At 35.0% G+C, this 1,021,919-nt stretch overlaps 4 protein-coding genes, 1 long non-coding RNA gene and 3 other non-coding genes across 14 annotated transcripts; 5 read left to right on the top strand and 3 right to left on the bottom strand.

Annotated features, from left to right (window-relative positions):
* The first annotated feature begins 358,721 nt into the window (after positions 1 to 358,721).
* On the top strand, positions 358,722 to 938,386 carry mgl (low-density lipoprotein receptor-related protein megalin). 6 transcript variants are annotated; one of them, XM_073975917.1, is made up of 18 exons: positions 359,141 to 364,122; positions 464,449 to 464,485; positions 484,439 to 484,478; positions 523,616 to 523,791; positions 524,032 to 525,005; positions 860,517 to 860,723; positions 860,824 to 860,955; positions 903,535 to 903,810; positions 915,282 to 915,536; positions 915,608 to 917,884; positions 921,618 to 927,269; positions 927,343 to 927,554; positions 927,632 to 928,038; positions 929,740 to 931,238; positions 931,302 to 931,614; positions 933,527 to 935,713; positions 935,786 to 936,039; positions 937,836 to 938,386. In XM_073975917.1, the coding sequence occupies exons 5-18, from the start codon at positions 524,528 to 524,530 to the stop codon at positions 938,036 to 938,038; spliced, it is 14,352 nt and encodes a 4,783-aa protein (XP_073832018.1). In that variant the 5' UTR covers positions 359,141 to 364,122; positions 464,449 to 464,485; positions 484,439 to 484,478; positions 523,616 to 523,791; positions 524,032 to 524,527; the 3' UTR covers positions 938,039 to 938,386. The 6 variants fall into 6 exon arrangements, with proteins under 6 accessions (XP_073832014.1, XP_073832019.1, XP_073832018.1 ...); XM_073975914.1 differs by lacking the exon at positions 359,141 to 364,122 and adding an exon at positions 419,567 to 419,617; XM_073975915.1 differs by lacking the exons at positions 359,141 to 364,122; positions 464,449 to 464,485; positions 484,439 to 484,478 and adding an exon at positions 397,839 to 403,329.
* LOC141396715 (uncharacterized) lies at positions 528,263 to 533,096 on the top strand. Its single transcript, XR_012411231.1, has 2 exons — positions 528,263 to 531,191; positions 531,238 to 533,096. It is a non-coding gene; the product is annotated as an uncharacterized lncRNA (long non-coding RNA).
* On the bottom strand, positions 853,069 to 853,321 carry LOC141400231 (small nucleolar RNA snR11). The gene has a single exon (XR_012412122.1). It is a non-coding gene; the product is annotated as a small nucleolar RNA snR11 (small nucleolar RNA).
* LOC141400234 (small nucleolar RNA snR11) lies at positions 854,711 to 854,939 on the bottom strand. Its single transcript, XR_012412125.1, has one exon. It is a non-coding gene; the product is annotated as a small nucleolar RNA snR11 (small nucleolar RNA).
* Positions 857,108 to 857,336, bottom strand: LOC141400232 (small nucleolar RNA snR11). The gene has a single exon (XR_012412123.1). It is a non-coding gene; the product is annotated as a small nucleolar RNA snR11 (small nucleolar RNA).
* Positions 938,387 to 952,968: 14,582 nt separating the features above from the next.
* On the top strand, positions 952,969 to 953,798 carry LOC141396709 (uncharacterized). Its single transcript, XM_073972337.1, has 3 exons — positions 952,969 to 953,115; positions 953,188 to 953,346; positions 953,410 to 953,798. Exons 1-3 carry the CDS (start codon positions 953,014 to 953,016, stop codon positions 953,740 to 953,742), a joined length of 594 nt encoding a protein of 197 aa, XP_073828438.1. The 5' UTR covers positions 952,969 to 953,013; the 3' UTR covers positions 953,743 to 953,798.
* A 7,558-nt stretch (positions 953,799 to 961,356) lies between these two features.
* LOC141396708 (uncharacterized) lies at positions 961,357 to 962,257 on the top strand. Its single transcript, XM_073972336.1, has 3 exons — positions 961,357 to 961,541; positions 961,618 to 961,776; positions 961,841 to 962,257. The coding sequence occupies exons 1-3, from the start codon at positions 961,434 to 961,436 to the stop codon at positions 962,171 to 962,173; spliced, it is 600 nt and encodes a 199-aa protein (XP_073828437.1). The 5' UTR covers positions 961,357 to 961,433; the 3' UTR covers positions 962,174 to 962,257.
* Positions 962,258 to 969,002: 6,745 nt separating this feature from the next.
* Positions 969,003 to 1,019,708, top strand: LOC141398544 (alanine aminotransferase 1). 2 transcript variants are annotated; one of them, XM_073975908.1, is made up of 7 exons: positions 969,003 to 969,246; positions 988,177 to 988,753; positions 1,010,863 to 1,010,952; positions 1,017,754 to 1,018,013; positions 1,018,088 to 1,018,652; positions 1,018,880 to 1,019,138; positions 1,019,212 to 1,019,708. In XM_073975908.1, exons 2-7 carry the CDS (start codon positions 988,313 to 988,315, stop codon positions 1,019,358 to 1,019,360), a joined length of 1,764 nt encoding a protein of 587 aa, XP_073832009.1. In that variant the 5' UTR covers positions 969,003 to 969,246; positions 988,177 to 988,312; the 3' UTR covers positions 1,019,361 to 1,019,708. The 2 variants fall into 2 exon arrangements, with proteins under 2 accessions (XP_073832009.1, XP_073832008.1); XM_073975907.1 differs by having other exon boundaries at positions 969,003 to 969,278.
* Positions 1,019,709 to 1,021,919: the final 2,211 nt, after the last annotated feature.

Genomic DNA, 1,021,919 nt, shown 5'->3' with positions numbered 1-1,021,919 from the left:
TTCTTTTTTAAAATAATAATTTTCAGTTCTTGTATTTCATTCGAACCAAATATATGTTTTGTTACTTTTTTATAAATGTGCCTTTGTTTCAATTAAAAAACATAAACTTCGCACATTAATTGGTGACCTCGCGTTTTAAATCGTTGAATACAAAAACCAAATACAAAACTAGTGTAACAATGCCCTCGGAAAATTCGGATCAATTAGCAGATGGTCGGAATGAAAATTCTCAAGCCCGTAATGTTGCTGCTTCTAGTGTCCACAAGCTGCCTCCATTCTGGAAAGAAAATCCAAAACTATGGTTTATGCAGGTTGAAGCTATTTTTGCAATTTCTGGTATCACTCGCGATGAGACCAAATTCCAATATGTTGTAGCAAATATCGATTCAAATTTTCTTCCTCACATTTGTGATATTTTGGAATCCCCTCCTGCTGATGGTAGATTTGTTGCCGTTAAAAATCGCCTTATGGAAACATTTTCCGAATCTCAGGAATCAAAACTCCGCAGACTGCTGAAAAATCAAGAATTAGGAGACCAAAAACCATCGCATTTGTTGCAAATTATGAAAAATCTTGCTTCTGGTCAATTAAATGACGCTGTTCTCAAGACACTCTTTTTGGAACAACTTCCAGAAGATGTTCGGTCTATTTTAACAATAAGTCAAGTAAGTGATTTGCCTTCGTTAGCTCTGCAAGCAGATAAGATCATGAGCCTACGTTCGCCACAACTTTATGAAGTAACTGCTGCAGCTGGCAATATTGATCTGACCAAAATATCCCGTCAAATTGAAGCTTTAGAAAAGAAATTCAACAACTTTTCTAGAAACCGCTCTCAGACTCGTTCAGACACAGGTAATAACAGCAAGTCGCGTAACAGAAGTAAGTCACGACGCAGAGACTGGTGTTGGTACCATAATCGGTTTGCTGAAAAGGCAACAAAATGCGTGTCCCCATGCTCTTTCTCAAAAAACTAGAGGACCACTCGGAAGTTGCGACAATTCCAGATTACAGTGGTATCTCGTGTCGCCTTTTTGTTAAAGACAAGCTTTCCAACAGAGATTTTTTAATTGACACCGGAGCCGATGTATCTGTAATTCCTCCGAGCTTCAAGACTTCAAAAACGTCAGACTGTGGTATTAAAATTTTTGCTGCAAATGGTTCTTCAATTCGTACTTTCGGTCAGAAAATTATGCATTTAGATTTCGGATTACGCAGAAATTTTTCTTGGACCTTTATTATTGCAGATGTTACAAAACCCATTATTGGTTTTGCTTTTTTAAAACATTTTCATCTTCTTCCTGATCTTAAGCGTAAAGCATTGATTGATGGCAAAACTGATCTGCAAGTTTCAGCGAAAATTTCTAAATCTCCGTCACTAGGCATAACAACATTGGTGAAAAATGAATCTGTGTACAACAAATTGTTAATGAAGTATCCAGATGTCTATCAAGCCTCCACTCTTCCTGGAATTAAAACGGAACATGGAATATATCATCATATTGAAACGACTGGACCACCCGTATATGCAAAACCACGGCGCTTAGATCAAAATCGTTTTAAAATTGCCAAAAAAGATTTTGAGTATATGCTCGAACATGGGATTATTAGATCATCAAGTAGTAATTGGTCGAACCCTCTTCATATGGTTCCCAAGAAAAATGGTGAGTGGAGATGTGTTGGAGATTACCGATTTTTAAATAAAATTTCGGTACCTGATTGTTATCCAATACCTTTTATCACTGATGCCAACATTAACTTAGCCGGTAGCTGCATATTTTCAAAGTTGGATTTGGCGCGCGCGTTCTATCAAATCCCTGTATTTCCTGACGACGTACCAAAAACTGCTATCGCTACTCCATTTGGTTTATACGAATTTGTCAAAATGCCGTTTGGATTGCGAAATGCCGCCCAAAGTTTCCAACGTTTAATGGATGAAGTACTACGTGGTTTACCTTTTGTCTTTGTCTACATTGATGATGTCCTTATATTTTCAAAATCGCCTGCTGAACATTTGGAGCATCTGAAGATTGTTTTTGAGAGGTTTCAGAAATATGGCATTGTCGTCAATCAAGGTAAATGTTCTTTCGGTAATAGTGATATCGATTTCCTTGGTTTCCGAATATCATCAACTGGAATGCATCCCATTCGAAGCAAAGTTGATGAAATTGTAAGTATCCCTAAGCCTTCGACTATAAAGGACTTACGACGCTTTCTCGGAATGGTAAACTTTTATAGAAGATTTTTACCTAATGCAGCGACAGAGCAAGCCCCACTAAACCAACTTCTGAAGAATGTGGTGAAAAATGATAAACGACCTGTCATTTGGACTAAAGAAGCGGAAAAATCATTTTTGCAATGTAAGTCAAGCTTATCAAATGCAGTGTTGTTATTTCATCCCGTTAGTGATGCAGAATTATCCATTAAAGTAGATGCATCAGATTTTGCTTTAGGTGCTGTTTTGGAACAACGAATAAATGGTGAGTTACAACCATTATCTTTCTTTACCAAGAAGCTAAGCAAAACTCAGCAACGCTATAGTACTTACGACCGAGAACTATTAGCGATTTATGAAGCTGTTGAATATTTTCGGGACTACGTAGAAGGGCGTTCGTTTTCAATCTATACTGATCACAAGCCATTAATTTACGCTTTTTCTCAAAAGCCAGAAAAAGCAAGCCCTCGTCAACTACGACAATTAAACTTTATTGGCCAATTTTCAACGGATTTGAGGTACATTAAGGGTAATGAAAACATCGTTGCAGATACACTCTCCCGTGTAGAATCATTATCATTATTGGATTTTGAAGAACTTTCAAAACTTCAACAAAGCGATCAAGAACTTCAAGATTTGTTAAAATCCGAAACATCAATGAATTTACAACTCATTACAATTCCTGCCTCAAATACGAAGATATTTTGTGACGTCTCTCAAGCTAATAATCCAAGACCATATGTTCCAGTTCAATTGCGAAAATCAATATTCTATGGTTTGCACAATTTATCTCATCCTGGTTCAAGATCTTCCGTAAAACTTGTCACTGAACGTTATTGCTGGCCTTTCATGAAAAGAGATTGTGTACAGTGGACGAAATCTTGTCAGTATTGTCAACGATCAAAAATAACTCGCCATTCAAAAAGTCCTATCGGGACATTTCCATTATCATCGCGACGTTTTGCTGATGTGCACTTAGATATAGTTGGCCCATTTCCACTATCAGATGGTCATCGCTATATTCTTACCTGCATTGATCGATTTACCCGATGGATGGAAGCAATACCAATGCCGAATATTACAGCGGAAACTGTGTCCCAAAGTTTCTTAAATGGCTGGGTATCTCGTTTTGGTCCACCAGATATTGTTCACACAGACAGAGGACGTCAGTTCACATCGAATACTTTTCGGAATCTATTAAAGTTGTTAGGAACTCGATTAAAACATTCGACTTCTTATCATCCACAATCGAACGGATTAGTTGAACGTCTTCACAGAACTCTTAAATCCGCATTGATATGCCACAACAAAACTCAATGGACAAGGTCTTTGCCTTTAGTATTGCTAGGGTTAAGAACTTCGGTAAAAGATGCAATTAATTGCTCTCCAGCTGAAATGGTATATGGCGAAACACTTCATGTTCCTGGTCAAATGTTCACCGAAAGTAATGTCGTTCTAGATTCAGATGATTTTCTGTTACATCTTCAAACATTAATGTCTGGAATTAAACCCGCAACAACTTCAAATAAGAACAGTTCAAATATATTTATCAACAAGGAATTGAATGTATGTTCCCATGTGTGGATAAGAAGTGATCATGTACTTAAACCTCTTGAGCAAAAATTTCATGGACCTTACAGAGTGATCAAAAGATATCCAAAATATTTTACCCTTCAAATCGGAAGCAAGGCAGATAACATCACAATTGATCGACTTAAACCAGCATTTACAGAAATTGAACATTTAGAAATTGATTTAAGTCAACAGATGACCCCTATTAAATCGAAAGAGAAATCTGTATCGTTTTCACTAGGAACGGGGGTAATGTAGGTGCATACTTTACAATGTTTGTACTTGTAAACTTACATCACATTTTCTTTGAATTTTAAATTGACAGAAAAATACTTTTTTCTTTTTGAAATTATAATTTTCAGTTCTTGTATTTCATTCGAACCAAATATATGTTTTGTTACTTTTTTATAAATGTGCCTTTGTTTCAATTAAAAAACATAAACTTCGCACAGGCCCAAAAGTTCCACAAAACCTGCCGGCACCAACTAAACTGAGTGGTAGGTAAGACTGCCCCAAAAGCTGTAAGTAACTCTTACGACCAGCAAGTTTGTGGCTTGTGCGCACGACAACTCTCGAACCGAATACTCCGTTGGTACACACTTTGCATATCGTAATATTTCTTCGAATATTAGACAAAATTTGAAGGTGGTGCTTATAGGTCCACTTCCGGTGTCTTCCATACAAAAGTTTGAAAATATACCCAAAAACGGTACGCGCGATATCTCATAAACGGAGCAACCTATTTGGTCCTAACTTTGGATCTCGAAATATTGTGTCCAAACTTAGTTTATATTTAAAAGTCCACTCCTTGGGCACAAATGTTCAACATTTTCGTTAAAGTGCGGTTAAAGGTTTCTTGGAGGATCCTTGGGAATTTTTAACGAAGATACTTCCAGTGTCCCTGTTTACAGCGATAATATGTTTTTCGTGGGCAAGTCCATGTTTCCTTATATAATTGTCCAAACACCTAAATTATGTGGTGACCAACTGAAATGACTGGTGGGCGTGATATCTATCGAGAGGAATGATTCCCAAAATAAGACAAAGTCTAAAAATCTGAAAATACCCTAAATACATAATTTTTTGAAAAAAAAGACTGAGTGTATTTCTCTGTAGACAAAGCCGAGTAATACTTTTTTACTTGTTTTTGCAAAATTTAAAATTCTACTTTGATAGTGGCTTGCTCTGATCCTATGAAGGATACCGTCTCGAGTTATACATGCAAAAAATGCGTAATCGCAAGTACTAGGATAGCATATTAAGCTTCTAGATAAATCCAGCTACATTTATTTTCGCTTAATTTCACTGTTGAAGACGATAACAATGGTAATAGCTTAACATTGTCCAATGAATACTGTCATCCTGATATACAAATAGTGATAATACAATATTTTGATGTTGAGATAGATTTGGAAATACAATTGAATACTCGTATCATCGTCGAAAAACAGTTGATCCACATTTCGATGTGTTTCTTTTTCTGCAATCAGTTGTTGTCATTTTTGCTATTATAACTGTCTATGACATGACATTTCAAAGAACTTTCATATTACATAGAAAATTCTACAATTTGGTATTCACTATCAGTCATGCTGTCGCACACTGGTCGAAACTACTGATCTAGCGAAGCTAAAGTAAAAAAATCAAAGTATAAAATTGCGAAATGTTTTCCATTGTACCGATTACAGACATCTGCTGGCTAAAATTTTGTTTTGATTTTTGTTGTTGTTGTAAATATTCACTCAGTTCTTCACTGTCAAGTGCAAGAAATTTTGATGCATCAGATTTTAACAAAATTGTTGCTAAAAACCTGATTTCATATTTGTTTAATTGTTAAATAAATTCGTAATAACACTAAACAAAGTTTATTTTTTATTGATAGGGGAGGGTGTAAGTTAATTTAAGAAAAAAAAATGTTTGGGCCTGAAGTTACTTAGTTATATAGCAATAAATTTTCAAAAATTATTATTTTTTATGTTTTTAGTGCAATATACTTTTGTTGAATGGAGCGTTACTACAAAGGTTCTCTAAGGTCCCGTCCATTTTTTTACTATTTAATTTGAACTTCCTAGATTTCGAATAACCGCAATTTAGCTGCAAATCTTCCTTGAAAAATTGCTTAAATCCTCAAAATACCCAAAATCTGTCGGTACAGTTATATGGGGGCTATATCAAAATGTAGACCTATGTTCAGAATTTTTGGTGGAGAAGATGTATAACCAAAGAGAACTTCCTATGCCAAAATTCAAATTGAAAATGTGGACAAAATCATATCAGTACCGAATTTTGGGAGGTACCGTTATATGGGGACATTATCAAAACGTAGACATATGTCCACAATTTTTGGTGGAGAATGTTGGTGTCCACTGGGAACCCCAAATACCAAATTGCACCTAATTTAGCCGGAAAATGTAGCATTAAACCCCCAAAGTACTGAAAATCTGGAGGTACCTTAAAAGGGGCCTATACCCAAACGTGGACCTATGTCCAATTTTTGGTAGAAAGGTTTAGTGATCACTAGAAATCCTAAGTACCAAATTACAACTAATTTGGAAGGGAAGTGTGGCTTAAATCCTCAAAATACCGAATATCAGGAGGTACCGTTATATGGGGGCTATACCGAAATATTAGCCGATGTTATTCATATGTTTGTGCAAAATTTCGGAAAGATAACTCCATTCGTTTCCAAGTTATTAATTTCGCGCCGCTAAATCAGTGATTTCGATCACTGTGTGTCGGGCCTATTTACCCATTTGTGTATGGGTGTGCATGACAAGCGTGTAGCAAAGCCTTCGGTCAATACTCGAAATCTTGAATTTTTCCTCTAAAAATTAATGAGTTTTATATTTTTTCCTTCACAAACATTATTTTTTTTGTTTTTAAAAACTGTTTTTTGACAAATAAATGCGATTCGTCAGAAGGACAGGGTTTCATCAAAACAGTTTTGATTTTTATAATTCATGAAAAATTGCACGTACATCTCCACTTTCAAAAATTAAAAAATTAAAAGCCAATTGAATTCTTGAATCACATTGATTATTTGTTTGTCTCTTTTTTAATTTCATAAAAATATGTCGAGACATTCTTTTTAATTTACAAATTATTGATACTTCACGGTGCGCCTTAACTAATTTTAAATGGAAAGTGCTTACACCTGGGAAGTGTTTGCAGATTCTGAAACTGCAATGCTGATAGATGAGAAATGGAGAAATAGATTCTCCACAAGATGGACCTTTTTGATATTTTCGTAGGTTTTACAATTTTTGAGATATAGAATTTCAAATTGAGACAATGCACTGACTGTATCGCCTCCTTATAAATCAATGTCATTACTGCAATTTCCCAAATTAAACTTATATATCTGGAAAATGGTACAACATAGGAAAAAACAAATCATCCATTCTTGAAGAGAATTTTCACAGCTTCAATTTTGCTTTAATTTGCTTTAATACCATTTTGATATGACTTGCGGTTTCCAAGCAAAATCGTGAAGACTTAAGATAAAAACCTAAAAATTTTAACTGAACCTCTATATCTCAAAAATGGTAAAACCTACGAAAAAACCTAAAGGTCAGTGAAAGCCAAAAAAAAAACCCTAAAATTGTGAATTTTGATCGCGATTTATTTAAAAATCCCTCCACGATTTTTTCTGTTTTATTTTATTTTTCTTATCTGTGAACATTGCTGTTTCAGAATCCGCGAAATCTTCCCATATGTAAGCGGTTTTCATCAAAAGTTAGTTAAGGCGCACTGAGCATGATATTGTTTTATAAGGAGGCGATACAGTCCGTGCATTGTCTCAATTTGAACTTCTATATCTCAAAAACGGTAAAACCTACGAAAATATCATAAAGGTCAATCTTGTGAAGAATTTTCACGGCTACAACATTTTCTACAGGCCCATTTACATAGGACTCGCGGTTTCCAAGCAAAATCGTGAAAACCAAATGAACCACTAAAAATGTGAACTTACATCGCGATTTATTTGAAAATCCCTCCGGCGATTTTTTTGTTTCTTGATATTTCTCATCTATGAGCATTGTAGTTTCAGAATCTGCAAAAACTTTCCAGGTGTAAGCACCTTCCATTTAAATTTGGTTAAGGCACAACGTGACTTTAATTCATTTTAATCTCAATTTTGTCTGGATTTCATTATTTTCTTTACAAACAAACCTTGACCTTTCTAAAATATTTTTTGCTCGTGAATAAATAAAGACACAGACAAGTTCGCCTATTCCTTCAATAACTATTGGCATTAAATATTTTCTTAGTAATCTGAAGAACAAATAGCACCGTGATAACCCTATCATGCTTGCTTGCAGATGGACATTTGTCATTGTAATATGACAATTAAAACAATTACAATTAATCATGATTACAAGACAATTTTGGCAAATTATAAAATTAGTGCAAAAAGGATTAAGCATGGATGGATATCGCCATCTTAAGCGCTATTTTCGTGGAAAATTTTAACGAAGGGATCTTTTTAGTGAATTTTAAAAACACGAAAACTGAATTTTAAAAACACGAAAACTTCTTTATATTTATGTTGCATCAGGTTCATATATTCGACAAAAAAATTCGCCACAAATATTTTCTGTGGAGGTCCGAATATCTCGTAACGTACACAGCATAAACTGCAAGAATACGTAGTTTTTCTAATTCAGTATATATCTTTAGATTCTGTATTATATGGGGTGTACGGTGATTTTAAATGGAATAACTTCTAAACAAAGCGAAAAACGAAATATATAATTTTCGCCTTTCTATTATAACCTTTTGTAATCGGAATTTATCTTTTAAGTATCAAAATCTGCACTGTTTTTAGCTTTAACGAGGAGAGTTGTGTATTCATTTTATGTATACATTGTGGATTCAGTTTATATAGAATATTTTAGGGCTATTTTAACCTAACCCATTTAAGATGATTTAAAAAATATTTCGTCTACTCAATATTTTGTTGATCCTTGTGTACCTCCTCCTCATTTTATGCTATTCAGTATTTCCTTACCATACTGTGGCATTCAAGGTTGTATGACATGCAGAACCTGAGCATTATTTGTTTTAATGGAACCATGCATGTTTGCAGCTGTAAAGTGTAATGCGACACAAGCCCGTAGTTAAGGACGCGTATCATGTACGTGAGTTGGTGAGTTGTTATGAACAAAATATAATAATGTGTAGTTGTAAATGTATTTTATTCGTTAATATGTAATTACAACAAATGCTATTGACAACATAAGCGCCGACGACAGTGTCATAGTGGTGGCAATGTGTTACTGTGAAAGTAGACTGAGAAAGCCTGAAAAACGAAAAAACCGTATCAGCCACATCTGTAACAATGACAGCAAACGAGTGATAGATCATAGCTCACAAGTTTAACAGAACATACACACCAAGGCGTAGTTTTCTGTATAACATACGTGGAAGTATGTCTGTCTGTTTTTATGTGACTCTAGGATATACAGTTAGGCAAGAAATGTATTGCAAAAAAACAAAATTTTATAAAATTTCATATTTATTGTTCGTTTATGGCAACAATTTTTGTAAACTATACGGTTCTTCATTTAAATCGTTTGCTATTGGTCCACAAAACAATATACCGTCATAATATGCAATGTTTATTTGCGATTTATAATAAATACGTTCTAAAATAAGAATTGCCTACTACATGGGGGTGACAATAAAAGAATTACCAAAGTTGTGTTCCTTTATGAGTTGATTGTTTAATGAGCTTAGTTAATCAAAAACAAGTAAGAAAAGTCTATAGTCGGACGGAGCCGACAATGGGATACCCTATACCACTATCCCTGGAAAATCGCTATCCACGGAACTTCTTTTCAATAATTTTGAAAATTTAATTATCAAATATCAGAGATGTAATGTATAATACTTATGACCAAAACCAAAAAGTTATCTAGCATGACAAAGACATTTTTGTAGCAGGAGAGGAAAATTTAGTTCACACCAACTAAAATGTAATGAAACCCACTTATGTAGTACTACTACTTCCGTTGTTTAACCGCTACGTTATTGAAATTTTTACTAATTTCACACAAAAGTTTCAATCCATTTAACCCGCTAAGTATTATCTGATCTTTACGTTGGTTTGTACGCTTCTTCTTCATCATAAACTCAAACTTTGTTTAAAATTTTGCGGGTTATTTTTTGACCTACAGAGCCGCTACAAAATTGGTTAAAATTTTGTTTTTGGTCCATTTCATCCCCTGAACATTTCACGATAATCACCAAAAACTAATCATTTTTATTCTGGCCCGAACCCAACCTCTTTAAAAAATTCGTTACAATCGGCCCATAATTGCGGCCTTAAGCTTGTTTACAATTTTTAATGGACGGATACACATCGCTAAATCGCTTTATCTCGTCGAGATATGAATTTTGGCATACCAAATAAGGAGTCTAGGACGAATATTTCGTGGTGTTACATAAACTTTTGGAGAGACAATATGTAGCATTGGATAAAAATGTGGTTCTCTACACAGAACCCAATATATGTATATTAGGCAGTAGGCCCGTTATCTAGCAAACACTTTATTGCAAGTTACATCAGCGGAAAGGTCAGTAGTGTTTTTCCATATGTAGGCTACTTTGCGAAATATATATGTCCTCAAAGAATTAAAATATCGACCAAAAATAAAATTTTTATATTTTTCATACAAAAGTAATGGTCCATTTCACCCGCTAAAGAATATCAGATCATCATTCAAAGTTGTAGGCATCTTTTTCGACCTATACTCTTACCCGGTGCAAAATTTCGTGACTATTGATGTATAATTGCGACCTCTAGCGAGTTTATTATTACACTACAAACAAATAACGGAATATATTAGGGTGTAACTCTGTTATCTGATCATGCACACCAACATAATTGGCATCAATGGAAAGGCCAAGCGTTCCACTTTCAAGTACATCTCACTTGTCCGGAATGTCACTTCCAAGAATTAAGATATAAGCTGTATATTAAAATTTTCACAATTTTCACACAAAAGTTTTGGTCCATTTAACCCTCTAAATATTATCCGATCGCCAATTAAAATTGCGAGCTTCTCCTTTGTGATATAATCTTGCCTTATTTAAAATTACGCGTAGATCGGACTATTATTGAGACCTACAGAGCCGCTAGAAAATTGGATAAATATTATGTTTTTGGTCCATTTTACCCGCTAAATATTTCAGGATCATCACCAATAAGAATAGGGATCTATTCTGATCTGAACCCGACCTCCATACAAAATTTCGTGACGATCGGTCCATAATTGCGGCCTGGAGCGTGTTTACAATTTATAATGGACAGACGGACGGACGGACAGACACACATCTCAAAATCGCTTTATCTCGTCGAGATATGAAGATTGGTATACCACATTGGGGGTCTCCGACGAATATTTCGCGGTGTTACATGAATTTTTACCAAAACAAACTTATAATACCCTTTTCCACATTGTGGTATAGGGTATAATTATCAGTCGGCTTTGCCGACGGAGATATACCCTCAGCCTATGTGAATTGAAATTTTCATCTACGGATATATCGAATGTATTTAGGGTGTTTTCAGAATTTTGTGGCTCTTTTTGGACATTTGAACTTGCCGACAAAAATGTGGATTAGGATTAACGTTCAAAAGTATTGCGGAGGAGGCACTTGAAAGAATGGACCGACATTATCCATTATGGAAGTGGATCTTATTTTGGGAGACGTATCTTTTCGATAAATATCGCGCACACTAGTCATATCAGTGGGTCATCGTATAACTTTGGGAGCAGTATACCAGGAAGCATGGACTTGTCCACGGAAACATAATATCGCTGTAGACAGGACCACAACGAACAGCATCGGTATGCATTTTCAAAGGATCTTCGAACAAACCCTAAACTGCACTTCGACACTAATGTTGATATATTGTGGGGGAGATACCCTAAGGAGATGGCCGATGTGGGGCATTTTAGAAGTTAGATTAAACTTGGACAAACTATTAGGAGACCCGGGGTTTGGACCAAATTGGTTTCCCCGATCAGGAGATATCATACATACCATTTTAGTGATTTTGTGTAACTATAGGGGGAAAGTACCTGAAGTTGTCGAACGGTATTACCCATCTTCGAACTGGAACTAAGTTTGGACAAAATATGACGAAGGTCAAATTTTGGACCAAATCGGTCGATTAGTTTGAGAGTTATCGTGCTCTCCAGCCACTACATATGGTGCCGTAGGCGTGTTTTACATTTTTCTGGCGGTTTTCTCTAGAAGTATGGACTCGCCCCTGAAAAGGTTTTTAACGTCGTAATTCAGGCATCGAATGCAAGTTGCCTAACAAAAATCAAAATGATTCGAGAGTAGGTCTTAAATTGAATTTATCCGAAATTTTGTGTGTTAGGTAGACAGCGGAATCCTATGCAAATGCATATATGGTTAGGGTGGTCGTAGAGAAAATCTGATTAGACAGAAACTCGTTTTTTACAAAATAAAACGAATTAGGCCCAGAAATTTTTGCATATTTACTCATATTTACTTATATTCTTTGATGTTTAATTTTATTATCTTACTCTTTTATTTTAGTATCTTACTCAGTTGAATTATACTTTGTAATGTTTTTGGCCTTGGTGGCTTGTATTACAAAATGAATTAAATAAATAAATAAATGAGCATATGCAAAACCATATGCAAAAATATATTCAAGGATTTGTGGTCTAAATATCCTACCGAAATGGCTGACATTTGGTATTAAGTCTTCGTTAGGGGTATGCAACTTTACAACTGAAATCTGTCCGCATAGGTCCTCGTCTTTATATAGCCCCCATAGAACGGTACCTTCCGATATTCGGTATTTTAAAAGTTGTAGCATCAATATCCCATCGAAATGACTGAAATTTCACATTTTGTCTTCGTTGGGGGTATAAAACTTTCCACCTGAAATTTATCGGTATAGGTCCACGTCTTCATATAGCCTCCATAGAATGGTACCTCCCGATTTTCGGTATTTTGAAGGTTGTGGCCTCAATATCCCACCATTTGTCATTTTGTCTTCGTTGTGGGTATAAAACTTTCCACCTGAAATTTGTCGGTATAGGTCTACGTCTTCATATAGCCCCCATAGAACGGTACCTCCGGATTTCTGGTATTTGCAAGGTTGTGCCCTCAATATCCCTCCGAAATGGCTGAAATTTGCTATTAAGTCTTCCTTGGGGGTAAAAAACTTTCCAGCTAAAATTTTTCGGTTTATGTTCAGGCCTTCATATAGCCCCCATAGAACGATAGCTCCCGATTTTCGGTATTTTGAAGGTGGTTGTGGCTGTGGTTATACATTTCCAATTTTAGACACAAACATTTTTGTACCTATTATTGAAATATTTATTGGATAAGAAAGTATGTAAAATGCATAAATTGTGCATATACAAAAATGTATGAATTTTGCATAATTTTACATATGTATGTCATATGTTTCGATTGCAATGTAATCAGAAGCCAAAAATATGTCCAGTCCCAAAATTTGACATGAATCCGGCCAAAAATAGGGGTTGCATAAAATTCCGCTGTCTAGTGGTAGGTAACCGAATGAGTGGACAAACATAGTCCATATTCGAACCTGATCTATATCAGGTAGATATATTAGGATGTGTAAAGTATTGATTAATTCGGTCACTCCCTTTAAGAGTTATAATGCCCACAATTTTCCGAACATTTTTGGACTTTTGTGGTGGAGGTACCTGAAGGTGTGGAACGATATGGCTTATCTCCGAACTTAAACTATGTTTGGACAAAATATTACGAAGGCCAAATTTTGGACCGAATCGGCAGATCTGTTCGAGAGTTATCCACTACACACCGTGTCATAGGGGTTTTTTGCTACTTTCAGGAAGTATGGACCTGCCCCTGATGAAGTTGTTACAACAAAAATCAAAGCGGTTCGAGAGCAGGTCCTAAACAGAACTTTTCCGAAGTTCCGAAGAGCGTCCATATTGTAACCTCACATAAGTCTGGTAGAAATTTCACGATTTGCAAAGTATGGAAGGAGTGGGGCGATATAACCCATCTTCAAACTTAAACTAAGTTTGGACAAAATATTTCGAAGGCCAATGTTTTGACCAAATAGGTTCATCCGTTTGATAGGCATAAGTTCATATCTATATTATGCAATTTTCCTTGTGGAAATTGTCAGTTTGTCTCCCACAAACTGACTATTGCGGCAAGGAAAATTGCCTAATATAGATATGGACATATGACATATCAAACGGATGAACCGATTTCGCCTCGCCAATTTTATACCTCAGGTTTTAGCGTAAAGGGGAACAACAAAATACGACCAAAGAAGTGTCTCATCGAAATATTGGTTTTAGACCCCAAGTATGTTTGGGCGAAATTCGTTTCAGACAATTTGGAGTCCATTTAGCCCTGTCCGTTCATCTGTCTCTCTTAATGTGTAGCTGGCTGGTGTGCACGATAACTCTCGAACGGATCTACCGATTAGAACCAAATTTTATGCTTCGTAATACTTTGCCCACACTTTGTTTAAGTTCGAATGTAGGCTTTGTCGGTCCACTCCTCCCCCAAAAAAGTTCAAAATTGTTTTCGAAAAATTGTGTGAACGATAACTGTCGAAGTGAGCAACCGACTTGCTCCAAACATTCCATATTATAAGACTAGATCGGTCCACATCTTAGGGTACCTCCCACACAAAATTCGGAAAACAGAAATTTAAGAGTCCTCTCGAATCGTTTTGAATTTTCTTCAGCAGACTGTACTTGCGCCGCAAATCCGCAAGATAACTCTCAAAGCGATTTTCTGATTGGTCGAAACATTATACATCGTATTACTTCATCCAGTCATGTATCAGGTTGGAATATGGGCTATATCGGTCCGTCCTTGTAGTACCTCCCACACAAAATTTGGGAAAAGTGCAGTTTGGGGATCGGATCTATTTGATTATTATTATTTTTATTTATTTATATATTTTTTTTTTAAGAAGGTTCTTTTCACAGTCCCTATTCTGGTCCCTTTTCTGGGGTAAGTCATACTTTCTGAGATAATAGTCCAGAAGTTCCAAAAACCTCTGCCGGCTCCAACAAATATTATAAATCTGAAAAAATAATTCTCAAACTTTTCCAAAACTCAGAAGTTAACTTACTAAAATTGATTTGGTATAGCCCCATATTACGATACCTACAGATTCCACGTATTTTGCAGCAAACTCGTGTTACAAAATAAATATATTTTTATACGGCAGAGGCTGAGGGTATATCACCGTTAGCGCAGCTGACTTATAATACTATCTTCTTTGGTGTGTAGTTGAATGTGAAAAATTTTGGGATTGATAAATTTGCTTGCATGCAAAATGTTTGAATTTATATTCATTGTTAGTTATTTCTGCCGGTATAAAATATATTTTTGATATCACAATATATGCCCACAATGAACTATTTTCGAAGCATATGTGAGGTACAAGGTTCAATAAACTCGCAAATTTCCGAATTATCAAATATGCCAAATTTATTTATTTTAGGTGTATTCCAAAAAGGAGCCTGATATTCAAAGACAATTTGAAGATGTAGCAGGAGGGGCTAATCAAAGTGAATTTTCCGATTTTCGAATATTTTTTAGAAATGTATAATTTATATATTTTTCCACAAACATCCCAATAAAGACAAGGGAGGCTTATCTTATATCAATGGATTCATATTAAGTTATTGATATATGACCTAGTTTTTATCGCCGAGTCCGAACGGAGTGTCTGAATACACCACTTTTGTAGACACGTCTTTCATGGCTGAAATACTCAGGAAATATCGCCAACATTACTAAAGGGTATTTTACCACCATAGACAATTAGATGGGAATCGAACCCGGTTGTGGGGTAGGGTATCACATGGTCGGCCCCGTCCGACTATAGCCTTTGCTTACTTGTTTTTCATACAAATATATTGGCCCATCTTCTTCTACCTAAACTCTTACCTCGTGCAAAATTTCGTGATTATTGAGCTATAATTGAGACCTCTAGCCGGTGTATGATTACATTAGAAACAAATAACGGGGTATATTAGTATGTACATAAACACAATTAACATCAATAGAAAGGTCAATCGTTCCTCTTCCAAGTGTAGCTTACTTGCCCGGAATGTCTGTTACAGCAATAAAGATATAATCTGTATATTAAACAATTTCCCAATTTTCACATAAAAGTTGTGGCCCATTGAACGCGCTAAATTTTATCTGATCTCCTTCCCAATTGTAAGCTTCTTCTCTGTCGTATACCCTTACCTTATTTAAAATTTCGCGTTGATCGGACTATTATTGCCGCTACAAAATTGGATAAAAAATTAGGTTTTTGGTCCATTTCATCCGCTAAATTTTTCACGATTATCACCCACAAAAATAGGGATCTACTCTGCTCTGAACCCGACTTCCATACAAAATTTCGTGACGATCGGTCCATAATTGCGGCCTGAAGTTTGATTACAATTTATAATGGACAGACGGACGGACGGACACACATCTCAAAATCCCTTTATCTCGTCGAGATATGAAGATTGGTAAACCACATTGGGGGTCTTCGACGAATATTTCGCGGTGTTACATGAATTTTTACCAAAACAAACTTATAATACCCTTTCCACATACATATTATTTGTACAATTTTTCACGAACCCACTCTTCTACAGTTGATGCTTGTCTAAAACATTATTTTCGTGATAAATTTGTGTAACAAGTATTAAATTTATGGGTTTTAGCACAAATTGTACATGTAATTGTGTATAAAGTCTTTATTACATTTGAGTTTGTGTTGCAATGTGCAGTTCTTAAATGGCGCTCTGCAATGGAAATGTAATAGATGTAATCAAGTACTATTTTGGCGAAGTACTTAAATTGTTACAACGAAAGATCTGTGATTTGTTGGTAGATTTAAGAGCAGCGATTACTGTTCGTCCTATTCGCATTGCTGTCTTGCCATTCAAAATGTTGCACTATTATTCTGTCAGTGGTATCGTTAAAATGAATGCTTTAGAATGAAAAAATATATAAAATGCAAATGATTTCTTTAACACCTATTGAGTGTTATTTGAGAAAATAGCTTTTTCATGTTACGCATAGGTCCGTTTTTAAAAATGCAAGCAAAATAAACTGAAGATTAAGAACCAAATTTGAAATTGAAAGAAATAAGGGATAAAAAATTAAAAAAGTGTTTTATGTGTTCTACAATCAAATTGTAAATTTTTGTTCGGAAGGTAAGATGCTCTTCTTCTAATCTCCCAACATTTTCCTTTTAACTTAATTTTTCTTAAGGACCAATTATTTTTTATTTCAAAATATACAAAATATGTTAATGATATTTAAAATGTTTATATTTGCCTGTCTATCGCATTCGTGTAAAAATACATTTTTCCCAAAAAAGAGATACAAAAATGTACGTGAGAATTCAGTGGCAATACAATGGCATTATGAACAACAACACCATTAGAAGACCATTAAAAATCCACCCGCATTGCCAAAAGCTACCATAGAGTTGAACAGATAAAGAGATCATGACAGGTTTTGCACACAACATTAACAGTCGCCGTAATCATTCGCTTCAGCGGAAACCAAAATAGCGGTCACTACGAAGAGAAAATAAGAGGAGAAATAAAAACGATACTTAACAATATGTTTTTTACCGAAGGACTTGAATAGAAATGTATTTATGTATAATTTTTAAATAAGATGCTGAGTATTACCAAATACTTTGGAGCAATTTGTCATTCTTGTAGTTCTTAAGCGAAACTCATCGGTTTTATTAAATGTACAAACATAAGTTTAAAAGAAAGTGTGAGAGTACGCCGGATTATACTTTACAAACCCCACAGACGGCATATGTCCGGACTGCTATTATCATTATAATATTTTTAATAAGTGGGCAATAGCTGTAGTCGGAATGGAGCCAAGTAAGAAAAGGCTACAGTCCGACGGGGCCGACCATGTGATACCCTACACCTTTACCCCTGGGAATTAGCTTTCCACATATCAAAATTTCTTTATGGAACAAATAAAATTATTGTAAGAAGTAACTTTGTGCATTCTGGTACTGTATCACACCAAGCTTAAATAACACTGTGTGTAATTTTTTGTGCCATGGAAAATTAACCACATTCTGACACCGCAGCGTGATAGAAGATGAAAAATATGAAGACACGTGTCTCGGCGTTTTTCCCTGTTACTTCGAATTTCGCGGTTATGAGCCCCCAAAGACCTGAGGCCTTGATGTCAAAAAGGACCATTTTGTCAGGCTCATATCTTCAAAACCGTTAAGAATTTTAGTTTACTCGAGGAGGCAAAGTTGTAGCTCTACCTTATCTTCAAGGTCAAAATCGTTAAGGTCAAGTTTCTGTTATAATTTTTTTCTCAGATTTTGGCCTACAGATATCAAACCGATCAAAATTTAATCAAACAACCAACTACAAAAATGTACCCTAGATCTCAATAAACAACTTTCTAGAATATACGAACCCTGTAGAAATGGTTCTTAAAGGTCAAAATAGCAAAACAAATGCAATTTTTATTTTCTTCTTTCGGTTTCTGCTCCATAGAAATTAAACCATTCAAAATTCAAGAAAACATTCAACCACAATAATGTAGCGAATATATCAGTATACAACTTTGTGGAACATCAGAGCCCACTACGAACTACTCTTAAAGGTCAAAATAGCAAAAAACTTTAGAAAATATTCGATTTTTATACTTTTTTCTCCGACTTTTATACTTTTTTCTTTTTTTATACTTTTTTTCGTGTCGCACGGTGTAATAATATAATAATTGTTTCACAAACATCCTAGAAGAGAGAAGGGAGACTTCTCTTATATCAATGAGTGAGTGTACCCCGATTCATATTTGCTCAATAATATGGGACCCACAGCTTATCTCCGAGTCCGAACGGCGTGTCCTAGGACACCACTTGTAGAGAAGTTTTACATGGCTGTAATAGTCAGAAAATGTAGCTAACCTTACTGAAGTATATTTTGCCACCGTTGAAAACTTGATTTTGCCTGGCTGGGGAATAGTTTTGAAAAAAGTGGCAATTTATGTATAAAAATCCAATTGGACAATTAAAACATTAGGGCACTTTTTAATTTGCGATAATGCAAAAACTGGGAATGGGCAAATGTTGTTCTCTACACAAAACCCATTATATATTAAACAGTAGGCCCGTTATCTAGCAGACACGTTATTGCAATTTTCATCAGTGGGAAGATCAGTTGATCTATTTCCATATGTAGTCTACTTTGCCTGTATATGTCCTCGAGGAAATAAAATATAGACCAAAAAATTTTTTGTATTTTTAATACAAAAGTAATGGTCCATTTTATCCGCTAAATGTTATCAGATCATCATCCAAAATTTTAGGCATCTACTTTGACCTAAAGCCTTACCTCGTACCAAATTTCGTGATTATTGAGCTTTAGTTGCGACCTCTATGATTATGATTATACTACAAAGAAATTACAGGGTATATTAGGCTGTAACTCTGTTATCTTATCATGTACACCAACGTAATTGACATCAATAGAAAGGTCAAGCGTTGCTCTTCCAAGTATAGCTTACTTGCCCGGAATGTCTCTTCCAGAAATAAAGATAAAATCTGTATATTAAAAATTTTCACACAAAAGTTGTGGTCCATTTAACCATCTAAATATTATCTGATCTCCATCTCAAATTGCAAGCTTCTTCTTTGTCATATTCTCTTACGAGGGTTGGCGTTTTTTATTTGGGATGACGACTTCTATTTTGTTTTTCAAAATAGTCAGGCTTAATCCCATAGTCGTTGCTTTAATATTTTTATTAAAAAAACTTTAATTTATTAGTGGGAAAAAATTGGCGATGTTTACCAAGGGGTAAGGCAGGGAAGACTATAGTTTCAGATCTCGCCACAGATCTTCATCAGTTCCCTTGTGTCTTGTTTTTCAACAAGAAACTTTTTATACCCAAGTGTCAATTGCTCGCTCAAATACATAGATACGTGTGCCCCTTGGTAAACATCGCCAATTTTTTCCCACTAATAAATTAAAGTTGTTTTAATAAAATATTAAAACAAGATAGAAGTCGTCATCCCAAATAAAAAACGCCAACCCTCCTAATTGTGAGACCGGGCACCGTCGAAATGTTGTTTATTGCTGTAGTATGCAATACCAACAAGTTAGTTATGTGTTTTTTCGTCGAGAATCGAATGTGAAGTTGCTCGAGTTTAGGTAGTGCCAAAGAAATTCTCGATCAGAGTGTTTCTTTGCACACGTATCTATTTGAGCGAGCAATTGACACTTGGGTTGAAAAACAAGAAACAAGGGAACTGATGAAGATCTGTGGCGAGATCTGAAACTATAGTCTTCCCTGCCTTCTTCTTCTTCTTCTTTATTTGCCAATCCGTGTTCGGATGTTAGCGATCATACAATTATAATTTAATGTTATATAATTTAACTTAACTAATTCTTAATATTATAGTACAATTAAATGATATGTTCTATTCAATTATCGAAAGGCTTCGGTTTCTGGCGGCATTTAAAAGAATTCGTTCGTTTTGCACACCCTTCCATTCTTTAATGTTACTTATCCATGTTGTTTCTTTTCTTCCTCTGGGTCTTTTTCTTTCGATATTGGTCTGTATAATGGCTTGGAGCAGCTTATATTTTTCATTCCTCATTAAATGGCCCAAATAGGCAGTTTTTCTAGTTTTTATCATACGCGTAACTTGAAGTTCGGTATTCATGCGTATAAGCACTTCTTCATTTGAGATACGTTCAGTCCAACGAATTTTTAAAATGCGGCGATATATCCACATTTCAAACGAATTTAATCTTTTCTGATTTGTTACTTTTACCGTCCAGGTTTCGGCTGAGTATAGTAGTACTGGCCATATGTAACATTTAACAAAGCGCATTTTTATTGTTAGGCTTATAGCGTGACTGGTAAGCGTTTTTTTTATACCCTCCACCATAGTATGGAGGGTATATTAAGTTTGTTTTTCCGATTGTAACGCATTGAAATACTCATTTGCGACCCTATAAAGTATATATATTCTTGATCAGGGTAAAATTCTGAGTCGATCTGTGCACGTCCGTCCGTCTGTCCGTCTGTTGTAATCACTCTAGCGTCCACAAAAATGGAGATAGGACGCTGAAATTTTGGGAAAATGCGTCTTTTGTTTGCAGGCAGGTCAAGTTCGATGATGGGCTATATCGGCCCACGTTTTGGTATAGCCCCCATATAAAGGTACCCCCCGATTTACGGTATTTTGACGTTTTTAGCTACATTTTCAGACCGATTTAGGTATAATTTAACATTTAGGGTTCTTAAGTGTCAATAAACTTATATAACAAAATTTGTGGACATAGGTCCACGTTTTGGTATAGCCCCCATATAAAGGTACCCCCGATTTACGGTATTTTGACGTTTTTAGCTACATTTTCAAACCGATTTAGCTAAAATTTGACATTTAGGGTTCTTAAGTGTTAATAAACTTATATAACAAAACTTGTGGGCATAGCTCCACGTTTTGTTATAGCCCCCATATAACGGAACCCCCGATTTACGGTATTTTCACGATTTTAGCTACATTTTCAGACCGATGTAGCTATAATTTGACATTTAGGGTTCTTAAGTGTCAATAAACTTATATAACAAAAGTTGTGGACATAGGTCCACGTTTTGGTATAGCCCCCATATAACGGTACCCCCCGATTTACGGTATTTTGACGTTTTTAGCAACATTTTCAGACCGATTTAGCTCTAATTTGACATTTAGGGGGCTTAAGTGCCAGTAAACTTATATAACAAAAGTTGTGGACATAGATCCACCTTTTGCTATAGCCCCCATATAACGGTACCCCCATTTACGGTATTTTGACGTTTTTAGCTACATTTTCAGACCGATATAGCTATAAATTGACATTTAGGGTTCTTAAGTGTCAATAAACTTATATACCAAAACTAGTGGACATAGATCAATGTGTAACGTTACCGCCCGATTTCAGGTATTTTGACGATTTAAGTCGCATTTCTAGACTGAATTAGCTATAATTTGATATTGAAGGTTTTAGTGACCAAAAAACTTATATTCGAAAAAATTATGAACATAGGTACATGTTTTGGTAGAGCCCCATATAACGGTACCTCCTGATTTTCGGAATTTTGAGATTTTTACCTACAAGTTTTTACCGAATTAGCTGTAATTTGAACATTTAACATTTGAAGTTCTTAGTGGTCACCACACCTCTCCCCCAAAATTGTCTGAAATTTTGGGAAAATGCGTCTTTTGTTTGCAGGCAGGTCAAGTTCGATGATGGGCTATATCGGTCCACGTTTTGTTATAGCCCACATATAACGGAACCCCCGATTTACGGCATTTTGACATTTTTAGCAACATTTTCAGACCGATTTAGCTCTAATTTGACATTTAGGGTTGTTAAGTGTCAATAAACTTATATAAGAAAACTTGTGGACATAGGTCCACGTTTTGGTATAGCCCCCATATAACGGAACCCCCGATTTACGGTATTTTGATGTTTTTAGCTACATTTTCAGACCATCTGCATTTTCACCACACATCTGCATCAACAATTTTCAACATAGCCCCAATGTAACGATACTTCCCGATTTTCGGTACTTTGAGGATTTTACTTAAAATGTTTAACCGAACGTAGGTACATGTTTTGGTATAGCCCCAAAACAAACCTCCCGATTTTCCGTACCTTAGCTTTATTTTTTTGGATGAACTTTCTGTAATTTGAAATTTAAAAGCCAACAAAAATTGTTCATTTAATTTCATATTTTCGTATAGCCCACATACCTCCGAACTAGCTGTTTACTTGTTATATTTTTTACTTGTTATATTTAAAAAATTAATTTCGTGCCATTTCAATTCTGCACTTGATTTCTTTCGACATATCCCACTGATCGTTAATCTGGACACCCAGGTATTTAAACGTTTTAACTCTTTCTCTTTCGGTATTGCTTATTAATATAGGTGCAGTTGTTTCCACAGACTTTCTGCTCACAATCATATATTTGGTCTTTTTTATGTTAATACGTAATCCATATATTTCGCTTGTTTTCACAAGTACATCTAATAATCGTTGTAGCCCCGCAAATCTGCTTGCTAATAACGTAGTATCGTCGGCGTAACGGATATTTTTAATTAGCGTATTGTTTATAGCAATACCAATGTTCTTTCTAGCAATGGATTCTACGAATATTTGTTCTGAATATACGTTGAATAAAAGGGGAGACAAAACACATCCTTGTCTTACACCCTTTGAAATTTAAACATTGTCTGTTAATTCACCGTCTACATTAATATTTGCTACCTGATTCCAGTATAAATTTTAATGCATCTTATATCCCATTCGTCTAGCCCAATAGAAGTCAAGATATTCATCAGTTTATCATGTTTCACCGTATCAAATGCTTTCTCATAATCCACGAAGCAAATAAATACGTCTTTTTGAACTTCTCGACATTTTTGTATTAATACGTTAAGTCCAAGTAGTGCTTCTCGCGTTCCCATACCTTCATTGAATCCAAATTGCGTCTGCCCCATGTGTGCCTCACATAGTGGGTATATTCTTCTGTGTATTATTTTTAGAAATATTTTCAGTGCATGGCTCATTAAACTAATTAACCTGAAGTCACCACACGTATTCGCATTATTTTTCTTGGGTATAGGTATAAATGTTGATTGGAGCCAATCTTGCGGATATTCGCCTGTAATATAAATTTGGTTAAACAACCCCAATAATAGTTGTTTATTGTTACCTCCTATTTATTTGAGTACTTCGACAGGTATATCATCTGACCCCGGTGCCTTGGTAAACATCGCCAATTTTTTCCCAATAATAAATTAAAGTTGTTTTAATAAAAACAGAGCAGCTACAAAATCGGATACAAATTATATTTTTGGTCCATTTCACCCGTTAAATATTAAATTAAAATAGCGATCTATTCTGATGTGAAACCGACCTCCACACCAAATTTCGTGACGATCGGTCCATAATTGCGGCCTGGAGTTTGATTGCAATCTATAATGGACAGACGGACACACGGACGGACGGATGGACACACATCTCAAAACCGCTTTATCTTGTCGAGATATGAAGATTGGTATACCACATTGGGGGTCCCCGACGAGTATTTCGCGGTGTTACATAAATTTTTACCAAAACAAACTTATAATACCCTTTCCACATAGTGGTGTAGGGTATAATAAAAACAAAATTTTTATAGAAAAAATAAAAGGAAAAATAATAAAAAATATAAATAAAATAAATACAGATATAGCTGTAATGTGGCATTTGTGGTTATCTGTGGTCACGAAACTTCTGCACTAAAAATCTTCAACATAGGTCCATGTTTTGGTATCGCCTCCGTGTAACGGTACCTCCCGATTTTCGATATTTTGAGGATTTTAGCTAAATTTTTGAACCGAACTAGCGGTAATTTGACATTTTAGTATTCAGTGGTTACGAAACTTCTCCACTAAAAATCGTCAACATAGGTCCATGTATTGATATAGCTCCCATATAACGGTACCTCCCGATTTTGTGTATTTTGTATGTGGTCAACAAGGTTTCTTTATCTGCACCCCAAGTGCTGGTTTGATACACTACCTTATAAATTTGCATTGTAATGAACATTTTGCAGCTTTAAACATAAATTATAGAAAATATACGCGTGTGTACATAAAAACACAAACTTCAACTCTATTGGATTGATGGTATGGGTTTAAATGCTGATGAAAAGATCAGATCTTGCACGACTTCCTCTGAATGAATTCAAATGTTGATGGAAAATAGAATCCTTCACGACTTCATTTGAACCAATGCAATCGATCCAATGAAATTATGGCATCTGACGGAATCACTTCCATAAACTTTGCTGGGATTTAGTACCTCTTCGAACGCTTTCAGTGCGAACTTCCTAAAACCCATCCTTGTCGTACCCCTTACCATCCACTGACATAGGTAACGTTATCCAGAAAAATTAGTTTCGGAATGTTTTCAATAATATTGCCAATACCCCTATATAGCATTCTATACACCCTACACGGAAGCTTGCTCCTAATATTTAGAAGAAGAACAAATGGGATTTTTTGTTCCCCTAACTCACGATGTAAATTGCCTAAACACAGACCCACCTGTCATTTATTTTCGATTTTCCTTTATAATCTGTCCGAATTTGTTTGTAATTTGGAAAAAATGAATTTTGTTGCACAGTGCAGTGTATTATACAACTATAATTTTTGACCGGGCAAACGTATCCCATGTTATGGGAAATGTGACTTTTTATTTTTAACATTTCTCAGGCCCTATTGGGCTATGTGGAATTGTATTAATATCAGCAAATATTGAATAATTTAAATAATTGAGCCTTCACCTCAGTAAAGCAAACCAACTTCAAGTGATTATAACACCATAACCCACGTTCAAGTTTTACAGATAAAGTTCAATAATTATTTTTAATGGAAAAACATTTCAGTACGATTTAATATTTTCCGCATAACCACATCAGCATATTTTTAATTATTTTTGTCGAGTTCAATTAAAAAGTTCTCCGGTTATGTATGATGATAAAGCATTTTCATCACTCATCTTTACTTATACTTATGGCATAAATTAATTCACGCTGGTTAATGTGCACAATGGACTAAATTATATGAGATGCAAAGAGTTCATAATTTAAATAAGTTTAACCAATACATTATACAGAACCATTGCAAATTTTTGGTTAAAATAGTAAACATTTAAAGCCTTAGAATTTATGATGATTTGAAAACTAACATATAATATGTTCTCTTCGATTTATCGCAGAACTTGTCATTGTTTTGCATAGCACAAAACACGAATAATTATCTAAATGTTTTTTCCTTTATCATCTGAGTCATATATATCCCATTGTGTATGAATAAATAATAACTCAAATGAAAAGTTTTACCTTAAATGATTATTAATATTTTTAAAGTACATTATAACTTATATGGTCATGGGAAATGTTTTACCGTGTGTTGAAACCACTCAAAGACAATACAATGGTGGTTGTGGTTTGCGAAGGTTTTCAGCAGTATTTTAATTTTTGTTTAAAGATAGGCTGTGGTTGTTGACGTGGCGAGTGTACGCGTATGTTCAAATATATTTACAAACAAATTTAAATCAGTGTACAAATTATTTAAGAGAATATTTTGAAGTTTTGGTTAATTAAATCCAAATTTAATTAAGTGTTAAGGGCATTTCAGGGGTCGGAATGGCAACAAACTTATATGGAGATAAATTGTAAACGTTTTCTCTAAGACGATTCGAAATGAAATTCGTTCGAATTACTACCAAACTCCTGTTGATGTAGGAAATGTTTGTTTGATTGAAATAAAAACCATTCAAATATTTTTCAAAAAAATAAAAGTTTGGTAGCTCGAATATGTATTCGAATCGTCTTAGTGAAGCAGGCCATTATTGTCCGACCGCTATTGCTTTAGATAAACCTCCCATATACATATATATTTTCGGTCGATTTAATATCTTTCATGCTCCAAACACGTTATATAGGTCAGATTTCAATTAAATTAGATTTTTTTCTAAAAATACATGTGCAATCGGCTCCCATATATATATCGGACCAGTTCATGTATTCGATGCACCATAGACGCTATATATGTTCGATTTCAATGAAATTTGGAATGTGTGTCGTAATTTGGTCTAGAAATACGTGTGCCAAATTACATCGATATCGGTTCTGATTCGAATACAGCGTACATATACATATATTTTCGGACGATTCTTTATATTTGATGTACAAAAATATACTATATAAGTATGTCAGATTTTAATGAAATTTGGAATGTGTGGCGGAATTTGGTGTAGAAATACATGTGCCAAATTATATCGAGATCGGTACAGATTTGGATATAGCTCCAATTAATATTTTTGACCAATTTCATGTATATATCCTCTAAGAACGAATTTTCATTATTTTTTCAACGAAACTACCAATATTTTTAAGTAGATTTTTTCATCTGAAAGAGCATATCTTAAACTGATTTCGGAATTTTTTGTTGTTGGAAAATATTGCATTGTTTTGTGGTAAATGGCTACCTCCGAAAACCTTTTTTTGTAAAAGCGTTTGCGGCGCAACGAGAACTCGAAAACGAATTGTCCGAAAAAAATTAAAAAAATGTGACTTTCAAATTCAAAATTACGACTTTAACTAAAGAAAGTAAGAAATGCGTTAAGCTAGGCCGGGCCGAACTTTTTATACCATCCACCACGAACTGTATTGAAGTGTAGGAACATTTATGAAAGTATTAAACTCTTCCTCTTATTGCAGGATTAGTACATATATCCCAACTGATAATACATACTCCCTTCAAAATAGCTCATATGGGGCGTTATCGTTGTTCTTTTTAAAACATGGACCAATATTTACAATTTTCCGAATTGAGCAAAGTACATCAAATTTCGCAATACCGGCTAGACTAAAACCTGGATATTCTGGAGGCTGTATACAATTTTGACATGTTCCGATAAATTTCTGGAGGAAAGTTTTGTAACTCCAGCGAAGACCAAATACCAAATCAGTTATTCCGGTTGAATAATGTGGCTGAAACTTTCAAAATACCGAAAATTGGGAGGGACAATACCGGAAATTTTCAGGTGGAAAATTTTATACCACCAACGGATATAAAATATTAAATTTTAGCCATTTCGATGGGATATGGATGGCACAACCTTCAAAATACCGAAAATCGGGCAGTACGCTTCTATGGTGGCTATATGAAGACATGTACTTATACTGATAATTCTTTTCTGCAATATTTTATACCCCCATGGTAGTCTAAATACCAAGTTTCAGTCATATCGGTGGTATATTGAGGCCACATCTTTAAAAATATCGAAAACCGATAGGTACGGTTCTATGGGGGCTGGCTATATGAGGACGTCGACCTCTACCGGCAAATTTCAGGTGGAAAGTTGCAAACCCCCAGCTTTAATCTTCCACCAAATTTCAGACATTTTGGTTGGAAAATCGGGAGCTACATACCGCCCGTGGGGCATATATGAAAACATCCGACAAATTTCAGGTTGAAAGTAGTCTAAATTGCCAAATTTCAGCCATTTCGTTCGGATATTCAGGCAACAAACTTCAAAATACCGAAAGTCGGGAGGTACCGTTCATGGAGGCTATATGAATGTATCCCAGCTAACACTAAATAACAAGCTTCAGCCATTTCGGTGGTTTATTGAGGACACAACCTTCACAATAATATGAAGGCGTTGCACAGTGCGAAATTTGGGAAGTTTAGTGGAACTTTAAGGGATTTTCAAAGTACATGAAATTAATTAAACTTTTATTGAATGCGTTAGCTAAGTACTCTACTGCAAATGGTCCATACTCAGTTTGCCGATTTACTCCACGAAACGACTAAAAAATGCACTTAAAGTTGCACTTTTGTTTAATAATTTTTTTTTTTTTTTGTAAGAAATTTATTTTTGATTCATTAAAAATGGAGTGGCGCGGACAAATGGTAAGTCAGTATGCCATGTTTTATTATTCTTATTATTTTACAAAACAATTATGATATTTTACACTTTAAAACAATGCAAAAAACCCTTATTGATGCAAAAAAAGAATTGATTTTTTGAAGTTTTCAAAATTATAATTTTTTATTTTCCCTGGACATTTCAAAAGTGAGTTCCGTACATTCACGTGTTAAGATATTTATAATCTGAAAGATTGGATCCTCCTCTGTTCGCAAAGCTATAAAACTGCTGCGGTATCGCGCGGTTTTTGGAGATATTCAAGATTTTCTAAAAAGACTTCGGGAATTTAATTCAGTTGCATTTTCCAAAAGTGGAAGGTAAACGCGACAATGAACGCCATTGTTGACTGTGTTTTGAAGATATGGACTCACTAATTCTAACAATGATAATTTCTGTAAAATTAAGAAACCTCTCGCAATTTTTCATAGTTTTGACCTCTAAATGTTGGTGATTTACATATAGTGCAACATTTTTAGATGCTGCGGTGCAAATACCAAAATACGTTAAAAATTGTAATGCAGTGCAGACCTGAACTTGATCTGAAAGACATTATTAACAAAATTAATGGTACAGATCTGCTGAATGGACCAATAAATATTATAGATACAAATGAAAACAAAAAATATTGACATTTTACTCCTTAATAGATGTGTAGGGTTGTGGGGCTTCACCCAGAAGTGGACCTATGTTGACAGCTTTTGTGTGAGGAGGTTTTTTATTCACTAACATCTTGAAATTTACATTTGCATCAAGATCGGCTGCAATTTTTGTCTTTAATCTTTAAAATACCCAATATGAGGGAACCCGGCATGTGGAGGCTATTTCAAAACGCGAACCTATATTGAAAATATTTTGTACATAAGTTTTCTATCCGCTGAAAACTCAATATACCAATTTGCATCAAAATCGATTGAAAAATGAATGTAAAACGTAAACACGGCAGCCACCGTTACATGAGCGCTACAGGAAACCGCGGGTCTATGTGGCCCAATTTGAGCCCCACACTTTCCACTTATATAAGAAACATTTGTGCAAAATTTTAGAATCTACACCTTTTCCTTTAAAAGTTATTAGCAAAGTTCCGCTAAAGTGCTCATATTTTGCACTGTGTGTTGATCTATACCTAAAAATTTCAGGTGGAAAGTTTTATACCTTCAACGAAGACTATGCACTCAGCCATTTCGGTGGGATATTGAGGCCATAACCTTCAAAATACAGAAAATCTTGAGATACTGTTCTATTGTGGCTATATAAAGACGTAGACCTATATCGACAAATTTCAGGTTGAAAGTTTTGCAACCCCAGTTAATACTAAATAACAAATATAAGCCATTTCGGTGGGATATTTAGGACAACCTCCTCTGGACCTCCGACCAACCTCCTTCGAACTTCAGAACAACCTTCTCTGGACCTCCGACCACCCTCCTCCGAACAAATAAAACAAAATAGTGGAGACTAAACTTCTTGTAAAGCTCGTACTCTTTGAGTACTTCCACTCGCAGGTATTTTTCACTCGCGAGTAAAAACGAGCAAATCTGACTTTTTACTCGTACTCTTCGAGTACTCCCAGTCGCGAGTACTTTTCACTCGCGAGTAAAAACGAGCAAATCGGAGCTCTGTATTTGGTACATCAAATATAAAAATATATTCGGTGGAAAATATATATGGGAGCTATATCCAAAGCAACTGTCACATTACAGATAGTTCGGTGAAAAATTTATCTAAAATTCTCAAAATACCAAAAGTCAGGAGGTACCGTTATATGGGGGCTATACCAAAACGTGGACCTATGATGATAGTTTTAAGTGGAAATGTTTTGTGATTACTAGGAAACTCAACTGTCAAATGACAGATAGTTTGGTCAAAAATGGCAGCTAAAATCCTCAAAATAGCGAAAATCGGGAGGTACCGTTATATGGGGGGCTTACCAAAAAGTGGTCCGATATAGCCCATCTTCGAGCTTTGGAAAAAAGATACTCGGGTGCAAAAATATAGCGATCTAGCTCAATTATTGCGAACGCTAGAGTGATTACAACAGCCGCACAGACGGGCATGGCTAGATCGTCTTAGAATTTTATACTGATCAAGAATATATATACTTTATATGGTCGCAAATGATTAGTTCGATGTGTTACAAACAGAAAAACAAACTTAATATACCCTCCATACTATGAGGGTATAAAAATATGTTGGCACCCAAACAAATAAAATTGAGATATGTTACATAATGTTGCAAACATATATTTGTTTGGACTCAAACATATTATCTTTGGATCCAAACACATATTTGTTTGCAACCAGTCACAAACATAAATTTTTTTTGGATTCAAACATATTTCTAACATAAATTTTTTCTGTGTGTACCCTCCATATTATGGTGGAGGGTATAATTAGTACATTCTTGCAGTTCTGGGGCATACCCCTTCCAATATTTTTTTTTTTTAAGTTGTGGAGTAGGATGCATATATTGCTGTAATTTTTTTCGATATATTTAACAATCAGTTTAAATTTGTTTATCTCGATTTTTTCAGTTATTTTGGTCCTCAAAAAACAATTTACACTATTCCCATGGATAAATTTTGTTATGTGGTTTTGAAACCACAGTTGAAAAAAAAATTTTTCTCTATTTCCTTTTTATCAGAACGCATAAAAGTTTTTCTCTGATCCACTTTAATGGTTTATGCGTTTCAAAAAATTTGTCAGTTTTGTGCGGCTTTGGTTAAAAAACAAACAAGTGTAAACCCACCACGTTGATGTGCTTGTTATAAGTTTGTTTTGTCCATTTATTTTAATAGGTTTTTTTTAAATCCATATGATTTTACAAGGCGCTGTTAACTTAACCGCGGATAGTACTATGACGTTTTTTAAATTTTCATCTTATTTATGTTGCAAACGTGCGAATGTAGATATATGTCAACAACTTTTGGAATATGTATATCCACAATAGATTCATTCAACAAAATGTGGTTTACATCCGCATGTAAGTTATATTGCCCCATATTAACTGCCATCAATTTCACTGCGTGATATTTATCTTAACGGTAGTGAGTTGCCATTGGTTACAGTTGTCCGAATTTACATTAACGAACGAAGTATTCACATTTGCGGTCACGGTCGCCATGCATTAAATGAATATGAGTATACGATAGCACTTTTCAAACCTCAATTTTATGTCCGGTTGGTAGTTTCACGATAACCATACCTATAATTAAAAGACCAGCAATTGACGTTTCTTCATAATATTTGTCGGAGTAACTGACACACAAAGTTACAAACAGAAACGGATAATTTATATGTTATAAGTACATAACTTCGGTTAGAATTAGCAGGCTCCGGGTCATAGTTAATTTTGTAAACAAAAAAATTTTATTATAAAGGAACAATTGAAGGTGAGATATTCTGCGTTCACGTAGTAATGTTGACTATTTGCCCAACAGATTTTTTTGCCCATTCCTATACCTGAATATTATCTGACTATTACCACTCCGATCCAAATTTCGAAATGTAGCGTGAGGACGGATACATGTAGTCCGATCTAATCAGCTAATACTGTAGGGTATACACGTTAAAATGTCAACTACAAAACCCCACGTTTTCATACACTACACTGTAATGTGGAATATGTATTATAAGTTTTCTTTACCCAAACTTAAGGTAACACCACGAAATATTCGTCCTGTATTTTAAATGAAGTTGACATATGTGGTAAGCTCTTGATGCCGATAATAAAAGCCTTTTCAGCAGGCGATAGTGGCATTGCAAGACAAACAGTTGTATACAATTACTATCACAGAAAATAATTGAAATAATTAAACTTTCGCCTTTCTGAAAAACAAAACATTTTCAAGCGACCATAACATGAAAACTCACGAGTTTGCATATGCAAATTAATGTTATGGCTACCTTGTGAACACAAATATGTTCATGTATATTATTAATTGGTTTTTGTGTAATTAAAAACTTCTTTTGTTATTGGTTATGATGCAGAGCTTTCATCGCTCATCTTCAGTTATGGCAAAAATTAATTAACGTTGGTTAAAGCACTATGGGTTAAACAAATAATGTGTGAACTATTGTATTTACAGTTGAAAAGAGACCAGCACAAATTTGCGTTATTATAACAGATGGTTCAATTTCTATTTTTTAAACAATTAATATATAAAATTCAGACTTAAAAAATCCCATTGTGTTTGAATAAATAAAAACTGAAACGAAAACTTTTACCATACATTATAATTAATATTTTTTAAGGGCGTTATAACTTAAGTGGTTATCGGCAATGCTTTATCTGATGTATAAGCCTAAGAGCCACCCACATAAATTCAACATAATGGTTGTTGTGTAAAGGTTTATAGCTGTAATTTTTTTGTATATCAAGAGTAAATATGTTGACGAGTTGAGTGTCTTTAAATTAATATAATAATAGGATGCATTTTTTATATCCTACAAGGGTGGAAAGAATAAGTTTGTTCTGCCCTAAAATTCATGTACTTACTTAGCTGGTCCATTACAGAACATTTGTTCCATAAGGCGAACTAAGAAAAGATTTTCAATTCTCTCTGTTTGTTGCTTCGCATTTTCTTCTCTTCATCCACTTGTTTGCTCCATCTAAGCTTAGGCCTGCCAGTTCTGCGTGCTCCGCCATGTAGCGTGTATTTATACGCCTTTATAGCGGGTTCATCATCGCTCATTCTTATGATATGGTCTAGCCAACGCAATCGTTGCATTTGGATACGTTTATCTATGCGGATGTCGTTGTATAACAGATACAGATCGTGTTTCATACGACGTCGATATTCACCATCAAAGAAGATTGGTTCATAAATCTTTTGAAGTACCCAGGCTTCGGAACCATACATCAGCACGGGTAGTACCAGTGTTTTGTAAATCGTTGTTTTTGCTCGACGCGGTGTGGCTTTGTTCTTAAACTCCTTACTTAAGCCAAAGTAGCATATGTTAGCCAATATGATTCTTCTCTTTATTTCACAACTGATGTTGTAGGTTGTGTTTACGGCGGTGCCGAGATAGACGAAGTCTTTTAATACCTCAACATTATAGGAACCAACGTCAACGAACCAAGGTCCGATCTCTATGGACGCATTGCTCGTCGACACCATCAACTTGGTCTTCTCGTCGTTTACCGCCAGACCCACTTTGGCAGATTCCCTTTCGACTTTTGCACAGGTATCAGTTACTTCCTTTACCGATCGACCTATGATGTCAATGTCATCGGCATAAGCAAGTAACATATGATTGTTTGTATATATTGTGCTTTTGACCTTCGCATCTCGTATCACCTTTTCCAGCAGAAAGCTGAATAAGTCACACGATAGGCCTTCTCCCTGTCTGAAACCTCTATTGGTACTAAACTCTTCGGAGAGGTTCTTTTCTATTTTAACTGAGGACCGAGTATCAGTTAATGCCATTCTACAAAGCTGAATGAGCTTTTCATGGATACCAAATTCAGACATGGCTTGGAATACCTTTGAACGTAGGGGTCTGTTGAAGGCTGCTTTGTAATCGGCAAAAAGGTGGTAGGTCTCGAACTGCATCTCTTCTCCAGGATTCGCTGCAGGGTAGGTTAGGTTAGGTTTAAGGATGCGCTGCCATCTAGTAGTATAGGTGACTGTTTCACTCGGAGACCGTTGGTGCATTGTGTTCATCCTGTGTAGGTTATAGATTTAATGATGTGAGGATGATGATGTTGTACAAGAAGATGAGGACTATAGTTTAGAGATCTCACTCTGCAGTGACCTGTTATAAGTCCCACCACGATTTTTATCCTTAATTTATCAAGTGAGAGGAGCGACGCCGTTCTTCGACGATAGATCACAGGACAGATCGCCTTGGGTACCCTGCAGCCAGGTTCCAATAGCCATCTTTGATGTGTCCTCTCATTGAAGATCTCCCGAAGTTTGCCGTTGTAGTATCACATCGGTGACCGGACGGTTTAATCAACTGATAAGTCGATCGATTTAGAGCCACCTCGAGCTAGTTCATCTGCTACCTCGTTTCCCTTAATGTTACTGTGACCCGGAAACCAACAAAGCTTTACGACATCGTGTATATCCTGTGGAGATTTCCTGCAATCAAGAATAGCTCTTGAATTCATATATAGTCACCGGTCCTGCAAGACTGCCTTCAAGCCCTTTCACCAGTTCCTGCAGGGTAAATATTTGGTCAATGGTAGATTTGCCAGGTCTAAATCCGCATTGTTATGGTTCAGTTATTACATTGACCACAGGCTTTAGTTGTTCGCATATTATCCCTGACAATATCTTGTAGGCAATAGGTAGAAGACTTATGCCCCTCAAGTTAGAGCATACAGTCTTACCTCCATTCTTTTGGACAGGACACAGGATGCTCAGGTTCCAATCGTTGGGTACTCGTTCTTCCTGCCAGATGGCGCTAACTAGCTGGTGAATCCAGCTTCTCAGCGTGTCGCCTCCGGGTTTGAACAGGCTGGTAAGCCATCGGCTTCTGCTGCCTCATCTTGTAGAGCAGCCTAATATCCCGCATTTTTCTCTTTGGTAGCAGCACGACACTCCTGGTTATACCATGGATTCCTTGGAGGAGGTCTCTGGTATCCAAGTATGGAATTTGCGGCTGTTTGCATGGAGTGGGCAATATTTTGCCATTGTGCTGATATGTTATCGGGACGAGGAGTGCTTTTATTAAGCAATTGGGCTAGTTGAGTGGAATATGCTGTGGCTATCTGTTGTGTTTGCAGCCTACCGATGTCCAACTTCCGCGTTGTATCTGTTCGTGCTTCATTTGGAACGTTTACACGGATACGTACCTTTGCTGCAACAAGGTAGTGGTCCGAATCTATGTTTGTTCCACGGAACAATCGTACATCCAACATGCCCGATCAATGTCTTCCATCTATCACAACATGATCAATTTTATTACTTGTTCTTTGATCTGGAGACAGTCAAACGCCTTTATGAATATCGATATGCTTTAATCTGTTACTGCTAACTACCATGTTTTTTGCAGCTGCAAAATCTATCAGCCTCATACCATTGTCAGATAATTTACTGTGGAGATTGAATTTCCCAACTGTTAGGCCAAAGATATCATACTTTCCAAATTTGGCATTAAAATCGCCTAGAATAATTTTAATTTCTTGGGCAGGGCAACGGTCTTACGTTTCTTCTAAGCGCTCGTAGAATATATATTTGTTCTGTTCGTCCTTGTCTTCAGTGGGAGCATGAGCGCAAATAAAGCTGATGTTGAAGAATTTTGCTTTTAATCGAAGCTCCGCAGGTGACACTACTGTGAGGTCAGTGTCCACTTTTCTACATGGTACCGGTTATAGTTATTGGGGATGATCGTAAAATATTCATCCACTTTATCTACATACGATTTTTAATATTATACGATTTTTATAGACATTTTAAATAAGGTTTTAGTTAATGACAGAGAAGAAACCTACAATTTTAAATCAGATAACAAAAGGACCAAAACTTTAGTGTTTATATTTACATTTTATATACATATTCCTTGAAAACCCATTCCGTCCACTTAAGTTATATTTGCAAATTATGGACAAAGGTACTTTCATAACAGAAAGAAAACTAACTAACTAAACTTTTGAATCATAGATAATTACAAAACTTCAACAAATTATGCAGGATTTCTGAAGTACCAACTCGGTTTTCCTGGAGTCCATAGAAGACGAAAGTAACTTTGGTTTCTTTGGGTCGCTTCATTTTTGGAGTTTACAATGGTAAATGTAAAGATTTTCAACTTTAAACGGGCATAACTTCTTCACAACGGATTTCTTTTCTTAGAATAGTTTTCTTCAGAATAGTTCGACCGGGCGGAAGTAAAATTGAACAATTAGTTTCCTTTCTTCCACCCTGCTAACTGAATAATATCGTTTTTTAAGATTTAACACCAATAAGACATCCATGTTTTCTACCCAATCAGAATCCGAAATACCATCTTACGGTCATTCCATTCGTACGATGTATGTGCAACCCTCAAAATACGTAAAATCTGATATACCTTCATATTGGGAATATACCAAAATATGAAACATTATTGATAATTTTCTTCGTGGAGCTTTTCTATCCATTGAGAATCCGAAATGCCAAGTTACTGTCACTACAGTAGACTAATCCTTTAAAAGACTTCATATCGAGCGGTATTGTAGTACCTTCCAAATTGGCAACCCGTAATACCTCTTCTATGGGGTCTATATAAAAGCGTGCATCTATACCCACAATTATTTGTAGGCATGTTTTGTACCTTCACCTAATACTAAATACTACATTACAGTAATTTGTGGTTAAAACCTTCAAAATACCGAAAATTGTGAGTTATGTATATCAAAACGAGGAACTACACCGACAATTTTCTGTGGGAAAATAAGACTGACATTTTGAAAATATCGAAAATTGTAATGCCCGTTCTATGGATGTTATATAAATCTTCAATGAAGATTTCTCAACAAAGACTAAATAATACATTTCGGATATGTCGGTAAGATAATGTGGCTTAAACCTTCAAAATACCAAAAATTCGGGAGGTATCGAGGGCTATATGAAAGGGTAGACCTATACTGACAAATTTCTGAGGGAAAGAAGACTAAACGTAAAATTTGTGGCTAATACCTTCAAAATACAGAAAATCGAGGGATATCGTTCTATAAGGTCTATATCAAAACATGAATGTGAGCTTTTTCAGTACCAAACATCCTACACGGAGGAAAAAGGTCTCTCTAACAAATGTCCCATACATATTTTGCAGCAAACATATATTTGTTTGCAATCCCAAACATAACATATGTTTGGGTCCTGCAGACAAATATATGTTTGGGTGCAAACAAATTATATGTTTGGGTGCAAACAAATTATATGTTTGGGTGCAAACAAATTATATGTTTGAGTGCAAACAAATATTTGTTTCGTTGCAAACAAATACAAACCCAAAAGCCACAAAACAACAAACACATACACCAATGGGCGCTTTCTGAGAGCAAGGGAGCGTAAACTTCAATGTGAAATACATTGAAATGTATGCTCACTTGTAAGCGCTCACTGGCTATCTCAAACATATAACTAGGGTTATAACTTTTTTGCAAATATCAAAAATACCACAGCATAGCCGTGTTGAACATGAAAAACTACTATGAAATACAGTGTCATTTTTTCTCTATCGCGAAAAAAGTTTCCGCACGAAATACATTGAAGTTCAGTAATGCATTATTTAATTTTATTTGTCAGAATGACATATACGCTTTTTGTAATAACTTATTTATAGTTTTAATCTAATTAAAAATCAATATCAAACCATTCTGGACCAATTTGTTATGAAATCGCGAAATTTTATAGCATTTAATGCACCTTTGACAATATTGAAATTTTTTGTTTTTCTTTATAAACTCGCGAATTTTATGTTTGTATTTATTGTACCTATCGGCCAAGAGAATATGTGGTCATTTGCAACGAATTCGCGAAAGTTACAGACTGTTTTTAATGACCTTGCCTTTGAGAATACTATTTGTTTTCTATAATATCTAAAAAAATTTATTCAAACAAAGCTAATTCAATTTTTTAATAGAAAAAATATCAAAAGGGCTTTAGTAATCGCAGTCGGTGCGGAAACTTTTTTTCACCGAATCGAATTAAAACACGCGTCTTCATTATCAGGACAATATTGCGCACATGGTACTGGCGTGGTCTTTTTTGGTTATATTCCTAATATACACATTTATAATGGGGGTGGTTTATTGAAAGGCATAGAAAAAACCAAAGCAACAACAGACACATAGGCAACAAAAATTTCAACAAAATACATAACTGACTTTAATAAAAGAATAACTGAATGAAATAATTTATAAAAAGTCGCACTTTTAAAAAGAAAAAATTATATAGAAACATCGTTGAACGCTTCTCCCTAGTTGTGAAATAAAACACATTTTCCTAAAAGTTAAAATCATCAGCGGAAAATCCTCATCTGGAATAAAATGATTATCTAATGTAACAAATACATAGTATGTATGTATATATGTATATATATAAATGAAAAATGTATTGATGTAATTACCAATATTAAATGTGATTTCTGTCCAATACAATATTCCCATTCACCTTTTTGATTCAATTATAAAATTGCAATTATAAAATGTATTGGGCATTTATTTTACTAAAAAGCACCATTTCTTTAAGAAAACACAAAACACTGATTTATTCACTCACTTTATCGTCTTTACTCAACGATTGTATTTAGACACTGAAGAAAAAAGAACAACATAATTAATACCATTGGTTCTTTCCCTCTTCGCTTGTTACGTTGGTTAGCAACAACAAAGTACGAAACACACATGCTTTTACGCATACTGTTGAGTATTTGTTCCCTTTGTTTACTCAAGTATAGTTAAAAAGAAAACAAAGTGATTTTCTTTCCATATAAACGAAAGGGTTGTAAAGAAGTTTATTTATTTTAGCAAAGAATTTATTTGTAAAGGTTACAAGTGTTTAGCTGCAAAAGTTACTTAGCTGTTGATCGCTCGAATGTCCAATTAGAAGAGAACGAGTCAACATTAATAACTTTCCTGGTAGCCAAAAAACACTCCTATTAAAATGCATATAATATGCAAACAGCTGATCGCATCTTATATGCACTCATTTTTCTATTTCATATTGTTAGGTGTCAACGACTACCTAAGCCAATCATGCAAAAATTCTTTTAGTTATTATGTATGATTTCTTACATACAAAAAAAGGCTTAGGCATACACTGATCACACATAAATATGCATGTGCGGTTGGGTGTGCACTCACTCATTTGCCTACTTCTACTCTGTACTCCCATTTGTTTATTTCAGCAATAAGAAAATCATTGCTTATAAGGGACCAAACAAGTGTCAAACGACGTATGTGTTGTTGTTGTAAACAGGTAGAAAAGGCAAATGTGTGGTCACCAAACAGAAAGCTATTTTTGGCTACACTAATGGTAATTAGTATACGTACAATGTATTTTTTTTTATAATAAAATAGAAAAATATTGCAAAATACTAATTATTTGAAATTAAGGGCAAATCAATAAAAAATGAATTTACATTATGAAATAATAAGCAAAAGTGATTAAAATAATAATTAATAAAAGATAATAAAAAATATATAAATAATAAATATAATAATTTATTAACAATTATTAATGATGAGCAGCAGATGATTATGTTGTTGATGATGTTTTAGCTGAAGATGATGGTTGGTTTTTGATGAGATTTGTTATTGTTGTTGCCAAGATGTTGATTTTAGTCGAGATTATGAAGTTTTAGAGATGGCGATGGATGACAATTGATTTTGGTTGATTAAAAGTGATATTTTCATCAACATTCTCCCCCCTGAAGAACGAATGTTCTTGAATCCGGGCTACTGTTCTATGATGGACCACCGTTGGGAGAATTTTAGTCGAGGTAGTAACCTCCGCTATGCTCCGACTCACAGCGAATAAATGTAGCCATCACAGACAGCAGCCAAACATCCATATATGGTTTTGTTGTGAATCGTTCACTTCAGGGTCAGAATGAGGAGAATTATAATACGGCCAGGTTTCCATTGTCCACGCCACATCATTAGTTTGTAAAAGAAGCGTTTAATGATCCTTGAAGCTCTGAGCCATTTAAGTCTAGGCGGTTGAGGCTTTGCCACAATATCTAGAAATATGATGATTATTGATGGTTATTAATTTTAGTAATAATTTTAGTTTAAGAATTTGAATGAACAGGACAGAACAGTTTGAATATTGACGGCGTTCGCCTACACGCAAGATTCCATTTCCATCTAGAAATGGCATAATTTTTAGTTAAGGGTTATTTTTAGCGATTTCTGCTAGCAGAGATATTTCCTCAGAAAGAGATATGATTAAATTTCATTGTAGGTCATTGACGAGATCGTGTTTTAAGAAATTTTCAAACATAAAATTCAATATGTGATTTGACGGACGCGGGGTTTGAACCACCGCCCTTTGGAGTGCAAGTCTGACACATATCCTCTGCACCACAGCCTCTATGTTAAGTTAGCAGCTCAATTATTAGATGAGTATGTTTGTTTGGTTTTTTCTTTCTAACATGACTTACGTCAGTTCAGTATTTCTTTTTGCATTCTTTTATTGAGAAAAAGAAAAAAAAATAGAAATGTATGAAGAAAAACGAAAAAAAAGAAAAAAAATTGAAAATAAAAAAAATCGATCCGGCCGGGATTTGAACCTCGGTCCTTATGATTGGAAATTTTAGTAAAGCTCGTTTAAAGCCACCGTATAGGTGTTAGATTAACACGATTGAGCTTGTAATTTCAAAAGATATTTTTGTTGATTTTGGATAAAGTTTAAACTTGCGTTCGACTAAGCAATTTTTTTTTGAAAAAGAAAAGAAAAAAATATTTTTGGAAAAAAAAAAAAGAAAAAAAAAAAACTTTGATGGAGACGGGAGTCGAACCGCGGTCCTTCTGACCGGGAATCTTCGACGTTCGCGCTGTGCCAACTTTTTTTAAAAAAAAACATGTGTGGAAAAAACTTTAATGGAAACGGGAGACGAACCGCGGTCCTTCTGACCGGGAATCTTCGTCGTTTGCATTGTGCCAACGATTTTTTATGTGTTGGCACAGAATTTTTGGAAATTGGTTTAAGTTATTTTTTTTTATATGCACAGAAATTCTTAATGAAGAAGAAAATTGTTTTAAGAGAATTGATTGGATGTTTTGCATCACTTGATTCAATTTACTTCTATTTTAGTAAGAAGCCATAATGAATTGTATTCAGTCAAGGTTAAGGATATTTTAGGTTTGGAGTTTTTGCAATTATTGGCAAAATTTAATTAATGATTTAATACTCGTATTAGTGTTTTTGTTTTTTAATTTTTAGTGAAGATTTTGAAAAGAATTTTTGGAAGACAAGTTTGTATGTATGTATATACTTTAGCTTTTCGTTTTTCTTCAGAGTAAAATGAACTTGGCAGAAGTTCTGGCCAATAATGATTTGATTATAATTCTGGTATGAAATCTTTGTATATGTCACGAAATTTGCGTCTTTTTGTAAAAGGAATATTGATTTGTTTTAGACGCTGAGAGTCTTAGTGACATTATTTTTAAGAATTTGTTCAGAATTGGATTTTAGTAAAGATTTATATGGAAAATCAACCACGTATCGACCATTTTTGGTTCGATCTGGTTTAGATTTGAAGTAGTTTTTGCATTCCAGGTTTTTACTGGCAAGTTTGCATTTAGAGATTGCTTTCTCTTGTTTAGAAAAGGGTTTTGGAATGTTTTCCAAGTTCACATTGTGAATATGGATTTTATTTGTTGAGATTGATTTTGTGGGTCCAGAAAATACCCATCCAAAAGTAGTATTTTGGAAGAAAAGATTATTGTGAATGAATGATTCCGTGGGAATCTTGATCTTAGAGCAAATGTCTGAACCCAAAATTAAGTCAATTGGGTCCGATTTGTAGTAATAAGGATCAGCTAAGTTGTAAGGATCAATATTAGGCAATGAAATATGTTTAGACGAAGTATTTGGTGTGTAAGAGGAAAGAGAAGAGAGTACAAGAGCAGTACATGAAAGTACTAACTCTTCTTTTCGAGTGAATAAATCGAGATTCACCGAAAATTTAGAAATGTTTTCAGCACCATTTCCTATACCGACCACTTTACAGTGTGATCTAGTTTTTTCAAGGCCTAATAGTTGAACTGTGGATTCAGAAATTAGACTTCCCTGAGATCCAGGGTCAAGCAAAGCTCGTAAATTGAATTTACCACGACTTGTGATAACGCAGAGTCTAATTGTGTAGAGAAGAACAGAATTAAATGCTTGTGCACTGTGAGAAGTGACTTTATTGGACATGTTAAGATTATGGGTTTTAGGTTGAGAGATTTTAGTTTGAGATTGAATTACAGGCTCATCTGCGTGAAGCACTGTATGATGAGGTTTTTTGCAAGTAATGCATCGGAAGAAGGATTTGCAATTGTTCGCATCATGCCCGATGACAAAGCAATTGCGACAGATATTTTTATCTGCCAGAAATTTGTTTTTAGCGATCAACGTAAGGGCTAGAAATTTGAAGCATTTTGAGAGAGAATGATTTCTCTCACAAAATGAACAAGAAATGGAATAGGGTTTTGAAAACTTTCCCGAATGAGTAAAAGTTTTCTTGGTTTTAGGGGAAGATGTGTAACTTTTGCTAGTTTTAGGCAAGTTGTTTTTAGAATAAGAAGATGGGAATTCATCAGTAATGGACTCAAGAGTCCGAAATGTTCTTTCTAGGAACTTGAATAGTTCAGATAGAGAAGGTAATTCGGTGGAAGATTTTAAAGATTGTTCCCAATCTCTGCGAGATTGAAGATCCAATTTTTGCACAAGCATATGAATTAGTAGTGGGTCCCATGAGTTAGTATTTACATCCAAATTATTCAAAGATGCAATACACTCTTGTGAAGAATCTAGTAAAAGTTTGATTGATTGAAACCCACCATCAGATTTAGGAATATTAAAAAGTTTGGAAATCAGATTACCAACAAGCATTCGCTTGTTATGGTATCTAGATTCCAAAATATTCCAAGCAGAGTCGTAATTAGCCTCTGTGGCTGAAATATTTTTTATTAAGTTGGCAGCTTCGGCAGTTAATGTACCACGAAGGTAGTAGAATTTTTGAATTTTAGTCAAAGAATTATTTTTATGAACAAGAGAAAGGTAAATATCTCGGAATGGAATCCATTCCGTATAATTCCCTGAGAATTTTGGCAATGAAATTTTCGGAAGTTTGGAGTCTGAAGCATGTGTGTCAGTGCGATTATGGTTTGTAGCAAATGTGCTTGCCATTGGTGATTGTGAAATGGAAAAGTCTGATAATGAGTCTAATATTTTTCCTTTGAAAGTGAGATAAAGTTCGGAAAAATCAAAGTAGACATCATTATTTAAGTAAGGCAAATCACTGGCAATAATAGAAGAGTCACGTACAAGTTGCATAATTGTGTCGTGTTGCGATTCAAAGCGAGAAAAAATGTCATCAACTCTTTGAGCTAATGCAGTTCCATAACCATGAGTCTTTTCAGCAGGATTTTTTGCCTCAAACCGGCTTTGATATTTTGTTAGTAACTCTAACAAATCCTTTTGTTCGCTGATTAAATTGGAAAGGTCACTCATGGTTATGGTATTCGCACACACGTTGACACAGAAGACACTTTTAGTATAGGTTATGGATTTTTCACTGCACAAAATTCACTTTCGAAATATTCCAATAATTGAATTGCTTGAAAATTGTTAAGGAATTTTTAAAAATCACAATAAATTGATTTAAATTTATTGAAAGCAAAAATAATGTTAAAGCACAGATAATTTGTTGTTGTGTCTTAAAAGGGATCAAAAGCCAAACAAAATAAATTAATTTCACTTTAATTTAAAAATTTAATTATTTTAATTTCACTTTAAAACATGTGTACAATTGTTTGTGGAGATACTTGTAAAAATTGGCTTGGAAGCTTCTATAGAAATAATTGTTTGGTTATTTCTGTTATTCGTTTATTAATTTTAGAGCAAGATTTAATTTTTATTTCCCACAAAGGCAAGAGAAAAATCAAAAGGTTTGTTTTAAAGTTTGCACAAAATTATTTTGGAATAAAAGAAACAAAAAAATTAAAATTTTGTTCACAGCAACAAGTTATTGAAGAAATGAATATTAATTTTTTCACATTAAAACACAACAACTTTTTATTTGCACTTCACTTTCAATTATTGGAATTATTTAGTTGTAAAATGCACGAATATTTTTTTGTTTAGAAAAACACTGAAAACTGATCCGATGAATATTCCCGGGTTTCGGCACCAATAAAATGTTGAGTATTTGTTCCCTTTGTTTACTCAAGTATAGTTAAAAAGAAAACAAAGTGATTTTCTTTCCATATAAACGAAAGGGTTGTAAAGAAGTTTATTTATTTTAGCAAAGAATTTATTTGTAAAGGTTACAAGTGTTTAGCTGCAAAAGTTACTTAGCTGTTGATCGCTCGAATGTCCAATTAGAAGAGAACGAGTCAACATTAATAACTTTCCTGGTAGCCAAAAAACACTCCTATTAAAATGCATATAATATGCAAACAGCTGATCGCATCTTATATGCACTCATTTTTCTACTTCATATTGTTAGGTGTCAACGACTACCTAAGCCAATCATGCAAAAATTCTTTTAGTTATTATGTATGATTTCTTACATACAAAAAAAGGCTTAGGCATACACTGATCACACATAAATATGCATGTGCGGTTGGGTGTGCACTCACTCATTTGCCTACTTCTACTCTGTACTCCCATTTGTTTATTTCAGCAATAAGAAAATCATTGCTTATAAGGGACCAAACAAGTGTCAAACGACGTATGTGTTGTTGTTGTAAACAGGTAGAAAAGGCAAATGTGTGGTCACCAAACAGAAAGCTATTTTTGGCTACACTAATGGTAATTAGTATACGTACAATGTATTTTTTTTTATAATAAAATAGAAAAATATTGCAAAATACTAATTATTTGAAATTAAGGGCAAATCAATAAAAAATGAATTTACATTATGAAATAATAAGCAAAAGTGATTAAAATAATAATTAATAAAAGATAATAAAAAATATATAAATAATAAATATAATAATTTATTAACAATTATTAATGATGAGCAGCAGATGATTATGTTGTTGATGATGTTTTAGCTGAAGATGATGGTTGGTTTTTGATGAGATTTGTTATTGTTGTTGCCAAGATGTTGATTTTAGTCGAGATTATGAAGTTTTAGAGATGGCGATGGATGACAATTGATTTTGGTTGATTAAAAGTGATATTTTCATCAACACATACACACCACCAAAAACCAAACTTTTTTACCCTCCTGTCTTCGCTTCTGCGACTTCTATCACACTATACAAACAGCTCTTTATTATAATAGTACGTTTATATATAACAGGATTTAACAAACCCACTGGGTTTTAAATGTCAATTCCATTACATATACGTCAAACAAATCCTCATAAAGAAGGTTAACCCTGCAAAAGGCTATAATATAAACATGGCCTAAAACAGCATTCCGAAGTCGCGAGAGCCCTGTTGTTACTCTCTTTGACAAAAATCCTCTCTCCACCCATAAAAAATATGTTCGGACATAAAAAATATGTTGGTACCCAAACAAAAAAAGTTGAGATATATTACAAAATATTGCACACATATATTTGTTTGGACACAAATAAATTATGTTTGGATCCAAACATATATTTGTTTGCAATCAGTCTCAAACAAATATACAAATTTACATATATTTTTCTGCATGTAGAAGTAGTAAAAACTTCTGCACCAAATTCTTAACCTCTTTCTTAAATATGGCGAGCTGTAACTTGATTTCAACAGACAGACGGACGGAAGACCGGCATGGATGGTACTCCGACTTAAAATTTGAGATGATCAAACGGAAGAAGATTCCGAACAATATAAATATTTACTGCTACACGCAGAAAAATATTTGTTTGGCTCCCAACATATTTTTTATGTTAGAACATATTTTTTATGTGTTGAGAGAGGATTTTTGTCGAAGAGAGTAACTACAGAGCTCTCGCGGCTGCGGAATGCTTGTTTTTTAATAAAGAGCTGTGTGTATGGTGTAATAGAAGACGCAGAAGCGAAGGCGAGAGGGTAAAAAAGTTGTTTTTTTTTTGCTTTGGTGGTGTGTATGCCAAACACGTGTATTTCGTGCGTTTTTATTGTTGTGATTTTTTTCCACAAGCAGTAATTTTTTTCTGTTTCATTCAGTTAAGTTTTCTAAATACAATCGTTGAGTAAATACAGCAAAGTGAGTGAAAAAATCAGTGTTTTGTGTTTTCGTAAAAAATTGCGCTTTTTTAGTAAATTAAATGCCCAATACATTTTATAATTGAATCAAAAAGGCGAATAGAAATATTTTATTGGACAAGGAAGAAATTGCATTTAATATTGAAAATTACATCAATACATATTTCACATACATATGTGTATTTGAAATATGGATGAACCTATTTATTACATTATATAATCATTTGATTCCACATACCAATTTCCTGCTGATGATTTGAGGAGAATGTGTTTTATTTCACAACTAAAGAGAAGCATTCAACGATGTTTCTATATATTTTTTTCGTTTTTAAAAATGTGAATTTTTTTATAAATTATTCCATTCCGTTTTATTTAAGTCTGTTACGTATTTCTTTGGAATTTTTTATGTCTATGCGTCTGTTGTTGCTTTTGTATTTGGTATTTCTATGCATTTCAATAAACCACCACTATTTATAAATGTGTAGGAGCAAGTGAGCATACATTTCAATGTGTTTTACATTGAAATTTACGCTCACTTGGTCTCAGTAAATGTCCACTGGTGCATTTAGTTTTTCTGTGGCTTTTGGGTTTTGTATTTATATTATATCTAAACAAATATTTGTTTGCACCCAAACAAACTTTGTTTGCAGAACCCAAACATATGTTATGTTTGGAACTGGTTGCAAACAAATATATGGTTCCTGCAAAATATGTTTGGAACATATGTAAGAGAGGCCTTTTTTACTCCGTGTACAAAAAGGAGATTAGGTTAGCTTCGAAAATGGGAAAACAAATTAAATCAGTCACAAAGTAGGTGAGTTAGGCAATGTTTTGGAATTTGGGGTTTTTCCAATTTTCGAAAGCTTTCTTGAAAAATATAAAAAGCCCGGCCGAACTTAACGCGTCCTTATTTTACTCTCAAACTACATTTGACTTTTGAAAATAAAATAACTTAAAATATTGAAACTACTCGTTTTATTGTTTACCAAGTCCATACGAGTATATTGCTATATGATTACCTCATTTTAGGATTTATATTTATCGCACTTATATATTATATCTAACGTATAGTCAGATATCCTACACATATTGGGATTCCTGAGTGAAATCGTACACTTTTTAAAAAGTAGTTTTTATTTCCTTTATTTTTTGTCGTGGTGATGCTGCTCATCAGAAAAAAATTTGACTAACAGTTCTCGAGATATTTCGCCTTAGATGCCTTAAGCTAATAATGATCCAAATATGTATATTGTATTTGATATTAGCAGCTTTTTTTTAGTTAATCTTTATTTACAATCTGTTAAAAGCAACAATGAGTAAATTGGCGTTACCCGTATTGACCGTCTGCCCTTTTAGATTGATGATCATTTTAAGCACTTTTCCGAAGCTATTCTTTACGGTCCTGATTATAACGTTATTATCTATTAAGAAGAAGTTGATTATAACTTTTATTGTCGCCTAGGAAAATACAAACAAACAATGACTACTCCAGTACATTTCATACATAAAGTTACAGATGGTACCATAAGGCACTGCATATCTTCGTGATATTAAACATGGGGGTTGACGAAGTTATATCGTAACCACTTAAACCATATTCACAATACGTTCCTTTAATAACCTGTGGTTAATGCCGCATGTTGGTATATTTATGTACGTTCCACCATTAACATTTACAGCAAATTTCTCTGTGAGTTATTGCTCATAATGGTGACCATCGTTGGTTATAGTTGTCCAAATTAACATGGTTGTAGGAAATACTCATACATGCGGCTATTGCCGTCATGGTGATCATATGCATTAATTAGACATGTGCAGTGCACATGATAGAAATATTCGAACGGAAATCCTGTATTCTGCTAATATTTCCATGACGACCAGACCAATAATTACTTGCCTAGCAATTGAAGTCTCTAAGATAATAGTTAATGTTATTCGCAAACGAATTACGAGAAATTAATTATCTTCTTATGTGGTATATTCGATAAACGTTCACAGAATATTGAAACAACAAAAAAACATTATTCCACAACATCCCATACGGGACAAGGGAGACTTCTCTCATATCAATGAGAGCACCCCGATTCATATTTAGCTCAATGATATGGGACCTACTGTTTATCGCGAGTCCTAACGGCGTGTCTTAAGACACCACTTGTGGAGAAGTTTTTCAAGACTGAAATACTCAGAAAATGTCGCCAACATTACTGAGGGGTATTTTGCACCGTTGAAAAATGTTTGAGGTTGCCTGGCCGGGAAATCTATCCACGACCTTGTGCGTGCAAGGCGGGCGTGCATACCATTGCACCACGTTGGCACCCACAGAATATTGAGTGAAACAAAAATCGTTCTTTATTCTTCTCCCTCTATACGGAGGCATAAATAGAAAAAGAAAAGAATTGTGAAAGAAAAAAAACTTGTGGCACTATCTGGTGTTCAATTTAAAACCCCTCAAGTATATAATTTATATGTGTATTGATAAATGCTCACGGTTTTATTTTTTCGACAATGACTAGTGAAGGTTATCATAGCGTATGAACAATATTAATAAAAATAACCTTAGTCATTCGCCCCCATATACCTAATGCGTTGTTATTTTATGAACAGTGTAATCGAAAAAGTTTCGATTAATTTTAGGGAACATATCTAATAATAAAATACAAATATCCTAATAAGCAACAACAGAATACAATTGTTGTTCTGTTAGAAATATGTGAGCAGCTTATGCATTGTATGTCAATAAATTGGTTGTAAATCACGCCTGTGCCCACAAATACATACATATTTTGAGATTGTGTTTGTCCATATTTATATCAGGTACATTTCCTTGCGGCAATTGTCGGTTTGAATGAGAGTGAGGTGAGGCATATGGTAACCCTTTGCCCCTCAAGACCCTCTATAGAGTTATAGAACAAACACATTTTATTGCACAAAGAAGAAATCACATTTATTATTGGTAATAACATTAATAAAATTTTCATTTACATGCATATATTTGAAATATGGATGTACTTATTTATTACATTACTACCAGACCCGGGTCCGCGTTGCCGACCCGTCGTATAGCGTTTTAACGACAACTTTTATGGAGTTTGTGCTTTACAATTCAAAACAAGTAAGCCAAGGCTATAGTCGGACGGGGCCGACCATGTGATACCCTACACCTATACCGCTGGGAATTAGCTTTTCACAAATCAAAATTTCTTTATGGAACAAATAAACTTATTGTAAGAAATAACTTTGTGGATTCTGGTACCGTATCACACCAAGCTTAAATAATATAATAATTGTTTCACAAATATCTCAGATGGGACAAAGGAGACTTCTCTCATATCAATGAGTGAGTGTACCCCGATTCATATTCGCTCAATGATATGGGACCCACAGCTTATCTCCCAGTCCGAACGACGTGCCCTAAGACACCACTTGTAGGGAAGTTTTATATGGCTGAAATACTTAGAAAATGTCGAAAACCTTACTGAAGGATATTTTGCCACCGTTGAAAATTTGATTTTGCCTGGCTGGGGAATCGTTTTACAAAAAGGTGGCAAAGCGACCCATGCTGCAATGTATGTATAAAAATCCGTCCAATTGGACAATTAAAACGTTAGGGCACCATGTAATTTGCAATAATGCAAAACTGGGAATAGGAAAATGTGGTTCTCTACACAAAACACATTATATATTAAGCAGTAGGCCCTTTATCTAGCAGATACGTGATTGCAACTAGCATCAGGGGGAAGATCAGTAGTTCTATTTTCATAGAAATAAAATATAGACCAAAAATATTTTTTTGTATTTTTCATACAAAAGTAATGGACCATTTCACCCGCTAAATGGTATCAGATCATCATCCAAAATTGTATGCATCTTCTTCTACCTAAACTTTTACCTCGTGCAAAATTTCGTGATTATTGAGCAATAATTGAGAACTGTAGCGTGTTTATGATAACACTACAAAGAAATAACTTGGTATAATAGGCTGTAACTCAGTTATCTTATCATGTACACCAACACAATTGAAATCAATAGAAAGGTCAAGCGTTCCTCTTCCAAGTATATCTTACTTGCCCGGAATGTCTCTTCCAGGAAAAAATATGTAAGCTGTATATTGAAAATGTTCACAATTTTCACACAAAAGTTGTGGTCCATTTAACCCTATAAATATATCTAATCGCCATCTCAAATTGCATACTTCTTCTTTGTCTATACTCTTACCACATTTAAAATTTCGAGGCGATCGGGCTATTATTGCAACCTACAGAGCATCTACAAAAATCGTATAAAAATGATGTTTTTGTTCCATTTCACCCGCTAAATATTTAATGATCATCACCAATTAAAATAGCGATCTATTCTGATGTGAAACCAATCTCCATACCAAATTTCGTGACGATCGGTCCATAATTGCGGCCTGGAGTTTGATTACAATTTATAATGGACAGACATACACACGGACGGACGGACGGACGGACGGACGGACACACATCTCAAAATCGCTTTATCTCGCCGAGATATGAAGATTGGTATACCACATTGGGGGTCTCCGACGAATATTTCGCGGTGTTACATGATTTTTTTCCAAAACAAACTTATAATACCCTTTGCACATAGTGGTGTAGGGTATAAATAGGTATTTTCTACCTCATTTCTTCGGGTCCATTGTCAAACCGATTTATAAAAAGATTTTGTCTGCATCCTTTCTTTTCTCTTGCGAACTTTTTCGCATTTTTTCGCCCATTGGTGCTGTTTAGGATTTATTATAAAACGATCTAATAATAAAAGTTAAAAAATGGCTAAGAAAAATTCTCCCGCTTATTGAGACATATATGTATGTTTTTAGTTTTTCATGGTGATGGACCATTGAACTTCACCATTTAAGGAAATTTGTCAATATGTCGTATTTTATAGGGGATGTACCGTGCCACTTTCGAAATTCATGCCTACATGTACTACAGTAGATTACACAAAATTTCGTGAAAATCGGTTCTCTAGTTTTCAAGATATAACATACGTAAAAACTGGCCGTAGTCGGGCTTCGGGCACCAAGAAAGAACATTTGATCGGGGGCGCAAGCACCGTTATCTCGAAAACCGATGCATTCATAAGTTTAGCAAATATAGCGATTATAAAACAATAAGTCACCAAAATTCATCAAAAAATATATATCATTTTTAACCACGGGTCATTCCTGAACATTTTCTGAAAATTTCGTGAAATTATGTTCAATAGTTTTGAAAAAAAATTATTGAAAGGAGTGGGTGTGGTCATCAGTTTCCAAGAAATAACATATTTAAAAAAGTAAGCGCGGTGCGGTATTTTGGCTCCAAATATGTACCTAAGGTCGGAAACACAACCCCATTGTCTGCCAAAATTAATGCTGAAACCGATATAATCATAACTTTGGCATATACATATAGCGTTTGAAAAAATACGTGGGAAGGTTCCCCACCTCCTCTGAAATTTATAAAGTACACATTCCACGGCAGACCTTGAGCATTTGGTGCAAATTTCACGGAAATCGGTTCAGGATTTTGGAGATATAAGATATTTGAAAAAGCAGACGTGGTCGGGTCTTTAAGCCCAAAATAAGTACCTAGATTTTAGATTAATTCGTACATTTTCAAATCGATCCATTCGTTGTTATTGAAAATGTAGCGTTTTTTTAATATCAAACAAACTATGCAGCCTATTTTCACCGGGAGCCATCCCTGTACATCCCAATTTCAGTAAAATCGGTTCCGTAGTTTTGTAGATGCAACATATTTTGAAAAGTGGGCGTTGCAAAGACTTTAGGTGCCAAATAAGGTTGGAGACACAGCCACAGTTGTCTCGCAAATATATTTCTGAACCGACACATTCGCAATTATTGTAAATATAGCATTTTATAAAAATAGGATATAGGGTAAGTATCCCCCCTCCAAAATTCAACCAAATTTTTAGCCCATTTTAACCAGAGCCATTCCTGTACATTCAACGACAATTTCAGGAAAATCGTTTCAGTAGTTGTTTTAGAAAAGATAACAATTGAAAATTGAAAATAGTGTGCCCAAAAGTGGGCGTGTTCAAATTTTCTTTACATAAAAACCTAAGTCGGCCATTACCAACGAACGACATTTGATTTTCATTTATAAAGATATAGCATTTTTATATATCCGTCCCTTCCGGAATTCAACTAAATTTGTGCCTATCTTAACCGCGGGACATCCCTGTACATTTTCTGGCAATTTCAGGAAAATAGGTTTGGTAATTTTTGTAGAAAAGATTAATATTGACAAGTAAAAAATTATCAGTTGGCTTTGACGACAGAGATATACCCTCAGCATATGCGGAAATAAATATCTTTTCCCCAAAAAAAAAAAAAAAAAAATGTACGAGTATTTAGAGGGGTTTTCACAATTTTGGGCGTATGCACCGAAAAAAGTATGGATAGGATTAAAGATCACAAATTTGCGGGGATAACGATAGATAAGACTTTTTTATCTCAGTAGCCAAAGAAACACACACAGAAAACCTTCGGTAAAAATGTCCAAAGGATCCTCGAACAGACCCTTAACCACACAAAAATGTTGAACATTTGTGTGGGTGTACCAAAAGGATTGGGCAGATAGGGACCAAATTTGAAAATAAACTAAGGTTCGACAATATTTAATTTATCCAAAATTTTGTGTGGGAGGTACCCGAATGAGTGGGCAAATATAGTCCATATTAGAATCTGATCAATATCTGGTAGACATATTTGGATGTGTAAAGTATGAACCAAATCGGTCACTCCCATCAAGAGTTATCGTGCGCACAATTTTTCCGAACATTTTTGAGCTTTTGTGGGGGAGGTACCTGAAGGCGTGGACCGATATGGCTTATCTTCGAACTTAAACTAAGTCTGCACAAAATATTACGAAGGCCACATTTTGCACCGAATCGGCAGATCCGTTCGAGAGTTATCTTGCGCTCCAAACACTACACACGGTGTCATAGGTTTTTTTGTATCTTTCAGGCTATTTTCTCAGGAAGTATGGACGTGCCCCTGATGAAATTTATAGCGTAGTAAACTCAACTTTTCCGAAATTTTGTTTGGGAGGTCCCCGAAGGAGTGGACCGATAGAGTCCATATTGGAACAGCATCTAATTCTGGTAGAAATTTCCCGATGTGCAAAGTATGGACCAAACCGTTTACTTCCTTTAAGAGTTATCGTGCGCACAAATTTTCCGAACATTTCCAAGCTTTTGTGGGGGAGGTACAGGATGGAGTGGACCGATATAACCCATCTTCGAACTTAAACTAAGTTTGGACAAAATATTGCAAATGCAAAACTTTGGACTGAATCGGTTGATCCGTTCAAGAGTTATCGTGCGCTCCAGCCAGTCAGACAGACAGACGGACATGGCTAAATCAACTCCAAATTGAATGAAACACATTTCGTCCAAACATACTTGGGGTCTAAAACCATTATTTCGATGAGGCACATTTTAGTGTATATACCCTCGTTAGCATAAATGCTGAGGGTATAAAAATTTAAAAAAGTGGGCGTAAAAGAAGGCTATGCCAAATTTTCTTTGCATAAAAACCTAAGTCGGGTTACGCAAACATTTCACAGAAAGAATAATTCAAATCGGTCCAGCCGTTCTCAACTGATGCCATTACCAACTAACGACATTTGATTTTTATACCCATAGTGGTGTATGTGGGGAGGGTATTATAAGTTGGTTTTGGCCAAAAAGTTCGTAACGCATCGAAATAATGGTCGTAGACCCATACATATCCATACCAAAATTAATGTCTTGACGAGGTGAGTCGATCTGGCTACGTGTGTCCGTCCGTCTGTCTGTCCATCTAAACCTTGTAATCACGCTACAGGTCGCAATCTTAATCCGATCGTCACAAAATTTTGTATGTTGATGAAGATCCCCGAGGGGAAGTAGCCTATTGATTTTGGTGATGGTCGGATAATATTCAGGAGTCGGAAGGGGCAAAAAACTTATTTATAGAAAAGGTCAACATTTTATTTCAAAGCGAATATCTCCGCTTTTATAAGGGGTATATCAAAAGCAAAACTAATGAAAGAAGAAGATATGAAAGAGCCGGGAGCAAGCTCGGTATACAATTACAGTTTCTATTTAACATATTTCCCCAGTTTATAAAAAAAGCTAGTTGCTGCAATGATTATTTTACATTCACATAATGCAATTAAAACAACACGTAATAGTTTTAAGTTATTATTTTTAATGCAATTGTGAATTTCTTTCTATTTTTCGAAAAGACTCAATAAAAAAAATTTTTAAAAAAAGAAGATATCACCTTTGCAAAGATGTAACGAAGGTTGTCGTAGGTGGCCAAACAACGAAGATATCACAATAGCCGCTAATAGAACCCAACTTTTCATTTTTGCGATTTAAATAATAATGACGAATATCACAGCTTTGGTTGGGGACCTTCCACAAATAAAGTCTGAGTATGAAAGTAGAAAATCCCATCTTTAAGATGATGCAAAGTAGGTTGGCGTAGGTGGCCAAATGACGGAGATATCGCAATAGTCGATAATACATACCATTTTTTAATTTTTTTTTTTCGAAATCGCGCTGCAAATCGCAATTTTGATCGGATCGTCACGAAATTTTGGAAGTTAAAGGGGGTCCCACAGAGGAAGAAGCCTATTGATTTTTATGATGGTCGGATAATATTCAGGGGTCGGAATAGGCAAAAAACTTATTTGAGGAAAAAGTCAACGTTTTATTTCAAAGCGAATATCTCTGCTTCTATAGGGGGTATATCAAAAGAAAAACCTGACAATGAAAGTAGAAAATATAACCTTTCTAACGATGTAAAGTTGGTGCTCGTAGGTGATCAAACAACGAAGATATCACAATACTAGCAAATAAAACTCCAATTTTCATTTTTGCGATTTTAATTATATTGACGAATATCACAGCTTTGGTTGGAAACTTTCCAAAAGCAAAAAACTTATTTGGAGAAAAGTCAACATTTTATTTCAAAGCCAATATCTCTGTTTCTTTAAGAGGTAATCAAAAGCAAAACCTGGCAAGGAAAGTAGAAAATATCACCTTTACAACGATGTAAAGTATGTTGTCGTAGGTGGTCAAATAACAGAAATATGGCAATAGTCGATAATGCATCCCATTTTCCGATTTTTTTTAATCACGCTATAGGTCGCAATTTTGATCGGATCGTCACGAAATTTTGGGGGTTAATGGGGGTCCCAAAGAGAAAGAAGCCTATTGATTTTGATGATGGTCGGATAATGTTCAGGGGTCGGAATGGGCAAACATTTATTTGGAGAAAGGTCAACGTTTTATTTCAAAGCCAACATCTCTGTTTCTTTAAGAGGTATATCAAAAGCAAAACCTGGCGAGGAAAGTAGAAAATATCACCTTTACAACGCACAGAGGGGAAACATAGGCCTAAAGTTGCTCAAAACTCAAAATATGCAAATCGTTTTTTTATGAAAAAAATGTTGATAAACGGCAACCAGACTCTTTTTTACATTTGCTATAACCATCCTCGACTTTGTAAGATTAAACAGTCCAATGCAGCAGTCGATTGAACTCAGCCATACTGAAAACAAAAAGTAAATTTTCGAAAACTAAGCAATTAGGTGAACATTAAAATGACAATATTTTCGCGAAAATTTATATTTTTCAAGATTTATTGTTTTTGTACAGTCTCCGAACAAGATTAGCATTTAAAATTTTCAGATTGATTTTACATCTTTGCTCTTTAATAATGGTGATACATATCCTCTTTTTCATGATAATTTTTAAGATTACTACAATTTCAATAGTGAAAAAGTCTATTTCCCCGTCGTTTCCCGACCATAGTTTCTTCTAATGTTTTATGCGCTTGAGTCTCAAATATCAGATTCAATTGCGCCATTCCGAAAAAATCTAATTTTTCTCAGCTAAAATATGAAATATTTTTATATGGAATTGCAAGGTTTACTCACACTAAATTTTGTTCCGCCTTATAACCGGGAGTCTTATTTATCAGACTAAACCAACACCTATCAAATATGTTTGCATTATTCAGAAACATTCACGGCTTTTCTCAATTTAATTTAAGTAAGTTTCAAAAAATAAAATTAGAGTGAAATATATGCATATGGGACTATATATACATCTGTACCGATTTGTTTGAAAATTGGCTCAATGTTTTTTAGGCTAGTTCAGGTTGCATGTCGCAAATTTCAGTGATTTTGGTGCATTTTTATCTCATATCAGATACGAATATATATGGAAGCTGCATCCAAATCTGGACCGATTTTCATTATTTTCTATAGGATTAATCCTTGTACAGAAGATATGCTTTGTGCAAAATTTTATATCAATCCGACTATAAATGAGCTTTCTAGGGCTTTTGATCAAATTTTAACACAAATTTCCCCTCTGTGCAACGATGTAAAGTAGATTGTCGTAGGTGGTAAAATAGCAATAGTCGAAATGCATTCCATTTTCCGATTTTTTTGTAATCACGCTACAGGTTGCAATTTTGATCGGATCGTCACGAAGTTTTTAGAATTTTATGCGGGCCCCACAGAGGAAAAAGCCCATTTATTTTCGTGATGGTCGGATAATATTCAGGAGTCGAAAAGCTTATGTGGAGAAAAGTCAACGTGTTTTTTCTTATGCGAATATTTCCGCTTCTAGTAGGAATATCCCAAAAGGAAAGCCCGCCAATGGAAGAAGAAAAGATGTTCTTTATATTGACGCAAAGTATGTTGGCGTAAGTGGGCAAACAACCGAGATATCGCAAAATATATTATAATATAAAATATACCCAATTTTTCCATTTGTTGTAATCACGCTACAGGTTGGAATTTTGATCGGATAGTCACGAATTTTTGGGGGTTGATGGGGGCCCCACAGAGGAAGATGCCTATTGATTTTATTCTTTGTGGATATATCGATTTCTAGTAGGGTTATTTCAACGGCAAAGCCTGTCAATGGAAGAAGAAAATATTACATGTATATTGTTGTACGAGTAAAGTAGGTTGGCGAAGGTGGTCAAATAAGGGATATACCACAATAGTCGGTAATGTATCCAATTCTTCCATTCTACAGGTCGAAATTTTGATCGGATGGTCACAAAATTTTGGTTGCTTATGATGGTCCCAGAGAGAAAGAGGCATATTTTTTGATTAAAAACCAAAATATATTTGGTGGTAGTCGGATTATGTTCCCTAAAATAAATGTTTACCAGTGAAAAGCTTATGCACAGGGGTAGTGGTGTAGGGTATCACATGGTCGACCCCGTCCCGACTATAGCCTTTGCTCACTTGTTTTTGAAATTAGAATTTTCAATTTACATACTCATTCTTTGACAAAAGATAACACAACATACCAAATTTACATGAGATAATACTATAAAAAGCTTTTCAATGGTTGCAAAACAAACGTAGAACTATGGAAACGCGACTATTTATACCCTATACCACAATGTGGAAAAGGGTATTATAAGTTTGTTTTGGTAAAAATTCATGTGGTATACCAATCTTCATATCTCGACGAGATAAAGCGATTTTGAGATGTGTGTCTGTCCGTCCGTCCGTCCGTCCGTCTGTCCATTATAAATTGTAAACACGCTCCAGGTCGCAATTATGGACCGATCGTCACGAAATTTTGTATGGAGGTTGGATTCAGATCAGAATAGATCCCTATTCTTATTGGTGATGATCGTGAAATATTTAGCGGGTGAAATGGACCAAAAACATAATATTTATCCAATTTTCTAGCGGCTCTGTAGGTCTCAATAATAGTCCGATCAACGCGTAATTTTAAATAAGGTAAGAGTATATCACGAAGGAGAAGCTTGCAATTTGAGATGGCGATCGGATAATATTTAGAGGGTTAAATGGACCAAAACTTTTGTGTGAAAATTGTGAAAATTTTTAATATATCTTAATTCCTGGAAGTGACATTCCGGACAAGTGAGATATACTTGAAAGTGGAACGCTTGACCTTTCAATTGATGCCAATTATGTTGGTGTGCATGACCAGATAACAGAGTTACAGCCTAATATATTCCGTTATTTGTTTGTAGTGTAATAATAAACTCGCTAGAGGTCGCAATTATACATCAATAGTCACGAAATTTTGCACCGGGTAAGAGTATAGGTCGAAAAAGATGCATACAATTTTGAATGATGATCTGATATTCTTTAGCGGGTGAAATGGACCATTACTTTTGTATGAAAAATATAAAAATTGTATTTTTGGTCGATATTTTAATTCCTTGAGGACATATAAATTTCGCAAAGTAGCCTACATATGAGAAAAAACTACTGACCTTTCCTCTGATGTAAATTGCAATAAAGTGTTTGCTAGAACCACATTTTAATCTCATGCTACATATTGTCTCTCCAAAAGTTTATGTAACACCACGAAATATTCGTCCTAGACCCCTTATTTGGTATGCCAAAATTCATATCTCGACGGAATAAACCGATTTAGCGATGTGTGTCCGTCCATTAAAAATTGTAAACAAGCTTAAGGCCGCAATTATGGACCGATTGTAACGAATTTTTTAAGGAGGTTGGGTTCGGCCAGAATAGAAATGATTAGTTTTTGCTGATGATCGTCAGTTAAAAATAATAAACAAATTTTAAACAAAGTTTGAGTTTATGATGAAGAAGAAGCGTACAAACCAACGTGAAGATCAGATAATACTTAGCGGGTTAAATGGACTGAAATTTTTGTGTGAAATTGGTAAAAATTTCAATAACGTAGCGGTTAAACAACGGAAGTAGTAGTACTACATAAGTGGGTTTCATTACATTTTAGTTTGTGTGAACTAAATTTTCCTTTCTTGCTACAAAAATGTCTTTGTCATGCTAGATAACTTTTAATATTTGATAATTAAATTTTCACAATCATTGAAAAGAAGTTCCGTGGAGAGCGATTGTGCAGGGATAGTGGTATAGGGTGTCCCATGGTCGGCTCCGTCCGACTATAGACTTTTCTTACTTGTTTTAAAATAATAAATGTGTACTCTTATTCGAAGCGATTCTTGTATTTTTTGAAGAAGCTTATAAATATTTTTTTTTAATTTTCATTATTTGAACATAATTAGTGCGTTGGGAAAATAGAAATATTTTTGTTTTTCAAAACACAATCACCAAAAATGTATGTATTGGTGTGACGAGGGCTGTTGTAAATATAAGTCCGTGCTTGAGATATAAAGATTCACTGAAGGAAGATGGAGTTAAAATGGATATTTAGAGGCTTAATTTATTGTAGCGATCATTACTTTGTTACACTGATATAAAGTAAAATATAATTAATCATAGGTTACATTTGGCGAAGCCGCCCATGCAATACAATATGTATCCAAGTTATTATCAAGAGAAAAAACTATTTTTGCAACATTTTGGTGTCCTCTTGAATCTTTTTGTTTCAGCTTCCATGTTATTACAGTTTGTTGACCAATATTGTTTTTGTTGTTAATAACTTATTTTGGCAACTATTAACATATACATATATGTATGTGCATAGAAGGCAACAATGCTTTGGAATTACTGTTTTAGAATAACTTTTGCACATTTATCATTTAGATGCTTGTTATCTCTTCGCCGTTTTCCACAATAAAGTTTAAAGTTTTGGTTTTACTGCCATTGTTGTACTATTTTTGGAATAATAATTTTGTATTGTTTGTGGCCATATTTCACATGCCAGTGTAAAGGATTTCTATTATTTATTGCTAATGTATTTGTTATGCTAACTTTTAACTTTATATCACTGTCAGGGAGTTTTTGTGTTTAGGGGGAGAGATTTTTATGCATTAAACTAGCATTACATATTACGTGAATGGAATATTTCAGTATACAAAAATAAAATTAGAAGCAAATATTACAATTAACTAAATTGTATATTTTGCTTCAATTAAAAGAAAATACAGCTTTATTCCACCATACTAAACAGTGGGGCCATGTAGCAGATTTTTAAAATGTAAAAATACTCGAACAAGAAGAAAAATTAATGTAAGAGATACACTCTGGAGCTTTAAAGCATTAAGAAAGAAAGTAACAATATTTGAATACAAGAGAGAACACGGGTATATTACTATTGATATATTCCGTTGAAATAATTTGAAAAGTCAGGTTCTGTGATTTATTTTAAGTTTTTGCTGCAATATTTATACCCTACACCACTATGCAGAAAGGGTATTATAAGTTTGTTTTTGGAAAAATTAATGTAAGACCGCGAAATATTCGTCGTAGACCCCCGATGTGGTATACCAATCTTTATATTTCGGCGAGATAATGCGATTTTGAGATGTGTCAGTCTGTCCATTATAAATTGTAATCAAACTCCAGGCCGCAATTATTGACCGATCGTCACTAAATTTTGCATGGAGGTCGGGTTCAAACCAGAATAGACACCTATTGTTATTGGTGATGATCGTGAAATATTTTGCGGGTGCAATGAACCAAAAACAAACTTTTTAACCGATTTTGTAGCTCCTCTGTTGGTCGCAATAACAGTCCGATTGCCTTGAAATTTTACATAAGGTAAGAGTAAATTACAAAGAAGAAGTTTGCAATTTGAGATGGTGATCAAATAAGATTTGGACCAAAACTTTTGTGCGAAAATTATAAAAACATTTATATACAGTTTATATCTTTAATCCTGGAAGACACATTCCGGGCAACGTTTGGAATAGGATCTCTTAACCTTTCTATTAATGGCAATTCTGTTGGTGTAAATGATAAGATAACAGAGTTACAGGCTAATACACATATCCAATTATTTGTTTGTAGTATAATCATAAACACGCTAAAGGTTGCAATTATAGCACAATAGCCACGAAATTTTGAACGAGGTAAGATTTTTGGTAGGAGAAGATGCCTGCAATTTTGGGTTATGATCTGATATTATTTGCCGGGTGAAATGGACCATTACTTTGGTAAGACAAAAATCAAAATTTTATTTTTTGTCCATATTTTAATTCCTGTGGGGCATATGCTTACATATGACAAAAAGTACTAATGACCTATCCAATGATGCAAATTGCAAATACGAAGGGCACTAAAAACGTTGGTGGTATACAACTTTCCCCCAGAACTTTGTCGGTATCGGTCCATCCCTTTATATAGCCCTCATAGAACGGTACCTCCCGATTTTCCGTATGTTTAAGGTTGTGGCTTCAATATTCCACCAAAATGGCTGAAATTTGGTATTTAGTCTTCAATGTGATATAAAACTGTTCGCCAGAAATATGTCTGTACGGGTCCACGCTTTCATATTGCCCAATTTCCGAGTGAAATTCGTAGGTATAGGTCCACGTTTCGATATAGCCCCCTTAGAACGGTACCTCCCGATTTTCATAATACTGAAGATTGTGACGTCAATATCCCACCGAAATGGCTGAAATTCGTTATTAAGTCTTCCAAGAGTTATAAAATATTCCAGGAGAGTAATATCAGTATAGGTCCACGTCTTCCTTTATCCCCATAGAAGCGTACTTCTTGATTTTCGGTATTTTTTTATGTTTTAGCCACATTCTCTTGCCGAAATATAGGAAATTTGGTATTTAGTTTTCTTTGAGTCTAAAATTGTTCCATCAGAAATTTGTCGGTATAGATCGACGTTTTGAAATAGCCCCCATAGAATGGTGCCTCACATTGTTTTACCGAAATTGCTGAAATTTAGTATTATGTCTTCTTCATACACGAAAGGAAACTAATTATTCCATTTTACTTCAATACAACCTGTGGTGGAGGGTATAACAACTTCGGCCCGGCCGAACTTAACGCCGTTCTTACTTGTTTTGTAATCTTTTTGAATACAGAATGAGTTTAAAGCTTCAAGACCTTTATATTCATTACAGAATTCCAAAACACTGGCACGACATAAAGTAATTGAGTTTTACTGGAAGTTTCTCTCAAACAAAAATGTTTTAAATATTTCTTAGACAACTTGTTAATAAAGTACATTTTCATTACACAACCTTCAGGACAATATAAGTTTTCATTTGAAATTTCAAAAAAAAATGTTTGTAGAGAAAAAAACGTAATAATTTGTTAAATTAGCTCAAACATTTTTGTCGGACCAAACAATTGCGGGGGGATCCTGGCCCACTCCTGCGTACGACCCGGCTTTGTAATGTAAGTGAAACCCCAATTTTCATACTACTTAAGGCTAGGTGCTTAAAACACGTCCACAATATCTTTCGGATTTCAGCCAGTTGAAGTAACTGTATGACTTTTGAATTTCAACACAATTACACACAAACTTTACACTTAAATCTTAAAATCGCTATTGAAATTCATTTTAGGTGAAATCGTAAATTCAAACAGAATACATAGTTCATTTCACAGTGGGTACAATACCGAGAAATGCTTTTACAGAAAATTTGCAAACTTATGCTACCATTACACCTCCAGGAGGTTCAAGCCTTTTATATATCGTTCCCCTTTTAAATTTGTGATCTGTGAAACAACGTTTGCATTAACGTACTAAATTCAAACCCATTGTAACCCTTTTTGTGACCATAGTCATCAATGATTGTTTGCAACGTAGATGCACGTCCAATGTTTGCATACCGCAAATTACGTGTTATTATGATTCATTGCGCCGGCAAATGCATCGGATTTAATGGTGCACGTATGATGATTGGTGAAGCACGTAAGGTGAACTATTTCTACAACGATTTGCACAACCATTACAAGTTCGGTATGTTGAGGATATTGGTATGTACGTATGATGCTAGATTTTTACTAAAAATGCAAAATCTATTGCCTACTAACGACAATGTGCATATAAGAAGTTTATGTGAACTGATGAAACAACAAATATTTAATTTATTTTTACCTGCTAAGGCGATGTACATACGGGAAACATAGGCCAAAATTTGATCAATACTCAAAATATTGAAATCGCAGTTTTAAAATCATTCTGTTAGTAAACCGTAACCTTACTCTTTTTCCCATTCGCTATGACCATCCGCAATTTTCTGCTTTTAACGAATCCTACGCAGCAGCCGATTGAACTCAGCCATAATGAAAGCAAAAAAGTATATGTTCGCATACTATAACATTAGATGACATATTTTCGCGAACATTTATATTTTTCAAGGTTTTGTGGCTTTTGTATAGACCCGGTACAAGATAAGCATATAAAAATTCCAAATTGTTTTTGCATCTTCACTCTTTAAGAGTGGTGGTACGCCTCTTCTTGCATGCATATTTCTACCCATAGCATTTATGCCATATTTGTTTTCTAGGAGACATATTTCGACATTCTACGAAAATAAACTTGAAAACCAACATGAATATAGCGGTTAGATAACTGAACTACTGCCTAATATATAAGCGGCTTTTCTTATTATTGTGATTTTCTTGCATAGAACTACATCTACATTCCATGTTACAAAATGTCGCAATCATGATAGAACAATTTTCAAATCATGAAAGAAGGATTCATAGGATTTTAAATTGTTACAAATTACAATGCTGTACGGAGTCTTGAAGTTTTTGTGAAACCCTTGGTAAATAGTAATGTAATAGTACCTCGAAATATTGGCCTTTTTATACCCTACACCACAATGTGGAAAAGGGTATTATAAGTTTGTTTTGGTAAAAATTCATGTAACACCGCGAAATATTCGTCGGAGACCCCCAATGTGGTATACCAATCTTCATATCTCGACGAGATAAGGCGATTTTATGATGTGTGTCTGTCCGTCCGTCCGTCCATCCGTCTGTCCATTATAAATTGTAAACACGCTTCAGGCCGCAATTATGGACCGATCGTCACGAAATTTGGTATGGAGGTCGGGTTCAGATCAGAATAGATCCCTATTCTTATTGGTGATGATCGTGAAATATTTAGCGGGTGAAATGGACCAAAAACATAATATTTATCCAATTTTCTGGCGGCTCTGTAGGTCTCAATAATAGTCCGATCAATTTTTAATAATTTTAAATAAGGTAAGAGTATATCACAAAGGAGAAGCTTGCAATTTGAGATGGGGATCGGATAATATTTAGAGGGTTAAATGGACCAAAACTTTTGTGTGAAAATTGTGAAAATTTTTAATATACAGCTTATATCTTAATTCCTGGAAGTGACATATGGGAAAAACTCTTGACCTTTCCTCTGATGTAAATTGCAATAAAGTGTTTGCTAGATAACGGGCCTACTATCTAATATATAATGGGTTCTGTGTAGAGAACCACATTTTTATCCCATGCTACATATTGTCTCTCCAAAAGTTTATGTAACACCACGAAATATTCGTCCTAGACCCCTTGTTTAGGATGCCAAAATTCATATCTCGACGAGATAAAGCGATTAAGCGATGTGTGTCCGTCCATTAAAAATTGTAAACAAGCTTAAGGCCGCAATTATGGACCGATTGTAACGAATTTTTTAAGTATGTTGGGTTCGGGCCAGAATGGAAATGATTAGTTTTTGCTGATGATCGTGAAATGTTCAGGGAATGAAATGGACCAAAAACAAAATGTTAACCAATTTTGTAGCGGCTCTGTAGGTCAAAATAATAACCCGCAAAATTTTAAACAAAGTTTGAGTTTATGATGAAGAAGAAGCTTACAAACCAACGTGAAGATCAAATAATACTTAGCGGGTTAAATGGACTGAAACTTTTGTGTGGAATTGGTAAAAATTTCAATAACGTAGCGGTTAAACAACGGAAGTAGTAGTACTACATAAGTGGGTTTTATTACATTTTAGTTTGTGTGAACTAAATTTTAATTTCCTGCTACAAAAATGTCTTTGTCATGCTAGATAACTTTTTGGTTTTGGTCATAAGTATTATAAATTACATCTCTGATATTTGATAATTAAATTTTCACAATCATTGAAAGGAAGTTCCGTGGAGAGCGATTGTCCAGGGATAGTGGTATAGGGTATACCATGGTCGGCTCCGCCCGACTATAAACTTTTCTTACTTGTTTATTGATCGATTCGATAAAAATCCCCGAAAACTATTTTCACATTTCCTTTTTTTATATTTGTTTATACCCTGAACATTTAGGCCAACGAGATTATCGAAATACTGATGTTAGACCCCAAGTATGTTTGGACAAAGTCCGTTTCAGACAATTTAGCCATAACTTTCGAACGGATCAACCGATTCGCTCCAAATTTGGCTTTCGTTATATTTTGTCCAAACTTAGTTTAAGTTCGAAGATGGGTTATATCGGTTTACTCCTTCCGGTACCTCCCCCACAAAAATTCAAAAATATTCAGGAAATTTGTGCGCACGATAACTCTTGAAAGGAGTAACCGATTGGGTACATAATTTGCTAATCGTGAACGTTTTACCAGACTTAGATGAGGTTCCAATATGAACTCAATCGGTGTACTCCTTCGGGTACATCATACACAAAAAAAGTTTGGTTTAGGAACTGTCCTCGTTTCGCTTTGATTTTTTTGTAACAACTTGTAATCACTGCCCCCCATACGACGGTACAAGTTTATGAGGAGCAAGTCCATAATTCCTGAGAAAATAGCATGGAAGCTGAAAATAATGTGTACTGGTTGAAGCAGATATGCCGATTCGGTTAGTAATATTTGGCATTTGTAATATTTTGTCCAAACTTAGTTTATGCTCGAAAAATCCATATTGGTCTACATCTTCAGGTACCTCCCCCACAAAAGTTCAAAATTGTTCGGAAAAATAGTGCCCACGAGTAGAATTTTTTACAATTTGTTAGGATTTTCAGACCCGCTTTAAAGCAAAGGCGGATAGCGACGAATTTAAGCACTGTTTGAAATATTTTAACATATGATAATTAAAAGTAGGCTTTAATAAGAATTTTACAGACGAACACGTTTATAACGAACGCCGGATATAACGAACAACTTTTCTTTTTCTACCCCCTATTCTCATTTTACCTATTTTATTTGTTTCAACCCAATAAACGCTGTTAAAACAAAGGAAAAACAGTTACAATGAACTAAAGTACTGATCCGCCAAAAGATTTTTATAAACATTGATGTGTTTAAAATATTTATTCGCGAAAAGATCTTTATAAATATTATTTTTTTTAAAGACCAAATAAATCACGAAATCATGATCCCTAGTTAGAACATATTACGGCTATAATTAACAAAAATGTTGACCATAACACGCATGTACATTTTTAGAACACATGGTGAATATTTCTTGTAAGAAAATGTCTTTTTAGTTCAAATCGGATGCTTTTTGTGTTTAATATTTCCTTCACCAAACAGAAAATTAAATGAAAATCTATTTTTCTGCAAGGCGAGCACCTTCAAGAAAGTGATATAACTCAAAAAACGCAAAAAATCGCACCTTGGTAATTATGTTGTTGATTCAGAACCGTTTGCTGAAGACATCCATAGAATTTGACATGCTCTTTCGAAGAAAGAGCAGTCCAAATTACCTACAGTGCTATTCAGCAAATTTTTAGATAGGGGCAAGAATAAAATATTTGGAGAAATAATGAAGTCGAAAAACTACATTTGTTGCCTCATATTTTATAAAATATCGAAAATTTACATAATTTGTATATATCGCACATATCTCCAAAACTTTTTCTTAATGTTATCTTCTGAAAAAATATTCGTTAAATACACAGCACTTCAGAACTTTGTTAACTAAAAATTAAAATTATGCAAAATACCGCTGAAGCAACATGAAGTAAGCATTTTAGAGTTTCAGACTGAGAATTTTATTTTGAAAATTTTTGCAAAAGGTTACGTGGTTCATATGGTCTGTTCAGAAAATATGTTCTACTAGTTTAGGGCTACAATTTTGCTTAAAACAGCAAGGCCAATCGTTTCTGAGATAAAGGCGCGATAAATGCAAAAAAGTAGATTTAGTCCCGTTTCGATGCGGCCATAAAATCCGAACTGGATCTGACAGTACAAAACCCTACTACAGATTTTATAGTCTCAATATATGCTTTCAAAAAATGCATACTAGAGGTAGTTTGCTTTTGCAGTGTTGCATAGTGTAATACACTATCACACAGTGGATGCGTCCAACGACAAAAAATCCACAATTTCCAAAATGTAAAGATGCAAATCGCTTCTAGACATTGCAAATTTTTCGAAATTGGGTTTATTTGCTGCTTTTCGCCCTTTTTTAAGAGAAAACGGTTTACAAACATGACTAAATTTCCAGTAAAAAATTTATTTTAAAATGATAAAAAATGTTAATATTATTAGCGAATTTCTGAAACAAAAGACTATTATTCACGCTTTAACTTAAAATGATTGATTTAGTAAGTTTATTAAGCTTCGTTTTCCTACTTAGAATAATTCCTCTAGTTTGCAAGGGTTACCAAATATTTTAACAAAAATAGCCACTAGTACCAAAATGAAGCCACTAGTACCAAAATGGGCCTGTTGATTTTCAAACTCTTCAGACTTCTTGCGAACATTTGCGATTTTGGCAATTATGACCAAAAGCTTAGGTAGGTTTTTAGTTGTTGAATTTATATTTTTATACCCTCAGCCTTTAGGCTAAAAAGGGTATTTACACTTTGATACGACCGAAAATGTGCCTCATCGAAATAATGGTTTTAGACCCCAAGTATGTTTGTACGATATCCGTTTCAGACAATTTTGAGTAGATCTAGCAATGCCCGTCCGTTTGTCTGTCTGTCTGTCTGTCCGTCTGTCTGGCTGGCTGGTGCGCACGATAACTCTCGAACGGATCAATGGATTCGGTTCAAATTTTGGGCATCGGAATATTTTGTCCAGATTCGATTTAAGTTTGAAGATGGGCCATATAGGTCCACTCCTTCAGGTACCTCCCCCACAAATGTTCAAAAATTGTCGCAAAACTTGTGCGCACGATAACTCTTGTAGGGAATAACCGATTTGGTCCATACTTTGCACATCGTGTAATTTCTACCAAACTTAGATGAGGTTCCAATATGGACTCAATCGGTCCACTCCTTCGGGTACCTCCCACACAAAATTTCGGAAAAGTTCGGTTTAGGACCTAGTCTCGAATCTCTTTGATTTTTGTTTACGCAAGTTGTATTCGCTGTCCTCTATACGACGCTGTAAGTTTCATTAGGGGCAAGTCCATACTTCCTGAGAAAATTAGCTGAAAGTTACAAAAAACCCTATGACACCGTGTGTAGTGGTTGGAGCGCAAGATAACTCTCGAACGGATCTGCCGATTCGGTCCAAAAATTGGCTTTCGTAATATTTTGTCCAAACTTAGTTCAAGTTCAAAGATGGATTATATCGGTCCACTCCTTCCGTTACCTTCACTACAAAAGTTCGGAAATGTTCGGAAAATTTGTGCGCTCGATAACTCTTGAAGGAAGTAACCGATTTGGTCCATACTTTGCACATTATGAAATTTCTACAAGACTTAGATGAGGTTCCAATATGGACTCAATCTGTAAACTCCTTCGAGTACCTCCCACACAAAATTTCAGAAGAGTTCAGTTTAGGACCTGCTCTCGAATCGCATTGGTTTTTGTTGTAACATCTTGTATTCACTGTCCCCTATACGAAGGTACAAGTTGCTCAGGGGCAAGTCCATACTTCCTGAAAAAAATAGCTTGAAAGTTGAAAAACAAACCCTATGACACCATGTTTATGGGTGGAAACGCAAGATAATTCTCGAACGGAAATTCCGATTTCGGCCAAAATTTGGCCTTCGTAATATTGTTTCCAAACTTAGTTTAAGTTCGTAGATAAGCCATATCGGTCCACTCCTTCAGGTACCTACCCCACAAAAGTTCAAAAATTGTGCTCACGATAACTCTTGATGGGAATGACCGATTTGGTCCATACTTTACACATGCTCATAATATCTACCAGATATAGATAAGGTTCGAATATGGACTATATTTGTCCACTCCATCCCGTACATCCCACACAAAATTTTGGATATGTTCACTTTAAGACCTGCTATTGAATAACTTTGATTTTTGTTGAAGCAACTTACATTCGCTGCCTCAATTACGATGATAAAAGTTGTTTCAGGGGCAAGTCCATACTTCTTGAGAAAGCATAATAGATACAACTCTATGCGCAACATGAAGTGTCGGGAGCAAACACTGTTTTAACTTAATTAGTTATGGGATAATTATTTAATTTTTAATACACTTAAAATTGTATAAGCATGTCGTATTTCAAATCCACTTAATAGCTATTAAAACAATACACTCTAGTTTTAAGTTTTACGAAATGTTATTGTTATTAGTAATGCTATGATGGAAAAAAAGGAAGTCTCAATAAAATAATATAATCTAATCTTCTTGAGAAAACAGCCCGAAGGGTGTAAAAACCCCCTATGGCACCCCCATGGTCTATGTCGGTCCATTCCTTTTCAGCAAAATTTTTTAACTTTAATCCTAATCAACATTTTTGTCGGTTCATACGAGAGTTTTTTGTAAAAAAAAAGTGTTTCAATTTGCACAGGCTGAGGGTATATCTCTGTCGGCAAAGCCGACTGATACTTTTTTACTTGTTTTGAATACTTTTAAGTAATTTTACCTTCAGCATTTATGCTAACGAGGGTCTATACACTTTCATACGAGCAAAATGTGCATCATCGAAATAATGGTGTTTCAGACAATTTGGAGTTGATTTAGCCATGTCCATCTGGCTGGCTGGAGCGCACGATAACTCTCGAACGGATCAACCGATTTGGTCCAAATTTTCGCTTTCGTAATATTTTTTCCAAACTTAGTTTAAGTTCGAAGATGGGTTATATCGGTCCACTCCTTCCGGTATCACCCCCACAAAGATTCGCAAATGTTCCGAAAATTTGTGCGCACAATAACTCTTGAAGGAATTAAACGATTTGGTCCATACTTTGCACATCGTGAAATTTCTACCAGACTTAGACGATGTTCAAAAATGGACTCAATCGGTCCACTGCTTCGGGTACCTCCCACACAAGATTATCACCGCAAATTTTTGAGCTTTAATCCTATCCATATTTTTGTCGGTTCATACGCCCAAAATTTTGAAAACCCCCCTAAATACATAAGTTTTTTTTGGGAAAAAGTATTTCAATCCACACAGGCTGAGGGTATATCTTTGTCGGCAAAGCCGACTGATACTTTTTTACTTGTTTTTTTTTTAATATTTTTAAGTAATTTTATTATCCTTTCTTATGTATATGTTTAAAGTAATGTTTTTGTGCTATTAGCGTTTTTTATTTCTATTCTACCTGGAGCCGAACTGAAAACTCGTGAAAGAAAACAGTTGTGGAAAATTCACTTAAATAAATACTGCACAAAATGTGGAGATATTCAATGGCAAGCATACATATCAACATCGCTTTTCTGAATTTTTCGTTTTATGGAGTTAATCGATGTGTGCACTGGGCGGCTCATATATTATCTAGCAGTATTTTTGTCACACTTTCCCATGTGAGTGCCACCACTGTGCATCATAGGTTTTCATAACTCCCACGGACATAAAGCCCAAAATCCGTAAAGCAAAGAGGACATTACTCCCAAAATAAAACGGAAATAACTCACAACAATTCTTTTCTTAATTTCAAAATTATTTCTTTGCTTATTTTTGAACTTTATAACTATAAAAATTGTTTTAAACTTTACAGTAGAAGATAGAATGTAAGTGGAATTGTACATTTAAGAAGACCTTAATGCCAACCAATACCAAAGTATACAAAAAAACCTCCTGATTTGATAAAATAATTTAAAAACGAAATTATGACCCAAATTGTGTCAGTAGCAATTCGGAGAAGTTTTACGATACTACGGTATTCGACGAAGACATTTTATATATATGACAATTATTTAAGTTTTTCAATATAGACATAACATTTTTTTCTTAATTTGGAGTAGTAAGAAAAAATATTTTTTAAGAAAGCTACTTTCAAAGCGTTTGCGTATTTTTACATAATTTTCTTCAATTGTGAAAATATTTGTTAAGAAAATCGAGCGATTTTTTTCGCTTTTCAGAAAGTATTGGCTTGTTTTTACCAAAGCTTTTTATTTTCTTAAATAATAAAAATATTTTTGTAAAAAATCGAGAGATATTTTTATTTTTTTTTAAATTGTGAAAATATTTTTGTAAAAAATCGCGCGTGTTTCGAAAGTATTTAAATATTTTCATAAAAAATTTTTTATCTTTTTAAATTGTGAAAATATTTTTGTACAAAATCGCGCGATTCGATATTTTCGACTGCGGTGATCTTTGTTTTTCAGAAAGTGTTTGCAAATTTTAACAAAAACTTTTTGTTTTCGCTTGCTGCGCGTTTTTTAGAAAGTATTTGCAAATTTTACCAAAAACTTTTTATTTTCCTACAGCCAGAATTTTCCATTTAAAATAGGTTTGAAGGGAAATTTTGAATATAGTTTTATAAGTATTGGCTACTACTTCTTTGTACTACTACTATTTTGTAATTAAGTTTTTTATACCCTCAGCCTTTAGGCTAGAAAGGGTATATACACTTTCATACGGGCAAAATGTGCCTCATCGAAATAATGGTTTTAGACCCCAAGTATGTTTGGACGAAATGTATTTCAGACAATTTGGAGTTGATTTAGCAATGTCCGTCCGTCTGTCTCTCTGTCCGTCTGTCTGTCTGGCTGGTTGGTGCGCACGATAACTCTCGAACGGATGAACCGATTAGGTTCAAATTTTGGCTTTCGTAATGTTTTGTCCAAACTTAGTTTAAGTTCGAAGATGAGCTATAACGGTCCACTCCTTCCGGTACCTCCCCCACAAAAGTTCGAAAATGTTCGGAAAATTTGTGGGCATGGTAACTCTTGAAGGCAGTAACCGATTTGGTCCATGCTTTGCACATCGTGAAATTTATACCAGACTTAGATGAGGTTCCAATATGGACTCAATCGGTTCACTCCTTCGGGTACCTCCCACACAAAATTTCGGATAAGTTCGGTTTAGGACCTGCTCTCGAATCGCTTTGATTTTTGTTGCAACAACTTGTATTCACTTCCCCCCATACGACGGTACAAGTTTCATCAGGGGAAAGTCCATACTTCCTGAGAAAATGGCCGGAAAGGTGCAAAAATCCCCTATGACACCTTGTGTAGTGGTTGGAGCGCATAATAACTCTCGAACGGATCTGTCGATTCGGTCCAAAATTTGGCCTTCGTAATATTTTATCAAAACATAGTTTAAATTCGAAGATGGGCTATATCGGTCCACTCCTTCAAGCACCTCCCCCACAAAAGTTGAAAAATGTTCGGAAAAATTTTGCGTACGATAACTCCTGAAGGGAGTGACCGATGTAATCTATACTTTGCACATCCTAATATATCTACCAGATATAGATCAGGTTCGAATATGGACTATATTTTTCTACTCCTTTTGGTACCTCTCACACAAAATTTCGGATAAGTTCACTTTAAGACCTGCTCTCGAATCACTTTGATTTTTGTTGAAGCGATTTGCATTTGTTACCTCCATTACGACGGTAAAAGTTTTTTCAGGGGCAAGTCCATATTTCTTAGGAAAACAACCCGAAAGTTGTAAAAAACCCCTATGTCACCATATGTGGCGGTCGGAGAGCACGATAACTCTCGAACTGTTCAACCGATTTGGTCCAGAATTTGGTCTTCGTCAAATTATATCCAAACTTTGTTTCATGGTCAATACCGGTCACTAAAATGCTAGGACGATATCACTTGAATGGGGCAACGAATTTGGTCCAAACTTTGGATCTCCTAATATTTTATCAAAATTTAGTTTAACTTCTAAAATGGTCCATATCGGTCCTCCCCTACAAATGTTCAACATATGTGTCTTACTGCAGTTAATTCCCATTCCACATTTTTGTCGGCAAGTTCAAATGTCCAAAAAGGGCCACAAAATTCTGAAGACACCTTAAATACGTTCGATCTGTCCGTATGTGAAAGTTTCGCTTCACATTGGCTGAGGGTATATATCTGTCGGCAAAGCCGACTGACACTTTTTTACTTGTTTTTTTAAATTTAAATCAATCATAAATTATATTATGAAATGAAAAATGTATATGCACTTAAAGTTTTTTTTTTTTGTAATTGTCTTATACATTTAAAATAAAAATTGTATTTAAATAAAAACCACATAAATTTTAACAAGCAAGAATGGCTTTAAGTTCGGCCGGGCCGAACGTGTTATACCCTCCACCATGAGTGGTATTTAAGTAAAATGGAACAATTAGTTTCCTTTCATTTATGAAGAAGACTCAACAGCAAATTTCAGCAATTTCGGTTAAACAATGTCGCTAACCTTCAACATACCGAAATTCGGGAGGTACCGTTCTATGGGGGCTATAAGGCGTAAAGTTTTTAGACTCAAAGAAGACTAAATACCAAATTTCGATATTTTGGTAAGATAAAACCTAAAAAATACCGTAAATCAAGAGGTACGTTTCTATACTGATAATTCTTTTCTGGAACATTTTATAACCCAATAAAAGACTAAATAACAAATTTCAGTCATTTCGGTGGGATATTGACGTCACATATTTCACAGTTACGAATATCGGTAGGTACCGTTCTGTGGGGGCTATTTCAAAACGTGAACCTGTACCGACGAAATCCAGTCGGAAAGGGTTTTACTTCCAACGTGGACTAAATACCAAATAGCAGCCATTTCGGTGGGTTGTTGCGGCCACAACCTTCAAAATTCCAAAAATCGGGAGGTATCGTTCTATGGGGGCTATATGAAGGCGTGGACCTATACCGATTAATTTCGTATGGAAAGTTTAATACCTCAAATGACGACTAAATATCAATTTTCAGCAATTTCGGAGAATATTGAGGACACAACCTTCAAAATAACGGAAATCGGGAGGTACCCAACAATATATTTTGTGTCATTATGGTTCCTGACACAAAATACATGGTTGAAGAAACAATATATATTTTCAGATTTTTAAAATAAACTATTTTGTTCTTAAAATATGATTGCTCTCTTCTCTGCGTGTACCAAATTTCAGCCATTTCGTAGTGATAATGAAGCTAAAACCATCAAAATAAATTCAAAGAGAGATGAACAATGATAAATCATGGACTTCAACATGTTAAACCCACACACACAGTTCTTCATTATCTATTGTCCATAATGTCAGCCTGATTCATTTTTCATAAAAAAAAACTGATTCGATGAATATATTTAATACTCAGAGAAAGAGAATATAGCAAAGAAACTGCATACACAAATAATAGAAAATATAATCTACAGTTTTTATTCAAGTGTTATGCAAATGCCTTTAACCGTTGGCGTATTTCATTGTCGTTATCTCTGTGAACATCGCGTAAAGTACGTGTTGCATAAAATATAGCATGACTATAAATAGATTCATGAATAAAATGTTTAAATTTACACTTTTGTAAAAGTGCACAACTCGACAAAGAAATAGGAACATTTCTTTGTCGTTTCACTTTAACTTCTTACCACGAAGATAAACGAAGGGCTATGCAATGAATATTAAAATAGTATAATTAAGAAGTTCGAATTAAACTTAATATTGAGATTTAATACATTTTCTGGTGTGAAGTAGTTTAGTTGGTCGAGAGTTAAATTTCCATAGCAATTCTGATTGGCTTTAACATTTCCTTGAACCTGTTGTCACAAGGGTAACAAGTGTGTAAGTGTTAGTCCAATAAAATATACACATAATAAGAACATGGGTTGAATTGTGGGATTTGAAACCTATCCTAAAAAATAACATTATACGGGTTTGAATCTGTCAAAGGTCCACATAATATTTATACCCTACACCACAATCTGGTGCTCAAAATGCATGTATCACCGCCCAATTTAGTATAAATCTCGACAAAATAAAATGAAATTCCAATTGTGGTCAATTTTTGAACATATGTAGATCGGTTTCTGACCAAAGGCATCTATAGTTACTGGCGATGATCATACAATATTTAGGGATATGAAGACCCACACGGCCGATTCCTGCTTTGTTTCGGGCTCCTAAACATAGATCCTAGATTCGTCGTCTGTGATGATCTTAAAAACGTCATTTAAAGCACCGCGATCGATTTTATGCACAATTTCTTTGAACCAATTTACAAGATTTTTTTGAGCGATTGTCCAATTTTGCGAGAAAAATCCATTTTTGCGGCCAGGTGTTTATGCAATATCAAATGTTAGTTGGTGGAAGAAATGCCCAAGTACATATGCCTCTATCTCACGCTATATAACATGACGATCTCGCATTATCCGTTCAAGCACGGCATATTATTTTACTGGAATAACGGCCGATTTTGGGCGACCTTCACGAACTTCGTTTTTTGGCGAGTGTCGGCCACCATGCACTCTTGCCGTGATTATCCACGTCGAATATTGTGAAAAATTCTTGGACGAAATTGTTCACAAGTAAATACCATTTTTTACAAAGTGATTTTTTCGAGTCACTGTCCTGAGTACGACTAGGCTAAAAACAGTCAAACACAAAAGAAAAAAATTCAAATGGCGCCTCGCAACTCTCCGTGTTACCTGGGCCAGATAGTTTTCATGCAGCCATCGTAAAGTCGTAATAGGGCAGGAAATACAAGTGGGTGCGACAAAAGGCAAAGCTATTCGAGAGTAGGTCTTAAACTGAAGGTGTGGACCGATAGAGTCGATATTGGAACCTTATCTATGTCTGGTAGAATTCTCACGATGTGCAAAGATGGACCGATTAATGTGGCTTCGAATATAAACTTAGTTTGGACAAAATATTGCGAAGACCAAATTGTGGACCAAATCGGTTCACCCGTTCGAGTCAGACGGACGGACATTGCGGACATTGCTAAATCGACTCCAAATTGATCCGCTCCAGACATACATGCCAAGTGCTAAAACCATTTTTTGATGAGGCACATTTTTCCTTATGAAAGTGTATAATGGAATTATTTCCTAAGATATGGGTGGGTTCCATTATTTGTTCGTCTTTGTGTAAAGAAATATATTTCTTTTCCATGCGACAAAATTTCGCTATCATGGCAAATAAATTTCCGGAATCATGACAGAGAGACCTATGTTTATAGATTGATGGAAATTATTCCAGCAAAATGTTTGCCTCCAAAGATGCAGTTAAATCATATGTACAAGTGATCTGGAAGTGCATCAAATTATGCATATTCACTCATGATTTTTACAAGAGCGTGACTACTGAAAGATGCACTCCATTAGCACTGCATTTTAACTAACCCTTCGGCAGTGTATTTTAACTATCCCTTTGGAATCGCATTTTAACTAATCCTTTAGGGTTGAATAGGATGCAGTCCAATTTGCATCCAAAGCACGTGTTTTGATGCAGTGCTTTGGATTGTATTTAAAGGCACTCTTCGGAATGTGTTTTTATGCAGTTCAAAATAATAAAAAGAATTTACTGTTTGTGTAAAACAAGAATAATAAGAACTTTATTACATTAATACAGATTATTAAATTTCTTCACTGAGTTTCTTTCGTCCGCTCTCCATTTAATTCAAGCTGAAATGTTTTTGCTTCATCTGCTTGTATTGTCTTGCCATCACCATTTGAGATTTCGACAAGTACTCCAACAGCACTTCATTAGGAAAGTTTCTTCTCGTGAGTTTTGGTTGTATTTTTTTTATTTTATATAAGAATTTTAGAAATTGATGCACACTTGTTCTGTCTTTGAAAAAAATCGTAGTTGTAGGTATCTACAAATTGGCTTGTTTGCTAGGGATCCCTAAGCAACTGTTTGCAAAATTTATCGAACGGAGAGCCTTTTTCACGACTCCCTTGAACTGCATCCGGATGCAATTTGATTGTGAGACATCGATGTCAATCGTTAAAATGCTGTTAAAATGTAAGGAATCGGAGTGCCTTTTTCACGACTCCAATTGAACTGCATCCATATGCTGTTAAAATGTGAGGAAAGGATGTCATTCAATGGATCGCACGCGAATGCGGTTAAAATGTAAGGAATGGAGTGCCTCTTTCACGACAACTAGTCTACATTGCACTACTTCCAATTTATTTTACTGGGATAATAATGTACGTAGAGTTCATTATTTTGAAGTTTTTTACAACCCTTGGTTTTGGTCAAAAGCTAGTTTTGTAAATCCGTCGGTCCAACTGTGGGGCCAATGGCAGGGTTGTGAGGCAACAAATCACAGGTGCAAGCTAGACCTTCGAAATTTCGTACATATGTTTATAATGGGCTTTAAACCAAATACAAAAATACATTTATGACACGTATCATTTTTATTATTTGTTAACGCTATCTTATCTTACATACCCATAGAAGAGCTCTACATTTTTAAAAAATATAAAAATGTTGAATTGTTCTGTTTGACGCCTAAAATGCTTTCACTATTTATTTATGATGACTGTCAGAAAATGATGCATAAGTAAATATGCCACCATTGCCAGACCGGTATATCGTTATGTGATTTTACCAGGTTGATTTATTTTTTTATTTTTAGTGATTCGGAGTGTTGGCAATAGAAATCCTTTATAAAATTTTTCAAATTGTACACATCAAAAATTGACTTTTTGCCTCGAAAACCTGTCATTGGCCCCATCGTGGGTCCGTATGAGATAATTAGATTAACTACAATTGTTTCAAATGAAAAAAAACACACACATCGTAAGTTTCCGTCCCTGAAATTGACAGAAAAAAATTATGTCAATAACACTGTGAACACAAATGTTGGGGCAGAGATAATTCCTTTTGGAGATGAAAGCCCTTGGTGAGTATATTAAGAACACCGAAGGACAGATCCGCCGTGAGTCGAACTTCCGCGTTATGGCGTGATGAAGTTTTTGCTAGAGACCCTGTAAGCCATCAGGAATTAGCGTTATATCTTTGTTCACTGTTGATTTAGCTTATTTTTGATATGACATGTCTTCAGTCAAATCGAATGAAGATTATTTTCGTAGAGCACGTCGACCTTATAACTCTTTCAATGTCCTTTTCGTCCTTTATTTTAAGATCCGCTATAATAGTACCACAATATGGCGATTTTCAGCAACGAAATGTCCTGCAAAAATGTCGCTCAGAAAATTTTAGGTAAGGCTCTCATTGACAACTGATCGATTTTGTCGTGTGAGGTGGTTGGAGCCCAAGATAACTCTCGAACGGATCTGCCGATTCGGTACAAAATATGGCCTCAGTAATATTCTGTCCAAACATAGTTTAAGTTTGAAGATAAGCCAATTGGTCCACTCCTTCAGGTACATCCCCCACAAAAGTTCAAAAATGTTCGGAAAAATTGTTCGTACGGTAACTCTTGAAGGGAGTGGCCGAATTGGTCTATACTTTACACATCCTAATATATCTACCAGATATAGATCAGGTTCAAATATGGACTATATTTGTCCACTCCATCTGGTACCTCCCACACAAAATTTCGGATAAGTTCACTTTATGACCTAATATCGAATCACTTTGATTTTTGTTGAAGCAATTTGCATTCGTTGCCTCTATTACGATGGTAAACGTTTTTTTCAGGGGCAAGTCCATACTTCTTGAGCAAACAGCCCGAAGGGTGTAACAACCACCTATGGCACCATATGTAGTGGCTGGAGATCCACTTCCATAATGGTCAATGTCGATCCATTCCTTTTAGTATCTCCTCCGCAAAACTTTTGATCTTTTATCCTAATCAACATTTTTGTCGGTTCAAATGCCCAAAATTTTTACAACCCCCTAAATACATACGTATTTTGGGAAAAATTGTTTCAATATACACAGGCTGAGGGTATATCTCTGTCGGCAAAGCCGACTGATTCTTTTTTACTTGTTACATATTCAAAATAATCATTTACGACCTTACAAAGTATGTAATATATCCCTGATCAGGAAAAATTCGGAATCAGTCTAGCAAAGTCTGTATGTTGTAATTCCACTAACTTCCACAAGAACGCTCTATTCTTGCACCCGAGTGTATTTTTTCCATAGACAGGTCAAGTTTGAAGATTGGCTATATTGTCTCCCATTTAACGGTACCCCAAGTTTCGGTACTTTCAGAGTTGTCCATACATTTTTTGACCGAACTACCTGTAACTTGACATTTAAGTGGTCACAAAACTTCATCACGAACAATTGTCAACTGGGTCCATGTTTTGGTATAGCCCCCATATAAAAGTACCTCCCAATTTTTGGTATATCTAAAATCGTTTGGCTGAACTAACCGTAATTGGCATTTGAGGTTCCACGTTTTGGTATGGTATTTGACATTTAAAATTCTCAGTGGTCACAGAATTTCTTCACAATATTTTTACCAACTTTCGGCGTTTGAAAGTTTTTAACTAAATTTTTTACTGTACTTCCCGTAATTTGGCAATTTTGGTTTTGGTATAGCAATACCTCCCGATTGTAGGTGTTATGAGGAATTTAGCTACATTTGTTGACTGAGCTGTCTGCAATTTGACATTTAAGGTTCCCAGTGTACACAACATAGAGGTCCACCTTTCGCTATATCCCCCATATAGAGATACCGCCCGACCGATGACACTTTTAAATACATTTGCTGACATAATTTAGGCATTTGGGGTATCCGTGGTCGAAAAACTTCTCCACCTACAACTGTGGCAGGAAAGGAAACTAATTATTCTGTCTAAGTTTATTATATTTTATGATGTAGGGTATAAAAACGATTTTACTTCTTTTTGTATCCGGCTGTCATCGCCGGCCATATTACACATTAGGGGACAAGTTTATACTTCCTAACATAATGGCCCAAAAGCTCTAAAAACCTGCAGAAACCAACTAAAACCACTGATGAGGACGAATACTTTCGAATTAAGTATCGGATATGGCTGAAACTTTGTCGGACAACACCTTCGGGTGCATCATTCAGAAAATTCTGGATTTTTACATAATTGAAGTTTAATGGCTGTTCGAGGATTTTGAAATTTTTACTGAAATTACTCCTTGTGGTTCCGTATACAGTAACATAATGTGTTTTGTGGGTTAGTCAGTGATTCCAAAGATAACAGAACAAAAACTCTGCAAAATTCTACGATGACCAATGTAAATGGTAATAGAAATGAGTGACTGACATTAGGCCAACCTTAAAATATCATTTTCATTTTGAAGTTTTGGGAGTATTGTTTACAAAACGCACTGACAGCCTGCAAAATTTACTGATCGCTACCAATATCATGATTTCATCCCGGGGAAGGGCTTTTCAGTTTTTGAAATGATGATTTTTCTAGTGAAACCCTCTTTAAGCATCGAGTATTCTCATGTTAATGAGAATCAATGAACGGAAACAAACAAAACGATTCCCGTACCAATCACACAAAGCCACAAACTTTTCAGCTTCTCTGAATCGTTTCGTTCTCACAACCAAAACAAAAGCACAAACTTTTCAATGTAAAAATATGAAAACTGTACGATTGCTGAAATGTACTTCGGCTAGGCTTTGCCGAGTTGTTTGATTCACCACCACCACCACAACAAAATTAATTTTTAGCAAAAGTTTGCTGTACTTTTTTACTTGTTTTTTCATGTCACTGTAAACAACACAACACATGGTCGTATGTCAAACTTCACTACTTTTCTATAAATTTTCAATATTACATCATATTACAATCGACAGTTTCTAAAATCGTAGTTTGTTGTATGTCTTTCATATTGAAAGATTTGTTAAGAGATTTGTGGCTGGGAACGCTAAGATGTCGTCAACATTTTCTGTTGGCTGGCGACGAACTAGGTTTAAATTCCAGCCGCTGAGCCAGGCTGTTCTAATAATATTTCAATCAAACGTACGTTATGTTCCAAAAAGCTTCACCTTCAGGTATTGCCCTCAAACATGTTTCAAACTTTGCTTAGGTGCAGTTTAACAACTGTTCAATCATAGTTAAAAGTTATAGAAAGAAAACGCAAATTTGGTATTAAAAATAATATGGATGATGCAATATCGTAAACGAGAACCAGAAACTGTAAATTCACGAAACTACTTCATATGATTTTCTTGTTATTTTCATGGTTTAAATTATTACCTTACATCTCATAAATTATTACTTTACAACTTATTACAACTTACCTTGTTATGCTTGAAATGCTTGCAAGAAAAAAACTGTAAATAAAAGAAACTAATTTACATAAGCCAATTTAAACATTTTGCAAAGTGTAAAAGTTTTGGAGATCATTGTATAACTTTAACTTACATTATATTGTACTAAATGGGACTACAAATGGTTGAAAGAACTTTTATCCTATTGAATTGATGATCTTAAAACAGTATAGTTGTTGTATTTCAGTTACAAAAAAGAAATAAATTATATACGACACTTCCAAACGAAAATGCGTACTCATCCAGAAAGTTACTTGTAGCAGTACCAATCAAATGTTTCATTATCCAACCGTGAATCTACAACAATAACAATTCACGACAAAACATTTAAAATCCAACTGCGAAATGAATGTTCACACCAATCTTTATATATAAAACTCAATTGTCGTTTGTTGGTAATTGAATCAGTTGAAAACGGCTAGAGCGATTTGGATAATTTTTTGTGGAAATGTTAGCCATAGTCCAGTTTAGGTTTTTATGCAAAGAAAAATTGGCCACGCCCACTTTTCCGTCCACTTTTATAAATATGTTATATCTACGGAACTACTCAATAGATTTTCCTGAAATTTGCAGGGAAAGTAGAGTGATGGCCCCCGGTTGAAATAGGCTACATATTTGGTTGAATTTCCGATCGGGCGGGGTACCTCCCCTATGCCCTATTTTTGTAAAAATGCAATATTTGCAACAATTACAAATGTATCGCCTTGAAAATTAATTTCCGAGTCAATGGCGATTGTGTCTCCGACCTTACGTGCATATTTGGGGCATTAAGACTGGACAACGCCCACTTTTTTAAATATGTTATATCTACGAAACTACTAAATCGATTTTCCTGAAACTTTCAGCGAATGTACAGGGTTGGTCCCAGATAAAAATAGGCTACATATTTTTTGACTTTCGGATCGGGCGGGTACCTCCCCTATACCCTATTTTTGTAAAAATGCAATATTTGCAACAAATACGAATGCATCGGTTTGGGAATTTATTTGCGAGTCAATGGCGATTGTGTTTCCAACCTTACGTACTTATTTTGTGACTTAAGATCCGACCACGCTCACTTTCTAATTAGGTTAGGGGATTTTCAAGAAAATCGCGATTTGTCTAAACTTTTAAATCTTTATAAATAAAAATCAAATATCGTTCGTTGGTGATTCAGTTGAGAACGGCTGGACCGATTTTCGACTTGGGTTTTTATGCAAAGAAAATTTGACCATGCCCACTTTTTCAATTTTCTATTTTTATCATTTCTACAAAAACTACTGAACCGATTTTCCTGAAATTGCCGGGGAATGTACAGAGATGGTCCCCGCTTAAAATAGGCTACAAATTCAGTTGAATTTCGGAAAGTGCGAGGAACTTCCCCTATACCCTACTTTTTTTAAAAATTTTATATTTACAATAACTACAAATGTATCTATTTGGAAGTTAATTTGCGAGACAATTGTGGGTGTGTCTCCGAGATTACCTACTTTTTTACCCACTTTTTAAAAAATGTTTTTTACATCTACAAAACTACTGAACCGATATTCGTGAAAATGTCAAATCAAATGCTGTCATAACCCAACTTAGGTTTTTTGGAAAGAAAAGTTTACCACGCCCCCGAAAACAGGTTACATATTTTATTGAATTCCAGAGGGGGCGGGGTACATCCCCTATGCGATATTTAAAAAAAGAACGTTATATTTGCAAAAATTATGTATGTATCGGATTAATCTACAATCTAGGTACTTCTTTGGGGCCTATAGGCCCGACCAAGCCTGTTTTTTTAGTATGTCATAACTCCAATACTACTGAAGGGATTTCCATAAAATTTGCAGCAAAAGCTCAATGTTTGCCGTTGTTATGTGGGGTACCTTCCCCATGCCTTTCTGTTAAACGCTATATGTATAAGCCAAACCTATGATTATATGGGTTTCAGCATACATTTTGGTAGGCAATGAAGTTGTTTGCACCCTAGGACCGGACCAGACCCACTTTTATTAATATGTTATATCTTGAAAACTGATGACCACGCCCACTCTTTTCAAAACATTATTTTTCCAAAACTACTGAACCTAATTTTCAGAAAATATTCAGGAATGTCCCGTGGTCCAAAATGCTATATATTTGTAGACGAATTTCGGGGCCTATTATTTTATAATCGGTGTATTTGTTAAACCTATGAGTGCATCAGGTTGCAAATTAGTTTTCGAGACAACGGTGGTTGTCCCCCGATCAAGAAAAACTATATATTTACAAATGTACTTAAATGGTGAGGTTCAACGGTCCATCAGCCATGAAAAGCTAAAACATATAGGTCTAAATAAGCGGGAGAATTCGATTTAATCATTTTTGTTACTTTTATTATTAGATCGCTTTAGGATAAAGGCAGTGACATGGACGATAATAAATCCTAAAAGGCACAAATTGGCGAAAAATCCGACAAAGTCCGTAAGAGAAAAGAAAAGTTACAGACAAAATCTGTTGGACCGAAGAAGTGAGGTAGAAAATACCTACTTTTGAATTAAAACTCATTACGACGGGCTAGCAACGCGGACCGGGGTCTGCTAGTATTTTATATAAAATAATGCTTAATTCTCACAACGGTTCAATTTACAATGTACAACGTAATAGGTCATGGGTAAATTGATTTGACAAATTTTGCATTGCAAATACATCATAGATAGATTTATTTGGACTGGACAGCTAGCAATAACCTCTTAAATGGTGGGCCTATACTAAAAATTTCTAAGTACCAAATGTAAGCCATGCTGGCGCCATAATGTAGTAAAATCCTTCAAAATACTTAAAATAAAACTGAGGAACTACACCGACAATTATCTAATGACATGTTTTATACCTCTACCAAATTTCAGCTACTAGCCCAGTTAAAATAGATATGCGTATAAGGGGGAAATAGCAAAAATTACCACAAAGCTGCATTTTGGTGGAAAGCTAGAGTTCGCCATTAGAAGTGACGTCATAAGTCCCCATCGATCAATCCGCTGAGGGAAACATCAAAATATGCGTTGATATTGAAAAAGATTGATCCGCTGTATCTAAAAGCGGATGCGCATCAACTGATTTTAACTAATTCGCGGATAACAGGCTTTTTAATTTTCATATTTTTTTAGTGATTGTTATTTCAATATTACTCTTATTTTCCTAACCTTATTAGGGTTTTCGTGACGATGAAGCATATTTCTTGATAAAGTTTTAGCAGAATACATTAATTATTGTATGGAATTTTAGCGAAATAATTGGAGGACTCCCAAATGTTTTTTTTAATTTGTCAAATCAAAGCGAAAAATATATTTAAGATTTTCGATTTTGTTATTGCTATTATATGTCATTTATATACCCAATCTCTATAAATTTAGTTTCAGATATTTTTTATTTATGTTTTAAACTTTGTACGGAATCTGTGGCAGGATAATATGGATTTACTTTAAGATTTTTTTTATTATTTGTCGATTTTCCACGAAAATAACCAAAACTCAAAAATTTTTTACAATCGATGAATCCGAGTTTCACCCTTTCAGAACTCGCGAACTGTTAACATAATCTATATAGTATGACTGAAATTTTTTAAAATGAAGTGTTTTAGGAGGGATCCCATAAAGACGAACTTAAAAATTAATTTTCGTGGAAGCTGTGTTGGCATCAATGTAGAAAAATGGGTCAAAATGGGTTGAAGCCGAGAAGTTTTTATACCCTCAGCATTTATGCTAACGAGGGTATATACACTTTCATACGGGCAAAATGTGCCTCATCGAAATAATGGTTTTAGACCCCAAGTATGTTTGGACGAAATGTGTTTCAGACAATTTGGAGTCGATATAGCAATGTCCGTCCGTCTGTCTGGCTGGTGCGTTCGATAAATCTCGAACGGATGAACCGATTTGGTCCAAAGTTCGCAATAGTTTGTCCAAACTTAGTTTAAGTTCGAAGATGTGTTATATCGGTCCACTCCTTCCGGTACCTCCCCCACAAAAGTTCGAAAAAGTTCGGAAATTTTTTGTGCACTATAACTCATGAAGGGAGTAATCAATTTGGTCCAAAGTTTGCACATCGTGAAATTTCTACCAAATTTCTACTTCGGGTACCTCCCACACAATATTTCGGATAAGTTCAGTTTAGGACCTGCTCTCGAATCGTTTTTATTTTCGTTGTAGCTGCTTATATTCACGGCCCCCCATATGGCGGTACAAGTTTTATTAGGGGCAAAACCCTACTTCCTGAGAAAATAGCTTGAAAGTTTCAGAAAACCCCTATGACATTGTGTGTAGTGGTTGGAACGCAAGATAACTCTCGAACGGAACTGCCGATTCGATCCAAAATTCGGCCTTCATAATATTTTGTCCAAACTTATTTTAAGTTCGAAGATAAGCTATATCGGTTCACTCATTCAGGTACCTCCCCCACAAAAGTTAAAAAAACTTTGGAAAATTTGTGCGCATAATAACACTTGAAGGGAGTGACCAATTTGGTCCATACTTTACGCATCCTTATATATCTACCAAATATAGATCATGTTAGATATGGACTATATTTGCTCATTTCTTCGGGTACCTCCCACACAAAATTTCGGATAAGTTCACTTTAAGACCTGCTCTTGACTAACTTTGATTTCTGTTGAAGCAACTTGCAATCGCTGTCTCAATTACAACGGTAAAAGTTTTTTTAGTGGCAAGTCCATACTTCTTGAGAAAACAGCCCGAAAGTTGTAAAAAAACCCTATGGCACCATATGTAGTAGTTGGAGAGCACAATAACTCTCGAACTGTTTAACTTCTAAAATGGCCCATATCGGTCCTCTCCTTAGGATACCTCCCCCACAAAAGTTCAACATTTGTGTCCAAGTGCAGTTTAGGGTCTGTTCGGAGATCCTTTGGAAATTTATACCGATGATGTTCAGCCATATTATGTTTTCCGTGGACAAGTCCATGCCTCCTGGCATATTGGTCCAACAGGTGTACGATAACCCACTGAAATGACTAGTGGGCGCGATATCTATCGAAAAGATATGACTCTCAAAATAAGATCCACTTCCGTAATGCACTATGTCGGTCCATTCCCTCCTCCGCAAAACTTTTAAACTTTAATCCTAAACCACATTATGGTCGGCAAGTTCAAATGTCCAAAAAGTGCCACAAAATTCTGAAAAGACCCTAAATACATTCGATCTGTCCGTAGATGGAAGTTCCAATTCACATAGCCTGAGGGTATATCTCTGTAGGCAAAGCCAACTGATACTTTTTTACTTATTGGCTTTTTGGGTCACTCTAATGAGCAATGATATCATTGTGCCAAACCTATCGCGTTGTAATATATGAAAGGTTCTTAGGAGTGTCTTAGAGCAACGACACTGATCGGAAGCCTTCAAGTGCTGCAATCACAGTTGTTGAGGTTAACGTAATTATACGCTCAGCATTTATGCTAATGAGGGTATACACATTTGCCTTATCGAAAAAATAGCTTTAGACCCAAGATATTTTTGGATAAATCCGTTTCGGACAATGAAGCGTCGATTTAACAATGCCCGTCTGTTTGTCAGTCTGGCTGGCTGGAGCGCACGATAACTATAGAACGGATGAGCCGATTTGGTCCAAAATTTATCGTTCGTAAAATGTTGTCCAAACTTAGTTAAAGTTCGAAGATGGGTTATATCGGTCAACTCCTTCCGGTACCTCTACCACAAAAGCCCGAAAATGTTCCGAAAATTTGTGCGCACGACAACTCGTGAAGGGATTAACCGATTTGGTCCATACTTTGCAAATCGTGATATTTTTACCAGACTTAGATGAGGTTCCAATATAACAACTTGTATTCGCTGTCCCCATTACGACGGTACAAGTTGGCAAGTCCATACTTCCTGAGAAAATAGTCCGAAAGTTGTAAAAATCATCTATTGCACCATATGTATTGATTGGAGCGCACGATTTGCTCCAAAATTTAGCCTTCGTAATATTTTGTCCAAATTTAGTTTATGTTCGAAGATGAGACATATCGGTCCACTCCTTCAGGTACCTCCCCCACAAAAGATCGAAAGATGTGCACACGATAATTCTTTAAGGTAGTAAACGATTTGATCCATACTTGGAACATCGTGAATATTCTACCAGACATAGATGAGGTTCCAATATGGACCCTATCGGTCTTCTTCTTCTGGTAATTCTCACACAAAATGTCGAAAAAGTTCAGTTTAGGACCTGCTCTCGAATCGCTTTGATTTTTTGTAACAACTTGTATTCGATGCCCCCATAACAACGGTAGAGGTTTTATCAGAGGCAAGCCCATACTTGCTGAGAAAATATCCTGAAAGGTGTTAAAATCATCTATGGCACCATGTGTAGTGGTTGGAGCGCACTTTTCGTTCCAAAATTTGGTCATCGTTATATTTTGTCCCAACTTAGTTTAAGTCCGAAGATGAATAATATCGGTTCATTGCTTTAGGTACCTCCCCCACAAAAGTTCAAACTATAATAAAGGAATTTTTCATAATTTTCAAAATAAATATTGAACAAAACAAAAAAACATTATATTTTTGAAAATTCTGAGAAATTCCTTTATAGGGTTTTTGTGGGGTTTTTCAGACATAAACCACTATAACATAGCCATTTGTTTACCGATTTAAAACAATAATAGCTTATTCAAAAGACATTATTCACCCCTTTAAAAGGAAGAGGGATCAAAAGAAATCCGTTGTGGAAAAAATAAGATATGCCCGTTTAAATTTGAAAATGTAAGAAACCCAGATTTTCAATACTTTTACCGTTATAAAAAAATAAAACGAAGTGACCCAAACGAAATAAAGGCATTGTCGTTGTCCATGGATCCCAAACACAATATAATTTTGCATCAGAACACTTAAATATTTTTCGGGTAAAATTTTGTAGCACAATGTCATTTATCGACATTTTCCGAAAAGTTTGCACATTCTTAAGGCCAAAACTGCCTGAAGGAGCGTTCCAATGCTTTTGCGATGTATTAGAGAGTTTTCAATTACTGTCTTGGCTACAATGTTTGTCTTTGTGTTGGATCGAAAATCCCAATGGTTTGGCTGTTATATGCCAAAATATCCAAAAAAACGTCAATAAAAAACTTAAAGTCAAAATCGGGAGGCTCGATTTTCACGGTAGATATATGGTCCAGTGGACTTTTTTGCTCAGTTCAATCCCAGGAATCAGAAACGCGAAGGGCTCATTAAGGTTTTTTTGCTTCCACACAAATCGCCCCACCCTAATGTCAACTCCTTCTGGTTCCTCCTACACAAAATTTGGGAAAAATGAAGTTTAAGGTCTGCTTTCGAATCGCTTTGATCTTTGTTGTTGTAACTTCTATTCGTCGCCCCATTACGACGATACAAGTTTTTTCAGTGGCAAGTCCATACTTCCTGAGAAAATAGCCCGAAATCTGTAAAAACAATTATGGCACCATGTCTTGTGGCTGGAGCACACGATAACTCTCGAACGGATCAGCCAATTCCGTCCAAAATTCGACCTTGGTCACTTTAGGTGTGCACCTTCCCGTACATCCGCCACAAAAGTTAACCGTATCCAAATGTAGTTTTACTTCAGAAATGGTCCATATCGGTCTTCTCCACAAAAGATCAAAATTTTTGTTAAAGTGCAGTTTAGGATCTGTTTGAAGATCCTTTGGAAAGGTATACCGATGCTTATCTTTGTGGTCTATGTTTTTCGTGGGCAAGTCCTTGCTTCCTGACATATTGGTCCAAAACATCTAAGTTATACGGTGACCAACTGAAATGACTGGTGGGCACAATATCTGTCGAAAGGTGTTACTCCCAAAATAACACCCACTTCCAAAATGGACATCCTCAGCAACACTTTTGAGCTTCAAACCATATCTCTTTCGGCAAAACCGACTGATAGTTTTGCTCGTTTTTTATTCTTTTCAATGTTTAACGTTTTTATCAATGCAACATTTTCATTTACAAAATTCAAAGAACCTTTTCGATTATATTTGGGTGTATTTCCTCAAGTGAATTCACGCATAATCTTCTTCAAAGAGTTTCCCCCTTTTCAGGCATCATTTGCATTGCAGAAATCTTTGATAACATCCTGAAAGCCAAGCAAAGCAACATTCATTTATACAATTTTTCGCATCATTTATAAAATATTTGCATTCAACTGTAAATTTTTTCTACTATTGCCGGAAATATGAGAGTTATTTTTGCTTCTCAAACTGGTATCGATTTTTGAATAATACCGTATTTCCTTAGAATATAAAAATGTGACTTAATGTTACTTTTGCCAAGTAGATAACTTTACATCTTGATATTGTCAATTGAAGTGTACTTTTGAAGTTTACGTTTGAATAGATTTATTAAGAAGAGTGCAATTGTATACATTTTTTATTTGCTATGGACAACACTTTTAACTTCCAAGAAGAAGAAAACTTTCTTCCAAAGGGGAATGTGTTTGATATTTTTTATTGCAATTGGTATACTCATCATCAAGATGTATATTGTAAAAAAAATATTTTGCAATTCTATTTGAAAAAAATCAAAAAGAAAATTTTGCGAGCACATCTACAATTTTTGGTATAGATGTTAAGGAACAAAAATTGACTTTAAATACGTTTACGTTCATAAAATTGGCCCATGCGTGCAAAAGTTATAACGGATTTTATTCTCAGTCGGTCTTTTTATACCCTCAGCCTTTAGGCTAGAAAGGGTATATACACTTTCATACGGGCAAAATGTGCCCCATCAAAATAATGGTTTTAGACCCCAAGTATGTTTAGACGACATGTGTTGCAGACAATTTGGAATTGATTTAGCAATGTCCGTCCGTCTGTCTGTCAGGCTGGCTGGTGCGCACGCACGATAACTCTCGAACGGATGAACCGATTCCGTTCAAATTTTGGTTTTCGTAATATTTTGTCCAAACTTAGTTTAAGTTCGAAGATGAGCTATATCGGTCCACTACTTCCGGTACCTCCCCCACAAAAGTTCCAAAATGTTCGGAAAATTTGTGGGCACTATAACTCTTGAAGGGAGTAACCGATTTGGTCCATACTTTGCACGTCGTAAAATTTCTACCAGACTTAGATAAGGTTCCAATGTGGACTCAATCGGCCCACTCCTTCGGGTACCTCCCACACAAAGTTTCGGATAAGTTCAGTTAAGGACCTGCTCTCGAATCGCTTTGATTTTTGTTGCAGCAACTTGTATTCACTTCCCCCATACGACGGTACAAGTTTCATCAGGGGCAAGTCCATACTTCCTGAGAAAATGGCCGGAAAGATGCAAAAAGCCCCAGTGTCACCAGATATGGCGGTCGGAGTACACGATAACTCTCGAACTGTTCAACCGATTTGGTCCAACATTTGATCTTCGTCTTACTACATATATCCAAACTTAGTTTCATGGGCAATACCGGTCCACAACTTTCGGTACTTCTCCCCAATATTTAAAAAATGTCACTAAAATGCTAGGACGATATCACTTGAATGGGGCAACCAATTTGGTCCAAACTTTGGATCACCTAATATTTTATCAAAATTTAGTTTAACTTCTAAAATGGCCAATATCGGTCCTTCCTAAGGGTACCTGCCCCACAAAAGTTCAACATTTGTGTCTTAGTGCAGTTATTTGCTAATCCACATATTTGTCGGCAAGTTCAAATGCCGAAAAAGGGCCACAATATTCTGAAGAAACCTTAAATACATTCGATCTGTCCGGAGGTAAAATTTTTGCTTCACATTGGCTGAGGGTATATCTCTGTCGCCAAAGCCGACTGATCCTTTTTTACTTGTTTCATATGTAGACTACTTTGGCGGTATATGTCCTCCAGAAATTTAAATATGGACCAAATATAAAATGTTTATATTTTTCGTACAAAAGTAATGGTCCATTTCACCCGCTAAATAATATCGGATCATCATTTAAAATTGTAGGCACCTTCTTCGAGCTAAAGTCTTACCTCGTGCAAAATTTCGTGACTATTGAGTTATAATTGCGACCTCTAGCGTGTTTATGATTACACTACAAACAAATAATTGGATATATAAGGCTTTAACTCTGTTATCTTATCATGTGCACCAACACACTTCGCATCATCAGAAAGGTCAAAAGTTTATTTTCCAAGTATATCTTACTTACCCGGAATATGTCCTCCAAGAATAAAGATATAAGCTGTATATTAATAATTTTCACAATTTTCACACAAAAGTTGTGGTCCAGTTAACCCTCTAAATATTATCTAATCATCATCTCAAATTGCAAGCTTCTTCTTCGTCATATACCCTTACCTTATTTAAAATTTCGCGTTTATCGGAATATTATTGCGGCCTACAGAGCCGCAACAAAATTGGATAAATATTATGTTTTTGGTCCATTTCACCCGGTAAATATTTCACGATCATCACCAATAAAAATAGGGATCTATTTTGATCTGAACCCGACCTCCATACAACATTTCGTGATAATCGGTCCATAAGTGCGGCCTGGAGTTTGATTACAATTTATAATGGGCAGATGGACGGACGGAAGGACGGACGGATACACATCTCAAAATCGCTTTATTTCGTCGAGATATGAAGATTGGTATACCACATTGGGGGTCTCCGACGAATATTTCGCGGTGTTACATGAATTTTTACCAAAACAAACTTATAATACCCTTTCCACATAGTGTGTAGGGTATAAATAGCATTAGACGACTTTTACCGCTGACGAAGATAAAACCTCAGCCTCTGACCAAAAAAAAAAAAAATAGATCCGAGACGAGTCCTCGCACTGCACTTTTCCCAAATTTTGTGTGTGAGGTACCCGCAGGTCGGGACCGATATAGTCCATATTCGAACCCTGCATATGTCTAGAAGAAATAATATGATGTGCAATGTTGGGACCAAATCGATTGCTCCCTTCAAGAGTTATCGTTCGCACCATTTTACAGAAAATTTGTGAACTTTTGCGTGGGAAGAAGGAGTGGGTCCATATGGCCCATTTTCTAACTTAAACTAATATCGAGAGAAATATTACGCACTTCAAAATTTGATTGCACCAGCCAGACATACAGACAGGCAGTGCCAAATCGACTCCAAATTGTCTTAAACAAATTTCCGTCAAACATACTTGCAGTTTTAAACCATTATTTCGATTAGACACATATTTGGCAGTATCAAATTGTATAAACCATCGTTAGCCTAAAGGCTGAGGTATAAAACGACTCATATTTTGAGGTATTGCATTGCTTTTTACTAAAGGTGTACACAAACTTCAGACCCAGTACAGAATTGTAATTTGCATCAATTAAAAAAAACTGGGCATTTCTTTATCATGATTTGAAAACTTTTCCATAATGATTGCGACATTTTCTGGCAATGCGTAAATGTAGTTATTTGCAAACAAACCAAAACGATAAAGTAACCCACTTATATGTTCGACAATAGTAGTTTTGTTATTTAACCGACATATTGCTACAATATGCATCAACGAATAGGTCAAGAGTTAGTTTTCAAGTTTCGCGTTCCTAATTTGTCGGAACATGCCCTCAAAAATATGAAACAAGAACAAAATTTGAATATATTTCCCATAAAAATTAGGATCAATTTCACCCGCTAACTACTATCCTATTATTATCCAAGACTATCGGCATTCTCCTTGACCAAAACTCTTACCTCGTGCAAAAGTGTTTCAGTATTGAGCCATAACTGCGATATCTAGCATGATTATTGTTACACTACACAATTAAAACTGTGGGATCCCTGTATAAAATAGGCTGTAACTCTGTTATCTGACCACGTACATCAACATAATTTGAATCAATGGAAAGGTCAATAGTTACACTTTCAAATATAACTTACGTGGTCATTATACTAAAAATTTTACCGATTTTCACACAAAAGTTTTGGTCCATTTGAACCTCTAAATATTATCTGACCATTCTCTACAATTGCAGGCATATTCTTTATCGTAAACCTAAACCGTACTTACAATTTCCCGCCGATCAAACTACCATTGCGACCTATAAGCCGCTACAAAATTCAATTTTACCCCCTAAATATGCCACGATCATCGCCAAAAACTATTGGGGTCTATTCTGGTATATATATTTGGTGGGGAAATGTCTGTAACATTGGGAATCCCAAATGACAGCTAATTGGGGCTAAAAATGAAGACAAAATCCTCAAAATACCTGACATCGGGTGGTAGCGTTATATGGGGCTATAGGAAAAAATAGACCCATATTCACATATTGTCATCCAAATCTGAAAAGTGTGCAAAGTTTCAGTTCGATTGGTCAACTGCAACTGCGTTAAAAATGAGTTACTAGATTTGGACTAAATCGGCTGGTACCGCTATATGGGGGCTATAGGAAAAAAATTTACCCATATTGGTTTTGGTTTCATATTCATGTATTGTCATCTAAATGTGAAAAGTGTGCAAAGTTTTAGTTCGATTGGTCAACTGGAACTGTGTCAAAAACGAGATACCAAATTTGAAAAGCAAGATAAATGAAACCATTTAAAAACACTGTAAAAATGGACCAATATTGGTTTTAATTTCAAATTCATGTATTGTCATCAAAATCTGAGAAGTGTGCAAAGTTTTAGTTCGATTGGTCAACTGTGACTGTGTTAAAAATGAGTTACCAGATTTGAACTAAACGGACACAAAAGCAGGTTAAATAAAACACTGTAAAAATTTGAAATGTGCTATTGAAATGAAACGGAGTGTATATCTACAATTAACTATCTGATATTGATACTACTAGATTTTCGATCCGAATTAATAAGTCGATGTTTTGGTATAACCCTCATGAAATGAGTTACCAGATTTGAACTAAACGGACACAAAAGCAGGTTAAATAAAACACTGTAAAATTTGAATTATGCTATTGAAATGAAACGGAGTGTATATCTACAATTAACTATCTGATATTGATACTACTAGATTTTCGAACCGAATTAATAAGTCGATGTTTTGGTATAACCCTCATGAAATGGTATCTCCAAATGTAAAATAGAAAATTCCTTTAATTACGTCCTCCTCCATAAGATGTGTAAGGGTATAATAAACTTTGTGATTCTGTTAGCAATACATCGGAATATTCGTCGGAGAACCTACAAAGTATGTATATATTCGTGATCAACATAAAAAATAAGTAGTTATAACGATGTCCATCTATCTGTTGAAATCAAGAATATGTCACATAGGTATTTTCAATTTGGTACAGAAGTTTATATTTGGGCAAAACTGCCAATTATTTCATATTCCATTTCCAAAAAATTGAATTTTTTCTTTTCGCGCTACATCAACGATTTTTGGTGCATAGGTTAAGAAAAAATTCCCCTGTACAAATCCGCTCGCGAGCAAATTTTTGGTTGTTGCGGACAAATGTTATCGCGGTTTTACTTCTGCTTTTAAGAAAAAATTATTATAAAAACGCTAATTATTTTATTGAGCACAATTGTCACTAAAAAGTTATCACGAAGTGACATCATTAATTAGATTGCATAATATTTCTAAAATGTTACTCAGCATTCGCGGAATTTACAAAAAATTGACAAAATTTTAAATGTAATCCGACTTTTTTGAAACTATAAGTCCATTTACCCGTCAAAAATTACAAAAAAGTAACAGTTTTAAATAAAGACATCACGGGGAATCAAATGATACCAAACTTATAATCATCGGGATAGTAGTTAGGATATTATAGCCAAAATAAGCACATATTTGTGTTACAAAAAACAAATTTTGGTTTGGAATAATAGTTTTCACATGCATTCTAGAGTTGAAAATATTGGAAAAATTCTATAGGAGTACTTCTTTTATTTTTCTTCAAACTCCCAAAGAAAATTGGCGGATTTTGCTTTATCTACATTCACATAGAAGGTTTCCCATTGAGGAAAGTTATCGGGTTGATGAAATAAATCATTAGTCATTTTAAACGGAAATAGAGTTCAAATAAACCGCTTTTACATATACGCATTATTGAAATATGTGTAAATCGCGTAATTATCAAAATCGTTTTGTCCGCATGTGATTTTCATGTACAGCAAGACCATATCTTTTAATTTGTATATATTTTTCGATATATAATTTTGACGCTAAGATGTAGCATCGGCTGCATCTTAGCATTAAAAACCTATAAAACATCACTAATTTGCGCAAAGTTCATACAATTTCGTTCCGCATCAGGTTTTAGTGTCACCATGAAAATCTGCATCGATATATACCTATTTCAAGGCAATCTGTCAAGAACCGTGGATGTAGCATCACACACTATTTTTGGGATAAAATGAATGTAGTTCCCTTATCAGTGAAGTTTTTAAATCTCTGTTTCCACAAAAAGGAAGATGCTGCACTAGTTTTTTCATAGCAGTGCAAGCGGCCCCCAGAATACGCGATAAAATGCGCGATATTTTCAAAAACAATATTAGGTGATTTTGCTTCCTTGGAATTTCTCCTATCTCGCGTTTTAGTAGATGGATTTTAACGAGTATTAATTTGTTAGATCCGCAACGTAAAAATCCAAAATTTGCAATCATGCACAAGTAAATCGAATGCCAATTGTACAAATTAGACCCGAAATATTTGATTTTTAGAAATTTGTTCGCACAAAATTTTCGTATTTGGATACAGATTTCTCTGAAGCTGTGTAGGCTACATTCACGACACATATATCAAATAAATCAGAATCGTGAGTTCTTCATTCCTATATATGATTTTATGAAAAACCTGTTTGCGGAACGAAATTATAAGAAAATTTCAAAAAAACACTTAAAATCTGGCTTCAAAATGTCAGCATCATTTAATGGTAGACGCAGATCAAATTTTGAAAAGTTATACATTGGTGGTATGATCCTTATTTAGTTGGCTTCTACTTTCACTTTGACAGGAAAATCGGGAAAAATGTGGTTTAATCACAAATCGAGAGAAAACAAAAAAAGTCACGTTGGCTTCAACCCATTTTTACCCATTTTTTAACATAAATATAGCCACAGCTTCCGCGCAAATCAACTTTGAAGGACAATATTTTTTGCCAAGTCTAAAAACATTTCATTTTATCCAAATGAATTTATATTGTACAATATACAACCACTATTCGCGAGTTATAAAGGGGTAAACCTTGGCTTCAACGATGTTAAATTTTCAATAATTTTGCCCATTTATTACTCGTAGGATGTTTATGAAAATTGATATTTTCATTTGAATATTTTGGGTATTTTCAAGGTTTTAGCCGTATTATACAACCGAAATGACAAAAAATTGGTATTTAGTCTGTCTTGGAGGCATAAAACAATTCTGTAAAGAATTATCGGCATAGGTCCTCGCTTTGATAGAGCTACTCTAGAACGGTACCTCCCGACTTTCGATTTTTTGGAGGTTTTAATCTCATTATACCAACAAAATGGCTACAATTTGGTATCTAGTCTTCAGTGTGTGTATAAAACATAGAATATTCGGTACAGGTCCAGGTCTTGTAAATAGTCTTCATAGAACGGTAGCTCTCGATCTTCGGTATTTATTCATACGAAATGGCTATAATTGGTACTTAGCCTCCCTTGGGGGTATAAAACATTTCTGTAGAGAATTATCGGCATAAGTCGACGTTCTAATACAGCTACCACAAGACGGTACGACCGTAGTTTCGCTATTTTGGAGGTTTTAGTGTCATTATACCACCGAAATGGCAACAATTTTGTGCTTAGTCTTCATTGTGGGTATAAAACATTGTCGCATAGAATTTTCGGTAGAAGTTTTTTTTCATTGAACTATACCTTCCGATTTTCGGTATTTTCAAGGTTTTAGAGGCATATTTCAACAGAAATGGCTATATTTGGTATTTAGTCACCTTGAAAGTATCACGGTTTCATATAACCCCCACAAAATGATACCTACCGATTTTTTGGGGATTTTGAATGTTTTAGCCACATTATTCGACAGAAATGGTTGAAACCTGATTTCAATATAATTTATACTGGTGGGTATAAAATTTCGGGCCGGTCGAACCTAAGGTCGTTTTAAATTTTTGTTAACAAAGTTCTGTTTCATTGAACACGTTATTATTTTACACTCCCAAACATGAAAACATCAGTGATTCATAAAAATGACTTCAAAATGCTAGTTGGATTTATCTAGAATTTGCTGCATTAAACCAGTAAGGAAAGGATAAAAGTCGGGCGGAGCCGACTATATAATACCCTACACCACTTATATATGGGAGATAAATCCAAATCAGAACATATTTCGATATAATTTTTCACATTTATTTGTAGACCAAATTCCGTCACATAGTCCAAATTTCATCAAAATTGGACAAATATAGGTCGAAAATATATGTGGGAGCTATATCCAAATCTGAACCGATTTTTACCAAAATAAATAGGTTTCTTTCTTTGGCCAAAAAAAACTATCTTCCCCAATTTTCCTGCGAATCGGAAAATAAATGCGACCCGTACTTTGTTTACAAAAATACATGGACAGACGGACATGCGTAAATCGACTCAGAAAGTGATTGTATGTATATCCCTAAAAGGAACTATGGGTCTATCTCCTTTCCTTTTGCATGTTACAAACTAATGCACAAAGACATAATACCCCTTACCACAAGGTGGTGTATTGTATAAAAACGTGGTTTTGATCGAGTTATTCCATGCATTTAATCCAATGTTCATTGCGTGTTTGCTGTCCCACTTACTAAATTTGTAAATCTAATCAGTACGAATAATGTTTTCCCCCACCCCCTCCATTTTCGTTATTCACCCATCTTATTAACATACATACAAAATTTCATCAAATTTGGTCCAGCCGATTCGAAAGTTTAATTTAGAACATCATGTCAGTCTTAAAGAACTTTATATACATTTAGTTAGATTATAGATACACCGCATTGTTCGCCCGTCGTTTTAGTGACCAATGGTCAGTTTTTATACTTTCTAGTTATTCAACCATCTTTGAAATTAGCTTTTGCCTGATTTTTCAACCGATTTTTTGGAATTTCGGTCAAGTGGCATTTAACATTATCGGTGTTGTTCTGGATTCCAAAATGTGGGATTGACACGCTTACTAAAATTAAAAATATTATCTGTAATTATCCATTTTTGAAAAATTGTACTGACAGCGATATTCTCCGAAGTGGAATTACCTTTCAGGATCAAGAAAGTTATTGCCATAGTATTGCAAGCAATTTTTAAGCAATACGTTCAAAAATATCTTTGATTTCACTTTTTTTTATATTTTGTGTGGGAGGTACACTGGTCACTCCACTGACCAGTATAGAAAATAGCTAAAAACCTATTCTCAGACCTAAAAACTCCACATACAAAATTTCATCGAATGCGATCCAGCCGTCTGAAGAATTTTAATTTCGTACATTATGGTAGTCTCGAAGAATTGTATATATATAGATAGTTTTATTTTCTCTTATGAAACGAAATCCATCCTGTTCGTGATATTCAAATTTATAACCTGTGATTCAATGGACTGGTGACAAGAGGTATGTTTTCATTCAAAAGGAAGATAATTAGGTGCACCGTTGTCAAATTTATAAGCTCAGACCGCCTTTTAGTACTCTCCAACGTATTTAAGAACTTAAGACAACGTTAAAAGTATATAATACATTTTTTATTACGTATGCTTAACATAAAATATTCACATAAAAAATATAAATCAATTTATCTTTTCGTTGCAGGCAAACAAAGTAAATGGATATATGCACATATACACCATTTTGTATGTTAATCCTTGTGAAAGAACATTAAAATATTAAGTAAAAACTATAAAAAGCATCATACTTTTTAACGAGTGTAAAATAAAAATTGCAACCTGAAGAGCAGCACCTGTTTTAAAAGTAATTTTATTAACATAAAGAAACCATAAACCACACACAATATTGTAGATTAAACGCAGCAATGTTAACGCAGAGTACGCAGTTTAAAAGAGCCATTAAACTGTTCAACCATTGGAAACTACATTGATAACACCTTTTTAATGCCCATTTTAAGGACGATGAAACGGAGGATATGTTATTAAACACCAAGCATTGTTTTCGTCACAAAACTTTAAATTTGTGGTAAGAATCACAAAGCCTTTAACACCGATATTGGCATTAACCTTATGCTTAGAATATTGCAACACACTTGTCTCTTAGTTTCACAGTTTTTTAATTTCAAAGCTCTTGTAAACCAAGTTTATAACAGTACAAGTTATATATTTTTATTTATTTTTTTTTCTTCTTACTTGACTGCGATAAATTAAGTAATTTGTTAGAATTTGAAGAAAAGTGTTATTTATTTGAAGCTGATGAACCTTATATTAATGGGATAATAATGTGTACGATGACAGGAAAACTTTTATTTCCACAATTATTTGATTGATGTGTGTTTGTCTAGAAATAAATTTGCTTAACGTTAAACAAAAACTGGGGTTTTTATAAAAGTTCAAATATTAAGTGGATCGTAATTGTGGTAAGAAGCGGTGTTGTGGTTAATGAATAACCTCAACTTTGACATTAATATAAGTGTAATTTAATGTACTTTACTCAGAACCTAATATGAGACGTTTGGACATATGACGGTAGTGGAATTGACAACTACCACTTTGAAATAGGGTTAACATGCGATTTTTCTAAGATATAACACATCGATTTCATTCATATGCGGGAGGACATGTCTAAGAATGCCCACTAGAAAGGAATTACGGTTAGACAAGCAGTCAGTTATGACGTAATGTCGCCACCAGAATTTATGTTATTATGAATGAATGAAGAACACTATGAAAAACAGGTTTAATGAATTTAATAGTGGCCGACACCCACCAAAAAACGAAGGTCGTGGGGATCGTCTAAAAACGACAGTAGTGCCAGAAAAAAAATTAAGCCGTACGTGAACGTCATGTTATATAACGTGACATAGAGGCATCCGTTGGCAACTTTTCCAACAACTAACATTTGATATTGCATGAACACGTGGCAGCAAAAATGAATTTTTCTCGTTAGATCCAGCAAAATAGGACAATCGCTCAAAGAAAGCTATTGTGGGTTGGTGCAAAGAAATCTTTATAAACAAAAATCAAATGTCGTTCGTTGGTAATGGTTATCAGTTGGGAACGGCTGGACCGATTTGTATAATTCTTTTTTAGAAATGTTCGTCACAACCCAGCTTAGGTTTTATGCAAAGAAAATTTGACCTCGCCCACTTTTTTTAATTTTAATCTTTTCTACAAAAACTACTGAACTGATTTTCCTGAAATTGTCATGGAATGTACAGGGATGGCCCCCGGTTAAAAAAAGCTAAAAATGTTGATGAATTTCGGAGGGGGCGGGGTACTTCACCTATATCCTATTTCTTTGAAAACGCTATATCATCAATGGAGAACGGCTGGACCGCCCACTTTTTAAAATATGCTACATCTACAAAACTACTGAACCAATTTTCCTGAAATTTTTAGGGAATGTACAGGAATGGCTCCCGATGAAAATAGGATGCATGTTTTCTTGAATTTCGAATGGGCGGGTTCTTTCCTTTGCCATATTTGAAAAAACCCCATATATTTATAAATAAAAATAAAATGATGTCATAAGTTTTTAGGAAAGAAAATTTTACTTTTTCAGTTTTCTATTTTTTTCTGCAAAAACCGATTTCCATCAAATTTGCAGCAGAAGCTCAAAGTTTGCCGTTGTTATGTATATTTTATGAATTTGCTAAACATATGAGTGCATTGGCTTGCAAATTAATTTTCGAGACAACATCTTACAACTTTTAACACATTTGGTGGTTAATAGAGTTGAGTTTGGTGATGGTCGGACAATACTCAAACCTCGGAATGAAGTTGAGTTTGGTGAACGAAAATTTTAACTCTTATTCTTATGCGAATATAGTCGTAGTCGTATTCCAAAAGGAAAGCCAGTCAAAGGAAGAGGAAAAATTACCATTATTATGATGCAATGTCAGATATTTCTGCTCTTGTTGAACATATTCCAAGGAGAGAGCTTGATAATGAAAATAAACCATCTGAGTTTTAAATTAATATAAAATGTGACATTTATGGTAAAATATCAGAGTTATTGCAAAAGACGTTAAGCTATCAGAAATTTGATGTTTTGAAGTTTTTACTTTAATGACAAATACCTCTTCTTCTATTTGGTGTATTAAAGACATGTAAAATGCTAATCAACAAGTGAAAAAGTATCAGTCGGCTTGGCCGACAGAGATATACCCTCAGCCTGTTTAACTTGAAACACTTTATTCCCACAAAAACTTATGTATTTAGGGGACTTGTAAAATTTTGGGCATATGAGCCGACAAAAATGTGGATTTGGATTGAAGTTCAAAAGTACTGCGGAGGAGGTACTTAAATAGTCATATTCATAGTCCATTATGGAACACGGTGCTCTTGAATCAAATTTAAATGGAAGGTGCTTACACCTGGGAAGTTTTTGCGGATTCTAAAACTACAATGTTCATAGATGAGAAAAATCAAAAAACAAAAAAAATCGCCGGAGCGCTTTTTAAATAAATCGCGATTTAAATTGAAATTTTTAGGGGTTGTTTAAGTTTTTGCTATTTTGCTTGGAAACCGCAAGTCCTATCACAATGGGAATAAAGAAAATGTTGTAGCTATCAAAATTCTCTACAAGATTGTCCTTAATGATATTTTCATAGGTTTTACAACTTTTGAGATATAGAAGTTGAAATTGGGACAATTCAAATTCAATTCAATTCTGTATCGTCTCCTTATAAAACAATGTCATGACAGCAATTTCCCAACTTAAACTTATATATCTAAAAAAATAGTACAACCTAGGAAAAATGACATGACCCAGTCTTGTAGAGAATTTTCACCGCTATAAGATTTTCTCAGGTCCCATGCCGATAAGACTTGCCGTATTCAACCAAAATCGCGAAACCCTAACAAAAAAACCTAAAAATGTAAACTGAACTTCTTTATCTCAAAAATGGTACAGCCTGAAAACAAATGATAAAAAGAGAAGAGTAGAGAATTTTCACAGCTACAACATTTTCTTAAGCTCCATTTCGATTGGACTTGCGGTTTCCAAGCAAAATCGTGAAAACCTAAAAAACACCTAAAATGTGAATTTTGACCGCGATTTATTTAAAAATCCCTACAGCGATTTTTTCTTGTTTTTGGATTTTTCTCATCTATGAACATTGCTGTTTCAGAATTCACAAAAACTTCGCCTGTATAAGCGGTTTTCATTAAAAGTTAGTTAAGGCGCACCCTTCATGACATTGTTTTATAAGGGGACGATACAGTCATTGCATTGTCCCAATTTGAACTTCAATATCTCAAAAATGGTAAAACCTACGAAAATACCGTGAAGGTCAATCTTGTAGGGAATTTTCATAGCTACAACATGTTCTTCAGTCTTATTTTAATAGAACTTGCGGTTTCCAAGCAAATTCGTGAAAACCCAAGCAACCCCTAAAAATGTCAACTTGAATCGCGATTTATTTAAAAAGCGCTCCGGCGATTTTTTTTGTTTTTTGATTTTTCTCATCTATGAACGTTGCAGTTTCAGAATCCGCAAAAACTTCCCAGGTGTAAGCACCTTCCATTTAAGTTTGACTCAAGAGCACCGTGGGAAGGGGATCTTATTTGCCCCTGAAAAAAACTTTTACCATCGTAATTGAGGCAGCGAAAGCAAGTTGCTTCAACAGCAATCAAAGTTATTCGAGCGCAGGTATTAAAGTGAACTTATCCGAAATTTTGTGGGGGAGGTACCCGAAGGAAAGGACAAATATAGTTCATATTCGAACCTGATCTATATCTGTTAGATATATTAGGATGTGTAAAGTATTGACCAAATCGGTCACACCCACCAAGAGTTATCGTGCGCACAATTTGTCCTAACATTTTTGAATGGCTTATCTTCGAACTTAAACTTTGTTTGGACAATATATTACGAGGGCCAAATCGGTTGATACGTTCGAGAGTTATCGTGCGCTCCAGCCAGCCAGACAGACAGACATACGGGCGGACATGGCTAAATCGACTTCAAATTGTCTGAAACAGAGTTTAAACATACCGTGCTCTAGGCTGATTTGAAGATACCAAATAGTATAATTACCTACTTCTGCCAAAAAGGAAATTGGCTTAGCAAAAACCAAAGAAATTGGTTGGAAAATAGATAAATTATGAATTTTTTGCGTTTTAACTTTTTGGTTTTTTATTAATTCCGTTATTGGTACCCTTGTTTGGAGGGATCTAATAAAAATTGTTGGTTGGTCGATCACTGCGAACATCAAACGCCAAATTATTGCTAATTCGGTCTGAAACTGTATCTAAAATCTTCAAATATCTTAAATCGGGCGGTACCGTGGATGAATGCCCATTATTTTTAGTGGAGACAAATTATAAATAATTCGTTCTAAAAATTTAGCTAATAACATCAAAATGCCTGAAATCGTGCGGTACCGTTATATATTCGGATCGGGAGACCAGACCTGTTGCTATTGGCGATGATCGTGAAATATTTAGCGGGTGAAATAGACAAAAAATAAATTGTTAATCCAATTTTGTAGCTGCTCTGTAGGTCACAATAATAGTCCGGTCGCCTCGAAATTTTAAATAAGGTAAGATTATACGACAAAGGTGAAGCTTGCAATTTGAGTTGGTGATTAGATAACATTTAAAGGGTTAAATGGACCAAACGTTTCTGTAATCGTTTTATTTAAGATGTGCGGCTGATTGGGCCACAGCATCCGATCCTAGTGTTGGGGCTGCCAACAAACCCCCTAGGCCGGGTAGCCTTCTCACTTTAGCTATCGACAGACGGTTGTCTGTGCGATATTACCAGGGAATACTTGATTTAAAAAAAATCGGAAGTAGTGAGCTGCTTGAAAAGTTCAACAAATGAGTCACCTCTGGCCACTCCCAAGTGAGTGGCGATCAGAGGCTTTCCGTACCGAAGTACACATCTGAGAAAATCCCCATTCCCTCTTTCCGTACCGAAGTACACATCTGAGAAAATCCCCATTCCCTACCGCCCTATGTTCAACATGAACTTTATTTGTTTTGAGATGTTTTCATATCATTTTGTATCACATTTCTTTATCAAAAAAAAAAAGGACATATAAAAAAAAAAAAATGGACCAAAACTTTTGTGTGAATATTGTGAAAATTTTTAATATACAGCTTATATTTATTGATGCTAATTGTGTAGATGTACATGATCAGATAACAGAGTTACAGTCTAATGTAGATGGTTATTTGTTTGTAGTGTAATCATAAACATGCTAGAGGTCGCAATTATAGCTCAATATTAAAATTTTGCACGAGGAAAGAGTTTAGATCAAAGAAGATGCCTCCAAGGTTGGATGGTGATCTGATATTATTTATCGGGTGAAATGGACCATTACTTTTGTATGAAAAATATAAACATGTTATTTTTAGTCCATATTTTAACTTTTGGAGCGCATATACCGTCAAAGAAGCCTACATTTGGCAAAAGAACTACCTACCATTCCCTTGATGCAAATTGCAATAAAGAGTCTGCTATATAACTGGCCTACTGCCTAATATATAATAGGTTTTGAGTAAAGAACCACATTTCCCTCTCATGCCTCAAATTGTCTGTACAGCAAAAGAGAGACCCCCAATTTTTGCATTATTGCAAATAACTTGAAGCCATAGCGTATTAATTGTCTAATTGAATTTTTTTCAAAATGTACTCGGTGTCGCTACCGTATTTTTTTTATACCCTCAGCATTTATGCTAACGAGGGTATATACACTTTCATACGGGCAAAATGTGCCTCATTGAAATAATGGTTTTAGACCCCAAGTATGTTTAGACGAAATGTGTTTCAGACAATTTACGACGGTATAAGTTTCATCAGGGGCAAGTCCATACTTCCTGAGAAGACAGCCTGAAAGTTGCAAAAAACCCGTATGACACCGTGTGTAGTGGTTGGAGCGCAAGATAATTCTCGAACGGATCTACCGATTCGATCCAAAATTTGGCCTTAGTAATATTTTGTCCAAACATTGTTTAAGTTCGAAGATAAGCCATATCGGTCCACTCCTTCAGGTACCTCCCCCACAAAAGTTCAAAAATGTTCGGACAAATTTTTCGTACGGTAACTCTTGAAGAGGGTGGCCGAATTGGTCCATATTTACACATCCTAATATATCTACCAGATATAGATCAGTTTCCAATATGGACTATATTTGTCCACTCCATCCGGTACCTCCCACACAAAATTTCGGATAAGTTCACTTTAAGACCTGATATGGAATCACTGTGATTTTTGTTGAAACAACTTGCATTCGCTGCCCCAATTACGATGGTAAAAGTTTTTTTCAGAGGCAAGTCCATACTTCTTGTGCAAACAGCCCCCAGGGTGCAAAAATCCCCTATGGCATCATATGTAGTGGCTGGAGATCCATTCTTCTTAGTATCTCCTCCGCAAAACTTTTGATCTTTAATCCTAATCAACATTTTTGTCTGTTTAAACGCTCACAATTTTTTTAAACCCCCTAAATACATACGTTTTTTGGGAAAAAAATGTTTCAATATACACAGGCTGAGGGTATATCTCTGTCGGAAAAGCCGACTGATACTTTTTATTTTGGCGCATAATTGAATATGGATTATTTGGTATTTATAAATTGTACGGTGGCAAAATACACTTTATTAATGTTGGTGACATTTACTGAGTATTTCTGCCATGTAAAAGGTCTCTGCAAGTGATGTCTTAGGACACGTGGTTTGCACTTGACGATAAACTGTAGGTCCCATGTCATTGGGGTGCACTCACTGCCCCTTCTGCACAGTGGATCCACCCATTTGCCAAAAATAAAAAATGAATGTTAAAATTTTGGTACAACATCTGGCAACTCTGACAGACATGGACCTTTTTAAAAAAAATAAGTTTTGTTTCATTCGAACGCGATTTTCTTAAGAATAGCTTCAAAATTGTGAATACAACCTATATTTTAAGTGCAAGTAAATATATTCAAAATATCGGGAAATTAATACGTATAGCTAAATATTATAGTGGACTTTGAAGGAGGAGGTAATTGCTTAATTTTCATTAAAAATAGTGTTTTAGCGTGTTGTGGAATTCTAGTTAGCTGCATATTTTCTTAGTGTATTTCGTAATGCCAATTCGATCTTATTCCTAGATTTGACCTAAGGTTTTAGTAACGATGCTCACCAGTGCCCACTTCGGGAATAATTTTCCAAAGTAGGTCATGGGTTTAAGATTATTCAATATTAAAATCAGCTGCCAGCTAGTGCTAGACTATAAATGGTGGGTCGCTGACTAAAGCTGTCCTAGAATAAGGTTTCTATGGATATATTAGCGTACAACCCTGTTATCTGACCACGTACATTAACATAATTGGGATCAGTGGCAAGATGAAGAAATCTTCTTCCAAATTTGTCTTACGTTGGCTGTACGTGCCTCCAGGAAGAAGGCTATAAGATCTATATTAAAAATTTTACCAATTTTCTGACAAAAATTTTAATTTTATTAATCCGCTAAATTGGTTGGATTTTATGTTGTTTTGGAGATTGTTTTGTTTCCCTATTTTTTGCATCATAAGATAATCGGGACCTTTGTTCATGTCATTTTGTATTTACAGCATAAAACAATTCTTAACGTATACCCCTTCCAGAGGGGAGAGGGGGGAGAATGTTACGCTCGTGGTTTCTTAAAACACTCTTCGTAGCAGCACAAAGCTGTAACAGGAGCATTGGCTTGATTTTTACACTCTAAATATTTTTGGCCACTTTTTCCATACAAGTGGATCCACTGTGTTCTGGGATGTTTGAGGAACAATTATAATATTATTATTTAAGCATGATGTGATAAGGTAGAGAATCCACAATTTTCTTCTTACAAGAAGTTTATTTGTTCCATAGAAGAATTTTGGTTTGCTGAAAGCCAATATCACATGATCGGACTCGTCCGACTATAGCCTTGGCTTACCTGTTTTTCCAGAATTTGCAGTATTAATACATGCTTTGCCAAGTCACAACATGCACAAACATTTAATAACAAATGACTTTAAGATATGGAGTGGGATACGTAACAATGTGCACAAATATTATGTATACGCATATTATACCTCTTTTCATGAAGTCCGTTATATGGACATATTCATACACATGCTTTATGTAGATGTATTCGTACTTTTTATGTCTTTTTATTCAAATACACGAGGACCTCGCATTGTGTCGGTGTACTTTGCGTTGTTTTCGTAGTTGCGTCGTTGTTTGGTTAATAGCAATTTTTCACTATGCGTCGTTCGATTTTCGATGTTGCGTTGTTTTATGTTTGAGTGTATTTTTTTATACCCTCAGCCTTTAGGCTAGAAAGGGTATATACACTTTCATACGGGCAAAATGTGCCTCATCGAAATAATGGTTTTAGACCCGAAGTATGTTTGGACGAAATGTGTTTTAGACAATTTGGAGTCGATTGAGCAATGTCCATCCGTCTGTCTGTCTGTCTCTCTGTAATATTTTGTCCAAACTTAGTTTAAGTTCGAAGATGGGTTATATCGGTCCACCCCTTCCGGTACCTCCCCCTCAAAAGTTCGAAAATGTTCGGAAAATTTGTACTTACGATAACTCCTGAAGGAAGTTACCGATTCGGTCCATAATTTGCATATCGTGAAATGTCTACCAGACTTAGATGAGGTTCCAATATGGACTCAATCGGCCCACTCCTTCGGGCCCACACAAAATTTCGGATAAGTTCAGTTTAGGACCTGCTCTCGAATCGCTCTGATTTTTGTTTTAGCAACTTGTATTCACTGCCCCCCATACGACGATACAAGTTTCATCAGAGGCAAGTCCATACTTCCTGAGAAAATAGCCTGAAAGTTGCACAAAAACCCTATGACACCGTGTGAATTGGTTGGAGCGCAAGATAACTCTTGAACGGATCTGCCGATTGGGTCCAAAATGTGGCCTTAGTAATATTTTGTCCAAACATAGTTTAAGTTCGAAGATAAGCCATATCGGTTCTCTCCTTCAGGTACCTTCCCCACAAAATTTCAAAAATGTTCGGAAAAATTGTTCGTACGGTAACATTTGAAGGGAGTGGCCGAAGTGGTCCATACTTTACACATCCTAATATATCTACCAGATATAGATCAGGTTCAAATATGTACTATATTTGTCTACTTCATCCAGTACCTCCCAAACAAAATTTCGGATAAGTTCACTTTAAGACCTGCTATCGATCTTTGTTGAAGCAACTTGCATTCGCTGCCTCAATTACGATGGTAAAAGTTTTTTTCAGGGGAAAATCCACACTTCTTGAGCAAACAGCCCGAAGGGTGTAAAAAACCCCTATGGCACCATATGTAGTGGCTGGAGATCCACAGGCTGAGGGTATATCTCTGTCGGCCAAGCCGACTGATACTTTTTTACTTGTTTATTATACCCTCCACCATAGTATGGAGGGTATATGAGTTTGTTTTTCATCTATATATATAAAAGAGTAGTGAGGTGAGTGACTGACTGACTGACTGACTGACTGACTGATTCATCAGCGCCCAGACGAAACCGTTGAAGCTAGAAAGTTGAAATTTTGGGTGTAGGTTGCAGTTGGTGTGTAGGGGTGAGATAAGGCTGCGTTTTTGGAAATTCGACCTAGAAGTGTACGAAAAGTACTAAAAGTTACTAAATATGGTACCCTTTGTATTAGGCAAACGGTAAGAGATAGAATTCTGAAATTTGGAATGAGGGTAACTGATGGAGAGCTAGAAGATGTACCAAAGGGTTTTTGGAAATTCGAACTATAAGTGTACGAAAAGCACAAAAGGGTACTAAATTTAGTACAATTGAGATTTGGGTGAACAGATAGAGCTGGAGTCCTGAAATTTGGAATGAGGGTCACTGATGAAGAGTAACGATGAAAGGTTTTTAGAAATTCGAACTATAAGGGTACGAAAAGTACTAAATGGTACTAAATTTAGTACAATTTGGATTTGGGTGAACGGATAGAGCTGAAATCCTGAAATTTGAAATTAGGGTCACTGGTGGAGAGTAACGAAGAAAGGTTTTTCTAAATTCGAACTATAAGTGCACGAAAAGTACTAAATGGTACTAAATTTAGTACAATTTGGATTTGGGAGAACGGATAGAGCTGGAATCCTGAAATTTGGAATGAGGGTCACTGATGAAGAGTAACGATGAAAGGTTTTTGTAAATTCGAACTATAAGGGTACGAAAAGTACTAAATGGTACTAAATTTAGTACAATTTGAATTTGGGTGAACGGATAGAGCTGGAAATCTGAAATTTTAAATTAGGGTCACTGGTGGAGAGTAACAAAGAAAGGTTTTTGGAAATTCGAACTATAAGTGCACGAAAAGTTCTAAATGGTACTAAATTTAGTACAATTTGGATTTGGGCGAACGGATTGAGCTTGAATCCTGAAATTTGTAATGAGGGTCACTGATGGAGAGTAACAAAGAAAGGTTTTTAGAAATTCGAATTAAAAGTATACGAAAAGTACTAAATATAGTACAATTTGGATATAGGTTAACGAATAGGGCCGGAACCCTGAAATTTGGAATGGGGGTCACTGATGAAGAGTAAGAAAGATGTACCAAAGGTCGAAAAGTCCTAAATGGTAGTCAGTTTAGTATGATTTGGTTTTGAAGAGCTGGAATCCTGAAATTTGGAATTAAGATTACTGTTGGAATATAGAATTGAGATATGGAGGTAGCTTTGGAAAATCGTACTAATGTGCACGAAGCAGTACTAAATGGTACGGAACTCGCTACAATTTGTATTTGCGTGACAGATTATTGTTGGAGTGTAGGATTGAGGTAATTTTGGAAATGCGTACTTATGGAAAAGTGCTAAATGGAACTACATTGGCTATAAATTGGGTTTAGGTGAACGGATAGAGCTGAGATATGAAAGTACATTTTGGAAAATCGTGTACAAAAAGAGTAAATGGTACAAAATTTGGTACCTTTTGGTATTTGCTATGTGGTATAGAATTTTGTACAATTTGTGATTTTGTAAAGGGTTGAACTGGAATTTTGAAATTCGGTATTAGATTAGCAATTGGTGTTTCCAGTAGAGGTAGGGAGGAGCTTTTGAAAATTCGTACTTATTTATACAAAAAGTACTAAATAGTACTATAATGGGTTTCAGGGAACAGATAAAGCTGGAAAAGTAAATTGGGGTTAGGATATGGTAATATTCAAAAATGTTTTACAATCGTTGAAGTTGAGGTTCACCATTGAATAAGTCGCGAACTGTCAATATATTTTATACAATATGAATATATTTATATTAATTGAAGTGTTTTAGCCGGGTTCGCATAAAATGAACCATAACAAATAATTTATGTGGAAGCTGTGTTGGTGGTAATATTAAAAAATGGGTAAAAATGTGTTGAAGTTTACAAGTTTTTTTGTTCTTTCTTGATTTCTGGTCAAACCACGGAAAATTCAGACCTGAGCTCAAAGAAAGAATTAAAGAATACCCCTTGTGCAACATAGTTCTAATGTATGACTTTTCGATATATACACTGCATCCCCCTAAAATCGATGCTGACATTTTCAAGTTTTGAAATCTGGGTTTTTTGAATTTCTCTTATAATTGGAGGACGCAACCAGATAATTACACAAACTATTTATTGGATTGTAGAACTCGTGATTCCACGTCGTTTGATGTATATCTCATGAGTGTGCTTCATACAGCTCCCTAGTAATAGGAGTCCGAAGTCGAAATTTTGGTGCGAAAATTTTCTTTAAAAACATATTTTATGGCTTCAGAATTTACAACTGTGACTCAGGTACCCTTGAACCCCGCGTGATTTTAGTTTTTTTACGCGCCGGATTTAATGAACCCTTCTGCTTTCAAATCCATCCACTAAAACGGCGGTTATAGATACGTTGAAAGTAGTAAATTCTGCAAAATTATATTTTGATTATTCCGCACATTAACCCGCGATTTTCTTTGGTTATTTTTACATAAATGGAATCCTTTATACGCGATTATATTATTTTCCAAAACCGTGTGGCAAAAATTACCGAGATTCTGGAGTAATATTCGTATTTCGTATAAAATAGAATTTGGTAGCACATCCGCGGTTCTTGACGAATTTTTTTAAAATTTGTTATAATGACGTATTTTTTATAGGCGGTCACTGAAATCGGATGCGCCTTATAACACTGTGCAACAAATTTCAATTTTTTTCAAAATGATGGAAAAAACTGAATAGATTATGAAAGTAGACCTAAAAATATGAGACACGTGTATCGGCGTTTTTAACGTTTACATCGAAAAGTAACCAAAGTAGGTGGGGCAAGTTCCGCCCATTTCTAGCTTTTTCGAAATATTCGAGTTGAAATATCATGGAATCTATGCATTTTAGGTGTATAGTGTCTTTGGCAATATTACAGAGGAGGATATGGGAAATATATCTGTTAAAAAACTTAACCCTCATACGGTTCATGAAAGGGGTCTTGGTCCTTTTTTCAAAAATTGTTCAAAAACTCCCTTAAAATGTGGTCATATCAAATCCAAATGTTCTACAAAATTCTTTGCCATAAAGTTTTACTATAGGTAGTAGAATAAGTCAAAACCGTAAAACTTACCTAAATGCCAGGAATAAGCAAAAAATAAAAACACGTTTTAGGGTTAAACTCGTACTTCATCTGAGTTTTTGCATAATTCTCCCACATGACATAATTTTAGAGCAAAATCGTCAAAGGCAAAAATATTCTCCATAAAATTTTACTGTAAGTCTCCAAAGAAATGAAACTTATATTTACATTATTTATCATTAAAATATATGCATCAATTTTGACGAAAAAACACGAAAATATCTCATAATTTTTTTGATGAATTTTGTCTTGGACTTTTTTCGAGTTAATGCATGAAAGTACCATGAAACTTAGTTTTAGACAAAAATTGTCAAAAGAAGAAATATTTTACACAAAATTTCACTATGAGTCTCAGAATAAACTAGGTATCTATGTATAATACTTTTTAAAAGAATTGCATTACAAAATTATGTATTATAGGTGTAAATTTTTTGTTTAAATTCCAATCTGTTAATGTCGTATATTTCCAAACTGACGCAAAATCTTCCAAAATACTTCACTTTACGCAGATAGTGTCAAAAGAAAAAATGTTTATCATCGAATTTTATTATGAGATTGTGAACAAAAGACATCTGTAACAATAACATAGAACCATAAAAATTAGGCAGCAATTTGGTATATAAAACTGTTTTTTATTTTCGTCGAAATTGGCATTTTCTCCCTATTTCGCTGCATTCTGTTTTAAAATTATGCACTTTAGAAGCATGTTATCAATGAAAGAAATGTTCTACATAAAATTTCACCATAATTTTTTTAATAAAATATACCTCAAAATATTACATATAAGGATAAAAGACGCTAAAATGTTTAAATATTTTAAAATAACATTGATTTTACTGATGTTTTTTTGTGGATCTTGGCAATTCTACACCATTGTCAAACAGTGTCCAACATAGATCAGCCATGAGGGAGTGTAGACTTTTACCGCAGTATCGTTCTTCTATAGGCGCACATATTTGATGAAACTGTTCGCCCTGTTCATCGGATTCTGTGGATAATTGTTGTTGGAAATAGTCCATATGAGAATTCAAAAAATGAATTTTTGTTGACATGTGAACACCAAGCTTTTCAAAATTGTTGAGCATAGTATCTACATATATTTGAGCTGTTGGAGATCGGTGCTTGCCCAGGAAATTGTAAATGACGTCTTTTATGCTTTTCCATGTTCCCAGCTTTTCTTGGGTAAGGATTTGCTCGAATTCGGCATTTTGCATCAGCTTTCGTATATCTGGTCCTACAAGAACGCCTATTAGGTGTAAGATAAACAGAAATTGTTATACAATAAGTTCTAAAATATCTTAGTTGTTTTTACCTTCTCTTATCTTTGCTTCGCTTAGTTTTGGAAACAATGACTTTAGAAATACTTTTGCATCTTCATGCAAGCATTTTATAAAATTTTTCACTTCTCCTAGTTTTATATGTAGTGGTGGCAAGAGAATTTTCCCAGCTGGTACCAAATGTTGATGGAAGATATTAAACTCGCCTAGAGATTCTTCATCTCTAAACTCCCAGATTTTTTTTGAGTATTGGTTCCCTTTCCATCTGCTGTCCCATTTGCATAAGAAGCATCCATACTTTACATTTCCAGCTTGCATGCCCGATAGGAAGCCAACTACTTTTAAGTCACAACAGACCCTCCATTTGTGAATATCGTAATTCACTGCATCCAGAATAAATTTTATTGTATCATACGATTCTTTCATATTTATTCCATAAGCAATTCTATGTTGGACACTGTTTGACAATGGTGTAGAATTGCCAAGATCCACAAAAAAACATCAGTAAAATCAATGTTATTTTAAAATATTTAAACATTTTAGCGTCTTTTAACCTTATATGTAATATTTTGAGGTATATTTTATTAAAAAAATTATGGTGAAATTTTATGTAGAACATTTCTTTCATTGATAACATGCTTCTAAAGTGCATAATTTTAAAACAGAATGCAGCGAAATAGGGAGAAAATGCCAATTTCGACGAAAATAAAAAACAGTTTTGTATACCAAATTGCTGCCTAATTTTTATGGTTCTATGTTATTGTTACAGATGTCTTTTGTTCACAATCTCATAATAAAATTCGATGATAAACATTTTTTCTTTTGACACTATCTGCGTAAAGTGAAGTATTTTGGAAGATTTTGCGTCAGTTTGGAAATATACGACATTAACAGATTGGAATTTAAACAAAAAATTTACACCTATAATACATAATTTTGTAATGCAATTCTTTTAAAAAGTATTATACATAGATACCTAGTTTATTCTGAGACTCATAGTGAAATTTTGTGTAAAATATTTCTTCTTTTGACAATTTTTGTCTAAAACTAAGTTTCATGGTACTTTCATGCATTAACTCGAAAAAAGTCCAAGACAAAATTCATCAAAAAAATTATGAGATATTTTCGTGTTTTTTCGTCAAAATTGATGCATATATTTTAATGATAAATAATGTAAATATATAGGTTTCATTTCTTTGGAGACTTACAGTAAAATTTTATGGAGAATATTTTTGCCTTTGACGATTTTGCTCTAAAATTATGTCATGTGGGAGAATTATGCAAAAACTCAGATGAAGTACGAGTTTAACCCTAAAACGTGTTTTTATTTTTTGCTTATTCCTGGCATTTAGGTAAGTTTTACGGTTTTGACGTATTCTACTACCTATAGTAAAACTTTATGGCAAAGAATTTTGTAGAACATTTGGATTTGATATGACCACATTTTAAGGGAGTTTTTGAACAATTTTTGAAAAAAGGACCAAAAAGACCCCTTTCATGAACCGTATGAGGGTTAAGTTTTTTAACAGATATATTTCCCATATCCTCCTCTGTAATATTGCCAAAGACACTATACACCTAAAATGCATAGATTCCATGATATTTCAACTCGAATATTTCGAAAAAGCTAGAAATGGGCGGAACTTGCCCCACCTACTTTGGTTACTTTTCGATGTAAACGTTAAAAACGCCGATACACGTGTCTCATATTTTTAGGTCTACTTTCATAATCTGCTTAGTTTTCATTGTCATTTTTTTGTTGTTGTCGCACAGTGTAATCGTATGTACATCGCGCAATTTTTACCCACATAAAGGTTTTTTTAACAGTAAGATGCAGCTGACGGCACACTTTGGCCGCTGAATGAAAAGTGGAAAAATCGCTACATATTGATAGATAAGCACTCGCTGTATCTGAAAAGCGCATGCGCCTTAACTGATTTTAACGAATTCGCGAATTTTACGTTTTTTAACTTTTATGTTTTTTCTTTGGTTGTAATTTCAATAACACTTTCTATTTCATAATCCTATTGTTTATCAAAGTAAGCAAATACACTTTCGGGTTTGTCATCGCATTTTCCCTGAAGAAGTCCGTCAGTCCTTGCATCGAAATTTAGCGAAATAGTAGAATAACTCCCAAAAATTTTTTTTCTATTTTTCGTATTAAACAAAAAAATATATTTTTGAAATAATATTCCAACAATAAGTTTTCCTCTTTTGTTGTTGCTGCAATATGGCAGTTATAAATCCTATGGTTAAAATTTTGTCTAGAATCTGTACGTATTTTTAATTTATTTTTTTCGAGTTTTATTTGGACTCTAAATTAGAACAAATTAAATTTACTTCAAGATTTTTTCAGTATTTCTTGATTTTCCGCGAATATAGATATACATTTAGTAAATGTTTAGGCATCTACGGATAGGTATTAAAAGCTGTTAACGCTTTATATATACATTTTCTTATTACAGCAAAAATGGAATTTTTAAATATTTGTTCTTTATAAGGGAATAAAACCCCCCATAACTTTGTAGCGCAGCATACAATTTTGTGAACGCGAACAGATTTGAAACCACTACTTTTTTCTTAATCTATGCTCCAAAAATTGCGGAAATTGCTCGCAAAAAAATTTTTAACATTTCTTCCAATGGAATTGCAAAAGAAATTTGAAATTTACCATATACATAAGTTGAATATAAGGAAGTCATTTTTGAAACGTTTACATATGTCTACGAAAAGTTGGGTAACATGTTGTACCAAAACCATTTTGGTATTGTGTAAAAAGTTAAGGTACTAAATTTGGTATTGGGTGTAGGAACAAAGCTGGGATTATATAATTTGGAAATACGTTATTTGTACAAAAAATACGAAATGGAAAAATATTTGTTATGAAGATCACTCTAAAATTTGAGACCAAGTTCTGAGTTTGAAAAATTTAAATTAAATTAAATTTTGAATGCCGAAAATTTAACGGACCTACGCCCAAAATTTAATACGTTTTTTGGGAAAAATTGTTTCAATATACACAGGCTGAGGGTATATCTCTGTCGGCCAAGCCGACTGATACTTTTTTACTTGTTTCTTATACCCTCCACCATAGTATGGAGGGTATATGAGTTTGTTTTTCATTATATATATATATTCTCAGCGTAAAATTCTGACCGTCCGTCCGTTTGTTATAATCACTTTATCATAAGAATGGCTTGGAATAGAGGACTGAATTTTTTACACATGTGTGTTTGGCCTGAACTTAGAAATTTGAATTTGATGAGCTACATCGGTCTACGTTATATCATAGCCCTCACATAACGGTGCCACCTGATTTCAGATGTTTTGACTTTTTGAGCTACATTGTTAGACGTGATTAGCTATAATTTGGCATTTAGAGTTCCCAGTGGTGTAAAAAATTCTCCACAGAAATTATCAATATAGGTCCACGTTTTGTTATAGTCATAGTTTAACCTTTTTAGCTACATTTTCTAGCCGAATTATACCAAAATAGCTATAATTTGGCATTTAGGGTTTCTAGTTGTTCAAGTAATGTCTCCACCTAAAATCGTAGGCATAAGAAAGAAATGTGTTGTTTACTCTGGAACCGTCCGTCATGTGGCTTTCCATAGACAATTTTAATTCGCTCTGCGTCCTTTCACTTTGAGTCGTGTTTTTTTTTTTTTTTTTTTTTTTTTTTTTTTGGAACATATCAACGACGCAAAGTGAGGTCATGGTGTACTTTTAATAAAGTCCTCTGAATACAAAGAGAATGCATTTTTATGCTATCCCACACCATATATCTAGTAACGAGATCATAATATGTATAATAAACTTATAAGAATGTTTTGAATTATCTACGCTTACATTCTTTAATACATTATCTACATATATCAAGCAACAATATCGTATGGTGAACACACGTCTATATATGTTTCCGAGAATATTATTAACTTTACTACACGCAATATAGTAAACATATCTACATCAAAATACACACATCATCGAGTATGCATGAACACCGTAAAGCAGCAACCTATTTATTTATAGAATTTACTAAGGAAATGAATTTTTATGGCTTAATATGGAAAGCATGAGAGTGGAAAATTTGTTTTCTTTTTTTTCCTATTCGCATCGAATTCACATGAGGATGAGTATAAACCCTCGCCGTTGGTGAAAAAGTCACCAAAGTCGTCTCAGATAAAGACTAGAGGTATGATGATGGTCGAGCCAGAGTTACATTCTTTGCCGGGGAATTCTACAGGGGTCTAAAATTTTGGACAAAATTTTTTTTATTCTTTTTACATTTTTCAACAATTATGAAATTAATTTTACTGATTAAGATCATTTTTGGAGCGACTACGAATGGGTCCGACTTAACCCCTAATTACAAGAAAACAAGTAAAAACTGGGTTAAGTTCGACCGTAGAAATTTTTTATACCCTCTCATATTCCTCGCGTGCAAGAACTCAGCATGTTTATTGAGATATGTCTTAAGCCTGACTCAAATGTTATACACGGTGAGATCTGACGAATGCGTTATTATCTCAATGCCGTCGACAGAACGTGGAATATCAGAAAGGTAAAACTTTGCGAACTAAAGGCATCGAATATACCAGCCTATGAAGATGACGAAGCAATCCCAACTGCTTATGTTCCGAGGCCTTAAATGCTGAACTCGATGTGGGTTTGGACTCCTTTTTCCTGAATTCCATCTATGACTAGCGACCACACATATAGACAGTGAACCACCTTTTCATGACTGACCGTATCAAATGCCTATTCAGATCCAATGTTACCATCACTGTTCAGTGACACGACCAGTTCTGGTTGAGACTTCGGCTAATATGTGTGAAAATGACGTGTACTGATTATGTGCTGATCATTTGTATAGCTTTGGGAACTCTAAGACCGGCTAATCCAGCATCACCATTGACATTCTGTTAGGTCCAACCGATTTGGATGATTTTAAGCTTCGGATAACATCTGCAACGTCAACCATCGTAAATTGCAGTGGTTCCTCCACGGCTGGAAAAAATTTCAAACGACGCAATACACTTCTATTCGCCCGGTCGCTATGTGGTAATCAATAAATAATCGGCTAAAAACCTGGGAACTTTTTTTAACTGGTCACAATTTGGGGGGTCGATAGTTTTCATACAGCGGAGCTCGTCACGCTCATTCGCTATTCCATGCGCTTCTGTAATGAAATTGGAACTTATTTCAGCTATTCGATGACCTTGATAAAATCTTCTATTGGATCAGTGATAAAATCGACGCCCAACTCAAGTTAGTACAGTTCTTACATGTCAAAGCGCGGCATATTTTACCTAACAACCTTCACGGGAGTGTAAGTGTATTTTTAAAGGATTTTATACATACTTAAATTAAATCTGGTATAATACCTATCACTTAAATCTAAATATATTTAAATGTTACTTCTTTTAAAGTAAGAAACAAGTAAGCAAAGGCTATAGTCGGACAGGGCCGACCATACGATACCCTACACCACTATCCTGCGAGTTAGCTTTCAGCAAATCAAAGTTTCTTTTGGACAAATAAACTCATTGTAAGAAATAAATTTTTGAAGTCTGCAAGCTTATCACATTAATGTGCTGTTTATATTAGAGCTTTTTGCAGGGTTAACCCTTTTTATATGGATTTGTTTGAAATATAAGCAATGGAATTGACATTTAAAACCCAGTCGGTTTGTTAAATCCGGTTATATATAAACGGGGTATAAGTTTAAATAACAATATAATAGTTGTTCCACAAACATCACAGAAGGGACAGGGCGTGCACCACGATTCATATTACAGCAATAGTATGGGGCCTACTGTTTATCGCCGAGTCCGAAAGGCATGTCTTAAAACACCACCTGTAGAGAAGTTGTACATGGTTGAAATACTCAGAAAATGTCGCCAACTTTACTCAGGGGTATTTTGCCATCGTTGGAAATTTGATGTTTGCTGGCCGGGAATCGAACGCCCGACCTTCAGCGTGCAAGGCGGGTGTGCAAACAATTGTACCATGGTGGCACCAATAAGTAATTTTAGAACGGACATTTAGTCTGGACCTAATTTTTTGCATATTTATTATTTTGTGCCCTAAATATCCCATCGAATTGGCTGAAAGTTTGTATTAAGTATTCGTTCATCACAATTTTCGACCTGAAATTTATCGGTATAGGTCCAGGTCTTCATATAGCTCCCATAGAACCGTACCTCCCGATACCCGGTATTTTGAAGGTTGTGGCCTCAATATCAAACTGAAATGGCTGACATTTTGTATTCAGTCTTTGTTGGAGGTAAAAAAACTTTCCACCTGAAATTTGTCGTTATATGTCCAAGTCTTCATATACATAGCTTCCGTAAGCAGAACCTACCGATTTTCTGTACTTTGAGGGCTATGGTCTCAATATCCCTCCGAATTGGCTAAAATTAGGTATTAAGTCTTCATTGGGGGTATTAAACTTTCCATCTGAAATTTGTCGGTATAGGTCTAGGCGTTCATATAGCTCCCATACAACGAAAGCTCTCCATTTTCGACATTTTGAAGATTGTGGCTTTGGTTACAGATTTCTCTATTTTATTGACTTGTCTGAAGTGAATTTCAAACAGAAAAATGTAGACATAAACATTTTAGAACATATTATTGAAATATATGTAGCATACGAAAATATGTGAAATACAGAAATTTTCCATATGCAAAAATAATATTTGCATATGCATAATTTATACATTTCGCATATTTTTGCATATGTGATATACATATTTCGATTGGAATTTAATTAGAAGCCAAAAATATGCAAATTTTACAAAAATAGGTGTTGCATAAAATTCCGCTGTCTACATATCATTGAGCTGATATTAATCGGGGTGTTCTCATTGATATGAGAGAAGGCTCCCTTGACCCTACTGGGATGTTTGTGGAACAATTATATACAGTACATTTTAAGAAATATTCTTAAATTTGAAAATTGGCGCTGTTTACCAATTACTTCTACTTCTTTAAATTTTGAACAATTGGACAGGTAATATGATAGGGTTCCACGCAATTTGTAATAACTGGGAATTTGTCTGTCATGACAAAGAAAATTTGTAGCATGGGAGGAAGATGTGGTTCTCTTCACAAAACCCATTATATCTTAGGTAGTAGGTCCGTTACCAAGCACACATATTATTGCAATTTTCATTAGAGAAAAGATCGGTAGTTAATTTCTCATATATAGGCGACTTTGCCGGTATATGGCCTCCAGGGATTCAAATATGGACCAAAAACAAAATGTTTTTATTTAGCATACAAAAGTAATGATCCATTGCACCCGCTAAATAATATCAGATCATCATCAAAAATTGTAGGCATCTTCTTCGACCTAAACCCCTACCTCGTGCAAAATTTCGTGACTATTGATCTGTAATTGCGACCTCTAGTATGCTTTTGATTACATTACAAGCAAAACACTCGATATATTAGGCTGTAACTCTGTTATCTGACCACATAAATCAACATAAATGGCATTAGTTGAAAGGGCAAGAGTTGTCCTTCCAAATACTATTTATGTGGGCGGAATGTGTGGTCAAGGAATAAAAATATTACCGGTATATTAAAAATTTTCACACAAAAGTTGTGGTCCATTTAACCCTCTAAACATCATCCGATCACCATCTCAAATTGCAAGCTTCTTCTTTGTCATATAATCTTACATTATTTAAAATTTCGATGCGATCGGACTATAATTGCGACATACAGAGCAGCTACAAAATCGGATAAAAATTTTGTTTTTGGTCCATTTCACCCGCTTAATATTTCTCGATCATCACCAATAAGAATAGGGATCTATTCTGATCTGAACCCGACCTCCATACTAAATTTCCTGACGATCGGTCCATAATTGCGGCCTGGAGCGTGTTTACAATTTATAATGGACAGACGGACGGACGGACAGACACACATCTCAAAATCGCTTTATCTCGTCGAGATATGAAGATTGGTATACCACATTAGGGGTCTCCGACGAATATTTCGCGGTGTTACATGAATTTTTACCAAAACAAACTTATAATACCCTTTTCCACATTGTGGTATAGGGTATAAAAATAATATATAATGAGCATATAATAAAATCATTGCCTTTTGTTTGTCTCACTCAAAGGAAAACATTCCATGTCAATGTTAAGTAAAGACATTTTCTACAAATGACAAAAAGTAAATACATAGTAAAGGATACGGAAAGTAATACAGAAAAGATGTTGCGAAAGTAAAAAGATTTCATGATTCAATGAATCAAGGACAACATACAAAAGACAATGGAAAGCGACATTGGAGTGCTGCCGTGATTGTCAATATGTTGTTTGTAAAAGCATAAAAATGTCAGCATGAAATTTCTCGTTTAAAACTTTTATAACACACATATAAAGTTTATTATTGTGTTCATGTTTTTTGTTGTTGTTATGATTTTTGTCTCACTCCCATTAATGGACAGGGTTAAAGGGTAGACACCAAGCTGGTAACTACCTGCTAATATGCGTGAATACACGAATATACGTACATATGTATAACTAAATAGGAAATTGTATGAACAAATAAACAAAACGTTGACGCATTGGTACACAAAATTTGGGTTGAGGCGTCAAGTTAGTTACTCACTCTTGGAAAATTGCTTTAGTATAAAAAAATAAGTGTAAAAGTGTCCGTAGGCTTTGGCGGCAGGCATATATGTACCCTCAGCATGTGTATGACATGTATGAACAGATCGAATACCCCAAAATTAGTTTTCTAAAGGGGTTATCAGAATTTGGTGGCCCTGTTTGGACGTACATATGAACTTATAAAGGATGTCCCAACTAGAACGCAATTTTTAAATTGGGCGCCATTCGAAGTGTCAATGTTTAACATTTGAACAATTGTTATTGTTTGCTAGTAGAAGGTACGAGGTTAGTAAAAATGGAGCGCTACACGAATGAACAACGCAATCTCATTGGTATTGGAGAGACAACATGAAAATTCTGATTTTGCCAATAAAAGCATCTTCAGTGACGAGGCCCATTTCCATCTTGATGGCTTCGTCAATAGGCAGAATTGTCGCATTTGGGGTGAGGACAATTTTTGAGTGATTCACGAGAAGCAATTGCATCCTCAATGTGTCACTGTGTGGTGTGGTTTTTGGGCTGGAGGACCTTTTTCAAGCGCAAACAGTCAATGGTGTTCGGTATCGTGAAATGATAACCAGTTTTTTCTTGCCTAGAATTGAAAAAAATGAATGTGGAGGGCATGTGGTTGTTCCATACATAACCTCATTCTGTATGTGTTACGATATAATAAAATTTCACGATTTGTTTTCTAAATATCTGTGTTTTATTTAACATTTAAAAATTGCGTTCTAATTGGGACACCTTTTATATAATTGTTCCACAAAAACATCCCGTACGGGACAGGGGAAACTTCTCTCATATCAATGAGTGCACCCCGATTATTTTGGGAAATATTTTATTTATTTATTTATTTATTTATTTATTTATTTATTTATTTTTTTATTTATTTATTTATTTATTTATTTATTTATTTATTTATTTATTTATTTATTTATTTATTTATTTATTTATTTATTTATTTATTTATTTATTTATTTATTTATTTATTTATTTATTTATTTATTTATTTATTTATTTATTTATTTATTTATTTATTTATTTATTTATTTATTTATTTATTTATTTATTTATTTATTTATTTATTTATTTATTTATTTATTTATTTATTTATTTATTTATTTATTTATTTATTTATTTATTTATTTATTTATTTATTTATTTATTTATTTATTTATTTATTTATTTATTTATTTATTTATTTATTTATTTATTTATTTATTTATTTATTTATTTATTTATTTATTTATTTATTTATTTATTTATTTATTTATTTATTTATTTATTTATTTATTTATTTATTTATTTATTTATTTATTTATTTATTTATTTATTTATTTATTTATTTATTTATTTATTTATTTATTTATTTATTTATTTATTTATTTATTTATTTATTTATTTATTTATTTATTTATTTATTTATTTATTTATTTATTTATTTATTTATTTATTTATTTATTTATTTATTTATTTATTTATTTATTTATTTATTTATTTATTTATTTATTTATTTATTTATTTATTTATTTATTTATTTATTTATTTATTTATTTATTTATTTATTTCAGTCTTTAGAATATACATTCCTTACAGACTATGATATTATATAATATACAAAGTAATATTTAAAATAAACATTTCAATTAACAACAGAAAAATACATTTTGAAAATATCTTTTGAAATGCAGAACTCTATTTGTTGTTGAAATTTCTTTTGATAACTCAGGTTAACATCATTTATATAATAGTAAGCGCGGGTTAACGGACTGTGACAAGCATAATTTACTCGATGTATAGGAACATTAAAAACATCAGTAAATCTCATCTGTCTAGGTGGGACATACAGCGGTATCAATGACAATAATTCCGATGAATCAATTCTTTTATTAAACAAATCATAAATGAAAAGAGCCGATTGAATTTTTCGTCGGTGCTCAAGGGATTGCAATCCCAACAAAAGACATTTTGATGTATATGTGGTAGGGCCCACAAACGGAAAAGATCTTAAAGCATATTTAAGAAACACCCGTTGGACTCTCTCAATGCGAAAAATGTTATTTTTACCTTGAGGATCCCAAATAATTGAAGCATATTCAATCTTTGACCTCACATATGCTGTAAAAATTATTTTCAGAGTATTAGGATCCGAAAAATCATTACAATTTCTTTTTATAAAAGCAAGAACTTTATAAGTTTTGGGAAGAATGTAGTCAATGTGAGGTACAAATGTCATGGCCGAATCAAAGACAACGCCAAGATCTCGAATTGAAGTGACTGTTTCGAGCGTACTCTCACCTAATTTAAAGCAGCACTGAATAGGATGATGTAGTTTATTATAAGACATATGACAACATTTTGAAATATTTAATGGTAATTTATTTTGAAGGCACCGTCTATAGAAATTATCTTATATTATATTATTTTCTTCTTAATTATCGTCCCCACCAGCCATTTTAGCCACCGAAGCATTTAGAACTACTGCACCATTATGTCAGAAACCGTTGAGTTGCCCACGAAAAATATAACACAGCTGGAAACGGGGTTACCAGGATTAACTTTGTTAAACTATCTTTAAACAGTTCTTAAACTGCACTCGAACTAAATGTTGGCACAAGTTATTTGCGATTCTAATTATAATGACAAATATCACAGCTTTGGTTGGGGACTTTCCAAAAGCAAAGCCTGACTATGAAAGTAGAAACTCCCATCTTTACAATGATGCAAAGTAGGTTGGCGTAGGTGCCCAAATAACGCAGATATCGCAATAGCCCGTAATACATAACATTTATCCATTTTTTAATCACGCTAGAGGTCGCACTTTTGATCGGATCGTCATGAAATTTTGAGGGTTAATGGCGATCGCCTATTGATTTTGGTGATGGTCGGATAATCTTCAAGAGTCGGAATGGACAAAAAACTTGTGTGGATAAAAATCTATTCAGTATCACTTTTACTATAATGTAAAATAGGTTGGCGCACATCCCACTTTGCCATTTTTATACCGTCAGTATTTATTCTTTCATATTCCATTTTCAAAAAATTTAATTTTTTCTTTTCGCGCTACATCAACGATTTTGTGTACATAGGTTAAGAACAAATTCCCCAGTACAAATCCGCTCACGAGCAAATTTTTGGTTATCGCGGACAAAAGTTATCGCGGTTTTACTTCAGCTTTTAAGAAAAAAATATTATAAAAACGTTAATTATTGTAATGAGCACAATTGTTACTAAAAAGTTATCACGAAGCGACGTCAGTAGGTCGATTGCATAATATTTGTAAAATGTTACTCAGTTTTCGCGGAATTTACAAAAAAATTGACAACATTTTAAATATATTCGACTTTTTTTCAAAATATAGGTCCATTTACCCGTCAAAAATTAAAAAAATAGTTTTAAATAAAAACTTCACGTGGAGTCAAATGAGACCAAAATTATAATGATCGGGTTAATAGTTAGGATGTTATAGACAAAATAAGCACATATTTGGGCAACAAAAAATAAATTTTGGTTTAAAAAAATAGTTTTCACATGCGTTATAGAGTTTAAAGTATTAGAAAAAATCTATGGGAGTACTTCTTTTATTTTTCTTGAAACTTTCGAGAAAATGGTCGGATTTTGCTTTATCTACATTCACATAGAATTTTTCCCATTGTGGAAATTTATCGGGTTGTTGAGATAAATCATTAGGCTTCTTAAACGAAAATAGAGTTCAATTAAACCGTTTTTATTTATATGTGTAAATCGCGTAATTATCAAAATCATTTTGTCCGCATGTGATTTTCATGTACAGCAAGACTATATCTTTTAATTTGCATATATTTTTTGAAAAATAATTTGGACGCTAAGATGTAGCATCGGCTGCATCTTAGCATTAAAAAAACTATAAAACATCGCTTATTTGCGCAAAGTCCATACAATTTTGTTCCGCATCCGGTTTCAGCGTTACCATGAAAATCCACATCGATATATATCAATTTCAAGACGATCAATCAAGAACAGTGGATGTAGCATCACGCACTATTTGTTGAGATAAAATGAATATAGCTCTCTTATAAGTGACGTTTTTAAATCTATGTTTCCGCAAAAACGAAGATGCTGCACCAGTTTTTTCACTGCAGTGGAAACGACCCGCAGAAAATGCGATTAAATGCGCGATATTTTCAAAAACAATTTTAGGTGATTTTCTTGTCTGGGAATTTCTCGTATCTCGCGTTTCGGTAGATGGAGTTTCACGATTAATGATTTATTAGATCGGCAACGCAAAAATCTAAAATTTGCAATCAAGTATGAGTAATTCGAATGAAAATTTTTAAAATTAGGCCCAAAAAATATGATTTTTAGAAAATTGTTCGGACAAAATTTTCGTATTTGTATACAGATTTCTGAGAAGCTTTGTTGGCTACATTCACGACACATATGTATATCAAATATCTCAGAATCGCGTGTTCTACAATCCTACATGTGATGGTTTGAAAACCCTGTTTGCGGAACGAAATTAGAAGAAATTTTCCAAAAACAACTAAACCTGACTTCAAAATGTCAGCATCATTTAACGTTAGACGCAGATCAAATTTTGAAAAGTTATATATTGGTGAGATTTTCCTTGTTTAGTTGGCTTCTTTTTTTACTCTGACATCGAGAGAAAACAAAAAAAGACACGTTGGCTTCAACCCATTTTTATCCATTTTATATATATAGCCACAGCTTCCACGCAAATCAACTTTGAAGGCCAATATTTTTTGCCAAGTCTAAAAACATTTAATTTTATCCAAAAGCATTTAAATTGTACAATATACAACCGCTATTCGCGAGTTATAAAAGGGTAAACCTTGGCTTCAACTATGTTAAATTTTCAAAAATATTGCCCATATACACTTTCATACGGGCAAAATGTGCCCCATCGAAATAATGCTTTTAGACCACAAGTATGTTTGGACGAAATGTGTTTCAGACAATTTGGAATCGCTTTAGCAATGTCCGTCTGTCTGTCTGTCTGGCTGGCTGGTGCGCACGATAACTCTCGAACGGATGAACCGATTTGGTCCAAAGTTTGGCTTTCGTAATATTTTGTCCAAACTTAGTTTAAGTTCGAAGATGGTTATATCGGTCCACTCTTTCCGGAACCTCCCCCACAAAAATTAGAAAATGTTCGGAAAATTTGTGCGCACGATAACTTTTGAAAGGAGTAACCGATTTGGTCCATACTTTGCATATCGCGAAATTTCTACCAGACTTAGATCAGGTTCCAATATGGACTCAATCTGTAAACTCCTTCGCTTTGGGTACCTCCCACACAAAATTTCGGAAAAGTTCAGTTTAGGACCTGCTCTCGAATAGTTTTGATTGTTATTGTAACAACTTGTATTCACGGCCCCCCATACGGCGGTACAAGTTGCATCAGGGGCAAGTCCAAACTTCCTGAGAAAATTGCCTGTAATATTCAAAAAACCCCTATGAGACTGGTTGCAGTGGTTGGAGCGCAAGATAACTCTCGAACGGATCCGTCGATTCGGTCCAAATTGTGTCCTTCGTAATATTTTGTCCAAACTTAGTTTAAGTTTAAAGTAAAGTAAAGAAGGTAAGCCATATCGGTCCACTCCGTTAGGTACCTCCCCCACAAAAGTTCAAAAATGTTCGGAAAATTTGTGCGCAAGATAACTCTTGATGGGAGTGACCAATTTGGTCCATGCTTTGCACATCCTAATATATCTACCAGATATAGATCAGGTTCGAATATGGACTTTATTTGTCCACTCCTTCGGGTACCTCCCACACAAAATATTGGATAAATTCACTTTAAGACCTGCTCTTGAATCACTTAGCAACTTGCATTCGCTACCTCAATTACGACAGTAAAAGTTTTTTCATGGGCAAGTCCAAACATACCCCTATGGCACCATATGTAGTGGTTCGAACCGAATACTGCGTTCGTCTACACTTTGGATATCGTTATATTTCTTCGAATAGTAGATGAAATTCGATGGTGGTGCTTATAGGTCCACTCTTTCCGGTACCTCCCTAACAAAAGTTCGAAAATATTCGCAATATCTCACAAACGGATATCGAAATATTTTGTCCAAAATTAGTTCATGTTCAAATTTGGGCCCTATCGGTTGAAAATGTGTGTGGTTGGTACCCCACGGACCAACCACACAAATGTTAAACATTTTTGTTTGGTAAGGGTCCGTTCCAGAATCCTTTGGATATTTTTACCGAGCTCTCCTAGTGACCCTGTTTACAGCGATATTACGTTTTTCGTAGGTTAGTATGGTACAAAAGCTCTATCTATCGTTATCCCGCAAATTTTTAAGCTTCAATCCAATCCATATTTTTGTCGGTTCATACGCCCAAAATTTTGAAAACCCCCTAAATACATACAGTCAACCAAAAAAGTCTACATACACCCTTCAAATCTCGGGTTTTAAGGGTAAGGAAGCATTTTTATGAAAATCCAAGTACATGGTTCTATCTCATATCCCTAATAAACAATATTACATACAACAGAAATATATTCCATAATACGAATAACGGTAAATTCTATAAAAATTAAAAAAATAATAGGGAAAAAGTGTACATACACCCAATGAAATATTAAGATTACCGTAAAATTTATGGAATAAGCAATACAAATTTTACATTTTATTGCTTTATCGAATGTCTCTAGTTGTCTATGATATATTTTAGACAAAATAGGAACATATTTGTGGATTAATTGCCGTTATTTAATGTCAGACTTCGCGTATAGCTCGTTAAGGCGGACCCTTGCAGATTTCTTTGAGTTTTTCAGTCTAGTAGTTTACGAAACCCCAGAGAATATAGTGGGACTAACAATTTTGGGATCCAAGAGCGCTATGAAGTTTTTCTTGTGGCTAATATATGCTCCTGAGCTTCGCTAAATATTCGAATTCCTGAGGTTTCTCATAAATTTTATAGTTTTCACAGCATTCCAAGGGTCAAATTACAAGCAAGAACCTTGGAATTACCTAGTAATACATTTTTGGACCTTAACTCAATCAGAAATGTACAATTTTATTATACAAACCCGCTCCTAAAGTTTCCAAAGTATCAAAATAAAAGCACCACCAAAAAATGCATGTAATTTGTATGAAATTTACACTGTTAACTAGTATGCTCTCGTATTATGATCGTTAGGGTCACTTGAAGCGCTATAAATGTGGGATACTTTTACATTGCTTATTCAATGGATGCTCGAGGATTGTACCAGACCTTATTACAAGGTAATTCGAAGGCTTCTGCATGTAATTTGCCCCTTGGAATGTTGTGAAAACTATAAAATTTATGAGAAACCTCAGGAATTCGTATATTTAGCGAAGCTCAGGAGCATATATTATCCATAAAAACAACTTCAAAGCGCTCTAGGATCTCAAAATATTTAGTCCCACAGTATTTCCTGGGGTTTCATAAACTACCAAACTGAAAAACTCAAAGATATCTACAAGGGTTCGCCTTAACGAGCTATAAGCGAAGTCTGACATTAAATAACGGCAATTAATCCACAAATATGTTCCTATTTTGTCTAAAGTATATCATAGGCAACCAGAGACATTTGATAAAGCAATAAAATGTAATATTTGTATTGCTTATTCCATAAATTTTACGGTAATCTTAATATTTCATTGGGTGTATGTACACTTTTTCCCTATTATTTTTTTAATTTTTATAGAATTTACCGTTATTCGTATTATGGAATATATTTTTGTTGTATGTAATATTGTTTATTAGGGATATGAGATAGAACTATGTACTTGGATTTTCATAAAAATGCTTCCTTACCCTTAAAACCCGAGATTTGTAGGGTGTATGTAGACTTTTTTGGTTGACTGTACATTTCTTTTTGGGAGAAAAGTATTTCAGTCCACATCAGAGGTCCGCAATATGCCACTCGCTTAAAATGCACATTCACGATTTCGTGCCTTTTTCATTGCTTGCTATTGACATCACTGTTTATTGCTATTGCTTGTTTTGTCTTTTCTTTCGTGAGAGTGTGCAATTGGCACACTCTCTCCAAATGATAGCAGTGACAGTCACCACACTAAAAGAGCTCATTGCCTTTTTGTTTTGATATTGCATTCGCTCAAGCACGCTGCAGTAAAATAAGCAGTAAATATTTCCAGTCGGATTTACAGTCAACCAAAAAAGTCTACATACACCCTATAAATCTCGAGTGTTAAGGGTAAGGAAACATTTTTATGAAAATCCAAGTACATAGATCTATTTCATATCCCTAATAAACAATATTACTACAACAAAAATATATTCCATAATACAAATAACGGTAAATTCTATAAAAATTAAAAAAACTAATAGAGAAAAAGTGTACATACACCCAATGAAATATTAAGATTACCGTAAAATTTATGGAATAAGCAATACAAATTTTACATTTTATTGCTTTATCGAATGTCTCTGGTTGTCTATGAAATATTTTTGACAAAATAGGAACATATTTGGGCTTTAATTGACGTTATTTAAGGTCAGACTTCGCGTATAGCTCGTTAAGGCGGACCCTTGCAGATTTCTTTGAGTTTTTCAGTCTGGTAGTTTATGAAACGCCAGGAAATACAGTGGGACTAATTTTTTTGAGATCCTAGAGCACTTTGAAGTGGTTCTTATGGATAATATATATTGTTTATTAGGGATATGAGATAAAACTATGTACTTGGATTTTCATAAAAGTGATCCCTTACCCATAAAACCCGAGATTTATAGGGTGTATGTAGACTTTTTTGGTTGACTGTAGATGTCAATATACAAATAAAAATGAATATTGAGACGATAAAAAGAAATATTAACAATGGTATTTATCGTATTGTTAAAGAAACTAATAAAAGAAGCAAAATTTGGAAAATGTATTTTTTTATTCAAACAGAAAATGATACAATAATTGAAAATAATTTTGGCATTTCCAATTTTCAATTTCAATTTATGGAATTTTATTTCCATGTCAGATATATCTACTTCTGTTGGACATTTTCCAAGAGGAGAGCTTGACGATGAATCATGGGCATTTATGTAAAATATCAGAGTTATTGCAAAAGGCGCTAACCTATCACAATTTTAATATCTTGAAGTTTTTGCTTTAATGACAAATACCTCTGATTTTATTTGGTGTATTAAAGACATGTAAAATGCTAATCAAAGAAGACTAGCAAACCATTAAATCAGTACCAAGTAGATGTCGACAGTAGTCAAATATAAAATTAAATATTAATTATTTTGCTTCATTTCGTCTTAAGCCATATGGCATAAAAGCCAGATAGGTGAAAACTTTAGTATCTTCCTAAAAGAAAGGTTTACGAGTGAAATGTTTATGCACAGTGGTAGTGGTGTAGGGTATCACATAGTCGAACCCGTCCCGACTATAGCCTTTTCTCACTTGTTAAATACTGAAAATGTTACAGTTTTTGTAAATATTTCCTCCTGATGAGAATTTGTTCTTTAATAAAGTGTGTATCAAAACACTTATATTTAACATTAAATATTATTGAATTCCGTTTAACGTAGTAAATATGAAAGAAATAGTTTCTGCATAACTGGACAATATCTAATTTAGTGTTAAAATGTAACCTCTATGTGCACAATATTTCAGGTTTGCTGCGTTGAACTGTTTAGAATAGAATTCAAGGACGCACTGCATCCCCACTCATCGACAACAAGAGAATATGAAATTCCACAGAGTATAAAATAGTTTTCATTCTTTGTTAAATTATTTTTGTTCAACTTTGTTATTTTTGCATTCTTTAATAAATTCATTTTTTATACCCTCCACCATAGGATGGGGGTATATTAAGTTTGTCACTACGTTTGTAACTACTCGAAATAATCATTGTAGACCCCACAAAGTATATATATTCTTGATCAGCGTGCAATTCTACATCGATATAGCCATGTCCGTCCGTCTGTCCGTCTGTCCGTCTGTCCGTCTGTTCGTCTGTGGAAATCACTCTAGCGTCCGAACGGATTGACGTAGGTTGATGAAATTTTGGGAAAATATGTTATATTTACGTAGGACTTTTGGTATTGAAAGCGGGCTATGTAGGTCCACGCTTTCGTATAGCCCCCATACAAAATGACGCGTGACGCGTCGTCGTTTTAAGGAATTTTTAAGATATTTGGCCCATTTTACCACCGAATTGGTTGTAATTTGGTACTTTGTGTCTCCAGTGGCCAAAAAATATTCCTACCAAAGTTGGGTTATATAGGTCCACGTTTTGGTATAGCCCCCATATAAGGTCCCATATAAAGTACGCGTCATTTTAATATATTTTGAATGTATTAGACCCATTTGACCACAGAATTGGTTGTAATTTGGTATTTTGTGTCTTCAGAGGCCAGAAAACATTCCTACCAAAGTTGGGTTATATAGGTCCACGTTTTGGTATAGTCTCCACATAAGACCCCTTATAAAGTACGCGTCATTTTAATATATTTTGAATGTATTAGACCCATTTGACCAACGAATCGGTTGTAACTTTGTATTTTGTGTTTTCAGAGGCTAAGAAACATTTCTACCATAAAATGTTTATATAGGTCCACGTGTTGATATAGCCCCCATAATACTATATCTCCCGATTTTCGATATTTTGAACGTTTTAGCCTCATTATCACACCGATATGGCTGAAATTTGGTATATAGTCTTCTTTAGGCGTATAAAACTTTCCCCCAGAAATTTTTAGGTATAGGTCCACGCCATCATATAGCCCCCATAGAACGGTACCTTCCGAATTTAGGTATTTTGAAGGTTGTGGCCACATTAATCCACCGAAATGGCTGAAATTTGTGGTGGAGGGTATAAAAAGTTCGGCCCGACCGAACTTAACGCTTTTCTTACTTGTTCAAATTAAATCAGTTACTTGTTTGTTTGCTTTCATTTTTACTGTTTTGGCATTTAAAAATGTCAGAGGGGGAAGAAATTATATTTACATTCCGAAGTTGTACCAGGGATATAGTTTTTGTGCTTTAAAGCAATCTCAGAAATTGTGGATGGATTGAATTTTTATATTGTCCAGCAACAACAATTAATTAAAAAGTTTATTCTCTTGTTTTGCAGTGAAAGAAGCTGAATTATTTTTTTGTCTTTTAGTAGGAAAGTTTTGGTCTATTTCACTAATATTCTGGTATAAGGGATGTTTTAATAAATTATTAAATAACAATTTTGGGATTCAGAAGAAATTTATATTTAAACTTTTAAATTATGAATTTCACATTTTTCAACTATATGTGGGGATTTCTGAGTGAAATCGGACACTTTTTCAAATAGTGGTTTTTGATTTGCTTTATTTTTTGCATTTTAGTATATTTTCAGTTTTTTTACTAACGGTTTCAGAGATATCGTGCCTTGAAAAAGTCGAATTCTGTAAAAACTATAAGCAAAGAAATACTCATAACTTCTTCAATATTGGTCCAAAGAGAAACAAATGTTGTGTCTTTATCAGCTATCTAATAAAAGATAGAAAAATATTTTGCACGATGGGCTTGGATGACAATTAAATATTTAAAATCAATTTTTATAAATGTATTAAACTACGATTAATTACAAAAATTTTAAGTCCTATTTGGTAGTGGGATTCGAATAATTAATATTTTTTCTACTTTTTTTTTAATTTGTCAAATTTTAAAATCGAATCAATAAGATGAATGAAAATATTTTATTGGACAAAGAAGAAATCGAATATTTTTCTTCTTTATTTGCAAATCCGTATTCGGATATTAGCGATCATATAATGTTAATTATTACAGAGTTGTTTGATTGTATATGTATAATAAAATTAAAATATTTCATTCAATTATGGCTAGATCTCTGTTTCTGGCGGCGCTTAAAAGGCTGATTTCATCTTGGTGTCCTGTCCATTCCTGAATGTTTTTGATCCATGATTTTTCTCGTCTCCCTCTCGGACGGCGTCCTTCTATTTTGGATCTTATGATAGCTTGGATGAGATTATATTTCATTTGATTCCAGATGCCGATTTGCCATTGACGATTTCAATTTGGAGGAGAATGTGTTTTATTTTTTCAACTAACGAGAAGCGTTCAACGATGTTTCTATATTTTATAATTAATAGTTTTTATTTGTCTATCTTTCTAAAAGTGTGACGCTATTTCTTGTATTTGAAATTTTGGATGTACCTACGCGTCTGTTGTTGCTTTTTGTTTGATATTTCTATGCATTTCAATAAAAGAAAACCCGTCACCATTTATAAACGTGTGTTTGTGTATGTTTTTTATGGATTTTGTGGTTTGTATTTATATTTCATATAAACATATATTTGTTTGCACCCAAACATATATTTGTTGGTACCCAGACATATATTTTTTGGAACCCAAACATATATTTGTTTGCACCCAAACACACTTTTTTTGCACCCAAACAAATATTTGTTTGCAGGAACCAAACATATGTTATGTTTGGGACTGTTGCAAACATATATATGTTTTTGCAGCAAACATATGTTTGTGACATATGTTAAAGAAGCCTTTTTTTCTCCGTGTATCGAGGGCACACAAGAACTTCGTTCAGTAATACCCAGTAATCGCCAACGTTACTAAGGGGTATTTCACCACTGTTGAAAATTTGATGTTGCCTGGCCGGGGAATCGAACCCACGAGTGTACATAGGGTTATTACTTTTCGAAATTTTTTCTCAAAAATTATTTCCTGTAGCACGGATGAATGAACTCTTGCCTATTAATCACTAAAATAAAGTTTATTCCATTGAAATATAAAAAATTCACGCACAAATCGATTTAAAAAAAATATATTTTTTTGAAAAAATGTATGAAATGATAGTAAAAAGGCTTCAAAAATACTTCACAACTGCAAATTTGCAATAAGTTTAGTATATATACAAGTTTTGAGCTGAATTGACCACCAGCTAAACGACCGTAGCATATTGGTTGGATGTGTGTGGATATCGCTAGATATCACTTTTTCAATACAAACAAATAAAAAACCTTAGAATGTTGGTGGCGTCGTTTTTTATTGGGATAGCGAAAGTGTTTGCAAAACAATAGGTTTGGAAAAATGGAAAAGGTTTGGTTTGTTTTGCAAACACTTTCGACGGGGTTGTGTGAGGTTGCCAAAGAAAAATTTCTCATTGAAGTTTTTTCTTTGTTTACCTTTATACTTCGAGCTGGCAATTGATATTTGGGTATAAAAAGTTTTTTGTTGAAGAAGTTATTGAAAAATAACTCCGGTGGGGAATATCCACAGACAAGAAACAAGGGAACTGATGAGATCCAGGGGCGTGGATCGAAACTAGTCTTCCCTTCCTTACCCCCTGGCAAACAATACCAAACTTTTCCACCAATAAATTAGTTATTTTAAAATGATAAAACAACAACAATGGGATTAAGCCAGACTATTTAAAAATAAACAACAACAAAAAAACCTTCTCAAAAATTATTTCCTGTTGCATTAATGAATAAACTCAAGCCTACTCATAACTAAAATAACGCCTTTTCCTTTCAAATATAGAAAAAAGATCATGCGCCAACCACTTTGATAAAATTTCGATTCTTTTTTTTTTTTTTTTTGTTAAAAAATTACATCTTTGATAAAAGCGTTTACAACATTTTTATATTTCCAATAATTAAAGAATATTTGTGAGAAACAGATGGTTTGTCAGTTTGGTCATCTCATGTTGTTCTAAAGTTTATTTTCGAGTATATATCTGCTAACAGTGACTTCAAAAAATTGCCCATGATTCTAAAAAATTCAAATTTTAAAATTATTTTGTGTGTGATGTTTTTTCACCGATCACCTTATAATTAAGATTTTAGGTAATTTTATGTAGAAACTTATCACGCTATGTTACAGGGTGATGGGGTTGTAAAAAGGTCATAACATAACCCTACTGTGCATACCATTGCACTACACTGAAACCCGAATACCAAATTTAAATTTTTGTAGTTACTCGTTGTTTAGTACGAACAATTTCAAGAAAATCGAAGTGTACAACCGCTTATAAAAATTGATTTTAAATATTAAATCGCGAATATTGCATCCTAGCTCACTGTGCAAAATTGTTTTCAATTTTGTATTAATTGCTGATAAAGACACAAAAAATATTTTTTTTTCAATTTGGACCAATTAGGACATTATCAGTATTTTTTTTACAAATAGTTGTTACTGAGTTCGACTGTTTCAAGGCGCCATATCTCTGGAACCGTTAGTCAAAAATATACTGAAATGTTTTGCTGAGGAGCAGTAGTAGCACAGCAACAAATAAAGGAAATCAAAAACAACTTTTTTTAAAAATGTCTGAACTCACTCAGAAGGGTATATTAAATTCAAATCTTTCTAAGATTCTAGTACGTTGCTGCTATATCTATAACGACAATTAATTGCAATCAGATTAACAACTCATTCCGCAACCTAACTAATCCATTGTATTTTATTTCTATTTTTTTTCCTTTCTCTTTTCTAAACAAATAATACAAAAGCACGCCCATTTATAAAAATTAAACAAGAATTTATAATATTCAAAAAGTTGTATTGAGATTTTTATCAGATTTCTACATTAAAAATTTAACTAAGGGAATATCCAGCCTCACAGAATATCTACATTTAAGATTATGATTATTTCCAAAATTCCATAGTGTTTTCTAAGCTTCTATATTGAGATCTAAATTAAATTTGCAGTTTTTTTTCAAAATTCAATTTAGATGCCGTCACATTTGGGTTGTGTATTTAACCACAGTGGGTTGGTTTTGTAAAATATACACCACTATACAAATTACTAAATAAGCAATGTTACGACCCAGCAAAATGTTTGTAGCCAAAGAAGTAGTTAAATCATGAGTGCAAGTGATTCCGGACTACATCTTTTTACGTGAAAGAAGTCATGATTTTTACAAGGGCATGGTGCAGTGAGGATACTGTCTAATTTACTTCTTAAGCACACATTTTGCATTAGTTCTTTGTAGTGAATAAATCACAACAACATATGATTCAACTACTTCTTTGGCTACAAACAAAGATGTAGTTCGAAATCACTTTTATTATTTTTTGTATACAAATTACTTTTTATGGATGCAAACATATTGCTGTTATTATAATTAACAAGAAACAAATTAAGTTCTTTGTCCTTTTAAGTTTTTTTTTGCAAAATTTTAAAATTTCTAAAATGTGAAAAATTTATGAAATGGATTCAAATCGGACATTGTCAAAATGTGAAGAACGGACTGCATTTTTCATGACTCTGCGTGGACTGCTTCAAAAAAAGCTATTCAATCACTACTTCACAAGGAACAACTTCAAATAAATTTTGCTGGGGAGTGTTACTACAAGGTACATTAATAAGTACTCAACCAAGGATACTACAGCAAGAGTCCTTAGTAAGTAGTCAAGCATTGATTCTACGGGAAGATTCTAAGTTTTCTACCCTAATCAGTACTCAAGTAAGGATATGGGTTGATCTACTGCAAGACACCTTAATCAACACTCAAGCAACCATGGTGATGATACTACTGCAATATATCAGAGTAAACGTTCAAGCAAGGATGCTAAGAGAAGATTCTAAATATTATATTGTTATATATTTTAATACTTTCATTTGTTCAAGTCATTTGTCTGATTTTTAATCCGACTTATTTCCGGAAAGCCTACTTTTAAGCTTTGTTTTTGTTGTAGCAACATATACATTTTGGCATACGTTGGTTTGGTCACCGTTACAAGTTCTTTTTATAACCTCCACCAGATTAGGGAGGGTTGTTTGTGGTATTGACTTGATTCAAACCAAATTTTCGGTATGGTAATATTTTGTCTAAACTTAGTTCAAGTTCGGTCTACTCCTTCGGGTGCCTCCTCCACAAAAGTTCAAAATTTTTCTGTAAAATGATGTGAACGATTACTCTCAAAGGAAGCAATCGATTCAAACTTTCCACATCGTAATATTCCTTTCAGATACAGATCGGGTTCGAATATGGACTATATCGGTCCACCCCTTCGGGTACCTTCCACACGAAATTCGAAATTTATTTCAGCAGGATGTCCTTGCGATCCCCTCTATAACCGAAAATTTTTTGGAGGGCAAGTCCATACCTCCAGTGATTATGCGCAAGATTACTCTCGCAGGGGATTCTGAATGGTCCAAACTTTGCACATCGTATTATTTCATCTGGACATGTATCAGGTTGGAATGTGAACTTATCGGTCCAGTCCTTCGAATGCATCCCTCACAAAATTTGGGAAAAATTCAGTTTTACAGCTCGTCTCGGATTGTTTTAATTTTTTTTTTCAAAAAATTCTACCAGCATACTCTGTTACGACGGCCCAATTTCTTTCGAGGCAAGTCCATATTTCCTGATATAATGGCCCAAAACCTATAAAAAGCCTGCCGGTTTCAACTAAATTGGGTAGTACGTAAAATAACCCTCGATAGGAGAAACCGATGTCGTCCAAACGTTGTACATCATATTATTTTTACAGCCTCGAAGTATGTAGGAATATTGACTTCATCGGACCACTCTTTCGGACACCACCAACACAACGTTTTGAAAGCGAGCAGTTTACAGACTCGACCGCTTGTAAATTTTTAGCACCATGTTGTGTATGCCGCCCTAGTTAAGACAGCAATTTTTTTCGCGGTCAAATCCAACTTCCAGAGAAATTTGTCCAATAAACAAAAAACCTTTAGACGTATTGTGTTTGCTTCTTTTTTTGTGCGCAGCTGACTAATACTTTCTTACTTGTTTTTCACAATTTTCGACGTGGATAATCACGCAAGTGTGAATCGATCAAAATAAATCTTTGTATGTCGATAAAGGACCAGGTTTAATGAATTCAATCGTGGCCGATATTCGCCAAAAAAGAGAAGGACGTCCAAAAACGGGAGTTTTGCACAGAAAACAAATAATTAATTAATGTTATATATCGTGATATAGAGGTATCCTTGGGCATTTTTTAAGCCGACTAACATTTAATATTGCATGAACACCTGGCCGCAAAAGTGAGGCCCTTTCGTTAGATCCAGCACAATTTGACAATCGCTCAAAAAAGGCTATTGTCGATTGGTGCAAAGAAATTGTGAAATCGCAGTGCTTCACACGACGTTTATAAGATCGTCACAGACGAATCTTGGATTTATGCGTGTGAACCCGAAACAAAACAGCATTCGACCATGGGGGTATTCGATGGCTAATCACATCCAACGAAAGTTGTTCACGGAGGAAGCACTTCGAAGCAAATGATCAACAGTTTCTTCTGCAACATTGAACATGTGGCGACTGTAGGGCTTGAGCAACGTTGGACTGTCAATTCTGGGTGGTCTGCCAGAAGTCTCATTAGTCCAGTCAAAGTAGACATACGTATGAGGGGGAAAAAGCAAAAATTGCTACAAAGCTGAATTTTTGTGGAAAGATAGGATTTGCCATTAGAAGTAACGTCCTAAAACTCCAAATCGATCCCACGTCTGCAAAGTAAGTTATGCAGGGTCAAGGGTCATTTTTGGAGGCCTTATTCAATTTTTTTTTTTCAAAAACGGTAAGACCTACAAGAAATCGACTACAGTAAAAACTGCAGGTTTAAAAATGGTCTTTTCAAAAACGGTAAGACCTACAAGAAATCGACTACAGTAAAAACTGCAGGTTTAAAAATGGTCTTTTCAATAGATGTCACCATTGGTGAGATATCGTGATATACACACGCGTAAGAACATCATGAGGCGCACTTTTTAAAATAACAAGAACAAATAAATGTCTTCGAAAATCCAGGGGCATATAGTATCGGCCAAACTAATACACCCACTCAGTACTAGTACCTCACCACTATGTGGGGAGGGTATTATCAGTTGGTTTTGGCCAAAAAGTGTGTAACGCATCGAAATAATGGTCGTGGGCCCATACATATATATACCAAAATGAATGTCTCGACGAGCTGAGTCGATCTGGCTATGTATGTCCGTCCGTCTGTCCATCTAAACTTTGTTATCGCGCTACAGATCACAACTTTAATCCGATCGTCACCAAATTTTGGGTGTTGATGAAAGTCCTGGAGGGGAAGAAGCCTATTGATTTTGGTGATGGTCGGATAATATTCCGGGGTCGGATGGGCAAAAAACTAATTTGGAGAAAAAGTCAACATTTTATTTCAAAGCGAATATCTGGGCTTCTGTATGGGGTATATCAAAAGAAAAACTTGCTAATGAAAGTAGAAAATATCACGATGTAACGCAGGTTGACGTAGGTGGTCAAACAACGAAGATATCGCAATAGCCGCTAATAGAACCCAACTTTTCATTTTTGCGATTTTAATTATAATGACGAATATCACAGCTTTGTTTGAGGACCTTCCAAAAACAAAGTCTGACTGTGAAAGTAGAGAATTCCACATTTGCAATGATGCAAAGTAGGTTGGCGTAGGTGACCAGATAACGGATACATCGCAATAGTCGGTAATACATCCCATTTTCCATTTTTTTAATCACGCTACAGGTCGCAATTTTAATCGAATCGTCACGAAATTTTGGAGATTAATGGGGTCCTACAGAGAAAGAAACGTATTGATTTTTGTGATGGTCGGATAATATTTAGGGCCGGAATGGGCAAAAAACTTATTTGAATAAAAAGACAACGTTTTTTCCAAAGCCAATATCTCAGCTTCTATAAGGGGTATACCAAAAGCAGAACCTGACAATGAAACTAGAAAATATCACATTTCTAATGATGTTAAGCAGGTTCTCTTAGCTGATCAAACAGCGAAGATATCACAATAGTCGCAAATAAATCCCAAATTTTAATTTTTGCGATTTTAATTATAATGACGAATATCACAGCTTTGGTTGGGGACTTTCCAAAAGCAAAGCCTGACGATGAAAGTAGAAGATCCCATCTTTACAATGATGCAAACTTGGTCGGCGTAGGTGCCAAATAACGGAGATATCGCAATAGTCAGTAATACATCCCATTTTTCAATTTTTTTGGAAATCACGCTACAGGTCGCAATTTTGATCGGATCGTCACGAAATTTTGAGAGTTAATGGGGGTCTCACAGATGAAAAAGCCTATTGATTTTGGTGATGGTCGCATAATATTTAGGGGTCGTAATGGGCAAAAAACTTATTTGGATAAAAAGACAATGTTTTTTTCCAAAGCGAATATCTTAGCTTCTATATGGAGTATACCAAAAGCAAAACCTAACAATGAAAGTAGAAAATATCACCTTTCTAATGATGTAAAGTAGGTTCCCGTAGGCGATCAAACAAACAAGATATCACAATAGTCGCAAATAAAACCCAATTTTTATTTTTTAATAATGACGGATGTCACACCTTTAGTTGGGGACCATCTAAAAGCAAAGCCTGACTGAGAAAGTAGAAAATCCCATCTTTAAAATTATGCAAAGTAGGTTGGTGTAGGTGGTAAAATAATAGAGATATCGCAATAGTCGGTAATACATCCCTTTTTTTCCACTTTTTGTGCAATCACACTACAGGTCGGAATTTTGATCGGATCATCACGAAATTTTCTCACAGAGATAGAAGCATATTGATGTTGGTGATGTCAATAGTAGTCAAATATAAAATTAAATATTAATCACCAGATAGGTGAAAACGTTCGTATCTCCCTAAAAGAAATGTTTTCGAGTGAAAAGATAATGCACAGAGGTAGTGGTGTAGGGTATCACATAGTCGGTCCCGTACCGACTATAGCCTTTTCTCACTTGTTTTTTCTCATTTATTTCTTTTTTTCTCGTCCCATTGTGCTCCATCGCAATCCTTTAACCGACCACACAATCCGAATTTGCACTATTTGATAAGCAAATGCACGTTTTCATACCACTACTAACAACGACGTGGTATTATGATTCATCACTCCCTCTCAAATACAACGGATCTAATACCGTAACGCCATTGCAGTGGTACAACACGTACAGTTATAGTATTCAGCATCCAAATAAGTTTGTGTAGGTGTGTGTGTGTGTTATTCAGCTTTTTCAGGTACGTAGATTTTGGCAAAAACGCAAAATTGCTGACACAAAGATATGTATATTGCAAACAATTTGAAATAAGACACGAATTTATTGGCTGAAATGCTGCAAATGTGAACGCATAATTTTACTTTTCCAATTCTTTCCAAGGAGAATAATGGTATTATGCACAAAGACATACATGCTCATTTATGGAATTTTGAAAATAGAATGCATTTGTTTTGTGCAGCAAATATGCAGAATGTGATGCAATTTATAGACACATCAATAGAAAGCTGTGTCTGAATAGAAAATTCATATGTAGACATTTTAGTGTAAATAAATAGATAAGAAGCTTCAACCACCTCACATCACTTGATCGAAATTCGGTTGCTGTTCTATTCCCCGTTGATTTTTATACATTATTTTCTATGGGATAAACGTGAATTTTTAAAAGATTATATTCTACGGGATAGTCGTGGAATAGCAGCTTAAATGCCCCTATATCGGACTGTGCGTCGGTATATATAATTTCCAAACGCCCAAATATCTATTGGACATTCCCCCAGTCCCTAGCTGTAACGTTTCCGTTAGCACTTAGTCAAGCTTCCTTGTATGGCTGGTGGTCTTAACAACAGCAATATTAATATACAGTAATCCTCCGAATTGTGTGCCATTGTCTGCATTGACTAAACATAAACTAAACTGTAACAACCTTTAGCTTCATAGAAAATATATTATGTTAATTAAAAATGTATGAGTGTCGTAAAAACTAATTTTACACCATTAGTTAATTGTTAACACTTCATTGAGTTACCCATTATAATTTTGTTCTGACAAGATAATTGGTATTTTATTAAACACGTAACTACTTGGCTACTTAAAGGTGTGTCTTTTAACGAACATTTAGTGTATATATTAACTACTGATGTAGGCGTATTTTGTAAGATGAAGTAGCATCAGCTTAATATGTAGCTGCATATTTATGTCAGTTCCTAAACACAATGAATAGTAATGAATAAAAACGAAGGACCATATTCTTAAATCAATTTATATTAAACGAGTAAGACAAGTTTACTTCTATTTGTACACAAATGGAAGAACAAATTTCCTCTACACCGTGCAACGAAATTTTGTGCAGAGGCAAATTCAAGCACTTTATGATTATGTGAAGATCCCCCGATGCAAAAAATAGTCATAGGTTATGGCATGATATACATATAACACTTTGCGACACCAATAATGACAACGAAAACTAAGTACCGCCCACGGCGACCGGTTCTATGCACCGGATTGACTCGGAGGAATCATCGACCAGGGGCCGTCACCTCAACAATTATGTGTTTGTGTTCGTGTATTTTTTCACCATGGGAGCGGCAATTTATCCCGGAATGCCTGCTCCGAGCTCTTCTGGTCTGTGCTGGGATAGAGATGAACCCCGGGCCAGTATGGATCTGTTCCGTTTGCCAGATCCCCATCCACCACATGTCAACAATGGTGAGATGTAATGGATGTATGGAATGGGAGCATTTTCGTGGGTGCTCTGGCCTTAGTAGCACCCGGGATTACAGCGATAGGTATGTTGCTGCTTGCAGCGTCAGCGCATCGCCCAGTGCGTCTTCCACGTCGTCGTCTGATTCTTCGTCGTCGTCGGAATACGAGACGCCCCCGCAGTCTCCCCAACAACAACAAATGCAACATCTAACACCACAAGTTGTTGTTCAACGGCCCTGAAATGCATCATTCCTGCAATTCAGTTGCAACGGTCTCCGCAATAAGGTAAGCAAAATTGTAGATTTTATGAGTCGGAAAAACATCATGGTCGCCGCGATCCAAGAAACAAAACTCACCGCCACGAGTAGCTTGCGTTGTGGTGGTTACAACGTTTTGCGGAAGGATGGCACAAGAGTGGAGGAGGATACACCAGTCTGTCCAGTACGGACCTATCTCGCTTGAGCTTGTCTTTAATGACCCATACATGCCACGCTGTTCAGCACATGGACGGCTGAGATGAGGTTCCCACTGAACATATTGGTCGATGGTGCACTGATTCTGTCCACTAACTACCCTAAAATACTGGGTGTAACGTTCGATAGCATGTTCAAGTCGTCCGCGCATGCCACAGCTATTTGCAATAAGATCAGAACTAGGAACAAGGTTCTCAAGTCGCTGGCCGGCAGCACATGGGGAGCTGACAAAGAAACCTTGTTGACTACCTTCCAATAGGCCTGTCTGTGGTAAGCTATGAGGCGCCAGCGTGGTCTGCAAAGGTTAGCACATCGCTGTGGAAGAAAGATTTAAACCTGCCAGAATGTCGCCCTGAGGACTGCAACAGGGTGCCTCCTCATGACACCAGTGGACCATCTTCATGAAGAGGCGAAGGTTTTACCAGTGCGTCAGCACAATAAGATGTTGTCGATGTAGTACCTGCTTGGGTGTTACCGCAGTGAACATCCCTGTCACGATTTAATGGACAGGCTCCCCCCACCCAGGCACGTCAGGAGAGAGCTTCATGATCTAGAGAGAGAGGTCCAAAGGTATAAAAGAGAACCGCTAGATCAACGAGCCTATCAGACAGGCTTGAATAGCATTCACACCAACATGGTTGGGCAAGCAGTACGAAGATACAGTGTGAATGCCGTACTTGGATACCATCCCCCATCCATCGCAGCAGAAGAACGCCAGCTGCCAAGGCAAACACGAGTGGTTTTAGCTCAGTTAAGATCCGGACGATGCAGCCGCCTCAATTCGTATTGGGCCCGAATGGCGCCACGATACCCAACATATGCCCACCATGTGGATTGGGACCAGACTATACTCTGCATTTATTTAACTGCCCAGCTAACCCCACTCGTCTGTCTCCTCATTCTTTATGGACGCAACCAGACAGGTTGCGAAATACAGGGGAACTTGATAACTGAAATAATACACGAACGAACATATATCCGTTGCTACAACGACAACAACAAAATATCAAACATATGCATAACATGTTGGACTACGGGGTTGGGCAACTGAATTCCGACCCACATGTAGGCGGTCTCAAGTCAATTAAGCTAGCATTTTTGCCACACAATGTCACATCTGTTTTACAACCCATGGGCCAAGGTATAATAAAATCATTAAAATCGCATTGCCGGAATCGACATATATCCAATATCCTGGCAAGAATAGTAAAGGATCAAAGTACGAAATTATTGTTAGATGACGTGTCAGAGGCGTGTCTAGTTGTAGAAACTCTTCAAAAATGTATTCATATTCAAAAGTCCAAACTAAAATAACAGACTATTTTAAAAAGAACCATATCCTATATTAACGTAATATATCTGCTGAAGAATGAATGAATTAATATCGTTATTTTTATTATCTTGTTTTTAAGCATGCATATAAAATGAACAAGTAAAAAATTGAATTGAATTTATTTATATACTTAGTAAAACAATGTTTTTATACCCAAAAGTCACTATACATAATATAATTTCAATCCTTTTATGAATGTCTTTTATAACGACTATCGCTTATTGCGTCCGATTTTGGTCGGTCGCTTGACCGACGTTATAGGCGATTTCGACTGTATTTAAAAAGCTGAAATCACCCGCACTTTTGAAAAATTACAAAAATATCATTCAAATATAAACTAAATATAGTCTAAAGAGTACTCACGATGTTTGAAAAAAATCGTCAGGGGGTTAGAGGGGGAACATAACTAAAAGTTTACATGAAATTTAATTAAACTTTCTTTAGTGACGTCACAAAAGTCCTTCAGACAACACACATATTTAATGATAATGGTACCAAAAAGTAGACTTTAATTTTTAAATTTTGGCCAACAGGTGCGATCACTGTGCTATGATTCAGGGAAAAATGACGAAAACACATGGACAAATTAAATTATAAGGATAAAATGTTCCATAAAAAGATTCCAAATTCGATTTGATCAAAACAAGTGGTAATTAAGTCCGCTTTCCACTCAGAGGATCAGCAGTTCAATTCCTGACCGGAACACTAAATTTCCATTTCCCTCGCCAAATATTTTACCAAATGATCACCCAAAGCAAAGGTGCCTACTTTGGTAGCTTCCCGAAGTCTATAAAAATTAAAATTGATTACAGTTTATATGTGTCTGAATATCCGGTTGAAATCTCGTTGGCAGTGTTATTTGTAATTTCTTTACACATCTTCCTACCAATTATATGTAAAAAATATGTTTTTAGTTATTTATGTAATGTTTTCTATCTCCCTACAGCCAGTAATATTCTGTTAAATGTTCATGTAGGTAAGACTCTTATATTCTCTTCATAACATGGTTTTAAATTTACTTCAATATTAATGCCATTAATATAAATTAATATTTCCACTTGTACACCTTTTAAAATATTACCAAAAATTATGATAACATATTTTAAAAGAATATGCGTGCGCTTATAGTGGATGTAAGAACTTTATTGTAAAATATACCTTTCACAGGTATCATATGTGTTGTATTTGTTTAATACACTCATACTTTTTATGTGTTGTTTAAATATGTTCCTTCATTGTTCATGAATGTAATTATATGTACTCAAAATATTAGGAGTATTTATCCTGTTTGCCAACATTTATTTTGATTAGGTCATAATTTGAACTAAGAACAACACGCCTGTTTGGGTGTGTGTTTGCGGAGTAAACACCCACAGGAAGGGTATGTTAATAACCAGGTACAGTCAAATTATGGTGTGAAACGTAATTCATAATACACTGAATGGTACTGAATGGTGTAAGCCTTTGATGTGTGTAATTTGACAACAACATCTAATGGGTTTCCTGCCGAACATATCTAAATTGAGGCAGGACAGTGCGAAAATTGAAAAAGTAAAGCTGTGTGATTATTTATTGACACATTTTAAAGCGAACTTTAGTTTTAGGTGTTGATGATCATTACCAAGGATTTGACTCTGGCTCCAGACCATTGTTTACAAGATTGTCGAAAGACAAAAAAGTTGTACTTTTTGGGTGCGAAGTCGAAGTCTAAATTTTCCGACCTTACATAGTGATATTACCAATAATATCTGAAATACTCGTAATGGGTATAATTCTTAAAACATAACAGAACAACCGGGCTTGACGGTAGTACTGTACTTTATTGCCATAAATAAATTACATCTGCCAGTAACATTAAATTTTGAAAATTAATGTTTTAATTTATACCACATTTTGCAACACCAGACTCTGGTTAAACACTCGACATAATAATGATGATATTATCTTTCATATATTCCCATAAATATCATCAGTTGAATGATACAGTTGTTTAATAAAGTAATAACTCATATTTTTAATAGGTCTGTTGTGTCTCAGGCCATTAAATTAATTTATTATGTATGAGTTTATGAGATTTGTGTCAATTATCAGGCCACATGATTGCATCCGCCATTCGACCACATTATGCTTGGTCAAAGAATAATGAAATATAATGCATTGGATGTATTACCAAATTAAAAGTTGGCGAAAATGGATTTCTCTTATTTTATTAGTATTAAAATATTTTCGATTACATGTAAAGTGTGGGCGCTAGCACCAAGTGTATAATAAAGTAATAATACATTTGATACATTGCATCATATTAAATGGACCTTTAGTGTATATGGTGAATTATTGAATTCACGTTATTTATGGGTTGAAAATAATTATAATTTTGAATAATAACTTATTAAACGAGTTTGGGTACTTAATCGTATTGTCTGAAGCAAATACAACTAGTCGGCACAGAATTCGAATTCGTACCTTAATCTTATCTTACAGTCAAACGTTTTTTTGTGCGATATCTATTAAAAAGTAAGAAAACCATAAAATTCCCATAAGAAATGTTAAATAATACCCTCAACCACGAACTGTATTAATTTATGAAAGTACTGGCAAAGTGCCCGCTACATCGTATGCGGAAAGGATAAAAAAACGAATAAACAATATATAAAGGGTGTTTTTTTATAGAGGTATAGAACTTTAAGTTGTCATTACTTTTCAATATGGCGACCGATTTACCAGCTGTCAAGTGATTTATTCACAGTTTGGTTTGCCAACGCTTGCAAATAGCTCTGCCACAATAGATTTATTGAAAGACATGTCTGGTGACCCCCTAATTTCACGTTTTGGGCCTGTGAATTGGCCTCCATGATCTTATGATTTAACACCGTTAGACTACTTTCTGTGGGGCTATGTAAAGGTCATTGGAAGGCAACATTCGCCGTGTTATTGCCGATATACGGCCACAAATGCTAGGAAAAGTCAACGGAAATTGGTTGTCCGGATTGGACTACATCCGCGCCAGCCGTGGCGGTCATATGCCAGAAATCATGTTTAAAATATTATCTTTCGTTGTTTTATTGCAACTTAAAGTCTATAAAAAGCACCCTTTAATATAGAAATGGCGAACACTGAGAATTTTGTTGCACTAATAACAGTTTTAATCAATATTTATTATTATTTTTGTACTGTTAGAATCCCTGTAGTTCGATTTTCAAAAATATCAGCCGTATCTCATCCCTGCAAATTAACGGCGAGACCAACGCTACACATCAACACTACCCTAAATCCCTACACCCAACAACAAATTGTGTACCATTAAGCACTTTTCATATACTTCGACGACATATCTCAACCCTACACTGACATTAATACCAAATATTATCCGTTCGTCCAATTCCAAATTGTACCAAACATAGAACCATTTCGTACTCTTCGTACCCATAAGTTAGATTTTCGAAAACTACATAAATCCTTCACTTTAACAGTAATCTTAATTCCGAGTTTCAGGACTCCAGCTTTATCCGTTAAACCAAATCCAAACGTAAACAATTTAGAACTTCCAACCGTTTACTAAAATCCAAACTGTACCAGATTTTAGTACTTTCCGTACCCATAAGTATGAATTGCCACAACTCCTTCAGTCATACACTTCAACAGTAATTTTAATTCCGAATTTCAGGAGTCCAGCTCGATCTGTTCACTCAAATCCAAATTGTACCAAATTTAGTACTGCTCGTACCCATAAGTACGAATTTCCAAAACTTCCGCAATCGCACACTCCAACAGATTCGAGATTCCAGATTCCAAATCCACATTGTTCCAAATTTAATACCATTTAGTACTTTTTGTACTCTAAGTACGAATTTCCAAAACTACCTAAGTCCTACACTCAAACAATAATACCAATTCCAAATTTCCGGATTCCAGCTCTATCCGTTCACCCAAATCCAAACTGTACTAAATTTAGTACCACTTAGTACTTTTCGTACCCATAAGTACGAATTTCCAAAACTACCTCAATCCTACACTCCACCTGTAATCTCAATTCCAAATTTCGAGATTCCAGATTCCAAATCCCCATTGTCCCAAATTTAGTACCATTCAGTACCTCTTGTACTCTAAGTACAAATTTCCAAAAATTACCTTAATCCTACACTCCAGCAGTAATACAAATTCCAAGTTTTAGGATTCCAGCTCTATCCATTCGCCCAAATCCAAATTCTACTAAATTTAGTACCATTCAGTACTTTTCGTACCCATAAGTACGAATTTCCAAAACTACCTTAATCCTTCACTCCACTTGTTATCTCAATTCCAAATTTTGAGATTCAAGCCCTATCCGTTCACCTAAATCCCTATTGTAACAAATTAAATACCATTTAGTACTTTTCGTACACATAAATACGAATTTCCAAAAATACCTCCAATATCTCAATCCTACGTTCCTACAGTGATCCTAGTTCCAAATTTCAGGATTCGAACTCTATCCGTTAGCCCAAATCCACATTGTACTAAATTTATTATCATTTAGTACTTTTCTTACATATGAGTACACATTTCCAAAACCTCGAACCTCTCATTCCAAATTTCAAGCTTCTAGATGCATCCGTTTAGATACTGCCAAATGGTACCAAATTTAGTACATTTTAGTACTTTTCGTACACTTGTAGTTCGAATTTTTGAAACCCGTTCGGTACGTTTATCCTATATTCCATCAGTGACCCTCATTCCAAATTTCAGAATTCTAACATTACCGGTTCGTCAAATACAAATGGTACCATATTTAGTACATTTTAGGACTTTTCGTATCCTTCTAGTTCGAATTTCCAAAAACCCAGCCTTATCTGACACCTTTGGAATAAGAGTGACCCTCACCCAAAATTTCAAGATTTAGCCGTTTATCCTGGGCGTTGATTATCAGTCAGTCAGTGAATCAGTGAATCGCTGAGTCAGTCATCATTACTGAACTCTTTTATTATATTAGAAGACTAAGCTCTTATCTACGTTAAGGCTTTTTGGTTGTAGGAACAGAATGTTTTAACTGATTTGAATTGATAATATTGCGTTGAGGTTTTCTACCCATTGAGATTACAAAATACCAAGTTACATCCACTTCAGAATGAAAATATAGCAAACCCTTAAAAAAGCGCGTCATCGTTGTTCTTTGCAAAATATGGGCCAATATTTACAACCTTCCGAACTGAGGCTTTGTATCCTCTGACAGCACACAATACCATATTACAACAATCTCGATTCGAAAGTTTGACAAAAACCCTCGACATACATAAAGTGGACAATTCCGGGCCTGGAACGTTGTTTACGAGTAAGATTTCTATCTTCTGGGAACACAAAATTCCAACCAATAACCAATCAAGTACAAATATGGGAATAAAATCTTCAAAAAATCTTAAACAGGATGGTACCCTTATATGAGGGCTATAAGAAAACGTGGACCTATACTGCCTAATTTTTGGCAAGGGAAGTTTGGTACCTATTACCTTGTTTTGTTCCCCAAGCGAAGATTAAATACCAAATTTTAGTTTTCCCGTTAAATAAGGACAGTTCTATGGGACAACGAGTATATCAAAACGAGAACCGAGAAATTTCTTACCATTTCGGTGGGATATTGTAAGAAATTTCTAGGTTCTCGTTTTGATATAGTCCCATAGAACTGTCCTTATTTAACGGGAAAACTAATATTTCCTATTTAATCTTCGCTAGGGGAACAAAACATGATAATAGGTACCAAACCTCCCTTACAAAAAATGATGCAGTATAGGTTCACGTTTTCTTATAGCCCTCATATAAGTGTAATAAAACTTTTGAAATACCGAAAATCGGGATTTAAAATACGCAGACTATACCGAGAAGTTTCAGGTGAAAAGAAAAGAGTAAATGCCAAATTTCAGCCATTTCGTTGAAATTTAAGTGGGAAGTTTTATACCCCTGCGAAGACTAAATGTCACATTTCAGCCATACTGAAAACTATTAAAAACCTGGACCTATATTGATAATTCTCTTCTGAGATGTTTTATACCCCCATTGAAGACTAACTACCGATTCGTTTAGATCATGACGCAGAAAGCTTCAAAATACCGAAAAGCGAAAGGAACCGTTCTATGGGGACTATATAGAGACATGGACCTATACCGACACATTTCCAGTGAAAAGTTGAATACCCCCAACGAAGAATACATATTTAGACCACAACCTTAAAAATTCTGAATATTATATTTTCAATCCCAAACATCCTAGGAGTAACATAAACTTCTATTTCAAATTATAAAGTTCTATCTCAAAAACTGCGAGCTGTACCTTGATTTCAACAGACAGACGGTCAGATGGACATGGTTATATCAACTTAGGATTTTATGCTGATCAAGAATTTATAATTCGATGCACTGTGTCATTAAGTTTGCTCTGCATATCAATAAATTTATGAGACGATAGACATATGTCGTCCGCATAATCCAAGTCTTCTAGGTGTTGCTTGAAGTTCCAGATAATTCCTTTTTACTGTTTGCTCACTTTTATCATTATCTCGTCAAGTACGATGGCAAAAAAGTGCACGGTGTGCCTTAAACAAATTTAAATGGAAGGTGCTTACACCTGGGAAGTTTTTGCAGATTCTGAAACTACAATGCTCATAGATGAGAAATATCAAGAAACAAACAAATCGCTGGAGAGATTTTTAAATAAATCGCGATAAAAATTCACAATTTTAGGGTTTTCTAGGGTTTCACGATTTTGCTTGGAAACCGCAAGTCGTATCGAAATGAGTCTAAAGAAAATGTAGTAGCTGTGAAAATTCTCTACAAGACTTGTCTTTAGGTTTTTTCGTAGGTTTTACCATTTTTCAGATATAGAGGTTCAGTTCAAATTTTAGGTCTTCAAGATTATGCTTGGAAACCGCAAGTCATATCAAAATGAGACTAATGAAAATATTGCAGTTGTGAAAATACTCTACAAGATTGGATGATTTATTTTTTCCTAGGTGGTACCATTTTGAAGATATATAAGTTTATTTTGGGAAATTGCAGTAATGACATTGTTTTATAAGGAGGCGATACATTCAGTGTATTGTCTCAATTTGAACTTCTATATCCCAAAAACGGTAAAAGCTACGAAAATATCATAAAGGTCAATCTTGTGGAAAATTTTCACAGCTACAACATTTTCTCTAGGCCCATTTACATAAGACTCGCGGTTTCTAAGCAAAATCGTGAAAACCTAAAGAACCCCTAAAAATGTGAAATTAAATCGCGATTTATTTAAAAATCCCTGCGGCGATTTTTTGTTTCTTGATATTTCTCATCTATGAGTATTGTAGTTTTAGAGTCTGCAAAAACTTCCCAGGTGTAAGCACCTTCCATTTAAATTTGGTGAAAGCACACCGTGAGTGGTGATAGTCGGCAGCCGCGTTTTTCAGCGGCGTTGTTATAAAAAGGCTGTGCCTCACATGCAAAGACGCATTTTGGTACATCGACATTTTTCGAACATTTTTGCTGGAACACCTTTAGAGAACAATGCATTCCACATTGCTGCTGTATTGAGTCAAAAGCTTTTTTTAAATCAACAAAAACGAGATAAAGCGGCGATCTCTATTCTAAAGACTGTTCCGTAATTATCCGGAGTGTGTTCGTTTGATCCACAGCTTCTATGGGGACCCCAACCAGCTTGTTCTTCTCTCAATGCTTGCTCAGCACATTTTAGTCTGCCGTTTATGATGGTAGCATTTATTTTATAAATGACATTTAAAAGTGTTATACCCCTCCAGTTGTTGCAATCTGTCAGATCATTCTTTTAGGGAGTATGATAATGACTCCTTTTGTCCACGTATCTGGTAGGTTTTCATGCGCCATGCATGTTGTATGTATGGTGAGAGCATTTTCGCTGCTGCTGAAGGATTAGTTTGAAGTAGTTCGGGTGGGATTCCGTCTTCTCCAGGAGCTTCATTTTTCTTTAGTTTTGTTATGACACTTTTTATTTCATCGATGTCAGGGGTGGCTTCATTGATGTTGATGTTATTTTCAGGGCGTTCACTGACTGTGGCTTCATAACGAGTTTTTGTGTTTATTACTGTTTAATATGCGACCGATTACACTGTGCAACAAAATGGAACTGAAAGTCTGGGGCACGAAAAATTTCTGTTGGGGAAGAAAGACCTTGGTGAGTATATTAAGAACCCCGAAGGACAGATCCGCTGTGAGTTGAACTTCCGCGTTATGGCGTGATGAAGTTTTTGCTAGAGACTCTGTAAGCCATCAGGAATTAGCGTTATATCTTTGCTCACTGTTGCTTTAGCTTAATTTTGAGATGTCCTTCAATGTCCTTTTCGTCCTTTATTTTAAGAGCCGCTATAAAATTACCACAAGATGACGTTTTTCTGCTTCGAAATGTTCTGCAACAATGTCGCTCAGAAAATTTTAGGTACGGCTCTCATTGACAACTAATTGATTTTGTCGCGATACTTGCGCAAATAGATAAGGCATTGTTTGGTGTGTTTGAGAGAAATATTCCTCGAAAGATCTACGGGCTAGTATATGTATGTTGACGTCGTATAAGTCACGGGCTTTATCGGCTATACAAAAAACATCAGTATAGATAAACGTATCGAGATACCACGATTGTGTCACAAGTTAAAAAGGCGTATAAATACGGGCCGAATGGTAGTTCACGCAGAACTGGAATGCCAAGGCTTCGATGAAGTAAACAAGTGAAAGACGAGATCTTAGTTCGGCTTATAGGACAAATGTTTTGTAGAGCGCCAACTATGTAAGTAAATTCCTGTACGTAGAATGGTTCGGTGGTTAGCCTGCCCAGACTTGAATTGTGTGGAGCAGCAATGTTGTCAAAAATGATCAGAAATGTTTGCGAAAATCTAAATGTTGCAAATCATGAAATATATTTATGGACTGATTCCACTATTACACTGGCATGGATCAGTAAACCTACTTATCACTGAAAGACATTTGTCGCCAATAAAGTTTCGGAAATTCTAGACAATGTCGGCAATGCTAATTGCCGATCTTGGCACTCGTGGATGTACCGCAGCCGAACTTAAATCCAGTGACTTATGGTGGCATGGACCAAATTGGTTGTCCAAAGCAGCTCACCACTGGCCAAAGCCAGCAGTTTCAAGAGAAGTTGCACCTGAGAAGTAAATGCTCTTCATACACAAGTTGTCGGATAAAGTCTCCTAGAAAATGTCTCTTCCTGGAATCGAGCATTACGAGTATTCGAATATGCATTCCGATTCATAAACGGGTGTAAAAAGCTTAGAGTACCTGGCCTGCGAAAAAAGGTTTTACTAGCTTATGTAATATCATTTGTAAAATACAAATTCATAAGGTTGGCACAAATGTCCCACTTTGCTTGGGAATATCAAGCTTTGGAATCACATCGACCGATTCCTACCAAGAGCCGACTGCTTACACTGAATCCATTTTTAGACGAAAATCAAATAATCCGAGCAGATGGCCGCCTAGCCAATACTGACACCAGTTATAACGAACGTCATCCGATCATTTTACCAGAAAGATCCTTATTCTGCAAACTCTTCATTGACTTCATACACCAACTTCTCCTACACGCAGAGCATCAAGTTATGCTAAGAGCAATACGTCAAGAATTTTTCGTAATACGATTAAAAAAGTGCCGTTCGCTTTGCATCCGCAAATGTAATAAATGTACCATTTATAAACACCGCACACAACATCAAATAATGTCCGCATTACCACCTGTTACGCGAAGCACCTCTTATCGCAACACCTGGACAATTCTCAGACAATTTATCCCTTATGAATAGATGGAAAAGGCTAAAAGCTATACAGCTTCATTTCGCCAGGCTCTGTAAAAGCGAATATATCACAGAACTCCAAAGAAGATATAAATGGAAACGTGTTCAGAGAGATTTAGCAAAATATGATTTTGTCGTTATCAAAGACGATAACCTTCTCCCAACAGAATGGCGACTTGGACGTGTACTGAAAGTGTTTACGGGTAAAGATTCCAAGGTTCGTGTTGCAGAAATTCGAACGCAAAATGGAGTCGTTGTTCGCCCTCTTGTAAAGCTCTGTATCCTTCCCAACTGTTAGGTTTCCATCCCTATGCTCACATTTAATACGATCTCACCTTTAGCAATACTTCTAGCATGCCCAAGTGCCGCATATGTCAAGAAAGGCATTTCATAAAATCTTGTCCCGCTTTTTCAAAAATGGCCGTCCAGAAGATAAGATTCGAAGCCCAGCAGAAAGGATTCTGCTTCAACTGTCTATGTACTGCCTACACTCGCGAATGGTGCCCGAGTCGTAAAACTGCTACAACATTTTCCTTAATCCCATTTCGATAGGACTTGCGGTTTCCCAGAAAAATCGTGAAAACCTAAAAAAACCCTAAAAATGTGAACTTTGATCGCGATTTATTTAATAAGCGCTCCTGCGATTTTTTTGGTTTTTTGATTGTTTTCTCATCTATGAACATTGTAGTTTCAGAATCCGCAAAAACTTCCCAGGTGTAAGCTCATTTCATTTAAAGTTGGTTCAAGACCACCGTGATTATACTGATTAATTGTCAATACAAACGGGAATTGGCAATCAGACATGTTATTAATGGTGAAATCTATAAATTATGGTTACATTTTGATGTATACACAAAACACGATTTCGCAATGACAAAGTGTAGTCGTTGTTGTACGTATTACCATTTTTTTAACCTTGACCATAACTGAACTGTTATCCAAAACTATTCTTTGGTTCAACAAACATGTTCATAAATCAAACTATTTTGACCATAAATAATAAATGACCTTTTTTCCAGACAATTCTGATAAAAGTTTTTGACATTTTACCAAATTCATGTGAAAACGATTATCTAAAAATATATCACATCATGTTATGTAGTCTATTTGTACAGACATTTAGAAATACAAAACAAAACATGGGTCAAACCGATGCAGTAGTAGTAGTCAACTAACAACAATAACACGACATGCTACTACTTTTCAATATTACCATCATGCAAACCACATCTTTTTAATGTGAAGACCCAAACTTGACCCATAACTACCCCTTTTCCAAAAGTTAGTTTTTGTGGTGTATTTCCCAAAAATAATATAATAAATCATGGATTTGTAAACTTACAATCAGACATGCATATATACCTAAAAATAACAATATATTTCTAAACAAAATTCTAACATAATTGTCGTCTTGGCTTATAGGGAGCAATAAGAATTAATAATACGATTTTTCATACATAACACTGGTCAACACGACTTTTGTTTCAACCGAAGTTGTGGTTGTTTCTAGATGAAATCGGCGAGTTATTTTTAAATCCGGTCTCGGTTTTTCTCCATCAGCTCTTGTTTTTGAGATATAGCTCAAAATCGGTTTTTACGAGTTTTACCCAGAATTTCGTTATATTCGGATACAAACAAATATTTTTTTGCGGGTCTTTCGCCACTAATATATTAAGAAGATGTTATACGCTCGATACAAATCGTTTCTGAAATAATTATGGTGAGTATATATCAAAAAATATAGAAAATATACGACGGACATTTACTTTTCAATGGCAGTCTTCATGATGGTTTTTAGGTTATGGCGGAATCATGGGCTCTATGAACTTTATATTATACATTTGAATACTGGATTATATATTAAACACCCTAAGCATATCCGGAGTACCATATCCTATGACTTCCCCTGATGACGTAATTGCAGCTTAAAGTACTCAAAATATGCAATTTTTACAAGGTCCGTCGTATATTTTCTATATTTTTTGTTATATACTCACCATAGTTATTTCAAAAACGATTTGTATCGAGCGTACAACATCTCCTTAATATATATATATATGTCGAAAAACCCACAAAAAATATTTGTTTGTATCCGAAAATAACGAAAGTCTGGGTAAAACTCGTAAAAACCGATTTTGAGCTATATCTCAAAAACAAGAGCTGATGGAGAAAAACCGAGACCGGATTTGAAAATAACTCGCCGATTTCATCTAGAAACAACTGCAACTTCGTCTGAAACATTCAACTTTTTCAATTTTGTTGAGCAGTGTAATGAACGAATCAATACAAACATTTGATCGATGTACACTACAAACTTAACCAGGATTTAATTTTATGGCGTCACTTGTCAAAAAAGCATTGCACTTTAAAATGTTGTGTAACGTAACCAATGAACGGAAACAAACAAAACGATTCCCGTACCAATCACACAAAGCCACAAACTTTTCAGCTTTTCTGAATCGTTTCATTCTCACAACCAAAACAAAAACACAAACTTTTCAATGTAAAAAGATAGAAACCGTACGATTGCTGAATTGTAACTTCGGCTATGCTTTGCTGAGTTGTTTCATTCACCACCGAAACAAAAAGTATTTTTGGGAAACCTTTCCCGTGCGTATTGTCAATGACACACTCAGACATACGCACATGTGATTGCTTAACAACCCTATAAGTTAGCATCAGCATACCACAGTGAATTTTATCAACCACCAATAGGCATACCACAGTGTATTTTATCAACCACCAAACGTTTTTGATTTATTCACATGTGTTTAGTACTATTCCGTTTTCTATCAGCTCTTGTGGAGTTGAGTACTTTTCGCTTTTCGTTTTGTTTGCACTCACGAATGTAATCAAAACAAAACTAAACAGCGAGCTCGGCCAACGTGGGTTATGTTTCGTTTTGTATTGTTCCTATGGAAATACGAAACGAAAAGATTGGAAATGTTATTTAAAGTATTTTTACGTACGCTGAACGTAACGTAAAGCTAGTCTTAAGATTGTTGTTAGTTGATTTTATGTGAAAAATTAAGACAAATCCATGTATACATTCAAGATTCAGCTCATAATATTTATACCCTACACCACAATGTGGAAAGGGTATTATAATTTTGTTTATTGAAAAAGGCATGTAACACCGCGAAATATGTGTCGTAGCGACCCCATGTGGTATACCAAAATTCATATCTCGACGAGATAAAGCGATTTTGAGATGTGTGTCCGACCGTCCGACCATTAAAATTGTAATCACGCTACAGGCCGCAATTGTGCACCAATCTTCACGAAATTTTTGTGTGGAGGTGGGGCTCAGACCAGAGTAGACCCCTATAGTTTTTGGCGATGATCGTGAAATATTTAGGGATTGAAATGGATCAAAAACAAAATGTATATCAAATTTTGTAACAGCTCTATAGGTCGTAATGGTAGTCTGATCGGCGCGAAATTTTATGTAAGGTTTGACAGATAACTAGCTTCCAATGTAACATCGGATCGGATAATATCTAGCATGTTAATTGGACAAGAACTTTTGTGGGAAAAATTGTAATGTTTTTGGTGAAATGGCTATATCTTTATTCCGTATTTTTTTTTTTTTTTTGTTTTTTTTTTTTCAAAATAGTCTGGCTTAATCCCATTGTTGTTGTTTTAATATTTTAAAACAACTATTTTATTAGTGGAAAAGATTTGGCATTGTTCGCCAAGGGGTAAGGCAGGGAATACTATAGTTTCGATCCACGCCACTGGATCTCATCAGTTCCCTTGTTTCTTGTTTGTGGATATTCTCCACCGAAGTTATTTTTCAATAACTTCTTCAACAAGAAACTTTTTATACCCAAACATCAATCGTCAGCTCGAAGTATAAAGGTAAGCAAAGAAAAAAGTTCAATGAGAAGTTTTTCCTTGGCAACCTCATACAACTCCGACGAAAGTGTCTGCGAAAACAATTCAAACCTCTTCCACTAGTTTGTGTCGTCGAATTTCAACGAATGCACACACCAAAAAATTTGGTTGCTTTACAGCAAAAACAACACACGTCGTGCCAGTGTCTTCAATTAGAAGCATTGTGGCGTTTTTATACCCTACACCACTATGTGGAAAGGGTATTATAAGTTTGTTTTGGGAAAAATTCATGTAACACCGCGAAATATTCGTCGGAGACCCCCAATGTGGTATACCAATCTTCATATCTCGGCGAGATAAAGCGATTTTGAGATGTGTGTCCGTCCGTCCGTCCGTCCGTGTGTCCGTCTGTCCATTATAAATTGTAATCAAACTCCAGGCCGCAATTATGGACCGATCGTCACGAAATTTGGTATGGAGGTCGGTTTCACATCAGAATAGATCGCTATTTTAATTGGTGATGATCGTGAAATATTTAGCAGGTGAAATGGACCAAAAACAAAATTTTTATCCAATTTTGTAACTGCTCTGTAGGTCACAATAATAGTCCGATCGCCTCGAAATTTTAAATAAGGTAAGAGTATATGACAAAGAAGAAGTTTGCAATTTGAGATGAGGATCAGATAGTATTTAGAGGGTTAAATGGACCACAACTTTTGTGTGAAAATTGTGAAAATGTTTAATAAACAGCTTATATCTTTGTTCCTGAAAGACACATTCCCCACTCGTGAGTTATATTTGGAAGACGATCTCTTGGCCTTTCAATTGATGTCAATTATGTTGATGAACGTGATCAGATAACAGAGTTACAGCCTAATATATCCAGTTTTTTTGTTTGTAGTGTAGTCATAAACCCGCTAGAGGTCGCAATTATAGCTCAATAATCACGACATTTTGCACGAGGTAAGAGTTTAGGTTGAAGAAAATTCCTATAATTTTGCATGATGATCTGATATTATTTAGCGGTTGACATACACCATTACTTTTGTATGAAAAATATACAAATTTTATTTTTGGTCCATATTTTCATTCCTGGAGGACATATACTGGCAAAGTGGCCTACATATGGAATAATAACTACTGACCTTTCCCCTGATCCAAATTGCAATAATGTGTCGGCTAGATAACGCACCTACTGCCTGATATATAATGTGTTTTGTGTAGAGAACCACAATTTCCTCCCATGCTACAAATTGTCTCTATCATGACAGAGAAATTTTCAGTTCAGTTGTCAAATTGGATTTTTATACAAATATTGCAACATGGGGTCGCCTCGCCACCTATTTTATACCTCAGGATTTAGGGTAAAGGGGATACAAACAAAATACGACCAAAGATGTGTCTCATCGAAATATAGGTTTTATACCCCAAGTATATTTGGACGAAATTCGTTTCAGATAATTTGGAGTCTATTTAGCCCTGTCCGTTCATCTGTCTCTCTTAATGTCTAGCTGGCTGGTGCGCACGATAACTCTCGAATGGATCTACCGATTAGAACCAAATTTTATACAACGTAATATTTTGCCCAAACTTTGTTTAAGTGCGAATGTAGGCTATGTCGGTCCACACCTCCCCCAAAAAAGTTCAAAATTGTTTTCGAAAAATAGTGTGAACGATAACTGGCGAAGTGAGCAATCGATTTGCTCCAAACTTTCCGTATATTATTATTCCTTCCAGAAATTTAAGAGTCCTCTTGAATCGTTTTGAATTTTTGTCAGCAGATTGTACTTGTGCCGCAAATCCGCAAGTTAACTCTCAAGGGGATTTTCTGATTGGTCGAAACTTTACACATCGTATTATTTCATCCAGTCATGTGTCAGGTCGGAATATGGACTATATCGGTCCGTCCTTCGAGTACCTCCCACACAAAATTTTGGAAAAGTGCTGTTTGAGGACGCGTATCGGATCTATTTGATTATTATTTTTTTTTTTTGAAGAAGGTTATTTTTACGGTCCCTATTCTGGTCCATTTCCCGGGGTAAGTCATACTTCTTGGGATAATAGTCCAAAAGATACAAATTACAAATCTGAAAAAATAATTCTCAAATATTTCCAAAACTCAGAATTTAGCTTACTAAAATTGATTTGGTATAGTCCCATATTACGATACCTACAGATTCCACGTATTTTGAAGCAAACTCGTGTTACAAAATAAATATATTTTTAGAGGCTGAAGGTACATATATCACCGTTAGCGCAGCTGACTTATACTATCTTCTTTGGTGTGTAATTGAATATGAATAATTTTGCGATTTAAAAATGTTTTTGAATGCAAAATTTTTGAATTTCTATACATTGTCAGTTATTTTTACCGGTATAATATATATATATATATATTTTTTTTTTGATATCACAATATATGCCCACAATGAACAATTTTCGAAGCATATGTGAGGTACAAGTGCACAATTTTGGACGATAGATCTTCAATAAACTCGCAATTTTCCCAATTATCAAATATACCAAATTGCATGGTATATATATTTATTTATTTTAGGTGTATTCCAAAAAGGAACCTGATATTCAAAACAATTTGAAGATGTAGCAGGAAGGGCTAATCAATGTGAAATTTCCAATTTTCGAATATTATTTAGAAATGTATAATTTATATATTTTTCCACAAACATCCCAGTAAAGACAAGGGAGGCTTCTCTTATATCAGTGGATTCATATTAAGTTATTGATATTTGACCTAGTTTTTATCGCCGAGTCCGAACGTCGAGTCCTAAGTTGCCACTTGAACAGACGTTTTTCATGACTGAAATACTCAGGAAAAATCGCCAACATTACTAAGGGGTATTTTGCCACCGTAGACATTTTGATGGGAATCAGCGTGCAAGGCGGTTGCACATTGGTAATTCCTACAGGTTGTGGTGTAGGGTATCACATGGTCGGCCCCGTCCGACTATAGCCTTTGCTTACTTGTTTTTATTGGGATAGCGTTTGCAATTTTGTTTTTTTCAAAATAGTCTGGCTTAATCCCATTGTTGTTGTTTTAATTTTTTATTATTATTTCGTATTTAGAAGAGGAACGCTTGACCTTTCCATCGATGCAAATTATGTTGATGTTCGTGGTCAGATAACAGAGGTACAGCCTAGTATATCACTGTGCAACATTTTTAAGGTGAACTTGTGCAAACAATTCGAACTGAGGATTTTTTGAAAGTACAGACGCAAACGACAAGAAACTCTAGTTGGGTTTTGTTGTGTCAGATCCAGCTCGGATTTTATGGCCCCATCTAAACATCGTTAAATATTGAGTTTTTAGAGAAATTCGGGGCTATATCTCTGAAACCAACGCGAATCTTTTTCTGACCTCTGAAGCAAATTTGTAGATAACGACAAGAATAAAATATTTGGGGAAATAAAGAACTCGAGAAACTGCATTTATTGCCTCAAATTTCAAAATATATGCAAAAATTCTACAATTTTTTTACATTTCGCACCGTATATCCAAAACCGTCAATTTTTTTGAATATTTTCTTTTGAAAAATTATTCCCTGGAATGTAATACACACTCTTCAGAACATGTCATTGTTGTAAAATGCCTCTATGTCGTTGTTTTCAATACATTTTTCAACGACGATTTGATAAAAATGTCAATAATGCAATTAAATCCGAAATGCGAGAATAAACTGTTGGTGTGAACTGTGTTTGAAATACGTTTTGTAAACGATATGATGCAAAATACCGCTGAAACAATATGAAGTAAGCATTTTAGAGTTTCAGAATGTTCTACAGAATTGTTGGGAACTTTAATGGAAGATTTTTGCAAAAGGTTACTTGGTTCAACTCCCTATAGTTTAGCCGATACTGGCCAGAATTTCAGCAATTATGTAAAATGTTCTATATTTTATAGATTTTGATGCCCTAGATGGAGTTTTTCTTATGTGGTTTTTTCAAAAGATAAGTTCTACTAGTTTAGGTCTACAATACTGCTAAAGACAGCAAGGCCAAATTCCTATTCGTTTCTGAGATAAAGGCCTGATAAATGCAAAAAAGTGTAGATTTCGCCCGGTTTAGATGAGGCTATAAAATCCGAACTGGATCTGACAGGACAAAATCCTACTAGGATTTTTGTAGTCGAAATATGTACTTTCAAAAAATGCATACTAGAAGTTGTTTGCATTTTCAGTGTTGCATAGTGTATACAGGGATCCCTCAGTTGTTTGCGGGTAGTGTAACCTTAATCACGCTAGAGGTCGCAGTTATAGTTCAGTACTGCGTGTAAAATTAAACATAACTTTTGTAGGAAAAATATCCAAATTTAATTTTTAATGAGTAATTTATATTCTGTGGGCAATTTATATTCGGGTAATTTATATTCGGACAACTTACGAAAACTAAACTTGAAAACCAACTCTTGACCTCTCACTTAATACAAATTATATCACTGTAGCAGTTAGATAAATAAACTACTGTCTAACATCACGGTGCGCCTGAACCAACTTTAAATGGAAGGTGCTTACACCTGGGAAGTGTTTGCGGATTCTGAAACAACAATGTTCACAGATGAGAAAAATAAAATAAAAATCGCCGGAGCACTTTTTTAATTAATCGCAATCAAAGTTCACTTTATTAGGGCTTCTTTTTAGGTTTTCATGATTTTGCTTGGAAACCATAAGTCCTATTAAAATGGATTTTGATCAAATGTTGTAGCTGTGAAAATTCTTTACAAGATTGGCCTTCATAATTTTTTCGTTGGTTTTACCAGTTTCGAGATATAGAAGTTCAAATTGGGACAATGCACTGACTGTATCACCTCTTTATAAAACAATGTCATGTACGATGGGCCTTAACTAACTTTAAATGAAAACCGCTTGCACCAGAGTAGTTTTTGCACATTCTGAAACAGCAATGTTCATAAATGAGAAAAGTCCAAAAACAAGAACAAATTGATGGAGTGACTTTTAAATAAATTGCGGTCAAAGTTAACATTTAAAGTTTTTTAGGTTTTCAGGCTTTTGCATGGAAACCGCAAGCCTTATCGAAATGGGACTTAAGAAAAGGTTGAAGAGAATTTTTACTGCTACAAAATTTCCTTTAGTCCCATTACGATAGGACTTGCAATTTCCAAGAAAAATCCTGAAAGCCTATAAAACCCTAAAAATGTGACTTACGACCGCGATTTATTTAAAAATCCCTTCGTCAATTTTTTTTTTTTTTTTTGTATTATTTTATTATTATTATTATTATTTTTATTATGTCAAAAATGAAGCAGGAATATCAAGGCAACCAGGTAAAGCAGCTTATGTACCCAGGGGCTGGATTCTTGTTCTATGAAAATTTGAAATGAAAAATATTTTCTTTATAATTTTTTTCATTTGACAGTTTTTTCATTTCACATTTTCATAGAAACAGAATTCAGCCCCAGGCCTTTAAGGCCTGCGTACATAAGCTGCCTTGCCTGCTTACCTTGCTTACTTCTGATAAAAGAATAAAAAAGAAAAGGGCAACCCAGTTCGAAATTTCTTCGGCCTTCTTTATTCTTTTATTTTTATTATGTCAAAAATAAAGCAGGAAAGCAAGGCAATCAGGCAGAGCAGCTTATGAACGCAGGCCTTTAGTTTTCATATACATATAACAATAAACAAATATATCAGCAAAGACTCTACCCACACAGATTAATCACTTGAGCCCAAATGCGTTTTTAATTATACCCTCAGCATTTATGCTAAGGGGGGTATATACACTTTCATACGGGGAAAATGTGCCTCATCGAAATAATGGTTTTAGACCCCAAGTATGTTTGGACGAAATGTGTGTTCAGAACCGGATGAACCGATTTGGTCCAAAATTTGGCTTTCACAATATTTTGTCCAAACTTGGTTTAAGTTGGAAGATGGGTTATATCGGACCACTCCTTCCGGTACCTCCCCCACAAAAGTTCAGAAATGTTCGGAAATTTTGTGCGCACGATAATTCTTGAAGTAGGTAACCGATTTGGTCTATACTTTGCACATCATGAAATTTCTACCAGACTTAGATGAGGTTCCAATATGGACTCAATCGGTACATTCCTTCGGGTACCTCCCACACAAAATTTCGAAAAATTTCAGTTTAGGACCTGTTCACGAATCGCTTTGATTTTTGTTGTAGCAACTTGCATTTATACCATATAACGGTATAAGCTTCATCAGGTGCAAGTCCATACTTCCTGAGAAAATAGCCCAAAAGGTACAAAAAAGCCATATGACACCGTGTGTAGTGGTCGAACGGATCTGCCGATTCGGTCCACAATTTGGTCTTTGTAATATTTTGTACATACTTAGGTTAAGTGCGAAGATAAGTCATATCGGTCCACTGCTTCAGTGGGCCTATTCTGTAACTTTTTAACAACAGTCGATATTGTTATTTTTTCAATAAACTCATTTTAACAACATAATTAACAATCTTTGTATTCTCTAAACAAATTTTAACAACTTTTGTTAAAAATGTCGTTATGAAAATAACACAAAAATAGTATTTGTTAAAAAATCGACAAAATGTTCAATATTGGATTTGCCTTTGGTTTGTGTGTATGTTTTTTTATGAATACATTCAAAATTGAACGCTCTTGAAAGTTTATAGACAATTTGTCTACATTTTTACAGAATAGTACAATCGTTACTGCAAACAATTTTTAGTGTCGACAACGTTGTCGATTGTCTGATTGTTAAAAAGTTACAGAATAGGCCTACTGGTACCTCCCCCAAAAAAGTTCAAAAATATTCGGAAAAATTGTGCACACGATAGCTCTTGATGGGTGTAACCGATTTGGTCCATATATTACACACCCTAAAATATCTACCAGATATAGATCAGGTTCGAATATGGACTATATTTGTCCACCCCTTCGGGGTTAAATTCACTTTAAGACCTGCTCTAGAATTTTTGTTGAAGCAACTTGCATTCTCTTGCACTCAATTACGGCAGTAAAACGTTTTTCAGGGGCAAGTCCATACTTCTTGAGAAAACAGCCCGAAAGTTTTAAAAAACCCCTATGGCACCATATGTAGTGCCTGGAGGGCTCGAACCGAATATATTACCGAATATAGCTAAATTATGTTTTTCGCAGGCTAGTGTGATAAAAAATGCCCTATCTATCCATATCCCCGCTTTAATCCTATCCATACTTTTGTCGGTTGGGGGCCACCGTGGTGCAATGGTTAGCACGTCCGCCTTGCACTCAGAAGGTCTACGGTTCGAATCCCAGGCCAAGCAACATCAAATTTTCAACGGTGGCAAAATTCCCCCTCAGTAATGCTGGCGACATTTCCTGAGTATTTAAGCCATTAAAAACTTCTCTACAAGTGGTGTCGTAAGACATGCCGTTCGGACTCGGCAATAAAAAGTAGGTCCCATATCATTGAGCCTATATGAATCGGCGTGCACTCATTGATATGAGAGAAGTCTCCCTTGTCCCTTCAGGGATGTTGTGGGAACATATGTATGTACTTTTGTCGGTGCATACGACCAAAATTTTGAAAACCCCCCTTAATACATAAGTTTTTTTTGGAAACAAAAAGTATTTCAATTCGCACAGGCTGAGGGTATATCTCTGTTGGCAAAGCCGACTGATAATTTTTGTACTTGTTTGTCTTAACTACTTGTTTGTCTTAAACGGTTGGAAGCAAACTCATGAAAAATCATGACTTTTATTTTCTGAAAAGCAAGTAAAGAAGTATGAAGTACGGTAAAATGATGTTCCTCGTGGTATATGCTACTTAGAAGTTACCAAACAGTATAATTATTTATTTTTACCAAACAGGATATTAAGTTAGCTTTCGAAAACTGGGAAAATAATGAAATCGCTTGAAAAATAGATAAGTTATGCAATTTTTGGTGTTTTTGAGTTTTTATTCAAGTCTCTAGAATCCTCAAAAATTTAGCTAGGAGACTGAAATTTTAGAAAGATGGGTAATTTGTTTTGGGTTATGTCAAGTTCAAAGATGGACTATATCGGTCCACGTTTTGGAATAGCCTCATATAACGGTACCTCCAGATTTGGGAATGCCCTATTTGTTTTTTTTTTTTTTGATAAACAAGTTGGTCGGTCGGCGCAGAATTAAGACAAATTTGAAAAACAGGTACGAAACCTTGTATCCGTTATTCTTTTACGCATATCTGTTTAATGTTGAAAGCATTTTCACCAAACTACAAATTTCATATGTACTTGTGTTGCAATAGTTATTTCTTAATTTTGACTGTTCCCATCATTTCTCTTGTTTTCATTCTCCAATGGAGAATTTCTAACCAACACAGTTCGTTGGGGTATTTGCTTATTAACGTGAGAACAGTTCATTTCATGGAGAGTAACTAATTTGCTCCATTTTTATTGTTTATTCACCACTGGAGAATCTCCACAAAAGAGGGGGTGTTGAGGTAAGTTTTTTGTTTTGTATTTGATGTGGGCCATGGTGTGTGCGCTTGCACATTAGGTGAATAATAACTTCCCTGAGACTTAAAAATATAGGGAATTAAGGGGAAATTAATAAGACATACTCTTCTCCATTGTGTATGTTTATTCATGAAATGTTCGTTATTTTCCTTTCTATTAAATTACTCATAATAAGAAAGTATTTAAAATTCCCACAGAAATATGAATAATATTTATGATAATATTTAATTACTACTAGCAGAGTTCGGTCCGCGTTGCTGCCCGCGTTGAGTTTTAATGACAACTTTTGATGGTATTTTCTACCTCACTTCTTCGGTCCATTCTCGAACCGAGTTATTCTTTGAGGATTTTAAATTTATCAACAGATTTTGACTTTAACCTTTCTTTTCTCTTACGTACTTCATCGGATTTTTCCATCCATTGATGTTGTTTAGGATTTATTATCGAACATATCCACTGTCATTATCTTAAAGCGATCTAATTATAAAAGTTAAAAAATGGTTAAGTCGAATTCTCCAGCTTATTGAGACTTATATGTTTTAGTTTTTCATGGCTGATGGACCGTTGAACCTCACCATTTAAGGAAATTTATAAATATATCGTTTTTCTTGATTGAAGACGCAACCACCGTTGTATCGAAAATTATTTTGCAAGGCAATGCACTCATAAATTCCTCGCACTTCGACAAATATATAGCATTTTGGACCAAGGGACATTCCTGAACATTTTCTGAAAATTTCATGAAATAAAGTTCAGTAGTTTTGGAAAAATAATATATTGAACCTTAATACAAAATTTTGTTTTGATCGGTCTTTTTATTCTTCCTGGACTTTGGTTAAAATTTGTATGGACAGACGGAGAGGCGCACTTATCTTGATCGTTGGTATACCAAATTTTTGTCAAAATATACTTGTAATACAATTTCCACTTTATATTGTCGGGTAAAAATGAGTGTAAAACCAGCATTTCAATGTGTATAAAGATTTAGCCATAAATGTGATGGCCTGCGGAATATACTAGCCGTCCACGGCCCACAATGTGGACAAAAATCGAAAAATGTGGTGTTAACTTTTATATATGTTTACGTTTCTTTCTTACAGTAAACACATCAGATACGACGAATCTAAAAGATTTTTTTCGATATGTGCACCCCTAACGAATCTAAAGCGATAACACTGTCCGACAGCCAAAATTACACTTGAACCGGACTATATACGTTTAAAAATATAGGCAAAATGGAGTAAAATGACATTTTTAATTTTTCGTTTTCTCATCGTTTTGACCTTTTAGAGGTCAAACAAATTTCAAAAGTCAACGTTTTTCAATAAAATATATACTTGTAATCGTCGTACGTCGTCTACAGGAGGATGTGCCAGTTCCAACAAATTTCAAAGGTCAAAATTTTTCAATAAAATATACCACGGTGCTCTTGAGTCAAATTTAAATGGAAGGTGCTTACACCTGGGAAGTTTTTGCGGATTCTGAAATGTTCATAGATGAGAAAAATCAAAAAACAAAAAAAAATTGCTGGAGCGCTTTTTAAATAAATCGCGATTCAAGTTGACATTTTTAGGGGTTGTTTAAGTTTTTGCGATTTTGCTTGGAAACCGCAAGTCCTATCAAAATGGGAATAAAGAAAATGTTGTAGCTATCAAAATTCTCTACAAGATTGACCTTAATGATATTTTCGTAGGTTTTACAACTTTTAAGATATAGAAGTTGAAATTGGGACAATTCAAATTCAATTCAATTCTGTATCGTCTCCTTATAAAACAATGTCATGACTGCAATTTCCCAACTTCAACTTATATATCTAAAAAATTGTACAACCTAGGAAAAATTACATAAGCCAGACTTGTAGAGAATTTTCATAGCTATAAGATTTTCTCAGGTCCCATGCCGATAAGACTTGCCGTATTCAAGCAAAATCGCGATACCCTAACAAAAAAAAAACTTAAAAATGTAAACTGAGCTGCTTTATCTCAAAAATGGTACAGCCAGAGAGGAAATCATAAACGTCAATCCTGTAGAGAATTTTCACAGCTACAACATTTTCTTTAGCTCCATTTCGATTGGACTTGCCGTTTCCAGGCAAAATCGACAAAACCTAAAAAACAGCTAAAAATGTGAATTTTGACCGCTATTTATTTAAAAATCCCTACAGCGATTTTTTCTTGTTTTTGGATTTTTCTCATCTATGAACAGTGCTGTATCAGAATTCACAAAAACTTCCCCTGTGTAAGCGATTTTCGTTAAAAGTTAGTTAAGGCGCACTCTTCATGACATTGTTTTATAAGGGGGCGATACAGTCAGTGCATTGTCCCAATTTGAACTTCAATATCTCAAAAATGGTAAAACCTACGATAATACCGTAAATGCCAATCTTGTAGAGAATTGTCATAGCTACAACATTTTTTTCAGTCTCATTCTGATAGGAATTGCGGTTTCTAAGCAAAATTGTAAAAACCTAAACAACCCCTAAAAATGTTAACTTGAATCGCGATTTATTTAAAAAGCGCTCCGGCGATTTTTTTTTTGTTTTTTGATTTTTCTCATCTATGAACATTGTACGAGGGCAGTTCGGAAACTTCTTAGCCTAGCACAAAAAGCGCGGTATAAACAGAAAGAAGTTAGGTGTTTTGGAAACTTCCATCTCTGTTATGAACACATGTTAAATTTTGTTTCGATCTGGGAACTCCTTCATATAGAAACAGGTATTCAAAAAAGACGCATCCGCAATTTTTTTACAATGGAAAAATTAGAAATGCGTGCTGTCATTAAATATTTACATAGAAAAGGTTTATCGGGACAAGAAGTTCATAATGATATGGTGAATGTGTTAGGTGAAAGTGCTCCTTCATATGCAACAGTAAAAAATTGGGTTGCTGAATTTAAACGTAGTCGTACAAGCATTGAAGATGAACCACGTAGTGGACGTCCAAAAACAGCAACAACAACAGAAATTGTAGCCAATATGCATGATATGGTATTAAATGATCGACGAATAAAAGTGCGTGAAATTGCTAATATCATGGGCATCTCAAATGATCGAGTCCATTTAATTTTGCATGAAGAACTACAGATGAAAAAGCTTTCTGCAAGATGGTTGCCGCATTTGTTAACAGTCGATGAAAAACGCATAAGAATGAACATTTCTCAAGCTTGTTTGGATCGTTTTAAGCGAAATAAAATGGATTTTAAGCGTCGTTTCATAACTGTTGATGAGACATGGATCCAACACTATACTCCAGAGACAAAAGAACAATCCAAACAATGGACTGAAGCTGGAGGAAGTGCCCCAAAGAAGGCAAAAACAATTCAATCGGCTGGTAAGGTTTAGCAACGGTTTTTTGGGACTTCAATGGTATTTTATTGATAGACTATCTGCAAAAGGGTAAAACAATAAATTCAGAGTACTATTGCAACCTTTTGGATCAATTAAACGTACAACTTCGAGAAAAACGTCCTGGCTTACAACACAAAAAAATAATTTTTCATCAAGACAACGCACCAACGCACAAGGGTGTTTTAACAATGGCTAAAATCAACGAATTAAAGTACGAGTTGCTTGACCACCCACCTTATTCTCCTTCCATTTAAATTTGATTCAAGAGCACCGTGATACTTGTAATCGTCATACGATGCTGGTATTGGTGTCAAATTAAGGAGCAGAGTATTGGCTGTATATAATAATTATAAATTATTGCATTCCATGATAAAAAGGACATCAAAAATATCCTTGAAAAATTGAGTCAAAAGTGAGCATTTTGGCAGGCGCATATCTTCTAAACCGCAAAAATTTTAATTTGTTCATGGAGGCAAAGTTGTAGCTCTTGTCATAAAGAATATATATTCTGGACACATGAAATCCACAAAACCTCATCTGCATCATCTTCTATAACTTTTTCTAGGGGTTTGACCTTGGCGATTTTGACCTTGAATATGAGGTTTGTTCGATTTCATTTGTACAGAATTGATGTTCTTTATGACAAGAGCTACAACTTTGCCCCCATGAGCAAATTAAAATTCTTCGCGGTTTAGGAGATATGCGCCTGCCAAAATGCTCACTTTTGACTTAATTTTTCAAGGTATTTTTTTTATGTCCTTTTTATCATGGAATGCAACAATTTATAATTATTATATACTGCCTATACTCTCCTCTTTAATTTGACGCCAATACCAGCATCGTACGACGATTACAAGTATATTTTATTGAAAAATGTTGACCTTTGAAATTTGTTTGACCTCTAAAAGGTCAAAACGATGAGAAAACGAAAAATTAAAAATACCATTATACTCTATTTTGCCTATACTTTCAAACGTATATATATAGTCCGGTTCAAGTGTAACAAAATTTTTTCAAAATTGTCGGACGGTGTAATCATATGAAAATTAGACGACCACTAAAATAATTACTTCTGAAAATGTTGTTGATAATATTAAAAGTTTTGGATGGAGATTTGATGGGTGGGTAATACTATAAAATTTTAGTGCAATAAGTTGGCATCAAATGGGCATGGGCAAAGTACCGTTATTAAGAATTAAACATATCTTGTGCAAACAATTCGAACTGAGATTTTTTTGAAAGTAAAAAATTACACCATTCCTGCAACCTTCTGAGATATATCGGTTCCGATTTTATATAGCCCCCATATACATCTTTTCCGATTTTGCAACAACTCGTTCTATTTTTCTCGAATAGCCTGCAAATTTAGTATGGGTTATTTTCCTCAGTAGCTACACCGATTTTTTACAAAAATCGGTTCAGATTTGGATATAGCCCCCATATATATATATTTCACCGATTTTGCTATAACTCGGTCAATTTTAATCGAATAGCCTTTAAGTTTATTATGTGATATTTTCATAGGCTCTTGAGTTGTTTTACCGATCTTTGCAAAAATCGGTTCAGATTTGGATATAGTCCCCATATATATCTTCCCCCGATTTTTCTATAATTCGCTCAATGTTTGATGAATGACCTTCAAATTTAACATGGGATGTTTCCTCTGGCCCCTGTTCAGTTTTACTGTTGTGACCTAGATTGATTTGGTCCATATCGGTTCAGGTTTGAATATGACTTCTATATATAATTTCGCCCGATGTCACTCAATAACGAATAATTACGTCACATGTTCCTAATTTAATCAATATCTCACATACATTGCGTGTTTAGTGTATCGAATACATAAAATCGGGGGAAAATATATATGAGAGCTATATCCAAATCTAAACTGATTTTTTCAAAATCAGCGAAACTAAAAAATGGCCTAAGAAAACATCCCATGTTAAATTTGAAAGCTATTTTTTTCAAAAATTTACCGATTTATAGCAAAATTGGTGAAATCAAATCAAAATCGGTAAAACTGAACAGGAGCCTAAGGAAACATCCCATGTTAAATTTGAAGGCTATTCATGGTAAATTGAACGATTTATAGTGAAATCGGGGAAAAATATATATGGGAGCTGTATCCAACTCTGATGCGACGTTTTCGAAAATCGGTGAAACTACTCAGGGGTCTAAAAAATAACACATAATTAATTTGAAGACTGTCCGATCAAAATTGAACTTACTTACTTAACTTGCCCATTACATAACATTTGTTCCATAGACCGAACTAAGAAAAGATCTCCAATTCTCTCCGTTTAGTGGATCCCTTTCTGGAATACCGCGCCTTGTCATCTCTTTATCCACTTGTTAGCGCCATCTATTCTTTGGCCTGCAAATTCTGCGTGCACCGCCATATGGCTCGAATTTATACGCCTTTTTAGCGGATTCATCATCGCTCATTCTTATTATATGGCCTAGCCAACGCAATCGCTCCATCTCGATACATTTAACTATAATGATGTCGTTGTATAGCAGATACAGCTCGTGGTTCATACGACGTCGATATTCACCGTCAACGCATATTGGTCCGTAGATCTTTCGAAGAATTTTTCTGTCAAACACGCCAAGCACTGCCTTATCTGCTTGTTTGACGAGTTGTGGCATTGTTTTTGAAGCGCTTACTTAAACCAAAGTAGCATCTGTTGGCCAATGCAATTCTTCTTTTTATTTCACAACTGATGTCGTTTGTTGTGTTTACGGCGGTGCCGAGGTATACGAAGTCTTTTACTTTCTCAAAATTATAGGAACCAACTTCAACAGTTGCTCCGATCTCAATGGACGCATTGCGCGTCGACACCATCAACTTGGCCTTCTCGCCGTTTACCGCCAGACCCACTTTAGCAGATTCTCCTTCGACCTTCATAAAGGTATCGGTTACTTCTTTTACTGATCGTCCCATGATGTGTAGATTGTGCCATTTCTTTGGACGTTTGCCTCTCGTATGACATTTTCTAGCAGGATGTTGAAAAGATCACACGAAAGGCTGTCTCCTTGCTGAAACCTCTTTTGATACAAAACTCTTCGGAGATGTTCTTTCCTATTTTAACTGAAGATCTTGTGTCAGTTAGCGTCATTTTACAAAGCCGAATGAGCTTTGCGGGGATACCAAATTCAGACATGGCTTGGAATAACTTTGAACGTAGCGGGCTGTCGAAGGCTGCTTTATAGTCGACAAAAAGGTGGTAGGTGTCGATCTGCATCTCTTGGGTTTTCTCAAGGATTTGTCGCAGGGTAAATATCTGGTCAATGGTGGACTTGCCAGGTCTAAAGCCGCATTGGTATGGTCCAATTATTTCGTTGACCATGGGATTAAGTCGTTCGCACAATATCCCTTACACTATCTTGTAGGCGATAGGGAGAAGATTTATTCTTCAACATCAGGAGCATAAAGTCGGATCTCCTTTCTTATGGACGGGACACAGGATGCTCAGGTTCCAATCGTCGGGTACGCGTTCTTCCTGCCAGATGGAACTAACTAGCTGATGCATACACCTTATCAGTGTGTCGCCTTCGGTTTTAAACAGTTCGGCTGGTAGGACATCAGCTCCTGCTGCCTTACTATTCTTCAGCCGGTTTATTGCTGTCTTTACCTCATCTTGGGCGGGTGGTATACATTCAATACCATATTCTGGGACTGGATCTGTGGTATCTTCGTCGACTTCGCTACTATTGGATACCAACAGTTTGGAAAAATGCTCTTCCAACTCCTTAGCACACTATCTGTATCAGTTACCAGATTACCTTGCTGGTCTCTACAGGAGGATGGGTCAGTTCCCAAGCCATTAGTTTGATGTTTCACTCTTTGGTAGAATTTTCGGATTTCATTCTGTCTCCTGTACATCTCGATTTGTTCACACTCCCGCTTTTCCATCTCTCTCTATTCCTGCGGAAAAGACGTTTCTCCTCTCTCCTTTTCTCCCGATACCTCTCTCGTGCGCTACGCGTTGCTACTGATCGTAAAGAAGCCCTATATGCCGCATTTTTCTCTTCGGTAGCAGCACGACACTCCTGGTCATACCATGGATTCCTTGGTGGAGGTCTCTGGTATCCAAGTACTGATCTTGGGGCTGTTTGCATGGAGTGGACAATGTTTTGCCATTGTCCTGATATGTTATCGGGACGAGGAGTGCTTGGATTAAGCAGTTGGGCCAGTTGAATGGAATATGCTGTGGCTATCTGTTGTGATTGAAGCTTACCGATGTCCAACTTCCGTGTTGTGTCTGTTCGCACTTTGTTTGCTACGTGTAATCTGGTATGTACCTTTGCTGGAACAAAGTAGTGGTCCGAGTCTATGTTTGCACCTCGGAACGATCGTACATCCAACAAGCTTGATGCATGCCTTCCATCTATCACAAAGTGATCAATTTGATTTCTTGTTATTTGATCTGGTGACAGCCAGTCCGGTCGAAATAGACATTGAAATAGCAAAAATTCCCACAGAGCTGAATTTTGGTGGAGAGCTAGAGTTTGCCATTAGAAGCAACGTCCTAAAAGTCCCCATCGATCCCATGTGTGCCAAAAAAATATTCGGGGTCAAAGGTGCCCCAAATTTTTAACGCGCGGCACATATTAGCTCACTACCTTTAACGGGTGTTAAAGGCAGATCCCCAGGTGACACCACGGGGTGGTCAGTGTCCACATGATATGAAAGAGGGACCAAGATAAATCCTGGGCTTTGCCATGTTAAAGCCGGTCAGGACCGTTCCTTGGTAACTTCCATCCCATACGTGGCGATCAAAATTGAACTAGTTGTAGCAAAATCGGGAAAAAAATATATTAGTCCCCATATCCAAATCTGAACCGATATCGACCAAAATTGATATTATTCATTCCTGTGCCCTTATGAATATCGAGATGCTTAAATCTGGTGCTGCTGACTACAATGTCGAAGTCTATCAGCCTCATACCATTGTCAGATGTTTCACTGTGGAGACTGAATTTCCCGACTGTTGGGCCAAAGATATTCTCCTTTCCAATTTTGGCATTAAAATCACCTAGTATAATTTTAATGTCATGGGCATGGCAACGGTCATAAGTTTCTTCTAAGCGCTCGTAAAATATATCTTTGGTCTGTTCGTCGTTGTCTTCACACGGGGACATAAGCGCAAATCGAATTGCAGCGAGTCTTTCATTCACTGGGGTGAAGCTGGAGACCAGATGTTTTATCCTCCGACCAACTACAAATCCGCAACCAAACTCATGCTTTGTGTCATGGCAGCTATAATACAGTGCGTCACTTTTAGGTGTTGTTGTGACGCCTTTCCCGTTCCATCGTATTTCCTGTATGGCAGTAATGTCGGCCTTGTACTTCACTATACAACACTGAAAATGCAAACAACTTCTAATATAAATTTTTTGAAAGTATACATTGAGACTACAAAAACCCTTGTAGGGTTTTGTCTTGTCAGATCCAGTTCGGATTTTACGGCCTCATCTAAACCGGGCTAAAACTGCAGTTTTTTGCATTTATTGGGCCTTTAACTCAGAAACGAACGGGAATTAGGCTTTGCTGCCTTTGGCAATTTTGCAGCCCTTAATTAGTAAAACTTATCTTTTGTACAGATCACATAAGAAAAACTCCATCTAGGGCATCAAAATCGATCAAATATAGAAAATTTTACATAATTTCTGAATTTCTGGTCAGTATCTGCTAAACTGTCGGGAGTTGACCCAAACAACCTTTTGCAAAAATCTTTCAAAAAAAGTTCTCAACAATTCTTCAGAACATTCTGAAACTCTAAAATGCTTACTTCATGTTGTTTCAACGCTATTTTGTATCATATCTTTTACAACACGTATTTCAAACACAGTTCATACCAACAGTTTATTCTCGCATTTCGGTTTTCGTTGAAAAATATACTGAAAATAGAGGCATGGAGGCATTTTACAACAATGACATGTTCTGAAGAGTTGTGTAGTACATTCCAGGGAATATTTTTCTAAAAGGAAATATTCAAAAAAATTAACGGTTTTGGAGATACGGTGTGAAATATATAAAAATTGTGGCATTTTTGCATATATTTTGAAATTTGAGGCAATAAATGTAGTTTTTCGAGTTCATTATTTCTCCAAATATTTTATTCTTGTCCTTATCTACAAATTTGCTTCAGAGGCCAGAAGAAGATTCGCATTGGTTTCAGAGATATAGCCCCGAATTTCTTTAAAAACTCAATATTTAACCATGTTTAGATGGGGCCATAAAATCCGAGCTGGATCTAACACAACAAAACCCAACTAGGGTTTCTTGTCGTTTGGGTCTGTACTTTCAAAAAATACACAGTTCGAGTTGTTTGCACAAGATCACCTTAAAAATGTTGCAAAGTGTTTTTCAAGTACATCTGCCAATGCGTAAACTGCACCTTCTCTATAAAAAGTGCGAACATTCCAGGTGCAGATTTGTTCATAGTAGGCTGTTTTTTCTAGGGGAGGGTTACTAACCCGACGCCCAATCCCAAATTTTTAACGCGCGGCACATATTATGAGATGAAAGAGGGACCAAGATAAATCCTGGGCTTTGCCATGTTAAAGCCGGTCAGGACCGTTCCTTGGTAACTTCCATCCCATACGTGGCGATCAAAATTGAACTAGTTGTAGCAAAATCGGGAAAAAATATATTAGTCCCCATATCCAAATCTGAACCGATATCGACCAAAATTGATATTATTCATTCCTGTACTTGTGCACAAATTCATAACGCTAAACAGAGATATGAATCTATTTCTTCGGGCATCGTAGGGGGGAAATCAAAAAAATCATCACGTGATATCTCAGAAACTCGACCTATGGCGAAAATTTCCTTTTGGGTTCTTAATATACTCACCAAGGGCTTTCATCTCCAAAAGGAATTTTCCACCACCAAAAACGCTGCTGCACAGTGTAATAGAAGACAAACAAATTTAACACTACCATAAACTTTTGGTTCCTTTACGACTGTTTAACAATAGTTTTTTTCCAAATGATGATGACATTTGAATTTATTTTCAAGATTAGTTTTAGTTTAACACAAAAACAACAATGAAAATCCTTGAATATCTTTTAGTCATACATATTTTATGATGATGATGATGTGGTGTTGGTGGGTGGGCAATAACTTTGAAAATGTAAATATTTGAAAATCATTTTCCATAAAAATGTCTTTAGGCCACACAAAATGGAAATGATTATATCATGAAATTCTTTGCTGATATTGCTGTTTGTCGATTTGCAAGCTATTCAAATCACTGAATATTATGATTTGGGGGAGGTTTTTTTTTTGGCAAAATATTCTAAATTGCATATTTGAGCATATTGAGTTTTTTTGTTTGCATTCCAATAACGTAGTTGAAAGGGTTGCAATAGAGCTAGGAAAAATGCAAAAACGAAGATATGCAAAACCAATTCGTTATGATGCACTGCCACAAGGAAGGTTTTTAATGCATTATTTTCTTGCCTTTTTTCACATAGTATATTTGTTGGAGATAAGATAATGTAGCTTTTCGGCTGTGAATTACGAAAATAAAGATGTAGCAGTTGAATTTATTTTTGTGGTTAGGGATACGTTTATTCTCACTATGTTAAAAAAATTCTCAATTTACAAGTAAAAATAAATTTCCTTGAAATGCTTATCCATCAATTGGCAACAAATAACCAAACCAACAGTTTCTTTTTGCCAAGAATTTTAACCGTATCCTTTAGTTAACGCAAAACTATGTATGGTATTTTATGATCATCGTTGTTACAACTCCACATGCCAATTGGCACGTTTCGTCTATAAAATTATTTTATAGTCAATTATTGTCTTAATTCAACAGTCAATAAGAAAGTCCAGATCCTGAGGGGAATTTGGAAAATTTTTATTTGCCATATTGTAGAAAATGTGCTGATGTGTACGATAAAGTAGTAAATAAGCCAAATAAATGAGAAACACCCCATATTGGGCATATTTGCTTTTTCGTTCTAGAATTGTATTGAAAATTTTGTAAGGGTACTACAAAAAACGCATGGCAGTTCTGTAAAATTATTTTTGGTGATTTCATGAAAGACATACTCGTAAGTAAACCTAGACTTTTTAAACGGCAATAGCCATTAACTTTTAATGGCTTTCTTAAGAACACACATATATGTTTTTAATAAATGAGGTAACTGCTTTTTTAAACCCTTCACCATAGTATGGATCAGGATAAAATTCTGAGTAGATCTGACCTGGTCCGTTTGTTATATTTTGACACTTGAGGTTCATAGTAGTCCCACCACTTATACATTAAAACTTGTACATACAGGTCCATGTTTTGGTGTAGTCTTCTTATAACGGTAAATCCCGATTTTCGGTATTTTGAGGGTTTTAGCAACATCTTTTTGGTATACCACCCATATAATGGTACATCCGATTTTAGGTATTTTGAGGAGTTTTGTTTTTAATCGAAATAGCTGCATTTTGACATTTGAGGTTCTTAGTTGTCCCAAAACATCTGTATATCACCAATATTTTTGAAAATTTAACATAGCTGAAGCCAAGGTTTACCCATTTAGAACACGCAACTTGTGATTGTATATTATACAAATTAAATATTTTTGGATAAAATGAAATGTTTTTGGAAGTGGCAAAAAATATTGGCCTTAAAAGATAATTTGCGTGGAAGCTGTGGCTATATTTAAACCACACTTCTCTCGATTTTCCCGCCAAAGTAAAAGTTGAAGCAAACTAAATAAGGATCATCTCACTAATGTGTTACTTTTCAAAATTTTAACTGCTTCTAACATTAAATTATGCTGACATTTTGAAGCCAGATTTACAGTGTTTTTTGAAATTTTCTTCTAATTTCATTCCGCAAACAGGTTTTTCAAAAAATCATATATAGGATTGTAGTACTTGCGATTCTGAGTTATTTGATACGTATATTGTGAATGTAGTCTGCACATCTTCATAGAAATCTGCATCCAAATGCGGAAATTTTGTGCGAAAATTTTTCTAAAAATCATATTTTTCGGGTCTAATATTTGCAATTGTCTCTAGAATACCACGTACTACATTGAACATTTCAGTTTTTTACGTTCCGGATCCAATAAATCATTCCTCGTGAAAATCCATCTACTAAAACACGAGTTAAGAGAAATTCCAAAGTAGAAAAATCACCTAAAATTGTTTTTGAAAATATCGCGTATTTTGTTGCGTTTTCTGCGGATCGTTTCCACTGCAATGAAAAAACTAGTGCAGCATCTTCGTTTTAGCGGAAACAGAGATTTGAAAATTACACTGATATGAAAGCTACATTCATTTTATCCCAAAAACTAGTGTGTGATGCTACATCCACGGTTCTTGATTGATCGCCTTCAAATAGATATATGTATATGGATGTAGATTTTCATGGTGGACACTGAAATCGGATGCGGACAAAAATTGTATTCACTTTGCGCAAATTAGCGATATTTTATAGGTTTTTTAGTGCTAAGATGCAGCCGATGCTACATCTTAGCCTCCAAATTAAATTTCGACAAATATTTACAAATTAAAAGATACGGCCTTGCAGTACATGAAAATCACATGCGGACAAAATGATTTTGATAATTACGCGATTTACACTTATTTTAAAATGCATATAAATTAAAATGGGTTATTTGACCTCTATTTACATTTCAGAAGCTTCGAGATATATCCTCATCAACCCAATTACCTTCCCTAATGGGAAAGCTTTAATATGAATGTCAATAAAGCAAAATTCGTCTATTTTATTAGGGGATTTAAGCAAAATGAAGGAAGTATTCCTATAGATTTTTACAATTGGTCTGTTCCAGAACTGCAAAAATCTACTATTTTTTACTATTTTTTCCGATAACATAAAGGAAAAATTGTTATCGTAGTAAAAAATAGGAGATTCTTGCAGGTTCTGGAACAGAGCAAATATTTTCTACTACATAATTCATGTGAAAAAATATTTTTCAAACAAAAAAATTATTTTTTTGACCAAAATATGTGCTTATTTTGGCTGTAACATTGAAACTATAACACCAATCTGTATGATTGTAGTCTCATTTGATTCGCCGTGAAGTTTTGATCCACAAAAAAAAATTATGTAATTTTATGACCACTAAATGGGCCTTCATTTTGAAAAAAGTTGACTTATATTCAATAATTCATCAATTTTATGTACATTCCGCGAATTCTGTGTAACATTTTGCAGGTATTATGCAATCTACTCGTTGAAGTCACTTCGACAGAGCTTTTTTTTTGTAACAATTGTGCTCATTAAAATAATTAGCGTTTTTATAATATTTTCTTTCTTAGAAAGCGAAATAAAAGCGCCATAACTTTTGTCCGCAACAACCAAAAATTGGCTCGCGACCACATTCGTACTGGGAATTTTTTCTTAACCTACATATCAAAAATAGTTGATGTAGCGCGAAAGAAATTTATCCTTTTTTCCTGGAATGGAATATGAAATAATTGACAATATTCGTGATATATAGGTCCATATTTTTGTATAGGCCCCATATAACGGTACCTACCGATTTTCGGTCTTTTGAGAATTTTAGGTACATTTTTGATGGAACGACCTATAATTTGGCATTTGAGATTCATCGTGGTTAAAAAACGTCTTCACTAAAAATATATGACCATTTTTGGCACCGACTTTCGGTGTTTTGAAATTTCTAGCTACATTTTTTGACCAAACTAGCTGTAATTTGGCATTTGAGACTAAACATCGTAATATTACTGCGAGACATTGATCATTTTCGAATATGGACTATATCGGTCCACTCCTTCAGGTAAATATGGACTATTTTTGTCCACTCCATCCGGTACCTCCCACACAAAATTTCGGATAAGTTCACTTTAAGACCTGATATCGAATCACTTTGATTTTTGTTGAAGCAACTTTCATTCACTGCCTCAATTACGACAGTAAAAGTTATCTCAGGGGCAAGTCCATACTTCTTGAGCAAACAGCCCGAAGAGTGTAAATTCCTTTTAGTATCTCCTCCGCAAAACGGCCAAAATTTTAAAACTCCCAAAATACGTATGTATTTATATACACAGGCTGAGGGTATATCTCTGTCGGCAAAGCCGACTGATACTTTTTTACTTGTTTTTATTTAAATTCTTACAAGAAATGACAAATAAATTTTTTAAAAAATGTTTTTTGTTTCAAAAATGTCAGGCTTAATCCCTGTCGTTGTTTTAATATTTTATTAAAACAACTTTAATTTATTAGTGGAAAAAAATTGGCGATGTTTACCAAGGGGTAAGACAGAGAAGACTATGGTTTCAGATCTCGCCACAGATCTTCATAAGTTCCCTTATTTTTGTTTTTCAACAAGAAACTTTCTATACACAAGTGTCAATTGCTCGACCTAAACTCGAACAACTGCACTTGTAAACAAAACCAAATCTTTCCCACTGCTATGCGTTCGTTGAGTCTCAACGAAAAAACACATAACTAGTTTGTTGGCATTGCTAACAACAACAATAAACCAAACTTTCGACGGTGCCTGGTCTCACAGATCTGAAACTATAGTTTTTCTATATGATCATTTTTGGTCGGCGATGTTTACCAAGGGGTAAGGCAGGAAACCCCTTGGTAAACATCGCCGACCAAAAATTATCATATAGAAAAATTTTAAATTTTAGGTAAAAACTCATACATATATGATACAGTAGTACGAGATTGTAAAAAAGTCATAACTCTAAGTTCCACGTCTTCATATAGCAGGGACGCGCTTCTTTGCAAAGACAGTATAGTGAGGGCGCCCACTGAGTTGTTTTTGCATTTGCTTCTCTCTCTCACTTACAGTGTAAGTGTATGAAAACAAACAATAAACATCATGTGGTTGTTATTTTCTTCACTCATACATACACACATACTAAAACATTGATGGAAATTCTTGGGCGACGCTGTCATATAGCCCCTATAGAAGGTCACTCACGAACGTCGCTATTTTGAAGATTCCCCCGTCATTATCCAACCGAAATGATTGCAATTTGGTATTTCGATGTACAAAATATTCAAGAAGAGAATTATCAGTATAGGTCCACGTGTGCATATAGTCCCCATAGAAGGGCACCTCCAAATTTTCGGTATTTTGAATTTTAATTTTCAACCGAGTGAGCTGAAATTTGATATTTAGTTTTCGTTGGAGTATAAGAAATTTGTCAGTACAGGTCTACACCTTCTTAAAGCCTCTATAGAATGGTACCTCCCAATTGTCGGTATTTTGTAGGTTGTGGCAACAACACCGAAATTTGGTATTTAGTATTGGTTGGTGGCATAAATCTTTCTCCCAGAAATTTGCCTGTACAGGTCCACGCCTTTATATAGCCCTCATGGAACGATTTTCTTAATTCTGAAGGTTGTGACGTCAATATCCCACCGAAATTACTGAAATTTGTTATTTAGGGGAAAAACTTTCCACCTGAAATTTGTCAGTATATGTCCTCGTCTTCATATAGAACGGTATCTCCAGATTTTCGGTACTTTGAATATTGTGGCCTCAAAATTTCACCGAAATGGCTGAAATTTTGTATGTAGTATACGTTGGGGGAATAAATTTGTTTAGTCTTCGCTGTAGTTACAAAACTTTTCTCCAGAAATTTCTTGGTACAAATCGATGTTGTGGTACTTCCGATTTTCAGTAATTTGAAAGTTTTAGCCACATTTGGGTATAGCTCTCATACAAGCGTGTCGACCGATTTAAGATTTTTTGAAGATATTAGTTACCTTTTGCTACCGAATTGGTTGTTAATTGGATTTCACACGAGCAAATTTTGCGTTAAAGGAAATTGAGTTTTTGGGTGAGAACTGGGAGGAAAAAGTATAGAGGGGGCTCTTTCCTGTACGCTCTCTCCCAAAACTCAATTTTCTTTTTCAACTTTCAATTTTTTGTTGAGCAATATTGAGCGTTTTGCGATGTCTGCTCTATATCGAAAACAACTGGAGGGATCACCACATATTTCTGTAGGCTTATTAAGAACCTAATAATCTTGTCTTTGGACGAGGGAATTCAAGAAAATCTTACCCCCTGTTTATGTATGTCGACCAAAAATTTTTTGCGCTTACAAAGTGGAAAAAGTCATTTTCTGTTAATGTAAACACCTTCGAAACGAATATCAATGCCACCGACAAGCCATACGAAATAACACGTAAACGTACACTTTTCCATGAAAATTTGGATTTGTGTATTTCGAAAGGATTGTCATTTATAAAAAGAGAATGTCCAAATAACGCACTTGCTTTGTAGCTGTCGAGTAGAATGTAAACTCGCGAATAACACCGAAAATCTTAAAACAAATTTATGCAAACATTCTTCTAGCCCCAAGAATTTTATCTTCATTTTTAGCCAGAATTGGCTGTAACTTGGCATTTGGAGTCCCCAATGGTACAGAAACTTCCCCACCAAAAATTGTGGACATAAGTCCAGGTTTTGGTATAGCCTTTATATAACGGTACTACACGATTTCAGGCATTGTAAAGTTTTTATCAAAATTTTCGGCCTAAATTGAGTATAATTTTGTTCTCAGTGGTCAAAAAAAATGTGTTTACTAAAAAGTTAAAAATAAAATATAATTTAAAAAATTAGGTTTCAGTGTTTTATTTAGAAATGCACTTAAAACTAGGAAATAATTTGTCGCTTAGTCTCAATAAATATATTCTTTCTCATGGTGGAATCTCTCAAATAAAACGCTTGCATTTAAATTATAAATGGTGGCAAAATTAAAAGGCAAGCGTTTTATTTGAGAGATTCCATCATGAGAAAGAATATATTTATTGAGGCTAAGCGACAAATTATTTCCTAGTTTTAAGTGCATTTCTAAATAAAACACTGAAACTTAATTTTTTAAATTATATTTTATTCAACTTATGTATGAACTATTGTATTTGCCGATTTCTTTACGATTTCGATCGACGAAATCTGGCATCTGGCATCTGGCATCACTGCTTACGACCTATTATCAGACCAAGAAGCTCCACATACAAAATTTCATAAAATTCTGTCCAGCCGTTTCGAAGGAGTTTAATGTCAAACACCGTGACAGGAGAATTTTATATAATAGATATTCTGCCCCTCCAAGGAATAAGCCTTAATTTATAATGTCTTTACTTCTTTTGTTCTTTGGCCGTGTTGAAAGCTCCTCAAGATGAAATTGAAAAAGGTTGAAACCAGGGTTTCGGAGTCGAGGTATTTCCCATAGAGACCACAATGTCTTTAATATAAGACACGGATGACTTCTCATAAAAAAACAAGATGAGAATACCAATAGACCTTTGTGAGAAGGCCAGTAAGACTTCTGACGAAAGAGATTAAAGGTCCAATCTTAATTCGATTGACATAGTATTTTACTTTTGTTTGCAAAAATGTAACAATCAATTGGATCAACAAAATAGGGACGAATAGACCACACTTCAAACGATAGTAAATATCCTGTGAATTGTCCTTTAATTTAGTATAATATATAATTTGTATATATATTTTCTTATATCTTTCTTTTAACATAAATAATGATTTTTAAAAAAAGTTCTTGTTCCAAATTTAATGTTATATTTCTATAACGTGGAAAAAATTTTGTTATTTTTTTCGACTCAGACTCCGACTCCGACTCCAGCAAAATTGCTCGACTCCGACTCGTAGACTCCGACTCCGACTCCGACTCCGAAACCCTGGTTGAAACATTACACGTATAAATGACAGTATCCATTTGTTACAATACCTAAAATCTTCTGAGAGACATCTTTGTAGAATTGTGGAAAATAAACGTGACATTTTAAACGTGTTTTATTGCCTTCAACGAAAAATTAACATACAAACTTTTAATTATGTTTTCATGTGGTCCATTTTACATGGAAATTTCCAAAACTATTGTAAGGTAAGTCATTTTGTGTTTGCTTATTGATTTTATCAAATAATATCATATTAATACGTTAAAATGCCATGACTACGACAAGTGGTCTTTTAATTTGAATGCTTAGAATGTCTAAGCACAAATTATATAAAAATTAAAATTATTGCAATCCCACACATCGATGAGCATTACACATTTTTAACATCCAATCTGTAGGTATTCATTATGGTGTAATTGTTACAAATAAATTTGCTAATTAGCGAAATACGTAACAAGAAAAGGTGGCTAATCAAGCGAGATATGCTAATTACCGTAAAATTGCTTTGCATTAAGATTTTTTTTTTGCTTTGTTACATTTCAATTTTGGTAGAATGCCAAAAGTGGTAATGAAGTGGAAGTACGTATTCACATAAAATATAACAAATTATCCCTATATAAATTAGACTTTTCCTTCGGAAAATATATAAAAAAAAAAAACAAGAGATAAACGCTACTAATGTGCAAAAATACGTAAAAAGGAGCAAATCTCATTACCATAAATTGTAAGCATAAATTAAGTTCCTTTGGCAATTTGTAATCCGTTGCTAGTTAAAATGATCCAAAAGGGGATTGCGCAATTATGTGTAGCCAACACCTAAAGACAACTAAATATTTGGAAAAGCAAAAACCATAGCGGAAATAAGTTAAGTTAGTTTTTTTAATTTGAGGCAATATATGTAAGAAGTAATACAAATTACACTGTGACACAAAATGGAACTCAAAGTCTGGGGGGTGGAAAATTTCTTTTGAATATGAAAGCCCTTGATGAGTATACTAGGAACCCAAAAGGAAATTTTCGCCATAGGTCAAGTTTCTGAGATATCGCGCGATGAAATTTTTGATTTTTTCCCTATAATACATGGGAAAATAGCTCCATATCTCTGTTTGGCGTTGTTGTAGCTTCGTTTTGAGGTGACATGTCTTCGGTGAAATCGATTGGCGAATCTTTTTGTAGAACATTACATTCTTCTAACTCAATGTCTTTCATGTCCTTTTCGTCCTTTATTTCTTGAACCGTAGTGAAAGTACCACAAGATGAGATTTTTCAGCATCCAAATATTCTACAAAAATGTTGCTCAGAAGATTTTAGGTACGGTTTCCTTTGACAACTAATCAATTTTGTCACGTTTTCATTGTCCTTTTTGACATTTAATCGGTTTTGGTTCAGAAATAAACTATGTTTTGTTTTTCTGTATATTCGTCATTGGGTATTTATTGGTATGTACACATAACTATTGGTTATTGCTTATGTAGACATCTGGGGGGCTTCTGAAATTTTTACCACAAATAGCTCTTGAAATGACGAACACGTTAATAACAAATTTCCTTGGAGGATAGATCCGGTTATCTCAGTTTTTGAACCGGATATTCCGACACTAAAACCGATTTTTGAACCGGTTTTAAGTAACCGATTAAACTTATATGTATACCATTAAAAGGCTTATAGAGTTGTCAATCAAATTAAATGAACTCTCTTATGAAAACTTTGCTAGTTGCAGTTCTAGATCAAAAAAACCGTTTTCTTAAACCGCTTTTAAGGAAAAATATCAATACGCGCAAATATGGAGATCAAATGCTGGGGGGCGAACAATTCTTTTTGGCGATGAAAGTCGATGAAGGAAATATTACGAACCCGGAAGGGCAGTTATGCCGTAGGTCAAACTTCTGAGTTATGGTATGATCAAATTTCGTTAGGGTTTTTGTCATGTAGGTACGTATAGTTTGTCAAGAAAGAATTCATTTCGCCATAACTCAGAAGTTTGACCTACGGCATAACTGCCCTTCCGGGTTCGTAATATTTCCTTCATCGACTTTCATCGCCAAAAAGAATTGTTCGCCCCCCAGCATTTGATCTCCATATTTGCGCGTATTGATATTTTTCCTTAAAAGCGGTTTAAGAAAACGGTTTTTTTGTTCTAGAATTGCAACTAACAAAGTTTTCAGAAGCGAATTAATTTAATTTGATTGACAACTCTATAACCTTTTTAACGGTATACATATTAGTTTAATCGGTTACTTAAAACCGGTTCAAAAATCGGTTTTAATGTCGGAATATCCGGTTCCAAAATTGAGATAACCGGATCTATCCTCCAAGAAAATTTGTTATTAACGTGTTCGTCATTTCAAGAGCTATTTGTGGTAAAAATTTCAGAAGCCCCCCAGATGTCTACATAAGCAATAACCAATAGTTATGTGTACATACCAATAAATACCCAATGACGAATATACAGAAAAACAAAACATAGTTTATTTCTGAACCAAAACCGATTAAATGTCAAAAAGGACAATGAAAACGTGACAAAATTTATTAGTTGTCAAAGGAAACCGTACCTAAAATCTTCTGAGCAACATTTTTGTAGAATATTTGGATGCTGAAAAATCTCATCTTGTGGTACTTTCAGTACGGTTCAAGGAATAAAGGACGAAAAGGACATGAAAGACATTGAGTTAGAAGAATGTAATGTTCTACAAAAAGATTCGCCAATCGATTTCACTGAAGACATGTCACCTCAAAACGAAGCTACAACAACGCCAAACAGAGATATGGAGCTATTTTCCCATGTATTATAGGGAAAAAATCAAAAATTTCATCGCGCGATATCTAAGAAACTTGACCTATGGCGAAAATTTCCTTTTGGCTTCTTAGTATACTCATCAAGGGCTTTCATCTCCAAAAGAAATTTTCCACCCCCCAAAAATGCTGCTGCACAGTGTTATCAGTCGGCTTTTTGCTATATTTCCCATTAGTTTGCAAACAACTAGTGGTCTAACTGTATGTATGTTTTATAACTACATCATAACCATGTCGTGATATACACGCAATCAATTTGTACTATTTTTGTATCCATTCCATTTGAAAAATAATTCACAAATTTACCAACCACAATAAGTGCTTGGAGTCATAAATCCCAGAAAAAAAAAACAAAAGCCAGTCATAATGAAGACTGTAAAAATATATTGATAATGAAAACATGAAAAATTACATTCAATTTCTTTCTTTACTCAACTAAAAACGCATTCACTGCCACTGCGGACAAAGTGTCCAACGGCCTCGCCGACACATTACTGATATTGAAGCATATTCACTTTAATTGCAACAAAGTTCAAGGTGAAGAGTGCAAGTTGATCCAGATTCACTTACATCTGCGTATTCGACAGAAATGGGGACAATGTCACTAGTACGAGTATTTGATTGCACAACGAAGCATTGAAGAGACAAGCAATGATGAACTATATTTTATCGGTACAAAGCAATAACAAGTGAAAGTCATTTGCCTTTCTTATGTAAATTTAGTAAGATATGAATAATTTATTATGAAAATTTGATATTGCTGTGTACAGAATAAAGGGTAATGAAATAGAGTATAATTGAATATAAGTTATATTTATGCCATTAAGAACATATAGTAGTATACATATGTTATTCACGGTGCTCTTGAAACAATTTTAAATGAAAGGTGCTTACACCTCGGAAGTTTTTGCGGGTTCTGAAACTACAATGTTTATAGATGAGAAAAATCAAAAAACAAAAAAAATCGCCGGAGCGCTTTTTAAATAAATCGCGCTTTAAGTAGACATTTTTAGGGGTTGTTTACGTTTTCACGATTTTGCTTAAAAACCGCAAGATCTATCAGAATGGGACTAAAGAAAATGTTGTAGCTATGAAAATTTTCTACAAGATTGACCCTTATAGTATTCTCGTCGGTTTTACAGTTTTTGAGATATAGAAGTTCAAATTGGGACAATTCAAATTAAATTCAATTCTGTATCGCCTCCTTATAAAACAATGTCATGACTGCAAATTCCCAAATTAAACTTATATATCTAAAAAAATGTTACAACTTAGGATAAGTTACTTAGGCCAGTCTTGTAGAGAATTTTCACAGCTTTAAGATTTTCTCAGGTCCCATATCGATAGGACTTACCGTATTCAAGCAAAATCGCGAAACCCTAACAAAAAAACCTAAAAATGTAAACTGAGCTTCTTTATCTGAAAAATGGTACATGCTGGGAACAAATGATAAACGTCAATCGTCTAGAGAATTTTCACAGCTACAACATTTTCTTTAGCTTCATTACGTTTGGACTTGCGGTTTCCAAGCAAAATCGTGAAAACCTAAAAAACACCAAAAATGTGAATTTTGACCGCGATTTATTTAAAAATCCCTACAGCGATTTTTTCTTGTTTTTTAATTTTTCTCATCTATGAACCCAGCTGTTTCAGAATTCACAAAAACTTTCCGTGTGTAAGCGGTTTTCATCAAAACTTAGTTAAGGCGCACCCTTCATGACATTGTTTTATAAGGGGACGATACAGTCAGTGCATTGTCCCAATTTGAACTTATATATCTTAAAAATGGTAAAAACTACGAAAATACTATAAAGGTCGATCTTGTAGAAAATTTTCATAGCTACAACATTTTCTTTGCTCCCATTTTCATAGGACTTGCGGTTTCTAAGCAAATTCGTGAAAACCTAAATAACCCCTAAAAATGTCAACTTAAATCGCGATTTATTTTAAAAGCGCTCCGGCGATTTTTTTAGTTTTTTGATTTTTCTCATCTATGAACATTGTAGTTTCAGAATCCGCAAAAACTTCCAAGGTGTAAGCACCTTCCATTTAAAATTGTTTCAAGAGCACCGTGTACTCACAGATTGTTAATATATCCAGTAAATATATTGGGTATCTTGGAATTACTGCACTCTAATATTTATACCCTACACCACTATGTGGTAAGGGGTATTATGTGTTAGTGCATTTGTATGTAACATACAAAAGGAAGCGAGATAGACCCATAGTTCCTTCTAGGGATATACATAGAATCACTTTCTGAGTCGATTTATGCATGTCCGTCCGTCCGTCCGTCCGTCCGTTCGCAACGTACAGGTCGCATTTGTTGACCAATTTCGCTGAAAATTGGGGAATACCATTTTTTTAGCCGTCGGAAGATCAAGTTCGAAGATGGGATATATCGGTCCACGTTTTGGTATAGCCCCCATATAACGGTACCCCCCGATTTACGGTTTGTTGACGTTTTTAGCTACATTTTCTGACCGATTTGGCTATAATTTGACATTTAGGGTTCTTAAGTGTAAATAAACATATATAACAAAACTTGTGGACATAGGTCCACGTTTTGGTATAGCCCCCATATAACGGTACCCCCCGATATACGGTATTTTGGCGTTTTTAGCTACATTATCAGACCGATGTAGCTAAAATTTGACATTTAGGGTTCTTAAGTGTTAATAAACTTATATATTAGAAGTTGTGGACATAGGTCCACGTTTTGGTATAGCCCCCATATAACGGTACCCCCCGATTTACGGTATTTTGACGTTTTTAGCTACATTTTTAAACCGATTTAACTATAACTTGACATTTAGGGTTCTTAAGTATCAATAAACTTATATAACAAAAGTTGTGGACATAGGTCCACGTTTTGGTATATCCCCCATATAACGGTACCCCCCAATTTACGGTATTTTGACGTTTTTAGCTACATTTTCAGACCGATGAAGCTATAATTTAACATTTAGGGTTCTTAAGTGTCAATAAACTTATATAACAAAAGTTGTGGACATAGGTCCGGTTTTGGTATAGCCCCCATATAACGGTACCTTCGGATTTACGGTATTTTGACGTTTTTAGCTACATTTTCAGACCGATTTAGCTATAATTTGACATTTAGGGTTCTTAAGTATCAATAAACTTATATAACAAAAGTTGTGGACATAGGTCCACGTTTTGGTATAGCCCCCATATAACGGTACCCCCCGATATACGGTATTTTGACGTTTATAGCTACATTATCGGACCGATGTAGCTATAATTTGACATTTAGGGTTCTTACGTGTCAATAAACATATATAACAAAAGTTGTGGACATAGGTCCACGGTTTGGTATAGCCCCCATATAACGGTACCCCCCGATTTACGGTATTTTGACAGTTTTAGCTACATTTTCAGACCGATTTAGCTATATTTTGACACTTAGGGTTCTTAAGTGTCAATAAACTTATATAACAAAATTTGTGGACATAGGTCCACGTTTTGGTACTGCCCCCATATAACGGAACCTCCGATTTGCGGTGTTTTGACGTTTTTAGCTACATTTTCAGACCGATGTAGCTATAATTTGACATTTAAAGTTCTTAAATGTCAATAAACTTATATGACAAAACTTGTGGACATAGGTCCACGTTTTGTTATAGCCCCCATATAACGGTTCATTTAAGTTCATTTTTTCGTATAGCCCAGATACCTCCGAACTAGCTGTTAATGACATTTGAAGTTCCCACGTTATGCACCGATTTTCGATATTTTGAAGATTCTATCTAAATTTTTAACCGAATTAGGAGTTATTTGACATTAAAGGCTCCCATCAAAAACTGTCAACATATTCCCATGTTTTATTATAACCCCTATATAACAGTACCTCCCAATTTCTAGCCCACCAAACATTGTCAACATACATAGTTAGATATAGGCACCATAAAAAAGGTCCTCCCGAATGAAGCATAAATGTACATAAACATTATCTGACATTTTAACGTACCCACTTAAAGTTGGGGACAGGAATGAAAAGTAATTATTCCATTTAAGTTCAGAATATTTTATGGTGTAGGGTATGAAAAGTTCGGCCCGGCCGAACTTAATGCTTTGTTACTTGTTTTCTGTTGAATTTCACAATGATAATGATAGGTAACAAGATGCGACACAAAAATGCGTAACTTTCAACAGCATTGTTGTTGTAAGATTTTACGCAAAATGTGTGTAAAATTTACACATTTTGAGTTTCGATTTTAGTCAAAATTTATTGTATGTATGTAAATGTATGCAAATGTACCCAAATAATTTCTGAATGTGTTTAATAAAACCAAATTTTTAATACGGAGAAAAAATTGTTTTATTTATATAAAAACATAACTTATTTAATTAAAAATGCTGATAAAAGTAAATATATGTATATCAACTGTATATATTTAATTATATAAATTCTGGATGCAGACTTCTTATCTTTAATTAAAATTATTTATGACACTAAAAATATTTTACACTTTAATGTATAAGTTTTTGTGCTTTTTAGCCCTTCGTTACAATTTTTATTGACTTTTTATTTACTTCTTATTTTAATTGTAATTTGTTAAAAAAAACAGTATCTTCACAATATTTCGTCGGCTTCAAACAAAGAACCGCGAGCAACTAACAAATGTTTTGTTGTTCTTTTTCTTGAATACATATACACATTTTTTGTTGTGTGAAAATGAATTTGCTGCTGTTTGTGTTTAATTTTAATCACTTTCATTTCCAATTATAGTTTTTGCAACACTTTATGTTTAAAATTAAGCAGTTTGCGTTTAATTTCAAGCATAATCTGTTAAAACTACTGTATTTGCAATAATTTGTGTTTGAAATTACGCATTTTCATAAATTGTACTATAATTTGTTAAATTTTAAGCACCTCCTAAAAAATCAACAAAAAATCACAGTGATTTTCATTGCTCTTTTCAACAAATAATTTAGAGTGTGGGATAATTCAGCGTATTTGAGGCAAATGTCCATAGGATTTCGTATTAAAAGGTTGAAAGTAAATGGTGCACTGTGGGCGAAATTCAAATCTAATGTGGTTTGGTGATTACACTGAGTAAGGCGAAAATATCTCACCGTTAAAGCATATCGTCCTCGTAACGGTACCTCCGCATATAAGGTATTTTGGGTATGTGAACCACATTTCACTGTTATTTTTGCTATATTTTGATAATTAGGATTTTTAGGGGGATATAACATTATTTTCAATTATGGGTTTACGGGGCTACATTTTGGTCTAGCCCCACGATTTTAGTTATTTTTGATATGGTGTATCTAGCAAAAAGTTTGCCTACAAAGAGGCAGTTAAATCATATCTACAAGTGATTTGAAAGTGCATCAAATTATGCATTTACAAGAACGTGACCGTGAAAAGAGACACTCCATTAGCAATGCATATTACCTGAACATTTGACACTGCATTTTAACTAACCATTTGGGGTAGAATAGGATTCAGTCCAAAGAACGTCTTTTGATACAGGCATTCTGCAGAATGTGTGCAAATCATTGCAAAATATCCCAGAACAAATAAATGCATTTATTATTTGTGTGAAGATACCAAGCAACGGTCCTGACCGGTTTTAACATGGCAAAGCCCAGGATTTATCTTGGTCCCTCTTTCATCCCAAGTGGACACTGACCTCCGAGTGGTGTCACCTGGGGAACTGCCTTTAACACCCGTTAAAGGTAGTGAGCTAACATGTGCCGTGCGTTCACCCATTAGAACGTTAAAAACTTGGGTTTGGGCGTCGGGTTAGTAACCCTCCCCTAGAAAAAACAGCCTACTATGAAAAAACGAAAGAAAAGAAAAACACACCCCTCTAAAGTTGACGAACCCCGCAAACGTTTTAAGGACCATGATCTGTGAGTTTGGTTGCGGATTCGTAGTTAGTCGGAGGCTAAAACATCTGGTATCAAGCTTCACCCCAGTGAATGAAAGACTTGCTGCAATTCGAATAAAAGCTAAATTCTTCAACATCAGCTTTATTTGTGCTCATGCTCCCACTGAAGAAAAGAACGAACAGACCAAAGACATATTTTACGAGCGCTTAGAAGAAACATATGACAGTTGCCCTGCCCATGACATTAAAATCATTCTAGGCGATTTTAATGCCAAAATTGGAGAGGAGAATATCTTTGGCCCAACAGTCGGGAAATTCAGTCTCCACAGTGATACATCTGACAATGGTATGAGGCTGATAGACTTTGCAGCTGCAAAAAACATGGTAGTTAGAAGTACCAGATTTAATCATCTCGATATTCATAAGGGCACCTGGCTGTCTCCAGATCAGAAAACAAGAAATCAAATTGATCATGTTGTGATAGATGGAAGACATTCATCGAGCGTGTTGGATGTACGATCGTTCCGAGGCGCAAACATTGATTCGGACCACTACCTTGTTGCAGCAAAGGTACGCACCCGCTTAAACGTAGCAAACAAAGTACGAACAGACACAACACGAAAGTTAGACATCGGTAAGCTGCAATCACAACAGATAGCCACAGCATATTAATCAAAGCACTCCTCATCCCGATAACATATCAGCGCAATGGCAAAGCATTGCCCACTCCATGCAAACAGCCGCAAAATCCATACTTGGATACCAGAGACCTCCACCAAGGAATCCATGGTATGATCGGGAGTGTCGTGCTGCCACCGAAGAGAAAATGCAGCATATAGGGCTACTTTACAAACCGTAGCAACCAATAGCAGCGAAGACGACGAAGATACCATAGTCCCGATCCCAGAAGATGGTATTGAATGTATACCGCCCAGCCAAGATGAGGCAGCAGGGTCCGATGGCTTACCAGCCTAGCTGTTCAAAACCGGAGGCGACACGCTGATAAGGTGTCAAGAAGAGAGATAAGACTGTATGCTCTAACTATAGGGGCATAAGTCTACTCCCTATTGCCTACAAGATCGTGTCAGGGATATTGTGCGAACGACTAAAGCCTATTGTCAACGATATAATTGGACCATACCAATGCGGCTTTAGACCTGGCAAGTCCACCATTGACCAGATATTTACCCTGCGGCAAATCCTGGAGAAGACCCTAGAGATGCAGATCGACACCTACCACCTTTTTGTCGATTATAAAGTAGCCTTCGACAGCCCGCTGCGTTCAAAGGCATTCCAAGCCATGTCTGAATTTGGTATCCCCGCAAAATGACTTTAACTGACACGAGGTCCTCAGTTAAAATAGGAAAGAACCTCTCCGAAGAGTTTGGTACCAAAAGAGGTTTCAGACAAGGAGACAGCCTTTCGTGTGATCTCTTCAACATCCTGCTGGAAAAGGTTATAAGAGAGGCAAACGTCAAAAAAAGTGGCACAATCTACACCAATAGCCACATGTTACTTGCTTACGCTGATGATATAGACATCATGGGCCGATCAGTACAAGAATTAACTGATATCTTTATAAAGGTCGAAGGAGAATCTGCTAAAGTGGGTCTGGCGGTAAACGGTGAGAAGACCAAGTTGATGGTGTCGACGAGCAATGCGTCCATTGAGGTCGGGCCGACTGTGGAAGTTGGTTCCTATAATATTGAGGTAGTAAAAGACTTTGTCTACCTCGGCACCTCCGTAAACACAACAAACGACGTCAGTTGTGAAATAAAAAGAAGAATTGTATTGGCCAACAGATGCTACTTTGGTTTAAGTAAGCAGTTTAAAAACAAAGCCACAACTCGTCAATCAAAAATAACGCTCTACAAAACACTGATACTACCCGTGCTGATGTATGGCTTCGAAGCCTGGGTACTTGCACAAGCAGACATGGCAGTGCTTGGTGTGTTTGAGAGAAAAATTCTTCGAAAGATCTACCGACCAATCTGCGTTGACGGTGAATATCGATGTCGTATGAACCACGAGCTGTATCTGCTATACAACGACATCAATATTGTTAAACGTATCGAGATGCAGCGATTGCGTTGGCTAGGCCATATCAAAAGAATGAACGATGATGAACCCGCTAAAAATGCGTATAAATACGGACCGCACGCAGAATTGGCAGGCCAAGGAATAGATGGCGCAAACAAGTGGATGATGAGATGAAAAGGCGCGGTATTCCAGAGTGCAAAGCAACAAATCGAGAGGAATGGAGATCTTTTCTTAGTTCGGCCTATGGAACAAATGTTCTGTAATGGGCCAGCTAAGTAAGTAAGTAAGTAAAGCAAAAATATTAAGAACTTTATTACATTAACACAAATTATGACAAGTCTCCATTGAATTCAATCGCAACCATGCGTGTTTCCTTCGCTTTCTACTTTATCCAAGCTGAACTGTTTTGCTTCATCTGCTAAATGGGTATGTACCGCAGGAAAATAAAATGCTTTTATTAAAAATTGCAAAACAAAAAGCGTCGCAGTCGAAAATACTTTGAACAATCGCGCGATTTTTACAAAATATTTTCACAATTTAATATGCCAAAATAATGTTTGTGAAAATATTCAAATACTTTCTAAAAACGAAAATATTTTTGAAAAAATCGTGCGATTTTTTACAAAAATATTTTCACAATTTAAGAAAATAAATTTTTTTTGTAAAAATGAGCAAATACTTTCTGAAAAGCTAAAACAAATCCGCGATTTTCTTAACAAATATTTTCATAATTAAAAAAATACAAAATTTTTGTAAAAACATGAAAAATTTAAATTCGTCAAATACCTCCCAACGAATTTTGGGAGTTATGCCCACAAAGCAAAGCGGACATAACGCCCAAAATCATTTTGGGAGATACTACGATGAATATTTCGCGCTGTTACATGAATTTGCGAAACAAAAGGTGTCTTCGCTTATTAAATGTATTTTCGGTTACAAAAGTCCAAACGGTTAAAAAAGTCCAAACCCTTTAATTGATTTGGATGAAAATGGGTATACCTCACACTCAACTGTCCATATTATCAAGGAACATTCAGCCATATTGCTTGTAATTTAGCATGTTCTGTGTTTAGTGGGTATTAAACATCATTGAAGATAACTTTTGTGTAATATATTTCACTTCGTATCCCATTTTCTGTTCCCACTAAAGTGTTTCGTTCGATTTGACATAATTTCAAGGTTAGAAGTTCAATTAAACCCCACATTTTAATGCTTGTACTAAGTGCTGCAGTAGTTTTAAGCTGACGAGCACTAATACGCTTCGATGCAAGATTAAAGTTAGACAAAAGTTCAATAATGCACTTACAGACTCACAAAATTTAACATTATTTGCAAAACAGGTTAACATTTATAAGTCTCGGAAAAAAATAATTAGCTTCAATCTCTTTAAAAATTTCATTTTTAAATTTTTATTAAGTTTCATTGGTTGATAGAGAAACAGACTTGCAACCTTTTGTCTTTCACCTAAACTGCTACTAATTTAGTAACACCAACATGTACGCTCGTGGCTCTGCAACCACTTGGTAACAGGAAATCCTTGAATTGAGTTCCATTTACAGAACATCCGCTTAAAATGAATGGTATGAAACGCTCCCACGAGAGCCAATATCGAATAGGGCCAATTAATTTACTTGTCAGGTACTAAAACAGTATCAGCAGTGAATTCATTTTCTGGCTAATTTCAATGAAACTTAAGTTGTTTTGAAAACACTCACAATTAGTAAGTAGCAGAACCTTGGTATGTAATTAGTAACGAGAAATAAAAGAGCAACGAGAATAATTAAAGATACGAGGATTTAGATAATTTCAAAATAAAATTTAATGATAAAAAATGTGACATAATTCATTGATTGATATTTTTTATATCCTGACAGAATTAACTATGCAAAATTTATGAAATCATTTCATTAGTTACTTTCAAAGACCTTCAAACAATTTTGTATGTATATTTCGTCTGTTTTATTTCATATAATTGAATATAAATAGATACATAATTTGAGGGGATAAAGTACCACGGTGCGACTTAACTAACATTAAATAAAGAGTGTTTAGACTTGGGAAGTTTTTGTTCATAGAAGAGAAAAATCAAAGTACCAAAACATCTTATTTACTTAGATAACTTTTATATTAAACAGAACGTCTTGTTCCATAAGCCGAACTAAGAATAGGTTTTCAAACGCACCGATCTTTTGCTTTACTTCTCCAATTTTGGATGCCATGTTTTGTGATATCTTTTTTAACTTGGTCTTTCAATACGAGTTTTGGCCATCCCTTGGGGCGTATACCGCCGGGTGGCTCGTATTCAAATGCCTTTCTGGCGGGGGCAAATTTATCCATCCTGCTGATATGGCCAAGCCAACGCAATCGTTGTAGTTCGATACGTTTTACTAATGTCATCCTGCATAGTCGAATTTGTTTTGCAGGAATGCCAAACTCAGACATGGCTTGAAACACCTTTGCTCTAATTGGGCTGTCGAACGCGGTCCTATATTCGACGAACAAGTGGTATGTATCGATCTGTCTTTCATGGGTCTTCTCCAGTATTTGGCGCAGTGTGAAGATTTGATCAATTGTCGATTTACAAGGTCTAAAACCGCATTGGTATGACCCGATTATGTTATTGACCATGGGTTTTAATCGTTCACACAGTACACTCGACAGCACTTTGTATGCGATTGGGAGCAGACTTATGCCTCTGTAGTTTTTTCACACCGTCTTGTCTCCTTTCTTGTGTACGGGACATTGGAAGCTGAGGTTCCAATCGTTGGGTATGCTCTCTTCCTGCCAAATTTCGGTAATTAACTGATGCATACTCCTTATCAGCATTTCGCTACCGGTCTTGAACAGTTCGGCGGGCAGCCCATCAGCTCCTACTGCTTTATTGTTTTTCAGCCAAACGTCGTCGTCGTTTGCAATTGGTTCAGGTGCATCTTCGTCGCCGCCCATATTCGATACTACGAGCTTCATGAAATGCTTCTTCCACATCCTCAGTACGCTATCTGTATCAGTTACCAGATTCCCTTCATGATCTTTGCAGGAGAATGTGCCTGCACCATACCCTTCAGTCTGGTGTTTTACACTCTGACTCCTAAACATCTCGAGTTACTCACGCTCCAGCTTTTCTTGTTTTTCCATCTGGGGATATCTACATGGCCTTGTGTATGTCGAGGTGTTGGAATCTGGTACTGCTCACTACCATGTTTTTTGCCGCTGCAAAATCGATAAGCCTATTCGGTTGTCGGATGTTACCTCATGAAGGCTGAACTTTCCGATCGTGGGACCAAAGATATTTTCTCTCCCAATTTTAGCATTAAAATCTTCTAGAAGAAAATTTGACCACGCCTACTTTAACGCTCACTTTTTTCAATTTTCAATTTTAATATTTTCTCCAGAAAGTACTGAACTGATTTTCTTGAAATTGTCGGGGAATGTACAGCGATGGACCCCGGTGAAAATTGGCTATATATTTAGGATACAATTTGAAACTAATTTGAAAGACAATTGATGTTGTTTCTCCGACCTTACTACTATTTTTTTAGGATTCAAAGATTTTACCACACCCACTTTTTAAAATATGTTACATCTACAAAACTACTGAACCGATTTTTCTGAAATTGCCAAGGGATGGCCCCCGAAAAGAGGCTACATATTTTATTGATGTCCTCGGTTTCCCAATGGACCCAGAAGTAAGGTAGAAAACACCTATTTTTGAATTGTCAAGCATAAAGTCCATAAAAAGTTGTCACTAAAACTCATTACGACGGGTCAGCTACGCGGACCAGGGTCTGCTAGTAATATTATAATTGTTTCACACAGAGTTTCCGAGTCGGAGGGAGCAATTTTGCTGGAGTCGGAGTATGAGTCGAAAAAAATTACTCCACTCCGGGAAAATTTTTTCTACATTACAGAAATATAATCGAATAATAATTGTACATTTAACGTCATATATATACGTCCTACAAGTCTTCCATCAGAAGACCTACTGGTCTTCTCACAAAGACATTGACTTCCATTTTATGTCACAGTGTAATCAGTAGGATTCCCATAGAGACAACAATGTCTTTCATAGGAGTCCTTTAATAGAAGACAAGGACGACTTCTCTACAGGACTTGTTTTACTCCTATGAATGACATTGTAGTCTCTATGGGAAATCCTACCGATTACACTGTGACACAAAATGGAAGTGTACGTCTGGTGGTGTAAAATTCCCTTTGGGAACGAAAGCCCCTATTGAGTATATTAACCCTTTCTGTGCTTCTTTTTGGTTTTTGATCTGAAAAAATATATTTTTAAAATTTTATATATACTTAAGCTCACTATATAAATAATCAAAACTAATTTTTTAACATTTTGTTTGGAGAAGTGGTTTTTGTACACTATGCCATATGGCATAGAACGTATTTAAAGGAAAAAAAACAAAACTAAAATATTCATGTTGTTAATTCAATTTTATCTTATAGAAGACCAGGAGTGCTTATAGAAGAGGAAGAGGTCTTCTTATAGAAGAGGAAGAGGTCCTCTCATAGAAGGACAGGATGTCTTCTTTTGAAGAGCAATAGGTCGTTTCATAGAAGGCCAGGGTGTCTTCTCATAGAAGGGCAAGATGTCTATTCCTAGAAGAGCAGGATGTCTTCTCATAGAAGGGCAGGATGTCTTCTCACAGAAGAGCAGGAGGTCTTCTTAAACATGAGCAGGACGTCTTTTCATGGAAGAGCAGGAGGTCTTCTCATGGAAGAGCAGAACGTCTTCTCCTAGAAGTGCAGCACGTTTGCATATAAAAGGCCAGGAGGTCTTCTTATAGAAGAGAAGGAGGTCTTCTTATACAAGAGCAGGACGTCTTCTCATAGAAGAGCAGAAGGTCCTCTCATAGAAGTGAAGGATGTCTTCTCCTTGAAGAGCAAAAGAACCTCTCATACAAGAGCAGGAGGTCTACTCATAGAGGAGCAGGGTGTCTTTTCATAGGAGGGCAGGATGTCTTCTTATAGAAAAGCAGAAAGTATTCTTATAGAAGAGCAGGAGGTCTTCTCATAGAAGAGGAGGATGTCGTCCCATAGAAGAGCAGGACGTCTTCTCATTGAAGATCAGGACGTCTTCTCATAGAAGAGCAGAGGGTCCTCTCGTAGAAGGGCAGGTGGCCTTCTCATAGAAAAGCTGGGGGATCTTTTTATAGAAAAGCAGGATCTCATCTCATATAAAAAACAGATGATCTTCTCATAGAAGAGCAGGGGCCCTTCTTATAGAAAAGCATAAGGTCTTATCATTGAAGACCAGGAGGTCTACTTATAGAAGACATGAAGGTTTTTTATTGAAGATCTGGAGGTCAGCTTTTAGAAGATTTGGGGGTCTTCACATATAAGGTCTTCTTATAGAATATCTGGAGGTCTTTTTTTAGAACATTAAAAGCTTATTATAGAAGACCTGGGGTCTTCTTATAGAACACATAGTGTCTTATTATGGAAGTTTTGAGGCCTTCTTATGGAAGATTTGGGACCTACTTATAGAAAAAACTGGAGGACTTCTTATGGAAAACCTGAATGTCTTCTTATAGCAGATCTGAAGGACTTCTTATAGTACACCTGAATCTCTTCCTATACAAAAGCTGGAGGTCATATTGTTAAAGACGTGGGGCCATCTTATAGAAGATCTGGAGGGCTTATTTTAGAAAATCTGCAGGAATTGTTATACAAGATCTGGAGGTTTTCTTATGGTAGTTTTGGAGGTCTACTTATAGAAGATCTTCTATAGGATCAACGACCAAATGTGTATGCCCTTTTATGACCAAACGTTTCCATTTTAAGCCAATAATTGAAAATTTGACTTTTTCTATCCATTACCTCCCTAAAATCGAATATTTTTTTACACAATCGATCGATGAAGAACTGGTCTTTGCTGTTCTTGATAAGCCCACAAAAATATATATTACTAGCAAAATGCCCGCTACTTCGTATGCGGAAAGGATATAAAAAGAAAAAACAATATATAATATGGAAATGGCAAATACTGAAAATTTTGTTTCACTTATACAACTTTTAATCAATATTTATTTTTATTTTATTTTATTTTTTTTTATTTTACCCCTTTATTTCGATTTTCAAAAATATCCGCCGTATCTCACCCTTACACATTAACAGCGAAATCAACGTTGCACAGCAATACTTAGCCAACTCCAAAAAATACAGATTCCAGCACTGCCCCTACATCCAAAAACAAATTGAGTACCATTAAGTACTTTTCGTATACTTAAGTTACGTATTTCGACGGCATATCTCAACCATACACTGACATTAATACAAAATAATTACAGTAATCGTAATTCCAAATCTCAAGATTCCAGATGTATCCGTTCGTCCAATTCCAAATTGTACCAAACTTAGTACCATTCGTACTCATAAGTAAGATTTTCCTAAATTACCTCAATCCTCAATTACTGTTCAATCTTAATTCCAAATTTCAGTATTCCAGCTCTATCCGTTAAACCAAATCCAAATTGTACCAAATTTAGAATAATTTAGAACAATCCAAATTGTACTAAATTTAGTACTTTTCGTACCCATAAGTATGATTTTGGAAAACTACCTGAATCCTACTCTTCGACTGTAATCGTAATTCGAAATTTCAGGGTTCCAGCTCTATCCGTTCACCCAAATAAAAATTTAGTACTGCTCGTACTCATAAATACGAACTTCCAAAACCATTTCCTAATTTCAACGCCACTTCCAAAGAACAAATTGTAGAATTTTAGCTCTGAACCCCATACCAAATTTAAAAGGATTTAGTACTTTTCGTATATTTATGGTATGCACGTATTTTTTAAACCACCTCCATATACCAACGGTACACAACAACACTCACCCTGACTCCAATAAGAAATTAAGTGTCATTTCTTAATTTTTGTATACATATGGTACGTATTTCGACAACCACATATATCAACCCTACACTGAAATTAATACCAAATAATAACAGTAACATTTATTTCAAATTTTTAGGATCCCACCTCTATAAGTTCGTCCAATAACAAATTTTACCAAACTTAGTACCAATAAGTCTCCCTTGTCCCTTCGGGGATGTTGTGGGAACATATGTATGTATGTAGTACCAATAAGTACTCTTCGTACCCATAAGTACGATTTTCCAAAACTACCTCAATCCTTCACTTCAACAGTAACCGTAATTCCAAATAACAGGATTCCAGCGCTATCCGTGCACTTAAATCCAAATTGTACCATTTAGTACATTTCGTACCCATAAGTACTAATTTTAAAAACTACCCCCATCTCAATCCTACCCTCCAACAGTAGTCTGACCAAATTCCAGGATTCCAGCTCTCTCGGTTCCCCAAAATCAAAATTGTACAAAATGTAGTACCAATTAGTACTTTTCGTACCCATAACTACGGATTTCCAAAACCACCTCACCCCTACACTCCAACAGTAATCCTAATTTAAAATTTCAAGACTCAAGCGCTATCCGTCACCCAAATCCAAATTGTACCACATTTAGTACCATTTAGTACTTTTCATATCCATAAATACGAATTTCCAAAACTACCTTAGTCCTACACTCCAACAGTAATATCAATTCCAAATTTCAGGATCCCAGCTCTATCCGTTCACCCAAATCCAAATTGTACTAAATTTTGTACTTTTCGTACACTCATAGTTTCCAAAAACCCCTTTGGTACATCTTTCTTAATCTTCATCAGTGACTCTCAGTCCAAATTTGACGAATCAAGTCTATTCGTTCACCCAAATCCAAACTGTGCTAAATTTGGTACTTTTCGTAGCCATAAGTATGAATTTCCAAAACTTCCACAATCTTAAACTCCACCAGTAATCTCAATTCCAAATTTCGAGATTCCAGCTCTATCCATTCACCCAAATACCCATTGTAAAAAATTTAGTACCATTTAGTACTTTTCATACACATAAGTACGAATTTCCAAAACTACCCCAATCCTACACTCTAACAGTAATCTCAATTCCAAATTTCAGGATTTCAGCTCTGTCCGTTCACCCAAATCCCTATTGTACCAAATTTAGTACCATTTAGTACTTTTCGTACACATAAGTACGAATTTCCAAAACCACCCTCATATCTCAATCCTACACTTTAACAGTAATCTTAATTCCAAATTTCAGGTTTCCAGCTATATACGTTCACCCAAATCCAAATTGTACTAAATTTAGTACCATTTAGTACTTTTTGTACCCATAAGTACGAATTTTCAAATCTACCTCAATCACACTCCACCAGTAATCTCAATTCCAAATTTCGAGGTTCCAGCTCTATCCGTTCACCCAAATCCCCATTGTACCAAATTTAGTACCATTTAGTACTTTTCATACACATAAGTACGAATTTCCAAACCTATCTCAATCCTGCACTCCAACAGTAAACTTAACTCCAAATTTCAGGTTTCGAACTCTATCCGTTCACCCAAATCCAAGTTGTACCAAATTTAGTACCATTTAGTACTTTTCGTACACATAAGTACGAATTTCCAAAACTACCCCCATATCTCAATCCTATACTCCGTCAGTAATCTTAGTTCCAAATTTCAGGTTTCCAGCTCTATCCTTTCACCCAAATCCAAATTGTACTAAATTTAGTACCATTTAGTACTTTTCGTACACATGAGTACGAATTTCCTAAACCATTTCCTTTTATAAACACATCTTCCCAACCTTTATTTCCATACCAAATTTTAAGATTCTAGCTATAGCCGTTCAAAATATACAATTGGTACTAAATTTTGTATCTTTTAGTACTTTTCGTACACTTAGAGGTCGAATTTCCAAAAACCATTTGGTACATCTTTCTAACTCTCCATCAGTGAATCTCATTCCAAATTTCAGAATTCTAGCTCTTCCCGTTTGCCTAATACAAAGGGTACCATATTTAGTACCTTTTAGTACTTTTCGTACCCTTCCAGTTCGAATTTCAAAAAACCGAGCCTTATCTCACGCCTACATACCAACAGCAACCTACACTCAAAATTTCAAGCTTCTAGCTTCAGCCGTTTCGTCTGGGCGATGATCTGTCAGTCACTCACTCACTCACTTATCACTAGACATCGGATTTTAGCATGTTTTTTATTTCTTATCCGATTGGACTCAAATTTTGGATCTAGGCGTTTTGAGGGTCAATTTTTCGATATTTGGGGTCATATCAAAAATATGCAAAAAATATGCAAAAAATATGCAAAATATATGCAAAATATATGCAAAAAATATGCAAAATATGCAAAAAATATGCTAAATATGCAAGTATTTTTTTGACAAAAATCGTCAATTAAATTTGAAAAATCATCAAAAAAGCATTCTAAATTAAGTTTTTTGACGTTTAACATAGTTTTTTGCAGATTATTATGTTATTGAGATTCTCCAGATATTACGCCACAGCAATAAATCTAGACTAACAAGACTTAAATCAGTTTTCATAAGGTGAGAAAATGTCAAATAACCCAGCATTCCTATTACAACATAATTTGCTTCCTATACAAATGTAGATACATAGATAATGGAAAAATTTCAACAACTCAATCAGAAATGTCAAAATCAACATGTCCAAATATGGTGAAAATTGTCTAGCAGAAAAACAAAGGAGCTAGAGTTAGTCATCGCTATTTTTGTTTAAATAAAAGCGCAATTTTTTCTAATTTTTGGAAAAAGGGTTCGTTTTTTAGTGCAAAATGGGAAAAAGTACCAAAGTACCATTTACGATTCCAGGTTCTGGAATATAACTATAATTGGAAGTATACGTTTTGAATATCCACATATTAGATTCGAATATATTTTATAGCCGCTTGATGCAGAATTGGGAAATGTTCACTCCTCGGCGAAAAGTAATGCATTATTTTTAGATTCACTCTTGGCAGTTTTGTTGAGATGTGTATTATTTTATTGTTGTAAAATAATTTCAGCTTCAAATTTTTAAAATCAACAAGTTTTATTTAAAGTGGGATGTATTTAAAATTGATGTGAAGAACACCAAATGATTAGTGCAAAATGACATCACTCAGAAAAACCACACAATAGCATGGCAATGGTAAAATAAGTCAAACCCTTGGAATTATCTTTAACATGGCAAAACCACTCACATATTTCTGCTAGAAAAGCATTTGGAATGCTAAAAAATATAGTTCTTTCATTCCTGCTACAGAAAAACACTTTTGATAACACAGTCGAAAAGAAATTATACAATTAATTAACTTATACCTGACCGTGTACTCGATAATTTGAACTAATTATTACAAATGTTTCGAATTTGGACAGTTGTTTAATGGAGGAGTTGCTGTAAAAAATTTTTCAGAAAGATTTAGAAAAAATTATAGAGTACAAGGATATAACACCTTTTATAACACATTAGTCTTGTTGTCTAGGATATAAATAAATATATTAAGGAAAATATTCGCCGCAATATTGTCATTAAAATTGCCAAAGGCACTATGCACCTAAAAGGCAAAGACTTCAAGGAATCTTAATTTAAAAAAAAAAAAATGAAATTTCACACCTGTCCCGTGTTTTGCTTACATCATGATGTATACTTTAAAAACGTCATATTTCTAGTTCTACTTTCACAATCTGATTGGCGTTTTCTGTAATTTGGGAAAATTGAGTCTTGTTGCATGGTAAATTGGTAAAAATTAAGGAAAGGAACAAATACGGGCAATGCCAAGAAAAATGTCCGGATTGTCGTATAGAAAAATCTCACTATTTTTAACACTTAGAGCACGTAGAGTGTTATATAACTACCACGAGTTATTTAATCATAGAAAATAATTTATTTTCTTTACTATTCGTTAATCCGGACAATTTGATAATTCGGACACCACCGAAACCTGTGGTGTAGGGATTAGCGAGATTATACTGTATATATGGGTGCAATATCCAAATCTGAATCGATTCTTACCAAAATAAACAGGGTTCGCCCTAGGGCCAAAAAATCGCCAATTTTTATGCGAATCGGTCTATAAATGTGACCTGTAATTTGTTTTCAAAAAGACCTGGCAAGATGGATAAGTGCGAATCTATGCAGATTATCAAAAGGAACGGTGGGTCTATTTCGATTCTTTTTGCATGTTGCAAACTCATTCACTAAGACATAATACCCTTAGGGTATTAAAATATAGTTATCAGTGCAATCATGAATAAAAATTCCGTGCATAATTTGTTTCCTTTCCCAAATTTCACAATTTTTTTCATATTTATGCCCAAAAAGGGAATATTTTTGTCGATTTGACTAGAATATGCCATCATGAAGCGAATCTAGTAGCTTTCAACTTTTAACAAATATTGATTTTAAAAGAGTTTCACTTTCTAAAATTATTTTCCGTGCGGAAAATTCGGAGGGAAATATTCATGATTGCCCTGTATATGTTTTTATATGTTATATGTTTTTAGTAAAATATGAAAGATTTTATGTAATATTCAATATTTTCTTAGTCTTAATTTCTAGCTCATTTGTTATTCTGTCAGACAATTTGGGCGAGCAGAAGCTATCAACATATTTGGATTCGTTCATTTTGACATTTCTGATTGAGTTTTTGAACAAATTTGTATTATAAAGCAACTTATGTTGTAACAAGGAGGCTGGGTTAAGGGAAATTTTCCAAGTCTTTTAGTCCAGATTTATTGCTGTGGCGGAATAATAAATAATAACATAATAATCTGCTAAGAAATCGACGTTTAACGACAATAAACTTAATTTAGAACACTTTTTGATGCCATTCCAAATTTAATTTGGCGATTTTCGTCAAAAAAAATAGTTGCATATTTTGCATATTTTTTGCATATTTTGCATATTTTGCATATTTTTTGCATATTTTGCATATTTTTTGCATATTTTATGCATATGCAAAATATGCAAATATGCAAAAAAATAAAAAATATGAGCCTGTCATTGCATTCAGTTTTCTTAAAAACGAATTTTGGTCCAATCAGAATTTTCGTATCTTTATTAATAAAAAATATGCAAATATGCAAAATCCGATGTCTACTTATCACTAAGCTCTTTTATATATATAGATATTCTAACGAATTCCTTTTCTAAAGAATATGTTGGGAAAACCCAACAGATTGGCCTATATGGGCCCAAACATAGGAAAAAGTTAAAGTACAAGAGAAACTTCTCTTATATCCATGTGCACCCATGAATATTCATATTAGCTCTATGATATGGGACCTACTGTTTGTCGCCGAAGTGTCGAAGAAGTGGCTGAAATACTCAATAAATGCCACCTACATTACTGAGGGGTATTTTACCACCGTTGAATATTTTTGATGTGTCCGGGTTGGGAAATCGGACCCACTACCTTGAGCATATAAGGGGGTATGCATACCATTTCATCCCAGTGGCACCCAATTTCATCTAATAAATATGAAAATATCCGCCGTTAAATCCACTGCCACATTGTTCTCCACCTGGACCACTGATTTGAGGCTCCTCCGGAACATATTGGGAGATGGTGTCCTGATTCCGACCACTAACTACCTCAAAATATTGGAGGTAACGTTCCTTGGTTACCTCTTACAAAGCAATTCACTAGTCTGTGGTACGCTATGCGGCGACAGCGTTGTACGAACATCTAAGCGTTACGCAGTGAAAGAATATTCACACCAGCCAGAATGCCGGGCTGAGGACTACAACAGGTTGCCTGCTCATGACACGAGTGGACCATCTATATGAGGAAACGAAGGTTTTAACGGTGCATTAGCACAACAGTATGTTGTCGATGCAGTAGCTGCTTGGGTGTTATCGCAGTAAGCATCCCACGCACGTCAAGAGAAATCTTCATGATCTGGAGGGAGAGAGGCCCAAAGGTATGAACGAGAACTTCTAGACCAACGAGCCTATGAGGCAGGCTTGTATTGCATTCACACTGATACAGTCGCACTGGCAGTAAAGAGATACAGTGTGAATGCCGGACCTGGGGACCACAGACCATCTATCGCAGCAGATGAACGACAGCTGCCAAGGTAAACACGAGTGGTTTTAGCGCAGTTTACATCCGGACGATAGAGCCGTCTCAATTCTTACTGGGCTCGAATTATTGCCATGATTGGGGCCACACAGCAAGCTGCATCTCTTTAGCTGTCCAGGTAACCCCACTCTCCCCTCTCCTGATTCTTTATGGACGCAACCATTCGAGGTTCCATATTTGCTTTGCTACAACAACAACCCAACCAACAAACATTTTTCTGTTGTGTTACTTTCTTTCTGCGTTAGGGTTAGCATCACAAATTTGCACACACAAAAAAATCAATGATTCAGTTTGTTCCAATCGATCAGTAAATCATTTAGTATCCTAGCTCATGTGGTTTTGTTGCTTCTTTCGTTCATATTAATTTTTGCACACAAATTCACAAATTCATACAAGCTGCGTTAGCGCTAACATCACAAATATGCACACACAAAACAGTCAATGATTCAGTAAGCTCCTCTCGTTTATTGAACAAAAGAGAGCCAACGAACGAAGTGAACAACCCGGATCTTTTTGGTGAACGGAATGAAAAAGATCGATCCGCTCAGTGGACGAGATTGTCCAACACTAGTATTTTGGGTATGTGAACCACATTTCACTGTTATTTTGCTGTATTTTGATATTTAGGGTCTTCAGGGGGTATATAACATTATTTTCAATTATGGCTTTACGGCGCTACGCTTTGCTCTAGTCCCTAGAATATAATCACTTTTGATATAGTGCCCATGTCTAGCAAAAAGTTTGCCTCCGAAGAGGCAGTTAAATCATATCTGATTGAAAGTGCATCAAATTATGCATTTTCAACCATTCTGTTTACAAGAACGTGACCCTGGAAAGAGACACTCCATTAGCACTGCATATTACCTGAACCTTTGGCACTGCATTTTAACTAACAATTTGGGGTAGAATAGGATTTGGTCCAAAAAACGTGTTTTGAACAAATAAATGCATTTATTATTTGTGTACAACAAAAATATTAAGAACTTTATTACATTAACACAAATTATGACAATTCTCCATTGAATTCAATCGCAACCATGCGTGTTTCCTTCGCTTTCTATTTTATCCAAAAAATTGCAAAACAAAAAGCGCCGCAGTCGAAAATACTTTGAACAATCACGCGATTTTTTACAAAATATTTTTACAATTTAAGATGATAAAAAATTTTTGTAAAAATATTCAAATACTTTATAAAAACGAAATGCGCCGCGCAATTTTTGAAATATCGTGCGATTTTTTACAAAAATATTTTCACAATTTAAGAAAATATTTTTTTTTTTTTTGTAAAATTAGCAAATACTTTCTGAAAAGCGAAAAAAAATCCGCGATTTTCATAACAAATATTTTTACAATTAAAAAAAAAAACAAATTTTTTGTAAAAATATGAAAAATTTAAATTCGTCAAATACCTCCCAACGAATTTTGGAAGTTATGCCCACAAAGCAAAGCGGACATAACGCCCAAAATCATTTTGGGAGTTACTACGATGAATATTTCGCGCTGTTACATGAATTTGCGTAACAAAAGGTGTCTTCGCTTATTAAATGTATTTTCACCCACATTTAGAATGGCTTATGAATAAATCCTTATGACGGTTAAAAAAGTCCAAAACCTTTAATTGATTTGGATGAAACTGCGTATACTTCACACTCAACTCTGCATATTTTCAAAGAACATTCAGCCATATTGCTTGTAATTTTGCATATTCAGTGTTTAGTGAGTATGAAACATCCTTGAAGGCTACTCTGTGTAATATTTTTTCATTTCGTATCCCAATTTCCGTTCCCACTAAAATGTTTCGTTCGATTTGACATAATTTCAAGGTGAGAAGTTCAATTAAACCCCACATGTTGGTACAGTTTTTTAAGCTGACGAGCACTAATACGCTTTGATGCAAGATTAAATTTAGCCAAGAGTTCAATAATGCACTTACAGACTCATAAAAGTTAACATTATTTGCAAAAGAGGATAAGACCATGTTTATATTATAGCCTTTTGCAGGGTTAACCTTCTTAATGAGGATTTATTTGATGTATACACAAAGGAATTGACATTTAAAACCCAGTGGGTTTGTTAAATCCGGATATATATAAACGTACTATTACATTTATAAGTTTCGGAAAAAATAATTAGTTTCAATCTCTTTAAAAATTTAAAATATTTAAAAAAATAACTTCCTTCATTGGTTTATAGAGAAACAGACTTGCAACATTTTGTCTTTCACCTAAACTGCTACTAATTTAGTAACACTAACATGTACGCCCGTGGCTCTGCAACCACTTGGTAACAGGAAATCCTTGAATTGAGTTCTATTTACAGAACATCCGCTTAAAATGAATGGAATGAAACGCTTCCACGAGAGCCAATATCGAATAGGGCCAATTAATTTACTTGTCAGGTAATAAAGTAGTGAATTCATTTTCTGGCTAATTTCAATGAAATGTAAGTTGTTTTGAAAACACTCACAATTAGTAAGTAGCAGAACCTTGGTACATATGTAATTAGTAACGTGAAATAAAATAGCAACGAGAACAATTAAAAATACGGGGGTTTAGATAATTTCAAAAAAAATTAATGTTTGTATTCCAATCGCTAGAAAAATGTGACACAATTCATGGATTGATATTGTTGATATCCTGACAGAATAAACTATGAAAAATTAATCAAAAATCAGTAGTTACTTTCAAAGACCTCCAAACAATTTTGTATACATAAATTTCTGTTTCATTTCATATAATTGAATATAAATAAATAATTTGAGGGAATAAAGTACCACGGTGCGACTTAACTAACTTTAAATAAAGAGTACTTACACCTGAGAAGTTTTTGGGGATTCTGAAACTACAATGTTCATAGAAGAGAAAAATCAAAGTACCAAAACATCTTACTTATTTAGATGGCTTTTATATTAAACAGTACGTCTTGTTCCATAAGCCGAACTAAGAATAGATTTCCAAACGCACCGATCTTTTGCTTTACTTCTCCAATTTTGGGTGCCATGCCATGTTTTGTGATATCTTCTTCAACTTGGTCTTTCCATCGGAGTTTTGGCCTTCCCTTGGGGCGTATTCCAATGACTTTCTGGCGGAGGCACCTTTATCCATCCTGTTGACATGGCCAAGCCAACGCAATCGTTGTAGTTCGATACGTTTTACTAATGTCATCCTGAATAGCCGAATTAGTTTTTCAGGGATGCCAAACTCAGACATGGCTTGAAACACCTCTAATTGGGCTGTCGAACGCAGCCTTATAGTCGACGAAAAGTGGTATGTGTCGATCTGTCTTTCGTGGGTTTTTCCAGTATTTGGCGCAGTGTGAAGATTTGGTCAATTGTCTACTTACCAGGTCTAAAACCGCATTTCTATGACCCGATTATTTCATTGACCATGGGTTTTTAACGTTCACACAGTATGCTCGACAGCACTTTGTATGCGATGGGGGGGGGGCTTATGCCTCTGTAATTTGCACAAACCGTATTGTCTCCTTTCTTGGGTATGTTTTCTTCCTGCCAAATTTGGCAAATTAACTGATGCATACTCCTTACTAGTATTTCGCCACCAGTCTTGAACAGTTCGGCGGAAAGTTCATCAGCTCCTGCTGCCTTATTGTTTTTCAGCCGATTAATAGCTGTCATAACGTAGCTTTGGCTAGGTGGTAGACATTCAACGTTGTCATTTACGATTCGGACTTCATTCTGCTCCTTCTTTTCTTCTTGCTCCTTCTTTTTTCTCCTGAAAATACGCTTCTCCTTTCTGCTTTTCTCCCGATAAGTTTCTTTCGCGCTTTGTGTTGCTACTGAATGCAGTGTTGCTCTGTATGCCGCATTCTTCTCTTCTGTAGCCTTACGACACTCCATAAATGTTTAGGTGGAGGTTTTTGGTAGCCAAGTGTAGATGTCGCGGCAGACTGAATGGTGTGTGCTATTCTTTGCCACTGCACTTCTACATTATCGGTACAAGGAGTGTTGTCTTCCAGCGGGTCAGTTGAGCGGAGTAAGCTTGTGCTCTTTGTTGTGTTTGCAGCCTCTCGACATCCAGCTTCCGTCCTGTGTTACATTGCTCTTTTGCCGCAACATTAAGATGAGTCTGTACCTTGGCTGCTACAAGGAAATGGTCCGAATCGATGTTCCCTCCTCGAATCGATCGGACATCTAACACACTGGACGAATGCCTTCCGTCTATCACAACATGATCAATCTGGTTTCTTGTTTTCCCATCTGGGGCCACGTGGATACCTTGTGTATGTCGAGGTGTTGGAATCTGGTACTGCTCACTACCATGTTTTTTGCCGTTGCAAAATCGATCAGCTTCATTCCGTTGTCGGATGTTACCTCATGAAGGCTGAACTTTCCGATCGTCGGACCAAGGATATTTTCTCTCCCAATTTTAGCATTAAAGTCTCCTAGAACAATCTTAATGACATGGCCAGGGCAGCTGTCATATGCTCTCTCTAGGCGCTCGTAGAATATATCCTTAGTCTGTTCATCTTTCTTTTCGGTCGGGGCATGGGCGCGATGAGACTGATGTTAAAAAACTTTGCTTTTATACGAATTGTGGCAATTCTCTCATCAACAGGAGTGAAGCTGGAGACGAGATTTTTAAGACTCCTATTTACCACAAATCCAACACCTAGCTCATGTTTCGTTTCATGCCAGCTATAATACAGTACGCAATCGTTTGTTATTTTTACGTCTTACCGGTTCCATCGCACATCTGCATAAAACTATTTCGGCTGGACCGATTTGGATAATTCTTCTTTTGAAATGTTCGTCATAACCCAACTTAGGTTTTTATGCAAAGAAAATTTGACCACGCCTACTTTAACGCTCACTTTTTTCAATTTTCAATTTTAATATTTTCTACAAAAACTACTGAACTGATTTTTCTGAAATTGTCAGGGAATGTACAGCGATGGACTCCGGTGAAAATTGGCTATATATTTAGGATACCATTTAGTTGATATATCTACAATAATTACGAATGTATCGGTTTGGAAATTAATTTGAAAGACAATTGTGGTTGTTTCTCCGACCTTACTACTACTTTTTTAGGGATGCCCCCGAAAAGAGGCTACATATTTTATCGAATTCCTCGGTTTAACAATGGACCGAGAAAGAAGTAAGGTAGAAAATAACTATTTTTGAATTGTCAAGCATAAAGTCCATAAAAAGTTGTCAATAGACCTCATTACGACGGGTCAGCTACGCGAACCGGAGTCTGCTAGTAATAATATAATGGTTTCACACAGGGTTTCGGAGTCTACGAGTCGGAATCGAGCAATTTTGTTGGAGTCGGAGTCTGAGTCGAAAAAAATTTCTCGACTCCGGGAAATTTTTTCCTATATTACAGAAATATAACACTAAATTCGATACACAATTTTTTTTCGAAAATCATTACTTATTCTTAAAGAAAGTTATGAGAAAACGGTACATATATTCTACTAGTATTTTCGTCACCAAATGCACGTCGAGAATATTTTTGGTCCAACTGATCTCTTAATTTTTTGCGAGCAAAAGTAAAGTTCTATGACAATCTTATAATAATTGGACATTTAACGTCATCTATATACGTCCTACAAGTCATCCATCAGAAGACCTACTGGTCTCCTCACAAAGACCTTGACTTCCATTTTATGTCACAGTGTAATCAGTAGGATTTCCCATAGAGACAGCAATGTCTTTCATAGGAGTACAGCTGGTCCTTTAATAGAAGACAAGGATGACTTCTCTAAAGGACCTGTTGGACTCCTATGAATAACATTGTAGTCCCTATGGAAAATCGTACCTATTACACTGTGACACAAAATGGAAGTGTACGTCTGGTGGTGTAAAATTCCCTTTGGGAACGATAGCCCCTATTGATTATATTAAGAACCCCAAAGGATCCCATAGCTGATGGTTCTGAGTTATGACGTAATGTTTTTTAGATATCCTTGGTTGGCGATATTGTTTCATCATTTTAACCCATTTCGTACTTGGTGTTCGAATTTTCGAACAGTAAAGTCACTTTTTTTCAAAAAAATATTTCTAGATGAAAAAGGTAAAATTTTAAACAAGTTTTGGTACATATGGAAAGTTTTATCAGTCAGCAAATAAAAAAATCCGCCCTTGAAACCCCCCTCCCCCACGATTGTAGGGGTCCGTTTATGTAACCCATATTTATACCCTATACCACAATGTGGAAAAGGGTATAATAAGTTTGTTTTCCCAAAAATTCATGTAACGCCGCGAAATATTCGTCGTAGACCCCTCATGTGGTATACCAAACTTCATATCTCGACGAGATAAAGCGATTTAGCGATGTGTGTCCGTCCGTCCGTCCGTCTGTCCGTCCATTAAAAATTGTAATCAAGCTAGAGGCCGCAATTATGGACCCATTGTCACGAAATTTAGTATGGAGGTCGGGTTTGGACCAGAATAGAACTGATTAGTTTTTGGCGATGATCGTGAAATGTTAAAGGGATGAAATGGACCAAAAACAAAATTTTTGCTCGATTTTGTAGCCGCTCTGTAGGTCGCAATAATAGTCCGATCGGCGCGAAATTTTAAACGTAGCGTGCAAGTCAACGGTATGATCGGATAATATTTAGCGGGTTAAATTGATCAAAACTTTTGTGTGAAAATTGGTAAAATTTCTAATGCACATCTTATAACAGCTAGCCCGGAAAGCTAGTGCACAGGGATAGTGGTATAGGGTATCACATGGTCGGCCCCGTCCGACTATAGTCTGTTCTTACTTGTTTTTGGATAATTTAAAAAAATAAAAAATATGACAAAATTAAAAAAGTAATAATGGGGAGTTAGACGCAATAGATGGAACTGTTTCACAAAATATAAAAAAAAAACTTGATTTACTTGCGTAAGCGCGACTTTACATACGTGCAAATTTGGCTACATGTATATCAAAACGTGGTAATTTACTGACAAATTGCGGGGAAAAGTTATTATAGCCCCCATAGAAGACTAAATACTAAATTTCAGCCATTTTTAAAGGATAGTACGCTAAAATCGAGGGTTACCGTTCAACGGAGGCTATATAAAACGTGGAACTGTGCTGACAAATTTCTGAAGGAAAGTTAAGTAGCCCCAAAGCAGACTAAATATATATTAAATTACATAAATTTCTGTGGGATAATGCAGCTAATTCCTTGTAAACTCTTAAAAATCGGACGGTACAGTTCTTTGGGGGGCAATCCAAAACGTGGACCAGTGATGATACATTTCGGGGAAAAGTTTTGTAGGTCCAAAAAATTCTCAATACCAATCTTCAAAAAATTTTTCATATAAAAACAAGTGAGAAAAGGCTATAGTCGGTACGGGGCCGACTAGTGATACCCTACACCACTACCTCTGTGCATAATCTTTTCACTCGAAAACATTTCTTTTAGGGAGATAGGTTTTTAAAGCAAATTACTTAAGGCGAACTGAACCAAAATAATTAATATTTAATTTTGTATTTGACTACTATCGACATTCTATCTTTATGAGAAAATGTCGTGATGATCCGATGATTATTTGACTACATACGCCAACCTACTTTGCATAATTTTAAAGATGGGATTTTCTACTTTCTTAGTCAGGCTTTGCTTTTAGAAGGTCCCCAACCAAAGGTGTGATATTCGTCATTATTATTAAAGTCGCAAAAATGAAAAGTGTGGTTCTATTAGCAACTATTGCGATATCTTCGTTGTTTGACCACCTACGACAACCTACGTCGTTGCAAAGGTGATATTTTCTACTTTCATTGCCAAGTTTTGCTTTCTCTATACCCCTTATAGACGCTGAGACATTTGCTTGGAATAAAATGTAGACTTTTTCTCCAAATAACTTTTTTGCTCATTCCGACCCCTAAATATTATCCGACCATCACCAATATCAATAGGCTTCTTTGCTTCCGGGAAGCCCATCAACACCCAAAATTTCTCTACGATCCGATCAAAATTGCGACCTGTAGCGTGATTTCCAAAAAAATGAAAAAATGGGATGTATTACCGACTATTGAGATATCTCCGTTAGTTGGTCACCTACGCAAACCTAGTTTACATCATTGTAAAGATGGGATCTTCCGTAGTCAAGGCTTCCCTTTTGGAAAGTCCCCAACCAAAGCTGTGATATTCGTCATTATAATTAAAATCGCAAAAATGAAAAGTTGGGTTTTATTTGCGACTATTGTGATATCTTCGTTGTTTGATCACCTACGAGAAACTACTTTACATCATTACAAAGGTGATATTTTCTACTTTCATTGTCAGGTCTTGCTTTTGGTATATCCCACATAGAAGCTGAGATATTCTTTTTGAAAAAAAAACGTTGTCTTTTTATCCAAATAAGTTTTTTGCTCATTACGACCCCTAAATATTATCCGACCATCACCAAAATCAATAGACTTCTTCATCTGTGAGGCCCCCATTAACCTTAAAAATTATAGACGCTAAGATATTTGCTTTGGAATAAAATGTAGACTTTTTCTCCAAATAACTTTTTTCTTCATTCCGACCCCTAAATATTATCCGACCATCACCAATATCAATAGGCTTCTTAGCCTCCGGGACCCCCATCAACACCCAAAATTTCGCGACGATCCGATCAAAATTGCGACCTGTACCGTGATTTCCAAAAAAATGAAAAAATGCTTTTGGTATACCCCATATAGAAGGTGAGATATTCGCTTTGGAAAAAAACGTTGTCCTTTTATCCACATAAGTTTTTTGACCATTCCGACCCCTAAATATTATCCGACCATCACCAAAATCAATAGACTTCTTCCCCTCCGAGACCCTCATCAACACTCAAAATTTCGTGACGATCCGATCAAAATTGCGACCTGTAGCGTGATTACAAGATTTAGATGGACAGACGGACAGACGAACACACATAGCCAGATCGACTCAGCTCGTCGAGACATTCATTTTGGTAAATACTTCGATGCGTTACAAACTTTTTGGGCAAAACCAACTTATAATACCCTCCCCACATAGTGGTGTAGGGTATAATGATGAAATAAATCAATAAAACGGCAAATAAATCAATTTTATTTTAATCCTATACGTATAGCATAAGCGCCAGTATTCGAAATTTCAAACACTAATTTCCGGGAAAACAGGTAATCGGAAAAACTTTTTGGGTTGATTTTTGACATCATTGGGTTCTAATTACCCTAAATAAGTGCTTTGTTTTTAAAAAATAAAAAAAAATATGGGTTAAATAGAATGAGGAATCTTTTTATAAAAAATTTTGTCATTCTAGCTCAGTACGTTCCTTCCAGGTCCCTTTTTTTCTTGCATTGAAAAAGTAACACAAGATCAGATTTACTACATGAAAAAATTCTACAAAAATGATCCTCCGAAATATATCGATATTGTCACGTTTTTATTGTCCTTTCTTAAGTTTACCCGATTCTTTCTCAAAAAAAAGCAATTCATCGATCAATTTTTTTCAAATTGTGTATGCCCGTTTATGACCAAAAATTTCCATTTTAAGCCAACAATTGAAAATTTGACTTTTCCTATCCATCCATTGTACACATTTTATTCATTTTTAGTGGTATAGGAATTTACACTCGGAGTCGAGCCAAAAATACCTCCAAAACCGATGGGTGCACCCCGATTCATATTAACTCTATGATATGGAACCTACTGTTTATCGCCGAGTCCGAACGGCGTGTCTTAAGACACCACTTGTAAAGAAGTTTTACATAGCTGAAATACTCTGTAAATGCCGCCTACATTACTGAGGTGTATTTTACAACCGTTGAATATTTTTAATGAGTCCTGGTTGGGAAATCGAACCCACTACCTTGAGCATGCAATGGTGGTATGCATACCATTTCAACCCAGTGGCACCAAATTTCATCTAATAAATATGAAAATATCCGTCGTTAAATCCACTGTCACATTGTACTCCACCTGGACCTCTGAATTGAGGCTCCCCGGAACATATTGGGAGATGGTGTCCTGATTCCGACCACTAACTACCTCAAAATATTGGGGGTAACGTTCCTTGTTGACCTCTTACAAAGCAATTCACTAGTCTGTGGTAAGCTATGCGGCGCCAGCGTTGTACGAACATCTAAGCGTTGCGCAGTGAAAGAATATTCACACCAGCCAGAATGCCGGGCTGAGGACTACAACAGGTTGCCTGCTCATGACACGAGTGGACCATCTGTATGAGGAAACGAAGGTTTTAACGGTGCATTAGCACAACAGTATGTTGTCGATGCAGTAGCTGCTTGGGTGTTATCGCAGTAAGCATCCCAGGCACGTCAAGAGAAATCTTCATGATCTGGAGGGAGAGAGGCCCAAAGGTATGAACGAGAACGAGCCTATGAGGCAGGCTTGGATTGCATTCACACTGATACAGTCGCACTGGCAGTAAAGAGATACAGTGTGAATGCCGGACTTGGGGACCATACCCCATTTATCGCAGCAGACAGCTGCAAAAGTAAACAATAGTTATTTTAGCGCAGTTTACATTCGGCCGATACAGCCGTCTCAATTCTTATTGGGCTCGAATTAATGCCACGATCGGGACCACACAGCAAACTGCATCTGTTTAGCTGCCCAGCTAACCCCACTCACCTCTCACCTGATTCTTTGTGGACGCAACCAGTCCAATTTCAATATTTGTTTTGCTACAACAACAACCCAACCAACAAACATTTTTCTGTTGTGTTACTTTCTTTTCTTCTTTCCAAATATCACTTAGAATTTATTGACTTTTCAATACATTATTTGACGTGACAAACAACAAGGATCAACGACCAAATTATTTAACCAAAAACTCAAATGTTTGCACTTTTCAAGACGATATCTACAAAATTAATTTACACATTTTGCAGACACGATAAATGAGTGAGCATATTGCTGACAACAAGAATTATCATGTAGATATGTATGTACATACGAGTATATGCATACGAACATATTTTTCGGTATTTGTTCTGTAATATTTTATTGTGGATGTATTATAAAGTGAAATGCACATGGGGTTTATGTGTTCACTGCTGTGCAGCATCTTTTGACTTTTGTAAGTTCAATTTAATTTAGTTTGACAGTCGTGTCAATATGTGTTCAATAACCAATGAATTGCTATAATTAATACGAACAAAATATTTAACTTATGTCAGTCACAGGCACGTACGCATACATACCAACATCACTGCATCTATGTGTGCATTTTCACACAGGCTAAAATTACCAGTAAACCAATTCGCAGGTTTCCTGCAAATACAGTTTTTGGAAATCGGTTGAAAAATTTTACTGAATCTACAGCAATTGGATGAAATCGTATGTTCTTGTATACATTATAGGTTATATGGTGATATATGTTATAAATAAATAAATTCCTAATATTCTCATATTTATCTCAATGCTAGCATTTGTAACTTTTTTTTTAAATTGTTTATCAGACTTTTGAGTTTTCGACCCATTTAGTTCGCTGGGATCCATCATTATTTATGTGTGTGACATGTGAACAACCTTGCAGGGGGAAAAGTGTATGTATGTGCGAACACATGCTACGTTTTTGGCAACCTCAAAGCTGTAATTTTGCAAGTATCACCATATTCATTAAACACCAACTGTTTGGGTGTCAATTTTCTTTGCAAAATTTAATTAAATTTTAAATAAAGTCATTGTAATTTCGATTATTAGAATTGACATTTCATATTGGCTACGCAAATGATGTTATTGAAAGCTATTATTTTGGGTGGTTAGATTGTAATTTATTATTTAAAAATAAAACAGGATCGTACACGACTAGGCAGAAGAAATTAAAGGCCTACTTAGGGCCCTATCTTATGGTATGTACTATTATTGAAACAGAAATCAAGAGATTAGTAATGCAAACATCGTGTATTGAGATGTATGTAGTAAATTTTTTTTTTCGAAGCTGTTAGTACACAAAAAGTACCAAGAACAAAGATTTTCACTGAACGAATTAGCAAGAGTCAGGTGCTGATATTCATAAACTTTATAATATAATATAAGGACAGTAAGATTCGATGCTTAAATACGAAATTTTCTTATACCCTAGACAGACGGCAGAGTTAATTTGCATTAAAAATTTCCTAATTTGAATTAATTTTTCACCCTGACAGACGATAGTATCTGCATTTATGAAACAGCTGTTTGTGTTGTTTGTTTGTACCCAGCAGACCATTTCATAAAGCTTTACAAAAGTTCGCCAAAATATTAGAGTTGGGCAATCTCGTTCAATTGAACGATCCGGATCACTGTGTCGAATGAGTAACATCATGAAAACCAACGTGTCAAATTAAGTATACGCAGTTTTGTCAAAGAAATTACCGGAGTCCATTGAACGAGATAGGGATCCGGATCGTTCAATTGAACGAGATTGCCCAACTTTACAAAATATGCGAAACAAATACACTTTCTACCTTTGATCGTTTCACCACGATGAAGCAAAAATAAATTTAATTTATTCGCGATATTTTGAGTCTTTTTAATATTATAAAAATATTGCAAAACTTAAAAAAACATTTGAGGAAGATATAATTTTCGATAGAATTGGTATGGTGGGTAATGAAATTTTTTGTGAAAATAAAAATTTGAGAAAGAGATTTGTTAGAAGGCGTGAAAAACGATTAGCTGCTATTCTACTCGCGAAAGACCACTACTTATTTTGAAGAAACGCGAAAATTGCTGATTTGCTTCCCCTTATAAACATGGAAATTTGACAAAAGACAATTGATTTTCAACAGCATTGCCATATTAAAATTGCTAAATCCAGTTTAAATTTCCTTTGATTTTGTGCATTAAGAATGTGGATAATGCACGAATTAATTTGAATTAAGGCAGTTAATGCAAATTAACGCTGTCGTCTGTCTAGGGTATTAGTAACACGGTGCTCTTGAATCAAATTTAAATGAAAGGTGCTTACACCTGGGAAGTTTTTGCGGATTCTGAAACTTCAATGTTCATAGATGAGAAAAATCAAAAAACAAAAAAAAAATCGCCGGAGCGCTTTTTAAATAAATCGCGATTCATTTTCAGGGATTGTTTAGGTTTTCACGATTTTGCTTAGAAACCGCAAGTCCTGTCTAAATGAGACTGAAGAAACTGTTGTAGCTATGAAAATTCTCTACAAGATTAACATTCAAGTTATTTTCGTAGGTTTTATCATTTTTGAGATATTGAAGTTCAAATTGGGACAATGCACTGACTGTATCGCCCCCTTATAAAACAATGTAATGAAGGGGGCACCTTAACTAAGTTTTAATGAAAACCGCTTACACAGGGGAAATTTTTGTGAATTCTGAAACAGCAATGTTCATAGATGAGAAAAATCCAAAAAGAAGAAAAAATCGCTGTAGGGATTTTTAAATAAATCGCGGTCAAAATTCACATTTTTAGGTGTTTTTTAGGTTTTAACGATTTTACTTGGAAACCGCAAGTCCAATCGAAATGGAGCTAAAGATAATGTTGTAGCTGTGAAAATTCTCTACAGGATTGACGTTTATGATTTCTTCTCAGGCTGTACCATTTTTGAGATAAAGAAGCTCAGTTTACATTTTTAGGTTTTGTTTGTTAGGGTTTCGCGATTTTGCTTGAATACGGCAAGTCTTATCGGCATGGGACCTGAGAAAATCTTATAGCTTTGAAAATTCTCTACAAGACTGGCTTATGTAATTTTTCCTAGGTTGTACCATTTTTTTAGATATACAAGTTTAAGTTGAGAAATTGCAGCCATGACATAGTTTTATAAGGAGACGATACAGAATTGAATTTAATTTGAATTGTCCCAATTTCAACTTCTATATCTCAAAAGTTGTAAAACCTACGAAAATATGATTAAGGCTAATCTTGTAGAGAATTTTGATAGCTACAACATTTTCTTTATTCTCATTTTGATGGGACTTACGGTTTCCAAGCAAAATCGCAAAAACCTAAACAAACCCTAAAAATGTCAACTTGAATCGCGATTTATTTACAAAGCGCTAAGGCGATTTTTTTTGTTTTTTGATTTTTCTCATCTATGAACATTGTAGTTTCAGAATCCGCGAAAATTTCCCAGGTGTAAGCACCTTCCATTTAAATTTGATTCAAGAGCACCGTGGTAAGCGTACATACATACAAATGTTAGTATTTTGTTAGAGCAACAATAATTTGGACGAAGGTCTTTATTTGTTCAAGTGTTAAATTAATTCAATTAGTTGAGCTATCATTACCATAAGGTAGTTATATTCAAAAAGAGATATCTAGCGAAGTTCCACACATCCCACCAATATGGTACGATCGTTCGGGTTGTGGTTGTCCAGCTCATAAGGCATGTCAGATGTGCTTGGCTAGACAAAAGTCTATTTTTGATAAAATCTATTTACACGAACTTATTGCAAATTTGCAGATATGAAGTATTTCTGAAGTTTTTTTTTATCAGGGTAAACCTTGTGTCGGTATTTCCAGAAGACCTTCTCAATGCATACACATATACAACCGAAGGGTGTAAGACATACAGTACCGTGCAAAATAATAGCAAATCCTTAAAACAATTCAATTATCTGCATCTTGCGACAAGGTGTCAGACAAAAAATTTAAATTCTCCAAGGAAGATATCGACGAATGTGTCCCCCCGAAACTCAAACGTGGAGCCAAAATTAAATTTTTATATCTTCCCCACAAAGTTTTGGTTAACTTCAATTAAATTATTGGCTCGTGCATAAATTTTTTAGTATTGAACTATAACTGCCACGTTTAGCGTGAATATAAATATACTGCCCACAATTAAAATTGTGGGATCAGGGCGTAACTCTGTTATCTAACCACGAACATCAACATATTGATGGCAATATCAATGGAAAACTTAAAATATCATCTTCCAAATATAACTCACGTTATCGTGCAGGATATAATAGAAATTTTACACAGTAATTTTGGTCCATTAAACCCGATAAATATTCTCCGATCATCATGTTAAATTACAAGCTTCTTCTTCGTCGTAAAATATGAACCAAAAATAAAATTTATTTATTTTTGTTAATTTTCTCGTTTAGAGTTAAGCTTGATGATCTGAAATTATTTGCAAGTGAAAAAGGAAAGCCAAGGACTCGAACCCACATAGTCACCAAATTACGTTACCTGGTTTCATTGGTGGTAAAGCAAATCTTCGGACGTATCGACTATGCAATGGCTTCTCTGCCCTAGAACTTATCGTTTTTCAAATGCAAATGTGTTTTTGTACATTAACGCGGATACTTGGCCACAGAAATGTATTCTTCATGACAAACGCTTTTTGCGCTGACTTTGAAGTTATGAGTTGGCTTTGAACGCCAACACGCCATGACAACATTTTTTTGATATGTTTTTTCAAGGACGTGGGTTCAAATCCCAGCCGGGCTCAGCCTGTTTTTTATTTTTTGAAATTTTGCCTTTTATGGCGAAGATCATTTTTTTAATGATTTTTGTTAATTTTCTCGTTTAGAGTTAAGCTTGATGATCTGAAATTATTTGCAAGTGAAAAAGGAAAGCCAAGGACTCGAACCCACATAGTCACCAAATTACGTTACCTGGTTTCATTGGTGGTAAAGCAAATCTTCGGACGTATCGACTATGCAATGGCTTCTCTGTCCTAGAACTTATCGTTTTTCAAATGCAAATGTGTTTTTGTACATTAACGCGGATACTTGGCCACAGAAATGTATTCTTCATGACAAACGCTTTTTGCGCTGACTTTGAAGTTATGAGTTGGCTTTGAACGCCAACACGCCATGACAACATTTTTTTGATATGTTTTTTCAAGGACGTGGGTTCAAATCCCAGCCGGGCTCAGCCTGTTTTTTATTTTTTGAAATTTTGCCTTTTATGGCGAAGATCATTTTTTTAATGATTTTTATTAATTTTCTCGTTTAGAGTTAAGCTTGATGATCTGAAATTATTTGCAAGTGAAAAAGGAAAGCCAAGGACTCGAACCCACATAGTCACCAAATTACGTTACCTGGTTTCATTGGTGGTAAAGCAAATCTTCGGACGTATCGACTATGCAATGGCTTCTCTGTCCTAGAACTTATCGTTTTTCAAATGCAAATGTGTTTTTGTACATTAACGCGGATACTTGGCCACAGAAATGTATTCTTCATGACAAACGCTTTTTGCTTTTTTGCTTTACCACCAATGAAACCAGGTAACGTAATTTGGTGACTATGTGGGTTCGAGTCCTTGGCTTTCCTTTTTCACTTGCAAATAATTTCAGATCATCAAGCTTAACTCTAAACGAGAAAATTAACAAAAATCATTAAAAAATGATCTTCGCCATAAAAGGCAAAATTTCAAAAAATAAAATTTATTTATTTTTAATACCAAAGTAAAGGTATATTTCACCCGCTAAATAATATCAGATCATTATCCAAAATTGCAGGCATCTTCTTCGGCTTAAACTCATACCTCTTGCAACATTTTTTGACTATTGAGCTATAATTGCGACCTGTAGCGTGTTGCTATAACTCTGTTATTTAATCATGTGCACCAACACAATTGTCATCAATAGAAAGGTCATCAATACAAAATTTTCACAATTGTCACACAAAAGTTTTGGTCTATTTAACCCTCTTAATCTTATCTGATCACCATCACAAATTGCAACCTTCTTCCTTGTAATATACTCTTACCTTATTTAAAATTTCGAGGCGATCGAATTCGGTAAAAAAATAGTTTTTGGTCCATTTCACCCGCTACATATTTCACGATCATTGTTAACAATAGGTGTCTATTTTGGTGTGAACCCGACCTCCATGCAAAATTTCGTGACGATCGGTCCATAATTGAGGCCTGTAGTTTGATTACAATTTATAATGCACAGACGGACGGACACACATCTTAAAATCGCTTTATCTCGTCGATATATGAAGATTGCTATACCACATACCACAATGGGGTCTACGACAAATATGTATTTCGCGGTGTTACATGAATTTTCCACACAGTGGTGTAGGGTATAATAAAGAGCATACCAATCCAAAAAAGTGGTAAATTATTACATTTCAAAAAGAGTTGGTCCTATTTCCTTCGCTTCATCAGATTATTTTTAAATTATTCCAAATTAAATTAATTAAATTAAATTCCAAAAATAGTATCCGTACTATGTATGTCTGCCTTTCCTGAAATTAAATCAATTTTAAATTAAATTGAATAACTTCTAACTAAAGTTTAAAAAATAATTTAATAATTAAAAAAAAAATAAATTTCAGTGTTTTATTTATAAATGCACTTAAAACTAGAAAATAATTTGTCTCTTAGGCTCAATAAGCATATTCTTTCTCATGATGGAATATCTCAAATATGTCCATCATTTTTAGTGAGGAAGTTTCTGTACCAATGGGGCGTCCCATTGCCAAGTTACAGCCAATTCGGGCTAAAAATGAAGATAAAATCCTCATTATACTTGAAATCGGGTGGTACCGCTATATGGGGGCTGTACCAAAACCTGGACCTACATATGTTCACAATTTTTGGTGGGGAAATGTCTGTATCATTGGGAATCCCAAATGCCAAATGACAGCTTCTTCGGGCTAAAAATTAAGATAAAATCCTCAAAATTCCTGAAATTGGGTGGTACCGCTATATGGGGGCTATACGAAAAAATGGGACCGTATTCATGTATTGTCATCCAAATCTGAAAGGTGTGCAAGGCTTCAGTTCGATTGGTCAACTGCAACTGCGTTAAAATGAGTCACTAGATTTGAACTAAATCGGGTGGTACCGCTATATGGGGGCTATAGGAAAAAATGGACCCATGTTAGAATTGAATTATTCATGTATTATCATCCACATCTGAAAAGTGTGCAAAGTTTCAGTTCAATTGGTCAACTGCAACTGTGTCGAAAATGAGTTACCAGATTTGAAAAACAACCTAACCTAAATAAACACTGTAAAAATGGACCAATATTGTTTAGGATTTCATATTCATGTATTTATTCATTTCGTTTTTTTTATATTCGTTACAGAACATACAAAAACACAAAACAAAGTTTTTTCAGAGCAAACAGGGGTAAATGTCAAAAATCACTATGAAAACGCAACAAAATCGGTTAGTTTTCAATGACAGCCGTACCTAAAATTTTCTGAGCGACATTTTTGCAGAACACTTCGAAGCACAAAAACGTCATCTTGTGGTACTTTTATAGCTCCTCTTAAAATAAAGGACGAAAAGGACATTGAAGGAAGCGAGTTAGAAGATCGAAGTGCTCTACGAAAATAATCCTCATTTGATTTGACTGAAGACATATCATCTCAAAAATAAGCTAAATCAACAGTGAACAAAGATATAATGCTAATTCCTGATGGCTTACAGGGTCTCTAGCAAAAACTTCATCTCACCATAACGCGGAAGTTCGGCTCACGGCGGATCTGTCCTTCGGGGTTCTTAATATACTCACCAAGGGCTTTCATCTTCAAAAGGAATTATCTCTGTCCCAAAATGTGTGTTCACAGTGTAATAGATGAACGGACGAGTATTTATATCGTCGAGATACGAAAAATAAACTCATATGTGTAATCTCGTTAGCATAAAGGCTGACGGTATAACTAAAAGGTATCCATACATGAGAACAGTTTCTTTTCTTATACCAGACGCAGTGACCTTCTAAAGTTAGATCAACTAATTTTATTACTGAAGACAAAGAAAACTTCTTGTAGAACTTCAGCATGTTATTTTAAAAGAGACTAAGTGAAGACCATGGGGTATTCAGTTAGAAAAAGTCCTCTAATATAATCCGTATGGACCAAAGGACCTTCGTAACCAAACAATCTTATCATGGTGTCCTATGATTTCTTCTTAATTGAAGTTTTTGCGGATTCTACAATGTTCATATATGAGACAAATAAAAAATGGCCGGAGCGTTTTTTAAATAAATCGCGATTCAAGTTGAATTTTTTAATGGTTTTTTAGGTTTCTACAATTTTGCTTGGTCATATCTAAATGGGACTACAAGATCGACTTTAAAGAAGAAGTTCAAATTGGGACAATGCACAGTTTATTGCAAAATCCATCCAACGATTTTTTCTTCTTTTTGGATTTTTCTCATTTATAAACATTGCTGTTTCAGAATCCGCAAAAAACTTCCCTGGTGTAAGTTAGTTAAGGTGCACTGTGTATAACATTGTAATATAAGGAGGCGGTATAGTCAATCCATTGTCCTAATTTGGACTTCTATATCTCAATATAGGTAAAAACCACAAAGATATCATAAGATCCAATATTGTAGAGAATTTTCATGGCTACAACATTTTCTTTAGTCCTATTTCGATGTCAACTTGAATCGCGATTTATTTAAAAAGCGCTCCGGCGATTTTTTTATTTTTCTCATCTATGAACATTGTAGTTTCAGAATCCGCAAGAACTTCCCAGGTGTGAGCACCTTTCATTTAAAGTTGGGTAAGGCGCACCGTGTATTCCTCAAAATAATGAAAATCGGGAGGTACCATTATATGGGGGCTACACCAAAATATTGTACCTATATTGAAAATTGTTGGTGGAGAAGTTTTGCGAATCCTGGGGATCTCATATGACATATTACAGCCAGTTCATTTAAAAATTGCAGCTAAAATCCTCAAAATACCGAAAATTGGGAGGTACCGTTATATTGAGGGCTATACCAAAACTTGGTTCGATATAGCAATCTTCGAGCTTGACCTGCCCATGTAAAAAGGACATATCTCAATTATTGTGGACGCTAGAGCGATTACAACAGACGGCTATTTCGACTCAGAATTGTATCCTGATCGAAAATATATACATATTTATAGGATATATATTAGGGTGGGGCGATTTGAAAACTTTATTGGGCCCTTCGAATTCTGATTCCTGGAATTTTACTGAGCAAAAAAAGTCCACTAGACCATATGTCTACGGTGAAAATTGAGCCTCCCCATTTTGAAGTTTTTTTATCCACGTTTTTTGTATAAAAAAAGCAAAAGCATTGGAATGCTCCTTCAGCCAGTTTTCGATTTTCACCGTAGACATAGGGTCAACGTGTCTTTTTTGCTCAGTACAAACCCAGAAATCAGCAACGCAAAGGGCCCAATAAGGTGTTTTTCCTTCCATGCAAATCCCCTAGACCAAATATATATTTATAAATAATTTACTTCAATGGGTTACAAACGAAAAAACAAACTTAGTATACCTTCCATGGGTATAAACTTAGTATACCCTCCATGGAGGGTATGAAAATTGCGTTTTCTCAAACAGAACCAATGATTCTTCTCAGAGAATAACAACAGGGACAATAATAACAGATAGATGACAATGTCGCCTGGTTATAGAAATCTAAAAGTTCAAGTACTCATCTCACAGTAGATTGTGTGTACTTTTTATTAAAGGGTAAGAGGTTATGTTATCGTTTTATAATGTTATATTATCGTTTTATCGATAAAATGATTCCAAGCATAGAATTTGTTCCCCAAATATATATATTTTATACTCACTAACTTCATCGTTGGCCAACCTTCAAATTCTTCCTGAAATAAATTTTCACATGCTTTACAAACATTGAAAATCAATAACATATAACCTCGGGACAAAGTCAACCACATTTATCTTACCAATTTATTATTTACGTGACATGCAACACAGGACGTGTCATACAAAGTTTCTCTGTATCATCAACTTTTCACACATATTTCACACATGAAGGAGAAATTGATATAATCTACATGTATGTATGTATCCACATACATATATATTCATGTTGTAACGGTGTATTCGTGCTTGTATATCACCGTGAAAATGTTATTACCATTAATGATATCGCCGTCATAGCACACATACAAAGTGTGTAAATTCTACATGTTCACATAATAGAAAATGACACAGTTTTAATACGGAATTGACGTTGAAAATTGGGTCATTGTTAATAAACTGCTTGGCAATATAAATTTCAATAAGTGTCAAATTGTCAATAAAATGCAACGAATGATAACAGTTTTTCAAAGGAATGGGAAAAAGGATGTTCAAGCATAAAGTTCGAATGTACGTATGGTAAAAACCAAATATGTTTCACAATCGATGAATCCGAGTTTCAGCCTTTCATAATTTTATATAATATGACTGAATTTCTTATTTTATAATTTAATTTACGTGGAAGCAGTGTTGGTATCAATGCAGAAGAATGGGTAAAAATAGGTTGATGCCAACAATTTTTTTATGTTCCTTTCCGATTTCTGTATTAACATTACATTTCATGAACCTATGTCCAAAGAAAGAATCAAAGAATATCCCACGTGAATCATCATACTAGTGTATGATTTGTCGATATATTCACTGCATAAACCTAACATTGAAGCTGAAAATTTGAAGTCTGAATTTTGGGTTTTTTTAAAATTTTTTTAATAATAATAGGATAATAGAACTCCTAATTTTACGTCGTTTAATGTATATCTCATGATTGAGTTCCGTACGGCATCCTAGTAATTGGAGTGTAAAGGCCAAAATGTGATGCGCGATTATACCCTCAGCATTTATGCTAACGAGGGTATATACCCTTTGGCTGGAGCGCACGATAACTCTCGAACGGATAAACCGATTCGGTTCAAATTTTGGCTTTCGTAAAATTTTGCCCAAACTTAGTTTAAGTTCGAAGATGGGCTATATCGGTCCACTCCTTCCGGTACCTCCCCCACAAAAGTTCGAAAATATTCAGAAAATTTGTGCGCACGATAACTCTTGAAGGGAGCAACCGATTTGGTCCACACTTTGCCCATCGCGAAATTTCTACCAGACTTAGATGAGGTTCCAATATGGGCTCAATCGGTCCATTCCTTCGGGTTCTTCCCACACAAAATTTCGGAAAAGTTCAGTTTAGGGTCATCTGTCGAATCGCTTTGTTTTAGCAGCTTGTATTCACTGTCCTCCATACGACGGTGCAAGTTTCATCAGGGGCAAATCCATACTTCCTAAGACACCGTGTGAGGTGGTTGGAGCGCAAGATAAATCTCGAACGGATCCGCCGATTCGGTCCAAAATTTGGCCTTAGTAATATTTTGTCTAAACATAGTTTAAGTTTGAAGATAAGCCATATCGGTCCACTACTTCAGGTACCTCCCCCACAAAAGTTCAAACATGTTCGGAAAAATTGTTCGTACGGTAACTCTTGAAGGGAGTGCCCGAATTGGTCTATACTTTACACATCCTAATATATCTACCAGATATAGATCAGGTTCAAATATGGACTATATTTGTCCACTCCATCCGGTACCTCCCACACAAAATTTCGTATAAGTTCACTTTAAGACCTGATATCGAATCACTTTGATTTTTGTTGAAGCAACTTGCATTTGCTGCCTCAATTACGATGGTAAAAGTTTTTTTAGGGGCAAGTCCATACTTCTTGAGCAAACAGCCCGAAGAGTGTAAAAACCCCCTATGGCACCTATGGTTGTGGCTGGAGATCCACTTCCATAAGGGTCAATGTCGATCCATTCCTTTTAGTATCTCCTCCGCAAAACTTTTGATCTTTAATCCTAATCAAAATTTGTGTCGGTTCAAACGCCCAACATTTTTAAAACCCCCGTATTTTGGGAAAAAATTGTTTCAATATACACATGCTGAGGGTATATCTCTGTCAGCAAAGACGACTGATACTTTTTTGAAAAAAAAATTTACCATCGTAATTGAGGCAGTGAATGCAAGTTGCTTCAACAAAAATCAAAGTGATTCGAGTGCAGGTCTTAAAGTGAACTTATCCGAAATTTTGTGCAGGAGGTACCCGAAGGAGTGGACAAATATAGTCCATATTCGAACCTGATCTATATCTGGTATATATATTAGGATGTGTAAAGCATGGACCAAATCGGTCACACCCATCAAGAGTTATCGTGCGCACAATTTTTCCGAACATGTTTGAACTTTTGGGGGGAGGAACCTGAAGGAGTGGACCGATATGGCTTATCATCGAACTTAAACTAAGTTTGGACAAAATATTACGAAGACCCATCAATTCCACGTTTTGTCTGGTCAACCACTCGCTTGTTTGAATCGACGTGTGAAAGCTCGCATTGTCTGGAGCAGAACGAATAGTTTTCTTTTGTTTGTTTTTCGAATTTCTCAGGAGACTTCAGGTAAACAAATTGTAGTGTAACACTCAGAATTAACCATCCTACATTTCTCATGCCGTATAGTCGCCACACGGTCAGTTTTGTAGAAGAAACAGGCGAACATTTGCTTTGAAGGTCTTCTTCCATGAACAACTTTCGTTGGATTTGGCTCGCTTTCGAAGACGCAAACGGTCGATTGCTGTTTTGTTTAGAGCTGCTAAGCTTAAATCAACGATTCGTTCTTTGTGACGATCTTATAAATGCCAATTTTACTGGATCTAGCTAGAAAAATCCATTTTTGCGGCCAAGTGTTCATGCTATATCAAATATTAGTTGGTGGAAAAAATGCCCAAGGGTGCCTCTATCTAACGGTATACAACATGGCGATCTTACATTATCCGTTCACGCAGGGCTTTATTTTTTCGTGCAAAACGTCCGATTTTGGGCGACCCTCACGACTTTCGCTTTGTGGCTAGTGTCGGCCACGATTGAATTCATTAAACTACTTTTTTATAGTGCTATATGATCGTTTTAATTGACATACAAAGATTTAATTTGAACAATTCACTCTTGCGTGATTATCCCCGTCAAAAGTTGTGAAAATTTACCGGACGAAAATGTTTACAAGTAAATTCCATTTTTTTGCGAGGGATCTAATGAACTCTTCCGTGTTCGAATCCATCCGCTAAAACGGTGGATATAGATACAGTATAATCTTTATAATCCGAACACCACATGTTTCGGTGGTGTTCGGATTATCGACTTGTCCGAATTACCGAGTAATAACAAAAACATATAATTTTGTACGTTAAAATAATTAATAATGGACTTCTACTTGATAATAACCTGACATAGAAGTTAAACAAATTAATATTATGCAGATTTTATGGGTTGCGACCATTTTAAGACAGAAAGCTACTTCCCAAATTTACGTCTTATACTCCTCCAGCGAAATTTAGATGGCATTTGCTACAACTGGTGTATATTTATGCATAGTTTCTTAAGGATATTGCGCGAATGACTAAACCCAATGGCCAACGAAATAATGGGACCATACCAATGCGGCTATAGTCCTGGCAAGTCCACCATTGACCAGATATTTACCCTGCGGCAAATCCTGGAGAAGACCCAAGAGATGCAGATCGACACCTACCACCTTTTTGTCAATTATAAAGCTGCCTTCGACAGTCAGCTGCGTTCAAAGGTATTCCAAGCCATGTCTGAATTTGGTATCCCCGCAAAGCTCATTCGGCTTTGTAAAATGACTCGAACTGACACAAGATCTTCAGTTAAAATAGGAAAGCGATCGGACCAACAGTGGAAGTTGGTTCCTATAATTTTGAGGTAGTAAAAGAGCTCGTCTACCTTGGCACCTCCATAAACACAACAAACGACATCAGTTGTGAAATAAAAAGAAGAGTTGTATTGGCCAACAGATGCTACTTTGGCTTAAGTAATCACTTTAAAAACAAAGCCACAACTCGTCAAACAAAAATAACGCTTTACAAAATACTGATACTACCCGTGCTGATGTATGGTTCCGAAGCCTAGGTACTTGCGCAAGCAGATAAGGCAATGCTTGGCGTGTTTGAGAGAAAAATTCTTCGAAAGATCTACGGACCGATCTGCGTTGACGGTGAATATCGACGACGTATGAACCACGAACTGTATCTGCTATACAACGACATCAATATAGTTAAACGTATTGAGATGCAGCGATTGTGTTGGCTAGGCCATATAATAAGAATGAGCGATGATGAACCCGCTAAAAAGGCGTATAAATTCGAGCTACATGGCGGTGTACGCAGAATTGGCAGGCCGAAGAATATATGGCGCAAACATGTGGATGAAGAGATAACAAGGCACGGTATTCCAAAAAGCGAAGCACTAAACATATAGAATTGGAGATCTTTTCTTAGTTCGGCCTATGAAACAAGTGTTCTGTAATGGGCCAGCTAAGTAAGTAAGTGTTAAAACGAATGTCGCACAATTTTATAGCTTTTTACAAAATATTCCACGATTAATGGCAGTTGTTTTGTTATTCACTTTGTTTATCTCTTATTTTGTTATCTTATAATAAACTGTATTGTTTTGTAAAGAAACAAGTAAAACAGTGTCAGTCGGCTTTTCCGACAAATATATACCCTCAGCCAATGTGAAGTGAATCTTTCACCTACGGACAGATCGGATGTACTTAAGGTCTCTTCAGAATTTTGTGTCCCTGTTTGGACATTTGAAAAAAATGTGGATTAGGAATTAACTGCACTAAGACACCAATGTTGAACTTTTATGGTGGAGGTACCCTTAGGGAGGACCGATATGGGCCATTGTAGAAGTTAAACTAAATTTTGACAAAATATTTGTACCAAATTGGTTGTCCCATTTAAGTGATATCGTCCTAGCATTTTAGTGACATTTTTTAAATATTGGGGAGAAGTACCGGAAGTTGCGGACCGGTATTGCTCCATGAAAATAAGTTTGGATAAAATATGACGAAGACCAAATGTTGGACCAATTCGGTTGAACAGTTCGAGAGTTATCGTGTTCTCCGACCGCCACATATTGTGACATAGGGATTTTTTACACCTTTCGGGCTGTTTTCCTAAGAAATATGGACTTGCCCCTGAAAAAACTTTTACCGTCGTAATGGAGGTAGCGAATGCAAATCGCTTCCACAAACATCAAAGTGATTCGAAAGCAGGTCTTAAAGTGAACTTATCCGAAATTTTGTGTGAGAGGTACCAGAAGGAGCAGACAAATATAGTTCATATTCGAATCTGATCTATGTATATCTGGTAGATATATTAGGATGTGCAAAGTATGGATTACATCGGTCACTCCCTTCAAGAGTTATCGTGCGCACAATTTTTCCGAACATTTTTGAACTTTTGTTGGGCAGGTACCTGAAGGAGTGGACCGATATGGCTTATCTTCGAATTTAAACTATGTTTGGACAAAATATAAACGAAGGCCAAATTTTGGACTGAATCGGCAGATTCGTTCGAGAGTTATCTTGCGCTCCATCCACTACACACGGTGTTATCGGGGCTTTTTGCACATTTCAGGCTATTTTCTCGGGAAGTATGGACTTGCCCCTGATGAAACTTTTGCCATCGTATGGAGGGCAATAAATAAAAGATGCTAAAACAAAAATCAAAGCGATTCGAGAGCAGGTCCTAATCTGAACTTATCCGAAATTTTGTGTGGGAGGTACCCGAAGGAGCGGACCGATTGAGTCCATATGGGAACCTCATCTAAGTCTAGCAGAAATTTCACGATGTGCAAAGTATGGATCAAATCGGTTACTTCCTTCAAGAGTTATCGTGTGCACAAATTTTCCGAACATTTTCGAACTTTTGTGGGGGAGGTACCGGAAGGAGTGGACCGATATAGCCCATCTTCGAACTTAAACTAAGTTTGGGCAAAATATTGCGAAAGCCAAATTTTGAATCGAATCGGTTAATCCATTCGAGAGTTATCGTGCGCTCCAGCCAGCCAGCCAGACAGACGGACGGACTTTGCTCAATCGATTCCAAATTCTCTAAAACACATTTCGTCCAAACATACTTGGGGTCTAAAACCATTATTTCGTTGAGGCACATTTTGCCCGTAGGAAAGTGTATATGGTAAATTTCAAATTTCTTTTGCAATTCCATTGGAAGAAATGTTAAAAAGTTTTTTGCGAGTACATCCGCAATTTTTGGAACATAGATTAAGAAAAAAGTCGTGGTTTTAAATCTGTTCGCGTTCACAAAATTGGATGCTGAGCTCCAAAGTTATGGGGGGTTTTATTCCCTTATAAAGAACAAATATTTAAAAATTCAATTTTTGCTGTAATAAGAAAATGTATATATAAAGCGTTAACAGCATTTAATATCTATCCGTAGATGCCTAAATATTTACTAAATGTATTTCTATTTTCGCAGAAAATCAAGAAATACTGAAAAAATCTTGAAGTAAATTTAATTTATTCTAATTTAGAGTACAAATAAAACTCGAAAAAATAAATTAAAAATACGACAACGCGTAGAAAAATATGAGACCAAAATTTTAACGATAGGATTTATAACTGCCATATTACAGCAACAACAAAAGACGAAAAATTAGTGTTGGGAATTATTTCAAAAATATATTTTTTTGTTTAATACGAAAAATAGAAAAAACATTTTTGGGAGTTATTCTACTATTTCGCTAAATTTCGATGCAAGGACTGACGGACTTCGCTGAAACTTCTTCAGGGAAAATGCAATGACAAACCCGAAAGTGTATTTGCTTACTCTGATAAACAATAGGGTTATGAAATAGAAAGTAATATTGAAATTATAACCAAAGAAAAAACATAAAAGTTAAAAAACGTATAATTCGCGAATTCGTTAAAATCAGTTAAGGCGCATGCGCTTTTCAGATACAGCGAGTGCATCTCTATCAATATGTAGCGATTTTTCCACTTTTCATTCAGCGGCCAAAGTGTGCCGTCAGCTGCATCTTACTGTTCAAAAAACCTTTATGTGGGTAAAAATTGCGCGATGTACATACGATTATAAGGCGCACCCGATTTCAGTGACCGCCTATAAAAATACGTCATTATAACAAATTTTAAACAAATTCGTCAAGAACCGCGGATGTGCTACCAAATTCTATTTTATACGAAATACGAATATTACTCCAGAATCTAGGTAATTTGTGCCACACGGTTTTGGAAAATAATATAATCGCGTATAAAGGATTCCATTTATGTAAAAATAACCAAAGAAAATCGCGGTTCAATGCTCGGAATCATCAAAATATAATTTTGCAGAATTTCCTACTTTCAAGGTATCTATAACCGCCGTTTTAGTAGATGGATTTGAAAGCGGAAGGCTTCATTAGATCCGGTGCGTAAAAAAACTAAAATCACGCGGGGTTCAAGGGTACCTGAGTCACAGTTGTAAATTTTGAAGCCAAAAAATAGGGTCTTGAAGAAAATTTACGCACCAAAATTTCGACTTTGGACTCCTATTACTAGGGAGCTGTATGAAGCACACTCATGAGATATACATCAAACGACGTGGAATCACGAGTTCTACAATCCAATAAATAGTTTGGATAATTACCTGGTTGCGCCCTCCAATTATAAGAAAAATTCAAAAAACCCAGATTTCAAAACTTCAAAATGTCAGCATCGATTTTAGGGGGATGCGGTGTATATATCGAAAAGTCATACATTAGAACCATGTTGCCCAAGGGATATTCTTCAATTCTTTCTTTGAGCTCAGGTCTGAATTTTGCGTGATTTGACCAGAAATCAAGAAAGAACACAAAAAACTTGTAAACTTCAACACATTTTTACCCATTTTTTAATATTACCACGAACACAGCTTCCACATAAATTATTTGTTATGGTTCATTTTATGCGACCCCGGCTAAAACACTTCAATTAATATAAATATATTCATATTGTATAAAATATATTGACAGTTCGCGACTTATTAAATGGTGAACCTCAACTTCAACTATTGTAAAACATTTCTGAATATTACCATATACCCTCGTTAGCATAAATGCTGAGGGTATAAAAACGGATTAAAATCTGATTAATTCGCGAGTATGTTCAAACATTCTTGCGCTTAAACGAATGTCGCCCACTGTATATACCAATTGCTATTGTTAAATGTCCGGATTATCGAGGTAAGAAAAATATGTGATGTCCGGATTACCGAGTCTACAATTTAAAAAGGTCTAGTGTCCGGATTACCACGTTGTCCGGATTATCGAGACTATACTGCATATCTCTACTAGTACCCTTCAACTGATACAATCTGCTGTTAGCACAGCAGCGAGATGACGGCTTCCAAATCAGGATGTTTAAGGCGATGAGCAGCAAAAAAATTTAGTGATATTGGCGAAGATGTCAATTGACATGTTCAATGAAAATAGACGAATATACAAGTAAGAAAGTGGGTGCCACCGTGGTGCAATGGTATGCACACCCGTCTTGCACACATATGGACCTGGGTTCGATTCCTCGGCCAGGCAACATCAAAACACTTTTCAACGGAGGCAAAATACGCCTCAGTAATGTTGGCGACATTTCCCGAGTATTTCAGCCATGTAAAACTTATCTACAAAAGTGGTGTCTTAGACACGCCGTTCGGACTCGGAGGTGCACTCATTGATATGAGAGAAGTCTCCCTTATCCCTTATGGGATGTTTGTGGAACAGTTATATATTACAAGTAAGTATCAATCAGCTGTGCTGACGGAGATATATCCTCAACCTTTGTCCAAAAAAAAAGAAAAAACAAATAAACACAATAACTATGCCGTATATAAAATATATTGATTTTGTAACACAAGTTTGTGTCAAAATACGCGGAATTTGTTTTTAGCAAGCAAACTTCAGATTTATAGAGAACTCGAAATATTCAATTACGTTAAATTAAGTTTGGAAGGAATTTTTGAAAAAAGATTGAGAGTTATCTAGCACACTACGGCGTCTAAAAGCATCAACATGCTCCGAGAGGAGCTCTTAAAATTTACGGTTTGAATTTTGTATGTGAAGTACCTGAATGCGTGGACCGATATAGTCCATATTCCAACCTGATACATGACTGATGAAATAATAAAATGTGCAAAGTTTGGACCAATCAGAAACTCCCCGCGAGAGTTATATTGCGGATTTGCCATTTTAGTTGGTGCCGTCAGGATTTCTTGGAGATTTTAGGCCATTATCTCAGGAAGTATAGACTTGCGCCCGAAAAAAATTATACCTTGGTAAAGGGAGTCGTAAGACAACCTGCTGAAAAAAATTTAAAAGGATCCGAGAGGAGCTCTTAAATTTCACTTTTACTGAATTTTGTGTGGGAGGTACCCGAAAGAATGGTCCGATATAGTTCATATTCATACCCGATCTATATCTGAGAGAAATAATAATACGATGTGCAAAGTTTGGACCAAATCGATTGCTCCCTTCGAGAGTTATCGTTCACACAATTTTACAGAAAACTTTTGTGGTGGCAACAGACACACAATGATACAAAAATTTAAAAATACAGAAATCTTTTGAAAAAAAATGTTATGACCGTTTAAAGTTGAAAATCTAAGAAATCCCATTTTCTTCACATTTACGTCACAAAATCACTTTCTGAAAAGACGTAAGAAACCCCGTATGTAGCTAGGAACTTCAAAAATTCCGTAAATCAGATACAGATCTTTGAGAGGATATATCAAAACGTGGACTGATATAATTCATCCTAGGAGTGATAACGACTTCTATAGACCACTATCTATTCTTAATAACCTAAAAATTATAATTTATTTCCTATTCCAAACAAAATTGTTTTGTTTCTTACCCCTCTTAAACTACGGTAATAAAGTCACCAGTGCAAATAAATTAATATAACCTAAGTAGATTTTAATACCTTAAAGTCAAAATGAGCCTCATTAAGGAGCAAATACACAAATCTTTTTTTCTTCTGCACGCTAAAGCTTTAAACATTAATCATGACACCATAATTCATAACAAAAGTGACATTTCCACTATCTCTCTCTTTGCATAAGTCCATGATATTTTTTTATTATTCATTGTTTGTAAACGTTTTCGCTCAAGCCAACATAATTGCAGTGCAAGGTGCAGAGGAGTAGAAAAAAATGTGAATAATGAATGAATATTAAATTTATGTAGAATGCAATAAAAAAATGGAAAAGGAAAACAAAGCGTAGAGAAGTAGGAATTTTTAATTAAAATGCTATTATTTTACATAGAAAAAAAAAACTAGGTAAAATCACTTAAGGTACATTTCATTGGTTTTTTGCAACCACTCCTATGCATATATTTATAATTTGTGAGGTACTCATGGTTTAAATAAAGATATGTTTCAACACCTGAGCATCGAATGGTGTGGGATATTTGTATATCCATCTCAAAGAGAAGTATGTTATAATAACCCATTAATTTGGATTTAGTTGCAGACCATTGAAGTTATAAAGCTTTAAATGTAAGTTCAAAAATGTAATATATGTATGTAAAACATGAAATTTTTCAGGACTGTCGTGCCATTTAAGAGTTTTGCGATGCTGGTGAATGAATGTAGCCTTATTTACGGGCTCTTTCTCACAAAAGTTTGGACTTTCCCTTAATGTGCTGTTGCTATTCTACGGCATATAGGAATCTACTGCGTATTTTTATTGCAAAATCCATTACGAAGCTAGCTAAATATGATAGTCAAACCTTTATCTAACGAACCAAGTCCAATCACATATGTATTTGTCTGTCCTTTTTCATATGGGCTTTCAGAGTTTTATACAAAACTAGCTGACCCGGGTCCGCGTTGCTGGCCCGTTGTTTGTGTTCTTCTGCTAAACTATCTCTGACTCTCGGCCGAGCTTTTTTAGTATGCAAATGCTACCTGACAAGTAGAAAAAGTATAAAAGTTCTGGGACAGTATAAAATTTCTAGGACAGAGAAGCCATTCCACAGTCGATATGTCTGAAGAGCTGCTCAACTAACAGCGAAACCAGGTCACATAATTTGGTGACTGTGTGGGTTTGAGTCCCTGGCTTTCCTTTTTCACTTGCAAAAAAATGTCGATCATCAAGCTTAACTCTAAACGAGAAAATTTATAAAAATCATTAAAAATGATCTTTGCCCCAACAGGCAAAATTTCAAAAAATTTAAAGAGATCAGTCGGCTTTGCCGACACACAAGATAACTCTCGAACGGATCTGCCGATTCGGTCAAAAATGTGGTCCTCGTAATATTTTGTCCAAACTAATTTTAACTTCGAAGATAAGCCATATAGGTCCACTGCTTTAGGTACCTCCCCCACAAGATTTCAAAAATGTTCGGAAACATTGTGCGCACGATAACTCTTGATGGGAGTAATCGATTTTGTCCATACTTTACACAGCCTAATATATCTACCAGCTATAGATCAGGTTCGAATATGGCCTATATTTGTCCATTAATTCGGGTACCTCCACACATAATTTCGGATAAGTTCACTCTAAGACCTGCTCTCGAATCCCTTTGATTTTTGTTGAAGCAACTTGCATTCACCGACCCCCATTACGATGGTACAAGTTTTTTCAGGTGCAAGTAAATACTTCATGAGAAATTAGCCCGAAAGTTGTAAAGTTGTAAGTTGTATGGCACCTTGTGTGGTGGCTAAAGCACACTATAGCACTCGAACTGGTCAACCGATTTGGTCCGAAATTTGGACTTTGCCCAAACTTAGTTTCAGTTCGAAGATGGGCAATACCGGTCCACAACTTCCTGTACATCCCCCAAAATTTAAAAAAATGCAACTAAAATAGTATAAACGATACACTTTTTGAACGGGGTAACCAATTTGGTCCAAACTTTTGATCTTCTAATATGTTGTCCAAATTTAGTTTAACTTCTAAAATGGCCCATATTGGTCCTCTCCTTAAGGTACCTCCCCCGCAAAAGTTCTACATTTTTGTTTAAGTGCAATTTAAGGTCTGTTAGAAGATCCTTCCACAGCTTCCTCTCAAATTATTATTTTAAGAAACCCATCAGTGAATCGGGCCAAAACATTTTATTTTACAGAAATGTGTTTTAAAGTTCTGGTATAGTGCAACTGCTCGTGAGTTACAATACCACATACATCAATTTCCACAAAAGTAAATTTTCTACAAAAAGACTGATATATTCCCCATAGTACGGTTACCCCCCTTTTGTCGATATTTTTAAAGTTTAAGCCGCATTATTTAACAGTATTTACTCAAATTTGGTATTTACTATTCACTTTAGGTGCACAATATTATAACAGGTTAAAAACTTCCCATGCAAAATCAGACAGTATAGCTTCAAGTTTTGATATAGCTCCCATATAAGATATATGAGTAGCACCCGATTTAAGCTTTTTTGAAGATTTTGGTCACACTTTTCTACCGAATTGGTTGTTAATTGGAATTTTCTGGTCCCAGAAGATAGGAAACATACTAGGAAAAACGATCCATATTATATATCCAGGTTTAAGTCTAGCTACCACGACCCGGTATTGTCCAATGTTTTTCGTTTTTTTTTTTTTTGTCAATTTTTCGATTGCTGCCGTCTGGTATTGTGTGTTGTCAGGGGAAACAACATCTCTGTAAATATTGGTCCATATTTCGGAAAGCTTTTGCTACATTTCTCCTTCTGAAGTGGATGTAACTTCATATTTTGCAACCTCAATAGGTAGAATGTCTGAATCTTAAGTGAATTTCATCAGTTAAGATATTCTACTCTGCAAGCAATAAGCCTTAACGTGGAGGAAGAGCCCAGTACTTTCCTAAATAAAAGAAAGCAAATTGTTTAATAAAGTTCGTTTTGAAAGACATAAAAATTTCGGCCCGGCCGAACTTAGCTCCGTTCTTACTTGCTCTAATTGATTTAACTTTATTTTGAAACCAGTACAAATGTATTTTATTACATGTAATTTTGTAATCGATGCACATTTTTTAGAATTTCCAAGAACTTAATGTTATTCTTCTAATTTGCAAAAATATACATTTTTATTATAATCTAAATTGGTTTCAATTTACATGGAAGTTATTGCATAACATAATGTTATTAATATTTGAAATATTTCAAAATTGATATTGTTCTCTAAAATTGTTTTACTCATGTCAATAAATGTGTTCATGTCCATATCCCATTTTAATTGACGTTTGTAAACAGGTTTGTCGGAATCAAATGCATATATGTATGTATATTTTTGTAAAATAAAGTTAAAGAACAACCAAATTGACAAAATTGTGTTTCAGTGATTTATTTGTCATTGTATTCTATTCTACATCAAAACACTGAAAATGATTTGTGATACTCTCAGGTAACAAAGCGAATATAATTATAATCAATTGTGTGAAATTGGTAATAAAATGGCAACAACTATTAGATAAACATTTTATATAGTTGAGAGTCATTGAAAAACAAAAATATTTCGGTGCTTCTTTTTTTTCTAATAAAAACTGTAATTTAATTTTGCATGTCCTGGTATAACTCATTCAATGAATTTGATTTATGTATATGTTTCAAAACATGTGATATTCTAAACTTCGACCACAGTAAATTAGCTGTTAACGGAGTAAAGTTAATTAATTTTAGAAAATAATTAAATTTCTTTCTACAAGAGGAGGGAAATGAATTATAAAATTGTATTGGCAACAAATGTTCAAACGGCTAATAGAGATAAAAAAAGGTTAAAAAGGGGATAGATTGGCGCAGGTGTCCGTTCATTTAATTTTTTTTTATATTTGGCGTGTTGAGATTTGAAGATCGATCTAGGAAGAGAAGAAAGATTTAGGATCTTTATTTCGAAGAGTACTCCATTATGTGGTGAAAGTAAAATTTTCAACACCAGCAATTTCATATTGGAAATGTTAGAGGACTTTATTCTATACATATGTAACTCTACATATCGTCACCTGAAATGCCCAAAGACGTAACCCTCAAAGGGTAACGTTGAGGGTTACGTATTTGGGCATTTCAGGTGACGATATGTATGTTTAATGGTTTCTTAAAGTGCTAAATCTTATAATTATAAGTATTAATTTATATTTAATATTGCTGCAAATTTCTCTAGGACAAGTTAGTTTAAAATTTATTTTCAAATCTTCATGTAATTCATGCAGAACCATATCATTATAATAGAAACCTCAATGGTTTTGAAACAATGTTGACATCTGGCCCAAAAATTTACAATTCTATGTGTGATAGTCAGTGGTCACGTTCAAATTAACAGTTCATTGCCAAAAAGTTTGATTTTAGATTTGTAAAATATCTAAATGCTTCTGTTTAATTTGTGGAAATTGTGCTTGTCATACATACATACATATGTATGTAAATATGTTTGTCTGCATATTGAAAAGTCATAGCAATTATTTCACCATGACCCTGTCTGACCAAAGACTAACTTTTTGGGAAGAAAGGTCTGCAACAAAAAAAAGAAAGAAAATATTTGCAAACATATTAGTGGAACACATGCTAAAATTTATTGCAATTTTATGCCAAATATAATTAAAACTATAATAGTTCCATAAAATAAATGTGTATGTATTTTTATGCCAATAATTCGATAATGAGGGAATTAAAATATTATATTTTGTTAATTATGCAATGGGTATTTACAAACTAAATCACATGCTTATTTCAGTGGCCAACATAAATTTAAAATGATTTTAGCAATAAATAAAGACTACTAACAAAATGATAAAATATAAATCTTCTTTGTAAATAAAAATGAAATGTCTTTCATTAATAATTGCATCAGTTGAGAACGGCTGGACCGATTTGAATAATTTTTTTTTTTGAAATGTTCGTCGTAGCCCAACTTAGTATTTTAGTGAAAGAAAATTTGACCACGCCCACTTTTTTAAATATGTTATATCTACAAAACTACTGAACCGATTTTGAAATTTTCAGGGAAAGTACAGTTATGGCCCTTGTGAAAATAACCTGTTGTTAAATATTTAAAAATAATTGGTTTGAAAATTTACGAGTTAATATATTATCACTTCTTTGACCGGACCACGCCCATTTTTAAATATTTTATGTCTTGAAAACTGATGACCACGCCCACATTATTTTTCCAAAACTACCGAACCCAACTTTTTTTCAGAAAATGTTGAGGAATGTCTCGTGGTCCAAAATGCTATATCCCAGCAAAAAAAAGTCCTCCCAAAATCATGGGTTTTGTAAGGGATTTTTGGCAGCCGTAACTACTCGCAAACCCCCTTTCTTCCCCATTATTTTTACAAGGGCATGTCGCACTCAGTTTGTAGTTATTTTATGACCACTAGAATAACTAGTTATTCTGTGGCCATTAGAAGTTGAAAAGTAAGTTGAAAAAAATTCTATTTTTAGAACAGTTGATGTAGAGATTTTTTTTAATTTCATCACACTTCTTACTTTTATTTTATTTCGCTCGTTGTGCGAGTTGAACACACGAACCCTCTGATTTCTAGCCAAAGACACTACATACTATGCCACGCACACGAACATTAAGGGTTGCTTAAGAACTTAAATGTGCAGTGCACATGTGCACCACGAACTGTTATTTTTTAATTAAAAAAACTCTCGTGCCGACAGTGAGCGTTGAACACACAACCCTAGGATTTATAGTCGGACACACACTCACTGTGCCACCGTCCTCATTACTTAGTGAGGAGCAAAGTAAGTAGGTTTGTCTTGTAATTTTTTTAAGAAGTATCCCATTACTTTTCAGATTACTTGTAATGGGAAAAGAAGCTTGTTTACATTACTTTGTAATGGGTTACATAATGACTAATGAATCCGAATTTTTGCTGGGATGTTTTTTGATGAATTGTTTTATAGTCGCTATATTTGATAAAATTATGAATGCATCGGATTGGAAATTCAATTTCGAGACAACGGTGATAGTGCCCCGGATCATATTTTCTTTCTTGGTGCCCGAAGTCCCGAACACAACCACTTTTAAGGTATGTTATATCTCGAAAACTAACGAAACATTTTCATTAAATTTTGTAGAATGTGCCGTGGTACATGTAGGCAGGAATTTCGGAGGTGGGACGGTATCTCCCCTATTAAGAAAAAATATATGTTTACAAATTTCCTTAAATGGTGAGGTTCAACAGTCCATCAACCATGAAAACCTACAAACATATAAGTCTTAATAAACGGGAAAATTTGTCTTTACCATTTTTTAACATTTATAATTAGATCGCCTTAGGAAAAATATGGGGGACATGGACAATAATAAATCCTATACACCATCAATCATCAAAAAATTTCAGACAAAGTCTGTAAGAGAAAAGAAAGGTTACAGACAAAATCTGTTGATAAATTTAAAATCCTCAATGAATAACTCAGTCTTCTGGTTCAGGTCCTTTACCCGAAGAAATGAGGTAGGAAATACCTATTTTTGATTTATAAAGCATAAAGTCCTTAAAAACTCAATGCGACGGTCCAGCAATACTCTACTAGTTATCAATATAAAGTGATTTTCATCAGTTAAGATATTATATTCCCCCAAGGAACGCAGTGGTTCAGAATCGTTTTTCCCTTGTCAAAACGCTGTAAATATTGAACGTATAGGGATATTTTCATAATTTGTTTGTTCGACAGATAACACTATTCCGATCAAATTCGGTTTAGTAGTTGCAAAGTTATTCATGGTCAAAGTTACAATTTTGAGTTTTTTTCATGCAAAATAAAAATTGTCAAAATAAAATAAGTAAACAAGGGCTATAGTCAGACGGGGCGACCATGTGATACCCTACACCACTTCCTCTGGGCACTAGTTTTCCGCGGAATTTATTTATATGATTGCGAAGCCTCCTTTGTTCCTTCGGGTATATATTTTGGCTACATATACATATTTCTTAAAAAAATTAAAAACTTATATTAAGAAAGGAAAAACACCAAGCGCATTTTGAAATAGCTCTTGGCGACTTTATCCCATTCGATCAATGAAAGAGATCAATATTTCGAAGTGTTACATTATTTATAATCAAAGGTAGCATAAAAACTTCAAAACCCCGTTAAGCATCATATATTGCATCAATAAAAACAAGTAAAAAGTCGTTAAGTTCGGCCGGGCCGAACTTTTTATACCCTCCACCATAAAATAGTCTTAATTAAAATGGAATAATTAGGGTCCTTTCACAATTTTAGGTGGAAGAACTTTTCGACAATGGATAGACTCTTACTGCCTCCCACTATTGCTTATTGTACATTAAAAACCCCGAAGGACAGATGCGCCGTGAGTCGAACTTCCGCGTTATGGGGTGATGAAGTTTTTGCAAGAGATCCTGTAAGCCATCATGAATTAGCATTATATCTTTGTTTGTTGTTTTTGTAGAGCACTTAAACAAAAGTGAACAAAGATATAACGCTAATTCCTGATGACCCAAAGAGTCTCTAACAAAAATTTTATCACGCCATAACGCGGAAGTTCGACTCACGGCTGCTCTGTCCTTCGGGGTTCATAATATACTCACCAAGGCCTTTCTTCCCCAAGAGGAATTTTCCGTGCCCCAGACTTACACCTCCATTTTGTTGCACAGTGTTATCTAATCTAGTCTAAAAACATCTGTTCAGCTAGGTGAAAGGTACCAACAACGGGGCTATATCAAAGAGTCAACCTATCTTTAAATTTTTTTGGCGGAAAAGTTTTATAGCTGCATGGAACTTCAAGAGTAAAATTGAGGGTAGTTTCATCAAAACAATGTAGACTCTCAAAAAATGGACCCATATTGACGAATTTTAGTGAAGAAATTTCGTGACCACTTAAAATTCCCGAAAATAGGGAGGTACAGTTATATGGGGGGATATACCAAAACATGGACCTATATTGACAATTATTTTTGAATAGACAAAATTGTAGCTAAAATTCTCAAAATACCGATCATTACAGCTTGTTCGGTTAAAAATTGCAGCTAAAAATCTCAAAATACCGAAAATCGGGAGATACCGTTATATGGAGGCTATACCAAAACATGGACCTATGTTGACGATGTTTCGTTGGAGATGTTTTATGACCACTGAGAACTTCAAATGTCAAATTACAGCTATTTCGGTTAAAAATTGTAGCTAAAATTCTCAAAATACCGAAAATCGGGAGGTAGCGATATATGGGGGCTATATTAAAACATGGACCTATGTTGACGATGTTTCGTGGAGATGTTTCATGACCACTGAGAAACTCAAATGTCAAATTACAGCTAGTTCGGTTACAAAATTGTAACTAAAATGCTCAAAATACGGAAAATCGGGAGGTACGGTTATAGGGGGCCATATCAAAACATTTACCTATGTTGACGATGTTTGGTGGAGATGTTTCATGACCACTGAGAACCTCAAATGTCAAATTGCAGATAGTTCGGTTACAAATTGTGGCTAAAATTCTCAAAATACCGATAATCGGGAGGTACCGTTATATGGGGGCTATACCAAAACATGGACCTATGTTGGCGATGTTTGGCGGGGATGTTTCATGACCACTGAGAACCTCAAATGACAAATTACAGCTAGTTCGGTTAAAAATTGTAGCTAAAATTCTCAAAATACCGAAAATCGGGAGGTACCGATATATGGGGGCTATACCAAAACATGGACCTATGTTGACGATGTTTCGTGGAGATGTTTCATGACCACTGAGAACATCCAATGTCAAATTGCAGATAGTTCGGTTAAAAATTGTGGATAAAATTCTCAAAATACCGAAAATCGGGAGGTACCGTTATATGGGGACTATACCAAAACATGGACCTATGCCCATATCCTTTGGGATATAAGTTTGTTGATCACTAGGAACCCTAAGTGCCAATAGCTAATTCGGTCTGGAAATGTGGCGAAAAACGTCACAAATCCGGAGGTACCGTTATATGGGGGCTATACCAAATAGTGGACCGATATAGCCCATCTTCGAACTTGACCTGCCTATGGAAAAAAGACCCTCGGGTGCAAAATTTCAGCACTCTATCTCAATTATTGCGGACGCTAGAGTGATTACAACAGACGGACAGACGGACGGACAGACGGACATGGCTAGATCGTCTTAGAATTTTATCCTGATCAACAATATATATACTTTAGAGGGTCGCAAATGATTAGTTCGATGTGTTACAAACGGAATGACAAACTTAATATAGCCTCCATACTATGGTGGAGGGTATACAAATTTAATTCCTCTATCATAATTTCAATATCATTCCATCATGGTTGCGTAGTTCTTTATAAACAACCTAAAACTATAAAAGAAAACACACTTATATGTCCCCGTGCGCCTGAACCAACTTTAAATGGAAGGTTCTTACACCTAGAAAGTTTTTGCGGATTCTGAAACTGCTAGATATAACTTACATTGGTTAAACATAGTTTCCACGAATAAAGATATGAAATGACTCACCAACATCTTTACCAATTTTCACACAAAAGTTCTGGTGAAAAATTACAGGGGTCTATTCTTGTCTGAACCCGACCTCCAAACTAAATTTTGTGAAGATTGGTCCATAATTGCGGCCTGTAGCTTGCGTAAAATTTTTTAATGGACGGACACACATTTCAAAATCGCTTTATCTCATCGAAATATGAATTTTGGTGTACTACATGGGGGGTCTACGACGAATATTTCGCGGTGTTACATGCATTTTTCGAAAAACAAAATTATAATACCCCTTCCACATTCTGGTGTAGGGTATAATAAAATTTGTTCAAAAATTTAAAATATATATAATAAAAAATAATTTAAAAAAATTAAGTTTCAGTGTTTCATTTAGAAATGCACTCAAAACTAGAAAATAATTTGTCTCTCAGCCTCAATAAATATATTCTTTCTCATGATGGTATCTCTCAAATAAAACACTTGCCGCTTATTTTTGCCACCATTTACAATTTAAATGCAAGCGTTTTATTTGAGAGGTTCCATCACGAGAAAGAATGTATTTATTGAGTCTAAGCGAAAATTTATTTTCTAGTTTTAAGTGCATTTCTAAACAAAACACTGAAACTTAATTGTTTTTAAATTATTTTTTATTTTTAACTTTCTAATAAATAAATTTTTTTACCACTGAGAACAAAATTATTGTCAATTTAGGCCGAAAATTTAGATAACAAGTAAGAAAGTATATACCCTCAGCCACGTACCCGAAGAAAAAAAGTAGACACAATACTTCTGTAGGTTTTTTAGCTGTTGGGAAAATTTTCCAGGATGGAAAGGGCCGCAAAAAACTACATGTTGCAACAAAATTCAGAATGATCCAAGACGAGTGCATTTTTTCCAAACTTTGGGTAGGGTGTACCCGTAGGAGTGATACGATGTAGTACATATTCGGACCTAATGCAAATCTGTAGGAAATAATTTTTTTCTTTATTAGTCTATGGATGTTTTCCTTACAGACAAAGTTTGAGCTAAATCGATTTCTCTCTTAAAGGGTTATTTTACACACTAGGCAGAGAGAGGAGTTGTTAAACTATACTTTTTCCAACTTTGGTGTGGGAGGTATCCAAATGAGTGGACCGATATAGTCCATATTAGAAAATTTAAATCAAATATGTTGATCCGTTCGAAAGATATCGTGCAGTTTGTTTGCAGTTTTCGTGCTGGTTTCTGAGGAAGTATGGACTTGCTCCTGAAAAAAATTACATCGTCGTAATAGGGGTAGTGAATAAAAGTGGCTGCAAAAATCAACGCGATTCGAGAGCAGGGCTGGTAGAAATGTCACGATGTGCAAAGAATGGACTAATTCGGTTACTCCCTTCAAGAGTTATTGTGCGGACAAATTTTCCGAACATTTTTGAATTTTTGTGGGGGAGGTACCTGAAGGAGTGGACCGTTATGGCCCATCTTCGAACTTAAATCAAATATGGACAAAATATTTCGATACCCAAAATTTGAACCGAATAGATTGATCTGTTCGAGAGTTATCGTGCGCACCAGCCAGACAGACAGGCGGACGGACATTGCTAGATGGACTCAAAATTGTCTGAAACGGATACTGTACAAACATACTTGGGGTCTAAAACCATTATTTCCATGAGGCACATTTTTGGTCGTATCAAAGTGTATATACCCTCTTTAGCCTAAAAGCTGAGAGTATAAAAACTTTAAAATGCATGAAATCGTATAATATCGTTATTTAAAGGCTATAGCAAAACCTGGTCTTATGGCCATAAGTTTTGGTGGGGAAATTTCTGTACCATTGGGAACTCCAAATGCCAAATTACAGCCTATTAGGGTTAAAAATGAAGATAAAATTCTTAAAACACTTGAAATCGGGCCGTACCGTTATATAAAGGCTATACCAAAACCTGGACCTATGTCCACAATTTTTGGTGGGGAAGTTTCAGTATCATTGGGAACCCCAAATGCCTAATTACAGCCTATTCGGGTTAAAAATGAAGATAAAATTCTTAAAACACTTGAAATCAGGTGGTACCGCTATATGGGGGCTATACCAAAACCTGTACCTATGTCCATCATTTTTAGTGAGCAAGTTTCTGTACCAATGGGGGTCCCATTGCCAAGTTACAGCCAATTCGGACTAAAAATGAAGATAAAATCCTCATAATACCTGAAATCGGGTGGTACCGCTATATGGGGGCTGTATGCAAGTGCAAAGTGTGCAAAGTTTCAGTTCGTTTGGTCAACTGCAACTGCGTTAAAAATTAGTGACTAGATTTGAACTAAATCGGGTGGTACCGCTATATGGGGGCCATAGGAAAAAATGGACCCATATTGGATTTGGTTTCATATTCATGTATTTGGATGACAAGTGTGAAAAGTGTGCAAAGTTTCAGTTCGATTGGTCAACTGCAACTGAGTCAAAAATTAGTTACCAGATTTGAAAAGCAAGTTAAATAAAACACCGTAAAAACACTGTAAAAGTGGTAAAAATGGACAAATATTGGTTTTCATTTCATATTCATGTATTGTCATCCAAATCTGAAAAATGTGCAAAGTTTTAGTTTGATTGGTCAACTGCAACTGTGTTACCAGATTTGAAATGCAAGTTAAATAAAACACCGTTAAAACACTGTAAAATGGACGAATCTTTGTTTTAATTTCATATTCATCTATTGTCATCCAACTCGAAAAAGTGTGCAATGTTTTAGTCCGATTGGTCAACTGCAACTGTGTCAAAATTGAGTTACCAGATTTGAAATGCAATTTAAATAGAACACCGTTAAAACACTATAAAAATGGAGCAATATTGATTTTGATTCCATATTCATGTATTGTCATCTAAGTCTGAGAAGTATGCAGAGTTTCGATTCGAGTTCGATTGGTCAACTGCAACTGTGTTAAAAATGAGTTACCAGATTTAAACTAAACGGACACCAAAGCAAGTTAAATAAAAGGTAATAAAAACTCATTTATTTCAAAAATATCCATTTTTGTAAAGAAGCTATAATTCATATTGTAAAACGCTGAGGAAAAACACGCACATTTTTGCCCATGCAATTTCAATAAATTTAGAAAAAAGTGTTAACCTGATGGAACGGGATGGGTACAAAAGTATGTATGGACTGAAAAGAGGGCACTCTCAGGCAAAATTCTGCCTAAACGAAACGTTGTTCCATACTGTTACCTGAAAGTTCTAGACCAATATACTTGGAATTTCACTAAAATTTAGTAAGAAAATAGTGGTTAGGAGCCTGCCGCGCCAACACCTTCCATTATGTTTACTAATTTTCTTTTGTTTTCCTTAGTTTCAATATGTTTACTTTCGAATCCCATATACATAGATACTAACAATCGGTGAGGCCAAAAAAATGGGATATTGATTAGGAAAATCGATTTCTGAACCACTGTGCGCCGTTATAACTTGTTGTAATTTATTTAACTTTATTTGGAAACATCTTTGCGTTTATTTCAGCTTTAGTCCATATTTTGTTGTATTCAAGTATTTGAATAACAACAAAATGTTTTACAGTGGATATGAAATTGATTAGTTGCGGGCGGAGGGTAGGGAATACTATAGTTTCAGTTGTCACCAAACAACTTCATCAGTTCCCTTTTCCGCCGACTCTGTATCGATAAACAGGTCAATAAGCCCATCCAGCAAATTAAACAAAATGAGAAATTTGCTATATGGCCCTAAAACTGATTACCCTACAATTTGAGTCGAACTAAAGAATTTCATATCCACCACTGTTTTTATGTCGTCTTTGCTTTGCAAAGAATACGAACATAGGAGTGTTGCTTCAATAAGCGGGGGTAAAACAACGAGAAAGTTGTTGTTTTTGCATTACGCATTGATCAACAAGGCCGCTGATGCCTATTATTGTTGTTGGCGTTTTTTATTGTTGGACTGCAGAATTTTACATCTTTGTGTTTATTTCAGCTTTAGTCCATATTTTGTTGTATTCAAGTATTTGAATAACAACAAAATGTTTTACAGTGGATATGAAATTGAAACAATACAAGTGCTTCTAATTCTATAATCTATGTACATATATTTTTAGAAGAAATAATGTTATTCTCCTAATTTGCAAAAATACACATTTATTATAATCTAAATTGGTTTCAATTTACATGGAAGTTATTGCATAAAATAATGTTGTTAATATTTGAAATATTTCAAATTTGACACTGTTCTCTGAAATTGTTTCGTTCATGTCAATAAATGTGTTCATGTCTATATCCCATTTTAATTGACGTTTGTAAACAGGTTTGACGGAATCAATGCATAAATATATGTATGTCAATTTTTGTAAAATAAAGTTAAATAAAAACCCAATTGGAAAAATTCCTTTTCAGTATTTTATTTGTCATTGTATTCTATTCTATATCAAAACGCTTAGGTAACAAACCGAATATAATTATAATCAATTGTGTGAAATTGATAATAAAATGGCAGCAACTATTAGATTTCACATAGTTTTGATTTGTTTAAAATAGGGGTGAGCACGCCTGTGTGCTAGCACATAGGTAAATTGTGAAAACGTACTCTTAGTTTTTTGTGAACCATAAACTATTAAAAGTTTATGCAATTTTTTATTTTTATTTTTTTAATAATTTGCATTGTGTACAATTTTAGACAACATTAATGTTTAAAAAAATTTTAAATAAGTAATGAAACATCAAGAAAAGACATCAAGAAAATTTCCCTCAGTGTATTAAAATAGCGGTTGTTTTCATATCAGATTATTTTCCTCTAAATGTGGAGCATACTTCCATACCTTTAAACAGCAGACTTGTTCGCGAAAAAATCATTTTATTGAACAAAACATCATAATTTTTATAAGAAATTTTGACGTTTTTCATAATTATTTTGAAAATGCTCCATCTTATCAGCATCCGAAGCACTCGATCGTATCCGTCGAGGTTGTCTGTGTCATTTTCTATCTTATTGTGAAGAAATATGACATAACTGCGCGACTCCTATTGATATTCCAAGATGTTTCAAATATCTGTCAATTTAAACACTTTAACGCTGCTATTTCAATTCAATTCAATTTGTTTTATTATTTAGATAATATTTACACTTTTTATAAACTTTGACATTAGAATTAAAGAGCTTAAGGCTTAGCCTTTTTATACCCTATACCACAATGTGGAAAAGGGTATAATAAGTTTGTTTTCCCAAAAATTCATGTAACGCCGCGAAATATTCGTCGTAGACCCCTCATGTGGTATACCAAACTTCATATCTCGACGAGATAAAGCGATTTAGCGATGTGTGTCCGTCCGTCCGTCTGTCCGTCCATTAAAAATTGTAATCAAGCTAGAGGCCGCAATTATGGACCGATTGTCACGAAATTTAGTATGGAGGTCGGGTTTGGACCAGAATAGAACTGATTAGTTTTTGGCGATGATCGTGAAATGTTAAAGGGATGAAATGGACCAAAAACAAAATTTTTGCTCGATTTTGTAGCCGCTCTGTAGGTCGCAATAATAGTCCGATCGGCGCGAAATTTTAAACGTAGTTTTGGTTTGAGATGAAGAAGTAGCGTGCAAGTCAACGGTATGATCGGATAATATTTAGCGGGTTAAATTGATCAAAACTTTTGTGTGAAAATTGGTAAAATTTCTAATGCACATCTTATAACTTTATCCCAAGAAGACGCGTTTAGTGGTATAGGGTATCACATGGTCGGCCCCGTCCGACTATAGTCTGTTCTTACTTGTTCTACTTAGATATCATAACAAGTATATATGCAATCAATAATTTTCAAATAATATGCTAAGTGGAGGAAAAAATTTACAAAAACCTTTATGATTTTTATTTTGTATGACCGTGTTGTTGTTTTTACTTTTGTTTGTATATTTTTTTTATTTTTTATACCCTCCACCATAGTATGGAGGGTATATTAAGTTTGTCATTCCGTTTGTAACACATCGAACTAAACAATTGCGACCCTATAAAGTATATATATTCTTGATCAGGATAAAATTCTAAGACGATCTAGCCATGTCCGTCTGTCTGTCTGTCCGTCTGTCCGTCTGTCTGTCCGTCTGTCCGTCTGTTGTAATCACTCTAGCGTCCGCAATAATTGAGATAGAGTGCTGAAATTTTGCACCCGAGGATATTTTTGCCATAGGCAGGTCAAGTTCGAAGATGGGCTATATCGGTCCACTCGTTGGTATAGCCCCCATATAACGGTACCTCCGGATTTGAGGTATTTTGACGTTCTTCGCCACATTTGCCGACCGAATTAGCTATAATTTGGCACTTAGAGTTCCTAGTGATCAACAAACTTATATCCCGAAGGATATGAGCATAGGTCCATGTTTTGGTATAGTCCCCATATAACGGTACCTCCCGATTTTCGGTATTTTGAGAATTTTAGCCATAATTTCTAACCGAACTATCTGCAATTTGACATTTGAGGTTCTCAGTGGTCATGAAACATCTCCACGAAACATCGTCAACATAGGTCCATGTTTTGGTATAGCCCCCATATATCGGTACCTCCCGATTTTCGGTATTTTGAGAATTTTAGCTAACATTTTTAACCGAACTTGCTGTAATTTGCAATTTGAGGTTCTCAGTGGTCATGAAATATCTCCACCAAACATCGTTAACATAGGTCCATGTTTTGGTATAGCCCATATATATCGGTACCTCCCGATTTTCGGTATTTTGAGAATTTTAGAAACAATTTGTAACCGAACTATCTGCAATTTGACATTTGAGGTTCTCAGCGGTCATGAAACATCTCCACCAAACATCGTCAACATAGGTCCATGTTTTGGTATGGCCCCCTTATAACCGTACCTCCCGATTTTCGGTATTTTGAGCATTATAGTTACAATTTTTAACCGAACTAGCTGTAATTTGACATTTGAGGTTCACAGTGGTCATGAAACATCTCCAAGAAACATCCTCAACATATTTCCATGTTTTGGTATAGCCCCCATATAACGGTACCTCCCTATTGTCGGTAGTTTGAGGATTTTACTAACAATTTTTAACCGAACTAGCTGTAATTTGCCATTTGAGGTTCTCAGTGGTCATAAAACATCCCCACCAAACATCGTCAACATAGGTCCATGTTTTGGTATAGCCCCCATATAACGGTACCTCCCAATTTTCGGTATTTTGAGAATTTTAGCTACAGTTTTTAACCGAAATAGCTGTAATTTGACATTTGAAGTTCTCAGTGGTCATAAAAAATCTCCCATATAACTGTACCTCCCGATTTTCGGGAATTTTCAGTGGTCACGAAATTTCTTCACTAAAATTCGTCAACATGGGTCCATTTTTGAGGGTCTACATTGTTTTGATGAAACTACCCTCAATTTGACTCTTGAAGTTCCCTGCAGCTATAAAACTTTTCCGCCAAAAAATTTAAAGATAGGTTGACTCTTTGATATAGCCCCGTATGTGGTACCTTTCACCTCGCTGAACACATTTTTTTAGATTAGATTAGATAACACTGTGCAACAAAATGGATGTGAAAGTCTGGGGCACGGAAAATTCCTCTTGAAGAAGAAGAAAGGCCTTGGTGAGTATATTATGAACCCCGAAGGACAGATCCGCCGTAAGTTGAACTTCCGCGTTATGGCGTGATGAAATTTTTGTTAGAGAACCTGTGGGCCATCAGGAATTAGCGTTATATCTTTGTTCACTGTTGCTTAACTGCTATACAAAAACAACAAACAAAGATATAATGCTAATTCATGATGGCTTACAGGGTCTCTTGCAAAAGCTTCATCACGCCATAACGCTGAAGTTCGACTCACGGCGCATCTGTCCTTCGGGGTTTTTAATATACACACACCAAGGGCTTTTATCTCCAATAGGAATTATCTCTGCCCCAACATTTGTGTTCACAGTGTAATTTAAGCAATAGTGGGAGGCAGTAGGAGTCTATCCATTGTCGAAAAGTTGTTCCACCTAAAATTGTAAAAGGACCCTAATTATTCCATTTTAATTAAGATTATTTTATGGTGGAGGGTATAAGAAGTTCGGCCCAGCCGAACTTAACGACTTTTTACTTGTTTTTTTTAATTTTTATAAAATACTTACAGCGTGTTTTTGTAAAAAGTTTTTGCCCATTCGTTCGACGATTTCATGAACGAAGGCACAATTTGGTTTTCATAGCGGTTGACGTTTGCATTCGTGTGACAAACAAATGAAAGCTTTTTATTTTCGTAATTTTTTTGGTTTTCGTAACAAAATCAGACGAACGAATACGTCAAAAATAAACGAATGGAAAAGACCCATCGTTTTGAATGAAAATTAAATAATTTGAGTAATAAATGGCACAAAACACACGAAAACTGGAAGGGAATGCAATTTTATTTATTTCCATAGAAGCACACGCGTATATGTACATCCGTTTCTTCATATTATCACAATTATTTTTGGACAAATTTGATTAAATTTTTTTCTTATTTTTTGTTTTTCCATCTGTTTATCGGGGTTGCCATCAAGTAACACATTTTACGTGCAGATGCCTATGCAAAATTCACAAAATAAGTATCATGGAAACCCTGAAATATAAAAGCTTTTATGAAATAGACGAAAGCTTTCAGATAAAAACGAATGGTTCGTAAAATTTTACAAGAACCAAATTTTGAACGTATACGTTTTACTACGAACGGTTCGTGTGACAGGCAAGCATTTTTACAAAAACACCCTGTTAACCCACCTTAATTCTAATTATGAAGCCAGTTCATATATGTGATTGCGTTCTGAATAAAAACATTTGGCGTTGAAATTTAAATTCAATTTGTTAATTTTATCAGACACTAAGTCTACATTTGCAACTTGATGGAGGATTGAAGTCGAAAATAATCTAGGACGTTTGTATATTAATTTAAGTAGTTTATTTTGCAAAACTTGGAGTTTTCTTATATGGCAGTTTGCACTTTCTGCCCATACTGGAGATGCGTAAAATATTACGGCTTGAAATACACACTTAAAAATTAACATTTCGTTTTCTAAGTTCAGCGCCGAAGTGCGATTTAAAAATGGGTATAAAGTTCTGATAAGAATGTTACATTTATTCACAATGTATGCAATATGGTCTTTGAAAGTTAATTTTTTGTCTAAAATTATACCTAAATATTTAACATTGTTGTCCCATTCAACATCCCTATTGTTTATGCGTACGTTGGCTTGAGGAATAAAACATTCTTTTCTTTTTCTTGTAAAATATATCGCTTGAAATTTTTCTGAGTTTACTACTATTCTCCATTTCGCGTAATATTCTAATAATTTGTTCAATGATATTTGTAGGTTTGTCAGTATCTCGCATGAAAGTTTTCCTGAACATAGTATTGCTGTGTCATCGGCAAACATTGACAACGTGCAGTTTTCCAAATTGGGTATATCTGCTGTGTATATATTATAAAGTATTGGAGATAGGCATGATCCCTGTGGGCAGCCTGCATTTATTTCAAATACACGTGACATTACAGATCCGATATGAACTCTAAAAGTTCTTGAATTTAGGAAACTTTTTGTGATGCGTACTACAAATGTTGGAAAATTCAAGTCAATCATTTTGTATATCAGAGCATCGTGCCATACTGAATCGAATGCAGCCTTAATATCAAGTAAAATCATACCAGTAGAGTTCTGGCGATCAAAATTAGATTTAACAATGTTTCTAATTCGAAATAAAGGATGAGTGGTATTGTGTTCCCGCCGGAATCCAAATTGTTCAGATGGTAGAATATTTTTATCCTGGATGAAAATTATCATCTGGTCTTTTACAGTTTTTTCAAGGACTTTACTTATTGACGATAATAGACTAATTGGCCGATAAGAGGATGGACAGTCTCGGGGCTTATTAGGCTTGCTTATAGCGATTACATTTGCTTCTTTGAATTTTTGTGGAAAATAGCCAAGTTTGAGGCAGCTATTTATAAATATAGTTAAGAATTGCACACCCTTTCTAGGAATTGACTTTAGACAGATGTTATTTATTCCATCAAGTCCGGGAGACTTTCTGGTTTTAAGACATTTAATAATTTTATATATCTGGTTATATGGAACGTTAATATGTTGAGTTAAACTCTCGTCAGAACCTAATCTGTGTAAATGATTATTTACAATATCTTCAGTTGCTGTGTTGTTCAAATTTGATGAAAATGAATTGATATCATAAAAATGTTGGCCTAAAATTTGGCATTTCTCGGTTGTCGTCGAATAGCGCTGATCACCATGTTTTAGTGTGGGAATATTTTTTGATTTCTTACGTATAATTTTGGTTAATGTGGATAACAAATTATTCCATGAGGTGTTTCGGAATCTTTCAATTCTACTTTTTATTATTGAGTTCATGACCTTAAATTCATAGTAATCGTCGGTCTCGCGGTAGCGTATCCATTGTCTGCGGAAATAATTTCGTCTATGGATTAACATTTTAATATTATGGTTGAGAGATATTTTGGTTGAGAGTTTCTACAATCAGTATTAAACGACAGCTTTACTGGAAGATGATCTCAGATCTCAGATCGTTAATGACTATAGGTGTGTCAAACTTATCGATTATGTTAGTTAGAAATATATCAAGTGTTGAACTTTGACAATTTAATTGAGATGGCATGTACTATCATTAGGGTAAAGAATGTCAAAACAATATGAGTCTTGTTTTTCGTAGAGAATGTTTCCCCAGCAATTTGCCCTGCAGCATCCCCATAATTGGTGTCGGCAATTAAAGTCGCCACCTAAAATATACCTTTCACTTCTAGTTAATTTATGTATATCAGAAGCAAAAGCTCTTTTGCGTGAACCGTCTGATCCTACTAATCCACCTGGGAAATAGCACGAGTAAATGTTAACACTGCCAATGTCACTGATAATTTCTTTACCTTTGTTTTCTAGAGACGTATTTACAATAGGAATGGTAGCATGGGTAATATGTTTTCTTATTAATATTGCTACGCCTCCACCTCTATTTGAAGTTCTATCGTTTCTATATATAAAAAATTGTGGATGACTAAGGGTGATGGTAGGTTTTAACCAGGTTTCTGATACTAAACATATTTGTACATCGTTACTTAACAAAAAAATCAAACAATTCTATGCTTTTATTTTTAATGCCTCTAGCATTCCATGTTAAAATATTTATATTGTTAATCATTATTATATAAATTTGCTAGCAATGCTAGTTATAACTTCGAATTGTTCGAGTTTAGATTTACAGTTTCTGAGTTTGTTGATTAACTCTAATGTAATTTGTTGAATTTCTTGTACAGAAAATAATTCTTCAGCATTTGTTGCTGTACTGTTAAAATTTGGACTGTTTATGTTGTTGTAGTTCAATTGGTTGTTGTAATTTCTCTGCTGTACCCACGCAGATTGTTGTTAAGCCATACCTTGGTTCAGTGAGTTGGGGAAGTTGTTATTGTTGTGAGTAGTGAAGTTACGATCCACTTTGCGTTGTTTAATATTTTTGGGTCTGTTTCGTTCCTTTATTTCAAGGTACTGCATTTTACTTGGACAGTTGACGTCAGTAGATTTATGTGAGCCCGTGCAGTTTGCACACTTAACTGTATTCTCCTTACATTCGCTGGTTTTGTGATTGCCGGCACAATTTGCACAGAATGTCTTAACGTTACAGCGACTCTGACCGTGGCCAAACATTTGACAATTATGGCATTGTGTTATACGGGTTTTGCGAACCGATTGAAAATCCCAACTTATTTGAATTTTATCAAACTTTGAATAATTATGTCTAAGCTCTCTCATAGTAATAGTCTTCCTCTTGAAGTACACTACATAGATAACAAACGATCCATATATTGATTTTTGGTGTACAATTTTAACATCTGTACATTGAAGGCCCATGTTTATTAACTTGGTTTTGACGGACATTGGATCTTGGGATTCTAAACCGAAGAGCAATGCCTTATAAGGTTTTTCTTCTTTGGTTGCATATGTGAAGAATTCATATTTGTTTTCCAAAATTTTGCACATTTCCTCAAAATCTTTTTTTTTTTTTTTTTTTGATTGCAAAAGAATTTAAGACCGATGGTACTTTTACGTATCGAGTAATCATTAATTTTACATATTTTGCACAAATCATGTACTTCTTCTATTTTACATTTTAAAATAGTAATAGGTGGAATGTGTGTTTTTGTTGCACTAGGCATTTCTTCACTTTCAATGTCATCGTCGTTTATGGTTTGCAATAGTGCAAAGTAATTGTTGCTTTCTGCACTAGGTGCAGTGATATTGTTTTTGGGTTTTTTCCCTTTCATTTTAACTAGATGTGCATTCACATCATTGGTTTCGTATGATCGTTTTATTTTGTTATTGTAACAAGTACAATTGTTGTTTTAAAAAGTACTTTTTTATGACTTTCAATTTTGAAGAGTAATAGTTTTTTTTGTTTTGTTTTTGAAGAATAGAACAAACTAAGTTTGAAACACAATGCGCGAACACGTCCGATGATGTTGATTGCTGATCATTGACTCAACGCTGCTATTTCGGTGTCCGCGGAATAATTTATAGGTTTTCTTTGGTGAAATGATTAAAAAGCCTTGCTTTATCGACTGGAAGAAAATTCGGCGTTAATATCTCAAAAATTCGCGAAAATGAAGTGGCTGTTCTATCCTGATGACCAAATATAAATGCCTATTTTTCATAGTACTATCGGAAAATTCATCAGAAAATCATTTCGCGAAGAGCTAGAAACATAATATTTTCTGTGTTTGAAACGGAACATCATAGATTTTAAATCCCCACAAGATTAAAAACGCAGATTCATTAGCTTTCGGATAAATAAACTAACATTAACAAAAAATTAGGTGTTCTATTCTACTGACGTGGAGTGTATGTAAATTGATATATGGTAAAATTTGAAAAAACTAAAATAAAATTTTTTTCGAGCACATCTACGATTTTTGGTATACAGGTTAAGAACAAAATTTTGGTATCAAATACGTTTGCTTTCCCAAAATTGGCTGATGCTAGCTAATTTATAGCGGTTTTTATTATCATTTAAAGAAAAAATATTTAAAAATGTCTTATTTATTTTTATGAGCAAATGTATGCATAAATTGCTAACAGCATTCCATATCTTACTAAATTTATTTTTTATACAAAAATAAAAAAAGTAAATCTAAATTATCCTGCCCCAGAATCCGTACAAAACTCTAAAAAATAAATTACAAATATCTACAGAATCTAGTCAATGCATAGAAAAATATGAAATCGAATTTATAGAGATTGGGTATATACATTGCATATTGTAGTAACAACAAAAGAGAAAAAACTTATTATTAAAATATTATTCCAAATATATTTTTTTGGTTCGATTAGAAAAATTGGAATAAAATATTTGGGAGTTTTCCAATTATTTTTCTAAAATCCCATACAATAATTAATGTATACTGCTAAAACTTCATCAAGAAATATGGTTTACCATCGCGAAAGCTTAAATGCTTACTGTGATAACTTAAAAGGATAGGAAATTAAGAGATATATTCAACTTACAATCATTCAAAAAGTATGAAAATTAAAAAGCCTGATATTAGCTAATTAATTGAAATCAGTTGATACGCATGCGCTTTTGGATAAATCAAATCGATCCCTTTTAATATTTATGCATATTTCGATGTTTCACTCAGCCGCCAAAGTGTGTCGTCGGGTGCATGACACATTGCAAAAAACCTTAAAATGGGTAAAAGCCGCGCAATGTGCATACGATATTGATGCGCATCCGATTTTGTAGCAACAATCAAAAATACGACATTATACTCCTATTTCAATAGATTCTTCAAGAACCGCGGATGTGCCTCCATATTCTATTTTTGGTAAAAGACCAATATTACTCGCGTATCTCTATAATTTATGACATGCTTTTTCACAAACATAATCGCGCATAAAGTATTCCATATATGTAAAAATTTCCAAACAAGATCGCGGTTTTGTCAAAATATATTTTTTCAGATTTTCTTATTTTCAAAGTATATACATATAGCCACCGTTTTTGTGGATGTATTGGAACGCAGAAGGGCTCATTGTTCAATTATTCATTCTTTCATTCATTCATTCATTAAATTGATGCGGGGTTTAAAGGAAATTGAATGACACTTGTAAACTTTACACGCAAAAAATTGGTTGTTTAGGAAAATTAACGTATCAAACTGTGGCCTTTAGACTCCAATTACCAGGATGCTGTAAGAAGCACACTCATGAGATATACATTAAACGAATTAAAATCACGAGTTCTATAATCCTATTATGAGTTTTGAATATTATCTTTTTGAGCGTCCGGATTATTAAAACAAATCAAAAACCCCCGAAATTCCGGCTTCAAAATGTCAGCATCAATTTTAGGTGGGTGCAGTCGATATATCGAAAAATCATACTAAAATCATACTATCAAGTTACCCATGGAGTATTCTTTAAGTCTTTCTTTGGGCATAGGTCTACAAATTAAAGGAAGGGAGCATAAAAACTTGCTGGCATTTGGTCGACAGTAGGGGTTCCCTCCTAAAACACTTAATTTTACGAGGTCTATAATCCTATTATCAGTTTTGAATACTATCTAGTTGCGCGTCCGGATTATTAAAAAAATCAAAGAAGAAACCCGAAATTCTGGCTTCAAAATGTCAGCATCAATTTTAAGTGGATGCAGTGGATAAATCACAAAACACTAGTATCATGTTGCCCATGGAGTATTCTTTGAGTCTTTCTTTGGACATATGTCTATAAAATTAAAGGTTAAGCCAGAAATCGGAAGGGAGCATTAAAAACTTGTTGCCTTCAATCCATTCCATGTCAATTAATTTTCTTGGTCGACATTATTGGTTCCTTCTTACTTACTTAGCTTCGCTTTCTGGAATACCGCGCCTTGTCATCTCTTCATCTACATGTTTGCGCCATCTATTCTTTGGCCTGCCAATTCTGCGTGCACCGCCATGTGGCCCGCATTTATACGCCTTTTTAGCGGGTTCATCTTCGCCCATTCTTATGATATGGCCTAACCAACGCAATCGCTGCATCTCGATACGTTTAACTATATTGATGTCGTTGTATAGCAGATACAGTTCGTGGTTCATGCTACGTCGATATTCACCGTCAATGCAGATTGGTCCGTAGATCTTTCGAAGAATTTTTCTCTCAAACACACCAAGCACTGCCATGTCTGCTTGCGCAAGTACCCAGGCTTCGGAACCATACATCAGCACGGGTAGTATCAGTGTTTTCTTACGCGTTATTTTTGTTTGACGAGATGTGCCTTTGTTTTTAAAGTGCTTACTTAAGCCAAAGTAGCATCTGTTGGCCAATACAATTCTTCTTTTTATTTCAAAATTGATGTCGTTTGTTGTGTTTACTGCGTTGCCGAGGTATACGAAGTCTTTTACGACCTCAAAATTGTAGGAACCGACTTCAACAGTTGGTCCGATCTCAATGGACGCATTACGCGTCGACACCATCAACTTGGTGTTCTCGCCGTTCACCGCCAGACCCACTTTAGCAAATTTTCCTTCGACCTTCATAAAAGTATCGGTTACTTCTTTTACTGATCGCCCCATGATGTCTATATCATCAGAATAAGCAAGTAAAATGTGGCTATTGGTGTAGACAGTGCCATTTCTTTTGACGTTTACCTATCGTATGATCTTTTCTAGCAGAATGTTGAAAATATCACACGAAAGGCTGTCTCCTTGCCTGAAACCACTTTTGGTACAAAACTCTTCGAAGAGGTTCTTTCCTATTTTAACTGAAGATCTTGTGTCATTTAGAGTCTTTTTACAAAGCCAAATGAGCTTTGCGGGGATACCAAATTCAGACGTGGCTTGGAATACCTTTGAACGTAGCGGTCTGTTGAAGGCTGCTTTATAGTCGACAAAAAGGTGGTAGGTGTCGATCTGCATCTCTTGGGTCTTCTCCAGGATTTGCCGCAGGGTAAATATATGGTCAATGGTGGACTTGCCAGGTCTAAAGCCGCCTTTGTATGGTCCAATTATTTCGTTGACCATGGGCTTTAGTCGTTCGCACAATATCCCTGACACTATCTTGTAGGCGATAGGGAGGAGACTTATGCCCCTATAGTTGGAGCATAAAGTCTTATCTCCTTTCTTATGGACGGGACACAGAATGCTCAGGTTCCAATCGTCGGGTACGCGTTCTTCCTGCCAGATGGAGCTAACTAGCTGATGCATACACTTTATCAGCGTGCCGCATCCGGTTTTAAACAGCTCAGCTGGTAAGCCATCAGCTCCTGCTCCTCTTCTTGGACGGGTGGTATACATTCAATACCATCATCTGGGATTGGATCTGTGGTATCTTCGACGACTTCGCTACTATTGGATACCAACAGTTTGGAAAAATGCTCTTTCCACATCCTTAGCACACTATCTGTTGCCAGATTACCTTGCAGGAGGATGTGCCAGTTCCAAAGCCATCAGCTTGATGTTTCACTCTTTGGTAGTATTTTTGGACTTCATTCTGTCTCCTGCACATCTCGATTTGTTCACACTTCCGCTTTTCCATCTCCCTCTTTTTATTGCGGAAAAGACGTTTCTGTTCTCTCCTTTTCTCCCGATACCTCTCTCGTGCGCTACGCATTGCTACTGATTGTAAAGTAGCCATATATGCCGCATTTTTCTCTTCGGAAGTAGCACGACACTCCTGGCCATACCATGGATTCCATGGTGGAGGTCTCTGGTATCCAAGTACTGATTTTGCGGCTGTTTGCATGGAGTGGGCAATGGTTTGCCATTGTCCTGATATGTTATCGGGACGAGGAGTGCTTTGATTAAGCAGTTGGGCCAGTTGAGTGGAATATGCTGTGGCTATCTGTTGTGATTGCATCTTACCGATATCCAACTTCCGTGTTGTGTCTGTTCGCAGTTTGTTTGCTACGTTTAATCTGTTACGTAACTTTGCTGCAACAATGTAGTGGTCCAAGTCTATATTTGCACCTCGGAACGATCATACATCCAACACGCTTGATGCATATCTTCCATCTACCATAACGTGATCAATTTGATTTCTTGTTCTTTGATATGGCGACAGCCAGGTGCCCTTCTGAATATCGAGATGCTTAAATCTGGTACTGCTAACTAGCCAGTTTCTTGCAGCTGCAAAGTCTATCAGCCTCATACCATTGTCAGATGTTTCACTGTGGAGACTGAATTTCCCGACTGTTGGGCCAAAGATATTCTCCTTTCCAATTTTGGCATTCAAATCGCCTAGAATAATTTAATGTCATGTGAAGGGCAACGGTCATAACTTTCTTCTAAGCGCTCGTAAAATATATATTTGGTCTGTTCGTCCTTGTCTTCAGTGGGAGCATGAGCGCAAGCAAAGCTGATGTTGTAGAATTTTGCTTTTAATCGAATTGCATCGAGTCTTTCATTCCCTGGGGTGAAGCACCTATAATACAGTGCGTCACCTTTAGGTGTTGTTGTGACGCCTTTCCCGTTCCATATACTTTTCAAGTACATCTGCCAATGCGTAAACTGCACCTTCTCTATAAAGAGTGCGAACATTCCAGGTGCAGATTCGCAGATCATGGTCCTTAAAACGTTTGCGGGGTTCGTCAACTTTAGAGGGGGTTGTTTTTCTTTTCTTTCGTTTTTCATAGTAGGCCGTTTTTTCTATGGGGGTTACTAACCCGACGCCCAAACCCAACGAACGCGCGGCACATGTTAGCTCACTACCTTTAACGGCAGCTACCCCAGGTGACACCACGGGGAGGTCAGTGTCCACTTGAGATGAAAGAGGGACCAAGATAAATCCTGGGCTTTGCCACGTTAAAGCCGGTCAGGACCCTTACTTGGTATCTTCCATCCCCTACGTCACCCGGGTTCCCTCCTAAAACACTTAATTTTAAAGAATTTCAGTCATACTAATAGAATATGTTAACAGTTCGCGAATTCTGAGAGGGTGAAACTCGGATTCATCGATTGTTAAACAATTTTTGGTTTTTACCATATGCATGTTTAATGTTTGCTTAAATAGCTAAAATCTCAAAATTATTATTGATTTTATTAATATTTGCTGTAAATTGCTCTAGGACAAGTTACTTTAAAATTTATTTGCAAATCCTCATATACAATTTCGTTATAATATAAACCTCAGTGGTATTGAAACAATGTTGACGTCTGACCCAAAACTTCCAATTCTACATGTGATAGTCAGTGGTCACGTTCAAATTAACAGTTCATTGCCAAAATGTTTGTTTTTGGATTTGTAAAATTTCCAAATGCTTCTGTTTGATTTGTGGAAATTGTGTTTGCCATTCGTACATACATATGTAAATATGTCTGTGTGAGTATTGAAAAGTCATGGCAGTAAGTTATTTCACCATGACCCTGGCTGACCGAAAACTAATATTTTGGGGAATAAAAATTCTACAACTTTAAAACTACAAAAATTTATTTGATAAAAATATCAATAAAACACATGTTGAAATTTATTGCTATTTTATGCCAAATTTAATTAAAACTCTAATAAGGCCATTATATAAATGTTTATGTATTTTTATGGCAATAATTCGATAATAAAGGGATTAAAATATTATATTTTGTTAATTATACAATGGGTATTTACACACTAAATCACAGCTTATTTCAGTGGCCAACAAAAATTTAAAAATATTTTCTTATTTAGCAATAAATAAAGAATATAAATATTATAAACGAGGCAGAGATTTCATAAGCATTGATGGATAGCAAATTGGAAGCTAAACACTACAAATTTTGTTCAATGATAACTGAAAAGAACCTCTTGTTAGACGATAAAAAAGGTACAGAAGTTTGAAACATAAGGATCACAACCGCTGAATATCGTACTTTCCTTAACCATGGGATAGCCAATAAAGAGAACTGCCCATTCCCTCTAATGTTCTGGTAGGAGAGAGAAATTTCCTAGACATGATCACTTTTGCCGGCCTGTCGCCATATTTGTACTGGTTGAATACCTAAATTAATATTTAATTTTAAAGAACAGATGACAGGATTAGCAAAATATCGTGATTAGGGACTACGAAGTCAGAGAGCTGGTATTGGAAGTCAATATAAAATATAAATTGTTATCGAATACTGGAAAGAAGGATGGTACAACATCTGTCATGTTTAACGGGATGGATGTAACATATAGGAAGAGGTGCGTAGGTTATTTTTACCGACAATTTATTTAGCACCTGATAGCGATGGATGATGTTGAAAATGTTATCAGAGCATCCAAAACCTTTGGACATTAACAAATTTCAGTGATGTTCCATTACTATAGTCTGCCAAGGATTCCAGCGAAGGTGGGTCGTATAGATCTACATCACTTCTGTCACATAGCAATGACCCTTAAGGTTATACTTCTCCTGATACTGATCATCAACACGGTTTCTGAAGCAGCATAGAACTATAGCAGTACGACACGCCACGCCATTTTCACATATATGTATGTATTAGCTGAGGTCTCTACCAGAACAAGCGTCGTAGCATTGGACCTGACTAAAGCATTCAATACCGACATTCACACCCACAATATATTTTGTCGGCAGTCATACGTGAAGTTCAGGAACAAGAAGTCTAAACCTCGTAGAGTGAAACAGAAGGGTCCCCGTTTAGGGGTGATATCTCCAGAACTGTTTAACTTTACGTTTCCGCAATTCGGCATTCTTCCGACGGCATTGAATTATGTATTATTCGTGGTCTCTACCAGAAAAGGCTTGGTAACATTGGACCTGACTAAAATATTCGATACGGCTATTCATGCTGAACTGTTTGAGAATTTCGCAAATTCTTCTCTCCGGTCTTGTTTGAAACGTGCGGTCACCAACTGGATGTGTTAGCGCCAGAAGTCCACACCCCGTAGAGTAAAACAGGGAGCTCACCACAGAGGGATGGTGTCCCGGAACTGTTTAAGCTCTACCTTTATGCAAGTACACGTATTCCCGACGGCATTGAGATAACAACGTAAGCGATTACTGTACACTAGGACGGCACAAAAAAATGAAAATTTTTTTTGAAACCCCCAATTTGCAATATTTGTTGTAGGATTAATTTTTTAGACACAACAATGAACTGCTAAAGTTTTTTCATCGATTGGAAAATAATTGTGGCCTGTAGAGCGATTTGCTGAAATTTCGCCTTTGGCCCCTATACAAGTTATTATTATGGAAGTAAAGATCGGTCAGGGGGCAAGGGTTATCGTTAACAGATCTTCATCGTTTATTAGCCACAGTAATGAACTGGTAGAGTTTTCTCATCGATCGGATCATAAATGCGGCCTTTAGAGCATTTTCGTGAAAATTGACCTTTGGTCCCATACAAATTACTATGGAAACAAAGGGCATCTGTGGGCACGGGTTAATGTTAACCGATCACCATAAAATTTCATATATAAAGTGTTTGGATCAAATGGGGAAAAAAATTAGGCCGTAGGCGTTTCAAAAAACAATTTTGTCATTTTTTGGGCCATCGTACTGTACGCTCATGGCATTAGTCCCGACCTTTGATAACATTTATGTCAAGCTTGTTGTTCATCGCGAGGAATATGAAAATGTAAGTCAACAAACGCACTGTTCAACACGTCGAATGTGGAGATGAAGCTGCCACTGATTGTGCAGATCGTTGAGCCCATAGTTCCGAGCACTAATTACCCCAAGGTCTTGGGGTCACATTCGATAGCTTATATAAATCCTCCGCGCAAACAAAGTTCCAAGTCCCTAGCCGGAAGCACTTGGGGAGTAGATAAAGAAACCTTGTTAACCACATAAAACATTACAAGTCGGTCTGTAGTAAGCTATGCCTCAACAAATGAAAGGTGGTGCAGTCGCCATATTACTGCCCGGCCTACTTCATTACGGACTTTCTACAAAACATAGTTCAAAAAATGTTCGCACAGGCTTATTTTGGATTTCTATGCATAAATATAAATATATCAAACTTGTCCTTGAAAAATGTACTAGAACAAGTAAAAAAGTATCAGTTGGCTTTGCCGTCAGAGATATACCCTCAGCCTATGTGAATTGAAACTTTCATCTATCGACAGATCGAATGTATTTAGGGTATTTCAGAATCTTGTGGCCGTTTTTGGACATTTAAACTTGCCGACAAAAATGTGGATTATGATTAAAGTTCAAAAGTGTTGCGTAGGAGGTACTTGAAGGAATGGACCGACATAGTCCATTATGGAAGTGGATCTAATTTTGGGAGTCATATCTTTTCAATAGATATCGCGCCCACTAGTTATTTCTGTGGGTCATCGTATAGCTTTTAGACCAGTATACCAAGAAGCATGAACTTGTTCACGGAAAACATAATATCGTTGTACATTTCCAAAGGATCTTCGAACAGACCCTAAACTGCACTTAGACACAAATGTTGATTTTTGGGGCAGGTACCATAAGGAGAGGACCGATATGGACCATTTTAAATATTGGGGGAAATAACGGAAGTTGTAAACCGGTACTGCCCATCTTCGAACTGAAACTATGTTTGGAAAAATATGACAAATGCCAAATTTTGGACCAACCCGGTTTATAAGTTCGAGATTTATCGTGCTCTCAAGCCACTACATATGGTATCATAGGGTTTTTTACCTTTCGGCCTGTTTTCTCAAGAAGTATGGACTTGCCCCTGAAAAAGCCTTTATCGTCGTAATTGAGGTAGCAAAAGCAAGTTGCTTTAACAAAAATCAAAGTGATTCGAGAGCAGGTCTTAAGGTGAACTTATCCGAAATGTTGTGTGGGAGGTACCCGAAGAAGTGGACAAATATAGTCCATATTCGAACCTGATCTATATCTGGTAGATATATTAGGATGTGTAGAATATGGACCAAATCGGTTGCTCCCTTGAAGAGTTATCGTGCGCACAATTTTCCGAACATGTTTGAGCTTTTTTTGGGGTAGGTACCTGAAGGAGTTCACCGATATAGATTATCTTCGAGCTTAAACTAAGTTTGGAAAAAAAATTACGAAGGCCAAATTTTGGACCGAATCGGTTGATCCTTTTGAGAGTTATCTTGCGCTCCAATCACTACACACGGTGTCAAAGGGGTTTTTGCACTTTTCAGGCCATTTTCTCAGGAGGTCAGTCTCTTTCGGCAGTTCGATCTTAGCACATCGTTCACGCATTGTTTCAAAACATACAGAATTTTTTTTGTTACGGTGAATTGCACCAACAACGATTGGATGCAAAAAAAAAAAACAATTTACTTTTTCTACAAACAAGTAATTAACAACAACAAAAAACATACTGAGTGCCAACAGTAAAGAGCACGTCTCTTCATTGCTCGAATATGGGTTCGGGCAAACGAACGAGAGAAACTGATAACGTTGCGAGTACATCGAAGAGAACATCACATAACTATTATCTCCCACTTCAACTACAAGAAGACGGTGAAAATGAAAACAATGATAACTCAACCAAAACCAGTTCTGTTTCTACGAAGAAACATATACCGCCCATTACTATTGTGAAATGCTCTTCTGAGCAAATTCATAAAATCTGCAATGAGTTAAAAATTGTTAGATACTCTCTGAGAAAAATGTCGATTGGACATAAATTGTTCTGTGAGTTTCAATTTGAGTATGATAAAATTGTTAAACATCTCAAAGAGTCAAAGATAGAGTTTTTCTCTTACACATCCAAGAATAATCGACCATATAAAGTAGTATTATCAGGGTTGGATAAAAAATCCCCTGAGGTTGTAAAATCTGATCTGACCAAACTTGGTTTGTTGTGCACAGATGTCAAACTTGTTGAACGTAAAACAAAAGAAAATAAGGATTTTGTTCCTTATATTGTCTACCTTAGAAAAGGTTCTATTACAATTAAAGAATTGAGGGAGAAATATCATAGCATTAACCGCGATCGTGTGAAATGGAGTTACCAAATTAGATTCCCAAACAAAATCACGCAATGTTACAATTGCCAAATGTTTGGACATGGTTCAAACAACTGCAGTATTAAAACATTTTGTGCTAAATGCGCTGGGCAACACGCTACAGCTGATTGCAATGTTAACACTGTTAAATGCGCCAACTGCAACGGAGAGCATAAATCTTCTGATATTAATTGTCCGAGACGAATCTCGTACATGGAAATGAGAGAACGGTATTCCAGACCAAAAACTCAAATACGTCAACGGATTGTAAATAAAACTCAGATCCCACAACAACCGATGCCCAATGCTTGGAACAACACAGTTCGTCCGGAAATAATGCAGACACACAATGATTTGTTCACAATTGAAGAACTTCAAAATATTACCTTAGAGTTAATAACTTTACTGAAAAATTGTAAATCTAAATCTGATCAATTTCAAGCGATCACCAGTATTGCCTTTAAATTTTTACCATGAATTGTAGTCCTCTTAAGATAATTACGTGGAATTCCAGAGGAATTCGTAAAAAATTAGATGAATTTTTTGATTTTTTAATTAATGAAGATGTAGACGTCGCTTTAGTAAGCGAAACCTGGTTGAAAAATGATATCTCCATGAAGCATGTTAATTTTAATTGCTATCGCTCAGACCGCGAAGGCCAAATAGGCGGCGGAGTTGCTGTAGTCATTAAAAAAACTATTTGTCATGAGCCTTTGGGCAAAATTTCAACAAAACTTATTGAAAATATCGGTATTAAAATTTTTTTAAACGATAATTCCTATCTTAGTGTATTCAGCTGTTATTTTCCTGGTGGTAATGCCGGGCCAAATGATGATAGAAAAAATGATTTTAAAGCTGACCTAGGGAAGCTTTCACGTATTCAAGGGCGTTACATACTAGGTGGTGATTTTAACTGCAAAAATCAACTTTGGGGTTGTGTAAGATCCAATTGCTGGGGTAACATACTGCACAACCATCTTGCGTGTAATAAATTTGGGATTATGTATCCTCCTGAACCAACATTAATACCGTCTAATGCACGTACACTTCCCTCTGTACTAGACTTTTTCTTAACTAATATTCCTGAAAAACTGTCAGTAGCATCAACACTTGACAAATTAGGCTCAGACCATTTACCTGTCAGAGTAATTTATAATTCGTATTGTAATCTTAATAACAATTTAAAGTTCGACTACAAACATGCAAGATGGAATATTTTTAAAAGACATATAAACAATAATATCTCAAATATTATTACCGATTCAATTTCAAATGTCGAAGATATAGATGGTCTTATATTGAAGTTCACAACGCTAATACAAGATGCCATTGAGGCTAGCGTTCCGAAAAAAGAGGAGTCAAATTCCTTTGTAAGTCGGCTACCTAGACACATTTTGAATTTAATTACAATACGAAACAATTCAAGAAGAAATTGGATTAGATATAGACTCTCTCATTTCAAAGCGGAAATGACATTTTTAAACAGAGTCATTGAGAGTAAAATTTCTGAATACAAAAATTCAAAATGGAATAATATGCTTGGTTCTATTAATAAATCATCTCCAAAACTTTGGAAACTGACAAAAATTATTAGAAAGAAGTCAAAATGTATACCTTTTTTAAAAGAAGGTGACAGTATTTATGCCACCAATACAGAAAAAGCAGAAGTTCTGGCCAAAAAATTCTATTCAAACCACACACTTTCTAATGGTTTAACAGATCAAATAACGAAAGATACTGTATTCGAAACAGTATCAAATTTTACTAGTTCAGAACAATGTCATATAACAATAACGGAAAATTGTATTAAAGATATTATTAAGAATCTTAAATCCAAAAAAAGCCCAGGTGTTGATGGTATTAACAACAATACCTTAAAAAAGCTACCACCAGTTGCAGTTACTCTTCTTTGCAAAATCTTTAATATATGCTTTAAGTTTGGACATTATCCTACGGATTGGAAGACCTCAAAAATCATTGCTATTCCTAAACCTGGAAAAAACGAATGCTATCCTGATTCTTATCGTCCAATTAGTCTGCTTAACTCTTTAAGCAAAATATTTGAAAAGGTTATTAAGGAAATGATTGTCAATTATATTGAAGATAAGAATATCCTCCCTCAACAACAGTTTGGGTTCAGGGCTGAACACAATACAATCCAGCCATTACACGATGGGGCCAATAGCAGGTTTTCGAGGCAAAAAGTCCATTTTTGAAGTGAACAATTTGAAAAAAATAATAACGGATTTCGATTGCCAACACTCTGATTCACTAAAAATAAAAAAATAAATCAATCTGATAACATCACATAGCGACATACTGATCTGGCAATGGTGACATATTTTCTTATGCATAATTTTCCGACATTCATTATAAATAAGTAGTGAAAGCATTTTAGGCACCAAAAAGAACATTTCAACATTTTTATATTTTTTAAACATAGAAAGCTCTTCAATGGGTATGTAAAATAAGATAGTGTTAACAAATAATTAAAATGTTATGTGTGGTAAATGTATTTTTGAGTTAAGATGTTATGTCTTTTTTGGAGTATTTTGCTTTGTTATCCATGTGTTCTCTGGAGTATAACTTTTGAGATCTAGGTAGATCTAGGATATTATATATATGTGGTGAAAGGTATTAATGTGTACTATCATTTTGTGAAAAAATTAGCTGCGCCTATCTGCGCCTTTTCATAAAAATCTGATTTCAAATGTCGTAATACTTAAAAATATACGACATTTTTATGTTTTGGTTGGCGAAACCCATTAATGTTACCAATTGGATTTCGGAAAAATTTAATAGACGTATATAATAATAATAATATATAATTTCAAAGATATCGCAAACTTTGGCTTTTGTGGCGGAATCTTAGCCGATTTTTACTAAATTTGGAACCTTTTTTTATTAACTTATAACAAAGCACAGACAAAATCATGAAATTTGAACATATGTATATAGGGGAGCTATTTCTATATTTGAACCGACTTCAATATAACTTGACAAACTTATTTGTAGTCCGAATTCCGTAACATTTTCCAAATTTTATTGTAATTTGATGGAATTTGCATGCTTGGTCAATCATTTTCCTGAAATCGGGCGAACATATATATGGGAGATATATCCAATTCTGAACCGATTTCAATATGATTTGCCAAAAATGTTTCTAGACCAAAATCCGTCACACATTTCAAATTTCATCAAGATTGGACATACATAGCGGGATTGGTGCACCGAATACCTAAAATCGGGCGAAAATATATAAGGGAGCAATATCAAAATCTGAACCGATTTCAATATAACTTGGCAAACTTATTTGTAGTCCTTATTCCGTGGTATTTTCCAAATCGCATAAAAATTGGACAGAATTGGCGTGTTTGGTCCATCAATTGCTTGAAATCGGGCGAACATATATACGGCAGCTATATGTATATATGAGCCGATATGAACAAAATTTGGCATATTAGTTTCTAAGCCCATTATAAACATCTGTACAAAATTTGGAAGGTCTAGCTTGCCCCAGTGATTTGTTGCCTCGAAAACCTGTCATTGGCCCCATCGTGCATTAGTTAGAATTAAGAACTCTGTAAAACACAACTTTAATCAAGGTAAATCAACTGCCATGGTATTATTAGATATTAAAGCAGCATTCGATTCCGTCTGGCATGACGCTTTAATTTATAAACTAATAACTGTAGGTCTAGACAAATCTATTATCAAAATTATAAAGAGTTTTTTAACACAAAGATACTTCAAAGTTTATGTTGGAACAAAATGCTCTAACAAGTACTTCATTCCTGCAGGATGTCCTCAGGGATCTTGTTTATCTCCGATTTTGTACAATATTTTTACTTACGATTTCCCTTGCCTACCTGGTTGTGAATCATCAATTTTTGCCGACGATACAGCGATTTTAAGTGCTGGTACTCTTGCTGTTGACATGTTAAATAACCTACAAGAATCTGTAAACGTAGTTCTGCGTTATTTTAATAAGTGGAATATACTTGTGAATACTTCTAAATCTAATGCTATATTTTTCACCCGCAAGAGAAAATCGATATATTTACCTCAAACTATGATAAAGGTTGGTCACACAGAAGTCAAGTGGGAAAAGAAAGTGAAGTATCTGGGTATGGTGCTTGATACAAAAATGCTTTTTAATGAACATGTATCTTACGTAATAAATAAAATAAACATAGCCACAAAAATTTTATATCCTTTTTTTGTTGACGATCGTTTGGCTTAAGGTCATTAAAAAGCTGTTGATATTTTTGTTGTTAAATTGTTATTTTATTTTTATCCAATATTTCAATTGTCTTCGACAATCATCTTCAGGGATATGAATTTTTGGAAGAGTATCCGTTCCTTTCTAGTGGTAACGTCAAACCTTTTATAAATCGTAAATCTAACTTACTGATTACAAACAAACTATTAATATTAAAGGTTATATTTCATCCAATCTTATATTACGCCGCACCTGTTTGGTGCGACTCATCATCTTGCCACATCAAAAGATTGCAAATTGTTGAAAACAAGCTTCTGAAACTAATGTATAATCTGCCATATCATTTTTCAACCAATCGTCTACATTCTTTTCACAACATTCCAAAAGTGATAGAAAAAATCGATTATGTTACTTTAAAATTCTTTGATAAATGTTCCAACTCACAATTTGATCATATAAGGGCATTAGCCCTTTAATCTTTTCCCCTCCTTTCTCCCTTCCACTTCTTTATCCTTCCCTTTTCTTCTCCTTTCCTTTTATTTTACATACCTTACCACTACCTTTTAAGTTTTTATCTTAATATAAAAATCAAAATTAATGAGTTTTTTGTTATATTTTTCTCAAAGCAAATATGTCATTACTTGGTTATTATGATATATTACATATTTAATATATTTAAGTAGTAAAGCCCAAGTCGGCTGGTCTCTTTACATATAAGTTATTATTTATTGTATACTCCAAACTGTTAATATTTGCAATAAAGATCTAATTGAATTGAATTGAATTCTCAGGAGGTATGTACTTGCCCCTGATAAAACTTGCACAGTCGTATGGGATGCAGTGAATACAAGTTGTTACAATAAAAATCAAAACGATTCGAGAGCAGGTCCTATACTAGAATATTCCGAAACATTGTGTGGGAGGTAAACAAAGGAGTGGACCGATTGAGTCCAGATTGGAACCTCTTCTAATTCTGGCAGAAATTTCACGATGTGCAAATTATGAACCAAATGGGTTACTCCCTTAATGAGTTATCGTGCGCACAAATTTTCCGAACATTTTCGAACTTTTGTGGGGGAGGTACCGGAACGAGTGGACCGATATGACCCATCTTCGAACATAAACGAAGTTTGAACAAAATATTACGACACAAGAATTTTAGACCGAATCGGTTAAACCGTTCTAGAATTATCGTGCGCACCAACCAGCCAGACACACAGACGAACGGACATGGCTAAATCGACTCCTAATTGTCTAAAACGGATTTCGTCCAAACATACTTGGGGTCTAAATCCATTATTTCGATGAGGCATATTTTGTCCGTATGAAAGAAAGTGTACCATAAATGCTCGTTAGCATAAATGCTGAAGGTTATATAGAAGCAAAACTATTTGAGAGCAGGCAGGAAACTTCTTTCTTCACGAATTTTGTGTGGGAAGTACTCAAAGGTGTGGACCATATATAGCCCATACTCGAATCTGATCTCTGTCCCGTAGAGATATTACGATACGAAAAGTATGGTCCAAATCGCACAATGAAAATAAACTTCAGTGGGTAAGGTCCTTGAAGCAGTGGACCGATATGGTTTATATTCGAACTTAAACTAAGTTAGGACAAACATTTTTGAACGCCATATTTTAGACAAAATCGGCTGATCCGTTTGAGAGATATCGTGCGCTCCAACCACTACACATGGTTCCATAGAAATTTTTTAAACATTTCGGACTATTTTTTCAGGAAGTATGGACTTGCTTCTGATAAAACTTATACTGCTGTAATGGGGCATCGCATACAAGTTTTTACAACAAAAATCAAACACGGTGCGCCTTAACTAACTTTAAATGAAAGGCGATTACACCTGAAAAGTGTTTGCCGATTCTGAAACATACAATGTTCAAATTCGCCGGAGTGATAATGTATTTTCGAAGGTTTCACAAATTTTTAGATATAGAAGTTAAAATTGGGACAATGTATCGCCTCCTTATAAAACAATGTCATGAAAGATGCACCTTAACTAACTTTAAATGAAAACCTGAAACAGCAATGTTCATAGATGAGAAAATCCAAAAACAAGAAAAAAATCGATGAACGGAGTTTAAATAAATCGCCGTCAAAAGTAAAATTTTTAGTCTTATTTTAGTTTTCAGGATTCCGCTTGGAAGCGACAAGTCCTATCGAAATAAGACTAAAGAAAATGTTGTAGAGGATTTTCACTGCTACAACAATTTCTTTAGTCCCATTTCAATAGGACTTGTTGTTTCCACGCAAAATCGTGAAAACCTAAACCAATTTTTTCTTGTTTTTGGATTTTTCTCATCTATGAATATTGCTGTTTCAGAATTCGCAAAAACTTCCCAGGTGTAAGCTGGTTGCATTTAAAGATAGTTAAAATGAACCCTTCATGACATTGTTTTATAAGGAGACGATGCAGTCAGTGCATTGTCCCAGTTTTAACTTCTGTATCTCAAAAATTGTAAAACCTTCGCATTGACCGCGATTTATTTGAAAATCCCTCCGGCGATTTTTTTGTTTTTTTTTTTTATTTTTCTCATCTATGAACATTGTAGTTTCAGAATCCGCAAAAACCTCCCAGGTGTAAGCACCTTTCATTTAAAATTAGTTAAGGCGCGCCGTGCAAAGCGATTCGAGAGCAAGTCCTAAACTGAACTTTCCGAAATTTTGTGACTATTGGAATGTCATCTATGTCTGGTAGAAATTTCACGATGTGCAAAGTATGGACCAAATCAGTTTCACGCTTTAAGAGTTATCGTACACAAAATTTTTCCGAACATTTTCGAACTTTTGTGGGGGAGTTATCTAAAGGAGTGGACGGATATGGCTCATCTTCTAACTTAAACTAAATTTGGATAAAATATTACTAACGTTCGAAAGTTATCGTGCGCACCAGCCAGACAGACAGACATGGCTAAAGCGGCTCCAAGTTGACTGAAACAGATTTCGTCCAAACATACTTGGGGTATAAAACCATTATTTTGACTAGGCACATTTTGCCCGTATGAAAATGCAAATACCCATGTTAGCATAAATGCTGAGGGTAAAAAATCGCGAAAGAAGCATTGTACAAGGATCGAATGTTCTGAAGAGTGTATTACATTCCAACGAATATTTTTTCCAAAGAAAAGTCAACGAAAAATTTGAACATTTTGGAGATATGGTGCGAAATATACTAAATAATGAAATTTTTGAATATATTATGCATCTTTATGCAATAAATTCAGTTTTTCGAGATGATTATTCCACCAAATACTTTCTTCATGATAAATCTCTTGAATATCCCTATATCCTTGAAATATCAATCCGCAAATGGAACAGACGTGTGTGAAATATATTATTTTTACCGTAACTGACACTAATCAAAAGTATAAATAAGACATTTTTAATTGTTGAGGTCTAAAAATTTATAGAACAATATTGTCAAAATACTTATGCCACGCAGTGCAATTTTATTTCCATTACAAAAGTACAAGAGAACAATTTAAATGTTAAAATTTATTACTAATTTAAAGTACTCTAGTAATAGGATTAGCAAAAATATTTGTAGAAAACTACTCCGATAAAAAACCAAACACATCATTTTTTCAAGCTTGTCAAAATAATTATGCCAGGGACTGTACACGAAGAATATACACGGTGCGGGATTATTTGCCATGTTGGTATCACTTGCGCAAGGTTGTGATTATTATTTATTGATTTTGTACTTTGTAATATCAGAGTTACGAAGAGCACATGAGTGATTTTCAATCAATATTGAACTTTACATAAATACCGTATAACGTGTCTCAAAAACAAAAGATTTTCTAATTTTCGCTTAATTACATCGAACCTATTGCATCTTAATTACCTGGGAACCTATTCATAACACACAATTAAGTTTATTGTTCATGTTTCACATTACGAGTATTTTGTTTGCCGGTACTATGTTAATATACATAACTCCCATTAAAATATAAGTAGAGAAGTATGTAGGACTAATGTTCACATAACATAATTATGTGTGGCATATACAAATGATTTTAAATTTTTATATCACGTAAGTAAGTCTCATTCTTGCAGTGTTATAATAAAAGAATACCAACGGAGATCATTGAAAGGATGGATGCCTTTAATTATGTCATTTTAAAATTAGTCTGCATATGATAGAGCTGCAATGTGCTATAACGAATTGTTAACTGCACTATACATTTTCCTATTAAACTTTTTAACAATGGGACATTGCACAAATGTCCCATTAAGTATTAAATTTAAAATAAAAATAAACGAAACCAAAGCTGTGACACTGTAAAGAATTACATCTTTACAATGTGTGGCATTAAACTTCACACATAACATGGTTTCATGGTTCTTACCGCTTGTCTATAGACCATACATTGGCTGTTGCATTTGCAACACTTACCGCAAAATGTTTTTGTTTCTTTGTGGCTAAAATGTAAAGACCAAAAGTGAGAGAAATATGTGAGACCACAATGCAATAAAAGGAAAAACCCCAAAAATAAAAGCTTTGTCGTAGCAACAAAGTAGTGAAAGAATTGTACGGACTGCAAGCACGTTTTAACAGGAAGAAGGAGACATTTTGAAACTGAGTTTTAAGTATGAAAAAGTAACAAATAAGAACGGCGTTAAGATCGACCGGGTCGAACTTTTTATAGCCTCCACCACGAACTGTATTGAAGTGAATAAGAATAATTAGTTTCCTTTCATTTATGAATGTTAAAGTTCAAATGTGATTTTTATTCTAATTCGACTGACATTTAGTCATGTGTCAACTCCCCTTGTCAGAAATAGTCTACTTCGTTAATTACACTGTGCAACATTTTTAAGGTGATCTTGTGCAAACAATTCGAACTGAGGATTTTTTGAAAGTACAGACCCAAACGACAAGAAACCCTAGTTGCGTTTTGTTTTGTGAAATCCAGCTCGGATTTTATGGCCCCATCTAAACATGGTTAAATATTGAGTTTTTAAAGAAATTCGGGGATATATCTCTGAAACCAATGCGAATCTTCTTCTGACCTCTGAAGCAAATTTGTAGAAAAGGACAAGAATAAAATAATTGGAGAAATAATGAAGTCGAAAAACTACATTTATTGCCTCAAATTTCAAAATATATGCAAAAATGCCATAATTTTTTTACATTTCGCACCGTATCTCCAAAACCGTTAATTTTTTCTGAATATTTTCTATTGGAATAATATTCCCTGGAATGTAATACACAACATGTAATTGTTGTGAAACATGTAATTGTTGTGAAATGCCTCTATGCCGTTGCTTTCAGTACATTTTTAAACGACGATTTAATAAAAATGTCAATAATGTAGCGAAATCCGAAATGCGAGAATAAACTGTTGGTGTGAACTGTGTTTGAAATACGTGTTGTAAAAGATGTGATGCAAAATACCGCTGAAACATGAAGTAAGCATTTTAGAGTTTCAGAGTGTTCTAAAGAATTGTTGGAAACTTTATTTAGAAGATTTTTGCAACAGGTTACTTGGTTCAACTCCCAGTATTTTAGCCGATACTGACCAGAATTTCAGCAATTATGTAAAATTTTCTATACTTTATAATTTTGATGCCCTAGATGGAATTTTTCTACTAGTTAAGGACTACAATATTGCTAAAAACAGCAAGGCCAAATTCCTATTCGTTTCTGAGATAAAGGCCTGATAAATGCAAAAAAGTGTAGATTTAGCCCGGTTTATATGAGGCCATAAAATCCGAACTGGATCTGACAGGACAAAACCCTACTAGGGTTTTTGTAGTCTTTGCATTGCAAGTTGTTTGCATTTTCAGTGTTGCATAGTGTTATGCAACTTTGCGCATTTGACGCAAAGTAATATTCACATATTCTGAAAGTTGAATGTGTTATACGACACAAAAGCAGAACAAACGAACTTCGTTCGCGGACTCCGTCGTATTAACTTTACTAACAAGTATTGTTTACGAAAAAAAGGTAAAAGCTTTACGAGCAAAGGTCCAATAAATATACCAAACACCAATACTACTAAAATCCTTTGTGTTTTTATTTCCTCTATTTTCTTTTCGTTTATTTACATTGCACAATTTCTACGAGGCAAACAAGAACTAAGCTACGCTTTATTTTGGATGAAAATATCCTAAAATACAGTCCACTCATCATTTGGTGTCCCACCTAAGCTTTCTGCTTTCGCAACTAAACAACTAAGCTCTTCCTCTTATCGCTGGAGTAGAGCTCAGATGGGGCGTCATCGTAGTCCTTTCCAAAACATGGATCAATATTTAGAATTTTAGAATTAAGCTTTTGAACTCCTGATAACACACAATATTAAATTACAGCAATATCGGTTCGGCAAACTCGGTTCAAATCGGGCAATATCCGCCAGACATAAAGCTGGATATATGTATAAAGACAGTTTGTTTGTGAGTAAGTTTTCTATCTTCTGGGAACACTAAAATCCAATTGACGACAACTTTGGTAGACAAATGTGACTAAAATCTTAAATGTTTTGTACGTTTAGCCAAATCTCAGTTATTCCGGTTGAATACTATGGCTAAAACTTTTAAAACACTTAAAATCGGAAGGTACGGTTCCATGGGGGTTATACCAAATTTCAGTTATTCTGTCTGTTGCAATCAAGATACAGCTCCCAATTTTTATACCCTCAGCATTTATGCTAACGAGGGTATATACACTTTCATAGCAAAATGTGTCTCATCGAAATAATGGTTTTAGACCCCAAGTATGTTTGGACGAAATGTGTTTCAGACAATTTGGAGTCGATTGATCAATGTCCGTCCGTCTGTCTGGCTGGAGCGCACGATAACTCTCGAACGGATCAATCGATTCGATCCAAAATTTGGCTTTCGTAATATTTTGTCCAAACTAAGTTTAAGTTCGAAGATGGGTTATAGCGGTCCACTCCTTCCGGCACCACCCCCACAAAAGTTCAAAAATGTTCGGAAAATTTGTACGTACGATAACTCTTGAAGGGAGTAACCGATTTGGTCCATACTTTGCAAATCGTGAAGTGTCTACCAGACTTAGATGTGGTTCCAATATATACTCAATCAGTCCACTCCTTCGGGTACCTCCCACACAAAATTACGGAAAAGTTCAGTTTAGGACCTGCTCTCGAATCGCTTTGATTTTTGTTTTAGCAACTTGTTTTTACTGCCCCCTATACGACGGTACATGTTTCATCAGGAGCAAGTCCACACTTCCTGAGAAAATAGCCCCAAAGTTGCAAAAAACCCTATGACCCTATGGTTGGAGTGCAAGATAACTCTCAAACGAATCTGCCGATTCGGTCCAAAATTTGGCGTTAGTCATTCTTTGTCCTAGCATAGTTTAAGTTCGAAGATAAGCCATATCGGTCCACTCCTTAAGGTCCCTCCCCCACAAAAGTTAAAAAATGTTCGGAAAAATTTTTCGTACGGTAACTCTTGAAGGGAGTGGCCGAATTGGTCCATACTTTACATATCCTAATATATGTACCAGATATAGATCAGGTTCAAATATGGACAATATTTGTCCACTCCATCCGATACCTCCCACACAAAATTTCGGATAAGTTCACTTAAATACCTGCAATCGAATCACTTTGATGTTTTTTGATTCAATTGGCATTCGCTGCCTCAATTACGATGGTAAAATTTTGTTCAGGGGCAAGTCCATACTCCTTGTGCAATCAGCCCGAAGGGTGTAAAGGCTGGAGGTTCACTTCCATAATGGTCAATGTCGATCTATTCCTTTAAGTATCTCCTCCGCAAAACTTATGATCTTTAATCCTAATCAACATTTTTGTCGGTTCATACATCCAACATTTTTAAAACCCCCCAAATACATACGGTTTTGTGAAATAATTGTTTCAATATACACAGGCTGAGGGTATATCTCTGTCAGCAAAGCTGACTGATACTTTTTTAATTGTTTAGATACTGCTTTCTATCTATCCTATATCCTATCGGTCCACGCCTTGATATAGAGCCCATAGAACGGTACCTCCCGATTTTCGGTATTTTGAAAGTTGTGGCCAAAATCTCTCATCAAAATGGGTGAAATTTGGTATTTATTCTTCGTGGGGGTATAAAACTTTCCATCTGAAATTTGTTGGTATAGGTCCACGTCCTCGTATAGCCCCCATAGAATGATACCTCCATATTTTCAGTATTTTGAAGATTGCGGCCTCAATATCCCTCCGAAAAGTCTGAACTTTGGAATTTAGTCTACGTTGGGGTATTCAACTTTCCACCTGAAATTTGTCGATACAGGTCCACGATTTCATATAGCCCCCGTAGAACGGTACCTCCCGATTTTTCATAATTTTGAAAATGTGGTCTCAATATCCCTTCGAAACGGCTAAAATTTGGTATTTAGTCTTAGTTGGGGGTATTAAACTTTCCACCTGAAATTTGTAGAACGGTACCTACCGATTTTCGGAATTTGGTAACTAGTCTTCATTGGAACATTTTCCGCCTGAAATAAGTCGGTATAAGTACACGTTTTGATATAGTCCCCATAGAACGGAACCACCCGATTTTCGGTCTTTTGAAGGTTGAGGCCGCAATATCCCACGGAAAAGTCTGAACTTTGGTATTTAGTCTTCGTTGGGGTATTCAACTTTCCACCTGATATTTGTCGCCTTCATCTAGCCCCCTTAGAACGGTACCTTCCACTTTTCAATAGTTTGAAGTTTAAGGCCACAACCTTCAACAACATTCCTCCGAAATAAGTAAAATTTGATATTTATTCTTCGTTGGGGGTACATATGATGGAACAAACCGAAATGGAACATATCCGTGACCAGGGGTTCTTCCCTATCCCGACACACAGCAAGAGAGCTCGGATTAGGCATTCCGGGATATATTTCCACTCCCATGGTGAAAAATATATACGAACATAAACACAGATTTCTCCGAGTTAATACGGTCGCAGAGGGATTGAAATACATTTCGTGGAATGCTAAGCTGTTTAGGCAAATTAGATGTGAAGCAAAACAAAAGGAAAATTGCTATTATTTATTTGTAACGATATTGAGATTCCAACACATGGTTTGTAAACATACATTATTTTGGAAAAACCTTGATTTTTTTAATTTATAAAGGAATTTCGAAACTTGAGAACACACCTTAGATGTAAAAATTTTAAACGTTTTTTTTTAGATTTAATACCCTTTTGCTCTCAACAACATCAATGGCCGAAACGAAATGGCAACAAGTAAAAAGTCGTTAAGTTCGGCCGGGCCGAACTTTTTATACCCTCCACCATGAAATATTCTTAATTAAAATAGAATAATTAGGGTCCTTTTACAATTTTAGGTGGAACAACTTTTCGACAATGGTTAGACTCCTACTGCCTCCCACTATTGCTTAAATTACACTGTGAACACAAATGTTGGGGCAGATATAATTCCTTTTGGAGATGAAAGCCCTTGGTATGTGTATATTAAAAACCCCGAAGGACAGATGCGCCGTGATTGGAACTTCCGCGTTATGGCGTGATGAAGTTTTTGCAAGAGACCCTGTAAGCCATCATGAATTAGAATTATATCTTCTTTGTTGTTTTTGTAGAGCACTTAAGCAACAGTGAACAAAGATAAACGGTAATTCCTGATGGCCCACAGGGTCTCTAACAAAAATTTCATCACGCCATAACGCGGAAGTTCGACTCACGGCGGATCTGTCCTTCGGGGTTCATAATATACTCACCAAGGCCTTTCTTCCAGAAGAGGAATATTCCGTGCCCCAGACTTTCACCGCCATTTTGTTGCACAGTGTTATCTTATCTAATCTAAAAAATGTGTTCAGCTAGGTGAAAGGTACCACCTACGGGGCTATATCAAAGAGTCAACCTATCTTTAAATTTTTTGGCGGAAAAGTTTTATAGCTGCAGGGAACTTCAAGAGTCAAATTGAGGGTAGTTTCATCAAAACAATGTAGACCCTAAAAAATGGACCCATGTTGACGAATTTTAGTGAAGAAATTTCGTGACCACTGAAAATTCCCGAAAATCGGGAGGTACAGTTATATGGGGGGATATACCAAAACATGGACCTATATTGACGATTATTTTTGAATAGACAAAATTGTAGCTAAAATTCTCAAAATACCGATCATTACAGCTAGTTCGGTTAAAAATTGCAGCTAAAATTCTCAAAATACCGAAAATAGGGAGGTACCGTTATATGGGGGCTATACCAAAACATGGACCTATGTTGACGATGTTTGGTGGAGATGTTTCATGACCACTGAGAACCTCAAATGTCAAATTGCAGATATTTCGGTTACAAATTGTGGCTAAAATTCTCAAAATACCGCAAAATCGGGAGGTACCGTTATATGGGGGCTATACCAAAACATGGACCTATGTTGACGATGTTTGGTGGAGATGTTTCATGACCACTGAGAACCTCAAATGTCAAATTGCAGATATTTCGGTTACAAATTGTGGCTAAAATTCTCAAAATACCGAAAATCGGGAGGTACCGTTATATGGGGGCTATACCAAAAAAAGGACCTATGTTGACGATGCTTGGTGGAGATATTTTATGACCACTAAGAACCTCAAATGGCAAATTACAGCTAGTTCGGTTAAAAATTGTAGCTAAAATTCTCAAAATACCGAAAATCGGGAGGTACCGTTATATGGGTACTATACCAAAACATGGACCTATGTTGACGATGTTTCTTGGAGATGTTTCATGACCACTGAGAACCTCAAATGTCAAATTGCAGATAGTTCGGTTAAAAACTGTGGCTAAAATTCTCAAAATACCGAAAATCGGGAGGTACCGTTATATGGGGACTATACCAAAACATGGACCTATGTCCATATCCTTTGGGATATAAGTTTGCTGATCACTGGGAACCCTAAGTGCCAAATTATAGCTAATTCGGTCTGCAAATGTGGCGAAGAACGTCAAAATACCTCAAATCCGGAGGTACCGTTATATGGGGGCTATACCAAAAAGTGGACCGATATAGCCCATCTTCGAACTTGACCTGCCTATGGAAAAAAGACCCACGGGTGCAAAATTTCAGCACTCTATCTCAATTATTGCGGACGCTAGAGTGATTACAACGGACGGACAGACGGACAGACGGACATGGCTAGATCGTCTTAGAATTTTATCCTGATCAAGAATATATATACTTTATAGGGTCGCAAATGATTAGTTCGATGTGTTACAAACAGAATGACAAACTTAATATACCCTCCATACTATGGTGGAGGGTATAATAAAGTGTAAAAAAAAAAAAAACAAAAACAAAAAATACAGAATGGAAGAAAAAATAATGCAATGGAAATGTTATGGAATGACAGAAAAAAATACATTCAAAGGTGAATGTAAAATAAGCAACGAAACCGAGTCTTAAATTCCATCTGCAAATTTGCATGACTGCCTCCTAAAAGAAACAAAGAACACACATAGATATGTAAGTTTTTGTCTGTTGCTGCCAAGACCTTCTTATGTAACCTCGTCTTTTACATTTTGGCCTCAATCCTGCAGAAAAGTTGTTGTTCTTTTTTGTACTTTCTTTGTCAATGTTTTTTCAACTCTCTCTCTCTCTCTTCACTTCTGAATGAAATGAATGTGGCTTTGGTATTTATGTGTTTTGGTGTAGAAACAACTATAAAAGCATCCGCATACATGTGGTGCCATGAATATGTATGAAGGTGTTTTGGCACGTTCTTTTTTTGGATTTTTTTCTGTTGATTCCTTTTTTTTCTTTTTTCCCTTTTATTTTATGACCAAATTTAAATACATTTTGCCACAACTTAATGTGGTTGTAGGTCATGGAAATATTGTTTACTTTAACCGGCAAGTATGGGCTTTATGTATGTTGGCGGAAGAGTGTGTGAGGGTGTCACCACGCCAGTACATGCTTATCAATTATTTAACTATAATAACAGGTAATTAGGATACAAATTTCCGTTTTATGTTTGAAATTGAAAAAAAAGTTTGTCACGCAAAGACATTGTGAAACGAAATTGCGATGCATACACAAATTTTCGTTGGGCGCCATTGCGTGATTTAGTTTTCTAAATTGTGGTAATTCTATTAAATTACTATACTTATTTATTCCCAAAGGGGTTTGATTGAAATAAATAATAAATATTCATTTTGATAGCACTGAGAAAGCAGCAAATAGTCTTACGGTTACGCAATGGGGGTTAAAATCCTTGCAGAATATGTTAAGAACAACTCTACAATACCTGAAATCGGAAGTTACCTTTATATGGGAGCTATTTCAAAACGTAGACCAATGTCCATAATTTTTGGTTGAGAAGTTTTTTGAGAACACTAAGTGCCAATATATATCTAATTCGACTAGAGAATGTAGCTGAAACGTCTAAATACATCAAATCATGTGGAGCAATTTTATGGGGACCATACCAAACCGTGGACCTATTTTTTTAGAAGTTTCTTGACCACTCTGAAAATGGTAAATTCTAACTAATTCGGTCAGAAAATGCAGCTAAAACGTCACAATACCAGAAATCGGGCGGTACCGTTATACGAGGGCTATCCCAAAACATGGATCGAACATAGTCCTGTATCCGAATAAAATAAAAATTTTCCACATTTCTCTCCGAAAATGTGACAAAAATCACACGAAATGCAAATAATAATTGTATCTATATAGTATATCTATATCGACAATTATCTGTAGAAATTTTTTATATATTCATATTTCACGATCAACGACAAAAACTATAGGTGTCTGTCTATTCTGGCCTGAACCCGACCTCCATACAAAATGTATGTCTATAATTACGGCCCGTAGCGTGTGTACAATTTTTAATGGAAGGACAAAATGGATGAAATGGGCCGAAAGCTAAAAGTTATAAAATTTTATAGCGGCTTTTTTTTTGTTGCGACCTACATAATGTTATCCCTTTTTGTAGAGGCTCTGTGGGTCGCAATGATAGTCTGATCGGTGCTCAATTTTATGTAATGTTTAAACGTGATGAAAACTGTTAAAATTGTTAGTGAAATGATTATATCTTTATTCCGGGAAACTATGTTAAGCCAATCTAAGTTACATTTAGAAGAGGAACGGTTGACCTTTCCATTGATGCTAATTATGCTGATGTACGTGGTTCAAATAACAGAGTTAGTATACGAGTATGCAGGGATTCCTCAGTTGTAATTGTGGGTAGTGTAACCTTAATCACGCTAGAGATCGCTGTTATAGTTCAATACTGATAAATGTTTGCACAAGGTTATAGTTTTGGTCAAGGACAGTGCCAATAACTGTTGATAATGATCGGATAGTATTTAGGAAGCAAAATTGATCATAACTTTTGTGGGAAAAATATTCAAATTTAATTTTTAATCAGTAATTTAAATTCTGAAATTCATTGTCCCAATTTCAATTCCTATATCTCAAAAATCTTAAAACCTTGGAAACCTTGGTCATAAAGGTCAATCATGTAGAGAATTTTCACAGCTACAACATTTGCTCTAACCCCAAGCAAAATCGCGAAAACCAACAAAAAAAGACTATAAATGTGAACTTTGATCGTGATTTATTTTAAAAAGCGCTCCGGCGATTTTTTTTTAAGTTTTTAATGAAGTTTTTTATGCTCCTTTGATTAGAAGTAATGTAATAGCTCAAAATATTGATCTCTTTCACTGATCGAATCGGATAAAGTCACCGAAAGCTATATATACAAATTTTTAATTTTTGAAGAAATATGTAAGAGGGCGGTTCGGAAACTTCTTAGTCTATCAATGAAAGAGAATAGTTAGTTTTTCAAAAATATTTTTATTTTTCAATATAATCTCCTGAAACTTCAATACACTTAGTCCGACGCTTTTCTAGCAATTCTATCCCTTGATTAAAATAGTTTTCCTCAAAGTCTTCAAAATAGTGGTTTACAACTGTAATTGCATCTTCATTTGAGGTAAAACGCTTGCCAGCAAGGATTTTTTTTAGATTTTAGTAAAAGTCACAGGGACCTAAATCAGGAGAATAAGGTGGGTGGTCAAGCAACTCGTACTTTAATTCGTTGATTTTAGCCATTGTTAAAACACTCTTATGCGCTGGTGCGTTGTCTTGATGAAAAATTATTTTTTTGTGTTGTAAGCCAGGACGTTTTTCTCGAATTTGTACATTTAATTGATCCAAAAGTTTGCAATAGTACTCTGAATTTATTGTTTTACCCTTTTGCAGATAGTCAATCAATAAAATACCTTTGAAGTCCCAAAAAACCGTTGACATAACCTTACCAGCCGATCGAATTGTTTTTGCCTTCTTTGGGGCACTTCCTCTAGCTTCAGTCCATTGTTTGGATTATTCTTTTGTCTCTGGAGTATAGTGGTGGATCCAGGTCTCATCAACAGTTATGAAACGACGCATAAAATCCATTTTATTTCACTTAAAACGATCCAAACAAGCTTTAGAAATGTTCATTCTTATGCGTTTTTGATCGACTGTTAACAAATGCGGCACCCATCTTGCAGAAAGCTTTTTCATCTGTAGTTCTTCATGCAAAATTAAATGGACTCGATCATTTGAGATGCCCATGATATTAGCAATTTCACGCACTTTTATTCGTCGATCATTTAATACCATATCATACACTTTGGCTACAATTTCTGTTGTTGTTGCTGTTTTTTGACGTTCACTACGTGGTTCATCTTCAATGCTTGTACGACCACGTTTAAATTCAGCAACCCAATTTTTTACTGTTGCATATGAAGGAGCACTTTCACCTAACACATTCACCATATCATTATGAATTTCTTGTCCCGATAAACCTTTTTTATGTAAATATTTAATGACAGCAGGCATTTCTAATTTTTCCATTGTAAAAAAATTTCGGATGCGTCTTTTTTGAACACCTGTTTCTTATGAAGGAGTTGCCAGATCGAAACAAACATTTAACATGTGTTCATAACAGAGATGGAAGTTTCCAAAACACTTAAATTTTTTCTGTTTATACCGCGCTTTTTGTGCTAGACTAAGAAGTTTCCGAACTGCCCTCGTAAAGGAATATGAACAGTATTCAAATGAAATTAAATTCCAATTAAAATAGGTTTTAGTACAACAGAATATTTAGCATTCACCATTTCCTTCATAAATATTTCTTACTAGCAGAGCCCGGTGTGGACTTTATGCGTGACAATTAAAAAATACGTATTTTTTACCTCACTTCTTCGGTCCATTGTCAAACCGAGGAGGATTTTAAATGTATCTACAGATGTGTCTGTAACCTTTCTATTATCGAATTTTTTCGCCCATTGTTACTGTTTAGGATTTATTATCGTCCATGTCCCCCGTCTTTTTACTAAAACGATCTTATTATAAAAGTTAAAAAATTGTTAAATCGAATTCTCCGGCTTATTGAGACTTATATGTTTTAGTTTTGCATGGCTGATGGACCGTTGAACTTCACACATTTACGGAAATTTCACAGTGGGAAGTACCCTTTCATATGGGGGAAGTATCCCGCCCCTTCCGAAATTCAACAAAATATGTAGCCTATTTTCACCGGTGGCCATCGATGTACATTCCCAAAAACTTTCAAGAAAATCACTTCAGTAGTTTTTGTAGAAAAGATAAAAATTGGAAAAAGTGGGCGTAGAAGTGGACGTGGTCAAATTTTCTTTGCATGAAAACCTAAGTTGGGTTACGACGAAGATTAAAAAAAAAGAATTATCCAAATCGGTCCAGCCGTTCTCAATTGATGCCATTACCAACGAACGACGTTTGATTTTTATACCCTCCACCATAGGATGGAGATATATTAAGTTTGTCACTACGTTTGTAGCTACTCGAAATAATCATTGTAGACCAAACAGACTATATATATTCTTGATCAGCGTGCAATTCTACATCGATATAGCCATGTCCGTCCGTCTGTCCGTCTGTGGAAATCACTCTAGCGTCCGAACGGATTGACGTAGGTAGATGAAATTTTGGAAAAATCTATAATATCGACACCTCCAAATAATAGTATGCTAAGTCTAAAAAGTGAGTTTTGCAGGAGAAGCTCTCAAAGTGTGGAAACTTTTTTGAACTTCAGTACTATGCTAAGTCAATATTTGCTTATAACTTCTGTTCGGATTTACCGATCATTACCAAAATTTGACAGAATTTAAGTTAAAGGACGTTCAACACCTCCAAATAATAGTTTGCTAATTCTGAACAGTGAGTTTTGGAGGATACGCTCTAAAAGTTTGGAAATTTCTTTGACCTTCAGTACTATGCTATATACATATTTGTTTATAACTTCTGTTCGGATTGTCCGATTATTACCAACATTTTACAGAATTTAAGTTAAAGGACGTTAAATATAAAAACGTAAAGAACTTGAAAACATGCTAAGTCGACTTAGCATACTATTGTTTGGAGGCGTCGATATGTACATAGGACTTTTGGTATTGAAAGCGGGCTATGTAGGTCCACGCTTTCGTATAGCCCCCATACAAAATGACGAGTGACGCGTCGTCGTTTTAAGGAATTTTTAAGATATTTGTCCCATTTTACCACCGAATTGGTTGTAATTTGGTATTTTGTTTCTCCAGAGGCCAAAAAACATTTCTACCAAAGTTTGTTTATATAGGTCCACGTTTTGGTATAGCCCCCATATAACGCCCCATATAAAGTACGCGTCATTTTAATATATTTTGAATGCATTAGACCCATTTGACAACAGAATCGGTTGTAACTTTGTATTTTGTGTTTCCAGAGGCTAAGAAACATTTCTACCATACAATGTTTATATAGGTCCACGTCTTGATATAGCCCCCATAGGACGATGTCTCCCGATCTTCGGTATTTTGAAGGGTTTGGCCTCATTATCACACCGAGATGGCTGAAATTTGGTATTTAATCTTCGTTGGGGGTATAGAACTTTCGCCCAGAAATTTGTAGGTATATGTTCACGCCATCATATAGCCCCCATAGAACGGTACCTTTCGATTTTCGGTATTTTGAAGGTTGTGGTCACATTAATCCACCGAAATGGCTGAAATTTGTTCGGCCCGACCGAACTTAACGCTTTTCCTACTTGTTATTTATATAGATTAGTATTTTATTCCCTTTTCCCATTTTTCTTGTAATTATACACTCCACCTCAGTAGAATAGAACACTTAAATTTCTGTTAATGTTAGCTTATTTATCCCGAAGCGAATGAATCTACGTTTTTAATCTTGTAGGGATTTAAAGCCTATGATGTTCCGTATCAAACACGGAAAAAATTATGTTTCTAGCTTTTCGCGAAATGATTTTCTGATCATTTTTCCGATAGTACTATGTAAAATATGCATTTATTTTCGGTCATCGGGATAGAACAGTCATTTTATTTTCGCGAATTGTAGAGATATTAACACCGAATTTTCTTTCAGTCGATAATGCGAGGCTCTAATCATTTTTCACCAATAAAACCATATAAATAATTACGCGGACGCCGAAATAACAGCGTAAACGGGTTTAAATTGACAGATAATTAAAACATCTCTGAATATCAATAAGAGTCGCGCAGTAATGTCATATTTCTTCACAATAAGATAGAATATGACACAGACAAACTCGAGGAATACAATCGAGTGCTTCGGATGCTGATAATATAGAATATTTTCAAAATATTTATGAAAAACGTCAAAATTTCTTATCAAAACCATGATGATTTGCTCAATAAAATGGTTTTACCGCGAACAAGTCTGCCGTTTAAAGGTTTGGAAATATGCTCCACATTTAGAGGAAGATAATCTGATATGAAAACAACCGCTATTTTAACACACTGAGCGAAATTTGAGTACTTTTTAAAAGCAACTTACGCAACCTAAAACCTCAATTTCCATGATTGTGTTTTCCCCCGAAAACGGGTCCTTTACATATGCGCGTTCAGTTAAAACACGACTAATTCGTAAAATCCTGTATGGAGAGCATAACCTGGTCCATTATTATTGGAACATAACACTATTGAGAACGTCGCGGACGCCGAAATAAGAACACATATAAAATGAAAAGTCCAAAGGACGTGTTCAATGTGAAAAATGTGCTAAAATTCCCCTCAGTGTATTAAAATAGCGGTTGTTTTCATATCAGATTATCTTCCTCTAAATGTGGAGCATATTTCCAAACCTTTAAACGGCAGACTTGTTCGCGGAAAAATCATTTTATTGAACAAAACATCAAGGTTTTTATAAGAAATTTTGACGTTTTTCATACTTATTTTGAAAATGTTCCATGTTATCAGCATCCGCAGCACTCGAATGTATCCGTCGAGTTTGACTGTGTCATATTCTATCTTATTGTGAAGAAATATGACATAACTGCGTTACTCTTATTGATATTCCGAGATGTTTCAATTATCTGTTAATTTAAATCAGTTTACGCTGTTTTTTCGGCGTCCGCGGAATTATTTATACGGTTTTATTGGTGAAAAATGATTAGAAAGCCCCGCTTTATCGACTGAAAGAAAATTCGGCGTTAATATCTCTACAATTCGCGTAAATAAAATGACTGTTCTATCCTGATGACCGAAAATAAATGCCTATTTTACATAGTACTATGTAAAAATGATCAGAAAATCATTTCGCGAAAAGCTACAGGGTGCGGCTAAAGTAACTATATGATTTGTTTATTAAATAACTATTGAATGGAATGAAAAAAAAAAACAAAAAAAATTATGATAAAAAGAAAGTTTATTTTATGTTATTTTTTTACATTAATTATGAAAAATAATATCAGTTAAATGAGAACCGTTTTCTCTTACGCAAAAATGTGCTCTTTTTATGCCATTTTCCATAACTTTGTTGAGTGTTTCTTGTGGTATACGATCAATTTCTTCTTGAATGTTGTCCTTTAGTTGCTGCAAGGTTTGGGGCTTATTCACATAAACTTTGTCTTTGAGATAGCCCCACAAGTTCAAGTGAAAATGCGCTTCGTCGGTCATCATTAAATTTGACAAAAAATTTTGATTTTGATCAACGAGATTTAAAACTGCTCTAGCATATTCCAAGCGCAATACGAAGTCCTCAGGATTTAGTTTTTGGACTAGTTGGATTTTGTAAGGGAAGAGCAAATCGTGTTTTAAAATTCGCCGAAGAGTGCGGTCAGAATGCTGCAACTGGGAAGATCTTCTTCTCGTTGATGTCTCCGGATTTTCTTCAACGCTCTGTTGCACAGCATCAATATTTTCGGCCGATCCGCCAGTTCGAGGTCTGCCCGTACGTCTTGAATCTCCGACAGTCCCATAATCAGCAAAATTATTCACCAACGAACGAATGGTTGGACCCGTTGGAGCAGTTCTTACACCATAAAATCTTCTGTATGCACGTTGAGTATTAATTATCGAACGATGGTTTTCAATGAATAGAAAAACAATCTTAATTCTTTGCGCAATTGTATAGCGTTCCATTTTTAAATATTCTCCCAAGTTTAATTTCTGAAATAGGAAAAAAGAAAAAGTTAAATACTCGCAAGCAAAGATGTTACAATTGTTTTACATCATATAGTAACTTTAGCCGCACCCTGTAGAAACATAATTCTTTCTGTGATTGATACGGAACATCATAGACTTTAAATACATACAAGATTAAACTCGTAGATTAATTTGTTTTGGGATAAATGCGCTAACATTAACAAAAATTTAGGTGTTCTATTCTACTGACGTGGAGTATACATATATACCGACTTCTTCTTTTATTTCAGGTAAGCTTGTAAGACGATTTTTATATAAATTATTATGGTAAGGTATTACAATTTTTTAATATTTTATTTTTGTTTAAAATGTCTTTTAATGGTTGAAAATAAATCATATTAAATTTTATATAGGGTGATCCAACTGGAGGTTCCTTTCTTTTAAAAGAAAAAAAAAAAAATACAGAAAATTCTAATGGAATGGGAAATGGAACATTGGTGGCGTCGTTTTTTATTGGGATAGCTAATACAATTTTGTTTTTTCAAAATAGTCTGGCTTAATCCCATGTTGTTGTTTTATTATTTTAAAACAACTAATTTATTAGTGGAAAAAGGTTTGGCATTGTTCGCCAAGGGGTAAGGCAGGGAATACTAGTTTCGATCCACGCCACTGGATCTCATCAGTTCCCTTGTTTCTTGTTGTGGATATTCTCCACCGAAGGTATTTTTCAATAACTTCTTCAACAAGAAACTTTTTTACACCCAAACATCAATCGTCAGCTCGAAGTATAAAGGTGAACAAAGAAAAAACTTCAATGAGAAGTTTTTCCTTGGCAGCCTAACACAACTCCGACGAAAGTGTTTACGAAACAAACTAAATCTTTTCCCACTGCTATGTGTCGTAGAATTTCTACGAATGCACATAACAAAATGTTGGTGGTAGCTAGTCACTGCCAACCATACAAACGGTGCCACTGTTTCTCAAATCGAACATTGGTGGCGTCGTTTTTTATTGGGATAGCTAATACAATATTGTTTTTTCAAAATAGTCTGCCTTACCCCTCGGCGAACAATGCCAAACCTTTTTCCACTAATAAATTAGTTGTTTTAAAATAATAAAACGACAACATGGGATTAAGCCAGACTATTTTGAAAAAAAAACAAAATTGTATTAGCTATGCCAATAAAAAACGACGTCACCAATGTTCGATTTGAGAAACACTGGCACCGTTTGTATGGTTGGCAGCGACTAGCTACCACCAACATTTTGTTATGTGCATTCGTAGAAATTCTACGACACATAGCAGTGGGAAAAGGTTTAGTTTGTTTCGTAAACACTTTCGTTGGAGTTGTGTTAGGCTGCCAAGGATAAACTTCTCATTGGAGTTTTTTCTTTGTTCACTATTTTGACTATTTTGAAAAAAAAAACGGAATGGGAAATGTTTACACGGAAAAAACTTTTCCGATAAACAGCTTTATCAAAATTTGTATGCATTTTTTAACTAACTGAAATGAACCTCATATTTTAAAAGACCATGAAATAAAAGTTATTATGTTTTCAATAAAAAGCTGCGTGAAAAAACAACATGTCAAAAAACCCGATTATGTTTGGGGAAATGTTTGATAAACACGTTTGTAAATATGACAATTCGTTTATCGCAAAAAATCAATCAACATTTAATTGAATATTGGAATTTGTTTATCAAATCGTTGTCCATTTTTTCTGTGCATTATCATTTGAGAGAACATTCTTTGGCATTTATTTTTTAAGTTTATGTCTATCAAATGTTGGCCGCGTCTTCGTCTTAGACGGTCTGTCCGTAGCGTCCAATTTTCGGTGAATCGTTCGAACATTTCGACTGTTAACTGACAAATGACACGCGTGATTTTTTGCACCAAGGCCTAAATTGAAGCGGGGTTGTAGTATTCACTTTAGACTTTACATATCACCACAGGAAAAAGTCTAACGGTATGATATCACACGATCATGGTTTCCAATCGACCTCCCAAAACCTGAAATTGTCTGTTCAACAAAGTGTTCCCTTAATAATCCATTATTTTATGTCATGTGGCGAAGAAGCGTCGTTTTGTTGAAACCAAAATGTAGCCGAGATCACGAGCTTCATTTTCAAGCATCAAATAATCTGCTATCATGGTCGCCATTGAAGGTTACGTTGTCACCGACATATTTTTTAAGAAATATGGGCTGATGGTTCTACCAGCGGACAAACCACACGAAACCGTTGTTTTTTTCAGGATGAAGTGACACCTCTTGAATCTCTTTAGATGGTTCTTAAACTAAATGGGGCTACTTTCCTTGTATACATATCCATTAAGCCCGAAATGGGCCTCATCGGTGAACAAAATTTGTCTCGAAACATACCTCAAAGGAAGCGAATTTTCGTAAAAAAGTTGAACGGTTTTCAAAAATTGTTCAATCGTTAGTCTTTCCACGATAAAATTCCAAACAACACTAAACAAAAATAGCATGATACCATGACACGACCCACACGTGATCAGTCAAAAAATGGCTATTGAAAAAAGTACATCTAGTTGGATTACCCTTTATAACACTCAGTTTTTTTCTGATAATAAATAATAATATTACATACATCTATTATTATTTATTATCAGAATATAACATGCAAAACATGTGTAATGAAATGTTTTGACATTTATTTTGTACTTTTTGTTATATGCAAGCAATTACCTCTATAAAATAAAATAATTGCCATTATCGATGCCATATCTATTAAATTTATGGATTACAGAAAAAATTGTGAATTAAAAGTGCATGGTCGGCGGACACGAATGCCCTTTGCTAACAATATAAGTCAATATATAACATAAAATAAAATGGTAAAGAATTGTGATTTATTGTGTATGAACCGATAGAGCATTTTATGAAATATCGAAATTAATGACAGTTATTTATTTTTTTAAACTAATGGGGAGTTATTGCAATGCAGGTTGCATTTTTTATAATAAATTGCGAAGACTTAAAATAACGATGTACGTACGTACCTATCGCACAATGAAACACCTAAAAACAACAACATATACATACATAAACCACCCTATGTTGTCAATTAAAACAAAAGAAATGGTTATCAACAATGTAACCAAAACAATGTTTTTATTAAAGAATTTATTTAGAAAATATATACAAATCAAATTTAATCTTGAAAACCCCTGTTGGAAAAATGTAATGTTTATTTGAATTTTCATTCTTTGTTTACCAATATTATTATACCATCCACCATATTATGGAGGGTATAATTAAATTTGTCATTCCGTGTGTAACACATCGAAATATTCATCGGAGACCCTACCAAGGTAAGATTCAAGTCGATATGACCATGTCGGTCTGTCCATCCGTCCATTTGTTGAAATCAAGATACAGCTCACAATATTTAAGATAGAGCATTTTTAGCACCATCTGGCAGGAAAAACGCGTACCCGACGATTGGAACCTGAGCATCCTCTGCCCTGTCCACAAGAGAGGAGATAATACTGTATGCTCTAACTATAGGGACATAAGTCTTCTCCCTATTGCCTACAATATAGTGTCAGGGATAATGTGCGAACGACTAAAGCTTATGGTCAATAAAAAAATTGGGCCTTACTAATGCGGCTTTAGACCTGGCAAATCCACCATTAAACAGATATTTACCCTGCAGCAAATCCTTTTTGTTGATTACAAATCAGCCTTCGACAGCCCCCTACGTTCAAAGGTATTCCAAGACATGTCTGAATTTGGTATCCATCAAAGCTCATGCGGCTTTGTAGAATGACATTAACTGATACCCGATCGTCAGTTAAAATAGAAAAGAACCTCTCCCAAGAGTTTGGTACCAAAAGAGGTTTCAGACAAGGTGATGGCCTCTTTTGTGATCTTTTCAACATTCAGCTGGAAAAGGTTGTACGAGATGCGAAAGTGAAAAGAAGTGACACGATATATACAAACAGCCATATGTTACTGTCTTATGCCGACGACATTGACATTATGGTAACTGATACCTTCGAAAAAGTCGAAAGGGAATCTGCTAAAGTGGGTCTGGCGGTAAATGGCGAGAAGACAAAGCCAATGGTGTCGTCGCGCAATGCGTCCATAGAGATCGGACCAGCTGTTGACGTTGGTTCCTATAATTTTGAGGTAGTAAAAGACTTCGTATACCTCGGCACTGCCGTAAACACAACAAACGACATCGATTGTGAAATAAAAAGAAGAATTGTATTGGCCAACAGATGTTACTTTGGCTTAAGTAAGCAGTTTAAAAACAAAGCCACATCTCGTCAAACAAAAATAACGCTCTACAAAACACTGATACTACCCGTGCTTGATGTATGGCCCCGAAGCCTGGGTGTTCGAGAGAAATATTCTTCGAAAGATCTGCGTTGACGGTGAATATCGACGTCGTATGAACCACGAGCTGTATCTGCTATACAACGACATCAATATTGTTAAACGTATCGAGATGCAGCGATTGCGTTGGCTAGACCATATCATAAGAATGAGCGATGATGAACCCGCTAAAAAGGCGTATAAATACGGACCGCTTGGCGGTGCACGCAGAATTGACAGGCCAAGGAATAGATGGCGCAAACAAGTGGATGATGAGGTGAAAAGGCGCGTATTCCAGAAAGCGAAGCACTAAACAGAGAGAGTTGGAAATATTTTCTTATTTCGGCTTATGGAACAAATGTTCTTTAATGGGCCAGCTAAGTAAGTAAGTAGGCATTGTAATTTGGTATAGAAGTTTCTATATTACTCCTCGGATGTTTGCCCCCATAGAACGGTACCTCCAAAAATGTTATTTAGTGTTCGTTGGGGGTATAAAACTTTCCCCCCAGAATTTTGTCGGCATAGGTCCACGCCTTCATTTAGCCCACATGAAACAGTACCTCTCGATTTTCGGTATTTTGAAGTTTTTGGCCACAACAACCCACCGAAATGACTGAAATTTGGTATTTAGTCTTCATTTGGAGTATAAAACTTTCCGTATCAAATTTTTCGGTATAGGTTCACTCCTTCATATGGCCCCCATAGAACGGGTAAGGTTGTGGCCTTAATGTTCCACCGAAATGGCTGAAATTTGGTATTTAATTTGTTGGGGGTATAAACTTTCCCCCAAAAATTTGTCGCTTCGGGTCCACGCCTTCGTGAAGCCCTCTTAGAACGGTACCTCACGATTTTCTGTATTTTGAAGTTTGTGTCCCCAACAACTCTCCGAAATGGCTGAAATTTGGTATTTTGTCTACGTTGGAGGTAAAAACCTTTCCTGATTTTTCCTTTTGAAATGACTAAAATGTTTTATTTAGTCTTCCATTGGGTTATAAAATATTCCAGAAGAGAATCACCAGTATAGGTCCTCGTCTTTCTATATCCCCCATAAAAGCGTACCTCTTTTCGTTATTTTGAAGATTTTAGGCACATTATCTTACCGAAATAACGGAAATTTGATATTTAGTTTTCTTTCCGCCAGAAATTTGTCGGTATAGATGGTTTTTGTGATATAGCCCCCATAGAACGGTACCTGCCGAATTTCGGTATTTTAAAGGTTAGCCACATTGTTTTACCGAAATTGTTGAAATTTGGTATTTAGTCTTTTTAAAGAAACTATTTGTTCTATTTTATTGCAATACAACTCGTGACGGAGTGTATAACAAGTACGGCCCGGTCGAAATTAACGCCGTTCTTACTTGTTTTTCTATAACATAGAAGGCTTTAATTTGAAAAAATATGTACTACATTTTTATTTTACTTACTTACTTTGATGGCTTTTATATTAAAAAGAACTTCTTGTTCCATAAGTCGAACTAAGAATAGATTTCCATAAGCACCGATCTGTTGCTTTACTTCTCCAATTTTGGATACCATGTTTTGTGATATCTTCGTCAGCTTGGTCTTTCCTCCGAAATTTTTCCTTCCCTTGGGGTGTATACCGTCGAGTGGCTCGTATTTAAATGCCTTTTTGGCGGGGGCATCTTTATCGATCCTGCTGACATGGCCAAGTGAACGTAATCGTTGTACTTCGATAAGTTTTACTATATCGATGTATGTCGGCTGGTATAGCTCGTGGTTCATACAACGTCGGTATTCACCGTCAACGCATATTGGCTCATCTGCTTTCGCAAGTACCCATGCTTCAGATCCATACATAAGTACGGGTAGTATCAGTGTCTGGTAGAGTGTAAGTAGCATCTGTTGGCCAATATTATTCTTCTTTTGATTTCAAAACTGATGTTGTTCGTTTTATTTATGGCGGTGCCGTGTTGATACCATAAACGTTGTCTTATCGCCGTGGACTACCAGACCCACTTTGGCAGATTCTTTTTTAATTTTCGCAAAGGTGGCTGTTACGGATCGAGTTGATCGACCTATTATAGCAATATTGTCTGCGTAGGCCAGTAACATCCCAGCAAACCAATCGTACCGACATCGTAACGAAATCGTAACAAAATTCGAACGATACGTCCGATATCTGATCCGAAACGAAATGTCGGAGCGACATCGGATCGATTTTGGTCCGATTTCGTAAAGAAATCTGAAGAAAATCCTTGGAAAATTCGGAAAGGAAATTTCTTTCCGATATTCGTTCCGAAATCGGTACAAAATCGGAACTATTTCCTCTCCGAAAAAATCGTTTAGAAATCTGAACGACTTTGCTTCCGAAATTATTCACACGTGTCAGACATCAGACATTTGGTTTGCTGGGATTATATCCTTATTGTTATTTTTATCTCTATAGGTATATACATTCGCTTCTCGTATGACCTTTTCCAATAGAATGTTAAATAGGTCACACGATTGCCTGCCACCTTGCCTAAAACCTCGTTTTGTTTCAAAAGGTTCCGAGAGGTTCTTTCCTTCTTTAACAGCTGATCTTGTATTAGCCTATGTCATCCTGCATAATCTTATATGTTTTGCAGGGATACCAAACTCAGACATGGCTTGAAACACCTTTGATCGAATTGGGCTGTCGAAGGCGGCCTTATAGTCGACGAACAGGTGGTATGTGTCGATCTGTCTATCGTGGGTCTTCTCCAGTATTTGGCGCAGTGTGAAGATTTGGTCAATTGTAGATTTACCAGGCCTAAAACCGCATTAGTATGACCCGATTATGTTATTGACCATAGGTTTTAAACGTTCAAGGTTCCAGTCGTTGGGTATGCTTTCTTCCTGCCAAATTTCGGTAATTAAGTGATGCATACTCCTTATCAGCATTTCGCCACCGGTATTGAACAGTTCGGCGGCCAGCCCATCAGCTCCTGCTGCTTTTCTGTTTTTCAGCCGATTAATTGCTGTCATGACTTCGCTTTGGCTAGGTGGAAGACATTCAACGTCGTCGTTTGCGATTGGTTCTGGTGTATCTTTATCGCCGCTCATATTCGATACTAAGAGCTTCATGAAATGCTCCTTCCAGATCCTCAGTACGCTATCTGTATCAGTTACCAGATTCCCTTCATGACAATTGCAGGAGAATGTGCCGGCACCATACCCTTCAGTCTGGTGTTTTACACTCTGGTAAAATTTGCAGACTTCATTTCTAACTCCTGAACATCTCGAGTTTCTCACGCTCACGTTTTTCTTGATCTTTCTTTTTTCTTCTGAAAGTACGTTTCTCCTCTTCTCCCGATATTTTTCTTTCGCTCTTCGTGTTGCTGAATGCAGGGTTGCTCTGTATGCCGCGTTCTTTTCTTCAATAACCTTACGGCACTCCTGATCGTACCGTAGGTTTTTAGGTGGTGGTTTTTGGTACCCAAGCATAGATTTTGCGGCAGTTTGATGTGAGTGGGCTATTCTTTGCCACTGCGCTTCCACATTATCGGCACAAGCAGTGCCGTCTTCTAGCATGTGAGTCAGTTGAGCGGAATAGGCTTATACTATCTGTTGTGTTTGCAACTTCTCGACATCCAGCTTCCGTCCTGTGTTAGATCGCACTTTTGCCGCAACATTAAGGCTAGTGCGTACCTCTGCTGCTACAAGGAAATGGTCCGAATAGATGTTCGCTCCTCGAATCGATCGGACATCTAACACACTGGACGAATGCCTTCCTGGACGAATGACTTGTCTTGTTTCTTGTTTTCCCATTTGGGGATATCGACGTGGCCTTGTGTATATCGAGGTGTTGGAATCTGGTACTGCTCACTACCATGTTTTTTGCCGCAGCAAAATCGATCAGCCTCATTCCGTTGTCGGATGTTACCTCATGAAGGTTAAACTTTCCGATCGTGGGACCAAAGATATTTTCTCTCCCAATTTTAGCATTAAAATCTCCTATAAAAATCTTAATGTCGTGGCCAGGGCAGCGGTCATATGCTCTCTCTAGGCGCTCGCAAAATATATCATTGGTCTCTTCATATTTCTCTTCGGTCGGGGCATGGGCGTAGATGAGACTGATGTTAAAAAAAACTTTGCTTTTATACGGATTGTGGCAATTCTCTCATCAACAGGAGTGAAGCTGTAGACGAGATTTTTAAGCCTCCTATTTACCACAAATCCAAAACCTAGCTCATGTTTCGTTTTATAACAACTATAATACAGTGCGTAATCATTTGTTATTTTTACGTCTGCCCGGTTCCATCGCACTTTCTGTAAGGCGATAATTTCAGCTTTGTACTTCCAAGTACATCCGCCTGTGCGCAAACTGCATCTGCTCTGTAGAGAGTCCTGACATTCCAGGTGCAGATTCGCAGATCATGGTCCTTTAAACGCTTGCGGGGTTCGTCAACTTTAGAGGGGTTTGTTTTTTCATAGTAGGCGGTGTTTGGACGGGTTGAGTTACTAGCCCAACGCCCAACCCAAGTTTTTAACGTTCTTATGGGTGAACGCCCAGCACATGTTAGCTAACTACCTTTGACGGATGTTAAAGGCAGCTCCCCAGGTGACACCACGGCGAGGTCAGTGTCCACTTGAGATGAAAGAGGGACTAAGATAAATTCTGGTATTTGCCATGTTAAAGCTGTTCAAGACCGTTGCTTGGTATCTTCCATCCCCTACGTCACCCACATTTTTATTTTATCAACTATAAATATATTTTCATATTCTATTGGTAACTTTTGTGAAATAGACATTATTTGAGTTTTTAATATAAATTGTGGTGTTTCTTCTGTGCATAATCTGCTCTGCAAATATACATATGTACCTCCTTTAGATGGCATACTAAGAACCGAGACAGAACTTGTGATTCATAAGCCTAACTTAATATTGAATTCCCAACTCGCCGATCTTTTACGCTGCTATTGTTAAATGTGTATCTTGTTTCCGTCTGTTTTCCCATAGGAGACTTGACATGCCGTAAATCCGGAACAACAGTCATATTTTACAAGCCAACTACATATGTATGTACAGAATCCTATAATAACTTGAATGAAATATTACTTTACAATTTCTACGCTAATTGTTAACCACAAGCAATGCTCAATTTTTCATAAAGGCGACAAAATCTATAAATACTTTGACCGCTGTCATCACATATGTATGTACGTACATCATTCGAATCTAATTGAGCTAAATTCATATTTCCAAAATCTAATTTTGTTTTCCATGCCATACAATAACAATGTGCTTTGATTGCAAAAAAAAAACCGTTGACACATCAGTAGCCAGCCAGCCAGCCATCGTGACCAATTAAAATGAGCTTTCGTTGTCGACAAACAATTTGATCGTTCGTACCTGGTACTGGAAAATACTGTCACATTATACTTGCGCTCACTTCACAGTCTGCCTAGCACTAATCTGCAGCCAGACAGCCAGTCAGTCGTTCACACTGGAATTTTTTTGTTGTGTTAAGTACAGAATAATTTCCGCGGTATGTGAATGTAGATTCTATTCTGATATTGGAGATGATTGTGTTTATCATCGCCTGTTTTTATTGATATTGAATTGTATATCTCTGCATGTGAATGACGAAGAGTTTATTTTCAGAAGATATCAAATGACTTTTGGTGATATTCAAATGAAATTTAATCATAATATTGATGAGGTTTTATAAAAAGTAATAGCGTACAATGAAAAACTTATAGAAAAAAAGAACAAATCCTAAAACTAAGGTAGACAAAACCTCTATATTAGGCGCTCAGTGCACACATGAAATTACTCCACTTTTTAAAAAATCTTAAATTCAAGTGTCAGAGCCATTGATATAGTCATAACTTTTTATTTTTATAACAATTGTCCTGTATAATAAAGAAGGCAGTTGAATAGCAAATATACATTATACCATCTCATTTCTTAACTTTTTGTTTTATGGAGTTAATGGATGTGTGCACTGCATATGAAAATTTCTAAGTGAAATCGAACACTTGTTCAAAAAGTGATTTTTGATTTCAAACATTTCAGTATATTTTCAGATTATTTTGACTAACGGTTCCAGAGATAGCTCGCCAGGAAAAAGAAAAACTTTTTTTATATCTTTTGTTTTTATCAGCTATATAATAAACAAGTTAAGAAGCCTTAAGTTCGCCCGGGCCGAATTTTTTATACCCTCCACCACGAAATACTCTGCGCTTATAAGGAATTATTGGTTTTCTTTCTGTTGCGAAAGTATCTATGCCACAATATTAGGTGGAGAAGTTACTTGACCACTAAAACCCTAAATCCCAATTTAGTTACTTACTTAGCTGACCCATTACATAATATTTGTTCATAGACCGAGCTAAGAAAATATCTCCAATTCTCTCTGTTAAGTGATTCGCTTTGTGGAATACTGCGCCTTGTCATCTCTTCATACACTTGTTTGCGCCATCTATTCATTGGCCTGCCAATTCTGCGTGCACCGCCATGTGGCACGCCTTTTTAGCGGGTTCATCATCGCTCGTTCTTATTATATGGTCAAACCAACGCATTCGCTGCATCTCGATCCGTTTAACTATATTGATGTCGTTGTAGAGCAGATACAGCTCGTGGTTCATACGACGTCGATATTCACCGTCAACGCAGATTGGTCCATAGATCTTTCGAAGAATTTTTCTCTCAAACACGCCAAGCACTGCCTTATCTGCTTTCGAAAGTACCCAGGCTTCGAAAGGCTGTCTTTCCTATTTTAACTAAATATCTTGTGTCAGTTAGAGTCATTTTACAAAGCCAAATGAGCTTTGCGGGGATACCAAATTCAGACATGGCTTGGAATACCTTTGAACGTAGCGGGCTGTCGAAGGCTGCTTTATAATCAACAAAAACGTGGTAGGTGTCGATCTGCATCTCTTGGGTCTTCTCCAGGATTTGCCGCACGGTAAATATCTGGTCAATGGTGGACTTGCCAGGTCTAAAACCGCATTGGTATGGTCCAATTATTTCGTTGACCATGGGCTTTAGTCGTTCGCACAATATCCCTGACACTATCTTGTAGGCGATAGGGAGTAGACTTATGCCCCTATAGTTGGAGCATAAAGTCTTATCTTCTTTCTTATGGACGGGACACAGGATGCTCAGGAACTAACTGGCTGATGCATACACCTTATCAGCGTGCCGCCTCCGGTTTTAAACAGCTCGACTGGTAGGCCATCAGCTCCTGCTGCCTTATTATTCTTCAGCCGGTTTATTCCTGTCTTTACCTCATCTTGGCCGGGTGGTATACCTTCAATACCATCTTCTGGGATTGGACCCGTGGTATCTTCGTAGACTTCGCTACTATTGCATACCAACAGTTTGGAAACATGCGCTTCCCACATCCTTAGCACACTATGTGTATCAGTTACCAGATTACCTTGCTGGTCTCTTCAGGAGGATGTGCCAGTTCCAAAGCCATCAGTTTGATGTTTCACTCTATGGTAGAATTTTCGGACTTCATTCTGTCTCCTGTACATCTCGATTTGTTCACACTCCCGCCTTTTCATCCCGCTTTCCACATTAAAAAAAAGTAAGAAAAGGCCATAGTCGGACGGGCCGACCATTTGATACCCTACACCTTTACCCCTGGGAATTAGCTTTCCACATATCAAAATTTCTTTATGAATCAAATAAACTTATTGTAAGAAGTAACTTTGTGGATTCTGCATCAGCGGGAAAATCAGTAGATCTATTTCCATATGTAATCTACTTTGCCGGTATATGTCCTCCAGGAAATAAAAGAAATGGTCAATTTTACCCGCTAAATATTATCAGATCATCATCCAAAATTGTAAGCATCTACTTCGATCTAAAGTCTTACCTCGTGCAAAATTTCGTGATTATTGAGCTATAATTGCGTGATTATAATTACACTACCAAGAAATAACAGGGTATTTTAGGCTGTAACCCTGTTATCTTATCATGTACACCAACACAATTGACATCAATAGAAAGGTTAAGCATTCCTCTTCCAAGTATAGCTTACTTGCCCGGATGGGATCTTCCAGGAATAAACATAAAACCGGTATATTAAAAATATCACATAAAAGTTGTGGTCCATTAACACTCTAAATATTATCTAATCGCCATCTGAAACTGAAAGCTTCTTCTTTACCATATTCTCTTACCTTATTTTAAATTTCGAGGCTATCGGATTATTATTGTGACCTACAGAGCAGCTACAAAATCGCACAAAAATTATGTTAAATATTTCACGATCATCACCAATTAAAATAGCGATCTATTCTGATGTGAAACCGAACTCCATACCAGATTCCGTGATGATCGGTCCATAATTGCGGCCTGGAGTTTGATTACAATTTATAATGGACAGACGGACACACGCTTTTTCTCGAAATCACAAACAACGTTGTTAAAACTCTCGTCGTAATGATAATGTCATTGCAAAGGGTTGGTGAAAATGGCATGTCAATGTATTGGTGTAAATGACATGCTTTGGATCCAAAAATTAATAGCATCTTTTGGGGTCAACGCTCATATAAAATGCATCGATGAAGATGCTAAAAAGATGACATGCCAGATTACCATGATTGAATGGCATCTTTGGCATCGAACATTTTGCTGGGTTTGTTTTGGAAATTTTCGAAATTGTCGATTTATGGAGGTACAAATTATCGCGATTCTACTGTACTTCCTTAGACTTCGCAGTTTCCTATTATGCCATAGCGTGTTCAACCGTTCTGGCACTAGAACACGAGGCTCCCACAGTCATCACCTCCTTAGGGATCTCGACAGGGACCATTCCTGCAAGAGCTGCGTGATTGAAATTTGCGTTCAGTGATGGTTTTTCGATTCTTTCGTTTTTTTTTTCTAGGGGAGGATTACTAACCCGAAGCCCAAACATAAGTTTTTAACGTTCTTACGGGTGAACGCGCGGCACATGTTAGCTCACTATCTTTAACGGGTGTTAAAGGCAGTTCCCCAGGTGACGCCAAGGGGAGGTCAGTGTCCACTTGAAATGAAAGAGGGACCAAGATAAATCCTGGGCTCTGCCATGTAAAAACCGGTCAGGACCGTTCCTTGGCAGTCCTTGGTGTGTTTGACATGGCAGTCCTTGGTGTGTTTGATAGAAAAATTCTTCGAAAGATCTACGGACCGATCTGCGTTGACGGTGAATATCGACGTCGCATGGACCATGAGCTGTATCTGCTATACATACATATATATATGAGGAAATATCAAAATTTTTTTAGTTTTCTGATAATAAGAAATAAATCTTAAAACAACGCTACTCCTTACATTGCGAAACAATGTTAATTAAGGGCTTCCTACGTACTATATGATTACTGAGGTCCCATAACATTAGTGACAAAGTTGTAAATTTGTTTTATTAAAATTTAAGCTGTTTATGCATCGGAAAAATATTTTAAAAATATGTACGTAATCTAAACATCGCGACGATTCAAATGGAAAAATATAGAAATCTGTTTAGCGGTTTGCACATTTTAGCAAAAACAAAAAAAATATATATTGAGGGAAGTTATAAAATTTTTGTAAGAGAAAATATTTTTCAAATTTGTTTGTGAGTTAGTTGAAGAAAATGTAAGAAAATTAGGTCGGAGTTATTCATCTATTTCAATTAAATTTCACCCAAAAAATTACGTTTTTTATTCTAATTACTTCTCGAGTACACGCTAACATCTAGCGGAAGAAATGGGTAACGTTCAAATAAATGTTGGGTTCATTTGAATGCGGTATAATCTTCAAATAAAACTGTAATGCGTGTAAATCGCGAAATCTTCAAAATCGCTTGATGCGGTTTTTCAATACGGCGAATTCTTCTCTTTTAATTTGTACACATTTGCCAGGATTTACTTTGGCCGCTAAGATGTAGCGTCGTCTGCAGTTTGGTGTGCAACAATCTGTATAACGCTTATAATTTGCACAAAGTGCATACACTTTTTATGCGCATTCGATTTCACTACCAACCGTGGAGAAATACATCGATCTAATCCTATTTCGATCAAATCCATCAAGAACCGTGGATGTAGCATCACACACTATTTTTGGGATAAATCGGATACAGCTCCCATGCCACTAATTTTTTTAAACCGCTGTTTTCGCAAAACCGCGAGTGATGTGTCAGTTTTTTCATTGACAAGAAAACGATCCACGGAGAATGCGACTAAATCCGCGATATTTTCAAAGACATTTTTCGCACATCAGTTTCTGTTTTCGCCGTTATAGGGGATGGATTTTCACGATCTATGATTTATATGATCCGGACCGCCGAAAAACTAAAATATCGCGGGGTACCAGCACACTCAAAAGGATATTGTAAATACTGTACCCAAAAAATATGTTTTTTTTAGAAAAAAATATCGCACTAAATTTTGGCCTTTGGCAGTAGATTACTCTGCTGCTGTGTGGGCTACATAGCCAATATACATATCAAATTATGCGTAATTGCGAGTACTTTAATCCTATTAATTGTTGTTTGAAATACTCGATTGCGCGTTCCAGTTAAATTAAAAATACGAAAAACACCTAAAATCCGCCTTCAAAATGACAGCATCCATAAAAGGTGGAAGCAGTGGAAATTTCGAAAATGGGATACATTAGAAGTGTAATCTTCATTTCGTATTCTACTACTTTTACTGTGGACATATGTCCGACATTTAAACGGTTTAATCAGCAATCAAATAGTAACGTAAAAAACCTCGTTAGCTTCAACATTTTTTTCCTATTTTTATTCATTTACGCGGTCATAACTTCCACGCAAATTAAATTATTTTGCCAAATTTTTGAGCTTTGTTCGATAGGCACTTGATTGGCAAACACCCTGTCGTTAGGTGAACTCTTTTAAAATTAGGAGTCACTACCTGGATAACTTTTGATATTGTTTGAAAATGAAGAGAAGTGTGACCTTAAGTTTTCGCATCGCGTTAATATGAGATTTTTTCGTTTACACTATGTGAAATATTTATATCTATTGTTCAATTTACTTCCCCCACTAACTTCTAAACATTTTCGCTTGTAGTCCTTGTGCTCCCTAAAACATATATTGCGAACGTCGAAATTATAACTCGCTTCTTTGTTAGTTGGGAAGGATTGGATTGGTTGAGTCGGTTGACGTAAATCTATTCATAAAATCGATCTGCTATCATATAAATCTATAATGTGTAGTGATGCAAAAAAAATTCAATAGTTTTGTTGAATATTTTAATCAGTAAAGCAATAGCTAAATGACCATAAAATCGCATATTTCTCGCATTAAGCTCATGTCTGCACGTACCAATTAAAGATACAAGCACGCATTGTAACAAATTCTGTCAGAAAAATCTTCATTTCCATAAATTCATAATATTATGTCTTCACTTAAATACTACTTACTATGGTGTAAAAATATATAAAATACTTCTTAGCTACGTGCTCATACTTCTGATTGCAAAAATGGCGATAGCGATATGAAAAAACTATATAACACAAATATTATTAACATTTCAGATTAACGTGATGCGATATTTAATTTGAGGTAATAGTAATTTTTATTTTTTGACAAAAATAAGATGCAACTATAATAGCAGTACTTTTTTTCTAGTAGTTTGTGTTTGTACTTGTAGACTGCCACATTTTCGAATACAATAAATTAATTTGTTTTTACAGTTATTGATCCATACCGCCCACAAACATTATTATTCAAATAATTGGCTTTATTTTTATATAAAAAAATAAATAATTTGACTATTACATTCGTCATCGAGTGGTATATTTCAAGTGCTCTTTAACAAATGTACATATAATGGCTTATTATGAAGTTTTGTGAAATATATACATGCTAATGTGCATATGTTTATATTGCTCTTTTAATGTTATGGTATTGCCATTTATGTTCACAATTATATACAATAAATCAACATAAAATATTGTAATATTGTATTTATTAAAAAAGAAACTATTTATCATCAAATGCTAATGATATTGCATCAAGTACTACAAATAAATACACTGACAGAAAGAAATAACAAACATCATTTACTTACTCGTACTCCCTTATTGACATAGAAATATATCTTCTAGGAACTTGTTGCTATCTTTCGGCCAATACTGATATTTAGTTTGCAATTTACCATGTTCTTGGTCTTAACTCAGAAAGTTTGGGGAATATATAATTGTAATCAGGAGTAGAAGACCTTTGGTAAAATGTTTAAAACCAATTCTCCAGATAAACTAAAAGTTTACTTTCTGATGCACCACGAAGGCATATAAATAAGAGCCACTTGACGAGAAGGTCCAGATTCAAAACATTTCATCCAAAATTGGAGTAGTAAACACGTCACATAATGGTGATTGTGTGAGTTCGAATCTTCGGCTTTCCTTTGTCACTTGCAAAAAATCAGCGGTCACTAAGCTCGACTCTAATGGTAAATTATTAAAAACAAGTAAAAAAGTATCAGTCGGCTTTGCCGACAGAGATATACCCTCAACCTAAATATGTGAATTGGAACTTTCATCTACGGACATATCGAATGTATTTAGGGTCTTTTCAGACTTTTGTGGCACTTTTTGGACATTTGAACTTGCCGACAAAAATGAGGATTATGATTAAATTTCAAAAGTTTTGCGGAATAGGGAATGGACCGACATAGTGCATTACGGAAGTGGATCTTATTTTGAGAGTCATATCTTTTCGATAGATATCACGCCCACTAGTCATTTCAGTGGGTTTTCGTACACCTGTTGGATCAGTATGCCAGGAAGCATGGGCTTGTCCACGGAAAACGGAAGAATCTGTTTTAAATATAGTAAATTTTATATGTAGTAACTTGGATGAAGGGTACTCTGGAGTCGCAGGACTTTTCTTGGATTTTACAAAGGCCTTTGATGTTGTTGACCATGAAATTTTACTGAGAAAACTGTTATATTATGGCATATGTGATAAGGAGTTTTCACTTTTTAAGAATTATTTAACAAATAGAAAACAATATGTGGTTGTTTCTGAAGAAAAAAGTGGAACATGTACTGTTGAGTCAGGAGTGCCGCAAGGTAGTTGCTTAGGGCCATTGTTATTCACCATATATTTAAATGATATAGCCAATTTGCAATTAACTGGTCGTCTGTTCATGTTTGCGGATGATGTATGTATATTTTATCCCTATAAGAATGGCCTTCCGTTAAAAATGGCAATGGAACGTGATTTATCACTTATTATTGAGTTTGTTAGGATTAATAAGTTGTGCCTTAATGTATCTAAAACAAAATTAATACGATTTAGACCACTTTCGTATCATAATAACAGTTCTTTTAGCATTGTTGTTGATGGAAATGAAGTGCACGAGGTAAATAATGTTAAATACTTGGGTGTTATTCTGCAGAGTAACCTATCTTGGGATATGCACATAAATAGTATTAAAAATAAAGTAGCGCCCGCACTCGGGATATTATACAAAATGCAGTATGTGTTAGATACAAAGAGTAAATTGCTATTATACCAATCACTTATTCAGAGTCATATAAGTTATCTAACATCGATATATGGAGCAAAAAATTCAAGCAATTTAAAAGCGTTGCAGATTATGCAAAACAAAGCATTAAAAAGTGTATATAAACTGCCAATTACTTTCCCTACCATAAGCCTATACAGTGACATCTGCAAAACAATTATACCAGTTCATGGTTTGTACCAATATCAAACCTTAATATACGTTTTTAAGTCTTTAAATGACATTGGTTATCGCACTATAAAATTTCAGAAAAATCTAACTGTTATTAATACTAGAAATAGAAATAATTTGCGCATTGTGAGATGCAGATTGGAATCAACTAAACAGCGAATTACCTACATGGGTAGCCATTTGTTTAACAACTTGCCAACTAATTTAAAGAATTGTGACTCCTTGTCAATATTCAAAAGAAATTTAAAAACATATATATTGTCTACGCTAGAGATGCTTCTAAACTAATATAATGTTAACTTTTATCAAATTAATTTTTAAAATATATATTGTGAATCGTATCAGATTGCCAGCACGCCTCAATTATGCCTTAATGGCGCAGAGGCACCATCATAATTGTTATGTAATTTCACAGAATTGAATTTATAATAAAAAAAAAAAAAAAAAAAAAAAAACATAATATGGCTGTACACCATCGGTATAAATTTCCAAAGGAAATCCGAACAGACCCTAAATTGCACTTGGACACAAATGTTGAACTTTTGTGGGGGAGGTATCCTAAGGAGCCGACCGATATGGGCCATTTTAGAAGTAAAACTAAGTTTTGACAAAATATAACGAAGGCGAAATTTTGGACCAAATCGGTCTATCAGTTCGAAAGTATTGTGCTTTCCAACTACTACATATGGTGCCATAGGGGTTTTTACAACTTTCGGGCTGTTTTCCCAAGAAGTATTGACTTGTAACTGAAAAAACTTTTTCCGTTGTAATTGAGACAGCGAATGCAAGTTGTTTCAAAAAAATTAAAGTGATTTAAGAGCAGGTCTTAAAGTGAACTTATCAGTAATTTGTGTGATAGGTACCGGAAAGAGTAGACAAACATAGTCCATATTCGAACCAGATTTCTATCTAGTAGATATATTAGGATGCGTAAAGTATGGACCAAATCGGTCCGTCCCTTCAAGAGTTATCGTGCGCACAAATTTTCGGAACATTTTTGAACTTTTGTGGGGGAGGTAGCTGAAGGAGTGAACCGATATGGCTTATCTTCGAACTTAAACTAAGTTTGGACAAAATATTATGAAGGCTAAATTTTTTGGATCGAACAGGCAGATCCGTTCGAGAGTTATCTTGCTCTCCAACCACTACTCACGGTCTCATAGGGGTTTTTGAACCTTTCAGGCTATTTTCTCAGGATGTAGGGTTTTGCCCTGATAAAATTTGTACCGCCGTATGGGGGGTCGTGAATACAAGATGCTACAACAAAAATCAAAACTATTCGAGAGCAGGTCCTAAACTGAATTTTTCCGAAATTTTGTGTGGGAGGTACCCGAAGGCGTGGACCGATTGAGTCCATATTGGAAACTCATCTAAGTTTGCTAGAAATGTCACGATGTGCAAACTTTGGACCAAATCGGTTATTTCCTTCAAGAGTTATCGTGCGCACAAATTTTCCGAACATTTTCGAACTTTTGTGGGGGAGGCACCGGAATTAGTGGACCGATATAACCCATCTTCGAAGTTAAACTAAGTTTGGACAAAATATTGCAAAACCCAGTTTTGGACCAAATCGGTTCATCCGTTCGAGAGTTATCGTGCGCACCAGCCAGCCAGATAGAGAGACAGACAGGCAGACGGACGGACATTGCTAAATCGACTCCAAATTTTCTGAAACACATTTCGTCCAAACATACTTGTGGTCTAAAGCCATTATTTCGATGAGGCACATTTTGCCCGTATGAAAGTGTATATACCCTCGTTAGCATAAATGCTGAGGGTATAATTAATATTAAAATGATCTTCGCCCTAATATGCAAAAAGTTCAAATAAATAGTAAAGTCGATATGTCTGATGCGCTGCGTGACTAAAAGTGAAGCCTGTCACATAATATGGTTTCGTGTGGGTTCTAATCTTCGGGTTTCCCTTTGCACTTACAAAATAATCTTTGATCATTAAGCTCAACTCGAGCGAGAAGATCTGCACGTTTGGAGATCTATTCTTATTGCGGCTAATGCACTATAGGTCAAACAGCCCATTTTACTGGCCAAAAGTCAGAGTTCACTTATTTTGTGTTACTTTCTTATAAGAAATACTTCAAATATAATAAAAATTAATTTTGTTTTTGTATGAGAAATTATACCGTTACATGGCAGGCTGCCAAATATGTACTATCCAAATATCTTTAAAAACTTGTTAACGAAATATGTTAACTTGTATACGTTCAGGATGAAACAAAATCACAATATTAGCATAAGTAACGATTTGATTAGAAAGTATTCGATATCTGTTTATCAAAAATGCCTTCCTATCATCATTTATGTATATAAATAGTTATTAAATGAGTGATAACTTTGAATTTTCGAAGAAAGTAGAACATTTTGAGGTTATGTACCCTTCTAAAGTCTCGGCAACGTTCGGCAATGGAAGTGAAAATTGAAATTGGTCCATTAACTCGTGCCGAATGCAGAAAATTTTATGTGAATTTGCGTAAATTTGCTCGACAAGAATTATACAAGTTTTTTTAGGTTACCATATTTTCCATAATATTGATTTTTTTGAAGTCAGAGTTAAACCTCTTACCAAATAATATTAGCCAAATTGGAGTCTACAGCATTCTGCTATGTTATAAAGTCAAATTATTTACAAATCTTTTATAAATATATACAGTTATAGTCAAAATATGTCACATCATACTGTGGGATTTTCAAGGTAATCATTTTAAAGCATATTCACATTAAAACTAAAACGAAACACAACAAAAAAGCTTCTGGACTTATCGGACGTCGACGCCTTCAATCCTGTGGACAAAAAAAAAACAGACCTTCCAGTTTTTGTCCCCAAAGGGTTAAGGTACCAATTGTGTATTTGGTCCATAAAGGGTTAATTTTTTGGTCCACGTTGTTGCATTTTTCTCTCTGTATCTAAAAACGCTATATTAACTTAAACCAAATACTTGTTTTAAATTTAAGACTTTTGGCAAATAAAATGACCCGTTTGACCTATAGTGTAATGGAACAAAACGTTCTGTTTGGAATAAAACCATCTAAGTAAGTAAATATTGCCGACTGACAAAGTTGGAATAATATAGCGACATGTTACAGGAGGGTTTTCATGAATCAACTAAAATAAATTTGATGTTGAATCCGAACAAAACTTAATAAATGCTTGCAACTGTTAAGAAAACACCTCGACGCAAAAATTGAGTCCCATCCTTGTAAAGTCGAGACGTAGATGAGTACGCTAGCTCGGTTCCGACATCAAAAAAACAATTTAGAAAAAAACGACTTTTGTTAAATTATCGCATATACGAGGGTCATTAAAAAAACCTTCCAGCATAGGCAACACGCATGTAGTTTATGGAATAAATGCCAAAGTATGCATCTATCTCACGGTATATATCACTGCGTTCTTGCATTATCCGTTCACACACGGCTTAATTTTTTCTGGCACAACGGCCGTTTTTGGACGACCCTCACTAACTTGGTTTTTTTTTTTTTTTGACAAGTGTCGACCAGGATTGAATTCATTAAACATGTTTTTCATAGTGATATAAGATGGTCCTTTATCGACATACAATGATTAAATTTGATCGATGCACTTTTGCCGTGATTATTCACGTCGGAAGTTGTGAAAAATTATCGGACGAAAATGTTTACAAGTAAATTTCATTTTTTGCAAAGTGATTTTTTCCATTCACAGTAAACAACTCAACACATGGTCTTATATTAAACTGTCCTAAGTACGCTTAGGCCAAAAACTTCCAAACTATACCATCCACCATGAAATACTCTGATCGGTCGGTACCGTTATATGGGGGCTACAACAAAACGTGAACCTATGTCCATAGTTATACCCTACTCCACAATGTGGGAAGGGTATTTTAAGTTTGTTTTGCTAAAAATTCATGTAACACCGCGAAATATTCGTCGTAGACCCCCGATGTTATATACCATTTTTCATATCTAGACAAGATAAAGCGATATAGCGATGTGTGTCCGTCCGTCCGTATGTCCGTCTGTGCATTATAAATTGTAATCAAACTCCAGTCCGCAATTATTGACCGATCGTCACGAAATTTGGTATGGAGGTCGGTTTCACATCAGAATAGATCGCTATTTTAATTGGTGATGATCGTGAAATATTTAGCGGGTGAAAAGGACCGAAAACAATTTTTTACCCGATTTCGTTGCTGCTGTGTAGGTCGCAATAATAGTCCAATCGACGGGAAATTTTAAGTTAGGTTTGAGTTCACGACAAAGGAGAACCTTGCAATCTTAGAAGATGATCAGATAATATTTAGCAGGTTAAATGGACCAAAATTTTGTGTGACAATTGTATCTTTATTCTTGGAAGACCCATTTCGGTCAAGTAATTGATATTAGGAAGAGGAACTCTTGACCTTTCCATTGATGACAATTTTGTGGACCTAGGTGGTCAGATGGCAGAGATGGGATATCACAGTACGCAGTGTATTATAATCACGAAAGTGTCGTAGTTATAGTTCAATGCTAACATAATCTTGCACGAGGTAAGAGTTTAGGTCAAGGAAGATACCAATAATTTTGGAAGATGATCGAAAAGTGTTTAGCGTGTTAAAATGGTCATAGCTTTTGTGTGAAAAATATGTAAACTCAAGTCTTAGTCCATATTTCAATTTCTAGTGGTATATTTCTGCCAACTAGCTTATATAGACAAACTTAACTCTTGATGTTTTACTTTCTGCATATTAAGTTGGTCCCACCTGGCTTTATATGTTTGTCGGCCCGTATGTTCATTATAAATTGTTATTAATCTTTAGAACGCAATCATATACCAATTGTCAAAAAATTTCGAATGGAATGCGGGACCTTTTGACAAGAACGAACCCTACTTTTCAGATATTACTCATGAGCTATTTATGTAGTGAGTCAAATGGATTATATATCTTGTGTGAAACATTTCAAACTGTATATTGTAGTTCTGTGGAAGTAAATTATATGAAAGAGGAACTTTTGACCCCTCAACGTAAAGTATGTGGTCGGTCATGTATATAAATGATGTCAATAATGTGGTCTACATGGTATAGAGTCAACAATTTTTAATTGAGAAGCTTTTTGGTCATTGGGAACCTCAAATGTCAAATTTCAGCTAATTCAGTCAAAAAATGGAGGTAAAAGCCTCAAAATACCTTCAATCGGAAGGTACCGTAATATGGGACCTATACCAAAACTCGGACCTATCTTCACCATTTTTGGTGCAGAAGTTTTTTGATCTATTGAAACTCCAAATGCCAAATTGGAGCCAATTTGGGAGGAAAATGTAGCTAAAATCACCAAAATACATTAAATCGGGAGGTACCGTTATATGGAGGTTATACGTGGACCTATCTTGATACTTTAAGTGGAGAAGTTTGTAGTCCAATAAGAACCTCAAATGAATAGTTTCAGCAAGTATCGTCAAAAAATATAAAATCCTCAAAATACCTTAAATCGGGTGGTACCGTTATATGGGGGCTATACCAAAACGTGGACCTATAAAGCCCATCTTCCAACTTGATCAGCCTATGGAAAAAGACACTCGGTGCAAAATTTTAGCGTTCTTTCTTAATTATTGCGGACGCTAGAGTGATCACAATAGACGGACAGCCGGACATGGCTAGATCGTCTTAGAATTTTATCCTGATCAAGAATATATGGTAAAAACCAAATTTCATTTGAAAAAAAAAATACTTTTTTTGTTTTTTTTTTTTTTTTTTTTTTTGTTTTGAATAGTATAGATAGTATATTATAGAGTTTTAGGAAAAAATTCTGATTTCAAATCTGTTTGTATTCACAAAATTGGCCGATGCGCGCAAAATTTATATCGGTTTTTATTCTTTTATGAAGAAAAAATATTTGAAAATTTCCTAATTGTTGTATTGAGAAAATGTATGCATATATCAATAACAGCTTTTGATATCCAGCCGTAGATGCACCATCGTTTCTAAAATTTGTTTTTATTTTCGCGGAAAATCCAAAAAATTAAAAAAAAAAATCTGGGTGCAAATCTAAATGATACTACCTAAGATTCCGTATAAACCTCTAAGAAATATATTAAAATCTAGACAACGCGTACAAAATATGAAACCAAAATTATAAACAATAAATTACAAACAATTTTTCAATGTAATCTCTTTAGGTCATAAAAGCTCGATTAATTAAACTATATAAAATTTGACAAATAATGGCCTTCGCCCCTAAAAAGGCAAAAACTTAAAAATTATAAACATTGGCTTTAAAGTTGCATATTATAGCAACAACAAAAGAGAAAAAATTCATTCTTAAAATATGTTTCCAAATATATTTGTTGGTTCGATTGGAAAAATTAGTAAAAACAAGTAAAAAAGTATCAGTCGGCTTGGTCGACAGAGATATACCCTCAGCCGGTGTATATTGAAACAATTTTTCCCCCAAAAACGTATGTATTTAGAGAGCTTTAAAAATGATAGGCATATGAAACGACAAAAATGTTGATTAGGATTAAAGAGCATAGCGGTTGATGTGTGTAGGACTTTGCTAGATATAAATTTTTCAATGTAATCACCTTAGGTCATAATGCTCGATTAATTAAATTAATTTTGTAGAATATTTGGATTTGATATGATCACATTTCAAAGGAGTTTTTGATAGATTTTCGAAAAAAGGACCAACAAGACCCCTTTGATGAACCGCAGAAGTGTTAACATTTTTAACAAAAATATTCCCATACATACGATGTAAGAATTCCAAGATATTTTAACTCAAATATTTCGAAAAAACAAGAAATGGACGGAACTTGCCCCGCCTACTTTGGTTACTTTCCGATGAAAACATTAAAAACGCGTATGTGAAACTATCCTGAGTACGCTTAGGCTAAGAACTGTAAAATTTTTCTAAAACCAAGTAAAAAAGCGGTAAGTTTGGCCGGGCCGACATTTTTATACCTTCCACCATGAAATAATGTAATGTAAATTTTTGTTGGAGAAATTTCTGGATCACTGGGAACCCTAAATGACAACTTATAGCTAATTCGGTCTGCAAATGTGGCTAGAAACGTCAAGATATTTGAAATCGGGCGGAACCATTATATGGAGGCTATACCAAAACCTGGACCTATCTTGGCAATTTTTAGTAGAGAAGCTTTTTGGTCATTGGGAAACTGAAATTTCAAATTTCAGCTAATTCGGTCAAAAAATGAAGCTAAAAGCCTCAAAATACCTTTAATCGGGAGGTACCGCTATATGGGGGCTATACCAAAACGTGGACCTGTCTTGGCAATTTTTAGTTGAGAAGCTTTTTGGTCATTGGGAACCTCAAATGTCAATTGGGTCCAAAAATGGAGCTAGAAGCCTCAAAATACCTTAAATCGGGAGGTACCGTTATATGGGACCAATACCAAAACGCGGACCTATCTTCACCATTTTTGGTGCAGAAGTTTTTTGATCTCTTGAAACTCCAAATGCCAAATTGAAGCCAATTTGGGAGGAAAATGTAGCTGAAATCCTCAAAATACTTCAAATCGGGAGGTACCATTATATGGGGGCTATACCAAAACGTGGGTCTATCTTGACAATTTTTAGTGGAGAAGTTTCTAGTCCATTATGAACTTCAAATGTTAAATTTCAGCTAGTTTGGTAAAAAATTTAGATAAAATCCTCAAAATGCCTTAAATCGGGCGATACCGTTATATGGGGGCTATACCAAAACGTGGACCTATATACCCCATCTTCAAACTAGACCTATAGAAAAAAGACACTCACATTATTTCGGACGCTAGAGTGATTACAACAGACGGTCATGGCGAGATCGTCTTAGAATTTTATTCTGGTCAAGAATATATAGGCTTTATAGGGCCGCAAATAATTAGTTCAATATGTTACAAACAGAAAAACAAACTTAATATACCCTCCATACTATCGTGGAGGGTATAAAAATGTCATATGACGCCTGGCGACACTGTGTGTTGCCTAGGCCAGAAGGTTTTTTAGTGTCCCTCGTACATTATCGCACCATATTCATTATAATATGTTATTATAGCATAATTAAATTTTTCTTTGACATTGATTATATCAATGTACGTGTTAATACAGTTGTCATCATCTATTAATATTACATCCATTCAATTGATATCGCGAAAGATTACATCGAAAGCATGAACTCAAATTTCGCACAGTTCATTTAATTTAATAGCCATTTTGAAAACATCATTGGCAAAATATAATCCATAAAAACACTCAAATGTACGTACAGTGCCTGGCATAATTATTTTGACATGTTTGAAAAAATGGTGTGTTTGGTTTTTTGCCGTATTAGTCTTCTACAAAAATATGAAAAAATATTCTGGCTAATCCTTTACTAGAGTACTTATAATTAGTAGTAAATTTTATCAATTCAAATGTACGATTGCACTTTTGTAATGGAAATAAAATTTCACTGCGTGGCATAAGTATTTTGACAAAATTGTTATAATGATTTTTAGACCTCAGCAATTAAAAATGTCTTATTTATATTTTTGATTATTATTATTTACGGTAAAAATTATATATTTTACACACTTCTCTGTCATTATGGACCCATTTACGGATCGATATTTCAGGGATATAGCGATATTCAAGAGATTTATCATTAAACAATATTTTCGATGATTTTCTCCCATTATCTAATATTTTGCGGAATTCGACTTTTTTTGAGAGTTACAACATTTCTTCTCTTAAAAATGTGATATTTGAAGAAAATAACATTAAGTTTGAACCCGAAATACGCTCCAAACGTGCTCCACAAAATTCAGCCTTACCATAGTAGCAGTATTCTGCAAATGAATACATAACACTTCGATCAGTTTACTACCATGTTGTTATGAAAGATCGTTCAAAGTGCCAGAATATTCATTATAGTCCACAGCATTAACGATAAAAAATAAATATCGCAGTACTTTAAACGTTGGATCAAACTATTCTAATGCCTGGCAGCATTTGGGCATGAAAATAGCATCACAAGGACATTTATTTCACAAAGATACTCAACTTTTTGGTGGTTTTTTGACTCAAACTTACCAAATACTGTATTTTAAGATGAATTATGTTCAAATATATTTTATCAGTCCAGAATATGCTACGCCACAATGATTGTGTAGGGTAAATGATTTTTATTGAAAATCTAATTGACAATTTTTGTAGGTATGCCTTATAAACCGACTAGAATAGCAAAATATGACTTCAAATTAATTTTTTTTTTCTAATGTCTAGGGGTTCTAGGCTTAATCGAGAACTTGTTTTGACATCTAAATTGCTCAGAAGATGAGGATTTGTGTGCATAAATAAGATTAGATTTGTTATTCTGCTCTATTTAGCGTAGAGCAACGTCTGTAATATCACATTTTCTGCCTAGATCGTGCATATTTACAGAGTTTCCAGTATTTTGATATTTATTCGTTACAAAATAAATAGATAACTGCAGCAATATCTAATCATTAGTTACACTTATCACCGAAATTGTAATTTTAAATTTCGTTACAACTTTTGACAACAACATTCCCTATTTTAATTTATAATCTAGTACTGTCAATTACATTTTTACTTAAAAGTTATTAATTTAGCTAAAGAAATTAATTTTGGTACCAAAAGGTACCTTTAAATACCAAAAATAACATATTTATGACGTGTGAAAATACTTATGCCGTATTGCTTTTGCCTCCCTATTTAAACATTCGCCTACCTAAGCTGAAATTAAACTGTAATTTTTTAGATCCATTAATTTTTATTTAGCTGAGAGGTCTCAGAAAAACCCTATGCTGTTAATATCCCGTTTTATGAATTCTGACAATAATTACAAGCCTTTTAAGGCAAATGTAGATTTTGTCAAAATAATTATGCCGGGCACTGTATATTGTAATGATAATAATGATGATGCATTTCAATAATTACCTACTTTGTGTGGCACTCTATTCGTTTATATTTCATTTCGATATTTTAATTAAATGTTTATCATGTAATGGCAACTGTTGTTACTTTATTATTTTTTATTATTTATTATTATGTAAATTAATTGTTTATATAAGAGGAAATATTTTATTGAACTCTTCATATAACAAATACAAATTTTAAATAATACTATTCAGTAGTTGCTGTTTTTATATTTGCCTCAAGCTTCTCATAAATATGTATGCTAATAAATGTACATATGTATAAATCTATAATAAACAATTACATTGTTGGAGTTGTTTTGTTAAAAAAAATTAAAAGTTTCGTAAACGACAACAAATCCATGTAAATATTTTATGTACACTTTTAAGCTTACAAAATCAAATGTTGTAACTAAAGTTTTCAGTTCCGGACCAACCACTCTACGTGAGATTTTTTTCTCTCTTTAAAAAGTTTTTTTTTTCGATTTCCTACTGTTAATTACAATGCCACTCTGACAATTATCGTGGCATTTAATTATCTGCAATGTCAGACACTTGATTTATTGTATTTCACACTAACTGTTGTTCTCGCTGTGTTGTTTTGCTGCTGTTGTTGTTGTTGATGATGCTGATGAAGATGTTGTGTTCTGCCAGTTCGTGTTGTAATCGTAGTTATTTGCGGAAATTTATATTTTTATTAGCTAAGATTTTTTCTGTTAATTATGAAAGTAAAATTAATTACTGGAATTAAAAAATATATAAAACAAAAACAACATTGAGATGAGAGCTTTCTCTTCCACTTCCTTATATTTTATTACAATTATTAATTTCTTTCATTTTCAAGATTAAATATCAAAAGTAATTTTATTTATTTTTGACTTTACCCAATTACCAACTAATTTAAACCTCGAAATTGTCCGCAAAATGAACAGAACAGAACAAAATCTCAAAATATTATGGACGAAAGTTAATTTTCTGTCATCAACATTAAATTTAATTGCTCAGAATACAAAACTCAAAATATCCAAACAACAGCATCCACTCACCACTGACTGACAGAAGAAAAAATAGCTTCCCAGCAAAAGTGTTTTTTTTTTTTTGCCATAAATAATAACAATAATTTATTTTTATGTTTTCCCCCTCATTTGTGCCAACAACGGTCGCCATCGCAATCATTAAAAGAAATAGAACGACTGGGAATATCGTGCATTTCAAAGTAGAAAACATCAGAAAAATGGAGTGATGAAAAGAAAAAATGGACATAAAGAAATGAAAAAATGGTATTAGTTATTAAAACCGCCAAAAATGTGTACTATGTATATATAAACATATACATAGATGCAAATGTACATGCTTTCCCAAAAATTAAATTATATTTAACATTTAAGTTAATGCTTAAATAAAAATTAATTACCAACAAATTGTTAAAAACATTTTCTTGCGAATCCCTTGGGAATATAAAATTCCGAAGGACGACAACTTATTTGTAACGCATCGAAATAATGGTCGTAGACCCATACTTATATATACCAAAATTAATGTATCGACGAGCTGAGTCGATCTGGCTATGTGTGTCCCCAAATTTTGGGTGTTGATGAGGGTCCCGGAGGGAAGAAGCCCATTGATTTTGGTCCCGAAATTTTGGGGGTTGATGGGGGCCCCACAGAGGAAGAAGCCTATTGGTTTTGGTGAAAGTCGGATAATATTTAGGGGTCGGAATGGGGAAAAACTCATGTGGAGATAAATTCAAAGTTTTATTCTTTGTGAATATATCGGCTTCTAGTAGGGGTTTTCCAACGCCAAAGTCTGTCAATGGAAGAAGAGAATATTACCTTTACATTGGTGTAAAGTAGGTTGGCGAAAGTGGTCAAACAAGGGAGATACCACAATAGTCGGTAACGCATACAATTCTTCCATTTTTTGCAATCACGCTACAGGTCGCAATTTTGTTCGGATGGTCACGAAATTTTGGTTGCTTATGGGGGTCCCAGAGAGAAAGAGATTTATTATGTTTGGTGGTATTTGGATTATATTCCCTAGAAGAAATGTTTACCAGTGAAAAGCTTATGCACAGGGCTAGTGATGTAGGGTATCACATGGTCGGCCCCGTCCCCACTATAGCCTATGCTCACTTGTTCAGTTTTACTTTAATTCAACTCGTGGCGGAGGGTATAACAAGTTCCGCCGGGCCGAACTTAACGCCGTTCTTACTTGTTAACATTACGAGTCGCGCGTTCACCCATAATAAGGTTAGCTCCCCAGCAAAATGTTCGATGCCAAAGATATCATTCAATCATGCGTGCAAGTGATCTGGCATGTCATATTTTTAGGATCTTGATCGATGAATTTTATATGAGCGTGGACCCCAAAGATGCTATTCATTTTCGGATCCAAAGCATGTCATTTACACCAATGCTTTGACATGTCATTTTCACCAATGCTTTGGCATGTCATTTCAACCAATGCTTTGGCATGTCATTTTCACCAACCCTTTGCAATGACATTATCATTACGACAAGAGTTTTAACAACGTTGGTTGTGATTTCGAGTCTCCGACAACATCAAGCCTATTGTAAATACTCTATATATAAAAGAGTAAAGTGATGACTGGCAGATCTAGAACGCCCAGACGAAACGGCTGAAGCTAGAAACTTGAAATTTTGTGTGAGGGTTAGTCTTGGGGCGAAGGTGCTCGACAAGGCTGGGTTTTTGGAAATTCGTCCTACAAGGGTGCGAAAAGGACTAAAATGTACTAAAAATGGTCTCATTTGTGTGGCCGACCGCCTAATAATCAACGCCCAGACGAAACGGCTGAAGCTAGAAACCTGACATTTTGTGTGAGGGTTAGTCTTGGGGCGAAGTTGCTCGATAAGGCTGGTTTTTTGGAAATTCGTCCTACAAGGGTGTGAAAAGCACTAAAATGTACTAAAATGGTCTCATTTGTGTGGGTGACCGGCTAATAATCAACGCCCAGACGAAACGGCTGAAGCTAGAAACTTGAAACTTTGTGTGAGGGTTAGTCTTGGGGCGAAGGTGCTCGATAAGGCTGGGTTTTTTGAAATTCGTCCTACAAGGGTGTGAAAAGCACTAAAATGTACTAAAATGGTCTCATTTGTGTGGGTGACCGCCTAATAATCAACGCCCAGACGAAACGGCTGAAGCTAGAAACTTGCAACTTTGTGTGAGGGTTAGTCTTGGGGCGTTTTTGGAAATTCGTCCTTTAAGGGTGCGAAAAGCCCTAAAATGTACTAAAAATGGTCTCATTTGTGTGGCTGACCGCCTAACAATCAACGCCCAGACGAAACGGCTGAAGCTAGAAACTTGAAACTTTGTGTGAGGGTTAGTCTTGGGGCGAAGGTGCTCGATACGGCTGGGTTTTTGGAAATTCGTCCTACAATGGTGCGAAAAGCTCTAAAATGTACTAAAAATTGTCTCATTTGTGTGGCTGACCGCCTAATAATCAACGCCCAGACGAAACGGCTGAAGCTAGAAACCTGACATTTTGTGTGAGGGTTAGTCTTGGGGCGAAGGTGCTCGATAAGGCTGGGTTTTTGGAAATACGTCCTACAATGGTGCGAAAAGCTCTAAAATGTACTAAAAATTGTCTCATTTGTGTGGCTTACCGCCTAATAATCAACGCCCAGACGAAACGGTTGAAGCTAGAAACCTGAAATTTTGTGTGAGGGTTAGTGTTGGCGCGAAGGTGCTCGATAAGGCTGGTTTTTTGGAAATTCGTCCTACAAGGGTGCGAAAAGGACTAAAATGTACTAAAAATGGTCTCATTTGTGTGGCTGACCGCCTAATAATCAACGCCCAGACGAAACGGCTGAAGCTAGAAACCTGACATTTTGTGTGAGGGTTAGTCTTGGGGCGAAGGTGCTCGATAAGGCTGGGTTTTTGGAAATTTGTCCCACAAGGGTGCGAAAAGCACTAAAATGTATTAAAAATGATCTCAATTGTGAGGCTGACCGCCTAATAATCAACGCTCAGACGAAACGGCTGAAGCAAGAATCTTGAAATTTTTGGTGAGGGTTAGACTTGTGTCGAAGGTGCTCGATATGGCTGGGTTTTTGGAAATTCGTCCTGGAAGGGTGCGAAAAGTACTAAAATGTACTAACAATGGTCCTTTTTGTATGGCTGACTGACTAATAACACTGCTCAACAAAATTGAAAAAGTTGAATGTTTCAGACGAAGTTGCAGTTGTTTCTAGATGAAATCGGCGAGTTATTTTCAAATCCGGTCCCGGTTTTTCTCCATCAGCTCTTGTTTTTGAGATATAGCTCAAAATCTGTTTTTACGAGTTTAACCCAGACTTTCGTTATTTTCGGATACAAACAAATATTTTTTTGTGGGTTTTTCGACATTAATATATTAAGGAGATGTTGCACGTTCGATACAAATCATTTTTGAAATAGTTGTGGTGAGTATATATCAAAAAAATATAGAAACTATACGACGGACCTTGTAAAAATTGCATATTTTGAGTACTTTAAGCTGTAATTACGTCATCGGGGGAAGTCATAGGATCTTCATATGGTACTCCGGATATGCTTAGGGTGTCTACTATATAATCCAGTATTCAAATGTATAATATAAAGTTCATAGCGCCCATGATTCGGCCATAACCTAAAAATCGCCATGAAGACTGCTAAAGGGAAATAATTTACCAGTGATATCATTACCACATAAGCCATTTACTTTTCAATGGCAGTCTTCATGATGATTTTTAGGTTATGGCCGAATCATGGGCGCTATGAACTTTATATTATACATTTGAATACTAGATTATATAGTAGTCACCCTAAGCATATCCGGAGTACCATATGAAGATCCTATGACTTCCCCCGATGACGTAATTGCAGCTTAAAGTACTCAAAATATGAAATTTTTACAAGGTCCGTCGTATATTTTCTATATTTTTTGATATATACTCACCATAACTATTTCAAAAACGATTTGTATCGAGCGTACAACATCTCCCTAATATATTAATGTCGAAAAACCCACAAAAAATATTTGTTTGTATCAGAATATAACGAAAGTCTGGGTTAAACTCGTAAAAACCGATTTTGAGCTATATCTCAAAAACAAGAGCTGATGGAGAAAAACCGGGACCGGATTTGAAAATAACTCGCCGATTTCATCTAGAAACAACTGCAACTTCGGTTGAAACAAAAGTCCTGTTGGCCAGTGTAATCAACGCCAAAACGAAACGGCTGAAGCTAGAATCTTGAAATTTTGGGTGAGGGTTAATATTCGGTATTACGTGAACGGATAGAGCTAAAATCTTGAAATTTGGAATGAAAATCAAGGTTTAGAAGACGAGTTGATATAAGGAAGTGGTTTTGAAATTGTGTACTCATGTGTACGAATAGTACTAAATGGTACTTAATTTGGTACAATTTGAATTTTGGCGAACCTATAAAGTAGGAATTCTGAAATTTGGAATAACTATTACTATTGGAGTGTAGGTTTGAGATATGGAGGTAGTTTTCGAAATTCGTACATATGGGTACGAAAGATATTAAATAGTACCAAATAAAGTACAATTTGGATTTGGGGGAACGGATGGAGCTGGAATCCTGAAATTTAGAATAAGGATTACTGTCGGAGTGTAGGATAGAGTTATTTTGGAAATTCGTACTTTTGGGTACGAAAAGTACTAAATGGTACCGAATTTGGTACAATATGAATTTAAGTGATCGGATAGAGATGGAATAGTGAAATTTGGAATTAAGATTACTATTGGAGTGTGGGATTGGGATACTTTTGGAAATTCGTACCTTTGGCAACGAAAAGTACTAAATTCGTACTTGTGGGTACAAAAAGTACTGAGTGGTACTAAATTTTGTACAATTTGGATTTGGGTGAACGGATATAGCAGGAATTCTGAAATTTGGAATTAGGATTACTGTTGGAGTGTAGGATTGAGGTAGTTTTGGAAATTTTTGGTTATGGGTACTAAAAGTACTAAATGGTACCAAACCTTGTACAATTTGGATTCGAGTGATCGGCTAGAACAGGATTAGTGAAATTTGAAATTATGATTACTATTGGAGTGTGGGATTGGAATATTTTTGAAAATTCGTACTTATGGCTACTAAAACTACTAAATGGTACCAAATTTGGTACAATTTGGATTTGGGTGATCGGGTACATTTGAAATCCTGAAATTCGAAATTAAAATTACTGTTGGAGTATTGGATAGAGGTAGGTTTGGAAATTCGGACCTATGGGAACAAAAAGTACTAAATGGTACTAATTTTGGTACAATTTAGATTTGGATGAACGGATACAGTTTTTGAATTAAGGTTACTTATGGATCGTAGGATTGAGGTAGTTATGGAAATTCGTAGTTATGGGTACAGAAAGTAATAAATGGTACTAAATTTGGTACAATTGCATTTGGGTGAACAGCTAGAGCTGGAATCCTGAAATGTATAATTAAGATTACTTATGGAGTGCAGGATTGAGGTAGTTTTGGAAATTCGTACTTATGGGTATAAAAAGTACTAAATTTGGAACAATGTGGAGTTTGGTGAACGGATAGCGCTGGAATCCTGATATTTGAAATTAAGATTGCAGCTGGAGTGTAGGTTTGAGGTGGTTTTGGAAATTCGTACTTATGGGTACGGAAAGTAGTAAATGGTACTTAATTTGGTATATTTTAGATTTGGGTGAAGGGATAGAGTTGGAATAATGAAATGCGGAATTACTGTTGTTGAAATTCGTGCTTTCATGCGAAAAGTTTTAATGGTATTATGAAATTGGGAAATTTGATATTATAGCCGCTGTTGGTGTGTAGGGTTGAGAAATGGATGTGGTTGTGGATATACGTACAATAAGTGTACGAAAATTACTAAATGGCACAGAATTTGGTTCAAATTATTATTGTGTAAAGGGGTAGAGCTGAAATTGTGAAATTCGGTGTTAGTATAGAAGTTGGCGTTTAGAGTGGAGATAAAGAGGAAGTTTCGGAAATTCGAACTTATGTATATGAAAAATACTAAATCGCGGTTGGGATATAGTTTTGGATATAAGAAAGTAATTTTTGAAACTATTACATATTCCAAATCCGCCTGTAAATGTATGAAAGGTTTCTACATGTAATACCATTGGCATTCGGTGAACAAGTAGAGCTAAAACTGAAAAATTTGAGGTAAGGTCCTGGATTTAAAAATTTGTTTTCATGTTAACACGAATTCAGTTTCTAAATAATGTGCTGAAGTCAAAAAGTCAAACGTATCGTTTCAACAACATTTGTTTTATAGGGTAACATATTTTTAATAAAGGTTTTCTACATTTTGATATCACAAATTCACAAAATTCGGTTGGAAAATGGGGATAAAAAATGTGGAATTTTCAAAATACCCATACCGTTCTAATAAAACATTGACTGAAATTTGAAATGTAGGCAGCTGTTGAAGTGTAGCGGTGCGATAAGGTCTTTTTTGAAATTCGAACAAAAGGTGTACGAATGTACTTAAAAACATTAAATATCAATTCAAAAATGTATAAGTGCATCAAACTTTTCAGTGTTCATATTAAATACTGTTTATTTGTATATTATTCCTTTTCCGCATACGAAGTAGCGGGCATTTTGCTAGTTGATCTTATATAATTAGAAAATGTGTATAAATTAAAATACAAAATTCATCTCTATTGGATCGATGGAATGGATTCAAATGCCGATGAAAAGATCGGATCTTTTAGGACTTCCTTTGCATGGGTTCAAATGCTAATGAAAAGATCGGATATTTCACGACGTCGTTTGAACCAATGCAAAAGATGCCATGAAATCACGTCATCGCATGGAACCCCTTCCGTCAAATTTTGCTGGGTCACTACCTTTCACGAGTGTTAAGGGCAGCTCCCCAGGTGAAACCACGGGAAGGTCAGTGCCACTTGAGATGAATGACGGACCAAGATAAGTCCTGTCCTTTGCCACGTTAAAGTCTATCAGGGTGTTACTTTGTATCTTTCATCCCCTATGTCACACTCCAAATAGTATTCACTTGGCCGAAATGAGTCTTCAAAGAATAAAAGCAGGCTGTAAATTAAATTTATTTAAATTTCACACAAAAGTTTATGTCCATTTAACCCGTTAAATATTATACGATCATCGTCTAACATTACAATCTTCTTCCATTGAAATATCGCGTCAATCGGACTATTATTGCGACTTACAAATCTACTACAAAAAGGATTTCCTTTGGTCCATTCACCCACTAACTTTTTTACGATCGTCACCAATAACAATATGTGTTTATTCGTGTTGAAAAAGCAACCTCCATACAAAACATCGTGACTATCAGACAATAATTGCGGCATGGAATTTTATTACAATTTATAAAAGGCAGGCAAACTGACAATACACATTTCTATATTGCTTTATCTCGTCGAGATATAAAAAATGGTAAACTAAAAAATTTCAAAAATTTATTGATATCAAAACGACATGTAGTTAGAGTCAAGGGACATCAGTTATTCATATTTACTCTTCATGGTGGATTTTATTTGTGTTTCTATGCCTATATTAGTTTTCCTCAATTTAACTCTCTTCAATATCCAATTCTTTATTGAATTTCAACACGAAAATAGTTTCTCACACATTACATTAAGTACATTGTGCATAAATTCGCTACCATCCATTCCACTTAATTTCCCTTGAATTGAAAATGTTTGTGTTTACCCGCAGTATTCACATTTTAGATTGTTTCCATTCTAATTTATGGGCATTCAATTATTTCCTCCTGTACGATTGCCGCGGCTATTACAACAATGGCGATGACAACAACAGTTTATGTTTCACAAGTCATTGACTTTGCCACCCCTACTGTTTAACAGGCAAGCAATAATTGTGTGGTCCAGCTAAACAAATGCGGTTTACTAACGGGGGGACGGCAGTAATCGTTATTCCATTGTAAAATCAGCATCATTCTAGGAGGGGAATGTGTTTTTTGGGCTTGGCGATGTGTAATTAAAACGCCCCCATCTTTTCTTAGAAAATGCAAATGCAGCCAAATGCCTGTTTGTGTGACACTGAATATGACAATGTCTGTGTTACTGACCGTGGTGTGGAGGTTAAATGGTTTGGAGTTTGTTGTGGTTTGTTGACAATTGCATTATTCTTGTTGCGCTGCAATGTTTTATCATCAGATCTATTTAACTTTGTGTTTTCATTATGACACTTTGAAGTTAATTTACCACAAATCACAACAAAATATGGTAAATTAATGGACATTCTAAGGGTGGTGCTGTCGCTCTATGACTTGCAATTGTCTCATTTTCTGTATGTATTGCAAAGTAGTTGCGGGCATCAGACGACGGCAGGATGACAGTTTCATTGCTGGCATTTATGATTAATGGTCGCAATGTTGAAATAGAACTCACAATGTGACATCTAAAGTTATGACAATATTTAAAGAGATTTAATGAAGCTGATATTTTGTTAGTTAAAATGATGGTGGCTGTGATTTTAATTCGTTGTAAATATTTTTAAGAATATTTCAATATTTCTAGCCCATTGTATCACCGTATTTGGCCGTACTATGTATTTCATGAACAAAGCATTTAGTTTAGGGATTTTCCCACCGGCCGAATAGTTATTTCATCTAGTAATTAAATAAGATAACGATCAACACTAGAAGGTTTCATTCATACTTTGCCTACGGATGTTGAACTTGAGAGGATGTAAGGACCAAGAAGTCCTATCATGTTAAAACTCTTTTTCAACCCTTAAAGCTCACATGATCCTTCAAAATACATACGTGCTTAAAGAATTTAAAATTATAACTATGAAACACGCTCTACCTTCAAAAATATAAAGTTTGATTTTTTTATATTTTTTATAACTAACGAAATATGAAATTTCGTAACATGACAAAAATCTGAAATATTAATTTTGTTCTCCTGAAAAGGACTTTAATCCTTTCCCTTTGTGGCTGTCAGCACGTTTCGACCTTAAACAAAATTCTCTGTTTTGATCTCCCATAGCTACATTGAAAGGAATTAAATCGGTAGCCCCAATTTATTGATTTTGGTTGTGTGACAGAATTCAAAAAAGAGAAATGAGAAAAAAGATGAAACGTTTTAGTTCTTTTATGTTATTTTTTGCATCCATTTGTTTTCTGTATTTGCATAACACCAACTATTGTTAAATGTCTGTTGACACCACTTTTGTTAAAATTTTTGTTTGAGAATTTAAGTTTTGTTTGTATGTGGGTTTTTGTATGTGACTGTTGTATTTCCTTTTTTTTTGTGAATATGTGAAATATTTGCACTTTTTTGTCAACATATTCGAATAGGTTTTTGTTCTATTTTTGGTATGTTTATTTTAAGTCTCAGTTGAAACGACAGCTGGCTTGTCACTGCGGGCAAGAGATAACTATTTAAACCTCTCACTAACAACATTGGACATTTCACTACACATAAGAAAAATTGTTGTTAAAGTATATGCAAATTTTAAAGAGTTTAATTATTTAGAATTGTTAAATTAAAACCAATAAAACTGGTATCTTTATGTGGAATAATCTGCGTATGAAATGTAAACTAAAATATAAAACCGCTAAGTTCAAATCATAACAAATGCCTAAAAATAAATAAGAAACTAAGATGCATCCCAAATCGTGAAAGAAATAATGGGTTGGAATATAAAATATTAAATGTAAATGTATATAAAATATAAAACCTGTATATAAAATATAAGATACTAGCAAAATGCCCGCTACTACGTAAGCGGAAAAGGAATAATATACAAATAAACAATATTTAATATGGAGAATACTGAACATTTTGATGTACTAATACCTATTTGAATTGATATTTAATTTCTTTCAAGAACTACTCGTATACGTTTTGTTCGAATTAAAAAAAGGCCTCTACACTTCAACAGCGGCCTACATTTTAAACTCCAGTCCATGTTTTATTAGAACGGTATGGGTATTTTGAAAATTTTATCCACATTTTCCAACCGAATTTTGGAATTTGTGATATCAAAATGTAGAAAACCATTATTCAGAAGATGTTACCCTATAACAGTTAATTTTTGAGACATTTTATTTCAGGCCTTTTTTCTCAGGATGTAAAAACCTTCTTGTAAAACATTAGCCGCATAGATCTACCCTTTCAAATGAACTTACTATAATGTTTAGAATAGACAGCAACGATAAAAAAAATTTTGTTGAAAAGGTACGTTTGACTTTTTGATTTCAGTACATTATTTAGAAACCGAATTCGTGTTAACCTAGAAACAATAGTCCATTGTTCAGTACAATTTTTAAAATCCAGGGTCTTAGCTCAAATGTTGTAGTTTTAGCTCTGCTTGTTCACCCAATATCAATGGTATTACATGTAGAAACATTTCATACACTTAAAGGCGGATTTTAATATACATTCTGATCCAATCTCAACAGTTTTCCTCATAACAAATTTCATTTATCGATTCACCCAGTACCAGTGCTTTAATATTTAGTATTATTTAATACTTCTAGTACATTAATTGTACGACCACCTCTAACAATGAACCTGACAAATCAATAATATATCAGAATTTCACTTCTTTTCCTTAGCCCAATACCAAATTTATTGCAATTTTGAACTTTTCACGCACTAATGATATAATTCCATCTTCATTGCTACACCCAACGTCAAATTTAATAGCATTTAGTACATTTCGTATTTCTCAATAAATCATCCAGCCCTCAGCCTAATTTTAGAATTTGTATGCATTTCAAAAAATCCGTATCTAAACACCAACACAATCCCTCATACAACAATTCGAAATTCCACCTATATCCCATCATGAAACACCAAACTTGTACCAAATTTAGTACTTATAGTATGTATAACTTTCAAAAATTACTTCCTTTTATCCAAAACTATATCCAAACCGCGATTTAGTATTTTTCGTATACATTAGTACGAATTTCCAAAACTTATTCAATCCCTCACTCAAACAGTAACCTTAACTCGAAATTTCAGGATTCCAGCTCTATTCGTTCACCCAAATATAAATTGTACCAAATTTAGTACATTTAGTACTTTCCGTTCCCATAAGTATGAATTTCCAAAACTACCTCAATCCTACACTCAGTAAATTTAATTCGAAATTTCAGGATTCCAACTCTATCCGTTCAACTAAATTTAAATTGTACAAAATTTAGTACATTCCGTACCCATAAGTATAAATTTCCAAGACTAACTCAATCCTACACTCCAAAAGTAATTAAATTCCAAATTTCAGGATTCCAGCTCTATCCGTTCACCCAAATCCAATTTGTACCAAATTTAGTACCGTTTACTACTTTTCGTACCCATAAGTAATAATTTCCAAAACTACCTCAATCCTTTACTCCATCGGTAATCTTAATTCCAGATTTCAGGTTTCCATGTCTATCTAAATCCAAATTGTACCAAATTTGGTACCATTTAGTACTTTTCGTACACATAAGTATGAATTTCCAAAAGTACACCCATATTTCAATCGTACGCTTCAACGGTAATCTAAATTCCAAATTTCAGGTTTTCAGCTCTAACCGTTCACCCAAATCCAAATGGTTCCAAATTTAGTACCGTTTAGTACTACTCGTACACATAAGTACGAACTTCCAAAATAATATCCTTATATCAACACCACTTCCCAACCTTGATTTCCATACCAAATATGAACATTGTAGCTATATCCGCTCAAAATATACAATTGGTACCAAATTTAGTAACTTTTCGTACACTTATAAGTCGAATTTCCAAAAGCCCTTTGGTACATCTTTCTAAATCTCCATCAGTTACACTCATTCCAAATTTCAGAATTCTAGCTCTTCCCGTTTGCCTAATACAAAGGGTACCATATTTAGAACCTTTTTGTACTTTTCGTACCCTTCTAGGTCGAATTTCCAAAAACCCAGCCTTATCTCACCCCTACACACCGGCAGCAACCCACAGTCAAAATTTCAGTTTTCTAGCTTCAGCGGTTTCGTCTGGGCGATGATATGTCAGTCACTCACTCACTAAGCTCTTTTATACATATAGATAAAAGATAAAATATAAACAAGTGAGCAAATGCTATAGTCTGGACGGGGCCGACTATGTGATACGCTACACCACCACCCTTGTGCATAAGCCTTTCACTCGTAAGCAATACCAAATAATTTAAGGCGAACTGAACCAAACTAATTAATAATTAATATAATTAAAATAATTAATATTTAATTTTTTATTTACATAATTTTATATTTGACTACCTGGTACTGATTGAAAGCTTTGCTGGTCTTCTTTATTAGCATTTTACACGTCTTTAATGCACCAAATAGAAGCGGAAGTATTTGTCATTAACGTAATTTTCAAAATATTAAAAATGTTAGCTTAGCGCCTTTTGCAATAACTATGATATTTTACCGTAAATGTCATATTTTCTATTAATTTAAAGCCCAGATGGTTCAGTTTCATTATCAAGCTTTTTCCGTGGATTATGTCCCACAAAATAAGAAATATCTGACAGGGAAATAAAATTCCATGTATTGGAAATTGGGATATCCCAGCGTCTTTTTCAACATCACAGGCATTTCACTAATTTTGGTATCGAAATTGGGAACAGTTTAACAGCGTGTTTTTGTAAAAAGTTTTTGCCATTTCGTTCGTCGATTTCATGAACGAAGACACAATTTAGTTTTCATAGCGGTTGACGTTTGTATTCGTGTGACAAACAAATGAAAGCTTTTTATTTTCGTAATTTTTTTGGTTTTCGTAACAAAATCAGACGAACGAATACGTCAAAAATAAACGAATGGAAAAGACCCATCGTTTTGGATGAAAATTAAATAATTTGAGTAATAAATGGCACAAAACACACGAAAACGGGAAAGGAATGCAATTTTATTTATTTCCATAGAAGCACAAGCGTGTATGTAGATCCGTTTATTCATATTATCACAATTATTTTTGGACAAATTTGATTACATTTTTTTCTTATTTTTTGTTTTTCATCTGTTTATCGGGGTTGCCATCAAGTAACACATTTTACGTGCAGATGCCTATGCAAAATTCACAAAATAAGTATCATGGAAACCCTGAAATATGAAAGCTTTTATGAAATAGACGAAAGCTTTCAGATAAAAACGAATGGTTCGTAAAATTTTACAAGAACCAAATTTTGAACGTATACGTTTTAGTACGAACGGTTCGTGTGACAGGCAAGCATTTTTACAAAAACACCCTGTAAAGCTCAGAATGTCTTCATTGTTGAAACACATCCAAACAAAGCTGAGATACTTGTCAGTACAATTCAAATAAAAAATGGGAAAGTGGGATATTCGCCAACATATTTTGCTTAATAATAAAGGTGAGATTTTCCTTATCCATTGACGGGCTTCCCGTTTTGGAAACTAAAACCGGAGATATTCGCATAAGAATAAAACTTTGAATTTTTGACTTGAATATTATTCGACCATCACCAAACTCAATATGCTTCTTCCTCTCTGTGAAACATATTAACCAACAAAATGGGATGCACTACCGACTTTTGCGATATCTCCGGTGTTAGACCGCATACGCCAACCTACTTTGCAACAATGTAAAGGAAATCGTATCTTCTTCCATAACGATATATGTTCTCCACATAAGTTTTTTGCCCATTCCGACCCCTGAATATTAGCCGACCATAACCAAAATAACCTCAATAACCCTTAAAATTTCGTGACAATCCGATCAAAATTGCGACCTATAGTGTGATTAAAAAACAAAAAGGAAAAATGGGGTGCATTACCGACTATTGCGATATTTTCGTTATTTGGCCACCTACGCCAACCAACTTTGCATCATAGTAACGGTGGGGTTTTCCGCTTTCATAGTCAGGCTTTGGTTTTGAAATGTCGCCAACTAAAGCTGTGATATTCGTCATTATAATTAAAATCACAAAAATGAAAAGTTGGGTTTCATTAGCGACTCCCCACATAGTGGTATAGGGTATAAATATTTTGACCTCTAACTACAAATTTCAGGTGGAAAGTTTTATACCACCAACATTCGTTGGTACCAAGTGTCAGCCATTTCGGTGGGATATTGGGGCAACTACAATACCGAAAGTCAGGAGGTACCGTTCTCAAGGAGCTATATGAAAGCCTGGTTCAATACCGACAAATTTCAGGTGGAATTTTTAATATCAGATACTTAATATCAGTCATTTCGGTTGTGAATTGAGGCCACATACTTCAAAATAAGGAAAATCCGGAGGTACCGTTCCATTGCTGCTATATGAAAGTGTGGAAATATACCGACAAATTGGAGGTGAAAACGTCGTACTAACGACGAAGACTAAATACCAAATTAAACGTATTTCGGTGGGATATTGAGGCCCCAACCTTCAAAATATCGAAAATAGGGAGGAACCGTTCATTGGCGGCTGTATATGAAGGCTTAGACCTAAACCGACAAATGTAAAATGGAAAGTTTTATACCCCCAACGAAGACTAACTACATAATGCCAGTTATTTTGGTGGGATATTGAGGTCTCAACCTTCAACATACCGAAAATCGGGAGGTACCGTTCTACGTGGATCTATACTGACAAATTTCGGGTTGAAAGTTTTGCACTCCTAGCTAACACTGTATACCAAATTTTAGCTATTTCGGTGGGATATTGAGGACACAATCTTCACAATACCGAAAATCGGGAGGTACCGTTCTATGGAGGCTATATAAAAACGTGGACCTATACCGACAAATTTCAGGTGGAAAGTTTTGTATACCCCCAACGAAGATTAAATACAAAATTTTAGCCATTTAGGTGTTACAATGGCTAAACCTTCAAAACTCCCAAAATCGGGAGATATCGTTGTGTGAGGGCTATATCAAAACGTGGACCGATACCGACAAATTTCTGGTAGAAAGTTTTGTAGTTCCACACAAAATTAAATACAAAAGTAGAGCCATTTCGGTATGATAATGAGGCTAAAATCATTAAAATACCGAAAATTGGGATGTACCGTTCAAAACGTGGACCGATACCGATAAATTTCGAGGGGAAAGTTTTGTAGCCCCAAAAAAGACTAAATACCAAATTTCAGCCACTTCGGTGAAATAATGAGGCTAAAACCTTCAAGCTACCGAAAATCGGGAGGTACCGTTCTCTCTACATAGCCCGTTTTCAATACCAAAAGTCCAAAGTACATACAATATATTTTACCAAAATGTCATCCACCTACTTCAATCCGTTCGGACGCCAGAGTGATTTCCACAGACGGACGGTCATGGCTATATCGATATAGAATTGAACGCTGATTAATACTATATATAGTTTGTAGGGTCCAAAATTATTGTTTCGAGTAACTACAAGCGGAATGAAAAACTTAATATACCCCTTATTGCACTGTGGTGGCACTTACAAGGGAAGGTATGACAAATATACTCCAAGATAATAAATAGAGCTGACATTTTTATCGATGGCTCCTAGCGACCTGAAAATACTTTAACTAAAAACAAGTAAGAAAAGTCTATAGTCGGACGGAGCCGACCATGGGATACCCTATACCACTATCCCTGGACAATCGCTCTCCACGGAAGTTCTTTTCAGTGATTGTGAAAATTTAATTATCAAATATCTGAGATGTAATGTATAATACTTATGGCCAAAACCAAAAAGTTATCTTGCATGACAAACACATTTTTGTAGCAGGAAAGGAAAATTTAGTTCACAAAAAATAAAATGTAATGAAACCCACTTATGTAGTACTACTACTTCCGTTGTTTAACCGCTACGTTATTGAAATTTTTACTAATTTCACACAAAAGTTTCAGTCCATTTAACCCGCTAAGTATTATCTGATCTTCACGTTGGTTTGTACGCTTCTTCTTCATCATAAACTCAAACTTTGTTTAAAATTTTGCGGGTTATTATTTTGACCTACAGAGCCGCTACAAAATTGGTTAAAATTTTGTTTTTTTGTCCATTTCATCCCCTGAACATTTCACGATCATCACCAAAAACTAATCATTTCTATTCTGGTCCGAACCCAACCTCCTTAAAAAATTCGTTACAATCGGTCCATAATTGCGGTCTTAAGCTTGTTTACAATTTTTAATGGACGGACACACATCGCTAAATCGCTTTATCTCGTCGAGATATGAATTTTGGCATACCAAATAAGGGGTCTATGACGAATATTTCGTGGTGTTACATGAACTTTTGGAGAGACAATATGTAGCATGGGATAAAAATGTAATTCTCTACACAGAACCCATTATATATAAGCAGTAGGCCCGTTATCTAGCAAACACTTTATTGCAATTTACATCAGAGGAAAGGTCAGTAGTTTTTTTCCATAAGTAGGCTACTTTGCGAAATATATATGTCCAAGGAATTAAAATATCGACCAAAAATAAAATTTTTATATTTTTCATACAAAAGTAATGGTCCATTTCACCCGCTAAAGAAAATCAGATCATCATTCAAAATTGTAGGCATCTTTTTCGACCTATACTCTTACCCGGTGCAAAATTTCGTGACTATTGATGTATAATTGCGACTTCTAGCGAGTTTATTATTACACTACCAACAAATAACGGAATATATTAGGCTGTAACTCTGTTTTCTGATCATGTACATCAACATAATTGACATCAATTGAAAGGTCAAGCGTTCCACTTTCAAGTATATCTCACTTGTCCGGAATGTCACTTCCAGGAATTAAGATATAAGCTGTATATTAAAAATTTTCACAATTTTCACACAAAACTTTTGGTCCATTTAACCCTCTAAATATTATCTGATCGCCATCTCAGATTGCAAGCTTCTTCTTCGTCATATAGACTTACCTTATTTATAATTTCGAGGCGATCGGACTATTATTGCGACCTACAGAGCAGCTACAAAATCGGATAAAAATTATGTTTTTGGTCCATTTCACCCGCTAAATATTTCACGATCATCACCAATAAGAATAATTTCGTGGCGATCGGTCCATAATTGCGGCCTGGAGCGTGTTTACAATTTATAATGGACAGACGGACGGACGGACGGACACACATCTCAAAATCGCTTTATCTCGTCGAGATATGAAGATTGGTATACCACATTGGGGGTCTCCGACGAATATTTCGCGGTGTTACATGAATTTTTACCAAAACAAACTTATAATACCCTTTTCCACATTGTGGTATAGGGTATAAATATGGTATTTTACTGTTACCAACAAATTGTTTAACCGAATTTGCTGTAATCCGCTACTAAAAGTTCTTATTGCATAGAAATCCTTCCCGCGAAATTTTTTCAATATTGGTCCATGACTTGCTATACTCCCTACATTATTTCTATCTCCGTTTAATCTATTTTACAGATATTAACCAAATTTTCAAACAGAGTAGTCTTTAATAGTGTACTCAGACATCACCTTTTAAAGAAATGTGATATCGGCCCACTTTCGCCCACAGCCTCCAAATAGGGTTACCATCCACATTCTGTACTTTATAGGGTTTAACCAACATTTTCAGCAAAATCGCCTGTAATATATTGTTGGTTCTCAGTGTAGAAAATCACTCCTTAAATTGTTCAATATAGATCCAAGTTTCGGAGAGGTCTAACATTAGGGTGTCGCAAAAAAATACTATTTATTAATGTCAATATTTAAAACTTGTAGATTGTATGAATTACCATGAAATTAAATCGTTAATAACATCAATAATAGTCTTATTACAATACTAGCAAATGCCCGCTACTTCGTATGCGGAAAGGGAACAAAATATATATACACAAAATATACATAAGCATAATATGGAAATGGTGAACACTGGAGATTCTGTATACTAAGACCTATTTTTTTAGCAATATTTTTCGATTTAATTCCTTTTAGTACTGGGACTACAGTAGTCCCTAAATAGCTATCATATGTTTTATTTCGAATTTCCAAGACTACGACCTCATATCACAGACATATACCAACAGCGACTCATATTGCAAATTTTAGACTTGACTCCTGGTTTTACCCCTTTACTAACACAGCATTCCCTTCCAGTACGAATTTCCAAACACTAAACCTTATCTCACCCCTTCATAACAACAATAACGTACATCCACAATTCTAGGTTCTAGCTTTAGCAGTTTCGCCAGAACCCGAATAGTTCCGTAAAATTTCGGCATTCAAAATGACCATAAAAACCCACGTTTTCGTATATCATAATTTAAAGGCACCCCTCGACTTAGTGTATTTTAAAAGAAGAACAAATCTATATTGTCCAATTTTCTTTAAATTTGGACCTTGATTACTCAGAGGATATTTGAAAAGATATTTTGAATATTTAGAGTATTTTGAAGATCTTTTGCACATTTTCCAGCCGAAATCCGGAAATTGTGGCATGAAAGGTTAGAAAAAAAATTTAAAAAAATTTTACTTAATGTGCATGAGAATGTAGACCGTATATAACGCGTCAACATAAGTATGAATATTCAAAATTACCTTTATTTCTCAATCCAGATCCAGTGTTCAAGCTCTTATATGCACTTATCAAATCCAAATTTAGTACCGTTTATCTTAATCCTACACTTCAATAGTAATCATAGTTCTAAATTGTAGGATTACTGGTCTATTGGTTCACTCAAATCCAAATTTACTGTCATTTAGTACTCATATGTATCACCTGCTAAAACTACATCCATATCTCAAATCCAACACGCCCAGCTCTATTCGATCTCCCAAATCCAAATTTTTATTACCATTTAGTAGGCATAATTGCAACTTTAGGATTCCAGCTCCATCCGTTCACCCACATCCAAATTGTACCAAATTTAGTACCATTTACTACATATGAGTACAAATTAAATTAATCAAAACTTCAGTAGTAATCTTAATTCTTAATTTTAGGATTCCGGCTTTATCCGTTCAACCAAGTCCAAATTGTACCAAAGTTAGTGCCATTTGGTACAATTATCCAACAGTAATCTTTGTTCTAAATTTCAGGATTCCAGCTCCATCCGTTCACCCAGATTCAAATTGTGCAAAATTTAGTACCATTTAGTACACATGAGTACGTCTTTCCAAAACTACCTTCATATTTCAATCCTACTCTACAGTAGTAGGCATAGTTCTAAATTTCATGATTCCAGCTCAATTCGGTCACTCAAATTCAAATTTAGTACCTTTTAGTACTTTTCGTATACATACATAAGTAAAATTTCCAAAACTGCCTTCACATTTTAATACATAACTCCAACAATAATCTTAATTCAAAATTTCAGGATTCCAGCTCTATAAGTTCACCCAAATTGTACGAAATTTAGTACCATTTAGTACACATAAGTACGCATTTCCAAAATTGTTTTCATATCCAAATCCTACAGTAATCTTTGTTCTAAATTTCAGGATTCCAGCTCCATCCGTTCACGCAGATTCAAATTGTGCAAAATTTAATACCATTTAGTACACATGAGTACGACTTTCCAAAAGTAACTCCATATCTCAATCCTACACTACAATAGTAATCATAGTTCTAAATTTCATGATTCCAGCTCAATTCGTTCACTCAAATCCAAATTTAGTACCTTTTAGTACTTTTCGTAAACATAAGTACGATTTTCCAAAATTCCCTTCACATTTTAATACTAAACTCCAACAGAAATCTTAATTCATATTTTGAGGATTCCAGTTCTATTACTTCACCCAAATTGTACGAAATTTAGTACCATTTAGTACACATAAGTATGCATTTTAAAAATTATCTCCATATCTCAATGCTACACCCCAGCAGTAATAGGATTCCAGCTTTATTCGTGCATCCACAATCGAAATTTTACCAAATTTAGTACATTTCGTACACATGAGTTCACAACCAGAACACACCTTCTTGTATAAACCTTAGATCTCAAACTTTATTATAAATCCAAATTGCAAGCTTATCCATTTAAATAATACCTAATGGTACCACGTTTAGTATATTTCAGTACTTTTCGTACACTTATAGTACGAATTTCCGAAAACTCTTTGGTACATCTAAGTACGAATTTCCAAATCTAATCTTAAACTCCAGTAGTAATCTTAAATCTAAATTTCAGGATTCCAGCTTTATCGATTCACCCAAATCCAAATTGTACCAAATTTAGTATCATTTAGTACACATAATTACGACATTCCTTCATATCTCAATCATACACTCAAACAGTTATCTTTTTTTCTAAAATTCAGGATTCCAGCTCCATCCGTTCACCCAGATTCAAAGTGTACAAAATTTAGTACCATTTAGTACACATAAGTACGAATTTCCAAAACAACCTCCATATCTCACTTCTACACTCCAATAGTAATCGCAGTTCTAAATTTCATGATTCCAGCTCTATTCATTCACTCAAATCCAAATTTAGTACCATTTAGTACTTTTCTTACACATAAGTACTACACTTCACCCCGGTTATTTACCTCTCTGCTTAACTGCCTTTCCCGTTTAATTGCCTCACAATCTAAATCCCAAAAATTTTTTCATATAAATGAGTTTAAACTGTCCCGGTTAATTACTTTTCTATAAGTACCCAATTCGGATATTTACCTGTCAAATATTTTCCCAAAAAGAACATTTATTAATAATTTCTCGGTTTATTACCCGCAATGGTAAATTTCTGAGACAATCGATTTCGATGACTACGTGAATTGTGATGAAGATGTCCAGTGTTATATTATGGTGTTATGATCACAGATGAATAAATTTCTTATTGATTAAATTATACTCTTAGACTTGGTCTTATTTTTTGACTTATTGTTTTCTAATTGTTGTCATTTTTGTAAAGTTGAGATGAGATTTTTGTAACTACCCACATAAGGTAGATATGCGAGATTTTCGTAACTGCCTTTCCCGCATAACTACCCCAATTTTTTGGAATTTTATGAAAGGTAGTTAACCGGGGTGAAGTGTATTTTCCTAAACTGCCTCTACTTTTCAATCCTACCCTCCAACAATAATCTTAATTCCAAATTTCAGGATTCCAGCTCCATTCGTTCACGTCAAATCCAAATTGTACTAAATTTACTACCATTTAGTACACATAAGTACCCATTTCCAAAACTATTTCCATATCTCAATCCTACACTCCAAAAGTAATCATAGTTTTAATTTAACGATTCCAGCTCTATTCGTTCACTCAAATCCAAATTTAGTCCCATTTAGTACTTTTCGTACACATAAACTCCAACAATAATCTTAGTTCCATATTTCAGGATTCCAGCTCCATTCGTTCACCTAAAATCCAAATTGTACTAAATTTAGTACCATTTAGTACACATAAGTATCCATTTCTAAAAGTATCTCCATATCTCAAGACTACATTCCTGCAGTAATCTTTAATTCCAGTTTCATGATTCCAGCTTTATTCATTCACCCACAATCGAAATTGTACCAAATTTAGTACCATTTAGTACATTTCGTACACATAAGTTCACAACCAGAAAACAACTCCTTATATAATCGTTAGTTCTCAACCTTAATTATCATTCCAAATTTCAAGCTTTTAGCTCTATCCGTTCACATGATACCTAATGGTACCAAAATTAGTACATTTCAGTACTTTTCGTACACTTATAGTATGTTTTTCCAAAAACCCTTTGGTACATCTATCGTACACATAAATAGGGACCCACGTTCCAAATTTTAGAGTTCTAGCTGTACGCGTTCGCGTAATACAAAGGGTAAAAAAAACCTTTAAAATATTCCAAAAAATATAAATTCAGCACCTAAAACCCGAGTTAAACTTTTGGCCATAATTGCCAAAACCGCAAATTTAAGCAAAAAGTCTAAACAGTTTTAAAATCTACAAATGGTACTGGTGGCGATTCTTGCATATGCTTGGAAAGTAACTAAGTACATGTATGTATAACCTGACTGCAAAAATATGTCGCAATCATTTAAAATCATTCAGTGGAAAACTAGTGCCCATGGGAAGTGGTATAGGGTATCACATGGTCGACCCCGTCCAACTATAGCCCTATTTTACTTGTTTTATTTTACGTTGCACTCTACTCTACTACACACTAGCTCACGCGTACGAACATTAAGGATTGTTTAAACGCTTACATGTGCACCACCAATTGTTCATTGTTTTTTTTTTAACAAAAAGTACCCGGCCGACGGTGAGCGTTGAACACACAGCCCTCGGATTTGTAGTCGGACACCCATAAGTAAGGAGTAATATAACTAACTCAGTAAAGAGTAATATAAGTAGATATGTTTGTTTACATTACTTTGCAATGGGTTACATAATAACTAACGGATCCGAATTTTTGCTGGGCTCCTCAGTTTTTGTACTTTAAGATTCACAGCCACATGCTTAGACTATCGTTTGCACATTTAACAATAACACTGCGTTATGGAATGTTGTTGCGCCTGAAATGTGAGAAAAAATAAAGTAAAGCTCAAATTACCGGCATTTTTATACACGTAAACAAATATAAACAAAAATATAGCTGAAGAATATATTCATAAAATACTTCAACCCAAATAGAGAGAACAATTCTCGCGAATTTTCTTCCCTCTCAATAATAGCTCCAACATTTGTGTTTGGGGGATATATATAGATACATATGGAAGCATAAACAGTGAAAACAACTTGTGTGCCAGACATGTTCGATATCAAAAGCTTCATATTAATAAAAATTTAAACTCGACTTCCAGTAAGATGTTTTAAATTATCTATTATCTACTTGAGTAGAAAAAGCGGTAAGAAACATTACTGTAATGTTTTTGTAATATGTAATTGTTTTTGAAATTTTACAGACTCACGTTTTTACGCTGTTAATTCTTTCGCCGAAAAATGATTAATTGTAAAACAACGCTTAAAAATAACCATTAGAGGTACTTACTTTTGCTGTTGTTATTATTTATATTGCTTTTAAAGTAAACAAGTAAAAAAAGCGTTAAGTTCGGTCGGGCCGAACTTTTTATACCCTCCACCACAAATTTCAGCCATTTCGGTGGATTATTGTGGCCACAACCTTCAAAATACCGAAATTCGGAAGGTACCGTTCTATGGCGGCTATATGATGGCGTGGACCTATACCCACAAATTTCTGGGGGAAAGTTTTATACACCCAACGAAGACTAAGTACCAAATTTCAGCCATTTCGGTGTGATAATGAAGCTAAAACCTTCAAAAGACCGAAAATCGAGAGATATTGTATTATGGGGGCTATATCAACACGTGGACCTATATAAACATTTTATGGTAGAAATGTTTCTTAGCCTCTGGAAATACAAAATACAAAGTTACAACCAAATCTTTGGTCAATTGGGTCTAATACATTCAAAATATATTAAAATGACGCGTACTTTATAAGGGGTCTTATGTGGGGACTATATCAAAACGTGGACCTATATAACCCAACTTTGGTAGGAATATTTTTTGGCCTCTGGAGACACAAAGTACCAAATTACAACCAATTCGGTGGTAAAATGGGCCAAATATCTTAAAAATTCCTTAAAACGACGACGCGTCACGCGTCATTTTGTATGGGGGCTATACGAAAGCGTGGACCTACATAGCCCGCTTTCAATACCAAAAGTCCTACGTAAATATAACATATTTTCCCAAAATTTCATCAACCTACGTCAATCCGTTCGGACGCTAGAGTGATTTCCACAGACGGACAGACGGACGGACATGGCTATATCGATGTAGAATTGCACGCTGATCAAGAATATATATACTTTGTGGGGTCTACAATGATTATTTCGAGTAGTTACAAACGTAGTGACAAACTTAATATACCCCCATCCTATGGTGGAGGGTATAAAAATATACATATGTATGTACGTTAGGGTTATAACCAAACAAATACCACCATGTGCGGAATATTGTCCTGATAACGAAAACGCGCGTTTTAGTTCGATTCTGAGAATAAAATTCCGCACCGACTATGATTTCTAAATACATTTGGAACAATTTTTAAAGAAAAAAATTTATTTTAGTTTTTGAATAATATATTTAAATTTATGCTTTATTTATGTTAAAATAAACGCTTAAAATACAATATTTATGTATTAGACGTACATACATATGTAGAATTTTCCGAAATTGAATATTATACTTAATTTCAATAATAAATAGCTTATTTAATAATAATATGCTATTATAATGGAAAACATATAAGAAAAAACTGCAATAAAAACTTGTATGCAATCGGTGCGGAAACTTTTTTAACGTTAGGGGAAAAGTGATGAAATGCATTTCTTAATATTTTTCCATCCCCTATACGGCTAATGTTGTGGTATTTTTGATACTTGCAAAAATGCAGAAAAATTATAACCCTAATGTACGTATGTATATTTTTTGTGAATTCTTGTTTTGTTCTTTACAAAAGTGTTAATTAATCTTAGAATGTTATGACAGTGATGTTAATTGATTGGTCACCATTCAGTTTTGTATAACTGCTTAATTTTTATGAAGGAAATATATTAGAAAACCATGCGATTTTTTATATAACAAAAAATACGTAAGAGTATACATAAATATAAACTTTTGTTTTTTTTCAGAATAGTCTGGCTTATTCCCATTGATGTTGATTTAATAATTTAACAAACTTTAAATGGAAGGTGCTTACATCTGGGAAGTTTTTTTTTGCAGATTTTGAAACTACAATGTTTATAGCTGAGAAAAATCAATAAACCAAAAAAAAAAACGCCGGAGAGCTTTTTAAATAAATTGCGATTCAAGTTGTAATTTTAGGGGTTTTTTAGGTTTTCACGATTTTGCTTGGAGACCGCAAAAATATTGTAGCTGTGAAAATTCTCGGCAAGATTGACCTTTATGATATGCTCGTGGGTTTACCATTTTTGAGATATAGAAGTTCAAATTGAGACAATTTACTGCATCGTCTCCTTATATACGGCGCGCCTTAACTAACTTTAAATAAAAACCGCTTACACCTGGAAAGCTTTTGCGCGTTGACCGGATTATAGAGCCTATAGTGTAAATAATTTTAGTGTCAGAATTACCGCGTTTTCCAGATTAACGAGTGTCCGGATAATCGAGACTGTACTGTATGGTGGTATTTTTAAATTTTTGCAAAAATGCAGAAAATTTAATATACATACCATAAGAGTTTATCGAACGGATTAAACGATTTGGTCCAAAATTTCGCTTTCGTAATATTTTGTCCAAACTTAGTTTAAGTTGAAAGATGGGTCATATCGGTCCACTACCTCGGGTACCTCTCAAACTAAATTTCCGAAATGTGCAGTTTAGGACCTCCTCTCCAATCCCTCAATTTTAAGGGTAAAGTAGACCGAAACTTTTGTGTGAAAATTGGTAAAATCTATATAAATAAAAATCAAATATCGTTCGTTGGTAATTGTATCAGTTGACAACAGCAGGACCGATTTGGATAATTATTTTATGCAAAGAAAATTTGACCACGAACGCTTTTACGCCCCCCTTTTTCAATTTTAATAGTTTCTACAAAAAACTGATTTCCCTGAAATTGCCGGCGAATGTACAGGGATGGCCCCCGGTGATTATAGGCTACATATCTTGTTGCATTTCGGAGTGGGCGTAGTACTTTCCCAATACCCTATTCAAATATGTTACATCTACAAAACTACTAAACCGATTTTACTGAAATTTTCAGAGATGTACAGGGATGGCCTCCGGTGGAAATAGCCTGTATATTTTGTTTCAAATTTAAAAAAGGGTACAGTTGTAATAATAACGAATGTATCGGTTTGAAAATTTACGAATTAATCTAGAATCTTGGTACTTTTCTTTCATGAAATTTGCAGCAAATGCAAGGTCTGCTGTGGCAATGAGTAATTTATGAAGTTCAGAGAAGGTGGGGTACGTTCCCACGCATTTCTTTCAAACGCTATATGTATGTACATGCCAAACTTATGATTTTATCGGTTTCAGTATTAATTTTGGTAGACAATTGGATTGCGTCTCCCAGCTTATGTACATATTTCAAACCAAAATACCGGAAATCTAAAATAAACCTAAAAATGTGAACTCTGATCGCGATTTGGATTTTTCTCATTTATGAACATTGCTCGTTTTTATTTAAAGTTAGTTAAAGCGCACCATACAAGACATTGTTTTATAAGGAAGCTATGCAGTCAGTGAATTGTCCCAATTTGAACTTCTATATCTCAAAAATGGTAAAACCTACGAAAATAGCACAGAGGTCAATCTTGTAGATAATTTTCAATACTACAACATTATCCTTAGTTCCATTTTGCTTTGCGGTTTCCCAGCAAAAATCGTGAAAACCTAAAATACCCCCAAAAATGTGAAGTTTGACCGCGATTTATTTAAAAAGAACTCCACCGATTTTTTGTTTTTTGATTTTTCTCATCTATGAACATTGTAGTTTCAGGTGTAAGCTCCTTTCATTTAAAGTTGGTTCAAGAGCACCGTGAACATTTATTTATACACACAGAAAAAATGGCATCTCTAACATATGTTCCAAACATATTTGGCAGCAAACATATATTTGTTTGCAAGCAGTCCCAAACATAACAGTATCTGCGAATAGTGGCCCCAAAACAACCCAGCAAAATTTGAAGGAAGGGGTTCCATGCGATGACGTGATTTCATGGCATCTTTTGCATTGGTTCAAGTCGTGAAAGATCCGATCTTTTCATTAGCATTTAAACCAATGGAAAGGAAATCGTGAAAGGTCCGATATTTTCATCAGCATTTGAACCCATGCAAAGGAAGTCGTGAAAGATCCAATCTTTTCATCATTTGAACCCATTCCATCGATCCAATATAGATGAATTTTGTGTTTTTACTTATACACATTTTTCTAAATATATAAGATTAATTATTTACAATAGACTTGATGTTGTCGGACACTCGAAATCACAACCAACGTTGTTAAAACTCTCGTCGTAATGATAATGTCATTGCAAAGGGTTGGTGAAAATGACATGCCAAAGCATTGGTGGAAATGACATTCCAAAGCATTGGTGAAAATGACATGACAAAGCATGACATAATTGACAAGCTTTGGATCCGCTCATATAAAATTCATCGATGAAGATGCTGAAAAGATGACAGCCAGATCACATTTTTCTGGGAAAATAACCCCAAACGTGATGTTCAAAATTGAGCCAAATTTGGGGTATACGTGCATTATGAAGTTTGACCCCATTATGTTATGTACATTTTCGTCCCAAAATAATGCAAAATTAGCCCAATATCAAAGAGAAAAATTGTCCCAAAATTGGGACCGTGGTGCAATGGTATGCACACCCGCCTTTCACGCTGAAGGTCGTTGTTTCGATTCCCCGGCCAGTAGGTCCCATTTCATTGAGCTAATATGAATCGGGGTGCACTCATTGATATGAGAGAAGCCTACCTTGTCCCGTATGGGATGTTTGTGGAAAAATTTAATGTATAAAAATTTCCAAAGAAAATTGCGGCTTAGTACGCGGTTTAGTCAAAATATATTTCGTGATTATTGAGCTATAATTGCGACATCTAGCGTGTTTGTGATTACACTACAAAGAAATAACAGGGTATATTAGGCTGTTACTCTGTTATCTTATCATGTACAGTAACATAATTGACATCAATAGAAAGGTCAAGCGTTCCTCTTTCAAGTATAGCTTACTTTCCCGGAATGTCTCTTCCAGGAATAAAGATAAAAGCTGTATATTAAAATTTTTCAAAATTTTCACACAAACGTTGTGGTCCATTTAACCATCTAAATATTATTTGATCGCCATCTTAAATTGCATGCTTCTTCTTTGTCGTATACTCTTACCTTATTTAAAATTTCAAGGCGATCGGACTATTATTGCGACCTGCAGAGCAGCTACAAAATCCGATAAAAATTATGTTTTTGGTCCATTTCACCCGCTAAATATTTCACGATCATCACCAATAACAATAGGTGTCTATTCTAGTCTGAACTCGACCTCCATGCTAAATTTCGTGAGGATCGGTCCATACTTGCGGCCTGGAGTTTGATTACAATTTATAATGGACAGACGGACGGACGGACGGAGGGGCGGACGGACACACATCCCAAAATGGCCTTATCTAGTCGAGATATGAAGATTGGTATACCACATTGGGGGTCTCCGACGAACATTTCGCGGTGTTACATGAATTTTTACCAAAACAAACTTATAATACCTTTCCACATAGTGGCGTAGGGTATAAAAATAGTCTGGCTAGGGTATAAAAATAGTCTGGCTTAATCCTATTGTTGTTGATTTAAAAACTAACACGGTGCTCTTAAACAAACTTTAAATGGAAGGTGCTTACATCTGGGAAGTTTTTGCGGATTCTAAAACAACAATGTTCATAGATGAGAAAAATCAATAAACCAAAAAATTAACCGGAGCGCTTTTTAAATAAATCGCGATTCAAGTTGTCATTTTTAGGGGTTTTTTAGGTTTTCATGATTTTGCTCGGAAACCGCAAGCCCTATCGATTAGAATTGGAGAAAATATTGTAGCTGTGAAAATTCTCTACAAGATTGACCTTTATGATATTTTCGTGGGTTGTGCCATTTTTGAGATATAGAAGTTCAAATTGGGACAATTTACTGACTGTAGAAAAATGTCATGTACGGTGCACCTTAACTAACTTTAAATAAAAACCGCTTACATCTGGAAAGACTTTGAGGATTCTGAAACTGCAATGTTCATAGATGAGAAAATCCAAAAACAAGAAAAAATCGCTGGACGGATTTTTATATAAATCGCGATCGAAGTTCACATTTTTAGGTTTTTTTGTTAGGTTTTGGTATTTTGGTAGGTTTGGTATTTTGACCTCTTGGAAGATATGAATCCTTCGTAACAAAAATTATTAACATAGGTCAATATTTTGGTTTAGACCCCACACAACGGGACCTCCCTGTTCAACAAATTTTGGCAGTTTTTGGTCATTTTGGTCGATAAAACGTAAGAATTGCTGTTTGTACACATTTATTATAAATAATAATTCATTTCAATACAAAATGGACGTTGAAATAGTTTTGGCCAGAAAATTTGGATTTGGGACCATTGTGCAATGTTCGAATAAAAAACACTGGCACGGTTGTATGTGTTGGTATTTTTCTGTAATAAGCAAGCAACAAAATTTTGTTATGCCTCCTTCGTTGTAATTCAACGACACATAACAATTGAGAGGGTTTTCTTGTTATGCAAACGCTTTCGTTGGGGTTATATGAGGTTTCCTAAGAAAAACTTCTTTGAGGTGTTTTCTTTGGTCACTTTTATATTTCGAGCCGACGATTGATGTTTGTGCATATTTTTTTTTTTTTTTTTAATTTTGTCTTTTCATAATTTTTAATGATTTTTTTTTTTTAATTTTCTCGTTTAAAGTTAAGCCTAATGATCGAAAATTTGTTGCAAGTGAAAAAGGAAAGCCAAGGACTCGAACCCACACAACCACCAAATTATGTGACTAGTGACTAGTTGGGCAGCTCTTCAGACTTATCGACTGTGGAATGGCTTCTCTGTAATCGAACTTTTGGTTTTTCAAATGCAAATGTGTTTATATAAAATAACGGATATTTGACCGTTGAATTGTATTTCTTCATGACAAACGCTTTTTTTTGCGCTTACTTTTAAGTTATGAGTTTGCTTTAAAGGCTAACACGCCGTGACCACATTTTTTCACATGTTTTCAAAGCTTTTTGTTAAAGAAGTTATTGGAAAATAACTTCGGTGGAGAATATTCACAAACAAGAAACAAGGGAACTGATGAACGCCCTTTCATCAGCGGTATCCTCCTCATATTTGAATACAATTTTTAGACAACAAATTATTTAAGCTTTTTCCCCCGGAAAGTGTTGGATATTTAATTAGGTATCGAAATATGGCGTTATTACCCTTAATTCGTAATTAAAAGAATCAAGTTGAGTGAAGTGCCCAAATATATGAGTGTCCGGATGATCGAGGTAAACAAAATTGCGGGGTGAGCGGATTATAGAGTGTATAGTGTAAATAATCGGATAATCGAGACTATACTGTATGGTGTTATTGTTGATATTTGCAAAAATGCAGAACATTTATAACACTAATATACATACCATAAGAGTTTATCGAACGTATTAAACGATTTGGTCCAAAGTTTCGCTTTCGTAATATTTTGGCCAAACTTAAGTTCGAAGATGGCCATATCTGTCCACTTCCTCGGCTAACTCCAAAACAAAATTTCGGAAAAGTGGAGTTTAGGACATCCTATTTTTATTGGTGACGACCGTGAAATATTTAGGGGGAGAAATGGGCCAAAAACAACATTTTTATTCGATTTTGTAGCTGCTCTGTAGGTCGCAATAATGGCCCAGTCAGATTTTTTAAATAAGGATTGAAGTTATGACAGAGAAGAAGCTAACAATTTAACATAATGATCAGATAATATTTGGAAGCTAAAATGGACCGAAACTTTTCTGTGAAAATTGTTAAAATGTTCAATATACAGTTGGGTGCAAAATAATAACAGTACGGAACTGCTATGTACGAAAACTGGAATAATACTGCTATAAATTCTTAAAGCAATTTAATTATCTGCATCAGCGAATGCTTATAAGGTGTCAGATCTCACGTACTAAAATATTTCACATACATATGCAATTGTTTTTTCGTGTGCAAAATAATAACAGCCAAGTAAAATGAACATGTTGAAAGCTATTCATTTATAACTTTTTAAAGTTGAAAAGTACTTTGGAATGAAAATAAGACGAAATACAGACAATATGTGTACAAATGTGGATCGTCACTGCCTTTAGTGCATCACTGCAGCAAAGATGGTCATAGACATAAAAATATTTAAATTTTCCAAGGAAAAACTTACCACATAGTGGAAGATATTGGTGGTATTTTCTCAAAAATTATTTGTAGTGGTCGAAAATAATCCTAGGTATCCTCAAGGCAACATAGTACGGATACTATTTGTATACCCTCCACCATAGTATGGAGGGTATATTAAGTTTGTTTTTCTGTTTGTAACCAGTGTTTGAATTTGCTCTGAAATCACTAAATGCTATTACTATGCTGTGCTGTTTACATAAACAAAATCGAAAACTGTTGCTGTGCTATGCTGCGAACATAAAAGTAGCATAGCACATGGTCTATGCTGTGCTTCTGAAATCTGCGAAGCACATAGCATAGCATAGTCATCAAAATCAAAAACGAATGCTTTTGCTATGCTGTGCTGCAGACCTTTTAACAGCATAGTAAACAGCCGTAGTCAAGAAGACAAAAACGAAAACTATTGCTGTACTGTGCTATGAACAAAATCAACAGCATAGCATCAAAAATAACCCAGAAAAATGTTTGATGGCAAAGAAGTATTTGAAATATAACAGAATTTGCTATTGAGCTGTGAAACCATGACTAATTGCACATTTCGATATTTTTAACACACTACTATTATTTTGACAGCAACTATTGCTCTGTTCCAGAACCTGCAACAGTCTACTATTTTTAAAATGTTGACGCTTTTCCTTTATAACGCGAATTTCGAGTTTCTAAATGCATGTTATTGCCACTTGTACCTTTTATACCCTACACCACCATGTCGTAAGGGGTATTATGTCTCTGTGCATTAGTTTGTAACATGCAAAAGGAAACGAGATAGACCCATAGTTCCTTTTAGGGATATACATAGAATCACTTTCTGAGTCGATTTACGCATGACCGTCTGTCCATGTATTTTTGTAAACAAAGTACAGGTCGCATTTATTGCGATGTCGGATTTTTTATGCGGCACCCTCCTAAAACTTTTAGTTTTGTTAAAAATTAAGATTGTCAGAGTTTGAGCTCAATCGGAGTATGTTAACACGTGCCACTGGGGCCTCAAAGTTTCCATGTGCCCTTTATATAGCCAAAATTAAAATCTGACCCGATTTTCAAAAATGTTTATGTTTGTGTTGTTTGCGATTGGACAATAAATGTGATCTGTAAAGTTATTTTGTGAAAATTCGCCAATGCAAATTACAATTAAAATTGGTCCCCATTTTATAGGGCCAAAGGCGAATTTTCACAAAATCACTCTATAGACCACATTTATTATCCAATCGATGAAAAATGTACCATGTATGTACCTTGTAAGCAATAAACAACACTGAACAACTCATAGGGCCATTATTATAAGTTCTCTTTTACTATTGGATGTATTTGAAAACGCAAAATAAATGAATTTGAAGACATTAAAAATATAATTTTCTCATTATAAGTTAATGCCAAGAAAGTTCTCCTTGAAATTGAATGATCCCTTTCAATATTATTTTAACCGGAACGCTAAAAAATCTGATCGAAAAATCCAAACTATAACCAAAGAAGGCTTTATAATAATGGGGGTTAGTGAGTTTGCTGGGTTAACATTAATTATGCTATGCTATGTAGAAATGTTTACAGCATAGCAGAGCACAGCAATCTTTTTTCGATTTCATGAATATGCTATTTGATATGCTACTTGTATGTTCGTAGCATAGCACAGCAGCAGTTTTCGTTTTTGTTTTTGAAAACAACACAGCATAGCAATAGCACTCCTTTTTATTTTTGATGCTGTGGCTATGTGCTATGCTGCGTCACTTTCACAGCACCAGCATAGACCTTGTGCCACAGCTGTGAAAAACTAGTAGCAAATTCAAACACTGTTTGTAACACATCGAACTAATCATTTGCGACTACATAAAGTATATATGATTTTGATCAGCATAAAATTCTAAAACGATCTAGCCATGTCCGTCTGTTGTAATCACTCTAGTGTTCGCAATAAATGAGCTAGAGTGCTATATTTTTGCACCCGGAGGTATTTTTTCCATAGGCGGGTCAAGTTCGAAGATGAAAGCCTGTAATTTCACGTTTGGGGTTCCCAGTGGTCACCAAATATCTCCACTAGAAACCGTCAAAATAGGTCCATGTTTTGGTATAGCCCCCAAATAACGGTACCTCCCGATTTTCGGTATTTTGAGGATTTTAACTACAAATTTTTGACTAAACTCCCTGTAATTTGACAGTTGAGGTTCCTAGTAATCACAAAACATCACCACCAAAAACTGTCAACATAGATCCATGTTTTGGTATAGCCCCCATACAACGGTACCTCCCGATTTGCGGTATTTTGTGGATTTTAACTACATTTTTGACCACACTACCTGCAACTGAATATTGCATTGAGGTTCCCAGAGGTCACAAAGCATCTCCACCATAAACCGTCAACATAGGTCCATGTTTTGGTATAGCCCCCATATAATGGTACCTCCCGATTTTCGGTATTTTGAAGATTTTAGCAACAATTGTTGACCGAACTACCTGTAATTTAAAATTGGAGGTTCCCAGTAGTAACAAAATATCTCCTCCAAAAACTGTAAACATAGGTCCATGTTTTGGAACAGCCCCCATATAACGGTACTTCCTGATTTTCGGTATTTTGAGGATTGTAGCTACATTTTGCGACCGAACTACCTGTAATTTGACGTTTGAGGTTCCCAATGGTCACAAAACACCTCCACCAAAAACTGTCAATATAAGTCCATGTTTTGGTATAGCCCCCATATAACGGTACCTCTCGATTTTCGGTATTTTTGTAGGTTTTAGTTACAATTTTCGACAGAATTATTGGTAAGTCGACATTTGAGGTTCCCAGTACACACAACATCTTCACCAAAAGCTGTCAACATATGTCCATATTTTCGTATAGCCCCTAAATAAATTTTAAACATAGGCCCATGTTTTTTATAGCCCTCATAAAACGGTGCCTCCCCATTTTCGGTATTTTTGACCGAACTATCTGTTATTCGAAAAACTGTCAACATAGGTCCATCGGTACCTCCCGATTTTCGGTTTTTTGGAGTATCTGTAATTCCACATTTGAGGTTCCAGTGGTCACAAAACTTCTCCACCAAAAACAAAGGCCCACACTTTGATATAATGTATAAGGTTCTCGTCCGATTGAATACATTTTTTATATTTTTTTACCTTATATAAGTATCAATGGTCATAAAATATCTCTGCATCAAATTGTGGACAGGATATAAAATAATTATTCCGTTTTAGTTCAGAATGTTTTATGGTGGAGGGTATAAAAAGTTCGGCTCGGCCAAATATAACGCTTTTTTACTTGTTTTTTGTTGTTTCTTCCATTTTTGTACTTTCCCTTATTTTTTGCACAAATTGAAATGTGGTAGGAATTTGTGGCTGTTATTTCGTTCCACAAAATTTGTTGTCTTGGATGAATTTAATCCGAGGTTTCCTATGGAGCAGAAGCGTCCATTGACCGTGGGCGTTGTTGCTGTGATATGTGCGTGAAATTTTAATACGTTAAAAAATTAAAGTTTGTTTAAAAGTTGGACATAAAATATTTCATTTAAAATTTTGTGAGTTTTGAGTAGAAAGTGGACATGTAATACATTTTTCCTCGACTTCTTCCACATAAATTTAAACATTTCTTATGGATTAATAGAATGGAGCAGCTTGCAACTATCCGATTACTGCTGTCCTTAACGTTTATGTCTGTGATGTCCACTGAGCCGTTTACCAACACTTCTTTAGAACACAGGGCAAAGCATTGAATAAGCTCTTGTGGCCAGCAACAAGTCAATGAAAATAAACAAAGCAACTAGTAAGACAAATTTTACAACAGGTTTGAGACATGTTGCAAACATGGCAAATACAACAAGATGACTCAACAATGTTGGTCTACATGTTGTTCCCAACAACACGTACATCAACATTTGGCATGGAATGCTGCCAAACCATTTCCATGTGTTGTCATTGGGGATAGCAGTTGGAGCCAATGAATGTTGGGGAACTTTTGGGGAACAATGTTGCCAACCACAAATGTATACACCAAGCTTTTTACCCAAGAAACCATGGAATGTTGCAAAACAACAACATATATTCATGTTGGCGGGGGGATAACACAGGCAGACAGCGTTTGAGTGTTGGGGCACACTTCTTGAAAACCACATAGGTTGCTACATGGCTGTGGCGAGCAGCATACCGACTACAACTGTTTCTGCTGCTGACAATAGTATACAATTTCACTAACTCAGCGGCAACATAAGCTTTAGTCGCTCTCCGAGCGTGAACGTGAACGGTTTTATTAAAACGGATAACGGAAAGAATTTTGTTCGAAAAAATTTCGCAAAATTTCTCCAATTTTTTCTTTGTTTTCTTTAAAACCAACAACACAGGAAAATTAAATCCAACTAAACGTTGTCAGGAAGTGAAGAAAAGTCGTTCAAACAAACAACAAGAAAAGAAACAAAACAGTGTCGCAAAAACCCCAAACCTGTTTTTTCTTGGCAACGACAGCAACAACACAAAATCAAACAAAAGGTGAAGAAAAATTGTATAGCCAAAAGGTAGCGAAAAAATTCGCAACACAAATTTGTTGTGACAAGTAAAACCAGCCACAAATTTCAAGACCAAAACAAAAAAGGAAGTTTTAAAGAAAGTCGTTTCGTTGTTTGTGGCTGCTTTGACAGGCCTTATATTGTATGCAAGTGGTGTGTGCGTGTGTGTGTCATAAATGATTTGCTTGCGGCCCCAAAAAAGTGCGTCAAATGTGGACAACGGTCTAGTGGATACGCTGTTTTTAATTTCCAGCTATGCAATAATTGTGTGCATTTTTTCCATTGCAAAAAAGAAAGCGTTTTACTTTACCCACCAGAAACCAAACAACGCCAGTCAACGACAACGAAATTATGTGTTTAAAAAGTTCAAATAAATGGGGGGAAACTCCCCAAGTGGAAATTTCACATAACAACAAGTATCGGAAAACAAACAAGTTTTTCAATTACCAGCGAAAAAAGGAAAATTTATAAGAAATTAAATTAAATACCTACATCCTGTTGAATCAAAAGTGTAATGCCTCAAGTCAAGTGTTGTCAACTTTCAAAACACGTTGGTGGAGCCTTAATTATGAGCAACAATTATGTGTACGTGTGTGTGTGTGTGTGAAGTTTTATAAATTGTTTTCCCCATTACACCGTCAAATTGTTTTTTTTTTCTGTGGGATTTAAGTTCCTTGTGAATCCATACAAACCTAACAATGTTTGTGTGTAATTTAAAATTCAGTACCGCAAACCAATTTCTTTGATATATGTACATACGTGAAAAGTGTGAGTGTTCTCCTTTTGCGAATGTCAATTTGTTTTTTTTTTTGTTTTGTTTCATACCATAAAACAACGTCTAAAACTAACTTGAAACCGGATCCAAAGGATGAAAATATTTTATACAACTTTAATCAAAACAATGAAACCTATACCAAACCTAACGACATTCACCACTCTCCGTCTACCGCCATCAAACCCAACCCGGTAAATGTGGAAGGAAATGATTTGTAAACAAAGTTTTAATGTTCTCTTCTTAAACAAAAAGAACAACAAAGCCAAGTGCCGCAACAGCAGCAGCAGCACAAGCAATAGTATAATAAACAAAACAAAAAGTAGAAAGAAAGAAAAAGAAATATCCCGGTAAAGAAAAGAAAAACAAAAAAAGAAGAAATAAGTTTTAAATTCTACGAAAAATGAGGTTAACATCCGACCAAACTTTACCACACACAGAATTGGAGAAAAGACAACAGGCCGTACGTACATACGTACGGATGGATATCGCATCGCACACATTTAAAATAGTTGCCGTACAGCGATGCTTATGAAAATAGCAAAAAGCAACAAGTGATTTCATTTTCATGTGAAATTTTAAAAGAGTTGAAAAATTGTTTTGTTGGAATGTACCAAAATCTGCGACGGAAATTTTAAGGGCGATAAGGTCTGATAAGGTTTTAAAAAAACTAGCAAAAATAAAAAAAAGTTTTTCAAATAATCCTAGTATTTAACATATAAAAATTTTTATAGGGCGAGTTGTCTGATAAGGTTTTAAAAACATTAGCAAAAATAAAAAAACGTTTTTGAAATAATCCTAAAATTTGGGAACAAGTGTCGTTTAGCGGCACCTCTCGGATCGGTCTGCAATTTTTACCATAGGTAGCCATTAGAACCCTGATCCCAACGATATATAGTTTTCCGGGAGGAAGTCCCGAGATATGGGTCTTGACATTTCCGAAATTTCGTAGTCTAACACCATTAGGTTGTTTATGGGCACCTCTGGCATCGGTGTGAAATTTTCACCATAGGTAGCTCTTGGGACCTTGAACACAACGAAAAATAGCTTTCCGGGGGGAAATCCATACTTCGCGAGATATGGGTCTTGACGTTTTTACTTTTATCACCATGACTTCTAAAACCTATGCAAAATGGGACTCGTTTTAAAGCTCACGAAGAGTACTTTCCAATGCCGCAAATAATTAAAAATTGTAATTAGATTTTCTAATAATAATTTATTAAATTATTATACGACAACATAAGAAACAAGTAAAAAAGTGTCAGTCGGCTTAGCCGACAGAGATATACCCTTAGCCTGTGTGAATTAAAATACTTCTTTTCTCGAAAAAACGTACATATGTATTTACGGGGTTTCAAAATTTTGGGCGTATGAACTTCCCGACAAAAATACGGACTAGGATAAAAGCTCAAAGCTTCGAGAGTTGCATGCGCTCCAGCCACTACATATGGTGCCATATAGATTTTTACACATTTCTTGGTGTTTTCTCAAGAAATATAGACTTGCCCCTGATAAAGATTTTAACGCCGTAATGGAGACATTGAATGCAAGTTGCTTCAACAAAAATCAAAGTGATTCGGGAGTAGGTATTAAAGTGAATATATCAGAAATTTTGTGTGGGAGGCACCCGACGGAGTGGACAAATACAGTCCATATTCGGACATGATCTATATTTGATAGATATATTACGATGTGTAAAGTATGGACCAAATCGGTCACTCCCTTCAAGAGTTATAAAGCGCACAATTTTTCCAAAAATTTTTGAACTTTTGTGGGGAAGGTACCTGAAGGAGTGGACCGATATGGCAGATTCTTTCGAAAATTATGTTGAGCTTCAAAACTACACACGGAGTCACAGGGGCTTTTTGTACATTTCAGGCTATTTTCTCAGGAAGTATGGACCTGCCCCTGATGAAACTTGTACCGTCGTATGGGGGGAAGTGAATACAAGTTGCTACAATAAAAAATGAAGCGCTTCAAGAACTGGTCCTAAGCTGAACTTCTCCGAAATTTTGTGTGGAAGGTACCCGAAGGAGTGAACCGATTGAGTCCATATTGGAACCTCATCTAAGTCTAGTAGAAATTTAAAGATGAGCAAAGTATGGACCAAATCGGTTGCTCCCTTCAAGAGTAATCGTGCGCACAAATTTTTCGAACATTTGCGAACTTTTTTGGGGGAGGTACCGGAAGGAGTGGACCTATATAACCCATCTTCGAACTTAAACTAAGTTTGGACAATGTATTACGAAAGCCAAATTTTGGACCCAATCGGTTTATCCGAGAGTTATCGTGCGCTCCAGCCAGACAGACGGACGGACATTGCTCAATCGACTCCAAATTGTCTAAAACACATTTCGTCCAAACATACTTGGGGTCTAAAACCATTATATCGATGAGGCACATTTTGCCCCTATGAAAGTGTATGTATATACCCTCGTTAGCATAAATGCTGAGGGTATAAAAAGTGTACTTAAGAATCCGACCTTCGGACGGGGATTAAAGACTTTCTCCTATGGACAGGAGCAAAAGAGGGCTACGCGATCAAAACTTTCTTTTAAATTGTAAGTGTTTTTAAGTAGCTGGCTTTTGGTCGGGGATTTAAGACTTTTTCCTATGGACAGGTGCAAAAGTGGGCTAAGTAACGGGCCTTCGGCCGGGAATTTATGACTTTCTCTTTGGACAGGTGCAAAAGTGGACTACGTGGACTACAATACCCATATTGCCCACGTTAGAATTGTAAAATGTCAAGCTATATATCGGTGTATTCTGGGTGCGAAGGGCTATCTACTGTAAAAATTTCAGCCCGATCCGAGATGTGCCCATAAACAACCTAATGGTGTTAAAGTACAAAATTTCGGAAATGTCAAAACCCATATCTCCGGAAGTATGGACTTCCCTCCGGGAAATTATACATCGTTGTATTCAGGATGCTAAGGGCTATCTACAATAAAAGTTTCATCTTGATCGGAGAGGTACCCCTTAACGACATTTAAGCCACCTGAATAATTCAAGTTGACAACAACTGAAAGTTTGAGCATATATGGAGGGTGTAAAATTTTAAGTCGATATAACCATGTCCGTCCGACCGTCTTTTGAAATCAAGATAAAACCCGCTTTGTAATTTGGTATAGAAGTTTCTATTACTCCTAGGATGTTTGGTATTGCAAATGGGCTACATCGGGCTACATTTTGATATAGCCCCCATAGAACGGTTGACGGTTTAAGCTTCATTATCATACCCAAATGGCTAAAATTTGGTGTTTAGTCTTCGATGTGGATAAAAAACTTTTCCCCAGAATTTCGTCGGCACAGGTCCACGCCTTAATATAGCCCCCATAGAACGGTACCTCCCGACTTTCGGTATTTTCAAGGTTATGGCCACAATATTGGTATTTAGACTTCATTTGGGGTACACAACTTTCCATATGAAATTTTTCGGTATAGGTCCATGCCTTCATATAGCACCCATAGAACGGTACCTCCCGATTTTCGGTATTTTGAAGGTTGTGGCCTCTATATGCTACCGAAATGGTTGAGATTTTTCATTAAGTCTTAATTGGTGGTATAAAACTTTTCCCCAGAATTTTGTCGGCATAGGTACATGTCTTTATATAGCCCCCATAGAACGGTACCTCCCGATTTGCGGTATTTTGAAGGTTGTGGCCTCAATATTCCTCCGAAATAATTGCTGGAATTTGGTATTTAGTCTTCTGCATAAACGAAAGGAAACTGATTGTTCAGTTTTACTTTAATACAACTCGTGGTGGAGTATATAACAAGTACGGCCGGGTAGCTACCACAAAATTACTCAAGGTAAAAACATCAAAATTAATTTTGTAACCACTACAAAATAAATAGAGCAAATCATTAATTAGAGGAAGAATTAAAAAAGAACACAAAAAAGTGCGATGGCATTAATATTGTACTATTAAAATTTTTTAAAATAACATTCAGATACCGAGAATCACTTTTCGATCCTTTGAAAAGTGTAGTAAAAAATTCTATGGATGAATAGAAAGGCCAAAGAAAAAATAAAAATAAGTGAAATATTTTTTTTATTTTTGAAAAAGGACTTTTAATTTAATAAATATCCGTTGTTGTGATACATTGAATTTAAATTTAATTGGCATAACTTAATGGCCGTGAGTAAATCAACATTAACAAATAATACATTGTGTCAAAAAATTACACATTGGAATAAATAACTGAATGTCAACATTATTTAATGGAATAATCAACATAACGCAAACTATCTAAAAGGTGAGTTTATGAAATATTGCATTAAAGCAGATGTTGTGTTGTTTCTAGACTATTTCGTCCATTCTCGCGAATCTACATCACAAAGTTTTATATACGTATGGAAAAACCCAAATTTATTTTGCAATTCCATTTGAGAAAAATTTAAAAAAAAAATGTTGTTGCAAAGTCAAATTCTGGTTTCAAATATGTTCGCGTTTACAAAATGGTCCGTTGGGTGCAAAAGTTATAGCGATTTTTATTCTCATATAAAAAAATATTTCTTGTTAAGAGAAAATCTTATTACTTAAAAGAGCTTAGTGATAAGTTAGTGAGTGACTGACTGACAGATCATCGCCCAGACGAAACGGCTGAAGCTAGAAGCTTGAAATTTTGAGTATAGGTTGCTGTTGGTATGTAGGCTCGATTTTTGGAAATTGGAACTGGAAGGGTACGAAAAGTACTAAAAGGTACTAAATATGGTACCCTTTGTATTGGGCAAACGGGAAGAGCTAGAATTCTGAAATTTGGAATGAGGGTCACTGGTGGAGAGTTAGAAAGATGTACCAAAGGGTTTTTGGAATTTCGACCTATAAGTGTACGAAAAGTACTAAAAGTTATAAAATTTAGTACCAATTGTATATTTTGAACGGCTATAGCTAGAATCTTGAAATTTGGTATGGAAATCAAGGTTGGGTAGTGGGGTTTGTGAAAGGAAATAGTTTTAGAAATTCGTACTCATGTGTACGAAAAATACTAAATGGTACTTTATTTAGTACAATTTGGATTTGGGTAAACGGATAAATCTGGAAACTTGAATTTTGGAATTAAGATTACTGTTGAAGAGTAAGATTGAGATATGAGGGTGGTTTTGGAAATTCGTACTTATGTGTACGAAAAGTACTAAAGTGTACTAAATTTGGTACAATTTGGATTTGGGTGAATGGATAAAGGTGGAACCCAGAATTTTTTAATTATTATTACCTATACTCGAATCGGTTGATTAGTTAGGTTGAGTTATCTTGCGCTCCAAGCAGTGCACAAGGTGTCATAGGGTTTTTTGCACCTTTCAGGATATTTTCTCAGGAAGTATGGCCCTGCCCCTGATAAAACTTTTACCGTATTATGGGAGGCAGTGAGTACAAGTTGTTATAACAAAAATCAAAGAGATTCGAGAGCAGGTCCTAAACGGAACTTTTCCGAAACTTTGTGTGGGAGGTACCCGAAGGAGTGGACCGGTTGAGTCCATACTAGAACCTCATCTAAGTCTGGTAGAAATTTCACGATGTGCAAAGTATATTACTTTCTTCAAGAGTTATCAAGCCCACAAATTTTCCGAACATTTTCGAACTTTTGTTGGGGAGTTACCGGACGGATTGGACCGATATAACCCATCTTCGATCTTACACTAAATTTGAACAAAATATTACGAAAGCCTAATTTTTGACCAAATCGGTTCATCCGTACGAGAGTTGACGTGCGCACCAGCCAGACAGACAGACGGAGGGACATTCCTAAATCGACTCCAAATTGTCTCAAACGGATTTCATCCAAACATACTTGGGGTCTGAAACCATTATTTCGATGAGGCACATTTTGCCCTATGAAAGTGTATATCATAAATGCTGAGGGTGTAATAAGTGTCGATTTGCATCTCTTGGGTCTTTTCCAAGATTTGCCGCAAGGTAAATATCTGGCCAATGGTGGATTTTCCAGATCGTAATCCGCATGGGTCTAATTTTTATTTATTGATTTTTCTCATCCATGAACAGTCTAGTTTCAGAATCCGCAAAAACTTCCATTTAAAGTTGGTTCAGGAGCACCGTGTTTTTTTTTTTTTTTTGCTATGAAGTTCACTCCTTCGGGACCGATTGCTCATTTGCAGCCTGTAGTTTTTTTACAATAGACGGGCAGACGGACGGATTCTGTTTTTTCTCGGAGTGAAGATTTGATCTATTCTATACTTCCCAAATCTACAACTGCATCGTTTTGTTCCCTTACACCAAAAAATTTAACACGAAACGTAGGATGTGTTATATATTCACCTGGATATATGTTTAATGGCAGAAACAGTACTGGATGCATGAGGTTGAGATAATTATTGGATTCAAGAACTAAACGGATATATAACATTTCGAAATCCCACCAGAAGTACTTTATAACATTAGTATCAAAATCCTTAGTAATAACGAGACTGAATTAGGTATCCGTAGGAGCAAACCTGGCAAAGCGGAAGGAGGTGTTCGTTTTAAAAGACGCCCGCAGAAGCGCTCATATATGGCAAACTGAAAAATTCCCGAGTTAGTGGATGAAGGGAACACTGCGTCGACTTTGAAAAAGTTTTGACCGCTTAAACAGTCGAATAATCTTAGTAAGGGCTATAAAGTTTTCCCCAGAAATTTGTCGGTGAAGGTTGGCTTTTTTATATAGCGCACATAGGACGGTACCTCATGATTTTCGGTATCTTCTAGTTATTTAGTCTCCGATGGAGGTATAAAACAGGCAGAAAGTGGTCCACATTTTGATAAATCGCCGATAGTACGATAAGCCCCATTATCTTACCAAAATAGCTGATATTTGGTATTCCGTCTTCGTTGGAGGTATACAATATTTTAGTCGAATTATTCAACCGAAATAGTTCTACTCCACTGAATTGGGAATTCCACTAAAATTTAGTACCTGAGGAAAAGTCAAATAACTCACTAGGTAAAACGCTACGATAATTTCTTGAAGGCAAAAATTCTACCTACCTAAAAACACAATATCTGTTGCAGTTTCAGAGAAATAATTTTTTATTTCTCCAGAAATTTGCAAAAATGAGGTATTTTCCAAACTTTTTAAAATATTGTTATCTTTAGGGCACGCCACTGCCACACCATTCAATATTTTGACTTAATTTTTGAGTTTCAATGTGTTTCCAGAACCATGTGCGCCGGTTTTACTTGTTTGGTGCGCACGATAACTCTTGAAGGGAGTAACCGATTTGGTCCATACTTTGCACGTCGTAAAAGTTCTACCAGACATAGATGAGATTCCAATATGGACTCTATCAGTCCACTCCTTCGGGTACCTTCCACACAAAATTTCGGGAAAGTTCAGTTTAGGACCAGCTCTGGAATCGCTTAGATGTTTGTTGTAACAACTTGTACTCGCTGCCCCCATTACGATGGTACAAGTTTTATCAGGGTCAAGTCCATACTTCCTAAGAAAATAATCCGAAAGGTTTTAAAAACTCCTATGGCACCATTTGTAGTGATTGGGGCGCGCGATAACTCTCGAAAGGATTAACCGATTTGGTCCAAAATTTGGCGTTAGTAATATTTTATCCAAACTTAGTTTAAGTTTGAAGATAGACCATATTGGCCCACTCTTTCAGGTAACCCCATAAAAGTTTAAAAATGTTTGGAAACATTTTGCGAACGATAATTCTTGAAGGGTGCTACCGATTCTGTCCATACTTTTCGTATCGTAACAACTTGTATTCGCTGCCTCCATTACAACAGTACTCGTTTTTCAGAGGAAAGTCCATAGTTCATGAGAAAATAGTCGCAAAGGTTTAGAATACACCTATGGCACCATGTGTGGTGGCTGGAGCGCACAACTGTCGAACGGATCAGTCGAATGGGTCCAACCTTTTGGACTTCGAATCCCTTTGGTTTCTGTTGCAACAAGTTGTAATCGCTTTCCCCATTACGACTGTACATGTTTTTAGCGACAAGTTACTTACTTCTTGAGATAAAGGCCCAAAAGCTCCAAAAAAGCCTGGCGGCACCAACTAAACCGATTTAGTCCAAACATTGTACATCGTATTATATAAACGTCAGAAGTATTGTGCTTACTTCTTTTCTTTTGGTCCCAGACTGAGGGTATATCTCTGTTGTTCAAGCTGGCTGATACTTTTTTCACCTTTTGTTTTGTTTTTTGATTTCTTGTTAATTTGTTTCTTTGTTAATACAATATGTACAAACGTTTTAATGGCATTTTTCTTTTCTTTGCAGGTAAGAATTAATAACTTGTAAGTACTTTATTATAAAACGGGTCCATATTGATTCATAACCATTTAATTTAAACAAGTAAAAAAGCGTTAAGTTCTGCCGGGCCGAAATTTTTATACCCTTCACCATAAAATATTCTGAACTAAAACGGAATAATTATTTTCTTTCCTGCTCACAATTTTAGGCGGAGATATGTTTTTGGTGAAGAAGTTTTGTGACCATTGGTAACCTCAAATATCGAATTGCAGATACTTGGGTCAAAAATTGTAGCTATATATAATTGTTCCACAAAAATCCCAGATGGGACAAATGAGACTTCTCTCATATCAATGAGTGAAGCCCGATTCATATTAGCTCAATGATATGGGACTACAGTTTATCGCCGAGTCTGAACGGCGTGTCTTAAGACACCATTTGTAGAGAATTTGTACATGGCTGAAATACTCAAGAAATGTCGCCAACATTACTGAGGGGTATTTTTCCACCGTTAAAAATTGTTTGATGTTGCTTGGCCGGGCAATCGAACCCACGACCTTCAGCGTGCAAGGCGGATGTGCATACCATTGCACCACGGTGGCACCCAAAATTGTAGCTAAAATCCGAAAAACTGAAAATCGGTCCAAAACATGGACCTATGTTGACAATTTATATAGGGGGGCTATACAAAACATGGATCTATGTTGACAGTTTTTGGTGGAGATGTTGTGTGACCATTGGAAACCTCAAATATCGACTTACAAATAGTTCGGTCAACAATTTTAGCTAAAATCTTCAAACTACCGAAAATCGGGAGATACCGTTATATGGGGGCTATACCAAAACATGGACCTATATTGACAGTTTTTGGTGGAGATATTTTGTGACCACTGGGAACCTCAAACATAAAATTACAGGTAGTTCGGTCTCAAAATGTAGCTCGCTGAAAATACCGAAAATCGGGAGGAACCGTTATATGGGGGCTGTTCCAAAACATGGACCTATGTTTACAGTTTATGGTGGAGATATGTTGTAAATACTAGGAACCTCAACTGTCAAATTACAGGTAGTTCGGTCTACAATTTTAGCTAAAATCTTCAAACTACCGAAAATCGGGAGGTACCGTTATATGGGGGCTATACCAAAACATGAACCTTTGTTGACAGTTTTTGGTGAAGATATATTGTTATCACTAAGAACCTAAACTGTCAAATTACAGGCTGTTCGGTCAAAAATTTTAGCTAAAATCTTCAAAATACCGAAAATCGGGGGTACCGTTATATAGGGGCTATACCAAAAACAACAAAAACATGGACCTATGTTGACAGTTTTTAGTGGAGATATTTTGTGATTACTAGGAACCCCAACAGCCAAATTACAGGTAGTTGGTTCAAAAATTGTAGCTAAAATCCAGAAAATACCGAAAATCGGGAGGTACCGTTATATGGAGGCTATACCAAAAAGTGGTCCAATATAGCCCATCTTCGAGCTTGACCTGTCTATGGAAACACACACGAGTGCAAAAATATAGCGCTCTAGCTCAATTATTGCGAACGCTAGAATGATTACAACAGACGGACAGACTGACATGGCTAGATCGTCTTAGAATTTTATCCTGATCAAGAATATATGTATATTCTTTATGTGCCCGCAAATGATTAGTTCAATGTGTTACAAACAGAAAAATTAAAAATAATTAAAAAAAATAAGTTTCAGTGTTTTATTTAGAAATGCACTTAAAACTAGAAAATAATTTGTCGCTTAGCCTCAATAAATATATTCTTTCTCATGATGGAATCGCTCAAATATATATTTTATATGGTGGCAAATGATTAGTTCGATGGGTTACAAACAGAAAAACAAACTTAATATACCCTCCATACCACCGACGTAGTCAGGGGGTGGCCCGGCCGAAATGAATTAAGGTATTAGCTTATATTACAATTTTTTAATTTTTGAGTAAAATTTTAAACTGTTTTAAATTGTTCCAGAAATATGTAAAGTAGTTGGAAGTATTACAGAGAATTATTTAACTACATTGTCCAACATATTTGAAAGTATAAAAATAGTGAACAAGTTAGACTTTTTGAGCAATTTTATCCATAGTTCTTGTTAAGTTTTAAGGTGTTGTTTAAGCGTTTAATCGGAAATTTAGGCTGACTGTAAGTGTTACTGAGTTCAGAACAAAACGTTTATTTGTATTTATTGAACGTTTGTAACATATTACGTCCAATACTTTAGCTTATAAACAACATGCAGAAAAAAACATTTTTGCGATATTTTGTTTTTGAAATTTTTTATAAGAGCAATTCAACAATAAACGATAAAACCGTTGCTTAATCTTTGTGGTTTTAAGTGTTTGTATATTTTCTCTAACACGTTTTTGTAATTAACTATTTTGAAATTCATAACTTTTCAAATTCTTTACTATGTTTGAAATTTGCAATAAAAAACTATATCAACCATTTTTTATGATATAATTTCTGTTCCACCGCAGTGTCGTAAATGTCTATTGGACAAAAGGATTTTTCTGTCGAATATTTACGTTTTGTACGACCTTTCGAATGGTTATAAAATCAAGAGTATTGAGCTTGAGGTCAATGTTTATATTTTACTATCTGAACCCGGTGCGCTTCGCTACCCCGAATAAAGTAAAATATAGTTTGACAAATTTATTTGTAGGCCAATTTTCGTCACCCATTCCAACTTTCATTAAAATCGGGTATATAAAGCGTGTTTGGTTTACATTAAATCGGTCGAAAATATATATGGGAGCTATATCCAAATCTGAACCGATTTCAATATAATTTGGAAATATTTCTAGACACAATTCCGCCACACATTCCAAATTTCATTAAAATTGGACATACATAGCGTGTTTAATGCATAAAATATGTGAAATCGGCCGAACATATGTATATATGGGCGCTATATCCAAGTCTGAACCGATTTCCATATAATTTGGCAAATTTATTTCTAGACCAAATTCTTGCACACAATCAAAATTTGGAGACATTACGTGTTACCATTCTATAGATATTTGCATAAAAAATCTAAATTTTTTGGAGGTACCTCCGATTCTGATGCTATATCTCCGGATCAACGCGGACTTTCAGAAATTTTTATAGCCTATGTTACTTTCAAGCCATGTAGTGATATACTCTAAAAATTTCAGGAAGATCAATTCAGCGGTTTTTGAGTCCATAAACTTCAAACAAACAAACGTACAAAAATTTTTCTACTTGATATATATTGATGATTTATTACATATTATTTCCAATATTTCAAAATTAGAATGAATTTCATCTTCAGGGATTTTTCTTTCGATTATTCTTTGAATAAAACCAGAAGAAAATGTCATAGAAATCCACAGCAATTGTATTTTGAAAAGGTACTTCCTTCGGCAAAGGACTCTGTGGCGACAAACGAAATCAACAAACTGATCAGAAACAGGTTCTTCTTCGTCAAAATCTCAACAAGTACCACTCAACTTTGCGGACAGGAATATACCCTGAGCCTGTGTGAATTGAAACTTTCATCTAAAGACAGATCGAATAGCGGCTACACAGCTAAAATCCTTAAACCCAAAAACTATGTATTAAGAGATTTTCAGAAATTTGTAGCCATTTTCGGACGTATGAACTGCAAACAAAATATGGATTTGTATGATTGATCACATGTGTTGCGGAGGAGGTATGGAGAAATAGACCGGACCGACGTATTTCATTTTGGGAGTAGATCTTATTTTGGGAGTCATTCCACCAGTCATTTCAGTTCGCCACAGTATAATTTTCCCCTTTTGACCTTTATTTCAGGAAATATGGAAGACATAATACCGCTCTAAACACAAGGAATACCTTCAGTAACAATTTCTAAAGATCCTCAAATAGACCTTAAACTGCACTTAAACAAATATTTTGAAGGTTTGTGAGGGAGGTACCCCAGTATGGCCCATTTTCGAGCAAAACTAAGTTTGGAAAAAATATTACTAAATCCAAAGTTTGGACCAAATCTGTTGCTCCGTTCAAGAAAACTCGCGCATACCACTTTAGCTAAAATTCTTGAAATTTGGAGGAAAATACCAGAAGAAGTAGACAGAAAAGCACCTTCTTCAAATTTTGTATATAAGGCTCGCTGAAATATTGCGATAAACAAAGTTTGGACCAACGCAGTATCCGGATCGAAAGTTGTCGTGCGCACTAGCCACTACACATGATTGCATTAGGTGTTCTTTACAGCTTTCGGGCCATATTCTCTGGAAGTATAGGCTTGCCTCTGATTAACTTGTACTGTAGTAATAGGGGCCCCGAGAACACTTGTTGCAAAAAAGCGAAGCGTTTCCAGAGAGTTATTTTTATTTATTACTTTATTTATTTCATACTTTTACTTATAACTAAATTATTAGCATAAAGGAAGTGAAGCCATGACCATTGAGGTCTTAAGCTTACACAGCTTATCCAGGGAGGTCTTAAACAGCACTTCGCTGAAAGTTTTTGAACTACTCTTCGGAAGTTTGCCGAAAGAGTAGATCGACATGGCCCATCTTCGAATTTGATCAAAATACCACGAAGGCCAAATTTTGGACGGAATCGGTTGATATGTTTGAGAATTATCGTGCTCTCCAGGCAGCTACCCAAACGAATGGACATAGCTAAGTCGACTCCAAGTTTTCTGAAACAGATTTCTTCCAAACACACTTTGGTCCTAAAGCCATTATTTCGATGAGACACATTTTGGCTAAAGGCTGAGAGTATAAAAACATGTAGTTTGGGAAAAAAATGTGTTTATGCATTTTTGCTAAAAGAATCTATAAAGGTATAGGACTTGGATTGGGCGACATAGTTTCCAGAATTTCTGTAAGTGAAGTCTGACGATTGGACGCCAAAATTAGTCTATTGACAGATGCACGATTTGGCGACAGAATTTGTCATTTACAGAACAGCGATTAGGTGCTAGAATTTCTTGATGGATGGGCTAAATATTGCTCAGCATTAGTTCTCGGCCTTCAGAAATTCTTTGTGATAAGTAGACATCGGATTTTTGCATATATTTGATAATAATAATGTTAAGACATTTGAAAATTAAACGTTATGATATTTCTAAGGTTTTCCGATTGTATTCGCTTTCTTTTGGTCTTATTGAAGTGATATCACTGAATTTCATAACATTCACTGTAGTTGTGAATTATTTGATAAATGATACGCCCAAAAATATATGGGATTATTAATATATCCATTGTTTTGACCATATATTAAATGCGACATATTGTCAAAAAAGTTCTAAAAACAAAATAAAATTGGCCAAGAAGTCGTACGCCATTTGAATTAAAAAATAGTAATGAAAATTATTCCATCACTAAAATAAGTCTAAAATAAGGTTTACATCTTTGCTAAATAAGAAATTTTCGCTAACATGAACTTTCAAAATTTTGGTCAGGTGGGCCCCCCCCCACCCCGAAATGAAATCCTGGCTACGTCCCTGCTCCATACTATGGTGGTGGGTATAAAAAGTTAATGCCAAAGATTATTGTTGAATTCCATTAAAGGATATCATGAAAACCATTACCTTTCTCAATCCGTTAAAAAATTTAAAATGTTTGATTTGTTTTGGTTGAAGTTTCAATGGAGAGTAATGTTTTTTAGAAAGAACTTACGGTGTTGCAAAATTTTTACTGATCGCTACCAACATCATGACTTCATCCAGGCGAAGGGAGTTATCAATTGGCTTTTCAGTTTATTGAAATGATGCCTTTTTTATTTAAAATACATTTCAGTTTCCTAAATTTCATGAAAATTAAAGGATTTCTTCTCAAAGGTTCTTATGACTTTTGTGTATTTTTTTAATATTTTGATTAGTTAGTTAAAGTTCTATGGTGCAGTTATACGTCTATTAACATTTGAATCGAATAAACGTGGCTGCTGTTTTTCTGGCCCTTGCTGCATGCATCATAAGAGCAGAGAAGAGATGAGGAGGGAAAAAGTTCATTGAAACTACACCATTATACGTTATGTGGAAAAATATTGTGCTAGTGATGGTAGAGTTGGTGTTGTTGTTGTTGGTAGCAGCTCTAGCCGGAGAATGAATGCGGCGACTGCTGCTGCCACTGTTGTTGTTTGTTGGCCTGGTGAAAGTTTTCATCTTTTCTACTTTTGCATGATTCTTCATTGCTGGCGTTTTTTCTTGTTTGTTTGTTTGCAAAATAGTAAATAACAACAACCAAAAGACCAACTATAAAAACAACAAAAACTTGGAGCCAAGAAAAATAATGTGCCATCAATTCAAAGCAGTAGCTGCTCCCGGTGCTTTGCAGAGAGAAAATAAAAGATAACCCATTAAACAACTGCGACCAAATAGAACCTTTTTTGCCATCTCTTCCGGGGAGGGGAAGAGAGGGGAAATAATACTAGCCACCAACAACTATTACTACCATTTTTTCCACCCGAATCCAGTTCTATTATTGGCATTGGGTTCGTTTTTGACACGTTTCTGATTGCCTCTATTCTTTTTTGCCAAAGATTCGGTTAATGTGTATGTAAATATGTGTTCATAGCTTATGCAGATGTGTGAATGTTGATGCTACTTTTTTCAAAATCTATTTATTCTTCACAGAATCTCAGCAGAAATATCATGTTTTTGTGCTATCATCGCCGCATCCTCTTTTCCTCAATCTCTTCCATAAGTCATAGCATTCTTCTATCTTGACAATGAATCAAGCAAGGCAACCCATTTTTAGTTTAGAACATGATTTTGGTTGGATTCTTCTTCAGCTCATGTTCTTTTTGTGATGTATGTATGTATGTCCGTATGTGCCAATTTTAAATTTTGGCTAATAAATACATAGACTTGGGTAATTTGTAAAATTCTGCATTGGTGGATAGACCCAAAAAAACAAGACTTGTAGGCAATTAGGTTGTAGTTAAGTTTCGGTTTTCTTTTTTTTTAAATTAACTGTCATAAATTAAACAATTTTGGATGAGAAGATTACTGGGGACAGCTTCCACTTTCAAGCAAACAAATTGGCTATGTAAAGAAAAACTTTCATAGTATTTTTTTAGATTTTTTTTGCTGATCGTGTTTGTGACACCAACAGAACTTGTCCATTCACAATAAATTGTTGTATCCTTCTTCAAACATTTCTCTCTTAAGTATTAGACTCCATCTTCTTCATATGCAAAAAGCAAAGAAGGCTAGAGAAAACATAAAACCACTTCATATGCATATAGAAGTCATTAAAAAAAGACGATACACTTGAATCCATATACAAGAATAAAGGCTATCCTAGTTAAATGTTAACAATCTGGGCGTATGTGTGTCCTTCATCATGCAGTACTAACCATAAATTATGCCATAGAATGCTTAGAAGAGCCTCTCACATGCTACTCATGCCTGAGATAACCTACAACAGCTAAACTCCATTGCAAAAAAAAGAATATGATATTTGTAACACTAGGTCGTCGTAGTTGAAGGCTAAAGTTTCACAATTTAACAATTTGCTTCATTTACATTTTTTGAGGTCAACCCACAAAATAAAGACAGACAAGTAACGACAACGATATACAACAACCACTGCCAGCACCACAGACAACAACAGCATCACCATCGACTAGGGAACGAAAGAACATCGTCATCCTCATTTGTATGTGGTGGCGCATTGGCTATCTCAACGAATAACTAAGTGAAATGGTCAGCATCACCACCAGTCAAGGCAACATTTGTAACAATGGCAACTGGTAGCCTGTTTACATTCTACCACCACCAAACTCACAGATATGCATTGCATATGAGTTTATATGTATGTATTTAGTTTGTAGTTGAATGTCACACTTTTTATGACACATATTTATGACAACTTTAATGTCAGAATGTATCTTCTTGTAAATAAATGAAAAATGATTTTTTTGTCAAGATTTTTCTTGAATAGAGTGAGCATTATAAATAATATTCATAATATTTCATCGTAAGCTAATCTATTTAGGGCCTGGTCGTACTTTCCGGACTGAACTCCCAGGATTAAGATTTTCTTATTATGGACCAAAACATGAACCTATATTAATGTGTGGAACTTTTCTACTCATTGGGAATTCGGAAAACCAAGTTATAGCCACTTCTGTTGAAAAATCATTTTAAAGGCTTCATATGGGGCTGTACGAATTACAGCAACTTCGGTCGGGAGGAACCGTTAGACGAGGACTGAATGATAACTATAACTGTCTGACCTAACAATGAAAACGCGAATATTTACCATCAAAAATAATTTTATTGTTTTCTTAAGTGTATTTATACACTATTTAGACACCTGAAAAACATAGTCTTTGAATATTTTTTCAGCATCTTCTGTTTACGAAAATCGTTGATCACGTTGTTTTTCCTTGATATTCTGGGATTGAATAAAGTCAGTGGATCCTCAGTCAGGGCTGCACGGCGGATGACCCATCAATTCCACGTTTTGCCCGCTCAAACAGGTGCTGCTTTGAATCGATGTGTGAGAGCTTGCATTGCCATTATGCAGAATGATTCGTCTTCTCTTGTTCATTTTTCTTATTTCTTAGCAAACAAATTATAGTGTACCGCTCAGAATTAGCCGTTCTACATTTCTGAAGCGTATAGTCGCCACACGGTTAGTTTTGCCGAGAAACAGGCGACCATTTGCTTCGAAGTGCTTCTTACATGCACAACTTTCGTTGGATTTGGTTCGCTTTCGAAGACCCATACGATCGATTCCTGTTTTGTTTCGGGCTCCTAAGCACAGATCCAAGATTCGACGTATGTGACGATCTTTTAAACGTCATTTGAAGCAAAATTTCTTTGCACAAATCCACAAGAGCCTCGTTTTGAGTGATTGTCCAATTTTACCATATATTACGTGAAAAATCCACTTTTGCGACCAGGTATTCATGTAATACCAAATGTTAGTTGGTGGAAGAAATGTCCAAAGATGCCTCTATCTCACGGTATATAACATGGCGATCTTGCATTATCCGCATGGCTTATTTTATGGCTTAATTTATTTCTGGCACAACGTCGGATTTTGGTCGACCTTCGTTTTTTGGTTAGTATCGGCCACGATGGAATTAATTAAACCAGTTTTTCATAGGGCTATATAATGGTCCTTTATCAACAAACAAAGATTTGATTTGATCGATGCACTCTCGGCGTGATTATCCACGTCAAAAGTTGTGAAAAATGATCGGGCAAAACTGTGAAATTCCATTTTTTTGCAAGTGATTTTTTCAAGTAAACAACACAACATAGGGTCGTATGACAAACTGTACCGAGTACGTATTGCATAAAAAACTGTCCAAAAAATTTTCAAATGGTTCCTGGAAGCACGCGTTATTGCCTAGGCCAGATTGTCTTCGTGCAGCCCTCGTATGAGGGTTATACCATAATGTAGACTTATGCAGGTCTACAATATTTGAGGCCAAAATGACCTAACCCACATGCCCAAAAAATCAAACTAACTACAAAAAAGAAGAAAAAATAACCGGAACCTTTTGAAATAAATACTAAAAAAACTTGGCCTTCGTCATATGTTGTCCAAAATAGTGGGTGCGATATCTAGCGGAAAGATATGACTCCCAAAAGAAGATCCACTTCCATAATGGACTATGTCGATCCATTCCTTTAAGTACATATTCCGCAACACTTTTGAACTCTAATCCTCCTCCACATTTTTGTCAGCACTTTCAAAGGTCCAAAAAGGGCCACAAAATTCTGAAAAGACCCTAAATACATTTGTTCTGTCCGTATACAAAAGTTTTAATTCACATAAGCTGAGGGTATATCACTGTCGGCAAAGCCGACTGATACTTTTTTACTTGTTAATCAGTAATTTAAATTCTGGGGGCATATTCGGACAACTTACTAAAACAAAACTTGAAAACCAACTCTTGACCTCTCACTTGATGCAAATTATATCAATGTAGCAGTTAGATAGATGAATCACTGGAAGGTCCTTACCTAGGAATTTTTTGCTGATTCTGAAACTACAATGTTCATAGAAAAAAATAAAATAAAAACAAGTAAGAAAAGCGTTAAGTTCTGCCGGGCCGAACTTTTTATATCCACCACCACGAACTGTATAGAAGTGAATACCGAAAATTGGGAGATATCGCCCTATGGGGGCTATATGAGGGCGTGGACCTATACCGACAAATTTCATATGGAACGTTTAATACCCCAAATGAAGACCAAATACCAAATTTCAGCTATTTCGGTGGATTAATGTGGGCACAACCTTCAAAATACCGAAAATCGGCAGGGGGCTATATGAAGGCGTGGACCTACACCGACAAATTTCAGGTGGAAAGTTTTATACCCCCAACGAAGACTAATACCAAACTTCAGCCATTTCGATGTGATAACGAGTCTAAAACCTTCAAAATACCGAAACCTCTAGAAACATCAAATACAAAATTACAATCGATTCGGTGGTAAAATGGGACAAATATCTTAAAAAATCCTTAAAACGACGACACGTCACGCGTCACTTTGTATGGGGGCTATACGACAACGTGGACCTACATAGTCCGCTTTCAATACCAAAAGTCCTACATACATATAATAGATTTTACCAAAATTTCATCCACCTACTTCAATCCGTTCGGACGGTAGAGTGATTTCCACAGACGGACGGACATGGCTGTATCGATGTAGAATTGCACGATCAAGAATATATATAGTTCGAGGGTATAAAAAAACAAGGGATATTAAAATACATCATGGTAAAAGTTCACATTTTTAGGGTTTTTTAGGCTTTCACTATTTTCCTTGGAAACCGCAAGTCTTATTGAAATTGGATTAGAGCAAATGTTGTAGCTGTGAAAATTCTCTACCAGATTCACTTTTATGACTTTTTCCTAGGTTTTACCATTTTTGAGATATAGATTAGAAATATTGAAATTCGGACAATTAACTGACTGTATCGCCGTACGGGGGTTTGAAGTTTTTATACTATCTTTGATTAGAAGAAATGTAATATATCGAAATATTTATCAATCATTCTTATTTATCGCGCCCCTAGGATCCGCCAAAGTGAAAGGTTGGACATTGCGAGGGAGGTATACGAAGAAGTGGTCCAATTTAAACCCTTTAGGATGTTGACGTACCAGAGCTCCGATTTTGCGAGCAAAAAGTCCTATTTGCTGGTTTTTACTCGCGAGTGGAAGTACGAGTTTTTAAAGAAGTTTGCTCTCTACTCTTTATTTGGGAGATCTCGCGAGCACAATTTAAAATAAAATATATGTCAATTGTTTTTCACTCGATTTTACTCTTCGAGTAAGCTCGTTCTCTATTTCAAGCATTTTCACTTCCACTCTTTTTTAACTTAAGTTCGGTGAAAATATTAGAATGTACAAACTTTGGATCCAATCGGTCGGGCATGGTCGGGTCTTTAAGCCCTAAATAAGTACCTAGGGTCGGAAATTCAACCACCGTTGTCTCGCAAATTTATTTTCTTAGCCATACGTTAGAAAGTTTTGTTGCAAAGAGAGAGTTTTAATAAAATAGGGCAAAGGGGAGGTACCCCGCCCCCGCAGAAATTCAACAAAATATATAGCCTATTTTCACCAGGGGTCATCACTATCCATTCTCTGAAATCTTCAAGAAAACCTGTTTAGTAGTTTTGGATATATAAGATATTTAAAAAGTGGGCGTGCGGTGGTTCCAAATGAGTACATAGGGTCGGAGACACAACCACCATTGCACAGTGGATCCACCTGTATGGAGAAAGTGGCCAAAAATATTTAGAGTGTAAAAATCAAGCCAATGCACCGGTTACAGCTTTGTGCTGCTGCGAAGAGTGTTTTAAGAAACCACGAGCGTAACATTTTCCCCCTTCTCCCTCTGGAGGGGGTAAGAATTGTATTATGCCGTTAATACAAAATGACATGAACAAAGGTCCCGATTATCTTATAATACAAAAATAGACTTGGGGAAACAAAACAATATCCAAAACAATATAAAATCCAACTAATTTAGCGGATTAAAAAATCAACATTTTTGTCTGAAAATTGGTAATATTTTCAAAAGAGATCTTATAGCGTTCTTCCTGGAAGGAACACACCGCCAACGTAAAACAAATTTGAAAGAAGATTTCTTCATCTTGCCACTGATGCCAATTATGTTTATGTACGTGGACAGATAACAGAGTTATACCCTAATATATCCATAGAAACCCTATTCCAGGACAGCTTTAGTCAGCGACCCACCATTTATTGTCTGGCACTAGATGGCAGCTGATTTTAATACTGAATAATATTAAACCCATGACCTATTTTGGAAAATTATTTCCGAGGTGGGCACTGGCGGGCATCATAACTAAAAGCTTAGGTCAAATTTAAGTATATGATCGAATTGGCATTACAAAATACACTAAGATAATTAGCAGCTAACTAGAATTCCACAACACGCTAAAACAATATTTTTTAATGAAATTTAAGCTATTACCTCCTCCTTCAAAATCCACTATAATATTTTGCTATACGTATTAGTTTCGCGATATTTTGAATATATTTACTTTCACTTAAAATATAGGTTGTACTCACAACAAAAAATATTAGTTAAAAGTTCCGATTTTGAAGCTATTCTTAAGAGGATCGCGTTCGAATGAAACAAAAACTAATATATTTTTAAAAAGGTCCCAGATGGTGGAGAAAGGTGCCAGATGTTGTACCAAAATTTTGATAATCATTTTTTTTATTTTTGGCCAATGGGTGGATCCACTGTGCATTGGCTTGAAATTTTTCGTACAGAAATTTTCTGCCCTCTTTATACTTCAATTGTCAAATTACAATTAAGCTGCACCGAAGTGAAAGTTTGGACATTGTTAGGGAGGTATTCGAAAATGTGGTCCAATATAAACCCTTTAGAAGAGATTTAAAATAAGTTTACTCTCCACTTTTTGTCTTATTTGGGAGCACTCGCGAGTATTCCTGGGTTAAAAATAGGAGTGGGAGGGAAAATGCTAGAAATAGATTAAGAGTTTACTCGAAGAGTAAAGTCGAGTGAAAAAGAATTGATATATTTTTTTGACAAAAAACAAAAAAAAAAATTGTTGACCCCCTTTCAGATACCCCACCGCCCAAACTCACTCTCAACACAATTTTTATACCTTCAGCCTTTAGGCTAGAAAGGGTACATACACTTTCATACGGGCAAAATGTGCTTCATCGAAATAATGGTTTTAGACCCCAAGTATGTTTGGACGAAATGTGTTTCAGACAATTTGCAGTCGATTTAGCAATGTCCGTCCGTCTGTCTGGCTGGCTGGTGCACACGATAAGTCTGGAACGGATGAACCGATTTGGTCCAAAATTTGGCTTTCGCAATATTTGTTTAAACTTAGTTTAAGTTCGAAGATGGGTTATATCGGTCCACTCCGTCCGGTACCTCCCCCATAAAAGTTCGAAAATGTTCGGAAAATTTGTGCATACGATAAATCTTGAAGGGAGTAACCGATTTGGTCCATACTTTGCACATCGTTAAATTTCGACCAAACATAGATGAGATTCCAATATGTACTCAATCTACGCCTTCGGGTACCTCCCACACAAAATTTTGGAAAAGTTCAGTTTAGGACCAGCTCCCGAATCGCTTCGATTTTTGTTGTAGTAACTTATATTTACTGCCCTCCATACGACGGTACAAGTTTCATCAGGGGCAAGTCCATACTTCCTGAGAAAATAGCCTGAAAGGTGCAAAAAAAAACTCCTATGACACCGTGTGTAGTGGTTGGAGCATAAGATAACTCTCGAACGTATCTGCCATTTCGGGCCAAAATGTGGCCTTCGCAATATTTTTTGCAAATTTAGTTGAAGTTCGAAGATAAGTTCTCTCCTTCAGGTACCGCCACCACCACAAAAGTTCTAAAATGTTCGGAAAAATTGTGCGTACGATAACTCTTGATGGGAGTGACAGATTTGGTCCATACTTTACACATCCTAATATACCTACCAGGTATAGGTCAGGTTCGAATGTAGACTATATTTGTCAACTCATTCGGGTACCTCCCACACAAAATTTTGGATAAATTCACTTTAAGACGTGCACTCGGATCACTTTGATTTTTGTTGAAGCAACTTGCATTCGCTGCCTCAATTACGACAGTAAAAGTTTTTTCCCCTCACTGAACATTTTCTCACTGAGTGTGAATTGAGCCAGTTGAATATGCACTCATTTTTTAAAATGGAAATATGTAACTATAATTGTTAGACTATTTATTCTGGTAAAAGACAGTACGTGGGTAATCTTGACCGGATCTACATCTTCATATAAAATATTCAACTATATCTTACAATTTACCTCAAAACATTGTGATAGTGAAAATACTGTGCAGTTTCATTAAAAGCTAGGTGTCGCCCACTACACTAAAATTTCTCTGTCTATATTTTAAATAGTCTATGTTATTATTAGAAACATAAAAACTCATTGAGGTGAAAGATAATGTAAAATAACACATTGTTGTTGGTGAGTAAGAAAACTTATCATTTGCCACAGCACAGAAGATCATAGCTTTAAACTCTGCAAAACATGTCGTACATTATATAGAATTCTTAAAACTTCCATAAAATCAACCTCTAAAATATTCTTTCTAAATAACCACACCAGACAGCCCATGACCTCCGTGAGCATGCTCATAAATTCATTTTTTATGACTGATCTTTGAATATAAAATTAAATTTTTATAGAATATCGTAAAAGATATAATTTGCAATTTCTTTAACCTTTTGGCATAAACCTATAATTAAAGATAAAACAATATTTAATTATCCATAATTAGTAATACAAAATACGTTTGCGTCAATAAAACTCAGAGGCGAAGAGAGTAAAAAAACACATCTGATATTTATTTTACCGGTTAAAAATATTCTAACACTAAAATACTGTGATCTTGTTTAGATAAAAAATATAAATTATTTTCTTGTTTAGTCAAAGTAAACATAATTCTTAAGAAGTCTATTTGCTTGGCAAATATAAACAATCTATAAAGCTTCGGCGTGTATGTAAATAGAGTTTTTTTTTTATCAAAATCAAGTTCATCGCCAAAACACACACCTGATGTACAAAAAGATTCACGATATGCATGGATTTTAACCACTTATCTCAGTAATAATTACAACAAATAGGGTGCAGATGAACAAAGGTGTCTTAAAGCAGGGACATTTATTTGTGTATGCATATAAGATGATGATTCAGTAACATTTTTTTTATTTTCATTATATTGTTGAATATAATGGAGTATTCCCTAGTTAGACATTTCAACTTTTGACAATTCCAAATTTAAATAAATTTTATTGATATGTTTCAATATCTGGCGTCACTCACCTACGGCCAGCAAGTGTCTAACTCCAGACATGAAAACGGATATAAGGTGTAACAGTGTTTATGTAATGTGGGATTTTCCGGAATCAACGTTGGAATATTAATTTAATTTTTTCAAACTGCTGCAATGTTGCGATATGCCCTAATGCAGAGAGGCACAGAGATATCCTCTCTTTACACATACACCTATTCGTAGTTTGTTAGGTTGCAACCGCGATGGGATACAAACTTTGTTGAAATATAAATCTAGTAATAAATGCAAAATTAATATAAAATATAAAACATTAAATATTAAATATTAGATATAATATATAAAATATTAAATGTAAATAATTAAATATAAAATATTAAATATAAAATATAAAACATTAAATATAAAACATTAAATATTATTAAATATTAAATATTAAATATTAAATATTAAATATTAAATATTAAATATTAAATATTAAATATTAAATATTAAATATTAAATATTAAATATTAAATATTAAATATTAAATATTAAATATTAAATATTAAATATTAAATATTAAATATTAAATATTAAATATTAAATATTAAATATTAAATATTAAATATTAAATATTAAATATTAAATATTAAATATTAAATATTAAATATTAAATATTAAATATTAAATATTAAATATTAAATATTAAATATTAAATATTAAATATTAAATATTAAATATTAAATATTAAATATTAAATATTAAATATTAAATATTAAATATTAAATATTAAATATTAAATATTAAATATTAAATATTAAATATTAAATATTAAATATTAAATATTAAATATTAAATATTAAATATTAAATATTAAATATTAAATATTAAATATTAAATATTAAATATTAAATATTAAATATTAAATATTAAATATTAAATATTAAATATTAAATATTAAATATTAAATATTAAATATTAAATATTAAATATTAAATATTAAATATTAAATATTAAATATTAAATATTAAATATTAAATATTAAATATTAAATATTAAATATTAAATATTAAATATTAAATATTAAATATTAAATATTAAATATTAAATATTAAATATTAAATATTAAATATTAAATATTAAATATTAAATATTAAATATTAAATATTAAATATTAAATATTAAATATTAAATATTAAATATTAAATATTAAATATTAAATATTAAATATTAAATATTAAATATTAAATATTAAATATTAAATATTAAATATTAAATATTAAATATTAAATATTAAATATTAAATATTAAATATTAAATATTAAATATTAAATATTAAATATTAAATATTAAATATTAAATATTAAATATTAAATATTAAATATTAAATATTAAATATTAAATATTAAATATTAAATATTAAATATTAAATATTAAATATTAAATATTAAATATTAAATATTAAATATTAAATATTAAATATTAAATATTAAATATTAAATATTAAATATTAAATATTAAATATTAAATATTAAATATTAAATATTAAATATTAAATATTAAATATTAAATATTAAATATTAAATATTAAATATTAAATATTAAATATTAAATATTAAATATTAAATATTAAATATTAAATATTAAATATTAAATATTAAATATTAAATATTAAATATTAAATATTAAATATTAAATATTAAATATTAAATATTAAATATTAAATATTAAATATTAAATATTAAATATTAAATATTAAATATTAAATATTAAATATTAAATATTAAATATTAAATATTAAATATTAAATATTAAATATTAAATATTAAATATTAAATATTAAATATTAAATATTAAATATTAAATATTAAATATTAAATATTAAATATTAAATATTAAATATTAAATATTAAATATTAAATATTAAATATTAAATATTAAATATTAAATATTAAATATTAAATATTAAATATTAAATATTAAATATTAAATATTAAATATTAAATATTAAATATTAAATATTAAATATTAAATATTAAATATTAAATATTAAATATTAAATATTAAATATTAAATATTAAATATTAAATATTAAATATTAAATATTAAATATTAAATATTAAATATTAAATATTAAATATTAAATATTAAATATTAAATATTAAATATTAAATATTAAATATTAAATATTAAATATTAAATATTAAATATTAAATATTAAATATTAAATATTAAATATTAAATATTAAATATTAAATATTAAATATTAAATATTAAATATTAAATATTAAATATTAAATATTAAATATTAAATATTAAATATTAAATATTAAATATTAAATATTAAATATTAAATATTAAATATTAAATATTAAATATTAAATATTAAATATTAAATATTAAATATTAAATATTAAATATTAAATATTAAATATTAAATATTAAATATTAAATATTAAATATTAAATATTAAATATTAAATATTAAATATTAAATATTAAATATTAAATATTAAATATTAAATATTAAATATTAAATATTAAATATTAAATATTAAATATTAAATATTAAATATTAAATATTAAATATTAAATATTAAATATTAAATATTAAATATTAAATATTAAATATTAAATATTAAATATTAAATATTAAATATTAAATATTAAATATTAAATATTAAATATTAAATATTAAATATTAAATATTAAATATTAAATATTAAATATTAAATATTAAATATTAAATATTAAATATTAAATATTAAATATTAAATATTAAATATTAAATATTAAATATTAAATATTAAATATTAAATATTAAATATTAAATATTAAATATTAAATATTAAATATTAAATATTAAATATTAAATATTAAATATTAAATATTAAATATTAAATATTAAATATTAAATATTAAATATTAAATATTAAATATTAAATATTAAATATTAAATATTAAATATTAAATATTAAATATTAAATATTAAATATTAAATATTAAATATTAAATATTAAATATTAAATATTAAATATTAAATATTAAATATTAAATATTAAATATTAAATATTAAATATTAAATATTAAATATTAAATATTAAATATTAAATATTAAATATTAAATATTAAATATTAAATATTAAATATTAAATATTAAATATTAAATATTAAATATTAAATATTAAATATTAAATATTAAATATTAAATATTAAATATTAAATATTAAATATTAAATATTAAATATTAAATATTAAATATTAAATATTAAATATTAAATATTAAATATTAAATATTAAATATTAAATATTAAATATTAAATATTAAATATTAAATATTAAATATTAAATATTAAATATTAAATATTAAATATTAAATATTAAATATTAAATATTAAATATTAAATATTAAATATTAAATATTAAATATTAAATATTAAATATTAAATATTAAATATTAAATATTAAATATTAAATATTAAATATTAAATATTAAATATTAAATATTAAATATTAAATATTAAATATTAAATATTAAATATTAAATATTAAATATTAAATATTAAATATTAAATATTAAATATTAAATATTAAATATTAAATATTAAATATTAAATATTAAATATTAAATATTAAATATTAAATATTAAATATTAAATATTAAATATTAAATATTAAATATTAAATATTAAATATTAAATATTAAATATTAAATATTAAATATTAAATATTAAATATTAAATATTAAATATTAAATATTAAATATTAAATATTAAATATTAAATATTAAATATTAAATATTAAATATTAAATATTAAATATTAAATATTAAATATTAAATATTAAATATTAAATATTAAATATTAAATATTAAATATTAAATATTAAATATTAAATATTAAATATTAAATATTAAATATTAAATATTAAATATTAAATATTAAATAGTATAAAATAATAAATATTAAATATAAAGTGTACATAGTACAAAATATGAAATATAAAATCAATAGGGTTGGCGTTTTTTTATTTGGAATTACTATTTTGAAAAGCAAAATAAAACGTAAAATATATGTAAGGAAATCCTATTGAAATAATTCCCATCTTTGGTTTCCAATACAAAGCCGTTTGAAAGAAGCTACCTATATGTATGTAGTTTTTCTCTTTAGAACAATTTTTGAAGTATTATATTTAATGTTCTCTTTTATAAAAGTCACATTGTTAAACTCTTTATAGTCCTCTCTCCCCATTTTAGCCGGTTTTTGTTGCCATAAAAAAATTTACATTTTGTTGTATTTTGTTTTTTAATGACTTCGGCATTAACAAAAAGGCTCAGAGAAAAAGTGTAATCGTTGCCAATACAATGGGGGGTTCTATACGAAGAGTTGAATAAAATCAATGTGAGTTTGCGCTTGCGTGTTGGCTGCTGGTTTGTTATAAATTGTCATAATGACGTTTCTTGAGGGGTTTCTCTACTTATATGATCTTTGTTTTTATTATTATTTCTTTGGGTCTAAGTGTTTTCGAGTTTTCTACCTGTTTCTAGTTTCGACTTCGTCATCATCAGTGTTTTGCCGCTGGCATATTTTGTTGTTGGTATTTGGGGTTTCTTCTTTCATTTCACTTCACCTTTATCATTGTTTTTCTTGTATTTTCTTAGATGAATTGATTGAATATTTACGTATTTTATTAATTTAATGCGGTGGTGCTCAAAATATTTTGTGCATTAGTCTCTCTGAGCGAGTCTTTCCTTTGCTAAACCACGACAGATGAGAATAAAGAGAACATATTTTGTTTTTGCAGTCACGTTAACGTATATGGGTGATCTTGGCTGATTTAATGAGCAGAAAGAGAGACAGGGAAAGAGGGTTTATTAACACTCTGAATAATGTTGGTTGGTAAGGTCCAATGTGAATACGATTTTTTTGTGTTATCGATAACTTGACGTAGGCTAATAACCAAATATGGCTAAGAAGAGAGATGTAGAGCGAGAAGAAAACGAAACTGAACAACGTCAAGAGAGAGAGTAGGTAAAAACAAAAACAATAAAAACTATACATATTTATATTTAACATGCAGACCACATATTCATTATTCGACATTGTTCTCAAACATTTTTTACCTTCCATATTATGACTTGAAAGCCATTTTACATTCGTATTATTACTCAAGCCCCACAAATGTAATCTTTTGTTTGTGTGTTGTTTTCATTGTTTAAATGTCACGCAAAAGTCACTGAATTAATATTATGAAGAATCGCTGTATAGAAGAATATCCACAACCGGACATTGCAACCGCAAAACAACCAAAGACCACCAATTGAACCGCAATGGCCAAAACAACAAACCTTATGCTGGATGTCTCTGAAGCTCTTCTGACATTTGAAACGGTTTTAACACTCTTTGATTTTTTGTAATCGTGTTTTTGGGTTTCTTCTTTGACCTTCAGTTTGCAATTGATCCATTACGTTTTGGTCGTTCAGTGGTCTGCTGTAAATGGCTTTGTTTTGATATTTACATCAGTTCAATACAGTTTGTTCGGCGGCAATTGAAGAACAACCAACTTTAAATGGATTAGCCCGAGTAATTCGTTAAAGGAGAGAAAAAAACCTAAATAACAGTTCATTGGTGAATCGAGGCCACTTGTTGCCTTTTGTTTTGTCTGTGGGAAATGTTAAATCTGACAAGTGACAAAATAATGAGATTTAGAAAATTTGGTTTAAATTAATCTGTGTCGCCAAACAGTGATGGGAAATATTTTAAGAATTCTTTATAAAGAATTCTGAAAGGGAAGACTTTAATATCTTGGTTACGGCGGCAAACATATTTGCTTCATGTTCAATTATTGTCGCTGGCTTGACATTATTCTGTTATCCTTTCTAATCCAGAAAAAAACAACAAAAAGTTACTCCAGTTTTACTTTTTGAAAACCAAAATGGTTCGCTAACTACCAAAGTTTTGTTATTTTTTTCAATATTTGAATCGTTTTTATACCCTATACCACAATGTGGAAAAGGGTATAATAAGTTTGTTTTCCCAAAAATTCATGTAACGCCGCGAAATATTCGTCGTAGACCCCTCATGTGGTATACCAAACTTCATATCTCGACGAGATAAAGCGATTTAGCGATGTGTGTCCGTCCGTCCGTCTGTCCGTCCATTAAAAATTGTAATCAAGCTAGAGGCCGCAATTATGGACCGATTGTCACGAAATTTAGTATGGAGGTCGGGTTTGGACCAGAATAGAACTGATTAGTTTTTGGCGATGATCGTGAAATGTTAAAGGGATGAAATGGACCAAAAACAAAATTTTTGCTCGATTTTGTAGCCGCTCTGTAGGTCGCAATAATAGTCCGATCGGCGCGAAATTTTAAACGTAGTTTTGGTTTGAGATGAAGAAGTAGCGTGCAAGTCAACGGTATGATCGGATAATATTTAGCGGGTTAAATTGATCAAAACTTTTGTGTGAAAATTGGTAAAATTTCTAATGCACATCTTATAACAGCTAGCCCGGAAAGCTAGTGCACAGGGATAGTGGTATAGGGTATCACATGGTCGGCCCCGTCCGACTATAGTCTGTTCTTACTTGTTGTTTTTAATTTAACAACAAATTTCTACAATAACAGAAGTTTGATAATAATTCGAACGAATTTAATTTCGAATCGTCTTCGAAAACAAGGCCATAAATATTGCAAATAAAATTTAACCATGAGGTAATCTTTGCGGCACTATAATTTACACCTTTGTTCTAAGCAATAACAGCAACTTGAGAGTTACTTCATCTTATATAACAAAATAACGTGTCAATAAAATTGGAATAGAGCGACAAGTGTTTAAATTATTAAAGATTAAAGTATTAGTCATATTTTTAGGAACAGTTTTAAGTAAATGTTTAATAATATTATAACGTACCGTTTTTTTTTTATTTTAAGGTGACTAAATATATGTCTTAAGATGCATAAATTTATTTATTCTTAAATTTTAACCTGTTTGATTTTATTAGAATATTTCTGAACAATGAAAAAGAGCGGTGGAATAAATAATCAACAAACATAATGAGAGTTTTTATATTATAGAATCTATAATTATTATGACTGTATCGAGAGAGCAAGTTTCGTGGAGAGAGAGAGAGTGGTTGACACAAGATTCGAATTAGCCTTTTCTATATCTTAAATTATAATTTCTCACTCCTTTTCTAGTAAGATAATTTTATAAATTTAATTTGTATGTTATATACAAAATAAAACTTGTATTTGCGTATAAATATGATATTAAAATATCATTTTATTTGACAGAAAATAACTCGAAAAATATCTTTTATAAAATATTTTTATTTCTTCCTAAATAGGTTTAAGAGATATGTGATTGTAGCTGCCAGATAACCCAAATATTTAAGGACATAATAAAATAAACATAATAAACTAACATAATAAAATAAAAATTTGATGGTCAGAATGTGTGCTACAGAAATAAGAATTTAGGATAAAAACAAGTAAAAAGTCGTTAAGTTCGGCCGGGCCGAACTTTTTAAACCATCCACCATAAAATAGTCTTAATTATTAAAAACCCCGAAGGACAGATGCGCCGTGAGTCGAACTTCTGCGTTATAGCGTGATGAAGTTTTTGCAAGAGACCCTGTAAGCCATCATGAATTAGCATTATATATTTGTTTGTTGTTTTTGTAGAGCACTTAAGCAACAGTGAACAAAGATATAACGCTAATTTCTGATGGCCCACAGGGTCTCTAACAAAAATTTCATCACGCCATAACGCGGAAGTTCGACTCACGGCGGATGTGTCCTTCGGGGTTCATAATATACTCAACAAGGCCTTTCTTCCCCAAGAGGAATTTTCCGTGCCCCAGACTTTCACCATATTTTGTTGCACAGTGTTATATAATCTAATCTAAAAAAATGTGTTCAGCTAGGTGAAAGGTACCACCTACGGGGCTATATCAAAGAGTCAACCTATCTTTAAATTTTCAAATTGAGGGTAGTTTCATCAAAACAATGTAGACCCTCAAAAATTGACCCATGTTGACGAATTTTAGTGAAGAAAATTTCGTGACCACTGAAAATTCCCGAAAATTGGGAGGTACAGTTATATGGGGGGATATACCAAAAAATGGACATATGAATATTGACGATTATTTTTGAATAGACATAATTGTAGCTAAAATTCTCAAATTACCGATCATTACAGCTAGTTCGGTTAAAAATTGCAGCTAAAATTCTCAAAATACCGAAAATCGGGAGGTACCGATATATGGGGGCTATACCAAAACATGGACCTATGTTGACGATGTTTCGTGGAGATGTTTCATGACCACTGAGAACCTCAAATGTACAATTACAGCTAGATCTGTTAAAAACTGTAACTAAAATGCTCAAAATACCGAAAATCGAGCGGAACGGTTATAAGGGGGCCATACAAAAACATGGGCCTATGTTGACAATGTTTGGTGGAGATGTTTCATGACCACTGAGAACCTCAAATGTCAAATTGCAGATAGTTCGGTTACAAATTGTGGCTATGATTCTCAAAATACCGAAAATCGGGAGGTACCGTTATATGGGGGCTATACCAAAACATGGACCTATGTTGACGATGTTTGGTGGAGATATTTCATGACCACTGAGAACCTCAAATGGCAAATTACAGCTAGTTCGGTTAAAAATTGTAGCTAAAATTCTCAAAATACCAAAAATCGGGAGGTACCGATATATGGGGGCTATACCAAAACATGGACCTATGTTGACGATGTTTCGTGGAAATATTTCATGACCACTGAGAACCTCAAATGTCAAATTGCAGATAGTTCGGTTTAAAATTGTGGCTAAAATTCTCAAAATACCGAAAATCGGGAGGTACCGTTATATGGGGACTATACCAAAACATGGACCTATGCCCATATCCTTTAGGATATAAGTTTGTTGATCACTATGAACCCTAAGTGCCAAATTATAGCTAATTCGGTCTGCAAATGTGGCGAATAACGTCAAAATACCTCAAATCCGGAGGTACCGTTATATGGGGGCTATACCAAAGAGTGGACCGATATAGCCCATCTTCGAACTTGACCTGCCTATGGAAAAAAGACCCTCGGATGCAAAATTTCAGCACTCTATCTCAATTATTGCGGAAGCTAGAGTGATTACAACAGACAGACAGACGGACGGACGGACAGACGGAGATGGCTAGATCGTCTTAGAATTTTACCCTGATCAAGAATATATATACTTTATAGAGTCGCAAATGATTAGTTCGATGTGTTACAAACGGAATGACAAACTTAATATACCCTCCATACTATGGTGGAGGGTATAACAAGTAAGAACGGCGTTAGGGTCGGCCAGGCCGAACATGTTATACCCTCCACCACGAGTTGTATTGAAGTAAACTGGAACAATAATTTCCTTTTGGTTATGAAAAATGTGGCTAACCTTCAAAATACCGAAATTCGGGAGAAAAAATTTCTGGCGGAATGTTTTTAAACTTAAAGAAAACTAAATACCAAATTTCCGATATTTCGGTAAGATAGTGTGGCTAAAACAACAAATTTCAGTCTTTTCGAATTTCAGTCGGAAAATAGTCCAAAAAGTCCAACGTAGACTAAATACCAAAAGTCAGCCATTTTGGAGGAATATTGAGCAATGGGGGCTATAGAAGGCGTGGACGTATACCGAAAATTTTAGGGAGGACAGTTGAATAACCCCAACGAAGACTAAATACCAAATTTCAGTCTTTTCGTTGGGTTATTGTGGCCACAACCTTCAAAACACCGAAAATCGGGAGGTACCGTTCTATGGGGGCTATTTCGGTGTGATTATGAGGCTAAAACCTTCAAAATACCGAAAATCGGGTGGTACCGTTCTACATTAAAACGTGGACCGATATAGCCCATTTGCAATACCAAACATCCGATAAAATAACACATGTTTTTCAAGTCAGCTCTAGTTCCTCCTTTGCCACGGATTCTGGTGATCTCCGAGGACGGTATTCATACGATTCCCTATTATAGCATCCGCGATGGTATCAGTATGAATACCACTCAAACCACTGTCTGATATGCCTGTTGATCAAGAGGTTCGGTTTTGTATCTTTGGACCTCCCACTCTAGATCATAAAAATCCTCAGGCCTAGGTGATATGTACATATCCAGTAGATGGTGATTTGGATGATATTTTTCCATCGCGTTGAACTTATTGCGTTGACCACAAAGGAGCCGCGTAGATTACCACAGCTGCCGCTGCCTAGGGACTGGAATACCTTGGACATAAGCGGAACAAGTGGCTAAATCATTTGAAGAGTTGCAACTTTGGAACCGGAATATGTGAGCTATGGGCAACTGTTAAGTCACTGTCGAACCCTGGGAAGAAGGGAGATAGGACATCGGTCATGTTTGGCGACGTTACGCTGACTGAAACGAAGAATTCGCAAGTTATTCAATCGACAGTTTGTCGAGCGCCCCTTGAGTGATAGGGCGAAGAAAAGAGTACTAAGTTGCATTAGATTTCTTCCTGCCGAGGAGGAACCATATTAGTTTGAAATGAATGTTGTTTCAAATGCCATAAAGAACGCTAAATCATCCAAAGCGTTGTCGCTAGTCATACACATCGTGACCAAAGTGGCTGAGTGGTCTCGCTACTAAAGCCAGGCAATGCCGGCAAAGGTGAATTATACAGAACGATTTCGCTTTTGTCGTCTATAGCAAAGACTCTTGAGGCTTGAGGCGTCAGAAATGGCTATCCAGTTGGCGATTATTAGCATAGGTTCCGTAAGCAGCACATCACCACAACGGCGCTGAACGCCATCCCCACACATATTAGTCGAAAATTTAACCGGAACAAGTCGTGTGAACGGCTAATATTGGTGGCTCGCGACTTATCAAAAACCTTTGAAACTGTCTAGCACTCTACGCTCTTTGGAGGACATTGAGCAACCTCCGTTCAAGTTTGAAACGTTGAATAATCAATTATATGTGTGGACGCCAGGCGTACATGGTATTCAGGAACAAGAAATCGAACAAGAAATAGAATGAAACAGAGAGTTAACCAATGTGGGCTGATATCTCCGGAACTGTTTATTCTTTACCTCTCCTGTAACCACCCCAAGATGCGAGGGATCACATTCGACAACATGTTCATGTCGTCTGCGTTTGCCACAGCTATTTGCGATAAGTTGAGATGTATGTGTAAGCGCAACTAGTGGCTTATGCCCACCGTTCAACCTGTAAACATCCAATGTCAACTCCCTGAATCTGGGGTCACTGGGGTTGGCTCGACAGCTCATCATGCTGATTTGCTAATCCCGCCGCCTCTACTGGGAAATTTGGTCTCACTCCTGGTATTTGACCAGCAGGTATTTTGCGAGCGGTTGTAGCAGTGATGATATCTCGGAACATCAATAAGATTGGACAGATCTCTAAAGCGCTGATTAGTGAACTCTCTGAAACTAGGCCAATTACCTTTCCCATAACTCGTCAATGCTAGGTAACGTCATTTGTCAGACCAGTTGACACGATGTCTATATCTGGCGAACAGCTAATTATCGACGGGATTTATACGTTAAGCAACTCTATCTCGGCAGTTCCACATCTTACTGCTAACTCCATACATTCCATGTACGGGTCATTAGGGTGCAAGAGGAAAGCTATTCACCGACAGTACGCTGTAAGCATCACAACGCTATAAGCTGCAGTTCTTGTTGAGCTTCATTTCCTGCACAGCCGCTACCATGATATACTTCAGACTCATAAAATCCTCAGACTCATAAAATCCACAGAAACGTCTTTTCCGCAGGAAAAAGAGAGATATGGAAAGGCGGAGTGTGAACAAATCGAGATGTACAGGAGCTAGAATGAAGTCCGAAAATTCTACCAAAGAGAGAAACATCAAACTGATGGCTTTGGTGCATGTACATCCTCCTGTAGAGACCAGCAAGGTAATTTGATAGCTGATACAGATATTGTGCTAAGGATATGGAAGAGCATTTTCCAAACTATTGGTATCCAATAGTAACGAAGTCGACGAAGATACCACCGATCCAATCGGATAAGATGGTATTGAATGTATACTACCCCGCCAAGATGAGGTAAAGACAGCAATAAACCGGCTGAAGAATAATAGCCAGCCGAGCTGTTCAAAACCAGAGGCGACACGCTGGTAAGGTGTATGCATCAGCTAGTTAGCACCATCTGGCAGGAAGAACGCGTACCCGACGATTGGAACATGTGCATCCTGTGTCCCGTCCACAAGAAAGGAGGTAAGACTATATGCTCCAACTATAGGGGCATATGTCTTCTCCCTATTGCCTACAAGATAGTGTCAGGTATATTGTGCGAACGACTAAAGCCTATAGTCAACGAAATAAATGAACCATACCAATTTACCAGATATTTACCCTGCGGCAAATCCTGGAGATGACCCTAGAGAAGCAGATCGACACCTACCACCTTTTTGTCGATTATAAAGCAACCCACGACAGTCCGCTACGTTCAAAGGTATTCCAAGCCATGTCTGAATTTGGAATCCCCGCAAAGCTCATTTGGCTTTGTTAAAGAACCTCTCCGAAGAGTTTTGTACCAAAAGAGGTTTCAGACAAGGAGACATCATTTCGTGTGATCTCTTCAACATCCTGCTGGAAAAGGTTATATGAGAGGCAAACGTCACAAGAAATGGCACAATCTACACTAATAGCCACATGATGATGATATAGACATCATGGGACGATCAGTAAATGAAGTATCGCGTTGTGATGTCGACTCACTGGGGCTGATCCGCTAACAGTCTTTTGTACGGACTTGTCACGTTCGTGAAATCAACAATTTTTATTAGCACCATATTTTTGCCATTTGCCAATCTAAAGGTACGGAACGTTCTATAGGGATATATCAAATCATGGGCCTATTCAGACCATAATAATTTATATACCCTATAACCAAATTCCTAATACCAAATTTCAGCTATTTTGGTTGGATAATGTAAAACTTACAAAATTCCATAAATCAGGAGCTACTGCTATGGATGCAAAACGTCGAACTATACTGACAATACTTTCTAGGTTCACATATTGATCGGTCCATTCGTATGCGTTGCGTATTTTTCAACAAAAAAAAATTACCGACTGAAGCTAAGATGAGCCCTACTAAACATATTCACTTTTCCCTGGAAAAAGTTCATAAGAAATTGGGTTTTTTCGGCTGCGCTACTGAGCACACCAACTTTTTGAACTTCTGTAGGGGAGCTTCCAGGAAAATTTTAATAAAAATTCGTTTACTAAAATAATTATTGAAAACTTATTTATTTTTGTAATCGTGACTTTAATTTTTCATAAGTAAAAAATCTGGCAACGATAAACATAAATTATTACATTAAGATTTTTCTCTGGGAGAGTGAGTGTAGCTCCCCACACCCCAAAATAGATACCTGTTGATGATCATTATGATGTTTGATAAAAGAGTGTACATCACCACAGTAAGAGAATAACCAGCATTTTTAACTCTCATTGTCATCAAGTATATCTGAGAGTAGTACTGGTCTGGTATAGGTTACAATTTGGCTTTTGCTTAGTTAGTCGTCGTTCGTTCGTTGTCTTTTAGTAACACGTCAAGTCAGAAAAAAAGTTTGTATCTTTGAGTACGCCCGCGTGTGTTTGCCTGCGTGTTTGAGTCTCTTTATGGCTGTTTTACAACAACAAAACGAATATTGTGCTTAGTGTGAGATAGGCCAGAGTTAAGCCAACAACGTTTGCGTTGGTTTAAATCAGTTTGTGTAAAGACGTGGTTGAAACATGCAAACGTTTCACACATAAAGCGCGCTTTCTTTTGGATAGTCCGATACAAAAAAATCATTGACAGCAAGAATAAAATCGAACGGAAATAAGAACAAGAATCAACTTAAAAACCCATTGAGGTTTAAAAAAATAATTTTTATTTCTTTTCTTGTTGGAAATACATTTCTTTATTTGCTCTCTGTTGAAGAATTATTACGTTTGTCTTTCTTTGGAAAGTGTTTCCAACGTTCAGAAAAAAGTGCCAATAAAACAAAATGTAAGGAAATGGAATAAAATGCATTTTAAAATTCGTGGAAAAAAGATTGAAATAAAAAATAAAATTTTTAAATGCAATAAAAATGTGATTTTATGTGATTAAAGAAGGAAGATTGGAAGGAAATGTTTAAGTGAAAAAATGGTTTTTAAATGTGAATTTTTTTAAAACCGTAGTAAATTAAAATTACGTGAAGTTTCCAGATAACGTTAAAAATTGTATCGATAAAAACTTAACTTCAAAACAACAGTAAAAAAAAAATAAAATGAATTTGGAATTAAATAAAAATATATAATTAGTAGAATTATAATAATTGTTTAATTACTCATAATAATAAAAGTGTGTGTTAAAATTATAAATTAAAATTAAATCCTAATATTCGAAGCACATATTTTTTAATTAATTTGATTAAATGCCATATTTGAGAAATCAATATATTTTTATTGTGGTGAAAGGTCCTATCTTAATATATTGTATTATCTTCAGACGGCAAATGCCTTTCTTAAAATTGGGTTAACAGTGACCCCCTTTAAAACGTAATGATCATTGAAATAAAACCGGTCGACAATTTAAATTAAAAAAATTACGACTTGTTTTTAAACGGTTGTTTCTTGTCTAGACTAGATTCAGACCTAATCAATTTATCCGGTTTCAACAAGATATTCAAATTTGTATTATATTCAAATTGACAATAAAGTAATCGCTAAAGAATTTGAAACGCAAATGATGTCAAGCTGTACTTGATAAATAATATAATTAACGTTTCTCGGATTTTCATGAATATAAAGTACAAACAAAAATATATGTAAAAGAGCCACTGCCCGAATACAGCAGGAAAAATTACAATTTTGGCTTGCAATGTACTTTCGAGGGATTATTACAGAAAATTCGATTATTCCAGAAGACCCCATAAAAATGGGGAGTGGTACATTTGTAGATTTCTAGGGATTAACCTCATGTATAATCTTATGTCTACCCAATCGGAACCCAACATGTCAAACTTCAGTTAATTCGGCTATAAAAATGTAATATGGAAATGTCGCACATCAATTTTTATATAAAATTGCTTAGAATAATAAAATTTTCATAACGAGTTCAGGTGTCATATATTCATTCCAATTGATTGTAGAATATCTCTTTGCTCTGTTCAGCCTTGTATTTTCTTCTTCAAAATAAGAATGATATTGAAGAACATAGACAATATATCCCGGCTTTCATCCAACGATAAGAATCTGGAGACTAGAGGTGTCAGTTTCTTATAAACGAAAAATCCGAAGCAACACTTCGATCTAATTTAATGACAGTGCAATATAGAAGCTTTTGTGAGCTCCTAGCTTTCCATCGAACATTTTTTATTGCTGGATGGAGCCAACGGGTCTTGGATATTATAAATTGATTTTTGAAAAGGTCAACATATCCCGCAGACTTCCGATTTGGATCTGTCGTGGATTTTTTAAAAAATATTTTCCATTTGTCGTGTATTTTTAATGTTTTGGATGTGATAAAGTTTCGGGATTTTTTAAGAATATTTGTAGAGGTCGTGTATTTTTAAAAACATTTTTTCGTTATAGTGGATTAATTGAAAATTCTTTTGTGGTCGTGGATTTTTTTAAATATTTTTTTTTTAATGTCGTGGATTTTTAAAAATATTTTTTCGTCATCGTGGATTTTTAAAAATATTTTTTTCGTCATCGTGGATTTTTTAAAATACTTTTTCCTGAGTTTTTGAAAATATTTTTTCGTGGTCGTGGAATTTTAAGAGATATTTCTTCAATGTCCTGGATTTTTTATAAAAAAATAAATGTCGTGGATCTTTTAAAAATATTTTCTCAACTTCGTGGATTTTTTAAAAATGTTTTTTCAATGTTGGGAATTTCTTAAAAATATTGTTTAAATATCGTGGATTTTTTAAAAATATTTTTTTCAATATCGGGGACTTTTTAAAAATATATTTGAACTGTCGTGGATTTTTTACAAATCTTTTTTCGATTTCGTGGATTTTTACAAACCTTTTTTCGATTTCGTGGATTTTTAAAAATATTTTTGTTCAATATCGTAGATTTTTTAAAAATATTTTTTTCAATATCGTACATTTTTTAAAAATATTTTTTCAATATCGTAAATTTTTTAAAAATATTTTTTCAAAATATAATAAAAATCTATTTTAACTGTCGTGGATTCTTTATAAATCTTTTTTTGATGTCGTGGGCTAATACAAATCTTTTTTGGATGTAGTGGATTTTTAAAAATATTTTGTCGATATCGTGGGCTTATAAAAATCTTTTTTCGATGTCGTGGATTTTTAAAAAATATTTTTCAATGTCGTGGATTTTTTTAAATATTTTTTCAATGTCGTGGATTTTTTTAAATATTTTTTCAATGTCGTGGATTTTTTTAAACATTTTTTCAATGTAGTGGATGTCATAGCAATATTTTTCAATGTTGTGATTTTTAAAATGTTTTTTTTTATGTCGTGGATTTTTTAAAAATATTTTTCGTGGTCGTGGAATTTTTAGAAATATTTTTTCAATGTCCTGGATTTTTTATAAAAAATTTAATGTCGTTTATTTTTTAAAAACATTTTGTCAATGTCTCGGATTTTTTACAAATGTATTTTTTAATGTCGTGGATTTTTTAAAAATATTTTTTCAATGTCGTGGATTCTTTAAAAATATTTTTTCAATGTCGTGGATTTTTTAAAAAAATTTTTTCAATGTCGTGAATTTTTTAAAAATATTTTTTCAATGTCGTGGATTTTTTAAAAATATTTTTTCAATGTCGTGGATTTTTTAAAAATATTTTTTCAATGTCGTGGATTTTTTAAAAATATTTTTTCAATGTCGTGGATTTTTTAAAAATATTTTTTCGATGTCGTGGATTTTTTAAAAATATTTATTTAATGTCGTGGATTTTTTAAAAATATTTTTTCAATGTCGTGGATTTTTTAAAAATATTTTATCAATGTCGTGGATTTTTTAAAAATATTTTTTCAATGTCGTGGATTTTTTAAAAATATTTCTTCAATGTCGTGGATTTTTTAAAAATAGTTTTTCATTGTCGTGGATTTTTTAAAAATATTTTTTCAATGTCGTGGATTTTTTAAAAATATTTTTTCAATATCGTGGAGTTTTTACAACATTTTTGTGATGTCATGAATTTTTTAAAAATAATTTTTCAATGTCTGGGATTATTTTCAAAATATTGTTTAATGTCTTGGATTTTTTAAAAATATTTTTTCAATATCGTGGCTGTTTTAAAAATATTTTTTCAATATCGTGGCTGTTTTAAAAACATTTTTAAAAAATATATAAATAATAAAAAAACAAGTAAGAGCAGGCTATAGTCGGACAGGGCCGACCATGTGATACCCTATACCACTATAGATTTGCAATATCTTTCCTCCATGGATAAATATAACCTGTACATTACAAATTTTACCAATTTTCACACAAAAGTTTTGGTCCATTTAACCCGCTAAATATTATCCGATATTCATGTTGCTTTTCACACGCCTTCTCCATCATAAACTTAACTTTTGTGTAAAATTTCGCGGCGATCGAACTATTATTGCGACCTACAGAGCGGCTACAAAATCGACCAAAAATTTTGTTTTTGGTCCATTTCATCCCTTTAATATTTCACGATCATCGCCAAAAACTAATCAGTTCTATTCTGGTACAACCCCGACCTTCATACTAAATTTCGTGACAATCGGTCCATAATTGCGGCCTGTAGCTTGATTACAATTTTTAATGGACGGACAGACGGACGGACGGACGGACGGACACACATAGCTAAATCGCTTTATCTCGTCGAGATATGAAGTTTGGTATACCACATGAGGGGTCTACGACGAATATTTCGCGGCGTTACATGAATTTTTGGGAAAACAAACTTATTATACCCTTTTCCACATTGTGGTATAGGGTATAATAAAAATATTTTTTTCAATAACGGAATTTTTTAAAAATATTTTTCAAATATTGTTGATTTTTTAAAACTTTTTTTCAATCATATTTCGATCTCGTGGATTCTAAACATCTCTTTTCGATGTCGTGGGCTTCTAAAAATATTTTTTCGATGTCGTGGATTTTTAAAAATATTTTTCAATGTCGTTGATTTTTTTAAAACTCCTTTTAATGTCGTAGATTTTTTCAAATGTTTTTTTTTTAATTTCGTGGATTTTTTAAATGTTTTTCCAATGTAGTGGATGTCATAACAATATTTTTCAATGTCGTGGATCTTTAATGTTTTTTTTTCGGTTTCGTGAATTTTATGAATTTTTAAAAATATTTTTTCGAAGTCGTGGATTTTTTAAAAATCTTTTTTCGATGCCGTGAATTTTTCAAATAAATTTTCAATGTCGTGGATTTTTTAATAACATTTTTTCAATGTCGTTAATTGTTTTAAAAACATTTTTTAATGTCGTGGATTTTTTAAAAATATTTGTTCAATGTCGTGGATTTTTAAACATATTTTTTCGATGTCGTGGATTTTTAAACATATTTTTTCAATGTCGTGGATTTTTTAAAAATATTTTTTCAATGTCATGGATTTTTTAAAAATATTTTTTCAATGTCGTGGATTTTTTAAAAATATTTTTTCAATGTCGTGGATTTTTTAAAAATATTTTTTCAATGTCGTAGATTTTTTAAAAATATTTTTTCAATGTCGTGGATTTTTTGAAAATATTTTTTCAATGTCGTGGATTTTTTGAAAATATTTTTTCAATGTCGTGGATTTTTTAAAAATATTTTTTCAATGTCGTGGCTTTTTTAAAAATATTTTTCAATGTCGTGGATTTTTTAAAAATATTTTTCAATGTCGTGGATTTTTTAAAAATATTTTTTTCAATGTCGTGGATTTTTTAAAAATACTTTTTCAATGTCGTGGATTTTTTAAAAATATTTTTTAAAACTATTTTTTCAATCTTCTTTCGATGTCGTGGGCTTATAAAAATCTTTTTTCGATGTCGTTGATTTTTTTAAACTTCTTTTTAATGTCGTAGATTTTTGAAATTTTTTTAATGTCGTGGATTTTCTAAATTTTTTTTCCAATGTAGTCCAATGTGTCTAAACAATATTTTTCAATGTTGTGAATTTTAAAATTTAATGTCGTGATTTTTTTTTTAAATATTTTTTCAATATCGTGGCTATTTTAAAAACATTTTTTCAATGTCGTAGATTTTTAAAAAAATATTTTTCAATGGCGTAGGTTTTTAAAAAATATTTTTTCAATGTCGCTGATTTTTTAAATATACTTTTTCATTATCGGGGATTTTCTTAAAATATTTTTTCAATATCGGAGATTTTTTTAAATATATTTTCACTATCGTGAATTTTTTAAAAATATTTTTTTCTCATCCGTCTATAGATCGTGGAATTTTTAAAAATATTTTTGCAGCTGTTAGTAGATCGCGGCATTTTTAAAAAATAAGTTTTTCATCAGCAACCAAAATGAGAGGGAGGAAAAGCAAAATCTCTAACCCAAGAATTTTACCCTTGTTAGGAGTAAACTTTTTCTGTTTTGAAACCTGAAACATGTAACGAAACATTAGATCAGAAAAATCAATACAACTGAAACAGAAAACCCCTCTTTTAAAACCTTAAACTTTCCTTCCAATCGAATCCAATCATAAAAATCAAACTTAAATCTACAAAAAAAGCCAAAACTATGCATATGTGTGTGTGTGTGGTGATTTGATTTTCCTAACATTGTGCGTTTTTGTGTGTTCAAAAGTGTTTTTTTGCGATTTTGTGTTCAATGCGAATTCTCCAATGGCATGGCGTTTTCAAGTTCATGCTGGAATTTCACCAGTTCGTGATTTCATGTGTTGAGGCGTACATATGTACGTAGGAACGGTGGATCTAATCTAGGTGGTTGTAGTTTGAGGTGTGCAGTGTGAGGTGTGCAGTTTTTTGTGCAACTCTTTTTTCCTAAGGTAAGTGGAAAACTAGTTAAAACCAGTTAAAGTGAAAAAGAAACAAAAGACACGACGTAAAAAATACCGGTATTTGGAGTTTTCTTCTATCGTATTTTGCCTTTCGTTTAGCTATCGCATTTGTTTTTTCAAAAGCTTTAGCTTTGGATAAGCTACCTTTCCTCTTAACTTCAATTACAGTTCCCAACTTTTTGTTGTAACCTTTTTCCAAAATAGATTTGTAAAGGTGGAAAAAATATTCAATGCATTTTTACAACAATGACAAACTGGCGGTAGTTTGTTTTTATTTTTTTTTTAGCTTTTTGTACATTTTGTTTCTCTTTTCTAAACATTAGTGTGAATACGAGACAATGTCCGTAAATTGCATTGCATTTTTTTTTGTGGCTGTTGAAGTTGTATTTCAAACGCAAATCTTGTTCTGTATGCCAGCAGTTAGTTCATGGTAACAGCATTCAAACGAGTTAAACTAACAACTACAAAAAAATCACATAAATCAAAAAATCACAAAAAACCAACAACAACAAAAAATTGTTGTCATGATTGCAAGGAATGTGTGATTGTGTAAAGTGTTGCCAGTGTGGCAAAGTCAGTACATGGAACAACTGCAACAACAACAAAAGTACAGCACAAAAAGTAGCCTGGTCACATTTTCCATGATACCAACACGTTGTATTTTATGACCAGCCTGAACAAACTGCAAGAGCAGTAGGTTGGGGGGACTGAGAACAAAAGTGCCAAACAAACAAACAAATCACGTTGTCTTTTATATGGCTAAAACGTTTATTCATTATCATCTCGTAAAAAGACATGAATGAAATACGGGCAACATACCCTGAATGCAGGTTATTGCACAGAGATGTTTTTCTCGAAAGCGTCACAGCAACCATGTAACCAATGTACAGGAACTTTGGTAATACTACCATTGTGCCACAATCATATCATAGATATGATCCATGTAACACATTACCTAACTAACGACATGGTACCTAAACAGCTAAACCGACATCCGCCATCCCCCCATTCGCCGGCATTCATGTGGGCCCAGAAGAGATGGTGTGACCTAAACAACACCATGCAGAATTTGCACGTTTGTTGTGTGTATGTGTTTTTGGCAAACAATGACCATAACAGTGACCTATTCTGGAAATTAGTAGGGAATGTAATGTTGTAAATATAATAAAATGAGAAGGTTTATAAGTGTTCTCAGGGATATGTTTGTTTTTTTTTTTTTTTTCAACCAACCACAGTCCGCGGATTTTTTTTTTTTTGAGAATTTTGGTTTAACCTAAGAAGAGTTCGAGTATTTTTAAATGAACAATCGTTCTACCAACGAAAGCACTCAGATAAGAATATTTTTCAAGCATGGATTAAAAAATTAACAAATTCTGTCCAGGATTTTTTAGAGAATATGTGTAAGTGTGGATTATTTAAGAATATTTTTCATATATCTTTAAGATATATGAATTTTAATTATTAATACAGTAGCTCAAAAAGCAATTGAATTATAAATAAATAAACAAATAAATAATTAAATAAATAAATATACAAAAATAAAACGTAAATAAATAAACGAAATAAATAAATAAACAAGTAAATAATTATATAGATAGCGTGGATTTTTAAAGAATATTTTTCAAGCTAAAATTTTTACAAAATATTTCAAGTTAGGGTTGTTTTCAACATTTTGTAAGTGTGGATTTTTTAAAAAATATTTGTCAACATTTTCAATATTTTTTTTTTAAATATATCCAATCATTAAATTTTTTAAAAAATATTTTTCAAACCGGGATTTTTTTAAAAAAAATGTCCATGCGTGGATTTGTAAAAAAAAATATTTTCAAGCGTGGATTTAAAAAAAAAATATTTTTAAGGGTGGATTTTTTTTTGATAAATATTTTCAATCAGGGATTAAAAAAAAAAATATTTTTAAGAGTGGATTTTTTAAAAAATATTTTTCAATCCGGAATTTTTAAAAGAATGTTTTTCAAGCGTGGATTTAAGAATATTTTCAAGCGTGTATTTTTTTGAAAAATATTTTTAATCAGAGATTTTTAAAAAATATATTTTTTAAGGGATTTTTTAAAAAATATTTTTCAATCCGGAGTTTTTAAAAAAATGTTTTCAAGCGTGGATTTAAGAATATTTTCGAGCGTGTATTTTTTAAAAAATATTTTTCAATCCGGAATTATTTTAAAAAATGTTTTTCAAGCGTGGATTTTTAAATAATATTTTCAAGCGTAGAATTTTTAAAGAATATTTTCAAGCGTGTATTTTTTAAAAAATATTTTTCAATCCGGAATTGTTTTAAAAAATGTTTTTCAAGCGTGGATTTTTTAAATAATATTTTCAAGCGTAGAATTTTTAAAGAATATTTTCAAGCGTGTATTTTTTAAAAAATATTTTTCAATCCGGAATTGTTTTAAAAAATGTTTTTCAAGCGTGGATTTTTTAAATAATATTTTCAAGCGTAGAATTTTTAAAGAATATTTTCAAGCGTGTATTTTTTAAAAAATATTTTTCAATCCGGAATTGTTTTAAAAAATGTTTTTCAAGCATGGATTTTTTAAAGTATATTTTCAACAGTAGATTTTTTCAAGAATATTTTGAAGCGTGGATTTTTTAAAGTATATTTTCAGCCATAGGCTTATTAAAGAATATTTTCAAACGTGGATTTTTTAAAGAATATTTTCAACCGTGGATTTTTTAAAGAATATTTTCAACCATGGATTTTTTAAAGAATATTTTCAACCGTGGATTTTTTAAAGATTATTTTCAACCGTGGATTTTTTAAAGAATATTTTCAACCGTGGATTTTATAAAGAATATTTTCAACCATGGATTTTTTAAAGAATATTTTCAACCAAGGATTTTTTAAAGAATATTTTCAATAGTGGATTTTCAAAGAATATTTTCAAGCGTGGATTTTTTAAAGAATATTTTCAACCGTGGATTTTACAAAGTATATTTTCAACCGTAGACTTTTTAAAGAATATTTTCAACCGTGGATTTTTTAAAGTATGTTTTCAACCGTAGACTTTTTTAAAGAATATTTTCAAGCGTGGATTTTTTAAAGAATATTTTCAACCGTTGATTTTTTAAAGTATATTTTTAACCGTGGATTTTTTAAAGAATATTTTCAACCGTAGACTTTTTAAAGAATATTTTCAACCGTGGATTTATTTAAAGATTATTTTCAACCGTGGATTTGTTAAAGATTATTTTCAACCATGGATTTTTTAAAGAATATTTTCAAGCGTGGATTTTTTAAAGTATATTTTCAACGATAGACTTTTTAAAGAATATTTTCAAACGTGGATTTTTTAAAGTATATTTTCAACAGTAGATTTTTTCAATAATATTTTCAAGTGTGGAAGTATTATTAAAAAAAATGTTTTTCAAGCGTAGGTTTTTTAAAAAATATTTTCAAGCGAGTATTTTTTAAAAAATATTTTTCAATCCGGAATTGTTTTAAAAAATGTTTTTCAAGCGTGGATTTTTTAAATAATATTTTCAATATCTTGGATTTTTTAAAGAATATTTTCAATATCTTGGATTTTAAAATTTATTATTTTCTAATGGCCAGCCAGGACTTGGATATTACAAAAATGTTTTTAATTATAAAGGACTACGTGGATTTCTGAAAATATTTCTTCCAACGACCCACTGTGACTTGGGTCTTCTTGGGTCTTCGTCGTCTTACAACGACGTGGGCTTTTTATTAGTTTTTTAGAATTATAATTATTATGTCAAACAGCGAAGTAGAAATTTTAAATCAGGTTTGTAACGATCAACAGGGCCCTATTCCACGAAACAACTTATCAACATTTCATTTTGCACTTAGCAATATTTCCGTTCGTCTGTCTGTCTGGCTGGATGGAGCGCACGATAACTCTCGAACGGATGAACCGATTCGATTCAAATTTTGGCCTTCGTAATATTTTGCCCAAATTTAGTTTAAGTTCAAGATGGGCTATATCGGTCCACTTCTTCCGGTACCTCCCACACAAAAGTTCGAAAATGTTCGGAAAATTTGTGCGCACGATAACTCTTGAAGGGAGTAACCGATTTGGTCCACACTTTGCACATCGTGAAGAGACTTAGAAGAGGCTCCAATATGGACTCAATCGGCCCACTTCTTCAGGTACCTCCCACACAAAATTTCGGAAAAGTTCAGTTTAGGACCTGCTCTCGAATCGCTTTGATTTTTGTTGTAGCAACTTGTATTCGCTGTCCCCCATACGACGGTACAAGTTTCATAAGGGGCAAGTCCATACTTCCTGAGAAAATAGCCTGAAATATGCAAAAACCCCTATGACACCATGTGTAGTGGTTGGAGCGCAAGATAAATCTCGAACGGATCTCCAAATTTGGTTCAAAATTTGGCCCTCGTAATATTTTGTCCAAACATAGTTTAAGTTCGAAGATAAACCATGTCGGTCCACTCCTTCAGGTACCTCCCCCACAAAACTTCAAAAATGTTCGGAAAAATTTTGCGCACGATAACTCTTGAAGGAAGTGACCGATGTAATCTATACTTTGCACATCCTAATATATCTACCAGATATAGATCACGTTCGAATATGGACTATATTTATCTACTCCTTCTGGTACCTCTCAAACAAAATTTCGGATAAGTTCACTTTAAGACCTGCTCTCGAATCACTTTGATTTTTGTTGAAGCGATTTGCATTCGCTACCTCCATTACGACGGTAAAAGTTTTTTCAGGGGCAAATCCATATTTCTTGGGAAAACAGCCCAAAAGGTGTAAAAACCCCCTATGTCACCATATATAGCGGTCTGAGAGCACGATAACTCTCGAACTGTTCAACCGATTTGGTCCAACATTTGGTCTTCGTCATATTATATCCAAACTTAGTTTCATGGGCAATACCGGTCCACAACTTTCGGTACATCTCCCCAATGTTTAAAAAATATCACTAAAATGCTAGGACGATATCACTTGAATGGGGCAACTAATTTGGTCCTAACTTTGGATCTCCAAATATTTTGTCAAAATTTAGTTTAACTTCTAAAAAGGCCCATATCAGTCCTCCCTAAGGGTAACTCCCCCACAAAGGTTCAACATTTGTGTCTAAGTGCAGTTTATTCCTAATCCACATTTTTGTCGGCAAGTTCGAATGTCCGAAAAGGGCCACAAAATTCTGAAGAGACCTTAAATACATTCAATCTGTCCGTAGGTGAAAGTTTCGCTTCACATTGGCTGAGGGTATATATCTGTCGGCAAAGCCGACTGACACTTACTTGTTAAATTTTTAAATATTTTTTTCAGCTGTTTTTTCAATGGCCAAAGGTTCGGGAATTTTTTAAATTATGTGTTCACGGACTAACTACAGAAAGGATTCTATTATTAGTATATATTTTTAACGTCAATATTTCGTTGATGCTGTAAAATCTTTCCATACAACCAATATGTCATGGATTTAACAATTTGCTTCCAAGTTCCTAAAGAGATTTACTTAACCCGTTGATTTTGTTCATACACTTTACAACATTTATTATACAAATAAAAAAAGTTCTCAACATCTGTCAAGCGTATTCATTTTCTAATTTCTGACAACACCATTGTTAAGGATTTCTTTCTATATATCTCAAATATCAACTTTTGCTAAGAAATTAGTCTTTGGAAACTTTTGGAGTATGGCCAGATATAAGTATTTGCTTGCCTTCTGCTGTTATCTTTAAGTTTGTCTTTTTTCATCTTCTCTGGCTTCCATTTGATGTTAACTGATGTTCGAAGAACTTAAATTTAATTTTCAATTGAACATCAAGTGTCATTAAAAAGTTGTAATCTATTTCAACAAAAGAATAATGAGAGTAACCAACAACCATTATCCTTGAGACCGGCATGAAAACTAACAAAGACAATTATGTAATCAAAGTTACAAAGCATTTTTTGTTACTCTTTGTGTGTGTTTTTTTTTCTGTTAAACAATGAATGAAGGAGAGTAATTTTTTATCATGCCTTTTTGTTGTTTGTCTTTTTGGCCATCTATGCTAGGATGGGCGAACGTGCGTGTAAAGACAAATATGTCCCATAGACAGACAATGTTCAAACATATTTCAAAGACTTTAATTAACTAAGGCAAGTTGTAGCATCTGATGGAAAATGGTCCCTTTTTGTGTAAACTTACACATCTCAACAAGAAAGTGAAGATGATGAGGTTGTTGTTGCAGGGTTGTACAGCAACAACAATAACACAAAAGTGCAGTGATGATGAAGTGCTTTTGAAAAAATGAAAGAAAAAGTTTGGCCATAACCAAGTGGAAGAAGCATGGAAAACAATGAAAACAAAAGAAATACGTGCTGTGCTATTGGTCTTGCCAACATAAAATTGTGTTGGCACCCACTTAAAGAAAAAAAACTGAAACAGAACATTAATGGCCATTATGCCAGATGAGCTTTGCCAATCTCCCTCTCTATATCTGTATATTGTAATGCCAACAAATGCCACTCAGATATCCTTCTGACTTGATGAAGCAGCAAGATAAAGTTGCAGATAGATGCTTATGCATGATGAGCAGCGTAATGATGGCAAAAAAGACAAGAAGAACACATAAGAAAAACTCTTTAGAAACAGATTTGCATTGAAGAAAGCGATAACATAGACTTCATCCGTAACAGGGAACATTCTTGTGGATTCCATGTTTGAAGCAGATATTGAAACAAACAAAAACAACTTCCATGAATAGACACCTACAAAAGCCGACAACTAAAGGCCCAACAGGAACATTAGCAACCACACAAGATAGAAAGGCCACAATTGTATCCTGTACTCGATGGAATTGTGCCAGAATGTTAGGGAAAAGAAAACCCGAAATTCCCCCTCTAAAAACAAATATACCCCTGTACAGGGATCACCGGGATTTAAGGCTTTAAGCTGGGTGAGAGAGTTTAAAGTAGGGGAAAATAACGTTTTAAGGAAAGCCGTATTCAGCAAAACAATTTTCTTTGCTGCAAAACTTACAAAACAACAAACCACAAAACAGAGGAACAGACCGGGTGGTAAACATTTCTTCAACATTGACCATAATTCCTGTTTTTACTTCTTGTTGGTATGAGTAGTTTACATGACTCCCATCCTGTCCTGTTGAAAGTTAACGATGACATGCCTAAAGTCCATACATGATGATGATTGTTGTAATGAGTGTTGTTGTTGCTGCCAAGCTGCCTGGCACATAAACAAACATGCATGCCAAGTCTGTCACAAATGTCACAGGGGATTTGTAATAGAAATTTCTAACGAAAGATGAAACAACAACTACTGCAATTCCCCATGTCCCAATGCTGTTAACGGCAATAGAAATGCTGTTGCGCCAACATAGCAACAGCAAATTGTAATAGAAAAAATTCTGTATTTTTTATTCTTTAGTCGTTTACAACATAAGTGTTACATTCATGGGCAGAGAATTGTGCCAACTTCTAGACCTAATTGCAACAGAATAACAACGAAAAACAACTACCCAGTCTGTCAGATTAGTAAACGAATGTTACGACAACGAGATGACAACAATCCTAACGACCACGATGGTGTTTTACTTTTTCAATTATTTTTGTTTTCATTACGACCAACAAACAATGTTTTGTTGCTGTTTGTCTTTGACCCTGTTATGTAACTAATGGGAATAATAACAAGGGGATTAAAAATGAGGATTATAAAGGTGGTTATAACAGAAGGTATGTTCTTAGGAAACAACTCAGGAGCGATATTATATTCCGTTTAAACCAAGACCAAGTTTCGCAATATCTTCATTAACTACATTTTCCATCGCTTTAGTATTTCTAGGGAAAAACACTTCTTATTTATCATTTTCAACAATAGCTTCAATAACAGATCGTGGATTTTTTAAAAATATTTTAAAAAGTCGTGGACTTTTTAAAAATATTTTACAAGGTCTTGGATTTTTTTAAAAATACTTTTTAAAAGGTCGTGGATTTTTAAAATTATTTTAACAGGTTCCAGATTTAAAAAAAAATATATATTTTTTAAGAGGTCGTAGAAAAAATATTGGTGCAGGTCGTGGATTTTTTAAAGATATTTTTAGCAGGTCGTATATTTGCAAAAATATTTTTAGCAGGTTGTATATTTTCAAAAATATTTTCTAAGAGGTCGAAGATTTTTGAAAGGAAAACAGGCCGTGGATTTTTAAAAAATATTTGAACATATCGTTAATTTTTAAAAAATATTTTTTTAACATATCGTGGATTTTTAAAAATATTTTTTAACATACTGTGGGGTTTTTATTTATATTTTAACAAATATTTTTTTAAAAATATTTTTAACAGGACGTGATTTTTTACAAATATTTTTAGCAGGTCGTGTAATTTAGACAAATTTTTTAACAAAATTATATCTTAGCAGGTCGCGAAGTTTTTGAAACAATTTTAAGAAAATTTCTTCTTAGCAAGTCGGGGATTGTTTAAAAAACACTTTCAACATGTCGTGGATATTTAAAAAATATTTTTTGAAAGGTCGTAGATATTTAAAAATATTTTCTAAGAGGTCGATGATTTTTTAAAAAATATTTAAATAGGCTTTGGATTTTTAAAAAAATATTTGAACATATCGTGGATTTTTAAAAATATTTTTTTAACATATCGTGGATTTTTAAAAATATTTTTTTAACATATCGTGGATTTTTAAAAATATTATTTAAACATAATGTGGGGCTTTTATTTATATTTTAACAGTTCGGGTTTTTTACAAATATATTTACCAGGACGTGATTTTTGACAAATATTTTTAGCAGGTCGTGAAATTAAAAAAAAAAAAAATAACAAGTGGTGGATTAAAAAAATATTTCTTAACAGGTCGGGACTTTTTTTTTAAAAATTTGTACATGTGGATTTTAAGAAAATGTCTTCTTAGCAGGTTGGGGATTGTTTAAAAACACTTTCAACATGTCTTGAATATTTAAAAAAAATATTTTAAAAGGTCGTTGATATTTAAAAATATTTTCTAAGAGGTCGATGATTTTTTAAAAATATTGTAACAGGCTGTGGATTTTTAAAAATATATTTGATCATATCAGGGATTTTTAAAAATATTATTTTACATAATGTGGGGTTTTTATTTATATTTTAACAGTTCGTGTTTTTATACAAATATTTTTAACAGGACGTGATTTTTTACAAATATTTTTTTATCAGGTCGTGGAATTTAAAAAAATTTTAACAAGTGCTGGATTTTAAAAAATTTTTCTTAGCAGGTCGGGAATTTTTTTAAAAATTTTTAACAGGTGGATTTTGAGAAAATTTCTTCTTAGCAGGTCGGTGATTTTTAAAAAATACTTTTAACACGTCGTGAATATTTAAAAAAATATTAGAACATTGGTGGCGTTTATTTAATTGGGATAGCTGTTACAAACCTTCTCCACTAATAAACTTGTTGTTTTAAATATTAAAACAACAAAAGGGATTAAGCCAGACTATTTTGAAAAATCAAAATTTAAAAAAATATTTTTAAATAGTCGTAGAGTTGATTGATCGATGATATTTTAAAAACATTTAAACAGGCCGTGGCTTTCTTAAAAAATATTTTAACAAGTCGTGTATTTTTTAAAAATACTACTGAAGTAGTTGACAATTTTTTAAAAAAAGTTGTAACAGATTGTGATTTTTTAAGAATATTTTTAGCAGGTCGTGGATTTTTTAAATAGTTTTTTGAACGTTTATTGTTTTTTTTAATATATCGTGGATTTTTTATTGATTTTTTTAAGAGGTCGTGGAATTTTTAAAAATATTTTTTAACATATCGTGGATTTTTAAAAAATATTTTTTAACATATCGTGGATTTTTAAAAAAATATTTTTTAACATATCGTGGATTTTTAAAAAAATATTTTTTAACATATCGTGGATTTTTAAAAAAATATTTTCTAAGAGGTCCATGATTTTTTTTAAAAAGATTTCAACGGGCTGTGGATTTAAAAAAAAACGTTTTAACAAGTCGTGGATATTTTAAAAATACTATTGAAGTGGTCGAGAAATTTTTAAAGAAAAGTTTTAACAGATTGTGATTTTTTAAGAATATTTTTAGCAGGTCGCGGATTTTTTAAATAGGTTTTTGAACGTTTATCGTTTTTTTATATATCGTGGATTTTTTATTTATTTTTTAACAGGTCGTGGATTTTTTAAAAATATTTTTTAGTATATCGTGGATTTTTTAAAAAATATTTTTTAACATGTCGTGGGTTTTTTATTTATATTTTAACAGTTCGTAGGTTTTTTAAATTTTTTTACAGGTCGTTGATTTTTTATTTCTTTATTTTTGAATAGGTTGTGGATTTTTTACAAATATTTTTAGCAGGTCGTGATTTTTTACAAACATTTTTTAACATATCGTGGATTTTTTTAAAAATATTTTTTAATATTCCTGCATTTTTAAAAAATATTTTTTAACATTCCTGCATTTTTAAAACATATTTTTTAACATTCCTGATTTTTTTAAACATATTGTTCAACATATCGTGGATTTTCAAAAACATTTTTAACATATCGTAGATTTTTTATTTATTTTTTAACAGGTCGTAGACTTTTTAAACATATTTTTAACATATCGTGGTTTTTAAAAAGTATTTTTTACATATCGTAAGTTTATATATGGGGATTTCTGAGTGAAATCAGACACTTTTTCAAGATGAGGTTTTTGATTTCCTTTATTTTTTGCTGTGGTGATGCTGCTGATTAACAAAACATTTTAGTATATTTTCAGATTTTTTTTTACTAACGGTTCCAGAGATATCGCGCCTTGAAAAAGTCAAATTCTGTAAAAACTACATGCAAAGAAATACTCATAACTTTTTTAATATTGGTCCAAATTGAAAAAATCTTTTTTTGTATGCTTTGTTGTTTTATCAGCTATTTAATAAAAAAATAGCAAAAAAATTTGCACAGTGGGCTTGGATGCTATTTTCGCGATTTAATATTTAAAATCAATTTTTAAAGATGTTCGACCCCTTCGATTTTCTTTAATTTTTTTTTTTGTATTAAACTACGTTCAATTACAAAAATTTTAAGTCCTATGTGGTAATGGGATTCGGACGATTACTATTTTTTCTGAATTTTTTTTAAGTTTTTCAATACAATTTTTCCTTTATACCCGAGTGAAACATTTGTTATTTTACCAAAACAATACAAAATTAAATTTGTTTAACATTTGTTTTGGTGCTTTATTTACAAATTTATCTTAAAAGTCTTAAAAACCGCGACATTTTTCGATTTTGAAGATGGTTTAGCAATTATTCTATTTAACAGTTATTGTATGACTGAATGGCGTTTTTTGTGCCCGCGATAAGTTTAGCCACTTCATATCTCAAATTCAACTCCTCTTTCGAATTTAAATAATCATCTTCTTGAGAAAACCTCTCTTTAATAATTGGTAGATTATTTGGCTCAGATGCCCATTCATGTAATTCCCAAACCGTGGTTATTTTATTATCAATTTATTAAGCTTATTGTCCGGCTGGTACACTTATTGCTAATACATTTTCAAAATAGAAAAATTACGCACTTTTTAAGATGTTTAAGATAAATTCCTACATAAAACAACAAAACCAATATAAAAAAATTTATTTTGTATTGTTTTGGTAAAATAACAAATGTTTCACTCGGGTATAAAGGAAAAATTGTATTGAAAAACTTAAAAAAATGCAGAAAAAATAGTAATCGTTCGAATCCCATTACCACATAGGACTTAAAATTTTTGTAATTGAACGTAGTTTAATACAAAAAAAAAATTAAAGAAAATCGAAGGGGTCGAACATCTTTAAAAATTGATTTTGAATATTAAATCGCGAAAATAGCGTCCAAGCCCACTGTGCAAATTTTTTTGCTATTTTTTATTAAATAGCTGATAAAACAACAAAGCATACAAAAAAAGATTTTTTCAATTTGGACCAATATTAAAAAGTTATGAGTATTTCTTTGCATCTAGTTTTTACAGAATTTGACTTTTTCAAGGCGCGATATCTCTGGAACCGTTAGTCAAAAAAATCTGAAAATATACTAAAATGTTTTGTTAATCAGCAGCATCACCACAGCAAAAAATAAAGGAAATCAAAAACCCCATCTTGAAAAAGTGTCCGATTTCACTCAGAAATCCCCATATATATTTTAACAGGCCATAGATTTTTTTAAAAATCTTTTACGCAGATCGTTGATTTTTTATTTATTTATTTCTTAACAGGTCGTGATTTTTTACAATATTTTTTAACAGATCGTGGATTTTTGAAGATATTTTTTAAATATATTTTTTAACAGATTTTAAAAAATATTTTTAACAGATCGTGGATTTTTAAAAAATATTGTTACAACTGGTCTTTTTTTTAAATATTTTTTCAACGGGTCGTGGATTTCTTTAAAAATTTTTTCAACAGGTCGTGGATTTGTTAAGAATATTTTTTCAACAGGTCGTGGATTTTTTAAATATTTTTTTCAAAAGGTCGTGGATTTTTTAAATATTTTTTTTTCAACGGGTCGTGGATTTTTAAAAAATTTGTTCAACAGGTCGTGGATTTGTTAAGAATATTTTTTCAACAGGTCCGGCTGGTACACTTATTGCTAATACATTTTCAAAATAGAAAAATTACGCACTTTTTAAGATGTTTAAGATAAATTCCTACATAAAACAACAAAACCAATATAAAAAAATTTATTTTGTATTGTTTTGGTAAAATAACAAATGTTTCACTCGGGTATAAAGGAAAAATTGTATTGAAAAACTTAAAAAAATTCAGAAAAAATAGTAATCGTCCGAATCCCATTACCACATAGGACTTAAAATTTTTGTAATTGAACGTAGTTTAATACAAAAAAAAATTAAAGAAAATCGAAGGGGTCGAACATCTTTAAAAATTGATTTTGAATATTAAATCGCGAAAATAGCGTCCAAGCCCACTGTGCAAATTTTTTTGCTATTTTTTATTAAATAGCTGATAAAACAACAAAGCATACAAAAAAAGATTTTTTCAATTTGGACCAATATTAAAAAGTTATGAGTATTTCTTTGCATCTAGTTTTTACAGAATTTGACTTTTTCAAGGTGCGATATCTCTGGAACCGTTAGTCAAAAAAATCTGAAAATATACTAAAATGTTTTGTTAATCAGCAGCATCACCACAGCAAAAAATAAAGGAAATCAAAAACCCCATCTTGAAAAAGTGTCCGATTTCACTCAGAAATCCCCATATATATTTTAACAGGCCATAGATTTTTTTAAAAATCTTTTACGCAGATCGTTGATTTTTTATTTATTTATTTCTTAACAGGTCGTGATTTTTTACAATATTTTTTAACAGATCGTGGATTTTTGAAGATATTTTTTAAATATATTTTTTAACAGATTTTAAAAAATATTTTTAACAGATCGTGGATTTTTAAAAAATATTGTTACAACTGGTCTTTTTTTTAAATATTTTTTCAACGGGTCGTGGATTTCTTTAAAAATTTTTTCAACAGGTCGTGGATTTGTTAAGAATATTTTTTCAACAGGTCGTGGATTTTTTAAATATTTTTTTCAAAAGGTCGTGGATTTTTTAAATATTTTTTTCAAAAGGTCGTGGATTTTTTAAATATTTTTTTTTCAACGGGTCGTGGATTTTTAAAAAATTTTTTCAACAGGTCGTGGATTTGTTAAGAATATTTTTTCAACAGGTCGTGGATTTGTTAAAAATATTTTTTCAACAGGTCGTAGATTTGTTAAAAATATTTTTTCAACAGGTCGTGGATTTGTTAAAAATATTTTTTCAACAGGTCGTGGATTTTTAAATATTTTTTTCAACAGGTCGTGGATTTGTTAAAATATTTTTTCAACAGGTCTTGGATTTTTTTTAATATTTTTTTCAGCAGGTCGTGGATTTTTTTAAATATTTTTTCAGCAGGTCGTGGATTTTTTTAAATATTTTTTCAACAGGTCGTGGAATTTTTTAAATATTTTTTCAACAGGTCGTGGATTTTTTTTAATATTTTTTTCAAGACCTACACGTCGTGGATTTTTAAAATAAAAATTGTTTCTGGTTGTGTTTTTTTAAATAAATACTTATTCAGGACACAGATTTAAAAAAAAAATATTTGTTTGCTGTGGATTTTTTAAGAAAAATACTTTTCATGTCGTGGAGCTTTTAAAAAAAAATATATTGTAGATTAAAAGAAAAGCATTCCGTTGCTTGTTGTGGGTTTTTTAATTTTTTTATGTCGAAGATTAAAAAAATTATTTTTTTTTGTGGGATTTTTAGAACAAAACATTTGTTGTTTTTTTTATATTCGTTCTACGACCTACGTGAAATTTAAAAATATTTTTTTTCAGCAACCTGGATTTAAAAAAAAAACAATATTTTAAAATATATTGTTTTGCATCTTAAATTATAGAAAATATTAAACAAATATGTTTTATCACTTTTTTGTCAACCAGCAACTTACCGTAGATTGTTGAAAATATGTAAATTTTTAAAAATATTTTGTTCTTCATTTCTGTGGGTTTTTTAATATTTTTTAAACTAAAGGCTGTGGACTTGTTATATAATAAGAAATAACTGCATATTTCTAATAATACATTTAACACCAATTATTTTTTTCAAAGTTCTATAGGTCTTGGATTTTAAAAATGTTATATTTAAAGTATATTTTTTTAACGAACCATGCAAATTTACGGAAAATATGAATTTTTTTTAAATTATTTTTTCAAAAAAAAAAAAAGAAAAAAAAAACACTAGATTTAAAAAATTCCAGACACGTGAAAAATTAAATAAATATCTCTTAGCTTAAAAAATCAACTACTAATTCCCAACAATTAATTTCTTCCTTTCTATGTTTTTAAATATTAAAACAAAACAAAAAAACATTGTTCCACAACATCCCATACGGGACAAGGGAGACTTCTCTCATATCAATGAGTGCACCCCGATTCATATTTAGCTCAATGATATGGGACCTACTGTTTACCGCCGAGTCCGAACGGCGTGTCTTAAGACACCACTTGTGGAGAAGTTTTTCAAGGTTGAAATACTCAGGAAATGTCGCCAACATTACTGAGGGGTATTTTGCCACCGTTGAAAAAATTTTGATGTTGCTTGGCCGAGGAATCAAACCCCCGACCTTCTGCGTGCAAGGCGGGCGTGCATACCATTGCACCACGGTGGCACGGTTTTTAAATATTACATCTCATATTACTCCCAACAAATATCAATTCATGTGTCCATAACGTGATTTTTTATGATAAATATTATAAAACTAAAGCGGATATAAAAATGATGTCTGCTGAAATAATGACATTATGCGACGACAAACACACACAAACAGCAACTGCATTAACATGAAATTATTTTTAATAATTAATTTTATATCTGTGTTGTGGCTGTAGTTGTTGTTCGACTGCCATTCAGTTAGTCTGGTTATTTGTGCCGTATCAATTTGATCAGTAAACAGCATCAACGTAATAATGAAAACTGTAATCATCACAATCATCATCATTATTATTGTTATTATAAATATTTTCATAATTAACGAATAAACACACGCGGAGCTGAATATCACGAACTGTTGATGGGAAGTAGGAAATTTTTTTTACATTTTTTTATATCAACCAAAATGTATTTTCCACAATAAAATTATTGCAAAATATATATGTAATTTTTTATATATCAAATTGTTTGGCGATTTTTAGTTTTGTTGTTGTTGGTTTTTGTCATTTTTGCCCAGAAATTGCAAATAATCAAATGTTATGCGAATGCAAATTAAATACTTTACGTGACATAGTGTAATTGTTGACTGCCTTCGATATCATCAGCAGCGTGATTTTAATTTAACAAAAAATGCAACAACAACAAAAATACTTATAAAATTTCAATAATTCATTCTTTGTTTATCGCAAGCTAGCAGCGATGAGCAGTTAACAATGCTAATTTGGTTTTTATTGAAAATAATGTGTAGTTGTGTAAAAAGTTATATAGTTAGTAATTATATAGTGAAGGAAATATTTTTTTTATATTATATTTAATAATGAAAAAAACATGTTTGGATACACATGTTGTTTGATATCAATGATCCATAAATAATCACATGTATATTTTTGACATGCATGTTTTTTTATGGTATACGAATAAATAACAAATATGTAAATGTGTAGAATATAATAAAATAAATACAATTCATATTTATATACATACATTTTTAATTAAATAATAAATTATTAACATACCATTTTTTTCTATTGCAGGTAAATATAATTTTCTTTAAAAAATTGACATATGTAAATTAGACGAAATATATGATGTAAGTGAAATTTTACTCTTTAATACATTTATACTAATCTAATTACCATCAGTGTCTAAGAATTTCCTTGTCCATGAGAAAATTGTAGGAATATATGTATAACTCATTTTTATATCAAAGACCTTCAGTTCATGGACTTTTTAATATATATTTTTTAAGACCAACAAGTCGTGGATTTTTAAATATATTTTCAAAAGAACCACCAAAGTATTTAATATATATTTTTCAACACCAACAAGTCGTGGATTTTTAAATATATTTTCAAAAGAATCACCAAAGAATTTAATATATAATTTTCAAAGGCCAACAGGTTGTGGATTCTGAAATATATATTTCAATGACCTACTGGTCGTGGATTTATAAATATTTTTTCAAAGACCTATACATCGTGGATTTTTAAAAATATTTTTCTTCAAAGACCTTCATGCCGTGGATTTTAAATAATATTTTTTTCAAAGACGTACGTACACATCGTGGGATTTTAATATTTTTTTCCAAGAACTAAAGGTCGTGAATTTTTATAAGCAGGTGGATTTGTAAAAATGTTTTTTCAAAGACCTACAGGGTTGGAATTATAAAAATATTTTTTAAAAGAACAAAGGCTGTGCATTTATAATTTTTTTTTTTTAAACCTACAGGTAGTGTATTTATACAAATATTTTTTTCAAAAAATTACAGAGCGTGAATTTTAAAAAAATATTTTTTTTTCAACGACCTACGTGTCGTGGATTTTTAATTACGAGGGTTGGCGTTTTTTGTTTGGGATGACGACTTCTATTTTGTTTTTCAAAATAGTCAGGCTTAATCCCATATCTATTTGAGCTAGCAATTGACACTTGTGCTTTTTCGAGAATCGACGAACGCATAGCAGTGGGAAAAATTTGGATTTGTTTGCAAGTGAAGTTGCTAGAGTTTAGGTAGTGCCAAAGAAATTCTCTTTCAGAGTGTTTCGTTGCGCACGTATCTATTTGAGCTAGCAATTGACACTTGGGTATAAAAAGTTTCTTGTTGAAAAACAAGAAATAAGGGAACTGATGAAGATCTGTGGCGAGATCTGAAACTATAGTATTCCCTGCCTTACCCCTTGGTAAACATCGCCAATTTTTTCCCACTAATAAATTAATGTTGTTTTAATAAAATATTAAAACAACGACTATGAGATTAAGCCTGACTATTTTGAAAAACAAAAGTGGATTTTTAAATATTTTTTTAAAAGTCCTACAAGTCGTGGATTTTTAAAAATATTATTTTTTCAAAGATCAACAAGTCGCGGATATTTAAAAATATTATTTTGTCCATGATTAACAAGTCGTGGATATTTAAAAATATTATTTTTTCAAAGATCAACAAGTCGTGGATATTTAAAAATATTATTTTTTCAAAGATAAATAAGTCGTGGATATTTAAAAAAATTAAGTCCTACAAGTCTTGGATATTTAAAAATATTATTTTTTCAAAGATCAACAAGTCGTGGATATTTAAAAATATTATTTTTTCAAAGATCAACAAGTCGTGGATATTTAAAAATATTATTTTTTCAAAGATCAACAAGTCGTGGATATTTAAAAATATTATTTTTTCAAAGATCAACAAATCGTGGATATTTAAAAATATTTTTTTTAAGTCCTACAAGGCGTGGATATTTAAAAATATATTTTTTCAAGTCCTACAAGGCGTGGATATTTAAAAATATTTTTTTTTAAGTCCTACAAGGCGTGGATTTTTAAAAATATTTTTTAAACCCCCAGTTTTTGTAACTTATTTCTGTTCGTTCGTCTATATTCGTAATAATTTAGGCATTCATAGCTCAGCACCCATATGACATACACATCTAATTTTTCGTATACCCGTCCCATATATCATTAAGGATTCCTCATTTAAAAATCAGCGCTCTACATTTGCGATAAAGCGAGTAAATCGATCTACAAAATTTGACAATTCGTGTGACCAAAATTTTGAAAGTTCATGTTAGCGAAAATGTCTTATTTACCAAAGATGTAAACCTTATTTTAGACTTATTTTACTGATGGAATAATTTTCATTACTATTTTTTAATTCAAATGGCGTAAGACTTCTTGGCCAATTTTATCTTGTTTTTAGAACTTTTTTTACAATATGTCGCAGTTAATATATGGTCAAAACAATGAATATATTAATAATCCCATATACATATTTTTGGGCGTATCATTTATCAAATAATTCGCAACTACAGTGAATGTTATGAAATTCAGTGATATCACTTCGGTAAGACCAAAAGAAAGCGAATACATTATTATTATCAAATTTCTGAAGGCCGAGAACTAATGCTGAGCAATAGTTAGTCTATCCCTCAAGAAATTCTAGCACCTAATCGAGGGTGCCACCGTGGTGCAATGGTATGCACACCCGCCTTGCACACTAAAGGTCGTGGGTTCGATTCCCCGGCCAGGCAACATCAAAAATTTCAACGGTGGCAAAATACCCCTCAGTAATGTTGGCGACATTTTCTGAGTATTTCAGCCATGTAAAAACTTCTCTACAAGTGGTGTCTTAGGACACGCCGTTCGGACTCGGCAATAAACAGTAGGTCCCTTATCATTGAGCTAATATGAATCGGGGTGCACTCATTGGTATGAGAGAAGTCTCCCTTGTCCCGTATGGGATGTTTGTGGAACAATTATTATAAATCGAGGTTATGTAAATGAAAAATTCTGTCGCCAAATCGTGCATCTGTCAATAGACTAATTTTGGCGTCCAATCGTCAGACTTCACTTATAGAAATTCTGGTTTCCTATCCTGGATCTTCTCATAAATTGACCAGGAACAAGAGAAACTCTGGAATCCAGTTCTAAATTCTTTTTAAATGAAACTATGTCACCTTTATAGATTCTTTTAGCAAAAATGCATAAACACAATTTTTTCCCAATCTACATGTTTTTATACTCTCAGCCTCTAGCCAAAATGTGCCTCAACGAAATAATGGCTTTAGAGCCAAAGTGTGTTTGAAAGAAATCTGTTTCAGAAAACTTGGAGTCGACTTAGCTATGTCCGTTCGCTTGGATGGCTGCCTGGAGAGCACGATAATTCTCAAACAGATCAACCGATTCGGTCCAAAATTTGGCCTTCGCGGTATTTTAATCAAAATCGAAGATGGGCCATATCGATCTACTCATTCGGCAAACTTCAGCAGAGTATTTCAAAAATTTTCAGCGAAGTGCAGTTTAACACCTCCCTGGATAAGCTGTGTAAGCTTAAGACCTCAATGGTCATGGCTTCACTTCCTTTATGCTAATATTTTAGTTATAAGTAAAAATATGAAATAAATAAATTAATAAATAAAAATAACTCTCTGCAAACGCTTTGCTTTTTTGCAACAAGTGTTCTCGGGGCCCCTATTACTATAGTACAAGTTAATCAGAGGCAAGTCTATACTTCCAGAGAAAATGGCCCGAAAGCTGTAAAGAACACCTAAGACAATCATGTGTAGTGGCTAGTGCGCACGACAACTTTCGATCAGCATACTGCGTTGGTCCAAACTTTGTTTATCGCAATATTTCAGCGAGCCTTATATTTAAAATTTGAAGATGGCGCTTTTCGGTCTTCTTCTGGTATTTTCCTCCAAATTTCAAGAATTTTAGCTAAAGTGGTATGCGCGAGTTTTCTTGAACGGAGCAACAGATTTGGTCCAAACTTTGAATTTAGTAATATTTTTTCTAAACTTAGTTTTGCTCGAAAATGGGCCATACTGGGGTACCTCCCTCACAAACCTTCAAAATATTTGTTTAAGTGCCGTTTAAGGTCTATTTGAGGATCTTTAGAAATTGTTACTGAAGGTATTCCTTGTGTTTAGAGCGGTATTATGTTTTCCATATTTCCTGACATAAGGGTCAAAAGGTGAAAATTATACTTTGGCGAACTGGACTGGTGGGCGCAATATCTTTTAATAGGAATGACTCCCAAAATAAGATCTACTCCCAAAATGAACTACGTCAGTCCGCATTTCTCCATACCTCCTCCGCAACACTTGTGATCAATTAACAAATCCATATTTTGTTTGCCAGTTCATACGTCCGAAAATGGCTACAAATTTCTGAAAATCTCTTAATACATAGTTTTTGAGTTTAAGGATTTTGGCTGTGTAGCCGCTATTGGATCTGTCTGTAGATGAAAGTTTCAATTCACACAGGCTCAGGGTATATTCCTGTCCTGAGATTTTGACTAAGAAGAACCTGTTTCCGATCTGTTTGTATAGATTTCGTTTGTCGCACAAAGTCCTTTACCGAAGGAAGTACTTCTCAAAATACAATTGATGTGGATTTCTATGACGTTTTCTTCTGGTTTTATTCAACGAATAATCGACAGAAAAATCCCTAAAGATGAAATTCATTGTAATTTTGAAATATTGGAAATATTTTTTAATAAATCATCTATATATTAAAGCAGAAAAATGTTTGTACGTTTAAATGTTTAAAGTTTATGTACTCAAAAACCGCTGAACTAATCTTCCTTAAATTTTTAGAGTATATCAATACATGGCCTGAAAGTAGCATAGGCTATAAAAATTTCTGAAATTCCGCGTTGATCCGGAGATATAGCATCAGAATCGGAGGTACCTCCAAAAAATTTAGATTTTTTATGCAAATATCTATAGAATGGTAACACATAATGTCTTCAAATTTTGAATGTGTGCAGGAATTTGGTCTAGAAATAAATTTGCCAAAATATATGGAAATCGGTTCAGATTTGGATATAGCGCCCATATATACATATGTTCGGCCGATTTCATGTATTTTATGCATTAAACACGATATGTATGTTCAATTGCAATGAAATTTGGAAGGTGTGGCGGAATTGTGTCTAGAAATAAATTTTCCAAATTATATTGAAATCGGTTCAGATTTGGATATAGCTCCCATATATATTTTCGACCGATTTAATGTACTTGATGCACCAAACACGCTTTATATACCCGATTTTAATAAAAGTGGGAATGAGTGACGAAAATTGGCCTACAAATAAGTTTGTCAAACTATATCCCAGCAAAAAGTTTGCATCCGCGGATGCAGTTGAATCACTACAAGTGTACAGTACATTTGGCGTTGGAGTACATCTTTTCTTATGAATTCACTTATGAATTTTACAAGAGAGCGCGCAGCTAGGATGCACTCCATTTTGCTTCCACAGCACACAGCTAGGATGCACTCCGTTTTCGATCCAAATCACAACGTTTTATGTAGTCTTTTGGATTGAATTTAAAAGCACTCTTCGGATTGTGTTTTTAATCAATCCAAAGATGCAGTAAAAATGCAAGCCATTGCGAAATATCCCAGAACAAATAAAATGCATTTATTATTTGTGTAAAACAAGAATACAAACAACTTTATTATATAAACATAAATTAAAAAAAAGTGTTCATTAAATTCAATCACAATTAAGTGTACTTCCTCCGTTCTCCATTCAATCCAAGCGCAACTAATTTTGCTTCGTCATCGTTAAGGGTTGCCTTCCCATCACTAGTTCAGCTATCGGCATGGACTGCATTAAAAATTTCCGTCTCGTAAATTACCACAAAAATGTTCGCAACTTTAGTTTGTATTTTTTTTTTTCTTTTTTAACAAATTCTTCGAACTTATCTCTCTTTTGAAGAAATTATGTCGGCTGCGACGGATAGGGATCAACCAACTGTTTTTGTTTTGTGGGGATCTCTGAAGCAACTGTTTATAAAATGTATCGAACGGAGTGCATTTTTCATAACTCTGTTGGACTGCATCGAAGGATTTTGTAAAATCATAACTCCAATTGCACAGCTTCCAAATTTTTTTGCTGGGATTTTACCTTATTCGGCGTAGCGAAGCACACCGGGTTCAGATAGTAAAATGTAAACATTGACCTCAAGCTCAATAATCTTGATTTTATTAACATTCGAAAGGTCGAACAAAACGTAAATATTCGACAGGAAAATCCTTTTGTTCAATAGACATTTACGACACTGCGGTGGAACAGAAATTATATCACAAAAAATGGTTGATATAATTTGAAAAGTTATAAATTTCAAAATAATTCATTATAAAAACGTGTTAGAGAAAATATACAAACACTTAAAACCACAAAGATTAAGCAACGGTTTTATCGTTTATTTTTGAATTGCTCCTATACAAATTTCAAAAACAAAATATCGGATTTTTTTTCTGCATGTTGTTTATAAGCCAAAGTATTGGACGTAATACGTTACAAACGTTCAATAAACACAAATAAACGTTTTGTTCTGAACTCAGTAACACTTACAGTCAGCCTAAAATTCTGATTAAACGCTTAAACAACACCTTAAAACTTAACAAGAACTATGGATAAAATTGCTCAAAAAGTCTAACTGTTCATTATTTTTATACTTTCAAATATGTTGAACAATGAGTATACCAATGTAGTTAAATAATTCTCTGTAATACTTCCAACTACTTTACTACAGTTTAAAGTTTTACTCAAAAATTAAAAAATTTGTAACATAAGCTAATACCATATGGGAACTTAATTCATTTCCCGGCTACGTCGGTGCTATAGGTTGTAGGATTTTTTAAAATATTTTTGTTAGACTTACAGGTCTTGGATTTTTAAAAATATTTCTAGAAATATTTTTTTCACAGACCTACAGTGTGTGGATTTTTCTTCGATTTTTAAAAATATTTATTTTTCAAAGACCCACAGGTCTTAGATTTTTAAAACTATTTCTAAATTTTTTTTTTTTTTCAAAGGTCGTGGATTTATAAAAATACATTTTTCTTGGATTTTTTAATAATATTTTTTTCAAAGACCCACAGGTCTTTTTCAAAAGTATTTCTAAAAATATAAAATCATTTTTTGAAAGACCCACAGGTTTTCGATTTGTAAAAATATTTCTAAAAAATATTTTTTCAAAAAAATACAGGTGTTGGTATTTAAAAAAAAATATTTTTTTCAAAGACCTACATTACGTGGATTTTTAAAAATATTTTGTTCTGAGATCTTTAAAAATATTTTTTTTCAAAGACCTACTGGACATTGATTTTTAAAAATACTTCTAAAAAATATTTTTTTTTTTCAAAGACCTACAGGTCGTGTATGTAGGCTTTCGGTTATACAACAAATATTTAAATATTATTATGTTATAAAGAAAAATATTGACTAACATTTTGCAATTTTTTTAAGGATACTTTAAAATAATCTACGTCCTTTGGCATCTTTTGCAAAAATATACCCATTTCCAAAAAAAAATTTTGTAAGCATTTAAAACATTCTGAATAAAAATGAATATAAATATGTCCAAAAATTTTTGCAAAAAATATACATTTCCTTTATGGCACAAATGTTTCTGACACATGTTTTACACAAGAATTTACAAACTATTATTTTTTCTCCCTAAAGGAAACACAAAACCTAATCATTTGATACTAACAAAGCAATCAGACTTAGAAGAAATGACACAACAACAACAACAACATAACAATAAAAACTTTAAATATTTGCATTGTAATTTCAGCAACAAAAAACAGAAAACAAAGAAAAGAAATACTTTCTAAATAAATTATGTGGAGATATCAAATATCATTTAGAAGACAAAGAAGATGCAGTAGCAATAATAATAACAACACAATATCCTCAAAACCAACAAAACATAAAAATTTATTTTGGAAACCAGATAAGAATGCTATTAGCAGCAATTGTGTTATTCAAAAAAAAAAAAAAAAAGAACTTTATAGTTGTGTAAAACCATTACCAATGGTGTTTGTGGGTTTGAAAGGAAAATGCAAATGTAAATGTTCTACATATAAACACATTTCAGATGATTTTAGAGATTACTTGGAAATCACTTTTTTATTGTATTTAAAGTGGAAGTTATTTTAGTATATTCCTGTATAAACATATTATAAGTATTAAAAAAATCTTTATATAAAATGATATAGAATATGTATGTATATAATCGATATGCCATATTGCTTACGTCTGTTTAATTGATATTTGTTTGGGTTTTATTTTGCTTCCCAGAATCGTGTTTCCGCTTGAAAATATTAATAATAAAAAACCCAATACGTCTGAAAGCACTTGGCCATTAACAAACTTCTACACAAAAACAATTTGCAAGTGAAACAGGTTTTTTGTTACTTTGTTAAATTATGAGACATGTTTGAAGTTTTTAAATGAATTAATAAACAATTACTTTTTTAAGAAAATAAATTATAAGTAATTCTTGAATTATAGAAGATTTCGTAATTTTACACTACATCACAATGTGGAGAGGATACACTGATTATTTCCATATCTTGACGATCTAGCTATATACATATATATGTATGTCTGTTCATTATAAACTGTAATTAAACTCCAGGTCTCAATTTCGGATCGATGGAAACTTTGAATGGATGTCGGGAATATAGACTTCTTTTCATTGTTGCTGTAACTACACATATATGTTCTTTCGTATATTTAATTCAGTTATCTGGTTCTGCATCCCTTGTGTCCAGATTTATAAATTTTGTAACACTCTTGAGAACCACGCGATGCTACTGATTAGCGTTCCGTGACTTATTCTTTTTTTTTTGTAGCAGTCCGTTATAAAGTTAGTTCAATTGTATCAATTAATTCGAGTTATTCCATTTGAAATTCAAAGCATTTTATGCATTAGGTTTTAAGAATTACAAATTAAATGTCAACAGAATCCTCCAATGTCCCTTCAGGCATATTTGAGAAAAGTTATTCTCATTTTACATAATAAAATGTTGACAATTTCAAACATAGCCACCCTAATATCCTTAATATTAGCTTTAATTGTTTGGAATAATTTTCTATAACTATTAAGTCATTGTTTTCATATTAACACATAAACAATTTTCAAACTCAATAAACTAATTGTTTTTTTTTTATTTTATAATTTTTTTGCTAAATATCTACAAATGGCACAAAAGCGCAAACAAACAAAAGAAATATAAAATAACAAAACAACCACAACAAACCACAAAACAAAATGAAAAAAACTAGAAATGTTAATTGCTTTTTAGGTGTTAAATAAATACTTCAAGCAGATGTCAGTGATGCTTATTTATTGAAAGTATTTCTAGGAAATTGCGATTATGTGGAAGCAAGAGTAGTAAAGTTGTTTAATGGAAGCTTTTGTTGCGTAATTGTTTTCTGTTGTTTTTTATTTTTTCTTAAAGTAAAAATAAAATAAAGATGATAATTAATATTTTATTTTTTCAACATTGTGAGATTTAACCCCAGTGTATTGGGTTTAATATTTAAACAAAATAATTTTGTTATATTTTTTACTTACTTTCTTAGTTGGCCTAACACAGAACACATGTCCTATAAGCCTAGCAGCAACACGCCAGCTAGCCCTGCGTGTACCGCCATGTGGACTGTATTTAAACGCCATTTTAGCGGGTTCATCATCGCTCATTTTTATGACATAGCCTAGCAATCGTTGTATCTTGATACGTTTATTTATACTGATGTCGTTGTATAGCAAATAAAGCTCGTGGCTTGTGGATTGGCCCGTAGGTCTTTCCAAGATTTTTTTTCTCAAACACATCAAGCGCTCACTGCCTTATCTTCTTACGCTAGAACCCAGGATTCGGAACCATTTATTAATAAGCGCGGGTAGTGTCAGTGTTTTGTAGGACGTTAGTTTTGTTTGACGAGATGCAGCTTTATTCTTAATTTGCTTACATATCCCAAAGAAGCATCTCTTGGCCAATTCAAATCTTTTTATTTCACGATTGATGTTGTTTGTTGTGTTTATGGAGGAGCCAAGGTAGATGAAGTCTTTTACTACCTCAAAATTATAGGAACCAACTTTCACTGTTTGTCCGAGATCTATGGACTCATTGCGCATCGAGGCCATAAACTTGGTCTTCTCGCCGTTTATCTCCAGATTCTCTTTCGACCTTCTTAAAGGTAGCAGGTACTTCCTTGCTGATCGTCCCATGATGTCTATATCGTCAGCATAAGCTATTGGTGTAAATTATGTCATTTCTTTCAACATCTGCATCTCGTATAGCCTTTTTATCAGATTGTTGAATAACACTGTGCAACATTTTTAAGGTGATGTTGTGCAAACAATTCGAACTGAGGATTTTTTGAAAGTACAGACCCAAACAACAATAAACTCTAGTTGGGTTTTGTTGTGTCAGATCCAGCTCGGATTTTATGGCCCCATCTAAACATGGTTAAATATTGAGTTTTTAAAGAAATTCGGGGCTATATCTCTGAAACCAATGCGAATCTGCTTCTGTCCTCTGAAGCAAATTTGTAGATAAGGACAAGAATAAAATCTTTGGAGAAATAATAAACTCAAAAAACTACATTGATAGCATCAAATTTCAAAATATATGAAAAACTCCACAATTTTTATACATTTTGCACCGTATCTCCAAAACCGTTAATTTTTTCTTAATATTTTCTAATATTCCCCGGAATGTAATACACAACATATTGTAAAATGCCTCTATTTCGTAGTTTTCAGTACATTTTTCAACGACGATTTAATAAAAATGTCAATAATGTAGTGAAATCCTAAATGCGAGAATAAACTGTTGGTGTGAACTGTGTTTGAAATACGTGTTGTAAAAGATATGATGCAAAATACCGCTGAAACAACATGAAGTAAGCATTTTAGAGTTTCAGAATGTTCTAAAGAATTGTTGAGAACTTTATTTGGAAGATTTTTGCAAAAGGTTACTAGGGTTTTTGTAGTCTAAATATGTACTTTCAAAAAATGCATAATAGAAGTTGTTTGCATTTTCAGTGTTGCATAGTGTAAGTCACACGAAAGTCTGTCTCCTTGTCTGAAACCACTTTTGGTACTAAACTCTTCGGAGAGTGTCAGTTAAAGTCATTTTACAAAGCCGAATGATCTTTGCGGGGTTACCAATTTTTCAATATTTCAGACATGGCTTGGAATACCTTTGAACGTAGGCTGATTTATAATCTAAAAAAGGTGGTAAGTGTCGAACTGCATCTCTTGGGCCTTCTCCAGGATTTACCGCAGTGTAAATATCTGGTCAATGGTGGATTTGCCAGGTTTAAAGCCGCATTGGTATGGTCCAATTATTTCGTTGACCATGGGCTTTAGTCGTTCGCACAATATCCCTGACACTATATTGTAGGCGATAGGGAGAAGACTTATGCCCCTATAGTTAGAGCATAAAGTCTTATCTCCTTTTTTATGGACGGGGCACAGGATGCTCAGGTTCCAATCGTCGGGTACGCCTTCTTCCTGCCAGATGGAGCTAAGTAGCTGATGCATATACCTTATCAGCGTGTCGCCTCCGGTTTTGAACAGCTCGTCTGGTAAGCCATCATCTCCTGCTGCCTAATTATTCTTTGTATGGCTTTATTATTCTTATCTTGGCTGGGCGGTATACATTTAATATCATCTTCTGGGATTGGATTTGTGGTATCTTCGTCGACTTCGGTACTATTGCATACCAACTGTTTGGAAAAGTGAACTTTCCATAACCTTAGCACACTATCTGTATCAGTTACCAAATTACCTTGCGGGTCTCTGCAGGAGGATGTGCTATAGGCACCATCAGTTTGATGCTTCAATCTTTGGTAGAAATTTCGGACTTCATTCTTGCTCCTGTACATCTTGATTTCTCCTTTTCTCCCGATACCTCTCTTGTGCGCTACGCGTTGTCGAGTATCCCTATATGCCGCATTTTCTCTTTGGTAGCAGCCCGACACTTCTGGTCATACCATGGATTCCTTGATGTAAGTGTAGGCCTCTGGTATCCAAGTTTTGATTCTGCGGCTGTTTGCATGGAGCGGGCAATAATTTGCCATTGTGATGTTATGATATAGGGACGAAAAGTGATTTGATAAAGTAATTCGGCCAGTTGAGTGGGATATGCTGTGGCTATCTGTTGTGATTGCAGCTTTCCGATATCTACCTTTCGTATTGTGTCTCTTCGTACTTTACCGTTTCTACGTTCTCTGCTACGTTTAACCGGTTACGTACCTTTGTTGCAGCAATGCGGTGGTTCGAGTCTGTTTTTGCTCCTCGGAACGAACGTACATGCTCGATGAATGTCTTCCACCTATCGCAACGTGATCAATTTGATTTCTTGTTTTCTGATCCGGAGACAGCCAGGTGCCCTTATGAATATCGAGATACTTAAATCTGGTGCTGTTAACTACCATGTTTTTGCCGCTGTAAAGTCTATCAGCCTTATTCCATTGTCAGGAGTTTCACTGTGGAGACTAAATTTCCCGACTGTTGGGTCAAAGATATTCTCCTTTCCAATTTTGGCATTGAAATCACCTAGAATAATTTTAACGTCATGGGCAGGGCAACGGTCATAAGTTTCTTCTAAGCGATCGTAAAATATATCTTTGGTCTTTTTGTCCTTGTCTTCAGTGGGAGCATGAGCGCAAATAAAGCTGATGTTGAAGAATTTTACTTTTAATCGAATTGCAGCGAGTCTTTCATTCTCTGGGGTGAAGCTGAAGAACAGATGTTTTAACCTCCGACCAACTACAAATCCGCAACCAAACTCATATTTTGTGTCATGGCAGCTATAATACAGTGCGTCACCTTTAGGTGTTGTTGTGACGCCTTTCCCGTTCCATTGTATTTCCTGTATGGCAGTAATGTCGGCCTTGTACTTTTCAAGTACATCTGCCAATGCGTAAACTGCACCTTCTCTATAAAGAGTGCGAAAATTCCAGGTGTAGATTCGCAGATCATGGTCCTTAAAACCTTTCCGGGTGTCGTCAACCTAAGAGGGTTTGGTTTACCTTTTTCATGTTTTTTATACCCTACACCTCTATATGGGGATGGTATTATAATTTGGTTTTGCGCAAAAAGTTCTCCTCTGTCCTTCTGTACATTTAAACCTTGTAATCACGCTACAGGTCGCAATTTTGATCGGATCGGTCCTTGAGGGTAAGAAGCCTATTTTTTTAGTGATGGTAGGATAATATTTAGGGGTCGGAATGGGCAAAACACTCATTTGGAGAAAAAGTCAAAGTTTTTTTCCAAAGCGAATATCTCAGCTTCTATGAAAGAAGAATATATTACCTTTCTAATGATGTAAAGCGGGTTGCCATAGGTGGTCAAACAACGAAGATATCACAATAGTCGCAAATAAAATCCAACTTTTCATTTTTTCGATTTTAGTTATAATGACGAATATGACAGTATTGGTTGGGGCCTTCCAAAAGCAAAGCCTGACTATGAAAGTAGAAAGCCCAATCTTTACAAGGATGAAAAGTAAGTTGGTGTATGTGGACAAATAGCGGAGATATCGCAATTTTCGGTAATACATCCCATTTTTAATTTTTTTAATCACGCGGCAATTCGCTGTTTTGATCGGATCGTCACGAAATATTGTGGGTTTAAGGGGGTCCCATAAAGGAAGAAGAATATTTTAATTTTTGGTGATGGTCGGATAATATTCAAGGGATTTCCTTTACTTTGATGTAAGGTAGGTTGGGGTAGGCGGGCAAACAACGGAGATATCGCAAAAGTCGGTAATGCATCCCATTCTCCCATATTTTTGTAATAATGCTATAGGTCGCAATTTTGTAGAATCTTCATTAAATAGGGTTAATAGGGCTCCCAGGTAGAAGCATATTGAGTTTGGTGATGATCGGATAATATTAAAGAGTCGGAATGTGCAAAAAACTTATGCAGACACAAATTTTTATTCTTAAAACAGTTTTATTCTTATACGAATATTTTCTCTTTTAACAGTCGTATTCCATTTATGGTAAAATATCAGAGTTATTACAGAAGGCGCTATGCTATCACAATTTTAATATTTTGAAGTTTTTACTTTAATGACAAATACCTCTGCTTCTATTTGTTGTATTAAAGACATGTAAAATGCTAATCAAGAAGACCAGCAAAGCTTTCAATCAGTACCATCAGTACCATCTACAGTAGTCAAATATAAAATTAAATATTAATTTTTGTGGTTCAATTCGCCTTAAGTCATTTGGTATAACAACCAGATAGGTGAAAACTTTAGTATCTCCCTAAAAGAAATGTTTACGAGTGAAAGGCTTACGCACAGAGGTAGTGGTGTAGGGTATAACATAGTCGGACCCGTCCCGACTATAGCCTTTGTTCACTTGTTTCATAGTAGGATGCTTTTTTTAGGGGAGGGTTATTATTCCGACGCCCAAACCCAAGGTCATTTATTTGTCAGTGTTTTATTTACCGTTCTTTGGGGGTATATATCTTCATCAGTTCCCTTGTTTCTTGTTTTTCAACAAGAAAAATATACAATTTATTCGGATCAACCCATTTCTAAAGCATACTCCATTCCTGTTCCTTTCAATGCCCTGTAAATTTCCAGTATGTACCACTTGTTTACTACTTTCTCTCCATATGCCAAGCGGTGTGTTAAGCATTTCCCAAATCCTGTTACCATAAATATGGAAAGTAAAATTTAATTGAGTTGTTCCTAGGCGAAACAAATTATTTCCACATAAATTCCCATTTCCCTGAACAGCTCATTAATTTTTCCTCTCTCGCTCACTCAAGTGAAAGAAATTTAATGCCATCTCTATACTCACATGGCTCTGCTCGAAAACAGGTAGAATTTTGGCCTCACTTGATGTGAAGAACGTTAATCTTCTGATATTTTGTTGTTAGAATTTAACACTTGTTAATTATTTCCCAAAATAACAACTTGTACGAGAAACGTTTTATGTTACGATGCTGTACAACGAACGGCAAGGTTATAGACGAATATCCCTTTTTATGGGGTTTTTGTACATAACACTGTCATAAACCAAAAGTAGCAGTTACACTTAAATGAGGGTATCACACATACACGCACACCCAATTTTAAAGCACCTGTAAGTGTTTATAAGGACTAAATGCCATGGTACAGAGAGAGGCATACATGTTTTGGTGTCTGTTATTAAAAACTTAAGTGTGAATTTGCTGACAAAAACACAACAAACATCCAAACATGAGATGGCTGCTCATAAATGTTTGTTCTAGACACACATAGATGCATGCATAGAGTATGAGTGTATGTATTAATATTGAACAATGTGTGTAAATCTGTTATGACCAAGAATAGTCTAGGAAGTTTTGAAAATCACAATATCAGCCATGCACAAAGGCATAGAGGAGATATAGGTAGTGAAATGCATTCCACTCAAAATTTTAAAGACAAGTGCGTATCCTTTGCACAGCTAAAATGTTGATGCTGTCTGTCTATCCTTGAGCCATACAACGGCATACGAGTATAATGTTCTATTTTAATAGTTGTTAGATGATGTAACATCATATCTATACTTGTTATTGCTGTTGTTGTACAGTGTATCTGATATTGCTATTAGCAATTCTCTTTACAAAATTACATTGATACCTTAATATGTACATACAGCAGAAGAGAAATACTCAAGGGAGATAGAACATATGGTATGAGTTATATTCTTTGTATTACCTTTACATATTCATGGTTATTTGTCTGTGGATGCGGTTATTACATATGTAGTTGATTCGGTAGAAGGATAGATATTCTTGACTGGCATACATACATGCATATATCTTTTGACATTTATAGCACTCAAGTCATTGTATTTAAGCTAATTAGTATTACATGTAAAGCAATATTCTAACAATGAAAGTGATTTGGGGGTAAATTTCATACATTTCCTTTAGTGATTTTAAATTTTAGATACAAACAAGTAAGAAGGGCGTTGTTATATCCGGGCCGAACTTGTTATACCCTCCACCACGAGTTGTATTGAAGAATTAGTTTCCTTTCGTTTAGCGTAGCGGAAAGTTTTTAGACTCAAAGAAGACTAAATACCAAATTTCGGATATTTCGGTAAGACAATGTGGCTAAAACCTAAAAAATACCGAAAATCAAGAGGTACGCTTTTATGGGGGTTAAAGGAATACATGACCTAAACTGATAACTCTTTCCGGGGTATTTAATAACCCCATTGAAGACTAAATAACAAATTTCAGTCATTTTGGTGGGATATTGACGTCACAATCATCAGAATTACGAAAAACGGGAGGGACAGTTCTATAGGGACTATATCGAAACGTGGACATATACCGTCGAATTTCAGTCGGAAAAGTGTTTACTTCCAACGTAGACTATATCCAAATTTCAGCCATTTCGGTGGGTTATTGTGGCCACAACCAAAATACTGAAAATCGGGAGGTACCGCTATATGAAGACGTGAACCTGTACGAACAAATTTCTGGGTTAAAGTTGTATTCCACTAGCGAGAACTAAGTACCAGTCAGACAGTTGGCTGGAATATTGAAGCCACAACCTACAAAATAACGAAAATCGGAGGTGCCGTTCTATGGGGGGGAGCATGAAAGCGTGGACCTATACCTACAAATTTCAGGTGGAAAGTCGTGTACCCCCAACGAAGGCTATGTACCAAATTTCAGCCATTTCGGAGAAATATTGAGGCCACAATCTTCAAAATACCGGAAATCGGCAGGTACCGTTCTATGGGGCCTATATGAAGACGTGGACTTATGCAGACAAACTAAATACAAAATTTCAGCCATTTCAATGAGTTATTGTGGCCATAACCTTCAAAACACCGATTATCGGGAGGTACCGTTTTATGGGGGCTACATTAAGGCGTGGATCGGTAGCAACAATTTCCTGGGAGAAAGTTTTATACCACCAAAGAAGAATATGTACCAAATTTCAGCCATTTCCAAGAAATATTGAGGCCACAACCTTCAAAATACCGAAAATCGGGAGGTAGAGTTCTATGGGCGCTATATGAAGGCGTAGATCTGTACCGAAAAATTTCATATGGAAAGTTCTGTACTGCAAATGAAGACAAAGTACCAAATTTCCGACATTTCGGTTGAACATTGAGCCTACAACTTTGAAAATACCGGAAATCGGGAGATACCGTTCTATGGGGGCTATATGAAGGAGTGGACCTATGCCGACAAAATTAGGGGAGAAAGTTATATACCCCCAACGAAGAGTAAGTACAACATTTCAGCCATTTCGGTGCCATAATTAAGCTGAAACCTTCAAAATACCAAAAATCGGGTGGTACTGTTCTATGGCGCTATATCAAAACGTGGACCGATATAGCCCATTTGCAATACCAAACATCCTACTAGTAATAGAAACTTCTATACTAAATTACAAATATATCTTAAAAGTTGCGAGGTGTATCTTGATTTCAACAGACGGACTGACAGACGGACGTGGTTATATCGACTTAGAATTTTACCCTGATCAAGAATATATACATATCAGGAAAAATGTCTAAAATTGTCTTTTCCATTTCAAAAAAATCAAAAAAAATTGTTGATACTACATCAATGATTTTTGGTACATAGATTAAGAAAAAAAATCAGCATTCCAAATCTGTCTTCGTTACTAACATTGATCGTTGCGCGCAAAAGATATGACCGTTTTAATTATGATAATTAGAAAAAATTCTAAAAAAATCGCGGCTTAATATAGTTAGCTGTTATATCCTATTATCGTTAACTGAATTCGTAACCTTTGCAATGATGCAAAAAATAATCGCAAAGTCTCAATGGATTCGCGAAAAATCAAATTTGTTAAATAATTTCACGTATTTACAAACATATTTTTGAAAAAATAGCGCTCATACTTACGAAAAATATATAAAGAAATTATAACAGCATCCAGACATTTTGAGGAATACAATGAAACCTAAGTTGTGAAGGTTGGAGCTCTAGTTTTCATGTTATTTGCAAAAATACGAAGAAAATATTAGGAAAAAATTAAAATCATATTATTCTAATTTTATTTTTTTATGGTTTTATAGAAAAAGTTGGAGAAAAAATGTTTGAGTTCTTCGGCATTTTCGTGAAATTTTCACGCAATAACGATGATATTCCGTTGTAACAAACTTATCGCTTATAGTTTTCCTATTGGATAATATTATTAGAGCCTTATACTAAATCACAAGGAATTCCAATTGTGGCATAACGTTAAAATAATGTTATATTGAATATTACAACATTTGAGACGCATATAAAGCGCGTAATTATGAAAATGACATGATGCGCATCCGATTTTCCAACACAGCGAATCAATCCCTCTTATTTGATGTATAGTTTGTCAAATTCTATTTGGCGGCCACGATGTAGCATCTGCTGCATATTAGGGTGCAAAATACTGTAAAATGGTCATAATTTCCGCGAAGTTCATTTACATTTTATGCGCATCCGATTTCAATAATCATCATTAAAAAATACATCATTCTATGCCGTTTCAACGCGATCGATTAAGAACCGTGGATGTAGCATCGCACTCAATTTTTAGAAAAAATCTATTATATCTCTGGATTTACGAGAGTTTTTAAATATCTGTTTTCGCACAGTTTAAACACGCGTATCGATCTATTTATTTAAGTAGAACTGACACATCCAAAACGCTTTTTAATATGCAATATTTTCAAAATAATTTTTTGCACATTTTCGAAATTTGAGGGGTATCATATCCGCCGATCTAGTGGATGGATTTTTACGCGTCGTGGCTTGTTAGATTCAGAACGTAAAAAAACTAAATTTACGCGGGTTTCCACGGAAATCGAATGACGTTTGTAAATTTTAAACCAAAAAAATAGGTTTTTGAGAAAAATTTACGCACAAAAATTTCGTGTTTGGGCGCAGATTACTGTGATCCTGTGAGGGCTACACCCTCATGTTATACATTAAAAAATGCGAAATCGCGAGTACTACAATCAAATAATAAGCTCTTAGGGAAATCCAGCTGCGCGTCCCAATTAGAGCAAAAATTCAAAAAACCCTACTTTTCAGGTTTCAAAATGTCAGCATCCGTTTAAGGTAGATACAGTGGATATATTAAAAAATCATACATGAGAAACTTCATCTCTGAAGTGTACTCTTTAACTTCTCCTTTGAGCATTAAGCTCTACATTGTGTTGTAAAACCACTAATTGGAAAATAACATAATGAAACTCGTTTAATTCAACGATTTTTTCCGATTTTTTTACATTAGTACGACCACAGCTTCCGCTCAAATTATTATTTTAAGAAACCCCTCGGTGAATCGGGCTAAAACAGTTTATTTTACCGAAATGCGGTTAAAAGTTATGGTATAGTAAAACTGATCGCGAGTTACAATACCCCATACCTCAGTTTCAACATAAGTTAAATTTCTACAAAAAGCTTGATATACTTTATATGGTCTCCGATGAATATTTCGATGGGTTACAAACGGAACGACAAATTTAATTATACCCACCATATTATGGTGGGGGTATAAAAATTAAATATAAAAGATGAGTCTTGGTGTGTAAAAATAAAATTTAAAATAGGGATCTATTTTAACGTTGGGCAAATATATTTGGAAAGACCTCAATCCAATGGTTAACTTATATCATGCCATGGAGATGGAAGTGTTACAATTGGGGTACTTCCCAGCAAGAATTTGGTAACCGAATGGGTTAACAAGATGATGTAAAGAATCGACCTTCTGCATTACGAGTAGACTACAAACTATGGGTAGTTTCTATAAATGTTTATGAGGCAAAACTATTTTTATCCAATACTAGGTAATGGGTACGGTGACACAGTGTGTGTGAATCCGATTCAAAACAAGTTCAACGTTCATTGTCAGCACATGAGCTGTTTGATTACAAAAATATGAAAAGTTGTTGCTGCCTTTAGCCACAAATCACAATTTCGCAGAGGGCAAACTAGAAATGTGGAGTGTGTTGAAATTTTGCAATAATTCACCTTAACAGTTCAGCTTATTTGTCTACCTTAACCATAAAGAAAATATTATAAACTTTTTCTTGCAGTTGAGGTCAGGAGAGACTTTACGGTCATTTGCCCTACTGCAACTTATACAATGCGTTTGCAACTAGAGTCTTCCCACCAAGTATGACGTTATGTTTATTCGTAAATAGTCCTAAGGTCAAAAACTTAATTTTTGTCTGATTTTGTAGCTGATCTGTAGGTCGCAATAATAGTCCGATGGCCTCGAAATTTTAAATAAGGTAAGAGTATATGACAAAGAAGAAGCTTGCAATTTGAGATGGCGATCAGATAATATTTAGAGGGTTAAATGGACCACAACTTTTGTGTGAAAATTGTGCAAATTTTTAATATAAAGCTTATATTCCTGGAAGAGACATTCCGGGCAAGTAAGCTATACTTGGAAGAGGAACGCTTGACCTTTCTATTGATGTCAATTGTGTTGGGGTACATGATAAGATAACAGAGTTACAGCCTAATATAACCAGTTTTTTTTTGTAGTATAATCAGAAACGTCTTTTCCGCAAAAAAAGAGAGAAATGGAAAAGCGGGAGTGAAAAAAAAAATCGAGATGTACAGGAGCCAGAATGGAGTCCGAAAATTCTACCAAAGAGTGAAACATCAAACAGATGGCTTTGGTACAGGCAGATCCTCCTGTAGAGACCAGCAAGGTAATCTGGTAACAGATACAGATAGCGTGCTCAGGATATGGAAGGAACATTTCTCCAATCTGCTGGTATCCAATAGTAGCGAAAACGATGATACCACAGATCCAATCCCAGAAGATGGTATAGAATGTATACCGCCCGGCCAAGATGAGGTCAAAACGGCAATCAACCGGCTGAAGAATAATAAAGCAGCAGGAGCCGATGGCTTACCAGCCGAGCTGTTTAAAACCGGAGGCGACGCGCTGATAAGGTGTATGCATCAGCTAGTTAGCACCATCTGGCAGGAAGAACGCGTACCCGACGATTGAAACCTGAGCATCCTATGTCCCGTCCACAAGAAAGGAGATAAGACTGTATGCTCCAACTATAGGGGTATAAGTCTCCTCCCTATTGCCTATAAGATAGTGTCAGGGATATTGTGCGAACGACTAAAGTCAATGGTCACGAAATAATTGGACTATACCAATGTGGCTTTACATCTGGCAAGTCCACCATTAACCAGATATTTACCCTGCGACAAGTCCTAGAGAAGACCCAAGAGATGCAGATCGACACATATCACATTTTTGTCTATTATAAAGCAGCATTCGACAGTCCCCTCTGATCAAAGGTATTCCATGCAATGTCTGAATTTGGTATCCCCGCAAAGCTCATCCGGCTTTGTACGATGACTTTAACTGATATTAGGTCCTCAGTTAAAATTGGAAAGAACCTCTCCGAAGAATTTTGTACCAAAAGAGGTTTCAGACGAGGAGACAGCCTTTCGTGTGCTATTTTCAACATCCTGCTAGAAAAGGTTATACGAGAAGCAAACGTCAAAAGAAGTGGCACAATTTACACCAAGAGCCACATCATGGGACGATCAGTAAAGGATGTAACTGATACCTTTAGGAAGGTCAAAGCATAATCTGCGAAAGTGGGTCTGGCGGTAAACGGCGAAAAGACCAAATTGATGGTGTCGACGCGCAAAGCGTTCATAGAGCTCGGACCAACTGTGGAAGTTGGTACCTACAATTTTGAGGTAGTTAAAAACTTCGTCTACCTCGGCACTGCCACAAACACACAAACAAGCTACTATGGTTTAAGTAAGCAATTTAAAAACAAAGCCACATCTCGTCAAACAAAAATAACACTATACAAAAAGCTGATACTACCCGTGCTAATGTATGGCTCCGAAATATGGGTACTTGCGCAAGCAGATAGGGCAATGCTTGGTGTGTTTGAGAGGAAAATTCTTTGAAATTTCTACTGGCCGATTTGCGTTGACGGTGAATATCGGCGTCGTATGAAGCACGAGGTATATTAGATATACAAAGACATGAACATAGCTAAACGTATCGAGATGCAACGATTGCGTTGGCTAGGCCATATCATAAAAATGAGCGATGATGAACCCGCTAAAAAGGCATATGAATACATGCCACATGGAGTTGCACGCAGAATCGGCAGGCCTAAGCTTCGATGGAGCATACAAGTGGATGAAGAAATGAAAAGGCGCGGTATTCCAAAAATTCAAGCGAAAAACAGAGAGGAATGGATATCTTTTCTTAGTTCGGTCTATGGAACAAATGTTCTGTAATGGGCCAACTAAGTAAGTAAGTATAATCAAAAACACGCTAGGGGTCGCAATTATAGCTCAATAGTCACGAAGTTTACACGAGGTAAGAGTTTATGTCGAACAAGGTGCCTAAAATTTTGGATAATGATCTGATATAATTTAGCGGGTGAAATGGACGATTGCTTTGGTATGAAAAATATTAACATTTTATTTTTGGTCCATATTTTAATTCCTGGAGGGAATATAATATGGGCAAAGTAGCCTACATATGGGAAAAGAAATACCGACCTATCCCCTGATGCAAATTGCAAATAATGTATTTGCTACATAACGGATTACCGCCTATTATATAATGGGGTTTGATGCTCCAAATTTGCAATAATAGTCTGATCCGCGCGAATTTTTAAATAAGGTTTTGGTTTACGACAAAGAAGATGCTTGCAATTTAACCTGCTGATCAGATAACATTTAGCGGATTTAATGGACCAAAAATTTTGTGTAAAATTTGTATTAGTTCCTGAACGACAACGTGAGTTATATTTGGAAGGCGATCTTTTAACCTTTCCATTGATGTCAATTATGTTGATGTACGTGGTCAGATAACAGAGTTGCACCCCATTATATACAAGGATCCCACAGTTTTAATGTGTGTGTGTGTGCAGTGTAATTACATTCACGCTAAAGTTCGCAGGTATAGTTCAATAGTAACAAATTTATGCACGAGGTAAGGGTTTGGTCAAGGAAGATGCCAATAATTTTAGATAATGATCGGATAATATTTAGCGGGTAAAATTAACCCAAACTTTTGTGGGAAAGATAAAAAGATAATAATTTAATTTTGGCTCAACATTTTAATTTCAGACAAATTACGAAAATGAAACTAGAAAACCAATTCGTGACCTCTCTCTTGATGCAAATTCTATCAATGTAACGGTTAGATAACGGAAGCACTGTCTAACATATAAATGGGTTTCTTTACTCTTTTGGTTTTCTTGTAACAAACTACATTTATAGTTGCTGTGCTACAAAATGTCGAGCGAAATTCCCACAATTTAAATTGATACAAATTGCAATGATATACTAGTCTTGACATTTTTGTGGTACCTTTTGTCAAAAGTAATGTAATTCTTAAAAAATTTGACTTTTTTTCATTGGATGATTGGGTAAAATTCAGCGAAAACTACATCCAAATGTCTTTTGATATTTCTTTATTTATACAAATGTAATTTTTGAAAAAATGTATGTATGTATATATAGCCAAAACGGCTTATGTGTCCATTATAAAATAAAGAAAATAGCACCTAACGGTTCCAGTAATGACGGTGTATGTATGTGCTATATCTCTGGCATGTTATCGCGTATATCAACTTATGCATGTATGACCGGACAGCAAAAATATGTCGCAATCATATAAAATTAATTCAGTGGAAAACTAGTGCCCAGGGGAAGTGGAAGTGGTGTAGGGTATCACATGGTCGGCCCCGCCCGACTAAAACCCTCTCTTACTTGTTTTTTAATTTATATTATTTTTGTTTTTACTGAAACCGCAATTTCCACATTATCAGGAGTTTTGTATTATTACGAACCAATTTTGTTTCGAATAATCTTAGAGAAACAGGTCATAGCACAATACAAATCTAGGATATTTACTGTCATTTTTTCAAATCCCAGCACAAACAAATATTGCTATTAAAAACGTTCTAGTTTTATTCCAGTGATATTCTGATTTTTTTCTTAATCAACGCTGCAAACTTGTAGATTTTTATTTTATTTTTCAAAATCTAACAAAGCACGTATAGAAAATATAGAAAAACAACTAATCAATTTCATATCCACTCTAAAACAATTTTTTGTTATTCAAAATGGGTTTTAGCTGAAATAAATGCACATAATGTAATATATAAAAAAAACTTTTTGTGATATCTCAGTCTCCCACAAATCAAGTATTTAAAACAAATATTGTTTTAAGTACATCTTACCAAACATAGTAATTTTTTAATGAAATCGTTTCTTATAAAGAAGCAAATGACCACTGATACAGGATTTTAAAATTCGCCTTTTTAATTTATTTTCTTTTAGAGAGTTCAAATTCAAAACACAAATATGAGTCCACAAAAACCGCAAGTTTTCAATTAAATTTGATCTACAAAAATTTTGTTGCCATTACCCATTTATATCTCAAAAAAAAAAAAAAAACTCAAACTTTTACCAAAAGCAAATTGACAACTCTTAGAATTTCAAATACAACAAACCCAACAACAAAGGGAAGTGATAACACAACTAACTTTAATATTGCACAACATTTGCAATGCAAAAAAAAGTTTGTTGGCAAAATATAAAACTTTGTTCATTTATTCCTTTTTGGCTCATTTCCCATCTCAATATAGCACCGCACTCCTCTAACAATGACACACACAAAAATACCACCACCACTTGAATACTCCCAATGCACATATTTTTACGCATCAGATTTGCAAGTCAAGTTTGCGTAAAATAGCAATGTTGTCGCACAATATTTAAAAAACTTTCTCCCCTCTAAACAATATGTTGCAACACACATTGAATGTTCACATTTTTTGCAATTGTTTGGAACACAAATATTTTTGTTTGCCTTCGTTTTGGTACAGCTGTTATTCAGAATGGGTTTTTCCCACTTCTCACTCTCTTTCTATCTTTTCCTGTCATGCCAAAAGGAAAATAATGTCACAACTTTTTGTTTTTGGTAAAAGTTGTGGAAATTTTGGTTAATAAAAATGTGCTGTGTGTTTCGGTGCTGTTTTATTCAATGACATGTGTCAAATGTTAGCAATTTTCTCAAGAACTTTTTCTTCGTTTTGGCCACAATTGTATTTATTTTTTTTTTTTTGTAAAAGTTTGAAGTTTAATGTTCTTTAAAGAGACATAAATATAAATATTTGATGGACACATTTGGAATTTTGGTGGTTCATTTAGAGGAAAATATTATTAGAAATAAATATAAATGTTGGCAATAAATATACATTTCCCTAAAAGTATGCACCAAACACAACATCTAATGAGACTGGTATTTTTCTTCCGTTAAAACTTAGTTTAGACTGTAAACTTTTACGATGATTAAGTGCATTATTTCGATTCATTTGATTTATGTACATATATTGTATGAAAATGACAACTAAATGTAGATTTAAGTGATATTTGCCTAAAAGTATGCACCGCACACACCAATAAAATTAAACAGCGGCATTACTCTTCTCAGTTTCTCTCCTTTACGCTGCAAAAAAACACATTCTAAAATATAAAAGTTTTTTAATTAGAAAATTGTATTGAAATTTCAAAAGGCTTCCAATTCCATTTCCCTTTGAAAGATTTTCTTTCCTATTAAAAAACCGTTTAGCTATGCAACATTTCTTGCAATGTGTTGTTTTTTTTTTTGTATTATTTTTGATGTTCTTGTGAACTCTTTTGTTGTAACATTCAACGAGTTGTTGCTGCTGTTGTTGTAATTATATATTCACAGTTTTCCAATGAATGAAAATGCAAATTGTTGGGGAGTGAAAAATACAATTTGAAATCCCTAGCAATTTTCTATTTCCGTTTTTTTTTCTCGATCCAATTGGATATACATGCAAATAAATTTGCATTTTTTTCCAACTGCTTTGTAAAGTAACTGATGTTTTGTATTTTTTTTACTTTTTCTCAAGTTCTTGGAATTTTGCTAGCAGCTAAAGGAAAACAATTTGTAAACAAATATGTTTACATACGTTTGTATGAATTTATGTGGCAAATAATGAAAACACATTTCTCTCCTTTTTTCTATTATTTCTTTCATTAGGAAATCAATCAACAAAAATGTTATTAATTCCACAAGAATGCGGGGGATTGAAAACAATAGCATCAGCAAATTTTCAAGAATGTAAATATAAATACCTATTTTATTTTTTTATGGTTTGTTTTCAGTCTTCCCCTTAGACGACATCATTTTTTATGGCATCAATAATATTTGGAATGTAAAGGGAGAATTGTTATACAAAAATAACAAAAGTTCTTTCTTAATATAAATTTATTGAAGTCTTTGGTTGCTGAGAAAATTTTTAAAAATCCATTTTTCATGTGGTCTTTGTTTGCTTCAGAAAATCTTTAAAAAATCTACGTTTGTTGTGGTCTATGGTTGCGTAAGAAAGTCTTTAAAAATCCACGTTTATTGTGGTCTATGTATGCTATAGAAAATCTTTAAAAAATCCACGTTTATTGTGGTCTATGTATGCTATAGAAAACCTTTAAAAAATCCACGTTTATTGTGGTCTATGGTTGCTTTAGAAAATCTTTAAAAAAATCACGTTTATAGGGGTCTATTGTTGCTTTATCAAATCTTTGAAAAATCCACGTTTATAGAGGGGGATTGTTGCTTCTGGAAATCTTTAAAATATCCACGTTTTTAGGGTTCTATGGTTGCCTTAGAAAATCTTTAAACATTCTACGTTTATTGTGGTCAATGGTTTCTTTAGAAAATCTTTAAAAAATCCACGTTTATTGTGGTCTATGGTTGCTTTAGAAAATCTTTAAAAAATCCACGTTTAGACCCCTATGGTTGCTTCTGAAAATCTTTAAAAAATCCACGTTTTTTGTGGGCTATGTTTGCTTTAAAAAACCTCTAAAAAATTAACGTTTATTGTGGTCTATGATTGCTTTAGAAAATCTTTAAAAGATCCACGTTTATTGTGGTTGCTTTAGAAAATCTTAAAAAAACACGTTTTTAGGGGTCTATGGTTGCTTCTAAAAATCTTTAAAAATTCTACGTTTATTGTGATCAATGGTTGCTTTAGAAAATCTTTAAAAAAATTCACGTTTATTGTCGTCTATGGTTGCTTTGGAAAAACTTTAAAAAATCCACGGTTATTGTGGTCTAAGGTTGCTTTAGAAAACCTTTAAAAATCCACGTTTATTGTTGTTATGTTTGTTATTATGCTTGTATGTTCGTTCTTCTGTTCAATCTGGCTCTGGGTCTATCTCCAGTTCCAGAAAAGTGACTGTTTCGATGGGATGTAGCCACAGATCCACTGGAGTTATATGGGTAGGTTTGGCGGGGCAGTTAAAAAGGTGTTGTTTGTCGTGCGGGCCCATGCCGCATACTGGGCATATGTCTTGCACGGCGCGGTCGATTTCCGCCCAATAAGAATTTAGGCGACTGCAATATCCCGAGCGTAGTTGAGCTAAAACTACTCTAGTTTGTCGTGGCAGCTGACGCTCCCCAGCTGCAATAGATTGGGGATGTATTTCGAGGACTTTATTCACACTATAATTGCTTAAGGCCTTGGCAACTGTATCCGTGTGAATACTATTTAAACCTGCTTGATACGTTTGTTGATCTAGGGGTTCTCTCCTGTATCGTTGGACCTCTCCCTCAAGAGCATGGATATCCTACCTGATCTGCCTGTATGTGTCGGGCCTACCCACAAGATGGTGATTGGGGTGGCTCACACGGTAACATCCAAACAGGTACTGCAACGAAAGCATCTCATTGTGTTGCTTTACTGGAAGCATCTTTGCCTCCTCATGTAGATGGTCCACAGAAGATTTGAGGAGGCACCCTGGTGCTGTTCTCAAGTCGGCATTCTGGCAAGTTTAAATCTTTTTCCAATTCGTATCACATAATCTCGGGGACCAGACTGGCGCCGCATAGCTTACCACAGACCGACCTATCGCGTTATATATGGTCAACAAGGTTTCTTTGTCTGCACCCCAAGTGCTGCCGGCTAGGGACTTGAGGACCTTGTTCCTACTTTTTGCGCGCACGACGTGAAAATAGAATGTGACCCCTAAAATTTTGGGGCAGTTTGTGATCGGAATTCTGCCGTCGACCACGACATTCAATTCTCTTCCAAACTGCGCTGTCCATGTGGTGAACAGAGTGGCTTTTGATTTTGTGGCGAAAATCTGCATATTCCTCGAATGGAAAAGGGTGGTAAGATCGGTTAAATAGTTGTTCAGTCTCTCACAGATGTTATCAGGATAGGTACCCGACGCCAGGATCGTGCAATCATCCGCATACGTTACTATCTCGATGCCGTCTGGAGGGGGCGGACTACAGGAGAGATAGAGGTTAAACAGTTCCGGAGATATCACCCCACCTTGGGGAACTCCCTGTTTCACTCTACGGGGTTTGGACTTCTTGTTCCTGAATTCTACGTACGGCTGGCGTCCACACATATAATTGACTATTCAACGTTTCAAGCTTGGCCGGAGGGTTGTCTGCTCAATGTCCTCAAACAGCGTGGAGTGCCTGACTGTATCAAAGGCTTTTGATAAGTCAAGAGCAACCATCACTGTTCTATCGCACGGCCGTCTCTGGTTGAGTCCTTGACAAATATGTAATAATATGTGTGGTAATGGCGTGCAGCGCAGTTTTCGTTCTGTGCTGCTTACAGAATCCATGCTGATGATCGGTAACTTGATAGCTATTTCTGATACTGGGGAGGACTAAGGCCTCAAGGGTCTTTGCTACGGGCGACAAAAGCGAAATCGGCCTGTACGATTCACTTTCGCTGGCATCCTTGTCGGGCTTCCATAGTGGGACCACCCTGCCCATTTTCCAGACTTTGGGAACAATGAGGGTGGATAGCTACAAGTTGAGAACTTTAGTGAGATACTCCACTCCCGGCTCATCCCGCTGCTTCAGCATTACCATGGAGATTCCATCAGGACCCAACGCTTTGGAAGATTTAGCGTTCCTGATGGCATTCGCAACATCATCCATTATAAACTGTGGTGGTTCATCCTCGGCAGTAAGATATCTAATGCGACGTAACACTCTTCTCTTCGCCATGTCACCCTCGGGATGCTCGACAAACTGTCGATTAAAATAACTTGCGCACCTCTTCGGGTCAGCCAACGCAACGTCGCCAAACGTGACTTAGGTCCTATCTTCCCTTCTTCCAGAGTTCGAGAGTGACTTAACCGTTGCCCACAATTCACCATTACCGGCTCCAATGTTGAAACTCTTCAGAAGATTTAACTACTTGTTCCGCTTATGCTCGCCGACAAGCCTGTCAGCTCCTGACTGTGGGGTCATTGGGGTTGGTTCGGCGAAGCTTATCACGCTCATTTGCTAATCCCGTCGACTCTGCTGGGAAGTTTGGTCTTACTTCGGGTATTCGACCAGCAGGGACATGGCGAGTGGCTGCAGCAGTGATGATGTCTCGGAACGTCCTTTCCGCTACCCGAACATCAGAAGGATTGGGCAGTTCTCTGAAGCGGTGATTGGTGAACTCTCTGAAACCAGGCCAATCAGCTTTCTTATGATTGACGAATGTGCGGCGTTCAGAGCTAATGAAATCGGGTGGTCTGCTAATGGAGACAATTATGGGGAGATGGTCTGATCCAAGGGAAATGACGGGTTGCCAGGTAACGTCATTTGTCAGACCAGGTGACGCGATGATTATAACTGGCGAGCTGTGACACTCTCCTCTAATTCTGGTAGGGGCGTCCTCATTGACCGTGCAAAACGTAGAGCTGTCAATCTGCTCAGCCAGCGCTGTACCTCTCTGGTGGTTTCCGAGGGCCGAATGCCACATCTCATGATGCGCATTAAAATCCCCCAGGATCAGACGATTATGACCTTGCAATAGCGGGCTAATGTCAGGCCTATAATCGGGGACACATCTATTTCTCGGCGGGATGTATACATTCCATGTACGGGTCATTAGAGACAGGCTCAAGCGAGATAGGTCTGTATTGGACAGACTGGTGCCATAGGAAAGCCAATCCCCCACCTCCACTTCTGGTGCGATCTTTCCTCAGAACATTGTAACTATCACAATGCTCTAACCTGTGGTTGTTGTTCAGCTTGGTTTCCTGCACCGCCGCGACCTTGATGTTCTTCCGACTCATAAAATCTACTATTTCCTCGATCTTACCTCGGAGTCCATGGCAATTCAATCGCAAAAAGGCTGCATTTTGGGGATTGGATTGGGACAACAACGGCTGGTGTTAAAGGCTGCGTGTGCGGTTGTTGTCGAGGGGACTGCGGGGGAGTTTCGTAATCAGACGACGAGGGAGTCTCGTAATCCGACGACGACGTGGACGAGTCCAGAGCAACCCCTTAGATGCACCCACTCCTGACATCTATTGCATCTCACCGAAGGTTGGATGTGGGTGACGATGCGGATGTGACAAACTGAGCACAGATATATTGATGCTGGGGTTTCCTCCGTCCCGGCTCGGACCAATAGAATTCGGAGCAGGCATTCCGGGATATGCTGATCCCAATACAGAAAAACGAAACAAATACAAACATGTACACACTGAGGTGGCAGCCGCTGGTCGGAACATTCGAAAGAACCCGCTGCCGTGGGATTGGATTATTGTGGTCTATGTTTGCTTTAGAAAATCTTTAAAAAAAATTCACGTTTATTGTGGTCTATGGTTGCTTTAGAAAATCTTTAAAAAATCCACGTTTATTGTGGTCTATGGTTGCTTTAGAAAATCTTTAAAAAATCTACGTTTATTGTGGTCTATGGTTGCTTTAGAAAATCTTTAAAAAATCCACGTTTATTGTGGTCTATGAATGCTTTAGAAAATCTTTAAAAAATCCACGTTTATTGTGATCTATGGTAGCTTTAGAAAATCTTTAAAAATCAAAGTTTACTGTGGTCGATGCTTCAGAGAATCTTTAAAAAATAGAAGTTTACTGTGGTCTATGGTTGGTTTAGAAAATCATTAAAAAATCGACGTTTACTGTGGTCTATGGTTGTTTAAGAAAATCCTTAAAAAATCCACGTTTAGAAAATATTTAAAAAAAATCCACGTTTATTGTGATCTATGATTGTTTAAGAAAATCTTTATAAAATCCACGTTTCTAGGGGTTTATGGTTGTTTAAGAAAATCTTTAAAAAATCCACGTTTATTGTGGTTTATGGTTGCTTTAGAAAATCTTTAAAAAAATCCACGTTTATTGTGGTTTATGGTTGCTTTAGAAAATCTTTAAAAATCCACGTTTCTAGGAGTTTATGGTTGCTTAAGAAAATCTTTAAAAATCCACGTTTCTAGGAGTTTATGGTTGCTTAAGAAAATCTTTAAAAAATCCACGTTTATTGTGGTCTATGGTTGCTTTAGCAAATCTTTAAAAAAATCCACGTTTCTAGGGGTCTTTTGTTCCTCAAGAAAATCTTTAAAAAATCCACGTTTTTAGGGGTCTGTGGTTGCTTTAGAAAATCTTTAAAAAACCCAATTTTATTGTGGTCAATGGTTGCTTTAGAAAATCTTTTAAAAATCCACGTTTTTAGGGGTCTCTGGTTGCTTAAGAAAATACTGAAAAAACACGTTTATTGTGGTCTAGGGTTGCTTTAGAAATTCTTTAAAAATAATCCACGTTTATTGTGGTCTATGGTTGCTTTAGAAAATCTTAAAAAAATCCACGTTTATTGTGGTCTATGGTTGCTTTAGAAAATCTTTTTAAAAATCCACGTTTATTGCGGTCTATGCTTGCTTTAGACAATTTTTAAAAAATCCACGTTTATAGGGGTCTATGTTTGCTTTAGAAAATCTTTAAAAAATCCCCATTTCTAGGGGTCGATGGTTGCCTAAGAAAATCATTTAAAAAATCCACATCTATTGTGATTTACGGTGGTTGCTTTACTACTTTAAATTTTCTTTAATTCCTCCCTGCATAATTTCTGTCTCATAATCAAATTCTCACCTTTACGCCTGAATAACTATACAAATTAAAATCTCAGCAGCACAGTTATATAAGAAAACAACAATACGCCCAACATGACAACCATAAAAATATGAGAAATTCTTCTTGTTGTTGGCTTGATGCTTAGAACTTATTAATTCCACGGATGAATGCCGCCACTCTTGGTCGGTTTAGTTGACTGAATACCTGATTGTGAATAGCTGGTGCTGCTACTTGACTTAATGAATTCATGGGCCTTTAGCTAAGAAATAAAAAAACTCCACCTTCATTTCTAAGCGTCAGTGAGCCTAGGGGTAGCATCTTTCAAGCATTTCACTGTTCTTATACATATATCTACGGTTTGTAGGAGAAACTATCACAGTCATTTTCCTCGTCCTCCTACCAAACCAACATTCCTACTTTCTTTCTTGACAATAATCTCATAAAGCGAAATAGCAAAGTGGAAAAATGTGGTAAAGTAGCTGTAATCTTACATGGAATGACATGGTAAAGGCAACAGCGGTTGTACACAGCTTTTGGCGGCTTTTGAGTTGGTTCCTTGTCAATGACTGTTGCAGCAGCAGCAGTTGGCTTGCCATTAAACCGCATGAAACACATTTCTTATTTGAGAAAATAGTGAAGATAAAAGAAACCTGTAGTTGAACACGACTGTTTTTCTGTTAGCTGAAGCGAGTGTAATGTCATAGGGCGGCATAGCTAATTAGTTTGCTGTTTTGTAATGTGATGAGGGTAGAAATGTGTGGCTTAGAAATATCAAATTTCAAAAGAAATCAATTAACTTTGTAATAAAGGATCCAAGGACCTATTTCATGTGCTTAAATGCAAAATGAGGCGGTGATATATTTGGTTAACTTTAATTTTGGTTAATTTTTTAAGTTTTTTCTAGATATTGAAGGCCTGCTTGCACTCGACACTAAATTTACTTTGATTTCCCATTTCCATTTTATCCATTTCTCCTTATGCCATAATAATCGATCACTTCTTGTGTGTGCTTCTGAGACTGTTAAAAAGTTCATTACCTCATTGCTTAAATAGCAACGTGTTTCTCTTTATTCATGCTGTTAGCTTTTCTCTTGTTGTTGTTGTCATTACCAACATTTTAATGTTTTTGTAATAAGGCGTGTGTACTAACTACTCCACTCACATACACAATTTGAGATGTTTTCATGTGAACGACCCTTTTAACATATTTATAATAAATTCAACAACAGCACATACACGCAAACCAACGTAGCGGCCGCAACAGCTTCAGAGCACTTGCAGAAGAATACATTCATAATAACACCGTCATGGCAGTAACATCAGCAAATAACATAAATACCGCCAACAGTAATATTCATGTCTGTCAGTAGTGTTTTTGTTGGTTGCCAGCCAGCATCTCGATTTTACTTATTTTTCCTCCTCTATGCTTTTATTCACATGTTTTTCTTCTTCACTTCACTTGCCTTGCCGTGCTCTTCTTCTCCAGCAACCCACAATAGTGAATCCATAAAGATGTTGTAATAACATTGTTTATGCTGCTGCCTGCTGCCGTCGTATCCGTACATCAGTGGTTCTCGTTGGTTGGCTTTACTACATTATATGGTATATAATGAGATTTTGAGGTCGGCTTTTTGTTTGAAAACGTTGAAAGAAAAAAATATGAAATACAAACCGCGTCTCTTAAAGAGAGCTACTTTCCACATGTAGTACGTATTACGGAGGTTAATTTTTTTTAAAAAGCTTATGGATTTAATTAAAACAGGAATGTTGGATAATATTCAGTTAAAGGTTAAGATTTTCGTTGAATTGAAATAATGGATTTGTGTTCGAATTTAATTTTTTAAGAAGTTTTTAAGGTTAATTCTTGATGGAGGAGGATTAACAGAGGAGTTATACAACAAAAATTGAGACTTTTTATAGGACATAAAGGAGCCGCAGCGGTGTAATGGTAAGCATGAGCGCGCCAAGGAGATCTGTGGTTTAATTCCTGTCCTAAACGTTTGGCCGACGTGAACAAACCATTCAGCTGGCAGTTTATTCAAATTTTCTAAATATTCCGGAAAAATAAACTAACAATCAAAAACCAACTTTGTCTTTTTTATTTGTGACCTCAAGCCAAATGAATAGAAGAACCCAGCAAAAAAGTTTGGAAGTAGTGCAATGCAGAGTTATGATTTCAATACATCTTTCGACGCAGTCCACACGGAGTTATGAAAATGCACTGCGCTCGATACATTTTGGAAGCACTCGCTTAAAGATCCCTAGCCAAACAAGCCAATTTTTAATCCCTACAGTAGCAGTCTTTTTTCTGAACACAAGAAAGAGTGTTAAAATTCTAAGAATTTTTTTATAAAACAATTTTTTTATAAAATAAATAAAGAAATACAAACTAAAGTTATGAACTTTGCTGTAATGCACGAGACGCAAATTATTTTTGAAGTGGAGTTGGAGTTTTTTTGGAAATCTAAACTGAAGTGGGAGGAAAAATGAAAAACCATTTGGATGATGATGAATATCAATTTCGATGTCATAAAAAGCAGAGTATACGAAGTAAACTTAGTTACGATCAAATTTAATGGAGAGTTTTTATAATTTGTGTTAATGTAATAAAGTTAATATTCTTGTTTTACACGAATAAGCAATGTATTTTATTTATTTTGGGATATTTGCAATGTCTTGCATTTTATAACATCTTTAGACTGCATTTAAATTCAATCCAAAACACTACATCAAAGGCTGTGATTTGGATCGAAAATGGAGTGCATCCTAGCTGCGTGCTCTCTTGTAAAATTCATAGGTGAATTCATAGGAAAAGATGTACTCCAGCGGCAATTGTTCTAGTGATTTAACTGCATCCGCGGATGCAAACTTTTTGCTGGGAAGATTCTATCTATGAACAACTTCCCTTTAAGTAGTGTCGTATTATGTTCGCCGTCGATATAAAGGAATTCTCATACCAATGTACTCTACCTTAGCTTTAACAAACGGTCTTAAGAACAGGTATGCCTTAATCGATATACAATTTAATCGTAACCAAAACAGCCTATCATGAACCGTTATATAACGGCCATACCAAAACATGGGCCTATGTTGACTATTTTTCATGAAGAAGAAGTGATGACTCAGAATATTAAATGTCAAATTACAGATAGTACTTACTTAGCTGGCCCATTACAGAACATTTGTTCCATAAGCCGTACTAAGAGAAGATCTCCAACTCTCTCTGTTTAGTGCTTCGCTTTCTGGAATACCGCGTCCAGCGTTTAAAATACTAACGTCATATTAGCAAAAGCACAGAATATTTGCAGATTTACCTGCTAAAATTTCTTCGAAATACGAGTATGTTTAGCAACAATGAACAACGGCAACATGGAGCAACAAATTTCACAAAAATATTGCTAGCGATGCTGATGCTATTTGATATTGTTGCTATAATAAAAAAGCATCGGACACGCATACTCATATTTTGCAGCACACATGATCAACACATATCAGAAAAGAGAATATGCAACAAAGTTTCAACGGCTTAGCCATGTTTTCAGCAAACAATTGTTTTTGAGATCAGGGTTCCCAGTGTAATGCATTAAAAATCACGATAAAACTAATTCCACTTTTTCGTTCAAAGGACATGTGAATTGTTGGTGAAGCCGTTCAAAATATATATTTTTATTTTTAAACAATAATAATTCGTATTCTTTAGGTTCCACCATATGATGGGAGCATTTTGACATTAAATGACATCTTTTTTATTACTGCGTTGGCAACTCTAATCACAAAAAACACCCTCTGTTGCTAATTCGCTGCGACGAATGGTCAGCCGACTGCTAAATATGTAGCGTGGTTGTCGATTATGCCTAACGAAAAAAAGATTAGGCGTAAAAAACGAAATAAGCAAAAATGTACAAAAATAAATATGCGTTCGGTTGCTTATTTAGCCGTGTGTGTAAATATTGTGTAGCAGTTGAAGTGTACAGCTAATGCTAATGTTTTTAGATGCTAGCTTTTAAACCCTGGCCGCGTCTTGTCATTTCTTCATCCACTTGTTTGCGCCATCTATTCTTTAGCCTGCCAATTCTGCGTGCACCGCCATTCGGTCCGAATTTATACGCCTTTTTAGCGGGTTCATCATCGCTCATTCTTATAATATGGCCTAACCAGCGCAATCGTTGCATCTCGATAAGTTTATCTATACTGATGTCGTTATGTAGCAGATACAGCTCGTGGTTCATACGACGACTATATACACCGTCAACGCAGATTGGTCCATAGATCTTTCGAAGAATTTTTCTCTCAAACACACCAAGCACTGCCTTGTCTGCTTGCGCAAGTATCCAGGCTTCTGAACCATACATCAGCACGGGTAGTATCAGTGTTTTGTAAAGCGTTATTTTTGTTTTACGAGTTGTGGCTTTGTTTTTAAAGTGTTTACTTAAGCCAAAGTAGCATCTGTTGGCCTATAGTGTTGGCCTTCGTAGTATTTCACAACTGATGTTGTTGGTTGTGTTTACGGCGGTGCCGAGGTAGACGAAGTCCCTTACTACCTCAAAATTATAGGAACCAACGTCAACAGTTGGCCCGATCTCAATGGACGCATTGCGCGTCAACATCATCAGCTTGGTCTTCTCGCCGTTTACCGCCAGACCCACATGGGACATCGTCCCATGATGTCTATATCATCAGCATAAGCAAGTAACATGTGGCCATTGGTGTAGATTGTGCCACTTCTATTGACGTTTGCCTCCCGTATAACCTTTTCCAGCAGGATGTTGGAGAGATCACACGAAAGGCTGTCTCCTTGTCTGAAACCTCTTTTGGAGAGGTTCTTTCCGATTTTAACTGAGGACCTCGTGTCAGTTAAAGTCATTTTACAAAGCCGGATGAGCTTTACGGAGATACCAAATTCAGACATGGCTTGGAATTCCTTTGTCGAAGGCTGCTTTATAATCGACAAAAATGTGGTAGGTGTCGATCTGCATCTCTTGGGTCTTTTCCAGGATTTGTCGCAGGGTAAATATCTGGTCAATGGTGGACTTGCCAGGTCTAACGCAGCATTGGTATGGTCCAATTATCTCGTTGACCATAGGCTTTAGTCGTTCACACAATATCCCTGACACAATCTTGTAGGCAGTCGGGAGTAGACTTATGCCCCTATAGTTAGAGCATGCAGTCGTATCTCCCTCCTTGTGGACGAGGCACAGGATGCTGAGCTGTCTTTAACTTTTCTTGGCTGGGGGGTATACATTCAATACCATCTTCTGGGATTGGATCTGTGGTATCTTCGTCGTCTTCGCTGCTATTGGATACCAACAGCTTGGAAAAATGTTCTTTCCATATCCTGAGCACACTATTTGCATCAGTTACCAAAGTACCTTGCTGGTCTCTACAGGAGGATGTGCCTTTACCAAAGCCATCAGTTTGATGCTTGACTCTTTGGTAGAATTTTCGGACTTCATTCTGGTTCCTGTACATCTCGATTTTTTCACACGCTAGCTTTTCCATCTCTCTTTTTCCTGCGGAAAAGACGTTTCTCCTCTCTCCTTTTCTCCCGATACCACTCTCGTGCGCAACGCGTTGCTACGGATTGTAAAGTAGCCCTATATGCCGCATTTTTCTCTTCGGTAGCAGCACGACACTCCTGATCATAAAATGGATTCCTTGGTGGAGGTCTCTGGTATCCAAGTATGGATTTTGCGGCTGTTTGTATGGAGTGGGCAATACTTTGCCAATGCGCTGATATATTATCGGGATGAGTAATGTTTTGATTAAGCAATTGGGCTAGTTGAGTGGAATATGCTGTGGCTATCTGTTGTGATTGCAGCTTTCCTATGTCTAACTTTCGTGTTGTGTCCACAATTATTTTCTTAGTCGATGGTACGAGAAGCCGTTCGTTTACCTTCGGCATTTTCAAATGCCGGAATACTCTTCCATTGTGTGGCATATCAGTGAAAATAGTGGTCAATCTGGTTGCAAACAAACGGGATTAGCAACTTCAAGAGTGGCGTGCACTGTCTGTATCGCAGCGACATTACCTTGAATAACTCTGTCCGCTTGTCAGTAGTGTCATAATCCAATGTCTGGACACATGATGTATATAAACACATTTCTCGTAGCTTTCAGATGAACCGGATTTGAGCTTATTTCTTCTTCCTTTATTCAAAGATCCCTTTTCAAGCCAGTGGGTTATCAGAAAGTTCGTTGTTCGTCGCATATACTGTGATAGTTGAAAGGTTTCGTCCAGAAGATGATGTTTTAGGAAGTGCTGGCCTCTACTTTATCGTGCCACAATGTTGGTGACTAGATACGAGCTATATATATATATACATATATATATATATATATATATATATATATATATATATATATATATATATATATATATGTTGCAAGAAGTATTGCAAAAATTAGTTTTTTTTTTTGATTATTTACTTTAAACAAAATGTATGTACGAACGTGACACGCGAGTAATGATAGTATTATCATTACAAATACATATATCAATATGATTTATTATCTTAATATTTTTTATAGCTAAATATCATTCCCTCTTCCCTTCAATCTCTTAATTTTCTGTTTATTGTTTGTTAACATACATTTTTATTATATTGATAAACTTATAGATTTTGTTCTCATCACTATTGTAATTTTAATACCACTTTGTACAATTTCCCTGTCGACACATTTGAATTTACTGTTATTTCATAATTTTCATTTCCTGTTAAACATATTTTTCAAACAATATTATTTTGTCACTTTCATATTTCCCTTTGAATAAATAAGTTGTACAATAAAAATCAATTTCAATTTGAATTCAAAATATATTGAATTTTCAATAAAAGATTAAAGAACGAATATCAAAAGGATTTAATAATTGAATAAACCACCAAAAACATTACTGGCGCAGTCGAGAAAAAGGACCTTTATATCAAGAAGCTGAAGCTAAAGGAACGTATCTTTAATTTAAAAAGCTTAAGCTTTTGAGAATACAATTACAAATCTATCTATTTTCAGTTTTTCTAATATCAATTTTGGAGGGAAAAATTCATATACTAGGATACTAACCAATCAAATCTAACAATTCAGGAGCAAAAAAGAATACATTTAGCAAGAAACAAAACTATATATTTTCAAATTTTAGAGGAAAAGGGAAATAAATATATCAAGATGACATCATCAAACAATCCACATAACAATATCAATGCCCAACCTTCTCTCGTCCTTTCGATAAATGATGTACTTAAGGATGCTCAAAGAATTAATGAATTCAGAGGTGATAGCAGTTATGCACTGACATCGTTTATTAGGGAAGTTGATACGGTGCTTTCCTTGGTAGAAACGAATGTTGAAGCAAGCAGCTACATATTCAATCGTATTATTTTAAATAAAATCCAAGGAGAGGCTCTCCATGTGTTGAGATCATTGGGGCCCAATCCCGTTTGGAACGAAACCAAGAAAATATTAATTCAGAATTTTGGCATAAAAGAATCGTACCACCAGCTTTACCAAGAAGCGTTTGGAGCAGCAAATAATGGTATCGTAAACTATTATACACATTTATTATCAATATTATGTAAGATTAATGAGAAATATGAATACGACCCTGAGAAGCCTATAGAATTTAGTCCAGATAATGCGGAGAAGATAATTTTAAGAACTTTTATTAATAACATAGATTGAAATTTGGCTTCCGTTGTCATAAATAGAAACGTATCGAAATTAAGAGATGCGTACAATTTACTCGAACAACAAGGTCTTATTAGAAATAATTTTAAAAAACCATTAAACTATACAAATTTTAAAAGTAGGACACAACATACTCAAAATATACCGCAGAACTTCAGTCATAATGATCACAGCCGCAGTAACAACGCTATAATCCCAAGATTAAATTTAAATTATAGTAACCGAAATCAAAATAGATCAACAAATCCAAATTTTTCTAATAGGAGTTATATAAATTATAGTAATAGCAATCAGCATCACAATGCACAAACTCGGATATTTCGAACAAATCCTCAAAATATTCCAAATAATTATAATAATAATTTTAGCAATCAAACACAAAATTTTAACAACCAGAATAATTCTCAATACTATAGTAATAATAGTAGCAGATATAGACAGTCCGTTCCCAATGAAATGGAGATCGACCACCTGGATGCAATGGTCGACTATCCAGAGGAGGGAGATAATCATTTAAATTTTCATTTAACTGCCTCAAAAAGGCACTTCCAATAATAAATCTCACAATAGGTAAAAATAGAATCAAAACATTGATTGATACTGGGTCTACAACTTCATTGTTGAATGAAAAGAAATTGTTAGAATATGAAAGAAAACCCTTAAAAGAAAAAATATATTTTTCATCATTAAATAGTAAAACAGATATTTTGTATGAGATTGTAACAGATTTACCCCTAGAATTTGGAGAAGATGCCACTATGTCGTGGAAATTAACTGATTTCGGTGACAAATACTTTGACGCTATATTAGGTCAAAATATTTTACAACCATTAGGAGCGAAAATAGACTTAGGAAATGAAACATTGACTATAAATGGGAAGATCATACCATTTTTTAAATATTGTCCATATGAATCTCAAGAAATATATCAACTAGAACATCTCGATATTGATGAAAAAGTATTGGTACATCTGTTTTCGAAATTAAATGAAGAGGAAACATCCGCTTTAAAAACTCTCTTAGACACTTTCAGTGATTTAATATATACTGAAGGTCAAATATTAGGAAATACAAATGTTGTACAACATGAAATAAAAACAATGAATGATAAACCTATTTATACTAAAATGTATCGCTATCCACATATCTATGAAAAGGAAATTTCCAATCAGATAGATGATATGTCCATTGTGGATAGTACCCAAAAAAGAGGACTTTTCCGGGGAGAAAAAATTTCGTTTGGTGGTGGATTATCGTAAATTAAACGAAATTACTATAGATGATAAATTCCCAATACCTAACATAGATAATATCTTAGATAAATTAGGAAGAGCCCAATATTTCTCCACAATTGATTTGGCGAAGGGTTTCCACCAAATTTTAGTCAAGCCTCAAGACCGATGCAAAACTGCCTTCTCTACACCATATGGGCATTACGAATTTATCCGAATGCCTTTTGGACTAAAAAACGCACCGGCAACATTCCAGCGACTAATTAATAGTGTTCTGCGAGAGTTCATAAATAAAATATGTGTCGTATACTTAGATGATATACTCATATTTTCTACAAGCTTTCAGAAACACATTTCAAATATAAATTCAATTTTCCAAAGACTAAGAGAAGTAAATTTAAAAATACAAATAAATAAATGCACATTTTTTGCCAAAGAGACAATGTATTTAGGACATTTATTAACTACTGAAGGAATCAAGCCGAATCCTTCGAAAATTGAAGCGATTTTAAAACTCAATATTCCTCAAACTGTAAAAGGTATAAAATCTTTCTTAAGTATGGCAGGATTTTACAGAAAATTTATAAAAGATTTTTCTAAAGTCGCATTTCCTATGATTAGATATTTAAGAAAAAGAATACGACTAAATGTAAATGACCCGAATTATATAAATGCATTTGAGAAATTGAAACATATTCTTACTCAAGCACCGGTGCTTAAGTACCCGGACTTTGAGAAACCATTTCAATTATCTACAGATGCAAGCAATGACGCAATTGGCGCTGTTTTACAACAAAATGGACACCCAATATGTTATGCCAGCAGAACTTTGAATCAGCATGAAAAACATTATTCAGCTACAGAAAAAGAGCTTTTGGCAATTGTTTGGGCCACAAAATACTTTCGCCCCTACTTATATGGAGTTAAGTTTGAAGTCCTTTCTGATCACCAACCCTTAAGATGGTTGTTTGTTAAGGCACAAAGTAGAGATTTAAATCCTCGACTTTTTAGATGGATGCTGAAACTCAGTGAATTCAATATAAATGTGAATTATATTAAGGGCAAAGATAACAATGTAGCTGACTTCCTAAGCAGGATAAACAATGATACTGGTGAGATAAACCATATTGATGACGACAGCAGTTCATTATATAATAATAACGATGCTGAATTAGCCACAGTTCATTCACAAGTAGAAGGTGATAAAGATTATATAGGTATATTGGACACAGTGGTTAATAGATTTAAGCATCAAATTATTTTAACAGACAACAAAACGAAAGATTTAGAACACATACATGGAAATACAAGAATTTTCATATCGTCTACAGACTTAGAGAATAATCTTGATAAAATTCTGAAGGAAAATATAGATAAGGGGAAAATAGGCATATATACTGAATTAAATGATCACAAATATAATATTCTTCAAGAAAAATTAAAAGAGTTATTTCAAGGGAATATAGCTGTTAAGTTTGTTAGATGTTCGTACTTCGCAAGAGATTTAAATTCAGAAGAAGAAACATATCAACAAATAAGTCATTATCACCGACATGAAACTGGACATGCTGGCATTACAGAGAACTATGAAGGTTTAAAAAGGAAAGTTTATTATCCTAATTTAAAAACATTTATACAAAAATATATAAATAATTGCGACACTTGTAACAGATCAAAGTTTGACCGTAAGCCCATAAAAGATAAATTTAAATTAACTGAGACACCGACTGATACAGGGCAAATTATTCATATGGATATTTACACTAACTCGAAATCAAACTTCTTAACATTTATCGATCGATTTTCCAAATTTGCCACTGCATACTATTTAGAGGACCGAAACAATCAGACAATACTTGAGAAAATACGATTATATAAATCACAGAAAGGATATTTTAAAAAAATAATAACAGACAACGAATTTAAAAGTATAAACATAAAAGAGTATTTTAAAGAAGAAGGAATAGAGTTGCATTTAGTGAAACCAAATACACATACAGGTAATGCAGATATAGAACGATTGCACAACACTCTTTCGGAAAAAATTAGAGTATTGTATATAGAAGAAAACTCATTAGGTATTAAAGATAAAATGAGTAGAGCAATCGAACAATATAATAACAGCTACCATTCCGTAATTAAGGAGAAGCCTTTTGTAGTTGAATCTGGAAATTGCAATAAACAGAAAATATATGATAGAATTTTAAAAAATAAAAAAAATAACATTCAAAAAAAGAATTTAAATAGAGAAAATTACACTGAACATAGAGATATAGGATTTATCAAAAATTATAAATCTGTTAGACATAAGGAAGAGCCAAAATTTAGACTTTGTGATTTACGAGATATCCATAATAGTAACATAAAACGTGAAGCCAAATTTAGTGGATTATTAAACACACCTCAGAATGTTCAATAGACAATGTTTAAATTATGTTAGAGAAATTCAATCTTTGTGATGTATGTATTCGTTTGTATCATCAGTATATATACACATACACATTAAGACTAGAAAAAATTGTAACTTACTATGTTATCGTTTAAGATGCTTATCATTATTTTAATCCTAAAATCATCATAACTTGTTATAAGAAATCAATATCATTCATTCTAATCATATTTCATTGTACTAATCATTGTAATCTATATATACCATTACTTTTTGTAAATAATTCTTGTTCTCATCTCATCTACATATTATTGATATTTACTGTTGTTTACTCTATTCTAAAAGCTGTAACTTGATAGGCATTTTCAAATTCAATTTAATATTGTAATCCTAAAAACAACAACATTACATGATTGTTTAATGGGGGAGAAGTAATGATAGTATTATCATTACAAATACATATATCAATATGATTTATTATCTTAATATTTTTTATAGCTAAATATCATTCCCTCTTCCCTTCAATCTCTTAATTTTCTGTTTATTGTTTGTTAACATACATTTTTATTATATTGATAAACTTATAGATTTTGTTCTCATCACTATTGTAATTTTAATACCACTTTGTACAATTTCCCTGTCGACACATTTGAATTTACTGTTATTTCATAATTTTCATTTCCTGTTAAACATATTTTTCAAACAATATTATTTTGTCACTTTCATATTTCCCTTTGAATAAATAAGTTGTACAATAAAAATCAATTTCAATTTGAATTCAAAATATATTGAATTTTCAATAAAAGATTAAAGAACGAATATCAAAAGGATTTAATAATTGAATAAACCACCAAAAACATTACTCGCGTGCAAATACTTAATCATTTGCGAAAGCACGAAAAAAAATTAAGGTAGCGATACAGTCAATGCATTTTCCCAATTTGAACTTCTATATCTCAATAACGGTAAAACCTACGAAATAATCATAAAGGTCAATCTTGTAAAAAAATTTCATACCTACAACATTTTCTTTTGTCTCATTTCGATAGAACTTGCGGTTTCCAAGCAAAATCGGGAACACCTAAAAAAACTCTAAAAATGCCGACTTGAATAGCGATTTTTTTTCTCATCTATGAACATTGTAGTTTCAGAATCCGCAAAAACTTCGCAGGTGTAAGCACCTTCCATTTAAAGTTGCTTCATGAGTATCGTATTTTTCAAAATGGTTTGTGCGTGACCTTTTTTAATAATTAAATTTAATGAACGTTATTTTTGGCATTAATAGGCAAAATTTCCTTCATTCTCGCTACAGGAAATCATATTTGAGAAATAACGTCAAAAAGTCATAACCCTAATGGACACCGGTCGTTGCTATAAACAAAATGCGTATACGTAATATCACACGTTAGTTTGTATGACATTATTCAGAGGTTTTTGAACTAGGACAGTGAATTAGGTCGTTCAATTGCCCAACTCTAATTCTATTGCTCATATCAATTCGGTTTTACATACGATTTAAACAGACATTTTTACGTATTAATCGCTGAAAAATTGAAAAATGTCGTATTAATGCCAAGCAATATTATCTGTTCCAATTGCACCTAGATTTGAAACTAAAATATTTTCTTTATAAATTATTTTATTTGACACATTTTTTACATTATAAAAATTTTCATTACACATTTTCGTTCAACAACGAAAAATTTTGAAGTTGATAAAAAATAAAATCAGTTACGGATATTTGAGATTAGTATTTAAAACAGAAAAAATGTCATCAGATAAATAAATAAGAATTTTCGTATAAAAATCTGTTTTCTGAAAAAATAATATTTGAAATTAATAAGTTTTAAATATTTAAGTATAAATAATGAAGTATTTTTTCTGTTACTTTAAATAATATTTTCTTTTATTCCTTTACAGGTAAATATGAAAGCTCTTATAATGCATCATTAGAAACGTAAGTTAAACATTTTATTTATTTTTATTGTATGGTTTAAACATCAAAATTTGATTAATACGAAAAAATTCCAATGGAATGACTTCGTTTAGTCCAAAAGGCTTTAGCTGAGGTTCCTTTGATTTTAACTGAGAAACATTTATTAGTTACTGCCAGACCGCGAACTTGTACCAGCGTTTTAATGAAACTCTCAGGCATTTCTTATTTTAAATTCGATGGTAGAATTGACATTTCCGTCAATCATTCGGTGGTGGTTCATTAATGGTAGTTCATTTAAACATTAAACCTTTTGTAATTTTGGGAAAGTTTGCCTTACGTTTCACTCAACTAAAGCTACTATTAGAAGTTAGTTATTTTTAACTGATGTGAATTTATATAGTTGCCTGAAAGTATGCAGCAGACAATCAACATTTGTCAGAATACGTAGACCGTCAAAAGGATTTCTATTTCAAGTAGAGTGTTGAAAAGTTCATACTTATCTGAAAATTTGTTTGGTACGGTACTGTTCGGAGAGGACCGCGTGTCTTTTTACGTGATCTTACAAAGCTATTTTTGTTTTGTGGGTAGGTAGGTGAGGTGAAAGAAATCTCCCTTGTCCCTTTTGGTATGTTGTGGAATTGTGTAACTCATTTTTGGATAAAATGCCTTACAGAGTGCCTTCGTCTGCCACAATAACAACATCCTAATACGCCTGAAGATCGGCTTAACCACCCGTGAAACGTAGCGTAGTGGTTGGATGCGTGGGACTCCTAATTTTTCAATGTATCTCTTAGGTCTAAAAGCTCTACTCGAAAGAGAATTAATTAAATATCACTATAAGAATCAACAAACGGTTCTTGATGTGAGATATGGTCCCACCTATTCAATTTAAGATGTTTTAGAAATGTATGCATTTATCAAATATGTATGACCTAAAATTCATTCACTGGGTGGCCTCTCAAAAAATTTAAATTCCGTAAGAAAAAAAAACAACTACAACGTTTTTCAATTATTTTCCCCGTGCCATTACAAAAATCATACAAGACATCTAAATCAACTTAATATGTCATGTAATCATACCCAATATAGACATCATCGTCATCAACATCAAGACAATTTGTGCAGACATTATCAAGACATAATAATAAATGATGATTTCAAGCAATTTTGGGTGAATGAGAAAAAAAACAAAAGAAGAAGAAGAAAAAACTAAAGTAACAACAGAATACCGCCAACATCGTCAAACGAAGATACAAAAAAATCTCAACAGTCAAATTGCTTATTACTCCCCAGACAAGCATTACGGTGACAAGCTGCCACTATAACAACTGACATTCACAATCATATATGGAATATTTGAAATTTATGTAAATTGCCCGATGAGGAGGGTGTGTAAGATATGGGAAAATAATACGAATTGAAGCTAAATAACATTTTAGATTTGCTTTGCAATTCTTGCTTATCTTTTGCTCGTTTATTTCAAATAACATTTTTTTTAAATAGTGAGTTATGCGATTTTCTTCTCCCTTCACAATATTACGCATATTTAACACAAAATGTTGGCCTGATTTGAAAGTAATTTCAGTGATTTTTATGGAACTCCAGAGAGTCATAACAGCGAGGGGATTATGGAGATTTGTGGCAAGCGGAGATAAAAAACAAAACATCTAAATAGGATTTTACACAAGTATTTTTCTGGGTTTCTTGCTGTTGTGCTCACCACCAGCAATCATCACATTTAACACATTTACCCGCAGCTTTATGATTTGATTTAAAACCACAATTTATAACTGTAATAATTACATTTGACCTCCGCCCATTTTGGCATTCGGTAATAATGGAGCCAACACTCAGAGTAAAAAAAAAATGCATAAATATATTCTCAAGTGCCCATACATATTTTTAATAGCAGAGTTTTAAATTTTCCCATTATTATTTTTTTTGTTGGTTGGCCATAAATATTCATTTATTTCAATTTTTAAAATGTCATTCACATTCAGTTTAGGTTTTATTTTTCGTAGTTGGTCAAACTCCAACCAAAGAATTTATGTTAAATGGTCTGTACGCAAATCTACTGGTACTTCGACGTAATGGGCCACATGTAATTTGGTTAGGGGAATGTAGAACATTTTATAAAGCAAAAATGTCATAAAACAATTGTCAAAAAAAAGAAAGAAAGAAGTGGAAAGAAATTTTAGTTTTTCAGATAGTATTGTGGGGTCACTGTGAATACGGATAGAGGAATATTTTGTTACTTCATTGTGAATTAAAGAAATGTATGAACTTTTGTAATTTGGCTTAAATTTAAAAATCCACGTCTATTTCGGTCTATTGTTGTCTTAGAAAATCTTTAAAAAAATACACATTTTTGTGGTCTATGCTTACTTTAGGAAATCTTAAAAAATACAAGTTTATTGTGGTCTATGGTCGCTTCAGTAAATCTTTAAAAAATCCGCGTTTATTGTGGTCTATGTTTGCTTTAAAAAATCCACGTTTATGATGACCTACGGCTGCTGCAGAAAATCTTTAAAAAATCCACGTTTATTGTGGTCTATAGTTGCTCCTAAAAATGTTTAATGCTTGTTTCATAAGCCGAACTAAGAAAAGATCTCCATTTCTCTCTATTTGTTGCTTCGCACTCTCAAATACCGCGCATTTTCATCTCTTCATCCACTTGTTTGCGCCATCTATTCCTTGGCCTGCCAATTCTGCGTGCACCGCCAAGCGTTCCGTATTTATACGCCTTTTTAGCGGGTTCATCTTCGCTCATTCATATGATATGGCCTAGCCAACGCAATCGCTGCATCTCGATACGTTTAACTATATTCATGTCGTTGTATAGCAGATACAGCTCGTGGTTCACGCGACGTCGATATTCACCGTCAACGCAGATTGGTCCATAGATCTTTCGAAGAATTGTTCTCTCAAACATACCAAGCACAGCCATGTCTGCTTGCGTAAGTACCCAGGCTTCGGAGCCATACATCAGCACGGGTAGTATCAGTGTTTTGTAGAGCGTTATATTTATACCCTCAGCCTTTAGGCTAGAAAGGGTATATGAAGAAAAGACAAAATTTTTTAGTTTTCCATAAGAAAAAAATTAAAAATTTTTTTTTAAGCTACATGAATGATTTTTGGTACATACATTGGAGAAAAAATCCCATTCTTAAATCTGTTCGAGATACTAAATTTGGTTGTTGCGCGCAAAAGTTATGGCGGTTTCAATTCTGATAAAAAGAAAAAAATCTTTAAAAGACTCTAATCATTATATTGAGAAACTCTCTTAATTAGGGGCTCCCTACATACTATATGGTTACTGAGGTCCCATAACTTTAGTGAAAAAGTTGTAAATTTTCGCGGAAATTAGGAAAGCATTCAAAACAATTGGTAGTTTACAACTTATTCTAATAAAATTCTAGCTGTTTATGCATCTGAAAAATATATAAAAAAAATATGTACGTAATCTAAACATCGCGAAGATTCAAATGAAACCAAAACTATACAAATCCGTTTAGCGGTTTGCATATTATAGCAAAAAACAAAAAATATATTGAGGAAATTTATACAATTTTTGTAAGAGAAAATATTTATTAAAATTTATTTTGTGAGTTAGTTGAACAAAATGTAAGAAAAATAGGTCGGAGTTTTTCTTCTATTTTAGTTAAATTCCACGCAATAAATCACATTTTTTTATTCTAATCACTTCTCGAAAACACGCTAACATCTAGCAGAAGATATGGATATCTTTCAAATAAATGTTGGGTTCCTTTAAGTGGGGTATAATCTTGAAATAAAATTGTATCGGGTAATGTTCATTTTGAAATGCGTGTAAATCGCGAAATCCTCAAAATCACTTGATGCGCATGCGGTTTACCAATACAGCGAATTCTTCTCTTTTAATTTGTACACATTTGCCAGGATTTACTTTGGCCGCTAAGATGTAGCATCGTCTGCAGTTTAGTGTGCAACAAACTGTATTACGCTTATATTTTGCACAAAGTGCATACACTTTTTATGCGCATCCGATTTCACTATCAACCATGAGAAAATACATCGATCTAAACATATTTCAATAAAATCCATCAAGAACCGTGGATGTAGCATCACACAGTATTTTTTGGATAAATCGGATACAGCTCCCATGCCACTAAATTTTTCAAACCGCTGTTTTCGCACAAACGCGAGTGATAATTCACTTTCTTCATTGAAATGGAAACGATCCACATAAAACGCGAGTTAGTCTGCGATATTTTGAAAAACATTTTTTGCAAATTTTCAATTTTTGCAGTAGCCATTTCCGCCGTTCTAGTAGATGGATTTTTACGATCTGTGATTCATATGATCCGGATCGTCGAGAAACTAAAATATCGCGGGGTACCAGCACACTCAAAACGATATTGTAAATACTGTACCCAAAAAATAGGTTTTTTAGAAAAAATATCGCACTAAATTTTGGCCTTTGGCAGTAGATTACTCTGCTGCTGTGTGGGCTACATACTTAATATACATATCAGATTATGCGAAATCGCGAGTTCTTTAGTCCTATAATTGGTTTTTCGAAATATCCGAATGCGCGTCCCAGTTACATAAAAAATACAAAAAACACCTGAAATCCGGCTTCAAAATGTCAGCATCCATAAAAGGTGGATGCAGTGGAAATTTTGGAAAGTGATACATTAGAAGTGTAATCTTCATTTTGTATTCTCCAACTTTTACTTTGGACAGATGTCCGTCATTTGAATGGTTTAATCAGAAATCGAATAGGAATGTAAAAACCCTGTTTAGATTCAACGTGTTTTTACCTATGGTTTTTCCTTTACGCGGTCGTAACTACCACGTAAATTAAATTTTTTTGCTAAATTTTTGAGCTTTGTACAAAAACATCTAAATTAATCCAGCAATAGTCATAGTTACTGGCAAACTACAATAGTTCGCGTATTATAATAGTGCAAACCTTGGCTTCATGGAAACTAAAAAATTTTGACTTTTCCTCATATACACTTTCATACGGGCAAAATGTGCCTCATCGAAATAATGGTTTTAGACCCCAAGTATGTTTGGACGAAATGTGCTTCAGACAATTTGGAGTCGATTGAGCAATGTCCGTCCGTCTGTCTGTCTGTCTGGCTGGCTGGAGCGCACGATTACTCTCGAAGGGATGAACCGATTCGGTTCAAATTTTGGCTTTCGTAATATTTTGCCCATACTTAGTTTAAGTTCGAAGATGCGCTATATCGGTCCACTCCTTCCGGTAGCTCCCACACAAAAGTTCGAAAATATTCGGAAAATTTGTGCGCACGATAACTCTTGAAGGTAGTAATCGATTTGGTCCATACTCTGCACATCGTGAAAATTGTACCAGACTTAGATATGGTTTCAATATGGACTCAATCGCCCAAATTTTTTAAAACCCCCTAAATACATACGTTTTTTTGTTTCAAAATACACAGGCTGATGGTATATCTCTGTCGGCAAAGCCGACTGATACTTTTTTACTTGTTGTTTGACGAGATGTGTCTTTGTTTTTAAGCTGCTTACTTAAACCAAAGTAGCATCTGTTGGCCAATACAATTCTTCTTTTTATTTCACAACTGATGTCGTTTGTTGTGTTTACGGAGGTGCCGAGGTAGGCGAAGTCTTTTACTACCTCAAAATTATAGGAACCAACTTCCACAGTTGGTCCGAGCTCAATGGACGTATTGCGCGTCGACACCATTAACATGGTCTTCTCACCGTTTACCTCCAGACCCACTTTAGCAGATTCTCCTTCGACCTTCATAAAGGTATCAGTTACTTCTTTTACTGATCGTCCCATGATGTCTATATCATTAGCATAAGCAAGTAACATGATGCTATTGGTGTAGATTTTGCCACTTTATTGATGTTTGCCTCGAAAAGGCTGTCTCCTTGTCTGAAACCTCTTTTGGTACAAAACTCTTCGGGGAGGTTCTTTCCTATTTTAACTGAGGACCTGGTGTCAGTTAAAGTCATTTTACAAAGTCGGATGAACTTTGCGGGGATACCAAATTCAGACATGGCTTTGAATACCTTTGAACGCAGCGGGCTGTCGAAGGCTGCTTTATAATCGACAAAAAGGTGGTATGTGTCGATCTGCATCTCTTGGGTGGTCTCCAGGTTTTGCCGCAGGGTAAATATCTGGTCAATGGTGGACTTGCCAGGTCTAAAGCCGCATTGGTATGGTCCAATTATCTCGTTGATCATATGCTTTAGTCGTTAGCACAATATCCCTAACAACACGATCTTGACCTTTTGGTAGAATTTTCGGACTTCATTTTGGTTCCTGTCCATCTCGATCTTTTCACACTCCCGCTTTTCCACCTCCGTCTTATTCCTGCGGAAAAGACTTTTCTCCTCTCTCCTTTTCTCCCGATATCTCTCTCGTGCGCTACGCGTTGTTACGGATTATAATGTAGCCCTATATGCCGCATTTTTCTCTTCGGTAGCAGCACGACACTCCTGATCATACCATGGATTCCTCGGTGGTGGTCTCTGATATCGAAGTATGGATTTTGCGGCTGTTTGCATGGAGTGGGCAATACTTTGCCATTGCGCTGATATGTTATCGGGATGAGGAGTGCAATTTGGCTAGTTGAGTGGAATATGCTGTGGCTATCGGTTGTGATTGCAGCTTACCAATGTCTAACTTTCAAGTTGTGTATGTTCGTACTTTGTTTGCTACGTTCAACCGGGTGCGTACCTTTGCTGCAACAAGGTAGTGGTTCGAGTCTATGTTTGCTCCTCGGAACGAACGCACATCCAACACGCTCGATGAATGTCTTCCATCTATCACAACGTGATCAATTTGATTTCTTGTTTTCTGATCTGGAGACAGCCAGGTGCCCTTATGGATGTCGAGATGTTGAAATCTGGTGCTGCTAACTACCATGTTTTTTGCCGTTGCGAAGTCTATCAGCCTCATACCATTGTCAGATGTTTCACTGTGGAGACTGAATTTTCCGACTGTTGGGCCAAAGATATTTTCCTTTCCAATTTTGGCATTAAAATCGCCTAGAATAATTTTAATGTCATGGGCAGGACAACGGTCATATGTTTCTTCTAAGCGCTCATATAAGATATCGTTGGTCAGTTCGTCCTTGTCTTCAGTGTGAGCATGAGCGCTAATAATGCTGATGTTGAAGAATTTTGCTTTTGTTCGAATTGTAGCAAGTGTTTTAACCTCCGGCCAACTACAAATCCGCAACTAAACTCGTGCTTTGTGGTCTATAGTTGCTCCTAAAAATGTTTAAAAAAAGTTTATTGTTCCTAAAAATGTTTAAAAAATCCAAGTTTTTTGCTCCTAAAAATGTTTAAAATATTCACGTTTATTGTGGTAAATAGTTGCTCCCAAAAATGTTTAAAAATACACGCTTATTGTGGTCTATAGTTGCTCCTAAAAATGTTTAAAAAATCCCCATTTATTGTGGTCTATGTTTGCTTCAGAAAATCTTTAAAAAATCCATGTTCATCCTGACTTTATATTCATATAATATGAAATTAAATATTAATATAATATTAATTTAAATAACTCTTTCTTTATAATATTTTATTTTATTTTATTTTAAATTTTATTTAAATGCAATAAAATTTAAAAAAGAAACAATAAATTCATCCCAAATGTCTGTTCATGCATTCATAAACGACAGAATGTCATTACAGATTGGCACTCTAGAGACCACAATAAAAACAAATAAGCGTTTTTTTTTTTATTTTTTTTATAATAAAAAATTAATCCCTAAAAATACATGCGGGCATCCGGGAATAAATTTACTAAAGCGATTTTCATGTATTTATATATTTTTCATTTCATTCCATTTCATTGCTTACAAAATATTTATAATTTTTCCTATATATAATAAATACATACAATATTCATTTGTTTGTGTGTATGTATGTAGATGGCAAACATAAAATGCCACCACTTACATATATCGTGTACACAAATCTGTCATTTAGTTTGGTAGTCATGTTTGTAATGAAGATTTATGAGCATTATAAACATAAAACAAGCGGAAGTGATTTCAATAAAACGGAAATTTAAACATTAACGGTGATGGATGTAAATGGGTGGAGGATGAATGGATGGATAGAGAGGAATTGCAACAATAATTTAACATCATAACTGGCTTCATATAGAAATTAATAAAAAAGCAACAACGCTAGAGATTTAATTTTTTTTTTTGCACACGTTTTTGTTTAGTCACTTTATTTTACAATACTGTCTGTCATTTTGGCGGATATTTGAGCCATGTAACAGAGGTTATAATCGATTGACAAAGTGGCTAAATGACAGACAGACAACCGGTTGGTGGCCATAAAGTGTGGGAACAAATCAATATTTTTTAACGGGGATTTATGAAATTGCAGTGAAATTTAAAATTTATTCATTACGGATTTTTAAGGAAATTAAAAGGTGAAAAATAGAATGAAATTTGATATTTGGGATGCGAGTTGAAATTTGTTAGATAAACATTGATTAGTAAAAAATATGGGATATATTATGGAATTAGTGTGGATAGTAGTGGGAAAATCCATATATTTGGCTTTATATCTCCAAGTGGAGAATATAACACATTTGACCATGGAAGGACTTGTTGGCTGGCACTAGTTATATAAGACAGGAAATGCTTTCGAGATGTATGCATGTTTGTGTGGACACCCTCTTCTTCGCCATTTTTCTGTCTAATGTAATACCCTGTTACCCATAAGTTAGAATTTAAGTCGCCTCTGGTTCTTGAGATTGATTTCAGCTAAAATGTAATTTTACTTCAACAATTTTATGTAGATATGTATTTCCTCTATGAACTTATGTACGTGCATGTAGGTGGATTATGTAGCGCTTTTTTTCGACATGTCTGTTTGTGTGTCAAGTCATGCTTCATGTGAATACATTTTCGTTTTGTAGGTACTTTTGTGTCAGTTCCCTAATACATTGTAGATTGTCACGAAAGTCTGTGCGTGTTTGAAACTTTTTTTTGTTCAATTGACCATCATAAATCGTGTGAAAATAAAATTTATTGCTGTATGAAAATAAGTTGGGTGCCCTAGACTGTCACGAAGGTTTGGCGTTAATATGAAATATTTCAATAATAAACCCGTATTAAAATTTAATTGCAGTGGATAGGAGAAAAAATCACAGGTTTGAAAACTAAACAAATAATTTTTAATTGAAAACCACAGTATTTATTATTTTTTGAGGAAAATTCAGTACTACTGGACTGACATGACTACGACTTTAGGCTGAGAAACAAAAATTTACAACATTAAAAGACTGCCATAGTCATATTTAAATTAGTTCGTAATGACCCTTTATTCCTTAGTAACCGACGACGAAAAATAAAAAAAAACTACAAAAACAAAAAAATCACCGGAGCGCTTCGTAAATAAATCGCGATAGTCCCATTCTGATAGGACTTGTGGTTTTCAAGCAAAATCCTGAATACCTGAGAAAAAAATCTGAATGATTGATTTGAACTTCTATATCTCAAAACTGTAAAACCTACGCAAATATTATTCAGGTCAATATTGTACAGAATTTTCACTGCTACAACATTTTCTTTAGCCTCATTTCGATAGGACTTGCGGTTTCCAAGCAAAATCGTGAAAACCTAAAAATGTGAAATTTGACCGCGATTTGTTTAAAAATAGCTCCAGCGATTTGTTCTTGTTTTTGGATTTTTCTCACCTATGCATATTTCTCTTTCAGAATCCGCAAAAACTTCCCAGGTGTAAGCAGTTTTCACTTATGACATTGCACCATTTATGACATTGCTTAATAAGGTAGCGATACAGTCAATGCATTGTCCCAATTTGAATAAAATAAAATAAAATAAAATAAAATAAAATAAAATAAAAATAAAATAAAATAAAACAAAATAAAATAAAATAAAATAAAATAAAATAAAATAAAATAAAATAAAATAAAATAAAATAAAATAAAATAAAATAAAATAAAATAAAATAAAATAAAATAAAATAAAATAAAATAAAATAAAATAAAATAAAATAAAAATAAAATAAAATGAAAATAAGAATAAAATAAAAATAAAAATAAAAGTAAAAATAAAATAAAATAAATACAAAACAAAAATTAAGTAAAAATAAAATAAAAAAGAATTTTCATAACTACAATATTTTCTTATGTCCCATTTCGATAGGTCTTGCTTTTTTCAAGCAAAATCGTGAAAGACTAAAAAAATTTCAGAATCCGAAAAACTTCTGAGGTGTAAGCACCTTCCATTTAAAGTTGCTTCAAGAGCACCGTGATGAATGTGTCATAATTTCTTTAATGATTCATTGTCATCTTTAACATCATGATCATCATTATTGTCATAATTTTAATGATAAATACTGACGACAACAACGTAATTTTGTTGTTTACTCAGTTGACTGACGGAAGTTAAGATTTTTAATTACACTCTTAATTTAAACACTTTATTCCTCAACTCAGTTCAACTAAAAACTACTGCAGATAGACATTTTTATTATACTGTTTGTTTTGTTGTCGCTTTGCCTTTCTTCTTAGCAAAAATTTGCATTTTAACATAACTGTCGCCGTTTAATTTCATTCTATACAACTTTTGTATTGTTTTGTTGAAATCCCCTCAAGTGCGTTTTTCTAAACAGCCGGAATGAAAATAACAAAACTAAAACAATAACAACAACAGCAAGCAAAACACTATAACTAAAATATAACTGCAATAAAAATTGTGAAAGCAACGGAATTAAAGATAAACAAAACACAGAACTGTCAGCGAAAAAGTTGTACATTTAATGCAGCACACAAATGTTTAGAGACAAACTGTGAATATTTTTACTATGGGGTCATAAAATAAAAAAATTATTTTGTTTAAAAACTACTGTGTATTTTTGAGCAGTAAAATATAGAATTTGTTAGCGTTTTGAAATGTTTTTAAAGACAAGATTATTAGGTGCCTAATAAGTCCACAACAAGTAAGAAAAATTCAGTCAGCTGTGCTGACGAAGGTATAACCTCAGCCTATGACCAAAAAAAAGGAGCAAACGAAATAAATTGAACCTGAGAAATTCGCAATTACAATAAAAAATGCAATAAAAGTCATTGCAGTGTGAAGCGAGAAACACCGAAATCTAATTGTGAATAGGCCAAAAATTCGATTATCTCCAACAAGTGTAGGAGTCTATTCTGGAACCTGAACTACGTTCAAATGGTACTGACTACCATGGCGAACTGGAGTCTGTTTACAATTTATAACGGATGGAAACACATAACTGTATGAAAATCGGAATACCAAACGGTGGAACTAGTATCAATAATTCTAGTCCCAGGGCCCTATTCCACGAAACAGCTTATCTTCTTCTTCTTCTTTATTTGCATATCCGTTGTTCGGATGTTAAGCGATCATACATTTTGTTACATTCTTATTGGAAATATTTATTTTATGTGGAAAGCGATAGTTGTCTGTTTTTAGCTGCTGTAAGAAGACTGAGTTCATCACGGTATCCGGTCCAGTCTTGAATATTTTTTAGCCAGGACAGTTCTCTTCGACCTCTACAACGTCTTCCTTCAACTTGGGATTTGAGAATTATCTGCAGTATCTTATATTTATTGTTCCTCATCAAATGTCCCAAATAAGAAATTTTTCGGGTTTTGATGGTTTTCATTAACTGTCGTTGTTCATTAATTCTTCTTAAGACTTCGGTATTTGACACTCGATCGGTCCATGGAATTTTGAGCACACGTCGGTATGTCCACATTTCAAAAGCTTCCAGTTTCTTCTCGTCTGCTGATTTTACAGTCCATGTTTCAGCACCGTATAATAGAACTGACCATACATAGCATTTGATAAACCGTTTTTTAAGTTCAATATTGATGTCGTGGCTGTTTAGTACTTTTCTGTACTTGAGAAACGCTTCTCTCGCCATTTCTATCCGACATCTTATTTCTTTAGAAGACTCCCATTGCTCATTTAATTGCACTCCCAAGTATTTATACGATTTTACTCTCTCTATTTCTGATTCACTGATTTTTAGTGAGGAGTCGTAAACATTGTTACTTTTACTAATGATCATAAATTTTGTCTTATTGAGATTAATATGTAATCCGTACGAATTACTTGTTTCGTTGAGAGAATTAAGGAGATTTTGGAGGCCACCTAAAGAGCTCGCTACTATCATGGTGTCATCAGCGTATCGTATATTGTGAATGAATTGCCCATGTATTTTTATTCCAATCCTCTTTCCTTCTACACACTCTCGAAAAATCTGTTCCGCATATATATTAAATAATAATGGTGAGAGTATACACCCCTGTCGAACACCTTTGGATATTGTTATTTCATCGGATGTTTCACCGGATACTTCTACTGATGCTGTCTGGTTCCAGTAAAGATTTTTTATGCATCTTAGTTCTTTGGGTTCAATACCTATTGATGTTAAAATTTCAACCAGTTTGTCGTGTCGAACTGTGTCAAATGCCTTTTCGTAGTCCACGAAACAAATAAATATGTCTTTTTGGACATCGCGACACTTCTGGATGAGCACTTGAACACCAAGCAGTGCTTCCCGGGTTCCCATTCCCTCCTTAAATCCAAATTGGGTTTCTCCCATTGCTGCTTCACATTTAGTGTATATTCTTTTGTGAATAATACGTAAAAAAATTTTTAAGGCGTGACTCATTAGACTAATTATTCTATAATCGTTGCAATTCCTGGCGTTTGCTTTCTTTGGTATGGGAACAAATGTAGATTTCAGCCAATCTCGTGGATATTGTCCTGTGTCGTATATATCGTTGAAGAGTTTCACAAACAGTTGTATATTATTTTCATCTATTAATTTGAGCAATTCAGCGGGAATTTCGTCTGGTCCCACAGCTTTTCTGTCCTTCAGGGTTTTTATTGCATAGACGACTTCTTCTTTGGTAATAGGATTTTCGCTTTCAAGGGAATTTTCATTGCGATTATAGTCTGATCTGTTCTGATCTGTAAACAATTTTGATATGTATTCCTTCCATACTTGCTTTTGTTTTGAGATTTCAAAAACGGGTTGGTTGTTATCGTCAAAGAGTATATTTGGCGGTTTTCTTCTGTATATTCCGGCTGTTTCTTTCAGCTTTTTGTGCAAATTAAAGTCGTCGTGGAGTGTTTGCAGGGCTTCAATTTCTTCACATTTACGTTTGATTTGTTCATTTTTAGCGATGCGCGTTGCGATTCTTATTTCTTTATTGACTTCCCAATATCTTTCAAAGTTTACGTTTTTGAATTTTTTCCGTTCTAATCGAAGTTCTCTGATTTCATCAGTCATCCACTCTTCATATTTTGGGGCTGGATCCTTTTTTAAAGTATTTCTCATAGTATTTTTGATAATATCCTTAACATCATTCCATACCGTTTCTATACCATCTTGCTGGATTATTCTGAGGTCGGAGTTAATAGTATCCGCAACTGCTCGTCTAATTATGGGATTGCTTAATTTATTGATATCGGGTTTCGGTACATTCTTTTTACGTCTAATTGTTGCCAGCTTTGTCCGAACATTTGCCATAAGAAGGTTGTGATCTGATGGTATATCCGCTCCAGGATATGTAGAGCATTTTGTTATACAGGAGCTAAAACGTCTGTTAATCAGAATATAATCTATTTGATTACGAACCACATTATTTATATGGTCCCGTGGGGATTTCCATGTATATAATCTTCTTGGATGGAGTTGAAATAGTGTATTTGATATTACAAAGTTGTGTTCTTGGCAGAACTGTACAAGTCTATTTCCCCTTTCGTTTCTCTCCCCCAATCCATGCTTTCCTGTGACGCCAGTTACATGTTCATTGCCAACTTTGGCATTGAAATCACCCTGTATGATGGTTAATTCGTGGGGTTTTGTCATTTTCAAAAGTTTTCCTATTTCGTCGTAAAATTGTTCAACTTCATCTGAACTTCCATCACATGTGGGCGCATAGACTTGAATTATATTCATGTTTATTGGTTTTCCATTTATTTTTACCAACATTGTTCTTTCAGACATTGGGACATATCCAGCTTCGCAATTAGCTATATGATTCTTCATTATAATACCCACGCCTTTTCTATGTACACCGTTTAGGTTTCCGGAGTGGTATACTTTTGTGTTTTCAAATCTAAAATCACCAGAGTCTGTCCACCAAGTTTCGCTGACTCCAAGTATGTCCATGTTTAATCTATTCATTTCACATACAGCATTGTTGAGTTTTCCAGTTTCATATAGGCTTCTTACATTCCATGTTCCAATATTTAGTTTTTGTTTTGTTTTACCTCCGGGGATTCTTAGCACCCTCCTTTCGCCGGAGACTGAGGGCCATTCATTCTGCGATGTGTTATTCATTTGTATGATTTTCAAGGAAAATTACTTCAGTGGTTTCCCGTTTCCTTCTGAAGGGTTTAAAGTTTTCCATCTACATATTCAGCCGCTCCAATGGAGTACAGACGCCGTTTGCTGCCGCTTATTGTAAGACAGACGCAGCTACCTGTTGGTCCGCGGGACGTATTTGATTTCCGTCCTACCACCCATATCTGGGAAGCATTCCCCTATCCGCCACCTGGGGACGCGCCCTATAGGAGTTACAGGCTCCCCCTAGGGGAAACAGCTTATCGCTTTTCACTTATCAAAATTGTTATTTTGAAAAGTGATACTTTTTTGTTCTACAAAATTAATTTTCAGTTTCTCTTATTTGACTTAGCAAATTTGATATCACTGTTCTCTTTCGCAAAGTGGTTGTGCTCTCTTGCTTAATTTTTCCGCCATCTGGCTAAGTCTCTCCCTTCTCTTGCAAAGTGTGGATGCTATTTGTTCCTCAGACCGTTTTATCATCTTTGCATTATTTTCTACTTGGCAATGATAAATAAGACATGTAAAAATGGGACGCAAGAACAAAAATAAAACGAAACCGGTGTTATTAAAAGTGAGTAATGAAAAAATAAAATAAATAATAATAAAAATAAATGAAAATAAAATAAAAATAAAATGAAATAATAATAAAACACAAATAAAACAACAAAATAAAATAAAAATAAAATAAAATTAAAATAAAATGAAAATAAAATAAAAATATAATAAAAATAATATACAAATAAAATAAAATGAAAATAAAATAAAAATAAAATAAATATAAAACAAAAATAAAATAAAAAAAATGAAATAAAAATTAAATACAAATAAAATAAAAATAAAAATAAAATGAAAATAAAATAAATATAAAACAAAAATAAAATAATATAAACTAAAATAAAATAAAATAATAAAAATAAAATGAAAATAAAATAAACATAAAGCGAAAATAAAATAAAAATAATATACAAATAAAATTAAAATAAAATTAAAATAAAATAAAAATAAAATAAATATAAAACAAAAATAAAATAAAAAAATGAAATAAAAATTAAATACAAATAAAATAAAATAAAATAAAATAAAATAAAATAAAATAAAATAAAATAAAATAAAATAAAATAAAATAAAATAAAATAAATAAAATAAAATAAAATAATAATAAATTAAAAACAAAATAAAAATAAAACAAAATAAAAATAAAATAAAAATATAATAAAAATAAAATAAAAATAAAATAAAATAAAAATAAAAATAAAATAAAAATAAAATAAAAATAAAATAAAAATAAAATAAAATAAAATAAAAACAAAATAAAAATAAAATACAAATAAAATAAAATAAAAATAAAATAAAATAAAATAAAATAAAATAAAATAAAATAAAATAAAATAAAATAAAATAAAATAAAAATAAAATAAAATAAAACTATAAAAAAAATAAAATAAAATATTTTCGGTCTTTTGAAGGTTTTAGCTTCATTATCACACCGAAATGGCTGAAATTTGGTACTTAGTCTTCGTTGGGTGTATAAAACTTTCCCCCAGAATTGTGTCGGTATAGATCCACGACTTCATATAGCCCCCATAAAACGATAACTCCCGATTTTCGGAATTTTGAAGGTTGTGGCCACAATAATCCACTGAAATTGCTGAAATTTGGTATTTACTCTTCATTTGGGGTATAACATTTTCCATATTAAATTTGACGGAATAGGTCCACGCCTTCATATAGCCCCCATAGAAGGGTACCTGGGGATTTTCGGTATTTTGAAGGTTGTGGCCTTAATATTCCACCGAAATTGTTGAAGTTTGGTATTTAGTCTTCATTTGGGGTATGAAACGTTTCATATGAAATTTGTCGGTATAGGTGCACGCCTTCATATAGCCCCCATAGAACAATACCTCCCGATTTTCGGTATTTTGAAGGTTGTGGCCTCAATATTCTCTTGAAAAGGCTGAAATTTGGTACTTAGACTTCGTTGGGGGTATTAACTAAATTTGTCGGTATAGGTCCGCGCCTTCATATAGCCCCATTGAACGGTACATCCAATTTTCGATATTTTGAAGGTTGAGGCCACAATATTCCACCGAAATGGCTGAAACTGGGCATTTAGTCATACTTGGGGGTACAAAAATTTTCAACTGAAATTTGCAGGTATAATTCCACATCTTCATATTGCCCTTATAAAATGGTACATCCCGATTTTCGGTATTTTGAAGGTTCGTGGTCACAACCTTCAAAATACAGAAAATCGGCCACCGAAATGGCTGAGCGTTGGTATTAAGTCTACATTGGAGGTAAAAACCTTTTCGACTGAAATTCGTCGGTATAGGTCCATATTTCGATATAGTCCCAATAGAGCGACACCTTCAGGTTTTCGTAATTCTATCCCACCGAAATGACCGAAATTTGTTATTTAGTCTTCCATCAGTATATGTCCACGTCTTCCTATAGACCCCGTACAACAGAACCTCCCAGTTTTCCGTATTTTGAAAGTTAGCCACATTGTTTTACCCACCAAAATTGCTGAAATTTGGTATTTAGTCTTCTTCATGCATTAGTTTCCCAATTTTTCAGTTTTACTTCAATACAACTCATGGTGAAGGGTATATCAAGTTGGTCCGGCCGAACTTAACGCTGTTCTTACTTGTTTTTTTTTTTAACAAGTTGTCACTAACTGTTATTGTTATGGTTACAAATTACACATCTATGTATATTTTTCTCATGAACATGCCAAAAGAAACATCATTTTAACCTCTTAACAGGGAAGATCCTTCAAAAATACCACCCACATCTAAGCTAATTTTACAACCTCATAAAACCCCCAAAAAAGGAAACAAGTCAAGTACAGTTTAACTTTAATACCCCTCACAGTTGTGCCCATTGTCGAAAAACACCTAACCAAATCCTCATTTGGAAGTTTTTACCATTTTAAAATGGAAAGTAGTTGGCTTAGCTTACCCTTTTCAAGTTGCTAAAAAAACGAAATTATGCCCAAAAACCACAACCAAATGCTACCCAATTTTTTGCCATGTATTTGCCATAGTTTTCTTCGACTCTAAATGTTTACCCAAAAGTTTTAGTGACTAAGCGGTGTGTTTAAGTTTTAAATATTTGTGTGTTTGTGCCCAGTTTAAACAAAAGTTAAGCTGTTAATTTTGTTGCTTTTTTCTGCACTAACAAATGTCAATTTTTTCTCTCTCTCCACACAACTCATATTACGTTACGTTAAAAGCCTTTCTGTTTGCCTTAGCAAAAATTCGTTGACAATTTGGGTTAAACATAGCATTTGCCAAAAAAGAACAACAACAACAAAAAATTAAATCAGAACAGAAAACAAAACCCCAAAAAAGGCAGCAAGCTAGAAAAAGTGTTGCAAAAAAAACGAAACTTCTAAAAACCGAAAATGAGCTAAAAACAGCAATTCATTCGGGGCCAAAACATTCCCCCATATGTGTGTTAATAGGTGAAGTTTAATGCTGGTGTGTTTTGTTTTAACAATTTCTTAACCCTTAAAGAGCCGAAATAAAGTACTACCATCTGCTTAGCAATTTAGATAAAGGCTAAAAAGTCATAATATCAAGGAAGTTTGTTATTTTTTGGAAATTTTGTGTTTTATTAGAGTTTTGTGTTCTACTTTGGTTTCGATGGTGTGAAGGTAATTTTTTTTTGTGTGTATTAATTTTAGCAGGGATCAACAAAAAACAATAGTAGCATATTTGTTGGTAGTAAATCAAATAAAACGAAAATTAAATGAAAACTTTAATAATGACAGTTTCTATTTTATTAATTTTTGGCATTTTATATCTAATGAGAATTTTCCATTTTGTTGAAAAATAATATTAAGGACCTTTAGAATTTTTAATAAACGTTTTCAGTAAAACTGGAAATTTAATTTATTTTCCTTCCAAGTTCTTTAGCAAACCATTTTAAGATTCAAGCTCCTTTTCATACGCCCCAATTTTCGGTCCTTTGTCAACACATTTCACATCCATATCCTCAAGCCCTTATAGTTATGGCATTTGTACGCATAATTTGTACGCACAAATTTTCCGCACCTGCTGACTTTGAACCATTGTTTACGAATGTGTGTTTATTTTTCTTATTCTTTGTCTCGACTTTGTTGTTGTTTTTACACTTGCCATCGTTCTTACCTTTTATGATCGTCATGACATGCTTTGTGTCACCTCTGGTGTATATTTTAAGGATTTCCTATTTCTTCTCTCTTTCCTTTACATCCCTTTTATGGCAGCCAGAAAAAAACATTTTGCCTTTTTATTCCGAGCTTAAAGTTCTTGGAGTGGGTTGTTTGTTTTTGAGATTTCCGTCATAATTTCGTGTAACATTATGCAGCTACGGCGAAAGGTGTAGCAAGCAAGTAAAAACTTATGTTGATATTGCTGGCAAAAATTTACCAGCAGCCTATGATACTAAAATATTTATACATATAAATCTTTAACTCTTAAAAATTATTTAAAAAAAAATAAGTTTGGGTTTATTTGAAACCTTCGTCCCAATATAATTAGAACATGGATGATAACATTAGTTTTAGGGTTAGTTCCAACAAAGCCTGAGGCTGGGCCTTTTTCAGAAAATATGTAAAACTACACCATTTTCACATGTAATTCGAAGAATTTCAGTTGTAATTTTAATTTTATTTCATTTGAAATTCGAAACATTTCATTTGTAATTTGAGAATTCCATTTGAAATTCGAATTATTTCATTTGTAATTTGAATTTTTCTATTTGTAAATCGAAGTTTTTCATTTGGTATTTCAAATGAAAAAATTCAAATTACAAATGGAACAATTCGAATTACAAATGAAATAATTCGAATTACAAATGAAAAAAATCAAAATACAAATGAAATAATTCCAATTTCAAATGGAATTCTCAAATTACAATTGAAATAATTCGAAATTCAATTGGAATTCTCAAAAAACAAGTGAAATGTTTCGAATTTCAAACAAATTATTCGAATTACAAGTGAAAATGGTTTAGAATATAGAATTATCATCGTTTAACAAAACGATTGCATGCATATTTTTTAAGATTTGAATTTATTACAAAAGAGAGAAAAATAACTCAATATGCCTGATGAATTTCTTAAGCAATTGCGAAACAATTAGCGGCTTCTCTTTTTACAAAAATATTCTCGACCATTCTCGACAACAAAAAATTTAAATATTTATCTTTTGTTTTAACTTTTCATAGAAAATATAACAACACCCTTATTTCTTAAACCCATTTAGCATAGACGACGGCGTTATTTTATACGTGATTCAAGGGTTGATTGATTGGTTGAATCACTTGTTCACTGAGCAGAGTTCAGTGAACTCAAATGAACTAAGCGCGCTGATGTAGTTTATGCATAGTTTAGAAGAACTAGTTCAGTCGTGAAAAGCTTAGAAGGGTATTTAACATTATTTGTTTTAAGTATCCGCTTAATATATAACATTCCTAATTTAAATTTTATTTTTATAAAAAATATTCTTAATATTGAAAATATGCTGATTTCCGCACACTAGCAACATATATGTTTCAGGATACATATTTATATTCTATACATACCTTTATATCACTCAACTAATATCTTCTTTTATTTCTTTCTAGGTAAATATAACTGTCATCCGTTTGTTAAATACATGGAAAAGTAAGTTATATTAGAAACTTAGTCTCTTGGTATTGCCTGAAAGTATGCATCACACCTTAATTTTGTAAAAAAAAACTTTTTATACCCTTTATAGAGTAACTTCGATGCCAATTAGAATTAAATTTGAAATCTTTTTATTTACTTCTTGTAAATTTTTCTGAACTATCTTGGTAAGACCCTAGTATTCAAACGTTGCTTTTGACATTTAAGTTTTGGATAAGTTGAGATTAGGACCTGCTCGCGAATCGCTTTGATTTTTGTTGCAACAACTGGTATTCACTGCCCTCCATACACAGTACAAATTTCATCAGGGGCAAGTCCATACTTCCTGAGAAAATAGTCTGAAAGATGCAAAAAGCCATTATGACACCGTGTGTAGTGGTTGGAGCGCAAGACAACTCTTCATCGGATCTGCCGATTCGGTCCAAAACTTGGACTTCGTAATATTTTGTCCAAACATAGTTTAAGTTCGAAGATCTGCTATATCGGTCCAGTCCTTCCGGTACCTCCCCCACAAAAGTTCAAAAAGGTTCGGAAAAATTGTGCGCACGATAAGTTTTGAAGGGAGTGACCGATGTAATCCATACCAAGCATATCCTATTATGTACCAGATATAGATCAGGTTCGAATATGGACTGTATTTGTCTACTCCTTCTGGTACTTCTCACACAAAATTTCGGATAAGTTCACTTGAAGACCTGTTCTCGAATCATTTTGATTTTTGTTGAAGCGATTTGCAGTCGCTACCTGCAGTTTTTTCAGGGGCAAGTCCATATTTCTTGGGAAAACAGCTGGAAAGTTTAAAAAATTGTTATCATTTTTGTTTAAGGCGATATAGCGAACAATACTGTTAAGTGGGGTACACACGATCAGTTTTGACTGTCAGTTTTGCTCAAATAATCGGTTGCTTGCCAGTGTGGCCGCTAATTTTTGTAAGTCATCAGGCAACCACAAAATATTTTGTGGTTGCTGGACAGTTTCACAGCTATCGATATTTCCGAAAAATCGACAGTCAAAACCGATCGTGTGTACCCCGCTTTAGTTATTACATTAATTGTGTATCGCCTTAAAGTATGCATCATACACTGAATATCTAGAGCATGTGTGATCGATAGTATAGTATTGTTGAAGTTACGAAGTTTTTCTGCAATTTCCACTCATACGACCCCATTGCAAAGAAAACCCGTAACAAAGACAAAATAAGTTCAACAACAAAGTGAATTTTTTAAAATTATTTTTCCAATGATCATCAATGACTTGGATTTTTTTAAGTAATTTTGCAATGATCGATCAGCAACGACGTGGATTTTGAACATTATTTTTCCAATGATCAACACTGTCGTGGATTTTTTAAAAATAATTTTCCAATGATCAATACTGTCGTGGATTTTTTAAATTATATTTCAATGTTCAAAAATGACATGAATTTTTTAAAATTATTTATCCAATGATCAACAACGAAACAGATTTTTTTAAAATTATTTATCCAACGATCAACAACGAAACAGATTTTTTAAAATTATTTATCCAATGATCAACAACGAAACAGATTTTTTAAAATTAATTTTCTAATGATCAACAATGTCGTGGATTTCTTAAAATTATTTTTCCAATGACCACAATGACGTGGATGTTTCAAAATTATTTTTCCAATGATCAAAAATGACGTGGATTTTTAAAATTATTTTTCCAATGATCAAAAACAAGTAAGAAAGTATCAGTCAGCTGAGCCGACAGAGATATACCCTCAGCCACGAATCCGAAGAAAAAAAGTTAACACAATACTTCTGTAGGTTTTTTAGCTGTTGGGAAAATTTTCCAGGATGGAAAGGGCTGGACCCTTTTGGGTCATTATCTCAGGAAGTATGGACTTTCCCACGAAAAAAAATTACAACGTCGTAATAGGGGCCGCAAGTGCAACCTGCTGCGTCACAAATTAATAAGATCAGAGAGGATTTGTTAAAATATACTTTTTCCAAATTTTGTGTGGGAGGTACTCAAATGAGTGGGCCGATATAGTCCACATTAGAACTCGATCTATGCCTGAAAGTAATATTACCAATAGCAAAGTTTGGCTCAATTCGGTTATTCCCTCCTAGAGTTATCATGCCCACAATCTTGGCGAAAAAATTTTGAACCTTTGTGGGGGAGGTACTGGAAGGAGTGGACCGATATGGTCTATCTTCGAATTTAAACTAAGCTTGGACAAAATATTGAAAGACCCACAATTTTAACCAAATATGTTGATCCGTTCGAGAGTTATCGTGCACTCCAACTACGACACATGGCATTATATGGGTTGTCTGCAGTTTTCGTGCTGATTTCTGAGGATATATGGACTTGCTCCTGAAAAAAATTATATCGTCGTAATGGGGGTAGTGAATACAAGTGGCTGCAACAAAAATCAAAGCGATTCGAGAGCAGGCCTTAAACTGCACTTCAGCAAAATTTTGTGTGGGAGGTACACGAAAGAGTGAACCAATAGGGTCCATATTGGAACCTCATCTATGTCTGGTAGAAATGTCACGATGTGCAAAGCATGGACTAATTCGGTTACTCCCTTCAAGAGTTATCGTGCGGACAATTTTTCCGAAAATTTTTGAACTTTTGTGGGGGAGGTACCTGAAGGAGTGGACCGATATGGCCCATCTTCGAACTTAAATCAAATCTGGACAAAATATTTCGATACCCAAAATTTGAACCGAATCGATTGATCCGTTCGAGAGTTATCGTGCGCACCAGCCAGCCAGACAGACAGACGGACAGACAGACAGACGGACGGACATTGCTAGATCGACTCAAAATTATCTGAAACGGATATCGTACAAACATACTTGGGGTCTAAAACCATTATTTCTATGAGGCACATTTTTGGCCGTATCAAAGTGTAAATACCCTCTTTAGCCTAAAGGCTGAGGGTATAATGACGTGGATTTTTTAAAATTATTTTTCCAATGATCAGCATTGACGTGGATTTTTTAAAATTATTTTTCCAACGATCAATATTGAAGTGGATTTTTAAAATTATTTTTCCTATGATGGACAATGACTAGGATTTTTTAAAATTATATATCCATTATACATCCATTTTTCCAAACTGGATTTTTTTTTAAATTATTTTTCCAATTATTTTTTCAATGATCAACAATGACGTGGATTTTTTTAATTATTTTTCCAATATTCAACAATGACGTAATTTTTTAAAATAAATTATTTTTTCAATGATCAAGAACGAATTGTTTTTTTTTGTAATTAGTTTTCCAATATTCAACAATGACGTAATTTTTTAAAATAAATTATTTTCCAATGATCAACAATGACGTGAATGTTTTTAAAATTTATTTTTTAAAGATCAACAATGACGTGATTTTTAAAATTATTTTTCTAATGATCAACAATGAAGTGGATTTTTTAAAATTATTTTTCAAATGATCAACAATGACGTGGATTTTTTAAAATTATTTTTCCAATGATCAACAATGACGTGGATTTTTTAAAATTATCTTTCCAATGATCAACAATGACGTGGATTTTTTAAAATTATTTTTCCAATTATCAACAATGACGTGGATTTTTTAAAATTATTTTTCCAATGATCAACAATGACGTGGATTTTTTAAAATTATTTTTCCAATGATCAACAAGGACGTGGATTTTTTAAAATTATTTTTCCAATGATCAACAAGGACGTGGATTTTTTAAAATTATTTTTCCAATGATCAACAAGGACGTGGATTTTTTAAAATTATTTTTCCAATGATCAACAAGGACGTGGATTTTTTAAAATTATTTTTCCAATGATCAACAAGGACGTGGATTTTTTAAAATTATTTTTCCACTGATCAACAAGTACGTGGATTTTTTAAAATTATTTTTCCAATGATCAACAAGAACGTGGATTTTTTAAAATTATTTTTCCAATGATCAACAAGAACGTGGATTTTTTAAAATTATTTTTCCAATGATCAACAAGGACGTGGATTTTTTAAAATTATTTTTCCAATGATCAACAAGGACGTGGATTTTTTAAAATTATTTTTCCAATGATCAACAAGGACGTGGATTTTTGAAAATTATTTTTCCAATGATCAACAAGGACGTGGATTTTTTAAAATTATTTTTCCAATGATCAACAAGGACGTGGATTTTTTAAAATTATTTTTCCAATGATCAACAAGGACGTGGATTTTTTAAAATTATTTTTCCAATGATCAACAAGGACGTGGATTTTTTAAAATTATTTTTCCAATGATCAACAAGGACGTGGATTTTTTAAAATTATTTTTCCAATGATCAACAAGGACGTGGATTTTTTAAAATTATTTTTCCAATGATCAACAAGGACGTGGATTTTTTAAAATTATTTTTCCAATGATCAACAAGGACGTGGATTTTTTAAAATTATTTTTCCAATGATCAACAAGGACGTGGATTTTTTAAAATTATTTTTCCAATGATCAACAAGGACGTGGATTTTTTAAAATTATTTTTCCAATGATCAACAAGGACGTGGATTTTTTAAAATTATTTTTCCAATGATCAACAAGGACGTGGATTTTTTAAAATTATTTTTCCAATGATCAACAAGGACGTGGATTTTTTAAAATTATTTTTCCAATGATCAACAAGGACGTGGATTTTTTAAAATTATTTTTCCAATGATCAACAAGGACGAGGATTTTTTAAAATTATTTTTCCAATGATCAACAAGGACGTGGATTTTTTAAAATTATTTTTCCAATGATCAACAAGGACGTGGATTTTTTAAAATTATTTTTCCAATGATCAACAAGGACGTGGATTTTTTAAAATTATTTTTCCAATGATCAACAAGGACGTGGATTTTTTAAAATTATTTTTCCAATGATCAACAAGGACGTGGATTTTTTAAAATTATTTTTCCAATGATCAACAAGGACGTGGATTTTTTAAAATTATTTTTCCAATGATCAACAAGGACGTGGATTTTTTAAAATTATTTTTCCAATGATCAACAAGGACGTGGATTTTTTAAAATTATTTTTCCAATGATCAACAAGGACGTGGATTTTTTAAAATTATTTTTCCAATGATCAACAAGGACGTGGATTTTTTAAAATTATTTTTCCAATGATCAACAAGGACGTGGATTTTTTAAAATTATTTTTCCAATGATCAACAAGGACGTGGATTTTTTAAAATTATTTTTCCAATGATCAACAATGACGTGGATTTTTTAAAATTATTTTTCCAATGATCAACAATGACGTGGATTTTTTAAAATTATTTTTCCAATGATCAACAATGACGTGGATTTTTTTAAATTATTTTTCCAATGATCAACAATGACGTGGATTTTTTAAAATTATTTTTCCAATGATTAACAATTACGTGGATTTTTTAAAATTATTTTTCCAATGATCAACAATGACGTGGATTTTTTAAAATTATTTTTCCAATGATCAACAATCACGTGGATTTTTAAAATAAATTATTTTTCAAAGATCAACAACGACGTGGATTTTTAAAATAAATTATTTTTTTAAAGATCAACAACGACGTGGATTTTAAAAATAAATTATTTTTTTTAAAGATCAACAATGACGTGGATTTTTTTAAAATTATTTTTCCAATGATCAACAAGGACGTGGATTTTTAAAAATTATTTTTCCAATGATCAACAAGGACGTGGATTTTTTAAAATTATTTTTCCAATGATCAACAAGGACGTGGATTTTTTAAAATTATTTTTCCAATGATCAACAAGGACGTGGATTTTTTAAAATTATTTTTCCAATGATCAACAAGGACGTGGATTTTTTAAAATTATTTTTCCAATGATCAACAAGGACGTGGATTTTTTAAAATTATTTTTCCAATGATCAACAAGGACGTGGATTTTTTAAAATTATTTTTCCAATGATCAACAAGGACGTGGATTTTTTAAAATTATTTTTCCTATGATCAACAAGGACGTGGATTTTTTAAAATTATTTTTCCAATGATCAACAAGGACGTGGATTTTTTTAAATTATTTTTCCAATGATCAACAATGACGTGGATTTTTTAAAATTATTTCTCCAATGATCAACAATGACGTGGATTTTTTAAAATTATTTCTCCAATGATCAACAATGACGTGGATTTTTTAAAATTATTTTTCCAATGATCAACAATGACGTGGATTTTTTAAAATTATTTTTCCAATGATCAACAATGACGTGGATTTTTTTAAAATTATTTTTCCAATGATCAACAATAACGTGGATTTTTTTAAATTATTTTTCCAATTATCAACATTGTCGTGGATTTTTTAAATTATTTTTTCCAATAACCAACATTGACGTGGATTTTTTAAAATTATTTCCCAATGATCAACAATGACGTGGATTTTTTATAATTATTTTCCAAAGATCAACAACGTCATGTATTTTTTAAATTATTTTTTTCCAATTATCAACAATGACGTGGATTTTTTAAAATTGTATTGCAACCAACACGAATTGGATTTTTAGAATTATTTTTCCAATGATTAACAACATTTATTGTTTAAAATGATTATTTCAATGATCAACAACAACGTGGATTTCTTAAACGACGACAACGTGATTTTATTTAAATATAATATTTATTTAAATATTTAAATAAATATTTAAATAAATTTTTTCAATGATCAGCAAAGATGTGGATTTTTAAAAATAGTTTTTCCAATGCTCTTTAATTTGCAGCTACTCAATGTGATATTCTATCATTGATATTTTTTCTTATTTTTGATGCTGATTTTTTACTAGTTTTATTTACCTTCCTCACTTTTCCCTGGGGTTCAGATTAATATGTATACGCATAATACATTTCATATGTCTAATTAAATACATGGGAATTCATTTCCCACTTTTATTACAACTCCCTAGCCCCCTTGAAATGCAAATGACTTGTAAAACAAATACACTCCCCTTTTTGCGAATATTACTTAAAAATCCCAAAATGCTTTTAAATTGCCTCCACCTGTAACCACAATCTCTCCCGTTTCTCTTGTGCGTGTGGCGTTTACGAGCATCTTTTAAAACTGATGTTTGCCTTGGAATCTCAGAGGAAATGTAGTGTTGTCTCCACCATTCCAAACCATATTGTTGCATAAACATTACACCTCTAGTGGTTGTTTGTTACCTTTACAATGTAAAACATATTGCCATTTTTTTAGTTTTGCGAATAAAGAGTTTTTGTCCCTGTCCTTTGTGGACCCTTTAGCTTTATGGACATTAAAATGAAATGTTGTCTTTAAAAATCCTTTTGTTGTTACGAACGTCTTAAACTCCTCAACAACCCTTGATGTTTTGCCATTGTCGGGAAATATGTACAACAAAGGAATAAAAACAAAATTTTGTTGACATTGTCTTGGGTTGTTCTTATTCTTGTTCTTTACGGTTAAAGATGAAAATATCCTTTATTCTGGTTTCATAAGTTGTTGAATAGCATTTTTCCATTACGGTAAATGGAAGAAGAAAACAACTACGCACCTTCTATATTTTCTTATTTTCATTTAATACCCTTATAAACAACCCGTCATCATGTATTGGCTGGTTATCTATCATCTTGGCCAGTTATGTTGTCTCGGTAAATGTTACCTGGTACTTTAAGCTTTTGTGGCAAGTTAAGACAAACACCGTAACAAAGAATTTTGTTGGCATTTTCTCTTATAGGATTAGTATGATGGCATTTCCCTCCTGCCTTAAGGGTCAAAGTGTTAATTTGTTATAAGGATATTCTTTATTTTCTTCGGTTGTGGTGCTTCCTTGGAAATGTTATGTGCTGCTGTAACGCAAACTTTGGTTTGAAAAATGTCTTCTTGGCCTTGTTACAGCATGCTTTTGATCTTCCATGGCTTCAGGTAAACAATGCTAAAATTCATTTCATTTAACTTTAAATTTGCAATTAAAAACAGACTATTCTCGGTTGGTCCTTTGTTTGTTTTTATGTTTTCCGTAAATTAAAATAATTTCGAAATAAACACTTTATGCCTCTGGGGAGGTGGGATGGTGCGGTGAGTGTAATAATAAATGGCTTTTGTAAGCAGAGAAATGTCACAAACTGCATGAATGTAATAAATGTCGCAAACAAAAGTAATATAAAATAAGTGGTAAACAATTATCAACAGAAATGTTATACCCTGGAGGGTTCTGGGTTCTGTGTATTTGTTTTTGTGTACACCTTTTAAAAAATAGTGATTTAAAATTACAATTTTATTATTTACGTCTTAATTTGCCAAGTAGTTTGTGTAAATAAAAGTTTGACAATATTAAACTTTCGTCATATGATAACTTTAATTTTAATTATATTATGTAGGATGCATACTTTTAGGTGCTCTCATTTGAGTAACATGTCTTCAATGGAAGTTTCTTACCTCATCTGTTTCTTACAAATTCAATGTTTATATTTACACTCAACTTGAATGTCTACATCTACATAAATAAATATTTCGTAATATTTGTTGATACAGCAAATAATAAGGAGGAGTTCTATGAAAATAAATACTGTCAAAATAAATACGCAAACTACATCATGTTGCCATTCACAAATAGCCTCGGGGCTAACAAGCGCTGGGAATATTTATAATATTCAAAATTTTAATAACAGTATTTAAAGTTTTCGCTTCCGTTTTTCTATAAAAATTAAACAGTATTAAACTTGACCTGCTGAAGAAAACATGAAGATGTACAGAATTTCTATCTTAAGTCTAATAATTATTCGCGACTCTTCCATGTGAGAGTGAAGTTAACTATTTTAACTGCCTGTTCGTTGGATCTGCCGAAGTAGAGTTGTGTAATGAATATATCTCGCCGATAAATAGTTGTACTTCTGGTCATAGCCCCAATATTTGAAAGATTGTGACCGACGGGTGTAACGTGGCTTTCTCGTCGCGTCCACGGTGTCCATAAGGACCCTCTAAATCTAACAAATTACAAGACTACTTTTATCCCTTCTAGGGTTAAATCAGATGTTTATAGGTGACTATTTGCAGGTAATCGGGAAATGTGTTGAATTTGTGTGCAGTGTTAATAATCGGCGACGACGATTTGGTGAAGTTCTGGAACTAGGCCAATGATGGTCGGGAACGACGATGATTGACAAAGATTGGTAATGACGTTGGTTGGTGATCGGCTTCTTCGATGATTGGGAGTGACGAAGCTGATTCTACGATGTAGTGATGATCGGCAATGTGTTGATACATGATTTCCGGAGCTCAGCTGATCTCGTACAAAGTACTAGTAGATACATCTATGAGCAGGGAACTAGCGTTTCCGTTCAATCATGGGAAATTTAATTGGGCTAGTCCAACCTTTCTGATATTAAGTTAACAGATAGGACGTTCCGAGACATCATCACTGCTGCAGCCGCTCGCTATATATCTGCAGACCGTATTCCCGAAGTGAGCCCAAGTTTCTCGTTATGAGCTTTGGCGAGCTAATTTCAGTGACCCCAGAATCAGCGTGCTGACAAGTGAAGTTGACCCAAATAGCTGTTGATCATTCAAAGCGTTGGGCCCTGATGGAATATCAACAGTAATGCTGAAATAGATGGATGAGCCGGTACCTCAAAAAAATTAGACCTATCCCTAGCCTTCAATATCGTACCCGCAAAAATGGGATGCCAGCAAAGAGGAATCGTACAGACTAAAGTGTTTAGTACTTAGCCGTGTTTAGTACAAGGTCGCGCAAAAGTAAACTTCCCATTGTTTTTGGGTGTAATTTAAAAACAATTAAAAACTTTGATTCTTCTTGTGGATTATTTTTATTTGGTCTTTTAATTGTTTTACATCAAGTCGAGAATATGATGTCAGATAAATGGCCGCCTCCACAGTTTATTGTCATTTGAGCCCTTTTTATGGCATTTCCCATCACTTTGGCCAAAACTTCCGGCGATAGGTCCTCACATTCTTGACGGATATTGTCAGCTGAAGGAGCCTGAGGCTTGTTGACATAAACCTGCGACTTCAAAAAGCCCCACAAAAAGAAGTCTGGAGCGGTCAAATCAGGCGATCTTGCTGGCCAGTGTCAAATCGCCAAAACGGGAGATTAGGCGCCCGGGAAATACATCCTTCAGCATATCGGTTGTGGCACGTGCAGTGTAAGCCGTTGCACCGTCCTGTTGGAACCACATGTTTTCCAATCCCAATTCATCAAGTTTGGGCAAGAAGAACTCGTTGATCATTGCTCTGTAGCGCTCACCATTCACAGTATACGTTTGGCCCGCAACGTCTTCGAAGAAAAAAGGTCCGATGACTCCTCCAGCGAAAACAGCACACCATACAGTGACTTTGAGCTGGTGTAATGGCTCTTCATGGGTTACACGCAGATTTTCAGTGCCCCAGAAGCATAAATTTTGCTTATTTACGTACCCGGTAAGATGGAAATGCACTCATGATTATTTTTGATGAAAACCGACCTATTATTGGTCAAATAAATAGTCAACAATATTCCGCGTTCTGGAGCAGTGTAGCATAACATTGTTTATTAACGTGTATTTCGCATGTGTTTACTACACAAATGTCAAAACAGAACTGACATTAGGGGCCAATCGCAAAATTTATAGCATTTTCTGATAGGAGGATTACTTTTGCGCCACCTTCTACTTAGCCGTTTTTAGTACTTAGCCGTCTCTCTGGTACAGACTGAATTAGCTTTTGCCGGACGGTAGCAAAGTCATTTGAAGCTTTACTTTTCTGCAGCATCCAAAATAACTATGCTGTTGGCTATCTACGGCATGGGTTCCGGATTCAGAAACAAAACACCGAAACAAGGAGCTACCCAATGTGGGATGATATCTCCAGAACTGTTTAACCACTACTTTTCCAGTACTCCACCACCTCCATATGACATCGAGATCGTTACGTATGCGGATGATTGTACGATCTTGGCGTCGCGTACCTTTCCAACATCGTACAATCATCTACCCCACCCCCTCCGACTCTCTGTTTACCATTTGGTAGGAGGAGATGAGCACAGAGTTTAATGTCCTTATTATTGGTGACAGATTTCCGACCACTAACTACCCCATAATTTCGGGTCACATTCGAGAATAATTTCACGTGCTTGACACGGCTATCTGTGACAAACTGAGATGTAGGAAGAAAATAGCGTTCAAAAATGGAACTTTGTTGACCACACATGACACCAAAAACAGCCATACACAGAAAAAAAATCCGACGATAAAAAAATTGTCGTATTGACGAAATTCGATAATATTACACCAACAATTTTCCAACAATTTTCAAAAAAATTTGTTACACTTGAACCGGACTATATACGTTTGAAAGTATAGGCAAAATGGAGTATAATGGTATTTTTAATTTTTCGTTTTCTCATCGTTTTGACCTTTTAGAGGTCAAACAAATTTCAAAGGTCAACATTTTTGAAAAAAAATATTTTAAATACTTGTAATCGTCGTACGATGCTGGTATTGGTGTCATATTAAAGAGGAGAGTATAGGCTTTGTATAATAATTAGAAATTATTGCATTCCAGGATAAAAAGGATATCAAAAATATCCTTGAAAATTAAATCAAAAGTGAGCATTTTGGCAGGCGCATATCTCCTAAACTGCGAAGAATTTTAATTTGCTCATGGAGGCAAAGTTGTAGCTCTTGTCATAAAGAACATCATTTCTGGACAAATGAAATCCACCAAACCTCATTTTCAAGGTCAAACCCCTAGAAAAAGTTATAGAAGATGTGTTTTTTCGACCTTTTTGATATCAATAAAATAATAAATGTTGTTTGAGCTTGAGGTCTTAATGTTGTTTATTTATTCATAATTTCCAATATTTCGCAATTTTCTTGAATTGCATCCTCAGGGAAAATAAGTAAAATCAAATAAAGTGTCAAGTTAAATTAAAACTATGATAGGCTTCACCATCATCGTCGCTTGTAAATATTGCAATATTGCAAGCTCAAACAACATTTATTATTTTATTGTTATAGAAGATGATGAAGATGAGGTTTGGTGGATTTCATGTGTCCAGGATTTATATTCTTTATGACAAGAGGTGCAACTGTGCCTCCAGGAACAAATTAAAATTCTTCGCGGTTTAGAAAATATGCGCCTGCCAAAATACTAACTTTTGACTTAATTTTTCAAGGATATTTTTGGTGTCCTTTTTATCCTGGAAAGCAATAATTTATAATTATTATATAAAGCCTATACTCTCCTCATTAATACGACACCAATACCAGCATCGTACGACGAGTACAAGTATTTAAAATATTTTTTTGAAAAATGTTGACCTTTGAAATTTGAAAACGATGAGAAAACGAAAAATTAAAAATACCATTTTACTCCAATTTCAAGTGTAATTTTGGCTGTCGGACAGTGTTATTTCATCACAAAGTAAAAATAGAACTGATAAAATATTTCACATATTGACTAAAATATTTATCGATTTTTTATATTGAAATGATAAAATATTTTACATATTGACAAAAATATGTATCAAAATATTCCAAATTTTGTATCAGCATTCAGTGGTTGTTAGAATAGCTACCAATAAATATTAGGGCTATAACTTTTTTGCAATTTTTGCAAATATCAAAAACACCACCGCACAGCCGCTTAGTGCACGAAAAACTACTATGAAATACAGTGTCATTTTTTCTCTATCGCGAAAAAAGTTTCCGCACCAAATGCATTGAAGTTCATTAATGTATTACTTAATTTTATTTGTGAAAATTACATATACGCTTTCCGTAATAACTTATTAATAGTTTTAATCTAATTTAAAAACAATATCGAACCATCCTCGACCAATTGGCTTTTGGGGTTGTATGTAATAAAAAAGCAACAAAATAATTGTAAATATCAAAATTTTTTATCGATTGAAAAAAATGTATTCAACAATTTTTTTCATCAAGAAATTATTTTGTTTTATCAAGCACAATGTGGAATATTTTGATAAATATTTTTGTCATTATGTGAAATATTTTATCAGTTGTATTTTTACTTTATGATCAAATAATTTTATCGAATTTTGTCAATATGACAATTTTTTATCGCCGGAAAATCGATACATTTTTTATTGAATCTTTGATTTTTTTTTTTTATCAAATGGCTAAAAATTTTTTTTTATCAAATGGCTAAAAAAATTTTCTGTGTAAGAACTGCAAAAGATTGCCTCCTCTTGTAATTTGTGAACCATATATGTAGAAGTAGAGACAAAGATTCTTCCAATACGACAACGTAGTGACATGATTTTCTTGCAATACTTGGATGTTCCTGGTACTCCTCTTGGGAGCATACACAGAGGGAAAAAAGTCAAAATCAACACCGTATTGTGTCAACATAATCACAGATGTTTTCAATTGTTTCTTGGCCAAGGCTGTTGTAATTTTTTGAATCTGGCCACTAATTGACCACAATTTGACCACGGTACGTTGTCAATTCTTGAAACCATTGACACCATATCGTTGTCAAATTGACAACGGCGTGCTCATTTCGAGTACAAAAGGTGTTGATATATATCGACAACGGATGTGGTCAGTTTGACCACGTATGGAGTCATTCTTTTCTCTGGGTGAAGGGCTTCCACAAATCATCTCCATCTTACTCGGTTAGTTGCCGTTGTTTTTGCATATTATTTTATATTAGTTTTTGAGTTATTGTTCATCGCAAGGTGTTTTTTTTAGTCGATCTCGGTTTCGTGATCCTTGAGAATTTCATTCAAGTGCAATTCTGGTTATGCTATGAACATTTTATACCCTCAGCATTTATGCTAACGAGGGTATATACACTTTCATACGGGCAAAATGTGCCTCATCGAAATAATGGTTTTACTTCGGGTATGTTTGGACGAAATGTGTTTCAGACAATTTGGAGTCGATTGAGCAATGTCCGTCCGTCCGTCTGGCTGGCTGGAGCGCACGATAACTCTCGAACGGATGAACCGAATTAGTCCAAACTTTGGCTATCGCAATATTTTGTCCAAACTAAGTTTAAGTTCGAAGATGGGTTATATCGGTCCACTCCTTCCGGTACCTCCCACACAAAAGTTCGAAAATGTTCGGAACATTTGTGCGCACGATAACTCTAGAAGGGAGTAAACGATTTACTCCATACTTTGCAGTTCGAAGATGGGTTATATCGGTCCACTCCTTCCGGTACCTCCCACACAAAAGTTCGAAAATGTTCGGAAAATTTGTGCGCACGATAAGTCTAGAAGGGAGTAACCGATTTACTCCATACTTTGCACATTTTACCAAACTTAGATGAGGTTCCAATATGGACTCAATCGGTCCACGCCTTCGGGTACCTCCCACACAAAATTGGGAAAAGATCAGTTTAGGACCTGCTCTCGAATCGTTTTGATTTTTGTTGTAACAACTTGTATTCGCGGCCCCCCACACAGCGGTACAAGTTTAATCAGGGACAAAACCATACTTCCTGAGAAAATAGCCTGAAAGGCTCAAACAAAACCCCTATGACACCGTGTGTAGTGGTTGGAGCGCAAGATAGCTCTCGAAGAGACCAGCCGATTCGATCCAAAAATTGGCCTTCATAATATTTTGTACAAACTTAGTTTAAGTTCGAAGATAAGCCATATCGATTCACTCCTTCAGGTACCTCCCCCACAAAAGTTACAAAATTGTGCGCACGATAAACCTTGAAGGGAAGGACCGATTTGCTCCATACTTTACGCATACTAATATATCTACCAGATATAGATCAGGTTGAATATGGACTATATTTGTCCACTCCTTCAAGTACCTCCCACACCAAATTTCGGATAAGTTCACTTTATGAACTGCTCTTGACTTACTTTGATTTCTGTTCAAGCAACTTGCAATCGCCGTCTCAATTACAAGTTAAAGTTTTTTTCAGTGGCAAGTCCATACGATTGTACGCAAGCAAATGAATAAAAATTTACTTTGCCTGTGATTGATATAGCATTCACGTCATATAATGTCACCATGAAAATGAATGCTATAGCATTCACGTCCGCGAACGTGTTAAGGACATTTTGTTTTACTTATTCCGTTTGTAAGAATTAAAATGTTTTCAATATTTTAACCTTAAATGCGCCGGGACACAGAAACAAGTATTTTCGCAATATTCACCCATAAATATATTATGTGTATTTGAGCCTAAAAATATGCACCATTCTTATATATTTTTATTTTAATGATCGTATTTAAATTCTTCAGAACAGGTAGTCGAATTACATGTCTATGTTAAGCTGGGTACACATTGTCAGTTTTGAATGACAGCTTTGTTGTTGCTTGCTAGTGTGGCCGTTCATTTTTGTCATTCATATTGCAACCACAAAATGTTTCGTGGTTGCTGGTCGGTTTGACAGTTATCGATAATTGCGAAATATCGACATTCAAAACTGACAATGTGTACCCAGCTTTAAGAGGAATTTAAGTGTATACTCAAATTGGGCTACATTGCAATGTCCCAATCTTTTATGGCACCTAAAGGTATGCACCATTCATTTAAAGATTATATTTATAGATATAGATAATGGAAAATCAATCCCGTTTAAATAAAGATTTAAATTCATACAATTCAAAATATTTTCATATTTGATTTAATAATATTCTGTGAAGAGGCACCTTAAAGTATTTAGCAACGTAAATATGAACCGCCTAGAAGTATGCAACACACATTACTTAGATGTAACCAGAATACATACATATTATACACAAAATGGAACATTTCTGTATACATAATCTTTAAAGTTTATGTGCAACACATTTTCAAAACGATTGGAATTTTGTGTGTTACAACCAACAATCAGGTGTACCCTCACTTAGCATTGTTTGTATAGTCTAAAATATACAGAGACCGCCTATTCTAATCCAAAATATCAATTGAGTAGATTTTATTCAGTCAATTATATGTCCCCTGTGGTACCTGTGACAATAACAAATACCAGCAATTTGTATGTTGTCTTAATGCTTTATGTCCTTGCTCCCTTTCCCTTCTTCAAAAGCCGCTTCTTTTATCTTCCCTATTTCAATAGAATATATCAGATGCCATTAATGTAATTTTCCGTCTATTTCATGCCCATCAAAATCTCAAAGAAAAGTAACGAAGACAACAAAAGAGCTTTTGTGTTTGTATTTTATAAAAAGAATGGCCCGGTGGTAGACAAGTAAAATGAAAGACATTTTCAATTGTATTGGAATGAAAAGCCCATCATGTTATTTACGTGTCGGCGGAATTGTTTCATGCCATGGCACAAGACCAGAAGACATACAGAGTAGATGAATTGTTTGAGGGGGCTGTAGGAGAAGAAAATATTCTACCTTGTGAGTAGTACTACTACTACTGATGTTACCACCTTAAGAAATACAAAGAGTAGTTGAAGTTTTTCTTTTACCTTGAGTATTTTCCTTCATTTCTGAGCTAGATATTGCAAAGAATGAAAAGAAAATACTGAAAATATGTATGAATGTAAAGTACTACCATTGAGACAACATCTTCAAACGATATGAAGGAAATAATTTTATGCTATCACGTTAAATGGTTTTTATTTAAAAGCCCTCTTTTTCAAGTGTAATGAAAGTGAAAATCAAATTAAATTGTTTACAGTTGTTTATCTATTTTTTGTTGTTTCTTCAAATAAAAAAAGAATTTCAATAAATTGTAAAGAAACGACAAATTGTGCATAAGAAATTAAATTTGTTTTGGGATAATGGAAGATACCATGTCTCTAAGTAACAAGATACATGAAATACTTGAAATAATTGGATAATTAATTAAAAGTTTTGTTCATAAACACAATATTTGCAATTACGAACTATTCAGCTTCATCCAGACAATTTTGAATTAATGAATGTATGATATGTGGTCTTAATGTTACACATCGATTTTAAATTAAAAAACATGTGATCGCCTGAAAGTATGCCACACACATGTTACAAATAATAGTAGCATACTACACATTGGAGCTGTTTTTTCCTTACAATTAAATGAAATTATTCCAAGTTTTTTTTTCCACGCTTCTAAGAAATATTAAAAACTTGTCATTAGGTTATCCCATCGTTAATTGAATATTTTGTGGTACCCTGAATTCTAGGATTTTTTATCGTCATATTTGCCTCTTTTAAAATATTCATAATTTATATTCAAATTCTACCTCAAAATATTGTATATATTGTTATTATTCACACCGGTGGTGTGGTCAAGTATTTGCATTTGGGTAAATGATGATGATCCGCTGAAGTGCTCTGTCGCAGCGTCATCAACAAATGATGATGACGTTATCAGTGGAGTATTTTTAATATCAAAATAAGATGAAACAAGTAAAAAAGTATCAGTCGGCTTTGCCGACAGAGATATACCCTCAACCTGTGTATATTGAAACAATTTTTCCCAAAATACGTATGTATTTAGGGGATTTTAAAATTTTTGGGCATTTGAACCGACAAAAATGTTGATTAGGATTAAAGATCAAAAGTTCTGCGGAGGAGATACTAAAAGGAATGGATCGACATTGACAACATATGGTGCCATAGGGGGTTTTTACACTCTTCGGGCTGTTTACTCAAGAAGTATGGACTTGCCCCTAAAAAAAAAATACCATCGTAATTGAGGATGCGAGTGCAAGTTGCTTCAACAAAAATCAAAGTGATTCGATATTAGGTCTTCAAGTGAACTTATCCGAAATGATGTGTGGGAGGTACCGGAAGGGGTGGACAAATATAGTCCATATTTGAACGTGATCTATATCTTGTAGATATATTAGGATGTGTAAAGTATAGACCAATTCGGCCACTCCCTTCAAGAGTTACCGTACGAAAAATTTTTCTGAAAATTTTTGAACTTTTGTGGGGGAGGTACCTGAAGGAGTGGACCGATATGGCTTATCTTCAAACTTAAACTATGTTTTGACAAAATATTACTAAGGCTATATTTTGGACCGAATCGGCAGATCCGTTCGAGAGTTATCTTGCGCTCCAACCACCTCACACGGTGTCATAGGGGTTTTTGCAAATTTCTCAGGAAGTATGGACTTGCCCCTAATGAAACTTGCACCGTCGTATGGAGGGCAGTAAATACAAGTTGCTGAAACAAAAATCAAAGCGATTCGAGAGATGGCCCTAAACTGAACTTTTCCGAAATTTTGTGTGGGAGCTACCCGAAGGAGTGGACCTATTGAGACCAGAGTGGAACCTCATCTATGTCTGGTAGAAGGTTCACGATGTGTAAAGTATGGAGCAGATCGGTTACTAACTTTAGGAGTTATCGTTCGCACAATTTTTCCGAACATTTTTGAACTTATGTGGGGGAGGTACCGGAAGGAGTGGACCGATATAACCCATCTTCGAACTTAAACTAAGTTTGGACAAAATATTACGAAAGCCAAAATTTCAACCGAACCGGTTCATCCGTTCGAGAGTTATCGTGCGCTCCAGCCAGCAGGACAGACAGACAGACAGACGGACGGACATGGCTAGATCGACTCCAAATTGTCTGAAACACATTTCGTCCAAACATACTTGGGGTCTAAAACCATTATTTCAATGAGGCACATTTTCATCGTATCAAAGTGTATATACCCTCCTTAGCCTAAAGGCTGAGGGTATAAAAACAACTTTGGGTTCTACATTTTATCCACACAATTTTAATAATGACAAATGTCAAAGAAATTAATTAAACAGATTGGAAGATTTAAGAAGTAAATACGAAAGAAGAGAAAAAAATAATAAAAATTTGTTCCTTTACCATGTCTACAGATAACATCAGGGATTTTATGACTAAATATTTCATATAGAATTTTGAAGTGATATCACCGTTTTAAGAGGAAATTCTTCGGATTTATTTTCGTAAAAAGCAATAAAACATTACGAAAACAATTGAACAAAAGAACGGGTCTGCGAAGCGATCCATATATAAATAAGAAATAAAGGCTGATCCAACTAGAGCTACATTTTTCAATACCTTTTTTTTGACTGATCACGTGTGAGTTGTGTCATGGTATCAAGTTATTTTTGTTTAGTATTGTTTGACATTTTATCGTGGAAAGAATTACGATTGAAAAATTTGTGCAAATCGTTCAACTTTATTACGAAAATTCGCTTTCTTTGAGGAATATGTTTCTAGCCAAATTTTTTTCAGCGATAAGGTCCATTTCTGACTTAATGTGTGTGTAAACAAGAAAAGTAGCCGCATTTAGATTAGTCATTACCAATCAAAATGTTCGAACGATTCCGAGAAATTTTGACTTTAGGGACAGACCGTCTAATACGTAGAAGTGGCCAACATTTAATAGACATACCCCCATTATTACAAGTCTTCTTTTGTTATATTTTGGATTTACCGAACAGATTTAGAGCGTTCCGCTTAACTTAAAGTTAAAAGTGATGGTTGCATTTCAAGAAGGAGCTTCTTAGCATTAACTTTCAATGTAAAAATTATATTTTTAATGCCTCCAAATTGGTTTATTTTGCGTTTTCAAATCCATCAGATAGTTAAAGAACACATATAATAATGGCCCATAAACTTAAAAAATAAATGCCATAGAAACTTCTTTTAAATTATGACAAACATTTCCCATTCAATTAGATTTTTCTGTGATTTTTTTTTGGTTATACCCTTAGCCGTTAGGCTAATGAGGGTTACTTACTTACTTAGCTGGCCCATTACAGAACATTTGTTCCATAGAACTAAAAAAATCTACAATTCTCTCTGTTTTTCGCTTTCTGGAATACCGCGCCTTTTTATTTCTTCATCCACTTGTATGCTCCATCGAATCATAGGCCTGCCGATTCTGCGTGCACCGCCATGTGGCATGTATTCATACGCCTTTTTAGCGGGTTCATCATCGCTCATTCTTATGATATGGCCTCGCAAATGCAATCGTTGCATCTCGATACGTTTAACTATATTCATGTCTTTGTATAGCTGATATAGCTCGTGGTTCATACGACGTTGATATTCACCGTCAACGCAAATCGGCCCGTAGATCTTTCTAAGAATTTTCCTCTCAAACACACCAAGCACTGCACTTTGTATAGCTGATATAGCTCGTGGTTCATACGACGTCGATATTCACCGTCAACGCAAATCGGCCCGTAGATCTTTCGAAGAATTTTCCTCTCAAACACACCAAGCACTGCCTTATCTGCTTGCGCAAATACCCATGCTTCGAAACCATACATCAGCGTTTTGTAAAGCGTTATTTTTGTTTGACGAGTTGTGGCTTTGCTTTTAAAGTGCTTACTTAAGCCAAAGTAGCATCTGTTGGCCAATACAATTCTTCTTTTTATTTCACAACTGATGTCGTTTGTTGTGTGTAGGAACCAACTTCAACAGTTGGTCCGATCTCAATGGAAGCATTGTGGTCTTCTCGCCGTTCACCGCCAGACCCACTTTAGCGGATTCTCCTTCGACCTTCATAAAGGTATCGGCTACTTCTTTTACTGATCGTCCCATGTTCTTTTGACGTTTGCCTCTCGTATAACCTTTTCTAGCAAGATGTTGAAAAGATCACACGAAAGGCTGTCTCCTTGCCTGAAACCTCTTTTGGTACAAAACTCTTCGGAGAGGTTCTTTCCTATTTTAACTGAAGATCTTGTGTCAGTTAGAGTCATATTACAAAGCCGAATGAGTTTTGCGGGGATACCAAATTCAGACCAAATTTTCCAGGATTTGCCGCAAGGTAAATATGTGGTCAATGGTGGACTTGCCACGTCTAAAGCCGAATTGGTATGGTACAATTATTTCGTTGACCATGGGCATTAGTCGTTCGCACAATATCCCTGACACTATCTTGTAGGCGATAGGGAGAAAACTTATGCCCCTATAGTTGGAATATAAAGTCTTATCTCCTTTCTTATGGACGGGACACAGGATGCTCAGGTTCCAATCGTCGGGTACGCGTTCTTCCTGCCAGATGGAGCTAACTAGCTGATGCATACACCTCAGGGACGTAGCCAGGATTTCATTTCGGGGGGGGCCCACCTGACCAAAATTTTGAAAGTTCATGTTTAGCAAAGATGCAAACCTTATTTTAGACTTACTCTACTAATGAAATAATACTATTTTTTAGTTCATATGGCGCAAGACTTCTTGGCCAATCTTATCTTGTTTTTAGAACTTTTTTACAATATGTCACAGTTAATATATGGTCAAAACAATGAATATATTTATAATGCCATATATTTTTGGGCGTATCAATTATCAAATAATTCAAAACTACAGCGAATCTTATGAAATTCAGTGATATCACTTCGGTAAGGCCAAAAGAAAGCGAATACAATGGAAAACCTTAGTAATATCATAACATTTAATTTTCAAATATCTTAACATTATAATTTTCAAAAATATGCAAAAATCCGATGTCTACATATCGCAAAGAATTTCTGAAGGCTGAGAACTAATGCTGAGCAATAGTTAGTCTATCCATCAAGAAATTCTAGCACCTAATCGCGGTTATGTAAGACTAATTTTGGCGCCCAATCGTCGGACTTCACTTATAGAAATTCTGGATCTTCTCATAAATTTACCAGGAACAAGGGAATCTCTGGAATCCAGTCTTAACTTCGTTTAAAATTAAATTATGTCGCCCAATCCAAGGTCTATACATGTATACATTCCTTTAGCAAAAATCCATAAACACAATTTTTCCCACATTTTTTATACTCTATAATGGCTGTAGGGCAAAAGTGTGTTTGGAAGAAATCTGTTTCAGAAAACTTGGAGTCGACTTAGTTATGTCCGTTCGTCTGGGTAGTCGCCTGGGGAGCACGATAATTCTCAAACAGATCAACCGATTCGGTCCAAAATTTGGCCTTCGTGATATTTTGATCTATCTACTCTTTCGGCAAACTTCCGCAGAGTTTTTCAAAAATTTTCAGCTAAGTGCAGATTAAGACCTCTCTGGATAAGCTGTGTAAGCTTAAGACCTCAATGTTCATGGCTTTACTCCCTTTATGCTAATAATTAGTTATAAGTAAAAATATAAAATAAATAAATTAATAAATAAAAAAAAAAAAACTCTCCGGAAACGCATTGCTTTTTTGCAACAAGTGTTCTCGGGGCTCCTATTACTACCGTACAGGTTTTTCAGAGGCAAGTCTATACTTCCAGAGAAAATGTGTAGTGGCTAGTGCACACGACAACTTTCGAACCGGATACTGCGTTGGTCCAAACTTTGTTTATCGCAATATTTCAGCGAGCCTTATATATACAAAATTCGATGGTGCTTTTCGGTCTACTTCTTCTGGTATTTTCCCCCCAAAGTTCAAGAATTTTAGCTAAAGTGGTATGCGCGAGTTTTCTTGAACGAAGCAACAGATTTGGTCCAAACTTTGGATTTAGTAATATTTTTTCCAAACTTAGTTTTTGCTCGAAAATGGGCCATACTGGGGTACCTCCCTCACAAACATTCAAAATAGTTGTTTAAGTGCAGTTTAGAGCGGTATTAAGTTTATCGTGGGCAAGTCCATATTTCCTGAGAGTCAAAAGGTGAAAATAATACTGTGGCGAACTGAAATGACTGGTGGGCGCAATATCTTTTAAAAGGAATGACTCCCAAAATAAGATCTACTCCAAAAATGAACTATGTCGATCCGGTCCATTTCTCCATACCTTCTCCGCAACACTTGTGATCAATGATACAAATCCATATTTTGTTTGCATGTTATACGTCCGAAATTGGCTACAAATTTCTGAAAATCTCCCAATGCATAGTTTTTGGGTTTAAGGATTTTGGCTGTGTAGCCGCTATTCGATCTGTCTATAGATGAAAGTTTCAACTCACACAGACTCAGGGTATATTCCTGTCCACAAAGTCGAGTGGTACTTGTTGAGATTTTGACGAAGAAGATCCTGTTTCCGATCAGTTTTTAGATTTCGTTTGTCGTCACAAGGTCCTTTACCGAAGCAGGAAAAATTAACATTTCTAGAAATGTGCATCCATTGAAAGTACTTCCCAAAAATACAATTGCTGTGGGTTTCTATGCCGTTTTCTTCTGGTTTTATTCAAAGAGTAATCCACAGAAAAATCTCTGAAGATGAAATTCATTGTAATTTTGGACTCAAAAACCGCTAAACCGATTTTCCTTAAATTTTCAGAGTATATCACTACATGGCCTGAAGATAACAGAGGCTATAAAAATTTCTGAAATTCCGCGTTGATCCGGAGATATATCATAAGAATCGGAGGTACCTCCAAAAAATTTAGATTTTTTATGCAAGTATCTATAGAATGGTAACAGATAACCAATTTTGGATGTGTGTAGGAATTTGGTCTAAAAATAAATCGGTCTAAAATGGTCTAGAATTCAAATCGGTTCAGATTTGGATATAGCGCCTATATATATTTTCGGCCGATTTCATGTATTTTATGCACACACGCTATGTAGGTCCACTTTCAATGAAATTTGGAATGTGTGACGGAATTGGGTCTAGAAATAAAATTTTCAAATTATATTGAAATCAGTTCAGATTTGGATATAGCGCCTAGATATATTTTCGGCCGATTTCATTTATTTTATGCACACACGCTATGTAGGTCCACTTTCAATGAAATTTGGAATGTGTGACGGAATTGGGTCTAGAAATAAATTTTTCAAATTATATTGAAATCGGTTCAGATTTGGATATAGCTCCCATATATATTTTCCTCCGATTTCATGTATTTGATGCACCAAACACGCTTTATATACCCGATTTTAATGAAAGTTGCAATGAGTGACGAAAAATTGGCCAACAAATAAATTTGTCAAAATATATTTTACCTTATTCAGGGTAGCGAACCGCACCGGGTTCAGCTAGTAAAATACAAACATTGACCTCAAGCTCAATAATCTTGATTTTATTAACATTCGAAAGGTGGAACAAAACATAAAAATTCGGCAGAAAAATCATTTTGTCCAATAGACATTTAGGACACTGCGGTGGTACAGAAATTATATCAAAAAAAATAGTATTTTTATTGCAAATTTCAAACATAATAAAGAATTTGTAATTGTTATGAATTTCAAAATAGTTCATCATAACAACGTGTTAGAGAAAATATACAAATACTTAAAACCTCAAAGATTAAGTAACAGTTTTACATTTTTTTGTTGAATTGCTCTTATAAAAAATTTCAAAAACGAAATATCGCAAAAATGTTTTTCTGGATGTTGTTTATAAGCCAAAGTATTGGACCTACAAACAAACGTTCAATAACCACAAATATACGTATTGTTCTGAACTTAGTAACACCGTCAGCCTAAAATTCCGATTAAACAACACCTTAAACAACAATTTTAATTTTTAATTTTTAATTTATTGAGACTAAAGGATAACAATAAGGTGATTTTTTTTTTTACATAATAATGAACACTTACGACTATAATGTATTATCGCAATGATTAAATGGTGTTTACAGCATCAGGCTTATACATAGATTGTCGCTTATATACAACAACAACTTAACAAGAACTATGCATAAAATTGCTCAAAAAGCCTAACTTGTTCATTATTATTATATTTTCAAATATGTTGGACAATAAGTGTACCAATGTAGTTAAATAATTCTCTGTAATGCTTTCAACTACATTACATATTTCTTGAATAATTTAAAACGGTTTAAAATTTTACTCAAAAATTAAAAAAAATGTGTAACATAAGCTAATATCCTATGGGAACTAAAATCATTTCGGGGGGGGCCCGGGCCCCCCGGGCCCCCCCCCTGGCTACGTCGGTGATACACCTTATCAGCGTGTCGCCTCCGGTTTTAAACAGCTCTGCTGGTAGGCCATCAGCTCCTGCTGCTTTTTTATTCTTCAGCCGGTTTATTGCTGTCTTTACATCATCTTGGCCAGGTGGTATACATTCAATACCATCTTCAGGGATTGGATCTGTGGTATCTTCGTCGACTTCGCTACTAGTGGATACCAACAGTTTGGAAAAATGCTCTTTCCATATCCTTAGCACACTATCTGTATCAGTTACCAGATTACCTTGCTGTTCTCTACAGGAGGATGTGCCAGTTCCAAAGCCATCAGTTTGATTTTTCACTCTTTGGTAGAATTTTCGGACTTCATTCTGTCTCCTGTACATCTCGATTTGTTCACACTCCCACTTTTTCATCTCTCTATTTTTCCTGCGGAAAAGTCGTTTCGCCTCTCTCCTTTTCTCCCGATACCTCTCTCGGCCGGTACGCGTTGCTACTGATTGTAAAGTAGCCCTATATGCCGCATTTTTCTCTTCGGTAGCAGCACGACACTCCTGGTCATACCATGAATTCCTTTGCGGTTGTTTGCACAGAGTGGGCAATGTTTTGCCATTGTCCTGATATGTTATCGGGACGAGAAGTGCTTTGATTAATCAGTTGGGCCAGTTGAGTGGAATATTCTGTGGCTATCTCTTGTGATTGCAGCTTATCGATGTCCAACTTCCGTGTTGTGTCTGTTCGCAACAAGGTACTGGTCCGAGTCTATGTTTGCACCTCGGAGCGATCGTACATCCAACACGCTTGATGCATGTCTTCCATCTATCACAACGTGATCAATTTGATTTCTTGTTCTTTGATCTGGCGACAGCCAGGTGACCTTATGAATATCGAGATGCTTAAATCTGGTACTGCTAACTACCATGTTTCTTGCAGCTGCAAAGTCTATCAGCCTTATACCATTGTCAGATGTTTCACTGTGGAGACTGAATTTCGCGACTGTTGGGCCAAAGATATTCTCCTTTCCAATTTTGGCATTAAAATCCCCTAGAATAATTTTAATGTCATGGGCAGGGCAACGGTCATAAGTTTCTTCTAACGCTCGTAAAATATATCTTTGATCTGTTCGTCCTTGTCTTCAGTGGGAGCATGAGCGCAAATAAAGCTGGTGTTTTTAATGCTTTTAATCGAATTGCAGCGAATCTTTCATTCACTGGGGTGAAGCTGGAGACCAGATGTTTTAACCTCCGACCAACTACAAATCCGCAAACAAACTCATGCTTTGTGTCATGGCAGCTATAATACAGTGCGTCACCTTTAGGTGTTGTTGTGACGCCTTTCCCGTTCCATCGTATTTCCTGTATGGCAATAATGTCGGCCTTGTACTTTTCAAGTACACCTGCCAATGCGTAAACTGCACCTTCTGTATAAAGAGTGCGAACATTCCAGGTGCAGATTCGCAGATCATGGTCCTTAAAACGTTTGCAGGGTTCGTCAACTTTAGAGGGGTTTGTTTTCCTTTTCTTTCGTTTTTCAAAGTAGGCTGTTTTTTCTAGGGGAGGGTTACTAACCCGACGCCCAAACCCAAGTTTTTAACGTTTTTATGGGTGAACGCGCGGCACAAGTTAGCTCACTACCTTTAACGGGTGTTAAAGGCAGTTGCCCAGGTGACACCACGGGGAGGTCAGTATCCACTTGAGATGAAAGAGGGACCAAGATAAATCCTGGGCTTTGCCATGTTCAAGCCGGTCAGGACCGTTGCTTGGTTCCTTGGTTCCATCCCCTACGTCACCCAAATTGATGGATGCCATTCAAAATTTAGAAATTTGCAAAAAATTTATTTGAAAGGCTACAAATTGTGGTGGTGGGATTAATATGTAAATACTGAGAATTCATTTTAATGATGCCTCGAAGACACGTCGACTTTTTGTTCCCCAAATAAACGTCGCATTCTTGACCATCACAGAATGGGCGGTTTTATAGAATGAGTTTTCAGACTTAGACTTCACTCAGAGAGAGGCTAGATAGCATCTTCATTTGTTCCACAGAGTCTATTGCGGGATCTCGGCATTTTCCTCATTTCATCCCACCAACTTTGAGAAATTCTTAATTTTTTCCCAAGCGATTAAAAACCCATTTCATTTACAGATTTTAAGAAATAAAATTGACATTGCCTTCCTGCCCTTCCCGCCCCCCAATGTAAATAATTTGCATTCAATCACCGGAAACCCTGCAACGTTCTTCATGTTTCTTCATTTCCTTGCAAATAATAAATAAAATCGTATTTACGTTTTACATTTGTATGTATTTATATGAATCTTCTTCTTTAGTTATTTCTCTACAATTCCAAGTAGCGACAGCATCGTTTATCTCAATATCAGATATCCTGAGGCACGTGAACCGTATGATTTTTTTTCTTGAATACAATTTGACTGAATGCCTTACATACAAGGGTCCTATTTGAAATGCAAACGAATCGTTTAACTTTCATCAAGTTAACATTTCCGCTTAATGCTTAAGCAAGAGTATGGGGACGATGGATGATATGCTACTCTTCCTTTGAAGAAGAAAAAAAAGAAATAAGTCCCGTCGGCTAGTGTGTCCTGTGAAATATAAGTTTTCTTCTTTTTTCTTGCGTAGAGAGCTCATTGAAGGAAACCAAGAGGTGCACGAACATTGTAAACAAATTCAGTTTGTAATGGAAACAAAATGAGAACCACCAAACGACCTAGCTACCAAGTTAACTCTACACTGCGTTTGCAAGTGGCTTGGGCTTTAATGCTTGCCGCCACCTTGCAGCTTATGTTGCCTATCGGTTACGTGTTATGGTATTTTGAGTGTTTTTTAGTGTTCCTTTTCGATCTTCTTCGTCCTCTCTTATTTTTTTTTTGTATTTTTTTCTTATCCATGCTAACCTGTTTACCTATCTTTCTACCTGTTCCATTCAGAGTAGGCAACCGTTAAACTACATGCCACACACAGGCTGTTACTATTTGGTTATTCACAATCCCTTGACGTGAATACATGACTGGGTGCTGCCTCAGAATTTGTTGTTGTTTTATTGGTATCTATGTATTGTGTTACCTATATATTCATGCAATGACTTATACAAATGCATTCCTTTTTTCCTTACATTCAAATGTATTTCTTTCTCCGTGTAAAGAAAAACAACTCTAAAGAAATACAATTGTATTTCAATCTTCAATTTCGTTTTTCTTTTTTTTCATGTGAATTGTCAATTGTAGATACACCCTTTCGTTGTTGTTATTGTATATTTATGTGAAGGTGGATGATGTGAAAAAATTTAGGATGAAGAAGGATTTCAACGGCTGCTATAAACATTTTATAAGGTGTATCATTTTATAGCTCTAAGGGAAAGGAAGAAACATGAAAACGAGAAGAAATTGTTGACGAAATCGAGTTTTCGGCTGCTCTATTTTGTTTACGGTTTAATGGTGTGAGGACAGTGGTGCCGTCACTAAATACAGTTAGCTAGCAAATTACTATTGAGGCCAAAAGTGTTTTGCTTTAGTATAAGGGCTAAAATGCCTAGTCTCCAGATTCGGATAAACAGTGGTGAAAATACATATGTACTTGAATATTGAATCGTAAAAGTTACGACGGAGAAATAATCGTCGATCAAGGACAAATACACGAGGTATTTCGTAAATTTTTGGAGGTCTCTCAAATGAGCGTAGATTTGTAATAATAATTAGATGGAAGCACTGAGAAATAAAGAAATAAAAATTAGTCTCAGATTGGAAAAACAAGTGGGACGAAATGAGAAAACAAAAGTCGTCCGCATAATCGCGTAAAAATGCTCGTTTGTGTTGGTGTGAAATTTCTAAAAAAAATCAGCATCTCGCATAACTTGGTTCAACAGAAGAGTGAAGAGATTACAGGATGGTCCGTCTACATGTCTGAACCCCAGTTTGGTACTGAGCTGTTCAGAGGGTTTACTTTTGTTCACTCAAATATATTTTTAAAATAAAAAAATCACGGCCCTGTTTCCTCCTTTGGCCCCTCAAAAATATATTTTTTGAAAATCCTCGGCTGTGGCTCCTCCTGAAGGTGCCTCAAAAATTTATTTTTTTAAATACTTGGCTGTGGCTCCTCCTGAAGATGCCTCAAAAATATAATAATAATATAATAATAATTGTTCCACAAACATCCCAGATGGGACAAGGGAGACTTCTCTCATATCAATTCATATTCATATTAGCTCAATGATATGGGTGGGACCTACTGTTTATTGCCGAGTGCGAACGGCGTGTCCTAAGACACCACTTGTAGAGAAGTTTTATATATTTTTTGAAAATCCACGGCTGTGGCTCCTCCTGAGGGAGCCTCGGTTGTGGCTCCTACTCAAAAATTTTATTTAAAAAATTCAAGTTTATAGTTCTGAAGGTGCCTCAAAATTTATTTTTTAATAATCCGCGTTTATATGTCTGAAGGTGCCACAAAAAATATTCTTTGAAAAAGCCACGTTTTTAGCTCAGAAGATGCCTCAAAAATATTCTTTAAAAAATCCACGTTTATAGCTATGAAGATGCCTCAAAAATATTCTTTAAAAAAATCCACGTTTATAGCTCTGAAGACGCCTCAAAAATATTCTTTAAAAAATCCACGTTTATAGCTCTGAAGATGCCTCAAAAATATTCTTTAAAAAATCCACGTTTATAGCTCTGAAGATGCCTCAAAAATATTCTTTAAAAAATCCACGTTTATAGCTCTGAAGATGCCTCAAAAATATTCTTTAAAAAATCCACGTTTATAGCTCTGAAGATGCCTCAAAAATATTCTTTAAAAAATCCACGTTTATAGCTCTGAAGATGCCTCAAAAATATTCTTTAAAAAATCCACGTTTATAGCTCTGAAGATGCCTCAAAAATATTCTTTAAAAAATCCACGTTTATATCTCAGAAGATGCCTCAAAAATGTTCTTCAAAAAATCCACGTTTATAGCTCTGAAGATGCCTCAAAAATATTCTTTAAAAAATCCACGTTTATAGCTCTGACGATGCCTCAAAAATATTCTTTAAAAAATCCAAGTTTATAGCTCTGAAGATGCCTCAAAAATAATCTTTAAAAAATCCACGTTTATAGCTCTGAAGATGCCTCAAAAATATTCTTTAAAAAAATCCACGTTTATATCTCAGAAGATGCCTCAAAAATGTTCTTCAAAAAATCCACGTTTATAGCTCTGAAGATGCCTCAAAAATATTCTTTAAAAAACCACGTTTATTGCTCTGAAAATGCCTCAAAAATATTCTTTAAAAAATCCAGGTTTATAGCTCTGAAGATGCCTCAAAATATTCTTTAAAAAATCCACGTTTATAGCTCTGAAGATGCCTCAAAAATATTCTTTAAAAAATCCACGTTTATAGCTCTGAAATGCCTCAAAAATATTCTTTAAAAAATCCACGTTTATAGTTCTGAAGGTGCCTCAAAAATATTCTTCAAAAAATCCACGTTTATAGCTCTGAAGGTGCCTCAAAAATATTCATTAAAAATCCACATTTATAGCTCTGAAAGTGGCTAAAAAATATTCTTTAAAAAATTCACGTTTATAGCTCTGAAGATGCCTCAAAAATATTCTTTAAAAAATCCAGGTTTATAGCTCTGAAGATGCCTCAAAAATATTCTTTAAAAAATCCAGGTTTATAGCTCTGAAGATGCCTCAAAAATATTCTTTAAAAAATCCAGGTTTATAGCTCTGAAGATGCCTCAAAAATATTCTTTAAAAAATCCAGGTTTATAGCTCTGAAGATGCCTCAAAAATATTCTTTAAAAAATCCAGGTTTATAGCTCTGAAGATGCCTCAAAAATATTCTTTAAATAATTCAGGTTTATAGCTCTGAAGATGCCTCAAAAATATTTTTTAAAAAATCCACGTTTATAGCTCTGAAGATGCCTCAAAAATATTCTCTAAAAAATCCACGTTTATAGCTCTGAAGATGCCTCAAAAATATTCTTTAAAAAATCCACGTTTATAGCTCTGAAGATGCCTCAAAAATATTCTAAAAAAAATCCAAAATTGTAGCTCTAAAGACGCCTCAAAAATATTCTTTAAAAAATCCACGTTAATAGCTCTGAAGATGCCTCAAAAATATTCTTTAAAAATCCACGCTTATAGCTCTGAAGATGCCCCAAAAATATTCTTTAAAAAATCCACGCTTTGAAGATGCCTCAAAAATATTTTTTAAAAAATCCACGTTTATAGCTGTGAAGATGCCTCAAAAATAATCGTTAAAAATCCACGTGTATAGCTCTGAAGATGCCTTTTGAAATATTCTTTAAAAAAATCCATGTTTATAGCTCTGAAGATGCCTCAAAAATATTCTTTAAAAAATCCACGTTTATAGGTCTGAAGATGCCTCAAAACTATTCTTTAGAAAATCCACGTTTATAGCTCTGAAGGTGCCTCAAAAATATTCTTTAAAAGGTCCACGTTTGTAGCTCTGAAGGTGCCTCAAAAATATTCTTTAAAAAATCCACGTTTATAGCTCTGAAGATGCCTCAGAAATATTATTTAAGAAATCCACATTTGTAGCTCTGAAGGTGCCTCAAAAAATATTCTTTGCCAAATTCACGTTTATAGCTCTGAAGGTGCCTCTAAAAATATTCTTTGAAAAATCAAGCTTATAGCTCTAAAGGTGCCTCAAAAATATTCTTAAAAAGTCCTTCAAAGCGGCTCTTCTAAATCTCCATATTTTATATTAATAAAGATATTGAAATTGCGCATACCTATTTTCCATCTTAAAGAAATTTCCAATATTACAAAATACTGATCATTGTGGCCGGAATCTGTCTACAATCGTCTATGGGAGGAGGTCGGAATACAACTTTTGTTATTTTGATTTTATGTTCGAGAATATCTTGGCATCCGTGAAAGTATCTGTAATTTTCCACACAATAGATTGTGTTGGTCGTTCGTAAGTTGACTGGTTTTGGGCTGTCAACAACCATCCAACCAACCTGCCAACCTTACCTCATCTTACTTACCATTCCACAACAATAACTGTGAAGCGGTTAAGACGGAATCGGCTTTTGTGTGCAAATTTTCCACTTGCCCGAGTGTTTTGTGTATCATTTGGCAGGTTTCTTTTGGTATTTGGCAAATAGGCATGCAAAAGACAGGTAGTAGACAGACCTATATTTACAGATTTATCTAATACATATTTATGTGTGTGTGTGTTCGGTTAAATATTGCTCAACATAAGCAATGCTATATTTCTACACACAAACATCCATACATAAACATGGACCTTTCCCAACCCAGCCTACCTAGAATATGGGTTAATAATGCATTATTTACCTGTATTATATTTCTTTTCATCTTTTCTCTTGTTGATGCTGCTGTTGTTGTTACTATTGCTATCGACAAAAAGGTGAAGAAAACTCAATAACATTGTTTTGTGTTGTTGTTAATAGTCTCTAAAGTGGAAAATTGAGTAGAATTGAAAATAGAAATACTTTCTATAAAAGGGTTGTTGTTCTTCTTCTTACTCAACTTTTCGAACTCATAGAATTACAACAATGAGCCATTATTGTAATACCCTTTGTAAAGAGGGAACAAACATAATTTCAATATCGGTTCTTTTTGTCCGCCAATCAGTCAGTCAGTGAGTCAACCAGTCACTCAGTTAGTAAGTAAATCTAGTGTCAGTGAGTGAGTGACAAGGGTTGTCTTGTCAATGAAGAACAACAAAAAGGAAAAAGAAGAATGTAAGTTTGTGCTTCAAAAAATTTTATTCAATTTAAAGGAAAGTATTTGATTAAGGAGAATAATTTTATGGAGTAGGGTTTTTGAAATTTTATAACATTGTTGAGAATATTTAACAAAGGAGAGGAATAGCTTAAATTCTTAAAATAGTGCAGTAAAATTATATGATTTTTAAAGGAATTGAATCAGTAACAGACACAACTTGGTTTACATATATCCTACACAAATGCAGAAACTGAATGTTGAATTTTTTATATGATGCTTTTTCGACCTTCTAATTCTTTATTTGAATTTTGGATAAATTTTCTGAGTATTTCGGCAATGTCAAACTTATCTATGCATCCTTATGTAATATGTTCGACTAGTGTTTCGGACTCTATGGGGGCTACATCAAGGCGTGGACCTGTAACGACATATTTATGGTGGAAATTTTCATGCCACTAACGAAGATTAAATAAAAAATTTCAGCCATTTCGGTGGAATATAGAGGCCACAACCTTCAAAGTACCGAACATCTGGAGGTACCGTTCTATGGGGGCAAGATGAAGGCGTACCTCCAACGAAGACTAAGAACCAAATTTCAGCCATTACGGAGAGGAAGTAAGGCTAAAACCTTCAAAAGACCGAAAATCGGGAAGTACCGTTCTATGGGGGGCTATATAGAAATGTGGACCACTACAAACACATTTCAGGCAAAATATGTACATAGGGTACACACAACCCCATTGCCTAACAAAATTTATGCTGAAACCGATATAATCATAGGTTTGGCTTATACATATAACTTTTAAAAGAAAGACGTGGGAGAGTTTTCCCACATCCTACGAAATTCATCAAATATATACCAACGGCAAACATTGAGTTTTTGCTGCAAATTTGATGGAAATCGGTTCAGTAGTGTTGGAGATATAACATTTAAACAAGTACAAAAGTGTCAGTCGGCTTTCCCGACAGAGATATACCCTCAGCTTGTGTGGATTGAAATACTTTTTTCCCAAAAAAAACAACTTAAGTATTAAAGGGGGGTTTCAAAATTTTGGGCGTATGAACCGACAAAAGTATGGATAGGATTAAAGCTCAAAAATTTGCGGGGATAACGATAGATAGGGCTTTTTTTATCACACTAGCTTACGAAAAACATAATATTGCTGTAAACAGGGCCACTAGGAAAACCTTCGTTAAAAATGTCCAAAGGATCCTCGAACAGACCCTTAACCATACAAAAATGTTGAACATTTGTATGGGTGGTACCACAAGGTTTGGACAGATAGGGCCCAAATTTGAACATAAACTAAGTTTCGACAATATTTAGAGATCCAAAGTTTGGACCAAATCGGTTGCTACGTCTATGAGAAATCGCGCGTACTCATTTTTTTGAGTTACCGACAATTGTCAGTAAAATTAAAATGCTTATAATTTCGATAATTATCAATGTTTTTCGGTAAGTTAGCGACGAATAGAAAGCAGTCGCAAAGTTCGACCGATATCAAGAGTGTTGTCAACTTTTATTTGTACTTTTCATTCATAATTTTGCGTTTTTTGTCGGTAACTCAAAAAATTAGTTAGAGAATCGCACTACAGGCCTTAAAGTGAATTTATCCGACATTTTGTGTGAGAGGTACCAGAAGGAGTAGACAAATATAGTCCGTATTCGAACCTGATCTATATCTGGTAGATATATTAGGAAGTGAAAAGTATGGATTATATCGGTCACTCCCATCAAAAGTTATCGTGCGCACAATTTTTCCGAACATTTTTGAACTTTTGTGGGGGAGGTACCCGAAGGAGTGGACCGATATGGCTTATCTTCGAATTTCAAATATGTTTGGCCAAAATATTACGAAAGCCAAATTTTGGACCGAATCGGTTGATCCATTCGAGAGTTATCGTGCGCTCCAGCCAGCCAGACAGACGGACGGACATGGCTAAATCAACTCCAAATTGTCTGAAACACATTTCGTCCAAACATACTTGGGGTCTAAAACCATTATTTCGATGAGGCACATTTTGCCCGTATAAAAGTGTATATACCCTCGGTATAATAAATACTGAGGGTATAAAATGTCAGCCATTTCGATGAAATATTGAGGCCACAACCTTTAAAGTACCGAACATCGGGAGGTACCGTTCAATGGGGGCTATATGGAGTCGTGGAGCTATACCCACAAATTTCATATGGAAAGTTTTATACCTCAAATGAAGACTAGATACCAAATTTCAGCCATGGGGCTACATGAACACATTTTATATGGAAAGTTTTATACCCCAAATGAAGACCAAATACCAAATTCAGCGATTTCGGTGGAATATTGAGGCCACAACCTTCATAATACCGAAAATCGGGAGGCACCGCTCTATGGTAGCTATATGAAGACGTGGCCCTATACCGGCAAAATTCTGGGAAAAAGTCATCAGCTGTGTTTGGATTACTTATCCATACTATATATTTTTGAGAGTCCTATACCATGCCAACATTCGCATGAAAAATCACAACGGTGTTGCCATATTTTTGGAAAATATCCATGTTATAATAAAAATGTACCAAAAAAGCGTTCAATTTTTTTCACAATTTTTTGTAGGATTCGTTTTTTAGGCACAACAATGAACTGGTAAAACACGTTCATCGAGAGGGTTTTCATTTTCCCCTTTTTCTGGTCAGTCTAAAGTATAGGTCCTCCGACGGATATTTCTATATGTTACAAACGGAATGACAAAGTTATGTCTGTTCCAGAACTGCAGGAATCTATTAATTTTTATATCACAAAAGAAAAATTTTAACCGAAGTAAATATATTTATATTCTTGTAAGTTCTGGAACAGAACATTTAATTTTTTAAATAAAATCTAAGAAATATAATTTTTTTTCTTCTTAAAATTGTGTATCGGGTTTCTTTGAAATTGTTGTGCCTACATAAGAGGGCAAGCATCCACTTCTAATCAGAATGATTTTTTTCTGAACCCGAAGAAAATATCTCAAAATACAACAACTTACATATTTACTTACGTAGCTGGTCCATTACAGAACAGTTATTCATTAAGCCAAATGTTCGCATTGCGCGTCGACACCATCAACTTTGTCTTCTCTCCGTTAACCGCCAGACCCACTTAGGCAGATTCCTTTTCGGCTTTTGCAAAGGTATCAGTTACTTCCTTTACCGATCGACCCATGATGTTAATGTCATCGGTATAAGCAAGTAACATGTGACTATTGGTGTAGATTGTGCCACTTCGTTTGACCTTCGCATCTCGTATAACCTTTTCCAGCATAATATTGAATAAGTCACATGAGAGGCCATCTTCTTTTCTAATTTAACTGAGGACCGAGTATTAGCTAATGTCATTCTACAAAGCCCAATGAGCTTTCCAGTGATACCAAATTCAGAAATGGATTGGAATACCTTTGAACGTAGTGGGCGTTGAAGGCTGCTTTATAATCGACAAAAATGTGGCTGGTGTCGATCTGTATCTCTTCGTTGATTACAGGTTTTAGTCGTTAGCACAGTAACTAGCTGATGCATACACTTTATCGGTGTGTCGCCTCCGGTTTTTGACAGGTCGGCTGGTAAGCCATCGGCTGCTGCTGTCTTATTATTCTTCAGCCGGTTTATTGCTGTCTTTACCTCATCTTGGCTGGACGGTATACTTTCAATACCATCTTCTGCGATTGGATCTGTGGTAAATTCTCCGTCATCGCTACTATCGGATACCAACAGCTTGGAAAAATGTTCTTTCCATAATCTGAACACACTATTTGTATCAGTTACCAAATAACCTTGCTGGTCTCTACAGGGGGATGTGCCTGTACCAAAGCCCTCCGTTTGATGTTTCATTCTTTCGTAGAACTTTCGGACTTCATTTGGCTCCTGTACATCTCGATTTGTTCACACTCCCGCTTTTCCATTTCTCTCCGCTTCCTGCGGAAAAGTCGTTTCTCTTCTCTCCTTTTCTCCCGATGCCTCTCTCGTGCGCTACGCGTTGCTTGCTCTTCGGTAGCAGAACGACACTCCTGGTCCTATAATGGATTCCTTGGTGGAGGTCTCTGGTATCCAAGTATGGATTTTGCGTCTGTTTGCATGGAGTGGGCAATATTTTGCCATTGTGCTGATATGTTATCGAGGAGTGATTATTGGTCTAGTTGAGTGGAATATGCTGCGGCTATATGTTGTGATTGCAGCCTACCGACATCCAACTTCCGTGTTGTATCTGTTCGTGCTTTATTTGCAACGTTTAGACGTGTACGTACCTTTGCTGCAACATGATGGTGGTCCGAGTCTATATTTGCTCCTCGGAACGATCATACATCCAACACGCTCGATCATATCTTCCATCTATCACAACATGATCAATTTGATTACTTGTTTTCTGATCTGGAGACAGCCAGGTGCTCTTATTGATGTCGAGATGTTTAAATCTGGTGCTGCTAACTATCATTTTTTTGCCGCTGCGAAGTCTATCAGCCTCATATCATTGTCAGATGTTTCATTGTGTATACTGAATTTTCCGACTGTTTGGCAAAAGATATTCTGCTTTCCAATTTTGGCATTAAAATCGCCTAGAATAATTTTAATGTCAATTTGAATTGTAGCAAGTCTTTTATTCACTGGGGTGAAGCTGGAGACCAGATGTTTTAACCTCCGACTAACTAGAAATCCGCAACGGAAACCCATGCTTTGTTTTTCTTTTTTTTACAACAAGAGCATTCCAGATACCGGGCAATGGGTTGGACATTGATCCAACTAACAATTATGTAATGTAGTTTTTAATTAAGTTGTAACAGATATTACTTCCTCCCTAAATATTACCTGCCTATCGTCTGCGATGTTTCGTTGGTTTATTCCACGTAAACGTCGACTAAGCCCGTACATAAATCACAACTTGAAGGTGTCCGGACATTCCAGGTATTCCAGGAGCCGTTTACCTTTTGGGCATATTAATTATATGATACTACATTTTTCCAAAGGACGCCACAACACAGTTTTTAGTTCACTGCCAGTTAACAGTTAAAATAAGGCGTTCAAAATATAAGTCCCGGATTTTACAATATAAAAACTTTTAGGTATCGATCATTGCCCATGTTACCAAATACACTCCCGCTCATCTGAATGACTTAAATGACTTTTTAAATTCGTAAGACCACTAGTGAGCTTCGAAAATTGTCTAAAGGCCTCGACACATAAGAAGCATGGCATTATTGAAATAAAAGTCTAAAGACCAAGTTCGACCTAATAAAAAGATTTCAGAATCACATTTGAATTAGGCCCAACTTGGTCTTTAGTCATTTACCAGATATGACTTAAGCAAGAATGCCATGCTTCTTATGTGCCGAGGCCTTAAGAGCAAATACCAAGTGTTAGCCATAATATTAGGATCGATAAACTACAAAGTCAACTGAAAATATTTGGTATTTTGTCTCATGTTTCATTATTTTACTATTCTTGCAGTATAAATTTAAGAATTATCATGCTCAGAGCTCCAAATCCATATATCATAAATGCTCGAAAATTGGTTTGCAAGAGTAGAAAATGTTTAATTCAAACTTGAGCCAAAATACCAAATATTGTCAAAGGCCATTGTAGTTTATCGATCCTAATATTATGGCTAATACTTGGTATTTGCTCGCAGACAATTTTCGAAATTTAGAAGGGGTCTTACGAAATCAAACAGTCATATAAGCCATGATTATAAAAAGTTTTTGTGGGAATATTCCATGATTTTATATCGACACCTCCAAATAATAGTATGCTAAGTCTAAAAAGTGAGTTTTGCAGGAGAAGCTCTCAAAGTTTGGAAATTTTTTTGAACTTCAGTAATATGCTAACTCAATATTTGTTTATAACTTCTGTTCGGATTGACCGATCATTACCAAAGTTAGACAGAATTTAAGTTAAAGGACGTTCGACACCTCCAAATAATAGTTTGCTAATTCTGAAAAGCGAGTTTTGCAGGACAAGCTCTAACAGTTTGGAAATTTCTTTGACCTTCAGTACTATGCTAAGTTAATATTTGTTTATAACTTCTGTTCGGATTGTCCGATCATTACCAAAATTTGACAGAATTTAAGTAAAGGACGTTAAATATAAAAAGTAAAGAACTTGAAAACATGCTAAGTCGACTTAGCATACTATTGTTTGGAGGCGTCGATATGAAAGTTATTGTTACTTTTCCATATTGAGATTTGAAACCAGATACCTAATAAAGTGGGTCAATCTTTTAGTAAGATTTACCGGAATATTCCATTTTACTAATTAAAAGCAAAAAAACTGGGGAAAATTTGCACAGGTAGTAACATTTTTCAATTTTATTTGATTCAAACCTATTCAAATGAGCCAAAAAATTTAGCACTTTTTTGGTACAATTTTATTATAACATAGATATTTTTTGAAAATATGGCAACACCTTTATGATTTTTCTTGTGAGTGTTGGCATAGTATAGGAATCTCAAAAACTATATAGTACGGACCTGTAATTCAAACACAACTGAAGAGATTTTAACATGTAAAAATAAAAATGTTCAAACATATTCAGACTTTTCAAAGCAAACCCTCAATTCTTCATTAAATACTCAACGTCATATTACTATAATTGGACATATTATAGTGGACCCTCTGGTTATCATCGTCCTCTTCATAATATTTTTCTTTAATTTTTCCCCTCTCCCGTTGTCTAGTATTGTCGTTTATTATTTATTCATAACGCTTTTAAAACATAAATCTTACGGTTATTAATCAAAGCTTTTTTTAATTTTGTTCTCTTCTCTTTTTTGTTTTATTACAGATTCTTTGCACGTTACAAACAATACAAAAACCATCTAACATGAATTTCCGGTTCCTGTTTGGTACAACACAACAATGAAAACACAAAACCATGGTGGATAAAGTAATAGATGATGATGGTGGTGTAAAGACACACACAAAAAAGAACTACAACTACTAAACTAGACAAAGCAACTGGTTGGTAGTAGCATTCGAAAACGTCGCTAGAACACACACACGAACGCATCGCACGGTTAAACAAAAAAAATGAAAAACAGTGAACCGCACAGAACTAAACATTGAAAGAATAATATTGCCTTAAAGGCTCAGCTCAGCTAGTTTTTGATTCAAGATTTCATTTATTTGTCTCTTTGTTATTTTTTCATGCCATGGTTATTTAATGTTATTCTTCATTTCTTCTTCGTGTTTTTTTTTCAGAAAGTGCAATTTCTCATCAAATGAAATAAATTTCAACAAAAAGAGTAAAAAAAGTGATAATAAAAAATAAAGAAAAATCAGTGCTATTCAAATAAAGAAAGAAGGAAAGAAAAAAGTCTAGTGAAAGCAAATCAAGTAAGAAAGAAAAAAAATATCCAAGAAAATTCAAATATTTGTGCAAATTTAATAAGAGATCGTGAGAATAAAGCAAAGTTGATTGTTTGCCGTTACGTTTTTTCGTTTCGTTGGTTTCTTTCATTTTCCGGGTGTTTTTGGTTTCAAAACTTGTAAAAAGCAAGCTACGTGTTAAAAGTTTAACATTTTTTTGCTATTGTTTAAATTTTTATTTTAATTTTGGATTTCCATTAAACAAAAGAAGAAAATCATTAGTAACAAAAAGAAAATACAACACAAAACGGCGTGAAAATTTCCATTAAAACGCCATTTGCGTCTTCTTTTTTTTTAAAAAGAGCGCGAATTGCATAACTAACCAGCCATGGATCCGCCTATTGGCAATGGATACCGGCTGCCAACAAGCTTAAAATTAGCGCCATCAACCACGTCAACACCACCAACAACAACAACAGCAACAATGTGCAATTCAAGAAAATGCCACCACAAACGTAATGTTGTTTCCGGCAATAAAAGAAATAATCAAACAGTGTCATCAGCCGCCAATAACCCCCACTCCCAGAGTCATCGTCACAATATCCACCACACCCACCAATTAAAGGCAGCCAAAGGGATTACAGGAATAACAAAGCCATCACAGGCAACAACCGCCCATTCCACGACGACGACGACAATATCGAAGATGCGACATCAAGTCTGCAGTCTTAGTTTTGTCCTTACCCTAATGGCCGTTGTTATTTTAAATAATTTGGGTTGTCTCATCAGCCCATCGGCAACGACACAGGTATACGCAGCTGCATCCGCCCAACGTGAAAATACGCGCATTCTACCATTACAATCAGGTGAGTGATAAATTTTAACTTTAACTATTTTCTCCGTCTTTTATTATTTCTATTACTATTCTTTGAAATGGCTTCTTTATGCCGACCATAAAAATTGGAGAGAAGCAAAAAAACTTTTGCTAAGAAATGGAATAATAATGGTTACCTTTATTGCTGCATATTGCAGCCTCTAGGCTCAGAGGTAGTAGTGAATGATGGTAATTGCCAACAAAGTTGGCGTAACAGTTAGAACAACATTGTCGTTTTTTTTTTTTTTTTTGTAAAAGTGCCACATATGTTACTGTTTGACAGTTATGGCTTCATCATTCTTAGCTGTTTCGCTAACACCGCAACTTGTGTCGTTAACATATCTTTTTCTTCGGTTTATTTCCAATTTGAGTGACAAAATGTTGCAAGGAGGAATAGCTTTTTTTTGGATTAAGGATAAGGACATACTCAATACCATTTTCACAGTGTTTTATTTAACTTGCTTTGGAGTCTGTTTAGTTCAAATTTAGTAACTCATTTTTAACACTGTTGCAGTTGACCAATCGAACTGAAACTTTGCACGCTTTTCAAATTTGGACGACAATACATGAATATAAAACAAAAACAATATGGGTCAATTTTTTCCTATAGCCCCCATATAGCGGTACCACCTGATTTCAGATATTTCGAGGATTTTGTCTTAATTTTTTGTCCTAATTGGCTGTAACTTGGCATTTGGAGTTACCTATTGTACAGAAACTCCCACAACAAAAATTGTGGACATGGGTCAGATTTTGATGTAGCCCCCATAAATTAAAAATGGTGGCAAAATTAAACGGCATGCGTTTTATTTAAGAGATTCCATCATGAGGAAGAAGATATGTACTTATTGAGGCTAAGCAACAAATTATTTTCTACACCATTTTCACATGTAATTCGAAGAATTTCAGTTGTAATTTGTTTATTTCATTTGAAATTCGAAACATTTCACTTGTAATTTGAGAATTCCAATTGAAATTCGATTTATTTCATTTGTAATTTGAATTTCCTCATTTGTAATTCGAATTATTTCATTTGTAATTTGAATTTCCTCATTTGTAATTCGAATTATTTCATTTGTAATTCGAATTTTTCCATTTGTAATTTAAATTTTTCTATTTGTAAATCGAAGTTTTTAATTTGGAATTTCAAATGAAAAAGATTCAAATTACAAATGAAAAAATTCGAATTACAAATTAAATAATTCGAATTACAAATTAAAAAATTTAAATTACAAATGAAATAATTCGAATTTCAAATGAAATTCTCAAATTACAAATGAAATAATTCGAATTTCAAATGAAATTCTCAAATCACAAATGAAATAATTCAAATTACAACTGAAATTATTCGAATTACATGTGAAAATGGTGTAGATTTAAGTGCATTTATAAATAAAACACTGACACTTATTTTTTTTAATATTTTTTATTTTTAACTTTTCAGTAATTAATTTTTTAGACCGAAAAAAATTTAGATAAAAACTTTAAAATGGCTGAAATTGTGTGGTACCTTTATATAATGGCTATACCAAAACCTAGACTTAGGTCCAAAATTTTTGGTGGGGAAGTGTCTGTACCATTGGGAACTCCAAATTCCATGATAAAATTCCCAAACTGCCAAAAATCGCGTGGTACCGTTGTATGGGGTATATACCAAAGCATTGACCTATGTCCAACTTTTTTGGTGAAGAAGCTTCTGTACCATCGCACAGTGGATCCACTTGTATGGAGAAAGTGGCCAAAAATATTTAGAGTGTGAAAATCAAGCCAATGCGCCGGTTACAGCTTAGTGCTGTTGCGAAGAGTGTTTTAAGAAACCACGAGCGTTACATTCTCCCCCCTTTCCCCTTTGGAGGGGGTATACGGTAAGAATTTGTTTATGCTGTTAATACAAAATGACATGAAGAAAGCTCCCGATTATCTTATGATGCAAAAATAGGCTTGGGGAAACAAAACAATCTCCAAAACAACGTAAAATCCAACCAATTTAGCGGATTAAAAAAATCAAAATTTTTGTCTGAAATTTGGTAACATTTTTAAAATAGATCTTCTAGCGTTTTTACTGGAAGGCACGCACCGTCAACGTAAGACAAATTTGGAAGAAGATTTCTTCATCTTGCCACTGATGCCATTTATGTTAATGTACGTGGTCAGATAACAGAGTTATACGCTAATATATCTATAGAAACCCTATTCCAGGGCAGCTTTAGTCAGCGACCCACCATTTGTAGTCTGGCACTAGATGGCAGCTGATTTTAATACTGAATAATATTAAACCCATGACCTACTTTGGAAAATTATTCCCAAGGTGGGCACTGGTGGGCATCATGACTAAAACCTTAGGTCAAATTTAAGTATATGATCGAATTGGCATTACAAAATACACTAAGAAAATATGCAGCTAACTAGAATTCCACAACGCGCTAAAACACTATTTTTTAGTGAAAATTAAGCTATTACCTTCTCCTTCAAAATCCACCATTATAATTTGCTATACGTATTAGTTTCGCGATATTTTGAATATATTTACTTGCACTTAAAATATAGGTTGTACTCAGAACAAAAAATATTAGTCAAATGTTCCGACTTTTGAAGCTATTCTTAAGAAGATCGCGTTCGAATGAAACAAAAACTAATATATTTTTAAAAAGGTCCATGTCATAGCTGTCAGAGTTGCCAGATGTTGTACCAAATTTTTGACATTCATTTTTTATTTTTGGCCAATGGGTGGATCCACTGTGCATCGGTAACCCCAAATACTAAATTACAGCCAACAAGTTTGTAACTTATATACATATACCAAAATTAATGTCTCGATGAGTTGAGTCGATCTGGCTATGTGTGTCCGTCCGTCCGCTGGTCTGTTCATCTAAACCTTGTAGTCATGCTACAGGTCGCAATTTTGATCGGATCACCACGAAAAGTTTTTGGTTAATGGGGGTCCCATAGAGGAAAAAGCCTAATGGTTTTGGTGATGGTAGAATAATATTCAGGGGTCGGAATAGGCAAAAAACTTGTGGAGAAATTTTAAATTTTTATTCATATGCGAATATCTCTGCTTCTAATGCATTCCATTTGGCAGGTGCGCACGATAACTCTCGAACGGATGAACCGATTGGGACCAAAATTTGGCTTTCGTAATATTTTGTCCAAACTTAGTTTAAGTTCGAAGGTGGGTTATATCGGTCCACTCCTTCCGGTACCTCCCCCACAAAAGTTCGAAACTATTCGGAAAATTTGTGCGCACGATAACTCTTGAAGGGAAGGACCGATTTGGTCCATACTTTACGCATCCTAATATATCTACCAGATATAGAACAGGTTTGAATATATACTATATTTACGCATTCCTTCGGGTACCACCCACACAAAATTTCGGATGAGTTCACATTAAGACCTACTCTTTACTAACTTTGATTTCTGTTGAAGCAACTTGCAATCGCTGTCTCAATTACAACGGTAAAATTTTTTTCAGTGGCAAGTCCATACTTCTTGGGAAGATAGCCCGAAAGTTGTAAAAACCCATATGGCACCATATGTAGTAGCTGGAGAGCACAATAACTCTCGAACTGATAAACCGATTTGGTCTAAAGTTTGGCCTTCGTCATATTTTGTCCCAACTTAGTTTAACTTCTAAAATGGCCCATATTAGTCCTCTCCTTAGGATACCTCCACCACAAAAGTTCAACATTTGTGTCCAAGTGCAGTTTAGGATCTGTTCGGAGATCCTTTGCAAATTTATACCGATGATGTTTTTTGTGGTCCTGTTTACAGCCATATATGTTTTCCGTGGACAAGTCCATGCTTCCTGGCACTGAAATTACTAGTGGGCGCGATATCTATCGAAAAGATATGACTCTTAAAATAAGATCTACTTCCGTTATGCACTATGTCGGACCATTCCTTCCTCCGCAAAACTTTTGAACTTTAATCCTAATCTACATTTTTTTCGGTAAGTTCAAATGTCCAAAAAGTGCCACAAAATTCTGAAAAGACCCTAAATACATTCGATCTGTCCGAGGATGAAAGTTCCAATTAACATATGCTGAGGGTATATCTCTGTCGGCAAAGCCGACTGATACTTTTTTTACTTGTTTGTAATCACTAGACAGCGGAATCCTATGCAAATGCATATATGGTTAGGATGGTCGTAAAGAAAATCTGTTTAGACAGAAACTCGTTTTATCACAAAAAAATCAGACCCAGAAATTTTTGCATATCGTGCATATTTTGTCATATTTGCATGAAATGAGCATATGCAAAAATATATACAAGGATTTGTGGTCTGAAAAATCCCACCGAAATGGCTGAAATGTGGTACTAAGTCTTCGTTAGGGGTATGAAACTTTACACCTGAAATTTGTCGGGATGAAGGTTGTGGCCCCAGCATCACACATAAATGGCTGACATTTTCTATAAAGTCTACGTTGGGAGTATAAATCTTTCCACCTGAAATTCGTCAGTATAGGTCCACGTCTTCACATAGCCCCCATAGAACGGTACTCTGGATAGGTTGTGCCCTCAATATCCCTCCGAAATGGGTGAAATTTGGTATTTTGTGGCATCAATATCGCTTCGAAATGGGTGAAATTTGGTATTAAGTTTTCCTTGGGGTATACAAATTCCCACCTGAATTTTGTCGGTATAGGTTCACACCTGCATATAGTCCCCATAAAACGGTACCTCCGGATTTCTGGTATTTTGAAGGTTGTGGCCTCAATATCCCTCCGAAAAGGCTGAAATTTAGTGTTAAGTCTTCCTTGGTCTATAAAACTTTCCACCTGAAATTTCTCGATATGGGTCCACGTCTTCATATAGCCCCCATAAAACGGTTCCTCCGGATTTCTGGTATTTTGAAGGCTATGGCCTCAATATCCCTCCGAAATGGGCGAAATTTGTTAGTAAGTTTTCGTTGGGGGTATAACAATTTCCACCTGAAATTTGTCGGTATAGGTCCACGTCTTCATATAGCCACCATAGTACGGTGCATACCGATTTCCGGTATTTTGAAGGTTGTGGCCTTAATATCCCGCCAAAATGGCTGAAATTCGGTATAAAGTCTTCGTGGGGGTTAAAACAACTTTCCATCTAAAATTTGTCGGTTTAGGTTCAGGCCTTCACGATACCTCCCGATTTTCGGTATTTGATAGGTTTGAGGCTGTGGTTATACATTACTCAATTTTATTGACTTGTCTGAAAATAATTTTAAACAAAAAAATTTTTCATACAAACATATTTGTACCTATTATTGAAATATTGGTTGCATAAGAAAATATGTAAAATGCATAAATTTTGCATATGCAAAAATGTATGAATTTTGCATATGTCATATGTTTCGATTGCAATTTAATCAGAAGCCAAAAATATGCCCAGTCCGAAAATGTGACATGAATCGGACCAAAAATAAGGGTTGCAAAAATTCCGCTGTATAATAATCACGGTACAGGTCGCAATTTTGATAGGGCAAAAAAACTTACGTAATTTCAGAGTGTTACTCGTTGGCCTACCCCAAGGTGTGGTTAGGAGTTAAAGGCCATGACATACGTCACGATATTTTGGTGGTTAATAGGGTTCACAGAGAAAAAGAAGCACATTGAATTTGGTTATGGTCGTATAATATTCAAAGTTTTATTCTTATGGCAATATCTCCGCTTTTAGAAGTCGTATTCCAAAAAAAGCCCGCAAGTGGATGAGGAATATATAACCTTTATAAATATCACCTTTCCCATTTTTGATTTGAATTGTACTGACAATGAAGACATTCTGAGCTTTAAAATGTTCCTAATTGCGTTACCAAAATGTCCAATTCATAGAATTTTATTTCAATGTCAGATATTTCTGCTTCTGTTGGACATATGCCCAAGAGTGAGGTGGATAATGAAACTTAACCATCTGAGTTTTAAATTAATACAAAATGTGGCATTTATGGTCACATATCAGAGTTATTGCAAAAGGCGCTAAACTATCACAATTTTAATATTTTGAAGGTTTTACTCTAACTTACTATATATAGTTATGTGCATTCTCTGCAATGTGGAGACACATGACAGTGGGAGTAGTTAATTTGGTTTACATATGCGGCTAAGAGAGTTTTAAGATGTTTCGGTTGAATTCGCATTTAAACGAATTCACAGTCACACTTATTCTTGAGCTCGAGTCGTCATAAAATTAGGGAAGGGTTCTTTGTTTCAATACAAAGAACTAAGAGAACTGATGAATCCAAGTGGCGTTGGACGAAACTAGTCTTCTCTGCCATCCCCAAAAGTAATCAATTTTAACTACATCCCACTTTAAACTTGTTGTTTTAAAATTTGAAAATAATAATTATGAGATTAAGCTTGATTTACCTACTGCCAAAGTGAATCTAAAAAAAGTTTTTACTTTAATGACAAATACCTTTGCTTCTATTTGGTGTATTTAATACATGTTTATTGCTTATCAAAAAGGCCAGCAAAGCTTTCAATCAGCACCAAGTAGATGTCGACAGTAGTCGAATATAAAATTAAAAATTGATTATTTTGGTGCAGCTCGCGTTAAGTAATTTAGTATAGTATCTCCCGAAAAGAAATATTTACAAGCGAAAAGCTTATGAACACGGGGTAGTGAGTGGTGTAGGGTATCACATAGTCGGGCTCGTTCCGGCTATAGCCTTTGCTCACTTCTTATATTATCAAATGATTAACAAGATCAAACAAATACCTAACCATATTCATTAAATCGTCCCTTTGTCACAACGTTTAACTTAATTTGGCAGCATTGACATCTGGCCAACATGTCATAATTGTTTATGACAATATTATAATTAATTGCCTTCCTTTTATATTGTCTTGTCATTTTGTTTTCAATTAACTTCATGTTTGAGATTTCTTGCTTTCTTTATTTGTGTATTCTCTCTCACATTCACGGTACCATCTCCACCACCGTCCGTCAGTTTGTAAAAAGAGTCATTATCCAGTCATGTTTTCAATTTGATTAATTATTTCTATTACCTTAGCAGGTCTGTCGTTAAAACATTAACATTTTACATTACAAAACTATAGGTATATACGAGTGGTACATTGCTGTATTGTTACTGATTAAACCCAGTGAACATAATTTTAAGAGATTTTTCCTTCTTTCAAGAAGATTAAAAATGGGCAAGGGTAAATATGAAATTTATAGAAAATAGACAACTGATTGACAATGGTGGGTTTGGCTTATTTTGTTTTTTTTTTTACATGAAAATTGCAGAAACAAATAAGCCCTCCAAATTACTTAGTAATGAGTGTAATAAGCAGCTTTGCCTTGCAAAATTTATTTACAAAAATAACCCGTTATTTTTTACCTAGTGGTAATTCAGAATACAGCTAATCTGTGATTGTCAAGAAACTCTGCCGCAATCGAATTTTTTATACCCTCAGCATTTATGCTAACGAGGACCCCAAGTATGTTTGGACGAAATGTGTTTCAGACAGTTTGGAGTCGATTTAGCTATGTCTGTCCGTCTGTCTGTCTGTCTGGCTGGCTGGTGCGCACGATATCTCTAAAACGGATGAGCCGATTTGGTCCAAAATTTGGCTATCGTAATATTTTGTCCAAACTTACTTTAAGTTCGAAGATGGGCCATATCGGTCTACTCCTTCAGGTACCTCTCCCACAAAATGTTCGGAAAATTTGTGCGCACGATAACTCTTGAAGTGAGTAACCGATTTCGTCCATACTTTGCACATCGTGAAATGTGCGTGGACTCAATCGATCCACTCCTTCGGGTACCTCCCACACAAAATTTCGGTAAAGTTCAGTTTAGGGCAATCTCTCGAATCGCTTTGATTTTTGTTTTAGCAACTTGTATTCACTGCCCCCAATACGACGGTAGAAGTTTAATTAGGGGCAAGTCCATATTTCCAGAGAAAATAGCATGAGAGTTGCAAAAAACCATATGACACCGTGTGAGGTGGTTGAAGGGCAAGATAACTCTAGAACGGTTCCGCCGATTCGGTCCATCATTTAGCCTTAGTAATATTTTGTCCAAATATAGTTTTAGTTCGAAGATAAGCCATATCGGTCCACCCCTTCAGGTACCTCCCCCACAAAAGTTCAAAAATGTTCGGAAAAATAGTTCGTAAGGTAACTTTTGAAGGGAGTGGCCGAATTGGTCCATACTTAACACATCCTAATATTTCTTCCTGATATAGATCAGGTTCAAATGTGGACTATATTTGATCAGGGTAAAATTCTAAGTCGATATAACCATGCCCGTCTGTCCGTCCGTCTGTCAATTGTAAATATAGAGTTGTGTAATTTGGTACAGACGTTTCCATTACTCCTAGGATGTTTGATATTGCAAATGGGCTACGTCGGTCCACGTTTTGATGTAGAACGTTACCTCCCGATTTTCAGTATTTTGAAGGTTGTGGACACCATCATTCACCAAAATTTCTGAAATTTGGCATTTGGTCTTCAATTGGGGTATTAAACTATCCATATGAAATTTGTCGGTATAGGTCCACGGCTTCATATAGCCCCCATAGAACGGTACCACCCGATTTTCGGTATTTTAAAGGTTTTGGCCTCATTATCACACCGAAGTGGCTGAAATTTGGTACATGGTCTTCGTTGGGTGTATAAAGCATTCTGCCAGAAATGTGTAAGTATAGGTCCACGCCTTCATATAGGCCCCCTAGAACGGTACATCCTGATTTTCGGTAGTTTGAAGGTTATGGAGGCAAGAATTCACCGAAATTTCTGAAATTTGGCATTTTGTCTTCATTTGGGGCATTAAACTTTCCATAGCAAAATTTTCGGTATAGGTCCACGGCTTCATATAGCCCCCATAGAACAGTACCACCCGATTTTCGGTATTTTGAAGGTTGTGGCCACAATAATCCACCGAAATGGTTGAAATTTTACATTTGGTCTTCATTTGGGGTATTAAACTTTCCATATGAAATTTGTCGGTATAGGTCCAAGGCTTCATATAGCCCCCCTAGAACGGTACCTCCCGATTTTCGGTATTTTGAAGGTTTTAGCCTCGTTATCACACCGAAATGGCTAAAATTTGGTATTTGGTCTTCATTTGGGGTATTAAACTTTCCATATGAAATTTGTCGGTATAGGTCCACGCCTTCAGGTAGCCCCCATAGAACCGTACCACCCGATTTTCGGTATTTTAAAGGTTTTCGCCTTATTATCACACCGAAGTGACTGAAATTTGGAACTTAGTCTTCGTTGGGTGTAAAAAACATTCTCCCAGAAATTTGTCAGTGTATGTCCTTGCCTTCATGTAGCCCCCATAGAACGGTTCCTCCCGATTTTCGGTATTTTGAAGGTTTTAGCCTCATTATCACAACGAAATGACTGAAATTTGGTACTTGGTATTCATTAGGGGTATTAAACTCTCCATATGAAATTTGTCGGTATAGGTCCACGGCTTCATATAGCTCCCATGAAGCGGTACCACCCGATTTTCGGTATTTTAAAGGTTTTATCCTTATTATCACACCGAAATGGCTGAAATTTGGTACTAAGTGTTTGTTGGGTGTATAAAAATTTCTCCCAGAAAATTGTCGGTATAGGTCCACGGTTTCATATAGCCCCCATAGAACAGTACCTCCCGATTTTCGGTATTTTGAAGGTTGTGGCCACAATAATCCACCGAAATGGTTGAAATTTGTCATTTGGTCTTCATTTGGGGTATTCAACTTTCCATATGAAATTTGTCGGTATAGGTCCACGCCTTCATGTAGCCCCCATAGAACGGTACCACCCGATTTTCGGTATTTTAAAGGTTTTAGCCTCATTGTCACACCGACATCACTGAAATTTGGTACTTAGTCTTCGTTGGGTGTATAAAACATTCTCCCAGAAATTTGTCGGTATAGGTCCTTGTCTTCATATAGGCCCCCTAGAACGGTACCTCCCGATTTTCGGTATTTGAAGGTTGTGGACACAATCATTCACCGAAATTTCTGAAATTTGACATTTGGTCTTTATTTGGGGTATAGAATTTTCCATATGAAATTTGTCGGTATAGGTCCACGCCTTCAAGTAGCCCCCATAGAACAGTACCTCCGGATTGTCGGTATTTTGAAGGTTGTGGGTACAATAATCCACCGAAATGGCTGAAATTCGGTTCTGAGTCTTCGTTTATGGTATACAACTATCCCCCAGAAATTTGTCGGTATAGGTCCACGGCTTCATATAGCCCCCATAGAACGGTACCACCCGATTTTTGGTATTTTAAAGGTTTTAGCCCCAATATCACACCGAAATGGCTGAAATTTGGTACTTGGTCTTCGTTGGGTGTATAAAACATTCTCCCAGAAATTTGTTGGTGTAGGTCCATGCCTTCATATAGCCCCCATAGAATGGTACCTCCCGATTTTCGGTATTTTGAAAGATGTGGCCACAATAATCGACCAAAATGGTTGAAATTTGGTATTTGGTCTTCATTTAGGGTATTAAACTTTCCATATGAAATTTGTCGGTAAAGGTTCACGGCTTCATATAGCCCCCATATAAGGGTACCACCCGATTTTCGGTATTTTGTAGATTGTGGCCACAGCAACCCACCTGAAATGTTGTATTTAGTCTTTGTTGTAGGTATATGCCTTTTTGACTGAAATTCGTCGGAATAGGTCCACGTTTCGATATAGCCCCCCTAAAACGATACCTCCCGATTTTCGTAATTGTGAAGGTTATGATGTCAATATCCCACCAAAATACTGAAATTTGTTATTTAGTCTTCCATGTGTTTATAAAATACTCCTAAAAAGAATTATCAGCATAGGTCCGCGGGTTCCTATGTCTCCCATAGAAAAGTACCGCTTGTTTTTCGGTATTTTGAAGGTTTCTTCTTTGAGCCTAAAAACTTTCCGCCAAAAATATTTAGGTATAGATCGACGAGTTGATGTTGCCCTCATGGAATGGTACCTCCTGAATTTCGGTTTTTTGAAAGATAGGCACATTATTTTACCGAACTTTCTGAAATTTGGCATTAAGTCTTCTTCATAAACGAAAGGAAACTATTTGTTCCATTTTACTTATATGCAACTCGTGGAGGGGTATAAAAAGTTCGGCCTGTTCGAACTTAACGCCGTTTTTAATTGTTTTTTTTTTTCGTTTTTTAACGTCAACATTTAACCGTGCCATTTAAACTTCCGTGCCTTTCGGCTAAGAAGAGACAGAAATCGGCCCCTGTCACCTCGGGAATGTTAGTGAGAAATGTATTTCGTTTTATTTAAGTGCATCTATCGTTAATACATTTTTATACCCCATTTTAAGCGAAAATGTTTACTGGTTCCATTGTTGAGAGGTAACTACAACTATGACTAGACGAGTCTCAGGGAAGAAGGATTAAATAAAATACACTGGGGTATCCCAATTGTAAAGAACACCTCTTTGCATTGAACAACAGCAACAGTCAACAACAACAACAACGTTGCTCATGATGATGATGATGATTGGATTTTATGCGCGTAACGAATTCATTCGATTACAGCCACTTATTTTCCATTAATTAATTATATTTTCTATAGGATGATACACATAAGTATGGCTGTGTGTGTGCGTTTGCACAAATGTATGTTAAACATTACGAACATTCTTTTTTAATACAATGTGATTTGCTCGTATTCATTCTTTCTCTTTTTTTCTGTGTTCAATTTCCAATTTTCATTTCATTATGTGTCGTTTGTAAATGCAATTAGCATTGCAAATGTTAGGCGGTAACAAAACCCAACCAACCAGTCACTCAGCCTTTCCCCCCAAATGGCAATCAATCATTTATTTTTATGTACCATTAAACAAATTTGTTGTTATTGATGTCCTTGCTGTACATCTGTGGTGTGAGACAAGCTGACAGACAGCTACAACGCACATACGATTGACATTCAGTAGTTAGCTTTATTACAATTTAAGTTAAAAGCTAACAAAGTTCGATGAAACATGTTATAAAATTAAGGATAATTATACAATTATAGGGTGAAACAAAAACGGACTGGAAGCAGAAGAAGAACAACAACAAATGAATGAATGGCTGTGTGTGTGTGTGGTAAATTCAATTAAAGTCTTTAATTGTGAAATTTAATTTGTTAGTGGCCAATTGCTGTGGTCAGTTCCAGTGGATTATCTGGGAAATGAAAAAAATAAATATGCCCATTGTCGTCATTTTGAATCAAATGTTAGTTTTTCAAACGGTTTAAAATTTATAAACTTGGAAAACAACAACACTTTGTATGTTATTAACAAGGAAAATGCTTTTAAAACAGCTGTCAAATTTATTATGGATTCAAATTAGTGAATAAGGGTGTGTTCATTTATTTCATTAATTCTTATTCAGTTTCCCGAGGTCTGAAAATATTGATGCCTTAACATCCAAATAACCCATTCCAAAGTAATGAAAACAAGCTGCATTACCAGTAAGCTCAAAAATAATAATGTTTTCTTATATTTTACAAGGCAAAACCACTTATTTTACTCATTACTAAGTCATTTCAATTTCATGAGGAGACGAAGATTTTACCGAACATCAAGACAGTAAATTGCATTTCAAAGAGAACACGTAAAAAAGTATCAGTCGGCTTTGCTAACAGAGGTACACCCTCAGCCTGTGTGAATTGAAACGCCTTTTTCCCAAAAAAACGTATGTACATATTTAGGGGGTCTTCAGAATTATGGGCGTAAGAACTTGCCGACAAAGATATGGATTAGGGTAAAATCTCAATAGTTTTTCATGGGGAGTTAACCTAAATTAATGGACCGAAATATTCCATTTTGGAAGTGTGTCTTATTTTGGGAGTCATTCTTTTCGATAGGACCACTATATCAGGAAACATGACTTGCCCAAGAAAAACATCATATCATAAACAGGGCTACTAAAAATACATTTGGTAAAAATTTCCAAACGATTCTCGCACAGACCCTTAACCGCACATAAACAAAAATGTTGATCACTTGTGTGGGTGGTACCCTAGGGAATGGGTCCACTTTTTAGCATAAACTAAATTTGGACAAAATATTTCGAGATTGGGCCAAATCGGTTGCTTCGCTTATGAGATATTGCGCATACCATTTTAGGAAATATTTTCGCACTTTTGTGGGGGAGGTACCAGAAGGAGTGGGCCTATAAGCACCATCTTCGAATTTCATTCAATATTCGAACAAATATTACAAAGTGTGGACCAACGCAGTATTCGGTTCGAGAGTTGTCCTGTGCACCGGCCCCTACTCATGCTGGGTGTACGGGTGTTTTACAGTTTTCGGGTCATTTTCTCAAGAAGTATGGACTTGACACTGAAAAAAACTTGTACCATGGTAATAGGGGCCTTGAGGGCAACCTGTCGCCAGAAAAATCAAAACAATTCGAGAGTAGGTCCTAGACTGGACTTTTCCGAAATTTGATGTAGGTGGTATCCGAAGGAGTTGACATATATAGTCCATATTCTAACCTGATCTATGCGATGTCCAAATTATGGAGCAAATCGGTTACTGCCTTCGAGAGATATCGTGCCCACCATTTAACGAAAAGTTTTGAACTTTTATGGGGGAGGTACCCAAAGGAATAGACCGCTAAGGCCCACCTAAGAACTTGATTTTACTTTGGGCAAAAAATTACGTTTACCAAATTTTGGATCGAATTGGTTTGGATCGAATCGGTAGAGTTCCATCCACAACACATGGTGCCATAGTGGGTATTTACAGCTTTCATGTCATTTTCTCAGGATGTATGGACTTGCTCCTAAAAAAACCTGCACCATTGTATTGGGGGCAGCGAATACAAGCTATTACATCTAAAATCAAAAGGATTCGAGGGGAGGTCTTAAACTGCACTTTTCCTAAATTTTGTGTGGGAGGTACCCGAAAGAGTGAACCGACATAGGCCATATTCGTACTTTATCTATGGACCAAATCGGTTAGTCCCTTCTAGATTTATCGTGCGGATAATTTTTACAAAAAAAAAATTGAACTTTTTTGGGGAATGTACCCGAGGGAGTGTGCTGATATGGCCCATCTTCGAACTTAAACTAAGTTTGGACAAAATATTTTAGATCAAAACGGTTAATCCGTTCGAAAGTTATCGTGCGCACCAGACAGACAAGCGGACAGACGTACGGACATTGCTAAAACGACAAATTTTTTAAAACGGATTTCGTCCAAATATGCTTGGGGTCTAAAACCATTATTTTGATGAGACACATTTTGCCCGTATAAAAGTGTATATACCCTCGTTAGCATAAATGCTGAGGGTATAAAAAGTTCGATTACAGGGAAGCCACTCCACAGCCGATATGTCTGATGAGCCGCTATCAACGGCGAAACCGGTCACATAACGGTGGTTGTGTGGGTTCGACTTTTCGGTTTTCCTTTTTTCAATTGAAAAAAAATCATCGGTCATTAAGCTCGTCTCCAACGAGAAATTAATTAAAATGATATTCGCCCTATACGAGAAATTAATTAAAATGATATTCGCCCTATTAGGCAAAATTTACAAGATGTTGTCAATGCAGTATGTGCTTGGGTGTTATCGCAGTGAGCATCCCTGTCATGATTTAATGGACAGACTTCCCCCATCCAGACACATAAGGAGAGATATTCATGATTTAGAGAGAGGTCCAAAGGTATAAAGGAGAACTTCTAGACCAACGAGCCTTTCAGGCAGGCTTGGATAGCATTCAAACTGATGCAATCGCGCAGTAAGAGATACAGTGTGAATGCTTTACCAGGAGACCATCCCCAATGCAGCGGAAGTTACCAGTTGGCAAGGCAAACACGAGTGGTTTTAGCCCAGTTAAAATCCGGACGATGCAGCCGCCTTAATTTATATTGTTTCCGAATTGATATCACGATATCCTACAAATGCCCCGGAAACGACACGCTACTGTCTCCAGGTTCTTTATGGACATATTTGCATTGCTAAAACAACAACAATTTATTGTTTAGCAAACAGACCTTCGTCAGACATTCATTTGAGCGCTTAAACAACCTCTATGGGATACTCTATGGGATTGGCGATTTAAAAGACGTATATTTTATAAAGCCTGTAACATGCAAATTGGGGCTAATATTCATAAGAGGGTGTAGTGTGTTTAGGTCGGAGATAGGCACCATATTTTCATTTGCATATTTTAGAGAACTGTTATTGAACTGTTGAATTGTATTTGGGGACCCGTTTATGGCTGATTCGACCATTTCTGGATCAACAAGTCTTTTGTTCTTCTTGTTTATGTTGCATCTGCTTTCAGTTCGTTACCTTATGATTTCCGATTCTTCCACAGCCGCACTAACCTGCTGCTGGAAAGAAGTATTCATCTTTGCTATGGACAGGTGAATATCCCGCATATAATCTGCCAAAATTTCTGCCTCCTCTGCGTAATCCAAGATAAACACTCCCTCGTTGGTAAGCATTCCTTTGGTGGGCTACTTGTAGGAAAGGCCAACAAATATCTTCGTCTTTTTCGAAGCTTGCCCTGTAGATCCTAAAACGTTTTCGATCGTTTTATTGATCTATTGTTCGATTATTATAACGAGGTTCCTGATGTTTGCTTCAAAAAATGAGATGAGGCTCAGGATCTGGACTTCTCCTTCACATTGAACGTCATCAATAACCTGGAAAATCTCCTGTGCTTCATGATTAGACTCAAAATGGTGCCTTGTCAATGGTGCCTGAATGTCCAGGTTTTCGCAGGAAATAATCTATGAATGAACCTCTGAGAGTATTAGGAATGATCGGCACAGAGTTAGGACACAAATCTAAGTTCGGACGGATGTTGAGCAATGCAGAGCAGTCCTACTTCCTCGCCACTCATCCTGTTTTGCGTTAAGTTATCATTGACGATATTGCTGACATTTGCAGGTATTCCACCTGCCAGAAATAGGACAGACATTTCCACCAGAAAAAATACCCAAAACCCATGACTGATCTTTTTCTAAATGTGTAGTCCACCAAAACCGAAAAGTATGTTCTTAGTCTATAGAACTGACGTCATAGACGTATGATAATCATAGAATCCTTTTTTAACTGCGTTTTAGTGTGTTAGTGTTAATGTGACTTCAATGTACTCGGTGCTCTATCATTGAAAATATGGCAACCTTAAAAAATTTAGATAATTCGTGTAAATTTTAAAATTTTCTGCATTCGGTAGGAGTCCATGAACCAAGTCCTATCTTCACCTTCATTGCCGAACGTTGCCGAGACTTTAAAAGCTAAGATTACCTCAACATTTTTAACTTTCAGCGATCATCTTAAGTCAACACCCATTTAATGACTATTTATACACACAAATGAAGATACCGCTATATTTTTGATAAATTGATATCGAATACTTTCTTATCAATTGGTTACTCATATAAATATCTTGACCTATAGTGGACCCATAGTGGAATGCATTGTTTCTACAGAACAAAAAATTTAGTTGGCGGACCAAAATTTTTCTACAGAAAATAATTTTCAGTCTTAGGAGCTGAACTTCAGGTCACGAACATTTCCCTCTGAGAAAATATAGGAAAATTTCTCAATCCTAAGATCTGAACATTTTCCTATCCCAGATCACAATCACATTGTACAGGTCAGTCCTTCTTTCTATAGAAAAATTCACAGGTCCCAGGTAGTCGTTAGGGTAGTGGTTAGAACAGTGTAAATTTGTTTCTCATTTTTTATTTCACTTTTTCTCCCCAGACTCCAAATTTTTCCAACAAAAAACTCAGGTTTTGTGGCTGAGAGAATACACCTGTTCTCATTTGTTTTTTTATTTTTATAAATTTTAAAACACTGTTCAAAACGTCAATATCCAGTTTATTAAAAACAGTAATAAAAATTTTCTTATAAATATTAATTAATATTTTAATTTTATGTATAAAATATCTCATAAATTTCGAAAACAAACAATTTCCAAAATTCAAGTTACAGCAGCTGGTGTAGAACCAATGAATAAAAAAATATTTAGCCTAAATAATTTGATGATTGAAACCAGTTTTTAGATGCTGGTGCAAAGCAAAGTTCTTAGCACAAACAACTACTACATCAACTATGTAGTTTAAGAATTTTTATGCTCACATCTACCTACTTGGCATCTGTGTTTAATCAATAGAATAAAATGCCACAAATTCTTTTTCTAGAAAAACGAAAAACCTACAATTTTGAGTATTTATTTTGGTCTTTGGCAAAGTGCATTGTGTCATTTGGAGAAAACGTCACTGAATAAGAATTCTACAAAAGAAACACAAACAAAACACACAAGCGTAACAAATACAAGTACCTCTTGACAATAACTAACTAGTATGCACAGATATTATACTAATCACTAGGAACAACAACAACAAGAATAACAATCTATAGACACGTTGTAGTTGCTTTTTTACAAGTACTTGTTGCTGCTGCTTATTATTTGCTATCTATGTATCTGCTACTATAATTCAACAATAGCAGCAGATACAACAGCAGTCATAGCTGCAAATAACAACAATTGCCGCAAAAAGTAGCAGCAGTCAAAGCAATGAACGACACAGAAACAGCAACAACAATAACAACGGAATAAAACCTGAAATATGGATGCCAAGTAAAGTCGTTTGCCTGAAACGGTGATCACCGTACCAGGCACCAAACAAACGATCAACACAACCATACACACCTTTATACAGACATAAATACAACTAAAAGCAATACCAATACAAACATTTTGATACACCAAGTAGAATAATAACAACAACAACAGTAGCAGCTCACCAGTAATAATAAAAGCATCAAAACAATCATTTGTTGCTGTTGTTGTCTTTTATTTATTTTGTTGTTGTTCCTACGTTTGTACTCCAGCAACGTAGATCAACTAAATCCAACAATACTAACAACAACAACTCTTAGTATGACTTCGCAAATTGTATAAAAACAACAACTACAGTATGATCGCTTGAAAGAAAACAAAAATAACAAACAAATTGACAAGTCACACAACGTGCAAGAGCCACCTATAAAGAACAAACAAGAGTACAGAGAGAGAAAACAGAAAACAAAAAACGAAATACCGGCATACTCGTATATATTTTTTAGTATAGGCTCCACTCCTTAAAACCTCCAACAAGTCATGAAAAATCAGCATTCAATAAAAACACCGATGCAACACTTTGGCTACTCGACACTGCTTAAAACCCGACCAAAAAGAACAAAATAATACAAAATGTCAGGCCTAGAGTATGAGAATTTTTTGCTAGAGAAAAAAGTCAAACCGCTGGTCTGAGAATTTTTTCTATAGAAAAAACCATCGAACTTGGACTCTGAGAATTTTTTTCTATAGAAAGAACCATCGAACCTGGGTTCTGTGAATTTTTTCTATAGAAAAAATCATCAATCCAATGGGTCCGAGAATTGTTTCTATAGAAAAAGCCATCAAACCTGGGGTCTGAGAATTTTTTCTATAGAAAAAACATCAATATTGGGATCTGAGAATTCTTTCTATAGAAAATAAACATCAAAATTGGGTTCTGAAAATTTTCTCTATAGAAGAAATCATCAATCCAAAGGGTCTCAGAATTTTTTCTATAGAAAAAATCAATCCAAAGGGACTGAGAATTTTTTCTATAGAAAAAACTAGCAGACCTGTGGTCTGAGAATTTTTTCTATAGAAAAAACTAGCAGACCTGTGGTCTGAGAATTTTATCTATAGAGAAAACTAGCAGACCTGTGGTTTGAGAATTTTTTCTATAGAAAAAACTAGCAGACCTGTGGTCTGAGAATTTGTTCTATAGAAAAAACTAGCAGACCTGTGGTCGGAGATTTTTTTCTATAGAAAAAAACTAGCAGACCTGTGGTCGGAGAATTTTTTCTATAGAAAAAACTAGCAGACCTGTGGTCGGAGAATTTTTTCTATAGAAAAAACTAGCAGACCTGTGGTCGGAGAATTTTTTCTATAGAAAAAAACTAGCAGACCTGTGGTCTGAGAATTTTTTCTATAGAAAAAACTAGCAGACCTGTGGTCTGAGAATTTTTTCTATAGAAAAAAACTAGCAGACCTGTGGTCTGAGAATTTTTTCTATAGAAAAAACTAGCAGACATGTGGTCTGAGAATTTTTTCTATAGAAAAAACTTGCAGACCTGTGGTCTGTGAATTTTTTCTATATAGAAAAAACTAGCAGACCTGTGGTCTGTGAATTTTTTCTATATAGAAAAAACTAGCAGACCTGTGGTCTGTGAATTTTTTCTATATAGAAAAACTAGCAGACCCGTGGTCTGTGAATTTTTTCTATATAGAAAAAAACTAGCAGACCTGAGGTCTGAGAATTTTTTCTATAGAAAAAACTAGCAGACCTGTGGTCTGAGAATTTTTTCTATAGAAAAAACTAGCAGAACTGTGGTCTGAGAATTTTTTCTATAGAAAAAACTAGCAGACCTGTGGTCTGCGAATTTTTCCTATAGAAAAAAATAGCAGACCTGAGGTCTGAGAATTTTTTCTATAGAAAAAACTAGCAGACCTGTGGTCTGAGAATTTTTTCTATAGAAAAAACTAGCAGAACTGTGGTCTGAGAATTTTTTCTATAGAAAAAACTAGCAGACCTGTGGTCTGCGAATTTTTCCTATAGAAAAAAATAGCAGACCTGTGGTCTGAGAATTTTTTCTATAGAAAAAAACTAGCAGACCTGTGGTCTGAGAATTTTTTCTATAGAAAAAACTAGCAGACCTGTGGTCTGAGAATTTTTTCTATAGAAAAAACTAGCAGACCTGTGGTCTGAGAATTTTTTCTATAGAAAAAACTAGCAGACCTGTGGTCTGAGAATTTTTTCTATAGAAAAAACTAGCAGACCTGTGGTCTGAGAATTTTTTCTATAGAAAAAACTAGCAGACCTGTGGTCTGAGAATTTTTTCTATAGAAAAAACTAGCAGACCTGTGGTCTGAGAATTTTTTCTATAGAAAAAACTAGCAGACCTGTGGTCTGAGAATTTTTTCTATAGAAAAAACTAGCAGACCTGTGGTCTGAGAATTTTTTCTATAGAAAAAACTAGCAGACCTGTGGTCTGAGAATTTTTTCTATAGAAAAAACTAGCAGACCTGTGGTCTGAGAATTTTTTCTATAGAAAAAACTAGCAGACCTGTGGTCTGAGAATTTTTTCTATAGAAAAAACTAGCAGACCTGTGGTCTGAGAATTTTTTCTATAGAAAAAACTAGCAGACCTGTGGTCTGAGAATTTTTTCTATAGAAAAAACTAGCAGACCTGTGATCTGAGAATTTTTTCTATAGAAAAAACTAGCAGACCTGTGATCTGAGAATTTTTTCTATAGAAAAAACTAGCAGACCTGTGGTCTGAGAATTTTTTCTATAGAAAAAACTAGCAGACCTGTGGTCTGAGAATTTTTTCTATAGAAAAAACTAGCAGACCTGTGGTCTGAGAATTTTTTCTATAGAAAAAACAAGCAGACCTGTGGTCTGAGAATTTTTTCTATAGAAAAAACTAGCAGACCTGTGGTCTGAGAATTTTTTCTATAGAAAAAACTAGCAGACCTGTGGTCTGAGAATTTTTTCTATAGAAAAAACTAGCAGACCTGTGGTCTGAGAATTTTTTCTATAGAAAAAACTAGCAGACCTGTGGTCTGAGAATTTTTTCTATAGAAAAAACTAGCAGACCTGTGGTCTGAGAATTTTTTCTATAGAAAAAACTAGCAGACCTGTGGTCTGAGAATTTTTTCTATAGAAAAAACTAGCAGACCTGTGGTCTGAGAATTTTTTCTATAGAAAAAACTAGCAGACCTGTGGTCTGAGAATTTTTTCTATAGAAAAAACTAGCAGACCTGTGGTCTGAGAATTTTTTCTATAGAAAAAACTAGCAGACCTGTGGTCTGAGAATTTTTTCTATAGAAAAAACTAGCAGACCTGTGGTCTGAGAATTTTTTCTATAGAAAAAACTAGCAGACCTGTGGTCTGAGAATTTTTTCTATAGAAAAAACTAGCAGACCTGTGGTCTGAGAATTTTTTCTATAGAAAAAACTAGCAGACCTGTGGTCTGAGAATTTTTTCTATAGAAAAAACTAGCAGACCTGTGGTCTGAGAATTTTTTCTATAGAAAAAACTAGCAGACCTGTGGTCTGAGAATTTTTTCTATAGAAAAAACTAGCAGACCTGTGGTCTGAGAATTTTTTCTATAGAAAAAACTAGCAGACCTGTGGTCTGAGAATTTTTTCTATAGAAAAAACTAGCAGACCTGTGGTCTGAGAATTTTTTCTATAGAAAAAACTAGCAGACCTGTGGTCTGAGAATTTTTTCTATAGAAAAAACTAGCAGACCTGTGGTCTGAGAATTTTTTCTATAGAAAAAACTAGCAGACCTGTGGTCTGAGAATTTTTTCTATAGAAAAAACTAGCAGACCTGTGGTCTGAGAATTTTTTCTATAGAAAAAACTAGCAGACCTGTGGTCTGAGAATATTTCTATAGAAAAAAACTAGCTGATCTGTGGTTGAGCATTTTTTTGTGTGAAAAAAAATTATCGAAGGCTCTGTTAGTAAATACCAATCTTGTGGTCTGAAAAAGGCAGTTAATGTGGCAACTCTGCCCTCCTGAGTATGTTTTCACAACTTCATAATGAGCAAAGCCGGCTGAGTGGCTCACACAGTGGTCTTGGGTATCAATTACAGCATCATGATGCCATGCTTTGTTGAGAAAGAGAGACTCATAGTATTGATGGAGTTTGTTGTGGTACTCTCCCTCATGATGATTATGTGATCTCATCTTCATTATCTTGATTATCCACATTATATTGTTATTAATTCCAAACACATACAGACACACATACGCTCCCATGCCGCCATGCGAATCATTTCGAAGTGACTAGAAGTCAACAAGCAATAACAAAGGCAAGTTCGACAACAACAACAGCATGGAAATAAATGAATAAGAGACAATTTAAACACTCCCTATTGTAGAGGGTCTACCCTTACAATACACGTGAGAATCACAACAGATAAGGGTCAGAAATAAGTGGAGGCGGAATGATTTTTTTTTTAATTTTTATTCACACCCAAAAGTCTACAGTTGTTTTCACCCTCCCTTCCTTTGCCTAACAAACAAGTAAATTTTCTGTTGCATTACAATTGAACTCACTTTGAAAAACTCTTTCTAGTTATGTACTTCACAACGAACCGTTAGTAATTATCATACAGGTACTAGCTAGGTAGGTAGTTAGGTAGCGGTTGTGTTTGTTGTGGCTGACTATGAACCTTGCTTTTTGAATCATGAGTTGTTGTTTACCAACCAACCAGCCATCCAGTCAGTACCTCACCCAAATGCTCTTTCTTCGGAGAGCGTGTGTTTGTGCACTTTAACTATTTGTTCAAGTATCCGATTTCCTCATATTACTTTAACCTCAAATTGTTGCAACAAACCCCCAACAAGTAATAAACTTCGAACATACAGCAACAACAACAAGCATACAAATCATCCAAAGCCAAATACACAAAATGTTAAAAACCCAACCGAAGCCAACCAACACCAATAACCTCTTCACCCTTACCAACGCCATTGGTTTCCCTCCACTAATGCAAAACTTAGCTTGCCTTTATGCATGGCTGCCAACTACTAACTGCAGCAATTGCAAATCAAATTGTCAGGCCCGTTTAAAATCAATACTAGGAAAATGTTTTGTGTTACCAAAGGTCAAAAGTACGGGGAAAGTTCATTTAAGGTTTAAATGGAGAAAAGTTTGTGCTTTAAAAGAAATTGATATTAAGGAAACTAATTTCAAATTTTAAGGGCAAAGATGTTATCGTAAGGATATGGGTCTAAGAAAATAGGTGTAATGCTTATTTCTATAGAAAAATTCTCAGACAAATGTTCTCAAAGTTTTTTTTTTTTGTATGGAAAAAATTCTCAGACCACAGGTCTGATGTTTTTTTCTTATGGAAAAAATTCTCAGATCACAGATCTGAATCTTTTTTTCTTAATGAAAAAATTCTCAGATCACAGGTCTGCTAGTTTTTTCTATAGAAAAAAATCTCAGACCACAGGTCTGCTAGTTTTTTCTATAGAAAAAAATCTCAGACCACAGGTCTGCTAGTTTTTTCTATAGAAAAAAATCTCAGACCACAGGTCTGCTAGTTTTTTCTATAGAAAAAAATCTCAGACCACAGGTCTGCTAGTTTTTTCTATAGAAAAAAATCTCAGACCACAGGTCTGCTAGTTTTTTCTATAGAAAAAAATCTCAGACCACAGGTCTGCTAGTTTTTTCTATAGAAAAAAATCTCAGACCACAGGTCTGCTAGTTTTTTCTATAGAAAAAAATCTCAGACCACAGTTCTGCTAGTTTTTTCTATAGAAAAAATCTCAGACCACAGTTCTGCTAGTTTTTTCTATAGAAAAAATTCTCAGACAACAGGTCTGCTAGTTTTTTCTACAGAAAAAATTCTCAGACCACAGGTCTGCTAGTTTTTTCTATAGAAAAAATTCTCAGACCACAGGTCTGTTAGTTTTTTCTATAGAAAAAATTCTCAGACCATAGGTCTGTTAGTTTTTTCTATAGAAAAAATTCTCAGACCACAGGTCTGTTAGTTTTTTCTATAGAAAAAATTCTCAGACAACAGGTCTGCTAGTTTTTTCTACAGAAAAAATTCTCAGACCACAGGTCTGCTAGTTTTTTCTATAGAAAAAATTCTCGGAACACAGGTATGCTAGTTTTTTCTATAGAAAAAATTCTCAGACCACAGGTCTGTTAGTTTTTTCTATAGAAAAAATTCTCAGACCACAGGTCTGTTAGTTTTTTCTATAGAAAAAATTCTCAGACCACAGGTCTGTTAGTTTTTTCTATAGAAAAAATTCTCAGACCACAGGTCTGTTAGTTTTTTCTATAGAAAAAATTCTCAGACCACAGGTCTGTTAGTTTTTTCTATAGAAAAAAATTCTCAGACCACAGGTCTGTTAGTTTTTTCTATAGAAAAAATTCTCAGACCACAGGTCTGTTAGTTTTTTCTATAGAAAAAATTCTCAGACCACAGGTCTGTTAGTTTTTTCTATAGAAAAAATTCTCAGACCACAGGTCTGTTAGTTTTTTCTATAGAAAAAATTCTCAGACCAAAGGTCTGTTAGTTTTTTCTATAGAAAAAATTCTCAGACCAAACGTCTGTTAGTTTTTTCTATAGAAAAAATTCTCAGACCAAACGTCTGTTAGTTTTTTCTATAGAAAAAATTCTCAGACCAAAGGTCTGTTAGGTTTTTCTATAGAAAAAATTCTCAGACCATAGGTCTGTTAGTTTTTTCTATAGAAAAAATTCTCAGACCAAAGGTCTGTTAGTTTTTTCTATAGAAAAAATTCTCAGACCAAAGGTCTGTCAGTTTTTTCTATAGAAAAAATTCTCAGACCAAAGGTCTGTTAGTTTTTTCTATAGAAAAAATTCTCAGACCAAAGGTCTGTTAGTTTTTTCTATAGAAAAAATTCTCAGACCAAAGGTCTGTTAGTTTTTTCTATAGAAAAAATTCTCAGACCAAAGGTCTGTTAGTTTTTTCTATAGAAAAAATTCTCAGACCAAAGGTCTGTTAGTTTTTTCTATAGAAAAAATTCTCAGACCACAGGTCTGCTGGTTTTTTCTATAGAAAAAATACTCAGACCACAGGTCTGTTAGTTTTTTCTATAGAAAAAATTCTCAGACCAATGGTATGTTAGTTTTTTCTATAGAAAAAATTCTCAGACCAAAGGTCTGTTAGTTTTTTCTATAGAAAAAATTCTCAGACCACAGGTCTGTTAGTTTTTTCTATAGAAAAAATTCGCAGACCACAGGTCTGTTAGTTTTTTCTATAGAAAAAATTCTCAGACCACAGGTCTGTTAGTTTTTTCTATAGAAAAAATTCTCAGACCAAAGGTCTGTTAGTTTTTTCTATAGAAAAAATTCTCAGACCACAGGTCTGTTAGTTTTTTCTATAGAAAAAATTCTCAGACCACAGGTCAGATTGTTTTTTTCTTATAGAAAGAAATCTCAGACAAGAGGTCTGATGGTTTTTTTCTATATCAAAATTTCTAAGACCACAGGTCTGATGGTGTTTTTGTATTCTATAGAAAAAAATTCCAAAGCACTGGACTTATAGGTTTTCTTTCTGTAGAAAAATGTTCATGCCTCAGGCCTTGAGGTTGTCTATCACATAGAAGACTTTGAGATCTTCAATACCCTTCATGAAACATATTTCACTACTCTTCATCTAAAATATTCTTCAATAAAGTCTTACTTTAAATTAACACTTTTTGCTGTTAGGGCCCTGATTTTTCTGGGCCCCACAAAGGTTCTAATTAAACAGTATATATTTAAATTAACACAACGATATTACATTCATAAAACCCAAGCAGTGAGATATTATATTGAACACAGAATCTCTCTAGAGTATGCCACTTGAACGTAGATTACAAAGCATCGGTCTTACATACACACAAAACCTCGCTATATACATATATGTGTGTACGTATTCACATAATGAACTGAAAATAATGTCATGTTTGGTGGGTTAGATGGTTTCAGACAACGATTAGCAGTAGCATACTTTGGAAGACATCAACATTTTATCTCTCTGTGTTATTGTCATTGTTGTTATTGCCATTTCACTTGCTTGGCTTAGAACTGGGTTTGGTAGTAAATTCTGCCGGTTATTTTCATGTTGCCATTACGATTAAAACCCAACCAGTCAGTTGTTAATTGTGGTTCTTTTGATGGAAAAAATCGTTGGTAGCAGCATTTCTATGAGCTCTCTCTGTTTTGTCTTTTTTTGTGTTATTCTTTGGTGTGGTGCTTCATCTGTGGATTTGTTCATTTTTATAGGCTTGGTAATTTTCCTCTTTATTTTTATGGTTTAATTTTTTCTCTTCGTTCTCAACATCGTTTTTCCTATATTCTTTGAATAAAAATAAAACATAAATGAAATGTATTTCGAAAAGACAAAAACAAAACGAAAAGAAAATTCATGAAACGGGAAATAGGCGTTTCCAATGAAGCATTTCTAGTTGATATTTGTCGGTTGTTAGTTATTTGTTGTCTATATTACATGCTTCTCAATTCCAACTTTGTGCTACATGCTGCCACAACCTCACTCACTAACCAGTCCAGAATTTTGTGGTACAAGTGGTTTCTGTGTGGATTTTCCATTCATGTAAGCCACAACAACAACAACAGGCCTCACCAGCCAGTTATCTGGAAAAAAATATGTAAGGAAATATTGTAATTATTGTGTGGTGGCAGTAGCAGCCGCAATAGCAATGTTGAGATTAAAATTATATATTTTTTTGTTATTATTTTGCCGGTTTGTTGGTTATGAGAAAAACTTTTTTTAATTAAAAACATGACAGGCTACTAATTGCTGTTATGACCATTGTGTCTGTTTGTGTGTGTGTGCTTTTGGAGACAATAGCTAGGTAGTGTCTAATTGTAGGCCACCACCAATAGATAATTTGTTATTTTTTATGTTGTTTTCGTTTTTGTGCTTTTTAGATTAAGGAAGCCGATAAAATATTTGTTTTGGTGTCTTTGGACAATAACATGTTTATTATTTGCCACGGAGGGAGATTTTTTATATATTGATTGGGATATTGTTGCTGGTACGATGTTATTTTAAGGAAACAAAAACAGTCCATAAAACTAAAATATTTGTATACGATATAAATTATAAAATCTGATCCGATATAATTTTTATATAACAAAAAAAACGAGAAAATTAACAAAAAAAACTCAATTCCTGCGAACTGAGTGCTTTGTCGCCTTATGTTCACTATCCCTAAGGGAATAGATTCGAATTTAGGTGACGTCGAGGGACTAAACTGCCACGAAATAATGCCTGTGGAAGGAGGAAAAAAGGCCTTCCTAACATATGTCCCAAACTAGTTTGCAGCAAACATATATTTGTTTGCAACCAGTCCTAAACATATCATACGTTTGGGTCCTGCAAACAAAATTATGTTTCTGTGCAAACAAATATTTGTTTGGGTGCAAACAAATTTATGTTTGGGTGCAAATAAATATTTGTTTAGATATAATATAAATACAAAACCAAAAGCCACAAAAAACAAGCACATGCATTAGTGGGCGCTTACTAGTAGAAAGGGAGTGTACATTTCTATGTAAAATACTTTGAAATGTATGCTCACTTGCTCTCAGTAAGCGCTCACTGGCTATCTCTAATATATACACACATTAGCTTTGTTCCTTTACTTTTTTAATAGTAAAAGTAGCAAAAGAGAAGAGTTCTCTCTTCCCTCAGAAAACTGTGAAAATTGCTCTCACGTAATAAGTTTTGCACAAAAGTAAAGATACGGACAAATAGTAGATCTGGCGGCAATGTCAAAAAACAAACATGGCTGCCTAAAAAAATAACAAACAAAAATTTTATTTTATTTCTTCTTATTTTGCTTTGACAAAGCTCATAGTTTTCTTTTTTCCTTTTGCTTTAATTGTCAAATCAGCAGTTTGACAGATTTTCCACTTTTTACACAACGAAATTTGTCGAGCAGAAAGTAGTAAAAGAGAAAGTCATTTCGTATCTCTCCCCGCTCTCACTCTCTTAAAAATTGCTTCCAGTTTTAATACTTTTTGGGGTTAAGGAACGCTTTCCGAGTTAAAAATGGTAAAACTTGAAGAAACTTTAACGTTAAGGAACAAAGCTATTTATAAATGGTGGTGGTTTATTAAAATGCATAGAAATACCAAACACAAAAGCAACAACAGGCACATAGGTACATAACAAATTCCAAAGAATTACATAACATACTTTAATAAAAGAAAAACGGAATGGAATATGCCCTCCACATCGAAATATTATTCGGAGAACCTATAACGTATACATATTCTTGATCAGGGTAAAAATTTAAGTCGATATAACCATGTTCGTCTGTCTGTCTGAAATCAATATACAGCTCGCAAATTTTAAGTTTTGTAATTTGTTATAGAAGTTTCTATTACTGCTAGGATGTTTGGTATTGTCAATGGGCTATATCGGTCCGTTTTGATATAGCTCCCATATAACGGTACCGCCCGATTTTCCACATTTTGAAGGTTATATCCATATTACCACACAGAAATGGCTGGAATTTGGTACTTAGTCTTCGGTGGGTGTTTAAAACTTTTCCCCACAAATTTGTCGTTATAGGTCCACGCCTTCATATAGACTCCATAGAACGGTACCTCTCGATTTTCGGTATTTTGATAATTGTGGCTTCAGAAATAGCTTAAATTTGGAATTTAGTCTTCGTTGGGGGTATAAAACTTTCCCCCAGAAATTTTCTGGTGCGGGTCCACGCCTTAATATAGCCCCCATATAACGGTACCGCCCGATTTTCGGTATTTTCAAGGCTGTGGCGACAATAATCCATCGAAATGGCTAACATTTTGTATTTAGTCTTCACTGGGGGTATAAAACTGTCCCCCAGAAATTTGTCGGTACAGGTCCACTCCTTAATATAGCCCCCATAGAACGGTACCTCCCGATTTTCGGCATTTTGAATGTTGTGGCTACAATAATCCACCGAAATGACTAAAATTTTGTAGTTAGTCGTCGTTTGGGGTATAAAACTTTCAATATGAAATTTTTCGGTATAGGTTTACGCCTTCATATAGCCCTATTAGAATGGTACCTCCCGGTTTTCGGTATTTTGAACGTTGTGGCCACAATAGTCCACCGAAATGACAGAAATTTGGCATTTCGTCTTCGTTGGGGGTATTCAAAACTTACTTACAACTGTATGAAATTTGTTGGTATAGGTCCACACCTTCAAACAGTCCCCATAGAACGGTACCTCCCGATTTTCGGTGTTTTGAAGGTTGTGACCATAGTAATCCACCAAAACGGCTGAAATTTGGTATTTAGTCTTCATTTGGGGTATAAAACATAGCATATGAAATTTGTCGGTACGCCTTCATATTGTCCCCATAGAACGGTACCTCCCGATTTTCCGTATTTTGAAGGTTGTGGCCACAATATTCCACCGAAATGGCTGAATTTTGGCATTAGATCATCAATGGGGGTATTTAACGTTCCATATGGAATTTGTCGTTATGGGTCCACGCCTTCATATACCCCCCATAGAACGTTACCTCTCGATTTTCCGTATTTTGAAGGTTGTGGCCACAATAATCCATCGAAATGGCTGAAATTTGGCATTTCGTCTTCGTTGGGGGTATTCAACTTTCATCCCTAAATTTGTCGGGAAGGGTCCACGCCTTTATACAGCCCTCATAGAACGGTACCTCCCGATTTGCGGTTTTTTTTTGAAGGTTGTGGCTTCAATATTCCACCGAAATTACTGAAATTTGGTATTTAGTCTTCGTTGGTGGTATACTACTATCCTCCAGCAATTTGTCATGTCTACGCCTTCCTGTAGCCCCCATAGAACGGTAGCTCACGATTCTCGCAATTCCAAAGGTTGTGGCGTCTATATTCCACCGAAATGACTGAATTTTGTTATTTAGTCTTCCATGGGGTCATAAATTATACCAGAATTGAATTTTCAGTACAGGTCTATGTCTTCCTATATCTGCCATAAAAGTGTACCTCTTGATTGTCGGTATTATTATGAACGTTTTAGCCACATTATCTTACCGAATTATTGGAAATTTGGTATTTAGTCTTCTTCGAGTCTACAAACTTTTCGTTAGAAATTTGTCGGTATAGATCGACGTTTTGATATGGCCCCCATAGAATGGTATCTCCCAAATTTCAGCTTTTGAAGGTTAGCCACATTGTTTTACCGAAATTGCTGAAATTTGGTATTTAGTCTTCTTCATAAACTAATTGGTACATTTTACTTCAATACAACTCATGGTAGAGGGTATAACAAGTTCGGCCTGGCCGAACTTAACGCCGTTCTGACATGTTATCTCTACTTTCATAGTCCAATCGGCTTTTCCCATAATTTAAAATAAAATTGAATTTTGTTGCACAGTGTTCTCCTCGCCAGGAGATGCTTTTGAAGAGATGAAAGAAGACCTCTTAAAGCGATCTTCTATGGATGGAAGGTGTTCTCTGAAAGGGTTCGTTCATCGATAGAAGACGTCATTTATGGGTCTTTTATATATAGGAGTCGTGTTAAGGAGCCTCCTTAAATAAAATACATTTTTAATGAGCCTTATATAGTTAGGATTAATCATAAAGGAGGCCCTATAAATTGGAACCACCTAAATGGGTACAGAATGTATTCTAATTCTAAAGTAGTATTTTATGTATCAACAAATTTCTTAAAACGTTCATTAAAAACAACAAAACTTTTATTTCCATTTCAGGTAATTATCAAAAAATATCAATATTTGGAATAATGAGTGTTTACACGTGAGTACAGCATTTATAAATATACAATTTACATTAAGTAACTTAAATTTACACCATTTTCACATGTAATTCGAATAATTTCAGTTGTAATTCGATACATTTCACTTGTAATTTGATAATTCCAATTTAATTTCGAATTATTTCATTTTAATTTAAGAACTTCATTTGTAATTCGAATTATTTCATTTGTAATTTGAGAATTCCCTTTGAAATTTGAATTATTTCATTTGTAATGTGAATTTTTTCATTTGTAATTCGAATTATTTCATTTGTAATTTAAATAGTTCCATTTCTAATTTGAATTTTTTTCATTTGAAATTCCAAATGAAAAACTTCAATTTATAAATTGAAAATTAAAATTACAAATAGAAAAACTCGAATTACAAATGAAAAAATTCAAATTACAATTAATATAATTCAAATTTCAAATGGAAATCTTAAATTACAAATTAAATAATTCGAAATTCAATTGGAATTATCAAATTACAAGTGGAATGTTTCGAATTTCAATTGAAGTAATCAAATTACTACTGAAATTCTTCGAATTACATGCGAAAATGTTGTAGATATAAGTGTATAGTACATCGGTCATTGTCCAATTTAATAACAGGATTTGTGTTGCTGAAAATTATATTTCATACTTTTTACGCATCAAATAGAAGAAAACCAAATATGTTTTATGCTACCGAAATAAAGGTATTTTGGTTATTAAATTTTCTATCTACCCAAATGCACTACAATTTTATATTAAAAACTTCTAACAAAGATAGTCATTTCCCCCTAAGAGAAAAATCTCTCAACAATACATCATCATACAAATTGTCAATTATTTGATTATCTTTAAATATTTTGAGGAATTTACCAAAATTTCATTTCCTGCAAGTACCATGGCAAATGTAATATCTGACAATATGAATGTAGGTACGTATCAGCAAAAATTTGCATACAAGGATAAATGAGCATCATTCTTAGAGACACTCCCCATCATACAAAGTCAAAAGGACTAACATATGAACTCATAAAACATATTTCTCAAATATCCTTCAACACACGTTTTTGAAACCTTACGCCCTTTCTCTCCAAAAAAAAAAAAAAAAACAAATGTAGTCATGGTTATTTTTCATTTAAATTTTGTAATATTTATCATCATATCACCATAGTTGTGCAGTAGTGGTTGTAGTAATCATGTGATGTGTGTTGATATTAGGGGAATGATGAGAAAGATGCGGAAGATGGATATGAATAGCAAAACACAAATTTTATACATCTCCTAAGCAACCACTTTAGTTTGTGGCGATGTTTTAAAAGAAAAAGGGTTCCAGTTGAAATGGTCCATGCCCAAGAAACCAAGTTGAAACATAATTCAAGTGAAAATATATGAGCTTTGGCGTAAGGATATCCATGTCTAAGCTCATATATTTTCATCTCAGCTCTATTTCTCTCCTTTTCTCACTGTATATGATAATCCATAAATATTTCAAAGCTAAAACTCAAGAAGAACGTTTATATTAAATTGCTTTGGGGGCGAATGGAAAATAATCTCCTTGGTGTTTCAAAGACTCCAGCACAGAAAAAGAGAAGTGGTTATTCCTTATACATTTCTTTTTGTTTTTTTTTTTTTTTTTTTTTGTCTTGTGTTGATGTTGATAAGCATATGTACCAATCAAATTTAGTATAAATTGATAAAGTGGTCAACGCTTGGATGTGGATGCGAAAGCCCTTCAATTTCCCAGGCAATTTTTATTGTCAAATTTTATCTTCTTTGGGATTTTCTGGTTTTCGTTCGTGATTGTAACAGCTTGTTTTGCGTTTTCCTCTTATTTTTAATGTTGCATTTTTTTGTCGCTATGTTGTTGTTTTATTTTATTTTTATTTTTTGCTGTTAGCAGGCTAATTTGCATTCGGAGCCCTTTTTTCTTTGGGGAAAAAGTTACATTTTAGGATTTGTTCATTTCACTTTAATATTCATTTGATGTGAATATTCATTCAAATATATGTTCATGCGAAACCCAAGAGTGTATAAAATAAATAATCATACCGAATGGCAATATATTTACAAATGCAATACGCACAGCAACATTTGTGAATTTTATATTAAAAAACGAGGGTGGCCGATAAAAGAGGAAAATTTTTTAAAATGTTTCTAATCCAGACTCCAATGAACCGAATGAAGAGTTGTTTTCCAACTCCGCCGATTTTCTTGCCCTTGTCAGGAATTTTGAATACTTAAATGGTAATTTGTTCTATCGTGAGAAAAGTCATTCTGTGCCCTTTTGAGAGGTGTTCCACATGTTGTTCTATCAGAGTCTTGGCCATACAGTTACAATTTAGACTCCGCTAGCTACCAACAGTAAGCCAAAGAGATCTTTTTTAGATAGAAAATCTCCTAAAGGTGTCCTCTATAGTTCGAGAATACGTCTTCTACAAATTGATGATTTCTTAAAAGGTGCCTTTATAAATAGAATACTCCTAAAGGGATTAAAGACATGCAAACGGGATTTTGTATAGATAAAAGTCCTCTTAAAGGGGTCTTTTATAGAAAAAAGAGCTTTCTAAGAGATCTTCTGTAGAAAAAATTCACCAAAAGTGATCTTTTCTAGATAGGATACTTCCTAAAGGGGTATTTTATAGAAACAAGACCTCTTAAAGGTTCATCCGTCTATAGAAGCCCTCCTAAAGAATACCTCCTATCGTTCTATAGACAGAAGTCCTCCTAAAGGGATCTTCTCTAGACAGAAAACACTCCGACTGTAGACAGACCTTATAATTGCTTACCACGGCAATAGATATAACACTCTAAAGGGGTGTTCTAAAGATAGAAGACCTTATAATTGTGTGTACTATAATCGGAGGACCTCGTAAGGCGACCTTCAATAGATAGAAGATCCCCTAAAGTGGTCTTCTGTGGATAGAAGACTTCCTAAAGTGGCCTTATATAGATAGAAGACTTCCTAAAGTGGTCTTCTATAGATAGAAGACTTCCTAAAGGGGTCTTCTATAGATAGAAACAACTTTAACGTTTTTTCTATACACAGAAGACCACCTAAAGGGGTCTTCTATAGATAGAAGACCTTCTAAAGAAGCCTTCTATATACATAAGATCTCCCAAAGGGGTCTTCTATAGATAGAAGGCCTTCAAGAGGGGTGCATTATATACATAAGTCCTCCTAAAGGGGATTTCTATTGGTACACGATCTTCTATAGACAGAAGAAGACCTTCTATAGTAGTCTTCTATAGGTAGAAGACCTTTTAAAGGAGTCTTCTATAGACAAAATACCACCTAAAAGACCTTCTATAAATAAAAGACCTCCTAAAGTGGTCTTCCTCCTAAAGGGGTCTTCTATAGATAGAAGAACTCCTGAAAGGATCTTCTATAGATTAATATACATACAAGACTTCCTGAAGGGGTATTCTATAGATTCTATACTACAGAAGACCTCCCAAATGGATTTTCTGTAGATAGAAGGCCACTTAAAGGGGTCCTCTATAGATAGGACACCTCCTAAAGGTATCTTCTATAAATAAAAGTCCTCTTTAAGGGGTATTCTATGAATAGAAGACCTCCTAAAAGGGTCTTCTATAGATAGAAGACTTCCTAAAAGGGTCTTCCATGAAAAAAAAACTTCCCAAAAAGGTTACCTATAGAAAGAAAACTTCCTGATAGGGTCTTCTATAGATAAAAGGCCCCTTAAAGGGGTCCTCTACAGATAGGAGACCTCCTAAAGGGGTCTTCTATACATAGAAGACCTCTTAAAGGGGCCTCCCATAAATAGAAAACCTCTTAAAGGGCTCTTCCGTAGATAGGAGACGCTTAAAAGAGTTCTTCAATAGAAGAGTTCCTACAACGGTCTTCTATAGATAGAAGGCCTCTAAAAGGGGTATTCTGTAGATTAAAGGCCTCTAAAAGGGGTATTCTGGAGATAAAAGAACTCCTTAAGGGGTCTTCTATAGAAAGAAGAGCTCCACAAGGTGTCTTCTAAAGATATAGATACAAGATTGGGTATACTATACATTCTTTTCTATAAAAGACCACCCAAAGGGATCTCCTATAGAAGGCCACTTAAAGGGGTCTTCTATAGATAGGAGACCTCCTAAAGGGGTCTTATATATACAGAAGTCCTCTTAAAGGGATCTTCTACAGATAGAAGACCTCTTAAAGGGATCTTCTATAGGTAGAAGACCTCCTAAAAGAGTCTTCTATAGATAGAAAACCACCTGAAAGGGTCTTCTGTAGATATAAGGGGCCTTCTATCTACAGAAGACCCTTTATAGATAGGAGACCTCCTAAAGGGGTCTTCTATAGATAGAAGACCTCTTAAAGGGATCTTCTATATATAGAAGACTTCTTTAAGGGATCTTCTATAGATAGAAGACCTCTTCTATAAATAGATGACCTCTTAAAGGGGTCTTTCGTAGATAGAAGACCTCCTAAAGGAGTCTTCTATAGATAGTAGACCTCCTAAAGGAGTCTTCCATAGATAGTAGACCTCCTGAAAGGGTCTTCCATAGATAGAAGGCCACTTAAAGGGGTCCTCTATAGATAGGAGACCTCCTAAAGGTATCTTCTATAAACAGAAGTCCTCTTTAAGGGGTATTCTATGAATAGAAGACCTTCTAAAAGGGTCTTTATAGATAGAAGACTTCCTAAAAGGGTCTTCTATGAAAAGAAAACTTCCTAAAAGGGTCATCTATAGAAAGAAAACTTCCTGATAGGGTCTTCTATAGACAAAAGGCCCCTTAAAGGGGTCCTCTACAGATAGGAGGCCTCCTAAAGGGGGTCTTCTATGAATAGAAGACCTCTTAAAGGGGTCTCCTATAAATAGAAAACCTCTTAAAGGGGTCTTCCGCAGACCTCTTAAAAAGTTCTTCAATAGAAGAGCTCCTACTGCGGTCTTCTATAGTTAGAAGGCCTCTAAAAGGGGTATTCTGTAGATAAAAGAACTCCTAAAGGGGTCTTCTATAGAAAGAAGACCTCCACAAGGTGTCTTATAAAGAAAGATATAGATACAAGACTTCCTGAATGGGTATACTATGCATTCTTTTCTATAGAAGACCACCCAAAGGGATCTCCTATAGACAGAAGTCCTCTTAAAGGGATCTTCAACAGATAGAAGACCTCTTAAAGGGATCTTTTATAGGTAGACGACCTCCTCAAGGGGTATTCTATAGGTGGAAAACCTCCCAAAAGAGTCTTCTATAGATAGAAAACCACCTGAAAGGGTCTTCTGTAGATAGATAGGCCCCTTAAAGTGGTCCTTTATAGATAGGAGGCCTCCTAAAGGATCTTCTATAGATAGAAGACCTCTTAAAGGGATCTCCTATAGATAGAAGACCTCTTAAAGGGATCTTCTATATATAGAAGACCTCTTAAAGGGATCTCCTATAGATAGAAGACCTCTTAAAGGGGTCTTCTATAAATAGATGACCTCTTAAAGGGGTCTTTCGTAGATAGAAGTCCTCCTAAAGCGATCTTCTATAAATATAAGACCTCCTAAAGGAGTCGTCTATATATAGTAGACCTAATGAAAGGGTCTTCCATAGATAGAAGGCCTCTTAAAGGGGTCCTCTATAGATAGGAGACATCCTCAAGGGGTCTTATATATAGAAGTCCTCTTAAAGGGGTCTTCCATAGATAGAAAACCTCTTAAAAAGGATTTTAGTAGGTAAAAGACCTTTTAAAAAAGTCTTCTATACAAAAAACGCCTTAAAGGGTTCTTCTATAGGGGTTTTCTACAGATAGAAGCGCTCTTAAAAGGGTCCACAACGGGCAGAAGACCTATTAAAAAGTTTTCCGTGGATATAAGACCTCTTAAAAGGGTCTTCTTCTTGAAAGATTTTTTTATAAATAAAAAACCTCTTAAAAGGCTCTTCTATAGATAGAACACTTCTTAAAGGGTTCCGCAATGTACAGAAAACCTCTTAAAGAGTTCTCCTATACGATCCTTTAACAGATAGAATACCTCTTAAGGGGTCTACTATAGATAAAGGGCCTCTTAAAATTATATTTCATAGATATAAGACCTCCTAAAAAGGTTTTCTATACACAGAAGAACTTTTATAGGAATCTTCTACAGATGGAAGACCTCCTAGGGTCTTAAAAAATGCTGCTATAGGTAGAAGAACTCTGGAAGGTTTCTTCTATACTTAGAAGATCGCTTGTAGGTGTATTCTATACATAAGAGGCCACTGAGGGGGTCTTCTTTAAAAAGGACACATCTTGAAGAGACCTTCTTTACCTAGAAGGCCGCTTAAAGGGGTTCTCTTTAGATAGGATACCTCATAAACTCATATTCCAAAGATATAACTCATATTCCATAAATATATGACCTCTTAAAGAGGTCATGGTATGATTCTTCCATGCAACGACACGCCTATAGGGCAGGCATATAAAAAGTAAGTCCCTACCATAGGACCCATACAATTGATAAATAAAATACAATTGAGCTGCACCAATTAATATGAGACAAGTCTTTCCATGTTTCTTCGAAAATTTTGAAGATAAATAATTTTTCTTTACCTTCCTCGTATTTAAGGATCAAAAAATCACAAGTGCATGCAGAAAAGTTATCACTTTTTGGTCAACAACAAAATTTACCCAACCAGAAAGAAATTATTTAATATGCAGCGCACATAACCTTTCATTTACACTCGTTGTAAAGGAACAGCAACAACAACAACAACACGAAGAATTTCAAAATCAAATACAAAATATTATTATAAGCTGTGTTGTGTTGTTGAATGTAAACAGAATACCAAATCAGGAGAAGGATTAACAATAATGGAGTTAAATTCAAAGGTCACAAATGATTATTGTTTGGAAGAAAGTTATAAACAGATTTCATTAAAATTTCTAGCTTTTTGTCCTTCTTGGTGTCCCAAAATTAGTTCAAACATCTTGAAACATACAGCCAATCTTTGCTCTCTATTAAATTTGTTTTATTATTATGGGGAAGGAGGCGAGTTAAATAACCCTTTAACCCCACAAATTATTATTATGCATGTCACGTTTTTATCATTTGTCTTATACATCTTCTTCACTTTCAACGGACAAAGACTTTGTCGGTGGATAATCATCATTATTAGCATTATTAGCATTATAAGCATTATCATCTTAACAATTGGGCAAAATTTGGTTCAAAAGTTAGCAGCATTGAGCAGCAAGCGAAAAGCCAATACCACAAAAGTTAAAAGGCAAAACTGCTACCACACAATTTCATGTTCACTTACTTATCAAACCTACGGGAAGCAGGGCAAACAATCAGCCACCCCCTCCAAACCCCAAGTGAACAGATATTCAACAAACCAAAAGCCAACTATACCAACAAAATAACAGCCAGGCAACCAGACAGTTAGCCAACTTAACCAACCCAACAACCAAGCGACAATATAAAACCACCATGCCGCAACAGAGCAACAACGGATAAAATTAGTATTCACATCGTATCCGAACACATTAGAAAATATTGTATTGTTTTGGGAAGTTAAAGTTTATGCATATTAAAATACGATACAAAGTGCATACATAACTAAATATATATATTTTAATATATATAAAACACTATATACGTTAATACATATACACACATATGTACATATGTATATGCATATTTAACTTCACATAGGTAACGTTGTATATATTGAAAATTTACTATAGAATAATAATATATAAAAAAAAATTGTATAGATATTGGATTCCAGATTATGATGATGATTGTTATCATCGTCTCTTTGGCTTCTGTCAGCACAAGTGCGAATAACCGGTTTTCATTTCCAAATGATGGTTATCGAATGCCAATGATGTGAATGACAATTTCAATTGATTGTGACGACGAGCACACCAAATGGAAAGGGAATATCATTCGTTGCCACATTTCTATTCTGGCGTGAATTCATTTAAAACGCAATTTTAAATTGCACTCGTTAGAATATTCGTGAATAGATTGAATGGGAGTAAATTTTCAACATTCTCTTTGTGTGTGTGTGGAAATGAAGTTTGCGTGTTTAAAATTGAAGGTGGAAAATATTTATCTTGTGGGAGTTTTAAAAAATTGTGTTATAAAAATAATCTAGAACAAAATTTGAGGTATACAAAAAATTGGACTTTCAATTCACTGCAACAGAAGACCGTGACAAGATATATAATTTAAAATATAAAATATAAAACAGTCTTATGTTAGCTTTTCTTAAGTCAATTATATTTTGCTTACATCGCTAATTAGTCGGGATCTTCAGAAATGTTCGTGTCGATATGCATTATTAACATACCGCCAAAGAAGTGATGAGTTGAGGAACTGTAAGTGTTTGTCTCAAATCTAAACGTAAATTGCTTCTTAAATCCTTCAAGATTCGATCTAAAGCTTTCGGGGACTTCTTATGTGTCATCGTACATTCCTTTCAGATGATACTTACTTAGCTGGCCCATTATAGAACATTTGTTCCATAGGCCGAACTAAGAAGAAATCTCCATTTCTCTCTATTTGTTGCTTCGCACTCTGGAATACCGCGCCTTTTCATCACATCATCCACTTGTTTGTGCCATCTATTCCTTGGCCTGCCAATTCTGCGTGCACCGCCAAGCGGTCCGTATTTATACGCCTTTTTAGCGGGTTCATCATCGCTCAATCTTATTATATGGCCTAGCCAACGCAATCGCTGCATCTCGATACGTTTAACAATATTGATGTCGTTGTATAGCAGATACAGCTGGTGGTTCATGCGACGTCGATATTCACCGTCAACGCAGATAGGCCCGTAGATCTTTCGAAGAATTTTTCTCTAAAAACACACCAAGCACAGCCATGTCTGCTTGCGCAAGTACCCAGGCTTCGAAGCCATACATCAGCACGGTTAGTATCAGTGTTTTGTAAAGCATTATTTTTGTTTGGCGAGTTGTGGCTTTGTTTTTAAACTACTTACTTAAACCAAAGTAGCATCTGTTAGCCAATACAATTCTTCTTTTTATTTCACAACTGATGTCGTTTGTTGTGTTTACGGAGGTGTCGAGGTAGACGAAGTCTTTTACTACCTCAATATTATAGGAACCACCTTCCACAGTCGGTCCGAGCTCAATGGACGCATTGCGCGTGGACACCATCAACTTGGTCTTCTCACCGTTTACCGCCAGACCCACTCTAGCAGATTCTCCTTCGACCTTCATAAAGGTATCAGTTACTTCTTTTACTGATCGGCCCATGATGTCTATATCATCAGCATAAGCAAGTAACATGTGACTATTGGTGTAGATTGTGCCACTTCTTTTGACGTTTGCCTCTCGTATAACCTTTTCCAGCAGGATGTTGAAGAGATCACACGAAAGGCTGTCTTCTTGTCTGAAACCTCTTTTGGTACCAAACTCTTCGGAGAGGTTCTTTCCTATTTTAGCTGAGGACCTCGTGTCAATTAAAGTCATTTTACAAAGCCGGATGAGCTTTGCGGGGATACCAAATTCAGACATGGCTTGGAATACCTTTGAACGCAGTGGGCTGTTGAAGGCTGCTTTATAATCGACAAAAAGGTGGTAGGTGTCGATCTGTATCTCTTGGGTCTTCTCCAGGATTTGCCGCAAGGTAAATATCTGGTCAATGGTGGACTTGCCAGGTCTAAAGCCGCATTGGTATGGTCCAATTATCTCGTTGACCATAGGCTTTAGTCGTTCGCACAATATCCCTGACACGATCTTGTAGGCAATAGGGAGTAGACTTATGCCCCTATAGTAAGAGCGTACAGTCTTATCTCCCTTCTTGTGGACGGGACACAGGATACTCAGGTACCAATCGTCGGGTACTCGTTCTCCCTGCCACCTTATCAGCGTGTCGCCTCCGGTTTTGAACAGCTCGGCTGGTAAGCCATCGGCTCCTGCTGCCTTATTATTCTTCAGCGGATTTATTGCTGTTATGAGGTAAAATCTTGGCTAGGCGGGCAATAGGCTGCCATTGCGCTGATATGTTATCGGGATGAGGAGTGCTTTAATTAAGCAATTGGGCTAGTTGAGTGGAATATGCTGTGGCTATCTGTTGTGATTGCAGCTTACCGATGTCTAACTTTCGTGCTGTGTCTGTTCGTACTTTGTTTGCTACGTTTAAGCGGGTGCGTACCCTTGCTGCAACAAGGTAGTGGTCCGAATCAGTGTTTGCGCCTCGGAACGATCGTACATCCAACACGCTCGATGAATGTCTTCCATCTATCACAACATGATCAATTTGATTTCTTGTTTTCTCATCTGGAGACAGACAGGTGCCCTTATGAATATCGAGATGATTGAATCTGGTACTGCTAACTACCATGTTTTTTGCAGCTGCAAAGTCTATCAGCCTCATACCATTATCAGATGTTTCACTGTGGAGACTGAATTTCCCGACTGTTGGGCCAAAGATATGCTCCTTTCCTATTTGGCATTAAAATCGCCTAGAATGATTCTAATGTCATGGGCAGGGCAACGGTCATATGTTTCTTCTAAGCGCTCGTAAAATATATCTTTGGTCTGTTCATCCTTTTCTTCGGTGGGAGCATTAGCGCAAATAAAGCTGATGTTGAAGAATTTAGCTTTTTTTCGAATTGCAGCATGTCTTTCATTCACTGGGGTGAAGCTGGATACCAGATGTTTTAGTCTCCGACTAACTACGAATCCACAACCAAACTCATGCTTTACGTCATGGCAGCTATAATACAGTGCGCCACCTTCAGGTGTTGTTGTGACGCCTTTCCCAATCCATCGTGTTTCCTGTATGGCAGTAATATCGGCCTTGTACTTTTCAAGTACGTCTGCCAATGCAAAGACTGCACCTTCTCTATAAAGAGTGCGGTTCGTCAACTTTAGAGGGGTTTGTTTTTCTTTTCTTTCGTTTTTTCATAGTTGGCTGTTTTTTCTAGGGAAGGGTTACTAACCCGACGCAAGTTTTTAACGTTCTTTTGGGTGAACGCGCGGCACATGTTAGCTCACTTTCTTTAACGGGTGTTAAAGGCAGTTCCCCAGGTGACACCACGGGGAGGTCAGTGTCCACTTGGGATGAAAGAGGGAACAAGATAAATCCTGGGCTTTGCCATGTTAAAACCGGTCAGGACCGTTGCTTGGTATCTTCCATCCCCTACGTCACGATGTTGAGGTCACAACCTTAAAAATATCGGAAATCGGGAGGTACCGTTCTATGGGGGCTATATGAAGACGTGGACCCATGTGGACAAATTTCAGGTGTAAAGTTGTATACCCCTAACAAAGAATTAATACCACATTTCAGCCATTTCGGTGGGATTTTTAGACCACAAATCCTTGTATATATTTTTGCATATGGTTTTGCATATGCTCATTTTATGATATGCACGATATGCGAAATATGCGAAAATGTCTGTGCCTAATTCGTTTTATTTTGTGATAAAACGAGTTTCTGTCTAATCAGATTTTCTCTACGACCATCGTAACCATATATGCATTTGCATAGGATTCCGCTGTCTAATAATAACATACAAACATTGTCTTTTATATATAAGATAAAATATAAAATATAAAATATTAAATGTAAAATATAAAATTTAAAATATAAGATATAAAAAAATATAAAACCATTCTGTGTCTAGAAGAACTTTGATATTTCTACAATTAAACCCCCTTTTGGGGTCCTCTATACATGCGAGAGCCTCCCTTAGGTGCTAATTCCGGAAGTAGTATTTCTTTTGTTTTTTTTTTCATTACGAGATTTCCATATTCCTCATTAAAAATTACCGAAACTAAAGTGCTGTCTTAGCACTTTAAGTTATTGTAATTTATTCATATGCGAATAACGGCAGCCTATTAATAATGCATTTTATTAACTGTTTGTTACTGCCTTGAGGTTTCCACACACATACATACATATCATATTATATTAAGCATTTTATGAAAAAATTCTTCTTTACGGAGCAACCATAAAAAATTAACAAACAAATAATTACTAAAAAAATCTACACGGATTTAATGGCAACTTTGTTGCATTTAACAGCTTCAGAAAGCCCGCAGAGTAAAACAGGCTAACGCATCAGCTTGTCTTGTAATAGCGTAACCAATGTAATTGCGCAAAGAGTCAATTTGTACCACTTGTGGTGTTCTCGTTCACCCTAGAAGAAGAAGAAGTAGACAGAAGCAACAGCAGCAATACTCGACATCAAATGCCAAGGATGCGATATTCCAATCGCATTGAATGATAAGTCTTTAACTCTGCCAACTCAATTAACTAAAGTAGGATGATATGATTTGTATGGTTGTAACGCTGATGTTGATAAACTTTGGAAAATTCATTCGTTTTACCAGATTTGCAGTGCAGTAAAGGCAGATGGATGGGCGGGTAGAGATGTGAAATGAAGTGTAATAAGACGTAAATACAACAATTTGCCATTAACATTTCTGGAAGAGATAGAGAGAGCCAGGGGAATGTGAAAGATATATCAACGACATAGTGAAGCGCCGCCATCAATTGCTGTATCATGACCACAATAGTCGTCGGGTAGAGATAGATAGTGGTGATATTTTCAAGGAGCAAAAGTCGTTTTTACTGTGGTTTGCCTTTGAATAAATCTATATGTACTATAGATGTACGCGACACTGTGCACTGCCGTTGGAGAAAACTCTGTGACTGCACTCAAGCCAGACAGTTAGTTAAGCAACCAGGCAGCCATACCATGCATTTCTCGGTACCATAAAAGAATACACTGATGATGCTGGTTGCAGTGCCTTCCTTCTTGAATGTTGTGAATAATGATTTCCTGGCATGTTTACTCAGCTATGGTTTGTAAGGAATTTAAAGGTATTTCTGTATGTTGTGTATGTATGTATGTGTGTTTGTGGCTGTTACAGCATTGTATTTATATGCATATTTGGCCTTTTGCTGTTGCACCGCCATAACCGTTCGTTTTACATCAGGGAAGGCAAAATGTCAAATGTTGCAAATTTGCAACAAATTGTTGCAATGCTTGAAAGACACAACTGGCAATATTGTGGAATTATGTTGCATTTAATTTTAATTAAATTTGATTAACATTTTTGCTTTAAAAGTCAATGGCTTAAAATAAAAGCCACCCCCGTCCAAAGTTAATTTTATTTACAAACAAACAATTCCATTTGCAAATTATGAACAACGAGGGTTGGTGGGGCTGGAAAAGAGTCACAAGGTGAATTTTTATTTTTCAAGGTGGACAGACTCCTCTTAATGAAGTTAGAAATTTTGTTTATAATTTAGGAAATGTTAGTCACTTTAAAGAATTTGTTACTTTTGCATTACATATTACTTAATATTGCATTGTAATTTTTCAAGACATTTTATGTCACCCACCCCAAATTGAATTGACGACTTTTTTCTTCAAAAAAAATCCCCAATTTGTTTACTCAAAATATCACACGTGTTACGTTGATTCTGTTATAAACAAAAGCCAGTTATAATTTATAATAGCTCATAGAAATTCCAAGATCGTCTGAATTGCACCTGAGGTGAATGACTTAACATTGACAATGACTTTGAAAGGGATGGCCTTCAAAGCAAGTAAAGCGTGTGTAATTCATTTTTATTATGTGGTTTTAAGTGCAGTCGTATTATAGCTTTCCAAATAAATTATTTGAGATCATAAGCTTTTCACTCATTTGTATTTTTAATACATTTTAAAATGGCTGTAGACACTGAGATAAAACCTAAAGGTTTGCCATTTTTTATACAAATAATTGGGTACAAATTTTATTACAAGAGGTCAGAAGGGAATATTAAATATTTTGACCCGATAAAATGAACTACTGTGTGTACATACATATATATTTGGTTTTCTGGGTGAGAAAGAAGGAAACAGACAGCATTGTTCAGAGAGAAATGTACCCTATAACAAGACAATGGCAGGAGCATACATATGCGAAGAACAGATTCTCCGTTTTAAAAATAAATAAAATTTTCGTATGTGACGAAATATGGTTTGGAAGTTTTCAGCGTAAATTTTAAGGCGTTTGTGGGGTAGAATTATTATATTTTAAATTATATTAAGAGTAGGCCTTATTTTTTCCCTGACAGACCTAATGAGAGTGGATTTATGTTATCGTTACAAACAACCATCTTATTTGAGCATTGTAGAATAGTTTGAGCTTTTCGGTTATTATATCAGAAAAACAATTTTGAACATCCCTTAAACTGCATACAAGCGAAAATTTTGAACTTTTGGAGTTCAAGCTGTTGACTGATACCTTCCTTCCTGGAACTTGGTGTATTTTTGGGAGAAATATTACGATGTGGAAAATTTATATCAATGTCAGTTAGAAATTTTGGATGTATGGGCTTGTCCACGAAATACGTTATGTCCCTGTTAACAGGACTACAAAGTTTACCTTCAGTAATAATTTCAAAACTATCCTCGAAAATCCATTAAACTGCATTCAAGCGAGAATTTGAACTTTTGTGGGGGTGTTACACGAATATGTTGTCTTTATTTGGAGCCGGCAGGGTTATTTAGGAGCTTTGAACCATTATCTCAGGAACTGTGGACTTGCCTTGACAAACTTGTACCGTCGTAATGGGGTTCGCGAGAAAAACAACCGAATGCGAGATATGTCTACTTTTGTGTAAATATTTTGAATGTTAAGTGGGAGGTACCTATCGAAATGGACACATTTGATCTTCTGATCAAAGACTGAACCAAATTATAGGCCAAATCAGTTGATCCGATGTAGAATTATCGTGGGCTCCAGACGGGCAAACAGCAGACACACTTGTGACATGACTCCAAACTATCTGTGACAGATTTCCTCCAAACCATTATTTCGATGAAGCACATTTTTTCCTCGTTACCCTCCTTAAAAAATCTTAAAAAAATCCTTAATAAACTTTTTGGTTTGTCGACATTACAGAAAAACTATAAAAACCCCACTTTAAGAATCTTTTAAAAAATCACTTTACAAAAATGTCAAAAAAATAAGAAGTAAAAAATTCGCTTTCAAAAAAAATTAAAAAAAATTACGTAAAATACGTAGAAAATTCTCGTTAAAAATTCCTATGGTCGACAAATCTTTGATAAATCCACATTGATTTTTTTTAATCTACGGTCGAAGAATACTTAAGAAAAACAACTTCAAAAATCCTCGTTAAAAAATGTCTAAAAATCCATGTAAAAATGCAGAAAATTTACGTTAAAAATGTTTAAAAATTAAAAAAATTCACGTTAAAAAGTTTTTAAAATATTCCTGAGAAAAATGTTTAAAAAATCCATGTTAACAAATTTTAGAAAATTCACGCTTGAAAACGCTTAAAAAAACTTTTTTAATTCTAAGGTCAAAATCCACGTTCAAAAAATTTTATAAAATCTACATTCAAAAAATATTTTCAAAATGTAATTTCAAAAATCCAGCAATAAATAAATTTATTAAAATTCTACTGTCGAAAATTCTATAAAAAATTAAAAATACACCTTCAAATTCAAAGAAGTGGTTTTAATTAAATTTTTAAAAATCCTCATTCAAACTTTTGAAAAATCGAAGTTTGATAAATCTTTAAGAAAGCTACGGTCAAAATTCACGTTCAATAATCGTATTGTACCCTAGACAGATGGCAACGATAGTTTGCATTAAGATGTGCATTTAATGTTACCCTGACAAACGGTAGTTTCTGCATTTATGAATCAGCTGATTGTTGGTTAACATGTATTTTGTTGTGGTTTACACTGCCAATTTTTGGTTCCACTGCAATATTCATTCCTTTTTACCCACTGCAAATCAATAGAATGTTGCTACAGTATTGCCATAGTAGAATGTTGGTACAGTATTGCCATATTAAAATTAGTAAATTCATTTTAAATTCAGTTCTATTTTTGTGCATTAAGAATGTGGATAATTTTAATTAACGAAGTTAATGCAAATTAAATCTGCCATCTGTCGAGGATATTATAATATCCCCGCTCAAAAATAATTTTAAAAATCTATAGTCGAAAAAGATTTAAAAAATCTCTGGTCAAAAAAAAAATCAAATCAAAATAAAAAATCTACGGTCAAAAAAACCACCACAATCAAATCCTAAAAAAATCCGCTTAATTAAAAAAATATTCAGTTCATCGCAAAATCAACTTTAAAAAAGTTTTTAAAGAATCCACGTTAAAAACATTTTTTAAAAAAATTTGGATCAAAAAATATTTAAAAAATCTATGGTAGGAAATCCCACATAAAAAGAAAAACATTAAAAAATCTGTGGTTAAAAAATTTTCAAAAAAACACGGTCAAAAATCCACCGTAAAAACGGTTAAAAATCTAACTTTAAAATCTATAAACAATCAATGGTCAAAATTTCGTTCAAAGAATCTTCAAAACTTCCCCAAACAAGAAAAATTAAAAAAAAAACTACAATTAAAAATCCTTAAAAAATTGTTGGTCAAAATCCAACTTCAAAAATTTTTTAAAAATTATCAACGTGTTTACTATTGTCAATGATTGATCTTATAATCTTTAAAAATCCGCGTTTATAGTGGTCGATGGTTGCACCTAAAAATCGTTAAAAAATCCGCGTTTATTGTGGTCGATGGTTGCTCTTTAAAAATCCACGTTTATTGTGGTCTATAGTTGGTCCTAAAAATGTTTAAAAAATCCACGTTTATTATGGTCTATAGTTGCTCCTAAAAATGTTTAAAAAATCCACATTTATTGTGGTCTATAAAATAAAAATTATTAAAAAATCCACATTGTCATCGATGGTTGCTCCTAAAAATCTTTAAAAAACACATTGTGGATGATGGCTCCTAAAAATCTTTAAAAAATCCACATTGTGGTTGATGGCTCCTAAAAATCTTTAAAAAATCCACATTGTGGTCGATGGTTGCTCCTAAAAATCTTTAAAAAATCCACATTGTGGTTGATGGCTTCTAAAAATCGTTAAAAAATCCACATTTATTGTGGTCTATAAAATAAAAATTATTAAAAAAATCCACATTGTCATCGATGGTTGCTCCTAAAAATCTTTAAAAAACACATTGTGGATGATGGCTCCTAAAAATCTTTAAAAAATCCACATTGTGGTCGATGGTTGCTCCTAAAAATCTTTAAAAAATCCACATTGTGGTCGATGGTTGCTCCTAAAAATCTTTAAAAATCCACGTAGTGGTAGATGGTTGCTCCTAAAAATGTTTAAAAAATACACGTTTATTGTGGTGTATAGTTGCTCCTAAAAATGTTTAAAAAATCCACATTTATTGTGGTCTATAAAATAAAAATCTTTAAAAAATCTACATTGTCATCGATGGTTGCTCCTAAAAATCTTTAAAAAAAATCCACGGTTTTTGTGGTCTATGGTTGGTCCTAAAAATCTTTAAAAAATCCACGGTTTTTGTGGTCTATGGTTGGTCCTAAAAATCTTTAAAAAATCCACGGTTTTTGTGGTCTATGGTTGGTCCTAAAAATCTTTAAAAAATCCACGGTTTATGTGGTCTATGGTTGGTGCTAAAAATCTTTAAAAAATCCACGGTTTTTGTGGTCTATGGTTGGTCCTAAAAATCTTTAAAAAAAGCACGTTTATTGTGGTCTTCAGTTGCTCCAGAAAGTTTAAAAAAATCCACGTTTATTGTGGTCTATGGTTGCTTCAAAAATCTTTAAAACATCTATATTTATTGTGGTCTATGGTTGGTCCTAAAAATCTTTAAAAGATCCACGTTTATTGCGGTCTATGGTTGCTTCAAAAATCTACATTTATTGTGGTCTATGGTTGGTCCTAATTTTTTTTAAAAAATCCACGTTTTTTTATCTATGGTTGCTTCAAAAATCTTTAAAAAAATCCACGTTTCTTGTGGTGTATAGTTGCTCCTAAAAATGTTCAAAAAATCCACGTTTATTGTGGTCTATAGTTGCTCCTAAAAATCTTTAAAAAATCCACATTTATTGTGGTCTATAAATGTTTAAAAAATCCACGTTTATTTTGGTCTCCTAAAAATCTTAAAAAAAGCACATTGTGGTCGATGGTTACTCCTAAAAATCTTTAAAAAATCCATGTTGTGGTCGAGGGTTGCTCCTAAAAACCGTTAAAAAATCGTTTATTGTGGTCCACGGTTACTCCTAAAAATCATTAAAAACCACGTTTGTTCTGGACGGTGGTTGCCATAATAACACTGGTCAACAGGACTTTTGTTTCAACCGAAGTTGCAGTTGTTTCTAGATGAAATCGGCGAGTAATTTTCAAATCCGGTCCCGGTTTTTCTCCATCAGCTCTTGCTTTTGAGATATAGCTCAACATCGGTTTTTACGAGTTTAGCCCAGACTTTCATTATTTTCGGATACAAACAAATATTTTTTTGTGGGTTTTCGACATTAATATATTAAGGAGATGTTGTACGCTCGATACAAATCGTTTTTGAAATAGTTATGGTGAGTATATATCAAAAAAATATAGAAAATATACGACGGACCTTGTAAAAAGTGCATATTTTGAGTAATTTAAGCTGTAATTACGTCATCGGGGGAAGTCATAGGATCTTCATATGGTACTCCGGATATGCTTAGGGTGTCTATTATATAGTCCAGTACTCAAATTTATAATATAAAGTTCAAAGCGCCCATGATTCGGCCATAACCTAAAAATCGCCATGAAGAGTGCTAAAGGGAAATAATTTACCAGTGATATCATTACCACATAAGCCATTTACTTTTCAATGGCAGTCTTCATGATGATTTTTAGGTTATGGCCGAATCATGGGCGCTATGAACTTTATATTATAAATTTGAATACTGGACTATATTGTAGACACCCTAAGCATATCCGCATTGCCATATGAAGATCCTATGACTTCCCCCGATGACGTAATTACAGCTTAAAGTACTCAAAATAAGCAATTTTTACAAGGTCCGTCGTATATTTTCTATATTTTTTTGATATATACTCACCATAACTATTTCAAAAACGATTTGTATCAAGCGTACAACATCTCCTTAATATATTAATGTCGAAAAACCCACAAAAAAATATTTGTTTGTATCCGAAAATAACGAAAGTCTGGGTTAAACTCGTAAAAACCAATTTTGAGCTATATCTCAAAAACAAGAGACAAGAAAAAAACCGGGGCCGGATTTGAAAATAACTCTCCGACTTCATCTAGAAACAACTGCAACTTCGTCTGAAACGTTCAACTTTTTCAATTTTGTTGAGCAGTGTAATCTTTAAAAAATGCATGATAAATTTTATTTATAAATGTATATTTTATTAAAAAATAACCTTTGTTGTAATGTTTTGGTTTTTTTGTTTAACTTAGTTTTTATTTCCCATATCTTTAAAATTATACAATTATTGTGACTCTTGACAGCTCCAAAAAAATCTAAAAATTCTGCGTTCTTAATCAATGAATGAAGTAATAATTCAATAAAATATTCAAATAAATATCCAGGTTGTTTTTAAAATAATTGTTGTTTTTGATTGTTCAATAAAAACTACATCTTTATTTTTATCTTTGGATGCTCCAAAAAAACTTCTTAAAAATCCAATCTTTTTTCTTTCTTATAAAAATTTATTTAGCTTTTTTTCTGAAAACGATTAAAAGATCCAAGTTTATTGTTGTCTTTCATTACTTTTACAATTATTGTTTTTATCAACATCACCGGCAAAATTGAAAATGAAAAAGTGTTCAATATGAATTAAATTGCAATTGTTTAATTAATCTCATGATGTCTAATATTGACAGTAGATTTCATTAAATCCAACACAAGTAACACGAATCTTGCAAAAAAAGTAATTGCTAATATAATGGCTTAAATGAATGTAATTAATCAATATTGATTGGGATTTTCCCTCAATCATCAAGAGTCTTTGTAAAAACGGTATGTCGGATTACATTATTAACAATTCAAGAGAGTAAATTAAACCCGCATACATTTTTGCTTTCATACACATGACTACAAACTCAAGTACCTAAGTAGATAACTAGACATAGCTTAAATAAATCTAAGCAATTGTATAATTTAATCACTTCTAATTATGCTTGAAGCTAGACAGAAAATACAGTTGCTATAATACACTTAATACAAAGAATACAACAAAAATAAATAACAAATTCCCAACTGAATAACATAGAAAGTACCCTCATCATATTGTCAAGTTAAGTTAAATAACTAAAATCTGATGATGATGTTGATGCTGGTGATTATCTTCATCAGTTTTATTGTCACAATGGCAATATTAATCATCGTAAAAGTTGGCAGACAATTTCAATATGCGTAATACCATTACAATATGGTTCCCTTGCCATTTGTGTAAGCTCCACGTGTGATAAAGGGAGGGAATTGGGCAAAATAGCTATTTAACTTTGGTGAAAGGATGCGAATGACATAGACATTTGCTTTTCTTTTATTTCATTAGAAGCCTTATTTTCTTTTGGAAAATGAGAAAATAATGTTTCGTCGTCGTAAACATTTTGTTGAGTTATATTATTAATGACCCTATCCACTAAGCATTTTTTTCTGCTTATCCACCTCGTAAACTCAAAGCAAAAAATTCAAAGAAAAACAATTCAATACATTCTATTGTTCCATACAAATAGTTTGTGCTAAATCTAACACTTCAATAACGCCTGCTATGTCACCACCCACTTCTTCTCCTCCATCTTTGCCTTCACCAAAACTAGTTAAATATAATTGGAGGGATTGTGTAATAAACGTTTATGGTACAAGTGTGTACTAGGCTATCCAAATGAACGTACACACATGCTTATTTATAGAATGTAACTTTTAATGTTTATTAAGACTTCCGGGTATTCACAAATGCCTGGAAGATCTAAATAAGTAAGCAAGAAAAAAAATAAACAATCTGCTTTTTTTTGGTCATGTGTAATTTGTTGTTATTGTTCATGTTGAAAATGTGTCTCAATTATTATTTAGATTAACAGAAACATATTCTTTTGCCCGCATATACATATATTGGTCAAATATGTAAGTACGTGTGTATGTATGTCGCACTTGAACATGAAGATAATCTCATTGTAAAGTATACATCTTTAGCATCAGATCTAAGGGCACACACATCTACATACACTCAAACAATGTATTTATTTGCTTGGGATTTAATTCGAGTTTGGTAACCATAATTAAACACATACTCAGACATACTTTCATATTTACATATATGGTATATGTGTACTTATGTATGTTAAGAACGACAGACAATAACACATAATGACCCTTCAGAAGCAATCACTTTAAGTGTCCATAGTAAAAGAGAGAGAGAAATGTATATATCTTTAATGACATATATTTGTGTGTATGTGTGTCTATGATTTTGTGCAGAATTGCGTGTCAGTTTTTGCGGCCATACATTTACATTTGTACAGACCAATATTGTATATCATCTTGTGTTGTTATTGCTGTCGTTGTTGCTGCTTTTAAAAGTTCTCTTGTTCTCATTGTAGAGAGGTTATATCGGCCACAAAAGTGTTTGGTTTGATCTCATTTTTGGTGTCGAATTTATTTTACGAAAATCTTCCTATGAGGGCAAAAGTGTCAATGCTTGGTAAGAGTGAGTTTTGTGGCCATTGGTTGCACCAAAAAAATCTCAAAATAAAATTAAAAAATCTTAAAAAATCAACGTTTTTGTGGTCTATGGTTGGTCCAAAAAATCGTTAAAAATCATTTTTTCTCGTAGTCTATGGTTGGTTCTAAAAATCCACGTTTTTTATACCCTCCACCATAGTATGGAGGGTATATTAAGTTTGTCATTCCGTTTGTAACACATCGAACTAATCATTTGCGACCCTATAAAGTATATATATTCTTGATCAGGATAAAATTCTAAGACGATCTAGCCATGTCCGTCTGTCCTTCTGTTGTAATCACTCTAGCGTCCGCAATAATTGAGATAGAGTGCTGAAATTTTGCACCCGAGGTTCTTTTTTCCATAGGCAGGTCAAGTTCGAAGATGGGCTATATCGGTCCACTCTTTGGTATAGCCCCCATATAACGGTACCTCCGGATTTGAGGTATTTTTACGTTCTTCGCCACATTTGGAGACCGAATTAGCTATAATTTGGCACTTGGGGTTCCTAGTGATCAGCAAACATATATCCGCGAGGATATGGGCATAGGTCCATGTTTTGGTATAGTCCCCATATAACGGTACTTCCCGATTTTCGGTGTTTTGCGAATTTTAGCCACAATTTTTATCCGAACTATCTGCCATTTGACATTTGAGGTTCTCAGTGGTCATGAAACATCTCCACGAAACATTGTCAACATAGGTTCATGTTTTGGTATAGCCCCCATATATCGGTGCCTCCCGATGTTCGGTATTTTGAGGATTTTAGCTAAAATTTTTATCCGAACTAGCTGTAATTTGCCATTTGAAGTTCCCAGTGGTCATAAAATATCTCCACCAAACATCGTCAACAAAGGTTCATGTTTTGGTATAGCCCCCTTATAACGGTACCTCCCGATTTTCGGTATTTTGAGAATTTTAGCCACAATTTGAAACCGAACTAGCTGTAATTTGACATTTGAGGTTCCCAGTGGTCATGAAATATCTCCACCAAACATCGTCAACAAAGGTCCATGTTTTGGTATAGCCCCCTTATAACGGTACCTCCCGATTTTCGGTATTTTGAGAATTTTAGCCATAATTTGTAACCGAACTATCTGCAATTTGACATTTGAGGTTCTCAGTGGTCATGAAACATCTCCAACGAAACATTGTCAACATAGGTCCATGTTTTGATATAACCCCCATATATCGGTACCTCCCGCTTTTCGGTATTTTGAGAATTTTAGCTACAATTTTTAACCGAAATAGCTGTAATTTGACATTTGAAGTTCTCAGTGGTCATAAAACATCTCCAACGAAACATCGTCAACATGGGTCCATGTTTTGTTATAGCCCCATATAACGGTATCTCCCGATTTTCGGTATTTTGAGAATTTTAGCTGCAATTTTTAACCGAACTAGCTGTAATGATCAGTATTTTGAGAATTTTAGCTACAATTTTGTCTATTCAAAATAATGGGTCCATGGTCCATGTTTTGGTATATCCATGTTTTGGTATATCCCCCATATAACTGTACCTCCCGATTTTCGGGAATTTTCAGTGGTCACGAAATTTCTTCACTAAAATTCGTCAACATGGGTCCTTTTTTGAGGGTCTACATTGTTTTGATGAAACTACCCTCAATTTGACTCTTCCCTGTTCCCTGCAGCTATAAAACTTTTCCACCAAAAAAATTAAAGATAGGTTGACTCTTTGATATAGCCCCGTAGGTGGTACCTTTCACCTAGCTGAACACATTTTTTTAGATTAGATTAGATAACACTCTGCAACAAAATGGAGGTGAAAGTCTGGGGCACGGAAAATTCCTCTTGGGGAAGAAAGGCCTTGATGAGTATATTAAAGGAATTACCTCTGCCCCAACATTTGTGTTCACAGTGTAATTTAAGCAATAGTGGGAGGCAGTAGGATTCTATCCATTGTCGAAAAGTTGTTCCACCTAACATTAATTAAGACTATTTTATGGTGGAGGGTATAAAAAGTTCGGCCCGGCCGAACTTAACGACTTTTTACTTGTTGTGGTCTATGGTTGGTCCTAAAAATCAAAAAAAAAATCACGTTTTTGTGGTCTATGGTTGGTCTTAAAAATCATAAAAAATCACTTTTTTGTGGTCTATGGTTGGTCCTAAGAACCTTAAAAAAAATCCACGTTTATCGTGGTCTATGGTTGCTTTAGAAAATGTTTAAAAAATCCACGTTTATTTTGGTCTATGGTTGCTTTAGAAAATCTTTAAAAAATCCACGTTTATTGTGGTCTATGGTTGCTTTAGCAAATCTTTAAAAAATCCACGTTTATTGTGATCTATGGTTGCTGCAGAAAATCTTAAATAAATCAGCGTTTTCATAGTCTATGGTTGGTCCTAAATCTCTTCAAAAAATCCACGTTTATTTATTGGTCCTAAAAATCTACAGTTTAATTTTGTGTAATCAATTTACTTATTTTAATTTCTTCTTTTTTTCTATTTTCAGGTAAAATACATTACACCTCAAAATATTTGAATTCGTATGTATTAAAAAAATCATTAATAAAAAATATTTAATTAACTTTTAAAATGTGATCCTCTTGATTTTTCTAACCGAGTTACTAAACCAACCTTCGTTTAAGTTTATATTTCTCCATACAAAGTAACAGAACATCAGTAGTTAACCGCACAGAGAATGTTTGGTTTTGTAGAATATTTGTAATATACATACCAACTTTTATACATACATATGTATGTATGTATATTTGTTTCATGTCCGTTGTCGTTTCCTGACCACCACACAATCACCATCATTGCTGCTGCTGCTGTTTCTTGACCAATAAAATTATACACAACACTGCAATAAAAACAGCAACAACAACGAAAACAGAAAGAACCCAAAACCAAAAGTTTACATAAAATTGAGAACAACAAATAGAACACACACACACACGAAATCGTGTCTGCTATACTGCCCTGACACCGATAAGATGTTAAATATTTACTACAAAAAATATATAAATACATATATTTTATGTATATATAAGATATTTAATAAATAAAACTTTGCATGCTGGTTACTATGTTTCTTCTTTATATATTGGGTGTAGACTTTTAGAATTGCAGTAAAATAAATTTTGAGATCTGCAGCAAGGAAAAAGAGACATTTTTTTAAATTTTAAAATTGTTAATGAAAATGTATATGTATCTCTGAGGTTTTTGTTGTATATACAAAATAGTTTAGGCTTCCATGTAGAATACCAAAACACTCAAATGTTCCGAGTAGAAAAATTCAAAATGTCTTTATTCGTAATATAAATCTTATATTCTTTTATCTTTTGTCGTAACTAATTTAATTCTTTAAAATTTCTTCAACTGCCATTATACAAATCAAATGTGTTTTCCTACTGGCAACTTGTTGCTTTTTTCCCCACTGCTAAATGCCATTTTCGCAAATGTTTCCTATTTATTTTTAATGTTGAAATTATGTTGGGCATAAAAATTACATTAAATATTATTAGTTTAAAGTTGTGCTGCTATCCAAGAAAAACAAACAATAAACTATTTAAAGTGCATGGGTTTTTTTACATATCAAAAATATTTTTTTTTTTGTGAATTTCACTTTGCATTCAACCACATTTACTGTTACCAACTTCTGTGTTTTCATTCAAAACAATCCAAGTAATGTTCCATATACAGCACTTTTATTAGAACTGACGTTAACGTCCATGCCGCCAATGCATACGCACGAACATCCATATTTGGCAAAGGGTGTCCAAACTTTAGCGAAAAACACCACAGGTGTCTTAAAACTTTTAAAGAAATAAATTTTAAAATTGAATAGAGCAACAAATAAATAAAATAAAATAATATATAAATATAAAATTTAAATTATAAAATATAGAATATAAAATATTACATATAAAATATAAAAAATAAAATAAACAAGTAAAAAGTCGTTAAGTTCGGCCGGGCCGAATTTTTTTATCCCCCCCAAAAAAATAGTCTTAATTAAAATGGAATAATTAGGGTCCTTTCACGATTTTAGGTGGAACAACTTTTCGACAATGGATAAATTCCTACTGCCTCCCACTATTGCTTAAATTACACTGTGAACACAAATGTTGGGGCAGGGATAATTCCTTTTGAAAATGAAAGCCCTTGGTGTGTGTACATTAAAAACCCCGAAGGACAGATGCGCCGTGAGTCGAACTTCCGCGTTATGGCGTGATGAAATTTTTGCAAGAGACCCTGTAAGCCATCATGAATTAGCATTATATCTTTGTTTGTTGTTTTTGTAGAGCACTTAAGCAACAGTGAACAAAGATATAACGCTAATTCCTGATGGCCCACAGGGTCTCTATCAAAAATTTTATCACGCCATAACGCGGAAGTTCGACTCACGGCGCATCTGTCCTTCAAGGTTCATAATACAATCACCAAGGCATTTCTTCCCCAAGAGGAATTTTCCGTGCCCCAGACTTTCACCTCCACTTAGTTGCACAGTGTTATCTAATCTAATCTAAAAAAAATGTGTTCAGCTAGGTGAAAGGTACCACCTACGGGGCTATATCAAAGAGTCAACTTATCTTTAAATTTTTTGGCGGAAACGTTTAATAGCTGCAGGGAACTTCAAGAGTCAAATTGAGGGCAGTTTCATCAAAACAATGTAGACCCTCAAAAATGGACCCATCTTGACGAATTTTAGTGAAGAAATTTCGTGACCACTGAAAATTCCCGAAAATCGGGAGGTACAATTATATGGGGGGATATACCAAAACATGGACCTATATTGACGATTATTTTTGAATAGACAAAATTGTAGCTAAAATTCTCAAAATACCGATCATTACTGCTAGTACGGTTAAAAATTGCAGCTAAAATTCTCAAAATACCGAAAATCGGGAGATACCTTTATATGGGGGCTATACCAAAACATGGACTTATGTTAACGATGTTACGTTGGACATGTTTTTTGACCACTGAGAACTTCAAATGTCAAATTACAGCTATTTCGGTTAAAAACTGTAGCTAAAATTCTCAAAATACTGAAAATCGGGAGGTACCGTTATATGGGGGCTATACCAAAACATGGACCTATGTTGACGATATTTGGTGGAGATATTTCATGACCACTGAGAACCTCCAATGTCAAATTGCAGATAGTTCAGTTAAAAATTGTGGCTAAAATTCTCAAAATACCGAAAATCGGGAGGTACCGTTATATGGGGACTATACCAAAACATTTACCTATGTCCTTATCCTTTGGGATATAAGTTTGTTGATCACTAGGAACCCCAAGTGCCAAATTATAGCTAATTCGGTCTGCAAATGTGGCGAAGAACGTCAAAATACCTCAAATCCGGAGGTACCGTTATATGGGGGCTATACCAAAGGGTGGACCGATATAGCCCATCTTCGAACTTGATCTGCCTACGGAAAAAAGACCCTCGGGTGCAAAATTTCAGCACTCTATCTCAATTATTGCGGACGCTAGAGTGATTACAACAGACGGACAGACGGACATGGCTAGATCGTCTTAGAATTTTATCCTGATCAAGAATATATACTTTATAGGGTCGCAAATGATTAGTTCGATGTGTTACAAACGGAATGACAAACTTAATATACCCTCCATACTACGGTGGAGGGTATAAAAATATAAAATATTTTTAGGCTAGTTCCATTTCATAAAAGAACTTAGTGCCATGTGTTGAACAACTCCGCATTTTTTAAACATTCCATTTTTTCCATAATATACTCCACAGAGGTATGTATGTAAATATGTATGTACGTGGTCGTAGTTCATATCACTGTTGCCTACGATTATTGCATGTTGCAGTTTCTCATTTTTCTCTGGATATGACGTACGTAAGCTGACAGACAAACTAAACATAAGTACAATATATATGCATATGGAACTTAAACAGATATCGTATACAACCACATGCGTACGAACTTTTAAAAAATTTGAATTTTGCTAAAACGCCTAAGGTTATGTTTAAAATTTTCATATTATTTCCGTATGTGTGGTTTAGTATGTCTGTTCCTGAAGAGGCTAGAACAGTTGATCTGTTGTATGTATATGTGGAAAAACAGTGAACATATACCCTGCAATGTATACATACTTATCCATATAGTTGTACATGTTTTGCACTGCATTTAAGTAACGAATTTGTATGTATCTTCCCGGTTTTGTTTTTGCCTTCTTTTTTGTGGTTCTGGTTCTACTTTTACAATTGCTTTCATTTAATGCCTTGTGACAGTTGTGAGTGACAGTTACTTTTGATAAATTGTTGCAATGGAAATTGTAGTTAAATCGAAGTGTCAAAAGTTTATTATAAATTCTAAGTATAATGACGATGATGATGATGATAATGTTCATAACTGTTGCTGCTGCCATTGCAGTTTTTGCTCCCATTTCTAACATGTCGTTAACAATACATTGGCGTATGTTCCTACGTTAAATGACGGCAGTTAACACACTTTATGTGCAACTTTTAGTGTTATGTTTCTTTCATTCAATTGGAGTTCTATATTTCTATGCCATGTCATTTCAATTGTACTGAAAACTACAATGTGACTAGTAGTACAAACCTAAATGCAGTAGGAAAAAAATGCATATTTCTATTACTGAAAATAATGCTAAGGAGGAAATGTTGTAGCCAGTATTAGCCACATTTAGCTAGAGTTTTAACTTACTGCCCATCAACTTTCAACAAGTCTTGTAAAACATATCCTTAGGTGTATGTTTTGTTGCATTTATTTTACAAACAAATACCAATCAAGTTGCCACATCTCTACCTACCCATCTAACTATACCCAACATCCATTTACATTGCTATGTACATTTGCATGTTTTGTGCTAGGTAGAAATGAAATGTTTTTTTGTTTGCATTTATTATTGTAAAAGGCTTTTGATTGAAAACTTTTTGTGTAGTTGTGGTTAGTTGCTGTAACTTTAAAGTTGTTGAAATGTTGCCACAATTGAAACATTTTGTGTGTTTGAACTGAAGAAAATCTGATATGACATATAAAATGAATTAAATAAAGACATAAAGTAACTTTTACAAAGAGTATTAAGAACATTTGATTCAAGTTGTAGTAAAAAACTTTGAAAGCATATTCATATTATTTTTAATGGTACAATACTAAATAAAACTTTAGACACAAATAAGTCTTTATAAATTAAAATCAAATGTCGCTCGCTGGTAAATTCTTCAGTTGAGACAATCTGGACCGGTTTGGATACTTTTTTGATATGTTTCTCGTAGTCCAAAAAGGCTGATATGGAAAGAAAAATTGACCACACTTACTGTTACGCCCACTTTTTAAATATGTAACATATCAACTGAAACGATTTTCAAGGGATATAAAGGGTTGCCAACGTTCAAATAAGCTTCTTTTTTTGTTGAATTTCGGAGGGGCGGGGTACATCCACTATGACCAATTAAAAAAACGCTATGTTTGCCAAAATTAGGCATGTTTCGGTTTGAAAATTAATTTGCGAGACAATGGTGTTTTTGTCTGCGACCTTAACCCATTTCTTACTTGGTGTTCGATTTTTCGAACAGTAAAATCACTTTTTTTCAAAAAAATATTTATGGATGAAAAGGTTAAATTTTAAACACATTTTGGTATATGTATAAAGTCTAATCTGTCAGCAACTAAAAAAATGTTCCCTTGAAAACACAACCACTGTGTTAAGGGACATTATATCTTTGTACATTAGTTTGTAACATGCAAAAGTAAAACGAGATAGACCCACAGTTCCTTTTGGAAATATATGTCCATAGAATCACCATCTAAGTCGATTTATGTATATCCGTCTGTCTGTCAATGTATTTTTATACCCTCCACCATAATATGGAGAGAATAATTAGATTTGTCATTCCGCTTGTAACACATCGAAATATTCATCGGAGATCTTATAAAGTATATATATTTTTGATCGGGGTAAAATCTAAGTCGATTAACCATGTCCGTCCGTCTGTTGAAATCAAGATACAGCTCGCAATTTTTAAGATAGAGCTTTGTAATTTGGCGTAGATGTTTCTACTACTCTTAAGATGTTTGGTATTGCAATCGGTCCACGTTTTTATATAGCCCCATTGAACGGTACCACACGTTTTACGGTACTTTGAAGGTTTTATCCTCATTATAACACCGAAATGGCTGAAATTTGGTATTTAATCTTCATTTGGGGTATAAAACGTTCCATTTGAAAATTGTCGGTGCAGGTCCACGCCCTAGTATAACCCCCATAGAACGGTACCTCCCTATTTCCGGTGTATTGAAGGTTTTAGCCTAATTACCAAACCCAAATTTCTAAAATTTTCTCTCAGAAAATTGTCAGTATAGATCCACGCCTTCATATAGCCCCCATAGTCTTCCATATTCTATAGAATATTCCAGAAGAGAATTATCAGTATTGGTCCGTGGATTCCTATACCCCCATAGAAGCGTATCTCTTGATTTTCGGTATTTTGAAGGTTTTACCGAACTATGGAAAATTGGTATTTAGTCTTCTTTGAGTCTAAAAATTTCTGTCAGAAAATTATAGGTATAGATCGATGTTTTTATATATAGCCCCATGGAACGTTCCCTCCCAATTTTCGGGAAACGGAAGGAAACTAATTGTTCCAATTTACTTCAATGCAGCTCGTGGTAGAGGGTATAACAAGTTCGGCCTGGGCCCTATTCCACGAAACAACTTATCAACTTCTCATTTTGCACTTAGCAATATTTTTGACAATTCGCAAATTTTTGCGTTCCACAGAACCCTTATTTTTCGATAAGTGATTAGTTGTTAATGATAAAGTGAGTTTGCTTAGTTTTCAAAAAAAAATTAGCTCTCCCTTTGATTTTCCACAAACGTTCTTTCTTCTAAGTGAAAAGTTGTAACGGCAAAGTGTATTTTGCTAAGATTTTGCAAAAAATGTGCTCCTTCGTTTCACAGAAAACTCTGCACTTTGATTTTGCAGATCAAATTTTGATAAGTTTGCCTTAAATTTGCTAGGTAAACGTTCTCTTTGCCAATGTACATTGTTAAAGCAAGTAAAGTTTTAAAAACGTTACAACGGGAGATTTTGTTCGGAAATAGTGAAAACACGGTTATGACAAGAAATGGTAAGGATTTTTCCGAACTTCCACCCTCCGAACCACCCCCCTGAATCAACCATCCTACTTTGAACTCTCACTCTCCGAAATTCCACCCTGCTAACCATATCCGTCCGTCCGTCTGTTGTAATCACGCTATCTTCCGAACGAGTTGAGATAGGGAACTGAAATTTTGTACACACGTGTCCTAGAGCAAGTTCGAAGATGAGCTATATCGGTCCACGTTTTGGTACAGCCCCCATATAGCAGTACCATCCGATTTAAGCTATTTTAAGGTTTTAGATACATTTTCAGAACGAATTAGTTATAATTTGACGTTTAGGGTTCCTAGTGACCGAGAAACTTCTCCTCCAAAACCTACCGACATAGGTCCACCTTTTGTTATAGCCCCCATATACCGCCCGATTTCAGCTATTTTTGGGTTATTAGCTACATTTTCAGGCCGAATTAGGTATAATTCGGTCAATCACCAAGAAACGTCTCCACTAAAAATTATGGACATAGCTCCACGTTTTCTTATAGCCCCCATATAGCAGTACCGCCCGATTTCAGCTATTTTAAGGTTTATAGCTACATATCCCGAACGAATTAGTTATAACTTGACAAGTAATTTCTCCACCTTGTGGAGAAAGAAAACTAATTACTCTATGTTAGCTCATTGTTTTAATTTATTGTATTGTATTGTACTTTATTTTATTTTTATTTTTATTTCACTTCATTGTATTTTGTTTTATTTTATTTTAGATCACATTATTTCACTTCATTTTATTTTGTTTTACTTTATTTTATTTATTTTTTTACTTTACTTTATTTTATTTCATTTTACTTTATTTCACTTAATTTTATTTTATTTTGTTTTATTTTATTTTATTTATTTTATTTTTTATTTTACTCCATTTGATATTATTTTACTTTATTTTAGTTGGCGTTTTTTATTGTTGGACTGCAGAATTTTACATCTTTGTGTTTATTTCAGCTTGAGTCCATATTTTGTTGTAATTCAATTGTTTGAATAACGCATTGCGAAGCAAAGACGACATAAAAACAGTGGTGGATATGAAATTCTTTAGTTCGACTCAAATTGTAGGTTAAACAGCTTCAGGGCCATACAGCAAATTTCTCATATTATTTAATTTGCTAGATGGCTTTATTGACCTGTTTATCGATACAGAGTCGGCGAAAAAGGGAACTGATGAAGTTGTTTGGTGACAACTGAAACTATAGTATTCCCTACCCTTCGCCCGCAACTAATCAATTTCATATCCACTTTAAAATATTTTGTTATTATTCAAACAATTGAATTACAACAAAATATGGACTCAAGCTGAAATAAACACAAAGATGTTACTTTATTTTATTTTAATTTATTTCATTTAATTTTATTTACTATTTGTTGTAAGTCAAGCTTAATCTCATATTTGTTGTTTTCAAATATAAAAACAACAATTTTAAACTGGGATGTAGTTAAAATTGATTACTTTCGGGGATGGCAGAGAAGTCGAGCTCAAGAATAAGTGTGACTGATGAATTCGTTTAAATGCGAATTCAACCGAAACACCTAAAAACTCTCGTAGCCGTATATTTAAACCAAATTAACTACTCCCACGAGAGTTTTTAGGTGTTTCGGTTGAATTCGCATTTAAACGAATTCATCAGTCACACTTATTCTTGAGCTCGAGTCGTTTTAAATATGGGGAAGGGTTCTTTGTTTCAATACAAAGAACTAAGAGAACTGATGAGTCCAAGTGGCGTTGGACGAAACTAGTTGTCTCTGCCATCCCCGAAAGTAATCAATTTTAACTACATCCCACTTTAAAATTGTTGTTTTTATATTTGAAAACAACAAATATGAGATTAAGCTTGACTTACAACAAATAGTAAGTAAAACACACATCTCAACAAAACTGCCAAAGTGAATCATTTAATTTTATTTTATTTTTATTTCATTTTATTTTATATTATATTATTTTATTTTATTTATTTTTTATATTATTTTATTTTATTGTACTTCATTTTGTTTTGTTTTTTCATTACTCACTTTTAATAATATCAGATTCTTTTAATTTTTTTCCTCTCGTCTCAATTTTACATGTCTTATTTATTATTACCAAGTAAAAAATAATGCAAAGATGATAAAACGTTCTGTGGAACAAATAGCATTCACACTTTGCAAGAGAACTGAGAGACTTAACAAGATGGCGGAAAAATTAAGCAAGAGAGCACTAAAACTGTGCTAAAAGAACAGTGATAGACAAATTTGCTAAGTGCAAGGGAAATTGAAAAGCAATTTTGTGGAACAAAAAAATTTTCACTTTTCAAAATAACTACTTTTTGATAAGTGCAAAATGAAAAGCGATAAGTTGTTTCGTGGAATAAGGCCCTGGTCGAACTTTACGCCATTCTTACTTGTTGTAATTAACGTACAGGTCGCATTTATTGTCCGATTCAAATAAAAATTTAGGAAAAATCATTTTCTAACCCATAGAAGAACGTTATTGCATTTGGTGAAAATCGGATATAGCACCCATATATATTTTCTCCCGATTTGAGGTATTTTGTGCATCAGTCTCGCTATATGTGTCCCATTTTGATGAAATGTTAAATGTGTGACGGAATTTGCTCTAGAAAAAAGTTTGCCAAATTATGTTAAAATCTCTTCAGATTTGCATATAGCTCCCATATACAAATATTTTCGCCCGATTTTAAGTATGTATACCCCGTTTTGATACATTTTGATGCAACTCCTTATTTTTTTATTGTGATTATTCGAATCCCACTACCAAATAAAACTTAAATTTTTTGTAATTAGTCGTAGTTTAATACAAAAAAAAAATCAAGCAAATCGAAGAGTACAATCATTGATAAATTAATTTAAATATTAAATCGGGAATATTGCCTCATATATCCATTGTGCAACATTTTTTCTATTTTTTTTATTAGATAGCTGATAAAAAAACAAAAAGAGTTTTTTTTCTATTTGGGTCAATATTTACAGAAGTTATGAATATTTCTTTGCATATAGTTTTTAGAGAATTCGACTTTTTCAAAGCGCGATATCTCTGGAACCGTAAGTCAAAAAAATCTGAAAATGCACTGGAATATATAAATCTACTCGTTTGAAAATCGATAGAGATATTCTTGAAATAATTAGAGCGACAGTCATAATGATATGGCAGCTCAAAATATATGCTACTAACTTTGAAAACCAATAAATTTATAGCAAACAGTATTTGAAATTTTACATACATTTTTTTATTTCCTATATTTTTACTTTCCAAAGACTATTCAGGGTTTATATAAATAAAAGCATTATATAATGTAAATTCCATATACAAAAGAATACGGCATACAGATAATAAAAAATAAAAAAACTGATTCACATTGATTCTCAGATGGTATTGAAATTTTGTATCCTTCTTTTTAATAAGAGGAACATTGCAAAACTTAAATTCCCCAAATTCAAATAGAAACGTAAGAGGCTTATACAAATTAAAGGTTGTATGTTTTCATTATATTTTTGTCGAGAGGATTAATTTATTTTCCTTTATTTCTTGTTAAAAGATTTTAAATTTGAAACAAACAAAACGATTGACCCTATCGTTTGCTGTACAATGCTTTTTAAACTCACTCAAATACAAATGAAAGCTAATATAATTGCAAAAAATATTTTGTTATTCATTTGGAAGGCAAAACATTTCAAAAGAGACACAATATTCACTGGGAATGCTACGTCAAAAAAGTTCCCAAATTAAATGGATTTTTACCTTTCCGCCACAATGTTTTGAATATCACAACATCTACTTCGGTAAAATTTAATTTGAATTGTATCCTTTTTTCATATTTCATGCCACACTGACCCATTATTACCATTTGTTGTGAAACTTTTATAGAATTTTACCATAAATATTTGCCAGCAATAACAATATTTTTTACAACTTTTAAGTGCCATTAGTCGCTGCATGTACCAAAAGGGAGATGTATTTTATGTTAAGAGGTTTGTATATGGAATGACGAACTGTGGCGAGTGGGTGTGTAAATGCGTGTGGAGGGACAGTGGTTGCAAGAAAAGAAATAGCTTATAAATAATTTAAAGTTTGTACTTATAGACGTATGATTATCGTCATTGCTCATACGCATAGAACTTTTATATTCAATTTAGATATTCCTATTTGTATATGACTACTGCAGGGAATGTCAGCTTTTAATGGGTTTATTAATATAGGCGAATGATTGTCGTCAATACATATGTATACGGATCAAGGCAGTATTTCAAAATTTTTAAGATATTTTTTTAATGTATCGAATTTTATTCTGAAAAGCTTCAACTATAACAATAAAGCATTCTTATCTCAAAAAAAAATCTTTGCAATTTTACCCGAACCACTGTCCACAGCATAGTGTTTATATTTGTTGAAAAAAAAGAAGTTCTCTTCATTTTCAATATACTGATGTTTTATGCCACTTGAAACCGATGGTGAAAACAAATACATTTACAGCACTTTAAATAAATGTATGTTGCACCCCCCCAACCACATACCTTGGCATATTTTTTAAATATTTGTTGTTACAATTCTATTTTTTCCCATTTGCTTACTCAGGCATATATAAATGTAAATTGGTGCGCGTGTATGTTGTGTAATGGCACTCGAAAAACAAATTTCGCATACCAGCAACATACTATTTTAAAAATGTATTTGTTTGCAATTTTTTATTGAACAACGTTTTTACATAAAATACAAAAAGTTGCAATTTTGATTCTACAAAATGCCAGATTTTTATTAATCCATCAATGTGCTTCAGAGATCATGTGCTTGCACATAAAACAAAATTTGTATTTGGGTCGTCATAACTTTGTGATAAAATATCTGTATATCTCAAGTTGACCAGTGTTTTTTTTTTTCAGTAAATTGGATTATCTTTTATTCGAACTTGAGAGTTGCCTGGAATGATACGATATAGTACTCCTGATCGCACTTTAGAATCTGAAGGCGTCGTGCCAGAACATATTTTTATAAGTTTTTATGTAGCGCAGAGAAACAAATGAGTGTAAGGGTTTGCAATAAGGTATATGAGGGGCGTACACATATTGTCAGCATTCATTCGCTACCTGTTAACTATAGATATTATACAACTTACACAAATTTGCTTAAACATTATGGCACCCTTAAGTCAGAGGTGTAAAAAATGCATGTAAACTGCGATGTTGTCTTGGGCACCATATGTTTATTATGCAGTGGAATGTAATACATTCAAGTATATCGTACATGCTTGGCGTATACATCTTGCCAGTACTCATACGCTACCTCTGAAGTCCTTATACAAATTCGTTTTACTGTTGTTTACTGTGTACTTCGATCATGGAATCTAAGGTTTTTATGCATTTTTTGAAAATATATATTGAGACTACAAAAACCCTAGTATGGCTTTGTCCTGTCAGATCCATTTCGGATTTTATGGCCTAATCTAAAAGTACAGTTTTTTGCATTTATCGGCCCTTTATCTCAGAAACGATTAGAAATTTCGCCTTGCTGTCTTTAGCAATATTATAGCCCTAAACTAGTAGAACTTATCTTTTAAACAGACTACATAAGAAAAACGTCTTCTACAGCATCCAAATCGATAAAATATAGAAAATTTTACAGAATTGCTGAATTCTGGTCAGTATCGGCTAAACTATTGGGAGTTGAACCAAGTAACCTTTTGCAAAAATCTTCCAAAAATGTTCTCAACAATTCTTTAAAAGAGTTGTAATTCAAATGCCTGTGATCCGTAGTATTAAGAAAAAGCTGTGATATTTACATTAATTTTTGATTATTTTTGCAATTATTTAATAGTTTATTTGTTGTGTTGTTTAAGAAACCTTCAAATTTATACAATTAAATGTAAAACTTGACGAAAGATTAACTATTTAATAAATTATTATCCCTGAAGAAGCTGGCAAATACCAGCGAAACGTCGGATAAGAAAATGAAATAAATAATCTTTATTTTCACTGAAGAATGACCTTTTAGCCTGATAAGACATAGTCTTAAAAATTCCAGAAAAAAGATCAAATAAGGTCGAAATAAATAATTTGTCGATAAAAATTCTTTAAAACATTTTGAAACTCTAACTCTATCTTTTACAACACGTATTTCATACACAGTTCACACCAACAGTTTATTCTCGCATTTCGGATTTCACCACATTATTGACATATTTATTATATTGTCGTTGAGAAATGTACTGAAAACAACGGGATAGAGGCATTTTACAACAATGTCATTTTCTGAAGAGTTGTGTATTACATTCCAGCGAATATTTTTCCAAAAGAAAATACTCAGAAACAAATTAACGGCTTTGGAGATACGGTGCGAAATGTAAAAAAATTATGGACATTTTCTATATTTTATAAAATTTGAGGCAATAAATGTAGTTTTTCGAGTTCATTATTTCTTCAAATATTTTATTCTTGCCATTATCTACAAATTTGCTTCAGAGGTCAGATGAAGATTCACATAGGTTTCAGAGATATAGCCCAGAATTGCTTTAAAAAGTCAATATTTAACCATGTTAAGATGGGGCCATAAAATCCCTGACACAACAAAACCCAACTAGGGTTTTTGTCATTTGGGTATGTACTTTCACAAAATCCTCAATTCAAATTGTTTGCACAAGACTCCCTTAAAAATGTTGCACAGTGTTATGGACCAGTTTTACGCTTTGCAAAAATACATCAATTTTAGGGAATGTGTGATACATGGTGAGCGTATTTGTCTCGTTAATACTCATATGCTACATATTAACTGCCGACAATACAAATTAGGTAAAAACAAATAAGAAGGGCAGTAGTCGGACGGGTCCGACCGTGTGGTTCCCTACACCACTTGACCTGGGCACTAGTTTTCCACTGAATTTATTTTATATGATTATACAACACACAAATAATACTGTGGCATCCACAAGTGCACAGAAATTGTGAATAAAAACGATAGTTGTGCTTCAAACTACTTTTATAAGATCTCCACAGACGACAAATCTTGGATCTATGCTTATGAGCCCGAAACAAAACTGAAATCGAGCCTTTAGGTCTTCGAAAGGCGTGGCAAATCCAACGAAAGTTGTTCACGTAAGAAGCACTTCGATCCAAATGGTCGCCTGTTTCTTCGGCAAGACTGACCGTGTGGAGACTATACGGATTCAGAAATGTAGGACGGTTAATTATGAGTGGTACACTACAATTTGTTTGCCAGAAGTCTCCAGAGAAATTCGAAAAACGACCAAGAGAAGACAAATCATTCTTCATCATGGCAATGCGACCTCTCACACATCGATTCCAACACAGTGCCTGTTTGTCCAGACAAAACGTGGAATTAATGGGTCATCCCTGACTGGGGATCCAATGACTTTATTTGATTCCAGCATATGAAGAAAATAAAACGTAGTCAACGATTTTCGTAGCCAGAAGTTGCTGTAGAAGCGTTCAAAAACCATGTTTTAGAGGTGTCCAAACGGAGTGGAAAAGGGATTCAACAATTGGTTTGAGCCCATGAAAAACGTATAAATTATGCTGGAGACTACTTAAGAAAACAATAAAACTATTTTTATTTTTAATAGTAAATATTTGCGTTTTCATTGTTAGGCCAGATAGTTATCGTTCGGCCATCGTAGAACCTACGAACTTTAGCGAAAAGATTCTGTGAGCTTCAAATCGTAAAACCTTGATTACTTTGCTTGATTAAAAATAATTTAATTGAATTTTGACCTTAGAGAATAGATACGAAAGATAAATCGTATACAGAAATAGAATTCCGATAATCCATGCGAAAGACTATTTTCTTTAAGAATTATTTACGTTTTCAATTAATCGTAATTTAGTATGAACTGTTGAGAATTTTGATTTTCTGCGGCCGTATTTTTTTTCTTTAACAGCAATCATACGCTCCTATGGCATCTCATAAATTATGTGCCCGTAATGCGTATGACTGTTAACAGCAATCATACGCTTCTAGGAACATTTTTAAATAATTTTTTTATACCCTCAGCATTTATGCTAACGAGGGTATATACACTTTCATACGGGCAAAATGTGCCTCATCGAAACAAAATGTGTTTCAGACAATTTGGAGTCGATTGAGCAATGTCCGTCCGTCTGTCTGTCTGTCTGTCTCGCTGGTTGGAGCACAAGATAACTCTCGAACGGATAAACCGATTCGGTTCAAATTTTGGATTTCGTAATATTTTACCCAAACTTAGTTTAAGTTCGAAGATGGGCTATATCGGTCCACTCCTTCCGGTACCTCCCCCACAAAAGTTCGAAAATGTTTGGAAAATTTGTGCGCACGATAACTTTTGAAGGAAGTAACCAATTTGGCCCATACTTTGCCCATCGTGAAACGTGTACCAGACTTTAACAAGGTTTCAATACGGACTCAATCGGTCCACTCCTTCGGGTACCTCCCACACAAAATTTCGGAAAAGTTCAGTTTAGGGTCATCTCTCGAATCGCTTTGATTTTTATTTTAGCAACTTGTATTCACTGCCCTCCATACGACGGCACAAGTTTCATCAGGGGCAAGTCCATACTTTCTGAGAAAATAGCCTGAAAGTTGCAAAAAACCCCTATCACCCCATGTGTGGTGGTTGGAGCGCAAGATAACTCTAGAACGGATCTGCCGATTCGGTCCAAAATTTGGCCTTAGTAATATTTTGTTCAAACATAGTTTAAGCTTGAAGATAAGCCATATTGGTCCACTCCTTCAGGAACCTCCTCCACAAAAGTTCAAAAATGTTCGGAAAATTTGTTCATACGGTAACTCTTGAAGGGAGTGGCCGAATTGGTCCATATTTTACACATCAGGTACCTCCCACACAAAATTTCGGATAAGTTCACTTTAAGACCTGCTATCGAATCACTTCGATTTTTGATTGAAGCAACTTGCATTCGCTGCCTCAATTACTATGGTAAACGTTTTTTCAGGGGCAAGTCCATACTTCTTGAGCAAACATACCAAAGGGTGTAAAAACCCCCTATGGTACCATATGAAATGGCTTGAGATCCACTTCCATAATGGTCAATGTAGATCCATTCCTTTTTGTATCTCCTCCACAAACCTTTTGATCTCTAATCCTAATGAACATTTTTCTCGGTTCAAATTCCCAAAATTTTTAAAACCCCCTAAACACATACAGTCAACCAAAGGTTCTTGCTTGTAATTTGACACTTGGAACGCTGTGAAAACTATAAAATTTATGAAAAACTCAGGAATTCGTATATTTAGCGAAGCTCAGGAGCATGTATTATCCACAAGAAAAACTTCATAGCGCTCTTGGATCCCATAATTATTAGTCCCACTGTATTTCCTGGGGTTTCATAAACTACCAGACTGAAAAACTCAAAGAAATCTGCAAGGGTCCGCCTTAACGAGCTATACGCGATGTCTGACCTTAAATAACGTCAATTAAAGCACAAATATGTTCCTATTTTGTCTAAAATATATCATAAATAACCAGAGACATTCGATAAAGCAATAATATGTAAAATTTGTACTTCTTATTCCATAAATTTTACGGTAATCTTAATATTTCATTGGGTGTATGTACACTTTTTCCCTATTATTTTTTTTAATTTTTATAGAATTTATTGTTATTCGTATTATGGAATATATTTTTGTTGTATGTAATATTGTTTATTAGGGATATGAAATAGAACTTTGTACTTGGATTTTCATAAAAATGCTTCCTTACCCTTAAAACCCGAGATTTATAGGGTGTATGTAGACTTTTTTGGTTGACTGTACGTTTTTTGGGAAACAAATTTCAATATATACAGGCTGAGGGTATATCTCTGTCGGCAAAGCCGACTGATACTTTTCTACTTGTTTTTACTTTATGTTTGCCTGTTAAGGCAATTATATTACATTAACAATTTTGTGAGTCATGGTTTATTAACCATATTCTGATACAGCAGTGTGATAGAAGACCAAAAAATAGAAGACAAGTTTCTCACCGTTTTTCCCTATCCCTAAAAAGGGATAATTTTTCAAATTTTACATCAAAGCCTCAAACCTTTGGAGGCATACAACCGCGAAAGTTGATATGATAGGGAAAAACGGCGAGACACGTGTCTTCTATTTTTTGGTCTTCTATCACACTGCGGTATCAGAATATGGTTAATTATTTTCGTGTTTCGTGTTGCATTTAAAATAAAGAAACAAGAGGCTTTTAAAAACATATTTTTTATGAACTCACGTCAAGTGTATTAAAAAAATGCATGAATCGATGTCTAGGGGCCTTTTAAAAATTATTTGTTCGTGCATCTACGTCTAGTAACTTTAAAAGAATATTTATTAATTCAACCTTAAAATAGGTTTTTAATGCACCCACCCAAGTGGATTTCTTAAAAAATATTTTTTTGTAAATACACGACTAGTGGATTTAAAAAAGAAAACATTAATCGACGTCTAGTGATTTTTTTTAATATTTTATATACATACATACGCTCCTAGGACGTAGAGCTGGTAAACTATCGTTCCTGTCAATGTTAGATAGTTTCAATATTTCATTTCAAAAAATCGATTGCTCTCAATATTATCATTAATTTGTCATCACCATTAATTTGAAAATGAAAATGGCGGAAATATCTATACTTTTGTTGACATTTTGCACAAGTAGTTCACAGAAATATAAAGGAGGAGAAACGGTTGCTTTTATATAATAATTGCTTTTTTATAATAATTGCCTTTATTAATATAGGATAAAAACAGTTTACCTTTTACCAAAAATTGATACATGTGAATACGGACTTACTTTCTCACATCCACAAAACCGAAAAACTGCGAAATTTCTATTTATTTCAATGAATTTTAGGTTAGGGGTTTTTAATCCGATAATATCGATAGATAAAAGTATCTATAGATATTGAATTTCTTAAAAATAATCGATATTATCGATAGTGCCATCGATTTTTTTTTTGCCAGCTCTACTAGGACGTCCTACAAGTTATGTGGGTATAGATTTATATTAAATTGTGAGTCATCAAATGAAGAAGTTCTTGGGAACGTATGATTGTCGTCAATATTCATACGCCACGCTTGCTATTTCTTGGGTGGAGTAAAGTCAGAATTTTTCAACAAACCTTTAATAAAATATACGCAACGCACATTAAATAATATTTGTATATAGACTATATTACCAGAGGCCTCTTACAGTGAAGTACTTAGGGTAGTATAATTGATTTCGACATTTATACGCAATGATGGCTATTGTAAACATCTTTAAATCTATTTTTTGGTTGTTTCTAATTTGCAATGCCCCATTTATGGTATTTATGTGACCATATATCACAAATACTGAGTTAAAAGAAACCAAATAGCAAATTACTTAAGGACGTATGATTGTGGTCAATATTCAAACGCTAAGTTAGGGGTTTTTAATCCGATAATATCGATAGATAAAAGTATCTATTGATATTGAATTTTCAAAAAATAGTCGATATTATCGATAGTGCAATCGATTTTTTGCCAGCTCTACTTGGACGTCTCACACATTGCGTATGAGTGTTGACGACAATCATGCGCTTCTAGGAACCTTTTCAAATCAAGTGGTTTTTATTTTACATTTATAAAATCTTTTAAATTTTAAAAGGAAAAGTCCGGGTCTTTTGGCTTTAAAAAAAAATAATGTTAAGAATCCACGTCCTGTGGTTTAAAGCCACTGATCCCCTTAATTAATTCCGAAGAGTTTTACCACTTAATTTATTTTTATTTACTATGTATTACTAATTTGTTGGAAAAGAAAAACTTGCATGTTTATGCTTTTAACTATTCAACACTTTCTACCATACCCCAAGTTGAACAACATTTTATTCAATTAATAAATAATAAAATAACAAATATAAAAAATAAACATTTTTATACCCTATACCACAATGTGGAAAAGGGTATAATAAGTTTGTTTTCCCAAAAATGCATGTAACGCCGCGAAATATTCGTCGTAGACCCCTCATGTGGTATACCAAACTTCATATCTCGACGAGATAAAGCGATTTAGCTATGTGTGTCCGTCCGTCCGTCCGTCCGTCTGTCCGTCCATTAAAAATTGTAATCAAGCTACAGGCCGCAATTATGGACCGATTGTCACGAAATTTAGTATGAAGGTCGGGGTTGTACCAGAATAGAACTGATTAGTTTTTGGCGATGATCGTGAAATATTAAAGGGATGAAATGGACCAAAAACAAAATTTTTGGTCGATTTTGTAGCCGCTCTGTAGGTCGCAATAATAGTTCGATCGCCGCGAAATTTTACACAAAAGTTAAGTTTATGATGGAGAAGGCGTGTGAAAAGCAACATGAATATCGGATAATATTTAGCGGGTTAAATGGACCAAAACTTTTGTGTGAAAATTGGTAAAATTTGTAATGTACAGGTTATATTTATCCATGGAGGAAAGATATTGCAAATCTATAGTGGTATAGGGTATCACATGGTCGGCCCTGTCCGACTATAGCCTGCTCTTACTTGTTAATTTTTGTATAATAAAACTATGTATTTTTTTCTTTGTTTTCTTTTTAGGTATGTACACTCTACTTCAGTTCAAACAAAAAACGTGAAACAGGAGCATTTTATGCTTTCAAATGTGTTGGCCATTAAATGCACTTAATGGATATAATGGTGGTAATCCATGCAATCGTGCAAGAGGTATAATTTCCACACCTTTTAAGCTGCTAGCCATTGTGATGCATACAGGGGCTGCAATAAATGTTTGGTGGTAAGGTGTTACGCCCCGGTGTTTTCCTTTTTTGTTTACCATTAATACCTGATATTGTTGGTTAAATATTGGTGGTTATTACCATATGATGAAAAAACAAGGGAAGCTGGTAACAAATGTGTTTCAATACCAAAGAAAGACCATTCACATATCCCCAGCGCTGCACTCAATGTCTTTGTACTAACATATTGAAAAGTTTTTCGTAAAACAAAATACACATATTAAAATGGGGCCAGTAAAATGTACACCCTTGTAAAGTGTTGGCGCCCCTAAAATAATTGTAGAGGGTTGGTAAATTGATTTTAATTTTAGTATTTACTGGTTCACTAGATTTTATGCATAAATTAATGTGTTAACAAAGAGGAAAATAGGTGGAAACAAAGAGACGACTTGGATAAAGTGCAGCGCTAGCAGGTGTAGTGTACACAAATAGCTTACAATTCAATTAATTTGTTGTTATTTTTATACTTTGTTTTCCAATTAAAGTTTTTCTCCTCTGTGGTCGTGATTACATAACTGATGGTGGCTGAAATTAAAAAGTAAAAGAAAAATGCCGTTAACATGCTTTTTCAGAACTCAAAGGTTTTCACATAATTTTTAAACAAATCCAATTAGCTGCAACAAAGCTTTTTTAAAGGCACTAGAAGCAACAAAAATTTAAAAGATTTGATAATGATCGATTTGAGTAAATATTATTTTTGTTCATTAAAAGTTTGCCCACAGTTCGTATTAGCTTTGACGATAATCATACGCCCCTAGTACACCTCACCAATCATATGCACACATTGCGTATGAGATTTGACGATAATTATACGTTCCAAAGAACTTTCTCAAATAATTGTTTGTCTAAATCAAAACGTTTGCTCCTCATTCAACATATTTATCAGGAATCTAAATAAGTAGCTATTAACTAGATTTATTTTCTTACTTAAAACTTCAACTGAGTTCTTAAAATAATTTCCCTCTTACCATAGCTTAAAATTTCCTGGTAACTCCCTAACCTGGAAGCTATTAATAAATACAAGCAAAAATCCACTGCACACATACTTCTACATGACTAAACCAACCTACTAAAGACATAAAACTATTTTAAACCCACACATAAAAACCTGAAAATACATGGCAAAGGAATTTGTTACAACTCCTATGCGGTTTTTAGTTGAAGAAAATGAATATAAAAAACTTTTCTTTCTATAAACTTGTGTACTTTAACATATATGCGTTACATCCTTTAAAAAAGAAACATTTAAATTACTTGAAAAGGGAAAAAACAGGTAGCCCCTTAGCAGAGTAGCCTTTGAAAGGATTTTTCATGCGTTAAAACAAAATACTTTTATGTAAGTTTACATGTTGCACTGCAGTAAATAAAACTATAAAAAGGTAAAGTTTTTGCTGGAAGTTTTTCCTGTTTTCCGTACAATACCTAAGACTTAATGAATAGCATGTAGGGTGGAAAAACACCTTTGGCCTCCACAATTTTGTGTATTTGTAGTGGTTCGTAATGGAAGTAAACAATTTAAAAATGTTCAACTTACATTTTTATATGGTCACTTTTAAAAGCTAAGTGAAAACATATTTGCTTCCTGTTTACAGAGAGAGAGAAGCACAAGTAGAAGAAAAAATAAAAAAAAACTTAAAGGTAATGAAATGAGAGGAAAGTCATTTTGTAATGGTAAAGGAAATTAAGGCAAAGCAATCCAAAGATATCCGTTTCGATCCTGCTTAATTTGGAGCCTTTATGTGGGTATAGATTTATATTAAATTGTGAGTGAACAAATGAAGAAGTTCCTAGGAACGTATGATTGTGGTCAATAGTCATACGCCACGCTTGCTATTTCTTGCGGGAATAATGGCAGAAAGTTTCAACAAACCTTTTTATGAATATATGCGTCGCAAATTAAATAATAGTTTTATATAGACTATAATACCAGAGGCCCCCTACAATGAAGTACTTATGGTAGTATAACTAACTTCGACACTTATACGCAATAATGCTATTGTAAACATCTTTCAATATATTTTTTGGTTGTTTCTCAAAAGTAAACAAATATGGAAAGGCAGGGACTAAATTGCTATGGCCCATTTAGTGTATTTTTGTGGCCATATATCCCAAGTACCGAGTTAAAAGTCCTCAAGTGGCAAAGTACTTAAGGGCGTATGATTGTGGTCAATAGTCATACGCTAAATTAGCTCCAATAACCAATATAGTATTGTCTAATATTATCATGAATATTACCTAATTGTTTTCAATTACTTATAAAAATTATTGCTCAGTCCAAGTCTAGTGTCCTTTTTAATTTTAGATTCAATAATCCCAAAAATTTTTCTCACGAATCTACCTCAAGTGGCTTTAAAAAAATATTTTTTCACGAATTACCGTGAAACGGATTTTCCAAAAAAAAATTTTTTTCGTGAATCGTTGTATAATGGCTCTATAAAAATATTTTCCTTGCATCTATGTACGTCTAGTGACTCTAAAAAATATTTATTTATTCCATCAATCCACGTCTAGTGGCTTAAAAAACATATTTTCACGAATCTACATCTAGACAGCTTTTAAAAAATATTTTTCATCAATCCACCCCAAGTGGATTTTTTAAAACATATTTTTTCGTGAATACACGACTAGTGGATTACGCTCCCAGGCCGCCTCACAAATTATATGCCCGCATTGCGTACGAGGGTTGACGACAATCATAGGCTTCTAGGAACCTATTCAATATTTAAACGTCATCATAGATGATCTTAAAGTCGTCTTCATAAACGATCTTAAAGTCGTCTTCATAGGCGATCTTAAAATCGTCTTCATAGATAACCTTAAAGTCGTCATCAAAGACTACTTTAAAGTCGTCATCAAAGACTAAAGTCGTTTTCTAGACGACAATAAAGTCGTCATCAAAGACGACAATAAAGTGGTCTTTATAGACGACATTGAAGTCGTCATCAAAGACGATCTTAAAGTCGTCTATGAAGACGACTTTAGGTCGTCTATGAAGATGACTTTAGGTCGTGTATAAAGACGTCTTTAAGGACGAAGACGACTTTAAGGTCGTTTATGAAGACCACTTTAAGATCGTCTATGAAGACGACTTTAAGGTCGTTTATGAAGACCACTTTAAGATCGTCTATGAAGACGACTTTAAGATCGTCTATGAAGACGACTTTAAGATCGTCTATGAAGACGACTTTAAGGTCGTCTATGAAGACGACTTTGAAGTCGTCATCAAAGACGATCTTAAAGTCGTCTATGAAGACGACTTTAGGTCGTCTATGAAGATGACTTTAGGTCGTGTATAAAAACGTCTTTAAGGACGAAGACGACTTTAAGGTCGTCTATGAAGACGGCTTTAAGGTCGTCTTTGAAGACGACTTTAAGATCGTCTATGAAGACGACTTTAAGGTCGTCTATGAAGACGACTTTAAGGTCGTCTATGAAGACGACTTTAAGGTCGTCTATGAAGACGACTTTAAGGTCGTCTATGAAGACGACTTTAAGGTCGTTTATGAAGACGACTTTAAGATCGTCTATGAAGACGACTTAAGGTCGTCTATGAACACGACTTTAAGGTCGTCTATGAAGACGACTTTAAGGTCGTCTTTGAAGACGACTTTAAGGTCGTCTATGAAGACGACTTTAAGGTCGTCTATGAAGACGACTTTAAGGTCGTCTATGAAGACGACTTTAAGGTCGTCTATGAAGACGACTTTAAGGTCGTCTATGAAGACGAGTTTAAGGTCGTCTATGAAGACGACTTTAAGGTCGTCTATGAAGACGACTTTAAGGTCGTCTATGAAGACGACTTTAAGGTCGTCTATGAAGACGACTTTAAGGTCGTCTATGAAGACGACTTTAAGGTCGTCTATGAAGACGACTTTAAGGACGAAGACGACTTTAAGATTGTCTATGAAGACGACTTAATGTCGTCTATGAAGACGACTTTAGTGTCGTCTACGAAGATGACTTTAAGGTCGTATATGATGACGACTTTAAGGTCGTCTTTGATGACGACTGTAAGGTCGTCTTTGATGACGACTTTAAGGTCGTCTATAAAGACGACTTTAAGGTCGTCTATGAAGACGACTTTAAGGTCGTCTATGAAGACGACTTTAAGGTCGTCTATGAAGACGACTTTGAGGTCGTCTATGAAGACGACTTAAATGTCGTCTATGAAGACGACTTAAATGTCGTCTAGAAAACGACTTTAAAGTAGTCTTTGATGACGACCTTAAGGTCATCTATGAAGACTACTTTATGATCGTCAATGAAGACTACTTTAAGATCGTTTATGAAGACGGCTTTAAGATCATCTATGATGACGACTTTAAGGTCGTTTATGCAGACGACTTTAAGATCATCTATGATGACGACTTTATGGTCGTCCATGAAGACGACTTTAAGGTCATCTATGAAGACGACTTTAAGGTCATCTATGAAGACGACTTTAAGGTCATCTATGAAGACGACTTTAAGGTCATCCATGAAGACGACTTTATGGTCGTCCATGAAGACGACTATAAGGTCATCTATGAAGACGACTTCAAGGTCGTGTCTAATATTATCACGAATATTACCCAATGGTTTTCAATTGCATATCAATATGATCTTCAGCTATAGAATGTAAGGATAAGGTCTGGATACCTGTTCTATTAAAAATATGAAATGAACAATGTTTTTTTTTACAATTTATTTCATTTGGCAGTTATTTATTTCCTTTATAATATTTAACATTGTCTTAGGAACAGAATTGAGCTCCAGAGGTCTCAAACAGTAAAGGCCTGGGTACATAAGCTGCCTCGCCTGATTACCTTGCTTTCCTGCTTAATTTCTGACATAACATGAAATAAAAGAATAAAGAAGGCCGAGCCAATTTCGAACTGGGTTGCACTTTTCTCTTTTATTCTTTTATCAGAAGCAAGCAAGGCAAGCAGGCGAGTCAGCTTATGTACCCAGGCATTTAAGTACTTATGGTCGTATAATTGTCGTCAATACTTATACGGCATCATGTCTATTATTTTTATTTTTACTTAAAAAAAATAATCCTACAATAGTATGTGTTTCAATTAAGCAATTTAATTTATCTTTACAAACTCTTTGACCTTACGCATGAATAATTCCCAACAGCTATCAACTAAACTACTACATTTTTATTTTTTGTACAGTCGAGTAATTTCCTTGACCAGAAATGAATAACGATAATAAATCTTATAATGAATGGAAAAATGAATGAGATTTTCTTTACCAGCAAAAGAAGACAAAGCTACACTCATTCAGTCATTTATTCATCCATTCAGGCATCTCTACCCTAGCACCTGTACGAAGCACGAGAATAACGGGCAACCACCGAGAGGGTCATCCTTGTCATAAAAAAATCTTTTTTAATCGCATTACAATGAAATGTCATCTGCTGTCATTGTCAACTCATTAAAAAATACGTCTGCTAAATTTGAATTTATGACAAATTTTATGCCACAGCAACAATAACAACAATAGCAGCAATACTATTTGCTGATTCTTGAGAACAATGCAAAATATACAAAGTCGTGCCAAAATCTTTGTATTCATCTTCTATTCATCCAGAGTTATTATGTACATTTACAGTTGTATAATGTGGCACGAGTACTTGCAACATAATTTGCTACAATAATATTGACAATAATAGCAACAAAACAACACACACATATACATATACATTTGTAACAATAGGTACAATAACAAACACAATATAGCCACGGGGACATAGTAGAGGATAAAGTGTGCAGTTGAGTGTGTGCTTCACAAAAAAACGTGGCCAAAGTCTTAATTAAAGTGAAAAGAAAGCATAAAAGATCCAACTGGAAGAAAAAAATGCTGCCAAACTGTAGGGTGGCCATTTAAATGACATCCATCCTTACATCCATCTTTCTGTCATTTGCTGCTGCAGTGGTAGCACCAAAAAAGGGTTATTGCAGGAGACCTCATATGCAAATTCGGCGACGGTGCAAATGAATGTCGACACACCATTTTGAGTATCATGTAGATCACAGTGAATAGTTTTTACCTAAATATGAGTTTCCAGTTACGCGTTTCATTAACCTTCACAATTTAATATTTAACATCCAACAAAAAGTACATACTGTATGATTTTGTCAGCTCACATTTCCAACGAATTCCTGAAACAATTCCATTTTTATTACAGCTTATTTTATCGCTTCTTAATTTTATAACCCTTTAAATAACTTGACAAAAGGCAATGAATGCCGGTTTCGTACTTCATTGTACCTTTCCAAATAAAGTCATAGCAGCAACACACAACTCACCCCCGCACACAGTCCAAGAGTCACATACATAGACGAGCACTTCAAGCATCGTTTAAACGCAATTTTACAAATGTCTGCTTTTGTTAATTGGAATTTCGTAGAAAAAAAGTACAGACAAAGAAGACGAAAAAAATAAACTACAACCATTTCAATTTTCAGATTTACGTTTATTTATTTTTTTTGTGTTTGGTTTAATAGTCTTGCTTGTATGTATTGTTTTCTGTTTCATTTCTTTTCTTTGAGAACAAAATGAAAATGACAAAAAACCCTATTCAGAAGAAGTCTTACAAAAAAGAAAAATAAAACTCAATTTAAGATTTACAACCACCAGTATCACCAAAACAATAGGAAAAGAATGAACTACAATTGTAAATCGTAAAAGGTAAAAGGTGGGAGATTATATTTTATTTTTCTGGTGGTTTAATGTGTGTAGCCAGGTGCAATGCAATTAAAGAATTTCGTTTATTGTTCAAAATTGGCTAAATAGGGGAAGTTCTGAGTGAAATTGGACACATTTTAAAAAAGTGGTTTTTGCTTTGCTTTAATTTTTTTGCTGTGGTGATGCTGCTAATCAAAAAATATTTTAGTATATTTTCGTTTTTTTACTAATGGTTCCAGAGATTTTGCGCCTTAAAAAAGTCGAATTCTGTAAGAACTAGAGGCAAAGAAATACTCAATAAATAAATAAATGAATAAATAAATATATAAATAAATAAATAAATAAATAAATAAATAAGTAAATAAATAAATAAATAAATAAATAAATAAATAAATAAATAAATAAAAAAATAAATAAATAAATAAATAAATAAATAAATAAATAAATAAATAAATAAATAAATAAATAAATAAATAAATAAATAAATAAATAAATAAATAAATAAATAAATAAATAAATAAATAAATAAATAAATAAATAAATAAATAAATAAATAAATAAATAAATAAATAAATAAATAAATAAATAAATAAATAAATAAATAAATAAATAAATAAATAAATAAATAAATAAATAAATAAATAAATAAATAAATAAATAAATAAATAAATAAATAAATAAATAAATAAATAAATAAATAAATAAATAAATAAATAAATAAATAAATAAATAAATAAATAAATAAATAAATAAATAAATAAATAAATAAATAAATAAATAAATAAATAAATAAATAAATAAATAAATAAATAAATAAATAAATAAATAAATAAATAAATAAATAAATAAAAATAAATAAAATAATAAAAATAAATAAAATTATATTATTTTTCCCACTAATAAATTAAAGTTGTTTTAATAAAATATTAAAACAACGACTATGGGACTAAGCCTGACTATTAAAAAAAAATAATAATAAAATAATAATTGTTTTATTTAAAATTATTTAAAATTTTTGAATTTCATCGTAGTTTAATACAAAAATTCAAAAAATCGAAGAGAACAATCATTGAAAAAAATTGATTTAAAATTGCAATATTGTTTTCTAGTTGTTATTAGATAGCTTATAAAACAACAAAAAATACAAAAAAAGATTTGTTCAATTTGGATCAATATAGAACCTTATACCCTAGACAGATGGCAGCCTTAATTTGCATTAAGATCTGCATTTAATTTTACCAGGCGATATATATTTGTCAATTAAATTGTGCTTTTCGCTTAGATTATCTTCCTAAGACCTCTTCCTCATTTTTTTCTATGATTTTTAAAACCTTTTCATTTAACTTCAACGCCCTTCTATTTGCTTTACTTTCAATTGCTAAATTGTATTTCGAAGAAGTCACTTAACCATTATCAGCAGCACTGGGTCAGTATTTCACTCATACAAGGGGTAATGAATAGAATCGTTTCCCAACGTCGCTCTCTCTCCCTCTCTCTAATTTCTTCACTTTGAAAATATTCGTTCTAGATATGTAATTTGTAACATTCAATTTGTTAAAAAGTATTTCATTTTCTATCCAAAGTGTCTTTCCCTTTAGATACATTTTACAAACATACAACGATAAGCACACAATTACATACACACAAACACTTTCGTTATGTCTGACTGGGCATTTAGTCACAGTGACTACTGTCAATCACCCTTACTGTCATGTCAGTTAACAAACAACTCAATCATGTGAAAGGTGATTGCAAATTTAAATCCAATAAATGACAGAGACCAAACAATTCGAACGACGACGACAAGGATACATTGTTGCTGTCGTTGCAGCAATTGTTGCTTAATTGTTGTAAATAAATTACATTTTATGATGAAAATTCTTTGCAATACAAATTTGTGTCGAACAAATTTCATTCTAAAATAAATTGTGTCAGGTTATGAATTCAGTTTGAAATTAAATCGAAAATTAACCCATTACGATTTTGAAAAAAAGTAAAGTGATATTGAACAAGTATAAAATAACGACTGGAGTACAAAATCATTTTACTCACTTAGAAAACATTAAACAAAAACGCCTAGTTTTAAACTTCCCCTACAAATAATTATCCCAAAGAAACCTTAATTACATTTACCACAATATTTAAACATAATCAATGGTTAAAAACGTTTATCGCCGTTTTTCGATTTTCATTACAAACTGTGTAGAAAAAAAACCCCATAACCACATACATACACTTGTACAAAATGTTCATTATCTCCCAAAAATTTGTGGTCTGTTTCTTTAATAACTTACCAAATGTTGCATTGACCACAAATCTTGGTTAAAAACATGTCGGAAATAAAAACACATTGACCAGAAACAAATAACAGAACAAAAAATGTTATCTAAATTAAAACAATATTGGATGGACAGACGGTAAGCAAACAGCAAAATGCTAATGTCGGTACAGCAAACCTGGGGTGATTTCATGGGATAGTCATTTTAAAATTTAACAAAATACCTATTTTTCTACATTTGTAGCCATGGTTCCACTCATGGCTTTATCGGTATGGAATTTTTGAAAATTTTGCATCCCATCATTTTGCATAAACCGTGCATGAAGTTGAAACAATAATAAATTGTTTGCCATTAGAGTTTGGTAAACAATGGGGTGGAACGTGGAGAAATAATATTTAATAATTAGAATAGTCTTCACATGTCCCATTCGTGGAAATATGTTTTTTTGCCTGATGGGGAATTTCAACATTCTTATGGGTGAACATGGTATTGGATGGTTAAGAGATGCCAAAACTGGTTCCGTCGATCCCGAACTTTTTCCACCAAAACTTTTCCCCTTAACAATGTTTCCCTAGTGGGCGGCGCTGCAAGATTTTAAGGAAATATTTCTTACCAAAAACACACCGTGTATTCTTAAATAATAAAATAAAATAAAATAAAATAAAATAGAAAATCGATAAGATTCACAACATATATTTTATTTATATATATAACTTTTTCACCTTGCTCCCTTATATCTTCTAAAACCCTGCTAATATATTTGTTACACTTTATATCTAAATGTGTTCTAAAATGTGTATTACGATTATTTGAAACGTTGTAACAAAATTACACCAAAGCTTGTTTTTGTATTGTAATGTTTAGTATTCGAAATCTGTCCCCGTTAGGGATTACACTTTTATCGTTTCATTTACTGAGTATTGTTCCGTAGTCGACATTTGCCACTACCGCCAAAGTATTTTTGGTTACCACATAAACCAACGTAATTACCACCACCAACATTATTTTACAAATTTTCAAAACAAAAACATGTTTATTTTAAAATCTACTGCCCAGTTGTTGGGAACCCAAAAAAGTACACGTTGAGTGCCACATCTCAGTTGAAATAAACAAAGTTATTTGTTTGGAATCGCCCATGAGAGGAGAGTATTCAAAACCACAAAATATTGTAAATTCTTAAGAGTTGCCATTTTTGGAATTTGGAACATAAATATTTTGATCGGATTTTGTATACAAAAAACATAAAATATCAATTCAAAAATTAAAATCTAAAATATTAATCCAATTAATTAATTAAAAACTTCATAAATAATGGCCTTCATCCTAAAAAGACAATAATAAATAAAATATTAAATATTAAATATTAAATATTAAATATTAAATATTAAATATTAAATATTAAATATTAAATATTAAATATTAAATATTAAATATTAAATATTAAATATTAAATATTAAATATTAAATATTAAATATTAAATATTAAATATTAAATATTAAATATTAAATATTAAATATTAAATATTAAATATTAAATATTAAATATTAAATATTAAATATTAAATATTAAATATTAAATATTAAATATTAAATATTAAATATTAAATATTAAATATTAAATATTAAATATTAAATATTAAATATTAAATATTAAATATTAAATATTAAATATTAAATATTAAATATTAAATATTAAATATTAAATATTAAATATTAAATATTAAATATTAAATATTAAATATTAAATATTAAATATTAAATATTAAATATTAAATATTAAATATTAAATATTAAATATTAAATATTAAATATTAAATATTAAATATTAAATATTAAATATTAAATATTAAATATTAAATATTAAATATTAAATATTAAATATTAAATATTAAATATTAAATATTAAATATTAAATATTAAATATTAAATATTAAATATTAAATATTAAATATTAAATATTAAATATTAAATATTAAATATTAAATATTAAATATTAAATATTAAATATTAAATATTAAATATTAAATATTAAATATTAAATATTAAATATTAAATATTAAATATTAAATATTAAATATTAAATATTAAATATTAAATATTAAATATTAAATATTAAATATTAAATATTAAATATTAAATATTAAATATTAAATATTAAATATTAAATATTAAATATTAAATATTAAATATTAAATATTAAATATTAAATATTAAATATTAAATATTAAATATTAAATATTAAATATTAAATATTAAATATTAAATATTAAATATTAAATATTAAATATTAAATATTAAATATTAAATATTAAATATTAAATATTAAATATTAAATATTAAATATTAAATATTAAATATTAAATATTAAATATTAAATATTAAATATTAAATATTAAATATTAAATATTAAATATTAAATATTAAATATTAAATATTAAATATTAAATATTAAATATTAAATATTAAATATTAAATATTAAATATTAAATATTAAATATTAAATATTAAATATTAAATATTAAATATTAAATATTAAATATTAAATATTAAATATTAAATATTAAATATTAAATATTAAATATTAAATATTAAATATTAAATATTAAATATTAAATATTAAATATTAAATATTAAATATTAAATATTAAATATTAAATATTAAATATTAAATATTAAATATTAAATATTAAATATTAAATATTAAATATTAAATATTAAATATTAAATATTAAATATTAAATATTAAATATTAAATATTAAATATTAAATATTAAATATTAAATATTAAATATTAAATATTAAATATTAAATATTAAATATTAAATATTAAATATTAAATATTAAATATTAAATATTAAATATTAAATATTAAATATTAAATATTAAATATTAAATATTAAATATTAAATATTAAATATTAAATATTAAATATTAAATATTAAATATTAAATATTAAATATTAAATATTAAATATTAAATATTAAATATTAAATATTAAATATTAAATATTAAATATTAAATATTAAATATTAAATATTAAATATTAAATATTAAATATTAAATATTAAATATTAAATATTAAATATTAAATATTAAATATTAAATATTAAATATTAAATATTAAATATTAAATATTAAATATTAAATATTAAATATTAAATATTAAATATTAAATATTAAATATTAAATATTAAATATTAAATATTAAATATTAAATATTAAATATTAAATATTAAATATTAAATATTAAATATTAAATATTAAATATTAAATATTAAATATTAAATATTAAATATTAAATATTAAATATTAAATATTAAATATTAAATATTAAATATTAAATATTAAATATTAAATATTAAATATTAAATATTAAATATTAAATATTAAATATTAAATATTAAATATTAAATATTAAATATTAAATATTAAATATTAAATATTAAATATTAAATATTAAATATTAAATATTAAATATTAAATATTAAATATTAAATATTAAATATTAAATATTAAATATTAAATATTAAATATTAAATATTAAATATTAAATATTAAATATTAAATATTAAATATTAAATATTAAATATTAAATATTAAATATTAAATATTAAATATTAAATATTAAATATTAAATATTAAATATTAAATATTAAATATTAAATATTAAATATTAAATATTAAATATTAAATATTAAATATTAAATATTAAATATTAAATATTAAATATTAAATATTAAATATTAAATATTAAATATTAAATATTAAATATTAAATATTAAATATTAAATATTAAATATTAAATATTAAATATTAAATATTAAATATTAAATATTAAATATTAAATATTAAATATTAAATATTAAATATTAAATATTAAATATTAAATATTAAATATTAAATATTAAATATTAAATATTAAATATTAAATATTAAATATTAAATATTAAATATTAAATATTAAATATTAAATATTAAATATTAAATATTAAATATTAAATATTAAATATTAAATATTAAATATTAAATATTAAATATTAAATATTAAATATTAAATATTAAATATTAAATATTAAATATTAAATATTAAATATTAAATATTAAATATTAAATATTAAATATTAAATATTAAATATTAAATATTAAATATTAAATATTAAATATTAAATATTAAATATTAAATATTAAATATTAAATATTAAATATTAAATATTAAATATTAAATATTAAATATTAAATATTAAATATTAAATATTAAATATTAAATATTAAATATTAAATATTAAATATTAAATATTAAATATTAAATATTAAATATTAAATATTAAATATTAAATATTAAATATTAAATATTAAATATTAAATATTAAATATTAAATATTAAATATTAAATATTAAATATTAAATATTAAATATTAAATATTAAATATTAAATATTAAATATTAAATATTAAATATTAAATATTAAATATTAAATATTAAATATTAAATATTAAATATTAAATATTAAATATTAAATATTAAATATTAAATATTAAATATTAAATATTAAATATTAAATATTAAATATTAAATATTAAATATTAAATATTAAATATTAAATATTAAATATTAAATATTAAATATTAAATATTAAATATTAAATATTAAATATTAAATATTAAATATTAAATATTAAATATTAAATATTAAATATTAAATATTAAATATTAAATATTAAATATTAAATATTAAATATTAAATATTAAATATTAAATATTAAATATTAAATATTAAATATTAAATATTAAATATTAAATATTAAATATTAAATATTAAATATTAAATATTAAATATTAAATATTAAATATTAAATATTAAATATTAAATATTAAATATTAAATATTAAATATTAAATATTAAATATTAAATATTAAATATTAAATATTAAATATTAAATATTAAATATTAAATATTAAATATTAAATATTAAATATTAAATATTAAATATTAAATATTAAATATTAAATATTAAATATTAAATATTAAATATTAAATATTAAATATTAAATATTAAATATTAAATATTAAATATTAAATATTAAATATTAAATATTAAATATTAAATATTAAATATTAAATATTAAATATTAAATATTAAATATTAAATATTAAATATTAAATATTAAATATTAAATATTAAATATTAAATATTAAATATTAAATATTAAATATTAAATATTAAATATTAAATATTAAATATTAAATATTAAATATTAAATATTAAATATTAAATATTAAATATTAAATATTAAATATTAAATATTAAATATTAAATATTAAATATTAAATATTAAATATTAAATATTAAATATTAAATATTAAATATTAAATATTAAATATTAAATATTAAATATTAAATATTAAATATTAAATATTAAATATTAAATATTAAATATTAAATATTAAATATTAAATATTAAATATTAAATATTAAATATTAAATATTAAATATTAAATATTAAATATTAAATATTAAATATTAAATATTAAATATTAAATATTAAATATTAAATATTAAATATTAAATATTAAATATTAAATATTAAATATTAAATATTAAATATTAAATATTAAATATTAAATATTAAATATTAAATATTAAATATTAAATATTAAATATTAAATATTAAATATTAAATATTAAATATTAAATATTAAATATTAAATATTAAATATTAAATATTAATTTAAAATGTAAAATGTAATAATATATATATATATATATATATATATATATATATATATATATATATATATATTATTACATTTTACATTTTAAATTAATATTTAATATTTAATATATATATAATTGTTCCACAAACATCCCAGATGGGGCAAGGGAGACTTCTCTCATATCAATGAGTGCATCCCGATTCATATTTACTCAATGATATGGGACCAACTGTTTATTGCCGTGGCCGAACGGCGTGTCCTAAGACACCACTTGTAGAGAAGTCTTACATGGCTGAAATACTGAGGAAATGTCGCTAACATGACTAAGGGGTATTTTTAAAATGTAAAATATTAAATATTAAATATAAAATTTTAAATTTAAAATGTAAAATATTAAATATAAAATATAAATTATAAAAAAATATTTCTTTGGTCAATACAAATGGCCACACCATTATCTACATAATAATCATTATTGCCTACAAAAAAATGTTATGTTGTTTGTTGAGTTGTGTTATGTAAATACTTTGTGCTTTCGGCCTGAGTATATAAATGTTTGTATTTGCCTGTAATTTCAACTACTATTCGTATAAATTGTTCTTGTTTTTATTATTATTGCAAATGGTAAATATTAATGTTATCACTGTGGCCAAATACAACTAACACTTTGTATCCGCTCGCTCATTTCACTACTGAATTTACCCATTTACATAGAATGTTTTCTGTGGTTTACTCTGTTTACACATCAATTGAACCGAAAGAAGAGCAGTAGAAATACAACAGTATTGGATTGGATTTGCTGTCTAAACGGACGGGAATTTTCATATTCATGGTCATAACAATTTCATTTGATTTTGTTTGGATTATTTACAAAATGTTTGTGGTAATGATAGAATGGACACCAACCAACTAACCAACCGACCAACAACTGGCAGTTTGGATAGAACAACGACGGACAAGTTAACAAAAATAGTCAATTTTGTCATTGTAGGCTGATGTTGTTGGAGTTTACCACTTGAGTTGATTTGTTAAATTACTAAACTCTTGTAACTGAATTTGTTGTTTAATGTGTTATTTGCAACAAATGTGAAAACTTTGTGTGGTGCCAGTATTGCTGATTGTTAGATTTCCTTTAAATACCCTCTGGAGTTTAATATTAATGTAAATATTGGAAATAAAGTTTTATGATTTTGGGACCACAGTAGATGCTTGAAAAGGGATATGGAAATTTTGTTTGTATTTTATTGAATATTTTGATGATTTTAGGAAATCTTTCCGAAAAGTTTTTTAATTAAAAATCTTAAAGGAGACTTTTGCTGGTCTTAGCGTTTTAAATTTATAGAAAAAATGTGGGGAAACTTAATGAAAATATATAATTTATATACAATATCCTTCCTGTTTCTCTTACAAAATTACATTTAATAAAATAACCGAAAATGAAATATTTTTAATAAATAATTTAATTATTACTATTTAAGTAATTTAATTATTGCATTCCTTTGCATATAGTCAATATCCATTCCAGACACTTTTGGAAAAAAAAAACAATATCGATATAACTCCAAGATTTATTCAAACCTCTTAAAGATTTTTTTATTTTTGCCTCTCAACAAATTAATTTTATTTGTAGCTCATTATTTTTGTTCTGTTAACAAATACCGGCTTAATAAATTATATAACAGAAACGTGTTGTTCGTTTCTTCTTCTTATTTACACCTCGCCCCCACCACACACATTACTTACTTCTTTACCTCATCACTGAATCTAAACATATTCCAATCACATCAATGTGATTAATAATTTTTGTGGGTGATTTATTGGGAACAATAATAAGAGACTGCAAAGAAAGAAACCACAACAAATCCATTAAAATTCAGTCTGAATAAAAGATTTCGGCTTTTATTATATTCAACCACAACAACAACATAAAGTAATGAACATAAATACACAAACACCATCAAACGACCTATTACCAAGCAAAATTTGACTCGGGTAACATTTTTACCGTCATAGTCGTCGTCGTCACCAGCATTATTTGGCGAACATTAACCTTGAACTTTATTTTTTGGACATCAACGTTGTATTACCCAAACAAATAAATTTGAAATAATGTTTGCTTGCCATTGAGGGTGTCGACGGAGCAGCAGGAGAAGCAAACATAAAGGTAGGTAGGTTAGGTAAATTGTTTAGTGAGTACATGATTGATATGAATAAATAAATTAGTAAGGCAATTTATATAGGTATTTCTTTTTGAAGTGAAATATAATCAAAATAAAACAGTTGTGTGTGCAAATAAAATTTATGTCCAGCCGTAATGGAGGTAATTCATATTTTACTGGGTTTATGGTGAGGTTTCTAACATATTGATGATCGTTATTAAAATCAATAAAGAACACCTGATGTTCTAGTAGGAGTGTGAAAGTGATATTTTTAGAAACCCAAGCCAATCTGAATTTAGTGCAAAATTGTGGGAAGAATGTCATTATGAACTATAGAAACAGCCGTCACTGACCTAGAAGACCTTCGATCTATTTTCTTCATCATTGGTAGTGTAATGAATTACATCAGAAAAGCAGAAGAAGAGAGCAATTGAGGTTATAGCGTAGTGAAGAAAACAAGACACATAAAATGCAAGAGTTTTAAGGGATTATGGCCACTTAGAAATTTTACAAAATCGATATTTTTTTAATTTATTTTAAAGAACATATAGAAAAAAATATGGTGCAAAAAATGTCGAAGTTGTAAAAGCGGTTTTCTCGAAATGACATTTTTGAATGCTGTGTTCACTGTAGCTGGAAAACGGATGATACGATCTTCATATTTTCAATTTTTTATTTTTATTAAAATCGAAATTTTGATTTTGACAATTCACCATTTTATTAAAAATGGATATTTTTAATTCCTGATGCTGATCGGTTTAGTCATTTTTGAGCTACAGTGGGCTCCGCAAACTGCTTTAATAAAAACAGTTTTTCGTAGGCGGTCATTGGTCAAAACACTGTGCAATATTTTTCAACAAAAAAATTTCCGGAGGCAGCTCAAGGTGTCATCATTCAGATAACAGAAAAAGTTTTGTAGATTTCTTGTAAAAATTTATGAAAAATTATCTTTTTCTTGCTCCATAAGTGGTCGTAACACTTTGAGTTCGTTTACCAAACCAACGGATGTCTTTAACATACAGTGCCGCCCAAAACTAAAGCACCCCCTCAGCACATTTTTTTGAAATGATAATTTTTTTAAGAAAACAAATTTTTATATTTTTTTGTATTTATACCCTATACCACAATGTGGAAAAGGGTATTATAAGTTTGTTTTGGTAAAAATTCATGTAACACCGCGAAATATTCGTCGGAGACGCCCGATGTGGTATACCAATCTTCATATCTCGACGAGATAAAGCGATTTTGAGATGTGTGTCCGTCCGTCAGTCCGTCCGTCCGTCCGTCTGTCCATTATAAATTGTAAACACGCTCCAGGCCGCAATTATGGACCGATCGTCACGAAATTTTGTATGGAGGTCGGGTTCAGATCAGAATAGATCCCTATTCGTATTGGTGATGATCGTGAAATATTTAGTGGGTGAAATGGACCAAAAACATAATATTTATCCAATTTTCTAGCGGCTCTGTAGGTCTCAATAATAGTCCGATCAACGCGTAATTTTAAATAAGGTAAGAGTATATCACGAAGGAGAAGCTTGCAATTTGAGATGGCGATCGGATAATATTTAGAGGGTTAAATGGACCAAAACTTTTGTGTGAAAATTGTGAAAATTTTTAATATACAGCTTATATCTTAATTCCAGGAAGTGACATTCCGGACAAGTGAGATATACTTGAAAGTGGAACGCTTGACCTTTCAATTGATGCCAATTATGTTGGTGTGCATGATCAGATAACAGAGTTACATCCTAATATATTCCGTTATTTGCTTGTAGTGTAATAATAAACTCGCTTGAAGTCGCAATTATACATCAATAGTCACGAAATTTTGCACCGGGTAAGAGTATAGGTCGAAAAAGATGCCTACAATTTTGAATGATGATCTGATATTCTCTAGCGGGTGAAATGGACCATTACTTTTGTATGAAAAATATAAAAATTTTATTTTTGGTCGATATTTTAATTCCTTGAGGACATATATATTTCGCAAAGTAGCCTACATATGGGAAAAAACTACTGACCTTTCCTCTGATGTAAATTGCAATAAAGTGTTTGCTAGATAACGGGCCTACTGCCTAATATATAGTGGGTTCTGTGTAGAGAACCACATTTTTATCCCATGCTACATATTGTCTCTCCCCAAAGTTTATGTAACACCACGAAATATTCGTCCTAGACCCCTTATTTGGTATGCCAAAATTCATATCTCGACGAGATAAAGCGATTTAGCGATTTGTGTCCGTCCATTAAAAATTGCAAACAAGCTTAAGGCCGCAATTATGGACCGATTGTAACGATTTTTTAAGGAGGTTGGGTTCGGGCCAGGATAGAAATGATTAGTTTTTGGTGATGATCGTGAAATGTTCAGGGGATGAAATGGACCAAAAACAAAATTTTAACCAATTTTGTAGCGGCTCTGTAGGTCAAAATAATAACCCGCAAAATTTTAAACAAAGTTTGAGTTTATGATGAAGAAGAAGCGTAAAAACCAACGTGAAGATCAGATAATACTTAGCGGGTTAAATGGACTGAAACTGTTGTGTGAAATTGGTAAAAATTTCAATAACGTAGCGGTTTCCTTTCCTGCTACAAAAATGTCTTTGTCATGCTAGATAGCTTTTTGGTTTCGGTCATAAGTATTATACATTACATCTCTGATATTTTATAATTAAATTTTCACAATCATTGAAAAGAAGTTCCGTGGAGAGCGATTGTCCAGGGATAGTGGTATAGGGTATCCCATGGTCGGCTCCGTCCGACTATAGACTTTTCTTACTTGTTTTCATTTAATTTATTTATGTATTTATTATTGGAAAACACAAACATAGGGAATTCGGAATTCAATAAACAAAATTTAAAATTCAAATATCATTTTAGGTCGCTGAAGGTTGCTGTAGGGTTTTTACAGCATTAGCATTAAATAGTACCGTCGTAATATAAGCCACGAGGACTACCTTCTTTAAAAATTTCAATTTCAAAGCACTTTGAAGAACAATTTAAAAATTTTGTGTGGGAGGTACCAGAAGGAGTGATATAGCCCATATTCGTACATGATTTAATAGTGAAAGAAATATTACGATACGCAAAGGTTGGATCAATGTCAATAACTCCTTTAAGGGCTTTGAACAATTATAGCGGGTTTTGCCCAAAAAAGACATTATATCGCTTTAAACAGAACCACAAAAGTGGCAAACGACCCTCTAACAGTCCTCAAACAAATATAGTGAACTTTTGTTGTGTTGTTGCTGTTGTAGCAGTTACATGTAAATCTTTATTTTATTGATTCGGCTCTGTCTCCAGCTCCAAGTTCAGAAAGAACGCCAAAGAGAGAGTGGAGTTAAGTTAGTCGGGTTGGCTGGGCAGTTAAACAGGTGTTGCGTTGTATGCGGACCGGTGCCACATGCTGGGCAGATATTCCGCGTGACATCAATCTTGGCCCAGTAAGAATTGAGGCGGCTGCACCAACCAGATCTAAGATGTGCCAACACGACTCTCGTTTGTCTTGGCAGCTGTTGTTCTTTTGCTGCCACGGGCGGTGTATGATCGTCGAGGACGGCTGCCAGAGCCTCTGCAACCGCATCAGTGTGAATGTCCCTTAAACCTGCCTGGTATGCACGTTGATCTAGAGGTTCTCTTTTATATCTTTGGACCTCTCTCTCCAGATCTCGATAATCCTCTCTAACTTGCCTGGGGGTTAAGGCATATCCACCAGATGGTGATTTGGGTGGTCTTGCCTATAGCATCCAAGCAAGTACTGCATCGTTAACATCCTGTTGTGTCGACGCACAGAAAGGATCTTGATCTCCTCATGTAAATGGTCCACTGCAGACATGAGTTGACACCCTGTAGCTGTTCTCAGGGCAGCATTCTGGCAAATTTGTAGTTTATCCCATTGCGTATCACTTATGTTAGCAAACCACGCTGGCGCCGCATAGCTTACCACAGACCGACCTATCGCGTTGTATGTGGTTAACAAGGTTTCTTTATCCGCACCCCAAGTGCTGCCGGCTAGGGACTTGAGGACCTTGTTCCTGTCTCTCAGCTTATCGCAGATAACTGTAGTATGCTGGGACGAATTATACATGCTATCGAATGTGACCCCTAGGACTTTGGGGTAGTTTGAGGTCGGTATAATTGCTCCGTCGACCTGCACATTCAGTGGGAGCTTCATCTGCGCCGACCATGTGGTGAACAGTGTGGCTGTTGACTTATTGGTGGATATTTTCATATTCCTCGCGTGGAAAAACTCTACAAGATCTACGGGGTTTGGACTCCTTGTCTCTGAATTCCACGTATGACTGGCGACCACACAAATAGTTGATGACCCAGCGTTTCAGACAAGGCCGGAGGGTAGAATTCTCGATATCCACGAACAGCCTAGTATGGCTGAACTTATCAAATGCTTTGGTCAGATCCAATCACTGTTCTGTGACATGGTTTGTCCTGGTTGAGTCCTCGTCCAATATATGTGGAAATGGCGTGCAGTGCTGTTGTGGTACTATGCTGCTTCCGGAATCCGTGTTGATGATCCGGAACTGGATAACACGTTCTGATGCTGGGGAGGAGTAATGCCTCGAGTATCTTTGCTACTGAACTTTTGTGAGGGAGGTTGCCGGAGGTGTTTTCCAATATATTCCTTCTTCGAACTTGTTGTACTTTTTGAAGACATTTTATGATGTGCAAAGTTTTGGGCAATACTCAATTCGTAAGTTTTCGTGCTCATCAGTAATTTTTGTTGGTGCTGGCAGGGTTATTTCGAGCTTATGGGACATTATCTCAAGAAGTTTGGACTTGTCCTGGAAAAAATGTTACCGTCCTAAAAGCGGCCTCAAGTGCAATCTGCTGCAAAAAAATCATGACGATCCGAGAAATGTTCCATAACTGCACATTTGCTAAAAATGTTTAATTATTGTGTGGGAGGTACCCGAATTAGTAGATCGATATAATCCATATTTTAAGCTTCTTCAAACGTTATCGTGTGCATGATTTTAGCAAAAAAAAAATTTGAATTTTTGTGGGAGAGATACAAGAAGAAGTGAAACGAACGGAATTTATTGTGCGCTCCCGGCAAGCACACAGACTGGCATCATGGCTAAATTTCTATGAGGACATTTTGGTCGTATCAAAGTGCCTTAATGCTGATGGTTAGACAGCGGAATTCTATGCAAATGCATATATGTAGACAGAAACTCGTTTTATCACAAAATAAAACGAATTAGGCCCAGAAATGTTTGCATATTTTGCATATCGTGCATATTTTGTCATCTTTACATATTTGCATAAAATGAACATATGCAAACCCATATGCAAAAATATACACAAGGATTTGTGGTCTAAAAGTCCCACCGAAATGGCTGAACTGTGGTATTAAGTCTTCGTTAGGGGTAGGAAACTTTACAGCTGAAATTTGTCCGCATGGGTCCACGTCTTCATATAGCCCCCATAGAAAGGTACCTCCCGATTTCCGATATTTTGAAGGTTGTGGCCTCAACATCACACTTAAATAGCTGACATTTTGTATAAAGTCTTCGTTGGGAGTATAAAACTTTCCAGCTGAAATTTGTCAGTATAGGCCCACGTCTTCATGTAGCCTCCATAGAACGGTACCTCCCGATTTTCGGTATTTTGAAAGTTGTAGCCTCAATATCTCACCGAAATGACTGAAATTTGGTATTTAGTCTTCGTTGGGGGTAAAAAACTTTCCACTTTAAATTTCTCGATATGGGTTCACGTCTTCATATAGCCCCCATAGAACGGTACCTCCGGATTTCTGGTATTTTGAAGGTTGTGGCCTCAATATCCCTCCGAAATGGCTGAAATGTAGTATTAAGTCTCCCTGGGGTGTATAAAACTTTCCACCTTTCAGCCAAAATGGCTGAAATTTGGTGTTAAGTCTTCCTTGGGGGTAAACAATTTTGTTTTGATTGCAATTAAATCAGAAGCCAAAAATATGCCCAGCCCCAAAATTTGACAAGAATCGGACATAAAATTCAGCTGAGGGTATAAAAAAAGGTTTAATTTTTTCTACTAAAATATAATTTCAAATTGGTATGTGCGTGACCCTTTTTCAATATTTAAATGAAAAAAACATTATTTTAATCATTTATAAGTAAAAGTTTATTCGTTCCTGCTACAGAACAATTATATTGAGAAAAATGTCAAAAAGTCATCGCTCTAATATCTTACGAAGGTATATCCGGAGGTGTACATTAAAAGACCATGGTTCTTGGGACGTTAGTTGAGTTTGTTTTTTATAATATGCGCGTTTTCCCAAAGACACATGTTCCAAACCCAAGACTTTTACCGTTCTCATAGCGAATGGAATCTTCTTCTTTATTTATCAATTCGTATTCAAATGTTAGAGATCATACAAATACCATTTAGTAATTTAACTAATATTTAATATAGTTATAAATAGTTTATTCAATTATCGAAAAGCTTTGGTTTCTGGCGGCATTCAAGAGACTTTGTTCTTCTTGAAGACACGTCCATTCTTTAATGTTATTTATCCATGTTGTTTCTTTTCTTCCTCTGAGGGACATCAAAGACACTCTTCATCGGTTATATGCACATAAACATTTACTCAAATCCCCTGAATTATCCGCAGCCACCCAATATACATATCTACTCATAGTACTATAAAATAATTCCCCAAAAGTCGACGATTCTTCAAACACCTTTGATAAATTTCTTGCTTCCATCACACCATCAAAAATATTATTCAGGGAGAAGACACCCAGCAGTAATTTAAAACGTATCTGTCACAAAAACCAATTTTCATTCTGAATACACAGAAATAACTATACTACTCTTCTACGTCTTTGGCCAAGTTATATAAATGTTTCCCTTTCTGGCATCCGCCACTGTTGGGCTTTTTATTACGTTCACTACAATTACAGCATATTGATGTAGTTAATAATTTTATGGCATCTTCATTTGCATTATTTACACAAAAGGTCCTTGGACCATCGACACCACACCTTACGCCATAATTGATTCACAAACGAACCTGTAAAACATGAGTTTTTATTAGTCTGTGTGTGTGTGTCTGTGTATAAATTTGATCAATATTCAATATTGTGAACAGAAAATTAAATTTTCACAAAATAACTTTTTCAACAACAACAACAGCAAAACAGTCATTGACTTGATGGTGAGTAAATTATGATCAAATTTTCGTTAGAAGCCATACAAAAAAATTATGGCAGTAGCTAAAGTAACAGCAAACAAAAACAACTTCAAAAAATATATCCAGTCATTGGGCGTTTGATTGCTGCAAAAAAAAAAGAAAAAAAAACTTTTTTGAAATTCATGACGACCACGATAATGTTGCTGTTGTGGCTGTTGCTTGGCTGATGATGAAGATAATGAAGTTTATCATTATAAAGTGGTGGTGGTGGTGTTGCGGCTGCTGCTGTTGTTGGTGGTCATCCATTCAGGTTGTTGGGTTTATCTGTGCTTGCTGTTGTTAAGAGTCTCTCTCTATTGGTTCATATTTGGTTATTTCAACGATTTTAGACGTGATTTTGCAATTTTTAGCTAGTAATGTTGAATTGTGGCTTCTATCAAGTTCTTTTGTAAGCTTAATACGAACATAATGCCGCTGGGTTGGTTATCCCACAACCACTTAGCATCATCATGTAAAATAACATTTTTATTTTTCAAGTATTTTTTTTTTTTGGACACTTTTGGGCTTAGGATTTATTTTTAGTAAAAAAAAAACCAACACAAATTACAGGCAATCATGAAGATTTTCTAAACTGTTGTCATAAACCATTAAAATGTTATTTCTTTTTTTTCAAATGAATGTGAATACTTATGTACTGTGTGAAATACCGATTTTTTTTTTTTTTTTTTTTTTGAAATTCATAATCCACTACTGCTGGGCGGCTATTCACATTTCACATGTGAATGAATTTGAAAAAGTATCTATCTTTCCATATATCTATGTATGTGGAGAGGTGTACACATGACGTGGCCGGTGATGATGATGATTTTTTTTTATTTTTGGTGAGATGGCGTTTCATATAACAAATTAGCAAAAAATAACAAAAAAATATGGAAAAAATAATACCAACAATGTTTGCAATGGCTACAAAAAAATCTGGCACAATGACCGCTCAAAGTTTAATGACTCCAGTTTGAGTGTGTGCCTTCGCCGGCATTTTATACAGTTTGTTTGATTATTTGACTAGTCACGAATATTTAAAATATACAAAAAAAAAACTTTTCTCCCGCCATAAACTAAAACAATGGCTTGTGAAGAAGATTTCTTAAACGACATCTCTCCAGAGGTATATACGTTGGCTAAGAATTTGGTTATATTTTTCTATTTGAATAGCCATAAATAGTTATCAATAATAAATGGAATTTTGGAAGCCAAACTTAATGAAAATTTTAAATAAAATTTAAATAAATTATAAAAGTAGGTTTAAAAGACAAAGAGGCAGGTGGTAAACAAAGAACAGAAATCGTGGATTATGTTTTAAATAAAATTCAATCATATTGAAGGTTATGTGTATTATTTGTATGCAGTTTATAAAATATAAAATTTATAAAATATAAAATATTAAATAAAAACTATAAAATATAATAAAAATATAAAATATAAAATATAATATATATTATATTTTACGTAAAATATAAAATATAAAGCACAAAATATAAAATATACAATATGAAATATAAAATATAAAATAAAAAAAAAATAAAATTCAAAGTATAAAATATATAATATATAATATACTTACTTACTTAGCTGGCCCATTACAGAACATTTGTTCCATAGACCGAACTAAGAAAAGATCTCCAATTCTCTCTGTTTAGTGCTTCGCTTTCTGGAATACCGCGCCTTGTCATCTCTTCATCCACTTGTTTGTGCCAACTATTCTTTGGCCTGCCAATTCTGCGTGCACCGTCATGTGGCTCGAATTTATACGCTTTTTAGCGGGTTCATCATCGCTGATTCTTATTATATGGCCTAGCCAACGCAATCGCTGCATCTCGATACGTTTATCTATACGGATGCCGTTGTATAGCAGATACAGCTCGTGGTTTATACGACGGCGATATTCATCGTCAACGCAAATCGGCCCGTAGATCTTTCGAAGAATTTTTCTCTCAAACACACAAAGCACTGCCATGTCTGCTTGCGCAAGTACCCAGGCTTCGGAACCGTACATCAGCACGGGTAGTATCAGTGTTTTGTAAAGCGTTATTTTTGTTTGACGAGTTGTGGCTTTGTTTTTAAAGTGCTTACTTAAGCCAAAGTAGCATCTGTTGGCCAATACAATTCTTCTTTTTATTTCACAACTGATGTCGTTTGTTGTGTTTACGGCGGTGCTGAGGTATACGAAGTCTTTTACTACCTCAAAATTATAGGAACCAACTTCAACAGTTGGTCCGATCTCATCGTCACATGATGTCTATATCATCAGCATAAGTAAGTAACATGTGGCTATTGGTGTAGATTGTGCCACTTCTTTTGACGTTTGCCGCTCGTATAACCTTTTCTAGCAGGTTGTTGAAAAGATCACACGAAGGGCTGTCTTCTTGCCCGAAACCTTTCCTATTTTAACTGAAGATCTTGTGTCAGTTAGAGTCATTTTACAAAGCCGAATGAGCTTTGCGGGGATACCAAATTCAGACATTGCTTGGAATACCTTTGAACATAGCGGGCTGTCGAATGCTGCTTTATAATCGACAAAAAGGTGGTATGTGTCGATCTGCATCTCTTGGGTCTTCTCCAGGATTTGCCGTAGGGTAAATATCTCATCAATGGTGGACTTGCCAGGTCTAAAGCCACATTGGTATGGTCCAATTATTTCGTTGACCATTGGCTTTAGTCGTTCGCACAATATCCCTGAGACGATCTTGTAGGCAATAGCGAGTAGACTTATGACCCTTTAGTTAGAGCGTACAGTCTTATCTCCCTTCTTGTGGACGGGGCACAGGCTACTCAGGTTCCAATCGTCGAGTACTCGTTCTTTCTACCAAATGGTGCTAACAGCTGATGAAAACACCTTATCAGCGTGTCGCCTCCGGTTTTGAACAGCTCGGCTGGTAAGCCATCGGCTCCTGCTGCCTTATTATTCTTCAGCCGATTTATTGCTGTCTTTACCTCATCTTGGCTGGGCGGTATACATTCAATACCATTTTCTGGGATTGGATCTGTGGTATCTTCGTCGTCTTCGGAACTATTGGTTACTAACAGTTTAGAAAAATGTTCTTTCCATATCCTGAGCACACTATCTTTAGCAGTTACCAAATTGCCTTGCTGGTCTCTACAGGAGGATGTGCCTGTACCAAAGCCAACTGTTTTGATGTTTCAATCTTTGGTAGCACTTTCGGACTACATTCTGGTTCCTGTACAACTCCAGTTTCTCACACTCCGTGTTTTCATCTCCCTCTTTTTCCTGCGGATAAGACGTTTCTCCTCTCTCCTTTTCTCCCGATATCTCTCTCGTGCGCTACGCGTTGCTACGCTACGCCCTATATGCCGCATTTTTCACTTCGGTAGCAGCACGACACTCCTGATCATACCACGGTTTCCTTGGTGGAGGCCTCTGGTATCCAAGTATAGATTTTGCAGCTGTTTGCATGGAGTAGGCAATACTTTGCCAATTGGGCTAGTTGAGTGGAATATGCTGTGGCTATCTGTTGTGATTGCAGCTTACCGATGTCTAACATTCGTGTTGTGCCTGTTCGTACTTTGTTTGCTACGTTACGTACGGGTGCGTACCTTTGCTGCAACAAGGTAGTGGTCCAAGTCTATGTTTGCTCCTCGGAACGAACGCACATCCAACACGTTCGATGAATGTCTTCCTTCTATCACAACGTAATCAAATTGATTTCTTTTTTTCTGATCTGGAGACATCCAGGTGCCCTTATAGATGTCGAAATGTTGAAATCTGGTGCTGCTAACACCATGTTTTTTGCCGCTGCGAAGTCTATTAGCCTCATACCATTGTCAGATGTTTCACTGTGGAGACTGAAATTTTCCGGCTGTTGGGTCAAGGATATTTTCCTTTCCAATTTTGGCATTAAAATCGCCTAGAATAATTTTATTGTCATGGGCAGGAAAACGGTCATATGTTTCTTCTAAGCGCTTATAAAATATATCTTTGTTCAGTTCGTCCTTGTCTTCAGTGGCAGCATGAGCGCAAATAAAGCTGATGTTGAAGAATTTTGCTTTTAATCGAACTGCAGAGAGTCTTTCATTCACTGGGGTGAAGTTGGATACCAGATGTTTTAGTCTCCGACTAACTACGAATCCGCAACCAAAATCATGCTTTGTGTCATCGCAGCTATAATACAGTGCGTCACCTTTAGCTGTTGTTGTGACGCCTTTCCCGTTCCAACGTATGTCCTGTATGGCAGTAATGTCGGCCTTGTACTTTTCAAGTACATCTGCCAATGCGAAAACTGCACCTTCTCTATGAAGAGTGCGAACATTCAAGGTGCAGATTCGCAGATCATGGCCCTTAAAACATTTGCAGGGGTCGTCAACTTAAGAGCGGTTTGTTTTTCTTTTCTTTCGTTTTTTTTTCATAATAGGGTGTTTTTTTTTTTTTGTCTAGAGGAGGGTTACTAACCCGACGCCCAAACCCAAGTTTTTAACGTTCTTATGGGTGAACACGCGTCACGTGTTAGCTCACTACCATTAACGGGTGTTAAAGGCAATTCCCCAGGTGACACCACGGGGAGGTCAATGTCCACTTGAAATGAAAGAGGGACCAAAATAAATCCTGGGCATTGCCATGTTGATGCCGGTCAGGGTCGTTCCTTGGTATCTTCCATCCCCTACGTCAATAATAATAATAACAATAATAATAATAATAATAATAATAATAATAATAATAATAATAATAATAATAATAATAATAATAATAATAATAATAATAATAATAATAATAATAATAATAATAATAATAATAATAATAATAATAATAATAATAATAATAATAATAATAATAATAATAATAATAATAATAATAATAATAGTAATAATAATAATAATATTAATAATAATATTAATAATAATAATAATAATAATAATAATAATAATATTAATAATAATAATAATAATATTAATAATAATATTAATAATAATAATAATAATAATAATAATAATGATAATAATAATAATAATAATAATAATAATAATAATAATAATAATAATAATAATAATAATAATAATAATAATAATAGTAATAATAATAATAATAATAATAATAATAATAATAATAATAATAATAATAATAATAATATTAATAATAATATTAATAATAATAATAATAATAATAATAATAATAATAATAATAATAATAATAATAATAATAATAATAATAATAATAATAATAATAATAATAATGATAATAATAATAATAATAATAATAATAATATTAATAATAATAATGATAATAATAATAACAATAATAATAAAAATAATAAAAAATTATAATAATAAAATATAAAACATAAAATATAAAATATAAGTTGTAAAATATAAGATATGACATATAAAGTATAAAATATATAATATAAAATAAAAAATTAAATTTAAATTTTTACCTTTCCTGAGGTAATTTCAGGTAAAACGACTTATGTCGTTTTTAGGAAAATGTTACTATTCTTGAGATAATTTCTGGTAAAACTACTTTTCACCACATTTTAAAATAAATATTTATCCTATTATTCCTGGCATTTAACTTGTGCTGCTTTACCCGCCAGATGACCTTTATTTCCAAATAAATATTCGAAATACAATTTAAAATTGAATTAAATTTCAACTCCAATTGCCCTTTAAATTTCATTTCATGAAAAAGTTCATAATTTGAACAAACTTCAGTATAAATCATGTGTTGACTTTTGTCCGTTACGGTCATTGATCTCTACGTCTGCTTGCCTGTCTGTCTGTCTTTCGTGTCATGTGAATATGTTTTTTATTTGTCTTGTGTATGCTGTTAAATAAATTTATGTTAATTTTTATGGTTAAATAAATGTTAACGAACCATTCCAACCCAGCTATTCATTTAGCCATCCATCCATCCATTGCTCATGTTTCGAAACTGCAATATAAGTTAATAAAAATGCGAACTCAAACACATACATATTTAAAAAAAATTAAACAACTTACTTTGGTTAAACAAACTATTATTAAGTTTGACATAATATGGTCATGTAATTTTTCGAGATGTTACAAAAAGATAAAAGTGGCAGGGAAAGTTATGAAAGTTGAAAATGTATTATTTGATATATCAGATAAGTATATAAATATGTATTTATTTGTTACAAAAATTGAAATTGGGACAGTCTACAAAAACGCAAAATATTTTTATTGAAATTCTCACCATACAATTGTTTTCCCTTTAGTACAAAAAACCTAAATAGAAATTTTATGGCCAATTCTGTCAACTTAATCAAGTCAACCTGTGTAATCTGCGTATATCGATATTTTTTGATATCAGTCTGTCTTCATAATGAGCCCATCTTCATTGGCATAGCATATTATTCTAGTTATTTTAACAAGATTTTTTCTCAAACAAATCAAATAATATATCTGGTGAGTCTGTTTCTATTACTCACTAGATCAAATATGACCTCTTGCGTACTAGAAGTATATATGCCTACGTCCGTGTCATTTTTACATATTTCCCTCTCCCTGAATCATCGTTTTTTTTTTTCTTAAACTTTTATTTGTTACCTTTTGCCAACTCATCTTCACCAAATGCGCCAAATTCTTCAAGTTCATGGTTATTTCATTTTCAGTGAAAATATTCGTTCGCAATAAAGAAGCACACCACCACAAAAATGGGTCAACTGTTGTCATTAATATAAAATTTATGATCTAGCACAAAAAGATGCCGTGTTTTTTTGTTTAAAGTTTTCGAACTTTTTCCTCCCATTCAAAGTCGTTCTTTGTCTGTTGGGTTGCGACACCTTCGGCTATATTAAATTGAAAAGAACAAAGAAGTTTTTAATTTCATTTCTACTCATTCATGCTAACCCAGTCAGCATTTTTTGAAAATTTTAATCAAATTCGAGTCTTTTTTGATCCGACTGCACGATTAAAAAGCTAGAATATGAGCTCATTTTCTGATCATAAATGACTCCTTTGTCGGTAGGAAAACATAACCTCAGGCGACTCTTCTACACAAATCACAAATGAGTCTTTTTCGAGTCGTATTTCAATCATTTATTGGTGTTTTGTTGATTAATTTCGGACCCTTTTTCGAGTCTTTTTAGAGTCATGTTTATAATCATTTATGAGTCTTTAGGGAGTCATTTATGAGTCTTTTTGTTAGACGAAATAAATTAAAAAAATTTTCTTTTTATTCTCCTTTGTTTCTTTCCTTTGTTTTATAGTCTTTTCTGCTTTGTTATGTCTTTTAATTATCCTTTATGTTGCTTGGTGGTTAGTATACTGCTTCTTCATTTCACTTGGCAAAACCTGTTGTGTTGTGTTTGTCTGTACCTTTAATATTATACGTTACATTTATATCAAAATTTTGTAGAAAGTGTATATGAGAATTTTATTTTTTTATTCACAACCAAATAAAAATAAAACAAAGCAATCAGTTTTTAATCACCTAACTGTTCAAAATATGATCAGAGTATACATAATTATAATCACTTTTCAAACACCTGTATGACCCTTTTTTGATTAAGCATTTTTCAATCTTCCAGATGATCAAAATATGACAATAAATAACAAAAAATTGTCACATTTTAAACACCTCAATGATTTATTTGTGATTGCTACACATTTGTTGTTGTATTTTAAATTGAACTCTTTTTAATCATTACAGGGAGTCACTTTCGAGTCCCTTTCTGATCACACAAGCGACTTAATCAATTTTTGATCACCAAAAGGACTCTAAAAAGACTCCTCAATGTGATTTTTGAAAAAACAGTCTTCTAAATGCTATCTGGGAAATAAAAAAAAACACCTTCAACACACACAAATGTATGTGTTTATATATGAGAGAGAGAGAGGAAGCAAAAAGTGAAAATAATTACACAGTGCTGCAGGCGAAAACAACAGCATCATGATTTCTGAAACAAAGCGATGAGAACCATTGTAGTTTATCTCGCAGTTTGAAATATTTTCTGGCAAATGAAGGTACCAATAATTGGTTGAAATTAATATCAGAGATTGTCATATTTAGAAAATGGGTTGATCATTATTGGACGTTAAGCCTTGCCGATATCAAGTGTGCTGACAAATTTTATTAAAACATTTAATTCATAATTTTGCATATAAATTTTACCGACATTTGGTAACTTAAAAAAATGAGTTACAGATTTCCAATAAAGGTTCAAATATGGGTTATATGGATCGACTCCTATGGGTACCTTTCACACAAAAGTTCACAAAAGTTCAGTTTGCAGCGCTCACGGAGCATTATAAAACCAGGTCCGTCTATGGTTGACGGGTCAACTTTTGAGGGATTTGTTTTTCTTTTCTTTTGTTTTTTCATAGTAGGCTGTTTTTTCTAGGGGAGGGTTACTAACCCGACGCCCAACCCCAAGTTTTTAACGTTCTTATGGGTGAACGTGCGGCACATGTTAGCTCACTACCTTTAACGGGTGTTAACGGCAGTTCCCCAGGTGACACCACGAGGAGGTCAGTGTCCACTTGAGATGAAAGAGGAACCAAGATAAATCCTGGGCTTTGCCATGTTAAAGCCGGTCAGGGCCGTTCCTTGGTATATTCCATCCTCTACGTCACCCAGGTTCCGAAGCCTGCGTAGTTGCGCAAGCAGATAAGACAGTGCTTGGCGTGTTTGAGAGAAAAATACTTCAAAAGATCTACGGACCGATCTGCGTTGACGGTGAATATCGACGTCGTATGAACCACGAGCTGTATCTGCTCTACAACGACATCAATATTGTTAAACGTATCGAGATGCAACGATTGCGTTGGCTAGACCATATCATAAGAATGAGCGATGATGAACCCGCTAAAAAGTCGTATAAATTCGAGCCACATGGCGGTGCACGCAGAATTGGCAGGCCAAAGAATAGATGGCGCAAACATGTGGATGAAGAGATGACAAGGCGCGGTATTCCAAAAAGCGAAGCACGAAGCAGGGAGAATTGGAGATCTTTTCTTAGTTCGGTCTATGGAACAAATGTTCTGTAATGGGCCAGCTAAGTAAGTAAGTAATGGTTGACGGGTCAATAGAACAGAGAGGGAACGGACATACGGTAATAAAACAAGATTTCTAGCCAGAAGAGCAGACAATTTCAAGCCTTTCTGGAGCAAACCGGGGGTCCCAATCGCGGTTGTGTTTCTGCTGAGACGAGGACAAGTTATCCGGGACAACCATAAAACCACAGCCGTACCAGCCACTAAAATTTTCGACAATTTTTCCGTGATCCAACAGAAAACGTCCAGGAGCGTCGCTAATCCAGGCGAATTTTTACTCGGCCGAAGTCCATAGAAATAGACTTGCGAGGCAGGGACAACCGTAAATAGTGTCGTAAATCGCTTTACAAAGTAAAACCACAGGTCGATGCACTATCTTAGGAAACTCGTCGATAGGCAACCCTTGTTCATCTCGATGAGAAAGTTTATCAATCTCAAGTGTGTATATATTCTTCATCAGGATAAAATTCTGAGCCAATATACCTAAGTCTGTCTGTAGTAATCACTCTAGCGTCCACAATAATTGAGCTAAAGCGCTGTATTTTTGCACCCGAGTGTCTTTCGTCTATAGCCAGGCCAAGTTCGAAGATGTGCTATATCGGTCCACATTTTGGTATAGCCCCCATATAACGGTACCTCCCGATTTTCGGTATTTTGAGGATTTTAGCTACGTTTTTTGACCAAACTATTTGTAATTTAATATTTAAGATTCACAGTGGTAACAAAACATCTCCACCAAAAACCGTCAACATAGGTCCATGTTTTGGTATAGCCCCATATAACGGTACCTCCCAATTTTCGGTATTTTGAGGATTTTAGCTAAAATGTTTAACCGTACTAGCTGTAATTTTACATTTGATGTTCTTAGTGGTCACGAAACTTCTCCACTAAATATCGCCCATATAGGTCCGTGTTTTGGTATACCCACCAAATAACGGATCCTTCCGATTTTCGGTATTTTGAGGATTTTAGCTACAATTTTTAACCGAACTAGCTGTAATTTGACATTTGAGGGTCTCGGTGGCCACGAAACTTCTTCACCAAAAATCGAGAATATAGGTCCATGTTTTGGTATAGCCACCATATAACGGTACCTCCCGACTTTCAGTATTTTGAGGATTTTAGCTACAATTTTTAACCGAACTATCGGAAATTTGGCATTTGAAGTACTCAGTAGTCACGAAACATCTCCACTAAAAATCGTCAATATAGGTCCATGTTTTGGTATAGCCCCCATATAACGGTACCTCCTGATTGTCGGTATTTTGAGGATTTTATCTACAATTTTCAACCGAATTACCTTTAATTTAATATTTAATGTTCATAGTGGTAACAACATATCTCCACCAAAAACTGTCAACATAGGTTCAGGTTATGGTATAGCCCCCATATAACGGTACCTCCCGATTTGCGGTATTTTGAGGATTTTAGGCACAATTTTTAACCGAATTAGCTGTTATTCGACATTTGAGGTTCTCTGTGGTCATGAAACTTCTCCACTAAAAATCATCAACATAGGTCTATGTTTTGGTATAGCTCCCATATAACGGTACCTCCCGAGTTTCTGTATTTTGACAATTTTAGCCATAATATATAACCGAACTAGCTGTAATTTGACATTTGAAGTACTCAGTGGCCACGAAACTTCTCCACTAAAAATCGTCTATATAGGTCCAGGTTTTGTTATAGCCCCCATATAACGGCAACTCCCGATTTTCGGTATTTTGTGGATTTTAGCTAATTTTTTTCACCAACTTTAATATTTAAGGTTCACAGTGGTTACAAAACATCTCCACCAAAACACCCGTCAACATAGGTCCATGTTTTGGTGTAGGTAGCCCCCATGTAACGGTACTTCCCGATTTTCGGTATTTTGAGGATTTTTGTTAAAATTTTTAACCGAACTATCTGTAATTTGGCATTTAAGGTTATCGGTGGCCACGAAACTTCTCCACCAAACATAGGTCCATGTTTTAGTACAGCCCCCATATAACGGCAACACCCGATTTTCGGTATTTTGAGGATTTTAGCTACAGTTTTTACCAAACTACCTGTAATTTAATATTTTAGGTTCACAGTGGTTTCAAACGTTTGTACCAAATATTGTCTATATAGTGACTGGTGTAGGCGCCATATAAAGTAACGCGGGATTTAGGGTATGTTGAGGGTCTCGACCACATTTGTCCATCGAATTTCTAGTAAGTTGGGATTCTTAGAAATCAGATGTTAAATGTTATTAGTTAAATCTGATTATATAGGTTCACCTTTTGGAACAGTCCTAAAGAACGGTACCTTCCGATTTTCGGTATTTTTAAGTTGCAGCTACATCATCCAACGGAAATAGCTTAACGCCGCTTTTACTTGTTGATACTTTGCTACGGTGGTGCAATGGTATACACCCCGTCTCCACGCCGAATTCTTGGATTCCATTCCCAGGCACCATCAAAGAAGTCTCTCTTGTCCCTTCTGGGATGTTTGTGGAACTTATATTGTTAATGTCTCTTCTCTTTCCACGGTATTTATTTCCTATAACTTTGGTATCAGCCCTCCATAGGATGAACGCAGTGGAACATAAGATATTAGAGTGAAGTAGCAATCAATTATAGCGGTGTCCTTTTGCCTTACCTAACCTAAGATGACTCCGACTGCAGCAAAATTGCTTTACTCTTAGACTCCGACTCCGGCTCCGATTCTCCGAAACTCTGGATGTGAGGACTAAAATATTCTTTTTACTTGGTCTTTTTTGTTTTAGGTCGTCTATAGACTTCACTCCTTCAGCTGTTTTATAAGGAATCTCCGACTTGATTACATTTAGATCCTTTATCTTGTATATGACTATCGTATATATTTTACATCTATATACATATCTTATATACAATTTTACTGTAATCATATCTTTTATAAAGACACAATCCATGCTTTAACTATATCCCTATAATGTATCCAAAGCTCTTAAATACTTCATGCTTTCAGCTCTAATATAGAAACATACTTCATTAAAAACATCTTAAATCCGCCCTTATGTTCTCAACTCATCACATAAAATATTACATCCCAATTATCATTTTCTCCTTTATATTTTGAGAACTTGTCTTTGAACCTCTTTAATTTTTTTTTTGTTCTACACATTTGTTGCATATTTTTATATGGTAATTTCTAAAATAAAAATCAACACTTTAGAATATTGCGAAATGTACTGCCAACACATTTCTAATAGCATGTCTTGGAGTATATAACTAAGTAAAGCCCTGATAGGTCTTTATTTGTATTAACAATTATTTAAACAGCTGTATTTTGTACATATTTCCATTTTGCCTACCTTTCTTTTATTGTTTGGCAAATACACTCAACAACACATTCTTACAAAGGGATGATATTTCTGTTTATTTGTTGATGATTGTTATTTGTATTTTTGTTTATCTTTCTTCTGGTATCTCGGTTGGTTCGTTTGCTTTTTGTAATAAAATAAATAACCCTTTTATACGAAATGGTAATATTACAAACAAAATAAATATGTGTGTATAAAAAATGCCAATAAAAGTTTACATTTTCACAAAGTACAAAGATACAATAATATATATAAATATACTGCATATTTACGTGTTACATTTATTGACAGACACTTCACTTGAACATCACAGTTCATGTGCGAATGTAAATGGGCCATTAATTCAAAGACGACAAAGGCGAAATATTTCCAAAAATGAAGGAGAAAAAATGCATTAAGGAACACCTTTAAAAATAAATATCTATATATTTGAAGCTTTTATAAGCTCAACTCAGCTTATTTTTGATGTTGTGTCATAAGAATTATTAGGTACAGTTGATATTAAAAATATAAATGTAAATTTTAATGCATTAAAAGACAACAGTTTGGAATATTTATAATATATTCAATAAGGCATAATATTTAATAACAATATCAATGTAAATACACATGCAGACCTAAATAGAGGGACAAGCTCACCTTATTTCTACATTTCTAGAAATATTCGAGTTGAGATTTTTTGGAATCATTCGAAGAAGAATATTTTTGTTAAAAAATTAAACCTCATGAGGGTCAATAACGTGACGTAGGGATGGAAGATACCAAGCAACGGTCCTGACCGGTTTTAACATGGCAAAGCCCAGGATTTATCTTCGTCCCTCTTTCATCTCAAGTGGACACTGACCTCCCCGTTGTGTCACCTGGGGAACTGCCTTTAACACCCGTTAAAGGTAGTGAGCTAACATGTGCCGCGCGTTCACCCATAAGAACGTTAAAAACTTGGGTTTGGGCGTCGGGTTAGTAACCCTCCCCTAGAAAAGACAGCCTTCTATGAAAAAAGATGATGAACCCCGCAAACGTTTTAAGGACCATGATCTGCGAATCTGCACCTGGAATGTTCGCACTCTTTATAGAGAAGATGCAGTCTTCGCATTGGCAGACGTACTTGAAAAGTACAAGGCCGATATTACTGCCATACAGGAAATATGATGGCTTGGGAAAGGCGTCACAACAACACCTAAAGGTGACGCACTGTATTATAGCTGCCATGACGTAAAGCATGAGTTTGGTTGCGGATTCGTAGTTAGTCGGAGACTAAAACATCTGGTATCCAACTTCAGCCCAGTGAATGAAAGACTTGCTGCAATTCGAATAAACGCTAAATTCTTCTAAATCAGCTTTATTTGCGCTCATGCTCCCACTGAAGAAAAGGACGAACAGACCAAAGATATATTTTACGAGCGCTTTAAAGAAACATATGACCATTGCCCTGCCATGACATTAAAATCATTCTAGGCGATTTTAATGCCAAAATTGGAAAGGAGAATATCTTTGGCCCAACAGTCGGGAAATTCAGTCTCCACAGTGAAACATCTGACAATGGTATGAGGCTGATAGACTTTGCAGCTGCAAAAAAACATGGTAGTTAGAAGTACCAGATTTAATCATCTCGATATTCATAAGGGCACCTGGCTTTCTCCAGATCAGAAAACAAGAAATCAAATTGATCATGTTGTTATAGATGGAAAAAATTCATCGAGCGTGTTGGATGTACGATCGTTCCGAGGCGCAAACATTGATTCGCAACACTACCTTGTTGCAGCAAAGGTACGCACCCGCTTAAACGTAGCAAACAAAGTACGAACAGACACAACACGAAAGTTAGACATCGGTAAGCTGCAATCACAACAGATAGCCACAGCATATTCCACTCAACTAGCCCAATTGCTTAATCAAAGCACTCCTCATCCCGATAACATATCAGCGCAATGGCAAAACATTGAACACTCCATGCAAACAGCCGCAAAATCCATACTTGGATACCAGAGACCTCCACCAAGGAATCCATGGTATGATCAGGAGTGTAGTGCTGCCACCGAAGAGAAAAATGCGACAGGGCACGTAGCGCACGAGAGAGATACAGGGAGAAAAGGAGAGAGAAGAAACGCCTTTTCCGCAGGCAAAAGAGAGAGATGGAAAAACGGGAGTGTGAAAAAATCGAGATGTACTGGAGCCAGAATTAAGTCCGAAAATTCTACCAACGAGTCAAGCATCCAACTGATGACTTTGGTATAGGCACATTCTCCTGTAGAGACCAGCAAGGTAATTTGGTAACTGATACAGATAGTGTACTCAGGATATGGAAAGAACATTTTTCAAAACTGTTGGTATCCAATAGCAGCGAAGACGACGAAGATACCACAGTCCCAATCCCAGAAGATGGTATTGAATGTATACCGCCCAACCAAGATGAGGTAAAAACAGCAATAAATCGGCTGAAGAATAATAAGGCAGCAGGGGCCGAGGGCTTACCAGCCGAGCTGTTCAAAACAGGAGGCGACACGCTGATAAGATGTATTCATCAGCTAGTTAGCAACATCTGGCTGAAAGAACGAGTCAGGGATATTGTGTGAACGACTAAAGCCTATGGTCAACGAGATAATTGGACCATACCAATGCGGCTTTAGACCTGGCAAGTCCACCATTGACCAGATGTTTACCCTGCGGCAAATCCTGGAGAAGACCCAAGAGATGCAGATCGACACCTACCACCTTTTTGTCGATTATAAAGCAGCCTTCGACAGCTGCGTTCAAAGGTATTCCAAGCCATGTCTGAATTTGGTATCCCCGCAAAGCTCATCCGGCTTTGTAAAATGACTTTAACTGAAGAGTTTGGTACTAAAAGAGGTTTCAGACAAGGAGACAGCCTTTCGTGTGATCTCTTCAACATCCTGCTGAAAAAGGTTATACGAGAGGCAAAAGTCAAAAGAAGTGGCACAATCTACACCAATAGTCACATGTTACTTGCTTATGCTGATGATGGGCCGATCAGTAAAAGAAGTAACTGATACCTTTATGAAGGTCGAAGGAGAATCTGCTAAAGTGGGTCTGGCGGTAAACGGTGAGAAGATCAAGTTGATGGTGTCGACGCGCAATGCGTCCATTGAGCTCGGACCGACTGTGCAAGTTGGTTCCTATAATATTGAGGTAGTAAAAGACTTCGTCTACCTCGGCACCTCCGTAAACACAACAAACGACATCAGTTGTGAAATAAAAAGAAAAATTGTATTGGCCAACAGATGCTACTTTGGTTTAAGTAAGCAGTTTAAAAGCAAAACCACATCTCGTCAAACAAAGATAACGCTATACAAAACACTGATACTACCCGTGCTGATGTATGGCTCCGAAGCCTGGGTACTTGCGCAAGCAGACATGGCAGTGTTTGGTGTGTTTGAGAGGAAAATTCTTCGAAAGATCTACGTCGCATGAACCACGAGCTGTATCGTCTATACAAGGACATCAATATTGTTAAACGTATCGAGATGCAGCGATTGCATTGGCAAGGCCATATCATAAGAATGAGCGATGATGAACCCGCTAAAAAGGCGTATAAATACGGACCGCTTGGCGTTGCACACAGAATTGGCAGCCCCAGGAATAGATGGCGCAAACAAGTGGATGATGAGATGAAAAGGCGCGGGATTCGAGAGTGCGAAGCAACAAATAGAGAGAAATGGAGATCTTTTCTTAGTTCGGCCTATGGAACAAATGTTCTGTAATGGGCCAGCTAAGTAAGTAAGTATGTATACATTAAACTCTAAATCTCACCTAAACACCAGAAATCGGTAGAATTAAAAACATGTCTTAGGGTTAAAATCGTACTGCTTAGAGCAGTATCCCCCACTGATTATGTGTATCTTACTGATATTCATTATATTGTACATTCATTACTAATACTCATATAATACCCAATACATGCAAATTAAAAATCTCACTAAATTGCAACCATTTTCTTCAAAGTTAACTACAAAGCTCTTATTCATAATCTTATTAAATCATCAATTATGAACTCATTTATTCACTACTAATTAATTTGTTAATTTAGCAGCTATGGTAGAAATTCTACAAATTGTTTAATTCAAAGAGAATTTCTCTTTTTGCCCACACACACACATTCACAATAATAATAATCATTGATTAATTATATTTGCACACACCATAAAACGGTCATTGAAAGTGCCTCTGTCGCAGTCATTTATTTGTCTCCTCTACAAAGTGAAATCTAAACATACATTAATTAACCTTATTAAACGTTTGCCATAATAATTTATTCAGTATTAATTTGTTGCTAAACACACGACACGACAAGAGTTCAACAAATGAAGAATGATGACAAAATGCCACTATTAGTGGCAAATACCATGACCATACATATAGAACCAAAAGCAGCAGCAGCAGAGACCGCCAATGGCAATGTGAAGGAAAGTAAGCAAAGAAAAAAATATGTCAATGTTATTGCAAACAATTGATGGAAATCATAATTGAAAAAAGAGGAAATAAATTATTATAATATGAGTAGAGGTTAAAAGAGAAAGTTTCTTCTTTGGAAGGGTTCAAGTTTTCTTAAAAAATTAATTAAAATATAATAAATTAATTCTAATATACATAATAATAATTATAATTTGTTGACAATTTAATTCATGCACTCATAATAATTTAATTTTATTTTAATAATGTATTAATAATAGCTCAATATTCTCAATCAATTTTTAATTTATCACAAATCCTCAAATGACAATGCAAGGCTTTGCTTTCAACACCAAAAACTAATACCACTGAGAATTCTATAGAGAACAAATACTTTCATATTCAAATCCCCATTAAATCATTGCTTAATCTCTTATGTCATGTTTGAAAAAGGCAAAATTGTCACCTCTCCCTACTGTCCCCTTTTCACTCCTCATAACCCCATAAATCAAGCCACCCTGAGATTTCATAACCATATTTATATCATCCAACACACACACACACATATGGATAAAAATAAATGAGAAAAAACAAATGACATTAGCTGTGCTTGCATAATTCAATGACGTTCCTGGAAATGATGTTTTAATTGGATTAGTAAGTGTTTCAACGAACACACACACATACACACAATAATACGTGCATCAGCAATATTATTATCATTATTATTATACCATCAACATCAACACACGATATTCATCATTGTCGTCATTCCCAGAATAATTTGCCCACCCTTCAAAACATATGGCAAAATTTCAACAATATGTGGCTGTGAGATATCAATAGATATCGTTCATTTACTCAAAGAATAGCATAACTCAAAAAATGTGTTTGTGTATTTAAGTTTTTTTCTCGTGTCAAATTTTGACAAACACAACAAGTTACAACTAATATGGCATAAATCAACATAAAAGTTTTTTTTAAGTTTCTGAAGTACTGATATCTGACTAGCTCTTTATATACACATACACATACGCACATTTATAAATAGTGGTGGTTTTTTATTGAAATGCATAGAAATACCAAACACAAAAGCACCAACAAAATTCCAGGTGGTGCATAGAAATACCAAACACAAAAGCAACAACAAAATTCCAGGTGGTGATTTTTTTTTGAGTAGTAATCTTTTTAATTTGATAAGTCAAATTTCAATCGGAAACTTAAAACGCACACATTTTTAGGGGTTGTTTTGGTTTTTGCGATTTCGCTTAGAAACCGCAAGTCCTATCAAAATGGGAATAAAGAAAATGTTGTAGCTATAAAAATTCTCTACAAGATTGGCATTAATGATATTTTCGTAGGTTTCAAAACTTTTGAGATATAGAAGTTGAAATTGGGACAATTCAAATTCAATTCAAGTATGTATCGTCTCCTTATAAAACAATGTCATGGCTGCAATTTCCCAACTTAAAATTATATATCTAAAAAAATGGTACAACCTAGGAAAAATTACATAAGCCAGTATTGTAGAGAATTTTCACAGCTATAAGATTTTCTCAGGTCCCATGCCGATGAGACTTGCCGTATTCAAGCAAAATCGCGAAACCCTAATAAAAAAACCTAAAAATGTAAACTGAGCTTCTGTATCTCAAAAATGGTACAGCCTGGGAACAAATCACAAAAAAAAATCCTGTAGAGAATTTACACAGCTACAATATTTTCTTTAACTCCATTTCGATTGGACTTGCGGTTTCCAAGCAAAATCGTGAAAACCTAAAAAACACCTAAAAATGTGAATTTTGACCGCGATTTATTTAAAAATCCCTACAGCGATTTTTTCTTGTTTTTGGATTTTTCTCATCTATGAACATTGCTGTTTCAGAATTTACAAAAACTCCCCCTGTGTAAGCGGTTTTCATTAAAAGTTAGTTAAGGCGCACCCTTCATGACATTGTTTTATAAGGGGACGATACAGTCAGTGCATTGTCCCAATTAGAACTTCAATATCTCAAAAATGGTAAAACCTACGAAAATACCGTAAAGGTCAATCTTGTAGAGAATTTTCATAGCTACAACATTGTCTTCAGTCTCATTTTGATAGAACTTCCGGTTTCTAAGCAAAATCGTCAAAACCTAAACAATCCCTAAAAATGTCAACTTGAATCGCGATTTATTTAAAAAGCGCTCCGGCGATTTTTTTTGTTTTTTTGATTTTTCCCATCTATGAACATTGTAGTTTCAGAATCCGCAAAAACTTCCCAGGTGTAAGCACCTTCCATTTAAATTTGATTCAAAAGCACGGTGCGCATTTTTCTCCAAACTTTATTTTTTAGATGTGACACTCATTGAGTAAATGAGCGATATGAGGATGGGACATGAAATCTCCCAAATCAATTATAAAATCAAGCCATTCTGCTCTATGTGTTCGGATTTTAGACAAATAATAACAGCAATTTTGCAATAATATAAATTAATTAATATCGCTCTTTTAGCCATTGAAAGTGAATTAAAGCAGTCCGCTTTAAATTAAAACAAAAACTTTTAATGCGAATGGTTTAGAGGGATTTAAGTTGACAAATTCAATACATACCCAGTAAAAAGTTTGCTTCCAAAAATGCAGTTTACACTTGGCGTTGCACTGCATTTTCTAGATGAATCACTTCATATTCCGAAAGACTTTTTTATTACACCCTCAGCCTTTAGGCTAAAAAGGGTAATACACTTTGTGCCTCATCGAAATAATGGTTTTAGACCCCAAGTATGTTTGTACTATATCCGTTTCAGAAAATTTTGAGTCGATCTAGCAATGTCCGTCCGTCTGTCTGTCTGTCTGCCTATTTTATTATACCCTCAGCCTTTAAGCTAAAGAGGGTATATACACTTTGATACGACCAAAAATGTGCCTCATCGAAATAATGGTTTTAGACCCCAAGTATGTTTGTACGATATCCGTTTCAGACAATTTTGAGTCGATCTAGCAATGTCCGTCCGTCTGTCTGTGTGTCTGCCTGTCTGGCTGGTGCGCACGATAACTCTTGAACGGATCAATCGATTCTGTTCAAATTTTGGGTATCGAAATATTTTTTCCAGATTTAATTTAAGTTCGAAGATGGGCCATATCGGTCCACTCCTTCGGGTACCTCCCCCACAAAAGTTCAAAAATGTTGGGAAAAATTGTCCGCACGATAACTCTTGAAGGGAGTAACCGAACTTTGCACATCATGACCTTTCTACCAGACATAGATGAGGTTCCAATATGGACCCTATTGGTCCACTCTTTCGGGTACCTCCCACACAAAATTTTACTTAAGTGCAGTTTAAGGCCTGCTCTCGAATCGCTTTGATTTTTGTTGTAGCCACTTGTATTCACTACCCCCATTACGACGATATAATTTTTTTCAGAAGCAAGTCTATACTTCCTCAGAAATCAGCACGAAAACTGCAAACAACCCATATAATACCATGTGTAGTAGTTGGAGCGCACGATAACTCTCGAACGGATCAACATATTTGGTTCAAATTTTGGGTCTTTCAATATTTTGCTCCTCCACAAAGGTTCAAAATTTTTCGCCCAGATTGTGGGCATGATAAGTCTAGGAGGGAGTAACCGAATTGAGCCAAACTTTGCTATTGGTAATATTACCTTCAGGCATAGATCGGGTTTTAATATGGACTATATCGGTCCACTCATTTGGGTACCTCCCACACAAAATTTGGAAAAAGTATAGTATAACAACTCCTCTCTGATCTTATTAATTTGTGATGCAGCAGGTTGCACTTGCGGCCCCTGTTACGACGTTGTAATATTTTTTTTCTTGGGCAAGTCCATACTTCCTCAGATAATGACCCAAAAAGGTCCAGAAAATCCTACCGGCACCACCTAATCTGGCTAATGTGTAAAATAACCCTTTAAAAAAATCGATTTAGCTCAAACTTTGTAAATTGAAAAGTAATATTGTAATATATTTAAAATCAGAAAATTAAGTAAAACATTTTTAATTATATAGTGTGTAAGGAAAATATCCATAGACTAATAAAGAAAAAAAATTATTTTCTACAGATTTGTATTAGGTCCGAATATGTACTACATCGGATCACTCCTACCTCCAAACCCAAAGATTGGAAAAAATGCACTCGTCTTGGATCATTCTGAATTTTGTTGCAAGATGTACGATTTTGCGGTCCTTTTCATCCTGGAAAATTTTCCCAACAGCTAAAAAACCTACAGAAGTATTGTGTTAACTTTTTTTCTTCGGGTACGTGGCTGAGGGTATATCTCTGTCGGCTCAGCTGACTGATACTTTCTGACTTGTTGTCTTCAAGTCGCCTGTCCAGACTGAGTGGGAGTACTCGAAGAGTGCGAGTTTTAAAAGAAGTTTACTCTCCACTCTTTTGTTTTATTTGAGGGGGAAGAAAAGTGCAAAAAAAAAATGGTTCTATACCCTGATTTTCACATCTATCAGCTAGCTAAGCTGTTAAAGACTAGAATAGTAATAAAGGGCAAGCCGGGCTTATACAAGACTTTCCATATATCATTAAATTGTTTGTACGTACTCTGTATATACCCCTTAATGATTTTTCATAATCATTTTTTGGAAAATAACTTCAAACACTAGGAATTTGTAGCCAAATTGCCTACAAAGGGACACTAATTACGAGCATGCCAAAATTACGTCAGAAACAACATTATCGGAATCAATGACAAAACTATTGAAAACGATAGGGAACCATTTATTCCACCATTCTGATAGCTAAAATGGCGTAAAAAGCGAAAAATTTGAAAATTATTAATCGATTATTGTGGTGCATCCTTTTTAATGCTCACTTTAAAAAAGCCCATTCTTTTCCTTTAAAATTTTAGTATAACGGTAATGTAAACGGAATATTTTTGTATGCCATCTTAAAGACCACTTTTCAGCCAACAAAATTGTTTTTTTGAATTTTTAAAAAATCTCAACTCGTTTCCAATTTATCAACGTTTATATATTTTATTTCAGGTCGCATTATTTTCAGTGACAGTCACTGTATATCCCGCTGGATGTTACCTTTGTGGTCTCCATTCCAACTATATACATTAGGGCGGCCCAAAAAACGAAATTTTTTCAAACGCCTAGAGCTCCGATAAACCGATTTTAGGTATTTTGGGCCCTATATATCTATACCGAAATCTGATCCGATATTCACAATATTTTGTAGGAATAATTTTTTAGCCACGACAATGAACAGTTAAAAAAATTTTCATCGATTGGACCATAAATTTGGATTTTAGAGAATGTTCGCTAAAACGCACCTTTGGCCCCATAAAATTTCATATATAAAGATTTTGGATTAAATGAAAAAAAAATTCAGGAGAAAGGCGCTACAAAAATAATGAAAAACTTTGTGGTTTTTTGGCCGACCTAATATACATCCCTTGATAGTGGCTCAAAAATGCCATAAACCCCATCAGAGTGATATTCGTCCTTGTTCTTCTGCGCCCATAAAAAATAGGAACATAGGTGATTAGGTTTATCTGGGCAGATAAACAATACTCATGGAGGGCATACGCTGTCGCTTCGGTCCCTAAACAAATATCTTGCTGTAGTTTGTGGCCATCGACCAATTTTCAGCAAGAGCCTCACTACAGCTGTCCACGTGGTGAACAGTGCGGCAGTTGATTTAGCAATAGTGGTCATCGGCAATGTCACCGACGCACAGTGGTCGAAACCACTGATCTAGCGGCGCGAAAGTCAAAACATCGAACTATAAAATTGCGAAATATTTTCCATTGTATCGATTACAGACACTTTGCAGACAAAGATTTTGTTTTTTCATTTTTTTTGTTGTAAATATTCACTCAGTTATTCACTATCAAATACAAGAGTTTTGTTGCATCAGGTTTTAAAAAATGGTTTCAAAAAATTAACTTTATATTTGTTTAAATGTTAAATAAATTCGTAATAAAACTCGACAAAATTTATTTTTAATTAATAGCAGAGGGTATGAATTAAATTATAAAAATTAGTTAGGCGTCTGGAGGTACTTAGTTATATAGCAATCAATTTTCAAAAAAATATTTTTTATCCACTCCACCATATGGAGGGTATAATTAAATTTGTCACTCCGTTTGTAACACATCGAAATATTTGTCGGAGACGCTATAAAGTATATATATTATTGATCAGCATAAAATTCTATGTCGATTTGACCATGTCCGTCTGTCCGTCCGTCCGTCTGTCTGTTGAAATCAAGATACAGCTCGCAATTTTAAAGATAAAGAGTCAAAATTTGTTACAGAAGTTTTTATTACTTGCAGGATGGTTGGTATTGAAAATGGGATATATCGGTCCACGTTTTGATTTAGCCCCCATAGAACGGTACCTCCCGATTTTCGGTATTTTTAAGGTTTTAGCTTTATTCTCCTACCAAAATGGCTGAAATTTGGTACGTAGTCTTCTTTGGAGGTATAAAACTTTTCCCCAGAATTTTGTCGGTATCGGTCCACACCTTCATATAGCCCCCATAGAACGGTACCTCCCGATTTTCGGTATTTTGAAGGTTTTAGCTTTATTCTCCTACCAAAATGGCTGAAATCTGGTACGTAGTCTTCTTTAGGGGTATAAAACTTTCCCCCAGAATTTTGTCGGTATCGGTCTACAACTTCATATAGCCCCCATAGAACGGTACCTCCCGATTTTCGGTATTTTGAAGGTTTAAGCTTCATTATCACACCGAAATGGCTGAAATTTAGTACTTAGTCTACCTTGGTGGAATAAAACTTTCCCCCAGAACTTTGTCGGTATCGGTCCATGCCTTCATATAGCCCCCATAGAACGGTACCTCCCGATTTTCGGTATTTTGAACGTTGTGGCCTCAATATTCCACCGAAATAGCTGAAATTTGGTATTAAGACTTCGTTGGTGGTACTCAAACTTCCCCTTTAAATTTGTCGGTATAGGTCCACGCCTTCATATAGCCCCCATGGAAAGGTACCTCCCGATTTTTCGTATTTTGAAGGTTGTGTCTTCAATATTCCACCAAAATGACTGAAATTTGGTATTTATTCTTCAATGTGATATAAAACTGTTCGCCAGAAATATGTCTGTACAGGTGCACGCTTTCATATTGCCCCATTTCTGACTAAAATTCGTCGGTATAGGTCCACGTTTCGATATAGCCGCCGTAGAACGGTACCTCCCGATTTTCGTAATACTGAAGATTGTGACGTCAATATCCAACCGAAATGGCTAAAATTCGTTATTTAGTCTTCCAAGAGTTATAAAATATTCCAGAAGAATATTATCAGTATAGGTCCACGTCTTCCTATATCTCCATAGAAGCGTACTTCTTGATTTTCGGTATTTTTAAGTTTTAGCCACATTCTCTTACCGAAATGTAGGAAATTTGGTATTTAGTCTTCTTTGAGCCTAAAAACTTTCCGTCAGAAATTTGTCGGTATAGAACGACGTTTTGAAATAGCCCCCACATTGTTTTACCGAAATTGCTGAAATTTAGTATTAAGTCTTCTTCATACACGAAAGGAAACGAATTATTCCATTTTACTTCAATACAACTTGTGGTGGAGGGCCCGGCCGAACTTAACGCCGTTCTTACTTGTTCTTGCATGTAAATGGGTGGGCAGTGAAGAAATAAATATTTAGTTATTTACTATTAATTAAAAAAAAAAAAAAAAAAAAAAAAAAAAAACTATAGTCTTCCCTACCTTACTCCTTGGCGAACAATGACAAATTTTCTCCACTAATAAATTAGTTATTATAAAATATTAAAAACAAACGATAACCCATATTTTATTTACAATATCTTTTAATACAAAATTGCATTTCTTTTCATTTCAACTTCCTCTCGATCTCAATTTCAAGAACTCTGCAACTAATTTTCCCCTTTTTCTGTATATTTTCAGGTATGTGAAAAACAATGTGCTTTATTTACGGTTTCCCAAATGGTAATTTATAGCTGTCACAGATTTATATCTAAAACTACACAACAATCTCCTTTTAATAATGTTCACTATCTTCCATCTAATTGTTGTTATTTACTTAGAATGTTTTCAACAAAAGTTTTAAATGTCTCCTTTTATTGTACTTTACAATTTTAATGTTCATTGTTCTTGTTTATTTGTCACAATACTTTTAAGTATTTCTGCTACCTCCTTGTAAGGAGGGAGAAGAAGACAATAATCACATCTATTTCTTGTTTTGTTTTTATTTTCTATGAAAAAGTGAAAATCTCATTTTTATGATTCCATCACCACTACCATCACTATTACAACCATTATTTTCATCATCATCATCATCATCATCATTGTCGTTATTGTCCTCATTGTAATCACGTCTGTTACTCCTACAACATTGTCATTTTGCTAATTAGGCAATTTTATTGTTGTTGTTGCTGTGTGCTGTGAAAATTTACAAAAAGAAAATAATACATAAACTAAGTTTTCTCAGTCTCATTCTCTCTCCTGTTCGCTTTTGTTTGTTTATGAAAGAAAGAAAATGAAAAACAGCCATTATAAATTGTCCACTTCATGAAGATTTCTCTAAAGGAACATTTTTTTCCATTTCACTGTTGCTGCCGTTGTTGTAGTTGTTATTGTTTTCTCCACAATTACCAGCATTATCTTCCAAACAGCTCGCTACTAAAACAGAGTCTTCTGTATTTTTCCTCGTTTATTGTGATGGCAAAGAAACCTCGCTTTTTTCCCACTGCTGGCAACAATTGTTTGCTTTTGTAATATCATTATACAGAGTCAAAGATGATGTGGCTGCTGGTGGTGGTGATGAAGGGAATCGCAATAGTCATCGTCATCGTAGGTATCCTAAAAACCACTGAACATTTGTGTACGATTTGTGTGGCACCGTATACGGCGATGACCGTGTTCATAGCCCCATAATTATGGTTGTGTCATTGAATTCTTTCATGTACAAAGCTCAGGCGGACGGACAGACAGACAGACAAACAAACAAGTCAACATACCAAACAACAACATTCATGTCTACAAAATAAATTTAGTTGTATTCGCAGGCTGTGGCAACTTTATGAGGGTGTAATGGAATTTTGGCAAAAAGAAAAAATATTTTCAAATATAAATAAAAAATGTTGATTACCATGTTCTGCTAATTAAATTTAAAATTTATCATACCACCCCAATATGTGCACCAAGTGTTTTTATTATTTTGTGTACACTCACATGCATCTAAGCAATTTTCCAATTATGTACAGTTTTATTCGTCTGTCTGTCTCCCATGGCTTGCTATTGTCGCCTCTAGCTGTCTCCGTGTGTGTATTTTTGCCTGGTGCGTTACGTTATTTGAGTTTTGAGTTTTTTTTTTTTCAATTTTTTTTTTTTGCAACATCAGCACAAACAGCAGCATCAACATCAGCTTAATGAAAATTTCCCACAAAAACAAATAAACCCTGCAACTGCTTTGCTCTACAACAACCACAATAACAACATCACAAAAAATTATTTCATTAACTTTTTTTTCTCTAGCTGTTGATTTTGTTTTTCATCTGTTTGCGAAAGTGGTTGGGAATTTGCAAAAAAATAAAAATAATAAAGTCGATATATAACCAGCTAAGTAATTATAGATTTTTGTTGTGGCTTAGTCGAATATGTTCATCGCTATGAGAGCTATAAGGACATGTGACGCAATGGTCATGTGTGGTGCATACTTTTAGGCTAGCCATTTGAAAAAAAAGCTTTTTGTAGGTTAATACAAATAGGAATAGCTGGGGAAAATTATATCTTATGTAATTAATTCCAGTGTGATCGTTATGTATTAAGTAGGGTCCGAAAACTACTTCCGAAAATGGCTGACACCCCAATAAATGCAGTTTCATTCACATACCTCGCTTGAGCTAATCTCTAGTGACCCTTCTTGTAAGCATCTCATTTTGCCACTATAACATAGGAGAGACATTGTTATTTGAGCAAACGCTCTGATCAATGAGTAGACAGCGGAATTTTATGCAACCCCTATTTTTGGTCCGATTCATATCCAATTTTGGGACTAGGCATATTTTTGGCTTCTGATTAAATTGCAATCAAAACATATGACATATGCAAAATTATGCAAAATGCATAAATTTTTTATGCAACATATATTTCAATAGCATGTACAAAAATGTTTGTGTTTAAAATTTTTCTGTTTAAAATTCTCTTCAAACAAGTCAATAAAATAGAGAAATGTATAATCACAGCCAAAATCTGCAAAATACCGAAAATCGGAAGTTATCGTTCTATAGGGGCTGTATGAAGGCATGACCCTTAATTGACAAATTTTAGGTGGAAAGTTTTTATCTCCACGGAAGACTTAATGCTAAATTTCAGCCATTTCGGAGGGATATTGAGGCCACAGTCTTCAAAATACCGGAAATCGGGAGGTACCGTTCTATGGGGGCTATATAAAGACGTGGACCTAAACCGACAAATTTGAGGTGTAGAGTTTTATACCTCCAACGAAGACTAAATATCAAATTTCAGTCATTTCGGTTGGATATTGAGGACACAACTTTCAAAATACAACTTTCAATATACTATATGAAGACGTGGACCTATACTGACAAATTTCCGATGGAAAGTTTTATACCCCCAACGAAGCCTTAATACCAAATGTCAGCCACTTCGGAGTGAAACTTCAAAATACGGGAAATCGGCAGGTACCGTTCTATGGGGGCTATATGAAGACGTGGACATATACCGACAAATTTCAGGTGGAAAGTTTTATACTCCCAACTAAGACTAAATATCAAATTTCAGGCATTTCGGAGTGATATTGAGGCCGCAAACTTCAAAATACGGGAAATCGGGATGTACCGTTCTATGGGGGCTATATGAAGACGTGGACATATACCGACAAATTTCAGGTGGAAAGTTTTATACTCCCAACGAAGACTAAATATCAAATTTCAGCCATTTCGGAGTGATATTGAGGCCGCAACCTTCAAAATACCGGAAATTGGCAAGTACCGTTCTATGGGGGCAATATGAAGACGTGGACCTATATTGAAAAAATCAGGTGGAAAATTTTATACTCCCAAAGAAGACTAAATATCAAATTCTAGTCATTTCGATGGGATATTAAGGCCATAACCTTCAAAATATCGGAAATCGGGAGGTACGGTTCTATGGGGCTATATGAAGACGTGGACCTATGCCGACAAATTTCAGGTGTAAAGTTTCATACCCCTAACGAAGACTTCATACTAAATTTAAGCCATTTCGGTGCGATATTCAATCCACAAATCCTTGCATATGACGATATGCAAGTCACCATAAATGCCCGAAGACGTAACCCACAAAAACAAGACTTTACAGGAGAAGCAAAAAACGTTAAAAATGAAAAAAATGTTTTATAGAACATCAATCTTATGAGGGGGAGTATTTGGGGTATTACAAATCATGTACGAATGGAAGAAAGTAATGAACTAAAACCCGCCAAAAAACATGGTTTTGGGATCCGTCATTACAACAAAATCTACAATGTTATCCCATTTTTCATTAATAGGGTCGTTATTTTTGAACGTAGAAGCTTGACATTTCGACGGATCATGTATTTTAGCTTTATGTATCAAATTCCATCAAAAAACGAATTTCGATTTTCATGTGGGTTACGCCTTTGGGCATTTATGGTGACGATATGCTCATTTCATGCAAATATATCAAAATTTGCACGATATGCAAAATATGCAAAAATTTCTGGGCCTAATTCGTTTTATTTTGTGATAAAACGGGTTTCTGTCTAATCAGATTTTCCCTACACCCATCCTGACCATATATCAATGGGGGATACCTCATCATTGCCTCTGTAAAAAATCTACCTCACCCCCGTTGCAGCCGTATTCTTTATAACTTCTGCTCGAATGTCCGATATAAGACCAAGTTTCCCAGCGGAGACGAAGGAGTTGATAAACGACCGTCCGAAAGTTTGTCAGACAAACCTTTAAGGCCCACCAAGAGTTACACAATCCAGCGGCGGTCCCTTCCATATACGAGATCGACCCGAAAAAACGACATCTCGGCCAAGAGCAGTCACTTCAAAAACTACTTGTTCGTGTTCGTCTTCATTTTTATTTACGGAGTAGTATATCCCGGAATTCTAGGATAAGATCATCTGGATTGAGAATCTTTGGGTCTTCTAGAAGACATTTGCATGTTTTATAAGACCTTTGGGGTCTTTTATGATAAGACATTTGGGTTTCCTATGGGTAGACGTTTGGGTCTTCCAAGAAAAGACCGTTGCGTCTCCTATGACAAGACCGTTGGATCTTCTATGAAAATACCATTGAGTCTTCTATGAAAAGGCCGTTGGGTTTTCTATGAAAAGACCTTCTGGTCTTCCACTAAGACTTTCTGGAAACCTCCATGAGAAGGAAGCCCTTCTAGGAGAAAATCTACTAGTGCTTTTCTGTGACAAGGCCTTCTTTATCTCTCTAAAATTATCTTCTTGTTTTCTATGAGAAGATCTTCGGATTTTCTTTGGGTCATATATTGGAGGACCACTGGGTCTTCTAAAAGTAGGCCTTTCCGTCTACTATAAAAAGATCTTCTCATCTTCTATGTGAAAAACGTTTGGTCTTCTATAAGAATGCCTTCTGGTTTCCTATGAGAAGACTTTCGAATCCAATTTTCTTTGAGAAGACGTTTGGGTCTCTTTTGGAAAGACGTTTGGGTCTACTATTAGAGTGCCACTGAATCTTCTTAAATTAGACCTTTGTTATTTTCTGAGAGAAGGCCTTCTGGACCTCTCTGAACATAACTCATTGTTTTCCATGAGAACACCTTTGGGTCTTCTTCGTGTCTTTCATAAGAAGAACTCCGGATCTTTAGTGGGAAGACCTTCGTCTCTTTTGTGAGAAGATCTTCTGGTCTGGGAAACTCATCTGGGCCAATGTATCTTTCATTTCCAGATGTCCATGAAAAGACCATCTGATCATCTATGAAAATACCATCTAATGTTCCTTGACAAATCCGTTTGGAACATAAGGATTTGTGTGAAAAACTTTGAGAGAAGAATTTCTAGACGTCTATTTAAATACCTTTTGCTACGCTATAAAACACCTTCTGAACTTCTATAGAAAGAATTATTGGCGAACTGCCCAATACCTCTGATGTTCGGGTGGCAGAGCTCGTCATATACATGCTGGTCGAATATCTATATAAATCAAAATCAAATGTCGTTCGTTGGTAAAGGCATCAGTTGAGAACGGCTGGACCGATTTCGATAATTCTTTCTGTAAAATGTGCGCCATAACCCGACTTAGGTTCTATGCAAAGAACATTTGACCACGGGGTACTTCCGGTAAATAAAAATCAAATGTCGTTCGTTGGTAATGACATCAGTTGAGAAGAGGGATGGCCCCGGTGAAAAAAGCATGCATATTTTCTTGAGGCTACATATTTTATTGAATTCCAGAGAGAGCGGAATACCTCTTTATTTGCAAAAATTACGCATGTACCGGGTTAAAAATTTACGGATTAGTCTACAATCTAGGTACTTCTTTCGGGTCTAAAGACCCGACCACTGGGCGATAATAAATCCTAACCAACATAAATGGGCGAACAAATCCGACAAAGTCCGTAAATGAATAACTTGGTTTGACAATGGACCCAAAGCAGTTTGGTAGAAAATACCTATTTTTGAATTTAAAAACTCAATACGACAGCAACGCAGATCCGGATATGCTAGTTTGAAATAAAACCTTATTTCCCAGCAGAGGCAACGGGATTAGCGAAAGAGAGTGACGGACCTTACGAGTCGTACGAACTATAGTGACGCCAGGCCCAGTGAACTGGCATTGGAAGTCAATAGATTAGTCGGTGAACACCAGCGGAAAAAGTGGCTAGAGAATCTAAAGTACTGCAACCCTGAAACTGGTATTGCCAAATTATGGACAATGTTTAAGGCGTTATCGAACCCTGGTAAGAATGATGATCAGACATCTGCCATATTTAACGGTGTGGTTCCGGAAAAGTACAAGGCTTATTTCCGACAATGCAACAATTTATTGAGCACTCCGAAAACGTCACCGCGAAGTGAAGTGTTTTACGTCGTTTGTGATCTCTTCCATCATAGATGGAAACCACCACAATTTACGACGCGTGACGTTGCAGACGTTATCCGAGGCTCACAATCATCCAAAACGCTTGGACCTGACGGAAGTTTAATGTTGATATTAAAGCAACCTAATGTCGAGTATCTGAGCAAGGACTTCAACATATCGTTAGCCATATTTATAAATCCCGAAGGCAGGAAGGAAAACGGGCAGGGTGGTCCCGTTACTGAAGCCCTGTCATCTCACTTTTGTCACCAGTAGCAAAGATATTTGAGGTGTTAGTCTTCCCCAGCATTAGAAGGTTGTTATCCAGTTGCGAATCATCAGCACAGGTTCAGAAAGCAGCATAGTACCACAGCATCACTGCACACCATTTCCATATATACACTGCGTGTAATATTTTGAGTCATGGTTTATTAACCATATTCTGACACCGCAGCGTGATAGAAGACCAAAAATAAGAAGATACGTGTCCCGGCGTTTTTCCCTATCACTTCAACTTATGCGTTTATGGCCCCCAAAGACCCAAGGTCTCAACCTTGACTTAACGTGCCACAGAAGAGTGATGGTAGTATTAGACCTGACTAAAGCATTTGATATTGTCAGCCACGGCAAGCTGTTCGAGGATGCCGAGAATATTACCCTCTGGCATTGTTTGAAACGTAGGGTCACTAAAAAAGTTTCGACCAACGCAGTATTCCGTTCGCACCATGTGTAGCGGATCATGGTGGTCGTAGGATTTTTTTCAGTTTTTTTTTTCAGAAGTTTGGCCCCTAAAATTTTGTTAAAGTAAATATTACCGAATTGATGTTATTAGGGTGGAGTGTTGACTTTATGAACGCCTTCTTCTTCATACCCATCATACTTACCCTTTTCGGTTATACACCTTGTCATCTTCCAATATTTGCTGCAATCCTGCAGTCATTGATGTTATTTACCCCTTACTGCGGCATGGTTATTTTCTGGCAAATCTATTGAAGAGAGTGAGAAAAAAATCCCCCCATTAAACCATGGGGATAAAAACCAAACGAATCCACCAGCACCGCAAACACAACAAACAGTTCATTCACAAGAGCTGATTTTATCCATCTAGCCGAGAATACTACTCCTCGGTGTTTATGTGCAATGAGATGATACGAGTATTGGAGAAAATTGGATGTGAGACTTAAAAATCGTAAAATTGTTTGTTGTTGTTGTCATATGATATAATTACGAGCTGGAGATTGTTGGTCTTGGTCTTCTTCTTTTTTTTACTTGGTCTATGTAGTATGCCGGTATTATATATTTTTCTCGGATGCATGTTGATGATGTTGGTTTGTTGGTTGGTTGAATGCCCCACCGGCAGTCAGGCAGCCTGCTAAAGTCTACTGGCTCTACTGGCATGCCTTCGATTTTTCTTGGTCATTCACACTTATTATTATTGTGTGTTTCTCTTGTGCAATGCTCTGTGGCTTAGCTTTTGTGTGAAATACTACATTTTGTCTTGTAGGGGTAGTGGAAGTAAGAAAAATCGAAAGAAGATGAAGATATTGTTGATGATGATGTTATTGTTGTGGATTTTCTTCGATTTCTTTTAAGAAGATGATAGCATGCTGCTACTACTGCTGCCACTTTTGTTCCCGCCACTTTTAGCATGAAGAGCTGCTGCTGCCACACAATGTGAAAATGAAATCTTTTAAACAGATGTTTGTAATGCAACTCCAAGCAACAACGCTCTTGGATTATTTCTACGTTAAAATCCGTTTAAAGCTTAAGCAACCAAACGTACTCGTACACATGTTGGGAATATGTCGCCAAGGAGAAATTTCTTATTATTGAATTTTTTCTTCGTTTTTTTTCTTCTCTCAAGGAATTGAATATAATTGTTGTATAAGACTCAAAGGGAAATATCCACGTTGTTGTAAAATTGAATAAAATGAAGAAAAATAATTTTTATGAGAGATGACACAAATGGAGTTATGGAAAAGAATAAGGAGATATTATATTCTTTAAGGATCTACTGCTTTCAAAATGGCTTTAAACACGCTGTGCGAGAACAAAAAAAAATTACAAGGAAAACTTAGCAGATTATAAAAGTAGAGCTAAAAATATAAGACACGTGTATCGGCGTTTTCAAAGTTTACATCGGGAAGTAACCAAAGTGGGCGCATTCCTTTATTTATACCCTCCATCATTATATGGAGGGTATAATTAAATTTGTCATTCCATTTGTAACACATCGAAATATTCATGGGAGACCCGTCTGTCCGTCCGTCTGTTGAAATCAAGATACAGCTCGCAAATTTCAATACCCTACACAACCTTGTGGTAAGGGGTATTATGTCTTTGTGCATTAGTTTGTAACATGCAAAAGGAAACAAGATAGACCCATAGTTCCTTTTAGGGATATACATAGAATCACTTTCTGAGTCGATTTACGCATGTCCGCCTGTCTATCCATGTATTTTTGTAAACAAAGTACAGGTCGCATTTATTGTCCGATTTGCATGAAAATTGGGGAAAATACTTTTTTTGGCCAAAGGATGAACGCTATTTATTTTGGTAAAAATCGGTTCTGATTTGGATATAGCCCCCATATATATCTGCGCCCGCTTTAAGGCATTTGGTACATGAAACACGCTATATTGTCCGATTTCAATTAAATTTGGAATGTGCGACGATATTTAGTCTAGAAATAAGTGTGCCAAATTATATAGAAATCAGTTCAAATTTGGATATAGCTCCCATATATATCTTCGCCCGATTTAAGGCATTTGGTACACGAAACACGCTATATATGTCAGATTTCAATTAAATTTGGAATGTGCGACGGTATTTTGTCTAGAAATAAGTGTGCCAAATTATATAGAAATCGGTTCAAATTTGGATATAGCTCCCATATATATTCTCGGCCGATTTAAGGCATTTGGTACACGAAACACGCTATATATGTGGATATGGATTTGGCCTAGAAATAAGTGTGCCAAATTATATCGAAATCGGTTCAGATTTGGATATAGCTGCCATATATATTCTCGGTTACATGTCCGTTTTCAATAAAATTTGGAATGTTTGCCGGGATTTAAGTGTGCCAAATTATATAGAAATCGGTTCAGATTTGAATATAACTCTCTTATATATATTAGGCAGATTTGAGGTATTTGATGCACGATTTTGATGAAATTTGGATAATGTGATGGAATTTGGTCTACAAATAAATTTGAAAAATTATATCAAAATCTGTTCTGCTCTGGATTTAGCTCCCATATACATTTGACATGTTTACAGTGGTGTAGGGTATTACATAGTCGGCCCCGCCCGACTTTGATCCTTTCCTTACTGGTTTTAAGATAGAGCTTTGCAATTTGGTATAGAAGTTTCTATTACTCCTGGGATGTTTGGTATTGCAAATGGGCTATATCGGTCCACGTTTTGATATAGCCCCCATAGAACGGTACAACCCGATTTTCGGTATTTTGAAGGTGTTAGGCTCATTATCACACCGAAATGGCTGAAATTTGGTATAAAACTTTTCCCCAGAAATCGTTGGGGGTATAAAACTTTCCCCCAGAAATTTGTCGGTATAGGTCCACGGCTTCATATAGACCCCATAGAACGGTACCACCCGATTTTCGATACTTTAAAGGTTTTAGCCTCATTATGACACAGAAATGTCTGAAATTTGGTATTTTGTCTTCGTTGGGGGTATAAAATGTTCACCCAGAAATTTGTAGATATAGGTTCACGCCTTCATATAGCCTTCATAGCACGGTACCACCCGATTTTCGGTATTTTGAAGGTTTTAGCTTCATTATGACACCGAAATGGCTGAAATTTGGTATTTTGTCTTCGTTAGGGGTATAAAACTTTCACCCAGAAATTTTTCGGTACAGGTCCACGCCTTCTTATAGCCCCCATAGAACGGTACCTCCCAATTTTCGGTATTTTGAAAGTTTTAGCCTCATTATCACACCGAAATGGCTGAAATTTGGTATTTATTCATCATTTGGGGAATGCAACTTTGCATATGAAATTTGTCGGTTTGGGTTCACGGCTTCATGTAGCCCCCATAGAACGGTACCTCCCGTTTTTCGGTATTTTGAAGGCTGTGGTCACAATAATCTACCGAAATAGCTGAAACTTGGTATTAAGTCTTCATTTGAGATACAAAATATTCCGTATGAAACTCGTCGGTATAGGTCCACGCCTTCATATAGCCCCCATAGCACGGTACCACCCGATTTTCGGTACTTTGAAGGTTTTAGCCCCATTATCACACCGAAATGGCTGAAATTTGGTATTTTGTCTTCGTTGGGGGTATAAAATGTTCACCCAGAAATTTGTAGATATAGGTTAACGCCTTCATATAGCCTTTGGGGGCATAAAACTGTCAACCAGAAATTTGTCGGTATAGTTCCACGCCTTCATATAGCCCCCATAGGACGGTACCACCCGATTTTCGGTATTTTGACGGTTTTCACCTCATTATCACACCGAAATGGCTGAAATTTGTTATTTTGTCTTCGATGTGGGTATACAACTTTTACCCAGAAATTTGTAGATATAGGTCCACGCCTTCATATAGCCCCCATAGCACGGTACCACCCGATTTTCGGTACTTTGAAGGTTTTAGCCTCCTTACCACGCCCAAAATGGCTGAAATTTGGTATCTTGTCTTTGTTGGGGGTATAAAACTTTCCAACAGAAATTTGTCGGTATAGGTCCACGCCTTTATATAGCCCCCATAGGACGGTACCACCCGATTTTCGGTATTTTGAAGGTTTTAGCGTCATTATCACACCGAAATGGCTGAAATTTGATATTTTGTCTTCGATGGGGGTATACAACTTTCACCCAGAAATTTGTAGATATAGGTCCACGCCTTCATATAGCCACCATAGAACGGTACCACCCGATTTTCAGAATTTTGAAGGTTATAGCCTCATTATCACACCGAAATGGCTGAAATTTGGTATTTTGTCTTCGTCGGGAGTATACAACTTTCCCCCAGAAATTTGTCGGTATAGGTCCACGCATTTATATAGCCCCCATAGAACGGTACCACCCAATTTTCGGTATTTTAAAAGTTTTAGCCTCATTATCACACCGAAATGGCTGAAATTTGGCATTTTGTCTTCGTTGGGGGTATAAAACTTTCCCCCAGAAATTTGTCGGTATAGGTCCACGCCTTCGTATATCCCCCATAGAACGGTACCTCCCGATTTTCGGTATTTTTAAGGTTTTAGCCTCATTATGACACAGAAATGGCTGAAATTTGGCATTTTATCTTCGTTGGGGGTATAAAACGTTCACCCAGAAATTTGTCGATATAGGTCCACGCCTTCATATAGCCCCCACAGAACGGTACCACCCGATTTTCGGTATTTTTAAGGTTTTAGCCTCATTATGACACAGAAATGGGTGAAATTTGGCATTTTATCTTCGTTGGGGGTATAACACTTTCACCCAGAAATTTGTCGGTATAGGTCCACGTCTTCATATAGCCCCTATAGAACGGTACCACCCGATTTTCCGTATTTTTAAGGTTTTAGCCTCATAATGACACCGAAATGGCTGAAATTTGTTATTTAGTCTTCATTTGAGGTACAAAATATTCCGTATGAAACTTACCTATACCGGTAGGTCCCCGCCTTCATATAGCCCCTATAGAACGGTACTTCCCGTTCCACGGTTCACGTTTTTTGGTATAGCCCCCATATAACGGTACCTCACGATTTTCGGTATTCCCGAAACTTCTCTTGCAAAAATCATAAATATAAGTCCATGTTTTGGTATAGCCTCCCATATAACGGTACCCCTTGATTTGCGGTATTTTGAGGATTTTAGCTGCAATTTTTAACCGAACTAGCTGTAATTTTTGGTTCTCATCCAAAAATCGTCCACATATGTCATTGAACACGAAAATTATTTCATTGATGTTTTTTCGCCACGAATTCGCCAAGAAGCTGTTGTTCTCACTAATTTGAAAAACAGTTTTTTAATAATTTGAAAAATATAGAAAACCCAGATCGGACTTTGTAAAATTGTATATTTTTAGTATTTTAAACTAAAATTGGGTAATCAGGATAAGTCAAGGGTTCCTTAAAAAGTATGTGGAAATGCGTGGGAGTTCTACATCTATGGTCTAGTGAATGTATAGATGACATATGGGCCCTGACATGTACGATTTTGGTGTGGTCATAGATAATATAATTATGGGAGCCACGCCGGCTTTCAAAGATATTTTTACTCGAATATTTGGAAAAAACTAGAAATGGGCGGATCTTGCCCCTCCTACATTGGTTACTTCCGATGTAAACTTTAAAAACTCCGATATACGGGTCTCAAATTTTTACCTCTACTTTCCCATAATTTTGAAAAAAAAAATAATTTTGTTGCACAGTGATATGGGAAAAAAGATAAATTATTACGACATTTTTCAGCTGGGCCTCTGAAATACATATACCTTTTTTAAAGGTTTTACAATTTTTCTTTAATTCCATTCCATATCAAAGTGTTTAAATGTAACCTTTATTAATCATCAAACAAGCCCGTCTTTACATGTTTCCCTACCAAAAAGCATAAGTGCAATTTTTCAAATGTTACTTTTGCACGGCATCTTTAATTTGTTTCCATTTTTTCACTACACCTTAGATTTTGGTTATTTGTTTTTGGTATTGTTTTTCTCTTTTGTTGGTTTGAATTTTTCGATTAGCAATTTCAGTCAGGCAATGAATGATAATTTCACATTGTTTCGCTTGTCGGCTGTTTTTTTTTTTTTTTTGGTTTTGGTTTTTTTTTCATCCAAACATTTCACATGGTCTGATGATGATGACGACTGTGTTTTGGCATTCTGCAAACAACAAACTCCATATCTCAGGCATCAACATGATATTCCATTTGGCTAGTTGATGCAACATTATAATGACTGATTCATACTCGTACTAGCATGCCGGGGTTGTTGCATTCATCTTTGTTTTTTTGTGGACTGCTTGGTTGGCTAAGTAGATTTGAAGCCTTTTTTTGCTGCGCTTTTTTTGGTATTTTTAAATTTGTTTGTGGTTTTGGTTTGGCGTTTAAGTCGTTGTGGATTTTTTTGGGGATTTTCCTCATCATCATCATGGTCTTTTTCTGCATCCTCTTCGTGGTATTTATGGCTCTCTGTTGTGGCTTTTCACGAAATTTCGTTTTCTGTTGTTCGTGTGATATTTTGTTTGCTGCCATTTTTATGCTGCTTTTTCACACGACTTCTTAACGCTGCTTGGTTATATTTTGAAGTTTTTTTTTTGCAAATTCGTTTTTTTTTTCTTTAGATCAGATTTTCCACACCACCAACATCATTAAAATCAAAACTTAATCATCTTAAGATTGCAGCAACGTACACAGTATTTGTTTCGTGGTTATACATTTTTAAAGAAGTAGAATAGGAAATGAAGAAAAAATGGAAAAAAATAAGTAGTTTTGTTCCAAAGAAGAAATAATTCTCAATAAAACAAAAAGTTTAAACGAGAAAAAATATAAATATTCTTTAAGTTAAAAGAACAAAATTTTGTTATGAGACCAGCTTTATGTGCATACGTTCTCACAACCACCCTAGAAGTTGTAGGGGAGATTTTTCTCATATGAATGAGTACACCTCGATTCATAATAGAACATTTACCTTTCGTTTGGATAGCAAAAGCACATGCCTTATGATCCCAACTCTGCTTATTATTGTTACATCTTCTGCTTACTTATCTAAGGAAACACATTAATATGGTTAGCGAGAATTTAAGTGAGCCAAGGCTATAGTCGGGTCGGGGCCGACTATGTGATACCCTACACCACTACCCCTTTTCATAAGCTTTTGACTACTAAAATTCAAAATATTAAAATTGGGATAGCTTAGCGCCTTTGCTCTGAATGTCTTCTTTAACACAGGTCAATTTTTTTGAAACGCATTTAAATGCATCGACAGTACAACCCAAATAAAAAATGGAAAAGTGGGATGTATGCCAACCATCAATAGGCTTCTTTCTGTGTTAGACCCCCTCAACCCCCAAAATTTCGTGAGGATCCGATCAAAATTTCGTAGTGTGATTGCACAAAAATGGAAAAAGGGATGCATTACCGACTATTGCGATATCTCTGTTGTTTGACCACCTATAACAACCTACTTCACATCGTTGTAAAGGTGATATTTTCTACTTTCCTTGCCAGGTTTTGCTTTCGATATACCTCTTACAGAAGTGAGATATTACCTTTGAAATAAAACGTTGGCCGTTTCTCCAAATATTTTTTTTGTGACATTCCGACCCCTGAATAATATCCGTCCATTATCAAAAATCAAAAGGTTTTTTCCTCTGTGGAACCCCCAATAACACCCAAAATTTCGTGACGATCCAATTAAATTGCGACCTGTAGCGTGATTTCCAAAAAAGTGGAAAAATGGGATGTATTACCGACTATTGCGATATCTCCGTTATTTGGATACCTACGCCAACCTGCTTTACACCATTGTAATGATGGGATTTTTTACTTTCATTGTCAGACTTTGCTTTTGGAAGGTCCGGAACCAAAGCTGTGATATTCGTCATTATTATTAAAAACCCAAAAATGAAAAGTTGTGTTCTATTAGCGGCTTTTGCGATATCTTCGTTGTTTGACCACCTACGACAACCTACGTAACATCGTTGCAAAGGTGATATTTTCTACTTTCATCAGCAGGTTTTGCTTTTGATATACCCCTTAGAAGCAGAGATATTCGCTTTGAAATAAAACGTTGACTTTTTCTCCAAATAAGTTTTTTGCCCATTGCGACCTCTGAATATTATCCGACCATCACCAAAATCAATAGGCTTCTTCATCTGTGTGACCCCCATTAACCCTCAAAATTTCGTGACGATCCGATCAAAATTGAGACCTGTAGCGCGATTTCCAAAAAAGTGGAAAAATTTGATGTATTACCTACTATTGCGATATCTCCGTTATTTGGTCACCTACGCCGACCTAGTTTACATCATTGTAAAGATGGGATCTTCTACTTTCATAGCCAGGCTTTGCTTTCGGAAAGTCCCCAACCAAAGCTGTGATATTCTTCATTATAATTAAAATCGCAAAAATGAAAATTTGGGTTTTATTTGCGACCATTGTGATATCTTCGTTTTTTGATCACCTACGAGAACCTACTTTACATCATTAGAAAGGCGATATTTTCTACTTTTATTGTCAGGTTTTGTTTTTGGTATACCCCGTATAGAAGCTGAGATATTCGCTTTGGAAAAAACGTTGTCTTTTTATCCACATAAGTTTTTTGCCCATTCCGACCCCTAAATATTTATTATCCGACCATCACCAAAATCAATAGGCTTCTTCTCCCCCGGGACCCCCATCAACATCCAAAATTTCGTGACGATCCGATCAAAATTGCGACCTGTAGAGTGATTACAAGGTTTAGATGGACAGACGGACGGACGGACACACATAGCCAGATCGACTCAGCTCGTCGAGACATTCATTTTGGTATATATAAGTATGGGTCTACGACCATTATTTCGATGCGTTACAAACTTTTTGGCCAAAACCAACTTATAATACCCTCCCCACATAGTGGTGTAGGGTATAATAATATACCTTTCTCCCCAACCTGCTTCATACTCGTTTGACGTTTAAAACTTTTGACTATTGCAGACCTAAAAACTTGTCTTACGGGCCATCCTGATAGAAGGGAATGTTGTTCAAGTCTGTCTGATAGGCTCGTTTAAAAAAAGTGGTTCCCATTCATTCACATAGTCGGAGACCCTATATTTCTGTGCTCAAAACCAGTTTATGGTCCCTTCTCGGCCTAGTCCTTCGAGTGTATCCTTCAATAAAAAACTTAACGCTTCTGGGACTTAATCCACATTAAGACAGTATTGAAATTTCATGTTCCCCTCAGTTTGAGGACTGGTTTGGGAGAGCTTTGAAATTCTTGACAAATTGTTTGATGGAAAAAATCCCTCCCGCAATCAACTAAAATAACTGATGAGCATGATAGCTTACTGTTCGAATCGAGGCATATTGTAAAATTTCGTTCAAACATACATCAAGTTCCATGAAGGTACCTCCCTCACAAAAATTCAAAATTTTCACAAAAGTGCAGTTTAAGGGCTGTTTGATAATCGTTTTGCAATTTTTACTGAAGGTAGCTACTCTAAATTTGATTACAGTAGTGTGCTTTTAATACCGCACGAGGGTGTATATACAATTTCATACGGGCAAAATGTGCCTCATCGAAATAATGGTTTTAGACCCCAAGAATGTTTGGACGAAATCTGTATCAGACAATTTGGAGTTGATTTAACTATGTCGGTCCGTCTGTCTGTCTGTCTGTCTATCGAACATTTGGTCCAAATTTTGGCTTTCGCAATATTTTGTTCAAACTTTGTTTACGTAGGAAGATGTGTCATATCGTTCCACTCCTTCCGGTACATCCGCAACAAAAGTTCGAAAATGTCGGGAAAATTTGTGCGCACGATAACTCGTGGAGGAAGTAAACGATTTGGTCCATACTTTGCACATGGTAAAATATTTACTAGACTTAGATGAGGTTAAAATATGGATTCAATCAGTCCACTCTTTCGGTACCTTCCACACAAAATTTCGGAAAAGTTCAGTTTAGGAGCTGCCCTCTAATCGCTTTGATTTTTGCTGTAACAACATGTATTCACTGCCACCCATACGACGGTACAAGTTTCATCAGGGGCAAGTTCATACCTCTTGAGAAAATAGCCTGAAATATGCAAAAAGCCCCTGTGAAATCGTGTGTAGTGGTTGGAGAGCAAAATAACTCTCGAACGGTTTTGCTGATTCGGCCTTCGTAATATTTTGTGCAAGCTTAGTTTAAGTTTGAAGATAAGCCATATCGGTCCACTGCTTCAGGTACCTCCCCCACAAAAGTTCAAAAATGTTCGTAAAAATTGTGGCCACTATAACTCTAGAAGGTAGTGACCGATTTGGTCCATACTTTACACATCTTAATATATTTACTAGATATAGATCAGGTTTGAATATGGACTATATTTGTCCACTTCTTCGGGTACCTCCCACACAAAATTTCGGATAAGTTCACATTAAGACCTGCTCTCGAATCACTTTGATTTCTTGTTAAAAACAAGTTTTTTTAAGGGGCAAGTCCATACTTCTTTAGAAGTATAGGGGGTAAAAACCCTCTATGGCATATGTAGTTGATGGAGAGCACCATAACTTCCGAACCGATCAACCAATTTGGTCCAAACTTTGGATCTCCTAATATTTTGTCCAAATTTAGTTTAACTTCTAAAAAGGCCTATATGGGTCCTCTTCTTAGGGTACCTCTCCCACAAAAGTTCAACGTTTATGCCTAAGTGCTGTTAAGGCTCTGTTCGAAGATCGTTTGTAAATGTATACCGATGGCGTTCGTTGTGGTCCTGTTTAGAACGATATTATGTTATCCGTTGACAAGTCCATGCTTCCTGGCATACTGGTCAATAAATAACATCCAATTCCATAATAGACTATGTCGGTCCATTCCTTCAAGTACCTCCTCCGCAACATTTTTTTATAGCCTCCACCATAATATGGAGGGTACACACAGAGAAAAAATATTGTTGGAACAATCATATTCTAAGAACAAAATAGTGTATTTTAAAATTCTTAAAAAATGTATTGTTGGCGCAACAATATATTTTGTGGCATCATGTTTCCTAATAAAAAATATATGGTAGAAACAACAATATATATTTTCCGATTTTTAAAATACACCATTTTGTTCTTAGAATATGATTGTTCCAACAATATCTCTTCTCTGTGTGTATATTAAGTTTGTCATTCCGTTTGTAACTCATCGAAATAATAATTTGCGACCCTATAAAGTATATATATTCTAAGTCGGTCCGTCCGTCTGTTGTAATCACGCTTTCTTCCGAATGAGTTGAGCTACAAGGCTGAAATTTTGTACACATGTGTTTTTGCTCTGAACTTAGATCAAGTTTAAAGATGGGCTACGTCCACGTTTTGGTATAGCCCCCGGTCCACGTTTTGGTATAGCCCCCATATAACAGTACCGACCGATTTCAGATATTTTGACGTTTTTAGCCACATTTTCTGACAAAATTTGCTATAATTTGACGTTTAGGGTTCCCAGTGACCAAGAAACTTCTCCAGAAAAGTTATGGTCCACGTTTTCTTATAGCCCTCATATAAAGGTACCGCCCGATTTCCAGTATTTTGACGATTTTAGCTACATATTTGGCCGAATTAGCTACAATTTGGCATTTAGGGTTCTTAGTGATCCAGAAACTTCTCCACAAAAAATGATGGTCATAGGTCTACGATTTGGTACAGCCCACATATTGCGGTACAGCCCGATTTCAGATATTTTGACGTTTTTAGATAAATTTTCAGACCGAATTGGCTCTTATTTGACAGTAAGGGTTCGCAGTGACCAAAAAACTTCTCCACCAGAAATTATGGACATAGGTCCACCTTCTCTAATAGCGCCCATATAACAGTACCGCCCGATTTCAGGCATTTTGACGGTTTTGACTACATTTTCTGGCCGAATTAGCTATTATTTGACATTTAGGGTTTCTAGTGGTCAAGTAACTTCTTCACCTAAAATTGTGGGCATAGGTACTTTCGAAACAGAAAGAAAACTAATTATTCCATATTAGCTCAGAGTATTTCATGGTGGAGGGTATAAAAAGTTCGTCCCGGCCGAACTTAACGCTTTGTAACTTTTTAACTTTAATCCTAATCAACAATTTTGCCGCCAAGTTCATAAGTTCAAAAAGGGCCAAAAAAATTCTGAAAAGGCCCAAGACATATGCCGAGGGTATATCTCTGTCGGCAAAGCCGACTGTTTCTTTTTTACTTGTTTCGTAAGTTCATACTTTCTGCGATATAAGGCCCAAACATCTTAAAAACGTCAGCAGCATGCTCAAAATGTTGTCCTTATGTTCAGTTAAGTCAGGTTCTTACTGCATATGGCCTTTTGGTTTCTATTTCAATGGTTTAATTTTGTTCTCTATACTTTCCAGAATACTGGCCCGAATGATATAAAAAATACCATCCTTGAAAACTGCCCAATATTTTTGTTATTGCTGTAAAAGTTTGAAACTCAGCAAAACTCTACTCCAAAAACTACAGCCCTAGAAATAATTATATGGTACATCCATGATTATCTTTAAACTTATATTTAAGGACTATTATCCAGATGTTATTAATTTACGTTAGTAGTGGTTAGTGTGCTTGTTCATACCTATGACTGCCGACCTTGTGTGCCTTATATACATATACGTAATATTACTCAAATTAATTTTTCTTTGGAAATAATTATATGGTACAAGGACAAATTTTAAAGATTTCATTTCACTACAAAGGACCTGAACAAAATTATTGACATAAAATGTATTTAGGATTATGTGCAATAAAGAAACATCCATGTTGAGAACAATTGGAATGGTTCGCATTGGGTTCTGTCCCTGGCTGCAGCCCTGGAAAACAATAAGATCGTGGAAACTGCGTTATGGACAGAAATCATGCAATATAAAATCTATACGATGATTTTTTTTACTTTTCTTAAAATTTTTAATCAGATCTATCCAATAGAACCAAATACTTTCAATATAAATGGTGAAACCCATCCCCCATAAGGTGTTTGTAAATTTCCTGACGACTACAATTTGGGTCTGGATCAAATTAGTGACCAACAAAACGTTATGTAATCAAACAGTGCACTCTTTTTACAACTTTTAATTGTAGAAAATAAACAAACGATAAAATAAAAATTAAAAACGGAAGGTTATAGTAATGTTAAATACTAAAATAATAGCAGAATTCCCTGAAAACACCAATGAGCAAAACATTACAGTTGCCTACTCAGTTTTTCGATATAGTGGCCTATTGTATGTTCTCGAAAAGGGTATATATCATCTAAATTTCTCGTTTTTTGTCACTTTAACTGATATTATACCTTTATATTGTGCATATGTGTCTGTCTAACAGGTGCATGTGTTTTATCATGCTTCGGCACAATAAAGAACAAGTTTGGTGTTAAATTTGGCCTTTCTAATAGTACGAAAACTTCCAATTTTTTTTTTTAATTTTTTAAATCTTTCTTTAGTTATCTATAATTTAAAGTTGAAAAATCTGCATATTGTTTGATTACGTAACCTTTTGTATGACACTTATTTGGTCCTGACCCAAATTATAGCCGTCGGACAGATAATAAACTATTTATTTGGATTTATTACACAATTTATATTGAACATATTCATCTCTGTTATTTAGTTTCAATTGAAAAGTTTGTGAAAATGTACAAAAATATTGTTCTAACCTTGCAGTTTAACAAAATTTCGGCCTATATGCCAATATGCAATTGTCATCTTGTTTCCAGGGTCATATTAAGAGACGGAATGATATACAGCCTATTCTGATTGTACTTAAAGTTCATGCAACTGCGTTGCACATAATCCAAAATTAATGTTATGTCCATATCTGTAATTAATCTTTTCGTATTTAAATAAAAACATAAAGATTTTACATTGTACCATATAAATATTTCTCAAGAAAAGTCTTTAAAAGAATATTGTTATTAAAATAACGGTATATGTATAAATCCCACAACATCAACAGTTATAGGTTAGAATAAGTACCTTATACACTAAAAACATAAATTATAAAAATCCCGGTTATGTACATTTTTAAGGAAAATTTGGACATCTTTATGTTTGTACCATATAATTATTTCTAGGGCTGTATAATCATTGTTAAAGATTTCCAATTAAATTCAACCCCCTCTTGTTTTAGTATGCCCAACATTATTAAGCAACGTTGTAATATCCCTCCAATATGAACATTGAATCGAAAAATGTTCCGGTATTATCTGGTATTTGCAAACAACAAAGTTTGCTTCCCAATCTTTTTCTTTTTGTTTGTTTGGGGGAATCACATGAACCTAATGTTGATGCTGGTGCTGCTGTCGTTTGTGTTGCTTTGCTACACGTATTTGCTGTTTTTTTCATCTGCACTTTTATTGTGCTCCTGTTTGCCATAAGTACATAGTACTAGCAGTATTGGTAACAACAACAACTAGACAAAGGGAAATTACTGAAAATGAAAATTGGAAATAATATCCAAAAAAAAAAGCACAGCATTTCACGTAATGAGAGATGATGCTTTTTTGCAGCAGCCATTTTCTCTTAATTAAAAAAAATGTTTCTCATTGCCTTTTTTCATTTGCTAGAGTTACAATTTCTGTTTAACTATCTTTGTCTCGGTTTTAATTTCATCCTTTTAGGAAGAAACATTTTTCCAAACAAAAAGCACAAATCAATTTGGAAAATGTTCGTTATTTTTTTTTTTTTTTTTTTTTTGTATAATAATTACTTGAACCAACCAACCGTCGAAACTGCAACTAAACTCATTAAACAAAATCACTTGGGAAATACCCACTTGAAGCCACTTTGGATTAGTGAAGTGATTGCTGCCGTTAGTTCAAATTATTGATGTACTGAGAAGTTGTTCGTTCCTTTGTTTTATTTGATATTTTCCTTTTCCTAATTTAATTTTGTTGGCTCGTTGTAATGATTATTTTACAAATCAGACTTTCGTTGCTAATTTGCAACTGGCACTTCTGTTGTTAAACATTTTTTGTTTTGTCGTAATTGCCTTTTTAAAATTAACAGAGAACGAGGTGATTGATATAGAATTAGGCAAAAGGAAAACTTTCAATTCAATATTGGGACATAAGAACAATTTTTTGTTAGTTATTTTTATTATATTTGTTTTTAAAAAGAAAATATCAGACAGTTAAAACTGTGGTGCCGTACTATCATTGATCTTAACATATCATTGATCTCTGATATGAAAGAAATCTCGCTTTGTTCTCATACGATTTTTCGAGGGATATACATACATATATATATATTTTTTTTATTTTGTTTTTTTTTTTTTGCATTATCTTTTTTGTAGCACACACAGCAGAAGCTGTCACTGCCAATTTGTTTTTTTTACCTTAGTTTAATGCTTTTGTGTTTTACCAATTTGTTTTATTCTTGCTTCGGCTAATGCTATGTATCTTTTTTCCTAGTAGTTAAAACCAACTTTTTTCGTTATTGCTCTAAAAGTTTGAAACTCAACAACAACAAAAAAACATCTACTCTAAAAATTGTAATCATTGTTAAAGATTTCCACTTAAATTCTTTCTACTCCCTCTTGTTTTAGGATGTTTTTTTTATATTTTTTTAGCTTTTTGATTTTTTGTTGGTTAATTTCGTTTATTGCTTTTTGATCATCCTTTGTGTGGCTTGGCTTTATGTCTGTAGTTTCGTTAATGTCTATCAAAATGTTTCCATGGCCAGACTGAAGGAAGTTGAATTCTTTCTGTCTATTTCATGATTTTTTTTTTGTTTTGTATCACAACCAATATGTTTTCAATGGTGGTCCAAAGTCTGATGGTTTTCATTTTTATTATATTTTTCTTTGTTTCATTTTTTATTAGCAACAAATTATGACAAGATCGTGCTATTATTACCTAGTTGTTGTTGTTAGTTGTAATGTTACAAAGTTTTAATATTTTGTTTTTCCATTCAATTGGTTTTGTGATGTAATTTGATTTTTGATTGATTAATAACCAGACAGGTAAATGGTTTACTATATGTAAAATTGTTAATTTCTATCGCTATATGATGGACAGAGTAGTGTGGTGAAATAACCTACATACCATCTAAGTTGTTATTGAGCTGTGGGATGCGCTTCAACTAAGGGCATGTTTCTCTAAGACGAACCCAAAGCAAATTTCTGCAAATTACCAACAGAAATGTAATGTTGGGATTGGGAAGAATAAAATCTGAAGCACATATAGACGGTGATTTTTTTCTTGTTCACCTCAGATTTCCACTCAAATTTCCACACAAATTTCTTCGAATTACCAACATAAATGTAATGGGAGATTGGGGAAGAATACAATCTGAAGCTTATATAGAGGGTAATTTGTTATGAGTTATATTTGATTCTTGTTCACCTCAGCTTTCCACACAAATTTTGGCCCAAACCTTCTACATGAACAGCATAACATTTTACAACAGTGCATTCTTGTCGGAAACCTCTTTTTGTATTGAACAGTTTGGAGAGTTTGTCTACAATTTTAAATGAGGACCTCGTTCCATATGCTCGGTATTGATCGATTTGCTTCTCTCAAGTCTTCTTTAGAATTTGACGTAAGATTGATATAAAGTCAATTGAAAATTTACAGGGGTCAGTAGCAAAATTATTTCATTGAAAAATATTCGTTCCACAGTACGTTGGATGAAATTTTATATGCAATACGGAGACGACTAATACCCTTGGAATGGAAGTCTCAAATTATAATCAGATTGCAATTTTTGGGAATGTGTGTTTCGGCCATATTGGTGTTAAACAATCACCTTCGCTCTTAAACACCTATGTAGATATAAACCATCACGGTGAGCCTTAACTAATTTTAAATGGAAGGAAAGGAATGAAACTACAATGCTCATAGATGAGAAATATCATGAAACAAAAAAAATCGCCGGAGGGATTTTAAAAAAAATCGCGATTTAAGTTCACATTTTTAGGGGTTCTTTAGGTTTTCACAATTTTGCCTGGGAACCGCGAGTCCTATGTAAATGGGCCTAAAGAAAATGTTGTAGCAAAGAAAATTCTCCACAAGATTGGCCTTAATGATATTTTCGTATATTTTACCGTTTTTGAGATATAGAAGTTCAAATTGAGACAATGCACTGACTGTATCGCCTCCTTATAAAACAATGTCATTACTGCAATTTCCCAAATTAAACTTATATATCTAGAAAATGGCACAACCTAGAAAAAAATAAATTATCCAATCTTGTAGAGAATTTTCACAGCTTCAACATTTTCTTTAGTCCCATTTTCATATGACTTGCGGTTTTCAAGCAAAATCGTGAAGATTTAAGATAAAAACCTAAAAATTTGAATTGAACCTCTATATCTCAAAAACGGTAAAACCTACGAAAATATCATACAACATTTGCTTTAGTGGCATTTACATAGAACTCGCGGTTTCCAAGCAAAATCGTGAAAACCTAATGAACCCCTAAAAATGTGAACTTAAATCGCGATTTATTTTAAAATCCCTCCGGCGATTTTTTTTTTTTTTTGTTTCATGATATTTCTCATCTATGAGCATTGTAGTTTCAGAATCAGCAAAAACTTCCGAGGTGTAAGCACCTTCCATTTAAAATTAGTTAAGGCTCACCGTGCCATAGGCTCCATTATAATTAGTTAGAAAGTTTCCAAATGTATTCATCATCTTATGGCGCTCAATATTGTGTGATACAATAAACTTACGATTGCAGAGTTGGTCTATATGCCGCTTTTTCGGCGTACAATGGGTTCCTGGTGGGAGCCCTTCGTACCAAGTACACCTTTTATTGTTTAGTGAAAGAAAAGTCCTGACAGTTTACAGAAGCAATTGGCTATGTTCTGAGAAGTTTTCTGCGGTTCTCTGTTATTACTGAACCTTTTTTGTCGTGCACTTTTGTACTCTGTTCGTAACGTTCAATCTGGACAATTCATTTCTGCAGCAAGGTAGATATCATTTTATAGAAGACAAGAAGAAAAATCTTCTCATAAAAAACAGATGTTCTTATAGCAGAAGACCGAAAGATTTTCCTATAGAAGGCCACAAGTTTTCATAGAAGACAAGAACGCTGGAGAGTCTTTTTATATATGACCAGAACGTCTTCCCATAGAATGCTAGATGGTCTTCTCATAGAGGACCACAAGGCTTTCTTTTAGAAGACAAGAATATAAAATACGAGAAGATCTTCTTATAAAAGACCAAAAATATTCTCATTAAGAACAAAATGGTCATCTCATACAAGGCAAGACGGTCTTCCCATAGAAGACCAGAAGGTCTTCTTTGTGGAATACCAAAGGGACTTCTTACGGAATACCAAAGGGTCTTCTCAAAGATAATCAGAAAATCATCTCAACGATAATCAGAAAATCATCTCAAAGATAATCAGAAAATCATCTCAATGAAGATCAGAAGATCTTGTCATCGACGAGCTTACGGTCTTCTCATTGAAGACAGGAAGGTCTTCTCACAGAAGACCAAAAGGACTCTTATAGTTGACCAGAAAATCTTTTCCAAGAAGATCAACTGGTCTTCCCATAGAAGACCAGAAGGTATTCTCATAGTCTTCCCGTAGAAGACCAGAAGGTCTTCTCATAGAAGTCCAGAAAGTCTTCTCGTAAAAGACCAGAAGGTCTTCTCTTAGAGGACAAGGAGGTCTTCTTATTAAAGACCTACAGATCTTCCAATAGAAGACCAGAAGGCCTTCTAATAGAAGTTCAGAAGGTCTTATCATAAAAGTCCCAAGGGTCTCCTCATTGAAGACCAGAAGGTATTCCCTTTGTTGTATCGTAGAAGACCAAACGGTCTACGCATAGAAGTCCAGACAGACCAGAAGGTTTTCTCAAAAAAGACCAGAAGGTCTTCTTATTAAAGACCAACATACATACACAGGTTCCCACAACATCCCCGAAGGGACAAAGAGACTTCTATCATATCAATGAGTGTACGCCGATTCATATTAGCTCAATGATATGGGACCTACTTTTTATCGCCGAGTCCAAACGGCGTGCCTTACTACACCACTTGTAGAGAAGTTTTTCATGGCTGAAGTACTCAGGAAAAGTCGCCAGCATAACTGAGGGGGAATTTTGCCACTGTTGTAAATTTTAATGTAGCTTGGCCTGGGATTCGAACCGCAGTCCTTCTGAGTGCAAGGCGGACGTGCTAACCATTGCACCACGGTGGCCCAACAAATCTTCCAATAGAAGGTCTTCTCATAGAAGTTCAGAAGGTCTTCTCATAGAATCCCAAAAGGTCTCCTCAATGAAGATCAGAAGGTATTCTCATTGTCTTACCGAAGAAGACCAAAAGGTGTACTCATAGAAGTCTAGAAAATCTTCTGGTAAAAGACCAACAGGTCCTCCCTAAGAAGTCCATAAGTTCTTCTAATAGAAGACCAGAAGCTATAACAAGATCTTTTCATTGAAAAACAAAAGGTGTCTTCTCATAGAAGATCAGAAGGTCGAAGATCTTACCGTATAAGACCAGGAAGGGACATTTCATAGGGGCCCGTAGAAAAGACAAGAAGGTCTTCTGATAGAAGACTAGAAGGTCTTCTCATAGAAGACCAAAAGGAATCTTATAGACGCTTATATGTATATAAGAAAGCCTTCTCCAAGAAGAACAATTGGTGTTCCCATAGAAGACCGCATAGTTTTTCTTGTGGATGACTAGAAGGTCTTCGCACAGAAGACCGCAATGTCTTCTCGTGGATGAACAGAAGGTCTTCTCATAGAAGATCATAGAAGAACAAAAACTCTTTTTATAGAAAACCAGATGGATTTCTCATAAAAGCCAAGAAGGTATTCTCATAGAAGTCCTGATTGTCTTCCCATAGAAAAGAGGATAATTTTCTCGTAGTTGACCAGAAGGTCTTCTGGTAGAAGGCCACATGGTCTCTTCATAAATGACCAGGAGGTCTTTTCATAGAAGACAAGAAAGTATTCTCATAGAAGACCAGAGCGACTTCTCATAGAAGACCAACACGTCTTCTCATAGAAGACCACAAACATTTTCTCATAAAAGATCAGAGTATCTTCTCATAGAGAACCACAGCGTCCTCTTATAAAAGAGCAGAAGGTATTCTCATAGAAGGCAATATGTTTTTTATGAAGAAAATGGGTCTGCTCATAGAAGACTAAAATGTCTTCTCATAGTGGACCAGAAGGTATTTTCATTGAATATCAGAAGGTATTCTCATAGAAGACCGGTTTCATAGAAGACAAGAATGTCTTCACATAGTTGACCATAAGATATTTTCATAAAATAGCAGAAGGTATTCTGATAGAAGGCCGGTCTCCTCTTATAATAGAGGACCAGAAAATATTCTGATAGAAAACAAAAAACCTTCTGCTAAAAATAGAAGATCAAAGGTCTTCTTATAGGAGACCAGAAGGTCGTTTTATAGAAGACAAAAAGATCGGCGGATCCTCTCATAGAAGATCGGCGGAAGCTCTCATAGAAGATCGACGGATCTTCTCATAGAATATCGGATGGTTTTCCCGTAGTTGACCAGAACGTCTTTCCATAGAAGACCAAAGGCTAGATAATCTTATCATAGAAGTCCAGATAGTTGTCTCATAGAAGACCAGACGGCTCAGACTCCATCTGGGCTCTAGTAAAGTATATTTTTATACCCTCCACCATAGTATGGAGGGTGTGTTAAGTTTGTCATTCCGTTTGTAACACATCGAACTAATCATTTGCGACCCTATAAAGTATATATATTCTTGATCAGGATAAAATTCTAAGAGGATCTAGCCATGTCCGTCCGTCCGTCCGTCTGTCTGTCCGTCCGTCTGTCCGTCTGTTGTAATCACTCTAGCGTCCGCAATAATTGAGATAGAGTGCTGAAATTTTTCACCCGAGGGTCTTTTTTCCATAGACAGGTCAAGTTCGAAGATGGGCTATATTGGTCCACTCTTTAGTATAGCCCGGATTTGAGGTATTTTGACGTCCTTCGCCACATTTTCAGACCGAATTAGCTATAATTTGGCACTTATGGTTCCTAGTGATCAACAAACTTATATCCCAAAGGATATGGGCATAGGCCCATGTTTTGGTATAGTCCCCATATAACGGTATCTCCCGATATTTTGAGAATTTTAGCCACAATTTTTAACCGAACTATCTGCAATTTGACATTTGAGGTTCTCAGTGGTCATGAAACATCTCCACGAAACATCGTCAACATAGGTCCATGTTTTGGTATAGCCCCCATATATCGGTACCTCCCGATTTTCGGTTTTTGAGAATTTTAGCTACAATTTTTAACCGAACTAGCTGTAATTTGCAATTTGAGGTTCTCAGTGGTAATGAAACATCTCCACCTAACATCGTCAACATAGGTCCATGTTTTGGTATAGCCCCCATATAATGATACCTCCCGATTTTCGGTATTTTGAGAATTTTAGCTGCAATTTTTAACCGAACTAGCTGTAATGATCGGTATTTTGAGAACTTTAGCTACAATTTTGTCTATTCAAAAATAATCGTTAATATAGGTCCATGTGTTGGTATTTCCCGATTTTCGAAATTTCTTCACTAAAATTCGTCAATTCGTCCATTTTTGAGGGTCTACATTGTTTTGATGAAACTACCCTCAATTTGACTCTTGAAGTTCCCTGCAGCTATAAAAATTCCGCCAAAAAATTTAAAGATAGGTTGACTCTTTGATATAGCCCCGTAGGTGGTACCTTTCACCTAGCTGAACACATTTTTTTAGATTAGATTAGATAACACTGCGCAACAAAATGGAGGTGAAAGTCTGGGGCACGGAAAATTCCTCTTGGGGAAGAAAGGCCTTGGTGAGTATATTATGAACCCCGAAGGACAGATCCGCCGTGAGTCGAATTTCCGCGTTATGGCGTGATGACATTTTTGTTAGAGACCCTGTGGGCCATCAGGAATTAGCGTTTTATCTTTGTTCACTGTTGCTTAAGTGCTCTACAAAAACACCGTCGAAAATTTTGATCCTATGGTCATAGATTAAATCGCCGATTTTCTGAACGCAAGGCGGGCGTGTTGGGATAATTCTGGAGACGACATGTATTAGAGTCCGTTTAATTGCAAACTCAATGTAATTTATCCAATTTATTTATATATGGCTACCTGAAATCAATCTATGGTTGTTTTGTCGCTCGATTACCTACATTATAAATATTTTTTTTATAAACCATTTTTGTTCCTTATGCTTTACCTCCAAATGTTGTCCTTAAAGATAAACATCTTAAATTAAATTCGTGTGGTCTGCTCAGGACTACAACAGAAAGTAATTAATTTTTAACACTTGACTGCCTGATATTCATAGCTGAATTATGTGTTCCAACACCTGCACAGTCGCTCGTTACAATGACAACAACAACAACGACAAACTAAATAAATACAACATTATTAAGGTGTTTGGGGCATACTAATCAAAATCATTTTGCTGTTGTCCACCTTCCTAGCTGCCACCACCTACAAAACATATTCCATATACCAAAGGACAATGGCATGAAATTCCTTAGTATGCCACACCCCTCCCTTCATCACACCGACACTTAAATATTTACTTTGGTTCTTGGGCAAAATATATTATTAAATGGGTATGGCTAGGAAAAACAAAGGGTGTTTACATTAATATATGGTTACAACAACAAAACATCCAAGCCAAATGATTGGTCTGTCGCCTGGTATTCAAGTGGCATTTAGGTGCCTTATGAGTGGATACTTATTACGGCAGTATCAGTCACATCTAACGCCTTCATTCCCCATTCAGTGGTTATGACTATGATGATGTTGGCATGCAACCCATTGAACACCATATTACCGGAGCACCGTCATAAGTACTGTTTCGAATGTTTTCTTTGTTCAAAGAAGAAAAACACTAAAGGACACGTTCATATTTGCCATATAAGTATATGCAGAATGTATGGTTGCCAATGAACGTGCCCTCGTCAATGCCGTACACTCACATAGTCAAACAGAGTTATGCTTAAGCCATCCAAACTCTGTGAAGAATAAAGTGCTATTTCGTATCATTTCCCAGAAGCTTTTATGTGTGGGCAAGTTCAAAAGATTTAAGTCCTTTCTCCTGGAATAGATTTGCCTTTTCTTCAAGGGATTATTTTGTTCGCGTGCTTGTCGGTGAAGCTGTTTAATAATAAGTTGAAAGGAAACTTAAAATATTATGAAATGTTAATAACAGGACTTTATTTAGGTGTTTATTAAAACTAAAATTAACGGTATAAATAAAGCTTTGAATTCATTTTAAGGTGTCAATTCAACAGAACGTTTGGTGCACTTTATGAGTCTTTCGGCTATAAAAAAATTTTTGTCGTACTATCTTCGAAACTCCGTTCAGAATCTGCTACAAAAATTAGGTCTCGTGTGCTAAAGTTTCAGAATTCTGGGAAAATCGATTATGTAAAAAATCTGTAATGAAACAAAATGTGTTCGTAAACTTTTACTTGAACGTTGCTCATATTCAGGAAGCAAAGTTTATTTACACCCACAACTAATATATGACCTCTGTTAAGCCCATGCCCATGCCCACACCTACTTCAACACTTTGGCAAGTAGGAAAAAAACAACTTGCTTGGAAAACATTCATTTCCTTATTTGTTGCAATGTGTAGTGGTCGCTCTTCCCCACTGCTCGTTACAGGAAAAAGCAACAGCTAAAGCTTTAAAGTACTTTTGAGTGCATTTAAGCATGCCAAAAGGTATTTATTTATCCCACTTTGTGCTTTTGTTGTTGTCTAATACTTCAGCAAGATATATACATATATGTGTTAGTAAATACCAGCAATGTTTATAGTTTATGGGTTCCTATGAGTAAAAAAATAAAAAAACAAAACAAAAAATAAAGGAGCAACTCGACAGTTTTATCAGCAGGCGTTTTGTTGCTATCCTGCTGCTAGCAATCCACGTATATGGAATATAGGGATGTCCACAACAAGTGGAGACGTTACTAATAGTCACCAGTACAAAAAAATATTAAATTCAAAGTTTGTCATACCTACCTTGAAAGAATTTATAAAAGTAAACATGGGTGGTAATATTTTAATTTTAATCAACTTTTGTTGTTGTTATTCTCACATATAAGGAATAAGTGTTGTTTTATATAAAAAGGAAGGATGTAAATAAAGTACAACAAGTTTATAAATTATGTAATTTATAAACTCGTAATTTATTAAAAAAAGTAAATTAGTTTTCCATACATAAGAATTGTGTGAAAATTTCTTTAAATTATAGCCATTAACTGCAAATCCAATATCTGCTTTGTGGAAACCGAGGATTTATACTTTAATTCCGTCAGAAATATATCTCATTGTCTACAGTGGATTAAATCCATCATAATGACTTTATTGTGGCCAAAACTCATACACAAACATCGATATGTGAGCTGGTGCGTTATCATGGTGCGAAATCGATTATTGGTTTTTCCACAATTCTGTGCGTAATCAGACCTCGTAAATTATCTTCTAGTTTGGATAAATTACCCACCAACAAGGATAAATGATCCACAAACATTACCAACCAACGTGGATAACTTAACCCACAGCGTAGATAAGTTAACCAGCAACGTGGATAAGTTATCCATCAACGTGGATAAGTTAACCAGCAACGTGTATAAGTTATCCATCAACGTGGATAAATTAACCCATAACGTGGATAAGTTATCCAGCAATGTGGATAAGTTATCCAGCAATGTGGATATGTTATCCAGCAATGTGGAAAGGTTATCCAGCAATGTGGATAAGTTATCCAGCAATGTGGATAAGTTACCCACCAACGTAGATAAACAATCCACCAATGTGAATAAGTTATCCAAGAGCGTGGCTAAGTTATCCACCATCGTGGATAAGTTATCCACCAACGTGGATAAATTATCCCATAACGTGGATAAGTTATCCAGTTATCCACCAACGTGAATAAATTATCCACCTACGTGGATAAATTAACCCACAACGTGGATAAGTTAACCAGCAACGTGGATAAGTTATCCACCAACGTGGATAAGTTATCCACCAACGTGGATAAATTAACCCACAACGTGGATAAGTTAACCATCATCGTGGATAAGTTATCCAGCAATGTGGATAAGTTATCCAGCAACGTGGATAAGTTATCCACCATCGTGGATATGTTATCCACCAACGAGGATAAGTTATTCATCATCGTGGATAAGTTATCCGCCGTCTTGGATAAGTTATCCACCATCGTGGATGACTTAACCCACAACGTGGATAAGTTAACCAGCAACGTGGATAAGTTATCCATCAACGTGGATAAGTTAACCAGCAACGTGGATAAGTTGTCCATCAAAGTGAATAAATTAACCCATAACGTGGATAAGTTAACCAGCAACGTGGATAAGTTATCCAGCAATGTGGATAAGTTATCCAGCAATGCGGATAAGTTATCCACCATCGTGGATAAGTTATCCACCAACGAGGATAAGTTATCCAGCAACTTGGATAAGTTAACCAGCAACGTGGATAAGTTATCCAACAACGTGGATAAATTAACCCACAACGTGGATAAGTTAACCAGTTATCCACCAACGTGAATAAATTATCCACCAACGTGGATAAATTAACCCACAACGTGGATAAGTTAACCAGCATCGTGTATAAGTTAACTAGCAACGTGGGTAAGTTATACACCATCGTAGATATGTTATCCACCAACGACGATAAGATATTCATCATCGTGGATAAGTTATCCAGCAATGTGGATAAGTTACCCACCAACGTAGATAAACAATCCCCCAATGTGAATAAGTTATCCAAGAACGTGGCTAAGTTATCCACCATCGTGGATAAGTTATCCACCAACGTGGATAAATTATCCCATAACGTGGATAAGTTATCCAGTTATCCACCAACATGGATAAGTTATCCACCACCGTGGATAAGTTAACCATCATCGTGGATAAGTTATCCAGCAATGTGGATAAGTTATCCAGCAACGTGGATAAGTTATCCACCATCGTGGATATGTTATCCACCAACGAGGATAAGTTTTTCATCATCGTGGATAAGTTATCCGCCGTCTTGGATAAGTTATCCACCATCGTGGATAACTTAACCCACAACGTGGATAAGTTAACCAGCAACGTGGATAAGTTATCCATCAACGTGGATAAGTTAACCAGCAACGTGGATAAGTTGTCCATCAACGTGAATAAATTAACCCATAACGTGGATAAGTTAACCAGCAACGTGGATGAGTTATCCAGCATAAGTTATCCAGTAATGCGGATAAGTTATCCACCATCGTGGATAAGTTATCCACCAACGAGGATAAGTTATCCAGCAACTTGGATAAGTTAACCAGCAACGTGGATAAGTTATCCAACAACGTGGATAAATTAACCCACAACGTGGATAAGTTAACCAGTTATCCACCAACGTGAATAAATTATCCACCAACGTGGATAAATTAACCCACAACGTGGATAAGTTAACCAGCATCGTGTATAAGTTAACTAGCAACGTGGGTAAGTTATACACCATCGTAGATATGTTATCCACCAACGACGATAAGATATTCATCATCGTGGATAAGTTATCCAGCAATGTGGATAAGTTACCCACCAACGTAGATAAACAATCCACCAATGTGAATAAGTTATCCAAGAACGTGGCTAAGTTATCCACCATCGTGGATAAGTTATCCACCAACGTGGATAAATTATCCCATAACGTGGATAAGTTATCCAGTTATCCACCAACGTGAATAAATTATCCACCAACGTGGATAAATTAACCCACAACGTGGATAAGTTAACCAGCAACGTGGATATGTTATCCACCAACGTGGATAAGTTATCCACCATCGTGGATAAGTTAACCATCATCGTGGATAAGTTATCCAGCAATGTGGATAAGTTATCCAGCAACGTGGATAAGTTATCCACCATCGTGGATATGTTATCCACCAACGAGGATAAGTTATTCATCATCGTGGATAAGTTATCCGCCGTCTTGGATAAGTTATCCACCATCGTGGATAACTTAACCCACAACGTGGATAAGTTAACCAGCAACGTGGATAAGTTATCCATCAACGTGGATAAGTTAACCAGCAACGTGGATAAGTTGTCCATCAACGTGAATAAATTAACCCATAACGTGGATAAGTTAACCAGCAACGTGGATAAGTTATCCAGCAATGTGGATAAATTATCCAGCAATGTGGATAAGTTATCCACCATCGTGGATAAGTTATCCACCAACGAGGATAAGTTATCCAGCAACGTGGATAAGTTAACCAGCAACGTGGATAAGTTATCCAACAACGTGGATAAATTAACCCACAACGTGGATAAGTTATCCAGTAACGTGGATAAGTTATCCACCATCGTGGATAAGTTATCCACCATCGTGGATAAGTTATCCACCATCCAGCAACGTGGATAAGTTATCCAGCGACGTGAATAAGTTATCCAGCAACGTGGATATGTTATCCAGCAACGTGGATAAGTTATCCACCATCGTGGATAAGTTATCCAACAACGTGGATAAGTTATCCATCAACGTGGATAAATTATCCAGTAACGTGGATAAGTTATCCACCATCCAGCAACGTGGATAAGTTATCCAGCGACGTGAATAAGTTATCCAGCAACGTGGATATGTTATCCAGCAACGTGGATAAGTTATCCACCATCGTGGATAAGTTATCCAACAACGTGGATAAGTTATCCATCAACGTGGATAAGTTATCCAGTAACGTGGATAAGTTATCCACCATCGTGGATAAGTTATCCACCATCCAGCAACGTGGATAAGTTATCCAGCGACGTGAATAAGTTATCCAGCAACGTGGATATGTTATCCAGCAACGTGGATAAGTTATCCACCATCGTGGATAATTAATCCAACAACGTGGGTAAGTTATCCATCAACGTGGATAAGTTATACAGTAACGTGGATAAGTTATCCACCATCGTGGATAAGTTATCCAGTAACGTGGATAAGTTATCCACCATCGTGGATAAGTTATCCAGCAACGTGGATAAGTTATCCAGCAACGTGGATAAGTTATCCACCATCGTGGATTTGTTATCCAGCAACGTGGATAAGTTATTCACCATCGTGGATAAGTTATCCAGCAACGTGGATAAGTTATCCAGCAACGTGGATAAGTTATCCACCAATGTGTATAATTTATCCATAAACATGGATAAATCATCTAACAACGTGGGTAAACTATCCACTAACTTGGATACAGTACACACCAACATGGGTAAAATATCCACCAACTCGGATACAGTATCCACGAATGTAGATAAATTATCCACCATTGTAGATAAATTATCACCCAGCGCGGACAAATTATTCGCCGATATTGATAACTTGTTCACCAATGAAGATAGATTATCCACCATTGTAGATAAATTTTCTACCAACGTGGATAAATTATAAACTAACGTGGAAAAATAATCACCCAGCGTGGATAATTTATCCACAGATGTTGATAAATTATCCATCAACGATAATATAGAAATGTAGACAAAATATCCACCAACTTGGATAATTTATAAACTAATGTGGATAATTCATAAATTATCCTGCAATGTGAATAAATTATCCACCAATGTAGATACATTATCCATCCATATTGGTAAATTATCCACCATCTACCGTGGACAGATTATCCACAACCGTGGATAATCTATCCTGCATCGTGGATGAATAATCCACTATCGTTATTAAACTATCCACAACGTGGATGAACTATCACAAAAGTGAATAAATTATCCACCTGGATAAACTGTTCATAAACGTGGATAAACTATCTACCATCATCCTCTACCCTGGATAAACTATTTAGCAAAGCGGATTCGTTTTTAACAAATGTGAATTAATTATCCACCAGAATAAACTATCCACTATGATGGACAAATTATTCACTACCTTGGGCATATTATCCACAACGATGAATAAATAAATTATCCAACTTGAATAAATTATCCATCAGCGTATATAAACAATCCACAAACTTCCAAGTTATCCCTTAACATGGATAAACCATCTACCAAACCATCTGCATAAACTATCCACCAATGTGGATAACTTATCTACGAACATAGGTAAGTTCATCTCAAACGTGGATAAATTATCCGCTAATGTGGATAAATTGTCCAACAATATTGATGAAGTATCCTCCAATATGCACAAGTTATCTAACGACTTGGATAAAAATAGCCAGCAACGTGGATAAAGACCCGCTAATGGGGCGAATTATCAGCCATTGTTAAGGGAGTATCTGCCATCGTAGACAACATATGCACAAACGAAGATACGAGTATTTTTAACCAAATCTCATGGAAATCTCACATTATCCAAATAAATCGATTATTTTGCAATACCTTTTAACCAAATTATTTTGTCAAAGAAGTTCTTCATTCACAACCGACACACATAAATCTCTCTTCTCCTTTCCCGCACCCTCCCACAAATATTTGTTAAATTCTTTTGCTCAATTCAAGTGTGAAATAGAAAGAACATTTTATGTTGGACAAACACACACACACAAACCTTTACTCAAAGGTTGTAAACAAACAATGCACCATTACGCTCTTAACATATGTACATATATGGTAATATTCAAAAAAGTTTTACAATCGTTGAAGTTGAGGTTCACCATTTAATAAGTCGCGAACTGTTAATATATTTTATAAAATATGAATACATTTATATATATTGAAGTGTTTTAGCTACGATCTCATAATATGGACCATAACAAATAATTTTCGTGGAAGCTGCGCTGGTGGTAATATAAAAAAATGGGAAAAATGTGTTGAAGTTTACAAGTTTTTTTGTGTTCCTTCTTGATTTCTGGCCAAACCACGGAAAATTCAAACCTATGCTCAAAGAAAGAACTAAAGAATACCCCTTAGGCAATATGGTTGTAGTGTATGACTTTTCGATATATACACTGTATCCCCCTAAAATCGATGCTGACATTTTGAAGTTTTGATTTCAGTGTTTTTCGAATTTTTCTTATAATTAGATGGTGCAACTAGATAATAATCGAAACTAGTTTATAGGATTGTAGAACTCGCGATTCCACGTCGTTCGATGTATATCTCATGAGTGTGCTCCGTACAGCTTCTTAGTAATAGAAGTCCAAAGGCGAAAATTTGGTCCGTAAATTTTCTGAAAAAACCTATTTTTTGGCTTTAAAATTTACAACTGTCGTACAGGTACCCCTGAACCCCGCGTGATTTTAGTTTTTTTACGTGCCGGATGTAATGAGCTCTTCCGCGGTCAAATCCATCCACTAAAACGCCGGATATAGATACCTTGAAAGTAGGAAAATCTGCAAAAATATATTTTGACAATTCCGCCAATTAAACCGCGATTTTCTTTGATTATGTTTATATAAATGTAATCCTTTATACGCGATTATTATATTTGCCAAAAAGGTGTGTCACAAATTACAAAGATTCGGGAGTAATATCCCTATTTATCCCAAAATAGAATGTGGTGGCACATCCGCAGTTCTTGACGAATCTGTCTAAAATAATTTATATTGACGTATTTTTAATAGGGGGCCATTGAAATCGGATGCACCTTATAATCATATGCACATAGCGTAATTTTTGCCCACTTGAAGGTTTTTTGAATAGTAAGATGCAACTGATGGCACACTTTGGCCGCTGAATGAAACATGGGAAAATCCATGCATATTGATAGACATGGATCCCCTGTATCCGAAAAGCACATGCACCCCAACTGATTTCAACGGATTCGCGAATTACACGCCTTTTAATTTTTGTGTTTTTTCTTTGGTTGTAATTTCAATATTACTCTCTACTTCTTATTTCTATTGCTTATCACAGAAAGCAAATATACTTTCACGATGACTAATTACTTTTCTCGTAGAAGTTTAAGCAAAATACTTCAGGATTTGGATCGAAATTTAGCGAAATAATAGAATAACTCCCAACATTTATTTTTCAAATTTTTCGTATTTAACCAAAAATATATTTTTGAAATAATTTCCAACAATAAGTTTCCGTTCTTTGTTGTTGCTGTAATATGCAAGTTATAAACGCGATCTTTATAATTTTGGTCTCACATTTTTCTACGCGTTGTCTAGATTCTGTACGTATTTTTAAATTATTTTTTTAGAGATTTTTTGGACTTTGATTTAGAATAAATAAAATTTATTCCAAGATTTCTTCAATATTTTTTGATTTACCGCGAAAATAAAAATAAATTTAGCAACTATTTTAGCATCTACGGATAGATATCACATTCTGCTAACGATTCATATATACATGTTCTTATTACAACTCAATAGGAATTTTTAAATATTTTTTCTTTACAAGAGAGTAAAACCGCATATAACTTTTGAGTGCAGCATCCAATTTTGTGAACGCGAACAGATTTGAAACCACGATTTTTTTCTTAACCCATGTACCAAAAATGGCGGATGTGCTCGCCAAAAAAGTTTTTAATTTTTTTTCTATGTAATTGTAAAGGAAATTTGAAATTTACCATATATACATATACATTCATACATGTGTACAGTGTACACACGTCCGAATCTTGCTTAAAAAGCCTTGCAGCTTAAAAGCGAATGTATTTTCTCTGGCTCCTTTTGACAATTGTACTTCTGGTAGAAACGTAAACAAAGCGTGTGAAAAAAGCAAAACGGTCAAATGATTACAAACAACAACTAGAGTCGCCGCCCTACCACCTAAAGTAAAAGGTAAAAGCCGAGATTAAGACCCCTATGGGTATGCAGGCAAAAATTGCAATTTGCTGCAAAGCGTTGAGTCTGCGATGTTGATAAAACGGAAGGGTAAAAGTTTATTTTTAAAAGATACCAGATTTTCTTTGTATGTCCATTAGGGATATAACTTTTTGCACTTTTTTGCAGATATCGAAAATACCACCACATATGAAATAAGGTGTAATTTTTTCTCTATCGCGAAAAAAGTTTCCGCACCAAATGCATTGAAATTCAGTAATGCATTTTTGAATTTTATCTGTTATGATAACATATTTGCTTTTCATTAAAATTTTTATTTTTTTGTAATCTAATTTAAAATCATTATCAAAGCGTTCTGGACCAATTTGATCTCAAATCACGCCATTTCGGAGCATATTAAGAATTTTTGACACTATTGCAATTTTTGGTTTTTCTTTATAAACTCGTGAATTTTATGTTTATATTTTTTGTACCTATCGGACAAGAGAATTTGGGGTCATTTGCAACGAATTCGCGAAAGTTACAATTTTAATGAAAAGCAAATATGTTGTTATAACAGATAAAATTAAAAAATGCATTTCTGAACATCCATGCAGTTGGTGCGGAAACTTTTTTCGCGATAGAGAAAAATTGACACCGTATTTCACAATAGTTTTTCATGCTCTACACGGCTATTTTTTTGGTTATAGTCCTAATGTCCATGCCAAAAGGCAATAGCACGTAGAATGAGTGTAGAGAGAAATTCCAAAAAGAAGATTGAATTGTCGTAAAATAAAGAATGAACCTCTCAAATTGTTTGTCCTTTAACATCAACTTAACAGCAGGTTTCGTTCGCTTGCTTGCTCGTCCATTCATTTGTTCGTTTCCTTTTGGTGTTTGCATTTGTTCGGGGGCCAAAGGATAAATGCAAAAGACCACCAAGCATTTCACCGCCAACGACATTTTGCGTTAATGCCACTTTCCGGGTATGCATGTGCGCACTTATTTGTGTTGAAGTTAGTCTTTGATTTAGGGCGTATGTATGTATATGTGTGTGAGCAGTTCTTCGTTAGCTCTTTTTACATTTGTGGTCAGGTAACGTACTTTGGCCATTGCGTTTGGCGGATTTAATAAGTGGAATTTGTATTCTTCTTCCCTTCACATTAAGGTACGGAAATTGGGAAAATTATGGACCAGATTTTTGAGAAAATATATTAAAAAACGAGATATGTTAACATTTCACGTAAAATGACTGAACTTTTTTGGCAAATGACCATGTAATAGAACTGTCCCTTAACGTGTACCGCCTGCTTCCTGGTGAAGTATATTTCACTTTATACGTTTTCGATGGAAACCATTATTATGAATATTTTGTAATAAAAATTAAGTAATATTTTTTTCCTTTTTTTGAGGCCCACTGTAATCCAACTACTCCCCGTTCTCATATTTTTTCCTTTATGCATTGTTTTCACATTTGCGCTGTTTTCTTTCTTACATGTTTTTTCTACTCATTTTTCTTTTCGTCTCTTTTTTGTCATTCTAGTTAATGAGCCATTTTGCAGGATTTTAGTATTCTGTAATGCTAAATGACTTTCCAAAAATTTTCCTAAGCGGTTTGATGTTTGTTGTTGCTACAGCAGCTGTTAGCCACTGCCTTGTATAAACTTATTTGCTTTAATTATGTTTTTCTCTTTCATCTAAAAAGCTTGTGTGTTCGCTTGTATATCCTAAAGCGGCTTTATAATTATCTGACTGCAGTAAAGTTTTTGTGGTTTAACATGTGTCACAAAAGAATGTTTTATTTTGGCATTATTTTGACGGTATTTTTATGGCTAAAAGTGGGAGAGGGAGATTATAAAATAAATCCATTACTTCAACAAACATGTTTTTTCAATAATCATAATATTTTTATAGAATTTAATATTATATTAAATATTAAAAATTGTTTAATTTTGTGGGTATTATTGACTTTAAATAGTTTTAAATATTGTTTAAAATTATCCCCGAATCACAGTGTGTATAATTGTAAGAATATTAATTAAAATCGCTCATACTCACCTCTGTATTGAATAATTATCTCTATTTACATTTCTTTTAATATTGAATAATTATAATTAAATGCAATTTATTTTCTTCTTTCTCCTTTCAGGTATGTTTCACATTTATATGGCATAATTAATAACGACTATTAGCAGCAATATATGTATGTATGTACATTAATTAGGAAAATTGACGTAAGAAACATTATGTTAATTAATAAATCCACAACCAAATAAGTTGGCTAAATTAAAAAAAACCTCTTATATATAAACATTGAATTTGATAAAAAAAAATGTCGTATAGCTTAAACAGAGTGGCAGTGGTTACCTATTCGGTCCAAACTTTGCACATCTTAATATTTCGTCTAAACATAGATCAAGTTCAAAATGGGCCAAATCTTCCACTCCTTCTGGTGCCTCTACTACAAAAGTTCAACCTTTTTGCTAAAATGGTGCTCACGATAACTCTCGCAGGGAGGAATCGATTTGGTTCGAACTTTGCACTTAGTAATATTTCTTGCAGTCCCATCTGGGATGTTTGTGGAACAATTATTATTATTATATTTCTTGCAGATAAGATTACGTCGGAATATTTTTTTCTGGATCATGTCCATTAGGGTTATGACTTTTGTACAACCTCATATCCCTGTGTCATAGCGTGATAAGTTTCTACATAAGATTACACAAAATCTTAATTATAAAGTGATTTGACCAAAAAGCTTTTAAAGTTGTTATTTTTCAGAACTTTTGAAAACTTTTTGAAGCAGATATTTAACTGAAAACATGGTATATAAAATTTTTTTTTTCACTTCATAGTATTTTTATACCCTCAGCATTTATGCTAACGAGGGTATACCCAGCAAACCAAATGTCTGATGTCAGACACGTCTGAACAATTTCGGAAGCAAAGTCGTTCAGATTTCGTTCCGATTTCTAAACGATTTTTCGGATAGGAAATAGTTCAGATTTTGTACCGATTTCGGAACGAATATAGGAACGAAATTTCCTATCCGAATATACCAAGGATTTTCTTCAGATTTCGTTACGAAATCGGACCGAAATCGATCCGATGTCGCTAAGACATTTCGTTCCGAAATTATGTCAACCACTTTATACAACTTTCGTAACGGTTTCGGATCAGATATCGGACGTATCGTCCGAATTTTGTTCCGATTTCGTTACGATGTCGGTACGATTGGTTTGCTGGGTATACACTTTCATACGGGCAAAATTTGCCTCATCGAAATAATGGTTTTAGGCCCCAAGTATGTTTGGACGAAATGTGTTTCAGACAATTTGGAGTCGATTGAGCAATGTCCGTCCGTCTGTCTGGCTGGCTGGAGCGCACGATAACTCTCGAACGGATAAACCGATTTGGTTCAAATTTTGGCTTTCGTAATGTTTTGCCCAAACTTATTTTAAGTTCGAAGATGGGCTATATCGGTCCACTCCTTCCGGTACCTCCCCCACAAAATTTCGAAAATGTTCGGAAAATGTGTGCGCACGATAACTCTTGAAGGAAGTAACCGATTTGGTCCATACTTTGCTCATCGTAAAATGTGTACCAGACTTAGATAATTTGTGTGAGGTAGACTCAATCGGCCCACTCCTTCGGGTACCTCCTACACAAAATTTCGGAAAAGTTCAGTTTAGGGCCATCTCTCGAATCGCTCTGATTTTTGTTTTAGCAACTTGTATTCACTGCCCTCCATACGACGGTACAAGTTTCATTAGGGCCAAGTCCCTACTTCCTGAGAAAATAGCCTTAAAGTTACAAAAAACCCCTATGACACCGTGTTGGAGCGCAAGATAACTCTAGAACGGATCTGCCGATTCGGTCCAAAATTTGGCCTTAGTAATATTTAGTCCAAACATAGTTTAAGTTTGAAGATAAGACATATCGGTTCACTCCTTCAGGTACCTCCCCCACAAAAGTTCAAAAATGTTCGGAAAATTTGTTCATACGGTAACTCTTTAAAGGAGTGGCCGATTTGGTCTATACTTTACACATTCTAATATATCTACTAGATATACATAGATCAGGTTCAAATATTGACTATATTTGTCCACTCCATCCGGTACCTCCCACACAACATTTGTGATAAATTCACTTTAAGACCTGCTATCGAATTACTTTGATTTTTTTTAAAGCAACTTACATTCGCTGCCTCCATTACAATGTAAACGTTCTTTTCAGGGGCATACTTCTTGAGCAAACATTCCGAAGGTTGTAAAAACCCCCTGTGGCTGGAGATCCACTTCCATAATGGTCAATGTAGAGCCATTCCTTTTAGTATCTCCTCCGCAAAACTTTTGATCTCTAATCCTAATAAACATTTTTGTCTGTTCAAATTCCCAAAATTTTTAAAAACCCCTAAATACATACGGTGTTTGGGAAAAAATGTTTCAGGCTGAGGGTATATCTCTGTCGGCAAAGCCGACTGATACTTTTTTACTTGTTCTATACTAAAATGGAATGAATATTATTTTAGGCATTACTTACTTACTTAGCTGGCCCATTACAGAACATTTGTTCCATAGACCGAACTAAGAAAAGATCTCCAATTCTCTCTGTTTCGTGCTTCGCTTTTTGGAATACCGCGCCTTGTCATCTCATCATCCACTTGTTTGCGCCATCTATTCTTTGGCCTGCCAATTTTGCGTGCACCGCCATGTGGCTCGAATTTATACGCCTTTTTAGCGGGTTCATCGTCGGTCATTCATAGTATATGGCCTAGCCAACGCAATCGCTGCATCTCGATACGTTTAACTATATTGATGTCGTTGACACAGCTCGTGGTTCATACGGCGTCGATGTTCACCGTCAACGCAGATCGGCCCGTAGATCTTTAGAAGAATTTTTCTCTCAAACACGCCAAGCACTGCCTTATCTGCTTGCGCAAGTACCCAGGCTTCGGAACCATACATCAGCACGGGTAGTATCAGTGTTTTGTAAAGCGTTATTTTTGTTTGACGAGCATTGGCTTTATTTTTGACGTGCTAACTTACGCCAAAGTAGCATCTGTTGGCCAATACAATTCTTCTTTTTATTTCACAACTTATGTCGTTTGTTGTGTTTACGGCGGTACCGAGGTATACGAAGTCTTTTACTACCTCAAAATTATAGGAACTTTAACAGTTGGTCTGATCTCAATGGACGCATTGCGCGTCGACACCATCAGCTTGGTCTTCTCGACACTTTCACAGATTCTCCTTCGACCTTCATTAAGGTATCGGTTACTTATTTTATTGATCGTCCCATGATGTCTATATCATCAGCATAAGCAAGTAACATGTGGCTATTGGTGTAGATTGTGCCATTTCTTTTGACGTTTGCCTCTCGTATAACCTTTTCCAGCAGGATGTTGAAGAGATCACACGAAAGGCTGTCTCCTTATCTGAAACCTCTTTTGGTACAAAACTCTTCGGAGAGGTTCTTTCCTATTTTAACTGAGGATCTCGTGTCAGTTAGTCATTTTACAAAGCCGAATGAGCTTTGCGGGGATACAAAATTTAGACATTGCTTGGAATACCTTTGAACGTAGCGGGCTGTCGAAGGCTGCTTTATAATCGACAAAAAAGGTGGTATGTGTCGATCTGCATCTCTTGGGTTATATCCAGGATTTGGCGCAGGGAAAATATCTGGTCAATGGTGGACTTGCCAGGTCTAAAGCCGCATTGGTATGGTCCAATTATTTCGTTGACCATGGGCTTTAGTCGTTCGCACAATATCCCCGACACTATATTGTATGCGATAGGGAGAAGACTTATGCCCCTATAGTTGAAGCATAAAGTCTTATCTCCTTTCTTATGGACGGGATACAGGATGCTCAGGTTCGAATCGTCGGGTACGCGTTCTTCCTGCCAGATGGAGCTAACTAGCTGATGCATACACTTTATCAGCGTGTCGCCTCCGGTTTTAAACAGCTGGGCTTGTAGGCCATCAGCTCCCGCTGCCTTATTATTCTTCAGCCGGTTTATTGCTGTATTTACTTCATCTTCGCCGGGTGGTATACATTCAATACCATCTTCTGGGATTGGATCTGTGGTATCATCGTCTTCGCTACTATTGGATACCAATAGTTTGGAAAAATGCTCTTTCCATATCCTGAGCACACTATCTGTATCAGTTACCAGATAACCTTGCTGGCCTCTACAGGAGAATGTGCCAGTTCCAAAGCCATCAGTTTGATGTTTCACTCTTTGATAGAATTTTCGGACATCATTCTGTCTCCTGTACATCTCGATTTGTTCAAACTCCCGCTTTTCCATCTCTCTCTTTTTCCTGCGGAAAAGACGTTTCTCCTCTCTCCTTTTCCCCCGATACCTCTCTCGTGCCCTACGCGTTGCTACTGATTGTAAAGTAGCCCTATATGCCGCTCTTCGGTAGCAGCACGACACTCCTGGTCATACCATGGATTCCTTGATGGAGGTCTCTGGTATCCAAGTACTGATTTTGCGGCTGTTTGCATGGATTGGGCAATATTTTGCCATTGTCCTGATATGTTATCAGGACTAGGAGCGCTTTGATTAAGCAGTTGGGCCAGTTGAGTGGAATATGCTGTGGCTATCTGTTGTGATTGCAGCTGCAACAAGGTAGTGGTCCGAGTCTATGTTTGCACCTCGGAACGATTGTACATCCAACACGCTTGATGCATGTCTTCCATTTATCACAACGTGATCAATTTGATTTCTTGTTCTTTGATCTGGCGACAGCCTGGTGCCCTTATGACTATCCAGATGCTTAAATTTGGTACTGCTAACTACCATGTTTCTTGCAGCTGCAAAGTCTATCAGCCTTATACCATTGTCAGATGTTTCACTGTGGAGACTGAGTTTCCCGACTGTAGGGCCAAAGATATTCTCCTTTCCAATTTTGGCATTAAAATCGCCTAGTATAATTTTAATGTCATGGGCAGGGCAACGGTCACAAGTTTCTTCTAAACGCTCGTAAAAAATATTTTTGGTCTGTTCGTCCTTGTCTTCAGTGGGAGCATGAGCGCAAATAAAGCTGATGTTGAAGAATTTTACTTTTAATCGAATTGCAGCGAGTCTTTCATTCACTGGGGTGAATCTGGAGACCTGATGTTTTAACCTCCGACCAACTACAAATCCGCAACCAAACTCATGTGTCATGGCAGATATAATACAGTGCGTCACCTTTAGGTGTTGTTGTGACGCCTTTCCCGTTCCATCGTATTTCCTGTATGGCAGTAATGTCGGCCTTGTACTTTTCAAGTACATCTGCCAATGCGTAAACTGCACCTTCTCTATAAAGAGTGCGAACATTCCAGGTGCAGATTCGCAGATCATGGTCCTTAAAACGTTTGCGGGGGTCGTCAACTTTTGAGGGATTTGTTTTTCTTTTCTTTCGTTTTTCCATAGTAGGCTGTTTTTTCTAGGGGAGGTTTACTAACCCGACGCCCAAACCCAAGTTTTTAACGTTCTTATGGGTGAACGCGCGGCACATGTTAGCTCACTACCTTTAACGGGTCTTAAAGGCAGTTCTCCAGGTGACACCACGGGAAGGTCAGTGTCTACTTGAGATGAAAGAGGGACCAAGTTAATTCCTGGGCTTCGCCATGTTAAAGTCGGTCAGGACCGTTGCTTGGTATCTTCCATCCCCTAGTAGACAAAAGTTCATGCATTCTCACAACAGGAAATCATGTTTGATAAAAAATTTTCAAAAAGTCATAACCCTAATGTCCATACTTCTGGAGATAGTGCGCCAAAATATCCAAAACCATTACGGCATAAACTAAAATGACTGCTGATCACGATAACTTACTGCATCAAGTCTCAAAAAGGTGTATATCGGACAAGACTTTGGGTACCTCCCTCGCAAAAGCTCTAAATTTTCGCTCGAGTGCTGTTTATGGGCTATTTATTTTAAAATTTTTAACGCCGTTACTGTGTATGGTCCGGTTTACAGAGGATACAGTACACGATGGTCCAAAGCTCTAAAAAATCTACGGTGACCACAACAACTGCGGAAAAAAGTAACTGACATTGTGGTTCATGGCAACCCACAACTTCGTTTTATTCTCGCACATCAAGAAAAAAATCGTTGTCAACGATATTCGTCGCCAGAAGATGATGTTGAAGCGTTCAAAACCGTGGTTTGGAGGAGCCTCAATCTGAGTGGAAGACGTGTTTCGACAATGTATGTAAAATCATGCATTGAAAAACCATAAAACCATTTGTATCATAAATATTCTCATATAGAAACGTTGAAGTGGACAAAACAACTTTTTTTTGGGTTATATCCAAACTTTTATTTTTACGCGGATATCTCTGGTTCTTACATTTATCAATTCTAATATTTTGAAATTGTTCTTCAATTGACAGAAATGTCTCCTTCTATTTAGTGTATTAAAATTTTGCAACCTATCAATAAAAACAGCAGAACTTTAAATCATTACTACGTAGATTGTCAACCTTTGTCAACCATATAAAGTTTTATATAACTATATATAACTTTTATCGTTTTATTTATTTTATTAAATAGACAAAATAATCTTAGATATAAATAACATTTATTTTTCTTGAAGTGTTTCAAACCTATTTTGATTTTGTCTATTTTTATATATTTATCACCTACAAAGTTTCTACAACAAATTTATCTAAAACTATTTTTTGTTGTTTTGCAAAAATGAAAACGTAAATTGGAAAATATTAATCACTTCTTGGGAAGCCCAGGTGTCCACCTACCTCTCATTCCCTCTCTATGCAGGAGAAAAAATAAATCCAACCTATTATTAAGAGAGAGAGAGAGAGTGAAAGATATACAAGCAAAGGGTTCTTTGGACAAAATGGTTTTGTGAAATTTTAATTTATGCCCAACCATAAATCACATTGAAGAATTATGATATCCTTTCTAGTGTTCAAGAACAAACAGCTATATATCTCTCTGTGTCAGAGAGCAGTAGCAGTAACAGAAGCAACAATTCCAAAAGAGCCATACATATGAAAATAAAATATTCGTAGGATATTAAAGAACCATTTACATCCGTCGACAAACAAATGAAAATGTGAAAATTTCATAATCAGAGATTTATGAAATTTTCTTTTTTCTTTCATTTGCATTTAGTATTTGTAATGAATATTGAATATGAAAGGATAATGTGTTAAGTATTGCAGGAAATTTATGATAGATGCTGATAAAAAATAGTCATAATAGTCAGTTGTTGCTCTACAATTGAAATGTTTGAAAAATGTTATTGGAGCTGGAGGTAACATACTATGAGTGCTACATATTCAAATTGATGTTTGATTTGTGAATATGCTGCAGCATCATTGACTGACAGCATTTGCTATTTTGTAATGTATCCTGACATGACATTGAAGTTATTACTTTCGCATAATGAGAGTATTTCACATTTCGAAATGGTTGTCTGTCATTCAAAATATTTGACATGGAAAAGGGATGAATGCACCCAAACATCCAACATCCCAATACATAGGCAAATAGACCCTGTCTGCATTGGAAATAGTAATTAACTAAAGTACAATAACTATATTAGTAGGAATGCATTGATTCTAGGAATCCAGACTTCAATCCATTGCTTTCATTTGTTGCTTTGTTAAATTAGTTTGATTGAAATAAAAAGGAATTTCGGGGGCCTATTGTTTTATAATAGTTATATTTGCGAAACGTTGGCTTGCAAATTAATTTCGAGACAACGGTGGTTGGGCCCCCGATCAATAAAAACGATATATTTACAAATTTCCTTAAATGGTGAGGTTCAACGGCCCACCAGCCATGAAGAACTAAAACATATAAGTCTCCATAAGCGGGACAATTCGACTTAACCATTGTTTTTTTTTAACTTTTATAATTAGATCGCTTTAGGATGAAGACAGGGGACTACGACGATTATAACTCTCCAATGGGCGAAAAAATCCGACAAAGTCGTAAGTGAAAAGAAAGGTTACAGACAAAATCTGTTGATAAATTTAAAATCCTCCTCGGTTTGACAATGGACCGAAGAAGTGAGGTAGAAAATACCTATTTTTGAATTGTCAAGCATAAAGTCCATAAAAAGTTGTCATTAAAACTCATTACGTCGGGCCAGCAATGCGTACCGGGATCTGCTAGTAACAAATAAAATTTAATATAGAATTACTGAACTTCAATGCATTTGGTGCGGAAACTTTTTTCTACGCGGCTATGCGGTGGTAATTTTGATGCTTGTAAAAATTGAAAAAAAAAATTACAACCCTAATTTACATCCATCTGTACGTCTGTTCATGTATTCTTGTAATCAAAATACTAGTCGCATTTATTGTCCGATTTAAATAAAACTTTGGGGAATATCATTTTTGGTCAAACGAAGACCGCTATTTATTTTGGTAAAAATCGGTTCACATTTGGATAAAGCTCCTACTTACTTACTTACTTAGCTGGCCCATTACAGAACATTTGTTCCATAGACCGAACTAAGAAAAGATCTCCAATTCTCTCGGTTTCATGCTTCGCTTTTTGGAATACCGCACCTTGTCATCTCTTTATCCACTTGTTTGCGCCATCTATTCTTTGGCCTGCCAATTCTGCGTGCACCGCCATGTGGCTCGAATTTATACGCCTTTTTAGCCGATTCATCATCGCTCATTCTTATTATATGGCATAGCCAACGTAATCGCTGCATCTCGATACGTTTAACTATATTGATGTCGTTGTATAGCAGATACAGCTCGTGGTTCATACGACGTCGATATTCACCGTCTACGCAGATCGGTCCGTAGATCTTTCGAAGAATTTTTCTCTCAAACACGCCAAGCTCTGCCTTATCTGCTTGCGCAAGTACCCAGGCTTCGGAACCATACATCAGCACGGGTAGTATCAGTGTTTTGTAAAGCGTTATTTTTGTTTGACGAGTTGTGGCTTTGTTTTTAAAGTGCTTACTTAAGCCAAAGTAGCATCTGTTGACCAATACAATTCTTCTTTTTATTTCACAACTGATGTCGTTTGTTGTGTTTACGGCGGTGCCGAGGTATACGAAGTCTTCTACGACCTCAAAATTATAGGAACCAACTTCAACAGTTGGTCCGATCTCAATGGACGCATTGCGCGTCGACACCATCAGCTTGGTCTTCTCGCCGTTTACCGCCAGATCCACTTTAGCAGATTCTCCTTCGACCTTCATAAAGGTATCGGTTACTTTGGTGTAGATTGTGTCACTTCTTTTGACGTTTGCCTCTCGTATAACCTTTTCTAGCAGGATGTTGCAAAGATCATACGCAAGGCTGTCTCCTTGCCTGAAACCTCTTTTGGTACAAAACTCTTCGGAGAGGTTCTTTCCTATTTTAACTGAAGATCTTGTGTCAGTTAGAGTCATTTTACAAAGTCGAATGAGCTTTACGGGGATACCAAATTCAGACATTGCTTGGAATACCTTTGAACGTAGCGGGCTGTCGAAGGCTGCTTTATAAACGACAAAAAAGGTGGTATAAGTCGATCTGCATCTCTTGGGTCATCTCCAGGATTTGCCGCAGGGTAAATATCTGGTCAATGGTGGACTTGCCAGGTCTAAAGCCGCATTGGTATGGTCCAATTATTTCGTTGACCATGGGCTTTAGTCTTCGCACAATATCCCTAACACTATCTTGTAGGCGATAGGGAGAAGACTTATGCCCCCTTATCTCCTTTCTTATGGACGGGACACAAGATGCTCAGGTTCCAATCGTCGGGTACGCGTTCTTCCTGCCAGATGGAGCTAACTAGCTGATGCATACAGCTTGTCAGCGTGTCGCCTCCGGTTTTGAACAGATCGGCTGGTAGGCCATCAGCTCCTGCTGCCTTATTATTCTTCAGCCGGTTTATTGCCGGGTGATATATATTCAATACCATCTTCTGGGATTGGATCTGTGGCATCTTCGTCGACGTCGCTACTATTGGATACCAACAGTTTGGAAAAATGCTCTTTCCATATTCTTAGCTAACTATCTGTATCGGTTACCAGATTACATTACTGGTCTCTACAGGAGGATGTGCCAGTTCCAAAGCCATCAGTTTGATGTTTCACTCTTTGGTAGAATTTTCGGACTTCATTCTGTCTTCTGTTCACACTCCCGCTTTTCCATCTCTCTCTTTTTCCTGCGGAAAAGACGTTTCTCCTCTCTCCTTTTCTCCCGATACCTCTCTCGTGCGCTACGCGTTGCTACTGATTGTAAAGTAGCCCTATATGCCGCATTTTTCTCTTCGGTAGCAGCACGACACTCCTGGTCATACCATGGATTCCTTGGTGGAGGTCTCTGGTATCCAAGTACTGATTTTGCGGTTGTTTGCATGGAGTGGACAATGTTTTGCCATTGTCCTGATATGTTATCGGGACGAGGAGTGCTTTGATTAAGCATTTGGGCCAGTTGAGTAGAATATGCTCTGGCTATCTGTTGTGATTGCAGCTTACCGATGTCCAACTTCCGTGTTGTGTCTGTTCGCACTTTGTTTGCTACGTTTAATCTGGTACGTACCTTTGCTGCAACAAGGTGGTGGTCCGAGTCTATGTTTGCACCTCGGAACGATCGCACATCCAACACGCTTGATGCATGTCTAGACACCAGATGCTTTAACCTCCGACCAACTACAAATCCGCAACATAACTCATGCTTTGTGTCATGGCAGCTATAATACAGTTTAGGTGTTGTTGTGACGCCTTTCCCGTTCCATCTCATTTCCTGTATGGCAGTAATGTCGGCCTTGTACTTTTCAAGTACATTTGCCAATGCGTAAACTGCACCTTCTCTATAAAGAGTGCGAACATTCCAGGTGCAGATTCGCCGATCGTAGTCCTTAAAACGTTTGCGGGGGTCGTCAACTTTTGAGGGATTTGTTTTTCTTTTCTTTCGTTTTTTCATAGTAGGTTGTTTTTTTCTAGGGGAGGGTTACTAACGCGACGCCCATACCCAAGTTTTTAACGTTCTTATGGGTGAACGCGCGGCACATGTTAGCTCACGGGTGTTAAAGGCAGTTCCCCAAGTGACACCACGGGGAGGTCAGATGAAAGAGGGACCAAGATAAATCCTGGGCTTTGCCATGTTAAAGCCGGTCAGGACCGTTCCTTGGTATCTTCCATCCCCTACTATATACCTATATTTTCGCCGATTTTAGGTATTTGGTGCACCAATCACGCTATATATGCCCAATTTTGATGAAATTTGAAATTCCGGACTGAATTGTCTAGAAAAAAGTGTCACAAATTATTTTGAAATCAGTCGAGAATTGGTTTATTTTACTATTGGATGGATTTAAAAGCGCAAAACAAACCAATTTGGATACATTAAAAAAATAATTAAAAAATTAAGTTACAGTGTTTTAATTATAAAAGTACTTAAAACTATAAAAAAATCTTGATGGAATATCTCAAATAAAACGCTTGCCGTTTAATATTGTCAAAATTTTTAGTTCAAATGCAAGCGTTTTATTTGAGAGATTTCATCATGAAAAAATATTTTCAAGTTTTAAGTACATTTTTAAATAAAACACTGTAATTTAATTGTTTTAATTATTTTTTATTTTTAACTTTTCAGTAATTACATTTTTTACCACTGAAAACCTCATAACAAAATTGTAGCCAATTTAGGCCGAAAATGTAGATAAAAACTTTAAAATGCCTGAAATCGTGTGGTACCATTATATAAGGGCTATACCAAAACCTGGACTTATGGGTGGGGAAGTTTCTGTACAATTGGGCACTCCAAATAATAAGTTTGGCTGAAAATGAGCATAAAATCCTTAAAATACCTGAAATCGGGTGGTACAACGTAGAATATGAAGGTTGTACCATAACCTTGACCGATGTCCAAAATTTTTGGTGAGGAAGTTTCTGTACCATTGGGAACCCCAAATGCCAAATTACGGCCAATTCGGCCTAAAAATTATTATAAAATCCTTGAAATACTTTAAATGGGGTCGTACCGCTATATCCGGGCTATAAGAAAAAAGGAACCCATATTGGTGTCGTTTCATATTCATGTATTGTCATCCAAATCCGAAAAGTGTACAGAGTTTTAGTTCGATTGGTAAACTGAAATTGTGTGCGAAATGAGTTACTAAATTTGAACTAAACAAACACCAAAGCAAGTTAAATAAAACACTGTAAAAATATAAGTTTCACATTAAAAGTTAATGCCAAGAAGGCTCTTCTTTAAATTTAATAATCACTTTTAACTTTTTGTTTGCCAGAACGATATAAATCTGTACGTAAAATCCAAACTATAACAAAAGAAGACTTATAATAATGGGGGTAATTGTGTCTGTATGTCGTTAACACATCCTTTTGTTTTTTTTTAATATTTTGAATATTTTCTATGCTTCATTTGATAATCCATTCTGCTCCTGACCTGTGTAAAGTGCTTGTGGCAATGTTGGAAACTTTCTTATTGTGGTCTCAAACGATTCCTTTCATATTTACACACACAACTAAACAAAAGATTATAATTAGTTGTTATTGTTCAACCACAACTAAAGACACTTCTATTAAAGGCAGGAAATGGAAACTGGCAAACCTCAAAGTATTGTGTGCATAATAATTTATTGAACACCAAACCAAATATCCCTTTGATATTTTGAAAAGTTTATAGATACAATTCCCTTTGTATATGCTGACGTCGAATGCAAACTACTGCAATGCCAAACCAAACACATTGACTTTGCAAGCCATTTAAATAATACCCCAAAACCAAACTCTGATATGCACTTGAGCTCTTCTATCTTAAGTGGTTGTGTGGCAGTTGAGATTTTTGAAATAAAATAAATGTAAAGCCCACAACCAATTATCCCACCGTAGCTATCTGTATATAGGTTTTCCAATAAATAATGATAATTCATCACATTTTTTATTTGTATTTCTCCTGATGTTTATTTTGCCTGAAATGTATACGAAAATCCGCAGCTTTGTTAAATTGCAATTAAAATTTGAATTTCGTTTTAATTAAAACTCAAAATTAATTAAACATGAAATTTTGATATATAAAGTGATGTACGAAATTTCTGTAACCTAGTGATACAAATATACTGCGTATTGATATGCGGAGGGCAAAACGAAATAACAAATTCTAAGAGACAAAAAACTTTTTACGAAACATTTCATTGTGAATGTAGACATGTTGTGGAACAATAGATGCTACATTAAGAGCATGTTTTTGGTCTTTTTGAAAAAAAGACAGATTTTCGGTTATCACCATCTATGGCCTGATCGAATACCGCCTACACAACCGACACCATTTTTGCCCAAAACTAATTCAAAGGGGGTTTTAAGAATATTGCTCAACTACTTTCCACGTTGAATGTCTTGTTTGTGTCCTCCAAGAACATAGTGAAACACCAAAATTTTTGGCCCTAAAAATCTTAATAAATCCATGTATAGTCTTATTATCTTCCTTGTGTCCACCAAAGACATCTTTAAAATAATAATAATAATAAATAACAACGACACCAATGCTTTAAACTCTACACATACATATTTCTTTTGTAAAGTTTTTAAATGCTGTACTAAAACTTTAATAAATCCAATGCAGTTAGCAATCCTTATGATGTCTGAAACATGGATGAATAACATTTAGTTTTAGTTTTCTATGACATTTATGTCATTTACAGAAAAAAAACGCAAAAATGTAAAGGTTATATACCCAGAAATCATTATTGTAACACATTGTAGATTCAACTGGTGTAGTAGTCTTTTGTTCTTCATTTTATGTGGATATCAAACATAGTCGTTTCCACAAAGTTTTTGTTGGATGAACAGAAAAACTGTAACATCAGCGAATGCAAATCACATACCAGACATATTCAACATCATCATCCGCATCTTTACTCTTTATATTATAAGTGTATAGGTGCGCGTCTATGATATAAGCCAACTCAGCAAGCATTTTCTATTGCATATACCCAACGATAGGAACGTTCGCCCGCGAGCTCTTCAAAAAAGATATTTTTTCGGTACACGGTGCTCTTGAACCAAATTTAAATGGAAGGTGCTTACACCTGGGGTGACGTAGGGGATGGAAGATACCAAGCAACGGTCCTGACCGGTTTTAACATGGCAAAGCCCAGGATTTATCTTGGTCCCTCTTTCATCTCAAGTGGACACTGACCTCCCCGTGGTGTCACCTGGGGAACTGCCTTTAACACCCGTTAAAGGTAGTGAGCTAACATGTGCCGCGCGTCCACTCATAAGAACGTTAAAAACTTGGGTTTGGGCGTCGGGTTAGTAACCCTCCCCTAGAAAAAACAGCATACTATGAAAAAACGAAAGAAAAGAAAAACAACCCCCTCTAAAGTTGACGAACCCCGCAAACGTTTTAAGGACCATGATCTGCGAATCTGCACCTGGAATGTTCGCACTCTTTATAGAGAAGGTGCAGTCTTCGCATTGGCAGACGTACTTGAAAGTACAAGGCCGATATTACTGCCATGCAGGAAATACGATGGATTGGGAAAGGCGTCACAACAACATCTAAAGGTGACGCACTGTATTATAGCTGCCATGACGTAAAGCATGAGTTTGGTTGCGGATTTGTAGTTAGTCGGAGACTAAAACATCTGGTATCCAGCTTCACTCCAGTGAATGAAAGACTTGCTGCAATTCGAATAAAAGCTAAATTCTTCAACATCAGCTTTATTTGCGCTCATGCTCCCACTGAAGAAAAGGACGAACAAGATATATTTTACGAGCGCTTAGAAGAAACATATGACAGTTGCCCTGCCCATGACATTAAAATCATTCTAGGCGATTTTAATGCCAAAATTGGAAAGGAGAATATCTTTGGCCCAACAGTCGGGAAATTCAGCCCCCACAGTGAAACATCTGACAATGGTATGAGGCTGATAGACTTTGTAGCTGCAAAAAACATGGTAATTAGCATTACCAGATTTAATCATCTCGATATTCATAAGGACACCTGGCTGTCTCCAGATCAGAAAACAAGAAATTAAATTGATCATGTTGTGATAGATGGAAGACATTCATCGAGCGTGTTGGATGTACGATCGTTCCGAGGCGCACACATTGATTCGGACCACTACCTTGTTGCGGCAAAGGTACACACCCGCTTAAACGTAGCAAACAAAGTACGAACAGACACAACACGAAAGATAGACATCGGTAAGCTGCAATCACAACAGATAGCCACAGCATATTCAACTCAACTAGCCCAATTGCTTAATCAAAGCACTCCTCATCCCGATAACATATCAGCGCAATGGCAAAGCATTGCCCACTCCATGCAAACAGCTGCAAAATCCACACTTGGATACCAGAGGCCTCCACCAAGGAATCCATGGTATGATCAGGAGTGCCGTGCTGCCACCGAAGAGAAAAATGCGGCATATCGGGCTACTTTACAATCCGTAGCAACGCGTAGCGCACGAGAGAGATACAGGGAGAAAAGGGGAGAGGAGAAACGTCTTTTCCGCAGGAAAAAGAGAGAGATGGAAACAACATTTTTCAAAACTGTTGGTATCCAATAGCAGCGAAGACGACGAAGATACTACAGTCCCAATCCCAGAAGATGGTATTGAATGTATACCGCCAAGCCAAGATGAGGTAAAGACAGCAATAAATCGGCTGAAGAATAATAAGGCAGCAGGAGCCGATGGCTTACCAGCCGAGCTGTTCAAAACCGGAGGCGACACGCTGATAAGGTGTATTCATCAGCTAGTTAGCACCATCTGGCAGGAAGAACGAGTACCCGACGATTTGAACCTGAGTATCTTGTGCCCCGTCCACAAGAAGGTAGATAAGACTGTATGCTCTAACTATAGGGGCATAAGTCTACTCCCTATTGCCTACAAGATCGTGTCAGGGATATTGTGCGAACGACTAAAGCCTATGGTCAACGAGATAATTGGACCATACCAATGCGGCTTTAGACCTGGCAAGTCCACCATTGACCAGATATTTACCCTGCGGCAAATCCTGGAGCAGACCCAAGAGATGCAGATCGACACCTACCACCTTTTTGATTTTCGATTATAAAGCAGTTTTCGACAGCCCGCTGCGTTCAAAGGTATTCCAAGCCATGTCTGAATTTGGTATCCCCGCAAAGCTCATCGGTCTTTGCAAAATGACTTTAACTGACACGAGGTCCTCAGTTAAAATAGGAAAGGACCTCTCCGAAGAGTTTGGTACCAAAAGAGGTTTCAGACAAGGAGACAGCCTTTCGTGTGATCGTTGCAACATCCTGCTAGAAAAGGTTATACGAGAGGAAAACGTGAAAAGAAGTGGCACAATCTACACCAATAGTCGCATGTTTCTTGCTTACGCTGATGATATAGACATCATAGGCCGATCAGTAAAAGAAGTAACTGATACCTTTATGAAGGTCGAAGGAGAATCTGCTAAAGTGGGTCTGGCGGTAAACGGTGAGAAGACCAAGTTGATGGTGTCGACGCGCAATGCGTCCATTGAGCTCGGACCGACTGTGGAAGTTGATTCCTATAATATTGAGGTAGTAAAAGACTTCGTCTACCTCGGCACCTCCGTAAACAGAACAAACGACATCAGTTGTGAAATAAAAAGAAGAATTATATTGTCCAACAGATGCTACTTTGGTTTAAGTAAGCAGTTCAAAAACAAAGCCACATCTCGTCAAACAAAAATAACGCTCTACAAAACACTGATACTACCCGTGCTGATGTATGGCTCCGAAGCCTGGGTACTTGGGCAAGCAGACATGACAGTGCTTGGTGTGTTTGAGAGAAAAATTCTTCGAAAGATCTACGACCAATCTGCTTTGACGGTGAATATCGACGTCGCATGAACCACGAGCTGTATCTGCTGTACAACGACATCAATATTGTTAAACGTATCGAAATGCAGCGATTGCGTTGGCTAGGCCATATCATAAAAATGAGCGATGATGACCCCGCTAAAAAGGTGTATAAACACGGACCGCTTGGCGGTGCACGCAGAATTGGCAGGCCAAGGAATAGATGGCGCAAACAAGTGGATGATAAGATGAAAAGGCGCGGTATTCCAGAAAGCGAAGCAACAAATAGAGAGAATTGGAGATCTTCTCTTAGTTCGGCCTATAGGACAAATGTTCTGTAATGGGCCAGCTAAGTAAGTAAGTAAGCTTACACCTGGGAAGTTTTTGCAGATTCTGAAACTACAATGTTCATAGATGAAAAAAATCAAAAAAACAAAAACATCCCCGGAGGGCTTTTTAAACAAATCGCGATCCAAGTTTACATTTTTAAGAGTTTTTCAGGTTTTCACGACTTTGCTTGGAATCCGGGAGTTCTATCGAAATGGGACTACAAAAATGTTGTAGATCTATGAAAATTCTCTACAAGATTGACTTTTATTGATTGACTTTTAAATTGGGGCAATGAAATAACTGTATCGCCTCCTTATATTACAATGTTATGCACAGTGCACCTTAACTAACTTTAAATGAAATCAGCTTACACCAGGGAAGTTTTCGCGGATTCTGAAACAGCAATGTTTATAGATGAAAAAAATCCAAAAACAAGAAAAAATCGGTGAATGGATTTTTTAATAAATCGCGATCAAAGTTTGAATTTTCAGGTTTTCACGATTTTGCTTGGAAACCGCAAGTCCTATCGGAATGGGAAATGTTGTAGCAGTGAAAATTCTCTACAAGGTTGGCTGATTGATATTTTCCTAGGTTTTACCATATTTGAGATATAGAGGTTCAGATCAAACTTTCAGATTTTTTTCTTAGGTCTTCAGGATTTAGCTTTAACACTGCAATCCGTTCGAAATAGGACTAAAGAATATGTTGTAGCTGTGAAAATTCTCTACAAGATTGGCTTTCATAATTTTTTCCTATGTTGCACCATTTTTGAGATTAATAAGTTTAAGTTGGGAAATTGCAGTCGTGACATAGTTTTATAAGGAGGCGATACAGTCAATCCATTGTCCTAATTTGAACTTCTATATCTCAATAACGGTAAAAACTACGAAGATATCATAAATGTCAGTCTTGTAGAGAATTTTCATAGCTATAACACTTTTCTTAGTCGCATTTCGATAGGACTTGCGGTTTCCAAGCAAAATCGTGAAATCGTACTTTGATATCAACTGAGTAAACAAATATTAAGAAAATAAGAGTCGAATGTGATTGCGCTTTGTAGATGGAGTGAGTAACTCACTTCCAAATGCTTGCAGGGAATGAAGGCATGTATGGATAAGTGCGTTTGGGGTTTTTTTTTTTTTTTTGCACAACCATAACCATAAACTTCAGTTTAGACAGACGTTTTAAAAATTTGTTTCACAACAATTTAGAACACATGTCAGGCATTCACTCTGAGAATGCTAGTCATGTGTCCTTTAAGCTTAAAATTTCCGTTTTTAAATGTTGTCGGTGATCACCGAGTAGAGGAGGCAGGGTGAGAGGTTTTGTTGTGTTTACTTTTTTTCTTTGTAATGTGGTCACAAATGTTATGCAAATGTATGTGTTGAGGTTGGGGGTGGATGGTTGTTTGTTCTATGTCGTTTACGATGACTAAGGTCTAGAAAAAGTTTTTGTTTTTTTAATTCAAATGTTGCTGAAAAATGAAAAGGAAATATGAAATGTTGAAATTTATGCAAGGAGATAATCAAACACAGTGTAGGATACACTATTTAGAAGTGGTAAATATACGATTATGGAGTGCAGTTCAATCTAACCTTATTGCTAATCAAAATCTTGATCCTTGAGGTCTAATTACAATGATTTTGATTGTTGTTTTTTTTTTAAGGCGGATGTTAGCAGTGAGATAATGGCCCATTCGTTATGTTTCTGGGGACATTTGGATGTTATCACATTTAGATTGAATTACAAAGGTTCATTAAAGTGCAAATAATGTTTCCTGCAATATTTTCCTACCGTAAAGTTTTGATTATCGGACTTCATCTATGCCCAAAACATCTATTGTTTGTTGTAACCCATGGTAGCTTTTGTAAATATTCCTCAGCACAACTTTAACTAAATATTGTTCCATCATTATCATTCTTATGGCTTTGTTAGTCCAAAGTATTTTTTCGTATATTTTTTGCTGAATTGCTGTTGTTGTTGTTTCTCTAATATATTTGTGTTAGCTGAGATTATGTTGTAGCATTTATTTTGTTATCATATTTTCTTTTTTTGGAAAATAAATACAATAATATTAAAATTTATTTTTGTATAAGAAAGTATAACTTAGTTTTCAAAATTGTGTTTACATAAAAAACAAGTTATTGGATTTTTGTGTAACCAACCATATTGGTTATTATAGGAAATTGTATTTTATGGAATACAGTATTCAATATGAAGGAAGGATGCCATGTTGTTTGGGTTGAAGAAAATATGGTTTAATGGCAAGGCTTTAGAGATTTTCGCAATAGATGTTCCTGAGACTTACATATGAGGCGCTCAGCGCCAAAACGACCTAACCCACATGCCCAAAAAATCAAACTGGCTGTTAAGATTTAACTGAAACTTTTTGTAATAAATTCTAAAAAAATCCATATTGCATTATTTTAGAAGGTAGTATTACCTAGTGTTATTCAATGCAATATGGTATTCTTTTAGTAGTTATTTCAAAAGGTTCTGTTTAAAGGTTCTGTGGGTTAGACCGTTTTGACGCTGAGCGCTTCATATGTACATTTCCAAATTTAAGACGCTCCCTTCTGGCCATAGAAAAAGTTGTCTTATTATGTTATTTTTTCGATGTTACAAATAGTATCGCCCACACACCCTAGGTAGGAGAAGTTGTTCCTACTACCTTCAGGTATTATTGAAAGCAATTATTATTATTACAATTATTCATTGCTGAAAAATCCTACAATATTTTAATTTCCATTTATTCCTTCAGCACTTCAAATTTGTACTACAAAGATCCCCAAACAAATATACAAAAATACACAATTTTAATAACCAATTACGGTTATTTTCCTTTTCTCAAAAACAGGAGGAAACACAATTTGAAAGTCAAACAAGAGAAGAATTGAAAACAATTACTTGCGCAAAACATTCTGCATCTGGCCTGTCTGGGCAGTTAACAGTAGTTTTTGTGAAAAATTGGTTACGATTAGGCGCCCCTGATTGTAGAGAGAAACGAATAAAAGAGAGAAAAGAAAAATTTGTGGAAAGAATATAGGAGACAGAAAAGACTAAAAATTAGCCATAACCCTCTGCCTTTAGACTGACGAGGGTACATTAGGGCGGCCCAAAAAAAGGACAAAGTTTTTTTTTTTTTTTTTTTTGAAACGCCTACCCCCTAATTTTTTCCGTTTGACAAAAACCTTATATATGAAATTTGATGGCAACCCGTGCCACAAGAGGAATCTTTGTATGGGATCAAAGGTGAATTTTCACGAAAATTCTCTAAACTCCGCATTTAAGGTCCAATCGATGAAAAACCTGTCGTCTAGATAAGGTACAAATATGGACTATATCGCTCCACTCCTTTAGGTGGCTTCCACACAAAATGTAAAAATTCTTGAAAAAGTTCAGTTTAAGGACATGTCTAAGATTGTTTTGATATTTTGGAGGGGGTTGTTCTGATGGCTCCTATTACAACGGTACAACTTTTTCAGGGGTATGTCAATATCACCTTAGATTAAAAAGGTCTAAAAATCCTGCCGACACCAAATAAAATGCCGATAAGTTGTCGTGCTTAACTCACGAATTGTATATCCGATTTGGCCGAAACTTTACTTACTTACTTAGCTGGCCCATTACAGAACATTTGTTCAATTAACCGAACTAAGAAAAGATCTCCAATTCTCTCTATTTGTTGCTTCGCACTCTGGAATACCGCGCCTTTTCATCTCATCATCGACTTGTTTGCGCCATCTATTCCTTGGCCTGCCAATTCTGCGTGCACCGCCAAGCGGTCCGTATTTATACGCCTTTTTAGCGGGTCCATCATCGCTCATGCTTATGATATGGCCTAGCCAACGCAATCGCTGCATCTCGATACGTTTAACAATATTGATGTCGTTGTATAGCAGATACAGCTCGTGGTTCATGCGACGTCGATATTCACCGTTAACGCAGATTGGTCCGTAGATCTTTCGAAGAATTTTTCTCTCAAACACACCAAGCACTGCCATGTCTGCTTGCGTAAGTACCTAGGCTTCGGAGCCATACATCAGCACGGGTAGTATCAGTGTTTTGTAGAGCGTTATTTTTGTTTGACGAGATGTGGCTTTGTTTTTAAACTGCTTACTTAAACCAAAGTAGCATCTGTTGGCCAATACAATTCTTCTTTTTATTTCACAACTGATGTCGTTTACGGAGGTGCCGAGGTAGATGAAGTCTTTTACTACCTCAATATTACAGGAACCAACTTCCACAATCGGTCCGAGCTCAATTGACGCACTGCGCGTCGGCACCATCAACTTGGTCTTCTCACCGTTTGCCGCCAGACCCACTTTAGCAGATTCTCCTTCGACCTTCATAAAGGTATCAGTTACTTCTTTACTGATCATCTCATAAGCAAGTAACATGTGACTATTGGCGTAGATTGTGCCACTTCTTTTGACGTTCGCCTCTCGTATAACCTTTTCCAGCAGGATGTTGAAGAGATCACACGAAAGGCTGTCTCCTTGTCTGAAACCCCTTTTGGTAGCAAACTCTTCGGAGAGGTTCTTTCCTATTTGAACTGAGGACCTCGTGTCAGTTAAAGTCATTCTACAAAGCCGGATGAGCTTTGCGGGGATACCAAATTCAGACATGGCTTGAAATACCTTTGAACTCAGCGGGCTGTCGAAGGCCGCTTTATAATCGACAAAAAGTTGGTAGGTGTCGATCTGCATCTCTTGGGTCTTCTCCAGGATTTGCCGCAGGGTAAATATCTGGTCAATGGTGGCCTTGCCAGGTCTAAAGACGCATTGGTATGGTCCAATTATCTCGTTGACCATAGGCTTTAGTCGTTCGCACAATATCCCTGCCACGATCTTGTAGGCAATAGGGAGTGGACTTATTCCCCTATAGTTAGAGCTTACAGTCGTATCTCCCTTCTTGTGGACGGGGCACAGTCGGGTTCCAATCGTCGGGTACGCGTTCTTCCTGCCAGATGGTGCTAACTAGCTGATGAATACACCTTATCAGCGTGTCGCCTCCGGTTTTGAACAGCTCGGCTGGTAAGCCATCGGCTCCTGCTGCCTTATTATTCTACAGCCGATTTATTGCTGTCTTTACCTTATCTTAGCTGGGCGGTATACATTCAATACCATCTTCTGGGATTGGGACTGTGGTATCTCCGTCGTCTTCTCTGCTATTGGATACCAACAGTTTTGAAAAATTTTCTTTCCATATCCTGAGTACACTATCTGTATCAGTTACCAAATTACCTTGCTGGTCCCTACAGGAGGATGTGCCTGTACCAAAGCCATGAGTTTGATGCTTGACTCTTTGGTAGAATTTTCGGACTTCATTCTGGCTCCTGTGCATCTCGATTTTTTCACACTCCCGCTTTTCCATATCTCTCTATTTCCTGCGGAAAAGACGTTTCTCCTTTTCTCCCTGAAACTCTCTCGTACGCCACGCGTTGCTACGGATTGTAAATAATCCCTATATGCCGCATGTTTCTCTTCGGTGGCAGCACGACACTCCTCCGACACTCATACCATGGATTCCTTGGTGGAGGTCTCTGGTATCCAAGTATGGATTTTGCGGCTGTTTGCATGGAGTGGCCAATGCTTTGATTAAGCAATTGGGCTAGTTGAGTGGAATATGCTGTGGCTATCTGTTGTGATTGCAGCTTAACGATGTCTAATTTTGGTGTTGTGTCTGTTCGTACTTTGTTTGCTACGTTTAAGCGGGTGTGTACCTTTGCTGCAACAAGGTAGTGGTCCGAATCAATGTTTGCGCCTCGGAACGATCGTACATCCAACACGCTCGACGAATGTCTTCCATCTATCACAACGTGATCAATTTGATTTCTTGTTTTCTGATCTGGAGACAGCCAGGTGCCCTTATGAATATCGAGATGATTAAATCTGGTAACTTTGCGCATCGTAAAATTTCTTCCAAACCTATATCAAGTACCAGGAAACAAATTTGAACTTCCCTTACAAAGTTTGAACATTTTCATTTAGGTGCAGTTTAGGTGTTCGAAGATTGTTTTGAAATTTTCAACGAAGGTAGTCCTTCTGATTCAGATATAATTTTTTCATGGCCAAGTTGATGCTGGTTATGAACCAAGATCTCTAAAAACTCCTACGGTCTCCAATTAAAGTGGCTGGTACTTGCATTACTTTAGGTATGTCCTCCACAAAAGTTCTGCCCTTAAATTTAGCATGAGATATGGGCCTCAAAATATCCCAAAAATGAAGATCTCTCCCTCATACAACTTTTTCACAAAAGTTTTTAGTAGTCTTAATTCTCCATACTTCTTTAGGCAATAAACCCCATGTCTTAAAATCCGCGACCGAAGTGGTATTCTGCAATGTAGGAAAGATTAGGTCTAGTTTTTTTTTGGGGGGGGGGGGGGGGGGGAGATTGTGGTTTAAAAAAATCGATGTCGAATTTTTTTTATCGAAATAATGGTTTTACACCCCATGTATGCTTGGACGAAATCCGTTTCAGACAATTTGGAGTTGATTTAGCCATGTCCGTCCGTCTATCTGAACGAATCAACCGATTCGGTCCAAAATTGGACCTTCGTAATATTTTGTCCAAACTAAGTTTATGTTCGAAGATGGATTATATCGGTCCACTCCTTCCGGTACATCCCCCACAAAAGTTCGAAAATGTTCGGAAAATTTGTGCGCACGGTATCTCGTTAAGGGATTGACCGATGTGGTCCATACTTTGCACATCCTAATATATCTATCAGATATACATCAGGTTCGAATATAGACTATATTTGTCCACTCCTTCGGGTACCTCCCACACAAAATTTCGGATATGTTCACTTTAAAACCTGTTTTAGAGTCTCATTGATTTTTGTTGAAGCAACTTGCATTCGCTACCTCCATTACGACGGTAAAAGTTTCTCAGAGGTAAGTTTCTTGAGAAAACAGCCCGAAAGGTGTAAAATACCCTTATGTCACCATAAGTAGTGATTTGGTCCAAAATTTGGGCTTCGTCATATTTTGTCCAAACTTAGGTTTAGTTCGAGGATGGGCAATACCGGTCCAGAACTTCCGGTACTTCCCGCCAATATTTAATATTTAAAAATGGTATGCACGAAATCTCCTGAACAGGGCAACCAATTTTGTCCAAACTTTGGATCTAATATTTGGACAAATTTAGTTTTACTTCTAAAATTGCCCAAATCGGTCCTGCTTAGGGTACCTCCCCCTGTTTACAGCGATATTATGTTTTCCGTGGAGAAGTCCATGCTTCCTGGCATACTGGTCCAAAACTTATACGATGACCCACTAAAATGTCTAGTGGGCGCGATATCTATAGAAAAGATATGACTCCCAAAATAAGATCCACTTCCATAATGGGCTATGTCGGTCCATTCCTTCAAGTACCTCCTCCGCAACACTTTTGAACTTTAACCCCAATCCACATTTTTGTCTGCAAGTCCAGATGTCTAAAAAGGGCCAAAAAAATTCTGAAAAGACCCTAAATACATTCGATCTGTCCGTAGATGAAAGTTTCAATTCACATTGGGTAAAAGTGTTCATGGCACATGACAGCTCACCACCTTTAATGGACTTTAAGATAGTTTCCCAAGTGACAATACGAAGAGTTCAGTGTCTATTTAAAATGAAAGAAAAGCAAAAATAATTTCCGCCTTGTCCCATTCAAGTCCATCACAAACATTGATTGGTGTCCAACACCCCTCATATCTAGCCCTCCTCAATATATAATCATACAAATTTGAGTTTATGCACGCTTAAACTTTAATACTTTTCCCCATATCAGAAGAAAATACAAATTCAACACTGCATTCATTTAGGGTTTATGTGTGCATATGTGTGACTTTGTTTATATACCATACAACACATACATTCATATACAGTCTGTCGCAAAAATTAGTATACACCATTGAAACCAAAATGTATTAGCGATAAATATCACTATAACTTATTGAAATCAACGAACGATTAGTTTTATTTGATAGACAAGAAGGTTGTCTTCCGTAATAACAATTAAAAGTGCTCAATATTTGCATACATTAGCAAATGTACGGTTCGAATCCCAAAAAGACCAAAATTTATGTCGCAAAAGTTAGTATACAACGGAGGATCCTCGTGGAACTGTGTAAAAAATTATTGATATTTTTGAACAAAATGAAACTAAATTTGTACTTAAGCTCATAAAGAGTATATTAATTGGTTTTAATGGCAGTTATAGTACTTACAGTGACAAGTCCAACGTACAGTGGATCATAAAATCCACAAAAATTGGTCATCTACAAATACAACAACTGTAGCGACAAAATTCCGGGTGTTATATCCTGTTTATGAATTCTAAAGCCATGAAATGCTCAGAAAAGCTCTAAAGTTTCAATATAGGGTGATTTTGATCGAGTTTCGACTTGCCCTGTTTGAAAAAATGGGAATTTCTTGAAGGAAACCCATACTTTTGAGGCCATTGTCATTTTGAAACATGTGATAATCCTTAATCCTTACACATAAGGACTTTCCTTTTGAGTTAATTTTCTCACAAATGTTGCCCCTTTTCGTATTCCCACCAAAAGTAAATAGTAGGAGAACCTCAAGATCCGTTGTAAGCCTTATAGTTATACTGTCCTAACGGCCTTTTAGCATTATCGAACATGCTTCTCGTGTCCATAGTGTCTAATGTCTAATGAACTACTTCTAACTGATCCATTTAGTTGTATTTTGGTCCTAAGTGAAGCGAACACAGTTTTTCAGAACGTTTTTGCACAATCCATGCGTTATAACACCAGAGAAAACTCTGTATTAAAATTTTAAATTAGCTATCATATCCTTCTGTGTTGGTGGAGTATCACTGTATGGCTTACACCAGAACTTGAGGTTCTCCTACTATTTACTTTTGGTGGGAATACGAAAAGGGGCAACATTTGTGAGAAAATTAACTCAAAAGGAAAGTCCTTATGTGTAAGGATTAAGGATTATCACATGTTTCAAAATGACAATGGCCTCAAAAGTATGGGCTTCCTTCAAGAAATTCCCATTTTTTCAAACAGGGCAAGTCGAAACTCGATCAAAATCACCCTATATTGAAACTTTAGAGCTTTTCTGAGCATTTCATGGCTTTAGATTTCATAAACAGGATATAACACCCGGAATTTTGTCGCTACAGTTGTTGTATTTGTAGATGACCAATTTTTGTGGATTTTATGATCCACTGTACGTTGGACTTGTCACTGTAAGTACTATAACTGCCATTAAAACCAATTAATATACTCTTTATGAGCTTAAGTACAGATTTAGTTTCATTTTGTTCAAAAATATCAATAATTTTTTACACAGTTCCACGAGGATCCTCCGTTGTATACTAACTTTTGCGACATAAATTTTGGTCTTTTTGGGATTCGAACCGTACACTTGCTAATGTATGCAAATATTGAGCACTTTTAATTGTTATTACGGAAGACAACCTTCTTGTCTATCAAATAAAATTAATTGTTCGTTGATTTCAATAAGTTATAGTGATATTTATCGCTAATACATTTTGGTTTCAACGGTGTATACTAATTTTTGCGACAGACTGTACATCCTCTATCGACAAATGCATCAATTTATATGTTTCCTCCCATGTGTGGGGCTATATTGCATGCGTATTCCGAATGGAATGTTTGACCAACAACTTTTAAGAGATCACAACCTCAAATCCTCATGGCCTTTTGCAAAGAACTTTTATTGATTTCTCCTTTAAAAGGTTTCATAGCCAGTGGTGGTAATGCTGCTGCTCTGGTTCTGGCAGTTCAACTGAAAAATTATCGGCCTTTTTCAAAGTTCAACTTTGTTATTGTTTGCCAAGAATTTCGATAACCTAAATGGATTTATACTTTGTTGCAAGGCTATGGTTTGCAGTTTTCTCGGCATGAGTACAGTGTCGAATAAATTTTTAAATTAGTTTGTAACTAAAATCTAAGAAAATTTGAGAATAAGAAATAAGAAAAAAATCTAAAATTGCCTCGTAGAAAGTATTACTGAAGCTTAGAAGTTTCAACAAAAACATAAGAGCCTTTGTGATGTGAATGGGAAATTGGCAACAAAGGAAATACCACCAGGCCACAACTTTTAAGTTTCAAAATTTGTTGGTAAACAAACCCGATAGAAAACATCATATACACAACAGAACCCCCTACATATTTATTAAAGATTTTGTCCTATTTGGAATATAAAAAATTTTAAAAACTATTCCATAAATCATTCAAATCTCTGCTTGCTTAAATTTCCAATTACAAAATCAATTGGCTAATAGAGTAAATGTCAATGGCCGCAAGTCTTTGTTTCATCAGCGGCATATTCACTACACTAAATTGCAATCACGTCACCACTTTTGCCAATGGCCGACTAGCTACTCCAACAAACCATTCAATAGCTTGCAATTCAAACCTCCCACGAAAAAAAAAGAAACCAAAACACACTTGGCTTTGGTTTGTGCGTTTGTGTTTATTTCCATGATGAGCGTTTTACTATTTGCGTTTTTTTTCACTTCTACAAATGTTTCTTGTTTTACTCTCTGAAATGTAAAAAAGGCGAAAAATGTTTTTCTGCTTGAGTACCACATTTCGTATTCCACAAAACATTCACACACACAAGCACGAACAAACTTCTACTTTTCTAGTTGTCTGCCTGCCAGTTGGTTGCCTGTCAGCCAGTCAAGTACCAATTGCCAAAGCAAGTGTAGCTGTAAAAAAAATCCAACGAAGAAGCAGCAAAAAATCCAAAGGCACCTGCTGCTACTTTGGTTACTGCTGCGTGCAAATACTAGAAGATTTCCACTTCTTCATCTTCCATTACTTTTGTGCACTTTTCGTTAAAGTGCGTCGTCCGTTTAATAAAAACGTTTCTCTACTCACTGTAGTATGAGGTTTTGTAAAATGTTTGCAAAAAAAAGTTTTTACAAATAAAAACCCCTAAATAAAATATCGACAAGATGGCAACTGTTTAACCGGCAGGTATAGGAAGATGTTAAGTTTTAAAGCATTGCAACTTAAGTTTGTTTCAGTAACAGAGGTTTCGATCAGCCGTACCCAGAAATGGAAATATACCGATATTGTTGGGGATTTTGAACTACAAATTCCGAGACAACTGTTTTGAAACCTATACGCAAATATCGGCATTATATGGAAGGTAGGGACCAATTTAAATACAAGAACGAATCTAAACAAGTAAAAACCCTTAGTTCGGCTATTCTGAACTAGTTCTTTTCTTACCTACAATATTAGTTTTTAGGCCACGGATAAGTCCTAATACAAAACATGTATTTACAAATTTCCTCAATTTTAAACTTGTTCTACCCTCCACTAGGAGTTTTATGAAAGTAAAATGGAACAATGGGTGACGTAGGGGATGGAAGATACTAAGGAACAGTCGTGACCGGCTTTAACATGGCAAAGCCCAGGATTTACCTTGATCCCTCTTTCATCTCAAGCAGGCACTGACCTCCCCGTGGTGTCACCTGGAGAACTGCCTTTAACACCCGTTAAAGGTAGTGAGCTAACATGTGCCGCGAGTTCACCCATAAGAACGTTCAAAACTTGGGTTTGGGCGTCGGGTTAGTAACCCTCCCCTAGAAAAAACAGCCTACTATGAAAAAAGTAAAGAAAAGAAAAACAAACCCCTCTAAAGTTGACGAACCCCGCAAACGTTTTAAGGACCATGATCTGCGAATCTGCACCTGGAATGTTCGCACTCTTTATAGGGAAGCTGCAGTTTACGCATTGGCAGATGTACTTGAAAAGTACAAGGCCGACATTACTGTCATACATTAAATACGATGGAACGGGAAAGGCGTCACAACAACACCTTAAGGTGACGCACTGTATTATAGCTGCCATGACACAAAGCATGAGTTTGGTTGCGGATTTGTAGTTGGTCGGAGGTTAAAACATGTGGTCTCCAGCTTCACCCCAGTGAATGAAAGACTCGCTGCAATTTGATTAAAAGCAAAATTCTTCAACATCAGCTTTATTTGCGCTCATGCTCCCACTGAAGACAAGGACGAACAGACCAAAGATATATTTTACGAGCGCTTAGAAGAAACTTATGACTGTTACCCTCACCATGACATTAAAATTATTCTAGGCGATTTTAATGCCAAAATTGGAAAGGAGAATATCTTTGGCCCAACAGTCGGGAAATTCAGTCTCCACAGTGAAACATCTGACAATGCTATGAGGCTGATAGGCTTTGCAGCTGCAAGAAACATGGTAGTTAGCAGAACCAGATTTAAGCATCTCGATATTTCTAAGGGCATCTGGCTGTCGCCAGATCAAAGAACAAGTAATCAAATTGATCACGTAGAGATAGATGGAAGACATACATCAAGCGTGTTGGATGTACGATCGTTCCGAGGTGCAAACATAGACTCGGACCACTACCTTGTTGCAGCAAAGGTACGTACCACATTAAACGTAGCAAACAAAGTGCGAACAGACACAACGCGGAAGTTGGATATCGGTAAGCTGCAATCACAACAGATAGCCACAGGATATTCCACTCAACTGCTTAATCAAAGCACTCCTCGTCCCAATAACATATCAGGATAATGGCAAAACATTGCCCACTCCATGCAAACGGCCGCAAAATCAGTACATGGATACCAGAGACCTCCACCAAGGAATCCATGTTATGAACAGGAGCGTCGTGCTGCTACCGAAGAGAAAAATGCGGCATATAGGGCTACTTTACAATCAGTAGCAACGCGTAGCGCACGAGAGAGGTATCGGGAGAAAAGGAGAGAGGAGAAACGTCTTTTCCGCAGAAAAAAGAGAGAGATGGAAAAGCGGGAGTGTGAACAAATCGAGATGTACAGGAGACAGAATGAATTTCGAAAATTCTACCGAAGAGTGAAACATCAAACTGATGGCTTTGGAACTGGCACATCCTCCTGTAGAGACCAGCAAGGTAATCTGGTAACTGATACAGATAGGATATGCAAAGAGCATTTTTCCAAACTGTTGGTATCCAATAGTAGCGAAGTCGACGAAGATACCACAGATCCAATCGCAGAAGATGGTATTGAATGTATACCACCCGCCCAAGATGAGGTAAAGACAGCAATAAACCGGCTGAAGAATAATAAGGCAGCAGGAGCTGATGGCCTACCAGCCGAGCTGTTTAAAACCGGAGGCGAAACGCTGATAAGGTGTATGCATCAGCTAGTTAGCTCCAACTGGCAGGAAGAACGCGTACCCAACGATTGAAACCTGAGCATCCTGTCTCCCGTCCATAAGAAAGGAGATAAGACTTTATGCTCCAACTATAGGGGCATAAGTCTTCTCCCCATCGCCTACAAGATAGTGTCAGGGATATTGTGCGAACGACTAAAGCCTATGGTCAACGAGATAATTGGACCATACCAATGCGGCTTTAGACCTGGCAAGTTCACCATTGACCAGATATTTACCCTGCGGCAAATCCTGGAGAAGACCCAAGAGATGCAGATCGACAGCTACCACCTTTTTGTCGATTATAAAGCAGCCTTCGACAGCCCACTACGTTCAAAGGTATTCCTAGCCATGTCTGAATTTGGTATCCCCGCAAAGCTCATTCGGTTTTGTAAAACGACTCTAACTGACACAAGATCTTCAGTTAAAATAGGAAAGGTTTCAGGCAAGGAGCTTTTCGTGTGATCTCTTCAACATCCTGCTAGAAAAGGTTATACGAGAGGCAAACGTCAAAAGAAGTGACACAATCTACACCAATAGCCACATGTTACTTGCTTATGCTGATGATATAGACATCATGGGACGATCAGTAAAAGAAGTAACCGATACCTTTTTGAAGGTCGAAGGAGAATCTGCGAAAGTGGGTCTGGTGGTAAACGGCGAGAAGACCAAGCTGATGGTGTCGACGCGCAATGCGTCTATTGAGATCGGACCAACTGTTGATGTTGGTTCCTAACATTTTGAGGTAGTAAAATACTTCGTATACCTCGGCACCGCCGTAAACACAACAAACGACATCAGTTGTGAAATAAAAAGAAGAATTGTATTGGCCAACAGATATTACTTTGGCTTAAGCACTTTAAAAACAAAGCCACAACTCGTCAAACAAAAATAACGCTTTACAAAACACTGATACTACCCGTGCTGATGTATGGTTCCGAAGCCTGGGTACTTGCGCAAGCAGATAAGGCAGTGCTTGGCGTGTTTGAGAGAAAAATTCTTCGAAAGGTCTACGGACCGATCTGCGTTGACGGTGAATATCGACGTCGTATGAACCACGAGCTATATGAACCCGCTAAAAAGGCGTATAAATTCGAGCCACATGACGGCGCACGCAGAATTGGCAGGCCAAAGAATAGATGGCGCAAACAAGTGAATGAAGAGATGACAAGGCGCGGTTTTCCAAAAAGCGAAGCACTAAACAGAGAGAATTGGAGATCTTTTCTTAGTTCGGTTTATGGAACAAATGTTCTGTAATGGGCCAGCTATGTACATAAGTAAGTAAAATATAAAATAAAAAAATAATTAATAAAACATAAAATATGATACCTGACCAGAACATCAATATTTTCGGCTGTGACAAATCCCCTCATTGTAATGTTGGTACCCATTTCCTAAGTCCAAGGTCACACTAGCGCTGTTTCAACATGGCGACTTCGAGTTCATAGGCAAGAGGTATGCGATACTGCTTCTTCCTATTATTCGTTGCAAGAAACTCGCAAGTGTGACCAAGGACTAGTATTTCAGCCATGAAGAACTTCTCTACAAGGGTGTCTTAAGACACGGCTTTCGGACTCGGCGATAAAAATTAGATCCCATATCATTGATATGAGAGAAGTCTCCCTATAATAATAACTTTTTTTTTTGTTCCCGTAAAAACAACTTGTTATAGTTCTCAATTTTATGAGGGAAACAGAACATATGTTGTAATAAGAGGAGGGCTGGATAAGAAGGTGGCCTATTCCGGTAATTGTTTGCAATGAGGAAATGTTCTCAGCTAGAGAAAACTGATTTTGTTTAGTCTTACTGTTATTGTTCAGCTTATTGACCTTCTTGTATTTTAGCAAATAAAACAAATTATTTTATTGCTTTCTTCCCAACGTTTCGTCACTTTTTTGGCGACGTCCTCAGGGGAATTCGTCTATTTAAATAAAATATTACAATTTTTATCAATACAAAAACACAAAATTGTTTTAAACAAGTTAATAACTTACAATATTTGAATTAAGAAGTGTTACATTAAATGTATATTAAAAATAAAACATAAAAAACATAACACAACTTAAAACTAATATCACATCCGTTTATTGCACTTGTTTAAGTTATTGCAACTCCATAACTTGAACTAATATTATCGGTGTCTTCTTTCAGATTCATTGTTCTCTTTATATTTTGTTGTATTCTCAAGCTCTCAATAAGTAGTCTCTTTTTCTCATTCCTCTCTTTGTCTAAAATTTTTACTTTGTCAAAGTTTGGAGTGTGGCCTGTGCTTAATGCGTGTTGAGCTGGAGCAGTTGTTGCTTTTTGTTTTTCAATGTCCACTTTGTGTTCTCCCATTCTTGTGTTTAGCGCTCTTTTTGTTGTCCCTATGTATATTTTATTACAGCATTCATCTGTGTTTCCATTACATTCAATTTGATACACAACATTGTTTTGTTGTTGTTTGTCGATAGGTTTTGTTTAGATTTCTATTTAAATCTGATTAGTACAGATTAAAGGCTATGGCGGAAAATCTGGTCTAAAGAGTTCCAATAACATAACAATTTGCAAAAAAAAAATTATTAAACGGCCAACAATCTTCGTTTAGAACATTTTGACGATTTTTTACGATTTCTCAAATTTTATTGACGATTTGACGATTTTCGGGACAAAACTGTTGGCAACATTTGTTATGTTGCATTGTTTTCCTACTCAGTTGATGCTCATTTTTTCCTCCCAAGGACTGTTGAATGAGTCCGTGCTCCATTTGGATCAATCAGGTATTTTTGAGACGGCAGTTGTAAACATATTCGCTTCCAGTGTCCTGTTTCAATTGGATGGGTAATTTTAAATAAAGAATCATTTTACTTGTAGGTTATGTAGCTTTTACGTTTTGGATTTAAATAATTTAAAATTAATTATTTTTCTTTTCGAAAAAAATATAATTTAAAAAAAAAAATATATAAACTTTTCAATAAATTCAATTTTCAATATTTAAACGAAATAAACTTTGTTTATGTTATTAATAAGCAAAAGTTAATTTCATCCTGCCAACTACATATAACATTATATTTGTTAAATATAATTATTAACGTAATATCATTATAATAGTGTACATACAGCGTCAATAACAAATTAACGTTTTTTCAACCATATTATGTGTTATTAGAAGTTTTCAGCATTATTATAATGCGAACGCAATTTATTATATGCTCGCATTTCCATCACAAGCCAAACTTTGTAGTGTTAGTTTGTATGTTTATTCAGTTTGTTTGTGATGGTGGTAATAACTAGGCTAACATAATTTTACTGCTTTATTGGAGCAAACAAATGTTATGCGTCAAAACTTATAGTCCTTTATATTGTATATTATTGTTATGCTTACACACTATACATACATAATTACTATACATACACACAATATAGTTATAATTGTTAGTGTCAGAATTGATTACATTGGCAAAATTTAATTAGCCCACGTCATTAATGTAATCAATCTACTGCTTACAATAGATGATGATAGACTTTTTTTGGGTAAAGATATAAACGAAAAAAATTAAAATTGAATGCACATTTAAGCAGGAATTTATTTATGTTATGTTTTAGAAGTAGTTTACAATAATTATATTTTATATATGATTCTTAAATATGTATTAATCTTCCATTTTTTATTGTTTTATTTTCAGGTAATTACAAAAATGAAACAATTCCAATAAAAATCGTAAGTAATATGAATTAAACAAAAAAAAAACAAATTCTACACCTACATACATTCTTGTTTAGATGGCTACCAACGGAATGTCTATACAAGAAGTCTACACTAGATTTCTAACCACTGTATTTTTATACCCTTAGCATATATGCTAACAAGGGTATATACACTTTCATACGGGCAAAGTGTGCCTCGTCGAAATAATGGTTTAAACCCCAAGAATGTTTGGACGAAATCCGTTTCAGACAATTTGGAGTTGATTTAGCCATGTCCGTCCATCTGTCAGGCTGGGTGGAGCGCACGATAACCCTCGAACTGATCAACCGATTCGACCAAAATTTGGCTTTCGTAATATTTTGTCCAAACTTAGTTTATGTTCGCAGATGGGTCATATCGGTAGCTCCCCCACAAATGTTCGAAAATGTTCGGAAAATTTTTGCGCACGATAACTCTCGAAGAAAGTAACCGTTTTAGTCCATACATTGCAAATCGTGAAATTTCTACCATGCTTAGATGAGATTCCAATATGGCCTCAATCGGTCCACTCCTTCGGGTACCTCCCACACAACATTTCGGAAAACTTCAGTTTAAGACCTGCTCTCGAAACACTTTGACATTTGTTGTAACAACTTGTATTCATTGCCCCCCATAAGACGGTACAATTTTCATCAAGGTCATCAGTCTATACTTCCTGAAAGGTGTCAAAAACCCCTATGACACCGTGTGTAGAGGTTCGAGTGCAAGATAATCCTCGAACGGATCTGCCGATTCTGTCCAAAATTTCGCCTCGTAATATTTTGTCCAAACTTAGTTTACTTTTGAAGATAAGCCATATCGGTCCACTCCTTCAGGTACATGTACACGTACTAGAGTTGGGTAATCTAGTTCCTAGTTCCTTGTACTAGTTCCAAGACGTATGAGTAACATCATGAAATATAACGTGCGATAGTAAGTATACGCAGTTTGTTCAAAGAAAAAATGTGGGCCATTGGAACTGCGAAGTGAACTAGATAGTTCCATATAGTTCCTTTGGCACAACTCTAACACGTACCTGAAGGATGGATGACAGGACCTCAGTAACGTTAGGCGACGTTACGTTGACAGACCCGAAGACGTGTGCAATTAACTTCAATCGACAGATTGTCGAGCACCCCGAGATTGTCATGGCGAAGAGAAGAGTGTTACGTCGCATTAGATCTCTTCCTGCCTAGGATGAACCACCACAGTTTACAATGGATGATGTTGCGAATGCCATCAGGAACGCTAAATCTTCCAAAGCGTTGGGCCCTGACGGTATATCCATGGTAATGTTGAAACAGCTGGATGAGCCGGGAGTGGAGTATCTCACTAAAGTTCTCAACCTGTCGCTAGCCACCCTTGTTGTTCCCGAAGTCTGGAAAATGGGCAGGGTGGTCTCGCTACTGAAGCCAGGCAGGGACGCCAGCAAAGGTGAATAGTAAAGGCCGATTTCGCTTTTGTCACCTGTAGCGAAGACCGTTGCGGCCTTTGTCCTTCCCAGCATTAGAAATAGCTATCAAGTTGCTGATCAACAGCATGGATTCCGTAAGCAGCACAGCACGACAACAGCGCTGCACGTCATATCCACATATATTTGTCGAAGACTCAACCAGGAGCGGCCGTGTGATAGAACAGTGGTGGTGGCGCTTGACTTATCAAGAGCCTTTGATACTGTCCAGCACTCCACGCTGTTCGAGGACATCGAGCAGACAACCCTCCGGCCAAGTCTGAAACGTTGGATAATCAACTATATGTGTGGTCACCCGTCGTATGTGGAATTCAGGAACAAGAAATCCAGGCCCCGTAGAGTGAAACAGGGAGTTCCCCAAAGAGGGGTGATATCTCCGGAACTGTTTAACCTCTACCTTTCCTGTATTCCGTCACCTCAAGACGGCATTGAGATCGTAACGTATGAGCATGATTGTACGATCCTGGCGTCAGGTACCTATCCCGATGACATCTGCGAGAGACTGAACTCCTATTTAACCGATCTTACCACCTTTTTCCACTCGAGGAATATGCAGATATCCGCCACTAAATCGACGGCCACTCTGTTCACCACATGGACGACTCAGTAAAGAAGAGAGTTGAATATCAGGGTTGATGGTAGTAGAATTCCGACCACAAACTGCCCGAAAATTCTAGGGGTCACATTCGACACCACTTTCACGTCGTCCTCGCTTGCCACAGCTATCTGCGATAAACTGAAATGTAAGAACAAGGTCCTCAACTCCCTAGCCGGCAGCACTTGGGGTGCAGATAAAGAAACCTTGTTGACCATGTATAAAGCGATAGGTCGGTCTGTGGTAAGCTATGCGGCGCCAGTTTGGTCCCCGAATTTATGTGACACGCAGTGGGATAAGATTCAAATTTGTCAGAACGCCGCACTGAGAACAGCAACAGGGTGTCTCCTCAAATCTACAGTGGACCATCTACATGAGGAGGCAAAGATTCTTCCAGTACGGCAACATCATGAGATTCTATCATTGCAGTACTTGCTCGGGTGTTACCGTGAGAGCCATCCCAATCACCATCTGCTGGTCATCGATACACCCAGGCATATCAAGAAGGATATTCATGCTGTAGAGACGGCGGTCCAACAATATAGGAGAGAACCTCTAGATCAACAGGCATAGCAGGCAGGTTTGAACAGAATTCACACGGACACAGTTGCTAAGACCATAAGCAATTATTGTGTGAATGCAGTCATCGGAGTACATCACCCATCTATCGCAGCTGAAGAGCGTCAGCTGCCACGACAAACCAGAGTAGTTTTGGCTCAATTACGATCGGGCTATTGCAGTCGCCTAAATTCCTATTGGGCGGGAATCGATCGCACCGTGCAAGACTTCTGCCCAGTATGCGGCATGGGCCTGCACGATACTAAGCACCTATTCAACTGCCCCGCCAAGCCTACTCATCTGTTATCCAGTGGATCTGTGGTTACATCCCATCGAAGTAGCCACCTTCCTGGAACTGGAGATAGACCCAGAGCCAGATTGAACAGGAGAACGAACATACAAACATAATAATAAAACACTGTTACAACAACAACAACTCCTTCAGGTACCTCCCCACCAAAAGTTCAAAAATGTTCGGAAACACTGTGTGCACGATAACTCTTGTAGAGAGTGACCGATTTGGTGCATACTTTACAGATCCTTATATATCTACCGCACCTTTGGGTACCCCCAACACAGAGTTTCGTATGAATTCGCTTTGAGACCTGCTCTCGCATAGAATCACTTTTTTTTTTGTTGAATCAACTTGCATTCGCTGCCTCAATTACGACGGTAAAAGTTTTTTTCTTGAGAAAACAGCCCGAAAGTTGTAAAAACCCCATATGGCACCATATGTAGTCGCTGGAGAGCACGATAATTCTTGAACTGATCAACCGACTTGGTCCAAAATTTGGCCTTCGTCATATTTTGTCCAAACTTAGTTTCAGTTCGAAATGAGCAATACCTGTCCACAATTACCGGTACTTCCCCCCAATATTTAAAAAATCTCCATATCGGTCCTCTCCTTTGGGTACCTCCCACATTTGTGTCTAAGTGCAGTTAAGGGTCTATTTCAAGATCCTTTGGAAATGTATACCGATGCTGTTCGTTGTGGTCCTGTTTACAGCGATATTATGATTTATGTGGACAATTCCATGCTTCTTCGCTAACTGGTCTAAAAATTATACTATGACCCACTGAAATGACTAGTGGGCGCTATATCTATCAAAAATATATGACTCCCAAAATATGGATGGACTTTAAGTACCTCCTCCGCGACACTTTTGAACGATGTGAAATTTTATTCCGTCATAAACACGTAACTTATTTTTTCATCTATTAGCGAAGTGCAATTCAGACAACCAAATGGCAACCATTCCAATCTGCTGCTAATTCTCTAATATTCTCATTGTTTATTTACTAAAATCCCACTATTTAATTAATATATATTATTTGTATCATCATTAAAATACAAGTACTATTAATCCTTATGTTTTAACGTGTTTCTTTCTTATCCACTATTTCCTTTCTAATCTTCTCTTTGTTACTTATAATTCAACACATCTAAATATATAAGCTTTGTGTGTGTTTTGTTGTGACAATCTAATAATCTGTCATTTACAAACACATGTAAATGAACATCTATTATACATCATCTAACTACATCATAGCTTAGCAGAAGTAGTGAGGAAATATCTTCCTCTACTTTACCGAGCTATCCACTCTTGACGTATTAAATTCCCTGTAATAAGTAACAGACAACAACTAATAACATGCTTTAGGTTTTGCGCTCTAATAGTTACAGATGTATTAATTTGTTTTTCTTTTTTTTTTCCTAACATGAGAAATTCATTTGTATGTGTTGGTGTATATTACTACTATTTACTGTGAGATCTCTCGCTTTTATATACATATCCTTTCACAAAAGGATTATTACTAACACACATCATCTGTGTATATTTGTATTATTGTCTGTGTATATTTGTATTAGTGTGTTAGTTCTAAACAATCGCGAATACAATGCTTTCGCTGTTGGTTGTCTTCTATTTAGTTTTGCTTATGATGTCTTTGCATTGTTGTTGATATTCTTCATGCATGCATTGTCTGCCACTGCGGAATTGTAGTGGAAGATAAATGACATGCAAACAAAGTGGGTACAAAAGAAAAACCATATACACACGTTTGTCAGTTTACATCATCAGTTTGAGAAGCTGGAATATATTTTTTTTTTGTATGAAATACTTATAGGAAGAATAAAGTATAAAGTATTTGTGGACGTCTAACATCTCTATATATACAAAGAAGACCGTTCAAGAAGTACATGGAAAAATCATAATATTTCCAATTATCCAGAAAAAAAATCTTAAAACAAAATCTAACGGAATCATGTGTCGTATGAACGTTGATAGTACTTATACGCCATATTTCTTATAATTCCCAAGACAGAAAAACTTTGCAATGCTTTTCTGTAGGCGGAAAACCTTTCAGTATGATAAATTCATAGACAGCGGAATCCTATATATATATATAATTGTTCCACAACATCCCATAGGGACAAGGGAGACTTCTCTCATATCAATGAGTGCACCCCGATTCATATTAGCTCAATGATATGGGACCTACAGTTTATCGCCGAGTCCGAACGGCGTGCCTAAGACACCACTTTTGTAGAGAAGTTTTACATGGCTGAAATACTCAGGAAATGTCGCCAACATTACTGAGGGGTATTTTGCCACCGTTGAAAAGTGTTTTGATGTTGCCTGGCCGGGGAATCGAACCCACGACCTTATGTGTGCAAGGCGGGTGTGCATACCATTGCACCACGGTGGCACCCCTATGTGGTGGCGGAATCCTATGCAAATGCATATATGGGTAAGATGGTCGGAAAGAAAATCTGATTAGACAGAAACTCGTTTTATTACAAACAAAAACGAATTAGGCCCAGAAATGTTTGAATATTTTGCATATCGTGCATATGTTGACATATTTTTTACATATTTGCATAAAATGAGGCAGACGTACTTGAAATGTACAAGGCCGATATTACTACCATACAGGAAAAACGATGGATTGGGAAAGGCGTCACAACAACAGCTAAAGGTGACGCACTGTATTATAGCTGCCATGGCATAAAGCATGAGTTTGGTTGCGGATTTGTAGTGAATGAAAGACTTGCTGCAATTCGAATAAAAGCTAAATTCTTCAACATCAGCTTTATTTGCGCTCATGCTCCCACTGAAGAAAAGGACGAACAGACCAAAGATATATCTTACGAGCGTTTAGAAGAAACATATGACCGTTGCCCTGCCCATGACATTACAATTATTCTACGCGATTTTAATGCCAAAATTGGAAAGGAGAATATCTTTTGCCCAACAAACGGGAATTTTCGGTCTCCACAGTGAAACATCTGACAATGATATGAGGCTGATAGACTTTGCAGTTGCAAAAAAAAAACATGGTAGTTAGCAGTACCAGATTTAATCATCTCGATATTCATAAGCGCACCTGGCTGTCTCCAAAGCAAAGAACAAGTAATCAAATTGATCATGTTGTGATAGATGGAAGACATTCATCGAGCGTGTACGATCGTTCCGGGGCGCAAACATTGATTCGGACCACTACCTTGTTGCAGCAAAAGTACGTACCCATCTAAACGTTGCAAATAAAGCACGAACAGATACAACGCGGACGTTGGACATCGATAGGCTGCAAACACAACAGATAGCAACAGCATATTCCACTCAACTAGCCCAATTGCTTAATGAGAGTACTCCTTGTCCCGATAACTTAACAACACAATGGCAAAATATTGCCCACTCCATGCAAATAGCCGCAAAATCCATACTTGGATACCAGAGACCTCCACAAAGGAATTCATGGTATGACCAGGAGTGTCGTGCTGCTACCGAAGAGAAAAATGCGGCATATAGAGCTACTTTACAATCAGTAGCAACACGGGAGAAAAGGAGAGAAGAGAAACGTCTTTTCCGCAAGAAAAAGAGAGAAATGCAAAAGGGGGAGTGTGAAGAAATCGAGATGTACAGGAGCCAGAATGAAGTCCGAAAATTCCACCAAAGAGTGAAACATCAAACAGATGGCTTTGGTACCGGCATATCCTCCTGTAGAGACAAGCAAGGTAATCTGGTAACAGATACAGATAGCGTGCTCAGGATATCGAAGGAACATTTTTCCAATCTGCTGGTATCCAATTGTATCAAAGACGATGATACCACAGATCCAATCCCGGAAGATGGTATAGAATGTATACCGCCCGGTCAAGATGAGGTAAAAACAGGAATCAACCGGCTGAAGAATAATAAAGCAGCAGGAGCCGATGGCTTACCAGCCGTGCTGTTTAAAACCGAAGCGACGCGCTGATAAGGTGTATGCATCAGCTAGTTAGCACCATCTGGCAGGAAGAACGCCTACCCGATGATTGGAACCTGAGCATCCTGTGTCCCGTCCACCAGGACGTAGATAAGACTGTATTCTCCAACTATAGGGGCATAAGTCTTCTCCCTTTTGCCTACAAGATAGTGTCAGGGATATTGTGCGAACGACTATAGCCCATGGTCAACGAAATAAATGGACCATACCAATGCGGCTTTAGACCTGGCAAGTCCACCATTAACCAGATATTTACCCTGCGGCAAATCCTGGAGAAGACCCAAGGGATGCAGATCGACACCTACCGCCTTTTTGTCGATTATAAAGCAGCATTCGATAGTCCCCTCCGATCAAAGGTATTCCATGCAATGTCTGAATTTGGTATCCCCGCAAAGCTCATCCGGCTTTGTAAAATGACTTTAACTGATACTAGGTCCTCAGTTAAAATTGGAAAGCACCTCTCCGAACAGTTTAGTACCAAAAGAGGTTTCAGACAAGGAGACAGCCTTTCGTGTGACCTATTTAACATTTTGCTGGAAAAGGTAATACGAGATGCAAATGTCAAAAGAAATGGCACAATTTACACCAATAGCCACATGTTAATTGCTTATGCTGATGACATAGACATCATGGGACGATCAGTAAAGGAAGTAACTGATACCTTTAGGAAGGTCGAAGCAGAATCTGCGAAAGTGGGTCTGGCGGTAAACGGCGAAAGGACCAAATAGATGGTGACGACGTGCAAAGCGTCCATAGAGCTCGGACCAACTGTGGAAGTTGGTACCTATAATTTTGAGGTAGTTAAAGACATCGTCTACCTCGGCACTGCCATAAACACAACAAACAACATCAGTTGTGAAATTAGAAGAAGAATTGTATACATACACACAAGTGGATGAAGAAATGAAAAGGCACGGTATTCCAGAAAGCGAAGCGAAAAACAGAGAGAATTGGAGATCTTTTCTTAGTTCGGTCTATGGAACAAATGTTCTGTAATGGGCCAGCTAAGTAAGTAAGTAAGTAAGCATAAAATGAGCATATGCAAAACCATATCTCACCAAAATGGCTAAAATTTGGCATTTAGTCTTCGTTGGGGTCATAAAACTTTCCACCTGAAATTTGTCGGTATAGGTCCACGTCTTCACATAACCCCATAGAACGTTACTTCCGGATTTCTGGTATTTTGAAGGTTGTGGCTTCAATATCCCTCCGAAATGGCTTAAATTTGGTATTAAGTCTTCCTTGGGGGTAAAACATTTTCCATTTAAAATTTGTCGGCTTAGGTTCAGGCCTTCATATAGCCCCCATAGAACGATACATTTCTCTATTTTATTTACTTGTCTGAAAAGAATTTTAAACAGAAAATGTGTACACACAAACATTTTTGTACCTATTATCGAAATATTTGTTGCATAATTTTGCATATGTCATATGTTTCGATTGTTATTTAATCAGAAGGCAAAAATATGATGGAACGTCTATTTCACGAATGATTTATATGAACTGATTTACTTAATCTAAAACTACTCTTAAGCCCTTAGTATTACAATATAACTTAGCCTAACTTACACTAGTGTATACAAGAGAGAGGGAGAGTGCACAAGTGCGTACGAACGCATCTGCCATGCAATCTTTTGGAGAGGTCATAAACATACTTTGTTATCACAAATGTGGCAAGCAAAATCGCTACACATGGTAATCGGTCTGCACCATAGATTACAAGCCGTAATTTAACTTAAACATACCATATTTAGCAAGGGAAAGTCATATCTCTACTTATTCAAATAACATCCTACATGAAGACAGTCTACCTACCACATGTTTATCAGTCTCATGTTTTTTTTAAATAGATCCCTGCTTAACACACGCAACCCTCACCAAACATTCAATATCTTTATTCAGCCTGTTCGCTACGTGAACAGGACCTTCTAAACGACTTCTAAAGATAGAACACCTCTGAAATGATGTTCCATTTGCAGAAATCATTAAATAGGCATCCTAAGGACAGTATCCCTTTTCAAAATGTCTTCTACAAACAAATCAGACTAAGTGGATCTTCAATAGACAGAAAATACATGAGAATTCAAAAAAAAAACATATCGTATAGGTTTTAACCTCAACTGAAAAATTTGTCGTCCTTGTTTTTTGATTTCCTTTATTGTAAAAATTCCAACTTTTTCATACATGTTCCTCACACGTACATTTTTAACTACTAACACAAACAAAGATACAAATGTTGCACAATTTTTCTCTTTTTCTGTATAGTTTTAATTTATTTGCAAATTTAATCAGAGCAGAAAAGTTGCAGAGATAAAGTTTAACCATTAAATAAACTTCGTTGAGTTAAATATAACTTCCATGTTTGTCTCTAACCTATTAACCTTTGTTGGTATATGTACTTTTGTGTTTCAAATTTAGTTTTGTACAACTTAGTTGTTGTTATTTAAATATAAAACACAAATTTGAAAGTGCAATTACTCGTGAAGCAAATTAAAGAGCAGTATAAGCTACAACTTCAAACTAGGCCTAGAGACGGCATCTTTACTCGCTAGATGATTAGTCAAACCAATTAAAAATTTATAGATGGATGGAAGGATTTCTTGAAGGTGTTAACCCTAGCTCTTCACATGTATTTTCCTTCTCATCTCTTTGCTTTCTCCTCGTTATGTTCAATAGCCACACATTCATTACTTTTAAACTCGCATTTAAATTTATTAAAATGGCATAAACAACTTGAACATCTTCCCATCCATTAGAAAACGAAAACTCAAGAAAATTATCCTTGAAATTTGTTCTCTTTGCTGTTACATGTTTTCTTTCACTAGTCATAATTCATTTTAACATCTTTTTTAGGAGCGCAAAATTAATGTGTTTACAATATATTATATAATATGTCTGTATATGTATGCAACGCCTTCTTTGCTAGCAAATGCAGATACCGCATAAATTATACTCATCTTTCAAAAGAAAAACCCCCTCAATGGCCTTTTAACCTTAGAAGGTCACATGAATGAATATGTGTGTCATCAACGTTAGCTACTTCATGTTAAGAATATTTTAACGAAGTTTAACGAAAAAAAAAGCAACCAACAATTCAACATCTTATATTACTTAAAGCATTCGGTTTCAGAAAATGAATTTTTGCAAAAAGAATTTTTGGTTGGATGAATTCACAAATGATGATATTAGGAGGTTTCGATGGAGTGAGGATGGAAAAGTCTTTACAAACTTTGAGGCTTCTTTTGAATTAGGATGGGAAAACTCTTTTCATACTTTGAGGCTTCTTTTGAAAAAAAAATTTAGTTGGATAGTAATGATACAAATGTTACGACTAGAAGTATACTCATTGTATTAGTTTTCACATAGAGAACCCACCAGAATATACAATTTGAAGTATAGATGTCGTAATGACCTCATCTTCCAAGAACGAATTAACAAAAATCCAAACTTCATTATCATATTCACGCACTCATTATTTCTCTTACATAAAAAATGTAAGTTACGATTCCTGTCAAATGGATTTCCATACACAGGAATCTTCTCCAAAGATCGTAGAGACATTTAAAAGGGTCGGTTTGTCCTTTAAAAATTTCTTTAATGGACAGAAGGAATTTAAAGGAGTCATCCAACCGTTTGAAATGGTCTCTTGCAGACGAAGACCTTCAAAAATGAATTCCATAGACAGAATACCTTCCCAATGGTTTTCAAGTCATCGTCCCGGCGCCGAAAAAATTTTTCACAGACAGAAGAATTTTCAAAGGGTGGTCTAGACGTTTGATACCTTCTTTCAAATGGTCAACAGATCTTCCTTAGACAAATGACCTCTCAAAAAGTCGACCGTTTAAAAGATTTACTTGAAAACCTTTAGAAGGGTATCCAAGCAGTTTGAAAAGGCAATCTACATAAAGAAGAATATTGTGGGCAATTTTTAGACGTCCATAAACCATTTTAATCATTATTTAAATATGCAAACTGTTAATTTGAAATATAGATGGCGTGGTTTTGTATTTTTTAATTTGTTTCCTTTTTAGGAAGATTTTTTAAAAATCTCCACTTTGAAATGTTTTTATAGACCCTCAAAAATGTTTTCCATAGACATAAGACCTTCCCTTCTACAGAAGACCTTTCCAAAGATCTTTCGTAGGCAAAAACATTTTCAAAGGGTCACCTAGACGTTTGAAATGGTCTTCAAAAATACCTTCCGTAGACAGAACAGTTCTCAAAGGCTGGTATAGGCCTCTAAAAATATTGTCTATATGCAGACGACTATACAAAATAGATCGTCTAATGAAAAGGTAATTTATAGGCAGAACAATATTGTAGGTAATTTGTAAACGTCTATAAAAACTAAAAATTTCTGCTTGTACAAATCCCATAGTCTCATATTATATTATTTATTATTTAAATATTCTGCCCAGAAGTATGCTTGCTCATTGCACTACCTTTGCCAGGGAAGTTAGCCAGATGTAAATTGTTAATTTGAAGTATAGATGTCGTGTTAGTATAGAAAAAATTTCCCACATTTCTTACTATTCTAGGAAATAATTTCCGAAAGACTCCAATTATCTACGGCCTAGAAGCATGGTTGTGTTATGGACAAATATTTGTTTTGAAGTGTAGATGGAGTGCTAATATAAAGCGTAGTAGAAATAATTCTGTGGAAAATAGATGGAAATAATACTTATATTAACTTTCTAGGACGAGTTATTTTCCTAAGTCATTCCCATCTATTGTTTAATTTGACGTATAGACGGCGTGCAAGTACAGTATTGTCTTACTTTTTTAGCTTTCTAAACATTTTACTTGCCAAAGTATGTCCTTTATGTTGCCTGAAAGTATGTCCTTTACGTTATCTTTACCAGAGCAATCACTTAAATACAAATATTTGATTTGAAGTATAGAAAGCGGTCTGATATAGGGTGTATTCTTTCTTACATTTGTAGTGCAAGTATCCAAAAATGTCCCCTTACAGTTTGCCCAAAAGTACGAAGATTATCTTCTCCAATGCTCAAATATTAAATATTAAGTTAAAATGACCGTGTGGCGACTCTACGGCTTCAAGAATGTAGGACGGTTAATTCTGAGAGGTACTCTAAAATTCGTTTGCCAGAAGTCTCCTGAGAAATTCGAAAAACGAACAAGAGAAGACGAATCATTCTGCATCATGACAATGGGAGGTCTCACACATCGATTCAAAATAGCCGATTCAAAATAACCGGACAAAACGTAGAATTGATGGGTCATTCGCCGTGCAGCCTTGACTGGGAATCCAATGACTTCATCTGATTCCAGCACATCAAGAAAAAAGGCGTCGTCAACGATTTTCGTCGCCAGAAAAGGGATTCAACAATTGGTTAGAGCGCATAAAAAAGCGTATAAAGACTACTTAAGAAAACAATAAAACTATTTTTGATGGTAAATATCGTTAGGCCAGATAGTTATGGTTCAGCCCTCGTGTATACATCAGAGAAGTCCTGCAAATACAATGTCTTCATTTGAAGCATAGATGGCCATCTAATATAGAGTGTATTTTCCACTTATTTAACTGTCTAATGGCTATATTACACCATATGCTTTTTCACATGTATGCAATCAGCTGGTCTGTATATTAGTATACTCAAAGTGACTACATACATTTGAAAGAGCATATGGTGTAATATAGCCATAAGAAGACTTTTAATTTATCTGCTCCTAAAAGTATGCTAGTTAATTTATCTTTGCGAGAAAATTAATCCATATATAAGTACTTAATTTGAAGCAGAGGTGGCATTCTAATATAGAGTGTATTATTTCCATTATCACCTTCCTAAGACACAAATAGTAACCCGCACCCATCACCTAACTCCTTTATATAATACAAATTAAATCTAAAAATCTTGTATAACCTAAAGTTAAAGCTTACAACCTATCAACAAATTTCGAAAATTATTTTCCCAAAATATGGCAGCAGCTGTTACAGTTTACATGAATAAATGTTAGTTCTTTTATAAAACACCCGCACATAGAAACTGAGAAAAAGAAAACAAAACATGGCAAACGGTAAGTAATGCCCTCGGTACAAAAGTCAATGAATAGAATTCATAATATGGTTTATATAACCACTTCCGTTACAAAAAAAGTAACATTTAAGTAGAAGCCAAACTCACACATCCATACCAAATATTTTTTTACAAATCCAGCTTGTTTAAAAGAACAATTTTAGCCAAAAATCCACATCATACCTCACGTAACAAAACATCCTCATTTTCCCAATATAAAAGAACAGTGTAGTAGCTAGCTGCAGGCAAACTGCCAAACATGAAATTTGGAGTAGACAAGCTAAATGGTTTTATGATTCCAATTTGGCCTTTTACTTTAAACTAGGTATACATTAGGGTTACGACTTTTATATAAACTCGTATCCTTGTGTGATATTTTAATGAGTTTTTACCTGAGATTACATAAAATTGGAGAAAACACGATTTTCGTAGATTGTTTGGTTGATTCACTCTCTGTATTGTGGATGATGCTCTGCTATCAGTTTCAACTACTTAAGGAAGCACTGAGGTTGATGTACAGAGTTCAAGTTGCTCAAGAGGAATGAACGAATTTATTGAATTTTATTCTACTTAGCTTCACTTTTGAGAAGCGACAAAGTCGTTTAGTCATGTATGATAGAATTTAGTAGTACATAGTTGCTTAAAGTAGTAGTATTGAATATATTTACAGAGGTGTATTTTTAGCTGTTAACTTAAAAAATTTAAAGATCAATCACAATATGAAATATGAACAAGTATAAAATCACAATGACAGAAGTACAAAAGCTTAAAAGTGTTACTATTGAAATGTAGAGGGAGTTTAACTGTAATTATTAAAATGTTGATTGCTTCAAAATCTTAATTATGAAGCGGTTCGATAAGAAAAGCTGCCGCACAAAAAGCTTTTAAAGTTTTTATTTTTCAAAAATGTTGAAAATTTTTTGAAGTCAATGTAAGTAGATACGAGGATCACTAAAAACCTTCTGGCCTAGGCAACATGCAATGTCGCCAGGCGCCATTTGATTTTTTTTATTTTTGAAAGTTTGACAGTTTTTAATCCAAGTGTACTCAGGACAATTTGACATACGACCATGTGTTCATGCAATATCAAACGTTAGTTGGTGGAATAAATGCCCACGGATGCCTCTATCTCACATTATATAGCAATGCGTTCTTGCATTATCCGTTTACTTAATTTTTTCTGGCACAAAGGCCGCTTTTTGACGTCCTCACGAACCTCGTTTTTTGGCGAGTATCGGCTACGATTGAGTTCATTAAACCAGTTTTTCATAGTGCTATAGGATGGTCCTTTATCCACATGCAAAGATTTAATGCAGATCGATGCACTGTTGCCGTGATGCACTCTTGTCGAAAGTTGTGAAAAATTATCGGACGAAAATGTTCACAAGTAAATTCCATTTTTTTTTTGTAAAGTGATTTTTTCACGTCTCTGTAAACAACTCAACACATGGTCTTATGTGTCCTGATTACGCTTAGGCTAAAAACTGTCAAACTTTCCAAAAAAATTCAAATGACGCCTGGCCACACTGCGTGTTGCTTAGGCCAGCAGGTTTTTAGTGACTCTCGTATTTAACTGAAAACAAGGTATAGGGGCACACGACATAACCAAAATGAAATAACCGTTTGTTTCTCACTAATTTCATCATCGTATTATTACATATATGTATATCATGTTATATTATGTATAGCTTATAACAATTGGATTGTATAGGAAAACACAAGCGAGGATTGATGTAGACTGCTGGACGGACAAATTGTCTCATTTTGATCTTATCTGATTTTTACATAACGTGTTAGAATGGAGACCACTCCTTGCGATCTTATCTGATGGTTATAGAACGCCTTAGATTGTAGATCACAAACTGAGCGACTTTATTAAATTTTCTTTTAGTTAGGTACTGGTTATGAGAAGTGACTTATACGTCTAGTACAGAGTTATGCAATTTAGTAGTGATTAATAATAATGAGTTGGTTTATAAGAGTAGATTAAATTATTAACATGATTGCATTTAGTGAGTTAACTTTAAAATTCAAAGAATCAATCACAATGGGAAATTGGAATATTTACAAATTCACAATGACAAAGGTACAAAACTATTAAAACTGTTACTATTGAAATGTAGAGGGCTTGAAATTGTAATTATTGAAATATGGATTCCTTCAGTCTCCCCCTCTGATTCTGAAAGCGTCCCGATGAAGCATCAGAAATTACGGATTGCTGAACTTCTATAGTAACATGCATTCTATTGTAAGCTGAATCTGCTAAGAGTGGACTGCATCATGAGCAATCGGTTGTTGAAGCTGCTAATGTGCCAATATGACGACAAAGACATAAATTGGTAAAGATTGGACATCATTCACAATGGAGTTCAATTTAAATATTCAAGAATAGAGTGAGTTTATGTATAACAGACAATTAACAGAAACAAAAGCGTTTACCAATGTGAACTATGTTAAATATAACATAATTCATGTCGCAATATTGTAACTCCACATTATGTTAGACCACCAGTACCATCTGCCGATGTATAGTAGCAATGGAAATGTCCTATCTTGTTATGTTATACATCTTTGATGACGGTAGTGATAGTATGAAGATGGCGCTGAAGTAGTCGTGTTGATGTCTGAACAATTTAGAAGGCTCTCTGCGGAACCTCCCCCTGGAGTAAAGGTTAATAACTAACAGCAGAGGTGGAGTAAAACTGCATCGTACACGTACATTGTTGATGATTCATCGACCTTCATCAAGCTTCTTTTTCAACAGGCATTTTCTTCTTGTGGGTCATCTTTAGATTCGAATGCGACAACTGGTTGTTCCAAGAATTCCGCTGTGCTACTGATTTTGTTGTCCTCGGCTATTACTTACAGATTTTGGTTGGTGTGGTCGCGATACATGGCCACTAGTTGGGCGCCATTATAGCATCCTGGTGTAGACTGTACAGGAAACACAAGCGATGATTGATGTAGACTGCTGGACGGACAAATTGTCTCAGTTTGATCTTATCTGATAGTTACATAACGTGTTAGAATGGATACCACTCCTTGTGATCTTATCTGACGGTTATCGAACGCGTTAGATTGTAGATGACAAACTGAGCGACTTTATTAAAATTTCTTCTAGTTAGGTACTGGTTATGAGAAGCGACGAATACGTCTAGTACAGAGTTATACAATTTTGTAGTGATTAATAATAATGAGTTGGTTTACAAGAGTAGTAGATTAAATTATTTACATGGTTGCATTTAGTCAGTTAACTTTAAAATTCAATGAATCAATCACAATGGGAAATTGGAATATTTACAAACTCACAATGACAAAGGTACAAAACTATTAAAACTGTTACTATTGAAATGTAGAAGGCTTGAAATTGTAATTATTGAAATATGGATTCCTTCAAACTTTATTTCATATATCACAAAAATTAAAAGTGATTGGTACGGGGCCTTTTATAATATTTAAAAGGAATAAAAGTTGTGTAAGCCATTAATAGGCAAAGGGTCATTCATTCGTACAATAGGAAATATTTTTTTGAGAAAACATTTTTTTTTTCATTTCATAGTGTTTTTTCGAAAAAACAATGTTTGGTTTGTGCGGAATCCTTTATTATAATAAAAAGGAATGAATGTTATTTTAGGCATTAATGAGAAAAGTTCATTCATTCTAACTACAGGAAATCATTTTTGAGAAAAAAGGTACAAAAAGTCATAACCCTAGTATACATATACATCTTCACATACATATATTTTCTTATAAATATTTTTTTCTTAAAAAACGGAAGCGGATAATGGAAAGGTCTTTCACATAATGTAACAGCCCAAGTGATCAAAGATGATTTACTGACAAAATTTTTTTCATAATTTTTGGCAGTTATGAGGCTAAAAATTAAGATGTAGTTAAGGGAAGAAAAAGTAGCCAATAGAGGGAACTATCCTATAAACTTCCGGCTACTAAGTACTATTATACACTTAGAGGAAATAAGATACATTTTAACAAATCGAGGCCTCGCGAGGTAAAGTTATAGATACTTACTTAGCTGGCCCATTACAGAACATTTGTTCCATAGACCGAACTAAGAAAAGATCTCCATTCCTCCCAGTTTTTCGGTTCACTTTTTGGAATACCGCGCCTATTAATTTCTTCATCCACTTGTATGCTCCATCGAAGCTTAGGCCTGCCGATTCTGCGTGCACCGCCATGTGGCATGTATTCATACGCCTTTTTAGCGGGTTCATCATCGCTCATTCTTATGATATGACCTAGCCAACGCAATCGTTGCATATCGATACGTTTAACTATATTCATGTCTTTGTATAGCTGATAGAGCTCGTGGTACGACGTCGATATTCACCGTCAACGCCCGTAGATCTTTCGAAGAATTTTCCTCTCAAACACACCAAGCACTGCCTTATCTGCTTGCGCAAGTACCCAGGCTGCGGAACCATACATCAGCACGGGTAGTATCAGTGTTTTGTAGAACATTATTTTTGTTTGAGGAGTTGTGGCTTTGTTTTTGAAGTGCTCACGTAAGCCAAAATAACATATATTGGCCAATAGCATTCTTCTTCTTATTTCACAACTTATGTTGTTTGTTGTGTTTATGGCAGTGACGAGGTAGACGAAGTCTTTAGCTACCTCAAAATTATAGGTACCAACTTTCACAGTTGGTCCGAGCTCTATGGACGCTTTGCGCGTCGACACCATCAATTTGGCCTTTTCGCCGTTTACCGTCAGACCCATTTTCGCAGATTCTACTACGACCTTTCTAAAGGTATCAGTTACTTCCTTTACTGATCTCCCATGATATTTATGTCATCAGCATAAGCAAGTAACATGTGGCTATTGGTGTAAATTGTGCCATTCTTTTGACATTTGCATCTCGTATTACCTTTTCCAACAAAATGTTGAATAGGTCACACGAAAGGTTGTCTCCTTGTCTGAAACCTCGTTTGGTACAAAACTTTTCGAAGAGGTTCTTTCCAATTTTAACTGAGGACATAGTATCAGTTAAAGTCATCTTACAAAGCCGGATGAACTTTGCGGGGATACCAAATTCAGACATTGCATGGAATACCTTTGATCGGAGGGGACTGTCGAATGCTGCTTTATAATCGACAAAAAGGTGATATGTGTCGATCTGCATCTCTTGGGTCTTCTCCAGGATTTGCCGCAGGGTAAATATCTGGTCAATGGTGGACTTGCTAGGTCTAAAGCCGCATTGGTATCGTCCAATTATTTCGTTGACCATGGACTTTAGTCGTTCGCACAAAATTCCTGACACTATCTTATAGGCAATAGGGAGAAGACTTATGCCCCTATAGTTGGAGCATACAGTCTTATCTCCTTTCTTGTGGACGGGACACAGGATGCTCAGGTTCCAATCGTCTGGTAGATGGTGCTAACTAGCTGATGCATACACATTATCAGCGCGTCGCCTCCGGTTTTAAACAGCTCGGCTGGTAGGCCATCAGCTCCTGCTGCCTTATTATTCTTCAGCCGGTTGATTGCTGTTTTTACCTCATCTTTGCCGGGCGGTATACATTCTATACCATCTTCTGGAATTGGATCTGTGGTATCATCGTCTTCCCTACTATTGGATACCAGCAGATTGGAGAAATGTTCCTTCCATATCCTGAGCACGCTATCTGTATCTGTTACCAATTACTTGCTGGTCTCTACAGCAGGATGTGTCTGTACCAAAGCCATCAGTTTGATGCTTGACTCTTTGATATAATTTTCAGAAATCATTCTGGCTCCTGTACATCTCGATTTTTTACACTCCCGCTTTTCCATCTCTCTCTCTTTTTCCTGCGGAAAAGACGTTTCTCCTCTCTCCTTTTCTGCCGATATCTCTCTCGAGCGCTACGCGTTGCTACTGATTGTAAAGTAGCTCTATATACCGCATTTTTCTCTTCGGTAGCTGCACGACACTCTTGGTCATACCATGGATTCCTTGGTGGAGGTCTCTGGTATCCAAGTACTGATTTTGCGGCTGTTTACATGGAGTGGGCAATATTTTGCCATTGTGTTGTTATGTTATTGGGACAAGGAGTGCTCGCATTAAGCAATTGAGCTAGTTGTGTGGAATATGCTGTGGCTATCTGTTGTGTTTGCAGCCTATCGATGTCCAACTTCCACATTGTGTCTGTTCGTGCTTTATTTGCAACGTTTGGATGGGTATGTACCTTTGCTGCAACAAGGTAGTGGTCCGAATCAATGTTTGCGCCTACGAACGATCGTACATCCAACACGTTCGATGAATGTCTTCCATCTATCACAACATGATTTTATTACTTGTTCTTTGATCTGAGATGATTAAATCTGGTACTCATACCATTGTCAGATGTTTCACTGTGGAGACTGAATTTCCAGACTGTTGGGCCAAAGATATTCTCCTTTCCAATGTTGGCATTAAAATCGCCTAGAATGATTTTAATGTCATGGGCAGGGCAACGGTCATATGTTTCTTCTAAGCGCTCGTAAAATATATCTTTGGTCTGTTCCTTTCTTCAGTGGGAGCATGAGCGCAAATAAAGCTGATGTTGAAGAATTTAGCTTTTATTCGAATTGCAGCAAGTCTTTCATTCACTGGGGTGAAGCTGGACACGAGATGTTTTAGTCTCCGACTAACTACGAATCCGCAACCAAACTCATGTTTTACGTCATGGCAGCTATAATACAGTGCGTCACCTTTAGGTGTTGTTGTGACGCCTTTCCCAATCCATCGTATTTCCTGTATGGCAGTAATATCGGCCTTGTACTTTTCAAGTACGTCTGCCAATGCGAAGACTGCACCTTCTGTATAAAGAGTGCGAACATTCCGGGTGCAGATTCGCAGATCATGGTCCTTAAAACGTTTGCGGGGTTCGTCAACTTTAGAGGGGTTTGTTTTTCTTTTTTTTCGTTTTTTCATAGTAGGGGAGGGTTACTAATCCGACGCTCAAACCCAAGTTTTTAACGTTCTTATTGGTGAACGCGCGGCACATCTTAGCTCACTACCTTTAACGGTTGTTAAAGGCAGTTCCCCAGGTGACACCACGGGGAGGTCAGTGTACAGATGTCCATAAGGACTTTAAATCTGCTTCAAATATTCCCGTGTTTTCCTATTTATTATTTAAACAAAAGAGCCTGGAAATATGCTCAATGTGTTATCTTTGCCATTGAGATATAAAAATTTTATTTGAAGTATAGATGGCGTGATAATATAAAGCGTATTTTTCCACTTTTTTCATTTCTAGGACTAATTTTCTAACAATTCAACTTATCTACAGCCTGGAAGTATGTTTTTGGTCCAGTTATGTTAATCTCCGTATATTTCCAAAAACTTAAAATGTTCTGCTAGTATGTTTAGACTCCAATTTAGATTTTGTTCATTATTTTGAAACATTTCCCTTTTTACTAATTCTTACTAATCAAAATGCTTAATTGAAATAATTTTACAAAGTTACAAAAATTTGCAATTATCTGAAAAACAAATAATTTTGGGTTTCTTAGAAGGATCTTTTTTAATTAGAACATATTTTCTAAAGAAAGGATAATGGTTTGGACCTTCATAATTTATACAAATGTTGTTTTATTAAAAAGTTATCCTTATCTAAGTACCAAGAAAAAAGATGTTTCTCAAAAGTGTAACGTAAAACGCGATAAGAAACAACCACAAAATCTTATATTTCATAAATTTTCAACTTCTCCTTAACTTTAAAATATAAATCCTAGCGATATTTTCGCAACAATTTTAATTAAAAGCAAATATTATGTTTCATCCATTAGACATATTCTCTGTTGTATTTTCATTAAGAAAAAAATCTAAATATAAATTCATTAAGATATATTTTTTGCTTTTGTTCTAAGGGGGATTCGAAAAAAGGATAATACAAAAAAACCGAAAGAAAACAAAAACTTTACGTTCTTATTACAGACCCGCCCACCAAGAAAAGAGCAACAAAGCAAATACAAGAATCCTTCTATACAACAACTACAGCGCCATAACCATAAAATAAAAGGTCCTTTAACCTTGTTTTGCATTTCCTCCTCATTGTTGTGCTAATTGTGTAAATGTAATGTGAATCCGAAATTATAAAATCATAAAATTACTTCCGCAACGACTCCTAACCACCATAAAATATTAGGGGCACTTGGTTGACTTGCTAAAGAATTCCATCAATTCTTTTATTAAAACACTTGACATCATCACAGCTTGTGCTTGTGGTTAAAGTCAAAACAAAGAACATTCATTTCCAGCATTGACAAAAGAAACCAAAATGACATCCAAGAAAAAAAGATGCCGCAAAAGTAAAACATCTTTTTGTGTCATTCTCAAGATATATTATTGTTAATTAAAAGACAGATTGCAAGTCCTTTTCTGTGTGCTATCATCACAATACTTTATTTTCACAGGATAATTAAAGTGATACAACCAAAAGGGGTGTTTGTAGAGTGTGTCGGTAAAGAGTTGAGCGTAGCCATTTCAAATATACTTAATATGTAAATGACAATTTGCTTCCTTCCGGCATTTATTGCCATACTACAGAAAAAAAACCACAAAATGTGTCAAAGAAAAATCCATTTAAATTTCTTGGTTTCATTTTGGTAAGAATTTTCCTTCTTCTGCTTTTGGTGTTATTCATTTCTAATGGTTTTATTTTAGTTACGGTCTCATAGCATAGCAGCTCTAATGGCTCAATACAATGCAAAATATCAATAAATTTTCACTTTGAATTTCTTTGGGGATTTATATGACTTGCTGCACGAAATCCAAGCAAGAAGGACACAGGATTACAAAATATACAATTTGTGTTCCAGTTAACTTGAAAAAAAGAAATACAACAACAAAAATACAAGCTAACACCAAGCAGCAAAGAACAGATCTAGTTCGACGGCAGAAGTCCACTAGTGTCACCCAGTCCACACACAAAAAAACATAATCGTTCTTACATTGCAAGAATACAGCTTGGGTGGGATTTTTGGAACATTTGGACCTATATCAAGAGAAGAATAATAAAATTATAACTGTATAAAGCAGATCACAGTGACTACTAAAAACTTTAGCCATAACCAGCCATTTTAGTTAGTAACTGAAGGATTTTTTTTAATTTGAAGTTAGAAGCAGGACCATATTAATGAACAAATAATTCTTTAATTCCCATCCAAACATTATAATTTCTGTTAGGCTGTGTAACACCAACTTCATTTTGTCAACAAAGCAATTTTTATGTACATATATAGTACGACTAAAAAAATATTTACAAGTTTTAGCCGAATTGGACAATAAATGCGATCTGTACGTTACATGCGGACATGCAAATATCGATTCAAAAAGTTATTCTATGTATATCTTTAAAAAGAACTACATATGGGGAACTGCCTTTAACACCCGTTAAAGGTAGTGAGCTAAGATGTGCCGCGCGTTCACCCATAAGAACGTTAAAAACTTGGGTTTGAGCGTCGGGTTAGTAACCCTCCCATAGAAAAATCAGCCTACTATGAAAAAACGAAAGAAAAGAAAAACAAACCCCTCTAAAGATGACGAACCCCGCAAACGTTTTAAGGACCATGATCTGCGAATCTGCACCTGGAATGTTCACACTCTTTATAGAGAAGGTACAGTTTACGCATTGGCAGATGTACTTGAAAAGTACAAGGCCGACATTACTGCCATACAGGAAATACGATGGAACGGGAAAGGCGTCACAACAACACCTAAAGGTGACGCACTGTATTATAGCTGCCATGACACAAAGCATGAGTTTGGTTGCGGTTTTGTAGTTGGTCGGAGGTTAAAACATCTGGTCTCCAGCTTCACCCCAGTGAATGAAAGACTCGCTGCAATTCGATAAAAAGCAAAATTCTTCAACATCAGCTTTATTTGCGCTCATGCTCCCACTGAAGACAAGGACGAACAGATCAAAGATATGTTTTACGAGCACTTAGAAGAAACTTATGACCGTTGCCCTGCCCATGACATTAAAATTATACTAGGCGATTTTAATGCCAAAAATTGGCCCAACAGTCGGGAAATTCAGTCTCCACAATGAAACATCTGACAATGGTATGAGGCTGATAGACTTTGCAGCTGCAAGAAACATGGTAGTTAGCAGTAGCAGATTTAAACATCTCGATATTCCTAAGGGCATCTAGCTTTCGCTAGATCAAAGAACAAGAAATCAAATTGATCACGTTGTGATAGATGGAAGACATGCATCAAGCGTGTTGGATGTACGATCATTCCGAGGTACAAACATAGACTCGGACCACTACCTTTTTGCAGCAAAGGTACGTACCAGATTAAACGTAGCAAACAAAGTGCGAACAGACACAACACGGAAGTTGGACATCGGTAAGCTGCAATCACAACAGATAGCCACAGCATATTCCACTCAACTGCTTAATCAAAGCACTCCTCGTCCCGATAACATAGCAGGACAATGGCAAAACATTGCCCACTACACGCAAACAGCCGCAAAATCAGTACTTGGATACCAGAGACCTCCACAAAGGAATCCATGGTATGACCAGGAGTGTCGTGCTGCTACCGAAGAGAAAAATGCGGCATATAGGGCTACTTTACAATCAGTAGCAACGCGTAGCGCACGAGAGAGGTATCGGGAGAAAAGGAGAGAGGAGAAACGCCTTTTCCGCAGGAAAAAGAGAGAGATGGAAAAGCGGGAGTGTGAAAAAATCGATATGTACAGGAGACAGAATGATGTCCGAAAATTGTACCAAAGAGTGAAACATTAAACAGATGGCTTTGGAACTGGCACATCCTCCTGTAGAGACCAGCAAGGTAATCTGGTAACTGATACAGATAGTGTGCTCAGGATATGGAAAGAGCATTTTTCCAAACTGTTGGTATCCAATAGTAGCGAAGTCGACGAAGATACCACAGATCCAATCCCAGAAGATGGTATTGAATGTATACCACCCCGCCAAGGTGAGGTAAATACAGCAATAAACCGGCTGAAGAATAATAAAGCAGCTGATGGCCTACCAGCCGACCTGTTTAAAACCGGAGGCGACACGCTGATAAGGTGTATGCATCAGCTAGTTAACTCCATCTGGCAGGAAGAAAGCGTACCCGAGGATTGGAACCGGAACATCCTGTGTCCCGTCCATAAGAAAGGAGATAAGACTTTATGCTCCAACTATAGGGGCATAAGTCTTCTCCCTATCGCCTACAAGATAGTGTTAGGAATTTTGTGCGAACGACTAAGGTCCATGGGCAACGAAATAATTGGACCATACCAATGCGGCTTTAGACCTGGCAAGTCCACCATTGACCAAATATTTACCCTGCGGCAAATCCTGGAGACGACCCAAGAGATGCAGATCGACACATATCACCTTTTCGTCGATTATAAAGCAGCATTCGAGAGTCCCCTCCGATCAATGGTAGTCCATGCAATTTCTGAATTTGGTATCTCCGCAAAGCTCATTCGCCTTTGTAAAATGACTCTAACTGACACAAGATCTTCAGTTAAAATAGGAAAGAACATCTCTGAAGAGTTTTGTACCAAAAGAGGTTTCAGGCAAGGTGACAGCCTTTCGCGTGATCTTTTGAACATCCTGCTACAAAAGATACGAGAGGCAAACGTTAAAAGAAGTGGCACAATCTACATGTTACTTGCTTATGCTGATGATATAGACCTCATGGGACAATCAGTAAAAGAAGTAACCGATACCTTTATGAAGGTCGAAGGAGAATCTGCTAAATTGGGTCTGGCGGTAAACGGCGAGAAGACCAAGCTAATGGTGTCGACTCGCAATGCGTCCATTGAGATCGGACCAACTGTTGAAGTTGGTTCCTATAATTTTGAGGTAGTAAAAGATTTCGTTTACCTCGGCACCGCCGTAAACACAACAAACGACATCAGTTGTGAAATAAAAAGAAGAATTGTATTGGCCAACAAATGCTACTTTGGCTTAAGTATGCACTTTAAAAACAAACCCACAACTCGTCAAACAAAAATAACGCTTTACAAAACACTGATACTACCCGTGCTGATGTATGGTTCCGAAGCTTGGGTACTTACGCAAGCAGATAAGGTAGTGCTTGGCGTGTTTGAGAGAAACATTCTTCGAAAGATCTACGGACCAATCAGCGTTGACGGTGGATATCGACGTCGCATGAACCACGAGCTGTATCTGCTATACAACGACATCAATATAGTTAAACGTATCGAGGTGCAGCGATTGCGCTAAAAAGGCGTATAAATATGAGCCGCTTGGCGGTGCACGCAGAATTGGCAGGCCAAAGAATAGATGGCGCAAACAAGTGGATGAAGAGATGACAAGGCGCGGTATTCCAAAAAGCGAAGCACTAAACAGAGAGAATTGGAGATCATTTCTTAGTTCGGTCTATGGAACAAATGTTCTGTAATGGGCCAGCTAAGTAAGTAAGTAAGACAAATACCCTCTACCACATTATGGCTCTACCTCTAGTTCAGTGGTCAACACTTTGTAATACTTATATTTGTTTATTAAACAAATCAGCCTATTTAAATTATTTCCTTGCATTCCTTCGAAAAATCGATTTAATCTTGTTCATGTTATTTCCTTTTTTTCTGCATTCAACTTTCTCCAATTTCCTTAAAGGACCCCAAATCAGATTTTTGTAATATGACATTTTAATCAAAAGCTGTATTTCCCATGAATGAAATAATTTATTTCCCTTATTCATTATTGCAATCTTCTTCGTCCAAAGAATGCAAGTGTGCAACCAGACGAAGAAATATTATATCAGAATGTAGTCAATCAAAAATATGATAGTTTGCAATAGAGGACATCTGAATGAGAAATATTTTATTGTAAAAAGAATATCGAATTGGAATTCTTAAAATGTATTTGAAGTTATATTTGACATATTTTTTCTTTATTTATACCCTCAGCCTTTAGGCTAGAAAGGGTATATACACTTAGATACGACCAAAATGTGCCTCATCGAAATAACAGTTTTAGACCCCAAGTACCTTCTGATACCTTCCACACTAGATTCTGAAAAAGTGAAGTTTAAGAGCTCCTCCCGCATCGTTTTGATTCTTTCTTCAGTAGGTTGTTCTGGTGGCCTCATTTACGACGGTACAAACTTTTTCCGGAGTAAGTCAATACTTCCTGAGATAATGGCCCAAAAGCTCCAAAGCCCTGCCGAAACATTCTTACATGGATATTGTGCAAGATAATTCTAAAACTTTTTCAATTTTTCTTCCAAACTTAGTTTAACGTAATTTAATATTTCTAGTCTTTTATGAAAAACTTGGTTACTTTTTTATCTTTTGCTGAGGTTATTTCCCGTCTCAATATTCATTCGAAAATTTTATAACGTCCTCCAAGTGCGAACGGCGTGCTCATAGAGGTGTTACAGCATTTGTTAATGTGTGTGGTATTTTGTTAAAATTGAAAAAATAAAAATAAATGAGGCCGTTAGAAAAACCTACTGAAAAAGAATCAAAACGACGCGAGAGGAGCTATTAAACTTCCCTTTTTCAGAATTTTGTGTGGAAGGTACCCAAAGGAGTGGACCGATACATGACTGGATGAAATAATACGATGTGCTACGTCTGTACTAATCAGAAATTCCTTGCGAGAATTGTCTCGCGGATTTGCCATTTTTGTTGGTGCCGGCAGGGTTTCTTGGAGCAAGAAAAAATTGTACCGTCGCAAAAGGAGCCGCAAGGACAATCTACGGAAAAAAGTTCAAAACGATCGGAGAGGAGCTCTTGAACTTCACTTTATGCGAATTTTGTGTGGGAGGTACCCGGAGGAGTGGACCGGTATAGTCCACATTCGAACCCGAACTATATCTGGAAGGAATAATACAATACAATGTGCAAAGTTTGGACCAAATCAAATGCTCACTTCTAGAGTTATTGTTCACACAGTTTTACAGAAAAATGTTGAACTTTTGTGGGGGAGGTACCCGAAGGAGTGCACCGAACTTAAACTAAGTTTGGGCAAAATATTACGATACCCAAAATTTGGTTCGAATCGGTTGATCCGTTCGACAGTTATCGTGCGCACCAGCCAGCCAGACAGACGGACGGACGTGGATAAATACACTCCTAATTATCTGAAACGAATTTACGTCCAAATATACAAACCGTTATATATACCCTTTCTAGCCTAAAGGCTAAGGGTATAAAAATGCAACTTCTCCAAAACTATAACAGGGGCTCAATTCTCTTTCTGTGAAAATGTGAAATGAAAAATTGTATAAAGGAAAGAAATGTCAAACGAAAAATATTATAAAGAAAATATTTTTCATTTAAAATTTTCATAGAACGAGAATCCAGCCGCAGATATTGTGTTCATTGCTTTTTGTTGTTGTTGTAGCAGCATAGAAACCTACGTGAAGCACAGGTTTGATGCAGGGTTGGCAGCCGCTGGCCGAAACACTATGGTTTCGGGTCAATCCGGTACGAAAGAACCCGCTGCCGTAGGATTTTTGCTTTTGTTGGGTAGGTAGGATTGTTGTCTTTAAGAAACGTTTTAATAAATTACCGCAGCGTTTACACGTAGTGAGCTATTTTATTTTTCCTCAGGTACTAAATTTTAGTCAAATTCCGAATTTAGTGGACTGGAACTTTTTGAGAACAGCATGAAACAAAGTTTTATTTTCGCAGCATCATACCAAAATGTGTTCTCTTTCTGCCGATATATACGCTTGTACCCGTCCCGTTCCGCCTTTTAATTTTAGAAATTGATTTTTTTTAATATATGTATTTTTTAACATTTGGATTTTTATGGTTTTATTGGTGTTTGAACGTTTTTAATAGATTTGCACATATGAAAAACTTAAAAACACTCACATTTGGAGGCAAATTATGAATAAATGTTAACTTTGACCTTAAATTCATCTGCAACTACCACACCGTGCCACCGTGGTGAATGGTATGCACACCCGCCTTGCACACATAAGGTCGTGGGTTCGATTCCCCGGCCAAGCAACATCAAAACACTTTTCAACGGTGGCAAAATACCCCTCAGTAATGTTGGCGACATTTCCTGAGTAATTCAGCCATGTAAAACTTCTCTAAAAAAGTGGTGTCTTAGACACGCCGTTCGGACTCGGCGATAAACTGTAAGTCCCATATCATTGAGCTAATATGAATCGGGGTGCACTCATTGATATGAGGGAAGTCTCCCTTGTCCCTTATGGGATGTTTGTGGAACAATTATAACTACTACACCGAATTTTATGAAAATATCTTTATGCGTTCAAAAGTTACAGATTTTTGTCCAGGAAAAACGATTCTAAACAGTGCGCCGGCAGTGTTTTTTAGAGCTCTTGGGCGATTACATCTTTACTTACTTAGCTGGACCATTATAAAACATTTGTTCCATAGACCGAACTAAGAAAAGGTGTTCAATTCTCTCTGTTTAGTGCTTCGCTTTCTGGAATACCGCGACCTGTCATTTCTTCATCCACTTGTTTGATGTGGCTCGAATTCATATGCCTTTTTAGCGGGTTCATCATAGCTTATTAACTATATTGATGTCGTTGTATGACAGATGCAGCTCGTGGTTCATACGACGTCGATATTCACCGTCAACGCAGATTGGTCCGTAGATCTTTCGAAGAATTTTTTGTCAAACACGCCAAGCACTGCCTTATCTGCTTGCGCAAGTACCCAGGCTTCGGAACCATATATTAGCACAGCTTGTATCAGTGTTTTGTAAAGCGTTGCTTTTGTTTGACGAGATGTGGCCTTGTTTTTGAAGTGCTTACTTAAGTCAAAGTAGCATCTGTTGGCCAATACAATTCTTCTTTTTATTTCACAACTGATGTTGTTTGTTGTGTTTACGGCGGTGCAGAGGTATACGAAGTCTTTTACTACCTCAAAATTATAGGAAGCAACTTCAACAGTTGGTCCGATCTCAATGTACGCCAGGTCTAAAGCCGCATTGGTATGGTCCAATTATCTCGTTAACCATGGGCTTTAGTCGTTCGCACAATATCCCTGACACTATCTTATAGGCGATAGGGAGAAGACTTATGCCCCTATAAAGTCATATATCCTTTCTTATGGCGATTACATCACGAATTATGGACTTGGCCCCCGAACAAAATTGTTCAAGGGATGGGAGGACAATTGCAAAGATTTCATTCGGCAAGACTTATAGTGCTCTATGAGAAAGTTAACTGACCTCTTATGGGTAGAACTACTGCTCTTGCACACGTATTTTGGTTCTCGAAGGAGAAGACAAATGGATGGTGATTTGTCATGAAAATATACGCTAGTGTTCCAAGAGAAGAACTTCTGATCTTCTATGAGAGGACCTATTTTTACAGGTCTTATAAGAGATCAATAAATAGGAGATAAACTACTATAAACTATAAGAGAAGCATTTCTTAGGAAACAGCATTTCTATAAGCCAACATACATATAACAAGCTCTGGGGCTTATTCAGTAAATTTTTAACAACCTTACTCACTTTTAATTTTATAACAATTCCATTTGTTTCTTTTGTACTTGTTACAAAACCAAAAGAAATTTTAATAACTTTTCAATCGATAAAAGTTACTGACAGCCTGTTTCACTATGTCGAACGAAAAAGAAAACGAAAGAAAAACTACTTAACTAGTGTATAATATTCAATTTTTTTAGTTGTTTCGGAGCAAAAACAAAGTCGATATTATCATGAAAAGCAAAGTTTAGGTGTTTTTCGTTCGCATTCATTTTCTTTCGACATAGTGAAACAGGCCCTGAATTTGTCTACATATAGTATTTAGGGATCAGAATTGGCACAAAAACAGAACAGACACACCTATTGGGACAAAAGACAAACTAGTATTCGTATGCAAGAATCTCTGCTTCTATTTGGTGGTATTCCAAAACAAAAGCCTGCCAGGAAGGAAAAACATCTCAATGTTGTCGTAGGTGGTCATTCATTAGGCACAAATACCATCCCATTTTTTTCTATTGTTGAGATTTTTAATTATTTGACGAATATTTCCTGGTGTTCATTTTAACAAAACTGGCCAATAATAAAGAAAACTGTCTGAGCTTATGTTACTCAAGGTCAAATAGCTTAGCTTCCCCAATTTTCAAATTATGGAATTTTTATTCTCTTGCAATACGTATATTGAAGAGAAATCCCCGATAATAAAGTTGAACTATTTGAGTTTAAATCAATACCAATTCTTTTGGAGTTAATGGTAAAATATCGAAGTTATTGCAAAAGGTGACAATCATTTATGAAAATAGTTTTACTTCAACACTGCTACTCTGGTTTGCCCTACTAAAGGCAGAGACACATTAGGCGCATATCATTCATGCTTAAGTCATTTATGTCGAATGGCCAATGAATCGTGGAAAGTTTATTGAACGTGGGTAGTAATGTAATTTATCGTATGATTCGTTTTGCCCTAAAAATTAAGTTAACTCACTCAGTAATTCAAATATTTTTACTATTAATATTTGTTACCACATCCCAGGACCCGGGGTGGGTTAGTATAAGAATTTCTGTTACTATTTTTAAATTCTCACATAATTTCCCTAAATAAAATATTTATACATTTTGTTCACATAAAAAACTAAAGTATACTTTTAGTCTGACTAATATGTTACCAATATATGTTGCATATTTAACAGGCATATATACATACCTGTTCGTGTTGAGCTTTAAGGCTTTATTGTAAATTGTAAATATATGTATAGTATTTCGGTTTACAACAATGGTTTTTATAGTTCAATGAACCGTATACTGAACTAACAATCTATATATGTATGTAGAAAACAATAGCTCCATTGACTTGTGCAGACACTTTGTTACAACTAAAACAACATAGAACATAGATAAAAGAAGAGAAGTCTTGACAAAAATGCAGTCAACATTGCTGAACAAAATCTTTAGAAAAACGGAATAAAAAAAAGTACAGAAGTGTCATAAAAAGAAACATTTAATTATTTAAATTTTAACTTGTTTTGCATAACTATTATCAGATTATTATATATTGTATCAATTATAAAAAATATTCACTAAACGTACTCAGACATACAATTTTTTTATGAGGACTCTAATGCGTTCAAAACTTTCCCATGTGCACGAGTAGATCATTAAAGGGATTAAACAAGTTTTAATCGTCACTGTGAATTGTTTTATTTTATTTTTAGATTTTGCAAATTTGTTATATTTGTTATTCCACTGTGCCATATTGAAAATGAAGACCTTTTCCAATATTACTCTCTTTTGAATTGCATTTCCCTTAGCAAAGGGCGAAAGCAATGAAATCCGAAAAAAATAAACTAAAACAAGCATAGAATCCCAATAGCTAACGTGTGACATGCAACATGTTGCATGCTTTGATGACTTATACTCTATGGTGCTAGTAAAATAGTGCTACGTTTCGATAATGTCAAAAATGTTCTTTCTAAAGGAGGGCTCTTTGGGTACTGGTTTGATATCGAAGATTGTATTTTTGGCAACATTAGACAACATGATGGTATAAAGTTGTATGGATAAACACCAAACATGGAACAATGGCAGCATCGCCATCATCCTTGTCGGCGACAACCTCATCATGACCATGACTTTGGTGGTTTTCTTTGTAGTTTTTTTTTTTGCTACTAACTTAGCAGTTACAAAACTCCCAAAAAAGTTCCTAGACCTCTGCATGAAGCCTTTACATAAACTTGGCTTAGTTTTAGAGTTACGTTAGTCTATAGGCAAACATGGCTCCTTTTATTTATAGTTCAGTTTCATTGTTAACTTTACAACACTTTGTTGGTTTGGCAAACACAACTTTTTTGTGTGACATAAATCAAATTTTTGGAAGTTGAGCCCCAAAGCAACCCCAGTAAAATGCAGCAGCCAATGTCTGTCGTTTATTGTGCAGTTGTGTATCTTTTAACTTTTTTTGTTCACATTTTATTGGCCAATGTGATAAAAATTTCCTTTCACAAAAATTGCTGCAACAATTACTTTTTTGTTCTTTTGATAGATTTTCCTTTGAGATTTCAAAGGACAGTTTTTACTTGTATGTTGCAGAATTTTTGTTGTCTATATATAAAAGCAAACAAAATTTATTGGTAAATTTTAAAGAGTTCAAACTACAGGCTGGAGTTTATGTTCTATTGGGTGATTTTTATTAAATTATCACAAACGTTTTATATATAATAATATAAATAATTTTGGGTCGATAACATTTATTTGGTTGGGTATATTAAGGTGTAAATATGCGTTTATAAAAGAAACAGAATTATTAGGGTACGAAAAGGGTAAAATATATTTATAATTACAAAACGTCACCCAACGCCATCTAAACTTCAAAATTGTTTTTGAATGAGTTGTAGTTAAAAGATAGTACCTAATCTTTTGTAAAAACTTGACAAATATAGCAAAGAATACCTCATGTAAAAATCATCGCTTAGCATATTCTCATAGGCAGTAATTTCTCTAAAAAATTGTCAAGAACGCTAATTCCTGATGGCCCACAGGGTCTCTAATAAAAATGTCACCACGCCATAACGCGGAAGTTCGTCTCACGGCGGATCTGTCCTTCGGGGTTCATAATATACTCACCAAGGCCTTTCTTCCCCAAGAGGAATTTTCCGTGCCCCAGACTTTCACCTCCATTTTGTTGCACAGTGTTATCTAATCTAATCTAAAAAAATGTGTGTTAGCTAGGTGAAAGGCACCACCTACGGGGCTATATCAAAGAGTCTTTTTGGCGGAAAAGTTTTATAGCTGCAGGTAACTTCAAGAGTCAAATTGAGGGTAGTTTCATCAAAACAATGTAGACCCTCAAAAATGGACCCATGTTGACGAATTTTAGTGAAGAAATTTCGTTACCACTGAAAATTCCCGAAAATCGGGAGGTACATTTATATGGCGGAATATACCAAAACATGGACCTATATTGACGATTATTTTTGAATAGACAAAATTGTAGCTAAAATTCTCAAAATACCGATCATTACAGCTAGTTCGGTTAAAAATTGTAGCTAAAATTCTCAAAATACCGAAAATCGGGAGATACCGTTATATGGGGGCTATACCAGAACATGTACCTATGTTGACGATGTTTCGTGGAGATGTTTCATGACCACTGAGAACCTCAAATCAAACTACAGCTAGTTCGGTTAAAAATTGTAACTAAAATGCTTAAAATACCGAAAATCGGGAGGTACGGTTGTAAGGGGGCAATACCAAAACCTGGACCTATGTTGACGATGTTTGGTGGAGATGTTTCATGACCACTGAGAACCTCAAATGTCAAATTGCAGATAGTTCAGTTACAAATTGTGGCTAAAATTCTCAAAATACCGAAAATTGGGAGGTACCGATATATGGGGGCTATACCAAAACATGGACCTATGTTGACGATGTTTGGTGGAGATGTTTCATGACCACTGAGAACCTCAAATGTCAAATTACAGCTAGTTCGGTTAAAAATTGTAACTAAAATGCTCAAAATACCGAAAATCGGGAGGTACGGTTATAAGGGGGCCATACCAAAACATGGACCTATGGTGACGATGTTTGGTGGAGATGTTTCATGACCACTGAGAACTTCAAATGTCAAATTGCAGATAGTTCGGTTACAAATTGTGGCTAAAATTCTCAAAATACCGAAAATTGGGAGGTACCGTTGTATGGGGGGCTATACCAAAACATGGACCTATGTTGACGATGTTTGGTGGAGATATTTCGTGACCACTGAGAACCTCAAATGGCAAATTACAGCTAGTTCGGTTAAAAATTGTAGCTAAAATTCTCAAAATACCGAAAATCGGGAAGTACCGATATATGGGGGCTATACCAAAACATGGACCTATGTTGACGATGTTTCGTGGAGATGTTTCATGACCACTGAGAACCTCAAATGTCAAATTGCAGATAGTTCGGTTAAAAATTGTGGCTAAAATTCTCAAAATACCGAAAATCGGGAAGTACCGTTATATGGGGACTATACCAAAACATGAACCTATGCCCATATCCTTTGAGATATATGTTTGTTGATCACTAGGAACCCTAAGTGCCAAATTATAGCTAATTCGGTCTGCAAATGTGGCGAAGAACGTCAAAATACCTCATCCCATCTTCGAACTTGACTTGCCTATGGAAAAAAGAACCTCGGGTGCAAAATTTCAGCACTCTATCTCAATTATTGCGGACACTAAAGTGATTACAACAGACGGACATGGCTAGATCGTCTTAGAATTTTATCCTGATCAAGAATATATATACTTTATAGGGTCGCAAATGATTAGTTCGATGTGTTACAAACAGAATGACAAACTTAATATACCCTCCATACTATGGTGGAGGGTATAAAAATGTTTGTATGTAAAATTTTTATGTTTAAAATTCTTTTCAGACAAGTCAATAAAATATAGAAATGTATAACCATATAAAGGACTGAACCTAAGCTGACAAATTTTAGGTGGAAAGTTATTTTCAGCCAAGGAAGACTTAATATCAAATTTCAGCCATTTTGGCGGGATATTGAGGCCACAACCTTCAAAATACCGGAAATCGGGAGGTACCGTACTATGGGGGCTATATGAAGACATGGACCTATACCAACATATTTCAGGTGGAAAGTTTTATACCCCCAAGGAAGACTTAATACCAAATTTCAGCCATTTCGGAGGGATATTGAGGCCACAATCTTCTAAATACCAGAAATCCGTGGAACTATACCGACAAATTTTAGGTGGAAAGTTGTATACCTCCAAGAAAGACTAAATATCAAATTTCAGCCATTTCGGAGGGATATTGTGGCCACAACCTTCAAAATACCAGAAATCCGGAGGAACCGTTCTATCGAGGCTATATGAAGACGTGGAGCTATACCGAAAAATTTCAGGTGGAAAGTGTTATACCCCCAAGGAAGACTTAATGCCAAATTTCACCCATTTCGGGGGATATTGAGGCCACAATCTTCTAAATACCAGAAATCCGGAGGTACCGTTCTATGGGGGCTATATGAAGACGTGGAACTATAGCGACAAATTTAAGGTGGAAAGTTGTATACCCCCAACAAAGACTAAATAACAAATTTCAGTCATTTCTGTGGGATATTTGAGGCTACAACTTTCAAAATACCGAAAATCGGGAGGTACCGTTCTATGGGGGGGGCTATATGAAGACGTAGACTTATACTGACAAATTTCAGGTGGAAAGTTTTATACTCCTAACGAAAACTTTATACAAAATGTCAGCCATTTATGTGTGATGTTGAGGCCACAACCTTCAAAATATCGGAAATCGGGAGGTACCGTTTTATGGGGGCTATATGAAGGACAAATTTCAGGTGTAAAGTTTCATATCCGTAACGAAGACTTAATATTAATACATTTCAGCAAATTCGGTGGGATTTTTGATCACAAATCCTTGTATATATTTTTGCCTATGGGCATTTATGCAAATATGTACAAATATGCCCGATATGCAAAATATGCAAAAATTTCTGGGCCTAATTCGTTTTATTTTGTGATGAGTTTCTGTCTAATCAGATTTTCTCTACGACCATCCTAACCATATATTCATTTGCATATGATTCCGCTGTCTAGTCATAACTGTACATACTTCCAGACATATGGATTATATCGGTCCATTCCTTCGGGTACCTCCCACATAAAACTTTAACGATAATGGCCTAAAAGCTCCGTGAAACCTTGATGGCACCAACTAATATGGCAATGGGAGTTTTTGATTAATCCAAACTTTGCACATCGTATCATTTCATCAAGTTATGTATCTGGTTGGAATTTGGACTATATCGGTCCAGTCCTTCGGGTACCTCCCACACAAAATTTAGGAAAAAATGAAAAGCTCGTCTCGGATCGTTTTAAATTTTTTTCAAAACGATTTTCTTGCTAGGGAAGAGGAGGCAAGTCCATACTTCTTGAGATAATATCCCGAAATCCCCAAAAAAACACTGTTGGCACCACCTAAACTGGGTAGTACGAGAGATAACCCTCGAAAGGAGGAACCGTTTTGGCCGAAACGTTTTACATCGTATTATTTCTTACAGCCTCGTATTATGTCAGAATATTGCCTACATTGAACCACACTTTCGGATTAACCGATTCGGTACAAAATCTTGCTTTCGTTATATTTTGTCAAAACTTAGTTTAAGTTCGAAGATGGGTTTCATCGGTCCACTCCTTCGGGTAACTCCCCCACAAAAGTTCGAAAATGTTCGGAAAATTTTTACTCTTTACCCATTTGGTCCATACTTTGCACATCGTGAAATTTCTACCAGACTTAGATGAGGTTCCAATATGAACTCAATCGGTCCACTCCTTCGGGTATCTCCCACATAAAAAAATCGCAAAAGTGCAGTTTAGGAGCTGCTCTCCCTTCGCTTTGATTTTTATTGTAACACCTTGTATTCACAGCCCCCATACGACAGTACAAGTTTCATCTTGGGCTTCCTGAGTGTTCAAAATACTTTGAACAGAACTTTGTTGTTGCCATCTCTTGGCGAGAGGTCAGCATGTTCGAAATACATTCGAACAGAATTATCTGTTTATATTGATAACAGCTAGACATTTAGGTTTAGAAGATCGTTTTACTTTCATAGATCGTAAATCTGAATTCCTTAAGTAGTTTTATGATTGTCTTAAGTGCTGTGTGTACTTATGACCTTTCTATCTGCATGTTAATGTAACGACCCTTTGCGGGGGTAAACAAAATATGATTAGACCACATTGTGTGATAAGTAGTGTTAAGTAGTTTAGTGTGATAGGACGACCTAGAACATAAGATGATTGAAAATAAAGAATGAACAGAATCGAAATAGCATTCGAACCGTCCGGTTGGAGTTTTTTTTCTTCTCAACATTTTTAAACAGACGAGCTGCGGCTATCTGTTGGATGCTGCAGCATCAAATTTATATTTATACACTGAGAAAATAGCCTGAAAGTTGTTGGAGCGCAAGATAACTCTTGAACGTATCTGCCGATTCGGTCCAAAATTTTGTCTTTGTAATATTTTGTCCAAACTTGGTTTATGTTCGAATATAAGCCATATCAGTCTACACCTTCAGGTATCTCCCCCACAAAAGTTTAAAAATGTTCAGAACATTTGTACCCATTATAACTCTTGAAAGGAGTGACCGATGTAATCCATACATTGCACATCCTAATATATCTACCAGATATAGATCAGGTTCGAATATGGACTATATTTGTCTACTCCTTCTGGTACCTCTCACACCAAATTTCGGATAAGTTCACTTTAAGACCTGCTCTCGAATCACTTTGATTTTTGTTGAAACGATTTGCATTCGCTACCTCCATTACGACGGTAATAGTGTTTTCAGGGGCAAGTCCACATTTCTTGGGAATGCAGCCCGAAAGATGTAAAAAATCCTTATGTCACCATATGTGGCGGTCGGAGAGCACGATAACTCTTGAACTGTTCAACCGATTTGGTCCAACATTTAGTCTTCGTCATATTATATCCAAACTTAGTTTCATGGGCAATACCGGTCCACAACTTCCGGTACTTCTCCCAATATTAAAAAAAGTTCACTAAAATGCTAGGACGATATCACCTGAATGGGGCAAACAATTTGGTCCAAATTTTGGATCTCCTAATATTTTGTCAAAATTTAGTTTAACTTCTAAAATGGCCCACATCAAAAGTTCAACATTAGTGCAGTTAATTCTTAATCCAAATTTTTGTCGGCAAGTTCAAATGTCCAAAAATGGCCACAAAATTCTGAAGAGATCTTAAATACATTCGATCTGTCCGTAGGTGAAAGTTTTACTTCGCACTGGCTGAGGTTATATATCTGTCGGCAAAGCCGACTGACACTTTTTTACTTGTTTAAATTGAAATATGTCATTTAACGCCACATATACCTCAACATGGTAATCGAACAAGATGCCGTTGAAAAATAAATAAGCACCCGAAACGTACGTATATGTAAAAAATTATTGGGCGTACTAGCGTTGTACAGTGGTTAGCATGTCCGCCCAACCTACACACTGAATGGGAGGAACAATGGACAAAAGTTGTACTTTTAAAAGAAAAATATAGAAAGCCCCTGACGGTGAGCTGAAGGTATAAACAATTGAATTGGACATGAACAAAACGAAGCTGTAATTTGGTATAAATTCTGAAATCAGTCACTTTTCGTCATACATTGAATTCATTCAAAACTAATAAACAACACAATTCAAAATCATTTTATTTATTTAAAAATAATAACTAACATTTAAAAATTTGCAACAAAACTTTCAAATTTATTGCTTGAAAAATATTTAAAATATTTCAAAAATTTACAAACTAACAACGTAGTTTTGTTGAAGTCATTTTCAATTTGGTGCGAAATTTTCTTTTGTTAAATATGAGCACCAAAGTTTGCCTCTTCTCACTTGCCAACCATTCATTTTGTACGAACTATTACAACAATGACCTAAGGTATCATTGTTACAAAACAATAACGGTAAATTAACAAACTGTGAAAAACAGGAATAGAGAACAAAAACTACACAGAAAATGGCTAAAGCTAAAAGCATCAACAAAAAACGGTGGAGGGAGGAGAATTCAATTTTCCACTTGGTTTGTATAAAGCCTGAAGTGGCGAACTCAATAAAACTAGAACCATAAAAAACAAGATGCGATGAAAAACAAAGAGCAGATTGTTGATAAGGTTTGGAAAATTGAAAGTGTTGCATTTAAGTTGGTATTTTTGGTGACTTTTTTGGGCCATTGGGGGGAGGTAGTGCGTTATTATTTTTAAAGGTCTTAGTTTGTAAATTACCTGTAGATAAACAAATAAAAAATATTGAATGAAATAAATGTGATTTCTTTAAAAAAAAACAAATCGGTGTAGTTTTTTGACTGCATAAGTTCTGTGACATACATACATACATACATACATCGAGAAGGAACATTTGAATCCACAAATGATAGCTACAGATTTGCTAAATATTACACCACAATAACGATAGATATCCTTAGATTTAAAATTGTCGGAATTAAGTTGACATAAAAAAGCTTATAATATTAATAGTGTGGGTCAAATCTTCGGTTTTCCTTTTTCACTTGCAAAAATCAACGGTCATTAAGCTCGATTCCAACGAGAAATTAAATAGAATTAATATTAAAAATTTTCAAAATAAATTAAAATTTAATATAGTATATGAGAGCAGAAATCCTACTTCCCTGTTATACTTCGAAACTTTTTTTAAATCTTTCCTTTAATATTTCACATTTTTGCATCATTTTTCATAGTCCTGTGAGCAGGGCTCCAGAGTTTAGTCACACTCCAGTGCGTGCTTAAAGTTAATTAAACTATCTATTAAATAGACACCACCTTTGTTTTGTGGTATCGTTTTTTTTTTTCTTTATTCTCAACGTAGTAGGAGAAGTACAACAACATAATCATCATCGTTAGCACCATCAACCTCGTGTTTGCACACAACTTCAGTTCACCAACTGCATAACCGTTCATTTATATCCCTTTGTGTATCATAAAATAGAAAGAGGATCCAAAAGAAGCATGCTACGAACGCGAAAAATTAAACTGGAACGGATTAAAACTTATAAATTAAATTTCATAGTCGGAATTTTAAGGAAAATTGTGGAGTAGTATTAAAAAAGAGAAAAGGTTATGGTATTAAAAGTTTCTCCATTTTTTTTTTTTTTTTTGTTATTTTTTCATTTTTCTTCTGCTTCTACCCAAAAGGCCATGTGGGTCTAAAGTGCAAAGAATTGGATGGAAAATTAGTTGTTGTTGCCCCTCACACATACATACTTTCATATATTCGTTCTTTCACACAAAAGGAAAAGTTTTAATTAAACAGTTTTTTTTTCACTCATTGAGAAAAACGAATATGGCAGTTCAAAATAAGTCTGTGTATAATGGGGTTAAGGCCAAAAAGGATCTGCATTGCTAAGAATTGCCATATTCAGCAAAGTTTTGCCTATTAAGCAGTTACAATTTAAAATGTGTTTAAAGACTTTTTTGGGGTTGTGGCAATGTTGAGCCAGAAGACAATATTAGGCAAACTGATAAGCCACCCAAGGAGATGGGAAACCTATTGTTAGTTACATGTCGGACACAACCTTCAAAATACCGAAAATCGGGAGGTACACTTCTATGGGGGCAATATGAAAGCATGGACCTATACCTACAAATTGCAGGTTGGAAGTTTTGCACCCTCACCGAGCACTAAATACCAAATTTCAGCCATTTCGGTGGAATATTGAGGCCACAACCCTCAGAATACCAATACCGAACATCTGGAGGTATAGTTCTATGGGCGCTATATGAAGGCGTGGACCTATACCGTCAAATTCAATGTGAAAAATTGTATACCCCAAATGAAGACCAAATACCAAATATCAGCCATTTCGGAGGAATGTTGAGGCCACAACCCTCAAAATACGGAAAATCGGGAGGTATACGAAGGCGTGGACCCATACCTTCAAATTTCATGTGAAAAATTTTATACCCCAAATGAAAACCAAATATCAACTTTCAGCCATTTCGGAGGAATATTGAGGCCACAACACCCAATATACGGAAAATCGGAAGGTACCGTATTATGGGGACTATATGCAGGCGTGGACCTATACCGTAAATTTTCATATGAACAATTTTATACCCCAAATGAAGACTAAATACCAAATTTCAGCCATTTCGGAGGAATATTGAGGCCACAACCCCCAAAATACCGAAAATCGGGAGGTACCGTTCTATGGGGACTAAATGAAGGCGTGGGCCTATTCCTCCTAAGATCATATGAACAATTGTATACCCCAAATGAAGACTAAATACCGAATTTCAGCAATCTCGGAGGAACATTGAGGCCACAACCTTCAAAATACCGCAAATCGGGAGGTACCGTTCTATAGGGGCTATATGAAGGCGTGGACCTATACCGTTAAATTTCATATGAAAAATTTTATACCCCAATTGAAGATTAAATACCAAATTTCAGCCATTTCGGAGGAATATTGAGGCCACAACTCTCAAAATACCGAAAATCGGGAAGTATCGTTCTATAAGGGCTATATGAAGGCGTGGACCTATACCGTTAAATTTCATATGAAAAATTCTATACCCCAAATGTAGACTAAATACCAAATTTCAGCCATTTCGGTGGCATATTGAGGCCACAACCTTCAAAATACCCAAAATCGGGAGGTACCATTCTATGGGCGCTATATGAAGACGTGAACCTATACCGACAAATTTCATACGGAAAGTTTTATACCCCAAATGAAGACTGAATACCAAATATCAGTCATTTCGGAGGAATATTGAGGCCACAACCTTCAAAATACCGAAAATCTAGAGGTATCGTTCTATGGGGGCTATATGAAGGCGTGGACCTATACCGACAAATTTCATTCGGAAAATGTTATACTCCCATTGAAGACTAAACACCAAATTTCAGCCATTTCGGAGGAATATTGAGGCCACAAACTTCGAAATACCGTAAATCTGGAGGTATCGTTCTATGGGGGCTATATGAAGGCGTGGACCTAAAACGACAAATTTCATACGGAAAGTTTAATACTCCCATTGAAGACTAAATACCAAATTTCAGCCATTTTGGAGGAATATTGAGGCCACAAACTTCAAAATACCGAAAATCTGGAGGTATCGTTTTATGGGGGCTGTATAAAGGCGTGGACCTATATCGACAATTTTCATACGGAAAGTTTTATGCTCCCATTGAAAACTAGATACCAAATATCAGCCAATTCGGAGGAATATTGAGGCCACAACCCTCAAATTACCGAAAATCTGGAGGTACCGTTCTATGGGGGCTATATGAAGGCGTCGACCTATACCGACAAACTTCATACGGAAAGTTTTATACTCCCATTGAAAACTAGATACCAAATATCAGCCAATTCGGAGGAATATTGAGGCAACAACCCTCAAAATACCGAAAATCGGGAGGTACCGTTCTATGGGGGCTATATGAAGGCGTGGACCTATATCGACAAATTTCATACGGAAAGTTTTATACTCGCATTGAATACTAAATACCAAATTTAAGCCATTTCGGAGGAATATTGAGGCCAAAACCCCCAAAATACCGAAAATCATGAGGTACCGTTCTATGGGGACTATATGAAGGCGTATACCTCTGCCGTCAATTTTCATATGAAAAATTCTGTACCCCAAATGAATACTAAATACTAAATTTCAGCCATTTCGGAAGAATATTGAGGTCACAACCTTCAAAATACCGAAAATCTGGAGGTATCGTTCTATGGGGGCTATATGAAGGCGTGGACCTATACCGACAAATTTCATACGGAAAGTTTTATACTCCCATTGAAGACTAAATACCAAATTTCAGCCATGTCGAAGGAATATTGAGGCCACAACCCTCAAAATACCGAATATCGGGAGGTACCGTTCTATGGGGGCTATATAAAGGCGTGGACCTATACCTACAAATTCCAGGTGGAAAGTTTTGCACACTCAACGAAGACTAAATACTAAATTTCAGCGAGTTCACAATACCGAAAATCGGGAGGTACCGCTCTACGAAGGCGTGTACCTATACCGACAAATTTCATACGGAAAGGTTTATAAATGAAGACTAAATACCAAATTTCAGCCATTTCGGAGGAATATTGAGGTCGCAACCTTCAAAATACCGAAAATCTAGAGGTATCGTTCTATGGGGGCTATATGAAGGCGTGGACTTATACCGACAAATTTCATACGGAAAGTTTTATTCTCCCATTGAAGACTAAATACCAAATTTCAGCCATGTCGAAGGAATATTGAGGCCACAACCCTCAAAATACCGAATATCGGGAGGTACCGTTCTATGGGGGCTATATAAAGGCGTGGACCTATACCTACAAATTCCAGGTGGAAAGTTTTGCACACTCAACGAAGACTAAATACTAAATTTCAGCGAGTTCACAATACCGAAAATCGGGTTTACCGCTCTATGAAGGCGTGTACCTATACCGACAAATTTCATACGGAAAGGTTTATAAATGAAGACTAAATACCAAATTTCAGCCATTTCGAAGGAATATTGAGGCCACAACCGTCAAAATACCGAAAACCGGGAGGTATCGTTCTAAGGGGACTATATAAAGGCGTGGACCTATACCGTAAATTTTCATATGAAAAACTCTATATCATAAATGAAGACTAAAAACCAAATTTCAGCCATTTCGGAGGAATATTGAGGCCACAACCCTCAAAATACTCAAAATACCGAAAATCGGGAGGTACCGTTCTATGGGGGCTATATGAAGGCGTGGACCTATACCGTCAATTTTAATATGAAAAACTCTATACCCCAAATGAAGACTAAATACCAAATTTCCGTCATTTCGGAGGAAAATTGAGGCCACAAACTTCAAAATACCGAAAATCTGGAGGTATCGTTCTATGGGGGCTATATGAAGGCGTGGACCTATACCGACAAATTTCATACGGAAAGTTTTATACTCCTATTGAAGACTAAATACCAAATTTCACCCATTTCCGAAGAATATTGAGGACACAACCCTCAAAATACCGAAAATCGGGAGGTACCGTTCTATGGGGGCTATATGAAGGCGTGGACCTATACCGTAAATTTTAATATGAAAAACTCTATACCCCAAATGAAGACTACATACCAAATTTCAGCCATTTCGGAGGAGTATTTAGGTCACAACCCTCAAAATACCGAAAATCGGGAGGAACCGTTCCATGGGGGCTATATGAAGGTGTGGACCTATACCGTCAAATTTCATACGGAAAATGTTATACTTCCATTGAAGACTAAATACCAAATTTCAGCCATTTCGGAGGAATATTGAGGCCACAACCTTTAAAATACCGAAAATCGGGAGGTACCGTTCTATGGGGGCTATATGAAGGCGTGGACCTATACCGACAAATTTCATACCGAAAGGTTCATACTTCCATTGAAGACTAAATACCAAATTCCAGCCATTTCGGAGGAATATTGGGGCCACAACCTTCAAAATACCCATAATCGGGAGGTACCTTCTATGGGGGCTATATGAAGGCGTGGACCTATAACGACATATTTTATACGGAAAGTTTTATACTCCCATTGAAGACTAAATACCAAATTTCAGCCATTTTGGAGAAATATTGAGGCCACAACCCTCAAAATAATGAAAATCTGGAGGTATCGTTCTATGGGGGCTATATGCAGGCGTGGACCTATATCGACAAATTTCATACGGAATGTTTAATACTCCCATTGAAGGCTAAATACCAAATTTCAGCCACTTCGGCGGAATAGTGAAGCAACAACCTTCAAATTACCGAAAATCGGGAGGTACCGTTCTATGGGGGCTATATGAAGGCGTGGACCTATACCGTCAATTTTCATATGAAAAATTCTATACCCCAAATGCAGACTAAATACCAAATTTCAGCCATTTCGGAGGAATAATGAGGCCATAACCTTCAAAATACCGAAAATCGGGAGGTACCGTTCTATGGGGAATATATGATGGCGTGGACCTATATCGACAAAATTCTTGGGAAAAGTTGTATACCCCCAACGAAGACTAAGTACTAAATTTCAGCCATTTCGGTGTGATAATGAAGCTTAAACCTCCAAAATACCGAAAATCGGGTGGTACCGGTCTATGGGGGCTATATCAAAACGTGGACCGAAACATTTTCAATACCAAACATCCTAGGAGAAATAGAAACTTCTATACCAAATTACAAAGCTCTATCTTAAAAGTTGCGAGCTGTATCTTGATTTCAACAGACGGACATGGTTATATTGACTTAGAAGTTTACCCTGATCAGGAATAATAATTTAAATTAAATTATTTAAATTAAATTATTTAAAACAAATTGCCTGTTTTGCCTACCTCTAAAGGACTTTTGTTTTCAAACAACCATCAAATAACCAAATCAGCCATGGATTCACTTCTGTCAACTAAAATATTGACAATTTTGATCCTAAACTTAACTAAAAATATTTTTGAATTAATTCTCTTTCGAGTTGAGCTATTTAGACCTAATAGGTACATTGAAAAATTAGGAATCCACCGAAGTCCCACACATTCAACCACTATGCTACGTTTCACAGGTGGTTAGACCGATCATCAGGCATATTGAATGTTGTTTTTTAGTGGGTGGACGAAGGCTAAGCTTGGAGACTAGCATTTATATCACAAATCATTCGAAATTTGTATATTCGAATTATTTATTTATTTTAATGTTAGTCATTTAATTCCAAACCTTTCCTATAGTCCGACTTGGCTGGTAACCCTATTTTTCAATGCTTTATTACAAATACTAAGGCAGCTTTTTTCCACCTTTATTTTATTTGTTCTTCTGTATCAGAAGATTTTGATCATCAATATATGTCATCGGAATGACAAGTTGATGGTGGCTTAGAACGCTAAGACGCCTGCAACCGTGTCACTTGGTTGTTGGGGTCCCAGGTTCGAATCCCAGCCTGGCTCATGCTGAAATCATTTTTTTGTTTTGCCTTATTAAGGCGAAGGTCATTTTTAAAGTGATATTTGAATTAATTCTCTTTCGAGTTGAGCTATTTAGACCTAATAGGTACATTGAAAAATTAGGAATCCACCGAAGTCCCACACATTCAACCACTATGCTACGTTTCACGGGTGGTTAGACCGATTTTTATTGTCCGGTTTCTACCGCACTCCAATTTTTTGAACTAAAAAATTAAATTAAATAATTTAAATTAAATTATTTAAAACAAATTGCCACATTTCTGCTAATGAATTTACAGTTGGAATGTCGGCAATGTTAAACAAATAAAAAATAAGCCATAATGGAGATGTTTAACAATATTTTTTAACCATTCCTTTGTGTTGTATGGGCACTCATATTATCTTGAACGCAACCGTCATGTTAAAATCAATCAGTAGTGGAATTCTGTAACTCATTTTTTGAGTTACCGACAAAAATCGGTAAAATGAAAACGCAAAATTATGAATGAAAAATATCGATAAACGTTGACAACACTGTTGCTATCGGTAAGACTTAGTGACAACTTTTGTTAATTACCGAAATTATAAGCACTACAATTTTACCGATTTTTGTCGGTAACTCGAAAAATGAGTTACGGAATTCCACTACAGATATATGTACATGGTGAAACCAACTTGGAGATTTAGGCCGATAAGTAATTTATAAATAATTAAAACATGTACAATAATTATTTTGATGGATAACGAAATTAAAAATTTTTATTAATATTTTATTTTTTACATTAAAAAAGTCAAAATGTGTTTATTAATATTTCATTACCTTTTACTTTTATTTTCAGGTATGTAACTCCCTATCATGAACGAATGTAAAGCCGTGGGTATTTTTATAATAAATGTGTGTATGTACAAAAAATATTTATTTTTAAATACTTTAAATATATAAACAAATGTTATTCTAACAAACAAATAATGAAGACCTCATAGAACTGCTACACAATATTAAAAAGTCAGTAGAATATAGTACTTCAACACTAACAAATATCTCACAAGTGAATTTTGAAAATGAATTCTGTGTACACGCTGTTCTCACTGCAACAACCCCATGACGTTTTATGAATATCCCCTCTAAAGGAATTTTAATTAATTTACTTTTTTGTCAATATGACATACATACATAAGTTGCAAGAATGTTCTACCACAAACAAAACTCATTGTGATAATGACGTCGAACTCTCAATGGGAAAAGTCTGCAAAATGCATTTTAATATTTTCCCTACATTTTGGCAAAAATAATTCTCCCAAAAAAGTGCCAAAAAGTATGTGCACATAAGGTTATTGCAAAATATATGCCAAGGGGAGAGCAAAAGAAAAATGGGAGTCCTACCTTATTTTCAACACTTTTCTTAAACTAGTTCATGATGTTTTCACTCTCAACACAATTCTTATATTAATTATTTTCACCTGATTTTAAGCGAGCATCTATAGGCAAACTCTTCTATTATTTTAGCTCCTTCTTTTCTTCTATACAATATAGATTCTTCCGCCAGGTCTCTTGGGCATTATTTGTGCTCCCATTTAATGTATTTTTCGATTGTTTTTCGTTTTATTTTTCTAGGTTATACCGCAAAAACCACATATAATGAATGTCGCTACGCACATACATACATAGATACCAACATACATATGTATATCTTTAAGTTCTTCATATGAATTTTCCTTAAGCACAATTGTTCACTCGTTGCTTTAAGTTGTGCTCATTTATTATGCCTTCATGTATGTATATGTGAGTATATGTGAGTGGGCGAATGCTGTGAGCGTCAAATAAACACCTTACGCCCTCAATTCCATGGAGGGTATTTAGTAACGTTAATGGAGTGTTGAGGGAACAGCAAATGTTTAAGGAACTTAGTGCAGAAAAAAATATATTTTTGTGTATTTTAAAAGTATTATTTTCAGAGAAATTAAAAAGTTTGTATTTATTATAAGAAACAAATTTGAAGAAGTATTTTATAATTTTTATTATTTTATATGTTATGTTCTATATTTTATAGTTTATATTTAATATTTTACATTTTTTATTTTATACTTTATATTCAATATTTTATATTGTATAATCTATAGTTTATATTTTTTTATTTTACATTTTATATTTTTATTACTTACTTACTTACTTAGCTGGCCCATTACAGAACATTTGTTCTATAGGCCGAACTAAGAAAAGATCTCCAAATTTCTCTGTTTAGTGCTTCGCTTTCTGGAATACCGCGCCTTGTCATCTCTTCATCCACTTGTTTGCGCCATCTATTCTTTGGCCTGCCAATTCTGCGTGCACCGCCATGTGGCTCGAATTTATACGCCTTTTTAGCGGGTTCATCATCGCTCATTCATAGTATATGGCCTAGCCAACGCAATCGCTGCATCTCGACACATTTATCTATACTGATGTCGTTGTATAGCAGATGCAGCTCGTGGTTCATACGACGTCGATATTCAACGTCGACGCAGATTGGTCCATAGATCTTTGGAAGACTTTTTCTCTCAAACACACCAAGCACTGCCTTATCTGCTTGCGCAAGTACCCAGGCTGCGGAACCATACATCAGAACGGGTAGTATCAGTGTTTTGTAAAGCGTTATTTTTGTTTGACGAGTTGTGGCTTTGTTGTTGAAGTGCTTACTTAAGCCAAAATAGCATAGCCAATACAATTCTTCTTTTTATTTCACAACTGATGTCGTTTGTTGTGTTTACGGCGTTGACGAGGTATACGAAGGCTTTTACTACCTCCAAATTATAGGAACCAACTTCAACAGTTGGTCCGATCTCAATGGACGCATTGCGCGTCGACACCAACAACTTGGTCTTCTCGTCGTTTACCGCCAGACCCACTTAGCAGATTCTCCTTCGACCTTCATAAAGGTATCGGTTACTTCTTTTACTGATCGTCCCATGATGTCTATATCATCAGCATAAGCAAGTAACATGTGGCTATTGGTGTAGATTGCGCCACTTCATTTGACGTTTGCCTCTCGTATAACCTTTTCTAGCAGGATGTTGAAAAAGTCACACGAAAGGCTGTCTCCTTGTCTGAAACCTCTTTTGGTACAAAATTCTTCGGAGGGGTTCTTTCCAATTTTAACTGAGGACCTAGCATCAGTTAGAGTCATCTTACAAAGCCGGATGAGCTTTGCGGGAATACCAAATTCAGACATTGCATGGAATACCTTTGATCGGAGGGGACTGTCGAATGCTGCTTTATAATCGACAAAAAGGTGAAATGTGTCGATCTGCATCTCTTGGGTCTTCTCTAGAATTTGCCGCAGGGTAAATATCTGGTCAATGGTGGACTTGCCAGGTCTAAAGCCACATTGGTATGGTCCAATTATCTTGTTGACCATAGGCTTTATTCGTTCGCACAGTATCCCTGACACTATCTTATAGGCAATAGGGAGTAGACTTATGCCCCTATAGTTGGAGCATACAGTCTTATCTCCTTTCTTGTGGACGGGACATAGGATGCTCAGGTTCCAATCGTCGGGTACGCGTTCTTCCTGCCAGATGGTGCTAACTAGCTAATGCATACACCTTATCAGCGAGTCGCCTCCGGTTTTAAACAGCTCACCTGGTAAGCCATCAGCTCCTGCTGCTTTATTATTCTTTAGCCGATTGATTGCTGTTTTTACCTCATCTTGGCCGGGCGGTATACATTCTATACCATCTTCTGGGATTGGATCTGTGATATTATCGTCTTCGCTACTATTGGATACCAGCAGATTGGAGAAATGTTCCTTCCATATCCTGAGCACGCTGGTCCTTGCTGGTCTCTACAGGAGGATGTGCCTGTACCAAAGCCATCTGTTTGATGTTTCACTCTTTGGTAGAATTTGCGGACTTCATTCTGGCTCCTGTACATCTCGATTTTTTCACACTCCCGCTTTTCCATTTCTCTCTTTTTCTTGCGGAAAAGACGTTTCTCTTCTCTCCTTTTCTCCCGATATCTCTCTCGTGCGCTACGCGTTGCTATTGATTGCAAAGTAGCTCTATATGCCGCATTTTTCTCTTCGGTAGCAGCACGACACTCCTGGTCATACCATGAATTCCTTTGTGGACGTCTCTGGAATCCAAGTATGGATTTTGCGGCCGTTTGCATGGAGTGAGCAATATTTTGCCATTTTGTTGTTATGTTATCGGGACAAGAAGTGCTCTCATTAAGCAATTGGGCTAGTTGAGTGGAGTATGCTGTGGCTATCTGTTGTGTTTGCAGCCTATCGATGTCCAACTTCCGCGTTGTGTCTGTTCGTTCTTTATTTGCAACGTTTAGACGGGTACGTACCTTTGCTGCAACAAGGTAGTGGTCCGAATCAATGTTTGCGCCTCGGAACGATCGTACATCCAACACGCTCGATGAATGTCTTCCATCTATCACAACGTAATCAGTTTGATTACTTGTTCTTTGATCTGGAGACAGCCAGGTGCCCATATGAATATCGAGATGATTAAATCTGGTACTGCTAACTACCATGTTTTTTGCAGCTGCAAAGTCTATCAGCTTCATACCATTGTCAGATGTTTCACTGTGGAGACTGAATTTCCCGACTGTTGGGCCAAAGATATTCTCCTTTCCAATTTTGGCATAAAATCGCCTAGAATGATTTTAATGTCATGGGCAGGGCAACGGTCATATGCTTCTTCTAAGCGCTCGTAAAATATATCTTTGGTCTGTTCGTCCTTTTCTTCAGTGGGAGCATGAGCGCAAATAAAGCTGATGTTGAAGAATTTAGCTTTTTTTTCGAATTGCAGCAAGTCTTTCATTCACTGGGGTGAAGCTGGATACCAGATGTTTTAGTATCCGACTAACTACGAATCCGCAACCAAAATCATGCTTTACGTCATGGCAGCTATAATAAAGTGCGTCACCTTTAGGTGTTGTTGTGGCGCCTTTCCCAATCCATCGTATTTCCTGTATGGCAGTAATGTCGGTCTTGTACTTTTCAAGTACGTCTGCCAATGCGAAGACTGCACCTTCTCTATAAAGAGTGCGAACATTCCAGGTGCAACGTTTGCGGGGTTCGTCAACTTTAGAGGGGTTTGTTTTTCGTTTCTTTCGTTTTTTTCATAGTAGGCTGTTTTTTCTAAAGGAGGTTTACTAACCCGACGCCCAAACCCAAGTTTTTAACGTTCTTATGGGTGAACGTGCGGCACATGTTAGCTCACTACCTTAAACGGATGTTAAAGGCAGTTTCCCAGGTGACACCACGGGGAGGTCAGTGTCCACTTGAGATGAAAGAGGGTCCAAGATAAATCCTGGGCTTTGCCATGTTAAAGCCGTTCCTTGGTATCTTCCATCCCCTACGCCACCCAAGTGTCTAGTATTCTCAAATAAATGAGAATCACACTCAATTTTCGGATTTCCCAAAAAACATCAGAACAACAATATTTGCAAACAATCATCTAACAAAAAAAAAAAAAAAAAAAAACAAGTAAAAAAGGCCTTGCCGACTGAGATATACCCTCAGCCTGTGCAAATTGAAACAATTTTTTTACAAAAAACTTATGTATTTAGGGGGTTTCAAAATTTTGGTCGTATGAACTGACAAAAATGTTGATTAGGATTAAAGCTCAAAAATTTTGCGGAAAAGGTACTTAAAGGAATTGACCGACATAGACCATGGGGGTTTTTTACACCCTTCGGGATGTTTTCTCAAGAATTATGGACTTGCCCCTGAAACAACTTTTACCATCGTATCTGATGATACAGACATCATGGGACGATCTGTAAAAGAAGTAACCGATACCTTTATGAAGGTCGAAGGAGAATCTGCTAAGTGGGTCTGGCGGTAAACGACGAGAAGACCAAGTTGTTGGTGTCGACGCGCAATGCGTCCATTGAGATCGGACCAACTGTTGAAGTTGCTTCCTATAATTTGGAGGTAGTAAAAGACTTTGTATACCTCGTCAACACAACAAACGACATCAGTTGTGAAATAAAAAGAAGAATTGTATTGGCCAATAGATGCTATTTTGGCTTAAGTAAGCACTTCAAAAACAAAGCCACAACTCGTCAAACAAAAATAATGTTCTACAAAACACTGATACTACCTGTGCTGATGTATGGTTCCGCAGTCTGGGTACTTGCGCAAGCAGATAAGGCAGTGTTTGGTGTGTTTGAGAGAAAAATTCTTCGAAAGATCTACGGACCAATCTGCGTTGACGGTGAATATCGACGTCGCATGAACCACGAGCTGTATCTGCTATACAACGACATCAGTATAGATAAACGTATCGAGATGCAGCGATTGCGTTGGCTAGGCCATATGCTATGAATGAGCGATGGGCGTTTGAACAGACAAAAATGTTGATTAGGATTAAGGATCAAAAGTTTTGCGGAGGAGATACTAAAAGGAATGGATCGACATTGACCGTTATGGATGTTGATCTCCAGCCACAACATATGGTGCCATAGGGGGTTTTTACACTCTTCGGGCTGTTTGGTCAAGAAGTATGGACTTGCCCCTAAAAAAATTTTACCATCGTAAATGAGGCAGCGAATGTAAGTTGCTTCAACAAAAATCAAAGTGATTCAATAGCAGGCCTTAAAGTGAACTTATCCAAAATTTTGTGTGGGAGGTACTGGATGAAGTGGACAAATGTAGTCCATATTCGAACCTGATCTATATCTGGTAGATATTATGAGAATGTGTAAAGTATGGACCAAATCGGTCACTCCCATCAAGAGTTATCGTGCGCACAATTTTTCCGAATATTTTTGAACTTTTGTGGGGTAGGTACCTGAAGTAGTGGACCGATATGGCTTATCTACGGACTTAAACTAAGTTTGGAATCAATATTACGAAGGCCAAATTTTGGCCGGAATCTGCATATCCATTCGAGAATTATCTTGCGCTTCCAGCCATAAGCATGGTGTCATAGGGTTTGTTTTTCAACTTTCAGGCTATTTTTTCTGGAAGTATGGACTTGCCCCTGATGAAAATTGTACCTTCGTATAGGGGACAGTGAATACAAGATGTTACAACAAAAACCAAGGCGATTCGAGAGCCGGTCCTAAACTGAACTTTTCCTCGAACTTTTACTCGAAGGAGTTTACCGATTGAGTCCATATTGGAACCTCATCTAAGTCTGGTAGAAATTTCATAATGTGCAAAGTATGAACCAAATCGCTTACTCCCTTCAAGAACTTTTGTGGAGGAGGTACCGGAAGGAGTGGACCGATATAATCCATCTTTGAACTTGAACTAAGTTTGGACAAAATATTACGAAAGCCAAATTTTGGACCGAATCGGCAGATCCGTTCGAGAGTTATCTTGCGCTCCAACCACTGCACACGGTGTCATAGGGTTTTTTGTAACTTTCTGGCTATTTTCTCAGGAAGTATGGACTTGTCCCTAATGAAACTTACAGCGTCGTATAGAGGACAGCGAATACACCTTGCGTAAACAAAAATTAAAGCGATTCGAGACCAGGTCCTAAACTTTTCCGAAATTTTGTGTGGGAGGTACCCAAAGGAGTGGACCGATTGAGGCCATATTAGAACCTCATCTAAGTTTGGTAGAAACTACACGATGTGCAAAGTATGGGCCAAATCGGTTATTCCCTACAAGAGTTATCGTGCGCACAAGTTTTGCGACAATTTTTGAACATTTGTGTGGGAGGTACCTGAAGGAGTGGACCTATATGGCCCATCTTAGAACTTAAATCGAATCTGAACAAAATATTTCGATACCCAAAATTTGAACCGAATCGATTGATCCTTTCGAGAGTTATCGTGCGCACCAGCCTGCCAGACAGGTAGACAGACAGGCAGACAGACGGACGGACATTGCTAGATCTACTCAAAATTGTCTGAAACGGATATCGTACAAACATACTTGGGGTCTAAAACCATTATTTCGATGAGGCACATTTTTGGTCGTATCAAAGTGTAAATACCCTCTTTAACCTAAAGGCTGAGGGTATAAAGATTCAAACAAATGCTAATGGCCAAACAATGGCAGTTTAACACAAAAAGACCACACAGTAAAACCAGATTATCGCCATAGAAGTTGGGGGAGACTTTAGCTTTGAGAGGGAGTGACTGACTGAGTGGGGCAAGGAAGTTGTCGGAAAAATATTAAGTGACAAATTGACACTATGCTGCTGTCAACGTTGGCATTGTCTGGTGTTAAACATTTTTTTTCTATTTAAAGGAATATTGTTTTATTACAAAGGGAGACATCCGAATACATTGAACCCAGGAAAAGATATACAAATCGCCTAGATATCATTGTAGGAACTTTGCTTCTCATCACTCTTCTTTAAAGAACGATTTAAATTTTCAATTACGTACATTACACCCTTGGCAATAGATTGAACATAGATTGAAAGTTATAAATAATCTTGTTTGTAAAATAAATTACTTTTTAAGTTCTTCAAAACAAAAAAATGAAATTTATTATGAGCCTCTTGATGTTAATACGAAATGTCCTTTTATTGTTACTCTGTAAGATATTCTTATGCCACTCCTCCCGTTCGTTTTATTACTCACAGACAAGCCATCGCTTCATTATAATGAAGTGTCAACTTTAAGTGGCAATTTGATATGGAATAATTTTACCGTGACATGGCACAGAAAAGGTCTAGCAGTTACGTCGCCCAATGTCACTTCTACAAACATCTAAACAAAACGGAAAATCATAGTTCAAAGGACATCACATTTTTGTAAAAGAAACGAAAATGCTGGCTATGTAGCTTGTGTGAAAATGTCTTATATGTAGAAACAATAGGGCGTTCCAAAAAACAAAATATTGGATTGAAATGTCTTCCCTCTAATTTTTCCCATTTGATTCCAGAATACTAAATATGGAATATTATGGCGTTCGGTTACCGTTAAGACATGCCAACAGAGCACCATCTTTATTTACATATGATTTTTATGGGGAACCAATAGTAAATTTCCTTGAAATTAATGTAAGTGTCCAAGTTGCTAGCCAATTGATGTTAAATTTTTGACAGTTTACCTTTTGTCGCAGCAACAAACTCTATTTATATTTTTGAAAAATTTTTGTAATATTTTCTCTTAAGGTTTTGAGATCAAATGAAAAAACAGTTTTTCGGTACAGTCTAATGTACATGTGTATTGTTGTCTTGTTTAGCCCAAAGACCTGAAAACGTATTTTCCACTGCTCTTTAGTTTGGGTTGGGTTGGGTTACCATGGTAGTTTTCCCCAACTTGTTTCTCCTTTTTTAGTTATTTCCTGAACATTACAATGTTTGTTTTCTCTGTGTATCTCTTCTTGTTTTAAAGATAGGGTCATATTTTCTATTTTGAAAATTACATAACATTGTTATCCAATTTCTTTCTCCACAGAGTCGGGGGTAGGTAGCTGTTCCTTGCTGGTATTACAATTACATTTCTTTTAACTTCATCTTTTTCTTTATAACCGAACATGAACCAAATATTGTTTTAAGAAATTTAATATCCTCCAATAGGTGTTCTAATATTCGGATATGCATTTCTACAATTTGCATAACAACATCCTTAATATTCCTTGAAGACAAACAAAACTACAGCTATCCAATAACTTGTCTAACAACTACGACTTCAATTAGGACTATTTGTGACTTTAGCTATGACAATGGGTGACAATAACGACAATGATGATGACAACAACAACAACGATGTTGTTCACGATGATGATGACAACGACTACAAATGTTGCTGCCAACTCCTTAGCCTAAATACATAGAAATTTGTAGTCATTCTAAGTCATGTCTGAAAATCCAAAATGCCGTTCGTCTATCCTTCCAACCAAAAATCATCATCAACTTTCAGTTTCATGCCATTTGTATAGAGGCCATGTTTCTTTGACAGTTGTAGAATATTTTGTTGACACTTTCTGTTTTTTTTTTTCTTTTTTGCTAACTGATGTTTTTGCAATGTTGTTTTTTTAAGGGGGAGGGAGTTTCATATTGCATTTTTTTGGTTCGTTACCATTGGTGCGGATGATGACTTTGGTGATAACAATGCTCTGTCACTGTTCCCAGAATATTGTCACATTGCCTGCTGTGTCTTGTTGTCCATTGTGATGATAAACGTTTGTTGTTGGTCAGGCAGATATGCTAGTGTGTTATTCCAATTCCAATGGGTAAAAAACGGTTGACCCCTATTTTATTTGAATATTTCTTTATTCTCCTGTCAGCATCTGTCATTGACATACATACATATACAAGTATCCAAAAATCATTTGTTTTTAATTAAAAACAAGTATGAAGGGCGTTAAGTTCGGCCGGGCCGCACATGTTATACCCTCCACCACGAGTTATATTGAAGTAAAATGGAACCATTAATCTCCTTTCGTTTATGAAGAAGACTAATTACCGAATTTCAGCAAAGTTCGTCGATCTATATCGACAAATTCCTGCGGAAAGTTTTTAGATTCAAGGAAGACTAAATTCCAAATTTTCGATATTTCGGTAAGATAATGTGGCTAAACCCTAAAAAATACCAAAAATTAAGAGGTATGCTTCTATGGGGGATAAAGGAAGACGTGGACATATACTAATAACTCTTTTAAGGGAAACCTTTTAATCCCTTGGAAGACTAAATAACAAAAAAAATCAGTCATTTCGGTGGGATGTTGACGTCACAACCTTTAGAATTACCAAAATCGAGAGGTACCGTTCTATGGCGGCTATATAAAGGCAAGGACCTATACCGACAAATTCCATATGGAAAGTTTTATACCCCAAATAAAGACTAAACACCAAATTTCAGCCAATTCGGTGGAATATTGAGGCAACAACCTGCAAAATACCGAAAATCGGGAGGTACCGTTCAATGGAGGCTATACAAAGGCGTGGACCTATACCGACAAAATTAGAGGGGAAAGTTCAATACCCCCAACGAAAACTAAATACCAAATTTTAGACATTTCGGAGGAATATTGAGGCCACAACCTTCAAAATACCGAAAATCGGGAGTTCTATGGGGGCTATATAAAGGTGTGGACGTATACCAACCAAATTCTGGGGGAATGTTTCATACTTTAAATAAAGACTAAATACCAAATTTCAGCCATTTCGGTGGAATATTGAGGCCACAACTTTCAAAATACCGAAAATCAGGAGGTACCGTTCTATGGGGACTATATGAAGGCGTGGAACTATACCGACAAAATTAGATCGAAAAGTTGAATACCCCCAACGAAAACTAAATACCAAATATTAGCCATTTCGGAGGAATATTAAGGCCTCAACGTTCAAAATACCGAAATTCGGGGGGTACCGTTCTACGGGGGCTATACAAAGGCGTAGACCTATACCCACAAATTTCATATGGGAAGTTTTATACCCCAAATGATGACTAAACACCAAATTTCAGCCAATTCGGAGGAATATAGAGACCACAACCTTCAAAATACCGAAAATCGGGAGGTACCGTTCCATGGGGGCTATATGAAGGCGTGGACCTACACAACAAAATTCTGGGGGAAAGTTTTGTACTCCAAATGAAGACTAAACAACAAATTTCAGCCATTTCGGTGGAATATTGAGGCCACAACCTTCAAAATACCGAAAATCGGGAGGTACCATTCTATGGGGGCTATATGAAGTCGTCGACCTATACCAACAAAATTCTGGGGGAAAGTTTTGTACTCCAAATGAAGATTAAATACCAAATTTCAGCCATTTCGGTGGAATATTGTGGCCACAAACTGCAAAATACCGAAAATCGGGAGGTACCGTTCTATGGGGGCTATATGAAGACGTGGACCTATACCAACAAAATTAGAGGGGAATGTGTTATACTCCAAATGATGACAAAATACCAAATTTCAGCCAATTCGGTGGAATATTGGGGAAACAACCTTCAAAATACCGAAAATCGGGAGGTACCGTTCAATGGTGGCTATACAAAGGCGTGAACCTATACCGACAAAATTAGAGAAGAAAGTTGTATACCCCCAACGAAAAGTAAATACCAAATTTCAGTCATTTCGGAGGAATATTGAGGACGCAACGTTCAAAAAACCGAAATTCGGTCATAGACCTATACCGACAAGATTAGAGGGGAAAGTTGAATACCCCCAACGAAAACTAAATACCAAATTTCAGTCATTTCGGAGGAATATTGAGGCCACAACTTTCAAAATATCGAAAATCGGGAGGTACCGTTCTATGGGGGCTATATGAAGTCATGGACCTATACCAACAAAATTCTGAGGAAAATTTTTGTACTCCAAATGAAGACTAAATACCAAATTTCAGCCATTTCGGTGGAATATTGAGGCCACAACTTTCAAAATACCGAAAATCGGGAGGCACCGTTCTATGGAGGCCTATATGAAGTCGTGGACCTATACCAACAAAATTCTGGGGGAATGTTCCATACTTCAAATGAAGACTAAATACCAAATTTCAGCCATTTAGGTAGAATATTGAGGCAACAACCTACAAAATACCGAAAATCGGGAGGTACCGTTCAATGGTGGCTATACAAAGGCGTGAACCTATACCGACAAAATTAGAGGGGAAAGTTGAATACCCCCAACGGAAACTAAATACCAAATTTTAGCCATTTCGGAGGAGTATTGAGCCCACAACCTTCAAAATACCGAAAATCGGCAGGTACGGTTCTATGGGGGCTATATGATGGTGTGGACGTATACCAACAAAATTCTGGGAGAATATTTTATACTCTAAATGAGGACTTAATACCAAATTTCAGCCATTTCGGTGGAATATTGAGGCCACAACTTTCAAAATACCGAAAATCGGGAGATACCGTTCTATGGGGGCTATATGAAGTCGTGGACATATACCAACAAAATTCTGGGGGAATGTTTTATACTCTAATCGAAGACTAAATACCAAATTTCAGCCATTTCTGTGGAATATTGAGGCCACAACTTTCAAAATACCGAAAATCAGGAGGTACCGTTCTATGGGGGCTATATGAAGGCGTGGACCTATACCGACAAAATTCTGGGGGAAAGTTTTATACACCCTGCGAAGACAAAATACCAAATTTTAGCCATTTCGGAGGAATTTTGAGGCCACAACCTTCAAAATACCGAAAATTGGGACATACCGTTCAATGGGGGCTATATAAAGGGGTAGACCTATACCGACAAAATTAGAGGGGAAAGATGAATACCCCCAACGAAAACTAAATACCAAATTTCAGTCATTTCGGAGGAATATTGAGGCCACAATCTTCAAAATACCGAAAATCGGGAGGTACCGTTCTATGGGGGCTATATTAAGGCGTGGACCTATATCGACAAAATTCTGGGTGAAAGTTTTATACCCCCAGCGAAGACTAAATACCAAATTTTAGCCAATTCGGAGGAATATTTATGCCACAACCTTCAAAATATCGAAAATCGGGAGGTACCGTTCTATGGGGGCTATATGAAGTCGTGGACCCATACCAACAAAATTCTAGGGGAAAGTTTTGTACTCCAAATGAAGACTAAATACCAAATTTCAGCCATTTCGGTGGAATATTGAGGCCACAACCTTCAAAATACCGAAAATCGGGAGGTACCGTTCTATGCGGGCTATATGAAGGCGTGGACCTATACCGACAAAACGCTTGGGGAAAGTTGTATACCCCCAACGAAGACTAAGTACCAAATTTCAGCCAATTCGGAGGAATATAGAGGCCACAACCTTCAAAATACCGAACATCGGGAGGTACAGTTCAATGGGGGCTATATGAAGACGTGGACCTATACCGACAAAAATAGAGGGGAAGTTGAATACCCCCAACGAATACTAAACACCAAATTTTAGCCATTTCGGAGGAATATTGAGGCCACAACCTTCCAAATACCGAAAATCGTTAGGTACCGTTCAATGGGGGCTATATGAAGGCGTGGAGCTATACCGACAAAATTCTGGGGGAATGTTTTATGCTCTAAATGAAGACTAAATACCAAATTTCAGTCATTTCGGTTGAATATTGAGGGTACAACTTTCAAAATACCGAAAATCGTGAGGTACCGTTCAATGGGGGCTATATGAAGGCGTGGACCTTTACCGACAAAATTAGAGGGGAAAGTTTTGTACTCCAACTGAAGACTAAATACCAAATTTCAGCCATTTCGGTGGTATATTGAGGCAACAACCTTCAAAATGCCGAAAATCGGGAGGTACCGTTCTATGAGAGCTACATGAAGGCGTGGACCTATACCGACAAAATTCTGGGGGAAAGTTTTATACACCCAGCGAAGACTAAATACCAAATTTCAGGCATTTCGGTGGAATATTGAGGCCACAACTTTAAAAATACCGAAAATCGGAAGGTACCGTTCTATGGGGGCTATATGAAGTCGTGGACCTACACCAACAAAATTCTAGGGAAATGTTTTATACTCTAAATGAAGACTAAATACAAAATTTCAGCCATTTCGGTGAAATATTGAGGCCACAACCTTCAAAATACCGAAAATCGGGAGGTAAAACTGCCAAAGAATTATAATCTTCATTTGTCATCTGCCTAGAAAACACAGTCACCCATTTTTTTTAAGATTCGATTATCAATTGTTTTACATAAGTAACTGTCTAGACAGTTTGTATGTATGGATACTTATTAAGCAATACAATCATGTTAATCGCTAATACGGCTGGCTTTTGTATAAAATTCTGTAAAAAAGTTAACGACACGAATCGACCTTGACCTTTTGTAAGATGTTGTTTTTTAGCGGATGATTGCTTGTAAGGATTTCTTGTCAATGATTTTCTTTATGTATGAACAAAATAAGAACTTTAGCTAAAAATTGTGTTTGAAAAAATTAAAACTTTTAATATTTTGGTGGATCCGAAACATCTGGCTAAAGCGGACAAAAGGGCCAATATGACTTATGTGCTTTATAAGCATTATTTTACTCTGTCCAAGGGTTAGAGGGTTTCACCTATATTTCCCTCCAAGGTCGATTATCATGTTTCCTGAGGAAATAGTTTCTTTTTAATTTTAACCCGATCCATCGGCATTTTATTAATTATCCTTCCTTTGAAACCCATATGTAAATAACATTTTAAAGATATACAACAAATATACAACCTTACAAATATGCGAGGAATAACAACATAATATTAAAAGAAGCCGATGAAACCACTCTGAGAACCACAACACAAAAAGTCATCTGAAGACAGATATGAATGTGGGAAAATCTAAAGCATTTTGTCATGTTAGCGTTTCATATGGTGGTAATGATGTGTTTGGTTGGTTTTGGATAAAGAGGCTTATGTTTCGCTCGGTTTTTCTGTTCATTGTTGTGTGTGTGGGTGTGCATTTGCAGACTGCTACCTTGTCGTCTGCTCATTTGTCTCATGGCATTAAAACATGAATAAAGAATGAAATGTGTGCATAAATGACAAAGCATAGCCACATAAGAGCAAACCCTAGACTTGGAAAGTCAACACCCATAATGGCACACCCTGTGTCGTTATTTGTTAATAGGAATTAAAAAGACCAGGAGAAGGTATGCCAAAGAGGAAATGTTAAAAAATTAGAAATATTTGCCTGATATTTTTTAATAAGCCATTCCCTCTCTCTCTCTCTCTCTCTCTTTCTTTAACTTTATCATCTTTGACATATTTAACATATTTATTGGAAGACATTCATATTAAATTGTACAGCCTACATTTAGGGTTACTTTGAATTATTTCGAATTACAGCAGCATGACACAAAAAGGTCACATTTAGGTCACATTAAAAAGATTCTGTCTAGATAGGATTTACATCAACTTTTCATGTTATTCAGAATTTTCTTCCTTCTCTTGAATTCACACAGACACACCGAGACATGAACACATGAATGATACACAATAACCTGAACATTATTTTGGTTTTCATGCATGACTACCGGCTTACATCTGCACATAACTAAACTGTAATGCGACACAAGCACGCGTTTGAGGTCGCGTATTAAGTACGTGAGTATGTCAATGGAGGTTGTCAGTAAGTTATAAAGAACAAAAGTATGTATACGATATATTAAAAGTGTCGTTGTAAATGTATTTTACTTGTTAATAATTGTTGCAACAAATGCAATTGACAACATAAACATCGATGACGACGTTGCCATTATCGCGGCGGTAATATGCTTGTGTGTGTGGAAGCAGACAGAGAAAGAAGAAGATGAAATGCAGTAGCAACCACATCCGCAACAATGACAGCAAACGAATGACAGTTCATACCTTTGAGGGTTAACACTTACACAGCATTGCATAATTTCCTCTGCAACTGGCGTGGTACTATGTATGTCTGCCTGCCTTTGGTTGGTGTGGCGAGAAGGAAATTTATGATCTTTTTCGTGATAAAATAAAACACTTAAGAATGAAACTGCACTTTTATGAGTAATAAAAAAATTAAACTATGGTATAATATAAGGTCTTCGATAGACTGAAAGCCTTTTCAGGTCTTCTATGGACAGAAGACTTTTTAAGGTCTTCCACAGACAGAGGACGTTTTAAGGACTTCAATAGACAGAATAAGACCCTCTAAGGCCTTCGAAAGGCAGAAGATGATTTTTTGAGGTTTTTGATAGAAAGAAGAAAATCTTTTTAGGTCTTCGATAGAGAGAAGAAGACCTTTTCAGGACTTCGATATACAAAACACCTTTAAGGTCCTTTTATATGTAGAAGAATACTTTTCAAGGTCATCGAAAGACATACAAGACCTTTAAAGGCCTTCGATAGATAAAAGAAAACCTTTTAAGGCCGTCGCTAGACAGAAGAAGGCCTTTCAAGGTGTTCGATAGGCAGAAGAAGACATTATAAGGTGTTCGATAGGCAGAGGAAAGCATTTTAAGGTCTTCGATATACAGAATAGGACCTGCAAGGTCCTTCGACAGAAGAAAACCTCCTAACCCTTAAGGTCTTCTACAGACAGAAAACTTTTCCAGGTATTCTACGGACAGTAGACTAGGGATTGGTAATGGAAAGAAATAATCGATTTTTCGAATTTTCGATTTTGGTCTAAAACTAAAAATGCAGAAAAACTATAACAGCACAAAATCGATTATTCGTCGATTTTCGAGTTTTCTGTTGAAACTATAAAACCGCCAAAACTGTGAAAAGTCATCTCCGGTAAACTTTTGCATAGGAAAAGTCATCTCCGGTGAACTTTTGTATAGGAAAAGTCATCTCCGGTGAACTTTTGTATAGGAAAAGTCATCTCCGGTGAACTTTTGCATAGGAAAAGTCATCTCCGTTAAACTTTTGTATAGGAAAAATCATCTCCGGTGAACTTTCGCATAGGAAAAATCATCTCCGGTGAACTTTCGCATAGAAAAAGTCATCTCCGGTGAACTTGGTCAAACTCGAAAATCGACCACAAGATAATCGATTATGCCATTTACCCTCAAGACGAAAGTCGGAACGATTTTTAGACTTTTGACTGCAAAAAGTCGATTAATCGAAAGTCGAATATCCGTAAGGTCTTCTACGGACAGTATGCATTATAAGGTCTTCTAGGACAGTAGACCATTTAAGGTCTTCCACAGATAGAAGACCTTATAAGGACTTCGATAGTCAGTAGAAAACTGTTTAAGGTCTTTGATAGACAGAAGAAGACCCTTTAAGATAATCGATAGATACAAGATTAGCTTTTTAGGCATTCGTCAGACAGAAAAAAACATTTCAAGGCCGTCGATAGACTGAAGAAGGTTTTTTAAGGTCTTTGATAGGCAGAAGAATTGATTTTAAGTTGTTCAATAGAAAGAATAAGACCTTTTACGGTCCTCGATAGGTAGAGGAAGACCTCTTAAGATCTTCAATAGACAGAATGGCCCTTAGTGTCTTTGACAGGCAGAAGACTTTTCAAGTATTCTACGGAGAGAAAACCTTTTAAGGTCTTCCACAGACAGAAGACCTTCTAAGGTCTTCAATAGATAGAAGACATTTTAAGGCCTTGTATAGGCAGAAGACTTTTCAGGTCTTCGACAGTCCTATAAAGACTTCGATAGTCTGTAGAAGACTGTTTAAGGTCTTAAGAAGAAAGCCCTTTAAGGCAATCGATAGATAAATGAAGACCTTTTTAGGCATTCGTAAGACAGAAGAAAACATTTCAAGGCCGTCGATAGACTGCAGAAGGCTTTTTAGGGTCTTCGATAGGAAGAAGAATTAATGTTAAGTTGTTAAATAGGAAGAATAAGACCTTTAAAGGTCATCGATAAATAGAGGAAAACGTTTTAAGATCTTCGATAGACCGACAGGCAGAAGATCTTTTCCTGTACTACAGAGAAAAAACGTTTTAAGGATTTTCACAGACAGAAGACCTTTAAGACAATCGATAGATAAATGAAGACCTTTTAAGGCATTCGTCAGCCAGAAGAAAACATTTCAAGGCCGTAGATAGACTGATGAAAGCCTTTTAGGGTCTTCGATAGGAAGAAGAATTGATGTGAAGTTGTTTGACAGAAAGACTAAGACCTTTAAATGTCATAGATAGAGGAAGACCTCTTAATATCTTCGATAGACCGAAAGCCCCCCTTAATGTCTTCGACAGGCAGAAGACCTTTTCAGGTATTCTACGGAGAGAAAACCTTTTTTAAGGTTTTCCACAGACCGAAGACCTTTTGAGGTCTTCAATAAATAGAAAACATTTTAAGACCTTTCACAGGCAGAAGACTTTTCAGGTCTTCGACAGTCCTTATAAGTACATTGATAGTCAGTAGAAGACTGTTTAAGGTATTTGATAGACAGAAGAAGACCCTGTAAGACAATCGACAGATAGAAGAATACCTTTTTAGGCATTCGTCACACAGAAGAAAACTTTTTAAGGCCGTCGATAGAATGAAGAAGGCCTTTTAAGGTCTTCGATAGGCAGAAGAATTGATTTTAAGTTGTTTAAGGTCTTCGATAGATAGAGGAAGACCTCTTAAGATCTTCGATAGACAGAATGCTCCTTAAAGTCTTCGGCAGGCAGAAGACCTTTTCAGGTATTCTACGGAGAGAAAACCTTTTAAGGTATTCCACAGACAGAAGACCTTTTAAGGTCTTCAATAGATAGAAGGCTTTTTAAGGTCTTCCATAGGCAGAAGACTATTCAGGTCTTCGACAGTCCTTATAAGGACTTCGATAGTCAGTAGAAGACTGTTTAAGGTCTTTGATAGACAAAAGAAGACCCTTTAATACAATCGATAGATAAATGAAGACCTTTTTAGGCATTCGTTAGCCAGAAGAAAACAGTTCAAGGTCGTCGATAGACTGAAGAAGGCCTTTTAAGATAGACCGAAAGCCCCCTAAATGTCTTCGACAGGCAGAAGACTTTTTCAGGTATTTTACGGAGAGAAAACCGTTTAAGGTCTACCACAGACAGAAGACCTTTTAAGGTCATCAATATATAGAAGACTTTTAAGGCCTTCCATAGGCAGAAGACTTTTTAAGGCCTTCCATAGACAGCAGACTTCTCAGGTCTTCGCCAGTCCTTATAAAGACTTCGATAGTCAGTAGAAGACTGTTGAAGGTCTTTGATCGACAAAAGAATACCCTTTAAGATAATCGATAGATAAATGAAGACCTTTTTAGGCATTCGTCAACCAGAAGAAAACATTTCAAGGCCGTCGATAGACTGAAGAAGGCATTTTAAGTTCTTCTATAGGCAGAAGAATTGATTTTAAGTTGTTCAATAGAAAGAATAAGACCTTTTATGGTCTTCGATTGGTAGAGGAAGACCTCTTAAGATCTTCGATAGACAGAATGCCCCTTAATGTCTTCGACAGGCAGAAGACCTTTTCAGATATTCTACGGAGAGAAAACCTTTTAAGGTCTAACACAGGCAGAAGAACTTTTAAGGTCTTCAATAAATAGAAAACATTTTAAGACCTTCCCCAGGCAAAAGACTTTTCAGGTCTTCGACAGTAATTATAAGGACTCCGATAGTCAGTAGAAGACTGTTTAAGGTCTTTGATAGACAAAAGAAGACCCTTTAAGACAATTGATAGATAAATGAAGACCTTTTTAGGATTTCGTCAGACAGAAGAAAACATTTTAAGGCCGTCAATAGACTGAAGAAGGCTTTTTAAGTTTCTCGATAGGCAGAATAATTGATGTTAAGTGGTTCAATAGAAAGAATAAGACCTTTTAAGGTCTTCGATAGGCAGACGAATTGATTTCAAGTTGTTCAATAGAAAGAATAAGAACTTTTAAGGTCTTCGATAGATAGAGGAAGACCTCTTAAGATCTTCGATAGACCGATAGACCTGTTTTCGACAGGCAGAAGACCTTTTCAGGTATTCTACGGAGAGAAAACCTTTTAAGGTCTTTCACAGACAGAAGAACTTTTAAGGGCTTCAATAGATAGAAGGCCTTTTAAGGTCTTCCATAGGCAGAAGACTTTTCAGGTCTGAAGAAGACCAATTAATGTGTTCGATAAAGAGACTAAAAACTTATAAGGTCCTCAATATAGAGAAGAAGATTTATTAAAGTCTTCGTTCAACAAAATGGTATTAACTGAAAATTTTAAAATTGTCACTTTTTATTACACAGAAAAAAAAAAATCCGGCGATAAAAAAATTGTCATATTGACGAAATTCGATAAAATTATTTGATCATAAAGTAAAAATACAACTGATAAAATATTTTACATATTGACTAAAATATTTATCGATTTTTATACAAATTTTTTCATCAAGAAAATAACTTTTTTTTAAGCACAATGTGGAATATTTTGATAAATATTTTTGTCAATATGTGAAATATTTTATCAGTTGTATTTTCACTTTGTAATCAAATAATTTTATCGAATTTTGTCAATATGAAAATTTTTTTATCGCCGGAAAATCGATAAAGTTTTGATTAAATGTTTGAATTTTTTTTATCAAATGGCTAAACATTTTTTCTGTGTATAAAAAAACTATATTTATAGAGATGAGAAATGGGTAAATTTCCAAGTGGTAAATGCATTTCTTTAAAGTAATATCGGCTAAAAAAATTTCTGAAATTCCGCGTTGATCAGAAGGTAGGATATACCTCCAAAAAATTTAGATTTTTTATGCAAATATCTATAGAATGGTAACAGATAATGTCTCCAAATTTTGGATGTGTGAAGGAATTTGGTCTAGAAATAAATTTGCCGAATTCTACTGAAATCGGTTCAGATTTGTATATAGCTCCCATATATATTTTCGGCCGATTTCATGTATTTTATGCATTAAACACGCTATGTATGTCCCATTTCAATGAAATTTTGAATGTGTAACGAAATTGGGCCTAGAAATAAATTTGCCAAGTAATATTGAAATCGGTTTAGATTTGGATATATCTTCCATGTATATTTTCGGCTGATTTCATGTATTTGATGCACCAAACACGCTATATACTATACCCGATTTTAATAAAAGTTGGAATGTGTAACGAAAATTGGCCTACAAATAAATGTATCAACATATATTTTACCTTATTCGGAGTAGCGAAGCGTACCGGGTTCAGCTAGCCACACAAATATTGCAACACCATAATTTTTGATATTGGGACAAGGGAGACTTCTCTCATATCAATGAGTGCACCCCGATTCATATTAGCTCAATTAGAGAAGTCTCCCTTGTCCCATCTGGAATGTTTGTGGAACAATTATAATTTTTGATATTTGAGAGCCTTCAGTTTGTTTTAGTTCTTCTTGCAGAAAAGCATAAATGCGGATCGAAATCCCAACTTTATCATATATCAGATAGACTAACCCACGATTTTAGTGAATAATCTTGAGATCTAAGTCCTCCCTGACAAAGCTATAATTTTTTGCATTCTTTGTTAACCTTTTCGCACAAGCAACTCCAACGACCGATTTGACATATAAAAAGCTCAGTCCGCGTTGTCAAACCGATTTTTTGGGGTATACTTTTTGATTTTCTGTCTGACAGAAAAACAAAATTTTAATATCAAAATATAATTTTAATTACCCAAATAAACACCTAAAAAAGAAATTTACAAGGTATTTTTACTCATGTTTTGGGTAAATACCGGGTAGAATCCCATCTATATACATTTAATGATCAGCTCCATTCACTGCAATAATCTCCCATTATTTTATCTCCTCTTTCGTCAAAAATACGGGAATGTCAGTCTTCATGTCTCCAGAGTAACTACTTACGTATCAACGGTCTTTTTTCGCTCCTAAAAAATTGTGCGATATTTATATTTAATTGTATATATTTTTTGGCTTTTAATAAAAAACGATCAAACTGAAAATGTTATTCCTAAACTAGGAGGGTTGGCGTTTTTTGTTTGGGATGACGACTTCTATTTTGTTTTTCAAAATAGTCAGGCTTAATCCCATAGTCGTTGTTTTAATATTTTATTAAAACAACTTTAATTTATTAGTGGGAAAAAATTGGCGGTGTTTACCAAGGGGTAAGGCAGGGAATACTATAGTTTCAGATCTCGCCACAGATCTTCATCAGTTCCCTTATTTCTTGTTTTTCAACAAGAATCTTTTTATACCCAAGTGTCAATTGCTAGCTCAAATAGATACGTGCGCAAAAACAAAATAGTTATTCCTAAACAATAAATGGCAGTTTTTATCTTGTGGTCGAAATCGCTTAAAAACTGAATAAAACATTCAAAAGACCTTTAATCGGCCAATATTGTAATTTATGTTCATATTTAAATGTGGAAATTACTGAATTGAAAATGTTTAAAAATCATAAACAAAACCACATATCGATAAAAAGTATTAACCTTTATTAGTCTTAAACTTCAAAGTGTCATGACCACAACAAATAATCTTTCATAAAACGCCAATTGTATGCTCAATTTCCTTTCTATCTTCCTTGTGGTTTGTGTATTCTATTCATCTTTCATCGTTATTTGCTGAATTATGTGGTAGCTACTTCTAACCCCTACATACTCATACGCTTCAAATGTTTATGATTTTTATAGGATAATAAAAATTTTATAGCATTTCTACGCAACTTTTGTGGCAATACTTAAAGAGAAGTGCAAAGCTAGCTGTCTTCATGGGTTTCTATTATTCTAAGACTCAAAAAGATTTTTAATGGTATCTATGGTCAAAAGCAAAAGAAACTCGATTATTTTTATTGGTTTTAGAACATAGACCGCACAGTTACATATACATACATTCTTGTGGACATATCCTGTAACAAAGAAAAAAGTACAACACAAAATACATAATATTCTATTATGGCTTTGCTCATCCATCTTCTTACTGTCTGGTTTTTTACATAGTATGTATATTTACTATATACTTGCTATATACATATGAATACGTTTTTTTTTTTTTTGACAGAAAATGTCTGTATGTGTACCATCTATTGACCTCATAGGTCACATTTCGTATTTACTTTATTTTATTGTCATGTTTTATTGACATTATGGCCAATGGCTATTATTTGATAGACAAACAGTGGGGGTATTGTTTTGCAATGCTTTAATGCTACACATAAAAAAGCCACCCTGAAAATTTTGATTAAAAGCTTTATCACCATATTTTTGTCGAATGCCGATAAAATATTACGAATATATAGGGAAAATGTTTATCAAACATGAAAATGTTACTAGAAAGCGATCAATAAATGATTTCAAACAAATAATTTATTGAAATTTGTTTATGGTTATTAATAAATTTCTGTAGTTAAAATGGTTTTCAACGTTTGTCGCATGTTCTCGCTCTCAAGAGCGAGAGAAACAACAATATTAGGGCATAAAGAGAGCGCTACAACAATGTGCTGTGTTTTTTTCTTGAGATGTGAGTATCGTTGCTATGTACATATATTTCAAGGCATGGTCATGGAATTTTTGCGGCATGAAGGGATGGAGCGTTTGTGTGGCATTTGGCTTGTTTTTTTATTTGTGCACGGGTGAAGGCTTGTATGTAAGTTTGTTACTGTTTTTTGTTGCTGATTTTTATGAACCTAACAAACGAAGAGGGAAAGAAAAAAAACGGTACGAGTTCTCATGTTTTGTTCTGTTTGTGGTTAAGAAAGGCATATAAAATTTTTTAACCGTCAGTTTGGTATTTTTGGCAGTATCTTTAAAGAAGTCGTTCTGTGTGGATCGGTAGTGCAGAAATAAATCAATGTTTGTGTGTTTTCTTAAAGTAAAGGTGCTTTTCAAGTAAATTAAATGCCCAATACATTTTATAATTGAATTCACGAATATGAAAAAGGATAATAAGAATATTTTATTGGACAAAGAAGCAACCGCATGTGATATTGGTAATAACATCAAAACATTTTATATATTTGAAATATATATGGATGTACTATTTCTCACATTACAGATACCCATTTTCCGCTGATGATTTTCAATGTGGCAGAAGAATGTGTTTTATTTCACAACGTTCAATGATGTTCTCTGTATTTTATATTTGAAAGTGATTTATTTGTTTTCTTATATTAAAATTAATGTGTGGCACTAAATAATTATGTACTTCTGTTATTAATTATTCCATTCCGTTTTTCTTTCTTTCATCTGTTATTTTTTATGTACCTATGCGTCTGGTGTTGCTTTTGTACTTGGCATTTCAATTAAATAAATAACCACGACCATTTATAAATGTGTGTATGTATCTTTTTTTTGTGGCTTTTGGGTTTGTATTTAACAAAAAAACAACAAAGTAATTGTAAATATGAAAATTTTTTATTGATTGGAAAAAATGCATTCAACAATTTTTTTAATCAAGAAAATATTTTCTTTTTGTCAAGCAAAATGTTGAATATTTTGATAAATATTTTTGTCAATATGTGAAATGTTTTATCAGTTCAAAATAAAAAATCGATAAATACTTTAATCAATATTACAATTTAATTTTATCAACAGGTATTTTTACTTTGTGATCAAAAAATTTTATCGAATTTTGTCAATATGACATGTTTTTTTATTGCCGGAAAATCGATAAATTTTTGGTTGAATCTTTGAATTTCTTTATCAAATGGCTACATTTTTTTTCTGTGTATGAAAATAACAATCCGCAATGTTTTCCCCCAATAACCTATTTATAAACTACATATTTGTATTTTTATAATATTCCCCCCATTGTGCATATATATGTTTCTTTATTGTCCACATTGATAATAAATTTTTCATCTCTCTATTGGTGTCAATGTCCTATCGATTTGAGTCTTTTTTATATCAATATTTAATACTGCCAATAATATTAAAAGACTGCAAATGTCCAGACACCACATTCGAATTACAAATAACTATTTAAACCATTTGGATTGCTAGAGATTCTTAGACATACATATTTAGGCAAATTTACAAATCAAATCTGAATAAATATGAAATAATATTTTATTGTTTGAGCAAATATAATATATTCATCATTTCCTTTTCCATATTTGCCCAAGCTAATAATGTATAAAATAAATATTTATATTGGATTTAAGTTCTTACGAAAGTAAACTTACACATTTTTGTCAAGGATTAAAGGATACATTTGTCATAGATGAACAATGGGAATATAAAAGAAATAAAAAATTACAAATATAATGTGAGTAGTAGTTCTGGCTACTATGACCTTAACCCAGCAAAATGTTTGATGCCAAAAATGCCATTCACTCATGGGTGCAAATGATCTGGCATGTCATGAGCGTGGACCCCAAAAGATGCTATTAATTTTTGGATCCAAAGCATGTCATTTTCACCAATGCTTTGGCAAGTTATTTCCACCAATGCTTTGGCATGTCATTTTCATCAACTCTTTGCAATGATTGTGATTTCGAGTCTCCGACAACATCAGGCCTATTGTAAATAATTAATCTTATATATTTTTCTCAAAAATCATTTCCAGTAGCGGGTATGAATGAATGAATGAACGTATTCCACTAAAATGTTGAAAAACCTTCCGCACAGTCCGCTTTAAAAAAATATTATTGTGACAAAATACTATGAAATTTAGAAAAAAAATTCAAATAATTATTTCCTGTTTCAGGTCAAATGAATGACCTTTTGCATATTAATAACTAAAATAACTTTAATTTCATTTAAATATTGAAAAAGGTCACGCACAAACCACTTTCACCACTTTTTTTTTGAAATGTACGTCATAACCCAACTTAGGGTTTTATGTAAAGAAAATTTGACCACGCCCACTTTTACGCCCACTTTTTTATACCCTCCAACATATGGAGGGTATAATTAAATTTGTCATTCCGTTTGTAACACATCGAAATATTCGTCGGAGACACTATAAAGTATATATATTATTGATCAGCTGTCTCCGTCTGTCCGTCCGTCTGTCTGTTGACATCAAGATACAGCTCACAATTTTAAAGATAGAGAGTCAAAATTTGGTACAGAAGTTTTTATTACTTGCAGGATGGTTGGTATTGAAAATGGGATATATCGGTCCACGTTTTGATATAGCCCCCATAGAACGGTACCTCCCGATTTTCGGTATTTTTAAGGTTTTAGCTTCATTATCCTACCAAAATGGCTGAAATATGGTACGTAGTCTTCTATAGGGGTATAAAACTTTCCCCCAGAATTTAGTCGGTATCGGTCCACACCTTCATATAGCCCCCATAGAACGGTACCTCCCGATTTTCGGTATTTTTGAATGGCTGAAATTTGGTACGTAGTCTTCTTCAGGGGTACAAAACTTTCCCTCAGAATTTTGTCGGTATCGGCCCACACCTTCATATAGCCCCCATGGAACGGTACCTCCCGATTTTCGGTATTTTGAAGGTTTTTGCTTCATTATCACACCGAAATGGCTGAAATTTTGTACTTAGTCTACGTTGGTTGTATAAAACTTTCCCCCAGAACTTTGTCGGTATCGGTCTATGCCTTCATATAGCCCCCATAGGTCCACGTTTGTCGGTATCGGTCCATGCCTTCATATAGCCCCCATAGAACGGTACCTCCCGATTTTCGGTATTTTGAACGTTGTGGCCTCAATATTCCACCGAAATGGCTGAAATTTGGTATTTAGACTTCGTTGGGGGTACTCAAACTTCCCCTTTAAATAGGTATAGGTATAGTTCCACGCCTTCATATAGCCCCCGTGGAAAAGTTCCTCCCGATTTTTCGTATTTTGAAGGTTGTGTCTTTAATATTCCACCAAAATGGCTGAAATTTGGTATTTAGTCTTCAATGTGATATAAAACTGTTCGCCAGAAATATGTCTGTACAGGACCACACTTTCATATTGCCCCATTTCTGACTAAAATTCGTCGGTATAGGTCCACGTTTCGATATAGCCCCCATAGAACGGTACCTCCGGATTTTCATAATACTGAAGATTGTGACGTCAATGGAGTTCCAAGAGTTATAAAATATTCCAGAAGAGTATTATCAGTATAGGTCCACGTCTTCCTATATCCCCATAGAAGCTTACTTCTTGATTTTCGGTATTTTTTTAGTTTTAGCCACATTCTCTTACCGAAATATAGGAAATTTGGTATTTCGTCTTTTTTAAGCCTAAAAACTTTCCGTCAGAAATTTGTCGGTATAGATCGACGTTTTGAAATAGCCCCCATAGAATGGTGCCTCACATTGTTTTACCGAAATTGCTGAAATTTAGTTTTAAGTCTTCTTCATACACGAAAGGAAACTAATTATTCCATTTTACTTCAATACAACTTGTGGTGGAGGGTATAACAAGTTCGGCCCGGCCGAACTTAACGCCGTTCTTACTTATTTTAATTTTCAATGTTAACCTTTTCTACGAGAACTACCGTACTGATTTTTCTGAAATTGTCAGGGAATGTACAGGGATGGCCTGAAACCGCATTATAGAATCGAAATACTCATACATCGAATATTTTTATGATAATGCGTTAGTCCTCAGATTTTGGTGAGTGTTGTCCTTGTATTGTACTGTAGACGGTTTCAACAGCAATGGCCTCATTAAACAATTTTTGTCCTCTCACTGCATTTCTACTTACTTACTTAGCTGGCCCATTACAGAAAATTTGTTCCATAGACCGAACTAAGAAAAGATCTCCAATTCTCTCTGTTTTTCGCTTCGCTTTCTGGAATACCACGCCTTTTCATTTCTTCATCCACTTTTATGCTCCATCGAAGCTTAGACCTGCCGATTCTGCGTGCACCGCCATGTGACATGTATTCTTACGCCTTTTTAGCGGATTCATCATCGCTCATTCTTATGATATGGCCTAGCCAAAGCAATCGTTGCATCTCGATACGTTTAACTATATTCATGTCTTTGTATAGCAGATACAGCTCGTGGTTCATACGACGTCGATATTCATCGTCAACGCAAATCGGCCCATAGATCTTTCGAAGAATTTTCCTCTCGAACACACCAAGCACTGTCTTATCTGCTTGCGCAAGTACCCATGCTTCGGAGCAATACATTACCACGGGTAGTATCAGCGTTTTATAAAGCGTTATTTTTGTTTGACGAAAAGTGGCTTTGTTTTTAAATTGCTTACTTAAAACATAGTAGCATCTGTTGGCCAATACAATTCTTCTTCTTATTTCACAACTGATGTTGTTTGTTGTGTGTATGGCAGTGCCGAGGTAGACGAAGTCTTTAACTGCCTCAAAATTGTAGGTACCAACTTCCACAGTTGGTCCGAGCTCTATGGACGCTTTGCGCGTCGACACCATCAATTTGGTCTTTTCGCCGCTTACCGCTAGACCCACTTTCGCAGATTCTCCTTCGACCTTCATAAAGGTATCGGTTACTTCTTTTACTGATCGGCCTATGATGTCCATATCATCAGCATAAGCAAGTAACATGTGGCTATTGGTGTAAATTGTGCCATTTCTTTTGACATTTGCATATCGTATTACCTTTTCCAGCATAATGTTGAATAGGTAACACGAAACGCTGTCTCCTTGTCTGAAACCTCTTTTGGTACTGAACGGTTCGGAGAGGTTCTTTCCAATTTTAACTGAGGACCTAGTATCAGTTAAAGTCATCTTACGAGTACAAAGCCGGATGAGCTTTGCGGGGATACCAAATTCAGACATTGCATGGAATACCTTTGATCGGAGGGGACTGTCTAATGCTGCTTTATAATCGACAAAAAGGTGATATGTATCGATCTGCATCTCCTGGGTCTTCTCCAGGATTTGCCGCAGGGTAAATATCTGGTCAATGGTGGACTTGCCAGGTCTAAAGCCAATTATTTCGTTGACTATCTTATAGGCAATAGGAATCAGACTTATGCACCTATACTTGGAGCATACAGTCTTATCTCCTTTCATGTGGACGGGACACAGGATGCTCAGGTTCCAATCGTCGGGTACGCGTTCTTCCTGCCAGATGATGCTAACTAGCTGATGCATACACCTTATCATCGCGTCGCCTCCGGTTTTAAACGGCTCGGCTGGTAACCCATCGGCTCCTGCTGCTTTATTATTCTTCAGCCGGTTGATTGCTGTTTTTACCTCATCTTGGTCGGGCGGTATACATTCAATACCATCTTTTGGGATTGGATCTGTAGTATTATCGTCTTCGCTACTATTGGATACCAGCAGATTGGAGAAATGTTTCTTCCATATCCTGAGCACACTATCTGTATCAGTTACCAGATTACCTTGCTGGTCTCTACAGGAGGATGTACCAGTTCGAAGCCATCAGTTTGATGTTTCACTCTTTGGTAGAATTTTCACAATTCATTCTGTCTCCTGTACATCTCGATTTTTTCACACTCTCTTTTTCTTGCGGAAAAGACGTTTCTCTTCTCTCCTTTTCTCCCGATATCTCTCTCGTGCGCGACGCCTTGCTACTGATTGTAAAGTAGCTCTATATGCCGCATTTGTGTCTTCGGTAGCAGCACGACACTCCTGGTCATACCATGAATTCCCTTGTGGAGGTCTCTGGTATCCAAGTATGGATTTTGCGGCTGTTTGCATTGAGTGGGCAATGATTTGCCATTGTGTTGTTATCTATCGATGTCCAACTTCCGCATTGTGTCTGTTCGTGCTTTATTTGCAACGTTTAGACGGGTACGTACCTTTGCTGCAACAAGGTAGTGGTCCGCATCAATGTTTGCGCCTCGGAACGATTGTACATCCAACACGCTCGATGAATGTCTTCCATCTATCACAACATGATCAATTTGATTACTTTTTCTTTGATCTGGAGACAGCCAGGTGCCCTTATGAATATCGAGATGATTAAATCTGGTACTGCTAACTACCATGTTTTTTGCAGCTGCAAAGTCTATCAGCCTCATACCATTGTCAGATGTTTCACTGTGGAGACTGAATTTCCCGACTGTTGGGCCAAAGACATCTTTCCACTTTTGGCATTAAAATCGCCTAGAATGATTTTAATGTCATGGGCAGGGCAACGGTCATATGTTTCTTCCAAGCGCTCGTAAAATATATCTTTGGTCTGTTCGTAATTTTCTTCAGTGGGAGCATGAGCGCAAATAAAGCTGATGTTGAAGAATTTGGCTTTTATTCGAATTGCAGCAAGTCTTTCATTCACTGGGATGAAGACCAGATGTTTTAACCTCCAAATCCGCAACCAAACTCATGCTTTGTGGCATGGCAGCTATAATACAGTGCGTCACCTTTAGGTGTTGTTGTGACGCCTTTCCCAATCCATCGTATTTCCTGTATGGCAGTAATATCGGCCTTGTACTTTTCAAGTACGTCTGCCAATGCGAAGACTGCACCTTCTCTATAAAGAGTGCGAACATTCCAGGTGCAGATTCGCAGATCATGGTCCTTAAAACGTTTGCGGGGTTCGTCAACTTTAGAGGGGTTTGTTTTTCTTTTCTTTCGTTTTTTCATAGTAGGCTGTTTTTTCTAGGGAAGGGTTACTAACCCGACGCCCAAACCCAAGTTTTCAACGTTCTTATGGGTGAACGCGGCACTTGTTAGCTCACTACCTTTAACGGTGTTGAAGGCAGTTCCTCAGATGACACCACTGGGAGGTCAGTGTCCACTTTAGATGAAAGAGGGTCCAAGATAAATCCTGGGCTTTGCCATGTGGAAGCCGGTCAGGACCGTTCCTTGGTATCTTCCATCCCCTACGTCACCCGTGTGAACAAATTAATGCTCAGATTCTGGTGAGTGCTGTCCTTGCTAAGTATATTGTATTGTATACGGTTTCAACAGTATTGGCCTCATTAAACAATTTTTGTCCTCTCTCTACATTTCTTCAATATAAATTTGAAAACAGCTTAGTGTCCTATATTTCCTTTCAAAGCTAACCACTGATTTAAGACATCTAACTTGCAAACAATCAAAACTCTTACATGCTACATTTACTTAATACTTCTTGCAAATGCAGTGTAATATCACATTCATACAATTGCTCAATATTTCTGTTCCGCTTGCAAATAGAAAATGGAAAATAAAAGGAAATTGCATTGCAATTTCGTGTCTCTGCTTCAATCATTTTGTACCGATACGATTTTATCCGCTTAAAGTACAAAGTATCGTTGTACGAACACATTTCCTTCCTTATTTATACCTGATTTCAAAAAGACACAATGTACACGAAGAAGACATCTAAGTAGAAGACGAATAGGAAAGGAAAGCAGAGATAAATCAAACTTCATTTCCTGTTCTTTTTCATGTATGAGTACAAATTTATTTTTTTCTTCAAAACATTATAGTTTATGCTTGATTGGATTTATTTTAGAACGTGAGTCAGACTCTTTTGCCATGTTCAAAAGTATACAAGAAAACAAAAAAATATTGAAATTTTTAAACTTATTTCCCACGATGTTTGGTTTGCTTTTGGTTTGGAACATAATTTTTTGGTTGTTAGAAACTTCAAAAAAAAAAAAAAAAATACTTTAAGTATGCAATGAAAATATATGTATATTTTCTAGAGTGTTTGCTCCGGTATATGTACGTGTGCTGCTTCAAAGTATGCTGCAACATTTAAGAAAAGTTTTGTTATTGTTTTTTTTTTTAATTTTTTAAAGTGAACATTTTAAATATTAAACCATAAATAATTACTTTTATAGTTGCTGTCAAAAGCAGTTTTCCAAAAATATCAAAATTAAATGAAATTTTCTTTGAAATTAAAATTCAAATAAGTAATTAATTATGCAAAAAGTTAATGACAGGGATTTTTCGATTTATATTGATACATGTGTATGTGTGCAGAAGTAAATATATATAAATCAAATGAAATCCCAGAGATTTCAAAATGTGTCACATATCAACTTTATATTAAATCCCAAAATTTGACAATATACAATATTGATGTAATATAAATTAAAATTGCTATCATTATCAACGATCAATATCAATATATAGAAATGTTAATATAATCCTTTGGAGACTATTGATATTCATAATACAGCCAAATATAGCCATGAACATTTGATTTCATAATGCAAACAATTGTTGGCTATTAAAGCTGCATGCATACTTTTAGGCTCGGATTTGTTTCTATTTTTTTGTAGCAGCTGATTAAATTTCTAAAATAACTGGTACATACATAATAATAACTGGAACATATTTCCATGAAATATAATAGAAAATATGTTCATATGTATAATATAAATATGCTTATGGGTTGCTTGTTAAACACAATTTCGGTCCACTTACTCTTAATCTGTTATTATCCTGTGATGTGCGGACTGGCCCAGTTTGTTTTGCGGCCTATTGTTCTACAAAATGTTATGATTTTATTTACATTGTTCTCTAAATTTTTTGGCAAGGAAGAAAAGAGGTTTTATTTTATATGCAACATATTGTTTTCATATTTAATGGTATTTTTTCTGAGAATACTTAAATGGGCACACAAAATTTGTGATGCTTTTATCACCTACTTCTAGAAAAGTGTTTGCTGGCCCACTTAAATAATTTATAATATATTTACAAATTTATTTAATTTATTTAAGTTTTAATTATAAAAAAGAAATAAATTTGTCTTTTCCAGAACTCCAAGATTCTAATAATTTTTACTATTTTTTTCTTGATATCATAAAGGGAAAATTTTTATAGTCGTAAAAATTTTAGATTCTTGCAAGTTCTGCTACAGACGTCATGTTTAAAAAAATTCAAGCAAACAAACATCGCTGAAGTGGCACTTATACTTCCTTAAAAATAAATATTACTCTCTCATATCCTTCGGCCAGGCCAATTTTACAATTTTCATAGGTTCCATTCAATTTACATTGTAGAAAAACAATAAAGAGGATTTTTTTTTCTGAAAGGATATGCACGAGACCAACGTTGACAATGTCGATATTGTCCATGGCGATGGCACCATTTGCACCAAGCTCACCCACGGCTACAGATTTTAATAACAATACATATCGTCGTGGTGTTAAAGACATGGACCATGACGTCTTTCACAGGATTTGTTGTCGTTGTTTTTTTTAACAACGGATAAATTTCACTGCATATGTATGGACTTTAATATGTATGATTGTTTTCAATTTAATTGTATTATCATGGTAAAATATATGCTACAAAATGGCAAAAATCTGCCATATATAGAAATAATAAAATCTACAATTATCATAAATAAAAATTTTGAAAATAAATAACTTTAGAAAAAATAAATTTTATATAAAGAGCTTAATGATATGCAGCAATTTTTCTAGGTATTAATATCAATTGTCTCAATTGTTTAGTTATAATTAAAATAAAGTAATTAAAAAAAAATAATTAGAAATCAATATTTTTAGTATTTCAAACAAATATATTTATGCTATAATTAATTATCAGCTTAAATATCAAAATTTTTAATAATAAATTTTTATTATGTTTTTTTTTATTTTCAGGTAAATATTTTGTATATTCAAAATGGCTTAGAGTGAGTACAAGGAGAAATTTTTATTTATCATTAAAAAAATTGTCAATTGAATAAAATTTAGATTTTGGAATTTTGAAGGAAAGACACAGTTTGCTTCTGAAGTGCTAGATAATTTAAAGTTATTGGAAAATCATTATAAAATTTTGGGATTTGCTCCTGAATATCATCTTTCCAGAAATTTTTGTCAAATATTAGGATTGAATTTAGCAAATTTTTACTACCAATTCAGAGGTTGCAGAGTCGAGATATCTTTGAATAAATTATGTCACATTTTTTAAACTGTTCAGAACTACCTCTGCAACTTTATTCACATTATCTCCTTATAAAAACGCTTTCAGAAAATGTATTTCTAAAGCAACTGTTCATCGATTTGAAGAAAGCCGTCCGTCGATATCATCAGATAAACTGCCATATGAGAAGCATTGAGCACAAAATAAGGACCCCAGAACGAAGTATGAACAACTCTCATTTGTTCACAATGGAAACATAAGCCAACTATTTTACAAAAAGGCGAGATAAAGCAAGAATGTCCTCTGTCAAACCTACTGATCACAATTGTACTGCATGAAGTACTGTGTAAGGTCTAACAAATGAGGAAGTTTCTCACGACATTCCGAAGACTAACATTATGCTGCGGGTAACATATGTATTCTCCCACAAAATATACAACCTAGAGCCAACTTATAAAACCGGGAGAGACTGGTTCGGAATGTGGGACTTGTGATTAACATGAAGAAAACTCAAGCCATTAGAATTAACAACACCAGTTTAGAAACCATAATTCTTCAAAGTCAAGCAATTGAATGTGTCGGTAGCTTCTGCTATCTTGGAAGCACTGTAACAATAAATGGTGGTTATCAATAGGCTAAACCAAACGAGAGCAGAGTTTTGACCAGGAAAAAACTATTCTCAACCACTGTGCTACGGCAAGTTAAATGGTGAAGCTCACATATATCCAGGAAAAATAACCTTAAGTATTCGAAGTATCCTTAGAATCGATACGGCAATGAAATCTGGGTAGTATACAATACTATCAGCAAACGATACAACAAACACTTCAGGGTAATATGCAGAATATTATGGTCCAACATCATAAGTACAACATCAAAATATTGCCCACTCCATGCAAACAGCCGCAAAATCCATACTTGGATACCAGAGACCTCCACAAAGGAATTCATGGTATGACCAGCAGTGTCGTGCTGCTACCGAAGAGAAAAATGCTGCATATAGAGCACTGATGGGCAGAAATTCTCTGCCTCACACACAAAAGTGTAAAAAATACATGAGTCTCTCGCAATTTGCCCATCAGTGATATAGAGCTACTTTACAATCAGTAGCAACGCGTAGCGCACGAGAGAGATATCGGGAGAAAAGGAGAGTAGAGAAACGTCTTTTCCGCAAGAAAAATAGAGAAATGGAAAAGCGGGAGTGTGAAAAAATCGAAATGTACAGGAGCCAGATGAAGTCCGAAAATTCTACCAAAGAGTGAAACATCAAACAGATGGCTTTGGTACAGGCACATCCTCCGGCAAGGTAATCTGGTAACAGATACAGATAGCGTGCTCAGGATATGGAAGGAACATATCTCCAATCTGCTGGTATCCAATAGTAGCATCGTCTTCGCTACTATTCGATACCAGCACGCTATCTGTATCTGTTACCAGATTACCACAGATCCAATCCCAGAAGATGGTATAGAATGTATACCGCCCGGCCAAGATTAGGTAAAAACAGCAATCAACTGGCTGAAGAATAATAAAGCAGCAGGAGCCGATAACTTACCAGCCGACCTGTTTAAAACCGGAAGCGACGCGCTGATAAGGTGTATGCATCAGCTAGTTAGCACAATCTGGCAGGAAGAACGCGTACCGACGATTGGAACCTGAGCATCCTGTGTCCCGTCCACAAGAAAGGAGGTATGACTGTATGCTCCAACTATAGGGGCATAAGTCTTCTTCCCATTGCCTATAAGATAGTGTCAGGGATATTGTGCGAACAACTAAAGCCAATGGTCAACGAAATAATTGGACCATACCAATGCGGCTTTAGACCTGGCAAGTCAACCATTGACCAGATATTTACCCTGCGGCATTGACCAGATATTTACCCAAGAGATGCAGATCGACACATATCACCTTTTTGTCGATTATATAGCAGCATTCGACAGTCCCCTCCGATCAAAGGTATTCCATGCAATGTCTGAATTTGGTATCCCCGCAAAGCTCATCCGGCTTTGTAAGATGACTTTAACTGATACTAGGTCCTCAGTTAAAATTGGAAAGAATCTCTCCGAACAGACCAGTACCAAAAGAGGTTTCAGACAAGGAGACAGCATTTCGTGTGACCTTTTCGACATTTTGTTGGAAAAGGTAATACGAGATGCAAATGTCAAAAGAAATGACACAATTTACACTAATAGCCACATGTTACTTGCATGTTACGAGCTATATCAGCTATACAAAGACAAGAATATAGTTAAACGTATCGAGATGCAACGATTGCGTTGGCTAGGCCATATCATAGGAATGAGCGATGATGAACCCGCTAAAAAGGCGTATGAATACATGCCACATGGCGGTGCGCGGTATTCCGGAAAGCGAAGCGAAAAACAGGGAGAATTGGAGATATTTTCTTAGTTCGGTCTATGGAACAAATGTCCTGTAATGGGCCAGCTAAGTAAGTAACATCATAAGTAACACAAAGCTATGGAACTTTATAGACCAAAAACCCATCCAAAGGAATAGTAAACGTAGTAAATTGTTCCTAACACAACAAGAATGTCGCTTGAATAGAATCCGCAAGGATCACGAAATCGATGTCGACCAAGAAACGCTTGGCGATGAACAACGACAAAACAATTTTATATGGGAAATACAAAAACAAAGAGAACTAGTTGTGTAAGATGCCTATGCTTTGTGGAAGCCCTGTGCTCGGAAGGGGAGTGACAGCAAAATATTACAAAACTGTAACCTTATGGTGAAGGCACGTGTTAGCTCACGGGGATATAGAGACGACTATAGGGTCGAGTCATCTAAAAGTATACGTCACTCGGAGACATTTCGTCCATTGTGTTCATACTAGATAAGTTAGAAGATGATGGTGAGAGAGATGAGATGAGGAAGTTTTCGGAGTATTGTTGCCTTGCACTTCAATGGTTTGTGCTCTGATATTTGCGTCGCTGCTTCTCTAGCGGAAGAGGTGGGCAATTGCGTTGCACCTAAGGATTATCAAGCCTATGCTCCCCAGCTCGTCCAAGTTTCTTAGTGACCGTATCTCTTCCCCAGCTCTTCCAAAAGCTCCTTCGTGACCTTACCTGATGTGTTGAGGTCCTCGTACGTTATGTATATCGAGGAATGTAACACATGATCTCCTTCCACCTGTACAAATAAAATTCCTGGACGAAGGTGATGCCGATATCTAAGGTCGAGAACGTTTACAGGAGTTCGGCATCAAAAGCTTTGCAATAGTGCAGGTTTATCTACCAAACGTTAAGCTCTTGCTGCTTCTGTCCTACTGAGGCTTCCGGAAACACAACCTTCCTAATCTGATGATTAGCACCCTTTGACCTCTTAAATGGTTTTGTCCACACATAACGTTGACAAACTCAGTGACAAGCCAGTCGTTCTTCGGAAAATAGTTTAAAATTCTTCACTTTTCCCTCTGAAAACGGACTTCTGCTTCTCGACCAACATCAGTACTCTGTCCAGCTCCATTGGAGAAAGAGGTACCCATACTGACGTTATCATGCCACACTGAATCTAAGTAACAGGTGCAGCCGTATTCCCAAAGTTCGCCAATGCCATTTAATGACAGAATATTAAATGCTATCGATTCATTATTTTCGCAACTAATCACCTCGAATACAGGGCCGCCTGGCCGAGTATTACGTTAGTCTGGCCAGGGGCCATCCCTGCACATTCCCTGACAATTTCAGGAAAATCGGCTCAGTAGTTTTTGTAGAAAAGATACAAATTGAAAATTGAATATAGTGGGCGTGGTAAAATTTCCATTGCATAAAAACATAAGTCGGTTGACATTTCACAAAATCGGTCCAGCCGTTCTCAACTGATGGCATTACCAACGAACGACATTTGATTTTTATTTATATAGATATAGCATTTTTAAGCAAATAGCATATAGGGGAAGTACCCCGCCCCCTCCGAAATTCAACTAAATTTGTAGCCAATTTGACCCGGGGGCCATCCCTGTACATTCCCTGACAATTTCAGGAAAATCGGTTCAGTAGTTTTTGTAGAAAAATTTTTGTAAAAATTGAAATTTGAAAAAAATGGGCGTGGTTTTTACCATTATGGCGATAATTCCACAAAAAGAATTATCCAAATCGGTCCAGCCGTTCTCAACTGATGTCATTACCAACGAATGACATTTGATTTGTATTTATAAAGATTTATTAAAAAAAAGTCATTTTATATGTTTTCTTTTTTAAATTAAAAAAAATTCTAGTCCACTAGTGTTGAAATTTCACTAAAATTTAGTACCTCAAGATATATAAAATAGTTCCCGGTAATTTATTAAAACGTTTCTTAAAGACAACCAAACAAAAAACTATGAATCAATATTTCTTATATCTTCCGAGGAATGGCGATTTCTTTCTCTTTAGAAATTTGTCGTCTTTATTGACTCCCCTCGTCTATACCAATATTCCAATTCCAATATTTTCACCCATTTTTTTGGTTTTTTGAGTTTTAATATGTTTGGGCTTTTGGTAGGAAAATCGATTCTAAAGCATTGCGCGACGTTAAAGTCAAGGTCTATTACACTGTGCAACATTTTAAAGGTGATCTTGTGCAAACAGTTCGAACTGAGGATTTTTTGAAAGTACAGACCCAAACGACAAGAAACCCTAGTTGGGTTTTGTTGCGACAGATCCAGCTTGGATTTTATGACCCCATCTAAACATGGTTAAATATTGAAACCAATGCGAATATTCTTCTGACCACTGAAGCAAATTTGTAGATAAAGACAAGAATAAAATATTTGGAGAAATAATGAACTCGAAAAACTACATTTATTGCCTCAAATTTCAAAATATATGCAAAAATTCCACAATTTTTATACATTTCGCACCGTATCTCCAAATTCGTTAATTTTTTCTTAATATTTTCTTTTGGAATGTAATACACAACTCTTCAGAACATGTCATTGTTGTAAAATGCCTCTATGCCGTTGTTTTCAGTACATTTCAACGACGATTTAATAAAAATGTCAATAATGTGGTGAAATCCGAAATGCGAGAATAAACTGTTGGTGTGAACTGTGTTTGAAATACGTGTTGTAAAAGTTATGATGCAGAATACCCCTGAAACAGTATGAAGTAAGCATTTTAGAGTTTCGGAATGTTCTGAAGAATTGTTGAGAACATTATTTGGAAGATTTTTGCAAAAGGTTACTTGGTTCAACTCCCAATAGTTTAGCCGATACTGACCAGAATTTCAGCAACTATGTAAAATTTTCTATATTTTATAGATTTTGATGCCCTAGATGGAGTTTTTCTTATGTGATTTTTTTCAAAAGATAAGTTCTACTAGTTTAGGGCTACAATATTGCTAAAGACAGCATGGCCAAATTTCTATTCGTTTCTGAGATAAAGGCCTGATAAATGCAAAAAAGTGTAGATTTAGCCCGATTATCCGAACTAAAATCCGAACTGGATCTGACAGGACAAAACCCTACTAGGGTTTTTGTAGTCTAAATATGTACTTTCAAAAAATTCATACTAGAAGTTGTTTGCATTTTCAGTGTTGCATAGTGTTATAGTAGACGATTTTATGGTCAAGTTATGATATCGAATTCCATTTGAAATGTATCGAAAAAGTGTAGATGAAAATAAATTTTCGATGTTCTTTTCAATCCAAATGTGTTTAATTTTGTTTAATTTTTTAGCGCAAATTACACATTGTACTCATTTCCTTTCACATAGTTCTTTAATAAGAAATTCGGTTTCAATCAAAATATAAAACAATAATAGTCATAGTTGGGTATGCTCCACACATGCTTTTAACGGTTGTCCACACTGCCCAGAAACATTGAAGGGAGTGATTAAAAAGTTTTTGTTGCCATTTTTGCTGCCATTTTTTGCTGTGAAAACTTTTCTCATATATGGCTCACTATATTTTTATAAAGCTAAAATGCATGCATGCATTGCATTGCACTCACAGGCTCATTTCCGCAGGACATTCACTTTTCATAACAGTTTCAACAGCAATGACAGCACCGAGCAATGGCCCAGTCAAAAAGGGAAAGATTCGCATCCTTCCGTTTTGCGTGTGGGGGGTTCAGAAACAATCGCATCCATGACACCCCACCCTCCATATTGGCCATACAGCTCGGTAATATGCATCGGTGTTATTCTAACGAAAGCCTTTATGATGATGAAGGCTACGTAAATTCATGTGGATTTAATTTGGTCAACATTATAAGTGGTCCCAACATTTTTGCCATTGAAATTGCACGGGCACAGACTTCCGTTAAGAATTGAATGACGGTCGGTAATTCATGGTAATGTGTACTTATTTCCATGCAACTGATGAGTGTACGGTTTAAATTGCATTCTAACCAATACACAAACATATATTCATACACACCCATTATTGCCCAATTAAATTCCCCAAAGTCACATCCTAGCTAAGTTATTCTTTGTCCAGTTGAAAACTAAAATTGCTGCAATGTAAGACAGTTAAAATTACCTTAAGCCAGGTTATAGGGATTGCGTATTATGTCTTTGGATGCAAAATTACAATGTATTTAGGGTGAAGGGTATACTAACACCATTAAGACTAAAAGCATGTCTGTGAATGTGCGAGATTTAAAATGTTGTTCTTTGATTTAAAAGATACTTTAATGTTCAGTAGCTTCCTTGGTAAGTTCGGTGGATTATTTTCTTAAAACAGCTCCTTTCATAAGCTCAGTGATATGTATTTTTTTTTTTTAATTTCTTTATATGTATTATTATTATTTCACGACGGCAAAAAAAAACATTGTGTAATACTTTTTCTCTTTTCATCAAATTCTCTACATTTATCCGTGGCACCATACTAGTAGCGTGAAACAAGAAAATGTGTTGCATACTTATAGGCATGGAATTATTTCCAATTTAATGCACACTCACTAGGCATAATGAAACAAATGATATTGATGATTCTCTCCGTAATGAAATTGGCAATGATTACAAAGTACTCATTCTGCTTTGTTTTTGGGCCATTGAACAGATAATATGGACGTGAAGATAGTAATGCCGTAATGCTTGAAATTACGTGACTTGCTTTTAATCGAAGCAAAATTTAATTGCTTAAATTGTTACAAACAAATCATCATCATTGATCCACGATGATTTGTAATTTTTACTTAACAATTTTTGCTGTGGCAATTGTTATGGGGGGAACTTTGCCTACTTTTAGGATACATAATTGAATAGGCATACTTTTATATGTAATCTACGGTTTGTTGTGGTCTATGGTTGCTTTGGAAAATCTTCAAAAAATCCACGTTTATTAAGGTCTATGTTTATTTTAGAAAAATCTTTAAAAATCTACGTTTATTGTGGTCTATGGTTACATTAGAAAATCTTTAGAAAATCCACGTTCATTGTGGTCTATGGTTGCTTTAGAAAATCTTTAAAAAATTCCACGTTTATTGTGGTCTATGGTTGCTTTAAAAATCCACGTTTATTGTGGTCTATGGTTGCTTAAGAAAATCTTTAAAAAATCCACGTTTACTAAGGTTATGCACTATGAAAAAATGAAAGAAAAGAAAAACAAACCCCTCTAAAGTTGACGAACCCGCAAACGTTTTAAGGACCATGATCTGCGTATCTGCACCTGGAATGTTCGCACTCTTTATAGAGAAGGTGCAGTCTTCGCATTGGCAGACGTACTTGAAAAGTACAAATCCGATATTACTGCCATACAGGAAATACGATGGATTGGGAAAGGCGTCACAACAACACCTAAAGGTGACGCACTGTATTATAGCTGCCATGACGTAAAGCATGAGTTTGGTTGCGGATTTGGAGGTTAAAACATCTGGTCTTCACCCCAGTGAATGAAAGACTTGCTGCAATTCGAATAAAAGCTAAATTCTTCAACAACAGCTTTATTTGCGCTCATGCTCCCACTGAAGAAAAGGACGAACAGACCAAAGATATATTTTACGAGCGCTTAGAAGAAACATATGACCGTTGCCCTACCCATGACATTAAAATCATTCTAGGCGATTTTAATGCCAAAATTGGAAAGGAGAATATCTTTGGCCCAACAGTGGGGAAATTCAGTCTCCACAGTGAAACATCTGACAATGGTATGAGGCTGATAGACTTTGCAGCTGCAAGAAACATGGTAGTTAGCAGTAACAGATTTAATCATCCCGATATTCATAAGGGCACCTGGCTGTCTCCAGATCAAAGAACAAGTAATCAAATTAATCATGTTGTGATAAATGGAAGACATTCATCGGCGCAAACATTGATTCGGACCACTACCTTGTTGCAGCAAAGGTACGTACCCGTCTAAACGTTGCAAATAAAGCACGAACAGACACAATGCGGAAGTTGGACATCGATAGGCTGCAAACACAACAGATAGCCACAGCATATTCCACTCAACTAGCCCAATTGCTTAATGCGATCACTCCTTGTCCAGATAACATAACACAATGGCAACATATTGCCCACTCCATGCAAACAGCCGCAAAATCCATACTTGGATTCCAGAGACCTCCACAAATTAATTCATGGTATGACCAGGAATGTCGTGCTGCTACCGAAGAGAAAAATGCGACATATAGGGCTACTTTACTATCAGTAGCAACGCGTAGCGCACGAGAGAGATATCGGGAGAAAAGGAGAGAAGAGAAACGTCTTTTCCGCAAAAAAAGAGAGAAATGGAAAAGCGGGAGTGTGAAAAAATCGAGATGTACAGGGGCCAGAATGAAGTCCGAAAATTCTACCAAAGAGTGAAACATCAAACAGATGGCTTTTGTACAGGCACATCCTCCTGTAGAGACCAGCAAGGTAATCTGGTAACAGATACAGATAGCGTGCTCAGGATATGGAAGGAACATTTCTCCAATCTGCTGGTATCCAATTGTAGCGAAGACGATGATACTACAGATCAAATCCCAGAAGATGGTATAGAATGTATACCACTCGGCCAAGATGAGATAAAAACAGCAACCAACCGGCTGAAGAATAATAAAGCAGCAGCAGCCGATGGCTTACCAGCCGAGCTGTTTAAAACCGGTGTATGCATCAGCTAGTTAGCAGCATCATGCGCACCCGACGATTGGAACCTGAGCATCCTGTGTCCCGTCCACAAGAAAGGAGATAAGACTGTATGCTCCAACTATAGGGGCATAAGTCTTCTCCCTATTGCCTATAAGATAGTTTCAGGGATATTGCGCGAACGACTAAAGCCAATGGTCAACGAAATAATTGGACCATACCAATGTGGCTTTAGACCTGGCAAGTCCACCATTGACCAGATATTTGCCCTGCGGCAAATCCTAGAGAAGACCCAAGGGATGCAGATCGACACATATAACCTTTTTGTCGATTATAAAGCAGCATTCGACAGTCCCCCCCGATCGAAGGTATTCCATGCAATGTCTGAATTTGGTATCCCCGCAAAGCTCATCCGGCTTTGTAAGATGACTTTAACTGATACTAGGTCCTCAGTTAAAATTGAAAAAACCTCTCCGAAGAATTTTGTACCAAAAGAGGTTTCAGACAAGGAGACAGCCTTTCGTGTGACCTGAAGGTAATACGAGATGCAAATGTCAAAAGAAATGGCACAATTTACACCAATAGCCACATGTTACTTGCTTATGCGTCCATAGAGCTCGGACCAACTGTGGAAGTTGGTACCTATAATTTTGAGATAGTTAAAGACTTCGTCTACCTCGGCACTGCCATAAACACAACAAACAACATCAGTTGTGAAATAAGACGAATAATTGTATTGGCCAACAGATGCTACTATGGTTTAAATAAGCAATTTAACAAGTAAAAGAGTATCAGTCGGCGTTGCCGACAGAGATATACCTTCAGCCTGTGTATATTGAAAAAAAATTCCCACAAAACGTATGTATTTAGGGGGTTTTAAAAATGTTGGGCGTTTGAACCGACAAAAATGTTGATTAGGATTAAAGATCAAAAGTTTTGCGGAGGAGATACTAAAAGGAATGGATCGACATTAACCGTTATGGAAGTGGATCTCCAGCCACAACATATGGTGCCATAGGGGGTTTTTACACTCTTCGGGCTGTTTGCTCAAGAAGAATGGACTTACCCCTAAAAAACTGTTACCATGGTAATTGAGGCAGCGAATGCAAGTTGCTTCAACAAAAATCAAAGTGATTCGATATCAGGTCTTAAAGTGAACTTATCCGAAATTTTGTGTGGGAGGTACCGGATGGAGGGGACAAATATAGTCCATATTTGAACCTGATCTATATCTGGTAGATATATTAGGATGTGTAAAGTATAGACCAATTCGGCCACTCCTTTCAAGAGCTACCGTACGAACAAATTTTCCGAACATTTTTGAACTTTTGTGGGGGAGGTACCTGAAGGAGTGGACCGATATGGCTTATCTTCAAACTTAAACTATGTTTGGACAAAATATTACTAAGGCCGAATTTTGGACCGAATCGGCAGATCCGTTCGAGAGTTATCTTGCGCTCCAAACACTACACACGGTGTCATAGGGTTTTTTGCAACTTTCAGGCTATTTTCTCAGGAAGTATGGACTTGCCCCTGATGAAACTTGTACCGTCGTATGGAGATCAGTGAATACAAGTTGCTAAAATAAAAATCAAAGCGATTCGAGAGATGGCCCTAAACTGAACTTTTCCGAAATTTTGTGTGGGAGCTACCCGAAGGAGTGGACCGATTGAGTCCATATTGAAACCTTATTTAAGTCTGGTACACATTTCACGATGGGCAAAGTATGGACCAAATCGGTTACTCCCTTCAAGAGTTATCGTGCGGACAAATTTCCCGCACATTTTCGAACTTTTGTGGGGGAAGTACCGGAAGGAGTGGACCGATATAGCCCATTTTCGAACTTAAACTAAGTTTGGGCAAAATATTACGAAAGCCAAAATTTGAACCGAATCGGTTAATCCGTTCGAGAGTTATCGTGCGCTCCAGCCAGACAGACGGACAGACGGACGGACATTGCTCAATCGACTCCAAATTGTCTGAAACACATTTCGTCCAAACAAACTTGGGGTCTAAAACCATTATTTCGATGAGGCACATTTTGCCCGTATGAAAGTGTATATACCCTCGTTAGCATAAATGCTGAGGGTATAAAAACAAATCCACATTTCGTCAAACAAAAATAACACTATACAAAACGCTGATACTATCCGTGCTAATGTATGGCTCCGAAGCATGGGTACCTGCGCAAGCAGATAAGGCAGTGCTTGGTGTGTTTGAGAGGAAAATTCTTCGAAAGATCTACGGGCCGATTTGCGTCGACGGTGAATATCGACGTCGTATGAACCACGAGTTATATCAGCTATACAAAGACATGAATATAGTTAAACGTATCGAGATACAATGATTGCGTTGGCTAGGCCATATCATTAGAATGAGCGATGATGAACCCGCAAAAAGGCGTATGAATACATGCCACATGGCGGTGCACGCAGAATCGGCAGGTCTAAGCTTCGATGGAGCATACAATAACTGAAAAGGCGCAGTATTCCAAAAAGCGAAGCGAAAAACAGAGAGGAATGGAGATCTTTTCTTAGTTCGGTCTATGGAACAAATGTTCTGTAATGGGTTAAAAAATCCATGTTTATTGTGGTCTAAGGTTGCTTTAGAAAATCTTTAAAAAATCCCCATTTATTAAGGTCTATGGTTATTTAAGAAAATTTAAAAAACACGTATTTGTGGTCAGTTGTTGCTTTAGAAAATATTTAAAAAATTCACGTTTATTGTATTTTATGGTTACTCCTAAAAATCTTTAAAAAAAATCCACGTTTATTGTGTTCTATGGTTGCTTCAAAAAATCATTAAAAACCACGTTTTATTGTGGTCAACGGTTGCCCATAAAAATCTTTAAAAAAAATTCACGTTTATTGTGGTCTATGGTGGTCCTATGATTGCTCCAACAAATTAACTATTTTTCAATTTACATTTTATTTTACTAAAATTCTGAATGATGCACATCACTACAACATTTTTCGACATTTCGTTCCTGTTTTTGTCGTTGTTTTTTTTTTTCTATTTAAAAAATATACAAAACGTTTGTGTTTTGTTTCATGACATTTTCTGTGGCTTCAATTTAAAAACTGTTTCTCTCTCTCTTGTGGCACTGCCATGTATTGCCATTCGACCATAACAAAAAATAATCGAACATTGTTTTCATTGGAATTTTTTTATAAATATTTCATGTAACTTAAATATTGACCATATTTTGATTTCAAATTCGGTATACCACTGGCACCACCCAGCAATGGCAATAGCCAAACTCTTGTCTGAAAGCAACTCACAACATGCCTTTGGCCATAAATTATAAATTTAGCCATATATTGTTGTCTAATATTGACCATAAAAGAAAACAAGAAAAAGGCTAAATTGTATTTATAATCTGCAAGGTATTTTAGCTAAAATTGTATAAATATTTTTGTTGCGGAATTTTCCAAATAAAATACTAATGAACCATGTATGTAATAAATTTGTAATAATGTTATACAATGATTTATTTATAACAATTTATACGCCCACAAACAGTTTTCAATTAAATTGAAAAATGAAATAATGCAGTTTTATAATGGACTTAATTTTGGGTATAACCGAAGAACGTAACTATATAAAAACAATAGATTCTGCCATTACCTAGTCACTTATTCATTAAAATATATGTGAAGCGTTTTGCATTTAAATCTCTTTACTTTATTTCAAATTCAAGGACCTTTAAAAAAATTGTCAATTATAAGGCACTTATATATTTTTTTTTTATTCTTATTCCAAACACGTTTCCAGCATATTTCTGGACTGAATAGAAGTTGTTTCTAAAAATGTATTAACGTGTTAGCTTGTAAATTGTGTTTCAGTCAGTGTTCCTTAGTATTTTACAACTTTCGTTTAAAGAAAAATTCTCACCAAAAAAACATATGTACGCAATATAATCAGCAGTATTACAATTGTCAGACGTGACTGAAATATCAAATGTAATCCAATGTGAATTTTCGTATAGGGTAGCATGTTTGAAAAAGGATGTACAAGGACCAAAGCAGCAAATTGGCAGCAAAGGTGTCGATTATATTTGAAATTGAGGGGAAAACTTGTCAATTATTAATGTTGTCATACAATATTTGATACAAAAGCGAACAAATGGTGCAAATTTTCAAAACATGCATTAAACTTATTTCTGGATTTTGAAAGGAGGTGATCAATTTTTCGATTTAAAATTTATATTTTCAATAATATGGTGTTAGGACAAACAAATAACGAGACTTTGTGTGATAAATTGATTTGTAAATGATTTATTATTCATTTTTCTTTCTGTTTTTTTTTTTATTAAAAGAACATTTGCAAGGATATTTGTAAAATATGACATGGTTGTGGGATTTGTGAGACAACCACTTACATATCACGCGGAATATGAATAATGATTGACAGAGCAGTATTTGCTACATTTGTATTTACTTTTTGTATAGATGCGACATATTTTTAGTAATGGAATTTTAAAACCTTGCTATAGCAGCAGATGTGTCGAAGTAAACTTTAGCAAATAAAATGCAAAAAAAAGAAATCAAGTAAGGGGAAGTTTTAAGAAAAATGATGTACCTATCTTTACATATGCTTACAACAATTAGTAGTAAATTTAGGAAGAAAATTACACAAAGGTACATGGTATATATAAAGAGACGCTGTGAATACGAGCTTCCATCAATCCCACAATATATATTTTCAACGATGATTGGTACAATGGAAAGCATATCACGGTGCTCTTGAATCAACTTTAAATGAAAAGAGTTTTTGTTGTGGATTCTGAAATCACGACGTTCATAGATGAAAAAAATCAAAAAAAAAAAAACAACAAAAAATCGCCGGAGCCTTTTTAAATAAATCGCGATCAAAGTTCACATTTTTAAAGAATATTTTTTGAGAGACGACCAGTCCAACATTTTTTAAAGAATATTTTTGAGGATCGCAAGACTAACAAACTTGGATATTTTAAATAATTTTTGAGGGACGATAAGGCCGAGGAACTTGTACCTCTTAAAGAAAATATTTTGAAGGACGATCCGACCAATAACTTGATTGTTCAAAAGAATATTTTTGAAGGACGATCAGACCAATAACATGAATATTTTAAAGGATATTTTCTGAGGAGCGGTTAGACCTATGAACATTAGGGTTATAACTTTTTGCACTTTTTTGCAAATATCAAAAATACCACCACATAGCCGTGTAGAGCATGGAAAACTATTATGAAATACGGCGTCAATTTTTTTCTATCGCGAAAAAAGTTTCCGCACCAAATGCATTGAAGTTCAGTAATGCATTTTTTAATTCTAGCTGTTATGACAACATATTTGCTTTTAATTAAAATTTTTATTTTTTTGTAATCTAATTTAAAATCATTATCAAAGCGTTCTGGACCAATTTGTTCTCAAATCGCGCCATTTCGGAGCATTTTAGGAATTTTTGACACTATTGCAATTTTTATTTTTTCTTTATAAACTCGCGAATTTTATGTTTATATTTATTGTACCTATTTGACAAGAGAATATGGTGTCATTTGCAACAAATTCGCGAAAGTTACAGACAGTTTTTAATGACTTTGCCTGTGAGAAATGTATTTTTGTCTATAAATATTTATTCAAACAAAGCAAATTTAAAATTATAAGTAGAAAAAATACCAAAAGGGTTTTAGTTATTACAGTCGGCGCGGAAACTTTTTCACCGAATCGATCTTAGAAACGCGTTTTCATTATAAGGACAAAATTCCCCACGTGGTACTGGTGTTGTATTTTTGTAAAAAACATATACGATTCTCACAGGCAAAGTCAACAAAAACAGACTGTAACTTTCGGGACTTCGTTGCAAATGACCCCATATTCTTTTGTCCGGTAGGTACAAATAATATAAACATAAAATTCACGAGTTTATAAAGAAAAAGCAAAAATTGCAATAGTATCAAAAGTTCCTAATATGCTCCGAAATGGCGCGATTTGAGAACAAATTGGTCCAGAACGCTGTGATAATGATTTTAAATTAGATTACAAAAAAATAAAAAATATAATTAAAAGCAAATGTGTTGTCATAACAGCTAAAATTAAAAAATGCATTACTGAACTTCAATGCATTTGGTGCGGAAACTTTTTTCGCGCTAGAGAAAAATTGACGACGTATTTCATAATAGTTTTCCATGATCTACACGGCTATGTGGTGGTATTTTTTTGGTTATAGCCCTAATGAACATGTATTTTTTAAAGAATAGTTTTTGAAGGACGATCAGTCGAACAATGGTGATTTTTTTAAGAATATTTTTGAAGAACGATTAGACCAACAAAGGTGAATCTTTAACGAATGGTTTTTAAGTGACGATCAAACCAGCGAACATGGATGCTTTCAGGAATATTTTTTGAAGGACGATCCGACCAATAAATTGCTCGTTAAAAAACAATTTTTTCAATATAAAAAAATATTTTTCAGAACATCCCTGCAAAAATTCGGATCCGTTAGTCATTATGTAACCCATTACAAAGTAATTTAACAAGTTAAAACTACTTTCTCCACTATTTAGTGAGTAATGAGTACGGTGGCACTGAACGTGTGTATCCGACTACAAATCCTAGGGTTGTGTGTTCAACGCTCACCGTCGGCACACGAGTTTTTTGTTAACAAAATAAAAAGCAGATGGTGGAGCACATGTATGCGTTTAAGCAATCCTTAATTTTTGTACGCGTGGCATAGTGTGTAGTGTGTTCACCTACAAATCAGAAGTTCGCATTATCATATCCAGCAGAGAGCGAAGTAAAATATAATAAAAAATTAAGGGTGTTGAAATTGAAAACAATTTTTCACCCCAAACTGTTCTAAAAATAGATTTGTTCAGCTTACTTTTCAACTTCTATGGCCACCGAATAATTAGTTATTCTAGTGGCCATAGAATAACTAGAAATTCAGTGTCAAATGCCCTTGTTAAAATAATGCGTTAGTAGGGGGTTTTGAAAGTAGTTACGACTACCAAAAAGTATTACAAAAACCCATTATTAAGTAGGGATTTTTTTACAGGGATGAATTAAAAAATATTTTTCACGAACGTGGATTTTTTTTAAAAAAAAAATTTTCATGAACGTGGATTTTTAAACAAAAATTTTCAAAAACGTGGATTTAAAAAAATTAAGAACGTGGATTTTTTAAAAACGTGGATTTAAAAAAATTAGGGAAGTGGATTTTTAAAAAAATATTTTTCAAAAACGTGGATTTAACAAAATTGAGAACGTGGATTTTTTAAATTTTTTTTTTCAAAAACGTGGATTTAACAAAGTTAAGAAAGTGGATTTTTTAAAAAAAATTTTCAAAAACTTCTATTTAAAAAATTAAGAACGTGGATATTTTAAAAAATATTTTTCAAAAACGCGTATTTAAAAAATTAAGAACGTGGATTTTTAAAAAATATTTTTCAAAAACGTGGATTTAAAAAAATTAAGAACGTGGATTTTTTAAAAATTAAGAACGTGGATTTTTTAAAAATTAAGAACGTGGATTTTTTAAAAAATATTTTTCAAAAACGTGTATTTAAAAAAAATTAAGAACGTGGATATTTTAAAAAATATTTTTCAAAAACGTGTATTTAAAAAATTAAGAACGTGGATTTTTAAAAAATATTTTCCTAAAACGTGGATTTAAAAAAAATTAAGAACGTGGATTTAAAAAAAATTAAGAACGTGGATTTTTAAAAAAATATTTTTCAAAAACGTGGATTTAAAAAAATTAAGAACGTGGATTTTTTACAAAATATTTTTCAAATACGTGGATTTTTTAAAAAATATTTTTCAAAAACGTGGATTTTTTAAAAAATATTTTTCAAAAACGTGGATTTTTTAATTAATTAATTGGATTAATCGAGATAACATGGCCTAAGGAGTTTTGTATTGAAAAATGAATTCTAGCGAAATACCACACACTCAACCATTACGCTACGATCGTTTCGCCTGGTGGTTTAAGCCAGGCTCATCAGGCGTATTTGAATGCTACTGGCTAGAAGACAAAGGCTGATTTTGATAACTTCTATTTATTCAAACATTGTTACAAATTTGTAATTATGAAGTATTTATTGAAGTCTTTTTCTTTATCAAGTCACCCTAGTGTCTTGTCTAGGAATCATTTTTCTCAATACATACACTATATAAAAATATTTTTCAAAAACGTGGATTTTTTAAAAAATATTTTTCAAAAACGTTTATTTAAAAAAATTAAGAACGTGGATATTTTTTGAAATATTTTTCAAAAACGTGGATTTAACAAAATTAAGAACGTGGATTTTTTTAAAAAATATTTTTCAAAAACGTAGATTTTTTAAAAAAATATTTTTCAAAAACGTGGATTTTTTTTAAAAATATTTTTCATAAACGTGGATTTTTTAAAAAATATTTTCCAAAAACGTGTATTTAAAAAAAAAATAAGAACGTGGAAATTTTTTAAAATATTTTTCAAAAACGTGGGTTTAACAAAATTAAGAACGTGGATTTTTTAAAAAATATTTTTCAAAAACGTGTATTTAAAAGAATTAAGAACGTGTATTTTTTAAAAATATTTTTCAAAACCATGGAGTTTTTAAAAAATTGTTTTTAACCCACTTAGCACCGAGATTTTTTTTTTTTTTTTTTGCAAGAAAACTTAAGATTTTTATGAAAATTATATATTTGAGACTTTTTAAGCATTTCTTAAAAATAATGAAACTTTATAAGAGTGAAATGACAGATAACAGACAATACTATAACAAAATGCAAAAAACCCCACAAAAATATTTGAAAAAATCAGAGTTTTACGTCAATTTTTGCAACCATTTTTTGTGGCGTTTAAACGACAATTGGCTTTATCTGGGTTAAGGATGTGGATTTCTTAATAAATATTTTTCAAAAACTTGCATTTAAAAAAAAAATATTTTTCAAATTCATGGATTTAAAACAATATTTTTAAGAACGTGGATTTGTAATTTTTTTTTTCAAAAACATAGATTTTAGAAAAAAATATTGTTTAAGAACGTGGATTTTTTAAAAATATTTTGCAAAAACATAGATTTTTTAAAAAAAAATATTGTTCAAGAACGTGGATTTTTTAACAAATATTGTTCAAGAATGTGGGTTTTTTAAAAAAAATATTGTTCAAGAACTTGGATTTTTAAAAAAAAAAATATTGTTCAAGAACGTGGATTTAAAAAAAAAATTGTTCCAGAACGTGAATATAAAAACAAATTGTTCCAGAACGTGGATTTAAAAAAAAAAATTGTTCCCGAACGTTGATTTAAAAAAAAAATGTTCCAGAACGTTGATTTAAAAAAAAAAATTGTTCCAGAACGTGGATTTTTTAGAAATGATATCTTTTCAAGAAACTGCTTTTTTTGTTTTTACATGAACTTGGATATTTTGTTTTGTTCAAAAACTTTTTTGCTTCTTAAAAACTTGGATTTTTAGATAATTTCGGATAACATGGGTCTTTTATATTTTAAAGAAGGTGAATTTTATTGTAAAAAAAAAAAAAACATTTTGCAGAACATGGACTTTTGAAAGATATTTTTTGGATAAAGTGGGTGTTGTATTTTTACGAACGCGAATTTTTGTAAAAATATTATTTTTCAAGAACTTGGATTTTCTAGAATATTTTTCGAATAACAAGGGTTTTTTATATTTTTAAGAACGTTAATTTTTTAAGAAAGTTAATTTAAAGACGTGGATTTCTTGAAAAATATTTTTCAAAAACACAAATTAAAAAAAAAATACTTTTCAAAAACACGAATTTAAAAAAATATATATTTTTCAAAAACGTGGATTTAAAAAAAGATTTTTTAAGAACGTCGACTTTTTAAAAATATTTTTCAAAAACATGTATTTTTAAAAAAATATTGTTCAAGATCTTGAACTGTTTACAAATATTTTTCAAAAACATGGATTTTTAAAAAAATATTAATCAAGAACGTGTTTTTTTTTAAAACAAGGATATAAAAAAAATATTGCTCAAGAACCTCGATTTTTTAAAAATATTTTCAAAAATATGAATTTTAAAAAAAAAAATTGTTCACGAACTTGGATTTTTTACAAATATTAATCAAGAACATGTATTGAAAAAAATATTGTTCAAGAACGTGGATTTTTTAAATATATCTTTTCAAGAAACTACATTTTTATTTTTTTCATGAATTTGGTTTTTTTATTTTTTTATCTTTAAAAATTTGGATTTTCCTTTGTGTTGATATTGATTGTTGTGAAAACTATATGCCTCATTATTCTCTGCGATCACACCACGGTTGCCATGGCCTTACAATGGGTCAGTTTGTAACTTGTTCATTTTATTTAATTGTATGCGAACATAGTGATCCAAGTCGATGTTTGCTTCTCCAATTGACTTTACGTCTAACACACTCTTCCATCTACGACAAATTGATCGACTCGGATTCTTGTGACATGATCTGCAAAGGAACTCGATGTGCTAACATTTTGTGTACCAGACTGTCATTCCGCTAAGTATTTAATCCACATTTCTTTTTTTTCTTTTGAGATATACTTTCTGGGTACTTTTAAAACTAATTGATAAATTTTATAAATATTTTTATACCCTCCACCATATGGAGGGTATAATTAAATTTGTCATTCCGTTTGTAACACATCGAAATATTCGTCGGAGACCCCATAAAGTATATATATTATTGATCAGCATAAAATTCTATGTCGATTTGACCATGTCCGTCTGTCCGTCCGTCAGTCTGTTGAAATCAAGATACAGCTCGCAATTTTAAAGATAGAGAGTCAAAATTTGGTACAGAAGTTTTTATTACTTGCAGGATGGTTGGTATTGAAAATGGTACATATCGGTCCACGTTTTGATATAGCCCCCATAGAACGGTACCTCCCGATTTTCGGTATTTTGAAGGTTTTAGCTTCATTATCCTACCAAAATGGCTGAAATTTGGTACGTAGTCTTCTTTAAGGGTATAAAACTTTCCTCCAGAATTTTGTCGGTATCGGTCCACACCTTCATATAGCCCCCATAGAACGGTACTTCCCGATTTTCGGTATTTTGAAGGTTTTAGCTTCATTATCGAAATGGCTGAAATTTAGTCTACGTTGGTGGTATAAAACTTTCCCCCCAGAACTTTGTCGGTATCGGTCCATGCCTTCATACAGTCCCCATAGAACGGTACCTCCCGATTTTCGGTATTTTGAACGTTGTGGCTTCAATATTCCACCGAAATGGCTGAAATTTGGTATGTAGACTTCCAAGAGTTATAAAATATTCCAGAAGAGTATTATCAGTATAGGTCCACGTCTTCCTATATACCCATAGAAGCTTACTTCTTGATTTCGGTATTTTTTAGTTTTAGCCACATTCTCTTACCGAAATATAGGAAATTTGGTATTTAGTCTTCTTTGAGCCTAAAAACTTTCCGTCAGAAATTTGTCAGTATAGATCGACGTTTTGAAATAGTCCCCATAGAATGGTGCCTCACATTGTTTTACCGAAATTGCTGAAATTTAGTACTAAGTCTTCTTCATACACGAAAGGAAACTAATTATTCCATTTTACTTCAATACAACTTATGGTGGAGGGTATAACAAGTTCGGCCCGGCCAACTTAACGCCGTTCTTACTTGTTTGAAATATATTCCCACTTATTTCTACCCTTCAGAACATTACAAAATTTAAGAAAAAACTCTCTTTAACGTTTGAAAAACTTCTATCACATTTCCATATGTATACAATTCTGTATACCAGATAACAACAGAACCCAACCAAAATGGTGTATACTTTAATCAAAACCATTGCCAGCGAAAAGAAAACAAACCCCGTAGCAAATACTAAATTCCAAAATCCATATCCTCTGAAATCCTCCGCAAAACAGACACAACAACAAAATCTGTATGATGTGATTTATGTTCATGCATCAAAAAAACAAAACAACAACCTACATGCATATTTCTACATCATACTTTGCTAGGATTTGCTTCGTCGTCTATTTGTTGGCGTGCTCTGGTCGACATTGTTATGTTATGCAAAATTTGATGTCCCTTTAATCGGATAAACTACACTTGGCTATAAATTATTTTAATAATATATGATATTTTGTAATGACAACAAACAAAATAAAAACATAAAATTCATGTGCAGTCATGCAAAAAGAAAAAAAATATAAAGTGACACTGAAAACTGTTAAATGTAATATTTTTTAGTAAAATTTCATTCATTTTACTGAGTTGAAGTTGAAGCAGCTGCTGCCCAAAATATGGAGATTTTTGAGTGAAATCGGACATTTTTTCACAATGAGGTTTTTGATTTCCTTTAATGTTTGCTGTGGTGATTTTTTTAGTATATTTTCAGATTGATTTTTTTTTTTTTTTTGACTAACAGTTCCTGAGATATAGCAGCGCCTTGGAAAACTAGAATTCTGTGGAAACTTTATGCAAAGAAATACTCATAACATATTTACCCCCTGTTTATGTATGTCAACCGAAAGGTTTCTTGCTCTTCCGAAGTGGAAAAAAATCATTTTCTGTTCAAGCCATAATAAATAACACGCAAACGTACACTTTTCCATGTAAATGTGGGTTAATGTATTTCGAAAGGACTGTCTTTTATAGAAAGAGAATGTCAAAATCACTCACTTGCTTTGTAGCTGTCGAGTAGAATGCAAACTCGCAAATAACTCCGAAAATCTTAAAACAAATTTATGCAACACAAAATAAAAATTTTATAGACAGGTTTTAAAGGCGGTTTCATTCATTATTTTGAAGAAATCAATAAAATAAAATAATTCAAAATACCCACACATTTTATTTTCTCAAACAAAACAAATCACATATATTCCAATGTGTGTATGTATATGTGGATGTTGTTTTCATTTCTCATTTGGCTCTCATTTATGAAACATAAGCTCTGTTCCTTTACGTGCAAGAATCTTCAAGTTTTACCACTTTTTACTCGAAAAGCGTTCCTTTACTTAAGACACCATACACTTCATATGAGTGCAGTTTACAACGTATACTACTTTTGCCGGTTATACCACTTTCAAAAGTAAAGGAACAGACCAATAGTTGTACAAATGTACATTCAAATTAGTAGTATTTCACATAGGATACGTCACAGCAGTCGCACGATAGTTTGCGAAATACATGGACGGAAGTGAGTGACTGCTTTCCTTTCGTACGGGCTGTCGTGCGACATACATGAACAGGCTGTTAATATTTTCCAATTTGAAATTTTTTGTTATTATACCCTCAGCATTTATGCTAACGAGGGTATATACACTTTCCTACGGGCAAAATGTACCTCATGGAAATAATGGTTTTAGACCCCAAGTATGTTTGGACGAAATGTGTTTCAGACAATTTGGTGTTGATTTAGCCATGTCCGTCCGTCTGTCTGTCTGGCTGGTACGATAACTCTCGAACGGATCAACCGATTCGGTCCAAATTTTAGTTCGGAGATGGGTTATATCGGTCCACTCCTTCCGGTACCTCCCCCACAAAACTTCGGAAAAGTTCGGAAAATTTGTGCGCACGATAACTCTAGAAGGGAGTAACCGAGTACTAGAGTTAGATGAGGTGTCAATATGGACCCAATCCGTCCACTCCTTCGGGTACCTCCCACACAAAAATTCCGAAAAGTTCAGTTTAGGACCTGACCTCGAATTGCTATGATTTTTGTTGTAGCAACTTCTATTCACTGTTCTCTATACGGCAGTACAAGTTTCATCAGGGGCAAGTTCATACTTCCTGAGCAAATAGTCAGAAAGGTACGAAAAACCCTATGACGCCGTGTGTAGTGGTTGGAGCGCAGGATAACTCTCGAGCGGATCTGCCGATTCGGTAAAAAATTTGGCTTTCGTAATATTTTATCCAAACTTAGTTCGAGTTCGAAGATGGGTTATATCGGCTCACTCCTTCCGGTACCTCCCCCACAAAATTACGGAAAAGTTCAGTTTTGGACCTGCTCTTGAATTGCTTTGATTTTTGTTGTAGCAACTTCTATTCACTGTCCTCTATACGGCAGTACAAGTTTCATCAGGGGCAAATCCATACTTCCTGAGCAAATAGCCAGAAAGTTACGAAAAACCCCTATGACGCCGTGTGTAGTGGTTGGAGCGCAAGATAACGGATCTGCCGATTCGGTCCAATATTTGGCATTCGTAATATTTTGTCCAACTCCTTCAGGTACCCCCCCCCCCCCCCAAAGAGTTCAAAAATGTTCGGAAAAATTGTGCGCATGATAACTCTTGATGGTAGTGACCGCCTTGATCCATACTTTACACATTCCAATATATCTACCAAATATATATCAGGTTCGAATATGGACTACATTTGTCCACTCCTTCGGGTACCTCCCACATAAAATTTTGGATAAGTTCACTTTAACAACTGCTCTGAAATCACTTTGATTTTTGTTGAAGCAACTTTCATTCACTGCCTCAATTACGACGGTAAAAATTTCTTTAGGGGCAAGTCCATACTTCTTGAGAAAACAGTCCAAAAAGTGTAAAAACCCTCTATGGCACCATGTAGTGCCTGGAGATCACGACACCTCCCGAACCAAATTTTGGGTTGATCCACACTTTGCATATCGTAATATTTCTTCGAATATTAAATGAAATTCGAAGGTGGTGCTTGTAGGTCAACTCCTTTCGGTAACTCTCCCACAAAAATTCGAAAATATTAGCTAAAATAGTACGCGCGATATCTCATAAACAGAGCAACCCGGTTAAGGGTCTGTGCCAGGATCCCTTGAAAATTTTTACCTAGTGGTGCTGTTTACAGCGATATCATGTTTTTCGTAGGCAAGTACATGCTTCCTGATATAATGGTCCAAAACTTCTGAATTATATGGTGACCAACTGAAACGACAGGTGACACCCAAAATAAGACCTACTTTCAAAATGGAATATGTCGGTCCATTCCTTAAGATACCTTCCCGGCAAAACTTTTTGAGCTTCTATCCAAATCCATGTTTTTGTCGGTTCATAGTCCAATTTTTTTTAAATATATACGTTTTTAGAAGCATTGTGGCGTTTTTTTTTATTGGGATGGCGTTTGCAATTTTGTTTTTTCAAAATAGTCTGGCTTAATCCCATTGTTGTTGTTTTAATATTTTAAAACAACTATTTTATTAGTGGAAAAAATTTGGCATTGTTCGCCAAGGGGTAAGGCAGGGAATACTATAGTTTCGATCCACGCCACTGGATCTCATCAGTTCCCTTGTTTCTTGTTTGTGGATATTCTCCACCGAAGTTATTTTTCAATAACTTCTTCAACAAGAAACTTTTTATACCCAAACATCAATCGTCAGCTTGAAGTATAAAGGTAAGCAAAGAAAAAATTCCAATGAGAAGTTTTTCCTTGACAACCTCACACAACTCCGACGAAAGTGTCTGCGAAAACAATTCAAACCTCTTCCACTAGTATGTGTCGTCGAATTTCAACGAATGCACACCCCAAAATTTGGTTGGTCTGCTTTACAGCAAAAACAACAAACGACGTGCCAGTGTCTTCAATTAGAAACATTGTGGCGTTTTGTTATTGGTATAGCGTTTGCAATTTTGTTTTAAAATATTAAAACAACAACAATGGGATTAAGCCAGACTATTTTGAAAAAAAAAAAAAAACAATATTCTATTTTACTTCAATACAACTCGTGGTGGAGGGTATAACAAGTTCGGCCCGGCCGAACTTAGCACCGTTCTTACTTGTTGTATATTATTTTTCTTTAAGTAATAATATGGTATATAACATAACTGTTTTCTTCTCATTCCAGGTAAGCGTACCAAATTTAAAGCATCAAATCTTAGTAAGTAGCTTTATGTTCCTTGTAAACACCATTTCTACAATAATTTGTGTGAATGAATTTGGTTTCGAATCGTCTAAGAGAAACAGGACGCTAACCTCAGAAAATCAATATCTCAAACAATTTTTACGTTTATCTACTTTGAATTTTGATCAAACAAAACTTTTTTTCAATACCATCAAATTTGTGTTAAATGTTTGCTTTCCCTGGTCTTATTAATTATACCCTCAGCATTTATGCTAACGAGGGTATATACACTTTTATACGGGCAAAATGTGCCTCATCGAAATAATGGTTTTAGACACCAAGTATGTTTGGACCAAATGTGTTTCAGACAATTTGGAGTCGATTGAGCAATGTCCGTCCGTCTGTCTGTCTGCCTGTCTGGCTGGCTGGAGCGCACGATAACTCTCGAACGGATGAACCGATTCGGTTCAGATTTTGGCTTTCGTAATATTTTGCCCAAACTTAGTTTAAGTTCGAAGATGGGCTATATCGGTCCACTACTTCCGGTACCTCCCCCACAAAAGTTCGCAAATGTTCGGAAAATTTGTGCGCACGATAACTCTTGAAGGAAGTAACCGATTTGGTCCATACTTTGCCCATCGTAAAGTGTGCACCAGTCTTAGATAATGTTTTAATATGGACTCAATCGGCCCACTCCTTCGGGTACCTCCCACACAAAATTTGGGAAAAGTTCAGTTTAGGGCCATCTCTCGAATCGCTCTGATTTTTGTTTTAGCAACTTGTATTCACCGCCCTTCATACGACGGTACAAGTTTCATTAGGGGCATGTCCATACTTCCTGAGAATATAGCCTGAAAGTTGCAAAAAAAACCCGTATGACACCGTGTGAGGCGGTTGGAGCGCAAGATAACTCTAGAACGGATCTGCCGATTCGGTCCAAAATTTGGCGTTAGCAACATTTTGTCCAAACATAGTTTACATTTGAAGATAAGCCATATCGTTCCACTCCTTCAGGTACCTCCCCCACAAAAGTTCAAAAATATTTGGAAAATTTTTTCATACGGTAACTCTTGAAGGGAGTGGCCGAATTGATCCATACTTTACACATCCTAATATATCTACTAGATATAGATCAAGTTCAAATATGAACTATATTTGTCCACTCCATCCGGTAACTCCCACACAAAATTTCGGATAAGTTCACTTTAAGACCTGCTATCGAATCACTTTGATTTTTGTTGAAGCAACTTGCATTCGCTGCCTCAATTACGATCGTAAACGTTTTTTTAGGGGCAAGTCCATACTTCTTGAGCAAACATCCCGAAGGGTGTAAAAGCCCCCTATGGCACCATATGTAGTGGCTGGAAATCCACTTCCATAATGGTCAATGTAGATCCATTCCTTTTGATCTCTAATCCTGATGAACATTTTTGTCGGTTCAAATTCCCAATATTTTTAAAAACCCCTAAATACATACGTTTTTTGGGAAAAATTATTTCAATATATACAGGCTGAGGGTATACCTCTGTCGGCAAAGCCGACTGACACTTTTTTACTTGTTTTTTTTCTAAGTCCATTTCTTATTGCACGTATATGACCTTCTTGCAACACTACACTTTAACCCTATTCCACCATTGAATTTGGCACTACGTCAGAGCATCGCCTCATACACAACATTATTCAAGACGACCTTAAAGTTCTTCTTGCCAAGCCGCAATTACACTTTCTCCAGTCAAATATATAATTTCAGTTCTAATGACACAATTCAACATTTGAATTGCAATTTTCTCGGTTATTTTTTGCCACCAAACCAACGAAAAAGACTCTGCTGCTTGACAAAATTTGTGTAACAAGTATTTAATTTATGGGACACACATACAAACTTTGTTACATTTCAGTATGTGCTGAAATGTATAACTCTCTCAAATGCCATAGAAATACAGAACAAGAAGCAAAAAAGAAGAAAAAAATGGGCTAAGTAGTTAAATTGTTCAAATGAAAGATCTGTGATTTGTTACATTTAATAGCAGCGGCGGCTGTTATTCCTCCTACTCCTGTTGTTGTCAGGACATGTTTAATGTTGTACTATTATTCTGCCAGTAGCATCGTTTAAATGAATCATTTGTAAATGAAATATATATGGAATGTAAATTATATTCTTTAACACAGATTGTGTGGAAGTTTAAAATTGGGCTTTCTTCTCTTATTGTGTGGCTCTTGTTGTTGGAGAAGGAAAGGCAAAGGCAAAGGAAATTGGAAGTTAAAATGAAAATTCAACCATTTAAGAAATATATTTTATATGCAAAAATTAAAATAGAAAGCAATTAGAATGACAAAATTAAATGGAAAATATTTAATTACTGAGAAAAATTCGCCGTTTAATTAAAATTAAAACATTGCTTTCTTAACAATACTTCAATATAATTGAACGCGTGATTTAAACTCTATGTATTACAATAGAACTAGCCATACACTAAGCAATATTTTAATATCATTATTCAACTTTGAATAAATGTCTTAAAAAGAATAACAAGAAGAAAAGCAATCTAGTGGAAAAGCGTTTGTATTTCCTCTTCTTTAAAATAAACTTTTTTTCTTAAGAAAACACAACTTTTCTTTAAGTAGACTTTACAACTTTATAACATAAGAAATGATACAGAAATATCCATAAATATTTTAATGATATTTAAATTGTTTACAATTTCTTTTCAAACATTCTACTCTTCTTTACATTCATGGTCCTCCAAGATCTGGCAACCACTTGAGATAGTCTGCAACAAAAAAAAAAACTACGGAACTGTACATTGAAAGTCACATCATAATAGCTGACATTATGGCAAACAGCACCATTAGAAGGTCATTAAAAATCCATCCGCATTGCCAAAAGCCATTATAGAGTTGTATAGTTGTACAGATAGATCATCATAAAATGTGCAAACAAAATATTCTTCACAGTCGTTATAATCATTCGTATCAACGGAAACCAAAAGAGGGAAAATTACAAAGAGGAAAAACGTTGTGAAACGAAAGCGATAAGAAATTTAGAAATATGGCATCTGCATAAATATTGTTTTCTTTTAACTATGCAGAAAATGTTTTTTGACAGAAGAGAATCTGTGGATTTTGTTTAATGTCCAGGTTTGTTATGTAAAGTTTTAAAACGTGTTCAAATTATAAAGCGTAATTTTTTTAGTGGGTCGTATACGTATTGACAACACTTATACGCTACCACGTTCAATAATCATTTAGTGGGTTATCTCTAGTTGTGCAGACGAAATAAGTAAAAAAGCCTTTTACTAAAAAAGCACACACAATAATTATACCCAATATAAAATTTATTGATTTTGTATTACGGGTTTGCTTCCAAATACATGAAAATTTTCGGTACTGTAATGTGGAGCTGTACCAAATCATTGACATATACCAAAAAATTTCAGTGAGCAAACTTCTGATTCATAGAGAACTAGAAATATTAAATTACATTAAACAAAGTTTGAAAGAAATTTTTGAAAAAGTTTAAGTGTTATTTTGCCCTCTAGCCATTTAAGTATGAGCCGGCATAATTTTTGGAGCTTTGGGCCATTATCTTAGTAGGTATGGATTTGTTCCAGAAAAAAAATATACCACGATAAAGAAGGCTGGTAGGACAACCAACTGAACACATTTCAAAACGATCCGAGAGAAGCTCTTAATGCCTCGACACACAAGAAACATGGCATTCTTTCTGAAGTCATATCTGATAAAAGACTAAAGATCAAGTTCGACCTAATAAAAAGATTTCAGAATCACATTTGAATTAGGTCGTCAAAAAATTAAAACCCTCATTAGCATAAATGCTAATTTTTTACGAATTTTTTAAAGAAACTTTCATTACTTTTAAGTAGTTCTTTCTTTTATCTGAAAGAGCACACCTAATCCAACTTTTGGAATTTTTGTGGTTGAAAAATATTGCATAGTTTTGTGGTAAATGGCTACCTGTGAAACTTTTTTGTAAAAACGTTTATCGGTCCCAACGATAGCTCGAAAACGAATTTCAAAAAAACCATTTAAAAAATTGTGGACTGCAATAGTCAACATTTCGATTTTAACAAATAAAAAAATAATAAAAATAAAGCGATTCTTAATTTTTTTTTATTAATTTCTCGTTAGAATCGAGCTTAATGAAAAATATTATTTTAAACAATAAAATAAAGTTTGACAGTTCTCGGTACCATCAGCTCAACTGATGTTACCCGCAGTTATATGTATAGCCCAAACATCAGATTTTTATGATTTTGTTTTTCTAAAAGAATGGACCGTATACGTTTTGAAAACACCCATACGTTACCGCATTCAAACCTATTCTATATATTCAAGTTTCTTACTCCTTTGAGAAAATTGAGGAAATTAGTGAAAAAGTGAAAAACAGAGACAGGGGAGTCCAAAATTTGGAACAACACTTTCATTCTACGAAAAAATGTGCATAGGGAAAAAGTTCATCATGTTGAAAAATGCTGCCAAATTAACAAAATTATTATAATTGAATGAAAAAGAGTAAATGAAATAACAGTAATGCTGATGTTGGCACTTATGCTACCCTTGCGAACTTATTTTTATGATTTTATCAATTTAGAAACTGTATTTTCTTCGCCCGGGGTAATAGTGAAAATTCTGTTCTATTTATGGAAATGGGTCGTATACGTTTCGGTGACACTCATACGCTTCCACATTCAATTGCCATTTAATAGAGAACTCTATTCTAAAAAGGCAAGAGAAATAAAAGCAAAATAAAAGTTAAAATTAATTTAAAGGTCTAAACTTGTCAGTTGAGTAATATGTGATTATCGATAATGTGATTATCGAAAACTTCACTAGCTTGACAAATGGTTCAAAAGTTACCAGCAAATGTTATTACCTGACATTGTGTAAATCTTTCTATATTTTACGAAGACAAAAATTCATTGTATTTTATTGATCTGAAAAGGATTTGACTATTAAAATATTTCATTTCCCATGTCGGGGAATTGTGAGCATTTTGTATATTGTTGGATGAGGGGCTTTCAATTGTCATTTAGTAAATGATATTTTCTAAATTTTCATGTATTCCAGACTCTTTGAAAAAAGTAAGGATGACGAAAAATTTGAAATAAACTTCATAAGGGACTCAGAGGTCTAAACGTTTCAATTGACACACATTTCACTTCTATGAAAACTGTCTTTATGAAAAAAAGAACACTCTTTCTTTACTTTGAAAAAAACGGAAAATAAAGTACAAGGAATAAAATGTTATTGAAATAAACCTGGCAAACAAATAAACAACAGGAAATGATTTCACATCCAAATATTTAAAATCATTTGTATACATATATTATGTCTTTTATTTAATTGATGGGAATTTATTTTGTCATTCATTATAAATTTATTATAATTATTTTTAAAATTTTATCTTTGTGTTTCCCTTGCCAGGGGAATTATTCTATTTTGTTCTATTGATCTAACAGAAAAAATGTATGTTTGTTTTAATGAATAAATAAACATTTTTTTCAAACGTTTAATACGATTAAATATTTAGTCATTGCTACAGACATGCAGACATGTGTATACATATATGTAGTAATATTTGTCATTGATTAACGTTTGTGCAGAATTTTTTTTTACTACATAAACCAAATAAATGTAATTAAAATATCTTTAAAAATATTTAAATTTCGGAAGAATAAACAAACAAGTCATTAAATAATTTAGCCAACTCGTTTAAACTCACAACCATAGTATGAAAGTTGTTTGCCGTCGGTAACGCATCGAAAAAATAATTTGTGACCACGTGAAGTATGTACATATATTCTTGGATTCTGCTGTAATTACTTTGGCATCGACACGAATTGATATATGAATTTAAAATACGTAACATATGTGTCATTTGTGTACAAGTAGTTCAAGTTCGAAAGTGGGTTATATCTGTATTGTTATTTTAATAATTTAATTACATACACATATTTTCTGACCAAATTAGCTGTAATTTGATATTTAAGTTTCCAAGTGGTCAGAAAACATCTCTACTAAATTATATTTGGGTAATCTAGTTCCTAGTTCCTTGTACTAGTTCCAAAACGTATGAGTAACATAATGAAAGGTAACGTGTGATATTAAGTATACGCAGTTTGTGCAAAGAAAAAATGTGGGCCATTGGAACTGCGAAGTGAACTAGATAGTTCGATATAGTTCCTTTGGCACAACTCTATACAAACTATAGTTGGTATGGATTTGGTGCGGCCCCTATATAAAGGTACCAATAGATCTCAGCACTTGAAATTGAGGATCTACGTTGAGAACCAGTGAGATATAACTAGGTAAAGTGACTTTTTTTATCGAGGGCAGACAGTTGTATCCTGAGGGCAGACAGTTGTTGTATAAGTAACGACAACACTAATACGCACTAGGGTTATGCATTTTTGACATTTTACTCAAAAATGATTTCCTGTAGTGAGAATGAAAGAACTTTTGCCTATAAATGTCTAAAATAATATGTATTATTATATGTATAATAATATGTATTATTAATGACTTAAATAACTGTTATTCCATTTAAATGTTGCAAAAGATCCCGCACAAACCACTTTTAGTTTTTATGATATATGAAATAAAGTTATATATAATATGAAATGATATATATGTAATAATACGATGATACAATTAGAGAGAAACAAACGGTTATGTGATTTTGGTTCTGTCGTGTGCCCCCTATACCTTGTTTTCAGTTAAATGTCTGCTTACAGTGATTTAAAAAATTTTCAAAAATTCTGAAAAATAAAAACTTTAAAAACTTTTTGTGCGGAAGCTTTTTTTATCGAGTCACTTTATAATTAAGATTTTATATAATCATGGGTGAATATTGCGAAAAAAATTGTTTCTGTGTCCCGACGCATTTAAGGTTAAAAATATTGAAAATAATTTAATTATTAGAAACTGAATAAGTAAAACAAAATTTCCTTAAACGAGGCTCGAAAATCAAAATAAAAAATTCTACATATTTATTCCGTGGTGTGTCCCCAGTCGTTTTGTGTTTAAAAAACAGTGATATTCATTAATATTTCAAAAATATTATATAAATGAAGTACGCCGAGTTATTCTAGAAGAACGAACAATGTTTATTTTAATTTCTTAAATATAATTTTATTTTTTAAATTATGATTTTGAAGCATTTTTGTCGTGTCCCTATTTTTTTGTCATTCCCGTGCACCAATGTGTTTATTAAGAAAAAATGCTTTAAACCGGTTTTTTTGTTTATATGTAATCTGTCAATGTAACGACAATTCCAGTTAGTTTTAATGATAATATACAGAAGTGAAAAATATAGTCAGTTGTTTGAGAACTGTTGAAGTGTTTAGTGTTTTTTGTGCATATTCCCGAAAAGTTGTCATTCCCGTGCTGAGTATTTTTTCCGTTATTTATATTATAATTTCTAAATTTATGGTAATGGTGTAGTCATTTCTTAAGCCTTCATTGAATTATATTATATTTTGTAAAAAATTTTGAAGATTTCCACATTTAAATCCAAGAATAATCACGTTTCCATCATTACCGTGCTTATTTTCTAACTACGGTAATGACAAAAAAATGGGCCATCGTCTCATAAAGTTGTCTTATAAAACAGTATAAGCCGAAAAATATTTATTTAAACCCATTTTCGCACATTACCATTTTCGACCCCAAAAACAAGTTTTTTCGCTATATTCGCCCATATATTCTCCATTCTATTATCTATATATATAAAAATGGTGTAAAAAATGTATAGTAATTCATAAAATGAGAACGGCTAGGCCGATTTCTGTAAATTTTTTTGCCAGTTATTCGTATTTTCGAGAAGAAGGTCTTTACGGAAGGAAAATCTCTCTGGAAAAGTCGGAAAATTGGACAAATCGAAAATTGAGTTTTTGTATGAAATTTTATTCCTTAATAGCGAGACGAAGTTCGCCGGGTCCGCTAGTATGTTATATATTATTATGATGTATGAATTAGCTATTCATGTACCCGCCTCATAACACTCGGAACAAAGTTTGCTTTCTAAGTTCTTAACGGACAGGAAAAGCCCTGTCTAACAACAGGTCCATGATTTGGTACACACCCGTTTTGAGAATTTTAAAGACATTTTTTTCGAATAAAGCTTCTTATTTTGTATTCTCGTTGGTATAAAAATTCCCTTGCCACACGTTTCAGTTTAGCCATTATGAAAAAGGTTCTTTTACATTTCAGGTTGTTAGTTCACACTCTGACATATTTGTGCAATAGGTTCGTTCACTCGCAGCCCAATTTTAAATAACAACTTAAGGTCGAAAATCTGGGAACGCAACGTATAGTAGTAGGGGCATACTTCGTTCAACTACTCCACCTGCATAAATAATTCATTCCTTTTCACCATTAGGTGGCGAGCAATAGAAAAGAATCACCCGATCTATAAAAACACTGCAAAATCGATTCCCCTCAGGTTGTCTATAAGGACATCCTTTAGCTCGTCTATAAAGTATCCCTTCAGCTCGTCCATAAAGACACCCTTCAGCTCGTCTATAAAGACTCCTTTCACCTCGTCTATAAAGACTCCTTTCACCTCGTCTATAAAGACTTCCTTTAACTCGTCTATAAAGACACCCTTCAGCTCGTCTATAAAGACAACCTTCAGCTCGTCTATAAGGACATCCTTCAGCTCGCCAATAAATACTCCCTTCAGCTCGTCTATAAAGACTCCCTTCAGCTCGTCTATATAGTGTTTATGAACTTCCTACCTCCCGCCGGTCTATTATGACTACCTTCATCTCCTCTATAAAGGCTCTCTTCAGTTCGTCTTTATAGACTCTTTTAAGCTCGCCTAAAAAGACTGCAACCCGATCTGTAAAAACGCTGCAAAATCTACTCCCTTCAGCTCGTCTATAAATACTTCCTTTAGCTCGTCTATAAAGCATCCCTTCAGCTCGTTCATAAAGACTCTCTTCAGCTCGTCTATGAAGACTCCTTTCTGTTTGTCTACAAAGACTCCCTTTACCTCGTATATAAAGACTCCCTTTAGCTCGTCTATAAAGACTCCTTTCAGCTCGTCTGTAAAGACTTCCTTCAGATGTTCGTATTTATAGAATCTATTCAGCTCGCCTAAAAAGACTCCAACCCGATCTGTAAAAACGCTGCAAAATCTACTCCCTTCAGCTCGTCTATAAATACTTCCTTTAGCTCGTCTATATAGTATCCCTTCAGCTCGTCCATAAACACTACTTTCTGCTCGTCTATAAAGACTCCCTTCACTTCGTCTATAAAGACTCCTTTCAGCTCAGATGTTCTATAAGGACTCCCCGTCTATATGAACTTCCTACCTCTCGCTGGTCTGTAATTACTACCTTCATTATGACTACCTTCATAAAGACTCCAACCCGATCTGTAAAAACGCTGCAGAATCTACTCCTTTCAGCTCGTCTATAAAGACTTCCTTTAGCTTGTCTATAAAGTATCCCTTCACCTCGTCTATAAAGACTCCTTTCAGCTCGTCTATAAAGACTCGCTTCAGGTCTTCTATAAGTACCTCTTCAGCTCTTCTATAAGACTTCCTTCAGATGTTCTTTAAAGACTCCCTGCAGCTCGTCTATATGAACTTCCTACCTCCTGCTGGCCTGTAATGACTACCTTCATCTCTCCTATCTTCAGCTTGTCTATATAGAATCTATTTACCTCCCCTATAAGTACTCCAACTCGTCAATAAAAACTTCCTGCAGGCAAGTTTATACAGATTTCCTTCAGCTCATCCATTGAGACCATTCAAGTTCATCAATTTATGTTTAGAAACTCAATCAGTTCAATGAGACTCCTCATATATTGTCTATAGAGATTCCCATCAGCTTACAAATAGAAACTTTATTGCTTCTTTTAGGCCTGGAAGACGCCATTAGGTTAGTTATAACTGTATCCTTAGAAATATAGGCTTAGAATTTTATAATTTTCTTATTACTTAAATTCAAAAAAATTCTTAATGTAATCAGCCAAGGTTTGAATATGTTTTAAGTATTTTTCCTCTATCCCTACTCTTCATTAAGTAATGACAACACTGATACGTCACAATATTTCCTAAAATACTGTTATAAGGAATATAATTATAAACATTTCATTCTTTCGTGAGCAATTAGTTTTATGAACTAAACAATATAATTAACATGTATATGCGTTGCAAATATTATATCAAAATTACACATGTATACTGGTTGGTGTTGGGTATACGTGTGTAATTTTGATATAATATTTTTAACGCATATACATACATACAATATATACACCATAATGTACTTAATTTAATTTGTCTTTTGGGTCTAGCATTATGATGGTTTGTTTTTGTTTTTTTTTTCATAAAAAATCGACGACCTTCATTCTATTCTTTTTATTTGACTCCTTGATTACATTATTCCCTTCACTTGTAATGTCAGTGATGAGTCTGTAAAGGAAGCCAACAACAAAAATAATACTAAGAAATCTACGTTATTATAGAAAATGAGATGAGTGTCATTTTGTTTATTGTCATAACATGGCATTATATTATGTTTTATTTTTTACAAGATGAATATTGACATTCTTTGGAAGATATATGTATCTTATGTTGTGTAGTAAAATATCATATGTCATATTTTATTCGACCTTTTTAAAACATTAAATTGAGTAATTATTCAAGCTCGGGGTAACATAAAAACTTCACTATTTTCTTTTTTAAATTTATATTTATTCTTCTAGATTTATTGCCCTTTAAATTATATTGTCATATGTGTCGTATGAGTAGTGACAACACTTATAAGCCACCATACTTTCTATCGAATTTCCATGTGTAATAAAAACTAATACAAATGCTTAATTAGAACATACCTAGCACAACAATTTAATTCTTCCGTGAGTTATATTTGCAACTAAACAATAAACAAAAACATTCATAAAAGTTTCACAAATAAAGGTAAAATAGCATTCCCAGAGACATGCACAGGCAGACGCAATTGTACCCCATTCTATGGTATATTTGATTTAATTTGTCTTTTGGGTTCTGCTTGTTTTTTCATTACAAACAGTCTACATATTTTCCATGATTATGTTACTGCTCCTTCATTAAATTATTTCCTTCTCTTATAATGCCAGTGAGGAATTTATAAAGGAAGCCAACAACGGACAGACACCAAAGCACTAAATACATATGAACGTTATTATCTGAATATGAGACGATTACCATCATTCCATGCTGTTTGTTTTTATAACAAAGGTACGATGGCATTACATTATACATATATGTTCCCACAAACAGCCTCGACGGGACAAAGGACACTTTTCTCATTATATTATATTCCGTTTTTATCCTAAATGATAAGCATTGACATTCTTGGAGAAATATTTTTTCCTTTAGGTGCAGTTTTTCTACCCTTAAAAACTGAAAATTCCACTATTCTGTTATCAAAAAAAGTTTTTTTCTTTAAAAATTATTATCACATAAAATTCATGGCATTTGCGTTGTATGAGTTGTGACAACACTTATACGCCACCATATTCCCTTTGCTATTTTCATGGTTAATTAAAAATAAAACAAATGCTTTATTAGAAACATAGTCCTATTACAACAATTTAATTCTTCCGTGAGTAATTATATTTGGGAACAAAACAATCTAAACCCAAATTTACAAAAGTTACACAAATTAAGGTAAAATAACATATGTAGAAACAGACACACGCAGAAATGTGTACAACCACAACAATACCATACCCCATGGTGTATTTGATTTAATTTGTCTTTTGGGTTCTGTTATTATGATGGTTGGCGTTTCTTCATTGCTTGTTTTTGTTCCTTTTTCATTTTACTCTTTCATTACAATGCGCCATATATGTGAGTATAATGACAGTGATGAGTATATAAACAAAGTAGAGACAAACAGACACCAAAAAGCATACAAACATTATTATGTGAATATGAGACGATTGCCATCATTCTTCCATGTACGTTGTTGTTATAACAAAGCCACTATGACATTATATTACGCTCCGAATTCTTTTTTCCGCTTTTTGATTTCTCTTTTGAGAATAAACATGGGAAAGAAAAATAAAACTCAAAATGAAATTGTATGCCAAAGAAATCAAATGGATACAAAAAATATTTCACATGGCTTTAAAAACGGAAACTGCACTATTTCCACTGCAATTTAAAGAACAGTGGTTGATTTGTAATAATAGAAATAGAAAAAAACACAACACATTTGCCTTCAAAATTAATTACAAGTTCAGAGCATTGGAAAATAAGTCCAGTCACCTTAGATATATTTTTAATTAACACCGTAGTATTTTTATGCTGTTTTCCCTCTATTTATAAAGCAATTGAGTTGTTTGAAACTCACAAACAATCCACTGTCTGTCATTCCAACATTATGAAACACACACAATTATTTACCAACATCCTTTGGGATAACTCATTTATAAAGCAAACCCCCGTGAAATTTTTATTACGCATTCCCGGTTTGCTTGGTTTGTTATAATTCATACAATACTTTATATCTCTCTTCATGTACGTAATGTGAGATGTATATACGAGTATCCCGTTATCATTATATTATACAATATTAGGTGGAGCGGTATAGCATTGAAGCGAAAAACGCATTTAGAATGTACGAAATAAAAATTACCTTTACACCGTCCATGAGGCAAGGATGGTTAAAGTTTTACTCAAAATTAAAATTCTGTTTCAGGATCTAATACAGATTCAACATAAAAATTGTCTGCTGAAGTTTAATACCTCTGGAATATATTTTATTTCACGAGGATTGATATTAACTTTCAACCAGAAATTGAGGGGTTATCCCTTGTGCAGACCAAAGAAACTTATTTTTCTTAGTTTTTTTAGTTTAGAAACCACCAATATTTTTTAAGTAGGCATTTGTTTCATCTGAAAGAGCACATCTTAAAGAAAATTTGGAATTTTTGTATTTTGAAAAATATTGCATAATTTTCCCTTAAGGGTGACTTTTTTCTCTTAAGGATATGGCTTTTTTACAACCTCGCATCCCTGTATTATATTTTAATAAGTTTTTATTTAAGATTCGATTAAATCATAATTATAAGGTGAATCGATAAAAAAAAACTCACGCACAAAGACATTTGAAAGTTTTTCTATATGAGCTTTTTTCACAAACTTTTGAAGTCACTATAAGCAGATATATAATTGAAAATAAGCTTTGGGGCCACACGACACAACCAAAATGGCATAACCTTTTGTTTCTCACTAAATTTATCATCATATCATAATGTTGTAAAATAATCATAATTTTATATCATATATAATAATTTTATATCATATATAATTTTAGTTCATATATCATATCAATTAAAAGTGATTTGTGCGGGGCCTTTTTCAATTTTTAAATGGAATAAAAGTTATTATAGTCAATAACACTGTGAACCGAAATGTTGGGGCATATCCCTTTGGGGATGAAAGCCGCGACAATATCGATAAGTTTTCAATGAGAAACGTACATAAAATTTTCTGAGACGAAAGGGATATTAAAGGAAGCGAGTTAGAAGGTCGAAATCCTCAACAAAAATAATCCTCATTCAATTTGACTAAAGACATGTCCTCTCATAATTAATTTCATTTCATAGTATTTTTGAAACTGTTCGACGTGGTTTGTGTATGCCCTTTCTTAATACTTAAGTAGCTATGGTGGCGTAAACGTAATTTTAGTCATTAACAGGTAAAAGTTCATTCAATCTTGCTACAGGAAATCATTTTTGAGAAAAAAAGGTCACAAAGTCCTTATCGTATTGCATTTATTAAGTTTTTTACTAAGTTTGTTTTCACTTATAAGCAAAAAATCACTATATATAGGTATGTGAATATCTTATTTTTCTAAACCCTATCTATCTATCTATCTATCTATCTATCTATCTATCTATCTACCTATCTATCCATCTATCTATCTATCTATCTATCTATCTATCTATCTATCTATCTATCTATCTATCTATCTATCTATCTATCTATCTATCTATCTATCTATCTATCTATCTATCTATCTATCTATCTATCTATCTATCTATCTATCTATCTATCTATCTATCTATCTATCTATCTATCTATCTATCTATCTATCTATCTATCTATCTATCTATCTATCTATCTATCTATCTATCTATCTATCTATCTATCTATCTATCTATCTATCTATCTATCTATCTATCTATCTATCTATCTATCTATCTATCTATCTATCAATCTATCTATCAGTCAAATCCATATTTAATTTATTGTTTTGGTTCATGGGTCGAATAAGTAATAACAACACTTATACGCCACCATAGTTCCATATAGATTTTCGTGATTATTAACTTGGAAAGGAATTGCCTAATTTGGATTAAGAAGTATTATAGGCATTCATTCTGCACAGGAATTGCCGGAAACTACAAAAACTAGTATGTGATAAACACACATTTTCACTTGATTTTTCTGGCAAATTAGTCGAATAAGTAATGACAACATGTATGCGCCACACTAGTGTAAAATACACTCTCATGTACAATTAACATAGAAATCAATGTCTAACTAAAACGAAGAACATTTCCTAAGGGTAAACATAAAAACCTTTTATTTTGTATTAGTTTTTGTTTTACGAACTATTTAGGATTTTTTTAATTTATTTATTTATTTATTTATTATTTTTTTTTGAAAAATATTACACATTGTTCTGACAAATGACCGCCTACGAAACATTGTTTTTACTAAAGCAGTTTGCGGTGCCACTGTAGCTCGAAAATGAATAAACCGATCAGCGTCTGCTTTTGTGGGATCATTCGGAAACTAATAATCTTGTACTTAAGCGAAACGGAATTATAAAAAATCAATTGTTTTAAAAATTGTGAACTGTCAATGTCAATATTTCGATTTTAACTAAAACAAGTAAAAAAGTATCAGTAGGCTATACCGACAGAGATATACCCTCAGCATATGTGGATTGAAATAAATTTTTCCCAAAGAAAAAAAAAAATATGTATATAGGTGGTTTTCAAAATTGTGGGCGTATGAACCGACAAAAATATGGACAGGATTTAAAGCTTAAAAATTTGCGGGGATATCGATAGATAGGGCTTTTTACCTACTAGCCAACGAAAAACATAATATCCACTAGGAAAACCTTCGGTAAAAATGTTCAAAGAATTTTTTCAACAGACCTTTGTTTGGGTGGTACCCCAAGGATAGGACAGATAGAGCCCAAATTTGAACATAAACTAAGTTTCGACAATATTTAGAGATCCAAATTTTGGACCAAATCGGTTGTTACGACATATCGTGTGTAGCATTCTAGCGAATATTTTCGAACTTTTGCGGAGGAGATACCGGAAGGAGTGGACCTAAAAGCACTACCTTCATCTAATATTCGAAAAAATATTACGATATCCAAAGTGTGGAAGAACGCAGTATTCTGTTCGAGCTCTCCAGCCACTGCATATGGTGCCATAGGGGTTTTTTACAACTTTCGGGCTGTTTTCTCAAGAAGTATGGACTTGCCCCTGAAAAAACTTTTTCTGTCGTAATTGAGGCAGCGAATACAAGTTTCTTCGACAAAAATCAAAGTAATAAGGGAACAGGTCTTAAAGTAAATTTGTACATAATTTTGTGTGGGAGGTACCCGAAGGAGTGGACAAAAATAGTCCACATTCGGACCTGATCTATATTTGGTAGATATATTAGGATGTGTAAAGTATGGACCTATTCGGCCACTCTCTTCAAAAGTTACCGTACGAAAAATTTTTCCGAACATCTTTGAATTTTCGCAGGAAGTATATGTTCATGAAACATGTACTGTCGTATAGAGGACAGTGAACAGAAGTTGTTAGTACAAAAATCAAAGCGATTCGAGAGCAGACCCTAAACTGAACTTTTCCGAAATTTTGTGTGGGAGGTACCCGAAGGAGTGGACCGATTGAGTCCATATTGGAACCTTATCTAAGTTTGGTAGACATTTTACCAAGTGCAAAGTATGAACCAAATCGGCTACTCCTTTCAAGAGTTATCGTACCCACAAATTTTCGGAACATTTTCGAACTTTTGTGGGGAGTTACCGGGAGGAGTGGACCGATATAACCCATCTTTGAACTTAAACTATGTTTGGACAAAATATTACGAAAGCCAAATTTTGGACCGAATCGGTTTATCCGTTAGAGAGTTATCGTGCGCTCCAGCCAGACAGAAAGACAGACGGACATGGCTAAATCAACTCCAGATTGTCTGAAACAGATTTCGTCCAAAATTACACGGGGTCTAAAACCATTATTTTGATGAGGCACATTAGCATAAATGCTGAGGGTATAAATATACATGTTTGCTATTATTTGTTATTCCAAAAATTTCCTACAACAACAACTAAGAGTACAGCACAAAATTTTTCGAAAATTCCAAGAATTTATTTATTATTCTCTTGTATTTGTTGGTATTGTTTTATTGAAGGTAGAAACCACAAATTCTTGAAATATATAAATATGGGACAATTTTATTTCCAAACCCCTTCTCTCTAGTAAATATACTTTCAGTTTATTATAACGGTCAGCACGTCGAATAAGTAATAACAACACTTATACGCCACCATAGCTACTTGCATATTATTAGCTCGTCTATAAATTCCTTCCTTCAGTTTGTTTGTTTCAGTGTGTCTGTAAAGTATTTTTTGTACGTCTATAAATATTTCCTTTTGATCGTCTATAAAGACTCTCTAAAGCTCGTATATAAAGATTCAATACAGCTCGTCTATAAAAACTCTCCACCGCTCTTCTAAAAGACTGCTTAGGGCTCTTCTATAAGGCTCCCATCAACACGTCTATAAAGACTCCCTTCAGCTCGTCTATAAAGACTCCCCACAGCTCTTCTATAAAGACTCGCATCATCTCGTCTATAACGATTTCCTTCATCTCGCCTATAAAGACACTCTTAGGCTCGTCTATAAGTACTCACTTCAGTTTGCCATTAAAGACTCCCTTCAGCTCGTTTACAAAGACACCCTTCAGCTCGACCTTCAGCTCGTCCATAAATACTCCCTTCAGTTTGCCTGTAACGGCTCCCTTCAGCTCGTCTATAAACACAACCTTCAGCTCGTCTATAAAGACTTCCTTAAGCTCGTCTATAAAGACTCTCTTCAGCATGCTATAAAGACTCCATTCAGCTCGTCTGTATAGACTCCTTCTCGTCTAAAAAAAGATTTCCTTAACATCGTCTATATAGTCTCCCTTTATATATAGAGCCAATTCATCCATCCAGTACTTTTCTCTATGAAATAAGGCCACGTAATAAGACGTTAGGAGACCTACCTCCCAGGATTTTGGGGTTCATACGTGAAAGAAGAAGAATTACGCGTACTTTACGTGGGTCAATGGATCCCGCAAGATTCTCGGTTCTAAGAGCTGATATACGTAATATGGATAGGATCATAGATGATGCCATACAAATATATGAACTGGAACGTTACCAAGGAACGTTCTTAGAGGGTACAACCGTTAATAATAAAACCTTTGGGCAAGTTAAAGTAGCTGCAGGTCTCCTCCAAAGAGCCAATAGGGGTCTCGAAGAATGCTGGTGGTGAGCGTATAAGTGATGATGGTGTGAAGGCAGACGTATTAGCCGATTACGTCCAAGGTATGTTACGACCCATGAATGAGCACGTGGACCTGTCTTTCCATAGCTCGATTAGTCTAGCTGTCTAGGGATTAGGTGATAGGACACCATTGGAAACATTCTGCGATGCGTTTAGAGCAGATGGTTCAACAGTTGAGAGCGTCGAAAAGTGGAAGGTAGCAGGTTTCATCAAACCCAGCTGCATAAGCAAAGCAATTGCCCACAGGTCGAACGAAAAATCCAGTGGGTTGGGCGGAATCCCACATATCGCATTGAAAAATGCCGTATCGGTGATTTTTGGATTCTTTTCCATCCTCTTTAATCATTGCTTCAACTTGGGTTACTTCCCTAAAGCATGGAAAGAGGCCATGGTTGTGCCAATACTGAAACGGGGAGCACCGTCTGATGAATGTGGGAGCTATCGGCCCATTTCTCTGCTCTCGGCTTTTGGTAAATTATACGAATATTTCATATTGAAGCGTTTAAGAATTCTGGTCGAGGACAAAAGGGTGCTTAAAGGTAGCCAATTCAAATTCAGATGGGGGCACTCAACGTCTGACGCCTTATCTGTCTTTTCGACATATATTGTGAAGGGCTTCGAAAAGAAATATGCTACAATAGCTGTAAGCCTTGACGTTGCTAAAGCCTTTGACTCGGTCTGGCACTCGGGAATTCTATATAAATTAAAACATTATGGATTCGATCAGCAAACTTGCAGACTGGTGGCAAGCTTCCTACAGGACAGACACTTTAAAGCAAAAGTGAGCGATCGGCTGTCAAGCCGCAGGTGAATTCAAGCAGGGTTACCTCAGGGGTCACTTTTAGGCCCCCTGCTCTACAATATTTTCGTAAGTGACATGACCGAGCCTCCTCAAGGGGGCTTGTTACTGTCGTATGCTGACGATGTCAGGCCCCAGAGCAACGTTTAACGTTTACCTTGAGACATTACATAGGTATTTTACTATGTGGGACCTCAAGCGATTGTTTTCAGGGGTATATCGAAAGTTGTGTACCCTAACTTTAGGTCCTATCGGCCAAATTTAAAAATCGGAGATGAAGTTATATCAGTATCCTTGGTGTCATATTTTTCGAAAATTTTGAATTCATAAGACACGTTGATTTTATCCTTAGTAGGGCCAACAAAATTTGCTTTCGGTATCAAGGGATCCTACGTCACAATGGTGGCTTATCAAATAGAATCAAACTTCTGATATACAAACAGATTATAAGACCCGTAGTAGTCTCCTATGCCTTCCCGGAATGGTTCTTTATATCGTCGAGCCAAATGGAAAGGCTTAGGAGATGGGAGAGGTCAATCCTGACGTATTGCTTGGGTATGTGGCCAACTATAACGGAAGATGGGACATATAAACGACCTACATGTAGGGCCATTTACGACAAGGCGGGCATTGAACGGATAGATAAGTTCCACATGAGAGGGGCCCTTAACTTTATAGAAACGGCAGAAAACCTGGAGAATTCAATGGTTCAGAGATCCCCACAATATTCTCTTGATATTGATGCATCGCTCTCACTGATTATGCCCGTTTTTAATATTGTATTTTTTTGGGCTTTATATGTACATGCACACAGTTCTATTGTTAAACAATTATGATCAATTAGACAAGTGCTAGCAGTGTTCCTGCAGCAATTTAATCGGATGTCAAAAAGGAGGCGAAAAGACACATGTTTATTTATATTGTTCCAACAGTAAGCCAACCTGATTTGTTGTAAGACTGATTTTCAATAAATTTGGTAATAGGAAAACAAAGCTCTATCAAATGTATTGCCATTTCATTATCATGGCTTATATGTCGAATAAGTAATGACAACCCTGATACGCAACCATGTTTTCTAAATTCAATTTAATTCAATTACACCTGAAATAAATGCTTAATTTAGTTTCAAAAAATTTATTAGTATTTTTATAAATATTTTGTATTTTTATATAAAGTATAAATATAAATATTAATTTATATAAATATTATTGAAATGTGAAATATGAAAATCGTTACAAACCAATATTTGTGTTATCTCTGCTTATATTTGCTATTTTGTTGTTTACAATTATAAGCAGCAGAGAATTTTGTTGGCATACAACTCATGGTAAAATAAACATAGGAGCATTTTAATAATTTAATTACTAAAGCTTTATGCGGAAGGATATTTGCCTGAAATGTGTTTTTTTTTTTTTGCAATTTAAGGGAAATCTGATGAAAATGGTTGACTTCTTTAAAGCAAAAAAAAAAATTAAACCATAAAATAAAAATCGAGAAACTTATGGTGGTTTTTAAAAGATTTAATGTTGAATTAAAATTCGTGTTGAATTAAAATTGGCATTCAATAAATTTTAATTAAACATTCAACTTTAAATAAATCTCGATTTGGACACTGATTATCCCGAAATCAATGCAATTTTCATTTGATCTTCCCGAAGTGGAGTATTGGGCTCTAATTCTGAGATGAAAAAAGGCTTTCTTTGTCCCTTCTGATTCAATAAATTCTAATAAAATATACACTCTGCCTATTCTATTGTTAAGAGACATTTTTTTCTTCTCAAAAATCCATAGTGCCACAGATGACACCCACAAATGTCGCTTTTGTGTACATCTTTTTTTTTTTTTTTGTGGTTGAAGTTTAATAATAAAATCGTTAATCTTCTATTCAGAATTTTTTGTTATGATCATGGCGCATCGTTTACAATATTGCAGAATAATGAAAACATTTTTTATGACAATAGTGAAGGAAAATATTCTTTGTCATAAATAGTTATAATCATTATATTTGATTGATGACTCGACTAGATTTCAGTAATGATTTTGATACTATCCTTGGTTTTTTTAATAAAAAAGGGAGAATATGGCAGGGAAAGTTGTCACATTAGTGTCACTCTTTTAAGTTGTAAAATAAAATTGTCGCTTAAGGAACAACAAATGAAGCTGAGGAAGCATTTAAAATATTTCTAGTATTTTTATTGGCTTTATTATTTCTTTTATTATTTTTTTTTAGTTCCACATTGACCTCAAGCTTTCATTTTAATAATATTACAATAGGTCGACCAAAAACATAAAAACATTTATTTCCTGAGAATATATTAAAAAACTAAAAAATAATTATCTCATTTACAAACAAAATTTTGATGAATTATCAACTCGTAATAAAAATCTTTTGACAATTAGGGGATTGAATTAAAATGAATACATTAAGGCTAAGAGAGAAAAGCAATCTAAGCCTTTTACAAAAATACATTTCAAAAATAAAACAGACTAATCACAAAACATTAACTAAAATGACAATACAAAAAATCGTGTATTCTATTTCTTTCTTTCTTCAAGCTACTAGAAAGTCAAAGAATAAAAAAAACTTTACAAAAGTCATAACTCATTCAGACAATCAACAAAAGAACTTTCGGTGAAAACAATACTGACAGCAAAAAAAACTGATTGCCACAACTCAATTTAGACAATTAATCTAACCAACCAAATGTGCGCCTTCTAACGAAAGCATTACCAAAACAGATAGAACGCAAAATACAATATGGCATAAACGGAAATAAACGGCAATAGGCCAAGGTTGTGAGGTGAATAGTTTTGTTGGTGTTAAGGAGGACAAAAAAACTCTGTTTCTGTTCATTTTTTTCTAGTCATTCTTTTGCCATACAGCCCTTCTATGGAAGGCTAAAACATTGTTAAGCGGCAAACAAAGTCAAAAAGAAGAAAGGAAATAAAAGGAAACATTGGCATAAGCTAACGTTGCACAAACAAAAAACCCGTTTTTACAGTGTTTTATTTAAGTTGCTTTGGTGTCTGTTTAGTTAAAATAGAGTAAATCATTTTCCACAAAGTTGCAGTTGACCAATCGAACTTTGAAACTTTGCACACTTTTCAGATTTGGATGACAATACATGAATATGAAACCAAAACCAATATGGGTCCATTTTTCCACATAGCCACCATATAGCGGTACCACCCGATTTAAAGTATTTTAAGGATTCTATCTTCATTATTAATTTTGCCACAATTTTTAACTTAAAAGCATGCGTTTTATTTGAGAGCTTCCATCATGAAAAAGAATATACTTATTGAGGCTAAGCGAAAAATTATTTTCTAGTTTTGAACTTACCTACTTAGCTGCCCCATTAGAGAACATTTGTTCCATATGCCGAACTATGAAAAGATCTCCATTTCTCTCTGCTTACTGCTTCGCTTTCTGAAATACAGCGCCTTGTCATCTCTCACTTGTTTGCGCCATCTATTCCTTGGCCTGCCAATTCTGCATGCACCGCCAAGTGGCCCGTATTTATACCTTTAAACCTTTTTAGAGGGTTCATCATCGCTCATTCTTATGTAACATAAGAATGAGCGACGATGAACCCGCCTAGCTAACGCAATGGTTGCATCTCGATACGTTTAACTATATTGATGTCGTTGTATAGCAGATACAGCTCGTGGTTCATGCGACGTCGATATTCATCGTCAACGCACATTGGTCCGTAGATATTTCGAAGATTTTTTATCTCAAACACGCCAAGCACTGCCTTATCTGCTTCGGTACCCAGTACCCAGGCTTCGGAACCATACATTAGCACGGGCAGTATCAGTGTTTTGTAAAGCGTTATTTTTGTTTAACGAGATGTGGCTTTGTTTTTAAACTGCTTACTTAAACCAAAGTAGCATCTGTTGGCCAACACAATTCTTCTTTTTATTTCACAACTGATGTCGTTTGTTGTGTTTACGGCGGTGCCGAGGTAGACGTCTTTTACTACCTCAAAATTATAGGAACCAAGTTGGTCCGAGCTCAATGGACACATTGCGCGTCGACACCATCAACTTGGTCTTCTCGCCGTTTACCGCCAGATTCTCTTTCGACCTTCTTAAAGGTATCAGGTACTTTCTCTACTGATCGTCCCATCAGCATAAGCAAGTAACATGTGGCTATTGGCGTAGATTGTGCCTCTTCTTTCGACGTTTGCCTCTCGTATAACCTTTTCCAGCAGGATGTTGAAAAGATCCCATGAAAGGCTGTATCCTTGCCTGAAACATCTTTTGGTACAAAACACTTCGGAGAGGTTCTTTCCTATTTTAACTGAGGATCTTGTGTCAGTTAGAGTCATTTTACAAAGCCTAATGAGCTTTGCGGGGATACCACATTCAGACATGGCTTGGAATACCTTTAAACGCAGCGGAATGTGGAAGGCTGCTTTATAATCGACAAAAGGATGGTTGGTGTCGATCTGCATCTCTTGGGTCTTCTCCAGGATATGTCGCAGGGTTAATATCTGGTCAATGGTGGACTTGCCAGGTCTAAAGCCGCATATCTCGTTGACCATAGGCTTTAGTCGTTCGCCTGACACGATCTTGTAGGCAATAGGGAGTAGACTTATGCCCCTGTAGTTGGAGCATAAAGTCATATCTCCTGCTTGTGGACGGGGCACAGGATACTCAGGTTCCAATCGTCGGGTACTCGTTCTTCCTGCCAGGTGGAGCTAACTAGCTGATGAATACACCTTATCAGTGTGTCGCCTCCGATTTTGAACAGCTGGGCTGGTAGGCCATCAGCTCCTGCAGCCTGCTGTCTTCATCTCATCTTGGATGGGCGTTATATATTCAATACCATCTTCTGGAATTGGGTATGTGGTATCCTCGTCGTCTTCGCTGCTATTGGATACCAACAGTTTTGAAAAATGTTCTTTCCATATCCTAAGCACACTATCTGTATCAGTTACCAAATTACCTTGCTGTTCTCTACAGGAGGATGTGCCTGTACCAAAGCCATCAGTTTGATGCTTGACTTTTTGGTAGAATTTTCGGACTTCATTCTGGTTCCTGTACATCTCGATTTTTTCAAACTCCCGCTTTTCCATCTTTCTTTTTCCTGTGGAAAATACGTTTCTCCTCTCTCCTTTCTCCCGATATCTCTCTCGTGCGCTACGCGTTGCTACTGATTGTAAAGTAGCTCTATAAGCCGCATTTTTCTCTTCGGTAGCAGCACGAAGGTCCTGGTCATACCATGGATTCCTTGGTGGAGGTCTCTGGTATCCAAGTACTGATTTTGCGGCTGTTTCCATGGAGTGGGCAATGTTTTGCCATTGTCCTGATATGTTATCGGGACGAGGAGTGCTTTGATTAAGCAGTTGGGTCAGTTGAGTGGAATATTCTGTGGCTAGCTGTTGTGATTGCAGCTTACCGAGTTCTAACTTTCGTGTTGTGTCTGTTCGTACTTTGTTTGCTGCGTTTATCCGGATGCGTACCTTTGCTGCAACAAGGTAGTGGTCCGAGTCTATGTTTGCTCCTTGGAACGAACGCACATCCAACACGCTCGATGATGTCTTCCTTCTATCACAACATGATCAATTTGATTTTTTGTTTTCTAATCTAGAGACAGCCAGGTGCCCTTATGGATGTCGAGATGTTGAAATCTGGTGCTGCTAACTACCATGTTTTTGCCGCTGCGAAGTCTATCAGCCTCATACCATTGTCAGATGTATCACTGTGGAGACTGAAATTCCCGACTGCTGGGCCAAAGATATCCTTCTTTCCAATTTTGGCATTAAAATCGCCTAATATTAATGTCATGGGCAGGACAAGGGTCATATGTTTCTTCTAAGCGCTCATAAAATATATCTTTGGTCAGTTCGTCCTTGTCTACAGTGGGAGCTTTGGCGCAAAATAAAGCTGATGCTGAAGAATTTTACATTTATTCGAATTTCATTTTTATTCGAATTTTATTTTAATTCGAATTTTACTTTTATTCTTTCAGTCACTGTTGTAAAGCTGGAGACCATATGTTTTAACCTCCGACGAACTACAAATCCGCAACCAAACTCATGCTTTATATCATGGCAGCAATAATACAGTACGTCTCCTTTAGATGTTGTTGTGACGCCTTTCCCATTCCATCGTATTTCCTGTATGGCAGTAATGTCGGCCTTGTACTTTTCAAGTACATCTGCCAATGCGTAAACTGCACCTTCTCTGTAAAGAGTGCGAACATTACAGTTGCAGATGCAAAGATCATGGTTCTTAAAACGTTTGCTGGGGTCGTCAACTGTAGAGGGATTTGTTTTTCTTTTATTTTGTTTTTTCATATTAGGCTTTCATCCCCTACCTCTAGTTTTTAATTCATAAATACAACACTGTAACTTAATTATTTTTTATTCTATTTTTGGTTTTTATTTTTCCCCCAAAGCTATCTTCTGTATTGTTTCCTGGCAAAAACATGGTGGCCGGAAAAAAAGTATTTAAAATGAAACGTTCAAAGGCAACTGAAATGGCAAAGTATAATGAACAAAGTTCATAGAATTAACGATAAAAAATTGTTTAATTCGTAAAATAAACGCTTTAGGTGTTTTTGCCAATGCTAAATATCAAACTAATTGCAGAAAAATAGAACTGGAATACGTCAAGCGGATGAGTAGCTTAGGAAAGTTGACTCAAATCGGATGAAGTATTTATTGAATTAGACGGATGGGTAGCTTAATTTAGATGATAAAAATTGGGGCTATTTATTGAGTGAAAAGATAAAGTGTAAACAACTAAGAAAAAATCAGAACCTTTTGTTTTTACAATTTTATATTACAAAGCGTTTGTGCTTTTTACAACTTTGTTTACGTTGTTGACATAAAATTTCCTTTTCAAATTTTTCCTGACATTTTGTTCATTTTAAAACACTATTTACAATCGATTGTTTTTCTCTTAATCTTTGCTAATCATTGGCATTATTTCTTTAAACAAATAAAATACGAAAAGTATCCCAACAAATTTATTGTAATTTTCAGATTTATTTAATTCAATTATCCGAATACTTTTCACTCAATTGTCTCCAAATCCTTTGAAAATGATCACAATTTGTATTGAATTAGCTGAAGAAAAAAAAAAAAGAAACAAAAACAGAAAGGAAAACAATAAAACTTAGAAAAAGAAAAACAATCCTTCACTGATTGTGTTATCTTCTCCTAAAGACAACAAATTGCCAAAAAAAAGTAACAATTCAAATAAAAAAGAAATAACCAAAAAAGCTTTTTCCCAAAATAGAAACATACGAAAAAATAAGAGATTGTCTTGTTCACTATCGAGTCAAAAAGAAAAAAGGAAACATAATTTTGTTTCCAATCTTTGATTTTATTTACAAGTTTTCTACTTTTTTATGATAAACCCCCCAAAAAAGGAAGTTACTATCCAAGAAACAAGGGTTCTGTCACACAATGCTCTATGTCTGTTGTTCTGTCAATGAATAAATCTTGTAAACAAAAAAACAAAAAATAGAACTTTTTTACAGTGTAACAGATATGTAACACAAACTCTCTGTGGCATATCCATGGTAATAATATTATTGTTGATGGTGATTATGATGATGGCCATGGTGGTGGCGGTTCACTGCCAGTTGGCTATGTTGCTTTTGTTTACTGTTTGCTGTGATTGTTCTGTCTCGTTTGGTATTTTTATTCCCTTTTTTTCTACGTTATATACATATTTTGTCTTTTGCTGAGAATTAAACAAAACAAAACTCCCACTTTGTTGTACCGCTGGATGCAACGCCAACAGTGGAATAATGTTTTACAATACCATTGAAGAGATTGCAGAGGCGCCATAGTAATCCAACCACAACCACATCGTCCTTCACAATGGCAACACAACAATGATGATACCAATACCAAAACAAACAATTGCACAATCACAAGATAACTTGTTGGGAGAGTTGCATGTTTCAGCTTAAAACGCATTTGTGGTGTATACATGCAGTGCATGATACAATCCGTCTTCTTGGAAAGGCATGTGGAGCAAACATTTCTGGAACGAATTTATGGTGGACAAATGTGAAAAATTACTAAAAGGTTTTCTATTCAGGCGACTTTATGTTTGTCTATAGATTCGACTTTAACGTCGCCTATTAAACGACTTAAAGGTCGTCTACAGAGACGCTTAAGGTGGTCTATGAAGACGTCTTTAAGGTCGTCAATGATACGACGTTAAAATCGTCTATGGGGACGACTTTAAGGTCGTCTATGAAGACGACTTTCAGGTCGTCTATGAAGACGACTTTAAGGTCGTCTATGAGGACGACTTTAAGGTCGTCTATGAAGACGACTTTAAGGTCGTCTATGAAGACGACTTTAAGGTCGTCAATGAAGACGACTTTAAGGTCGTCCAAGAAGACGACTTTAAGGTCATCTATGAAGACGACTTCAAGGTCGTCTATGAAGACGAATTAAACGTCGTATATGAAGACGACTTTAAGGTCGTCTATGAAGACGACTTTAAGGTCGTCTATGAAGACGACTTTAAGGTCGTCTATGAAGACGACTTTAAGGTCGTCTATGAAGACGTCTTTATGGTCGTCTATGAAGACGACTTTAAGGTCGTCTATGAAGACGACCTTAAGGTCATCTATGAAGACGACCTTAAGGTCATCTATGAAGACGACCTTAAGGTCATCTATGAAGACGACTTCAAGGTCGTCTATGAAGACGACCTTAAGGTCATCTATGAAGACGACTTCAAGGTCGTCTATGAAGACGAATTAAACGTCGTATATGAAGACGACTTTAAGGTCATCTATGAAGACGACCTTAAGAGCATCTATGAAGACGACCTTAAGGTCATCTATGAAGACGACCTTAAGGTCATCTATGAAGACGACCTTAAGGTCATCTATGAAGACGACCTTAAGGTCATCTATGAAGACGACCTTAAGGTCATCTATGAAGACGACCTTAAGGTCATCTATGAAGACGACCTTAAGGTCATCTATGAAGACGACCTTAAGGTCATCTATGAAGACGACCTTAAGGTCATCTATGAAGACGACCTTAAGGTCATCTATGAAGACGACCTTAAGGTCATCTATGAAGACGACCTTAAGGTCATCTATGAAGACGACCTTAAGGTCATCTATGAAGACGACCTTAAGGTCATCTATGAAGACGACCTTAAGGTCATCTATTAAGACGACCTTAAGGCCATCTATGAAGACGACCTTAAGGTCATCCATGAAGACGACTTAAAGGTCGTCTATGAAGACGACTTTGAGGTCGTCTATGAAGACGACTTTAAGGTCGTCTATGAAGACGACTTTAAGGTCGTCTATGAAGACGACTTTAAGGTCGTCTATGAAGACGACTTTAAGGTCGTCTATGAAGACGACTTTAAGATCTTCTATGGAAGCGACTTTAAGGTCGTCTATGAACACGACTTTAAGGTCATCTATGAAGACGACCTTAAGGTCATCTATGAAGACGACTTTAAGGTCGTCTATAAAGACGACTTTGAGGTCGTCTATAAAGACGACTTTGAGGTCGTCACGACTTTAAGGTCGTCTATGAAGACGACTTTAAGGTCGTCTATGAAGACGACTTTAAGATCTTCTATGGAAGCGACTTTAAGGTCGTCTATGAACACGACTTTAAGGTCATCTATGAAGACGACCTTAAGGTCATCTATGAAGACGACCTTAAGGTCATCTATGAAGACGACCTTAAGGTCATCTATGAAGACGACCTTAAGGTCATCTATGAAGACGACCTTAAGGTCATCTATGAAGACGACCTTAAGGTCATCTATGAAGACGACCATAAGGTCATCTATGAAGACGACCTTAAGGTCATCTATGAAGACGACCTTAAGATCATCTATGAAGACGACCTTAAGGTCATCTATGAAGACGACCTTAAGGTCATCTATGAAGACGACCTTAAGGTCATCTATGAAGACGACCTTAAGGTCGTCTATGAAGACGACTTTAAGGTCATCTATGAAGACGACCTTAAGGTCATCTATGAAGACGACCTTAAGGTCATCTATGAAGACGACCTTAAGGTCATCTATGAAGACGACCTTAAGGTCATCTATGAAGACGACCTTAAGGTCATCTATGAAGACGACCTTAAGGTCATCTATGAAGACGACCTTAAGGTCATCTATGAAGACGACCTTAAGGTCATCTATGAAGACGACCTTAAGATCATCTATGAAGACGACCTTAAGGTCATCTATGAAGACGACCTTAAGGTCATCTATGAAGACGACCTTAAGGTCATCTATGAAGACGACCTTAAGGTCGTCTATGAAGACGACTTTAAGGTCATATATGAAAACGACTTTAAGGTCGTCTATGAAGACGACTTTAGGGTCGTCTATGAAGACGACTTTAAGATCGTCTATGAAGACGACTTTAAGATCTTCTATGGAAGCGACTTTAAGGTCGTCTATGAACACGACTTTAAGGTCATCTATGAAGACGACCTTAAGGTCATCTATGAAGACGACTTTAAGGTCGTCTATAAAGACGACTTTGAGGTCGTCTATAAAGACGACTTTGAGGTCGTCACGACTTTAAGGTCGTCTATGAAGACGACTTTAAGGTCGTCTATGAAGACGACTTTAAGATCTTCTATGGAAGCGACTTTAAGGTCGTCTATGAACACGACTTTAAGGTCATCTATGAAGACGACCTTAAGGTCATCTATGAAGACGACCTTAAGGTCATCTATGAAGACGACCTTAAGGTCATCTATGAAGACGACCTTAAGGTCATCTATGAAGACGACCTTAAGGTCATCTATGAAGACGACCTTAAGGTCATCTATGAAGACGACCTTAAGATCATCTATGAAGACGACTTTAAAGTCGTCTATGAAGACGACTTTAAGGTAGTCCATGAAGACGACATTAAGGTCATCTATGAAGACGACCCTAAGGTCATCTATGAAGATGACTTTAAGGTCGTCCATGAAGACGACTTTAAGTTCATCTATGAAGACGACTTTAAGGTTGTCCATCAAGATGACTTTAAGGTCGTCCATGAAGACGTCTTTAAGGTCGTCCATGAAGACGACTTTAAAGTCGTCCATGACGACGACTTTAAAGACGCCCATGAAGACGACTTTAAGGTCCTCCTTGAAGACGACTTTAAGGTCGTCTATAAAGACGTATTTAAGGTCGTCTATGAAGACGACTTTAAAGTCGTCTATGAAGACGTATTTAATTTCGTCTATGAAGACGACTTTAAGGTCGTCTATGAAGACGTCTTTAAGGTCGTCTATGAAGACGTCTTTAAGGTCGTCTATGAAGACGACTTTAAGGTCGTCTATGAAGACGACTTTTAGGTCGTCTATGAAGACGACTTTAAGATCGTCTATGAAGACGACTTTAAGGTCGTCCATGAAGACGACTTTAAGGTCGTCTATGAAGACGACTTTAGGGTCGTCTATGAAGACGTCTTTAAGGTCGTCCATGAAGACGACTTTAAGGTCGTCCATGAAGACGACTTTCAGGTCGTCCATGAAGACGACTTTCAGGTCGTCTTTGAAGACGACTTTAAGTTCGTCTATGAAGACGACTTTAAGGTCTATGAAGACAACTTTAAGGTCGTCTATAAAGACGACTTTAAGGTCGTCTATGAAGACGAGTTAAAGGTCCTCTATGAAGACGACTTTAAGGTCGTCCATGAAGACGACTTTAAGGTCGTCTATGAAGACGACTGTAAGGACGTCTATGAAGACGACTTTAAGGACGTCTACGAAAACGACTCAAACGTCGTATATGAAGACGACTTTAAGGTCGTCTATGAAGACGAGTTAAAAATTGTCTATGAAGACGACTTTAAGGTCGTCTATGAAGACGACTTTAAGGTCGTCTATGAAGACGACTTTAAGGTCGTCTATGAAGACGACTTTAAGGTCGTCTATGAAGACGACTTTAAGGTCGTCTATGAAGACGACTTTAAGGTCGTCTATGAAGACGACTTTAAGGTCGTCTATGAAGACGACTTAAGGGTCATCTATGAAGACGACTTTAAGGTCGTCTATGAAGACAACTTTAAGGTCGTCTATAAAGACGGCTTTAAGGTCGTCTATGACGACGAGTTAAAGGTCGTCTATGAAGACGACTTTAAGGTCGTCCATGAAGACGACTTTAAGGTCGTCTATGAAGACGACTGTAAGGACGTCTATGAAAACGACTCAAATGTCGTATATGATGACTACATTAAGGTCGTCTATGAAGACGACTTTAAGGTCGTCTATGAAGACGACTTTAAGGTCGTTTATGAAGACGACTTTAAGGTCGTCTATGAAGACGACTTTAAGGTCGTCTATGAAGACGACTTTAAGGTCGTTTATGAAGACGACTTTAAGGTCGTCTATAAAGACGACTTTAAGGTCGTCTATGAAGACGAGTTAAAGGTCCTCTATGAAGACGACTTTAAGGTCGTCCATGAAGACGACTTTAAGGTCGTCTATGAAGACGACTGTAAGGACGTCTATGAAGACGACTTTAAGGTCGTCTATGAAGACGACTTTAAGGTCGTCTATGAAGACGACTTTAAGGTCGTTTATGAAGACGACTTTAAGGTCGTCTATAAAGACGACTTTAAGGTCGTCTATGAAGACGAGTTAAAGGTCCTCTATGAAGACGACTTTAAGGTCGTCCATGAAGACGACTTTAAGGTCGTCTATGAAGACGACTGTAAGGACGTCTATGAAGACGACTTTAAGGACGTCTACGAAAACGACTCAAACGTCGTATATGAAGACGACTTTAAGGTCGTCTATGAAGACGAGTTAAAAATTGTCTATGAAGACGACTTTAAGGTCGTCTATGAAGACGACTTTAAGGTCGTCTATGAAGACGACTTTAAGGTCGTCTATGAAGACGACTTTAAGGTCGTCTATGAAGACGACTTTAAGGTCGTCTATGAAGACGACTTTAAGGTCGTCTATGAAGACGACTTTAAGGTCGTCTATGAAGACGACTTTAAGGTCGTCTATGAAGACGACTTTAAGATCTTCTATGGAAGCGACTTTAAGGTCGTCTATGAACACGACTTTAAGGTCATCTATGAAGACGACCTTAAGGTCATCTATGAAGACGACCTTAAGGTCATCTATGAAGACGACCTTAAGGTCATCTATGAAGACGACCTTAAGGTCATCTATGAAGACGACCTTAAGGTCATCTATGAAGACGACCTTAAGGTCATCTATGAAGACGACCTTAAGATCATCTATGAAGACGACTTTAAAGTCGTCTATGAAGACGACTTTAAGGTAGTCCATGAAGACGACATTAAGGTCATCTATGAAGACGACCCTAAGGTCATCTATGAAGATGACTTTAAGGTCGTCCATGAAGACGACTTTAAGTTCATCTATGAAGACGACTTTAAGGTTGTCCATCAAGATGACTTTAAGGTCGTCCATGAAGACGTCTTTAAGGTCGTCCATGAAGACGACTTTAAAGTCGTCCATGACGACGACTTTAAAGACGCCCATGAAGACGACTTTAAGGTCCTCCTTGAAGACGACTTTAAGGTCGTCTATAAAGACGTATTTAAGGTCGTCTATGAAGACGACTTTAAAGTCGTCTATGAAGACGTATTTAATTTCGTCTATGAAGACGACTTTAAGGTCGTCTATGAAGACGTCTTTAAGGTCGTCTATGAAGACGTCTTTAAGGTCGTCTATGAAGACGACTTTAAGGTCGTCTATGAAGACGACTTTTAGGTCGTCTATGAAGACGACTTTAAGATCGTCTATGAAGACGACTTTAAGGTCGTCCATGAAGACGACTTTAAGGTCGTCTATGAAGACGACTTTAGGGTCGTCTATGAAGACGTCTTTAAGGTCGTCCATGAAGACGACTTTAAGGTCGTCCATGAAGACGACTTTCAGGTCGTCCATGAAGACGACTTTCAGGTCGTCTTTGAAGACGACTTTAAGTTCGTCTATGAAGACGACTTTAAGGTCTATGAAGACAACTTTAAGGTCGTCTATAAAGACGACTTTAAGGTCGTCTATGAAGACGAGTTAAAGGTCCTCTATGAAGACGACTTTAAGGTCGTCCATGAAGACGACTTTAAGGTCGTCTATGAAGACGACTGTAAGGACGTCTATGAAGACGACTTTAAGGACGTCTACGAAAACGACTCAAACGTCGTATATGAAGACGACTTTAAGGTCGTCTATGAAGACGAGTTAAAAATTGTCTATGAAGACGACTTTAAGGTCGTCTATGAAGACGACTTTAAGGTCGTCTATGAAGACGACTTTAAGGTCGTCTATGAAGACGACTTTAAGGTCGTCTATGAAGACGACTTTAAGGTCGTCTATGAAGACGACTTTAAGGTCGTCTATGAAGACGACTTTAAGGTCGTCTATGAAGACGACTTTAAGGTCGTCTATGAAGACGACTTAAGGGTCATCTATGAAGACGACTTTAAGGTCGTCTATGAAGACAACTTTAAGGTCGTCTATAAAGACGGCTTTAAGGTCGTCTATGACGACGAGTTAAAGGTCGTCTATGAAGACGACTTTAAGGTCGTCCATGAAGACGACTTTAAGGTCGTCTATGAAGACGACTGTAAGGACGTCTATGAAAACGACTCAAATGTCGTATGTGATGACTACATTAAGGTCGTCTATGAAGACGACTTTAAGGTCGTCTATGAAGACGACTTTAAGGTCGTTTATGAAGACGACTTTAAGGTCGTCTATGAAGACGACTTTAAGGTCGTCTATGAAGACGACTTTAAGGTCGTTTATGAAGACGACTTTAAGGTCGTCTATAAAGACGACTTTAAGGTCGTCTATGAAGACGAGTTAAAGGTCCTCTATGAAGACGACTTTAAGGTCGTCCATGAAGACGACTTTAAGGTCGTCTATGAAGACGACTGTAAGGACGTCTATGAAGACGACTTTAAGGTCGTCTATGAAGACGACTTTAAGGTCGTCTATGAAGACGACTTTAAGGTCGTTTATGAAGACGACTTTAAGGTCGTCTATAAAGACGACTTTAAGGTCGTCTATGAAGACGAGTTAAAGGTCCTCTATGAAGACGACTTTAAGGTCGTCCATGAAGACGACTTTAAGGTCGTCTATGAAGACGACTGTAAGGACGTCTATGAAGACGACTTTAAGGACGTCTACGAAAACGACTCAAACGTCGTATATGAAGACGACTTTAAGGTCGTCTATGAAGACGAGTTAAAAATTGTCTATGAAGACGACTTTAAGGTCGTCTATGAAGACGACTTTAAGGTCGTCTATGAAGACGACTTTAAGGTCGTCTATGAAGACGACTTTAAGGTCGTCTATGAAGACGACTTTAAGGTCGTCTATGAAGACGACTTTAAGGTCGTCTATGAAGACGACTTAAGGGTCATCTATGAAGACGACTTTAAGGTCGTCTATGAAGACAACTTTAAGGTCGTCTATAAAGACGGCTTTAAGGTCGTCTATGACGACGAGTTAAAGGTCGTCTATGAAGACGACTTTAAGGTCGTCCATGAAGACGACTTTAAGGTCGTCTATGAAGACGACTGTAAGGACGTCTATGAAAACGACTCAAATGTCGTATATGATGACTACATTAAGGTCGTCTATGAAGACGACTTTAAGGTCGTCTATGAAGACGACTTTAAGGTCGTCTATGAAGGCGACTGTAAGGACGTCTATGAAGACGACTTTAAGGACGTCTATGAAAACGACTCAAACGTCGTATATGATGACTACATTAAGGTCGTCTATGAAGACGACTTTAAGGTCGTCTATGAAGACGACTTTAAGGTCGTTTATGAAGACGACTTTAAGGTCGTCTATGAAGACGACTTTAAGGTCGTCTATGAAGACGACTTTAAGGTCGTCTATGAAGACGACTTTAAGGTCGTCTATGAAGACGACTTTAAGGTCGTCTATGAAGACGACTTTAAGGTCGTCTTTGAAGATGACTTTAAGGTCGTCTATGAAGACGATTTTAAGGTCGTCCATGAAGACGACTTTAAGGCGTCTAAGAAGACGACTTTAAGGTCATCTATGAAGACGACTTTAAGCTCGTCTATGAAGACAACTTTAAGGTTGTCTATGAAGACGGCCTTTATGACCGCCTCTAGAATTATTTAATTTTTTCCTACTCCTCCTTCCTCCACAATGCACTGTTTCCATTTAAATTTTCTTTATATCGAGGGCATTAACCAGCCGCCAGGATTTACATTTTAATAAATCACCAAAGCAATCAGCTTTGCATATAAGTTTGTACATACTCTATGAAGTTCCCATGACTACAATCCTTTCACACACACACACATATTTGAAGACAACAAAATAAAAACCATGATGTAAATTTTGCAAAGAATTCCAGTCACATATTTCGACAAAAATTGTTTCCTTTTTTGCAACAACAACAAATAAAACACAGACTTTAAAATATAAACAAATTACTCACATAGTAACGTTTTTCTTCCTATCCAATTTCAGGTGGCTTAGCCGATGGTGGACGCATCGGTTTCAGTGATGAACGTAATGTTGGTGGCAGCAGCATAAGCGGTGGCATTTTTACACCACCAAATGTGCCATGTCCACCCGGTATGTTTCGCTGCAATGATGGCAAATGCATAACATCACTGTGGGTATGTAACTATCAGAAGGACTGTGAAGGTGGCGAGGATGAACAGCAATCATGCCGTAAGTTGACATTCATTTGTTTTTATTTTTCATAATCTTTTTTCTGAGATTTAAATTTTTTATTTAATGTTCGCTTTCATTTAATTTTGCTTTCTTGCAGCTCCACCCGAATGTGAGGCCGGTCAAATAAATTGCGGCCAATATGTATTTAATAAAACCTATTGTATACCACCGCATTTCCGTTGTGATATGACTGAGGATTGTGAAGATAAATCGGATGAAGCACAGTGCAGTAAGTCAATTGTTTTTGTCAGTTTACAATTAATTTATAATTAAGTCGGTAATTTAAATGGCAAATAAATTTGAAATGTAACGTCCTCTATTGTACGGACAAGTTTTTCCTAAGACATGCTTCATAAATACTATTTTTTAAATCGCCTTAGACGTCAGGAGTAGTTTTAGGAATAAAATTTGTTCTTCATTTTTAAGAGCGTAACGACATAACTCTATCTTTAATATATCCCTAACTTCTTCCAGGTGAATGACCTTTATACCAGTTCATAAATTACCCCTTTCGACAACATTTAAATACATGCTACCCTTCAAAAAGTTTTGTTTCCGTTTCCTGTTTTCCAAGTTAATTTGTGAGTTTAGTTATGGGAGGGAGAACAACACAACAATAACGCTACAGAAAAACTTGAAAATTCCTTGTTATGGTGAAGTTGTTTTTTATTGTTTAAAACTCCCCCACTGAAATGCCCAACATTGTGGCAAATATTTTTGTGCCAAAAAAAAACTATTTTTCATTAAATATTCCCCAGAGTACAAAGTGAAGGGAACTATTAAAGGAGAATAGGTGTCCCAACAACTTACAACCACCATGGGTTTTTGTTGTAAAAATAACAAGGACATAAGCAGTCACCCGAATACCAACACTTGTTTACTAAACCAAACGCACTAAGCCCATGCAACAACATCCACACTTTAGAGGCAAACTCCCGCACACCCGCTCTATGAAAGTATTTATGGTGACAATAATTAATGGCATTAGGGTTAAAAATGTCACAAACAATTAGTGTTTCATTTGTAGAGAGGAAGGATATAGTGTAAAAATAGAGCTAGAGCTACATGCCATCACGTCAGAATGCCTTTACGGCGCTTTGCACAATATGTTCTCTCTTTCGCCCTTACTGTCTCTTTGTCTGTCCTTATGTGGGTTAATGTGTTAGCCTTTTTGCATGTTTTGTTGTTTGGTGGGAGAGAGGAAGGGAGTTTTTTATTTCGAATGATTTTAAAATTGCATTTTAACAATGTAAACAGCACCAGATGGTACCGGAATTTATAAGGCCCAACACCCCAACACTGTTCAAAAAAAAAACACCACATGTCTGGAGCTTAACAACATGTCGCATAAATTAGTTCGTTAATGAAAATTCCAGCACTGATGGGATAAGAGAAAATTTCAAATTGGTTGGTTCTGTAAGCAAAATTAAACATAAATCTTAGGAGAGGAAAATATTTCCAAGAGGCAATATTAAGGTGGTCTATTGAGACAAAATTAAGGTCGTCCCTTGAGACGACTTGAATGTCATTACTTGACACGACTTTAAGGTCCTTTATTGCAATGACTTCCAGGTCGCCTATTGTAACAACTTTTACGTTGGTCTATTTTAGGCGACTTTAAGGTGGCCCTTGAGACGAATTTAAGGTCGTCACTTGAGGCGACTGTAAGGCCGTCACGTGAGACAACTTTTAGTCGTCTATTGAGACGACTTCAAGGTCGTCAATTGTGACAACTTTTATTTTGGACGTTTTTTAAAACGAATTTAAAGTCGTCTATTGAGACGACTTTAAGGTCGTAGGTTTAGACGACTTAAAGGACGTCTATTGAGAAGACTTTAAGGTCGTCTATTGAGAAGACTTTATGGTCGTCTAGTGAGACGACTTTAAGGTCACCTTTTGAGATAACTTTAAGGTCGTCTTTTGAGACGACTTTAAGGTCGTCGTCTATCGAGGCGAATTTAAGGTAGTCCTCTATTTTGAGACGACTTTAAGGTCGTCGTCTATTGAGATCACTTTAAGGTCGTTGTCTATTGAGACGACGTTAAGGTCGTCGTCTTTATTGAGACGACTTTAAGGTCGTCGTCTGTATTGAGACGACTTTAAGGTCGTCGTCTGTATTGAGACGACTTTAAGGTCGTCGTCTTTATTGAGACGACTTTAAGGTCGTCGTCTTTATTGAGACGACTTTAAGGTCGTCGTCTGTATTGAGACGACTTTAAGGTCGTCGTCTTTATTGTCGTTGTCTTATTGAGACGACCTTAAGGTCGTCGTCTTTATTGAGACGACCTTAAGGTCGTCGTCTTTATTGAGACGACTTTAAGGTCGTCGTCTTTATTGAGACGACTTTAAGGTCGTCGTCTTTATTGAGAAGACTTTAAGGTCGTCTATTTAGACGACTTTATGGTCGTCTATTGAGACGACTTTAAGGTCGTCTATTGAGACGACTTTAAGGTCGTCTATTGAGACGACTTTAAGGTCGTCTATTGAGACGACATTAAGATCGTCGTCTATTGAGACAACTTCAAGGTTGTCGTCTATTAAGACGGCTTTAAAGTCGTCGTCTACTGAGACGACTTTAAGGTCGTCATCTATTGAGACGACTTGGAGGTCGTCGTCTATTGAGACGACTTTAAGGTCGTCTTTTGAGACGATTTTAAGTCGTCTTTTGAGACGATTTTAAGTCGCCTATTGAGACGATTTTGAGGTCGTCTATTGAGACGACGTCTCTTGAGACGACAATAAGGTCGTCTATTGAGACGACTTTAAGGTCGTCGTCTTTTGAGACGACTTTAAATTCGTCGTCTATTAAGACGACTTTAAGGTCGTCTATTGAGACGGCTTTAAGGTCGTCTATTGAGACGACTTTAAGGTCGTCTATTGAGACGACTTTAAGGTCGTCTATTGAGACGACTTTAAGGTCGTCTATTGAGACGGCTTTAAGGTCGTATATTGATACGACTTTGAGATCGTCAATTAATACGACTTTAAGGTCGTCTATTGAGACGACTTTAAGGTCGTCTATTGAGACGACTTTGAGATCGTCAATTAATACGACTTTAAAGTTGTCTATTGAGACGGCTTTAAGGTCGTCTATTGAGACGACTTTAAGGTCGTCAATTAATACGACTTTAAAGTTGTCTATTGAGACGGCTTTAAGGTCGTCTATTGAAACGACTTTAAGGTCGTCGTCTTTATTGAGACGACTTTAAGGTCTTCAATTGAGACGACTTTAAGGTCGCCTATTGAGACGACTTTAAGGTCATCTATTAAGACGACTTTAAGGTCGCCTATTGAGACGACTTTAAGGTCGTCTATTGAGACGACTTTAAGGTCGTCTATTGAGACGACTTTAAGGTCGTCTATTGAGACGACTTTGAGATCGTCAATTAATACGACTTTAAGGTCGTCTATTGAGACGACTTTAAGGTCGTCTATTGAGACGACTTTGAGATCGTCAATTAATACGACTTTAAAGTTGTCTATTGAGACGGCTTTAAGGTCGTCTATTGAGACGGCTTTAAGGTCGTCAATTAATACGACTTTAAAGTTGTCTATTGAGACGGCTTTAAGGTCGTCTATTGAAACGACTTTAAGGTCGTCGTCTTTATTGAGACGACTTTAAGGTCTTCAATTGAGACGACTTTAAGGTCGCCTATTGAGACGACTTTAAGGTCATCTATTAAGACGACTTTAAGGTCGCCTATTGAGACGACTTTAAGGTCGTCTATTGAGACGACTTTAAGGTCGTCGTCTATTGAGACGACTTTAAGGTCATCTATTAAGACGACTTTAAGGTCGCCTATTGAGACGACTTTAAGGTCGTCTATTGAGACGACTTTAAGGTCGTCTATTGAGACGACTTTAAGGTCGTCTATTGAGACGACTTTAGGGTCGTCGTCTATTGAGGCAACTTTAAGGTCGTCGTCTATTGAGACGACTCTAAGATCGTCGTCGATATTGGGTCGAACTTAAGGTCGCCGTTTATTTTGAGACGACTTAATGGTCGTCGTCTATTGAGACGACTTTAAGGTCGTCGTCTTTTGAGACGACTTTAAATTCGTCGTCTATTAAGACGACTTTAAGGTCGTCTATTGAGACGGCTTTAAGGTCGTCTATTGAGACGACTTTAAGGTCGTCTATTGAGACGACTTTAAGGTCGTCTATTGAGACGACTTTAAGGTCGTCTATTGAGACGGCTTTAAGGTCGTCTATTGATACGACTTTGAGATCGTCAATTAATACGACTTTAAGGTCGTCTATTGAGACGACTTTAAGGTCGTCTATTGAGACGACTTTGAGATCGTCAATTAATACGACTTTAAAGTTGTCTATTGAGACGGCTTTAAGGTCGTCTATTGAGACGACTTTAAGGTCGTCAATTAATACGACTTTAAAGTTGTCTATTGAGACGGCTTTAAGGTCGTCTATTGAAACGACTTTAAGGTCGTCGTCTTTATTGAGACGACTTTAAGGTCTTCAATTGAGACGACTTTAAGGTCGCCTATTGAGACGACTTTAAGGTCATCTATTAAGACGACTTTAAGGTCGCCTATTGAGACGACTTTAAGGTCGTCTATTGAGACGACTTTAAGGTCGTCTATTGAGACGACTTTAAGGTCGTCTATTGAGACGACTTTGAGATCGTCAATTAATACGACTTTAAGGTCGTCTATTGAGACGACTTTAAGGTCGTCTATTGAGACGACTTTGAGATCGTCAATTAATACGACTTTAAAGTTGTCTATTGAGACGGCTTTAAGGTCGTCTATTGAGACGACTTTAAGGTCGTCAATTAATACGACTTTAAAGTTGTCTATTGAGACGGCTTTAAGGTCGTCTATTGAAACGACTTTAAGGTCGTCGTCTTTATTGAGACGACTTTAAGGTCTTCAATTGAGACGACTTTAAGGTCGCCTATTGAGACGACTTTAAGGTCATCTATTAAGACGACTTTAAGGTCGCCTATTGAGACGACTTTAAGGTCGTCTATTGAGACGACTTTAAGGTCGTCGTCTATTGAGACGACTTTAAGGTCATCTATTAAGACGACTTTAAGGTCGCCTATTGAGACGACTTTAAGGTCGTCTATTGAGACGACTTTAAGGTCGTCTATTGAGACGACTTTAAGGTCGTCTATTGAGACGACTTTAGGGTCGTCGTCTATTGAGGCAACTTTAAGGTCGTCGTCTATTGAGACGACTCTAAGATCGTCGTCGATATTGGGTCGAACTTAAGGTCGCCGTTTATTTTGAGACGACTTAATGGTCGTCGTCTATTGAGACGACTTTAAGGTCGTCGTCGATATTGGGTCGAACTTAAGGTCGCCGTTTATTTTGAGACGACTTAATGGTCGTCGTCTATTGAGACGACTTTAAGGTCGTCGTCTATTGAGACGACTTTAAGGTCGTCGTCTATTGAGACGACTTTAAGGTCGTCGTCTATTGAGACGACTTTAAGGTCGTCGTCTATTGAGACGACTTTAAGGTCGTCGTCTATTGAGACGACTTTAAGGTCGTCGTCTATTGAGGCAACTTTAAGGTCGTCGTCTATTGAGACGACTTTAAGGTCGTCGTCTATTGCGACTTTAAGGTCGTCTATTGAGACGACTTTAAGGTCGTCGTCTTTATTGAAATGACTTTAAGGTCGTCGTCTTTATTGAAATGACTTTATGGTCGTCGTCTATTTTAAGACGAGATAAAGGTCGTCGTCTATTGAGACGTCTTTAAGGTCGTCGTCTATTGAGAAGACTTTAAGGCCGTCGTCTATTGAGACGTCTTTAAGGTCGTCTATTGAGACGTCTTTAAGGTCGTCGTCTATTGAGACGACTTTAAGCTCCTCTATTGAGACGACTTTAAGGTCGTCGCCTATGAGACGACTTTAAGGTCGTCGTCTATTGAGACGACTTTAAGGTCGTCGTCTATTGAGACGACTTTAAGGTCGTCGTCTATTGAGACGACTTTATGGCCGTCTTTTGAGACGACTTTAAGGTCGTCGTCTATTGAGACGACTTTAAGGTCGTCGTCTATTTTGACGACTATAAGCTCGTCTTCTATGGAGACGACTTTAAGGTCGTCGTCTATTGAGAAGACTTTAAGGTCGTCGTCTATTGAGAAGACTTTAGGGGCGTCGTTTATTGAGACGACTTTAAGATCGTCGTCTTTATTGAAATGACTTTATGATCGTCGTCTATTTTAAGACGACATAAAAGTCGTCGTCTATTGAGACGTCTTTAAGGTCGTCGTCTATTGAGACGACTTTAAGGCCGTCATCTATTGAGACGACTTTAAGGTCGTCTTTTAAGAAGATTTTACGTCGTCTTTTAAGACGATTTTACCTCGTCTTTTGAGACGACTTTAAGGTCGTCTATTGAGACGACTTTAAGGTCGCCTATTGAGACGAATTTTACGTCGTCTATTGAGAAGAATTTAAGGTCGTCTATTGAGACGACTTTAAGGTCGTCTTTTAAGACGATTTTAAGTCGTCTTTTGAGAAGATTTTAGGTCGTCTACTGAGACGTCTTTAAGGTCGTCTATTGAGACGACTTTAAGGTCGTCTATTGAGTCGACTTTAAGGTCGTCTATTGAGACGACTTTAAGGTCGTCTATTGAGACGACTTTAAGGTCGTCTATTGAGACGACTTTAAGGTCGTCTATTGAGATGACTTTAAGGTCATCTATTGAGACGACTTTAAGGTCGTCTATTGAGACGGCTTTAAGGTCGTCTATTGAGACGACTTTAAGGTCGTCTATTGAGACGACTTTAAGGTCGTCTATTGAGACGACTTTAAGAGAATGCTGATATTGAAGAGAGAATTCGGGCTATACTCTATGAGATCCTCTTTCTATTTAAGACTACTGTAAGAGGCCTTTTATCTATCGAAGCCCCTTTTTAGAAGGTCTTCCATTAATCGAACACCCCTTCTACCTATCAAAGACCCTTATAGGATATCCTCTGTCAATGAAAGTCTTGTGTAGAACGCCTTTAAGAGGTCTTCTGTCTATGGAACTTTAAGATGCCTCATATCTGCCGAAGTTTCCTCTAGGTGGCCTTCCATCTACCGAGCACCACTCAACGTGATTTTCTATATATGGACTTCTCTCCTAGGATGTCATCTATCTATCGAAGACCCCTTCACGAGATCTTCTATATATCGAAAACTGATTTAGAACCGCTTTTTATGGTCTTCTATTCACAGAATCCCCCTTTAGGAGGATATATGTACATTCTAGAAGACACCTTTAAAGTAACTTCTATTTATGGAAGAACACTTTAGATAATTTTATATTTATAGAAAACCATCTTAGGAAGTATTTTTGCTATAAAAAACTCTTTTATGATATCTTCATTATATAGAGACTCAATCAGCCTCCGCCTAACCGCAAGTTAACAGTCAGATTCATGTCGTTAGTTTTTGAAGTGACCTCTTCCCAATTCATCGCATTTTTTATAAGGCAGTAATATTGATCTTGTGCTTTCAGAGTACATTTGCCTACGCACTGCACCTTCTAGACATCTGTATTGATCCTTCAGATCTTATTCGTCAGATTTGATCTAATTACCTTTAATGAGTAATGTAAGCTATCCAGGTGACACCGTGACATAATTAATATTACCTTGAGATAAAAGGGGGGCCAAATAAATCCTGGGCTATGTCATGATAAAGCTATCATGACACCTTTGAATTACGTTAATGTGAGTCGATCAGCCAAGTCCTGAAGTTTGCAATGTTATAGTCAATGAGGGCCGTTTCTTGGTGTCTATTATCCACTACGTTACTACGCCTTTGATGTGAATGTGGTTCCTCTTTATCCCTCGAAAAGCATTTTCGTAAAAAAATAAACATTTTGGCCTTCCTCAACAAAATACCTGTACCCAATTGATAAAATACCATATTTTCTTAAAATTCTTCCACTTACAAAAAATTAATTTTTTATAAAAATATGTTCCCTTTCATAAAACCATGTCACATTACATTCATCTGACTTAATAACCATTAACAATAATGTATGACATTTGCTAACAATGGCCCTTCCAACGCACAACAATACATACGAGTAGACATACTACATACATTCACAATGGAGTAATGATAAATGTTGTGTATTTTTTTTTTTTTTTTTTTGTGATAAAATAACACATTAAGAAATTCATAAAAATTACTTTGACCCATTACATGGTTGTGCGAACAGGCGGCGTATGAACAATAATAATAATTTATTTCGATACAGCCCATGGTGCGTATGGACAAAACCACATTAATCATACGCATTGTGTGCAACCACTGGGGAATGTGCACTCATTCACACACTCGCTCGGACACTCGGACACTATGCCATTTTCGTATTTTTATAAAGGACGGAAGGAAGGAAGTGCCGTAATTTATATATGTATGAGTGTGTTGGTTGATTCCACTTCCCCTTTTGTGTCATCCTATGATGAGAAAGTATGAATTCGAATGAAACTACTTCCGTTGAATATAAGTTTTGGTTAAATCATTCATTTATTGCTATTTGGGGTTGTGACTCTTTGGTGATGATTAAATAGTTTATGAGATGCATTTCAAAGGAAGTCAACTTTTATTTCATTTAATAAAATCAATAAATTGCATTTAAAGAAGAAAGCCCTCGTCAATGAAAACTCACTTGCATTTAAAGAATAGTATTCAAATAGCAAGATGACAATAATGTTATCGTTTCATTATTATAATCACTTCATTATAAATACAACTTTCAAGATGAAGGCGAAGACACTACCTCACATCTGGAAAAGTGCTTAACCAACAATGAAGCCCATCGATTAAAAATTATATCACGATATAATAGCTGCGCTAGGTCTTCAACAACATTCATTTTATAAAATAAAAACTGAAATAAAATTATTAAATTTAAATTAATATTAAAAGAGATCTTTGCCCTAATATGCAAAATTTTCAAATAAATAAAATAGATTTTGTTTAACATTTTGCATTCATTAAATTACTCGTTCAGTTTAAATTTGCCTTGAAATAATTTGTTTCAAAATTAATGTCACTAAATATCGGGACATAGTTATACACATCACCAACTACCGAATGCTCATTCATATTTTCCAACCTGGTACTGCAGTGTTAGCGTTTACATGGTGATTGCTTGGTGTGCATTCGTAAATCTTTAAAGAACTCTCCTGTCATCACCACCATCATCTGTAACTAACGGTACCCTATTGCATTAGAAGAAATTAAAATTAATCAAATTCATATTATGTCAACACTGAGAACGACAGATAGGCTATGATAGTAAAGATGCAAGAATAAAGAATTTCATCTTGAATATTTGATACTTAAACAGGGAGTCTTCGCAATATTTATTGTCCTTTTTGATAAACGTTTACATTGTTACATATGTATATGTATGTGTTTGTCTCCATTAAACCATAAGTCTAAATAAATCCCCATGCAAGATGTTTAGTAATAAAATGTATATGTGTCATATCGCACCTTTACAACGAAAGGGTAGTAACTCAAAATTTCTTATTTTTCAGTAGAGACAACAAACTGTTGATGCATTGTTTGTAACATATGGCATAACGGTATTTTTTTAACAAAAAAGTAGAAAAAAAGTAATGGGAGATTTTTTCAGTGGGTGGAGTTGATCATTTTAATAAAAAGTGAATTTTTAATAAAAAGTGAAAATGTCAAAATTTTGAGTTACTACCCTTTTGTTGAACAGGTGCGATATGTCATTCCCCTTACTAGAGAGCCCTCTCTCTCGTTGTGAGTGCAATGTGTTAAAGATAATAAACATTAAAGTGTATACCGTACTAGTGATCCCGACTGTTAATGTAAACTGTCCTTCAGATAAGCTAGTCTGTTGGAGAATTTAAGTGTGTGTGTGTGTGTCTTCGGCTTGTCCATGCATGCATATGCATGCATATACATATAATGTTTAAGGCTATTTGAATATTAAACTTGGCAAGTGTGAATAAGTAATTGTGTGTGGTAATGATAGGCGTGTGTGCGTGCGTATATGTCCGTATGTTTGAGTGTTGTATCGTGTGTACTACATATCCACATGTTGTTAGATATAGACAAATGGCCAATACCTATCTAATATGACAAGAAGGCAACCATATGTCTAGGATGATTCTAAATTGCCTACGCATTAAAGCCAATAGCAAAGGTAGAAAAATGTTTAAGCCTTAATAAGCTATTCCTCACATAAATACATATTTAATAAGTAGAGAGAAAATTATAGATAATGGATTTTTAAGCACAGTTAAGAAGGTATGACTTTTCAAAGACGTAGGCCAGAGGCGACTAGAAGAACAGTACAACTGTTTGTTAAAATCTAATTCGTTTGAACGACCTAGTTCACTATCTAGTTTAAGGGCAAAGGGTCTCACTTTCATCTATGAAAATGATGTTCATGGTTTTTGGTACGACGCCCCTTATAAAAAATATGTCATAGCAGCTACATACGCTGGACTTTTATGAATATTTTGTACAACGAATATGATCTGTTAGCTTCATATAACACTTTTGTTAATTTAAAGCAACCTCCGTGTCAAAAAGTTCAATAGCTCTCTGACAAAAACATGCATTAAAAAAAGTTTTTAAATATTTTATACAATTCATCAAAAATCTCTAAAAATTATTTTTTTTCCAAAAATTATAAAAATTAATTTTTTTCCAAAAATAGTTTTGAATTTTTTTTTATAAAAAATGCAATCGTTTGTAAAGATTTTTTAATATTTATATAAAAACCATATTATTATTGAAAAAAAATAATGGCTAACTACTACCAAACTCATGTTGTTGTAGAAAATGCCTTTTTGATTAAAAATAAAAATAATTCAAATATTTTTCAAGTTGGGTAGCAATTCGAGCAGTCCCTTAATCTTTTTTCATTTTTGTTTTTAGAGATTTTTGACAAATTTTGTAAAATATTGACCTTGTTTTTTTTTGAGAACAATTTTCAGATTATTAGGGTTTTTATAAAATGAAATAATTTAATTTATTTAACAAATATGCTTTTTTCACCATTTTTTAATATTTTCAAGAACATTTAAATAAAAAATTGAAATTTTCAAAAAAAAGGTTTGAAATATTTTATAAAAAAATACCTAAATCCTTAAAGATTTCATAATTTTTTTGTATAAATTTTGAGAAAAAGGTACTTTTTAGAAATTCTTCAAAATTTTTATAAAATATTTTAAAACAATTTTGAAAAAAGTTCTCTGTAGTTTAGTTAAAAAAACATTAATTTAATTTAATTTTTTTTTTTTAATTTGAATTTTTATATAAAAACTTGAGATTAAATCCAAACTATTGTTGAAAAAAAATAATTTTTTAATTTTTAGATTTAATTTCGAGATTTCTGACAAATTTTATTAAAAATTTAAAAATATTTTGAAAACAGTTTTCAGAAATTTAGGCTTTTTTTAATTAAAAGATGTCTTGATTTTTTAACATTTTTTTAAATTTCTAAGAAAATTTAAATAATTTTGGAAAAAATTGAAAAAAGAACGTTTGAAATTTTGTATTAAAAAATTCTTAAATCCTTAGAAAAATTTTATATAAATTTATATAAATTGTGAGAAATTATTTTTTAGAAAAAAATTTAGTATTAGAGATTTTTTAAACATTTTATAAAATATTTCAAAACTTTTTTGAAAGAAGTTTTCTGTAGTTAATTTTTTTTTATAAAAAAATGTATTTTCAATTGTTTAATTTGTATTTGTAAAGTTTTTTTAAATGTTTATATAAAAACTTGAAAACGAATCCAAACTATTAATTTTTATTTTTAGAGCTTTTTAACAAATTTTTTATAAAATATTTCATAACATTTTTTCAAAAAAAATCTCTTAGAAACTGCTTTTAACAAAAAATTATAAAAAATCATAAAAACTGTTATTGCACAAAAACCTTAATTTCATTAAATTTATTATTTCTGTTTTTAGAGATTGATTGCATAAGCTGTAGTTTTTAGAGATTTTTACAAATTTTATTAAATATTTTAAAACATTTTGAAAAAAGTTTTCAGCAAATTAGGCGTTTTAAAAATAATAATTTAATTTTTTATTTTTGAATTTTTTATCATTTTTTTTAAATTTCCAAGAACATTTAAATAATTTTGGAAAAAAATTAACATTTTCATAAAAGAAGTTTTGAAATTTTGTATTAAAAAATTCGTAAACCCCTAGAAAGGATTTGTTATTATTTATATTTTGCAAAATTTTGTATAAAATTTGAGGAATTATTTTTTAGTTTTTAGAGATTTTTCAAAAGTTTTATAAAATATTTCGATTTTTTTAAAGAAGTTTACTGTAGTTCAGTTTTTTATAAAAACATTAATTTATTTTAATTTAATTTTCTTTTTTTAATTTGTATTTGAACCGTTTTTTTTAAGGTTTATATAAAAACTTGAAAACAAATCCATTCATGTACGTTTTTAGAGATTTTTGACAAATTTTATAAAATATTTCAAAACATTTTTTGGAAAAAAAATCTCTTAAAAACTACTTCTATCAAAAAATTATAAAAAATTAAAATTTTTTCCAAAAAATGTTGAATTGTTTTTAAAGCAAAACATAAATAAGCCTGACTATTTTGAAAAGTAAAAAAAAATCATATATAAAAAGATTTGTATAAATTTTTTAAATTTTTATATAAAAACGTGAGAGCAAATCAAAACTATTATTGCATAACAATTTAATTTCTTTAAATTTTTCATTTTTGTTTTTAGAAATTTTTGAAAAATTTTATTAAATACTTTAAAAAATTTTGAAACAAGTTTTTAGAACCTTAGCCTTTTTATAAAAAATAATTTAATTTAATTTTTTAATACAGAAGTTTTGAAATTTGTTTCACCATTTTTTAAATTTTGGAAAAATTTACATTTCCAAAAAATAAATTTTGAAATTTTGTAAAAAAAAATTCTTAAATCCCAAGAAAATATTTAATATTTTTTTTTGCATAATTTTGTATAAATTTTGAGAAATTCTTTTTTTAGAAAAAATTTAAGTTTTAGAGATTTTTCAAAAATTTTATTTAAAATTAATTTTTTTTTTTTTTTTTTTTTTTTTTGAAAGAAGTATTTTGTTGTTCAGTTTGTTTTTATAACAAAGCATTAATTTAATTTCAATTTTTGTAATATGTAAATGTAATTTTGTAATATAGTTATTTAATGTTTATATAAAAACTTGAAAACAAATCCAAACTAATCATTGTTGCTTTTAGAGATTTTTGACAAATTATATAAAATATTTCAAAACATTTTTATTCGAAAAAAAAAAAAAAAATTCAGAAGATTAGGTTTTTTAATAATAAAAATAATTTAATTTAATTGTTAAGTAAAGTTGTTTTGAATTTTTATCGCCATTTTTTAATATTTTCAAGAATATTTAAAAATTTAGATTTAAAAATTTTATAAAATATTTCAAAACAATTTTTCGAAAAAAAGTTTTCAGAAGATTAAGTTTTTTTAATATAAAAAATAATTTAAATAAATTTTTAAATAAAGATATTTCGAATTTTTATAACCATTTTTTAATATTTTCAATAGCATTTAAAAATTTAAATTTAAGAATTTTCAAAAAAATTGACGTTTTCAAAAAAACAATGTGAGATATTAAAAATGTCTAAATCTTTGATAAGTCCATGTTTACATTAGGCAATTTTCCTTGCGGCAATTGTCAGTTTGTCGGTGAGAGAGGGTGTTGAGAGGCAAAGGGTTACCATATTCCTCACCCCTCTCTGCATCAAACTGACAATTGCCGCAAGGAAAATTGTCTAATGTAAACATGAGCTTATCAAAGATGGATATGGATTTTTTGGAACATTTGGTAAAAATTGTGAGAAAATTTTTTTTCAGAAAAAAAAGTTTTTGAAAATTTTTTTCAAAAATGCTACGGAATATTTCAAAACTTTCTTCAAAAAAATTTCTGTAGCGACTTATTATGTTTTCTATAAAAACATTAATTTAATTTCAATTTTTTTAATAAAGGCTTTGTGAAAATATTAACATTTTCAAAACCATTTTAATAATTTTCAAAAAAATAAATTAATTAAAAAAAAAATTTTAATTGTTTATTAAAAATGTCTAAAATCCTTAGTTTCTAAAAGTTCTATAAATTAGTTTAGAAAAAAATATTTTTTTAGAAAGATATTTTACAACTTTTTGGATTTACCGAACAGATTTATAGCGATCCAAATTGGTTTATTTTGCGTTTTAAAATACATCCAATAGTAAAAGAACACATATAATAATGGCCCTTAAACTTCAGTATTTTTTATTTATTTTTTTTTTTTTTCAATTTTAAGTTTGCTTTAAAAAATACTAAATATGTTTTAAAAATTATGTTTGAAATTTGTTAAAAAATACAATTTAATTTTATATTCTTCGAACTGAATTACAATTTTCACAAATCCCTACAAACACATCATCCGAACATTTTTTATAATTTTTAGAAATTAAAAAATAATTTTTTATAATTTTTAAAAATTAAAAAAATATTTTTTTCCAACAACATTTTTTAAACGTTGGCACCTTTTTTTATAAAAAATTAAAAAAAAATCTATTAAAATATTTTTCAATAGTTGAATTTGTTTTAAATTTTGTTTGTAAATTTTTTCTCAAAAACTGTTTTTGAAATTTTTGTGTAGAAATTAAAACGTCCGCATTTTTTCGAGAAACTGAAAAATGTTGTAAAAATTGTTTACCTTTTTTATTAAAATTTTCAAAAATCGATAAAATGGACTTGTCAATATAATTTCTATTCGAAACGTAGCAAAATACAAAACGCTATAAAGTACTTGTCAACATAATTTTCATTCGCAACTTACCAAAATACAAATGGACTAATGGAGACTGATTTTTTTAATAGAATAAAACATGTTTTTACTATTATTTAAATTCATAAATTGTCTTCAATTTCATTGAATTTTAAAGATCATGTATTCGTCTCCTAGATTTCAACTTAACTTTAAATATATCGATCCAACAATATGCAATAGTTGAAGAAAAAACATACATCTCTGGAAAAAATTGTTTCTGAAGTGAAATCAAAGTTTAGAAGGTAGCATTTACAATTTTCATTAAATAAAGTTGTGCTATGCATTCCTTTCTCATCACTCTCCTCCTTCTCTTTATCTAGCATACAAAAACAATAAACATTAAGAAATCACACAAAACAACAAACTAAGAATGAAGACAAACTTCGATAGAAGTAAAGAAAAACTAGGATGTAAAAAAAAAAACAACCAAGTGAAATAAACAACAATAGTTTGTGATGAATGTGCTTTTGATTTGTACCATTTTTCTTCTACAACAAAATACAAGAACAACAAATACTAAACGTGAAAAACTATACAAAATCCCAGTAAATAGAAAACTCATTGAGAAAAAACTTGAAATGACAGGGCATCATAGAAAAATCGGAATAGAGAGCTCAGGAAGGAAATAACCAAGAAAACGAGTGAAAGAATCCGACAACAAACCAAGAGCAAAACTTTATCAAAACGATGAAGTGGGACACAACTCCGGCAAGCATGAAAAATTAAAGAAAAAATAACACAACATTCTTAGTTGAATGATGTTGTTGCAGAAAGAGTTAAGATAGCAGCACTGGCATGACCATCATAAGCAGGATGCCAAGAAGTACTGAAATCGGAACAACGAATTGAACGTTTAAGAATGTTAGAAGAAAAAAAGAATCAGTTCCACAACTCACGTGCATTCTACTTTTGCCATGATGATGCTGACAGCGACAATAACTTTTACCATTTTTTCTAAATAAAAAAATCAAATGGGAAATATACGTTACAAGGCAATAATTGAAAAGGATTTATTTCCTTTGCACTGACAGTAACAGTAATGGAAATAACAACAACAATGTTAACCTGAATACAAATGGTTTATAGTCTGCTTTGATGGAGAGAACATTTGAAAAAAGTAATTGAAATATTGAAATAAATAAAAAAACAAAACAATCGAAATAGACTTCTTCAAATACACAAATACTGCATGTGACATAATAGATAGTTTTTTGTCGTCCACAAAGAATAAGGAGAATGTCAAAAGACAAATGGAATTACTAAAGCGGAAAAGAAAAAGCGAAGATTTAAAACTTAATTTATTAATAGTTATGAAACCAAAGAATGTTAAAAAAAAAACAAATCCTTAATGCTAAGACACTTAAGAGAATAATTTTATTGGTAAAATTATTTCTGCTATGAGAAAAAGGTCAGCCCTGCCGCATTTAAATATTACAGCCGTAGAATTCAACTAGTAAGAAAAACTTGTTATTTAGTTCTTAAAACACTGTGCAACAAAATTAATTTTTTTTTCAAAATGATGGGAAAAACTTAGCAGATTGTGAAAGTAGGGCTAAAAATATGAGACACGTGTATCGGCGTTTTTCACCTTGACTTTGGAAAGTAACCAAAGTAGGCGGGGCAAGTTCCGCCCATTTCTTGTTTTTCCGAAATATTCGATTTAAGATATCTCGAAATCGGTGCATTTTAGACATACAGTGTCTTTAGCAACTTTAAAGAAAAGAGTATGGGGAATATTTGTGTTAAACATTTTAACCTTCATGCTTTTCATTAAGAGGGCCTTTTCGGTCCTTTTTTCGAAAATCTTTCAAAATCTCCTTTAACATGTGATCGTATCAAATCAAAATATTCTACAAAATTGTTCGTCATAAAATTTTACTCTAGGTCTTAGAATACACCGAATCTGTAAATCTATTCTAATCGCCAGTAATCTCTAAAAAGGAAAAACACGTTTTAGGGTTAAAGTCGGACTTCATCTGAGTTTATTAAAAATTGTCCAACAAACCATAATTTTAGAGGGATGACGTCAGAGACGAAAATATTCTTCGTCAAATTTCACTATAGGTCACCAAAGAAATGAAGTCTCTATTTACATTACGTATCATGAAAATATCAGTATCAATTTTACTGAAAAAACACGAAAATATTTACCAATTTTTTTTTTTTGAAGAAAAAATTTTCCTTTTTTCGAGTTGATACATGAAAGTAATATGAAACTTGGTTCTAGGTGAAAAGTGTCAAACGAAGAAAAAATCTACACAAAATTTCACTATGAGTTTTAGAATAAAACATATATCTACGTATAACATTTTCTTAAAAAAATAGGTTACAAGTTTATATCTTTTAGGATGAAATTAATTTTAATTTGTACTGTTAATTTTACATAATTCCATACTGGGCCAAAATCTAACAAAATCCTTCAATTTTTGGGGATAATGTTAAAGGACGAAATGTTCCAAATCAAATTTCACTATGAGTCTCCAAACAAAAGATATCTGTAACAATAATATATAACATCCTTAGCAGCCCTTGTTTTTGATATGTATTTAAGGTCATATTTTACGATTTTTATCCAGAATGTCGTTATTATTGAACACCAAAAATATTTCATCGATGTTTTTTCGTCACAAATACGTCCCGAAGTAGTTGCGTGTTTCATTTCTTTGGTGACCTATAGTGAAATTTGACGAAAAATATTTTCGTCTTTGACGTCATCCCTCTAAAATTATGGTTTGTTGGACAATTTTGAATAAACTCATATGAAGTCCGACTTTAACCCTAAAACGTGTTTTTCCTTTTTAGAGATTCCTGGCGATTAGAATAGATTTACAGATATGGTGTATTCTAAGACCTATAGTAAAATTTTATGACGAACAATTTTGTAGAATATTTCGATTTGATACGATCAATTTTTAAAGGAGATTTTGAACGATTTTCGAAAAGACCCTTTTTTAACTTTTCTTTAAAGTTGCCAAAGACACTATATGTCTAAAATGCACGGATTCCAAGATATCTTAAATCGAATATTTCGGAAAAACAAGAAATGGGCGGAACTTGCCCCGCCTACTTTGGTTACTTTCCGATGTCAAGGTGAAAAACGTGTATCGTTTTTATTTTTAGTCCTACTTATCATAATCTGCTCAGTTTCCCACCATTTTTTTGTCGCACAGTGAAATTTGCACTCACCAATAAAGACAACTTCATCTATCGTTTGGAATTTGGTAAAACTTTTCGATGTTTATTACAATATAAGTTTGACATAAAATGTTTTCGGTAAAAGTGTTACATTTCAGCTAAAGTCTCATTTGTCAAAAGTTTATAAAGATACAGAAGGAAGCAATACCAGTTTATATTATTTAGTTGATGGGTGTTTTTGTGTTAATTACTTTTTTGAGTTTAACTTTTAAGATTGTTGTTTAAATTGTTTCTGAATTCTTTTGTGTAGTTGCAGATTCTTGCCGTTACAACAAAACAGTTGAAAGCAGAAATTTAGATAATTAGGGAAAACGAGCCGCAGTAATAACACAACAAGTAAAAATAATCTGTTGACAGCGCAAAAAAAGCAATAACAGCAGTGTTTGACGTAAACAAACTATGAATTCCAAATTATAGAAATAAATAGCATCTTCATAGGTGACAAAACTAATTTTGGAAGTGTCCAGCCTCTAAATACGTTTGTCGCTTAGCTATCACAAACAGTTTGCCTAATTATTCCAGACAGACAAAGCTAAAATTGAGGTATATCGGGGCTCATATTACAGGAAATATTGGATTTCCTTACAAAAGTATAATGTTGTAGTCGTGATTACGACGACTATGCGCCGTAAAGGAGATTTAAGTGCAAAAGTTTGGAACTTTCGGGGATTAATGAATGGATCGACATAGTTCACCATGAAACTGGATCTAATTTTGGGAGTCATTCGATTTTAGTTGGTAACCGTAGGATATTTTATGCCAAAATGCATAGAATTGTTTACAAAATTATATCTTTGTAATAAGGACTACCGTCGCACAATGGTTCAGGAATCGATTTTCCTGGCCAAAAATCAAAATTTTGTTTTGTCAAAGATATTTAATTTCTATATAGGATTCAATAGTAAACATATTGAAACTAAGGAAACCAAAAAATTAGGCCCAAATATTGGAAGGTGTGGGCGTGGCGTGCCCCTAAAGACGAGCATTTTCCCCATTTTTGGGAAATACGTCATTTTTGCAAATTTCTGGAGAAAGACGAAGCTATTTCTCTGAAACTATAACAGTTATTGTGTTCATTGTTTTTGTTTTTTTATTTTTTTTTGTAAGGTATGTAGGATTGTGGCCTTTAAAAATCGGTTTAGTAAATTACCGTAGCGTTTACACAACATGATCAATTTTATTTTTCCTCGGTACTAAATTTTATGAAATTCCAAATTTAGTGGACTAGAACTTTTGTGGAACAACATGGAACAAAGTTCTGTTTTCACAGAAAGATGCCCGAAAGTCTCCTCTTCCAGCCCATATATACTTTTGTACCCGTCCCGTTCCGTCTGTTTAACACTTTTTTCAATTTATTGAAATTACATGGGTAAAAAAGTGTGTTTTTCTATTTTTTTTACAGTTTTTTTTTTTTTGACAGTTTTTTGACACAAATTACAACTTTTTTGAGTATACGAGTTTTTATACGAGTTATATAAGTTTTATTAAAAACCAAGGAGAATTTTTTTAATTTTTGAAAAAATTTAAATTTTTTTTTACAAATTTTTGAAAAAAATTTTCGAAATTTTTTCGAATTTTTTTTAGATTTTTTTTGGTAATTATTTTGTTTATTTGTTGGTGTTTGACAATCTTTAATACATAGGAAGATATAAAAACCACAAAAACACTCATATTTTGATGAAAAATAGTTAAAAAAACTCAAAAGTTTAACTTTGACCTTGAATTTCTCTGCAACTACCAGACCGAACTTGAGCGCTCATAATTCGTCTGAAAGCTGATTGTGTTATCTGTCTAACGTCTGTCTAATGAATATATCTCTATCCGTTCAAAAGTTACAAAATTTTGACCAGGAAAAACGATTCTGAACCACTGTGCGTCGATAAAAGATTCATAACAATCATAGAATAGCTGTCTAACTGTTCATGGAGCTTGATATAAGTTTTTTCCTGGTCAAATCTTTGTAACTTTTGAACGGATAGAGATATTTCGTGTTTTTTATCGACGCATAACACAAGCTTTCCGATGAATTCGGTCTAGTAGTTGCAGAGGAATTCAAGATCAAAGTCAAAATTTTGAGTTATTTCATATTTTGCATCTACATACGAAGGTCACTAAAAAACCTTCTTCACGCAGTGTCGTCAGGCGTCACTCGACTTTTTTTGGAAAGTTTAATAGTTTTTAGCCTAAGTGCACTCAGGACAGTTTGACATACGACCATGTGTTGGGTTGTTGACAGTGGCTTGCTTTAGGCACCTCCAAAAAATACGCTTTTACAGCATATACTGCCGATTCCTGCGATTTTTCGGGCTCATACGCATAGTTTCATGATTTGTCAGCTGGATCCACCTTATAAACGTCTTTGGAAGCACAGCGATCGTATTTGTTCGAAATTTCTGGCAACGACCAACACGGGATACGACGAGAAAGCCCCCATTTTTGGCGCCAAGCGTTCATGCAATACCAATTGTTAGTTGGTGGAATAAATGTCCAAGGATGTCTCTATCTCACGGTATATAACATAGCGATCTTGCATTATCCGTTCACGCACGGCATAATTTTGTCTGGCACAACGACCGTTTTTGGACGACTCTCACGAACTTCGTTTGTTGGCGAGTGTCGGCCACGATTGAATTCAATAAACCAGCTTTTCATAGTGCTATTGGATGGTCCTTTATCGACATGCAAGGATTTAATTTGATCGATCCACTCTTGCCGTGATTATCCTAGTGGAAAATTCTGAAAAATTATCGGACGAAAATGTTCCCCAGTAAATTCCCTTTTTTTTGCAAAGTGATTTTTTCAAGTTACTGTAAACAACACAACACATGGTCGTATGTCAAACTGTCCTGAGTGCATATATAATTTATAATTGTTCCATAAACATCCCATAAGGGACAAGGGAGACTTCTCTCATATCAATGAGTGCACCCCGATTCATATTAGCTCAATGATATGGGACCTACAGTTTATCGCCGAGTTCGAACGGCGTACCACTTTTTTGTAGAGAAGCTTTACATGGCTGAAATACTCAGGAAATGTCACCAACATTGCTGAGGGGTATTTTGCCACCGTTGAAAAATGTTTGATGTTGTCTGGCGGGGGAATCGAACCCACCTTCAGCGTGCAAGGCGGTTGTGCATACCATTGCACCACGGTGGCAACCTGAGTACGCTTAGGCTAAGACTGTGAAACTTTCCAATAAAAATGTCAAATGACGCCTGACGATACTGCGTGTTGCCTAGTACAGAAGGTTTTTTAGTGACCCTCGTATGAGTGTTTTTGAGTTCTTTTATACCAAAAAACAAACCAAAAATACAAAAAAAAATACGTTTCAGAAAATTTGGAGTTGATTTAGCCATGTCCGTCCATCTGTCTGGCTGGCTGGAGCGCACGATAACCCTCGAACTGATCAACCGATTCGGTCCATAGTTTGGCTTTCGTAATATTTTGTCGAAACTTAGTTTAAGTTCGAAGGTGGGTTATATCGGTCCTCTCCTTCCGGTACCTCTCCCAAAAAAGTTCGAAAATATTCAGAAAATTTGTGCGCACGATAGCTCTTGAAGAGAGTCGCCGATTTGGTCCATACCTTGCACATCGTGAAATTTCTACCAGACTTAGATGAGGTTCCAATATGGACTCAATCCGTCCATCCCTTAGGGTACCTCCCACACCAGATTTCGGAAAAGTTCAGTTTAGGACCTGCTCTTGAATAGCTTTGATTTTTATTGTAACAACTTGTATTCACTGACCCTTATACGACGGTACAAGTTTCAAAGAAGAAAACCCATATGACACCGTAGTGGTTGGAGGGCAAGATAACTCTCGAAAGGATCTGCCGATTCGTAATATTTTTTCCAAACTTAGTTTAAGTTCAAAGATAAGCCACATCTGTCCACTCCTTCAGGTACCTCCCCCACAAATGTTAAAAAATGTCCGGAACAATTCTTCGCACTATAACTCTTGAAAGGATCGACCGATTAGGTCCGTATTTTATACATCCTAATATATCTTCCAGACATATATCAGGTTCGAATATGGACTATACTTCTCCACTCATTCGGGTACCTTCCACACAACATTTCAGATAAGTTCACTTTAAGACCTGCTCTCGAATCACTTTGATTTTTGTTGAAGCAAAATTCATTCGATGCTTCAATAATGACGGTTCAAGTTTTTCAGTGGCAAGTCGATACTTCTTGAGAAAACATCCCGAAAGGTGTAAAACAACTCCTATGACTCCATATCGCTCATTGACTCAAAGAGTGACACATCTCAAAAAATCTAGTTTCGAAAAAAACGCGTTTTAAGTTGGCTATGACCATCCAACTTAAAAATATTATTACACAAAAAATAAAGTACTCGTAACTACTTGGGCCATAATTTGCAAACAGCTAGCTAGATATTAGTGCTGAATTTCTATGCAAGATCAAGCATGGTTTGAAGTGTTTTAGTGCTTCATACACTCAAAAAAACTTTTTTTTTAATTATGCCAAACCTGTAGTAAATGAGCTGTAACTCGATGAGTTTTAGAGATATCAGCATGAAAATTTGACACAAGATAAAGTAGAAGTCTTAGAAATTGCTAACTCAGAAAACTCATTTTTGAGTTATGCCAGTCTTTGATTAAATGAGCAATATGTAGTGGCTAGAGAGCACGATAACTCTCGAACTGATCAACCGATTTGGTCCAAAATTTGGCCTTCGTCATATTTTGTCCAAACTTAGTTTCAGTTCAGTTCGAAGATGGGTAATACCGGTAAATACCAATGTATACCAATGCTGTTCGTTCCGGTTCGGTTTAAAGCCATATTATATTTTCCGTGGACAAGTCCATGCTTCCTGGCATACTGGAATAAAATTATACGATGGCCCACTGACTTGACTTGCGGGCGCGATATCTATCGAAAGGAAATGTCTCTCAAAATAAGGTCCACTTCCACAATGGATTATGTCTGTCCATTACTTCAAGTGCCTCCTCTGCAATACTATTGAACTTTAATTCTAATCCACATTTTTGTCGGCATGTTCAAATGACCAAAAAGGGTCATAAAATTTCTGAAAAGACCCTCAATACATTCGATCTGTCCGTATATGTAAGTTTCAATTCACCTAGGCTGAGGGTATATCTCTGTCGGTAAAGCCGACTAATACTTTTTTACTTGTTTAGATTAGATTAGTAGACAGCGGAATTTTATGCAACCCCTATTTTTAGTCCGATTCATGTCAAATTTTGGGACTGGGCATATTTTTGGCTTCTGATTACATTGCAATCGAAACATATGACATATGCAAAATTATGCAAAATGCATAAATTTTTGCATATGCAAAATTTATGCATTTTACATATTTTCTTATGCAACAAATATTTCAATAATAAGTACCAAAATGTTTGTGTGTAAAATTTTTCTGTTTAAAATTGTCTTCAGACAGGTAAATAAAATAAAGAAATGTATAATCACAGCCACAACTTTCAAAATACCGAAAATCGGGAGGTATCGTTCTATGGGGGCTATATGAAGGCCTGAACCTAAACCGACAAATTTTAGGTGGAAAATTTTTTACCCCCAAGGAAGACTTAATACGAAATTTCAGCCATTTCGGAGGGATATTGAGGGCACAACCTTCAAAATACCGGAAATCCGGAGGTACCGTTCTATGGAGGCTATACCGACAAATTTCAGGTCAAGACAAAATGCCAAATTTCAGTCATTTCTGTTTGATATTTAGACCACAACCTTCAAAATACCGAAAATCGGGAGGTACCATTCTATGGGGGCTATATGAAGACGTGGAACTATGCCGACAAACTGCAGGTAGAATGTTTTATACGCCTAACGAAGACTAAATACCAAATTTCATTCATTTCGGTGGGATATTGAGGTCACAACCTTCAAAATACCGAAAATCGGGAGGTGCCATTCTATGGGGGCTATATGAAGACGTGGACCTATAACGATAAATTTCAGGTAGAAAGTTTTACACCACCAACGAAGGCTTAATACGAAATTTCAACCATTTCGGAGGGATATTGAGGGCAAAACCTTCAAAATAACAGAAATCTGGAGGTGCCATTCTATGGGGGCTATATGAAGACGTGGACCTATACCGACAAATTTCAGGTGGAAAGTTTTATACCCACAACGAAGACAAAATGCCAAATTTCATTCATTTCGGTGGGATATTGAGGTCACAACCTTCAAAATACCGAAAATCGGGAGGTACCGTTCTATGGGGACTATATGAAAAATGTCTGGGTCTAATTCGTTCTATTTTGTAATAAAACGAGTTTCTGTCTAATCAGATTTTCTCTACGACCATCCTAACCATATATGCATTTGCATAGAATTCCGCAGTCTATAGATTAGATGATTTGTAGTATCCGTGGTGGAAACATGTTTGCACCTATAATTGTGGACAGGGAATTAAACTAATTATTCCATTTTAGTTAAGAATATTTTATGGTGGAGGGTATAAGGCAATGATGATCACGAAGAGAGAATTTGTTTGGTGAATCGTACGAAAACGTAAAGGCGAGTGCTCATCTGATTTATCTATGGTATAAAACGACTTTTTACTTCTTAGTGGTGTTTCTGACGTTATTAATTTCTTCGAAATATGTTCGCCATCTTTGAATCTGTTCTTCATTGTTTGACAGTAGTCTATCATTACTGCTTGGCCCCTGTAAGACCTTCGATTTGTTAGACTATCTTTTTGTCCGGTGTAGTTTTCTCGTGTTGTTCTGGCAAGCTGCTTCTTCGGATGTTTTTTGTCAGATTTTCAAGGAACTTTCTTTTGTCTCTTCTTGCAGCTTTCTTTACTTGTTTAACTTGTTGTCGATGCTGGCCTCTCAATTTCTATGAGTCGGACTCCGTTATTGTTTTTAAGTCCACATCCATGCTTTCCCATTGTTGAACGGGCGTTGTTCTTGGTCTCGATTGAAACCATTATCACATTGTTAGGTGTTAACACTTACCATAATATCAGAGGCTATCCTGCTCTCTTCTCGTACCTGACAATAAAAATCTCTAGTTTGCAACTTATTTATATAGAGTGGATAAAGTTTTCACCCCACTTTGATAATGTTGCTCATTATACGCTTATTACTCCAAAATTGTGCACAAATGTCAAAACGTGTTGAAATGTTTGTTCACAGCTTGTGATATGGTGTGAATGCACAAAAGTCTGGTCTCTTTGTTACATTGTTTGTCGCACTGTCCTCATTGTGACAACGCGTAGTTGTGTTAAATGCAATACTCTGTTGTAAGTGTAGAAATGTTACTGTGGTCTTGTTTATTTGTTTTTTTTTTTTTTTGTCAGTGCTGTTTAACTTCTTGTTTTCTTAATCCCACCATACCAGTGCTGATATTATTCGAATGTTTGCCACAAGTTTCGAAAACGATATAATTTTTGAAAATTTGGCAATTTTTTTTCTTGAGTTTTTCTTTTGTTCGCCAAAAGTTCGAAAACGATATCTTTTTCGAACGTTTGTCAAATGTTTTTTCTACACAAGAAAAATTGTTTCGAGAAACATTTTTACTTTGTTTCAAAAAATTATTTTATGCCGTTTGTATAAAAATCACCAAGGTGCTCTTGAAGCAACTTTAAATGGAAGGAGCTTGCACCTGGAAAGTTTTTGCGGATTCTGAAACTACAATGTTCATAGATGAAAAAAATTAGAAACCATGAAAAAAATTGCCGGAGCGCTTTTTAAATAAATCGCGATTCAATTTTTTTCCCTGCTATCGTAAAGCTATCGTCAATTCATTCGCTAATATTATTAGCAGTATTCGAAATCGAAGGTTTTCCTGCCATAAACTGAGCCACAAATGAATCGTTTTCAATTCATTCTCGCGTATCGTTCTCGAACAAAATATCCGCAAAACTATCGAGAAACATACGAAAACGATATCGTTTTCAAAGGCAATGGTATGGTGGGAATGTTTGCTTTAATATATTGTTGTTGTCGGTGTCATACTTACACTATTTAGTTGGGGAACACAAAAAGGAATAGTTTTTGTTCTTTATGTTGTTATTCAAGAAATTCTTTCACTTCAATGTCATTACTTGGCACGAAGTGTTCGCGGAACGTGAATAACTTTATATGGCCCCTCAACACACTGTATGTAAACATGCATAGTTTGATGGTGATATTGTGCTCATTCCCTCTCATCACTTTTTACATTTTCCCTTTAGAAACAGTTACATTATTTTGTTGCAGCAGGGAGTTCTGTTTGTTTACCATTCTCCACCAACCAAACGACCACATTTCGTGGAACTTGTTCAAAAGGTTTTTAAATTATTCACAAAACAAATCATTTCACCACCTCATCTAAACCTAAATAGTTATTTTTTTTTATTTTTTTGGGGTCTTACTCTCCTCTCCTTTAGGGTCCTTTTCACATCGCATTCATTTAATTTGAATTATAAAAACTTAATGCGGCAATGAGAGCAGCTCTTGACAAATAAAACTAGATGAAAAAATATAAAAAAGGGTAACAAAAAATCTCACAAAAGTTGGCAACAGTTTTCTTTCTTTCTCTCTATGTGCAGTCAACAACTACCGCTAGCAGTAAGTGAGTGTTTTCTCACACTTGCACTGCTGCTGTTGTAACTTTTGGTGCTGCTTTTGGCAGAAAACGAAAAAAAACACACATTTTCCAAGGTATTTGACGGAAGAGGAAACTGGGAGTACCAGTAGCTTGATGAATGAAGAATTATCTAGTGTTAAGTTTATCACGGAAGTTGTTGTCAAGACTACTTAGTAGCATGAGGTATAAAAAGATATTCACGTTAATGTCATTAAGAGGCAAATGAAAAAGAGAAAATTCTACAACTTTTTTGGACTATTTCACTTAATGGAAAAATATAAATGTTAAATCTTGGGCATTAACTTAATGAAATCGTTAACAATTGGAAAAGAAAATGAATTAAATAATTTTAAATGTTTTAGAAACGAGCTTTTGAAAGGACAGATATTTGAAAGAAATACTACTTCCAGAGTGAATGTGAGAATGTTAGCAGTGGATGTCGTAAACGGAAACGTAAGGCCGGAATTATCATCTGATTGTGGCACCCATTTATTTTATCAGCTGAACGTGATTTGTAAAATTTCCATGATATAAGATACCCTTTACAAATAAAAAAACATCTGGTCCTATGGCTTCAGCCATGTTGCATTTAGTTTCTGTTTCATTTTCATTCTACAACCATTCATACATATGTATACGTATGTTCATACATACATACTATTTTTTAACCACAAATTAATTAAAAAACTCACAACATATATTTTGCCAGCAAAAATCAACAAATTTTTTTTTTCAATTTTTCAAAATTAAATAAAGTTTGACTAAATCAACAAGAGAACACACAACTAACATATTTGCTCAATGCTCGCAAAGAGCAACAATCATTAATATTGCGAATGTTAATGTTTTGCATTCATTATAGACTCTAGAAAAATACAAAAAATATTAGCAAACAAATTTTTAAAAAATGTATTATTCTCAGTACAAAAAATAATATTTTCTGCTAACATCCTTGAAGGGGCAAGGGGAGGCAATTCACATATCAATGAGTGCAGACCTCAACGACACAACCGGTAGAGAAGTTATACACTCAGGAAATTAGAGCCAACATTACCCTGTGGAGTTTTTGACCCCTATGATGTTGATGTTTTTCAGCCTGGGGATCTAACGCAGCCATTCAATGAGCCACGATGACGCCTTTATAAAAATTCTCTCGCTAAATCATACTCAATCCCCACAATGATTCGCACAATTAAAATGACTCCAAAAGTCATAATGACTCTCAAAGTCATAATTTCTCTCAAAGTCATAATGACTCATAAAGTTATAATGACTCTTAAATCATAATGACTCCATATTCATAACGACTCTTAAGATCATAATGACGCAAAAATCATAATAACTCTCAAAGTTATAATGACTTTTAAATCAAAATTAACCTCAAAGTCATAATATCTCGCAATGTCATAATGACTCTCAATATCGCATTGACTTTCAATGTGATAATGACTCTTAAAGTCATTATAACTTCGAGTTTCATTTTGACTTTAATGATTCTGAAAGACATAATAACTATGAAAATAAATATGATTCTGAAAATCTCATAGTCATAATGACTCTTAAAGTCATAACTATTCTCAATGTCATAATGACTAGCAATATCATAATGACTCTGAAAGTTATAATTATTCTGAAAATCGTAATGACTTTAAAAGTCATAATGATTCTCATAGTCATAATGACTCTCATATTCATAATGACTCTCAAAATCATACTGACTCTGAAAGTCATAATTAGTCTGAATTCATAATGACTCTCAAAGCCATAATGACTCTCAATATCATAATGACTCTCTATGTCATAATGACTCTTAAAGTCATAACGATTCTTAATGGCATTATAACCCTCAATATCATAATGACTCTGAAAGTCATAATTAGTCTGAAAATCATAATGACTCCATAGTCATAATGACTCTCAAAATCATACTGACTCTCAATATTATAATGACTCTTAAATCATAATGACTATCAAAATCATAATGACTCTTAAAGTCATAACGATTCTCAATGTCATAATGACTCTCAATATCATAATGACTCTGAAAGTCATAATTATTTTGAAAATCATAATGACTCTCAATACCATAATCACTCTCAAAGTCATAATGATTCTGAAATACATAATGACTCTCAAAGTCATAATGACTCTCAATGTCATAATGACTCTCAATGTCATAATGACTCTCAAGGTCTAAATGACTCTCAAAGTCATAATGATTCTAATAGACGTAATAATAATAATTCTGAAAATCACAATAGCTCTCAAAGTCCAAGGACTCTATTATTATATGTTCCTTTTTACTATTCGATGGATTTGAAATCGAAAATAAACCAATTTGGAGGACTTTAATCTATAATTTTAAAATTAATTAATTAATTTATAATTTTAAAATTTTTAAAATTCAGGGGACACTTGAAACTTTAAGTTAACTGGAACGCTATAAATTTGCTCGAAAAATCCAATCAATAACAAAACAAGACTTATAATAATGGGGGTTAAGTCATAATGACTCTAAATGTTATAATGAATCTCAGTGACATAACTCTCAAAGTCATAATAAATCTGAAATACATAATGGCTCTCAAAGTCATAATGACTCCCAAAGTCATAATGACTCTCAAAATCATAATTACTCTCAAAGTCAAAATTACTCTCAAAGTCGTAATGACTCTCAAAGTTATAACGTATTTCGAATTAATAATGACTGTCAAAGGTTTAAAGACTCTTAACGTAAAAATAAATCTTGAAGTCATAATGACTTTCAAAGTCATAGTCATAATGACTCTCACTGTCATAGTGACTCTAAAGTTCATAATTTGTTTCAAAGTTACAAGTCATAACGATTATCAATGTCATAATGACCCTCAATATCATAATGACTCTGAAAGTCATAATAACTCTCATAGTCATAATGACTCTCAAAATCACAATGACTCACAATATCGTAATGACTCTGAAAGTCATAATGATTCTGAAATACATAATGGCTCTCAAAGTCATAATGACTCTCAAAGTCGTAATGACTCTCAACGTAGTAATGACTCTCAAAGTCATAATGATCCTGAAAGACGTAATAACTCTGAAAATAATAATAATTCTGAAATCACAATGGCTCTCAAAGTCTAATGACTCTTAGAGCCACTATTATATGTTTTTTTTTTACTATTCGATGGATTTGAAATCGAAAAATGAACCAATTTGGTGGACTTTAATTTAAAATTTTAAAATTAAAATTGTATGCTATTAAGGTCCTCTTTGAAATTTAATCATCACTTGCAACCTTGAGTTAACTGGAACGCTATAAATCTGCACGAAAAATCCAATCAATAACAAAACAAGACATATAATAATGGGGATTTAAGTCATAATGACTCTCAATGCCATAATCACTCTCAAAATCATAATGAATTTGAAATACATAATGGCTCTTAAAGTCGTAATGACTCTCAAAGTCAAAATGACTCTCAAAGTCGTAATGACTCTCAAAGTCATAACGAGTTTCGAATTAATAATGACTGTCAAAGATGTAAAGTCTCTTAACGTAAAAATTAATCTTGAAGTCTAATGACTTTCAAAGTCACAGTCATAATGACTTTCACAGTCATAGTAATATTCATAATTTTTTTTTCAAAGTTACAACGACTCTGAAGGTCATAATGAATCTCAAAGTCATAGAGTCTCAAAATTATAATGACTCTTAAATCACAATGACTCTCAAAGTCACAATGTCTCTCAATGTCGTAACGATCTCAATGCATAATGATTCTTAAAATCATAATGAGTCTCAACATCATAATGACTATAAAAGTCCTAATGATTCTCAACGTCATATTGAGTCTAAAATTCATAATTTCTTTCAAAGTCACAATGACTCTGAAAATCATGAATTTCAACGTTACAGAGTCTCAAAATCATAATGACTATTAAATCACAATCACTCTCAAAGTCAGAATGACTCTCAATGCCATAATGACTCTGAAAGTCATAATGGTTCTTAAAATCATAATGACTCTCAAAGTCATAATGAATTTTAAGCCCATAATTACTTTGAAAATAATATTAATAGCTCTGAAAATCATAATGACTCCCAAAGTCATAATGACTCTCAAACTCATAATATTGAGAGTTATCATGTTATATCATGTCATAATAACTTTGAAAGTCATAAAGATTTTGAAAATCATAATAACTCTAAAAATCAAAATCATCATGGGTGCTGCAGTTATTCTAACTTCTGTAGACTAGAAGATACATTATGACCTCAGGAGGCTTATTGATTATTGGAGTAATTATGTCGAATGGAGTCTGTATGAGCGCCGCAGAGGTCAATGAATAAAGGAGTCATTATAACTATAGTAGTCTTTATGATTCTTTATTATTTAAAATATTGAATTATTTTCCGCACACCTTTCAAATCGGATGAAGATTATCCTACATCAATTTATAAAACATTCATTACTCAGTAGTTACAACACTAAAAAACTCTAATGAATGTCAATTGCTACTACATCTTAGCATGCATTTTGCAAGAATTCAAAACTTTATGCCACTTATATTAGGGTGTACATTGTACAACATTTCTTAGTTCATTTAGCAACTTAAGTTGCATGTCATCAAATTGTAACGCCAACTCACAAACACCTATACTCGGGTATAAAATATTTTCAACATTTACATAACTGTCGAATTTGACGGAAGTGGAAAATGAGAGAGAGAAATGATAACATCTTCATACATATGTATGTATGTAACTACATACATGAATAATAAAAACACATGCCAAAAATTTCCATAGACATGTAGAATATCTACTCTACTATAATTCCCCTCCGACCCCTATTTGTAGAGAGCAACAAAAATTACTACTCTGTGTCTCTCCCTACATTGTGATAATAAAGTTAGAGTGAAAAATATTTAGCATTGATGTAACATCATTATGCAGAATATGTTTCCATAAAAAGGATGCTACAAACAGACAGACACGTACAGTGGCACATATAGTTACACACACATGGAAGGAATAAGAATAAAGCAACATAAGTTTGAAAAAGTAACATTTATGTAAATGTTGATGTAAACGGATATGTTCTAAGTACATGTCTTTACAATATTGTCATGCATGTGAAGGAAACATGAAACAAAAGAGTCCAAATTATTGTTACTAACGGACGGATTTTGATCTCCTTTCTTCATTCACCCACGCCATAATGTATTCAAGGAATTGTTGTTATTATAGTTGCCGTTTGTTAACTTCCATTGTTCCATAAAGAGGACATAAAATTTTAGTTAAAAGTAATTATAATAGTTTTGTTATCTTAAATCGTTGTTGTTGTTGTTGTCGTCATTGTTCATTATGGCCATTCTTGTCTTAGTATCCGTTTGCTCCAATTTTATTATATTTAAGTTTTATACATATTAGTTCCTTTTGTAAGACATGCGTGAGTGTGTGTGTGTGTTTTGGCTTGTAGTGAAATAGAGTTTATCGAAAGAAAGAATATTGCTTACAGTTTGAAAAATGTTTTAGGCTGATATATTAATATTGATTATATTGTCAAGTCAATAATGTCGTTATAAAATATATTAGAAATGGTTAAGATGTATTTACCACTGTCTAAATGGATTCCTTACAGATTCGAAAAAAAATTGAACCACAACAAAAATCCATCAATGTCAGAATATTTGTTCCCTTGCTACCATTAATCATATTAAAAATAATACACTCTCTACTTGTAATGTTGTAAGGTATAAATAGTGTTGGGTTCATATAATTTGTTTTTAAATATTTTTCGTTGCACTCTAATATACACACAGTAATGTAACAACAATAATAATAATAATAGTTTATGTACTTTTCATGTAATATTCTTTGGCATTTTGCTAAGAACCAATTAAATGTTATTTGTGTAAACAATGATAAGGATGATTACGATAAAATAACCCTCGATGAAAGATAATGCCAAATAATTTGTTCAATTAAATGTTATTTTAATCCAATATATAAATACATGAAGTGTATTCAAATTACATTTGCCAAGGACCTAATTACCTATAACAAATGAGATGAGAGTTTGATAACACTGTACAACACAAAACATAATTACAAGATAATTCGGCCGGATTATGAAAGAGGACCGAAAAAAAGAAGACACGTGTATCGGCGTTTTGAATGTTTACGTCGGGAAGTAAAATATGTGTAGCAAGTTCCGCCCATTTCTAAATTTTTTGAAATATTCGAGATCAGATTCCTTGGAATCCTTGCATATATTGCAAATACACATTTCATTTATTCAGCGAATTATATTGAAATTTGATGGAGAATATTTTTGTCTTTGACGTCTTCTATGTAGAATGAAGTTTTGTGGGATAAAACTTATAAACTCAGATAAAGTACAACATTAACCCTAAAACGTGATTTTACTTTTGGCAGATTCCTGACGTTTAGGTACGATTTCGAGTTTTGGTGTATTCGGGGACCTACAGTAAAATTTTATGACAAATAATTTTGTAGAATATTTTGATCTGATACGATCACATTTTAAAGGAGTTTTTAAACGTTTTTGAAAAAAGGGACCAAAAAGATCCGTTTAGTGACTCGCATGAGGGTTAATTTTTTTCATAAAAATATACCCCACATTGTTGTCAGTAATACTGCCAAAGACACTTTAATCCTAAAATACAAGGATTCCAAGGAATCTGATATCGAATATTTCAAAAACTGTTGAAATGGCCGGAACTTGACACGCCTATTTAGGTGTGCGGGGTTTCTTGTAATTTAAAAAAAAAAAACAATTTTTTTGTACTGTGTAATTTGCGTTATGAAACCGCAGAGTCGTGGATATTTAAGAATTTTAAAAGCACCGAAACCGCGCAACAAAAGAGGAATTTAAAAGTTTAAATAAACGCTCTTTCGTAAAAATTTGAAATAGAATTAAAGAGGACAATTAGGCGCCACCGTTGTTCAATTGTATACACTCCGAAACACTCCGAGGACGAGGATTTTTTTTAAGATTTTCAGATGGACCCAAAACATGCAAAAGAGGTGGATTTTTAAGGATTTTCTGGTGGTTTCAAAATTTCGAAAGGACGTGGATATTTAAAAGATTTTCAGGTGGACCCAAAACTTACAAAGGACGTGGATATTTAAAAGATTTTCAGGTGGACCCAAAACTTACAAGGGACGTGGATTTTTTAGGATTTTCAGATGGACCCAAAAATTAGAAAGGATGTGTATATTTTAAAGATTTTCAGATGGACTCAAAACTTACACAGGACGTGGATATTTTAAAGATTTTCAGATGGACCCAAAACTTGCAAAGGATTTGGTTTTTTTAAAGATTTTCAGGTGGACGAAAATTTACAAATGACTTGGATTTTTAAAGATTTTCAGCCCAATTCGGTCCAAAGCTTTGTAAATTTTTTGTCCATCTGAAAATCTTTAAAAAATATACGCCCTTTGTCTTCTTCGGGTCCATCAAAATGTATTTATAAAAATCTAAGCCTTTTGACTTTTTCGGTCCCACCAAAAATCTTTAAAAAATCTACACCTTTTGTCTTCTTTGGGTCCATCAAAAAATGTAAGCCTTTTGTCTTTTTGGGGTGAATCAAAAAATCTTTAATAAATCTACAGCTTTTTTCATCTTCGGGTCCACTACAACATTTTTAAAGAATCTACGCATTCCGTCTTCTTTGGGTCCATCAAAAAATCTACGTCTTTTGTATTCTTTGGGTCCATCAAAAAGTCGTTAAAAAATCGACGTCTTTTGTCTTCGTTGAGTCCATCAAAAATCTACGCCTTTTGTCTTCTTCGGGTCCATCAAAAAATCGTTAAAACATCTAAGACTGTTGCCTTCTTCGGTCCATGAAAAAATTTAAAAATATTAAAATCCAAACCAAAATGAACCAAAATGCATGCATTGATGTTAACGGCGAACTCACCGACGAAATCGCAATATCAATGGGCGTCAGGCAGGGCTGTATATTATCGCCTCTTTTATTCAATATTTACTCCCAAAAAATATTCACGGAGGCCTTGCAAAATGAGAAAATGGGAATACGAACCAATGGTGTTCTTATAAATAACATACGATATGCAGACGATACGACAATTCTAGCAAGCAGTCTAAATGGCCTACAAAAAGCAATAGACAAACTTACAACGGTAAGCGAATTATATGGGCTTAAAATTAACATCACAAAAACAAAATACATGATTATCAGTAGAAAGAACACATATAACAACACATCGCTGACAATCCATAACACAGAAATTGAAAAAGTAACTACATTCAAATATTTGGGAGTATTGATAAATGACAAATGGGACATATCACATGAAATTCGATGTCGAATAGAGATGGCCAGAGGAGCATTTTATAAATACAATAAATTACTAACAAGTCATGATATCGGTCTTCAAACAAAAGTTAGATTTGTGAAATGTTACGTATGGTCTGTACTACTATATGCAGCAGAGACATGGACAATTAAAGCCAAAGATGAAAAAAAACTAGAGGCATTTGAACTATGGATCTATAGAAGAATCTTAAAAATACCCTGGACCGATCGAGTAACTAACAATGAAGTTTTAAGAAGAATGAACGTGGATCGACAATTGATTAAAACGATAAAAAATAGGAAAATCTCATATTTCGGCCACATAATGAGAAATGATAAATACCAACTCATCCAAACAATTCTCAAAGGGAAAATTGAAGGAAGACCCAGTAGAGGAAGAAGAGAACTCTCCTGGCTTAAAAATATTCAAGATTGGACTGGCTACGATGACGAAAGGAACTTGTTTAGGGCGGCCAAAAATAGAGAACTGCCGACAATATAAATAACAAAAATATATACAAGAAAATATTTATATATTCTGAAATGTAATATAATTATTGTAAAACGATTTAATGTATGATCGCTTATATCCGAACAACGGATGGGCAAATAAAAGAAGAAAGAAGAAAATCTTTAAAAAATTTACGCCTTTTGTCTTCTTCGAGTCCATCAAAATTTGTTTATAAAAATCTAGGCGTTTTGTCTTCTTCGGGTCAATCAAAAAAAAAACAAAAAAATTAAAATCTTTAAAAAAATTTACGCCTTTTGTCTTTTCGGGTCCATCAAAATTTCTTTATAAAAATCTAGGCCTTCTGTCGATCGGGTCCATCAAAAAAAAATAAATAAATAAAATATAATAAAATAAAATCTTTAAAAAAATTTACGCCTTTCGTCTTCTTCGGGTCCATAAAAAAAAATAAAATCTTTAAAAAAATTTACGCCTTTTGTCTTCTTCTGGTCCACCAAAATTTGTTTATAAAAATCTAGGCCTTTTGTCTTCTTTGGGTCCATCAAAATTTGTTTATAAAAATCTAGGCATTTTGTCTTCTTCTGGTCCACCAAAATTTGTTTATAAAAATCTAGGCCTTTTGTCTTCTTTGGGTCCATCAAAATTTGTTTATAAAAATCTAGGCATTTTGTCTTCTTCGGGTCCATCAAAAAATCTTTAAAAAAATCTACGACTTGTGTCTTCTTCTGGTCCATTAAAAAATCTTTAAGAAATCTACGCCTTGTGTCTTCTTCGGGTTCATTAAAAATCTTTAAAAAATCTACGCCTTTTGTCTTCTTTGGGTTTATCAAAAAAATCTTTAAAAAATCTACGCCTTTAAAAAGTTTACAAATTTCGTCTTCTTCGGGTCCATCAAAAAAAATTTTAAAAAATGTACGCCTTTTGTCTTCTTCATGTCCATCAATTTTTTTTTTTAATTTACAATTTTTTTTTTTTTTTTTTTTTTTGATTGCTTGAGTTGAGTATTCCCCCATTGGCTTAACTTCATTTATTACCCTCTATTACAGAGAGTAATGTTTTTCAAAACGAACTGACAGTGTTGCAAAATTTTACTGATCGCTACCAATATCATGATTTCATCCCGGCGAAGGGAATTATCAATTGGCTTCTCAGTTTTTGAAATGATGCCTTTTTAGCGAAAAACCGAACTCTTTAAGTGTCTAGTATTCTCATATGAACGAGAATCACACTCACTTTTTTGAAAAATTTACTCCTCTTGTGTTCTTCGGGTCCATCAAAAAAAAATTTAAAAATCTACGCTTTTTGTGTCTTTGATCCATCAAAAAACCTACGCCCTTGGTCTTCTTCGGTTCCATATTTTTTTTTAAAAAATCTACGCCTTTTGTCTTCTTCGGATCCATTAAAAAATATTTTAGAAAATCTACGCGTTTTGTCTTTTTCGGGTCCATAAAAAAATCTTTAAAAAATCCACGCTTTTTGTCCTCTACGTGTCGATTAATGAATCTTTAAAAAATCTACGCCTCTTGTGAGCTCTTTGTCCTCCTAAAAAACTTTAATAAATAAAAGACTTTTATCCACTTCGAGTCTATCAAAACATATTTAAAAAATCTACGCATGTTGGCCTCTTGGGTCCATTAAAAATCTTAATCCTAAAAAATCAATTCATGAATCTCGTCCTCATCGGGTCCACCAACAAAAACATTCAAGTTTTTATTCCCTTTGGGAACACATAAATAATCCTCGTCTGGTATTAACATTAATGTGGTATACAAAGCGTATGAGTACTGACACAACGTATACGTTCTCATAATTGTGGAAGATGTATTGTTTTTATCTAAAGTTTACGTTTCAAGTGCACTGTTTTGAGCATTTGTTATCTCCTCGGCAAGTGTGAATACTCTTTAGGTCGATGTTGTACTGGATTGATAGTTGTTAATAAATTAGACCCATGTGGTTCCTTTGACAATTTTTCTATACTTTTATTACTATGTTGTATGTCACGCCATACATTTCTCCAAATGTGGTTTAGTGTCATCCCAGCATTGGTGATTTGCAAAAGATCCATATTAAACATACACATATACATTGAGCAACAACAACACTTAAAAATTTAATTAAAATCACCACATCCGTCTCCAAAGGGTTCAATAGCAGCATCAGCATATCACATGCTATTTATTTCCTCTTCTGTGTATTACCAAAATTATATTAATCTTCATATAACTTTGGAATCTGACACATATGGTTGTTGTGATAATATTAATCCTGTTTGCTGTAGACAATTTGCTAAGCAAAGTTCAAAAATAATTACACAAATTAGTTGCAAAATATTGGTAAACAATTTCCTAATAAAATGAAACTATGCTATATGTACATATGTATGTATGTGAGTATGTACACAAACATACTTAGTTTGGTAAATGTGAAACCTTCTGTAACAATGTCGCCTTCTTATTTTATCTTAGTTCTTCCCTTGATGTCCGCTCTTTGTCCCTGTTGCTGCATTACTTGCTGTCATTAATGTTTTGTCCTTAAAGGAGTATACCAAAAATGACTTCTTTCTTCTTTTGCTTCATCCCTTGCCATCATTCACACTGCATTATTAATATGGTGACATTTGAGATGAGTATTCAACTTTGTATTCAATGTTTTATTTATTGATGGAACATATTGACTTTTGGTTGTGAATTGTCACACATGAACTTGCATCACTGTTGTCATATGAAGCATTTGGATTTAATTAAAGGAAGTTGGGAAAAAAATAATAAATAATAATTGGAATGTGTACCATTATTTACATTCCTATTATAATTATTATAGGACTGGAAGATTTTTACTCCGTTTTTATACTTTCAAAGAAAAGAGAGAAAAGATAATAAAATGGCAACTCTAAATTAAACACAACTTCTGAACGACACACGTACACGTAAATGCGTTCAAAAAAATTTATGTGTGTGTGCCTTAAAATTTATTGGCTGTTATTTATTGAAAGATGTATTTAAAAGATAAGCAAAAGATATAATTACAAACGCATTTTACTTGCATCTATACTTAAAGTTGTTTGTGAATAAATTTATCTTTCAGTCTCTGTGTGTATATTTAATACTTATTAATATGGAGATAATTTAAGTACATATTTATTTCCCCTTGGGATATTAAGTCTGTAAATAATGAAGAGTCATAATAATTGCAATAAACATAAGAGTCATACAAAGAATTAAAAACAATTATGGAATGGGAAAAATAAATATTAAAGGAACACATTCAGGAAAGTTTAAGAATAATAATGATTGAAAATCAATATTGGAATCACGGATGATATATTGAAAATTACCTATAATTTCCTTAAAAAATAAGGTTTTTTGTTTGCCTAGGATTCATCTAGAAATCTTTTAAAATCCTTTCAAATATCTTTAAAATCCATAAATTAAAAAAAAATCTATAACAAAGCCACATCTTTAGGTCCATCTATAACACCTAAAATGATTTGTTTTTGGCATCTTCAGGCCCACCAATAATTTTTGAAAAAACAACTTCTTTTTTCTTCTAATAATTTTTACAAATGATGTTTTGATGGAGCAGAAAAAGACAAGTGGCGTACATTTTTTACAAATTTTTTTGATGGATCAGAAGAAGAAAAAAGTCGTATATTATTTAAGATTTTTTGAAGGACCCGAAGAAGACAAAAGGCGTAGACTTTTTAAAGAATTTTTATGGAACCGAAGAAGACAAAAGGCGTAGATTTTTTTGATGGACCCAAGGAGACAAAAGGCGTAGATTTTTTAAAGATTTTTTTATGGAAGCGAAGATGACAAGAGGAGTACATTTTTCAAAGATTTTAAATTTTTTAAAGATTTTTTGATGGACCCGAAGAAGATAAAAGGCGTACATTTTTATAAAATTTTTATGGACCCAAAGAAGACAAATGGCGTAGATTTTTTAAAGATTTTTGATGGATCCGAAGAAGACAAAATGCGTACATTTTTTATGAAGACAAAAGGCTTAAATTTTCTTAAAGATTTTTTGATGGACCCGAAGAAGACAAAAGGCGTACATTTCTTATGAAGACAAAAGGTTTAAATTTTTTTAAAGATTTTTTAATGGACCCGAAGAAGACAAAAAGCGTAGATTTTTTATGAAGACAAAAAGGCTTAGATTTTTTTAAAGATTTTTTGATGGACCCGAAGAAGATAAAAGACGTAAATTTTTTTGATGGACCCGAAGAAGACAATAGGCGTAGATTTTTTGATACACCCAAAGAAGACCAAAGGCGTAGATTTTTTAAAGATTTTTTTGATGGACCCGAAAAAGACAATAGGCGTAGATTTTTTGATACACCCAATGAAGACAAAAGGCGTAGATTTTTTAAAGATTTTTTTTATGGAACCGAAGAAGACAAAAGGCGTAGATTTTTTAAAGATTTTTTGATGGACCCAAAGAAGACAAAAGGCGTAGATTTTTTAAAGATTTTTTTGATGGACCCAAAGAAGACAAAAGGCGTAGATTTTTTAAAGATTTTTTGATGGACCCAAAGAAGACAAAAGGCGTAGATTTTTTAAAGATTTTTTGATGGACCCAAAGAAGACAAAAGGCGTAGATTTTTTAAAGATTTTTTGATGGACCCAAAGAAGACAAAAGGCGTAGATTTTTTAAAGATTTTTTTATGGACCCAAAGAAGACAAAAGGCGTAGATTTTTTAAAGATTTTTTGATGGACCCAAAGAAGACAAAAGGCGTAGATTTTTTGATGGACCCGAAAAAGACAAAAGGCGTAGATTTTTTAAAGATTTTTTGATGGACCCAAAGAAGACAAAAGGTGTAGATTTTTTTAAAGATTTTTTGATGGACCCAAAGAAGACAAAAGGTGTAGATTTTTTTAAAGATTTTTTGATGGACCCAAAGATGAAAAAAGGCGTAGATTTTTTTAAAGATTTTTTGATGGACCCAAAGAAGACAAAAGGTGTAGATTTTTTTAAAGATTTTTTGATGGACCCAAAGATGAAGAAAGGCGTAGATTTTTTTAAAGATTTTTTGATGGACCCAAAGAATTTTAAAAGTTTTTGTAATGGACCCGAAGAAGACAAAAGGCGTAAATTTTGAAAAGTTTTTGTAATGGACCCGAAGAAGACAAAATTCGTAGATTTTTTTAAATTTTTTTTTTTTTTTTGGTGGACCCAAAGAAGACAATGTCGTAGATTTTTTCAAGATTCACCCGAAGAAGTGAATTCACCCGAAGAAGACAAAATGCGTAGTTTTTTAAAGATTTTTTGATGGACCCGAAGAAGACAAAAGGCGTAGATTTTTTAAAGACTTTTTGATGGACTCAAGGAAGACAAAAGGCGTAGATTTTTTTAAAGATTTTTAGATGGACCCAAAGAAGACTAAAAGCGTAGATTTTTTAAAGATTTTTTGATGGACCCAAAGAAGATAAAAGGCGTAGATTTTTTAAAGATTTTTTGATGGACCCATAGAAGACAAAAGGCGTAGATTTTTTTTAAAAAAATTTTGATGGACCCAAAGAAGACAAAAGGCGTAGATTTTTTTAAAGATTTTTTGATGGAACCGAAGAAGACAAAAGTCGTAGATTTTTTTAAAGATTTTTTTATGGAACCGAAGAAGACAAAAGGCGTAGATTTTTTTAAAGATTTTTTGATGGACCCAAAGAAGACAAAAGGCGTAGATTTCTTAAAGATTTGTTGATGGACCCAAAGAAGACAAAAGGCGTAGATTTCTTAAAGATTTTTTGATGGACCCAAAGAAGACAAAAGGCGTAGATTTTTTAAAGATTTTTTGATGGACCCAAAGAAGACAAAAGGCGTAGATTTTTTAAAGATTTTTTGATGGACCCAAAGAAGATAAAAGGCGTAGATTTTTTAAATATTTTTTGATGGACCCAAAGAAGACAAAAGGCGTAGATTTTTTAAATATTTTTTGATGGACCCAAAGAAGACAAAAGGCGTAGATTTTTTAAATATTTTTTGATGGACCCGAAGAAGACAAAAGGAGTAGATTTTTAAAGATTTTTTGATGGACCCAAAGAAGACAAAAGGCGTAGATTTTTGTAAAGATTTTTTGATGGACCCAAAGAAGACAAAAGGCGTAGATTTTTTTAAAGATTTTTTGATGGATCCAAAGAAGACAAGAGGCGTAGATTTTTTTAAAGATTTTTTGATGGACCCAAAGATGACAAAAGGCGTAGATTTTTTAAAGATTTTTTGATGGACCCAAAGAAGACCAAAGGCGTAGATTTTTTAAAGATTTTTTGATGGACTCAAGGAAGACAAAAGGCGTAGATTTTTTTAAAGATTTTTAGATGGACCCAAAGAAGACAAAAAGCGTGGATTTTTTGATGTACCCGAAGAAGACAAAAGGTGTAGATTTTTTGATGGACCAGAAGAAGACAGAAGGCGTATATTTTTCTAAAGATTTTTTGATAGGCCCAAAGAAGACAAAAGAGGTAGATTTTTTAATTTCCTTGGATTTTTGTTATCCTAGGTCACCAACAATAATATTTGGAAGCTTCAAACACGAGTTTGTTTAAAAAAATGTTAAACATATTATGCCAATTCCACTATATTAAATTATTTGCCATTTAAATTAATACCGATTTCTTCATAAGCGTAAAATTAATTATTTCTTTAAATGAAATAATTTTTCTTTTAATACCTTTTCTTATTAATTGTTTTCTTTTCCCTTTCTTTTCATTTCATTTCATGTTTGCCGTCTTAATCCTGCTGCTGACGACTACGATGACAACTTTGATGCTGATGCTGCTGTTATCTACCACCCCCGATACCCACCCTACAAATTGCAATTCATTTTTTTTGCTCAATATAAAATCAACAATCATTTCCGTTTCCTTTTAATTTTCCTTCCTCTTTTTTATTGTTTTCCTTGACTGGACTATCATCATCGTCATTGTTTTTATGGCGTCTGTCGCTTGTTTCTTCGCCTTTTTCATATGTCAACAAAATCAAAATTATCTGTTTGACATTCTTATTCTCTTTGGCCTTGTGGTACTCTTGATAACGATTACGATGACACTCCTCTCGGTAAATGTTTGCTGTTGATGCTGCGCAACTTGCAAACAAACAAAATGAAAAACGCCAACTTCATTCATATCAACAATCAACTATACAAACCCATCTTAACAACTCACTCACTCACACACTGACACACAATGCAATCTGATGCAATAAATTGTCAATAATCTATATATATATATATATATTTCATTTCACATCTTTATATATAATTCTCCTTGTCTGGATGCCAATTCTTCATTTCGTTTTTTTTTTCTTCGAATTCTTTTAACGTCTGCAAACATTTTTTATGGCTGTGGTGCAATGTTGAAAATCCCTTCCTTGCATTGCCGTTTTATTCCTCCTCTGATTTTGTCCAACTACAGCTTACAGAAAATGTCAAACGACCGATGTATTTTGCAATCAACCCGGCGGTTTACCACCCTCGGATGGCAGTCGTTTGTCCGGTCCATGTGTGCCCACGGAAAAACGTTGTGATGGCTATTTGGATTGCCGCAATGGTCGTGATGAAGAGGGCTGCAAGGGCACCGCCTGTCGCCTGGATCAGTTTCGTTGTGCCAATGGCTTAAAGTGTATTAGTGCTTCATTGAAGTGCAATCACAAGGATGACTGTGGCGATAATTCTGATGAACAGGGATGCAGTAAGTACAAACATTCATACATATATTCACTACAAAGCAAATTTTGTTGTATTGTCTCTCTCTTTTATTATTGTTGTTGTTATCAATGGCTTCTTGGGCAAGTGAGTGAATGTTCGTTTGGTATGGCAGCTGTTTGTTCTATCATCATTTATCCTAGTAACAGCAGCCACATTAGCTGCAGTAGTAGTGGTAGCAGTCGTAATAGTATGTGTTGCCTATGGCCTGTGGCGTCTACATTGTGACATGACCATTGCGTTTGTCCTTTGATTCGAATTTTTGTCCAACTATTGTTTCGTTTTCCTACCGACCGACCAACCAACAAACTGGCGATCGACAGATGTTATTGCCTCGGACCTTGTGTATCTTTGTGCGAGCCATGTACTTAATGTTGTGGAAAATTTACGGAATGTCAAAAAGGGAAAATCCCATGAATTTGCAACCTCAGGTTGAGCATATTGCACAGAGTGATTGGTTTTAAGAAGATTTGTTTGATTTTAGTGCAGTGGATTGATTGATTTCCAATTCTCAAAAAAAAGAAAAAGCCCAGGGAACAAAGCACAATATGAAGAGTGTTACTGCCAACACTCTTAGTCTTCGTTAGAAGATTATGCGGATTTTAGTATTCTAGTAGGAGATTCAAGGTTTATGGGGTAATAATCATCTTGGGTATTGGTGGCGTATACGATGTGACAGCACTTATACGTCATGGAAAATTTAAACAATAATCAAAAAATGCAATTATTCTAATAATATGTTGAGATATGATTATATAAAAATATTTCTTATAATTGACTTCAGATTTTTATTTACGCAAAATGAAAAACAAAATTTAAAGGATATTTACATTTTGTTCCTAATTCGTTTTATAACAAATAAAATCAATATTTATATTCCGCAGCAACAAACAAAGATTTATCCTTCTCAAAAAAACTTTATTTCATACCACACAATTTCTAAGATAAACATCCATTTTTGTCATTTCCAATTCTGTATATGACTGGAATTCCAAGCGTTTCCAGTTGCTGTTAGTGACACTTAAATTTGTTTTTTTTTTTTTTAAATGGTTCAACGTGCGCTGCAATATATTGAAAATGTCAAACTCAATTTGTAATCCATTAAATGTACATATTCATGCGCCAATAGTTTGACAATTTGTATAGATGCTTCAAAAAAAAAACACGAAATCACCTTGACGATGGGAGGCGTATAGGTTGTGACAAAACGTATACGTTTTTTGGGAAATTTTAACGTTAATAAAAATTGGAGTACGGAAACACAGGATTTTATTTATTTTCACAATATAGACGGGATGGATTTTAGTTTTTGCAGCAAATTAGAGGCGATTTAGTTCTCGCATACGAAATTGGGTGACATATATATACGTTGTGACAGCACTCATACGTAATGGACATTTTTAAGAATTATTAAATGTTGAAATAAATAGGATTTTTAGATCTTTTTAAAGGAATAATGTCAGAGATTAGCGATTATAGGAAATATAAAAACATTTGTATGAAATATCTCCAAATCATCTATGCAATGCAATACAAAAAATTGTATTTTTGGTAACTTTACAGTATCTCACTATTCGTATACAGAATTGGAAATGGCAACAATTTATGTTTATTCTTAGAAATGGTAAGGTATAAAATCCACTCTATTTGAAAAGGACCTTTGTTTTTTGCTGCAGAACATACTTACTTACTTACTTACTTAGATGGCTTTTATACTAAACAGAACGTCTTGTTCCATAAGCCGAACTAAGAATAGATTTCCAAAGGCACCGATCTTTTGCCTTACTTCTCCAATTTTTGACGCCATGTTTTGTGATATCTTTTTCAACTTGGTCTTTCCATCGGAGTTTTGGCCTTCCCTTGGGGCGTATACCGTCGAGTGGCTGGTATTCAAATGCCTTTTTGGCGGGGGCATCTTTATCCATCCTGCTGACATGGCCAAACCAACGTAATCGTTGTAGTTCGATACGTTTTACTATATCGATGTCGGTCGACTGGTATAGCTCGTGGTCCATACGACGTCGGTATTCACCTTCAACACATATTGGTTCATAACTCTTTCGAAGAATTTTTCACTCAAACACACCAAGTTCAGCCTCATCTGCTTTCGCAAGTACCCATGCTTCAGATCCATACATAAGAACGGGTAGTATCAGTGTCCGGTAAAGTGTAAGTTTTCTTTGACGATAGGTGGTTTTGCTTTTAAACTGTTTATTTAGACCAATATTATTCTTGGCCAATATTATTCTTCTCTTTATTTCAAGGCTTATATTGTTGGTTTTATTTATGGCGGTGCCGAGGTAGATAAAGTCATTTACTATCTCAAATTTATAATTATTAACATCCACAGTTGGTCCGAGTCTACTGCACGACTTGCGTGTTGATAGCATAAACTTCGTCTTATCGCCGTTGACTGCCAGACCCACTTTGGCAGACTCTTTTTCAATTTTTTCAAAGGTGGCTGTTACAGCTCGCGCTGATCTACCTATTATGTCTATGTCATCTGCGTATGCAAGCAACATTACATCTTTATTGTATATCGTGTTGTTTTTTGTCTCTGGCCGTATATATTCGCATCTCGTATGACCTTTTCCAGTAGGATATTAAATAGGTCACACGATAGACTGTCACCTTGCCTGAAACCTCGTTTTGTGTTGAAAGGCTCGGAGAGGTTCCTTCCTATTTTAACCCCTGATATTGTGTCAGCCAATGTCATCCTGCATAGTCGAATTAGTTTTGCAGGGATGCCAAACTCAGACATGGCTTGAAACACCTTTGCTCTAATTGGGCTGTCTAACGGGGCCTTATAGTCGACGAACAGGTGGTATGTGTCGATCTGTCTTTCGTGGGTCTTTTCCACTATTTGGCGCAGTGTGAAGATTTGGTCAATTGTCGACTTACCAGGTCTAAAACCGCATTGGTATGACCCGATTATTTCATTGACCATGGGTTTTAAGCGTTCACACAGTATGCTCGACAACACTTTATATGCGATGGGAAGGAGACTTATACCTCGGTAATTTGCACAAACCGTTTTGTCTCCTTTCTTATGTACGGGACATAGTAGGCTGAGGTTCCAAATTAGCTGATGCATACTCCTTACCAGCATTTCGCCACCGGTCTTGAACAATTCGGCGGCAGGTCCATCAGCTCCTGCTGCCTTATTGTTTTTCAGCCGATGAATGGCTGTCGTAACCTCGCTTTGGCTAGGTGGTAGACATTCAACATGGTCATTTACGATTGGTTCTGGAGTATCTTCATCGCCATCCATATTCGATACCAAAAGCTTCATAAAGAGCTCCTTCCAGATCCTCAGTACGCTATGTGTATCAGTTACCAGATTCCATTGGTCATCTTTACAGGAGAATGTGCCTGCACCATATCCTTCAGTCTGGTGTTTTACACTCTGGTAAAATTTTCGGACTTCATTCTGACTCCTGAACATCTCAAGTTTCTCACGCTCCTTCTTTTTTCTCCTGAAAATACGCTTTTCCTCTCTCCTCTTCTCCAGATAAGTTTCTTTCGTTCTTCGTGTTGCTACTGAATGCAGTGTTGCTCTATATGCCGCGTTCTTTTCTTCTGTAGCTTTACGACACTTCTGAACGTACCATAAATTTTTAGGTGGAGGTTTTTGGTACCCAAGTATGGTTTTTGCGGCAGTCTAAAGGGAGTGGGCTATTCTTTGCCAACGTGCTTCTACATTATCGGGACAAGGAGTGCTGTTATCCAGCATGCGAGTCAGTTGAGCGGAGTAGGCTTGTGCTGTCTGTTGTGTTTGCAGCTTCTCGACATCCAGCTTCCGACCGGTGTTAGATCGCACTTTTGCCACAACATTAAGACGAGTGCGTACCTTGGCTGCTACAAGGGAATGGTCCGAATCGATGTTCGCACCTCGAATCGATCGGACATCTAACACACTGGACGAGTGTCTTCCATCTATTACAACATGATCAATCTGATTTTTTGTTTTCCCATCCGGGGATATCCACGTAGCCTTGTGTATGTCGAGGTGTGGGAATCTGGTGCTGCTCACTACCATGTTCTTTGCCGCTGCAAAATCAATCAGCCTCATTCCGTTGTCGTATGTTACCTCATGAAGACTGAATTTGCCGACCGTGGGACCGAATATATTTTCCCTTCCAATTTTAGCATTAAAATCTCCTAGAACAATCTTAATGTCGTGGCCAGGGCAGCAGTCGTATACTCTCTCTAGGCGCTCGTAGAATATATCCGTGGTCTGCACGTCTTTCTCTTCGGTCGGAGCATGGGCGCAGATGAGACTGATGTTAAAAAACTTTGCTTTTATACGGATTGTGGCAATTCCCTCATCAACCGGAGTAAAACTGGATACAAGATTTTTAAGCCTCCGGTTTACCATGAATCCAACACCTAGCTCATGCTTCGTTTCATGACAGCTATAATACATTGCGTAATCGTTTGTGATCTTTACGTCTGCCCGATTCCATCGCACTTCCTGTAAGGCGATAATATCAGCATTGTACTTGTCAAGTACATCCGCCAATGCGTAAACTGCACCTACTCTGTAAAGAGTCCTGACATTCCAGGTGCAGATTCGCAGATCATGGTCCTTAATACGTTTGCGGGGGTAGTCAACTTTAGAGGGGTTTGTTTTTTTTTTCTTTTTCATAGTAAGCTGTTTTGACGGGGTGAGTTACTAGCCCAACGCCCAACCCAAGTTTTTATCGTTCTTATGGGTGAACGCGCGGCACCTGTTAGCTCACTACCTTTAACGGGCGTTAAAGACAGCTCCCCAGGTGACACCACGGGGAGGTCAGTGTCCACTTGAGATGAATGAGGGACCAAGATAAGTCCTGGGCTTTGCCATGTTAAAGCCGGTCAAGACCGTTCCTTGGTATCATTCATCCCCCACGTCACCCGCTGCAGAACATAATTATAGCTTTTATTTGTTATAAAACAAATTAGAAACAACATTTAAATATCCTTTAAATTTTGTTTTTAATTTTGCGTAGATAAAAATCTGAAGTTATTTATAAAAATATTTGTATACAAATATATTTCAACATATTATTAGAATACATGCATTTTTTATTATTGTTTAAATTTTCCATAACGTTTAAGTGCTGTCACATTGTATATGCCACCCCCCTTTCATAGACGACATAATCCAATTGTACTAACAACGTTTCCACTTGATAATGTATTTTGTTTCGAATTCCATGTGTACATATATAATTATCATCCAGTTAATGGTATTGACATATATGTAAAAACCATCAGTAATTTGTATAGACCAGCAATGGGCCAAAGGTGACGTATACATTGTGACAGCACTCATACGTCATGGTGATGTATTGACAATAATCTAAAATTCAGGGAGAAAAATAAAATGAACGCACTGTTACTGTAGAATTCTATGCGAATGCAATTTGAATTTGGTATTGACAGTTGTATAATCCATCGATAATTCGTATAGACGTTTCACAAATAACATAAAATCACCGTGATGAAGAGTGATGTAAACATTGTGACGACACTCATACGTAATGGGGAAGTATTGACAATAATCCAAAATCCAGGGAGAAAAATAAATTGAGCATTCCTTTAGATTTTGATACTTTAAAAGTGGCAAAAGTTGTGAACATCTCTCACATGAATGGTATGCTTTTGAAGTAGGGGAACTTTTTAATTAAAAGACTTTTTTTTAATTTTTAAGGGAAAGAATTTAGTCCGAACTCTTTTCTAAAAATATTTAATTCTTGTTTTATTTTGAATTTTACAGAAACAGGCTGTAAAATTATTATATATTGGGGGGATGTGCTCAAGTAGGTCCCAATTTACATTAGGCGAGTTTACTTGCGGCAATTGTCAGTTTGTTGGTGAGAGAGGGTGTTGAGAGGCAAAGGGCTACCATATGCCTCACCTCTCTCTCCATCAAACTGACAATTGCCGCAAGTAAACTCGCCTAATGTAAATTGGGACTAGTATTATTTTCCCAAACACAAACGTCGTCAAAACACAAATACCGACAAAAAACAAATATTTATAAAAAACTCTTTTGGTCTAAATGTGATTAATTTGGTCACAATTAATGAGGCAAATAAATAAAAATAATAATCATTATCTAAATGATTATTGCAATAATAGCCGTGGTAAATATTATTAATTAATTTAATTTTTACATGCAACAAAGTAACGAAAACTTGCTTTGATTTATATCACACGCATATATATTTATGAAGCACATAAGTAATGACAATAATCAAATGTCATATTTATATGGATTATAATTTACAATTTTTTTACAATAAGCTTTTATGAAAATCCTTTATTAAATCCACCTAATATAGTAGTTTCGTTAAAGCCTAAAACATATTAAGTAATAATAGTACATCAAATGTCATGACAATATTAAAAAATTGCATACATAGATTAAATTTACTTAAGATAAGAGGTCAAAGATTAAAATAATTTATCGATTTTCACAACAAAAGTTAGTTTCTGCTTAATATGTCAAAGTGCATTTGTAATCCATTAAATATTTGTTATTTGTATAAAAATCACATTTGCAAATGAAGTTTATTAATGGGTGGGGTATACGTTGTGACAACACGTATACGCCCTTCAAAACTGAAATTTTAATCCATTAAATAAAATTTATTATATTTGACGACATCCGTCTAAACATATTACACTGTGCAGCAGCATTTGTTTTGGAGTTAAAAGCCCTTGGTGGGTATACAACGAACCCAAAAAGAAATTTTCGCCATAGGTTAAATTTCTGAGATATCGCGCAATGGAGTTTTTGATTTTTCCCTATAATACTTGGGGAGGCAAACAATTCTTTTGGGCATTAAATATCAATAAAGAAAATATTATCAATAAGGAAGGACAGTTACGCCATAGTCAAAATTCTTAGTCGAAATAGCCATGTCCGTCCGTCTGTCTGTTGAAATCAAGATACAGTTCGCAATTTTTAAGTGCGAACTTTATAATTTTGTATAGCCTTCATAGAACTGTACCTCCAGATTTTACGTATTTTCAATGTTATATCCTCAATATCCCACTGAAATGGCTGAGATTTAGTATTTAGTCCTCTTTGGGGGTATACAACTCTCCACCGGAAATTTGTCTGGATATCTACACGTCTTCATATATCCCCCCATAGAACTTTACCTCCTGATTTCCGGTATTTTGAAGGTTGTGGCCTCAATATCCTAACGAAATGACTGACTGTGTTTAGTCTTCCTTAATGGTATAATACTTTCCACCAAAAATGTATGGGTACGGCTCTTCATATAACCCCCCATAGAACTGTATGGTGGGTAGAAAACTTTCACATACACATTTTTCAGTATAAAGTTAAAATATTATTCTCCTCCAAGGCGTAGACGAAGAGCTTACTAGTTACTAATTGTTCATATTTACTTCAATACAGTTCGTGGTGGATAGTATAAAAGGTTCGGCTCTGTATTAACACCTTTCTTACTTGTTACCTTTACCCTTTACAATAGTCGACAGCACTGGCAAATTGTATTGAAGCATGATAGGGAGTCGTATACGTTGTGACAGCACTTATACGCCCTTGATAAACTTTAGGGGAAAATCTTAAAAATACTTACAGTCTAAGCTGTATCTGACCATAAGCCAACTTCCAATTTTGCTGTTGGGTTTAGTTACCGTTGAAAAACTGATATTGTCTTGCCGGAATCTCGAATCCAAATTTTTGTGTGTGCAAGTCGGCCATCCTAACCTTGGTTTGCGAATTTTTAATTTTTTTTTTAAATATTGTATTGGATGTGCCAGTTTGTATGGTTATAAATATTTGACTGATATATTCAACACCGGATACAAAAATAAAGCCCCTTTTCCCTATTTTTATGCAAAAAATGGAATTTTAGTAGGGTTTTGGGCCCATATCTCTGGAAGAAACGACCCGTCCGATTTAGTCAATCCTTGAAATTGATCTAGAGGTCATTATCTTAGAAAGTTTCCTCAAGAACAATTTTGTAGCTCCTATAAACGGCTCAGGGTTCACCAACGGTAAACTTAAATAAAACAAGTAAAAAAGTGTCAGTCGGCTTTGCCGACAAATATATACCCTCAGCCAATGTGAAGCGAAACTTTCACCTCCGGACAGACCGAATGTATTTAAGGTCTCTTCAGAATTTTGTGGCCCTTTTTGGACATTTGAACTTGCCGACAAAAATATGGATTAGGAATTAACTGCACTAATACACAAATGTTGAACTTTTGTAGGGCAGGTACCCTTAAATATTAGGAGATCCAAAGTTTGGACCAAATTGGTTGCCCCATTCAAGTGAAATCGTCATAGCATTTTAGTGACATTTTTTAAAAATTGGGGTACTATAGCCCATATTCGAACCTGATCTATATCTGGTAGATATATTAGGATGTGCAAAGTATGGATTACATTCACTCCCTTCAAGAGTTATCGTGCGCACAATTTTTCCGAACATTTTTGAACTTTTGTGTGGGAAGTACCTGAAGGAGTGGACCGATATAGCCCATCTTCGAATTTAAACTATGTTTTGATAAAATATTACGAAGGCCAAATTTTGGACCGAATCGACAGATCCGTTCGAGAGTTATCTTGCGCTCCAACCACTACACAAGGTGTCATAGGGGCTTTTTGCAACTTTCCGGTCATTTTCTCAGGAAGTATGCACTTGCCCCTGATGAAACTTGTACTGTCGTATGGGGGAAGTGAATACAAGTTGTTGCAACAAAAATCAAAGCGATTCGAGAGCAAGTCCAAAACTGAACTTATCCGAAATTTTGTGTGGGAGGTACCCGAAGCAGTGGGCCGATGAAGTCCATATTGGAACCTAATCTAAGTCTGGTAGACTTTCACTTTCACGATGTGCAAAGTATGGACCAAATCGGTTACTTCCTTCAAGAGTTATCGTGCCCACAAATTTTCCGAACATTTTGGAACTTTTGTGGGGGAGGTACCTGAAGGAGTGGACCTATATGGCCCATCTTCGAACTTAAATCAAATCTGGACAAAATATTTCGATACCCAAAAATTGAACCGAATCGATTGATCCGTTCGAGAGTTATCGTGCGCACCAGCCAGACGGACAGACGGGCAGACAGACAGACAGACATTGCTAGATCAACTCAAAATTGTCTGAAACGGATATCGTACAAACATACTTGGGGTCTAAAACCATTATTTTGATGAGGCACATTTTTGGTCGTATCAAAGTGTAAATACCCTCTTTAGCCTAAAGGCTGAGGGTATAAAAAACGTGTTTGCTGCAGCTAATACCTGACATCGGGCAAAAATATATATAGGAGCTATATCCAAATCAGAACAGATTTCGATATAATTTGGCACATTTATTTCTAGGCCGAATTCAGTCACACCTTCCAAATTTCATCAAAATCGGACGTAAAACGCGTGTTTGGTGCAGCATATACTGGAGCTATATCCAAATCTGAACCGATTTCGATATAATTTGGCACATGTATTTCTAGATCGAATACAGTCACACTTTCCAAATTCCAACGAAATCGGACGTAAAAAGCGTGTTTGGTGCAGCAAATACCTGAAATCAGGCAAAAAAAATATATAGGAGCTATATCCAAATCTAAACCGATTTTTACCAAAAAGCAATGGCGTTCTTCCTGTGGCAAAAAAAAATTCTATTCCCCAATTTTCAGCTGAATCGGGCAATAAATGCGACCTATAGGTTTCGAACGGAAGGAAAGACGGACGGACATGCATAAATCGATCAGAAAGTGATTCTATATCCCCAACAGAAACTATGGGTCTATCTCGTTTCCTTATGCATGTTACATACAAATGCACAAAGACATAATACCCCTTACCACAGTGTGGTGTAGGGTATAAAAAGTATTAAGGTGTGCAAGCTTTTGAGAATATCGGTTAGTTCGTTCTGGAACTATATTGTGGACCATCCATTTTAAATGGTGTCCGTAGGTATTTTTAAAGCTGTTGGGTCACTTTCTCCGCCCACGAAAAAAAATTACATCGATGTAATCAGGATCACAAACACTACCTTCGGTAAAACATATCAAAACTATCCTCGAACAGGCCTAAAACTGTATTTAAGCGCAAAGTTATGAACTTTTAAGGGGGATGTTCCAGAAGGACTATATCGATATAAGTAGTCCATCTACAAACTTGATTTAAGCTTGGAATAAATATTACGATGCCCATAGTTACAACCAAATCAGTTACTCCCTTCGAGAGTTCTTGGGTGCACCAGCCAGACAGATGGACACTAGGGTTATGACTTTTTGAATTTTTTTCTCAAAAATGACTTCCTGTAGAAGGGATGAATGAACTTTTGCCTAATAATCACTACGCTATCGTTTATTCCATTGAAATATGACTTCAAAAAATTGTCCATAATTTTGAAAAATTCAAATTTTAAAATCCTTTTGTGCGTGAGGTTTTTTTTATAATAATTATAATTTTATGTAATCTTCTGGCAAAACTCATCACGCTATGATACAGGGGTATGAGGTTGTAAAAAAGTCATAACCCTAATGGACACATATAGCTAGATCTACCCCAAATTGTCTGAAACGGATTTGGTTTTAAAATATATGGGTCTAAAACCAATATTAACCATTATCTACTATCATACCCTCTTTAGCCAAAAGGCTATTCATAAAAATTAAAAACAAGGTTCATATTTCGAAACAAATAATTCCAAACCTATGATATAGCTTTTCCATCCCAGTTATCTTCTCCTTACTATATCAACATATTTTCTTAAAATTGTTTACCCCACAAAGTCGATGAATGATGAAACTCAATATTTTTCTTTTGGCCTTAATTAAGTATCAATTATTATCGCGCAGAGAGAGCGAAAAAGGAAACTTGTTGACATAATTCCCTATCATGTTGCTTTTCCCTGAATGTCAATCAATGTCATAAGCAAGCATTTTTTCCATTATCGACATCTTCAGCATCATCATCGTCATTGAGATGCAATTACATTGTGATTATGCAAAAAGAACACAGCTGTGAAAATTCAAATTAAATATTTAATTTTGTTTCTTTTGTTTTCTTCGTTTGTGTTGAAATTGTATTCTTCTGTCGCACCTGCATCTTTTGCATATACAGGTGTGCTGGGGCGTTGCGTCTTTATGCGTAATGACAACCATGCCATTAACATATTTTACAGTTCAGCGTTATTATCAGCATCCAGCGTAGCAAGCAGTCAGCCCTATTTTTCCTTGGCATCACAATAGCAAAGGCATAAATGTAGCAACAGCAAAGAATGGAATGGATGGACATAACGTCCTTTGTGCAGGAATGCAAACCCCGTTTACACGTTTATACCTTTTAATGAAATAGCAACAATGTCGTTATCAGCGCCCTTTTTATTATTCGCACATTTTTGCATTTTTCACACTCACCCCTTCCACACCACCACACTTATCTCACATCCTGCTTTCTTTCTTTTGTATTTACAGATTTCCCACCATGTCATCATGGCCAGTTCCGCTGTACCAATGCCCTGTGTATACCCTCGAACTTCTATTGTGATGGTTATCATGATTGTGCTGATGAGAGTGATGAAGCCAATTGTACGGCGATTGCATGCCCCGATAATAAATTCCTTTGTCCTCGAGGCGGTGTTAATGGTACCCCCAAATGTATATTGAAAACCCAGTTGTGTGATGGCAAACGTGATTGTGAGGATGGCAGTGATGAGGAGGAGGCCTGTTGTAAGTATCGCCAACACTGAACATAGAATTCGTAATGATGATGATTATTGTTTGTTTTTTTTTTTTTCTAGCTACCTCTTCCTGTCCCGCTTTAAGTTGTGAATACAAATGTGGTCCCTCATTAACCGGCGGTGTTTGCTATTGTCGTCCTGGCCAATCGTTGGCTGCCGATAATCGCACATGTGTGGATTTTGATGAATGTTCCGAGTGGGGTCATTGTGACCAACTGTGTACAAATACCGAAGGCTCCTATGCTTGTTCCTGTACCCATGGTTATACCCTGATAAACAATGCCAAATGTATTGCTCCAGATGCCAGCAATTTGCAATTGATATTTGCCCATGACAGGGCTGTGGTGCGTATGTCCTCACATGGTGGTGATCCGCGGATTATTGCCAATGCCAGTGCTGCTTCCGGTGTGGCCTATCATTATCAACGCAACACTCTGTACTGGTCGGATACAAAGACGCGCAAGGTCCAAAGTTTACCCCTGGATGTGTTTAGCAGTGCAATACAACCCCTGGATCTTACATTACCCGGCACATGGGCCCCTGTGGCCTTGGCCGTAGATTGGGTTGGTGATAAAATTTATGTGGCTGATTTGGTGGGCCAAAAAATTGATGTCTTTGAATTAACCGGTAACTGGCATGCTGTGGTCTTGGGCTCCAATCTCACAGGTCCCGCCGATTTGGCCTTGGATCCCACTGCTGGTCTCATGTTTGTGGCCGATGGTGGCCAAGTGTTGAAGGCACACATGGATGGTACCCATGTCAGATCCATAGTATCCGAAGCTGCCTACAAAGCCAGTGGTGTCACTGTGGACATAATCTCGAAACGTGTTTTCTGGTGTGACTCCCTATTGGACTACATTGAAACAGTCGACTATGAAGGCAATCATCGTGTCATGGTATTAAGGGGTCAGCAGGTACCCAGTCCATCACGTTTGGCCTTATTTGAAAATCGCATTTTCTGGACAGATGCCACAAAACAGGGTATTATGTCGGTAGATAAATATGCTGGACCCACATCAATACAGGTAACCTATAAGGCCAAGGATATACGTGAACCCAAGGGCATTGTTGCCGTACATGCTTTGAGCCAACCCAAAGCCACCAATCCTTGTGGTAGCAATAACGGAGGCTGTAATCACATGTGTATCGTAACGGCCGTCAAGGGAGCCAATCATTTGGGTTATCGTTGTGCTTGCCACACTGGCTATCAATTGCAATCGGATTTGAAGAACTGTAAAATTGTCAAAGAATTCCTCATGTATTCCCAGCAACGTTTTATCAAGGGCAAGGTATTGGAACCGGTTATTGAAGGTTTCAGTGATGCAATACTGCCAGTGGTCTCACGCAGAGCTCGTTTTGTGGGTTTGGATTTTGATGCCCGTGATGAGTTTATTTACTATTCCGATGTTTTGCAAGATGTCATCTATAGGGTTCATCGCAATGGCACCGGCCGTGAAATTGTCTTGGCCTCACAAAATGAAGGTGTTGAGGGCTTGGCTGTTGATTGGGTCTCCAAGAATCTCTACTACATTGATTCGCGCAAAGGCACCCTTAACGTTCTCTCCACACGTAATGTTACCCATCGCCGTACTCTGCTGAAAAATCTTAAACGTCCTCGTGCCATTGTTGTACATCCCAACAAGGGTTATATATTCTTCTCAGAATGGGATCGTCCAGCCAATATTACCCGTGCCAACACAGACGGCTCCAATCTATTGGTCTTTAAAAATGTCACCTTGGGTTGGCCGAATGGTTTGTCCATTGATTTCAAAGAAGATCGTGTCTATTGGTGTGATGCCCTTCTCGATCATGTTCAACATTCCAAATTGGATGGTACCGATATTAAAACTGTCAACTCCCGCCTAGTAAGACATCCCTTCTCCATTGTCATACACAACGATTGGATGTATATAACCGATTGGCGTCTCGATGCAATTATACGTTTACACAAGCTGACGGGCGAACAAGAAGAAATGATGGTTCGTGAACCACAGACAAATCGTTTATATGGTGTCAAAGTCTATAGTCATGATGTCCAGACAGTGTCTGATGCCCAACCATGCCACTTTGATAATGGCAAATGTGAAAAGATTTGTTTTGCGGTACCCTCAAATGATACTGGCGTTTTGCAAGCGAAGTGTTCCTGTCCCTATGGTGAGCGTTTGGCCGATGATCAGGTTTCATGTGTTGTGGATGAAAGTGCCGAACCCCCCGTGCAGCCTTGCCCCAACTCTTGGGATTTCACCTGTAACAATCAAAGATGTATACCCAAGTCATGGGTTTGCGATGGCGATGACGATTGCTTGGATAACAGTGATGAAGAGCAGAATTGTACAAGTAAGTAGGAATTAGGGAGAACATTAAAAATGTTGAGAAATTAGCGATGTAAACATGGCTTTACTGTCTGAAAACAAGTTACTGAATAAATCTTATGCCAAGTTTACATTTACTAAGTCCACTCAATTTCAACGTTAATTGCATTGCTCTCCTATCTTTCATCTTTTCATTTATTTTCTTTGGATGATCACAATGGACCGGAAGATCTCCGAGTGACGCAGTCACAAATTTGTCACTGCACATATCCAAACCTAACCTAACCTTGCTCAAGCGTATAATAAAATCCTATGGATTTCAGATGAGATTTCATTTGACGTATACCCAAAGGAATTGACAGTTGAAATCTACTCGATTTCGTAAATGTATACGTACTTACTTAGCTGGCCCATTACAGAACATTTGTTCCATAGGCCGAACTAAGAAAAGATCTCCAATTCTCTCTGTTTAGTGCTTCGCTTTCTGGAATACCGCGCCTTGTCATCTCTTCATCCACATGTTTGCGCCATCTATTCTTTGGCCTGCCAATTCTGTGTGCACCGCCATGTGGCTCGAATTTATACGCTTCATTCTTATCGTTAATTCTAATTATATGGCCTAGCCAACGCAGTCGCTGCATCTCGATACGTTTAACTATATGGATGTCGTTGTATAGCAGATACAGCTCGTGGTTCATGCGACGTCGATATTCACCGTCAACGCAGATTGGTACATAGATCTTTCGAAGAATTTTTCTCTCAAACACGCCAAGCACTGCCTTATCTGCTTGCTCGGGTAGTATCAGTGTTTTGTAAAGCGTTATTTTTGTTTGACGAGTTGTGGCTTTGTTTTTGAAGTGCTTACTTAAGCCAAAGTAGCATCTGTTGGCCAATACAATTCTTCTTTTTATTTCACAACTGATGTCGTTTGTTGTGCTTACGGCGGTGCCGAGGTATACGAAGTATTTTACTACCTCAAAATTATAGCAACGAACTTCAACAGTTGGTCCGATCTCAATGGACGCATTGCGCGTCGACACCATCAACTTGGTCTACCGCCAGACGCACTTTAGCAGATACTCCTTCGACCTTCATAAAGGTATCAGTTACTTCTTTTACTGATCGCCCCATGATGTCTATATCATCAGCATAAGGAAGTAACATGTGGCTATTGGTGTAGATTGTACCACTTCTTTTGACGTTTGCCTCTCGTATAACCTTTTCCAGCAGGATTTTGAAGAGATCACACGAAAGGCTGTCTCCTTGCCTGAAACCTCTTTTGGTGCCAAACTCTTCGGTGAGGTTCTTTCTTATTTAAATTGAGGACCTCGTGTCAGTTAATGTCATTTTACAAAGCCGAATGAGCTTTGCGGGGATACCAAATTCAGACATTGCTTGGAATACCTTTGAACGTAGCGGGCTGTCGAAGGCTGCTTTATAATCGACAAAAAGGTGGTAGGTGTCGATCTGCATCTCTTGGGTCTTCTCCAGGATTTGCCGCAGGGTGAATATCTGATCAATGGTGGACTTGCCAGGTCTAAAGCCGCATTGGTAAAATCCAATTATTTCGTTGACCATGGGCTTTAGTCGTTCGCACAATATACCTGACACTATCTTGTAGTCGATAGGGAGAAGACTTATGCCCCTATAGTTGGAGCATGAAGTCTTATCTCCCTTCTTGTGGACGGGGCACAGGATACTCAGGTTCCAATCGTCGGGTACTCGTTCTTCCTGCCAGATGGTGCAAACTAGCTGATGCATACACCTTATCAGCGTGTCGCCTGCGGTTTTAAACAGCTCGCCTGGTAGGCCATCCGCTCCCGCTGCCTTATTATTATTCAGCCGATTTATTGCTGTCTTTACCTCATCTTGGCTGGGCGGTATACATTCAATACCATCTTCTGGGATTGGGTCTGTGGTATCTTCGTCGTCTTCGTTGCTATTGGATACCAACAGTTTTGAAAAATGTTCTTTCCATATCCTGTACCAAAGCCATCAGTTTGATGCTTGACTCTTTGGAAGAATTTTCGGACTTTATTCTGGTTCCTGTACATCTCGATTTATTCACACTCCCGCTTTTCCATCTCTCTCTTTTTCCTGTGGAAAAGACGTTTCTCCTCTCTGCTTTTCTCCCGATATCTCTCTCGTGCGCTACGCGTTGCTACTAATTGTAAAGTAGCCCTATATGCCGCATTTTTCTCTTCGGTAGCAGCACGACGCTCCTGGTCACACCATGGATTCCTTGGTGGAGGTCTCTGGTATCCAAGTACTGATTTTGCGGCTGTTTCCATGGAGTGGGCAATGTTTTGCCATTGTCCTGATATGTTATCGGGACGAGGAGTGCTTTGATTAAGCAGTTGGGCGAGTTGAGTGGAATATGCTGTGGCTATCTGTTGTGATTGCAGCTTACCGATGTCCAACTTCCGTGTCTGGTACGTACCTTTGCTGCAACATGGTACTGGTTCGAGTCTATGTTTGCACCTCGGAACGATCGTACATCCATCACGCTTGATGAATGTCTTCCATCTATCACAACGTGATCAATTTGATTTCTTGTTCTTTGATTTGGCGACAGCCAGGTGACCTTACGAATATCGAGATGCTTAAATCTGGTACTGCTAACTACCATGTTTCTTGCAGCTGCAAAGTCTATCAGCCTCATACCATTGTCAGATTTTTCACTGTGGAGACTGAATTTCCCGACTGTTGGGCCAAAGATATTCTCCTTTCCAATTTTGACATTAAAATCGCCTAGAATAATTTTAATGTCATGGGCAGGGCAACGGTCATATGTTTCTTCTAAGCGCTCGTAAAATATATCTTCGGCCTGTTCGTCCTTTTCTTCAGTGGGAGCATGAGCGCAAATAAAGCTGATGTTGAAGAATTTTGCTTTTAATCGAATTGCAGCGAATCTTTCATTCACTGGGGTGAAGCTGGTGACCAGAAGTTTTAACCTCCGACCAACTACAAATCCGCAACTAAACTCATGCTTTGTGCCATGGCAGCTATAATACAGTGCGTCATTTTTGGGTGTTGTTGTGACGCCTTTCCCGTTCCATCGTATTTCCTATATGGCAGTAATGTCGGCCTTGTACTTTTCAAGTACATCTGCCAATGCGTAAACTGCACCTTCTCTATAAAGAGTGCGAACATTCCAGGTGCAGATTCGCAGATCATGGTCCTTAAAACGTTTGCGGGGTTCGTCAATTTTAGAGGGGTTTGTTTTTCTTTTCTTTCGTTTTTTCATAGTAGGATGTTTTTGCTAGGGGGGTTACCAACCCGACGCCCAAACCAAAGTTTTTAACGTTCTTATGGGTGAACGCGCGGCACATGTTAGCTCACAACCTTTAACGTACTATTACTGAAAAGACACTGCTATTTTAGGTTGTTTACATTGAACAGCCGACTAAAAGTCAGCTGGCCAAATTTGCAATTTTTTCATTCAGATCGCTCCTCCTTTAAGCGGGGTACACCCGATCAGTTTTGACAGTCGATTTTTCGGAATTATCGATAACTGTCCAACCGTCCAGCAACCACAAAATATTTTGTGGTTGCCTGATGGCTGACAAAAGTGAACGACCACACTGGCAAGCAACCGATTATTTGGACAAAACTGACAGTCAAAACTGATCGTGTGTACCCCGCTTTACTGAACAATTTCATTACCGAACAACATTCAGCACAATTTGTACAAATAATAATGTATTGAAGTCAATTTTTTAAAAACAACAACTTTCCTCTCTTTCTCCTTGTTTCAGAACCCACGTGCGGCTCCAATGAATTCCAATGTAAATCCGGCCGTTGCATTCCTCTAAACTTCCGCTGTGATCAAGAAAATGACTGTGGTGATAATTCTGATGAATTTGAATGCGGCAATGTTACCTGTGGCACTGCACAATTTGCCTGTGCCAATGGACGTTGTATCCCCAACATGTGGAAATGTGATAGCGAAAATGATTGTGGAGATGGTTCCGATGAAGGTGATTTCTGTGCCGAAAAGACTTGTGCTTACTTCCAATTCACATGTCCCCGTACTGGCCACTGTATTCCCCAAAGTTGGGTATGTGATGGTGATGATGATTGTTTTGATAAGCAAGATGAAAAGGATTGTCCACCCATTACTTGTTTGGCAAATCAATTCAAATGTGCTGATCTACGACAGTGTGTAGAGGAATCGTACAAGTGTGATGGCATACCCGATTGTAATGATGGCAGTGATGAACTGGGCTGTCCGTCCATGGGTCCAAATCAATGTAATTTGGAGAAACATTTCAGATGTAAAAGTTCTGGTTTCTGTATACCCATTGCTTGGCATTGTGATGGTTCCAATGATTGTTCCGATCATTCCGATGAAGAGGATTGTGGTCAAATAACATGTGCTCCCAATTTCTTCAAGTGTAACAACAGCAATTGTGTATTCAAGGCGTATATTTGTGATGGCAAAGATGATTGCGGTGATGGTTCTGATGAAAGTGCAATGCATGCCTGTGTACCGCCTCCATTCAAGTGTCCTCATGGTCAATGGCAGTGTCCGGGAGTAACGAATCGTTGTGTTAACACCACTTCTGTTTGTGATGGTACCCCTGATTGTCCCAACGGTTCTGATGAAGGAGAAGGCTGTGATTTGGCAGAATGTGAACATCAAAGTGGTCTCTGTTCGAATGGTTGCCAAAAGACACCATTGGGTGCCACATGTGTTTGCCCACCTGGCTCGGAAATTGGAGAAGATAAATACACCTGTGTCGATACCAATGAGTGTGATCCTCCCGGCCTGTGTTCTCAAATGTGTACCAACACCAAGGGATCATACTTCTGTTCCTGTACCGATGGTTATATTTTGGAACCTGATAAGCATCGCTGTAAGGCTGTCAATCACACAGCTGCCTTCCTCATTATCTCCAATCGCCATTCCATTTTGGTGGCTGATCTCAAAGACCAAGGCTTGGAGAGAGTACCAATTTATGTTGAAAATGTAGTAGCCACTGCCTCGAACATGCACACTGGCACCATTTTCTGGAGTGACATGAAATTGAAAAAGATTTCCCGTTTAGACAGAGGCTCAGATCCCCAGGAAATTATCACCACTGGCTTGGATTTAGTGGAGGGTTTGGCCTACGATTGGATTGCCAAGAATCTCTATTGGTTGGATAGTAAACTGAACACAATTGAGGTGTCTGCTGAGAATGGTTCAAATCGTTTGGTTTTGGTACGTGAAAACATCACCCAACCCCGTGGTATGTGCATTGATCCCAGCCCGGGAGCACGTTTTATTTTCTGGACTGATTGGGGAGAAAATCCACGTATCGAACGTATCGGCATGGATGGTACAATGCGTGAAACAATTATCAACACAAAAATCTATTGGCCTAATGGTTTGACTTTGGATACCGCCACCAAGAGGGTTTACTTTGCTGATTCGAAATTGGACTTCATTGATTTCTGCTACTACAATGGTACCGGACGACAACAAGTTTTGGCTGGAAGTCATTATCTATTGCATCCTCATTCGTTGTCTTTGTTTGAGGATACTCTCTACTGGACCGATAGGCAATTGAATCGTGTTCTATCGGCCAATAAGTTCCGTGGTCATAATCAGACGGTGGTCTCACATTTGATAAGCCAACCTTTGTCCATCCACGTGCATCATCCTTCGTTGCAGCCTTTGCATCCCAATCCTTGTGAGAATTCGAAATGTCAACATTTGTGTTTGCTGAGTCCATCTGCTAGTGAGGGCTATTCCTGTAAATGTAAACCTGGTTATCGTCTATTGAGTGAAGGTCGTTGTGTTGAAGAGGAGAATCCGTTCCTGATGGTTGTCAAGGGCACCCAAATTGTGGATATTCCCTTGAATGGTGGTGATGCTAGAGCTGGTTCTTTGGCTCCTGTTATTGGTATTGAAAGCAGCACAGGCCTGGACTTTGATCGTAAAGGAGAAACTTTGTATTGGATCCAGGGTCGTGAAGATGATGATGAGAACTGCACCATTTTCACCACACCCTATGGTGGTGGTAACAAGACACAATTCCTGGGATTGGATACCGGCATTGTGGGAGCACCCTACACCATTGCTTTTGATTGGTTGGGCCGCAATCTTTATATGGGCAACCGCATTGCCAGCAACATTGAGGCAGTACGTGTCGATGGTAAAATCAAATATCGCACCATTATCTTGGCCAATGATGGTAATCGCACCTCCGTATCGAAACCCAAACAAATTGTCCTAGATCCCAACGAGGGTAAACTATTTTGGATAGATGAAGGAGGCTTTGGTGTGCCGGTTAAGATTGCCCGAGTAAATATGAATGGCAGGAATCCAGTGGTACTAAGAGAAGACATAGACAGACCCGAAAGTATAACCTTGGATATAGACAAGAAACAGGTGTACTATTCCACCCAATTCCCAGCCACAATTTGTGTTATGGATTACAATGGTGATGATCACCGTTTGCTGCTTACCGAGGAGAATGCAATTGCCAAGCCACGCAGTTTGGGTGTTTTGGATTCTCGCTTGTATTTCTTGGATCCAACCTATGAAAATATCGTTCGAGTTGATTTGCCCCGAGGAGATAATCCCAAAATTATTGTGGACAATGAACCGGAATTGAAGAGTATGATGATCTATAAGAAACGTCCAATGATGCAACACCCCTGCCAAACCAACAATGGCGGTTGTGAACACATTTGTATACCCGATGATGGTGCCTCAAGGACCTGTGCCTGTGGTATTGGCTACCGCAAGGAGAATGACATTAATTGTGTGGCCTACAAGACCTTTGCTGTCGTTTCCCAACTTGATGTGACACGAGGTTATAGCTTGACAGATAGTTCCGAGGCCATGGTACCCATTAGTGGCACCGGACATCACATACTCCATGTGGATGTTTTGTTCCGTGAACAATGGATTTATTGGGCTGAATACAATCGCGGCTATTGGAGCGGCATATTTCGTACCAGACCCAATGGCACGGAGTTGGAACACATTATCAAAGATGGTATTGGCAGCAACGGTATTCGTGGTCTGACCATTGATTGGGTGGCGGGTAATTTATATTTCACCAATGTCTATCCCCATGAAAACTATGTTGAAGTTTGCTGGTTGGATGGTAGCCATCGCAAGGTTTTGGTTAAGACCACCAATGATGCTCCTCGTGAATTGGCTGTTAATCCCATTAAACGTCTGCTCTACTGGATTGATTATGGTCAATATCCTCGCATTGGTAAAGCCTATTTGGATGGTAGCAAATGGACACCAGTGGTTACCTCGGGTATTTCCAATCCACGTGATCTAACTGTGGATATGTTGACCCATGATGTCTATTGGGTTGATTCGAAATTGGATACCATACAAAAGATTTCCTACTCTGGAGGGAATAGGCAAATTATCAGACGCAACTTACCCAATCCCATGGGTATTGCCATCCACCTGGGAGAAGTATATTGGGTGGATAGGAACTTAATGACCGTCTTTAAGGCCTCGAAATTGCCAGGAAATAACACACTGCCCACCAAGGTGAGAACCAACCTGCCCAAGTTGAGGGATATTGCCATCTATAGCATCAACAATCAACCCCAAGATGAAAGTAACCCCTGCACACGCCTCGGCAATGGTGGTTGTGACCAGTTGTGCTTCAGTTTCCCCACCGATTCTGCAAATCCCTCCCGTCTTAGTTACCGATGTGACTGTGCCACTGGAAAATTGGCCAATGATGAGCGTAAATGTGAAACTGTCAATGAATACTTGGTCTTTGCCACACGCACAGAGATACGTGCCGTCAACTTGGATCCACGCTCAACACAAATACCCTTCGCCCCCATGACCAACTTGACCAATGTTGTGGGTTTGGATTTCGATTATAACGACAATCACATGTTCTATACACAAATCCGTCCATGGGCTAAGATAGCCTACACCAAGGCTGATAAGCCTTCAATAAATGATGTGGAAGTCGTTCTAAGCAAGGGCATTAATCCCGAAGGTATTTCCTATGATTGGACCCAGAATAAGATCTACTGGACTGATAGTTCCAACAACTCGATTTATGCCATGAATTTGGATGGCACTGATTTGGTAATGATTGCCCGTGTGGAAAGACCCAGAGCCATTGTTTTGGATCCATGTAATGGTACCTTGTACTTTACCGATTGGGGTAGATTTGGAACCTCCGGCAAAATCTTTAAGACCACCATGGCTGGTTCGCTTAAACGGGCCATTGTTGACAAGGATTTGTCTCAACCCAGTGGTTTGGCCATTGACTATGATGAACGTAAGCTGTATTGGACCGATGCGGTGAGAGAGAAAATTGAACGTGCCGATTTGGATGGTAAAAATCGTGAATTGTTGGTGGCTGCCACAATTTATCCCTTCTCCATTACTGTGTTCCGTGATTATATCTATTGGACTGATTTGCAATTGAGAGGTGTCTATCGCGCAGAGAAACATACCGGAGCCAATATGATTGAAATGGTTAAACGTTTGGAAGATTCGCCACGAGACATAAGAGTCTACAGTGCTGAGCGTCAGAAGTGTAATGTAAATCCATGCCTAATTAATAATGGTGGCTGTGCCCAATCTTGTCACCCTGCTCCAAATGGCAAGGCTGAATGTAAATGTGATGACAACTCCAAGGTGGTGAATGAGGGACGCATGTGTGCGCCACGCAACAATACCTGCGAGGCTAGCAAATTCTATTGTCAAAATGGTAAATGTATTTCGCGCATGTGGTCTTGTGATGGTGATGATGATTGTGGTGATAATTCCGATGAAGATCCCAACTATTGTGCCTATCACTCATGTTCGCCCAATGAATTCCGTTGCAACAATGGCCGTTGTATTTTCAAGAGCTGGAAGTGTGATCATGAAAATGACTGTAAAGATGGTTCCGATGAGGTTGATTGTACCTACCCACCTTGCGTTGATGGAGAATTTACTTGTGGTAATGGTCGCTGTATACCCATGTCTCAAGTTTGTAATGGTGTTAATGATTGTAAGGATAATGCTACATCGGATGAGACCCATGAAAGATGTCCCACGAATACCACATGTCCGGCAAATCATTTGAAATGTGAGAAAACAAATATTTGTGTGGAGCCCTATTGGTTGTGTGATGGTGATAATGATTGTGGTGATAACTCGGATGAAGATCCTCTACATTGTGGCCAAAGGACATGCCCGGCCAATAGTTTCCGTTGTCCAAATCATCGTTGTATTCCTGCCACCTGGTATTGTGATGGTGATGATGATTGTGGTGATGGAGCTGATGAACCACCAGAGTATTGTAAATCGGAGGGCCGGACCTGCTTTGGAGATCTCTTTACTTGTGACAATGGCAATTGTATACCCCGGATTTATATATGCGATGGTGATAATGATTGTTTGGATAACTCGGATGAAGATAATCGTCATCAGTGCAGTAAGTTGAAGTTGTGGAAAGAGCAAGGATTGGGCAGAGGAATTTTCATGGTGTTTTTTGCTTTATTTTTTAGATGAACGTAAATGTGATGAAGAAACCGAATTCACTTGTGTGGAAAACAAATCATGGGGTAGGGCCCAATGTATACCCAAGAAATGGATATGTGATGGTGATCCAGATTGTGTGGATGGTGCCGATGAAAATGTTACCTTGCACAATTGTGCCACCCAGCAACCATGTGGTGAGGATATGTTCACCTGCGGCAATGGCAGATGTATTAATAAGGTAAGGAAAGGAGGAGAGCCTCAAACAATGCAACATAACCTAAAATTGTAATATGTAATTATTTGTTCAATTCTTAGGGTTGGGTTTGTGACCACGACAATGATTGCGGTGATGGCTCGGACGAGGGCAAATTCTGTAACTCCAAGTACAAGACATGTTCCGATCAAGAATTCACCTGTCAAAACTTCAAATGTATACGCAATCAATATCGTTGTGATGGTGAAGATGATTGTGGTGACCATTCCGATGAAGTCGATTGTAAAAAGGATAATTCAACATGTGCCCCAGGGCAATTTACTTGTGCCAATGGCCAGTGCATAGATATGTCATTGGTGTGTAATAAAATCTCCGATTGTTCCGACGATTCCGATGAACCGGCCCACTGCAATGTCGATGAATGTGCCAAGGTGGAAATCAATCAATGTGGTCATAAATGTGTCGATACTCCCACAAGCTATTACTGTGATTGTAATCAGGGATACAAGTAAGTATTTAAAAACAAAAATTGAATTTATTTTCAGAGAATAAAATGATCAAGGTTCATTTAGGGGTAGTTTACACTATATGTAAATGTCATATGACATGAAATTTTACATCGTTATATATTCGCTAATATGTGTAATATTGGAAATTTTCCTTACGCCATTTACTTTGTGCGTCCACACCAGCAAAAATGTAAAAAAAACTACGTCTCCACATTGCCTCCGAGGGTAAATATGGAATGTTTTTATTTCGTGTCATATGACATTGATAGATAGTGTAAACTACCTCTAAGTAGCACAACAACAACTCATTTTTGGCGGAAAATTCTTCAATATGTAAAAATGTTTGTTTACGTTGTCAAACAATTTATTCACAATAACAAAAAATTTGACAGATTTAAACCAATCAGCTGGACGTTTTACGCCACCTTATTATTTCATCATGATTTGTTTTTAATTTTTCGTTGATTTATGTTTGTGAAAATTAAAAAGAATTTTATTGTGGAAATAGCAAGCCTAAGGGGTAGTTTACACTATATGTAAATGTCATATGACATGAACTTTTCCATCATTATATAGTCGCTAATATGTGCAATATTGGGGATTTTCCTTACGCCATTTACTTTGTGCGTCCACACCAGCAAACATGTAATAAAATTACGTCTCCACATTGTCTGCGTGGGTAGATATCGAATGTTTTTATTTCGTGTCATATGACATTGATAGATAGTGTAAACTACCTTTAACTTGGCGTTTAAACAAGACAGACTGTCTGCAAATACAACTCTGATTTACTAATACATACAAAGATCTGGCTAGTTGCCTCGGCATTATCTGGTAATTTTCGTAGACTGTAAACAGGGACATTTTTGAACAAATGAAAAAAAAACTATTTCAAATAAAAAAAGGAAAACAGGACTGGGATGCAACAAAACAAAAACAAAATATGTGAACGTAAAACAAAAAGAAATCGACTATTTTCATTCATAATTTTTCAACTGTTTTTGCAGTTATCTGGACGCCTACGTCACACAGGCAAGTTTTGGGTTTTGACAATACATGTACTCTAATGTCCCGTCATGTGTAAACGCAGGGTAATGATATTGTTTTTTTTTTTTTTTTTTTTGAAAACAGAGTTGCAAAAGTAAAAAAACTTTTTTTGGTCATTTTCTTTTTTATTTTTAATAAAATAAAACATTTTTTGCTTCATTTGGTTCCTTTCATGGTGGAATAAGAAGGTGTTACATCAAATCATGTCAAACGTCAAATTTGCTCACAATAATGCATTACTGTGAATTGCTTGTTTACATTTTGTATGTGATTTTATTCACAATAACGCATTTTGACAACTGGTATGAAGATCAGCTGTTTTTGGCTATGGCTATATCACACCATATGCTTTTTCACGTGTATGTTGTCACTTTGGGTATACTAATATACAGACCATCCGATGTCATACATGTGAAAAAGCATATGGTGTGATATAGCCATTATTATTCCACCACTGTTCCTTTATTGGCGGACAAATTGTTCTGTTTTGGCAAGTCAGCTGATTGTTTGCTGGTTTTTGCTGGGAAGGTGTCTGTTTACTTTTTACAATTTTCTAGCAAAAGAGAATAAAAGCTCCTTACTCTCTGGGAAAGTTACCAGACAGACCTAATACCATTCTAAACTTACCCGTTGTCTTCTGCTCTCCTTTTTAGACTTTTGGCCGATGGCAAAGCTTGTGCTGATATTGATGAATGTATTGAACTCCCCGGTGCCTGTTCACAACATTGTTCGAATACCCCCGGCAGCTATTATTGTAAATGTGATGAACGCTATTATGAACGTCAACTGGATGAACACACATGCAAACGCAAAGACAACACATCAGCCTGGTTAATCTTCACCAACAAGTACTATGTACGCAATATGTCCATTGATGGTCATCAATATAACCTCATGCATCAGGATCTAATGAATGTGGTAGCCTTGGACTTTGACATTAAGGATGAATACATGTATTTCTGTGATGTAACGGCCAAGACAATTTTCCGTTCCAAATACACGGATCCAAGTGAAAAACCAACCCGGGAAGCTGTGATACGCCATGATTCGCATGGTTTGGAAGGCATAGCCATTGATTGGGTTGGTCGTAAACTTTATTGGTTGGATAGACATTCAAAGAATCTTGATGTTGCCGAATTGGATGGTACAAAACGCAAGACATTACGCAGTGGTGTTGTAGATCCCAGAGCTATTGTTGTCCACCCGGGTATTGGTTTCCTATACTTTACATCATGGCATTTACAGGCCTACATTGCCAAAATGGGTATGGATGGTTCGAACTTTACAAGAATTTTGACGTGGGAAAATGACATTGCCTGGCCCAATGCCTTGGCCATTGATTACTTTACGGATCGCATCTACTGGGCTGATGCTCATTTGGATTACATCGCATATGCCGATTTGGAGGGTCGCCATCGTCACATTGTCCTGTCTGGTGCTAAAGTTCCTCATGTCTTTGCCATTTCGTTGTTCGATGATCATTTGTATTGGAGTGATTGGAATTTGAAGGCAATTGCTAGGGCCAACAAATTTACCGGTGCAAACTTTACGGTACTACGTAACACCACTCATCGTCCCTATGATATCCACATTAATCATCCATTGCGTCAAATACCCTATAATAATCCATGTGGTACCAACAATGGTGGCTGTTCCCATCTCTGTCTGATTTCTCCTCCTCCAGAGTCAACATATTTGAACATTGAGGGTTATATTGAAGAAGGTGCTCCTGGCTATAAATGTGCCTGTCCCAATCAGTTCTATTTGGCTCGTGACAGCAAGACTTGTATTGCAAATTGTACCACTGGTCAACATCGTTGTGGTGGTGATGATGAGAAATGTATTCCATGGTTCTGGAAATGTGATGGTGAAAAGGATTGTAAGGATGGCTCCGATGAACCAAGTACTTGTCCCCAACGCCATTGTCGTGCCGGTACATTCCAATGTAAGAACACCAATTGCACACCCTCGGCCACAATTTGTGATGGCATCGATGATTGTGGTGATGGTTCGGATGAACAAAACTGTGATCTACCATGTCCGGATTCTGATTTCAAGTGCAAATCGAGTGGTCGTTGTATTTTGGATAGTTGGCGTTGTGATGGTGATGCGGATTGTAAGGATGGCTCCGATGAAGATCCAGCTGTGTGCAGTAAGTTTCTCTAAGCCCATTTTTCTTACCTAAATATAATCCGGTTTTAATTTTTTGTTCCAGATAAACGTGTCTGTGATCCTGAAACAGAGTTCAGCTGTAAGAATGGCCGTTGCATTCCCAAGTTATGGATGTGTGATTTCGACAATGATTGTGGTGATGATTCTGATGAGCCGGCCTACATGTGCCGCCAACGTAACTGTACCACAGGCTGGCAGAGATGTCCGGGACAATCAAATTATCGTTGCATACCCAAATGGTTGTTCTGTGATGGCAAAGATGATTGTCGTGACAACAGTGATGAACTACCTGAGAATTGTCCAACTTGTAATTCGGAAACTGACTTCAAGTGTGGCAACAATAGGTGTATACCCAAGTAAGTGTCAGATCAACTAATTCTAGAGTCCTTATTTTTATTATCCCCGGAATTTCTAACCAGCGTTGCCAGTATTTTTTAGACTCTTTTCCCCAACTTGCCCAAAAATTTTCCCCAAATTTCCCCAGATTTTATTGAATTTCCTCAAAAAAATCCCCAACATTTTTTTAACAAATAATTAAAAAAAATCGAAAGTAGTTTTATTTTACTATTGAAATTCATATCATTAAACTTGTTTAGTATTCTATACACTTATATATGAATTAAATTAACGATATTGAAAACTTCTATTTCAAGTGATTCAGAATCATTAGTCTTATTGGATTTATATACATTTGTATAATGAAAGAGTTGTAACATTTCTTTAGGTGGGTCAAAATTCCTACAACAAATGGAGTCGTTAGAAAATTGATTATTTATTCTAGTAACTCGTACTGCATTTTAAGAATTACTTGTTGGAACGGAAAGCATATTTTGTCCCGGCCCACACTACAGTAATTTCAGTGAAATTTTGACATGAAACTTTGCATTTTTTGGGAAAATGCATAATTTCAAGAAACTGGTGTACACGATTTCTTGTGTTCTGCAATTTTGCTTTGTTGCAATATTCGTATGAAACAAACAGACCGTTTTATTTTACATTTTCTTTTATTTTCATGTCAAAATTTCAGTGAAATTACTCTTAGTGTGGTCCGGGACTTAATACCATTCTCCATTGCGATTCTTAAACAATCGTGGAGATTTTTGTGTTGACAACTGGTTCTAAAAAGGTTCATATAGAGCTAAAATTGTGTTAACCCAGCGAATTGTTGCAAATATTGGGGTAAAATTGCTTGTAAAGTTAATAATTGCATATTTGTAGGCATCGGTTACAGCATTTGTATTAACAGCGTTTAAGATATTCGGCAGCGTTTAAGATATTCGGTCTTTTTAACTTTAATAATTGTTTACTCAAAAAAAGTACAAGTCAAAATTAAAGCCTAGGTCCATGGCTCCTCATGGCAATTATGCCGAGTCATTTTCGATCGATTCCACTATTCCATTGGTTTGAAAACTTAGATTAAGGCCCGTTCTTATATCTTTTCTTTAAAATCCTTTTTGTTATACCTTACTTTAAGAAAAATAAGGAATAAAGTTCGCATTACCAGAAATTTGTTATTACATCTTCCATTCCATTTTAAGCAAAACAGTCTGTATATATAAAATTTACTCAAATCGGATTGGTTGATTTGAATTTGCTCTCAAATTTTTCTTGTTTTTGGGCGCACTTTAAATTTTAAAAGGTACTCAAAGATGCTTTTAATTTATCTGACACTTATTATTAAAGCAAACTTGTAGGAATATAAAACGGGTTATCTGTCCGATATCGGCTAACATTTAACTACAAAAAAGGATATAATAACGGGCCTAAGCATATTTATCTCTTTTATAATTGGAGCCATGAATGTTAAATAAAGTTTAATTTCATCATTGCCCATCGATCTAGAAACCATTTCTGCAGTTAAGTCCCCTTCAGCAGTAGAAATGATGGAAAATGTTATTTCAATTCAACCTACTGTTCTAGTACGCTGTCAGTCGTCGAACCGCATGATAACTTTTCAAATCTGTCATAAATTATTACAGCTGCGACCAGCTAGTATATGATGAATGTTATTTGTGCGTCACGCGTGCGCTATTACTATTCAGGTACTGAAATTAAAAAAAAGATAAGATAATCTGAAGTAATTAGTTAAAAAAAGAAATTCCCCAAAAATCCCCAAATATTTTTCAGATTTCCTCAACATTTTCCCAATTCCCCAAGTCGAAATTTTTTCCCCCATTTCAAATAAAATTTCCCCAATTTGGGGAAAAATCCCCAATACTGACAACGCTGTTTCTAACTAACCTCATTTGTTGTAATTATTTTTTTCAGGCAATGGATGTGTGACTTTGCCGATGATTGCGGTGATGGTTCGGATGAAAATGAAGCCGTATGCAAGGGCAAATATCGTGAATGTTCCGAATCGGAATTCCGTTGCGGCAATGGCAAATGTATTTCATCACGCTGGCAGTGTGATCATGAAGATGATTGTGGTGACAATTCGGACGAGCTGAACTGTGAAGGCTTCCAGTGTAAGAACGGCACCTTCCAATGTGCATCGGGTCATTGTATTGCCTCGTACTTCCGTTGTGATGGTGATCGTGATTGTCGCGACATGTCCGATGAAATGGGTTGTCCACCTCGTTTCCCTGGTGGCCGTTATTGTCCCGAATCACGCTTCCAATGTTCCAACAATCTGTGTGTATCTCCTTCAGATCTTTGTGATGGCACTGACGATTGTGGTGATGGCTCGGATGAAGATCCTAAAGTTTGTTCTGACTTCAATTGCGATACTCTGCGTCGCTTCCAGTGTGATAATCATCGTTGTGTGGCCCGTTATCAAATATGTGATGGTATCGACAATTGTGGTGATGGTTCCGATGAAAATAATATGACAATATGTGCCTCCAAGGTTAAACCCTGCGATCTGTATACCCAATATCAATGTGCCAACAAGAATTGTATTGACCGGGCCCAAGTTTGTGATTTCTCAGATGATTGTGGTGATGCTTCCGATGAATTGGGTTGCCATCATAATCTCAGTTGTTTGGATGATACCCGGGGAGGCTGTCAACACCATTGTCACAATCTTACAGATGGTGGTTATATTTGTGCCTGTTATCCTGGTTACATTATATCCGGGGACAATAAAAAGAAATGTGTGGATGTAGATGAGTGTGCCACACGTCAACATACCTGCGCTCACCAATGCCATAATTTGAATGGCACCTACTCATGTTCCTGCCGTGAAGGTTTCCGTTTAGTGGACAGTACCTCAGGTGTATGCAAGGCCGAAAAGGAAGATGTGGTGGTGATATTCTCCAATGGTCCTGAAATTCGAGCATTAGATTTACAAAAGAAGGAAGAGTTTGATGTCATTTTATCGGAGAAACGTATTGAGGCCTTGGATTATCATGCCGAACAACAGATAGTCTTCTGGGCTGATAGCTATGACAAGACCATAAAACGTTCTTACATGGTGAATGCCTTGGATGGTCAGGCGCGAATTGGTTTTGCCCAGGATTTGAATATGAAAGGTGGTTCGAAACCTACTGCAGTTGCTGTTGATTGGTTAGCAAATAATCTCTATTGGGCTGAGGTGGATAGAACTGGTTCCAAACCACGTGGTCGTGTTATGGTTGCCACCACAGATGGTCGTTATAGACGGTCAATTGTTAATGCCGGCCTGGAGGTACCCACATCCATTGCTGTCAATCCGCAATTGGGTCGCATTTACTGGTCTGATGCTGGTTCAGCTCCCAAGATTGAAGTCTCCTGGATGGATGGCTCTAAACGTCGCCCCATTATTACAGAAGCCATTAGGCATCCAGCTGGTTTAACCATTGATTATGCTCAAGATCATGTTATCTATTGGGTTGACACAAAGCTGAATACCATTGAGTCAATGAAACCCGACGGTTCTGCGCGCAAGACAGTTGTAAAGGGAGATCAACTTAGACATCCTGTATCCTTGGATATATTCGAATCGAATATGTATTGGGTAACACGTGACACCGGAGAATTGCTGAAACAGGACAAATTTGGACGCGGTGTCCAAGTTGCGGTGCATCGTAATTTGGTGAATCCCTCGGGACTTAAGATTTATCATGAGAAACGTTACAACACCAGCCTTAAGGATCCTTGCTTTGGCTCAAGCTGTTCCCATTTGTGTCTTTTGGTGCCCGGCGGTCATCGTTGTGCTTGTCCCGACAGTTCGGGTGCCCTACCCTCACATCGTAGCACTGTTGAGGTTATATGTGATGCTGCTGCTGAACGTCCACGACCAGCACCACGTATTTGCCCCTGTCAGAATGGTGGTTTCTGTGTTGAAGATAACAATGGTGAGCTGATGTGTGAATGCTTGGCCGATTTCAAGGGAGATCATTGTGAACAAAATGCTGCCGGCATGTTTGGTCATGGTGGTGCTAATGTCACAGCTGTGGTGGTGCCTATAATGGTGATATTATTGGTGCTTTTGGCAGCCGGTGGTGTTTGGTTTGTGATACGCAAAAAGCCATTGTAAGTATGAGGCTGGAGGGAGGGGATTAGAAATGGAAAATAAATTTTGGTTTTTTTTCCTTTTTTCTTTAGCGGCAAATTGGCTCGTTTGCCAACCTTAACTTCGTCACAAAGTGTTACATTCCGCCAGGGTACGAATGTGGAATTTAATGCCCCCGGTTTCCCGGGTCCCACGGCGCCAGTTGGTACCTCAACTGGAGATGTTGCCCCATTGGAAGGCTATAATTTACAAACGGTGAATGCGGGTAAGACCCGCGATTTCTCCAATCCCATGTACGATGCTGTACAATCGGGTACAACGGATCCAAGCATAAGCAATGGATCAGGTAAGTTTTAAATAGAATTTATAATTTGTTGGTAAAAGGGTACTGTTGGTTAATTAAAAAAAAAATCCATCGGGCCATATTGGACCATGAAAAATATATTTAAAAAATTCACGCCTTTCGTTCCATAAAAAAATCCTTAAAAATCCAAATTTATGGGTCAGTTGGTCTATTAAAATTTTGTTTTTATACCCTCCACCATAATATGGAGGGTATAATTAAATTTGTCATTCCGTTTGTAACACATCGAAATATTCATCGGAGACCCTATAAAGTATATATATTCTTGATCGATATAACCATGTCCGTCCGTCCATCTGTTGAAATTAAGATACAGCTCGCAATTTTTAAGATAGAGCTTTGTAATTTGGTCTAGAAGTTTCTATTACTCCTAGGATGTTTAGTATTGCAAATTGGCTATATCGGTCTACGTTTTGATATAGCCCCCATAGAACGGTACCACCCGATTTTCGGTATTTTGAAGGTTTTAGCTTCGTTATCACACCGAAATTGCTGAAATTTGGTACTTAGTCTTCGTTGGGGATACGAAACTTTCCCCCAGAAATTTGTTGGTACAGATGCACGTCTTCATATAGCCCCCATAGAACGGTACCTCCCGATTTTCGGTATTTTGAAGGTTATGGCCACAAAAACCCATTGAAATGGTTGAAATTTGGTATTTAGTTTTCGTTGGGGGTATTCAACTCCCCCCTCTAAATTTGTCGGTATAGGTCCACGCCTTCATATAGACCCCATAGAACGGTACCTCCCGATTTTCGGTATTTTGAAGGTTGTAGCCTCAATATTCATCCGAAGTGGCTGAAATTTTGCATTTAGTCTTCGTTGGGGGTATAAAACTTTCCCCCAGAAATTTTTGGGTACAGGTCTACGAGTTCATATAGGCTCCATAAAACGGTACCTTCCGATTTTCGGTATTTTGAAGGTTTTGGCCTCAATATTCCTATGAAATGGCTGAAATTTGGTATTTAGTCTTCGCTGAGGGTATAAAACTTTCACCCGGAAATTTATGGGTACAGGTCCACGAGTTCATATAGGCTCCATAGAACTGTACCTCCCGATTTTCGGTATTTTGAAGGTTATGGCGGCCACAAAAATCCATTGAAATGGCTGAAATTTGGGGGTATAAAACTTTCCCCCGGAAATTTATCGGTATAGGTTCACGCCTTCATATAGCCCCCATAGAACGGTACCTCCCGATTTTCGGTATTTTGAAGGTTGTGGCCTCAATATTCATCCGAAGTGGCTGAAATTTGGTATTTAGTCTTCGTTGGGGGTATAAAACTTTCCCCCGGAAATTTGTTGGTACAGGTCCACGAGTTCATATAGGCTCCATAGAACGGTACCTCCCGATTTTCGGTATTTTGAAGGTTATGGCCACAAAAATCCATTGAAATGGCTGAAATTTGGTATTTAGTTTTCGTTGGGGGTATAAAACTTTCCCCCGGAAATTTATCGGTATAGGTCCACGCCTTCATGTAGCCCCCATAGAACGGTACCTCCCGATTTTCGGTATTTTGAAGGTTGTGGTCACAATAATCCAATGAAATGGCTGAAATTTGGTATTTAGTGTTCGTTAGGGGTATTCAACTTTCCCCTCTAAATCTGTCGGTATAGGTCCACGCCTTCATATAGACCCCATAGAACCCCCATAGAAAGTTGTGGCTTCAATATTCATCCGAAGTGGTCCATTATACCGTTCTTAAAAAGTCAAGATTTAGCACATGACATTCTTTTTATTTTATTCTAATATTTTTCTTTTTTGTGTTTTTTATTTCCAGGAATTTACGAAGTGCCACATGATCCCTCCAAAACAAAACCTATCGGTCCATTTACGGAACCCGTATCAGCCATTTTAGCACCTAGCAGTATAACGCACAAATCCTCACCGCAATTACAATTAAGAACCCGCGAATTAGATCCATCCGCCGATAATGGCAAAGATACCCAGTATTTGGTGGAAGAAGATAAGTCTGAATGCTGATATAAACCCTAACATCAGATTTTAGCTACGGCAACAACAATAACACTAACAACCTGTGGAACAACTACGATAAAAAGAACAAATTTAAATTTAATTTAACATAACGTTAATGATGATATCAACATGAACAAGAACAGCAAAAACAACAACAACTATTACAGCCACAACAAAAACCAACAAGAACAACAACAGAAACAAATCACAGCAACTGGTGATGTCAATAAGAACACTTAGATAACGTCAAAAAAACAAAACAAAACAGAAACTATATAAATTATTTATATATACATACTTTTTTATATAAATATATAGCTATGTAAGGAAACAAAACAGATGTATAAGGATAAAGGAAAATAGATGGAAGAAAGGAAACCACAACAAACAAAATCCAAAAACATATCTTTGATGTATAACAAGAAAAAAATTGAACTTAAAGTTTTAAGTTTGAAAATTTACACACACATACATACAAACACAAACAGATCCTGATATGTACCATAAAACACAGAAACTCCCATTTTACTATGACAATGGCTTAAGACGCTCTCTTATCCTGTATTATACCATATTCAAGAGAGAGTTAAATTGTATCTAAATGGGAGTAAGTTGTCTTGGAGTATATCCCATATACATACATACAAAACATAAATACATATATTTATTATTAATAATTAAATGAAAAAAGACAATATTTAAAAACAAAACAGAATCTCTATATAGAAGACATTTTTGTGTATTTTGTAAAAATAATCCAAGAGCAGAAAACAAACAAAACTAGAAGAAAATGCAAGCTAAAACAAATTGTATGTATAAAATTGAAACAAAAAAAGGCAGAAAAGAAACAAAAGAAAGAAACTAGTTTTCTAAATATTTTATATATTTTTTATAAAAAAAAATAATCGAAAAAACGCAAAAAAACGAACAACAAAAAATCTAACCTACCAGAAAAAAAGGAACAAACTCTAGCAGCAATGAAAACGTGTTTGATTTTTAGTTAAAACAATTTTTGCAATTGATTTTTTTGTTAAATGTTGCTGATGATGACAGTTAAATAATTGAAAAGCTTTTACTTTGGAATATCCAATAATTTTTGTTATTAGATTATATTTACTATATAAATTATTAATATAAAAAAAGAAACACAATCAATCAACATTGGGCAATGGAGGGTACAATAAAATAATTTTTTATAGAATTTTTAAATATATGTATGGGCTTAAGCCTTACTCATGATTTTCAACAAAAACTGCAATTCCAAGGAAAGTTTAAATTTTTGTACAATGTTACAAATTTCTTTCATAATTTAATTTCAATTAAAAATCAAAAATTTTCAAAAGAAAAATTTATATTTATCCCACTTTATTGTGAGTTTATCAAAGCAAAGGAATTTATTGAAAATTTCCGTACAAAATTTGTTAAGAAATTTATATGTATATACATATATATTGACATTTCGATTACATAAATCAAGTCCGTACTGTAATAGTTCTGTTATTTTTATTTTTCTCCAGCAAAGCCTTGGAATACTATCATTTGTCAAAACATCACAATTTGATGCATCACAAGTTTAAAATACGTATTGTCAACTCTCCAGCATTGCCCAATCTCTCCAAAATTTTATTAAAAACATAACCTATATTTTTATTATTTCCCCTTCCGTTTAAAGTATCACAAAAACACCTTGTTTCCAATTTGTTGTTTTCTTTTAAAACAAAGCAATAACTATTATTTAAAGTTGTGAATTTTTTTATATATAAAATAACATAAATATATTCTTTTTTTTTAATATATAGCTATTACAAAAAAAAATAAAACATTACATTTTTATATACATACATACATATATATGTGTCTTATTAAGTTTTAAACAACTTTCTATTAAGTTTGTATTTGTAATCTCTGTAATGGAAATTAAGAAGAAAAAAACTAATTAAACATTCCTTTAAATATTTCTTTATAAATTAAATATTTTATAGTATTTTTTTTTTTTTTTGTTTTTGATTAATAATAATTGTCTTTTAATTATTGTATTATGGTTAATCATATTATTTCTTTATTATACACAAAAAAAAGGACATCACGAGGTTTTGTGGAGAGAACAACTACAGCATTTAATAATTCTACTAATTTCGACGCCCTCACAGCTGACAGCTTTTGTCAAAAGGATAAGCCTAGCTTTTTTCCTTTTGATTGCATTCTTTTTTTGTTTATGTATTCTCTCCCTTAAATAATTCTTTATTATAATTTGCAATATTTATGTCATCACAATCTGTTTATAAACAAACAACATAGAAACTAAAAGAAAAAAAAACAACAAACATATTTTTTAAAGCGAATCTGTGCTTCCTTTCGTTTTTTTAGAATTACAAAAAGAAATGAGAAAAAATTATATATTAAATAGCATTAAATTTTAAAAATTTAGTAAAGTATATGAGAACAACAACAAAAAATGAGAAAATAAATTAAAAAGGAAATTTGTTAATAAATAAAAAATGTAAAAATAAAAAAAAAAAACAAAACTGTTGTTTCATTTTTGTGGCAAAGGAAAACGATGACAATTGAGAGACTAATGTTTGTAAAGGGATCTCTAAAAAAAGTAAAATAACACAAAAAGTTATTCTTCCCTACCTTCATTTCATAAAAAATGACGCATGTTATAACTGGGTTTCACTGTTAGAAATATTGACTACAGTGGAAACTATGTGGTATTTTTGTTTCAATAGATGGCGCTATTTTCATGTATTTGCCAGTATTGTCAACGTAATGGTCTTACCACAGTTTATACAGTTGGCCATTCAGCCCAAACTAGTTAGCCCTGACTATTAAGTTTGCTGTCAAATACATTATTGTGACATAAAATACAAAGGAAATCAAATCACAATAATGAACAATCTATTATGTTTGTTGTCAAATGTTGTTAACAGAACTCTGAATGGCCAACTGTATAAACTGTGGGTCTTACTTAGTTCAGGTAGCGCCTAAGAGTATGTTATAGATTATAAAATCTGCCACATGGTTGGCAGCACGGGCAAATGTATCCCAGCAAAAAGTTTGCCTCCAAAGAGGCAGTTAAATGATATGTACAAGTGATCTGGAAGTGCATCAAATTATGCATTTTCACTCATGATTTTTACAAGAGCGTGACTACGGAAAGAGGCACTCCATTGCACTGCATTTTAACTGACCCTTTGGCACTGCATTTTAACTGACCCTCTGGCACTGCATTTTAACTGACCCTTTGGCATTGCATTTTAACTAACCCTTTGGGGTAGAATAGGAGGCAGTCCAAAGCACGTGTTTTGATACAGGCATTCTGCGGAAATTGTGCAAGCCATTACAAAATATGCCAGAACAAATGCATTATTTGTGTAAAACAAAAATATTAAGAACTTTATGAAAATTCTCCATTGAATTCAATCGCAAACATGCGTGCTGAACTGTTTTTGCTTCATTTGCTAAATGGGTTGTCTTCCCATCACCAGTTAAGATTTCGACATGTACTCCAACAGCACTCCATTCGGAAATTTTCTTCTCTTGAGTTACCGGTAAAATGTTCACAAATGAAATATTATTTAGTTTGTATTAACAAATGTTTGAAAATGTTAACACGCTTATCTCTTATTGGAAAATGTATGCCGCTGCCGAGATGTACAAACTGATTTATGTAAATGTAGGGATCTCTAACAACTGCTAATAATATGTAGCGAACGGAGTGCCTTTTTCACGACTGCGTTGGACTGCATCCGGATGCTGTTAAATTGTGAGGAATTGGAGTGCCTTTTTCACGACTCCGCTGAACTGCATCCGGATGTTGTTAAAATGTGACAAGTGGATGTGATTCTTTGGATTGCATCCAAATGCGGTTAAAATGTGAGGAATTGGAGTTCCTTTTTCACGACTCCGGTTGAACTGCATCAAAACATGCCGTGACAGAACTATTCCACATTGCACTACTTCCAATTTATTTTGCTGGGTATGAATTATGTTATATTTAACATAGTTCACATTGGTGTACGCTTTGGTTTCTGTTAATTGTCTGTTATAAATAAACGCCCTCTATCCTTGAATATTAAAATTTAACTCCATTGTGCATGATGTCTGGGTGACGTAGGGGATGGAAGATACCAAGGAACGGTCCTGACCGGCTTTAACATGGCAAAGCCCAGGATTTATCTTGGTCCCTCTTTCATCTCAAGTGGACACTGCCCTCCCCGTGATGTCACCTGGGGAACTGCCTTTAACACCCGTTAAAGGTAATGAGCTAACATGTGCCGCGCGATCACCCATAAGAACGTTAAAAACTTGGGTTTGGGCGTCGGGTTAGTAACGCTCCCATAGAAAAAACGGCCTACTATGAAAAAACGAAAGAAAAGAAAAACAAACCCCTCTAAAGTTGACGAACCCCAAACCCAAACGTTTTAAGGACCATGATCTGCACCTGGAATGTTCGCACTCTTTATAGAGAAGGTGCAGTTTACGCATTGGCAGATGTACTTGAAAAGTACAAGGCCGATATTACTGCCATATAGGAAATACGATGGATTGGGAAAGGCGTCACAACAACACCTAAAGTGACGCACTGTATTATAGCTGCCATGACGTAAAGCATGAGTTTGTTTGCGGATTCGTAGTTACTCGGAGGCTAAAACATCTGGTATCAAGCTTCACCCCAGTGAATGAAAGACTTGCTGCAATTCGAATAAAAGCTAAATTCTTCAACATCAGCGTTATTTGCGCTCATGATCCCACTGAAGACAAAGACGAACAGACCAAAGATATATTTTACGAGCGCTTAGAAAAAAACATATGAGCGTTACCCTGCCCATGACATTAAAATCATTCTAAGCGATTTTAATGCCAAAATTGGAAAGGAGATTATCTTTGGCCCAACACTCGGGAAATTCAGTCTCCATAGTGAAACATCTGACAATGGTATGAGGTGATAGCATTTGCAGCTGCAAAAAACATGGTAGTTAGCAGTACCAGATTTAATCATCTCGATATTCATAAGGGCACCTGTCTGTCTCCAGATCAGGAAACAAGAAATCAAATTGATAACGTTGTGATAGATGGAAGACATTCATCGAGCGTGTTGTATGTACCATCGTTCCGAGCCGCAAACATTGATTCGGACCACTACCTTGTTGCAGCAAAGGTACGCACCCGCTTAAACGTAGCAAACAAAGTACGAACAGACACAACACGAAAGTTAGACATCGGTAAGCTGTAGAGTTCGATCTTTCTAGTTCCTTTCCCAAAAGGAACTAGTTCCTTAATATAGTTCCATAGTTCCAAATAGTTCCGAGACCGATATAGTTCAACGAATTTTTATCTTTCATCGTTCTTTTCGCTCCAAATAGATCCGAGATTGAAATAGTTCAACGAATCTTTCTCTTTCGTCGCTCTTTTTGTTTCCTTCGTTCCAAATAGTTCCGAGACCGAAATGTTTTCATTGTTTGGTGGATGAATTGACATAAAAGCAAATAAATTGCAGCGAACAAATTGCAACAACCTAAGATCGACGTAGGCGTTAAATTGAAGGAACCAGAAAAACGAAAGGAACTATATGAACTAAAGGAACTATATAAACGCAAGAGCTGGATATAGTTCCTTGTCCGGAATAGTTCTTTGGAACTAGTTCGTTCCGGAACTACACAACTCTAGTAAGCTGCAATCACAACAGATAGCCACAGTATATTCCACTCAACTAGCCCAATTGCTTAATCAAAAGCATTTCCCACTCCATGCAAACAGCAAAATTCATACTTGGATACCAGAGACCTCCACCAAGGAATCCATGGTATGATTAGGAGTGTCGTGTTGCCACCGAAGAGAAAAATGCGGCATATAGGGCTATTTTACAATCCGTAGCAACGCGTAGCGCACGAGAGAGATACAGGGAGAAAAGGAGAGAGGCGAAACGTCTTTTCCGCAGGAAAAAGAGAGAGATGAAAAAGCGGTAGTGTGAAAAAATCGAGATGTACAGGAGCCAGAATGAAGTCCGAAAATTCTACCAAAGAGTGAAACATCAAACAGATGACTTTGGTACAGGCACATCCTCCTGTAGAGACCAGCAAGGTAATTTGGTAACTGATACAGATAGTGTACTCAGGATATGGAAAGAAAGAAAATGTTCAAAACTGTTGGTATCCAATAGCAGCGAAGACAACGAAGATCCCACAGTCCCAATCCCAGAAGATGGTATTGAATGTATACCGCCCAGCCAAGATGAGGTAAAGACTGCAATAAATCGGCTGAAGAATAATAAGGCAGCAGGAGCCGATGGCTTACCAACCGAGCTGTTCAAAACCGGAAGCGACACGCTGATAAGGTGTATGCATCAGCTAGTTAGCACCATCTGGCAGGAAGAACGCGTACCCGACGATTGGAACCTGAGCATCCTGTGCCCCGTCCACAAGAAGGGAGATAAGACTGTATGCTCCAACTATAGGGGCATAAGTCTTCTCCCTATTGCCTATAAGATAGTGTCAGGTATATTGTGCGAACGACTAAAGTCAATGGTCAACGAAATAATTGGACCATAACAATGTGGCTTTAGACCTGGCAAGTCCACCATTGACCAGATATTTACCCTGCGGCAAATCCTAGAGAAGACCCAAGAGATGCAGATCGACACATTTCACCTTTTTGTCGATTATAAAGCAGCATTCGACAGTCCCCTCCGATCAAAGGTATTCCATACAATGTCTGAATTTGGTATCCCCGCAAAGCTCATCCGGCTTTGTAAGATGACTTTAACTGATACTAGGTCCTGAGTTAAAATTGGAAAGAACCTCTCCGAAGAATTTTGTACCAAAACAGGTTTCAGACAATGAGACAGCCTTTCGTGTGACCTATTCAACATTTTGCTGGAAAAGGTAATACGAGATGTAAATGTCAAAAGAAATGGCACAATTTACACCAATAGCCACATGTTACTTGCTTATGCTGATGACATAGACATCATGGGACGATCAGTAAAGGAAGTAACTGATACCTTTAGGAAGGTCGAAGCAGAATCTGCGAAAGTGGGTCTGGCGGTAAACGGCGAAAAGACCAAATTGATGGTGTAGACGCGCAAAGCGTCTAGAGCTCGGACCAACTGTGGAAGTTGGTACCTATAATTTTGAGGTAGTTAAAGAATTCGTCTACCTCGGCACTGCCATAAACACAACAAACGACATCAGTTGTGAAATAAAAAGAAGAATTGTATTGGCCAACAGATGCTACTTTGGTTTAAGTAAGCAGTTTAAAAACAAAGCCACATCTCGTCAAACTAAAATAACGCTCTACAAAACACTGATACTACCCGTGCTGATGTATGGCTCCGAAGCCTGGGTACTTGCGCAAGCAGACATGGAAGTGCTTGGTGTGTTTGAGAGAAAAATTCTTCGAAAGATCTACGGACCAATCTGCGTTGACAGTGAATATCGACGTCGTATGAACCACGAGCTGTATCTGCTATACAACGACATCAATATTGTTAAACGTGTCGAGATGCAGCGATTGCGTTGGCTAGGCCATATCATAAAAATGAGCGATGATGAACCCGCTAAAAAGGCGTATAAATACGGACCGCTTGGCGGTGCACGCAGAATTAGCAGGCCAAGGAATAGATGGCGCCAACAAGTGGATGATGAGATGAAAAGGCGCGGTATTCCAGAGTGCGAAGCAACAAATAGAGAGAAATGAAGATCTTTTCTTAGTTCGGCCTATGGAACAAATGTTCTGTAATGGGCCAGCTAAGTAAGTAATGCCCGTAATTTCTAGCCCTAGGTAACCGGGTAGGTAGCTGCCTATTAATTATCTTTACCTATGCGTTTGGTAATTTCTACATGCCATTTACCGAGGCGTGTAAATTTTGAAAACATGTGGCAACATTAGTGATTTTCATTCATGATTTCGTAAAAACATTGCCACATATAAGTGTTTTACAATTTCTAACAGATTGGCAAAGATCAACCAGGCAAAATCCTTGGTGTAAGTAACACGGCCGTTTTCGTCCCGGTAACGTTACCTATGGATTGAAAATATGAAATTTTGCTTACACGGGGGATATCTATGAGCTCATAGATAACTACGCGTAGAAATTACGGGCATAATTGCATGATGTCCAAGAAAAAGAGAGAGAACAAAAAATACCACTTAGGTTCTACTGTAGGAAAATGTCAATTCTTTTACAGTAAAACCAGATTAAAATGAACATAATTTTTTTATGAATTGCACATTGTGAACACTACTAAATGTCAAGGCACATTTATATAAGGTAGAAGCGACAATCACCTGTATTTTTACTTTTTTGTAATTTTTGTTTTTCAAAATGTAATAGGGTCTACTCATGAAATTTGACACTTCGAAATTTGCTGCCATTTTAGCTTCGTTCCAGAACTAAAAAGTTTTACACATTGAACACATTTTGTACATTTTTACTCGAAATGCGTTCCCGTACACCAAAAAAGTTGCAAAATGTTCACTTCTCTTTGAACAAAAATGGCGCTGAATTGCTTTCTCTTTAGAAACTTTTTACACGACAAATTTGAGCGAGCAAAAATGTGCAACATGTTTGCCGCCTTCCGATTGGCTGACATGCCGACTTTGACATTTGTTCCAGATTTTTTGACGTTTCTGCCATTTTTCTGTTCCCGTACATTTTGGAAAAATGTGTGCGTTGAACTCATTTTTGACAGTTTTCTCTCATGGTAGAACAAATACAAGGTAAAGTTAATACTACAACAAATACAACTCGAACAACAACCACAAAGGAATTTGTTTTTGTTTGTAACGTTACTGCCAGTTGTATTTGTAAACAAAACAAGGAAATGTCTATAAATTATTTGAATTTAAAAAACTAATAATTTTTCACATTTGGTTGAATATTTTGGAAACCATGAATGAAAATTCGTTACATTTTCAATTTTTATGCTTCCACATCATTCCACTAAATGCATAAATTCTCGCAGAAAGTAGAATTCTTGCAGAAAAGTTTGGGGTCGCTGGAAATGCATAGAAAAAGGAGAAGCTGTTTCAATGTTTTGTTTTAGAAATCAAAGAAGCACATGTTTATTAGGGCATTTTTTTTTAAATTTTAACAAAATACCTCACATATTAACAAACGTTGTATCGCCTCTACAAGCGGGGATTTACTGCGAGGCTTATCGTTCGAACTTGGAGGAGGTTACATATCATTGATATGAAGAAGTCTTTCTGGGAAATGGTTTTTTCCGAATGATATATTTTTTTCTCAAAAAATATATGTCCCTAATGTACATCGAAATAGAAATAAATGTATAAAATGTCATATGAAATTTGACACTAACGTTACAACCCAGTTTAGTCAGCTGTGTATTGCTGCTACCTTTTCTTATTCTACCATGGTTTTCTCTTTTGAACATTTTACCATTAAAAAAGTACTGGAACGAAGCTAATATATTTCTTTTCATCGTAAACGTGTAATAACAATGACCTACGACAGTTCTGAATGCTTTATATTTACATTTTCTTTCAAATTTGTTCTATTTTAGAGGATTTTCAAAATGTGTTTTTTGTTTTCTTGATCAAATTTTTAGAACGACCCCATTATTCAATATTTTCTTTGAAATTAAATTGTCTATAACAACAATGTTGTTTTTGTAAATTTGTTAGTTGTTGTAAATGTGGTGTTGGTAAAAGCAAAGACATAGAACTGTGAAGATTGGACATAGTGCATAATGCAGTTCAATTTTACTATTAAATCATAGATGGTGTTTGTGTATAACAGACAACTAACAGAACACGACGGCAACAAAAACAAGAATAACATAAATTCATGTCACCATATTGTAAATTAACATTGTGTTAGACCTCCAGCGCCATCTGCCGATGTATAGTACCAATAGAAATATATCATCTTGTTATATTTTATGTCGGACATCACGGTGGAATAATAAGGTGTAACGCCAAAACAGCTGATCTTCATACCAGTTGTCAAAATGCGTTATTGTGAAAAAAATCACATACAAAATGTAAACAAGTAATGTATTATTGTGAGCAAATTTGACGTTTGACATGATTTGATTTAACACCTTCTTATTCCACCTGACGACATATCGTCGGTGTCATGTTTAAGTGTTCCATACGCCATTTTTGACATATTGAGTTACAGGTACCTTTCAAGGGTTTCAACCTTACTCTTTCTGAATTTCTAGTCGGTTTTCCTCTATCTCTTATAGTTTTCGAGATATAGAAATGTCAATATGTTGTATATCCACTTTGGACGCAAAAAAATCAGCTTTTTTGTTCCATATCCATAAAGTCTGGCGTATGGAACAAAAGAACTTTGAACTTTTTTGTTCCATATCCATACCGTTTGGCGTATGGAACAAAAAAGACAAAAACAAATTGTTCCTCTCAAAAAATGATGGCGTTTGGAACAAAAAATTGCCCAATTTTGTCAAGTTACGTACAATGTGGCATATGGAACAAATTTTTATAAAGGAATAGGTTTAAAAACTGAAGAAGAATAGTGTTTAAATTATGTTATTTTAAAATGTTGTATTGTTATATGAAACTAAAAATAATTTTTGCTTAAATTTAACGCCTCCCGCTTAATAAAATACATGTACTTACTTACTTAGCATTTTGTTCCATAGACCGAACTAAGAAAAGATCTCCAATCCTCTCTGTTTTTCGCTTCGCTTTTTGGAATACCGCGCCTTTACATTTCTTCATCCACTTGTATGCTCCATCGAAGCTTAGGCCTGCCGATTCTGCGTGCACCGCCATGTGGCATGTATTCATACGTCTTTTTAGCGGGTTCATCAGCGCTCATTCTTATGATATGGCCTAGCCAACGCAATCATTGTATCTCGATACGTTTAATTATGTATATTCATGTCTTTGTATAGCTGATATAGCTCGTGGTTCATACGAAGTCGATATTCACCGTCAACGCAAATCGGCCCGTAGATCTTTGGAAGAATTTTCCTCTCAAACACACCAAGCACTGCTTTATCCGCTTGCGCAAGTACTCATGCTTCGGAGCCATATATTAGCACGGGTAGTATCAGCGTTTTGTATAGTGTTATTTTTGTTTGACGAGAAGCGATTTTGTTTTAAATTGCTTACTTAAACCATAGTAGCATCTGTTGGCCAATACAATTCTTCTTCTTATTTCACAACTGATGTTGTTTGTTGTGTTTTTGGCAGTGCCGAGGTAGACGAAGTCTTTAACTACCTCAAAATTATATGTACCAACATTCACAGTTGGTCCGAGCTCTGTGGACGCTTTGCGCGTCGACACCATCAACTTGGTCTTTTCGCCGTTTACCGCCGGACCCACTTTCGCAGATTCTGTTTCGACCTTCCTAAAGGTATCAGTTACTTCCTTTACTGATCGTCCCATGATGTCTATGTCATCAGCATAAGCAAGTAACATGTGGCTATTGGTGTAAATTGTGCCATTTCTTTTGACATTTGCATCTCGTATTACCTTTTCCAGCAAAATGTTGAATAGGTAACACGAAAGGCTGTCTCCTTGTCCGAAACCTCTTTTGGTACTGAACTGTTCGGAGAGGTTCTTTCCAATTTTAACTGAGGACCTAGTATCAGTTAAAGTCATCTTACGAGTACAAAGCCGATAAGCATTGCGGGGATACCAAATTCAGACATTGCGTGGAATACCTTTGATCGGAGGGGACTGTCGAAGGCTGCTTTATAATCGTCGAAAGGTGATGTGTATCGATCTGCATCTCTTGGGTCTTCTCCAGGATTTGCCGCAGGGTAAATATCTGGTCAATGGTGGACTTGCCAGGTCTAAAGCCACATTGGTATGGTCCAATTATTTCGTTGACCATTGGCTTTAGCCGTTCACACAATATCCCTGACACTATCTTATAGGCAATAGGGAGTAGACTTATGCCCCTATAGTTGGAGCATACAGTCTTATCTCCTTTCTTGTGGACGGGACACAGGATGCTCAGGTTCCAATCGTCGGGTACGCGTTCTTCCTGCCAAATGGTGCTAACTAGCACCTTATCAGCGTGTCGCCTCCGGTTTTAAACAGCTCGGCTGGTAAGCCATCGGCTCCTGCTGCTTTATTATTCTTCAGCCGGTTGATTGCTGTTTTTACCTCATCTTGGCCGGGCGGTATACATTCTATACCATCTTCTGGGATTGGATCTGTGGTATCATCGTCTTCGCTACTATTGGATACCAGCAGATTGGAGAAATGTTCCTTCCAAGTATGGATTTTGCAGCTGTTTGCATGGAGTGGGCAATATGTTGCCATTGTGTTATTATGTTATCGGGACAAGGAGTGCTCACATTAAGCAATTGGGCTAGTTGACTGGAATATGCTGTGGCTATCTGTTGTGTTTGCAGCTTATCGATGTCCAACTTCCACGTTGTGTCTGTTCGTGCTTTATTTGCAACGTTTAGACGGGTACGTACCTTTGCTGCAACAAGGTAGTGGTCCGAATGTTCGGAACGATCGTACATCCAACACGCTCAATGAATGTCTTCCATCTATCACAACATGATCAATTTGATTACTTGTTCTTTGATCTGGAGACAGCCAGGTGCCCTTATGAATATCGAGATGATTAAATCTGGTACTGCTAACTACCATGTTTTTTGCAGCTGCAAAGTCTATCAGCCTCATACCATTGTCAGATGTATTACTGTGGAGACTGAATTTCCCGACTGTTGGGCCAAAGATATTCTCCTTTCCAATTTTGGCATTAAAATCGCCAAGAATGATTTCAATGTCATGGGCAGGGCAACAGTCATATGTTTCTTCTAAGCGCTCGTAAAATATATCTTTGGCCAGTTCGTCCTTTTCTTTAGTGAGAGCATGAGCGCAAATGAAGCTGATGTTGAAGAATATAGCTTTTATTCGACTTGCAGCAAGTCTTTCATTCACTGGGGTGAAGTTGGATACCAGATGTTTTAGTCTCCGACTAACTACGATTCCGCAACCAAAGTCATGCTTTAGGCCATGACAGCTATAATACAGTGCGTCACCTTTAGTTGTTGTTGTGACGCCTTTCCCAATCCATCGTATTTCCTGTATGGCAGTAATATCGGCCTTGTACTTTGCAAGTACGTCTGCCAATGCGAAGACTGCACCTTCTCTATAAAGAGTGCGAACATTCCAGGTGCAGATTCGCAGATCATGGTCCTTAAGACGTTTGCGGGGTTCGCCAACTTTAGAGGGGTTTGTTTTTCTTATCATTCGTTTTTTCATAGTAGGCTGTTTTTCTAGGGGAGGGTTACTAACTCGACACCCAAACCCAAGTTTTTAACGTTCTTATGGGTGAACGCGCGGCACATGTTAGCTCACTACCTTTAACGGATGTTAAAGGCAGTCCCCAGTTGACACCACGGTGAGGTCAGTGTCCTGTCAGGACCGTTCCTTGGTATCTTCCATCCCCTACGTCATCCAATATAATAAAATCCATGTAAAATAATTAAAATGTCAGAAAATGAATTAAAATAGAATTCTATTGCCACTACCAATAGTTCAAAGAACGATTATTGCTTTTTTCAAATGAAGTGGAGGAGTCCACTCCTAAAATAAATGTAAAGGAAACATATAACAATGGTCCCTAAAGCATTTATTTTCAACTGCAACTGTTTTATTGAAGCCCCCGAATTTTCAGCTCTACAGCAGCACTTCAGATAACGGAGGTGGAATACAATTGATCAAAAGGTTGGTTGTTAAAATGTGACATAAAGTGTTCCATGTGACACAAATTGCCAAAAACATGTTCCTATGGAACAAATCAACAACCTTTTGCATTTATAAAAATTGGCCATCACTTCTAGACTATAACAGATATCTGACTAAAATAAACTCCTAATATATTCTTTGAGTTTAGTTAAGTAGAACTGAGCTCTTAAGGTATTGGAATTTTTGCACCACATCACTAGCTTGTATGGACTAAAACATTAACTTGAGTTTTTTCTCTCAGGCAAATGGCGTATGGAACACTTAAGCATGACACCGACGATATATCATGTGCTTCGATAGATTACGCTATTTTGGTGTATTTGACTGTGTTGCCAATCGATTTGTCATAATTAGGTTTGTTAGCGCCTAAAAGTATGCTATACCTTTACACATGATGCACGGTTGATTATTGAATCGTGTTAAGCAACGTAATTGTTTAAATTAGTTCAGTTGGGGCCTAAGAGTATACTACAGTTGGGGCCTAAGAGTTGGGGCCTAAGAGTACATGGACACAATTGCCAGCCAATATTACTACTGATAATATGTACACTAGGGTGACCCAAAAAAAAACATATTTTTGGAACTCCTAGCCTCTAAATTTGTTGTTCTATTTGATCCTAAAACCTTATATATAAAATTTTATCGGGATCGGTTAACGTCACCCCGTGCCAACCGAGCGATCTTTGTTTCCATAGTAATTTGTATGGGGCCAAAGGTACATTTTCACGAAAATTCTCTAAAGGCCGTAATAATGGTCCGATCTAAGAAAAAACTTCACAATTTCATTGCTGTGAAAATCGGATAGGGTTTGGATATAACTATATCGGCCAAATATGCATATTGGAGCTATATATATATCCGATTCTATTTTCACAAATTTTTGGATACGTTAAATCAAATCCTCATGAAGAATGTTAACCCGGCAAAAAACTCTAATGCAAGCGGCGTTTTAGCTACTCCAGACATTCATTCTGGTATTTATAATGATGGCTGTAGGACAAAAATTTCGCGGTGTTGCATGAATTTTGGGCAAAACAAACTTATAATAACGTTTTCACATTCACATGGCTTAACATGTGAAACAAGATAACAAACTAGAAAGCTGCATGCCATCTGTAATTTGTATATTGATTAATATCGAAACATGGCCCAAACTCGCCATAAATAAAAAATAAATAAAAGTGGTAACTTCCATGTGAATTGAAAGCAGTTTAAATTCTATCCTAGTGTCGTTCAAACGATTGTTATAAAGTCAAGTGTGGTGATAATGGTTTTTAACAAATCAGGACTATGGCAATTAGTGTTCCATCTAATCTGTTCGGTGGTCCTAACAGATGCCATGATACCTGTCATACCAGGCGCCAATCAGGTGATTATCTCCAAATGTAAAGGTGTTAAAAATGTTGACATAAAACTATCTTGCTTTCTTTATTTCTTACAGAAAACATGGACTTATGAGGTGAAATCATTGAAGACTTATTCAGCCGATGAGAGTATATTAAAATTTGACATAACTATTGAACGAGTTTCTCGTGGTGTTTATGCCATATCAGGCTCATTTACATTGAATGTTGATGTTTACGAGGATCATCCATTTTATGTAATGTTGTCATAAATATCGTTTCCGGATACACCTACTTATTTGTTTAAATCCTAATTTTAGATTGAGGCTGTTGCTTATCGCAGTTATAATGGTGTAAACGATTACAGGATATTACCCTTTAAAATGCCTCGTCAACACATAATTACTGCATTTAATACTTTCTACAAGGATATGCTAATGGATTCAGTTAGTGAGTGTTCAAATTTACCTGTGTTTGAGCATAAATTGGAGCCACCTTTGCGAAAGGGTGTCTACACACTCGAAAAATGCCAGTTTAATCAAGACGGGTTTCCTAATCACATGGCTGAGGGTTTTTATAAAACAGAAGTATTCGGTAATGGCTATGTGGATTGGAAACTTACGGTCGTTACGCAAGTTGAATATGTACATTAATTAGATTGTTATTCATATATATGTAAATTGGTTTTAAATATTGAAATACTAGCATGTGCCCGCTACTTCGTTAGCGGAAGTGACACAATTATAAACCCAGCAAAATGTTCGATGCCAAAGATGACATTCAATCATGGGTGCAAGTGATTTAGCATGTCATCTTTTTAGCATCTTCATCGATGAATTTTATATGAGCATGGACCCCAAAAGATGACGTTCTTTTCTGGATCCTAAGCATGTCATTTTAACCAATGCGTTAACATGTCATTTCCACCAATGCTTTGGCATGTCATTTCCACCAATGATTTGACATGTCATTTTCACCAATGCTTTGACACGTCATTTTCACCAACCCCTTGGCATGAAATTTTCATGTCTTGTTTGGAAAATGGAAATGCTGTATTGAAATATGGTTTTCATGAACAACAAAACTCTTTATTAATTCAAACGAATTCATGAAATAGCTACAATTAATTTATCAGTTTAGTTTTTCAAAAGTTTACATCCAAAATTGCAATGTAATCACCACAACTGCAACGCAAAAGATTACTTCCTCCGTTCTCCGCAACTGATATTCTTTCATCTTACAAAAGGTTTTTTTCAATTATCTTCCCATCACCAGTTCAGATTTCAACATGGACTCCAAATGCACTCCTTTAAGTATTTTTATTTCGTAAATTACTTTTATTTTATAATTTTGTTATTTTATAACAAAATTTTGGTAATTTGTACTCTTTTGTTTAGTGACGGAAATATGTAGGGATCTACAACCCGGCTTGCTTTAGGGATCTCTAAGAACAAAATGTAACGAACGGGGAGGAGAGACTTTTTATGGAAAATACCATTTATGCTTAATTAATTTATTTTTAATTGTTTCTTTCCAAAAGTAGTTTCTTCTTTATTTTCAGATTCTTGTTCCTTTTCGTTTCGGACTTTTTTTTCAAATTCCAAGAAGCGAGATCAAATGTCAGATTTAGAACAGACAAGGGAACTTTTAAAATAGCAATGTGTGCAGTCCGATTCTATTTTTAGCTCGATGGTTGGGACTTCATATAATACCAATTGTTTAGAAGTTTTAGTTGTTTGATATGCAGGAAATGTAAGACAACATCACGACGACAGTTCGAACAACTTTGGTCTGTTCCAGAAACTGCAAGAATCTACTTATTTTTACTACGATAACAATTTTTCCTTTATGTTATCGGAAAAAAAGAGTAAAAATTAGTAGATTTTTGCAGTACTGGAACATACCAAAATGAAAATAAACAGGTGTGTAAATAAAAACACAAACATCATCTCTATTGGATCGATGGAATGGGTACAAATACTGATGAAAAGATCGGATCTTCCACGACTTCCTTTGAACCAATGCAAAAGATGACATGAAATCACGTCATCGCAAAGAACCCCTTCCGTCAAATTTTGCTGGGAAAGAAAATCTCAACATTAAAACTATTTTTTTTTTTTTAATAGAAATTATTTTTGTTATTTCTGACCGATTTCTGAATTTAATATCCTAATTTTGTCTTCAACAGCAACTCATATGTTCAACAAACCAAACATTATTGAAAGAATTTTTGTTTTAATTTGAAATTGAAAATCAAAATTTTTACAAATTCATTGTTTTAATCATTTTTTGTCTAACTGGATTTTAACCCACTTTGCGCCGAGAATTTTTTTTTGCGAGAAAACTTAAAATTGTTTATGAAAATTTTATTTTTGAGATGTTTTAAGCATTTTTATTTGTTTCTGCTGTGTTCTGCTAATTGTCTGTTATACATAAACGCCCTCTATGCTTTAATATTCAAATTTAACTCGATTGTGCATGATGTCCAATCTTTACCATTGTATGTCTTTGAAATTATTAAAGAGACGTAAATCAGGATCGGTTGGTAGCTATAAATATCGGTTGGTAGCTATACTATTATCACCAACTGCGACATCTGTTGTAATGGAAAACAACAACCTTCATTGTCTTTCCAATATATATTGGTTTACGATAAAATAAATGCGGCTAGAAGTAAACTACAAAATTTGAAATTGTTTGTGATATTTTACGGTATTAAGAAATTATAGCATTTAATTTAACAAATGTGACTGACTCATCATCAACGCCCAGCTAAAACGGCTAAAGCTAGGAGCTTGAAATTTTACCAGTAGGTCACTGTTGGTGCAAATGTGCGAGATAAGGCCGGGTTTTGCAAAATTCGTCCTGGAACCACAAAAAATAAGAATAACAAAAATCCTTATTATTCACTGTTATTACTCACTATGTACTTAGTACATAAGTAACTTAGTACATAAGTAAGTAATAACAGTGAATAATAAGGATTTTTGTTATTCTTATTTTTTGTGGTTCCAGGACGAATTTTGCAAAACCCGGCCTTATCTCGCACATTTGCACCAACAGTGACCTACTGGTAAAATTTCAAGCTCCTAGCTTTAGCCGTTTTAGCTGGGCGTTGATGATGAGTCAGTCAGTCTGTCACTTATGACCAAACTCAAATATATAATAGATAATTATTTGTTTATCACACCAGAGGCTTGTGGTCAGAATATCATTATTGGTCTGTTCCTTTACTTCTGAAAATGGTAAAACCGGCAAAAGTAGTAAAAGTTGAAAACTGCTCCCATATGAATTGTATTGTCTCTGAAGTAAAGGAACGCTTTTCGAGTAAAAAGTTGTAAAACTTGAAGATTCTTGAACGTAAAGGAACAGGGCTTATGTCGGCCCTAAATGCTACGTTATAGAGAAGTTCGAATGTATACGGCTGTGGAAACGTACTATATATCGTGAAAGTGTACTTGTACTGTTTTGACAGCAAATGAAGACATCAGTTGGTATTAGTGTATCACCTTCTTTATTGCGCAATGGCCCCAAGAAGACTAACAGCTTGTTTCAAAGAATACCACAATGTCTTCTCATAGAAGACCAAGAGGTCTTTCCATAGAAGAACACAAGGGCTTCATAGAAAGAAGAACACAGCTTCTTCTAAAGGAAGACCACAAGGTCATCTTATAGATGACTACAAGGTCATCTTATAGAACGTCTTCGCAAAGACTCATAGGCGACCACAGGTTCTTCATAAAGAAGACACAATGACTTCTAATAGAAAACCACGAAGTCTTCATAGAAAACCACAAGATATTTTTTACTCCCAATTGCTGCCCACTAGGGACTTGAGGACCTTGTTCCTACATATCAACCTATCGCAGGTAGCTATGACATGCACGGATGACGTGAATATACTGCCGAATGTAATCCCATGACTCTTGGGTAGTTAGTGGTCGGAATTCTGTTACCATTGACCAAGACATTCTAAGTGCTCAGTTGAAATTTGCATATTCCTCGCGCCCAAAAGGATTTAAGGATGATACCTGAGGCCAAGATCGTACAATTTTCAGCGTACCTTACGATCTCAATGCAGTTTAGAGGGGGTGAACTAAATGAAAGGTGGAGGTTAAATAGTATCGAGAATATCACCTCACCTTTGAAGACTGTTGGGAACTTGTTTTACTCTATGGGTCTTCGACGTTTTGTTTCTGAATTCCACGTTCTACTCGTATTCAAACTTCAAACTTGGCCGAACGGTAGTCTACTCTACTCTACTACACTTCCCTATCGTACAGCTTGTTATGGTTGAGTCTTGTTCTAATAAGTATATCTACAGATATGGCGTGATGCACTTTTTTAGTGATGTGCTGCTTACGGAACCCTTGCTGAATAGCTATTTTTGACGCATGGGGGGAGCCCAAAAGTCTTTGCTAAGGTCGATAAAAGCGAAATCGGTCTGAACCATTCTTCTTTTGCTGACATCCTTGCCTGATTATAACGGGACCAACCTGGCCATTTTCCAAACTTCGGGCATGATGTGGGTCACTAGGTACAGGTTGAAAACGTTGGTGAGAAACTCACCTCCTGATTTATCCAGATGTATCAGCAATTACCAGGGCCACCAGTCCCGACTCCGTTTGGGGACCAACTGGTTGTAGTCTTCTTGGTTACAAGGTCGTACCAGAGAATTTATTTCGGACCACGGGTTGCCCCTAGGTCTGGTTAGTAGCCTCGTCTGGTCGTTGATGTCGACCCCTTGTGAGAGTATCGTGGTGGTTGCAGTTGTACCCAAATCGCCGAAAGGGTCTCCGCCTGCCTTACGTGTGGAGTTGCATTGCAACCGGCTGTCTGAGCCATAGAAAGATAGAAATTTTAGATGGGTTCCGCACCAAACCAATGTGGTGAACAGGATCATTCACTTGAACACAATTGGTACCTCACTATTATTGGGGGCGCTGGTTGGTCGCTTGTAATCAGCTCAGTGTTGTGTGACCAGGGTTTCGGAGTCGAGGTATTGTTGGCCCGACTCCGACTCCAGGCGAGTTTTTTCACGACTCCTGGTCGACTCCGAGAGTGAATTCCTATACTAAAAAAGTTTTTCCTATATTTTGGCCTATATAGGCTAATCTGTTAGTTTTTCCGTACATATTGTTACGAATGTAACTGATAGGTTTAAGTTAGTTTAGTTTAATTTCCGTTAATTTAAAAATTTGAATTGTAACGTAAAGTTTTATTACGCAGTTACTGTATTTAAGCAACAACAATTATCATGTAGAATTATCTTCATTATTCTAGATGTTCTTTACCTTTCATTAATGTGCTTTTATTTTGTTTGCCATAGTCATGTAATTACTGTTTAGTTTGTCACTTCTTTTCTTACATTTATTTGTTGTTGTAATTACGTCATTGATCATCCCCCATGTATGTATGTGAGTATGGTTGTTCGCTTAGTGCGAATGTGCGTCTGTGTGTTCGTTGTACAGATTCGAGGTGTTGCCATATGCTCTAGATATTTCTCGAACAGGGAGACTTTGGGATATAAATGCAGGGGAACTGGCAATGACGAGTTGAGTCGTGTTTTAAGCGTTGAACTGAACAGATCGGTTAAATAAGAGCTGCGTGCTAACTAGAGACTTGCTGTGTGCTTTGTAATTAAAGTCGGTTCTGAATAAGTGTAATAAAGTAAATAAAGCATTGTGGAAACGTAATCTAAAACGAACCCTGTTTTATTTGGTACAAATCGTACTGGGGAATAAAACAACGTCTACACGGAGATTAGTTAAATCTAATTCCGTAACAATCTTCATTAGAAATGGAATTCGTTCGAATACATTCAAACATATCATTGTTTCTGCCGAATCTTACATTGAAAAATAGCCAAGTTAGAAAGTTTTTGTCGGTTTTCCTTTTTTTGCACGAGTATATTCTGGACGGAATTCTTCCGCGTGAGAAAATCATTAAGATTTCAAAATATGTGAAAATGAAGGGGCAATACAAAACATAAGAACTACATGCAATAAACATTATAAGCAATTCATGACCAAGTTTCAAACTGGATGTTAGCCAAAATTTTAGTGTGCTTAGCCTTAAAAGGCTAAAGCTCAACAAAAGCTATTTTAGCAGATTTTTTTCTTCATCTGAAAAAGAAAAATATTACAAAGTTTTGAGGCCGTCTACGAAACCCTGTTTTTATTAAAGCATTTTGCGGTGCCAACTCTAGCTCGAAAATGTCATGTGCATTCTAAGTCATAACGCCATCTATGGCTTAGTAGCCGGAATGAATCAGCTGATATACTAGATATATGACATTCGGACAAAGTACATTGTTTACATTGTCGATGTCATGCAAATCACTCATTGGAATGAGACATTGCTTGTTCTTGTTCAGGAAAACCAAAATTGCAGGTTATCGATGCTAAATCAAAACCTTTGTTCCTTTACTTTTTTAATGGTAAAAGTGGTAAAAGAGAAAACTGTCAAAATTGCTCTCTTATGAACATTTTACCAGAAAAGTAGAGGAACGAAAAAATTTTAGATCTGGTAGCAATGTCAAAAAGAAACATAAATAATTAATTTTCTTCTTTTATTTCACAGTTTTTAATTTTGTTTTGTCAGCGTTCGCCTTTTTTTCTGTTTCTCGTTAAATTTTTTCTTCATTGTGAAATAATCGCCAAACAAATGTCGACAAATCAGTTCTACCATTTTTTACCTGCAGAAATTTGTCTGGTAGCCTGTGGTAGAAGAAAAAGGCATAGGTGATCTCTCACTCTCTAAAAATTGCTGCCAGTTTTACCACTTTTTGGTGTTAAGGAACGCTTTGCAGGTTAAAAATGGTAACCTCAGGTAAGTAAAGGAACCCAACCCTTTCCTTTTTGATCGACTTGGCAGCTGGAGGTGAGAATTGGAGGAGAATAGCATTTTTCACGTCGACAACAACCACGGGAAGTGAAAATTACCTCATCCCCGAGTAATTAAAGATCCCTCGATGATCCTTCATCGGAATACCAACAAACCATGGTTTTCGTCCACAATAAAATGAACCACAATAATAATTTGACATTGTGCTGAAAATCTTAGCAAAGGATATTTTATTAAATCTTCAACTAGAACATAAATTACAACTACTTATAACAATCAATAGGTGTGTTCGTTTACTCAACAATTTGTACAAGTTCAGTAACTTCTTGTAATCGGCTAAGGTCTTTTGCATTGTACTGTACAGTAAACGAACAACATCCAGTAACAATTTGTACAAATTTTGAGTAAACGAACACACCTATTGATTGTTATAAGTAGTTGTAATACTAAATACTAAATCCACAGAGTATCGACGTATAATACCTCACCTGCGCTGCTACATCGAGGGAACCACATCCAAGCACCTGCACCTATTTTGGTGTATTTGCCTGTGTTGCCAATCGATTTGTCATAATTTGGTTGATTAGCGCCTAAAAGTATGCTATACCTTTACACATGACGCACGGTTGGCAATATTTTTATTACTAAATCGTGTTACCAATGTAATTGTTTAAATTAGTTCAGTTAGTGCCTAAGAGTATACTATGCGGTTAATACATGGACACGATTGACAATATTACTAATATTACTACTGATAATATGTACACTAGGGTGGTGACCCAAAAAAACATATTTTTGGAACTCCTAGCCTCTAAATTTGTTCTATTTTATCCGAAAACCTTACATAAAATTTTATCGGGATCGGTTAACGTCACCCCGTGCCTACCGAGCGATCTTTGTTTCCATAGTAATTTGTATGGGGCCAAAGGTGCATTTTCACGAAAATTCTCTAAAGGCCGCAATTATGGTCCGATCTAAGAAAAACCTTGACAAACAGTGGTTGAAAATCTAATCCTACAGAAATTTGTGAAAATCGGATAGGGTTTTGATATAGCTATATCAGCCAAATATGCATATTGGAGCTATATCAGAATCCTATTCGATTTTCAAAAATTTGTGCATACGTTAAATCAAATCCTCATGAAGAATGTCAACCCGGCAAAACATTGCAAACGGCGTTTTAGCTACTCCAGACATTCATTCTGGTATTTATAAAGATGGCTGTAGGACAAAAATTTCGCGGTGTTGCATGAATTTTGGGCAAAGCAAACTTATAATAACGTTTTCACATTTACATGACTTAACATGTGAATCAAGATAACAAACTAGAAATCTGCATGTCATTTGTAATATGTATGTAGATTAATATCGAAACATGGCACAAACTCGCCATAAATAAAAAATAAATAAAAGTGGTAACTTCCATGTGAATTGCAAGCAGTTTAAATTCTATCCCAGTGTGGTTGAAACGATTGTTATAAAGTCGAGTGTGGTAATAATGGTTTTTGATTTTAACAAATTAGGACTATGGCAATTAGTGTTCCATCTACTCTGTTCGGTGGTCCTAACAGATGCCATGATACCTGACATACCAGGCGCCAATGAAGTGATTATCTGCAAATGTAATTCAAGGTGTTAAAAATGTTGACATAAAACTCTCTTGCTTTCTTTATTTCTTACAGAAAACATGGACTTATGAGGTGAAATCATTGGAGACTTATTCAGCCGATGAGAGTATAGTAAAATTTGACGTAACTATCGAACGAGTTTCTCGCGGTGTTTATGCCATATCAGGATCAATTACCTTGAATGTTGATGTTTACGAGGATCATCAATGTGATGTAATGTTGTCATAAATATCGTTTCCAGGATACACATACTTATTTGTTTAAATACTAATTTCAGATTGAGGGTGTTGTTTATCGCAGTGATAATGGTGTGCACGATTACAAGATATTACCCTTTAAAGTGCCTCGTCAACACTTAATTACTGCATTTAATACTTTCTACAAGGATATGCTAATGGATTCACTTAGTCAGTGTTCAAATTTACCTGTGTTTGAGCATAAATTGGAGCCACCTTTGCGAAAGGGTGTCTACACACTTGAAAAATGCCAGTTTAGTCAAGACGGGTTTCCTAATCACATGGCTGAGGGTTTTTATAAAACAGAAATATTCGGTAGTGGCTATGTGGATTGGAAATTTACGGTCGTTTCGCAAGTTGAATATGTACATTAATAAGATTGTTATTCATATATATGTAAATTGGTTTTAAATATTGAAATATAATTATTTGTATATCACACCAGAGGCTTGTGGTCAAAATAGCATTATTTCATTTCATCTCTGAAAAAAACTCCACTTCGTCGGCCCCAAATGCTACGTTATAGAGAAGTTCGAATGTATACGGCTGTGGAAATGTACTATATATCGTGAAAATGTACTAACAAATTGTGGGGGAAAGTTATTACAGCCCCAAAGAATACAAAATTTCAGTCATAGAATAATGCGGTTATATCCCTGAATCCCTGAACCTGTGCTGACAAATGTCTGGGGAAATGTTATATAGGCCTAAAGCACGGCCAATTTATGAAGGTGATCCAAAAGGCGACTTCAGGCTATAGTCTTTATTTGCTGTAAAAAATTTTTGCGCGAAATATCCACAAAAGATAAAAGAATACAGGAAAATATTCTTCGAGTAGCTTAGTTCCGGTCCACACTAGAGTAAATTTCATTAAAAAATTTCATGAAATTAGGTGTTTTCAGGCCGAATTCCCCATTACAGCAATTTTATGATTTTACTCTACTATGTCGAAGGTCACACTAGAGTGGTTTCATTGAAACTTTCAGGGATTCTTAAATCGAGTACGCCACTACAACAACTTCATGATTTTACTCTAGTATGTAAATCGACCTAGGAACCCTGGATTTCATGAAATTGTTTCAATGAAACCATCTAGTGTGACCAAGGACTATGGAACTCAATCTAGAGACTCATAATTTCATGTTAAAATTTCAGCGAAATTATTCTAGTTTGGACCGGGACTTAAATAAAGATGTTGTACACAAATATTCTTTATAGAAACGAAATATTTGTTATATACAGTCTGTCGCAAAAATTAGTATACACCGTTGAAACCAAAATGTATTAGCGATAAATATCACTATAACTTATTGAAATCTACGAACAATTAGTTTTATTTGATAGACAAGAAGGTTGTCTTCCGTAATAACAATTAAAAGTGCGCAATATTTGCATACATTAGCAAATGTACGGTTCGAATCCCAAAAAGACCAAAATTTATGTCGCAAAAGTTAGTATACAACGGAGAATCCTCGTGGAACTGTGTAAAAAACTCTTGATATTTTTGAACGAAATGAAACTAAATCTATACTTAAGCTCATAAAGAGTATATTAATTGGTTTTAATTAATTTTTGATTAAAATTAGGTTTTGACAGCAAATGAAGACATCAGTTCATGATCCAAATAGAAGGGCATCAAAAAGACAAGCTGATACCTCCATTTCCTGTCAAAATATATTGTCGTTGTTTGAAATTGAACAAAAAAACATACGGGTATGTTCTGAGACATACTTCACCTCTCACTTCACGCCTCAAGCATTTTGCTCACCCCATTTACTCCAATCTTTTGCGAATTTGTTGGGGCTAAGATTCATTAGGGTATTTAAAAAGAATAGTACATCCTAGTCCATCCATAAAATACTCGAAAAATAAGCGTAAATGGGGTGAACAAAATGCTTGAGGCGGGAAGTGACACGTGAAGTGTATCTCAGAACATAGCCGATAGTTACCCATAGCAAAATTATCAAAACAAATTTTGGTTATTTCAACCAAATGTTTAAATTCTTTTGAAATATCGCGAATAAAAAATTTGTCTTCAATTATCTTTGTGTTTTGTGGCGTTTATTGTTGTATGATATAAAAGAAACCAAAAATAAATAAACATTTTTAATAATAACAAAATCAAAACGAAATAATTTGTATTCCCAGCAACAACAACTTTTGACAACAAATGAAGGTGCAGAGTTGTATTTGTTGGTGACTTTGCCGATTGGATGACCTTCTTTATTGGGCCATGCATCTTGCACCATGGCTCAAAGAAGACTAACAGATTGTTTCAAAGAATACCACAAGGTCTTCTTATAGAAGACCACAAGGTCTTATCATAGAAGACCAAGATCCCTGTTTTTATTAAAGCATTTTGCGGTGCCAACTCTAGCTCAAAAACTAATAAACCAATTGTCATATATTTTTGTGGCCGAAAACGATAAAATACAGTTTATATGCTGCATACAAAATAAAATAAATTGTTTCCATCCAACGGTCATACTTAGGCAATATTTTTCCGATCGACTTAAAAATTTTGATCACATATTCTATGCTGTTTATGTATACTTTCTACTTTTTCTGAATGCGAACGAAAAACACCTAAACTTTGCTTTTCATGGTAATATTGACTTTGTTTTTGCTTCGAAACAACTAGCAAATTTGAAAATCGTACACGGGTTTAGTAGTTTTTCTTTCGTTTTCATTTTCGTTCGGTAAGTGAAACTGCTGCTGAACTTGATTCTTTTGGTACTCAACATTATGGGCCTGTTTCACTATGTCGAAAGAAAATGAATGCGAAAGAAAAACACCTAAAATTTGCTTTTCATGGTAATATTGACTTTGTTTTTGCGTCGCAACAACTAAAAAATTTGAAAATCATACATGAGTTAAATAGCTTTTCTTTCGTTTTCATATTCGTTAAACATAGTGAAACAGGCCGTATATTTGTAAGGACTTTTACGATTCTTAGACCGCCATCAGACCATCTGCTTTTTCACATGTATGAATCAGCTGGTCTGTATATTAGTACACCCAAAGTGACAACATACATACGAAAAAGCAGATGGTCTGATGGCCGCCTTAGATCATAATTTCTGTTTTAATTTTGCTGTCCCCACTTCGAGGTTGAATTTCAAATAACGAGAATATTATGAGATAATTATGTTTAATTGTCATACATTTTTAATCAAATATTTAGCAATTATGAGCAAACCCGATTTTTTGAACACCCTAATGATAAGGAATATCGACCAACAAATCTTCACACATTTCTTCTCTAAGATTTATATCAAATAATAACAACATGAAGTTATCTTTATATGATTTTTAACTAAGTTTAAATCAGTTTATCCAAAGGTACTATAAAGCTATGTGTGCCCGTGTGCCGGAGCTGGCAAAAAATCGATGGCACTATCGATAATATCGATTATTATTTAAAAATTCAATATCGATAGATAGTTTTGCCTATCGATATTATCGGAATAAAAACCCCTAACCTGAAATCCATTGAAATAAATAGAAATTTCGATGCTATTCGGTTATGTGTGTGTGTAAGAAAGTAAGTCCATAGTCACACGTACACATTTTTCGGTGAAATAAAATTTATTTTTTTAAATTTTTTATAAAATAAAATCAGTTGTTTATTCTCCTTTACATCTCTGTGAACTACTTTTGCATAATTTCAAGAAAATCATTGACATTTCCGCCATTTTCATCTCCAAATTAATGGCGATGACAACTTAACGATAATATCGATAGCAATCGATATTTTAAAACATTATATCGAAAATATCTAATGTTGGGAAAATCGATGGTTTGCCAGCTCTACCGTGTGCCCATACATAACACTGTGCAACATTTTTAAGGTGATCTTGTGCAAACAATTCGAACTGAGTATTTTTTGAAAGAACAGACCCAAACGACAAGAAACCCTAGTTGGGTTTTGTTGTGTCAGATCCATGTCGTATTTTATGGTCCCATCTAAACATGGTTAAATTTTGAGTTTTTAAAGAAATTCGGGGCTATATCTCTGAAACCAATGCGAATCTTCTTATGATCTCTGAAGCAAATTTGTAGATAAGGACAAGAATTAAATATTTGGGGAAATAATGAACTCGAAAGACTACATTTATTGCCTCAAATTTCAAAATATATGCAAAAATATTCCCTGGAATGTAATACACAACTCTTCAGAACATGTCATTGTTGTAAAATGCCTCTATGCCTTTGTTTTCAGTAAATTTTTCAACGGCGATTTAATAAAAATGTTAATAATGTAGTGAAATCCGAAATGCGAGAATAAACTGTTGGTGTGAACTGTGTTTGAAATGCGTGTTGTAAAAGATATGATGCAAATACCGCATGAAGTAAGCATTTTAGAGTTTCAAAATGTTCTAAAGAATTGTTGAGAACTTTATTTGGAAGATTTTTGCAAAAGTTCACTTGGTTCAACTCCCAATAGTTTAGCCGATACTGTACAATTGTGTAAAATGTTATATATTTTATAGATTTTGATGCCCTAGATGGAGTTTTTCTTATGTGTTTTTTTTTTCAATTAAAATAATTTATTGACAGTTTTTATGTTTTGTTTACAAATAACAGTTACACTACCCTGCAAAAAAGTTTGGAAGTAGTGCAATGCAGAGTTATGATTTCAATACCTCTTTCGATGCAGTCCACACGGAGTTATGAAAAATGCACTCCGCTCGATACATTTAGAAGCACTCGCTTATAGATTCCTAGCCAAGCAAGCCAATTTATTGATCCCTACAGTCGCAGTATTTTTTCTGAACACAAGAGTGTCTAAAATTATAAGTATTGGTAAAAAAATAAAGAAATACAAACTTAAGATACGAACATTGCTGTAATTCACGAGACGCAAATTATTTTTGAATTGGAGTTAGAGTTTTTTGGAAATCTGAACTGGAGTTGGAGGAAAAATGAAAAACCATTTGGATGATGAAGCAATATCAGTTGCGGTGTCACAAAAAGCAGAGCAGAGGAAGTAAACTCAGTTATGATCAAATTTAATGGAGAGTTTTAATAATTTGCATTAGTGTAATAAAGTTAATATTCTTGTTTACACGAATAAGCAATGTATTTTATTTATTTTGGGATATTTGCAATGGCTTGAATTTTATAGCATCTTTAGACTGCATTTAAATTCAATCCTAAACATTACATCAAAGGCTGTGATTTGGATCCTAGCTGTGTGCCGTGGAAGCAAAATGGAGTGCATCCTAGCTGCGCGCTCTCTTGTAAAATTCATAGGTGAATTCATAGGAAAAGATGTACTCCAGCAGCACTTGTTCTAGTGATTTAACTGCATTCGCGGATGCAAACTTTTTTCTGGGATAGATATGGAATGTTTCTATTTCGTGTCATATGACATGATGGTACATGAATGGTTTATGAATTTTCATTCATGATTTTCAAATTTATGTAACAAAATCTAAAAATATTTATTTTTGAAATTAAAATAATTTATTGACAGTTTTTATGTTTTGTTTACAAATAACAGTGACACTAGTATTACTTACAAAAACAAACTTCCATGTGGTTGTTGTTACGTTTGTTGTACAACACTTGCCTCTACCTGTAAAATAATTATAATTATTGACAAAGACATAGAACTGTAAAGATTGGACATAGTGCATAATGCAGTTCAATTTTACTTTAAACCATAGAGGGTGTTTGTGTATAACAGACAACTAACAGAACACGACGGCAACAAAAACAAGTATAACATAATTTTATGTCACCATATTGGAACATAACATTATGTTAGACCTCCAGCGCCATCTGCCGATGTATAGTAGCAATGTAAATGTCCCATCTTGTTATATTTTATGTCTTTGTTATTGATGTATGAGTTGCCAATATGAAAGCTTACATAAATTGCGTCAAAGACATACAATCTTAAAGATTGGACATCATGCAAAATTTTTTAAATTTTCATATTCAAGCATAGAGGGCGTTTATGTATAACATACAATTAACAGAAACAAAAGCGTACACCAATGTGAACTATGTTAAATATAACATAATTCATGTCACCATATTGTAACTTCACATTATGTTAGACCACCAGTACCATCTGCCGATGTATAGTAGCAATGTAAATGTCCCATCTTGTTATATTTTATGTCTTTGTTATTGATGTATGAGTTGCCAATATGAAAGCCAAGTCCCAATTTACATTGGGCGAGTTTACTTGCGGCAATTGTCAGTTTGTAGGTGAGAGAGGGTGCTGAGCGGCAAAGGGTTACCATATGCCTCACCTCTCTCTCCTACAAAATGACAATTGCCGCAAGTAAACTCGCCCAATGTAAATTGGGACTTACATAAATTGCGTTAATGTTCAACTATAGGTGGAGCTCCGTGTAAATATTTCATTCGACAGATGTCGCTAAATATACAAATTTCGAGTTTTCACACATAGATGGCATATTTGTAAATTTCGGGGAGCTAAAAATGGCAATTTCATTCAATCTCATGACGGACAAAAAGTTCCAAACCCAAAGATTCCAAAGAGAGATTATGCAATTAATGATCTGTGACTAATTTTGCAATTAGTTTAATCCCAGAATTGTTGTTGTTTTCATTACATTAAAATTACCTCTGTGCGCTAAATAGATTTCGCCAATCGTTTCCATTGTGTGCATACATTAAACAACACTTTTTAGTCTGGCAACTCTATGGCAAAACTCCCCACCATGGTACAAATACACAGGTAGCCGCATCGGCAATTGTTGGCAACATTAGATGTCAAAATTTGACATAAATTCAATGCAATTGACACATTATGTTACAATCAGCTGTCATGATAATGCTACCTGTATTATTGTACCATGCTCCCCACCAATCACTACTCATGGTTCACACATTCGCAACAGTTGCTGCAATTTTACAATTCCGTTTTGACTGTTTTTCTTATGTTTAACAGAAGGGTTGCATTTTTTATGATTTTTGTAACAAACGTACTTTGTGAACAAAAAAGTACTATTCATGTACCAAAACAACTTGAATTGCCTGTAATAAAAAATAAAATTGTGTTTTTATGAAATAAAAAACGGATGAATTCGGATGAAAATCAATGATGCAGGTAAAAATTCCCCAAAAAATGCGTGATGCCAGAAGTTCCAAAATTTGATTGTACGTTTTCTACCCACGTTTTCTACTTTTTTTCTACCCCTGCAGAATGTGAAAATAAAGGTCAAAACGGAATTGTAAAATTGCAGCAACTGTTGCCTATGTGTGAACCATGAGTCAGTTGTGGAGAAATGGTACTTTCTCTCGCGCAGTTTATTTACTTCTTAAAAAATAACACTGAAAACAACAAAAGTTTTGTTATTTTCTGCCTTTTCGTGTGCTTTTAATTGTCTCAGTTTGCCAATTCCGTGGTGAAGTTAAGTTCAGTCGTGTTTTTGCGTCGAAACATCATCGTTGTGTGATTTTCTCGGTTAGTTCATTTATTCGAAGATTCTAGTCTACGTAAGCGCCATTAAATTATTTAATTTATGTGACTTTTTTATAAAATATTTCAACATATATAAAAAAACACGTGCTATCTTTTTAAAAAAATTATCAAAATATCTTGTAAAAAGTTAAAGTCCCCATCTTAGCAAAATTATGATAAAAACTACTGGGAAAGTAGCAGAGAAGTTTGTGTGTATGCTATGCATGTTGCAAAAAAGAAGATAGAAGATTATGTGATGAGTTTGTATTATTTTTTTTTAATTTCATTTATCAAAATATAAACAAGACAAGGTCATTTATTGCGGTTAGATAATCATTTTTTAAGAAAATATAATACATATACAAATCATGCTAACAATTAAAAATTATACTGTAAAATGCATTATGTCACATAATATTTGTAAGCTAATTGAATTTATGCTAACCAAACATAAAACGGGGAGTGTAGAATGCAAAAGGTGGAGATTTAAAAAAAGTTGGACCGCATATTTTTATACATACATTCCTCAAAAAATCGATAGAGCTTATTTCGTTGTTCCGTCTAGTCTAGGTCAACCGGCATTTTATTTTGTCAATATCTTTCTTTACATTCGTTTATACAAATATTTTTTGTGTTTTCTTTTTGTTTATGTTGTGTGTTTTGTTGTAGTTTTTTATTGTTGTTTACATTTGCAACAGTTTGTTTGTTGTTGGCCTTTTTACTGCCTTCCAATGTCGCGACTCGCGACGAGCATGTAATAGTGAATAGCGTTGTTTGCCTCTTTCTTTATTGCTCTCCACAACTACCCCCACCCACAGTTGTTGTCATTTTTTGATTGGCGTTAATTTTATAACAACAATCGCTAACACTTGGCAAATTAATCCACCATTTCCATTTGTTAGTATGTACTTGGTAGAATAGATAACCACATGATTTAGGTCATATTAATTGGCCTGTTATTGTTGTCCCTCTGATGATTACCAGATCACAACGATTTATTTCGGCTTAAATTGAATGTTTTCATTAAGCTCGGATCGGGACCGAATTTTTTCACAGGTAGGTCTCGTCATCCTGATCACAAATATATATAACATTTATTGCTTTATAGTTCCAGAGATATGGGCCTCTGAAGTTCCGAAAATTGTCTTGTTAAAGCCCGATTAATTACACAAAAATTTATGATTTTAAAGAAAATTTTGTTCCCGTTCCCTAGATTGGCACCTGTCCGTAGGAGAAAGTCTTAAATCCCCGGCCGAAGACCGGCTATTTAGGGAAAATTTATGATTTTAACGAAAATTTTGTTGCCGTTCCCGAGATTTGCACCTGTCCATAGAAAAAGTCTTAAATCCCAGGCCGAAGGCCGTCTATTTATAATTAAATATATAAATACCCAGCAAAATAAATTGGAAGTAGTGCAATGTGGACTAGTTCTGTCACGGCATGTTTTTAACCGCAGTCCAGTCCTCACATTTTAACCGCATTTGGATGCAATCCAAAGAATCACATCCACTTGTCACATTTTAACAACATCCGGATGCAGTTCAACGGAGTCGTGAAAAAGGCTCACAATTTAACAGCATCCGGATGCAGTCCAAACGGAGTCGTGAAAAAGGCACTCCGTTCGCTACATTTTATTAGCAGTTGTTAGAGATCCCTATATGTACATAAATCAGATTGTACATCTCTACAGGCAGCGGCTTTCATTTTCCAAAAAGAGATAAGCGTGTTAACATGTCCAAACATTTGTTAATACAAACTAAATAATATTTAATATTTAAATAATATTTAATTTGTGAACATTTTTCCGGCAACTCACCAGAAGAAAATTTCCGAATGGAGTGCGGTTGGAGTACGTCTCGAAATCTTAACTGGTGATGGGAAGACAACCCATTTAGCAAATGAAGCAAAAACAGTTCAGCTTGGAACAAATGCAAGCGGAGGAAACACGCATGTTTGCGATTGAATTCAATGGAGAATTTTCATAATTTGTGTTAATGTAATAAAGTTGTTAATATTTTTGTTTTGCACAAATAATAAATGCATTTTATTTGTTATGGCATATTTTGTAATGGCTTGCACAATTTTCGCAGAATGCCTGTACCAAACACGTGCTTTGGACTGCCTCCTATTCTACCCCAAAGGGTTAGTTAAAATGCAATGCCAAAGGGTCAGTTAAAATGCAGTGCCAGAGGGTCAGTTAAAATGCAGTGCAAAAGGGTCAGTTAAAATGCAGTGCCAAAGGGTTAGTTAAAATGCAGTGCTTTGGAGTGCATCTTTCAGTAGTCACGCTCTTGTAAAAATCATCAGTGAAAATGCATAATTTGATGCACATCCAGATCACTTGTACATATCATTTAACTGCATCTTTGGAGGCAAACATTTTGCTGGGTATGATCGTATATTCATTAAGCTTTACAATAGTACCCATATTATCATTATCCGATCAAAAATAACGAAGTTACATACAAAGGAATTTTCGGAACTTCAGAGACCAATATCTCAGGTAGTATGGACTTCCGCAATAAATTTTATATATATTTGTGATCAGGGTGACGAGACCTACCCGAACCGAGCTTAATGAAAACATACAACTAGCTTCGAGATTTCTTCCCCTGATATGTACGTTTTTTAAAAAAAAAACGGATATGTTTTGCTTTAATCATTATAGTTACTACACTAATCGAGCCGAAGTAGAGAAGAATCTCCTAAACGATAGAATTAAGCCGGTGCAATTATGGCCTCGGATGCAGATCTCTTTGATATGTTTACAACAGATAGTTCTTGGGGACCTGAGTTCAACGATATACATATGTACATACATTTTTTTTCTTGCAGAAATCCATACTCTCCGAGATATGGACCTTCAAAATGCGAAAGTAGCCATGATGTTTATACCATCAGCATTTAGGCTAAAGACGGTAAATAGACTTTCATACGACCAAAATGTGCCTCATCGAAATAAAGGTTTTAGACCCTAAGTATGTTTGGATAAAATCCGTTTCAGACAACTTGGAGTCGATTTATCCATTTACCTCCGTCTGTGTGTCTGACTGGATGGAGCACACTAAAACTCTCGAACGGATCAACCGATTCGGCCCAAAATTACTTACTTTGTTGGCCCATTACAGAACATTTGTTCCATAGACCGAACTAAGAAAAGATCTCCAATTCTCTCTGTTTTGTGCTTCGCTTTTTGGAATACCACGGCTTGTCATCTCATCATCCACTTGTTTGCGCCATCTCTTCGTTGGCCTGCCAATTCTGCGTGCACCGCCATGTGGCTCGAATTTATACGCCTTTTTGCGGGTTCATCATCGCTCATTCTTATTATTTGGCCTAGCCAACGCAATCGCTGCATCTCGATACGTTTAACTATATTAATGTCGTTGTATAGCAGATACAGCTCGTGGTCATACGACGTCGATATTCACCGTCAACGCAGATCGGTCCGTACATCTTTCGAAGAATTTTTCTCTCAAACATGCCAAGCACTGCCTTATCTGCTTGCGCAAGTACTCAGGCTTTGGAACCATACATCAGCACAGGTAGTATCAGTGTTTTGTAAAGCGTTATTTTTGTTTGACGAGTTGTGTGCTTAAAGCCCAAAATTTAAACTTTCGCTCAAAATTTAACCTTCGTAATATTTTGTCCAAACTTAAACTTTAATTTATCAGTCGACTCCTCCAGGAAAATTGAAGATCTACTCTCGAATCGCTTTGATTTTTTTGCAACAACATGTGTTCGCAGTGTTTAAAAGGGCAAGTCCATATTTCCATATGGTACACTGGGGCTGTCCTATCCACCATATGGTGATTAGAATGGCTCTCACGGTAACACCCGAGTAAGTACTGCAACGAAAGCATGTCATTGTGTTACTATACTGGAAGAATCATTGTGTCGTCATGTATATGGTCCACTGTATATGGTGCAGTTTTCAGGGCGGCATTCTGACAGGTTTGAGTATTTTTCCATCGCGTTCCACTTGTATTCCTGAACCATATTAGCGCCGCATAGCTTATCACGTTATATGTGGTCAACAACTTTATCTGCACCTTAACTGCTGCGGACTCTTGAATTGAGGGCCTTTTTCCTACTTTTCAGTTTGTCGCAGATAGCTGTAGCATGGTAGATCATGGTGGTAAGATCAGTCAGATAGGAATTCAGCCTTTCACAAATGACATCAGGGAAGGTACCTGACGTCAAGATCGTACAATCATCCGCATACGTTACGATCTCAATGGCATATGGATGCGGTGGAATACAGGAAATGTTGAGTTCAAAAGATTGTGTTATAATTTATTTTCCTAATGTGGCGAAAAACGCTCCCTAACAAAAAGTTAAATTCCGATATAATAAATGGTCTAAGCTCAATGAAATTTCACACAGACTTAGCTGACAATATTGTTGAAGCATTTTAAAATCATTTTCATATTTTGTTATACTAATTTTTAGTTATTTGTGTTCAAATGCAAAAGATGCCGACTACTGGTACATGCCGGACTTAGGGACATTTACCCTACAAACCTCTTGTTAGCAAACTGGCTTCATTTGTATTCGCGTTACTTTGTGATCCTTTATGTCTTGTTGATCAATTTTGATTTTATGTGATTTCCACAATCAATCAAATAAAGTCAAAAGTAAAAAAAAAACTGTATTGAATAGGTATAAAAAAGGGTTTCCCTAGCGTAAGTACACCCCGATTCTATTTTGGATCAATGATCCTTCTAATTGGACAATGTACCACATTTTGTTTTTGTAAGAAGTTCCGAACCCATTAACTTGTTTGTGGCTTGAATTGAAATAGTCACTTATTCATTTAATTACAAAAAAATATATATTTTATAAAAATTATATTTGTTCAACAGACCAATCGGAATAGAGTTTATGGAAAGAAAGGGGACACTGCCATATACCTGTCCATCCCACGGCGGCGGGTTCTTCGTTACCGGATTGACACGAAACCACACCTCAGTTTACAGTGTATTTGTATCGTTTTTCAGGGTTGGTCAGCATATCCCGAAATGCATGCTCCGGATTCTTTTGATCCGTGTAGGGACGTAGGAAAACCCAGAACCAATATGTGTTCGATTTGTCACATCAGCATTCACCACACTCTCACTTCGGTTATATACAATAGATGCCGTCGTGTATGTGAGCTACAACAACAATAACCGCACAACCATTATTTAACGCCGTATTTAATGCTCATCATGAGTTGTGGTATTCGGTACTCGGATATGACTGAGCAGATTGATAGCTCTAAGCTTTGCATGGTCAATAAGGATGCCCCTACCAAAATTGCAGATTGTCACAGTTCGCTAGATATAACCTTCTTGTCACCTAGTCTGACAAATGAAGTTACCTGGCAACCCAACTCCCTATAGTTGTCAACATCAGCAGACCGCCCGATTTCATCACCTCTGAATGCCGCAGTTTTATCAATCATGGGAAAGCTAATTGGCTTAGTTTCAAAGATTTCACTAACCATACCTGATGTTCGAAGACGTTCCTAGACATCACTGCTGCAGCCGATCGCTATGCACTTGCTGGACAAATACCCAAAGTGAGTCCGAATTTCCCAACAGAGGGACTGGCTGTATGGGCGAGATGAGCTTCGTCAAGCCAACACTAATGACCCCAGAGTTGACACTGGAAGTTAATAGGTTGGTCGGTGAGCATAGGCGGTACAAGTGGTTAAATCATGTGAAAAGTTCCAACATTGGAACCGGAATAAGTAAAGTGTGGGCAACGGTTACGTCACTCTCGAAACCTGGGAAGAACGAAGATAGGACCTCAGGACGTTACGCTTACTGATCCGAAGAGGTGTTCAAGTCGGACCGCTAAATCATCCATAGGCTCTGATTGAATCTGCATGGTAATGCTGGCACTGCTGGATACCCCGGGAGTGGCTGCCAGGAAATACGATGAATTGGGTGAGGCACAACAACGTCTAACGGTGACGCACTGTATTATAGCTGCCGTGATAAAGCATGAGTTTGCTTGCGGATTTGTAGCTGGTCGGATGTAAAAGGGTCTGGTATCCAGCTTCACAGTGGTGATTAAACGATTTGCTACAATTCGTATAGAAGCAACACTTTTCAGCATCAGATTTATTTGGGCTAATGCATCCACAGAAGACAAGGACGAACGGACCAAAGATAAATTTTATGAGCGCTGAGAAGAAACACATGACTATTGTCCTGAACGTGACATTACATTTATTCTATGTGACTTTTATTGCCGAAATTGGAAAGGAGAATAACTTTGCCCCATTAGTCTGAAAATTCAGTCTCCCCAGTGAAACTTCTGACAAAGAAATCAGGTTGATAGACTTCGCAGCGGAGAAAACATGGTAGTTGGCAGTACAAGATTTAAGCATATCGACATTCATTGTTCCTAGGAGCTAACATGGACTCGTATCACCATATTGTTGCAGAAAAGGTACGTGCTGCGTATCCGATTAAACATTGGAAATAAAGTACGATTACACACAACACAGAAGTTGGATCATATTCAACTCATCTGGAACTATTGTTAAATGAAAGCACCGTCGACAATGTTATTTCAAAAAATGTTTTCAAAAGTGTAAATTTTCTATATTTATGTTTGTATGTGCCCAATTCGATTTTGAATAAATTTATTTTGTCGTTTGTTAACTCTGTCAAATATGTTTTGACACAATAGGAGTACCACAGGAAAAATTGTAATCAGATGTTTGATGTGTCCTACCTTGTAATGATTGTACTATAGTGCCGACTACTGGAACATGTCAGGATGACAACTAGCAAAAAAGCATTATTTATGCCATGTTCATACCAGCATTTGAATAACGTCGTTCGTTCTCATAATTACGTACACGAATTAACCCGTTCATACGACATGGTACACAATTCATAGCAACATGATTCATATTTTCATAGTTTTTGTTTACTAATTTTAAAGAAAGTTCAGCCAAAAGACGAGTAAAGTTAATTGATGTGAACTGAAAAAATATTTGTCCTTCTTTCAGATATCTATTTAATATTAAATTATATTAGTTTCATTCATGTTTTCTATTTTTTCTAACAATTTTTGGTGTTTTCAGAATATTTTCAAACTTTTCTATTTTAAAAATTAACGAGAGAGAGACCTGCCAAAATAACTTTTTGGTATACAGACTTTCCGGCAGGCATTTGATTTTTGTTGCTAAATTTGAACGCGAATTTGAAACGATGGACAAGAAATGCAAGTGCATTGAAAGAGAAGACACAATTTTCTATGATTTGAATATATACTAGTCGTTAAAACATTTACTTTTCATTCATATCTTGCAGTTTTTCTAAAAATGTTTGGGTTTTTAATAAATTTTTAAATTTTGTTTTTTTCCTGTCATAATTAATTTATTTCGATAAATTCTCTCATTTGTTAGAGATGGGACATATTTTATCGTCGTTCTGAGAGTACTTTAAATTGAACAATGTACACAAATCGTTGTTCGTTCTCAAAATTTTGTATGGGAAATGAAGTAATTACATCGTAATTTGGGGTCGAACAACGAATAGAGAGCGAATTATCGTCAGTCTGAACAAGGCATTATCAAATTCGAACATTTCACAAGTTTTATAAAAAAATTCAAAATTTCTTTATACCATCGGAAAGTAAACTAACAGCCTGTTTCTGTATGTCGAAACGAAAATGTGTGCGAATGAAAAACGCCCAAACTCGATTGGGTTTTTCAAATTTGTTTATGATTTTGAATGAAAAGCAAAGGTAAAACTATTTCGAAAAATAAGGTTCGGGTGTTTCATTCGCACACATTCTTCTTTCGACATACAGAAACTGGCTGCAAATTTCGAAGCAAGTAAGCTTCGGTTCATTACAATTGCAAAAATTTACTCGAAATGGCGAATGATAAAAGTTAGGCAAATCCTTAAAGTGCCTACTATTGGTGCCCTTATCCTATAAGACCAATTTCAAATATCCTTCCTTCGACATTGATTTTAACTTCGATTTCGGGTTTTGTACACTCATCAGACAAGTTTCCCAAAGGCTGATTGCTTCTTAGATGTGAATATTCTCAGCTTTCTACCAAAGCATCTTGAGTGATAAGAAAATTAATCGGGGACATTGGACTGTTCGATCGATTTTTATGTGATAACATTATAACCTGCATTTGAAAAAGTAAACAAAACATAATATGTAATGACGTCGTCTTGTTGATATTTATGAATTATGCACAACCCTTGAGAGTATTATGGCGATCTTTTAGCCTGTTAGAGACAATATTTATATTTTAAAAATACATAATGTCTGACTACAAACTTCTAACTGCTGCTACTGTATCGTAGTCAAAATTGGCCTCTGAGAGCTGATAGAAATCTTTCTCCTATCACTTTCCTCTTTTCGTTTTATTGATTTATTTGTTTTTTGCAATTTTTTACGTCATTAACTTTACTCTGTTGTTTACTTGTTTTTTCAATAAATAATTGTTTTCATTTTTTTAGATGTCCATTTTCATATTCTCGTGTACTTTGCTCTCAAAGTCACCATATGTTCAAAAATATAAAATTGTTTGCTTCTTTTTTGTTTTTTCTTTGGTAGCAATTACGAAAATAATGACAAAAATGTATTATTTTGTTGAGTGTTTGCCAAAAAATTAATAAACTAATACAAACACAACTCTTCTAAACAATAGGCCATCACGTATACCAAATACTTTTCACAATACAATTTGTTCAATTATATCTATACAACCAAATTATTTTCTTTATGACCTAATGTATCACATGTATTTCGCTACTACACTTTGCACCTTTTGTTTATCTATTTTGATAAATTAGAAATTGGTTCTCCTACCCCAATCAATATTAGAATGGCTAAAACATTTTCTTTGTCATGTATTTGAATGTCAATGAACACAAACAAAAATGGGTAGCGCACACACCCCTCATTTGTATGGGACACTTTTTCTATTTTGGCGGCAAAAACACAACTCATGCAAATTAACGTTGGCTAACACGCCGAAAAACTAGCTAAGAATAAATCACTTTTTTATATTCGTTTAGTATTGCAAATAAATATTCTTATTAACTTGTTGCCATAAAACTATGGCGAGAAAAATGCTACCAACCAAAGGGCAACAACACGAAATCCCCTAACAATGTCTGCTTTATTATGCAAAACAGTAAATATAATGTGCGATAATTATGAGTGTCTGATATCTAATCAAATCGTGGCGTGTTTTCAGATACAGTTCAAGAGGTGTAGGATTTTTTGGTGGATTTAGTAAATAATAAGTAGTCAGTCTACTGAGAAGGTATATTTACGGTGACCAATATTTTTGGACGAAAATAGAGTACATGTACGAGGGCTACTATATAAGTTTCTGGCCTATGCAACAATTCGTATCGCCAGGCTTCATTTGACATTTCTATTGGAAAGTTTGACATTTTACTCAGTACGATTTGTCGTACTACCATGTGTTGCGTTGTTTACATTGACCTAAAAAAATCAATTTAGTGGGGTCATTTTCACAACTTTCGACATGGCAAGAATGCATCGATGAAATTAAATCTTAGTATAGCGATGAAGTACCATCCTATAGCACTGTGAAAAACTAATTTAATGAATTCAATCGTTGCCGACGCTCGCTTCAATACAAAGGTCGTCCAAAAACGGCCGTTGTGCCAGATAGTTCCGCTGTGCCATTCTATATATGCTGAGAAAGCGGTATCAACCAGCTTGCATTCGCCTCAAAAATGGTTTGACTCGTTTGATTCCGTGTCGATCGGTTCAAGCGATTTCGAAAGAATGCGCTCACAGTTCTTCAAAAGACGTTTATAAGATCGTCGCAGGTGAAGAATCATGGATCTATGCGTATGAGCCCGAAGCATAACAGCAATCGGCAGAACATGCTGTCGAAGCGTTTCAAAGGAGTCGAAAAGGGGCTTCGACAATTGGTTTGAGCACATGCAAAAGTACATAAATGAGCTGGAGAATACTTTAAAACACAATAAATTAATTTTTGTTGATAAATATTCGCATTTTCATTACTAGGCCAGAAAATTAGATAGTTGCCCTCGTACCCATTGAAGAAAAGTTGCAGGCCAAAAATTGGACGGGAATTACTATTCATAAGTATTTGTGAAATAAATCAAAAATAGAGGACATAGAGTGCGCTCAATGAAAATAGAGGACAAATAGAGTACGTTAAAAAATAGAGTACGGACGCCTAAAATAGAGTACTGTACTCTATAATAGAGTACGGTTGGTCACCGTAGGTATATTGCATGTTCGTCATATGTTATGGCTTTGGCACACACCACAATATGGAAATGGAATTTAACTTTTGGCTCTTAAAGTTGTCAAGTAGTCGACACGCTGCACATCATACTCCAATATAAAGGATATGTTTTGACATATCGATAATGAGACCAGAGTTATGTGGGTGATATTTATATTTTCTTGGAATTTTCTTTGCGATATCATAACAACTCAACATAAACTTTACCTGTCTTTGATGTTTGAATTTGAACTTTTCTTTGATTAAAGGACAGTTTTAGTTGCATGGTGGTGAAATCGGTTGGTCTAGATATAGTTATATGTAAATGTTTATCGGCCTGGATAATATGTATTAATACCATATTAACTTTTGTGTGTTGTATGTTCAAATAGTAATATCAGAAAGGAGAATAATTTTCTTTCGCAAATCTTAGTTAGCACCTAGCAGATCGTTTTATTTACATTATCTACATTTATTTTTAATAAATAACATTAGTACGTCACTTACGCTAATTATACTCTTGATTCTATGACAATGTTCGGCATGTGTTCAATTACACATGCATAAATATACAATATTATTATTAATATAAAACTTGACTATATATTTCTCATTAAATTCCAATTTTAATTCCGCAATACAAACATTCATTAATTCATTCATTTATTTTTGTCTCTTATCAATTACCAGACGTTAGATGCACCCAAACCAATGATCAACTTTCAATAACAATTGTATTAATACATACATATAATCAATTCAATCGATTTGAAAACATTCAATGTCCATTTCCATTTATTTACTTTTTTTATATTCCGGCTTTTAATGTTGTCTAAACTTGTTTACTAGGAATTTGTATGACTTTTCTTTCCTTTAGCTACAGTTCTCAGAAATGTTTTTGAAAATTCTACCACAGGTGGAGTTTTTTGTATTGATTTCAACGGTATATTATTTTCTTCTGGGAAATGTATAATTTCCGAAATATGACCATTTGAAGTTCCGAAAATTCCCTTGTTAAAGGCCGGCTACTTAGAGAAAAATTTTCAATTTCAAAGATATTTTGTTCCCGTGCCCGATATTTGCACCTGTGCATAGGAGAAAGTCTTAAATGCCCGACCGAAGTCCGTCTAATTAAAAAAAAATAAAATCTGATAGGGGTAGCTAAAGGAAAGAAGTTCAATTTGTATAAAGTGGGTAAACATTTCCTATTTATACCTTCAATATTATTTTCAAAATGTATGGAACAACTGCACCACAAAAATACAAGTTATAAGGAAAGAGTTTGGACAAAGCTATAAAAAATACGTTTACAGCAAAAAGGCCCAAGATCTGAGTACAAACACACATAATTTGTACTTGTACCCAAATTGTACGAAAAGCTTGGAAAGCAGGTTAGGTTAGGTTTGGGAATGTGTAGCCAAAATATTGACTACGCCACTCGGAGACCTGTCGGTCCATTGTGATCAGCCATAAATCAGAAAAAAAAGTTCAGATGTACCTGAAAAGACAAAGAAGAGAAAATAAAGAAAAAATAGGGTGGGGATGGGAAAGTAATAATAAGTGGATTGTTAAAGATGAAAATGTAATAAAGAAAGGAGGATGGTTTTATTTGGTGATGGTTAGAAAACCGCCAAAGAAGTAGTTACGCTTATGGGTTGCACCGTCCCAGCCAATTCAAATTTTTGATGATGTTATTGATGATTGTTGGTTCCATGTTTGAGTAGAAGGTTAAGCTTGGAGGAAAGGATACTCCTGTTAATCTATATCGCTTTCGAGTTAACATCGGGCAGCGATATCAAATATGCTCAATAGTCTCCGTTTCCTCCTCATCTTCACAGAGCCTGCAATAATCCACGCAAACATCCTGCCATTTGCCGATAAAAGCTCGGATGTTGCAATGACCAGTAATGACGCCCGTCAATACCCTGATTTCTGATTTGCTCAAATTTAAGAGTGAAGTTGTTCTGTTTGTTGATAGAGTCGGCCAAATGGCCCTTGACACGTTACAACTTGATTCATTATGCCATAGTTCCTTGGCTCGTTCTTCAAAGAACGTCTCCACTCTCCGAAACAGGTGGCATATGGGTGGTTTGATAGAATCAGTCATTGCTAGACTTGTTGATTGGGATCCATGTCTTGCCAGTTCATCTGTCTTCATGTTTCCAGTAATGTCTCAGTGTCCCGGTACCCAGCAGAGTCGGACAGCGTTTGTGAGGTTCACCAAAGCAGTTGTACACTCAAGAACGGCCTCAGACTTGATGTTGGAGGATTTGATGGCTTTAAGAGCCGGCTGACTAGCAACGAAGATACTCACCGGTTCAAAGATTTCTGCATCCAGACTTTTTATCAACTCTGCAGCCATTTTGATCGCGAAGATTTCAGCTTGGAAAAAACTACAGTCGCTGTTCAACCTGTATGAATGTTCGAGACAAAGATTTTTGCAGTAGACGCCAGCTCCGTTACCTTCTTCCATCTTGGAACCGTCTGTGTAGAAAGCCAGACCGTCCAGAGGAGGGTTACTACGGATCCAGTCATCTCTATTAGGGATAACGACCTCAATATCTTCAAATCTTTAGACTGGTGGTAAATAGTCGCTGAATTTCCCCTGCTGATTTAAGCTAAGGTTTGGTCCTAGCTCCCGAAGAATGCATGCATGTCCATAGGTGTTGTCACGACAACGATTCAATTCATGTAGCCTGGGCACTACGTGCTGCTTGACCTTTGATGTTGAGTCTCATGGGCAAGAGGTTCAACATCGCATTTAGAGCTGCTTGCGGTGTACTTCTAAAACTCCAGTTATCAGGATCGAGGCTGCCCTCTGCACCTTGTCTATGTTGCCGGAGTTCGATTTATGTCGAAGCGCGTGCCACCAGGCAAGGCATCCGTAGGATAGGATGGGTCTCACAACAGTATTATACAGCCAGTGTATAATAGCTGGATTTAATCCCCAGCTTTTCCCAATCGAATTCTTACATAAATAGAGTGCAATCATACCTCTCTTCGTCCGTTCCTCAACGTTCCTCTTCCATCTCAATTGTGAATCCAGTATTGTACCTAGGTATTTGGCCTCAGGAGATAGATGTAATTGCACTCCATCCAACGTTGGTGGCACGAAGTCGCCGAGCTTACGCTTTCTGGTGAACAATACCAGTTCTGTTTTCGTTGGATTTACACCAAGGGCATTTGCGGTGGCCCAAGGGGACAGCTTTGACAGGGATCTTTGCATAAGCTCCGAGAGTGTGGACAAGAATTTGCCAGTTATCAATATAACCCCATCATCCGCGTATGCGACAACCTTGATGCCCTGATTGTCGAATTCCGCCAAAAATGTTAGCAGCGGTGACTGTTTTCCTTATCGTCAACTCCCCAAAACTGGAATAAATGATCCCGCTCTCCCGCATCCTATTTATCCAGCATATCAAGGTTTCCGGGGTGTTGACCGCTTTAAGCGAGAAATGAATGGACTCAAGTTTTACGTTGTTGAAAGCTCCTTCTATATCCAGGAAAGCTGCAAAGGAAAAGTTTGAATTCTCCATGTTTCTCTCAATAAAACCCACGACCTCATGAACTGCAGTTTCCCATATTTACTTTTGATATAGGCATGCTGCGAGTTACTCAGCGAGGCAGTGTCGAGCCTGGAAAGCAATGTGGTCCAGCTACTGACCCCAGGCAATGATGCCAGCAGAGGTGAATTCGTCGCCCACAGGAAAGATTTTAGGGGCACTACTCCTTCCAATTAAAGGAAGCTGTTTTCCAGTTGTCCAACATGGATTCCGGAAAATGCATAGTACTACTGCACATATCAGTAGAGGACTGAACCAAAGGAGGTCATGTGACCTACTACCTACCATACAACCGTGTTGAAACGTTGAATAATCAACTATATGTGTGGACGCCAGTCATTTGTGGAATTTAGGAACAGGAAGCCCAATTGAGATCGTATCGTATGCGGATGATTGTACGGTCTTGGCGTCAGATACCTTCCCTGATGTCATTTGTGAAAGGCTGAATTCCTATTCGACTGATCTTACCACCATGATCTACCATGCTACATCTATCTGCGACAAACTGAAAAGTAGAAACTGGGTACTACTCAAGTCCCTAGCCGGCTGCACTTGGGATGCAGATAAAGAAAACTTGTTAACCACCTATAACGCGATAGATCGGTCTGTGACCTCATGTCTTCGGTGGACCATCAACATGAAGAGACAAAGATTCTTCCATTACAGCTTTTGTGGCAGTACCTGCTCGGGTGTTACCGTGAGAGCCATCCTTATCATCATATAGTAGAGAACTCCTAGATTAATAAGCCTGAGTAGCGTCAGCTGCCACGACAAACCAGACTAGTTTTGGCTCAACTACGCTCGGAATGGTGCAGCCGTCTAAATTTTTATAGGATAAGGACTTATGGCATCGTACTAAACATCTGCCGTGTACAGGCCCGCACGACGCAGTGCACCTTTTCAACTGCCCGGCCAAACCTACTCAACTAATAGAACTAATCGAAGTAGCTACATTCATATAATGTTACAACAACGTGTCGGTTAGAAGCATTGACAGAGCTGATCACAAAGAAGAAATCCTTGATAGATCGGCTGCAAAATGAAGGTCTTCCTTTCTGATGACGTAGATAGCTACAAAGCCAGATTCGGCAAAGTCAGCATCTTCAAGGTCGTCCATGTTGTTACCGTGCGAAGGTGCGTGGGTTGATGAGGTCCCGCGCAGATTAGCAGTTAATAATTGTTCCACAAACATCCCAGGCGGGATAGGGGAGGCACTCTCATATCAATGAATGCACCCCGATTCATATTAGCTCAATGATTTGGGACCTACTGTTTATCGCCGAGTCCGAACGGCGTGTCTAAGACACCACTTGTAGAGAAGTTGTACAAGGCTGAAATACTCAGAAAATGTTGCCAACATTACTGAGGGGTATTTTGCCACCGTTGAAAAGTGTTTGATGTTGACTGGCCGGGAAATCGAACCCACGACCTTTAGCGTGCAAAGCGGGTGTACATACCATTGCACCACGGTGGCACCCTATTAGCAGTTACTGCATGAAACTACTGTGACCAGAAGATACTCATCTTCCCTTTCGAAGATGCGGCACCCGACTAATAAAGACGCCCCGGCCCGGGATCGACGAAATCGCTCGGTTTCCCTACAGCGACTAATATCGGAATATCAATAATATCATACGGGCAAAATGTGCCTCATCGAAATAATGGTTTTAGGCCACAAGTATGTTTGGACGAAATGTGTTTCAGACAATTTGGAGTTGATTTAGCCATGTCCGTCCGTCTGTCTGGCTGGATCGCACGATAACTCTCGAACGGATCAACCGATTCGGTCCAAAATTTGTTATATTTTGTCCAAACTTAGTTAAAGTTCGAAGATGGGTTATATCGGTCCACTCCTTGTGGTACCTCCCCCACAAAAGTTAGGAAATGTTCGGAAATTTTGTGCGCTTGATAACTCTTGAAGGAAGTAACCGATTTAATCCATACTTTGCACATCGTGAAGTTCCTACTAGACTTAGAAGAGGTTCCAATATGGACTCAATCGGTCCACTCCTTCGGGTACCTCCCACACAAAATTTCGGAAAATTTCAATTTAGGGCCTGTTCACGAATCGCTTTGATTTATCTTCCCAGCAAAATAAATTGGAAGTAGTGCAATGTGGACTAGTTCTGTCACGGCATGTTTTGATGCAGTTCAACTGGAGTCGTGAAAAAGGCACTCCAGTCCTCACATTTTAACCGCATTTGGATGCAATCCAAAGAATCACATCCACTTGTCACATTTTAACAACATCCGGATGCAGTTCAACGGAGTCGTGAAAAAGGCACTCCAATTCCTCACAATTTAACAGCATCCGGATGCAGTCCAAACGGAGTCGTGAAAAAGGCACTCCGTTCGCTACATTTTATTAGCAGTTGTTAGAGATCCCTATATGTACATAAAACAGATTGTACATCTCTACAGGCAGCGGCTTTCATTTTCCAAAAAGAGATAAGCGTGTTAACATGTCCAAACATTTGTTAATACAAACTAAATAATATTTAATATTTAAATAATATTTAATTTGTGAACATTTTTCCGGCAACTCACCAGAAGAAAATTTCCGAATGGAGTGCTGTTGGAGTACGTGTCGAAATCTTAACTGGTGATGGGAAGACAACCCATTTAGCAAATGAAGCAAAAACAGTTCAGCTTGGAACAAATGCAAGCGGAGAAAAAACGCATGTTTGCGATTGAATTCAATGGAGAATTTTCATAATTTGTGTTAATGTAATAAAGTTGTTAATATTTTTGTTTTGCACAAATAATAAATGCATTTTATTTGTTCTGGCATATTTTGTAATGGCTTGCACAATTTCCGCAGAATGCCTGTACCAAACACGTGCTTTGGACTGCCTCCTATTCTACCCCAAAGGGTTAGTTAAAATGCAATGCCAAAGGGTCAGTTAAAATGCAGTGCCAGAGGGTCAGTTAAAATGCAGTGCAAAAGGGTTAGTTAAAATGCAATGCCAAAGGGTCAGTTAAAATGCAGTGCCAAAGGGTTAGTTAAAATGCAGTGCTTTGGAGTGCATCTTTCAGTAGTCACGCTCTTGTAAAAATCATCAGTGAAAATGCATAATTTGATGCACATCCAGATCACTTGTACATATCATTTAACTGCATCTTTGGAGGCAAACATTTTGCTGGGTTGTAGCAACTTGTATTCACTGCCCCCCATATGACGCTATAAGTTTCATCAGGGGCAAGTCCATACTTCCTGTGAAAATAGCCCGAAAGGAACAAAAAATCCCTATGACATCGTGTGTAGTGGTTGGAGCGCAAGATAACTCTCGAACGAATCTGCCGATTCGGTCCAAAATGTGGCCTTCGTAATTTTTTGTGCAAACTTAGTTTAAGTTCGAAGATAAGCCATTTCGGTCCACTCCTTCAGGTACCTCCCCCACTAAAGTTCAAAAATGTTCGAAAAAATTGTGCGCACGATAACTTTTAATGGGAGTGACCGATTTGGTCCAACTTTACACATCCTAATATATCTACCAGATATAGATCAGGTTCAAATATGGACCATATTTGTCCACTCCTTCGGGATAAATTCACTTTAAAATTTTGGATAAATTCACTTTAAGACCTGCTCTCGAATCACTTTGGTTTTTGTTGAAGCAACTCGCATTCGCTGCCTCAATTACGGCAGTAAACTTTTTTCAGGGGCAAGTCCATACTTCTTGAGAAAACAGCCCGAAAGTTGTAAAAAAAACCTATAACACCATATGTAGTGGCTGGAGGGCTCGAACCGAATACTGTGTTCGTCCAAACTTTTGATATTATATTATTTCTTCGAATATTAGATGAAATTCGAAGGCGGTGCTTATAGGTCCACTCCTTCCGGTACCTCCCCCACAAAAGTTCGAAAATATTCTCATAGACGTAGCAACCGATTTGGTCCAAACTTTGGATCTCTAAATATTGTCGATACTTAGTTTATGTTCAAATTTGGGCCCTATCTGTCCAATCCTTGTGGTACCACCCACACAAATGTTCAACAATTTTGTGTGGTTTAGGGACTGTTCGAGGATCCTTTGGACATTTTTACCGAAGGTTTTCCTAGTGGACCTGTTTACAGCGATGTTATGTTTTTCTTAGGCTAGTGTGATAAAAAGCCCTATCTATCGTTATCCCGGCAAATTTTTGAGCTTTAATCCTATCCATACTTTTGTCGGTTTATGCACCCAAAATTTTAAAAAACCCCTAATTACATAAGTTTTTTGGGCAAAACGAATTTCAATCCACACAGGCTGAGGGTATATTTCTGTCGACAAAGCCGACTGATACTTTTTTACTTGTATGTTTTTAACTTTTCAGTTAATAAATTTTTTGACCACTAAGTACCCCATAACACAATTATATATTTAGGCCGAAAATGTAGATAAAAATTGTAAATTGCCTGAAATCGTTTGGTACCGTTATATAACGGCTATACCAAAAACCTGGACTTATGTCCAAAATTTTTGGTGGGGACATTTCTGTACCATTGGGAACCCCAAATGCCAAATTACAGCCAATTCGGTGTAAAAATGAAGATATAATTCTTAAAATACTTTAAATCGGGTGGTATCGCTATATGGGGGCTATAGGAAAAAATGGTCCAATATTGGTTTTGGTTTCATATTCATGTATTGTCATCCAAAACTGAAAGGTGTGCAAAGTTTCAGTTCGATTGGTCAACTGCAACTTTGTTAAAAATAAGTTACTAGATTTGAACTAAATGGACACCAAAGCAAGTTAAATAAAACACTGTAAAAATCTTCCACTGTGTGTGGTTTGTGTCTATACTAAGTCAAAATATTTCAGCAAAAGCTTTTTCATAATGCAAGCACTATATAATAAACCGTTTTGTATCAAGAGAATACTTTTAAAAAGGCGACAGGTATTAACATCTTACCGACAGTAACATTAAAAGCACAAATATTCCTATCAATATTGGTCAGTTTTTGATAACGACCACTCTAAATATTTATCTAAGAAAATATGTGTTTGCATTTATTTTTTCTTTATTTAATATATTGGCACACATATCAACTTCAGTAACGTATCTTATCATCAATTCCAATAATATATACTAATTCTCACACATACTCATTGTTCTCTTTACAGTTTCGACAAGAAGAATAAACAGCAGCCAGACAGCTGTGGAACAATAACAAAGCTTTCCAAGCATTAAACCACAACCATCCCCACCGCCTATTTGCGTTGTACTCTTGTTGGTCGTTTCGTATCCACAACAAAAACAATGAGTCGTCTCTTGCTTAGCAATTCCAATGCCGCTATCCAGCGTGCTACTGCTGCCGGCAGCGCTGGTAGTAATGCATTGAGAGTACCATCAACCTCATCGCCGGCTACTTCCAACAGTCAAATATCTCGTCGTTGGAAATCATTGTTGATACACACCAACAAACCCCAACAGCAGCACAAACAACAACGAAACCAACTCTCTACATTCAGTCCGGCTCAGACCTTTAGCGCGCGCTGTAGTCGTGTCAGTAATAATTTGTATGTACCGAAATATTGTCGCGCTCTAAGTACCTCCGCTATGGATCAAGCAAAAATGTCGGGAAATACCTCAAAATGTTTGCAATTGGAGAATATCAATCCAAATTTTATAACCATGGAATATGCTGTGCGTGGTCCTTTGGTTATAAGGGCCGGTGAAATTGAAAAGGAACTGAAACAGGTATGTTTTTTAATGCGTTTCAATTTCTTTCAACAAAATGTGTGTCTATTGGAATTTAAGAAGAAGGGTAGAGTAAATCAACCCCATTGCAAAAAATATCCCTCATCTCATCCAACAAGAAGAAGAAGACGAAAAAAGGAGAGCAATTGAGAAAAATCTTTACATTCAAAAAAGTTGAATGCGTAGTGACTGACCAAAGATGACAGATGTTGTTATTGTTTGGTAAAGATTTTTTTTATAAACAAGACGACTATTCACAAAGTGAATCTTAATGAGACCCCATCCATATGTGGAGTAGTAGTACTACGTGTACGGTTTTTGCAAACTGGTTTAATAGTTATATCGTACACACGCCACAGCTGTTAGAAATAGGTTCAAAACAATAGTAGAAAAAAAATATATTTCACTTTGAATGGAATTTGAATAAAAAAACCAAAACAAGACATTAGCGTTTGTTGTGTTGAAAATAGCTTTAGGGTAATATTTTTGTTTACATTCTTCAAAACAAAACTATATTAAGAAGTTCGTGAATTAATAATTTGTTTATATCCGCAGTTATGTCCAATTATATTAAGCGGAAGTCTTAATTGGTATACAGATGCAACAGGCCGAATGTTAGATTTTTAGAATGTACAGTACAAGCCAAACAAGTAAAAGTACAGCTTATGGTTGTACAAAAAAATTACAGTAAGAGGAGTGGTGGATCCTTATGTCCTTACAACAGGTCATAAAAAAAACATTGTTCCACAACATCCCATACGGGACAAGGGAGACTTCTCTCTTATCAATGAGTACACCCCGATTCATATTTAGCTCAATGATACGGGACCTACTGTTTATTGCCGAGTCCGAACGGCGTGTCTTAAGACACCACTTATGGAAAAGTTTTTCAAGGCTGAAATACTCAGGAAATGTCGCCAACATTACTGAGGGGCATTTTGCCACCGTTGAAAAATGTTTGATGTTGCCTGGCCGGGGGATCGAACCCCCGACCTTCTGCGTGCAAGGCGGGTGTGCATACCATTGCACCACGGTGGCACCCAACCTTTCAACAGGTCGCCAATTTTAAAAAGACAAGATATGTTTAGAGTTTTTGAAGCGTAAATGTTTAAGCGTTTGTGGGGGTAGTTATTGCAGTGGTAGTTATCAAATCCTTTCCTTAGTTGTAGGATTTTTTAGAACTTTTTGTTAATTATCTTTGTAATCAAAATCATAAGGACTACTTCAAATAAAAATTTAGATCTGCAGTCACCTATTTAAGATCTCCAGGTCGTAATGGATCTTAGAAATCTAGTGGCACCCGACTCTTTATAGGTGAATATAAGATCAAATTACTGACATATCTCCCATCAACAGATCCTAAAGGTTTAGAGGTAGTTTACATTATCAATGTCATATGACACGAAATAAAAACGTTCCATATCTACCCACGCAGGCAATGTGGAGACGTAATTTTATTACATTTTTGCTGGTGTGGACGCGCAAAGTAAGTGGCGTAAGGAAAATCCCCAATATTGCAGATATTAGCGACTATATAATGATGGAAAATTTCATGTCATATGACATTTACATATAGTGTAACCTACCCTTAAAGATAGCTAAGTACAAGAATGCATCACTAGGTTAATAAATTGGTCCATTATACTTATTTCTGATTTAAGGAAGGTGATGGAATCTTCAAAGCAGAATAAGAAAGATTAGTAAAGAAGTGAGAAAAATACCCTCCAGTAGGTTCCAAATACTTTGCAAGATTTCTTTTTTCAATGGATTGGGATCATTAAGCCCAACTCGAAAGGGTAAAATCTAATTAATTGTTAATCTTCCGAAATGTTTTCGAATGTTTCCCGATAGTTTTGCGGATATTCTGTTCGAGAACGACACACGAGAATGAATTGAAAACGATTCATTCGTCGCTCAGTTTGTGGCAGGAAAACCTTCGATTTCAAATATCGGCAATAATATTATTACCCAGCGAAAAGTTTGGCTCCAAAGAGGCAGTTAAATGATATGTACAAGTGATTTGGAAGTGCATCAAATTATGCATTTTCACTCATGATTTTTACAAGGGAGTGACCCCGGAAAGAGGAACTCCATTGCACCGCATTTTAACTGACCCTTTGGCATTGCATTTTAACTGAAACTTTGGCTCTGCATTTTAACTGACCCTTTGGCATTGCATTTTAACTGACCCTTTGTGGTAGAATAGGAGGCAGTCCAGAGCACGTGTTTTGAATAATAAAATAAAATGCATTTATTATTTGTGTAAAACAAAAATATTAATAACTTTATTAAATTAACTCAAATTATGAAAATTCTCTATTGAATTCAATCGCAAACATGTGTGTTTTCTCCGCTCTTCATTTAATCCAAGCTTAAGTGCTTTTGCTTCTTCTGCTAAATGGGTTTGATATTGTCTTCCCATCACCAGTTAAGATTTCGACATGTAATCCAACAGCACTCCATTGGGAAATTTTCTTCTCCTGAGTTACCGGAAAAATTTCACAAATTAAATATTATTTAGTTTGTATTAACAAATGTTTGGAAATGTTACCACGATTATCTCTTTTTGGAAATGTATTCCGCTGTGCGTCTCTAACAACTGCTAATAAAATGTAGTGAACGGAGTGCCTTTTTCACAACTCCGTTTGCACTGCATCCGGAAGCTGTTAAATTGTGAGGAATTGGAGTGCCTTTTTCACGACTCCGTTGAACTGCCTCCAGATGTTGTTAAAATGTGACAAATGGATGTGATTCTTTAGATTGCATCCAAATGCTGTTAAAATGTGAGGAACGGAGTGCCTTTTTCACGACTCCGTTTGAACTGCATAAAAACATGCCGTGAAAGAACTAGTCTAAATTGCACTACTTCCAATTTATTTTGCTGGGTAGTGAATGAATGACGATAGTTTCTACGATAGTGGCGAAAAACATTTTTTGTGGAGTTTTTTGATGTGTCTGTTATGTTCCTTTTCCGTTTTTAATTTCTTTGTTATGTTTGCGACTCGATATGTAACTGCTGATAAACATTAGCTGTATTCTGTCTTTGTGCATTTGTATGTAACATACAAAGTTCCTTCTGGGGATATACATACATATAATCACTTTCTGAGTCGATTTATGCATGTCCGTCCGTCTGCCCATGTATTTTTGTTCGCAACGTACAGGTCGCATTTTTTGTCCGATTCAGCTGAAAATTGGGGACTAAGATTTTTTTGCCATAGGAAGAACGCTATTGCTTTTGGTGAAAATCGGTTCAGATTTGGATATATCTCCTATATATATTTTCGCCCGATTTCACGTATATGCTGCACCAAACACGCTATATACGTCAAATTTTGATGAAATTTGGAATGTTTGACTGAATTCGGTCTAGAAATAAATGTGCAAAATTATATCGAAATCGGTTCAGATTTAGATATAGCTCCCATATATATTTTCGGCCGATTTCGCGTATTTGCTGCACCAAATATGCTATATAAGCCTGATTTCAATGATATTTGGAATGTGTGACTGAATTCGGTCTGGAAATAAATGTGCCAAATTATATCGAAATCGGTTAAGATCTGGATATAGCTCCGATTTATATTTTACATATTCACAGTGGTGTAGGGTATCATATAGTCGGCCCCGCCCGACTTTGATCCTTTCCTTACTGGTTTTATTTTTCAGTAAGATTTACTCAGTAATATGTTTTCAGAGAGTAAGAAAAATTATACGAAAAAAAGAGAATGGTAAAAAGACAGTATTTAGTAAAATTTAGCAGGAAAACAGTCGACTACCAAAACAAAAACATTGGCGCCAATGTATGAAAGAAAAACTAAATCTAAGGCAAAAACTTCTTCGATATCAAGTAAAATAAATAAGAAATAGTTAAAAGATTAATAAAATAATCAATAAATATAGCTGAATCGCATTATTTTCAGTATTTTTCACAAATATCCCAAATATCAAATATTACTGGGAAAAATTATTCTAACAACCTTTAGCAAGTTCTCAGAAAACAACTGTCAAAAATTTTCTCTCATTTCGCCCTCTTTTACTGAACTTTTGTGTAAAAAGACAGCATTTAGTAACATTTCGTAATAATTATTACAAATTATCACGCAAGAAGACACATCTTATAATTAGTTGTGTCTTTTTACTTTTTCAGTAATAATTATTCAGTAACTTCTTTTCAGAGAGTAAGAAAGATTTTACTCTTTGATACGAAAATAGAGAAAAAAGTAAAAAGACAGCATTTAGTAAACTTTAGCAAGATAACAGTTGATAACCAAAACAAAAACATTGGCGCCAAAGCATGAAAGAAAAACTAACTCCAAAGCAATGAAAAAGTTCGTAAATTTTAAGCAAAATAAATAAAAAATTATTAATATATTAATAAAATAATCAATAAATATAGCTGAATCGTATTATTTATATTATTTTTCCACAAAAATAAGGTAAACATTGAGCAGCTGACCATTAGCAGAAGATTAAAAAACAGCTGATCGAACTTGCTAAATGTTGCTGGGAAAAATTCTTTCAGCAACTTTTATCAATTTCTCAGCAAACAACTGTCAAAATTGTTCTCTCACTTCGCTCTCTTTTACTGAACTTTTGAGTAAAAAGACAGCATTTAGTAACATTTCGTAATAATTGTTACAAATTATCACGTAAAAAGACACACCTATTATACGTAGCATTTATAACGAAATTATTTGAAAAAAGCAAATGGGAATTTTATACAAACAACATAAAATTATTTTTTGATACGAAAAAAATTAAAGTTACAAATGTTTCTCGAAACAATTTTTGTTGTAAAGAAAAAACATTCACCAAATGTTCGAAAATGATATCGTTTTCGAACTTATGACGAACAAAAGAACAACGTGCTTGTGTACACCATAGCCGACCAAGAAGAGCGAGCGCTTAAATTGTTTATGTGTGGGTAAAATTACACTGACAGAACAGAACAGGGTGATGATTTTCATATTGAGTATGAAATGAAAAACACAGGAAAAAAGTTGTCACGGCGTGTTAGCGTTCAGAGCCAAACATAGTGGTGGGTGTGTGGGTTCGAATCGTCGGCTTTCCTTTTTCATTTGCATTATAGATCATAAAAAAGCTCGATTAATAAATTAAAAAAAAAAATTAATACTAAAAATGATCATCGCCTAAAAAGCAAAATTTTCAAATAGAAAAAATATATTGTTGGCGCGTTCGCTTTGTATGACTAAAATTAAAAATAATATACAGTGAATCACAGTCAAATGTATACACTTCAGTTTCTTTTATTAAAACTGCGATTGCTAAGAGTTAATTAATGATAGCGATTTCGTTCTTTTTTATATTTTTACATTAGGGTCTTAACTTAAATATAATAAAATAAAATTAACGAAATTCGGGTAAATTTAGATAAAAAAATAAAAATTGTTAAACAACATCGATTTCTACCTCACAGTGAAAATTATCCACTCATAATTGCCTTTGTCTTTTATAATATTAAGACACCTATTATTTTTATTTGTTAAATTATCTTTAAGCTGGCATATTATTTTTTTTCGCACATTTCCCGTCATTAAATGATACATATTTTGTATGCGTATTATAATGACGCCTAAGGTAAGATGGATATACATTTTTTATTGTTCCATTGCAGACGAGGCATTCTGCGTCATTAAAAATATTAATACAAAACAAAAAATCATTTTCAAATTCTTCCCTCCACATATTTGCTGTACAACTGCAAAATCTTTTCAGTGTACCCAAAAAAACAAATAAAGCGGCATCAACCTGCTTGCATGACATTCAGTACAAGACTGAAGTAAAAAAATCAAAACATTTGCTCTCTTACTTTGCGTTCGGGTCGCGTGTGTGTGATTTGCCGAAAAACTTCGTAACCATATCAATACCAACGAACGGGTTTGGTGTACACACGAAAAACATTTGCCAAACATTCGACAGTGATTGTCGTTTTCGAAAGTTGTGCAGAACATTCGAAGAATATCAGTTGTGGAATTCTGTAATCATTTTTTGAGTTACCGACAAAAATCGGTAAAATCAAAAAGCAAAATTATGAATGAAAGTATCAATTAATGTTGACAACACTGTTGCTATCGGTAGGACTTAACGACGACTTCATTTTGGTTGCTAACTTATCGAAAAATTTCGTTAATTTCAGAAATTATAAAATTTTAATTTTACCGATTTTTGTCGGTAACTCGAAAAATGAGTTACGGAATTCCACTACTGCAACTGGTTCGCATATTGATAGGATATGTATAGACGTAAGCTCAATTCAAAAGAGAATTATTTATGTCGGGTTAATGATTTAGGAAATACTTTCGGAAGTCTGGAAATAAATGAAAAACGCCATTGATCAAATTAAGTATTCTTTCACTAAAACAATCCACTTAACTACTTTTTACTTTTCAAATTGCCATTCGTACATTTTGTTTTGTTACTTTTTTAATTTGTTTTATATTAAATTGTGCTAATTTCATGTTTATACTGTATATGCCACATTTGTATTTGTTGCTATTTTACAGTAATAATTTTACCATATTTTTCACATTTAATTGCTATATAGAGTGGCATGTTTTGTTGTTTACCCCGTTTATGGTTGGTTTTAAAGAAGGCCAACAATTTTAGATTGTACTGAGACAAACACATACGTACGTACAGACATTATAGCTGTTATTTTTCGATAACATCTATCGAATGTTTATTTTGATTATATAGATTAGTCCAATATCTAAAATCATAACATGAAGAAAAATATGTTGTTGACAACTACGAAAGAGGTATTGAATTATAAATTGACCAAATGTAGAATTGTTTTTCAGATATAACAAACGATATACATATATGTATACATACATATGTAGTTACTTTACTTTAGCAATTTACAAAGTAAAAACACGCCATTTCCATGTTTTGCATATTAAGGGTATTTTGCCCTAATGACATGACACTAAACAATCTTTAAACACTAAACAAAAATAGATTTCTCATAGTTTTTTTTATCTACAGGATAATTTGTGAATGTTTTCAAATGATTTTCCCAAATTATTATTCTCATTATTAGAAAAATAATTCGTTAACATTTTAGACCGTTTTAATATTTATCTAATTTGCTTTCGATTTCAAAACTAAAAAAAAAACGAAAATTAGAAACTCAAGAAAGGGAAAAAAGAATACGAAAAAAAGTTGCAATTGATTTAATTCAGATAATTTATTAATATGTTACGTAGTTGCTGAAGACAAACTTTTTTATTTAAATCCATTTATATATTATACACTTATTAGGTCAATGTTAAAGGAATGCATCAAGTCGTCAACCAGCTATAACCCACCCAATTATAGCCTAATAGTTTCCTCTTAAAACAACCTTGTTGAGAAAGTCATTGATTGTGGTTTTTTGAAATGTACTGCACAAATAGCCTATCGTGTTCTAAACCAAACATGCAAGTGTTATAATTTCCATCTCACATATCATCATCACCGTCGTCATTATTAAAGTACATACTTATTACACATATCGTTTCTCCCTCCGTTGAAATGCTAAGCGTTGGCATCTATTGCATTTTGTATAGCTAGCTAATTGATGCAAGCGTTCTTTATTTGAACGTGTGCTTTTTCCACATCTACACGTATATGTTAATTGAACGAACATTCCAACAATATTGAGAGTATATGTATATATGGGTTCAGGTACACATATACAATTTTATATTTTTGAAAATTCGTATATTCCACCGAATTTTATATCTTTCGTTGTAAATTTTGTCACTCGTACATGTTTATCTCAATGTCCCAGCATGTATTTGCAATTAAGTCATTTCGCTTCTGATTTAAATTTATTCTCAGAACTATTTTTTAAATAACACCACGTGTAGTAGTAAGCGAACCCATTTTGCACACGGAATACCGGGGTTCTATTCTCAGGGCAGGCAACATCATACACTGCACCCGGTTGTCTACCTCTATGCTTAACTGCCTTTCTCGTTTAATTGCCTCACAACCTAAATCCCAAAAGTAGTATTGAGTAGTTACGATGTAAAGGAGACAACTCATAACCCAAAAAATCATTTCTTTATTTCTACGTATACTTTTAAGAGCAATAGTGTATAATCAGGTGGATTCTTTGTAATTAAATATGAATTGGCCATTGATTTACAATATGGCTTCAGTTGCAAAGTAATAAAATAAAAAAAAGTTTTTTTTTTTATATAAATGATATTATGGTGGAGGATATAAAAAAAGCAAACTTAAACAGGTAAATGGAACCTAAGTCCGATAAGAAGGTGAGAGTATCTACTTCAAATCTATATCGCTTTCGAGTTAACATCGGGCAGCGACATAAAATATGCTCAATAGTCTCCGTTTCCTCCTCCATAGTTCCTTGGCTCGTTTTTCAAAGAACATCTCCGCGTCTCAGCGTTTGTGAGGTTCACCAAAGCAGTTCTACACTCAAGAACGGCCTCAGACTTGATGTTGGAGGATTTGATGGCTTTAAGAGCCGGCTGACTATCAACAAAGATAGTCACCGGTTCAAAGATTTCTGCATCCAGACCTAAGTCGATAAGAAGGTGAGAGTATCTACTTCAAATCTATTCAGTAGTCGGTGTCATCTTATGCGCAACAAGCAACACCTGCAAAGTTGATGGTTGACTGTATATCTTCTGCATCTGCATACATAGTCCACAATAGTGAAGTTAGAGGTGTGACCCTTAATAAGTCCCACAGTGATATTTTGTTCCTAACAAAATGAGACATGAGAAATGATTCAAAAGCCATCTGCGGTGAATCTTCTCAAGGAATGACAAACTTATACAGGATAATGGAACCTATGTCTGATAAGAAGATGAGACAATCTACTTCAAATCTACATCTCCACATAGTCTACAGTAGTGAAGTTAGAGATGTGATCCGTAATGCCGTCCTACAGTGATCTTCATCTCTAACTTACCAAATGAGTCATGGGAAATGATTTTACGTTGAGAGATCGCAGGACAGATTGCTTTGGATATCCTGCATTCCGATTCCATAAGCCATCTGCGGTGAACCTTCTCATGGTAGGTTTTACGAAGTTTGCCAATTTAGTACATAGGTGTCCTGACAGATTCATCAATTGATAAATCGATCGATATAGGGCCATCATTTTATGTCTTCTTTTACTATTGGATGGATTTGAAAGCGCAAAATAGACCAATTGGAAAGCATTAAAAATATAATTTTCACATTAAAAGATAAGAAATTTAATCAACACTTTTAACTTTAAGTTAGAAGAAGACTTATTATAATGGGGGTTAGACCAGTATCGGGTACCCTCACAAGTGAAAACTAAACATTGTGCTTGTATTGTGTTAAACAACAACAAATGCCACTACCGAACGAAGACACACTATGTGTACGAGTGCTTCTGTTCGTCTTCATTATGCTCATGAGCATAGGATGTGTGTACTAGGATGCTGCTTAGACTGTTGTGGATGAATTCTAGTTTTACACCCTTGAAAGTTCCCTCTACATCGATAAAGGCCCTCAAAGTAAAGTGTGAAGGTTTAGGTTTTAGGACGCGCGACTGCAATTAATGCAGTCGCTTCATTCGAAGACCAAAGGTCCATTGTGTTCATCGTCCAAATAGAAAAGAAAAGATAAAAATCAAAAAGTCTGCTAAAAGTAGTTTTTTATGTTTAAAGACGCTCGGAGTTCCTTTCCCATAGCCATTTGAGACTTCTTGAGAAAAGAACAATCACTGATGGATCTATGCTAGATAGGTCTGAGGCAGAAGAGAACTCATAGTAGCTGAAGAGTCTGTGTCTAGTGTTGTTTAACATTGGGCAATGACATAGTAGGTGCTCAATCGTTTCAGTCTCATCCTCGCATAGCCTGCAGTAATCGACACTACTGTCCCACAGACTAGTTTTGGATCTTATGTGGCAGTGCCACGTTATGACCCCTACAGCAATTCTGGTCTCAGCCTTGTTAAGGAGTAGCAGGGAAGAAGTTCTACGGCTGGATATAGCCGGCCAGATAAGGCTCGAGATTCTACATCCGGGCTCGTCCCGCCATTTGGGAGCAGATAGATCTCTGTAGAAGTTGTCCAGTTTATTGGTGAAGTGACACAGAGGGGGATGCACAGTTTCCTCAATGTCAACATTTGGAGACTGCGATCCTGCACGTGCCAGCTCATCGGCAATTTAATTTCCAATTATGTCATAGTGTCCCGGTACCCAGCAGAAAGTGATTTCATTCTTCAGTCTTCCTAACAATCCTCTACACGTGTTAACGATCTTGGACTTGATAGAGCAGGACTTGAGTGCCGCCTGGTTATCCACAAAAACGACTATCGGTCTCTCATAACCACGCAAGTTGACCTGAATCAGTTCTAGGGCCTTTACAATGGCTAATACCTCCGCTAGGAAGACGCTACAGAACTGGTTCAGCTTATAAGACCGACTTAAAGTGTGAATCCTTCATATTATTTTCATCGTGTTCAACCACCACATTCAAGGATGTTTCTATCGGTGTATTGAAATTTACTGATCTTTGTAGAATCAAATTATGCCCTAATTCCAAGTTCCAGTAACCGTGTCTTTAATACAAAGGAAGAAAGACTAATTGGTATACACGGTGCTCTTGAAGCAAATTTAAATGGAATGTGCTTGCACCTGGGAAGTTTTTGCACATTCTGAAACTACAATGTTTTCGTAGATAGAAAAATCAAAAAACAAAAAAAAAAAATCCGGAGCGCTTTTTAAATAAAGCGCGATTCAAGTTGACATTTTTAGGGGTTGTTTAGGTTTATGCGATTTTGCTTGGAAACCGCAAGTCCTATCAAAATGGGAATAAAGAAAATGTTGTAGCTATGAAAATTTTCTACAAGATTGATCTTTATGGTGTTCTCGTCGGTTTTATCGTTTTTGAGATATAGAAGTTCAAATTGGGACAATTCAAATTCAATTCAATTCTGTATCGCCCCTTATAAAACAATGTCATGACTGCAAATTATATATCTAAAACATGGTACAACCTAGGAAAAGTTACAGTCTTGTAGAGAATTTCCACAGCTTTAAGATTTTCTCAGGTACCATATCAATAAAAATTGGCACATTCAGGCAAAATCGCGAAACTCTAAAAAAACCAAAAAATGTAACCTGAGCTTCTTTATCTCAAAAATGGTATAACCTGGGAACAAATCATAAAGGTCATTCCTCTAGAGAATTTTCACAGCTACAACATTTTCTTTAGCACCATTTCGATAGGACTTGCGGTTTCCAAACAAAATCGTGAAAACCTAAAAAACACCTAAAAATGTGAATATTTACCGCGATTTATCTAAAAATCCCTACAGTGATTTTTTTTTTGTTTTTGGATTTTTCTTATCTATGATCATTGCTGTTTCAGAATCCGCAAAAAATTCCCAGGTGTAAGCGGTTTTCATTAAAATATCCCAGCAAAATTAAATGGAAGTGATTCCATGTGAAATCATGATTTCACTGATTCTTTTGCATGAGTGCGAAAGGAGTCGTGAAAGATCCGATCTTTTTCATCGAATTTTCATCAGTGAAATTGAAGTGGTGAAAGATCCGATTTTTGTCATAATATTGTCATGAGTTTAAATAAATTGCTAAGTACCCGCACAATAAATTATCAAATACTCATGTACCCGAATAATTGTATACTTGCAAAAGTAATTGTTAAAATGAAAATAAAAGTCAGATGAAAGTGATCGATAGTGGGAAAATGTATCTATTATAACTAAAAATTTATATAAAACAAAAGAAAAATATATTTTGTGTTTGGAAACCTGTTTCGTTTTGTGGATATTAAAAAGAAGTATGAAAAAGACCCGGTCTATAAACCACGAGCTTCCCCAGCCGACCAACACCGATATAGTAAAACATATCGAGCTGCAATTATTGGGTTGGTTGGGCCATGTTAACAGGATGGATAAAGATGCCACCGGCATATGAATACGAGCCATTTGACGTTATGCGACCCGAGGGAACAAAACTCCAATGGAAAGATCACGATATCACAAGCATGGCATGCAAAGTGAGAGAAGCAAAGTAGGAGATCGGTAAAATAAGTATAAAAGAGACCATAACGTGGTAACTATTACAGGATAAGCTTTTTCTTTTGAAATAAAATAACAGAATTCAAATTTATACTAGATTTCCCAAACGATGAGCTTGGTTCAGAGATTCACACATAATTTATCGAATATTGGAAAAACGGAACCCCCCAAGTTGAAAGAAGTATCTTGCAGCCATCGGAAGAGATAAATATGATATTGCAGATTAATATAATATATAATTTTGAAAATTACATACAAAATAAAGAAAAATAACATCTGGCGATACAAATCATCTGCGCATTGTATTCTTATTAATTCAACAAAGTACATAATTGTATTGCGAATTTTATTTCTGATTGGCAAAAATCCGGATCCAAAGCATTGGTGCAAGAAGCCATGACGATGAACTGGTGCAAGAAGCCATGACAATGAACTGGTGCAAGAAGCCATGACAATGAACCGGTGCAAGATGCTATGACAATGAACTGGTGCAAGATTCTATGACGATGAACTGGTGCAAGATGCTATGACAATGAACTGGTGCAAAATGCTATGACAATGAATTCGTGAAATCATGTGTCACTCCCTTGTAAATGTCATCGGTGATTCACCTAAATTTTCACCTATGACATGTCACTTGCACCTATGATTCAACTCATGATTTGTCATCGAACATTTTCCTGGGAACTTAGTTAAGGCGCACCCTACAAGCAGTGCATTGTCCCAATTTGAACTTCTATACTTCAATAATGGTAAAACCTACGAAAATACCATAAAGATCAATCTTGTAGAGAATTTTGATAACTACAACATTTTCGTTAGTCCCATTATGATAGGACTTGCGGTTTCTAAGAAAAATCGTGAAAACATAAACAACCCCTAAAAATGTCAACTTGAAACGCGATTTATTTAAAAGCGCTCCGGTTTTTTTTTCTCAACTATGAACATTGTAGTTTCAGAATCTGCAAAAACTTCCCTGGTGCAAGCACCTTCCATTTAAATTTGTTTCAAAAGCACCGTGTATATAGTCTGGTAATATCGCAGCTTTGGGGATGTAGGTCACATTTACCTCTTCCCATAGACCAGATATCTACAAAAACCCAAAAGGGTCTTACAAATCTTAATTATGGAAGTAGGATTTCATTATGAACAAATTGTCCCTTATAGGCTACACAAAAAATATCGCTCAATGTATTTTCTACCTCCATAATAGGTTACTAGTTGGTTATTGTTTTACATTGGAGGTGATAATTAACTATATAAAAATTCAGACTCTATGTTAACCACTTTAATGCTTCCTTCTTTATATCCTTGATTTTTTTTTTGTTGACTTTTAATAGTTAATTGTTATGCATGGACACAATGTGTATTCAATACCATACGAAACACTCATGTAGACCGTCTATTATATAATAAGTATGTTTTACAGTCCTCTTTTTTAAACAAGAATGATTGATTGTCACCGTAAAGATAACTACTTGTCCCCCCCAAAGTATCAGCAACAATATGTACGTCATCCACTCACTCAATTTTCAAATATGTTTAGTTTGATTCCTCTATTGCTATTTTGTTTTATAACTTGTAAGCGGAAAAGTTTATTGAAACAGCTTCAGTTGTCACGCAGACAATATTGCAGAAGTTTTATTTTATTGTTGTTATCCCCTCCCCCGTTACAACAAGATTTTTACAATTTTTATATCAACGAGACATGTGAAAAAAAAACGGCGCAATCTGTTTCTTTTCTATTATATACCCCACTACTCTGCTGTCTGCCACCATCAACGTTATCAATGTTGACTACTATTGAATGAAAATGATGACTGGAAGTAATATGTGCACGTAGCACAGAGAATCACATCCTACGCGAGGCGAGACAATAAAGATGAGGAAGTGGTTCATCGTCGTTATGGGTATGTACCACACCACCAGCACCACCCGGCTTTGTTGTTGAACTACGACAACAAAATAAACAATATACTCTTCTATTGGAATGATATGGTTCTGCGCACATTGCATATGTTAAGCTCTCACTGTGACACTCCTCCAAAAATGTACAGAGAATAAGTCAAAGTTGAAGTTATTCACTCTCAGAATGTTTGCGTATTTTTTGTGCATTTTTTGAGCATGACGTTTGTTTTTTATTCTTTTTTTTTGGTAATGAAATATTACTAAAATTGCATTTTGCGCTATAGTCTGTTGTTTGGCATTGAATAGACATACAGTAACTACAACAAAATGTGGAACATATGGTGTGTGAATGTATAATAATGAATATAGAACTGATTACAGTGGCTCAAGAAACTCAATCAAAATATGTGATAAATAAAAGGGTATAAAGGGAAGTGTACAAAGATCCCTCTGATGGCACGGATTAACGTTAACCGATCGCAATAAAATTCCATGTATAAGGTTTTTGGATGATATGGAAAAAATTAGGCTTTCAAAAAAATGTTGTCATTTGTTTTCTGGACCGCCCTAATGTATATAGCGACGGAAATCTATTCACGGTGCGCCTGAACTAAATTTAAATGAAAGGTACTTACACTTATATGGGTGCCACCGTGGTGCAATTGCACCAATGGCCCGCCTTGCACACAGAAGGTCGTGGGTTCGATTCCCCGGCCAGGCAACATCAAATTTTCAATGGTGGTAAAATACCCCTCAGTAATGTTTGCGACATTTCCTGAGTTTTTCAGCCATGTAAAACTTCTCTACAAGTGGTGTCTTAGGGCACGCCGTTCGGACTCGGCGATAAACTGTAGGTCCCATATCATTGAGCTAATATGAATCGGGGTGCATTCATTGATATGAGAGAAGTCTTCTTGTCCCGCCTGGGATGTTTGTGGAACAATTATTATTATATACTTACACCTGGGAAGTTTTTGCGGATTCTGAAACTACAATGTTTATAGATGAAAAAAAAATCAAATTGTATTCGTAAGCCATTATTTTACCGTTCAGCATTAGAAAAAAGAAAAATTAGTCTCAAATTAGTGATTTTGTTTGAGAGACTTTTAAGGAAAATTTGTTCTAAACGATCCCACAGTTAAATGTGGCGGCATTATATGTGTAATTTTATTTTAAGTATCTGCTAGTAAAACACAATTGTGACGTAGCAGTTTCTTTTTTCATGGTTATTGTGTTGTCTCTTTGACTTTTGTCGAATGCAATGGTTGTTTGGTTCATTTTCTTTGTTGGCAACAAAATGCCTTGTCTGACTTATTGTCTGTCTGGTTATCCATAACAAACATACTTAAATACTTCAACATGTGTAGACATTTGAAATTCGCATAGATTCATTTATAAAGTGAACAAATCAAATCATTCCAGAGGTCCATGTTTGACCTCTAGAATTTTGAAAGTCTGCATGAGCCGTTATAGAAGCATAGCCGCAACAATTTAATTCTTTCAAATCCCAAGGTTTTTATTAATGATATGATATATGAAAGTCACTTATCTGTGGAGACATTATGGCATATAATTTCAATTTTATTTTATTAAATAATTTTATTATGCACTCGTTAAGTTTATTTGTTAAATGTACCCACAATAGACTAAATTTTGAGATATTTGGGAGTCTTAGTGCTATTCTTATTTAAAAATTTGATTGACATTAACATCCAAACATTTGCAAAAAAAGTACTATGTACTCTTCACCTTCATTTAATGTCAAACGTTTCTGTTGCTTCAAAAAGTATTTCGCCACGATTTTGGATTTGGAAAATATTTTCCGCGATTTTAATTATTGAAAAAAATCTGTTATGGATGTTTCTCTTCTGTCTTTCAAAGATAGTCCATATCTGCATTAGGCAATTTTCCTGACAATAGCCGCAAGAAAAATTGCCTAATGTAGATATGGACTTACGACAATATGGAAGACAGTTGTCTAGATTGAAAATTATGGCTTCGGTTCGTAATCTGGTCGTTTCTCTGGGATGCCTTGCAAGGATCAGCTAGATCTTTATTCAACCATACCGATGAGATCTCTTCTCAGGGTAGGGGATTGGACAAGAGTCCTCATAGTATCTCAGGATAGTCTTGCTCAGGACATTTACAGTTCCCTCGACCAACTTTGCTGAAAGCAAACCTTTGGCATTACCCAGTTCGAAGTCGTATGGGGATTTGAACTTCTCCCAGTTTGTTCTCCTGGGATTCCTGTACGATTTCTGTCTCTCCTTTGTTTTAGGGATGGTGAAGAATATCATCTTGTGATCTGAGAAAGAGCACTCTTACGATACCCACCAGTCCCTAACATCGTAGTCGCCCGTATTTCTAAGTATTATGTCAATGACTTTCCCTCTAACCCTATTTTGGAAAGTCGGTGTGGTACCCCTATTACAACTTCTTTAGAATAAATTTGAAAATGGTGTTAGTATCGCTATTTCCCTAAAGGTAGTAATGAGCATTTGCGTCACATCCAAGGATAACGTAGCATATGCTCCCCATTTCTTCCATCAGTTCCTCCACTATGTCGTTAGGTGGGTAGGGATCTTCATAAGGCATGTACACAGAGGCCATTATGATGGTTTAATGTGACCTCTGTCCATCCTTATGTCCGTAATGTATCCTCTGCTGAAATTGGAATTTTAGTCTCTTTTTTGCAACCACACATATTCTCACATTGCCTCCGTTCGAGGCAGCAACAATGCAGTGTAGTTGTTATTGCTCAATGCGGCATCCTTATTGTTATACAAGTAAGGTTCCTAGATCAGACCGATATCTATATTTGATGTCGAGAGAGTTAGAAGGAGTCTGGCAGCAGCAGTTCTACGATGATGCAAATTAATCTGTACCACACTGAGCTGTTGCTGCTTACCTCCTACTGGTCAATCCCACTGCAGCAGGTTCTTTCGTACCGGATTGACCGGAACCCATAGTCCTTCGGCCTGCGGCTGCCAACCCAGCCTCAAACCTATGCTTCGATGTGGGCTTCATGCTGCTTCAACAACAACAACAACCTCCTACTGGTGCCAGAATGCCGCCATGAGAACAGCGACAGGTGCCTCCTCAAATCTTCAGGGGACCACCTACATGAGGAGGCAAACATTCTTCCTGTAAAGCAACACAATGAGATGCTTTCGTTGCAGTACCTGCTTGGATGTTGTCGTATGAGCCATCCCAATCACCATCTTGTGGGTGGGCCCGTCCCATTCAGGGAGATCAGGAAGGATATCCATGCTCTAGAGGGAGAGGTCCAACGATACAGGAGAGAACCCCTAGATCAACAAGCATATCAAGCAGGATTGAATAGCATTCACCCTGACGCAGTTGCCAAGACCTTAAGCAATTATAGTGTGAATAAAGTACTCGGAGTACATCCTTCATCTATCGCAGCTGAGGAGCGTTAGCTGCCACGACAAACCAGGGTAGTTTTGGCTCAACTACGCCTGGGATATTGCAGTCGCCTAAATTCGTATTGGGCGGAAATCGATCGCGCCGTGTAAGACATATGCCCAGTATGCGGCATGGGCCCGCAGGACACACAACACATTTTTAACTGCCCCGCCAAACCTACCCATCTAACTCCTGTGGATCTGTGGCTACATCCCATCGAAGCAGCCACTTTTCTGGAACTGGAGATAGACTCAGAGCCAGATTGAACAGAGGAACGAACATATAAACATAACAAAAACACTGTTACAACAACAACAACAACTGGTGTTTTGGAGGAATTTTGAAGCACATCCTTTCTAATCCAAAATTAAGCACGCCCTCTCGACTGCGGAGATATGCCTCCTCACTATTATCGGTTACGAATTCTATAACCAGACCGCAGTTCTTCCGAAAGGAACTAAGAATTCTCCAGTTTTCCATCCGAAGACTGTCGTTCTGCTTGTCGAATAACGTAAGTATTTTTTCCAGCTCCATATATGGAGGAGGAACCCATGCCGAAGTGATGATCATCCCACACGGAATCTCGGCAACGCCAACTGCCGCCAGCCTGCCCCCTCCCAAAGGGGATATAGGCCATCAATTGTGGGCTTAATGAAATCAACTAACTCCTTATTCTCACAACTGATAACCTTCACGCCCTTGTAGAGGGCCGACTGACCGAACTTTAACCTGCTTCGATCCACCTCGTCTAAGATGAGTATGTTTCTGAATCCGGATCTTAGTTGTGCCATTGCCGGAGGATGTTGCTTAAGGGCTTAGTTGCATCTGTAGCCATTTATGGCTTCTTAGAGCGCCTGTTAATGCAAAATCTTCAGTGAGTTCACTATCAACAGCCAGATGAGGTCCAATAACACGATAACACCTGAAGTCCTTACAGACTGACGTCTAGATGGCGAATCTTCAAAAATAACATGTTAGTAAGGTCGAATCGGCTAACAACAGCTACCGTCTAGTCAACTGGTACTGTCTAATCAACAACACATTATGCCGCGTTCGACAGCATCCTGGCCTCCTCATAAAGATTATTCACATTTGTGATTTAGATGCAAGCCGTAGCAAATCGGAGAGCATTATTTTGGGACGTTTGCAGAATTCTTCATTGTGTGTCGGTCAGGTAGGAAGTTCAGACCGGGGCAAGATAATTGAAGACAGAGCGACCAATGGCTATCACTGGCTAATGCTTTTATAGCTTTATTCCTGGATTTCTCTTTTTGGTGGGTGGCGTGCTAAGCGAAGTGTGTGGCGTCTGTCATTGATGAAAATATCAAAGTGTATTTTGACACAGTAGGCTTTGACGAAGATAACTGTAAATTGCGCTCCCGGAAGAAATTTGTGCCGGCTAATGCTTTTATGAATTTCTTCGCTTTCTGGTTGATGTGGGTGGCGTGCGAAGAGAAGTGAAAAAATTGTTGGATTATGACGAGTTGGTTTACGTCTTTCATCGACAAAAATATCAAGGTGGGTTTAGACACTGTAAACTTTGACGAAGATAATTTTAGATTGCGCTCCCGGAAGAAATTTGTGATGGTGGCTAAATACCTTAACCCGCATACAACACCACCAAAACATCTGCTGATGGAAGGGGCGATTTACAAGACAAATTTAAAAAAAAATTGGGTGACAGTTCTCCTTCTTGCGGAAATTCCCTTTTTAATCATGCGGAACTTCGATTTTTAACCTCGTAATTCAAAGAAATCTTGCCCACCCTTTGGGTACTTAGCAATCTAACGCTTGACATCATTAGGAAGAGTGGAATTGTTTGTCAGAAATCCGCATGGAATGGTTGACCATATCCAATTGCTGCCACAATATTCCGTTCGGGTGGTCGTCGCTGATATGGTTTCCCTGAAATCATCTTAATGTGATGCAACGTGGAAATGCCATTTCAGAGATGTAAGTAACAGGGAGTCTAAAACTTTTGCTACAGGTGAATGAAGGGAGATCAGACGGTACAATTCTCCATTGGTAGCGGATTTGTTTGGCTTTAGAATGGAAATTATATGAGCCACCTTCCAAATATTCGGAAAATTACTGTTCCAAGTCTTAAACCATTCCAGTAGATTAAAAAATTTGCTTCCAACTTCTTTAACATTACAATGGAATTTTGCATGGTTGGACTTTAAGACAATTATCTCAATTTCACTGAATATGTAGGAGAATGTCTGCAAAGTACACTTAAGTGATTTTCATCTAAGGAATACAGCTCGCCTGGACTTGTTCTGCAAGGATGAATGCTAAAAAAGTTAGCGGCAGAACTTTGCTGCACACAATTTGGCATCTGAATGGACAATAATGTCATTGAAGGGGAATGTGTTCTTCTCAGGGGTGTCAACTTGGTGGTTTTCCCGCTACTTGTGGTGATTTTTGACGTACAAAAACCACTGTTTCAGCAGGAATGTCAACTGTTTTAAGGTAAAAATCGCTACAGACCTATGGTGCGTATGTGGCTGTAGCGATTTTTACCTCGGAACAGTTGGCATCCCTGGTTCTTCTAGCCAAAATTTTACAATAAGTCTTGTCTACCCTTTAAAGGTATCACAACCTATCATCCTTAACACATTTTCAGGCAGGCGATCAAGTCAGTTCACTATCCCAATTATAACTTTTATATCTCAAAAATAGTAAAACCTAGGAAAAAACGTAGAAGTCAATCGTGTAGAAAATTTTCACACAATTCCACGGCAGCGGGTTCTTTCGAACCGGATTGACCCGAAACCATTGTGTTTCGACCAGCTGCAGGCAACCCAGCATCAAACCTATGCTTCTACCTAGGTTTCATGCTGCTATAACAACAACAGCTAAATCATTTTCTCTATTCCCATTTCGATAGGACTTTCCGTTTTCAAGCAAAATCCTGAAAACTTAGAAAATCTTAAAAATGTGACTGACCTTTGACCGGGATTTATTTTTCAAATCTATGAACATTGTAGCTTCAGGATCCTCATTTAACGTTAGCTAAGACGCACCGTGTCGATCCTTTTAATTCTATTTAATTGAGAATTTCATTGCGTGATACGACTTTGAAGCCGATTTTAATAATGTTCCTGTTCATAATTTGTGTTCTGCAATGAGTTTAATATGCTGAATATACTTTGAGGGTTATAATTTTACCAGAACCTACCACAATCTACAACTTTTACAAATGTTATCTTTCCCTTTATAAAATGTAAAAGATTTACAAGTTTGTGTGTATAGGACCATTGACTAAGTTATTGCCTAGGTTCTAAAAATTATTGTAAAAAAAACTAAAACACTTGAGCCGTATCCAAATTAGATTTAGATCATATTAGTTTTTTATTAAATCAATATTAATAAATTAATTGTTTATTTCACACTTATTAAATAATTATTGCTTCTTATTTGCCCCTATCTACTACTTTCCAAAACAAACAAACAAACCTACTTGTCTGTCATTTGATAAACAATGACAGTAAGCACATTCACGCCTGTTGCTAACGCTTATCATATCTGCATATAAATATTTTACTGTATATAATAAAATAACATATAATATACAACGTTGTGCTATAAATGGGTTATCGTAATTCCGAACGGAACACTGGAAGAACTTGTGGCATTTTGGTTTTTTTTTGCGCAACAATTTTCTCATTTCTCAATGAAATGAGAAAATTACAAAATTGTTCAAACAATATTTGCACTTGTGAATGAAAACAAAAAATAACTGGGCAAATGTAAACAACTTTGCTACATCACTTACTCAACGGGTAATTTAATATTAAAGTGAGTGAGCTATTAAATTACCCATGCCATTCAAAATTATTTACTATTAAAAATGGAAGCTTAACAAACAGATATATTGCTCTTATTTCATTAATGACACGTTCTGTGGATTGACCTTTGTGGCTTAAACTGAATTGCATTTTTTGACCCAACATTCTCAAACTGGATTTGCTATATACATATATATGTATTTTTGAAATCTTTAGCTCTCTAGCCTAGACTTGAAGATCGTAGCAGCATTTAAAAATTGTCCATTGCTTAAAAAAAATTACACCTATTATCCTAATATTGTTCTATTTGGGTACTTAATTTTCTGTATAACGTTTACTCATGTGTTTTGTGTGAAATTATTTTTATTTCGCAAAATAACACAACCACAAACGTATTATTTTACGATTTTTAACATTTTTTTCCCATATTTATTTGTTTTGCCACTATTCATGTGTTCGATCGTTCACATTTTGCAACCATCCGCCTGTGTGGGGTTTCCTATTTAAGGTTGTTTGAAAGTTATTTGTTTAGGTAATTGTCTTTAAAACGATCGCTATTGTTATTGCCGCCGCATTCAATTACAAAAAAACGATGCAATCGTCAATCAATTATCATGAATTTTGCATAAAAATTGATAATTGATATGTATTTTTTAAATGATTAGACGTGCATATAACACGACGATACAAGAAGGTAGAAGTGATACAGATTATATATATACTACATAATACTATTTTTTGGTTTATGGAATGATACCGCTTATATATTTAGTTACAAATTGGATATTAGTTGGATTTTTCGAACAGATTCAGTTTGAAAAAACATAATCTTACCATTAATTTTATATACTACCTTTAAGTTTTAATACAACAAATTTTTAATTCATTTTTGTTTTTATGGAATTTTATATTTTTTCTTTCAGGGTGCGAAAAAACCTTTCGACTATGTTATCCGCGCCAATATTGGTGATTGCCATGCTATGGGACAAAAGCCCATTACCTTCCTCAGACAGGTATGTTTTGATAAAAAAAAAATTGGTACCATTATTAGTCATTATTCATTTTAAACTTCATCCATTTAAACAAAAATTTATTGCATTCGGCAAACACAACCCTCTCTTTTGTACCTCAAGAGATAAATTCTAAAGTGAACTCTCGATGATGTTCTGGAATACATAAGTTGGGAGTTATATTCACACTCAAAACAGCACGTATAAACTTACCGCCAAAAATATCGATACTTTTGGGGTTTATCTTAACGATTAGTGGATGTTACGAACAAATGCTTACGTGTTGCTAATAAATTTCATTTGGATTAAAACGCAAAACTCTTGAACTTTTGCAGAATAGATAACTGAATGAATGGACGGACATAGTACATTTTGGGGGTCACTCCTTTCGATAGTTATCGCGGCCATCAAACAGTTTAATTGGTCACAGAAGGATAGATCGGTCTGTGGTAAGCTATGCGGGGCCAATTTGGTCACCGAATTTATGTGATACGCAATGGAAAAAGATTCAAAATTGTCAGAATGCATCCTAATGTCTTCAGTGGACCATCTACATGAGGAGGCAAAGATTCTTCCAGTACAGCAACACAATGAGATACTTTCTTTGCAGAACTTTCTCGTGTGTTATCGTGAGAGCCATCACAATCACCATCTGGCGGGAAGGCGCGATACACCCAGGCACATCAAAGAGTATTAGAGGAAAAGGTCCAACGATACAATAGAGAGAACCGCTAGATCAACAGGCATATCAAGCAGGTTTAAATAGCATTCACACGAACGCAGTTGCTAAGGCCATAAGCAAATATTGTCACGGTGCGCCTTAACTAATTTTAAATGGAAGGTGCTTACGCCTGGGAAGTTTTTGCAGATTCTGAAACTACAATGCTCATAGATGAGAAATATAAAGAAACAAAAAAAATCGCCGGAGGGATTTTCAAATAAATCGCGATTTAAGTTCACATTTTTAGGGTTTCTTTAGGTTTTCACGATTTTGCTTGGAAACCGCGAGTCCTATGTAAATGGGCCTAAAGAATATGTTGTAGCTGTGAAAATTCTCCATAAGATAGACCTTTACGATATTTTCGTAGATTTTATTACTGTTTTTGACAGATAGAAGTTCAAATTGAGATAATGCACTGACTGTATCGCCTCCTTATAAAACAATGTCATTACTGCAATTTCCCAAATTAAACTTATATATCTTGAAAATGGTACAACCTAGGAAAAAATAAATCATCCAACCCTGTAGAGAAGTTTCACAGCTTTAACATTTTCTTTAGACCCATTTTGACATGACTTGCGGTTTCCAAGCAAAATCTTGAAGACTTAAGATAAAAACCTAAAAAATTGAACTGAACATCTACATATATCTCAAAAATGCTAAAACCTACGAAAAAACCTAAAGGTCAGTCTTGTAAAGAGTTTTCACAGCTACAACATTTTCTTTAGGCTTATTTCGATACGACTTGCGGTTTCCAAGCAAAATCAACCCTAAAATTGTGAATTTTGATCGCGATTTATTTAAAAGTCGCTCCGGCGATTTTTTTTTCTGTTTTTTTTTTTTTTTATTTTTCTTATCTATGAACATTGCTGTTTCAGAATCCAAAAAATCTTCCCATATGTAAGCGTTTTTCATCAAAAGTTAGTTAAGGCGCACTGAGCATGATATTGTTTTATAAGGAGGCGATACAGTCAGTGCTTTGTCTCAATTTGAACTTCTATATCTCAAAAAAGGTAAAACCTGCGAAAATATCATAAAGGTCAATCTCTTGGAGAATTTTCACAGCTACAACATTTTCTTTAGACCCATTTACATAGGACTCGCGGTTTCCAAACAAAATCGTGAAAACCTAAAGAACCCCTAAAAATGTGAACTTAAATCGCGAATTATTAGAAAATCCCTCCGGCGATTTTTTTGTTTCTTGATATTTCTCATCTATGAGCATTGTAGTTACAGAATCTGCAAAAACTTCCCAGGTCTAAGCACCTTCCTTCCATTTAAATTTGGTTAAGGCACACCGTGTTGTGTGAATAAAGTCATCGGAGTGCATATATCGCAGCTGAGGAGCGTCAGCTGCCACAACAACCCAGAGTACGTTCGATATATTGCGGTATCCTTAATACTTATAGGGCAAAGATCGATCGCACCATGTAAAACATCTGTAAAGCATGCGGAATTGGCCCGCACAACACACTGCACGTTTTCACTGCCCTACCAAACCTACTCATCTAACTCCAGTTGATCTGTGATTACATCCCATCGAAGCAGCCACTTTCCAGGAACTGGAGATAGACCCAGAGCCAGAACGAACACACAAACATACAAGAAACACTGTAACAACAACAACGGAAGGATTTTAGAGTTTATATATATTTATCAGGACGCATAGTATTGCCCACGAAAAACATATTGCTGTAAACAGGACCGGTAAAAATGTCAAAACGATTCTTGAGGGAGCCCTTAAGCCAGGGTACATAAGCAGCTTTACCTGTTTACCTTGTCAGAATTGAAGTAAGCAAGCAAGGCAAGCAGGCTAGGATGCTTATGTACCAAGGCCTTTAAACTGCCTTAAGCCAATATTTTGAATTGGAAATTGTTCCATACGTTCCACTACCAATTTTTTGTCAATTATTGTTGTAGTATGTGTAAATTTTTTAAAAGGATAACCAGACCTATGCTCCCCATCTCATCCAACAGCTTCTGCTTGACCTTGCTTGGTCGACATGTAAAACGAAGACCAGATTAAAGGTCTGTTGAAGGCTTCATTCCTTTGTACCATGGTGAGTCACCTCTGCTATAAATTTAGGTTCTAATTAGCAACTATACTCGTTGTCACCTAGTCCCCATTTGAGGCGCAGAACACAGTATAAATATTTCCGCTTACGTCATTCACCTTAATTATACCCTCAGCCTTTAGGCTAAAGAGGGTATATGGTAATATTCAAAAATGTTTTACAATCGTTGATGTTGAGGTTCACCATTTAATAAGTCGCGAACTGTTAATATATTTTATACAATATGAATATATTTATATTAATTGAAGTGTTTTAGCCGGGGTCGCATAAAATGAACCATAACAAATAATTTATGTGGAAGCTGTGTTCGTGGTAATATTAAAAAATGGGTAAAAATGTGTTGAAGTTTACAAGTTTTTTTGTGTTCTTTCTTGATTTCTGGTCAAACCACGGAAAATTCAGACCTAAGCTCAAAGAAAGAATTGAAGAATACCCCTTGGGCAACATGGTTCTAATGTATGACTTTTCGATATATACACTGCATCCCCCTAAAATTGATGCTGACTTTTTGAAGTTTTGAAATCTGGGTTTTTTGAACTTTTCTTATAATTGGAGGGCGCAACCAGATAATTACCCAAACTATTTATTGGATTGTAGAACTCGTGATTCCACGTCGTTTGATGTATATCTCATGAGTGTGCTTCATACAGCTCCCTAGTAATAGGAGTCCAAAGTCGAAATTTTAGTGCGTAAATTTTCTTCAAAAACCTATTTTTTGGCTTCAAAATTTACACCTGTGAATCAGGTACCCTTGAACCCCGCGTGATTTTAGTTTTTTTACGCGACGGATCTAATGAACCCTTCCGCTTTCAAATCTATCTACTAAAACCGCTGATATAGATACCCTGAAAATAGGAAAATAAGCAAAATTTTATTTTGACTAATCCGCATACTAAACCGCGATTTCCCTTAAAATTTTTTACATAAATGGAATCCTTTATACGCGATTATAATATTTGTCAAAAAGGTGTGTCATAAATTACAGAGATTCGGGAGTAGTATTCGTATTTAACCAAAAAAAGAATCAGGTAGCACATCCGCGGTTCTTGACCAATATGTATAAAATTTGTCTTATTGACGTATTTTTAACAGGGGGTCACTGAAATCGGATGCGCCTTATTATCATATGAATATCGCGTTATTTGTACCCACATGAAGCATTTTGGTGTAGTAAGATGCAACTGATGGCGCACTTTGGTCGCTGAATGAAACATGGAAAAATGCAAACATATTGACAGAGATGCACTCGCTCTATGCGAAAAGCACATGCGCCTCAACTGATTTTAACTATTTCGCGCGTTACACAGTTTTTAACTTTTATGTTTTTTCTTTGATTGTAACATCAATATCATTCTTTATTTCTTAATTCTATTGCTTATCACACTAATCAAATATACTTTCACGATGATAAACTATTTTCCTTGAAGAGGTTTTAGCAAAATAATTCAGGTTTTGTTTGGAAATTTAGCGAAATAGTAGAATAACTCCTAAAAAATGTTCTCAAATTTTTCGTATTAAACAAAAAAATATATTCTTGAAATAATTTTCCAACAATAAACTTTTGTCTTTTGTTGTAGCTGCAATATGCAATTTAAAATCCTAATCCACAAAACTTTGGTCTCACATTTTTCTGGTCATTCTCTAGATTCTGGATGTGTTTTTAATTTATTTTTTAGAGATTTGTATGGACTCTGAGTTAGAATAAATAAAATTTACTCCAAGATTCCTTCATTATTTTTTGATTTTCCGCGAAAATGAAAATAAGTTTAGCAAATATTTTGGCGTTTACGGATAGATATTAAATGGTGTTACCGATTTATATATACATTTTGGTATTACAACACAAAGGGAATTTTTAAATATTTTTTCTTTATAAGGGAATAAAACCCCCCATAACTTTTGGGCGCAGCATCCAATTTTGTGAACGCGAACAGATTTGAAACCACGATTTTTTTCTTAACCCATGTACCAAAAATCATGAATGTGCTTGTAAAAAATATTTTTAATTTTTTTTCGATGGAATTGTAAAGGAAATTTGAAATTTACCATATACACTTTGATACGCCCAAAAATGTGCCTCGTCGAAATAATGGTTTTAGACCCCAAGTATGTTTGTACGATATCCGTTTGAGACAATATTGAGTAGATCTAGAAATGTCCGTCAGTCTGTCTGTCTGAAATTGAAATAAGTGCAATTTGAAATAAGTGCAGTTTAGTGACACCTCACGAACCGTTATGAAATTTTTTGTAACAGGATGCTCGTGCGGCCCCCGTTACGTCATTGTAATTTTTTTCGAGGGCAAGTCCATAGTTCCCGAGATAAGGCGCATAACCTCAAAAAAGCGCTGCACTACGGTGGCCAAATATAAAAGGAGTTAGCGTTGACAGATGAATTTTGGTATAAATACCTATAGTTCACTGGCAATGTCGAGAGCAAAAAATTGGGAAGGTCGGTTAACGTTTTGGGACAGTCCCCATGCAACGGTACTTCTTAATTTTTCGGTATTTTGAATATTTTAGCTAAACCAACCAAATTGGTTGAATTTTGAGATGCAGGGTTTTCACTTTACAAAAAACTTTTCCAATAAAAATTATGGACATAGGTCCACGTTTTGATATAGACCTCATATAACCATACCTCCCGATTTTCGGAATTTTGAAGATTTTACATATGTTTCACGCCCAAATACGCCGAAATTTTGCATTGAGGGGTTCCCAATGGACCAAAAAACTTTTCTGATAAAAATTATGTACATAGGTCCACGTTTTGATATAGCTCCAATAGAACGGTATCGCCCGATTTTCGGTATTTTCAAGGTTTTAGGTTTTTTAACATTAAACAACCAATGTAGCTGATATTTGGTATTTAGTCTTCGCCAGGTCTTGCGAAATATTTTTACAGAGAATTGTTGGTATAGGTTCACGTTTTGATATAACCCCCGTGGAACGGTACCGCCGTTCGGGTTTTTGTACCCTCAGCATTTATGCTAACCAGGGTATATACATTTTCATACGGGCAAAATGTGCCTCATCGAAATAATGGTTTTAGACCCTAAGTATGTTTGGACGAAATATGTCCGTCCGTCTGTCAGTATGGCTGGCTGTAGCGCACAATAACTCTCGAACGGATAAACCGATTCGGTTCAAAATTTGGCTTTCGTAATATTTTACCCAAACTTAGTTTAAGTTCGAAGATGGGCTATATCGGTCCACTCCTTCCGGTACCTCCCCCACAAAAGATCGAAAATGTTCGGAAAATTTGTGCGTACGATAACTCTTGAAGGGAGTAACCGATACTTTGTCCATCGTGAAATGTGTACCAGACTTAGATAAGGTTTCAATATGGACTCAATCGGTCCACTCCTTCGGGTACCTCCCACACCAAATTTCAGAAAAGTTCAGTTTAGGGCCATATCTCGAATCGCTTTGATTTTTGTTTTAGCAACTTGTATTCACTGCCCTCCATACGACGGTACAAGTTTCATTAGGGGGCAAATCCATACTGCCTGAGAAAATAGCCTGAAAGTTGCAAAAACCCCCTATGACACCGTGTGAGGTGGTTGGAGCGCCCAACATTTTTAAAATCCCCTAAATACATACGTATTTTGGGAAAAAATTGTTCAATATACACAGCCTGAGGGTATATCTCTGTCGGCAAAGCCGACTGATACTTGTTTTATATAAATAATGGTCCTAAACTAGGATGTTGATAACTGAGGACGAGATGGTTTGCAGCAGTTCAGCAGCATTTGTGAAACGTGCAGATTTATCTGCATAAAGTGACGCCCTTGTTGCTGCCATCCAATTCGAGCTTCAGGGGGAGTCGGAAACATATCCTTTCTACTTTAAATAGACATAACTGGGTTCCTTTTTTGTTCGTAAACAAAAAACTGCATTTTCCTTCAAAAATGTCGCTATCATCATAAAGAGATTGTCGCAATCATCATAGATAAATTCCCATCCCAAATAGTTATCCTTTAAATGTTATTGCAACCTTTAATTTTTCAGCTTTTGAATTTGACTTTTGATCCTGAACTGTTGAAATCCCCCAACTATCCTGAAGATGTTAAAGCTCGTGCCAGAACTGTCCTAGAGGGTTGCCAGGGATATTCCGTAGGTTCTTATACCGATTCAGCTGGTATTGAAGTTATTCGTCGTCAAGTTGCAGATTTCATTGCTGCTCGAGATGGTGTACCCTGTGATTGGCATAACATTTTCTTGACAGCTGGTGCTTCGCCTGGTATTAAGAGTGTATTGGCCTTGTTGAGGTAAGGGAAGCTAAATTTATTATATTAAAATGAAAATGAGATAATTTGTATTTTTTTTTCTTTCTATTCCACAGATGTAAAGTTGATGGTAAAGCTCCCGGTATTATGGTACCAATTCCCCAATATCCCTTATATTCGGCCACAATTGCTGAATACGGCATGACCAAAGTTGATTACTATTTGGATGAAGAATCTGGTTGGAGTCTATCTACTGCCGAGTTGCAACGCTCTTATGATGAAGCCAAAAAGACCTGTAATCCACGTGCCATTGTTGTCATTAATCCTGGCAATCCCACTGGCCAAGTTTTGACAAGACAAAATATTGAAGAAATTATTAAATTTGCCCATAAAAACAAATTGGTCATTTTGGCTGATGAAGTGTACCAGGATAATATTTACGATAAGGATTCGAAATTCTTCTCCTTCAAGAAGGTGTTGACTGAAATGGGATCACCCTACAGTGAAATGGAATTGGCTAGTTTTATGTCCACCTCCAAGGGTTATTTGGGTGAATGTGGTATTCGTGGTGGTTATATGGAAATCATAAACATGTGCCCACAGGTTATGGCTATGCTAACGAAATCTATTACCGCCTCATTGTGCGGCACCACTGCTGGTCAAGTGGCTGTTAGTGCATTGGTAAGTTCGGAATGTTTGATATTTTCCGGAGAAGGTCTGAAATGGGTTCATTAAAAAATATAATAATAAAAATAATAATAAATATAAAGGATGAATAGGGTCATTATTATATCTTATCGTTAAAAACCCCCATAATAATGACCCATAGTCTGAGAAGTTGTAAATACAGACCATTAATGAATTATAAATTCACAATAACCTAACAATTTCAAATTTATATAATGTAGGTGAATCCCCCTAAGCCCGGCGAGCCATCTTATGATCAATATATTAAGGAAAGAAGTGGAATTTTGGGTGCTTTAAAGGAACGCGCCGAATTGGTTCATAAAACACTCAGCAGTTTTGAAGGCTACAAAGTAAATAAAGTACAAGGAGCTATGTATGTCTTCCCACAAGTTGTTATTCCACCCAAGGCTGTTGAAGCCGCCAAGGCAAAGGGCTTACCTGCTGATGTTTTCTATGCATCTGAACTTTTAGAATCGACTGGTAACTAAAATTGATCACAATAGAAATATATTGAAATTACCTTATATTACAAAATGTTTTAAATTTCTTCTAGGTATTTGCATTGTTGCTGGCAGTGGTTTTGGCCAAAAACCCGGTACTTATCATTTCCGCAGTACTATTTTGCCACAGACCGATGTATTAAAGGACATGATGAACAAATTCCAAAAATTCCATGCTGAATTTATGCAAAAATACAAATAGATTTTGTACCACCCAACGTAGGCAGGCCCCACTGCTCCTATTATTGCGCCATATGTGTAACATAAAAGTCGATTGTTTGTATGAACATCCAGTTCCAATGGAATTCATAGATTATACCTATTGTTTTATTCTTTTTTGTTTCTTTTGTTTGTCATTCGCATCCTAACCTCCTTCCTCCCTTTTTAATGTGATCGATCGTGTATGCATCTAAACAAAAAAGTGTTTGTTATTTATATATAAAAAAACTATAATATATTTCATAATATATACAAATTGTAATTATTGTATTCTTGTTAAGATATAAAATGCAAGACAAAGAAAAAAATCACTGAAACATAATCAACGATATATTTATTTTTGTTTTATTTATTGAGTTTATTATTATTTTTTTGTAGATTTTGTGGGTATTCTCTCACAGTGGAGAAAAATTTTGTCTTAAGTTGCCCCTTTAAAGGTTTCATCGCTTTTTTTAAATATTAGCAAAAATTATAAAAAATCCTTCAGGGATTTTTTAGGTATATACTTTACTATGTATGTACGCGTACATTATAATTGTTTAATTAAAGCTGACAATAATATTCAATTGTTTTATTGGCATTAGAATATAAAACATTAATTTATAAAACCTAACTTAGAACATCATTCATTATCAAATAAAATTTACAAAAAAAAAAATAATAATAATTTAAAAAAACATTTTTGGTCAATGAATACTTGTTTAGGTGACGTAGGCAGAGCTCCGATTTACTCGCGAGTGAAAATTTGGGGGGAGGTGGTAGTTTTTTGTGAGTCGGATTTTTTTGGTGGGAGTGGAGCTACTTTATTTGGGTGTGGGGTAAGTTTTTGTTTGGCGGTGGGGAAGGGGCAAATTATCCCCCTCAACTTGCTCGAATTCGAAAAGAGTGTCACTCGCGAGTGGAATTCGAGCGAGTATTCGGAGCTCTGGACGTAGGGGATGAATGATACCAAGTAACGGTCTTGACCGGCTTTAACATGGCAAAGCCCAGGACTTATCTTGGTCCCTCATTCATCTCAAGTGGACACTGACCTCCCCGTGGTGTCACCTGGGGAGCTGTCTTTAACGCCCATTAAAGGTAGTGAGCTAACATGTGCCGCGCGTTCAACCATAAGAACGATAAAACTTGGGTTGGGCGTTGGGCTAGTAACTCACCCCGTCAAAACAGGGGTCTAATTATGTGATTCGATATCGAGTTGTTTCGACCTGAGTACTCAAAGTTGGGATGACAACATTCGTTATCGAGTAAAATTATCGAGTAATTGAGCATAAATTTGCGAGTAATTTCTCGAGGCCAAATTACCTATCGTAAACAAATAAAATGAAAGATTTCCTTATTGTCTTTTTGTTTAAAATGTAAAAATTGTTGTTTGTTGTCGTTTTATAAAAGAAAAACGATGTTAGCAAATAATTGGCAGCATTTTTTAGACAATATAACAAGAGAAATTGGGAAAAGTCTTTTGCAGTCGTTTTGAGAAATTGTGATAAATTTAGAATTAAAATGCATGCAATCATTAACCAAAAATTACTTCTGCAGTTGTTAAAAAATAAGCTGAAAAATAAGCATTTCTGGAAAAAGGAAAAAAAATATTTAATATTAATAGCCTTTATTGTATAAGGGAAGTACATTTTAAACATTTCATCCCCCGTTGTTTACCAAGGAAATATTCTCTCAGAGAGGCTAATGCAAAACATCCACCAAACTCTCTCTCATTTATTTTGAGAGAGGATTATTAAGGTAGATGTATCAACAATCCGTTACAACAATGTCAAAAAGATTTTGCAAGAATTAATAATTTTCTTATTTTCATAGCACAACTTCATTCCGAAATTATTATTGAATGTATTGTTCAACAAATTCCACAAATATTTACATTTTTCATTCATAATTTTGGTTTTTTTTTTGTTCTTGCTTTCAAAAAACACCTTTTTTTACATCTACCTTCATAATATTCCCTATAGTATACATAGGTTTTCATAGTTCGATTACCGGTTACTCTCGAAACATTCGATCAACGATTTCGATCGAATCTCGTCATGCCGCTTTTTTTTTATCGTGTCGAAATCTTTTTCACGAGCAAATACTCGATCGAATCGAATCACGTAATTAGGCCCCAGCTTACTATGAAAAAAAAAACAAAGAAAAAGAAGAAAATCAAGTTGACGGCCTCCGCAAACGTATTAAGGACCATAATCTGCACCTGGAAAGTCAGGACTCTTTACAGAGTAGGTACAGTTTACGCATTGGCGGATGTACTTGACAAGTACAATGCTGATATTATAGCCTTACAAGAAGTGCGACGGAATCGGGCAGACGTAAAGATCACAAACGATTACGCAATGTATTATAGCTGCCATGAAACGAAGCATGAGCTAGGTGTTGTATTCATGGTAAACCGAATGCTTAAAAATCTTGTATCCAGTTTTACTCCGGTTGATGAGAGAATTGCCACAATCCATATAAAAGCAAAGTTTTTTAACATCAGTCTCATCTGCGCCCATGCTCCGACCGAAGAGAAAGACGAACAGACCAAGGATATATT

This window comes from Musca autumnalis, unplaced genomic scaffold (genome assembly GCF_047663935.1).
Source record: "Musca autumnalis isolate F117 unplaced genomic scaffold, ASM4766393v1 scaffold_3, whole genome shotgun sequence".
NCBI classification, from domain to species: Eukaryota; Metazoa; Arthropoda; class Insecta; order Diptera; family Muscidae; genus Musca; species Musca autumnalis.
The sequence above is the reverse complement of the archived record's forward strand: the minus strand, read 5'-3'. Positions and strand labels throughout refer to the sequence as shown.

Excerpts from the sequence above, each read along its gene's own strand:
- mgl (XM_073975913.1), top strand. The coding sequence starts at position 524,528 with ATGGATCCGCCTATTGGCAATGGATACCGGCTGCCAACAAGCTTAAAA. Across the intron at positions 860,956-903,534 it reads ATCGGATGAAGCACAGTGCA|CTTACAGAAAATGTCAAACG; the intron begins GTAAGTCAATTG and ends GTCCAACTACAG. Across the intron at positions 927,270-927,342 it reads AGATAATCGTCATCAGTGCA|ATGAACGTAAATGTGATGAA; the intron begins GTAAGTTGAAGT and ends TTTATTTTTTAG.
- LOC141396709 (XM_073972337.1), top strand. The coding sequence starts at position 953,014 with ATGGTTTTTAACAAATCAGGACTATGGCAATTAGTGTTCCATCTAATC. Across the intron at positions 953,116-953,187 it reads TCATACCAGGCGCCAATCAG|AAAACATGGACTTATGAGGT; the intron begins GTGATTATCTCC and ends TATTTCTTACAG. Across the intron at positions 953,347-953,409 it reads ACGAGGATCATCCATTTTAT|ATTGAGGCTGTTGCTTATCG; the intron begins GTAATGTTGTCA and ends TCCTAATTTTAG.
- LOC141396708 (XM_073972336.1), top strand. The coding sequence starts at position 961,434 with ATGGTTTTTGATTTTAACAAATTAGGACTATGGCAATTAGTGTTCCAT. Across the intron at positions 961,542-961,617 it reads ACATACCAGGCGCCAATGAA|AAAACATGGACTTATGAGGT; the intron begins GTGATTATCTGC and ends TATTTCTTACAG. Across the intron at positions 961,777-961,840 it reads ACGAGGATCATCAATGTGAT|ATTGAGGGTGTTGTTTATCG; the intron begins GTAATGTTGTCA and ends TACTAATTTCAG.
- LOC141398544 (XM_073975908.1), top strand. The coding sequence starts at position 988,313 with ATGAGTCGTCTCTTGCTTAGCAATTCCAATGCCGCTATCCAGCGTGCT. Across the intron at positions 988,754-1,010,862 it reads TTGAAAAGGAACTGAAACAG|GGTGCGAAAAAACCTTTCGA; the intron begins GTATGTTTTTTA and ends TTTTTCTTTCAG. Across the intron at positions 1,018,653-1,018,879 it reads AAGTGGCTGTTAGTGCATTG|GTGAATCCCCCTAAGCCCGG; the intron begins GTAAGTTCGGAA and ends TATATAATGTAG.